The following is a 1,153,433-nucleotide window of genomic DNA, read 5'->3' on the forward strand; positions in this document are numbered from 1 at the left end:
AAAAATATCAAACCTTAAAAGCAAGAAAATGAAGAGTAAAACACACCATAAAATCTACAATGCTCCCATGATAAACAAAAATACATTCTCCTTGCCAAGTGCAATGGAATGAGATTTCACCACCACGTAACAGCGTGTGAAGTGCTGACTGCTTGTTGAAGTCAACGGTGCAATAAGAAAGAGACACTGCAGAGTTAGCAACACACTCAACTCTATTCACTGCCCTCAATTAGGTGTTGGAAGCGAACATGTCATAAATTAGCATCTGCGAGATCTGTCAGGGATTATTGTTCTGTGATTCCATGGCTGTCATCACAAATGGGAAAGAAGCCTGGTTATCCAAACCTCTCGCAATTGTTGCTGGAGAAAGATTGTCCCTTCTGAAGAGTATCTCAAACCAGCTGCTGTGTTGATTCATCCTTTGAAGGAGTTTCTAATTCTCTACTGACCAGCAAAAGGGGCTTACGGTACTCATCTCCGAACTCAAGCTCCAAAGATTGGTGTCTGAAGTTAGGTAGAAATACCACCACTCTTTAAAGTGCTTGCAAAAAGACAGGAGTTTTTAAGATTTTTCCTGTCCGTTTCTTCTTCTCTGTAATGGTGCATAAAGCAAAAACTCCTCATTTGTTTAATTTCTTCTTTGAACATTAGCATCACATATTCCCTTGCACGAGTCTGTGGAGCAGGTACATTAGTGGACAACAGTTCCCTTTGCCGGCTCTGCGAAAATGGAGCCCAAGCAATGCGGATCCACACTTCATGAAAGGTGACGTCTCATACGAATCACTGAAGCTCAGGCTGTATTGGTTGCAGTTCTGATGAAAGAACTAAGTATTGGGCAACTAAGAGCCCAGGCTAGAGCAATTAATTTTAACTGATTATTTCTAGGTCCTTCTGTGAAAGCACTAGTTTAAATAAAATATTTAGACCCAGAAGAATGCACCTTACCAGTTGGAAGGCACAGTAATTTAAACACATTTTGAGTCTGAACTAGCAGACTGTATTAAGGAAAGGGGCAAGAACAAGAAGACTAATCTGTTGCGGCCTGTCTTCTAGGGTGATTATTGGTGTATATGGAGGGGGGTGTGCTAGCCGGGCTTCTAGGTGCCATACAATTTCAGTTCCCTCAACAAAGTCTAGACACTGTCCAATACCAAATGTGTACATACTTTCATAATGATATCACGCACATGCCAAAAACCTGGACAACGATTTACTGACTTTCAGGCAAGCTATCCTGACCAACAAGAGTTCAACAAAGTGGGTAATTCTATTCATAGACTCACAAAGAGCTAAACTGTGGCTTTGCCAGGAGCTCAGAGGAGGAGACAGCAGGATGATTCACTGCCCAGGAGGAGAATGAGAAACGGACTGCATTTCAGAAGACACAATGTTTTCCCCATTTCCCTCCAGCACAACCATATCAGCTCCATTATTTTGAACAGTTTGCTTCCCTTGAGGCACTTGCGTGGCCCAAGCCTGCTGGAGGTGCGGAACCATGACCTAATCCATCATCTCCACACGTCCACAGGGGCGTCGCTCCTCCAATGAAGCTGCTCTCTGCAATGCATGGGTCACCCCACACCAGAAAACGGGAGGAACGCTGCACATGCTGCAGCAGATCCCATGAATCAATGTGCTTTAGAACAGTGGAAATAAAGACAAATGCCCCCCTTTTTGCCTCCATACTGTTAAAGAGTTTAGTTTAGGACAAACAAGACTGATAGCCATCGTTGAGGAAAATCCACAGCCATGCCCATGCCTTTAGACCAGAAACATTCTTAAAAGCCATGCATTCAGATCTAATCAAAGCTTTTCAAAAGCTCAGTAGGTACCACCAGGATGCAAGCAAATTTTGGAATTTCCACCTCACATTAAATTCCTCACTTGGAAATGGAAAACAAGTGAGATTCCCATTTATAGAAAGGGCCCTTTACATTGCAAAGTGGTATGAATAGGAATCAAATATATTGTGTTGCATATATATAGCTAATATGTCTTTGCATGTGTGCAGAGTATCTCGTGTGAAAGGAAGCGCTTCAATATTTGCTCAGTATTTCATCTCCCAATATAATTTCAATATGTAAAACAAATGTTACTTATACAGCACACTCTTGTAAGTCATACAGATGTAGTTTGTTCCACCAGCCAGGATTTATTAGTCACAAATCCTAGCCATCTCCTTTCTTTTTCTTGTATGTTGTAGTGTTCATAAGACAATTGAGTCTGGGGACTGGAAACCATCCTCATACGCAAATCTGCATATAAAGCATACCTTTTAATTTATTGTTTGGATATTAGGTACTGTGACAAGATAAGTCATATGATGTGTAATTGGCCTGGTGAGGATTTATTGGTGTGTATAATGTATACACTTTTATTAAAGTACAAGAAGAAAATTACTTTGTCAATCATTTCTAAGAGAAAAAGAGCCTGGAGAAAGCATTAATTCTTCTGCTGTCACTTTTGGCACTGTAGTCCTTTCTATGCACAACTACACTTTTAAAAATATTGCTACCGTACTTTAAGCATAAATAAGACAGAAGTTTTCTGATTTCTGATTTGATGGAAAAGATGGTCAGATGAGTTCACACATGCATGTGCATGCGCACACACATCAAGCAGCCAATATCTGAGTTAATCTTTTATAATTAAAATCCAAATAGACAAAACAACAGACAGGCGTGACATTGTTGTCCCTGTTTTGTCAGAGGAGAGGTAAACCCCATCGGCAGGTATAATCAATCCAAGGCAATGCTAGGACTTCCAGCACACGTGTATTATCAATACGCAAACCGTTCTGTATCTATGTTGATGTTCTTCCACTTTGTTGGAAATAAGAAAACCTATATAATCATCATAGGAAATAAAGTATTTCCTATGCTATTCTTATATTTTGGTCTTCTCCACAAACAAGTTAGCTTGGTCACAAACACCTAAGAAAAGCATAGGAAAGGTAAGGTTTTTCAACTTAGAGTGTAGACCTGCTGTCCGAACCCTTTCAGTTCCACGCATCACTACAAGCAACAAGGTAGACTCTCTGCTCCTGCCTCCTTGTTTCATCGCCTGTGTCAGTTTTCATTTGATTGTGCACTGTTCTTGGGGACCACAACAAATTTTGTCAAAAGATCTGCAAGCAAGACAGACCTACACAGCAAGGTGAAAAAGGCTCTGTCTTTGGGCATACAAGGAACAGATTAGCCTACGACTTGACTGGAATACCTGCTTGGATTTTGGTAAAGGAAAAAACAACTAGCTTGTCCTTAAGCAAAGCTAAAGTCCATCTCTGGGTTCACAAGCTTCTATGAGAAAACACCTAATAGTTAAAAACATTTACAAAGTACTGATTCACACCACCCCATCCATCCTGGGCCACCACCTCTTTGGCACTCAAAGCTAGTTTTCGTTCTCCTTAAACTAGATGAACATCCATTTGGACTACTCAGAGAATTTAAAATATACCATCTCTCCTCAGAGTCGGCATTTCAATACTATAATGAGCCAAGAGGCTCCTAGGGTAGCAACTCTTTGGGTGACTTCCCAACCTTGTTATTTACATGTACGTACAGGGGAAAGGTTCTGCAGAAAATGCCAAGCCTGGTTACTTGCAGTAACCAAGTACAAACCCACACTCTTATTTATTGGCCACCCATTTTGTAGGCCATTCACTCAGAGCCTGGACTAAGCCCTGCCAGGAGGTTGTGAGCCCACGCCAGCAATCCCAACAAAAAGCCTGCAGCCTGAGGGGCCCAGGTCTGCGCTTGGAGAGAAGAGCCAGTGGACAACATTGCCTAATGGGATGTATCCTGAGGTCTGAAGCTTGCAAAAACGCAAGTGTTGGCCTAACTCTGCTCTCCTAAGGCAGCTCTGACTTCACTGGGGAGGGAAGGGAGTCAGAGCCATGCTAAACAGTCTGCATGGCACAGCCTCTTCCATCCTCTCATGTCACATCACCTCCCTTTTGCAGCCAAATATTCTTTTGCTGTGGGGTTTTTTTTTCATATGTAACTTACGAAGGATTTATGAACTTGAGTCTTTAATAGAACTGTAAAATAACATAGCATCACATTCCCTCCTGTCCAATCTCCCAGCCTGACAGAACCTCTAGACCTGCTCTACAGAGCCTGCCAGCAGAGGTAAGAGAGTAGCTGACAGTGGGCGCTGTTTCTCAGCCTCTGGGTGCAGAGGGAGGGAATAAATGAGTATTTTTCCAATGTGATTTGCAAGTAAAGCCAGATGGAATGGGGTGGTTCATTTCAAAACAGCTAGCCTTCCCCATCACCCCAAAACAGGGAGTATACACCTAAACCGCCCCTTGCAAATAGTCCCTGACACATGTTAATGCCAGGGCCATGCCTGAGCATCTTCTGGGAGTGTGATGATTTACGCAGGTCAAAACTGTAATGACAAATATATATAATAAATATTAAAAAAATTAACTACAGTACTCCAGTGCTGGGACATGTGCCCTGACACTGATTTACTCATAGAGGTGTAGCTACAGTCTGTCCTTGTACAAAAGCAGGTTGAGGGAGGTGATTCTGCCCCTGTACTCCACTCTCGTGAAAACTCACCTGGAGTACTGCACCCAGCTCTGGGGCCCCCAGCACAAGAAGGACATGGACCTGTTGGAGCGGGTACAGAGGAGGCCACGAAGATGATCAAAGGGCTGGAGCAGCCCTCCTACGAAGACAGGTTGAGAGAGTTGGGGTTGTTCAGCCTGGAGAAGAGAAGGCTCCGGGGAGACCTATAGCAGAGATGGGGAGGGACTCTTTATGACGGAGTGTAGAGATAGGATGAAGGGTAACGGTTTTAAACTAAAAGAGGGGAGGTTTAGATTAGGTATTAGGAAGGAATTCTTTACTGTGGGGGTGGTGAGGCGCTGGAACAGGTTGCCCAGGGAAGCTGTGGATGCCCCGTCCCTGGAGGTGTTCAAGGCCAGGCTGGATGAGGCTTTGAGCAGCCTGGTCTAGTGGGAGGTGTCCCTGCCTGTGGCAGAGGGGCTGGAACTAGATGATCTTTAAGGTCCCTTCCAACCCAAACCATTCTGTGATTCTATGAAACATCAGTCCCAGGGCTCCTCTACTGATTCCAGGTACTGTTCACACACCTTCCCCTCAGTTTTTCAATAGGATTTGTCCACTTCTCTCCTCCACCTCCAAACCAAAGACGCACCTTCGAGCGCCTGATCCCAACAACTGCCACATCCATTTTCCTCCTCCTGCTGTGCTTCACGTCCCAGCCATTTGCACCGCAGCAGTCCCCAACTTGCCCCACCTTCTCAGGGTGCTCACTGGATTTGAAACCTTTAGGACCTAGAATAACCCCCCAAGTGACAAAAATGCATACAAAGATGTTACAGAGACTAACAGTTTGGCTAAATGGAGGCAGCTGTGTGCAAGGACAGCACTTCCCTGACACATAGACAATCTACCTGCCAAATTTCAAGTCCTTGCCTGAAAAAACAGTTAAGAGCAGAACAGGCAAAAACTTGTTAATAAAACAACTGTAAGATTTTTGTTTTAATACTGGCAAAAAAACATATTTTCCCTGACCCAGTTTTGAAAAGTGCTGATTTATTTTTCTTGAAAGCTTCCTAAAATATTCAGCTAAACACAGACGCTTTTCACGTTTTGGGAAAGTTTTAATCCAAATTATTACAGTCTGGCAAAGTTATAAACCGCTGAAAACAGAATTCAACAACGATAAGGGCTGAGGAACATTCATCACAGGCTTTGCTACTGTAGTTAATCCCCAGAGGGGGTTATTACACCAATAATAATTTTAAAAGATTATGGAATTACTTAATTTTTGATTTCTTGACTTGGAGAGATTTCTGGTCTAAACATTTTTTGATGTCTAATTATGATAGAGGAATACAGCACTCGTAAAAGTTATTGCAGCACACACATCACTCAGACTGCTAGATTTTTCTAAGAAAAAAGGTTTCTCGCTAGGGGGGATAGTGGAAGAGTTGTGGAGACCTTACAATTGTTCCTAAGCTTGGATTTCCTCCCACAGAATTACAGAGTCACTAGTAGGCTGGTAGCAAACCCACATTTCTGTACGGGAATACATTATTTCTTTTTCTCTAGACAAGAGAGGGAAAAATCAGGAAAAAATATACGTGCATTAATTTTATTGCTTTTTAAGTGCCATAATGCTGTGAACATCATCCCTTAACCGGTAGAAAGATGGGCCTCCCTGCACCATTTCAAAAGAACACACATTTCAGACTAGAAAGCAAAAAAAGTGATAAATCTCCTTTCTGAACATCAGCCACCATTTTTAGCTTCATTGTATCAAGCAGATGCATTCTGGGTTTTAAAGCTTCAAATTAGGAACAAGGAATAGTTGCTTTTAACTTTGGTTAAAAGCTGCCCAATGTTATATTTGCTTATTTAAGCTTCATTAAATTCAGGTTCCCAACTGCCTCTTTTTCATACCATCCCCAAATCCTAAATAAAAGCATTAGTCCTCTCTGCTAGTTATAACAAACCATTCTTGTCAGTTATTGCTCTCTTGACAACAAAAAAAACCAATGCACCCTTAAAAACGTAGCTGATAGTTCAATATAAAAAGTAAAAACGCTACCAAAAAAAACCAAAAAAAGCCCCCCAAAATCCCGAACTCCTGGACTTTCCAAACAGGCCGATATATTTGTAACAACCTCTTTACCGACTTCATGTATCTTCTTTATTGCTCTTCATAAACAGGCTATTGGATCCTTCGGATTTCCAACGTGAAAAATGAAAGAATTTCCTCCCATTCTTGCCTCTCTTATCTCATAATTGTTTTGTTCAGAGCAGTAGGAGAGACCAATATAAATGTCTCTGCTGTTTTATTTGCCCTTTTCAAGCTCATTCATACGTTTCTCGAGGGCATTTTTTTCTCCTTTTCCTTTTGAATTTGTATCTATTTACTGCTCTGTACACACAAGCAAGCTAAATTGTTTGAGATTTTATTCCAGAGCCTTATGTAATGCAGATAACAGACCAAAATATTTAATGGTGAGATTTCACAGTGTCTTGTAACGATGGCACAAGGTGAAAAATTTAGGGATATGTTCAGCCCCAAGGAATTCCTGTACAATGGAACTTGCATTCCCAAACGTGTTAATCTTCTGAGGTGCAACATCAGCCATCCTTTCTTCCAGTCATCTTGAGCTACATTGCTACAGCCCTTGTTCTGAGCTTGTAAGGAAAAGGTTGCAGGAGACGGCTGGACATCAACAGCTGAAAGCTCCGTCCTGCATGGCAGGGTTCACAGCTGCGTGTTCTGAAGTACGGCAAGTGCAACCAGAGAAAGCAAAGAGCTGGTTTCAGGAAAGACGTTATTTCTTGTGACTTTAGGAATATAAATTGTGGTGTGGAACTTTACAGGAATCCCAGGAACACTGGTAAAGATCCATTTCTTGCAGCTGAGCCTTCTTGCCATATAACTCTGCTAACCAAAGTACGTACACAGAGAAGGGCCACGAGGATGATCAAAGGGCTGGAGCACCTCTCCTATGAGGACAGACTGAGAGAGTTGGGGTTGTTCAGTCTGGACAAAAGAAGGCTCTGAGGAGACCTTATAGTGGCCTACCAGCATCATAAGGGGGCCTACAAGAAAGCTGCTGAGGGACTTTATAGAATGTCGGGTAATGGTAGGACTAGAGGGAATGGATTAAAACTAGAGATGGGACGATTCAGACTGGACGTTAGGAAGAAGTTCTTCACCATGAGGGTGGTGAGACGCTGGCACAGGTTGCCCAGAGAGGTGGCGGAAGCCCCTTCCCTGGAAGTTTTTAAGGCCAGGCTGGACGGGGCTCTGAGCACCCTGATCTAGTGGGAGGTGTCCCTGCCCATGGCGGGGGGGGTGGAACTAGATGATCTTTAAGGTCCCTTCCAACTCTAACAATTCTATGATTCTATGATTCTATGATTCCTGCCTTCCTCCACCTTCCTACCTGCACTTTGGGTGTCTCTAGCAGGCAAAAGTTATAGAGGCCTGTGAGTCTGCTTAACCTATGCCTATAAATACATATATATATATATATATATAGGCTAATAATCTGAAATTAAAATTCTGTAACCGACTCTGTTATAACATTCTCCCGTAACCTTTTGCTAGCTGAAATCTGGCACAGCACAAAATCTACGCTTGTGTTTTCAGATGACAGCCTGTAAGGCGTAAGACTGGTATGGGAATAAAGGTGATACGCTATTAATTATACAACAGAACTTGCATTGAGAATCTAGAGAAGGAAGTATGGAAACGATCTCTTCAGGGAAATTGTCACTTGGTGGTTTTTTTCTATCCCCTTCTTTCCTCTGTAGGTTCTTACACCACGCTCACATCTGTAGCATCCAGTGGAGCATTAAGCAATGTGAATAACATCTGTCAAACGCGTGGTGTCTGCGTATGTGAATGCCGACTTGGAGTGCTCCCGAGGCTTGGCAGCTGGTTATCTTTTGTGATCTGGAAATCAATCAAGGGGGACTTCTGCCAAATCAGAGATTTCTCCACTCTTCTCCTTACTAATCGCAGCAGACATTTTCTTGCTGAGGTAAAAGACAGTAAGTTCTAGGACTGACAAACAGAAGTACCTGGAGACACACATTGCCCAGGATGGTTGGGCAAGGAAAGTCTCCCAGGGACTGGGGAAAGCAGCACCCTGTGCTGCCTCATCACGTGGAGTGAAACCTCAATTTCATTTTTAATTGGCCACGTTGTGAGGGTCTAGGGACATTTTACCCAGAAACAGGGGAAGATTGCCCAAACTCTTTCATTCCAGAAGTCATCCCAAACTGACAACCCTGCCAGTGCACAATGTGGGTGAAAGTTGCTGGGTAGGGCAGATTGATAACTGTTTCAATAAGACAGAATAAGAAGAGAAATACAGACAGCAAGTAAACCTTATGTCCCTTCAGACAGTGGCACCCCATGTTCATGCAGCTTCGCACAGACCCCAGGTGGATTTCCCCACAGCACACTGCACAGATCCTCTCCATGGAGAGAAATATCTCCTTTTTGGTCATTCGGGCTAATATATCATTTTCTTACAAGAAAACAACTCTATTCACAAAGGACGTTTGCATGACAACTTCTTGCTGCTCGTTTAGATAAATGCAAAGCCACGCAGACAGCGTCATCGCTGGTCCCAAGTAGGGGCTGCCTGCAGGACCCTCTCACACAGTGACCTGGCTGAGGTTGTCCTGCAGCCAGGGGGCTTGTGCAGCACATCACAGCCTGAAGGCCACCTTGGATGTGCAGCACAGCACAGATTAACTGCTATGTGGGTCACCAACTCCTCAACGTGCAATGGTCTCCTGGTCAAGATCAATACATTCTACCCCTTGATCCACACAGAGCTTTCCTTTCCCAAAAATGTTATGACTTACAGATTATATTAATAACATATGGGCATCTCAAGCCCTAAATACAATGGCCAATAGAGCAGACAAGGCCTGTTGAAGATCACGAACTCCTCAAACACAACATCTTCTGCACAGCTCCCAGTACAGGCAGTTAGGGAAGTGGTTTGGGGAGGTTCTGGCAGGGTTCCCCAAGGAAGCAGGAGAATTGGGTCTTTGTGTATAGCTGCTGCCCCAAGACATAGTACTGCCTCGTCTGGGTCCTTTCCTCCTTCTTGATCTCCATTTTGGGCTCATCATGAGTCACCGAACAGCTCCTGTTGACCCAGACATGCCTCTTACCATTGACAGCATCAAGATACATAACTCTGTTTGAGTCACTGAATGGCCCTGCCCTCTGGCGAAAAGGTATGAGCAGCCTTTTTATGGCAACACAACCTTGGTCACCATTGCAGGGATGAGGATTTAGCCAACCCAGATCCCAGACTGAGAGACACCTAAATCCTATCAGCTCGTATACGGAATAAGACTGCAGAGAGAGGGGAGTCTGTGTGGGATCATATCAGCGAGAGGTCTCCTGACAGCAGCGCTGTTTCCTATCACTGCCGGCTGCAACTATGCCTCAAAGCAGGTCTCACGCCACTTAAGCTCATTACCCTGGGGCTCACAGCCTCCCCGAGACAAGCAAATGTAGCTTGTGGCCAACAATGTCAAACATGACAGAGGGATCCACAAGTATGACAATGGAGGTTTGTCTTCTGTGATGCCCGAGACGTTTATTTCAAAAACACAACTAAACATGATATCAGATAAACTTTGTTCTATCATCTATAAAACACTTGAAATACGGTTACTGAATTACACTTATTTAATACAATACTGAAATAAAATACCTAATAAAAAATTAGCTCAATTAGCTGAAACATTTTTCTTTCTACCACTAACCTAAGACATATGTAAAATTTTATTATGTTTAATCGCTGTCTGGGCTCCTGCTGTAATGACTTCAAGCAGTTTACCGAGCTATGATGTTTTTACCATGTGAAGTTTAAATGGAGGGCAAGACATTCAGGGGGAAATTTCAGAGAGACACACGACAAGCTGCCGGACTTAACAGAGGCGGGGAGGTCAGGAGAGAACGGGTAGATTTGTAAGTCACTGATGCAAAGCAGATAGCTGAAGCCATGTGAGGCAGCGAGCTCGCTGAAAGGAAGGCTTTAAATGAGAAAAGTGAGCCAAGGACAGTATCAATAATCTGCAAGTAATTGCCTGGTGTTACACGTGATGTCAGAGGCGCCGTAGGTAGTGCCTCCTGGGATTCACCTTAAATACTGTAGAGGAACCGAGTGTGGAAGGAGACAGAGGGTGTGCCTACAGCAGTGCTTTAGCTCCGGTCAGGACCGTGCGCTAGAAACAAGTCTCCTGATCATCAGCTGTCGGCTCATACCACGAGTGGTCTCAGAGTAGGCAAACTGGACTCTTTTGGGGGACAAATTAAACCAAAGGATGTGTTCCAGGTGCCCCCCAGGTGCACTCCAGCTGCCAACAGTTCATTTCCCTGGATGAGAGTAGATCCAGTCTGAAGTACAGGCTCCAAAGCAAATTTAGTGTGGATGTCAGGTCTTCAGCACCATTCCTCTCAGTGTTACAGCCCCTCTTCTACTTGCAGCCGTGGTGGCATTTTTTCCAGCTTTGTTGCAGACTTCCTATATGGATTCACATAAATCACTTCACTTTTCTGTGTCCTTCATATATGAAATACTCTTAACGCCACATCCTGCGCTCGCTGGGACATGGAAAGGGTAAAATTGTCAACATACATCAGGAACTCAGACACCATGGTCCCTTCTACAAGGCAGAAAAAACATTCTGTTCAAAACAAGATTCAACTAGTGTTCAGCAAATGAGACGGGGACCTTACCCTGAGCACTGAGGGTAAACATATGGATCAGACTCCTTGATTCAGCACCCTGTGCCCTTTCTCGCACACTCCGAAAAGTGGGTCCTGCTGAAAGAGACCATGACATAACGAAAGATAAACAGTTGAAGGAAAAGTGCTGCCAGTTCTGAGTGGTGCGTACTTCACCTTGCTGTCCCCACATTCTTTTGAGATACCTTAGGATGTTCCTCCACTATGAACCCGCATACTGTTCTGTATTGTTTCATTCAGACGGTAACAAAAACCAATTCACCGTACAATAGCAGAGGAAGGCTCTCTCCGCATCTATCAAGTGTCTCCCAGCTGATCTCTTTGTTTGAAAGTCGGTCATCATTTTTTTGTGATGTTCTTGAGGTTGATTCATTCCTACATTTAACCCAGCTGCATTCTGCTGTAGAATACATTAAATCCAAACCCGAAACACTGGCCTGATACCTCATAACCTTGAAAGGTTTTGCTAATTAATTCTACACTCAGCATAACCGCTACATCTATGTTCTGTGGCAATCGTCAACGCAACGGTTACTGGCTTAAATGTAAATCAGCCTTTTCACAAAAGGAGTGCTATTCCCTCTTACTTCAACAGCAGTTCTTCCTCAAAACACCCAATTGTACAGACCCTCCAACAGCATCTGTTCCTCTTGCTGTGAATAACGTCCTCAAGGCTGCAAATGCTCGCAAAGCATCAGGTAGAAAACTGCTCAAGCCCTGTATTAAGAGGCCATGTCCTACCTATGGAGCTTTCTATTTAAATCAGTGAAATTCCTGAATTAACTCTGTAAAGACAGTAAGATTTTTGGAGCATTCGCTTTGACACGTTTTACTAGCTTTTCTGGGAAAACAGTCACAGTCCTCCAAAGATTTTCTCAGCTATTGAATTTATGTTTGTTTGTTCATTTCTGCTATTTGCACACAAATCTCTTTCCACAACACTTGAATCACTGAAAAGGGAAGATCCACACTCCCAACACCAGGCTGTAATAGCATAAAACATTTTTCTGCTTTGCTGGCCCATCACATTATGGAGGCTGTCCGTAATCTTAGTAGAACAGACAATGTAAAAAGCCTTCCTGCTTATATCAGACCTTGTTATTAAATTTATATCCATTTCTCATAATAACCTACATTTCCCTTTATCGGAACTCTGAAAAATAACTCCTCGTGCAGGACTTGAGCGTGGCATTTGATACAGTCGTCGGAGGAATTCTGATGCCCCGTCTCAGAGACATGGCAGGGGATTAGTGGGATTGTGAGTAGATGGCTTCAATCATCCCTCACAGACAATACTCAGTGAGTCATGAAGACCTTCTACTTCCAGGGCTATCACCCATGAAGTTTTGAAAGAGTCCACCTAATTCAGTGTTTAGAAAAGGGCTCTTAGCGTGAAATAGTTCAGACTAAAACACACAATACATGGTAGGCACCCAGCACTAGCTGGAACTGCACCCGCACCTCTGCTATCCGAGGCCCCAGCTGGCTGAAGAGCCGATGGCCAAGGCGGGCCAGGCTGCCAGCAAGGACCACTGGTGAAGTCGCTGCAGCCGCACTGAGCTGGGACAGACAGCCTTTCCACTGACCCAAGGGTCCTGACGCTTATTATAAAACCGCAGTTTTGAATGGCAAATGAGAAGAACCAGTCTCAAGTTAAAACAAGAGGTGACGTGACCCGGAGCAGCCTCTCTCTGCTACCAAATCCGACACCTCGCTCCTGAGATACAACTACAGCCATTGAAGCCAAGCGCTCCGTCACCACTCCACTGCTCAGGGGCCTGGACCACTTCTTCCAGTCCAAGGAAACCCTCGGATCAGATACCTTTCCCTCCTCTGTGTGAGTCTGGGCATGTTTATGCAGAATGCTTTATTCATATCTTCATCCAGGGGGTTTGCAGAAAACCCTCTGCTTCATGTCTACGGAACTTCAAAAGTGCAATTAATTTTAAACTATGTAATTGAAACAAAGACTCAGACGCATCTGTAGCAGAGAGAAAAGAAGAAAAGAAATTTCACTGCATGTGTGCAGGGAAAGGCAGCCGGACTATCCATGTTCTGTGAGAGCGACCCCTTTGCATCCAGTTGTCCAGTTCCCTGGCAAATTAAAACTGGGATGTCATTTCTCTTGTGATGCAGCTCCAAGATAAATATTTTGAAATACTACTTCTTTGCCTAGACCTAATTATTCATCCCTCTCACCTTTTTATGTAGCATAGCTATTTTAGAAACTCTTACCAGAAGTGTCATATATAATGTTATACCTACCAACACGAGGAAAAAAGAAATATTTTCTTCTTTGGAATACTTTGCATCAGGGATAATATATTTGTGGTTTTTACAGGGATCGCACGGATGTATTCATCTTCTTTGTTTTGGAGACCTGGTCAGCACAGTCTGGAGGCAAAGAGACACAAAGCGCTTATTACTTTAACATTACTTTAACAAAAGCAAATAAAAACATGTTTTTTTTAAAATGTTCCAAGAAATAATATACTCAACTAGCCCATCCCATCAGCTTTTAGAGTACATTCTTTCTGGAGCTCTCTGGTGGCAGAAAAATTATTTTTACCAGAGATCTGCTGAGGAGGAAAAAGAAGAAAAGGCCTCCAGCATTCAGCTTGGATTTCTGCAATATTTTTAGCCGTTCTGCATGGCAAAGGGAGTTCACATGCTTTCCAGTTTATTCCATGGGCCTAAAATTTGCACCCTGAGCTGCTGGCTCATATTCTGCCTACGTTTTATTTTTTCAGAGCTCAGCATAAGCAAGCCCTCCGGAATCTGGACGGACTATATTCCTGATGTTTCATATCAATCCTGCCCAGCAGCTCCAAGATAGGATAACGGGTTGTGACCCTGTAACAGAACCCTGTCACAAAAGGGACTGAGAAAAAGCTTATTTCGCTACCTATCTTCCCATTCACATCTACTAAAGCTTTCATTAATCTCCTGATTTTCAATTTCAAGATGAATTGGAGGAATTGAGACACCCCTTCTCCACTTTGCTTAAGGTTTTAAAGTGGGAATCTACCCTTTAACATCAGGATACCAAGCCAGCTGTCCACTTGATGGAAAATGATGACAGGAGCATTTGCAAGCAGAAGATCTGGCTTCCCAGTCTGCGTGGAGCTTCAGTAAGCCTAAAAGAGCCATTTTCTTTACTACCCTAGTTAACACCTTGGTAAATTTAAAGATACCAGAATAAAATATCCCCCAAGACTCCGTAATAAAACTGCAGTCCGTTGACTATGAATGTTTGTACAGCTAAAGTCAGAAAAAGTAGCTAATTTGCAATGACATCTCCATCCCCTTTTTTGACTGTCCACTGAAAACACCTAAACAACTCAAGAAAAATAGTTGTCTCATCCTTAAAGTGTTCGTGGTTGACATGGTTATTCAAGGAAACACGAGCCCCAGTTAGGACCAGCTGCTTATTACAGCCGCGCTCCATGCAAAGAGGTAGTCGAGGGCAGTCTCTGGTCTCTGAAGTTACAATCTAAAAGTAAACCAGCTGAGAAAGGAAAGTATAACCCTCCACTGAGGGTAAACTGAGTCATGGTTAGATAAAGTGAGAGCCGGGAATTTAACTGAGATCTTTTAAAGGTGCAGCTCAGCACCTTAATTACTGGATCACCTATCTTCTCTTCTCCTTAGGAGCAAAGGTTTTCCCATATGATAAAATTCTTCCTACAGGTCTGAAAGGTTAAGCTACTTAAGAAATGCGACTTCTTAAACCCGGCAAGATTTGTCCAAATAAAGGAAAAAAAATAAAATAACAGTAATAAAACATAAGTAGTTTTTACATCTCCAAAGCAAAGCAGAAAATATTAGCTAATTCAACCTTACAAAACCCCTATGAGTTAAGTACAGGCTACACTTCTCGAATATGCCTTTTATCCCTCCCTCTCTCTTTCTCTAAGCATGCAACCAAAATTACAAACAAGGTGCATAGTGCTTCTGTGTGGTAACCATGGTAATCAGCTGTATCAACTACTGTAAATGGCAATATAGCCAACAAGTCCCCTAAAAGCAAACCTGCTCCACTCTCACACGATGCTTCCTACACCCAGCCACGGCTGAGTATTTTTGCTGAGCAACCTACTCCAGGCAATATTCAGGAACTGCCTTCTGTAAACCTGTTTTAGAGGTGGGAAAGTGATCGCTGGTTGCTTTGGAAAATCCCAGCCCAATGCTTATCCACGCATCAGTCACTCTGTGGCCAAGACAGCCCCGGTCTTTATTCTTACAGATCCTCTACCCTGAGTTGCCGTTTTCCACAACAACTCTTTCTATTCATCTGAAATTCGTATCTGGACTGTTAATAAAGATTATGACTCAGGGAGGAGGTAACATTTAAATGCATGGGGCCAGAAACACAATGTTTTGGGGTTTTCTTCACACAGCATTTTCATTCCCCCAAATAATATTGCTCCCTTCGCTGCTTTAAGCAAACACGGTTTCACAAGAAGTTATCGGGCAGCACCTTGAGAATACAAGTATGTTTCTGGCTCTGGGGAGACCGTACAGCAACCTTCCAGCACCTAAAGGGGGCCTACAGGAGAGATGGAGAAGGACTCTTCATGACGGGGTGAAACGCTAGGATGAGGCATAATGGTTTTAAACTGAAAGAGGGGAGATTTAGATTAGAGATTAGGATGAAATTCTTTACTGTGAGGATGGTGAGGCACTGGAACAGGTTGCCCAGAGAAGTTGTGGCTGCCCCATCCCTGGAAGTGTTCAAGGCCAGGCTGGACGGGGCTTTGAGCAGCCTGGTCTAGGGGGAGGTGTCCCTGCCCAGGGCAGGGGGGTTGGAACTGGGTGATCTTTAAGGTCCCTTCCAACCCCAACCATCCTATGGTTCTGTGATTCTACGACTCCCAGCCTACTGAAGTTAGACTGTATTGGTACAAGAGTGACTGATGCTCTGCTTTTTGGATGACTTCAGCTGAAGAACCATGAAGAACAGTCCTTTCCTCTGAGTGCACTCGTACAAGATTACAGGCACCTCTAATTAGTATAACCTGTACCTTTTGTGTGCCCTGCCTCAAACATTTCTTTTATTAACCTTATTTTGTTTCAAAACTAAATTCCTCCAGGTGCTTTGTTGCCACACAATGACTAACGCTGCTTACTTTAATAATGTCAAACACTTTTTATGTCCTTTCCACCCGATGAGGCAAAGGCTCCTCTTACCTGGAGCCGTAGGTTTTCATGTCCTAGAGCAGGCAGCTAAAACGGGGGCTCCAGCAAGTTGAGGAGGGACTTGAGCACACTAAAAGGAAATCATTTAAATCCAAGAAATCATTTAAATCCACGACTTTGCAACAGACAGAAGAGAGTTCAGCTGCCTGTGTGCTGACAATTTGGTATGCCAAAATTCACCTTTTGGTCTCCAAAAGCTTATATAAATAAATGCAGCGTACCTGTCCGATTCTGCAAACCGTTCTGTTATTTAGACAAGCGTTACAGCTGATCTCGGGGAGAGCTCAGTCTGAATCTACAACACGTAGGTCTGTGCTCTGTTTCTAGCAACAATTTGCATAACGGTATTCATTTCCAAAACGCTTCACAGGCTTTATACCCACAAGACCATCTCTGGATGGAGAAGACAGAAAAAAAACAGAAAACAGAGTGTTGGCCACCTGCAGAAAGAAAGGAAGATTCGGACAATATTGACATTTGGGACTGAAAACCTGTTTTTATAACACAAAGATCCTTGGCAAAGAGCTGCACGGTGACATCCGTAAGGGCTGCGTAACCCTGGATGTCCAACTGCAATGGGGCAGGTGCAGGACTGGGGCCTTGCTGTACAGAAGTGGCGAAACCTCAGCATTCGGCTTTAATTCCGAAGAGAAATGCATAGTACCTTATTGACTGCCCCACGAATTCTGGAAGATTCAAAGACTGAATTAAAGCTATTAAATGTGTACCTGCAGTTCTAGAGGTTCTTTGCAACTGGATTCTTAAAAGACTCCCCAGCCTTCCCCAGCAGCTCCCCTGTTGCCCTAAACACGGGGAAATGTGCACATTTTCATTCTGTTCTAGTCAAGGTAGTTTTTTAGTGCACCTTGTTCACCAACAGCACTATCAGTGACGTGATAAATACTTCTCAGGGATCATTCATCTTCTCCTTCTTGTTATTAAGGTGAACTGTGTGTGCAGCATAACGTTTTGTTTTAAAAGGACTTGGGATTTTCAGGGGAGAAAGGAGGAGATTAATATAATTGTCCATTCTTATTCTGGAGCAGGCAGGTGAAAGAGGCAGGCGCCCAGGAAAGCAGGAGGTGATAAGGTTTGTAAAGGTCCTCAGTCCCTGAGCTTCTTTATTTAGTATGAGGAAAATATACAGTCAACTCATTAACGCCTGATGAATAGCAGGGTAAAGAGGAAAGAGGCTCCGGGTTGTTCGGTGTCTTTCTCACTGCGATGATTTGAGGAATTACATCAGATCTCTAACGCTGAACCTGGAAAGGGACAAATTGAAATCAGCGTCTCATCAGCTTTGCAGGCAGCGGTGCAGGCAGTGGTGCAGCAGCGGGCAGGCAGGCAGCAGGCAAGCAGTGGGCAGGCAGCGGGCAGGCAGCGGGCAGCGGGAAGGCAGCAGGCAGGCAAACACTGGGCAGGCATAGGGCAGGCAGCAGAAAAGCAGGCAGGCAGGCAGACGGCAGGCAGGCAGACAGTTGGCAGGCAGGCAGCGAGCAGGCAGTGGGCAGGAAGGCAGCAGGCAGGCAGAAGGCAGCGGGCAGCATGCAGGCAGGCAGCAGGCATGCAAGCAGTGGGAAGACAGAGGGTAGGCAGTGGGCAGGCAGCAGGCAGTGGGCATGCAGGCAGGCAGCAGGCAGGAAGACAGCAGGCAGGCAGCGAGCAGGCAGTGGGCAGGCAGCGGGCAGGAAGGCAGCAGGCAGACAGGCAGCAGGCAGCAGGCAGGCAGACAGTGGGCAGGAAGGCAGTGGGCAGGCAGGCAGCAGGCAGTGGGCAGGCAGGCAGCGGGCAGGAAGGCAGTGGGCGGGCAGGCAGCAGGCAGGCAGGCAGCGGGCAGGAAGGCAGCAGGCAGCAGGCAGCGGGCAGGCAGGCAGTGGGTAGGAAGGCAGTGGGCAGGAAGGCAGCAGGCAGCGGGCGGGCAGGCAGGCAGCAGGCAGGCAGGCAGTGGGCAGGAAGGCAGTGGGCAGGAAGGCAGCAGGCAGCGGGCAGGCAGGCAGGCAGCAGGCAGGCAGGCAGTGGGCAGGAAGGCAGTGGGCAGGCAGGCAGCAGGCAGGCAGGCAGCGGGCAGGCAGGCAGACAGGCAGCAGGCAGGCAGGCAGCAGGCGGGCAGGCAGTGGGCAGGAAGGCAGCGGGCAGGAAGGCAGTGGGCAGGAAGGCAGCAGGCAGGCAGGCAGCAGGCGGGCAGGCAGGCAGCAGGCAGACAGGCAGAAGGCAGGCAGGCAGCAGGCGGGCAGCGAGCAGGCAGCGGGCAGGCAGGCAGCAGGCAGACAGGCAGCAGGCAGGCAGGCAGGCAGCAGGCAGCAGGCAGGCGGCAAGCAGGCAGGCAGCAGGCGGGCAGCGAGCAGGCAGCGGGCAGGCAGGCAGCGGGCAGGCAGGCAGGCAGTGGGCAGGAAGGCAGTGGGCAGGAAGGCAGCAGGCAGCAGGCAGGCAGGCAGCAGGCAGACAGGCAGCAGGCAGGCAGCAGGCGGCAGGCAGCGAGCAGGCAGCGGGCAGGCAGGCAGCGGGCAGGCAGGCAGGCAGTGGGCAGGAAGGCAGTGGGCAGGAAGGCAGCAGGCGGGCAGGCAGGCAGACAGGCAGACAGGCAGCAGGCAGGCAGGCAGGCGGCAGGCAGCGAGCAGGCAGCGGGCAGGCAGGATCACGGCGCATCCCCCTCTGGCGGCCGCAGCCCCGAAGTGACGGGCGGCAGCGCGGAGCTCCCGACCCGCCGGTACCGGCGAATTCACGCAGGCGACGGGGAAGGACTGATGGATGTCACTGGGGGCTATTTGACCCTTTTTTACTTAAAATATCAGCTTTGCGCACACCCCAAAATCGTATTAAAAACCGCAAAAAAGACTAATAATTAAATACTCGTATTTCCGTGGGACTGCAATACTTTACTGATGCAGTTAAATTAAGGCAAACAACGTTCCTTTTGGTTACTTAATGTTTATGCTTTTGAAAGTGAAGTCTTTGACTGAATTGGGTTTTATAAAAAAGACCTGATAGTATATTACGTTCTTTAAATATCACTGAATGTAGCAGAGGCTAAGCAAGCAGAGCTAAGAGACAGGCAGTGGTGACTGTGGCGCAAACCAAGGAAAATAAAAAGAAAAGGGAAGTAATAAACACTGTATTCAGCACAGGCAAGCAGTAAAAAAAGAGGATCTAAAGAGGAGAGTTCGGTTTGTCTGACTGTTTAATCCAAAATGCAAATACGTTTAATTGTTCATAAAAGGGAACTGATAGCGCTTCTGCCTGCGAAGGGAAATTTTCGGAACCTGAAGATCGTGTTTATGAAACAGAAAAGTGAATGTAAAATCTTCGCTAAAATCAGGAACACTGTTTCGTAAAGAAGTCTCTCATTCAAAGAGAGCCAGTGCTACATCTGCCATAAAACAATGAGTATTTACAAGGCAAGAATGTTGACTGCGCTAGGATATTTTGCATTGCTTCCTATAATTCAAATCAGAAGTATTTCAAAATACTTCTTAAGGTCTGTCATGGTTTTCTGAACATCAAGCCCAATTTTGTGCTACCCCTCAGAAGACCTCTATAGGATGTGAAGAGATCAAGAAATCAAAAAAAACCAAGAAAAGCAGAGTCCCTTCACTTAACTTCACCTGGATCCTGATTCTACATATGGATACGTACACAGGAGAAGAATTTCACTTCAGAGCTCTAAATATTCATGTGTGTCTCCTGCAGCAAGTGCACCTCAGAAGCAAAGTTCTTCAAAATTGAACGGCGCATTAAAAAACAAGGCTAACCATTTCATCGCTATTGTACATAGGCAGTAAGGTTACATGTTAATGCGCAGTTGAGGATCTCTTCTAGCGGAAGCAGCTCTCCTGCTCAGAACTCCTTCGTACGGAAATGCAGGATATCTCCGGTAGAAACAGTGGATTCTCTTAAATAGAATCATTCCCCTTTTCACTTGCTCCATCCTCCCCCCTTTCAAGTGATGGCATCCGGCGTTAGACCGCAATCACTGTCCCGCAAAGAAATAATACCAGTATTGACATTTACAACTCCACATAAATATCCCCTAATAAAGGCGTATGGGAAAGTGTGGCAGGTAAATAAAGGTGACAACATAACAGCGCACACAGTATTTAAAGCAAGAAGGGAGCAAAAAAGCCACACAAACCGGCTCTTGATAAGATTAAACATCCTCCTCTTAAGGAAGGAAGTGAACCAGAACTGATCGGAGCTGGAGTCAGCGGAGTTTTGGAGCGCTGCGTGTCTGCCAGGAGGGTCATTCCAGTTCTTTTGGAAATCGATTACATTCCCCAGCTACCTACTGTTATATTGCACCAGGATATTATTGTACAGTCTTGCTACACAGCCCTCCATTATAGAGCAGCTCTATTGGCATTTCAATGTTCAATGAAGGCTAGAATTGCCACAGAGGTTTCAATTAAAGAAAATTCAAAACGAAAATGGAGAAAGAAAAAAAAAAAAAGAAAAGGTTGAGTTGAAAGTTTCCAGCAAAGGTCTTTATGGCTGTCTGTCACCCTCTCTTTTTTCTTCCTCTCTCCCGAAGAGTACTCTAAAGAGTCCATTTAAACAGACATGTGTTTTGCGGAGTTGTTGGAAGGAACGCAAACGGCATCATTCCAGTGGTGTAGTAACAAATAAGAAATAGATATCCTTACCCATTCGGTATAAACTCAATATTGCCCAAGTTAGAAGGGGGTAAACTACATTTACCTGTATTCACCCTCAGCTGCATCACCACAGGATGCTACTAGGACATATCAAAAGTTGTTATTCAGCCCGTAGCAGGCTGTAATCACTATTTTTTCCTAACTTCTAGTCTGGTTACAACACACTGTGGTACCTACCACAGCCATGTTGGACTCCACACATCCTTATCTAAGCGGAACGGCCCAGCAGAACGGGTTTTTACCAATTACTTTATGCACATCCACATACAAAACCAGAGCACTCCGCGGGTTAGCAGGGAACACAACTGCTTGCAAAATGTGGCTTACGTTTGCCTCTACTAAGGTTTGATTTTTTAATGTTTTATCTTTTGTATTAATGGTCTGAACAAATTGGGTTAATGGTTTTGTTGCCTGTAACAGACCCTATATTTGAGTTCAAGATTAGCGTCTCAGCCAGTTTCCAAGGTGATGGCCATTTAATTATCATTTATGTAGAAGTGATTAACTAAATGCCAAAAAATCCTGGTTAAAACTTGAAAACAAGGAGGGTCTGTAAAAAGCTAAACAAAAACCTAAAGAATTCAGTCCAGCATGTGAGATGCTGCCTATAAGGGGGGTTAATTCCCTTAAACAATTTTATGTTGAGAATATGCTGATTACAATGAGTTTACAAATTTTTAATTGCACTTTCACCGTTCCGTTACATTCTTTAAAACTTTGCACAAGACACGGCTGGAAGGAGAGGCTATCGTGGAGGGCAACAGCCACGTTCGAGAGGGGTTTTTTTTCATGCGCAGGTCTCTCTCTAATCCTTATTTTTACATCTTGATTGCATTTCACAATAGCAAGCAGGCACTCCAGGCAGTGTTTTTAGGGCAATTACTACAATTCTCGGGTGGTCACTCTGCATTAGATTTCATGCCTTATAAAACAACATGAGGTGTGCTATAATCACTCAGAAATATACAGCCTTTCATGTCCTATTGCTTAATTAAGGAGGGTGTTTTGCAGTACAGATATTATTGCTAGTCTGTGGTTTTTAATTTTACTATACAGTAAAAGCACCCTAATTCATACCAGTAACGGGCAAACCTGCAAATTAGTGCATTTTCTGAATTAGAAAATAAGTGAATAAACTGCAGAAGGAAAATCTAAATGTGAACACTGCAATATTAAAGCAAATGTGCTCATTTATCCTGGGAAATATAGCCGAGGCTCATTCTGGTGATATTTGATAGCGTAACACCTTGGATTTTTTTTTAGGTATAATGGGGCTTCAGACCCCAGCCCTACAATGAGCTCCCTGTGTGAGGACTCCTGCGCAAACATGGATTTCAGCAAGGCCCCCCCAGGAGAGTTATCTGAGCATCAGTACTGAGAACGGGGAAACCAGATACTGGAAGCACTTGTTGAGGCGGCAGGGTTTTGTGGCGATTATCATTTCTATGAGGTGGTGAAATAAAAGCCAGTGATCTCCCAGTGACTTGTACATTAGCGTAAATACTGTAACTTATAAAGCTATGCTTGATTTTTTGAGAGACACCGATAAGTAGATAAGTCGCCAAATTTGACCTACTTGAATAAAATATCTATAATCTGACCAAGTGTGCTGTAATCTCCATTTCTCTCTCTCTTTCATCAACCCACTGGCCTTTTTGCTGGGATATGTTAGATGGCCAACTACACAGGTAACGAGTCACACAGTAAGTGCACTCATTCTGCCCGTCTCCCTTTCTCCCTGTACCAGAAGTTAACAAAACTGTTGCCGGCGAATTATTTTGACACCAGCAGGTGTCCACCTGTAGGCAATGAGAAGCGCAATTTCTAACAAATCCCAGCCACACCAAGGCTCCAAGTTCAAAGCCTGGCGTTCGAAGGCCATGAGGCTGCACGTCATGAGTACAGGGATTTCTATAGGATTCTCCAACATGATACAAATGTCCTCTTTTACAGCACGATGGTCCCTGCTGAAGGAGCTGTTATCTCCAGTTTGCTCCATCAGCCTTGTCTGGGCACCTCATGTGAACATGCCCTAACCCACAGCACTTTGCATGAGCCGGAGGAGATGAGCAATGACCGCCTATTTAAGCTGTTTAAACCAACCTTTGGTGAAGCTGGCCAAACTGGCCAAAAGAGATTATTGGCCAAATTGGCCAAAAGAGATTATTGGCCAGATTGACCAAATGAGATTATTGGCCAAGCTGGCCAACACGCCTTTCCACCAAGGTCCTGCACAGCTCTTGCTGACTCACTCCAGCAGCATACTCCGAGAGCTCAGCCAGGACTGTAGTTTTTGTCCTGCCTTCGGAGAGTTTCAGCCTGCCAAACTCCCGTCTGCACCTGGCTAGCAATCATTAATGCCTAATAATTATCGTCCCTAGTCTGGTGGAAGTATGTTTAGTCAGCAAATAGCTAATTGCCTTGTCTACTGGAGAAGTTCATGGGGTCGTCTTTACAGCTTCAGACAGAAAATCTAAATCATCCATAGACAGATTGCCCAAGTCATCACAACAGCGCTTCAACCACTGCCTGGTTTATGGTGTTTTGCTGCTTCTTTCCAAGCAAATCGTGCTAGTCCTATGCAACTGGCAACTTCTGGGCAGGAAACTGTTATCCCATGGAGAGGAAAGGAATTTGCGACCTGTCTGGGAGCCAAGTTTCATCCTCGGTTCATGAAGAAAAGTGTGTGATGTCCCTCCTGTACTTCTGCCGCAGGAATTATTCAGTGCTCCTCTGTCTGAGAGCTGACTGTTTGTGACCACGAGCCCCCAAATTACTGAATACTTCTGAAAACTACTTTGGGTCTATGACCCACAGCAGCCGTGATCTTAACAGCCTGTCTACAGCGCAGTGTGAGGAAATATTTCCTTCTATTAACTTAAAATTTATACGCAACCTACTTCAATGAAGCACACTTATTTTTCTCTTCCCCTTGGGAAAACAGAGGGGGGAAAAAAAAAAAAGAAATGGCTGCTCCAGTTTTATTTATGTTCTCTGTAATCATAAATATCTGCATTCGGTCTCCCCCTTACAAGCAAAACAATCCAACACTGCAATCACCGATGCCAGGCTCGCTTCTGCACTCATTGTAGTCAGTGGCCAAAATTCATACGGATTTCACTGGGAACAAGAGTAGGCTCTATATATAAGCTCTCCTTATACATCCCGCCATCTGTGCTGAAGTAAACAAAAAAAGCCACATTAAAATCAAGCTCAGCTGGAAACAGAAGGAGAGAAGGAAATACCAGCAATTGCTAAATATAAAGCAATAAACAGTTTTAAAAGGTGTTACAAATAACGGATGGCTTTTTAAAAGAAGTTGCAGCTGTGCTATATATGACTTTCTTAAACAGGCCCAGGTTGAGGCTGTTTATTTAGTGAGCAGTGTGTTTATTAATATAATGTATAAAATAATCTATAATATTTATTAACAGTATAGGCAGTAATATAAAGTATTTTAAATCATTGATAATTTTTCACTCCTGCAAGGAGAAAGCTTTCTTCATTACAGCCCCAGCCCTGGTATGGGCTGTGTGCACGCTCAAATTTGCGGTTTCATTTAACAGGGAACCACCAGAGCCCTGGGATTTATCCCCAAAGATTTTGCTCGGGAGCGGCAGGGTGAGGCTCTCACTCTACAAAATACGACGGCGTGGCACAGGCTTCAAATCAGTAAAGTACCCCTGTTTAGGAAAATATACCTAAGACAAGAAGCCTTAGGCATGTGCTTGTGTGCTTCCTTGAATCAGCCTGATTGCTGTAAGTATTTTCCCTGAGGCAGAGATAAGGTTTACAGACACAGGTCCCAAATTTGGACCAGCCCAAAGATAATTTAAATGCGTCTCTTTCCTCTCCCTGTTTTCACTACTGAAAGAGCACACCTTATTCCTATCTGCCTTTATTAGGCTTTTTATAAATGTGCAAGAAAAAAAAAATAAAATAAAATTCAGCATCCCAGACATCTTCTTGGGTTTAAGATCTTAACAAATGAGGACACAGCTGGGCTACTTGGTCTGTGGATTTGCTAGCTGCAGGATTAAGTCCAGCTGAGCTGAAGTTTATAAACCAAGTTATTGACTTTAAAAATTCTCATACCGCTTATCAAAACACAGCACATTGAAAGAACACCCTTCCCAGAATCAAATGTGGCAAAGCTTTCTCAATTATAGGCAGCCTCTCCCCATACAGCCGCCCTCACCGTAACCCTACTCGTCTCCCGCATCTACTTTATTTCGCCACTCGCTCTCAAGTCGCTCTGAAAAATAGCCTTTTCTATCTTCTATCCCAAATAAGCAGGGTCTAGGCAGCAAAAGGGTGGTTACGTATAGCCCAGCACCAAAACGGGAAACGAATAGTGCCGCACCAGGCATCATCCTCCCGCAGCAAAGCCCGGGCTGCCATTAGGTGCTACTCGCCTAAAAGGATTTGTTTCTAGTCTGAAGTTAGCACGGCGCCTTTGTACAGTGCTTTCCACTAAAGGTCTGATCCAGCTGCCATTAAAATCAATGAAAAGGCTCCCATTGACTTCAAAGGAATCGAGATATCCCATATATTGCAGTAGACGAGAAATACCAAAGGAAAAGAAAACCTCTGTCTTTTAGTATATACTTTCGATTTTTATATAGTCTTCATCATAACCGTCTTCTAAAGGAAAGGGACTGGAAAATTTTCCAAGTCAGTCAATGCCAAAAAAAACCCAAAAAAGGTTTTTGATAAAAGCAGACACTTTCCCATTTATTTCAAAAAGTACTTTTTCTGTCAAAAATTGTTTTGCATAACAAATATGTGACCAGTTGAAACGCTAAACTACCAATACAGCCAGGAAAGTATTTTAAAATATAGAGTCTTTGGAGGCATACACATTCTTTCTGCCCACTTACTCCTCAGGCACCAGACCTCCAGCTCCACATTTCTGGGACTTTGTAGCCTAAAAAAAATAAAGCCACCAAAAAAAGACTGGATATTAGTGCTTTTATTGCCTGTGTCTATAGGGAGGATCCCAGCGTCTGCCTCTCAGCCCAGTGCTCTGTGACAGACATAAGATGGGATAACACATATAAGAAAGAGAAGGATTTATTAGAGTACAGAAGAAGGCTGGGCTAGAAATCCAGCTATGAAGCTTTATAGATGCGTATATTTAAAACACCTTTCAGCAGCTTTATATACCATTACAGTTATTGGATTTTTCCTCTTTGACTTAGATATGAATTATTTAATTAGAAACTTCAATACTTGCATAACTTTGAAACCCTTCCGCTATTATTCTTACTCAAAAAAAAATATTTGCACCTAAGAGAATTTCCCAGCAGTCAAAACTTTTATTGAAAGCAGCGGTACCACTGAGGTAGGCCAGGTTAGTCAGGTAATTTGGATCAGGCCACTCTTCGGTTCGAATTGCATCTGGCTTTCCTTGAATGTAGTGACCCAACATTTAGTTATCGTTTAGTGAATATGATTTTCTACCAAATTATTCCCTCTGGACTCTTGGGAATCCAACAGAAAAAGCTTGAAAGCATCCAGACACCTCTAATTTTTCCAAACGCTCATTTTAATTAATTCTCTGGTTTTAAAATATTTTCTAATTCAGTATCTCCAGCAGGTCTTTCTTTTTTTTTTCCCCCAGTAGACTACTTTGAAGGAATCACAAGCTGCTGAAACTACGCAGGGCATTTGTCTGTTATGGAAAGGAGATCACAAAAGCATTTCACGTCCTGCTGTTCAGACTAAGAGCAAGTCTTACTTGGTAGGGTCGTGTGCGTGGTGGGTTCAAAGGAGAATGGTGGGGAAAATACTCTATATATCAGATGCAATCGTACAATACGTATAACTGACTGCAAACATGTCATTTACCTAAGGGACCCCTGCTGACCTGCTCACCGAGTGGCTCCACGAGAGGAATTCCCATCCTCCGCAGGGTTCTGCAGATGAAGGATGTGGGTGACACGCCGGGTCTGTCCCTGGGAAGCACAGGCGGGACAGCATCCTTCCAGGGCACCCCGACACGGGCGCTGCGGGCTTCTGCTAAAAATCCTGACATGTCGTTAGCAGAAGTGCCTCCTTCCTTAAAAATAAAGGTCATTCATATCGGTAAAAGACAAAGCAGGACGCGTCTCTAAGCAATTCACGTGCATTGCATTAGAATGCCAGGCAGATGTTTTGCCATCCTACAACTGCACCACCCCGGTGTTCTAGGGGCACGGAGACTGGTCATGAAGAGCAGCGATCGATCTAGTTACTGAAGAGTAATTAGAGTATTACAGGGGTGGACAGGCTGGTTCATAAAGCTGCTCTAAGGGGAGATACGTCTTTTTTATTCCGTACAAGCAGAGAACTCGCAGGCTCCTGCTGCCGCCCCCTCCCTCACAGACAGCCCCGGTGCGTGGGATGCTGCCGGGACCGCGGGGGCTGCGTGGAGACACTCACGCACCCAGGACACACATGAAGTTGCTCCTGTGCAACCACCGTCCCACCGCCCGGCCTCAGAAGTCCCTTAGGGCTCAGGGACCCTGTACAGGTCTGCGGCATTGGCTGTCTGCACTCGAATCAATCACACATTTCAGAGCCGACCTTCTCACTGTCCTCTCGTGTGGGCACGGGTGGCGCCAAGTCACCATCGGAATACTCTGCACTGAAAGGCACTGGTTTGAAAAACATTTTTCTCGGTGTCTATCAAAATATCACCGCAAGCTGGCAGAAAGCACACTGGGCATTTAGGATTTGGCATCATTTAATGTAGGATTTTTTTTTTTCTTTTTTTCCTAGAGGGGAACACCCCCATTGTATGGAAATGTATCCAGCTTGACACCAGCCGGAAAAAAATCCCAAAGGTTTGGGTGAACAACTGTGCTGCAGCTCAAGCAGTTGGCAGGACAGCAGCCCCTGACACCAGCCAGGGAGGGAAGGGCTGTGATAAAAGGAAAACCAATGATGAGCCTGTCTGATTTGAAGCCGTGATAAATAATGAATGTGAATCACAAGGACAAGATAACACAGTAGTTTTCACTGACCCTAATGTCAAAATGTTTCTTCTTCCCTCTCCTTCATGTCCAAGAGAGCATCACCGTTACCACCTTGCCTTTATCAGCGCTGCTACCCTGAGAAACGCAGAGGCTGGAAGCGATTAATTTTGGGACTCCAGCCCTGGATGCACTAACCCGTGAGCCTAAACTTCACAAGAGAGGCTGAAGACCAAGGGATTACTCCTGGAAGTCAAGTGAAGCACGTGCGTGTTTCTGGCTGAGGGTTTCTGACACGACGGAGCCACAGCTCCCCAGGATGCAAGGATTAGTTTTTATCCCTAGTGCCTAACAAGATATTACTCTTTAGAACAGTCGTTGGTGCACAGGAATAGGAAATATAAATGCCATTTGCAAGAAAGAGTCGAAAAACGTTTTCAGCGTAGTAACAAGTATCCCGAAACAGTCTGCACTGGTGAGTGAACGGAGGATTACATTTAAATTCAAAATTCTTAATGTACATTGCTAATCTTAAATTTCTAAAAAGACTAGCCATTTACAAGCTGAATAACACCTTCTGCACTCATTCCAGCTACTATAAAGATCATAAAGGTTAGCAAACTCTGTGGATCGGAATATAAACTAATCGGCATCTGGGATTAGGAAGAAATCTCCTCCAATTCATTGGTAAAGGCTTCCTCAAATACTAACGGGAGCCCATTATTCTGTTTGGCTGTTAATAACTCAGGTGACATTTGCCATGTGCCATCAAAGAGCCTCGGGTCAATACGAATTTTATCTCTGTTAAGGCCTGCAGATTCGGCCTCAAATTGTGAGTCCACAATTCAATAGCGAGTTGAGGATTCCAGTTTTTAAACAGTTTTTGAAAGTGCTGGGGATTATTTGGGAATCGCGTGGTGCAAAGGTGCAAGGGAAGAAGCCTTGGAGGAGCCAAAAAGAATGGAAATAAAATTTTGACACAGAACAAATATAAAAGTAGGTGATTTTCTTTTTTTCTTTGCCAAGTGTGCTAAAGTTGTCTTTTTAAGCTGGAATCGCTGTGTATCTCCAATCAAATCACATTCAAAGCAGTTATTCTAGTATGTCCCTAGCTGCATTTCCACCGTAATTTAGGCACGTTATTCATATGCTGAGTTTCCTACAGGAAGGGAAATACACTGGAGGAATTTTTTCTCCATAGTTAAAACAAAGTACAGTGAAGGTTTGACCTTAAAGTAAGGCTAAGACTCAACAATTTTCCCATTGGTTTTTCTGGAATAAGGTTTGACAATCTTTTATAGACGGAATTAAGCCTCAGTTTCTCATGCTTCAAAATCTCTAGAAAAGTCACAGCTTGTGCAAGAGGGGATCTAGAAGACCCTCTTTCTGGAGGGGCCACGTCTCCTGCCAAGAGTTAATGAGACGTGTTTCGGGGTAGTGGTAGTCTTTGCCGAGAAAAACAAGTCTCCATGGAACTGCTTTTTGTAGAGCTGCCAAGCATTCCAGCTAGGAATAGCCCTCACTCCCCAGCGTCTCTTGCTGCAGTGTCTGCATCCCACCTGCCTGCAGTGCAGACCTGCTGTCTCGCCTGCACCTCTGGACCACCTGCAATGTCCTTGCGGGGTGCTGGCGGAAAGGTTATAGAATCGCAGAATGGTTTGGGTTGGACAGGACCTTAAAGATCATCCAGTTCCAACCCCCCTGCCCTGGGCAGGGACACCTCCCACTAGACCAGGCTGCTCAAAGCCCCATCCAGCCTGGCCTTGAACCCTTCCAGGGATGAGGCATCCACAAGTTGGTTGGAGAGCTGCATTTTCCCCCAGAAGAATCTAACCACCGAAAGCTTTTCCCAGGTCTATGATTACCATCTAAGACCAGAAGTCCATCTGTACTCTACCCGGCAGGAGCTAAGGGAGGATATCTAGGGAAGAACATAAAACAGAGAGGTTACGTGGTGATACCTCGCTAGCACACATTCCCCCACTCCACCTAATTACAGCAAAGGGATTTCTTAAGCCGGCACCAGTGCCTCTGTGTTTAGCAGCTCTCCGTAGATGTTTTTCCTTCGGGAATTCATCCAAGCCCTTTCTGAACCTACATAACCTGTTGGCATTCAGAGCGCTCAGTTTTGTGAATGTCCTGTATGGAGAAGTTTTCCAGCACAAATGGTGAGCAGAACAACTGCCTGGGGCTGTTTTGAAGCCCGCGCCTGCTATTTGCCTGTGCTGGCCCCAAGTCCAGAGGTGATGCTGTCACACGCCTGGAAACCCTGCCAATCATGATGTCTGACAGAGCAGCCAAACACGCTCCGTTTCCAGGAATATGAGAGGTTATTATGGTTATTTCTTAACGCTGAGTGAGGGTCTGCAAGCCTCCAAACACAGTATTACATGAAATAAAGGGTTCCCAGAGGTCCCTCTCTGGGCTCCAGCCAGCAAACACCTGCTCACATACAAAAGTCTCCATTCAAGCCAAAGGGACGACACCTGTGAGCAGAGTCACCCCCACAATGATACCTGTCTGGTTTCCCAACTGGCAGAAAACATGTTCCAGGCTGCACCAAGTGACTGATGTGCTCCATGCTAATATTTGTTTCACAACTCATAAATCTGCTTCGCTCACGTGGTTCTGGGGTAACCATAAAACAACCGCTGAAGGTGGAAACTGCAAGAATTTCAGCCACCGCCAACGAGTGATAGCTCACTGTAGTTTGAATATTTTATGCGTTTTACTAAATGAAAACGTAAATTAAAGGCAACTTTTAAAAGACACTAATAAGATTTCCGAGCCTCTGAATACCTTCCAGATCTGTCCTTTGAGCACTGAAATTTTTTAGCTATATTATATACAAGCCTGATGCTGCAAAATACTAAAAGCCCTGAACTGTGGTTACCAATTGATGAGGAGGGTTTTCTGCCTGGGCTTTACATCTGCATGCACGCATTGCCAGAAACTAAGGTGGGTGTTCACAAAAATCATGAAGACGACTCCTGAAAATCATTAAGATAAGTAACATAAAAGGCAAAGTCCTTGTAGAATATCACATATTAAAAGAGAAGTAAAAAGACAGTTCTATATTAAACACTGTGGCTAAAACAGTGAGACTAGTAACAAACGAGCTTTTTGAGACAGAAGGAAACTTAACGTCTCCCAAAATACCCAGGCATAGCAAGATATACAAAGAAATACACTTTGCAGAAATATTACTGCCTCCTCTTTGAGGAGTGTGATGGAGAAGTCTCAGATACAGCAATTCTGTCCAGCCACGATCCACAGGGAACGGAACGGAAAACACAACAGATAAGACAAGTTTTTGGGAACACTTAACTTATTTGTGTGCGATCTCCTGGAATACATCTATTTCCCCAATATTCAAATATAAAGGGTTTTCAGATGAAGAAAGCTTGCATCCAAGTGATGGAAGGAGAGTATTCTCCTCTTCCTCTCTGAAAAGGCTACGGGATTTATTGCATCGGTATTGTGCCATTTCAAAACGGTTGTAAAAGTCTGTCCCTAGGCATAAAATCTGCTCACTTACTTTGTAGCAGCGCATCAGCTAATGAGCTCTTATTTGCCTTTCCAAATTAAATTACTCGTTACAGGTAGGAGGAATTTTGCAGTGGTGGGTTAAAAGTAATAGAATTAAAAAAAAAAAAAAAAAAAAGCACATTAGGCAACTTTTCTAGTCTGTTCTAATTCAAAGGTACTTTACTGTTCTTCTAACACTGAAGTACTAAACTCACACGTCAAGTAAAAGTTGCCGGCAAACTGGGAGGCAAGGTGCCCTTTTCTTTCAGCGTCAGGCAGCGGCGATGCTGCCGTTTTCCTCCGCCTCCAGTGGTTATGTCATCTCTGAGGTCAGTTTTCTGCTTCTTGAACATGACTTGGCTGTTTATGAAACGTGAAATCAACATCAACAACCGGTAGCAACTTCAAGAAAGAAGCCTTGAGCTAACAAATAAGGAAAAAACACCCTCATTTTTGCCCACAATGAGAAAAATCTACAGCGCCGCCACCTAAGGGCTTTCACTGCCTTCGGCACAGAAGGAATCCACATTTAGAGAGTGCAGCCTCAACATTTTCACTCACTGAGCTCATCATTTATTTTGGTGGCAGACATCCCTATGTGAGAACAACCTCGCCAGTCACCAATCCCTCTTTAGATTAAACATGAAAGGGGGTCCATCCTCCCATTAGCACAGGGAAGATGTACCAATACCACCCAAATTAATGTCCTAATCATTCCTCGACAGAATAAAATTTAAAATATCCCACCTCTGTTACTCCAAAATCATACAGTCTGTGTCTGATCGTTTGAAAATTGGTGTTGGTCATCAGGGATCTCAGATTTCAGCTGAATTATTCAGAGTATCGGGTACCACCACACAAATAAAGCTGGGGCAGAGAGGAAGGGGAACGAAACGGGGAAATCAGGGAACCTCGGTGAAAATCTAAACACAAGGCAGTTCAGTCAAACCCCGACTTCTTCCCAGTTATTTAGTTACAGAACAGCTTTTACCTTCAAGAGAGCGCTTGCAGAAAACACCATCTTTGCGCACGCTTGCTTGAATACACACTTGTATGGGTTTTCGTTCTTAGTGTTTACTGGGGCCCTGGTTACATTCTCCAGCCAATTTACTCATATAATGTGTTTTTTTCTGCCTCTGGCTACTGTGAAACAAAGCTTCAAAAGGGATGGGCAGGGAAAAAAAATAAAAATATGTTTTTCTCTCCTAAATACTGAGGAATTCTACTTCCCCGGCACCATTCTCACTATTTACATGCGTGTAGCTGTGTACATACCGCAGCTTACTAACCCGTGCTCTGCACAAGGGCTATAACTGAATACAGTTATTCATAACCAAACCCTCACGCAGCTCGGCCAGTGCCGGGATTTTAGTCTCTGCTCACGGGGCTGTGATTAGACCTAGAGAACATTATGAAAATCAACCTGGCTAATTATTACTTCAAATAACTGAGAAAGGAATGCAATACGTTCTCCAGGAAATGCTATAAGAGAAGCAAGATTTGGGTGTTTGCATGTGTTTGTTTGTAAATGTTCTCATTAGCCCATCCGTAAGATTTACGCTCCACGCAAGAATTACCAGGGGAAATTCTATAGACTGTTCAATGAAAGAAAGCAGATAGATCACCGCATCCCTCCTTTTGGAGACAAAAGCCTCTGAATTTCCAAAAGCCAAAATTTTGTGCAGAATATTCATCACGATATTGTTAATCATATCCTTATTGACTATAGAAACCATTTATAGAAAGTTTCACAGAATTTAAAAACAGAGCTGAGAGCCTGATCTCCTATATATCTCAAAGCAATATGTTTTATCCCTATTTTAAACCCCAAAATTAAATCACAGCAGTTCAGTCCTTGGGAGAGTAGATTTATGTATAAAAGGAAAAGAACCTGTCGCTAACGCCCAAGATCTCTGCAAAAGAACAAATGGACTAAATGAGAACCATCTAGACGATCCCAGTGTGCACATTGTGCCTGATGTACCGGAGAAGCTGGGTAACCTTCGAGATCTCTGTCAATCTGACATGAGGCAAAAATCCTAATCAATTTAACCGTGGGAACTAGTGTGACCATAAATATGAAAGGAAAATACATCACCCAGGCTCCTACGACCGGGGAAGGGTGAGTTTGCACCAGTGCAGAACGCTGGCAAAAAGCCATCCAGGGCCTCACCTCCAGCCACCCGTTCGTCTCCGATGCTCCAGGGGAAGGCAGAAAAATGAAACAACTCCCAAATAACCAAGATATATGTGGCCAATTTCATCCAAGAGAAAAAATAAATCCCTCCTGACAGTCCGCGAGACCTCACCGAAGCCAGGAAACAAGAGAATGATTATTTGATAATAATTATTCCCTTTCCAAACTGCAAGTGTTACGAGGATGTTGAGGGCAACGCCGGCAGTGCCGGTCCTCGGAGCCTCCATGAGGGACTGAATAACAGGAGGAATAACAGGTTCTCAGACTGCGAGACAAGGAACTGCCACCAATCTCCTGACAAAGCTCCCACTCACACATGCACAGAAAGATGTACAGATTTTTCCACAAGGCGGATGAAAGCATGTATTTAAAAATACATATTTATCGTCCTCTTAAACATCCCTACCTGTGACAGCTTTTACAGGACAAACAGTTTTATTATTTAGGGCCCTGTAGGGTAGGAAACTGTGTCTTCTTTTAAGGGTGGATTTGTCTAAGTTAAGCTTGCAACCGCTGGGTCCCGTAATGCCTTTGTCAGGTAGATAAAGTGGCTACTCGCCCTTGGATATCTTTTCCGTGGGTCAGTACCTACCTGCGGTGACCAAGTCACTTCTCAGCTTCTTCCCTGATGAGCTAAATAAGCTGAGCTGCTTATGCCTCGTGTTGTCACGCTTGTTTTCTGAATCCTTTTTCATACCTTTCCTTTGAACTTGCCTTAGTATTTCCACATTGCTTTTGAACTGTGAGCACCAAAACTGGACGCAGCTCCTAACAGTCGCCTTACCACCGTTGCGCGCGCGGGCAACATCAAATCCTCTTATCTGCTTGATATTACTCTTTTTTACATTTCAGGATTGCATTGGCCTTTTAGCCACAGAGTTACAGTGAGATTTCATTTTGAGGTGCTTATCCAAAAAGAATCCTAAATCTTTTTCAAAGTCCTTGCTTTCTAAAAGAGAGCCTCCTGCCCTGTGTAGCCTCTTGTCTTCATTCTTTATTACATTGCCCTGCACCTAGCTAATATTCAAACTTTTTTATTTTGACCTCGTCATTAAGCACTCCAGGTCACTCAGCAACAATAATTTGCCCCTTTATCACTTATTCTTCCATTTGCTCACTGTTAACCTGTGCCATGTGTAAACCTGATTCTGTATCATTTCTTTGATCAGTGGTAAAAACATTTGGCCTTTAGTCAAAACTTGATTCCTAAAGGAATCCATTAAAAAAGAGTTTTTTTATAACAGTCAGCCTGTGCAAAGCATTAAAACCAAATCAAAACTGGGAGCATCACCATCGTTTTCAGCCTGACTTTTACTTTAATTGTAAAGAAGGCTCTGGGGAGACCTTATAGCAGCCTTCCAGTACCTAAAGGGGGCCTACAGGAAGGATGGGGCGTGTAATGATAGGATGAGGGGTAATGGTTTCAAATGGAAAGAGGGGAGAATTAGTTTAGATATTAGGAAGAACTTCTTTTCTGTGAGGGTGGTGAGACACCGGCACAGGTTGCCCAGGGAAGTTGTGGATGCCCCATCCCTGGAGGTGTTCAAGGCCAGGCTGGATGGGGCCTTGAGCAGCCTGGTCTACTTGACTGAGTTTCCTCTCTGTGAACCTAATTCTGGCTCCCTCCACAGTCTGGCTTATGAGGTACTTAACATTTACAGGAAAATTCAGTGTTTAATTAAGCTGAATTACATCCCAGCATTGTGCTGAGATTGTTTTGGAGGCCACCTAAATATACAGAAAAAATGATGTGTAGCTGTTCAACCAAAATATTATAGCATAAATTTGGGTCCCTCTATGAAATGACAGAATGGCAGCATCTCCTCTCCATGCTCAGGGTGTCACAACACTGTTTCACTCAGAGCTGAAATGAATTATTTGACAAGAATGGGGGGCATGACGTGTCTCCTAAAGGAAATGTGACTGAGTCATTTATATTTTTTGTTCTCATTCTCTGTTCTAGTTATGCCACAGATGGCAGAAAATAGGAGTCAAACCAATTTAATACAGACATTTCAGTTCAAAATGGCATGTATTTTAGTCTTCCCTGTATAATTATGAGGAATAGGTGGAAACATATTGTTATTATTTTAGACAAACAAATCAAACCATGCAACTCCCTTCAAAATCACCCTGAAAGTCCAATTCCTCCTACACCCCCCTGATAAACCAGTGTAGTGGAGTTACTTTGACAAAACTCAGGCAACTGATGCAATGACCTCCATGGCAATGAAAATGCCTCTCCGTGTGATTGAGTGGGACGAGAGGTGACTTGGAAATGAACTTGTTAAACAAAATCTTTGTAAACTTCCAAAAAGTCCCCAAAACGCCTGATTTTTCTGCTCTCCCCCAACCATTAGAGATTTTCACATAATTCAAGACGGAGCTCTAGACTCCGCCAACATAGTGAAATGGATCTTACTTTTATTACTGCCCATCAGAAATCAAAATCCTGACTCCAGCAGAACCCACTTCTGTCTTCTGGGGGAAGTTTCAGCAAATGGTTCTGTCATGGCTAAGAGAAATCAACTCAATATACTGCTCTTCTCATTCCCTCAACAAGTCAAGGGACAAGCGAGTTTCGGCTCACACACCTGAAATCACACAAATCTTTATTTTGCCAGTTCCAAGCAAACGACTTCATAACCTTTGCCATGCATGTACCTGCAAACAGTCTGTGGTCAGAGTAAAAAGCTAAATGCCCGAGAAACTCCAGGATATGTAAAGTCTGGGAGTTAGAATATAATCCTCTCGCAAAAAAAATATGTGAAGAATGGTCCGATATTCACGAGATTAATATCTTCTTCATCTCTTGGCAAAATAACTTTACTCCCTCTATAGGTTATCAACCAAACAGTGACCACCCGACACTCCTCTTCGTGTCTGATGATGGATTCATTTCACAAGGGCAGCTGCCTGCCTTGATCACTACCCTGCAAACGACGTGGAGATGTGCGTGGTTTGGGATGCACGAAGTAGAAGATCCCTTTCCATCCATCTCCCAGTGACAGGACCTTGTACCTGCCAGCTCTTGCCTTCCCAGATTTGGTCACCCAGCAGAAGAAGCAGAAGGTTTGCTTAGGGAAGGAAGAGTTTCATTAAACATGTGTCCACAAAAGTCAATGACGTTTTTCACTAGATTCCACAGGTTTGCAGTTTTAAATTTATATTTTGGCAATTAACTCAAGATGCACACTTAAAAATTGCTTTACATGTCACCTCCTGCTTCATTTGGGGATTAACTTTCTGCTAAATGCTAAGGGTAATTGTAACAGATATGTACAGATGAATGCTAAAGTAGCAGGGAACAGTCTTTATACCTCAAATAAACAAAAATACACGATTGAAAAAAACCCTGAGATATCTTCCTGATCTCCACTGACTTTTTCAGAACCCTTAAACCCTGGAAATCTACTAAATATCTATTACCGGATTTTCTAGATATTCTACCACATCTATTACCATTTTCAGGCAGCAGAAAATGAAACCCTTGACAGTGGTACCCAAGTTGCAAAGACGTAATCAAGGAGATCTTCACTAGCTGAAAGCGGGAGTCCCACCTCGCAGTTAAAGTCTGGGTAACAGACATTCCTCTTTGACTCTGGCTTGGAAAAATCTCATACAATTTTGGAAATGAAATTTCATTACCTTCGACACGGCTCAACCTGCATCAAAAAGTAACATTTTTTCTATAATCATCCAAAGAGTTATATTTTAAAACCTTTCAAATAAAAAAGAATTTAACTCCCTGAAGCACGTCCAAACTTAGGAGATAAGGTTTACCACAAAGTGAGTGGGAAATATTTATGGCAACCCCCTTTGCAAATTCCTGGTACCAAATTACTGCGTTGGTCCCTGCAAACTGCCCACAGCTAATCCGACGGCATTGCCGTCAAATATTTTGCAGACTAAAATGAAATCTCCAATAAGATGAATAGATCTGTGTGTCTTCTAATATTTTATCAGAAGATGGACTTGATGCTCTGACAATTCAAGATGCCATTAGTTTTGATACGATCAGCAAAGACAGGGGAAGTTGTATTATTCTCATTCTAATACACGCCTTGTAACATAATGATCTATTGCTAAAAGAGGAAATCTCTCCTTTCAGTGGAGCAAGCTTTACCAGCCACCAAAGTCACGCAGGCTATCGGCTGCCTAATCCAAAATCGGGATTCTCACAAACAATCCTCAGCCTGTCAAGTACAACCTTGGGAGAGATTCTATTAAACAAGTCGCTCACCCCTCCAAATAAAACCCTCACCACAGAATATTTGTTTTTCTGTAAATAGATCTTTTGTTCCATTAGCATTTTAAGGATCTTTATTTTCAGTGGGCATAAGTTTGCCTCCCCTAAAACAGGCGCTCATCGAGAGGGCAGGATTTCCCGAACGCTGAGAAAGGATGCGAGCGGCAGTGCGTCGTTCCCAGAGCCAGGAGTAGCGTGCCAAGCACAGAGGAATTTCTCCAGACGCAGGTATTATCCTTAATTTTTAAACAACTTCTTGCCCACTGTCACTCCGCTGAACCATGAGCAGGATGCTCCCTAAATTATTTTTCAGCCACCTGCCCCCGTCTACAAAGCTCACCTGCAGATGCCTTGCCCTCAGACACAGAACGTAAACGAAAACTAATAAAATTAAGCACTTCCTTCTTAAATTAGTGAAGTTACTAAAATGAGAAAATCAAAGCAATAAAATTAATGTAGAATATTGTATTTAATGTAATCATATGCTTATTCTTCATGAAAATTGTGGCTCATATTCTCAGTTAAACTGATTTATATCTAGAGTCAAGTCACTGAGGATCAAGAAATTCTTTGAAATTCATCCTGTAAGTGAAATCAGAATCTGACCCTATGTCAGCATTTGTAAATCAGGTGTTTAACAAAGTTTGAAGGGAAAACTAAGGTCAAGATTTGAACTCTATCTTCCTGAAGTGAAAGGGTATGAAACTACTTTCCTTAAAATGAAAAAAGCCGAAAATGGCCAGTATAATAGACCTATAGAGCCTCATAGCTTAAAAGTGCTGTCCAAATATTAGCTAAATCCTTACTATAAACCTGTGAGGCAGATAAGATGGAAGCACTTATGCTAAAAATAAATAAAACCTAGAACTGTCTCATATAACTGTAAGATTTTATTAAAAATAAACAGGGCTGGTTGGTATCCTTAACCTCAAGGTCACAAAACAAAGTACTAGGCACTAGAGGATAGCGGCAGAAACCAGTACTCCAAAATCACTGTGTCTAATTAAGGATTCCAAAGAATCTCGGCTTTATGCTCTCTCCTGTCTCGAAGCATTTGCTGCGAGAACATTCAAATGCCATCGGGAGACTGACATGCTACTTGTTAGGTCAACAGTCCCATTGAGACTTCTTCTCATCGGCTTTGTCGGATTCTGGGTCAACTATATATGCTGGGCAAATAACACCGCACCAGGGCAAATAACACCGAACGGGGCTCTCGCGTTTAAAGGGGAGAAAACTAAGGGCGGGGGGGGGGGAAGGAAAAAAAAAAGCTGCGTGGAAATTGGAAGAGTGTGTCATGTGTGCACTTGCTAAATAATTCAGATTTAAACTGTTCTGAACTTATGACCCTCACACTCCACTGCGATGTACAGGGCTGGAGGTTTCAATGTTAATCCAACGTTGTATTACGACAAAAATGTATGGAGCCTTCCTGTTTCTGAGTGAGGCCATATTCTGCTAAAAGCATTCTAATATTAATGACGACGGCCGGTTTTAGGAACGTTTTAGTCCACTGCAATAATGTGTTTTCATCTGTTTGTGAGGTTGGGAAGAGAGAAAAATGAAATTGCCCTTTTTTGGAGGCTGCACCCTGCTTCCTCCCAGGCACCGGGCAGCGTGTGGCCCTTTTTCAATAAAACTGTGCATTTGCCTATTTCTGGGGGTTGTGTGATTCCCTGCCTTCCCCTGCCTTTGCTCGGCTGTCGTTTGGCACAACCGCCTCACTTTTCAATGCGTTAGAGCATCTATTTCCCCACGACGCATTTTTAACCAGCAAAGTAAGGAGAAAAGAATTTGATTGAGCTTATTTTTATGCTTACAGGAAATATAAAAGACAAAGTGTTCTATGTTTAAAACTACAGCACACGCAGCTTGTGGTGCACATCAGAAAGAGCTCTACAAAGCAGCGCGCACAGATTATACAGAGGAGAGAGAGACAGATGCAGATTTCCACGCGTAAAATCCGTGGCGACTCCAAGCACGATGGATATTAAAAAAAAAAAAAAGAAGAAAAAAAAAAAATAATAAAAAAAAAAGAAGAGCAGTGTCAGGGAGAGAACCGTACCAACCTATTCAAAGACTCCCGTGGACTTCAAGAGGCTTTGGATCACGCCCCCGGAGAGCGATGATTTAATAAAGCGGGGTAATATTTCTTTTCAACTACACGCTACTTTTCGAAGACAGCTGGGAGACCGATGACCTTTTCGCCAACACGCCCCCCCCCCTCCCCGTACCCCACCGCCCCTCCTTCCACCTCCCCGCCGCCGACCGAGGGGGAGCGCTCGGCTCACGCCCGCGGGCTCCGGGGAGACACCGGGCAGGCACCGGGCAGGCACCGGGGCGGAGGCTCCGCACCCGCGGAGGAACGGGGCGGGGGGGGCAGGGAGCTCCGCGGGGGCCCGGGCGGCGGCGGGGCCGGGGCAGCCTCCCGCGGGGGCGGCGGCGGCGGCGGCGGGGCGGAGCGGGGCGGGCCGGGCCGGGCTCCTCCGCCTCCCGCCGCCGCGGCGATTGGCCCGTCCCGCCCCTCGCCCCGGCGCCCAGGCCGCCTCCCTCCCCGGCTAAAGCGGGCAGTAGGTGAGGGGAAGGCGGCCAGACGGGAGCATGGTCGCGGCTCCGCAGCAGCTTCCTCCGCCGCCGCGCCGCCAAACGCTGCCCGGCCTCCAGCGCGGCTCCCGCAGCGGGGCTCTGCGTTAGCGGCGGGGGCTGCGATGCACAAGCCGCCGCCGCCGCCTCCTCTTCCTCCTCCAGCCGCCGCCGCCGCGCATCCTCCCGCCGCCTGAGGACGCGGCCGCGCACCCGCGCTGCCGGCCCAGGGCCGCCTGCGCCCCCGCGGAGGGAGGTAAGCGGGCGCGGTGGCTGCGCGCCCCGCGGAGCTTCCCCCCCGCCGCCAGCCGTGCCGGGCATCGCCGGGCGGGCGGCTGCCCTGCGCCTGCGCTCGCTGCCCGCATTAAAAACTTCCTGCGTGCCTCCTGCCGCCTTGGGGGGTGCTGTGCGGGGAGCCGGCGGGGCATCGTCATGTTATCGTGATGATGATTTCCTTTCTTATTCACCCCCCCTACCCCCCCATGATTTTTTTTAAAAATGTTGGCGTGGGGGGGGGGTCCCCACCCCCCGCCGCGCACCCACAACTTCAGGCGCCCGCCCGCGCCGCGGAGCGGGGTCGGCCGCGTAAATCCACCCTACCCCCCCATCACCCCCGGCAGGCGGCTGCGTCCCCCTGGACCCCCACCCCTCCCGGGGGCGGCTGTCCTGGTGGATTCCCCCCCTCCTTTCCCACCCCCGAAACTGCCGGGGAAGGGCTCGGCGCGCACCCCGGCAGCCTCCCTCCTTCCTTCCCTCCCTTCCCAAATGCCTCCGCCAGCCCCGTCGTCTCCCTGTGCCTGGAATACATTCCCATTCCCCCCCTTTTTTTTCTTGCCCCCTCCCCAGGCGTGATGTGTACGAGGAACTTGTCGGCACAATATCGCTTAAATGTGTACATATATATGTTTAAAATAAAGCCGCTCCGTACGCGTTTCCCACGCCGTGCTTCGCCACGCCGGGTGACATTCCTCGCCGGTGTGAGGTTCCGTTTGGCTGCTGCGGGGGTTTTCTATTGATGCTTTTTTTTTTTTTGTGGGGGGGGGTGGGGGTGGGGAGGGGGCGGTTTGTTTTCTTTTTAACTTATCTCCGAGCCGAAGTGCTGTCTGGCGCCGTTCGGAGCACAGAGGCGCATCCCCTGGGTACCTGTTTTCAGAAGGTCTTGCTTAGGATGGGAGGGAAAAGCTACTTTTTTGTTGTTGTTGTTGTGACATTGAGTGGATGTGACTAGCTGTCCTTGTCGTGCGAGGATGCAGGTCTGTGGTCCCCGGAATTTTTGGGTACAGGTTCCTTTGCCTCCCCGGAGGGTGGAGAAAGGTCTGAAGGGAGGGAGTTGTGGGGATGGATGGTGGTGTTTTTCAGACACTTCATAAATAGTGTGTGCTCATAGTCTCCGAGATTCTTTTTTTTTTTTTTTTCCTTCTTCTCCGCCTTTGGCTTCATTTATTAAACTGAAAATATTCCTAGATTGCTGGAGAAGGGTTATCTCCCCACCACCACCAAAAATTATGGAGCCCTGGTCATGTAGTTGGCTGCTTATCTTTTGTTTATTGTATATGAAAAATGTTTAGGAAAAAAATGCAGCGTTGCGGTAGCTAAATTAAGGGGGATTTAATCACTTTTCCATCAGTGGAGGAAAAAGACAAGCTTGTTTGCTGCAGGCTTATTATTTGTTTTAATGGAAGATTATATAGAGGTTATATCTCGTAAATGAAGAAACTTTCTTTTTCCTGATATTCTTTAAAACAACCGAGCGAGTGTGTGTGTGTATACACACGTAGGCACGTGTGAGTCTCTTCCACCGATTTAAACCCATTTGCCAGGCTGTTCTTCTGAGGTCTCTTTGGAGGTACTTAAAAACCAAACTACTGTAGCTTTAAGGTGACTGCAGATAACAGTATTGCTGTCTCTTATAATTAGCAATCTGCTGAAACTTTAAATCCGCCGTGATGGATATGATGATCTGCGTGAGAGAAGGAATAGTGTTCCAGCAAGCTTTATTCTTTTTATTTATTTATTTATTTAGCCTCCAAAACAAAGCAACAGTGTGCCTTTCTTGTATTATTGTTGTATTCTGGTTTAAACTGCTAATGGCTTTATTTTCTTTTTTTTCCCCATGTGGAGAAAAATAAAGTACAGCCATATTTTACACTGACATTTATCTGCGTCAAACTTTAGTTATGCTCAAGAGGTTGTTTAATCTTCTCTGAATAAAGTACAGGGTTTTTTGTTCTTATAAGCTGTCCTCATTGTGTGTATTTATGGAAGTTGTCTTCAATTTAAGATGAAATATGGGAGCTATGCAAATAATTTAGTGACCCATCCAGAATAAGACTTAGCCAGCATATGCAAACTATGTCTTTCATTGCCTCGTTTCATCTAAATATCTTTTCTCATAACATCTATTTTGATATTTCCTAATAGAAGCCAAATAATGCCTATGGTATTTTAATTGAAAATTAAAGTTTGGGGTTTGAGTTACTACCTCTTCTAAAATACGAGAGTATCATTGCCATTTATATAAAAGTCAAAAAACATCCAGTCATTCCAAGTAGTTGTCTTGCAAGTAATGACCAGTGACATTTAATTTGGATGAATTTTTTGCTCATGTTCATTTAGCTTCCTGTAGAGGGTCTTAAATGAACTATGAAATACAGAGTGGGTTCTCGGTCTCGAAAACTGCCCGACTTTCCTGTATTTGTCGTTGCCGGTAGCTCATGAAATGCGTGCACAGTGTGTCAACCTTTCCCTTAACAACAAAACCTATGAGCAAATGTTCGGTGTGAATTATATTACTGAAATAAAATATTCTATAGTTGTCATGGTTACAAATAGAGGCAGGGTTACTGGTTTTCATCTGCATGCTGGGGAGGGGGAATCTAGTTTTGTCACTTTTTAATTACATTTCTAATGAGTGATGGTCATACTTCAAGTACCCAATATATTAGATACACGGCGTAGTGAATTAGATTTTTGTCAAAGTCTTGCTGAAACGAAACAAAAAGTGGTGGTGTGCTGGAGCAAACCCTTTCTTGTTCGTCTGTTCCTTTTTTTTTTCTCCGAAGCAGAAATCTTGAGGGAAGAAAGTAACCACCTCTGTTTGTCTCCCCTAGATTAGTGTGCTGCCAGGGTTGCTGCTCTTCTTCAAACAATAATAAAAAAAGTATATAGTGTGTATGTTGTCTGGAAATCCTCTCAATGGAGGGTGAGGAAAACACGGATCTAGAAATTAGATATGATTTTTGGGTTTACTGTGCACTGTATCTGGTGCTATCACTTTTAGTGCCTGTTTGCCAGGAGAATCCGTGATCCCCAGGCTTGCTGGGCTCGTCTCACCAGCGATGTTGCTTTGCTCCTGTGTGTCCTCCTTCTCCCAGGTTGCGATCCCTTGTTTCCATTGGAGTCGCTCCAGTCCCACACGTGCTAACGGCCACCAGAATCGGGGCCTTAACTATTTCCAGTCATTGGCGCTTGTCCCAGTACTGTTTCTCTGCTTCTCCGTACTCATCTGCAATTCAGTCTTGTCCATGCCTACTTGTTTTCTTGACCTTTTAATTTAGTTCCGAAAACCTATGGACCTGATTTTCTGATATTTTTTTTTTTCTGCACTGATAAGGGGGAGAGGAAGAATTTTAATTTTTTTTTTCCCCCCCATCTTCTGCGTGTAGAGCCTCTGTGTGCTGTAGAGCCTCACACACAGCTTTAAGGGGAGGAAAAGTACCCCTAGATTCCTAAATGGAGAGAGAAACTGCAGTCTGTCCTGTCTCAACCCCTGTCCCTTCCATTACATCCCTGTTGTGCGCTTTTTTTTTATTTTAATCTTAAAACTGATCTGGAAGGGGTTTTGCTGCACTTCTAAGTTTTTTGGGTCTCATTAATATTTTTGTCTTTTTTTTTTTTTTTTAGCATCCTTTCTTTAACTTTAGGCTGAGCATAGTATCACAAGGGCTCTTGCAGTGATTTGTCCGCCAGCTACTTGGATCCACTTGGATTTGCTGCCGTGGGCTCTGGCCCCAGGGAGCCCTCACACCCGAGGGCCCGATCCTGGAGCTGCTGTTTGCAGAGCATCAACTTCATAGAGCGCCACAGAGGGCTACAGCGTTTTCAGATCATTAATTCTTTGCGCCATAATTGAGGCTTTTAGCTAGCTAAAATCTCAGCATGTGTTAGTGACTTACTTGGTCCTTCAGCTTTTTCTTTTTTTCTCCCTCCAGATCTGCCATTTGGCAATATTTGGCCTTGCAGCGTGCTGATTCAATAACCTTAAATATGACACAGTATCGGTAGATTATGTGATTTATTTGAGTATCTAACCACTTTCTTAATGCACTCATCTCTCCACAGAAGAAATACTGTATAAATAGCTATATCCTAAAGCCCAGAAACATACAAAGTAGATAACGTTGCCTGGAATATAATTGTGGTTACCTGAAACTATTGTATTAATTGTATTTATTGTATTGTCACATTTCTTAAAAAAAATTTCCTTTCCGGTTTTGTGTTGGCTTACTCTGTGCGGGGAAGGGTTTTAGCATCCCCGTGTGCAGTTAACTCCTTTTTGAAGTTACTCGTAGGAAGATGGAGCTGCCTCGCGCAGGCTGAAGACTGTCTTCTCAAGAAGTAACCTGCCAACAGCAACTCCGAGCGCGAGGCTGTACGAGACGTAAACAGCTTTGACATGCTGCTGTCACTTCTACGCTCCCTTTGTTACCAGAAGTACAAAGAACTCTTCCTCAGCTATAAAGAAAGAGATTAAAAGGAAATAGATTAGAAATCTCTTATGGGAACGCCTTACTGTCAGCTTTTTAAAAGTCAGCGCGCTTCACAGGGTGTGAGTATTAGCTGGTTACCTGTTACGGTTAAAACCGAGCTGAGCAGAGGTGGTCCAGGAGATGCCCCGAGAAGCCTTCCTGGGGCTCTTGTCATGCAGCCCCTCACCTCTGGGCTGTCCTGCCCACCTGATAAATGACAGCAACTGAATTCCTAGTCACGCTCTTCCATAAATAATTTTATGTTGTGGATTAGAATATCTGGAACATGGGACCACTTTCCTTAATTTTTATGTGCTGCCTTTTTTTTTTTTTTCCCCATTGGTGATGCTTAGGTCTAGGTTTTCAAATATCATCAGTTTGGGTGTTTTGCTGTAATTGGCACTAACATCAGGAAAACACATAGATTTTTTTTTTTGGTAGCCTTAAACTCCAGGTAACTTATAGTGCTGGCTTGCAATAGCAGTACTGATGCACTGAAGCAGTCTGCTCGAACTACAGACAAACCCAGACTTTTAAAATTAATTCAACATTCCTTTTGCAGTGTTTTGTGGTTTTTCTTTTTTAATTCCCCGCCATCCGTTCCAATATACCGTGTGACACGTGATATTAAATGACTTCTGTTCATGTTTGGTTTGGCTTACTGGAAGACACGAATGTACAGTCCTTGGATTTGTCTTCAGTTGTAGGACTAAACTCTACATAAATACGGGTAAAACATAATTTGATTGAGAAAACCAGATTATTTCTAAGGACATGTTCCGGAACTCATTCAGTGCAGCAGTTCGTAAGAAAAATCCGCCACTGGTAAAATTCTTCTGCAACGTTGCTCTTAACTAAAAGCTGTTAGGCCTGCACGTGGTAGGAGTGTTTTGGACTTTAAACATAGTTGAGAGATACTGTGAATAACCTCTCAAGCTCATATAAAGGTATCAGAGGCAATAAAGGTGTCCTGCAGCAGGTCTCAAGATGCGCCTAATCTGTTAAGCTGGCCTTTATTCATACAACTCTGATATTTTTTTTTTTTCAACCTTGATAGAGATTCATTGTCAGTTTTCACTGTTTTTCGTTTGAAAAACAACAACAAAAAAACCTCACCAAACCCCCCACCCCATAACCATGATCCGCGTAACAATGCGGACAGTAGAAATCCTGGATTTAAAGTGCGATTTAAGAGCTTTTGCTTCAGACACTTTTTAAAGTCCATGCTGATGAGTAATTAATATTTAAATCAGATAATTCTGCTCTGAGATATGCTTTGTCAGACCTTGTTGTAGGATTTTGGGTGGTTTTTTTTTTTTTTTTGGTCTGCAAATGCGGTGCTGGTGGATTTGCAGAGCGCAGCATGCTGTAGCTACTCAAAGAAAAGTTTCTCTTCTCGGTCTGAGGCTTAGGCATGCTGTTTCCCTTAATTAGAGGCAAAAGAATTTAAATGCCGTTAGTTTTTCCAGCCACAGGTAAACCCCAGATCAAAAGAAGAGAGGCAAAAGAGTTCAGGAAGTTCATCATCATAATCTCGCGACATGGAGTAACTTTAAAGTGGATGCAGCTGTGTTTACCTGTGCTTTGAAATATATATGTATTGCAAATTTTGGTTGACTTGTAGCTTGTTGAACACCTGAATTCATTAAATGATTCCTAACATATTGTATACTTCAAAAAACCTTAACTTTTAACTTTCTCTTGATTTTTATTGTCTCTTGCTTGCCAAGAGTGGAAAAACGCCAAATTGGAACACTTCATATTACAAAATGTTGTCAGGTATATAAATGTCTGGAAAATGCTTTTGAAACTATATGAAATTCTACAGGATAACTAAACGTATGCGATACCTTTTTTGAGCTTACTCCTTACCCCTTCGTAAAGTTTGGCAGGCGGGTGTGGGGGAGAAGTTGCTAATTCTGGATGAAGTTTCTTATGTTTTTGGAATGAGGGGCAGAGCATAAAAATACATATGTATGTAAAATGTATGAACTGATTCAACTGCATCAACCTATATGCTATGGAACAGCTCATTGACGGTACCAATATTCTTAGTTATATCCTAAATATATATATTGGTAGTGGGATGGGTCAGAGCTGTTGAGCATGATGCTGTAGCTGCTTGGAGTGTCAAGGCCAGGAACTCTAATGGCAAGGGAAGTTGGTTCTTCTGGTTTGGGTTTTTTCTTTTTTCCCTTCTGCCCTTTTTTTGAGTGGCTCGTTTTAGTACTATGTGTTGGAGGCTATAAGGGATATCTCAGGAGGACTGTGAATGACAGAAGGAAAAGGATAGAAGAAGCTCTTCTCTCTAAAATTGTCCAGGTGGTAGCAGTCCTTGGAATAGGAAGAGATTTCTGGAAGGTAGGAATAGGTGGCTTCTTGATTATATGACATTGGTTTATATTTCATGGGTTCTGTTTAAGAAATGGGAGACTCAAAACATCATAACTGTTTCAAAGATGCAGCTCTTTTTTTTTTTTTTTTTTTTTTTTTTTTTTTTTTTCCCCTCATCCTCCCTTTTCACATGGGGATAGGAGTAGATGCCACAAAGCTTATTCAGATGTTCTCCATCATGACTGGACAGCTCTGCTTCCTCCCGAACACTGGTTTGCTCCCCATTCATCCTGCCCAATTCACAAGATCACATCTGAAAAGCCTAGATACTGTTACGGACACTCTGTAGCCTGTCCTATTTGGAGCAGAGAAATACCAGATACAGTAAGGAAGGATATTGTGTCGTGAGAGGTTATGAAAAATGCTGTACTTCGCTTATTTAGGAGAAGGGGGGAAAAAATTGCGTGGTTAACACTTCGAGGTCATCTCTGACAGATTTGCTAATACAATGCAAGGCAAAATGTTAGCTATACTGCCCTCTTTATTATGCTATTTTTGGCTGATCATATGAGGAAAGTATGTATTATTTAAACAAAATTCACTGTTCTGAGTGTGTCATCCCTTCCTTCTCTCTCCCCCATTATTTCACGTTTCTAAACATTGAGCATACCAATCAATATTCCATTAAGAGGAGAATTAACTTGGGAGAAGCTTGCATGTATTTGCATGTAATAGCTTATTTCTTGGTCTGTGGCTTTGTGTTGCTTTTCCCCCATGTCATCTTTTTTTTTTTTTTTCCAAAAGAACACTCCAAATATTTGTACAATTACTTCTAATAGTGAGATTTGCCGTACCCCATCTTACTTCTGTCAGTATGAATTGCTGGTACAGCCTTCGGCAATGCCCTGTTTGCAGGCAACATCAGTCAAATGTTTGTAGCTACTTTTTTGCTTCTGTTTTACAATAGCTGGACATCAAGGTACTAGGCTTCAGATCAAATGTTGCTCTTGGTTACACACATGTAGTTAACAGAAATCAATGTTGCATAGACATAAATGAAAGTTGGATTTGATCTTTTGTGAGCGAACTCTTATCTCATTTGCCCTGATGCTAGTCTGGATTTTCTGCCGGCTGGATTGAATGCCCCATCTCAAATTCAGAAGTCGTGAGACTTTTGCTGTCTTTTGCCAACACTCTATTAAGCTCTCTGTACAAGTCTGAAAGGGAAAATCACCTTTTTGCTTTCTGAAGTCTGAGCCTCGAGATTGCAAACACATACAATGAGATTTGATTAAGAGCTGCCTGCAGCACCTAAGAGTGTGGGATGTGTGTCTGTGGGACCTTCTGGGGAACCTCTCGGTTGATCCTGATGTGTGAATTGTCACAAGAGCTGCTGAACTGTGGGCCAAATCCTGATCCAGTTAACACCTGTGGAGCTGACATGTTCCAATATGTGTCTGATGTTGCGCAGTGTTTTTGTACTCCGAGGAACAAATCACTTGTGAAATTCAACTGTGAAGGTCTGAAGGTCAAAGAAAGAGTCTGCAAATCTGAGTGGATGACAGCAGCCGCAGAAGAGGGGGGTGGCCAGTTGAAGAGTAGGCATAGTCTCTGGTCCCTGGGTTTTGTGGTCCCGGTGCTTCAATACCTTTTTTTCATCTTTTCCCCTCACAGTTCTGTATTATATAAAATGGGCCAAATTTGTCCTTGGCCCAAATTTGTGGACTTAAATGAAGTTACATTTGGTACCCTGAAAATCTTAGATAAATGTTCTGCCTGTTCTCGAAGATTATCAAATCCCCAAAGTAAAGCCTATTTTCTAGTACATTTTTCTTTTTGGAAGAGAAGTGTGTAATTTTATGATTAAACTTCTGGGCAGTTCTAGTTCTGCAACATCACAACCTTATCTCTCTGGGAACTAAATGGCAATGGGAAGTTGTGGCTGATATTTGAGTTGTTATTTATAGGAGGAAAAAATAGAGCCTAGAAATGGTATAGGAGGTAAGAAAACAAAAAGGCTTGCCTGAAGTACATAAAATACACTTTAGAAGTGGTACTTGGATACAGAAATGCAGCCAAAGAGGAGAATTGCAGTTCACTTGCTACCATAATACTCTTTATTTTGGTTTGTTTGTTTTTCCTCTGTCTCAGATCGGAATTTTGAAAGCCTATTTTTGTGCGTGTGGAGGGGATGCTCTAGCTAAAAGAGAAATTGCAGCAAGTTTTCCTTAAATTCACTGTTTCAATATCACACTTGAACAGTTCACAGCGGCATCCTTCAAGCCTTCTAAAAACTGTTCTTAGACAAATCTTGCGGTTGCAACAGCTAAGTTACTGAAGTATTGTATTTCAAGAATAATACAACTAAACCAAAAAAACCCCCCAAACCCCTGTGTTATGCTGGCTTCTTTATTCGAAGAAGTTCATGCAGCTGTAGTGCTCTGGCAGAGTTAAGGTGGCCTGGGCTGGAGATCAAGAATGATGCCCAGTTGGGTCAGGTGGAGAAGCTTAAACTCTAACTTCTGATGGAAATGTGGGTGTAGCTTGAGCCCAGGCATTAACTGCTTGAGGTGATGGCTGATCAGGGCATTAGGTACCTCTCCACTCTTCATCTGGAGAAGCCAGTGCACTGGTTAGGCTTTTGCTGTGTGTAATCTGAGTGAAAGTCCTGGTTAACCATTTCCTTCCTCCTGTTTTGAGGCTACACTGTCTATCGTGCAGTTATTCACCTTCAGCAAAACACAAACAGGCTCAGATTCCATTGAGATACTAAAGTGACATCGCATAGGACAGCAGATTATAAGCCTTCCCCTGTCTAAATATTACCTTGTAAAATTAGAACATACCAGTTCTTAGAGTAGACCTGTAACCTCTTGAATTTTACTACAGACATGTCTAAGTTTGCGTAAGAGGATGGTTTTACCCTAAAAAAAAAAAAAATATACAAAAACTTATTTTTATATGTAAAGATTGCTGTTAAATTCACAATCATAACTGTATGGCTTTAGGCCATCTTCTTGATTTTAAAAAAAAAAAAAGAAAGATACAAAAAAAAAAAACCCAAGAAAAGTGTTTTCTCCTCTGTACTTGTCAGGCATGTGTTTTATATATTATAAATATTTTATATATTTGTTTTGCAGGGGGGAGGGCAAATAGTGTAACCTTCACCTGTTAATTGCTCCTCCAACAACAAAGCTGCTTTTGAGAAAAGACTAAACATCAGGGTAGGATCCAAGAAATGTCAGTATGTATTTTACCTAGGTATTATGTTACTTTTAATTTCAGGCAAAAATCTAGGAACATGAGCATTGTGTGTATAACTTACATGCACAAATACACCACTTAATCTTGGCTTGCTGCATCTAATAAGAGAAATATGCTTCACTGTAGCTGCAATCAACATTATATTTGGAGATGCTTGCAAGAGCGATGATCGTGAAGTGGTGATAAGAGTTTACACGGTCCAACACCAAGTGACAGCATCGCTCTGTGCAATCCTTAGCCTCTGTATTCAGAGAAAATTGTGAATATAGCTATGAATCTCTGGTAGGGCTGTTGGCAAAGAGGAATAAATGGGGGGGTCTTTGAATCTTAAACTAAAAGTTTCTGATCTTTGAGCTAAAAACTGTCTGTTAGCCAAGCCCGGAGCAGACTTACCAATTGGTATGTGACCTGGCTGCCACTAGAGAGGGACGGAGCTCTGTACAGAGCAGGGGCGCATTATTTAAATAAAGCGCAGATTTCAAATAAAGGAGGGATTTCTTTGGACAGTTTTGTTTTTCTTTCTGAGGGTAGAAAAGGAGAGACTGAATGTTTAATCATACCATTGTTTATAACCAATAATAACTTCACAAGCAAAGTTTTGTTTACCAGAAACATCTTTAAAAAGACAGAAATGCTTCTCATTCTGTGTATAGATCAAACTCGTGAATATTCTTAGCATAAAGCAACAATTAATTGCAACTTGTATTGTGGAAGCTGGGAACACATTTCCAACCACTCGGGTGAACAGAGAAAGTGCCATATCCCATATGAAATGGAAGCACAAAGGCTTCCCAAGGAACTCTGGAAAGCAGTGGAGTTCTTCCACTTTCCTTCATGTGATGCGAGTGTTTTATTCTGTTTATCCTTATTTAGCTGCGACTCTGAAGCTCTTCTGTTGAAAGGGGGTGGGGGGGAAAATCCCTAGGAACTCTGTGGGGTCAACTTCAATTCTGTGTGTAAGTGCAGCTTCTCTTGGCCATGTTAGGTCAGGCTTGTGTAGTGCCATCTGCCCGGTGGCTCTCCTTTTCCAGTCTGTGTTTTAAAGCAGTCTATTTTTCATATATATATATATATATTTTTTTTTTTCTCTGAAAGTAGCTGCACATGCATTCTGCTCCCAAGTTGCTGAATTTCCTCTTCGGTCACTGCATCTTAAGCCTTCAGTTCTCTTGTTTAGATTTATCTCCTTTCAGATTAACGAAAGCACCACCCACAATTATTGAGTGTTTTAAGGGTGAAACGCATCCTGTTAAACTTCGGTTTATTTTTGAGGGTTTTTTCCATCCTTGCCTTTTCTGTTCAGGCAGTAAGTTCTTCTGGGACAAGGGCTGTTATTTTTTTGTCTGTACAATTAGGGCTTCCTTCTCAGCTGTGCCTTGCACTCTAACAGGACAAAAATGATTCATAAGCTCTGAAAATGGTGTTCTTCTCCCCCCCTTCTTTCTCCATTTTAGTCTACAAAGATTCTGTTATGCTGAGGCAAAGCAGAATTTAGTGCCACTTTCCTTTTCTGTTTCTCTTAATTACTTATTTTTAAGGAGGAGAAAGTATCCTAAAAAGGTAAAATGAACATTAAAATAATTTTAAGAATCATGGAATGCTTCCATAGGATTTTTTTTTTAAACTTTTAGTTCATATTCTAAACCAGGGATACTGAGCAGTAGAACTTGGGCTTGCTGGTCAGGATTGTATCTGTTTCTTCTGGAAAGCAAGTATGTGCTTTGTCTCGCTCCATTAAAAATAGTAATCCCAAGAATATGTTGAAGGCTCTGAAGTATTTAGGAGGTGGTTATTGCTGTAGAGGTCCACAGTCACGCCCACCAGAGGGCATTTTATCACCAATTTCTTGGGGAGAAAGTTTGTTTTTTTTTTTTTCCTTAAGTCACGAATAAAGTAGTAAATATTGGATGGAAAAGCAGTGTATGAAACATTGTACAGATAGCTTTTTTGTTTATACATAAATACATATGCTTATTTCCTGGCTGTATTTATATGTAAATAAGTAATGATGTCAGCTTGGATGGTTGGGTTTCCCCTCTGCTTCCTAAATACTTTCTAATTTTACTTAAGGATAATCTGGAGAAAAAGGAATTCTTTAAAACTCTCCCACAGCTGGTATAGCCATCGGTTACCAGGAAACTGGCCTCCCTACTGAACAGGCGCAGCAGATACTCGGGATGATTGCAGTGTCCCCCTACTCCCCCCGTTTCCAGGGCGCTCGGCAGCAGAGGCTGCTGTTCAGGAGCCCTACTCATTTAGGAGGCTGGAATTTGCAAATATACTTAATAGCAAAGCCCCTGGATTTTAAGGAAACACTTGGCAGCCGGAGAAGCATACATCTGCCAGATGGACCTGATGTCTTGCGCTTGGCAGCAGTTAATGCTAAGGCATGATATGCAAAATCCAAGAATGACAGCTAGGAAATGAGTTTTTATTTTAAAACTGCATTTTGGTTTTGTTTTGTTTTTTCTTTTCTCTCATCTGTCTTCCATTATGAAATAAAGCCTCTGCAGGACGGAGGAAAAAAAAAAATCCACTTCTGAAAATACCTCTTCTTGCCCCTTTTCAGGGTGCTTCCTTGTAAAGTTGACATCTGTGCTGAAGGTTGGGCTGTCCCAGTTCAGATGCGTGACCTTCGTCAGCCTGGTGCAGCACACATAGTGTGATTAATTCCCTTCGGTTCCCTGTGGACAAATATATTCACTCCACCAGAGCCCCCATGACTAGTTTGCAGCCTCAGCAGAGGCCTGGGGTCATCTGAGACCAAACTGCAAACCTGGGCAGGGATCAGAACAGCCTGTGCTGTGACATGTAGGCAGAGCAGTGGTAAAAGCCTTCCTCCCTCTGCAGGACCCTCTCTGCATGTGTGTGGGATGCGCTGTGAGTGATTTGAGTAGACATTTGGATACCCATCGTAAGTGCAGCTCTGGGACCTGTGGTTGGGTCCCCATGTTGTGTTTGTGGCCATCTGGATGAAGATGGGAATTACTCAGAGCATGTCTGTTGCTTGCTAAAAGTAGCTGATGTCGTGAGGGGATGGGTAACGAGGAAACGTAGAAAACTTTCTTGTTCTCCAAACTGTTCAGGTCAAAAGGCTGCACCTTGCTAGGGTGAAGCAAGCACAGACCTGCAGATTCCCCACCACTCCACCTCGAATGAAGTGCACGTAGAGGCTTTGTGATTTCTTTGGGAATCTGACCCAAATCCACAGAGGTTAGGGTGATCTTGTTTGGGATGAAGGGAAGCAAAGGTATAAGCCAGCAGCATAGTTCTCTGGAGCACAGTGTCTGGGGAGATACTTGCAGTGAGGATGGATGGGTGGATGCACCGTCTTTACTGTGTGGCGTTAGTGGGGAGGCAGAAGATGCTGTGGCCTCCCCTCATTCCTGGTGACTCATGGGAAGACAGGAGTGGGAGCAGCACTGGGGTCTGAACATCTCTTCCTTCTACCTGAAATAGGGTTAAGACCTTCAACAAATGGTGCTTGGGGAATTGTGTGGAAACAATTGCTCAGACCTTAAAAAAAAATAAAATTAAAGCAAATAAATGCTTACAATGAAAATGTGAGGTGGAGATTTAATCAAGACAAGCTCCTGCCTGATCAGCAGCAGGCAGTCTCCTAGTAAAATGCCTGAATGTTTTTTTTTTTTTTTAGCCTCCTTATTCAGATGATAGATCCTTTAGCCAAGAATTTTTTTTTTCCAGGAGTGTTAGTGTCTGTGCAAGTAAATGACTTATAAAAGAATTTTATTAATCCTCTAGGACTGAAACTTCAAATAACATTTTTAGCTAGCTAGATTTGCTTTCCAGAACTGTCCTGATGATTTGAGAAGACCTATGTCTTTGCCACCTTGTCATCTGAGTTTGCTAGCTTAATACCTGCAAGGCTTGTAAAAGATATCTTGTGGTTAAGAGTTGAGGGAGTTGTTGTGTTTTTGCTTTTCTTTATTAATATTTGTGGGCGCAAGTGCAATTGAGCATTAAAAGGACTTTGGATCTGATCCTGTATTTTGTTTCCTTTGCTTTTTATTTTGCCTGTGGCGGTGAGCTGGGCTAAGTATAAAAGGGAGGACCCAACTGTAAAGGCTCAAGTCATCCAGTGTTGTTGTAGTGGGTGAGTTAGTCCGCTAAGAACTTTGTTAGGATGGAAAAAAAAAAAAACCCCGAACCCTGTTAGGATAAAAAAAGTAGATGGCAGCACTAAGCTGTTCTGAGGGAGAGAGGATCTGAAGGTGAGAAGGATGAAAAAGCCTGTTAAATCTGCAATTATTGCAACAGTGCAAAGCTCCCGCAACACTATAGTAACTCATATTAGCAGAAGAACCTTGCAATCTGGTTTCCCTGCTGTTACACTGGGAATAGATACTATTGCTTCCTCTCATTTCATTAGCAAGGACCATATGAGGTCTTAGTGTAATTCTGAGCTAAAACAAGCTCATATCTAGGTTTCCAACAGAGTGACTTAAGGATTTGACCTGGCTGCTGTTTGTATCTTTGTGCTAACTTATTAGCACTGTTGCTATTGTATCAGAAACAATTCCTTGGCTTCTGAAGTATATGTAAAACCATACTTAATTTCAATATATTTTCCTTTTAATGTATAGGTCTGTGTCAAAGTTCTGGGAGTTATTTGCTTGGTTAGGAGGACCAAGTAGCCAACAGCAATTTTTGACGGAAGTAGCCTGCACCAGACTGAAATCTTATAAACATGCTCATTATCCAGTATTTGAATTAGTATTTTGACATGCTTCAGCAAAAGCTTTTCATATTGAAAACAACTACTTGTCACCTTTTGCTAACTTTGCTGCTTCACTCAGTCTGGTGTCAAACATTGATTTAAAGCACCACTGGAGTGGCGGGGGAAGAAATGGTTGCGTTGGAGCCAGGTGACCTCCTTGCTTGAAAAATATTTTTTGAGCAGAGAAAGAATGTCGTTCCATTTTGTGAACACCAAAATAAATAAAAAAAAGTTCACTCTTTTGTTGTTAAATCTTGCGCTTCAAGGCAGCCTGCCCACCAATATTCAGAGTTGGCAGCATGTGCCTGGGGGAGGGGAAGATACTTGGATACCTTCGGGACATCCAGCTTTGAACAGAATGGAGGAAAAAAACCCACATGGCTTAATTTTGACATAAGCACAAAACCAGCTGTTTCCAACTCTTATCTGACCAGTGGTCTCCTTAGAGAGGAGGAGAGCCTGCTGATAGTGCAGGAGGTGAGCAGAGATGGGGACTCTGTAGGTGATGCAAACCAGCATGGAGCAGAAAGGAAGTAACGGATGTCACCTGCTGGGGATGAAGGTCGAGCTGTAGGATTTAAGTGCTTTATAGAAACAAAGGCTTGCAGAGCCTAACTGCATGAGCTGGGACCAGAGCTGCAGTGCCTCCTCCACAGATAATGGCTCCCCCCACCACACTTGTGGGCTTTAAGTCTCCTGTTGGAAGGTGGTGGGTGTTTTATAGTTCTGAAGGGTGTAATGTGGAGGATCATAGAATAACTCAAGTTGGAAGGGACCCGTAAGCATCATCAAGTCCAACTCCCGGCTCCTCGCTAGAGTACCCGAAACGAAACCATATGACTAAAAGCATTGTCCGGATGCCTCTTGAACTGACAGGCCTGGTGCTGTGACCACTTCCCTGGGGACCCTGTTCCAGTGACTGACCGCCCTCACAGTGAAGAACCTTTTCCTCATGTCCACTCTGAACTTCCCCTGGCACAGCTTTATTCCATTTCCTTCTGTCCTGTCGCTGGTCACCAGAGAGAGATCAGCACCTTCCCCTCTGCTGCCCACCCTTGAGGGAGGTGTGGACTGCCATGATCACCCCTCAGCCTCTCTTCTCTGAGCTGAACGAGCCAAGTGACCTCAGCTGCCCCCTAAGACCTGTCACCATCCTCTGGACACGCTCTAATAGTTTGATGTCCCTCTCGTAATGAGGCGCCCAAAACTGCACAGAGTGCTTGAGGTGGGGCTGCACCAGCCCAGTGTGGAGCGGGACAGCCACCTCCCTTGAGCAGCTAGCCATGCTGTGCAGGATGCACCCCAGGGCGGAGTTGGCCATTTGGGCTGCCTGACTCATATTCAACTTGCCATCAACCCAAAACCCAAATGAGGAGGATCCTCACTTACCCTGAGTGGCTGATCCAAAAAGCCCATGGCCTAGCCGGGGCCTCACCCAGTGGGAGGACAGGCCCCAGGGCCTGTATTTGGGCTGGGCTGGCTGGCATTTTGATTCTTTTGAATATTGATGACTGAAAATAAGTGGTGGAGTTAGTGGCCCTCTGTGCCTGACTGAAAAAACCCCTGTCCTGCCCTAAAGGAGGCAGCGTGGGTCGCTGGGGAAGTGCCAGGGCTCAGCTTGGCGGCATGATGTCTCCTCAGAGCTCTTGCTCGGCTGCTGGTTTTACCCAGTCAGGAGTTTAGGAAATGGCCAGGTTGTTTCTGAATCTGTCCTTAGTATTTTTAAAAAACAATGTCTCAGGAGGAATTGTTACTTCAGTGTGTCTGTTCTGCAGCTCCCCCAAGGCTTACTGCTGATGGGGCTTCTGCTAGTAGGTAGGTTCAGTGATTATCAGTGTATTTGATCAACTGCGAATAGAAAATCTATTGTGTGGTTGGATATTTGGTGTGTTAAACCAAGCAGCTAATAAGAAACCCCCAAAACTAAAAAACAAAACAAAACCCCCGAGAATTTTTTATGTCTGTTGGTTTGTAGCTTCTCCTGTGCCGAAAGTAACTAACTTTATATGGTGTCGATGGCACATACTGTTTGTTACTATAAATACTGTAGGAATTTGGTGGGGCATAAGACTGCTAAAATAAAATATGATTTTAGGAAACAGCAACTAAATTCTCCTTCTGGAGTACTGGATGTGTTTTGAGGCCATAGTTTTTAATTTTACAATTTTTTGTGCCCTCCTGAGCAGCTGAGGCAGTTAACTGCTATGCGTTAAATGAAGGAGGAGCTTGTTCATCTTCTGGATCTTACAGTTCTATTGTGCCCTCAGAAAGAAGATGGGAAACATGATAATGTGTTCTTTTTTGTCTGAACTTAAGTTCATGTGATAATCCTTTTTTTTTTTTAAATGTTCATTTAACTTAGTGAATATTTTTTCTGAAAAACAACATTTTTCAAGGGCTAAATGTGTTGCAGCCAAATGAATCTTTAAAACTGTTGGAGTTTTAAACTGTCCAAGAGCTCCAGCTGTTGGAGCTGTTGGACTTTTGGCCCATCTAATCGGGTACCTACTTCAAGCAGTCCCCGTGGTCAGCCATTTATAAAAGGAGACATGATGCGTTGATTTGGGTAGTTGTAATTATCTTTGTCTCTCACTACCTTTCAGGGATTATTCTAGAAGTTAAATACCTTGTACCGAAAGTTTTTATTGAGGACTCTTAAATCTCTTGATGTTCTTAACTATATAAATGTGTCTGCTTTGGGGGACATTCTTGCTTTTTTGGCCTTGACAGCCTCTGGCTTCAAGCTCTGCAGTCTGGTTAGATATTTTGAGACTATCTTATTTTTATCTGTTCTATAACTTGTAGCTTTTATTGAATTCCCCTTTGTTATGAGACCAAGAGGAGAGAAACTGAAGTTATGACTTCTTTCTGCTAGTCACGACTTTACATTTTTATTTCGTCTCTAAAGTCTGCTATTCGGTCTTCAGTCTGCCTTCAAATAAGTGTCTCCACATCCAAAATATTGTTGTTATGGTCCTCTGAGCCCTCTCTGAGTCTGCAGTATTTCCCTTGGATTTGGGTGTCTGGCACAGGCAGCAAGGAAGCAATACTGTTGATTTGATAGTGGCACTTCAAAACTGCATTATTGCTCAAGCTAACACACCGAAGGCTTTTGGTATTGTTTTCCCTGTCTCATTGAGCAGTTGTTCCAGGTTTTTCCATGACCTCTCCAGAATGGCGCCCATATGAATTTTGCTGAAATACTTAAAAGGAGTCTAGCTTGTTCCCCCTGAGACGAAAATATTCTACTTACTTCTATGCAGGTTATTGTTGGGTGTTTTTAAAGGATGGGAGTTTCCCTTCTGCTTAGATCAATAGCTCCTCTGAGCTGTCCTGCAGATTAAGGCATTTTTGAGAATCTGAATTGGATCTTGTTCTATCTTTGGAGCTAGGCTAATGTCAAGAAATCTGTGGGTGGATGCTCATTTCTTATGTGTTTATCAAGGATGTGTATTCCGTCAAGGGTCCTGCAGTTATATGGGTTTCCTTTCTTTACCAAGCCTTACATTAGGAGGAGACAGTGATTTGCTAAAGTTTAGCTGTTCCTTACTCTTCTCAGTATGAGGCACTAACTTTTGTCTCTTCCTTATTTTTATTCTCATGAATAGAACATGAAGAGGAGGGGAAGAATGAGCAGTACGACTTAGTGTACTTCGTTCCCCTTCCGTTTGACAAGGTGTACAGCCCCTGAGGTATCCCTTGGCTCAAGCTGGAGCAGTAGCATCTTCAGTGCTGACAGTCTTGTGTTTGAATCCTCCAGGTCTACGCTGCAGCACACTGGTGTGTGGTGGATTTCCCCCAACTGAGCAATGCCCTTCTCTTGCTTGTGTGTCTCATCCCCATCCCACCCATTCTCCCATGCTGTCTTTATAACGAGTCAAGTTGAATTTCTTTCAAAAACTTGATCAAAAAAAACCCCTCAAACCCAACCTTCCTCCCCCCAACAAATGTGGCTTTGGCTGTCATTTCTCAGGTGTCTGAAGAGTTGCCACAAGGCTTCTGCTTCACTGTTCATTTGTGCTGATTTAAGCTGAACGTGGCTGATTTATGAAATAAATCCTAAACAAAGTTGGCTAACTAGCAAGGTTTCTTTTTTTCACTTAAAGTGGAACTTAATTATCGGGGGGTAGGAAGGATTTTGGGTGGCTGGTATTTTTCTGTTTTTATTCAGTTTTCATGAAAATTAGATCCAAACATAAGTACCGTGAATTTCCTTCATGCTGCAAATTCTAAGAAAATATCACTTATAAACACTGAAACAAACAAATAAAAACGTATCCTTGCTTGTTTGCTTTGAAGTAATACTTGTATATAATCAAATGACTCCAGAAGCTGGCAGACTGCTTTAAGAACAACATCAAATGTGATTAAAGAAAATACTCAGTTGGCAACAGTTGGACCTTTATCACAGTTAAGGCTTCTTGGTGCTCCTGAAACTATGTGAGAATGAATAAATAACCATCTTCGGCAAATCTGAGGCGACTGTGTCTCTTTGGCCCCCGTCTTGCCATTCTGCTCAGTGATTTTCTGCATTTCTGCGGTGCCTTTCACTCGTGTATGTCAGACTTTGCAAAGCTGTACGGATGGGGAAGCTGAGATGCAGAGAGGAGAAGGGATTTGCCTGAGGCTCTCAGATCAAATGTATTCCCAGTTCTGGTGGCAAAAATTGCAAATAGCACATTTCACTAGGCTCGAGTAATCTGTTGTCCTGTAGGCCAGCACTATTTATTTGTGCCTGGGTAGTCTCGAAGGTGATCTGCCCTCAGGGGTGGGTTGGTGGCTCACGGCTGTAGTGGGCAGGTGAAGCTTTGCCTGTGCTTCGGGCAGGCTGTAGTGGTGATAATAAAACCACGTCTGCCGAACTGCTAAGACCTCAGTCTTACAAAGGCAAAATTTACTTCTAGCGTGGCTGTCCATCCTAGTCCCCGTAGAATAGATGGGGATAAGACAGTGATGTTTTATAATTTTTTTTACCCTCCAAAGGCAAAGCAGCCCTTCACCTCAGAAAAGATTGAGAAATCTTCTTTGTCATGTGCTGCCACAGCAGTGCCTGTGGCTTTCAGCACTTGAATTTTGCTACTTTTATTTTGAGGAATATCTGTTCTTCATTTCAGATGTACACTAGGCCATGGAACATGGTAGGCTCCTCGGCAAGACCCTCAGTCTGCTGCGGTGTGCCTCTGTGATGGCTGACAGCCCCAGAGGCCTTGCCAGGGAGCTGGTGAACATGGCAGGCAGAGAAGTAGCAAAAAAGAATGGACCAGAGCTCTAGCAGACTAAGGCAAGGTTTTCTGAGCCTGGCGAAGGAGGCTGTGATGGGGATTGCCTCAGAGATGCCTGGGAATTGACACAGTAGAGTTCATGTGAGCAAACCTGGGACAAAACCACCAAAATTGACTGTGCCTTGCAACAGCCTCCTTGGAGGCTGGAGGTTGAGGTTCTGTAGATGCCATGAGTGGCTTAGGCAAGAACGAAGAGCCATCGTTCTGAGTGAAATGCTGTGTCCAGTTTTGGGACCCCTCACTACAAAAAAAGACATTGAGGTGCTGGAGCGTGTCCAGAGAAGGGCAACGGAGCTGGTGAGGGGTCTGGAGCACAAGTCTTGTGAGGAGCGGCTGAGGGAGCTGGGGGTGTTCAGCCTGGAGAAGAGGAGGCTGAGGGGAAACCTTCTCGCTCTCTACAACTGCCTGAAAGGAGGGTGTAGAGAGGTGGGGGTCGGTCTCTTCTCCCAAGGAACAAGTGATAGGACAAGAGGAAATGGTCTCAAGTAGTGCCAGGGGAAATTTGAATATTAGGAAAATTTTCTTCACCGAAAGGGTTATCAAGCGTTGGAACAGGCTGCTCAGGGAAGTGGTGGAGTCACTATCCTGGAGGTATTTAGAAGATGTTTAGGTGTGGTGCCGAGGGACTTGGTTTAGTGGTAGACTTGGCAGTGCTAGTTTAATGGTTGGACTTGATTATCTTAAAGGTCTTTTACCACCTAAAGGATTCTATTCTATGAAATGCATGTGTCTTTGGTTTGGTCATTATGGGCTGCTAGCACAGATTAGAGCTGCAGGGTCCTAAACGGTTGGGTTAGCTGTGCTGATTTTTGCTGAGTGTGAGTAGTTGAACTGGGGCAGCTACTCCTAACTGCTGGCTTCCTTCCTCTCCCAAGGTTGGGTAGCAGGAGGCAGCAACGTTCTGGCTACCTGGAAGAATGTGGGTAACTGATTTGCAGTATAGTGCAAAGTGATACCTCCGGCACCGGTGCTGTGCAGTGAGCATTGCATTGTGTCACTGCATTGGCGCAGTGACAAATGGAGCTGATAGACTTGTGTGTAGGGCCGTGGTCTGTCAGAAGGCTATCTAGATGGATAGTCCTCATACTACTGCTGAATGCTGTGGGGATTACTCTATATTGCTTGCAGGTGGGTTTTTTGCTTGTAAAAAAAACAAAACAAAAAAAAAGCAACCCCCCCCAAAAACAAACAAACAAAAAAACAACAACAACAAAAAACAAAACAGTGAATCATGAGGTAGGAAGAGCCTTTTATGTCATTCTGGGCATCTGATGCCCTGAGAGCGACAGTAGCTGTCGAATATGTCTTTCTCAGTAGCCCAGGAAAAGCTAGGGCTGTGGGGTGGGACCAAAACTCTTCAGCAGGAAGATATCCGCAGAGCATAGAGCCAGGCCAGGATCAGAGCAGCAGTGGATAATGCTGCTGCAGACATGAGTGGTATAAGCAGCAGGTATCAGAGCAAGTAGAGTGTTGGAAATCTGAAGCACTGTCCAGAAGGGAAACATCTAGAAGGGAAGGAAAGCAGGATGTGCAGGCAGGAGATGATAGAGCTTTTCTTGTTTGAGCTTAAAGGAGAATTAAAAGGATAATCTGCTGTGACAGCTGCTAGGTAGCTACTGTACTGCTGTGTTAGCGGTGCACCAGTCCTTTCCTAGCACCCACGGCTGCCAGCTGCTGATAGGGGGACGCAGCCGTGGATGGGTGAAGTGGAGATATTCCCTCCATGCGGAAGAAGGAAGAACTTGGCTTATGGGGAAAAGGAGAGAGCAATTACAGAGAGCAAAATACTTCCTTTTTGCTTGGAATAAGTGAATAGCAGTTAAAGATAGGCTGCGGTGTTGCTTATGCAATCCTTTAAACCTTCAAGAAAGCCAGAAGTAGTGACTCAAGAAGTTCTTTGTACTAATCTCATTGCTGAGAGCTGTTAGGTGCTTGAGCCCTTGAGTTATTCAAATTGTTCCAGTATGTTATTTCCATATTTGAAAACCATCTGAGAAGGAAATTACTGTCCCGACTGTCTTCCAGTTGTGTTCTCATAGAGGTTGACCGTGCTTCCAGCCTGAGAATGCGTTGCCAGTTAACCTCCCTCTTTTTAGTTATTAACCACTTTATTTGCCTTATCTCTTAGTTCTTGTCTTGATGGGATTTCTCTGTATCGGTCATGAGCATACTTATGCAGGTGGTAGGACAAGTCTTTAAGCTTTGAATGGTGGTTGTGGTAGAAAACAGTTAACATGTTCCCCCAAAGGGTTGAATACTTCTACTTCCTAACAAACTGGATGGGTCTGGATGGGTCACCTCCCTTTTTTTTTTTTTTTTTTTTTTTTTTTTCCTCTGGCGGGATGTGCTCTGACCTGAGGATCGAGAGGTCATGAGTTCCCACTTCCCTTTTTGGCTCATAGTAGCCGTTGCTTTAGGAAAGAGGAGTCTCTGCTGGCTTTGGTATTTGTCACTTGAGAACTAGACTGAGAGGCTGTCCCAGGGCAACTTTTCTTGAAGTTCTACTTCTTTCATCTGGCACTGACATCTCAACCAACCTGCAAATCTGCGTGTGCCAAATCATGTGCTTGTTTGGTAGCTCCAGAGTCCAGACTACAATCTTTTCGTAGCATAGGAACCAAACCCAGGAGCTGAGGGGGGTTCCCCTGTAGTTACCTGCTGCCTGGCAAATAATCCTGGCAAAGTGCACACAACATCTATCATTAATAATTGGTCTATGCAAGCTTTCACCTACCTCTCACCTAAGAGGCAAAGGTTTGTGCTTTGAGCATCGGAAGGGTCAGGGTTTACTCTGTCAGCTGTTTGCTTTTAGAAAAAAACAACAAAACAAATCAGTAGTTCAGCACCATAAGAAAGCATCCTTTAAAAACATGTTTGACAGTCAAAAAAAGTCTGTTAACACACTTACAAAAGAAAGTGCTGGGTGTGTTCACAAATTGCCATGTGTGTTCCTGGCTTATGCCACTTCTGGCAAATTCAGCAGTTAAGCGATATTCTAAACAGTGGTGGAGTCCGGAGCAGTAACAGGGAAACTCACACTGATGGAGAGCTTGCTTAAACTATTTAAAGACTTAAAACTGGTCAAAGCCCTAACTTAAGTCAGAGAAAAATGTTGAAATGCGTTAGTTTACAGATGTGGTGTATAAAGGGATATCCTTTTGAATCCAGCAGACATCTTTAGCTTGAAAGGAAAATCAGCCACATGGGTAGATACAAAATCTGTTCTGCAAGGAGCTGTTAGTCCCACTGGAACGGGAATGACTTCTCCAGCGCCATGAAGTACTGCTGCTGGATCCTTCCCCACAAGGAGGTTCAAGAGCAGGAAACATGGATCATCCATGAAGGACTTTTCTTGAGGGCTTTTACTACTTTTTTTCATCATTTCTAGTGACAGAGGGTGGACAAGGTTTGCTTTTAACAGTTGGTTTGGGGTATTTTTTTTTTTGGCGGGGGGGGAATAATAGCATTGGAGAAAAACATAGTAGCATGAGGAAGAGTTCAGTACTTCTGCAAAATAGACAGGCAAAGTAGTCTGCTAGGAAGTGTCATAATTAAAAGCAAACTACAGTTGTCAAAATAAATGAACAAAACACAGTTTATGCTACATTAACTTGTTTGCTTTTTTGTACATAACCAAATTCTTTTGGACTAGCAATTGGTCTCCCACTCATTAGTGAGCATTAATTAGATTCTATTGTGATACTTATTGGCAAATTGGAGAATAGGGAAAGAAAAGGACACAAGAATTGTTGGGACTGGGACCAATACACTGTTAAGCACTCATTGACTTGATCTGAATTTAAAGGTGTAATTTAGGCTTTCCTTCATGACAGGGGAGAACCAGCTGCCTACAACCCGCCAGGACGGCAGCAAACCTGCTGTTGTGTTGTCAGTCACAGGGCAGTTGCTCTGTGATTCAGGTTAGATTGTTTTGGATTTTTTTGGGGAAAACGTCAGAGGTATTGCAGACCCTCTTGTGCTGCCAAACCCAGGCCACCGTCTGCCCTTCGCCTCCCTGTCGTGCTGGGAGGGGAGCGGTGCAACTCAGCCGTTCTCGTGTTCCACCCCTTGGAGCTGCAGCTGCCTACGCTGTTACTCATAGCTCTCCCAGAAGATACGGAATGAAACTGGGGTGAGTCTTGCCAGCTCCTTCACTGTCTCTGAGGCTGTGTATAGCGTTAGTGAAAACTGACTGTAGAAGAAATTCTCATGTTGCTGTTGGGAGAGCTAATGGCTGGGTCTGAAGCATTTCGATGCTACTGATATCGGGAACGAAGCTCTGGTTTGTGTCAGTCGCATGCAGAATCCCTGCAGTAGAGGAGGCTTCAGTGTGTGTGTGAAGGTGGCAAAGGAAATGTTTTAGCAAACGCATTAATTGTTTGTGTGGGGTGGGGTTGTTCTCCCTGTGTATCAAGGAGCTTTCTCTCTTGTCTGGTGAATTTTATACGAGTAAGAGGTACAGGAAAGAAACTGCGTAATTCGTTGAACTGTGTTTTAATCAGATGTTAGCACTTTGCAGTTCCACATCTGTGTCTTCCTAGCTCTCTCAGCAAGTTCTTTTGGATAACAGTAAAACACGAATCATGACACTCTTATCTTTTCTTGCTTCACCAAGCAGGACTCAAACAAGAAGGTCAGTTACAGTGATACCGAGCCAAAGAGCCTCAGAGCTTTTTAGCTGAGAAAAGACCATGTTGGGAGAGAAGCCCTGGTGATGTGATGGAGCAGAAGCTCCTTAGTGTTTCTAGCACCCAGGATGCCAAGGAAGAAGCCATTTTTTCTTGTACCTGAATGTTATTCCTTCATCCTAGGTAGCAGGTAAAGAGCTTGTTCTTCTCTTTGTGAAGCACCTGGTAATCGGTGTCTCCTGTGCTTGGCATAGATGCTTGCAAAGTTTGTGGTCAGAGTTCTGTTCCTTTATATTGGCCTGGTAAGCTTGATACAGAGTTGGTTCTTTCCTGCATACTTTAATTTAATCTAGTCTGAAATGTGCTTCTGATAAATTTCTTCTAAATCTCGTCCCCAAACTCTTTTACTTCTGTTGGAAATATGACTGGCGTATTCACTTAGTGATATCTTTGCTTTGTTTTTTTTTTTTTTTTTTAAAGAAGTTTATCCAGAGTAATATGATAAGCAGAATCAGATTGAAGGAGCTGGTTATGCTTGGTCTCCGGTGCTCCATTAACTGTGTACTGCTGGCAAGTTTGGAGGGTTACGAATAGCTATCTTTCATGCTGAACTCCTTATTTTCAGGGTATTACAACCTCACTCTAAAATGCTGAAGTACTTCCAGTGGTTTTAGAAGAGACACAAGTTAATTTTAGAACTTGTGGTAAAGCAGATTGTTTAGTAACTTGGGGGAGCTAGAGCATGAAGAGCAATGGGGTGTCATAACTCTCTGGAATAGTCATCTGTGTCTAACGGAGCTCGAGATGATGTCATATCTCAAGCCACTCTGTGATCACTGAAGGCTACGGGGATAGATTTTTTTCCTTTGTCCCGGGGAATCATCTTAGTAAACTCCAGACCGGAACTTGCTTGGCCCTTTTGTCTCTGGCTGAGAATTTCTGCAGACGTGCTTAAAATATGGTTCATTTAGCAAGGCTTATCAGCAAAGCCAAGTGCTGTGTTAAGGTTAATATTCCTGCATAAGAGAAGGTTTCTTGCATTATTTCCATGTGAGTATTTTTATTTTGCTGTGATTGATGGTCAGCACTTAACTGTGTGTCTAATTGCCAGGTCGGCTAAGCTAGGCTTGTGAAGCATCTTTCGGTTACGCAATGCTGAATGTTTGAACGCTGAGCTGTCAGGTGCACTGCCAGCTGTTAAAATACTAAGATTCAAATTATAGAATCATGGAATGGTTTGGGTTGGAAGGGACCTTAAAGATCATCTAGTTCCAACCCCCCTGCCCTGGGCAGGGACACCTCCCACTAGACCAGGCTGCACAAAGCCCCATCCAGCCTGGCCTTGGACACCTCCAGGGATGGGGCATGAGTTATACACCTTTGTACTGAATACAGTTCATAAGGGTCCCCGAGCTTCACTCCTTGAGATAAATTGGACAGAGGAACAGTTAAATATGAAGTTCTCGCATTGTGCTATGAAAACACTGAAGCTACCTGTCTTGGTCCAGTCAATAAGTGAAAAGGTAGCGGTGAGACTCTTCTAGGGTACACAATGTAGCATCAGCCTTTGGGCAACATTTGGACTCAGCTGGGCTTTTATTTCTGTGTCTCTCACTGAAAATGTAAATATAAACTTATATATAAATTTAAATCGACATAATTGCAAGAATATTATATTGGGATTATTCTAATAAATGCCACTGGAGTTCAGATTCCTAAACCCCATTCACTAGGGGCACATCAGTTCTTATCTTGATCTGGTCTCTGGGATTTTTTTTAAGCTGACTTTATTCTTTGTAAATAAAAAAACAAAACTGAGACCAAACTGATTTTGAAGAAACTATTGGATGCTGTAGAATTGAGCAGGGTGCTGCTGGCCTTCTAAAATTATACTGTCAGTCTCTGTATCAGGAATATCAAGTTGGGACTTTTCCACAACCATTTAAATCTTGCTGTGTGCTTTGAGTTTATCTGCAGGAGCACGTGGCTTGTTCTTCCCTTTTTACCCTCTACCCCCTCCCATAACTTTTTATTTCTACATGATTGTGCCCTATTGGATATAAAATAAACATACTTGCTCCAGAAGACTCTGCAATGCAAAGAAGAATAGAGATCTAACCTTCCCACGGTGACAGAATGCCTAAATAAATAGTTGCCAGTGTGAGCAAAGAAGCTGGAGTAATGGCACTTTAACTACTATGAAATATATTCAAAGAGCCGTTGGCGCGAGAAGAAAATCAGCTAAAAATAAGTCTGCCCCTTCCTCACGTTGCATGGTGGGTAGAAAGGAAATATGTATCAATTTCCCACTTTATTTTTCCCCCATTATTTGATTTTTAAAATTCTTATTGAATGGCTTTGTCATCAACTATGTATGCAATAAAAGTATTTTTTCCACCCAGGAAAACCACTTTTGTAATTGTCTGTCCCATCACTTTCTAGTACTGAAAATAGCTTTTTTTTTTTTTTTTCCTGCAGAAGGATGAGGAGTGCTGCAATATGAGATCTGGCTCGCAGAAAAATGTGTGCCTTTGTTTTAATGACAGCAGTAAAAGGATTTGTTTTGGGTGCTAAATATGTCAGCATTGTAAAGAGCCAGCAACCCACTTTGTTTTTTAAATGTTTAAATAATTGTTTGTATGCTATGCTTTCTTGAATTATGATGAATCATACAAGTCACAACTTGGTAAGAACCAACCCATGAATGAAATATTATATTCAGGGGGTTGTTTTTCTGCCTTTTTTTTTAATTTGGGAGTTGTTTTTTATTTTTTTTAAAAAAAGGCTGGCTAAGAGAGGCCAGCTGGCATTATTACAGAGTAATATGGGAGTGCTGTGAGCATCGAAGAGGCACAGCGTGACGGAAGGCAGCCAGAAGGATTAAGGTATCTTAGAACTTCTTTGCCTCAGGCTTAGTCTGGTGGCAGAGGAAAAGCGTAATTCCTGCTTTACTTATTTTATTTGTGGCGTAAGCAAGGGAAGGGGTCGGACTCTTGCCGCTGCTGTTTGCAGGATGGGGGCAGTGGAGCTGGTGCTGGGCCATCATGCAGGTGGAAGAAATGGGAGGGATGTTTTAGGTCACCTTTTCCCTAAAGCTGCCCTCCTGTGGGTCTCTTGGCGTAAAAAGGATAGTGAATGGGGCTGTTCAAATGACAAAGGTCTCAAGGGAGCATTTTGAGTATTAAAAGCGCACACAGCTCTCGCACACCACTTCGGTGTCAATGCTGGGCTGGCAGAACTCTGCAAATATCTTAAAGTATTTTCACTGGATATTCAGCGACTACTGTTGCCTCCTATGTTAGACAAATGTCCCACTTAACCTGTAAGAGGATAGGCTACTTCTTATTTATGCCCAGTTTTTTTTATAAGCAACAAAAATAAAGCAGTGGGAATTGATATTCTTGATATCTATTTTTGCGGAAATTCAGGAGAGAGACTTACTTGTTTGGATTGCTGGGGTTTGAGTCTCAATGCCAGTCTGCTTCAGGACTTGGGTTTATATTGCAGGCATCATCGATACCAACTTGCATGTGTGTCTGTACACATACATACGTATTTACCTGCTTAGATATACACATACGTGTATTTATGGATGCATATGGGTGTATATATATTTACTGAAGGCCCACAAAATTAATACTAAAAAAAGACCCAAACTCGAATTCAGAGTTTTTCAGATTTATTCTAAGAAGCTAGGTGTGAAGTTGATGGTATCACTTTAATACTTGCACTGACAGTATCTCCTAAATACTTACCGTATTCAGTTTTAAAACATAAGTACTTGTGCCTCTTATCTTCTGCGGCCACTGTTCTAGGAAAGAAAATCAGCATTCTTTGTAGCTATTTTACTTTCAAGGTGTTGAGCCCTTGTGCCCTAATCTCTCTCGGAAGGGATTGTAGGAAGTGAAGTGCTGACTTGCTGCCTGTATTTAAATCCTCTTTGAGAACTTTTAATCTTTTTTATTTAATATTTTTATGTCGGTTTGCAGCACAACGCTACTCACAACTGCAGAGAGATTTGCGTTTCAGGAGGGTGACCACAACCTGTTTCATGACGATTGAGATCTGGGTGCTGGCATATTTAGTAAACCCTCGGGACAGAGGTTGGCTGGACCTTAAGAACGACCCTTAAATACACATGCATTCACCTTGTATGAAGCTGCTCATACTTCTGGAAATACCTCGTTCACAGCGGGTATGCCAAAAGGCTTAATGCTGGCATTACACACTATTGGGTTGACTAACATTATTGCCTTAGCTGGTCTGAAGTGGACTAAGCTAAATGCCACCCAGCCCTTCCGGCACTATTTACATAAGTAATTTGAGAAAACTTGGAGACCTGACAGGCGGTGGGCACGTCCCGAAGTGGTGGCAGACGAGCGCGGTTGCAGAGGGACACTGTGATTCTTCACACTTCTGACTTTGGAAATCCTTGCTTTTTGCCTTACGATCATCAAACTTTTTGGAAGGAGATCTTTCACTTCTCCCATGTTCCTGGGATATTCCCGAATCGGAGCTTTGAGTGTTTTATTAAACATGTTTGCTTAATTCCTAGGCCTGGTTGAGGTATTTGATTTGTGGGTTACTGTTAAGGTGCTTTAATTCATGCCTGTCACGTGGCAAAAAATGTTTTTTGTTTGTGGCATATGTGTACTTAATAGCTTCTTAGTATTGTTTAAGCATCCTTTAGTGCAACTTGACTGGCCAAAAACAAAACAAACAGCAAAGGCTTTTATTAATAACTTTTTACTTCTCTTCATCAAATTGCCATAATTAGTGCACAATGAGGCTACACCTTAGCAAGAAGGAAGAAAATTGCAGCTGGCAAGATTAAAGCCTAGTCTGAAGTGAGTTTTGATAAGATAGATTTGAAGAAGGAGGCCGTGTTTATCACTGTGGCACTGTTAAATCTGTCTCCCAAAACAATTGCATGTAAAGCTCCACCTATGTGGCTAATAATGTTTGCATTGTTAAACATTTCCATAGCACAGCAGTGCTGTGGTGCGGCTTTAGATTAGATTAGCTGCATACTGTGTTGAACAGATAGCATTTTGAGTACCAACGTGTCAAATCATACAGTCAGTAGAAAGTGGCTGAAGCAGCATCTTCCACTCTGTTCCCTCTGCCTTACCCAAACCTGCAGGCCTGTCTCCAGGCGGCTATTTACACTCATTAGAGTCAACAGCTTAGTAGGGCTGACCAGAAAAGGTGATCTGAATTTCTTTTTTTGTTTGTCGGTTGGAGAGGGAGACTGTTTTACATATAGAGTAATAGTTATTTTAAAAAGCAGCGGTACCCAAAATTCACTTTGTTTCTTACAAAGGGAGCGTGTCGCTGTTTTTCTGTTGCACGGCGGTCTTGTGATCAAGCCCGGGATGTACAGTCCTGCATAGACTAAAACCTGGAAGTAGGTTATTAAAGAAGAAAAAAAAAAAGGTTTTTTTTTTGTATTGATGCTTAATTAGAGATTTATTTATTTCTTTTTTTAAATCTAGACAGCGAGGGAGGTGGTGCAGTATGAGAGAGGTGCACTTCATGCAGCAGTAGTGCATGTTCCTGGGGACCTTTCTCAGATGGCTGATGGGGGGTGTCCCTGTGGTTGCACACCTGTCTTCAGAGCACGTCTGGTATCTCGGCAGATTGTGGATGCCTGTTGTATGGAGGCAAAAATAAATATATGTTGTGGCAGCGTGCTTTGCTGGACAAGGTGAGTTTGTTTTCAAAGCACAAGCCTTTCTATGCTGCTTATTTTGGGGGGGGGGGGGGGAAACTTATTAAAACTACTTTTGAGAAATAGATGCCTTTTAGACCACTTTAATAGCTCTACTGACTGCTGCTCGGATGGACAACTGCCACTGGTTTTCTTCTTACTGTGTTCACAGTGTCATGACTCAGGCAAGCAGATACTCAATTATTAATGACTTATCTACAAAGAAAAATAATTAAAAACAAACCCAAAGCAATAGAGCACTTAATTAAGAGTTAGTGGTGGAGTTTCCGCTGTCTCTTAATGGAAGGCTTCCAAGAACAATTTTACCTTCCAGAAAGAGTACCTGCTTCAGCCTGCCTGATTAAAAATGCTTCCTGCGTAAACCAGAAGTTGGATCATACTTTTAAGCAGGCAAACAAACTTATTGATTAGACACTAATTGGAGTTCTGTAAAGTGGAAAGGAGCCTGTATATATTTCAGAGACTTCACGCAGAAACCTGCGTTAGTGTTTTATTGTAGATGATCCCAAGAGCAGCTTACAGAAGGCATAAGGAAGCTTTGTCCCAGAATGTGTTAAGACATTTTGCTTCTCTTGTCTCTTATGGCATCTCCTGGTATCCTGTTGATTTATGAGCTCCCTCAGGCATTTCAGCAATGTCACTGTTACTGTCCTTGCTGTAGTACCACAGATGTCTGTCCTCTTTCCATGTCTTCAAAAACAATCTACAGGAAATTTCCTCCCAAATGGAAGGAAAAGCCGAATGACTTAAGTAGAACTGAGGTTTTCTGAAAACGCAAGTTAACAGTACGTACTTGTAAGGTGTATATCCCTTGTTGGAAGAGCTGTGTATGCGCTGCGCACGATGAGGTCTGTTTGTCTCTCCAAGAGGCCACATCCAGGCTGGCTCCTGCCTCCTGCCCTGCTTCCCTGGCATCTCCTCCCCCAGCAGGTCTCTGAAGCTCCTCCGGTTTGGAGAACACAGCCCTACCAAAGTCTTAGCAATAAGACTTGCATGGATGAAAAGCTGTCTGGGTCTCAGGATTTAAATGGTCTCTGTTCATGGGGCCAGAGACCATGATCAGCTGTTTAATATCATCTCATTGCAGCTGATTTGAATTTTCAGAGGTGTTCATTTCCTCACATCTCTCTTGCTGCCTGGTTTTGTGTGGCGTTGTATGCTTGCTTCTTTCCTTCAGCGTCTTCCTCCCTACCCTGCGTTTCTGTAGGTTGTTTTTCTTTCCATGGCGTAGGCTGCCCTCACTTTTTGCAGTCCTGTTGTCCTGTTCACCTTCCATCTGTGAATATGTGTCTGTAGTTACTGAGGATGCATAAACAGCAAGCCTGTTAAGTAAGTCTCTAAATGTAATTTCGTAGTTTGCAACAAGGAGCAAAAGCAGCCAAATGTGACCAGTAACTGCTTTGCAAACCAAATGGGTGAGTGTTGTGTTAAAAGAAGTCACAATCCTTTCTCTTTTTTTTTTTTTTGTGTTGTCTTAAAAGAGTTGGCAGCGTCAGTACTATAGGGTTTTATTTTCCCCGTAGTCTTCTGTATGCTGTGTTAGCTGACAGTAACTAGCTGATCAGGTAAATGATCTCAAGTCCTGTCCTCATGTCATTACTGTCTGTGGTGTTTTTGTTTCGCTTTTTTTCCCCTCAAGACATCATACACCAGAGGAGCGCTTTAATTTAATTACTTGGAAAGAAGAGTCGGTGAGTGGTCACTCAAGATCTTGCAGAGGGTTTTAACCTACAACTCGTTAGTGTGGCTCGAGATGGAGTGATCAGTGAAAACCGAGCAGGCAGCCTTTTACAATCAGTGCAATCATCTGCTTTAATTATGTTACTTTATGTTCCCTGTACAGAAGTAAGTAGCCAAAATTAAATTTTATAAGGAAGCTGTTAATGAATCTTAAGTCACTCAATTTCTGCCTTTTCAGTTAAATTAGAGATAATAAATAGCCGAAACCTTGGCAGTGTCTGTTCTAAAACTTGTCTCTGGCTGAACTGTGCTTCCTCAGAGAATTAATGAGCAGAAAAATTATTTAAGCTGCACATTTCCTGTCCTTCCTGCTTGAGTTGTGTGGGTGTCAAAGGCTGGATGGTGGCATGATGTCCTTTAGATCGATGAGTAGAGCAGAACAGCGTTTCTGAGCCGTTGGGCACCTTCTGGTTTGCGTCAGTGATGGGCCCAAAATCGGCAGCAGAGAGAACTGCAAAAGGGGGAAAGGTTCTGCCTTAAGCGTCATCCCTCCCTGCAAGGTGATTTTGGCAGCAGTGATATCATGGTATTCATATCTATGTAGCCTTTCCAATTCCTTGTTCGGTGTGTTTAGTAAACGAAGTTTTGTTTTCTCTGAAGGATCAGTCTTACCCCAGTCTTTTGGCACATGCAGGCAATTGGTTCCCACAGGTAGCAAAGCAAGCATCTTCTGAGCGACTTTGTCAGAGGACGCCCTGCATTGGCTTCCCACAAGCAAGGATATCTTGATTTTTATTTATTTTTTTTTTCCTCTTTTTTACTCTAGCTATTCTTTCAGACTTAGGTATTGATCTATCAAAAGCTGTATGCTCTGAGTTTCTGTAAGCCACCTTTGGGAAAGCTGAGCAGGGCTGCTCCTGCTGGTATATGCATCTCGTCGACTAAAATGTGTCCCTCTGTTCAGAACAGCAAAGACTAGCATGTTCTCCCTCCCCCGAGGCAAATAAATACCTTTTGACAGTTAACTTGCTAACTGTGTATTTGTGCATTGTGTTAAGCATGATTCCTGACGTACCTAATTACTTTGAAATAGCAGATAAACAGCTCTTTATACCAGTTTGACCAAAAATATATTTGTTGCAACTTTGGTTTGTAAGAATGTGGCATTTTTTGAGGTGTTTTTAAGCAAACATATTCTGTAAGTGCAGCTGTATTGTTTGTAATACAGTTTTGAAAGGGAATTGTTGATTATTATACCTTTAAAACTACAAGAAATTTTGGTCCATTTAAGAAATTCATGTGCCTGATAGAAAGCAGACCAGCTGAAAGCATGTGCTGTGCCTCCTTCTTTTTGTATGCAGGGTGTTTAGCTGTGTGCTGGGGGGTTGTTTGGGCATTTTTTTGGTCTCTGTTTGACTTTAGGAAGCTTAAAGAAAATACCATCTGCATCTTTAACTTGCTGAACAGCCAGCCTGCTCTGAAGCTCCTGATTAGTGCAGAATTTGGTCAGAAAGTGTGATTGAGAGTAGAAGCTTGTCACTGTGCGTGATTAATGACAGCTCCACCTGCCATGGAGCTTCCTAAGTGGTAACAGCAATCCAAACTGGAGTGTCCTCTTCACTGAGTCGCAATTTAGGTTGCAGATTTATTCCCTCATCTTCCATCTTGGTTGTGGGTAAATAGAATATATAAATACAAGTGTGCCGTGCGGCTCCCAAAATGGGTACTGCTAACGCAAGATGCTATGCAGAACCAGTTCAGGTGCACTCTCCAGGCAGTCCCACCAGCTATCCAGGCTGCTCTGACTAGATCTTAGCCATTTTTCAGGCTAGTTCTATACTAATTCTCAATGAGAACTCTTAGCGCTTTCTGATTTTTGTTTGGGTTTTTTTTTTTTTGCCTTTATTTCTCAATACTTAAGTCAAAATTTAACACCTGCTCCCCAGCATCTCTCCCTTCTAAGCTCCTGTTTGGCTTACACTCTCTGATGAAAAACCACACGGAAGTAGGAGCAAGCCCGTACGTCATGTGGCTTTTGAAAGCAAACCAACCTGGTACTATACCTGGATAAATAAAGGTACCTGGAATATATTCCTCAGGAGCTGATGATTTCTGCATGAATGAAGTTTTGCAGATACACTTAGTCATCCTGACTGATCTCACTAATATTATTCTGGAGCAGGGTCTTTTACATTGCTAGGTGTGCAAACTACGGCTCAGATCATAGGCACCTGCCCGGGGAAAGCATGTATCTCTCAGTAATTGGCAAAGAAAGTAAACCTCTACTAGAAATGAAACTGGGAAAGTATTGCTAGTGGTAAGTAATGTCCTTAAAAACGGTGGTGCTCCTGCTCCCTTGTTTTGATGCCTCCAGTAGACACTATACACAAACGATGCTTACACTTTTGTAGCTGACAGATCTCAAATAAAAATACTTTTGAAAATAATAAAAAGGCAAACAGATTTCTTTTTTGTTGTTGTTGTTTTTTCCCCTCTGGCATTCAGCACCAGCTGCAGGTGGTTTATCCTGGTAAAGCAGGCAATGGTCACAGCGATGCACAGGATAGTAATAATGTCTCCCGGTAGGAAGCACAGGCAGGCTGGGGGAGGTCCGTAACAACGCTGGAGGTCTGGAAGAGAAGAATTTGAGAAGTGGCCATGGCGCATGGCGAGGGTGACTCAAGCACATTCTAGCATTGATCGACTTTCTTAAAATAAAAGCTGCTTGCATTCATGACAGTGAGGGTGGGATTCGTCTCCCCTTACTTCAGACATCTAAGTTTAAGCTCCTTGTCCCAGGCTGCCTGCACAGTCGGGCGAAAGAAATAGATTGCCCTCTGAATGCGTCTGTTTTGAATATTGTAGGCACTAAGCTTGGACTGGGGTTCGCTTCTCTCTTGGCTGGTTTGTGTTTATGACTTGTTCCCTTACTGTTAACCTCATGAAGTTCAACAAGGCCCAGTGCAACATTCTGCACCTGGGTCGGGGCAGTCACCACTGTCGGTACAGCCTGGGTGCTGGACTTGGGGATGCTGGTAGGTGAGAAATAGGGTGTCAGTCAGCAATGTGCGCTTGCAGCCCAGAAAGTCAACTGTATCCTGAGCCTCATCAAAAGAAGCATGGCCAGCAGGTCAAGGGAGGTGATTCTCCCCTTCTGCTGTCGTGAGACCCCCACCTGAAATACTGCATCCAGCTCTGGGGTCTCCAGTACACAAAAGACATGGACCTGTTAGAGTGGGTCCAGAGGAGGGCTATGAAAATGGTCAGAGGGCTGGAGCCCCTCCTCTGTGGGGACAGGCTGGGAGAGTTGGGGTTCTTCAGCCTGCAGAAGTCTACAGGGCGACCTTACGGTGTGGCATTTCAATGCCTAAAGGATACTTAGAAGAAAGATGGAGAGAGACTTTTTACCAAGGCCTGTAGTGATAGGATGAGTGGTAACAGTGGTAAACTGAGAGTAGATTTAGATTGGATATGAGGAAAAAATTTTTTTTACAATGAGGGTAGTGAGGCACTGGAACTGGGCGACCAGAGAAGTTGTGGATGCCCCATCAGTGGAAGTGTTCAAGGTAAGGTTTGAGCAACGCGATCTAGTTGAAGATGTCCCTGCCCGTGGCAGAGAGGTTGGACTAGATGGTCTTCAAAGGTTCCTTGCAACCAAAACCATTCTAGGATTCCTTGACAACAAATATGGGTGAGACAGCTCCCACCCTCTGTGCCAAGACTGAGGGTCCATCTGTCAGATGGCTTGTGGTAGGGCTTCTTTGCCAGTCGCAGTCTGCATGTACATGCTTAGATGGGTTCAGAGAAAACCACGTTGGTGTCGGTTTGTGGTTGCGCAGGATGTAGGGCGGCTGCTGCATTCATTGCAAACTCAGCCTGAAACGTTCAGCTCTGGCTGCCTGTGTGCTGCTGCTCGCTTCCAGGGAGCCTCCTTGGTGCGCTCGGCTGGGTGAAAACTTGAGGCTTCATTTTAAACAGAAATGTCAGCTTCCAGTGCTTCTGTTTTGATTGCAAAAGGAGAGAGGGCGTGTGTAAATACTTTCTCTGGCTTGTGCCTCTGTCTGCAGTGTGAATTAACATCAGTGTTTTGTCTCAAAAAAAAAAAAGTTACCACATTATGTTGTTACATGCCAGGATGACAGCCTAATAGGACCACTGCATCCAACTTTTCCCCTCTCTCTCCACTTATTGCGGGAAATGCTATCAATTTAACTAATGAGGAAGCCAAATACAGTAACTTGCAAGCATTCATATTTTGGCAGGCTGGTGTCTCTACAATATAAGGGCCTGTCTCTCCTAATTCTTTGGTTTCAGGAGATGATACGCTAGTTATTTCCATTTCCTATCCTTACCACACAGTCTAAAGAGCAACATTTCTTAAAATGCAAGCATAGACCGTAATGTCTGGAGAAACATTTGATCTGATTTGTCTTAAAAACGTGCATTTTTGGGGAAGGAAATGCTAGAAGATGTTTGGATGATAGGAACTTTTATGGTGCTTTCATTTATAGGTCGGCATCACTAAGTATATGAGCACATCAGCTCATATAATTTGATTTGAGGTGTTAAGGAAGTATTTCTGGCTCTAATTGAATTTGGGGCCTGCAGGGAGGTGGTGGCTTGGCCCAGAATCCCACCGACCTTGGTAAAAGAGGTAGTGACAGCCCAGTCTTACTGAATCTGAGTCCTGTTCCCTACAAAGCTGTTTGGAAACAGGACGCAGAAATTCTTGAGTGTGCAGAGGAGCATGGCTTTGAGACACCATGGGCGTCTGTTGGTCCTGACAAAGTCCGAGTGATCTTGGCTGTTACTAAGGTCAAGTAACAGCATCATCTGGCCTGTGGCAGTTCACTAGGCAAGGCGCTTGCAGCGTGTTCAAGGGAATTATGCTTGGAAGAAAGCAGTTAAACACCTTATTCCCTACAAGCGAAGAGGATACAGCTGGGTGCTCTGCCTTGCTGACACATGGTGACTTGTTATGGTGCAGTGACTTCATCAAGAATCTGAGCGATCAGAGAAATTAAGTCACGTATACTGCAAGGCTAATAATATTTTTATAAGTGGTGTGAAAGTGGTGGGGGTTGTGGGTCTTTATTCTGTTCTGGGCATTTCAGTTTGAGCAGTTCTGCGAAATGAAAGGTATTTATTTAGTTGATACCAAAATATATTCTTGGTCTGTAATTTTGATAAATCTTTTTCCTGATACATAATTCAGTTACTGCCTTGAAGGCAGAAAGAGCTTTAAGCGTACTGCTGTTTACTTCTGTGAAAGCAGAATTTTACCTGCTGACCTATGAAGGACTGTTAAGATAAAGTTAGTTTTGCTGTACATGAAATGCTGTTAAACTTAGATAAATCTAAACAGAATGAATTTGTATGTTGTGAAGCCCAAGTGATGTGTGGAAAATGTAGCATAAGCGTATGTTTTAAGTTGCAAAATAAAAATTAAAAGCCCTTGGTAAAATTGCTTAGCCTATAACTCAGAAACCAGTTGCTTAAGTTGTTTAGAAGCAAAAAAAAAAAAAAAAAAAATTGGCTTTAGTTTCTAGAAAGTAGAAAACTAGTATTACCCTAACTCCACTGTCAGAAAAGTGACTGTATAAAGGTGATGTCTTGCTCAGCAGGTCTGTTTCTAGCCTGTATTTCAGGGCCTGTTTTCCTTATTTTCTTTTCTTCCTCCCTCCTGATGAACGCTTTTGCTCTCGTTGGTTTTGCAGAGCCAGCACAGTGCTGATGGAGGGGGGCTGGCAGACGCAGCAAACAGAATTATCAACTGCTTTACCAAATTCTGCATTGCTGACAGCTGTGCGAGCCCATTGGGGACAGTGGGAATGCGCAGGTGTCCCCGCGCATGGGCTTGGCCCGCGGTCCCAGTATTACTGGTGGTGATGGGTGGTGATAAAAGAGTCCAGGATGACTCAGGAGCGTATTGCGGGGTTGTAGGCGGGAATGTTGAGAGAACATCTTTTATTTGTAAACTGAGACTTGAGATAGAAGCACGGAAGTGCAGTTAGTCTGGAATATCACAGGGCCTCTTAGTCTCTTTTTTTACCTCCTCTTCCACTTCCCCTCCATATCCACTCAAAGAAAATTTCGGTTTCAGTCCACTTAGAAAAGAGCTGCTTCATTGGAGTAGGGGAAAGAAAAAAAGAAAGAAAGAAAAAAAAAAAAAAGAAGCTAAAACTCTGCTTTTTTCCATCTGGAATATTCTATTTTGTCAAAATTACCTTAAACCGATAAGGCTGCGGAACAAGTTGTCTGTGAATTCAGGTCATTTTGTGCCTTAAAGGCTTTTCCCTCAAGAAGTGAAGAAAATAATAATAAAAATAAATCTAGCCGTCCAATTAAACATTGGAATTTTGAAAACTTAAGCGTAGCAATTAAACAGAGCCCCTTCCTCCCTTTATTTTTTCCGCCTGTTCTAAACAAGCCCAAAGCACTTTGCAAGCTACAAACGGAGGTCATACAACACAGCCCAATCCCTGTGGTCATTAGCCAGAAAACTGAAATACAGATGTCTCTGGGGCAAAACAAAGTAGTTTTTAAGTAGGACACAACTTAGGACGAGGAAAGGATGTCATCGAGCTGAGCTGAGATTTTCAAGGTAAGTAAAGAAGTTGAGCCCTTAGGTTGTAATTTTAAGGGTCTGCAGACAGCTGGCAAAGGGATTACAGCTTTAAATGTGTATTTATTGTTGCATTTACCTCTCTTCTCAATGCCCCTTTCTCACCTCAGCTCCTCCTTGGTACATGTGGTTTAGTTTGTAGCATCCCATTTTGAAGTTGTGACTTAGAAATTCTGTTGTTCTTCCATTAAAACGTCATGGGAAGGTTGAAGCACTTTCTCTTCAGCCAAAGCATAGGAATTTATTTTTTTTTTAACTTAGAAAAATTTCACTGCTGTGGTAGCTGGGGAAATAAAATAATCCTGCAGAACATGTCAAAATGGAAGCATAAACAGAGGCTTTGAAAGCCCACATTTCAACTGGAAAAGAAAGCACCTTCTCAGGCTGTGATGGTTAATATGTCTTTACAGTATTTTGGCAATGAATGCTCTAAATTGTATAAAAAAAAATCAAGGAAACTTTTTTTAATGATTAGTATTTTTTAAAGACGCTGTTTTGCTAGATTACATCATCTTGCTTAAATACAGTTCCATGAAATTACCAATATTCAGTTGTAGCAATTATGATGTTTTATTTTTTTAACTTTAGCCTACACTAATGGTGTCCTGCAGGTTGCGGAAGAGCACATGAAGTTGTGGCAGGGAATATTTTTAATCAAAGCTTCAGGCAGGGAAGGTGACTCTTGTTTGAGGCCTGCACAACTTCTAAAACTTAACTGTGTCGCTGTGAACATGGGATTTGTAACTGTCTTCCCGTTCTGTTAAAGGATTTTTAAAAACTGTTGATTATGCCACCATCTGGGCACTTGCAATAATTTTCAAAAGTGTGAGAAGCGGTCTTTATAGTCATTCTGCGTAGAAAAACGCTGTTGGAGATGTGGTGAGGCTCGTGTGTGCAGCTGCCGCAGGGTTGTGGTATGATTGACATGTATTTAATGGGACTCTTTGGCAAAAGTCTTTGCAAAACCGTGTGCGCGAGACCCACTTACAAAATGATGGTTTTGCCTGTTGGGAAGCATATGGAGGAGATGGTGTCTGTCTCCAAAGTGAATGATCAGGCAGGGTTCTTCATGACTTGCGTGACGTGCTGCCTTCTTGTATTCCTACCTTAGGACATCAGTTTATCAATCAGGCAACCAAACCTCACTTCTGGGGATGGGCGGTGGGACGTGAAGCTGGAGTCTTAGTAACGAGTGGAGTGATACTCAACTCTTCTTACAGAAAGGGCAGTATCTGTTACTTCAGTTCTATAGACTTAGGAGGTTATTTCAGCAAATGGAAACACCAAGCGTGATGTCTTCTGGGGGGGAATAATGAAATTATATGGGAATAAGCATGTGGGGCTTGCTCCATAATCCACCTCCAGTGATGCTGACCATAAACGTCTGGCTGAGGCTGGTTTTAATATTAAACAGGACTCTGCATTTTCATGGAATGAGTGCACGGCTGAGACATTAGCTCATGAGTCTTAATCCACTGTTGCCTCCGATAATTCACTTAGTTTTTCAGTCTGTCTGTCTGCCTTTGAAGCTGTGAAATGGGTAAGTTTGTAATCCCTTCCTGAGGAAACTGTGGAAAGGGTTGCGTGGCATTAAACCCTGCCCTAGGAAGGTCCCAGGGGAAGCACTTGTTGCAAGGATGCTGCAGTGATGTCCTTTTTTTTTTTTTTTTTCTTTTTTTCCCCAAAGCATGTGCCAGTACTATGGCTTAAAAAAGCAGAAGAGAACCAAGAACTACATGAGGCTGACTGTCCACTAGAAAAGTGTGTAGGCTATGGATAGAGAAATATCCTGGGGGTGGGCTGTCCCAGCAAGGGCTGACGGAGCAGATGGACGCAGAGGATGCTGCTCTGGAGTCCTTTCCTGTAGTCTTCTCCTCACACAATGTCCTTTGTTGGCTCTTATTTCTTACAATGGGTTTCGGTCCTTCCCTCATCCCTCCTGCTGTGTCATTTCCCCCCCCCCTTTTTTCTTTGCCTCAGAAACAGCAAGAGAAAATTAAAGGGGAATTAAGAAATGATGTTACCATGTAACGCTTGTTGCCACTTCTTTTTGTGGGGCCTGCCTCTTTTTCTCCACCTGATTCCACCTCTGCTATTTTGACTGGCTTTTTAGAGCAGGCAGTGCCAGTTGCATGCTGTGGGTAGGGCTATGGCAGTGGTTGGTCCCAAAGGATTTTGACATGAGAATAATAAGTGTAGAGTGCTAACTGAAATGTGAATACCCATATAAGAACAGGAGGCTGTTCCTCTTGGGTGGTGGTTGCCACTTCTCGTCTCCTACTCATCTGCAAGGCCATCAGGGAGGTCTTGCAAATCCTGGCTTTAATTTGATAATTTACCTTTGTCCAGATGTTCACGTGTTAGGTTTCTTGTTGTGGCGGCTGAGTGATCCTGCTGGGTCTGTGGACACCACATCTGTCTGACACGGAGTCTGAGCGGACACGTAGGTAGGAAATGTACAGTGAGCCTGGTTGGTTGCTGTGTGTGGTTTTTACTCTAGGATTGGTTTTTATGCATAAGTATATTGCAGCAAAATCACTAGATCTCTTATGGTCTATCGTTCTTTGGCAATATTTTAGAAAAACATTATTTTAGGGCTAGTCACCCTCTCCTGATCTATTTCTGTTTCACGTAATACCAATTGAAAATATGTTTGTATTTGTGTCGATATATATGATGGGGAGAGAGCAACTTCTCACCAGAAGCGCAAGTTGAAATGAATGCAGTACACTGAAGAGAATCACGGGTTAATCTTTTTAAAAGAGATTTTGAGGTAACTCTTCCAAAGACACACTCTTCGTAATTTAATGTCTGGACTTTTTTTCCTTTTTGGAAATGGGGAAACTGTTATTTCCTCCAGCTATTTTCAGTGAGCCAGTTCCTAGAATTTTATAGAGAAAGGATAATATTTAGGTCATATGAAGTAGGCTGTTGGAGGCTTACTTCAAATACACAATAAATATCATAGCAACAGTTATGAAAGAAGGAAAATAGTCACCTCTCACAATATTAAACATCAAGTAGCTTAGCTAAGCTATTAATTAAAACTATATGAAATGCAGTGCAGTGCTACATTAGGCTGTGTGAATGAACCAGTGAGACTTTCTATCAAAGAGGAGAAGGAACTATCCAAGAAAAGTAAATGTGGGATGATTAAAGCTGGAATGTTTTTGTTTTAAATGGAACAAACTCGAGAGGAAAGGTAATAGTTCTGTTTTCCATCGGAAGAGGCTCTAGCTTTTCAGTGGACAACCAAAATCTTTGGAACTCAGAAGCTGGGGAGTGCTGCGTGTGCCCTTCCACGCGTACCCACGTCGTAATGCTGAGAGACGTGCAAGGATAAATAAAAATTCAAGACCTGTGGACATTAAAACCTTTCTGAATGTAATATTTTTTTCCTATATCTGAAAAAAGTTTTTTGAAAGCCTGGTAATGGCTTGACAGAAATTAGCAAAAATTAATAAGAGTTTTTTTGTTCGTTTACACTAAAGTCATGCAGTATTAAAACAGAACGTTTAAAAACTGGCCTAGATGAGGGTTTGGTTGAGTACAGAGAGTCCCACAGTGGCACTTTGTCAAATTGAGTTAATCTCTTCTCTATCACAAACTATCAGACGTTACACTTTGGCTCCTGGGTAAGTGCTCATTAGCCACCGGGAGCTGCTAGTATCACTTTTCAAGGGCCTGGAGAGACCTTCTCTGAGGTGGTGTGACTATGCCAGTTCAGGGAAGGTTAAGTCGGGCCAGAAGAGGCACTTGCATGACTGTGTTGCCCCATCATACCCGGACAAGGGCGGCTCCTGGACATCTCTGAGGCCACCGGTGTGCAGGTGACCTGGGCAGCATGCTGCAGCCTTGCAGCTGGCTGGGCAGAGAAGGTAATGTCGGCGCCCCTGAAAAGACGGGTGCACAAGAAGCCGTCCTTGAGCAGTTTTGCCCAAATCCAGCCCTAAGTGTCGTCCTGAGGAAAAGTGGACAGTTGGAGGGAATTTGTGGCTGGTGACTGTTTGGAGAAATGTAATGTGTGATGCGAGAGGTGAGAAGCAGAGGGGTTTTCCTCCCCTTTCTTTTCACATTATCATCATTTCACACTAGTGTTGTTACAGAAGGGTCCTTGAGACAGTTTGAAGTCTGCACTCCCACTGCTCTTGCCTTCTGAGGGGTACAAGGAAACAAGGTTTGGTACCTGTGGCTTGTCTTCATCTTGCCTGTCTTTAGGCATCTGTGGTTCCGCATGGAGGTCCCTGGACAACCTCTGTATTTGGGAGATGGATTGGGTACACGGAGTAGATGAAGCAGACTTGGAAGTCCTTTGAATTAGCCTGTCACTTGCTATTCATATGTGTCCAAGTGGTATGTTGATGGGTTGATTTTTGGACTGAAGTGCTGCTTTGTAGGAGAAGATGCTGAGCTGTGGGGTTTGGTGGGGATTTTTTTTTTTTTTGGTACCTGCCAAGAGTGCTATAAAGAAAGAGCTGATGGGACTGAAAAATGAATGGGTTGAAGCATACCCTCAGAAAAGCAGATGGGTGGGGAACTCTGAAATAAAGTCCTTCCTGCCCCCCAAAATGATCTAATTGGGAAAAGAATGCAGGACAAACAAGGTTGTGTGAAAGTTGAGCTCAGGTGTCACAGGGTAAGTACCCAGTTGTGGCTTTACCTTTCTGTTGTGGCACTGCAAATGCTGATGGTAAGATGTAAGAAGAGATGGTAAGATGGTAAGAAGAAAGAAGATGTAAATGCTTCTCTGTTAAATGTATGCAAACCAGATTGTGCAAAGCAATGATTTAAAACAACAACAGTCTTTCATCTTTGGTGAAGCCAACAAATATTATAAAATCTAAATTGTCTGGAAGAAGCAGTTTATCTTCGAATCCTGACAGCATTCAGCGGCTGAAATATATAAATGCACTCAATTCTACCTTTTGAGCCTAGATTTAATGAGATGCTCAGAGGGAAATCTTTGGATGGGCTTATATAAATTGTAGAAGTGGGCCACTCTGTTGTCGCAGATGACTAGTTTTTTCAACTTTTGATCCATTTTTGTAAGTAATAGTTTTACCAGACAACCCTTGGGTCTGCTCTTTACCTGTCCTTTTTGAAAAATAATTTTCAACAGTAACAAATAAACATAGGCTGGAAATGGAGTCCTGTCACTGATGCTACTGTATAGCAACAGATGAACGTCGAGCGGTGGGTGAGCTGCTGGGCTCTGCGCGGGCGCAGGATGCACCTACCTGCGGTTCGGCCCCAACCTTCCAGTTCATAACTACGGCACAGGAAGAATGGAGGGGGAAAAAAAAAAAAGGAGAATGGTGTGGTGTGGGTTAAAAAAGAAAAGGAAGTGTTTTGCTGTTGGTCTCTTATCCTAAAAAAAAGTGTAACTGATATCTGAAAGGTATGAGAGCTCGCACTTCCTTACAACTGACTTTCTCCTACCATAACATAACAGTCTGTAATTTCACTGAGCGATCTGCCCTTCTCATTCACCACTTGGTATAGCTCAGTGATGAGAGATTTTATCTGATCTCAGTATCTTGCATTTAGTTGGGAAATGACCCGGGATGATTTTAAGAAGAAAGACATTCTTACATTAATATGAAAACAAAATTATGTTTTGGCAAAGAAGTCACAGTAAGAAACAGAACCAGCCTTGGAAACACCAAGGGTTGCATCAAACCTCAGAAGAAAGTGTTAAATTTGATCTCGTATCTACTCGTATCTATGAACTGAAGTTTCTGGAAGCAAAGGAATGCTCTTAATGTTTTCCGTGTTGTTGACAGCTTAGAATAAGTTAATCTAAAAAGTATATCCTCTTAGTTTCTCCTCCAGTATGAACATGAGCTATAGATACTGGAGTCTACTGCTTTTCTTTTTTGCAAAGGTCTACTGTTTTGATGTATATCAGAAAAGCAATTAGGAACCGCAACCAACACTGTGAGTTCAGCTGTCCTAGACACGGCTCAAGCTCCTGAAAGCAGTCCTTCCCATAAACGAGCAAATTAAATGCATGGAGAATGGAACAGAGACTTACCACATCCCTGAAGCTCCAGATATATCTTTCTGATCTGGACCTAAAGCCATACCTTCTGGGTTATCTAATCCTGCTTCTCTCCTATGCCATCAGGGCCAGTAGTATTGGATGTGACCTAGTCTCACTTATTTGCCAAATAACGGTCACTTCTCAAGTATCACGGGATTATTTTTTTTTTCAGGCTTTTCTGCATTTTTTTCCAGTGACTTAACTACCCACGTAGATGATGACGTTGGCAGATGTTTTGGCCTCATCAATATGACAGACTTGAGATATTTTCATCTTTTCCTGGTAAACCTCAGTTTTGACTCTTGTTTATTCAGTGGCTTCACTTATTTTAATACTTGGTCTTTCCCAGATGATTTGTTTTGAAGTATTCAAATACCCAGCTGCAGTTTCAGATTTTTTCATTGCCAGACAGTAAGCTGGAAATAATTTTAAAGTCATCTCCCTTCCCTCCTCCTCCTGTGACCAGATCATGCCAGCATGTGTCCTGTCCGTGCTCCAAGGGCTTGTTTCTTCTTGACGAGCTGGGTGAATTGTTTATGTCTGTGTATTCGTAGAATCATAGAATGGTTTAGTTTGCAAGGGACCTTAAAGATCATCCAGTTCCAACCCCCTGCCCTGGGCAGGGACACCTCCCACTAGACCAGGCTGCTCCAAGCCCCATCCAGCCTGGCCTTGAACCCTTCCAGGGATGGGGCATCCACAACTTCCCTGGGCAGCCTGTTCCAGTGTCTCACCACCCTCACAGTAAAGAATTTATTCCTAATGTCTAATCTAAATCTCCCCTCTTTCAGTTTAAAACCATTACCCCTTGTACTGTCTCTACACTCCCTGATAAAGAGTCCCTCTCCATCTTTCCTGTAGGCCCCCTTTTGGTACTGGAAGGCCACTATAAGGTCTCCCCGGAGCCTCCTCTTCTCCAGGCTGAACAACCCCAACTCTCTCAGCCTGTCTTTATAGGAGAGGTGCTCCAGCCCTCTGATCATCTTTGTGGCCTCCTCTGGACCAGTTGGTACTGTTGAGCATTGGGTTTTACAGCCAGTTAATGCTAAAAAGTATTCCAAATCCAAATTGAAAATTTTTTTTTCAAGTTAATGCTGGATGGGATCCCTTCCCCTGCACACTTCAATCTTTATTTATACATTGGCTTCTTGGAGAAGAGATTTATCATCAAACCACATTCATCTAATCAGAATTACGGAATGGTCAAAGTTGGAAGGGACCTTCAAAGATCACCTAGTCCAACCTGCCTGGTGTGGGCAGGGACATCTTCCATTGGATGAGGTTGCTCAAAGCCCCATCCAGCCTGGCCTTGAACACTTTCAGGGATGGGGCATCCACAACTTCTCTGGGCAGCCTGTGCCAGTGTCTCACTCCACGTGTTACTGAGTGCAGTAGTGGGTAGTTCCTCGTGCATTTTGGAGTGAGGTCTGTGGTAATAGTGCCTTTCTGGTGGGAGAAGGTGTTTTGGGGTTTGTCGTGTGTTGGTTTTTTGTCTGTCGTTTTGGGTTTTGTTCCAGCACTGGTAACTTTTTTTAAGATCATTTGTTCAAATTTGAGTTTAGTTCAACTGTGCAGGATACACGCAGACGGTGATGTTTTAGTTCTGTTCCATGTTACAACACTTAAGAAGATTTCTGTGAGGGCATCGTGGGGGGCGTTTTTCTTCCTCCTGTGGTTAAGAAAAAGAGACTGGGAGAGCATTTTCCATTTGATACACTATTGTTAGACTTTGAGCTGGAAGACCGTGGGTTAACTATTGGTTTGCTGCTGCCTTTTTCCATAGTAAAGAGGATGCTGGAGGAAACTTTTTTGTTTACTGTTGGAAGGAGCAAAATGTCTCTCTTCTTAAAGTCATCTTTATCTGATATTTTAAGTATAACTTAATTTTCCTGTTTTTCCTTTCTGTGTACTTTTCCAGGTCTGGAAGAATTTGGAGAATTTTTTTTTTATCAGTCATCTATTTATCCCAGAGTTTCAACATTTTCTCTAAGTTAGTTTTCACTGGCAGCTTTCCCCTAAGCTGCTGTTATTGTATCTTTCATGCCATTGTCTGGTGTGAAATGTTAAGCAGCTTAGCCATGACTTTAATTTCTCTGTTAAAGCTGATATTTTTTAAATAGAGTTGGCCTGCTTAGCACCTCTCCAAAGTTTGTGGATATCCTCCCGTTACACTCTTTTAGTGCAGGTTTTTACTTTGTCTGTAGGTGATAGCAGCTTTCTGGGTCAGGCCCCTGAACTTAGAAGGTATTTTATTTTGGCTTCTTTCAAAAGCTACCTGTTTAATATTGTTAACTGCGTAATTCTTATTTTCAGACTGTTTTTTCCTTTTCATTTTATTCCTAGTGTCAGCTGCTTGTTTCGCTGAAGCGGTACGTGAGAAGTTAAATGCGTTGTATCATCTTTCCTACGGAGAATATCCCCTGCCCTCTGATTTCTGCATCTTCAAAATTACCCTCCATTGTGGGAAGTGCTTGCTGTGTGTAGCCTGTAACATGTCAATTTTGAATTGTGTTGGATATGCATCTTACGGTCCATAAAATCTTTTATTGATATTGATCTGAAATTGCCACTGTAATCGTGTTTAGTCCTCCAAGGTGGATTTTTCTCAGTACTTCTTGTTTTGCCTTTTTAAAGTTTGTTTTTTGTTCTTGCATTGCATGAAAAGTGATCAGATCAGATGTCAGCTGCACTACACTCTTTAATATCCTGGATAAGTTGAGCTACCTTTTCATTCTGGTAGACAGGTTTTTAATCTGATCTGTGGGTAGATATCTTACTAGGGGAATGAATATTCCACCAACAAGAAACCCCAGAGCGATTTTGTCAGTCTTTTTTGCCATCCTGACTCTTTTTATTATTATTTTTATATAATAATTTATTTCCAAGCACGCTTACCAATTCCATTCTTCTCTCTGGTTGCTGTCGGGACTCTCCAGTGTAAGCAGATGTCATGGCTGAGGACACTGTCACAGCTTGTAGCAAGCTGCGAGTTCAGCAGCGCAGTTGTCTGTTGGTGTGCAGGATCCTATAATTGTCACTTTCCTATATCACATTTGAAATGCAGCTTGCAGAAATTGGCTGTTAATTGGCTCCCAGTCCTTCAGCAGTTTTTCAGCATTAGAAATCCTAACTTAGATGTTGCTCTTTCTGCAGGGAGGGAGAACCATTTTCCTGTCTTGGTTCATCATGTCTATGATGAATTCTTATATTTAGTTATATCTTTTAACCCGCTCCTCAACATCTACATAAGCTGTAGATTTTTGAGAACACGCTCATCTGTTTTCTCTGTTACTTGTATAGCTTTTGACCTTGCTGATTTCTAGCATCCCAGAGAGCTATAATTGTAGCCGGTAGAGAAGCATTCATTTTAGAAATTACTGTTGCGCTTGGAATATGTTACTGCCACTCTTCCATGCCTTCCCCAGCTGCCTGGTGCTTTGCTGCTGTAAAAGGGGAGATGGGAGCACTCCAGTATCCAGTTTTGTCAGTCAGCCCAGCTTGAGAAATCACGGAAGAGGATTTGACTAATGCAGGCAAGGAGAGGCTCACGAAGTGCAGGAGACATGAAACCGTTACTTCACAGGTAACGATTACGAGCCGCAGAGTGTAGTCACCATCTTCAGCTGCTCCTCGAAGTCCATGGGCAGAGCTGGCTTGTCAGGGCCTCACTATCCAGATAATTTCTCTAAAGGCTCAATTTTTGAGACCTTCTTTTAGTGTACAGTTTGTTGTAGTGGTAACCTTGGTTGGTTTATTGACTTAACCGCCCTACTTGGGTACCTCCGCTTGTCCAGTCTGCGGTTTGCTGCTGAGGGTGACTGGGAAGCCAGTGGGTCTGTAACACAGACTTGCTTTTCGTGTGACCCTTACTTTTCTTGACCTGTCTCTCTCGGCTTAGCCTACGCTGGAGAAAGCTGCAACTCATGGTGTAGCTTGCAAGGCTCCCATGATGTTCTCAGGTCACTTCTGTCCACATGCAGATGCGAAGGAAGGTACCACTGGCCCAGATGATGTTAAATTTTAAATGATATCTTTCTCTACTTAGAGGCGGATGCTTTCACGTTCCTAATTGCGCTCAGTCCTTTAACACAAAAAGTATGTACTTTTGAGAGTTACAATGGTTATAAAATTCTTCTACTTAACTTTTATTTTTTTTAGATGCAGCTTTGTGTGCATGCCAGGGAAGTACCCCTTCTCCTTTCCAGTTGTGAAATTTGCCTGTAGAGGAAGTCCAAAATGATACCTGACTTGCTGTCGTGCAGTACGGCATGCTGATCTGTAATCTGCAGTCCATTACCACGTGTAGGTTTCTCTGCTTTCCTCCTATGTCTGTAACTATATATTAGGCTATGTATGCGTAATATATATAGGTATATTAAAAATTAAGAATGTCTTTTCAATGGAACATGAATGTTATCTGTATGTCTTTTTCATTTATGTGACATGGAATTACAGTGGAAACAAAAAAGTGCAGGCATGCATCTCCAGCTTTCCTTGGGAACTTGGATGTTACGTATTTTACTGGTAACGCATGTAATCACAGGTGGAGACTGTGCTGCCAGGGATAATCTCTTGTTGTTTGTTACACTGACTGCTTTTTCTTTTCTTCTCCTGTTTTTTAATGAGTCCCTTTCTGAAGTAGGCTAAGCCTAGTTGTCCTTTTATCAAATCCCAGCTGATGATCGCTATTAGCAACAAGATAACACGTTTTCACAAGCTTGCACCTGTGGTTTTTTTTTTTAAAAAAAAAAAAAGAAAAAGCATATGCTGCCTTGCACATAAGCTTTGTCTCTTAGGTTACAAGGGTTCGATTTGAATAGCTGATTCATGTTCCGTACTTAAATACCTGGTACTTCGGCTCTGGAGAAGCTGTAATGTATTTTGTTGGGCTTGCATTTCACTAAATTAAGTAACCTGGAGAAGTTTTAAATGCAGAGATTTTCACCTCTGTTAGACAGTAGTGATTTACAGTTGTAACAAATGGAAGGCAGAAACTGAATTGCCATTGTAGGTATGAGGATTTTTTGTAAGAAAAAAATCTTTCTTGATAGAGAGGGTCTTTTGTAGCCTTAATCAGTTAATTGCTTGATTAGAACTTCAGTTATTAAATCAACTGTGTGAATATCCATGAAGTGGTTACTGAGGTCCTTCCCTTCTGCAGACAAAAAAAGGACTGTTTAAGCTGAATCCAACATTCCTTACAATCAGTGAAAAGGGTGTTTTGTTTGTGAACTTTGGATCAGGTCCTATGGCACTAAAAGGAATGAGGTGATTTAACAACTCAGCATGTGTTCTGCTTGTTCCCTACCACCTACCCCACCACTTGGTTTGGACTATCTTAATTTTACTAATAGAAACCATATTGACTTTATTTGAGATTCTTGTCTGTGGTAGTATCTCCATGAGCTTCTAAGATGCCAGCAAGGCAGAGTTTGAGAGGACTCTAATATTACAAACTGATGGAGGGAGGAAAAAAAAAAAAGGGGGAGGAATGGTTTTCTGGCATGTGACCCCTGAAATTTCAACATGTCATCTGCAGAAAACTTAGATCTCCAGTGTTTAGGTATCTGACTCTGTCAATGGGACGACTAAGCACAATAAGTAGCATCTCCATGTTCCAGCACTGTTCTGAGTAAATGTGTGTTTAGGAAGCAGAGTGTATCTGCCCTGCCTGAATATGCCAGAGAAGTTGTACTATGTCACTTGTTCAGGTTAAGTTGTCCTTAACTATATCTTGGGGGGGGGGGGGGGAACACAACAAAATAAAACAGATGGAGGACGTTGTTTCTTCTTATCTTTCTGTGATAGGCAACACACATCCTTCTAACAGAATTACCTGTGTTTAATTATGGATGAGCTATATAGCAAAACTAACACAAACTTCAGTATTTTCCAGCCATATCCCCCCATGTGTGTCCCAAGTAGCGTTCTTCCATAGATACCCCTGTAATTTCGTTGTGGGACAAGCAAAACTGTACCCCCATGTAGCACAACCCTTGATGCTGGGATTTCAGTGAGTGGGGGCGAGGAACTCTCGATCCGTTTTCATTGCAGCCCTTGGGCGGATATTGCAAGGGGCTTCCTAGCACCTGCTAAACTTCCGGGGGGGGGGGGGGGGGAGGAAAAAAAAGCTTTTTTGGTGAATTAATTTGCGTGTTCGTTTCACGTGGAGGTTGGCCAGGAGTCCTGTCTGGGCATAAGAGGCTGTCACTCCGGGAGGTTGGGAGTGCGGTTCCTGGGCAGGGGTGCTGGGGACATACTACGTAAGCTCCCTCGAGGCAACCAGAGCCCTGGCCCAGCTGTTTGGAGATACCAAGGAAGAAAACAAGATCGGTGCTAACTAGTTCCCGAGGGAGCTTTTGCTCAGCCCTCGGTGTCAGGAAGCTGGTGGTTGTAAAACAATCTCCTGGGTGAGCAGCAGCTCATGTTCACATCCCAAACTGTCTTGATAGCCTGGTGGCTATAGCTGCCTCCTGGGGGGCTGAAGGTGGGATTTCAGATCTCAGCAGAGGGGACTGAGCCACACGTGTCTGTCTGTATTTAAGGCAAGTGCTTCAGCCTCTGAGCCACTGAAGGGAAGGGGACCGATGCTTTTGAACTGTTTAAAGGGAAGAGGTAAAAAAAGCTCCCCCTTCTTGTTATTCTTGGCAGAGGGGAAGGGAGATGAAGCAAAGAGCAGACTCTGGTGGGGGGAGCATGCCTGGGAAGCTGAAGCGAGGGTTTTACCTCCCTGCAGAGAGCCAGATTTTTAAGACTGGTTCCTCTCGTCAGCATTTCCCAGGCTTACACCAGACTCCTGCCCACTTGGGATCCCATCTTCAGCGAGTCTGGCTCCTGGCGTGCCTTGCAGTGCCGTGTGCCTGGCGCGTAGTGGGGACACCCTGCTGCCACATGGCACATTCCTCAGTGGTTCCCATCTTCTGCAAATGCCGAATTGTCTTTCATGATCTAATCTGTGCTTAGTAACTGAGAGCATTAAAACTCATTCGCCTAGCCTTTTAAAGGTGGTGTGTAACTACAAGTCCACGTGATTTTTATTTTTTTTAACATACTTCTTCTGATGTTAATGTTAATTCCTCCTTAATGCACTTGAGATCCAGTCTGAACTGATTCTGTTACTTGGTCAGGACTGAGTCAGGGGCTTTGGAGGTGCTTTTATGATATACTAGTGGGTTTTTGCCCCCTTTTTGGTACTGTATTAATCTCTGATGCTTACAGTTCCATGAAATACAGCCTTGAATTGATGAAATTAAGTTTTCTTGATCCAAGAGATTAAATGTGGCTGTAAATTTTTAAGCAGAACCAGTTGCTGCAATTCCCCATCAAAGAAAATCTTGTGGACTTGAACGGGTAAGACTTAGGGAGAGCGTTCTCCTGGGGAAGCTGATTAGTTAATACTTAAGTAATATCTTTTTCTTTCCTCTCCCTCTGCATCTCCAGACCTGAAACAACACAAACGATTCCTAGATCAAAAGAACGCTCGAGTCCCTTTTATCGGACAAATATCACAAACAGTAGGCTCTTACTTTTCACTTGAGTAACGGCCCAGGCTTTCGCGATTCCTTTAATAAACTCAAAGTAGGTCATAATACCCACCACTGCATCCTTAAACTGGTATAAATCTTGGTTTCCAGAGTTTTAATTACAGTGGCTGCTCCCATTAGGTGGTCTTGTTTCATGGCAGGAAGCTAGACAGCTCTCTTGCTCTAAGTCATTTATGTGGACTGCGGGTATGTCTGTCAAACCATAATGAGCAATGAAAGAATGAAGAATGTTAATTTAACTGATGCTGCTTTTGCTGTTAACGTAAGTACCACCAGCTGCACCTCGTAAACATTGCTGTTTGCTTGCCTGCACGTCGCCATTCAGCAAGACCTAGCGTGATTGATAGAGGTGGAATTAGACTGATGGCTCGCGTGCCGCAACTTTTCTCCGGCGCTACTTCTCTGAATGCTTTTTTGTTGCAAGAGACAGCTCCTAAACTTTAATTGCTTTTCAAACTAGCAAGTGCTGCTCGTGTCAAATGCTGATAATTGGTTTATGACATAGAGGTATTATAAATTAAGGAGAGGTCAGCGTAGATAATGTGTGTATTACCTGCTGGAGAAACGGTGGTTGGGTAGAAGTGACACTCAGGAGATGCTCGCTTTGGCATGCGGGGGTTCTCGGGGCTCACACACAGCTTCTTAAACAATGGGCTCTAATAGGAAGGGACTGTCTGCAACAATAGCTGTGCTCGAAGTCACTTTATAATTAGAGAAATTACTGAATAATGCAAAACTCCACGAATGGTTTTTTTTCCGGCCCATTAAGCGTTCATGTAAACCTTCAAAATAAAGCTGCATACCTCCTTTCACCTGTCAGTTGTGGTGTGCGCTGAGCAAAAGCACGTTTTGTTCCTCTTGGGCGGGTTGTTAGGATGGTGATTAACCCCAAGAATTTGACACAGGCCACTTGCGCTCCAGTGCCAGCTCATCCAGAAGCATCTCACCCTCCCACCCGTGCTCCACTGATTAAGGTGCTCCTGTACCTCTTCGCATGAAGCTGCTTCCCATTGATATCCTGTCCAACATCTTCTTCTTTGCCTTGATGGTTTCTTGAAGTGTTTCTCGTCTCTAGCACAGCTCCATTCTCACTCTGTCCTGATATACTCGGTTATTTTAGAGGTGGTTTACTACATGTTTCCATTTTTACTCCAAGTGTATGTCAGGGTGAAATGTTCTAAACCTAAATGACTGCTGTTTTTAGGATTTAAATTATTTAGGGTTTAAAACAAGGAATACTCATCTAAGTAATTGATTTATTTTTGTTCTGTATTGTATATAACTTATTTCCATAATATTCTTCAGTTAGTAATAACTGAAATGTTATGACTTGCAACCAAATACCTTAAATTTACACCACTCCTTGCTAGTCATAGTAATTTACCTATGCACACTATTAGGTTTTGAGGCTTTATGTTCTTTGTTAAGTAATAAATATTGTAGCTTTATTAAATTTGTAGCAGATTAATTAGTTCATGGCAAGCCATACTTTGGATGTTTTTCTGAGGACGTATGATCAGGGAAGCTCCTTGTTTTGCGTGGAAATGGGAGAGACGCAGAAGGAGGCAGAACTGGTGGTTGGGACTCCCAGGACCTGATGGTGATGGCACCAGACAGCAGGCCACGGTCTGGTCCCTGCACCTGGGAGGGACAGGAACTCTAGTGCTCTGTGTCCTACCTATAGGCAGTATCTTCCACTGCCTCTTTCTATGAGGATGATGTTTTATGTGGAGCAAAGTAAGGTGGATCCTTAGCAGCATTCGGGTGCTGCTGCATTTAGTTTCTAGGTTGCAGAGGCAGATTGCAACCTCGCTACTCCGACTAGCACAGTTCTGGTATGTATGAAAACACAACAGTCTTGAAAGCTTTCAGGCCAAGTAGAGAACAACCCACACAGAAGTGGCCTTTAAGTCATTAATACCGTGGATGTGAGCTCACAAAGCTTGCCAAAAACGTGTGTTGGATACTAACGTCCTCCTTTGGTCACAACCTACCTCATAACCTGGGTGTATCTAGGCTTTAGGGTTTTTCAGTTTTATTGATTTCAAAGAGAATTACATATATGCAGACTTATGGTGTCTGTGCACTTCGGTGCTGTAATGAGATTTTCTGAAAACACTTGCCTGTACTTCTAGGGACCTAAACTGGTTATTGTACGGCCCCATGCCTATAAGGCCATAATATTAGGCTATGATATCTTTCTCTCCCACTTGGTTTCCCTTTTTCCAGCCTGTGACTGAGAAATTATCTTTTCTTGGTCTTACTTTCAGTGAATTGATCCCAGTAAAGAAAATACTTTCTGAATAACTGCTGACTATGTTGAAACAAAGAAAAAATGTAATTCTGGACAGCCAAGGCTGAAAAATCTGGCTTCTTGGGAAAGGTTACAGAACGAAAAGTAAGACTTAATCAGTTACAAAAGTAATAATATAGGTATATACTTGAGCCTTACAGTGCTTAAATACGCAAGCATGCTTGAATTGACCTCGTATGGCAAGGAGATCTTTCATGGATTTTTTTTGTGTAATTTTAAGGTGTTATCCTTTTACTCATATCTTGAAGAGAATTCATTGATACTATTTAATATTTTCGTAAAACTTAGTTTGTTTAAGCCCTTATATTAAACCTAAGTTGTAATACTCCCCCACAGCATTCTCCTGGAGAAGCTGGCGAATCATGGCATAGACAAGTGTACTCTTCGCTGGGTTAAAAACTGGCTGGGTGGCCGTGCCCAGAGAGTTGTGATTAATGGGGTGAAATCCTCATGGCGGCCAGTCACCAGTGGTGTCCCTCAGGGCTCAGTTTTGGGGCCGGTTTTGTTTAATATCTTTATCGATGATCTGGATGAGGGGATTGAGTGCACCCTCAGTACGTTTGCAGATGACACCAAACTAGGTGGGAGAGTTGATCTGCTGGAGGGTAGGAAGGCTCTACAGAGGGACCTGGACAGGCTGGATCCATGGGCCAAGGCCAACTGTATGAGGTTTAACAAGGCCAAGTGCCGGGTCCTTCATTTTGGTCACAACAACCCCAAGCAGCGCTACAGGCTTGGGGAAGAGTGGCTGGAAAGCTGCCCGGCAGAAAAGGACCTGGGGGTGCTGGTGGATGGCCAGCTTAACATGAGCCAGCAGTGTGCCCAGGTGGCCAAGAAGGCCAACAGCATTCTGGCTTGTATCAGGAATAGTGTGGCCAGCAGGAGCAGGGAAGTGATGGTGCCTCTGTACTCGGCACTGGTGAGGCCTCACCTCGAGTGCTGTGTTCAGTTCTGGGCCCCTCTGTACAAGAGGGACATTGAAGTGCTGGAGCGTGTCCAGAGGAGAGCTACCAGGCTGGTGAGGGGTCTGGAGACCAGGGCATATGAGGAGAGGCTGAGGGAGCTGGGCGTGTTTAGCTTGGAGAAGAGGAGGCTGAGGGGAGACCTCATTGCCCTCTACAACTCCCTGAAAGGAGGTTGGAGAGAGGTGGGTGTTGGCCTCTTCTCCCAGGTGAATAATGACAGGACCAGAGGAAATGGTCTGAAGTTGTGGCAGGGGAGGTTTAGGTTAGATATTAGGAAGAATTCCTTTACTGAAAGAGTGGTCAGGCACTGGAACAGCCTGCCCAGGGAGGTGGTTGAGTCACCATCCCTAGAGGTGTTTAAGAAACGTCTAGATGTGGTACTTCAGTGGCAGAGATTGTAGGTTGTTTGTTTGGACTCGATGATCTCAAAGGTCCTTTCCAACCATGAAGATTCTGTGATTCTGTTTTTTAAACTGAATTTGAAATTATTACATTTTAATTCCATATAACTGAGAAATATTTATTTCAATACAACTTAGTATGAATTTTATTATGTTTTCTTGAGGGGGGGAAAATATTTTTCTCTCTTATAGGAGTACGTCCATTTAGTGGACATCTAAAAGTATTTCATTTGTAGCCACTAAAAATGAAAGTTATTTCTTACAAAAATCAAAGGGTCATTTTAATGGGCCTGACAAACAAAATTCCATTAAAGTTTCTTATCTTCAAAGTACGATGTTTCCACTTGCTGTGTAGTTCTTTTTGATTACTTCCCCCGCCTCCCACTCTTGAATATGCTGTTAGCAAACCAAAGAATAGACCGTGTGGTTGTATTCAGGTATTGTTTCCACTGTCATGATGTGTAGCTTCGACAGAAGACCTGTCCTCCCCCTCAGTGTGGATTTCTCATCCTCTTTCCTTTGACCAACACAAGCTTTGGTGGATCTGATGACAGATCTGAAGCAAACCTCAGTCCGTGTTGGCACACAGCAGCTTTTCCAGTGCTTCTTTCAGCAGTGGCACTGGAGGCACCTACTGCTGAAGCCTTGTGCTGTGGTGTCAAACCTGGCTTGGCAAGAAGTGGCAGTGGTTAAGAATGTGTCCTCTTGCCACAGGAGTGATCTGAAACTCACACCCGAATACAGTTTGGGGAAGTGAAGAAGAGATAAGAGACCAAGTGAGTTACGGAGAGGTGACGTCCTTACCACCAGGAATTTCTTTCATCTAGTTTCAGAAGAGGCTGCTGCTATATTGAACACTGTCATGGTCCTTAGTCTGGTTGTGTTGCTAAACCCCAGATATACACACAAATACATGCTGATTTATTTTTTTTTTTTCTCTGAGAAGGAAAAGCTTTAGAAGGTAGGAAAACTTGGGGCAGAAAGTCTAACTGGGTTTTGTTCACCTTGGTTTATAGGATGGAGATAAGAAAACAAACAAGGAGATATGTCAGCTTTCCATCTCTTCCTGTAACCTGTGGGGTATCTGGATAAAGGGTAGCATACCTGTCTGCATGGAAGCCATAGTCAGGATCCAATAAAACTCCCAGCTTTGGTGCCTCTCCCATGCGTTGGGAACAGCATTTCCTCTTCGTTCTGTCTGGCACTGGTGTAAGTTTTGCTGTAAATGGATCTACTGAAACAGGAGTGCTTCAGTGGATTAAATATTCCATGTTTATAATCGAATGTGTGGAGAAAATTAACTTTTTTTGAACAAAAAAACCCCCAAAACTTCTGATCTCCTATTAAGTCGAGGCAGGCTACATTAAGCAATCAACAAGTAACAATTTTGTTTTCAACGACTCCATTTCCCTCGTGTTAATTTTCATCAGGATTCTGGATAATGTACTACTAACCATTATTTTCTCACCTAGTTTGCTCAGTACTGACAGATAATAGATGATCCTATTACAAATAAATTTGACACTGCATCCATGAAAATGTGAAAATTGGAGTCTCTCATCATTATTTAAAATGTGTGCTCACTCACTCAAATGAGGTATAAGAGTCTCCTTTGGAGATAAAGTAGGCCAGATCGCTGGAAAGGCTGCTTCAGTGTCACACAGGTTAATGTAGATGTATTATGTATTTATATAGCCTATAGGAGGATAACTTTTTAGCAAATGATTTGGACTGAACGTGCACTTGATCAGGACCCTCATTAATAACCCCTGGCCACGCTGTTCTCATAGTGAGAAGTTACCCTTGCAATCGCAAAGATTAATTCCGGGGCTGTCTATTGTAGTTTGGGAGGAAGAGTCAGGTGAACACACAGGTGAATTGTGTGTTAAGTGCTGAACGGGGATCCATATAGACTGAGCTATAGACTGAGATTCTCCACCGGCCATGATGCCTTGGTGAAAATGGCCATTTTTTTCAGCCACAGATCTAGAAATTGGAACAAGACTGCTTTTCTCTGAAGGTGAGGGGTTGCTCACGCTACCTGTACCTCACTGAGGGCCTAATGCCAGCCTGTAACCTCCATACGTGAGAATACAAAGATGGATTGACTCCTTCCCACTGGGTGTTAGGTCGTGCCCGTGTTTCCATGTGAATTGCAGTAATGCAGTCAAAATTTAGTAACTAATGTGATGGCACCCAGTGGGATTTGATGCCAAGGAGGGAAGAACTGGTTAAGCATGTGACAACAAGCATTTTGTTTATGCTGGTAACTTGCTTTCCCAATTTGATGGATCATGAGAGACCATCATATTTGAAATTCTTTGGAGCATGGACATCTTCAGTTGATTTGTCCTGGGCTGTTAAAAAAAAAAAACAAACCACTTTATTTAGCGTGGGCCGTGCACATCTCTGAGTCGTTGCAGAAGCCACGCAGCACGGCAAAGCGGCTTTGATAGACCTTCTCCTCAATAGTGACAAATGAGGATCGTAAGAGAGGACACTGAGTGAGGAGAATTGTAATGGAGGTGTTAGAAGAGATGGAGAGCTTGTGCCTGGGAAGTACATCATCAGAGAGCTGGAGCTGTGGAGAAGGGTTTTGTACTAATCCTGACATCGCTGTTAGGCCATGAGGAGAAAACTGTGGAAGTAAACAGCAGCATCCCTGGTGCTGCGCTGGAGCATGATCATCATACATACTCTCTGTCATCAGCATATTCTCTCTGTCAAAAATGGGTGTGTGATAGTCTTGTTCAAAGCCTTTGATGACAGGCTGCAGGACACTGCCTGGGGCTGTAAGACAAATAACAGTAGTCTTCTCCACGGGTGCTATCTGACTTTTAAAAGATGAATGCCTTCCTGACTGCGCCGGTGGTGGTTTGTAAGACAAAGCAAGCTCTCTGTTACCTGTGTAGATGCTGAACTTGCACGTGTTTTAGTCGGAGCTGTGAACAAGTGTGTCAAGGGAAGCTCTGCAGTTCTTCACCTGGAGCATTCATGTCTCTCCAGATGTGATCAAAGCATCGCAAAGATGGTAGGAACTTAATGATGCAAAATGACTTGCTGTAAATGCCTCATTCGGAGTAGTTGTGTGGAGACTGTCCACCAAGCTTATTGGGAAAGCTTGCTGGTTGGGAGGAGCTGGAGGTAGCACTGATGTGCCACCCACCAAGCACGCAACTGAAAATACGTGACCGCCAGGAAAATATGAGTCCTTTAGGAAAATGCTTTCCCTCCACTTATCTCTTATGTAGGCATCTGGATGATTGCAGGCAATGCTGACACTTCTTGGGGAAGGTTAGCTCTCAAGCTACCCACTGACCAAAGTTTCTCAGCGCCATATGTGAAGAGCCTAAACCCTATGTTTTTATGTAACCTAATTCTTAAATTAAATCTAGCAGCTCAATTTTAACAGCATGATCTCCTCATGCAATCGAATGAATTCTGTGGTGGTCATATGTGCTAAAATCAACAATTTACATCAGGAGAACAAATTCTTGCTGTGAAGGAATTGCTTCTTTCTCTAATTATTCTCATGGAATCAAAAGTTTGATTGACTGTAACCTGCTCACCTCCCACACTTCCTCTTCTGTCTTCGTTTTGCTTTCTTCTCTTTCTTCTAAAGGGAGTCTTTTGTAACTGATCTGTTTTTTCTGCTGTTTCTTTGGGGATGACAAATTAAACTACAGATCTTTTTTTTTAGTGTTGTAACTGGGAGGTGGAGAGAGGAGATCAAGAGCTCTGTCATGCCAGTGGCATTCAGCTTTGGAAATTTGGTTCATTGCTTTGGAAAAGTGGCCAAGATCTGTGCCTTGAAGGTGTGAGGCTTTGAGTCTTGGGGTATAATAAATGGGACAGCTGATAAAGGATTGAGTAGGAGAAATATAATTAATGCCAATCAGCATGAGTTTATAGAAAATAGATCCTGTCAAGCTAACCTGATATCTATTAAGTGTTTTTAATGTGATTGCAAGTTTGATATTTATGGCTTCTACAAGGCATTTGACTTGGTGACACCATTTTGATTAAGAAACTAGAACAAAATAATTTGATTTGGCGTGTGTGAGGGATGGGAATTGAGCTTGCCCAACTTCAGCCATTTACAGCTTGGTGTCCTACTCTAAACTAGTTGGTTTAGCTCCCTCTGAACTCAGTGGAGAGGAGGAGGGAGGACTATTGCGCCATCCCTGAGCTGACACCAGGCAAATGTGAGCTTGTCCGACAAAGCTGTTGTAGACTGTGTCGGCAATCTTTGTGGGCATCCGTAGGAGAACTTCAGGGAGGTTGTGCTAAATCTGGATCTGACCCTACTAGAATGTTGTGTTCAGGTCTGTCTGCACGTCATGGAGGTTGAGGAGGTGGGGAGAGATGGTAGAAGAGTGGTGATGGTGGCTAAGGGGTGGAAAGCCATGCCTTTAAGCCACTGGGATTTCTTGCAATCATTCATTGACGTAATCCAAGAGAAGTGAAGAATTGATTAGGTTTTCTATGGGGGAAATTTTAAGAGAGGGAGAGTCTTCAGTCTGTTGGACAAAAATATAGCAAGATTTGTTGTCTAGAAATGAAAGCCAAGAAAATTCATAATAGAAAAGAACAAATAGATTTTGACAGCAGGAATAATTAATCGCTAAAACCTTTCACCAGCACCTCCAAGGCATCGCTAGAAATTCGGTAATAATGACAGGATTTTTATTTTTTTCTTCCTGAACAAGGCAAGAAATTGAGTCCTTATAATATTGAAGAGAATTGGACTAAGGTCAAGAAGGGATGACTAGGATTATCAAGTCAGTAAATAGTGTCTTGGTCTCTGTGAAGACAATAGGGTTTCTCCTGCCGTGGTCAACGTGTCAGAGCAGAATGAGTGAGTGCAAATGGAGACTGTATTTGGGGAATCGGAGGTGACTTCTGTCAGTCCCTCTAAACCCAAAGGGTAACTCCTCTAGGTAGACACTCGTAGCTTTGAAAATCTTTTTTTTTGGATGCAGTATGTTGCTGGCCATACCACACCGTAGCATCACCTTGGCTGTATTTTTACCACTCAGACTACTTTGTACCTAAATATTGCATAAGGATATTTCCTTCTCTGGGGGTGTGGTGGTGTTAGTTCAGATCAAAAGAGAAACGGTCGCTTTAGCCCTTTTGAGCACAGGCTGTTCTTTCTGAGCTAATGATAACAGTGCTCTCCCTTCCCATTTTGCAGCATCAGAGCCAAGAGAATGAGTTTTTTGGTTTTTTTCCCTTCATCCCTGCTGTTCCTGGTACATTGTGAAAACCAAGGGCAGTTCCTGATCTCCACTCTGTCTTTTTGTTTTGCCAGCTTCGCGTAAGACAAGGAGGGGCACGGAAAACTCTAAAAGCCAGGTACTTTGCTGCTGCCCTGGCTCTTCTGCAGCAGCCTGTTCCTATCCTGCTGCTCTCCAGCTGCCTGATAGCATTCCTCCCATGCTACCAAAGGCACGATGTGGCTGTCTTCACATCATCTGCACTTGCTTATGTTACCTGACTCCCTGATAGTCCCTGAGAGTCTTACTAGAAGAGTAGGACTTTCTATTAAAAACCATCTGTAAATGTCAAACCAACAGGTTTGTTCTGTTCCTGATTTTTCTATTGACTTTTTTGACAAAAATCTGGAAAAGACCTTAAACCGCAGAAAGATGGTTCATGATGTCAAAGTAGTTGAGGTCTTTTGAGCCTCAAATGCTTCAGTGCTTTGAACGCTTCGTCTCTCCAGCTGCTTTGGTGAAGCAATGGAGTTGGGAAGGTAGGTTAGTCAAGCTGTCCTAAAACTTTTCAGCCTTTTAATCCCAATGCCTTCAGACCATTGCAGCAGAAGGTATCTTTGCTAGTCTTTTGCTTCAATAAAGAAATAAAAGACCTTTCAAACACATGTACTTGCCTATAACCTTCACTGAATCTCCAGCAAAGCCAGTGGACTTCAGTGAATTGTGAAGAAGCTGACTCCGCTTTAAGGAAATCTCCCCCTTTTACTAGATTGTATATATTTGCTTGCAAAGAAACCTTACTATTGGGGTGAACAATTTTGAACTGAATGTCAAGATCCATTAGAACTCTGCATTCGTTTGAGTAAGCAGTCTTTTCAGCGGTCTCTTTTTGCATGTGAATATTTTGCCTATCTCCTTTGAACTCTGCACATCTCAGTAGCTTTCCTTGAGCTTTTCCTGGAAAATAAAAATTAAGTAAACTTAGAATGAGTAAGAAATTCCCACTTGCATCATCACAGTCATCTGACTTTTGAGTCTCGCTACAGAATACCACAGAAATTAATGTTGTCTGGGTAATGCAATTCTATGTTTAGCATGGTTTAGGGGAAGGATAGTGAAATATGTTCTTCGAGGATGGGCTCCTAAAGTGTCTCTCTGTATTTTTTTTCTGGAGTTTTGTTCAATTGTGCAGGTATGTATGCTTTAACTTCATTTAGAGCACCAACTAAAGGCCATTTGAAGAAAAAGATGACACTTGATAGACTATTAGTGCTGGATGTCTGATCTTCAAGGTCTATTCATTACTAACCTGTGATCTCTGTACCTCTTGCGGTGTTTTAAAAGTATTTTTGGAAAAAAAGTGTGTCTGTAAATTATCTTGGCAAACTTTGTCATAATTGCTCATTGCATTCGAGTTTGCAAAAATAACTTTATGATCTGATATTTTTAATGGCATATTTCCCTGTTTCCATTTAAACTTCAAACTGACATCTTTGTTTTTTCCCTTTTAAAGAGTAGCATAATCCAGATGCCTGTCAAAAGACTTGTTGATGTAGCATTTTATGAGTAATCCTTCTGTTGGAGTATTTTGTTTTGTCAGAAATGTTTGCCAAGCTCTTATAAAGCTCCCCATGAATATTATTGATGTATACTTCCTTTTAAAGAAGTGATTATCCATGCAGGAATACAAACTGAACAGTCAGTTCTAAACCACAAATGTTTTCTTAAAAGCTAACGTAATGTCATAGGAGGAGTTAATTTGTTGATGTAATGGAACGGAGGGGTACCGAGCTACAATTATTTTCCTCTTCTCTTTTTCCAGCTTAACTCTTTGGAGCACGGGGCAGCATTTGAGTTTGGGGGACTTCTTCAAACACATTACACAGAATAACCTCAGGGTTACTGTCAGTCTGTCTAAATCTTTGATGAAGAGATGTTAATAGTTCCCAGCCTGCTTTCAGAGAGATGAGTGTGATTGCGAGAAACATTATGAGTAAAACATACCAAGTAGTCTTAGGAATCCAGCAATTATCATTTCAAACCCGGAGCTGTTAGACAGTACATCCAGTGATGCTCTCGTTTGTTGCTGTTAAAATCTTTATATAAATAACCGGCACTCCAGGCATGTGCAGACATCCTCCTCTCTGGTCTTCTTTCTTGGGTGATTCCTTATTCCAGAGCAAATGCTCTGGGGTCTGCAGACCTTGCAGTGTTTTAGCCTGCAAATTAGTGCTTGGCTGGTTGTCACTTGGTGAAAAGAGAGATCTGTAAATTCTGTAATAAATAATAGATTAGGGTCAACATACACAATAGTGTTCTCCAGGCATCACCGTGCAAGAGAGTCGCTCCTTCCCATAAAGTCAAGTGGGGCTATGAACACGGATGCATCCTTCAGTTCCAGCTCTCTTTTTATTTTTTTTTCTATCCCAGCTGGCAACGCTTGGCTGTGGCTATGCCCAACTTCAGAGCCTGCCTAGGTTCTTGCGGCATCCATACTTGCTCCCTTCTCAGACCACTCGCTCGTTTACAGGCATTGGGACAACAGGTCACACCAGGCATTACGGAGGTTTTCCTTGTAGAGCTGGGATAGCCCCAATCTAAATACACTAAAGGTACTGGGAGGGCACAGCAGTAGTCCCTAACCTGCGCGGCACTGAGAGCTTTGAGTATGTCAATCTGTTCTTAACTCCCATGTCCGTGTGGCTTCCCGGTTGGCTTCCCGGTTGTGCGAAGCTCGGCTTTTTGCAGGGTGACTGATTTTGATTTGCCACATATGTCGCCTACAAGCACCCTTCTGCTTATGAAACATCTACTTAGCCTGCCTAATAAGTGTTTATGCCTTATATTGGAGTCTTTTTTTTTTTTTTTTCCTTCTGATTTGCTTTCTTTTACCTTGTTTATTTGCAAAGAGAGCGTGCTCCAACTGAGCCCCTGAGTGCTTCTTCCCCGTTCTTTCCCCCCTGCCCCAAGCTGCAGTCTGCGATGTGGGGGAGGTTGTTTGCAGTGCGGAGCAGCTTGTAAAGGGCATTTTTAAAGTGCTTTCTGCTTCATAGTTGATTTATAGCTTGTTTACACAGGCAGACTTTCATAGAATACTTTGCATTAAACTCTTTCTGATTAACTAACCTACAATAACTGTCTCCATGTCCTTGGCTTCCTTTCCCATATGTTTTTTTTCAATCGAGCGAGATGCTGTGGGCAGGCGCTGCGTGGTGCATTGCGTCCTCCATGCTGAGGTCCACGTTGTGCAGCTCTGCGGCAGGCTGTTGGGTGAACTCTGCTTCAGGGGAGCTCTGGAACAGTCCCCAAAGGACTCCTGGGCTGCTCCCTGCTTTTCAGGAGTTTGCACAACACAGAAGAACAAGCGTAAGTCATTCCTTACCCAGGGATGGGTATGACAGCTCTAGTCTATTTGCTTTACTCTTTTTTTTTTTTTTTTTTCTCTTCCCAAAGAAGCACCGTTGCTTCTACAAGGAGAATATTATTCTTGATCCCTTAATTTCACCAGTCATTGCTCAAAGCCTTGGCTTTGTTCTGGAGATACTGCTTTCTACTCTGCTTTTCCCTGCACTTTGGAAGCTGTTCAGCTTGTTCCTGGCAGGTGCGGTTGTACAGCAGTAGATGAGTCGGCTGGTAATCCTGTCCTGCTTTCCTTCTGGTTCTCCTACTTCTGCAAATGCTGCACAAAGTAAGGCAGATGTCCTGGTGGTGGATCCAGCTTGACCCAGGGAAGTGCTGGTTTTCCAGGCTTCTTCTCACTGCAGTGCTGAATTGCTGGATGTTGCTGCCTGCTCCTCACCTTGCCTTAGGTCAGGAGGATGCTGTTTAAATCTGTATACACTTCTCACACCCTGTGCAGCTCTTGGTGGATGAGCTGATCTGCTGTATTGCTGGATACTTCATCTGTAGCAGAGAAGCTCTGAAACAGTGTCTTGCTGCATGTGTTTTTGATTTGACATCGTATGAAATCATTCCTCCCCCCTATCCTTCCTAGTCTTCTTGGAAACCTCTTTTCTAATTTATTACCTCAAGCTGAAGCACGGTGAGCTTGTGCTGTCACCGGATCTCATTGTTTGCTGGTCCAGGGTCGCTCTACTTTGTCCAACCCAGAACTGCTGAAGTTCGGGGAAATCCAACTGATATAGCTGCTGTCCCCAAAAGATCTAGACCTGCTTCTCACTGACCAGGTCTTTTGAGCCAAAGGCAACTCTGATTATTCCATCCCTTCAGGAAGATGCCCATGTTGATGAAGTAGGTGAGCTGACACCAACTTCTTACACCATGTTTTGTGTGGCCACCTGCTGGTTTTACCCTGAAGCTGAACTGCCTACTTCATGAAGCTCGCTACTACAATGATGCAGTATCTAAAGCAGATGCTTGGTTTCCATCAGGTTGCTTCAAGTCATTTGATTTAGAAGCTTAGGTACAATATAGGATATATAACCTGTCCATACTGAGGTTGTTTGGCTCCCAAAGGAGACATGGGGCTGCTGCTGTAGGTACCTTCAGCTTCATACGTATTGATACAGGGAATTGAGGCTTTATCTTCACACTACAATGAGAGATGGCAACTCTTGCTTTTTGGTGTTTAAAACTCCGTGCTGTGCTTCTGCCTCTCCCAGTTTCAATACTTTATTCTAGTGGTTCAGAAATGCCTGGCAGGCGTTACTCTCCTTGCGTCCCCTCAATGGCAACTGCAGTTAAGTTTTGGTAAGATTAAAATCCTGTCCTATAAACAGCCAAGACTTTCTAAAGTGGGGGAAGAAAAACCCACCCAAGCGCTAGTAAATGATGTAAATTGCAGTACGTTAAAGACCGTTAATCCTGTCTTTGTGTTGCCCCAAGTAATAATTTTGACTCTTCTTTGGGACTGCGTGTCTAGGAGCAAGCAGACGGATTTTGAACTTAAGTCCGTCTTTGTGTACCATTTTCATGGTGACGGATTATTGCTTTTCTTGCTTCTTTTTTCCTTCTGATCCTTCTTTCTTCAGATGTCCCATATCCAGCTGTGAGGCCTGTTTTTCCTTTCCCTATGGCACTGCTGTCTAGAGGCTACAATACACTCTGTAAATATTCTTCATGGCTTTCATTATTGAGGCAGGAAAGAAAAAGGTTTCCTTCATGTAAAACTGTCATTGGCCTCTCATGGTTCTTCTCTATCAGAAACCCATTTTATTTTTTATTATGATTGAAGGCCCTTCTTTTGTTCTGCAAAGTCCTGGAACAAGAGTCCTGAGATGGCTTTGGAAGAGGGTGTTTCCCTAAGGAGATATTCCAGAGCAGCTCTGGCCTAGTGTTTCCCTTGGAGATGGTGGGGTAACTATGATATGATGAGTCACTCTGCAAAGGAGAAATAACTCCCTTGAGTTTTTGCTTTCCTTTCCATAAACAGCTTCATGAAAACAGTGCTCTTTCTGACAAACAAAAAGCAAAACAACAAAAAAAAAGATTCTGGCTTTGTTTGAGCTTTTTCAGGCAGTCCATGCGAAATTCTTTTGTCATGTCGTGAAAGTCAGAAATGCTCGGTTGAAATGTCTCAACAGCATGTTCAAGAAGTATTGAACAGATAAATAAGCAGACCAGATATTTAAAAAGCCTTCCCTCCAAAATGAGTCTAACCCTGTAAACAAAGCAAGCTAGGGAGGAGGATGGGGCTGGGTATGAGAGAGGACAGGAATGATGGGGATAACGTGGATGAGATGTTCACATACCTGCGCCTTCCCCAGGCCTTTCGTGTCCTCCTTCCTTGTATTATCTTGCTTTATGTCTTCAAGACGCAGACCTGCAGCTGGCTAGTGGTTAGGCAGGGCTCTGTTTTTTCTATGAGAAGTAAGGACTAAAAATTGTACATGTTTTAGGAGATTAATTTTGGGATGTCAGCTGGCCCTAATCCCATCCCTTTAAACTTTTCTTATAGTAGTCTGATCTTTTTTTTTTTTTTCCCTTCCTCTGTGTGATGGTAGATCTTGCCTCGCAGCCAGCTCTCGTTACAGATCATTCATTGAATCAGCATGAGCCGTTTCATCAGCTAGTCAAGCCAAAGCTGCTATATACTTCATTTGCAGATATATAGTAAGAATTCGTTAGTTTTATTAAACTCTCTTAGAGGAATAGAGCATGGCCCAATGGAGTTTATTGCTTGACTGATCCATCAAGTGACCTTGGATAAGTCCTTTAGTTTTTCCATGTGCTTCCGTTCCCCGTTCCTTTACCATCCTTGCCTTCACCAGACCTCTTCGGACTGTAAACTCTTCAGCGCTGAGCCAGTTGTAGACTTTCACAAGGGAAATTATTTGGTCAGGTTATTTAAACACAGCAAGAGTCATACAAATACTCTGTAATAACACGCTAGCAGGACAGGGAGATGTTTTGTGTAGTAAACTTCCTACAGGTTGCAGGTAGGATTCGTGAAGTGTTACTCTGCCACTTTGAAATTATGATAATTACACAGAACGTAAAGTTTGTGTAGAAAGAAAAAAGCTTAAGCTGAGGTAACGGGAGGGAAGCTCTGGTTGCATTGTTCGAGGGAAGTGCGCTGTAAGCTTCAAATGAGCGCGTATCAACTCAATTACTTGTATGCAGCGCTCTTGTCACTTCACGAATCTTCTCGGCAGAAACCGAAACTCCAGTGCTAAAAATGTGAAATCAATAGGTACTGTTATATCCACTTAAAAAAAAAATTGTATTGATTTGCAGATAATGACAGCAGTTCATTCTTGCAGGATTACATGCCACTTCCTGTCATAAAGATTACTTTCGTATATATTACGTCTGAGATGGAGAACATAGGTATAAAACTGCTTTGCTTTAATGAATAGTCGTTTTGCTCTGGGCATTAAAATGAGATATATTTCTTTAAATTTATCTCTAGGGATTATTTTTATTTCATGGGCAAACCCTGTGTTACCAAAGAATCCAGAATGCTATTAAACTTTTAAATAATCTTGGATTGCCTTGTTTTGCAAGTGCTTGAACTAGTCCTCTCTTTGATAGCAACTAATTAAGCAAAATATCGTGCTCTTTCTGGTCTCCCCTGTATCCTTGATTAGAGGGTTAACACCATGTTATCCTTGGGTATTAGCTGCTCTTTGCTAAACCCTAAGTATCTACCAGCATCTAACTCTCTGTGCTTCCTAACAAATTTCTGTCACCTTCAGGGGATTAAATTCTCCGTGCCGATCATGGTGGCATGTAACGTCTCCCATTGTGCAGCTATTTTTTTTTTTTTCCTTGTGCTGTGGCTCATTTGAAGCCTATGCTTATTAAGCATAGGTGACTTCATGTATTAAAATAACTCTTTTCAACTCTTTCTAGGTAATCTGGCTAATTCCCAGAAACCTCCTGCTAAATGCAAGGGATTGCTGTCCTGTTTACTGACTTTTACACCTGAGGCTGATTTTTATACAGATTCTGGATATCGCAGGGTAAGTGTGCAGATATCTGTTCTTTTTGTGGTTTGTTTTTCTTTTGTGGTCTCTTATTTGCTTACACAAAGGCAATTTGGGCTGTGCTTTCCCTTTCAGTGACTGCAGCAAGTCCCTATCGGAGCATGTGCAGCTGAGCATCTGTGTCACAATAGAAAAATAATACAGTAAGGTGAATGCTAATGCTGTAAGCTTGATCAAGAGTGTTTGAATTTTGCAGTATAGCTCCAAGAGGGAGCAAAATTCGTGTGTCTCCAGACTGATAGGCCTCTATCTTATAAAATTGTAAAAAGCTGTAAGGCGCTGACTGGGGCGTAGTGAACATTTTGAGTTTTAATCTGCGTGCGCGTATTTTTGTGTGAGAAATGAAACATTCTTCATAACGTACATAGTTATAAACGTCTGTGACGTTTGGAAGATCAAGTTTAAATATTTGGAAAAGGGATATTAAAGGTTACTTGGTTTCTTGGGGGCATGGGGAGGGGAAAGAAAAAAACTGATTCCCTCTTTTATCCTATTCTACTACTCGCATCAGAGTAGAAACTTATAATATTTGACTTCATCGCTCAATGATTCTTGTCAGCTTTTTCACCTCCCAGCTGCTGCAGGAAAGTGTAATTTAGTGGACACAGATTGATTTTTCTTTTTTTGCCTCTTCCTCAGTCTTGATCCTCTGCTTCCACCTTCTCTTTCAACCTGCTATTTTTCTTGCCTCACCACTTTCCTAGCTGCTTTTTTGCAGTCCTCTCTGTGTTTTTTTTTTCCTCCATGGAGCTAATCCTGGCCCTTGGTGCTGTTAGTTACCTTTCTTGTCCTCTTGGCCTCCTTTAACCAGCTTTCTGCCTTCTCCCAACCAGATATGTAGAGTCATGGGATAATTAGGCTGGAAGGCACATGTGGAGATCATCTAGACCAACATCCTGCTCAGAGCAAGGTCACCTAGACCAGGTTGCACAGGGCCACCTCCAGTTGGGTTTTGAATATCTCCAAGGATGCAGACTCCGCAACTTTATTTGGGCCCCTGTCACCATGTTTCGCCACGTCATGAAGGATATTTTCCTCATCTATAATCTGAATTTCCACTGATGCAGCTTCTTTCTTCTTGTCCTATGTCTGCGCCTTTCCAAGAACAGGCTCATTCTGTCTTCTCTGTGCCTTCCCTTTGGGGAACTGGAAAACATCGTGAGGTTGTAGGAGCTCAGCCTGTGTTCCAGCCACCAGTAATCCTCCACTGGACATGCTCCAGTATGTCAAAGCCTTCTTGTTCTGTGGGGCTCACAAGCCCCGCATGAAAGGGAAGGATCGTTTCTCTGGACCCTGCTGGCTGTGCTGTTGCTAATGCAGCTCGGCCTTTGTTGCGAGGTCATGTTGCTGGCTCAAGTTCTCCTTGCTGTCTGCCAAGACCACCAAGTCCTCTCTTTTTTTTTTTTTTTTCCTCTCCTATTTTTAATCTGTTTAATCTTTCTCATGCACTGTTGTGCCGTCCTTACCTCCAGTGCTTGCTGTTCCTTCACAGAATTCCTTATTGAACAGTATCAATATCCTCAGTATCCCCGATGCATCTTGATCGTAATGTCCCTGGCAGCCTTTTCCCATAAATGAGTTTGAACTGCACTTTGGAAATGGTGGAAAGCCCATTTCCAACTCTTGGAAACGGGTGTATTTCCCTGAGCAACTGGTTTAAAGCTTTCAATGTAGCTTTGATAATTTAAAAATCTTTTTCAATTCCTATCATTAGTACGTTCATGGTAAAATAGGAAATTGTGTGTATGCCTGGATGTGTACAAGTGTGTGTATAGAAGAGTGTATTTAATCCTTTTTTTCTGTGCTGCCAGTACGTAGTCATAAATAGTGTATATAATAATATATATATGAAACTGTTGCTGGAAATTGAGTCTGAATTATGAATAAGGCTTTTATTTTATATTCCTTCTTTATGTTTTCCCTGCATGTGTGTGTAATGCTGCAAATTGCAGATAGCAACAACTGTAATTGTAGTTAAATCACACGTTCTCCAAATTTTATTTTTTTTTTAGTAGCCCTGACGATGAATAATGTATCTGCTTTTCCTGCGTTTTAAGAGTGCGTATGTTGGGAGATATGCCAGAGAACGGATGTTCGGGAACGCGGTCTCAGCCTTGGTTTGACACGCTGATCAGATGGTCCTTGGGGGAGGGAGACACGCTCCTGTGCTCCTCCAAGCTTTGCTGCCTGGTTCACTTGTAAGCGGTCGAGGGGAAGGACCGAGAGGGCATCAGTAGTTCGGTGTTCAGATCATAATCCATAGTCTGGCCAGGGTGGCCGGAGCTCACGTGCAAGTTTCTTGGTTTATATCTACCAAGGAAAAGAAAGCATTGAGCTGGCAAGTGGAGCAGAGAGGGTTAAACGTACTGAGTCAGGGGGAAAAAACAGTTGAGCAGAAAACAGGTAAGAGAAGTAGAAAGGAAAAGAAAATGTACAGAAACCAGGATGAAGACTTGAACTTGCAACATGGTGTTTTGTTTTTAATTCAGAGGAGCGTTGTCCAACTCATGAAGAAGTAGTTATACCAGAGCCACTCATACAGTGATGAGTGACAGTTTAATTCACTTCTGTGGTGGGGAATGTCTAGCAGATCTGGCTTGTGATAAGTTGCGCCATCGCCTAGTTCACATCAACATGAAATGCTGAGGATAGTCTTAGGCTGAATATCAAATTATTGCAAAGTTGTTGTGTTAGGTTATGGTGTGCCTGCGGCTGTTTCTGCCACCATGGCTGTGATCGAGTTGCAACAAAAGAAAAAAAAAAAAAAAAAAGGGGAAAAAAAAAAAAAAAGATTTGGAAATGAGAAGCCGGTTGTCTCCAGGCTTCCTCCTGAAGGCTTCTGTTACTCGTGAGAAGTTGTTTGAAAGGGGCTTGAATTCCAGGATGGACTTTGACTCTGCTTGGGAACGGGCTGCACGTAGGAGTTGCACCCTTGTCTGTCTTAACCCATTTTTGGATATTCCTAGCTGTTCCCCTTAAAAGACCTTTTAACTCACTTCATTTTTCTGGAGGATATAAAAAGTATTTATGCGTGTTGACTGTAGCCCCGTATATCTCAACAATCACGTGCGATTGCAATATTTTTATCTTCTAACTGGGAAGTACTTAACCCCAGTTTTTTCTGGTTCAAACTGAATTAGTTTTCACCATATGCAGCACCTCTTATGAACGTGCGGGTGGGGAGGAGGAATTTGAAATGAAGAAGTCGAGCTGTTTCTGTGATACAGTTATTTTAATAACCATGGCGCTCTCAGCACAGCAGACTGATTGCTTTTCAGAGTATTTCTAAGGAGGAGAGAGGGTCAGGAAGGTACGTAAACTCAAAGCGAGACCTCAGATGACCACGTGCGTTTAGGTGCTTGAACAGAATGATTGCATTTTGCTTTTCATTTTTGTAGTTTTTCGGTGGGTGAAAGCAAAGATTTGGGTTTATTCCGTTTCATCCTTTTCGGGAGAAGGAGCGAGCCCCACGAAGTAGAAAAAGTTAGTCACAGAAGTTCGAGGTCACGCTTTTGGTTTGAATTTGGGATAAGCTTTGGGATGCAGCAGGGAAACCAAGGAATAACCTCACTTGTCTTTGGAACGGTATTCATAGAATAATTCAGTTTGAGAAAGACCTCAGGAGGTCATCTCATCCAACCTCTTGCTCAGAGCAGGCCAACTGTGGAGGCAGAGCAGGTTTTTTAGGGCCGTGTCCGTGTCCAGGCACGTCCTTTAATACCCCTGGGGACGGGGGCTCTGCAGCCTCCCTGGGCAGCCCTTCTGCTGGTTAAGCACCTGCTCTGAATTCTCTTTCCTTATATCTTACCAGATTTTCCCTTGGCGCAGCTTGTGCCAGTTGCTGCTTCCGCTTTTACAGCGTGCCCCGGGAAGAGTCTGGCTCTCCGCGTGCTCCAGACCTTTAACCACCTACTAAATCATGACAAACTGGAGATCTGTGTTTGTAAAGAGCTCGGATCAATGTTTGTCAAGCACCTATGCATCAGGCAGTATTTTTTGTGTGTTTGAGTCCATTTAACAGCATCAGGCAGTATTTTTTTGTGTGTGGTTGAGCCCGTTTAACAGCAACTGCGTTGGGTTGGTTTTTTTACCAGGGCTCTGATGTTGCTGTGCTGTTACGTCAGGGAGCAGGGACAGGGTGAGGAACAGGCAACACTCGCACTAACGTCTCTGTAGGTGCCAACACAAAAATACCTACGTTCCTTTCTGCCTGTAGACAATTTCTGTTCTTCACAGAAGGAGTGGTCAGACACTGGAATAGGCTGCCCAGGGAGGTGGTGGAGTCACCATCCCTGAATGTGTTTAAGACTCGTTTAGATGTGGTGTTAAGGGATATGGTGTAAGGGAGAACTTTGTAGAGTGGGGTTGATGGTTGGACTCGATGATCCCAAGGGTCTTTTCCAACCTAAATGATTCTATGGATGCATGTCAGGTAGGCCTGGATTTACTCACAGAGCTCGGAGCTGGATGTGGTTCCTGTTCCTATCTCTGCCACAGCCGCCTTTGTGGCAGAGATAGTTGTGCCTCAGCTTTCACTCCGTTAAAACGGAGATTATATACCCGTATTCACGAGAGTGCTGCCAGCCCTACGGTAACTGTTAAATGCTTTTAGTTCCTTGAGAGAGGCCAAAAAATATGTGTGTTTATGGTAGAAACTACATGCTTGTAGTTATACAGGGTTATGTGAACTCCAGTATTCTTGGTAGGTTGCTTTTAAAGCCAAGTAGTACGCTGTTGTAATGCGTTGTGTTAACCACACAAATTAGATGCTTTTATCCAGATTACTTATTGGAAATTGAAGGAGACATACACAAGGGTTGCTAGGACGGCCTCATTTTTCACATTCAAGATTTGGAAGTAGAAACAAAGCTTAGAAACTTGGTGTTCTTTTAAAAATTAAGTCCTTTCATAGAAGCAGTTAAGTATTTTTTTTTTTTTTGTCAGCTTTAATAATAATGAGATTTTGGTGCTGGGATGAGCGATAATTGCAAATGGCAAAAAGTCATCAGAACGTTGTTACTCAGATTGCAGATTTTATTAATCGTAAAAGAAATTATTCACCTAGAAAGGATGTTTTATAAGTGCTCATTTACATGAAGAAAGACTTGCTGCCTAATTTATTGTTTCTTTTTTTTGAAAAAAAGGCAACATGAAAAAAAAACCCACAAACTTTGTCCTGTCCTTCAAAACCTTGATTATTTTGTCCTTCACATCCAGTTTGCTTGTGTCCTCTGTGCTCTCGCTTAGCAGTGGGACTGATCTTATTTTTGCCCCTTCTCTCTCTCAAATGTATCTGCTGCTGCTTGGATTGATTCCATCAGCTGAGTACTGTGCATCTCCCCTGCATGCATTTCCTCCACAATTAAAAAGGGTATTTATCTTTTATGAATGACTTCTTAGATGAGTTGTTTGGCCCTTTACATGTTTCTGATCTCATGAGGTGTTCAGGTTTGCAGACGTAAATTAAATTTTCATCCGTTTTCTCCCACTTCTTTTATGTTGTTTTCAACACGATTCTTGATTAAGTAAAGAAATGGGGCACATCCTTCGCTGTAGGAATACAATTAGTCAATGAGCCTGCCCTCTGAGCTTAAAACATGGTACGTACTGCAGTACCTCTTTAATTGGGGTGTTGGATGGTAGACTCTTCAGGCTATGGGTACAGCCTTTACATGTTCCTGCTAGAGAATTCATACAGAGAGCACTGCCGCAGCATGAATATTCAACAACTGCCTGCCCCTTATTCCTTATGCTGAAATATTAATACAGCAGTGATTCTGCACCTCAGCTTGCCGAGATCGGGGGGGGGGTGTGTGTAATCCTGCTGACAATGTCCTGCATGCACCCAAGCCTCTTTGCAGGGTCATGCCTTTCTGGACCACGCCGAACACCAATTAGTCTCAGTAATGCCGCAGGATCCGCTGCTGCTGAAATGGTGACGGGCTTTCATGTGAAAGGTGAGGAGCATGGGCTCACGTGCCACCAGGGCACCGTTTCAGCCTGCAGAAGGACGTCAGCTCCAAGGGGGGAATAAAGCTACTACTCATGGTAGCAAAAGTAATTTCAGACACATGGCTAGAGAAGTACTTTACTGTAATGCCCATTTTGACAAAGCTTTCTTTGAACTTTGCCGGTACCACACTGAGATCCTTCAGCGGGCACTTCCACCACTTGGGCCTCTCCGGGATCGGATTGCAGGTGACTCGGTGGCAAAACGGCTTCAGAAGCGCAGGATTCCCGCTCTCTGCCGTGCTCTGGGCTGGGACTTGAAAACAGGATTTCACAATTCACATTGCAGACTTTGGAGTCTATTTTCTAAACTAATGTTTAAAGTATGCCCCACCAATTCTGGTCTCAAAGTTGGTTGTTGAAACTATAATGTATTTCAACACAAAATTATGCAGGCTAAAGTGAAGATTGGTATGGTAGTGGAGCAGATTCTTCTGTTTCATGTATATTTGAAAGCTGAGAAAGCTTCTGCTGAAGTCAGACGACACAGGCTTGTCAAATTGTTCACAAACGAAAAGATTGCTCTTGGATGGAATTAATTTGCAGTATCTCATTTACCATCTTGAGTTTTGTCATGAATTTCCCCTACTCGGCAGCCTGAAATGCCAAGTGAAAAAGTGTTTCAGTGAGAGATAATATAATATATTAAGAAAATGTTATTGATCACAGTATGCTTTTACTGGAAGATGACTTTTTCTGACCGGAACACAAGGGACTTTGCCTCGTTACAGTAGGAAAATGTATTGTAATATGCAAACAGGATTATTTTTAAGGTCACAGCAACTTTGTTTTTACATTCCACTTCCTCTGGATGCGAGCTTCTCCACAAGCAATGCTGTCAGCTGGGCTAGAGTAAGAACAATTTCAGTTTTAAATGTTAAAAAAAAGAAAAAAGGTTACAGCAAGCTTTTGTTTTATGAAGGAAGGAAACGAATGCTGTTTTCCACACCACCAAAGGTCAGAACTTGTAATTTGATAGGCATTACTGTAAGCGTTTTGTTGTGATGGTGGACTGTGTTGTGGTGGTTCTTTGTCAAAATCAATTAACCCGCATTTTCTCATCATATATCTATTTATAGGCATATGCTATAGGCAGAAAACGCTGCGTGCGTTGTGTTAGAGTGGCTTCCACATGCGAGGACTATGAGGCACTTAATTTTCCCACTTAATGTGGGAAGATTAGCCAAGTGGAAGAGCCTGTGTTGCTCACAGCCAGCTTATGTGGGTGTATGAACATCGTTACTCTGCAAAGCATGAGGACGTAAGTTTGTGATGGGGCGCCCAGTGCAGGCAACTTCGAACAAGGACGCTTTTAAATGTGTTTGATTTAAGGAGGGCTCCCACTGCACAAGCGGTGGCTCTAAGCCACTGAGGTCCTGCTTGCAGTGAGGTCGATTTCTTCCAAAGGGCCCCAAATTGACCCTCGAGAGTAAGCACATCATGAAGGTGATACTTCTTTAAAAGTGTTTCGAGCTATTTCTAGTGAAACTCATCCAAAACACATTCTGCAAACCTTAACTGTTTGTCAAATCTTTTCAGTGTGACTTAGGTTATAATATTACGAGCCATGTTAACTTAGACTGGAAACACAAAGCCATTTGGAATAAGTCAGTGAGGATTGCACTGAAGATCTAAGAATATTGTATTTCCTGCATTTGTTTTCCTTTTGTCCTGCTCCACTTCCAGCACATCCCTCCAGTGTTTTTTTTTCTCTGGTTTTGTTGCAATAAATCCCCACTTCAGTGAATTTGAAGATATAAACCTGACTGCAAAGATCCATCTCTGGTGTGGTAGCAGGTTACTAACCCACTTGAGGTTTCCACGTGGCAACGCGATTTCACTTCAACCAGCCATTTCCTACCCAGGCAATGCAGTGTTGCTAAAATTGTTGGCAATTGTTGTTATATCCTGAAATTTAATTGTATTTCTTTGCTGCTTTTTCTATGTCACTTTGGACAGCGAGTAGTTGCTGATGCAAATCAGAGGAACAGATCTTCGTTGTGTGAAAGACCTATTTCCCTGGTCCATTTTTGCAGGCTCTTCTAGCACGTCGATAGCCACGTGCAGCAGAGAAACCGCTTGTGTGATTAAAGCAAACAGTTACTACTTAGAACTGAAACATTTAGATTCTGGCTTTTTAGACAGTAAAAAAAAAACAAAACAAAGCTCAGGTCCCTCATTTAATTATTTTTCCTCTTTAGCTGTAAGAATTATGTATGGTTTATTTAGCACAATAAACATGACTTGAAGTGTGAGCGTAGTAAAGGTTACAGAGGACTGCTGTTAGACTTCTTGCAAGAGTAAATCCATTGTTTGTACTTCTTTGGATGTTTAAAAATATACAAAAACCCCTCTCTATTTTCCTCAGTTGCTTAAAGAGGATGAGAGTTACTACCATCGCTTCACTTGCCAGTCCCCGTGGGACCTGCGTTTAAGGCAGCTTGGCTCGTAGGATCAACGCAGCCAGTGTGGATGGCCTGCCCTGTGGGACTTGAGCTCCTAAAGATGCTTTACGTTGCTGCATGTTTGCCTACCACTTGGCAGGAAAACGATGCTCAGCTTTTGTAATTCCCTTTGTCTTCCCGGGATCTGCCGGAGCTCGTCCCGCTCACAAAGCATCTCTTGGGTGGGCGTGAGTCTCCAAAACGCAGTGGCAGTTCGGGATGGCTGGTAACGTCTCCCCGTCAGCTGTCTTGGGTAAGAACAGGTAGATTTTCCAACCCATGTGGTTTCAAAACAACTCCATCAACACAGCTGTTCAGCATTTCCTCGCAACCTTTTGTGACTAGCTCTCTTGAACGCTGTTTAAAATACCACTGGAATCAGCTAAATCTGACCAGCCCTGTAAATGAACTTTAGTACTTGGTTTGATGTGCCTGAAAAGCTGAATTATTTAAACATAAATCCATTTAGTTTTCATGTTCCCTATCCTCATGAACAGAAAGATGAGGGGAGAGGGAAAAAACAAAAAAACAAAAACAAAAAAAAAAAACCTGTGGGAGAACAGTTTGTGCTGCTTAAATTACAGCTAAGTTTTATTTGGTTTTGAAATGGTTCTTGGTGGGCACTGTAAACACAGGGAAGGTATCTCTTACTGCATTTTGCGCTGAGCGTGAAAATTCAGTGGTAGGCAGAAAAGATGACAATCTCTCAAATCCCTTTGTACATTTGTAGAAGAGTTTCATGTAATGACACAAGGTTTCTCTTAATCTATGCGTCTAATTGTAATGCAGTAAAGAACAGTGTCTCTGCTTACGCGTATGTGAGCGAATATGTTTACACTGAATGTTTATGGGGACGCAGAGGCAGTTCTTGAAGAGCACAAAAGGCTTTCTAATTTTTTTTCCTGCTTATTTTATTTAAAAAGCCTTTTGCACAGATGAGAGAAATTGAAAGGGGCAGAACATCACATCTCCGACGGGGCTGGGGTTGTAGTGGGAAGATCATGGCCAGATTTGGGTCTTCCTGTGCTCAGCCGTAAGCCTGCTCGTGGGACGCTGTATGTCCCTCTGAAAGGCAGATCTGCACAGCCTGGATTTGAATAATAGAGTTGCCATTAACGTCCAACATAAAAAAAAAAAATGATGGGTTGCATGCTTGATTTATGGTAAGCCAGAAGTGGTGAAGTATATGGTACACGAGGGGATATTTATGCCGCTAATGCTTAAAACACAGCCGAATGTTCTGTGGGCTGTGGATGCTTTCAAATGGCAAAAACAAAGGTGTGTATAGCAGTAAATCCAGTTATTCTGATAGTTGAATGGCCTTAGATCAGGATCTGACTGTGCAGTCTCTTCAACATGCAGAGCAAGTCTGGTAAAACCCTGTTTAGTTACTGCCTGTTACAGGATTATCAGCTTTGAATCAAAGAAAATAATTTCAAATACGTTTGGATTTAGGGTATATTGTTTCATCTTCATCAGTTTCTAATGCAAGAATTGTTTTTTTCCAATTTATGTGCAAATAGGCTTCCAAAATCTGTTGCTGTGAACTGAGATTTTGTCAGATTTTTTTTTCTTCATCAAATTACTCCTGTTCTGCTAATAACTGTCAAATTGCACCTCAACTCAGCATTTTCTTGATTTATCTTGCCTGCAGTAGTTAACAGTAGCTCTCTGAGGTTTATCAGTTGGCTGCTTTGCAAACAGGGTGCTCTTAAGATACTCAGCTGTGCATTTAGACTTTTTGTGAAATGTTACAGCAATTATATTTGATTTTTAGGAGAAGAATTCATTGTTGAGCTAAAGTGGATGAATCTTTCACAAACGTAGAGGGCTTTTTATCATGTTCGTAAGCTGAGCAGACATACTGCATTCATCATTTGGCGATGTCTAAAACAGATAGTAGCTCGGGTGTTTTTTTTTTTTGTCTCTCTTTTTTCAAACAAAAAAAAATATTAGTTCATTTCAAGCAAAATGTTAGTCTGCTCTTTCTGCTAAATAACTTCTTCTGCTCCATTTGCACAAATCTGCCCCTTCCACCGTTTCTCCAGCAAAATACTTTACAGGGAGGAGGGTGCTGGAGAGCCCTTGGTTTGGGGCTGGTTAGTGGCTCCCATCGTCTAATGGTGTTAGTGGTGGTTTCTGCTGGCCGCTTCCCTCCTGAGGCGGAAAGGTGTTAATTAAAGAGCATTTGCTGAGCTTGAGATGAATTTTTTCTGATACAGAAAGTTTACCTGTATTCCCTAAAATACTATTTCTAAACCATTTTCTGCATCTGGAGCAACTTATTTCTCCCAACCCACTCTTGGGGGAAAACTACAGGAACAAACCCCCTCGTTGGCTACAAAACCTCTCCAAGCAAAGCGTATACTAGCTCATCTCAACTCGCTAAAGAACTTAAAATTTTGAAAGAAGGTGTTTAGTATTAAGAAAACGTAGATTAATACCTGTCTCGGTGTGCTGTGTAGACTTGAACCAACAAGATCGATGCATCCAAATTATAGCAGCTTTATCTGGTGTGAATGAGATGCTACTTACGTTTTCAGGTAAGAGAAATCAACAACTATTAATTTGGCAGAATTATTTATTTCTTACTGATGATATTTTCAGTGTATCTAATCAGAGCACTCATGAATAGAAATGAAACAATTTAAATAGAGGCAGTGTACATTGTATGATCTTGTTTTCTCAAACTGTTCCATAATGCAGTGAATAAATTTATCTGTTCTACTGAAAAGACTTCTGCAGAAATCATACACAGTGCTTTCACCTCTATTATTTAATACGACTGTTTTGTAACTCTTGGAAGATGGTTATTTCTGCTTCTGCTACAGGCATCTGGAAAAAACGTTCATTTTGGGGGAACAGAAGGGAAAAGTAGTAGTCTTGCAGAGTCTGAAAGTCCAGACAGATGCACCAGGAGTACTTGACTGAAAGGCGTGCTAGAAAATGGTGAAATGGTCTCACTGCACAGCACTCCCCGACTCCTGGAATAGCAAGGTCCGGGTTCACAGAAGGTAAATTAGTGAGTGACAAGAGGCTGGTCCGAATCAACATTCAAGCTCGTTGGAGACCCGGTAGGAAATGCAGCTGAGCAGAGCAAACGCTCGTGAAATGAGGTGGTGACACTTGGATTTTACTCTGAATCACTGGATAAATTTGGGACGCTGCAGGAGAGGATTTTAGGTGGCCTCACCGCTAAACAGCTTTGACTGTCCATCAGGCCTGTGGGAGAACCGATGGGCTTTGCAGGTGTCTTGCGTTCTCCTTGAGATGTTGCACTATGGATTCTGTGGAGGGTGGTGGCCAAGGGCGAGCTCCCGACCGTGCAGTTTGGGATGGTGGTGGCCAAGGGTGACAGCGATGACCTTTGCAGCCATTGCTGATGGAGGGCTCTCTGTCATAAGCGAGCCAGGCAACCTGACCATGTAATGCTGCGGTCTGCGCTGGTTAAAATGCCTTTCTATTAAAAATTTCCATCTAAATTTCCATCAAAAGTCAAATTTGGGTTATAAAAGATAGTATTTATTGTGAGGCTTTGGGAAGCTGTAATTTTTTCTAACTTTGTCTGGGGAGGGGGGGGTTCTTTCACACGCTCCAGATTGATTATTTTATGTGGGAAGCTTAACTTGTCCTTGATAACTAATAACATAAATAGATCACCTAGGTGACTCTAACCCAGCTGTAAATGAGGAAATTAAGGTTTTGTCTTATTCTTCCCACTGAAAGGAGGCAGATACTAGGTGCCATCATCACGTCTGTCACAGTCTTTCAAAAGCTGTGCCTCCACCGTGCTCAGGCAGGTTTTTGGTAGGCAAAATCTCTTAACGCAAAACCGCTGTTCTAATAGGTTTTAGATTACGGTAGTTAATTCTTAGGTACCAGAATACAAATGCTTGCTTCTCCTCACTAAAGCCCTCCTAGGACCCTTCAGTGTAAGGCATACATTTCACTTTTTCACTCTTTTAAACTCTCCTAATCCTTGGGAATGGGCTGTGGACAGTGCAAGTGAAACTGGCTGCTGTGTTAGTGATCTATCCTTCTTTTTTTTTTTTTTTTTTTCTTGACTTGAGGAATTTTAATCCCAAAATGAATTCCAGCACTTACATGCTCTTAAAAACCTTACTGGCAACCATCACCTCTTAATCTTTTTACATTTCTTGCGATTAGCGGCGCTTTCTAATCCTAACACCAGACCCAACACCAACTGTTAACGGCACTTCTTGCTTTACAGCTAAATCTAATCCTTCTCGCAGGCTGAGGCCAGCATTATATTTACCATTCTGAAATTACCAACTGCAAGATGTCGTGGCAGTTCTTAAGTTGTGGTCTTGGGTTTGTTTTTTTTTTTTACTCTCTCTTTGTTATGGATTGATAAATGCAGCAATTAGTATACGGTTATTTTTTTACGTATGATGATTTCCAGAAAAAGATGAAAATATGTGCTTTCCCCCCCCCGCCTCTTTCAGTCTGTTTTTTTTTCTCTCTTTTTTTTTTTTCCTTCTCCTGGTCCGGGAGAAGCAATTTGCTTTCTACCTGAGTTTGTGATTAGTAGCGAGATGTGTAGGTGGAATATGTTTTAGTGGCTTTTTTTCCCCTCTTCTTTTCCCTCCCCCCACACCTATTAATATATCTGTTAGTAAGCTAATGCTATTAGGTTATGGAGGCTGTTCAGTGTACAAGGAAAGATAAGACAGCCGTGAAATCCTCGCAGTGCCCCAAAACATCTTTCCGTTCTGCTGAAGGCTCTGTGTGTGTTTGTCCACGAGGCAGCAGCAGATTTTATATCCAGTCACTTCGCAAAGAAAGAGTAAAGGAATTGCTGTTATATGTTTACTGGTGTGGTGCTGTTTTTTCCCCACCTGGAAGGTTGTGTGGGTGTTTACAGTCTCCACAGGAACTGCTCTGAATTTGCATTAGGAAAGGGGGAAAGGGAACGCTGAAGAACTGCAAACTTACTTCTCTGCTCCTTGGTTTCTATTTTTTGATATTCCCCCCCCCGCCCCCCGCAAGGTAGGGGCAGAGAAGACTTTAGCCAGGAGCATACAATCCTCCAAAATGACCCTATTTGCTTAAGTCCTAAAATCATTTTTAAGGTGGATAAAAAGAATGGCAAAGGGAAGCCAGGTGCAGAATAAGAAATAGCACTTTTCCGTAATCACGGTAGGTAATAGCTAACTGTGTCTTCTGCTGCTGGGGTCTTTCCGCGGTCTGTTTTTCTCTGCTGTGATTTTCTTTCCCCAACCAAAGAAAAGACGAACGGTATTTGTTACTGGCAGTGCAAGCTTGAGAAAGTCTTTCAGATTTTAAAGCAAGGTAGGAAGTTTTTATATATGTGTGTATACGTGCGTGTATATTTATGTGTTTGTGTATTCAAAGGGCAATGTTTTTTGCTTTGTGAAGATCTCAAGTCTGAAGATTTTGCTGTCTGAAAGCTCATCGGTTTTCTCTGTCGATGCACTAATAAAAGATGGTCCTTCTCCCTGGGCTCTTTGCCTTGCTTATCCCCTTAGACCAGGTCAGCTTTGGCAAAAAATGCTACTTTTGTATTTAAAACAGGAACAAAAATGCAAAGCTATATGTAGTTCAAAACCATCGAAATCTAACTGTGTCCTTGCCCTTCTGACCTTATTAAATGCATATAGTTCCTTAAACCACTTTAGTCCATTACTAGCAAGATTGTCTGGTGGTTGGAAGAGGAAACTGGGCTTTCACCTCTGCTCAGACAGAGCTGCTCCGTCTTTCTGCTCAGGGGAGAACACGCTGATGCCCGGGCGGTTGGGCTGTCTTCATTTTATGTTGAACAGCCAGGAAATTTCAGGGAGCTGCATCCTCCCCACGCACACTCCTGCGCCCCCACACTGCCCCTGCCTGCTCTGCCCAGTTCTGGTTGGCCAAGGTGGTTTTGGGGCTCCTTGTGTCTCTTCTCATAGTTCCCTCTCCCTTTGCTGCTTCCTCTGTTTTTGTGTTGGTTTTCGGGTTTGTGGTGGTTTTTTTTTCCCCTCACATGCCAGAGTTCAGCCAAAATCCCTGTGGAGTTTTGTACAAGCTTGTGAAAGTTTTAGCTGTGATAATTTCATTCTTGACTTTCCAAAGGGATAAGGGGCCACAATATAGGATGAAACGGGGCTGCCACCCTTTCAAATTATTTCTCTGCTTCACACCTTTGAGGTCCTTCTTCCTGATAACTTTAAAACTTTGAGGGGTGGGGCAAAAATCGCATAAAGTGCGTGAGTCCAAATTAGGCTTTGTAGTCAAATGCCTGCGGGGCCGGGGGGGGGGAAGCTGGGACGCTGGCTGGGCTCTCCCTGGCAGGAGGCACCGATCCCCGCTGTTCTCCTGCAGGCGCTCGTGGCTGTGGCAGGAGGGGACGAAGTGAGAGCTGATCTGGGAGCTGGCAGTGTTCATCCTGGATAAAGTTACATCTCGGGATGCCTCGCTGCAAGCTCCTGGTGCAGAAGGGAGAGGCTGGGGAAGGGGGGAGCCCTAAATTTTAGGGTCGTAATGCCTTTACCGCCATCTTCAGTGAGAAACGGGCTTAATGAGGATATATTGCGAATTAGGAAACTGACGATTAAAAATCGGGGTGAGCAACGCAAGAGAAGCACGGCGTAAATGCACAGTGTGTGTGTGGGGGGGAAATAAGTTGGTACCTTGCATCAAACATAAAGAAGTCTGGGGTGACACTTTCAGACTCGCTGCAGTGCTGCTGACGGCCTTGGAGACTTCAAGCTTGAATGCTGCAATTGTTTTACACCGTTTACCTCCTTTTCTCTGGCTGAATTTCTTGAAGGGAGAGGTTTCCTGAGCCCTGCCTCTGTAACTGTTCCCTCTCCATTCAATGCTGCTGTTTCCTGCACAGCATCATACCTACATACCATATAGAAAAATCACTACAGATAGTAAAGATAAAAAGGAAAACATATTTATGGGGCATTTCTGTGTTTCAGCAGAGAGAATATCTGTTCCTTTGAAGTTTCCTGACTGAAAACCGTGCCAACGGTTGATTAATGTAAGAAGTTGGATCTTCCACCATCTCTTGTTTTTAGTTCCAGTTTTGAGCTCCAGCTACAGAACCCAGATGGTGGGTGGCAGATGATCCCATTACCCTGCTCCTCCTTCAGTATAGCTGGCGAAAACTTTTCTTTTTCCCCCCAGTGTGTATTGTAAAAATCAATATCCCAGTTGATGGGAAGGAAGGAGCGGTATGCAGTTTGATACCTAGGGATCTGCAGGCTGTTAGGTGTGAGATTGCTTTCTCTCTGCAATGGTTACAATCTTGGGACTTACATACTGCCTACAAATTTTGGGTTTATATACATAAGACATGATGCGCTTTTACATTTTATGGTAAGTTTCGAAGGGACAGAACTGATCAAGGCTGCTATCATGAATAGTGGATGTTCACTTCCATAAAAATTGCTTGTATAAGTAAATAGTGTTCCAGAAAGTGGCAGTCCTAATCCCTTACATCAAATTTTATTCATTCTTTTACCTCTGTAAATGTAATTTCTCCAGTAGTTTTTGAAACTCGGAAACTGATAACCTTCAGGCTACTCTGTACCTTAGAAACCTCTTCACCTCCCTCAAAATAGCATAAGCAGTGACCAGTGAAGCTGAAAGGGAAGAAGATGGTGATTAAAAACTTAATACAAATGTGTGGAAAATGGGAGAAGAATCTCAAGTTCAGAAGACACTGAAGTATAAGAAATTTTAACGCTGATATGGCCCTGAATCCCAGCAAGGCAGCAATAATTATAACAATATTTATCTGAAAAAAACCCTCTTTCCTTACCAGTCCCACTCGTTGGTGCCAGCTCAGGTGCTTGACTTCAGGTCCGAGGTGGCTCTGACCGTCGGCGCCGCGGGTCCGGCGAGTGGGACGGGGAATCGACATGCAAAGCACGTTTTTAACTGCTTGAAACCCAGGAACGTGCTGTACCTGACCACAGCCTATTTCAAGGTCTGTCAACTTTGAGGATTCAGTGAGCTGGCAGTGTCTCTTTTTGAACATACCCATGAAAATAATTGTGAATGATTAATTTTAATTACTTCTGGCTGAGGGCAGATCCTTGGCTGTGTGGATGGGTTTTTATTACGCCGCGTCGAAGAGTTGTCTGAGCTGGGGAACTCTCAAACTTCTTGCGATATGAAAGCTGTGCTGGGGAAAGGGCTCGTCTGCGGGAGGCTCTTCTCCCGTCGCCCGTAATCACTTAATGGTGGTGTAGCGGCTACAGAGCTGCCCGCGCCGAGCGTCAGTGCGGAAAGCACTTCAGACTGGGTGGGGGGAATAGCTGGAGGTGAAGAACACCAATGGCTACTTCTGGTGCTTTATGGTCTCTCTTATACTTGTTGTCTTCTTCTGAACTGGAAATGAGCAGAGAGGATGAGTACGCCAACCTGAAAGGACCGTATTTCTACTTCAGCTTTAAAACGCATTCCTTCTGTCTTGTTTGGCCACAGTCGTGCAGCAGTATTTTATTCTCTGTCAGCATCCAGAGTGGTTGTCCTCCAAAACAATCATGTTAGACTTGCTCGATGTACCTCCTGTAAAACTGAATCCAGGGATAGTGGACTATTATCTCTGCTTTAGACAAAGACTGATCACAGGCTGCATTACTGAAATCTGTTTGGCTACCTAGCACTTCGTGACGTGTGGTGTCGCAAAGGCTGTTCGGAAAGTAATAGGTTTGAGCCTCATCTCACCTATAACAGCTGGTTTCCTGGTCACTGGGACATCTTTCCTCTCAGACATTAAACTAAAGTGCCTCCATTCCAGTTGAGGAAGATTGACTTACTTTTAAGGTTTGAGGTAGGCATTTAGATACATAGATCTCCTCCTCTTGTCTCTTGGGTATCTATCAGATAAGCCATTGGCCTCAAACTCTGAAACCCATAGGTGAAATCACATGCTTTGACTTTATTCCTAGCTTTTCCACTGGCTTGCTTTTTGACCTTGGTCAAATCATTTGACCTTTTTTGCTTACGTTTCTGCATTTCTATTAAAAACATTCATCTGCCGGGCAGAGATTGGATTTGTTTGTTTATTCCTTTTCTTTTTATATTCTTGCACAATACTAACAGAAAAATTTTCAGTTGGGAGTGTGTAGATCAGAATTGAAATTGCATGCAAAAATATCTTCCAGTCAATGAAAAAAACAAAAGTGTCCCTAATTTAGAAATGTTTGCTCATGGAAATATTTATTCTCAGCGAATGAACTTCGGTTGAGTATTACTAGACTTCGAACTATAAGAGTGTGCACATCAGCAGCACTGATTTATGTCCCTACAGAGTTTTATAGAATCCAAGAGTGGTTTTCAGAAAGGTTTCCGTTGGAAGACTTGCTGCTCTGGATTTAGGTGAAGCTCTGTAGACAGATGGACTTCAAGCCCTGAGCTGTTCGTATGTTCCTTAAAATTGTATCATTTTATTCTACTTAGATATTTACACAATCCTTATCAACTTGATATGACCTCGGCCTTATAGATGGAGGCAAACGCTACATTTCCCTAGGAAATCGTATGATGGAGTTGGGAGTGGAGCCCAGACCACCTGAGCCTCAGACCGGTGTTTCACCGTAAATAACACCACCTTCGCTGCCGAAGGTTGACTAAGTTGTCCTTGTAGCGTACTGCGATGGTAGATTTTCCTGCTTAAACCGATCATGGTCGTGTTCACGGCACCCGATTGATTGCTGCAAGTCTCAAAGCAGCCTGTGGAAATGGTTGGGAGATGTCAACTGTTCTGATGGTTAGCAAAGTGGGCTTGGTTTATCCTCTTTTTAGCTGTGTTTTCAGTTAAGAGGCAAGATACAATGATCATGGCAATCTGCCATTATGCTGTCTATACAGTTTCCTTTTGCCAGGATAATAATCGTCTGGACCCTCTTAATTAAATTAGTGCAAACAATGAACCGTACGAAAACTGCGCTGGGGCTTTAATGTAACGGATGCGCTCTTTCGGGTAGACTCGGGCGGTATCATGCTTGGTTTGGAGAGGAATTGTCAGGCTTGCAGAGGGGGAAGGCATTTTTTTTTATACTTCAGGTTTTTTGGACCCAAGTCTTTAAATTGGCAATTTGAACAGGAGTAGGCTTTTTAATAGGCTACTCTATTTTGACTGTTTCTCAGAGGAAATAGAACTTGAAAAAAAAAATCGGAAGGTTTTCCCTGTATGTCTCTGGGGATTTTTTAATCTTCTTTTTTTCCCTGTATATATACAACGAATAAATAAAGTTGGTTGTTACTACCATAATTGCTTAGGTCAGAACTGATCAATGGGAAATCTGCTGTTAATTACTGACTTCATTTTGGTCATCTTTAATTTTTCTTAGCCCATCTATGTTCTTTTTTCATAGATCAGTACAATTTTCATCTCTTCCCTCCACTGGTAACTACCTATCTATCCTCGCCGTTAGTACAGCACCCTTTACTTATTTCATGCTTTTTTTCCCTCCCTTCCTTTTCCCTTTCTGTACAGTTGGAACTAAGTTCAAAATACATACTTACAGAATACGAGATAAAAAAGGGAATAAATTGCAGAAGAGGGAAAAATCGTGTACTATCAAAGTACGTAATTCCTTTTTGCCTTTCTTCAGACGTTCCTGGTGTAATGTGACTTGTTTTCAATGACCTGTAGTTATGCAAAATCTTTATATTTTTTCCTAGCCTTCTGTGTGGACTGTAAGTTAAGTAAATGGTCTTTTCTAAAACATACATGGAAAAGGTATATTGTGATGTTCTCAGCCGCGCTTGTACCAGGGGAGTATTTGCTCCTGCGTGGTTTGCAGCATGGCAGGTACCGAGACCCCCTTCTGAGTCAGCAAGAAACGTGCAGGCAAAATTTTCCAGTAATCTGCCTGCCTGTTTGTCAGGGGATGATGGAGAAGATGTGGAAGGCTCTTCCCTCATGAGTGGACTACGCTGAAGCCCCGGCTGCTGATTTATTTTGGTCCATGTGCATTTTGTTATGTAAAACGTAGACCATAGAGGCAATATGATTTATCCTAGCTGAAGGCTTTTGCAAAAGAGCAGATTCTGTTTTCTCTATAGCTCTAAGTTGATAACGACATCAGTTACTCACGCTTCAGCCAGATATCAAAAAGCAGCAATGTAATTTCAGCGCAAAAACCGGCACAAGTCAGAGGATGACTCTTAATCATCCTTGCACGTCCCAAGCAAGGATAGAAGTGTTTTAAAGAAAAATGTCAGCAAAGTATGGTGGTTTCTATCCAAAAATACCTCTGTACGTACCTCCCAGGTGACAACTTGTTCCCTGTCATCAAGACAGCACATCTTGAAGCTACCGAATGTCTCCTGGAGGGCATTTATGGAAAGGAGAAGGTACAAGGGAGCTAGGGGATCCAGCTATAGGGGGATCCAGCTTAGCTGGAAACAACACACCTTGGTTTTAGTGCTACTGCATGGCAGCACCAGGGCTGTGCACTGGGGACGATGTTGAATGACTGTATAGAGGACAGCTTGAGTCTAAAATATAACATGTAGGGGTCGTGGCGAAGACTTTTCCAGGCTGTCGTGGTATTGCTTTCCTCCCAAGCGAATTTGGGGAGTATGGGGGTGTGCGTGTGTGTGTGTTTCATATCCATTGTGTGTGGGGGTCACTCGCACAATGGGTGCTCAGTGCTGAATGGCAAGAAGGGCAGCATCACCATGCTGCCATCATGCTGGGCTTCGACCACACGAGTCGGCCAGCTGGTCCTTCCCAGATCTGCCAACCACTCCCTCGGTCTTCCTGAACTGACTCCAAAGTGGCACTTGGATTAGCAAATAGTCATGTGTTTCTTGCAGGAAACCTTGAGTGACCCTCAGAAGATGATTACAAATTTTTTTTGCCATTTTTTTTTTTTTTTTTAGGAGGTTATTTTGATTAAACGGCCTGCCTTGCCGCACACAACGGCGATGTGGTTGCTTTTGTTAGCAAAATAATCGCTGGGAATTTGTGTCTGCGTGTGCACGCGACAGTGTCTTCTGCTGCTTTCCATAATGACAACACTTACTGTAGTGGGAGGAAGCTAGAAAAAAACCCCACCAACAAACCCCTGAAGCTCACAAAAGAAATAGAGACTCTATATTAGACTTTTAACAAGTCTCATGATTATTTTTTTAAGGGACTGATTTCTGATTGTTTTTGTTGTTTTTCACCACTTTGAATTACTCATCACTTTCCTGTTACAGGAGGATTTTGCAAACTGCTAGGTTTGTCTTAACGTGCTAGGAAAATTATGCAGGTTTGGTACTGTTCCCTTCCATCTCTTTCTTCTGTTGTTTTCTTTTAATTAATCTGCAGCAGAGTCTACCTACAACAGATAATTCGCTGCTTGTCGGGTCAGGTGAAGGTAGTCCGGTGCAAAAGGCACTTAAACAACATGTGGAAAAGCTTCTTTGCTAATTGGATTGCAGTACATGTGTTACTGCCCACTTTAACTCAACAGAATCATTTCAATCTGATTCCCTCACTGTTATTTTACACTTAGAATTTGTGACATTCAACCTTTTTTTGCGAGACATAAATATTATTTAATTGTCACGGACTCACAGCACCGCTGAGGGTTGGAAGGCACCTCGTCCAGTCCGACCTGAGGCTGCCCTCACGGCCTCATGCTTGGAAATCCAGAATTCGGTGATCTTAACGGGAGGGTACTACTCAAGGTGAAAAAAACCAACACACCTTATTAATTTAGTACGTCTAAATTCTAGTTTACACACATGCATCCTCCTGCTGAGCTTAACGGAAATGTGTATGTAACTCCTCTGACCTATGATGCCGTTTAGTCGCTGTCTCTGTACGCCTGTAAGTGTAGAGTATCTTGATTTTAATAAATTATTTACTTTGCCTTCCCCCCCCAGCCTTTCCCATTGCTGATTCCTTTTTCTACCCTGAAGAGAATTACATTTCCTACCTGGGAGCTCTGCTGCTGCAGCAAGCTGGAAGACAGGATGCTAAAGGCGTTTTTTGGTACTTACCGAGTATGTCTATGTTGCAGTCACAGAAGTAATTGCAGTGGCACGCGAATATACCCAGTCTAGCTTGGTATATACAAATACACCAAACCAGGTTGTTCGCAAGCTGATAATACTCCAGCCACAGTCAGATGGGGTTCATAACGAGCTAATGTACCCTGCTGCTGCTGCTTGAGCTAATTTATGGTGCTTATATACACCTTGCAAGCATATGACTCTCCTTTACTCCTGCATGGTATGCTTGTAGGTGGGTTGTTTCATTTGTTCCTTTTCCTAGGAAAAAAGCCCTTCTTTCTTAATATTTTGCGCTTCAGAAGCTCTTCCCTCTGCAGAACTTAGTCTTTGGTCACGTAAGAGTAAGGTTAATTGGCGACCTGGTTCACGGGGGAGCGCAGCCGCTTCTGGCGTGGATCTCATCACCTCCCTGCTGCCAGGGTCCGCACGCAGAAAATGTCTGTCTGTCAAGAGAGCACCGTCCTGTATTTTCACTTCTCGCTTAACTTACGCATATGGGGGAAGTTGGGGAACGGATCGCCAGTTGTTTTGAATCATAACCACGGTAGTGTGGTATTGTCATGCGAAGGAAATGAGAAAAATAAATAATTAGCTTGGAATTATCCAGGAATTTAACTCCACAGGGATGCTGACTTACATGGTAGGTGGTATTTGGTTTTCTGCTTTCAGTGCAAGAACGTGCTTTTAGCAGCCCAAAAACCCTGTGCTCAGAAAACAGTTTCTGTATTGTCTCATTAAGGAAACGGCAATGCAAAATGCCATGAGAACCAGCTTTTGTCGCCGGTAAGCAGTTAATGTTTCTTAAAAACTGCTTAGTGTGCAGGATTTGACAGCCTTGCAAACGTGGCAGCATCGGGGCAACCTGGGATCTCTTTGTGCAACGCGATCCGCTCTTGGCGCGCCAGGCTGTAAGGACTCGTAGCCATTGTTCTAATTAACGTTACTCTTGTACGCAAATGTACAGTGCAAATTCTCTGTCTTCTGCAAAAATCCCAGCCCGTGTGTGGTGAATTGTTTTGACAGTTGGCTTTCCATTAGCAGTGGGGAGAATAGCGAAGAGCTACCGTCTAGACCTGCTTGCAGAACTATTATGGCGAAAAGAATAATCTTACAGGAGAAGTTCCTATTTCCAGGACCTATTTGTACATTCTGACTCCTCTCCGTATAATAGGATTACACATTTCTTATCGCAACCGCAAACTGGATGTGTGCCAGCCATAAACTGTGCACAGTGTAACAATATGATTGCAGGCAATTTTTTTTTTTTTTTTTCCTTCTCTCCTTTTTTTTTTTTTCTCCATTCCTTCTTATTCTAGGTTAAGGGGGGGAATCATATTAGACAGTGTAGGATGAATCTCAGAGCATCACTTAAAACATTGCTATAGCCTGGTATATAGAAGCAAAACCACTTGACCAATGGAAACTAATTACAGACAAGAAGCGTGCCTTAGGAGAAAAAGATACTGGTGTTTGAAGTGTTTCCTTAATGCATACATTTGAATCTGGGGGGAGAATTAAGGTTCTGTCGCTCTGAGGGAATCTTCATCTATTCATATGGTAAACGTGGGAGTGACACCTATAGCTGAATGATTGTGGACAGGCACTTATTGCATTGCATTACTGTTTTACTTAACACGTGGGTTTGATTTACATAGTACTCTGGCAGTAATTCAGTCCGCTCTGCAGCGTAACAGACTGTAATATATTGAACAGATAAAATAATTCTGGCCTGAGGTAGCTTAAAGCTGAGTAAATGCTGGAGGGGGAAATCTAAGCATGTGGGGGAGTACCTTTAAATAGGCTACAAAAAAGAAAGGGGGAGGGGGGAAGCCCACCCTAATTTTAAATAAATAAATAAATAAATCATAACATCCGTAGTCAGGAGTGGAAGTCTTTCGTGGTTCCTAGTGTTAAATGTTGCTCTAGCCATCCGCAGAGAAACGCGCATGCCTGGAGTTGGGCCAGGCTTCAGCATAGTTTTGTGAGGAGAAGACGACCCAGATTGCCCTTCCTCCGCGGCCGTACCCAGCACGCTCGCTATAGCTATTTTGGGCTTTTTAAACTTTGGTCTGGGAAAGCGCAGCCCGTCTGCTGGGATGAGCTGCAGCAGCCCTTTCGAAGGTTCAGCCTCTGCTGAAGATGGGCTGAACTGTGAACGAATGTGGCACCGTCAAATGGGGATTGGGATCCGCTCTGCATCTCGAGGCTGCAAAAATAAAAATGCCCGTCATTTGCTAGCCTCCATTTCTGAAATGCATTCTTTCAAGAGGTGAGATGGTCGTCTGTCCCTTGCTGTTTGGACGAGCTTGCAAATTTTGGGCAGAAGAATAGTTTGGAATAGTTTTGTTCCTCACTCTCAGTTTTGGAAGGACAAAGCTTTGAAGATGATTGTTGGGTTACGTCAGCTGTGAGGTTTTGTGTTTGTCCTGGAACCCTCTTTCAATGCATCTTTCTCCCCCTGAAACAAATGTAAACTGAAGAAATATGAAGAATCCCATACCCTGGAGGCAAGGGGGAAGGTCTGGAGAGAGGAAGATTTTCCCTCAGTTGAGGAGGACCGGGTCAGAGACCACTTGGCCAATCTGGACATTCATAACTCCATGGGCCCTGATGGGATGCACCCGTGAGTGCTGAGAGAGCTGGCAGATGTTATTGCTAGACCACTCTCCATCATCTTTGAAAGGTCATGGGGAACAGGAGAGGTGCCTGAGGACTGGAGGAAGGCTGACATCACTCCAATCTTCAAAAAAGGCAAGAAGGAGGACCCAGGGAACTACAGGCCGGTTAGTCTCACCTCTGTCCCTGGGAAGGTAATGGAGCGACTCATTCTGGATGTTATCTCCAAACACGTTGAGGAAGAGGAAGTCATTGGAAGTGGTCAACATGGATTTACCAAGGGTAAATCATGCTTGACCAATCTGATGGCTTTCTATGATGTTATAACTGGTTGGCTGGATGAGGGGAGAGCCGTAGATGTCATCTACCTTGACTTTAGCAAGGCTTTTGACACTGTCTCCCATAACATCCTCATTAGGAAGCTGAGGAAGTAGGGGCTAGATGAGGTGACGGTGAGGTGGATCGAGAGCTGGCTGTGTGACAGAGCTCAGAGGGTTGTGATCAGCGGCACAGAGTCTAGTTGGAGGCCTGTAACCAGTGGTGTCCCCCAGGGGTCAATACTTGGTCCAGTTTTGTTCAGTATATTCATTAATGACCTGGATGATGGGACAGAGTGTATCCTCAGCAAGTTCGCTGATGATACCAATCTGGGAGGGGTGGCTGACACTCCAGAGGGCTGCGCTGACATCCAGTGTGACCTGGACAGGCTGGAGAGCTGGGCAGAGAAGAACCTAATGAGGTTCAACAAAAGCAAGTGCAAGGTTCTTCGCCTGGGGAGGAAGAATGCTAAGCACCAGTATAGGTTAGGGGTGGACCTGCTGGGAAGTAGTTCTGAGGAGAAGGATCTGGGGGTCCTGGTAGACAGTAAATTATCCATGAGCCAACAATGTGCCCTTGTTGCCAAAAACGCCGATGGAATCCTGGGCTGCATAGGGAAGAGTGTGGCCAGTAGGTCGAAGGAGGTCATTCTCCCCCTCTACTCTGCACTGGTGAGGCCACAACTGGAGTACTGTGTCCAGTTTTGGGCTCCCCAGTTCAAGAGGGACAGGGAACTACTGGAGCGGGTCCAGCGTAGGGCAACTAAGATGATTATGGGACTGGAGCATCTCCCTTATGAGGAAAGGCTGAAAGAGCTGGGACTCTTTAGCCTGGAGAAGAGAAGGCTGAGGGGAGACCTTATTATGGCATAGAAGTATCTAAAGGGTGGGTTGAAGGAGGATGGTGCCAGACTCTTTTCATTGGTTCCCAGTGACAGGACGAGGGGTGATGGGCACAAGTTGGAACATAGGAAGTTCCGTTCAAATACATGGAAAAACTTCTTTACGGTGAGGGTGACAGAGCACTGGAACAGGCTGCCCAGGGAGGTGGTGGAGTCCCCTTCTCTGGAGGCTTTCAAGACTCGCCTGGTTGCAGTCCTGAGTAACGTGCTTTGGGCAATCCTGCTTTAGCAGGGGAGTTGGACTAGATGATCTCTAGAGCTCCCTTCCAACTCTGAAGATTCTGTGATTCCGTGTGTGTAGGACTGCGCTGATGGGGTGCTAACACAAGGGCAGCCTCGGCCGGGGGAGCCACGGTGCTTTCCCTCCCCTTGCTCGTGCAAGTCAGAGTGGAAAAGGTTTGAGCTGAATAAGTGCGTTTGATTTCTTGCCGAAGAAAGACTGCATACCGAGTTGGTTAAAAAAAAAAAAAAAAAAAAAAAAAAGAGTATTTTGAACTGAATTTTTCCTGGCCATTTGCAAGAAGGAGGGTCAAGAAGTTTTAATCGGGGTAGAATTTCCTTGCTACGTGCATCATACAGAAAGGAGCTGTGTTCGAGTCGGATAGGAAAAACTCCTGTCAAAGCTGTGGCCACTAAAGGCACCAAGCGCTGCCCAGGCAGGCGTAGGTGGCATCTTGGCTGGGGACGGCTGCTGCGGTGTTCTTGGCCCACAGACTTTTATTAACCCAGTTACAGAAAAAAGCCTGTCGAACGGAATTGTGTTAGTCATGGTTTTGAGGAGGGGTTTTTGGAAGGGTGGGGAGGAAGGCTAACACAACATAAACCAACTCCCTCTGGGAGGAGTTTTTAAAACTTCCAAGTCCCCTTTTCTCATCTAAACCTTAAGTATATGACTGTGCCTTTTTGAGTTGTTTGAAGTAATGCTGTAGGTCGTTGAAATTCTAGTCACACGTACATAAGGTTTCTCTAAACTTTTAATGTGAGAGGCTCCAATTACAAGTGCTGTTGGATTCTGCACACTAAATATGGTTATTTCAGTAATTGATTCTAAAGGTATAGGTGTGTGGTAGATTGATATATTTAGTCTGTAAATTGTATGTAGAAATTGCCAAAAGTCATCTGCATTTATTTCAGTATTCAAACACTGTTTCGTTCGTTTATTTTTAAAGCATGGGAAATGAGTGTTTAAAAAACGCCACCACCAACAGAAGAGAGTTAGCGTGAAACTATATTGGGAATTTAATGTACAAGTTAGGAAATTAAAAGTTCTTGCAATAAATGCGACTCTGTCGTATTACAGGTATGCTGCAACATAAATTTCCCAGCCTCTACAACAGCATTGAATTCTGAATATGTGCAAGATGGTTGACGTAGAGTGGCTATGAGAATTACGGCCTTCTTTTTCCTAACTAGTTCATTTAAATTCTCAACCGTAATGTTCTGTTAACCTTCCATTTTCTTCCTAATCTGCTTTTGGAAAATAAACAAAGTACGAGCCTTAAGTATCTCACAACTCCAAGTGATGTATACCTGGAAGGAGAGAGATAAGGTTTGATTGCAGTAATTTTTTGTGGCTTCATCAGTGTTGAATTCTTGGCCGCTGATGTTAATGTTAAAACATTCCTTGTCTTCACGGAAACTGCCAACGGATCTGTTGGATCTGGTCTCCCCGAGACTGGGAAAACAGAAAGCAGTTACTCAGTTGGAGAGTCTGTAAAGCATTTTTGTGTGTCCCACCTGGGTGAGCTCAGCCTTTGGGGATGCCAGGAGCGAGGAGAGGGGTAGGAGAACCAGCTGCGTGGAGCAAGGTGGAACCATTGCATTTCTCAAGGGGGAGGATCCTTGCAGGGGAGTACCCTGTCCCACCCAGCCTTTAAGGTTCTTTCGAAGTCTGCATCCCTCTCTTCTTGCAGATACATCCCCCTCTCATCCCACCACTCAAACAGTGGTGTCATGTGGCATTTTCATGGTGTGGTATTCACTCAAAGCAGGACTTTAAGACTTCTGAGGGCTCCTTCCCTGCTTTCCAGAGCTACAATAAATTGCAACCTTCTGAATACTGTTGCAGGAAATTTAGCCCATCTTTTCTGGGCTCGTATCTGCCATTAACATTTACTTCAGCGCATTGTACAATTTCCCACTTGTATAAGAAACGGGCACACGGAACTGATGAGGTCTGGAGTCACTTCTGAACGTGGGTCACCTTTTGTGTGGCATCAATCTGTGTGTGGTGCTAGGAGAGCTGAGAGCCAAGAAGAAGAAAGTTTCAGAAGTAGCCTCTACAAACTAGTAGAGGCCACCGGGAGATGGAAAACTGATTTTGCAAAATAAATCTCTGTTATATTTCATATACAATGCAATACTGGTCCCTTTTCGAAATCTCTTGTGGTTAAACACTTCTATCATGTCTTCACCACCTGCTGGCAATCCAACACGAAAACAAGAATAACCAAATCTTAAGTTGTAGCAGCTGAACCTGTTTCAAATAAATCACAAAAGCTATTGTTTACGATAAGTGTTATCTGATTGCTGGCAGAACCTGTGTTTATTGCTTTTGTGTATTACAGTCTCTTGTAATTTGGACCACTAAAAATTGTATTCCTTTTTCCATTGTAAAGAGAGATTTGTAAGTAGACAGACGTCTATAATTATACTTAGTGGGACTGGAGAGCATATAAAGCATAAAATGAAATTGCTTGGTTTTAATGTGAAGTAGCATCACATCAAATTTTCCACTTTTTTACATATCTTGGAACAAATATTTTTCTCATTGCTTGAATAACTTTGAAGGACATTTAGGAACTATCATGAAGATACTCTTTACAGACTGTTTTCAAAAATGTTTTTGAAACGTTTGCAGTGGAAGTCAAACACTGGGTACTTATTGTACGGGTGGTCATGAAGGAAAGTTATAGAGTGCAGTCTGACAAGTGTCAGTGACTATCTGGAGTGAATCTTTCATTTCAGCACAGTAACTGGGTCTCTTTCCCCCTCTGATTAAAAAAAACAACAAACAACAAGCCAAGTGCAAATGGATCTCACAGTTCATTTTTTTTCCATGTTTTGTCAGTCCTCTTTAGAGCTCATTCCTTTTTTTTTTTTTTTTTGTCTTTCCACATGAGGAATTAAGAACAGAAAACCCCAAATTATGTATAAAATCCCAAGTTGCAGCTGTAAAGTCACAGCTCAGATATATTTCTCTGTATATTTTGGGTGTTTTTTATTATTTATTTGCAGTTTATAATATGCTAACTCTTTCTCTGGGGATAGAAGAATATGCATATATTATTTACACCTTTTGATTTTGTCAAATAATGTCACACTTCATGCTTTCAGAGGGCTCGACAACCTAATCCTCCTGGTAATGCCAGGAGTCGAGAACAGGCAAGTGTGATCCGCCAACGCGCAGGCTTTGATTTGATGTTAAGTGAGCCTCACTGGTGCCCCTTCGGATTTGGTGTACTGGTGGTGCTGGCCCAGGTTGGGTGGCCGTGACATTTCTGCTGGCTGCCTCAGTTGTCCGTGTTCATACTGCCCGGACTCAATGAAGTGAAACCATGAGAATTTGAGATGTTGACTCAACGAGAGCTGCCTGCTGTGGGCCTGGAGAAATGGTTGTAGTTATCGGTAATGCCTGCGCGTTGCAATGCCTGTAATACAAGGAACGAAGTTACTCCCCAAAAGAGGGATTTGATCTGTGGTTTTCGTCTGTTAAAGCTGTGTCTGTACTGGGGAGGTCAGGACACGTGTGTTTGACGAGGTAGGAGCTAACCTTGGCGTGGGTGCAGCTGGGCAGTCGTGAGGGCAACACCTTTACCCTCTGCAAAAGCAGGGGAGGGAAGGGGAGGATCGGTTTTGAAAAGGCCATTTTGGGAACACACCAAAAGCACTTCTCTGCTTTTGAATCAAAAGCAGTGGAGAGTAGACCCTGTGAAAGAAAATTCTCCTTTTCATAGTTTCATGACACAAATTCCTTTCAACCCAGAATACTTCATCATGCACCAAGCTTTGGACCGTTGTGATTGCTTGTCTTAAAAAGAGATCTTTTTGTGAAACTTAATCTCAACGTTCACTGTCTTATAAAATGTGTATGTGGGTGCATATTTGAATGCCAGATCTGTGAAATCTGTTTTTCCAGTATTCGTTTCTCAGACCCACACAAGCCTTGTGGTAACACAAATTACATTGAATAAATAGAATTACAATCCTGGGTCAAAAAAACATGTACTGGGCAGTTCAAGACCAATAGGAGCAGGTTGATTGGGACTCTTACCAAGGATGGCTAGCCTACTTATGTCTTTTGAAATTGCAGCTCCTCTTCTTCTAGCTAAAACTAATGGTCCAGGAGGGTCGCACGGCACAATGATGATATCTGCTCAACTGGGGGCAATTCACAGATGCTTATGCATCTTGTCATGCCATAAAAATGAAATGGTACTTAGTGGATAGGATTTAAAAAATGACAGACTTCTCAGGTACAGGACAGGTATGCCAAGAAATGTAAAATCATAAGGCGCTGTGTAGATTCAATTCTCTGCAAGGGCAGGCAGCAGCTGTCTTACAGATGTGGTCCAGAGATGCCCAGAAATGTCCACTCTGTGTCCCTCGCTCTGTATCAGGGGCTACTAAATGTATCTCAATACTCTGGAAGAACACGAAGCCTGAAAGCCAAAGTACGGCATGCCCCTGGGAAAGAGGAGGAACCACCACGGGCATTGCCAGGCCTTGAGGCTCCTGTAACAGCCGGGGGCTGACCAGAGGTCCCAAGGCAGACCTGGGCCTGGACCTGCTGTACGCTGCTTTATTACTTGTCCCCTAGAGAACTGAAGAGCAGGCTGCTCCCTCAGCTCTTCGCCTTTATTTTCAGTGTTAAGGACAGCCTTTTCCTTCCTTCCCTTTTCAGTTTAAATTCTTGCATGATTTTGGTCCTCTTGCTTTGAAGGGCTAGCTTAGAAAAGTAATTTAAAAATTTCTGTGTCACGTTGGCTAAAAAAATCTCTTCCACTGTTCGCTTGCTCCGGGTCTTTTGCATCTGTGTTTCTGCCTCTGGTGCGTGTACCTGATCTGCCAGGGTGGAATTTGGATGTAGTTTTGTGTGTCTCACCGTGCCAGCCTGGTCACCACTGACGGCTCTCTGTGTCAACCCGTAGCAGCAGTCTCTCATGCTGTAGATGTGGAATAAAAGTGAATACAGTTGTAAAGCCCACTGAAAGAGACATTAATTTCCTCTTTCTGAAAATGCTTTATCATTCCCATTTCAAAGATAAGGGAATGTGTCCATAGAAAACAAAACCGTCTATTTAATTGTGTTTCTGTCAGGAGCGTTGTTTGGAAATGTTGGCCATTTGCGACATATTTTGGAGACCGAAGGACTTTTTATAGAAGCTATTGTCAGAAACTGCAGGAAGCTTTTCTGTGTTGCACAATCCAGTTGGCTCAGACTGGGTGACATCCCTCCACCGAGACGGCTGGCAAGCCGGTGGGGTGATGTGCCGGTGGCACTTGCGGGCTGGTCAGCAGTCACTGGAGGCCATTAATTCAGTATCCAGACACCAGTAAAAATGTATAGAAACGGTCCTGGAATCCTAGACGGCTTGTTTGACTACACCTTGAATAAGACTATTCTTTCAAAGTATTTCTATGACATCTATATCTTACAGCCGCAATGACTATCTTGAAGATAGCCACAAAAAAGGGTTCACCAGATGTGTGACTGCTGTATGTTTACTGTTCTAAAAAAAATCCATTATCCTTTCACCGCTGGGACAGGTGAAGTTTAGAAAAGGTGGACGTGTAGAAGTTACTGCTAAATAGGCCTGGTTTATGTGGTTTACGTGACGTGCCTGGACTCTCCTTGCCCAACACATTGGAGAGATTTAGGCTTCTTGGAATGAGATGCAAGCATCCGGCATACACAGTATGCAGCTGCCTTCTGCTGGTTGATAGAAAATTATAGCATTAAATACAGCATTAAATCCACTTTTCTGAGTGTCACAAAGCTTCAGGGATTCACATCTATCTACTCCTAACCCTTATTTTAGGACTTTCTCCCAAAGGCAGGTTCTCTGCTCCTCTGACAAAAAAAATCTGAACTGGTACACGATGTTCTTTTTTCTTATGGTTAAAAACCAGCGCCAACAGCTGAAGCGCGGAACTGACAGATAGTGTGATGGGTGAGAGCAGTCAGTTCGTGGGCATAGAGGTTCAGAGGTAACACTTGAAGACAGGTTTGAAGTTTGTGAGTTCAGAAAAGTGTAGTTAAGTGGCACCTGTCTGGGTTGTATTAGTACTGCAGCTGTACGCGTGAGAGGTTCCTTCCTTACCGTTTGAGACACTGAAGAAGCACAGGCAGGTCAAGGAGAGCTCCGGGAAAAGGAGGGATGACTTAGGTGCCCGTGCTGATGTCCCAAAGCACGTGGAGAGAAGCTCTGCACGTGGCAGAGCTCCCCGGGGTTCAGGCAAGGCCAGGAGGTCCCCCGAGCCTCGGCAGCACTCCTGGCTACATCCTGCGCTGCGCTCCCGGGGTGCTGGAGCAGCCCTTTGGATGTTTTTCATGATCTGTAGCGATGTTTTCCCTAGGCCCATATGTTTTCCCTTTTGTATAGGACTCGGCTTCCTTGCCTGAGGAACAGTTGCAGGCATCTATTTCCCTCATCCTTTCTGAGCCCTTTTCTAAGCTTCCTTCCCTTTGCAAGTCTTTGATATATTCCCTTCCCTTCCTGATCTGAAGACTGGTAAGCACAGCAGGTGAGGAGTGTTAGTGCTGCATCTGCTGCTAATTGGGCTCACAGGCTCATTCAGATAGCGCTGGCAAGTGATCTACTGAGTTAATCAGGAGCTGGGGTTTGTAGGAGAATGTTCGTATTATGTAGGGTAAGCAGAGATTTGCATGTCAGCTTTCAGAATTGGAGCTTACCAAAATGTGACTGGCTGCTGCTTTCTCTTGTCGCTCTTCTCCCCGTGGTCCCCATTTACCTGGGGGGGTCTCAACACCTTGACTTTATTTATCCTTGCAGCGGCCTGGGAGCATGACTGGTGCTGCCGTCCCCAGCTGGGAGATAACACCTGGGAGCCCAGGATTTAGGGAGGAGGTTACCCAGCGCAGTGCATGTGGTGGTGGTGGCAGCTTAGGCAAAGTCCCCGCTGTTTCTCCCTCCAAAGAGCAGCAGGTGAGTGAAGCACTGACGTGTTTCCTTCTGCCACCCCTGCTCGGAGGGCAGCCATCCCAGCAGCTGAGCAGCGGGAGCCACATCCATCTCAAACAGCAGCAACTAACACGGGCCGAGCTCATCTGGCACCACCAAGGAGGTTCTTCCACCTGGCCAAGCACATCTGGCACCACCGAGGGTGTCCTTCTACCTGGCTGAGTGCATCTGGCACCACCGAGGAGGTTCTTCCACCTGGCCAAGCACATTTGGCACCACCGAGGGTGTCCTTCTACCTGGCTGAGTGCATCTGGCACCACCGAGGAGGTTCTTCCACCTCTCTTGGACAGCAAGTTGTCTTTGCAGCCTTCCTCCTGGTTGTTTATTCCAGCCCCTGTGCCACCACGGGCTTCCCCGGCCCCGCTTCTTCCCCTGCAGCTTTGCTGCTGGAGCTGATTGATCTTTTAAGCAGTCCAGTGCAAAATTACCTTCCTCCCTCCAAAACACAACAAAAAACTTGCTTTTAACATCTTTCTGTTCAGTAATTTGGTTTACAGGGTAGTGCCTGTGGGCTCCCAGGGCAGCGCAAGTGTGGAGGCAGCAAATGGCAGGCAGGGGGAAGGCAAGAACTTCTTAGGCTGGCTTTGCTTTTGAAGCCAAGGTATCCGCTAACTACAGCTTCAGTGTTTTTGCCTAAGGTCATGCGAGAACGCTTGGCAGAGCAAAGAACTGAAGCGGGTCTCCCCAGATCCAGGTTACCACTCTAACCCCAGGACTGTTTTTCTTCCAGCACTTGAAAATGGTCTGAACCTCCCATGAGGTACTTTGTGAGAGCTTTTTAGGCAAAGATTTTGCTCTAAAAAAGCGCGACTGTTTGCTTTGTAAGGGGAAGCTCTTGTTCCTGTTTCCTTTCTGATGTATCCCTTCTGTTCTTGGCTTGCTAACTTGATGATATCACTCCCCATGCATTGGGCAAAAGCTGTTTTCCCTCTATTCAAAGAGCCAGGAGGAGCAGCTGCTGCGCTGACTCGAGTCTCCAGTTCTGCCCGCACTCCTGCGGCATGCCAATGGGAGCTAGCACGTGGAGAACGCAGACGAAAGACCGAATTTGCTGTGTCATCCTTGAGTCCCATAAGCCAAGAAGTGGTTCTCTGGTGTTTGTTCAGGAAGGATCCAGAGTTTGTGCAGCGTGTCCGGGGAATTGCTGATAACTGGATATGAAGCACTCCCAGGCTTTTTGTCAAAACCGCCTGCGTCAGAGAAGGTGGAAGTCCTCCCCACCTGCTGACTTTCCTGTGACACGCCATGAGAAGTGGGTTCTTGGTACGTTCTGCCTTTGCCACGTTGAGATGCCCATATCATAGGTATGGATATGACAGCATTTTTTTGGTTTCCTGCATGTGGAGGAAAAACTGTATGAGCAATTCGTTTCCCTTCCTCGCCTTCCTTACAGGCAGCTTCCTTCAGCCAGGGACTCTGACCCCCCCCTTCTTCCAGAGAACCATCGTCCGTTTGGGTCTTTAGTGCTTAACTCCACTGAATTTATGTGTATGGAAACACTTAAACTTGCTCCTCTTTTTTCTCTCCTTTCCGACGATGATATCTCATTCTTTTTAAAATAGAGTAATTGCTTCAGCACTATCCGCAGCTCAGTCGTGCAGGTGCCTGGGTAAATTATCCCATGAATGCATCTAGTATTCACTCCGGCAGCCTTCCATAATTGACAATTAATTTGTGAATCTTTTTCCATGCTGTTCTTTCACCTTGAGTGCTGGGCGTACTGGATCTCTGCCACCTCATATTTCTTGGATAAAGTCACTGTGGCTTCTTGTCTTACAATGTCTGACTCCGAGCCAGTGCAACTTGTTGAAAAAAAAAAAACAACCCTGCAAAACACAGTGTGCGTTGGAAGATTCCTTTAAAAAGGCGGAATAGTTGCTGGAGAACAGTCTCTTTAAAACAAAGAGAAAGTCAAAAATCTTGATCTCTCCGGAGACATTTCAAGGAAGGTATTTACCAAATAATGCAATTAGTCAATGCCTTTGTCACAACCGTTGCATTCTTCATTCTTTCGTTATGTGAAGAGGAGATGATATAAATCATTTTCTGGGATGCCTTATGTCCATCCCATTCAAATGTATGAAATTCCACTGCGGTGGTGCTTTGATTTCTAACCTTTAAAAGTTATGAGCTGTGACAGAGAAAATTATAAGCTCCCATTTGTTTTGTGTGCTTGTGTGGGGAAATTCTGTCTCAGTCCAAGCACCATGAAAACTACAGTGCCTTAAACTGATTTATGAAGCCTTTTCCTTGATTTGCTTGCAGCTGGTATGTGTAAGTCCAAATTCAGTTACCGCACCTGCAGTAAATCAGCAATATATAAATGTTTCCTAACTTGGGAGAAAATCCATTAGTGGCTGAATTAAACCTTTAAAAGACTCTTATTTCCTGAGCGTTAGGCTACTATAACTTTTATGTGTGATTTTAACACGTTCTGAAGTGTTAGGCAAACTACAAAGAGCCACTGAGTATGTAGGTGACGGTTCTTAATGTATTTTAAGAATGGTTTGCTTCTAGTAAAAAGGGCTCTGTCATGTAAATGTTGATGTATCAGCTCTAATGAGAGGGTTATAAAGCAGTAAGAAGTTGGTGACTGGGTATGTTTTGTTGGTTTCTTAACCTAAGGGACCATCGCTGCCGTTGTCATTGAGCCATTTAGCTTTGCCATTTAGCTTTCATTAGGGACAAGGAAAACGCTTTAAAGAATGGCAGGATAAATGAGCCAGTATTTGCTAATAAACGTTCCCCTCCTCCCATCTTCTCCATCGCCGCCTTCCCTTTGCAGTCAGGGTGATCCGAGCGGGAAGTGGAGGGTGACCCGATGACTCCCTCCGTTTCCCCAGCTGCGAAGGGCGAGGACGCCCGTGGGGTGGCCACGCCATGAATGGCCCAACTGCCTGAGCGCATCCCATCTCAGCAGAAGGAGTTAGGGCCCCGGCGGTGGAGTGGGCTGCTGGCTTTTTGTGGTGGTATATTGGGCCAGACACCCGCTGTCCCATTAGATCTGCCATCGAAGCTGCTCATTTGAGCATTGTCACTGCGTTAAAACGAGCCAGAGCTTAAATGGTTCAAGCACAGCAAGTCTTGGGTAACCCGTGCGGTTTTGCTGATGCGCTGTTTGCCGTATGGATGCCGCTTGCACGAACCACTGGGCAGTGGCAAAATTTGGAGGCCCGTCTTACAATTTCATCTTCTTTCTACTCCTGTAATTCCCTCTCTCTTCCCTTCCCTCTCGCACCTCCCAAAACACATTCCATCCAACGGACGTGAGCGGGTACGGAGAAGTAAACAAGTTGCATCACTGCACTAAATTGCTTTCTCTCCCCTTTCCTCCTCAAAAGCACAGAAGGGAATAGAAAAGGAAGATTAGTTGTGTCGGAGCTCCATCCTGGTGCCGTTCCCGTGCCATGGATTGCTCAGAGCTGAGCATGTACTCTTTGTCCGGGATAAATAACAGTGAAACTCTGTCTCAATTTTCTCTGCACTTTCTCCCACTTGCATTCATTTTAAAATTTCATTCCTCGCTCTCATTATTGCGAGGCCTGCTGTTCTGTGCCCAGGGGAGTTAGGTAAAACATTTTTATTTGCTTTTGGTTTGGTTTGGTTCCCCTTTTACCTTCTTCTCTTCTTCGAATTTTTTTTGTGTTTTGCTGTCCAGTGACTTTGGGAGGAAGGCCGGGGGGGAGGACGGGCACAAGGAAGGCGTGACATTTATAACACGTGTGCGACGCCTTTAAAAGTAAATCCATCTCCTTCAATGTTAGGCTGCTGGCTAATTCTTTCCCTGTAACGTCATCTCGGTTTATGCTTACTGTCTCCACCACTGGTTGTAGTCTTCGCCTCAAAAACATCTATACGGAAGAGCACCAGGAGTTGAGGAAATTCTGGAATTCTTGATTGGATTGTTTAGATTGTTATTGGATAATGGTTTGTTTGGCAATTTAGGGGTACCAGTCAAGCTACGATTCTGCAGTCCAAAAGCCTCAGCAGCAGCAGTGGTTTAAAGACTTCACCTCTTTGCTCTGTATTCGTTCTCCCAGCAGCCTTTTCAGGCTACCAGTTCAGTTGTGCTGGTGCTGTAGTTTGAGGGACATGCCATGAACCAGACGATCGACTGGGCTAAAAATGATCCTTCAGTATAGGGAGGAGAGGAGGAGTGGTGGACTTTTTTCTGCTTGCCTCGGTTCACCGCTTTGCAGGATGACCCCAGAGATGGTTGCAAGAGCTCAAACCGAGGGACAACATGGGGGCGTGCAAGGATGGGAACAAGACACTAGAGGTTGGGGAATGGTAGGAACTCCATAAACCAACTTTCCCCCAGAAATTTTGGCTTCCCACCTGGCAGCTGGGTTTTGATGGCACCTTGCTGCAAAGGTTTTCAGATGCCTTCACCGTGCATCTCTATGATAATTTCTGCTCTTGCAGCAGCTACCACATTGGTATCTCGGTGCCGATGCTCTGTAGTCGATACATTAATGCAAGCCCACCTTTGCTAGCAGTGGCTGCGGTTGCTGAGGCAGAGACACACGTCCCGTTTGGCCGCTGTTGATCTGAGAACAGTTACCTTTGCAGAAGGCCAGAGCAAAAATGCATTAAACCACAGCCACTAAATCTGCAAGAGCACATCTGTCAACACACCCAAATACAAAAGGCAATGTAAGCGTCCCCTGCTGCAGCGTTACTCAAAAGGGACATCGACTGAGGCAGAATTTACACGGCGGCATCCAGGTCAGTGACTAAATGGCTTCTGGGGTGAGGATGATGAGCATTTCCCTACCTGCGTGACAGATAAGTGAGGATGAGGAGGAGTTTGCAGAAGAGGCTCAGGAGACCGAGATGCTCTCTGCCCGTTTGCAGTCAAGAGCCATGGGCAAACCCCTGTGGGTTAACGGACCACTGGGCGGTCTGAACGCTCCTAAGGGGAAAAGTTCAATCAGCTTTCACTCCAAAGAGCATTATCAGTGTATAACACTAATCCTGTGTAACGGTACTCTAGCCTGACACAGGTACCGTGAAGTAGATTTTGGTGACGTAAATTGCCCTCGCTGGTTTAGCAAAGTTGACAGGCCAAAAATACTTTCTTAAATTATACTGTTCCTTCTGGTTGATGGCAAGGAGTCTTTGTCCTGGGTGGTTATCAATAGTTAACGTGCCATGAGCTCTGTAATATTAAGTGCCCAGTTATTTTTGATCTCCTTGACTTTTTTATTGTTTGGTTGTGGCATTTGTTTTATTTTTTTGAGGGGTGGTTTTTGTTGGTTTTTTTTTCCAGCTGTGACCATTGTGCCTTGAACTTGGAAGCGCTCTGCTTGATCAGTCGAGTGCTCGTGTCCCCGCGTGTGCCGTGCCAGACTGGGTCTAGGGGACAGCGTAGCCTGCGCTCAGATAGTACTGGGTCAGATTTCAGCTCTTCCAGCCTCTGCAGTATCATCTTGGTTTTAATTTTAAAGCACGTGGCAGAGGCAGGAGGGAAATCATCTGAAAATATTCACAGATCCTCAGATGCACAGGAGGGCTGTAGCGGAGATTTCCTAATCTTTCCCTTTTCAAGGAAAGAAATAGAAAAAAATTCTGCAGGCCACTCAAATCCTCGCTCAGAAAACGGCGGATTTATTGTGGCTGGAGACATCCTGCTGTTAAGGTTGCTGGGAAGGAGAGGGCCCAAGGTTCCTATTCATGCGCGTTAGTCCTATTTTTCCCCATTTCTTTCTTTTATTCTTGCCTCCCCTTTAAATTGCATTACCACGCTCTTGCCCCCCACCCCTCCCCGGCCGTGTGTGCCTCTCCATCTCTGCGCATTGTGTTGCTTTTCCCCTGCTGCGCCGCTCCCTTGTGTGCAACGGCAGCCGCAAAGTAAAATCGACTGAAACGCTGATCTCCGAAGCACTGGCACGCGGTGCTTTAGAGATTAGGATTTTAGTGCGTTCTACTCAGCTGCCGGCAGAGCAGAGCGGTGTGACAAGGGAAAGCGATGCCGGAGCCAGGGGTTCTGACTCGGAGCTGTAGCCCCGCTCGCTCCGGGTAAAGCCCTTCGCGCTTCTCCTCCTGCAAAACATTTTGCTGAGCGTATGCATGGTCGGGCTTGAGTTTACTCCCTAGACAGAGGGATATCCAGGGGCAAGTTGAGAGCCTTTTCATCTAAATCACATTTATTATTAGGAAAAAAAAAATTAAATCTTACTAACAAAACAAAACGACGAAAAGTTTTTACGGCAAGATTTTTCTGACCTGTTCTTCTCCCTGCGTCCTCATTCTTTCTTTTCCTTTGCTGTGTTTAGCGTTTTTATTTTCCCAGAAGCTAAGGAAGGTAGATATTTTTCCTCTTGTTCCCATAGACTCGCCAGCTTGTTGTAGCGACTTGCTCTAGATCCTGGTCTCTTCTTGGAGGGTAGAGGCGTTTTGGGAAGTGCGGTCTAGTACAAGAACTAAAAGTAGCCTTCTCCAGTTTCCAGCGAGCCTGGCTGGGTTTTGCTGGGCACTTGCCAGTTGCCGCCGGAGCTACTGCCTGTGTGCAGGTTCGTCTGTGAGCACCCACGGCCAACTCTGGAAGGTGGACCACGGGATTTTTTTTTTATATACTTCAAAGAAGGCCGTGCTAATTAATGCCCTCAGCTAGTGTCTACTCTTCATTGGTTTTGAAAGGATCATTACTTAACGACATAAAATCATTTTAAAAACTTGGTAAGCTCTAATATCTTTATCAAATATCAGATAATCACACATTTTTCGGTGTATAGCTTTTCCATTGGCTTAAGGCCACTTAGTTATATAAATATTAACACTTTCTACTGCAAGGTTTAAATCCTATTTAAAAGTGCTTCTATTCTGTATTCAGAAGGGAAGGAAATAATATCAGGTACCAGAAGAAATTCTCTGCTCTGGAACAATGAAGTGTTTCCCTGGCAGAGGTTTGTGCTGCGTGCAGGTGTCGGTGAGCATCTGTCTCTCTCTAGATCTTGCTCTGTTCAGAAGCTCGTACCACTGCTTGCGTCCGGCATCCCATTTCTCCTCCTCCTCAGCGCCACGCTTGATTCCTCTTCCCTCTCATTTTCTTGCAACTTTGTCCGTGGACGCCGCTTTACCTCCTGGCTTTCTGCTGATTTTCGCTATGTTATTTCTCCCATGTTGTCTTGTGGTTTTACTCTTTGGCCTTGGCCTGACCCTCAAACCTGAATGAGTTTTCTCGTGTTTGAAAATGGCCACTTCTTGGGCCTGGGTGTTTCAGCGCTCCCTCTTTTCTCATCTCCTTCTCTGATCAGTGTTTTATTCCATGCTGTAGGTTTCTTTCCTACATATTCTGTGACTTAAGTATCCCAGTCTGTTTTTCTCCTTTTTACTTGACGTAACTTGCCCTTCACAGTCACCCTTAACGGGGATTTTCCCCTTTTTCCTCCCCTACCACCCTGTTGCTGTGGAGCCGCCGGGCACAAAGATTCAGAGTATTTTGCCTGGCTGTACTTCATGCTCTGCTCTCTACCACCTTCTCCCAGCTTTTATTTTTTTTCCTTTTCTTTCCCCGCTCCTGAATTTCCTACCTTCCACTTACCATCCTCTTTCGACCTGTCTTGTTTTCTGTATTTTTCGTATAAAAACAGAATCTGGTAAGTTTGAAGCATCCCACAAGTGTCCGTTTGTAGTTCTGTTGTCTCTTTTCCCTTGTAAACATGAGGAGTTGGCCCTCGCCTTGCTGAGGTTAGGTGCAGTGAGAAATAAGAAATGAGAGTCCTTGAGCTCAAGTCCTCCTTAGCGTGAGTTGAAGCGCACACCTGGCTGCTGTGCACGTGAACCAGGAGTTGCATATGCCTGAGCCGTCCCGTACCCGGTCTGTGTGGCTGCGGACATCCCCTCTCTCATCGTTTGGGAGCACTGAGCCCACGCTGGAGCCGCGGCGGCTGCCCGTGACCTGCTCTTGGTCCCCTCTCGTTTCCCTGGATTCTGGCTCTGAAGAGCCTCCCCTGCTCATCTCCTCTCTTTGAGAAGATGCTGAAAAAGCAGCCCTAGGAGGGGAGGCAAGACAAGGGAGAGGAAAATATCAGAGGCAGGGAAGTAGGTCAGAAAGGTCAAGGGAAGTAGGGATGATTTACAGCCTTTCAGCTGCGGCCGGGAAAACCGCAGCAGAGACTGTGATGGGTGATTCTCCAGGGGGAGGACGCAGGCCAGAGAACTTTCAGCACATGCTATACCTTGTAAATAAATAAACAAATAAATAAGTAATGTGCATATGGCAGAATTGCGAATATAATAGAATTGCAAAATGGAAAATACCTGATTTTTTCGACAAATGGGAGCGCTGTACACGGTGAAATCCAATTACAAACCCCTGCTTTTCAGCGGAAGCGTCTTCTTCCAGGTGAATGGTACCACTGTCAAGGTTGGTCCCCTGAGTGACAGTCCCCAGTCTGCTGCCAACACACACGTGGCTTAGACGGGTGGTGAGCTTTCCTGGACGCTATCTATTTTGTAGGATTTAGTAGCATTTCCCAGCTCTCACATACAGGACCTGTCCTGGAAGTGGCTTGGCACTGTGTTCACCATCCCTCGTGTGCCATGTTTTCTGCGCAAAGGAACAGGGACCCTGATGGTGGATGTCCGTTGGGGACCCGTGGTGGCATGGTGCGCTCTCCCGCAGTCCAGAGGCGGCTGTAGCACATGATGCAACCGATGACGCGTTTCAAAAGCGCGAAAATGAAGAATTGCATTGGAACTTTGCTTCTCTAGGTAAAAGATAGGAAGAGTCTTGCAACTGAAAAATTTTTACACTTGATTAACCTCCAGAGATAACCTTGTTTGTACGTGTTATCCCATCTAATATGCATGCTGACCTATAAAGCTGCGTCAGACCCAGTGCAGGACCATTGCTGCGAGGAGAGTGTGCAAGGCCAGGTTGGATTGGGGCACTGAGCATCCTGATCTGGTGGGAGGTGTCCCTGCCCATGGCAGGGGGGTTGGACTGGGTGATCTTCGAAGACCCCTTCCAACCCAACCCATTCTATGATTCTATGAAAACCATCATGCCAAGTCAGCTATACGTTCATAACATGAAACATGCTAATGTTTTTTTCTTGCATCACAGGGAGAGAATATATAAAACAGGTCCCAGGTTCTCTCTCTTGTACCTCCATCAAGCTATTGAGGTAAAATAATGGAGTCAAGTTCAACACCCCTTGGGGGCAGGAAAAGCAGCAAACCCCCAATACATGCACTAAAATCTCCTAAAGTGTATTTGAGTCACTGTGCAGCAAATCTGTGTCTTCAGCATGTCTATGTGATCAAAAAATGGCACATTCTTTTAAAAATGTGTCTGTGCCACGTTTTCTGTGAGCAGCCTTAATGCCCTGCATACAGAGCTTCTGTGTAGACAACGCTGGTCCCTGACCTGGGGCTTCTTTTCAGGGGAGAGGGCGAAAGGAAGAAATGAGAATCCTGTTAATTTATTTATTTTATGTGAATGCTTTCAAAAAACAGCTGGCACAACGTTTGGGCCAGGTAATGATTGTTCAGTGCTGGCCCTGTTTCGGTACTCACTGCTGGCTACCCTAGAGTGGTTTTTTGGGTTCTGCCCTTAGTCTTTTAATTTAGATGATGCTGTGAGAAGACGCTATACTGGGTATTAGCAGTGCAGAGCTGGTGCTTGCTCCGTACTGGTTGCTGCCTGCTGCTGGGACAGCTGAGAAGCTGATGCACCCTCTGACCTCGGGCCAGCTCAGGAGGAGCTTAGTAATAGCAGACACAGCATGGTCTAGTGGCCTAAAACCCTGCAAGCCAGGGAATAATCTGCGGCGTGACGCTGATTCTCTCTGCGCCCGTCGGCTCCTGCTGCCTGTTCTGCGGTGGGGATCGGTCGCCATATGGCTGTAGCGCAGCTGCGCAGCCTTTAGGCTCATGGCTGTTTGCTTGTGCCCAGGACCTGATTTTACAGGGCTCTTGCTGTGTGGGAATGAAGGGAAGGCCCAGGGCTGGCTAGGCGCAAACCAGACCGGTTCTCGCTCTCCGCAGAGAGGGCGGTGTTGATGCTGTGGGCTTACGGCTGCGAAGTTGGCGTAGGTGCTTGTGGGGCACCTGGTGGCTATACGGGATGGAGTGTCCCATCGCTGTTCCCACTGTCATTTCATAGAGTCATAGAATGGTTTGGGTTGGAAGGGACCTTGAAGATCATCCGGTTCCAACCCCCCTGCCATGGGCAGGGACACCTCCCACTAGATCAGGTTGCTCAAAGCCCCATCCAGCCTGGTCTTGATCACCTGGCCTTTCCCTGATGGCACGGGGAGGATGGCTGTGCCGCAGCCATGGCAGTGCCGTCGTCATTCCCTGCCTGCTCTCGCTTTGCCAGATTTACACAAGAAAAAGGGTAGAGCGATGGCCTGAATTGTGCAGAGACAAGAGGTCTGCACCCCCCCGGCTGTGCGCGTGTGAACCCGGTATATTTGTGCTTACTCGCTTGGGCAGAGCGCAGTGTGAGTGTGTGGGCCAGACCTTGAGTTTGTATCTCTGAGTATAAACTCTGGGAAGGGCAGGATAAAAACAAAGCAAGAAAAAAAAAAAAAAATCCACACCCAAAAACTGGCTTGCGTGAGGGGATGGGAAAACGATGCCAGACTTCTCCAGAAGCTGATGCCTATAAAAGCAAAAGCCAGGGCACCCGTTGCTCCTCGCACCGCTGGGGAGCAAAGCAGAGAGGTCAGAGCTGTCAGGGCGCACGTGGCACCGTGCTGTCGAGCCGCTTTGTCACAAGGTTTTCCAGGTGCCAAGCTTTCCGGCAGCGCCCGGCCTCCTGCCAGACCGCCTGTGTGGCAGCCGCAAACTACTGGGATGGGACGGGCACGGGATGGGTTGGTCTGGGCATCCCGGGAAACCTTTTCAGTGCTCTGCGAGACTTCACAGCTTGAAGACTGCAAACCCTATCTGTAGTCTTTATTCACATACTGTTTACTCACAGACACAGAAGCATCATTTTCTTTTTCCTGCGAAAGAAAAGTATCCATTTGCTCAGCTTCTTACAGATAGATGCTGTCCTGCCACGAAGCGCTGTGATGTGATGCAGGGAAGCTGCTTCCAGAGGAAAACCTCCTGTGATGGGCTCAGGCGAAGCCAAATTGCTGGATTGGATTTCCCTGAGCTGAGGGAGGATCTAAGCGGTGGTCAGACTCACACCGCTGCTTCTCACGGAGGTGGTGATACAGCTACACAAAGGAGGTTTCTGCTTTTTAATAACCGATTCAAGGGGTATAAATAACTATTTATGTTTTTTAGTTTCACTTGTGTCGTATACACACACATTCGTATAAAAAAAACCCCAGCTCTACCAAGAAAATTACATTGGAGAGGGGCTCTCCAATGGTTATTTTTCTCCTGCATCCGAGAACAAGTGCTTTAAGCTGCAGGTCGTTTTTAGAAAACCCCATGAGCATCCATGTCAGAGTAAGGTATCCCGTATTTATTAGGCATAAGGTATCCCGTATTTATTAAGCGTAAGGTATCCCGTATTTATTAAGCCAGTGCCTTCCCGTGCTTTAGCTATGTGCACGGCAGTGATGGCAGCCACCGGTCTCGCTACGTGTTTACTCACACGTTTGTTTCAGACGTACGTTACAGGGTGGTTTTTTCACTGGTGAGAGGCTGGGTGCTTCCAGAAGGGACCGCATCACTGCTCTTGGGGCATTACTGCAGGTGGCTGTAGCGGATGATGAACACAAACCTATTAAATACTGAAACGTGAGATTCCCTATCAGTTAACGTTGTGCTGCTAATTCGGGTGTGAGGGAGACGATGAGATCCTGAGCGCTTGTTATAAGGAGATAGCAGTGAGTAAGCAGGGAGGGGAACGGTCAGCAGCGTTGGTGGTTTAATTCTTGTACGAAATATACAGGCAGAAACATATTTTTGTGACTACTTTAAACAAACAAAACAACTGCAAGGCAGAAAACTGGCTGCCAGAAAGCCTTTAGATACAGAGGCCGTTAAGTCCAGGTGACATGGATGGGGTCAGATCTGCTCTTAAAGGCATTTTCCCTTTGTGATTCCTGAGAGTTGAGGTTTTTTAACTGTTTTGTTTTGTTGTTGTTGTTTTTTATGTTTCTGTGCAGACACTATATTACATTGGCATTGATTCACTGAGTTTATTTGTCAGCAGTAAAATGAATGAAATTCTAGAGGTACAATTTCAACCAGCTGCTGTTGTTTACTAGTGAGACTACCAGTGACCCTTAGCATCTATAAATACTTTACTGTGAATTAAAAGCAGTGAACTATCCAGTAGTTTTTCTCTTTACTCATGTTTCCCAGATTATTTTTTTGCGCTGCCTTTCTTTTTTTTATTATTGTTATTTTCAGTCTCGCCTCTACTGCTTCAAGAAAAGCCAAACATTAAGAGGAAGATTTAATTTCTAGCGAACAGCAGACTTGGTCGTTCGTTAAAAGACTCATCAAGTTGTTAGACCGTGTGAAGATTTTTCTCTGGTCTATGCGGTGCTGACTTCAGTAATGGCCTTTTAAAGTGAAAATTCAGATTTAAAATATCTGGGCATTATTTTTAGCTCTCTCGAGCTCATCTTTCTTATTAAGGAGAAAGTTGTTTGCAGTCATTGATTAGTTACAATTGTAACTTCCAAATAGCTTTAGGCAATATTGCGGGACTGCCGTCTCTAATCCCCTATTTCAGAGTGGCTATTTTTTTTTCCTTTTCACTAATTTTGGAGGTTTGACATGGACCACTAGCTCTTTTATTTTATCACAAGACATGAAAGCAAACACTGTTGTTGCTCAAGCCTAGCTCCGCGTTACAAGCCGCTATGAAAGCATTCGCTCCTCGGCAGCCCGACCTCTCGCCAAGTAAAATCCTCCCGGTCCCTCCGTGACGCTGAGCATCTCGGTCTACAAGACTATTACTTTCCCTTAGATAAAACCATGGACCACATCAGAGTTTCTCCAGGCCTGATTAGCTTTTGTGAGAGATTTTGGGTTGGCTGGATGTTCAGCTTTTCCACCTGCTGTGAGGGTGTTCTGAGCTCGCATCTCTGTGCTCTCGCTGCAAGGAGGGAGGTTACAAATTTGACTTTCATGCTGCGGAGCAAGCCGGTGCCTCCTTGCCTGGCCTCGTGCCTCTGGAAATTGATGTGGATACGGTCAACACTACTGGGTTGCGCAAAATCTCTGACAAAAAGGCAATTTCGGTGCCATTCATAAAAAAAAAAAAACACAAACCAAAAAATGCCAGCCAGGCGGAGGTGGTTGCGCCGTGTGGGTCTGTGATGGGATGTGAAGGGAGATTTCACGCCTCTCGGCAGAGCACTGCGAGCACCAGACAGCCTCTGTCAATCTCTGCCAGTAAAGCTGTTCCACTTTCCATAAGGTGTTTCTGCATTCATAGGGTCAGAGCGAATGAGAGACTTCACTGCCCCGAGATCAGGGCCGTCGCTGGTGCCGCTGGCTGTTTCTCCCTGCTCTATGCGGAGCAGAGACACATCCAAAAGAGAAAACTGGGAAGGACCCACCCAGGAAAGGGTGGGAGTTATCCAGGAGCATCTCTGGTTTTACTAAAACAGAGCCCAAACCAAACATTTTGTTATAAAAAACATTTTTTTTTGCTTTAAATTTATTTTTTATTTTGGTCAGCCACCAATTTTGTTTCTAAGCGCAATTATTCGTACAGCCCCAACTGCTCCAGGAGACACTCGAGAGGACGGGCCGTGCAAAATTTGTACCAGATCGAAATGACGTGCAGCAACACACTGGGAATATGTAAATCAAAGAAGCAGCTAGGTTTGGGGTTCAGCTGTTTTTTGATCCCAGGCAATGGAGATTTTTCTTTACCAAAATACATTTCTTATTTTCCAGTCAACTGTTGTTACAGTCTTTTCTTTGAACCTTCCTACAGGGAAATTTTTTTCCAGCTTCAGCTTTTCTTTCACTGGCGAGAGCATCTTTTGCTGTCTAGAAATAATGGTTTTTTACGACGGGGTAGCTGAAGTCATTTGAGGACTTACTCTTGCAGCCTGCTCTCGTGAGCAACCACACAACTTGATGAAATGGCTGAATTTGGAGGTACGATTTACGACTGTCCTCCCTAATTTCCTACATTAAAAGGTACAAAAAATGCTTCCAAACTTTTCGTGATGAGAAATTCTCCTTAATTTACCACTTGTGTCCTAAGTACAACGTGAAGCATTTTTTTTTTCTCTGATGATCTTTGCGGTATGGGAGCAAGGACAAAGAGGTGTTAGTCTCCAGAAACTTTTGCAGAGAAGCTTATTGCTGTTTGCTCGCGTTTTCAAATAGGAAATTAATTCCAAGCTATTTTTCCTAAATGGCTGAGCATTGTCTTTTTACCTGCAATTAAAAAAAGTCAACATTTGTTGAAGGGAAAGAAGATAATTATATAGTAAAATTGTTGCTAGTTTCTTCTTTTAAAGACAAAGAAAAATCCAGCAGAACAGATGTGAATCTGCAGACCTGTAGTATTTAAGAGTAATTGCTGTACCCAATATGAGCTAGTATTTTTTTCCTTTGTAATTTCAGCATAGTTTTTCTTGTGCATTTCCAGGATGGCAGTGCTTTTTCATAGGCTAGTCCATGTTTCCTGAGCTCGATTAATCCTTTTTTTTGGAAGTGGCGTGCTTTTATTCCCCGCGTTGTTATCGCAGCAGGAGGAAGGGGAAACGTGTGATGGTGGAAGAATTTTAACGTTTATGTATGCCACACATGAAGTTAGGGATCCCATGGGATTTGTTTGTGTTCTTGTATATGTGTGGATGAACATCTGTGGAATGACAGCCTAACAACTTCCTTCTGACATTATAAAGGGGCCATAATGGTACTATATATTTTTTTTTTAGTTGGCTTTTTTTGGTGTTAACTCTTTCATTTCCCTGCTGATTTCAAGCCTTCTTCACTCCATGAATCAACAGAAAGCTGCATCACCTGGGAGTCAATTAGACACAGAATCACAGAATGGTTTAGGTTGGAAGGGACCTTAAAGATCATCCAGTTCCAACCCCCCTGCCATGGGCAGGGACACCTCCCACTAGACCAGGCTGCTCAAAGTCCCATCCAACCTGGCCTTGAGCACTTCCAGGGATGGGGCATCCACAGGTTCTCTGGGCAACCTGTTCCAGTGTCTCACCACCCTCACAGTAAAGAATTTCTTCCTGAATTTGAAATGAATAATGTCAGAATGCTAAACCTGAATGTTCAGGTAGCAAGGGGCTAAATTTGGGCTCCTTCCCTATTATTTCCTCTACTAACTTGCTTGCTTGAGACGCGATCTTTTTCCTTCCCCTTCTAATCTCCTCTGCCATGGTCTGAGTGCCGTTCTGCAGGTAGTCTAATTGTCAATTATGCCTCAACAACCTGGAGATGCAGAGGTGAATACGCCTCGCTGCTTTGTGTCTAATAGAGGAGACAGGAATTTAAGAGAGCGGAGAGATGTTGAAATTCTCCATGAAGTTTTCAGGCTGTAATGCCTGGAAAAGCCGGGCTGGCGAGGGCTCTCGGGTTGCTATGTCTGGTCACTGCTGCTGGATCTCCATCCCTCAATAAACCATTCAAATTCCAGCTTCTTGTAACCTGGCTTGCTTTGTCTCTTTATCTCAGCTAGTTTTGCACAGTATGAGTTAGGTTTGCGTTAGCGGTGCGCAAATGAGTATAAATGTGTCGTGAGTAAAGTTCAGACTAGAAACGGGAAACAGGATTTGAAAGCAGCATTTTAACAAGTTCCTGCGTTAACTTCCCAATAGGAATAATAAAGACCAAAAAGAAAAAACAGCCCCAAAACCCCAATAACAACAAAATGCCTCACAATCTATTTTTGAGGGCCCGATCCAAATCCCAAAGCACAAACCTAATCAACTTCGTAATAATTAGAAAGTCTAATGTACTTCCCTGGTAATCTCTGCCTCAAACCCTTAATTTCTGTCTGAGCTATAGCAGATCTTTTAGGACATTAACTGGTCTGGTTTACAAATTCAGAGCGATCAAAAATCCACACCATCCTTCTGTTTTTTTCCCAGTGATTAATTACCACATGAAACCAAGCGGTGTTTAATGTGTATTAACCGTTTCTGTCTTGATTTTAATTTTAGTTTTGTCTTCCCGTTGAATTTTCCGATAAATTAAAGACCTGTCTTTAGAGGGGGCGATCAACTCCCCTGTTAACCTTCCTCTGGATAAGATAGATTGTGTTTCTTAAGCCTATCATTTATAAGGCAAGTTTTCTGTGCATGTGCATTTTGTTTAGTGAATACTTTTTGATCTCATTTCTCTGTTTTAAAACAGAGACACTAGTACTGGCTTTACTAATTCTTTATGCTTTTCCTATATAGAATCATAGAATTGTTAGGGTTGGAAGGGACCTTAAAGATCATCTAGTTCCAACCCCCCTGCCATGGGCAGGGACACCTCCCACTAGACCAGGTTGCTCAGAGCCCCATCCAGCCTGGCCTTGAACACCTCCAGGGATGGGGCTTCCACCACCTCTCTGGGCAACCTGTTCCAGTGTCTCACCACCCTCATGGTGAAGAACTTCTTCCTGATGTCCAGTCTGAATCGTCCCATCTCTAGTTTTAATCCATTCCCTCTAGTCCTACCATTACCCGACATCCTAAAAAGTCCCTCACCAGCTTTCTTGTAGGCCCCCTTAAGACACTGCTAGGCCGCTATAAGGTACATACTGAAGGATTTTATTCGACCTCATAACTGCGACATCACATAGAAATCTAATGCTCAGTCGGTAATTTATGATAACCCCTTCTTAGCGGTGTATTGATTTCCCTAGCCTCTTCTAAGGCAAAACAGGGTGGCTTGAATATTAGAATTCTCCTACGACGATAGCTCTGTTTAATATTGATTATCATACCTATATAAGCTCTTGAGATCTATTTGATAGAAAGTTGCTAGAAACTTTGAAAAACACATGATAGCTTCCAAGTAAATAGTAGAATACCCCGAACTGATACTTTTTAGATTAGGCAATTCCGCTCCTGCATGTGAGGAATACGTGTTTATGCTAAAAACCCTGCCATAATTTTCTGCTTGGGGAATTGAGACTTGCTAACAAAGTTTAATATGCAAAGCTGAAAATCTACATTTAAAACCCCTTTTTATGCAAAGACACAAAAAAATTAGCAACTTCTAATAAGCGAATGTATGAGTTTAAGAAAAATTTGCACAAACTGTTAAGTTGTATAGGTGGCAACCAAGTGGCTCAGCAGCACACGCGGGAGAGACGGAGCTCCCATCGAGGAGCGGGGTGGCAGTCCCTGGAGCAGCACCCAGCCGCCCCGCGCCGCTCCGTGGAGAAACACCACCTCTAATTGAAACTCCGTGGGGATCAAAGGTGGGCAGAAGGTTATCATCCGAAGTGAAATTTGGCCAGGAGAGCTGGGGTTAGCGCTGCTGCTCCCGGGATAATTGCCACCAGCAAAACCGTAGCGTTCAGGATCTCTGCTCGACAGCTCGTCTGAAAAAGAGTCATAAAAACCCATTCAGCTGTAAGCACGCAGCGGCAGCCACCTGAGATAAATAACTTCACTTTAATGGCGTCTATTTTTCTTTGTAAATGGCTTTAATGTCTGCTGTGCTATATAAAGGCTTTCTGATGTTCATTATTAAAGTTGTGTGGAATGTATTTTAACCAAATCTAATATGAGAGGTGAAATGCATGGGAACGTGCAACCCAAGGAGAGCTCCTAAGTCTCCGAGTCCCAGCTAAGAGATATGGCCATGTCATAAGCTTACTGTGCTCCCTCGTGAAACCCTTGAGTTTAAAACTGCTGTTGGAATGCTGTTCCCCTCTTCTCCTTTCTTGTGGTTAGAAGTAATTTTCTGATTTCTAACCCAGTTCTATTCAGAGGAGCTTTATACCATTATTTGTCAAAGTTATTTTTCAGTATCTCTTGTAGACTACTGTTGGGTACCTCAATTCGGGTTTATTTTCATCAGCCATGAAAGAAAATATTGGTTGATGTCTGATAATCCTTACCACGTTTACGCCTGCAGTGTATGTTTAAAATAAAGGCTGGAACACCATGTACTCAGTTGGTAATGAAAAACTTTGTTTTTTGTTGGAGTAGAAGCTACTAAAATTTCCAGTAATGGTTTTGCTATGCTAGCGTGCTTGTTCTGACTCCTCGCGTCTCTGAAGAGCAGCACTCAGAAGCCATGTGTAATTTTGCTTTTTAAGCCTGAGTGTCTCCTTGCAGGAGTTTTTCGATGTGACTTTGTTACTCTAACGATGGGATTTGGCCCTGAGCTTTATCATAAGGCTTTCGCCAAACATTTTATTCAAAGGCAAAGCCCGTTTTTAATATGAGAAGTTTTCTTTGCTGGTCTATGACTAAAAGGTGCTTCAGCCAATCTTGCCATGCTGCACAGCCCAGTTTGCAGCCCCGCTGTATATAGTACCTGAAATTCGCAGAGCTGAGCCATAACACGCGTTAATTTGACCTTACAACTCCATTAAAATAAACCATCCGTTCAGATTTTAATCCTGAAAATATGTGCATCGGAGTATCAAGAATATGGAATCAATAGTAATCTTTTCCATACTCAACACGAATGTTAACATCCCGCGTTCAAGGTTGGATTCAGCCTTGAAATTTGGGGATAGGTGAAGTTTTACTTTTTCCCCCGTGGAATTTTAGATTTGTTTTCTGCAGAAGTTTTAGTATGCAGTTGCGCTTGCAGGTTATTTAAGAATACTCCTGGTTTCAGCTGATTTCCTTAGCAAATAATTTTCTGTGCTTCGCTTTGCTCTAGCAATTTCCATAGCCTCTCCGATAAAATACTAAAAAGGATCACATAAGCTTTACCCCTCCCCGTAACATTTAGCCTGTCTATTTCATTATAGCAAAATATTGCATTTTACATGCCAAGCCTTAAAACCTTCTTTCTAAAAATGGTAACTGTATTTAATAACTAATTACTCTAATGATCCTACAGAAGTGCTCGAGACCTGTTTTAGTAGTGGTGTCAATTACAACCATCTGCACGATGAATAAAGGAACCGTGGCCCAGCTGTAGAGTTGAAACATGTTGGCATTTTCCTACGGGCGGCCATATGGTACTTAACGAAAGCGAATTGTTCACACTGCAAACAGCTCTGCTCCTGATGAATGATAACGTTTTGTTCTGGAAAATGGTTCCACAAACACGGGGAGTATTTTTAAATGCTGGAAGTGTGTCTGTAAGTGACAGGCTATAAATGGGAAGGTCTTTGGAAGGAGGAGAGGCGGATGAGAAAGGAATTGTTTTGTTTGCCTAGGGGTGTTCTAGCACAGCCTTCCTGTCTCTTAATAGCAGTATCTTTTTTGCGCATGCATAGCCCTGAATCTGTAAATTTTATTTATTTTGGTAAGGAAGAAGATAATTAGAAATGTAACTCTCATTTGCCATCAGCATGCCCAAGCTTGAAGCTGGTGCGAGCTTTAAAATAGTGAAGCTGAAGCTGTGAAGAATTAATAACACTTTGCCTCACATATGTGCAGACGCTTTCTTACACTGGGAAAAGGAGCGTCAGAGTTGTAACCGCAGTAAGTGTGTGAGCACACGGGTGAGAAACAGGTCCTGGCTCCCTGGCACTTGGCGTTAGTCAGGGCAAAAAGGGCAGATAACAAATCACCTGTGGAAAACGTCCTCCATTTTTTGTTAGAAACAGAAGTAGGTTTTGTTTTTTCCCCATACGCGTGACTGTCAGAGAGGGGCTCAATGAACTCATCGTGAGATTGATAACTCTTCACCTCCAAATCATTAGCCCCAGATCTGAACTGAATCAACAATAGGCTGGTGCCATTTCATGGTTGATAGGCAACCATTTGGGTAATGAGTTTGGTCTCAGTTCAGTTCCTAGTATCTGTCTTAAAGAAGTCAAGACTGCTGCTAATGACCCGAATTGATCATTTTATTAATCTCGGAAATTGATTTTTTCCGTGTGGCTTATTGCTTCTGTACATGAGATGTAATCACAAATTTGCATCATCTGAAGTCCTGTTTGGTTGATTAATAAATACCTGATTGGGGGATTTTTGCTTTGTCCTGCATGCTCTGCGTAGATGGAGTTCGAGGATTGTTTCTAAGGTTTTGTGCACAGATCTCACCGAGGTGGTGCCACATTCCTCATGGTGGGGTCCTTTCTGCCTTTTGCCAAGAGAGGACTGGTTTGACGTGCCAGTGCTCCTGTATGTTTGCAGGCACCGGAGCTGCTTCAAACCTCTTGATAGATCTTGCAGTAGCTTTGCAGAAACAACGTAGTAAAAAATCTCGCCAACCTGTGCCATCTGAGTTCTCATTACCTGTGTGCAGAGCTATTTGCAAATTCACAGCAGCAGTAGGGCTACAACTCTAAAGCCCCATTGCTTTTGGACTGGGAACATCTGTCGCTTGGGCTCAAAGCAAATCTTCGTTAGCTCTCAGCAGCACAGGGTGGAAAACGCTGCTGAGAAACCCCAGGTAATGAAACCACGGGCCCCACGGCTAGTGCCTTCTAACTCAAAGTGTAAGAGTTAACACGAGGACAAAAAAAGAGCTCCGGAATCAGCTGGGTTACATTTTCTTGCAGCCTCCTTGCCAGACTGTGGTTTTATCTGACTCCTCTTCAAAATTCATGATCTCATGTTACAGGTATAGCCGAAATGCAGGCCGGCAACCGAATCAGGCTGGGGTGCAAAACCCACGACGCCTCTTAAACGTGTAGGGCTGTGATCTAAGAGCATTAAGCAGCAGCTAATTGCAGCACATTGTGCTCCGTATCCTTCTTGCTATTTGATCTGTTACAGCAGTGCTGTCTGATGCAATAAATCTTCCTCATTTTTAATTAATAGTTGTTCATCTGTACTGCAATAATTTCAAGTAATGTTTACATTAAAAAGAAAGCACGAGGGGAGGGAAAAATATCTCCAGGCAGGAGCGTAGTAAAAAAAAAAAAAAAAAAAAAAAGATCTTTTCATCCAACTGAGAAGCAAATACTGTAATTTGGGAGCGACGCATTTAGTGTGTGTTTTACAGAGGAAGGCACAGCCCTTGCATAAGAAGCCTGCGTTCTAAATGAAACTGAGATAAGATATGTCTCTAACTAAGCCCTACAGAATTATTTGAGGTATAATTCTGCATTGTGTTTTCTCTAGGGCAGTGCCAGTTTCAGGGGTTCCTGCAACTCTGGTCTTGCAGTTTACAGCCTGCCCTCCCTCCTCCTCTGCCCTCTCACCTCTCCCGGGCACCTTCTCCATTTTCACACAACCATGTTATCCATTGGATCAGAGAAATTGTTTTGACTTAAAAATACGAAAAGAAAGGCAGACCCATGGTTTCTGAATGTAGAGATGTGTATTACCTTGAAGGTAAGGTCGTGAGTCTTATAAATATTACTTAGCCGGCGCGTAGCGCACTAATCATGTTACAGGTTTTCATGATGTTTGCTCCTGAAGGGAATGAGTGAAAAAATCGCAAGTCACAGATCCACACAGTATGGGCTGCTGGGCCTGCTGGTAGCCCGCGGTGCTTGCTCGAAAGGCAACCTGCAGAAAGCTGATTAAAGGGAAATACAGCGGTGATAAACTTTAGTCAGCGTGTTTAAGCAGAGTGTGTTGGAGGACCCGGCTCAGGATGGTTAACTGAGTCTCAGTATTTGGTGTGTTTGTTGTTGCCATTGTTCACTCTTCTGGATTCCTGTGACTTGGTGCTAAAAACGGATTGATGGGAGCTGGGATTGTTGGTTTGTAGCCGTGTCGTCATGGAGTAGAACCTGAAAATGTCACCCAGTACATATTTTAAGCATAAGAGCATTTGAAATAAATAAATTAATAAAGTTCCTGAATCTGAATGCTTGGGTCTCGATTCAGTTGGCTCAACATAGGCATCCAGTGCCATTCAAGATGCCTCAGGGTCTCCCGTCGTTCCTCCAGCTTGCCACGCCAGATGGGGATGGGTTTCCTGGCGGTCTGTTGTCATATTTGCCTTGCTGACTCTGTGAAGATGTCTCGTATACCCTGGGGCGTCTCGAATGGTGCTAAATGCCTGTGTTTAGGCAATTCAATCAGTCCTTCATGTTGGAGAGCCGTGCAGCCAATCTCAGTTGTTCGTGTATGCTCAACATCAAGGACACTTTCTAATTTCAGGTCCCCGTTACTGGCAGCTTGCTTTTGGCCAGTGAAATGTTAATTTTGGATGATTTCTGCTGGGAGGTACAGCAGAGTCACGTCTGCCCATCAGGGGCTAGATCTGTAGGGTAAACCGAACAACTCCAGGACCCAGACTTTAGCACTGTCCTACCACTGTCCATGTGTTGTTATGGTTCTGGGCATGGTTTTGGCATCCTCAGAAGGCAGGCTGATGAAGTACGGGCTAGATAAATGGAAAGTGAGGTGGACCGAAAACCAGTGGTGTGCCCCAGGGAGAGAAATAACCCCCATTACCCATACAGGCTGGGGCCAACCATCTGGAAAGAAGCTCTGCAGAGAATGGCCAGGGGATCCTGGTGGACAACAAGCTGACGATGTGCCAGCAGCGTGTCTTTGTGGCAAAGGTGACCAGCAGCCCCCCGGGCTGCGTTGGGAAGAGTATTGCTGGCATGTCAAGGGACCATCTCTGGTATGAGGGGAGTCTGAAGAGAGCTGGGACTGATCAGCCTGGAGAAGACTCAGGAGGGATCTTAGCAAGGTGGGTAAATATCTGAGGGGAGCAGTATGGAGGACAGAGTCCAGCTTCTCTCTGTGATGCTCAGTGACGGGATAAGAGGCAATGGGCACTAAGTGAAATGTAAGAAATTCCATTTAAACAGAAAAGAAAACTTTTTTACTATGAGGAGGGTCAAATGCTGGATGGAACAGGTTACATAGAGCAGTTGTGGAGTCTCCATCCTTGGAGATACTCAAAACCTGACTGGACGTGGCCCCGGGCAACCTGCTGTAGGTGACTTGGCTCAGAGCAGCAGGGTCGGACTAAACTATCTCCGGAGGTGCCTTCCAGCCTCAGCAGTTCTGTGTTGTGTGTAATTTTGTGACTCTTAAGGCTTAATCAAATAAAGGATTTGGAGTTTAACCACTACTGCCATGTGTCAAGGGTCGTTCCAGCGACGTGGCAGCAATTCAAGCTTTTCTACATCCAGACATACGGAGTTCAGTTCCTGCAAAAGGTGCTGTGATCTTTGCTTTTAATTCCCTCCCGGCGTCTGCGGAATGCATCAGGAATTGCAGTGATCCTCCCCTTCTTCACAAACCGTGTAAGCTGTGATTGGAGAAACTCCCCTTTTTCTCACTCCGTAGCGTGTAATCCAGCAGAGGCTTCATTCCTTCAGCGGGGGAGGCAAACAAAGGTCTACGCTGGAGTATTGAAACAGCATCGTTTAGTATTTTGGCCTCCAAATTTAGGTTTAATCACTGAAAGTTCCTCTTCCCACTCATGCTTTAAAAATAAATTTTTTAGCAAAATGGAAAAATTGACCCAATGGAAGATATTTTGTTTGTACTTGAACAGTTTTTCCACACACTGAAGAAAGGCCTTCTCTGACTGAGGGAGAGCTCGCCTCCAGTTTCCTTTAGCAAAATATTTACAATTGTTGTTTCAGTTTGGAAACCTCTTCCATATTATGGCACTTCAGCTACATTAAATATTTAAAAAATTAATGACTGTAGAGCCGTGCCATTGCATAAAAGACAGAAACTGAAACCACTGATGAATTGGATTGGAACAGACTAGTTTACTTTCCGAGCAGAGTGAAATGCAGAAATAAAAGAGCTAATCAGTAGTTATCCTAGAATCATGCTTGCTTTTAATAATATGTGTGTACACATCTCAGTATTTTAAAGAGAACTTAATATTATATGTATTGAGTATATTTTGGATGCCACAGTATAGTACTAAGACAGACAATCTTCCCTTCGCTTCCTGTGAGTTTCTGCTCCACGTTTTTTAAATTTTGGGCTTCATTTCGAAGACAGGAACTATACCATCTTGGTTTAGACAAGAAGCATACAGTACTTCGATACTTTCAGCACTTAACAGTGCAATAAGTTGTTTCTGCTCTGCAATTATTCACCTTGAAGCAGGACAGCAAATAAGCCGCGGGAAGCCTCAGAAGTGATGGGAGTTTGGTTCTGCTTTGGAGCGTGTTGCTGAGGGGTTGTTTTTGTACAAGAGAAAACCAAATGTGACAGAACTGAATTTAACACATGGCAGATAGTCATTGTGCTTTGGAATGTTTTATAGGTTTAATCTTTACTTTCCTTTGCTTTAGCCTGGTGTGCTGAAAGTATGGTGTTGCTGGCCTAGTGGCTGCTCTGTGCTGTGGTATAGAATCATAGAATCTTCATGGTTGGAAAGGACCTTTGAGATCATCGAGTCCAACCATACACACACCAAAAAAAAACACCACCACAAACCACCACAACCAACCAACCTACAATCTCTGCTAGTAGAGCGTGCCCTGAAGTGCCACATCTAGACATTTCTTAAGTACCTCTAGGGATGGCGACTCAACCATCTCCCTGGGCAGGCTGTGCCAGTGCCTGACCACTCTTTCAGTAAAGGAATTCTTCCTCATATCTAATCTAAACCTCCCCTGATGCAGCTTCAGACCATTTCCTCTGGTCCTGTCATTATTCACCTGGGAGAAGAGGCCAACACCCACCTCTCTCCAACCTCCTTTCAGGGAGTTGTAGAGGGCAATGAGGTCTCCCCTCAGCCTCCTCTTCTCCAAGCTAAACATGCCCAGCTCCCTCAGCCTCTCCTCAGGTGACCTGGTCTCCAGACCCCTCACCAGCCTGGTAGCTCTCCTCTGGACACGCTCCAGCACTTCAATGTCCCTCTTGTCCAGAGGGGCCCAGAACTGAACACAGCACTCGAGGTGAGGCCTCACCAGTGCCGAGTACAGAGGCACCATCACTTCCCTGCTCCTGCTGGTCATGCTATTCCTGATACAAGCCAGAATGCTGTTGGCCTTCTTGGCCACCTGGGCACACTGCTGGCTCATGTGAAGCTGGCCGTCCACTAGCACCCCCAGGTCCTTTTCTGCTGGGCAGCTTTCCAGCCACTCTTCCCCAAGCCTGTAGCGCTGCTTGGGGTTGTTGTGACCGAAATGCAGGACCTGGCACTTGGCCTTGTTAAACCTCATACAGTTGGCCTTGGCCCATGGATCCAGCCTGTCCAGGTCCCTCTGTAGAGCTTGGCTTGCAGGTGTTCTTCCTTACGAGGGGCTTGTGTAACCATCAAAAGTCAAGCTCTCAATGTTGTTTGAATAAAAGCGCGGTGTAGGTGAATTTTGCTGCTGTAGGTGAATTTGCTGCCACAGGTTGGCAGAATAGAGATGAATACACATATATGCTTTTACGATGGGATAAAAGTCACCTTTTGTTGAAGAAACCAGCAGTTGTAGTAATCTTTGAGTTTTAGTTCTGGTAAGAGCTACTGGCACTGGGGTTGACTTCTTACATAGCCAAACATAGTATCACGCCAACTCTTCATCTTACCCAAAGCGCAGCTTCCCCCTCTGAGGACCATATTGTCACATCCCAAACGTGTCACCTTCCCCTGTAACGCCAAGGAAAGCTGCGGTGGGAGGCACCAGCTCCTGAGCTCTCCGGCTCCTCTTTGTTTTCTTTTTTTGGGGGAGATCCTGGCATATTTTGGAAACTCTGTAGATGAGTGTCTCCATCCTCACCAGACACACAGGGACTCCTGAGGTAGAATAAGACAGCTGTTTAATGCCGTGGAACAGCACAAAGTTAAATTTAGGTGAGCAGCAGAGAGCAGTGTATTGAATCTGATGGAACTGGAGTAGCCAAAACTCCGACTGCCAGAATGGATGCTGAGTCCGGAGAAAAACGTAACAATGTTGTGCGAAAGGGTCAGAGAAAGGTGTCACCTGCTCTTGTCTAATATTTTTTTATTAGTAGTAAATGATTGACTAATTTCCTATATTTTTTCTTTACTTAATCCTACAGCAAATCCCCCAAGCCAGGGTCATGGACTAAGATCTTCTAACGTTGGGTGGTGTGTGCACACAGAGTAAAACCAGCATTCGGACTCATTCCAAGTATCCTGGGTGCAAAGTGTAATGCAGGAAAGATGGGCTGGACGGTGGCAAAGGGTGGCGTGCGAGATGAAACGCAGCAAAGCAATTATTCAGAGGGATAAGCAGGAGTCGGAGCGCACCCTGTCAAATGGCTGCGTCTTCTGTGAGTGGCACCAAACGTTTTGAAAGGAGGGAGAGGTTTGCTTTGTTCTCCCCTCTTACAAGCTGTTCTGCGGATATTTACTGGGAATGTTGGCTACAGATGAGTGGCATTGGAGCATTGCGCTGAGATGGTGAGGGCTGACATTGCTGATGAAAGGTGGGAGTCGGCGTGCCAGGAGCGCACAAGGGATGACAGTCCGAAAGGGCACGGAGGGCAAAGACGCACACACTGATGCAATGGAGAAGGGAGAGGGCACACAGGTGAGGAAAATAATCCCTGTAGCAGCCTTTTGAGGAGGTCACCAAGCTCCCTCCTTGCAGCGCTTGACCTTGATAAGGTTTGAGATTTCCAGGGAGACAGCCCAGGTGACACAGCTGTGTCTGCGATGGGGAAGGAGAATTTGTGGGCTGTTGTGACTTTCCTAAATGAGCCAAGCTGCATGTGTTTTCATCTCAGGGAACATAAAAAAGCTATTTAAAAATTGATGTGCGTACATTAGACCTGTTCCCCAGCCTTTCTCTCCTACCCTGGGTTTCACAAGTACTAACTGAGAAATCAGTATAAAATTACTTTGAAGAGAAGAAACTAAAAAATGCTTCCAGCAGATCAGAAATAGCAGTATCACTTTTACAGCATTCGGACAAAATATATGTAATTGACACAGCTCAGTGGTAGCATGAGGACTCATTTTTAATGCGCTTAGGGAAGGAACTGTGAGATACATCGGTATGGTACAGAGAGAGAAGCAGACTTCTTGTAGCCAAGGCTCCATCCAAGTTCCACAGACCAAATCTAACCCTCTTCTTCCACAACCTCCTACAGCTTTTACTAGGAAGGAAAATTATTATTGTGAAAACTGCCAGGCTCACTTTGAAAAAATTACTAGAATTTGTCTTCAGATTTCAAAGAAAATTAATCAAATTGGGTTTTATACTCTAGTTGTCTGGTGAAAACTGCAAGGAGGATGAAGCGGGATATACGTTGTATTTTTGCTTCTTCATTTGCTTTATTGTTTAGCTTTCAGTCTCATATAAGTGTCAGCCAGAGTGGCCATCCAAAGCTCTGCGTGCCCCTGATGTATGTTGTAATATATGGGAATGTCAGAGATACAGAGTAAAACTGGATAATTTAATGATCCTGTGGAAAGGCATGTAAGAATGGTTTGAGGGATGGTTGTATTTTTGTTTAAAGCAGATATTTTTAGTGTCTTTCCGTGGCAGAAGCGGATAGCTAAGCCATAGTAGAAACGCTAACTGGATACCTGTTGTAAGTGCAATTTACTTTAAGGAAGGAGCTTTTTCAAACGGAAATTTTTCATTTTTAATTAGTTCTAAAGCTAAAAGCTGATATGCAAGTATTGTCACCGAAGTAATTAAACTGGACTTCAAAAAAATTAGTTTAATTGTTGTTGTGCAAGTTTGTGTACAGATGGCCTTAATTTCAGAGTAAATGCAGTCTATAGTGAAGTAGCAAAAATCCACTTTCCAAATAAAGAAAATTGTGACCAATTTGGTTTTGAAATCCGAACATCCAAATAAGTTTGTACTGCAGTAATAAAGGTGGGAGGTTGTTTATTTTCGAGGCATTTTTTTCTATGCTAGTCCTAATGTATTAACTGAAAAACCCGTCTCCAAACATTTGCGGTTTTACTCCCTCAGGTGAATTGTCAGAAGCGCATAGGAACACTCTTGGACCTCCTTGTCACGTTTCTCAGATTGTCACAAGAAAAAAAGGAAAAGCAAAGGCCAGAAGTTATTGAAAATAAAATTAAAAAATTACTTGGATTTATTGCGTATCTTGTTTTGGTGACATGCCAAACGCTTGCTTAGTGAAATTAAAGTGGGCAGTGTAAAATGTGTGCTTACTCTGCGCTTGTGCCGGTCTTCTTTTTTTCCAGACCCCACAGCCTGTGGTTTGGGAAGGTTTCTGCCTGTGGGTGATAACGTCAAGGAGAACTTCATAACACGCCAACGCAGTTGGTTCGATTTTTTTTTTCTCCCCAGAGGTCTCGAGCAGCCTCTGCTCACCAGGAACCTCCTGAAATCTCTGAAAATGAAGTTCCTTGTTTTGACTGGCTGCGTCCTAGTTTATGGCAGTATTTACCCATAGCCATCCCAACAGGCCTCTGAAAAAGTGACCAGGCTACTCAAGTTAAAATTCTGGTTTAAAACATGTCACTTGCTTTAGCCACCTCTGGTTTGGGTTTGGAGGTTTTGTTTGGTTGGTTTTGTTCTTAGAAATATCTTAAAAAGCCGTTAGCTGCTCGGGACAGCCGAGGGGGGAGGATGGTTCATCCGGGAAAGTCTTCAACAAGTGTTTTGGAAAGTTCCTTTTTTTGGTACCTCAGAAATCTCTGAACGGAGACGTAGTTCTCCTGCACAGCAGGAATTAAAACAAGGAGCTCTTGATCTTCTCTGTGAAATCTCTCTTGTGTTGCGAGACTTTAACATATAAATATTGACCACCTCAGACGGCAGGTAAGGTGGTGTAAAAGTAAAAACAATTCCTCAGATGGTGACGTGACACACGGTGTGAAGTCCAAAGAATATAGAGAATAGCTGAATTATTTGTATGAAAAGGGAAATTTCTATTTCACCTGCAGGTAGCTGTCGCCCTTGCTGCTGCCGGGACATAGAGGGAGAAGCGATCGTAGTTCCACGTAGTCCGTAACACTGGCCCTCGCCAAACCATTTCATTAAATCAACCTCTGATAGTAGATGGGCAACAAAGAGGAGTGTTAGCTTTATAGCCTGTGTAAGAAAGCCGGGAAAGAGAATTGAAGACCCTGGCTTTCAATGTGTCTTTTTAATTCTTGTTGTCCAGCTGGAGGACTCAAACGGGGGTTTCTGCAGAAGTCCAGGGTCACTGAAGCCCTTGTTGAAACAGCCAAGGTCTGCAAGTTTTAAATACGTCTTCAAGCCTGGCCCAGCAGTGCAACTCCTGCCTTCTGTGTTTCTCATGGAGAAAAAAAAAACCAACCCACGTATATTTATAAATCCTTCAGTGCTATTTTAACATTTTTATTCTCAGTACTTTAGTATATGCTGCTTAAAATGGACATGTGTGCAGCGGCATTATCCGCTGCCTGAATGACAAATGGTTTATCAAGCGCTGACAGAGCACCCGGCTTCATGCTGAACGGAGGAAGGCAGCGGCAAGGACTCTGGCTTCAGAGAGATTAACTTCCAGATAGGCAAATAATAATAAACAACAGCCCGTAAGCAAAGGACCAGAAAAGAGGAATCGAGACCATAAAACGGAATCGCAATGATCCAAATGGACAAAGGGAGGCGGATTTGTATATCGGAGCTGGAAATATGATAAATGAGTGGCAGATTAACGTTGCTAGGCTCCATGATCGCAGCGAGATTTGAAAGAGGGAAACGTGGAGAAGGGCAGTGCAGGAGAGCAGCGAAGACGACGGCAGCAGGCGAGAAGGGAAAGAAGTGGAGACTTAGGCGGGGGCGAAGGGTGCGGGTCCCCGAAGGTGAGACTGGGGAGCTACAACCCCACGGAGGGTTCTGCAGGAGAGGGTGGCAGGGTCCGAGCTGTGAGATGTACGGCAGTGTATGTCAGTGGGGGTTTTAAGGCTGGAAAAAAGGCGGTATGAACGTATAGCTTAATCATTTAGGCACTATAGTTCGTAGTGCCCAAGCTATTAAACCCCAGGATTTTCAGAAGGTGCACTTAGAAGATATCCAGGAGTTGATGCTTTCAGACTCAGGTATTTGCATTCACGCTGCTATCAATATGCCTTGATCCGGTTTTTCTCCCTGATGGTGGTAAATGCTTTTGAATCATTTGAAATAAGTCTTATGATATGCGGTACTGTGTGATTTACGCCTGAGCGATACTGGATTTCTCTGTTAGATGGGAAAGTTAGATACACGATGGAAAGTTACAGCCCACCTGCTTACTCCAGAGAATTGCTCCCAGGCTGCTCCCTGGTGTTTTGCTGCTTTTGGTGGTCGGGGTGACCTGTAGTTAGGGTGTAGCAGGAGCTGAGCAGCCGTGGCAGTTCCCAAGGGCATGGGTGGGTGTCGTGTCTGATCTCCACTCTGTAATCTCAGCGAGTATCTCCATGTGTGGCACAGGAGAAAGTCAGTTCACAGAGAACCATCAAAATACTGAAAGTTTTGATAATAATGTCACATATCGCCTCTTAACCTGCGTATACAGTGTCACCCCATTACAGATAAGAACTTGATGTTAGTCTGTTGTGCTCATGGGTTAATTAGAAGTAGTTAATGGAAATAAAGCCGGTACCATCTTAAGAGTCGGAGAAGCAGTGTGGCCCGATGGCTGGAGCACAGACCTGCATCAGCATCTCAGACCTTTCCTCTGGCTTTGTCCATGACGTTTTGTGACTTTGGGTAGGTCACTCCCTGCCTCAATTTCTCCATCTGGCCAAGATGATAATTTACTCTATTTTTTTGTCATATTCCATGCTCTAGAGCTGAAAGTTTTGTGTCCTTACTATATTTGGAAGAAGAATGAAATGCTGGTGGAGTGACTGTATTTTTTTTCAAGGGATTTGGTAAAGAACTACAATTTAGATGCTTTGGAGTGAAAGTGCCCTGGTTTTTGCACCTCTTCTGTGAGATGGCATTGCTCTTGCAGAAATGTTTATGTAATAAAATACTGTGAAATGACACTATTGCCAAATGAGATTGTGATGAATAGAGCATTTGTAGTATTAAATCCATGGGCACTTTATATTGTTATGACAATAATAGTTTGCATTGTTATAATAAGTTATACTTCTTCTCCTTTTAAAAAATAAATTTAGTTAGACCTTAATGCATCTTGGAAAACGTACCCTCCGCTGAAATCAGATGTGCGTCTCTTGGAATAAAATTGCTTTAAACATACATAGAGGTACATTGTATGGCATATCACAGGCAAGCGTGAAATAAATGATGTTTATCAGCGTGCCTTACGTAAAAAGATTGCAAATACATGGACCTTTTTGTAGTTCAGGTTTGGCATAATCATTGCCATAACTCTTCTGCTGTTAATAAACAAAATTACATTGCAGCTGACACTTGAAACTCTTTTATTAGAAACACCCAGGGACAAAGCCCTGCAGTGAGGGGCTGGGGGGTTAAACATAGCATTTTAGAGATTTTGTTCCCTTTTCCATAATTATAGATAAGGGGTGCCATGCCTACAGCTCAGCTTCAGAGACCCTTGAAGGATTTTATGATCCTGCAGCTGCCAGTGCAGGTTGTTGAAAACCTTCCATTTTCATAACAGGAATGAGACTATATTCCTAAACCGGCAGGAAAAAAGTGCTGTGACTTAACAGGTGCCATCCATGTTAAAAGGATGATTTTGAAGATTATTAGCTGGTATGACTAAGATTTATGATGCAATCTGCTTTTTTTCTCTTCTTTAGTACAGATAAGGGGGGTTATTATTGTTAGTAGAAATACCTATTAAAATAAACCCCATGAAGCAGTTTCAAGGATTTGATAAAAATGAATATAAAGTTGAAGCTCCCAGCTTATCTTTAACTCGAGTGATTTTCATGGGGTTATAACTCTTCTGGCATGGGATAAGGGAGCAGGAGTGTGATTTTTATCCTCACTCTACAATAGAAGGGAAAACCACATTTTGTATTCCATTCATTAGCGCATTACCGCTCAGGTTGGCATCTGCATAGGAGAGTTAGCAAAGATTGCGTGTAGGTGGCAGCGAGTGGGGAATTTGCATGGATGGCTCGTTTTCAGGTTGCAGTCAGTGGTGGTTAAATACCGGGCTCTGCAAGTAGTTTTAGGGAGAGTCTTTCCTACCAAAGATGTGCTCAGAAGAGCTGGAGAAGCCTCAGGGTGGGGAAGCTTCCAAGAGCTCCCCCAAGGATGCTTTTTGCTGTCAAACGTCTGGGTCTCGAGCTTCCAGTCCCGCCTCCTGAGTCACCTTCTCCCTCTCTCCTACTTTTTGCTCTCTTCTTACATCTTAAGACTGCCATGACTTGATCTGTTGATCAAGAAGTCATTGGCAGCATCAGCTGGAAATCTTGACAATACAGCGTGGTTTTACGTCTGTCTTGTGGAGTGCCCATGTGTCCATCCCAGGCAGGATGGAAGTGAACGATGCTGAATTGGCACAAGAACAGTAAGACACCGTATTGATTTTTTCTTGATTTCCTTGGTTTGATATTACGGGGGATTTCTTACTATAAGTTTCAAAGCCAAACAAGTCACTTTTCATGTTTGGCTTTTTTTGCACTAGTTTTTGGGGGTGTTGATTTTGCTGTTGCTGCATTATTTTCACTCACAACCTTGTGTTCTGAAATGATTTTCAATACAGCACCTAGCGTGACCAGATTATGAGTTAGGTGTAACTAAAAGCTAAAAATTTTAGGTTTCCTTTTTTTGATTAAAGAAAAGGTACCGGTGAATCAGAAAATGTTTTTTAAAAGCATCACTGCCAAATATTAAAGGAATAGTTAATAATTTATAAGTTTAAGATTTTTTTCCTTCGGTTAATACATAAATTTATTTTTTAATTAAATCTTTTAAATTTGTGGGTCTTCCTGGGGATTTGGGGGATATTTGTGGAGTGTTGGGGTTTTATATATATATATATATATATATATATACCAGTTGCACGATCCAGATGCTATTGACTTGGACAATAAAATTAGTTCAGTAGCTTCACTCCTCTGCTGAGTAAGATGTGTTTGCAGGTTGTACAGCTGAGCGTGATCTTATGTCCCAACAATGCCAGGGAATGCTGCATTCGCAAAAATATTATTTTGACTTTTGACTTGTTACAGTGTGAAAACTTAATCTGGAATCTAGTGACATTGGTTTGACCGATATTGTTTTTTCTTATCATAGAAACATAGAATCATAGAATGGTTTGGGTTGGAAGGGACCTTAAAGATCATCTAGTTCTAACCCCCCTGCCCTGGGCAGGGACACCTCCCACCAGACCAGGCTGCTGAAAGCCCCATCCAGCCTGGCCTTGAACACTTCCAGGGATGGGGCAGCCACAACCTCCCTGGGCAACCTGTTCCAGTGAGTGTTCCACGCTCACAGTAAAGAATTTCTTCCCAATATCCAATCTAAACCTACCCTCCTTCAGTTTGAGGCCATTACCCCGTGTCCTATGATTACACTCCTGGATAGAGAGTCCCTCCCCAGCTTTCCTGTAAGTCCCCTTTAAGTGCTGGAAGGCTGCTATAATGTGTCCGTTATTGGCAATGTATTTTTTATTTAGTAGGGGATTTTGTCTTGGTATCTGAGCATTCAACATGGTGCGGTTTTTAGGTTTGTGGAAAGCAAACGAGCTGTTGTGTTCCCAAGGAACAAAAAGGTTTGGATTGGTAGAAACACGTGGGCTTCATTCCTCAGCATTCAGACTGGATGAGAAAGAAGGGATTGTTACTAAAACAGGCTTTGAGTTTTCCATCAGTCTCATGGTTGGGCGCTCTGGTCCCTCCACAAGCAGGTTATCGGATGCAGGCATTCCCGTCTTGGAGCTCTGGCATCTTGTTAAAAGCGAAGCATTGGGACCTGTCTCTGCCTGCTTTTTCAAAAGCCTTTTTGCATCTTAGTCAGGTGACGGGATGTCTTGGATTAAACTTCCAGTTGTGTAGTTGAAAGCTTAAAAGCCGGGCATCGTCCAGTGGTTTCCTGGAAGCTGCGTGCCGTTCTGCATTCTCCCCGGAGTTTGTGCGGGGCGGTGTAGGTGACATCCCTCAAGCAGCCCACTTTTAAGTGTCTGAACGCTGAGACTTTCATTCTCACTTCCTTCATGTTTATTAAAAATGACTAGAAAGAAGTTCAGAACTTTTGTATCTGATATGTGTTATATCTATTATGGTGTCAGACAACTAAGAAAAAAGTCACTGGCTAATGAGTCTTAATTGTAACAAAACATCAAATCATTGTCACTTCTGCTGCAGTAAATGGCATTCATTAAATTAATCCACTCCATTACAGAAGTATTTTGCAGAGGATACCATGACCCTACTGCTTCTGTAACAGTAATAAGCTGAACATATCACTGTGGCACTGTTAGGTATATTAGAAAGCAGTTTGAAGCATGGCTGCATGACCTGAAGCAACATCAGCAGGTCTCAGGTAGCATGTTTGAAAAAATAAACTGCCTTAATTAGAGACGGGACTAAAGCAGACCCTAGACGTGAACATTCCAGTAGCTTAGCACTGCAGGAGATAAAAAGCTGGATCAAGAACCCTCTTTGGCTCCATTTGTAGAGCAGCACAAGCCAAACCAAAACTTAGACCTTGAACTGGGAACGGGGGATTTTGAAATCTGGATATCGCTCCTTTTTCTTCACTCTTACGACCCCCTCTTAACTTCAGAGCTAAACCCACCGTGCTGTCTCTCCCCTTTCCATCCAGTATCGGAAAACAGAGAACTGCATCGTGCCCCCATGCTTTTTTTTTAACAACGCCGCCATCAAAAATTTCTGGCAGGAGTTGCTTTGACTTTTAACAGCGTTCTATTTCATACCATATGTGTACATACAGCAAACGATGATATACCGTGTTTGTAACTAGGGAATGGCCTGCTTTATTAAACATCCCCCTTGCCAACAGTAAAAATGAACAGCCACAGTAAACACAGACGCGGGGAGGGAAGAATAGTCCGAGCTGTGTCGCAGCGCATTGTACCTAAGGAAGAAAACGTCAACCTCTAATTGGCGCTGAATGCAGCCCACCTACTTAGCAAAATAGGCTGCCAAAAGCAAATTGCCCCGGTGCTCCGTGCGCCGCGCTGCCTTCCCATTGAATTCACTCAAATGGGAGGCTTTTGCCTTCATTTTCCAAGCTCGCCATGAGTTGGCAAAAAGCTGTCTCGGGGAGAGCCTCTCTGTCTAGAATAAAAACCTCCTGAGGATGCGTCCCTCCTTCGCCTCCTCCGAGGGTGGTGCCGCTCCAATTCTTCTCGAAATTTGAAAACGACTGCGGGGGGGGGAAGGGTATGTATTTGTTTTGGGAGGAGGGGATTTATTTCTGGGTTTTTTTGGGAAAACACATTTTGGTCCAGGAAGAACGAGCAAAATGACAGTCTGTCTTGAAGCTCTTAGGCTACTAAGCACAACGTTCAGTGCTTATATGTTGTCACATTGCCAGCAGCGGGTATGCAGAGACAATGCAGAAAAGAAGAAATTAATGTATGGCATCCTTAAAATGATTCTATTGAGAGCCAATACTTTGGTTTTACTTACAAAATCGTAATCATCAGTCTTGGCCCATCCCAGGCACTGGGATGTGGCAGGGATGCTCCTGGAACAGACTGCCCTGTGGGATTTAACTCCATGAATTCCATCGCAAATAGAAGTGGTTGGTCCATTGGCAGGTTTCCCCACTGGCCACTGAAATTTTCCCTTCTAAGCTAATAAAATTAATTGTCCAAAACTAAAGTCTCCTGCGAGGGGTTAGCAGTAGATAGCTGAGTTGGGAGAGAAAGGGGTAGTTGGTTCTCTTAAAGGTTTCTGCTAAATACCTTATTTAGGAGGGAGCTTTTTTTCCCCCTGGTTTTTGGATGAAACTGTGCTTAGAAGCTTAATAAATTATAACTTTGTCACTTCCATTTCATCACTACTAAATTCCCACCTGCTTCTTCACCTCTGTTTTGTCCTCCCTACAACTGAGAACAGGATACGAGTCCTTTGTTTCTTTTTAATGGTGTCAGCTTGCCAAACTATTGGTACATCAGGTCACTCCTGTGCACTAAATTATTTCATTTAGGTATTTTAAGATGGAAAAAGAAGGGTCAAAAGCCCAAGCAATGCTACAGGCTTGGGGGACAGTGGCTGGAAAGCTGCCCGGCAGAAAAGGACCTGGGGGTGCTGGTGGACGGCCAGCTTCACATGAGCCAGCAGTGTGCCCAGGTGGCCAAGAAGGCCAACAGCATTCTGGCTTGTATCAGGAATAGCGTGGCCAGCAGGAGCAGGGAAGTGATGGTGCCTCTGTACTCGGCACTGGTGAGGCCTCACCTCGAGTGCTGTGTTCAGGTCTGGGCCCCTCTGTACAAGAGGGACATTGAAGTGCTGGAGCGTGTCCAGAGGAGAGCTACCAGGCTGGTGAGGGGTCTGGAGACCAGGGCATATGAGGAGAGGCTGAGGGAGCTGGGCATGTTTAGCTTGGAGAAGAGGAGGCTGAGGGGAGACCTCATTGCCCTCTACAACTCCCTGAAAGGAGGGTGGAGAGAGGTGGGTGTTGGCCTCTTCTCCCAGGGGAATAATGACAGGACCAGAGGAAATGGTCTGAAGCTGCATCAGGGGAGGTTTAGGTTAGATATTAGGAAGAATTCCTTTACTGCAAGAGTGGTCAGGCACTGAACAGCCTGCCCAGGGAGGTGGTTGAGTCACCATCCCTAGAGGTGTTTAAGAAACGTCTAGATGTGGCACTTCAGGGCATGGTCTAGTGGCAGAGATTGTAGGTTGTTTGGTTGGACTCGATGATCTCAAAGGTCCTTTGCAACCATGAAGATTCTAAAAGGATAAGAGGAGTAAAGTAAAGAAAACAAAGTTTTGCAAACGTCCTGTTTGGGTCAGTCTTGTTTGGGGGCAGGGGAAGGTCTTGGATGAATTTTTACTTCGACATGAAGCAAAGAGGGAAGGGAACCTGGACAGGGGCACGAGGTGGAAAGGGGAGGTGGTAACTAGAAATATGAGACAAAATGGAGCTGTGGTAAGGATGGAGGAAAAAAGTTGGTTGAAACAATGATCAACTGTGAGGGAGAAAACTGGGAAAGGCTGCAAGGGGGCTTCCTCCACATGCAGAGTCCCAGCTTCAAGCTGCATCTGAAGGCGGTCTGTTGTTGCCCCTTCTCCCTCTCCATCCTTCTCCAACCTAATTCGGGTTCACTGAGCTTCCTTTAAGCCTTTCCCGTCACCCCGAGACCCTGCAGCTGCCAGGGTAAGGAGCCCTGAGCTGCCCTGAGCCATGGTGTTAGCCAGGCGGAGGGATGAGCACGCTACCTTTTAAATGGCTTGTATGGCAAGTGAATAAGTTAGTCAAGTTTTCTTGGCTGCTTCAGAAAGCCAGTGGTTCAAGATTAAAAAATCAGACATTAACAGCAAGCTGTGTTTTGTAGATTCCTGGAAAGGGCTTTAATTCAGTGTTACTTGATATTTACATAGTTGTGACAACTGCATAGTTGTATTTCTCATTTAAAAAAAAACGCCGTGACTTCATCAGTAGGGTTTGGCTCCCCCTCCCCAAGGAATTTAATCTTGGCCATTTTGCTAAGTGTATTAAAATCTGTGGGGAAGTTGTTGTTTCTTTTTCCTTCCATGTGCATATTACTGACACAACGTGACTTGTGTAGACTTTACTGTAACCTGTACTTTAGCTGGTCAATGTAATTTATAACAGAAAAGCCTACATATTATAATGACATAGCTTTCATAATATGTGTGTGTTGCCTCCACTCTGCTGGTTTATGGCAGTGCTATAAAATATTTTACCAGCGTCTGTGTAAATCCCATAATCTTAAAAATGAAATGGCAAAAAAAAACCAAAAACAAAAACAAACCCAAACCCAAGAAAGTCTCTATCTGACCAGGAAGGCATAAGCACGTACTTGGTGTGGTAGCCGAGCGTGTGAGTGCCTGAGGAAGATAATGGCACGCTTGCTAAGTTGCAGTGGCTTCAGTCCCAAAAAGTGGTGGCAGCAGAAACACCAGCATCCTCCCTCATGGCCTTTGGCTGAGATGTGGGGTTTGGCTCAGTCGCCCCCAAAGCTCTGTTAGCAGAGTGGTGGGGGCATGGTGCTAATTTGGCGCCTCCTTGGTTGTTTTTGTTATCTCTCTCCAGTGAGCTCCAGCTCTCTGTTGTGCTGAGCCTAGTGTCACACAGGACATCTCAAGAGAGCAGAGGATTATACCCAGTTCTTGCCCTCAGTCTAAAGCTGGAGTTAAAAAACAGACAGTACCGCCTAAAAGAGAGCTCTAGCCCCAGTGCTTTGCTGAACGTAGCCATGCCGGGCACATCGGCATCCAGCTACTGGCATGGAAACTTCTGAGCCCAGCAGATTTTTTAATGCCCCATGCTTGAATTCTGTAGGGAGCCGCAGCTGGAAACCGGATCCCTTGGCAGGATGAGTGACACTGTATCACGTCCCTTTGGTGCTCAGCTCAGAGCATCCCTGTGTTTTGGAGGGGCTCATGACATGACACCATGGGTTTTGGGCAGTGGTTGCCTCGTTTGGGAATTTCCAGTGTTCCTGCAGTGATAAATGCTCGAATGATGTTCCCTTTGGCTTATACAACAGCAGGACGTCGGGCACCTAAATAGCTTTATTAGCAAAAACGTGGTTTCCCGCAGACTCTGAGGTACATAAGCCTTGAGGGGTTTTGTACGTGTATAAATTGGATATAGTGTCTGAGCTCTCCTCTCCCTACCCAAGGGCTTCTTCCAGCTTTGGTCTGTAGTCTCTTCATCCTGAATTCATCAGCTGGAGAGGAGGGATAACAACAGTTCTTGACCTCAGAAGATTTTGTCACAGTTAAAAGGGTATCAAGGGTGTTTGGATGTGGTGGCAGTGGAGCAATGTAAGCAGTAAGAGAATGCAATGGCACAGTGGAGGAAATTGTGCGATATGCAGGCGTATTTTTTGTTTATCTTTGGCACCTACCCATCCCGTGCTTCTCTTAAAGTCTGTGGTTTCGTACCGTTGGTCTTGCATGTGTGCGTGCATTTCCCACAAGAGAAATCTTGAACAGACCCTGGAGTGTAAGGCCAGGAGCGCGTCTGTCCTGTGAGCGGTTCTGCAGGCTGCCGTGCCTCTTCCCACGTGTCGTAGCAAGGGACGGATGCTCTGGTGGTGACTGTCAGTGGACACGGCACTCACTGTCACGGTGTCTAGGGCTGGCCTTGGCTTTCCATTCAGCCAACGGATGACGTTTCCAAAAAGAAACTTCTACAGAACAAGGAGTCTCTGGGAGATAATTAGGTGGTTGTATAAATAATGAGCGAGGGCCAGATATTATCTGCTAGCTCTATAGTCACATCCATGGAGAGAAGAGATGAGCTTTCTTCGGGGGCAGGAGAGTTCTCTCAGCTCAATTAAATGGACGTATAGTACCAGCCTGACACTGAGCGTTTGTTCCCATAGAAGCCTGTTAAAGGGAAATACAGTTAATGTTGCATACAGCCTGTGTTTAGACCTCCCGCTTGGATTATGAAAAATGTTAAAGCTAAAAAAAACCCCACTCATTATTTGAGTTTCGGAACCTGACTGGCTCCTGAACGCTGTCTGCAGCAGGGCGCACCTTTTCCAGTGGCCGATTAGCTTCTTGTTATCTTGTTGCAAACGCCTGGCTTCACTATTCCTGTACTTTATTTTAAAAGGCTTTTGCTGTGTGCAGTTGAATATACTGTAATCTTCTTATCAAATACTAAAGCTCTTTAGTGATGCCATTTTGAAACAAACTACAGTTTTTAAATTGCAAATTCTTCTCTGGCTGGAAGGTCTCTGTTCTCGGTTTAGGTAGTGGTCGAGAATATATATATGTGCACGTGTGTGGCTGTATATAAATGCTTGAAAACGTACTGTCCCCTTTTCTAATAACGTACGATTGTGGATTTCCCTCTAGGGCACTGGAAAGGGAGGATATGGATTACAAGGCTGGTGGCTGCCCTCCTGGGTCATTTTGGGGTGCTTTTCCTGTGGTTTTTTGGGTTGCATTTGGAACCTCCAAAGAGACAGAAAAATTCTCCCTGAACAAGAGCAAGGTTTTTCATTATTATTTGTATTATTTAAGTGAAAGAACAAGGCTGGTCTAGTCTTGAGCATGGAACTGAAAATCTGAGCTGATATATTCCGGTCTCACATCTATCAGTAACTTGTGATGTGACTTGAAACAAAAACACTTAACCTGTGTGTCTGTTTCCCTACCTGTAAAATGGGGTTGAGAGTAAGAGGGATGCCATGAGCATTAAATATTTAATGTTTGTAAAGTGCTTTGAAGACAAGGAGTGCCACATACATGCTTATCACTGCCTTAAAATATGAGGAACTGGATAACCTTGCGTAGGAAAATTTTCATAGAAACTGTAACTTTGGAATGAAGACCAAAGCGGGAGAAGAAAGGGCATCTTGCAAAATTGTGTATTGAGAATTTTGAATGAAATGCACTGGAGAGTCTGTCTCTAAAGAATTAGCAGAGGACGTCTTTGGGACCATTGAAAATAACCTTCGGAAAATCATAGGATTCAGTAAATAGGCAAAGTTGGATTTTTCTCCTAATAAAGAAAATAGGAAAGGAAACTTTGAAACAAATTACTCTGTTTAGCCTGGCCACAGTAATCAAGCATGTAATGGGGCCATTATGTGAATGCTGGGAAATAAGACATCTAGTTATAGAGAGGCATTATTTCAAAGTGTGTGTCTAATCCATCCTCGGTGGATGTTATTACTTACCTAGAAGATCAAGGAAATACAATGGATATGTACTTTATTCAGGAAAGCAATTGGTAGAGCACTCCGTCTGTGAAGATCATTCCAAGTTGCTCATACACTTACGTCAGCTTAGACATTATTTACAAGAGGATAGGCAGAAATATAGTGATACAATGCATGGAGCAAAATTTTGTAAGAAACTGGGAATAAAGCACATGTCTTCAAAGCAAGTAATAAAGCAAAAACCCAGCCTTCATAATAATGTAGGAGGTCTTCCCCATGGTGTCTTTCAGATATTGCAGATACAGAAATATTCAGTCCTTTCTGTCCCTCCTCCCTACTACTACCCAGAGAATGAGTGTGTGAAATGCCTCGGGAGATTCTGGAAGAAAAAAAAAAAAATTAGTTCTTTTTTGCTACAGGACTTTGCTGACTGTGGTGGGTTGGCCGTGGCCGGCGTCCAGATTCCCCCCAGCCACTCTCTCCATCCCCCTCCTCAACAGGACGGGGAGAGAAAATAAGACGAAAAACCTCATGGGTCAAGACAAGGACAGGGAGATCTCCTACCAAGTACCGTCATGGGCAAAACACACTCGACTTGGGGAAAATTAGTTTTTTGCCAATTAAAATAGAGTTGGATGGTGAGAAACAAAGCGAAAAGTCAAAACAACTTGCCCCACACCTCCCCCCCCTCTTCCCAGGCTCAACTTCACTCCTTCATTCCCAACTCTTCCACTTCCCCAACCCCAGTGGGTGGATGGGGAATGGGGGTTGCGGTCAGTCCATAACAGCTCCTCTCTGCTGCTCCTTCCTCATGCTTCTTCCCTGCTCCAGCATGGGTCCATCCCATAGGATACAGTCCTTCAGGAACTGCTCCACTGGGTGCAGTCCCTCAGGATGAGCCTCTTCCAGTGTGGGTCCTCCACGGGTCCTGCTGCCTGGGGCCTGCTCCAGCATGGGCTCCTCTCCACGAGGAGAGGACCGTGAGGTCCTCCGTGGGCTGCAACGTGGATACCTGCTTCCACTGTGCTCCTCTCCACAGGCCGCAGGGGGATCCCTGCTCCGGCACCCGGAGCTCCTTCTCCCCCTTCTCCCTCTCTGACCTCAGTGTTGGCAGGGTTGTTTTTCCACACTTTTTCCCTCATTCCTCACTGCCCATGCAGTGGTTTTGCCCTTTCTTTGAGGTGTTTCACAGAGATGCCACCATCGTGGCTGCGGAGCTCGGCTGTGCCCTGCGGCGGGGCCATCATGGAACCGGCCGTGAGGGGACAGGGCGGCCCCAGCCTCCTCCCCACACACCACCCCCGCGGCCTGCCCCGTTCCGATCAACTACTGGGGAAAACCGGCGTTGATGAGAAAGGTATGTTAGTTCATTGCAATAATCAATGGTTTTATTTTTTTTTTTTTATTTTGGAGAGGGAGCTGTTCAGATGTTTAAGGTAAGTTTAGACATACATGATAATTTTATGTGTGACTGACCTGGCCTCTGTGTCTGTCAGACAGGCGGGTTGCGGGATGAGGCGGGGAGGGCTGTGCCGTTCACAGAGCCAGAGTGGCGCGATCGTAACAGCCTCCTGTGCTTTTTGGCCTTAAAAAAAAAATCTATAAATTCATAAGACTTAACAGGAATGGTGCAGTGACTCATCCACATGGCAATCAAGGTGTCACAGCAAATCAAAAGTTTCCACTGCTTCTTTGAGATGGGAATTCAGAGAAAATGTTGGCGGTAATTAAAAGAATTGCTCATAGAAGGCTGCGAGACTCCGGTGTGCCTCATCAGATATGCGTCTTATCTCCAAACTATTTATGGCTCCGTCTTGGGTGGTACGTGCCCGCATCCCGAGCGGTGGAGCAGGACGTGGCTTCCCCCACGGGGCGTGCTGCCGGCTCCTTGCCTCCCATGGGGCTGGATTTTCAGTGCCATTCCCTGGCATTGAGATCTGTGGCTTTATTCTCCCACATGCCATCATCTGTTCGGATTATTTACTGGGAGTGCGGTGCCTTTGCCTGATCTTCCCGTGCCCGCTTCTGTTGATGCTTAAGAATTGCTTAAATGATGGTAACTCACAGTCTCGGCTTTTGACCACTGTTTTTGCTTTCTCAAAGAGCCTGAATTTCTGGCCACACTGATTAGATAAGCTGCAACTACATCGTTGCTGTTAGGTAAGACGTATGCTTCTCTTAAGAGCAGTAAGGTTTGCACGTGAGGAGTAACTGCTCAAAGTGATGTCTTTGTAATACATTCATTTATGTCTCCTTGCCATGTGAAAACAAACTCCTTAGTAAGTTTTGTAGCAGTAATAAAATAATTTGCTTCAATGTCTCGCTATAAGATGTCACAACATACTTCTGGTTTTCCTCCTCATGTTTATGGGGAAACAGCAATGTGGGGAAAGAGTCATCAATCAGGAAAATGATCTGATCTTTCCCTTCTCTTTTCATCTATCCAAAAAAACCCTGATGGGCTGTGATGCAAAGTGTCTCTAAGCAATGCATATAATGTATGCGATTACTGCATGCTCAGCAGCCAAATGCAAACATTGCAGAGTAGAAACACAAGGTTTATCTAAAAATAAACAAAAAGGAAACAGAAATCTGTACTTCAGATTCTACACACAAGCTGTTCAAACAGTCAGATCCTTAATAGTAGATTTAAAAGTGTCAACAGCAGTGGCCTTGTTTTTTTGCATGGTTAAAACTTGTCAGCAAATTCAGTCTTTTGAGTGATAATAACACTAAAAGGCTTACAACAGACTGTCCTTGGTGTATTACAAAAAAGAAAAAAAAACCTTACAGGAACAACAAGTATCTGTTGACCCGGGGTCGGCGTGGGAATCTCAGGTCACTGCTGTAGGCTGAGAAGCTTCTTGAAGAAAGAGCAAAATCCATGAAATCATTGCATTGCTTACCCATGCAGCGAAAGGTCAGAAGGGAACAGACCTCTTTGGATTATACTTAGTAACTATGAAGATCTGGCTTCTAGTAGTCGCTTTGCACCGCATAGTGTTTTGCCCGCCCTCCTCCCTGCTCCTGCTCTGAAACATTTGTTCTGACCTAATCTGAAAGTAGTGCTCATGAGCAATTTTTCCATTTTCCAGCAAACCAGACAAAATTATTCTAAAAGCAAAAAAATAAATTCTTTTGCTCCACGTATGTTTATTGATAGGTGGGACAGGTACGATCCATACTGGAAGACGCAGGGTTGGGACGGTAGAGAACGAGCACGCGGTGCTTCCAAATACTAAACTATCCGCTGATGCACTCGTGTAAATTGAAGTGACTACTGTTGCTGTTAAGGTTGGCTTTACACATATTTTTTGCTGGTGTTGACATCTACTGGATAAATTTGCTACTGGCAGGAGGAATACACTCCATTTCAAAGAACAGGAGAGTGCTATTCCCTCCTCTCGGGAAGCTCGCGCTGCACAGAGTGTCTTGCAGAGTCACATACCCTCGCTGCTTCCTTTTTTCCTGTTTTCTTTTTGTTGTGTTCTGTTTCCAAAATTGTCCTGTGAACAAAAATTGAATTTAAAGATAGTAAATCGCAAGCGCGTTTGGGCAACAGACTGTTGCAACAGCTGCAGTCTTTCTTTCATAGACTTGAATTTTTCTATTTCGCCCAAGGCAGTAAAGGGAAATCAGTTTATTAGTTTTACTTTGGTCACTAGTGAATATCATCCCCCCTCACAAAAATAACACTTTAATTCCGCTTGATTTGAAATAATTGACCGATCAGGAATGAGGCATGTGAAGGGAGCTACCAAGAGTGAATTACACCGTCGGCCTGGAAGATCAATTGTTTGGGAGGAGAGCTGAGACACCGCAGCCTTATATTACACCTGCCTGTTTATTACACTTGGCCTGAGGGGAAGGCAATGCACCATTCTGATCTGTTGCCTCGGAGAAGTACGGGTGTAAAATGAATGCAAAATAAGGGAGCAGCGAGTTATTTTTTTTTATGTTAATACATTTTATATTGATATTGAGGACATTTGAGTAAACTGAGCTCCTAGTTTATAGAAGAGCATATGTGTTTTTCCTTCTTTCTGTGCCAATATTCTTCGCTAAATGCATTTTGTTTTATTTTTTTTAGCTTCTCAATAATACTTGTAGTGATTGACTGGTAGCAGTAGCACAAATACTTAGTAAAATTAGTCCCACTGGAAGATTACTCAGATGCTACAGCTCCTCTTCTTACTCCTCCTTCCTCTGCTCTTTCTGCCTGTTTTAATGATTTCATGTTAAGAAAAACGACCTGAGGCACAGCAGAGAGGAAAAAAAAAAAGTCATAAGAAAAAAACAACTGATGGACTTAATGCTTTGGCAGATCCACGGAACAGAAGTGAGGCCAGATGTTTGCTATAGAGGCATTTGGCATGTATATAAGAATCTCGCTACAAGACTGCATATAGAGTTTTTGACAGCTTTGGTTGAACGAAATGAATGATTGCTATTCAGGATAAAATGCAAACGTTTTGGCCAGTGCTTGCAAATTTAGGAGTTTTAAAGTCATATTCTTAACTAGATTCTTGGTGTTCTTAAATCCGTGTTTAAGTAGGTGCCCACCAAACATGATTTGATTTATCTCTTTTTAATTTTTAAAGGTTCTACATATCTTGAGAGGCACATGGTGAGTGGTTCATGCTTTTGAGAAATGAGCTGATTCTTATTTGATGATGTTATTTCTAAAGCAGCTAATTAAAATCTTCAGACCTCTGGCCTAGAAAAGGTAGGTTGCTGATGTACTGCGTTCAGCAAACAGTCTTCATCCAGCAGTTGAAAAGATAAAACATGAGTCGCTGTTGGCAATTTTAAGTGAGAAGCAAGAAAGGGTGGTGGAAGAACTGATAACAGGAAAAGCTTTTCAGAGGCAGAGGAGCAGGCTGAGAAGCAGTTAACGTTGGTACTGGGTGTGGTATCAATTCATTGGCATGGTGGCACTGTCCCTCTAATTCTTGAAGCATCGCCTTTCAAAACAAAACAAAAATAGCAAGTGGATGTAAGCGATACTTTGTCTATTGAACCAACTGAAAATAAAATCAATCCATTTTATGTAACATGGTTAGGCCATGAGAGGTGATGAGCTGTGACTGCAGATGGACAGATAACGTGGGCTCCGGCCAACTTCAGCTGACAGGCACCAGGAAGGGAACATTTAGGTTCGAAAGGCCTAAGTGTCTGTCGGGTGAGTTGGACGTCCAGTATTTCCAGCCAGGAAAAGGGGCACCTGGTACTAACGTGCTGGTACTAATCTTGCCGGTACCATGAAGCAAACAAATGTCTTGCAGAAATATGCAGAGAAAGTCCAGGCCCTTCACGACCTCCGAAAGTGCGACAAAAATGTATGTGGCTCCTTAAATGAAAAGCAAGGTAGCTTCTGAGGATATGTGAGTGGAGGTTAGTGACAGTCCCACATTTAGGGCACTGGAAATTGGAAAAACTGTAGTTATTCCCCTCTGCATAGGGATCTTGCGTAGTCTCTGGAAATTCATTTCTTATTGCAGGATTGAGATAACCGCACTTTCCTACCTTAGTGTGAAGCGAATCGTGTTAAAACCTCGAAGGTTCTTGGATGCATGTTGATATGGACTGTGCTAGTGTAATGTTCCATTTAATGTTTCTTGTTTTTAACTGAGGCATTTTGCATCTAATAAGTTCTTTTTATATATCAGGTGCTTAGTGACTGTTTCACGCTGTAAGTGTATATGGGGTCTTGATTTGGGGGAGTGATATATGTCTCCTTTTAACAAAATGTGTGTGAGAAAACTCGTTGTGGTCAGAGGGCATCAGTCCTGGAAGAGAAAATTTACTACCTCTCTTCATGCTATCTGAAGCTTTTTAAATGTGAACAATAACAGGGGCGGGATGACCCAAAAACATCCTTGAAGAGGGAAGTTCAAAGTAGTTTGTATATTATACAGTTTTGCAGCAGTACAGGTGATCCAGAGAGCTTGTGCTGTAAAATATGCTGCATTTAACCCTTTCCTTGGCAGAGAGCTTTCTCCTCTAATAGTTCTGACTGATTGATCGGTCTTCCCCAAGGGCTGGAAAATTGGGAGTGGCAGTAAATCAAAGGAAATTTCTCCTGTCTTGTCCAAATGTATTTGAAGACCTAGTCGTCTCCTCCTTCCCCCCACAAGAAACCAGCCCCAAAAGAACCAAGATCCTGTTAATTAAATTTTGTGAGATTTAATTTGTGACATTTGGCAACACTGACAGTAGCTTATTCTACCTTTCTGCTTTATTAACTATGAAGTCTTAGGTGAGATCAGGTATGTCAGGTGCTGGCAACCACTTAATGCGTTTTGAGAAGATGGCCCATTTCCCCAGAAGAAATCTAGTCATGTCTCTGTCTTCCCTCTACCTCCGTTCTACCTTCCACCTCTCCCCAGCAGGCACCTTTGGACCCTGGCCACCAGTTAACATTCAGCCAGCCCCTGTGCTGGGAGTCGGGGTGCTGGCCACCGGCTCTGCCATGTGAGTCTGCGCAAACCCTCCACGAACTGGCCTTTAACATAGCAGCTTTGGGCATGTGGTTTTCTTTTGTTTGCTTTTCATGCTAATGAGATAATTTAATTAGGGAAGTCAATGTTTTGGGCAGTGTTTTGCAAGCAGGAGTGTTACAGAGGAACATGATGTGTTTCTCTCTCCCCAGTCAGCGCTGGCTACCCCGGACCTTGTAGAGACATCTGAGAAAGTTATTATGCCTTTGTGTAAAGTTCTGTTGGATTTTCATTTAGAAAACTGCTCTGCAAAATTCCAGTCGTGTTATGGCAGAAGGACCTTGGAAAACTCAAGAATCAGCAACAAATGGCAGCTAGAACTGATTTTTGGGAATGGAGGGTGGTGAGGGTTGAGTTCTGCTCTGAGCTTTTGGGAGGGTGTTTGCAACAAGCCAAGGGGGAGAACCAGGTCTAGTGGGAGATCATTGCAGCAAAAGCCTGAAGAGAGAGGAATGGAGTTAGGAGTTTTCTCCAGATACATATCCCAAACCAGTATATTACAGGGGGAACTAGATGACCTTTAAAGGTCCCTTCCAACCCAAACTATTTTACGATTCTATGATTCTATGATGACATATTTGCTATCAATTTATAATTGATATTAAGTGCGCCTGAGGACGTGGATCAAGGCCTTTCAAAATTGTCCAAGACACTTGGGTGGTGGGGTCTTCCCCAGAAGGAAACCCCTGCACCTGATGTAAACCCCTGTAACTTTGCATGTGTCCAAATCTGGCATGCAGCAGGGTTCAGGGTGGGACTGGTCTTCATCTCCTGTTCCAGCAGTGTGAGCAGCAGGACCACAGACGCCTCTGGGCCTCTGAATTTTTCTCACCCTACCAGTGCTCAGTGCATTGCAGGATGTGTTATCTGCTCCACTCAGCTTGTAAAGGAATTCGCATTTGAAAGCAAATGACGAAATATAAGAAATGATCACACTGTAGATAAATTTCCAAGAAGCTTAGTAGTTAACCATACACATAGAGGTATTTTAGTAACCCCTTATTTAGGAAGATCATATTCTCCCAGCTTGGAGAGAAAGAAACCAGATTGGTAAGGTAGGGCTTCACTCTCATTGTGCCTGTGTTTGGTTTTTTTTTCTGTTGGGTAGTCTGGTCTATCTTTTTACTTATCTAAAGAGATGACTACCATATCCATCATAAGTAGTCAGAAATAATAAGTGTACACCCTTTTCTACAATATTTCGAGACATAGAAGCAAGAGTCTCATTTGTGCTTCTTGCATAGTGAACTCTATCCTGAGAAGAAACTGTTGTGCTGCTGCTCTGATTTTTTTTTTTTTTTATGTCCCAAAGCATTGCCTCCTCCAGCATATATTTGGAAAATTAAATCCTATATAATCTCTTGAATCTACTGCTCCTTTATCACTTACAGGGTTAGGATTTGGGCTTCTTTTTCTTCTTTTTTTTTGAAGATCTGATTGTAGCAAAGCAGCTCAAGTCTCTCTGCCTTGTCTTGGATTTTACAAGAGCTTTACAACTGTTTACAAGACTAAATCAGGGGTTTACAAAAGTAGACCTTGCTTGATAATAAAGTTGTTTCCTTGCCCCTCAAATATTTCTGGGTCTTATCTTTCTACACAGCTGCTTGTAGTTCAGCTTTACAGAATCTCTTGATTGGATTCCTACTGCCTTCGTCTAACAAAGAAGGCTTTCAATGAAGTCACCCAAATGGAAAAAAAGAAGTTAAGTAAAAATTGTGAAAATGGATTAGTCAGATCCATGTAGGCTTATAACAGTGATTCCATATGTGTCTAAGAAAGTCTTTGTAGGTTATAAATAATGTTGAGCTCGAATAAAACCTTTTGTTTGTGACACTTCTGAAGTGGAGAGTAACTCCTGAAGCTGCCAGGTCTACTGGCATCCTATTTTATTTGTAAGGTTTTCTTAAAGACGTGTTTACACGTGTGTAATATGTGTGCCTGTATGACTATTGAGTTACATCCAGAATTTGTGGTAACACTGATATATTTGAGTGTGATTTTGCTGCCGTATGCATAAATTATGTCTTCAGCCCCGTGCCTCAGGAAGAGGTTGTTGTGTCGGTGTGCTCTGATAAAACTGCCTCCAGTAGCATTTTCCCTGCAGTGTGTATGTGAAGTCGTTCAAGCTTAGGTACTTAGGCCGCCTTCTTTATCAGTTACGCTTCTTCATGCTAGATCTGATTACAGCAAATCTCTCTCGTCTTCCTCATCTTCTTTTTTTGTGTGGATCTCATAAAATACTTAGACTTTACATGCACTTAACTGCTTTTGAAGCTCTCTAATAGGCTATTTTATCGATGCTTCCGTTCATCCAGTCTGAAAACACATAAGGCTTATTTAGCTGCTTATTTTAATGCTTCAGACTCTTTCTTTCTTCTTTTCTTCCATTTCCCTAACGACCATATATCTACTTCCGTTGCTCTGTCTCCCAACCTCTTGCCTATCATATTTCTCTAATGTTATTATTTAAAAGGTAAATTTAGAAACAAATGCTTACCCAGGAACAATTTAAATTAAAAGGTTGACCTTTATTTTTGAAGTCACTTAATGAAGTTGACTAATAGTCTAAGAAATCTGATTCTCTAGCTTCAGACTGGCTGAAAGCCTGTTTTTCCTTATATTTATATCTGTGAGGACAGGCGTTTTAAGGAGACCGTGACTAGATAAGCGTGGAGCACAGGGAAAAAGCTGCTCTAAGGCTCGAGCCGGACTGTCATTTAGAGGAACATGAATAGGAAACATTTTTTCTGCAGAACAGTGAGTGTTTTGGGCTTGGGGGAAGAAGGGCTGTGTTGGAATGTATCGAGCATAAAATGAAATGTTAATCACTTAAGTTTAATAAATCTGCAGCAATGATCTGTTTGAACCTGGTAAGAGGCCTGTAGTTAGCACGCTGCTATCTCAAATGCCTCTGGTCTTTTTCTTGCCTCTGTGTATGTGTGTGGAAGCTGTGGAAACAAGGCACAAACGTAAGAGAAAAATGAGAAAAATGGCAAAAAATCAGTACGAGGAGGAAGGTTGTTTTAAACTATGAAGGTAGGAGGATTTCCAAATGGCCACAGTGGTTTGGGTAAATTTGGAGACTGGATGTCGTCATCTGTGTAGGCGCCCCACATTGTAGTTCCGGAGATGCTCACGTTTTGCAGAAAAACTTTCTCAAATTTTATTGTTGAGCAAGCTGTTTGTATGAGACATTTCTAAAACTCCTCGTCATAGAAAAAGTTATTTTCTCTAGCAGGGCTACTCTCACATTTTACTTTCCCTCAGGAGCGATAGATTTAAAGTCATTTCTTTTTATGGTCTTTCTCACCTGCTGCATTGCATATTTTGGCCTTGGAGGGCTAGGCGAGATGCCTGTCACATCCCTCAGAAGGGCATTCGGTATTGTTTCATTACTCTCTTAGTCTTCCCTGTTCTACCCTCCCGAGCCTGTCTTGCTGGGAAAGTAAATTCGGAGGAAAGGGTCGGGTGAGTGTGCAATCCTGATGCCTGGCTCCGGAGGACCTTGCATAACCCATCTCTGAAACCGAGAGGTTTGGCTATGTTTTGGCATGATTTTTGCGCCGCGTGCGCAGCGATGCAGTCTTTGGGGACTGAGATAGGCGTTTTGCCTGCTTCGCCGTATCACTAAATCTCGTTTTCAGATTTGTCACGGGATGTTTATTTTCCTCTGGTTGCTCGATCTCTCTTCCTTAGCTTATAGCCTTTTCCACAGCTTTCCCTTAACACCAATGTGATCTCCTTTTTGCTTTGAATTTATCAGTTCATCCAGTAACAGCTCTGGGTTTTTCTCTCTTCTCTCTCTTTAGTAGGGTGGGGTTTTTTCCCCTCTAAGAGAGTTTTTGTTCCTTTTGACTGCACAACAAAATCCTTTGATTCTATGTGACAAACAGGAACACACGTTTCCTTTCTAGTCAAGATTAAAGACACCCGGCTACTCCAGTGATTACGTCTTGAGTAGAGAGCGGGAGAAGGCCTGTCTCATTGACTTTACCACCTTCACAAGATAGTATGTCTGCTGAATTAGCTGTACGGAGTGATTTTCAGCAGTAACAGCATGCTGTATGCCTCCTCATGGACTTCTATTCTGAGATACACAAATCATTCTTTCTGTTGCCAGCTATGTCTACACTGCGGTTTTATGGATCTGATGTAGGGTAGACATATCTGAGATAGCTTGAAGCTTATCTGCTCAAGAACTGACTCCGAGATGTTACAGCGGGGAGCTTTGTGCTAGCTGAAAAATCGGCCCCAAAACTGAGGTGGATAGATCTATAATTAGCCAAGGCTCAGCTGGGGCAGTGACTCCAGTGCGGACAGCACTGGGAGTTCCCCAAGTCTGAAAAACAAGGTAAAAAACCTTCTTTCTCTTCCGTAGTGCTGTTTAGAGGGACATAAAGCTATTTAAGAGAAAAATGCATGCATAGGAACGTTGAGGAAAACTTTAAACTTAAACTTCCCTTAAAAAGGGAAAACATACGAATTAATTGTAGCTATTGATATTAGTATTTGTAAGTTTTAGGTATTGATCTTTCTCTCTCTCTTCTCCCCATCTCCCTAACAGAAATGTTTTTGGTTTGGGTTTTTTTTTTTTTTGTTTATTCTTAATAAAAAAAATCCAGAAGAATCCATGCCTGGAAAATTTTAGCATAGAATTGGGTATTTTGGAACTGGTAACGACTGGATTAGGATGAAAATGCTTGTGCATCTTAGATTTCGATGACTGCTGCCCTCCTTGCTGTTCGTGTGTGGTTTCCACTGGCCTCCGTCACTGCCGTTTCTCAAGATGGTTTAGGCTGCCCTGTGTCAAGTTCTGTGCAGAGGAATGTGATGATTATACTTGGCTCGGGACACACTTTGTTGGAGAAGTTTTTCTTATGAGTGCAAAATACGTTTAAAGCATTATTATTGTGATTATCATCCTTGACAAAAATAGCCCAGACAAAGCATAAACTCTGGATCCAAAAATCTATTTAAAAATTAGCTAGCCTGTTCGCAAACCATGTCTTACCTCACCCCGCAGCTATTTATGAGAACATTTTATATTGTTTCTAATTTTAAACAATTAATAGGGAGCACTAGCAGTTGAATACTCATTTATTAGATAGTTATCCCCTCTGGTTTTTCTGCACATCTTGTTGCTGTCAAATATCTTTGTACCCAGCCAAAAATGACATGTTGAAACAAGCAGTGTGTATTTAATACAATGCATAGAAAAACCGTGACGTTCATCCCTGGCCTTTATTTTTTACTGGAAATACCATGAAATACAGTAGCTGGACAAAGTGAATTTGCTCGTGAAGAGGGTGGGGGGTTTTAAGTAAAATTCTTAATGCGTGGCTTAGTCGCGGGCTTTTTTCTTGCTTGTTATTGACGTAATTGCCTGTCAGTCTCATCTGATAGCAGAATTGCTGGGGGCACGGTGTCTTGGATCGTGTGGCAAAAACTGCTAGCTATTGACTTATGTGCATGTGTGCCTCTGCTCTCCGCTGAATTAAATGTCAGATATACTCAAGTGTGTGGGTGGGTGGGGGATATGTGATTTGGTTCTCTCTGGTTGCCTTGTCAAGAAGTACACTAATACAGCTAATGGAGATCCTCGAGCTCGGAAGGAGAAGGGCATTCACTTGACAGCCACCATCCAAACAGTCACAAAAGATAGCTTCATACAGTGGTGGAGGCCGTGCGGATTTAAAAAAGAAACTTTTCCAAAGGCAAGGAATAATAAAGGATATTTTGAAATTGTAGCTTGCAGTTTACAGTCTCCCTTTTTTGCCTGGCATTGCAGAAGGTTCATAAAAGCAAAAGGAAGGGGGTTTATACCTGTGGAATTTCTAACCTTTAAGGACGATATCTTTAGGTACTGATTTTATTCTGAATGGTTGCCGCTGGAGGAAAAACTTGCTTTCTTCACCTCTACTGAAACAAAAGTTTCTGTTTTCAGTATGCCATCTTTCACAGGTCTTGTGTCTCTGGTTTTTGCCACGTTCGGTGTATAACTGTCATTTCCACATGGTCCTCTGGAACATATGAAATGAGCTTTCTGAATTAAAGTGTCTAATGGACACAAAAGAAGATTCTAAGTAAATGTCAACGAATCCTCAACCCTCAAATCATCAAGTCAAATCTTGTATCACATTGTACTGGAGAAAATATAGCTGACTCTGTTGGATTAAGGGGAATGTTAATTTTGTGGTCAGCATCTACAACACTGCTGTGTGGTCTCCTGTATATGCTCTCACTGGAGGTGCTCACTCCTACAGAGGGGCAACCGCATCACAAATGCAGCTTCTTGGGAGACTTGGTTCAGCCTTTTGTTGAAGGTGATGATGGTGGAGGGATTTGGGGGGTTTTTAATACACTTTTATATTACGGAATTCTTAACCGAGAGAAGAGTTTTCTTCATCTCAAGGTAGTAGCTCTCTGGTGAACCAGGTGAACCTTTTAATTATTTAGTCATAATAGTAGTTTTTCGTTTTTCATTTTCTTTTTAATTTCTACCAGGTGAATAACTACAAGCGTTGTTGATGGACACGCTGGTTTTTGCTACTTCTAAGTAATATCTCTCTGAAGTAGTTTCTTACCTTTAAGTTTCTTGGTGAGTTTAGTTCCAGCTCCCTCCTCAGCCAAGCAGATATTTTTATTGTCCATTTTTGTGCCTAAGAATTTGCGCAGCAAAATTGCTTCAACTGACCTGATGTTATTATTACAAAGAACTTATTGGATCGTCTGATGCAAATAAAATAAATCAGATGCTGCAGTGACCTAGATACACGTTATTTATTTATGGGAATAAATATATTTAGCATTTATTTACACTGTTCTTCAATTTCAGTTGCTGTAAACTTTCACTTACTCTGAACTGTGCTAGGAAAATAGCATTATTGCCACCATTCTGGAGGTTAGGAGACCTTGACAGGAAGACTTAAGTAACTGCTCTAGGCTACGTAACATATATAATTATCAGAAGTAGGATTAGATATTGGGAGTCTCAACTCCCAGTGTTGTGTGCAGATGTCTTGCTCCTGGCAGATAAAATCTACGGATAACAAAGACTGAGGAGGTAAGTAATGATAAGGACGGGATGATCACAAAAAGCGATTTGGTCATTTGATCATTTAGGGTATATTAAGTGTTTTAAGTCTAGCCAGAAGCACAGGAGGAGACAGGACATGTTGGTCTGCCCTGGAGAGCAGCCACGCTGCGGGGAGCACAGGCGTCACAGGGTGAACTATTCCTGTAGGAGCTTCCAATGAGGAGGTCTAACAAAAAGAAGAAGAGGGGGCTGCATAAAGCAATATTCAACTTTAAAACCAGAGAAGTAGTGGATAGCTTTTGCAGGTAGATTTTTCTCCCCCTGATCTTCAGGGTTCATATTTGGTCACACATCAGGTGTAGAAGAGAGCCACAGAAATGATCTGCAGGCTACTGACAAAACTGCAAGATGGAGTTTTTGGAAACATTTTCCTGCTAGCAGAAGATTTGAATGATGATTTTCTTCTTACGTGGCATTTTGTAATTTGTGCGTTGTTGCTGGAGAGTTTGGGCAGATGGTGTTTCCTTGGGTCTGAGGGATTGGTCTCTCCACCACCTGCTTGTAGTTGTCCAAACTCTCTCATTTTTGTTCTAGATTAACGTTCACTACAACACCCCTCTCTTCCTCCTGAGATTTAGCTGAGAAGAGGGGAGAAACAGTGCTCTCCTAAAGCAGAGGAGGCATAGCAGGAGCTTGCCCTGGTGGTTATAGAGTACAATCACTGTGCTGGGACCTTGTTGCTAACACTTCTTTGGTTTTCATCTTTCAGGCAAGCTCTCACGTTCCCTTTGAGAAGAAGCTGCCCTCCACCGAGATGTCACGGCACCACAGCCGGTTTGAAAGAGATTATCGGGCCGGGTGGGATCGCCGGGACTGGAGCTCCAACGGCAATCATGTCAGCAGCACCAACTGCAGCAGCGCCGCGAGCACCAACAGCAACAACCGCCCCGGGCTGCTGCCCCTGCCCATCGTCCCCTCCCGGCTCCCCACCCCAGCCACCGCCACTTGCACCACCGTCAACAGCGATGTGATCACGAGCCTGGTGGCCAACTCGTCTCCAGCTTCAACTACCAAAGTAAGAATTTAGCCTTTTTTTTTTTCTGGGGTCGATGTCTTGAAGGGATGTTAGAGGTGGAGCTTCATCTGTTCCTTTGCAAAATCTTTCTTCATGGTATAGCCAAGAGGAGGAAGAACAAAATTTCTAAGGGAAGTCTAGTTTTTCTTTATCCTTTTGTGTGTTGTGCATACACTAGAGTAGGTCATTCTTGCTCCAAGTCTGAGGGTTCCCATTACTCCTGAGAGGCCCAAGCAGAGCAAATGCTTCTTTCCTTTCAGCACTGCCTACATTTGGGCATTCTGTTGCTTTCCCTGGAACGGGTGGTTCCCACTTTTGCTTTTGGGAATGCTCTTGTCTGTTGACCGAGGCAGAGCTGTGGTTGACAACAAGTGGATGTGGTTTTCATCCAGAGGGAGTGCAAAATGACCAAAGGGCATAATTTTGGCTGAATGGTGTTTTTTCTTCTCTTTAGTTGGTACTTCCCTGTAAGGTTTTCAAAACCTCGTTCTTAGTGCAAATTGGAGTCCAACAGTGGGACTGCTATAACCAGGCTCTCTCATTTGTGCAAAAATGCACACGAAGGAGTAGGAAAATGTTAAGCAGCAAAGAATTGAAATCACTAGTAAACCATTGGGCTTTTTTGTTCTAATATATAACTGGAGGGAAGAGAAATTGTTTTTTTAAACACTAAGCTCTTTTAAATCTGCAAAGTACAAGTTGTTATTCCAGTAGAAAGTTGGGGTTTCTTTCTGCATGCAAATTCAGGTAGAACAGCTGGGGAATAGAAAACCCTGGCAAATTGTAAAGGTGACCATGGCATTAGCAAAGTGAGCCAAAAGCACTCCTGGTTTTCTTTTTATGATATTTAACATTTTCTTTCAACTTGGTTTCCTTTTAATAACTGCAAGTGCCAAATGCAGCAGACGCAGACAGGGGGAAAAGAGACAATAAAGTTATTTAAAGTAAGCTAAGAGCAAGCTTAAATTTTACTGCAGTACCATTATTATATTGATTTTTTTTCACACTGTAGAAAAACAAGGTCAGTGCTGCAGAAGGAAACATTAGGCTGAAGTTTACAGTGGGATTGGTTTTAAAAATTTTCCATGGCATCTTCAAATTATTTTCATTTGAAAGAAGCGAATCGGATTCTGATCAAAACATATTTAGAGTTCTTCCAGATGCTATCCATAGATAGATGCGTTTCAATCATGCTTTGTCTGGAGAAGATTGAGGCAATTTTGGAGCCAAAGCAGTCATTTCATTTATCATGACCTTTGTTCCTGGGTCTGCTTAGAGTCCAATGACTGTCTGGGGCTGATCAGCCCTTCTCCCAGATGTTCCAAACCATTTTGAAGCATAGCAGTGCCAGTAAACCATGTGTTTATTGGGGGAGAGGAGGCAGGAACAGCAAGTTAAATGCCTTTTGATCATATGTTCAATGTGAACTGTCTTTTAAATTGCCTTATTAGACAATTTTCTGATGACTTTCATTAGTAAGAGTGTTTTGGCATGAATAGATCAAAAGCAATAAATAGACAAGAATGGACGTGACATGGGACACTTTTTAGTCTGAGAACTGTTAATCAGCTGCGTAATCTCCCATAAAATAAATGTGTAAAAATGCACACAGTCTTTGCCCCAGCCCTTCTTCTGAGAATCAGCTGAACAGCTCTAAAAATTCAAAATTGCACGTACTAAAGAGGAAAAAACTTTGAAAGAGAAGTGAGGTAGGTAGAATGAACAGAGATGTAAGGGTATGGTGCCTAGCAAGCTTCCAACTAATGATGTGGAACGATGTCAGAAAAAAACATCAGGTGCTCATACATACTCATGTTCACCCTGCCTGACTCCATCTCTCTCCTTCACCCGCAGCAGAAATACGCTTGTGGTTAGCAATGTAACCAGCCAGTGCTTCTCCCTTGCAGAAACCAGCTAATGGTTAGGCATAAAAAATTAAATCCGTATAATGAGGAAATCACAAGTTAGAAGAATAGCGCGGTTGCTTGGTGTGTTTTAAAAAACAGGAATGTGCTGAGTTGCCTTGAGCTGTGGAGAGTTCACAGTCTGTCCTCCGCAGCCTTTTTGTGAGCACGTTTATGGGGTACCGGCTCATGGGGGGCAGGTGTCATCTTAAGCTGAATTTCTTAGTTCTGTTCTGTGGTTGGGAGAGGGATATTTGATTGCTTAGCTGCTCTTCTGCAGTCTGAACCTTCCCCAACATTGTGGCAGATGTCATTAAACTCAGTGGTAAGAGAGTGCCCCACACAAGAGGTGACATTGTGAATAAAGAAAGTAATCATGGGTTATGGAGCGAGAAGATTGAGAACCTGGTTCTCCTTGTGTGATGCTTCAAGGATGTGGGTACAGCCAGCAATGTTCTTCCAGGCTGAGGACAGAGAGGACTCTCTGTGTCATCCGGTTACCAGTTTTGACTTTAGCACATCTTCCTGAGCTGGTATGAAGATCTCAAAGCGTAGAGGCCAACCTTCCACCTCCCTTTGTTTGTGTTCCTACTAATTAATTATCTTCCCAGGTAAAAGTTTGTTTCATGTTTTTTGGTAAACCATTTAGTCTGTCTTCAGACGTTTGGTCCTTGGTTCCTCTAGTTTCCTGCGCTTCACCAGTTTTAGTAGCCTCCAGATAACTGTGTGTCTTTTGCGTCCCCTCCATTTTTCATTTGCCTTTGAAAATATAGGTACCAAAACCATACGCATCCTTCCAGCATCAGACTTGCCAGTCGCTTGCATGGCAATAAAACTGCTCCCTTCCTCTTTTCTCATACCTGCACAGCTAATAATTGCTCCAGGCGTTTTAGCCAAAGTGCTAAGTCAATAGTTATTAAAAATACATATACATGCCATCATCCTCCATTACATGTTATCAGAGTCATAATCTTGTCAAAGACTGAAATGAAGTCCGTTTGACAAGATCTGTCTTCTGGATACCTGTATTGGTCATATTCCTGTCTTTCATCTCCCAATTAACAGAATCCTAAAGTGACAAATTCAAAATGGAGGAAAAAACTTCTTTTCCCTCTGCCATGTAACTGGACCGTGAAACTTGCTGTGTTGGTGATGGAATCGGTCATGGAATTTGCAGATGAATGGTTTTAAGGACCAGTAGACTATCTAATCTGGGTGAACCATTTGGTCTTTAGATTATTATGTAAATGTATGCAAGATTAAAGACTTCATCCTGAGTTATGTAATATGAACGGAAAAAGCATTGGAAGGGAGAGAAAAAATTGATCAAATTAACTGTTGGAGAGAGGTGAAACCATCTTCAGAGGGAAGCTTAAGAAATATAACACCAACTATGAGGGGGCTGGGTTTGCTCTGTGTTTTTATGCTTCTGGAAGAGCTTTTTACATCTTTCTGTGGAGGGCTTTTGAAGGATTTTATTGCTAATTATTAATGTGTAGGAGAACTTTAGAACTAATTATACTTTGCAGACCTTTGAAATTTATTCTCAAAGCATACCTGTAACCTTCTTACCACAGATGCTTTGGTACAAATCACACTTAGTGGATCTGCCACATTTAAGTGGTTATGGATGTTTGGTCTGAGTTATTTAAACAAAAAAAGCTGTATTTTCCTTAGCTTTATTTTTTGCTGAACAAATGACGACGATACTTTGTACTGTTGTAACCCATTTAATCGGAGGCTGCCAGAAGACATCAGAAAAGTGATTTAAACTTCAACAACCCATAAGAAATAGTTTAATGTTGCACTCCAGTATACCGACAGGGAAGCTGAGGCACTCGGAGGTAGTGGTTATTGTTTTTTCTGCTCATTCTGTGCCACTGTGAGCAAAGTTCCATCTCTTTTACTCAATTTGGCTTTTCTTCCATGGTGCTGTAACCAAAGCGTTGGGCCACAGACCAGCACCCCGAGTCAGTGCCGTTCGAAGGGATGAGTCCTTTGCCAGAGATACCTCGTCAACCCCTTGAATGCCTGAAGTAGTTGATAGGAAACTGCAATTCCTGCCATTAAACTGCGGCGTTCGGATCAATTTGTCATACTTTGAGCCCAGTCATGTATGATGATTGAGCTCAGGTTTGGGTTTGTCTGTGAGGTGGAGTTTGGGAGTTTTTTTCCTGCAGTGAGGTTATTTGTTGGTAGAAGGAAGCTATCAAAGAAATCCATATAAGACTGCAGCACTGCTTAAGATATTGGCAACAAAACAGTCTAAAATTCATTTAAGGATGCTGCACACCATTCCAGCTATGTTTTCTGTTCATCTCAGCAGCACCTTCATTCTTTGTTGCTTTTCCGAATTACTTTGCGAGTTACTTGTACAATTTTCTCCATCAAAGCTCCTGTATCACAGCTTCAATTTAGAAGTGTTGTCATGGGCTGTAATTTGAAATTTTATTACCAAGAGATTTTTTGGTTATAGAACATTTACTTTTATCATCTCTGTATTATTTTTAAATGCCTGAAAAGATTGATACATCAACAGAATCTGTGCAACGCCAGGCGAGATCTGATGGTTTTTTTCAACCTTAATTTTAAAAACCCTTTGCTTGGAACATAAATTGATTCTTAAGCCTCCACACACTTAATGATTTGTTATTCTCAAGGTTAAACCTATGACAAATTTTATAAAAATGCCAGTCTTGAGTTTCGATAAGATTTTCTCTAGTTGAGCTCAGGGATAACTATATAGTCTTAAGTCTTTAAATAGCATAACTGAGACGTGATCCTGGCCTCCTGTACTTACAGTACTCCCGCGGCATTTAAGACTTGTGTGTTGTTGCTACTGTAGTTTTGATCCCACTGTGGTTGGCCACAGTTATGATGTGGGAGAGAAGACGGAGATGGTAAAGCGTTTGTTAACCTCTCTGGGAAGTCAGGCAAGGATTGCAGGGGAAAAAAATCGTCCCCAGTGTCTTTGTTTCCATGCATCACTGCAACTAAATGGCGTTAAAAAATGTGTGGGGAGGGAAGAAAATTCTTATGTTAAAGGAAAAACAAGTCGATGTGGCTGAGGAATCATCCTTTAAGGTCCAAAAAAATTTAGTTCCCTCAACAGCAGTCTGTCATATGCAGATGATTTGCTGTACGTTGCGGAATTTGTGTTGTCTGTTCTCTTTCTCTCACTTCTGGGGTGATGATTTGCTAAGCTGGTGTATGGCTTCCACAAATATTTAAAATATTGATTAAGGAGAGCAAAAATAAACATGAATTGTTTTTCAAGTTACGCCTTATGTTGTACATGACTAATTACATACAACAATTTGCTCTCCAACGGTAACTGAAATTTATGTACTCTTTTTATTATAAAACATAAGAGGCTTGCATAAAGAGAGAGATTATAAATATTGGAATACAGCAGTCGCTAGAAAACAGTCAAAACATGCAGTGAAGAGGCATATAGGATTTGTTCTTCCAGCTTCGCTGTGCGAAGCTACTCTTCCACTCCCCTGAGGGTTTGTATTGATAGTTGGCATATTTTGGTCACCATTTCAGATAGTAGCCTGTCAGTTCTTTGACCTGGACACGATGTAGCAGTCCAGCCCGAGTGCAATAATGGCAAAAGCTGTGTTAAAGATCCTCCTGATTCTTTTGGCAAATTACTGTGATGATAAGTGAAGCTTCAGTTGCTGGATGTCAAATAGTGCAACTGACTTTTTTCCAAGAGCGGATTTTTACCTATGGATAAATTTTAAAACAGAGTAATGTTCAGTTTAATTGGTAAATGGGTCATGGGGTCATAGAATCATCTAGGTTGGAAAAGAGCTTTAAGTCCAACCATCAACCTGACACTGACAAAACCACCACTAAACCATGTCCCTCAGCACCATGTCTACGTGTCTTTTAAATACCTCCAGGGTTGGTGATTCTACCACTTCCCTGGGCCGCCTGTTCCAATGTTTGATAACCCTTTTGGTGAAGTATTTTTTCCTAATATCCAGTCTAAACCTCCCCTGGTGCAACTTGAGGCCGTTTCCTCTTGTCCTGTCACCTGTTAGTTGGGAGAAGAGACCGACCCCCACCTCTCTATCCCCTCCTTTCAGGCAGTTGTAGAGAGCGAGAAGGTCTCCCCTCAGCCTCCTTTTCTCCAGGCTGAACACCCCCAGCTCCCTCAGCCGCTCCTCACAAGACTTGTGCTCCAGACCCCTCACCAGCTCCGTTGCCCTTCTCTGGACACGCTCCAGAAGATGCAAGCCTGTTCCCACCTATGCAGAGACTTCTGGTGTATATGAATCTCTATTTATGGCAGGATATTACATGCATGTATAGGAATTCAGAGCAATGCCCAGAGTATGTAACACTCAATGGTTTGTAACAGAAGACAAGGACAAGTTTTCCCTGGCGCCCAAATCACATTCTCCTCGTTCTCTAGGTTTGAAAGTTCAGTTAGTTTTGCACAATTTACCTTTGGGGGTGACACACCATTTAACTGGAGTGCAGCTTCCAGACTCTGCCTTCGGTGAGGAGTCTGCAAGGAAGGAAAGACAGCCAAAGTGTGTGACGTTGGTGATGACGTGCCATGGCACCAGCCCAGCTTGGGTGAAACCAGCACAGTTCACCACAAAAAAATATCATTATAATATCCTCCTGGTATTCCCAAATAATTTTGAGAGTTGCTTTTGAGGAATGGACAGAGCTTGTACTAGGAATGAGAGGAGGTCTGATTGTTGACTGGGAGACTTTCTTTTTACTTACTACAAATTGACCAAAAATCTCTGTAAATTGAACTCGGCAATGATTTCTGCTGAAGTAATCATATTAAGCTACTGTGAAAACATCATGACTACTAGGGGGTAGTTGTGCCACCAAGGGACAAGAGCGCAAAGTGAGATCAGTGGTGGGTTCCAAAACTGATGTGTTGAAGGCCTTGAAGTAGAGGAACCAGTTCTTCCCTTTGAACAAACTAGAGAGATGCTTTGGGCAGTTTTCAGGCTTCTCTGTAGAAGGCTATTCTTAATGATCTGTGGCCCTAGAGAGGGCTTAATTTCTGCTGATGATCTGTCATTTCCTCTTACCATCTAATTTTAGTGTTTTTTCTCAGATGTGTTTTTACATATTTTTCATAGTGTAGAAATTGGAACATACAAAATGTGGTTTTAGTTTGTCAACTTTTGTGGATACTTTATTAGACTGAAATTGGTCTGAAATCCCTGGCATGCTAATTAATCTGTAAAGTCATAAAAAGCTCCTTGGATTTTTTGACTTGCAATGTGTTTATCATCTGTTGAAAGAGCTAAGAGGTCTGGCCAGTTTCTAGGCCCAGTTCCATTTGAAGATGAAAGGCAGCATTTTTGAAGCACTAATTGACATAGCCAAGTACTTACAAGGTCACAAACATGACAGCTTTGGATAAAGAAAAAGGAGTATTTCTAGGCTTTGGCACTTTGATCAAAAAGTATCTTGACTTCCAAAAAGGATAAATATCAGTAGCAACAGTAACCTAAACAAAGTGTGCATTGGCCAGGATTTAAGTGCTTGTTTCTTTGAAATGATTTAGAGTTCTTTTTATTTTCTTATTTCTTTCTTGTCATTACTTCATTTTCACGTGTATTAGTTGCAGATTATCCATTGAAAATGCAGCAGAATATATCCCTCTGCCATTCAGGAAGCGCGGGTGCTTCATTATAAATTTGGCCCAGCCTCCTGTCTGGCTAAAAAAGCCTCCCTGAGAGCTTTCTTGCCTATGATTTGCTGTTGATTTCTAGAGGTTTTATTTTCAAGAAGCGATACTTCTCAAGGAGGGCAGGTTATCCCTGTTGTGGATGCATAACATCCTAAGGTCGGTTGCTGTCATTAGGAACATATTGCTATTGTCATCATCAAACGTAGCTACAAAAAGAATTTTACAAGGAATCAGTTTGTGGCTTCCTTTTTTTTTTTTTTTTGCTGTCAATGCCTAACTTTGCCAGGTAGGCCCTGGAAATTATTTTCAAGAAAGCTGATCCTTTCTCAGCTAGGCAATTTCTGATTTTGGCTTTGCATGAAGTGGTTAATGTCAGAGAAGTCATTGAGAGAGGGGATAAGTGGATTAAGGTATGTGTTGGGTACAGAGTGGCCCGATGCAAACAGTTTGTAGAAGGTTGGGTAGAATGTCTCCATACCATTTTCGTTATAAGTAACAGGAAAACAGTGGTCATTTTTAAAAACACAATTTAAATGCTTATCAGAAGGAAAATAAGTTGTTTGCCAAATGGATAATATTTTCTTGACGGCATTGGTTTCCTCAAATTGCTGATTGCAGTTTTCAATTTACAAGTTGCTTGCAAAACAAATGAACCAAATGAATAAAAAGAAAGAAATAGAAGTGAGCCAAGCTTCACCTCTCCCTATGATTTCTATGAGCCCTGAGTTCCTGCTCGATACAACAGTTGTCTATGTGATAGACATAAAAATAAATTTGGCCCTGGGAGTGATAAACAGTACATTAAACTCTGCTCTCTGGCTCCTTGTACTGCTGAACGTTGCACCTGCAAATGCTGGACACAGGCTGATGCGCTCTGGGCATACTGGGAAGCTCTGATCAGCCAGAGCTGACGCTCCAAACTGACATTAAAGCAGCACCACCACCCTGTCTACAATCCTGAAAATCCTCTTGAAAAAGTGCCCAGACCTTTAAGAGGAGCACAAGGATCTTGTGACTTGATGGCACGAAAGGTAGGCGGCCTGTGCTGTTTCGACGGAGGATCGCTCTGTCAGTGCCGCAGAAGTAATGCCAGGAGTCACGTTACACCAGCGATGCTGAACTCCGCTCCATCCCATCTGAACAATGCAGACAAGATGCAGATATCTTCTGCATAAATGGAAATACGGTGACTCACCATCCTGTGAGCGGGCAAAACACAGGCTTACCGTTAGTGCCTGCAAGAGTACTGCAGGGGAGACCGCGAAAGGAATTCCTCACCCTTTTCCCCAGCTCCAGTTTCACTCTCTTGAAGCAGCTCTGACAGAGATTTATAATCGACCATTACTTTTCAAGGTAGGATGTAGAAGAAGGATAAACGTGCAGCTACCCAAGTTATTTTGTTGGGTTTTCTCTTGGAATTTAAAGCATTACTAAGTAAGTGTCCAAGTGTTGGTTAACTGCTCTAGCACTCTGTTTGTGGATGAAATGGGCACTTTTCAGCAAACAAAATGCAAATTTTACTTTGGTTTGGAGGAATTCTATACTGAACTCTCCCAGAAATCACTCTGCCTCTTCTGTTTTCGGTTGTTCTCTGCTCCTGTCAAGCTGAAATATATGTGGTTGTTACCCACTACAATTTAGCGTCACCAAACTGGTTCAATTTGGAAAACAAAGCTTGTAGAAGTTCTGCAGAGAAATATATGCTGTCTGTAAAGTGGTGTTTGTGTGTAAAGCGATATGCACCCACTGTATAAATAATGAATAATAACTAGTAATAAATTCTTCATATCATAGCGTTATTTCTTACTGTTTATGATCCCAGTTCTTTTATGGTAATCCTGAAACAAAGCACTGAGAAGTATGTGAATAATATTTACTATTGCTAAGTTGTTGCACAAACATGTCAAGAAAGGCTGTGTAATTTGAATGTTTAAAATTATATACTGTTTACATGATAATATTATATATAATTAAAGTTATCCTTTTATCCCAAAGAAACTCAAAGTGTTATGCAAAGTCCATGCGTTCAAAACACTGAAGTAATGCATCAAGGTACATTTCTCAGCCAGCAAGTGGAACACTCCCAAAGAGCAATGCTGAGCATAATTTGACCACGTGTTCCCTCGCAAATCCAGATTCTTTTTCAGAACTGCCAGTCCTTGTAAGAGGAGCTGTGTTGTACAAGACCCTGCAGTGTCCCCAGAAGGATCCAGTTGTTCATCAGTGACAACCTCCTGTTGGCGCAGGAATTGCTCAACCAGCGTATGAGAGCCAAGCAGGCATGGTTGAGGTTGGAAGGGACCTCTGGAGGTCATCTGGTTGGCAATGGACATGAAGAGCTCTAAGAAGCGTGCTTATGAATATACTGGCAAGAAAAATGCGGGCTTGGTGCTCCGTGGGTTAAGCGACATAGTCCCAAATGGACGTAGGAGAAGCAGACGTACTGATGCCTCCTTTGCCTTGGTCATTACTGCTCTCAGATTCTCTCAGGTCCCTCAGCCTAGCAGTAGTCTGAGGGACTGAAGTACGGCCTATGGTAGAGGACAGGCATGAGGACAGGGACAGAGGACGAGGAATGGACTTACAGACCATTTAAATTAATTGAGCATACACAAGTCCACGGGGCCAGACAGGATACATCAAGGGATATTGAGTGAGACACGTGAGCTGATGCCATTTAGAAGCCACTTGCTATCATCCTTGAAAGGCCATGGTGATCAAGGAATGTTCCTGATGTCGAGAAGACAATGGTCATGGTCATCTTCAAAGAGGGCAAGAGGGATCCAGGGAACTATGAGCTGGTCAGCCCAGCCTGAACGTCTAGAATGATTGTATAGCAAATCTTGCTTGACGTTATTTCCAGGTACACAGAGGACCTGAAGGTCACTGAAGCAGCCAAGGGCAAATCATACCTGACCAACCTGATGGCCTGCCACGATGAGATACCAACCACAAGCATTCTGTGATACGATCCTGACAACATCCTAGAATTGAATCACCATTTAAATATGCTTCACAAGGCAGAGGTGCTGTCAGTTTGCTTTAAAACAATACCCAGAATCCTCATCAGACAATAAATACGAGAACTTTGGATTTATTTTAGGTCTTCTGAGCCTAACTCCTATCTTGGCATAGTCATCATGGTTTTGTTTTTGAACAGCTTGTTTCCTTTAGAATTTCTGCCTCATGCTGGGATGGAGTAAGACTGAATAATTTATCTTCCTTTTCCTCAAAAGCTGAGCAGTAGTTATACCCCACATGGATTTGAGACATTATTCTCTTTCTAAGCTTCCATTAATTATCTTTATCATCCCTGCTTTTAAAGGTCTAGCATTTATCTTTGCAAGGTTCTTCAAGCTGGATTATAGAGGAAAATTTGAGTGTATTAATTCCATTCTTGCTCATGAGGTTTTAAACTCCATTTCATAAACATTTTTTCCACTGCTCTCAATAATTCTTCTGGTAGTTTTCCTGTGACCAAAGTGTCTGATGTGTAGAATTGATGGGTTTTAAGGTCATCATACACATGTATAATTATCTCAGTTGTGCTGCTTTAAGACGTACACATGTATACAGTTTTTGAAGATACGGATCACAGATACTTTGCCACATACACAGCTGCCATTCACCTTGTTTTCTCAGCCTACTTAGAAATACAAACTACTTTACAATAAAGTTTAGCTCTGGAGCGGTGCAGGATAATGCTATTTCAGGTTTTTTTAGATGTCATCTAATCTATGGATTATACGGCTGTTTCAAGTTTTCAATACATTCATCTTCATTTCCATCTTCACGTTATGTAGGTAATTCCTGAGTTTTTCTGTAAGTTGCCATTGTTCCCATCACCGATTGCTTTGTAAAGAGTCAGGGTAGCAAAAGCTCGGTGCCAGTCCTTCTCCTCCATTTTCCATCAGGCACTTGATTTGAAACTCTTCTGACACTTCCCACAGCGTATCTGGCTGTACTGGAAGCGCCGTAGCTTGCTGGCAACTACCATTGAATCATGGGTACGAAATGAAAAGCACACCATGTTTACCACAACTGTTTTGACCTTCTGTTGTTTTGGCACCTCTGTGGAAAAAGGGTTGTCTGGAAAATAAAACTTGAGAAAAAAACCCCAGAAGAATAAGGAAGGGAATCGTGAAAATGCAGAGAAATTTTAAATCTGGTCAGATACTCTTACTTCTTTTTTTGTGTCTGTTTTCCAGCCAGCTCTTCTCACAATACAATTGCGTTTGGCTAGGTCTACACTAGTAGATTAAGCGGTGCCAGGGCACGGGCCCAAGAGCTGGAACTTGACCATCTATACCATTAAATTGTTAGCACAGGCTTTGCCTTGCGTTCGGCCTCGGCCAGCTAGTGCTGTCATAAACAATTCCCAGGCATGGCTTGGGGATTAGCAAGGGCCAGCAGCCGTTCCCAGTCGGCAGTTTGGATATAGCCACCTTGTTCTGGAGGGTAAAAGTATATAATCCTGTGAACGTGGCCAGGCCATGTCTTTTGGCCTCAGAGCTGTATAACGGGTCCTGGCCCTGTTTAGTTTTCTAGTTACTATGATGGCTTTGTGTTTGAGGCAAGTGTAATTGGTTTTACTTGACTCTACAGTTTCATACTTGACCGAGTTGTATCTGAACAATAAGGAGCGTGAGCACATCTCCACTTTGTTCTTTCAGCCGACGTACCTGTGCACTAGGATGCTGTGGTCTGTCCCTATTGTAAATTGTCACAGAAATAGAATGGTTGGTGAATCCACTTTCCCATTATGAACAGAAATATATGGTCTAAGAGAGTCTAGTGTATCTTCTAGGGAGTTGTTTCCGCTGTTTTTCAGAAATCTTTGTCACGGTTTTGTACATGGGCAACCAATTGCTGGCAAATTCGGTTCCTGTATCAGAATGAAGAATATGTTCTGCAGATGTTGCTGGTACCAGGGAATGATTTTTATCCTTTCTGTTGGATCTGGAGATAAGAGAATGTGTTAGATATTGGATGGATGTTGGCATACAGCTAGTATGAAAGATCACGTTAACCATTAAGTGTTAAAGTAGAAACACCTCTCGCTACCTGCACAATTGATTTTTCGCTTAGTAGACTGTCTGTTCTCTTCCTTTCTCACCACAGCATTGAATAGAAAATAATACTGCTTTCTGCCATTGAAGGCCCAATAAACCTGTGATAGTTGCCAGGACTGGGGAAATTCCAATAGTATGGTTATATCCTTGTGTCCTGCCCTGTTTTCATCTGGACGCTTCCATTTCCATCTGCCTGAAATACGATTATGTACGCATCTTGATTTTTTGGAGATAAATTACGAATGCCTTTCATTAACAGAAGTTGCCCGATTCCGTGAGTCGAGAGCTTCAAACTGCCTTGTTGGTGTGTCCTTCTGGCGCTGCAAGAAGAGAGACCTGAGGTTTTGCTTCCCCTTCAGCATTCAGAACGTATCCAGAGAAGGGCCATGAGGATGATCAGAGAGCTGGAGCACCTCTCCTATGAGGACAGACTGCGAGAGTTGGGGTTGTTCAGTCTGGACAAAAGAAGGCTCTGAGGAGGCCTTATAGTGGCCTACCAGTATCTTAAGGGGGCCTACAAGAAAGCTGGTGAGGGACTCTTTAGGATGTCGGGTAATGGTAGGACTAGAGGGAATGGATTAAAACTAGAGATGGGACGATTCAGACTGGACGTTAGGAAGAAGTTCTTCACCATGAGGGTGGTGAGACACTGGAACGGGTTGCCCAGAGAGGTGGTGGATGCCCCATCCCTGGAAGTTTTTAAGGCGAGGCTGGATGGGGCTCTGAGCAACCTGATCTAGTGGGAGGTGTCCCTGCCCATGGCAGGGGGGTTGGAACTAGATGATCTTTAAGGTCCCTTCCAACCCTAACAATTCTATGATTCTATGATTTTTGTCATCATATGATGTCAATTCAGTGTTCCCACAAGTGCCTCTCACAGACTGTGCACACCCTCTTGTGCCTGCCACAGCCTGTGCAAGCAAAATTAAAATAGCATCGTTAATGTGTGTGTCTCCATGTGTAGTGGATTTGGCCTTGATTTTTAGTCAGTGATGACAAATTTGGAGACTTTTCAGTGCCGGATATTTTACCTGAAGTATTTATTGCAGGTTATGTCCATTGGTCCATTTATGATGGCACCTGGACAGAAATCCATGAGCATGTGTTATATTTGGGAGACTCCCCCTCAGAAGAGACTACAGAAACAAAGCTTGATGCATCTCACCTGTGATGTTATTTCTTGAAGAGCTCTGGTGACTCACTTTCCTCATCCCATCAACCATAAAATCTGCCAAATTTACCATGCTTTTGTAGAGGAGCGGTTTACGAGTCTGTTTGATGAACAGCTTAGGGGTTAATAGCGGGGTGTTTTGCCAGTCAGGTTCAGTCAAATGTAACGCTGTTAGAACCGGGTAGTTGTTCAGTGCTGTTGGAAATTAGCTTCTGTTTCTCAGCTCTTTTCCCTTTGTGTTTCTGCTTCATTGTGTTTAGTGCCCTGGCTGTTCGCTTCTCCTTTGGAGGCGAGTGTTCCTGGACAGAATCAAAGTACGTAGATGGAGCAATGTGCAAATGTGCGTACCACTGCTGAGGGCCTTTTAAAGAGCTAGACTGCTTGGAGAAAGGAAGAAAAAAAGGAAGAAATGCAGTTGCAGGAAGCGAATCTAAATAAGCTCCCACTCCACCTTTTTCAATTTACTGGAGGAAATATCTTTCTTCATATCATTTGACTTTTTGATTGTTAGATCAAATTGAGCCAGTTGGAATGAGCCTCCGTCATCAGAACAGAAGTCCTGAAAACCTCTGTTTAGCTGCTCTCTGGTCTCTGTGCAATTGGTTTGCTTAAATTTTCTGTAATAACCTTTTAAGAGTCGTGTACCCATTCTTCACTGAGGACCCTGCTGTGCATTGTGATTATGTTATCTGTTGCCTCCCTGAATGTTTAACGTGATCAAAGTGTTGTGTTGTGGGGCTTGGTTTCGGGGGGAGATTTGTCTGGGTCTGTTACTCTCCCCGCCTTCCACCAGCTTTTACTTTCAAAATAGAAGCTTACATTGCTTGTTACCTATTACTCTCTGTGTGTCAGTCCTCCTTTTCTTCTTTTTTCGCCCCCCTTTCCCCTTTTAAAGTGTCTGCTTAGTAAAGTATTGGACGAGCATGCTGAGTCGCGCTGATAATTAGGTAATTTGAATTCGGCGATGGATGTTAGATGTTAAGTCGTGGGATGGAGGCTGGTTGTGTTGGAAGGCAATGTATTCTGTCGCTGGGTGGGAGAGAGTTGAGATGCCCTTTATATCAGCGCCGCTCGCCAGCAAGCCAAGGGTACAGTGTTGAACAGGAATGCGATTGCGTGGCCTTGTTCGCCCTCTTTCTCGGGGAAAGCAGCAGATGTTGACAGTGAATATAGTGAAGTGCAAACGGGTAAAATAATGAACTGAAGTGGTAGCTTAATGGAATTATTAATGGGATTTGTGTTCAAATAGCGAACAAGGATTGATTTTTATTAACATAGGTTTTACACATGTAAACTTATGCAAAAGATTATACTTTTCCTTCTCCGGCGGAGTATTTATAGACTGTGCTGTATGCGCAGGATTCTCCAAACTTCTTTAAATATTGCCCTTTCTCCCACTTACCTCACGGTGCTTCTCAGTGTGTAGCACTTCATATAAATCTGTATAATACACCCAGAGGTTTAACTGAACAGCGAGGAAACCTTGAAATTAAAACTGAAGTAGTAGGTGTTCAGTGGGAGTTTGGTGTTTGCTTGTTCATTCTCACCAGAATAAAAGGTGGGAACATGACGGATAGCTCAAAATGCTAAAGTGCAGCCTTCTGCGAGCTGCGAGGCCTCTGCTGGAAGTGGCTATATACCTCCAAGGTGGTGGTGGAGATGTCATAATTATGAGCTGACATTTAAAGAAATGTCAGAAGCATTCAAACAAACCCCTGCTCGGCTTCCACCCATGTATCTTTTTGTGTCCCCAACCCTGCCATCTGTTATCCCAAGGACTCCGGTTTGGATTACCTTTTTGTTTGCTTATCTGATAAATGTTTTGTTTATCCTCTATGCCTGGCCTGCGCTTCCAGAGATTGTTTGCAAGCCCCTTGCCCTCTTTGTCGTGGATTCCTCCTAAAGAACTATTTACCACCCTGATGCTGGCAAAAACTAATCCTCTGATTATGGCTGGGTTGGGAGTATTTCTGAATGCATCTGTATTTAGAAGCAGACTTGCCAAATACCTGTTTGGCGTGTGTGTACAGAAACATGTATGGTATTACTCAGCGTCGTTACCTGTCATCTACTTACTTGCTTCTTGTGTTTCTTTCTTCACACGTCATTTTCTTGTCATTTTTGGATGTGAGCTCCTCAGAGCAGGGACCATGCCATTTCTGGCATTTGGGAAGTCCTTTGTTCCATTTAATAGGTTTTTATTTGTACGTGTCTTTTGAAAATCAAAGAGAAACGCTATATTGGCTTTCTGCCCTGGTGGAGCAAGGTCTGCGCAAAGTTCATTGGCAGCCATTAACAAAGACTTCTTCCAAAGCAGCTGCCATACTTTACTGGTATTAGTGATAATGTTAAAGTGTGTTTTATGCTGCTAATCCTGGCTCAGCCCATAAAAGATAAGAGCAGTCATAGTAGGTGAGACTCTGCATTCATACAGCTCGATATTCTGCCTCCAGTGGGAGATTTACATTGCAGGTATGCTGTATGTGTGCTTCCCGGGTATGCACTTCCCACACCACGCAGCTCGGGGATTTCTTTAACCACACGTATCTTTGTCTGTCACACATCCAGTAAAACATGAAGTATATGCTTGCCTTCAAGCATGCGAGTAGCCCCGTTGACCTCCGGATGGCTATTTTCATTCTTACTCTTCAGTAATTTTTAATCATTTAGCTGGATTGAGACTTTCCTATGGAGAGATATCCGTGGCAGGTAGCTGCTGGTGAGCGAACCAAAAGGAGCTGAAGTGTCCTTGAGTCTGCCTGGTCCTTAAGAGCTGTTTTTGTTAGCGAAATGAGTTCTTCAGACGCACATCAGTATCTGGAGGCATGCACAAGAGGGACAGGACTCAGCTCACGTCCATTCATCTTGCATTACCTGGCCCAAAAGACCAAGTAATTTCCAGCTGGGCAGAAGAGGGAAAGCCCACCGAGCAAGCCTTGACTTGCTGCTTGGAAGCCCTAGTTAGACACTTACCTAAATACTGGCATTTTAACAACCATAAATGTGCATGCAGATTATGGCTGGTGATTCTGTAGAGTCAGATGGATGCAAGGTCAAGGTTGGATGTGTAGTGTTGTAGCAAGACTAACCTCTGATGGCTGTTAGTGCTTTCTGTTTCCGAAAAAATTGCTGACCATGTGATTTTTTATTGTAAAATCACGTTAGTCCTGGGGTGGAAAATAGTGGGTAAAATATATTGTACCATAATTCATATTAATGGAAATTCAATAATGGCAACCTGTCATCCGCAGAGATTAGAAATGAGTCCGAACGTTGTGCTATAAAAACATTAAAAAGGCATTATGAATTAGAATCCATTGCACCATGTTTTGCTCCTTATAAATAATGGAGGGAAAAACTAGTCCTTGGAAGTTTTTGGATTGTCCATTTTGAGAGAAGCCAGCAATTACTTTCTAGAGCTGACTGTGCACCATTGATCTGACTTATGGATTTCATAAATGCAGTGGTCTGCTAATTTAATAAACTTGCTCAATCTGTTTTTAAACAGAGTACAGAACTTTGAAAAATGATTTCCTTTCAAACTAAAATTAACTCTTATGGCTTTTAAACATTAGATTGTGATATTTGCTTCCAGTTTTTCATTAAAATACCTTCTGGTTTCACATTTTTCCTGGGATGAGCTAGACGCTTGCAGCTCATGTTTTATTATATTAAATACTCATATTTCACTTATGCTAATTTGGCATCGAGCTATGAATTGGAGTTCTTAGGGAAACCTTTATTTGGTTCTACATTGTCAATAAAGTTTACAGCTGCTTACAAAGTTTACCACTGCCAAAAGCTCAGATATAATTGTTTGGTAAACTAGGACTTGTCGTATACTGGACAGAATATTGATGATGCTAGATGTGATATCTTGTCTAAATAGCTTGTATGTGATGCTGCAAATTTTTGGGAAAAAACTCGCAATGTTTTTAATAAATTTGCAGCAAGCTGAGTAAAGGGAGAATTTCTTCTGAAATTAATGTTCATTCTCAAGCATGAGGTATGATTATTTCCTAGTCTCTAGTCTGTTTTATCTGTTGTAACCACCGTAAGTCATAAAACAGTTCAAGCTGCTCTTGAAATCTGGCTGCTTTTGCAAATCTAAAACCTACCTGTTAGACTTGAAGTGTAAAGAGGTCAAATGGCGTGATGGCAAATTCTATCAGCTGAGTTTCTGGATTTGGTGATATCACATCCATTAACGTCCAGGGAAACTTGTACTCTGACTTTTTTCCCCTCCCTCTGGAAACATACCTACTCTGTTGCAGCATACAGTGTAACTAGGGACCAAATTCTTCCATGTTAAACAAATTCTGAACTTTATACAGTATAGATCCATCCTTCCTTCCCTACACCAGTCTATGCAAAATGTATTGTATCATGAATTAGCATTGACAGGGTAACTGAAGGATCTTTGGTCAGATGCCAGCTTTAATTCATTTGTCACCAAGACCAAGAAACAAATGTGACAGTGACAGTAATAATTATCTTCTTCTGTAAAGAAATGCAATACAGGCTTACACATTTTGGTTAAAGGGGAGATAAGGAAGAATAAGGCAATTATACCTATCATGCACTTTTGACCTGTGTTTTTATCGGTCTTGACAAGCTTAGAAAGTGTGATGGTACATCCTGGCCAAGGAACACCTAAATTCAAATAAAACAACTTTCAGCTGCTACCATATTTGTACTGCAGACTGATAAATTGCTTTTTCAGAAATCAGCTCTGTTGCATTTTTTAATAAAGTTAATGGGCTGGGACAGACAATAGTGGGTTGCTGTCTCCTTCGTGTATTCTGGATACAAAATGAAATTCCCTCAATCTTACTTAATGTTACAGGTTTGGGTTTTCAGAGGAATAAAAGAAAAATCAATGTCATTTGCAACACAACACAATATCGGAGCATCAGGATTCAGAGAAACTAGCTAGTGACTGACCTTGAGGACTCTTGGACTACTCTTAGCTTCAGGACTCCCACTTTTTTCCTGTCCACCTCCTACAGATACAGGACTAATACTATTTACTTTTCTTTATTCTGGCTCCATTGGATTCCTTGAACAGCTCTTATGAACTGGTTGAACATGGATAACACTGAAACTCCTGCCTAGGCAGAGGTCCGGTTCTTGATGATATTCAGACCATCTCGGAAGGTCTTTTGAAAGAGCCTGAGGAGTGAGTTGGCTGGCACAAGCACGAATTTTTAAAAAAATTGACTTGAGGAAGAAGCAAGCTTCAGCTTGATGTAGGGTCAGGACCATGGTCACATAATTTTGGGTGTTAGTCTATCTGAATATTTAGGTACAGTTATAGACTTCGGAGCCTAGCTTTGGAAAAGGCTTGTCTAAAACTAAATGGGGATGCTTTAAGAGAAGTGTCTGTAGAAGTGCAAGTTCGCAGCAAGTCTTTGATTGGGGAAATATAATGATGTCAGGCCCATGGCAAAGAGGCAGTGCTCCATGCTGTTCGCTGCTACCGAAGTTGAGCTTGTCAGTCCTTGACCAAACTGAGAAGCTGACAGTGTCATCAAGACCAAGCCCTGAAGGGCTGGCTGAGAGGCTACGTCAGTCGTCTGAACGACGGAGCTCATGGACTGTGTCTCGCAGTAGGAGTGAAAGAACAGACTTGGCAATATTTCCATTAAAGAGTGATCTTCCTGAAGACAGCAATCTTTCTGCTGCTCATGGGGCCATTCTGCACATTTGCGTCCTCTCTCCTGATCCTGACAAAACGTTCCTTCTGTCTGCCAGGTTTTCTCCTGACTCATCAACTCTTTCAACTGTATTTGCGCTCTTCCTAATGAAAAAAAAGAAAACAGAAAAAGCTGTTTCTTTTTAATGAAATTTCTTGTATGAAAACAGAAAATCTCAAATTGTCTCATTGATCTTTTTTGTTTTGTTTTATTACTTAAGCACTAAAAATGAAATAGATGAGACATAAATGAACTGGCTCATCTTTTGTTTCTTTCTTGCTCTTGGAAGGCTTTATTTTTTGTGCTTACGATACAGATTTGTCATATATAATGCACTTTTTTTTGCCTTCTCATCCATTTTCATGCCTTTCCATTTATTTTTACCTCCAACAGGGCTGGGTACCTGGAAGCTCTCTGTTGCACTCCTGGGAACAGGCTAAGTCTAGAAGATAAGGCACAAGGAAAAGTTTAGGGAAACCTGAAGCCTGATACTATTCCACTTGACAGCTTCTGATGAATCATTGAAGCTTTGATTCACCTTGTATATCTTTATCCATCCAAATGTTAGGCATCTATTTAAAGCTAGCTTGTAGCCTCCCTTTTCGTTCAACAGAGAGGAACAGCACTCTCCGAAAGGTGATTTTTCTCATCCTAAAATAAGTAGGTTGAAGCTCTCCTTCGGTGTGCTTTTCTGTTCCCATTGGCTACAGAGGGACCCTGTAGATCGCTTTTGGGTATCCGATATTGAAACAAAGCCCGTCCTCACATTCTGTATCATTTTATCCATCTGTGTCAGCAAAAGCTATATAAGTACTTAAAGATCTAAATGTGGAAAAAATACATGTTCTGCAAATGGTTATTGATATTGTAAGTGTTATTATTATTATTATCCACCTGCTGAGGGAAAAAAGTCACATCTTGCTTATACTGAATCGTTAGAGTGGCAGAAACTTTGCACAATGTTTCACTGCATACATTTATTTCCCCTTTTTATTTTGCTTTTCCTTTTGCTGTTCTTCATTAATGCAAATTTTTTCTCATTTGTGACACTAGTAGGAAGCGCTTGGCCCATTACACATGGCTTAGTCATAAACAAGGTATTTGCTCTTTCTCATGAACAGAAGAGCGTCAGAAAATTTCATTCTGGATTGTCGGTGACATTATCACACTGGAGTTCGCTGTTACTGAAAATTATTTTCTCTGCAGAGGCACCACTCAACCTCAAGATTTTGAGGTAAATCCACACAAATACATCTCTGATCAAATTGCTCATTTTCAGTTATGTGGGAAGACTATAAAGGAATATGATGGAGTATTTGTAGAGGCCGTGGGGAGCTGGAAAATGAATGCAAAGAACAATGAAGTTTTGAGGCTATCGAGGAGATGGGGTGCAGTTTTCAAACAGAGAAAAGGACAAAAATAAGCGAGACCCTTGGGTTGGCTTTGAAGCACTAAGAGGAGGAAGTCAGCCGCAACAAGCCACAGCTTGTGCTTCTTTCTGGAGTGTCTGTACTCCGATGGCCCACCATGCTGAATAACGCTTGCAGGAGGTGCTGTCCTTATTGTAGATGTCTGATCTCTATGATTATGAAGGCAGGTAAACATTTTCCATCTCTGTTACCTGATAGTGGAGGACCCTGAATGGTGCGGTAGTGGAGTGGTGAGGGAACTAGTGGGAGATCTGAGGGGTTCGGGTTAAGCTCTTGACTGTGTTCTTCACACAGGTCTTGGTCTTGGGCAAATCATCCAAGTGTTTGAATACCTGTTGCCTCATGATTTAAATGGCATTTAGGTGTGGACAGTTGTGGATTTGGACTTCAGTGTTTTGTTTCAGTAACTGTAAAAGAAGGGAGAGCACCCACATTGAGGAGACATTTTTGAGGATAAACACATTAAAGATTATGAGGTGCTCCAAGGCTACATCCATGCTTGTACCCTGAACTGCCAGGGCACGGGCCCAATGTGTACAGCCGTGCAAGAGCAAATTGTACTAAGCAGCATGAAAGTAAATTGATTTAAATTCTACCAAATCTTATCAAATGATAGTATTTCACCGTTTCTAGAAAAAATTACAGCTGACTGAAGGGAGTTGGGGAAAATAAAGACAGATGATCTGGAATATTCCATAGTCCAGGAAACACAAAACAAGACAGCAAGAAAGTAAGACACTGTGACATGCCTATAGGATGACTCTGTTTGCAAAAGCATGATTCTAGGCTTTAGAGAATTTGGGAAGAGTTTCTAAAAGCAAACTCTGGAAGACACAATGGCACCGTTTTTAAACATGACTGCCTCAGCCCTCTAACCCTTTGCCACAGATTTATTTCTAGCAAGCACTGCAGGATAAGGATATGTAACTGCAGCTTGGGTAACCATGCTGTTGGTTTGGTTTATGAATAGAAACCCATCTTTCATCCTAAAGCTGATCTGCTCAACTGCTGCAGTTGAAGCTTGGATGCACCTTCTGTTCTGCTGTCCCATGCGATGGACTTCTGGAGCCAGCAATGTCTTAGGCCTCACAGCTTAAACCACCAGGACTTACGTCTTAAAGCCCTCGGGAAGGGGCATCAGAGTTTCCTAGATAAGCACCTCAAAATTAGTTGTCAGTGTAATAGTGTAATTAGGAGAGCCAGCAGAGACCTTGGCTGCCTAAAAGGAGAAATATCAAGCAAAAGTAGAGCAAGTATTTTCATTAAAGTCTGTCCTATTAGTAAGACTGATGCTTAAATACTCTACCCAGCTCTAATGTCCAGAATTGAAGAAGATGGAAAAGATCTAATGCAAGCCTTAAGAAGGACCATAAAAATTATCCAGGCCTAGAGAAGAAGCCATCAAATGTGCTTCAGTCTATTCAGTTTGCTGAAGGAAGGTTGGAAGATGCTTGCTTAGGTGCTGACACATGGAAAAAGAGCTGAAGTGGAGAACATGTAGATTTTGCAAACAATACTGAGTGACTGGAAGGAGCAGTTAGATGATAGAAGGAAATCAAGTCATCCCAAATGATCCCATGAGTTCTTCCAGCCTTAGGTGGTGAAGCTAAAAGAACTAGAACACTAGCAAAAAACTGCACTTCTGAATGTCGAAAGGACCACAATCTTCCACTTACGTCCTGTGGTGTCTTCTGTTATTCTCTTGCAAGGTTTTGACTTCAGTAGGTCTTCACACCAAAGGTTGATTTTGCAATTACCATAAACATTTAGCTGATTCATTTGGAGTACATTCTCTTAGTTGCAGAAATTGGGGAAAAACAACTGAAAGGTTTTTTTCTTCATGGGGGCTCTTGATTTTAAACCTCTTACTATTACTTGTAGAGATTTCAGTACCTGCGCTAGAGCAGAATTCTTCTAATGCAAAATTATTGGATGATGTGACATCAAAGTCTTTGTAGGGAAAATGACTGAAAATGAAACTCCTGTAGCTGCAGCGCTGTTTGGGATCTAAAACTACGGTTAGAAAAAGATGCGTGCTGTGTTAATCCTACTTATGACTTTACCACCCTTTTTATCAGGTCTACTGCAAATGTCAGGTCCTCAGCTGGATTGTGTTGCTGAACGTCCACATTTGTTTTCTTTCTTTTGTTTCACCATTTTTATTTTTATAATGCTGCTTTCTGCACAGGTTTTCTCCTGCCTTTGCAGCTCTTAAATATTTCCTTTAATCATATCGCTCATTTTATCTAAATAGCAATGACATGGTAACTAGGATTACACTCAGTTGTTAACATAATGTAACAGTTAATCAGGTTGCACTGAGTATGTCAGGATCGTTCAACAGCGGGGCACCAGGGAGACCATTCCTTCTGGCTAGCAATGCGTAAACCCATGTAGGTCTCTCTGTAAGACTCGGGCACAGAAGGAGAGGGATGTGAAAACAAACGGCATGACAGATGTTAGTCACTGTCACATCACCGAAGGCTGCGGTGCAGGGCACTCAGTGATGTTGCTGAGCCGCTGGTGGACGGGGTGCCCTGTAGGAGGCCATACAGGTTAGTGTAGTTTGGAGCTCACAATGCTTCACTCAGCCTTTGGGTTTTGCCTCGTTACCTCTCGATATTTGATCTTACATTTCTCAGGCAAACTTCTGAGAGCCTTCTAGGTAGGTGTATCGTGGCAGTCTTGGAAATACAGACTTTAAGGTCATGACAAATCTCAGTCTCATAACAATGAAATGTTTATATAGTTATAAACCACTCGAGCATCTGCCCAGTCATGGTGCACGTTGCTTATCTATTTTATCACATTTTTTATCCTGCTAGTATTAGTGACTTCTAGTGTTGCCAACTCCAGATGTTCCGATGTCATGACGCAGTCCCCCAAATCGTAAGATTTTTACAAGATAATAAACTTGGGGTTGCTTTAGTTTCCTTTATGACTTCTGAGGTTTTGGAGTATGGTCGGGTAGCATTTCACATTATTCCCCATAACAATCAGGGTTAGAAAATGTTTATCTTTTTTAAATTAAAGCAAAGCTGACCTCCATGAGTCATTTGGAGCCACGTCACTTCGAGTCAGCCGTAAAACAGGCTGCTCCCAAGAGGGGAGAGAGGGAAGCAAAATTCAAACACCAAAATGCGGAGTTGTAAACCTCAGAATCCTTGCTGCCTAACCCTGGGGGTACCTGCAGGCTCCACAGGTGCCTTACTTTTGACAGTTCAGAATACCCCTGGCATCTCCAGCTGTGTATCTGTGCGTGCCAGAACTATCCCTGGCTTACAGCTAAACCTGTCTGGGACTTGGAAACCAAGTATTCCTGCACCAAAATCCACCGAGCGGCATTTCTCAGAGTATGCCTTACAAAAAAAGAGGATTTAAGGAAATCTGAATGCAAGACATAAGGTCAGCAACAACTTTCTTTTTTAAAAAAAACAGTGTAGCACCGGGAGATCTTAAAACTGTCAAAAACTGTGGGGAACGAGGATTTTTGGATAGAGCATTCCAAGTGGCAGGTTCATCATCTCTGCTCTGGGGTCAGGTGTGCGCTCTCTGGAGAAGCTCTTTCCTTCAAGACCTGGCAGTGGATGCTCTGCTCATACTTAAGAGGGAAAGGAAAAAGCTGAGGTCAGAAGAAGAACGAAGGGATATGCCCTGTATTTGACAAAAGGAATGCAAGCCCAGCAGGTGCGATCCTGCTGTTTAAAAGAACAAACAACAAAAAAAAGGGAAAAATTATTTTTCATTAAAACACGAGAAGGAAAAAAGTAGTCTCCAAACACAGTCCTGAGGTAAGGTTTCAGAGCTGCAGAGCAATTTTGGGGTTCAGAAACTATGGACAGTGAAACGAAGGTAAAAAGTATTGGAGACAGAGTTTTTTCTCAGTCACTCAAACTGATAAAACACATCATTTCATAATGTTATGGTTAAGAAAGGATCTTGCTGCAATTAAATGTTTACTTTTAGTGAGTTAGGGTGTGTTTTTTCTTCACATGATTCTGACTTTGCAAATAATAGAATAACTCTCTTGGTTTTGCAAGAATATCCTTGTGATGCTTTCACTCTCAAGTCAGTCTGTTATTAAAAGTCAGTCTGTCTGAAGCTTGCAAATCCAGGATGCATGTGTCCTTTGGAGGTGAAAAATCCAATTACAGCGGCATGCGTCGGGGAACCTTCAAGCCTGGGAGGTGGGTTTATCTCCATCTGAATAATGAGGGGTTTGTAAGAGAGCTGGCATCACAAGTTGCTGGGCTCTGGAGAAAAGCATTTGCCTGTAGATATAAGTCAGGCTGCTCTTGTAAGAGGCAGAAAAGTTCTCGGTGCCCCAGTCAAGCCCCAGATTGTCACGTCTGAAGCAATACGAAGAAATCCTTTAATTTTAGAAAATGACCTCAGTATCAGACCACTAGCCTATAAAATAGAAGACCTACTTCAGTTGCCTCCTCAGTTTGAGGAGATTCGGACTTACATTTCCTAAGTTTCCAGGACTATTTTATAACACACTAGCATTTCTGAATAATATTCAGTACTCTAAGAGCAGGGATATGAACCTGCCTCTTACCTCCCCATCGCACCGTGGGGCTGCAGAGCCAGACAGCCCTGAGTGAAGTGAGACTCACTCCTTCCCCCAGCTTCCCTGTTGGGTTGCAGGTACTTAATGAGGTTCTAGCCTTTGGGGAGTTTCCTGCTGAATTTGCTGGCTTTTGTGAAATGTGAGGTACGTATAGTACATGGTACATCAAGTCCAAATACCTGACACAAGAGTTCTGGGTTCTTCTTGGACCGGGAAAGCATGAGGAGAGCAAAAATGGTCCAAAAATCCTGTCCCCCTCATAGAAGATGAAGCCACAGAAATAGTCTTCTCCACTTCCCAGTCCTGCACATATTCAGCAGTGAAATTTTAAAGCTCTGGTTTCAAGTGTCAAAGTCTGCAGCAGTATCAATAGTGCCTAAAGGGGACTGGAAGCAAACAGCAGAATATTTTTTAAGGGAGGTCTGCGGTTCCCAACACAACCCTGCCCGTGGGTGCGGGGTCGTGGGGCCGGGGCAGGCGAGCGTGGGGCTGCTGGGGATCGGATGCAGAAGGGGAGAATGGACAAGGGTTAATGGTGCTGCTGCTGCGAAGCCACAAGTTAAGAATATTTTTGGCTTTTAATCTCCGCTTGTTTGGGCTGGAAAGCTGCGAGCTTTGACTTTTTGACCCATTTTTTACATTGTTTCCGTTTGGATCTGTCTTGGATTTATTTGGACCTAGAGGGGTTTTTTGAGGATATTTTTAATTGGATGTTAAGTTAAGAAGATCTATTTCTTGGTCCATATTTCCGGGCACAGGAAATAACTCTTTAAGTCTTTTATAAAAGCCCTACGATGTGGTGTTTTAAAAGTTATCCTAAAAATCCAGCTGAATTATCCAACCCTTTATCCTTCCGCTGTCACTGCTTCCACAATATGAATTGATTTATCAGTATCAGTCATTTGCTTTTTGATTGCAAGAAATTAACTGGGCTGTAATTTCTCATTGGCTTTCTATTTGCATTTTAAAGAATAGCGTAAAAGTGGAGGCTTGACTGTTGGGTTTTTTTTACTGTGTCCTTACAATTCTTAATAATTCTGTCTCTTATCAACGGAGGCAACTGGCAGTCCTGTTGTAGAAGGAGATGAACATGCAGATTGGCAAAGCAACACCTATACAGCAAACTGTCGGGTCATAAAATTCTGGTGCAGTAGGAAAAAAACAAAGTTGTAACAGACTCACTTAATACACACGTGTTGGTGTTCCTGTCTGGAGCACATATGGCAGCAAAATGGTTTAGGGACATGACAATATTTCGTAAATGGAAAATTCTCCAAGCAAGTGGTTATACCTGTGGCTCACCAAAAGGTTTTTCCTACAGCTGAAAGTAATTGAAGTAAATAAACTGCAGAGACGGGGGTTGGGAAGCTGAAAGGAAGCCCAGCGTGACTTGCTGAGGTGCAGAGAAATCTATGCAGTGTAGAAATCTACAGTTTGTTACATCCCACTCTAAATGCCTTTTATGTTGTGAGACTGAGAGGCTGAGGAGGCTATTTATTTAGGTACCTAAATCTGGCTTTCAGTTATTCTGGATCCAGGCCTTAGTATCTAACCTCCAGAACCTCCCATCTAAATGCAACGTTAAATGAAAACACTTGGCAGTTTGTACATCAGCCCGGTAATACTATCCCGTGCAATTTCCTATGATTTCTCATACTGAAAAGATGAGGGACTGCACAAGGTTTGGTGCAGGACTGGGGTGGACAAAGCAGTTAGGAAAGTCAACTGGCATCTTTCTGCACTATTTGTGCAGAAGGCAGTAACATACTTTCCCAGGCAGCGGGACTGACACAGTATTTAGAGTGGTGACGCTAAAGAGCTGGTAACACAAAATGGAAATGTGCGTGGACAGGTCAGAAAGTGCATTGCAACACAGGTACCTTTGGATAAGTGTGAACAGAGAAATAACCCCATGAATCATTTGAAAGGCTGCAGTGTACAAATGTGATGAGTATCCAGCCTGTAAATGCAGCTCATCTCAGTTGTGGGCTGTATGATCATATACCTCAGCGAAGGTCTGTGTTAGTATAGCGTGTATTCAACAGATAGTCTGTTGAGTTTTCCACTGCAAATTAACATTTGGGCCTCAGATAGAAAGGATGAGGCTCAGTTTCCTTAAAAAAGGAAAAAAAAAGACATGGGAGTCCTGGTGGACAACAGAATGACCATGAGCCAGCAATGTGCCCTTGTGGCCAAGAAGGCCAATGGCATCCTGGGGTGCATCAAGAAGAGTGTGGCCAGCAGGTCGAGGGAGGTCATCCTCCCCCTCTACTCTGCCTTGGTGAGGCCTCACCTGGAGTACTGTGTCCAGTTCTGGGCTCCCCGGTTCAAGAGGGACGGGGAACTGCTGGAGAGGGTGCAGCAAAGGGCTACCGAGATGATTACGGGAATAGGACATCTCTCTTACGAAGAAAGGCTGAGGGATTTGGGTCTCTTCAGTCTGGAAAAAAGACAACTGAGGGGGGACCTTATCAACACTTATAAATACTTAAAGGGTGGGTGTCAGGAGGATGGGGCCAGGCTCTTTTCAGTGGTGCCTGGTGACAGGACAAGAGGTAATGGGCACAAACTTGAGCATAGGGAGTTCCAGCTAACCATGAGGAGGAACTTCTTTCCTTTGAGGGTGGCAGAGCCCTGGCACAGGCTGCCCAGAGAGGTGGTGGAGTCTCCATCTCTGGAGACATTCCAGACCCGCCTGGACGCGTTCCTGTGCAGCCTGCTCTGGGTGACCCTGCTCTGGCAGGGGGTTGGACTAGATGATCTCCAGAGGTCCCTTCCCCCTATCATTCTGTGATTCTGTGAAAAATAAGTTACTATAGATATTACAGCTGCAATGGGGTACGCCACCAGGTCGTCAGCTTCATGAGGTTGTAGATCTCCTGTAGGCTGGATTGCTATACTCATCCAGACTGGTGCAGATGTCTGAGTTACCTCAGGCATTTAAATCAGCACTAGACACTAAAGTGTAGGCAGCTGAACCTCTACCGCTGTTAATTTATTGTGTACTAAATGGTGAAGCATTTTGCAGAGGCAGCAGGAACGCAGCGAGTCAGCAGGTTGTGGGGATTAGTGAGTCATGCAGCAGTGAGGTACCCGTCTGTCCTGTCCTCCAGCCGTCCACCATGGGCATCGCTGTGCTTCACGGAGGGGCGGCGGAGATTCCCCCCAGTGGGTGACGGGTTTTTGGGGACTTAAAAGTTAAACAAAAATCGAAAAGAGGACAGCTTCAGACTAAGCCAGGGGAACAGCTGCTGATAGTGAGCTTTACAGTATTGCTAAGTGATGTGGAGGAAGCCCTATTACTCTTGACTGCCTAATTGGATGGGATATCGCTGCAGAAACCATATTAGGGGACAATCCTGCACTATCAGCATGAACTGGGTGAGCTAATGGCTGTTTTTCCTATGCAGTGCCCGTGATCAAATCAGAATGGCAATCTAGCTGGAATGAGCAAAAAAGAAATTACATACTGGATTTCATGGAAAATTAAGGCTTCGGGTTGCTGTACATATCAGCAGTCTTGAGTAAATCTAAACCTGTGTGTATTTTCTGCCATTTTTTACTTTTCTCTTTCTAAATCTTCAGCCTGACGTAGTTCCTTCAGTGATTAGATACAGTTTTTTATTTCATTTTTATTGTACAGTTGAGGCAGATATTTAAGGAGAAGAAGTGGGGGGTTGGGAGAGGACCAAAAGTTAATGTTATAGCTTTTTAATTAGAAGTCTTTTAAATTACAGCAATTTTATACTGTAGTAAGTTTTCAGGGCCATTTAGATTCTAAAATACCTGCCAACTGGGAAAGCCAGCAGTTCAGTTGTTTTATTTTTCCTCCGTTACATCTGCAGCAGAACGTGGCTTTTATAGACGTTAGCTTTTCCCCCAACGTTTCCTGCTGATGTGTCTGTTTGTGCCGCTGCAGTCTTCAAAACGCTGGTGCCCTGTCGTCGTCATTGTGTGTTTATCACCTCTAATCGTCTTTGTTGGTGTTTAGGTAGGGAATTCTTGTGGGTAATGCCGTTTAAGGTGATCGGGTCGGTGTGTACCAGGAGGAGGAGGTATCCATTAAATATTCTTGCCCATCCGCCTTCAGTCTGCTCCACACGGTGGGTTTCTTGCCTTCTCCCCTTGTTTGCCGGTGCCTGGAAGAGTCGTCTGGAACCAGTGACGTTGCCATTGGTACAGCCCGATGGAGTGCTAAATGAGAGGCAAGTCATGTTAACAGTCTCGCACAACCCTACGTCTCATGAATATTTTAGTTTACTGGCAGAGCTCCTGTTGTGCTCGTACGGTCCGTACTGTGTAGAGCAGCAGTGCTCTGGAATATAATTGGTGAACAGGGAATAAAATGGTGTTTCGTATTTGGAAACGTTCCGTTGTTCGTAGAAATAAGCTTCGTAAATTAACGTAATGTTAACAGGAAAATCCAGGGGAATTGGTTTCAGTCAGGTCAGAGTCACAGGGCATCAAGTAGGGTTTGATATGAGATTAGGCTACCTCTACATTGAACTATCAAATACACATCTAAAATAAATCAAAGAGTCGGAAATATTAAAAATCAGACACAGTTATTATCACCCTGCCTTTTGATGAAGAAAAGACTGCTCAAAAACACACGGGCAGAAGCACCCTCAACAATTTGCTATGGGAGCTTTCTATTTTTTAAGCTTAACAATGACGCAAGAATTTGTTTTCCGGAGGGTGCAGGGCTGTTTGTTCGGTTTTATTCCTTAATCTTCAGAAAGTGTAGATGAGACAACGTGAAGTAATAATCAGAGCGCAGAACCCTGATCTAAGTAGATCAGACGCTCCAAAGAGCCTCTCATTGCATTCGGCAAATGCCTACAGTATCTGTCAGTACCGTTTTGTATTAAACCGCTGGCTGACGTGGCTGGGACGGGACGTCAGAGAAGGTTACAGGACGCTGGATGATATGCACGAGGCCACCTGTTGTATATGGACAAGATAAGATCTGGCGTGTAAGACAGCTAGAGATATTCAGTTGTTTCCCTGGATTTTATTCTCCTCTTTTTTTTTTTTTTTTTAATACAGTTATATTCTCATAGAGAAACATTTATATTCTGGTTTTGTCTTAGTTTGTCTTTCCCAAGTGGCTTGTGCATACGTATGTGTCAGAGGAAGCCTATGGTCTTCACTTCTTTTATTTATAGCTTGCTGGGTTAATGTTGTTGCTGTTGATTATTCATAAAGAGTTATTTTATCAAACTGTTTTCATGACAGCTAGGTAAAATTGGGAGAGGGAAAAACCTATATTTAATTATTAATGTGGCCAGTGTGATTTGTAGTGGATGTTGTGGATGTGTTTTCCAGTACATGCAAAAAAACCCCATTTGAGCACTTTTTACTCAGTTTGTGAGCTGCTTTTTCAAAATAGGTCCCTTTTGTGAGTCTCTTACTTCTGGGCTACGTGTGTGAACCCTGGCTGAAGGCTGGCTGCAGAGATGGGCTGCCTAAACAGGATTGAAAATGTCCCCGTTCAGTAAAACACGACCCTTTGAAGAGGCCCCAGCTGCTGCCCGCGCCGTCCGTCACCAGCGTTTGGGTGCAGGTGGTGAGCTCAGGGAGGGCCTTCCTCCAGGAACACAGTCCGCGCTCTCCCTTCCCTTTGCACGCCGTGACCTGATTTTCCGTGATTTCAAGTTTTCCCGCGTAGTAACACTTGGAGAAAAAGAAAAAATAAATAAAGGTTATGCTGTGTATATCCCTCAGACTCCTAACCCAGAGGTAAGGGTCTCTCCTGGCTGACTGATGTCCCTTCAGCCAGGGAAGAATTTTAAAGGGTCTGTGTGGCTCAGATACATCTCCGGCTGACAGCTCTGTTGCAGAGGGTTGTTTTAAATGCGAGTTAACTGTCAACACTGAAGCACACGGCATGAGGAGAAAACTTAAGTAGTACGCTTAAAAGTTTGGCCACGGCGTGCTTTGAAGCCTTCGTCTCGCGCGCTCTGGGCCGCGCCGGAGCAGGAGCCAGCCAGCCATGGCCGGGCGAAGCGAACGCCAACGGAGAGGGGAATCTGAAAAGAGGTGCTCCCCTCCTCCCGCTTCTTTCTCTGCTGGGGCATTTGGCGCACGTGGCTTGAAATGAATGAAAAAATTTGGCAACTTGATTGGCAGGTCACCTTTGAGAGGCAGCCAAGTCCTGCAGTGGTTATCGGGCAGATCCTCGCTGGGAAGGCATGCCATCGCCCGCGGCCGCACAATAAACACAGATGCGGCAAAGACAAATAGCGGGCAGAAAGGAGAATTTGAATGGGAAGCAAAAGCAGCTTTTGCATGGACGCGTGACTGGAAAATTTAGTAAACCAAGCAAATTGCTTACCAGAAGCTTAAATAGGATTCCTCTGCTATCCAGCCGGATTCACGACGAGTGAGCGATTTATAAACCAGCACATCCACAAAGAGCAATAGCTTCGCTGAAACCAGCCAGCCAGCGCCTTAGTAATGCACTGAAATCACATCAATAAATAACTTTTTTTTTTTAAATAATACTTTAACGTTCCGGGTTGTTAGCAGCATATTTCTGCGGCCTTGAACGTTGCAAGTGTGTTTTAAAGCAAAATAGTTAAACGGCATTTTCTACATTTGTAAAGTACTGACTTGAAAGTTGTGTCAGGTCTTGTGCAGGGGTTGATGAACCTCCGATGCCCGAGGCTGCGCGGAGAATCCAGGTTGGGCTTTGTTTTCAGGTGTTAGTGATTCATTGGTAGTTTCTGGAGAAATAAGGAAACTTGAATTGTGCTCGGGGCGGGTAACAAAGCCTTCCGGTTCACCTTTTAATCCTGGAAAATAAAATAGATTTTCAACTAAGAAAAAAAAAAAAAACCAGCAAAAAAGTATTGCGTAAAAGTAATAGAGGGAGGATTACTCTGAACTGGGCAGAGGAGAGCAGTTATCACTCGAAGATAAGCTCTGGGTAAAGGCAGACTTAATTTTAAGGCTTTTTAGGGCAATGGACAAAAGAGTTATTTGGCGTAGATCAAAGGTCTCTTCTCCACTTTAGCTTGTTAATTGTTGTGCTGGATGTTGCTATTTAGGTACCAATTTGGTAACTATTAAGAATTTTTCCAAGGATAATGAAAATGCCCCCATTGAGCCTTGCTGGCCCAATTCCACTCGGTATTGCTGTATTCATGCGTATGGAGATCTCCATGGTGAGGAGAGTCGGGTCTTGCATCCCGTGACCGAAGGACTTCTGAAGGTCTTCTGTAGCTGGAGTAGAAAGTTAGAAGGCACCAAGATCAGGGAGGGAGGTTTCCCCTCTGCTTATGGGTACGTCTGTACCGTAACCCCTGACAACTTCTTGAGCATTTGCCACCTTCTCAGGTGGGTTGTGCAGCCGCCCTGTGTGAGCTGGGCTATGGAAAGCCTGCGGGGTTAGTCCTGTTTGCTGTGCGGTGCTCTGAGGCCGCAGAGGGCACCGCATCCGCATTTGGTCTGAGAGAACTGATCCCTTCCTCCCTTCTCCATCAGCCTGATTTGTAACGGCCAGGCTGCCACCAGAACCGAGTTAGCTGATTTAAAGGCACTAGAACTGCGGTGGAACCATGTCTTCGGTTTGATGAAGCAAATCATTTGACATTAAATATCGGGGAGGCAATTGGTAGCACCAGCTCTGACTGAAGCGTGGGAATGAGTCAGCTGTTTGGCACGTATTCATTTTTAATCGTTGCTGACATTGTTTCTGGAAAGAAGATGCCTTTTTCTGCCTGCCTTGTTTATTATAAACAATGCACGTGTTACCCTTGTGAAACAAAAGTAATACGTCTGCCAAACAAAGTGTTGAGAAACTGAAGCTTGACAAATGCAGATAAATTCAGAAATTAAGCCTTGATTTTCAACAGTGAGGGCAATTGACCAAGAGGTCAATATACCAAGAGATTTTTGCACTAAATCTCCATCACTGTTGATTTTTATATGAAGATTAGATGTTTCTTTACAAGTTACACTATAGATCAAACAATAATCAATTCAGGGAAGTTCTGTGGCTTCTATTATGCAAGAGGTCAGGTTGGATAATTTCGAAAGGTCCCTTCTGGCCTAAGAAAGAAAGGCCATTAAAAAAATCACGGTGTATATAAAATACAGTTCTCCTCTTGCCTGATGCTAAATAAATTGCAAAAGCATGTTTGAAGAAGTCTGGCAGATTGTTCAGACACGATTAAGGAATCGCAGCTACGCTGGAGACCGGGATACTCCGTATTTTGAGGTTAAGCAAATTAGGTTTGTTTCTGGTACAATAAATACATACTCATAACCCACATGGTTATAATTTATCTCCCTATCTAAGTCTTCGAGAACATAGTTTTAGAAGAGAGATGCAAAGCCCTGCGTCACTTCCCCATGTGTGAATTGCTCTTTTCTCTCCTGTACAGCTGACACTGCAGTGTCTGCTGTAGATCAGTGCGTTGGGAAGCATATACAGTGCAGTTCTGTGGGGTTTCTTTGTTTACTTCTGCTTGGTTTACTCTGGTGTCATCTTTGTTGGTAAAAACAAGGTCAAAGAAATTTGGCCTCCACGTGGAACGTGCTGTGGGGTGGGTCGCGATGCTTTTTACTGCCCTGGAGTGGGGCAGGATTCCCCTCCGCAGCTTCCTGGCCATGGCAGGTTGCCTTCACCCAAAGAGCTGAGCTACTGACTGCCATCTTCATTGAACACCGTTGTGCAATCTGTCAAATATTCAGGACCAAAGCTTTGAAACAGCTTAGACAAAGGCCAGGACCTTGCATTAAAAGTCCAATTTGCCAGGAAAGTAAAAGAGGAGACGCAGAGACGATATGTCGGACCATCCTTGTGATGGCTGGTTGGTGTTGCTGGGGGTATGCACAACAACTTGAGTAGTAGCTCGCTGTAGCCACGACTTCTGTACCACGTCCCAAGAGCGTTGAGCCTGCTGGTCTCCAGCAGGCGATGTTTTGTGGCGCTGCAGATTGCTCAAAGTGTGCAGAGACTGCGAAGGTGCCTGCTCTGGCCCTTGCTGCCCTATGGCATGGAGGCCCTGAAGGTGAGCAGTGGGGTGGAGGACAGCAGTGCTGGCAGAAATCCCTGTGATTTTGGTGTCACTCTATGCTGGAAAGCAATGGCAGCTCCAGCAAAGTACTGCACAGAACAGAACAGGATACAGCCCCAGCACCTCTTAATTATTTTTTTAATATGTGTTCCAGAGTTTAGGCTGCTGATGCACTAGTCTTCTTTTTCACTCTTCCCCCTGTATAACCATGTAGTCACCTATTAGGTTAGGCAATGCAGCGTTCATTTTGTTTTCATTCCGGTTGTCCTTTTGTGCTTGTGCTCCCTCAAGCAAATATTTTCCAGAGGCAATTTTGTGATGCTTAAGAAAATGCAGAAACACCACCTCGAATCTGAGAGTAATGTAGGCTAAGGCTCATGATATGAGTCATATTTGTTCGAGACAAAAGACCTAACACTGGCGTAGTAACAGGCATATGGAATATTAAGGACTGTTATCACCATTAAAGTTAAGACGTCGTGATTATTCCTGCTCGAGCATGAGTCCAGACTGATAATACCAAGCCTGTTATGTTGATTTTGCAGGATTTACTGCTATAGAACAGCCAAGCTGAGTTTCTTTCTCTCTAGTCCTTCAAAAAAAAAAAAAAATTATTTTTATTTCCGATGTCGATGGTTCATCGTGCAGGGCATATGCGATGGGATGGGGTCCAGGCAGCTCTTATCTATGTATCACATTAGCCAAGCCACAGCACCTCTTTGCATCTCTTTCTCTGCCATCCTCTTCTGGAATTTTTTTGAGCTAGAGACTCTCTCCTGAGGCAGGTGCTCTTTCTTATGTATTCCTGGCATGTCTAGCCCCAGCTGGGATTGTAAGATGCCACTGTAATACAAACAAACAAATAATAATAACTAGAGATAAGAAGAAAAAAGTATCCAGCTTGAAATATGGATCCCAAGGTGCCTGACAGAGAGAAAGCTAAGCAAGTCTTACGCAGAGGTCACTGAAGGAAAATAAATAAGGATGCTCAGCTGTCAGATTTACAGGCTCCGGAGAAAGCTGCAATTAATAACATCTATTAATTAAGAAGTGTGAAGAAAATCTTAAAGCTTAATGCATGGAAAATATATGTATATATCCCAAGAATAAACATTACATTGAGAAAAGGCGATGTTTATATATGCATAGCATAGGCAAGCTCAGAATGACTGGTGTAGCTGAGGAAAGATTTATGACGCTCTGACATGAGGCACTGAACACATTATCGGTGTGTAATACATTAGTCCTTACGCGGTACTTCCAGTGTTTCTAATGGAGTCACAAACTTAAAACGTTTCAGTGGCTCAATATGGGGTGGCTGCATGTGATTTTTTTATCAATGCAACTAAAAAGCCCTGAAGGTAGCTGTGGTGGATCTTGAAGCTGTGACTGTTATTTCCAGCACGGACGTTTCGCTTTTTCAGAACCTCCTGATAGCTGTGGGGTTTTTTTCTTTTCCATCAAACACAGATTTCTTGCTACAGGTAAACATTGAAATTGGAACTTTCCCTACATTTCTTATGGGAAGAGGGAAGAGGGGTTTGGTATGACCTAACCTTTGCATTTTTCTTTCAATCAGTCACAATTCCTTTACTTTGCCATCACTGAAAAAGATATTTTATGCAGATCACAGTTCTGTTTATCATCAGGTTGATTGATCCTTATATATTCCTTATATATTATCTGCCAGTGCCTTCCAGTGGTTGGGGATTGGGACTGAAGACCTTTTTAATTAAGTAGATTTGGGGTTTTTTTTCATTTATTTCCTCAGCTACATGAATTAAGCTTCTTGGAGTGATTTTCATAGATTCTCTTCTTTAATCCTGAAAGCAGCTTTGTTCTCTCTCGTACCTTAACTTCAGTTAACATATTTGTCGGGAGGAGAAAGAGGAAAATTTCAGACTGAAAACAAGGCTAGGACTCAGCAGACTGAGGAAAGGGTGATGTTTGATCGGTAGGTCTTGTCTTGATATTGTAGCATTCTATGATACAGCTGCTCTCATTAAAGGAAAAGGAGATAGAGAGGTCATACAGATAACGTGTCCATCAGTGTTACCACCACGCAACACGCTTCATTAGGGTGCATTTCTTACCACTTTCTGTCCCAAAATTACTAGGTTGAAAAATGTGAATTCCAGCTGATTTGCGAGCAAGGGTATCAGCCTTAACTCTGGATTTCTTCTTGCATTTTAAAGGCAGCCTGTAACATTACTCTGAGTGTGCTTTTTTTGTGATGGACTAGTTTTTTGGCTTCTGCTTTGTGTCTGACATTGGTGCCTAAGCCCTCTGCCTCCCAGTCACTCTGCTGTTTGACTCTTCCCTAACATTGCCGTGGTGTTTTCAAGAGTGAATTCTGCTATTACTCCAGGGCGTTTTCAAAGTCCTTCTTGTGGTCAAGTTCAATTCCATTTATTTTTGACATGTGTTTCCTACTTCAGAGAGCACAGTGCTTTGCTTTACATTTCTGTCAAACTTTGTTTCACAAAAACTTTATGAATCTTCTTCGTTGTCCCTCTTTCTGCTGCCAAGCACTACAGTCCTTAATTCTTTTTCTGTATACGGCATCACTCCCAGAGTAGGGTGGAGGGTCAGGATGAAACACCTGTACCCCATTGGTATCATGGTGGTGAATAATTGCTTCTGGTTTATTTGTTATGCTAGTTACCAGGTCCCATGGCAGGTGATGAGCGAAGGAAGAGAGCAAGGAAGCCAGCAGAAGAAAAGGAAGTCAGTAGATTTCTGGAAATGGCTTATTTTGCAAGAAAAAGAAAAAAAAAAAAATGGGAATATTATTTAGTATACCGTCTTTCTTCCAAGTGATCTGATTCAGAAGTAAAAGTTGCTAAGGTGGAAATAGTGCCAGGAGAAGTGAGATACGATAATAGTTATGAAAAAGGAGGAACTGAAGGACTGTCATTGAATGCGCAGATAGGCAATGACACCTGGGTATAGTAACCTAATGGCTAGGGCCTGGACTGAGAAAATGGGAGTTCTTTTCCTCAAAGCAGCTCTGTGACCTTGAAAAATTTGCTTGACTTCTGGCATTGACACCTCCTCCTGGGAATCATCCGTCTCACCCATTTAGGACATAAGGTCACTGGAGTCGAGCGACCTCCTATAGCACTGGGCCGGTGCCCAGCACAGCTGGACTCCCATTTGGACCCCTAGCCATATTAAAAGCAATAATACTTTAATACTCTGCCAGCCCGGGCAGGAGGATATAGGGAACCGCTGTGTGAAAACTCTGAGCAAAATAACTGCCTTTCTCCCAGCAAACCACCTGGGAGATTTGTTTTGTTTTGCTTTGATAGCTTCTGACACTGTGTCTTATATTGCGACTTGTCAAATTATGTCAAAATTGTGATATGCTGCCGTGTTACAAACCGTATTTATTGCTAATTTCACACTAAAATGTTATTTCATATCGCTTCGTAATCTGGTGCCATATTTACTGATTTCTGTATTCCATCTGGAACTTATCAGCCTTTCCATGATGTCTGCCAGTAGCCCGAAAGTTTCTTTCTTGATCTTCTCTAATACCCAGGGATAACTTCCATCTGGTCCTAGAGATTTGTTGCTTTTAAGTTCCTCTAGATTATTTTCTCTCTGTCTCGCCAGTGCTGAAATCAGCTCGGATTGTGGTTGTGACATGGGCATTTTTCCTCTTTTTCAGAAGGCGTTTAGAATATACTAATTTATTTTTAGCTTTCTGGGGATCCTGCAGTTTTCTTCAATTTTCTCTCCCGTTCCTTCCCATGATTCCAATTCATGTGATTGAAATTCTTTTGTAATTCTCCATTAGGAATTAGTAAAACAGCAAAAGCAAGAAATTAATGTCCCTAGCCCATGGGGCTTTTCACAAAGTTAGATGAAATTAAAGCAAAATAATGAGTAGAGAGACAACTGAGTTTTTTATATTCTTTGATTTTCCTTTCATAATTTATGTAGTAAATATTTTCTTCTTTCTTTTTCCTTTTTTCTTTTCTTTTCTTTTTGAGATATGTGACTTGTTATTTGAGTGAATTTACATACCGAATGGATTTTAATGTTGTTTTGCTGCTTAGGGTCATGACATGTATTTATTATTTTTGAAACACAAGTAGTTTTAATTATTTTGGTGCTACTCGTGTAATTCTGGATAGCTGCTAGCAACTGAACTTTTACATTTTTGTTCATGTTATTAATAAAGTATTGTTTTTAATTTTATGAAGGTTTACTGCTGCTCTTCCATGTAAATTGAAACAATAATTTACAGCAGAAATGAAGGTTTTGTACTCCAGGAGAGTCCGATTCACATTTATTCCAGGTGATATGCTTGTTCTCCACTTTAATCACCCACTTCTACCAGATCAAAGTTCCCCGTGTAGGTATGTCAGGAGGTTGAATTAGAAAAATGTTTCCATTGCCTAAACATTAATAGTGGTGATAGCATCCACTTTTCTTTTAATTCAGGTTGCCAGAAGAATCTACATCCCTTAACATAAACATTGCTGCCTTTTGATCTAATATTCAGTCCTTTAGTGTCTCCACAACCCCAAGAGATAACATGGTGCCCTGCATCTTCAAAAATACACATTTTAGCACGATGTATCAACTCCATCGCTTGCACCAAGGGGTAGCCCTTGCAGCTAGAGACACCTTCAATCAGTGGAATTAATCGCTCTGGAAATCAGCAGGAGTGCTTGGGGTGGCGAGTTACTCCTCATGAGTGAATGTAGAACTGACATGTCAACTGAATTTTCTCTTGGAAAATGTATTTTCACTATCGATCTGAGACTCCAGCCAACGTCCCCTCTGCAAGGAAGGTGGTGTGAGACCTCAGGAGCTTCTCTGTTGTTGAGTGCCCCATAGTTGTGCCCCTCACATTACTGCTCTGTACATTTGTGGTCTAGAGGCAGGAGACGTGGTCAGCTAAATGTCAATAATTATCTGTACTAGTAATAATTAGAAGTTGTGATTAATGCTATTTGTCACTCACATTTCTGTTTGTCCTTCTGGGGACTCACTGGATGAAGGACGGCAAATTGATCACAGGTTGAACTGTGGCTTTTCATTATTAAAAAAGGGAGGAAAAGGAATTTAAAGTGGAAGATCAGAAGGTTAGATTACGATAGAACAGACTATTTCAGTTGGAAGGGACCTACGATCATCTCGCCCAACTGCCTGACCACTTCAGGGCTGACCAAAAGTTCAAGCATGTTGTTAAGGGCATTGTCCCAGTGCCCCTCAAACACTGACAGGGTTGGGGCATCGACCACCTCTCCAGGAAGCCTGTTCCAGCGCTTGACCACCCTCTCGATAAAGAAATGCTTCCTGATGTGCAGTCTGAACCTCCCCTGATGCAGCTTTGAACCATTCCCACGTGTCCTGTCACTGGATCCCAGGGAGAAGAGCTCAGTACCTCCCTCTCCACGTCCCCTCCTCAGGAAGCTGGAGAGAGCCATGAGGTCACCCCTCAGACTCCTTTTCTCCAAACTAGACAAACCCAGAGTCCTCAGCTGCTCCGCAGAGGACGTGCCTTCCAGCCCTGTCACCAGCTTTGGTACCCTCTGGACTCATTTAAGGACCTTCACATCCTTCCTAAATTGTGGGGCCCAGAACTGCACGCAGCATTCGAGGGTGTTGCATTGCTGTTTCTTCGCTGTGGACGGTTTATGTCTCTTTAGTAAAAATTATCCAATACAGTTTATACCTTAAGCAGAGTCTAAATTAACTTATATTGGCTCAAAGTATCTTATTTCCAAAATCAGTGGTTAATGCCATGTCAGAATATTCACCGTTATTAATTTCGTCTTAAGAATGACGGTGGGATTTCACTTTGTTTTTTCCTTTGGGTCAATATTTTCTAAATCAACTTTGTTTTTATCCAGATTAAATTTCAATGGAGATTATTTATTTTTTTAAACCAGGTTATAAACATGTAAAGATAAGCTACCTTAAGGAAACTGATGAAAGTTTTTCAAGGGAAGCACTGAAAGAAGTCTTTGAGATAGTCAATACACTAATAATCTTATTTTTTCAATAGGTCTTGCTCTTTCTCTCTTTCAGAGAAATAATAGTCTATGCAACCTGGGATTTGACAGAGAATAACAGACGCTGTTACTCTGTTAAATTGCAAAGATATTTCAGTATTCCATTATAAAGCATCAAAAAAGAAATGAAAAAAGTAGATGGTTTATTGGAGCTTATGAAGCTGTAAAAAAGGGGGGGAAAAAAGAGGAAGGAAAGAAAAGCCAAACTAAGCAGAAGTACTTTGGCAATCGCCTCCTCACCAGTGGTGCTGAAGCCTAAATGTTGTTACGGAGTTGCAGAAGTGCTGGAATTGCTGTTTCTTGGTAGCGCCGTCGGGTCTTTTGTTCCTAAAGATTTGTTGCTGCAGAAGATTTGCTTGAAGCGAGCCGAGCTGCGGAAGCTTTGATGAGACGGCTGCTGTTCACTGCCCCGCTTCAGAGAGAGCTTCTGCTGGGAAATCAGCTCTCCGGGTGGTGGCTGAATTCGGACACCAGCCAGGGGTACTCCGTACCTCTCCGGTTTGGTTTCGTTAGCGTCTTCCGCTCATGAATATAAATTTGGAGGGTGGGTCAGCAGCAGGGTTGGGATTGCTTTTGGTGCTACAGTGGAAAACTTTAAATCTTTTCTTTGATTGGGTCGTTTTCAGACCCGTCCTTTTAGTTCTGCCAGGGCTAACTGCAATCAGAAGGCGCTCTTACTCCCTAAAATTAAAGCACTCATCTCTGAAAATAAGATTTCTAAATTTTCCAAATTTCAACCCAAGTATTGACTCAACAAATTAATAACATTTTTCCTTATTGATCCTGGTAGAACTAACTCCCATCTTAGTTTCCCAGTTAACAGAGCCTTTTATGCTCGGATGGTGCCTCGTATTAGAAATTGGTTACCGCATCAAATAGAAACGCGCATAAAACATTTTAGCATTTGTGTAAATGTAATCAAGCAGTTATAACATGGAAAGTCTGTGTTCAAATGAAAATATTTGCAAATATGCATCTGAGGAAGAACTTGTATAATCCTAAGCACCGTAAACACTGTAGAAGTAGTTGGTATCCACTAAGAACAGTTTTACATCTATAAATGTTTTTCCTAATATTTGTAGGAACACAAAATGCTTTAGTCTTTAGGATATTTTCGTCTTTTTTGGTGGAGGTTTAAAGTAGAGCTTTTTTTTTTTTTTCCTTGCTGAAAGAAAAGAGGCAAAAAGACCAGGTAGTGTTAATTCTAGTAGTATATCGAGTGCGTTACCCCGCCTTGTAATACTCTGAGTATAAAGACAGTAAAATTCTCTCTCACCACCAGGCACTTTCCAAAGGTACAGCCCTCGTACAAAGTACATTTCCTTATGGTAATCTCCACCACACTAGTATCTTGTATGTGAGGGCTCCGTGGGTGGGTTGTTTTTTTTCTGCTAAGACGCCCTTGTAGGCTTATTTCCTTATTGGCAACATGATTTATGGAGTCCCAACCTGCTACATAGTATGACTTGTAATTAAGGATGCCTCGTGTGAAGTCATCTGCATAAAGCACCATGGTAACCGAAAGACATGTAAGTATTTTAAGGTCAGTGTAAAAAGATACAAACTATTAACTGGTAATTCCAAACTTGCATTTGGCATCCTCTGTAATCTCATGCTGTAGTGAGAAATCTGGCTTTATGGCCAAGGAGATGCTATCGTCTTTGACTCTTAGGGTCTGTCTCAATTTGGTGGAAGGAGATCCTCATAGCTTAAACATATCATACAGCTGAACAAAGCCAATCTGCATGAGCCCAGCAATGCATGAGAAAGTGCTATCGCAGTGTTAATTTCCTGCTATTACAGGAATTTCCAGTGTTAAATTCCTATATTAAGAATAATTAAAAATAATCATGTTAACAAATGCATCTGCTTGTACACCACACATTTCCACCAGCTCCAGGATGAAGGAGTCTAATGCAAGTTCACTCCGGATTATTTCTTTTCCCTGTGAATATGTAGGTTTTTGGTCGCAGAAGGAGCAGCACTTAAACAAACACCTTTCTGCCCTTACACCCTCTACAGCGTTTTATTTCGCAAAAATGCAGTGTGCCCGTAAATGTTAGAAACAAAAATGCCCCTCAAGCTTTAGGTTTCTGCCGGAATCTCAGTGATTAGCATGGCTCCGCTGGAATTTGCCTGGCCTTTTTGCAAAAGCGCTTGCATAGGTAAGATAGCATCTAGTGAACCTCTGGGAAGGGTATACGCTTGTTTGGCTTCATCTTATATAATGCAAAACAAACAAGAAGATAAAGAAGGTATCCTGTGTTTGCGAGAGCAGTATTGGGCAGACGGTGTTTACTGCAAATGCACAGAGAACTTTTGCCTTGCATATTTATTTAGCAATAATACGCCTTCACTTCAGCGCTGCTGAAAAGTTAAAGGTCACCCTGCGTGGATTTAGTGCTGCGGGAGTGAGATTTGAATACGCATTTGTAGTCCTCATCCGTTTGGGAGTCTTCTCAGAACCTCGAGACCTCCTTATATGCGTGGAGTTAAAAGTTTGAGGTAGCCCTGGGGGATATTTCTACTAATTCATCAGTAAGGTTCGATTTGCTGGCAATAGCTGGAAGGTGATGCCTCCCCAGCAATGGACGTCAGGTGATCCTCACCGTCCTCCTAGCACTGCAAGGTGCATTTCTTGTGCATTTTCTAGCGTAAACAGATAGCAACAAATACTATCACAAGAAATCCAAGTGCAAGGAGAGAAAAAAAAAAAAAAGGAGCAAACCAAATAAACTCCCCAAACCATCTCCCGCTCTCCCAGTGAAAGAAGATGTACTGGTGTGCACACATCTTTGCTTGAGGTGTACAACCCGCCTGTACCAAACGTGAGTCACTGCTTAATGCTCTGCTGGGAGCTGCTCCGATAGGTACAGGATATCAGCCTGGTTAGTCAATATTTGGGATGGGTGAGGGTGGGTTGAAAACTCTTCAGGCTTTCTATCTATGTTGTTATTTTCATTGTGTTCTGTTCAGACTAAGATCAAAAAAACCCTCTAGCTGTAGGAATACAATCCCAGCCCAGCTGAAGTGACTTGGCAGAAGTCAGAATTTCATCCCACGTCTTTGGGTAAGATCGGAGACCCCTGAAAGTGGGAGTTACTGCAGCGGGGTAACGCCTCAGCTTCTCGGCTATATAAAATACATCTGTTCATCGTCTTATTAGAGGTACACTTATGAAAAAGTTATGTGACTTTAAAAGGGTTCCTGAAGAGCACTTTTTACAGTAACAACACTATCATCCACTGTAGTGAATGAAAACTGAGATTATGTTGGGCAAAAACCAGTAATTCAGCAAATCACTTAATTCTTTGAATGGGAACATTTTTCTTCCAACTTTAGGCTACAAAGAATTCTTTTACATGAATTCTGTAAGCTGCAGCAAAATGACTTCAAACAATGGGAGAAATGTTCGTCTTTATACCATCAGCTTTGGATGATTCACTTTTCAGGGAATGTGAAAAGTAGTGAGTCGGCTGCCATTGTCTGCTTCACCTGTCTTATTTTCTTTCTTGTTTGTTATTGTTCTCACCCAGATAATCCTACTGCTTGATCGATGTCCTCATACACGCTTTGTTTTTTTGCACCTACTTAGAATACTTAAAAGTCGCGGTGGCACATGGAGAATAAAACCGGAGTTAATTTGATTACAGTGTTTTTAAGATGTAGCAATTAAATGCAATCATTTTTAAATAATATCATTTGATAAACATTGTGCAAACATAATGTAAGCTGCAGATAACTACTGCAAATTTATAGTAAACAACTTCATTGTATATTTTGACAAACTTTCTGGAAGCTTGAAATATTAATTTAGATTTTTAGAGAATTCGTTGCTCATAGCAAGAAGAAAAGAGAACCTTATGTATATTTAAAGAGTGCACATTTAGGACTATAGATTGAGTGTTTTCAGAAATTTTTAGAGTAACTGCTTTAGGTTTCTTAAGCAGGGCATAAAATTCCGGTTTTGGGATGGCCTTAGTCTGCTTACCATTTTGAAATGTCTTCAGTGTACCTTGCCTGGAAAAGAAATGGGATATTGTTCATTGCCAGCCATAAACAGCCATCTCAATGAGAGACATGTAAACTTAAATGTGCTCTCCGAAGCTGTTAAGGCATCTTTGTTACCCTTGTTGAAATTCAGTAGTGAGGTCTGGCCCCCGAGTAGATGGAGAAAGTCACAAGAACCGTGTGGAGCTGGGAGAACTTGAGCAAAATGAGGAAGTAGCTTCTGAATTAAGGAAGGCATATTTTAATTATCTGGCTTATTTGTTTTGGTTACTTCGGACTGATTTTTGCTAACCATCATTCTCCAAAGGGAAAGACAATAATCCGTTCCCTTCAGCGACAAGATGATCCTTTGTTAGCGATGCTCTTCTTCACAATTTTTCAAGCCGTGTGTGCGTGTATAAATAAAAAATTAAGAGCCCTGTAAGATAACGAGCTTGCAAATATAGAGACTGCAGGTAAGCGAACTTTTTTAAATGAAGGATTTTTTAAATGAATTATTTAGGCGACACCGGAGCCTCCTAATTGAGTGTTCCACTGGCTTTCTCTTGAGGCTGGTTTAGTTCCCTTGGGAATTTCAAGCCGCTTTGGGTCTGAGCAGTGCTGTGCCCCCCTGATCACAGTGGGCAGCACCACCGTGATGCGGTGAGGTGTTTTTTGTCAGCTCAGCTACAGTAACGGCCTGTGTGCCGCCTTATAACCTGCCTCACTTCTAAAGAAAAACACGTTAACTTAAGTCTCAAATGTACACATGTGGCTTAAGCTCATTTTGCTTCTCCAGAGGGGCACACTAAGAGAAAACACATGATATGTTACTCCAGCTTGGTTATTACTTGTTATTTTACAGTAACTCAATTGCTTGTGGTCATCTGTGTATAACCTTAGTCCCGTGTAGAAGAATTCAATGTAATTTCAAAAAACTCCATTAAATTCTCATTTCAGTTTGGCCTTTGTAGAGCTGGTTATGGTTCTGGTTTGCTTCTATTTTGTGTCAGCCCAAAGGTCTTCCCCTTTCAGTTTTACTGTATGCCTGTGCTGTCAGTTGGGTAAGAAACCAGAGGATTGATGCGGAAAAATTAAACTGGAATGACAAGTACTGGTTAATGTATACCAAGCATAACTCAAGTTGTTATATATGTAAAAAAATCCTTGCTGATGGAAGTTGAGCGCCATAAAATCCACATTACATGGAATGTAAGATATGTTAACCAAAATCTTAATGCACAATCTAAAAAAAAAAAAATTACGACAGCCTACAGCTATCAAAGAGAAGTATGCTTACATTTCATGTCACTGGCTCTTTAATGCCTCTTCAGCTTAACCCACGTCCTATCCTTGCTCATCCTCAAGCAGGGAAGTAAACAGATGTCCCCCTGCATGATGGGCAGTAGTAGAAGTCTCCTAGCAAGGGACTGTTTTTACTTGACATGCTTTTTTGGGGGGTGAGTTTACAGTGATAGATGCGGAATTTAGAGAATATGAAACCTGTGCTGAATAACAGGTAAAATGGAGTAATAATAATAGATGTTTGTATCACCTTTATGTTAGAGGGCGTTTGAAGGCAGCATCTCTGTATTTTGGTTGCTTTATTTTCCCCTCAGATCCACAGTGGCTTTGTCCTGTTGGTGCCTTGGCTGCAAACATAGTCTGTAAAGGCAAAAGCCAGAAGGGATCTTGGGGTTCGGTTTGTTTTCCATCATATACAACAAGTCTAAATTCTGACTTGGGTAGATCACTTCCGCAGTATAAGTGAAAAATCAGATTTCTCTTCCCCTTGTTGTTTCTCTGGTTTTCTTGCAATGGGTCATTGAAAAAAAGCCTGAAGGGAGATTCTGGAAAGCATTTTTCTTCCTCCTGTCTTATTTTGTACTTTTGAACTACTTCAGCGATTTCTCTCTTTTTGCTGGACAACTCCTTGGAGAAATTAAAGAATTATTTATTTATGATTATTAGTTTCCTTTCAGCATTTTAAAAAATGTCTTCAATGTTTGAAGCACCCCAGCAGGCATCACAAGCAAAATCTGTAGCAAAGAAAACAACAATAAAGCAAAAACAATGACAAATTCCATCCAAACAGGAGAAGGGAGGAGAGTTCTTCAGCAGCAGTGATTAACCAAGCTTCAACATGCTTGAGGTGCCTGTGGAAACTACCTGACAAATTGATGGGGTTTATGGTATGCCCTGAAGATGAATAGCTCTGAGCTCTTTGAGTTGCGACTGAGGAGGAGACTGGTTAGCTCGCAAGCCTATGCGAAAGACATTTCTTTTCATAACCTCCTCCTAGTAATAACAAAAATTAGCGTTAATCATGTTTATTACACCTTTCTGCTGGAAAGTTTCTTGTGAAAGGGGAAGACGGAAGGGCGCTCCTCTGAAAATGCAGGATATGCTCCCATTTCAGGCAAGTTTCTACTGGGCAGCTTGTCCTCTTGGAAACCAGTTGGAGAAATCTTGTCCCATCCTGCAAGTTCATCCGTTCTGGGCTGCTGGGGTATTTATAGGAAAATATCCGCTCCTCCAACTCAGCCTTCCTGCCGCAGGTAGTCTGTGGAGACACATCACAGGGAATAGTCTCTTCGAACTACATGAAACGTGACGCTAGCTGTTGCCAGCCTCCTGAATTCACTCCATTCCTGTCTCCTAATTAAATCTCGTAGCATTTTCCCTTGCGTGTGAATGAAGTGGGGTTATGCCTAACCATGAGAGACTTTCAAGCAGAAGGTTTGCCTTCTGGGCGCTCACTGCAGTTAGCGCTTCATGATCTGTTTGGCTGGTGGCACTTGATTTTAGCTGCCTGATTGCAATGGGGATTGTAATGGGTTGCATGGAATGAAGTTGAAACTCAGGGCAACAAAGGACAGCCTATTCCACAGGCTTAGCCAAAAGACAAGGTTAGATTTTGGTCATCAGAGCAGAGGCTGAACTGCAGCTTCCTAGAGACCTTGGGCTCACTAAAGACTAGAGGTGTTAACAGAGCCTACTGGCAGAGGACCCTGGACTTCTGCACCCTTCAGTAGCCACTGAAGACAGGATACAAGGGATAAAAAATCTGTAATTAGTACTCTCTCAAAACATCCAGAACCTGATGTGTGGCCATCACATATCAAGAAAGCAGTGCTCCTCTAAATCCTCGCCTTCATTTCATCAGTTTTTTCTCCTTCCAAGATCCAGCATCCCCAAGAGGACTGCAGCTCCGCTTGGCAGTTGTGGAGGACACATAGAGGAGCCACTCAATCTAGTGCCAAAGGCAAGCATCCATTTCATAACAGACCTTTAATTTTCTACGGACCGTCTGAACTGTCAGAGGAGCGGGATTCTCTCTTCGTAGCAAAAGAAGCTCCCACTTCAGCTCCTGTCCTTCAGGGGTCATCCCAGAAATCCTCACTGTTTCTGATCTTCCCATCTTTAAAGCAAAAGAAAATAATTTTTCAAATCTTTCTGTTCTATTTCCTTTGAATATCCCCTTCAGATATTGCAGAATAATCGTATATTTTTGGAGATAAGGTTGCTCCATTGAGAAGGCTGTGAGTGATGGCTTCCTCATGCTTCTTTAAGGTCTTGATCTTGGGTTTTTGAAGTTAAATTGCCAGAAAGGACCTTCCCTCGAGAGCACAAGTAACTCCTCTGCTGGATTTTTTTCCCTTCTGCATCTAAAAAGGTCTGCATATTCTTTAGAAACCTGTGGGTTTTGTGGTCACAGAACATCAGTTACCCTAATTAAAAGAAGATTTCTGTAATGTCTTTTTATTTTAAACTATGCAAAAAATCTGCGGTGAGATGACCTAGCAGGAAAAGCCCTGAGGAATAATCCTAAATATGCCTGTTGTGCCAGCCTGTAGCCATGTCACATCCAAGCTGAGGTTCCTGCGGCATTTAAGAGTATTAAACCATCTAAAGAGATTTGCTTTCTTGGTCATGGACCTGCATTTATTTATACACAAACGGATCTAAAAGTGTTCTAAAGGACAAGATTTTTTTCCCCCCATAAGATGTACAACTAGAAAGGTTCTTTCTGCTCTTTGAATCTAAACTCTTGAAATTGCATGGAATCACGCCATTTGAAGTAGATTCATGAACGTATGAAGCACTACCGAAAGACCAGGCGGAGTTTTGATCCCCGTCGCTGTTTTAAGGAAGGCCTTTCAGAATTTCGTTTTTCTGCCGGTGTGTTCACTGACAGGTCACGGCCATTTGTTACTGAGCAAACCTCGTATTGTGTTTACCCCCTATATTAACAGAGAGCAATTATACATCTCTCCTATCGGCTTCCTGGCCGTGTGCTCCATACAAGATCCACCTTCCGTGGTGCCACATTGAACCATGAACTTATCTCTGATGGAGAACACAGTTTGCAGCTTTTAAATCGAGATTATACCTGTTACAAAACACTGTTATTTCAGACCTGGTGAGCTCACCAGGAGGATATTAAATAGATGATCTAATCTGTTTGTTTCTCTTCCTCCTGTCGGCATCCTCTCAGTTTTGTTGTTAATCTGAGTTATGAAAATTGGACCTGAAAGGAGACCACAGCATGCAAGCTACAGCATGTCAAGAAGAAGGTAAGAAAAATGCTCAGAATATCCTGGCTAGAGATTTCTCTGGATGAAGACAGAAGGAGAAAAATAGGCTTGCGCCACTTCGAGGATGCTCTTCTTTGGATTACTACATGGCTAAAAGGTGAAGAAACGACTGTGACTGAGAGCAATTCGGTCCCAAACCCAAAAACGGGGAGGATGCACTTTTGAAATCACTGAGATATTTTTCCTTCCCTATTCCTGTTCCTTTCAGTGCAAAAACCAAGCAGACCCATGGCATGGCCAGTGCCAAGATCTAGAGTAGAGAGGGGGAGTCTGCCCAGCGGGGGAACTGTCTCAAGGCCAAAAGAGGGGGGTGAGCACAGTGCTGGTACCGTGCATGACTACAAACACAGTCCCACCTGGTTTTTCGGTAGCTGAATCAGTCCTTGAAATGACTACTCTAGGTTTATTATTTAAAGTGGATCCAAAAATACGGCAATTAAGCCCAAGTCAGCACAAGGTGAAAGGCCTTTGAACGCATAGCCAATACCATGGCAAGCACGAGAGCCTGATATCGCTGATACGTAGATTTAAGGCATATCTGTTCCCATTTCTGATAAAATGGGACCCTGCAGTGTTGGTCCAGACTAGTTTAGTTTAATAAGATATGAGCCACTGGGCTTTGGCATTTTCCTTGCAGGTTCTTCCACCGTTTTATAACAGTCGGTCGAGAGAATTTGATTAAACAGCCCTCCTCTTCCCTTTCAGTTAAGATGCAGGGACACAAGGCCACCCTGCTGCTGTTCATCTCTAGGACTTCACAAGGTACATCCTTGATCCACAGCTCAGAGGCTGATAGGTGCTACAAGAAGAAAATGCGATACGATACATAGGGAGGGTGTCTGTGTCTATATTCAGAAAGATAGTCTTATGAACATAAGACCTGACAGCCATTGCTTTTATTCCATCTGTTTCAGTTCCCCACCCAAACACGCGTACTTCTACCAAAGAGATAAAATCTTAAATTACTCGTACGGTCTGCAGTCGAGCTACCAACAGAACATACAGATAGATATTTCGCCTGAGCCAAGGCCTACTGTTCCTACCCAGCTCAGTTTCTCTCCATCGTTTCAATTAGACAGATGAGTAAGAATTGTGAGTTTTGGCCCGAGACTGCTTCAGCAGTTACGTGTCTCGCTTTATTTTACTGCACAGCAGTTTGCCAGATATACCATATTGGAGACGCGTTGATCTTTGTCGCTTCCAAAACTGACACTTCCTTTTCCAGTCCTGCCTTTTAAACTATTTCAGTTGGACAACACCGAGCTTTCGAAAAATGCTGGTATTTCTCCCCCCACTTTTGAAATTATTTTAATTCAAGGGCTTAGTCAACACTTAAATCTTACTGATCCAACCACTCCAGTTCAGGTTGTGATTTTTATTTTATTAGAAAACATAGTGATGCTGGTATGAATCCATATTACGAACGCAGATACACCCTTGGCTAATTTTGTGATACAATGGCATGCCAAAACCTCTTTTTCTACCCATCATCTATATTTTTAAGCTGTTTCTAATTTGTTTGTTAACGTTCTGGCTTTCTCTTAGTTGCAGAATTAGTACTGGTCATATTGGTACGGCTTATGCCAGTACAACCCTCTAGTATAGGCAGGGCCATAATCTGTTGTAAAGCCATTATGAAAGGTCAGGAAAAGGTGGTCTGAAGGACTTTATTACAGAGTTGTAGGACTAAGTAGCATGTGCTGTTCACGGGAATTTTAGGCAATAAGGCACTCCGTCTCCTTCCCAAGTTGGCCAGAACTGAGGATGCTTTGACTCCTTGCCACGGTGGATTTTTAATTTCCTTTTACAGTTCAGGTGGGTCTGGCAGAGGGTGGGATGCGAGGAGGAGAGCGTGTGAGCGTGTCTTTCTGTAAATCGTGGCTTGAGAGTAATAAAGCAGCTGCTGTTGGTCTTTTGCCTTGTTACCTCTGTGCACGGTTGTATTTATCTCTGCTTTGGAACATGGGGAATTTGCATGTGTATGTGCCTTTTTCTTGTAAAAACAAAATAAGGACAGCTTAATTTCATTTTTTTTCATTGAGAAGAATTCCCTTTTTATAGCCATTCTTTCTTTCTAATGTAGGCCATTGCGTTTATTTATGGTTGTTTTATTTGGGGGTGGGTGGAATCAATAAATGCCATCGGTTTGTGCATCCACTGGGATGTGCACGTGAAGCTGTGTCTCCTTCTGTGTAGCTCTTGTTAAAATACAAAACCGTATTTATTTTCAGTATGAGCAGAGCCAGAGAGAGAAGTTTATCCCAGTGCATTATCTTGAACGCTGCATTACCTAAAGGCTGATGATATAGAAATAATTGAAAGTAAGTACTGCAAAATTGTTGAGATAAATTTTGACATAAAAATGTAGGTTGGTTCATAAAAAGTTGCAGTGACAATAGGTTATAGTGACAGCTTTTCAACAACTGTATAAGCCTCCAGATGGAAGGGAATTTGGCTTAATGAATTATAGGCAGTCAGTGTAACACAAGCTCCTTTTATAGGAGCAGATCAGAAAAAAGAATAAACTTATTCATACTGGCATGTGTTAAATAACATCATTGTTAAAAACATGGAGTTGAAAAGAGACTGAGAAATGTGGGGCTTAAAAAAAATAATCCGCTGTTAGTATCTCAGGACCTTTGGTCTCCCAAGCAGGGCACTGGGCTGCTGTTGTTTCGGCATTATCTGATAACGAACATTGTCATCAGCCAACTGTGGAGGCTCACAGCCTTCTGGTGATGAGGTGACCCTGCTGCAGGACCTTCTTCTTTGTGTCTTTGCTCTAAACTCATCAGGGATGGGACAAAAACCTCATGTTCTGGTTTTAATTTGCTGCCTGTCCTGGTGCAGTCTGCTAAGGACGTTGGTTGCGATGCCTGTTCATGCCTTCACGGTCTCTCCCTGCGCCTTTGCCCTGGATGTGGAGCAGCCTTTGCTGGTGAAGGTTGGTACTTACACCTAAGGACAGATAGTCAGGGCTCCTGGGAGCGGTTTTTTTCCGAGCTGTGCCACAGACAGGCTGCATGACCTTGGCAAATTACTTGATATCTGCTTTCCCATCCAGAAAATGATGATGATACTTACCTGCCTCCCAGGAGAAGCATTTGGACTTCATTAAGGATTAGGACATGCTTTTAGTTTAGTTAGTTGTGTTGAAATGTGCTTGGTAAGCAAAAGTTATTGTTAAATAATGAATGAGGAGAAATGCTGTCAAAGTAATCTAAAGGACTGAGCCAGTGCTAAGAGCAGTAACGAAATGAAAATCGCACGCGCCGTGATGTCAGAGCCAGGGAGTACGACTGAAAACTAAGAATAAGCAGCAGATGTCAGTGACTCATTAAAATAACAAACTTGTATTTCTAATTTTGTCAACGTACTGTCGCACTTTTGATAGGGTGGATTAACCGCTGATGAGCTTGTGGCTGTGAGTTAAGGACATAGTTATAGCCTTCAGCCTGCGTTACTGAATCTGTAGCTGGTTTACGAGGCAGTATTAAAGTCCGCACATTTAAGATTTAGAAATGTAGGAAATTTCTGTGAAACTACTCATCGTGGATGTGTAAAATAGTAAGTTATCTGGGTAGGCAGTGATGGGTAGGGAATATTTTTCTAGCAGGTCTGTGACTTTAGACGTTTGCAGGTGGCCTGTTTTGCATCTCCCAACTCAAGTGAGCAGCGGTGTAATAGATGTGTGCATTCGCTGGGGATGTGGTACCGACACTGAATATTAGGTATTTTCTTACAGCAATAACCAGAAAGATGCGCAGCCAAGCACTTATTTATCCCAGTCCCTATTTCATGAGCGCAGGCATCTTAATTGTACTGGCAAAGCAGATGTGTGTGTTTTGTCAGCGCAACTGTGTGTTTTTGATAAGCCATCTCCTCAAACTCTGCGAGGGCTCGTTTTTCTCAGCATATTTTATACTTAGCAGCACCTGGATCATTACCCGTGCACCTCGTGAAACCTTTTTTCTTATTCATTTTCCTAATTAACAGCCTGTGCCTGCCACGTGTGGATAATAACACTGGCATCCTCACGCAGGTAGGAGTCTCTCAATTTTCCCTTTGCATCTCTAAAACGACCTAACAGATTTTTTTTCGTTGAGACGTTTTTTCGTACGGAGCCCTGACCTCTGCCGACACACGCTGCAGGGAGCTGGGGGTCCTGGCGAACACTGGCGCTGAGCCGCCGCCGCTGCTGCCGGCTTCTGCCCACCGCCCCCGGCACGTCAGGGAGAAAGCAGAGAGAGCAAGAGCCGAGCGGCTCCGCGGCGTCGCCGTCAGCCTTCGCCTCGCCCCGGGCATCGCGTCTCTGCCGGAGCACAACGGCGCATTGTACGACGCTGAATGACAAGCGGTTCTATATTAAGAAAAACATGAAAACGCAGCTTATTAGAAGCCACGGGGTGGATTGAAAGCGTAATAAATGGCAGCCTACCAACAAAGATTGTTGCTCTGGGTAGATAATCTGATTAGTAAATATTTATTTCATTACAAAGTCTCTTTTATGGTTTGATCCGGGTTCAGTCAACAATTCTAAGTGACCTCTTCAGCATTTTAAATTGGATCTGGAGGTTCTGCCATTTGAACCAGGGATACCATAAACAAATAAAGAGGTTCAGTGCGATGGGAGGTAGTGGTATGAAATGCAGGAGTATTTATTTAGAGAATCCTCGCAGGGCGTCTGCTGTTTGATTAGGGAGTTTGTTTGCTTTGAACTCCTAACTTGTTTAGTCTTAAACTTTGAGAAGATACAGCAATATTGCACTCATCCAGTGACAACTAAAAAACATTAACTCTTCAATTGCTGCTGCGCGGGCGCCCATTTCACCGGTGCAGCTTGCTGCCATATCTCATAACCTCATGGCCAGCAAATTCTACTGTACCTGGATTCTTCAAGCAGTGTAGCAAACGGTTTTTGCCCAGGCGTGCCTGGTATAATCGGCTATCAAGAAGAAAGGGAAAACATACAATTCTTATCAGCTTTGCTGGTGCATTATATGTAGTGAAGCAAACAAATCAGAAAATCTTAATAGTTGCATTATAAATACATACTGCACAGTCATTGTTCTCAGCCTCCGTGAACTCTTCAATATAATGTTCAAGGTCTGCAGGAATAATAAAAGCATTTTTACTTTGTCCAGTGGCAGTGTATCCGATTAATGAATGCAGATTTAAAGAAGAAGAGTGCAGCACTTTCTCCCACTGGAGATTGTGGTTTTAGCTTTAAATTCAGAAAATGCTTAAGAGAACCTTATGAAATGTAATAAAGTTCTTCTTCCCTGAGCTCACACTCTCAATCTGAAATTGTATTGAGGGAATTTGAGTTTCAATAGTGTCCTTACAGAGCAGCTATGCTTATTACTTAGATATTAGAGGTGCCCTGTTGATGTACAAGCATTTGAATTCCGAAGGGAAATAAAGTCTGTATTTTCTGCTTATTATTGTACAATATCGTAGGCACTCTGCAGTAAGTGTCTGAAAAAAATCGTTCTTTTTCCCTTCTAACTTTCACCACCTAACGTGTTGTCTTGGCTTCCTACCTCTGCTGCAAAAGAAGACATCAGCTTAAATTTCCAATTCCCTTGTAAGAGGTTACGTACATTATAACGCTATTACAGCTAATGTTGTTTATGTACTTAATTCTTTGTGCTAACAGTGGTGGCCACAGTTTGAAGTCGTCGTGCCACCTAGGTGCTCAAGGAAAGTACTAAAATTACCCAAGAGCAGGCTGAGAAACAGGCAGCGTGTCCTCTCCTGTTTTGTCTCTTCCAACGCTGACTTTTACCGTCCTGCGAAGTTTGCCTTGTAAATACAGGCGCACGGCAGCTAGCGTAGCGGTAGGACGGCTCGCTCAAAGAAGCAGAAGCAAAACCATGCAGCAGGCACGTGGATGTACTCGGAAGGAGCTGCTCTGGGTAAAAATGCCTTGTCACATCCCTCACCATCTCATTTTCACTTGCATATGCTCCTGCGGCGCTGCGGGAATACGCTTGCTCACGGCCTGGCTCGCGAACCCGAATCCCAGTCGTCCTCCTTCCCACCCCGCGCGCTAGAAATGAAAAAAAGGGAAGGGCGAACCTGAGCGAAAGCTCTCGGCTCTCTGTACTCTCCGTGTGAAATGGAGCGTGGAGGAGAGCGCTCCAGGCAAGCAGCAGCTCCGAGTTAACCGCCAGGTCAACGTGGAAGGCCAGGAGCTGGTCAGTGTGCTCCCAGCGTGTAACCGAGGCGATGCTCGCCGCCTTTTGCAATGGATAGGATTATTTATAAATGATGCATGAAGGGATTTTGAGGTCTGCGGAGGCAGTGCCGTGGCAGGATCAGAAAGCGCTTGAAGGTGTTCGTTCAGCCAAGCTCCTTGGCCATGTTTTCCACAGCCCAAAATAAGCCCCAAAATGAGAGGGAATGGAAGATTTTTGCTGGGCCTCAAAAGAACTTTCTTCGCTTCCAGTTGCACAGCCGTAAAATGAGGAATGAGCCGTGCTGTGCATATATTAGGAGAGCTCCTCGTCTCTATTTCATTTCTTTCTGTGCCCAGCAAGTACAGAAATCTTGCTGCTTAAATAAAAACTGAGGGCAGGATTCGCTCGTCTGAAATCAGGGAGCTTTGGCATTGGCTTCAGTCGGGGTGGTGAGAGCTGAGCGCACACGTGGGTTTTGGTTCATGCTTCCTATGGGCAACTTTGGTGTTTTCACATAGAACTAGCCTGCTTTGCATTTCATTATGTCTATTTAAGCTACTTATTAACTCTAGATTTGGGGGGGCTTAGCCCCTGAGGTCATATAAGAGTGTCTGACAAAAGGCGCTTTATTTTAAACTAATTCTCTAAAGCGATAGCCTTGCCCCAGCTACACGAGTTGTGACCAACCTTAAAATTGCCATTTTCCCTCAATATTACAAATAGTCAACTAAAGCAAAAGATCTGTCTTAGAGGGAAAGATGTTATAGAACTCGTTAAAACTATATGCATTTAATGTAGGATCCATACATTAATTCTAAGCACAAATGAGCAAACATTGCTTTCCATGGATACCCTGGTGCAGTTGCTGAAACTGGGAGCCCTTCTTCTGCCAGAGTAGGTCTGCTAAATTTTAGATTGTTAAAAATGATGAAAAAATCCTTTTGACACACACAGAGGATTAAAAACAAAGATACTGTTTGTTGTGCTACTACAAAGGCACCCCAAAACTAAAGCTCAGGTGTTTATCTTCTGGGGTTTGAGCCTTTCCGTTACTGACTTCTTCCCAACCAAAGCACTAATGAGTCATATTCTTTGTTATTCATAGAGAATCACAGAATCACAGAATGGTTCGGGTTGGAAGGGACCTTAAAGATCATCCAGTTCCAACCCCCCTGCCATGGGCAGGGACACCTCCCACTAGACCAGGCTGCTCAAAGCCCCATCCAGCCTGGCCTCGAACACCTCCAGGGATGGGGCATCCACAGCTTCTTTGGGCAACCTGTTCCAGTGTCTCACCACCCTTACCATAAAGAATTTCTTCCTAATGTCCAATCTAAATCTACCCTCCTTCAGTTTGAGGCCATTACCCCATGTCCTATCTTTACACTCCCTGATAAAGAGTCCCCCCATCCTTCCTGGAGCCCCCTTTAGGTACTGGAAGGCTGCTATAAGGCCTCCTCGGAGCCTTCTCTTCTCCAGGCTGAACAACCCCAACTCTCTCAGCCTGTCCTCATAGCAGAGGTACTCCAGCCCTTTGATCATCTTCGCGGCCCTCCTCTCGATCCGTTCCAACAGGTCCATGTCCTTCCTGTGCTGAGGGCTCCAGAGCTGGACGCAGTACTCCGGGTGGGGTCTCAGGAGAGCAGAGTAGAGGGGCAGAATCACCTCCCTTGCCCTGTAGTCATCATACACCAAGATCTAGAGCTCAACAGAAAACACAAACTACCGCTAGACTGGAGATATATCTGTGTCCTGGTTTGACACGACAATCTGGGATTATTACAGCTGGCAGTATGGCAATGATTTCAATTTTTTGGACCATATCTTTTGAGAGTCTGAAAAAGTGCTGTATTAAAAACTAAACATTCTTGGGCAAACATGAAGCTGGCAGTGCAGGAGAAGTTCCAATTTTATCACTGCCATACTGGCTGTGCCAGTCTTCATATTCAGTGATTGTATTTTGATTAAGGAGAGAGGTGGGTTCTCGTTGCAGGAGTCCATCCATGCTGTGGGTCCCCCCACCTTGCACTACGACCCGACTTCCCCACAACGTCTCGGTCCTTTATGTAATTTAATGTATTCCAGGAAGAGGGAAGCATGTGTCTGATTATTGATCAAATCCTTTTGTGAAATCAAAAATGCAAGTGACTTTTGCATGACCTTAAGATGTCTTGCCTGAGCCTTTCTCGTGTTAGCACATGTGCCTGCTTTAGGGTCCATGCTTTTGATGTTTCTGGCTCATAGAAAGCCCCGTTCCTGTCAAATGCCCTGTTCCCGTTGGATGTATTGAATGATATGGTTGGATCTGCTTGTCAGATGAAGTATAAAATCCTTCTCGTATCCATTTGTCTTCTGTATACCTTTTCTGTTCCCTTCCGCCCCCCACCCCCCAGCATGGATATTTTTAGTCCAAGAGCTCTGATCTGTACAACTCATTACCCTTCTTTTCCCTTTTTTTTTTGCTTTACTTTACTCTCATGCAGTTCTGGTCACAAACTCTGCATAAGGACGACGCGTTCAGCCTAGTTGCTGTCTTCTGCTGCCTTACACAGCAGTGATGCCCAGGTTGTTCTCACCCTCTGAAGAGTAAAAAACTCTCCTTTCCCTGCCTCTTGGTGACCCAGAAGCCTTCCTCCCATCTTCTCCCTCCGCCACACATCCTGTCCTGCCTGTACCAGGAGGAGGAGGAAGGTCACTCTTGGGTTGTAATGCATTTTAGGTCTTCCTGATGTAGCAGGAAGATACAAGACCCGTAACAATTTCTCTCCCTATTAAATATTGACATATTCTTTTCCATGACACCTTTATTCAAAGCTTCATGCCATCAGGTTTGCGTCGTCACTGTGTGTGTGCACATGTTCGCGCGCCAATATTCATTAATATTGAATACAATTCCCTGTATTGACACTGAAGTGGACTGTGCATTTGAAAGAACGTATTGACATTTAGGAATTGCCGGTATCAATCAAAGTTTTTTCTCCCAAAGGAAGGAAGAGCCCAGCCAAATAAACAAAAGGTCCCTCTGTGATGTGCAGCCTTTGCTGATGAAATATAGACAGGAAAGAACATGGCCTTTGTTTTACCCTAAAGAACAGTTCCCTGCAAAGCCTGTAGTACACAACTCACTGAGATGGGCTGATGGCCGGAGGTCGGTTTGTGAGATTTTCCACCCTTTGTTTCATGGGTTGCTTAAAAGTAGGAAGGAAGCAGCTCTTCAGGTTGAAGCCCCATACTCGTGGCAGCAGCCTTAGAGTCCTGGAGATGATGAGGTAAGCCGGGGGAGCCTGAGTGCACCGCGCAGCCAGAGCTGAATCGCTAATTGAGGGAACTTAATGGTATAGCCCATTCCACTGCAGCCTGATGAGCTAATTGTTTGTGCTGCATTTCTCCAGCAAAATGCATTTGTATGCATTATGGCTAATAAACGCATCGGCCAAATTCAGATGGGAGCTAAGACTACGTGCATTTCCAAGGGAGTTCACTGCTGAGAGAAGAATTTCCCATCCTCTTTTCCTGTGCTTTAGTTTCAGAGTGATGGGGTTAAAGAGGTGAGGTTGTTGGTAGTGCATCCTGTAAACAGTGAGTCCTCCGTGGATGGTGGTGGCTGGCAGGGGGATGCCCCCACTTTTCCACACGTTGGCACCACGTCAGGGCCTGTCAAATCCAACTATTTCAGGGCATTACTTTTCAGAGGGTTGGCAAGGAGAAGTGGGTGGTCTGACTTGGAGGCCAGGAGTTGGCATGTAATTTCTGGCCCTTGCTAGCTCGTCGCACTGCTGGCCTCTGCGACCTTGGGCAAAACAGCTTAACCTCACACAGCGTTTCCCTTTGACGCAAGTACCCTGTACTTCCAAAGTGGAAAGGGTTTTGCTCTCTCCATAAACAAACCCGATCCTGGCATGGACATCAGGAATCATGTCTCCACCTCCCTGTAACGTTGTTGGGTCAGGGCTGATGATCATGCTGGCCATACTGTTGTGGCAGTCCCCTGTGGGCAGTTGGAGGGAATCCGTGACTCAGCGGTGTTGGGCTGAGGCTCCTCACTTTTGGAGGTTACTGTTTGGGGAGAAGGTGTTTTGCAGCAGTTGGGGTCTGGCCAGGGCGATGTGTATCCTTGCACACTCATTTTGAAGGGTACTGAGATGAGGTTATCCCACAAACTTCTCCTTTTGCGCTGGCAGAGCTCCAGGAAGCTGCACACTGTCCTTTTGTCTGTCTCACATGGGTGATATTAACCCATCAGCAGTGCACCGTCACTCATAATTCGGTTCTCTGTTCCTGCTTGTGCAGGTGGTACTTGCTATTCCACCCAACTCACCACTCCAGGTTTTGCTAAGGTGCACTGTGGGGCACCAGATAGCACTAATTCTGCTCAACAGGGCTGTGGAGACCACCCACAAACTGATGTTTGGCCTCTTGCACCTTGTTTCCTCTGAGGAAAGGATGAGCTTAGATAGCTTCCCTGGAGTCCTTGTCGTTGGGGTTTCTTTGCCCACAGTTCACCAAAGGTCTGGGCATGGAGACAAGCTCAGGCTGGTGGGACTGCATTAATTCCAGGAGATGGGGTGACCAGCGCTTGGCACAGAGCTCTTTTGTGTAGACAGGCATCAAGGCCCAGAGTAGAGGCGTGGATGCTTTTGCCATCACCATCCTCACCTGATGTTTGAAGAAGCCAAATGTGGGCTCAAGAGCGTACTTGCTGCACTGTAGAGTTTTGCAACCCCTGACACCTCCTGGTCACTGGCTAACTGCTTCAAGATGGGCAGATCCACTGTGGGCCAAGTGGTGATGGAGGGCTCTCAGGCCACCCTCCCCCTACTCTTCATTTAAATATAGGGGATGCCGATGAAATCCTGGTCTCCAGGGGGGTTCTAAACTGTACTGGGCCTCTTGATGGGATCCATGTTCCCATGTGGTACCCTGTCCATGGCTGTTACAGCTTCATGAATAGCTAAGACTACCAGCCTGTTGTCATGGAGGTGTTGTGGTGGTGTTCACCCATCACACACTTGGTTTGTGGGTGACAGCACATCTGAATTGAGCTCTGAGATCAGCATCAGCCACCACTTTGGTTTTGTCGTACTAACTTCTCCAGTCTCTCCTTCAGTTCTGCTCTCTGTTTATAGTTCCTTAAGTTTCTTTCCTGACTTCCCTCTGTTAATAACTTCATACTCATATTTTACATTTTTCCCAAATCTGTCTTCTGCCCACCCATTTTGTGTCCCGGTTACTGTTGAAACTCCTTTGTGTTATGTATTCAGTAAGAAATGCCTCTCTCAATGAAACACCTTCTGCCTGCCAACACCCCATTTCCCTGAAGACTTCTAGCAATGATCTCTGAAAATATCCACACCACTTCACGGAGAGCTTGTCTCTGGTGTATTCAGATGTCAAACTGTTTGTGTCTCGGCTTGGAGCAGACACTGTCTCATTTGTGTGCAAAGCCCTGCCGTGCACATGGGACATTTCTCAATAAATAATAGCCCTGGATTCGTCTGCTGCATCCTATAGTAAAATTGGAAAATGAACCCAAAGTTTCCACAGCTAAGGACTGTCTCTCCTCGCTCTCTTTCCTGCGTTTTAAATTATTTTTTTTTGCTGTGCTTCCATTAAGCTTTTGTGATTGCGTCCTCTGGTGTGAGAGAGCTCCCCCTTGCACAAAATTGGGCTGAAAATCAGCTACAGATTTCCTATGGGGAACCTTCCTGGGAAGGGGGGAAATTCTTCTGACGGAGATGTCATTATGGTCTCTAATGACACTTTCTTCTTCTAAGCCTGAAGGCTGGGTGAGGTGGAGGGTGAGGTGAGGAGCAGAAGCCTGAGGCACCTTATATGAGCTGAACCCACCAGAGAGATCTTACACCATCCCCATGAGGAAGGGAAGGACCTGTAGACATATGGAAGGACCCCGCTGACATAGAGCGGGGCCGAGCAGAGCTAAACTAAGCGAGCAGCACGTGGGTTTTGTGCAGTGGTCAAACATGGGTTTGACCGGTGTTTGCAGTGGTGAGACACGGAGCAACGCGGCGGCACATCGGCCACGCACTGTTTGCTTCCTCCTCCCCTCCCGCCTGGCTCACTGCTGTCTCCCTTTTCCACTGGTTGAGTTGCCTGGGGCATCCTGGGGGTTTTTTTGCCTAATGGAAGTAAAAGAAAGCAAAATGGGGTAGCTGTTGCAATGAGTTGGGGGGTATTGTGGAAACCAGCAAAGCAACCCCACAGCGGTATCAGAAGAGCGTAAGCCACAGTGGAACCAGAAAGCCTTCTGGTCCATCTCTCCATGCATCTGCTGATTTTAATAGAAAAGTGTGTGGTTTTGCAGGGGAGGTGTGTGTGGAAGCAAGAAGGGCTCCGAGGGGAATTGAAAGGAGGGATGTCATAAACCTGTGGTACCGACGCCGTGTTGCTAGAGATGCCCACGTGCCTGTTTCACCGTCCCGTTTTTCTGCCTGTTGTCCCTGCTCTTCCTTCTTTGAACAAGCAGGATATTCCAAGACACGAAAAATTCCTCTCTCCGAGGGGCGTTGCATACTTAAAACAGCACCTAATCTGCGAGGTGACCAACCAACACCAATACACCAGGGCTCCGGGTTTGTTTGTGCTCACGAGCGTGTCTGCACAACGCACCCCCTTCCCGGCTCAACAGCCACCGGAGTATTGTAATATAGAGGAATTCTGCTCTTGCCCAGACGCTGATTGCAAAACAAACCCGTGCTGTCCTGACCTGCGGTTTGTACAGTGGGTGGCTTTAAAGTTAGGGCTTAGCAAATAATTGATCCGTCTGTTAGACTGCCAGATTGGGAAAAAATCATCACCGATGTCATTTTAAATGCTCATAGATGACTAAACAGCACTGGGTTTGTGTCTTCCCATCGACGTGGCAGCAGCAAAATGGAGAGGAAAGAGGAAGTACAGGGAGAATGAGGTTTTAGTGTCGAATAAAGGAGTCTGATGCAGTCAAAATGAAGCGTTAGTCGTGGAATGCATACATGCCGCTGTACAGCAGTAAGTAGAAATGAGTACAAGTCTCTTCATGTAGCAGATGTTCTTGCAACTCCCCAGAACAGAGCAGTGGGACATTAATGAAGAAAGAAAATTAAAATAGGCAGGAATGGCCCACCTGGCTTGATCTTATGCTGAATTTTTGGAGAAGAAAGCAGCGAGAAGCTGGGAAGCGTGGTCAGGGACAGGGCTCTGCCGTCGGAGTCCTTGGAGGGAGAAGACCCGACCTCAATCAGAATAAAACTGGGGGGCCTCCAAGGATGGGCGACCCAGAGCCTTGGCAGTGCGTAACATGAGAGATGACCAGCAAGGTACCTTGGGCATAAATTGTAGTTGGCACTTTAATAATCTTGCAGCCCTTGCTTTGGCAGACTGATAGATTTTTTCAGAATCAGGAGGACATTTGAAAAATGTATTTTCTGGACTAGATTTTAATTTGGGGGCCTGTCAACCTTGGCACTGTCCTTTCTCTTAATGTAAGGTCACCGTGATGTCCTTAGCCTGTGGAATACAGGCCTCTCCCAGGGATTTAAATCTCTGAGACATAATGTAATTCCTAGTGTTGTAAATATTTTCAGGTTTGCCAATTCTTGTGATTTGATTGTAAGTTTTGCAGTACTGTCTGATTTGGAAAGGGAAAGAGAGAATGACGGTTGTTGTTGTTGTTGTGGCTTTTTTTCATCTGGCTTGCAAACCTCAGCTGCGAAATTGTGAAGTTATGGGGGAATGTTTGGGTTTTTTCTTGGCTAATACCGAAGATCTATTAAAAGTATCCTGAATGTATTCTTTTTTTGGAATACTTAGGAGAAGCAGTTGCATATGCTGAGAAATGCATTTCCATGGCTCAGGATTGGTACCAGCGGGCCCATCACCTCTTGGGTGTCACAGGGTCTGAAGCCAAATCCTCCCAGACGAGTTGTGCTCTTCGGATTTGAGGACGGGAACACATTTAATTGCACAGATGAATCCAGACTGGTGCTTCCTATCTTCTGACTGCATTTCAGCGCTGTCATTCATCTTTCTCATATAACTTGCGTTTCAGCTCTGTGTCTCAACGAGAGCAGCCGGGTTAGCCGCGTCTTCTGCGGGATGTGGGCTATTTTCCTTCAATCTTTTTTTCCCAGGATTCGTGGCAGAGTCTCCTGCTGCTCCGCACGAAGCTCCCTATGCTCAGGTGTTTGATTTATCCCGGTCCTTCAGCATTACTAATTTCCTTTGCCTCTCACTCAGCATCGCCGGCAAAATTAGAACTCTTCACGCAAATAAAGACTGTTTATATTAATGATAAAAATAGCAGCAAAGTAAATCTTGTTGCCTTCTCTGATCTGCAACAGCTTTTTCTAGCTGGAGAGGTATCCACTTGAGACTGCCCTTTGTCTTTTACCTTTAGGCTTTTATAGAAGTATGGCAATTTTCTTCCTCTCCTAGACATTAACCTTTAGCGAGAAACAAGGTCGGGGGGTTTAGAAATCCAGATAGCTAATCTTTGCTGTTCTTTCCTTGTCAAACACGGCTCTAATATCCTCACAGAGATCCAGTGAGCAAGTGAAGCATGGTCTCCCCTGTGCTTGGTCTCCTCGGTCTCTTTTTCTCCCTGCCTGAAATGAAATTAAGAAGCAAATTGATAAATAATCTTTCTTTGCTGCCTGCATATAGTATTGTTCGATTTCATGATGTCATAATTTCTTTCTTCGCATCCCCTCATCTGCTCTTTGGTCTTTTACGCGGGAAGATTGTCACCGTCGTGAGACAGCCATCGTCCTACAAAGCCATGTTAAAACACTTTTTTTTTTACTGACTCCTGCGAGCAGAACAAGAGGTTAATGCTGATAACTTCTCCTTTATCTCAGATTTTATGTATAGATCGCGGTGGACATTTTACTTAAGCATTTCAGCAAAATCAAATAATTTGCTATTCAAGGTGCATATAGGTTTTTTAAAGGCATGTGAAAGCTGTAGCGCTCTGAAAAGTGTAGTGAGCTCTAACAGGCACGTAACAGAAAAATGGGCAGTTTTATTTCTGGCAGGTTTAGAATGTGTCCAGTTTAAAAACTTGAAATACTATAAATATTTGCAGGCTTTTTTCAAGTAACATAAGATCTAATAGATGCTATTTAAAGTTGATAAACATTAGGCGTTGTGTTACTCAACTGATCTTCTGAAAAATACGTTCTTCTTTTCTTGTAATTAATCTCATTAAAAAGTCTTTAGCTGGTATGGAGAAATAATGGATCTTTAATGTTTTGTTTGATATTGAAAGCAAGTTCTATAGCGAGACATTAAAAAGTAGTTTTAATGTGCCGCTCAGCATGCGTGGGTACTCACAATCGGTGGTGCCTAATGGAAATGTGATCAAAACTGCCGCTTAGGCCAAAAAACTGCATGAGGAATGTGCTGGGGGAGGAGGGGATGGGTAACTCGGCACCTGGGGACCAGCATCCTCCTGCTCTGCATAGAACAGCCCCAGGGGAAGCAGCTTAATATCAGTAGCTGGCTGTTCAAGAGGTCACATATCCCATGCTATCAATGTGTGATCCTATTTTATGAAGAAATATATATATAAAAACATATAAATATATTTCTTTTCTTTTTTTTCCCCAGCATTTTTCCCAATTCAGCAAAATTCTAAAAATCTGTGATCCGAAATCTTCCTGGTTAAAAAGTAGATCTTGAAGTTTAGCCGAAGCCAAGTAAAATTGGCCGCTAAATGTCTCTGAAATATCTTGTAATCACTTGAAACGGCTGGAGCTTCTTCAAACAGGTGGATCGTACTCTTCTGCAGATCTTGTTCAAACAGTTTCCCTGACTGTTTTGGAAACGGGAACCACCTATGACAAGGATCCAGAGACCTACAGGATCCTGTTAGAAGAAGGCTGTGAGCCAGCCAGATCCCTAAAGAGGTGGTGTCAGCAAATCATTAGCTTTCAGGCTAGCAAATAAAGTTGGAAAAAAAGCAAGTATTTGGTGTGATAAGACACCTTTCACTGAAAGCAATTTAAAGTTAACTTTATTGTCAAAGTAAAAGACCGATTTATTTTGCTTGCATGTAGCAGGGTGTCAGAAACCATCTGACAGGTGAAGGTGATGTGTTGGGAATTGAATAAGGTTTTTGATATGGTCACATGTAAATTTTTCTTAAGCAAACCAGGGAAGTGTGGTCGAGCTGAGGGGGCAGCCCAAGAGAAGGCTTTGGATGGGCTGGCCTGTGCCCGGGCTGTCCCCGTTGCCTTCCCAGCACGCACGGTGCCGGTGCGTGTGGATGGCGATGCGCAGGGAGGAGGTGAAGGGGTTGGAGAAAACCAACGCTCCTTTCAGTTTATCAGCGTAATACAATTCTGTAAATAGAAGTGGAAGTAGGAAGGAAAAAGACAGCCAAATGCACAAATATAAAAGGGGAGCCCGCTGGCTGGAAAGCGATACTGAAACAGGAGCTTTAAGTCAGCTGGTGGGAAAAACTTTCTGGTGACAGATACAGTTAAGCACTGGATTGGGCTCCTTGGCAGGGTTTTGAATCCTCGTCTTAGGAGACCTTTAAAAACTAATGAAACGTGTACACCAAGGGCAGGCTGCGTTTGTGGGTACCACCTCTGAGGTGGCTGGTAGAGCTCCTTCCAGCTTTCTACTTACTCCGTTTTGGGATAATACTTTGCGGGCTGGGCTCATACCTTACCGAATGAATATCCTCTGACGGAGGAGCGTTGGCGTTGTGCGAGCTCAGCCCTCCACCTCCTTTCTGCTGAATACTCCTTCCCGTAATTCGTAACGTATTTCTCGACAAATACCATCTGAACTCAGAATAAAGGAATACACCTGACAGTTATGGTGGTGGGATTTTTATGCTTGTAGAACTGCTCTGACAACATCTGCTTTTGCTAACGTTTAAATTTCCTCAAAAAAAGCATTATGGGCTTTCATTTTCTTCTTAAGTAGCTGGGCGTTCAGGTAGAAGAGCTCTTGTCTCATCCCAACATGGGGAAGTTGGCGAGACAAAAACACGCTTAATGTGAAGAAATGGGACTGAAAGTGCAAATTTTCTTAGCTGCGTTACATACTGTTTCGGGGTCACGTAACTAACTCTCTTCTTCACTTTCCTTAGCCACTGTGACGCTCAGTGTGGTCTGTTCTGTGAAGTTTTGGAGAAACATAGAGAGAAAGAACTATATGAGAGCTAAATATTTTTGTTACAAACATTTATTCTGTGAACAGTTTTTATTAAAGTCCTAACATTTTCCTGTCTTCTTTAAGAGGATTTCAAGGGGATTTTCTTGCCCTTTTCCCTTCAGTTCGCAGAAGTCTGCGTAACTAGTTTATTGGTACAAACTGGAACTTCACAGATTTCCCATTGCTACTAAATAAATTGCTACATTCCATTGTTGACATGTTTGTAAAGAACTTGCATGTATAAAAACTGCAGCTGAAATGCGTGGGGCCAAGAAGATGCCCTGGTCTTTGTGGTGATACTGAATATTGTGGTCCAAGAAATAGTAAGTCGCTGCGACGTTGCTGAACACAAAAGGATAACTTCCTCTTTTTTGTGGCAGAAAATCAATGTATAGCGTCAAGACTGTATATTGACAGCTTGATTATAAAGGACACTGAATATGCTTGACCCTGGAATAGCACCAGAATGGAACAGAACAAGACATTTATACAGCACCAACAAGGCTAGCATGCATTAAATCCTGCTTGCTCTTCTCAGTTACATCTGATATTTTTATATCGTGTTACCATTGCTGTTTCTTTTTCAGATCTCTTTGCTTTCTATTTGCTTTTCTTAGCAACGTGGCATTGGTACTTCCCAGCGCGTGCGTAGCTGGGGGTTCGTTTCTGTACCGAAGCTTTGTCACAGCACATCACTCCTGACTCTTCAGAAACGTCTTGCACAGGTTATGGGGGGAAAGTATGAGCTTACGGTTGAAGCCGAATTTTATGTGGGTTTTTTCCTTTTAATTTCCTGTAGCAGGCATAAGGTTGATGTCGCACGGGGTGGTCGCCAGCGTCCACGTTGAGACCTGAGCCTGGCAGGGGCCGGGCTGGCAGAGCTGCTGGGTCTGCCTTGCTCTGCTGAGCAGCGATTTGTTCCTCTGAGCAAAACAGCAAAGGAGCAATCCCCGTGGCACATCTTCCTGACTACCTACCTATGTTTTCCAGCTCGTTTCGGGTGTTATGTACTCCCTTAACACCAACTGTGAGGTAACTGGGCACAGTGCTGGTTATCCCACCCGCCTACAGCTGGAGTAGAAGACAGAGGACTAAAATGAAAGACCGTGGTAAACCATATGATTAATTTCATCCAAAAGGGACAGAATACTAAAAACAGTAGCGAGAAAAATCTCTTGCCTTCTTTATTTTACTATTTTAACTCAGGGATAGCTGCAATTACTAAAAGCATATCAGGCAGTTGCAAATGAGGGAGAAATAAGCCACAATTGTAGGGTAATTGCTAAAAACATTTTTGACACTGTGAAATTCCTGAGAAGTTCCAGTTTTCATGGGAGGGTGTAACCTCCTGCTTATGAGTCACTTGTGTGGCTCTGCCGCCTACCTCATTACTGCCTGACCCCGAGCATTGCAAAACTTAATCTCTCCTTTGCCGCAGCGTAAACCGCGGTGACATCATATGCCATCTCCATCTCTCCTTGACGTACTCTGCTTCCCGTTACTGTTTTCTCTGACATTTCATTGCTGGCATAGTTCTCATAACACTGTTATCTCTGTTTCATAGTAGTTTCCTTATTTTCTTTTGGCAGTCAGCACAAATTCCAGAAGTTTCAAAAAACTGGGAGCTACCTCAGCTGTTTCGCCAAGCAGAGCAGTCACACCAGCCTGGGTATCCGATACAGTCGTCCCGAATGGGATTTCATTCTCCCTTCTCTGCACATCGCTTTCTTGTTACCATCTTCAGTTCAGAAATGACTTACTGATGTGAGAAGCTCTCCCAAAGCCGAGGAGGCACGAGCAGCTAAATTTTACTTTACTTTTTTTTCAGCTTCTGCTTTCCTGTTGGTGGTGGCTAGATAATAACATTCCTTTTTTCTTAAAGAAAAAAAAGGCTAACATTTACAGATACATCATTCATGTTTCTCCAGTCAATAAGGAAAGGTCAGTTTATGCTGCAAACAGAGCTGCGGCCGTGGTACAAGTCAGGACACCGTCCTCGCTGCAGTCACAGTAACACCAGCAGAGGAGGCGCAGCAGGATAAGTGCGGTCTGTGGCTCACCATGTAGGTGAGCATCCAGGCTCCGCGCTGGTACCCGAGGCAGCTAGATTAACATCGTCTCGAGTACTGCTGGAGGTGCTACATTTGTAATTGCTTACCCATTCCGGCTCCAAAATCTCTTTTCTTTTTTTTTTTTTTTTTTTTTTTTGGTCTCTTTGCAACAGGGCAGGAATAGGACTATTTGAACCTGGGAGGTGGGTATTCATAATTGCCCTCCCAGTCTCGAGCTTTCCGGCAGGCACACGTCGAGCAAGGAGAAGTTGCCTTCCATGATCTCCGTGATTCTAGACTAAGCTAAACAGGAAATTAGAGAGGGTTTTTTTACATTCTTGCAGAGCTGCTAAAGCACCGTGTGGATAAAGTTGAGTGCACATTCATCAGGAGAGGAAACATTGTCCTTTTTTTTTTCTTATTTAGAGAATACTGGTGCATACAGATGAGCTTGGCTCTGGTAAGTCACTTAGGGAGAAGAAACCTCAAAGCTTAGGAATCCACTTGCCATGCTATCCTCCCTCTCAGGGCAGCTTTCAGTCCTAGGGTCTTTGTAGGAAGAAGTTAGATAAATTAGGGAACTGAAATGTGTTGTGTTTCTGTAGTATCCATCACAAAATGCAGCTGTCTCAGCGAGAGATTTTGCAGGGCTTAAAAAGCGCACCATGTTACAAACCAGCTGACGGCACGCGGGGAAGAGAACCTTGTCCAATTAGAAGTACAATTTGCTACAGAGAATAAACATGGCAAACTCATCCCTGACAAGTTGTTTGTTTAGCTCAGTTGCATTAACAAAGGAAAGCCCAAAGCGCCCAAAGCGCTTTTGTGCTGGATGCTTCAACATACATAGATAAGAGATAGCCCCTAAAATAAGTATTTTATGAGGTTATGATAGAAGGCAAGAGGTGGATAAAGCAAACAGAGGGAGCACAAGTGAGACATTTAATGTTATAAGCTGTGGTCACACCATCAGCTTAACTGTTCTGGAGTGTTTCATAGTCAAAATCTCACCTAAAACACCCTGATTCTTGGGAATATTGGCATAAAATCTTTGCTGACCGAAGGGATTGAGGATTTTCACTTAAATTGTATGTCTAGAATAATTAGGAAACTGCACTTTTGAATATTTTATCCATAGCTTTGGTCTAGAAGCAATCCAGCAAATGGTGACGGGATGCAAACCGTTATTAGAGCGTATTTTTGTGCTCTTGTTTGTTGTTGTAATTTGTGGAGAAAGGCCATAAGTTAAATCTCTAATTCACAACAAGTTTTAATGTAAATCATCTCCCATTACAGTACATCATAGTGATATAATACAATATGTTAGTTTGCCCTAAGTGGATGTATTTGTCTCTATTTTCTGGCTCAGATAATAGTTACCATCTGGGTGTGTGTTTATTTTTTGTTGTTGTCGTTTCTTTTAATCATTTGTGGCGCTGCGTGTTTTAAAGCCGAAAATGAGTAAAATTTGAAGCTGATTTAGGAAATTGCCTGGAGAATATCAAAGGGAACATCAGACACTTTAAATGCTTCACATTTTTAACCTATTACTGAGAACACTTCGGTAGCCTTGAGGCATGTTCCTCCCTTCCTACTCCAGTATCTGGGTTGGGATATCTTAAAAAATCAGCGGCACTGGAGCTAAGCATGAGAGAGCGGGGCAGAGTCCCCAGCTTCAAACCCTTCTCTTTTATCCGCACTTAGCAAACATCAGATAGCGTTGTGAAGGGCTTCGGTGTCACCCATCCCCGTGTGCAGGGTGGAGGGGGATATGTCCAGCCTGACACCAAATCGGAGCATTCATATTTCTGGCTGCTGTGAGCATTTGCGCTGCACTCAGCTCTGTCTTAGGTGTCTGCGTATGTAGCTGTAGCATTCGTTATCTGTGTATTTTTATATACCTGTATTTTGTATATCCTTCAGGCTGTTTTATTCAGTCCCTTGCAAGTCTCTTTATTCCAAGCCAGGCACCAGTGCATCGTATGTAGGAATGTAGGTGCCTAATTTGCACCTAAATTTTAGGTAGCTGGTGAAGATGCCCCCATAAAATAAATGCATAAATTCCTTATAAAGTCACTGGGGAGAAACAGTCGCTTTGAAGACTCCCAAAGAGAGATCTTTCCTACCTGACTTTCGCACTTAAGTTGCTCTCAGTAGTGCTGTGATCGTTTTCTTTCTGACGAAATCTCAGGGATTTGAGGTATGATACACTTTTTCTTGTTCTGCTCCGGTGCAAGACGACTGTGGTGTTCAAAGATCATAAAGAACACACTGAATTGAATTTGGCCTCTGTCAGTGAACAAAGGAGATATATTCAGGGTTCTGTTTTGGGGCACCTATAACAATATTCTAGATGTGGATTTGCAGAATGTAAATGTAGGTTCCCAACTTGCCTGCATTTAGATAAGGAATAGATGCTTCACGACCGTACATCTGCCTTCTGGCCGGTTCCTTACACACAGGCAGGCATTTGACTGTAAAAAGCTCAGGTCTCAAATCATATAACTTTGACCCTGGGAACTGAGCAAACCTGGCCCTGTTTATTCCAGTGCACCGCTGTCCGTAGAGAATGCCATCACCCCTGGCGATACACAACCCTGTGTGTGCTGTTTAAACCAGTAGCACTCGCTTAGCTCTCTACCGTTGAGTCTTGCAGCACCCATGGAAGCCAAAATGAATCCTTGTTCTTCCCAAAATGCCTGTGTCTCTGGGTAGTCTTCACAGCATTAGCTGGGTGGGTACCGTACCTAACATGGCTTGTCCCTTGTAGACCTCAGACGGGTAGCACGTGAAGAGTTGGTGGCCATTTGCAGGTACTTCCTGCAGTTCTTGCTGGGCATACAGCAGCGATGGCAGATGCACCTCTCAGCACATCTAGTGGGGACCCTCTTTTGGTTTGTCTTCTGCCATATCCTGGAAGCTTCCATTCTCTTGCCCCATGCACTAGTTTGGATGCAGCTTTCTAGACTGCTTTTGAGCCCTTTACCCAATTGAATTTTCATCGTCTCATGCAGAGAAAGACAGAATTTATCCCAGCATCTTTTCTAGACATAAAATACTTGGATCATATTTTCTAATTATTTCTATTCAGACATGGAAATCCAAATCACACAGTTCCTAATGATGTTACACGCAATGAAAGGAAGGGCCTTTTCCCAAATACTTGCCTTTATTGTGTCATGATTAGAGGCAACAAATAAATGAGAGAAAACAAGGTTTTGGTTAAATAGAAAAGTCATGGCTATTTTCTCTATTCAAACTCTTTTGATATGATAAACTGCGGAAAAAGAAATTACACATGAGAAAACACTTGAAATTACTATTGGCATTGTCAAACAGTACCATTTGCTTGAAAAATATCTAACACTCAGACAAGAGTATTGTTCAGAAGCAGTGTTGAGATCAAATCCTCTGGGGTTGACTTGGGATGAGTTTGAGAAGCATTTTTCTTTGCTATGTAATTCTGTTACTGCTAATTGTGCCCCGATGAAGGTTTCCAGGTCTAGCAAGATTTATCTAGCCCAAATATGTGGCCATATGATAGATATATGTTCCTCACCGCCAACACAGGTAAGGATCCAAACTGGGCAAAAGTAAAATAAAATTAAAATTAAAATACTTGATTTTCTGTAGACACGTACCCACCACTCTTTTGTTTGTTGTACGTACTAGAGTTAAGCATGACTTTGCCCATGCTTTAGACTCCATCATCTCTTTTGAATTTGTCTGTATAAAATATATCAGATCGATTAGTCTTGTTTATTTGGAGATTCAAAGGTGGGGCACAGAAGCTTCATGTATCTGCATAACAAAACTTTATTAAGTGGAACCAGCTATACTCCAACAGAAAAATGGCCAACAGCCTTAAAGGAAATTAAAATGAGCCGTAAGAATTGGAATTCACACAAGAGCATAAAGGACCTTTCTAAGATAAATAATACATGCATTAAAAAGCGTTGAACAGGAAAGAATGTGATAATGGAGATTATGTCTCAAAAGCGAAAACAAAATCAGAAAATAAAAATAAGACCTTTTGAGTGAAGAACCAAACTCCCTGACACCATGCCTACGAGGGCTTCGCGGGGAGGGCATGCCTGTAGCCTGGATCTCCTGCCTCCTTCTTTCTCCAGAGGCTGAGCTGAGAATCAAGCTCTAAAACTCTTGCAAGGGAGAGGTAACTTCGATAGTCAATCAGGCGAAGATTTCTTAGATACCGGGGGGTGAAATTTGAATCTGCACTGGATTTGTATGGAAATTAAATACACTGCTTCCATAGTGGACATCGTTATTTTGGGGAAAGTTTCTGAAGAATTGTGGCAGATTTCTATTCACGGCATCTTAGAGATCAAAAATAGAAAGGAGTAGGAAGACTTGCCATTGAAAAGGATGCTGTTACTCAAACACTTTAGGAAAGACCTTTTAACTCTGTAATGCAGGAGATCAGAGCAGATAATACAGTGATGTCATGGCCTTATAGTATCAATACAATAGTATAAATGCCCACATAACTTGAAGAAGGCCACGTCTGGAATTCATGGCATTGCAGATTGAAAATCGGTCTCAAAAAGAGTCTGGTTTAGAGATTAGAAAGCAAAGGGATGGAAGAAAAGGATAGAAAGGGAGTGACAGGGATGGCTCGGGTGGCACCTGTGGTGTTCTCTTGTTCTATGGCTCGTCTTCTACACTCCTGCCCTTCTTTCGCCTCTCCATGTAGTTTCCAGCAACTTAGATGTGCTCCAGCATCTTTACATCAGTCTTAACTGTCAGAGAGCAGCAGCAGCAGCCTCTTGGCAAGTGAGGGAGAGCCAGGAGCCAAGGTAAGGGCGGGCAGGCAGGGCAGGGGCACAGTCCCACGGGACCTCGTAGCATTTTGGTTGCTTGCCCCTAAAATGGACTGGGTTTGAAACCTGTTACAGGCTGAGCTGGCTCAGGTTTGAATGCAACAAAAAGAAATGTTCTGATGCAACTGTGAAAGTTAGTGGCTTGGGGTGTAGAATTCCTTTTTTTAAAAATACAGAAGACACATAAGACTAGAGAGAATCAACAGAATAGCCCAGTCCTTCTGTGCACTGGCAATGAAGCCGTAGGCAGCATGTCCATGTTCACTCCATAGGCACTATCCATAGGTTGTAAGAAATACCGAGCGCTCTAGACAGATTAAGGCCTTTCTGAAATGGAACAAAAGCCATAAACTGTGTTATAACACAGAAGCACATCATCAGTGTCCTAGATTGTTGAAGCAGCAAGAAGTTCGGTCTGTGAGTATGTGCTCGTCTTCCTGCAAAAGGCTTTGCACCGTGACAGAGAGTACAAGAAAAACAGCCCCTGTCTGACCACAGAAAGTATCTTCTCTGATGGATCACAACCAATACACAGAGCTAAGATCTGCTTTTGAAATTGCCCTCCACCACCCCCCTGGAAGATTATCCAAGTGATGTTGGAAAAGCTCTAACTCATTAGTGCTAAAATCTTTGTGGGCTTATCCCAAGTTCATTTGAAGCCAAAGGGCATGTTTATATTGACTTGATGAGTTTTGGATCAGACACCGTGGCTCTTCACACATGTGACACCTAGCTCCCTAGTTGTGTGCACATAAAAAGAGAGAACATAAAAGCTGTCGAGTTTTTGTGCCCTGTGATTGTCCTGAGTGGTGCTTGGTACTCTTTTCCAGAAGGCTCCTGCTACCTTCTCAGGCTGTTTTGATGACTTAATAAGGAAAAGCTCTTGTCATCAAACAAAGCTCATCCAAATACACATCTTCCTTTGATGCATCCCAGGTCTTGGACTGAATTTCTTCAAAAGCAATAAACAGAAAAAAAAAAGAGAAAACAATTATCAACTTTGTGTGTAGACATCTAAGCTTCTAAAACAAAGCTTTCTTTCATGTCTTCCAAGTGTTCAAGGCTAGAAGTAGGCTTTTGACCCAATTCTCTAGAGAAATTCCTTTAGAAAATAACTTCTGCTTTGATTGCTTGTCAGGGTTTTATTTCATGCCAGTCTTACTAGACTAACAGTATAAAAAGGACAATTTCAGGAAATAGCCTTGGAGCCATAGAGAGGATGCTAATAGCTGCAGAAATAAGGAAGCTGCAGGTCAACTGGAGAACACAGAATTAGCTGAAAAAATCAGCATCAGCAGCCATGCTGGCTACGTGTCGTGAAGACACATAGGTGCTTCACGCTGGTGGATGTGATAGGCCTTTTCGTTCGCATTACCTGTTAGAGTGGCTATCAGATTTATCCCCACCAAGGACAACAAAAGCTTACGTGCTCATGGATGGGAGTAAATATTTTACAGCAATCATTGGCTCATGTTGTCGTATTATTTTATTTTACTTCTGGAAATGACATTTTTCATCCAGCAGATTCCCAAGCTGTAAGGCGCAATGGAAATATTTCATGACTGCAAATATTTCGTCCTGCTTCCTGTATTTTAGTTTTGAATTTCCTGTAGAAGTGGCTCAATTCTGAAGAGTGATAAGCACATTAGTACTCTCACATTGAAAACCTAGACTGCATGTAGGTTTACAGAATTTTTTTCATTGTTATCTTTAATGCTGTCTATTGTTTACTTATATGAAAGTATTTGTAGATGGCTGACATAAAATCTACAGCCATAGGACCTAGCTGTACTTCTCAAACCACTTGAGTTCTTCAACCATGTATGAAAGGGCTGGACCTTTCAGACAGGTTCTGGGAAGTTCGCATGTAATTAGCATTCTATTTCACAAGCAGACAATGAAAACAAAATCATCTGCTATCTTCAAAATAATAATCTGTATTTCATATAGTTGTTGAAATTGCTAAACATTATTTGGGGGTGAAAGGAAAAGGTCCCGTTTCCACAGCAGAAGTTCATCCCTCCGTATTCCATTGCTAAAATACAGCTCTCCAGGCTTTTTACTCCTCAGACCTCTCACAACTTTCCACTGTGCTTTATTAACCCGAAGCCAAACTTGCCCATTTTTTCCAATTAAAAGCACTTGAAGATGAACCCTCTTCAAGCTGGTCAATGCTGTTTATTAGTAGTGTAGTGCTTTCTTTTTACCATTTAATATCTCTGTAGCCTTTCTTTTTTATGTGACACATTTTATTTCTTCGTAACCACTTCCCCCCATATATTTGTAGATTTTAAGGCTGCAGATGATGCCTCTGATTACCTTCTGAAAGGCCGTAGAGTTTCACCCGGTGATCCTGGCTCAGACCCCATACTTTATGATGGAGCAAGAACATGCCTTGAAAATCCCCTTCATCCTTAGTTTGATCCATGATGGTCAATCCTCCTTGTTCCTTGACAGTATGTTCCAGTGGTTAACTAATGTTAAAACCTTCACCTTATTTCCCATCTGAATGTACCTTTCTTCAGCTCCCACCAACTGGATCCCTTTAGTCTTTGTCCATTACGTTAAAGAATGAGAAGTTTTTTCCCATTGTAGGGTAGCACCAAGCTTTGATGAAGTCTCCTCTTATCCTTTTTATTGTTGGTAGATGTGAAGGAGAAGATATTTGAGAGTCAGCAACCAAACAATGTAGCCTTTCAGGAAGCCTCTGAGGAGACCATGAGCTGAATTACCTGTAATTGTTTATGAGATGCAATTTCAGGGATGTGACGGTCCTATTAGTGTCATACTGTAAAGGTTCTTACCATGCCCTGGAGGAAAACCTGACAAAAGTGAGCAAACAAAGGAAATGGAAGTTATTAATCACAAATCTGTTTCTTTCTTTCTTCACATGAAAAAAATGATGTCAAAAATAAGCAATAAAACTCCACATTAGTTCCTTATTCCCCAGGGAAGATGCAAACCGCATCATCCATGCAAATCGTAGCTGCTTTTATTATGGAGGCAAGCAGCATTAAATCCTAAAATGCAGCACAGATAATTATCATAGATAATCCAGCTAGTCCTAATGACAAGTCTATTTAGAAAAGTGAGTCTTTTTTCTGACCTAGCAAAACTAAAAATTTTTTGTGAGAAAAGTAAATCCCAGGAAGCTTTATAACTGGAGGAAGCTTTAATTCAATTACTTGATGAAGCAGCTCTGAAAATATTCACTTAAAATCTCAATGTCATTTAACCTCCAGTTTGTTTAAAGAATAATTTGAGACAGAAAGTTTAATGAAAATTAAGCATCTTAAATTCAAGTTAAAACCTTCACAGACTCTGTCTTACCTTAGTCGGCTTACGTTATCTAGCTGTTTGGGGTTTAATGGAATGAGCTTTTAATGAAACTCAAGTTACAACGACATTTCCATATTCAAATAAAAGCAACATCAATAATGAGTAAACCTCTGCAAGTGCCGTTGGTGTAAATTCTCTCATCCCTTAATGTTTGAGTCTGGGTGCCTGCTTGTTTCCAAAATGCTGTTGGATTCTTGCCTCTTTGGGGATCCTCCTTTTGCTTTGTCTCTCTTATATATATGTGTATATATATCATAGAATCATAGGGCTGGAAGGGACCTCTGGAGATCATCTAGTCCAACCCCCTGCCAAAGCAGGGTCACCCAGAGCAGGTGGCACAGGAACGCGTCCAGGCGGGTTTGGAATGTCTCCAGAGACGGAGACTCCACCACCTCTCTGGGCAGCCTGTGCCAGGGCTCTGCCACCCTCACAGGAAAGAAGTTCCTCCTCGTGTTTAGGTGGAACTCCCTATGCTCAAGTTTGTGCCCGTTACCTCTTGTCCTGTTGCTGGGCACCACTGGAAAGATCCTGGCCCCATCCTCCTGACACCCACCCTTGAAGTATTGATAAGTGTTGATAAGGTCCCCCCTCAGCCGTCTTTTTTCCAGACTGAAGAGACCCAAATCCCTCAGCCTTTCTTCATAAGTGAGGTATTCCATATATATATATATATATATATATATATGTGTGTGTGTGTTTAAGTGTATATACATACATATATATATAAAAAAAAGAATGGTCAGTGGTGAGTTTCTCTGCTTGCAGTGATGTTTTTGACTTGGGCAGTACGTTCCATTCTTAATGCATCGGGTTCCGTAATGCCTTTGAAATTTTATTTTGAAAACCTGTATTCTTCGCAATATCATTGCAGTCCCATAAATTCTTAAGCCTGACATTCTGAAGAGTGCTTGAAGGTTCTTTCACTTGCATTAAAAATATAGATTGTATATATCAAAGTCTCCTGGCTTTATAGATAAAGTACTTTACTTTGAAAGTTTATAGTATTAATATGGCACGCTTGCTTGAAGTACTAAAATAGTCTCTTCAAGTGTAGCTTCTTTTAAATACTTCTGTAGGCTTCTTGTAACTTAAAATTTTAATTAGTGTGTTTCATAGGCCTGCCAAATAATTAACTACTCGGTTATATACTAAAGCAATTTCTTAGTTATTAAACAAACAAAATATTGATTACTTGTTACAGAATCTTCCTCCTGTCATAAAGGCAGGTACACGTCATCATCCAGTTCAAAATAGCATGAGGAACAAACACAAGCAAGGTTTAAAGCTGGATAAATTATTTTCTATTATAGCAATTTATTTTTTTTACAATGTCTAACGACAGAAAAAGTTTAACAGTGTCTGAACACAGATAAACAAGCGGGTTGTCACCTCTAAAACCAATAATGAAATGACAGTAATCCAAAAAACTTTTCCTGAAGTTTCTCGAACGTAACGCTCTTTTGACACATCAAAGTCTTCCTTTTCACTCTTGGTGTGTTTGCAAAAGATACCAGTGTTTAATACGATCATTTGTAATAAGACATGTCTCCGGAGGAAGAACTCTGCGGTTTAAAATGACATTATTGTGCGGGAATGAGGTGGGCTATTTTTATGGACAAGCTTATGCCCTGAAATAACTGAGATTGCTGCATACTCGGTGTACTCAATTAGAGTTAATTTGTTAGGATCTTCTAGCATAATCTTATTTTGAAGAGGAGAGGCAAAATTATCTTCAGAAGAGTCACTCTGATTACAGACATCTCTAAGGAAAGATTTTTGCTTGTCTGGCTTGGGAGAGAGTTTCAACTTCTTTCCTTATTAAACTTAAGTTTATAGTTAGAAGTCTCACGGCGAATATTTTACATGCGACAGGAAAATCCTTACTCTGTTTAGAGTGCTGGGGAGTTTCGGGGCATGGCTGTGGCAGAACAGAGAGTAGTAACCAGGTTTCGTGAACTTTTACTGTCCTTTCTTGTGTTTTACTGCTTACTCCTCTTTCACTTTATTCACTGGAGGTTCTAATTCTCCCCAAATTGCTGTATTGGAATCTAATTCCCTCATATTGCTGTGCTTTGAGAGTCTTTATGTTGATGAACAAAATTAGTCTTTTTAGCAAGTAATTACTTAAATTACCTTAATTATATAATAATGTAAGGTCAGCAACAAAATTATATATGCTCTAGCTGAATCATTATAATGCTGATGACGTTAAGTGCCAAGCACTAACTTCCATCCCGTCTCTCCCAAAGCCAAGGTTTTGTACAATCCCACTGCAGTTTACTCAGTATAATTTAGTTTGAGGTGTTTATCATGGTGGAGATGGCCAAAAAGGTATTTGAGATAATTAGTTAAGTGATTTTGTAATTGCTAAAACATCTGTCGGAATTAATTCTGGCAAGGTAGCCATTTTATCGAAATAAAAATATTCTCATAATACTTTTGGCAAAATAGCTCCCTTGAAGTCATTGAAATGGCTACGGGGAAGAATTTGGGGCATTGAATTAGTCGTTAGTTGCACACTGCATAAACTGTCTGCCCTTCTGTCGTTTCAGCTTAGGAAGACATTGTCAAGCTCAGTGCAATAAGTCTTTAGCTGCTTATAATAAAACTCTTTGAGCTTCTTCAGCACCGTGGTTGTTCTGGAGAGGCTGAACGGCCCTTGTGCTCACAGGGTATCTCCATTGTGATTCCCCCGACCTCAGATCGGCCGGCGCTACGGCCTTTTCCCTTGTTAGGGCTCTAATGAGAATCCACAGATGTGTTTGTTTCGAAATGTTATTTTTTGTCACTTCAGACAGCTGTAGGTGTACACATTGTCTTTTCAGAGCCCATAAATGAAGCCGAACTTCTACAAATACAGATAATATTTAGAGCATTTTTAGAATTTAGCAGCAGCTAACGTTCCGAGAGCTAGCATTTTGGAAAATGCCAGTGATGCTGCAATTGAGTGTGGTAAAAAAACAAGTCTTCGGTTAAAAACGGCGTATAGAGACAAAAGGTGCCCCGTTGCAATGGTGCTCCCTTAGCAAGCGCAGGCTGCGCGTATACCATCCGGTGTCAGTGAACTGGCACAGTCGCGGTCCCTGGCACCCAGAAACGCTCAGTTGCGTAAATGGTTCTTGCTACAATTTTGTCTTGACCCAACTGACAAGTCTCACAAAGGGTTCCCAGTTGCATCGTAAAAGTTGGCACTGCTTGGTTCACTGTTCCGCATACAGCCTTAATTTCCATGGAGTCCAAAGGAAATGCAGTTTGACAGTGGTCATCCAGGTGAGGTCCACCATGCGTAAATTGTGCTTGGCTCCGTGTGCGTACAGGAGTAGTAACGGCCATCCAAGACATGTTTGGTATAGATGAACTGTGCTGCTGATCTTAATCTTGTATTGCATCCTACTAATGCAGAGCACGATGACATGGAGTCCCCAAATGATGCCATGAAGCTGAAAATTGAGCTCAGTGCTGTTGTGGTACAGAGAAGTCTGCACTGCAAGTGTTGAGCCTGATTTATACACAGAGTTGTAACTGATGTGTGTGAGGGGCAAAGCAAAAGTGGATGAGTGCAGGGAAAGTACTCAAGTGTCAAAAAAATAGATTTTCATATATTCTTCCAAAATTTTCCCTAAATATATTGACAAGATGGGAAATCATTGGAGACTGATATTAAAGACATGGAAGAAACAGAGCTCAGGAGATGTGTACCAAGTTAAGGGGAGCATCCAGATAGACAAAAGTTGTGATGGAGAGGAGGACAGGGTGATAAAAGGAGAAAGTGGATCAGAAGGTAGTTCGTATTTACGGTCATTAAGATCAAAAGCAATTCACGTACCTCAGTAGTTCAGAGCTGGCGTTAGCTTTCTCTGTGATCGCCTTTTAGACCAAACATGTATAATAAGGGCTGGTTGCGTCAAAGGTGGCTTAACGTTCTTTATGAACTTTTGCTGTATCTGACGTTTTTTCACCTCCGTGAAAAAAAAAAAAAGAGAAGTAGTAGCTCCGGGTCATTTTCTGGTATAGTTCCCAGTCAGGTTGGCTGAGCACGGAAGGATGATGAGCTCCAGGAAGGCTCGGCATCTCCAAACAGACCACAGTGAAGCACCTCGAGTACCACGTCACCGCTGGCTCCCTGCTCTGAGCCTGAGCTTCCCCCCATACCCAGGTGCTGGATGGAAGTCCATGTCCCCAGGGGCAGCCTCAATTCGGCACTGAGGGAGGGCTCCCAAAATGGTTTAATCAGAGAGTATGACTCTTGGCGCCTTTTTCAAACAGATTAGAAGAGCGAACCAACACCCTCACACACATCCCAGTCTCCCCGCTCTCATTTTCACAGCCGGTTACACAAGTGGGATGGAAAGAGCAAAGGGATGTCAGGGCAACTGGATGGTTGCGGGCAAGGAGCCAGACCTACGATATGGCAACTTAACGGCTTCCAACAGCGAGGGGGGGAAATGTATTTGATTGAAGTAGCGCGAAAGGCATTCAAAGGGTATTTCTGCTTAAGTGCTGGATGTTTTCTCTCTCTTCCTGTATCACCAGCACCGCTGATGAGCAAGACACTTCTGTTCCTCGACGGCTTTCTTCAGAGGGGGTAAAAAAAAGATAATACGCAAAAAGATGTTGGAAATAAGGACTTTTGTTTCCTCTTTCAAAGAACGTTAAGATTTTATTTTTTTTATATGTGTGGCTGATCTTATTTCAAAGTCGCTTTGAAATTTTTGGGAATACGTGATGGCTGAAAAGTTCCTTGAGAATGAAAAGCAGTTTTAAGTTTTTAAAAAATCGAAAGAAAGGTTGAATCACATTGCAACCACCAGTTTGTTTCTCAGCATTTTCACTCCTATTATTTTTATGATAGAGAAGCTTTTGTAGTGGGAAATTCTGTAGTTTATAAGAGAACTAAAACCATTTAGGAGTTTATACATCTGTGACTAAACTTTCATCTGTAGCAATGTGTGTCAAAACAAAAACATTGATATCTGAAAGGCTGAAGCTTGTGAAAAATCTCAGCATTTTGCTGGAGGTAGAGCATGAAGTTAAACCTGTTGCATGAGAGCGTACAGCAGGCAGTCAGCATCCCCTCCCTGGCTGTACGAAGTCACTTACTTGTCAGTGTTAAATAAAAAAAAAGACAAATAAGAAAATATTAGGTACAGTAGCATTTTTCCACAGGTGACTGTTTTTGCCTTCTCCTCTGTTTCTTTACATTTTCAAAGAAGACGTGGCAGTCGGCAAATGCAATACAGGCAGCACCACCATTGTGTTAAATGGTGAGAAACTGGTCAGAAATGGATGCATTGGTAGCTGCAAGTTTGTCATTGATAAAGGAGGAATATGTGCTGTAGAGAAGCGTAGTTTTATCAAGGTTCGTTTGCGTGCATGAATACAGGTGTGTGTGCATGAGTACACAAACAGCACAGAGAACTGACCTGGGTCTCCTCTTGCGAGGAGCGGGGGAGCCTTCAGTGAAATTGTGAAACATCTGAAACTCGTGAAATGTCAGACACATTCACCTAAAATGCAACTCATCTGTGAATTTTACGGCCATAAATTACCTCAGTTTTAAGAGCCCGTTCTGCCTTTTTTCCTGCTCAGATTTCCCCCACCGCATCCACTTTGTCCTGAGCCCGCTTTCCCCGAGTGTCCCATAGGGGACGGACCTTACTGTTGTCAAAGGAACGGCACAGTATTGATGAAAAGTGTATGGGATCTTTATGCCTCAGGGCCCACATTGCCCATGGCTTAGACATCACCGAGTGACAAGGAGCTTTCACTAATTTACCTTATCCTCAAGTGATTGGCTGAAAGAATTTAGTTCCCGTGTGTTCCGCAGTACTGTTTCCCTTCAGCAGGCAGCAGATGGTAGTGCCCTTCTTTAGATACAGACACCAATATTTTTTCATCTCTACAGACAGGTGTTATGTTCTTAGAAATCAGGAAGCTCGTCAGGCCCAACCCGATCTTAAATTTTCCCCAAGAGACTCTCACACAAGGACGTGCTCTTGGAGCACGGGTAGCAGAGCAGCTACTGTCATCATCCCAGAATGGTCTGCTCTCAGGTCTCTCTGGCTTCCTTCCTAGTGGCAGAGTTTGGAAGACTAACGTACTACCCATAGTAGAAGAAGATTGGCCTAGGGGCCAATTAGTCACCTGGACATATACAAGTCCGTGGAACCAGACAAGGAGAGAGCAGTGGAAGTCATTCACTTTGACTTAAGCAAGGCTTTGAGAGTCTCCCATAGTACCCTTGTATGCAAATTGGAGCTGTATTTCCAAATTGGAGATATATTTTGGATAGATATACTGTAAGGTGGGTGGAAAATTGACTACACTACCAGTCTTGAAGGGTTGTGATCTTGACATGAAGCTGGTGACTGGTTCCTGGGAGTTCCTCAAGGATCAGCTCCGCAGAAAAGGACCTGAGGACAAATTGAATATCACATACTCCTCTGGAAATGGAAGCGAAGTGCATACTGGCTGTATTCATTAGTGGGAGTGTAGCCAGCAGGTCCCGCGAAGTGATGCTTCCTCTCTGTTCAGTACTTGTGTCTAGTTTTGGATAGTCCAGTACAAGAAACATATGGACATACCAGAGTGAGTCCAATGAAAGGCCACTAAATTGGTTAGGGAGGTAGAGCACGTGGCATAGGAGGAAACTGAGATGGGTTTTGTTCAGCTTTAATAAGAGGAAGCTGTTCTTGCTGTGTAGAGCTACCTATGGGAGGGTAAAGAGCAGGCAGAGCCAGACTCTCCTCAGAGGAGCACAGCAGAAAGAGAAGAGGCAACAGACATAAGTTATGGGAAGGGCAATTCCAGTTGGATATTAAGAACAAAATGAGGTGGTCAGACATTGGATCAGGTTGCCTAGAGAAGGTGTAGCATCTCCATCCTTGGAGATATTCCAGACTCCACTGGGCAAAGCCCCAAGCAACCTGATCCGTCTTTGAAGTTGGCCCTTCTTTGACCAGGGGGTTGGACCAGATGGCCTCTAGGTGCCCCTTCCTACTTAAATTATGCTGTGATTTTATAAACCACCGGACAGAAATGATTTAAAAACAGTTCCAGTAGTCCAGCTCATCATTTCAGTGTCACACTCTTAACACTGACTTTCTGACAATGCAGGTGCTGGTTTAAAGTCCCTTCTGTGCTCCTTTTGTGTCTAGGGACGCAGTGTCTGCAGATGCCTTCTTGCAGTAAACTGTGCTGCCTTAATGGGGTTTCCAGCAGCGCAGGGGATGGGTGTTGGACCACGGACAGATGGAGCAAACAGTGTTCCAGGGCAGGTTGTTAAATACCGTGTCCATAAGGCAAACTGAGTGGTTAGCACCTTCCGCTCACAAATGAGGTCTGAGATCTTTGTTTGGTTAAACAAGGTAGGCTGAGCATGATGACATCCAGCCCACAGAAGGTCAGTAGGAGATACTGACGGGCAAGGTATCTTTCCTGCTTTCCCTTGGATATATAAAGTTAACATTTAATTGTTGCGACTGCTTTTGCTGCAGGTCCTGATGTCGGACAATTAACTTATCAATTTCTAACCTTGTGCCTGAACTCTGAGGAGCGGATCTATACTTGATAGAGCTGCTGCGTTTCACTGAGCTTCTGCTAGGGATCGGTTTGACCTGAGCTGTGCTCTGCTCTTGTCTAGTAGCAAAGCTTGAGATCTCTCAAATTGCTCAGCAGTATAACTGCTGCAAGAAGAATCACGGTGGTTTCAGTGTATCCTGATTTGCTGAAGGCCACATCTAACCAGGCTAGGCAATAGTTTAATCGCAAAGCCAATTTTAAATGCTTTTTATTATGAGTGCCTGAATTCACCCTGACCAGCTTCCATTGTCTTTCAAGTCGTGACTTTGTATTTGCCCCAGAAGCCTGTTGGAGAGTGGAAAGATGTGGCAAAGATTTTAAGGGACTGTCAGGGAGCCCCTGGAGACAGAGACTGAGAAGTGCTCTCGTAATTATTCCATGGACGAGATTGCGTGACATCGGTATGATTCATGCAAGGTCATTGCAATTCATCTTTGTATCTGAGTAGAAAGTGGGAACAGGATACCGAGGGGCGAAGAAACTTGCTGTATGTCCGATTTCGGTATAAAGCGCAGAGTCATAAATAAATGGTCAGGTGCCACCTTGAGGAGTTGGGGTGAAATAAGGTGGAAGGGACATTTAGAAAAAAACCCACACTTGTAGGACATTCTCGTGTCGTTTGATACAGATTATAGGTAAAGCTACAACGTGGTGATAACCAGCAGAGTGGCAAACCCACGTAATAAATAATAAGCAAAATATGTAATGCTTGGTGCAGTTGAAATATGCAAACATTTATGGCCTAAAATTTTGTTAATGCCCCCGCCTTTTCTAAGGGAAGTAGTGAGGATTGACACCTATTTCTAAATGCAGATATTTTGCAGACTGATTTCTTTTTGCCTGCTCCCCCTCAACACTTCTCATGCCGTCTCTTACTCCTCTTGAATTACTTTATTGCTTTTTGTACAATAAATGGCATTTGAGTGTATATTTGAAATGACCAGGATTGGTATTAGAAATTAAATAAAATATTACCTTTTTTTTTTTTCCTTTTTGTAAATTGCTCCAATAGTAGCAAATTAACAGTAAATTGATAGAGAAAGGTAAGCACAGATCCTTTAAATCATAGTGAAGTTTTTGGCATTCAAGCTAGAAGTGTCTCAATTTAACACATCATTGGTTTGTATTATTAGAAATTTCATTGGTTTGTGGAGCGTATGATGGTTATGCTCTAAAATTGAAAGTACATAGACTCAGGACTTCTACAGCAGGCTGAGCTCTTACGCGGTTACTGCTCAGTGTGCAGCAACTGCCATGGCTTGTTAATAAGCACCGGCAAACCACCATTAAAACCCTACTTGCCACTCTATAGAAAGATTTTTAACAGTACTTATTTTCTTGTTTATAGTTCTATATCAATCATGAAATGGGAACTGAGAGACCAGTAAATGTCATTTGCCACTTTTCGAGTGGCATGAATTTATCATCTGCGTTGCATTTCATCACATTCATCTGTTTCCTTCCAAACGGGAGTAGGGGATTAGAGTGGAAATGTGTCTTGAATCGTTAAAAAGAAACACTGCTTAAAATAGTAACGTAGATTAAACTAGCAAAACACTTTCAGTTAATACTTCGTCAGTGTCGTCCAAACTCTTCTTTTACTGTTTTGAGCTTTATTGCCTGAAAATTATCCTAGAACCCCCTCAAAATAGGGGAGACATTTTTGGTTAAATAGTAAAATATTTTTGAAAGCTTACTAAACTTTAAGAGGATCTTTATTTGCCAACCATTATGGCTGCCTTCTCCACGGTATATTTGACGGGAACTTAGCAAGGGTTTATTATGTCTATAAAGCCCTAGCATGATATTTATTCTTTGTCATGTGCAGGCTGTGTTAAATGTGCCTTCCGCCACGATCACGAAGCTGGTTTTATTCCGCTGGTGGTTTTCCCGTCTGTGGGGAGGGCGACGGGGTGAGCTGTATGACGCCGTCTGATAACGAGCATTTCTCCACTCTTGTGCGCCGCTAGGAAGTCATTACTTGGTACTTAAGATATGGTCTTTGCCTTTTCCCTCGATGGATTGGACTCGTCCGTTGTCAGCCTTTTGCTCTTAAAGCCTAATGTTCTTCATTGTTCCTTGCTAAATAAGAAGCATTAAAATGTTTGTGCTAATGTAGCATAAGAAGCTGATGTGTCTGAAGCACAGGTGGTTTCACTGGCTGGTCCCAGTGGTGTCCCGTTCACAGGGCAAAGCGGAGCAGCCTCTGCTGGGGGCATGTCTGATGGCACGACAGCTTGTTTAAGTAATGCTTCTAACGTTCCTCATGGTCCTGCAACATGGTGGGACATAGGCATGGTGTGTCACCAGGCTGGCTAAGGAAACGGTTGTACCTTTATCAGGGAATGACGGGTGTTAGTCACAGGATGGAAGAGGGTTTGCAAAACACTTGGGAGACCAAGTAGCAAAGAAGACGCCAGATTCTTTCTCATATCTGGAAGTTCCCAGGTAAGAGTGGTGTTGGAGCAGTTAGCGAGTTGGATCCACCCTGCAGGTTACAAATTAGATATACTCATTAAATCTATTCCATGTGCTAAAATACCTCCACGGTTGAGGATGCTCCAATCCAGCCCCAGTACAGACAGGCAATTCATTAAGAGGTGCAAATCCTACCGCAGTCACGCAGATGTATTTCGTCAAGGACACTGATGCAGGGTGTAGCTCCTTTAGCGTGAAGAATATCTGAAGCATCTGCACTTGCATTGAGACGTTCCCCTGCAAAGTGTTTTCTTAATGGAGCCAAAACTGGGATCTGAATGAGTTGTACTTGAAAGCAATTGCTTCTCTTCTTTTAATTAGTACTGGTTGAATACTATTAGTTGAATAATGTATTTGATGAGTAATGCTGTTGCCCATCAAATAAATTATTCAATTAATCTTTTTTTGCATTACCTAAATGCTTCTATAGAATGTTGCAAATATCCATTGAATAATCTATTAGAATGACGCATTGCTTTTCGAATATACTGTACAACAAATAATTTTATCTACTATTCAGCCAAGTTTTCCCCTAATTAAAATTTGCATGTATATAACAACTGTGCCTGAAGAATCACAAACAATTCAGGTAGTAGCAGACACAAGGTGGAGAGAAGTGTTTCTGTTATTATGGATGATTTATGTTTTGTAACTCCTGTGGTATTGTGTTTTAAGAGTATGTCAGGGATGCCAAGAGCTTTGAAGAATCTTTTTTTTTTTTTTCATTTTTTTTTTTTAAATAGAGTTACTTTCAGAGTGATCTCCAAATAAATAATACACATTTCACCAGTGACGTGCGGCCACCCTTTAAAGAGGAGGGGTTTGCAGTCAGTTCATTGCACAAGGGCGGAGAACGAAGAAACAGAAGCTGAGGAAAAGAGCCAATTCCCTGGCAGACAGATTCACGCGGCAGGCAGCATCTTCTCATCTGCGCTCGCATGCAGAGAGCTCTCACTCCCCGCAAACAGCTCAAAGAGCCCATCTCAGAAGGGCTGACTGCTCCTATCAGGGTCCAAAATAGTGGGTGGCAGGGGACCCAGCTTCCAGGTTTAATATTTACGCCAGTAATCTGCACAGGCAGTTCAAATGTCTGGGAAAAATAAAATAAATCAAAAAGTTGTTTGCAGGAAGCGGTCGGACAAGTAGCAGTGAGTACAGGGTCATGGCTCACCGTTGCCTCCTTCAGATGTCACCACCAAAACGCGTGTGCATACAGATACGTTGGGGCTGGGAGGCGAAAGGGAACGTGCCCAAAACCCGCTCTGACCATAATGGCACATGACTAGGTCTGCCTTTCCTCTTCAACTCTTTGCTAAGAAACTCTCACCTTTCAAAAGAGAGTCTGTTGCACATCAAAACAGGACCTGTGTGACAAAAGAAGGAGCTTTTTGTTCCTTACACAAATGGGCAGGGTCCCTTTCCCTCACTCATGAGCCTTGCGCCTTCCTCAGCCATTTCAGCTGGCGCTGTTGTGTTTGGAAGAGTTTGTTTTCATTTCAAATGGGATGGACTGGTCCGAGTCTGGCCCTGCTGCTACTGCCGCGTGGGCCGGTACTGTGCGTAGCATCTCTGCAGGGTGGGTAATGCCTGTGGGCTGGGACTCCGAGCCCCGCATCAGGGACGTTGGGTGTCCAGCCCGGATCCCCTGCCTCATTTCTGCCGACACTCTCCAGTGCAGACAGCAGCTCTGTCCCCTCTGCCTCAGCACTTTTGGAAATCCCTTTGGTGCCTACCTGTGTTAGTAAGACACCTGAATACCCTTGAAAATGTGGCCCTAGGAGGCATTGCCAGCTGTGGTGTTCACCATGGATGGACCCTCCTGTGAGGTGCTCCGGAGGTGAACAACCTGGGGAGGACACGAGTGACAGGAGGCTTTAGCTGTGGAGGAGCAGAACTGCGGTGCACAGGGGGTTTTCACTGCAATTCACTTAAATAAAGAATGAAAAGCCAGTCTTGTTTTGATTTAGGAGGGGAAGCAAGTCCTTTACTCTTGGAATTACATTTCTCTTTAGCTGCCAGTTAGTAGAATTAAAGAATAATTTAGAGGTTCAGAGGATCTCCATGAAGTATGAAATAACCCAGTCAGCGCTGCGTTGGGGGACCTCAAAGACAGTCAAGGAACTTGGATTGAGGCCATACAGGTCATCTGGTTTTGTCTCACCAAAATCAGGTGGGTTTTGATGTCTAGTTACTTTGTCAAGAACGCTTTTAAAAGGGAAGAAGAAAAAAAGCCATTTATTCAGGAATTTAAGTCCTGGGTTTTATTGCTGACCCTTGGGAATGGTTTTACAAGAGCTCACCATCTCTCCTGTTTGGAGTGTCTGTCTCAAAATGATGCAGGCTCTTGATCTAGCCGACTTGACTGTATCTTTTTATTAAAGTTGCGCTTCCTATGATGGTGGATTTAATTTAATGCAAACGAAATTGTGTCTAGGTGACATGATCTGACTGTGTTATGCAAACTCCTACATTATGACATTCCTCTCACACTAACTAAAAGCTTTGTTGCAACATATTAATATAGGAAGGGTTATTTGTTTTGCTAGTAATAAAGGCTGTATATTTGCTGTTTAGAACTAGTAATAAGGTTGACTTTTACACAACCTTGGGGAGAAAGTTCCGTTATTTATTTATTTTTGAGGAGTTAAAAATTAAGAATGCATCTTGTGTATGTTCAGATGAGACGAGAGCGAAGGAGAGTACATACAAATTCCATCAAACACAATTAGCATAATCAGAGGCTGGATGAGAGCCACAAATGATTGCACGAGGGAAAAAAAAAGTAGTTCCTGGGATCTTGGTACATCGCCTGAAGCTGAGCGGGACACAAAGCAGTAGGAACTATTTTTACCCAAGGGCAATTTTTACTGATGCTGCCCTTGCGAGCAGCTCTTATTTTATTACTTTTATGGATTTTTTTTTTCTGCCCTAAATTTGTATACTGAATTATCCATGAGCATAAATGTCAGAGCGGATTAAGATTAAATTAGGAACCAGATACTCCAAAACAAAAAGTCTCTCTCCTTCCTGCACACTCCCTTTTCTTTAGTTTGGTTTAGGTTTTTGGGAGCAGTTTTTTGGCTTTTTTCCCTTTAGATGCGCCAGGCTGCAGCTATATAGACTGTATTTTCTTTTGAATCTTTTTACATTAAATTTTCTGCACAGATAATTTAACTTCCACTATCCCATCTTCTTTGGTTTAGGTCATCATTCTTTTCATAGAGTTCCTGAATTTCTTTCTTCTGCTTGTAATACAGCTGGATGATGTTCTTTGTCATTTTTTTTTTTATTTTTTTTTTTCCTTTTTCACTCTGGTTCTGCTGCAGTGCACACGGGGGCAGAGTCAGAGAGTTTACAATGGCTCCTACCTTCCAGAGAGTGATGAGTAATTTAGACCGCTTGTTATCCAGGGCTGCCAGACTCCGGCTTCTCGCAGAGCCGATGGAGAGAACTAGGCATGACACCTAAATTAGGTACCTGTATTACATCGTTTAACTGCTGCCCCTAGATCTTACCAAGTTAGTTATAATAACCCTATTGATGTTAGTAGGTAAAAGCTCAGTGTTTAAAAATTCCCCTCATGTTGTACACAGAGTCTTCGCTTATCTGTACGACAGTCTTTTCCCTGCCCGCTTCTTTCTTCCCGAACTGGTGCTTTTTTTCTGTCACATCGTGTCTCATCTCGCATTTTCTCATCTTCCGCTCACCTCCGTTCCACTCCCTCTGACACATGCAAATGCTCCAGAATACATTCATCCGCTCATACTTTATTACTTATATGCATACTTTTCTGGTTCTTTTTTTTTTTTTCTTCTGGGCTTGTTTTGTTTGGCATTCTTTTTACATTTTAAAACAAAACATGCTTAAGGGTGTCTATTGCAGTTGTGTAAACACTCCAAATGGTCCCTTTGGGAAGCGGGAGGAGTGCAGGGAACGCGGAGGAAGGCGGCTGACGATGACTTGGGTTTAGCACATCTTCCTTTGCCCACAAAACCATATTTGCAGGATTGGTTTGACCAGTTTCTGGCTCAGAGCAGCTTCCAACAGCTGCTTAGTCTTGAAAACTAAAATAATAATAATTAAAAAAAGAAATTAAAAACCAGTGTTTTATACCACTTTTTGCCTTCAGAGATCTCTCCCAAAATAATGCGAGCCAGGATTTGCAACAGGCAGGAGGGGGTCAGTTGAGCGCTACCGAGAAGTTTCTGAGAAGCAAGAGTGCAAGCACATACAGTTGGAAATAGGAGTTCCTTCCCATCGGGGAAGCTTCTGTTTTCTGAATATAGGAAAGATTTTGGGAGGCTTTTTAAGTGTTTTAGTTGCACCGTTCTTTCCCTCCAGTACTCTTATAGTTGGCTAATGCTACTAATGCCCCTGGGCTTACAGCTCGAGGTAAGATGCTACGCTGGGCGTGTGACAGCTTTTCCAGACATGGAAATGTCACAAGTTTAAAACCTCCCATTTTATGCCCTATGCAGCTGTAAACAGGAGTTTTATTCCACTGAGAAAGGCAGGTTCTTAGTTTGCCGGTGGAGTTACCTCTCCCAGCTAGATCTGAAAGGGCTTGAACTCCCTGGAGCTGGGTGTTGAAAAGCTGTAGACACTCACATTTTATAGATATTTTACTTTTATTAGTGAAATTAAAAAAATACAAACTGAGACCTACCTAGCTCAACCTTTGGTAAATAATTTAAATGTAGAAATTTACTCATGAAAGAGAAGGAAATTAAAAGATGTCTCAAGATGACTAGTTCCAGAGGCAGATAAATAATTTTTAAATAACAGCAACAACAATTTCATACACTTTTCACCTCTTTAAGAACCACAAAGCTGTGTACAATATATACGGGCAAAGCTGTTTCCACGGCTAAAGTGTGTCCGGTTTGGTGCAGAATGTGGCCGTGATGCCATGAAGCAACGTGGGACGGGACGAGAGGGCTCCCGCGTCTCCTCGAAGCGGCAGGGGAATATTGGGCAGGCAGAAATGTAATTACTGGAGTTGAAATTGAGCCAAGACAATGGGACCGACAATACATTCTTGGAAAATGCGCTCTTTGATCGTAAATATCCATGAAGCAAGCTTGCCAGCGGCATCGATTTTGGCAGTGGATTATCACTGACAGCCAGGATCTGCTGCCCTCCCGCTTTAAGCGGTGCCCTAATAGGTTTTTAGACAAACAAGCAGGGTAGTACGTAGAGAACAACTCTCCAGGATATGTTCATCACATCACAGGTTCCCTGAACGTGTTGGATTGACCACATGAGAAATATTGTACAGGCGTTTAGTGCCGGGGCAGCGAATCCTGCGTGTTTGGGACGTGCTGGACCTACACAGAGCAGTTGCAGGTGCCCTGTGTGGTGTCCAACCTGCCGGCGTCGGCACCTTGGTGCCGGTTCCCATCCACACGCTGAGGCTGGTCTTGCTCAGCCCCACTTCCATCATGAGCTTAGACCGAAATGAAGCTCGAGCAAAGTCTGACCTTCATGATAGCTTTTTCCTTTAAAACCTGCACCTGGGAGACAGGTGCTGGCTTTAGCAAATGTGAGACCTGGGTTTCAATAGCAGATGCGTTAGGTAATGATGCTTACAAGCTGATGGTACTTTTATTCTTAAATGAAGTCGAGTATACCTATGAGGAGGGTGTTGGTTAAAATAACGAGGTAAAATTAGAAGAAGTGCAAAATAATACCTGCACGTCATCCAAACGATCTTTCTCTTTGTGTGCGAAATGCTCTGAGATTGTGCCCTGATGCTCAGCTGACAATTCCAAGTCCTACTGTAATACAAATAATAACCAGATATTTAGGAGAGATTAGAATTTACTTTTGGATCCATTAGCATTTCTGTTAAATCTGACAAACGATTTAGAAAATCTATATGAATACAAAGTGCCTGCTCATCATATTTTGTGACAGCTGGGTGAATACTTGACATCTTTGTGCTCTTAAAAGAACATATGCAAAGACTCAATTTAATTTGTAGGGTTGAGGGAATTTATTTGCCTAATTTTGAGCCCACTAGCACATGATGGATTTGAAAGTTCAGTTCTAACAGGAGTATAATTGGGTTCTCATTTCACTTAGGAGAGAGCGTGATAGAAAGGGTGAGGAGAGAGACAGAGACATGGGGAAAATAAAGTAAGAAAATGAAACTGAGAATACTCATGAAAAAAATTGCAATGAGACTGAAAAAGAATGTAGCAAGGCAGAGCGTGAGAAAAAGCCTGCACATACAAATAAGATACCCTTTAAGGGGACAGAAGAGCAAAAATAATGCATTCTTAATCGTAATGCCAAATGTCTTTTGAGTGGAAAGAGCTGGGGCTTTAGAATATGCTCACCATGGTAGCTGAAAACAAAGATAAAATATTGTGTCTTTAAGTTGTGGGAAGGGAGAGAGGAGTGTTTCTCTAAAGACTTTCTCAAGCTCAGTAAGTAAAGCAGCTCATCACACGTTCAGTCCCACCAGGATAGTCCTTCCCTATCAATATCTGTGGTGCAGTGGGCTGCAAGGACAGGACACATGGCCATGGCCATACAAACCAGATCCCGTGGGTGAACCTCGAGCTCGCTGACCATCAGAAGTTAGTCTGATGTCTCCAGAGGTCCCATCTGGGACAAAGACCAACCCACGCTCCATATGTCAGCTATCGATTGCCAAAAGAGAATCATAGAAGCATGGAATTGCCTAGGTTGGAAGGGACCTTTCGGATCGTCTAGTCCAACCATAAATACTTAGCTTGGTCTGTTCCCTGCATGCATGAAAAGTCCTAGGGTGATTGCAGGTGACTCAGTCCAGCCAGGTGACAGATGCCCATTCGCAGGATGGACATGAAGTCTGCGTAGTTGCTGGGCAATGTGTTCCTAGAAACTAAAGCGGTACTCTCCCAAGGGATAGGGAAGGAGTCTTCCCATATGACCCCTGAATGCTTCTGTAAGAGACACAAGATGGGTGGAAGAGTTGGTTCGGATCTGACCTGTTCGCCCATGCTTTGGCCTTTGTTCAGATTACGGGCAAACTCTTTCTTTTTTCTTTTTTTTTTTCTCTTTTTTTTTTTTGCTGGGAAAACTCCTCTGCTTTAGCCCCTAATGCGCACAGTGTGGTTGGTGGCTGTGTAGCTTTCCTCTGTCTTGTGTTACTGAGGACCACTGCCATGCGAGTGGCACATCCACCAGCCCGGTGTAGCACGTGGGACCAGGATTCGCAAGCAGGACTGCCTGCCAGCATCCTAAAGCTGTGTTATTAAAAGTCCTTAGGGAATACTTATCCACATCCCTCAAGTTTATCTTTTAAATTATTCTCTTAGTGTGAAAAAACGGGCAGGAACTGAGTTTGGTTTCACTCACTAACTCTCAGCATTTATGTTTTCCTGTTTACTTCCAAATGAGCTGGCCTCTGACGTCCCCAGCCTTTCCTTTTGGACACAAAGTCCCTTTGCAGCTGGTTACTAATGGGTCCAGCTGAACCAGGGTGAGCTCAAGGCATTTGAAGGCACATCTCTGCTCAGTGCTGTAGGACCTTGTTGGCTGCTCAAGGTTTAGGTCAGTACACAGCAAATGGAAGCACTTTTCCTGTGATACTTGTATTTACTTTGATTTTTAGGTAAGAACTACATTTCCAGCTGTATCGCTGGCAACTTTTCATTAACGCTCCTTGTTGAACAGTAGCTTTTTCATCTTTGTGCTTTGCTAACATTGTAGAATTAAATGGGTTTTTCTGACTTTTCGATTGTATCCTGATATTCTGTCACCTTTTGATCTCTGTGTCGTGCACATAGACTGTAAACTCCTTCAGGTACAGACTGGGGGGGGGGGGTGTATGGGGGTGTATTTTTTTCTTTAGGAAGTGCCCACTACAGCAGAGCCCCAGATACTGTGGGACTGTGAAACAATAGTACAAGTAGTAAGCATAAGATTAAGAATAGCAATAAGAAAATAATCATTTCCACGTTACCCTTATGATACCTAGGAAAAACAATTTTGTTTAAAGTTTCTTGAGAGCTCAAGGAAGAGCTGGAAATGGCAACCTACAGACACAGTAAATGGCCTGAAGTACTGATACATTTCTGACTTTATACAGCAACTTCTGCTTAATCCAATCACTGGTTAATTTAATCCTGTTTCATTTGATTGGATCCCCTGGAACCAAATCATTTGTATTGTGTTTTAGTCTGGTATTTCTGATCATTGTCTTTGTTAATTTGATCAGGATTGATTGAACCAGTCATTGAAAATAAATCACATAATTAATCAAATGCAGCATTAGAAAAGCAGATCCTCAGCTAGTCTGTTAGCTTTAACCTCTTGTTTTTCTTCCGCAGTACGTGGAGTTTGGACTTCCTTTAGAAAGAAGCAGAGGTGAACATTTTAATGGCATCACCATTTCAGTAGTACAAGGGGAGAGATGGATATATATGTGTATGTGTGTATATATATGCTTATTTAATTGTTTATTTAGAATAGAACAGAACAGAGTAGAATAGAGTAGGAATAGTTCAGCTGGAAGGCACCTACAACCATCATCTAGTCCAACTTTATCTCCTCTCAAAGCATCTTGATGTCACAAACTCAGTGACCCTTTCTGAGGCAGGGGTGTTGGTTGGAGGATCTTGCTTAGTAACTCAGCTTTCTTAATTACGCAATGATTTTAAGAGAATCAGCGTGGGATCTGTGTTTGGCCCGGAATCATCAATAAATGTAAAAAACATGACAAGGCTCTGTGCTTTGTTCTAAGAAGGTCTGGGTACTCTGGCGTACAGTCAGTGCTTGTCTGAAGCTAACGGTAACTCCAAAAACTGTGCTATGGGTGGGAAAGGAGATTTTGGATTTGCATAAAGATTATTTTGATCTCTACCTGTTGTGTGGAAAGTGTCCTATTTTTCATTTTTTTTTAAAATAGGTGTTTGACCCTGTTTCGCCTCTTCTCTCACTCTGATTGATACTTGTGACCAAAGTTGGCCATTTTGATCTCCGCTGTTAGATAATTATAGATTTGTGTTCTAATTGGAGCCTTATTACGGCAAACCAAGGCTCTGTTTGTCTTCTGGAGGCGGTGACGGCACAAAGAACAGCTAAAACTCCCTTTGCCTCTCCTGAAAGCCCCAGCGAGTTGAGCAGGGATCACGCTGCCTCTTGAGGCAGTTCATCCTGGGGGTTACGAGGGCACTGTCTGCCCCACACCCATCCCGGCAGAAATAGTACCTTCTGATGGCCCATGACCCGCAACAGCGGAGGAGGAGAATTAGGAAGATCAGATCACAGCTTGCTGTTGTAGGTGAGGTGTCCCTACCAAAGGTCGTTTAATTTTAGCTTGCCTTTCCCTACGTGGCTTGCAGAACCAACCTGCGCTATTTAGGGCTCACAATAACCCCTCTCTCTCTTTCCCTGTCACCCTGAAGTTTCTTGAGTGGGAGATTATTTTTAAAGGTGGTTTACTTTGTGTTAATTTCCCGGGAGCAAAGAGAGTAGGAGGTTTTAAGTTTTCAGTAGCATAAATTTTCTTTAAAAGATATGGAACAGAGGATTTTCAAAAGCACAAAGTCTCTCGCCAAACTCCCCACCCTTGCTGGGTTTCCTCTTCTTAATAAGTCCAATGGCCCAAACTGGACACCTAGAAGAACTTAATCTTTAAGGAATAAAAAGTAAAGGAACATATAGCAATTTGTTGTTAAAGGAAGTGTTAAGTAGGGCTTAATCTTAACGGTACCCATTTATCCTTGGGCAACAAAGGACTATGTAGCATCGCAAGTTGCCACGAATAGAGTAATACTGAGGGATCAGTATTACACCTGATTCACGCCCCAAAAATGAGAGTGAGGAGCCTGGAAAAAATGGGTGGCAAAGTAGACAATTTTGGCAGGCCTACCAGTAACGCTAGCCACAGCTATACCATTATCTGTTTTACTTTAAATTGTGTGGCTGTGGACAGCAAAGTATGTCTAATAGCCATTTGCTAGATTTATAGCTTGGTATGCGATGTGTTTGCCATAAATCTTTTAGAAGGATGATGGTGGAGGCAGCTGAAGCGTTCATGCTAGTCCACGAATCAGTTCTGGCGAAGGGAAACAGAACTGGGCAGCTTCCTACCGGCAGCATGGAGATACGGAAACAAAATGAGCAGGAATGCTTTGATGTAAAACCTACGGAGCGGAAAAATTGGAGAAAACGGAGACTGTGTTTCCAGAAAAACCATGTCTTAGGACTTTGTTGTAAATCAAATTAAATGACTGCCCAACTGCCTGATCCTGCGCTGAACTTCTTGTGTTATTAAAGCCATGAATCTGAGTGGAAGCAGGGTTGCATCTTGAGACCCCGTTCCCAAAAAGGATCTGCCAGTCACGTCTCGTCGGAACAGCTTGGTGAATGTTTAGCTTCTTTTAAGAACCAACTGGGAGATTGATGGGTTCGAGCTGTTTTTGCACAGACTTGTTTGAGTCTTAAAACACGTTTTCATCTGTCTGCACAGAAAAAAAAAAAAAAGATTTTAATAAGAACCATTGAGATAGTGTGATTTTGGATTAAAAGGGAATGCAATATATGATTTTAGTATTTTTTTACTGTGGAATACATTCGCGTTTCTCCTGCACAACCCAAATTTTTAACAGGACAGGAGCGATTATAGGAATAGCCAGATTTTAGATGTTATCTTGTGTGTAGGAAAAGGGATGGATTATTAAAGTGTATAGGCTTTTTGAGAGATGCAGCGCTCTAATCCTGTTTTTCACATCTTAATTTTAGTGACTGCATAACTTACCTTCATAAGATGCTCTTAATTGAATATTTCAATAGAATTTGAATAAAGTCTAATATATCTGGGATTCCTCCTCCACTCCTTTAAAATACGATGTGAAATTTATTAGTCTTAATGTACATATCCCAGAGCTAATTGTTTTATCTTGTAAATCAGTTTCTCCTCATCTTTTATACGGCTTTTACTTTCAGATTTAAAGAATAAATAAATTCTAGATTGAAAAGACTTTGTTGTTTTGCAGTAGAAAAAGGGGGGCAGCTTTATAAATGTAAAAGGATTTTTAGTTCTTTTTTAATTATTTACAAACACTGAATTAAAGGACAGTGGGGTTTAAATTATGCATTAAATTAGCATCTTACTGATGGAAGACTCTCAAAGAAAGTTGAAATTTTTAAATTGCTGTGAGCCAAATTCGGCCACAGTTTAATGGCTCAATTGATGTTGATGAACTTATAAGGCAGCGATAAATCTGGACCTACAGGCTTATTTTTTCTTTTTGCTGTGAAAGGTAAGCATGCTGTTTCTACAGTACTGACTGTTCTTTTGTTTGAGGGTTGACCGAGTATACTTTGATCCTTTTTTTAGAAAAAGAATTCTCTGTTCTCCCTTAAAGAAAGCTTCCTGAGACCTGGATCAGATTATGGAAACTAAAGTGAGCACACAAAAGTGCTTGTTAGAAAGTGAAATTTATGTGCAAACTAAATGTGCCCTTGATGATAGCCTTATTGATCAAGCCAAGTTAATAAATCAGTAATATCATGCAGCACTGTTCAACACTCACAGGCTTATCTTGGTTTTCTTTTTTTCTTTTTTTTCTCTTTTTTTTTTTTTTTTTTTTAAATGTGCCTGCTGTGTAGGCAGAGAACATGCACTTTCCTGCCACGGGGTGTGTACTGCAATTGAAACACCGAATTCAGAGGGCTTGAATGTAAAATGTCGGCATCCAATACGACAAAAGCAAACTTTTCTAGAAGTAACTTATTACTGGGATTGGAGCCTAAAGTGAAATATCTTTTACTTTATAAGTATTCCTCTCTTTAATGCTTTAGGCCCTGATCCAGGATGAAAATCATGGTCCTGTTTGGATAATTAAAAGAAATCCATGGGAAATTTGGGACAAAAATGCCATTTGGAGCAACTTATGAACCTATTAATGGCAAGCATTTGCATTCAAGATAAATGTTTAGTTTTCAAGCAGTCTGCCGCTAGGTCATTCTTGAGTAGCTTTGCCAGTACACAAGGGTTACATCCTTTGTACGCCCTTGGGATTCTGGTCTGACAAGCACTTATTCCATTATTATTCATATTTCCTTCTGCCCTCTGACAAAAAGCACTTATGATGAACTGGATTTATCTGCCTCTACCATGGGATGCCTGCAGGATCTCTGAGAGCCCCCTTGCGTTGCATAGTGCATGTTCTCTGTGGTACGTGCTGCCGCGTTGTTCCTGATGTTGCGCGTTTTCCTTTGTTGTGAGATGGTTTTGCATTCGTAGCTTTGCTCTGATTTGGGGTTGATCTGCATGCCGACCGTGTTAGGGGGGGAGGTTCTGCTCAGGCTAAAGTGGGGCTTCTGTGCTCGAACCCAGTGTCGTGCGCTGATGTCCCTGGTGTCCTGGAGCAGCAAGTGTCGCAGCCGGGACCTCGGTTCGATACCTCAGCTCCGTTCCCTGATGTTCTCGCTGAGAAACGAAGGCAGCTGGGTGAGTACCTGAGCCTCTGCTGGTGAAATTTGCCAAGACAGAATACAAAAGTGCCATTTATAAAGCACTGTTATCATTCCATGTTCCCACATTCATTCCCACCTAATGCTGAGCACCTAACTGGACCCCTGGTGTGAGAGTGGTGGTTGTCCTGGGCAGTGCAGCCACCAGAAAGGAATAGATATCACCTATAGTCAATTCACAACCTTCTTCTGTGCCATCTTTCTCTCCCCCTTTTCCATAACCTCATCCCTCCTCTTACCTCCCCAGACCTGCAGCCAGTGTGGGTAGGGAGCCTTAGATGAGCCTGTTAATGAGACAGTAGCAGTTGACCCATTCCCAGTATGGAGTTTTCTTCCATTGCATCGTCAGAGCATGGGAATTTGGCTGACTGTATTTGGGAGGGTAACCGAGGCACAGATGTGGATGAGATGGCAAAGAGGCTCTCTTCAGGAAAGATGGGGTTGATGCTGGTGGGGGGAAGAAGCTGGACATGTTTATACATCTGCCTTCTTAGCAGCTCACAGACTGGGTGGCAAGAAGCTCCACTGTGCACGGCGCCGGGAGCAGGGCTGGGTAACGGCCGTGGGGCTGTGCCTGTCTGGGACGTGGGCCCCCCTGCACTCATGGATTTCTCCAAGCCTGCGACATTAATCTCAAGGTGGGGGGGCGTCTTTAAATCCTCTGAAAAACGTGAATGGATGCAGACTGTACCCCGCTGCTAAGCCATATGTCTCACCCGGAGGCTATACCTCAGTGCTCCGGAGCTCAAACTGGCTGGTGGCTCGTCGGTGGATGGTGTTTAAGATGCCAGTATTGAATTATTCTCTCCACACAAGAAGGAACTGACTTCTTTTGTCTTTTATGCAGAGTAGCAACATTTTTCCTGTGAGTTAACTGTATTATTCTCTTTCTCGCTGCTCCCACGTTAGCTTTGGAAAGAGAAAAACAACGCTGTGTCATCGCAGAATTGCCTGGTGATGGGAACTGTAAGGTAGATGAGTTCTTCTCTCCACCCATGAGCAAGTTCTTGAATGAGGTTTTACTGCAGGACAGCTCGTTCTGTTCCTCTTGCATGCTGGCCTGTCCGTATCTCTTAGGTTTTTCATACATTACAGTACAGCCCTCTCTTAAAACAACGGTTTCATTTCTCTAGCCCAGCCCAACAGCTGGTGCTAAGGAAATATTGCTGTCGTCATTGCATCTTTAAAAGCTCTGCACACATCCTTAAGAGCTTCTTTGGCCACGGGACTAGACTCGGAAATATGCTTGGGATCCTGTCCAACACGGTGTAGGAATTTACCCCAGCTGAAGATCTGTCCCTGTATGGTTCAGATTTTGCACACATGCTTCATGCACACAAATAATAATACCTGTTTCATGCAATATTTACCAGCGTGAACTACAAATTAGACCCCAAACTCTTTGGTGCAGAGACCACTGAGCTTTTTAGAGCACCAGACACGTTCAGGCTTAAAACCCAACCAGGGCCACCAGTCATTACTTGTTAGAGCGAGGCATAGCTAACAGCTTTAAAAGGAATTCCCTCATTAAATTGAAGTTGCTTTTACCCATGACAGGCCATAAAACCTGAATCCGTGGGAGGGAATGTTTGCTTCTATGCATGTGTGTGTCTTAGCCTTTTTATTTTCAATGGGGAGAGAAAACAGAGTGGGTTGCATATTGGATACATTATCTTAGTATTAAGCTGCCATTCCCAATCTCTTTTGGATAATTGGAACAGAGAATCGCTACTTCTCATCCATCACTTTAAATGAAGGCCGTAGTAAAATAATTTTGGTCGCTGGGAACCGCAAATAGGATCCCTCTATCCAGATTAGCTCTTTCTTGCTCATGAAACTGTTTGAATAGGTCTTAGCACTCTGAGCCGTAGCAGGATGTATGTCGGCCGTTTTACAAGCCTTTGGGGAAATTGCTCAAATGTGTTTATAGGGACCTCCCAGGAAGCGTTTGGTGGTGGTGAGCCCGGGGAAAATCGTATTGGAATTTTTGTTGTTGGATTTTTGTTGTTGTTGGGTTGGGTTTTTTTTAGTTCTGCTAACATACTCTGTAATGCTGGTAGTCGTGCAATGTTTCCATTGATGTAGAAAGGTCTTGCTAAAAGGTTACGTCTTATTTCATCAAAGATTTGTAAAACTTTGGACTCAAAGTCAGACTTAGTTGTAGCTGTGACTCCTGAACACCAAATAGTTACCATGTAAACTCATGCAGTGTAGACCAAATCACTAATTCCCAATCTTTAACACCAGCTGATTGCTGTGAACTCGCGAACTTTCTTGTGGATATTCTGAAAAGCCCCATGAATCTGAAGGTTTTTAATGTTTTAATTTAATAAGGTTCAGTGGACCAGCTGTACACCAATTACTGTTGCCTATGGGCCATGGTTTATGACTATTTGAGCTACAAAAAATCGACAACCTGGCAACTTGTCTGTGTTAGTCTCGTGTAATTCTGAAATTGTTCCATCTTGCTCCATTCTGCCTGTACATCTGTATTGCCGTTAATTTCCTTAAAGCTGGGAGATTGCTCACTGCTGGAGTTCAAAGTGGCAGGCGTGAGGTGAAATGCAGCTTCAGCTGAAAATTTTATTTGTTCTTAATGGTTTTTTCAAACAAAAGAGGAAAAAAAACATTTGGATTTGGGGTACTCTATCCATGACAAAGAGCACAGATTGAACATTTTAGGGGTGCTACAAAGGTGCTGATGATTGCTTCAATAATCTTTTTAGTCTGCCATGAAATTCAGGCAATTAAATGGCCAGTGCTGCTGTTAACTAGCCAGGCTTCAACAGACCTTTTAGAAACCTTCTTGTCTTTTCATGTAAATAGACATTTGGCAGTATTTTAAAACGTATACCCAGTAGATTTTGTAATGCATTTCCTTTTTTCATGTGTTTCGTGTTTAATTCAAACAAGCATCTGACATGAAAGCTAAAGATAAAAGTCTAACATAGTACAATTAGTTTCTGTGAAGTCTGTGGATCACTAATGGAACACATCTCTTCCCCCTGCACAAGTAGCATAATACAGGCCATTTTTTGGTCATTTGTGTTGTACATTAAAAGCATCAAATAGAGTGCTGTCATGTGCCTGAGCGCATGGATGGAAAGTTCCTTTGTTTGATAATGTTGGAATTAATTTTGCTTTCCAGATACGCAAATCGGTAATTGCTGCAATTGGATCAGAGACATGTAACACTTGTAATGTAAGCCTTCATGTATTAAAAAAAATAATTCAGAAATTAGATCAGAGACCAGAAGCGTATATATATAAAAAAAAAGAAGTTTAGTAAGCTGTTGTTCTGTTTCCACCGCCATTATTGTCTAAACGGTGTTCCATGAACGTGTGCAGGGATTTCGTACCAACTAATCCCCCAATCAAACAAATACAAGCTCAGGATACATTTGAAAGAATGTGCTGGACTTGTGCATTTAAATCCACTGAGCATCTAAGAAGAGGGATTTGTGAGCATATCTAGTGGGAAAAAATTCGGAAAAAAATAGCATTTTGTGGAAGCAGAGAAGTGTTTATTGACAGCAAACCTGCGAACCTCCTTCCTCTTTATTAATGCTCAAAGTACGGAATTTAGATCTAGATTTGGTTGTTCCCTCCACCAGTTTCAAATGTGTCTGATCTGGTGCTCTAGTTTTTTTTTGGAAAGCAGGCTTTCCGTTGCAAAATAGGCAACGGGATTTTTGTAGGGCTTAGGAGAGCTGTGTCACATATTCCCTTTCTTACCCATTCCGTACAGAGCATATGGGTTCTTTGAAAATTATAGCATGCTTGTGGTTCTGTATTATTTAAGGTACAGGAATATTTTTTTCTTATTTTAGATAGACACTGTTTTAAAGCAGCTTGGGGATGTAACAAAGTTACACAAGACGCTGCACATCTCGACAGTGCCACAGAATAATGAGAAGTATGTATTTCAAACCCACTTATAAGACTCAGTACACACAACAAAGAAATGCAACACGCAGATGCCACACGCAGAACGTGCGGGGCATGATTTGAGTTGTGAATCCTCCTGTCTGTCTTCGATGATTCATAAAAATGCCCGGTTCTCTACATTGCAATTAGTGTTTCTTGAAGCTTTGCTTTGGAATAAGTGGTAGTGTTTCTGGGGGAAGTATCTTAGCTGATTTATAGGCAGAGAATGCTGGTGGTGCTTTTTTTTTCTTCTTTCTTCTTCTACTGCAGAGTGCTTTGGCCACTGTTAAACAGTTTAGCTAAAGCCAAAGGGATACTGCTAACATGAACTGGTAAACCACCAACAGCGTTATATCCTCCTGTGTCAATGACCTTGTACGATGTAAAAGCTAAAGGTATTCACATTAAGCCTTTCTCAGGACAATTTATAAATAGAAGGCATTTCAAAACTGAGATTTATTTCTTCCCCTCCTGCCCTTTTTTTTTGCCATGAATACAACAGAATGAATCTTACGGCTCTTGCTTGTCTGCATGATGTCCTCTCTTTTTGCCTTTCCTGAAGCTCATTTTTATTTCAATTGCAGAAGTTGTAGGAGTAGCTGAAATGGTGGGGGCAGAAGGAAATGTGAATCTAAAACCTGGATATTGTTGTCCTTGGTGCCAGCAGAATAGAAAAAAATCTGGAGAAGTTAAATTACGAAAAAAAACAAAAAACAAACAAACAAAACCAAACACCACCAAAAAAAACACCACAAAAAACCACCAAACCAAACAAAACCAAACTCCGTGGAAAATAATAAATTGATGCTTTTGAAAAAAGATAATAATTTGGACACAAGCTGAAAATTCTGACTTCAAGATTCCATAGAAAAAAAGACATTAAGAATCACATTTCCCTGTGAACACCTGCATTTAATGAAGTATAGCGATTTCTAGGGGGGGGAAATATTCCCATTGTGGCTTCTGGGAGCAAAGAGAGCAGCGCAGCAAAACCTCTGTCCTCCATCAAAGTCTGCACTCAGGACTCCTGAAATCCAGAGCCCAAGGAGGATAAAGCTCAGATGGAAAAGGGAGTAGGTGATAGGAGATGTCCGAGGCACTTGGATGAAGTGCGGGGGGGGTGTTGAAGCAGGGCAGAAAGCTAGCAGGGATGCTGGGGGGGAGAAGGGAGGGCAGGAGGAAGCAGGCACCGCCAGTGGATTTAAATACACGAGGGACGACTGACGGGCTTGGGAAAGGTGTGCATGTATTTGCAGAGGGAATAAATGGGTCTGCTAATGATTTCTTTTCATGGCTTGACTGAGGTACTGGTGATGGGGAAAAAAGCTGCTGGTGTTGACAGAGATTTCGTTGGTACTACGTGACCCAGGGCGTTTATGGAGCCGCTGTACCCCCATCTCAGAGCTAAATTACTTCCCAGATGTAAGGCAAACAAGCGATCGCTCAGACTGGTCTCCTGTTCTTTATGGCTTCCGTCCTCAGTACTCATTCAGCAACAGGCAGCTGGTTCCATTTTCTTGGTTTAGAGGTTCTGACACCAGTAAAAACAAAACAAAAAAACTTTTAATCTTCCAGCAATGAAATACACTGCAGAGTTAAATAAATGAGACCTGTTGGAGCACCCTTCTTTTCTACAGGCCTTTTCTCAGCAAAGGCATGGTTGTTTGGGAAGATCCCCATAAAATGCAGGGGGGTGCTGGCTTAGCATTTAAATCCATGTGATAGTTTCTTTATCAAGAAATCTCTTTCAGATCATATCCCCTTTGATGATTATTCAGCCCCGATCCTTCCCCTACTTTACAGTTATTTTAACATCTCTGAAGAACTGCCAACATACCCACTTCAGCAACCAATGACTTTAATGCTGCTTTTTTTTGTTGGCATTAAATTTTAAGGCTTGACAGACAGTAAATACTAAGACTTCGCTTTACTGTTCTACAGTAATTTGTCCTGCGGTTGTAAATAAGTCTCTCTTGTTTTTCCTTCTGCTAAACAAAACTCACTATTTTTGGAAGAGTTCGAGCAAACAGAAGATTGTCCCATTTTACGTAAGCTGTGACTGAATGGATATTACCATATCTGGTTTGGTTTTATTTTATTTTCAAGATAAAAGAAGCAACTTATTTCTCAAAATGCTAGTTTGTTGTGGATTTTTTTATTAAAGGCGGATCTGTTAAATTTCCACAAGTTTGGTTTTTTTTTTTCAAATCTGTTGTATTTTCTATACAGACATGTCGTGCAAGCCTGGAGGAGAATGATACTTAAAGATTTTAGGATCCTCTTGGACTGTAACAAAGAAACAAGCAAGCTACTAGCTATGAGGAACAATAATCATTCCCAATAGTCTAAACATTTTTATTCTGTATTTTTCTCTCTCTCTGGTAGACACCTTGCATTTCCAAGACTGAAAATCAGCCTCAAGGACTTGCAACGAGCGTCAGGTGGGGACAGACACCCATCAATCAGTCCACGCCCTGGGACACTGATGAGCCTCCATCTAAACAGATGAGGGAGAATGAAAACCCAGGTATGTTTCTGATCTTATTTGTAATTCTACAAGGGAAAGTCGTTCAAAGCAAATTCGATGCACTATCTCCATTTACCTCCGTAAATTAGACTTCATTGTGAGCCCTTTCTTTATTCTTTAGCAGGGTTTTTCTCTCATTGTAAAGACCCCTTCAGTTTCTTCTGTGCTGGGGCTAATATAAATGTATTAAGATGCCTGCAAGTTCATTAGAGTGGGTTGGTTTTTTTCTCCTTCTCTGCCTTCACTAGAGGAAAAGGCACTCTGTAATACTTTAAGACCTCTTTTATGTCCAGAACTACCTGAAATGATTTCCAGCTTCCAGACACATATCATACATTGTGCTACTATGCCAGACGCCTAATTACAATCTCTTTGTAGTGGCTGGAGCACCATTATTATACACACAGAGTATTTGTCAGGAAGCCATGAAAGCACGGTGGGGAAAGAGGTTAATTTTCTTGGAAGCGTGCGCTTAAGCTGCATAAAGCGCAAAATACATAAAACCGCAAACATGCTGCATGTCACCTGATGAGTATTTTAACAATTGCACTCACATCGCTGTTGCAATTTTATGCACTTACTCGTTGGGAACGGTTCCAGACCCTGAACTGCTTTAGATAGCGTGAGGGAGAAGGGCTCGTCGGCGCGATTCGGCAGCGGCCGCGGGCGCAGGAGGGGGAAGGCCGGGGGTGTTCGGTTTTGCTCTGGTCTCCCCCATGGCGAGCCCACCGCCATTGCTGGCCTTCCTTCGTGCCGCAGGTGCAGCGCCCTGGGTCACCACGGTGGCGGCCGGCAGCCAGCCCGCCCTGATCACGCACTCCTACGGGATGACGCAGCCGCCCACCTTCAGCCCGGCCGCCAACGTCCAGGCCCCCGTCATCGGCGTCACGCCTTCCCTCCCTCCGCACGTCACCCCCCAGCTCCCGCTGATGCCGGCCCACTACCAGCTCCAGCCGCAGCCCTCCCAGCCCCTCAGCAACATGGTGGTCAACCTCCAGAGCCAGCCCCTGTACACCAACAGTCAACCCCTCAGCATGTCCTCCATGAGCGGCGTGGGCCCAGTGGCCCACCCAGGCCCCGGGCCGGTGGGCAACGGCCACCTGGCCTGCCCCATGCTGCCGCCGCCGCCGCCGGCCCTGCCCTCGGCCGCCCTGCCCAGCAGCGCGCCTGCCACCAACGGGCAGGCGGCCGCCCCGCTGCCCCCCAACGCAGCGGGGGGCCCGGACAACACCAACGGGGTGCAGATGCTGCGGACCATCGGCGTGGGGAAGTACGAGTTCACCGACCCCTGGCACCCCAAAGGTAAGGCGGGACGGGACGGCCCCGCGGGGCGCGCGGGCGGGCGGCGGGGCCGAGGAGGGCGGCGGGACCCCGGCGCCTCCCCACCGCTCTCTTCGGGCCCACCGGCCCAGCTCCGGTGTCTGTCTCCGCGCTTTCCTTTAATGCATAGCTTTTATGAGTGAATGACAACAAAAAGCAGGGCGTTAGAAAGAGGGAGGATGAGCTGTGGGCGTATTTTGTAGTGAAAAATGGCTTTCGGGCCTGTGAGATAAGCCAGTGCTCCCGATGGTAAAGCAGCCATCATTCCGTGCCTCTCCCTTTGAAACACACACCCATGTTTCCATCCGACCCCTTTCCTTCTGGCTTCGGTTGTGCCTTAGTCACAACATGACCCGTCTTCCTCAACCATTGTCTTCTCCCCCCTCTCAGTAGGAGCCCGAGCCAAATGCAAGGAACGCTGCTGACTGAGGCTGAACAGCCCACAACGTTCAGCGTTAAGGGGAAAACTCTTCATTACCGGCTTCATTGGGCTCAAATGCTGCAAAACACCCAGAATAGTCGTGAGCGTTCCTGAGAGGCTGACCTTTTCTGATCAGTAGCTTGTAAATGAGCCACACCGTTGGGTCACGTTGGAGTGTTATCTCCGAGGGTCTTACCCTAGACGCTTCAAAAATACCTACGCTCTGTGTACGTAGTTTCTAATTTCATTTGCAGAGTTTTCCCTGCCTCCCTTAAGAATCATGACTGTGACACATGCCCAGGTAAAGCGAAATGTAGCTTACAAAAAATATAAATGCGGACCTATCAGCAAAATCAATTAAATTGATTTTAAAAAAAAAAAACACCCCAAAGGCTTCATTAAGTCTGTGATATTTTATGTATACATTTGTATTCAGGCACAACCCATGTGGTAAATTATTTACTTGCCACAAGCTATTAAGTTCTATTGTGTAGCTCTGTATTAAAGGCAAGGAGTCTCTATTAAAAATGATTAGCCCAATAACTCTTCCTGCTCATTACGTAAATTGTACTTTGGTATGTGCAAATCCTTACCAAACGTCTCTTGAAAAGGAGTTCAGACACAAGCTCAGCAGTACTTTTCAAAAGCTAAATATTTGGACTGCTTCTAAATTTTCAACTCCCAGCCCCAAATACGACGAGAACACTTGCTGGATGGTGAGCTTCTGAATTTTTCTTTGAGTTATAAATGGGCTTTAAGTGAGACCAGACTAGTCAGCTAGCCAAAAATTGACCAACAATTGCTTTATGAGAGTTTTGGTAATTTCTTCCCTTTAAAAAAAAATAATCAAAATCCACAAAAGCAATTTGTCAGGTCAGGTTTATAAGTTACAAACCCTTGATTTTGTAGAAGGAGAAAGGGGAGAGATTTATACTCTAATCCTGGTAGACTGAGCTGTAGTGGTTCTGCTGGATGTCTCTCTTCTCCATGGAAGCTATTTGTCTTCTAGAAGGCATCATCTCCACTTTTCATAGCCACCTATCCCAATTTACTGCGCTGGATACTCGGATACATGATCAAATTAACACAATTTAAAGGATTACTTGGTGTCATTGGAGACATGTGCAAATATACAATACAAGGAAAAACACATAAGCTTAAACCACTTTCGCAGCGGTAATTTGATCAGATATCTGAGCCCCGGTGACACTAACCTGGTGAGACAAATGAGCACGTCAGTGACTGCACACTTGAGGTTAGGAATACTCTTAAATGCCTTGCATACTTGGGGCCAGCAGCATCAGCTGTTATTTACTCTTCCTCCATCAATTAACCTTCAGCATATCTCTGGCTAGCAGATGAAGTAAACTTCAAATCAGAGCCTAAGTAAAAAGGTCGTAAAATATTTAATCGGTCTTTTAATATTTGATTTGCAGAGTCTTAGTCAGCATTCTTGCTTAAACTGCTGTAAACCCTAGTCTAGTCTAATTGTCCGAGCGCCGCTGAGCGCAGTCAGCCGAGGAGGCGTTCATTAAGGGGAGGAGGAGAGTTCCTCACTAGAGTATGCCAGGCATGCCAGAGGTAGCTCAGGTCTGGTATTTGGAAACGTTTGCAGCTAGGAGAGGCTCGTAAGGAGAATATTAAAACAAGCAGTATTTCTAATCCATGACAACTGCTGACACATTAGCCATACTTATAAACTGCAGGCTAGGCAACTGTTTTCCCAGGGATTAGCCAGCTTCTCTGTGACCATCAGCTATTGAGTTATTCCTGTTCCTGTGTGGTTGCAATCAAACAAACATAAGATAATGAAGCATGCATATACAAATGTCTCATAAGCAGGACCTATTCTATAAAGTCATCTCTTCCTCCATTTCCAGTCTTAAAAGCCCTTATGTCTAAAGCTAAAATTCTTCTTGTCGAACCTTAAGTCAGAGCAGATGTATGTTGCGTTTGGTTGTCTAGAATGAGAGAGAAGGAGTCAGGAAAGAGAAGACAACTAGGTTTCTAACCAGACCTTAAAACCTTGCCAGGAGAAGGTTCTTGATATAAAACGTATGGATTTCAATGATGTGGCTCGATTTTAAAATTGGTTTTTGTTTTAATTTCTGCCCTTGGGGATTTCAGTCTCTAAAGCCTGACTGGTTTCAGAGTCTTACAGGATGAGCACCTTTCTCTCTGAGAAAGAATGGAAACTATGAGACAGTTCTGAGCTTTTCAAATATACAAGTTTGAGCTAGTTCTCTACAAACTTCATTTAAATACTCTCTCTCTTTCTTGGGGAACCTTGGCCAGTATTATAATAAGAGTCGCTGCTAATGGCCTTAAGATCTATCTCATTATCCTGAGAGACTCTGTATTATTATTTCACTTGACAATCCAGTCTTGTACGGGTTTGAATAATTACTCAACTATCCCTTAAGTGAAAGAGCAGTTCTTGCTGGTTAATATGATAGGTTTTCTTATATTTTTAGATTTTATTAGGGAGCTGATTTGAAACGTCATGTTTTATTTCCCATAATTATCTTCCATTTAGCTGTGTACGTGTTGGGGCCACGTTACACTGTATTCATGCAGAACTAGGTTTCTTACATAGCTGTTTCTAAACAAAAGTAAGCAAATAAGTTGCCAAAAGTTAAAGGCACTGCTAGTATGCCATCTCATTTGCAATAGGTCAAGAGATCTCACTCAGATGACTGAAAGAGTCGAGTCATTTCTATGGCTCTGCAAAAAATAAATTTTGATAACAAGAATCACGATATAAAACAGATACGTCATTCTCTTTGCAGTGTCACAGCTAATTCCCACCTAATTCCATTGAAACTACTTGTAAGAAAATAATTTTTGCATGGCCTAGAGAATCTTCTTGGTCTGGGTGGGTTATATTCTGTGAAGGGATTTTTTAGTGCTTTTGTAATATGTTAAATAGGAATGTTAAGTTCAGCTACATGATCCATTTACTCAGTGAATTTATAAAGCAGTTACATTATGAGAGACATAAATAATGTTTCAAAGTAATTATTGCTTTTAGCAATGTGTGAAGAACGGTAGAGCTGCCTTATGAAATGCATGGGATCTTTCACCATACACGATCAACATCAGTTGTAAGAGGTGTCTGGTTTGGCCTGTAATTGCCCTGTGGATACGATTTATGCCAAATACTCCTAGCTGACTTCAAAAGCCATGTCACCTTAACACAGACATGTAACCTGATATTTTAGAACAGAACCAGCCCTTGTTTTCTATCCATGTCCTAAGTCTTGCTCTGTATTCTAAAGATTGAGTGCCAGGGGAATTAATAAAGCAGAATATTCAGAATCATGAAGACGTTCATTGTGAACGTATTCAGTGAAGGTCCACTGAAGCTTGCACAGCCACGTTCTTATGTGGCTTCTGCAAAAAATGCAGAGTTGCAAGTAATATTCAAACATAATTTCGGTATATTCAGGCTACATGATGTGCCAGCACAAGTTGTCGCTTGCACAACATGCCTGCCGAGAAGAGAGAGGGGTAGGAAATCATCCCTTCAGTTTCTGACACAAGGTGCCGGTATCCCATGCCATGGCACCGTGTCAGAGACCAATGTCTGTGTGCCTGCCAATCCAGTTGAGCCCAAACGGAGAGAAATTAATCAGTCTGATGAGTGGCTGGAAGAGATTGGTTTCCTCGCAGAAATAACTGAGTAACTGAGATTTAGTCCTTGACTTTTTTGCAGGGCAGTATGATTCTTTATATCCAAGACTTGTAGTAAATCCAAAATTGAACCTTTGGTGGATAGCCTTGCCATATGTAGGACATAAACGTTCCAGCTTGGACTCTGAGATGTGTTATATATGTGAAAAGACACTTTCTTCACAAACTTGATACACTTTGAAGCATAGTCGCTAACACAAAAAATGAGGAAAATACAGTTCTTCATTGCAGTACTTTCTCATGCAGTGTAAAATTAGCCGTGGACATCATGGCTTTTACTTTGTGGATTTTCATGGATAACACTGATGTTTGTTTCCATAGTATTTTTGTTCTTTAATTCCTTGGTTTGCAGTCCTTAACTAGTGGGAAAAGAAATCAGATGCTAATTAGTGTTCAGAATGTAATGACTGTAGAAACATAACAATATCAGAAATAAAATCTGAATGTTAATCCTTGTAACACTAATTTCTTAACACTTCATTTTCAAGCATCACCAAATAACATGAACTAAACAATAACAAAACTACAAACGAATACTGTTGCATCATCACTTATTGATTGCACCTTTCACACTTGACTTTATTGCATTGGAATTCTCATTAGACCTCAGACAATATTTACTTTCCTTAATCATGAATAGTAACAAGGCAGACCACAACATTTTGTCAATAACCATCAACTTTTTCTTCACAAAAGGTTGAATTTTCAAAGGGATTTCAGCTTGTCCTGCAATTCTGTGAGTGTACCGAGTTCTAGACGTGAATGCTGGGGGGCTGGGAGGTGTTTAAATTCAAAGTGCAAACCAGCATTTGGAATTCTAATAACATTACTTAAAGGATATTGTGTGATGAAGGCTCTAGAAAGCCTGGTTTTAGTTCTCTGCCTTGCACCAGAATACATGGCCTATGTCACTTTAGGAAAATCTCCCTTATTTTTATTTCCATACATATAGGTAGGTAGATAGATTATACGAAATCACAGATATAAAAGAATACATAAAATTTTAGTATGTGTGTATACACGTATACACATATATATATGAATATGTATGCATATAGTTGTGGGGAAGGAAGTCTACAATAGAAAAATTATGCGTTCCATCTCCTGTTTCTTGTAGGAGAGTTAGGTTAGCATTTTACACGCTCCTTACTGTGTTTTCCTTAAGGTAGTCTTGATTTTCTGGGGTGCCCTATATGGTACCAAGATACAGATGACTAGTGGTCGTTTGTAAGCTCAACTTGGTAATGATACATAAGACTTCACAGAGTCAGAGAATGGTGGAGGTTGGGACCTCTGGAGGTTGACTGGTCCTGCCCCCCTGCTCAAGCAGGGCCACCTGGAGCTTTTTGTCCAGGCCTGTGTCCAGGTGACTTCTGAATATCTCCAAGGATAGAGACTCCACAAGCTCCCTGGGCAAGTTACCCTCCCTCAGAGTAAGAAAGTGTTTTCTGATGTTCAGAGGGAACCTCCTGTGTTTCAGTTTGTGCCCATTGCCTCCCATCCTGTCGCTGGGCACCACTGAAAAGAGCCTGACTCTGTGCTCTTTGAACCCTCCCTTCAAGTATTTATATACATTGGTGAGATCGCTCTGGGCCTTCTCTTCTCCAAGCTGAAGAGTCCCAGCTCTATCAGCTTTTCCTCATAGGATGGATGCTCCAGTCCCATCATCATCTTCGTGGTCCTTTGCTGGACTCTCCAGTGTGCCCATGTCTCACTTGTACTGAGGAGCTCAGAACTGGACACAGCACTCCATGTGGGGCCTCACCAGCGCTGAGTAGAGGAGAAAGATCACCTCCCTGGACCTGCTGGCAATACTTTGGCTAATACAGCCGAGGATACCATTAGCCTTCATCAGCAAGGGCACACTGCTGGCTCATGTTTTAGCACATACGTGCACAGTAATGAACTTGAAGCAAACTGCTTGAACAGGTCCTCTAAAATCAAATCTTTTCCAAGATTAATTGCAGTCTTCTGACATTAGAATAATCTTAATGGAATTGCAAAGTTGATGAGGGTATCTAAGCCAGCACTTGAGCGAGACTGAAATACGTTTCACCTTTTTGTGTTGCAGGTGGAGTATTTTCAGTAATTCCTGCCCTGTCTTTTAATGCCACTATTGGTCAGGTCATGACAGACAGTGATTTAGTGCACTGGGTCGTCGAAGAGGACTTGTAATAGTCCTGGAACATTGCCTTGCTAAACGTACAGCATAAAGAAGGTCATCGAATTCTCTTTTGATTGACAGCTCCCAGTATGTGAGTGACTTGAGATTTCCAAGTTTCAGCTGGAGCAGGAGCCTCTCACCAATACCAATATTTTATGAGGGTTATTGTAAAAAAAAAGTGTGGGGTTGCTAAGGTGTGTTAAAACTCCCTGAAACTGCTCTTAAAAGTCGCCTACTCCATGCAGCATTTTTAAATACCTGTGCTTTTTTTTTTAAATAAGCAGCAGATTTGCAACTGTCGTTCATCTGTTCTTGAAAGTACAGAGCTGAAGAACTTTGATTTTACTCTGTTATGTGATATTATGTCATCGCTTGCAGATACACTTAGGTAATTAGACAGTGATACACTTGAAGACGTCTTGAGTTTCTTGCCACCTGGAAGTCTAAGAACACGGTTTGCTTAGAAGCTGTTTTCTTAACAAGTACGGTTTTGTCCATGACAGTGGCCACTAAATACATTCAAAATAAGTCTGAGAGGCAGCAGAGTTCTGTTGAATTACTATTTTCTCTCCTGTTGACACAACACTGTACTCACAGAGTACAAAATTTCTCAGGAGCTGGATGATAACCACAGTCTAGGCTCCCTTTTTGGCACAGAACGCATAAATGGCAACTCTTTATAAAAACAGCCCGAATTTCCAGGCAGGCAGCCTATCCATCCATCCAAATGCTGTCCAAAAAATCCCTTGCAGAGAGCTGGAAATGCATTTGGATGTTCTGAAAGTTATTGATTGTCCAAGACACTTGCATTCTCTGTTCTCCTTTCAAAACTCGTTATGTTTAATTTCTGATTTCTCTGACCTTGTCTTCCTTTGGTCCTCTGTATCGTTCAACTCCTGACACATATTTGGATGCAACCCTTGTCTGTATCCAACCCTTTGGATGCAACGGGAAACATACCTGTTCCCTCATATGCCTGGGGCCGCCTTAGAGCGATCTCTTGTGAACGTTCAATTCCCTCCACAAGTTTGGCCTTTCCTTGAATTTCCAACTAAGATTTCTTCCTCCTCACAGCAGGATAATTCCACTTCTTTTGCTGTCATGACTTAAAAAATGGGCAGTCAAGTTATAACTACTACAGAGAGAAGGCAGAGAATGGGGACTTCACGCTCAGTCCAAACTGAACAGGCTGGGTCCATCAGGAGTCAGACTGCGCACTGGTGTGTGCACTTAAACGTTCTCAAGATGGGCTATTCTGTGATCTCTGGAGATTTCTTGATAAAGAAACTATCACATGGATTTAAATGCTAAGCCAGCCCCCCCCTGCATTTTATAGGGATCTTCCCAAACAACCATGCTTTTGCTGAGAAAAGGCCTGTAGAAAAGAAGGGTGCTCCAACAGGTCTCATTTATTTAACTCTGCAGCGTATTTCATTGCTGGAAGATTAAAAGTTTTTTTGTTTTGTTTTTACTGGTGTCAGAACCTCTAAACCAAGAAAATGGAACCAGCTGCCTGTTGGTGAATGAGTACTGAGGACGGAAGCCATAAAGAACAGGAGACCAGTCTGAGCGATCGCTTGTTTGCCTTACATCTGGGAAGTAATTTAGCTCTGAGATGGGGGTACAGCGGCTCCATAAATGTGCTGATAACATGGGATTACATAACACCTTCCATCTTCAAAGTGCTTTTACGGATATAAATTTTTTTAAAAATTAACTGTCTTTAAATAACTGATGTGAATACTTTGTAAGACTAAAGATACAAGAACTTTGGCTGAAGGACAAGCAAGAATAACCATCAGGAAACTAGGTTTTTTGTAACATCCCTCAGATCTGCTTGTTTCAGTTGTCTTCTGTGTTCACAGAATGCATACTATGAGGAGAGGAATGATTTGCGTTTTGTGAGTTCACGAGAATTTGTAGTAATGCTTTCTTTTCTTTAGCTTTTCTTTCATTGTTCAAGTAGGAGATAATTTGGGCACCAATTTGAATGGTGCATGCAAGAAAATTCTTCCCAGCCATGGACATACGTGTTTCTGTATGTTGCGTTCCTGTACACTGTCACAAAGATACGCTACTAAGTTCTGTCCACACAGTAGGATGGTTGAGCTTCTTGCATTCAGTCTGTTTTTGTGTTATGCATATATTCACGTTTCTAGGTGTACCAAGAGAGGGTAGCAAGGTATTTGTATACAGTTACATCTCAATATTTACAAATCACTGCATTAGATTCCCAGACTTGATATTCTGGAAAGTATCATAAGGTGATGAAATCGAAATCATCACTTGGAAGGAGGTACATAAGCTTGCAGGAATGATTACTCGTAGACAAAACTTCCACCATCATGATGTGCAAGTAAAAGCGGCATGAAGTTTTTTTCATATTAAATTCAGAAAATGACAGCATGTAGTGTTGTACATGCTTACTACTGTATTGGAGGAATCCTTGGGCTGCTGATGAAATTAGGAGGTTCAAGGTAAGTATTTGACCTGGAGCAGAGACAGTAATATATACCTACACCTACGTGTACCAACAGTTAAGTCGGAAGCATTTGACTAGACAAGGTGCCAAGATGCTTAGTCAAGTTTGCACAGTATGACTGTGTAATACTTTCCAAGGAGCTAAAACAGCTTGGAAGGTTTGCCTAAAGACTTCACACGTTACATTTTGCACAATGCTCATTGGCATTGAAACGTCAAAAAAAACCCCAAGAATGTAGGATTAAAGAGAACATTGTGTTTTTATTCATGATTCCTCTGATGTTTCAGAGGAAGGCAAAATGCTTTTTGCCCATCACTCTGCACACTGAAGTATCTGGGTGAGCATGAGGAAGACGGGATGCAAAAGACAAAATTGGCTAAAATGGAAGAGTTCTTAAGAGAAATGTGGGCTGATGCTCCTGTTCAGTCTGACTGATTTATAGAGGATCCAACTCCAACAACAAGCCCACCTCATCTGTGTGACCTTTTCCTTGTGAATGAAGAGGGAAATGTTCCTTGCATTCCCAAGCTGTGGATGTTCTTTAAAACAAGGATCATTTTGCACAAAACACTACCATCCTGTGGAAAACAGATGGAGGAGCAGTGCTAGTAGATTCCTATTGCCAGTAACCTAGGAAATAGGAGATTCTGCTCTTTGCCTTTTCCTGAGTGCTGTGCAGACTTTGTTACAGGTGTGATTTTTCTAGATGGTTGCATTTGCTGGGGTTTACGTGGTTTGTCTGTTAGATACACTCTTGTCATGGCCAAACTGTCCTGTTTTATGAACAGTGCATATCTTCAGGGGGGTTTTTTGTACTTCTGTGGGATGGTTAGAGCCCTGATTTGGAAGCCATATTGAGCATCTAAATAGAAAGCACTTTCAGGAGCATTTCAGAGGCACTTTTGCTAGATGGGTAGCAGGTACCTCCAGCAGGAATCAGTCAAGTGATTTCAAGTTTAGACAGATGCAGATATTTAACCATCAGTATGTAGAGAATACTTGCACTCTGAAGAAATACAGGAATCTCTCATTTGTATAAACGCAGCAAGAACAGGGGCTCGTGTTCCTTCAGCTCGCAAATAACACGGTTCTTCATGTATTTTACTTGCTGGAATGGTAAAAGCAAATTTGACATCCTGTGCAAGGATCAGCTATTCAAGGACAGTCAAATCTGCTTGTGAGTTGAAGCTGAGTACGCTGCAAGAGCAGTCAGTCTGTTAAAGTCCCACACCAACAAGATTTTCTTCTGTGAGAACTTTAATGAGTTGCACAGCCCTTCCCTGGAAGTGCCCCTTATGCCTTTGGATAAGCCATCATTACTTTCCTTTTTTTTTTTTTTCTTTCTCTCAAAACTGCCATATAGGCAAACCATGTGCAGTGAATCTAGGTGTTATCAGTCAGGGAAGCTTTAATTCACTTTCATAGAGATAAAGTGGTGCTGAGAACACCTCTTGGCTTTAAGGATAAACTCAATCAAGAATTTTACTAAAGCCAAGAAATTCTTTTAGTATTCCAAATTCTTGGATGTTGGAGTGCTAGATTCAGTGTTTCAGTAAGATTTGGTATTTCCCGAGGCTGAGTCTTCTTCTTGTGTTTTAAAGAAAGTAGAGAAGGGCTATTTTTATACTGGAAATAATGCATTAACACATTTAGAAGACGAATTCTAAATATCAAAATATGTTTTAGTAGACAGCTGAGAGAAGGAGCCTATTTCAAAACTACAAAGTCCTTTTGCATTTATCGAGTTAGTAACGTTGGCTGGTTCCTACCCCTTTGAACTCACTAAGAGCAACGTTGGGTTTTTAAGATAGCTTCCCACTGCAGCGGGGGGTAGCCCACCCTGGGGTAGAGTGGGACCACACTGTGTTTGCGACAGAAAATGGGGTAGCCATATTGCATCCAAATGAAATACGAGAGGTGGCTTTAAGGATGTAATTTAGAATTACTCGGTCTGGATCTATATTATAATTACATAGTCTGGAACTATGCCAAGACACTGAAATTAATATTTCGAGTTTGGAGGGAAGAAAAATTAGATGGTGTTTGGCTGGGCTGGTAGTTGTCTGTCAGCCGTGAACTCAGAACCAAGAGACTTCGAGTAACCTACCTTGAACCTTGAACCTACCTCCCAAAAACAGATGAAGAGACTTTTACTTAAAATCTTAAATGCACAACAGAATATGTAAAAAAAGACATCGTAATAAGGAAAAGGCATGATGACATCTTTGACTGTTACTATGTGGTTAGTAAATGAGAAAGATGAATCATTTATATTGAAAACTGAAGACTTATTTTAAAGAACCCTAACAAGCAGTCAAGCCTGTTAAGTAAGATTTCTTCCCTGACTTAGATGAATTTTGAAAGTAAGCACGTCACTCAGTCATTTAAACATGGGCAGCTAAGGCCACGTTTATCCTAGGGCCGTAGTACATCTTAGGTGGTCTCTTGGTACTGGTAGGGCACAGCTCTTCCATAGGTGCTGGCTATTTGTAGGGGTCTTGGCTATCCCAAAACGTGTTAAAGGGCATCAGGGACCAGGGTGTCAGCGACTGCACCAGGCTCCTGTGAGCCTATGAGAATACGACGATTCTACGATTCTGTTCTACGGTTCTATGTAAGCGAGGTAAGTGAACACATCTTCTCCCTGTTTGTGATCAAGCTGGCTTTCCTCAGCTGCCCATGGAAAGCTACTTCCAATGTTTTACCAGGCATCATTTTCATTAGCATAACTAAAGCTAATTTGGGCATAGATTGTCAACAGTTTTGATTCATGGTTTGTTAAACTGCTACTTATGCTGTTATCTCACATAATCTCCAACGCTGTCTTACACTGTTTAATATATTAAGGCCTAGTAAGAGGGTTAAGGTTAAGGGAGAGGCTGATACACCTCATTCAGGAGACATGACTTGCAGTAGCGCGGTGTCCTGCAGGGTACTCGAGCTTTTTGGTTCTGCGGTGACTCAGAAAAAGAGAGTGCCGTGTACGCTGTTTCCACCAGCGCTTGGTCTTTTCTCAAAGGTTTCCTCACTAATTCCCAGCTCATCACGGTCCTCATCAGCCTGTGTAATGTGCTCATCACACGCTCATTTTCAGCTTTTGATTTGGCCAGGCTGTCTGCTGGGGAAGGTTTCCTCTGGTAGAAGTCTCCAGGTACATGAACAAGTGAGCTCTAAGTGTTACTAATAAAAAATCCTTTAATCCACTTTAACAATGGTAAATTGAAACTGAGAACTCCTCCTTACTTTACAGATACATTCAATTCAGACTTTCACTTAAGTCAGGAAATCATTTTACAGACAAGAGAAGAGTCCTGAACTCTTCCGATGTGGACGATGGGAATTAAAGGCCAAATGCTGAATTGCTCTTCCTGGGTACCTGAAGCACCTACTGATGACTGAAGCTTCCACTGACATGGCTAATTCATAGCAAATTCACAAATCTTTGCTGTTATTTTTATTCTTAATTCACCCTGGAATTTCCCTTTTAGTTTTTCTCACATTGTATTTGGTGCATGATGAAAGGAAGCAACTGATCTGGGCAGAAGATTCAGATTGAGCAAAGATCTGGCTAAAATGTACTTTTCTGGATTTAGATGGATTTGCTACATTGTCTTGGTAGTAAGAACATCAGACCTAAAATCTGTACTGTTATCCACCTGCCATCCTACATTTTATTTCTGCTTCTACGTTAAGGAACATAGCACGATCAGATCACAGAATCACAGAATCTGTGAGCACAGAATCACAGGTACGATGAAAAATTAAGTCTCATTATTCTTCTTTGCCAGAAGCATGGGAGTTTGGGCTGAGGGCTCGTCCACAATGGTGTGTGCTTTTTGTGATCCCTACGGATCTCGCTTCCCTACACATCTCTCTTTCAATAGTGGCACTTGAATGTTTCCCACAACACAGCTCTTTGCAGCGTTATACCAGGCATGAAGTGATGTCCGGGCAGAAGGAGGGCCCTCGGAGGGGTCTTTACCCAACCTGGCCTTTCACGCATCGGCCCCGCTGCTGGGTTCCTTGTTGGAACCTCCTACGTGTCATCATCTTGTGTGACCTGGTCAGGCTTTAGGAGGCAACACATGTTCCAGCACCTGGTTTCCAAGCATCTATCCGTTATTTGCAAGCAAATGTAGGCTCATTGTTTCATGTCGAATTTTGAAAATCTGGCCCCCGCGGCCATTTTTTTGTGCATCAGTGTACTAACATCTGGCTTTTACTGGCTTGGCAGACAGTCTGTATCATTAAGTAGAACCAAACTATGCATTGATATGGACGGAGATGATCCTGCACCAATTTCCAAAAGGACGGTAGGGCTATTGGCAAATTGGATAGTTGGAGAAATTCTCCATCTCTCTTCCTTTTCGTGATGTATCAGGGAATAAAATTGAGGGGAAAGCAGAAAACAAACTAATGTGAATGTAATTCCCAAATTTCAATCTTCTGTATATTATGGGTCATTACCCGTTAATTTGCTAAATGGCAGTTCTCTATGAAAGAAAAGTTTTGTTTAGCTGTATAATGATGACAGATGATGTAATTAGTATCATCCCCGCATTGAAAGTGATAAAAGCATTTCTTTTGTGTGTCACTGCTCTTAGACAGTATAATATCAAAAATGATAACAGTATGAAAATTGCACCGGCCGCTTTCATATTGTGCATGTAGAATATCTCGGTGATATGATACAAGTAATGACAGGTACTTTGCCATGTATTCATTTTCTCCACTCTCTAGCCTTTATATTACAGCGAAATTAAAGCACAGCACTAAGCAAACGAGACGTGCCTGAATGCAGACCCATCTTATGAGACTGTAAACGGCTGGAGTCCCTTTACTATTGCCGGTTATGATAATTAAGCGATTATAAACAGGGTTTTTGAGGGAGAACATTGAATCATTTTTTCCGTTAAAGAAGTTGGGGGGGTATTTTAATTTCAGGCCACATTTGTTGCTTGAATTAGTTTTAATTATATTCTGTATAAGTACTTGCCCCATATCCTGCTCTTGATAGTGGTAGATATTCTCATTTAAATATAAATAAATGCCAAACTTATTTAACATGGAAAAGTGACTGCTGTGACTGTGTAGTAACAATTTTCTCTTTGTTGCCATGGTTTGGATTTTTATATAAGCTTTGCAAATATAATAAAGCTAATGGAGCTCTTCATCCAAGGAAATGGGTATATTCAAGAAAATAAATTACATTTTGCAAGCTAATGAGCTCTACTAATTGTGTTTATCCTTGTGAATTAATACAATTTAAGCAAATCTATCCCCCAAAATCAAGCATTTGATTGCATTTTAGCTGCGTGGAAATCAGAACATCCGGATCAAATCTGAGTTTACTGGATATCCAAGGGGTAGGGGGGAAGGTTAATTTTCATTGACTTGGACAGCTGGTGCTTGCTTCTAGTAAAGCCGGAAAAGTTAGACTTTGAAAGTTGTGACTTTCATCTTCTTCTTTTATTTTTTTTTAATTTAGCTGCTTCCCACACAGGCAGAATTCTCAACAAAGAGTGTGTGTAATAAATCCTGTGTAATACCATGGCAGGCATGTACGAGTCATGCTAATTAGCCCACATGCCCACAGGACAGGATAAAGGAAGGAAGGAAGGAAGGAATAGGGAATAACAGTCGTACTTTTTAAGAGACAACTTGTCTTCACCACCTCCCTCTCTCCCTCCCTTTTCTCACACTTTCCTTTGCCAACATTTGGATTTCTTTTTTTTTTTTTCTTTTTTTCTTTCTTCTTATAAACAGGTTTTCATTTCAATGAGGCATTTTGGGAGATGTAGGACAGATTAGAAAACTCTGTGTATATTCTGGCAGATTTTAGGTTATTCTCCAGTTTGGGTTTTTGGAAGAATGACAGAGAGTAGAGAAGATGGTCGGTTTGCCACTTGAAAAGCTGCAAATACCCCCCAAAAACTCACAAGGAGGATGACGGCAGTTGTCGGCAATGGGTCCTTACTGAGACAGTTTAGCTCTCCACGCATTGCCATTTTTAACACCGTGAGAGAACGCACGCCTGAGATGAAGTCTGAGCCTAACTGACTCTACTTCCTTGGTCCTCACTGCGCCGCAGCCCGGCTTTTTTATCCTGCCAGATCGTTTTCAGCGCCGACGCAGGAGGCCCAGCAGTTAACAGCCGTCGCAGATTCCTCAGATGGAACAGGCTTGAGATCAGAGCTCTCCTGTTTCTCGGCAGCGGGCCCCTCTTCATTTTAAACCAGGATCGGGAAGCAGAGCCAGGAAGCCTTTCTCAGCTCCTGAAAAAATAGCATCTTAAAGATGGATAGCAGACACAAAAAAGGGCTCAGAAGTTAAATTGTTTGTTTGCTTGTTTACTGCAGCTCAGGTAAGAGCTTGGATGATCTATCCCAGCCTGTGCACTGTAAGAAATACCCTCCTTCATCCCTGGCGTTCAAGTGCTTAGAAGGGCTGTTAGGACTTGTCTTCTAGAAGTTTTGGATTAATTATATTTGTGTAGTGAGAAGAGCACAGCTCCTCAGTGTAGATGCAATTGCACTGTTATAAGGATGCTTAGGATCACTTATTCTGGGAGGAGTAAAGAGGAAAAATTAAGAGTGATAGTATGATCACACCTGTAAGCTGGTATAATTGCATCGAGACGAGGGACTGTACTGGAGTAATAACTTTGGGGAAAAAAATATCAGTCAGTCTCATAAGTGAAATATTCATATAAGGAAAGATCTGGATGCACAGAGCCGTTCTGGATTCCACAGATTCCCGTCTCCCCAAGCAGGCATTGACACAACAGACCGTAGCAACTCCAGAGAGGCCATGCCACAGACACGTAAGTGTAGGGTCCCAAAGCACACATTAATGAACCAATTATCTTCTCAATGATGCGGGGTGTAGAGCTATCTTCAGCAGAGGTTACTGTAATTTTTCATGAAAGAACAGGGAATTTAGTGAAATTTTTATTAACATCACGTCACCTTTAAAAAATAAAAAGAGGAAGCCGAAGGAAGATTAAAGTACAAAAAGCTTTACATGAAAAATATTGTTCACCTCTGATGGAAACTGTAGGCAGCTGGGAGAAGAGGATCTGGAGTTTGTTCAGTTCTTGGCATTGAAAGATTTTGATAGTAGCAGTTTAAAAGTTCTATTTTGCAGGAAAACTGGATCTCAGAAATGAGTATAGCCATGATGATATGATAGTTTTGGGCCGCTGACTTACTGCACAGACCCGCGTGTATCTGCGAGAGATAAAATCAAAGTAGAACCTCAGTTTTGAACTTCTTTTTTCTGCAGCGTTTGAGTCAGATCTTCAGTGTTTCATGTCTCGCCGCGTGGGGTTGTAGGGGTCGCTTCTTGGGCCCCGTTGACCCCATGCAGATTTATTGTAGAATTGTTGCAGTGAAAACAGAGCTTTGATACGTCATGCAGGTTGCCTAGTGACTCCTGCAAAGTGCTGACCACCCCAAGTCTGAGAGAAGAGATACCTGCGCGGAGCCGAGCTCTATTATGGGCTATAAAGCTGGGACAGGTTTGAATGATAGGAAGAGTTCTGGCAGGCTGTTAGCTCTCATCAGCTGGGAAAATGGAGATGTTTATTAATAAGAACCTTTGACATGAAATGCATGATATGTGCCCCCTGCGCTAGGCCTGTGATTAATAACATTAATTATGGGGAGTTCATTATAGTCTCATGGGGATGTGAAACGTAATTCAGCCAGCATTTCATTGTAAATTAGCATTAATGTCCACTTTAAGTACAGTAGCTATCTATAGCAGTGCAGAAGGAGCTTCAGTCAGTATGTACAATAACATCGCCTCCTTATTAAATGACGGTAGACTTTTACCTCAAAGAATTATAGACCTATTAGCATTTCTCCTATGTTAAGTCTTTGCTGTGGTTGGCAGTGTAATATCTGCTGCAACTAACCTACCGGTGCTATAAAAACTTTCCTCAGTGGTGTTAGAAGAGAGTCTAGCTCCTTGCCGATTTTATAAAGGAACCACATAATTTTAAAATCTGCTTGGAAGTAGTCTTGATTGCGGTTTCATTAGCAATTAAAAGAGCATGTAACCTAATGTTTTTTTCACCCCGGTCCAGAGAAATTATGCACAGTGGGCAGCTCTTCAGTTGGTGTAAACCATCAGCGATGTACTGAAAGCAATGAACCTTCACTGATTTGCACTGAGAATCTTGCCTGCTCCAAATTGTTCAAACATCCGCCTTCCTAAGGCTATGCTTTATTGCTAACTTGTTTAATAATGAAAAAATATTTCATCCTACTTGAAATTCCTTTTCCCTAGCTTGACTTCCAGGAATCTCTTGTGAAACTGCCTCTGTCTGGGCTCAGTTTCTTCTGAACCACACATGCTGATTCACTTACCTTCATACAAATGACCCTTGTATACAAACATGGTTTCTTTTCATCCTTATGTCGCATCTCAGAAACCAACAGATACTCGGAGCCACTGCCTTCCTGTGGTGGATCTTGGAAATGGCCCGGAGGACCGTAGCCGTGGTGGCCCCAAATATTTATGCTTTTAAGCAGCTGGGGAAGCAGCTGGTGGCACCCTGGGAAACATCACGCAGATGCCAGAAACCAGCTGAAGGACAGAAGTCTTCATTAAAAGAGTGTTTGTATATTAAAATGCATAAGTGTATAAATAGGAATCCAGTCAAAATGGAAAGAATAGCAGAGGGTGGGTACAAGAACCAGATTTTTGTTTTCTTTTGGCGGAAGCAGCAGGATTGCTGAGTTATTATTTATTCTTTTGGATTGCAGCAAGTTTTAGAAATGCAAAGCTAGAAGGGGCCTCCTGGGTCATTGGGTCCAATCTTCTGCAGTCACAGGTAACTGTGCAAAACATCTAGTTTAGGAGAGTGCAAGGATCACTTGCCTTTTGTGCCAATACATACCAGAATCCTTCCTCTCTGAAATTTATGACCAGTAGTGAACGACAGAAAGTCATAGCTGTACTGTGCCAAAGGAAGACAGGAAGAAGCATCAAGAGCATCACCAGCAGCTTGGGTCCTCAGAGTTTTCTGTTTCTACCTGGGAATTTGTTCAGTTTTGTTGAGTTGCTTACCTAAACCGAAGCCAGCTCAAGAGAATCGTAAATCAAAGTAGCTCTGCAAGCGTCTGTACTAGAGAGCCAGGTAGCAGCCTGCAGCCATTTGGCACCGAGGGATGCAAGTCGGCGAGATCCAGCACCTGTTGGGCTCTAAACACTTTTCTTAGAATTCGCGCAGCTGACCGGCTCCTGGGGGAAAGGCAGCAGCTGCCAGGCAGCAGTGGTTAAATATAGGAAATGGAGAATGCCACATCCAACTGGAAAAGGAAAGAGGGAGACAGGAATCTAGCCGCAATGAAAATGCTTTTTGGTGCAAAGGGCCCTGGGGTGATCAGAAATCAGAGGCTTTTACACCTTCTGTTTTCTCTCTTGTCCGTGACTGCACCTACAGTTGCACACCACATCAGCCCTGGATAATGCCGGACACTTGGTTGGCATTGACTGTATTAATGAGTGTCACTTCTGGAATGTTTCGGAATAGCATGCAAGGGCCCTGTCTCTCGCTGCGAGTCATGTATAGTTGCTGAGATGTGTTGTCCTTAATTTGACTTGATTCTTTGTAGCACTTTTAATAGCAAAAATGCTGTGAAAAGCTTAAATATGAAGCAATACAGCTTTAGCACAGATGGAGTTTGAAAAGGATATTCAACCTTCTCTAATCTACTGAGATCAGTAAGTAAAGCAAAAGGAAGGACAACCTGAAAGATAATAATTTTCATTCTGATAATCTGCAGTACTTTAATTTCACCCAGGCATTTACATGGCCTCTTTTTTGAAGAGTCTGAGTGTTTCTTTTGCTTTAGCTGGAAGACTGTTCAAAAGGAACAGAAAAGCAAAACCCTTTGCTTAACCACCTTTCAGGTGGTGCTAGACATCCTCGCAGAGAAAGAGAACAATGTGAAGTTGAGGAGGCTCAGCTACAGATTGGAAGATTATTCCTATTCTTCAGACAAACACAACAAAAGAAGGCAAGAGGAATGAACAGGGAGGAAGAGAGAAACTCCTGTTCTGCTTCATTCACGTGCTGCACACATCTGCAGAAGAGAGGCTCGCGGCACACAGGTATGCCACAGCCTCTGGCCCTGGCTTACCTCTCCGTTCTGGGAGGACATCTGGCCAGCACGCTCTCCCCTCCTCCCAGCCCTTCTCCTTCACACTGGGCTGCGGCAGCTCAAGCTGGCTGAGCCTGTCGTCGTGGTGATATCATGCAGTTAAATTAATTCCAGAGCTGGTCAAGCTTGGAATCAATTAGACAGGAGACAAAAAAAGGAAGCTGGGACAGAGAGAAAAACAGACCAGGTGTGAAACAGCATGCAAGGAGAGGGAATAGCGGGCATGGTCCTAAAGGTGGCTTAGGGTCCAGTTTAACACAGAGGATCTGCCGGTGACAGGAGCATCACAACACCACGCAGATCCCTTCTGTCTCCAACTATCCGTACAGGGTTTCACTAGGCGCCTCATGGCCGTACAACCAAGACTGCATCCAGTGCTCAAGAGCAGGGTGTTCCTTTCCATTTCAAGGACAAGGCTTTGATGGAAATAAAGGTTCCTTGGCTTAATATACAGCAACCATCTCACTTTACCTTCGCCTCATTCCCTATGTCTTGACCTTGCTGTTGAGCGTAACCCAGGCCCAGGAACGGGCAGTGCTGAGCAGGCATCGCGCTCTCCGTTCACAACCTCAGCATCTGCTGCAAGTTTGGGCCAATAAATCACAAATGTTGTGAGGAAGGGATCACCTTCCTACTGCGTGTCCTGACAGCCATCCCCACAGTGGGCATCTGATCCTTGACTGAACCTTGAGGCACTGCCATATGCAAATAGTAGTAATCTCTGGTTTGTTGTTCCTCCAAAGTCGGATGCGTCTGCATGTGTCGGTCTGCTTGGAAGCTTAAATAAACCCAGTTGAGGTTTGTTTGCTTTTGCAAGCTTGATTCATCAGCTTCGTTTCCAGAATGTGTAGAGTACTTCCCAGTTGGTCAGAATGGCTTTTTGCTGTCTTCCTCCCAAGTTTGCCTCAGGCAAGACTTTTTAAAAATACAGAGTTTCTAATCTTTTGATATCTTGGATGCTGGCCTGCGTAACGTAAAACAGGTGGCTTTCTAACTGATATTTGTAACATTTTCCATTTTCTCCAGCGTAATCATCGCAGAGACCCCATGAACAAAATCAGAAAGAGTTAAATTGCAGCACTATATATCGAACCAGGTACAAGGACTTCAGTAAACCAGAGTATTTTAGGAGCTTCTTTGTGAAGCCAGTCAGGCAAATTTCAATGTAATAATCCCTAGCAGGGCCATCAGAATTGCAGCCTCTAACAACTTTTACACCTTGCTGGCATGTTACCTTGGTTTATTTTGTACAGCTGCTCAATTTTACTGTTGTTACATTATTTTTATTTACATACAAGTACTTTACAGATAACATTTAGAACAAGAAAAGAAAAAGGAAAAGGTGACTGCACCAAGCGGTCTGTGATTTATGAGGGCCTCCCTGGTCTTGCAGTCAGGAAAAATGTTTTTCACTAACATCAGTGGGACCACATCCTTCCTAGAGTGCATTTGCAGAGCCAGGCCCCATACTGTTACAGGAGACTTCCACTGCTTCAGCTACAGCAGGGAAAATTACGATTAAGTTCTTGAATCCGTTTCTAAGTGCTGGTCCTAGCTTTTCCACGTATACTGTTAGCCCTTGAATAGCTCACCAGCCAGTCTTCATCTGCCGACAGTGGGGAAAGAGGCATTTCGAGAGGGATGGCCGTCTTTTCTGTTGATTGTAGAGCAAACCTTAGCAACTGGCTTGGGATAGGGGTGTGATGTTTGGATGCTGAGTTATTAGCCTGCTACTTCTTGCAGAGTGCCTTGAAGGTCTCCGTTTCCTCATTCGTCTTACTAATAGTTAAGGGGAAAAGGTGGCTTATGGTTATTTCAGATTTCAAGTTCTTCTTCCAAAATGTGAGGCTTGGGCTTCTGTATTTCTTTCAGAAGTTATTTGAACAGTTCAGAGGTCTCTTCCAACCTAAATTATTCTGTGGTTCTAGGAGTCTAAATTTTTGAACAGTTCCTTAAAATGAAAATTAGGTGGGGAAAAGCATAACTTTCAACTAGTCACAGAGCTACTTTAAATCTCTTCTTTGAAAGTTTCCCTTTGGCTGCTGTCTGAATTGTGCACAGTTTGCCCTCTAGGACCCATTTGCTCTCTCTTGGCAAATCAGGTTGTTAGAAAGATGAAACACAATGCTGGGAATATTTTTTTCTTGCATCTCCTGTCCAGAATACAAATCTAATAGACACCCTCTTCTGGTGCGCGTGCAAGCCCATTAGACATCCTGTTCTCATATGAGAAGCTGGTATGTTTGATGCTGAAGTCTTTACTATCTGGATATGTTGGGTGAATTAAGCCCCTCAGACCACGTCTACACTAATAAACTGAGTACATATGAGGCGAGTCCTTGGTACAGAGATCCAGCTGGCACAGGACAGCCAGCATCCTTCTTGTTAAACTCACGTACTCATCAAAAGAGGGTGCCTGCCTGCAAATAGATCGTTGGGAATGGGCCCTGTCCTGTTGGGAGAATGTTATTTGGCCCAGACCAAAACCACATGAGTGGCAGAGACAAGTGAGTTCTAGCGCAGAAGCGTATTCCTTGGCAATATTGAATTTACTGTTCATGAGTTCCAAGTAAATGCACAGTCTTCCTTCCTCTGAGTGAATGCTTTTGTGGGTTATTTCATTGGGTTTGGGTTTTTTTGCTTTTCTCCCATACTCACTCTTAAGATGGTTTAATTTTTGTTCTATTGCAAATTATGCTTATTACCCCTTACTTCATCAGGTCTCTACGATGCTTTCCATCAGATCTTCCTGATTCATTAGGACTCGGAACGACATGCTGTTCCTTCAGCCCACATATGGACAATGTCAGATGGACAACGTCCTCTGTAGTGTCATCTGCCAGTAAAGAAGCTGAACCTTTAACTTCAAATCCTGGCTCTTTGCCCAAAGTAAATAAATGAGTGTAGACTGACCGCCATCGTTTCTGGGAATTAACCACTAGAGGGAGGCACGGCAGACAACGCTTGGTTTATTTTTACAGACTTTGTACTGTACTCAGTTTTATATACTTTACACATCCAATTTTTCTAGTCCTTCTCTTTTCCGTAAACTAAAGCCAGTTTTTTTATACAACCCTCACTTGTTGCATCCTTTTCGGGGTATTGGTTATGGGCTGTTCATCACCGATGCTGTCTCATGGCTTTGTTTTTATGAGGCATCTAGCAAACTGTCACTGTGCTTGCAAAATATATCGCATTTTCACGTAGTATGAAATAGTGGATTTTGTAGTTCATTTTAGTAGCCAGAATTCTCCAAACATTCCTCCTCGGTAGTTTTAAGTGCAACAGAAGCAGGCAGTCAAACATTGCAATGGCATGTTATTTCATGTAAGGATTTTTTTTTTTCTGCTTTCAAAACTAAAAAACCACTGCCAGCAGTGGGAATTGATCAAACCGTAACATTTGTGTGTGACGCCGTAATAGAGTCTATAATGCCGTTAGCTTGGCTTACAACATGGTAGCTAGACAGGCATATTAGCCGCATCCTTTTACATGCAGACCTTGCTGTTAAATCGTGTTTGGCTAATCTTCCCTTAGGGGAAATTGGATTTCGGCCCCTCTCCCACCTCGAAAACCACTGTAAGAGATAAAATTGGTTTTTAGAAGTCTCTTTTTCTCTAAGGCACTTTAATTGGCATAAGGTAGTTGCTCCTATAGAGAGACTATTGATTAGCATTTTTATTTTGCTATACTTTAAAGTACACCACTTTCAAAAGCATTTCATGAAATACTAAGGCAATAAACTTAGCAATAAAAGGCCAGAATGGGGACTGACTTGGCTTGCTTACCCCCGCCCGTCTCATGTGGGGGGGTTTTGTTGTTTGTTTTCTCATTTGGTTCTTCCAGCATACTTCATTAGACATTTTTAAAAGTCTTTGAAGTGTTATTTTATCTTTGAAAAGATGTTAAAATGCCTCTTTTATTCCACAACACCTATTTTCAGCATGACTACGTTGGTGACCATTCTCAGGGCTTTGTTCCTTCAGGCTTTCTTTGTTCCCAGAAATTAAATAAGTTACAATTTTAAATGTGACAGTCCCTGAAGTTAAGTCTATCTCATGTCCGTGTCAGACTCAGTTTTCTCTTAGTTAATGGGTTACTGACAGCCTGAAGTCAGGAAGTTGTATGCGTTCTAGCTACAGAGCGTCTCCTGAATGCCACGTTTCTTCAATTTATCTTTTATCTTCTACAGCCGATCCTATCCTAAAAGCGTAAATAACCCTTGGTCTCTTTCTGTTTGCCACCACCAGTGAAAATAAAATTTAAGTATGTAGATGGCAACGCTATGTGTTTGGAAACTTGTGTATTCAATAAAGTAAATACTCAAGTTGCCAGGGCTTTGTGGCAGTAGAGTACGTGAGTACTCAAGAGCAAAAACCTTAAGTGAAAACAACTCGATGATCCCAGTCCAATCTTGCTACATTACTTATCATCAAAATCCAGGGCTTGGAGGCAGAATAATTTTGACCTAAGGCAAAGCATTCGTGTATTTACTCTGTGCTTTCTTTTATAGAAACCATTATGGGGGTACATTGCTTTGCCTGGATCTTGTGTTTAATGGTACTTTGCATCCATCTATGCCACTGAGACAGATTTAATTTTAGAATGTTTCAGAAGCGCCTTTTCACCAATCAGACATTAGCTGTACGAAATCACCATGAACTGCTTTGCTTTCTCAGCATGGCTCAGCTTTATCCTCAGTCAATAGACATCTTATCAATCCTTGTTCAAAGACATTCTCTTGCTTCCCCTGGGCTAGTGCTGGTGATAGATAAAAAGTCTGCAAGCTTGGGTTGTGATTTGTTAGTCCCAAGTTATTTGAGGCAAATGGATAATAAACAAATTTTGAAAGTCCACCCAGTTCATTAAAACTTGAAGCAGTCATTTGAAAGTGTGGTGCGGCTCTCAGGGCTCTCAGATTCACAGCATGGCCCATGATGATGCATGTACAAACCAAAATGTAATATAAAGAACATTTCTTTCATCTTCACAAAGAGGTTTTATCATACAGCCTTAAAGACCTTTAGATCTTTCTACATCTGAAAGGAGGATCCGGCATCTCTTGGAATTTCTCAGTATAGATTCAGAACCCCTTTAGTGACTATTCCTTTGAATCTCTGGGTTAACTCGCATTTTTGTTTTGTATAAAGTTTCTTTTTTTATTACCTTTATACTTACAAGGGTCATTAGAGGATTATCCCTAAACTTCAGATTATTAGCAGTTTCTGACAGCTCCTGCTATTTCCCTTCCTATGGTTAACTTGACTTTTCACTTGAATCAAAAAGTAATTCTTACCATTGCTTTATCTTAATTCTAAAAATTTCCCTGAAGAACATCTTCAGTTTTCTTTAGTGTCAGTGTACTAGTCTTCCACCTCGTATCAGACAAATGAAAGGTTTCATAAGAACAATTTTTCCTTGTTAATATTAAGAACATTCTGCAGCTAAGGGTCAAGACTACTCTTTCAGAAGCAAATTCATTGGTACATGAGGACAAACTTTTTTGCGGGGCCTGTTGCGATAGGACAAGGGGTAATGGCTTTAAACTAAAAGAGGGAAGATTTAAATTAGATATAAGGAAGAAATTTTTTACAATGAGAGTGGTGAAACACTGGCCCAGGTTGCCCAGAGAGGTGGTAGATGCTCCATCCCTGGAAACATTCAAGGTCAGGTCGGACGGGGCTCTGAGCAACCTGATCTAGTTGAAGGTGTCCCTGCTCATTGCAGGGGGGTTGGACTAGATGACCTTTAAAGGTCCTTTCCAACCCAAACTATTCTATGATTCTATTCTATGATTCTATTCTGTGATTCTACTTCTGTAGCAATTACCTATTATTAGAAAATAACTTTTTTTTTTTTAAAATGGATTTGTCTATGGGTACACGGCAAAAACATAAGCAAAGCTTCTTTAATGAACGTAAAGGATAAAATGTTCTGCAATCAAAATATACGCTGTGAATAACTAATTGTAATCTGCGCGTATGCCCAGACAGCTTTCTTTCCCCACCCACTAAGCTTTCAGGACAGCCATTAGTCTAAAATAAACAGCCATTTCCAACTGGGAAAATTGCAAGGAACTTTTGAGAAGGCTGGGCCATCTGAGGATGCTCCGGTACGAGAAGGCAAACCTAAAAGCACTTAAAACACAGAGAGGTTTACTCTAATGGGCCAACATGCTGAGGACTTAAGAGAAAATGAATGTGTATCAGCGGTGCTATTAGCATTTATTAAAGTAAGGCAATGACTGGAAAAGTATGGGTAAATGGTGAAATGTGATACATCGGCCATCCCTTTTAGCCCATCAGATTCTTAGAAATCCAAATATACTATCATGGAAAGACTGTGCTGCTGCTGTGGTAGTTCGCCTCATTACCATGCATGAAAAGCTTCTGTGGGCAGATTTCTCAAACATTACCGGTCCTGGGTATCTGTTGTAGGGCCTGGGATAAGAAAATTTCCCCAACCTGATGAAGGTTCCTGAAGCACAGTAGCAGAGGGAGTGCCAGTGAATTAATTTGGAGGGTTCCGACAGTGGATTCCTTCGCCTTCTTCCCTGCCGCCTCCTCCTCCCCCTTCCATACCATCATTGTTACTTCAGTAGAACCCATCATGCCGCCTCCCATAAAGAGCTTTGGAAGAAAAAGCTCTCAGATTACAGTTTCCATGTCATTCTTCATCAGAGGTTGCAATAAAAGTCACCAGAAATAGAATAATGGGGACAGGTTTCTGGAGGTCCCCAGTCTGTCGGGATACCAGAGGCTCAGGAATGCCAGTGGGATATAAGCAGATCACAAAGAAGCGACAGGAACTCATCATATGACACTGGGCATTCAGCTGAGTGAATAAATATACTGTCTCTCTGTCAAATTATTTATGGTTATTGAACGAAAGGATGTGTTTTAATGGATAAATTTATGTTATAAGACTTAGAACGATTAAAGTCCTACCTAATTGTGCAGATGATGTCATTTACAACTATGAGAGGTGGAGACAAAAACGACAAACACAAAAGTTTTATTTTTGTTTAGCTGAAGGAAGGCAGGCGTATACAGGTATGAGTCTCAGAAACAGATGTGCAGAAAAATGCATGCATGATTTAGAGCAATTATGTATGTAAACTTGATAGTAAAGCATGTGACAGATGACTAAAGACCTTAGGGGTCGCTTGCATATGCAAAATTATCCACTGATTTCCTTGGACCCAGGTTTCACACTATGATGTGACCGGATTAACTCCCACCCCTGTGGAACTGAGATCCGTAGAGGATACTGTAGGGTTTTTCTTTCATCTCGTTAAACAAACATTCTTTTTCATCAACCTGTGTTACACATAAAAATGTAAAGGGGAGTAAAAATAGCTAAATTGAAAGCGTGCTCTGAGTTGCCTGCCTTGCCGTGGTTTCTTGTACGGTAGTTGGGTCTGATTTTTAGAAAGAAGTGGAAGAAATTCTGCGGGAGGCACATGTAGGACTTCTCCTAAGCTTATATAGCTCATTGTTTTCATTCAAAATCTCCTTCTATTAATATTTCATAATTTCAAAGTAGAAAGAAATCCATATGGCAGAAGGATGAGAATAACAGGATTTTCTCTTTGTTTACCTCTTAGGCAAGGTAGCTGGAAAGGTAAATAGGGTTTCTCTGGGAGAAGGGAGGATTTGGTTGATTTTTTTACAAAGGTTTTCTATGTTATTGTCACTTCAGCATGTTCATGTTCATCCAAAATCAGTTCAGCTTGTATTGAGAATTAAAAGAGATTTCCCACACTTCTGTAGGGGTCTGAAGCTTATATGGTCACAGCAGTTTGGTATCAGTGGGTCTCTCCATTGTTCCACTATTTTTTAATTTGACTAGCCCATATAAACCAAATTTTGCAAAGGGTTCCTGTTCTCAAAGACTGTAATTTTTTTCCCAGTTTCATTAAATACCTAATGAGTAGAGAAGAGAGGCTTCTACATTGCCTCTACTGGCAAAATGTGGAACATGTCAGGAACATTAGGAAGGCCTCAATTCTATCAGAGCTCAGTCTTCCCGAAAACGAGAAAATGCAACCATGAGTCTCCCTCCCAAGGAAGGCATCCTTGCATGCTCACAGGCTTACTTGTGTTTCTTGGATGAATGTCCAGTGGCCACACGTTGCCTCCCCCTGCATTATGCTGATATAACTGAGTGAGTGAGGCGTTTGGCTTCTTGACTAATAAGCACAAAATACAGTTAATTGCAAGGGTTCAGAGAAGTCTCAGCTGAGGAAGCTGCTTACAGCAATGCAGCTACTTAAAGGTGAGTATCTACAGAGGAAATATCTTACCGTTGTATGGGCCGTCAGATTCTTAGGTGGCGAGCGGTTTGACAGGGCTGACACTTGCATGGCCCCAACACGCTTGCTGGCTGGAACAGGTCCCTTCCCACGCATTCCCCCACCCTTTAGACAAGGAGGCCAAGACACAAAGTTGCGGTGACTTGCCAAGGTTCACAGAGCATATCTGTCACACGGCTTTGAATCACAGCATTTGGTCTCGGCAATCTGCTCCTCTCTTCTGATATGAGACTAACACATGCTAACACACATACTCATTTAGCTCTTAGTCCCTAATGTTGGTTTATCAATGGGGTTTCAACCAGGGTTTCAACAACGGGGAGCGCGTTCAACTTGACATGTGGGAGTTCTGCAAGGGATGTATGTTTATGGAGGATTAGGAACTTGAAGTAGGTGGCACTTCATGATTTCACTGACCGAATGATTCAAGCTGCCTTTGTAAATTACCCATCAGGATCACACTGCATTTTTTCTAGAGGTTGTATTAGTTTGAGTGGTCTTGAATGTGGAATGAGTTCTTGTTATCCTCACTCCGAAATTGTTTTCTCTGGGATTCGATACCACAGGAGGTGCTAGCCTGTGATGCTGGTGTATTATGTTGTTATCACGTGCTTCTATTCCTATCCTAAAAGCACAATAAATACAATATTTTCAGTGTAGAGATTGAGGAGCAGTCAGGCAAGCCCGCCTGCTAAATTCCTTTCCATTCCTGTGGTGGTTTCTCTGTGATTGGATTAAAAGAGGTTGTCAGTGTACGCTCATCCTGTAACTCCCTACCCTGTCCCCTGGCTAGGCAAAGCCCTAAAGGCTTTGCAGGTTCTAGTACAGCATCTTGTTTAACCTCTACAAGTACCAATATTTACTCAGAAATGTAAAACTATGCATTCAGCCTTCTCTTACTGGAGGGCAACAGGAGTACAAAGTGACCAGTGGTGTCCGTGGCATGTCTGCTCTCCCCTTGGGGTTTCGCTTGCGTTATCTCTCAGCTGTCTCCTTTTGTTTAACGTAAGAACTGAATTATGAACTGCTCAGGAATTCCAGACCCATTACCGCAGTCTGCTCTGCGGAGAGCTCTCTGTTAGGTATTCAGTGATCGCCTTTCTCTCACCCCCCGGAATGGAGCTAGAAATGAGACATTTGCTGTTCTGTGTTTTCCATCAGCAGTTGAGTATCGTGATAGTCAGACTCCGAAATCTACAGACTCGTTCACGCGTTCATTATGCAAACCCTTTTCTCTGGTACCTCTAACTTTTGCTGGTGCTGTTGTTGAGAGTGCAATGGGTTTAATCGTGTGTATGGGGAAAACAGCGTCGAAGAAAAAGCTTGGAAATTCTGCATATTAAAAACAAAATTCACTTACTAAATTTAAAATAATAACAGTATTGCACTGTATTTCTCCCACCTTTTCTCATTACAGAAAAGGGATTAAAATCCTTATAAGGGCATATGAATGGGGTTATTTTCTAAAAAGTGCATTTTTACTGAAAGAAAACACAAATCTTCACGTCTGAAACAGTCGTTATCAGGCAGCCTGGAATGAAAATACTCAACTTGAGAAAGCCACTGAGTGTACAGCAGGCAAAAAGAGCGTACAGTACTTCTGCATGGTCGAGATATTGAAGCAGACCCCTCTGCCCATTCCTTTGTTCCCTGAATCCCTGGAGCCTTCCCCCTTCTTTCACCATGACACTTCTGCAATCTCTTTGAGCTGCTACGGCTTCCTACCAGCCTCAGTCAGTCTCATTGCTGCCCTCCAGCCCTGGCACTGCAATCCACTCTGCTTGCTTTTATTTTCTTTTACCCTGACCATTGTCTGTCCCCCTGTCCCCAGAGGGGCTTAGGTGTTAGCACACCAATACACCCCAGTCAGGCTCTGGGCTGGAGTTAGCAGTTCCGAGCTGGACTTGAAGACCAGAGATCGCAAGGGGCAGCTGGCTCCATGGGGCATCACACATAAGACAGGTAATAGGAAAGAACAGAAAAGTTGGTACATCTAAAATCCCACCTCTCTTGAAGACCTGAGTTCCTTTTAGAAGTTTGGATTCATACCCTCAAACTCCATTATTTAGACCTTTAATTCATGTATGACGAAGTAGAGGGGGAATGGCAAGGAAGAACAGCCTGTTGGGTGGAGATCTTGCCTGACAAAGAGGAAACCCAGACTCAGTTCCCTCCTCTATGTTAGGACTCAAACTCATGTCTCCACCTCTCAGGGGAGCAGACAGCCTCAGTAGCCTTGGTGTGGACACTATCTGTTGAAGTTAGCCTGTTCGGCATGGCAGTCGTGGAGCTAGAGCAGGCAAGAAGGTCCATTGTGGCCCACTAAATCATCTGTGAGGGTGGGAGAGGGCCTAAATTTGGATGCCCTCTTTGGGGCTGTTGGACAGTAAATACCTGTTTTGTAGAAAACAGATAAAGAAGCTGTAGCCCGGGACACCCCTCACGGGGGAAGCGAATGGGAAAGTTGTACAGCTGACAAGGAGAAAAGCACAGGGCTTGGTTTAACCGCAGATCCCAAGAGGTCTTCTGGAGCAGTGAGACAAGAAGGCGGGAAATTCAGAGGTGTGGGACAGTATACGGTTGTGGGGAAGCAGCGGCCATTCCAGCCAATGGGCCTTTCCACTGGCCATCCAGGGACCTAACAGTGCTTAGGAGTACATCTAGCATCCTAATTGTGCTGGTTACCATTAACGGTTGTGACTGTGGCGCCATTTCACTTTTTAACCTCACTAATGATCCGCCCCCCTGGTGCATGCTATGCTGTGTGCTGGTTGTGCATCTAGTTAAGTCCCCGTATCATAAAACAGGCTGGCAGGACGGGGCTGCGAGGGGTCTGGAAATCACTCTTCTGCTCTTTCATCTGAACTTCTTGGAGATATTCTCAGTAGGTGTTCAAGAAAGATTTGATGGAAAGGCTAAGGCTATCGTTCCTTGAAGATGAAACGGGCTCCTAGGTGACTGGCTGCGATCCTGTAGGACTGACAAATTTGAGGCTGCCAAGATTTACTTTAATTATATATATTGTATAATTAATGTAACGTGAGATATGTGCATATAATTAATAATGTTAGGGTGTCTGGAGGCTTGTGTAAGTTAATAAATAACCCGAATTAATAAATAAAACAAACACATGGGGCTACTCATAAAGAGAACTGCAAAGCAACACGAGGAGGGGGCTGCAGCTCTGTGCACATGCACTTGGAAGAATCGGATTTTATGAGTTCCCTGAAAAAATGCCCTGGCTTTCCGCTTGGTTGTAGGGGTGAGTTAAGACATTCATAGGGATCTGTGGTACTCTACGTGATTTGCGTTTTGCAGGTCTGAAGGAGACCTTTCTTTTATGTGTGGGCATAACAGCTGAAATTAGGGGAAACATTTCTGGTGAAGATTTCCGAGGTAGAAAACTGGCACACTGGAGGTTGCCTCAACCGTTGCCTTCTGGAATATATCAGCTGGAAATGAGATCAAAATGTCACGTCTCTTTGTGATGGGGTTGTGCTTGGGCTGATTTCAGGTCCTAGCTGTTAAAATGGGTCTGGTACAAAGCTTGTTGAACAATTGCATGGCAATCAGAGAACAACTGTAAATCATTTTGTGAAATACAGCCTGATCTGCATACTTTCTGCTAACTAGTCTCTTATAGTTTAAACTTCTGGAAAACCTAGATATATAAATGAGGAAATCCGCAATATCATTGCCTGTATTCCACAGAGTATCTGCCATGCCCTGGCTACTTTCAAGCTCTGTTGCTAAATCAAATGCACGAAATATCCGTCCAGTTTTCTTGCTGGAAAACATTAACTTGGGGTTTTATTGTTGCTACTCAAGAACTGCTCAGACTGTCAAAGCAAAGCGGAAGAAAGTTTTGCAGATGCTGCTAGTCCCTTATGAATGTCTGTGTGTGCTCCCACATTACGGCTGGATTAGGTGAGAATCAAAGGGAATTTTCAGTGTCATTAATAGCTGGTCATAGGCAGCTGTGCAAAATTAAGATTCGGAAAGGATGGCTACTTCACAGCAGTGAGCAGAGGTCCTCCAGCTAGGCCTTCTTGCTTAAAGAAAAGAGAAAATTCACCTTCAGTACCCCTAAACCAAAAAGATGACAGGAGCAAGTAAGCAAAAATATATTTAAAACCAAGGGGAGAGATTTACATGGGAGGTGGGGTGTGGAAGGAGACGACAAGGTTGCAGAAGACCTTTGCTAAGGGGCGCAAGAGGAGAAACAAACATATATATTCCCTTAAATCTGCAGTGAGTTACTACAGGTCATGTTTTATGGGAGTTTTATTGCATGTTTCTTGTGTACCTTGGAGAATAAAACCATATGCATCTGATTAGATTACTTAGTACTGGGAGTGTAAGGTAAGAGCATAAATTGAATGCAATTATTTTTGAAGGAAATTATATTCCTGCTGCTTTCTGTCTGTCTGCTGTCCTCTATCTTTTTCGTTTTATTGTCTCTTTTATCTTGGTTCTAAGATGGCTTTCACACCGTATCTACCTTGCAATCCCCCTGTTCGTAGGAAGGCAATTCACAGCTCAGTGCATTGCCTGTCTTCTCTGATTGTTTACAACTGGTTTATTAACCAGGCTTTGTCTTGGACTATCTTTGCTTCATCAGGAGGGAGGGGGAGAGCACAGTTGTTCATTTTGCATTAAGCATGTGTGCTGATGTGGAAATACCCAACCATACCCCTCAGCGGAGATATCTGTGTTAAAATGAAACCAACTTTTATAGGAAAAAAAATTAATTTATTACCAATGCAAGGTTATTACTTGGACCATATAATCCAGTGTAAGTATGTGATATTGCCTCCACCTAAGAGTCCTGTATTCCTGATTAAAAAGTGCCAGAGGGGAGTATATGCCTTGCAACCACTTATCTGCCCCGTTTTCAATTTCGCCTGCTACAATATTCCATTTGAACTCTTTCTTAGAATTTTCCAGCTGAAGTGAAATATTTGACTTTCGCATTGGGCTGCAATTTTGGGGTGAGAGGGCAGGAGCTTGAGAAATTTCTTCCTTTTCCCCGCTGCCTTCCTGTTCCTTCCCCTGGAAATATGTTGCCGTAAGTGCCTTTGGCAAAATAGTGATTAGCTATAATGAAGATCTGTCTGAGAGAGATTACTGCCTTTATGAGGTGGCATTTTTCAATGTGACTGTGCCTGTACCCTCCAGGCAGTTTGCTTTCTCTGTCCACAATTATATTTATTTATTTTGTTCTATAGTTTTAAATATCTAGGCAAGGCCAGGCTGATTTATTCATATTGTTTAAGTAGACACAACGTGTAATGTATCGAACCACACGTTCTAACATTATATATTCTCATCTTTTCCCTCTAGAATAATGAACCCGTGTATAACTATCCACTTGCTCCCCAGATTCCCAAGAAGAGAGTTACGCTTTGCAGGAAGATTGAAAAACTATGTTGAGAGACGTATCTAGTCTAATAATGATTTTCGGATCTCCCCTGGGCTCCAGACCTGTTTCCTGGGGTAAGATTCATCTCACCTTACTTCAGGCAATCTATAGGGTAGATGTTGACATTTGAGGTAGTTGTCAAGGGCTCTTTTTCCAGTCAGTGAAGATCTAGACAAGAGCATTAAGGGAGTCTGGGGCAATTAGTCTGATCTTCAAAATGTGAATTGTGCATGTGACTCCATTGGCTCTGTTGCCTACGTCTCCACTGTCTGTTGAGAGACCCATGAACAACTGGCCCAGCTAGAGACATTTACACCAAATCGGATGGATCCCAGCCCTTATGTCCTACTAAAATCTTAGCCTGTAACTCAGCGAATGTCTTACCACTGGTTCAAGATCCTCTTACTCAAAACCAATGATATACTACCTCCTTTACTCAGTTGCTGTGAGCAACAAGATCATCTCACCAGCCCTGTCCAGGTGTAATGTTCAACATATATGTCTCCTCCCTCACAGCCAAGGTGAATGCACAAGTCTTGCAGTTTTTTCTGCCTTTCCACGGTACAGGCTTTCCAGGTCATTCTCATAGCCTAAGCTCTTTTCCTATCTTTTTTCGTCTCATATCTCAGCCACTGCAGCTTCATTTACTTTGGCTTTGACATGACCAGGCCTGTTCCTTTCAGAGCTTTCAAGGAAGCTACTGGTGAGACACTGACACAGGTTGCCCAGGGAACTGTTGATGCCCCATCCCTGGAAGTATTCAAGGCCAGGCTGGATGGGGCTTTGAGCAGCCTGGTCTGGTGGAAGGTGTCCCTGCCCATGGCAGGGGGGTTGGAACTGGATGATCTTTAAGGTCCCTTCCAACTCTAACCGTTCTGTGATTCTATGAAAGGATGTAGACTATCTTCAGGTTGACCAACTTTATGAATCTCTCTATTGCCCTCATTTATTCTGATTCATCAGGTATGTTACCTATGTATGTGGATAGGACTTTGAGCAACCTGACCTAGTGGGAGGTGTCCCTGCCCACGTCAGGGGGATTGGAACTAGATCATCTTTAAGGTCCCTTCCAACCCAAACCATTCTATGATTTGGGTGATTCTATATTCACATTGTTAAAAGTCTATGCCTTTCCTGTCTACCAATTTTTAGTCACTACTGTTAACTACTGAAGAAGCTGCTGTGCTCAGACATCACACCTGAGGCATCATATCTGCTTAGGAGACCATCTCTTTCCTTTTCAGCCCAGGACTTTCTTTTCCCATGCTGCTCCTTACACTGGGAAGTAAGCCTCTCAGCATACCTAAGAGCACCGCCTGTCTATCTGGAAAACTCTCCTCCATGTTTAGCAGGGGTTCACAGGTAGCTCCAGGAGATCTGTTGGGACACCTCCACGTCCATGGCTAATGCACACATTGGTACCTTTGAGCTGCCTGTCCCCTTGGAAGAGTAACGTCATCATGATATCTCTCCTTGAGCTAGGCAGCATTTTGGCCATATGCAGCGGTCCTCATCTACGCTTCCATTCTGCCTGAGGCCCCGTAGGAACCTATTACAAGTTTGGTGTTCACGTTTGCTGTTGCTTGAACAAACTTTATTTTGACTTGCATTGCCTTTCCCCTTCCCAGGGCTCACCCATTCATTTTCTGAAGCTGCGCTTCTCCCTCCCACCACACACTCACACCTACACAGGCTGCAAAAATGAGAAATCATTTACTTTTTCTTTTAAAACATGGGTACACTCAGGATTGACCACTTCTTCACCTTTTGAGAGTATCGCTTTGTTAACATCATTTTCAATAGAAGTCTTTATCTGTGCTTTTACAGGTCCAGCCTTTTTAACCTTCTGCAGTATGTTCTTGGACTTTATGATTTTAACCAGATCCATTATTATCTAAATACTGGGGAAGCAGGCAGGGGAGGGAAGAGAGAATGACAAGTGACTCCTTAAAGTGCTGTTCTCAGTAGCTCTTTACAATATACATTAGGAACAGCAGGGAGAACAGCTTTCATGGTAGATCTGAGCCTGTTAAAAAAGAAGTTATGGTGCATAGTCTCAAAAAGAAAAGGGGCTGGTTCGTATCTGTCACCATCGGTCTTGGCATTTTGTGTTTGCATACGGCGATCCTGTTGTGCATAGTCTAGACAGAGCGGTGTCAGGTTTGCCCCCGCTGCTTTACAGTCACGCTGGCTATAGTTTGCTCATGAACAAAATCTCTTTAGGTGTTTTGGGACGCACAAGGCTTAAGATCTTAAAATTCCGCTCTCTAGAGTGTATGTTCCTATTAATGGGCTCATAAAGATCCCCTTATTTATTATTGTTTAATTATATGCAACCTGTTGCTGCAAAATAGCTGTGCATAATTGCTATTTATTTCTGTGCTGGCTTGCGTGTACGTGTATTTAAAAGATACATTTTGGGTTTAGTGAATACTGAGTGTTCAAAGTGACTTTATTTTCCGTTGTCTTTTCTCTAAATGTTCTTTTGATATTTAGAGCGTTAGTGATGATATTATTACATTGCTGTTAGCTATTGAATGAATGATTGCTGTTGTATTCTGAATGTGCTGATGCTGAAAATCTGCGATATAAATAAACTTCCTCTGGTAACATCATTATAATAGCACAAGCAGCAGAAATTTATGGAAAGAACAGATTAAATGCTTAGACTAAAATTCTTCAGTGTGCAACTCTGCTTAAACTGCTGTGTCTGAATTTCGGGTTGCTGAATCAGGTGGAAAAAAATCAAACTGACACATCGCTTGTCTGTGCATTTTTACTGTGATATATTATGTTACTAAAAGAAAAAGCTCAAAAGCTACCATTGATAATCCTGGCTAAAACTTGTAACATAAATTATTAAGATCTGTAGTTTCTTTTCAAAGTGGCCTGGGACTTAATGCATATATCACAGCAAGGAAATGTAACATCAATATGTGCTTATGCATTATAACATGAGACATTTTTATGTATGTAATAAAGCATTCACTATGTAACTGTTTATCTAAGCAACAGATAGGAAGGTTGAGAAATTCACACAGTTAATCATATTTATTTAGCTAATTAACAACTAATAGCGTTAATCATAAAATGCATGAACATTTGAAAAGTAATTTATATCGATGATGAAAACTATTCTCAAACTTGTTTTCCAAAGTACGTTTTGTTTATCTATATTAATAAAGTCTCCCAAGATACCCAGTCTCAGTAGTTCACGTACTCATCCCATAAATTGAAAATGCAGGGTACAAAGTGCCATATCAAGAATTTGCCGGAGATACATACACCTCCACTAACCATCTCCAATTATCCTGTGTAATCGCTTCTGGGCTAGGGAAATGAGACTCCCAAAGTCGGTGTTGCTTATCTCCGGGTTGCTGTAGTCACCTACACTTTGTGCGGAGCTTCAGGATTTCCCAGAAATGGGTTGAAAGGTAATATTATAATTATGCAATAAGATTAGCGCACTGGTCCCCAACCTTTGCTGCCCGTTGGCAGCAATACTGAGCAAGTGATGTTGTACAGTGGGATCATAATTTGTTCTCCCTGTCAGCCTTAAGTATTAACTCCTTAATTCCCTGTAGCTGGGAGCAATCCTGTCCATTAACAACCTGTTGGGAATTAGTGAAAAAGCCAAAGACATCGCCAACGTCTGGGTTTTTAATTCAGTAGGTTTGTTCTCTTCCTTTCGATAACTTTTTTATTACAAGTTTAATAGTGCCCAGTGAGACTCACTAATAAATGAATGAGTGTTCATTTCCTGCACAGGTTTTGTCAAATTTGCCCTATTATCTCCCAGGTTGAGACTAAGAGTAATAGAGTGACAAGGCTCGTCTTTGAAAATTGAGGAGAGGGAGATGTGCCTCTCTGGGGGAAGAGCGAGAAGACGTGAATAAAGGCAAACTTAAAGCCCAAAATTGAAAAATAAAATAAAATCACGTTTTACCTGTATTTTTCAAATGTTTATTTGGAACTACGTTTAAATTAATGGAAGTAAATGACTGAGCTTAGCAGGTATGCGAAAGCTGAAATATCTAATCGCTCACAGAAAGCGCTACAGCAAGACGTTAGCAGTGCTGTGGAGATGCCTGGGTGGGAGCCATTTTCATACCAAATCCTTTTTTTTTTTTAGTTATTTATAATTGTTTAAGGAAAAAAATACATCCCTTCAGGGCTTTGGACTGGAAGAGCGGGTGCTTGCTTTCTTTACGGTGGTGCATTTTAAAATTGGCAGTGTTCTCTGTGGCCATTTTAGCGTTATCATACTGCGGTATAACTGGTTTACACCAGCTGAATTTTTTTCCAAATGTGGTTTGTCTGGTTTGGGGTTCATTTTCGATGAGCTGAGCGTTAGTTTACTGCAGAAAGGAAAGCTTCCAGTCGGTAACTCCAAACTGACTTGGACCTTAATCCTGCAGTGATTTATGCACATATTTAATGTGTCCTGAAGAGCAGCCAATGGGCCTGGAGTCTGTGCTCTGTGGTACTGCCTTCCTTTGGAAATGGGGGAGAGAGCTGCTGATGGGAAGCTTTAGCAAAGAGTAGCCACAATTACCGATAACTTTAAATGTTCACTTCAAGTGGGCTGCAAAGCACACAATTAAACACATGTTTGAGTCTCATCAGAGTGGGAGACTGTTTCCAAATAGTCAGAAATTACCTGCGTTTAAACCTCATAGAGATGCTGTTAGAGCTGAAGTAATTCAACGTGAAAATAATGAAGCTGTATATTGGTATGCGTGTGTACGATTTGGTATTGGATCATTTCAACATGGCACTCAAATTCTGAACATAAGTTACATTTCCCTTTTACACAGAGTGAACGAAACTGCAGTTCAGCCATATTATGATCTAAGCATATACTGGTACATTGCAATCTCGGACCCAAAATGGTCATCTTAGCTTGCAAGTATTTGTGCGCTTAGAATTATGCATAAAATCGTATAGATCAGGCCTATCAAGTTATAAATTATTGTAGTCCGATGGGATTATAAGAATTATGAGATTATTTTAAAAGTATATATGCTTTTGTAAACTATCTGGATACCTAATTTAATAGATAATAACATCCTTTTCTGGATTTTTGTGGTGAGGGAGTGGGAGGAGGAAGGGGGAAGATTTTTATCCCTCCTATAGAATACTGTAAAGAGATTTTAAAGGTGGAATTTTGAATTATATAGAAAGGTTATAATTTTCTCTGAAGTCATACGGAACTCAGCACGAAGTGCTGATGACTTATTTTCATGTAAATTCTTCATCTTGATGTAATTCATATGGCATCAGCACTGATAAGTAATCAGACCTTTCTGATAAAATCTAAGGCACAGAAGAATAAATGAATGCCATGCAGTTAACTCTTAACTGTAAAGCCATAACATAGCATTGGTTTCAACTGTGTAATCCATAAAATATACAACAAGCCATGTAAACCGGAGCGACCGCAGTAAATGTGAGCCTGACGGTAGCTCATGGGACGGTACGAGACAGTTTCGCACTGTGCGGGTTGCGGTGGGACACAGCCCACTGTCACCGTCGGAGGCTGGCTTTCAGCTCGCTGAGCTGCTGCATGGCACACTGACCTCGGTCGTGGGGCAGCGGTGTATTTTAATATCTAATTAAAGTTATGCGTAGAAGTAGGCTTACGGACATCCTCCTCACTCAGAGTTGAGGATTCTTCCTCAGATCCCAAATGAATTTTGTTTGTGTGTGTATCAGTGTTTTCTGCTAGCCGGGGACAAAGACATATTAATACTTATTCAGTCTTTTGTAATATCCTTTGCAATCTTCAAATTAAGGTGCCATGTAAGTATATTGTAGTGTTGTCGGTTGTTCTTGTTATTAATCCTGAAATAATAAAATGTGTATTAGATAGAATCAGGGCAGCTCAACGGTATATTGCAGGCTATAAGCTTTCATTAACAGCTACAAGGAATTTTTTTGTTAACTCAGTGTGTGTAAAGGCACGGAGGGAGAGGAGCTGGGGGGATTGTGATTTGGGCTTGATAAAGAGAGGATAAAGCAGGGGTAGGATTTGGATTCTGGTCAGATCTGGCTGCTCTTCAGCTTTGTCCATCAGTTGTCTTCTGGCAATACATTGCGCTGCATGCTCAAACATAATAGCGGTCCTTTATAATGGTCTTTTAAACATGTTTTTCCTGGGCCAAGTAGGTTAATGTGCAATAGCTTTTTTTTTTTACTATTTTTTTTTTTTTTTGCATTGCTCTCAGCAAAAAGGTGAATGCAGAGTGCTACAGAATGCAGCAGCTTTGGTGATTTTTTCCACTATGATTAAGGAATAGTTCATCTATAACCGGAGCGGATCTCAGTCACCAGGAGGCTGCGGTGACAAAAGGGGGTATTTAATCATCTGGCTAGGATAGGATCAGGAAAGAAAGCCCATTGTTATTGCTGCAATCTCACTGCTGAGGAGAAGCAGCCAGGAGTGAACTACCAGCTCCTACTTCCATCCATCTGCTCCCTCCTTTCTCCATTTTTCTAAATATTTTTTTGTGCCATTTTAATTATGATCAGCAGAGGCACTTGACAGAAGCTCTTTGTTGTGACAAGCGTGGTGGGCCCAGCGATGTCGGCGCTTCTCTGGCTGTGAATGGCGGAGGAGCACTACAGAAACGAGAGCGAGATGATAATCTCAGGAGGTCCTTTCCCCTCACGTAGGTGTCACGCACACTTGGAAGGACAGGCGTGTGGTTTTCTCCCAAATGCATTCAGCCGGAGTGGCACGTGAAAACCCATTTCACGTGTCGGTATGCAGTGCCTGGCGCTTTCATGTTCCTCAAAGGCAGCTGATGCTGCTGAAGCATCATGACAACTTGGCTGTCTTCGGGATCAGAAGGTTCGGCATCTCTTGGGCCTGCTGCATCTGCTGGTTCATTTGGCAAGAGAAGCAGTGGCTCATAGTAATGCCTTCCACCTCCCAAGCTAAGCAGAAGAATATATTAATTGTAGTTATGTGTTGTCATCTGTACACTTGGGAAACAATTAGGGAAAACCTTCCTAATTTTCTGTGCAAGCTGAGCCTCGGGTGTTCTGTAATAAACTAGCAAACTGTGACTTTGGCGTTTGGATGCATTTGAACCTTGCGTGACCGTTGAGCTAAAAATGAAGCAATTCTTTCTCTCGTTCCTTAATCTTGATCTTAACGCTTGCACAGTTTTCTGAATTTCAGGTTTCTGAAGTTTCCTAAAGTAGCATTGTTATGTGGCTTTATGGAGTCTTTTGTGGGGGATTATATAGGTCTGAGAAAAGGAATCAGCTGATTCTCCTACATGAATAGTGCTGCATTTCTTTAGCAACATTTCTCCTTGATCTACACATCTCTTTTTTTCTCACCAGATTACAAAGACAAATTGAGTCAAAAAAGACCTGGCCAGTGCTAAAGAAGGAAACAGTGTGTTGTTAGAGGTGGAAAGTGGAAGCTCTGTATCTTCTGCTTGGGCCAGTTCCCTTTGCTTTGGATCAAGGAGGCTGGAGGGGCCGTGCCGGCCCCCGGCGCGGTGCAGAGCAGCACAGGGATGCCCTAGAGTCTGCAGTTAAGATGAGTTGAGCTCTGCCAGTTTAAGCAATCAATCAAACCAGTCTGCCTTCCTCATCAGTTAATTCAATGAATAAGAGTCATAATGTACCATGAAATGAGAAGCTTTTCTGTGGAGGTTTAAAAACCGAAATGTGACTGCTTAGATAAACGCTGTACGATTGCCTTCAGTTCCAAATCATATGCTATCAACTTCAATTAAGTTGAAAACTATCATCAGATTTGACTTTTGCATCTGGGCAGTGTCTTAAATGGGGGTGTTGGTTAGAGGTAAATACAGTCCGACCACCAAAAACATGTGGAAGAAACAGTAGGAGACTACACCAAGACGTTGCGGCTAATGGCAACTCTCAGAGCTGCGAGGCTGATTTACCTGTAAATCAACTTCTCTAACGTGTTTTAGGCATTAGAAATTCTGTTACCGCGCCGCTGTCGTTAAAAATCACGTTGCGCGTGGCAGTGGCATGCTGTAGGATTCCTCAAATGCCTTATCGGTGGCGCTGATGTTTCTTTAGTGCTAATGGTAATATAACTTGGTCAGTATTAATTGTAATTGTCCTTCCGACAGATGCAGTGCCTTATCTAAGCCTATCGTTACAGTAGCCGTATGCTTACTGGGAAAGTGCAGTATCTTATTTCCCGGAAAGTTAAAGAATTATTGACAGTTTAAGTGACAGCAGGGTATACAGGGAGATGCCATAATGAAAAAGTTATCTGATACCTTAAATTTATTTTTTCCTGTTGAGTTTAAATCATCAACACTCCTTGTAATAATAAAACTCTCTTCGTGGAGAGGACTATAATTTAATTTACTACTGTGAATATTGATTCCTGGATAGTACACTCTTTATCCTGCAGATGACCTAGATCCTTAGTCCCTGAGGGTTTTGAATAATAACAGCAGCAAAAGGGTCTGGATTACATAAGAGACTTGATGGAGATTAGTTACTTTCTCTGCTGACATTTTAATTTTATTCATTTAATTTATTCCTCAGATTCCTCGTCTTGCTTTGTAAGCTGGAAACCGTTGTCAGTTGGATTGCTGTTGATGAGCACTGAGTGTTTTAAACATCGTTGTTCTTGATCGTACCCAGCCTTGTGTTCAAAATAAACCAGAAAAGACCATGTTCGCTTAGAGAAGTGATTTCATTTCCCATGAATTGAAGTAATCCTCAAAAAATGAGTTAGTCCAAGTCTCTGTGTTAGGAGACTTGGGTCCTGACAGAATCTCCTCGCAGCAGTCATCATGGTGTTGGGTTGCAGCTTCTTTAGAACCGACGGGGAGTATTCCCACAATGCAGGGAAACCTGACGGGGATCCCCCTGGGAATCCACAAAATCCGACACTGCCAGCTCCAGTCATTGAAAGAAAGGACAAGACCTCCAAAAGCGATATGGGATTCTTGAAAAAATAGGAAAAGGCAGACAAAGAAGTAAAGAAGGTCAGTGGAGGGAGGGAGAGAAGGAGGGGCTGGGGCGGTAGGAGGGAAGGGTGTATCATCTACTTTCCGAATCCCCGGTAGTGAGGGTGCACATGGACCAAATATTCGGGGTTTTGAAGGCGCTGTGGCCATAGGGACCAGTGATCAGTCAGGGTATTGGGAGCCTAAGAGAATTATCAGGTATCTTGAAATTATCTATCTGTCTGCCCACGGGAATGTGGCAGAATTGCACCTGGAAAACCCAGAACAGAATGTGATAAAACAGCATAATTTCAGCGTAAAACAGGGGTTACTTCAGCAATTTTTTTAGCAGTATTGCCTTTGCCCAGTTATTTTGAGCCACTCTAAGGCGATTAGAGCGGCTCATTACTGATACTCAGGAGCTGAGAAGGCGAGTTGTGTTCCCTTTTGAGAAAACTGTCACTATCTCTGCGTGAGCTCAGATGGAATTGAATAAAAGTCTGTTTTGTGCTCAGAGTACCGAGCGAGCCCTCTTTTTGCTTTCAGTGACTGTGGGTTAATACAGGCAGCTGGGGGATCTGAAGCCTCTTTCCTCCGTCTTGCAGCCGTCTGCTCCATGAGCTCACTTGCAACAGAAGATATTGCACATGTACATTAAAGACCTATTTTCCATGTCTCCTAAGCATTTCTGTGCTGCCCACCAAAGAAACCTTTAGCTAATTTAGTGACTGTTTTCTCCCTCGGACACTTTCCAGTCGAGGACCTAAGCGACTAATACTTTAAGGCTTACGGAAATCTTTCACCATCCAAATTATAAAGAGGGAGAAAAGATGTAATTGCCCGGCTAGGGTTTGTAGTGGGCACGTTTATTAGCATAAACAATTTCCTAACTATAATGGATACATTAAACTGCTTTTATGTAAAAAGAGAATTCTCAAAATAGCGTTAAGTCCCTGAAAGTTATGTTTTAATTTTGTCTAAGATGAGACAACGGATCTGACAGTGCAGCTCTGTATCTGTCATGGACATACAGGGAGAAAATTATTGTATGTGGGAAGTGATAAGCCCTCTAAACCCATCTCTGTCTGGCACCAGGACTGAAATACGAGAAAGATATTCTTTGAATAATTGGAAGATATTTTTGTTGAAAAGAAAAGTTTTAAAGTTTTAATAGTAGACTTTTGGGTCAGAAGGTTATGTGGTTAGATAGCTTGTTTGTGTACCAGGAAAACCAGTATACTTGACCACAGGTTCAGTTTCCAAGCAGATAATGACCCCAAACATTCTTAGAAACAGTGTAAGCATTTAAAAAATGCTATAATGAAATCTGTAAAGAAAATCGGGATCGAGCAGCCTGGTTTTTAGTTGTAACCTTAGCCACTTGGAGCAAATGCAGATTTTATTTCATTCACCACAGTCGCTGCTGTTCCTTACGTATCCCCCACACTTCGTGTTGCACAGTACGTTCACACAGCACAGTCTTCAGGCACAGAGAGAAAACCGAACAGTTTTTATTACCTGCAGTTTTTAGATAGGTGTGGTTTCTTAATTAAGTGTTGCATTTCGAATCATCAAATATATTTAAATTTTAGCCTCGGCAGTACTCAATGTTATTATTGGACTCAAAATCTAGGTCAGCCTCTTAAAAGATTGTGGGATAGGGAGCGTGTCAGCACTGGGCAAAAGCATTATCCATTCAGGCTGCATGTGAATATGCAGAGCTTCATATGAATTGTTATTGCATTAAAGAAAAGGGTTAAGGAAAAAGCCAGAAGGGTTTGGCGGAGAAAAAAAAAATCTGCATTTGTAAGTAACAGGATTTTGTAATTTAGCCCATATGTTAATGGCAAAATGAGCCCTTAAAAGTCTTCTCTTCTACAATACTTCATTAATGGCTACTGGTTAATAAGGCTACTCTAATTTCAGTAGTTGCCTTAATTTAAAATGCTACCTTGATTTTCACAGGAATGGCTCTTACTCCATGAATAAATTATTACTTTGTCACTGTTTTTGTCAGCACTATTAACTATGGAATATATTCTTGCTGGTCATTTTAAGTGTCTTCCTTATCAGTATTGTGCCTGGTATTCATTATCCTCTTATCTCTCTGCCATTTCTCTCAGTAGAGAGGTAATGGATTGATTACTTTCACTGCTATATTGGTCAGGATGTACAACAAATTCTCTTTGGCTCTACAGCTCATTCATCATGGATATCCTTTAATCCCCCATCTCTGAGTTTAAACGTTTCGTTCTCTTTATGTATATTGGAAATTATTAGCAAAGACAAGAATCCAAGCAGTGCATCTTTTATCACTCATTTACGATAAAACATAGTCACTGAAAATCTGGGGGGGGGGGGGCGTTTCTCTCGGTTATGCTGCTCAGGGGGGTTTAAGTGCCCTGGAACCACTAATTCAGCAGCATTTGCATTTTCTGAAATACTGACTTCTTTGTTGCAACAGGAGAATTACTGAAAAGAAGATCCAGAAAAAAAAAAGAAAGTTCTTTGTGATATGCTGCTCCCCAATGTGCTGCACATCTGTATGGGTAGTAACACAGTCGCTCCTATATGGGTGCGTATTTTTAACTCATAGATGGCATTTGAAAATAAAGGCAGTTTTCTGATTAAAAATAAATGTGTGCTGTACATAGTACATGCATAATGTATGGAAAACTCTGTTAGGGCAAGTTGAATGGGAATCATGGGGTTTCCTCATCTGGCAGACCTTCTGGCGATTGGAGAACAGAGAGTAGGAATGCTTTCCTTGGCTTTTTGAAGAAACTTGTTCTTCCTGGCAAAACTATCATTGCACAAGAGTCCAGCAGGCATCAACGTTTTGTCTGGAAGGACCCTGGTGAAAGACCAAAACTGTAGAAACTCTCTAGGACACACTGAAACTGAAATTATACAGAAAGACCCTTTCAGAGACAGGGAAAGAAGAGAGAGTTCCTGTCTCAGGTACGCGAAGGGCACACAAAGGCTCTGTAGTGCAAGGGACGTTCCCCTAAATACAGCCGTGTAGAAGATGTAGCTCTCTATCACTAAGTGCTCATCCTCCAGAAGGTATATTTGCTTCCCTTGTCGTTGGCGCTGTTTCTGATACTGATGCTTATCGGTCTAATCTGCCCACAGACGCTGATGCCAGGTTATACTAGCAGCGCTTTGCGCAAAAAGTGCTTAACCTGGGCTTTTTGAAGGCATCAGTTTCATCCTGGGAACAGACAAACCTGACTCCAGTGCAAATGAAGGAAAGAAATATTCAAAATCTTCCAAACAAGTATTAGTCAAATACGCAGAAAGGCACCGTCATTACAAAGTCTTTAACTCCGAGGAGCAAAACCAGAAATGGCTGATAGTCCCATGACTCAGTCTCTGTTACAGTCAAGCCCTTCCCGACTCTCTAGCTGCCAAGGGCTTCTTGCAGTGAGGTTCACAAAAGGCCTGTCTCACGCTTTGCCTTCGTGTCCGTGCCCTGATCTTACTCTCCTCGTCAGTAATGATCAGGATCTTTTCAAAATTACCCCAGACTTGTCAAGACTGATAGAGAGCGGGGGAGAAATTAAAAAACAGGTGGCTATACAGTGACCTGAAGAGCAGCAAGCCCACTCGAACAGGGTTGTGGTACTCATGCATTTGTTTTTAAATAGAAGAGACACGCTATCGATCAATTAGAATGATGAGTCATCTAAAATGCTGTCAATATTCTACTGACAACAGCCATGATGCCTCTGAATAGGAAAGAAGAACAAAAGAAGGAAATCTTTAAGGCTATTAGAGAATGACCCATATTTGAGCGTGTATCGTACAATGCTACAATAGACTGCAGAGAACAGACCGAGCACGAGTGACCCATTGTTCGAAGATGTAAAGGGATAGATATTTATCTTTTTTATTTAAAGCATAGATAGTAAAGAATCAAAACATTTCCACTAGTGTATCTGCCCACTGCGAACCACAGAACTGCTGCGCGTTTTCCCTCAAGAAAAGGGAGAGAGTGCTTGCTTCTGGTGGCAACACGCTTCTCAAAAGGAGGTTTTGCAACATAAATAAATTGCATATCAAGATCCTTTAAGACTGTCTTACCTTCGCAATTTAAAAATAAATAAAAAAAAAACAAAAACAAAAACAAAGAAATCCCATATCATTGTACCTGTATCCAGTGTCTGGGGAGACAGTCCAGAAGGAAGATTGTATCACTTCAGCCGGTAGTGAAATCTCTGCAAGCAGCCCCTTGCCTCTTTGACACCTTCTCTTAGATGTCTTGTCAGAGTCTCTGCCTCTGACATCTCTTTTAGGTGTCTTTTGTAGTTGCTTTAAATGGAACATGGCCAAAAATTAAGTTCTCATCCTTCCCTGTGTCCCTTTTATTGTTATCAACAGTGCTATTATCATCCCCGTCTCTCAGCAGTCGGCACGCTCATAGTTACAGTTCTGAATGTTTTACTTGCCAGAATTTGTCTGGTCGGATCAACAAGGTTTTTGTCACTGCTCTAGAAGTAATTAGGAAGGACAGATTTCCCAGCGAGAGAGAAGCACGCAAACAAATCTAGACCCGTGTTAGGATCCATGAAGGTTACTGCTTAAAGAGAGAAGATTTTTAGTAGGGCAGTAGAGCCCAACAGAGGAAAAAAAAGGGGAATATTTCTCTGTGCTGTTTTAATTTGTACTGAAACTATTAATAGCCCAAGCTTTTCTAATTTCCTGTATTTTTCACGGTGTGTTGTCCCTTTCTGCTTTTGCTTCCACCAGACTGAAATAAAGAGTTATTTGTTGTCTTTAGAAATGTCATTTGTCCTGTATCACAGTATTTGATTTCCTGGCACCTTTTACTCGGCTTCGTGGTTCACAGTGTGGATAATGTTGTGTCTCAGCGACCCCGTCGTATTGTAGTGTGACACCGAAATTCTTTTAGGTACGCATGAGAGGGAGAACTGCTAAAAGAGTTCTGTGTTGCATTCTCCCACAAAGAGCACTCTGTATTTCAGCCGATCATTTCTTTAACATTTGTCAGCTTCCAAAAGGAAGGGAGGGTTATCCGTACACATAAATGCATTCTGGAAGGAAGAGAGTCAGCCTTTATTACAGTCAGGCACTCTACCTGTCCACCTCATTTGGCTGATTTCTGCTAGTATTTAAACAATTTCAAAAACCACCCATAGAGAAGTCCTACTTTCAGTCTGCCGTACCTTTGAATGTAGCTTTCAGGCTCCAGCATTCAGCCAGAAGTCAATTATTCGCTGTCTTTAGAGAAGGTATCCCCCCAGACTTTGCTCCTCTGGACCCGGGACAGGGTTGATGCCACACTGTGGACCACAGTGGGGTTTGGTGTGACCTGGCACTTGGGACTGAAGGCTGGAGGGTTGGTGTCCAGGGAGCTGCAGCCTCTCAAGAGAGGTGCCCAGGGAGTTTTTGGGTGCTCCACAGTCAGGCAGTGCTGATGCACACGCTTTCTAGGTTACCCTAAAGCTTGTGTCCACCCAAGTCCTCCGGCAACTTGAATCTTGTCCTTAGCGATCACCTTTCTGCTTGTACTTTCGGCTGACCTCAAGTATCCTATTTCTGTTGTCCACACCAAGATCGCTTAAAGCTCCGCTGTCTTCCTCCGATGTAATATCTGGAGAAGCACCCACCAGTGTGGTATTTCCAGTTGACTAGTGCAAAAAAAAATGTTATTTTCTGCTTTTTGAGAGCAAGGAGCTTCTAAATTAGCAGCTCTTTAAATTTCTGCCTCTGCTGTGAATTACCTCTGTGACCTTACTTTATCTTAATAATTTTGTCAAAAATATATTCAAATGGATGTGTCAAGTTTGCCATCAGGAGCCCTTAATACTATTGTTAATATACTATAGGTCATCAACGTCATTATTGAGAGCCTAAAAATTAGCTTGCTGTATTTTTATTCCATATAAATCCTGTGCACTGATTTGACAATGTTGCGTGTTTCTGCTTTTGAGTATCTTGTGAGTAATGTGAAATTAAATACCAAAACCAAGTATTAATTTAGAAAAATTTAAAATGTTGAATAGCTGAAGAAATAGCAGCCAAATTTCATTGAAGACACACTGTTTTCAAGAAAGTAGCTTAAAATATGCAAGATTTCCTTATGAAAATTTATAGTAAATTTTGGTACTTAATTTCTGATTGTTTTGATTTCTATTAGAAATGCTAATTCAAATAAATTCAAGCTGAGAAAACATTTTTGAAGAATTACAGTTGAAAAGAGATCTGCAGCCACCACTGAACAGGATACGGAAGAATTAATGAGGTCCTTAAAGCATGTTGAAAATGAAAAGCTGAATATAGCGCTGCCAAGTATTAGCACTATTCGTTAAAAGCATGCAGTGCAATATTCACTAAGTTTTGATCAAATGTTTTACAAATGGGGGTATTCTCATCTTTTTTATAAACTGATTTTATTACAGGGGCATTTTACTATTAGGTGATTCGTCTTGCTAGGAAAATGCTCTCCTTTTTTCATCTTCACGTTAGACTGAGAGCTAGTTTAGATTAACTTCCAAATTTTAGGGTTTTGGTTTCCTAGAGCTATCTGGGACAACTCTTCTCCCGGTTTCACAAGAACAGATGCCACATTGAGTATTTGCGATGTGAAGTTTGAGAAGGCTATTATCAAACTCTGAAAAAAAAATCTGAACTTCTCCTTTGTAACAACTTTTTAATACAGTATCAGAAAGATGCAAAAGATCTGCCTGGAGACTGGCATTTAGCTATTGTGCTCTTTTAAATCAAATGACAGCTCGTACAGGCGTTCCAGGGCTAGGTGTAGAATCCTGTTATTTAAACATTGTCAACGCTTGGGTTTAATTAACTCTAATTCAGTGTAGTTTCCCCATCCTCGCATACTCTCTCTGTCTTTCTTTCACTCCCTCTCTGTCTTTTCTTTCTGCTGGCCTTGAAAGGCTTCGGAGCGCCTGTCAGGGTTACAGTGTGATTTCAAATGCCTTCGTGCCTGTTGCTGGCTGGAAAGAAAATGACGTCCTGGCAGAGCAGCAGCGAGGCATTTCATTGTCAGCCGGGAGATTCGGGTTGCAGGGTAAAGCTGGAGTGCAAAGTCCCAGCCTGGCTGCGGCTTTTGATGTTTCAAATGATGTACATTTGGTTTCTAAGGAGAACGGAGCCGCGCTGCTTCTCTGATCAAAATCGCGGAGGGCGCGTTTAGATTTCCAGAGCCAGGCTGAACACGCCGTTGGTCAACTTCACCATCAAACGAGGCGGTGGAGGTGGCCCCGTGCCTGTCCTCGAAGGGCTGTTGTGCCAGCAGGGTCGGGGGCTCTGGGATAGCAGCACGTTGAGCATCACAGCCCGACCGCGGTGGAGAATGCGACAGGGGATGAGTAGCAGCTCCAAAAAAAATCAGCCAGCAGCGTGTGGCAGGGTTGGTGAAGCCATCGAGCAGTGGGGTGGCATATAGGCATAAAGCAATCAAAGTCTTAAGTTGCCCTTCGTTCAGTGCTCATTCAAATTCTTGATTTTGGCAGAAGTAGTTCAGATTAAAGACAACCTTTTGCCTGAATGCTTTTAAATAAATAAATTGCCTCCTATGCATATCTAGCTCTCTTTCTCCTCTCTTTGATATGCTGCTGTGGTTCCTCAGTCTCTATGGATATACGAATTATTACTCTATTTCTTCAACGTGATTTTGGATGGCAAATATTCCTAGGCTCTGAATGGCAATTTTGCACTAGAACTAGGAACAAAACCATAGCAATTAAGGTTTGCTTTTATGTAGCTACTATTCAAAAGCAGTCATCCGGCCTTTGGGATGTAGCCGCCTCAGTTTGTTTTCCACCTCAGTTGTGCCCAGACCAACAGCTTGGTTGTCAAAAGTAAACCCTGAACTTCCTTCTCTTTCTATTTGAATTCCCCTTTCCCTCTTTGCATTCAGTTCACATGCTTTTTCTTTCAGAGCTTTCAGAGCTTTTATGGCTTCAGATGCCTCTTCAATTCCTCCCGGTGACTTCCCAAATAGTAAAAAAAGTCATGTGCTGATTTTCCCCAGACCAGGAGACCTCTTTTTGTCCTAATCAGCTGCCAGCATACGCATGGTGTCCTTCATGGCAGTGGCTCCTGTCCCGGGCGCTCCCTGTCTGCTGGGAGCGATGCGGGCAGCCCTCGGCAGTCTCTGCCTTTCAGTGGGTGAGAGTCAACCCAACCGGATCAAAGGAGTTGAAAACTGCAGACAGCTAATCAGAGCTAATCAGCTAGCCTTCCTTTGTACTTAATAGAGAGAGATGGACAATCCTGGGGGAAATCCAACCGTGCTGAAACAGATGTCCAAGGAAGCGAGAAGACCCTCCCTCTGGAGGTGCCTGTCTCCATCTGCAGAAGGAGCCTGGATAACGAAGTTAAGGCTAAATGCCATTTACACAGCTAAATGTAGATTTGATTAATTTTAGCCCAAAATATGTATCCTGTGTAAAAGTATGCAAGGGCGTTTATCACAATTCATATTTAATAAGCGGTGTTTTGAGGAGTGTTTTCCTGTCCTCTACCTGAGGGACCTGTGAGCACAAGGAAAACAATCGCATCCTCAGCCGTCTGCTGCAATGCTAACAGAGGTGGACTGAAACAACTGTCAAAGCTGACACATCAAAGATCTTTCTAGCATTTCCCGGGCTTGAGAAAAAGCAACCCGCTCAGATGTTTTCCTTAAATATTCTGTAGATTTTCCAAGAATGCCCCACTCCTCATTTTAAACAGAAGGAATAAAGATTTTAATAAAGATAGCTCAGTTATTTTTCTGTCACTCAAGGAGAGCCGTGATTCTTCTTATTAAAAACATTGATCCACGTGTGATACCATTAATACTGGGTAATAAGACTGAGTTAACAATATGTATTACCAGTGCATGTATATCATCATATTGGTGAAGTTATAAACTTAAAAATGGGTGTACAAGACAAATACTTGGAAGTTGATAAAAGGGCAAGAGTTGTGTTGCTTTCCAGTCTAGTAGAAATGAATAGGCACGTAGAGTACATTGTTCTCCTTTGCTGGTTTTTAAGACATGAAAAGCAATTTAAAGTGTAGTCTTGCCTTAATGCCATTTAGATTCCTCCCACAGTAATGTCAGCGCCTTTCGTGTGCGTGTGAGTGTCTACATAACGTGTTTCTAAAAAGGAAACTTAGTTCAGTTCTGGTTTTCAAAGTTTTCTTGTGTTACCCCTATTCACACAAACCCTAAATTTTCTATAGCTCCATGAAAAAGGTGTATTAAAGGTTTATTCCTGAAGTTTCCACCAACCCGTCGTGGCCAGTGGTTCGGGACATGCGTGTTGCTTTGCTTTAGGTGCCAGAAGAGGTGATTTAGAGCAGTTTGGTTTAATGGAGGCTTAAGCTGGTGGGGCAAACTGTGCTGTACTGTGCCAGGAGGACTTTGTTGTCACAGGTCCAAGTGCAGGCTAGTTACACGTGTGAGCCGTTGGGACAGCTGGAAGTCTCTCCTAGAGGGATGAGCTATACGTTTAGGCACAGCACCATCAGAGCAGCCTGCGTTTGGTCCTGAGCTAGCGATTCCCACACATCACCGCGCTGTGTTGTGCCGTTTTTCTGAAATGCCCTGGGTCCTTTCGAAACCCAGCGCTGCTGCCCTGCGCTCCCTTTTGTGGTCCTGGAGGTACCTGGTGAGACGGTGCAGGCGTGAGCTTTGGGGCTGAATACATCAGGAGCGTCACATCACTCGGAATAGGATCCGCATCCAGCTAGGAAGAGGTGAGGGGGCATTTTGCTTCGTGAACTCGGTACTTTGATTAATCTATTCAAATATTAACACGCCTGATGAGGTAGACCAAAATATCCTCTGGATATATAAATATTCATATACTAACATCTGCCACAGCTGCATAGTTGTAATTCTGTTTTCATGGGAGGAAAAAAGTCTCTTTGAGGAAGGTCCAATGTAGCAGAGGGTTTCTCTCTTCATACCTGTCACTTAGAAAGTTGTGTAACTTTTAAAAACCTTTTATGCTTCCATTATTTTAGTGTTAGCTTGGTCTACGAGGATTTAACTCCAGCATAACACAGCTATTAATGTTTGTGGATCACTTAGTATCTGCATGTGAGGTAATATGTGTTTTTCATTATATAAAACAACTTCTTTGATCATTTGCAGGCTCTTTTCTGCCACTGGCGCAGTCCTGAAACAACCCTGCTTTGCACAGTTAATAGTATCAGATGTTCATTATGGTCTTGACCTCTGCCTTTGGCACGTAAGAACATGCCTTTCATTTTCTATGACTTGACACAGTCCCTTGAAACTCCAGGTCCTTCCTTTTTTTTTTTTTTTTTATTTTCTTCCTTTGCAATCTTACTTAGTTATGGTTATCCTCCTCCAAGATGTCTTTTCACTAGGTTTACTCCTAGCTTCACTCCTCTGAACTTTGCCTATAAGTCTACTTGGCCCTCTTCTTCCACGAAAAAAAAGAAAATAACCCAAAAATATAATCAGCAGACTTGTTTGTCAGTAGATTCCATACAAATTTATGGCAGCTGCCTTGTTACATGTTATTAAAAAAAAAATTACTTTTTTTTTTTTAATTTCAACATACAGGAAATCTTTGTGGCTTTCTAATTTTTGGCACAGGGAAGACATTGTTGCAGTGTACCGCCCAGTGCGTGGGAGTACAGCAGCCGTATTCTCTTTTTGCTTTCAAAAAGGGCTTGAAAAGGTTTGTTCTTCAAGTAGAGTCAGGGTTGTTTATTGAATGTCATTTTCCCTTCTAGAAGCTCTATGCAATACTCCACAGCTGTTCTATATTAATTTTTCTCGTTTAGAGATTGAATTCTAAAGACCATGAAAGAACTGGTTTGGGCAGCTTTTTGGGTCCATCAACTACAGAGGAAAAACCCATAAGAACAGCTAGAGTTCGCACTTCCAGTCCTGAACTCTGACTTCTTTTACTTAAGCCAGTATTAAAGATTGGTGTTAAAACGATGTGAAATTTGTGTGATTAAGACAAAAATTGTAGATAGTCCCCTACAAAAGGAGATGTCTTATTTCTCTGTGAAGTTGTCATTGCAGCATGTTCCCTGAGGAACAAGCAGAGATTTAAAGCTCCAATGAATGGCTGTTTTACGGAGCAGGTACTTTCCTTCCAGCTTTATCTTTTTAACCTTTGACATGACTTAGATTACTCAAAAGCAGTTTGACCCTATTATTTCGGGAGAAACGGGTGTTTTTCTTTATGACAGATTATAGATAGGTTAATTTTTCAAGAGCTGTTAAGTGCCAGGCTCAAAAGTTACTTGGGCATTTTGCAAAATTCAATCTCAATCTTCTGGTCTTTTTTCCTTTCTTGGAGTTCTTGCAGATAAGGACCCCAGAGCTGATGGTTCATCTTCAGCGTTATTTCGCACTTAAAGCATTATGTATTTAAAAAAAAAAAAAATTGCAGCCTACCCGAATTACACTTCAGTCTAGCAATTTAATGTCCTTAGGAACGCACCGAATTATCTTAATCACATTCTTCAATGATATATTGCTACCTTTAAAAAATCCTGCTGGGAGAACATCTCAAGTGTACAAGAGGGACTTGTGGAATAAAGATGTAACAGTTAACAGGAAACACGGAAAACTAAACAAAACCCAAGATGTAAGTTAAGCCGACTAGAAAATTAACATTAAGAAGTGTCAGGAAAACAAGAAAGAGCGCTCCTTTGGAAGCGGGTGTCTGTATAACTGCATTTATTTTACAGTACAGGAGTGGGAACCAAATTCTGTTCTCAGTTAAACTGACGCGTTGGTTAGAAATGGTAGATATTTACTGTCACCTAAACGGGCTTTGCGTCAGTTTAACTGTACTAGTCGCTGCACAGCCGTAATCGAGTTAAAGCAAGCGCTGATTATAGATAAATAGCTACTGCCTGATGTAGTATTGGCAGTGTCTTCACTGAAATAAATCGTCCTTGAAACTATTTTTTGCTGTAAGACACCATTTCAATCAGAGTTTTTTCCAAATCATGCTAATTAGAAAAGTCATTTAACCATCATTAACAAGGTGCATATATCCAGAATTTGTTGGTTCGAAACGTATTTTATATTTGTTATCCAGCTTAATACAATTTAAATAGCAAGTAGATATGGTAGTTCATTAAGATACAAAACGGTCAAATGCTCTATTTTCATTTTACAATGTCGTGCTTTTAATTACGTAGTTGCTATTTAGTAACAGAGAAACATCTTATTTTCTAGGTCGATGTTTCACATTTGTGTTATGATTAAAACAGTTTGACATTTTGAATAAAAATATACTAATTCGTTGTATTAATTAAAAATAATAACCTAGAAAAATGCTTCCAAACTAACCTAAAGACGTCAGCATAGTGAGACATGACAGTTGTGCCATATTGTCACCATTAATGACATTTTATTAAGCAATGGAAAAATGTACATGCAAATGAAAAAATAAAATTAAGAACAATTTTCATTTTTAAAACACTGTATATGAAATGTTCAGTCTGCAGAAAGGGTCACACATACTTGGGAAGCCAAAAGCAACTTCTGAAATATTGACATTTCCTGTGAAATGTAAAGGGCAGCTTTTGCCCAGGTAGATATTTGTTCTTTTTAAATACATGTTGGCCTTCTGCTGCCGGAGTGGGGAGGGGGCAAGTACGCGAGAGGTGAAATCCCGAAGCCTTTGAAGTTTAGCCATAGATTTTTAATGAGTTTGTTCCCAGGGTTGTTCATTTGTACATGTAAACTGCTAATACCATATAGTTAATTAAAAGTACTGCAATTTTCATAAATATGTATATGATATATGAAAATTAATGGTCTAGAGAAATGCGAAATAATAAATGGAATTATAATAATTATCTCTCCTGAAACCAGTTCAGACACACAGCTCACACTAGTTAGAGACACCAGGTTCTACTCTGTGTCATAGGGCAAAATGTCACCGAAGACAAAGTAAATAATCACCAACTGTTTTGTTCCTCAAGAATGCAAAATAAAAATTAAAAAGACCACAAACAATAAGTGGTAGTTATTTCGTTTCCAGTTCTGTGCATCCCTTTTTGGAGCTCTCATCACTGAATTTAAGGCTGCAAGAAAGCATCTGCCCTTCGAGAGGACCTCAAAGGCAGCCCTCCTCTCCAAATTAGTAGTAAGCGCTGTTTTAGTGTCTCACAGATCAGTAAAATACCTTATGGACGGACATTATTTCCATGTTAAATTGGGCACCCCAGTTTATATTCTAGTTTAAGCCCAAGAAATGAATCCATGGGAATACTAATGTGACTTTCACGAAGTCCAGGCTACCAAAGAAAAGTTTCTACATCATCTACATACGCACATTTCTGATTTTCATTGTGAGACAGACAAATCAATTCCCATCAAGAATCTTCTGTCTAAATTAGATCCCATTATTTTCCGTTTACCTAAACCCGTAGCTTGTCTCGTCTCCAAATCCGCACGGTTTCAACAGCGTCTTTCAAAGATACCTGGCAGCCCTTGATGTTTCTTACTTTTCACTGTCTTTAGCGTTCACATTCAAAACTGGAAACAGTTAATGTTTTTCTCTGTATACGGCTTTTCAGAACACGGCAAGAGGCTTTATGGACCCCTGTCATCCTGCAAACTACCGTTGGGGAGCTATTGGTCCAGATATTTCGGTCATTAGCAAGAGAAGCTGCTAGTATCTTAAATTAAAATAGATCTTTGATTTCCCGCTAAGACCTCTAGAAAAGAAATTTACTTCAATTCTTTGGTAAAACTTTACAACTTTGTCTTGCCGGTGCAAGCTGGAGCCCTGGTGAGGCTGTCATTTGAACTGAAGCTGTATCGCAGCCTCTTTTGTTCTCTCCTCGCCTCAGATGCCTGCTGGCTTGCAGGAGCGAGCGGGATGACTTGTGGTGACAGCTGTAAAGTTGCGGATGGGAGCAGAGAGAGGAAAAAAGCCCTTGTTCCGTTAGGAGGGGGTTTATATCCCTCTGTTTCCATAACTACACAGAAGGAGAAAAACATGCTTCTTTCATGCTTGTCTAGATTCAAAATTGCCTGTTGTCATCCTTTCATAGGTTCAGCACCTTTGCGGGTTGGTCTTAGTGGCATTTTCGGATTATGAAATGATTGTGAAATTTGTATATTGCCTTCACGGTTGAAATTTTGACTTAATCACCGTGTTTTCTGAGGTCTCCCTTTGTTTTCGTTTGTATTTGAAATGTTTTAGCCAGGTCTTATCAACCATCTTCGTTATGTGAAAGCCATTCGGCTCTCAAAATAGCCTTTATAAGCTTGCTTAATTCTTAGAGACCCCATAAATTTTAGTGCTCATTAAATAAATCTTTGTCCTTTAATCAACAGACTTTTCAAAAGTGTCTTTTTGGTTTTGATTTTATTCTGAGTTTGGTAAGGCACCTACTTAAACACATCCTGATAACTTATTCCTATATGAATGTAAACAATGTTTGCAGTTAAGTGGTTCCTTGCCTTATCGGCCAGTCACAGTCACAGCTCGTATTCTCTTGCCATACTGTACAAACTCACTGTTCATCCAGCATGGGTACTGGGAAGTGGCTTTGCTAGGATTTATACAAAAATACTTAATATTAACAACAATACCTTCCAGAAAGTCTATTTAAAAATCAAGATTTCAAAAATCAAGGTTTACTTTATTAAGGGGAAACATGAGCCAGGCAGAAGCGAGGAGGACATTTTACAAAATGATTTCCTAAACAGCTACAATGCTGTTAAACTATCAAAACTTCACCATGCTTATAAAAGAAGGAAAAAAATTCAATTATAAAATCTTTCACGTCTTTATGACAGGTATAATCTAGAGATTTGAAAATGTTGTAAGTAGGGAGGTGTTCAAAGACAATCTGACACAAATTAGGGCTTTTTAAACATATGATACTGTGTTCCTAAAGCTAAAAACCCCACGGAAGTCAGAGGGCTGTTTCTCTGAGGCCGAGCTGCCCCCCCAGCCCCTCATCCCTGCCCCTCCACCTGCTTTCCCCTGCTACCACTGCCAGCTTTCTGCCTTCAGGTGTCTCTGCAATCACGGCCCGGCTCATAGGGCACCAAAAAGAGCTTATTTATCAGTTTTTCCAAACCTGTTGTCATTTCTGTTTGTGAGGGAAGTTAGCAGCCTTGTATTTATTACTGTTGTTTCTTCTGGAACCGCGAGTGGAGATGAGTGCAGCCACCGACACGTGCTGAAGCTGTAGAGCAGGGAACCAGCTGCTGAAGAAGAGTTGTTGGGCTGCAGAATAACCCGGGGGAGGTCCTGGAGTTGGCTGGCAGGGTTTCCTGTCTTTTACTTTACAGTATTTGCTTACACTTGTCTCTTCCGCTACTGTGATGAATCACTAGGTCTCATTGTGGAGACACAGTCTGGACCAAAAGAAGTTCTCTATCATGTGAGACGTCCGCTGGACCAAGAGATGCTGTCCGCGTGCATTTAGCCCACAGCGTAACTAAGCCATCCACGGAGCGTACAGGCCTAAATACTTCGATTTAGTACCCTATTGTTTTTAGAGGATGTATAATACCTTCTGAAGGGGTGAGATTTCAATGCCAAAGATGTCGGTTGCTTTTATTTGCTTTCAGTTAGGCATCATATACTGCAGTGTATGAATGTTAGAAAAGAGGTGCGTTACCACCGGTCAGTAAAGATGGATTTATTTCAAAGCATCGTGTTGATTACACTTATGTACATTTTAAGAAAAAATTAAGTCTTGCCCCTGTTGAAACTGGGCAGCACTGCCTTTGTTTTAAATGGGCAGAGGAACCCCCCCACTCCTTGCTAATTAATGTACGTTAAGTGCTTTGAAGTGTTTGATTGTCAGGTGTTGCACCTTCCAGTTGTATTTATTTTTGTTTTATTGTAATACGTGCGATTTGTCCTGGGTGCACCACTGATTTATTTTCAGAAACCTGTCTTTTTTTATTATTATTTTATTTTCTGATTTTGGAAAGCAAGCGTTTTGTTTGCCGGCGGTACGTCTTGCACACGCCTGGGACTGATTGCTGTTAATACACAATTCGCAGCTTTTGTTCTTACACCACCAAAACTGGTCAGCGTTTGACTATTGCTGACATGTCAGGGAGCCTGTTGATTACACTATTGGTTTCACAGATGGGTGCTTCTTGTTCAAAGCCTTCAAAACTAGGAAACGTTTAGCTAATGCCTTGCACTACATGAAGAGATCAAAAAGGTCTAAAAGCTATCTGCTAGTCTTCTGCTACAAGCAATTAGGGTAATACTGAATCCATCCCAGATCACGTAGTAATAAATATTTTAGGCTTCCCTTAAGTGTGTATTGATATTCAGGGCTGCCTGCTGGTAAATAAAACAATCAGAACTAAATTTCTCTTTGAATCTGGGCTATTCTGCGTTTCCAGCGCTCACAGATTATTATTTTTTTCCCTTCTCTTTCTGCCTGTCTCTCTCTCTCTCTCTCTCATTTTGTCTCCAGAGAAAATTATTGTCTGCCTGGAAATCAAGTTACAGTGCTAACTGAAATAGTGGCATGTTATATATGGAACAGGGGGCCAGACTACCAATTTGCTGGGATCCCCTGGGGTTTCTTTGCCTTGGCCAATACAGAATGGGCTGCAGCCGACTTTGTATTTAATCAGGGGTGAATCCTGGGGAAAAAAAAAACCACAACACCAAAAAAAGCCAACCAACAGATCCTGATATAGGAAACTGCATCTTTATCTCAACATCTCAGTGGGCATTTTTATGCTGGATACTTTGGTCTTTGCTGCTTGTCTTTGCGTGGGTCACAGCCTGTGTTGGAAAACTAAAGAGATCAAATTGTGTCCATCATTTTTCTTATTCTTTTTGTGCATCCATATATGTAATGTAAATGCAGTTCGTTTTCAAAGCCAGTCACATACACTCACTGTGCGTTTGTACCCCTGTATGATTATAAATTAGCAGGCATGGATACCATAGAAGATGTTACCTTATAAATCAAAGGAACAAAGGCATTTCCCCTTTTTATTGTTTTTATGCATAACTGATACCAGAACCTCTCCAAAATTGTGTTTAAAGTAGAGTTTCTAGAAATTAGGGTGTAATTCATCTCTGAATATACACAGAAAATATGTTGAAATAGCTCTACAGCCTAAAATAGGGAAATACCAACTCTGACATACGTGAAGGCATCCTTGAGGTACCTCTTAATGTCAATTCTAGTGATGATAATAGCCTGAAAATTGGCTTCAAAACATGATAGAGTGACTTCCCTGAGTTTTTAATATATTTAGAAAGGCTCCTTTTATACAAAGAGTTGCAGTTGTCTTCTTCAAGTGAGTAATCACCACAGCTGACTTTGTTGACCCTTTCCCATCATTATAAGGTGAGAGGAATTTGTCTATGTGAGCGATGAAAAATTATTTAGCACAATGGGGCATCTCACTGCCAGCAGTCCTTTGAGCAGAGTTAGCGTATACAGCCACATATGTGTTGTTCAGTAGGGGATTTAAAAATATTTTCCCACTCTCCAGCATCTGTTACTGTTTTCTTTAGCAGCACAGGTGTATAACGGTGTCAACAAGTCTAAGATCTAGACAGGTTGGTCTGCACTACAAAGTCCTACTGCCGTAGCTGTATCAGCTCAGAGTATGACAACTTCACACCTTGCAGTTCACATTGCTGTGCTGACAAAACCCAGCAGAAGACGACTCTCGTTGCCTTTTGTTCAGAGGCTGGTGGAGCTGTGTCAGCAGAGGTACCTCTCCATCAGCGTATTCTCCATCTTCACTTGGGAGCGGAGCCGGGTGGCAGAGGCGCAGCAGGACATGGCCTCGCTGAGCCTGCGCTTTGCGGCTGTAGCGCTCCTGTATCAAGCTTTTCTCAGATCATTTTATCTGGCTTAAGGTTTTGTGAAAGCAAAACATTCAGGAGATGGCCACAAGCCATTTTCAGGTGCCTTTGGAGCAGTCTGGAGTCCTGTGGAAACTCCATAATCAATTGAGACTGGGAGAGGAGGGCTGGACGCACCGGTATCATACAGCAGTATTTTGCACCTCCATCCCAAGCCATTAGCAGCCTTTGGCACTTCACAGGGCAGAGCGAGAGGGTTTCGCCATTTGTCTGCCTCCCCCGTCTCCCCAAGAAAGGATCCCCTGAGTCCCAGCTTTGTTACACACCTACTTCTCCTGCTCTTGATGAAGTTGAACTGGAATTGAGATCCAAAGGGACAAAAATGAAAGTATTTATCTGCAAGAGATTAATTCTCACCTTCTGTGCAAAAAATAAAAGAGCCTCTGGTCTCAACTAATTATCTAATCTCCCCTGGTAGTCCCTGGGGAGGGACTCCCGTGGTAGTGCATCCTGCCTCCCTGAGCACGCGGAAGGGGCTGGGTTGTGCGTGGGACATATTTCTGTCTCTATTTGACTGCAGACACCGTCCAGACAACTGGACATATAATTTTTAGGGTCCAGGAAGGAAACTGAAGACCACAGGATCTGAGACATGCTCATGCGTTAATGATTCCCCCAAGGCTTCGCTCATTCCCCCTTTTCTCTGCTACTATTTCCTTTCAGGCCAAAAGAGAATAAGGGACCTATTTCTTGTCCTCAGTCCCAAGGAGGAAGCTGTTCTCCAGAGGTTTTACTTGTCTTCACGCCATGTGGAAGCTGCCGTAGCTGATGGTGTATTTGTCAACTGGGAAATAAGTAACCCCCTGCCCGATAATGATGGGAGACCCTGAGGGATGATGTTCAGTGGTAGCTGGTCTGCAGGGTCGAGATGCCCCAGGGGAGTGGAGAACAGCCTCAGCCACTGCAAAGGCCAGCGTGTCTCCATAGCTTTTTCAGACTGGCCTAACGAGGCAACCGGGCATTTAGTTGTTAGCTCTTTATGCAGCTGCTTCAAGCTACATAGCAACAGCGCGAGAGCAGATGGAGCAGTTTAGCGCGGCACTCTCCAGGCTTTGGAGTTCTCTGTGTCTGCGGGTGTTGTGGTGAGGAGAAAGAGAGAGTAGTCAAAATTGGTGGAAAATCATGAGTTCTTGTGTGGTTCCGTAGGACAGGTTCACCGTGGTACACGCTTTTCCGTCACTTGTAACTCCTATTTGACTGCTAGGTCTTTTGCTTCATAATTTAATCTCTTGTAGCTGCACACACTCTACCGTTGTCTGTCAAAATGAGCAAGTGTGGGCAGTGCTGGCACTTAATGGTTAAAATGTTTGTTTTACATAACCACAGCATAACCTTGGGAATTAATCTCCGTAGTCATTAAGGCAAGAAAGTAATTGGATTTTCCTTCTGGTAACTTTTTTTGGCTTTCCCACATTTTCTGTCCCAATCATGAAAGCATGAGGGTGTCTGGGCAAGCACTGGCCTCTTGCATGTTCTTCACAAGAATAATTAGTGATGTTTCATCAATTACCCTTTGCAGTTTTATAATAGATTAATTTTTCCAAGGAAATTTCTAAAAACGCTGTTTGTGAAAACTGTTCTTCCATATTTCACAGCTCATTATATTTTAGCTCTTGCTGACCCCTTTTAAAGCCTTATCTACTAGAATTTAAGTACAGAGTTCTTCATTAAAAGTGGAAAGAAACCTGAGAGCTTCCATTGTGCCACAGGAATGTGCATTAGCGAGGATCTTTGGCTGGGTGTGCAGTCTCCGCTCTGCTTGAAATACAGAATAAATAAACTTGGGGAATAAGTTCCTTGTTCATTTTTATTTCTGATCATAAGTAATTTAAAAAAAAGATTGACTATATAATTTCTGTTCCATTTACCTGATCTGCGCTATTACACAGTTGTTCTTGGTCCTACATTTGATCCAAGGCTTATGGGCTCTTCAGTTTAATTTGTAATTTGTCCATTAATTAAGAGGGAGAAAATGTAGTGTGATGGGTGGAGCTGGGGACCAGGAATCAAAGCTTCTGAGTTCTTCCTGGCACTGTTCCTGACCTGAGGAAAGTCACTTACACCTTCTGGCCCATATTGTCTCTGGGACTCTCAATATAATTATGTTTAAATGCCCCCAGGCAATGATCTGAAGGCTGATAATGGCAAGATAGAAGGCGCTTCCTTTCGCAAGCTCCGTAGAGATGTTCGGTTGCAGGTTTCAGGTCAAGTCCCCTTTAGGTTCAACCGCTACATGGCTCATGTAATTATGGAAGAACGTGGGGGTGTCTATTGTGTGCTTCTCTATGAAGAAAACATTCAACCAGTCTTTGACTGAGAATGAATTTAGCATCAGTAACGACGGAGAAAACAGAAAGGACTGGCTTGGTTTCTGCAATCCCAACACGTGTGTGCACCCGGGGCAGGAAGGAAAATCCCTTGCACGATGGATGCAAGAGAATTTGCTGCGATTCACTGAGGAGAGGGAACATCAGTGCCCACCCTGCTGAAACCTTGCACCTTAACTGTCCTTGCACTTCATTTTTACCTGGATCTCTTTAAAAAAAAAAAAAATCAAATGAGCAAAAAAGCAAACAAAGAAAAAACCCGCTGTAAGACCAAAGAAACCAGAGGAATAATAACCACTAGGAAATTCCCAGCACATCCCTTTCTGAAGGTTTCAGGAAATTCCACTTGTTAGAGGAAACACTAAAAATGAGGAGGAGCCCAGAAGAGGGACTAGCAGGAGACAGCTGAGATCATTTTTCACTGCCAGGACTGCACTGTGTTGTCTCTCCTTTTACAACTCATCGGCAGGCGTTATTACCTAGTGAAAAAATTTGTTTTGCAACTCATCCTGAGTCCTCATAAATCATTAATGCCTGGCTAAGCACAGCGTGTGCATTACAAATACTCGGAGAATGAGGGCCCGTTCTGGTATAACCTTGTGTCCAATACTAATGCCTGCTAGTTATTTAGTAATACAAAGGGGCCTCAGCGAGGAAGATCGATGAATCAATGCAGTCTCCTGACTTCCTTCTCTCCACCTGCCTCTTCTCTTTCTAGTTCAGAAACTGAGCTGCGAAAAGTACAGGACTGTTCATAGTTGGCTCTCTCTGGAGGGCACTGCAGCAAGTGTGGGGGATCAGGAGGGGATTATGGCCTCTGAATGGCCGCAGGAAAACGAGGAGCTTCAGTTTCTGATTAAGGCTTGTTCTGATTTCTGCTTTTTTATGAGCCAAATGGCACCACTGCTCCAGACCTGTGTTTTCTGGTTTGCATCCCTTAATGAATGCATGCAGTATAAAGCACAATGAAGTGTGTAAAGAGCATAGATAGAAACTGTGCCCAGGAACTGCAGGACTGGATGTAATTAAGGGGTGCTCAGTAAAGTCCAACTAATCAGCCCATTACCTGTGGGAGCCATTGGGGGACTTTTAGCTTCTCGAATCAGCCCTTACAATACTGGCGAATAGCGCAGAGACCATCACTGCAGTGGCTGAACTTTGTGTCTTGTTATTTGGCAATCTTGGCCATAATCATGAGTTCACGGACGGTCTCTACTATCCTGCTTATCCTCAGCCCACCTCCCAAAACCCCCAGCCCATGCAGAGTGCAACTGACCTTTAAAGGTCCCTTCCAACCCAAACCGTTCTCTGATTCTATCATCCATCTATGCAGTTGCTATTCATACAGCTGTGCTCTTTGAAGACTAAGAATAATTGATCGTGAGCTTTAAAAGGAGGAAATGGAATGAGGTGAGATGGAGATTGACCCCTTGTGTAAGTGTAATCTTAAATTTGTACGACTTAGTTTTGGTTGGAGCCCTTGTCTTGAAAGCCTTCTGCAAGGAAGATTGCAAAGGGCTGCCACGGATGCTGGAGAAAAGGATCTTGAATAGGAACGTAGGAAAACTGCAGATGGGGCTGGAGGACAGTAGCTGGGCAAATTTGTAAAGGGGAATGACAGAAAACAAAAGTGAAAATAAGTAGGGGATAAGAGAATAGCAGAAAGTTTAGAGGGAAAAGTAACTCAAAGGCGTGAAATGATAGAGAATTGGTCAGGAGGAAGATGTAGTTGCTGAAAGTGAAAGTGGGAAAATGGACCAAGATAGCAAAAAAAAGTTGTTCATATGTGAAAGGGGACAGAGGAATAGTTCCTTCACAATCGCCTCCAAAAATATGTCAACTATGGCATACTTTTGCCAAGAGCACCTGGTGCTGTTGCTGTGAAACCAGAGACCTTAGTCACTTTGACCCGAAATCAAGTAGAACACCCCTTGTGTCCAAAGCATCCTTGGTCTTTAACGAAGGCCTGAAGTGTTCGTGGTCAGACCTTAGGCACCACCAGCAAAAGCCTGAAACTTCCCTGTGGAAGAGCGAACAGTCGGATTCCATTTTAAGTTTTGCTCAAAATGTATCATTGTACTTCAGCTCAGACGAATTCGTTAAAAATAGTCCCTGCTATAGCACCCACAGGACAGAGTGGTTTATTTTCCCCTATTATAGATCTGACACAAGCCTGCTGTTATTTCTGTGCCCTCTCTAATGATCTGCTTGCTCTCTGGAGAGCACTGACCCATTTCAGCACAGCATAATTAGCCTTTCAGACACTACTGTGTTTCCGTTAAATAGACATAAATGTGCAAGGTGACATTTATTTACTTAGGCTTGAAAAATGCGCACCGCAGATGTTGGGGCTCGGGAGAACTTCCATTTCTTTTCATGCAACAGTTGCATCTTTGCATGCTTTCATGTTGTTTGACCGCTAGTGCTTCACTGAAACGATTCCTGAGGAGTTTCGTTGGGGAAGCGGGAGAACACAAAGATTGTTTGGGTCTTCATGTCACCGTAAGGCCCTTTGGTGGTGCTTTGGCAGCCCAGCGGCCGAGCTCAGCAGTGGCATTAAACGCAGTTCTAGTTACACGCTCGTCAGGTCCCTTTTACTCCGTGTAAGGAGGGACTCCATGTAAAGCACTGTTGTTGATTTACAGATCTGTCTGAAGAGGAATGTGTTCAGGGTGTTACGCTGAGAAAATGAGAACCTTGACCTATTGCAAACATAAAATAAACCCAAAATCCTTTAGTATTTAAAATCAGCTCTTTTATCATCTTGATCACTGGCTTCTGAACCGCCAGACTATTGCCCAGGTGAAAAGTATATTATTCGTCTTGATAGCCACTTTGGTCGGCAAAGTTGGAGGGAAGCCTTACCCTTAAAAGTCTAGCCAGCATGTCAAACATGTAGGTTGCTTAGTAGTTCGCATCCACACATGAAGACGTGGCACGCTATTATTTCATTCTGTTAGTACCAATAGGCTTTATAAGAGGAGGCATCACGCAAGGTAGGTGCTTTATTGCAGGATGGAAACACTTTCATAGGTTATTTTAATCATTACGATTCTTTCATGATGTGTGAAAGTTGATTGTTGCTGTAAATGAAGCCATTGAAGGCTAAAAAATAAAAATGCTGTGATGGTAAAAATCTTTGGAGTGCAAAAAATGGGAATTGCTATAAAAGGCAGTAATTTATTCTCTGCGTGAGATTATTTTTTATCATAAGGATGCTTTTAAGCTAATTCTGAAACATATACAATTGTAGTCTGTATAGCCGAGGTGTACTGCAAGATGCATTGATAATTTGGCTAAATCTTTATGCACTCTAATTTCTATATTATTTAGAAGTACTATTTTATTCTGTTAACTGAGAGGCTTAACACATTTTTACTATGTTAAGGAGAAGTTATTTTTGCAGGTTTTGTGGTTTTATTATTTTGACCCATATCCAGTTCATATTGCATCATAATACCATATTTTTACTGATATTATTCTAGTACGTTCAAAACTTATTTGCATTTGGATAGAAATTCATTAGCTCTTGATTTTTATTATAACAGATTATTTTAACTTTTCTGTGATAATGCATTCTCTGTGTTTCTGATTTGCTAATGCTGAAATATTTTGTTTTCGTTTTTAACCCTTCCAAATTTAGGATCGTTTTTGCTTTTTTTCTGTATATATATATATTTTTCAGTTGTTTAGACCTACTGGTTCCTGCTTTTTCTTTTTTTTAATATGTTTTGTTCGTAACTTCTGACTGTCTGTGTTGAGCCAATCTTACCGACAAAAATATCAGTTGTTTCCTGTTTCTCTACTTCTTTACAAAAAAAAAAAAATGAAAAGTAAAAAGTAAAAATAAAAAACTCTTAATGGGAACCCTGGCACTGTCTGTCTTCTCTGTTCTGCAGAAATGTTGAAGGAGTTGAACCAGCAACGCAGAGCGAAAGAGTTTACAGACCTGAAAATTATTGTTGAAGGCAAAGAGTTTGAAGTCCACCAAAATGTTCTAGCTTCCTGCAGCTTGTATTTCAAGGACCTGATTAAAAGGTTTGCCTTCCTTCCAGCTGTGATCTGCTCTGTTCTTTTGTAGGGCGCATTTGTGTCGCTTTTTTTTCCTCCCCTCTCTTGCAGGTTTATGAAGATTGAATCTCCTGTCACAGAGCCAGTAGCCATTCTTTCCACCTCCTCTGAATGTATTTCCAAACTGAGACTCAGACCCATTTGTTACACATCTGACTCGTACAGTGTAATTATTTCTGATCGGTAGAGGCCGGTTTTGGCCGAAGAAAGTGTTTCACCACTGAGAGATCTAAGATTTAAACTCAACCGCTAATGGTGATTCAGACCACAACTGAAAACTGTTGCTGTCGGTGTTTTCAAGGGACTCTGTCACATACGACAAAAGTCTGTCCTTCGGGCTGCAATAAGCCATCAGCGTTCTGGTGAACGATGCTCAGGCGTCATGCTAATAAAGCATTTTGAGTATCGTAGTCCCTTCACCCTGAAATCTTTGTTACATGCTTTTGTGTGGCTTTTATGGGCAAAGGGATTGATACTTTTATTGTTTGGGGACTTTTAAAAGAAGAAAAGACAACTGATGAATTTCTCCAGAAAAGATTGGAAATAAGACGATTTTCTGGTCAAAATATAGCTCAGTCTGCATGTTAGACTAGGGTAGTTTTTTCCTACAAACACTCTAGCTCAGGGTAGGTACAGTATGCACATTTTCTAAACATCATGTCTCCGCCTTAGCATTTTCCCCCCTCTGTTTCTAGCTGATTGATTCTAAACAGTGCATGATAATCTTTTTTTTCCATTACATTGATTTTTCAATTTGTATGCTTCATATACTCGCATAGGCATAAATTGGTACTCTCGTATTATTAGTAAGTTAGAGTAGCAAGTAGGGAGAAAAAAAACCGTGAGGATAACTTTCATTTTTCTCTCAATCATCAGCAAATTAATGCAGCTGCTGATTTTGCCTTGCAGTATTTTCCTGAGCAGACTGAGCCTGGACTGTGCTAAAAAATGGGATTAAAGAACATTTTGCTTGCTTCAAATCCTGTATTTAAATTTTGCCAACTAACACAATAGTGACTGTATTTTATTTCAGGATGGCATATTGGCTGGTATCTCCTTTCAGTGTATTATGTCCTTTTGCACAAAGCTGGTTTTATAATTATGGATATATATTACATTTCTATGATATAACTGTGCTGACTGCCTTATCAATTATTCATAAAAAATATGTTGGCCTAGGAAGCATGTCTTTTCCCCTCTGTAAATCTAATGATTGCTAGCTGTAGCTATGCCAGATCTCTCCTGTCCTTTCTCTTCTGTCTGCTCATTATCATTTAATTGTTAAGGCTACAGAATATGCTTTTTACAGTGATAAGGAGTAGAGTCTATAGGGAAAGAAAATCTTAGAATCAATTTACAGAAATCCAATAACTGACTGGCCAGAGACTGTCATTTGGATTTTGCTGTGAAGACATCTGTTTGTGTGCAGAAGTCACCAGGCAGCATCTATTTCTAGAAGCACACTGAGGAATGTTGCTGCTTTATTATTTAGTATATCAAATGGAGATCTACTTTAGATTGAACACTGCTCTGATGTGAACTCATTTAAAACAAACACAAAAAAACCCAACCTTTTTAAATGCGCCGAGAAGAGACTGGGAAAGCAAAACCCCAGATTTATTGTCTTTCAGCTGCTCACATAAGGCTCACATGTGTTACAAGAAAAAAATAGTGAAAGGTTTAGCCCGTTGGCCAGCCTCGCCACTTTTTGCCTGCTTTCACATCATCAGCAGCAATAAATATTCCAGAGGTCAATTTGTGTCCGGAGTCGGGTCTCTCCATCCCAGTTGTCTTCCATACATAACCTCCCTTGCACACGTGTAACCTTGATGAAGGCTAATGGAGTTGCACAGGTGTATCCAAGGCAAAAATACCTTTATTGCTGCTCATGATGCTTGAATAAGGAAAAATCCAGCTTGATGTCGAGTTGAGTTTGCAAAACTGTCAGGTGAGAAAAATAAATATTCACCTGTAAACTGAGCAAACGTGTCTTTGCGAGACAATAAAATCAGGGCTACGGGGTGGAATTTCTAAAGACTTGCTTTTTAGAGGATACTTGCCGTGGAAAGCCTGGTCCTTTTAGAAGTCAGTGAAAGTCAAGGACTCGGGTTACGAGGGACTCAATATTTTGTAGGATCATGCCCTTAATAATGCAAAGTCATTATAGTTCACAAAATCAGTATGTTTATTAATACATGTCTAGAATCCTCTCCTCTTAGCATCTCCTTTGAGATGCTCCTTTAAGCTTTATGTGGTATTTATGTTTGTATTATTATAGAAATCAAAACGAGAAACGGCAGTTTTTCTTGAAGAATAAAGGAGATCTCTTTATGTTAAGTATAATATAAAGGCCATTTCAGTCAGTGCATGCTAGGGTTAAACTCTAAGCCCATTCCAGCCGAAGGCACTGCTGGGTCACCAGAAACGTCAATGAGAAGGTGATCTGTTCGTGAAGGTGCTATGCGCATCCATATAAACATGCGGAAAAAGAATATCTTTCAGAGTATTTGCTTTGGCTGTTCTTTGCCACAGGCTAGTTATCGTTAACCTCATGTTCTGCCGTTGATTCCACTGCGCATTGGAGTTGGTATCTGATGGTAGAATAGCAAGTAGTGTCTCGAAAGAATACAAGTGAAAAGTTCAAAAACAAATAAGATCAATTATCCCCGCTTCAAAAAAAAACCCAAAGTATAGACACAAAGCATAACAGAACTAGAGTTATTGCCTATTTTGAGGAAGGCTATTTCGTGAGAATTAGTCACAGCAGAGAAAAAAATATCTTGTTCTTATTGCACTGTAGTGAAAAGATGATAACCAAGTTTGTGTGACCAAGACAATTCTGAAGTTATTTATTATTTATGAAATAAATATGGTAACGAGAGCACACTTTGAGACACCCTTCTCGGAAAATGGTTAATCCTGCAATGTGCTGAGTATTCTAGTCCTTGTCCAGAAAAGTTCTTGTTCCATGCGATTTATCTTCTAAATCTATAGGCATAGACTTTTTGAGGTTGGGTTAGTCCAGTCTGAGCCTAAACTCAGCACTGTACCAAGCACTGAGCTGTTAGAAACGGGTTAACCAGTCCCCGTCAGGAGCTGCGCAGCGCTCCAGCCCGAGCCAGGACTTCACCTTCATCTCTCTCATAAAAACTGCTCTTAGTCCTTTTCAGTGAAAAGGACCGAAATCCTGAGATCTGAAAAGGATTAGGTGCGTTAGGAACAGCAGGTGTGAAATGGTTCCTGACGTCTGTTCCTCTTCATTGTGCCCACGAAGGGAGGAAAGTGAGGTGCAGGGGGCAGGACGGGGATGTGTGAAGATGGGTGCATGCCCAGGGGTGGTCCCGCAGTAGGACATATTGCAGTAACCTCAGGGGCTGTGGGGCTATCGCTAACAACCTCAGGAACAATTTTATACAATATTAAATATACCTGGGGAGCGCTAGCTTTCCTTCAGTTCTCTTCATAAAATCCTCTTTAAAGTGTATTCTTTTTCGGGTGAATATTTGAGCCTACTTTATGACAGGTCGGGGTACTCGGGCATTGAGTACTTGGCCTTACTGCTTGCTCCTTTGGGTGTAGAGCGTATAGAGGAGTTGCTATACTGTATTTGCAGTTAAGGAACTCACGTGGTTTGTCAGCTTCTTCAAACTGTGACCCATACAAGGTTACTGCAGGATGGGACTTCAGGAAAAAGTGGATGATAAATAGCAGCTGGAATAGGGATCTGTCCCCTAAATACCATCTCGTGTATTCTGAGTGTACCACCAGCCACAGCTGCTTCCAGTCTGCCTCTGACTTTGGCCTCTAATTCTCACCTATGTTTTATGTACTTAAGAAATCAGCCTTCCCAAAGCAAGGGCCTAATTTGTGGCACAGGCAGTGAAGAGAAGAATCTTGAAGGTTTTTAGAAGGAGCCTCTGTGCAAGGAGGTAGGAGATCCCTCTGGAGCAATGAGAGGTGCTTGTCTCTTGCTGTCAGTCAGTCAACATTTGGGTCCAAGGTTGATATCTAAGGCAGGTTTAGCCTAACCTCGCCTTTTACACTACTGCTCTAGTCTGCAGCGAGGGAGACAGACCTGTTGAGGAGGCAAGTCCTCTCACCATAAAATAGGTGTCCAAGATGAGAGATGAAGGAGGAGGCCATCCCTCTTTACTATTAATAAAGAAAAAGCTGAGGTGATTTGCTTAGACTATGAAGTTATGAAGGATGTTACAGGGCTTCCTTCAGGGGTCCAGCCTAAGCTGGTTATCTAGGCTTCCTCTGCTGTCATGAGGGAAGACAGGAATATCCGTAGGGCGATTCATCCCACCTTATGATAAATAGCATGAATTGCCTTCTGGAAGTGCTCATTTTTCATTGCCCACGGAGAAAGGCCCGTCACCCAGCTCTGATTAGACACCTGAATCGTAGTTCGCTAAAAGTACACGAATGATTCCTTCCTGAAACTACTGTTTGACTGAATGTCACACACACACACGTATATATGTACACAGAAAGAAAGAAGTAGATCAGGATTCATCAAAACCCCCGTATCTAAAATGCCCCTCTCCCAGAGCACAGATTTTGGTATTTAAACCGAACTCGTAGCTACAGCGCCTTGGTTTGGGGAAGGAGGAAAATGAGCTCTGTGTCTGTTGGAAATGGTGGAAGATGTGTGTGTTCTGGAAGGAAGGGACGGAAAATCCCATGAAAAGGCATCATTTTTTTTTCCAGCTGCGTTTGGGATAGACAAATACAGCTGCTGGATAAATGGAATGTCTGATATTTCCGTAACCAAGAAAGTTTCACCGGAACATTTTAATTTGCTGCTTTCATCTTCTTAATCTAACCCAAAGTGCTGGAATCTCTACCAAATATGACATTAATAATAGGAAGCACTTGACATCGGTCTCATCTTGGCTGAAGTGCTGGCTTTTATAAGCAGACTTTAGCTTTCTTTCTCTGTGGGCAGTTACTAAAGATAGACAGATCCTGTCCTACAAGCTTTATCTTTTCAAGATTTTATTTTAACGGTGCTTCCTAATCTTGAAGTCATCCTGGCTGCCTGATTCCACGAGCACAGAGCAGTAAGTCACATACAGAAAGAGATTCGGTCACAAGAAGTGAACGGTTTTGATGCAGTGTAGTCTGGCAACGCTATGTTCATCCTTCTTTTCCTAAGGAGCAGAGCCAGCGAGTTCATGGCCAAATTGCTTTTCCACGATACCTTGCCTCTTTTGGCAAGTGTTCACATTTCTTTTTTTTTTTTTATTTGTTTTCAAATCCAAGGTTGTATATAGTCTCTTAGGGCTTGAAGGCAGGGCAGGGAGAAGTAAAGCGTTTAGGGTGAGAGGACCAAACTCCTTTTGCTTTGCACCTACGCTGAAGACAGAGATGTCACTCTGCTTTTTACACCATTGTGTGGAAAGGCGGCATTTGGATGCAAGACAGAGAAACCTGCCGCTATCCATCTGAAACAGTCTGACAAAACTGCAGAAGCATTTAGGTGTCTGGAAAACAGACTGTCTGGTTTGTGTTTACGTTGTAAAAAGCCCAAAATGAGAAATAGCAGATGAAAGAAAAATCTACTCTTAGTGACCCCTTCGTCTTTTCCTGCTTATTAAGAACCTTGCTTTTAACTCCGGGAGAGGAGCAGGCTGCATTTCTACATCTGCATGCTTCAGCTCCATTGTAGAACAGAATGAATGTGGAAACAAATTATAACGTTTCTTTGAAAACAGAGAAATGGGGAGTTAAAAATACGATGTTTGTTTCGGGTGCCAGGAGAGCTATATTGTGCCTAGACAGAGAGCGCCAGTGGTTTCTGTGAAACCGTTTAAAGGAGTCTGTGAGAATGGGAGCTTGCATGGGAGTGTAAAATACTCTTCACCCTTTACTGCCAGGGTGCAGGTGCAAATTATGTTATGGGCGACATTTTTCTCTTAAACGAGGGACTGGTGACTGCTGTGTGTTGGGCGCAAAATCCTGGCATGGGATTCTGCTTTGGGTGTCCCCTTTCCCGGAGCTCTGCCTGGCCGAGCCCCGCGTTCCCGCCCGCCTGTCGGAGCCGCCTGCTGGGCTTCAAATTCTGCAGCTGCCAGGCCTTGGAAAACATGTTTTCATCAAGCAAAAATGTATGGTCTTCTACATAAATGAACTGCAGCTTACAAATATTCAGTGGGGATGCCGGGCTGCCAGGCTAAAGAACTGCCCCAAAACCCGTAGCAGGCGTCGCAGCCCGGCGATTTCCAGCCTGGCGAGCGTGGCCGTGGATTAGGAGGGTGAGTGGCTGGGGCTGGATGCTGGCTCTGAAACAAGGGACAGATCGATGTGCCCTGCTCTGAGGAGAAACAGTGGCGAGGAGGAGAGAGGGGCTCCTTGTCAAGCCTGGAGGTGCGGCGCAGAATTAAGCTTCTGTCTCGTAACGGCTGCGGCTCGCAGAGGCACCGAGCAGAATCACTTAACCTCTCGCTCCTCTCCCTCATTGACAGCATCTCTATTTACTGTAGTTTTGCCTTCTCGCTCACATAATTTCTAGACACAACTACAAATCCTGCGAATCTTATCCAGGGAATGACAGACTAATCACCTCTCTTGCTCTGGCCAGACCTATCTGCGAGCCCTGCAGCTGTCATACAACCAGTCATAAGATGCCGGTGCCGATGACCTCCCTATACGGACTTACATCTCACAGCCCTCTCTAGGCTTGACTGGGTTGAAATTTAGGGGTGAAAGGGAACAGTTATCTAACAAGGTGCAGTTCAAGCTAAATGGATCAAAGACAAGGAAAAAAACTTCCACAGCATAGAAACGGGAGCCGTGTTCTTGAAAGCCGTCATTTTTGGGCCGCTTCCAAAAGCCAGTCTTGCCCTAAAACGAGGGTATTAAAATCTCCGACTCCAGCGTGCTTCCAGGTAGCTCCAGGGATCAGCAGTTCACTTCCTTTCATTTAAATCATCAAGGATTAGCCACTTCTGGGTTGGGATAATGAATTTGAATTAATGTGACGAGGTTATGATCATATCAGGTAACGACCCCCCCCTTTTTCCCCCCTGCGTAGCGCTAAGCTTCGGCGACTGGAATACTCCAAGCAGGTCGGCGGGGTGGTGCAGGCAGGGGTTGATGGGGTGAGAAGAGCTACCTGCCCTTTCCCGCACAGACTGCGGCCAGAGGAGATGCGCCGTGTTACCGTTCATCGACGGCCAAAGCGCAGGCTGGCTCCACGCGTGCTGTAGGGAAGCGCGAGCAACGCCCTGTAGCTGGGTGAGAAAGAACCAGTGCCTGACAGAATTAATTCTAATTACTGAAATGCTGATTGGGATCTTTGGGCACTACCATAATCATAGTAGTAGTAATAAATAATGATTGTGGTTATCATTATTTTATTATTGTTTTCCCTGTAGTCATTGCAATGATGAGAAAGCCGTGGATAGACTTACTTAGATAATTACTTGTATAAATTTCACCACATTCCTAAGAAACAGATTTATTAGCTGCATAATGCCAGCTCTCTGCTAAGCTGGTTTTTGATGGTGTAATAAATATCATTAAAACAAATCAGATAGGAGTTGGTTAAGGGGGTGAGCTTTAAGTTTGATGAGAATAATTTTCTTATTGTGTCATTTCATTTTTAATCTTCCTTCCCATATAATCCACCAAAACCTGCTTGCATCTTTTATTTACCTTTAACAAATAGTAGCTCTCACCCCGGGCTATTTTGACACATATTTGCTGAATTAGGCTGCCAGAAATACTTGCAAGCAAGTTAGATCCCGCGATGTTAATAAATTGGCCCAAATTGTTGGGTTTTTTTCGCTTCTCCACCTTGTGAGATTCAGTTTATCCTCTAGGTCGTGAAATGCTGTTCTTCCAAGGGCACTCGCTATTCGCTTCTCCATTCACTTGCTGGTCGTTTAAGCCAGCATCTTCAAACTCCTCGTCTTCTTTCTTAAATCTCAGCGGGGAGGCAGATTTGTGCCTCCGACTGTGATCTCCGACACTATAGCGTTACAGGCTGCCTCTGGTCCCGCGCCTTTAGAAACGGTCTTGACCGAGCAGTTCGGTTGTGTTCTGTCGGTGAATAGCATTAAGGGTATATAGGAGACGTGGCTCTTTTGTTTGTTTTATTCTGGCCGTGTTCTCCGTGAACAAAAGCATTTGCTGTTAATCCCGTTGCCCGCCTTGGTTTGTAATGATCATTTCTGTGATGGTGAATTAGCAGGAGCTGCTAGTGCATGCCTGAGCTCACAGCCATTAATTTTCCTGATTTTCTTCGGATAGAGCAGGTGCAAACTGGCAGCGTTTGACCCTAATAAGTTACACTAGTCTTGCCAAATTTTGTTTGCCTGGAACAAGGAACATTATTTGTATCGACAACCTGGTAAAAAGTGAGCAAATGGATTTGTTGGTCAGGTAAATTTTCATGACAAATTTGCAAGCCTGTGTTTAAACAATGTAATTTATTTAATCTTGTGATTTTACTAGTTCTTTATCGTAATCATACAATAGCAGCATTACGGTATATGTTTTCTTCTCTCACAAGACAGATGGATAGTGGCTGAGGCTCAAAGATAATATTTATCTACAAGATAGTATAACGAAGGCAGAGATTTGCAAGTTAATACATTTTGAGCTGATAAAATAATTCCAAAGGAGAAGCAATGCTAGGGTGTAATTTATTTTTTAAAAAATCCTATTTAATAGAACATTCAGTGCCTTATGACATACATATTGCAATGATGTTGCTCTATAAATGTCCCTTCCTGTCATCATTTACATGATTGATTACCTTGCAGCTGCATAAACTTGAATAACTCAGTAAATAACCTGTTACCACAGTGCGCACATGCATCTTGCCGCGTGTGTCGTGGAAATGTATGTTGGTATGTTTGGGCATCTACGCTTTTATATCTCATGAGCGTGTAATTATGATAAATCAAGCTCTTTGGTATGAAATACGACTTTCCATGTAAAGTGCCGTGACTGTTCTGTTCGTAGCTGAAGGTTGGCCATAATATAACAAAGTTTGTTGCTTCTCCCAAGATAAATAGACGTGTGGGTTTTGAACCATTAATAACTTTGAAGATGATGAAAAGTCGAATAGTGGACAGTTAAGATGCAGCAACGTTGTACTCTCTTCTTTGCCTGGAGTTTCAATGCTTTAAGGATTATGTTCCGCAGTAAACAAGATGTTCAGTCTAACTTGTGTAGACTTGAGCAGGAGTTTTTAATGAGCACATAGCTAACAGACTCTTAAGACTCATGAGACACTGCCTATCCCTGTCTGCGGCCCTTTCTTCGGTAATCAAAATAATTTGACAGAGACAGGAAAAAGTAGCTTCCCTTCATTTAAGTGCTTCATCTTACATAAAACCCGTGGATTTCCTGTTTTCTGGAGACCAAAACACAGTCCAGAAAACAAAGCAATTTAATTTGATTTTTTTTTTTTGCCCTATCTCGGTAGCAAATATTTTCCTCTAGTGGAATGGGAACACAATTAATGTAGGGTAAACATTTATGTTCCTAATCGTGAAAGCAAGGCAGCAAGATCAGCTTTTCGAGCTGTTGGGGCAGATGCCGGGAAGGCGCGGGGTGAAGAGGCCAGCAGGCAGCTGGCCGGTGGGACAGGCCGTTGCTTTGGTCTGTGCGGGGAGGGACCAGCCCCAAAATCTGGGTTTCAGATGCCTCAGTCCGGGGTGGAGCTGGAGCTCCTGCCTGCGTGCCGGCAGTCCCGTAGCTTCCCATCAGCTCAAATATGTGCTTTTAGTGGAGGATATTCCCATTCCTAAGCAATAGATAGTCAAAGATACCAAATATTTTTTTATTACACTACCAGAATCAGTCTGTTTCCTATTTCCTGAAAATAAATTCTGAGTGTAATACGAACAACGCCGAGGCTATGTTATGGAGGTAGCTCTTTGCCACTGCCTTCTGTTGGGAGAAGCAGGTTCACAAGCAGAAGTGACGGACCTCGGAGAGGCAGAAAGAAAAAGACACACACCGAGTCCCACGTGCACGGGGAAAGCACAGAAGTGAGAATTCTGAACGTGTCTTTGTTTTAAAAGTTCATCATTTATTTCAGTGCCCCTTTTGGAGCGCAAAGCTTAAATATACGTCATACCTTTGAGTCTACGGCAGTGAGTCATATGGCTTTGAATGTAAATAGGTGTGACAAACTCTGTCAGTCCTCCTGTTCCCAACCAGGCAGCCTGGGAGGAAGCCGAACCAACTGTTCCTCGGCAGTAATGTACATTTACATAAAATGTTTCACATTTTTCATGTTTATTCCATGCAGATGGCTCCATTTTGAACATTCAGAATTTGTTTTGACTTTCTGACTATAGCTTGTAAACAGAGAGTTGGCTGGCATCTGTACCCGGTATAGGTAGCTTATCATATTTGATGTAAAATTGAGCGAGCCTGTAGCCAAACCCATTAGTCAGTCAAAATAATGCTGCAAGTCGGTTAAAGGCAGCGTATCCAAACCATGAGGGAAGCCTGAATGGGAGGCGGTAGCGTTGTCCGTAAATTGACAAATTGATGTGCTCGCAGTGTTTCACTTCTACAGCTACTTTAGCCAGGCTCTAAATGCGGCTTTGCGAATCAAGGCATCTCACTATTAAATGTTTTGAACTGATCACACAGAAGGTCTGCGACGTGAACGTGTTGATACGAATAATGCAGGGAAAATGCATAGATATACATATATTTATAACTCAAGATGCAGAAAACTCAGTTGCATCGCTATTAAGCATGAAAACACTAGCGCTGATTCTTGTCTGTGTGTATTACACATATGGAAATTATTTTCAAGGACAAATGAATACTAAAAATGTAACATTCTCTACTTTTTCTTTTGTCAGATCCACTCCTAATCTTGCAAATGAGGTTTTAGGCTTGTTTTTCCTGCTAGCAGTATTTAAATGCTTTGGTTCTTTTCTATACATTACTTAACAGAAAGGGACACCAATTTTGATTTCTTATTTGAGAGTGTAGTCGAGCCGTCTTTTGCTTTAGAAGATTCCCCGTGCCTTTGTCTTCTCTAGTTTAAGTAATTAAGTTGAAGGATAAGTAGCCAGAATATGTTCAAAGGCCTTGGCTTTATTTTGTTAGACCTAATTATTCCAGAAAACACAAAATATTTTTCAGTAGCTCCCCCTTACCCATTCAGAGTGTACCTGTGCTTGCTGCTTATCTGCAGGTTCAGTTCTGCTCGCGCGTTGCTCAGGTCTGTCACCTTCCAGGAGAAATACAGGATTTGTAAATCTGAAAGAATTCCCCAGCAGCTACCGTAAAATTAAGCTGTTAAAGAGCTCTTGGAGCTTGTTTAAATGTAGACCTAAACAAACCTCTTTGCTGTTTAGCTCAAGATAAATCTTTTAAAAGTCCTATTCTAAATCACTTCCTAATTTTAATGAGTTTATATATCAGCCTTTGCCAGATTTTTACTGCAGCTATTCTCCAAGATTACAGCCATGATAGAGTAAGGACTAAAATTGTTTATTATATATTATTCTTCAGAAGCAAAACTTTTTTCCCCCAGAGGCTGTTGGGAGAGCTATTGATTTCCTGCCACAATGTGAAATGTGTGACCTTTATAATATGAGCAATGATTACAGGGCCAATAAAATGACATCATTCTGTTTAAACTTCAGAGTTCGCAGGGCAAATAGCAGAATGTGCCACCTGTAATGATGGCCGCGGACGATAGGCGTACATCGCCTGGCTTCAAGTGAGACTGAAACACGAAGCGGGCAGGCTCTTCATCCCCAAAACATGCCCCGTGTCTGTGCCGGGCGTCGGGGAACAGGAGGGAATATACCGGGTAGAGCCGCGTCTTTTCACAGCTCAGACAGCAAGAAGTCAGTGCTTTTCTGAGAGCAGACTTTATAAATGTTTGCATCTACCAATGCCACTGACAAAACTCCCCCTGATGTGATACAGGATGAGCTATTTGGGGCACAGCTGTTTACATTCCTACAGATTTTCCCCAGTCCACTGCGTATGCATTTAAGGACTAAATTCTAGTCTTGTAATACAGCTTTAGCCACTTCATTGCAGTTGCTCTCGAGTAGCTGAGAGAAGGCTCCGTCCCAAATATATGAAGCATAACCACACGGAGCATACTGATACTCTAATACACGTGAAAACAAGGAATGCAGAAAGCTTTAGTCAGGTTTGGAGGGGGATGCCACAACCTGATTCACTGAAATAATTCTGGAGAAGAAATGTATGGAATCCCTGCCTTTCTTTCTTCAGTCACATCCCTCTGTTTCCCTACGGTTTTCTTCCAGTCCTTCAAAGGCTCATTTTTGACCCATTAAGACCCACTTCAACCAATTCCCCATCCATTTTCCAGCCCTTAGCAAGCGGGATCCCCAGCGTGGAAATCAGGGTAGCCGTGATGTCCCTTTCCAGGCTGAACCAAGCCTGCGCTCGGTATTTAGTCCAGCTAAACGTGGAGCTGAAGTGCTCCCTGCGTAGAAAGCTCAAGCAAAGCAGCACAACACATTCAAGGCATCACAGAGGAAGGAACAGGGATGATTTTCTTTCCCATTTCTGGCTCATTGTGTAATATCAATAATCTCTGTAGCTTTGTATTATATTTGCCGTAAGCGGCTCTGGTGATTGATCAAACACCTTAGCTTTTCTTTGGCGTTTAATCAATTGCAGCAGCAGTTTATTGCTTGGTGTATTACAAAGTAAAAGAGATTATTACTTAATTATTCTGAAAAATAGCAGCTTGCAGTTGTTGCTAACATGGGTATGTGTCTATGCTGACATTGGTGTCACATCATCCTTTCCTTTGTGCCTCCTGGTCTCTGCACTGCGATTCCCGATGGGTGACACGCAGTCATTCCCGCAGCCGTCGCCAGCACAGTGCAATTAGTGCCATTAAATAAATAATTGCTTACGGCGAGGCTTCCCACAGTGCAAAGAGCCTGATTCTGTGGCTTGCTGGGTACCTCCAAATCTCACTTAAATTTTAGACAATGTCGTTATTAAGCAGCCCACGTGGATGTGAACTCGCTGTCAGGTACAAGCCGCTTCTGGAAACAATTTAGACAGAATTACATCAGTAACAGGAGGCATTTTGATAGCCCAGGGTGCAGCACCGGATGTGTGCACCACCGGAGATAAATCAGATGTGGGGAACGTTATTGGTATGTGAGTGTGAGAAGGAAAAAAGAATTACATTTTGCGACATCCTCTAGAAGACCTAGAAAGTGGCAACTCCTCTGTTTCGACACCTGAGGTTTTCTGCCCTGAGCGCAAAATTGAATCCGTGTGCAAGAGTTCAGAAAGGATATTGCGGAGTGATAAAGCATAAGGATTCGGGGTAGCGTACACATTTGTGCATGTAGGGGTACCCCAGGTATCGTCATCAATATGTATTCTAAACCTTCTGCTTGTGGAAGAGGATCTAACCCACCTGTGTTCCCATGCAAAGGGCTAGTCCGACATTTAGAACCAAAAAACGGGGTTTAGTTCCTTTGCTTTGCCCCTGACTTTCTCTGTGATTGTAGACAAGGGTATTTGTATCCTTGTGCCTTCCTTTTGTGAATGGCTCACTACCTTAGAGAAGCATATGAAATTAAGGGCTGCTAGCTGCTCCTCCGTCGTGGTAATGGACACCATCGAAATGCTTCTAGTCGAAAAATGAAACCCCTTTAAAGCTTTGATACTGCAAAGGTTCGCGTAAATTAAAGCTGCGCCCTTGACTTAAACAGGGCTAGTCAATGGAAGACCAGTGACAAAGCATCCACTGCAAATTTTAAGCATTTTCCCAAATGACTTTAGGGGTTACGGGGGTGGGTGAGGTGGGGTGTCATGAGGGAAGAAAGCTGAACGTCGTATGTTGTTTACTTTTCCTCCGTTATGGCAGTAGAGGTCCGACCACCACCTTTCTAGGCAGCTTTGTGAATCCAAGAGGTTGGTAGTGCTCTTGCTCATGCTTAAAGCTGCCATTGCCTGTGACTAGTGATGCTTTGGCCAGTCCGTATAAGTCACGCAGCATCGTGTGCCGGTTTTGTGTCAATCGTGCAATGGCTTTTGCAAGTACTCCAGCAGAATTGGAGCAAGCAGACGTTGACTGTCCAGTGACTAGAAGTTCATGTTTCTTTGAGAAGGTGCTGGATGGTCCTAACCATTGAAAGAGTTTATTTTCTTACTCCAACAGATTTCCCCTCCCCTCCTTGATGTTACCAAATTTATCATCACTTTTGTCTTTCAGGTGTAACCTGTCTTTAGTGTTGCAGACACATCAGCCAACCATGCATTAAGAACTGGGCCCTTACTTTGATTCAGTATAATTTTCTTTTTGTCCAATAATTTCACGAGCACTAATCCACACTTCAAATGCAGGAGATATTTTGATCCCCAAATTGTTCAGCACTTCATGCAGGAAAAACCATAGGCCACAGTCATGAAACTCCTAGAGGATGGCTGCTGGCTTCCTGTGGCAGAGCTGGTTGTTGTTTTCCCCCCTCTCCCTTCTTTGCTCTAACCATTTTGTCTGTCTATCTTGTCTTGTATTCAGTTTTCAAAGCAATTGCCATGAAGGGCTTCCTTTTTTTAGTGCCTAAAAGGGAACAATAGATTTTTAGAATAAGCACATATATATTTTTTTGGTATGACCGTCTCTATATGCATATCATATCTATCATATCTATACTTTAATATAACATACTGAGAAGTTCAAACGAAACAGAAATTAATAATTATTATTGTTATTTTTTATGAAAAGGTCTTTAAATATATCCTTAAATGCACATGACATTTAAAATTATTCCAGTGCTGTATTCCTGAAAAAGCAGATGACCTTTTCTCTTGAAATTGGAGAGTGTTTTTTCCTTAACAGTTACATTATGCACAGAAGATGAGATGTTAACCAAGATGTTAAAATGTATTGTTTCCCTTTCAAAGCTAATCCTGTTCCTCATTTTCATTAATGTTGGCTCATTCATTTTTCTTTCTTTCCTTTCCTTTCCTTTTCTTTTGCAACTGTTTTTGCATGAAAATGCAGAGTAGCAATAAACAGATGTTTTGTAAGACGTGCTTTAAGACTCTTCTCTTTCAGATCCAGTTAAAGTTTTTAAGTTCAGTTATTTTAAAATTCATATTCTTCAGTTCCGTAAACAAAAATAATGGAGAAATATAATGAGGTGCAAAGCGATTTTCTAGCCCTCACTAATCAATAAATGCCAACAAAATGGGGATGGTGTAATGTCCGTAATTTAATTGTCTGCTGTTACCAGGTCACCACGAGACAGTAGCAGAAGCGGGGAGAAGCTGGAATTGGCCATGTCCAACCTCACTGCGGATGTCCTGGAATTACTCCTGGAGTTTGTTTATACAGGTTCTTTGATCATAGATTCAGCCAATGCAAAAACCCTACTGGAAGCTGCCAGCAAGTTCCAGTTTCATACTTTCTGTAAAGTCTGCGTTTCGTTTCTAGGTAAGAACCACTCCATCTAGTGATGTTTTAAGATCTCGTTTTAAGGTTTGTAAGCTTTCCTTCTAATAACTCTTAAAAGATAATTATGAAACCCAAGATTAAATGTAATGAAATGAAAAAATGATACTTAGTTGGGTTGTGATTTGAATTTAAAATGCTGGCATGGTAGCCAGGGGAAAACGTTCTAGAGACACGTAGCCTGTTGTTTGAGTGGAAACTGTGTTCACATCTTGGATAGACTTTTTTCCTAAATCTTGGTTCATACGTGGTATCGTGATGACATTTTGTTTCCCAGAGGTTGATCACTGCACAGCTACCAGGCTGTAACGCAGAGATTGCTTATAACTGTGACAGCAGATGTTGGGTGCTACATCAGGGCAGCTTGGTCAAGCACTGAAAGAGTTGGAGGTGGACTCTCACAGAGGAGTGAGGATCCGCAATTTTCTTGCATCCGTGAGAAAATCTTTCACGTGTCCAGTGTTCTTGTAAACAAGATCTGGTTGAACTACTCCAAGATGAATGTTCACGGTGTTTGTTCTTTCATACGGAGTTATGGCCTGATGGATATGTGTCATCACAAATGGTGGATGGGAATGAAAGGTTGCTGGGCCCTCCCTTGGTAACTGGTGTGCCCTGCATGCACGGGGAGTGTTTGCCCCAGCAAGAGTGTTCAGATCAACATCATCACCGGTGCCTCAGTCCATCCTCTCATGGCCATGAATAAGAAGAAGCCCATTCTTCTTGTCCAGAGCACCATGTCAGCCTGCTCCTTGCATTTTCTATATATTTTCCAATATAGACTATTTCAAAACAGTCCAAGGTGACCAGCTCAGTTAACTAAGCTTTACTGGTCTGAACTGGAACCATTCAGTCCCATTTCTGTCATGGCAGAAGAAGAGCCAGAACTGGAGCTCAAATGAAATACATGTTGGTTCAAATTCCTGTCTCTATCACATGCCACTCCTTCACTAACATGGCTATAGTATCACTTAATGAGACAGTAATAATTTACAAATTACTAACACAAACTTATTAATACAAAAAGTGTGAGCTTGATCTTACATGATTTACTTCCCATGTCCAAGTTCCAAATGTCTTTTTTGGACATCTGATTTGTGTTCAGGCTCCCTCAGCTTGGTATGGAAGATGTCGTTCTCTCTGGACATTTGGGGTCTCTCTAGACCCCAAATATATCTTCAACCCCAGTGAATTATAGGTTCTTCTTGTGCAGTTCTCATTTAAAATTGAGCCCTAGAATTGCAGAGTGTGGAAGATGAGAGTTTAGAAAATGTTGCACTCATTAAAAAAAAAAAAAACAACCAAACTCAGGCGAGTCCAGTTTACTGCTGTGTTAATTTTCGCTGCTAAGCTGACCTGCTGGCAAGGTGAGTGGTGTGACTAGGCTGGTACAATAAAGGCATCAGTAAAGAATCTGTGCTATTTTATTCTTCTCTTCTCTCCAGCTTTTTGTACGTCCCTTGTTTAAAAGTCTGTTCTCAAGTAAGTGGGTAATGGGGAAAGGAAATCTCTGCTTTGCAATCCCACCGTGTTGGCTGTGCAACTTGAGTGAGGGCTCTGGCTCTGGCATTGCTTTCCCCCAGCTTCCCTTCATCCCCTTTTAAAATTATTAGATCTTACGGCCTTTCCAGGAACAGATATGTTTAAGTTGCGCTATCTCCGAAGATTCAGCCACAAAACCAAAATATATTTATTTCACTAAATCAATGTGAGATTTCTCATTCCCGATAGTTAATATTTGAATTCAGTGAACCGTGTTATGGTATGAAATAGTAGGGTTGGTTATAAGTTCAGTGATATATGGGGAGTCACTGGAATTTTGTATTCTCATTTGGAGAATTCATGGAGTGTAATTGCTTATTTTTATTTATAGCTGCGACTGGGTTGCTCTACAGAGATAGTAGAGCATTTGCCATCTAAAAAGTTTAGAGAAAGGCATTTTTTCTTCTCTGTGGCTGTGTTTTTTCTTTTCATCCCAGCCACCTCTGCTCCCCACAAAGCAAAAGTATGTTAAAAATCAGGGGTTTTTCCGGGTTTCTGGAGGATTCACCAGTATGAGCAGTGATTCTTTCCCATCAGTGGCCACATCTAAATAGTGAGAAAAGGGAAGGGAAGTCCAAAGAGGTCCAAAGTAAGAGGTCTGTTCAGCATAGCGCAGCCATCTCAGAGGAAACTCATGGCTTTTTCAGCCGTGAAGCTCCAGCAGGGTTCTAACTGGTGGATGTCCAGGCAGCTCTTGTGTCTCTGTCCTGGGCCTCTCAGCAGCATTGGCCAAAGGCACCCCAAATCTACTTGCACTTTCTGGTGCAAGCGTGCTGCAAACCAGTCAGGAAAATGGTTTCATTTCAACGGGAGTTTTCTCACCCAGCTTCACCAGGCTAATTATAGCCACGTTCTCCCTCCCCCGCATGCTGTCTCCTCTGCTTTTGTCTAGACCATGAGAAATGACAACAGTTTTGTGCCGACTGATGCAACGATGCTGACAAGTTCGTGCAGGCACCATATGATAACTGGGCAAATGTTTGCAAACCAGTCAGGACATCACAGGTATTTCCTCCATCCCTATGGCTGAAGACTTGAGGTTTTTTTTCTTTTTTTTCATATTTGTTTTATGCTATCATCACACTCATGGCTCAAATTGGATTTCGCGAGATTCGTCAGTATCACGGTTTGGGGCCGTGACGCAGGGACCCCCATCACAGGAGTGAACAAATTCTGAGCTTGTACTTCAGGCCGCTGCTGAAAAAATAAAAGTATTCTTCCTTAACTCTAAAGAAGTTGGTGGAACCTGTTAGATCCGTGGAGCCAAATAGGAAAGAGCAGGAGCTCTGAATTTTCTTACTGGAGCTCTGAATTTTCTTAGTCTCCTGGGCAAAAGGCACAAAGACAAAGTTTGCAAAGAGGATGAGGGGGGCGCTAAGAGAAAAACTGAGCAATGGACCAGTGGTGAGCCCTGCGTGAACAGGCGTAGGCACCTGTGGGAGGAAGCCCTTATGGCCCTTAGGAATTCGAGAGAAAGTACTATGGTTAATTTTGTGTTCATCGAGAGAATATCGAGCCAGCTGGAGAACCACGCTGCCCAGCACTGGGGAAACTGCAGCATCAACCGTATCTGGAGATGGGAGAAATGGGCACACTCGCAGGGAAAATGAAACCTTTTGGACAATTAATGCCTCTGGAAGTCTTCTACCTATCGCTTACCTTCACAGAATTTTCACACTAGTAGGAATACCTGAGGAATAAGATCCCCATCAGAATGTACACAGAATATGATGAGGAAATGCACGTTTTACGCTAATTTTAGTGATAACCAAGTCATCATCTGGAAAGCATCCCTAAGTGAAAATACTGTACTTAATGCACACAGAGGGGGCTTGTGTCAACCACTGAGCTTCCATCATGCTGTTACCACAATCTCACTGCGTAATTCTTCTTACATACCACCTATCTCTGACTTTATCTCAAGTCGTCCCACTCCCAGAAGCGCAGTCTGCCTGGCCTGATTATCTCATGGTGACTCTGCACAGGATCCCACTCCAAAATCACGCCTAGCGCAAGTGGAGAATACTGGCTGCTGATCCGCAATATTATGACATACATAGGAAGAAATTTGCTAGCCAGCACTGTCTCAAATTAGTGAGAACCCGCTCAGTTACATCTGATATCCTTGAAGTCCACTCGTGAGTCTGTTATGAACGGTCCTTGAGCGTTGGGAATACTTAGTGGTCAGCAGTCATGTTCTGAATGGACTCAAGGTGAAACTGCATAAAAATACGTTGTTACACATTTGTGTAACAATTTGTGTTTCAGTGTTGTAAACATGTCACTATTGTGTGTGTCACTGTTGTAAACATGTCAGCATCCAAAGGAAAATGACTCAGGAGCAGGTGGAGCAGAACTGGTCCTTAGCGGTCTCTGTCGTGTCGGCATCCAGAAGGGCTCCTGGACTGCAGTCACTTGGGATGCGCTATTTTATATAGCAGAAGTCTGTGTCTAAGTAGTCGCATGGGCTACCTTTATAGTCAGTGAAGAGTAACAGGCACGGGTCTGCTCATCCTGCCAAAACATTACCAGATTAGCCCAGTATATTACCAGATTGCTTCTTGGAATTGCTCGTTTATGAGCGTACAGGGATACTAATATGATTGCACGGTTGCACCGTAGACAGCTGGAGTCAAGAGAGATCAATATTGCCCCCAAACTTTCAGTTGGAGGTGAAAAATTAAGTGTTTTTTCTGTTCACCGGGTAGAGATTTTCCGTACCTCTTACAGCTGTTGCCCCAGCCTCTGTCTTGCTCACCTGCAGTGAATCCCTCTAGTTCACATCCCGGCCTTCATCTTCAAAAGACGTCACTGTGCCCACCTTGCTGTGGTGCTCATCACAGCAAAAGTGACAAAGTTGCAAAAAAGCGTGTCACCGGCCTCCTGAACATACCCGAATCTGCATCTCCTCGGGACCCCTATAAACGGCTTCGCGATACTTGCCGAGTCAGACGGGGATAACGACGTTTGGGTCTGCCAGCGAGCAGTTTCTGGGAAGAGGAAGGAGTGAAGCTCAGAGGGACAAGGTGGAACTGCTTGGACACCAGTGTGGCAGGCTGCCTCAGTCGCCCAGCATTGTTAGAGGCTGAAAAACCTGTCCAGATCAGAAGAAACCAGTCGTGACCAGTGCTTTTTCTGCCCCACACCACAGGCTCAGCTGGGGCTGGTGTGGGAATCTCTGCTGATAGAGCCAGGCTGAGTCCCTGGAACATGAAGACATTCTTGCAAGGCTTTTCATCATGTGCTCGTAAACAGCTGCTTAATGAGTCAAACTTGATTGTTACCTTTATTATAAACCCTGTGAGGATAAGGTGGGGCAGTGTCCAATTTGTCTTGGACTTGAGAGTTTGCCAAGCCATGGTGAGAGTCTGGGGCTCTGGTAGATGATTATTTTACCCCCAGCCGTCTGCATACATGAAACTGTGTCAACAGCCAGAACCGAGAAGAGCATTTCGGTTCTTTTCTTTTTGGAAAAGAAGAAATTTTGGGAGCATTGTGCTTCACAGCTATCGCTTTGCAGCCTGTCTCTGGGCAGTCTTTGAGTGACAAAATCTACTGACAGCAAACAGTGCCGCTGCTCCAGTCTGCTTGAGGAAATGAGCTCCTTGGAGTCAGTACAATCAACTGATGCAAAATGAGATAACCTAGTTTTAAGATTGCCGGATCTGTAAAAGTAAATAAAAAGAGTTAAGGGGACAAAAAAAAAGAAGAAAAAAAAAAAAAAACACAAGACACAAACCTCCTAATCTCATGCCAGGTTTAAAAAAAAAAAAAAAAGTAGGTCATAATCTCATTTTAGTAAAAGCCATGTATAGATAGCATGCAGGTTTCAAATCTGATGAAGGCAGGACCTGGGTGTAGGGAAAAATCCCCGAGCATTTCCAGCCGAAGCAGTCTGATGGGAGTTCTGTTGGAAGAGATGTGGGGCTGTCGCACGTTCCTCTCCAGCGCCCTGAAATAGTGCACTAGGATACGACACTGCCCGAAGGTGATGCACTTCTTCCCTGGCAGCACAGAAGCCTGCCACTGGTACCGGTGCTTTTGTGATCTATTGCGGTCTGTCTCTCTCTTATTTATTTTTTTTTTCTTGGTCCTGTATCTTCAAAGAATATATTCTGCCTATTAGTAGTGGCTTGGTTAACAAAAGCTGAGAAGAATCTGAGAGTTCCTCTTATAAATGTCTGAAATTGGTGGGTTTTTCTTCAGAATAGCTGAAAAGGGAAAAAGTACAGTCAAGCGCATGGTGTAGCACACTTTTAACGCAGAGCTACACACTGTGCCGTTACTTCTGTTAGCCGGCTAGGAGATAATGCTGTCTCCTCTGTGCATGATTTTCTTTGAAACCCACTACACAACATTTAACAGAAGGCGTTAGTATAATCTGTGTTTTGCATAAGGGATGTCATCACATTCAGCAGCAACAAAGTTCCTTTGAAAAAAAAAAAAAAAAAGAGGGAGGAGGATTTTTTCTTTTCTTTATTTTTTTTTTTATTATTTGAAGTAGCTTAGTAGCTGAACAGGGCAAAAATTATCATAAAGCGGCTGCAGCATCCTCAGAAATGTCCTTAGTGCTGTTTGCATTCATTCTTAAGTGTCTGCACTGGTGTTTACATCTTTGCTGTTTCTTAAAGCAACGTTGGAGGCGGTAGAAATAGCAGCAGTCTCTTGGCTGGGTTCCCGTCCCTCGGGAAGCCCCAGATACTGCTGTGTCAGGAGGTTTCCCCGGTGCCTTGCGAAGGCTTACACGAAAAGCCAACTCAGAAAGTGCATTTCTCTCCCTGTCCCCAGCTCAGTTGTTAGACGGACTATGATTTTGTAGTTCAAGCCCCAATCCTAAAGTAACCCAGGGTGCTGCTCCTAATTAAGCCCCTGGAATTAATTGGGCTTTGTCCATGGCGCTTACTTTTTTCATGATCTCGGTAAAAATGGGAATCTTGCTTTTAATAATTCTCACGTCCTTTTTTTTTTTTTTTTTTTTTTTTGGCTCCTTTTAGAAAAACAGCTGACTGCTAGCAACTGCTTAGGAATATTAGCCATGGCTGAAGCCATGCAGTGCACTGAACTATACAACATGGCCAAAGCGTATGCCTTGCAGATTTTCCCAGAGGTGGCAAACCAAGAAGAGATCCTTAATATCTCAAAAGACGACTTCATTTCCTACATGTCCAACGACAGCCTGAACACCAAAGCGGAGGAGCTGGTGTATGAAACAGTGATAAAGTGGATTAAGAAGGACGCTGCGATCAGAGCTCAGGTAAAAATAATCTCAGCAGCCTCACTCTGCTCCCTTCCCATGAATGCCTCTTTTAAAATAGAAACCATCCCCGTGCAATTTTAAACATGAGGGTGCGTAGGAGATGGGATGGGCAGTTCCGATAAAAAAAGAGAAAGGGAGTGCACGCTATGCACAAAACGTGTGTAATTTCAAAATCTGAGCCCCATATCTGATCATTTAGAATCAAAATCTCGTTTGGCACAAAGCTTGGGCCTGGAGTTGTTGGCTGTGGGCTCGGTCAGAGATAAATCAGGCAGGATTAGATTTGTGTGAGATGCTGCTTTCAGAAGGCGATGCGTTTTAGTAACAGTGGGAAGTAAACATCTGTCAGAAAATCTGTATTTCTTTTGATGCCACATACTGAATGAGCATAACTTCAGTACATTAAAAAAAAAGATTCTGTATCTTTATTGGCTGCTTAGATAACCCCCTGGGTATTTTATATTTATTAGAGTTAGCCTTTCCTCAACCATCTGAGCTACGCAGTCTGCTCTTGACTTAAAAACCCGAGTGTATTACTTTGCCCAGCACTGTCTCCAGATAAAAGCTAGAAGCAACGACTGCTTGGAGGCTGATGGTTGTCCTTGGGGCCAGAAGACTTCCCTGGTGGTTTTTAAAAACCTGCCACTTGCCTTCAGTGCAGCTCTTGCAAGTCAGCTTTTGTGGCTAGTGAATTGTGGTGGTCGGAACCCCGAATCTCTCCATCTGGAAGCCAGTTCTCCCCGCAGCCCCCAAAAGGGGAAGGTTGTTTTCACCCTCTCCCTTCCTTTGGAGGCTGAAGTTTCTGGCCTGCCCTGGCCAGGCCAATTTCTTTTGATCCCCTGTCACAGTTATGGAGCAGACTGGGACTCAGGGAAACACTTTGCCACACATTTTTGTGTCCCAAATAACGAAATCACACCAGGGTCAACCCGCCACAGTCGCTCAGGAGGGGGATGCTGTGCCGGGGACCTACCGCTCTCTCTGACCACCTCCTGCACGTGCCGAGGATGCCTAATATTATTATTGCCTAAAACATTTACGCAATATCATTCATTTATTGAAACGGGCCCCTTTTTGGCTCTCACTGGCCTTGAAAAATGCTGTTTTACAGAGTATTTCACACCTTGCCTGAAGTTTGACGACAGCAGTCAGCTCTGTGCAGCTCTGAGCTCTGAACCTAATGCAACCTCGGGGATTGTTCCCGGGGCGCGGAGTGTGGGAGCCCCGCGGCAGGAGCCCCTTTGCCTGGTGCAAACAGAAGGTGTCGCTCACCAGCCGGTCCGGGTTACATTTTCAAACTTGCTGGTTTAAATATTTCCTTCTGTGCCCTACTGTGGCGAAGTTATGAACTTATTATGTTTAAGTGGTGGTTTTTCTTGCCCCCCCCCTCTCGCTGCCGCCACCACCACCACCACCTCCTCTTTCTTCCTCTCCTCTTGCGGCTGGTTTGGTTTTCTGGTTTGGTTTTTTTTTTTATTCCAAGTTGCCTTCCCCTCTGCCCTGCTTCTGCAGCGCCTTTGTAGTTTACGATGGCAGTTTTATTTGCTTCTCCAAATTTCTCTGCGGTGCTTTGGTTTCAGGCATTACTTTACATGGGATTTTAATTTTTAATTCGTATTTATCCAGAGATGAGGGTCTTGAATAAATTAATATGAAAGATACCGAGCAAATAACTATTTTCATGCCCAATCCTACCACTAAACTGGTGTCTTTGGATTGTAGCTCTCACTTTTTTGTACTCTGTGCACTGCTTGATCTATTATAAAGCTCTTAGTTAAATAGGTACTTATTTTCTAAAAGTAGGAACTCATACTTACCATGAAAAGTACTGTCTTTACAATAATGACTTCTGCATTTTCAGAGCCCACGGAGCAAATAGCTCTGGTGGTAGATTGAAAAGAAGATAGACCTAAATCATCTTATTTCTGATAAAGATGATGGGTGAAAATTTGTGCTTGGTGTATGGCAAGGCCCACCGTGCTGGGAAGTGCCCGGGCTCCCATGAGATGCACAGGCTGCTCAGAGCTTTGCGGGACTGGGCGACCACGGCAATGCCAAATGTGGGATGGACCTTCTTGCAGGAGCTGTGCATGGGTATTTGGATGGTTTGGTGAGGTGGCATCACTCAGTTCTCTTTAGACTCTTTGGGGTGGGGAACCAGCGTGTGGGGGACATCAGTGCAGGAACAGGATCGTCTCTTCTGCACCCAGCTGGTGGGATCTGTTGGGAGAGGTTTTAGCCATGAATTGGAACAGCCCCAAGACATCACTCCTGCTCTGCTGCACTTCTCAGGTGATCAGTCTGGTTTTATTTCTCTTTCCCAAAGGCGTTCCTGGCAGTTAAATCTTTGGGGTCCAGGGTTTCCAGGGCCTGCACTTTCTTCGTACCTCCCCCCTCCCCATCTTCCTTTGCATGACACGGCAGGCTCTATCATCACATTTTTATTTTCAATAGCTCCAACAGCACGTGATTAAAATGCCTCTTTGGCAGCTTCTTTCAAGCACTGATTCTCCCAAATTGGTGATCCTCCCAGAGGTGGATGTCTGGCACAAACAGGGAAAGGTCTGTGCTCTTCGTCTCACCTGCGTGTCCATCTTCCCTGGGCAAGCCTGGCAGGGGCTCGCTCACCAGAGACGTCCCCACAGAGGAGCTGGGAGAAGGAGCCTTCTCTCTAAATCAGCACCCCCTGCCCCCAGGGCGACTACAGCCCTCCAAAACTCCTTGTGCTTTAATTGCTTCGTGTCACTCTGGAGTGCAAGCTTACACCTGGGGACAGTAAATCTCACCGCTTGTGTTCCCCACGCCGCAGCTCCTTGCACCGCACTCTTACGGCAACTTATCCGTCGCTGCCTCCCCTCCTCTCTGGACCCCTTTCTGAGAGCCTCTGGGAAGGAGATTTTCAGCTGAGCCTCCTGTTCTCCTGCAAGGGCGTTAAATTTGCTATCTTCCTGCTCTTCTCTGCCTTTCTGAAAGCTCTTCTTCGGGTATCTAATTGTTTCTGCTCATGCTAATTCTTTCGCCACCATGCTGGAGGGCAGTGGCAGGGAAGGAACCAGGATTTACTTGTAAGGCAAGTTGAAAAGCTGTGCTCTGTCTGACTTTCCAAATTGTGCTCATACAAAGTCTTACAGCGCTTATAAAAGTGCTCTGGGGCATTACAAAAAACAGCATCCAAGCCTTGTTGCAAAGAGGGAGTAACAGTGCTTTAAAGTTTACTGATCCATCTACGTAAGACAGAAAGGCAGTTCAGATAATGACATGTGTGTTGAGCTAGGATTTGGTAAATAACTGTATCCAGTGCATTGGAGCAGCGCGCCGGCTCATATGGTGATGTTTATGGAGCTATTTTAGTGCTGCTGGTAGCGCAGTCGCGTAAAATCGGTCTCACCAAAAGAAGCAACCTGTGACGTGAAGTCTGGACTCGGTAGGTAATTTCCTGTACCAGCGGATGCAGAGCGCTCGTTGTGGGAGCTCTCTTGATTGCTTGTCACCGAGTGGAAAGCCTGCAGCCGACTGACACATCTGGAAAAGCTGAATTCACTGTTTTTTCTATTTATTTCTCTTCCTGACTGAGGGACAAGACTGTAGGGTTTATCCTAATGGTTATCCCGTTGATAAGCTTATTACAACTCCGGCAAACTCATGCAAAAAATATATTGCATGATGGAGGCTTTACTGTCTGGAAACCAGGATGGTCTGGTTTCCATCCCAACAAGCAAAGATTTCTGCCGGGCCCTAAGCAGCCTTCACCTGAGCTCATCCCCCAGCTCTCTGCGTGGCCTTGAGCAGGTGGTTACACCTTTCTGTGCCCATTTCATAGAATCATAGAATCATAGGGTTGGAAGGGACCTCTGGAGACCATCTAGTCCAACCCCCTGCCAGAGCAGGGTCACCCAGAGCAGGTGGCACAGGAACGCGTCCAGGCGGGTTTGGAATGACTCCAGAGACAGAGACTCCACCACCTCTCTGGGCAGCCTGTGCCAGGGCTCTGCCACCCTCAGAGTAAAGAAGTTCCTCCTCATGTTTAGGTGGAACCTCCTATGCTCAAGTTTGTGCCCATTACCTCTTGTCCTGTCCCTGGGCACCACTGAAAAGAGCCTGGCCCCATCCTCCTGACACCCACCCTTTAAGTATTGATAAGTGTTGATAAGGTCCCCCCTCAGTTGTCTTTTTTCCAGACTGAAGAGACCCAAATCCCGCAGTCTTTCTTCATAAGAGAGGTGTTCCAGTCCCCTCATCATCTCGGTAGCCCTTTGCTGCACCCTCTCCAGCAGTTCCCTGTCCCTCTTGAACCGGGGAGCCCAGAACAGGACACAGCACTCCAGGTGCAGCCTCACCAAGGCAGAGTAGAGGGGGAGGATGACCTCCCTCGACCTGCTGGCCACACTCTTCTTGATGCACCCCAGGATGCCATTGGCCTCTTGGCCGCAAGGGCACATTGCTGGCTCATGGTCATCCTGTTGTCCCCCAGGACTCCCAGGTCTCTTTCAGCTGAGCTGCTCTCCAGCAGGTCAGCCCCCAACCTGTACTGGTGCATGGGGTTGTTCCTCCCCAGGTGCAGCACGGTATTTCTTATGCTATTAGCTGGAGGGAAGTGATGCCTCCCACGTGGGCTGTTGGGAGGATCTGGTGGATAACGAGCCACGTTTTCCGCTGGTACTAACGACTGCTGGAGCTGCACAGAGCTGCCGTCATGCCCAGCGTCAGTGCAGAATGGGGAAGGTGGGAAGTTGCCGGATGTGCAGCAATTTGCTGCCTGCCCAGAGCATGGACATTCCAAAGCTCATTGGAAACTTTCCCACTTTCTGCGCCAAGTCCAAAGTTGTATCTGTTTTCGCTGACATAAAAAAACATAGCAACATGTTTATTAATAACAGAAAGCCTGGGAAAGCAAGACGTCCAGTTGCATGAAGCTTCCCTCTCGCCATGAGGAGGGACAAGAAGTGAGGAGAGGACAAACATTCCAACAAGTTGCCCGGAGTAGTGGTGGAAGAGAGGCAGGTACTGCAACGATGAGGGACAGGCGAGAAGCTCGGCTGAACGGCGGTCACCTTTTGTTGCACTCTGCAAGGATATAATCGTGTGCCCTTTTTTTAAACCCCGTTTAAAATCACAGTGTCCAGCAGCAAAATGGAATGTCTCCACCATAAAAGCCTTCTATTAACAAGCCTTCTATGAGATTGTGTCCTCAGAGGCAGATTTGTCTAAACAGCATCTTCATGGTGCCTGAGAACCAGAGATGCGTAGACAAATTGGAGGTAATTTAGAGAAGAGCAACACAAATGATTAAAAGACTGAAGGAACTGATGTGAGAAAAAAAAAAGATTAAAAGATATGAATATGCATGACTTGGCCTAATGACAGCTAAAGAGGGATAAACGTCTGCAAGTGTTTGAAGCCCTAAGGAGAGGAGTTGCCTGGAAGAATGCAAGGGGTGTAACAACAGTAAGGACCACTGGGATTATTTGAGACTTGGCAAATTAGTCTAAGCAAACACAAAGCCCACCTGAAAGCCCTGTGTCTGTCAGTCAGGGTAAGGAAAGGTGATGGAGAGAAGGAGAGAGTATTTATGTAAAAAGTGCTACAAATGCCCATGAGTTATATTTTGGCAGTGACAGAGAATGGCAGTTGGGCGGCAAGAGCCTACACAGGAGAAGGGGTTGGTAACCATGAGAAAGCAGATGGAAGATCCCTGGTCTGTGGTTAGGCTGTTGACACGGTAGCGTAATTTCTCAGGTACATTTTAAAGAGTCTCCAGAGTTACGCGGAAGAGCGGCTTGCTCCGAGAATATGACAGGGAACAAGCACAATTCCAACGCTGCTCTGTGGTGACAAGGGAGGTAATGATGCATTCAGAGGCTGATACCCAATACCAGCATGTACAAATTACTGAAGTTCATCATAATAGGGAATTAATTGATCCATCAATGTACTTAAGGGCATCAAGCTTCAGGAAAGGAGTGCTGGGATAAGTATGAAAACGATGCTTCCAAGGGAGCCTAAGTGAATTAGGCACTAACACTCTGTTATGGTTCAATTAGGCTTCTCTGAAAAGCCCGGACAACCCTGATGCTTTGAGATCCGTTTGTGGGAAGAGCAGGCAAAGTCAAAAAGAGGCCATAATGAAAGTGCAAGAAGCTCCAATTTCTCGGGAAGTGAAAAACGCACGGGATGAGCAGTAACCCCTGTGACTTCCCAGGGACGGGCTGCTCGGAGAGCCCAGATTTAAATGAGGCTTTTGCAGACACGCTCAGAGCCTGTACAGGCTTAGAGAGGGAGAGGAAAAGGCAGCAGCAGGAACAGAATCAGCGCAGCAACATGCCCTTAGCTGTGTATTGGAGAAAGAAACTGCATTAAATAAAAAAAAAAAAAAAAAGAGGATGCAGGTGACATTAGCAGTTCCTTAAATTCCCCCTGTACTAAACTTCTAAGTTTTTTTAAAGGGATGCCCTTGACTGAAAATCCGCTGAATTGTTTCTCAGAAGTTTAAATTGGTTTGCGGAGCTCCCTTGTCTCCCAGTCCTCTCAGTCTCTTAATTTGAGGCTTTTCCAATATATTTCCTATTTTTTGCAAAGTATTTCTCTGCTGTGGCTGAAGCAGTGGCCTTACACAGACACGCGTCCACAAGCAGCTCCTCACGTGTGCTGACTTGCATCACCTTGTGCTGCACGTGGCCCCGGCCCTCAGGATGGATCTCCAGGAAAAAAAAAAAAAAAATGGTTTTACACTGTAGGCAAGAAGCGTTTTGGAGAATTACGACGCATGGATTCATGCCTCAGTGTGTCGTAGGGATGGATGGATCAGGAGTTTACTTGGTTTTGCGAAGCAACTTATAAGCTTCAGCCGTTTTGTTGTTGGCAGCGTGCTTTTGTGGTACATCTGTGTGCACACGGGTGGTTGAATAGGTGACTGCCCATAAACAAAAGAAACGCCACTCACCTCTGTAGTAATCTTTGGGGGAATTCAGGGGCTTTATTTGATAGAGTTTAATCAGCAAGATAGCGATTGTGCAGTAAGAGCAGAGTTTTTGTAAGCTTCAGTATCAGGTAGACTCCAGGTATGATGGAGCAATGATTTATCTTCCTGCATATTTAAAAAACTCTCATCGTATTACTGCTAGAAATACCTGCCCGTGTGCTGCTTTGCAAACAGTTCAGGGAAAAGGACAGCAGTTCGCTTTATGCGGCGCTGATGACATTACGCTGTTTAGTCAGCTGTGCTGCCATAAAGATGTCACGTTGAAACCTTATTTCAGGAAGACAGAGGGGCTGCTCCTTCCTTCTTGCTAGGCGTGAGATTTATGCACGTGGCATCTCGCCACCAAAGCACGGGCTGAACCCAGCGCCTGTGAGCCAGATTTTCTGCCACGTGTTTATCTCATGATATTATGAGGCTGTCGGCTGACATGCTACCCAGCCTTTCGGTTCAATCTGAAGGGACCAGTTGAATGCCAACAAGACAATACGCGTGGTTAATAAATACCGAGCACACCAGAGACCTTAGGTTGGGCTTGGATGCAACCTTGGGTGTAGGAATGTGCAGGGGGTTACTGGAAACACAGCATGTCTTTGTAATAACCTAGAGTTAGATGTATCAAAGCAAGTACCCTCATTACCAGGCGCAGGGCCGCGCCGTGAAAATCCGGATGGAAAAAGCATATTTCTGAGAATGACAAAGCAGTGCACCAACAGCTTTGGCTTCCCCAAAGCAGCCAGTTCCCTGCTGGGCTTGCACTCAGAAACTTGGAGCTGGCAATATTTTGACTATCAGGTTGGATAACCTGCTGGGGAAGCCCGGGCTGGGCTGGAGATGGTTGTGGGGAGGGACCGCGCACGTCACCGCTCCAGTACACCTTCTTGCTTGGCCACCACGCTGCATCTCCAGCCGTCATTGTCGGCTCGCTACCTGTCCGCAGGGTAGGCATCAACGGCTAGCATCTGCTTGTTTGGGGGTTTGGGGTGGCCTTTTTTAATTAGAGTGCCCTCTTCTCATTTGAAGGATTTTTATGCAGTGGGGAATTGATTCTGCTTCAGATCTGTCCCCGATGGCTTCCTCCATCTGAGGTCGTCCTTGCGGCAGCTCTCAGATTGAACCGGTGCAAGATGTGTGGCCAGTCTGAACCCAGGGTTTGCGTGAGATGACAGCTCTCTTCTCAGATGAATGAAATATGTTCCTACTTCATAATGTTTTTAAAAAGTCTCTTGGAGTTGCGCATAAAGAGCTGAAACAGCAGTTTGTTGTTGGAGCAAAACCCTGTCGTAATGTGGGTAATCTAACTTCTCCGTATTTCTAGCTGAAGCCCGTTTCTTTCGGCAGATAGCACAAAGGATCCTTTGTGGGAAGAACAGTAAACTAGAGAGACACATGAGTTATAAGGCATAAGGGAAACATTATTTTAACCTCTCTGGGCATTACTTCAAAAATGTTAAAAATCTTGAGAGCTTTCCAGTGTAGCATTTAAGGAGCAGGAAATTTGACTCTGTAGCGGTGAACGTATTTCCTTGTAAAAGTAACTTTGTACTGTTGTAGCCCACGTGTATGCAGGAGCACATTGAGAGTCCTTTTGGAGAATACCTGTGAGGATTTCACTGGATTAGAGATTTGAGAATAAAAAGATTATCATTATGTGATACTGAAGAGGATTGTGTAACGGAGACTTAGAAGATACCAGAACAGAGCCCACTTGCAAGCAAGTACTCATAATACTGATATAATTGGTAGGAGATGAAGTGTCACAAAAACTTTAGCAAAGCAAATATCCTCACTCAAACCGCCAGCCAGGAACAAAAAAACCCACATTCAACTGTTTTGTAATCTACTTTGCTCAAGCTCTGGCCTGCCTACAGAGATGAGAGTAACTTATGTGAGAACCGATTATTGGGGAAAGGCTTGGAAGGGTTGACTTCAAGGTGTAGCGTATCGTGTTGATCGTGTATTCCTCTGAGTCAACGCTATCACAATGATAACGTTTAGGCTTCCTGATAGTGTGATTGCGACCTTCCGAGAACAGCAGCCAGGGCAAATGGACATGAAAATTCCCACCAGAGGGGAGAATTAATCACCGTCCAATGTGGGTTGATGTCTGGTTGTAGACATCTCGGTGTGGCGTGGTCTGAGGAACACACACCGTTTCCCGGGAGCTGATGGCTCACTGTTTTAGGACAGAGGGGACATAGATATTCTCTGCCTCCTCTGGTGCTTGATGCATCCTCTCAGCTCAGATTGCTCTGGGGACTGCGTTAAGCGCGTTGACTAAATCTCTATTAATTATAACATGAGTTTACACATGTCTAGCTGACAAGTAAATACTTGCTTGTATGTACCTATTTAGGTGTCTGAATCTAGAGCTGAATCTCTCCCCCCAAAATGGTTAGGTAATAAAGGAAAGATAAGATCTCTTAAGATTTTTCTTTCCCTGTTTTTTATGAAACACGCTGGTGATTGCAAGCTGGTTGAAGAGCCTGCTTTCAGTTCAGCTGCTGACATTGGTATCGGTGGAATAGGTGCCTTGAAGCAGGCCAGATAACATCTCTCACAAGGCACTACTCTGCTGTGTCCCCAGTAGACTGTCCAGAAAGCGTTTGCTCAGGTGGTAGCGGTGCCCTGGCTCCTGCAGAATCACCCCGGCCGTGCACGGCATCACGGGGGTATCTGGCAGCGTCACCGCTCAGCAAGGAGTTTATGGACTAGATCCTCTGCTGGTGCAAAACCCGAGCAGCTCCCTTCATCCAGCAGGAGCTATGCGGAGCTGCACGTCACCTGCCAAACCAGTCCTGACAGTGTTCAAAAACTTCCCTAGCATTTTAAGCGATAAATTCGTTAGATTTTTGCATAGTGGTGTCCATTTTCAAGGAGCTGAGGCATGGTCTCCCATGTCTATGAGTTGATAACTCCCAATTTTAGGCCAGAAGAGGCGTTAATATTCTCTGCTTCACCCTGGTGTGTGATGCAGGTTGTAGAGTAGTCGTGATTCCCAGCAAAGACCCGAGAAATATTTCTATTTGTCCAGCCAGTGCCTGTGCAGCCAAGTAGCAAGACGAAAATGCCCTCGGAGATACAGGTGTAAACCACAACTCCAGGGACCAGAGGTTGTTTGTCTGATGAATTTGGCAACATGCTCTGCGCAGGTATTATGCTGTTTTAATAAAAACCGGTAACATCAGTAGGTGCCGTAGATATTTCATAGCTGTAGAAGGAACAATGGAAAGGCAAGAGAGAATGGAGAGCAAATAAGAAACGGTAAGGAGGTTGAAATCCTTTATGGTGCTTATTCCAGTCTTAAATGAAAAGGATAACAGTAACAGGATATTTAGTACAATCATAGCTAACGGAGCTAGGAAGCTTTCATAAGGGAGAATCCAAAAGAAAAAGGCTGCTGATTGCCTAAATCACTTGAATATTCTTAAATCAGTGAGGCTAAATGAAATTCACCCTTGACTATAGTGCTTAAAAGAGCTGATGCAAAAAGCCATTGGTTTATAAAAGCCTCTCCTGTCTTCTAGAGACACTGCGATGGTACGTACTCTTCAAATCCCTTGGTGAAAAACACGGCGATTATATGTGCCCCTAATGCCATCAGCAATGAGCCCGAGTCGCGACTGCGTGTGGTCGTGGGTGCGCACACACACGCAGAGCCGGCTTTTTCCAGCTCTTTGAGCAAAAGGAGGAATAAGAGTGAAAAGTGACATCAGTTTTGATATGTGACATTAATTTTCAAGCTGATGAAAGGGAGCAACATGTTCTAATTATTATTCCCCTTCAAAATAAGCCACGAGCTCAGACAAAAGAGGAGAGAAAGGGGGGAAGAATCCTGGAGAGAAACAGAATCACATTTTCTCACTTATCTAATTAAAGCAAGGTGGGCGAGCGAGAGGGAGAGCTCGCCGTGCTCAGGCAGCGGTGCTGCCTCGTTCGTGCTGGGAAAGGTGGGAGATGGAGGTAGTTGCTCCCCCGGGCCCATGGGAATTCTCTGTCCCTGCCGGAGGGGAGCTCTCTTCCTGCTCGACTTCAGGACTGATGCTGCTCAAACCCCGTGTCCTAATTTAGTGGCACGACTGTTTATGCGTGTGTTTTGCCTTGGTTCATGGTATGGATGTTTCCAGCGCAGACCTGCCCCGGGAGCATCAGGGGCAGCACTGGCGTGTCCCACCGCACCGAGGGAAGGTGCTGGCTCCGCTATAGACTCCGTATATTTTACAACTGTATTTAAACTGCTCTTTAGCGCCTCATTCTGCTCCCTGAGCAGCCTGTAGTGGGGATTAACCTGCCCCGGCGGGTTGTCTGGCTCGTCCCTCGTATACATACTATCGGCATTATTCCCATGTCCCGATGCCACGTTCCGTCTTGGCTCTTGTGTAAGGTTAAACGCCTCCAACCTTCTTAAAAAAAGCACTTCCTGAAATCAGAGCTTTGCCACCCACTGCCATATGTCCACTGCTCCCTCTCCTACAAGGTACCGTTTAATGACATTAAGCTATCTGCAGCCAAGTGCCTGACATTTGTGACTCTGGGGAGAGGAAGCAGCCGTTTTACCTTCTAGAAAGCGCCTTGGAAATGGATTTCAGCAAAGGAAGAGAGAGGAGTGTCTTCTTTTCTGGTTTGGAGGCTGATGAAGTGATCTCAAGCCTTACTCGGCCCCATGCCGCGCCAGAGGTAATAGCGCGGAGCCACGGACTCGCTGCTCCCGTGGGTGGGTGGGGTTTTTTTCAGAAGAGGAGCGCCGTCATTTTTCCATCCCTTTTGCATCACCCAAACAACTTTTTTATCCCCAAACAACTGCAGGGTGGTCAGGCCTCAACTTGTCGGGCTGTACCTATAATTGCCAGCCCTGGTGTCACGGGGCTGAGACCCTGGTCGTCTCCCTGCTGCACGTGTGGGGTTCAGCTCCCCTCAGGCCGTCACATCCTCGCTTTGACTGAGCTTGCGCCAGGCCGATGTGGCTCTCCGGCAGGAAAACGGTGTGAATTCCTATTTTCCTCGCAAATAAAGCCTGCGTCTTCAGTTTGGGTGAGGAAAGGGGAAGCCCTGGAAGCAGTCCCAGGTGTCGCCGCATCCTCACCTGCCTGCCCAGCCCATCAGCCAGCCAAGGTCACATCCCTGCCCTCCCATCTCACTGTCTCCCTGACCCATTCCTGTCCCTGCTCCTGCTGTGACTTGGCTCTCCTGCGCTGCAGGGACAGGCACACGGCTGAAAGCGAGAGCCAAGTAGCTTCTGGAAGACCAGAGGCATCTGCAGGCCAGCAGATGCTGCTGGCACCCAGCGTTTCTCAGGACCGGTCGCGCGGACCTCAGGAATATTTATTTGCATCCTGGCCTCAATCCCAGTTGGGATCTTTGGACGCTGCTGCTATATGAATATTTATTACAACAGATGATTATCTTTTCTTGCTGCGCACCCTTAGTTTGCATCCTCTGTGTGTGTGCGTTTCTTCTCGAGAACCACTTTTCATTGTACTCTTTCGCTGTGTTATGATATAAGCAATTATATATAAAAAGAATAATCTGGGGATGGACTCTCGGTTTTTCGATTGCAGTTTTCTCTCTTGGGGTTTTGTTCTCCTTTAAGCCGTGTTCAGTGACAGACAGCTTCATTTGCTCAGGTGTCCTTTGCCCTCTGAGGTTTAATGTATTTATTTAGAAGATGAAACTTACTGTCAGTATTTGTATAGCACCCTCTGGAGTCTGACTTCCCCAAAATCTAGAACTACATGATTTGTTTCACCAACAAATAAACCCTATATATTAAAAGATTTTTAGCAAATTGGCTGGTATTGTTCAGTTCCTGCCATAGCGGTTATGAAATCCATCCTATTTACTGGGTTTTGTTTCACGTTTAGAGTGCCAGAAAAAACTAGTTTAGGGGTTTTTTTACAGTGCAACAACCACACTTACATTTCAAGGTTAATTCAGAAAACTCAAAAGCTTACACCATGGCTCCAGTGCACCAGGTGTTACATTCAGCCAGAGTTCAGGATGAGCTTTTGTTTCAAAAATCCCCCCATACAGTGGTACATAACAAGGGTCGCCACCTTTTGAGGACTATTTCTGATCCGTCTGGGACCAAAACCAGCCTGGGTCGGGGAGCACCGAGGGCCGCGTTGTCTCTGTCCCACCCGATTGCTAGGCCGGGCTTGTACGCGGCATCCATGACGAGTGTCTTTCCAGGTGGGGTGACAGGGGACAGCGTGCAGGGAAGGAGGCGGAGATGCCGAGTGGCACAAAGGCTGCAGTATGTTATTATTGTTGTCCCCCCCGCAGTATGCCGCGGAGCTGCTGGCAGTGGTGCGCCTCCCCTTCATCCATCCCAGCTATCTGCTGAACGTTGTTGACAACGAGGAGTTGATAAAGTCTTCAGAGGCTTGCCGGGACCTAGTGAACGAAGCCAAACGTTATCACATGCTGCCACATGCCCGACAAGAGATGCAGACGCCGAGGACCCGGCCCAGGCTCTCTGCAGGTAAAGCAAAACTTCCTTCGGTGATACCAGCTCGCCGCTCCGGCAGCTCTCGGGCATGGCCAGGACATGCCCTGGGATGGGGCACAGACCTCAGCTCCTTCCTTCGGCTCCTTCTTGGAGCCTGATGATACTTCAAATTCAGTTTTACATTTCTGTTTTGCTCAAGCATTTAAGAACCTCTCCCGATGGTCAGACGAGTGTTTTTAGATGGACGCTCCTGAAATGATTTTTAAATGTAGCCTGATTTTGAGGAATTACTAGCTTTGGCAAAAACCATAATGTTCCCCCGTTGTCCTGAAAGTGAACCCTCCATGCCTCAGTTTCTCTAGCTGCAAAAATATGTGATATTTGCTTCTTTGCCACTCAGACTCTTGCAGGGGGTAGCTGATTAATATTCATAAAACAGCTTCACCTTCACAGAGCTATGCAAACACATTATTTTCATACAGTGAGTCTTACACTACCAGTCCAGGTTGTTTGCTGCCTCCCAAACAAGTGGATCATACACAATATATTCCCTTTTAAAAACCCAGCAGCTGTCAAGAACTGTGCTGCTTCAAGAAGTTTCTCGCCTGAGGAAAGCGCGCATTTTCCTTTTTGGAAAAATACATGAGAAAAACCCAAGTGCCCGACTCGCCAGCAGAGCCCGTATCACGGCAGTGTGAGAAATATCCTAAATATTTGTTGAACAGAGAGTGGTACAAATACCATGTAGGAAAACCGTATCCCAGAAGTAGTCGGATGAAACAGGTGTATTGTTTTAACGTGCTGCCTGTACTTCTGCCTCCCGTCAGTACAATCGCAAAGCCAGGCAAAACTTTCCGGCGCTGCCACTAATGCTAATGTGGCGTGGAGACGGCATATCAAACCACGGCATTTGCAGCTTCTGGAGCCTGCCTCATCAAGGCACCTTTCAGGAGGATGAAGTGTAGAGGACTTTCAATAACAATCTACCCTAAAAAGTCTTTCATTGAAGACAACTAATGGTGTGATGTTTGAAGGGATTTTTGAAAAGTGCTTATTTTATGTATATAAAATTGTAGGTGTAATGTGAACCATTTCCAGAAGCTTGTTGATGAGGGAAAAGTGATTCTCTCGGGGTAAGAGAGGGTGATTGTAGTTTTTTAGGTCAGAGTCTAATTATATAGAATCATGTTATTTTGCATATCAGCGGCATTCACGTAGGCACAAAGGATCTCTAAACACCCTTTGTGGACTCTCTGCAGCATGTCACATGCCCTCTCGAGGTCATTGATTATAATCAAGTTATGTCTTGCACAGGTGATTAGATTTTCTGGTATGGCACAAAAATAATGATCTCTTGTTACTGAGAAATATTTATTTAAAACTGTACAGCACTTTAACTTAATAACTTTTTAGAGAGTAACCTTGCTTGAATGACACAAATATATTTTTTGAAAAAGCTAATGAAGAATGGCAATAATCCATTACTCTGAAGACGCGTTTCTCTCCGCCGCGGCTCCTAATCTCTCTTGCTGGCAATCTCACTTCTGCGCTTCTGACCCCCCCCCCTCCCGGCCTGTGCACACTTGTCTCTGGGCTGGGCACCGTAACACATCACAGCAATGAGTCTGGCCGCGAGCACAGCTCATGAAATGGTGATTCCTTCCGACTCGTGGCCTCGTGGTCCTACTTCTGAGCCCACCTCTCCTGGCAACAAGTTGCACTGGGGCTTACAATTGCTGCAGAAAGATTTTTAACACTTCTGCTAAACGCTAAATCCAAACCATCCCCAGCACTTGACTCTCAGGGTTGGAGCCAGAAAACGTCACAGAGTTAAACTGCGATCCATCACTGTGGAGATGAGTCTGGAGTAACGCTTGGATCGGATTTGACTCAGCTCTGGCTGTAAAGTGGGAATAAATTGCACTATATTATATATATATATATAACTATATTAGGGCAGGGGCTGTCTCCGTTGCATTTCCTAGCACCTAAATGCTGATCCATAGCTTGAGTACATGTTATCCACACCTGGAAAACCTTCATTCTCTGGAAGAAGCACAAACAAACCCACCAGAAAATGATCTGTTCATAGAGTATATGGAGAGGGAAGATCGGGACAAAGAACCATAACCATAGCCTAAGTCTCCTCCAGACGTTAGCTTTTAGTGTGAGAATGCCTTCTTCAGGTTGAAGTCCAAACATATTTTCCCTGGATAATGGCCAAGATCCAAAGCTATCACAATCCCTGACAAAATTCCCATTTTCTTCAGTGGAACAGGAATTTGCTACGTGCAGGTCTCACTCGAAGACTGTTGAAGTCAACAGACATCTTTACATGGAAAGGCCTTTTTTTCTTTCCCCTTCAAGTTTTGCCCAGATGGCATGCTCCCTCCCAAGTTCTCCCAAGGGTGTTCATAGTGTCATTCCTCACCCACTGCTCTCCCACACATGCACACTCCCTTTTTTCTCACCCTTCCTGGTTTCATTGCACAGTCTAAAACAGATTTTTATGTGATGCATTAAAATTACCCCGACTGCCGAGTATTTTTTGATAGGCCTCTGCCTGGTTGAGAGTTGTAACTTTTTATAATATTATTTTTCTTACTTGAATCCTAGGCGTGGCCGAGGTAATAGTCTTAGTTGGGGGGCGTCAGATGATCGGCATGAATCAACGTGCTTTAACAGCGGTCACTTGCTTAAATCCACAAAACAACAAGTGGTACCCGTTGGCCAGCCTGCCCTTCTATGATCGAGAGTTTTTCAGCGTGGTCAGTGCTGGGGACAACATCTATCTCTCAGGTAAGCATCAGATTTCATAGAAACGTAGAATCACAGAATAGTTTGGGTTGAAGGGACTTTTAAAGATCATCTAGTTCCTACCCTCCTGCTATGGACAGGGACATCTTCCACTAGATCAGGTTGCTCAAAGGCCCATCCAACCTCACCTTGAACGTTTCCAGGGATGGGGCGTCCTCAGCTTCCCTGGGAAACCTGTTCCAGTGTCTCACCAACCTCATCATAAAAAATCATGTACAATCTAAATCTGCCCTCTTTCAGTTTAAAAGTGTTGGCCCTTGGCCTGTCACTACAGGCCCTGGTAAAAAGTCTCTCTCCGTCTTTCTTATAAGCCCCCTTTATATATTGAAAGGCCTCAATAAGGTCTCCCCAGAGCCTTCTCTTCTCCAGGCTGAATAACCCCAGCTCTCTCAGCCCGTCCTCACAACAGAGGTGCTCCAGCCCTTCGATCAGCTTCATGGCCTGCTCTGGACCCATTCCAACAGGTCCATATCTTTCCTGTGCTGAGGGCTCCAGAGCTGGATGCAGGACTCCAGGTGGGGTCTCACCAGAGTGGAACAGAGGGGTAGAATCCCCTCCCTCGACCTGCTGGCCACGGTTGTTTGGATGCAGCCCAGGATGTGGTTGGCTTCCTGGGCTGCAGGCTCACATTGCCAGGTCATGTCCAGTTTTTCATCCACCATTATCCCCCAGTCCATCTCCACAGGGCTGCTCTCCATCCCTTCATCCCCCAGATTTACTGGGCTGGCAGAAAAGTTTCCTCCTTACAACGCAGGACATGCAGGAGTTGTACCTAGCTGCTCCCGGGGTGGCGGGGGTGGGGAAAGACAAGCGTGAGGGAGGTTGGGAGAGAGGGATTTCCCTGCTTTTATCATTCTCCATTTCTCTGCAGCGTTAACGTTCTCTCAAAGCAGTCAACAGCAATATTCTGCGGTTGCAACGTGAAGAAAATAGGTCTGACAACCATCAAGCATGCAAAGAGGTTTCACTGCCATAGAAACACAATTTAAAATACTGGCTGTAGTTTAGTCTAAATGGTGGGTTATGGAATTTGAGACAGACAGGCTGAACTGCTGAATATGTGACCTACACTTACAGTATTTGCTTACAGCAGCATTCACGTTTTGTACTTGTTGCTGAAACCTCTCTTTTGACAGTAGTCACTAGCCCTGTAATCTTCTTAGTTTCGATGAAACTGAGACCACGCTCCTTAAAAGGCTTTAACTCCCAAAGTAGCTGTTGGTGCTGCGCCCGTAGCATCACGGTGTCTGGTTTTTTGTAGTCTGGTGGTACCTCTGCTTGGCTGGAGGGGGAAAAGTAATTCCCAGCAGGCGATGCAAGGACGCTCTGATGGCAGCTGAGTGGAGGTTTGATGATAAAAAGAGGAGCCTGGGCAGGGAGATGTGGATGTGTGCGATCCGAGGGTGTAGTTGGGAGCATGGATGCACCAGACAGTACCAGTAAGGGGTTACAGCTGTTGCCTTTCCCTTGCCGAGTTCCCTCACTGCATTTTCCACAGTAAATTGCTGCCTGGGGTGTTAAATTCCATTAATACTGCATAGAGGCCCTAAGGATTGATTGGAAATTGTTTCTTGGTGGTTTTTTGCCCATGCTCGTTTTGCCACTGGAACAAAAGCCTTCTATGGAGGCTTTTGTGAGATGTTGACTTTCAGTTATTCTTAGCTGAGGTACTTTCCAATATGTAGAGCCATTTTCGGCTGTGCCATACCTGCTAATAACAGCTGTTGAATCCTAAATTCAAAGCTCATTTCAGCTCTTTTCCCTTGAATCTGGATGAGCGGTGGTGGCTACAACAGGAGAGCTGAAAATCCCGCATGGCTGGAGACCGAGCTGAGTGTTGGTTGATATTTTGCTTTGCTCAAACTTACAAGACGCAGGAAAAAGGGAAGGGGAACAAAGAGAAGTGGGAATGAACTCCTGCAAGCTCCAAGTACCGGACCCCACACCACATAGCATAAGTTTGGAGAGCAAAATACCAAGGAGGAAGCCTGGTTTTCTCATTAAACCACAGAACTGAGTCTAGTTTCTTTTCCTGGCTCGGCCACTGACTCCTAGTGTGGTCCCAAATAGATCATTTCACCTCTTTGTGCTTCAAAATGGGGATAGTAAGACACCCACTAAGTGGCTACCTTGGAAGCTTCAGTCAGAAGTTACAAAAATGACCGATATAAACGTCTCACTGGAGCATCTCGAACTGTTTTACAGGAGTGGTACAGCTCGTTCTTTCCTTTATCAGCAAATGAAAATAAATCAGAAATTTGTCCCTAAAAATGAGGCATTAAGCCTACAGTGCAATCACTGACTTTATTCTGCCCATGTATGTGCTGCTTCAATCCGTCACTGCATTAAGCCTTTTAGATTTCAGACTGGCCTGTGTCTCGCAAGCCAAGATAGGCTCTGCCTCCTGACACCTTCTTGCAAGTGTTGCAGTAATTTAATAGAGTGGAAGTTATTTATGAACACTGAAAAGGGTCTATCCCCTTATGTACGTGTCCCTCATAGTCTGACATCTTGATTTCTTCTTGTCATCTTATTAAAAAAAAAAACCCCAGCCTTTGGGGCGCATGAATAAATGACACAGATATGCATCATCGGAACAGATGCTCAGTATTGAGGGTGATTTATTTTAATTAGTCAAATGTCATTTGAAGAGTTTTTACTTTGTAGCTGGCTTTGATTGCTGTGTGCAAAGCTGCTGCCGTTCCAGGATCTCACGTAATTCTCCCCTTTTCTTTCCCTCACCCGCACGTCGGTGCCAGGCGGCATGGAGTCGGGTGTCACGCTCGCTGATGTCTGGTGTTACATGTCCTTGCTCGATAACTGGAACCTCGTGTCCCGCATGACAGTCCCAAGGTGTCGACATAACAGTCTGGTGTACGATGGGAAAATTTATACCATTGGAGGGGTCGGTGTGGCAGGCAACGTCGACCATGTGGAAAGGTAAAAAAAAAAAAACCCAAACCATGCTGTTTGCTGGAGCTTTTTTCTTCATGCTGTGCTAAAAGTCCATTTCCCTTTTAAAGGACACATCAAATGGGCTGCATGTGTTAAAATAAGCTTTTATAACAGCTAAGAAAGGAGGAAACTATGCAGGATTAGATTTGTTTTTTAAAGCTTCATTGGAAAGCATTGTTTCAAAACCAAAGACGAAAGCTGCCAGTTTGTTTGTCGGTTTGCTCGCGGGAGGGAAGAGAGGAATTAAGCCTCTTTGGACACTTTACACAGATTATACAATGAACTAATAAACTTCCTTTGAATTTAGTACGGATGAAAGTCTTTACAGATCACAATAATCCTTTTCCTTTTTTTTTTGTTTTGGGTTTTTTTTGTTTTGTCTTGTTTTTTAAACCCCAAAAAAGCAAGAGCAAAGTAAGTTTCTCGCATGCGCTCTCCTGGTAAAGCACCTCAGCCTTGACCTGGCTGGAAGGAAAATCCTCCCTTTGTGCTCTTGGCCTGGGGCTGGGACCTGCCAAGCTCCGAGTAAAACAGTCGATAAGTGGAAACAGTTTGGAATTCCTGGCCTAGAGGGGCTGAAAAGAGGTGGGAGAGAATGGAAATTTCTCTTTTCAAGAAGACTCCTTTTCTCACACGGAACTTAAAAAATACAGGAAGGAACAAAAGCACAAAAGAAACATTTCACAAAGTAGAATTCCAAAACTAACTAATTTCATGTCAACCATAACGTTCAATAAACCCATAAATTTTATATGAATATTAACATTTTCATCAAAAAATAGAAACCGCTTTGAAATGCAGTACAAGAATATTCCATTCCAAAAAGATGAACACAGCCCTAGCCTTACCCAACCACTTAAAAATACATTGTGACAATAGAGTAATGATACGGTTTTTTTGTGAAATATTTTTCCTTAGTGAATCTGGCAACCAAAAATACGAGTGTGGTGGGGTTTTTTTCAGTTTTAAGTGCTGAATTTGAATATTTCTTCGGCAACATTTTGAAGCAAGCAGTTCCTAGTAAAAGTTGCTTTAACAGGCAATCCAGAATAGGGATAGGTCACTAAGAAAGATTTGCTTTCAATCTGTTATTTCTGGATTTTGGTGTTGCAACGTTTATGCTGCGTTTATGCAGGGGGTGTTTATTTTTTCATTTAGGTAGATACTGTAAATACTGAATGCCAAAACCTGCATTAAAAGTTTATTAATGTTTCAAACGCTTGGGAAATTAGGAAATGCCAAAAAATCAAGTTTCCTTCTGCAGATCCGCTTTTTGATACAATCTTTAATCATGCGATGACTTCTTATTTCCCGAAGGATTTCTGCCTAGTTCAGCGCATGGGGCAGAGCAGCTTGGGGCACGTGCGCCCGGCCAGGGAGATCCTGGCTGGTGCTGAGTGATCACCGCTCACGTGTAGTTCTGTGTTCCTCTGTGTGCACAAATTTGGCACTAGGAGACAAGGATGCGGGAAAAGGAAAGGAGGTGTGCTGTGGGACAAGGTCTGCGGGTAGCCTTCCCTCCCAGCCCGGGCATGGGCTGAAGAACTGAGGTTGGTGCTGGTGCTCTCGGCAAGTCAGGGAAGGCTGGATGATAAATCATAGCCGTGAGGGCAACACCTGAGCGTTGCTTCCCTCCTTACTCTGAGCTTAAGGTGGGCGCTGCCCTTGGGACTGGCTTTGAAGAAAATCTCACCATCCTATGCAGATTTATTTTTGATTTCTGAAGGTATTCGTACTGTCGTTTGAGTCAGCACATTTTTAACTAGCAGGAATGTTTTTGTGAACGTGGGAAGGAGAGAGCCCAGGAAAGAGATGCAGTCTTTCATTCCATCTCTTGATAAAGAGGAACATCGAAATAACGCTATCGCGGCTAGGTGTCTTGATAGACGTCGTTGGTTGAATGATCTCGTTTTATTTTTCCCAGAGTCTCATTTCTTTCTCTGCGCTGATTCTTGCAGTCTCTCTTTAACAAAGCACCCAAAACATCGGTCAGTTGAACGAACCCCAAATCAAGCGAAGTCTCCTCCTCTCCTTCCTTCTCATCTCAGTCACCCAGGCCCTTGCCACGAATGACATTGCAGCTGCAAAGTCGCGCTCAGCCCCCCGCCGTACCCTGCACGGCTCAGGGAGAGTGGCCGCGCTGGTTTTCAGTAGTAACAAGCCCACCAAGAGACTTTTATGTGGGAAAGGAGCTGATTTCCTCCCTATCATTTCAGCGCACACTGTCCCGACCACAATAAGGATGTCTTGTCATGGGGATTTGCTAAACCCATGGTTATAATTAATCTGCTATTGTCTATAAAGTGACTTGTGAGACGCAGCTATGGAAAAAGTGCTACATGGACTCTTTTGGGTTATGCCAAGAAATGAGGGAGGTTTGGGGATGTTTCCTTTTTTATTCTTTGTATTAAAATGACAGCGGGGGATGACAGAAGCAAAGTATGTCATGGCTGAAACTGTCTGTTTCGGAAAGGATGATCCAGGGGTCGGCAGTTAGAAATGCAGGTGGGAAAAAGCCGACCCCGGTAGCTATACTGAGCAAAGTCGTGCCTTTTCAGGCAAAAGCGTTTCCCATTTGGACCAGGCAGCTAATTTGTGCAAGGGTTCAGGAATTCAAATCACTGTCCCCACTTTTGCAAGCAATGAGGCTTTCTGAATTTGCATTGCAACTTTAAAAAACCTGCATTAAAATACAAAGTAAAGCCACTTTAATTGCTCAGTTGTCTGAGGTCATCAGCGCAGTTAATCCTCACTTCGTGACTTTGCCCTCTCTTTCTTTCAACCCCCCAAGAGCTCCAAGCAACTGGCCCTCTCCCACCGTACTTCCGTGCGGGCTGCACGTTCCTCTTCAAATATTTTGTTGCTTTGGATGGGACACTGAGATACGATCTCTCAGGAGGGTGGAAACCTCTCTGTCATTCCGGCAGGTCTTGCAAAAGGACTATATTAAAAAAATAAGGAGACGTGATCATATGCTCCAAGTCAGGTGATGCCAAAAATGACATTTACCTCTGAGGTTAACATTGTTCCCCTCGGTGTTGAATTTCAGGGTCACGCACTCTTGCGTTTTGGTTAGTTTTTCACCCCAAAGGAGACATCTGAGGTTATAGCCCTGTTACCCACCCGGATGGAGGCCCGATGCACCGTGCGGTCCTGGGCTGTGCCACCAGCGTGAGGGACAACGCACTGGAAACCCTCCCCCTCTGGGTCATCTACCCCATCCCCTCGCCCACATGCAGCTTATCTTTCCCAATTCCAATCCCACATTCTGCTTGCTCAGTTACCTCAAGCATGACTGTGCCCAGCTTTCGGCAGGTTTCGATGCGTTTTGCTGGCGGGATAGAGGGCACATCTCCGGTCCAAAGTGACCTACCCTCACCTCAACAGTTAGCAGCCCCAGAACATGGAGACTGCATGGTGTCACATAGAAGATGGAGAAAATAACATTTTTCTCCCAATTTGCTTCTTGTTCTCCACCTGTTTTTCCTGGAATTCTTGGAATATTTCATCCTAAATGGTTAAAAACTTACAAAGATGTTTTTATTGCATTCCGTTTATTAAAAACAGATGTCAGGCCATCTTAGCTGTACATGCTACCACCTGACTGCACCTAATTCATCTGCTGCACCGTTAAAAAGCATTAAAGCAAGTCGGGACCACCGGACTCGTGGTGATTTCTGGCATCAGCTCCTGTGCTCCTCTCCCCGTGCTTTCGGTTGTGCCATTGATGCTGAAGGGTGCAGCCTCAATCAGAAATTCTGGTGCCACTTAAATCAGTGGGTGTTTTCCCATCAACTTCAACAGGGCTGAGATTTTTTACCCTTTATCTGCCATTTGTCTGCAAAGAGGCAGTAAAAATTCCGACTCGGTGGAGAATATTACAGGACTATCACAAACAGACGGGTAGGAGTCCTTCGTTACTCATCTTAAAACAATATGCATGTGCCAGAGGGTCTGAGTTATAAGTCCATTTTTGTGGCTGTACACGGGTATATGTTCAGGGAGAGTTATGTTTTTGGAATGAGTGTTTAGGGAAATAACGGTGCGACTGCAGTTCTCCATCAAGCCCTTCTGGCAAGTTCCTGTGTGACAGGGAGTGAGTCATTAGGTGTTAGGCGAGAGGGTATTACGCTTTCTGTCTTCTTCTGAGAGATGAGTTGAGTTGGGAGGCGGCGAAATGAAATGGATCCACGAACTAGGTTCTTAGATAATGGATGGGCCCTGTAATATATGCAGTTTGAGAGCCGAGAAGACTGCGTATGCTGACAAGACAATGTATGCGACTAAAAGTGTGGAAATGTGGGTGCTTTGTGGTTATTATCTGTTTGAAGGACAGAAGAAGATGAATCCCCTTGACCTGACAGCACTTTTACAATAGGGTTGTCTAAAATTGGGAGATTACTTCGGCTGGCACTGTGTACTTGGAAGGCAGTCTAAAAAATTCAATGTAAAATATAAGCTTTATAAGCTTTAGAAACCGCTTCAGAACCTACTGTTTTATTGACATCTTAAGAAAATTAAATATATAGCCTTGTCCAAGGATACTTTCTTAAGCCCCTCAGAACAGTCAGAAGAAAATAAAAAAGGCAAAAAATAGTAATCCATTAATGTGATTTTAAACAACATGTGAATCATCTGAAGAGCAGATCAATATGACACCATACGGCTTTATTTTAAATAGCAGCTTTCCTGCAAACAGAATGAAATAATGTATGAGAAACTGGAGGGTGCATGTCTGTAAGCGACTGACCGTGATGTAAGGGGGCGCTGAACAAAATGAGCAAAGCAAGAGGAGGATCAGCCCCACGGATGGGATCCTCAGAGTGGAGAGTTGTGAAAACCAGCAAGGTCGTTTCTGCCTCTGCTCGTTCAGGCCTGGGCTGTATTTTCTGCTGGGTTCAGGTTTTTTTCAGTTCAGGTCATTTGCCATATCATGGGTATATAAATAATACAGAAAGCAGAGGGTAGCGACCGCGCAAGGGTCAGGTGAGACGACAGTGCTCGGTGCACGTGAAGAGACAGGCGGGGACAGACACGTCCTGCGCGCGTGGAAAGCCCGATGCCCGGAGCACGGCAGGGCCGTGGACCACGGGGTTGCAGGGACCGCTCTGGGGGCAGAGGAAGGCCTGCAAGGGCATCCGTGTAAAACCGCACGTGAGTCCATGGCATGCAAAGACTGCAAAAACAGATACCAGTCATGTGAAAGGAGATGTCCTTGAAGTTCCAAGTTCATCAAATTGGATGGGCTTGGCAGGCCCATAGCCAAGGACAGGGATGGACACACCAGAACTGGAGAGAGCAGTGCAGGAGAGGGAAGAAAAATCGTTGCCTGGCTCGAAGCCAGCTCCCATTAAGTCTCCATCTACGGCTTCAAACAGGGGAATCAAGTGCAAAGCTTGACTAATGGAAAGAGATCAAAGTGATTATTCTTTAAATCAGTTCCCTCCCTGCTGGCCCTTGAGCAGAGCCGGTGTTAAAGGCCGCTAAGGAGCCCCACTAGCACTAGTGGTGGTGGAGCAATGGCAACGCCGGAGATGCCGCCACAGATGGAAAGGCCCTAGGGCAGAGAGGTAAAGCAGGTGTCATTATTTCCTGTCCTGGAAGGTTACAAAGATTCAACTTTATTAATTTTTAAACCAATTCAGTTAATCTGGTGCAAATCCTTGTGTGAACACATTAGGAGCTGACTTGAGATAGACCAAAATGATGGAAACCTGCCTTGCAGTGGGAGGCTTAAGGAGCTTAGACTACTTAGTTTATTCCATAGAAGGTGAAGAGGTGACTTTATTATTTTCTGCAAGTCCACACATGAAAGAGAGAGATTTGATAGCAGACAGCTTTATAATCCAACAGGAAAAATAAAAAAATAAAAAACACCTTGCAAAACAGAGACTAGAAATCAGGTCTGCAGTTTTGTAAGGAGGGATTGAGCCAGAGGAATAAATTCCCAAGGGATGGTGGGGCTTGCTGGACAGACGTCAGGAGGACTTGAAGGCACCAACTTCTATTCTTCAGCTCCAGGGGTAAGTTAGGAACTTACTTAAGAGGTTTGCTTCACTGAGCAGCCCATGCAAAACCCATGTTAGATGCCTGTGTTGACTGGTTTTTAAACCAAATGACCCTCAAGACAAGAGTGTTTTTTAAGCTGCCCCACTTGCACCTGCATCCAGTAGATTTGCAGCCTGTGGCTTTCATCATTTGGTCATTTTTGGTTTCCTGGTGGCAGATAAAGGAGGGTAGAAAACACAAAGATCAGTTCTGTTGCTGTAGAGCATAAAGAGAGAGCAGTGAAAAATGGGGTCTAGGGGACCTGAGGTCCCAATAGTGAAATTCATCTAGAAAAGGGACTGTTGTCTTTGTAATTTGAACCTTTCTCCAGTATTCCTATAGACGCAGTCCTCAACCATAGCCAACCCACAGCAAATGTGAAGGGTATAACCCCTCCTTCCCAAAAATGTATTAGAAGGATCAGCTGATGGCAGGAACGCATCTGTCTTGGCAGCTGTGGTCTGCCAGGTACTTGTGCCAGCGCTGGGAAAGGCAGCGCGGCTGCTCACCGTCCCATCTCAGGCCACTTCGACTGGCCACAGATGTTCCTGGTGCCGAGTCAGAGTGGATGGTGTGAGACAATACGTGTCAGGTGACACAAATAATTTATATCTTGGAAGCCAAGGAACTGGACAGGCACATGGGGTCAGTTTTTCTCAGCTCCAGTTTCTGTGCCCAGTTTGAACCAATTCTAACCGATTTCTTAACCAGCTTTTATTATACAGTAAGACATCAACGATTAAATTACCAAGCCTCAGTTTACTACAGCAAGCAAAGCGTAACCCAAAAGCCGTGTATGAAACTTGTTATATTCTGCGAGATTTTTGGACATCTGCTAGGGTGGACACGAGTGCTGCCCCGAGCGCTGTGGGCAGACGCAGGAGCTGCAGCACGTGGTGCCGTACCTGGAGGAGCTGCTTGTGCAGTCAGACATCCATCTGCAGGCTCCAGTTCGGTACCAAATGTTGAGAATCAGCCCAATATAGGTGTGTCGCCTTGAATGCTCCCAGCACCGTGTTGTTTAATCTCGTTATATTTTTCCTCTTTGATAACTTCTTTGTAGAGGAATTTAATTTCTCAGTAGCTAATTTACAGCATTGTAAATGGCGGTTCTCCATGCTCATTATAAGGGGCTTTCCATATATTTTTTTTAGTTAAAGTTTGCCTCCCTCTTGCTCTTGCTTCATTTTTATGGGTGTGTTAATTACTTTCAGTTATATTACTTGGAAACTCATTAATGCGTTTTCATTAAGCACATTATTTTGTGCTGTTTCCGCCGCTTATATCTTTTGTCCCTTTTATTTTCCCCAAGTTTGTGCAGTGAGAATTTGAGGAACGTGTTGCAAAGGAGAATTCCCCTGTCACTAAGTCTTTCTTTACAGATGGATTGATGGCCCGGGATTCATTTCATGTTTGCGTATTGCATATCACTAATACTAAGAGCAAAAGCCCTGAATGGGTGATGAGGCTTCTGTTCTTGCAGTCAACAATTTTGAATAATCACTACGTAGGAAACTCCTGTTTGACTGATTATGCCATTACATGGAAATACAGAAGCCTAAAAATCGCATTATTTTCCACTGTCTCCAAGACTCATTTTAGAGCAGCTATTTGGATCCCTGCCACATTATCTTTAAAAAAAAAAATTGACGTCTGTACTTGTGACATTGTCTAAAATGAATCTTCATCCATGGATTATTAACTGCACATCCCTTATGGTCAACGGCTTAATTAAATCAGATACTGATGACCTTAAAACTAATTTAGCACTTTCATGCATACTCTTTTCTGTTTGCTTCATGTCAAATATGGATGCGATGGTGAAATCTTATTCCAGCATTAACGTTTGCAGCATCCTGCAAAATGAAGCGCGTAGTTTGGTTTGCACAATGAAAATTAAATGGAAGCAACTTACTCTGGTGCATAATGTGCGTCGCTGGTCAGTTAACTAGAGTAAGACGACCTACCGTGTTGCATTACGCTGTAGGTGAGGTGTGTTCCACAAGCCGAAGCACTGAAGTATATTATCAGTTCCCTGCCTCCGGTTACTATTGGATATCACTGCGCTGATTTGCAAGAATAATCTCATTGTATACTCATTAATAGAAATTAATTAGTGGAAGACATCTCAACAAAGGTGTCCTCAAGTTTCTTTAGCTTGGACTATAATGAGATTTGAGAGGCATATACAGAAAGTAGAACCAGCTTTCCCTGGGCTTTCCTTAATGTTTTAAAAGCTTAGAAAAAGCATTAATTACACTGTTCACCAAGTGGCTGAATTTGTAGGATGTTAAAAAAACATGTTTCCACCTCTGCTTTTCTTCTGCTTGTCAGCCTGCCTTTCTGCTCTATCCCAGCCCGCTTTCTCTGCCTGTCTGTCCTGCCCAGCGTTGCGTTGCGTTAGCTCGGCTCACTCCGGTTGCTGTCGCCCTAGGTACGATACGATAACCAACCAGTGGGAGACCATCGCTCCTCTGCCAAAGGCTGTCCATTCGGCCGCTGCGACCGTTTGCGGTGGGAAGATCTACGTCTTCGGTGGGGTGAACGAAGCCGGCCGAGCTGCGGGGGTCTTGCAGTCCTACATCCCTCAGACTAATTCATGGAGTTTTATAGAGTCTCCAATGATCGGTAAGAGATGCGTGGTGGCAGAGTAAACCCGTATTACGACAGAAATCTCTGTGCTACAGGTATTTTAATACCTTTGCAGAAAGCAAATGAGTTGGGGGGGTGAGGGGAGATATGTTTACAACAGATTGGCAGGAATGCTTGGTACATTATACCAGAGGCAATTATCTGGATCTTTACTGAAGGCAATTGTCACTCATTAATACAGCTAGTTATCAGCTAGAAGTGATGAGTTCAAAGTAGAGGAGAAAGGAAAGCGGTTATTAGATATGGACAAGTGGTAATTTTAGATCCAAAAAATCGCAAAGTGCAGTGAAACTTAATCCTGGCATCATGCGTTGCTCCACGCGGTTCTGCAGCGCTGCTCAGTTAATGGATTATTACTCATGGGTCTGCTAGGATGTCGTCTGTCCTGTGGGAAGCGGCGGTCATTCTTAACTGGGGTTTTTCAGTGGTGTCCAAAGGCATATGTGCTTCAGAGGCTGAAATCTCCAAAACGTGTAGAGTATGAAAACTGTGTTTATTAGTTTATGATGCCCTTGAGGTCACCGAACATTTTATAGAATAAAGAGCAAGATGAGAGGCCAAACGTGCCACTCGACCAGCAAACATCAGAGGTGCAGACTTCCTTCCAAAATTAGGATAGTGCTCAGACATTTGCAACTTACTTGCTTTCTGCGGCAATTTGCACCCTGAGTGCTTAGGCTGCTTTTGGAAGTGAGGTTTAGCATTCAGCTTCATGAGGGTGCTTCACGTTACTGCAGGGTGACAGCCGACCTGGGCCACCTGCTCTGTGCTGGGTGGCCGTGGGCACCCATCGGTCTGGTTGTACTCAGGTGGCCAAAGAAACAGCACTCACGCAATCATTGCAGAGAAGCTGCTTTGGAGCGGCTTGCTTTTCCATCCTAGAATCGTAGAATGATTTGGGACCTTTAAAGGACTTCTATTCCAACCCCTGTGCCATGAGCAGGGACAGCTTCGACTAGATCAGGTTGCTCGGAGCTCTGTCCAACCAGACCTCGAATGTTTCCAGGGATGGGGCATCTACCACCTCTCTGGGCAACCTGTTCCACTATTTCGCCATCCTAAACCTCTTAGTCACGTTGAAGCTGTGACATAAGGTGCTTCATTTTAGAAAAAAAATCATGGTCTCGTCATTGAGCCTGGTGGAGCAATAGGAGTAGCAAGTAATACATTATAGAAGCACAGTTACAAGGTGCTCAGGTAAGGCCTAGGCATATTCAGAAAGCTAAAATAAGCTGCTCTTTATTGTGTTGTAGCTTGTTACAGTTATTATGACTCTCTTCTTGGGGTTCCCTAGTAGATCGGGTCATGAGGAGTTGGTACAGCCACGGCTTTAGCCTCCGCTGTGCAGCCAGCGCTGCTGCTTTCCGACTCCCTTGCTGCTGTTTGTGTCCAGCCTAACATAACATGACACGCATATGATGCAGCATGAAGCGCCCCGCGGGAGGGCGTTAACCGGCAAAAGTCATGTTTATGTAATACAGCGGCGCAAACAACCCTATTGCCTGGCGTTTTCCATCACGTGGCTACAGCTGCCGCTGTTCATTTAATCCACTGACTGACAGTCTGAGATTTTCCTGTACTCGGAGCGTGTTGCAAAAATGAATGCATTATGCAAAGAGGTATTCTTTTCCCTTACCAAAATAGTACAAGTGCCACAGGAACTAAGAAATTGTTCCCTGGGCTCGTTATACTGTCTAGCAGGCATCAACACCATGCGTGCTTGGAAAAAATCATCCAAACCATCCAGAGTTGGGTTCGTCATCCATTGTGCTAATGGACGTGTACTATTATTTCCTAACAAAAATACATGAAAGACACTGGTGGAGTTAAAAGATGGTATTTATGTTTGCTTGCTGTAAGCAAAGTTAATTAGTTAAACTGAAGGCATAAAATATACAATGAAATGCAGAGTTGCTGTGTGTCTTTGTTGGGAAATGTATAACGTCAATTTATTTGCAAATAAAGTAAAATAACACAGAACCTGAAAAATTGCACCCCGGTGGAGAACGTCTGGGAAACTGAGCTGAAGCGATGCCTGATCTTCACAAAAAGACTGTGGGAATATTGGAAATATACTTTAATTTCTCCAGCTCTACAAGATCCATAGTATCACCTGTATTTGTGAAGTGTCCCCCAGGAACTGGCTGCTCTGCCAAGTGCAGTATAGGCAACATTTATCTAAACCAGAGAGGGAGTAGAAGGAGTCTTGGGGTGCTTTTTACAAAATCGAGCTGAAATGAACCCCGTTGTGGTCACTGCTGTGGTCACTGTCTTTGACAGCCTCAGGGCCTTGTGTTGATCTATGAATTCTTAGGTGCCCCTCTGTGCTAAGTCAACTGAGATATCTGGTGGAGAGTTGTGGTGTTTAAAGTCACCCCAGAGATCAGTAAAAACTGTTTGACCTCAAATAGGACAACGAATTATTTAAAAACATCCCGAGCATGCTCAGATATGCAACAGCAGATGCAGGTATTGAAAGCAGCCAGGGCCTCTGGAGACTTTTCGACTAGTAGTACCTGTCCCAAGTGACTGTGGTATTTTACGATAGTGAGTTGAATGCAGCGTGGCACGCATCTGAACCCAACAGGTCCATCTCTTCCAAAGCGTCATGCACCAACCTAACCCAAGGCAACACTGGCATCAGCCATGGCAAGGGGGAAGGTCATTTTTTGGCTAATCTGAAGGGAGGTGAAGCAGGCTGCATACTGACACCCTACCTGTGCAGAGGAGATGAGGAATGGGGACCGATAGCAAGTCCACACAGCTCAACCCCTGCTCTCTTCTGCCTGGGTTTCTTCTAGGCGTAAGCAGTGAATTCACTCCCAGTTTCCATTTGTTCCTTAGCCTTCACCTGCCAGGAGGTGTTGGGACGTGGATGCCTGTGTGCAGTAGGCATGACACTGGGCTCACCAACACGTTGCACATGGATGCTGTGGTAGCCTTCGGGCAGGTGTTGATTACACACGTCCATGTTTGGAGATTCCATTCCAACATTCCAAGATGTTCCCTATCCTTTGCCCTGCTTCAGTCTTCCCCGCCTTTGGAGCCGGCGGATGTTCCTGCAGGATGTTCCTGCCAGGATGTTCCTGCAGCAGCACAGCCCACAGCTTGTTACTGGAGTAATGGAGCTTCCTGGGGCTTTCACACCGCATGTTTTTGATAAAGCACTTTGCACTTCCCCTTCCAGTGTTTTGAGCTGCAAGAAGTCTGCTACTGTCGAGCCAAAGTCCTACAACAGTAAATGAACCCAGGCTACGTACTTGCAGCACCCGCCTTTCCATTTCTTGCCAGGCTGTCCTACATAGCTCTGCTAAAAATGTATTTCATGCCCAGCGTCCTGAAGTTTGTCTTATTTAACAAGATGACCATAGACATGCTGAAGTCAATGATTGTAAGTAAGCCTAATTATCTTGTCAGTGCCTTTTAGTTCACTTTGTGCCTTCATGCCAGGGCACTAAAATACACCTTTTTTGATACCCTGAACAGTCAGTGCCTGTAGTGGTGGAATTACAAGTTTTTATTAATGTTTCTGGACTGTAAGAAAACCAGTGTTTAATCATCACCGCTATTAAATTTTAAAATCTGGTGAGAACTCCAGGAACACAGAGGTCAAAGGTCTGTGTGCGTTTCTGGCATCTAGTCCGAGTATCTAGTTCCTCACCATACCGTTTACTCCCGCAGTGATATGTCTGACCAAAGTGGGACAATCACAGAACTAAGAATGCAAGAAGTATCTGGAAAACAACATTAGCAGCATCTGTGCATTTTACTGCACTGGCCCATAGCTTATTTTGGTTAAAATGCATAATGATTCCCATGAATTGATTTTTAGACTTTACAAGAAAAACCAGATTCATGTCTTGGCCTGTGTCTCTGCCCAAGGCCAATAGTTCAATAGCCGTGTGTGGGTTTGGCCAGCTCTCACCTAGAAGTCTCAAAGCAATGAGTGTTAATTCTCATCCTTCAATGTATTTTTCTTAGTGTTTTTCCCACTAGTGAGCTAGAATTTCTCTTTCCTTTGTCTCACCCACTTCTCCTCCATATTTGCCATATCCTCTATTCAGAATGGTTTTTTCCACTCCTTGATGTGTTCCCCTCGCCCATACTTACTCCGCCCTCTCCCCAACACAGTCAGTATTTTTGTGTTTGCCCTTTAGCAGATGTCCTCCCTTTCACTTCCTACCTTTGCTTCATCTGCGGGGCCATGCTTTGTCCAACTCCCTCCAGTTCATCAACAACATTTTGCCTGTAAACTTGATGCTGAAATTGCCCCACGACGGCAGGTGGAGCCTTCCGCCTTGGCATGGGTCATCCCCCGCCATGCTGACGCAAAATGCAGCGTTTGCGAGTGAGGATGCTCAGCTTTGGGGTCTCTGAGGACGATTTGCTCAAGGGTCATTGGGGCGACCGTAGAGCCCTGCGGCGGGTTGTGTAGTTATGAGAACTCAGCTAACAGGAGAGCACCGTGCCAGAAGGGCTGACATCCGAGAGCCTGCTGTTAATTGCAATATCTGCACTTCGGCCTCACAAGCTATGTTAAGGATCAGACCGCAGTCTTCTGGCGGCCGAGGGGCGTTATCTTATCCATTACTATGCCATTCTTGAGCTTGTCTGCATAGTATTCGGGGGGGGAAGAGGCACTTACTATTAAAATAGATTTAGTTTCTATTAACTAGTCTCCTTTCTCCAATCTGCTTCATCACGTGCATCAGCCACCCCCCCTCCCGCCGGCCACCCGTGCCTGCAGGGAGACCTTTCGGTTGGCTTTATATCTGGACTGGTGGCGTGCCCACATTTCTTCCATCTGACAAAAATGCTTGACTAGCTTGGTTTTAATAACCTTTTTCCATATGAAGTGCTGCTGCCATTCATTGTAATGCCACTTCAGTCTCTGACCGAGTGCTTTACTGGAAGGCAACATAAGATCTTTAAGCAATCATGAAAGGGAAAGCAGAACGGTGCTACTTGACCATATTATGTACCGAGAGATAGGAGAGCCATGAAACACATCACAGACAGCACGCTGTCATTGTTCAGCGAGGAGAACGCCAGTAGGTTAAATTAGCAACTCCATGTGAAGTACACCTTGGCTCAAGGATTGTCGTTGAGTGCATACCCCTTCCCGCAATGACCTGTCACTAGGATAGAAATACTTGCATATTTTCCTATGGCAACAGCAAAGGAGAATGATGTTATGATGTTATCCATTTGGAGAGAAGAGTACCTTTTATCTATTCTTTCCTTTACATTTATTCTGCCTTTTAATCTCAAGTGTGCTCGCTGTCCTGGACTTACCCCATTTAAGATTTTCCAGCCTGAAATGGATGACTATATCCAACAGCCCCAACACTTGAATTTTGGAGGGGAAAGGAGGCTGTTTCTCTGTTTCCGTGCTTCCTCTCCCCTCTCTTCCTTCACTCCGGCAGACTTTTGAAATAACCAGTGTCCCCGCCGTATCCCACAGCAAGCCTCTGACCCATAGGAGCTCATGTTCACGCCCAGTAGCGTTGACCAAAAAGCCCAACCAGAACACGCTTTTGCAGCATTGGGCTCCCCAGCCACCCGCCTGGCACTATGAGCATGTTAAGGACTTAAAGCAGTGACAGAAGTTGGAGTCTCCTGCGTGTTTGCATGAGATTACCAAGCCCTGGAAAGGACAACAACAGGGGAAGAGTGTGGATAGCACCGGAGATGAAGTAAGGGGAAAGACCGAAGGTGGTCATCCACACCTAGGCAGTAGGAACGATGGCTTGAGTATTCCAAGCTCCCTGTATCCACGAACAACTTCTACCTCCATGGTAACAAAACAAAAATAAAACACACTGTTTTCTCGCTACCTGTCTCTGGAGGGGTGTTCCTCGTGCCTTTCTGCCATATCTTCATCAAGATCGGGATACCGTTCACTGTGAACTTCTCCCTTCCTGAAAGAAACAGCAGTGATTTCTCTGTTTCTCTATCTCAGGCTTACTTTCTACCAATTTATTAAATTGTAGCTAAAACCAAAAGCAGTAGAAAGACAACAGAAAGGTGATGTATTGAAAAATTGATGAGAATCAAACACAATTGCCTCTTAAAAAAAGAAACAGAGTATCAGACTGTCTGCCTGTTTGAAAGAAAGGAAAAAAATATCACTATAAAAATAACCAAGGGGTTTCCCTCTCTTTCTTTAACAAAGAGGAACGTGAAGTCAGTGATTCAGTCTCCTGAAAAGTCACTGTTTCTGCCTTGAGGGAGCCCCATATAATTTCCCTGTGAGATTTGGGAGCGGAGTTCTTTTTTTATGCGCGAGTTCCATTCTCCTGCAAAACAGTGCTAGTCAAAGAAAGAAAAAAAAAAAAACAGGAAGATGTGATAATTAAATATGGAAAATTTCTGATGAGTGTCTTAACTGGAAAAAATGTCACATATGCAAGTCTGATTTGGAAAGGGATGCGAGACGGGTTGTTAGGACAGATAAGTCTTTCTGATGAATTATAGTGGCTTAGTGGCACCGAGAAGAAACTGAATACTCCTTGTTCTATTTTCTGGATGAATTAGTTTCTTCCCATCTGTTCCCAAGGATCAGTGACATTTTCCTAATACATCGGTGGTTTTTTGACATAAGCCTGTAGATACTCAGCGTAATAGGAGCCTGACTTTAACCCCTAACGTGTTTTGTCTGTTTTCATGCTGGGTGCTGCACCCCTGTCCATCCCCCTGGGCGCCCACCGACCTGGGCTGAGATGGCCTGTGCCAGACCACCCCACGGGGTGAGATGACCTGTGCCAGACCACCCCACGGCCATGCTGGAGCAGAAGCAGACACCACAAAACCGTTATTTTCCTTCCAACTTAACCAGTTCAAACCCCAGTTAGGGAGGTGATCTCTCTTCTGGAGAAATTCATCAGCTGTTGCTTAACTCATGTCAAATTACATCTCTTGTTAAATATGTAATGGAATAAGGTGGTTTTACAAGAATGTCAGGGTTACAAACGCCAGCTGCGCGAGAGGTAAGCAAATGCCAAAAGTAAAGCTGCGGGGGCTGGGTTAAGCCCATCTCTTTCTGTGTTCCTAAAAGGACACAGTCAGAGGGTTATGGATCTGGGAGGAACAGGCAGAGCCCTTCAACGTTATGTAGAGGCCGTTACCAGAGGTGTAAGAGCGTAATAAAGATGATATCGAGCCTCCTCGCCAGCGCGCTGCCCTGACTCCCCGCGCTCAGGAGGAGCATTGCAGGGGCTGACGCCGGCAGGGCTCGCACTGGAGGTGCAAGAGAATCACCCTTTCCTGAGCGTATAAAACCGCAGATTTTGGAGAGGCTTTAACATACAGCTACATATGGATGATTTTTATAGAAGTGTCCCCTGACACCAGAGTAACCCACCCAGGCCACGTCTGCTTCACGCCCCAAAGGGCCCGGGCTTCTTAGAGAACTGGTTGTGAGGCTTATTTTAACTCAAGTCAAGCAATGTATTTTCCCGTCTTTTGTTCCCAGACACTTCTGATTGGTTTCGCTGAAATGTTGATTAAAAAAACCTGTATTAGCATCAAGACAGACACCATCATGAGAAATTTCAGCCCAACTGGCTCATATTTAATAATGTGCATATGGCGTGCTAGTAGCATAAGGGACAAGTCAGCTAATTAAATTAGAGTTATTTTAGTTGATAATTTATGGTTAGTTTTACCAGTATTTCTAATAATGCCGCAGCTAACACACGAACTTTAAAGCATCCTTGGAAACTCTGATTGGACTTGACTTAGGATAAGGGACTTGTGTAATTTCAAACCCCAACCTCACACGGTTCGTTGCTAAAATGCAGGACTGCTTGGAGGTGCGCACGCGTCTGAAAATAAAAATGCGGGTGAATTTACAAGACAGATGAAGGGGAAAAAAAACCTGGGTCTCAGAAAATCTTCTGGATTATGTGGGTGACCTTCCCACAAGCAAAAGCAGAATACGAAAGAGAATCAACTATTGGATGTTATTAAGGGTGTCTCTGCGCTGTGGGTTTCTCCCGTACTTAGCTGCTGCACAGGCATGGGAAGCATCTGAGTTAAAATTTGAAGCAATTCAAAATTCTGAAACAACTTGACATCTTAATTTCATATGTAAGAGTGGAGCTTTCACGGTGACTCCATTAGGCTTTGGGAGAGGATAATTGTACTTTACCAGTTTAGAGGGAGGTGCGTACTGGGGCGTGAAGGACTGATGAACTTTAAAAGTGCCTTTGAGAACTTGGGAGAGAGAAGAACAAAACCAGGAAAGGCTTCCTCATTTTTCTTTCCCTAGCCTTGGAGGTTTAGAGAAACGTGACTTATCTATAAATAAGGGGAATGTATAAATAAAAAAAAAACAGTCTCCAAACCTGAGCCTAAAACTGATCTCAGTGTTGCTTTCCATTGACAGATAACAAATACGCTCCTGCAGTCACTCTCAATGGGTTCATCTTTATTCTTGGAGGAGCTTATGCACGAGCAACCACCATCTATGACCCAGAAAAAGGCAATATTAAAGCAGGTCCCAACATGAACCACTCCAGGCAGTTCTGCAGGTGAGAAAAACCATTAAAACTGAATTACCGGTGCTTTAACATTTTCTGGTGATAAATAAGCAAACACTACCTAACAGTGAAGGGGAGAGGGGAAGGGAGGTGTGTGCCATCTGGGGGTTTGCCTCATCTCTTTTTTTATACGCGTTCAGGGACGCAGCACCTCCCAAAGTGCACATTTAGGACCCTACTATGGTTCTCTTCACATTCAGGCGCAACGGATCGTGGGGAGGGATGTGTGTTGGGCTCCCCCAGCAGACTGCAGGAACGCTGTTTTCCTCAGTTTGCCACGTGTAACCGGAGGATGATAAATACCTGCTGTAGGAGAGGCCACCGTAATGTGGAACGTGATGTTGCTAACTAGCTAAAAGATCCCTGGAAGAAAAAAAATACTGAGTAAGCACCACACACTGATATTAATTATTATTTATTACGTGCTTTTGATTGCTTTTTGGGCTCGCTTCCCCGATCCTGATCACAGGTTTTAACAAACTTCCCAAATTGGCTGACAAAAATAAAACTTGGCACCCATGGCAGGTACTGGCAGCACTTAAAGGCCTTTTAAAAAGTATTACATGGCTGTTACAGAAAGACGGGCTTGTTTCAGGCTTTGTACAGCGCCAGCCCCTCGCAGAGCGGGTCCCTGTGCTGGAGACTGGCCGAGCTGTTGGTTTCATGGGGAAAAGCCATCGCTGGTCCACGCGCGGCACGACGGGCCCTGGGTGAGGGTTTGTTATCAGTGCCCAGTGCAGCAGCGTCTTCAGGCACTGCGCAAAACCGGGACAGAGGGGTTGTGCTGGGCAAGTGCCGGCGCAAAACACTGGCCGGGGTGGGAGGAATAGCAGCCACAGAGCAGCAGATGGGGCCACAACAGACCCGCATCTCCAAAACGTTCAGCCAGCAGCTCTGCTCCTTGCCCCAGGGGCATCCCTGCTCCCCATCCTGCGGTTGAAAAACACCTCCGTGTTTTAAGTTGTTGCATTTAACCTTTGGCTTTGGCGGAAAAAATTCCTTCTTGAGAAAGCATGTTCGGTTTCTCTCTTTTTTGCTGCTTTTTTCTGGTTTTCTCCTTTTTTTCCCTTTCTTTTATTAATTTAAGGAGCGCCCTCTCTTGGCTGCTGAAGCATATTTTGTTGTAAGTAAAGGACGGGGAGCAGCCGGCTCCATCCCGGGCGGCCGTGTGCGTCCTGCGCTAAGGTCCAGTCGTCCTTGGCCCTCTGCTCTAGCGGGAGGCAAAGCAGGATGAGGAGCCTGCAGCGCTCAGGCAGCTGCTGAGGCTGGTTTTCTCCTGCAAACCACAAATAAAGGGGCCAACGCAGCTCAGGATTAGAGCCCTAACCAGTAAAACGGAACACGAGGGACTTGTGCATTTGATACGTTCCCGTATGGTCCCATAGAGAGAGATGAACCGCCCTTCGAACATCTCTCTTTTACAAACCATAATGAAAATCTGTTAATGGTGCATCTGCAATACGCTACAAGGGAAATTGCACAGTCGTGGGCGATTTCAACCCGGGGCCGTTGGCTGAGCATCTCACCCGAAAAATTCCCAAGGTTTTTAGTGTGAAGGGATGCTTTGTGCTGCACCCCGCAGAAGGGAATCCAGTGGGAGACCTTGTGGTGGACCAAGGAGAGTAAACTGGTGACTTAAATATTAGCTGCTGCTTAGGCACTGTAATAAACTGGCTTTGCTGAAGTAGAATATGACATCCATCAGTAAGCAGTAACGTCAAACTTTTAAATTTATTTTTTTTTTCCCAAAGCCTAAAGCAACAGTGGTCTGGAAACCTACATTTATAGTGGGATAGTCACCAAAAAAAGGAATAGTTCAGTACCTCCCAATTGGATGCCAAAAAAGGCACACTTTCAAAAATTCTTAAATGTGCTGGGGAAAATATTTCAGCCAAAAGGAAATGTAAAACCTAGACAAAAACTAAATAAAGCAGTATGTATGGAAATAGGGAAGACGGGAGGTTAGCAGTAACAAATAGATGAAAAACTGGCTGCTGCTACAGGAGGCCGAGGGAACGGGGAAGTCCTAATGGCTAAGAATGGCATTTTAAACCATCTGGGATGAAATCTGTAATTTTAATCGGTTATCAAACCATTGCTGATGAGGCTGATGAGGTAGCAAAGTGTAGCACAAACCGATCGGATGGGTATTTCTCATCTGTATTCGGAAGGGCGCAAGAAGGTTTGGTCCCACGTTCTGCTGCGAGGGGACCAGAAGCGGTCACCGTTGGCAGCAAGGAAAAATGGGAACGGAAAAGGTCAGAAATTAAGTTCTCAAATCAGGCAACCCGGCCGTCTTGGATGCAGGCGTCTTTAGAGACTTCGCTGAGAAGCTGTTTGAACCACTAATGTTGATTTTTAATAACTCTTACAGTTCAGGATGGTTCAGGGCACTGCCAAAGTGTTTCCGTATTTTGAAAAGGTGAGAGGGAGAATTTTAGTGCAGCAATTAATTTTGCAAAGTACCAACATCAGGCTAAGTGGTCTCACTTAGCCTGATGTTGGTCCTCTGCAAAATACCAGAGTGGTTAATTTGGGATTTCATCAACAAATAACTAGATACTAATAATATAATGAAGAGCAATTAATGCACTTTCCTGGAAAATGGGTCTGGTTAAACCAACCTGTTGTCTTTTGCTTTTTTTTTGGGGGGGGGTGGGATTTGGCTCTTTGTTTTGGTTTTTAATAAAACACACCTGACTGCTAAAGACAACTGTGATGCTATAATATACTGCGATTTCTCCAAGGTATTTGGCTGGTATTATATGGAATTAACAAGGCACACGTTAGAGAGATTAAATCTGCTTCACTGACAGATCTCAAAATGTAGCTGTTAATGAGAAGATATCATTGAGCAAGGCCACCGGTAGCAAGCACTGATTCTTCTTCAATGCTATTTAATACATCTACCAACAATCCAAGTAATAGAAAATCTCCCCTGGTAAAGGTTGCAGGTGGTGTAACACTTGGCGGGTAAAAAATACTGCAGAAGGAGCTATTCCAGCCAGTTACCTGCATGTCTCGGTTAGACGGTCTCAAGGTAGCAGCCGTCTTTTAAGTGCAAAGTAATAGATGGAGGAAGCACAATCACGAGCTGGACCTGCATAGCAGCCCTGCTCCCCTCAGAAAGCCAGGGACTCAGAGGAGGACGTAAAGGCGGCCACTCAGAGCTACACAACGTGAGCTCTCATCGCAGTGCGGCGGATAAAAGGTCAGTGCAATGGTGGATATATAATATGAGCCCTAACACGGGAACGCAAACAAGTTGAAGCTGGGAAGAGAGAGTGCTGCTGCGAGAGGAGTGCAGGTCTCGGGTCCACGCGTCGACGTGTGGAAACATCAGCAGAAGTTCAAAGGGAAGCTGCAAAAATGACCCCGGGTTGCAAATCAGATCTTGGACGTGAAATTTCAGGAGTTTATCAAAGAAAAGCTGAGAGGTGACTCGATCACTGGGAGCAAGTGGAAAAGCTTTCAGTCTGGCAGACAGAGGCGTAGCGGGTTACAAGGGCTTAGAACGTCAAGTTACGCATCTCAGCCTTGGAGCGAGGCGCTTTCCCAACAGCAAGGATAATTAAACAGTGAAGCAGCAAGGGAGGGGGCGAACTCACCAACACTGGGTGTTTGTAAGAGGCGATTAGATACGTTTCCAAGAGAGATACTGCCTGGGGAGAAGTGCATGGCCTCCGTATACACAAGCTCAGATTAACTAAGCACAGAGATCCCTTCTGACCTTAGTCTGTGAATCTATAAATTCCTCATTCCACTCATTAGCATGGATCACAAAAAACATGGTTTAAAAGCAGCAACATAAACAACTTAAAAATTAACCGCATGCTATTGATCTCCTCTCACCAGGAAGCACTCGATACCAAATTTGCTGGGAAAAATCTTGCCCGCATCACTTCTATTTTTATCTGCACTGTTTCTACGTCGTCGTGAGTAGGGAGCGTGATGGCTTCGAGCACGGGGAAAAGAAATGTGTGTGACGTTCCCATGTGTGAAAAATTCAAGGTCCATTCAAATGGTTTAAAGATCAAGTTGAACTACTCTTAATGAAAAACGAAAAAGAAACAGTTCGGGTCTCCAGCTCACAATCAAGGGAAGAGCAAACTGAGCATCATTTTCAGATTAAGCCTGGCCTGAGGGAAGTCAATAAGAAATTTGTGTTGACCTAGAATTAACCCTTTGAGGGATGGTACCGAATGGGCGAAGAGCTATAATGGGCCTGAGGTGTTTTAAAATTCACTGAGAGTGCACGTGCAGATCTTGAGCATCTTCCACGTGACACGTGAGGGAAATATTTGGCATTTCCCAAACATGAGGCAAGTGTGTCCTGTTTGCCACGTGGACCCCTCAGTTTGGCAGCCCCTGTCCATTTGCGGTACCTTGGAGGGTGGTGGCGGCAGCAGACAGCAGCCGGCAGGGATGAAGAGCCGGGACGGTCACACCTTGCTCCGCCGGACACCTACCTCCAGAAGGACTTGCAAAGACATCCCTCCCCTCCAGCGCTGGAGAGTCCTCCCTTTGCGGGCGGGCGCTCTCCCTTCCCGCCGTGCCCTTCAAGAGTCTATTTTTCCACGAGCAAAAAGAATACTGAATGCGTTTCTGTGCATGATTAAAAATTCCATATTCTGCTCGTTTAGGATGCAGGCGGCGTGCAAACAGGCGTGTGCTACAGAGAGCCTCCACGGGGCAACCGCGGCAGCGTGATGGTGCCAGCAATAATTCCAGAGCAGCTAATTTAGTACCAGCAATTCCCAACAGACACCAGAAAAGCATTTTCTTCCTCCTCCTCTGACTGTTAACCAGTAAGATTTATTAGATGGTTCTGCCGAATGGAAATCTTTAATAAAACTTCGACTCGGGCTGAACAGCACAAAACCAGGGTCGGTTTGTGGATTTTTTTTCTTTTTTCTTTTTTTTTCCCCTCTTCTTTTTAAATAAGCCCTTGTTCTTGAACAGTGAAGCATGGTGACTCCTGTGCTTAACTACCAGGCATTGCTAATGCACGGCACCAGCCGCAGACTCCCCCAGCTGATTCCTTTCCTCGTTGCAAAGTTCGCGGTAACTCCAGGCACTGGAAGGGGTTGGAGCACGGCTTGTTTGGACGGATATTCCCAGGTGAAGCTATTACAGAGCGCGGTTCCTTAATGGCCGCGCGCTTCTCGAGCCCGCAGACGTAAAGGCCTGTCTGTTCAGCAGGCAGCATTTGCAGCTGGAAGTGTTTGCGGTCCAGAAGGGAAAACCAAAATCTTCCAGCATATCTGGAAGGAGCCGTGTGGCCGGGACTATGCTCCACGGCCAGCGGATGAGAACTGCCGCACCAGACTAATAGCAATAATTTCTGTAGCGGTTTATGACATGAAGGATTTTGCTGTGCATTAAAGCGTAACTGATACAGAGCACTTGGGCCGTTACTGATGTGCGACGGACTTTGGAATAAAACATTGCTGGTTTTCAGCAATAAGTAACAATGCCACATGATGGTTGTGGATCATTAGCAAGGGAAAGTGCTCGCGGAGTATGGGAGAATACAACTGGAGCTTGGCCAAAACACCCACACTAATAATCCCGCTCCAAGAAGTGGCATGATAGCCTCCTAATTGACCATGACTAATCTGGACCCTCATTTATCCATCTCATTGTAAAGATGACACCTCTGGCAGCACAGCACGGCCACCCGAGCTCCAGCCCTCTCGAACAGAACAACCTGGCTGCCACCCCGGCCGCAAAACAGCCAGGCACCCCTGGCACCCCTCCCAAACTCGGGACGACGCTTTGGCACCCTGAGCACCACCACCCATGGAGTTAGCAGCCGTGCCTTTCCCTTCGGCGCTGCAAACCACCCTGCAGCTTTCCTTAAAAAGTCCCCAGTTTAAGCAAAAGCTTCTGGGGCGCGTGGCAGCTCTGCCCGGCACCGCACGGAGCCGCTTCCCACCGTACCTGGCACCCTGAGGCTTCTCTTGTCCTAGTGCTCACCCCACCCAGGTGACGAGCATCATTCAGTTCCACCTCCAGGAAAACCCTCCTGAAATCTTAGGGCAGGAAGGAAATTCATCCACTTCTAAACGCAGGGAATTTTTTTTTTCCTCTTCTAAGCAGAGTCTGTGTCTATCTAACTGATCATATTTAATAACCTTTATGGAACTGCTCCAAATAAATTGGTGGGCACGTGTGCCTGCATGGGCAGGAGTGAGGGGGGAGAGGAGCTTTGTTTGTGGACTCAGAAGATATTAAGTTTCAGGGAATCAAAACAACATGCCAATTCAGCTGTTTCAAATCTCTTCTGCAACCCTAGGCATTACAATATAGGAATTTATTTTTTTCTTTTATAACGTTCCCTGATAAGGCTGACGTGATCTTTAGGACTAAGCAGGAAATTTTTAAATAATAATAATCAAAATTAACGAATGTTGCTGGTAGGGCCACTGCTTGGCGCTATGTCTGGCCATCACGACTGGGAGAGAGAAGGGCTGGAGCAGGAGCTGCGAGGCACTGGGCTCTCAAACACTACAGAAAAGAGGCGCTGACATCCTCTGCTTTGGGTTGCGTCCAGCCTACTGCCCATCAGGAGATGTAAGATGCTTCTGAACAAAAAGTGGAGGGTCAATAACAGTCTTGGTGGGAAGGTGGCCACCAAAGCAACGGCAGCTGAGCTGCCTGAGCAGGGCCCCAGCTGAAAGCACCCCCAGCTGGTGTGTGCTGAGCCCTGGTGCCCCACACCTGAGCTGGAGCATGACTAGGTTTGCTCACATGTGCTTAAAAGTTGATTAAAAAGCAGTGCAACGTCAAATGCGGCAACAAAGGCAAATCAGGTCCTGAGCTGCATCTGTGGGGGTGTTACTAGCAGAGGTGGAGATGTGATCATCCCAGTTGGCGCTTGTCAGCCCGCACCTGGAGTACTGTGTCCAGTTTTGGTCCCCACAATTCAAAAAAGATGTGGACAAACTGGAAAAGGTCCAAAGAAGGGCCACGAAGATGATCAAAGGGCTGGAGAACCTGCCCTATGAGGAAAGATTCTCTTCTCCCTGGAGAAGAGAAGGTTCAGGGGGCACCTCATCACAGTGTGCAAGTCCTTAAAAGGTGGCTACAAGGAGGAAGGAGGCTCTCTCTTCACAAGAAGCCACGTGGAGGAGACAAGGGGTAACAGGTACAAGTTACACAAGGAGAAGTTTCATCTCAATATAAGGAAGACATTTTTTACAACGCGAACAGTCAGTCACTGTGACAACCTCCCCAGGGACATGGTGGAGTCCCCATTGCTGGAGGTTTTCAAGATGGGACTGGACAGAGTGCTAGACAATCTCATCAAGGCTCCCTTTCCTACGAGAGGATGGACCAGATGCTCTTTTGAGGTCCCTTCCAGCCTGGGCTGTTCTATGAGTCTATGATTCAGTGTTTGGCTTTGTCCATCAAGTCACTTAATGGCCAGCTGTCAGAGAGGGATCTTCTCTGCCAACTGTTAGCTCAAGCTGGGGAAGAACTGCAAGGTGGATAGGCAGAGAGGAGATTTAGAGGGTATTCAGGTTACACAAGCACTCCAGCTGTGGGCAACCAGGTCCCCACCAGCCCTGGTGCGCCTCAGCCTCGTTGGGATTTTCTTAGGACCATGATTCATAGCTCTGTGGAGGTCAGCAGATGGACCGGACTCGTGGTGGCAGTGCTGGGGGACACGGTGTGATCCTCTGAGACCACTCATGGTTTGGGCAGTGAAGGATGCCCTGGCACCTCGGGTGTCTCAGCTGCAGGGCTGTAGGTGAGGCCTCTCAGAAATGGCGGTAGTTACCCGGGGAGTGGCAAGCAGGGCCGTTAGCCTGCCGGCTAATAATTTTCAAAATACTGAAACGTATTTTCCTGGAAAGAGTGGATGAAGTGACCTCCGTTTCAATGCCGATCACCTTCCCCCCCGGCGTGCTGCCGGAGAGGCGGGGGTCCCGCTGCCCCCGGAGCTGGGGAGGGTTGGCGTCCCGGCAGCCAGGCTCTGCATCGCGGAGCTTCCTTCATTCCCAGGCTCTGACAGCCTGTAATCATTTTATCTCTCAGGATTAATGGCACCGAGCAATAAACTCGCATCCTAATTATTGTAATTATTCCTTTCTTTGTACATCAGCCTTGGTAACGATGTTTTTACAGCTGATGGGATGGAAGGGAGGGGAGAAAAGAAATATTGTCACAGTAATGAAGAGAGAGCAATGAGCACCCTCCTTTCCACTCACTTTCCTCAAGGTTTGAGAGACCACTTGAGTTTCCTATTCCCTGAGGTCCCAGAAATTAGCAGTGATTGTCCAGGACTAAACTCCTAATTGATCTTAAGTAGCTACCTACCACTTTAGCCCCGGAGATGCCAGAATGTCTCCAAAGTCCCCTGCACACGTAAGTACCCGCTGCGGGCTTAGAGCTGCCTGTTTCTTCATAGCAGGAGCAGCTCGCTGTTTTTCATAACCTCAGGCATGACTCAGGAGCTAAGCGTTATGCCGGTCTTATCTACGGGAATTGCATACGGAGGGGGCAGAAGCTAATCTAATTACCATTTAAAATTCATACAGTCTTCCAGATTCTTCCCCGGCGCATCGGCATCACGGTGGGAGGTTACAGTACTGAGCTGCTTGTCTCAGCCGCTGGCCATGAATTTCTCTCAGTGCCGTAGCCCAGGTGCCGGAGAACAAGAGCAGCGTTTGCCCACCCGCTGCAACCCCTGATCCAGAGCATGGGCTGGGGAGGAACCCGGAGCCGTTCGGGAACGTGCGCTTGGCTATTCAGCTGCTGTAGTGGCAGCAGCTGCGGCTTAGAGTAGCTGCTACCAGACATGCCACAGAGGAGACTTAACTAGAAGAAATGTGGGCAGCTAAGATACTAAGGAGGAATTTGTGAAGCACCCACGTCCCCTTTTAGAGACCTAACACTACACGCCTAAGGGATACCAGGCACTTAAGGCCAGACTTCAGCCACGCAGCGCACAGCCAGCTGGGAAGGGCAGGAGGTCGCTTGGCTGCTGTTCCCAGGGTCACCTACAGCACAGATGGAAAGGTCTTTGCACAGGGTCCTCCCTCTGTCCATCCCCTTCTTCCCATCCAGAGCAATCGCTCCATGCAGAGCGGTCTCCTCGGGTAACGAGCAGTATTAGACAGACCCCGTATTTACATGGTAACAGACATGAAGGTCCTCTCCTGTGCTGGTGAGAGGTACTCTCGTCCACACCAAAAAATTAAAACTTACCTGAGGCCATTCATGGGCAGTGGGCCTCGATCATCAACACTGATGGAACCAGCCCCAGGCTCCACGCTCCACACCAGTATTTCATATAATTGCCTGTTATCGATAGTTTTGCAGCCAGATCTTTCTTGGGGAAATCTTTTCTTCGTTTGGCAGTTTGTTTGGGTTTTCCCACTTCACCCCCAAAAATTTGCTGAATTAATCCATTTGCCTTATTTTTTGGGTCACTTTTTGAGTAGGGGTGCTTTTCTAATGACCAAGCAGCATTTCGTTAGAGGACCGAGGCAGCAAAGCTACCACACTCCATCTCTGACACTGGACCCTCTTCTGCCCGACGCATCCCGAACCATATCCCAATTCGAATAAGCTTCTGTCTGCTTCAGCTTCACCATTAATAAAAAGTGAAACACGAACAGCAACCACTACCCCGTGGCCTCATTTCTCAACTCTCACCCTGCTGGTTCCAGCAGCCCCTCCACCACGTCGGGACTGTCTCAGCATGGGGTGGGACCATCCTCCCCCCCATCCCCATGCTGTATTTTGCAAACTCTAAGTCCCGGCCTGGTTTGCTTTTAAATAGTTACTCGCTCCAATACAGAGATGGGGTTTCCACCCCCCAACAAATACCTTAAGCCCTAAACTGTGGTTTAATTTACACGTTTGTCCCATTTACTGGGGCGGCTGGTCCTGCCATCTCTGCTCCCTCCTGGCAGGAGTCCCTGCCGGGCAGCGCCTCTCCGCCTCCAGCTCCGGCCCCTTTGGAGGTGGGCCCGTTCTCTTTCAGAGCCGTCTTTCAGGATGACACTTGCTTTACTCAAGTCCTCGTTCTTCCCCATTTCTCCCTGACGTTTCAAAAATAATTACCAGTGGTTCAGTAAGTTCATTAGCAAACTCCCTCAGGACCCTGGGCTATGTATCATCCAGCCCTGCTGATTTGTGGATAGGCTCTAATCAAGTGTTTCAAGTCTCTCTCTCCTTCCTCCTCCTTTCAGATTAACAGTTATTTTGACAAGATTCTCATTATTTCCTATTTCCTGGCGGTACCCAGGGACTAGGCTTATTTGAGTCCTCACTGTTGTCATTGTGGGTTTATTTTTAACCTCAGGCTCTGCTTCTCCACAAGGACATCAGAGTTTTGTGGTCTTCAGAAACATGTTACTTTGTCGGTGCCGTTTTAGTCTCGGTTAATCCTGGGTCTTCCAGCGCTCTCTGTCTTTTGCCTTTATCACTTCTTGTTATTCTTTTTCCCGCTACTCCAAAATTAGCTAAAGAAATGACTTTGCTTTTACCAAGCCTACAGGGTTGCTACCCTTCTCCAGCTTCTTAGATCTAGGCCACCTTCTTGGCTGCAATTAATTTCCTTCCCCTCCTTCTTTTTGTCCCTGCTGTCCTCTGGCACACACTCTCCAAGTCCCTCTTCCTTCCGACACGGCCGTCCCCCAGCTGCTCTTAGAAGGGACCCAACCACCAGAAGACCTCTTGGAAGGGACCCCAACCACCAGTAAAACCACTGCCAGCCCCGTTCATCTTAGCAACATCTTTAAATGTTGGGGGACAAACTCGGGCAGAAAAGCAGAGGGAAGGCAGCATGGAGAACGCGGCAGCCCTGCAGAGGCTTTTCCCACCCAGCTGCCTCCGTTGTCCGTCTGCCCTTCCCAAATACACACCCCGGAGCCCAGTCCCTCGTTGTCCGTCTTCACTAGCCCAAAGCGAGCGACAGCATTATCGGAGAGGCCGAGGGATTAAGTGGAAGGAGGGAGGAGGAAGAGACGAGGCTGAAGGGCAATTTTTCTTTCAAGTACCTTTCACACCTGTGCACCTTCCCTCCTGTCGAGAGCCTACGGACCATGAGATTAGCCCAGCCTCGTTATCCTTGATTTGCAAGAGGCGTCCAAAGTTGAACACTTCCCTTTTTAAAAAGCAGTAAGGTTTTGTTGTCTTCTTCAGCGGCCACCATACCGCGCCCGTGCAAACCCTCAGCTGCACATCCCCAGCCACCAGATCCTGCGCCACGGGTGGGCTTCTCGCACCAGCCCTCCTGGTGGCAAGGAGGACAGGTCAGCAGGACCCCTGGGCGCTGCCACCACGGAGGGGGCTGAAGCAACAGAGCATTTTTGGGAAGGGTTTTTATTCCCCCCTTCGTTGATAATTAGAGGAGTGACTTGAAGCAAGGGTTTATTCCGGCTGAGGTGGTGGGGACCCCAAATTGCTTGGATTGCTTCTGCGTGTGCGTGGTGTTGCAGGGACACGTCGTCCTGCTACGTTTGCTGCAGATCCCGTACGTGGGCTGGAGAAACACCTCACTTGGACTAATTTCTGTTGCTTAAATTAGAGACAACATTTACCTACCTGGCAGGAACACAAAAAGGATTAATTTGGGGGAAGAGAAAGGGAGGGGGAAGAGAAAGGGAGAGGGAAGAGAAATGCCCACACACCTTTATATAGGTAATAATAAAGGGTATATTCATTGTTTACCCCTTGTTACGGAAGACTGGGTTTGTTTTCAGCCGAAAAAGAAAATTGTTGGGTGAGAAGACTAACTAAAACTTTCTTTTTTTGAAAAAATACAGCGCTGTGGTTCTGGATGGGAAAATTTACGCCACCGGTGGGATCGTTAGCAGCGAAGGACCTGCCCTGGGAAACATGGAAGCCTACGATCCTAAGACGAATACGTGGACACTTCTACCAAATATGCCCTGCCCTGTTTTCCGACACGGCTGCGTAGTAATCAAGAAGTACATTCAGAGCGGCTGATGTTACCCGGGAGTTGGATGGAGAACTCTTTGTACCTGTTGAAAGCGGGCAAGAAGATTACTACGACTTACGAAACAAAAGCAGCAAAGCCAGCCAGTGAACATATTGCTCTAAAGTCTTGAATAGTGTCTACATTGAATGTAGAAAAATCATCCTCACCTTTTGGTGAACAAGGAGCAGAGAGCTCCGTGCTATGTAAGATATTGTAACTTAATAATACGAGGGTGTCACTAGATGTTATAGTGGCACTTGTTCTGGACGTCGGCTTTTGGTCAGCCCAGGTGCAATAGAATTTCACATATTTTTTAAGCTGGGGAAGAGAGGAAAAAAAAAAAAAAAATCTGCATTTTACTTCTAGAGCTCAAGCTTGATTCTTAAAATAACCGTGCAGATTAGTTTTACTATTACACTTTAGGCGTCAATCTATTTGAAAGGTCAAAGTGTCCTTACCACTTTGATTCCGACATTTGTTTTTAACAAATACATGCTTTTCAATACCAATGCCTGAGAGAAATCTTGTGTGACAGATGGCTTACGTTGGTGTCAGTCTTCCATCAGATCAAAGGAATCTTTCAGTTCTCGAGAGCAGAGCCCAGAAGGGGGGGTGAGGTGGGGACTGGGGGGAAGAAGAGTAGCCATTGGTAATAAATTCCGTGTAAAATGATGAAAGAGAAAAAAAAAAAAAAAAAAGGTCTGTTGGGCTGGATGAGTTTCTGCTCCCGGTGACACTTGTGTGGGCACGTGTGGCCATGCCCACAGGTCGGGGGGGGGGCTCCTCACCTCTTCCTCCCGGTTTCCGCTGGTGAGCGAACTTGGCAGTGCTCGATTCCCGTAACGCAAAATGAAAATGGTTTCGATTCCAGAGGTGTTCTCCTGACAAAACTGCTCTTCACTTCTTCTGATTGGGATCACGTTAAAACACACGGCGCGGTGTGGGATTTCCACGTTTTCAACAACCGGAGAAGACGCCTCCTGCTGTGGGTACGCACTCGGTTTTGGCTCTCAACCAAAATCCCTTACCTCGGGATTTACGCCACTATCTTTTATGTAAAGTCTGAGAAGGTTTTTTTTTATTATTTTATTTTTCAAGTTTCCCCATAGGCGTGGAAGCCTTATACTTCTCTTATTTACAGATTTTAAACACACGAGTTTAAATCCCATGGTAGAAAAATGCATAGACTTAAGCCCAGTATAAGAGACTTAAAGTGATTACTACGTAGAGTTGTAAGTATATGCACAGCACAGGGGTTATATTTTTATATATATTAAAATATTGTCTATCCAGAGAGCGTTGTGATGTGGAAATTCTTTATAAATTTATACAGAAAAGGATCAAATGGGAGATGGACCGGGTAACGTAGAGGGGGCAGGGGAAAGAATCTTAAAATTCACAAGGAGGAAGTAACCCCAAGCTAAGGATTGCCCGATTTCTTTCCAAGTAGAGGGAAAAAAGTTGCCATACTTGCCTTTGCAGACTCAAGTCCCAGATGCCACGCCGGTAATTCAAGAAGGAGGGTCCTATACAGGGCGAGGGCGAGATCTTGCCGTCAATATCTGGTTGAATTTCATACCAAATACGCTAGCCTTTTTATACGGAGGGAGGTCTGCCTACAGCTTCGGGGAAATCAATGCAGGTGGTTAGCTGATCATCTTATTTTATTAATAATCGTTTATAAAATAAAAAAAAATGAAATTTGTATCTTGCAGTATTTAAAGAAAAAGCGCTCACGTCAGCTGAGTCAAGCTCTAGGGTGACTCAAGTCTCTCATTTTGACAGTGAGGATCCAGCCTTTGTTATGCAGTTGTTTTATTTATTCTTTAAAGGAAAAAAAAAATAAATAAATAAGCACAACGAAATTATATACTAGTATGTCATTTAAAGTATTTATGTCAAACAGGGTGCAAGTGTGAACCTACAGATTGGAGCACAAGTTTCTAACTGCCTGGGGCAGGACTAATTTTAGTGTTGGTGTGTGTCTGCCTCCAAAGGAGGTGCTACCTGTCAACAAGGCCGAAACACAGTCAACATTTCCAATTTAGCTTACTTCCTCATTTCTCACACTGGAACAAAACTGGCTATTTCTGTGAATAATATAAAAACAGGGTTCTCTGTAATGGTATTGTATATAGTTTATGTTTACTGTTAAGTTCTTGTTATATTATAATAAATATATTTATAGATCTAGATTCAGCATCCAGATTGGATTAATTGTGTCACGACTGACCAAGAAACAACGCGGCACCACCAGTCGCCCCAGGGCTCGGCCCAGCCGGGGATGAAAGTGTGCGCGTTCCCTCCAGCGTGCTTCTCTCGCAACGCCACAACATTTACTGCTAATACTGAAGCGCTCAGTAGCTTCCAAAGCGCTTCCATTCTCGTTTCGGAAAAATTTCTCGGAAGTGATTTTTGGGTTTTATTCAGCCAGGCTGTTTCTTCTTCATCTTTTTCCCCAGACGTAAATTAAGTAAAGAACAAGAGGGCTCACGATAGTTGGGGAAACTGTATTAAAAAAAAAGCACTGATAAACAGCTTTTTCCTTTTTTTTTTTTTTCTTCTTTTTTTGGTGTTTTGTTTTGAATGGAAGTTAGGATGTGTGCTACAATGCTGCTGCCGTGTCTAAAAGATGAAGGTCGCTTTTGCCCTGTGGTCAAAATTCCTTCGTATCCAGAGCGGGAGCTCTGCGCCTCACCGGCCACATCTTTCAGAGAGCACTTAAGTGCAACCGTTCCTGGTTTCTTTGATGTTTCATTAGGGCATCATCTGGTAGTTGTAAAACTGGATATGGAACAAAGATGAGCCAAATATAACTAGTCTCAAATACCACCGCAGTGGAACGTTGCAGCTGGATCTGAGGAGGCAGTATCTGTTCTACACATTAACGGGAAGAATGGAACATACATTGAAATCATCTCCGGTTCTTACAGAGTGCGTCTATGTGAGTAGTTACGAGCATGAGCGGCAGCTTTTAACCATTTTAGTTTAGGCTTAGTGGCTGAGGTTGAACAGCCTGTGAAGATTACTCAAAGCCTGGCAATTCCATATGCGGCAGGAATCCAGACCAAGCGGAATGAGTTGCCAACCTTTTCATCAAGGCTCTGCAGAGATCTCTTACTCAGCGCTAGTCAATAATACTTGGTAGGATGAACAAGACACAGGTATTTGCTTTACTTGTGTGTGGAAATTATTTTAGTTCCCCTCCGGGAAGTTGGCTGAGCGCATTTGCCAAATGAATCATGCGCCACATACCTGCTCGGAGATTTTTCTTCTAAAAAGCTTTAAGAAATTGAGGGGACGCGCTGGCTCAGCAGCCCGAGAACGATAAAAACGCTTTTGTTGCCTGGTTTGACTCTCCCCGGGCTCACCTGGGAAGGCGAGAGATCTCCAAATGGGGCTGTTCACCGCGTTCAGGTGATCACCCGCCCCTGCCAATTTACACAACTCATCCACCCTCCTCCCGCCGTTTCATCTAGCGGCAAACACACTGTACTAATAAAACCTCAGCAACCCTGTCTTTTAATTAACCGTGGCTAGGTGTTAAGGCTGAGCTTAGCACAGTGCAAGCGGAGCAAGCTAATTAGAGCATTCGTTACACTTCAGCTCGCCCTCGGTGGAGTCCCGGCAATCCGAGCGCCGGCAGGAGCCCCGGCTTTGCGCGGCTGCGGGGAGGAGCCGGGAGAGGAGCCGCAGCCCGACGTGACGAGTGACGCCCTGTTTCATCGGCAAAGGCACCGACGGCTTCGAGTCCTTGCCCACCCGCCCGGCTGCTCGCGAAGGATGTCTCTGAACGTTGGAACCGATCCCAAAGCTTTTTTCCGCTGTCTCAAACGCGAGGGCGAGGTCTCGGGACCATTCTGCCTCCCCATCACCCACTGAAAAAGGTGACAATATCGGAGCAGGGGACAAACCCACAACCAGCGCACGCAGTCGGGTGCTGGCAGGCTGCGCCCTGCGCCAGGTCCATGGGAAGACGCTGACTCTGTAGCCACTTTGACATTTTTACAACTTTTCACGCTAATAGAAGCTTTTCAAATTGGAGGAGACCCTTAAGCTCAGCCCTTAATGCCTTCCCTCCTATTTCCAGTCGGCTCCAAACCAGGAGCTGAAGCAGGCTTTCGGCTGAAGCAGAGATGCCAGGATAGGCAGCAGTAAGTTCCCATCGTCGGCAAGTGTTTTGGGATGACAACTTAAGGCTGCAGGAAAAGCCGGGAAGAAAATGGTCGGGATGGGAGCAGATGGACGTGTCTCAGGCAGGGCGATTCCATCACTCATCACATTAAGCTGGACAGTGACACCAGAACAGAAACAGCCGTTTTTCCTCCAAAAAGCCAATCTGTTCGAGGCGTGATTAGACACTGGCTGAGGTTAGAATTCATGGAAGCAAGAGCTGCCGTCGCGGGCTCCTTTGCTGAGCTGCGCAAGCACGACAACAGCCCAGCGCCGTCCGCAGCTGCTGGAGACTGGAAACAAGAAGAAAGTGGCAGAGAACCTTGAGAAACCACTCTCCCTTTGCTAGTCCCCAGCGTTTTTTCTTTTGATAACACACTCTTAGTAATTCCTGTTTAGCTAGCGGATTTCTTAAAGAGTAAAAAATTGCCGTTTTCTTTATCTAAACAAATTCTACTTCAATCCGTAACAGCTTTACGCACAGAATTAAACGTTTTGGCTCAGTTACTACCTGGGACAAGGAAGCTCCAGCGCTGTCGTCGAGCCAAAACTGCCTCTGAATTTTTCATGAGCGGTGGTCTATACAATGAAGGTTTGAAAGGCCGCCTGCTGGTTTTAATTTCGTCATCTGTAATTTTGGATCGGCATTCTCTTCTGCCTTTGGAGTTCGTATCCCAGATCTTACACGGCAAGATTCATACCGGCAACGGTACGAAACGCCTTCGCGACGTGCCCAGAGAACAGCGCTGGTATCCCAGGGGTTCCAATAGCGCGACAGGCAACTTCAGCACGTAGCTTGCAAGCAAATTGATACAGAACTAGGAATTGTGATGACAACTGGGAGGAAGCTGAAGATTGCTTAAAGTCATGCCTCGCACCACAAGCAATACGCACACGGTCTCCATCGTCCAGCATTGTGACCTTTTTCCACGTTTTTGTGGCTAAAGAGCAGCCAACCTAACTGAGGTTAGCATCCTGGCCTGTACCAGGAATAGCGTGGCCAGCAGGAGCAGGGAAGTGATGGTGCCTCTGTACTCGGCACTGGTGAGGCCTCACCTCGAGTGCTGTGTTCAGATCTGGGCCCCTCTGGACAAGAGGGACATTGAAGTGCTGGAGTGTGTCCAGAGGAGAGCTACCAGGCTGGTGAGGGGTCTGGAGACCAGGGCATATGAGGAGAGGCTGAGGGAGCTGGGCATGTTTAGCTTGGAGAAGAGGAGGCTGAGGGGAGACCTCATTGCCCTCTACAACTCCCTGAAAGGAGGTTGGAGAGAGGTGGGTGTTGGCCTCTTCTCCCAGGTGAATAATGACAGGACCAGAGGAAATGGTCTGAAGCTGCGGCAGGGGAGGTTTAGGTTAGATATTGGGAAGAATTCCTTTACTGAAAGAGTGGTCAGGCACTGGCACAGCCTGCCCAGGGAGGGGGTTGAGTCACCATCCCTAGAGGTGTTTAAGAAACGTCTAGATGTGGCACTTCAGGGCATGCTCTAGTGGCAGAGACTGTATGTTTTTTGTTTTGGTTTGGTTTGGTTTTTTGGTGTGCGTATGGCTGGACTCGATGATCTCAAAGGTCCCTTCCAACCATGAAGATTCTATGAGGTCACCAGTGACACTCCTACATAAGCTCCCGCTTCCTGTCTCATTAAAAAAAATACACATTTTACAGGTAGAAAGGAACCAATTCCTCTCCACGTCTTGGGAACTCAAATCAGTCCCTAATTTGTAGCACGATGTCCTTGTGTTGGCGGGCAGCGTCAGAGGAGGGATCGCTGAACTGAATAGCGAAGGTATCACACCAATGCTTCCAACCTTAAGCGTACACAGAGCATTATGCTCTACCAGAAAAGCTGTCCCTCCACCCAAGTAAAAAAAATCATAGAATCATACAATGGTTTGGGTTGGAAGGGACCTCTAAAGGCCATCTCGTCCAACCCCCCTGCCCTGGGCAGGGACACCTCCCACTAGATCAGGTTGCTCAGAGCCCCATCCAGCCTGGCCTTAAAAACTTCCAGGGATGGGGCTTCCACCACCTCTCTGGGCAACCTGTGCCAGTGGCAACCCAAATCAGCTCTCACAAAGCAAGCCTAAAATTTCCGAGCCCACTGGAATTTCTGCAGCCACGCCGTTTCCATTAAAAGAGATTTTCTTTCAATAAGTTATTTACTTTCATGCCTGGCCAACACAGCACTCTGTTACTTCTTGTCACCGAGTTCAATTTTACCTGCTTCAATTTGCGGGCAGCTTTTCTGCAGGCTGCCCATTTACGTATCGAAACATATAAATGGCAACAGGGCATTTCGCAGGGCCTTCGCAGGGAAAATGAAGAGTGGAAATGCGGCAGGGAGTGCGTGGCAATGGCTCACGGTTCCGTTTCCTATTTGGCAAGAGATATCCCATGGGAACGAAGACGTCCAAACCGCATACTGCCTGCAGAGGATATTAGACTTTCCCTCGTGGGTAGGGGTTTCATAATTCAGGAGGTAACTGAACACTCTGCCCTGCTGATACTCATTTTTACTAACACGTGGGTATTTCAGAAAGAGTGCTGATAATGTGACAGTTATCAAAAGGGCAAGTGAAATGAGTGGGTAATTATAGGGCATTCGCCTGACATCAATCCCAAGTAAAAATGGGAAGATGATATCTAACTAAACTGATCATGAATCAAAGAGATAAGAATAAATACGACGATTTTCTAGAAAATCAGCTGTATCACACAAACCTGATCTCATTCTCCAACAGGATTACACATTTGATTGATAAGGGAATAGATTTTCAACAGCATGTGACAAAATACTTCAACTTCCTGACTGCACAGTACTCAGCAAATATTAAACAGGCCAAAAATTGGCAGATTAATTGAGGAATATCTAATCTGTTTGAGCAATTCTCATTTTGGTATTATTAGGGTATTTCTAATGGAGGATCCTCCTCTTCCACGGCTCTTGAAGGAAAATGTTGACATAATTCACTAGTCACAGCCCTGCAGAAACAGATTAGCAGAGCAGAAGGTAACGAGGGCTGAACAAGTGGCACGTACTGGGCTGGCTCCTCTGGCCGCCTGGGACCACCAGCACAAAACTTTTAATGAAGGTAAGCGGGACCTCAGAGAGGCGGGAATGAGGAAGGGGCTGACATTCAGGATGGAGAACAGCATCATGAAATGCTGCAAGTCTGAGAAGAGTCAAGCAACGAGAGCTCCCAGCCCAATTTCGTGGCATAAAAGGACTAAATTGATCTTCGGACGTGCAAAAAGGGGAAGAGTGAGTAGGAATCAGCGATTTTTAGCTCTATATATGGCACTGGTGGGACCAACGCTGGAATATCACATCAATTTCCTCTGTGAACAAATGTTTCAGAAGATGTTGAAAAATCGACCTACTGCAGAAAAGAGCTGCAAAATTGACTTAAAGGCTGGAGAAAATGCAGTGAAAGCCGTAAAGAGCTCGTTCCGCTCAGCAAAAAGACGACTGAGAGGCTACTTGATCACAGTGCATTAGTATCTTTGGGGGGGAGAAAAAAAAATATCTACGTATGAAGAGTCTAGAACATAAAGAGAAGGCAAGAAGCGGTGCCTGGAAGTAGAAGCCAGACCGAAACAAATGAGGAATAAGGCACGTCTCTCTCCCCATGTGTTTAAACCCAAGTTTAACCACTGGATGAAAAGCTCAAAGACCTGGCAGACGCCCGAACCCCGCAGCTCGAGACCCCATACCTTTCTTGAAGAGACACTCCAGCCACACCGAAGTCAGCAGACCCCGCGCATGCGGGAGATTAGATCACACGCGCCACGGCATCAGGCTCAGCACTGCTTTCTGCTGACTTTATTCTCCGTGAATAAACCCGAATTTTTGTGACCAATTGCTAAACGTTTAAATCATCGTTAGGTGTCAGCTCACTGCCATTTCCAAAATTTATTCTGATGTATTGAAAGGATTAACGCTGTAAGATTTATGCTCAGTTCGTACTTTTGTGGCTGTCCTCTGATTTTTGTGAAAAGGAAGCTTTTAATTTAAAATAATAAAAAAAAAAAAGCTTTCTGCCTTCAGAACATGCTTTAAACTTTAGAGCAAGACTCTGGAGCACTTTAACCCCAATATAAAGGGTAGGCATTAATTTTAAACCCGTTACATCTCCAGTGCTTCGTGAAAATGTAGTCTGACACGCTTCCATTTCCGACACTTAAAATGTCTACACAAAACAAAATTTATTACTAAACTGATGTTAATGGTCACATACAACATGCGACTATTCACATTTTATTTCCTTTCTCTCACGAAACCTTTTGTAATGTCACAGACAGATAACGCAGCAGGCACCACTTCAGAACTCATTTCAGAATTATATTCATTAGAAACCTGGAAGCGATTGGCAGTTTGTCCTTCCCCATCACCAAAACCAGGTATGGGTGCTCTGCCAGGGAGCCTCCACGCACAGGAGGGATTCTACAAGGTGTAACAACGTCGGGAAGAGAACGCAAGGCCTTCATGACAGAACTAGAGCTGGGGTTTTGGAGATGAGAAATAGCTCCTTAACTAAAACAGCAGAAAGACTCAATTTCTTAGCAAATTAATTTAGTCCAAATGTAACACATTCTCTAGGATGAATATCGTGGTCTCTGCTCTACTTCCTTTGCTGAAGAAATATTTCAAAGGGAGCCCTTTTGAAATTTCCCCAAGTCTCTCCTTCCTCCCAATCCACAGTCCCACAGCTGACAGGTCACCTTTACAGGCTCCTCCTTCCACACAGACACAGTCGAACACCTCTGGGTTCAATTCAAAATTCAAATTTTACATTGACGCAAAGGGGCTTTCATCACGACATAATTCACCTCCACAAAACACCAGGATGACAAATGGCGCGAGCGTTCCCAGCAGCCACCCAGGCTCGGGGACCTGCATGTTTCTCACGCATACTCTGCCAAATTCCCGATTGCCCAGAGACAGAAATAAACAAAACAAAACACAACACGGAGAGGAGTCCACGGCCGCAGAACCGACTCAGCTTGTGCAGTATCAGTGTTAGGTCGATGGCTGGACTCTATGATCTGAAAGGTGCCTTCCAACCCCGGCAATCCTCTGACCCTATGAACACACCTACGTGCCGCAGCAGCGATGCCCCAAACGCGGAGCCCAAACCACCTCCTCCTCCTCCTCTGCTCCCAACCTGCCCCGCTCTTGTAATTGAGCGTGAGGAGGCTTCTGACACAGCTTAACTCGAAAATACCTTTCGCACCTGCAACTTGAAAGCACCTTTATTCCAAACCAGCATCCACGTATCAGCAAGCTTTACTGCGGAGGGCCAGGTTTACACTAACACTCCACTAAAATTGGTGAATCCATTCTAAATCATAGAATAGAATCATATGGGTTGGAAGGGACCTCTAAAGGTCATCTCGTCCAACCCCCCTGCAGTCAGCAGGGACATCTTCAACTAGATCAGGTTGCTCAGAGCCTCATCCAGCCTGGCCTTGAATGTCTCCAGGGATGGGGCCTCCACCACCTCTCTGGGCAACCTGGGCCAGTGTCTCACCACCCTCAGTGTAAAGAACTTCTTCCTAATGTCTAATCTAACCCTGCCCTGCTCTAGTTTAAAACCATTGCCCCTCGTCCTATCGCTACATGCCCTTGCAAACAGCCCCTCCCCAGCTTTCCTGTAGGCCCCAATTTTAGGAGCTTATATTTTTAAAGGAAAAGGATTTTCCCTACTATTTAAAGAAAGGCTCAATATAGCACAACTCAAATGCATCCCTAAAGTAAATGGCATTTAGTAGTAGTCACAGCCATTTACTGGCAGCGGGTTCAACTGAAATATACTCCCTACGCAAATGATCCCACTGTGAAAAAATCCCTCACCTACAAATGCAATGAGGCTGAATTAATTAGTGTTAAAGTTTATAATCCCTCATTTTTACATAATAGTTACATGACCACAAGTGATGCATAAAAGGAGGAGGAAAAAAAAAAAAATAAAAAATGAAGTGTTTGGCTTCATTAATCAGTTTACTGATTTAGCTTGCAGAATTTATTCACATGCGGTGTTAGCTTAAAACCCCCTATATTACAGGTCCAAATCCAAATCCTGCCCGAGGTACAGAACAAAAGGATCTCATTTTTAATTTATTTGAATACATTAGCTGAGGGGCTTAAAGGAAGAAACAGAGAATGTGCAACACCGCAAATTTAAGGAAATATGGGAAATTTCAGAAGAACATTCAAGGCAGTAACGAAGAGCAGAAGGCGGCAGCGTTAAGCAGTGAACGCCTGACAAGTGAGCATTGCCCAAGCTTTCACTAAGGCTTTATTAACACCACGCGACGCAATCCAAGTATTCCTCACTAATTCACGCTGCTGATGTACTACTCAAAGTTCACCAGGTATTTTTACACGGATCCTTTTGTCCACGCCCAAGCAAAGCCGAGTTTTGTCCCTTTTGACTGATCGTTTTCACAGACACTACCAGAAATCAGGCCTGAAACTATTCTCTGCGTTAACACGGCTATCACCACGCCTGAAAGACAGAAACGGACAGGCAACACCTCGTCCCCTGCATTCTTTATTCACGGACCGCAAACCCCCGGGACGGTGTTAATGGTGATGCTGGGGTGGGCAAAGCCGTTCACATCGAAACGACACATCTGACCATCCCGATACAAAATGAGCCTCGCCTCTCCCTGACCAACCTCTACATTATTTACATATTTTCTATATTATTTATATATCATATATTAATGTATTATATTTATGTATTTTATAATATTTTCTGTATTATTTATATTATACTTACTTTATTTAATATCTAATTGTGCTTTCAAAGCTGCGTATAAAAGCACAATTGGAGTAAAACGTGAGACAAGTTACTACTTACGCTCTTCCTCAACTAAGTCTTTTGCCCAGGAGCCCTATAGCTTTAGGTACCCAGAAAGGAAAAGAGGAAAACGAGCAGGTGTATTCTATGTCCTACACCTCAAGAGAGGCCGTAACAGATCTATAGAACCGTTTCTCATCCTCTGTTCCACGTTACACGCGTCACACGCAGTTTGTTAGCTCTGGATAAACTGCCAGGGAGTAAGATGTGGGTTGATTCTTCATTTGCACAACCTCTAGCAGCTCGTTCCCCTGTGCGTGAATTCTCCGGGGTGGGAGGGAACTAAAGGAATTCCTAGATATAGTAGAAGTTTAACTTTAAAAAACAAACAAAAACACCCTACAAAAAGTAAGAACAACTTCGATAAAAAGGGAAGAGAGAGAGTGTTTCTTTACAAAAAAAAAAAAAAAAAAAAAAAAAAAAAACATCTAATGAGAAATTCCGGTATCACTTGGATGCTGATGTACTATACACAGTGCTGGGTGGTACCCTGCAACCGAACATAAAATATTTCCTAAGCACCGAGCATAACTTCATAACAATTACGTTACTCACTCACCACTGGGCGATGCTAATTTCACTTCTTCTGTCAAAATTAATACTAGAAGGTTTTTTTTTTTCTTTAATGGAAAAACACTGAAAGCAAAAGTGAAACTGCTCAAAATAGCTAAACAGCAGGATCCCAGAGTAAAACATCTGAACTGTGAAATCAAGGAGGTGTGGTAAGAAAAAGACCAAAATCAGTTAGGAGGCAGCATTTCTTTTACATACATTTTTGAAGGAGCTAACACTGTGTTTTCTTGTCATCTTTATTCAAGTATTTCACAGCAGTTATATTACAAATTACAGTAAAATGTTCAAAATTTCCGGAAGTTCAAAAAAATTAAATAACTTACTTCAAACTAACGTAAAATGAAGTCAAAATGCAAAACATCAATTTAAACACAGTTCTGAATAAAACTATAGAATCCAAAATATACCATAGTTGATGAAGGAAGTCTACTTAATCCACAAAGTAGACACACGTTAATGAAACCAAACAGGACTCCCCGATGTCTAAATAACCCAATGTACAAGATACAAAAGATGCAAGTACAAGCCCAAATTCAAGCTTATGTTGTGATTACAAAATAAAATAAAAACAAAATAAATGACTATCAGCTGCAGGACCTGCCATTCAGGAGACTGAAGGTAAAACCAGAGCTGACCCACCAACTTAAAAAAAAAAAAAAAAGGGAAGACAAGATATTACAAAAAACATTAATCCTATAAATACATTGGCATATGAGGAAATCAAGTAACAATACAGAGGACACAAAACAAAACGAAAAAATTTAATCACAGGTGAGATTCAAGCTTGCAAATACAATTAACTCCATAGCCATCAACTTCACCCAAGAGCAACTCTAATATCTCCACGACAGCCCCCACCAGCCCCAGAGAGAAACCTCCTTCCTTCTGGCCGGCCACATCTCATGGGCCCCAGCACGAGGACTCATCACGCAGGAGTTTATTTGCAATTTTCACAACAAGAAACAAGGAAGAGAGGTCAATTTGTACAAACTCTTGCCAATGCTATGTGGCAAAAAATAAAATAAAATTAAAAAAAAATTAAAAACGTACAAAGAGTAAACAAGTTTAGACCACATGGATAGATTAACAGCTGTTTTAACTCTATAACCACCAGACATCTGTAAAGGAAAACAAAAACTGAAGTGTGGTTATTTGGGCTAGGAAGGCGAGTATATCGTTTTCGGTAAGCTGTCCGCTAGAACATCTGATATCAGCTACTTTTCTCTACGACAACATGGCAGCTCCTCAACTCGTAAAGTTGCCTCTTACGATTTTTCCCAATCAACAACTGACAGTAAAAATTTTCCTTTAGAAACCTGACCTTTTAGAACCATTTTTAATGCTAGGCATTAGCTTAAACTTGCTTTTCACACTCACTGGTGACTAAAATTCTCAACTCTTTTAATTTATATAAATTTATTATCTTCTTAAAAACGTATGCAGTTTTATCTTCCACAAGTGCTGCTGTTACTTGAACAAAAACTTCTTTGAGTAAGTGAAACTGGAATAAATATTTTTAAAAAATTCTGCAGCAAGAACCTGAGACTTGCAAAAAACCCTTTTATCAGAAACTTGCTACAAAAAATCTGCTACATTTTATTTAATCAAATCTTAAAGTTTGTAACAATTTCCATCAAAATACAAAATGCTGTTAATGTACCAGACACAAAAATATCTCAAACAGGTATGATGCTAATAAATACTAAATGAACCATGGAAAAAAATCCCATAACCAAATCTGAGATCAAAGAATCTCATTTAAAGTGTGTTTTCTGCTTGTTTTTGTTGTTTTTAATCGCACTTTCCCACCTAAAAAATACAGTGTTTCTGCATGGGTTGCATTTAGAAGGTGTAACTAGATGTACGCGAACGCTTAAAACCTTTTGCTGCCATTAGCTATAAAGGAAAACAGTGGCGTTCGGGGGAGAAAAAGACCTAAGACAGAATTATGTTGAACCATAATATACAAAGCACTTTGGATTACTGCAGTAGCCCAGGGCCCACGCTGGGTTTCTCTGCGGCGCTGTACTACTCTTAGCCGTGGAGGTGGAGACAAGTACCTTAGCTTCAGCTTGTAAATGGGAGCAGAGTGATTTCAGTCCTCCATAAACACTGTTGGTAACTAAAATACAAAAAGCTGAGGTAGCTCGGTATCTCTGCAGTAGTCCAAGACTGTTTGCTCTAATTAAAAACTAAGCACACTGTATTGCATATTTCCGGAAAGACACTTCCGCCGCTACGCAGGGACAGTCACAATGAATGGTTAACGATGGTAACACGAACCAACTTCTCTAAAAAGACTTTCCACGTAGGTTTGAAATCAATCAGCCCAGGTCACGTTTTAATACTGAGCTTGTGACAAAACATGTTTTTTCTCGAAACTGCCTAGACTGGTCTCTCCAGGTGCCAGAAAGGAAAGGTTTTGAACTACGCAATTCAGACCCAGAGAACTTTGGTCCGAACAGATGGATTGGAAAGGCTGTCCCTCCAGTCCCCCCACGTTAACAATGCTTTGCATGGACCGAGTTGCGAAGCCTAGTTTAAGTTTTATTTTCAAGTGAGCTTGGGCTTCAGGACTTTGACCGACTATAGTGTCTTCTTACCTGCACTGCACGGTCCAAGCTATGTTACAAACACGGAACTTCGGAAAGAAACCTGCCAGTATTACACTTGGTTTTCTTAAAGAACCCCAAATGGAAAACAAGGACATGGTGGGAAAATGCTTCACTTTTAGCAACACAGAAGAGTTTCACTGTGTAACTTGTTTCTAAAACAAATAAATACCAATGAAAAAGTAATTTCACCATTTTGGTAAAGTATGTGGCTTTTTCAGTGTGTCTTAGTTCTGTAGAGTAAGACAGGCATTATAGAACCATAATACTAGTTGCCATCCAATGAAGAGAATACAAATCATCCTTTTGGAGATCTTCATTCTGAAGACAGCTTTCTAACATTGCCATTTGCTAGAATCCAAACCAAATGATTAGCCTTATCTTTCTCAATTGACTAAAAGGCACATTAAAGGCAGTTCTAGAGAGCCTCATCTTCTAATTACTGTACATCCAGTTACTCAAGATTCCTACCACAATGCATCATTGCCTTCTTTAGAACAGGTTGTGTTTTTTTTTTTGTCCGTTACCCCAGAGAAGAGAAAAATTGGAAAAAAAAATTAAAAAAAGTTTGCCTGTTTAAAAATATTCAACTCAGATCTGCTCTTTCCAGTTCTCTTGTATGTGTTGGTCTCCACTTTGCCTGAAGTTTCCCCAAAGATAATGCATGTAGAGTGAACAAGAGCAGAAACCAGAACAGTTTCTGTAGCACCAAAAATCTCCAAGCTGTGGCATTGTATTCTTTATTTATATCAGATACAACTATATGAAGTTCCGTTTGGTTCTTGTAGGCTGGTTGGTTTCAGGTACCTGAGACGATAGCACCAAATTCAACAGAACAAAAAAGAGAGAGCACTTAAGACCAAGGCTCTGCACATACTTGGTGCAAATGGAAACTGAATGGCTCAGAGGACTGCTCTCCCATGAGCAGTTTGAGAGGATAAACCCACCCATCTTGACGAGTTCACAGGAATGTTTCAAACACATGAACTGTTCTTTCCATCTCCTGCAAGAGACATCAATTATACATAAACACACAGAGACAAAAAATAAAGTTACAATACATAATCGTATTTACTGGCCTATTTTTTTTTTTAAATCTGAACAAATAAATAATAGGAAAGTAAAAATGTCTGTTTATTAGCTGCTATCTCCTAGCAAAATATGGTAAAAGAGGAAACTAATTAACCAAGTATTAATGCAGAAAAGAGCTCCACTCTGACGGTCTACGGGAAAATCCAAGTGTAGTAGGGTCACATATAATTAACGTACTCCATATGTATTAAGAAAGCATCGCAATGGCACATGGCACGAATTCAAGTCTTACTGCACACTTATGCTATTGGTGACCCAGCTGCAAAACATATCTGCACAGTTTGGAAAATCAAAGTAAAGATCAGTTTCTACATACTCCTGCTGGATAAATGTCTTTTTAATCTACCTAACATTTGGCACAGACTTTCAACATATTTTTAAGTGAAGATGGCAGAGGAATAGCGTGGAAATGGTTTCAAAAGCATTTCGCAAGAACTCTACGATATCTCCTGTTAAGTCTTTTCCAGGTTTTGTTGTAAAACATTAATGGAGAAAAACATTTAGTGTTCAGTTATCCAACTGGAAACTAGCAATTGTCCTTTTTTCAGCAGTGTTGGTTATCAGCTGAATAAGCAAGTTGATCCAAAGCCCTCTACGGCTACAGCAACGATGCTGGAGGGAATGAGTGTCAAATCAGCTTACACCAATGGTGAAATGACCAACTTATTGTGTTTGCAGACAGAAGGCCTTTGACAGCAAACTCTTTCAGAGGCAAAGGATGGCAGCAAAGCAGACAACTGGCTTGCATCTTGCTGGATTGGACTTTCCCAAGGGTATACCTACCCATCTAGAGAAAGTTTGCAAACTCTTAAGGTCTTCTATGAAAGCCACAATCAGCAAACTGCATGGAGCAGAAACACGTAAATGTTTTTGGCCTAGTTACACAAATGCAAGCAGGGGCAACCGCAGCCAAGCTGTCTCAGTCTGCCCATGAAGTAGCCACTATGTCCACTGTTATTCACGCCACAAATGTGGAAACTGCTTCTACTCCATTTTTAATCTGCTAGCGTGTGCTTCTGCATCTGCTGTATCCTCTCCTCTTCTTCCTCCATTCTTTTAGGTTAAATTCTTAATCCTTTTCCGAGGAAAGTATTATTAGAAAGAACCTCTGTTTTTTAAGTCATTAACACACTAAACTTTTTTCTGCTTATAGACACCTTCCTCCAGGTCTATTCAAAGCTTTTACCACCTAGTACAACAATAAACTGATAGATTAACTTAGTTCTTGAAGAAAGAGTCTCACAAAATTCAGATAAAGAATAAAAGGAACTGTAACATCACCTCTATAAGTTGTGATTTGTCATAGTCTCTACGATGTCTGTAGATGCACTGACTGAGGAGTGAATACAATCTCTCAAGTTGGTCAACAGTCAGGTTGTCACTTTTCTTAACCACCAAATCAAGCAGTTTCTGTTGGAACAACGAAAGGTAAAAGTTTAGAGGCTTTTTATAATCACTCTTTTCGATTTTTTTTGAAGGAGAAATCAGAAACACAATCTCCTTCTGAAGCCCTATTTTGGAGAGACACATACAAATAAAATGGACCATCCCTGGCTATCAGTAAGGCCCCTGCTTCCATATAGATCCAAAAGGACCCAATGTCTAAATTCCCACACTTTTATCCTCTGATCTTAGATCTTATACTCAGCGTAGCTACGGCAGCGTTTGTTCTGTTTGAATGATACTTCATCCTGTTTCACCTTAGTCAATAATCGTGACAAAGCATACCACAAAAACTGCCTAAATAGCTAAAGCAGACATTTTGAAAAACTTGCATTGGCATGAAATTTTAAGTACCAAATGGAAACACATTTGGAATTCCACAAATCTTGGAAAACTGTACTATAAAATAGGGGGGGGGGGGGGGGGGCAACACATGTAAAACATTCTCTTCATAAAGAAAAGGTGAAAGTGTGTATTTTCTGTAGCAGCAGATACTAAATTTTAAGATTTTTTTTCCTCTCATAACACTTCTATTGTTTCCAAAGAGATTATCATCTGTACTACACAGCAAGTGGGATCTAAATTTCATAGTAGGTCAAGCTAGTTTTTCTACAACACAAGACAGCAAATTTTGTTGTAACTTTGCTTTAAAAGAGACAAAACTGAAAGAAAATTAACTAGCAGGGGTTCAGACAATGACGCCGAAACATCAACACAAATTCCAATTTGTTTGCCAATCCGCTAACAGTTCTTTCCACCAAGTATATGTACACGGGAAGGGAAAAGACGATGTTAACTCCTAATTACTAGGCACCCAGCAGTTCCTCAGTAACCAGCATGTCCAATTAACACATAAGAGTACCTGCAAAAACTGCAATTAAAATAGTGGACTGCTGTGCCATTACTGGATTTCTGAAGTTAGTAATGGTGGGACAGTAAGGATTCAGTAGTTTTATTATTAACTTTTCATCCAAAACCCACTGATCGACAAATCATCTTCAAAAGTTACTGCTGCCATAATATTGGTTTGCAGTCAGAAATAAAGGAAATGTTACTTCATAACAGGAAGGAAGCATTTTTCATGGACAGTTTCATTAATAGATCAACTTGTTTTTCAGTTCCATTACCTTTAGTCTGTCATGGTCAACGACTACAGAAGGTAAGGGGTCCAATGGTTCCTCTGGGACCTGCTCCAAACTTGTGGGCTTTGACTGCTCCGTAGCAACTTTTCGAGTTTTCTTGCTTTTGAATATACCTGTAATTTGAAAAACAATTATCAGCACCATCAGTCTCTCAAAATGAACAGCTTGTTTCTTTCACTTCGGTTTGATTTTGCGTGGTTGGTTTGTTGGGTTTTTTTGAACCAAACAAGCAGGACTGTAGCAGCGCGCGTTATTCACCACCTTTGGGAAATTCTGAATGTTTACAGCTGCACAAAACCACAGTTCAGAAAACACACATGAAACTGGTCATCTTGAAAACTGAAGTGCAAAGTCCCAACAGAAAACTGAATGTCACTGAAAGAGTTCTTCCATTGTATCATTTCTACTTAGCAACGTCAAATTATACAGCTTCTAAGTGAAGTTCAGATATTAAGTTAATGCTCAAAATCTTTCTGCCTAAGTGAATCAAATCCTCATTTTTCTCTCCAAAGCATCTCATGTCTTCATCACCACGGTGACTCTTAACATCTGCTCTGCTCCTAAAACTTCATGCTTTTGTGACACATTTCTGTTTTCTTCCACCTCTGTATTAAAGCTGCTGTCCAATCCTCTTCTCTCCCTACACTCATTCCCTGTTTTTCTCCTCCTCAACTATTTAAAATGTTGGGTTTTTTTTCTGAGGACCCCTTGTTATTACAACCGTCCCCAATGTACACAAAATTCAACTACGAAATTTAGAAATGTGGAGACTCTTAACACAGACCATACTCTTCTTTTGATATTCTTAGGACCTTTCTTCTACTATTCTCCTTACACTTAGAGAAAATACGTTTGCACAAACACAGCCAACATGTACATAGTGATATTCTCGTAATCCAGATATCTCATTAAAGCTCATTTACTTTGTAAATCTCAGCACTAACTTCTGAAGTAAAGATTTCATTCTTGTAGCTAATTTTGAAACACTAATTAAAAAGGCAATCATGCATGAGGCTTTTATTTCTCTTCCCTGAGGAAACTATGTCTCTTGTCTTCAAAGGACATGGCCCCTTCTTTTATGCACCACCAGGATTTCCCTTCTCCTTGTCTTATCTTTTTGGGGCACTGTTGCTGTGTTGACTGTAACTCCAAAGCCAGATACCTTCTCCATTAGACAAACAACAGTTTATCTGGCTTTTGCTCGGAGTTAAACTGCTTTAACTTTTGCTATGAGCAAATGTTTTTAAAGGAATACATTCTGGATTTCTAGGGTCTTTCATCCAATGACAATGATATTTTATCACAAATCTCTAACAAAATAAGACAATAAGATAGATAGATCAAAATACAGAGCAGATAGAACATACAGACCAAAACATATAAATTTATCTGCATTGATAGTATTTTTTAAATCTTTAATTATTGTTTAAATGTTATCTCAGTATTTACAATATTTCCAATACAGCCTACAAAAGTAAACAGAATATTTTAAGTATGGAGATACACTTACTTGCCTAAGATAACATTACAGCAAGTCACAGATGGACTTCTAATTTATCTATGTGGAATTAAATGTTGTAGGCATACTAAAAGTTTCAAATAAATATACAGCAGTTCATAAGATACTATTATATAATAATAATTGCAACATAAGATATGACAATTAAAAATAGACACATATTAACTTGGACACGAAGAAAAGGACAGAAACACTGAAATCAAGGTATACCTACCTTCTTTATCTGCTTCAGCATCTTTAGTTTCAATGTCTGTGCTCTGTAGTGTTTTTTCATTATTGCTGCAATGTGGTAACTCAGCTTTCACTAGATCAGCTCCTTGACTTTCACTGGAAGCTTCTGTTTTCTCTTTTGGCTGATCTTCAGATGAAGATTTTTGCTTGTTACTAGACCCATCCCTGTTGTCACAGGGTGAAACAGCATCAACGGATTCCATTTTACCATTATGACATGCTGGAACAGGTATACCCTCTGAGCTGTGTACAGATGTCTCTCCATTCACACACTCCCCTTTTGATGTAGAGTCCTTCCTTAATTCCTTTTCAGCACTCAGGGTAACGCTGTCGGCGATTAACAGAGATTCATTTGAGCTCTCTTCTTCGGTGGATGCAAAATTGTTTTCCTTTCCTGATGTCCCATTGTTAAGCCTCTGCTCTGCATCTATATCCATAATATCGCAAGAGGATTCATCATTTGTCATAGAGAGATCTCCTGTTTCCTCTCCATTCTCCTCAATGCAGTCAGCGCTGATCTCTAGCTCTCCATTTTCCAGCAATTTACTGTCCTCTCCATGATTTTCATCATCAGCAAACTTGGCATCATCTTCATCTTTCTTTAAATTATTGACTTTTCTCTTCTTAATAATGCCTTTGCCCCATTGCGAGCGCCGTCTTGATTTTCTCCTTATTCGAACTGAATCGTAATAAAAAAAAAAAAAAAAAGGAAACTTTTAGATGCACGGGTAGCCCTCAGTAAACAGACTAGGAGATAAGAATATGCTGGAGTGTGTGAGGCAATCAAACGTGTTCACATTTCAAGGAAAAATGCAAGCTGTCTGTTGATTTCAATGTGAGCAAATTACAGACACAAAGGACTTTTAGAAGTATAGGGAGTGAACACTCAGTCGCGTACACAATTCCTTCTCTAAACTATGAAAACAAAAAAGACTTGCTAGCCTCTCCTACTTACTGTATTTTTATATATACCTGTTTGTAGGTAAAACACTAAAAGAAAACAGCTGGGCAATGATGTAGAACTCAGACAGTCATTCTCACTTGGGTAATGCAGACTCTGAAGACAGTTATTCTCATTTTCCCTTTTTAGAGCCTCAGCAATTTGACATTGCCATACAACGAAGCAAATGGAAGTACAATCCATAGATTCATAGAATAATTATAGAATAATTATAGAATAATTCAGGTTGGAAGGGGCATTAAGGAAGTCTCTAGTCCAACCTACCACTCAAAACAGCGTCAGCTATGAGGGCAGACCAGGTTGTTCAGGGATTTATCCAGCCATGGATTGAAAACCTCCATAGATGTGGACTATATGACCTTCATGGGCATCCCATACCAATGCATAATGGTCGTAACAATGAAAAGGCTTTTTGCCCTATATCCAGACAGCACCTCTCATTTAAATTTACGTCCATTGTCAATTCAAATACATCTGCACTGTTTTCAATCAGCTAAAGCTCCTCAGTTTTCCATTAATTCCCACCTCTGTACTGAAGTTCACTGCATTGACAACATGTGGTTTTAAAAAAATCAGAATCTTTTATTTTAGATCCGGACCATTTTAGCAACCCTGGCTACAGCAAGACCTCACAAACATCGGCATTCGTGCGATGAGCCTGTAACCAGAAAGGGAATCATAGCTCCTCAGACTGGCCTCATCACCAATACCTTCCCCTCATATTACGCAACTCAACTCGAAGCAACACGGGCATGGGATCCTTTTTTCCTTACTATACATACATTTGCAATATGATCAAGCAAATACATAAGGAAGACCATTCAAACCTAATAATGTTGTCAACATCGTTTTCAAGAGCACTAATATGACACAGCTCAGAAGACTAAGGAAAGATTAGGAAAAATGGAAACTCCTACATTCGAATTCAAGTAATAATGCAGACTGCTCACTTTTTTGCAAAATTGCTGAAGTTGTAGCCAAGTGCTAATAATTGAAAATCACAGCCAACAGAAATTAACAAATTTTCCTCCATTTTGAAATGAACTCCTGTGTTGAGCACCTCCATAATGTTCTTGGTATTTCTAGGCCGCTTTGATTTATGGGATATTAAGTTCCAGATCTGTCTCTGCCAACTCACCCTGAGTGACAAAGATCGCTGTTTATTAAGTTGCTTTGAAGATACAGGCACTATGCAGGTACAAGTGTTGAGAATTAAATCAAAGAAGCTCAGAGAAGCACAATTGTACTTCAGAATTTCCTCCCCATGAGTGGCGTATGTAAGCAGGTAGTTTAACCACAACGTTACGAATAAATCATAACCTTTTAGTTTTCAAACCTATCTAAAGATACAGTCACATTGGAATAAAAATACAGTCTCACCTGGAGTATGTATTCATTGTTACAAATAATCCTTACTGAGAACTGTGAGATTTGAGGGGAAAATCCCCTTTCTCCAGCTATTTTGTAGATTTGACAGCAGTTTCCACAGTTTCACTGTTTTCTTGATGGCAAACTACAACCTGCCCAGATAATTTTTCAAGAGCTCATGTAATCTTTCCCTTGTGCAAGAGATTTTCATTAACAACAGAAGCAGCAAATCTGAAGCTAAACAGGGAAATATAAACTTACAAACAAAAAATTGCCCTATTAGCCAATGGGTTTAGCCTCAGGTCAACTCCAAAGGTGGGTAAGTCAAAGACAGGAGGGGAGTAGAACTCTTTTAAAGGAAATTTAATATGTCCTAAACTGTATAAATTAACGAGAAAGTTGAAAATTTTAACGATACATTGATTCTGGCTTTTCAGGTTGACTTTGCTCTAGGAGTCAGATACAATATCAAATATATTTGACATTTATTGTATCAATGAATTATACTTTCCATATGCCCATTTTACTAGTGCATCCATTTTGACCACCCTGCAAAACCCTACCTGGGATGAGAACCCATTATTTGCCTAAACACACAGGTACATTCCTAAAATCCCTAATTGTGGGAGAAATTGCGTTAAAGTAAAATGAAATTAATCCTACATTACACATCTAGTTACATTTCAAGCCTTCCCAAATGCCGGTCAGGGAGTCCAGCTAAACTCTCACTCTCATGCAGTAGTATTCGAACATAAGTTGTGCAGGTTGGGTTTTACTGCTGTTTAATTAGGACAAAGGAACCACAAAAGTGCTACAGATGTCCTCCCAGGAATTCTGAGGTTTACACTGCATCAAAACCAGTAAATGCAGGAAATTTTTCAGCCAGCTCAAAGTATGCAAACAAAGCAGAGCTTTGGCTGAAACACTGCTATTGTTATAAAACTGATGTTATGTCACGATATTATAAAAAACCGATACCTCCAACCAACCCCTGAGACTTAGGAATGAAGAACAGCATTTCATCACCAGATACTGCAGAATATGCTCTCCTAGTATTTTACAGGATTTGTGCTGACAAAAGCAATAACCTAGCTACTTTTGGTTTTCACCCACATTTAGTCAATAGAATTCAGTCAATGCTAAAGTTTTCCCATGCCAGACTCTCACTTCTTGCTTTAAGGCAGTACCATCATCACATAAGCCACCCAGACCTGTAAACAACAAGTGATCAACGCTTCAAAAATCCTGATTCTTTTTGTCCATATACTTCTAAGAATCAACTTTTTTCTCCTGTCATTCAGATAAAAGCCTTCCTGCTTTCACCCCCTTCCAGCCCAGCCACTGAAGCTTTGCCTCCTCAGATTTTCATAAACCCAACTAAATCTCTTGTTAGAATTTATTTAACACAAAACTGCCCGCCACACTTTCATTACCTCAGTGAGTTTCTTAGTCCCCTACCCAATACATCTTTATTCACCTGTTTTCACCTTCTTGATCACATAGAAAGTTGACTTCTAGTCCTCACATTTGAACTGCCCCTTCAAAACACCACCTTTTTGTTCTCAACCAGGCTGCACTGCCCCGTGCAAAGCAATGTCTTTTGGGACAGGAGAACAACATTTTTGTTCCAGATCCTTAGCATCCATAATACCGTTACACAGATTTTTCTTTTATACAGACAGCCAAGCCTCTAGGAAGAGCGAAAAGCTGAACAAGGAAGACAACATTTAAAAACAAAAACCGCCACCAGTCTGTCTTTCTGTCCTGCCCACTTCCCCCAGTAAAGCTACGGGAGTGGTACAAGCAGGAGTATTTAATGGGGCAAGGAACCATGCGACCAAATGTAGAAGTCCACACCAGATTTCATCATCTAGATCGATTCTCTTTGTATTTACTGGAAAGAAAAAGGCGCAGTAACACAGACCTAAGAAGCTGTCGTATGAGGCAGGAAAAAGTAAAATTTATCTTTGAATCCTGCAAGACAGTTGAATATGATTCAAAGTAAGAAGGAGCTACCACAAGGTAAAAATGATGCAAAACTAAAGGGCTAATGGGCAGGAACTAATGGGTTAATGGATTGCCGCTAAAAAATAAATTTAACCTGGAGTCCGCTCTCCTCTACCTTAATGTTGATATTTTATAAGACTGGAAACTAGTGAGAGTAGAATCCCACGCTTTCTTTTATAGTCAGTATGATTCGTGACGCATTGAAGTTTTCAGTAACAGAACGGGATAGCTATTTACAGAAGAAAAACTTCTGAGTTAACTTTGTAAAAAAAGAAAAAAAACAATACCCCAAAACCCAGAGTATATACAATTGCAAGTTAATGCATTAACACCTTTTCAATTATTCCTTTTAAAACTACTCATCTGAAATCTACCCATTGATACCCAGACTTTTGGCAGTATTTGTGCCAGAGGCAGTAGAAATACTATTGTCAGAGGAACCCTCCTCTATAGAACTGAGTTTCTATAACTCAAACTATTATAATACCAATTATTCACACATGAATACATTCACTTGCCTTCTGAATTGCTGAACTCTTCTCTCTATAATCTTCACATAACCTCTACAGATTCGCCAAGGGGATCCTCACTTCAGTTCTAGCTTCTTTCTGGTTTGCTTTTTTTTGTAAATCGTTATTCAGAATTTGTAATGACTATAAATACCTGTTTGACCATGAGTCCCACAAAACTTTTCACTTAAGTTCATATGAAGTTGGTATCAAAAACAACCATTCCCCACTCTTTTTTTCCCCCTAAGCACCACAGTATATGCAGACAGCATTTTTAAAAAGTGCAGTGTAATACAATGTAATTACTCACTCAATAAAAATTTACCCTACATTTCGTCACGCAGTAAGTGGGGTTTCTCAATTTTGATATTCCTATGTTGAGACACTTTAAGAGTCTGCTGAAAGATCCCTGAACTTAAGGCAGACAGCATTTCTCGCAGAGGTGGCCTCCCATGATTAAAAAAGAAACTCTGTACTTACTTTGGAAGGACTCATCCTCTAGGCGAAAGGTCAGTAAAATGAAACCTGTAGTGGACTTTCGGAAATTCTCACCCACTGGCAGGTTCTGCCTTAAGATTCTCAAGTCAGATACCCCAAGTAACGACAACATCTTCTGGTGGAATAAACACCCTTATCTAGCGGTGCACACCAACCCTGTCCAGAGCAGGGTGCAGTTCTTGGATATTAAAGAACAGTGACGGTCAAAAACCCCAAAACAATACAAACAAAAAAAAAAATCTAAATCCTTCCCACATTGCTGAAGTATTCATCTGAGATCTAGAGGTAACTGTCACCCTTCTCTTTAGTATGGTCTCAGGAAAACAGATCTAAAAAAACCCAAAAAGGTACGGAAGCATCAAAGCTGAGGTATACACTGCTGCCGTCCCCCAAATCCAGTAGTACAGTGACAGAACTGCAGACTATATAGAAATAAAGTTAACCGTTGGAAAAGGAAGCAGATATAATTAGAAGATTCAAAGATTGTCAGTCATTAACAAGCAAGTCTGCTTGCCTTAACGTGGAGGAATTCTAATGAGAAGATGCCGCAGTCAAAGCAGGCATGTTTCTCTTGGAATTCCTGTAGTTTGACTACTACAGAACACTGAGCGCAGCACAGTGCCAGTGGAGGCTAACAAGTTCACTTTATGCTGCAGAAAAGTCCATCAGAGAACGTGAATCCTCTTGTCATTAAACGATAAAACTCACATCCATCAAACAGTAGATTCTCTGTTGTTACCTTTATTTCATGAAGAATTCCCAGGGATTAAAATCCACTGGAGATTCTCATGGCAAGCAAGATCACCATGGATCTCGATTTTGTGTCTGCAGTATCATCAAGAACCACTTGAAGCAATGCACGTGTTTCAAGTTTTTCTTCCATGATCAAAACCCTAAACTTCTTTCTGATGTCTTGTGCATAAAGTAACTCAAAGCCTTGAGAAAGCACTTATTACCAGCAATTTACACCTTCTTATGCAGCATCCAGGATATCTATCTATCTGTCACAGTAATTTAGCTGCTTCCAGTAGCTCCACGTTCCTTACCAAGGGGCACTGAATAGTCCACTTGAAAGTCTCTGGGGTTTTTAGTCACAAAGTCCCAAACTGCAGTCAGAGATAAGCAGCAAGAAAGAACAGAGCGCAGTTCCACAATGGCTTAAAAAGCAAAATGAGGTGCCAGCTTCCACTCACAGACAAAGCCATTTCTCGCTCCAAAGCCAGCTATAGCATTTCCACTACCTCATTTGTGCCGGCACTACTGTTCCTGCAGTAAAACAGATAAGGGAACTAAATCCATCTGAAACATTTTTTTTTCCTGGGTTAGTTTTCAACATCTTCAGTTCCCCAACTGAGCTTTCCAACTCATGAATGATGGTGCTGGCCCAGGGGAGATGGGGGAAATATGCAGCCAGTGAAAAGGCAAGACAGCACCTTTAGTTGTAACCTGCAGTTTGACCAGCTTCAAGTGAACTAACCCCTAAGAGACATGTCATTTTCTTCACCTAGACGGAAGGTTTACCTAGATGGGAGGCACTCACGGTACAGACCTGACAAATACATTTTAAAAATTGTATGCAACACGCTAACATATTTATGACCATCAGCAGCATATATAACAGTTTATGTTATGTCAGCAAATACTTGATGAACCTCACTTCTACTCAACAAGGAGTCGTCAAGTTCCGTAAGAGGAAATGAAACATGCTTCCAAAAAAAAAATAAAAATCTTGGCTGCAGTATCACAGAATCATAGAATGGTGGGGTTGGAAGGGACCTCTGGAGACCATCTAGTCCAACCCCCTGCCAGAGCAGGGTCACCCAGAGCAGGTGGCACAGGAACGTGTCCAGGCGGGTTTGGAATGTCTCCAGAGACGAAGACTCCACCACCTCTCTGGGCAGCCTGTGCCAGGGCTCTGCCACCCCCAAAGGAAAGAGTTCCTCCTCATGTTGAGATGGAATTTCCTGTGTTTCAGTTTGTATCCCAGTTTTCTGACCCTTGTCAACCGCTTTCCCCTGACAACTCAAGCTTTTCCCAGTGTTTCTCACAAAACACTTTCTGCTGCTGGAGAGGGTGCAGCAGAGAGCTACCAAGATGATGAGGGGACTGGAACACCTCTCTTATGAAGAAAGACTGCGGGATTTGGGTCTCTTCAGTCTGGAAAAAAGACAACTGAGGGGGGACCTTATCAACACTTATCAATACTTCAAGGGTGGGTGTCAGGAGGATGGGGCCAGGCTCTTCGCAGTGGTGCCCGGGGACAGGACAAGAGGTAATGGGCACAAACTTGAGCATAGGAAGTTCCACCTCAACATGAGGAGGAACTTCTTTCCTTTGAGGGTGGCAGAGCCCTGGAACAGGCTGCCCAGAGAGGTGGTGGAGTCTCCGTCTCTGGAGACATTCCAACCCCGCCTGGACACGTTCCTGTGCCACCTGCTCTGGGTGACCCTGCTCTGGCAGGGGGTTGGACGAGATGATCTCCAGAGGTGCCTTCCAACCCTATGATTCTATGAAAACTCTCCCAGTAGCTTCTGTTCCTCCCCACCCCTGCTGAACAGGACACAAGATACCCAACATCTGAGGGGTGCACGCCATGCCTGGCCAGTACAATGTTTTAAACTATCAGCTAACAAGGCCAAGCAGAAAAGATAACTACCATTTTCAATCTATACCCTTTTCCTTCAGTAGATGTGTTGATTTATGATTTATCCAGGTACCAATTTTCACAAAACCTGCAGGAATCTAATCTTCCAGCCCTCAACTCCTGTCAAATCTGTCTGAACCTGGCTAAATGATTCAGAAGTCATTAGGGGAGCAGAGATGGACAGAGAGCACAGGTATTATTTTCTTGGGAAACTAAGCTAAAAATATAATTTACATGAAACCAGAGTAATTATGTTAGTGAAGTACATGACAAGACAGTTGTATAAGAAAATTAAAGAGAAAAATGAAGTCAAAAGGGAAGAGACAATCAGATTAATATCACCCGTGGAGATCAGTTTTAGGCTTTCCATCTCTATAGATCTGCTCATTTTCCCTCTGCTGAGTAGCTTTAGACAATAGCAACTGTTACAGCTATTTACATTTTTGGTATGTTCAACTGGCTCTGAAGGCCTCCTGAATGACACCTTCCCTGATGCAAGAAAGCCATGAACAAAACGCAAGGTTCTCCTGCAGCTTCACCAGCAGAGAAGAGGCTCCTACTCTAATTAAAATTATATTCAACAGAGTTTACAGCATTCATTTCTATCACATATCTGAAAGGCCCGTGGCTGCTGGTTGGCTTCTGTGCCAAGGAGGCAAAATTAAAAAAACAACAAAGAAAACCAAAGTTAAGAAACCAGTAATAATCACAAGAAGATCAACAGATGTTTGTGGACAGAAACTTTACACCAAGTCTTTAAACAATTTAAAGCAAACATTGTCACAGTTTTCAAAAGGGAGGAAGGAGTAAGTAAGATATATCTAAAAGGTCTGAAAATTGTTTTTTGTTACACCACTTGTGCGTACCACTTTAAGGGGAAAAAAAATTATTTTAGAAGAAATCATTAAAAAACTTTTTAGAAAAAGTCTCTCTTTTTACCATGTTTATAAGAAAGGTGGCAATAATGCTTTCAGGAAAAGCTCCTCCTTAAGAGAGGCTGAACAATCTTGCATTACTGAGTTAGAAAGGAGATGAATAACAAGAGAATACAAAAAAGTCACTGATATGGTGAATTGTAGGGCTCTCTTTGCCCTCTGTCAGAGAAAAAAAGACATTCAATTAATTCAAGAGGCAGATATTTAATAGTGATGAAAGAAAATTTCTTTACCACTAGATACCAGAGTCCAAAAGTCTGATGGGATCTCAAAAAAGAAGAGGCAGTCGGGATGTATTAGAACACCCACAAATTCACTAAATGGCTTTTTAAATTAGAAAAATTACAAAGCCTGTGAGTTTTGAAAGAACTGTTAACCAACTCAGAATCAGCTAAGATGGTATTTCCTTCAAAATCAGGCACAAAAAAAAAAATTTTTACTTCTCAAATGTTTGCAACTTCCTTTTAAAGCATCCACTTGAAGCCAGCATCAGATACAAGAGATCAAAATACCCTCATCCAGAATGCTAATTCCTACACTGTCCGGAACAAAACAGTAAAGAAATAAAAAGAGACAGTTGTCTCGGCTCTGATGTCCTCAAATGCCAACGGTGTCTCAAATTCCAGAAAATCATTTTTAATGGTGTTTGTCAAGTTACAGTACTGGCCTCTATCTCAAGCAAGAATTAATCTAAGTCAAATCCCTTTTCTAGAGAGCAGGAGGAGAAAAGAAAACGGTGGCAAGTGTAGGATTTGTGACAAAACATCAGCAGCTACTGGGATTTTAATGTTAGCATCTAGATGACTGTTAATATGCCGGTACCCAAATACTGAATCCCAATTCAGAACTAGTCCAAAAGGCAGAAAGTCGTTAAAATAACAAAAGCCACACGGCATCTGGTCTGCTGTGTCCTTTGATAAGGCATTACTGCAGTCACACAAATGCCTGAAGTACATCCATCACGGACACCCCTGTAGCAGAGAGGTCAAAGAAAAGAGACTAAACAGATGAAAATCAGACAAAGACTCTGAATAAAACGGTTTCTGAGAAAGATTATAAACAAAAGACCTCTTCTTTCTAAAAATCTTTTTTTAGAACGAATCCTGCCAAAACAAAACCTCCTTTGCATTGTAAAGCAGAAACACACAGCTTCATATAGATAGCAAAGATCGCCATTTAGCAAAAAAAAAAAAATTATCCAAAAACCAAAACTCCACAAAAAGACGCCCAAAATATTATTTATCTTAGAACTAGATTTTCTGCATCAGTTTTTTATATCCTTGCTTGATCTCCTTACAGTTCTTTCTACAGAGACCATTAATCACTTCAATTATAGAGAAAAGTTAGCAGTGTGTTTACTTCATATTTCATAAAATGACTTTTATATAAAACTTGTATTTTTAATACTTCACATAACCCAACATATTTTAATTTTGTTATTTGCTCCAAATGCCATTTTCACAGCTATCGTATTTATCACACGGTACAAAAGACGCCTTCTCTATGAAAACATAAAATCTGCATTGTGTCTCTACAATATATTATTGTTAAATACTGAAAAAAAAAAAAGGTAAGAATGTAAAACCAAGTCTTCCCCATACAGTTTATTTATATGTAACACTAAAGGAAGCAACTGCTAGACAGTAAAATAACATGCAACATACTCCATCTACTGGCAAAACAGAGCAGTAGGACAAAGTTTTACTGTACAGCATCCCAGTAATTAAAAGAGACGCTAATGTTTAATGCGCTAACGTGTACCTAAACCACTTAGCAATGATTTGTCAGACACACCAAACTGCGTGTTGCTGGCAGCTTCCTCTTCCACACACATACATACGAAGGCGAAACAAGTCCCTTCTCATCAGTGCCCAGTGACAAGGGGTAATGGGCACAGACTGAAATACAAGACATTGAATTCAAAAGGAAGAAAAATAAATTATCGTGAGAGCGGCCAAGCACCAGAAGAGGTTTCCCAGATCTTCCGGAGCCTTCATTTTTGGAGATACTCAAAACACAAATGGACACAGTGTTGAGCAACCAGCTCTGAGCAGGGGAGTTAGATTAGATGATCTCCAGAAGCTCCTTCCACTCACAGCAATCTTGTGATTCTATGATCATATAACTACTTGTATCAGGCTTTTGACCTGTGTCCCGTTCTAAGTTCCCACCAGAACACTTGCACTTTTCTCAAAATACACAGTCATTATGGAAATATGTTTAAATTATCCGTGGCACAACTCTCCTAAATGGATTTTCAGCAACTTCTAGCAATGCAATACTTTTAAAACTCAGGTATACTGTGATACACCATCCACCACAGGTGTACCTGCAACAAGGGAAATGGAAGTTGCAGATTAAATCAAACTCCAGAACGCATAGCACCATGCCTTCAAATAGAACAAATGTTTTGTGCCACATTTCTGATAGCCCATCTGGTCTAATCAAACTAAAAAAAAAAGTCTAAAATACATTGTAAATATTAAACAAATCACAAATAGGTAATTAAAAAACTAAGTAAAGTTTCAAACGAAATACGTAACCCTCAGAAAACAAACCAATACATGATAAACTAACTCTCAGTAGCCCTGAACAGTAAACAGGGCTCTAAACTGGGGCAGGCTGCTGCTCTGTTTGTAGTCCACTCTGTTTTTAGAGAAGATGATGACAATTTCCTTTAGGGTTCGCAAGTGTTTCATCTGAATTGACCTTTTACAGTATTTTAGGAAACAGCTGCAAAACAAAGCTCCTAAAAAATTAATGTAATCAGGAAAAAAAATGTTATGATTGATGATTTTTTCCTTGGACTTATCTAAGGAAAAAAATTAATTCACATTCAAATAGTAGAAAAAATGGAAGACTTTCAGAATTATTAATTGGAAGGCACAGTTTTTAGCCTGTGTAATTAAAATATGTGAATCATTGTCCTTGTTACTCTGCTTGTGCAATGCTTTTTAGTCTTAAGAAAAATAAATCTTAGTTCTTGACCATAAAAACGTTTCCACTCTACCTCTAAAATCATCTCTGTTCAGAAATCCCTTCTCTAAAACTTGCTTCTTCCATTTATATAATCACAATCCACCATATAATTTACTGCTACATGAGCTCCCTACAATCTGCTCCGTTCTGCTCTCATTTTACCACAGCTCCTTCCTCCCAACACCCTTCTAAGACTGTATCTCTTCCTAGTTCCTAGTCTCCACTGAACTTACCACATCAATCTTCAAGTGTGCCCCTGTACTACTTGAATCCCCTCGGCAGATTTCTGATTGCTCATCAGTTCCTGGTTCTCTCTCTTGATTACTAGAGGCATCACCTGGACCTTTCCCAGACTCAGCCTTAAAAGGCAGATTTTTCATTTGATTACAGTCCCAAACACCACTAAGCCGCAAATTTTCACCAAAATACTAGCAGGAATGGAGCCTTAACACCAGCTCCTTTTTAGTTTACGCAGAGGAACACTGGCAATTTCCTTCAGTCGATGGCTCTAGTCTTCAGACAGCCGCCACTGCATCCACAGCACTAGGTGGAGAAGAGAGCAGAGGTACCAGAGCTTCTCTTTATACGAGTCACTAGTAATGGCTCGCTGCCTTCCCAAAAGATGTCCGGCTTGGATGCCTATAAACCCTACCGTTTGCTGCAGAGCACGCAGAGCCAGGAAAGCGCTCTGTAGATCAGCCAGAGCAAGAATCTCCATCTTGGATTTCACAGGAAACTAAAATAAACTGAGAATCCCTTCCCTTCTCTCTCTGTTTTTGCACAAGCTGCCAAATGAATAAAGAACAGCTTGGATCCGCATCATCAATTTATTAGATAACAATTTACTCAAGCCATAACTCTGTTCAATTGACTTTAATTCCTTTAACGGAAGAAATTACAGCTTCAGGAAATAAAACCATACACCTCTAATTAATTAAACTATTTGACATCAACACTATCACTCATATAAACAACGTTCATCTCTGGGCAGTTATCACCTTGCCTAGAAAACTATTTCTCATCAAGGAAAAGTACCATGAAGGAGAACACAAAGACCAATGAAAATTTGTCAGCTCCAATTTATCAGTTTGCCTATTAAGCAATAATTGATAACGCTACTAATAATGTATTAATAATGGATTCCACATCCTCAGCCGGAAAGCCACGCACAACTATCAGTATATCCCTCATACTTACTTTCTCTTATAGTATTTATGTTGTTTATAGCCAAAATATCGGTCGTGCATTTACCTTTTCTAATCAACTTACCTCTTGAAAATAATTAGCAGTGCCTCTGACTACCTACACCACAGTTGAAGAGTCACTCCTCACATTTCTAGAAATTTCTATCAATTAATTGGACTAATCCAGTAGGCTGCAGCAAGAGTATCTCAACATCCCCCACTAATGGGTACTGACTATTGAAAACCAGGTGTCATAAAGGAAAATACAGTTAAATTTGCAATCTCTTTTCTAACTTTTAGCATGATCCTCTACAGACTGAAGACAGGAAGAGAGTAACTACACAGTGCATGTGAGAGAGTGTGAAGCGGCGTGTAAGTATGGACCTGTGAATACACACAGAGTAAACAAATCTTAATGCTCATCAAATAGATAAGAGTCATTTTCTTATTGGATCAGAGTTGTCTTACACTGAGAATAGTCTTTTACAAATAAAATATAATATGCATATTATATTAGAAAACCAGTTATTCTTTATCACAGAAAAAACAGAAATCCTGCTTCTTTACAATTTCTTGGGCAGAGATTTCATGTAAGCAGAAAAAGAGCATTTCCTAAAGTCCCACATTTCATGTCTAAAATTACTTCTGGAAATAATCAGTAAACAGTAATAGAGACACATTTGAAATGTTTGCCGTTGAAAGTACCTCTAGTTTTACACCGTTATCACCCAAGGTACTCACATGCACATTTATTCGCAGAGTTGGGCCACACCGCCATTGTGGGTTTTTGCTTGTTCCGAAATGCCTCTTCAACTCTAGCTTCTGTTTTCCGTACAGTGGAACCATGAGGATTCATTTGTTCTGCTGTTACTGATAAGCCTGCATACAGAAGATAACCATACCTATTTAAATAAACCAGGCTGCATAAAACTACTGAATTTAAAAAGCAACTTGGAATACCATGCTGCAATAAGAACGTATCAATTAATATTTAGCTGGACATTCAAAACAAAGATTAGAATCAAGAATACTTGTCTTCTACTGACAAAATGGCTTAGTGGTTGCATGGTCTTAAAACTGTCAGCTCTGATGGCTTAGAAAAATAAGACTGTCTCTCACACTGGGGTCCCCAAAGATTGCACTCTTCCATCCATATTTCCTCTATAAAGCAAATTCTTATTGACAGTTTCAATTTTTCCTAATTTTAAACAGATGATTTAAAATAAATGGCAATTCATAGTGACATAGTATGCCATATCAAAAAGAGTATCTAAATAAAAACCTTGTATTGTCACCGTGATCTATGTTACGTAAAATGAATCCATTTCAGAGTCAATACGAGCTCTTAGATTAAGAAAATGCGATTCTGCTTTTAACAAAAAGTCTGTTTGCTTCCTGTAATGTAAGTTCATCTCATAGCTTCTACTATTTCATAGGGGTTTTTTAATTAAATCCTAAAAATGCAAACTTTCGTATTGGTTATGCACATTTTAAAGACATAAATGAATCTCTGAAGTTTCATATTTGTGAAGTAGAATTTCCTATCCATTCACCAAAACAGTCTTCAAAACGTCATACCATGCCTCCAATAGTAACCAGAGCCAAGTGATCGAGAGAAGACAAGAAGCTCTAAAACTGACGGAAGCAGAAATTAAAAGATGCACAAAGGAACTCTCACCTAACAGTTAACAGTTACAGCGTGAGTTTCTAGGTACCACTACAAATATTTTAAACTGCGTATCAAGCGCATTTCATTACTCAAAACATCTATCGCTTCTACCTTGTTATCTGCTGGTTTCAATGAGAAGCTGCAAATTCCAATGATCTAGTTTTTTGGTTATTTTTTTTGAATTTACCAACTTAAGATTTGTTATCCTTAGATTTACAGTCTTGCGAGAACAGCACTTCATTTCAGTAATACAAGAACAAGAAATTCTAGTTTAAATTCTAGACACTGATTTTATTATACAGTTTATTACACTGTTACACTGCAGTACTTCTTTTAAGATTGGTCACCGGTCTCAGAACTAAATAAACATGGCAGATCTGCCAAAACAAAAAAAAAAAACAGAAAAAATGGGGAAAAAGAAAGTGATGTAGAAACTACCTTCCATTTTAAAACTATGTAAAATTGCTAAATAACTTGCCAAGAGAAGTTTGAAGAAAATGGATATAGAGCTTTTTAGCCTTAACCCTCATCTTTGGTATCCTGGAAATAAATTAAGAGCTAATACATGGCACAATTCAGAAAATCAATGGCTTTTCAACTGAGTAAAGATTAAAAAGCCTACAGTACGTGTCATTTGCCTTCTCTGTGATTCCAGACAGAAACACTTGATCGTATTTCCAGAGAGTCTATTAGAAGACTCTTGCAGACCAGCTTGTTCGATTCTATCTGAATTTCATGTTGAATGTTGAAGTCTTTCCAAACGTAGCCAAGAAATTGTTGGCCAAGATCTAACCGAGTGAGGGGCATGTTCTTTTTGTCAGAAGACAAATTTCCTTTCTGATAGCCACAGCCACCCACTCTGACTCAACCTGTGACTGCAACATTACCTTGACCTCTCCTGAGAAGGTATTAATACAAGTTTTATAGTCAGTCCAAGAACTGCTAGTAGATTCATATGATAAACCTGGACTTTTTTTCCTATAGTTCACTGTTTGCATTATTACCCTTCTTTCAAGAGAGTCCTGTTGGCAAGCTAAGAATTTTAACTCTGGTAAGGCTTGAAGGTAAGATCCTGTATCAAGCTGAGTCCAGACATATACACAGAGAAATGTGGACACCAAGTGGGTTTTTTTCCCCACCAGACTTTGCATATGCTACTCCAGCACTTTTAAAGGACAATGAAAAGAGAAGCTTAGAGTACTTTAAGCTGAACAAAAGCCTGTTGTGCATCAAACGATGAAGCACACTCATTGTGACTTCAGTCTCAACATTCATTTAAGGCCTTTCTTGGACATCTCTTGTTGATATTAAAAAGAAGTACACTTAAGGGTTCCATTCCCCACCACTTCGTCTCATACACTGGTCAAGCAACAAGGCTGGCTGCCCAATTCAGCATGATTTCATCGTGTAGCTCCACTCAGTCAACAGCCTGGTATAGGCAACCACTCTTGCATTCAGGTGACCAGTTGCACAAAGCTTCTGGACAGCAAAAGGCATAGTTTACAGTGCTTACACAGTTTTCCTCAAGAATTTCCTCGTTGAAACATTCCATTATTTCAATATATACTCCTATTATAAAGCAGAGGGGAAGAAGGAGGATATGTGAATCACTTCTATACCTGACCATCTGGTAATCAATCCAAAGAAGAAACCAGAAATCCCTTAAATAACCTCGTGGACATCCGATCAAAAGAAGAAAATGCAAGTATGTGCCTTTGTCCTCCCTAGTCCAAAATGTTCCAAAACAGGGTACATGTCAAAGTCTGGGCCAGCAGATGCACCATGATTTTGCTGATCTGCTGAGCATATTCTCTGGGGCAAAATGACAGTAATGGCAAGGCTGATCAGCATTCACATCCCTTCCATCCACTACAATGACCAGTGCCAAGACTACATGCCTGAAGTGCCATCTTCTTGATGTTCTACATCACAATCTTGACACAACTTTGATTCAGGGATAGGACAGTCTCTTGTGCTTGCCTGACAGCATGAGCTTTCCTCAGACTTCAAGAGCCTGATACATTTTTCTTCATTTGTAATCAGTTAATCTAATACAGCTTCTTCCACGCATTCCAAATCTTCTGTCCTTGCTAATACAGTAAGTGATCTTAGCCTTCCACACTCTGCAGCTGGACCAACTGCAGAGCTCATTTGTTCGTGAAACCACCACAATGTGGTCCAAAAGCATGAGCATCTTTGAAACATGGTCCCTGACACTGTAACGATTGCCATGCCAATGCACAGAATGCATGAAAACCTGTCCGTTGTTGCACGTGAGCTGTTGTCGCTCAAAGAACTGGTACTGCTAGTTACCTACCTATATCTGAAGGTCCACTAACTAGCATCTGACACTAATAGTATCTCAACTTCTGATATAACAAGTTCGTCGCATGACACCATCAGCCTTAATTATGACTTCTGAAGACCCTCCTCTTTCAAGAGGGTCTTCAGGTTTTGCCCCCAGAAATATATATTACTTGGTCACTGCCACAAAGAGAAGGGCAGCATTCCAGTTAGCTCTTGCAAGACTTGCAAGGAGGGACTTAGAAGCCGTATAGTCACTCTCTGTAACAAAAAACTCTTACAAACAGTTACTTTAACCTCGGAAGCAATAACCTTTAACAATCATGGGGGACTCATAAAGGATAATTAACTGAGCATAGCTCTCAGCGTGACACTAACGCCAGAATTGTGAATATTCTCATACTTCTAATAGAAAAATACAGAGGAGAAATGAAGGCATTATATTAGTTCTATTTTACAACCACGGTGAATTACAATTGGTTCTCTTATCCACAATTCAAGACACACACTGGAAGCTTGTACAGAATTAGACAAAAAATGCATGACAGAATGGGAAAATAAAAGGAACTGTATCCGTTTAAACCTGAAGAAGAGAAAGCCTACAGATACTTGCATAGTTCAAAGAAATTTATTAATAAAGGGTCTTCAATCTACTGATAGAAGTATTTCAAGAACCAGCAGCTATAAGTTAAGACCAGACAAATTCAACCTAGAAATCAAATAATGCATTTTTTTAACAAAGCAAGAGTCAAAGCAGGAAACAACTTGCCAAGGCAGAGCTAGAATTATTGAACTCAGTAATCCCTAAATCAGCATGAAATTTTCTAATGTTATAGTCCAGTGATTTTCAACCTTTTTCAATTTTCAGAACTTGAAATATTTTCCATGGAGGTACAGAATTTTTCATGTAAACAGGGACCAAGTGGGAATATGTTTGGGCTTTTGATTACCTTTTGTGGTCACTTCAGAAGCTTCCCACAGACTTGGAAGTCTATGGACTACAAGTTGGAAACAACTGCACTAATTTAAACAAAAACTAAGTCAGTGATGTCCTCCAGTGGAGCAGGCTACATTTCCTGATTCTGGCCCATTAGACTGTCAATCCTCCCCTCAATGTGGGTGGCAACAGTTGTTTCTTAATCCAAAAAATCAAGTGATTATCACCAAAAGTACACTTGTGCACATGCCAGGGTGAACTGAAAATCCAGTTCTGAATGCCACACTTCCTAACCGTAAGTGTTATTACACTGCATTACACGCCATTTTTAGAATACAGCTCTGGTTTCACCACGTCTTCAGTTATTATAGAAATCCCAGCATTCATCCTTTCAACATGTTCTACAAGCCTTTTTGTACCAATAGGCAATGCAACCTTCTTTTGTAAAGAAGGATGGTGCCTTATCAGACCAGCTCACATAGTTGGAAAAAGTAGACAAGTTTCAAGATCAGTCACCCTTTAGAATGCACTGCCTTAGCATTCCATATTTCATCTTAAATTTAAATTTTATATGGACATTTGTAAATTCTGCTTTCTATCCCATATGTGTTGTGTTACGATAAATGAAATTAAATATACCTCTTTTTCTTCTCGCTTCCTTGATTTCTTCACACATCTTATTAAATTCTGGATCCAGTTCAGCAGCGATGATAGCATGAGCAGTGTCCTTCAAAGTACAAGCTCTATGTCTAATTATTTTATCTAGAAAACAGGACAGCACACTTGTTAACTTCATCACAATTATGTAAATTCTTTACCATGTCTATGTTGTTCTGTATTGTATATTACAACACTGATATAGACAGAAGTAAGTGTGAAATACTATAAGTGTTTGAAAACTTAGATGGATCAACTTCACAGCATGCTCCAAAATCACAACCCAGCTATTTAAGAGACATAGAAGTTTTCAGAAGTACAAATCATTACTTTAATCAATCGTGACATTTATATAGAAATGCAAACAATAAATGATGAACACAACTAAAACAAGTTGCAATCCTTAGAAACTTGCAAGAACCAGCAGGTATACCAGTTTCTACAGTATAACACACTACAGTGCAGAGACTCCCAAAAGTAACAAGAGACTTGTCCAGGAATTAATTTACCCCCTGGGGTCTAGGAACATTCATACAGTTAGATTGCCTGCAAAATCATACTGGACATCTCCTGAATCCGTAAGGCAGACCTGGCTTGCTTATACTCTTCCTCCTTAAATCGCTGCTTAATTTTCATTTAACAACTGCTAGAAAATTCAAAATTGTGCTAAAACAGATTACTTTATTGCTTATATTGAACAGCTACTTCTCATTTTAATCCATTCAGAAAAACTGGCACGAAACAAGCCTCAAGTTTGCTACGTTTTCATCTCTATTTGGGGAACAGGGCAAAAAAAATATTGCCCACACTGGAAGCCTAAATGCGACTCATGAAAATACATTTTTTCACAGAAAACCGGTTCCCATACCTTTGAAACACACAAAAGAAATTATTCCCACACTGTTGAAATTTGAAAAGTAATTGTAACTTACTAAGTAAACCTATATGTGGAGAAAATTGCCATCTAGAATGTTGCTTTTCAATCAAACCTACAACACTCATTGTTTGCTTTTAGTAGAAACATATTTAATTTGTCAATTCATCCATACTGAATTACTTTTTCCAGTTGATGGAGGTACTTCAACAGGAAACATCAACATTAATGTCTACAACATATTATACAATTAGCAGATTTAATCTGTTTTAATAATCACTAAAGACAACAATTAAGAGTATCAGCAAACATTTATTAAACAAGGTTTATAATTCTAGACACAGCAAATTTTACAGCTGGAAAAACTGCTGAGTGAAAAAGAATATCCAGTATCCAGCTCAAATGAGCCCTACATATGTTTTCTGGGGAAATATACCACCACTTAAATCAACTGGAAACTACAAGTTTTTATCCACATATATTCGTGAAGCATTACGGTTTACGATCACAAAAAACACACTGCATTCTTTGCAGGTGCAATTTTACAATATTAGACTTTTAAAAGTTGGTCAGATAATAAAGTTTAGGATGCCCTCACAAAAGAAAGAAAAAGGGGAGAAAAAAAAAGAAGAAAAGAAAAATCAAATCAAGAATATTTGATTGAACTACTACTTTCCTCATATCCTGAGATGGGCAAGACTTTCCCCACAGACAGTGCTTCAAAGAGGCAAATACTATTATGTCTAACACACAATGGTTATGTTGCCTTTAAAGAACATTTCCTGGTCAAACAATGGAGGGAAAGTCAAAAAAAAAAAAAAACCCACCTCACACTATTTTACTATATAACCTATCTGAATTTTTATATCAAAGTACAAGGGAAAAAAATACCCAAAAAGCGAAGAAGCCAGTTTTGAATATCTGTACTGCATATGAAGCCAGCTAGTCTGGTGCTCCAATTCCTTTTACAACTGAACAACAGGACAGAAGCAGGTATAGTATGATTCCTCTGCAAATTCAAGCACAAAGCAGAGGCAAGCATATATGCCCAGCTTTTAAGAATGTGAACATTTATAGGTTAATATTCAGTTAACGCATCTGAACGCATGTAATGCTTACTCAGAATAGACATGATGTGCTGTTTCAGCAGTGTATTTATACAACAGCTCAAGAAATTTTTCATGCCAGAAGAGCAATATATCACCAATTGTTGACAACGCAGAGGACAGAAGTATCTTTCATTACCTACTTGGTGATGAGAAACTCCAATCCAAAACTTAACCTAGAAATAGTCAGATCCATTTCTCCCAGCTCAGTCCTGATGGCAAGGAAAACCACAATAACCCTATTACGGTTCCCTAAATGTATTTCTTAAGACTCTTTCTCTTTGGACAATCTCAGTGAAAGCTTCTGCCACTAAACGTTCTCCAAACTGTGTTTCTGACACACTGAACCTGCGACCTGTGTTGTTTCTGATCCAGAGCAGATCTGACCTTACAAGCCTGTAGTCGCGTAACACCTGCAATAAAACTTAAAAAAAACCCTCTTCAGACTACATTTCCTAGAATTAAAGAGGCAAGCACACAGATCTTCAGGGCCTAAAAATGGGAACAAAGGGTGTATATTAATACCAATTTTTCCCAAAGCCCATCACCAAGTCACAAATATACACCAGTCGCATGCAGGAGGTATGTCTCGTAGTCCACATCTTCTCAACAGGTGCTCTTATAGAATCATAGAATTGTCTGGGTTGGAAGGGACCTTTCAGATCATCGAGTCTGACCATCAACCTAACACTGACAAAACCACCACTAAACCATTTCTCCCAGCACCACATCTACTCTTCTTTTAAATACCTCCAGGGATGGTGACTCCACCATTTCCCTGGGCAGCCTCTTCCAACGCTTGACAACCTTTTCGGCGAAGAAAATTTTCCTATTATTCAAATCTCCCCTGGTGCAACTTGAGGCCATTTCCTCCTGTCCTATCACCCGTTCATTACTTGGGAGAAGAGACTGACCCCCACCTCTCTACCCCCTCCTTTCAGGCAGTTGCAGAGAGAGAGAAGGTCTCCCCTCAGCCTCCTTTTCTCCAGGCTGAACACCCCCAGCTCCCTCAGCCGCTCCTCACAAGACTTGTGCTCCAGACCCCTCACCAGCTCCGTTGCCCTTCTCTGGACACGCTCCAGCACCTCAGTGTCTTTCTTGTGGTGAGGGGCCCAAAACCGGACACAGCACTTGAGGTGGGGCCTCACCTGTGCCAAGTCCAGGGGGATGATCACTGCCCTAGTCCCGCTGGCCACTGTTCCTGATACAGGCCAGGATGCTGTTGGCCGCCTTGGCCACCTGGGTACTCTGCTCTTCAGAGACACTCAGAATCTCAAGTGCCCATCCAGGCTTTGACTAGTTCACATCAATTACACATTAGAAGTCCTCAAAAGCAGCCTTCCAGTACCTAAAGGGGGCCTACAGGAAGGATGGGGGGGGACTTTATCAGGGAGTGTTATGGTAGGACACGGGGTAACGGCCTCAAACTGAAAGAGGGGAGATTTAGATTGGATATTAGGAAGAAATTCTTTACTGTGAGGGTGGTGAGACACTGGAACAGGTTGCCCAGGGAGGTTGTGTATGCCCCATCCCTGGAAGTGTTCAAGGCCAGGCTGGATGGGGCTTTGAGCAGCCTGGTCTAGTGGGAGGTGTCCCTGCCCAGGGCAGGGGGGTTAGAACTGGATGATCTTTAAGGTCCCTTCCAACCCGAACCATCCCGTGATTCTGTGAAAGCGTGTTATCAAGAACACAGAAAACCTTTTGCTGTATATTACCAATGTTGCTGTCTTTTTTTTTTTTTGAGTTTAAAACAAAATGCATCATAAATTGAAGAAATAAAGTTTATCTTCTACAGATATGAACCAGCACTGTGTTCAAAAGGCAATTTGAAACAAGTATGACTTTGACCAGACTATACTGTATCTAGTCCACACATCAGACCTTTGCAAAAGCCTCACAAAAACAAAAATTTGAGAAGTAAGAAAAATGTAGAAAAATCAGGCTTTAACCTGGTAAAATGATTTCACAAGATCTAATAAAAAACTTTTTAACGCATAGGACTACACTTGCAGACAGACCCAGATTTCCAAGTATCACTTATATGAAATACAACTACATTAAAAGGGTGCTTTGTTGTTGTTTTATTGATGAAGCTGCCAATGGAAAGGCTTGCTTTTGGCAATGTACACTGTAAGGCAGCCCCACCGAAGAGCACACAAGATGTTCTTTCCTGAGTTTGCAGCGTGAACAGCTTTTACATGCATTTCAATCTACAAATTCCATTTTAATTGAAAGCATCCCATCACACTTTGTCAAGACAATACCTTCTAATCTTCCCTAATCAGCTGCAACTGACTTCCTTGCCTGGTGATTTATCCTGTTCCATTTCTATCCACAAACGCATAGTTCTTAATTTCTGTGGATGAATTTCATGTTCTAAGCTAATGTGGAAATAAAGCAGGCCACTGCCAGATTGTGTACAGGATTCTCTACGGAGCTCTCCAAATTACGTTGGGGTTTTGTTGCGTACACAAAGTCTATTCACTGAAAAGGAGCTATCGAATTCGAAAAGGAACTACAAAACCTGATTTATTAGAAAACAACTCTGAATGCTGTAGTTCTCCCACTCTCGCAATATCCCCCAGTGCACCACATGCCTCAGAATACTGAAAGCACAGACCCTTAGGACTTGCTTATCCTAATTATCACAGAGCATGCAGTTTATTTAAATGCCTGAAGAGTAACCAAATACGTGATTAAATACCAGGCTTTCGGCTTTACGTAGGCCAAAGCGAAGCAGGTCCTTACCTCCAGGATCTTTGTCTGGATTGTACTCCAATGCATTGCTGCAGATCAGGTCAATATCTGTTAGGAAGTCCTTGGCTGTTAAGTAGTTGTGTTTATCAATTTTGGTTATTACTGTTGACAGGTCCATTGGCTCTTTGATAACTTCAAGGTAATCTGAAACCTATAAACAGAAAGCATACAGAAATGACACGGGACCATATGCATTCCATTTGAACATTGACAATTGCACATCGTGATAGTCTTACTTATTCCACATGCTTAACTCCAATACCTTAACTAACAAATTTATGTTGAAAACAGAAGTTTTATCTGACTAAATAAAACCATAGTACTTCCAAAGCTACTTTTCCTTCAGTAGCTTGCCAATTTATCTTTCAAAATTAATGTAATGGTATTTTTGAGGCAAAATGTTTTAACATAAATGTATATTTTATTTTATCTAGACAGATTTAATTTTTTTGGTATAGCGTTATAGCACTGTCTTGTGTTAGAAAAGCAAAAACAACCAGCCTAATTCAAAACCCCAGGAAAAACTAGGGAAGCTATATTTTGTTCACCTTGCAGGTAAAATTCTCATTAAATTCAACGGTCAAATTATCAGCTTTTAAATATCTTCTATTGAATAGTTCTTTCAATCACTTGTTCAACAAAAAAAAATTCAGGTTTTATTGACTGAAGACATTAGAGTGACTGTACGGAAGGACAGGCTAAAGAGAAAGCCCTGTGTCAGAGTTCACTATGAGCCTGGCTTGTAACTGGAGATTTAGCATCCACTAGGGTACACTAAAAGTATTTAATGTAATTAATGGTACCATAAGGGGCTCAAGCTTAATAGTCAAATGCATCAGCACAGCTGCTGTAACAAAGTTCAGCAAAAAAATCTATTAATTTTTTATTTACTTCAAGGCAAAAAACCCTATACTTGAATGTTTCAATGTGATTAAGATTACGATCAATTAAAAATACTGGCAGCCTCAGAAACAGTATTGTGTTTTTTCTTTTGATATTGCCCACATACGACAGTGGCTGCCAAAATACTAAAGAGTTAAATACATATTCAGATCAAGCCATAACGGCTCTGCAAGAATTTTTTTTTTTTTTATAAAGCATCTGCAGACATTCATACAAAAATATATTACAACATAAACTAACATTAATGCATTACTTCAGTGGACAGCAATCTGTCACCTAATTCCTTAAATATACACATTGAAATTTATGACGAAAAAGGAAAATAGCAGAAAGTCTCTTTTTGTCTCCCTTTATGGAAACATGATGATATGTTCAGTGATCAGAAAGCCAAGCCACGGGCTTCCTTTTCATTGCTGCTGAATTAGTCAGGAAAATCGTTGACTTATCGCATAGCAGCATCCTCTGCAACACAAGTAGGAGTGGAACAAACGTAACACATTATCTAATAAAGTCAAGCAGACAGGCTCTCGTAGAAAAGGATAGTCCTGGGCTCAAATGCACCAGGTGGAACGAAAGGGATTACATTTAATTTCTAGTGATGTGATATATTCGCAGGGGTTTTGGCAAGTCTTTAAATAACAAATTCACATTTCGATTCTCTCCATCTACAAAACAAGGACAGCAATTTGTTCTTACTTTACGTGTCCTTTAGACCGCAAGTTCTTTGGGGAAAGAAACTGCCTTTACTATGAGTATGAAGAGTTTCCTACAATAATGGACATCCCAAGCAGCTTCATAATAAAAAAATCAAAGTTAGTGCTCAGACCACGGTCACACGGTGAGCTGCCACATTAAAGAGCTCTCGTCAGTCTTTCAGAAACAGACAGCTACAGACCACTATGGCAAGGTCAAATTAAGAGGATTGCATGGGCCCGCAAAAGACGCCTGTTCGATCCTGTATGGAATCTACACCACAAGTCTGCTTTTTTCAATGCTGTACTTTTAACGTCCCATATTCATCTCTTAGTCATTCATTTTCTTCTCTTCAGAAGCAATTAAGTTTTTTTTTAAATTAGCAAGCTTGCAAAGCTTGCAATGGGCCAGCATCTGATCTCAAAGTCAGATCGAACACAATCCTTTTCATATAGTGGCACCCAAAAATAGATTTGCAGATCGAACTGTCTCATCAGTTCGGTGTGCACACTCCATAATCGACCAGTTAATGCCTTATAATGTGCTACCATCTGTGATTAATGGCATCCACAAGCATTACTGCTGAAATTATTCAACAATACTATTAATGCTGAATACATTACAGAACACAGATCACTTTCCCAATATTATCATGTCTATGATTACTATGTTGTAAAAGCTTTTATTAAAGAATTATATTTATGGTTTGAAATATTTCAAGAGCACTGGTAGGGATAGGAGTGATGGTATTTTTAAATGCTGGTTTCGGTTATAAAATTGACAGGAATGCACAAGGTTTTTCAACAGGTCACCGGTACAGCCAAAGAACCAACAACCAAAGTGCTCCAACTCCTTGCATCACAGATCACGAGGCTGCGATTATCACACCAGCTAAACGTCAGCATTTTAGATTGGAAAAATCATGGAAAACACATCTGTTTTTCTGATTAACATATCCATTTCCTTTTTAAAATTTATATTCTTTTTCTTATAGTTTCAACTTCATTGTTTGCACATTACTGAAACAAGACCTCTTCAATATCCACCGGTTTGCTGAAGATGTTAAAGCGTTTGTCTGTGGCCAGCCTCTTGGTAACATCCCTGAGAAACAACCGCAGCTCTCTCAATGTGTTCTCTTCCTGGTCCTCCATTCGCTGTTTTTCTGCTTCTGACAGCTCACGGGCTGGACATGGCAGTGCAAGAGGAAGAACTTCCAGAGCACGAAGAGCTAGGGAAAAAAACAAGAAGTCAGACAATGGAAATATTAACAACTCAGCAGCTCTTGGGATTAGGCCACTCCAAATTTCATTATATATTTAATCTGCCTCATCGATCTACCCATCGCTGCATCCTTAACCCCCCAGCTCTCCAATTTCCAAAACTGCTAACTGTAATGCACAAAATTTATTCTGGGCATTGATTAACACTGTCAAACGTTAATTACACTAACTGTCATTTACCCACACCTTTTGAAAAAGGAAAGTATCACAAAAGAAAACATTCAGATCACATTATTATTGGTTTTACTGTAACTTAGTTTACCAGCCTGTTTCCTTCTTGGTGGGGGCATTGCTGCCTCATCAAGAATTAAACCTTTGAAAAATCGCAATCTGTCTTCTTCACTTGGTCTTTGAATATAAAAAACCTCTTCATACTGGATTCTGAAAATACATTTCACCTAAACAGAAAAAAAAGGCAGCCATAAGAAAATTGAGCACTCACTCAAATATACATGATTAATGACCATATTAAAACACTAGTCACAAACTTTTCAAAATTAGCCACAGGAGGGAAGACCGTAAACTTTACCCGAAGCTGTGTACGCAGCCTAGGGAAAACAAATACTTCTAATTCTCACTGAATTTTCTGTAGTAACTAAACTTGCAGTATCCCATGACCCTAACAGTGGCCACCTCTGCAGTGAAAAGAAGAGAAAGGCCATGATTTAAAAAAAAATAAAATAATAAAAAGTCAAAGAAAATGTTGAGGAAAAAAAATAGGAACTCCCTCCGCCCATCCTGAACCTCAGAGGATGTAAAGCTAAAGGTTAAGCCTTTAGACTAAATCTGCATTAAATTACACTGGAGTAATTTGTCAAAATGAACAACTGACAAAATGAACAATTCTGTCTTCTCAGCAAAGCAGCGTGGAGATTATGAAAATCGGTAACATGGACGTACATCCCTCGTTAAAGAAAATTACTATCATTTAATTACTATTACATTTTCAGTGTGACATATTTTAAATTAAGTTAAAAAACCAGTGCAAACCAGAATGTTTTTACGCAATTCAAAACATTCCGAAGAGCACACAGCTCCCTAACAACGCCTCCTTCCGCAATGAGCTCACCTCTTCAGGCAATTCGCTATACATGGACTCAGAGGTAGACAGTAGAAATATAGGGGAGAAAGATGGTATATCTTGCAGCAAGGTTAGAAAAGTAGCTCTCACAGTTTCACTGACAGCTTCCCACCAATCACCAATATGAGGCATGTAAACAATACTTGGTACTGTTCTTCGAGCTTCGCGAAAGATCTAATTAAAAGAAACAGTGGTATTTAAACTAAGAACCTAATTATTATCACTTGTGAGCAATAAAGTTCTTGCAGAACAGGAAATGACTCAAGTTAGTGGTATTTTATATACAAATGTTCCAGTAAAACAAAATTATCTAATGATAAAGGCTTTCTAAACAACTGCTTGTGACTGTTATCTGCAATTCAATTATTTTATGTCTATGTGCCAGGGAGACTACAAAACAACTACTTGTCATCTGTGTTTTAAAAACTCACTAAGACTGAACAATCAAGATGAAAATTAAACTAGTCTGCAATCCATGCAAAATCCACCACAAACTGTTTTGAAACCCAGAACATTTGAAACTGAGTAATTGAACCCAGAACCACAGCACACCAATTCATACACAAGCTAATAAAATGAAAAGCAGGAACCAGACTAATCTCTTACTTGACATTAGGTATGTGACTGAGGGGGCAAGTTAAAAATGTAATTACTCTCACTAGTCAGCAGAGAGATCTCAATCACACTCTAGAGACTCCGTTCTTTTAAAACACGAAAACAGACGGAGCCTATGAAAACCTGGCTTTTAAAGTTACATTCCAGTTAGCTGCCTTTATACTGATGCAACTCATCTGTTCCAGAATAACATCATTTACTCATTACAAGAGAATCTGAAATGTCACCTGTGCACACGACTCTTCAGGCGTTTTGGCACTGACTGAATAAAGTGCTGGCAAATCTAGCCTGTGTACGGAGAATTTTTCGAGAGTGTGCAATAGTGCTGGAGCAAGGTGCGAAGTCTGACCCGAACCTCTCTCTCCAGATAGCAGTAATCTTGGTCTGTAAGAGGTTGGCTGGTGATAAGCTGACCTGCAGCAAAACAGTTACAAAACACAATTAACATGCTCATGTTGTCAATGGATGGATATATATACAAAATTTTTTTTAGAATCCAAAAGGCCTTCAGTAATGGGTAAGAGTTTCCTACAACAGCCTTAAAAGATTCAACTCTAGTATACTTCAACACTAACGCCAAGTCTCAAGAACTCGAACTTTGTCTGTTCTTTGATGTCAAAACAAGTTAATTCAAACCCATCTGTGCAAAGCTATACACATATTAAATTCATGAAAACTTTGATTATAACCAGTTTATTTAAAACCAATTCCTTGCTCATATAAAAAGACTTACTGGACTTCCAGTGAATATATCTATTTAATCCTGTCTAATTCAGTCCTAACTACCAAAACATCTCTTCAGTAGCTTCAGGAATCCCAGGTCAATCCATTCATCCCTTAAAGTGTTACCCAAGATTTCCAAGAACCACCTAACATTTCAATGCTTTGTTTGTTCAAGAAATAGGATCTGAAGTAGGATTGAATAAAATCACTATTCATCTTCTAGTCTAGCATATTCATACACTTCTATTCGGTAGATTTCCAGACAGAATACATGTTTTAAAGGAAGAACTGCAAAGGTAAACCTATTTTTTGTTTTTGTTGTTGAGAAGAAATCCTAAGGAGTTCATATAAGGATTTCGGGGGTTTTGTATTAGTTTGTTTTGGGAGATTTTGCCCTGTTTTGGGGACAAGTGAGACGTGAAGAGAGAAACATTAGGTCTTTCCAATAAAGATCTTTTCCATTTATAGAAAAATTTATTATGAAACAAGAAATTTTTTTAATTAATCTACATTTTCTCTCATTAAGGCATTTTTATCTGCACATCAATCAGCTCAGGCAGTGAAACAAGACTGGCTGGTTTTATTTCAGGTTAAATATTTGTAACAGCTATGAACATTGCTGACCTTTGGCTTTTCAGTTCTGGTGGTGGAGGTTACACACACAGACAGCAACCAAAAACGCTCAGCAAGATAGATTCAGCGAGGCTTACATAATTTACAAAAATAAACATGCTCTTCGAGATTTTTTTATATAGACACACATCCACACAAATAATATATTGTCATTTTGGTTTTGGGTTCCCCCGCCTGTCCTCACAACAACAGCTGAAATTTGACATTAAAATACTTGACTATGTACCTCAAAATATTTGAACTTAAATCCTTATTTTTAAGCTTAGATTTCTGTAAATGCTGCTCTAGCATCACTTTTTAGCACAAAAATTTTAGCAGTTTTCCACAAGATGGCTCTACTCCTGAACAGTTTTCCTAATTTCATTTTCTTTATTTAGCAAATTCCCTGCAGAACCCATCACATAAAGTAGTCTGAAACAAAGAGTTACGAATTGTTAATACAAAACAAAGAAATGTTAGCTTATTGTTGTTAATTACTGTAGCCAGTTCAATTAATACAGGAAAGACTCATCCAAATGTCACACACACTTTCTAAATGCCCACTTCCCAAAACTTTCTATAAGAAACAATGAAAAAAAGATGTTAGAAATGCTGAATGCATTCATGATATGGTGCATCCAAACAGCTGCATACGCTGAAGCTCAACAATACTTTAGAACAAGAAAAAGCAAACAATCTTTCCAAAATACTCCTACATACCTCTCTTCCCAGCTCTTAATCTTTCAAATCAAAATGCCTCGTTACAATTACAAATTGCTGTTAACATCCTTACTTCTAAGCTACACTTGTCTGTTGCAAAATATTCCCGATTACTGTGTCGAGGATGCGGCCTCTCCTAAGACCATTCACATACCTAAAACTCTTCTCCATGCACTTACGTGTTTCTATTACAGAACACCATTCCCATCGCAAAGCAAAAGATCACCTTTATTACCTCTCCTGATGTAAGAATTTCATTGATTTCTTTATCTGGTTGTATGCATTTAGATAAACACTCACATTGTAAAATGAAGGTAGGGTTTATGTATAGCAGCTGATGACTGTTTCTTTGGTGATCCTGAGTGACAGCTTGTCTCAAAAATTGATGAAGCATTCTCATCTTCGCTATCATCTAATATTAGACTTGGTACATCTGTTCCAAGAAATATATTAATTAGAATCTTACCACTTCTAAGTACACGCACAACAAACAAGACATTGCAATTTTCTTCATGTAAATAACACATTTTTCAAATGTAGAAGAAATGACTTAAAAATGTCTAAATATCAGAACACAGAATAATAAGTACTCATTGCTTCAAAAACCAAAACAAATTAAATATTGTAGAAGCCTAATCATAATTCAAACTTATTTTTTTAAACCATCAAGCAGAACAAGTTCACAAATACGACAAATGTTTAACTTGTTATGAAATGCTTCCTTTGGTTTTATTTCACAGCTAAAGGTTTTTCAAGGATAAAGTTATAAAATCTGTAATTCCTCAGACTATACAGAATTTTTTATTTATTTGTTCGAAGTGCCCAAATTTTTTACGGCTACACTTCTTTCCACATTATTCTCAGCATGACTACCTAGACCTATGTTTATGAAAAATTGTTTTCCACCCTCTGATAACCTGCCAGAGAATATAAAATCTTTTTATCAAAATCAGTTCAATTTATTCTATGTTCATGTACTATACCTTAATCTATTTTAATTCCTTTGCTAATACAGTAGCATAATGAACTGAAGTACTTTCTGTATAAACTTTCAGAAACAAAGAGCTAAAAGACTGATTGCGTTGAAAAGACAGACTGCAGGGACAAACAATTGCAACAAATATAAATATGGCATTAAACCAAAACAGCCAGTTGACAGGTGAAAATCAGGTACAGCTAAATTAGCTACCGGAGCTGCAACGGGATTGAGAGTAGACTGCTGCGATTTGATAATGGGAAATAAACTGCTACAAGATCTTTATTTGCCCCAGGAAAAGAGTATAGTTGATGTTACCCTACGCAAGCCACTCATTCCCATTCCCAAAGAGAAATCCCTCTGCAACAATGGGATGGAAATGGTCACAGCCACTCAGCTAGACAGAAGCCAGGTCTCCTGAGGAACAAAATGGGCATGGATGGGCAGCATTTCCGAGAGCAGCCCAGAGTCACTGCAGCACACTGCTGCAGAGGGTAACCACCGGGCATCCTAACAGTACAGAATCATAGAATCACCTGGGTTGGAAGGGACCTTTCAGATCATCTCGTCCAACCATCAACCTAACTCTGACAAAAACTCTACAACTACCTGAAAGGACATTGTAGAGAGGTTGGTGCTGGTCTCTTCTCACAGGTAATTAGCAATAGAACAAGAGGGAATGGGTTCAAGCTGCAGCAAGGGTAGGTTTAGGCTGGACATTAGGAAAAAATTCTTCCCAGAAAGAGTGGTCAGACACTGGAATAGGCTGCCCAGGGAGGTGGTGGAGTCACCATCCCTGGATGTGTTTAAGACTCGTTTAGATGTAGTGTTAAGGGATATGGTATAAGGGAGAACTTTGTAGAGTGGAGATGATGGTTGGACTCGATGATCCCAAGGGTCTTTTCCAACCTAAATGATTCTATAATTCTATGAAAAACCATCACTAAACCATATCTCTAAGCATTATGTCTACCCGTCTTTTAAATACCTCTAGGGATGGTGCCTCAACCACTTCCCTGGGCAGCCTGTTCCAATGCTTGTTAACCCTTTCAGTGTAAAAATCTGGCCACAGCCCCTTAGAAAAATGGACTGCTGTGAAATAAAAGTGTGAAATACAGAGATATCTAAGGGTTACTTCTCAAATAAATGACCCACTGCAGGATTTGCCTGATTTACATGAAGCCATGGCACAGGTCCTCCTACACTGATCAAACCACCACCATGGGACAAAGGAATCAACTTCAAGGCAACATTAAGTGTTGGACGGAGATGCCATTTAAGGGCCATGCATCTAGACATATGTGCCCAGGAAAAATTGTGAAGAGACAACAAAGGTTCCCTTCATTAGTTGGCTGTGTGATGTAAGAAACTGGATTCAGACTAGGCTGGGCAGGAATAATATTTTGCTGGTATGGGATGAGAACATGTCACATCCCTTGGCAAGGCATGATGCAGTCACACATCTGACAATCATTCCTCAGGGGACAAAGATGAAAAAGGCTTGCAGACCCCAATCGGTGGCCAAAAGCTAGTCCACAGACAGAAAAAGCAGGACAGAAGCTGCCCGACATTTAGCTCTGGGCAAGGATAGAGGCCTTCAAATCAACTGGACACAGACAGGCCTCCTAACTCCTGGCTCACTGCAGTCCCGACACAGGCAGAATTTCCGTTATACCAAATGTAGACCATGGGGTAAAGTCCAATGTCCACGCACTGGACACAGCTTTTGCTTCCTAAAATATATAATGGCTTCAAATTGGAAGAGGACAGATTTAGATTAGGTATCAGGAAGAAATTTTTCGCTATGAGGGTGGCAAGACACTGGCACAGGTTGCCCAGAGAAGCTGTGGATGCCCCATCCCTGGAGGTGGTTCAAGGCCAGGCTGGATGGGGCTTTGAGCAGCCTGGTCTAGTGGGAGGTGTCCCTGCCCCCAGCAGGGGGGTTGGAGTTAGATGATCTTTAAGGTCCCTTCCAACTTAAACCATTCTATGATTCTACAATTATTAAATGAGGCAGTCCATCTTTTAATCTCAAGCATCAAGCCTCTGTGACATTCTTTGCTTGAATATCTGATTCATGGAATTACAAGAAACAGAAATCATTACTGAACTGCACAGACAGGTAGAAAACTAGATTTGCAGATTGTAGTTACACCAGTAAGCATCTGGCTCTGAATTCAAGAAACACTGAAGCATGTAATCTACATTTACACTCAAAATCACTCTACGTGAAAGTGGATTTTGCTGTTTTCAAGACAGATTAAGTTTATTATTCGATATTTTCTTAGGTTTAAGGAGGTAAGAAGAAAAACTCAGGTACAGAGGAAACTTCAAAAGAAATCTTAGTTCTTACATCTTCAAAATCGATTACCTACAAACATTTTAAAGTAGCCAGAGCAGCAGAATTATCTAGTAAAACTACTACTTAATTCAATGGATGCTTACAAACTCACTTCGTTAGCAATAATGAGCGGTAATAAACAGGAATGTAAAGAATGTTACCACAGAAAATATTCTGAACTAGAACTTTACAACAAAGACAGAGAAGATACCTAATTCAATTCTTCAACAATAATGACAATCTCCAAATTGGGATTACCAACAGGTTAACAGTATACAGAGAGACTTAAGCATCTTAAACAACTTTGGTTACGAGAACCTAATACGATCGAGGGAGCTGAATATGATCTAACTGCAGCTGCAAGCCAGCCCACTCCCTCTACCCACCACCACATGCTCCCAGGCCCCATCTCGTGCCAATTCCAACACTTGTTAAAACCTCCAGCTATCCCACAGTCAGCAGAAAACTAACCTGACAAAAATACATCATTTTTGGATGAGTTTTCTGGCTAAAATGTTTTAACAAAGGGCCTGACGTCCTAAAGTAAGTCTAAGGGATGGAGCAAAAATGCACAGCTGGGCTGGGGGAACTGCAGGAGCCAGCACAAGGATCGGCTTAAGCTGCCTGGGCTGCAGTCTGAAAGCATGCTCTGGAAGAGGAATGAAAAGAAAGTCATGGCTGTCACAGATTTGCTTTATGACTGAGTTATTTTCAAGTTAAACACACACAACCACAAGTACAGTTTACACGGGCCAGGGGGGCAGCCCAGATAAGAACAGTAGAAAGCAGTATGCCAGAATAAGTAGGTATCAAAATCAAGATATCTTGTTCAATATTTAACTTCCATGAAATAGCTATTAAAGTATGTCTCAGAGAACAGCTGGGTAAAAAAAAAAAACCAGAACCTACTGACTCACTGCCAGACAAAACAGTCGCATTCCTTCTTATTCCCCGCTTCCTCAATGCACTCCCCTTGCTCCCATTGCAGCAGGGTTCTGGTGTTCATCTGACCCCTTAGTGAGTTGGTTTTACTCACTACTTTGGCAAAAAGCTAACTTGACAAATCAGCAAATAGTTCGCCACTTGCTAAGCCAGCAGAATCAACTCGGAGGACCAGATGCATGTCAGGCCAGTTCAAGGGGAGAGAAGCCACAGGACTTTCTTGGTAACCAGTAGAGACCATTACACAGGCTCAGGTATCTTGGGTAACCAGTCTCACCGGCTGAGCTGCAAGCTCCCCTTAGCACCCCTTCGCTGGCTGCTTCTGCACCATCAACAAGCAAAGGACTGGGGACAGGTAAATGACACTCAGGACAGGAGCACCCATTTCAGGCCCTAACATGCTGAGCAACAGCTTTCACTCTTTTCTTTTGTTCCACTGTATGATTATGCCCCATTATTTCTTGTATTTGAAATGTAAATTACTTGGGGGTCTTTTTTTTCTGATGGCACTCACACCTACGGGATCTTGGTCTACATAGGTCAGTTTATTAAACTCCACAGCAACTTGCAATCAGCAAAAATAGTTAAGCAACATCCAAGGAAACTGCATTTACGTTCTAACGTAACACTGAACCAAACACACATCAGGTTTAAGGCCAGCAGTTGAAATACTTCCAAACTGAAACAGCATTTGCAAAAAAATCCAAACCTTCAACCCACATACCTTCACTTTTGTCACCCTGGCTAAATTCAGCGTGAGGAAACACTTTGTGTAAAACCTCAAGAAGGTTAGTGAAGGTACGTTCCAACAGTGGTCTGATCACAGGAGATAACGCATGTCCTGAAGATGTCACAGCACGTTGGGAAGCAGGCACAATATTCTGCATTGCATGGTAAAAATCCTGTGCACTGAGAACTACCGAAGAAACGTCAAGCTGTAGTTTCTGACTGCTCACATAGATCTGGGGATAGCGTCGTCTCAGGGCAATCAAGGCAGCCTCAGTGCAAAGTGCTTTTATGTCAGCTCCACAGTACCCTAGTGCACACAAAAACAAAAAGATCTTCCATGAAATAGCATTGCTGTGCTACATGTATTTCAAACATGCCTAAAACAATTAGTAATACGTAATTGTCAAAGTCCAGAAAGAATCTACCGAAAGGTACCAGGTCATAATCCAGTGACAGTGCTGTGTACCGAGAACTTATGTACAGGTATATTGAAATATAGTAAGAAATGGATTCCACATTGAGGTTAAAGCAACCTACATTTCACTATACAGTGTGATATATAGTGTATTTTCAGCCCAGGGTTATAGGTCTGTCATCGCTCTTTCTTTTTCCTTAATATTGTCTGAAGCACGTGTGCAATTCTAACGGGATAGCCCCCCTCCTCCTTTTTTACTTCAATATCTCTACACAAATGTATTTTTTAACAGCAAAGCGGTTTGTTATACTGCATGAACATCAATGACTTTAAACTTTTACAGACTGAGAAAATGAGTAGTATAAACAAAAATGTTTCAAGAGTAGAATATGCAAGAGATGAAATCTCTTGTTAAAAGAAGCATACTGTGGACTCTTGGAAAAACATGAACTTTTACTATCAAGAAAAATGATTCAGACTTTTTAGAGTTTCACAGTTTTACTAATATAATCGAAAGAGTAGAACAACTATTAAAAAGCATTAGAATTTTAATTCACATCAGCTTTTAAATATCTACAGGTGGCTACCTAAAATTGCTTAATCATCATTACTGAAAAATACAGATCTGATAATTATGAAATACTGAGAGACTTAATACCTCTGTGTCTTTTGCAGTACTAACGGTTTGGGAGCCTTCCCCAGGGCTAGAAATTAGATTTCAAATTTTTCCATATCTCTCAGCAAGAGACATTAATATGCCACTGGATTTTGCAGCACCATAGCTTCATCTTTCAAAAAACGTAAAACATTATTCCAGCAGGAAAACGCTTTCAGAGAATTATAGCCACTATAGGAAAATGGGTTGCACTGAGGTATCGCCACATAAAAGTTCATGGTCTTGCAACAAAGTGTTTATAGAAGCTAATTAATCAATTCTTTAGTAAATTATTCTCAATCAATCTTTTTTTTTTTTAACTAGACTTCCTCCTCCCTGCCAGGTCTTACACCTTTTTGCACTTTTTCTATGCTATTTTTGTATTGGTCTTTCGGCAGCACCACGTCCCAAAACTGAAGCCCGCCTCGTTTCTCTCTTTATCCCCTGCTGTTCTTTCAGTGCTGCTGCCACGTACATTTTTACAAGATCCATACAGCAACAAGCAACAAAGCTGATTCCATCAACAATGTTGAAAATTAAAAAAAGGAAACAATTAATACAGAAGATTTCATTTCCATCCCCATCTTTCAGAGATATAAATCTGGTGGACAATAATAAGAGATACAAACTTTTCAGCTATAAAGATGACTTAAATTGACTGAGACTTCAAATTCCACCGAAGTTTCTCCTATCTACTTGAAAATAATTTTTAAAAAGCAAAACAAAACCCAGATGGAAGATCACCATAAATATCAGACTCCTTCTGAAACTTTTAAACTGAGCTTTCCATTTTTATAAAAAGGTTAGTACAATCATAGTGTAAGCTCGACAAGCACACGCTGTGACTGTTACCTAAAAAGTATGTAGCAATTCACATTCGCAAGTTACCTTGAAATAAATACACGTGACATTTGAAATATGTTCAAATACATCCACTATATTAGTCAGTAGGCAATTAAGCATTTTCAGCACTAAGGTTATTTTTTTTTTTAACTAACCCCCCTCATGAAATCGAACCCACGCAGGCACACTCCACCACCCATGTGAACCCTTTAGACAGTAGCTAGAGGTGCATCAGAGAAATCAAAGTCAAGGTTTTTCCTCTAAATTCTGCTTTGTTCTTTCAATATCAGGTATCACATTCCCATTTAAATTGGTCCACTCACCTAACAAGCATACTGGATTAAACAAAAAATTGGGGGGGGGGGGGGGGGGGGGCGGCACTAAACCGAAGCTTAAATGAAAAGATGTGCTAGAGATATATAGCAACCTGAATGCCTATCACCTTAAAACTAGTTTAGCGTCTTCGTGACAAAAGATTCAGAAGCTCAGGAGCTATATCCTTTCCAATTTTTCTATTAATAAATGCTGTAATATCACTTTCTAACAGTCATTTTAATCACCGCTTGTACATCTCCAAAGAATTGCAAAATTAGGAAATAATAGCCTGTAGCCTATTTTTAAAATTATATTCTCAGGTGATGAGATACACAATTAGTCTCCATTTCTACTTTTCATTTCTCAGGAGCAATTACATTTGAAGAGTAGTAATTGGTGTCTCTTTTCGAGAGACTCTCTTGTGCATATTGTACATCCATTTCAGTGACAGGAAAACTGCAAAAATCCTGTATCTTGTGGAACATTAAAGAGCTTTTTATTTACTAAGAAGTAAATGCACACTGATTAAGAGGAAGAAGAACAAGAGTAAAGTACTGTCAAAGCAAAATAAAATGTATCATACCAACAGTAAAAAACCTGAATTTATTTTTGCCCAAATTGACACTATAACATAGAACCAAGGTTCAGTGCATTTGCTTCCATTTTCGAAGCATCTCACAAAGGATGTTCAACTTGGCAGGCAAAATGTGCCGGAACACCTTAACTTAGCGCCGAACAGGTATTCTTGTCAAGTAGCCCATTTTGTTCTGCCCATCACGACTGCGCTCTGCTAAACATTTGCGAAGGACAACTTTTAAAGAGCAGGACCGCAAACAAGCAGGTTCCCACATAGGTTTTTGAAGAACACATTTTGATCACTGAAATTTTAAAGTCATAGTCTTCCACTTCTACTGTGCAGCAATTATGTCCTCTCTAAAATTCCTTCTGCGTCATATTCCCCAAAAATCTACAACAAACAGCTACTGAGCTAGGTCAAACATTCAGGTGAACAATCTTCACCACTTTTTATGATTTACATCACATAACTCCCTACAATTCCTAAAATGGACTGCAGGGAAAGCAAGTTAGCAAACAACTCAGCACGATGACAGAAGTGAAAAATAAGTATTATGGTTGGGTTTTTTTTAAATTGTGACAAACACGAACACTAACGCCAAAACTTCCCCCTCCATCATTACATTATGATGGGAGAGAAAAAGAAAAATCTAACAAGATATCCTTTTGTCACAAAATGCTCCTGCAACAATAAGCACAGAATATTTTTAACAAACATCTTGAGAATGATGGTTTGCTTCTCTTATAATTCTATTTAACATTACTTCAATAACCCTTATTACATTGTAAAGAGCCAACTGCAAGATGACAGATGGAGGAATTCACACTTTTTCAGTTGCTAATATGTTTTGTTTCCTACAAGACTTTGAGTTAAAAGGCAACAGTCTCTCTACCTACAGAAAGGTATCATTCAGAACAATGAAGTAAGCACAAGAGGTAAGAAAAGACGTATAAAATTCAGGATAGCTAGGGCCCATCTCCAGTACACACTTCTATGGAGGAAAAAACATAATAATTACTTGAGTTTATTGAAGGTACTAATGAGACACCAATGTTTGGTCCTCTGAGCAGCTTCATGCTCTCCCCAAGCTGCTTCCCTTTGTCTCACACACATTGCAGTTGTGCGGCCACATTCAGTGAAGTGGGTTCTTTTAATTCTCACATACATAGAAATCTAAAAGGTATGTAAATCCCTAACACCTGGGACAAAAATCGACCCTCAGGAAATAACCTATTTTTTGCAAGTCCTGGGGCTTTTTCCTTCTAATTTCTTTATAATCACACCCCTGGATCTTAAAAAAAAAAATAACTCTGAGTCGCGTGTACACCTGCTTCCCTAAAGTCATTTACTTTGGTAGTATTTCAGCAGTTTTCTTCATGAGGATCCAGGCGCTTGTGGTTAAGTGTTGCCAAGTTTGCTGAACTGGAGAGAGGTATAAACCATGCTGTGCAAAAAGCCTGTTGAGTCCAGGCAGTTCTGCTTGGGGAACAGAAGCTGTTGGTTTTTTGGGGGGTTTGTTTGTTTTTAAAGAAACAAGAGGAAACGCAGAGCAGTATATGCAGTATCAATGTGACAAGTGCACCAATGAGTCAGATTTGCAGTGGTCATAAAGAATCTGGAAAGGCTGTTTAAATAATTAGTTGCCGCAGATTTCACTTAGAGAAATGATGAGGCAATCTCGAGACGAAGAAGATAAACACGTCTTACTTCAGCTGTTTTAAAAAGTCCTTGTAATACAAAAGGTTTTAATCTTGGATGAATGGAAACATTTAAATTCCAAGATACAGAATGGAGACAATCAAGTGCACAGTACTTGGACAGTAGGAAAGCCACAGAAAATAAAAAAGGGTGTTTCTTTTTGTTAGCTGACTTTTCCACAGAACCAACAGGCTTTACTGGGCACAAAGAACATCTTCCAATCAAACCTACAAACGGCTTTCCCTATGGCTTTGAAATTTTAAAACACGTAATTGTGTTCTCAACACAAAAACATGGTGAATTTTCAAACGACTGGGTTTTATCCCATCTATTCCCCTCTCTCCCACTAAGCAGCACCAACGTCTTTGCACAACTCAAGCAGAATTTACATGAAATGGGTTTGGCACATGCTGTCTTATACCCGGCAAAGCTTAAACTGGAGTTTGCTGGATAGTTATGTTTTCTCCTCACCAGAAGATGTTGAGGTCTTTGTGCATCAAAAGCGGAGGGATGCTGCTTCGATGATAGATGTCCCTGTGGATGAAGAGGATAATTCGGATGTACTGTAGCTGACTGAATGGACTGATGTTCAATTTAAAGTTCTTATTTCTCTGATGATGGATTCCAATGCACAGATATTTGAGACTGTCCTTTTTCTGAGAACTTCAGTGCTTGTCCAACCAGATGACTGACACAGAGGATGCATCTTTGCATGACAAATTGTTGAGAAGAGATTGTGGTGTGTGTTTTAGGGTCATTTCCTCTGTTAAATTCACTATAAAACATTTGAATTTATTTCTGATTAGCTTTTAAGCAGCAGGTTTATCTTGAACAACCATCCTCCATTCAGTACAGCAGGTCTTTGGGTGCTCCAAAGGTATATTTAATGTACTCATGGTGTGGTGCTTTTTTTTTGTCGCCTGCCTGTATCTACACTTTGGGGTTGTTCTGTGCTGACAATCTCAGAAAAAATTCATCTTTAGAAAGGCTGGTTAGTTTGTTGGAGTTCTGCCAGAGGAGAGCATGCCAGTCAGTAAAAATGAAAAAGAAAAAAAAACAAAAACCAAAAAAAACACCCCAAACCAAGTACTGATCTTTTCTTCCCTCCACAAGTAGACAGAGAAAAACCCCAAGCCTTCCTACCTCTTCTGTAATAAACTAATTTAATGCGAAGTCTACCTAAAGATTCCAATTCCCACTTCATTTTGCTTCTCTTTGAGGGTACGCATCCTATATAGGGGCAGCGATGTTACAGAAAGGAAACAGGATAATTTTATTTTCAAATGACTACTAGCTACTCATGTCATGTTTTAGTAAGACAGAAGCATATTTTGTTATTACAAAAAAAAAAAAAAAGAATTTTGTTGAAAGTACAGAAGTTTAGAAAGGTAAAAGTAATAAAATATCCTGATACATTTAACATACTTTCAGAGTTTTACACAGAAGAGAAAGCATCTATAGCGAAAGTACTAACATCAGAACACTCACCAACACATTTTTCAGCTAGCTCTCCTAAGAAAGGATCTGACAATTTGGGGTTCCAATCCCTGGTATGAATTTGTAAAATGTGCTTTCGTGCCTGATTTAAAAGAAGGAAAAAAAAAAAAAAAAGGTCAAAATTAGCAAGCCAAAGCCATGTCATAATATTTTGGACAAAAATGTTATTTATTCATGTGAGTATGAAGTTATTCTACCTGTTTTTGACATGTCACTGAGACGCATTAAAGGAGAACATACTACTCAAAAGTCTCTCAAGAGCAAAGATTTTCCATTCTTTTTTAATTTCCTATATAAGCAGTAATTTTTTCAGTATAGCAGTTACACATTTTAATTGCGGTTTAATCAACAACATTATTATACATGAACTGATCAAAACTAATTTTCTAGTAGGAATTATCGTAATTTTATAATTTAATTTTTAATTGCTGCATCTATGATTAACGGCTTCTACTGTCAAACGCCTCACCAAATAATTTATTGCTGAGTATATACACATGAATTCCCAAACTATTTTATTTTAAAATTCCATAGAATCCAAATAAATCTATCAATATGCAAAGTAAATTTAATTTTAAGTATAAATTCATGAAATATTATGGCTGAGTTTACAGAAGTCTAGACCAAGGAACTGAAGTGTTCCTGTTGCCATTGTAATAATGTCCGGCTTTGCATGGACAATTTTTAGCTGTCCACATGATAATAAAGCTGTTTCTCTACCACAACTTCCGAAACCCCAATAGTTACGGCTCATTATACAAATCTATACAAAACCAGAGTTTTCAGATAAGCAATTCAGTTTAACGCTAACAATCTACCTCTCCATTTATAGTCTGAAGATTTGACATTCAATACAACTTTATATATACCATCGATTTGTTTTTACTAAAAATGTCTTCCTAAAATTAAAACACCCTTACAGGTAAGAATGCATGTTGTTATTTCATAAGCTTGGTTGGCAGGCATTCAAATGTTTAATATACCAGAAACCTTTATTAATAAATCTCCTTTGTAAGTTTTACCTTTTGATCAGGCAAGTTGAAAAGAAATTCCCTGTCAAAGCGACCAGGTCTCCTGAGTGCAGGATCTATAGAATCCAGTCTGTTTGTAGCACCAATGACAACTATTTCACCTCTATTATCCAGTCCATCCATGAGGGCAAGAAGAGTAGACACTATAGAGCTAAAAGAGAGTTTTCAAAAAAAGAATGTATAGAGAACACTGCATGAATTTTTACTTTTGCAACGGCAACATTCATCATTTCAAAGAAAAAAATCTAATTTAAAAAACCCATGGCATAACTGTTTCAAGTCTCAAAGCAAAAAGGACCCTTTTGATACAATCTCTACTATACTTAATATTATGACCCCAGTAAGGATTACATCAAATTCAGACTTCCTCCTTTAAGAGTTTTGGAGAATGTGAGCTCAGGAAGCCATTTATTGCAGCTCTGAAAAGTTCTCTTCCGTTACCAGCGTGTGCATCATCCTGTTTAGAGCAACTGTAGCACCAGGCAGAAGGTGCATCAAGACAAAGCCACATATTCCCATAACCTCCTAGTCTGCTGGCCCTAAAGTTTCCCTCCAGCCCCCCCCAGTTGAGTGGAGGGAGAGATACACACAAATGCCATCACCTATTAAACAGAAGTGCATTGCCACAAAAAGTGCAGCAAAACTGAGATTGAAGGCAGCCAGGAAACATTTCAGCCAGCAGTAAACTGTTGTAAAAACGTGTTTTAAAAAAAATGACACAACAGCAACTCAGAGAAGTTTGCACATCACTCCATCCAGAATTAAAAGGATAGGGGTGTCCAGTTCATTCAGAGAACATTACAATCATTTTAGAATAATTTTTTTTCCAACTTATTCTATTGGGCTGGTATCAGACCATCTGTTTACAGTACGAAACCAGCAACCAAAAGAAAGGCTGTGGAAATCTTGAAGCTAATAATGTGGCTGAAGAGTGATCTCCACTACAATTCGATTCCCAGCAAATTGCAGTCTGTCTGAAGAACTGAAAAGATGACTTTCAACACCAAAAAATCTCAACGATCTCTCCTTTCTAGTGTAAATGGGCTTAAAGCAAAAGTAAAAACCTTTCTTGGGAACTGAGTAAAACTGCACTTAAGAGTTTACCTAGATAATGTAGAATGTACCAAGATAATGGTAGCATATGAGAAACATTACCTGTGAATCTGATCTTGCCTACTAGAACGAACTGGAGCCAAGCCATCTATTTCATCAAAAAAGATTATAGAGGGTCTCATCAAGTATGCCTGGTATGCAAAACAAAAAATGGAATTCACTGTTAATTCATAATTTCTCCGTCAACATTGAAAACAGTTGGTTTTTATTACAAAGCGTTAACGTGCAAACCTAGCACATATATTGAGACACCTTAACAAAGCGTACAGTCTGAAAACAAAACTGCATTTTCAACTACCGTTACTGTTTCAGATAAAGCAAAAAAGCCTGCATTCTCCTTTGAATAAGCAAGATGGCACCAGCGTATCAGTTTTACCGTGTGTTGGAGAGATTAAAGACAAACTGAGACCCTTTATACTCAGTTACAGAAAACAGTATCTTATCTACTGATAACCTGTTTGTTTAGACATGTGTCTGAAAACAGCTTTTGTGTAACTGCATTTCGCTGCTTTATGTGACTCTCTCTCCTGTCCATCATCTTCCAAGCCAAATAAGGACACTAAAATATACACACAGCTGATGCAATCCTGCATCCTCCTCTATTTAGCATTTATCTTGAACGTGCCAGTCAGACTCTAAGTCACTGATTTATATTTTTTTTCCAATTTTCATCCAAACTACTTTGTCTGCCTCGTTAACAGACAAGTCAAGTGACTTCTTCCTCTCAGTTTTAAGAGCCAGAAAAAACTGTTGACAGCATTACGCTTTTTCTTCATCTAAATATATAACGTTGACAAATCCTGCCCAATCTATGAAAATTTACAGTTATTTAGTTTCAATTGCAAATAACGTTGGCTGCCTAAAACACAAAAAAACAACATATAGATAAAAGTATAAGAAAAATATATATTTTCTTCTAACCTGATCAAAAAGGAGTCGAAGCTGACGTTCAGATTCACCAACCCACTTACTGAGACAGTCTGCTCCTTTCCTCATAAAGAAAGCCACCTTTTTGTCTCCTTGACTGCATTCGTTAGCTAGAGCTCTAGCTACCAAGGTTTTACCTGTTCCAGGAGGACCATAGAATAAACAGCCCCTGAAGATAAATGGATCAACACAGTCACAAACTTATTTTATGTCTCCTGAAAAACTCCAAGTCAAATTTTATAACGAAGACAGGGAGCCTGGAGAAGAAAGACTTAAGTTCGAGTATTATTATGTAGTGTATTCAACATGACGTCATAAAAGCTAAGTTTGTTTTATGCTTTCAAATATATAAATTGTTGCTTTGTAGAGAACATTAATCAAAGGCATATTAAGCTTCTAAAGGATTGTTTTACACTAGTTAAATACCCCCTCAAATATTAAATCTTAGGTAATACTTGAATCAGTGTTTGCTACTTCTTTGAAGAGATGTACTTCCTTTAAATGACAAAATATCCCCAAATTTTCGATTTACTTAGATTATGTGTACCCATTTAAATCACGCACCAAAATGCCTGATTAATAAATATTAAAAACATAATATAACACTAGTGAGATTACTTCTATAAAACAAACATCAGCATTTAGCCTGATTTACTAAAGTACTTGAGAACATAATGGGAAAAAAGGCAAGGTACTACTAAATAAAACACTTGAGAATTCTTTCTTTAACCAAATTTTTTACTTTCCTACCATAAGAAAAATAAACTAGATTTTTGTAACTCTTTATCCCACTTATTACATTCTAATAGACAAGTGGGGTAGCATACATGTAAGTCTATTTGAACTGTAAACACTTCAGGGAAAGAATGAATCTCCTATGTGTTTTCAAGTGAAGCATTCTTCAGAGATTAATAAAATAAAATAGAATAATAAGAGTAAATACACCTACCTTGGTGGCTGAATTTTGAATTTTTCAAATATTTCTGGATAGAGAAGAGGAAACACTACCATTTCCTTAAGCGCAAGGATGTGATGGCTCAATCCCCCTATACTATCAAAACGCACCTTAGAAAAAAAGAAAACCGAAGCATATATTGTAACAGCTTTCCACAACAGTACCTTTGCTTATTTTGTAACATATTCGAAAACAAATTACAAACAACGCTGCATTTATCAACATGAGTTTCCTGAATTTTGAAAGTGTAGAAAAAGTTGAGAAAGTCAACTCTTGGTTGCCCACATGAGGTTTACCTGGTTCGCAAGATAACTCTGACAGGGACGCCTGGACATCTACAGAGATCCAGCCTGAGAGCATTTTTAAGCTCAGGTACAGCATAACATGACTATAGTCAATGTATTTCTAGACAATGGTTCAGCTCTAATAAGAATTCAGCAGCTTCTGCACAACACACAACCATAAGCTACTGTGCATGGTAGCCATCGTGCATAAGCACATGGCTAGCACTGAGTTAACCAACCCAGGTGGTCAATACTCGTGTTTTCTGCGCTGCTCAGTTTATCCCAGTTTCTACTACTACAAGTAATCGCCAACTGACTATGAACAAAGAAATACAGTTGAGCAATTGATATGCTGGTCTGCTACGGCATGTATGCAGCCTGTTGATTACCTACAGGCTAAAAGGAAGTGCTTTGTAGCCCAAAGGAATAAACAGACAACAGCTTTGAAAAAAAAAAAAAATCAAAAAAGATCAGTGAGCTTATTATGAATTTACTTCAACTCTAAATGAGAGGCTGTGGTGAATTCTGGTTATGCAACATTGGAGGAAGGAGAATAAAACGTTTTAACAAAACCTACCGATTTATCAACAATCATAGGGTCAACATCAGCCAAACTTGCCCCAACTTTCACACGTTCTCGCAGGATTCCACTAGCTAAGTCTTCTGCTCTAAAGTTTAAAGGCAGGCACCTGTTCAACAACAAAAAAAACCCACCAAATAAATATTGCTCTGTTTTGATCATTCTGCTGGAATGGGAAGAACCAAGAGATTAAAAGCCTTCTAATGTCTAAAGAGACAACCTTCCTGGATTGATACGGTAATCAAAACAAACCTTTTTATTGGGGGAACTGTTCTTGTATATCCGGAAGTTCCTTAAATGTAAAGATAATTTTATGCTTCCATACAGATATTCCAATCCGGAGAACTAGGCTGGACTGACTATTTTGATTAAACACAGAAGAAACAACATTGACCAAAATAAAAGGACACTCTCCACTGGCAGCGATGATCTGCATACCTTCAGTATGGTAAGAACAGGATTAACAGTACAAGGAAAACAATTTTAAAAAAAAAATAGCTCATTAGAGTCCAAAGAAAGGAAATAAAAATATTTCTTGCAGATCAGCCATAACTCACATCCACTTGTTCCAGCTTCTTAATGTCTACAAAGAAGCTTTAAGCCCCTACACAGATATTATGTCAGGTCAAATACACAGTTAAAAGGAGGAAGAAAGGTACCAGTGAGATACAGGTTACACTTGGAACTACACTTTTGGTAGTTGTACAACTTTGGAATTCACCAGTTTGGGAAAAGGAATGGTGTGGCAGACAGGAAGAGACGGAAGAAGAAAGAGGAGGAAACACTTTTTTTTCTGTTCCGTTTTCCAAACAATGTTTCTGTGGCAGAAAGTAAATTTACTGATACACCTTCTAGATCTTCCACTTTCAGGTAACTGGTGAATAAATGTAAGGTCAAAAAAGTATGTGCTGGGTGTGCAGAATGCACGTATTATTGCACAACAGGAAGAGAGAAGACTAAGAGCTAGTATTAGGAGTACAACTGAACTAACTGGGACCAAGTAACACCAAGAATAAAATTCCATTTTGACAGGAGTTGTTTGTTTTATAATCCAACGGAATCAGATATTCTTATCTTTACATCCTTTTACCACTATTGTTAATTATCTACTCATAAGACTTCAAAATCCATGTTAATATACAACCAGCAATCTTCTTACACTGTGTCTGCAGGCAATCACAGATGGAATCAAAAAGGTCTGCAGAACTGACAGAACATTATAGAATAGTTCTGCTTGTTTTCTCCTGAATAATAAAAATCAAACCTTCCCAAAGACCAAGGATCTTTTCATACCTATTTCTTGCTCTGGCCATGCTTTTAGATTTTCTTCTTTCAAAACGTTCTTCATCTGAAGAGGTTGTATCACTGCTGTGAATGGCATGCTTCTTTCTCCTATTGAAGTGGTAAAATAAACATAAAACTCAGTCCTTTTCGTAGTAGAACAGCATGTTTTGATTCTTTTATAAAAATAAAATCGAGACAGCAAATACAGTACTGTTCAGGCCTAAGATGCATGCGAATTCTGGTTTTATTAAGTATCAAAATAATCTGGGAGGGGAACATCTTTTACTGTCACAGGGGTATCCGATTTCAACATGAACATTAGTAAAACAGTAGATGCCCATAAGATATGTCGTCCTGTCCACGTTACCTCAGCAAGTATGACTGAGTAGTCAATCAATAAGCTGCTGAAGTCCATCAGACAGCTCAGGAAAGCTTCCAACCACTTCAGCCACCTCCAACACAACAGAATAATCATGATCTCCTTCCTCAAATTCATGCTTCCCTTTAAATATTCTTTGAAAAAATTCCCTACTTCCTAAAGCATATAGTCTCTTTTTATGAGGACATTAATTCTGAACAGCAAAATAGCTTTACAAAATATCTGTACAGTATTTTAAAATCTGATCTGAATCTAAGTACTACTCAAAGCCTGCACGACTTAGCATGACTTATTTTAGTATGACAGTATTTCAGAAAACTGAGTATTCCAGAAATAGAGAAAAGTACATTACATCTTCTGTAAAAAAAAGGTGTTTAGTTTGGTATAAGTTTAAAAAAAGTCGGCCCTTTTTTGCACGAAAAAGTTGGCTTCTAGTAAGAATTCATGTATTTTTAGCGAATATAGTGAGCTGCATCTTTTGTATGAACATGATAATCCACTGGCTGGCCGTTTTTTGCCAAAGGATAACATAGTCAATCAGTTTTACTGTTTGATGACCAAAAATTAGATACATTTAAAACCATATCAAAGAGAATATCATGCCATTAGGAAAAAATATTATGACAGTGTCCTGTCAAGAAAGGAAAAAAAGAGAGTGGAGCAACGAGCATGCTAGGACTGAGGGGATGCTTTCACACTCTTTACATCTTACTAGCAAGTACAAGTCCTGAGATTACCCAACAAAATGTCTTACGCACTTTAAAACCAGCTCTCCAAAATTAAATGTTTTTATTTATATTACAAAGAAACTTGTGGAATTGTAAGATTCTGCTATTATTTTAATTACTTTTCATATTTTCCCTATGCCATTAAATTGAGCAATAAGACAAGAGTTTCAGCTAAGACTAGCATTCATTTACTGGGATTCTGTTCATGGACAGGTTCATCTTTTTGAAGTTTTGAGTAAGTTTATTTTTTAAAAAATGTATTAAGCTCTGATCTCATCTATTTTGTTAAATAAAGCCTATTGACAGTTTCCAAGACAACTTGGTGTATTCCAGACTTTTTTGACACAAAAGAGTCAAAAATGCTGCTTGGTAAATATTTTATTAAATTGTTAATATTACTTGATGAAATTTGAACTGGAAGAAAACAAAAAACATTACCCTGATGTGTTTATTTTTGTAGACTAGAAAGGGGATATTTTGTTAAACTGCTGCTTTGGATTTAAACACTAAATATACGCCGTTACAGAAAAAGCTATGGCGTGCAACGTGCAATTCTCTTTCCGGTCTGTTTATCACAAAGCTTCTTCTGGTATTATGAGGAGCTATGAAAGTCATCTTTGTATGCTGATCAGGATCTGAACTTAAGATACAATTCAAGACTGTCACATACGTGTGAATGAACTGTACAACTCACTAAAGAATGTTTTGCAAATTAAAAGCTAACAGAAACGTACTGAGGGAAAGCAAACAACTGCGTACCAAAAGACTGACATTTACCTGATATGGCTTCTTCTTGCAGGAGATCTGTGAATATCAAACAGTGTGTTTTCCCTCTTTTTTTGATGAGCTGGCACTGAGTAAGAGAAGGTACAGGTTTGTAACATCAATTACAAAAGAATAATAAACTAATTTAAATGCAGCACAAAGATGCTAGATTACTGCCTTACCAATAATGTTATCACTAGTTTCTCTGAAAGCTCAAATTAAGAAAAGAACTGGGGGGGCGGAGGAAAGTCAAACCCTTTATGCTTTATTTCACTATCACCATACTTGGCTTGATACAGTCATGGGAATTCACAATTCCATCCTCAGCCTCCTCAAATTACACAGCTATGGCTATCACGGCACAGAATGTAATTCATCCAGGGCACTAGCATTTTTAGTTTATTTGCAGGACATGAACCTCCCTACAGAAACCTCTTCAGAGCTGCTAACGTGGGATGTCTTGAAATTTCTCTTAACAAATAAATCACAGCATTTCTCTATCACGGTCTTAATTTCCAAGCTGCCTTAAGATGCAACACACTGCATGCACTGCTGTAACCTAAACCAAATGCGCACAGAATACATTACTTTAAACAGAAGGATTAAAAGGTTCAAAGTTAAGAGACACTACGCTGAATCCTGTATGGATCCCTGACGGCATGTTCTGTGAGGAGCAGCTGAGGACTCTGGGTTTGTCTAGTTTGGAGAAAAGGAGTCTGAGGGGTGACCTCATGGCTCTCTCCAGCTTCCTGAGGAGGAGACGTGGAGAGGGAGGTGCTGAGCTCTTCGCCCTGGGATCCAGTGACAGGACACAAGGGGATGGTTCAAAGCTGCATCAGGGGAGGTTCAGACTGGACATCTGGAAGCATTTCTTTACCAAGCGGGTGGTGAAACACTGAACAGGCTTCCTGGAGAGGTGGTCGATGCCTCAAGCCTGTCAGTGTTTAAGAGGCATTTGGGCAACACCCTTAACAACATGCTTTAACTTTTGGTCAGCCCTGAGGTGGTCAGGCAGATGGGTGAGATGAGCACTGTAGGTCCCTTTCAACTGAAATAGTCTACATTTCTCACTCTACAGTCTACATTTCTCATCTAGGCAAAATGTGGTAACAGCTGCTACGCAATTTATGAATTACAGTTATGAATTAGGCTTACCACTCAAGAAGAGAAGCGGTACCTATTTTTTATATGGAACTACCTAATTTATTAGATTGCTTTCTGAATTCAGCTTCTGTTAACTATTTCTTGACCTAAACCCCGTCCACCTGCAACCCTGAGCCCAACACATGGCAGTACTTGCAAAGCTCAATGAGGCAGCACGCACTAGCAACACCACTACCACTGACAAATTGATAGATTGTGTCTCAACAGCCCTATTCACATGGTGAACAGAAGCAGAAGCAAGATGGAAGTCACCGAGTGCTGCCTGGGAACTCTGACAGGGATGAGGAGTAGTCAACCAACTTTTCCCTTCCCACACCCATGGTATTCTTGCAGGTCAGTAGAGCAGAACTGCATGGGCACTGCCTAGTTCCTCACCTATTGGAGGGGCCTGGTATCTTTCAACAGTTTTTCTCTGTCTGAGATTATACGGCCGATCATTTTCTTCTCCCTCGGCTTCTTCTACTTCTATATCTCCATCTTCTTCCTGAGACTCTGTCGGGGGAAAAAAATATTTTCAGAACATTTATACTTGATGCCAGAGCTATCTTCATCCTAAAAATTAACATTTGAACAGACATTGAGAATTATTCCCTTCTTATTAATTTACACTAATTGGCAAATCACTAGAAATTTGAAGACCAAGATAGATCTACAGCATATTGTTAAACTTCCTTCTAGTTTCCCACTAGAAGTGGTTCTGGAAAAGGTGTTTCTGGAAAAGCAACAGAAAGAAAAATAAATGCAGTCAAATTTAGTTGTAAAGTACTTCAAATACCACTTTTAAAGTATCTTTTTCCTTCAATAATTATCCTTCAAATTAAGAATAATGCCTTTCTTCTCTTTTCCCATAGAAGCCTCAGAAAATCAAATACTTGACAAAGTATGACAATAAATACAACTTTACAATTCACAATATCATTTTTGCACAAAGCAAATGAACACTCTGTATAAAGGTACCACCTAGGTCCATCTATTAAAAGGATCAGAATTTCCATCCATGGATCTCAGAATTAAGCCTGCATTCTTATGAACTGGGACAGACCATACCTCTTACAGCAGTTTCAGTTCAAAATCAAGACACACTACACTGAACCCTGGATGGATCCCTGAAGTTTGAGTCTGATTTCTCAAGGAAGCCAAGCATGCTGTCGATCATGCCATCAAAGTTAGCCATAACCCCTTCTTTCTCAATAATTTTTGAACCCACTGGACAGTTTCATCCAAATTTTGAAAAGAAGGTAGAATTTCAAATACAGGTATAAGCCTTCTAAAATTCAGTGGATGGATAAGACACAGAGACTTTAATTAGTACCTTCCCCAGAGGAAGGATGCACAACTGACTATCACACATTCCTTCTGGTAACTGCCACCTAGCATATGAGAAATAGCGACTCAGTTACAACATGCATCTAACATGCATCCCATCCTGGCTTCCACCAAAGGATTGTTACAGAGAATATAAGGAAAGCTCCAATTACTTAGTGTTATGGAAAACAGGAGCAAGGGAACATAGTATACAAACATTTAGAAACCAGGCTTTGGTCTGCTAGTTTCAGATAAACTTGCTTTCACTTAAAGAAAACAAGAGATCCCTAAAACTTCTCCTCCTTCTGAAGAGAAGGCATCCTTCAATGTGTACTTATTTGCAATAGTCTTGTTAATTGGTCTATTTAATCCAAAATCAAATCCAAAACCAAACTACTTTCTGTAGTGCAATATAGTGCTATCTTATGTTGGTAAGAGCTTTGTTTTATAAGTATTTCAGACAAACCCTTACAATTCTTTACAACCCATACCTTCTTCTTCCCCTTCTGTGGACACTTCATGATGGTTCTGAATCCCATAGCTATTTCTCCTCAGTGATTTCCTTCTTCTTTTCACTCGAGAATACATATCCATGTTTTCCTGGAATAAAATTCACACACACTCCCATCAGTACTGTCAGCCCATGTCACTCACAGTGTTAGCCCACAGTTCAGTAATACCCCACTTCAGCCCCCACGTCGTTCTCCAACAGGTAGACTACAAGCCTTCCAACGAGTTTTTTTCCATCCGCAGGTAGACTACAAAGGCAGTCTCATTTAATATGTGGTAAAGTAAGTCTCTGACAGTACCTAGTCCATCTAATACATAGTTAACATCAGTATCAAGCTATTTTAGGGAACAAAGCAGGTAACAGTCCCTGGTCCTGTTTTCAGACTACCAGAGTGTGCTTCAAACCGAAGGAGAACCACCGCAGCATGTCATGAGAGTACGGCAGCCAATTCATCAATAAAGAAAACATGATTTAGTACAAATCCGTGAATTTTGTTCTGAGTTTGAATTTACCACATTTCTTAATGTTACCCACTGGACAGGATCTGAAGCCTTTTGACACAGCTACAGACAAATGTATGGAGATTGCAAAAACAAACATGTTCCCCCTTGATATTACTTTTATCCAAGACCTGAGACACTCTGCACTTACAAATTCTGTATCTGTCCACATCCGTAGCCGTTCTACTTCCCCAGACCGTCTGTTTCTCCTGATGTTAATATTATCCATTTCCTGTAGGACAGCTTCAGCAGTACTAAAATACATGTGACATTTAACACAAAAAAAAAAAAAATCAGTATTGAAAGAGTAGACATGCAGAACTTTTTACATAGCATCCAACAACTTAACATATCTAATTCTATGGTCTGTTATGGCTATTCCAGAGTCTACAAGTCAACTGCATATACAAATGAATTAAAATCTGAACATTTTAGGATGGCTACTTGAATCTATCAATTAACTACAGAACCAACCACAATAAAGGAAACTGAAAGATGAACCTACGGAATATGAACTAAGGAGCATGCAAAAGAAGAAATACTGATGCTATTGAAATTTGGGGTTCAAATTAGGCTGCAGCATTTTAAAAAAAATTTTAAAAAAACCTTTTTTGCTCAGTGTAAATAGTAGCTAATAAAGTTGTAATTGCTTAGATGTTAGATTAGGTGTCAGATAAGATTACGTTTGCAGAATAAGAAAGCAAACCTTTGAACCTACATAACTATAATATTGGGAAAGCAATTAATGCCTCCACCCCATAAGCTTTACAGCTTCTGACCCTGGCCTCAGAAAGACGGTAATACACAAAGGATTATTTTTTTTTCAAATGTTAAATCTGTAACACCTACAATTTCACCATCCATTATTTGACCTCACTACTCTACCATTTCTCATCTACTATTTAATTAGTCTATGTTTTCGTTATCTAAAGTATTTGTAAACAGCTGTCAATACAATGGTGGTATATCAATAACAATCTTGGCCAAGATGCTTCACTGCTAAGGCAGAAAACAACAGAGTATTAGCCAGGCCAAGTCAATTATTTGGCCACCTGTCCTGAACACCAAGTTACTGCTCTCCATTGCGATTATGGTAGATTCCAACTGGAATCCTACTATAATTGTATAATAATTGTAAGAAGGCAGAAACTTTCACTTTCTTTCTTTCAAGCTGTTTAAAAGTAAATCTAAAGGGTGAAATCCTGCCTGGAAAGAAGTCAGTGGAAGTTCTGGTGACAGAAGTCAATAAAGTCAAGATTTCATTACGAGCGCCCCTCTCAATTTTAATCAATTTTTATAAAATATCTGTGATGTGTGATATAACCACTCCAAGTAAAATCATGCTATATTTTGCTATCAAAGAAAATAGGGTTGGAGGGGACCTGCAAAAGTCCACCTACTCTGCCAGGCAAGAACAAACTACACAACAGCTAAAATCATTCCTGACAGACATTTGTCTAACCTGCTCTTAAAAAACTTCCAATGATTATGGGACACACTGTTATCAGTATAAGTTCATATATAGACTTCAGTACCATGATCTTATCAAATTACAATCTTCATGGTAGACTTTTTCCTATTGTTGATGAGGAGAGGGAGATTCAACTGCAACTAGAAAAATAAATGTAACTCAATATAATTATTTGTAAACTGATACCAAGTAGTTACTGAGTAAATTGAAAATTAAATTAATAAACGATTCAATAGAATACATTTAACAATAAATATCAGACTTGGCAATTAAATGCTTATGTTTAAATAATTTTCCAAGCACTAGAGCAAGCAGTCTCTCACAGATGTAACTATTAAAACCCATTTTACAGGTGGGAAAAGTGAGACATATTAAGTGACCTGCCCAGGGCCACGCAGAAATAGTATTTCAAGAAAAGCATTTCTGGCTCCCATTCCTGTGCTCAGACCAGACCGTGCCTCTCTCTCTGACCTACTTTGTCTGCACAGTAAATGCAAAAAAGTGACACCCACCCTACGTGAATTACTAACAAATGGTTAAAAAGAAAAAAAAAAAAAAAAAAGAAAAGCAAGCTACAAACTTTTGATATTTTATGATCAAAATCATACAAGCAAAATCTAGAAAGCTTCCAAGTCACTAATCACCAATCTGCATCACGTTTAGGGTATCACTACGTAAACGGGTTACTAAGAAACAAACTAGAGTGTGGATTTACAGCATGTCAGCCACTCTGCAATAACCACCAACATACACAGGTTTATCCAGGTGTAAACACGGAGGAGCTTACTCCACGTTGGAAGTCTGTTAGGTTGCTTTGCGTTTACAGCATGGATAACAGGCGGTTACAGCACAGGACCCAGCCTGTAACTCACACCACAGTCTAGCTTGCTTCAACGCTAATACATTCCCACAGTAAAACACACAGATGGCACTGGAAAACAGGGTTTTCTAAGCTTTTTAAAAAAATCATTAAGATGCTTTGTGAATTCGACTGAAGTACCCCCACATACCTGTTTACTAGCTGATCAAACAATAAACTCTGATTCAAAGTCTCAAATCTGTTTTTCCTGGACCGACAACTTTTTCTGACTTCTATATCTCCGTTTATGCAAGCATGGTCCCCATCTCCCTTTTTTTCCCCTCGAAGGGGATGGCTTTTGAGAGCTAAGAGAAATTTGTATTACTACTTCAAAATGCAGGAAACAACATTTTCACAAACAAGAATTAGTAAGAGAATACTTAGCAAGGACAATAAACCAAAAGTTATGGAGCACACGATGAACACCCTTACATTCACTAAAGAAATATATGTTTTAAATTCTTATCAAAGTTGTTTTACAAGCTATTTCTTCAGACTCGAGCTTGTTTCATTATATAATCTTATTTTATGATGAAAATTTGGCATTCAAATATCCAATATTTTTTAAGTTAACACCAATACTAAAATGCACGCTTGTCCCACAGTTTCAATTCTTAGTCTTTCAAATACAGTATCGAAAGGTCAGATGTAACATATTGATTTTACAAGCAAATTTATATCAGCTACTCTGTACAGTACCAAACAAGAAGAGATTCCCACTGCTGATTGTTCCTTAGGCACCACAATAAATACTAAAAACACCAAATATGCTTAATGGATTAACACTTACAGAGAGTCAACATAGAACTAAATGAGACAGAACTGACGAAAAAGGGATACGAAAGACAAAGTGGTTTTAGCTGAAATATGCGATGAGATGGCAAGTATGTAAGGTCCAAGAATATAGGAAAATTGTTCAAAATAGCAGGAGCTGCAGACAAGGCAGGTCTCTCTAAAGCAACAGTAGAGTTAAGTAATGTTAAGAACCATAGAAGGCCAAATTTTAGATGAGCAAAGAGTAAGTAAATTAAAGAGACCAGCTGGGAGAGGAAGGCTATAATTAGTTCGTAACAGTAAATTTAGGAATTAAGGAAAATATCAAGATCATGGCCAAGAGGTCTGAATTGAGAAGAGAAATGGACTTTCATCTAAGAATGTTCCCCACGTGCACAGAGAGCATCCAAGATGTTGATAGAAGAAAACTGAGCCAAAACAGTAATTTTTCTGTTCAAAATGGTCAGAGTAATCAGTAAAATTATTAAAAATATATGCAACCGAAAATCACTGACATAAAATTGTTAAGTGTAAAAGTAGATACAAAAGAGCCGCTGTAATACACTTACATAAGCTACGTCCATTTGGTAGTGTAGCACCAGGCTGAGAAGTTAACCTAGGAAACAATGATATTAGACACACAAATAATCTTAACGCTCCCTAGCCAAGCAAAAGTTACACAGTGAAAATAGAACTTTAAACATAGAACGTTACATGGTACACTCTGACTTCAAAACCTTTGTGACACGTCACCTCCGAAGGGTCTGCTTCATGCCCAACATTGGAACGAGGACAAAAGTGCCAAATACCAATTACAAGAATCCCCCCAATTATCTAAACATCTCTTATTGATCCCTCCAACGCTCCCTCATGCCGTCTCCTACTAGTAACTCTCCCCTTAAGTTTCAGAACAGGATCTTGATCCAGCTCTTCAAAGGCAATTATTCAAACGCTTTGGATAAAAAAGTAGAAGGATAAAAAGCTGTTTTGTACTCATAGGAAAAGAATTTAACAAAATTACCAACTCAAGTGAATGGGATTAATTTATGCTGCGTGTACTTAACATCAGTAAAAAATATTTTCATTTTCTCTATCAATACGATATTTTTAATTTCTTTTTAGATTAACTTTGAGGAAAATTAACTCCTACTACTTCACAGTCTAAGACAAAAACATATCTTTGCAGTTTTCTGCAATTTTATTGCGTAAGCAATTGTTCCTTAATACCTTTAAGAAACTGAAAATATTCTTATTTATTAGACATGATTTTACTAAAGGATAATTCAGAGTAGAGTACAAATGAATGAAAACTCTACAACCACTGGCAGACTGTTAGAAGTAATTTGTTAACATTGCTATGCAAAAAAGTGAAATAAATCAGGCAAAAGGAAAAAAAAATATTTTTTTTATCTCTCTTCCACCCTCAGAAACACCAAGTACTTTACAGACAAGTGAAGTGTGTATTCTGCACACCAGTACTGGATAGGAAGAAACTCCTTGTTCTCAAACTAGATAACTAAAACGTATTTGATGAGAAAGAGAAAAAGGAGGGGAAATCTTAACAATACCAAATGCAATCTCGGCTTGGACGCGGCCGAAAGTTCAACACAGAGTTCAATTCAGAGCCACAGAAGATGTGGGCTTTGCTCTAATTTTCCTAACAAACGTATAACGAATCCTTACAAAACAAAGATAACCAAAGGATTTTTGCAAGGATTGGATAGCATCATAGAAAACCACATTTACAAAAATCATGTCCACATCCAACTTTCCAATAACATTTTTCTGGTCAGATATTCTAAGTATTTTAGAAACTACAACTGAAGAAGCGAAATTCGATTATAATAATGGTTAAGCAAGAAAACTTTTGGGAAAACTCTTAACAACTCAAGATCACTATTAGGCCCAGCAATGTGGATTTTGGCAGAAAACAGCAAAAAAACCTCAAGATGCAAAGACATGTCACAGTGGGTTCTACATGAGTAACAACATGAGTTTCAGTATCCTGGCCAAATTTCATTTGACACAGTGATCTAAATTCTCCCAGCCATATTAAATATTTTTTTTACCTCTTAGCATTTCTAATAGGTACAGTACAAGGCTACACTTGTAAACAAAAGAAACAGAAGGTGCATGAGTTTCAATACATTCCCGGATGGCTATGGTGCTTAATGTGCTATAGTTTATTCATTCTGTTTTAAAAGAGAAAACCAAACAAAAGAGAGATCTATTTTAAGATTTACATACTTTTTAAATACACTTCATCCTAGCGGACGACAGTCCAGTCATGAATTACAGTCATTCTTACATACAAAGCGTTGCAAGAATGATTTTGATTTGTACATAAATATGAAATAAGTATCTACAAAAGAATCAGTACTAACTGAAAGTTCATGTCCCTGGAACATACTGTCTACAATGTCTCATAATTACTGGTAACCATGCGAAGAACCTTTTGAACACAAGAACACTGTGTAAAATATTATTCATCAGAGTTATAAAATAAAACAAATTACTTCTCTTTCGAGTTATAAAAAAGTGGTAGGATTGAGGCTATATTTAATAAGACAGTAATTTACTTGAGTCCTTATAACCAATCAGGGAAGAGAGGCTGAAAACAACAATGGGAAGAAACTCGACCGTTATCCATTCCTTCAAGATGATAATGCTGATTTCCTAATTAAAATGTCACGTCTCCTTATAGCTTGAGTACCTAAAAATACCAATTAAGTCACTAAATTTGGATGTATCAAGAATCTAGAATTCAGATTGCATCTCGAATAAAATTACTTTCCAGTTTTGCACAAATTTGCATAGAAAGGAAACACAGAGATGAGAGGACTGATGTAACCCACGTTCCTGGAGTCTTAAACTAAAAGAAAATTGTATGAAAATAACACACTTCAAAAATACACTCTTAAGCATGAGCTGCAGCTCACTGCAGAAATAGCGTAAGCGAGTTAACAACACAGGAAAAACTGGTAAGACTTGATCTTTCTCTTGGCACCAAGTTACCTGGACTGTCCAGCTGAGATGCTCCATTCCTCTCGCTGCCCAGTACTGCGTGATTTTGATTTGTCTTTGCACACAGGATCAGCATGTTTTGAGGTACGTTTGGCGGGAGGAGATATGTGGCTATCACTCAAACTAGCATCACTACCTTCATCTTTCTGAAAAGAAAAAAAGCAGCAGACCATACTTAATTGGCTCATTTGTATATATCCTTACTGAAAAAGAGGAAACTTAGCAAAAGGGAAGTCTCTACCAAACTCGCCGTAAACCGCTTGTACAAAATATTAGAAATTATTATTCTGAAAACACTACTGGAAACTATGAAAATATTTAATTTTAAATGTTGAACTTTTGTATAATATTTTACATTTATTTCTGAACAAGCATTCTAGTTCTCTAACCCACTGTATTTTGTATATCACACGTGATACTGCTACTCTCACCTATCTGCAAAAGAACTAACAGTGCAAATAAAGAGAGGAAAAAGGACCGAGGAAAACAAGGATGCTTGGAAACACAGCATGAATTTATTCTACTGACGTTATCTTTGTCTTTAAAATGCTTAAACAGCCACGTTATGCTCTTCCCTCTTGTAAGAGTTTTGCAATACCTTGTTCTCCTCTTTAGACTGCCAAACACACAGCTAGGAGTAACTGACTTCATACTTTTACAGCACTTTTTGTCTAATGTGTTCATTAACAGCATTACACACACCAACAACATTAATCTTAACACCTTTACGAAGCACCTAACACTACCGGAGGGAATTTTTCTGCTGCACTTATCAGAGGTAACATAGATAGGAACTCAAATATAGCAGCAAGGGATTACTTCAGAGCTGTACGTAAGACGTGGACAGACAACAGACTTTGGAGGATCTGCTGCTGTTAAGGTGAACTCCAAAAACAATTTAAAAAAATCAAGATTCTAGAAACCACAAATTTTAGCTCATGGAAACAGTCTTGATTATAAATAACCTCCCTTGCAACAACAGAGTAGCCAATTTAGAAATATTAAGGTCCAGAAATCATCAGTAAGAACTTAGACTAAGAACAAAAGATGATTTGACTTATATGCAAGAAGATGATCACGGAAGCCCCATTTGTTCATCAAGCTTATTAACAACAACAATCTGATTTGTAGGCCAGATAATTCAACATCATGATGTCTCATGTACTAAATAGAATTTAAAAAGTCTTTTTTTCTTAAGAGAGACAGACTATCCCAGCACAGTATTTAGAAAGTGGCAAAGCCTAAAGAAATCCAAATATACAGGTGCAGTTCAACAGCACAGCACAGCCCAGCACCACTGAACGGGGGACTGGTCCATGCACTCCCTTGCCTGGCCACCCAGCACCACTCCAACCTCCTTTGATCTTCTTCTGATGTTTCTCTGACCCACCCCTAAACCAAATCAGCTCGCTAAAGCTTCAAAAGTTCACTTTCCATCTGTTAGACTAGGTTCCTACCTGGTTAGTGAGCTGAATCATTTCACTGAGGGTTCAGCCAAGTACAAAAGAAAATGCAAGAAAAAAAAAACATGACGTGAAGACGGAACCACTGTCTGCAGGAACAGAAAGCTGTGAGTAAAACAGGCTGGCCCACGATATATATCTTTAACAAATATTAACTAATATTAAATACTTATAATACTACTAATAAAATAATAAATACATTATTCCCTATGATATAGTATTTATTGACTGAATACCACAGAATCGTTTAGGTTGGAAAAGACCTTTAAGATCATCAAGTCCAACCATAAACCCAACACTGCCAAGTCCACCACTAGACCATGTCCCTCAGCACCACGTCTACCCGTCTTTTAAATACCTCCAGGGATGGTGACTCAACCACTTCCCTGGGTAAGCATACAGTATATTGCAGGTAAAGACAAGAATCTCACAAAAACATCTCCCTGCTCCACGAAATCAGTGTGTCACTAGAACTAAGAAGGACGAGAAAAGAAAAGGGAAAAAAAAAAAAACCCCAAACATGTAGAAGTATGTGGGAACTCTCAAATCCCACAGGTACGTCAGGCATGATTCTCTAAGATGCCAAGTACTTGGCAAAGACACGATTTTTATTTATGCTATAAATACTTGCAAATATTTTTGATAATACTAAAAAATACTAAAAAAGACTAAAAAACTAGTATTAAATGCTATCCAGCCATGTTCACATCTCATTTTTAGCCTGTCACAGTAACTCCAGGGAAAGAAGCTGGTCTATATTAAGATTCAATCTTAGGACTTACTTAACCCCAGTATAAAATAAAAAACAAACAAACAAAAAAACCAACAAAAAAAGCCCAAACTTCTTTCTTCCTTGTTATTTCACTTTTCCAGGAAGTACATCAAAGTAACTCAAAATAATACCTACACCAGAAAATCATAATTAAAACTTTAAATCAGATGAAGAAGAATTGGGATCTAAAACTAGGACTTAGTGAAAGTGGTAGCAGAGGTAACTGCCACCGTTCCTAAATACAAACCACCTGCACCTTGCATTGCACTGTAAAATACATGTGCAGCCACCCAGCTGTTTTCCGTAACGCTCTTCAACTACAAAATACCAACTTTTCACAAAATTGTAATAGTGTACATATTCACTTGTGAATACTGTAAGCATCTGTGTATGTACTTTTTGCTTTAATAAGCCACAAGTTTATTTGTGGACTTCGAGAAAGACATCATTGCTAAGTCAATTTTAGGAACTAGTTACTGAAACTACAAGAGCTGCTCTGTGCAGGATAGAAGCAGAGTTTCAAGGTAAGCCACAGAACCAGTTTTAAACCGGCTAGGCGAGACAGAGAAAATGAGGCTAAGAAAGAGAAACAAACATGTAACCAAGCTTTATGAGGGCTAACATTAAAGGTATTTTGCGAGCAGTGAAATTAGTAATGCACAGGTTCCCATATTCCATCTCTTACCCCTTCTCATGCAAAAATCGTAACTCTTCCCATGTCGTACATGACCGCTTTTCTCTGCATTTCCTCCAGTTCCCTGCCTCTGGTTCCCAGTCTCAAAATTCACTACTATTCCTCATTTATCCTGTCTATTTATTGGCCAAAAGCAATACAGCAATGTAGTTACTTCTGAGCTATGTGCATGCCAAGTGGTCAGCTGGCAGGTAAAACGAAATATCAGCAATTAACCTGGAGACAAAATCTGCTACTTCAAGTGTCCCTCTGCTACTGAGTTACCAATATTCACAAAATTTATAAAAGCTGGGTGTCTTTGAGATCTCTAATACTATCAAACGAACAGAGCCTGGCCAATAGCTCCAAAAACTAGAAGGGCAGGCTAGCCGTCAATGGGATCACATCAGTGCCGTTGCCTAAGGAACTAGACTAGCAATGAAGGGGTTTACTTCTCAGAGGCAATGAATTTTGGTTATTCTTTAAGATATTATTTTCAGTTAAGCCTCATTTGTCTACACATTAACTTAGCAAGTACACAGCAAGTCTAAATTTTAAGACAGTCGAGTCCAAACACTAACTTAAGTTAGGACACCTGCTGTAGAAGATGCATTAACATTCAAAATGTTTTACCATGAAGTAGTGATAAAGCTACCCCAGTGAGAAATCACTGGCATTTTAAATACACTAATAAGAACCCAAGCTCCATTTTCCAGTTAACAGACAATCTTAAAAATTCCAGCTCTAAGGAATCCAGTCACACCTAGACTGCCATCCAGAACTTTCACCTACCTACAGTGAAATATGGAGATGGAGCTTTCATTACACTCAAGAGATTAGCCAAACTGGGATATGCTAGAACAAGAAAAGAAATTAATTTGAATTTGAGAAGCCTTTACAGAGAGCAGTCTATCCACTGCTTCCTCCCATTTACAGCAAGAGGTCTAATAATTCCACTGCACTCAACTTGCTCCCTCAAGTAACTGGGTCTCAAAGCATTCATACCTTTAATGATTAAAAATAGGACCTCAGTTTCACCCCAGAAACTTATTACTTAACAGTACACATAATGAAAATGTTCTGGGACTAGAAAGAGAAATGTATGATACAAGCACCAAACTTAAAAATTAAGAAATTAATAATGCAATTGCAGAAGTAGGAACCATTCACTGAACTCAAAGCTTCTAATGGAACACTGGCACTGAAGCAAACACACTCACATGCTGAGAGAACGCAGAGAATACGAGTTAATAAAATCTAAATCATGTCAGAAGCTGCCTGAAAGCATACCAAAGCCACAAAGAAAAAGCAAGCACAGAAGAATCAAAATACGAGTTTACGTACTGTCAGGAAGTACAAAGTAAACAAAATTTAGCACAACTGCTTTGATCTAACAGAAATGAGAGACCCACCAAAGTCCAGCTGTGATCCAGAACAACCAGAACCCAGCACAGCTTCTCATGGAAAGCACTCTCATGAATAACGAGTAAGGAAATAACTGGAGTTAACAGGATACCATCCTGGCAAAACATAAGTCTTCATTATCTTTGAATTCAAGAGTAAAATGGAATGTGACAGCGGAATGAATACTGCAAATTAGCTGGTGAGCTAAGAGTCAACAGCAAGAGTCTTGCAGAGGTAGTGAGGCAAACTCTAGTAACACACCTTCACTGAAAGCAGTTGAATGATGGTGGCAATAAATTTAAAAACAAAGTCCAAAATTAATAAGTAAATAAAGGCATAAAACAAATATAGCTGCAAAGGAGAAAGATGGAAAAAATGTTTATTATAATACATACGTTCATGAAAAATCTACAAAAACACTGACATACAATATTACCTGTAGTCTCTTCCATATCCATCCCTAAATTTCAAACCAGTAATTTGATACGAACAGAGCTTTATTTATAACATTTAGAGACAAGTCCTTAAGTTTTGAAAGAACACAAACTAGAAGAAATCAATGAATAAAATTTACTTTTTCCTTCTCAATCGACCCTCTTCGAAAAAAAAGTGACTACACCAATACAGTCTTTCAGCATGACCGAAGGACACGCGTACCAAGGGAGACCTCACCAACAAGGGCTTGCCTTCATGTATATCACAGCGACCAGCTAGCTAAAGCATGATAGCTGGTTCATTTTCAAGTTGAAATACGAAGACTACTTCTAGCATATTGAAGTGGAGAGGTAGGGGGTTGTTTTTTCTGTTTTCTTAAGTAAGTTGAATCTCCTGGCCAAGAAAATACCCAGAGAACTCCTCACTACACTGCTGGTCTGAACAGCCCAAGATAATGAACTGCCTTGGTAATGCAGGACGAGTACAAACCATGTCTATCACTGTCATCTCCAAGTATGTGAACGCAAGTTCATTGAGTTTTTGAGTACGGGATGCAATAACATCCAAACCACACACAACCACACCTTGCAATTTTCTGAAAAAGACTCCGTCTGGTTTGCCACAGGTTCAGCTGTATTAAAGCACAGGTATGCAGACGTGAACATCGGAGTTTTCCACCGTGGTCAAACTTGCTCTCCTTGCCATACATCTTGTGGGTCACACCCTTCTTCTGACTAACCCTCTGCCCCACCCAGAAAGTCAGCATTGCTCATACAACTCCTCAAGTCAGACGTGAGACTTTTCAACCTAGTGTTTTCAGCCCCTCAGCATCTATGTTTTTCTCTTTCCTATGACCTCCTCCCATGACTAAGACACAACAACGTTCAATCTTCAACTGCTCAATCTTATTCCTCCGCATTTTGTTAAAGGTACAAACTATTTTAATTTGGGGTTTTTTTGCCCCACTAAACAAGCATGAAACACACTGGAATTTACTTTTGTCTTAATGATAAAATAAACATTTTCGAGAAGTCTGTTTCAGCTACAGGTTTTCAAAAACCCCTACTTCTTACTTCAGCTAATTCTTAGCTTCTGATATTTAAAAATAACTTTTTCTCTCCATTTGACTCTGAAAAGACAACAATGACTTCAGACATCTCTCTTATTTTTACCATCTTTGGAGAAACTGGATCCGGGTCCTCCAGTTATTTCTAACATAATTTAAAATGTATCTTGTTGTGTAAAAACACATCTTCTCAGATGTCCCAGAATATTAATAATCTGGATTAATATTTTTAAAGTAGGTATGAAAAAAATCTGATCTACCTCTTCCTCTACCAGTTCATGAAAAGTTCTTGTGGAAATGGGCTGTCCATTAAAAGAAATAAAATACATACTTGGAGATATTTAATGCACTTAATAAACATTTTTATCCCAATGGTATACAAAGATAAAAGCTGTCTTTCCAAAATAAAACTTGTATCCATGAAAAAAATGTGATTGTGTCCCCAGTGTACCAATTACTCAAGCTGATCACTCTTTTTTGCCCTCAGATTCAATTAATAAATAACTTGCTTTTTCTGCATTTAAACTATAACGTCATTTCAAACATACCAATAAATTACACCAAAACCACTATCTGTCTGTTCAGTGATTCTGGATAAGCCACTTGCTCCCCTGTGTATCAGTTTCTGCAAAAGTAAAAAATACAGATTAAAACATTAACTTCTACACATTTATCGCATTAAAGATCCATTTTAAGATCTATTGATGAAAGTTAGGCAAGAGCTACGTATCCTTCCTAATGCATTTTTGAGCTAGGCATACTAAGCAATTAAAAAAAAATCAAAAGGCTTCACAACCTCTTTGAGATATTTTTAGCTTTGCTCCTATTTGGTTCCAAGTCCTAGTAACTAGATCAAACAAATTTTCTACCACGACTGCGATAATGTCATCTGACCAGAATCTAGTAAATCCCTTCAAATCCTATTTCAATTTTTTTTTCAGTTCACCACTTTGCTTTATAGCATCTTCACCAAAAAAAAAAAAAAGAAAGAAAAAAAAGGACTACAGCTGTCCCTATGCTCAGTACAAATTTTCAGTAGCTGCAACACTCTCATCAGTGTGCTCAAAGTAGGGACCACACCTTATGCATCTGCGCTATGTCTTAATTTCAGGGTGACACATTGCAATACCCCACTCTCTCCCACACCACCACATCCTCACAAGCTCCTCTCCCCTCCCCAACCCACATTTTCCTGGCAAATGCCCTTAAGCCCCTCTTCTATGGGAGGGCTGACTACCTGCTTGGTGGGAAGAGGTAAGACCTGATACACTCGTCTGAAGGAAGAAGGCAACATGACTCAACTCCAGGTCACAGCAGACTCTATTCATGTTGGTACACCACATACTGCTGTATGCTAAACGTCTACTTTTGTGTCCTAAAAATCCAGGGTAAGTATACTGCCTGTGCCTTCAAATGACAAAAAGATGGGAAAAAAATGTATTTGGATTAAAGCACATTAACTATCTTAACTAAGAACTTCAAGTTTTGTAAAGGACCTCATGTGTCAACCTTACTGATACCTTGAAAAGAGACAAAGTTGGCTTAAAAGAGCCCAGCTTCTGGTCGCAGTTCTCTAATTTCCACTTGTTTGCACATAGTCATTTATCAGACATTGGCTCTCCATGGGTGTTAAGGAAAAACAACAAGATTCATGCTTAAGTGCTTGATGATCTTGGAATAAACAACTATTAATGCCATACTTTATTGGTGATAATGATAGTAAAGAATGCCTCAACTGCAGGATGATTTAAATTCTTTTAACATTCAGCTTCTGTATTTTTGTTTTCAGTAAACAATACTTACATCAATAATAGCCATTAAGAATACAAAGAATACCATCATCTAGACTTTTTCAGAGAACAAATTATTCCCAACTCATTCATGTTAAAAAACATATTTTTTGCATGAGAAGATCTGCTTCATTTTTTCAATAGATTTCCATTTCATTTCCCGGAACTCTTCAATCCTAGAATTCAGGTTATTTAATAACTGTGAAATTTTTGTGAAATTTCTCTGTGTGAAATTTATTCACAAAAATATTTGTGAAATAACTCTGAAACTTTTCAGAAAAGTAAAAAGTTTACAAGTTAAAAATAGAAACCGCTTACTACAACACTGTTTATGGTGTATTTTCACACTTGTAACCGTTCCCCCTGTCTGTAAAAAAAACACCTGTTCGTATCCAGGTTGAGTGCCTTCCAACGGCTGTTGATCTGACGTCCAAAACAACTCTTCCAATCTACGGGCTTCTTGTAGGTTCATGGAAGAAAGGGCGAGCGAGCTACACAGCAGCCTCTGCCAAACCATGAGAGCGCCCAGAAACAGCGACCTGAGGTCTGTCCTCCACCCATCATCACTGCCCCACTCCAAGCATTTCCACCATCAGGGTTCCTCTCCCCTCCTTTGTGCCTTCACTAAAATTAGGGTGACACTGTGAATGTTCAGCCGATAATCAAATCAGAGGGATGAAGGGAAAGCAAGGGGAAGCAGGAGGGTGTGCGGAAGAGGGTTAGTTTCAGCTGGACCAGTAACCTGATCCTGATCCAGCTGATCAAATGGCCCGGCAAGCATGAATATTGGCAAGTCTATTCATTTTCACAACAGTAAACACCTTGCAGCACGTGTGAAATCACACACCTTCAGAAGAGCGAGTCTACTGAGAAGAGGTCTCTATCTGCTGTATGGGGGTCCACACCTCACTCAGAAGTTTTTCTAAAAGATCCACATATCGGAGGTTTTTAAAACCACTGATCTTCCTAATTTAACACTGAAGGAATACTAAAAGCAAGACATGTTTAGTCAGAACCGCATTAACCATTTCCATGAGTTTCTATATTCTATTAACGAAGATTTTTGAAGCAAAAACTATATTTCTGTAAACATTTGAGAATTATTACAATTCAGAAGTGGAAAAAATTAAAACATTCAAACAACAACCTTTTTTCCTACCCTTAGTCCTCAAAAATCCATCTTGTTTCTGCTGAACAACCCCATCCCAAAGAAAGCCTGGAGGCCACAGCCTCCTTGTAATACTACTATAAATCTAAATAAAGAAGCAGAATGATCTGAATGAGGACGAAAAGTAGGAGAACAGAGAGACCCTTGGATCAGAGGGTTCCCCAAGATTTAGACACGACCAGATACTTGACTGAGTAAACTAAGCGAGAAAGTGTCCGTAGCAAGCGAAGCTACAGGCAGGTGGCCTTCTGTGTGGAAAAAAACCCTGGGATTAAAAACTCTTCTGTATCTCTAGCTACAATGCACTTGAAGACAGTATTTCAAAAAGAAAAAAACAAATAAAAACTGTATAAAGTTGTAATATGAAATCTTAAGATTAATGTATTGAAATTTAAATCATAATAAAAACAACATTCAAGGTCTGAAAGATAAATCAGAGAAATAATAGAAGGTCGTTATTAAGTATTTGGAATGAGGGATTGCTGAAGCATGGCAACAAATTTCAATGCAAGTAATCTCTTCCACGTGTACAGAAAGAACAGCTTCTTCATTTCGGGGTATTTAAATAACTCGGCTCAACTACTTATCCATTAAAAAATGAAGCATCTGACTGGAGGAAAAGCAAAAAGCCCATTTCCCAAAACGCCCAAATGGAAGCATCTGCCCCTAGTGCAACTGGACACAAGCTTTCCACCAAAGCTTTACATTAGTTAGATCATTAACATGCACTACTAGAAGCATAAAGATAAAATCACAAAATTCAGAACAGGCTACAAAAACTGCGAAACCTGGACAAGCTCATAAATTCTGTATTTCTGGTAGGAGTACTAAAGTTACCTCCTTTATACCTAGTTCAACTGGAGTTGAAGCTATTATAGCAAACATATACTCAGCAGTGCAAAATGAAAAAGCTTACAGAAGGTAAGATATTAATCTTACAACTGGTTGAAAAGTGGCCCATTTTAATACTACCCAAGCAAGAAGAAATTAAATTTATTCAGGAAAAGAGTCCAAGCAGGTATAAATGCAAAACAACATTTGAACCATTTAAAGCAAAATTAATGGTTAAAATAAATCATGGAAATACCATCAAAGGTAATAAAGACAATATTTCAAGAGTAAACTCAGAGACGGAAAACCTGTTTAGAAAAAGCAGCAAAGCATTAAGAGTACCAAAAAAAAAAAAGAAAATGATAGGATGAAAAAGGCTGAAAAAATATTGTCAGCTCCCTTTGGAATAAGTGAGTTCATGAGTGATATTACCCACACACAAAGACATTAGAGCCAGAACATCTAATAAACGACCAACATCCTTTAAAATGGCCACGGCTACAAAATAATAGCACTGAAAGCTTCAGCTCACTGATGCCTACTTGCTGGATGCTTTGGTTTGAGAAGGGTTTTATAAAGTTGTGCATAGAAATCGCTTAAAGCATCGTTAGATTGGAATGAAAACTTTTCCACAGTACAGCAAATACTCGACAATTTAGGGCAGGATGAGCAAAACTACACCACATCCAATTGCAACTGCAGGGGGATGGAGGTGATCAGAATGTAATTACCTGCACTAATTATCTTGCATAACCCCAAGCTGTATGCCACTCTTGCAAAATTGTCATGGGATCTCTCACGGCAATGGGTTAAGCCTCCTGCTTAAAGTTTTAACTGGGAGACAGTAGTTGGAGAAGCAGCTTTTAGTAATATTACTTTGGGACAAGCCCAACATTCAGAGGAAGCAATGCAGCACACCAACCATCAACACCATTTCCTGAGTATTCTTTGGAGGTCTTATTCACTCACTGGATCAGTCCTTAAATTGCTTCCTTTCAAGGCCCTGTGACAGTGTGACAGCACAGACAGCTGCCAACACGACTGCCTCCCAAAAAACACCACGTACGCTTTGGGGGTGTCCTGACTTCTGAGAGTGGCCCAGAGTGATTTGGGCAGATACACAGAACTCAAACTCTGGACACCCCTTGGAAACATGGAAGGATTACAAATGCTGACTGTATGGTATTTTGACACAAACTTGGACTTAGATTGCGTCCAACAATTGCTCAATTTCCCACTGTTCACAGATGTATTAATACCATGCTACCAAGGAACAGACTGCTCGATTCGTTTTAGATCACCGATTTTCTCCTGCTAAGTCCCAAAAGAGGAGCAGACCACTAAACCAGAAAGAACGCGACATTTTATTACGCACTGAAAAGATGAGCTATCTTGGGAATCTTCCTTTAAATGAAATTGTTTGGAATAACTTCACATGGTTCTGTATTTCAGGATGTATTTCAAAGAACTGTAAAAAGCGTTAGCCTCAGCACCTCTATTGATGTTACTGTAAACTCACACAGTAAGACAATGCAGTTCTGTAAAAACACAGATATTTGACAGGAGCTTTTTTTCCCCTGAAGAGCTTTACATGCGGGTGGCCAGTAAGTGTAATTTTTCCAGCATAAGGAGGAAATTCTAACTTTTTTCTATAGTTTTATTCCAAACCGCAGAACATCCAGAACACTGTTAAGACACTTTGCAAAGAAGACAAAGAAAATATGCTAACCTGAATCAGGCTCTTTCGTAAAGGAAAATTTAATTTTTAGAAAGCTCTAAGGGGTATGGTTAAAGCTAGTATTATAAGAGAAATAATAATAATTTTTTTTAAAGTTCGTTTTCTGTGTTTTCAATAGCTGACCGTTAAAGAGTTGTTAAGGAGTACGCCGCAGCAACGAGCTTACGCTACAAAAGCCGCATTATCACCCAGAAACAAAAATATTTATTGTTCCAGACTGAGAAATTACAGCAAGAGACGCTGAAATATATTGGTGTTACAGAGCACAAAAACGCTGCTCAGCTTTAAACCTTCCCCACGCTACAGCAATTCTCGTCAACCCTCCAGTCCGCGTCCGCTCCCATTAGCAATTAAGCACAATGGAGAGCTCTAGGTTGCCACCGAGGCAGCCGAACGACGTTGGCAGCACTACTTTTAGCTGGGATCGCGCGTTACAATTATCGCAGTGCTCTCAAGTAGCTCTTAAGGCACTGCTAATGCTTTCCGGGCTAATTAAATTAAGCTAATCTTGTATACATTTCTAAAATGTCGAACGAATACGCTGACATGATTCAAGAGTGTTTATTTCACAATAAATTCATCGCTTTCCTGGATCAACATTTTTGATTTGTGCTTTGAGTGAGAAAAATCATTTCAATTGCCAAATAAGTGTTACCAACAATCCCAACTCAGTATCTGAAAACGTCAGACATTAGTAAATCTAGAACACAGATTTAACCAGTTACGGTCACAGTATTCTCAATTCTTTCACAGTGTGGATGAAGTCCACTGGATTTATGAGCCTTGTGTTACAATTCTATGTTTCTGAAAACTTTGGAAAATTTTTACTTTTCTTGTCAGAATGCTTTAATATAAACATTAACACTTCCCAAGTTTTAAGAAAGAAAAAATGTATATAGTTTATATAAAGATAGAATATAAGTTTATGTAAGGATAGCTTCAATTTCTATTAAATAGTGTGTAAATCTATCACATCGCCCAGTCTTCCTCTCCGTACCCTCTCTATGCACTCTGCTATGACATCATTTCAGAGAATAAACTTCTTGGCTCCTTGATCCATTTAGTGAGGGATTTTGTTCATTTTAATCTGGCTTCTGGTGAGTGGACACACATGTATTCACCTCAATTGCTGAATGCGTGGTCGCCAGTCAATAATTCAAAACAGTTCACTTTTCAAAGACTGAGGTCACTGCTTTCTCTAAGATGAGCAAGTGCTACAGAGGGAATACAGAAAATAGGATAAAGGCATTTAGACTATTATGGCCCATTTCCACAGAATGTGTGTTGCTTCCAGATTCAGATCAAACAGAAGTGGACACTATTAATATGTAACTCAACATAATATTGAACTGGAAGTCCGGAAACTTAACCCAAGCTCTTGGGAGAGGAGGGAGTCAAACCTACCCATGTAACGTATGGGGGAAAAAAAAAAAAAAAAAAAAAAACACAAAAAAAAACCAAAACCCAACCTATGTTTACCAGAAAAAGACAAGGGGAAAAAAAGGAGAAGGAAAAAGGAAATAGATATAAAAGAGCTGGAAGGCAACTCCTAACCCCTTATCTAGTCTAATCAGCATCTTGCAGGATGCCATTAGATTGCTAACTCAGTTTTTGTTGCTAATAAGGAACAAATAGATGATCTTTTAAAATACATTCTGAAAGGTAATTACAAGCCTTGCCACTGAAGAGCATTTCTCTGGGAGTCCAAGTCAGAACCTCCACAGAAGAAAACTAAGTCACACAGTGCAAATAAGAAGCGTACCATCTCTGCCAGAGCTCCAAACTCTAGCTGCCCATTAACCCGATTAACTGCTGGTAGTAAGGCCAGTTTCCTGACGTGACACACAGAAGATTTCAAAAGGACACACTGTTCCAGTCAACTTTGAAAAAAATACGTACAACTGCACAAAAATGATCCCGGTATGCTTTCTGCACAAAACACAGCCTCGCTATCTGTCTGCCGACAACCACTTCCAAAAGCAAAGGCTTTGTCTTCCGATTGTTAATACTTATTCATGTTCTAATCACCGAAATCCGTCTCTGGCACTACTTCAAGACGACTCAGGAGCTCAGAAAGACGCTGTATCACTGACAAATACTTACATCTGAAGAATAACAACAGTTGTACAAAGACAACTTTAAAACATGGTAGGATAGCTATATATTACAATATTCACTGACGAAGGAAAAATCCAAAGCAACCTTCCTGGATAACTTCTGCTCATCTTTGGCAATCACATCTTTAAAAAACAAAAAAAAAAAAAAAAACCAAAACAAAACCAACACCCTACCTTTAACGCATGAGATTTGTTCTGAAGTGAAACAAGTCTATTCCCACACACCAAAACAGACACTTAACTTCAGAAGAAATGCTTTTTTAGAAGTGTGGGCAATATCCTGGGATGTATCTACAGATTTTTATGACAATATTTTGCATAATCTCCTTTCCTTACACCATGACAATAACAAAATTTAAGCATTTTAATAATTTGTAATATAAAAATACTATTCATAGACGAAAACCATTTGGAAATATATTTTTTTAGCAGCAGTACACTCCCTGCAAAGTAAGCCAGTAAGGGTTACACCAAACTTCGCTTCACAAACCACAAGACCCACGATATGAATAAATAGAAACTGCATACGAAAACAAGCAGAACGGCTTTTTACAGCTATGGTGCTGTGTTCCCATGAGTCTAATGAAATTAAACAAGGAAGAAACAGGGGACTAGGAAGAAAAGTAAGATGGGGGGAAGGGAAGAACAGTGAAGCATGAAAGAACTGAAAGAGAAGCACGGAAGATACAGAATATTTTGTCAGTGATTTTATATTATTTTTTTTTAGTATTTTAAAATTAAAAGGATGGGGCAAAAGGTTTTATGACAATTCCAGGTGTCATCCTTCTGACCTGCCTCTGGTTCCTATCGCTGGTTTTGTACTTGTCTGATGAACTTTCTCCTTAGCAGAGGCTGGGACATGGTCGGTGCGTGACTGTCAAATGCTCTGACCCTCAATTTTCACTTCCATATTTACGTGCTTTTAAAATATGTATGCAGATCAGGCAACTGTAACCACTAGTTTAAATCCTCAAAGCAAGACGTGAAGTTTTATCAAGAAAAAAAAGCCCTGCCTACAACTAAAAAAAAAATAAAATGTAGTTGTTGACAACAAATCTATTTAGAGGCAACAAGGGAAAAAAGAGGCTCCTGAATTCTTCCTTCCGATTAGAATTTACCAAACGTTAGTTTTCCAGATGGGGCTGTAGAATTCACTTGCCGTGAGACTGTACTACCATTATAATAAGTTACAGTGGGAAAACATTCAGCTAAAACCTGACGGCCAAATTACATCCTTCCCCGCTTGGGGACGGGGAAGGTGTCAGAAAAACGGGAGACCTTCCCCAAACACCAGCTTTCTGCCGTCGGAGCTGCCGCGAAGGCCCGGCTTGAGCAGAATTGAGGTCATTTAGGGAAAAGGGGGGGGAAAAAAAAAAAAAGAAAAGGAGGGAGGGAGGACTGGAAGTTGCTGCAGGCGCAGCTCCCAACTTTTGTCTGGCAGCCGGCGCAGTGCCGGGCGCGGCCGCCGGGGGAGCCCCGGGCCGCCGCCGGACCCCGCCGCGCCGGCCCTGCCCGCCCCGGCCCGCCGCCGGCACCGGCGGCAGCGGGGCACCAACTTCGCCTCCCGTCTCCCCCCGCCTCCCCCCCGCCACCCCCAGCCCCGCCGCCCCCGGTCAGCGGCCTGAGCCTCTGGCCGCCCCGGCAGAGCCCGGCCCTCTCCGCGCCGCGCTGGGGGAAGCCGGTTGGGACGCGGCGGGCGGCTCTCCCCAAACAAACCCCCCGCGTCCCCCGGCTCCCCGCCGGCTCCGCGGTCTCCCCTCACCCCCGGCTCCCCGCCGGCTCCGCCGTCCCTCCTCCCTCCCTCAGGCCGACAGCCGTCTCGGCAATGTCCGTCCCCCCCCTCGCTCCCGTACCCGCGGCCCCCCCGGCAGCAGCGGCGCTGTCCCCAGCGACTCCCCGGCCGAGGCCCTCGCCGCCGCTGGCCCCCCCGCCTGTGTCCCTCCCTCCCCGTCCACCGTCAACCCCCCCCCACCCCGGTCCTTACCCGCGCTGCCGCCGTCTCTTCCAGCCCGGCCGCATCTGCCTTGGTGCCCCTTTTGGAAGAGCGGGTCCGGGACGAGATGAAATGGCTGCCGGCTCCGGCCGCAGCGGCCGACGCTTTGCCCAGGGGGCGCAAGGAGCTCTTCCTGGTGTTCACCATGGCCCCAGGGAGGGGGGACACGGGGGGCTGCCGCCGCCGCCGCCGCTGCTGCCGCCGCCGCTGCCGCCGCCGGCGCGGAGGGAGGAGGGAGGGCGGACAGGCGGGGGCTCGGGTAGGGAGGGGAAGGGGAGGGAGAGGGGGAAGGGGGGAGGGGGAGGAAGGCAAAAAAGTCCTCTGGGGAAGCCGGTCCGCCGGGGCAGAGCCACAGACGGAGCCGCGCCGGCTCCTCCCGTCGCTGCCGCCGCCTCCTCGGCTCAGTCTGGCACTAACTGGCCGCCATTACTGTCCCTTCTCCCTTTCTCTCCTCGGTCCGCGCCGAGGCCGTCGGTTGCCGCCAGGGGGCGCTGCGCCGCCGCCGCCGCCGCGCGCAGGCCGAGGCGGGCCCCCGCTGCGTACGTTCTAGCCCGGCGCCGGCGCGCTCGGTGGGCCTGGCGCTGGCGGCCGCGGGGGAGGCGACGGCCGGCGGCGTCCCCCGGGAGCTGGGCGGCGGTGGCGGGGGACGCCCGGGGAGGGGACGGCACGGCCCGCGCAACCGGAGGGACGGGGACTGCCGGCGCTTCGCAGCAGGCGGGGCGGTCTCTAGGGGAGCCGGGGCGGGGTGTGCGCTGTCCTGTCAGGCTGAGGGGACCGGTGGAGCCACCGGCACCGCGGCGGGGCCCGAGGGACCACCGAGGCCCAGGGCCGGGGCCGTCACCGGTCCGACGCCTGTCAGGAGGTGTCGAGCCGCCGGACAGACCCAGCCCGGCGGTGGAGCCGCCGCCGCCGCCGCCTCCTGAAGGCGAGGAGGGACGAGGGTGCGCGTCGGTGAGGAGGGCCAGGGAAGGGAAGAAGCCGGTGCCCCGCGGGGCGAAGGGTCGCACCGTTCACAGCTCAGAAAGGTGCTCTGCCCCGGGACCCGGGGGACCAGAGCCCCCCGGCTCTGCTACCCCGGCTATGCTCTTTCCAGGCACTGACATGACAGCCTAGGCGAACAGAGCCTCCGAGGATAGGATCCCCACCATTTTCCGTGGAAAACTGTTTCACAGCCCGGTGAGTCGCACTGTCAAGGAATCCTCTTGATAGCCAGGCTATCAGGGATGTGCCCCTGCTTCGCCTGCTGTACAGGTCACCCATAGCATCTTCTGTATTTTGCCCAGTAGCCTCAATTTGACTTTGATGTTCATTGCTCAGTCATTGGAAAGCTTTTTTTTCTCCGACAGATCCGATAACCACATTTTAGAGGGAAGAAAAATAGTATGTATTACAGTACATTGTATACCTAAATGCTCTTTAGGCTATTCACGAACTATATATAATACAGTCCCTTCTTGCTGATGTGCTGTAAGAATCGCTCCTCTCTCACCACAACTTCTTGCCTTTTATTGAATCTACCACAGTGCCTGCACGTAAGCCCCAAAAACTAAAGCTTTGTAAAAGAAATGTAGCTGAGTAATACAAGCATAGAGCTGTAGGTGACAAAGTCTCAACCTTTTAATTTTCACACTGATTTGTTTGGCACTGCTGGGCAAGTTATTTCAGTGCATTCTGCTTCTTTAACAAAAAAAAAATTGTATAATAAAAGTACTGATCACATGGCTTAGGCTGTTAGGCTCAAGCAAGCTTTATCAAAGTATTTTTATTGTTTAAAGATGGAAAGTGCAATAACGTTTTAATAAAGAATAATAAATGTAAAAACTATTATTCTGCTTTACCTGCGTACTCCCACATCTTTCTTTTTAACACTAAAGTCTGAAAAACTATGGTAGCGCATGTACTTAAAAATGTAAAAAATGCAACAATGACATTGGGATATAAAATAAGAAAATAGGCTATTTAGTTTTCGAAGCAAAACTTTTCTTACTGTGAACAGCGACAAATTTTAATTATGTGATACTGCAAAATACAGTGTGTTTTGGAGTAGGATCTATGGTCTTTTTCTCTCTGACATTCTGTATTTAGAGCTTTTAATCTGCATTAGCAACAGTACTTCATCTCCTATTCAGGAATCTGCAGGGTCCTTCAAAAGTACAGTTGTTGTGCTCCACGAGATCAGGTTTGTTATGTTTCACATCCTTTGTTTCTTCATTTATTTGTTTAATGGTTATGAAAGGATGTGTCTATTTCATACACTTGTAGGCTAAAGGAGTATTTTCATTAAAAACCTATGATGGTTTTTGAAAATGGTATTTGGAAATCACTTCCTTTTATACTTCAAAAGTAGGAATAGAAGGAAACTGCAAAAGACTGTCCCTTACGTTGTGGGAATGAACCAGGAAATGTGTTTGCTAAGAGTTAGCATCACAATCACATACTGTACAAATAATGTACTTTGCCATTTCTGTCCTATACTGCTGATAGGCCGTGTAACTCAGAGATGGTGTCCAAATTCTGTTGGTCTGAAATGAAAAATAATACGTTGATCTTCTTCAAGTTTTTGTATGCATCACAAAAATATCATCCCCATTTTGGGAAAACCAACAGATCGATCTGTGGCCCAAAAAAGGGCCCAGACTGCAGCAGTTACAGTGAATGTCATAACTCAGGATTGCAATGCATTGGCAGGGCTGTTTGGGGAAGCTTGCATAACATCTGTTTGCAACATGCCTGATTCAAACCAGCACTCCTCCTTTCATGAACGCTGATGACTTTTAAAAAGTAAAATAAACTTGGTCATTATGCAAGCAAATTGATTTTCCTGGGTGCCTATCCAGATCTGCTTGAAGCAACAGAAAACCCACAACTTAAAAGCTATTTATTTTATATTTGCTAAATATTTTTACCATAGTTGTGTCCTTTTTTCTTCTACTTTTTTTTTTTTTAGTGTTCTGATCTCATTCCTGTGAGCCATACTCCAGTGAGTACTCTTTATGACGCCAGAGGGACTACTCTGTAGAGGGATTGATGTAGTTAAAAATCCCTGCTCACTGCTTTGAACATTTTTAGTGCTGTATTCTCATTATGTTAGCATAGTAGGGAACATGTGAAGACATGCTTCATTTTGGATGTTTACTCCCTAGATTGTTTTTCACAGATGGTTTTATTTTCAGGTTTCTTAGTTGTCTTGTTCCTCTTACAAGGTGTGGCTAGTTATTTTGACTCAAACAGCTTACAGTTTTATAGCTTCTACGTGAGCACCATCGCCATTTTTAGTACTGACAATATAAATAAATAAATCAAAAATTACAAGGTTTGCTTGTTAGTTTTGTTTGGAATTTTTCCTTGTAATACCAAGAACATGTTAACATAGGATTAATATTTTATATCACACATACTTAGAAATCGAAATGTGGTTGAAGAATGAAAGATGAATTACTGTGGAAATGGATTTAGAGTAATTTCACTAATCCAAGAATTTACTTCTTTCCATTTTTTATATCTGTTGTTTGTTTCAAGTGTCATATGAAGACACAACAGAATTAGAAACCTATTTTGACCCTCTTCAGCACTCTACACACAGGAAAAGCTTTGTGAAAAATATAACAATTCTGAGTAGCAAAGGACAAAAGACAATGAAGAAAGGAAGGGGAGAATGACTGGAGCCACACTCTGCTAAGCGTTACGTAAAAAATTTGTAGAGCTTATTCCCAGTAGATTCAATTTCAAGATTTGTAGTTTGGTCTTACAGACAGATGTCTAAATACTTCTGAAAATAAAAGCCATTGGGAAGGACTATGCTTCAAATGGAACCGATTTATAATGAATGCCAAAGCTTACAGCAGTGTTTGACGCTCTTTTTATCTCCAGTAGTTCAGAAAAGAAGATGAAGGTATCTGAAACATATATTAAGAAGGCAGCACAACATCTGCTGTGGCAGGTACACCAACGGGAAATTGGAAAAACATGAAAAAGTACTTGAGCAAAAGAATCCCTTTCCATTAAACAAGACTTGGGGAATGAAATTCTTATTGTGACTTAGCAACATAGAAGGACATTAAAAAATGCCAAAGGATGGAGAGCCCTGTTTGTTCCAGGAGTAGTATTTAATGGCACAAGAAATATTTGGAGATGGAAGATTTTGTTGCTACCCATCCCTATTTTACAAGGAAATTAGGAACGCGTTACAACAAAAGAAAAAGTCCTTCATCCCTTATTCAGAACTTTTGTGGAGAGTTTCAGCCTAGTAAGGACCAGGGGGCTCTATTCAGCAAGTTACCATTTGCTTCAATCATGGACAATTTACCAGAGATTACTTTGCAGTATCTCTGAATAGCTATAATAGTCCAAAGAATGGAAATCAAATCATCTTTTCAGGACTCTATTTATAAGCTCTTGTGTGCTCCTCTCAGTCATGCTGTCAGCTCCTCCTGGTTTCAGTTGAATCTCGAAATATAAAAGATTCACAAGAGATCTTGCTTATGGCACCTGCCCTAAGGCCTTTCCCGAGGGATTCTTAGGAAATTAGGACTGTGTGGGTTCTCCTTTGAGAATTGTCCATTACAGAGATATGCCCATGGTATACAAGTTTGGGAACATCAAACACGCAGTGTCCAGTACTCAGGACTGGTACTACCTTGAACTTGAACGCATAAGGTGACACAGTCATTCCACACTGCAAGCATTTTGCAGTGTTATTAAAAATGGACTGTTACTTGAAGACTACCATTATCATTTTAAAATGTATAATGTTTTAGAATTAAATAGTTAATGTTCAGTCATGTTATCAGCACTGCTATCTGAAGATTGTTTTCCACACTACACTAGATAACATCACTGCAACCTGAGGCAGGATCAGAGAGTAGATTTCTTAGATGACATGAAATGGGAGTGGTAAGACTTACCTCCTAATACTTCAAAATTATCTTCCCATCACATCTAGGCATTAGCTTCCATAACACTTTTCCCATTGAGCTAAGGTTACAGGAGATAGTTTTTCTAATACTAATAATTGTGTGAAACTCACAGGCTGATGATATTGTAAGCCAGGAATCCACAGGGTCTGTTTTTCACTATTATACAGGCTGTAAATTGCTTCCATCTTGGACAAAAGTGGCAAATCATCTCACTTTGGTGTTTATGATCATTAATCATATGAAAGTAGTACCGCCAGCCTGTTACTATGCTGGGTGATGTATAGCTTTGTAGTAAAAAACAGACTCTGTCCTAAAATACTTACAATAAAAACAGGCATTTATTAACACATTTGTAGATAAGCTTTAGGAGCATACGAATGCATAATGGCTTGACTAAGGTCACATGGGAAGTCCAGCAGAAACATTATTTGCTCATAAATCTCCCTAGTCCTCACACACAATCTCAGCTTTAGAATTATGTTTTCTTGTTACACATCCAAGAACGATTCTCATAAGCTACACTACCGTATCATCATTCTAATTTCACTTAAAAGTGTCTTTGTTTTGAGAATTCACATTATATGTTATTTCCAAATGCGTGTTATCTGGTACAAACACTTGCTCAGGCTGTCTTGAATTTTTCATGCTTTCATGCAGTCCACGCTACTTTTAAAATAGAAGCTATAGTCGCTTTTCTTTTGGATTTACAGTCCAAGAGTCCAGCAGCATGTATAGACGCTCCTTTCATTGCATGGGGGTAACACCCTCTTCATGAATGCTGATTCACCCAATGTCTCCCATAAAACAATGGCTCTCTTTTCCATTGCACAGCTGACTTTCCAGAAACATCGGTCCCTTAAGCTATTTCTCCCTGTGTGGCAGCCTACAAGGTTTAACATTCCTGCAAGGAGCGTGTGGGGAAAGGACACTGTGCAGAGGAACGTGCTGTCTTTGTCAATGGAATTGCCAACTACAGAATAGCCAGATTCTGTTCTCCTGTTTATTTTACAGTCCCGCTTCCCTCCCATTCTGTCCCAGCTCTGTATGCATACACTTACAAAAGGCTTCAGGCAACAACTGCTATCTCAAGTCAAGGTCAATCAATATAGCCGATGTGCTGATGTTTAATTATAGGTAGCTGATGGCTTCTTCTGGCACAGGTTAACCTTGTTAAATACATGGTTTTAAAATATCCCTTAAAAATTAATGTTCTGCTTGGTTTTAGATATATTATGTACACTGGTTCTTCTGTGACCTTCACAGGATGGGTGGTGACAGCTAAAACACTGCTTTACTTTGTCAACAGTGAGATCCACTCCTACATTATAAAACACGTTCAGGGGTTGTTACTGTCTTCCACACCAGTGCATCTGATCTCTCCCAACAAAGGGGGCATGAGATGGTTGTATTCATCTCATGAATACCCTGTTAGAGTTTTTTCAGAGAACTCCGTCTGGGCTGTTTGCTTCTATTCACCACACAGTAAGAAAAGGACCATTTGCTTCTCTTCATCTCGTGTACTATTTCTTGCCAGAGAATAAGCCGTATGAAATGCACAGAGTCTAAAAGGATTTTAGTGACGTCTCGATTCTAACAACACTCTAACTTGAAAATTTCCAGCTTTTAAGTAAAACTGATTTTTTTATGCTACACTGGAGTTGAAGACAGAGTAATATCTTCCTTAAGATTTTTCTTACTCCTATGCTTTGTCAATAGTTTCAGTCCTGAGGGAGAACAGCTGTACTTAGAAGAGCTTTTAAGAAACCACTAAATTCACTAAGACACCGACTCCTATTGTAGTAGGTCAGCATGTCTCCAGCTGTACTCTGATTTCCAGTAATAGACCTAATCTTCTAAATCAATACATGATTGCCGTTGGGGAGCCTGCATCATTACACCAGGTAAGTCCAATCTTGCCTCCTTCTACACTTACCTTTGGGTCTGTAAAATTTTTGCAGAAAGGGCCCCCAAGCAAGGGTTAAGTATATTGCTGAACTTCTCTGTTTAATGAAATGGAGCCAAAGTACTTAAAATATTGAAAGAAAATATAAAACAGTCCAGTGCTGCAGAACAACCTTCTGAAGTTTTACCTAGAGCTTTGTAAATTCCTTGAACTTTTCAAAAGTGGTATATTCTTGTTTTAAGTTGTAAATATATAAAACCTCATTTAATAGAGTCAGTAAGTAACACTTTTAACAAGTGCCTTTTATCCAAAAATTTCAAAGTAATTTAAAACATTAAACAAAACCAGGGAGAAGAGAATCTCAGAAATCCATATTTTGGAAGATAAGGCTCCATGTATTTTACACCAAAACAAAAGGCAACTTTCTTACCATCTTCCCTGAAGATTCATAGGCAGGAGCCGTAATTAGATCTCATCCAGTTAAAACTTAACAATTAGTCCAAATTGCCTTCAAAAGGTTTAGCGCATTGTGATGTACATTACAAAAGCGAAGAAATTATAACTGTCAAGGGTCAGATTTTACTTCTTTTACTCACCTTCGCTGAACTCTGAGACTAAGCATCTTATTTCAATGTTTTTGAAGAATGTGACTTTTATCGTTACAATTAAGGGATTGCAGAAACAGGTCCCACATGAAGGTGACATTCGAAGTAGTATTAGCTTTGCTTTTAGAACGATCTTTGATTGCACTCGTAAACTTGCAGCGGATTTCCCGTTAATTAATGTGAACTAGCTAGCTGTGGCGCTTCAGTTTAGGTTAATTTTAAATGTTTTACAGTGCACCACTAATGATTGAAAAGAAAAAACACCCGTTATTAAAAAGCACGCAGGTGCACGCAGCGAATCTCGGGGAATGACTGCCGTCGCCCCTGCCCAGGGGCCGGCTGTTTGCTTTGGAGAGCTCCTGCGGCGCCGTGCCGCCCAGCCCTTCCGCACGGGCCCGGCGCAGGGGCCGTCACCGCTCGGCACAGGGCTGGGACACGCCGCTAAACATTCCTCGCCTCCTCCAGGATACCCTTTTCTCCTTCCTAAGGTACCCTCGGGAATTCGGGGGCTCTGCTTTCCAACCAGCGCGCCGCTCTTTTGTCCTCGGTGCGAGGCCTCGGCAGAGCTCCTTTTCACATGTATCAACACTTGCCCTTAATTAGTCCTTCCCCGCATAATGAGGCATTCCTCATCTCCAAAGGGTTCAGTGTGCGTCTGTTCCTGCCGTCTGCGCGGGGCTGGACAGACAAAGAGCCGGGGGCAGCTCCGCGCCCGTGCTCCCCGAGCGGAGGCGCGGGCACAGCCAAGACACTGGGCCCATTCTCCGCCATTGTGGACGCCAGCTGAATGCCGCTTTTTGTCCCTCGCCCGTGCGTGTACAGACATTTAAACCGTATCTTTTGTTCTTCAGTCAGAAGGAGAAATCTGCTTTTGCAGTAAAACGCGTTGGCCTAGCAGACAGAGGTTTACGAGCCCCTTGAGCGGGTGACACGACCCGCGGCTGCCGTGCTGCGCCAGGCCCCTGCCCGGACATTTTGCCCCCTACCCTCAGAGGAGGAGCCGCAGTTCTGCGAGGAGGCCCCGGCCCGTTCGGACGGGAAGCACCGGGCCGTGAGCCCTGCCACCCCCGGCAGGGCAGGGCAGGGCAGCCCCCAGGGAAGCTGCGTGTCCTCTCACAGAGCCGAGTGCGGCTTCCCACGGAGCCCCACTCGCGTCGCGGCGCTGCTGCTGCCCGCACTACCCCCCCGCCCCTGGGGCGGGCGGGGGCGGAGCTCTGCCCCCGCCCCGCCTCACCCGGGCCGGGCGGGGGCAGTGGCTGCCCCGGCCGTTGGCGGTCGCGCCTGCGCGGTGGGGCGCGGGACAGCCGGGAGTTGGCGCGGCGGGGAGGCCGGCGCTGGGCGGGTGAGTGAGTTCCTGTGGGAAGAGGCTGGGCCGGGCCAGCGCGTTCCGCCGCAACCGGCGCTCCCTCAGCACCGACCGGACTTGAACTTGGCGTCGCTGGGGCCGTCTTGAGGCGGGAGGGTGGGCCGAGCCTCCCCGCTGCCTCCGCCCGGCGGCCCCCGGTGCCGTCCCGCCTGGAGCTGGGCGTCCCTCAGGGCAGGGGGGTCGTTACCCGGCCCGGCCCCTTCCTTGGGCGCCCTGAGGCGTTACTCCGCCGTGCTGCTACCGTGGTGTAGTCTCATCGTCACTTCAGAATACCTCACCGCCGCCGCGGGGGGCTGGCGGGGGCTGCTGCGCAGGGCGGGGGCTGGGCGGGCAGGGCCCAGGCCGTGTGGGGGAGCGCGGGTCGGCCCAGGTGCGGTCAGCCCAGGAGGGGGGGTTGGGGTTCTCTCCAAAATGCTCAGCCCTTCTGGGCAGCTGGAGAGGAAACGCCTGTGCTGGGGTCTTCCCCTGAGCATACCGGTCGCGTTGAGGCCGTTAGGTCTGGTGCTTGTCTTGCTTTTAATTCGCGCTCGCCGTTTCTCTGGAGCTGCTTGTGTTTTTGTCAGACGGTACGGTTCGGTTTTCAGTCATAATTTCCGTGTGGCGTAGCGATAGTCTGCGCTCTGCTGTAAACCGTTTTCAACTGGAGAAGTTTACTTTCTGCCAAAGTTAGCAAGGCGGGCTCTCGCGGGGGAGGGGGCTGCCTGCGCTGGCTCGAGTATTTCTGCCTGTCAGAGCCGGGAAAGCATCAAAAGGTACTTTCTGTTTTGTTTTCCTTGCGTTAAAATAACTGGATGCGTGGGCTCAACAATACTGAGCACAAACATATCTGCTGAAACTAATATGCGTGTAACTGTGTAGGTGAAAGCTGCCTGTTTCAAAGACCTGGCGGTGAAGGGCCGCGGCTGGGACAGTGGCCGGTCCCCCGTGGTCGCGGGGATGGAGAGAGGCGGCGGACGCCGCTCCGTGCCAGGAAAGAGCAGGGGTGTCCCGCCACAGCTACCAGATGCAGTAGTGGTGGGCTGCTGGCAGCTTCAGCTTCTTCCTGTGTTTCACATTTAATTTCCGGAGGTGGAAGTTCAGTTCTGTGATACCTTTTATCACAGGCGCAAAAACAAATAAATAAATAAATAGGTACCAACACTCGTTTTTAAGTGACATCTAGGGATGTGTGTCAGAAGTTGGCGGGAGAGGCTGTTGGGGCTAGTTGGGTTGGCTTGCTGAGCTAAAGTGCTTGCCGTGCAGTCTCATTGCTATCTCCTAATGGCTTTTTGGTCAAAATAAACACCAATATGCTGTATAAGCTTATTTCTTTACCTTGATACATCAACACAAACATTTCTTCTAAGTGTAATTGCTGTTGTTCTTTAAAAGGAACAGCAAAGTTCACAGCTGACCAGTTTTGAATGCTGTTCATGCACATTTGAGGCCAGCCTAATGTAGCAAAAGAATTAATTTGAAGAGCTGCTTCATTGTGTCTGTCTCTTTTTAACAGCTCTGATGACAAGTCACAGAATCAACAAAAGCAGATGGCTGGAGGTGGCTTTTGTTGCTTTGGGAGTAGTCTATTGAATAGTGAGAGATTAGAAGATAAGCACATTAACACAAAGCACGAAAAATTACTTTGTACTGAAGTGTGTTAAAACTTAATTTGGGAAAGTTTGAAAAATTGGTATTTTTTAAGCACTCCTAATTTCACTATACTTAGTCGATACTGAAAGTTCATTTTTTCCAAGTGTAGGTACAAAGTTCCAAGTACAGCAATCAGATATGCTTATAAGGTCATACTGTACCAGCACAGGCTTGCCTGATATGTGTAATGGTCTGGCAGAAGATTAGTGGGGAAAAAAAAGACTATACTGCATCTGATGTGACATGTCAAAGGTATGCTAAGTATACTGTTGTGACCTAATGCATAACAGCATTGGTTAGACTGAAGGCTGCCTAAACTTTAAAACCTGTTACAGACGTATTAACTGAATCTTTTCACTTGTTTTCTGAAGGCTTATGTACATTTCTACAGACGTGTCTCACAAGGATTTAACTTTCAGGATGGAAGAATACCAGTATCAGCCTCCTGAGGAACATGAATTAGTACTGAATAACTGAATGAGGGGTTTTTTGTTAGTCTGCAGTGAATGTTGTTTCCCCTTATCCTCTCCATCTTGTTAAACTGGATGTCAAAACCACTTAAAATTTATTTTAGTCTTGCTGTGCATGCTACTTACATACTACTAGAAGTATGATGGCTGTCACTGCTTGAACTGATGTTATTTAAAAGCCATGCACAATATCGTGACTTAGTCCCGAACCTCCCATCATCTGTGTAACCTGTACCCAGCAGTCTTCAGGAATCACTCTTTAAACATAGTTGCAACTTAAAATTTCTGTTCTCCAGGGGGCTTGTCTAATTTTAGAGTGATTTTTATTATTTTTTAAGGGTGTTTTGGTTAGTCTCTGGCTTTTTTTTCGCTTTCTGTAACTTTTTTTCAGAGACCTCAGAAGTGAGTGTAATGAGATCAGTATGGCATTCTTCATTTCTCTTGGCTCGGCAGACTAATCCTGTAGTATGTTAGTACTTGCAAATGCAGGATTTTCTTTCCAGCTAAGGGGTAGACCAGAAATGAAAATTCACAGTTTCTGGGATGCTGCACCAATATGTTGTGGTATGGTAGGAAGGGGAACCTGGCACATCTTGCACCTTCCAGCAATGCAGACTGTTAAGGTGAAGGTCATTAGAATGCCTGCAGTGCCAGTGCAGTTTTTCTGCAGCTGTCTCAGTGTTGTGAAAAATCAGGGGAGTTTAAATCATGCTGCTCAGAAAAGGAATGTGGTATTTTTTCCCTGCTTACTGTAGGTATGGACATGTATTTTCAATTCAGATGATTACTGTGGAATTTATTTTGTACAGTTATGAAAAAGCGATCTTCCTTTTGAACGTCTGAAACCGATGCACGGTTCATGTGTCATTAAATTAGAAACTGCAGGAAAACAAAGAACCATCTGGAGACTTGGTGGGGGGGAGGTTGATGTTTCTGGTTAAATGTACTATCAACACAGGAAAAAACTATAAAGAGTGTTTCAGACACAAAAGGAGGCAAGTGTGCTGGGTGTTTTGTCTGATGGAGTTTTTTGGGTTTTTTTTTGTTTTGTGTTGGGTTTTTTTTTAACCATCTTCTTTTCATAATTAGGTGAAACACCAGAATGAGAGACATGGACAATATCAAAACTGTAAAGAAAGAATGGTAGGTGCCAGTTCCCTCCTCCCCCTTTTTCCTCTTCCTTTCCTATTGCTTTTTGTGTGTTTTGTCGTGACTTTTCAAACTTTATGTTAAATTTTAAAATTTTAAACTCTTCTTCAGTATCCAGCTGTTCCACATGTACTGAAGTTTAAAAAACATATATGTATAGTTTTGGTAAAAGATTTTTCACATACCTGGAATGTTTCCTAGGTGCAAGAAGCCGCATAAATATTTTTATTTAAAATAGAAAGGCAGCTTTACAAATTGCTAACTCACTGTTCACCTCCACATTTGATATGGATGTGTTTGGTTTTCCAGTTATATTTCCGAGGTAAAGCATAGTGAATACCTAAATTAACACTTCAAGTTTCTTTAGTTCCATTAGAAAACTGAAATGGGAACAGCACACTTTTGAAATTTCTTCTTTAATGTTGAGTTCTTCTTTTGTTTAAAGATGTTAATCTGTAGGGGCTCTTAGTGTTGCATAGATGCACTGCAAACAATTCTTTTTTATGCAAATGTATGTAATTACCATTCACGTAAGCGCTCCCGCTCTTGAATTCAATGCAGAGTTTTATGTAAAACTGAATATTTTTCAAGAGCTGGGATTTTTTTTTTCTGAATTGCTTAAAATAGACTTTTCTGAATCTCCAATAGGAATAACTCCTGCAGTGTTTACCAAAAGCTGCATAATCCTCTTACTATGCAAAGGACCTAAACTGAAAGATAATCATTCATTCAAGTTGCATATTTCTGCATTTTGATTGATGAAAATCTAACAGAAACAGCTGTCACATATACAACGTTCTATAAAAAGATGTGGTTGATGCATCTTTTTTTATGCTCTGGCAGTCTCCACAGCGTTGGAGTATTCTATTGTATTTCTTCAGTGTGCTCAAGTGGTGTTGAGTCACTTGTTCTTGAGTTTCTCTAATGAACTTTCAAAGACAGTAATGGTGGTTCGGTGATGGTGGTGGGAATGGGGAGGTTCAAGTGTGGGTGTGGGAATAATTCCTAGGGCAATTTTCTTGTATGTGTTTTTTAAAACTTATGGCAAAGGAAGTCACCCAAGCCTGCATCATGGAAATGCTTTAAGGAAGGCCTTTCATTGGTATGCAGTTAAACTTTTGATGGTCTGAATTAGAAGCGTGAATCATCTAACTTGCATTCCTTGCTCTGATACCAAGTTTAGAAGCTTCTATATAGATTAATTCACCTTTTCTATTGTCATTCTTTAACTTGTGCTTCTGAATAGGAGCAGTTAGAGATTCGTAAGAAGTTTCTAGAAAAGGCACAACGCAAAGTTGACCTGATGTTTTGTAACACCCAAGTAAGCTGGGAGTAGGGAAGCATGTCTTTTATGCCTCTTGGTACTGAACTTCTAGGGTAAGTGCTTGCCTTCTAATGTGTTCTCTGAGGCATCATTTTTACTTATGTCTTTGTTCTGCAGGATGTGTAGATCGGGAACCAACGATCGCATTTTGAATGGTACGGAACAAAACTGTGACTACTTGGTAGATAACCTTTTTGAAGAAGCACAGAAGGTTGGTGCTATATGTATGCCCCCAACTACGGTCAAGAATCAGGTAGGCAGTGAAGAAAAAATACTCATGTTTAACATAATGTCACTCCAGGACTACTCTGGAAAACAAATGTAAGAAGTCCAGCAGTTTTATCCAGTACCTCTGTAAATAAATGCACACAGAATTCGGACAACAGTAGGAACGTCTCCCATCTCTTAGTCAACCAGGCCTATGCTTCTGTCTCTTTCTATTTTATAGTGGGTTTAATGTTGTTCTAGGACTTACGCTGGCATTGGCTAATGCACTTCTGCTTTATGAGCAAGGAGAGTGAGCTGGTCGTGAGGTGCAGGGAATGATGACTACTATTGCATAAGAAGTTGTTTAAAAGAGTTGCAGCCTTTTTACGCAGAGGCACAGCCCAAAACTTTTTCATTTGCTCTCATTTGTATAGCTGTGGGATGTTTAGTATGGGTTTGTACCTCAGTGATTCTGTCCTTTTTGTATTTTTCTGTTACTCCCCAAAGACTGGTAAGGGGCTGAAGGAAAGGCCATGTAGAACAAAGATGTCAAGGAGAAATTTGGAGTGGGCATTGCTGGAAATTACTTTAATGGATTCCTGACTGAGCCTGGGCGAAACAGGGTGTCAGGAGCAATACCTTAAATTGCAGTTCTGAAATAATGTTCCATGGCAGTACGTGTGTCAATGTCGAAATGGGACGTTGGTGTGGAATAATTACTCCATGTTAAACTTGCATACCAGTTCACTGTAGAGCCACCTTCCCATGCTGAGAACTCCTTCCATATGCATTGGTGCCATGAGACACAGGACTTTTTTTAAAGGAATCTAATCTTTGAGTGCTATGTACCTTTTTGACTGATTACCTAACCAGAAGAGAAGGAATGTTTTTCAGCAGTTTGTGTGTGCTTTGTGTTTATGTAGCAATCATCATCATCTAACAAGTTGAACTGTGCAAAAAAAAAAAAGAAAAAAAAAAGAGAAAATTGTCAACTGCTACCAAGCATAGTTCAAACTAATATCCAGCTGAGATGAATTCTGCATTTTTCTGTGCTTCATAAACCTCACACGTGGTCAAGTATCTCTCAAGACAACATTATTGTCAAATGCTTGCTTAAATGGCATGATGCATATGAATGGCATAAATATGAAAGTGCAGTCCCAAACGTACCCATGTTGAAGAGATTCAGTGAGCAATGTGAAGGCTACAAGTTGAAGTATTAGATGTTTTCTGGCAAAGTTCATGAATTACTGAGAATTTATTTTTTCACTCCCGTAAGGCCAAACTTTTGAATATACCCAGGAATTCCAGGGTAACGTAAATGTATGACTATCTGAAAGTAAATTTTCTGATACTTGCTGCATTTCCTGAGTGAAAGGCTTCTGTATGCATTGTCTCAATGCCTCACTTTCAGGAAATCCTCCAGAATGATCAGAACAAGGGTTTACCCTAATAAATTCCCAGCTGGACTATTCTGGTAGCTGGTGTTCCAACACCAGGCATGTGGGCTCTCAAATTAGCTCTTGAAGAGTTGCAGCTGGCTGGGATCTTCCAGCTCTTCTGGTTGTTGTTTTTCCTCCTGCTGAAATGAAGGAGTGTTCTTGATCTAGGAAAACAAAATGATTGGGCGAAGGTTTATTTCTAGCCCTGATTGACACAAGATACTTAAAAATGTCACTTACCCCTTCCAGTTGCTCTGCCTGTTGGCACAGGGCCGAAACAGATTATAGTGAGCCAGTATTTTTAGTTCATCCAGTGGATGATTTATAATCATGGGGTACTGCGGGTATACCAAGCTGGTTTTATGTCAGTGTTATTATGAGAATTGTTCTTACTTTATAGGTTGATGTAATCATTAAACTTTGGAAAAATGGGTTTACAGTAAATGACGGTGAGCTTAGGAGCTACACTGATGTTGCAAACCAGCAGTTCTTGGACTCCATTAAAAAAGGGTGAGTTTTGTGTTCTTAATCAGCCTGAGTTAACGTGCTCTGGATAGCGCTTATTTTATGCTCTAAATTTTTTACATAGCTGTTTGGCTTTGCTGCACTGCAGTATCCCTCTAGGAGCGTAGGCCACTGCCTGCCTCAGTTCCTGCAGTGCTAATGGCTGTTTTAACATCAGCAGGTTTAATGTAGCTTTCAGTTGCAGTCGTCATACAGTTGCTGATGAAATAGATAAAAGCAAGTGTTGGTAGGGGGCACAGCAAGTGCAGAATGAAATAAAGAATAAATCAGAGTGCCCAGTAAGAGCTACGGATAAATGGTGCTTTGACTAACGAACTCAGTGCACAAGTGGTTGAGAATTTCTGTTTTTATGGTCTTTGTTTTCTTTTTGTTGATGAAAAGCCTTAAATGGGCACAGTTGCTCTATTTAACATCAAGAAACTTTGTTCCGTCTTAAATTTCAGACATTTTTCCTAGTACAAACTTGCTATTTCAGTCATTTGTGTGCATATAGCAATCTTACTTTCATCCCTCTCTTAAAAATTAGCATGTTATCCTGATTTCTGCTAGTGTTTGCAGTGTTGCTTTAAAAAAGCAGGTTAACCATACAAACCAATGTAATTTTTAGCCTTTAATTTGCGGTCTGTTTCCTCCCCCTATACAAATGGAGAGGAGAATATAACTCCATAACTCCTTTTCAAGTATGTGAAATTACTGAACCATTGTATATTTTGTCTTTTCCATACTTTGCTAGCCCATCAAAAATAACTAATTTTACACTATATTTCTCCTCTATGCTTGTCACCTGTGTTAGGTGTAATAAGAATTAACTGCACTGTTTAAAGCCCTTTGCGTTTTTTGTGTGCATACATCAAAAGTTTGCTGCCTTTCTTCCACTGTTTGCTTGTGAAGACGCTAATTACAAGATGGTTCCTGCATAATCATTGATGGTACAGAAGCACTTAGTACAGCCCCTGTGCCAGCTGAGTCCCACCGCCCGAAAATGTAGTATCTGCATCAGAGCTCATAGACAAAGGCATTGTTGTGTTCTGCTTAAAGCAAATAAAGCATTACCGAGGTGATGTTACTGCACTGAAGAGTGTAGCTATTAGTGACGATCTAATTTTTAAAAGCTGAGATTCGTGTTTATTTGCAATTAAGCACATTGTGTCTAGACTCAGTTCTTTCTCTTCAAAAGACAATTGTCTTTTTTTTTTTTTTTCTTCTTGTTTTACTATGGAGATAAAATAATTGAACTTTTGGAGCAATGTATGGCAATACTGAACTTCCTACACGTCATGTGCTTTGGAGTGGTAACTGCTGAGTAAATTTGAACATCATTCAACAACTTGCATAATTATATCTTTTGGGATTTTATTGTTCACTTTCTAGTTAATTTGCAGTTCAGGAACTTGAAGTTTTTTGTATGCCATGCACTTGACATGACTCTTAGTAAATACTTGTGAAGTTTTTTTTTTTTTAAAGCATCATTCTTAAAAGGATAAACATAGAACAGGTACTAATCTATTTTGTACACTGAAAACAGTATAGTAGTTCTTTTTCTGACATGTATTTTTTTTTTCTTAAGGGAACTGCCTTTTGAGCTACGCAAAGTTTTCGATAAGGAGGAGGTAGATGTGAAAGTGGAAGATAAAAAAGATAAGGTGTATTTGTCATCGAAAAAGCCAATGTTTCATCCCTTTTCTGGACACGGTTACAGATTAGGAAGGTGAGTAGTCTGACGTGATCTGTAATTGAGTAGCTGAAGGGAGCTATACCTATGGTAAAGGATCTCGTAGTTCAGGTTGGAAGTGACCTCTAATCAGTCTAATCCTCTAAAGAGTTCTCTAATCCAAGCTTCTGCTCAAAGCAGGGTCAGCTGTGGGGACAGCTGAGGTTGCTCAGGCTTCTGTCCAGTTGGGCCTTGAAATCCTGCAGGAGTGGAAGCTGTGCAGCCAGCTTTGGTCTGGCTGTCCTCGTGGGAAATAAATTTTTCCTTATATCCAGTCTGTTATTTTTTGTCCCCCGTGAAGAGCCTGGTTCCCTCCTCCTATGACCTCTTGTAGACCCTATGTTGCAGATGAAAATACTTGACACGGTTATGATTTAGCATCTATTCAAAATTTATTAATGATGTACGGTAGATTAAGAGGTTGAATTTTAGCAGCACTTAATCATTAACCGGTTTAGGGGTTTGCAAAGGGAGTAGTCAAAATAATTGAACAGCGACTTAGTTACAAATTTGAAGACGCACACTAACTTCCTAGAAGGTATCCCAGATTAATACATATACATATGAGTAAAGGTACAAATCACAGATTAATACATATATGTATATATATCTAAACAGAGCATATAAGTGCACACACACACATACAGGTCTCCGATCAGGAGTGTCTTAATAGCGGGCGATGCTAGTGAGCCAAATGGTGCTGCTTTTAGGTCCTACACATGCACAGATGGGCAGAACAACATCCACGTACATAAAGCTAATGTGTATCTCGCAACATACAGGTGAGAGATTGATGAGAGAGGCTAGCCTATAGCTAAAATTTCCCTTTCTCAGATTTAGGGTAGATACTCACGATATGTTGGCATTCTTCAACAGGCGGTTCTTGAGGCTTGAGAAGGGTCCCGCCCTGACCTCGAGGTGTCAGCCTGAGAGGTGTCTCAGCTCAGGGGAGTTACTGGCCACAGCTTGCTGTGATCCAGAAGAGCTCAAAAGGTCTTTATTAGAATCACTACGTATAGGATCCAAGACAATTGACTTTTGTCAGGTACTTTTCCAGTCTGCCCCGACTTGCATGATGGTTACGCAACTCGAGAGCTTGTTAGGTCTTGGAGTTCTGGTATTCCCCCTGCTGTGGCCATGATCCATATGGTGTCAGGAGTGATCGATTGTAGTTATTATCTTCAAATGGTAGGAGCCATAGGGACCAGGCACACTATTGTGTTCTTCATCTGTTGCTCTCTACCTTTTCTTTCTTTCATGTTAGACCATTATGTTATGTTCTGTGGCCCAGGTTGGGAGGGAGATCACGCCAAGTACCGAGTGGCCTGAAGCAGGAGGGGGGGTTGCACCACCACCTCCTGGCAGGCTGCTGTTATGTGTTTCCCCCCCACCCCGCCCCCTGTAACACCATCTCTTCCACAGGCTGAACAAGCCCCTCCAGCCTCTGGGCGAATAGGGCCAGAGGGCGAATGCTCCAGCCTGTGGCCATCTTGGTGGCGCTCCATGGAACTTGCTTCAGTTTGTCGACATCTTTTTTTTATTTTGGGTGCCAAAACTGAATGCAGTATTTAGGTGCGTCTAATGAGTGCTGTCTGGGGGATAATTGTCTCCCACAATCTCCTGGCTGTGTTGCTGTTGATACAGCCAGGATACTGTTGGCTTTCTTTGTTCAAGGTTTCAATATTAGCAGAACTGTTTCCACCTGAAAGGCTGTCATTCTTCTATTCTGTGATTTAAGAGAAAAGAATCTCTTTTAAAGCTGTATGTGCAATACTTTGTGTAAGAAGATGGGAGTATGACAATGCCATAAAGGGAACTGGAGAAGTAAGAGGTTATTTTGCATTCTCTTAAAATTCTTAAGTATTTAACTGTACATTTATTGCAGTAAGACATTTACTGCATTACAGTGATCATTTTTCCTTTACTCCGTGACACTCTTGTGGTTGGGGAGGGTCAGCCACAAATGCCAATGCTAAAACTGGATTTATAACTGAACAGTACTGTATTTTGGAAAGCTGTTGCTAGAGGGGCAGGCCAGGAATTCATGTATTTGATCCCTGTGACTTTTGTTTACTCCAGCCCAATTATCTGCTTCACATATCCCTGTCATTTAAGAGCAGACTTCAGCCTAGGGAACAAAACATATTCAGTGACCAGGAGCCCACAGGAAGGTGGGGCTGCTTAGTGACCTGCTGACTGGGGATAGTAGACTGGTGAAACTGTAGGTGAACAGCTTGTTTTGATTAAATGGAAAGGGCTTGCTGCTAAGGCCCAGTGCTTGCGCTGAGGGAAAGAGTGACCTGGGTAGGAACAGATGAGGCAGGGGAAGAAGATAATGCGCAGAGTAAGAGGCTGATAATTGTAAAGGATGAGTGGTTCCAGGCTGCCCCAGAGAAGCAAGTATCTGTTTTATCAGTTTCATCTGTTCCTGTAGCACAGTCCGTTCAGTTGCTACATGCTTGAGTAGATACAGTCAATAGGGAAAATCGTCCCTTGAGAGATAGATGAGGTGCTGCAAGACTTGCTTCTGGTGGCACTGAAATCCTGAGCAAACGAGGGTAAAGAACTTAACCTTATTTTATCTGCAAGTAGATCTGTATATAGCAAAAGCAAAAAGATCTCCAGTGTGCTGGGTTTCTGCTGCTAACCAGTGCTAAATGGTAGGTTGTTCAGTTGCTTGTCACGTTCTGTCATGCCTAGAGCAAGTAATGATCTTGCTTCCCAATAGGAGAGTTAGGTTCTGGAAACACGCTATTCTGTGAATTTTGGTTGACTGGTGTTGTACGCTTGACACATCCTACAACTTGCTCGGCATTTTTTTTCTTTTAAGGACTGGAAAAAAATGCTTATTTTTTTTCTACTCTTGCTAGTACTGTGCTATCAGAGCCCTTTCTTTAAAGACAAGTACATATTTTTGCTGATGTTGGAAACAAGCCGTAAGTGCTCTTACTTCACAAACTAGTGCTCGCTTCCTGATGTTATAAGTGTGCATTGCATGCATATGCTACTCTTTCATCAGAAAAGCTTTGTGGGGAAATAGTGCTGTCTGAGACCTCTATGTTTTAAACTCTAGAACTCCCTTTCCACAGTTGCGTTTGTGTGCTTAATCAGAAATGAGAGGCAAATGACTGAACAGTTTACTCCAGCTTATGACCTAGCTAAACTTCTTATCAAATAAACATTTTTTTAATAGCCCATAGATTTTCTGCCAGTGTTCCCAGATGGATGGACTGTGTGGTGGATGAGCCATTATGAATCGTTCTGTTGACTGTCTCAATAAAACTTCTGTTGGGGGAAAAATGGAGGAACTAGAAATTATATGTTTGTTGCTATAACTCAGATGAGCTTGATCCTCTCCCTTTTGTTGTACAGGAGAAACAAATGAGGCTTATCAGACTTTTCCAATATACCTTACGAACCTATATAACTAATGGGTATATTCTGTTTTATCTACCACTGTTCAGCTGCGTTTAATAGTTTGGGACTATAACAAGATTTGCAACCGCACTTTTCTATTGAGCTTATCAATGCATTTTCAAGACTGCCTCAGAAGCATGTTAATTAAACTATTGACTGAAATCCCTTGTAGCAAAGTGGGCTTGCTCTGTAACCTCATTAGGGTAAAACATTGTGTGTCAAGCTTCTTAACCTTTAGTCAGAGTAAGGCATGATACCTAACTCTTGGGCTTTTTCTTTTCAGAAAATTAACAGGAGGCTCTTAGGTCTCTTCGATCTTCAGTTTACATCTTCTTTTGATAATCTTATAAAAGGAATAAGCCTTTAAAAGGGGTGAGAATGCTTTGATCTCAGGCTAATAAGAGACTTAGATTCCTGGTTTGTGGCTTTAGTCAAAGCTCCCACCACTAGATGGCTTTATCTCTCAGTTCTGCAAGAGCAAAGTTATGAAGTATAGAAATTGTTTAAACCTTGGTCAATATAAATCTTCTACCTTTCTCTTGCAGCTTAGCTTACCATGTTGGCTTCAGTTTCACACATACTTGCTATTGAAAGAATCAGCTGCAGTGCCTACCAGAAATTCTGAGGTGTGACTGTGAGGGAAGTTGGTTTGAGAATGACACCAAAATCTGTATCCATTTGAGACAGTTGTCTGAACTACAACTGTGACTGATGGGCTAAAAGGTAGTTCAGCCCAGGCTGAACCAGGCGCCTGACACCTGCATGGTTGACTACCTCTCCAGCCTCCGCTGTACTGGAGACAGCTAGCTCACACATGAGTGCTTGTGCTTCAGTATCTGATCCTGGAACTGAACAGCACTGATCAAGTAGACAGTGAAAGCTGATCATTGCTGGACTGAAGTATGACTTGAACTTTTTTTTTTAGCTCTGCTCCCGAGACTGTTTAACACTATCTTGCTGGTGCTCAAGCTTTTTTTGCAGATCTAGGGGGCAGTTAGGGTTTATTTTGTATTGAGATCAAGTGTGAACGGAAGCTGGGTGTGAGAAGTAAATCAATAGAGGCAGGTGGGGGACAGTAAGTCATCTGTACTTGGAGTACCAGAGTATTTCACACATGTGCCTCTTGGAATCTGTTGATGCCAAGTTCTTGTGCCCCAGCTGATGTCTATGTAATGCGATTCTGTGCCTCTCATCTGCCTCCAGCTGCAGTGAACATCTCTTATCACTCACTTGGGTATGAGATTCCTTGATTCTCATTCTTTTTGCAGAGTTTCAATGGAAGAAATAAAAAAGTGCCTCTACTGGCTGATAACAGTTAGGGCACTTAACTAGGCAGTGGGTGATAAGAGTTTTTGAAATACCTCAGACTGAGAAGGACTTGAGCCCAAGACTCTAACTTTATTAGCCTAAATATATTAAGTCAGAAGCCACCTTTGTTTTAGTAATAAATTGGCTGTGACTTTTCTGCTTTATCATTAAACTAGGACAGGTACAAGAACATAAGAATGCAAGGATGGGATTTGTCCCTGAAGCAGGTGTAGTATTGTTAAGACTGTTAATTCTATGGCCACTTTTCTCTCAAGAAACAGTAACTCAACAATTTTCTGTGCAAAGAGAAAGCTTTTCCACAAGTCACTGTGAAGTGTTCATGTAGTCAGTGACCACGGCTGAGCTCAGAGAAGAAGTGGTAACTCCTTAAATCACTGGTATTGTTTTGCAAGCAAACGTCTGGTTCTACTCACATGAGCTGAGGATGTGCCCATTGGATCAGGCCTTATGGTGACTTAAACAGTACATGCTGAACAAGCTTAGCCCTGAAAGAAGCACTAAGCTCTAGATGTTTCTTCAGAATAAAAATTTTTGCCAGTAATTTTTTTTTTTTTAAGACTACGCACTTGGACTGAGATCCCTGTATTCTGTCAAGTCATTCTATGGGTCTTTGCCCTTATGGTAGGGTCAGCTGTCAAAAGTGCCTTAGGAAAAAAAAACTAAAATCCAAGTGCTGTATGCATCAGCCTGGATTTTCACATTAAGTCAATTTCTCTGATAGATGAGTAACGCTTCTAAGCTGAAATAGGTGACGCTGGGGTCTAAATCAAGGCTAACAACATTCAGTTAAATTGAATTACTGTAATCACATTATGGTGAAAATTAACATTGAGTATGCAAATTCAATACTCAAACCCCTTAAAGTTTCACCTGTGTGATTAGTACAAAAAAATGCACAAAGGATCTTCAGACTGTTTCATCGCTCGTATATTCATATTTAACCCTTTGATATTAAGTTCCTTTCTGTCTTGTAAAAATGTTTAACGTGAGTAAACTGAAATTCTTGAGCATGTTGAAGTCTTCAAGAGAAAGTATTGGCATACAGTTAAAAAAAAAAAAAAGCTGATGGTTATGTCAGCATTCCTATATTTGTTGAAAAAAGAAGTCATCATTGTACCCTGATAACAGGGCAGAGAGCTCCAGAAGCAGAGGTCTGGTGGGGGAGGTTCAAGCTTACATCTGTACACAGAAGGCGTAACCTCGTATGGCTTTTCTTTTCAGCGCTACTCCAAGGATAATCTCTAAAGTAAGAGATGATCATCAAAGACCTGACAACAAGAGACGCCTGCCTTTAGTACCCTTAAATGAGTTGGAGCCTATCACTAACATCCAGATCTGGTTAGCTGATGGGGAAAGGATAATTCAGAAGTTCAATGTTTCTCACAGGTAAGATTTATTTTAGCACTGTCATGTATTTGCATCTGAACTATTTGTATGATGCCTGTATGCATGATAAGTCTTTTAATTTCTGTGACTAATCTGCCCCCTCAGTTCACTTACATTGGCTGTTCAGCTGTGTCTGGAAAACCTCCTTTCAAATTTTGAGAAATGCTTTAGCTTATAAGAGAGGACCTTAAGAGGAATGTGAACTGATGTTAATAGTCAGCACATAACTGAGCATAAATGGAAATCTGAGGAAACTGTAGGAGTTCTTTGTAGGTTAGTGGAAGTTAAGGTGTATGTATTGCTCATTACTAGAGGACACAGCTTTTAAGATGACAGATCTCTCACAAAATCACTGCATCTGGAGAAAATTGCTTGGTAAAAAGCCTGCTAGTCATTGGGCATAGACAGCACCCCAGCTGGGAGCTGGAGGATGTGGCTTAGAGTTGAGCCAGAGAAACCTCTAGGGAGGGCCAGAGTCAATGCACCAGGCAGGGGAGGCTCATCACCTGCATGTCAACATGGACAGAATAGAATGCACTCAATGTCTTTAATTCTTAATTAGTAACATTTATGGCTCTCAAAGAGGCTTATAAATGGGGATAACGTCAGAAGGTGTCAGCACAACATATGTATGCAGGAGCTTTGAGAAAGTAGGATTAACTGTGTAACATTAAATTGTAGAACTACTGTCTTTCAAGGCCTTTCTCAAATTTGTAATTTGAGAAATTACTCCAGTACTATACAGTCACATCATATGGAAAGGGGTATGTTGCCTGTGCTTCTCTGAAGCAATTTGAAGTGATCATAGATTTAATGCAACCCAGGCTGCAGTCAAAATAAACAGTGTATGTTTTTGTGGCTGGTCAGAAGAAAAGCTCAGCAATTGAAGGTTGATGATTGTAACTTTTTCTTTAACTTGTACTGATTTATTACTGTTAGTGGCCTGAGGTATGAGCTGAAACACTGTTGCGAAGTCCTGCAGAAGGGTCAATTGCTATTTTAATTATAAATACTTCATTGGAGGACTTAATATCTAAATTATTCCAGGTTTCACACATTTAAGTGTATTGAGAAGCTTTTTGCCATCATGGTAAATAGCAGTTTGAACAGCTGTTAAGTGCTTTTGGAGGGGAAAAAAAAAAAGGTGAGATAAGCGGAACAGCAGCATCACTGATGTGATGCTCTTTTTGAAGTAGTTTGCAACAAACTACTCATCATAACATATCTTCTTGCCACAAGACCAGCATGTTTGTGCTGTATGCAGTATTTGTGTATGACCTAATAAGAAATAGGGGGAAATCCTTTTAGAATACTTGATTGCATGGATAGCACTCCTTTCAGTGGAGAAGCAGAAAACAGTCAACTACGTGTTAATTAAACTATAGCTAAATAACCTGTAGCATATATATTGCAGTGCCTGGGTAAATTGATTACCCTTTTGCAGCCAGAACATGTATGTGCCACTGTAACTACTACTTTAGATATGACTTGATCAGTGATGCAAGATCGAAGTTACAGCATGGGCGCAGAAGTGGAGGTAACATGGTAATACTGCAGTGTGGGGAATGGAGGAGATATGAGTGAAGCGACTAGCAGAGCAGTGCTGTAGGAAAATAGCACACGCAGCTATGTCTTGAATTGTGTCCCTTCTTGAGCAGTTGCTAAGTTGGTGTGACCCTGGAGCCTTGGGTATGGAGCCTTGAAAGGGACCTGCTACATCCTAAAGCAGATAGCTGGTGGCTAATTACCTGAGTTGCTCTTGGAACCCAATGAACTCTGATATAATGCATGTAGACACTTATAAATGTCCAACCAAAAATTTTAGGCTTGTAAGACCAAGTGCTGTCTCTTAATTGAGGCCTGCATGCACAGGAATTAGAGGCTGGCTATATCTGACCTAGTAAGTATGGCCAAGGCATGAAAACTTGGTCATCTATGCTGCTAAACTGTTAGGATGGCTTTCCCCCAAGCCAACCAGCACTTTCTCAAACAGTATCTAGGTTCAGTTCAGATGTTAGCTCAGGTCATGGACCATTCCCAGGAGACAGTAAACCCCATGGGCTACCCTGTGCATGGGGGAGAGGAAAGATGAGTTTAATAATTTGCCAGTAGCCAGACTCTACCAGTTGGTCTCAGCATCAGAGAATGGGCATTGTCACTGTGTTTATTTTACTGGTATAGACGTATCCTGTCATCTTCATTTTCTAATGAAATTGGTCAATCCATATTCTTCCACAACAAAACCTCTGTCTTGCTCACTTGTTGCAAGGTTCTTCACGCCTTAACAGGCAGCTTGAATCTGTAATGAATTCACTGCTGCACCTGCTTTGGCAGAAGGAGACTATATTTAGGCCTAGTTAACTCATAAGCTATCCAGACAACTTCTGCAAACTCTTTTTCTTTACTATTATTATGGTTCTGCTACATGTACCACACACCGGAGGCATCTTTATACTAGCTCTTGGCTACAGAAACCTCAGGTAAGAGCTCCACCAGCTGGTTAAGAAATGGTGTGCTTGTATAACTACCATCTGAGCCATAGCAAAGCATTCGAGTGCTCAGAGTTAAGATGCTCATAGTTTTTTCTGTTGGGACTGCCCTCAGAGCATGCAAACCTTGGTCCTTGCCTCCCCAGTGGATCAGGCACTTCAGGATACCACCCCATCATATTCCTCCATTTCTATGCCATCAGCTATTATGTGAAGTCAGTCAGGAGCTCATTCTCCTCTTGTGGTGCCTATGTGTGTTGTGCATATGGTCTGTGTCGGGATTGGAGTGCTCTAACGCTGAGTTTTCTTTTTTCCTCTCAGAATAAGCCATGTCAGAGACTTCATAACAAAATATCAAGGATCAGAGGGAAGTGTTCCCTTCACACTGACTACTTCGTTGCCGTTTCGAGAGCTGCGAGATGAGACACTCACGCTAGAGGAAGCCAAGTTGCAAAATGCTGTTGTTGTTCAAAGACTTCGGAAAACAACTGAGCCTTTCAGACTCTTAGTGATAAAAGCACCTGACAGTGACTATAAAACTGCTACTACACCTAATGGACAGCTCAAGAATGAGCAAAAAAATGCTATCAAAAGTACAAGATCAAATTAACTTTTAACTGGCCAAAAACTACATACAGGTGGAACTAGACAAAACCAAAAATGTAACCAGCGATATCTGGATGCACTCTCATCCTCACGTACTGTGCTCTTAGAGAGCAAAATGTGTGCTGTGCTATCATCTGCTGTAACAGAAGTATTTTCCACTAAATTGGGTGGCCAGAGCCTGGCTATACAATGTAGCAGAGGTAACTGTACTACAGGTCATCCTTAGAATTTCCTTAGGTAGAAAGCTTCTTAGTTCTTTAATGAGTGTATTTAGGCAGAACAGTTCTCTGAGACTTAATTACTACTGATAGCACCTTTTAAGGAACAATAGTATTTATTTTTGCACTTTGGACTAAAGTGAAACTGAACTGGTTGGTTTCACTTACATTTCGGTGTAAGCTGCTGCAGTTTGCATTCTTCTCACAGTTACTTTTAGGCAACAGGTGCTGCAGGGAAGTTCACATTTGAACTCTTAACTAACTTGAAAATCTTCAGTATCAGTATCTTCAGGATTTAACTTTTATCATAAGATCTGCAGTATAATGTTCTATCAAGCCTTCACATGGTGGTAGGTGCATGTGTGAGAAGACAGAAATGAGGTAGTCTGGTGCATACTGCATACGAAGTGCCTCAAAATAAGCTCTGAAGGAATTGCTGTTACCAATGGTTGAAGCGTTTTCTGCCTCTCTTGTGCTGCTACGGGTGTCTTGCAGATAGGGTGATGTTCAACTACCTAGCTTATTAGGATAAAAATCCACTTTTAGCCTTGTCACACAAAAACTTCAGCTTTTCTGGAGATTACCATACAGGAATAGTGGCTTAGAGGGACACAGTTGTTTTTGTACTATGTATCTGCCTCTGTCCTGAACTGGCCAGCTGATTGAGATGCTAATTGCATGTGGCCAAGTTTCAAAGATGCTGAAAATCATTATTTGAAAACTGAGGTTTCTTCCTCCTCTGTGCCTCATTTCCGTCTGAATCTTTTATTTTACTGTTCATGTACTTGAGACTTAAAATGTGTAGCCAACTATTCCATGTTTTGCTAAATGAGAAATCAACATAAAGACTAAATATTTTGTACTATGTTTGCTGAGCAGCATGTGGGTTTGTGAATGGAACTAGAGTCTCTAGGTAAGACTTATCCGGGGGCCTTCAAGAGTGCTGACTAGTTTGTGCTACTTGCACAAATGGAGGATTTTGGGGGTTGTAGTTCTTTTGTGTGGATAAATCAAAGATGGGTTTGGGATTTCCTGTTTTTTTTCTGAACAGAAAATGACATAATTGGAGTGATTTGAATTCTATCTAAAAGTCACGTTACTTCAAACTAGGGATGCGCTTTCTTCATTCCCAGGGATGAAAAAGTCTTTTGCTTCAGCATCTCTCCTGGTATGTTTGAGGGCAGTGAAATGAAAGTCAAGTGCACAAATATCTATTCAGTGCATTCAGAAAGCAAATCTGAAAACTATGCAGTTAACTGTTCTCAGTGCTATAAACTTGATGTGCTACTGTGTTATTCAGGTTTATGTTGCAAATAATGCAATTAAATTCTGTTTGCTCTTGCGCTGACTCCTGTACTATATGAAAAGCCTACCAGATCTCTAGTAGTAGGAAGAAATGTGCAGTCAAATCCATTAGTAAAATTGAAGAGAGAAGTCCCCTACAGACACAGATCCAGCCTCAGTTTGCAGAGCTTCCTGATCAATGAATTTTGTTAATCAGTGCTTTTGAATTTGTCTTGATGTAAAACTAAACATTGGAAAACTACACGTGCTTGATTGTAAGCTCAATTGCTTTATCTAAAAGGTGCATGAAATGTCAAAGTAGCGGTATACTATGCCTGCTTTTGCAACATAGAAACTCAAATAATTAGTGTAAGATTGAAATTGAAGGGGGGGGATATCAAATTTTAAGGTAAGTAAATCCATTTTGCTAGTTAGCAAAATATGTTTTTTGGAAAAGAGCAGTAAGTATTTAGTGTTTCAACATTGATTCACGTCTGCTATCAGTATTTTAAGAGACTGGATAGCTTGATTCTGTCCGGCTATATATTGTGCTTTACTGAAATCAACTGTTTCTGGTTGCAGCTTTGGTGTGCTTGAGTGTGTATTTGCAGTTTGGAAGTGTCATGATCCTCATTACAAAATGACAGCAAATCTTTAAAAAGTCAAGAGTGATGCTGACTACGCTAATCCCATGTTAGACTAGAAGGTGGCTTTAAAAAAAGGCAACAAAACTGACTGGATAACTTATTTCCTGATTTGGAGAACATCTTTAGAATGAATACAGGGCTTTTCTAAATCTAATTGGTTTCGGTCAATTTGTAAAGACTGATTAGCTACCTGTAGTGTCTGGACAGCCTAATCTCTTACTCAGCTATTGGGCGTTGGTCAAACAACAGTAAAACTTGCTTGATCAATGCTTGAGTTTGTGAAACACACAAATACTATCAGTTATTCATTGTTTCCTCACAAGCCTTTAATGTTTTGAGTAAAGCCTGTGCATTAACATAATTTACAGCAAAATGGAAATAGCCTAAAAAAGAACAAAGGAAGGAAGTATTTTCTGCTTTTTTTTTTCCCTTCGTGAAGAAACATGCAAATGCAGGTAACAAAGATTTAACTTGTTACGAGGATGTTGTGTGAAGAGAAAATGAAGAACCTAAATAATGAATTTAAGTGTTACATGCCTACCTTGTATCTAGCTCGATATTTTAGAACAAATGACATATTGGGGCTAAGGGACTAAGCAGTCCACCTCTATTTTGAAGCCAGTCTGGCCTCAGCCTTTAAGAGACCCCTTGGAGCCTAAACCTTCAGAGAGTTTTCAACAAGGCCTGTTAAGTCCACAATTTCAGTTTGGCGTTGAAGGTCCGTTTTTAAGAAAAAATTTTAATGCCTTGTTCTTTCAGGATTTTGCAGATTTGCTGTTATTATTCTTGTCAGATGATGTTGCGCAGGATTTGCATATTAGTACTTGATGGGGTAGTTTGCAGTGGCTGTCCAGTACCCGCCAAGTCACCCTGTCAATAGCAGAGCTCTTAGAATCAGTCAGTTCAAACTGATCATTTGAATTGTGCATATAATAGATTAGTCATTGTCTTCCCAAGAGGAGCACATCACCACTGAGTGCTCCTGTGCTTGTTGGTTTGTTTAAACCCCCTGCTCTCAGCCTTTCTCACTGTTGAAAGAACTCATACTTCAAAATTTAATTATTTTTTTTTTTTTCTGGTGCGGAGCATGTTTGCAAGACTATTTTCCTGGTGGGCAGAGTGGTGGTGGTGGTGAACTTGTACTGCCCAGGTAATGGTGTTGCCTCCAGGGCCTTTGAGGGTGACAGCAGCTCTTTCCACAGTGTGCTTACTGGGTCAGGCATGGGTTTTGTGTCATCTCACGTCAAGGTGACTGGTGTGGTTATAAATTCATATAAACAGTTGAGACAACGGTGCATCTCTGCAAAAGGATAGAGCTGGTATTTTTAGACCTTGGGTGAAAACAGCCCCAGAAACCTTCACCTGATGGAGCACTTCACTGTGGGGTGAGGCGGGCCCCTGTGAGGGGACGGGCAGGGCAGGCGCTATGGCAGCCGTTCCCTGGACGCTCAGGCTGGATATTAGCAGGCTTCCAGTGCAATAAAACCGAGGTTTTTACCTCACGGACGGCTCCCGCGGCAGCCCTCACAGGAAAGAGCGGCGTCGCGGCTGTCGCCGCCGGGAGCTGCCCCGCACCTCTCCACAGTGGAAGCGGCATGGAGGGACGGAGGGTGAAGGGGTGTTCCCGCCGCCCACGGGGGACTCGGTTCCCCGGGGCGGGGAGAGGGCTCCTCTGGCGGGGAATACCCTCTCCCGAGCCTGGAGGGCAGCGATAGCGCCTCTGCCCCTCCAGGGTGGTGGTGTTGGGGGAGGAGGTCGGCACCCGCTCTCCCTCTCCGTCCCTCCGCCGCCCCGCCCCGGGCTCGCAGGTGTTGGACGGGGGTGGGCTGTCCGCTCTGCCATGGCGGGGGCTGCCGAGGACATCCCGCAGCGCCCGGAGGAGGAGGTAAGGGGCTGGGGAGGGGGAAAGGCGGCTTGAGGAGCCCCTCGGCCGCAGTCCCGTGCTGAGAGCGGGGCTGAGGTCCCGCTCCGGCGCGCTGGGTTTTTTCTTATTCAATTTCCATTGCCGGTAGGTTACGGGGAAGGGGGCTGAGCGCCCTCGGGGGTTTGGGGCAGCCTGAAGTTGTTGCTGCCGTGTCTTCTGTGGCGCCTCTTGCGCGGTCACGTACCTGAAATAGCTCTTAAATCTTTACCGCCACCCCCCTTCTCTCCCACCAAGAAACTCCCTGTAACTCTGATATTCTCCCTCGAGTGCACTGTATGGTGTTTAATCTCCGCTTTGGTGGCAGGAGAAAGCTCTTTCTTTGGGCTGTCTCCGACCAAGGCAGACGGGGTATCGGCGGCAGGAGAGGGCAGGGCGGGAGGGTGGCTCTCCTCAGGAAGCCTCATCGACTCCTCGCTGCCAGGTGGAGTTGCCAGTGAGAGAGTATCTAAACGAGATATAGACCTCTATAGACTCGGCCCTTGCCGATACAGGAGTGGGGAGGCGGGTGAGTGAGGACCCCCCTCACCTCCTTTTGAGGGGGGTGTCTGGAAATTCCCCCCGTTGAGGGGACATTGGTAAAACTGGGAAGGGGCAGCTTCAAAACGGCGGGGCCGAGGTTGCCTTTCATGATGTGGTGGAGGGCGTTCAAGCCAGGGAGCTCATCGGACGTTGTGGGCACGTGCTGTTCTGGCTTGAATGTTTGTGTTCAGAAAGCCTCTGGGTGAATTCACATGAGAAATCTGAAGGTTTTAAGCAGAGATACGCCATCTTGGGCCAACAGGGCCCCTTGGCTCTACGTTGCCGGCAGCTGGAAGAATATCCTGGGAAAGCACTGCTGTATCCTGCCTTTTTTGTGTGCCCTTTCTAGGTGTCTGCAGCCAAGCCCTGCTCCTGTTATTTCTGCCACTCAGGGGTGGGCTGATGTCGCTAAGAAAATTGAAAACAGTCCTCAAGATACTTGGTGTGAGGGACTTGGGATCCCACCTGTGACTGTCACACTCATGCTTTTAAGAGGCAGTTGTATGGTCACTCACAGAACAGAAACATTACCCCTATTAATTCTACATTGAGAGAAAAGCTGACTCAAAAGCTGCTCCTCGTTAGCGACATTTTCATTGTTTCTCAGATAAACCTAGGCTAGCGTTTATCTTTGAGTCACAGGTTTTGCTCTCTCTTCTTACTGCTTTTAAATTACTTGTTGGTTCAGTTCTGGACCCGACTGATAAAGAATAGCTTAGGACAAAATGCCTGTAGTGTTCATGCAATATCTTTACACAGTTGCAAAGAGTTGTTTTCAATGTGCGTAAATACTTTATTTAGAAATAAGATGATCTGGTACAAACGCTGTATTCAATTTCTGTTCTGTTGGGGAATGGAAAACTTACAAGCAATGAAAAGTATGGTTTCAACTTAAAAGAGAATTAAAAATAATGGAACTACAGCGTATGAGATGCATTAATTTTCTGTAACAATGTTTAAACTTACTCTTCATTTTAAGGAGAAAAATAAAATCTTTCCGCTATTATGCTTTCTTAGTTTACCTTGAAACACAATTAACTTTGATATGACAGGGACATATATAAGTAAAAAATTGTCAATCTGAGAACCAAAAAAAATAAATTAGAACTTCGTTTGACCTTCCTTTCTCTTACCTCCCACCCCATCCTCTCAGCTTTCTTCTAAAACTTGTAGAACCAATTTTGATGTTGACATTCAACTACACCACAGGGGTCTCTAAACAAAATTTTCATTGTAAATACTTTGTATTTTATTCATTATTTGACCGCTGCCTGCACATTGAGATCTCTAGTGATTTTTTGGAGTACCTTAAACTCACTGACAAACAAATGCAAGTGAAAAAACTGTCACTGGTTTTCGCAGAAATGAAGCAATTTCTGTTGCTTGAGGAAGCAATGCAGCAGGGAAATTCAGCCTTAAGAGAAAAAGCTTGTTAGTTGCCCACAGCCAATGCACTGCCATTGGGCCCACTGCTCTGCACAAGCGCGATGTTATTCTTTTCAAGGCAGCTTATGGTGTCATTTATTAGCACCATCATGTAAACCCAACCAAGGCTGGGGGACTTACTGCTCTAGATCCTTCAACGGGCAGCTGCCACATCCATCTTTTCTACTCTCAACTGTAAGCCCAGGAAGTTAGAAAGAAAGAAATGTTTCAGCTTTACTGGTGCAGAGACCTAACTTCATTTTTACTGCTGTCTCAGAGGATACTGAGGTAGAAAATGTAGGGATTAACATATAACTTCAATATGGAGAGTCAAAATAGATTATGGGCTGTTTCTTTTGGAAATAGACACCACAGTGTAGAGTCTGAATGATTATTTCTCAGCAGGCAGAAACTCAGGGGCACTGGGTGAAATTACCAGGCAGCAGATCTACAATTAACACAGTGACATTTCCTTTCATGGTACGTGTCATTCACATGTAGAGCTGCTGTGGCATATTATGGCTTAATGTATGAATGAGTTACGAAAGTAATTAGGCAAAATAAAAGGAAAACAGGTATTGAACAGTAATGTCCATTCCGGGAAGTTCATGAACTGCTGATTCCCTGCATTTCTGTGACTGACTGTGCAGGATGCCTCTGTCTGTTATGTCTATCTGACAGCTTGTAATATTCTGAAAATAACACTCATAAACAAAATTTAGTGAAAACTTAACTACTGCTATGGCCCAAGTATTTATTTTGCTTCAAGGTGATCTGGAAGTGTGGTTCAGAAAATAGTTGAGCATCATCCTGGGAGTGTGTGGAATCACAGTGAGACTTTTAAAAAACCACATATTAAGATTGTAAATTTTCAAAGCATGAAACTGATGTAAAGACAGGAGTACTGTCTACAGTCTGTAAGTTTAGGTCTTGGTTGACTGTTTCCCATACCACAGCTTTAATTAGATTAATTATTAAGAACTTAACATCCTTTGTGTTATAAAAATATTTTGGAATAATGTGTATTATATAGAGGCATTCACTTTTTCTGTGTTGTTATGGCCTTAGCTATTGAAAGGACAAGGGGCAATGTTCTTAAATTGAAAGAAGGACATCATAAAGAAGAAATTTTTATGATGAGGGTGGTGAGGCACTGCAACAGGTTGCCCAGAGAAGCTGTGGATGCCCCGTCCCTGGAGGTGTTCAAGGCCAACTTGGATGGAGCTTTGAGCAACCTGGTCTAGTGGGAAGTGTTCCTGCCCGTGGCAGGGGGTTGGACTAAATGGTCTTTAAGGTCCCTTCCAACCCAAACCATTCTGTGATTCTATGGCAGCTACTAGGGAAAATAAGTGGGAAAGGTGGGAAAGCAGCCTTATGGATCTAAAAGGTTTTTCTCAGCTTATTTTAGGGGTGGAATGGGATACAGGATTTACGTAGCAGTGGTTTATGTCTCTTGATTTCAGCTGGAAGTCATCTTGCCAATGCTTGGAGATCAGAAGGGAAGTTACCAAAGGAAAATAAACTTTTAAATTAATTTATTTTCTGGGAGGATGGAGATGAGGCTACGAGAAGGGACTGATTACAAAATAAAACAGCGTGGTAAGGTTTAAAAGCACACAGCTCCTGGAGCAAAGCTCAGGAGGTTTGTGTTGTGAGTCAAGCAAACAAGATTCTATAGACCCCATGAGTCTAGTAAAGCTCACATTTAATAGGACTTATGTATGAAAAATGGAGAGTTACATTGTACAGCAGATATGTACATAGTCTGTTTGTTTCGTTTAAAATCTGTTATAAAATTAAACAGCATACTGTCCTGATGAAGTCTGTAATTTTTTTTTCCTGGAAAGAAGAAAATTGCCAATGTGGAGTACACTTGAGGCCTGCTGTAACAATACCATTTTGCAGCTCGTGCCCTGACACTGTCCGCTTTACTCAGGGGTAGCAACAGGATGCCACTCCATCTTTCTCTGTGGAAACAAAAAGGAAAGAGTCCCAATACTCGTGCTTGCTTGTTCACACCCACTCAGATAAAACAGTTCAAAAGAAAATGATTCGATGATGAAAGGCTCTGTCTAGAAGTCTAAAATATATCAAAACTCTGTTAGGTAGTAAAGATGCTGGTTCTTAGTAAATTTAAAAATATTCGGAAATTAGGTAACGTATCAGAATGTTATTGTTGTGGTGGATCTCGTTACCATATCCCTATTTTTATCCTGATCTAATGTAAGAATTAAGGGCTTGTGTAGTCAGTTCATAGAGAGGGCAGACCCAGGATTAATATTGTTGCTCCTGTTCATGTTTCCTGGTTCCTGCTGACAGCAATCTTTAAAGAGGGATTGCAAGCTTAAAAGTCTAAAGTTGGGTTGGATGTGTTGACCCTTTGAAAGGAATGCAAGATTAATGAAGAGTCATTTTCTTCCTGTATTTTTAATTTTATGGCATGAAATTAAGTCTGGAGATTTTTTAAGGCTTTTTTAAAGTTCTCCATTAGAATTTCTATTAGACTTGGTACATTTTTTTGTCTTTTAATTACTGTTATGAAACCTTATTTTCAGCCTTTATCTTACTCTTATTTGGCAATTCTATTAGAGAATATTCTTGGATGCTTACTGTACTTTTCAAACATCAAAAGGCAAATGAGAGAGCACAGTTTTGCAACATTTTTTAAACACGCCTAGGGTGGCTTAAGAGTCCTTCCTAAAGAGGACTCGGGCCCCAAAATCACTTTCCCTATTTTACCAACTTTCACAAAAGATACACAGAAGTCAGGTCAAAAGGAAGATATACAAAGTCAAGTGACTTTGCCAGGGTCACACGAGCATTTTGTGACAAAGTAAGGAGGGAACGAATCACAAATGTTTGGGACTCCAGAACTTTCCTTGTATGAATGTTGTCTAATTACTATGGTATGATAATATGTATCAATTACTGTGGTCTGAAAGATTAATATAAGAAATTATTTTTAAAGGTAAATAGTGTTCAACCTTAAAAAAAAACCCCTGAGTTAAACATTTATAGACAAAACTAAGCTCAGAAAATAGTGTAAAGACATTTGCACTTCTTTGCTGCTTCTTGCTTGTTTGTAGACTTGTTCTTTTTTAATAGCCTGTGAGAAGCAAGTAGGTAAGCCTAGATTCCCTTGTAGGAACACTGTAATCTGTTTTTAGGGGCTGAATTAAGGAACAAAACCATTAAAAATCAAAGCAATGAGCATCCAAATGCCTGTTGATGATAGGCGTTGAGGGCATATGGATTTATTAGTGGAATACCTGTGAAGCAAATGCCCAAATTTGGTGTTAACCTTAGACTTTAACCTTATGAATTCTGTAGCTTTTAACTTGTGTATCTTGATTTCTTTCATCATTTGTTCTGCTTCATGTTGAACAGGAACACAGGCTCTCGATTTGCGGCAAATTATGCTATGCAATAGGAGGTGCCCCAAATCAAGTGGCAGGAAGTGCCGCTGCTTTCTTCCTACAGATCTACCTGCTGGATATAGCCCATGTAAGTAGCACAAGAAACCTTTACAGATTGCAGTTTTACCTCAACGCTGATGTTGTCAACAATGTCCCTGGAATGATAAAAGGTGAATTAGCTAACAAAGCTTTTAAATTGTCTTGTTATCATTTCCTCTAGCTGTTCAGCATTCTGGAAACTGCATAAGCTTGTTCAGAAATAGTTGGGGCTTTTTTCTTTTTTCACTAATTTCCTTTCTGTCTTGAAGTGGCCATTGCTTGCTTTTAGTTTGCAATCATTAGAAGAGCTTTAGGCACTGTAAAGCTCACACACTTGCAGACACAAGAAAAAGGAGTGTCAAGAGTCAGAGAGTGTAAGATATGAGGCATCTGAAACATTAATAGCACCATGTTGAGGTTGTGAAGTTTTGTTCATTTGGTTTAGTTAAAAATCATTGCAGTTGCATCCAGTAGTCAACATAATTTCACATAAATTTGATTTGGTTTGTCTAGGATAATTTCGTTGCAAAGAAACCTGAATGATCCTTCCTGAAGGTTCTTTGCTTCCAGTCTGTGGCTTTCTGGTGCAGAAACTGACCTGGTAAAACAAAGCAGTAAGAGTCATCCCATTCATCTGACTTTCAGCTGCTCCGGCTAGATTTCAGGACAGCAGAGAAACAAAGAAAATCAATTCACAAGCATTTTTTACTGTTTTGGCTTGTCTTGTATGTCTGCATGGTAACTAGGTGGGACAAATAAAGGATAGAAAAAAGGATTTTAGGGAGATGAGGCCAAATTGCATTGACTGTGAGAACAGCTGTAGCTGAAACTATGTGAGTGGCTTTCAGCACTGATGACTGTTTTTATTTTCTGTAAAGAACAGGAGGTTCTGGATCAGATATCATTATCCACTTGATGTTTAAGATGTAGAAAGACGGAATATCATGACTTGGGGAATGGAGGTGGGCAAAAGATTGGGTTTATGGTTTTCCTATAGAAGTCTGATATCAGAAGCTGAGGTGTGACTTACTTGATAAAATTGACAACACAGTAAGACTGGCATGTAAAACTGAAATCCTGAGTGTCTTGTTGAGACCAAAGTCACAAGATCTAGAAGAGGGGCCAGTGCTGGACAGCAGTGTCAAAGATGTCAAGTGATGGTGTGGAGTCTGAGGAGTTGGAGGTGGAACAGGTGGCTTGGAGATGCGGCAGGGAGGGGGATGCAGCCCTGACTACAGCCATTTCACACTTACATCAAGGACGGCAATAGAAGCCATTGGAGATGATGAAGCATGAACTGAATGAGAAAGATGCTAATACAATTTTCCCAGGGTGCTTATAAATATGGCAGTTTTCCTACTTTCTGCTTATCACAGAATTTGAAAATTCTTGAAGCTAGGGATTGTTTATTCTTTATGCATTTGTGTAGAGGGTCCAGAAAGCTGGGATACCATACTTGCATCTTTGGGCACTACCTAAATAAATGACATAGTAATTATTATTTTGTTAACAAGGTCCTACTGAAACCCAGTAATTTTGCTAAATATTTGTAATGATACACTTAGTACTTCATTAAGGGGCTTAATTATTTGTTCCTTGATGGTTTAGTTTGTTCTCTGAAGTAATCCTGCAGGGACAGGACTTATTTCAAGGCCTGATAAACAGCTCTGAAAACCTGTGGGGTTTTGCACAATTTTCAGGGGAGAGCATGTAATTTTACAGTCACTACCTGGATTTAATTCTTGCCCACTTAGAGGGAAGAACTGTTTTAGTTCTTTGAGGGATTGTGAAACTTGCTAGATGTGATCTTTCATCCATAATCCAGAGCCTTTCTAAGAAAATTACTTTTGTATTCACTTTCTGTAGCTTACAGTTTTTCCATTTGAATTCCATGTTCCACCTAAATTACCTGTATAAACTACAGACATATACATGTAACTCCAAACCACACAGGATCCTTCAGTCAAATTACTACAAAACACAAAACCCTCTGATAATAGGATCCTCATCTTTATTCCTTTTGAGATGGGTGAATTTAGCATATTTTATCTTGTATTTTATTAATACTGAGAAGTTTCTGGCATTGGTGCTGACAGACACTAAATTTAGGTGGCTAAGAAAATGCAGCCAAGGGATGTATAAGCCTATACCAATAATGAAGACAGTGTGACTACATAGACTCCATTCCTAACATGAGAGAGGTTTAATTTTCCTTAAGGCTTTCTTCCACCTCTGTTTATCTAATATCCACTTTCTTTCAGTCTATTCAAGTTACCTGAACAAAATACTAATGCGGAACCTACCTAATTTGAAGTTTTCTGTCCCTTTGTCCCTCATAACTGCAGTATTTCCACCCCTGTATCATTCTGACTGCTATTTTGTTCCTGTTTTGGCTGACTTGTCTCTTGAGAAGCAGTAATGACTTCTGAGCAGTTACAGTGCAGCCCCCACAGCAAGCCTGCCTCAGGGTTGGTGGACTCCTTGCCATCCTGGCTGTGGGAGGGCACAAGTCGGCAAAGGTGGATGAGGTGAACATCAGCAAACTGCTGTGGGACACGGCCCAGTGCTCATCCCAGCCTTGTCCAACAGTGCAGCGATGGGATGCTTGGAGAGCCACTGTCATTTCCTGCTGGAGACTGCCATTCCAAATCCTTCCCCCTTCATAAGCTTTCTAGGGTGGAGTATGCGTCTCAGAGCTGGTGGTGTCAGGAAGATTGGCTGCCCCGGCAATTTCACCTAATTTGGGCTAAAGTTTAACAGGTGTGATTACAAAAGTGCATAGCATCTGCCTTTTACAAAGGTCATCCAGGACATTCAGAGATTATTGCTTCCTTCTTTCACTCTGAGGGCATACCTACCACAAATTTTGCAGGCAGGGGACCTGCACCAGCTGAAAGCCATGTGATGCCGCCTCCTAAGGCCATAAGCTCTGCAGGAAAGCAGGGGATACTAGCTGAAGCTTGGTGTTATATCAGCTGCATTTGCCAGGCTTCCCGCTGCATTGGAGCACTGATAGCACAAAGAAGCATATAGATGAAGGGGTTTTGTCTGCTGTCGCTGTTTAAGCCACATAGGCTGTTTCAACAGTCTCTCTCTCTCTTTGATAATTGATTTGAGGGACATTCACGTTTATATAGATCTCAATGACTTTTTTAGGCCTATAGTTTCAGTGGCATGAACTGAGCACTTGGAAAAGAACCCACTTTTTTTAACCATTGCGTGATATGATTTCCCAGTCTCTCTACAGATATATGTGAAAAATAACTACATTGCCTGGGATAAACTGTTTTTCAGTATGGACACTTAAGTATGGTCCTCCTGGGTTAACTTCAAAGGCTATTTCTACTTGGCCATTTTATTCTTATGTAATCTGTAGGCATTTTTCAAGTGAGATTTGTTGGACATGTGCTGGCAACTTCGATTTGAACAGATGTGCCTTATGCAGTTCACTTGTCACAGTTCAGTTTTGAGTGGATAACATCTGCTGTGCTTACAACGTCTTCCTCAGACACATGCCACCAGTTGGCAGCCTTGTTGGTAATCTCAGGAGATGACAAAACACGGCTGCATGTAAACAGCTCCCTCTACTTTTTCCTAGATCAGGTCAAGATAAAAATGTAGGGAAATGGGGCTGTGTGGGGAACAAAGTGAGAGAATAATTAGAAGGACTCTTCAGGTTTTATGACTAAAACAAGGACTTTAGTCTACTATTTGACTATCTGAGTCCTGTTCCTAGTCCTGAACACATTCGTAATCTCTCCTTCCTTGCACTTTTCCCCTCTAATCCCTTCTTGCATAGTGCCTGTTCCAATGTCTCATTTATTTGCTACGGGTAACCAAGAGTAATTTCTATGACAGCAGCAGACATGTTTTGTAAATGAACTATCATTATTCTTTAAAACAGTGAGGGTTTTTTTCTGGAAAGTTGCTTTATGCTGTTTCATTGTATTGTGAAACAATGGCTCTTGTTTACAGTATTCTGTCTGTACTTTCAGATTACTCCGTTTCATGCCTCTTTGGTGCTGTTCATTGGCAAAGCCTCAGGTGCAGTTACTGATCCCGTTGCTGGCTTTTTTATTAGCAAAAGTAGATGGACAAAAATTGGGCGGCTCATGCCTTGGTAAGCATAGATGTGTACATATATTTACAGATATATATATGTATATATATGAATATTGTGTGTATGTGTGTGTTGTGATCATACCTCAGTGAATTAGACTCATTTTTCTTTGCCTGTTTCCCAGACAACAGTGATATTGTATTCATTTTACATATATAAAATAAAAAAGAAAAAAAATGCCTGTCACGTATTTCCCTTTACATTGTTCACCCGTGAAAACATAGAAGAGATTTTCTGCCACTGGAGACACAAATAAAGCCAAGACACTGCGTTGTTAACAAAGCCAGAAGCTCAGATCTGAAACCTTCTTGAATTTGTGGCTGAATTTGCAACTTTGTCTAGATTCCATTAGTTTGGCTTCACTCCTCCACAAAGTTGGAAGTTGTTTCTACTTGTGTCCTAGTATGCCTTCACTTCTCACATCAGCCTTCCAGGAGCTCCGTCAATGATAATTCTCTAGGCCTTTCAATTCAGTAAAGGATGTGTGCATACATGTGGAACAGATGTGACACCATGGCATTGACAGGCTCAACAACCAGCACTGTCCTGACACTCTGTTACATTCTTCCTAGCAGCAGTCATCGTGCTTCCCTTACTTCCCCATAATCAAAATACTTATAGAATTTTCGTGGTTGGAAGGGACCTTTGAGATCATCGAGTCCAACCATACACATACAAAAAAACCCCTTACAATCTCTGTCACTAGAGCATGCCCTGAAGTGCCAAATCTATACATTTCTTAAATACCTCTAGAGATGGTGACTCAACCCCCTCCCTGGGCAGGCTGTGCCAGTGCCTGACCACTCTTTCAGTAAAGTAGTTCTTCCTAATATCTAATCTAAACCACCCCTGCCGCAACTTCAGACCATTTCCTCTGGTCCTGTCATTATTCACTTAATTAAAAAATCACCATGACTTTTATAACAAATAAGATACTGTAAGATTTTGATCAGCATTTTTAAAGGGACAGTGTGATGCCTCGCTTTGACATACTTAGCCCTTGTATGCACTCTAGCTAGTACACTCATACATGTGCTGTCCATGTGCTATAAGGAGAAGGTAGAAGAATTAACGTTACTCGTATAGGAAGGAGATTGACAGGTGTGAAGCAAGAAATTGAAAAGGATTGGTCTGTATTAGAGCAACCCAAGCTTATCTATGCCATAGAGCATTTATTTGTTGGGGTTTTTATATTTTGGAAGTCAAGGGAAGACCGAGTAGTTTGTGAAATAGAGCAGTGATGAAAGACTGCCTATCTCATGCATTATAAAGATGTAATGTAAACTATTTTGTATTATTAATTTTGAATTCATGTAACCCCCCAACTTGATTCATAACAAAAATCTAAGAGTAAACGTGGTATCCTGAGCAAAGAAGTTGAATTTTCATGGAAAATAAGACCATTTTTTTAGCTCTTGCGGTCACGTGGTTTTAGGGCTACAGAAACTTGTCTGTGGGCAGCTTATATCGACAAAGAATAGAAGGCAAGTACATGTTGGAAGAAGGCTGAGATCAGCTGCTCTTGGCCCCAGCAAGAACAAGGCCTTTAGGTCAAAGTTAAGCTTTTTGTCAAGAGCCCTATGCGAAGAGAGAAGCTTGCTGTGGTTTCTCTTTCCAGGGTTTGATTTGTGGCCAGGTAAATGGAGTGCTTTTTAATGAGCACTGAATTAACGGAGTGACGGAGTTATTAAAAGAAAAAATCTACATTTTTATACATATGCTGTTAGATGTAGTCTGATGTCTTGTTTTTCAGTTCTCTGAAAATACTGCAAATACATGTGGTTAGTGTTAAATCAATGTTAGAGTAATTCCCATCCTAGCACAAGCATTAACTTATCAACCCCTTGCACTGTAAACCAACTTCTGTACAACGCAAGTTGCACAGGAAAAGTGCTTATCTAACCCTTTAATATGCGTTCATCAAACAACTGCTTTGTTTCCAGAAGAATTTTGTCTGGGTTTTTTTTTGTAATGGTAGTTTTTTTCAAGGGAGTTTTGTTCCTGCACTGTGGAGGTCAGACTGTATTTACACAAAGCAAAAAAAATGGGTCTTCCATTAGCAAAAAATAAGTATTTTGATACTATTCTGACTTCTTAAGTAACTAGAGTGAAGCAATGGAATTGGCTCAGTCAGAAAAGCTTGCCAGCAAAGCAAGAGCATTAGTAAAGAAGGTGAATGTTTAACTATAGCTTAACACCATACTCAGTATAATAAGAAGTCACCCATCACTATTGATCTCTTTTATGCAATGTGTTTAAAAGGCATAAGCGGACATTGACTTGATGAAATACACAAACCTGGTCAAATATTCTGTCAAAGCAGATAACAGTAGACAATGAGATATTCAGCGACTTCAGCAAGGCTCTGAAAACTCACTGACAATAACAAGGAAAGGAAAATATAGAAAGAGGATGGAAGGAGGGAAGAATTCTAAGAGGGTTATTGCTGAAAAGTTGCATGAAAAACTGGCTGTGAAAATATTTTACTGTGGTGACTCTATCTGGCCAGCAGTCTGGAAGATCTCGCTCTTTTGGAGAGGAAAGCAGATTCGCTGAGATGTGTCAGGATTTTGCCCTTATTTGTGTTTTCCGTTGCTGACCAGCTGCGGGTGGCCTGGGGACTGGAGGACAGAGAATACCAGAATCTGGCACTTTCCTTGTAAATGCTCAGCTCCCAGTGATGCTGTCCATCCCAAAGAGCAGTGTGGGAAAGCCATTGTTTCACTAAACTATTTACCCACATTACTCTTTTGTATTCAAGGTTTTCAGTTCATGATTGCAAAATAATCAGCTGACCCCCAATGTCAGTAGTGCTGTTGTGAAGGGATTAATCTGTTTTCTGTTTTACATGTTTGGATATTTTTTGTTGTGTTCTTGGACATTTAATTACATTGTTTAATGTCCTATTTACAAGAATACGGGAGAGCCCCAATGGTGCTGCACTCAGACTTTTAGGAAATAGTAGCATCTGACCAATTCTTCCATATCATGGAGTTTGACAAGTGTTGTTTGCCTGAAATAGTTTTTAGACTAATGTAATTAATTGCTGTGTAGCGGCAATGTCTGGAATTTCAGTTTCTGTCGTCGTTTTTTTCAAGCCACCTTCCTCACCACAAGATGATCCTTTTGTGTTTGAAGTGATTAGGAGTTTTGCTGTTGAGTCAAATGAAGCAAATTATCATATACCCAAGTAGATGCAGACTGTAGGAACTTTTGCAGTGGGCTGTCCATTAACTTTTATGCTGTTTTCAGCTTTTTTAAGTGTATCAACATATTTGCACTTGCTTGAAGTAGCAATGAAGAGGCTAAGTTGAGAGGAAAACTGAAGGCATTAAAATTGGAAGAGGGAATCCTTGGCAATAAGCAGGCTCATGTAAAAATTGCTGAAGTATGTGAAGACATGTGACAATAGAACTTAGTTTTCAGTGGTTCTTTCTAATAAGTGTGTAGTCTGAGACATGTACTAAGGAATGGCAGTGTAGGTATGCTATTACAGTGCATGTGCAATGAAATTGTGTCTGTTATGAGTGGGACGTGAACTTAAGTATAGCACTTTTCCTTCAGGTTTGCTGGGCTTTTTCCATTTTATGGAAGTACTTGTATATATTTTATATTAATCTGTGTATTTAATGCATGCTAACGTTTAATACTTAAAAACGTGGCATTATTGTAGTTAGAAAAATTGCACATAAAATAAATCACATTATATTGATTATTAGCAGGAAAAATCCATGTGCTTTTTGTTGAGATTGTTGACACATGTTAATCTTCTTTTCAGGATGCTGGCATGTACACCCTTCACAGTAGTGTCCTATTTTTTTATGTGGTACCTGCCTCCTTTTGTATCAGGAAGAGTTGCGTGGTACCTGACTTTCTACTGCCTTTTCCAAGCACTGACCACAGTAAGTAGATTATAGGTTGTGATGTTCTCAGCAGTAACTTGCTTGTTTTCTGTCTATATTAATGCATTCAGATTTAGTAAACTGAGATTTACCAAAACTTTGCATTTGATTTCAACTTCCAGTGAATTGAAGGGATAGGAAGATGTCCTTTTTATCAACCTCTCTGCTGGTTGATGGTTTCTGCCAATGCTTTCTCTGGCAAATGACCTGCTAATTCAGACATATTACCTCCAGTCCCTTTCATTGGCAGTGCCTTAGATACTCAACTCATTCTTGTACAGATCCACAGAGACATTTGGATTCCTAATTCCAGTTAGACATCTAACTTCTCATAACTTCTATGTTCAGGAGCAGATTAGGAGACCAAGTAGGTTTGTGGCTCTGGTTCTGGGTGTTTTGACTCAAGCTAGAAGGCAATGGAAAGTCAGGGTACCAGAGCTGAAATAGTACTGACAGTAGTCATCATGATATTTATGCCTGGATAGAAGAGTTTGAGCATGTGATTTTTTTTTTTAATACAGCCCAGAACTTGCAGTATTTATACAGAAGCCATCATTTCAGTGGATCCCAAAGAACTTCTCTGACACATTCCATGCTGTACACGTAGGGGTTGCATCACCCTGTTTTGCCTTGTAGCCAATATCAAGGTGAAACAAGGTATCTTCCATGCAAAGCAGTATCAGGCAGCAGATTAGGACTGGAAGTGAGACATCTGCGTTGCAATTTGGCAGGGCGTATCCCATCTGATTGAATATCACTGGATCATGTTTTGAAGAAGTGTTTCCCAGACATTTAAAATGTTTGTATTTCTTGTTTGACTTTGGCTTTTCTCCTGTTTACAGATCTGTTGGACCTGGGAATTCTGTATTCCAGTGTTAAGGTGGAATATTTTCTTAGGCCCTTTGTTTCCTCTGTAGAAAGATGGTCCAGGAGACATTCATAATGGCTTAAAATAATTTTTTTCCCTCTCTCTTTTGAAGGAAAAACACAGGTTTTTCATGACGGAGCTTTGAAAATGTATACACTTGCCGTGTTTGATGGAGGTGAACAGAAATGCATTCTGCACAAACAGAGTAGGATGCAGATTGTGAGACTCGGTTTGCTTGGCTACAGATCTCTGCGGTGGTGGAAACACCACAGAGAACTTGATTGTTCAAGCAGGTTCATGTCCCACTTAAACGTCACAACAGTCTGAGAGTTTGGCTTGTATGCTGTTCATAGATTTTTGAAGTTATTTTTATTTTAGTTCAACACTATGACCACAGGGTCCCACTTACATCATGACCATCCAAAAGCTGAAGCCTTTAATGTTTAATATTTTCAGTGAAGTACTACTGGAGATAAGATCTCTCCTGCCGTAAAAGTGGGGCTTATTTACCCAACATCGCAATAAATATTGCCAGTGCATTGTTTCCACCAAGATTTTACAGCAAGGTATCAATTGCATGCTAGATATAGTGCTGTAAAAACAAACAAGCAACGCTCCTAATCTTGTCAGTGCACGGATATAGCAAATGGGTGTTTATATCTATTCTTAACTCAAATTAAGGAGTGTGTGGCAAAATGGTGCTGAAGACAAAGTAGTTTTCACAATTATCTCCTGGAATTACATAGTGAGACAGGTATTTGAACTACTTTAGGGATTTATACAGTCTTCTGGCTTGAATAAAGTGGAAAATTGTATTGTCTTCATTATGGCTTTGCTTCCTGTTAGTTAGCTCAAGCTAGGAACATGATAGTCTCCTAGTGCAAAGAAAACTAGATGCTTTATAGCCTAGCTATGAGGGACATTTTCCCAAGGAAGCTGAAGGAGCACAGCATTAAGGTAAAGTCCCTTGGGTAATTTATTATTTATTATTTGTATTATGAAAGATACTTTTTCCCTTTAATGCGCTTTACAAATCAAACAGAAAAGACAGGTCTACATGCTAAAAAATACAATGTGCTAAATAAGTGAATTCCAAGGTCACGTTGAAACATTTTCCCGGATATCGGAAGAATACAGCATTTACCCTGACATTTCCTAAGTGATGTTCTTTCTTTGCATAGTTATTCCAAGTACCATATTCTGCCCTCACCATGTTTCTCAGCACAGACCAGAAGGAGAGAGATTCTGCAACAGCATACCGTGAGTGTGATCTGGGCTTTCTCATGTGGATTAGAGCTGAGTTTTATTTAAAATCATTCTTTATCTATAGGAAGTTCCTAATGGTTTGTGTTCCTAAACTGGACTTTTATATGAGATTTTTAATATCTGATGAAAAATATTTTGCCTTGTAAATGCTTCAATTTTTCTAGCTAAATAGGAGACATTAATGTTTTATTGTCTCAAATTGTCTCATTAGCTCTAAACTGTTTTTGGTTTATTGCTAGCCAGACGAGACAATAAAAATCACTCTTACCCAAGCCAGGGTAGGGAATAATGATTTCATTTAAAGGTGATTTGTAGGGGAAAAAACAAAGTGCTGACTTTCTTTAACATTCAGTTAAAGAAAGTCTGAAGTAATTTTGAGTATTTTCTTTCTTCCTTTTTTTTGTTTTGTTTTGATTTCCTTAGGTTTATGTGTTTCATGTAATAAATTCAAATCCTGAACTTGTTTTCTCTGAAAAAATTTCTAGAACTCATAGAACCAAGACAGTTAGCCTCTCCAAAAAAGGAGAGTAATTGTGTGTGCATGGTCACACCAACTGAAGTCTCTCTTTTTATTTCATCTGTGTTTATTTAATTCTAATATATACTAGGTAGTTTAAAACAGATCTTGCTTTAATATAACTAGCACTCTGACTGTATTAGTTAAAAGAATGTGGGCTTCCAGACCATATCTCTGGCTCTTCAACAATCAAAACCAGGCAAAGTTTTTGCTTTGAAGCAAATCGATCAGACAGAAAAAGTGCAATCAAAGTATTTTCAAGATTTCCTGTGTAGATCATAAATGTAAGAACAGCTTCTTCCCTTCCTACTCTCTTCACCTCTGTTCTCACACCTTCTTTACTGTGTAACTGCTGTGTCTCCACCAGCATTAAGAAAGGTAAAGAGAAGAGAGTCAAATATCACATGAAAGACTTTTCTATTGTCTTTCAGTGTTGCTTTAGAATGACTTGTAATTTTTTTGTTGCATCTGTTTTCTCTTCCTGGCAAGAGCCGCTTTCTCCTCTGTTAGGCTGTCTAACCCTCACCATACTTGCTTGAGTATGTTGAAAACTAGACCATAGAGGCACAATGAATTGGCCAGAAATACTAAAAAAAAAAGTCAGAAATTCTAGATACAATATTCCCTGAGCAACCCAATCCCTTTCCAGCACATGGAACAGTTGTAATTTGCATTATCACCAATTATCTCAGGAGAAAGTCTGGACTAACAGTCATAGGACAGGACTAAACAGCGGGAGATTCCAGTTGTGTTATATTCTTTGGCACTGACTGTATTCTGAGTCATCTGGCCTAAATTCTAACTAAATCCATGTACCTAGTTTTTTCTGTTGTCTGGTTTTATGTCTTCAGAGGCTGTGATCCAAATAAATGTGCTTTCCTATCTGCTAGTCCCATGCAAGGCTTCACAGGCGTGTGAAATTTATGCTCATAAAAGCTGTTGAACTCCATGGCTGAGAGGTGTTATACATTTATAGTGTCATTTTATTGTTCAGAAAGGGTTTAACTTTTGAGTGTACAGCTGTTCTCCTAAGCCAAGTTAGGGTGGTGGAATGAACCATAATTTTAGCTTTTCAGATGTTGATATTTTTGTATATTTTGAAATTATATTTGTTTGGAGCCAAGTTTTCTTGTAATGGTTATGATTATGTGAGAATTTTTTCTTCTTTTTTTTTTCCTTCTTTTTTTCAACAAGTGCTTTACTTAAACACTTTTGGTTTCATAGAGAATTCTTTTTGATAGACTTTCTTGGATGCAGTCAGTTGTTGAGGCATTTCTTCAACTGTTTAAAGAAAACCAGCTGTGTAGTACAAAGTGTGCTTTTAAAAAAAGTTTGGGATCAGAGGATCCATTACCCTCTACTGGAGACAGGGGGAACTACTTACTATAAATTTTGTCCTGCTCCTTATGAATGCAAGGTAGAAATACTGAATTCCAAAGTTGCTTTAACATAAATCCTACTTACATTCTGGGCAAAATATAACTTACTTCAAGTTACGATCTGCTTTCTGAAAGATCAGTTTTCTTGGCTAAGGTGGAAAGTACTACATTGTAAATTCTGAGCACACAAGAACTTTGAAATATGCCTGTTGCTCAGCTCTTTCTACTTCTTAGAAAATTAGGGTTTATAATGGTTGTATTTCTGTTGCCTCTAATGATGCTTCTGAGTTTTATTCTACGCAAGTGCTTGTTAAAATGCAGATGCAGAGCCCTGAATAAAGGTTATAAATGTGTAGGTGGTGTTTTGAATGAAATGTGTGACTCACGTGCATTGCCTTTGCACTGAGTAGTCAACAGTTTGGAAGCTCTGCAAGGCCCAACTGAGACTAGTTTGTGTCCAAACTCTTCGGATTAGGTTGCGGTTAGGATTCCCACCATCTGCCAGCATTTTTGTGTGTATGGACTGAACTGTAACTTTGCTAATAAGACTGGATGTGAAGTTTGGGCAAGAAGCTTTGTTCTTTTTTAACTTCCCATTGGTTTAAATTAATGTTACACAAAGACTCAAATTTTCCATTCAGAAGCATTTTCTGCTTGGGAACATACAAGCAATGGTTTAAATGATCCAAGACTCCTAGGGAGCCTCTCTTGCCTTTTCCTTACTTGGTCTTCCATAGCTACGTACAGCCCTCGTTACTGCACTGTCTGAACACCTCACAGTCTGTGTGCATTGCCCTCCCGTTAGGTGAAGAAGTACTTTTATTCCTTTACACAGATACACAAGAAGGCATGTGTCCAAGGTCACTTAGGAAGGCTGTTATAGAGCAGGGAACTTGAATAAACCAGAACCTAGGAGCTTTTGAAATGCCTGTCACTTCCCAGGGAGAGTATGATAACCACCAGGACACAACACGCTCTGGAAGTGGCCCTTCAAAATCCCCCATGGTGCTTCTGAGAAAGGAACATGGGACCCCTGGAACTACTGAGAGAGAATAAGTAGAAAAAAAGCCTGATATTTAGGGCAATGAGAAGAACATTCCCTCATAAACAGGGAGTCTTGGTCCCTGTTCCTAACCTGTTCGTGTATTCAATGCTATGTATCTTTACACAAAACACATGAATGGTGTCTGGAGCTAGGACAGAGATTCAGTTTATCTCCCTGCCATGGGGATGCTGGGTATGGCCATATTGCATGAAAAAAGGAGTTGCAGGCTTCAGATCCCTCAGGGTGAGAAGGGTCTAGAACCAAGATTACTCACCACTCGCCTACGACGGACTGTAACAACCAGACGCCTTCTTGACTGATTTTGAGTATATGAAGCATGAGCTGGGTACCCATGGTTAGATCTTTGCTTTCCCAAATGGAGACTTTAGTTGTTTTTTCAGATGGTCCCTTGTTCTGATGGTACTTGGAGTGTTAGTGATCTGAATCATTCTCTGAGGCTGAGGTAGCTAATTCTGCCTTACTGTGGCCTTAGGCAGTTAACAACAGCTACTGCTGTTTCCAAGAGCTTTGCAGCTCTATTATTTCGACCATAAGCCTGTGGTAAGTATCATTTTATTTTACAGTTGGAGAACCTAGAGGTCTGATCATATAGGTGGCTTGAAAAATGTTTCACAAGTTACTGTCAAGCTTGAGACGAAAAGTCTGATGTTATGCCTCCTAGTCCTGCTTTGGGAAAATGGCATTCAAAATTTAAACTGTGGTTCTGCTCTGGTCCTCAAGATGAAAGGTTTCTGTGTTATCCTCTTGTGTCTCTTAATCTCAGCAATATGCATCGTGCAGCCTGTATAAAAGAGGCTCTTCCATGAAGGCTTCTAAAAGCTGATCAGAAAATAGATGACAAAACTCTCCTTGAAACTGTTCTATTACTGACCTTCTAGTTCTGCTGTTCTTGGTGTTCCTTTTTCTGCTTGTTCCCTGTACCAGAAAATGGTTTGATGAGGTTTCTCCTCATTGAGACAAATGAGCAAGCTTGCAGACAGTGGAGGAATTGAGTTCTCATCCTCAGTGCACATTTGTGCTTTCTTCTTTAGGAATGACCATGGAAGTGCTTGGGACCTTGATTGGAGCTGCACTTCAGGGGCAGATTGTGGCCAGTGCTCATGTTTCTCATCACTGCGCTGTGACTCCCCCAGTAAACACAACCGACTCCTGGCATGACACTCCCAGCTTTCCAGACCCCTCAGATCCCTTGTCTCATCAAGTAAGTGTCTATAGGAGCACACTAAAACCTCTTAGGGAGAGGGGTGGGGCTGTTTCTATAATATCATATCACATCATCCAGCCAGATGAGCAGGAACGTGACTTCCTTGAAATCAGTAATGCTGGAGTTGAGACAACAACCTTGTTGCAAACAAGGCATCCTGTCTGTGTCTTTGCAACCACTTCTCAGCACGGCAGCAGAGTTACACTGAGGAGCTTTGCTGAAGATGCCAAACTGTAAAATAACTAGAAGGTATATGGCCGTCCTTTGTTTTCGCTAGGGGCTGCTTTACAGTTTAAAATACAAGCTTAGTAAGAAAAGCTTACTTTACCCTGCCAGGAACACTGTATCCACTTCTGGGTTCCCCAGCACATAGACCTGTTAGAGTGGATCCAGAGGAGGGCTGCAAAAATCATCAGAGAGTTGGAACACCTTTCCTATGAAGAATGATGGAGAAAGTTGGATTTGTTCAGCCTGGAGAAGAGAAGGCTTCAGGGAGATGTTATTGTTGCCTTTCAATATATAAAGGGGACTTATAAGAAAGATGGAAAAAGAATTTTTGTTTTTAAACTGAAAGACAGTAGATTTAGATTGGATATTAGGAAGAAATTTTTTACGATGAGGGTGGTGAGACACTGGAACAGATTGCCCAGAGATGTGGTAGATGCCCTATCCCTGGGTAGTGTCCAAGGCCAGGCTGAATGGGGCTCTGAGCAACCTGATCTAGTGAAGGATGTCCCTGCCCAGGGCAGGGGGGTTGGAACTAGATGATCTTTGAAGGTCCTTTCCAACACAAACAATTCTATGATTCTATGAAAAATGGTGGCTATAGCAGGATCTTTCAGTTCAGCAACACTGCTTTTCAAGTAGTTATCACTGGGGTCCTCCTGTAAAGATTAATGGCTGTTATGTGAGTGAAACTGTAAATCCTACTTGGAATCTGTATTCTTGTGAAGGTACAAAGCACCATTGAAAGTAAATGGTTGGTAACAGGCAATCAGTGGGAGCAGGGCTCAGTGGGTAAGATGTGGAATGAACTTAGAGATCCATGCTTGTTTATTTCATTTTCCACAGCAGATTTTCCCTGTAATCCTGCAGAAGTAATTGAATCTCTTCATGCTTCAGTTTGCTATTTTTTGATTTATATCTGGGAGGAAATCTTAAAACCTGATCCAAATCTCAGTGAACACAATTTGATAGTCTTCCATTGTTTCCAGTGGTCTTGAAACAGACCCTGATTCAAACAATTACCTTGTCTAGTTTTTTTCTATGTCACTTGTGAAATCAGCAGTTTGTTGGTTACATTTTACCAGTTGCTAGATTCAGTCTTTCTTTTTATATTTTCATGTATTTCCCTGTCAGTGCACATACTAACTGATATATAACATTCCCAATGAAGAAGATTCCTTGACCTGAGTCTGGTCTCAGGTGCTTGGTGCAAATCAGGATGTATGTATTCGTGCTCTGCTTATTGTAGTTGAGTAGCTCCTATTACCACTCTTCAGCATCAGTAAAATCACAAGCACACTTGGAATTTGCATACCTTGGCACCAGCAGTGGTAGCCCAGGAAAGGGACCAAGCCTTGTCTCCCCCTCCTCCCAGACACTATTCCCTGCCTCCGTGCTGCCTGATCCTTTTTTTTTTTTTTTTTGGCACAGGCCATTGTAAGGCTTCTCAGAGAGCTGATCTGGGAAACTGCCTGGGAAGAGCCAGGCTGCTTCTGTAAGTGGCCGTGATATTTTATAGCCCATTGAAGCATTTTTGAAGCTGCTTGTTAGGTAACTTCTAGTGTATATTTTAACAAGACACAGAACAACATCCTGTCTTCCCTTTTTAGCTTCTAGGACAACGGCTTGATGTAGAAAACTACTGTGCTATTACAGCTCTATGAGGAGCAGCTTGAAAAGTTGTGAAGCAAGCCGAATGTCATGGCACATCAAATTCCTTGTCTGAATCTGCTTTATGCCACAATCACCAACTTCCACTTTCAAATCTCTTAAATGGCTTCCAAGGAAAAAAAATACATTTCCTTTCCATCTAACCTTATGTGCTTTTCTGTCCTTTTTGAGGTAGGAGGGAGATGGATAAAGAAGCTTCAGAATGAGTTGAATGTCAAGTAGGTTTTTATTTTGAAAAAATCACAAAGATATACAGCCTAAAGTAGCCTGCGTTTGTAGGTAGAAATAATATTTTTCATTAAACTAGCTACTAACACGGGGATACTGTGGAAAAGCTTTTAGACACACAAACATCTTTCAGATCTGAAGAAGTTGCCGTGTGACTGGAAACTTGTCTTCTTTTTTTCCAACTATATGGGTTGATTCAATTAGGGATGTCAGTTTTCTCATTTCGCTTTCTTATTTACAAGCAGCCACGTGTTCTTTTTTTGTGAGGATTTGCTTTTTATTTGTTTTGGTCTTTGGTTTTTTCCTCTTCCACTGTTTTGTGTGTCACCTTCTCAGGTTTTGTAGATGAGTAGTATCACATGGTTGATAACAGTCTGGATTGTGGTGTCCAGATTTTTTCCCTGGGTAAGGTTCTGTTCTCTCCTTGTTCTTTCCTGCTCTTTTTTCCAAAGTCTGAATGTCAGTCCATAGTCAGCCCATAGTCTGAGTGAACTGCTCTGGCAACCCACCTCACTCCCTGCTACCCTGTTTTGAGAGGACCAAATTTTTTTGCCATTCACAAAACCTGGCATCCATTTGGTTGCATTATGGGAGCATGCATGGCCACCAAGCCACGTGGGGGAGCTGCTTGCATCGCATGACAGGGCACTTGCCGTGTGTTTACAACACGCGCAAAAGAATATGCAACTAACTGCATGATCATCAGGAGATGTTGGATCTTGAATTTTGGTTGTATGACTGATGGACATTGAGTTATAAGCTGAAGCAGAATTAGGGTCTATGAACCTGAAGTACCTCCGTCAGTCTAAAAAAAAATTTAGAAGAGGCTGAATCTTGACTGTTTCTCTTAGTGCCGTTCTAGAAGGCCCTGACCCATTTTGTCACGAGGACTAATTCTTGGCTGCTCAAGAGCATACCTATTTTAAAAGAAGACCTAGTGAATGACTGATACTATTTTGCTCATTATTAAAGAAAGGAAGTGGAAAAAAATAGTGCTTTCTAAGCTCTCCTGAAGCTGTTACAGTAAGCTTAGGAGTGGATCTTTCCTACTGGAAACCAACTATGGATATTGACATGGTTTGTAGATGGGTTAACAAGTTTTGTTTAGGGTCAGAGAATCCTATTTGGCCTACCATGAATATCTTTGATAGTTTAAGCTCAAATTACACTTATGTTTGACCTGTGAAGAAAAGCATTTAATTCAATTACTTCAAGCAAATTACCAAATAATAGACACGAAATGTAAAATCCATGTAAAAGTCCTGATACTGTCTTTTTTTTTTTCATCCTCTTCTGTCCTGGCTAGGCTGCTTTTGAGGCTGAAATTACCTTGTTTAAGTGAATTCAAGTATCTACAATACTGCAGTCTGCAAGCCATAACCAATAGTATAAAAGTACCCTGTGACTTAATTTATAGCTCTGATATAAAAACCCCAAACCTTTACCACAAATAAAGAATAGTCCTGCATTCCTTTGTTTCATCATCTCCCCTTCCGAAATGTAAATAACGTAATAAAAGCTGTTGTCTTGAAGACATGTCTATACTTACATGGTTATCTGACTACCTCTGCATTTATACTAAGTGACTTTATGTTTGGAAGTACATTCTTGTAATTGCATGTCTATTTACCAACTGCTTCCTCGATGTATAATAATTCCATCTGCGCATATTACTGATAATTTGGAATTCAATTTTCCTATCAAATAATCATTGTGTCATAAAGCTCTATAACCAGTACTTATTTTATATTTGATAACACAGTATAAAATAAATTATTACAGAATACTGAAAAAAAAATTTTTTTAAAGCTTTATTCAAGAGTCAGTGTAATTAGAGTTAGGAACACTAAATGTAACCTAATGGTGTGTGCAGTATCCTTGGAGGCTTTTTCCCCTGGCTAATAAGAAGCAAAGATTTCTGAATTTGCTGAGTATTTCTCTAAGTAACTGGGAAAACAAGCATGAAAGCTACCATCTTCTCAAAACATTGACGTGAAAGTGTGATTTCTAAAATTTATTACAACCTAAAGGAAGTTTTTATTATCATTATGTATAAATGCAGTAACTGTAGTAATTATGTTTACGTCAATACTGAGGCCTTTCCTACCCTGCATGAAGATACAGATTTCAGTCTGTGTTACTAGATCAACTGGATTTACTAAAAATTAGAATCCCTCTAGGGATGCTGCATGTTTTTGACAGATGACTGTGTATGTCTGTAGCTAGTCTCAACATAAGCAAATTTTTAAAACATTCAGGTTGCCAACACAGTAGCCCTTTTGTTCACGTCTCCTTTTTTTGTAAGAAATATATACTTATGTGCCCTGGATTTATCCTAAAGTAGGTGTTGTTTATAAATGAACTGCAGGAGTGAACATTTTTCAGAGAGGTAAAAGACAGACAGTTGGCTGTATGTAGACGGGCATTTCTTCATTTGCAGATGACTCACCAGAAAGAGACTGAAATTTTCATAATGACTTGTCATTCTCCTGTCACAATTTCGAATGTCTTTTTTCTTTCCAAAGGCAAAGGTTTACATGGTTGCAGCTGGGGTCATAGGAGGTGTGTATCTTCTTGGAATTGTCATTCTTTTTCTTGGAGTAAAGGAAAAAGATGGTAAGATATATTTAAGTATGCCTAGATTTAATAATAATAATAACTTCACATTCATCTCTGGAAAAGATTGTTATTTTATGTATTCTGCTCCTCTTAGATCCTTATGCCTTAAATTCAGACAGAGCAATTCCTTTTTGTAAGGGGCTTGGACTCACCATGAAGCATGGTCCATATGTGAAGCTTACAGCTTCATTTCTTCTCATCTCGACGGCAGTTCAGGTAACTTCGGACTCTCTAAGTCTGTGCGTTGGCCTCATTCCAGTCCCAGCATGGGAGAGTCTGCGGCAGCTAAAATGCAAATAACCTTTGGCTGGTGACTGGAGGTGGTGATCTAGGGGGTGGTGCCTTCCCCTACAAATCAGTAGGGAACCAAACCCCTTTTTTGGTGCCTGGGGTCTTGTGTGGCTGGAGATGGTTATTTCAAATGAGAAGCAAAACCAAAGTCCTGACCATTTAAAGATGGCTTCTTTTTTTTCTTTTTTCTTTTTTTTTTTTTTTCATCAGAGGTGAGGAACTAGTCCTAGTGACCCAGATTAGGTCATTATATGTTATCCATCTATAGTCTCCTGTGGTTTCAGTTGCTTAGAGAATGTTTTTTCTCTTCTCTCTGTTCTCTATAGTGTGTGCCACTTCAAACCATTGCCCCTTTCCTTTGCATAGGTGGCTATTCTCAGATAGTGGCTGAACTGGTTCTTATGGAGTCTTTTGTGATGGAAGGCATTAGGTCAGAGTAAGATGATATTCAGAGGCAGGAGGTCTTACCTGTCTCAGAGCTAGATAGAGCTAATTTTCAAATGAGGACCTGCAGTTTAATGTGGCTCTCGCAAAAAGATGCAATACATCCTCCCATAGAGAGGAACTGTAGAAAAACTCAAAGCCACTCAGTTAGAAACACCTACTTCCCATAGTCCAGCAGTCTTTTTAAAGCTTCATTTTTCAGCTATGTTCAAGTCAGTGAATATGTTATTTTAATGTCAACCTGTACGTATCAGTTGAAGTTGGCTTTATTTTGAAAAGCAAATAATATTCACATTTTTGTCAACAGATTCTTAGTCACATGAGCCATTGATCAAGTGAATATCAAGACAGAGGGCAAGAACAGGGCATGTAAGAGGGCAGCACTGTGCTCACCAGCAGTCCTTGTGAATTAGTGAGTTCCTTGGAAGGGCTACTTAAAAGCCTGTTTGCCAAAGAAGCACCGAAGTTTCCTGTTGACCTGGATTTGGGCACAGTTAGTAGGCTGTCCTTTGCAGCATCTGTCAGTCATTACTGGAAGGCCCAAGGGTGAGAAACAGTAGCAGAAGGATTTCTGCTTACATCTGAGAGCTGCAGGCACCGAGAGCTACAGCAAAGACAGGGAGAAGATGAAAGATGAAAGGTCCCTTATGGTCCAGATCCTTTCAGCTTCCATTCAGTCAGTAAGGATACAGCGCACACCTAGTTGCTGGCAGCCAACTACTTTCTGGCAACATGCAGAGAGGAAAAGATCTTCTGTCAGTCCATATCTCTTTATTTTTCTATTTGTACAGACTGAAGTAGAGGTGTGATGGGAGGCAGAAGCTGGAAGCTGTCTTGCTTCAGTTCAGCCAGCTTGGGCAACCCTTGCTATTGTTATTCAAGGGAGGGACACTGACTTCATGGAATTTAGTGAGTGGATTGCTGATAAGCGAAGGAATAGGCAGGTAAAGATGCATTAGTCACAATCCCAGAGCGTGATATTCTACATCTAAAATGAAGGCAGCGTAAACTGGGACACAAGCTAGGGAAGGCTTTGGTGGCAATGGAGAAGAGATATAACTTTTATCCTAATTTGTATACAGATGATTGGCCGCTTATAGTCTACAAGTGCACAAAGGAGCAAGAGTTGATCATACTGCTGTGGCATGAGTATTAAATTCTCCTCTGTCATCCCACTGCTGCAGAACTGCTGGAAATGGGCCCGAACCATATTCTGGTGTTTAGAACCCCCCGAGTTCTGCAAAAGCATGGTGGCAGTGGCTTCATCTGTCATTATAACACAGTGCAGCTACATCCTCCCGTCCAATGAGTACTCACACTTAACGGAGATATCTGACCCAAGGCTACACTCCATAGCCGAGGTTGTATACAAAAGCAGCAGTTAGCTGCTTCACTACAGGAAGTTGCCATGAGTGTAATTCCAGCCGAAGAGTAACTTATTTTGGAGTCAGAGCTTCTGATTAAAGATTTATGGCATTGCTATGGAAAAGGAAGGGCAATTTCTTGCAGTAATCTGCAGCTGTGGCTGTGACAACACCACAAGGCAATTGCAACATAGAGAATAAAGCTTTGAGACAGAATCCTCTTGTAAGGCAGTTCCCATTTTGGTCATTTTTGTGCTGTATTAGGTGCACGGTTTACCTCTTGCTTGCCCGAATATTATTGACATAGCAATAGGGACAGCAGGAGAGTTACCGCTTCTTTAAATTTTTGCAAATGAGGAAAGAATGAGACTCCCAAATCCTACACTTAACAAATCAGTCACCAGCTATGTTTGGCTAGTATGGAGTGTGATGTCATTTTTGTCTTTTTTATTTTTCGTTTCTTTTTTTGTGGTCACCATATATCTTCAATTCAACAGCTGGAGCAGAGCAACTTTGTCCTGTTCTGCACTCATGCTGCTGGTCTTCGCAATCACTTCCAGTATTTGGTGGTGACCATCTTGGTGAGTTGCACTTCTCTCCCGTCTTTTTATTTGATAGCTAGTTCTGACTGGTTTTTGGCACAAAACAGCAGAAGACAAGAACAGTTTTTTGTCTAGACAGAGCTGTTAAGAAGCTACACTATCTTTTGCATTGTCTGTTTGAAATAAAGCTGATGTTCCCTACTGTACTAAAAAATTAATGCTTTGGAGCTTTTAATTCATTCCTTGTTGCTTTTACCTGTAAGGCACTTCCTGCTCCTATAAACGACAAAAGCTGCTGCCAGAAAGGAGGTCTGGAATTTTAGCTTCCTTTTCCCTTTCCCCAGTCTAATATACTGAAAACTAAACAACTTTAATTGCAGTATTCATATGCGTGAGCCTTCTGCGCTAGGCAGCTTGCAAGGATAAATATTTAAAATATCCAGAGATGTCAAGATTCCTCTGTAGAGCAATTGGCAGTGTGATAAAAAGATCCTTTTACAGAACCTTTTTTCTTGACATGCAGAGGTAGAATTCTGCTTGCTTAGGTGATACTTATAACTGAGGTTACACACTGTTCCTATATTGCATTATTTACTTTATAATTACAAGTAGTATTAGTTGAAAACTGCCATTTTCATCCCTCTGACCACAGTCCTTTAAACACAAGTAGAACAATAAATGATGCATAATTACTGGGATGTGCATGTACTGTAGTTTTGAAATATTTTGTAAAGAGTTTGTCTACCATACAGAATACTGCAGCAGTCATTTTCAGGGAAGCTGTTGCATGACTTCTGACCCATTCGATACAGAGACTTTGTGGAACCATCTTAGGGGAACGTCATTTCCACTACTTGGTTGCAGCCTCCCACCCTTTCTACCCCTTTTTGATTCTTCCTTTCCCACATTATAAGAAAGAGGTTTTCCAGTGATTAAAACCAAAATGTTGGAGAGCAAGGGATGACTGTTGGGTATCTTAAGCCTCTGCAAGTAATGGATGCCAAGAAGAGAGACAAGAGATGGTAGAGTTAAAGTTAGCAAAGAGTGGAATATAACTGTAACCATGAGATAACAATTGAATTTAGGTCAATTGTAAGACTGTCAATAGTAGCAGTACTTCGGTGTATTGGTACTATGTTGCCTGTGCTTATTGCTGCTACCAAGTGAGTATTACAGTATGTGACAGGGTAATGTTGACTGTAGGTGATTGAACAACTCTTACAGGTTGTTCCTAAGAATAAACCTGTAGTATGGGATATGTACTCTAAGTATGTCTTAAGATAAGTATAGCTTGTGCTTCAGCTTTTCTCCTGTACAGTGAAGCAGAGCTTAATTCACTTGTCATTTGTCAGGTCTGGATCATGAGGCAAAAGGCATTAGCACTATGACTATTTGCAATATGTTTGAACTTTAATGACTGTGTCATGTATAGCTTTAACTGCTGTGGCTTACACTAGGAAAAGGAAATGTTAAGATACTGCCTTCTGTGGAAAACCCTCTCATGGATAGCTTTAGTTTGTAATATATAATAGGGAATCAAAACCAAAAAAATCACTCAAAGGATGAGGAGAAACAGGAATCTGCAAGTTCATCTTCCTTTCAGACCTCAATGCATTAGACAAAAAGATGTATGTGAGCTCTACAGCTGCAGAAGACAGTGGCAGTAAGCACGGTACAGATATGGTTTTTTGTCAATTTTAGGTATCAGCAGCTGTGAGCATTCCTTTCTGGCAGAAGTTTCTGCAGCGATTTGGCAAGAAGTGTGCAGCATGTGGGATTTCGGTAAGCAAATCCTTTGAGAAAAAAATCTGCTTGTGCTTACTTCATTTGACAACTGGAGCGACTTCAAGAGCTTATAACCTCAAGCTACCTGAAACTTGCTCAGTTTCAGAGTTCGTTTTAAATCATTATACCAAAGTTCAGACAGATTCCAAGTTTCCAAGAGAAACTTTTGAGAAATGGATTGATGCTGAAAGGAGGTCCCAGCTTCTTTAAGAATCTGCACAACATCTGCATTTCACTGGTCTCAGAACTGAACCCCAATGAGGTTTTATAAATTCAGATTTGTGTTGCCTCGAGTTGACAAGTTATCTGTTGTACAAGGCTTGTTTTGTCTTTGTATATGGTGCTGTGTTGACCACATCTGTAATTCAGTCACAGAGGAGGAAACAGAAGTCTGTTACACATCCTTCTTTAGAAATGTAAGTAGGCAGCGGTGCCCACATCCCTCTGAACAGAGATGGACAGTTATTAGCAAAGTAAAGAAATAGGTGACCTACCTGAGAAAAGAAGCCTAGTTTAACTTTGACACAGCTCTGCAAAGCCAGCTCAGTGAGCCTGCCCTCGTCTCTGATGGATTATTTTAAGTCCTTCACTTAGTGCAGACAGCAGCAATTTTCTGTCATCATCCTCAGTGAGTCATTGTATAGGCCTGTTCCTCCCCATTTTTCCCCTGTTTACCTTCAATTACTTATGAAAGAGGAAAGAAAAATTGTCTGCCTTGTGCACAGCAAAGCATGAGGACTTGGAAAATCCAGCCTGAAACTATATGTCAAAGTCTGAACAAAGCTGAAATGTTTAGGTCTGGTGACAATTGTTGAATATAATTAAACAGTTATGATTTTTGGAATTAAAATCTCTGTTTTGGAATGACTTCCAAAGAATCAGAAGTAACTTTAAAACCCAAGTTCCAAATCTGCTGAATCGTTATCCGTTTTGAGGTAAGCGTCTGGAATTCAAGTCCCATCCTCATTTCTTTTTACCACTTGAACAAAGAGAATTGCCAAAAGCAGTATTGGACCATTGACTGGACCAGGGAATGCAGATTTCCTCCTTAGGAAATCTCCTCCTCTGTCTACTTGGCTACGAAAAATGCTTTCTTCAACCAACTTGGCTCTATAAATTTAGTTTAACATGACTGGAAAGCCTGTCAGCACCTCTGTAAACATGGTTTAACTTAATTTTACAGTTGAGTTGCTTGACTGTATTATGGTCTAAGTGGGGGCTGAATTGAAAAAAAGCCACCTCTCTATTTCACCTTGTAGACATTACTCAAGGGACTCAGTGTGTGCTCAGTGATGGATTTTGCCTGGCAACGCGTCACAAGGGCTTCCTATCCTACCACCTTGTGGGATCTGTACAACTAATCTGTTCTCTCTCGATGTGAAATAAAATCACGTCATTTAAGGCTCCTATGTTTGTTACTGGGGAATGTTCTTCTGGAAGGGAAGGAGACGGGAGAAAACATGATTTTTCTCCAAAACCTTACTCATCTTTCAGGATGAAGATGTAATTTCTAATTCAGTTTCCTGAAAAAAAAAAAATCCACACTGCTCCAGAATAATTTTTCCTGTTAAAGTGGTTCTATGTTGAAGAGACCTCTGAAAGAGCATACGAGACAGGGTAGGTAGATAAGCAATAAGAATCTTGGCTTCCTTCCACTGATATTGCTCCCTTTTTACTCATTCCTCCACAAGAGATGACCAACAGTCTAAGTACTGACTAAGTATCTAGACTTGCTAGAAGTCTAAAACCTAGACTTTCTGGAAGTACAGTGTCACACCCAAGCAGGATCCTTGATAGCATTCTTCCCATGATCAGGTTGGTGCACAGGCTAGAAATTATTCTCTTCTGTTTATTTGCTTCTGCTTCTACGTGCTACGTTCATTTAGATTGTCTGCTCTGCCCTCATGGGGCAAACGTTGAACTTACACTCAACAAGTCTTCCAGCTGGTGACTGGAGGTGAAGTTGCCATGAGAAATTTTAAGTGTGGCAGCTTGTTGGTTCCTGGTTTTGGCAAGATGTCTAAAAGTGGAAGATCTCTCTCTCACACAACTCTAGCTTCCATCCTAGCCAATAATAGCTTTTGGTTGTTGGTTTTGGAGGATTTAGTAAAAAATAAAAACAAATCAAAAAATCCCCCCCAGTCTTTTCACCTTCCCACACATACGCAATTGTTTATTTGCCATCTATCAGCACCGTGCAGCATGGAGGCACGCCCTTGGATCAGTCCTGGCTGTGCAGCCCCTCTTCTACTCTCCCATCCCTATTTCCACTCACATCCTAGCTCAGCCTTTTCCTGATTTGCCCTTCATAATGTGCTGCTGCACAGGCCAGTACCACCTTTAGCATCCCAGTAGGGTCACCTTCCATAGTCCCATCAGGGAACGGATGGAAGACACATGATAACTGTAGGATATTGTTTATGACTCGGAGGGCAGCAGCCCCGTGACCAGGGAGCAGGGTGCCAATAATGGAGTATTTGCTTTACAAGTAGGAAAGGAGATGCATTAGCTGTTTATTGCAGCAGGAACACTGCCCCCATGATTGCACTACCATCGCATGAGTGAGACTTTAGGGCATTGTAGCTTCAGTCCTGCGGGCCGTGCTTCTCTTTCAGTAGAAAATTACAGTTACAATGATTATTATTATCGATCTAGATTTTTGTTTAAGTGCTTTGGTTTCTGAGTGGGTGCCCCATGTGGAGCATAAGGCAGTCATAAAATTGCTTATAGGGAACATAAAATCTTGTATTGCTGGAGTGCTCTCTTGTGGTGAAATAACGATTTTGCCACAACATTGGGCTAATGCAAGGATTATCTGTCCGTGCTGGGAACTTGCAGTCAGGAAAGGTTATTTTCTGCCTCCTTGGGTTAGGAGCGAATGCTTTAGATGGGAAATGCATTTAAAACATAAACATAATGGATTAGACTCCAGGACTCCCAGAATCACTTATCATACAGAACTGTAAATAGCAGTGCTTAGGGGAATCACTCTCTGTGAAAGCTCTTCTCATACTCTCAGCTCCCAAGCTACAAGTATAGAGGATTGAAACACTTAATGTTAAACTAATCCCCCATCATTAAAAAGCCCTGTAGATAAGCCTCTGGTTCTGGATTCTACATGTGCTGTGCCCATGGTTCATAGGCGTGGGAGGTGGAGCATGTGATGGGTATGGGACAGCTGGGCTGTATGCATTCAGTCAGCATTTAAAATAGTGGATTTTGAATCCTGTAAGCCCATTGCCTTAAGTTGAAGTTGAGGAAATCTGGCGGTTTTAAGTACTGCCAGTACTTAAAATTTTGAGCATCCCAAATTAGTTTGGTTTTGAGGGTAGCCTTAGCGACAATGTCATGAGCTTATCTGTCTGTGCGGAGTGGGGGTAAACCACACTGCCTTCTTGGTTTTAGTTATTGTGAAGTACCTAGACTGCTTTAAAGTGGTCATTGGAAATGAAGGTGTAAGCAAACTTTTCTTCATTCAAGACTCAAGGTGATCCCTGAAACTGGATTTTTAAAGTTTTAAACGACCATTGAACCCCTACCCCTCCCTTTGAAATGCAGTGTGATGATGGTTTTGTGTCCAATAGTAGATTAAATGGTTCCACTGGCATAGAATAGAAACTGGTCATCTCTATTACTAAATTGGTAGAAAAATCTTAGCACAAGCTGATTAGCAATCTCAAAACAAGTATCAGGGTACAGTTTGGGAACCGGCCCACTTAAGGGCTCTTCACAAAAAGTATTTTTATATCGCCACACTTCTTCTGGGGACTGTGAATGTTCAGGAGCGTGAATGTGGCCAGAATGTGCTGTTGGGACTGTTTAATTACTAGTGCAGTTATAGCCCTAATAATGCTAACAGAGAAGGCACGTCCTATTTTTCTCCGATTCTTCTGGATAGGTAAATACAGATTGGCTCAGGGCTCTTTGTAAGTAATGTTTCACCAAAATAATGAGGTGTTGCTGTGCGTGAACTGTTTCATAATATAATGTTACATTTTGAAGGGAACGATCTATATACCATTGAGCAGTGGATACTGTAAGTTAGATGTATTGTTTTTCTTCTTCCTCAGTGGATGATTCCTTTTGCAGTCATGCTAGTGACCATTCCAAACCTGATCCTGGCTTACTTCGTGGCCTTCGTCTCTGGTCTGAGCATTGCAGCATCTCTTCTGTTGCCATGGTAGGAGAATTTTACATTTGAGGTAGGGAAACGGGTATACGTCTACATTACATGCATGTACTACGGCATGGAATTTGCCTCTGAAAGAGACAGTATTTGTCAAGAGTCACTTCTTCCAATAATCTTTTTCTGCTTTTATAATGAGGGCTATTTGCAATGATGTGACTTTGTTTGCCCTGTTGTTAACAACTTATGTCTACTGTAGGTGTAGCGGTTCTTCATACATAAGAGTATGTAGATGAATCAATAATCTAAGTAGCTATAGAACTTCTGATAACATTAAATCAATGGCTTAGGTTTGGTTTCTAACAGAACTACAGGAATGTTGAAGTTAAATAAATCAATTAATGCAGAGCAATTAAGAACATACCAGACGAAGCATAAACCAAGCTATGTGTATCCCTGCTTGAGCAGTCCTCTCTTATAGATCAAATAACACAAGGATTTGATTAAAAGAAACTGAGAATTCAAGGTCCTTTGTGGGGAAAAAGCTACTCAAGGATGAGCAGGATGGGATGGTTTGTCTCCAGAGAGAATAATTATTGTTCAGGTCAAATTGACCAGAAAGCAAGACTGTTGCTGAGAGCTGTTTTGTGTTACTCATTTGTACAATGCCCTGAAAACTCCAAGACGTCATGGAAAAATGGGTTGAAATAAGCTGTCAGATGACAAGCTTTTCTGCACAGAGGGTGAGAAGCCCTTTTTCCAACAGTAAATTATGACATGTATTGGAAATAAAATGTCAATTCACAATTGACATTTGAGCAGCTTCCATTCTGATTCCCCATTACCAAATTCAGTCTCTTTCAAGTAGAGAGAAAATAGGCCTCATTGGTTTCTGAAAATTTTGTTAGCTTGTCAAAAGGTTATTTCAGAGTGAAACTATTCAGAGATTCAGAGTCCCTCAAGATCTTAAGAAATGTGGGTTTTGTTGTTCTTTTTTTTAATATCACAACTTCTGATCGGAATGACAGTCAGTCTAAAGAATCCTGTCACTTCCCAGCAAGTGTTTGATAGTTTTTCAGTGGTTTTCTACTTTGTAATATGTGGCCATGTATTTCTTACACGGATTTTTGCCCTCCTGTCCAGCAGCAGGACTTTTTGAATTGGAGTCTTTCATGTGTATGACTACATTAAAAAAAAAGAAGGAGGGCTGTACTCCTTTGGTAAGTTTGGAATTTGAGAAGAGATTTTGGCTTGAGTTTTGCTTTTATCTCTAGGTCAATGCTGCCTGATGTTGTTGATAACTTCCGCCTGCAGAATCCTCATGGAAAAGGACATGAAACTATTTTCTATTCTTCCTATGTTTTCTTTACCAAGATGTCAGCAGGAATTGGCTTAGGAATTTCAGCAGCAGGACTGGAGTAAGTAATGCTGTTTGCACTTAGTGGATCTACTTTGAAAGCATTCTGAGGTTTCTCCACCTTTACCCTGTAGAGTTAATTGCCTTGTTGCCCTAAGCCTGAAAGTGCCAGCAGCTCCAGATGTCTGACCACTAAAGACGGGATTGTTATCATCTAAGCCAGACTACAGAGCATTAAGTCGCCTGCCCTAACATGTTTCAGTTCAGAACGACCTGACTTCCCTTTAGGTTTTCCTCTTTCCAAATTACTTATGTAAATTTTAGTGGTTTATATGAATAAAGAACTAAACATGAAAGCTCAGCAGATGAAGGTCCCCCACATTGTGCATTCCCTGTTGCATCTGGGTTGGACTACGTATACGAGCTTGTAAGTCTTTACATGAATTGGAGTGCTTTCAGGGGTGCCTAGTGGCCTGTTCATCATAAAAGGATCAACAATTCCTGCCTGGTTTTAGGCAACTGGACACTCTTCAGAGTCAGGAACAGAGTCTTTCTTGCAGCTCTGCCCATCACCTAGACCGTGTCAGTTTGGAAGATATTTTGTGTCCTCCTTCCACTTTTGCCTTGCCTTGCTTTTGTGCATGACCTGGCAGGAAGAGCCTGTAGCTGCTACAGCACACACGTACACAATAAACTCTTAGAAGGGAACTTGTCTGAAGTACTCTAGCCCTTGGATCCAAGTTAGGTTTTGGTAACCAGAATGTTTTGCTTCAGGGCCTTCAGCTGAAACTGTTGAGTAACGGGCAGTGCTTGGCTGAACATTTGGGGCTTAGGAATTTTAGATGCTTACTGCTAACACCCTCAAACAAATCACTGCTCACCAATTAGCCCCTTTTCAATTGCATTCCAGTTAGCTCCCAGCAATTTGCCAAGGCAGATGTTTATGGGAGAACACCGAGTGATGCTAAATGAGCTATAGCTTTCATAGGTGCGTATTCAGAGGAAAATAAACTCATTCCACAAGTTGGAAATGTGAATGTGAGTATATCAACAGTTGTTGCACTGCATGGAAGCCCTGAATCAATGAACTCTAAGTGTGTGCCTAACTCTAAGCACTTGAGCAAATTTTTCTATCTTGAGAAGAGTGCTTAAGTGTGTGTTTAAATTAAAGTTAATTATTGCTGTTGAAATTGGTCAGATTACTTGCATACTTTTAAAGCATAATACTTTGCTGAATATGAATAGGAAACACATAACAGATCAATTTCCTTACATGGGATTCCGTGCTCCTCTTAGTAGTTAAATGTTATATCATAATAATGAGAAAATACTGAGGTAATGCAGTTATCTGAAATCGAGCACAAAAATGACATTCGAAAAACAAGACTTGAAACATGTAGTGAGGGAGAGGAAAAAAGAGAGGTGTAGAAAAAAATGGGAGCAAAGTTTTGAAGAGTGCTGGGGGAAAGAAGGGAGCCTTCTGAAGAATAAATGCCTTTTAGCTTTGGACGTGCACACACCACTCTCATTTGCATTTGTTTAGGTTTACTGGATACAAGCCAGGGATATGCAGACAGTCTGACGATGTGATCCTCACACTGAAAATCCTCATTGGAGCGGTCCCTGCTATCCTCATCCTTGTAGGTCTATTTATACTTCTTTTCTACCCAATCACTGAAGAAAGTCGGAAAGAAACAAAGCTTGCGCTTGAAGTGTTAAGGTAGGTTTGAACTGGCAGCAAACAGCAGTAACGGGACGACAGGAGCTCTTAGTCGTACTGGGCAAAAAATTATTAGGTCCCAATATAAACCTCTATAGTCCTTACAACAAAACAAAACAACACTCGATTAGTTGAATTATTAACTGAATGGTACCATTCCATGCTTCGGCATCTTATTTTTGTAGTGTAGTACTACCTGCGTAGAGGACCATTTATCAGATATATCAGCTGCTGTGTTTTGCTTTCTCTCTGGGGTGGCACACAAAGCACTATTGTGGTACAGCGTTTCAAGCCAGAAATGAAGAATATTCCACATAGATTAAATTCCTGGCGAAAATGTGAATAGTTACAATTTCCTTGTTTACAGAAGAAAATGGGGTTCTTGACTGCATTCTTGGTGTTTATGGCATATAAGAAACATCCAAACCATTTAGAGGCGTAGGCAGGAAAGATCATGGGAGAAAAAGAAAGGACAGCTTTGAGCTGTTCTTTCCCCTTTTACCCTATCGCTCTCTTCCTCCCCTTTCCTCCCGCTCCAAAGAAAATCTTGCCTAGCTCAAAATCATCCATTCTGTCGAGTGAAGCCTTGGTATGCTGAGGACATACATAAGAACAGTCTATCCTAGCAGATTGGTGGATTAAATATCAAAATATGTTGTTACTCTGTCTTGTTTTTATTATCCCAAGTTACTGGAACTGGAAACTGATTTCCACGCTAAGGGATCAATTCCAAGGTCTCAGCATGGGTATCTGGAACCAATTAATTTCCCTAAAGTATCTAAGATGCCTGTGTGGGGTTGGCAGATATGCTACAGGCCTCTCGGGCACCAGCTGCTTTCTCGAGTGGCTGCTGCAGACCGGAGGGGACAGGCTAAACAATCTAAAATGGGACTGGTCCCTCTGTTTAGGTACTTTAGTTACTGTCCATAACGACCACACCTTAATGGTGGTTTTCAGCTTTTTGAGATTGCCAAACTAGCTTGATTAGTTAGTAATAAAAGCCAGAAGTCTCTTCACCTGTTCACTAAAAGCAGTCTGTTCTGCTTTTAACAGAAGGAGCCATCAAAGCACAGAGAACCTGGATGACCGCAAAGAGGACACCTCGGTCTGAAAGCTCTGAATTTGATGACTTTCCAAATACAGTCTCACATCCCATGCACAAACTCCGTGAGAGTCTTCCAGGTCATTTCTCTGCTCGCATTTTATCAAAAAGGATAAAGCATGATTCTGACAGTCAGGAATGAAATCAAGAGAGGACACCGCCGTGCAAAATATACATCTGACTCCGTGCGCTGTGCTAAAAGAGACATTACAAATGTTCGGGAATGTAAGCTATTGAAGGGTTGGGGTTTTTTTGTTTGTTTTCAAATGACCAATGTAAAGCTCTGATCTCATTGCAATAGGAGATTCTATGGACTTGTAGCTCAAGGGGAAAAAGTGTAAATGGGATGCACCACCCAAATTTTAACTCATGTGATGTATTTCACCCTTAAAGGCTGGGGTGGATTTTGAACATAATCTCTGCCTCTCAGTTGCACACTAGTGTGTTTGGAAAGCACTTGGGAATCCTGAAGTATCCTATATAAAGTTAGGATTTACTTTGTTTTGAAATGAAGCAAATCACTGATGCAGACATGTTTTGAGGATTTGCTCACAAAGAGTTTTTCTGAAAGAGATTTTGGTGTAATTTAACTTTATAGATTTTATATGAAACAGAACCTTCCATTTCCCATTACTGGAGTTCCTTGCTTCTGAAACCTGTAAACTGATCTTTGTCCGAGAATGAGGACTTACCAATTTTCAAAATCAACATTTCCATTCAGGATACCCAAAAGCAATAGTCCCTTCCAAAAATTAGACTATGCCATTCAAATTTCTGTAAATTTTGGCCTTTAAGCAATCATCACACTCACCCATTTCTCGTGTGGTGTAGGCTCTCTGCCTCACAAAACACCATGGCATGGCTGTTGATCTCAGCTTGCACACGGTGTTTTATAATCAGGAGACTACACCTGACTTTTACACGGTGATTTATTCAGTCAGGGATGTCACCATGCTTTAGATACATTAACTGAACCCTCATTCCAGTTCACACTGCTGAACACATTGGGTAGATGAAAGACACAGCTGACCTCGGGCACTTTCTGGAGCACTTAAGTTCAGACCGGGTCATTCTGGGCTTCTGTAGTCAGTGGAGATACAGAGCCCTCCAGAGGCTGGCTCCAAGCTTAAGCTAAAATGGCTGGACTCTGAAGACACATCTAAAGCTGGAGGGGGGAGTGACGAATCCAAGCACTGAAGGCTTCTTCGCCTTGAAGAAATCAGCACAGTGCAAGAAAAGACGTGAATTTCCAGCCCACTGGCTTCGCTGTATGACTGCGTGGGAGGGTTTATTTTGTACTTTATTTTGTACTAGAAGTGCCTTTGGAGGACTGGCTTGGGGCGGCGTGGGAGCACTTGCAGTGGGTGACGCTGGAGGCAGTGACCACAACTAATTTGCTCAGGGCCATCTGAAGTGACAGCGCTGGGACTGGAAACTGGAAACCTTTACTGAAAGGCACTGTGAAGTAAAAGCAGTGCATCCACCGAGTGCCTCATTAAGTTTCATACTGAAACCTTTCCAGGCAAGTTTGAAGTCTAAGGCCTAACGAACTGTCCTAATTCAGCAAAACACTTAATCATGAGTGAGCTTTTAAGGATATATTTTGAGTGTGCCTGGGTAAGAGTTAACTCTGTTTAAGACTTCTGTTGAATTGACCTCTAAGGCCGGATTGTTTGGGGTTTTTTTGTTTGTTTCGGTTCTTGGACAAATCAAGATGTGTATGCCTGGAGCATATGTGTTTACAGCAATAAAAACCATAAGCCTGTTTACAGTTTTGAGTCTGACGGAAGTTGAAATAGCAGATTTGCTACACTTTGAAGTAGGTAAGTTACGTAGTAATATCACATAGTTCCAAAACATCATAGAAAACATTTTTGGGCGTTTGATTTATTCTGTAATGTTTGTGTATTTCTGAATAGTCACCTTTAAAAACAGCCAGAAGTCCCGGTAAAGGCTGTTAATGTTTTTTAATGGGTTATGTTTTCAGCTGCTAGAAATCTGTAGCTACAAGGCAGTGGATCCGTGTCAGTTTACATAAGCCGAATGCTCAGCCCAGCGATAAGAGAGTTGCAGAAACTGCTGGCTGTGGTTGGTTGGGGTAATTTGAACGTGGCTTAAGATATTATTTCTAGATCACTTGTACAGTTGCCTCTAAATTGCACAACACATGATCTGAATTCAGTCTCTCGCAAGGTAAACTTAGTTGATTGTGAACTGTTTTCCTCTTCTCCAGAGAGACAATGTGATACTCGTCTAACAGAGATACACTCAGTCCTCGCATTGCGTATGGTATCAATAACGGGAACTACCAAAATAAAATCAAAAGCTTCCGTAGATAAAATGTTGCGGAGTATTTTTATGTTTTGAAAATCTTACTATTTTATTTGATTATCAGAGTTGTACTTTTGTTAAGAAAACGACTGTATTTTTGTAAATAAAAAGAATGGAAAAGGAAGTGCAGGGCAAAATTTTTTGCGTCATTTTCTTTTTTGGGGGGGCTCAGCGTTGGTGCTGTAAAATGAATGAACTCTGTATGTCTCCCTGTCAGTTTTGAATTATATGTATGTCTTCTGTATGTTCAGAACATGTGACTGAAAGAAGCAGATTCTTGTATCGACAGCCATTCAGATTAAACGCTAATCTAATGTAAACCTCCTGCCCTGCACTGATTGGCACTAACGAGGGCCAGGTTCAATCCCCGGGGGCTCTTAGTCAAGTAATACCAAACGCAGTGGTAAGAATATGGGAGACGGGATTAAACCCGCCGGGTGCCGGCCGGACAGCACTTCCCCACCTGGATGCCGGCAGTTCCAACAAACGGAGGAAGGAAAGAAAAGGACAGCGGAGTTACCTGTCACCGGGTAGTCCCCCGTAAGGCAAACCATGCCCGTTCCTTGCCCTTGCCGAAGTGCAGTGATGGCAGCCCAAATCTCCTGTACGGGGCTGACTGCTGGGGTAGCCAGCAGCGGAGCTCCTCGCTGGTCTGCTCTTCCAGGTCCACCCCCTCGTCATTTCTGCCTAAAAATTATGTTGAAACCTCCCAAGGTTCTACCGCCTTCCTGAGTGTTCCTGCCGGGGGTCAGCCCTGCCGCAGGTCACCGCTAGCCACGTAGGCCAGCTGCCCTTCCCCACAGGCACTGGTAGGGGGGGTTGCTGTTAGCCACCGCCACCAGCCGTGGCCCCTCCTAACCGTGTTCTCCGCACCCTCTCTGCCCCCGAGCCTGCTGAGCCGCCATGGCTTAGGTGGATTAGATCTCTTGTGCTGAGTCCCCCACTTTAAGAGGTGAATCCCACCTCGGACATCTGTCCCTGGGGAGTCCCTGAAGGCTGGGACCTTCCGTGTCAGGTCACTGGGTTTTCAGGAAGGGCTCTCTAGATTTGAGTACTAATTCCTTAAGACACTCCTGCACCTTATAAGAATGGCTGCCGAGTTCAGTCCCTGCTGCATCCTCACGTCTCTATTCACCTTCTGCATTCCAAGTAAAATAGTTGAAGTGGACAATGGTTTAAATCCAAAGCCTGCTTTTTTGGGTCCATAGTTTGTTTCCAAATATCACTTGTTCCTCTTCTTTTCTGCTTGCCTTTCTGGGCTGCAGATAGAAAATGCAAAATTACATCAATTGTCTTGAAAGGAGGAGTTTCCATAAGGGAAACTCAGGTCCTTTAAGACCTGGTATTTGTTGTCCAGGTCTTTGAAGATGAGGAAGAGAAGACAAGTTAGCTCAAAGTCTCCTGCAGTCGGGTACAGCCAGTAGCAGCCTAGCGTGCAGTGGTCAATCACACACCTCGTATGAATTTCATGTCAGAGTTTGGTGTAAAAAACAGTCTCATAGCGTTTCGATAGAGTCTTTCCCTTCAGAAAACTTCTAGAGTGATCGATGGAAAGGTCAGTTGGAGTCGTACAACTGGCAGCCGGGGGAGGGAGTTTAGTTTTCCTGCCATTTTTGAGACCACAGGTTCCCCGTGCTGCACTGAATGTCTTTTGTTTAACCTTAACTCTCTGCAAGACCACGGTTCAGACACCTAGCAAGAGTTCTGAGTATTACGATTACGGAGATGTGTATACGCTATAGGCACAAAGTATGAAATCAGATAGCTTTCACATCATTAAGCACCAAATCTGCTGCACAAACCAGATGGGAACTCACTGGGAAGCTTCATTCGCAAGACAAAGCAGAGCACGTGCCTCCCCCTCCGGCAGAGGAGGAGCCGTTTGCTGTGTTGCACCTGAGAATTCACAGTCTCTGAAGACACAAACTGGCACGACACGGAGCTGAACAAACAGCGGAGGGAGAACGGTCCTAGAGCCGTGGCACTCTGCGGGAGAGTTGGGTCCTCGGTATCATTTCGGAGATGTTTACAGAGCAGCAGCCTCCAACCCTCACTGGAGAGCAGCAGTGCCGTTGGGTGGCAGGGAAACACCAACGTTGGCTCGGCAAGCGTGGAAGCAGGAATAAATCTTATTTCCTGATCTATTTCTTGTCCTGGATGTTAGACAAGACTATGAATTTCAGCTATGCCCTTCAGCTTTCTGTCCTCCCTTTTGCTGCACTCCGCTGTAGATGGCGAGGAAGGATTGATTGCTCAGGCCCCAGAGAAATGACGGTGACTTGCTCAGCGTCAGGGATGGAGGTACACTTTGGAGCCCCACCACCCACCCCCTGCCAGCTCGTCTCTGCTGATGTATGTAAATAATCTGCAGTCAACAAAGGATCAAAAGGATTTCCTTCGCACACGAGTATTCTTCATCATGGACTTTCATCTTTGTTTTCACCTGCCTAAGGCCAACTTGGGTCACCAGCTTGTCATCATGGTGATGGAACCAGGTTTACACTGGCTGAGAAGTTTCTGTCCAAATCAGCTGCAGTCCAGGAGGAAGCATTTCCCCTGTGTTTCCAAAACAAACTCACCTTTTGGCCATCTTCAAAATCATCAAGAACAGTCTGCGCATTTGCCATGGGGCTCTGAGCGACCTGATCTAGTTGAAGATGCCCCTGCTCATTGCAGGGTGGTTGGACTAGATGACCTTCAAAGGTCCCTTCCAACCCAAACTGTTCTATGGTTCTATGATTCTATAAACTCTATGATAAATCCAGGACTGAGACATATTGCAGGGCAGGCTGAGTTCATCCAGAAATTAATTGAAACTGGACGTAGTTTTGGAGTAGTCCGTGGTGGCACTTGGTAAACCCTGGTGTGCCTGTGGCCCCCGCTCGGGTGGTTGCTCAGGGTCCCCAGAGAGCCAGATGTCCCTGGAGAAGTAATAAAGACTAATAGGAAAGAGGGACTTGGATCTCATAGTACAAACTGTGGATAATAGGCAACAGGTTTAATCCATGAAACCCATTTTGTGTTGGGCATCAACCGCTGCTGGACGATGATTCCTCCCACCACCAGCTGGGGTTGGAATCCCACTATGCAAGGGGAAAAAAAAAAAAAAAAGGAGCTGCCAAGGAGTAAAGGAAGAACAGCACCGGTCTTCCTTTAGAAGAACGGTTAGAAGAAAGAGGGTGGAGCAAAAATCCAAATCCATCTCACTTTCCAACTTGCTCCTGTACCTCTCCGCTTTTCCTCTCCACTTGTTTCATTTGGAAAACTCACAGCTGGTAGCTGAGCATGAATGGTTTGATTTGCTCCTGGAGCATAACACTCCCACTGGGGATAAAGGAATGGAACATGGTGGGACTTTGGCAGCAGCAGCTGTACTTGATTTTTAAGGTTTCTGGCTTCGAGAAGCTTTGAATTTTTTTGGTCTTTGATGCCTGGTGGTGAGAAGCCACGTACTTGGTGGCACGTTCTTGCATTCTGCAGAATTGAAGAGCCAAGGATCTTTGGATGAGATGATTTGTCATAGAATCACAGAATCACAGAATGGTTCAGGTTGGAAGGGACCTTAGAGATCATCCAGTTCCAACCCCCCTGCCATGGGCAGGGACACCTCCCACCAGACCAGGCTGCTCAAAGCCCCATCCAGCCTGGCCTTGAACACCTCCAGGGATGGGGCAAAAATCATCTACTGGTCTAGGTGGTGGTTGCCACTGGGCTTTGTGGCTTTGGCTTTCTTCCCTTTCCTTCCCCCTTGCTAACAAGAGAGCAATAAAAAATAAGAAAAGAAAAAAAAGAAAAATAAGAGGTCTTGACAGTAAATAAATAAAACCATCCAAGATGAGTTTCAGAACACCTGAGTAAAGGTTTTTTTACCTGAAAACAACAAAAGTGATTTTTAAAACTGAACGAAAACCTCCGCGCAGCTCAGTCCATTTTAACTGCAGCTGCTCTGTGCTGCTCAGTGGCCCTGGGAGTGGTAGGACTGGATTCTCATGCTACTGGGAGAAACCTCTAATAGAGATTGACAGCGGAGCCACCAACAAAGCTGTCCCAAGGACAGCTGTCCAACCTAAAGAAGCCATCATCCCTCGAGGCTTCAAATTATTGCTTAAAAACTCCCACAGCAGCTTTTCGGTGCCATTAATTTAGTCTCCAACTTAATGCTCACCGGTGGCCAGAGGACTATCATGAGCACAGACCTCAAGTAGAGGTGTTGGAGCTCTGAGGGAAGATGGGGATCGGCTCCTTAACTTCACCCATGCATCTGGCTGACCTCATGGGAGACCCCGGCTCCGAGATTCCTGCTGAGCTGCGGACCTTCATCGGGAACCTGCTTTGAAAGGGGACGATCCTTCGTTGTCCAGTCGGCATCGGTGCTCAGTGCTCCTGCTGGATGTTTATGGACGCTACACATAGGAAGAACATGATAATGCTGAAGGAAATTCCAGAGACATTGCACGGAGCATATGGATAATACCTGTAATTAGAAGCTATATTAGAAGTAATAAGCTATTAACTACACATGGCAATTAGGTAGATAATGCCCCTCTTAGTGTACAGCCAGCACAGCAACGTGTGCCTCTGAAAACGTGCTTAGGAGGAAATTCACAGTATCCCAGGCTAATTCGTTTTTGTGACACTGAAATGGTAGTTTTATCGCACCTTTTAATTTTAATAAGGCTTAATTGATAGAATCACGTTGCAAGTTCTTTCAGTGGTTGCTTTTAGACCTAAAGGATGCAATGGATAAAAGGACGTTCGCATTATTACCTGCTTTATGAATGCAAATTCATTTTTCTAAGTTTGGGGACATTGTAAACAGAATAGAAGTTTCTGATTTGAGGTGAAAAAAAAATTCATTTAAGGTTTTATTTTGTTCAAGGGCACTGAGAGCACAGGCTTTCTTTGTGCGGATTTGAACAAAATCCACGTTCAATCAAGAACCATCAGAAGTTTCCGTACAAGAAACTGAAATGAAAAAGTCAATACATGAAAATAAGATATGTAATAACATTTCATCAAAGAGATTCTGAAAACCATTAGCTGTGAGTTTCTGGACATAAACCTGAGGGTAACAATATCTTGCTCTTCAACATCAAGGGAAATTCCATCAAGTGCTTTTTATCTCCCATTGTATACGTGCCCCCATTCCCAAACTTACGTACATCAGACACAGCGTTCCTCATCATCGCGGTATCAACGTGATCATCTACAACTGTGGACACCGGGAAATCAGCCACAACGAAAACCAAGCTCAGAAAAAGACCAAAACCCAGGTAAATTAGGAACTCTGCTTCAAATGCAAGTGCCAGGACTCGTGCTTTCCCCCAGCAGTGGTGAGCCTGAAGTTGTCCTGACAGCAAATAACAACGCACACAAGTAAGATATTGGCTCTGATGGGTTTTGCACTAGTTTCTTCCCTCTTTTTTTCAGATGAGAGACACTAATTAAAACAAAGTTTAAAATCATAGAATCATAGAATGGTTTAGATCAGGAGGGACCTTAAAGATCATCTGGTTCCAACCCCCCTGCCATGGGCAGGGACACCTCCCACTAGACCAGGCTGCTCAGAGCCCCATCCAGCCTGGCCTTGGACACTTCCACACATACACAAAATGTAAGATTTGGTGGGAGTGTGGTGGGTTTTTTTAGTGCAATCTTTTCTGACCGTTTTGATGACCTCTCTGGAAGCAGTAAGCTGGTTATCCCACTGAGTTTATTCATAAATAATACTTAGAATCACAGAATCATAGGGTTGGAAGGGACCTCTGGAGATCATCTAGTCCAACCCCCTGCCAGAGCAGGGTCACCCAGAGCAGGTGGCACAGGAACGCGTCCAGGTGGGTTTGGAATGTCTCCAGAGACGGAGACTCCACCACCTCTCTGGGCAGCCTGTGCCAGGGCTCTGCCACCCTCACAGGAAAGAAGTTCCTCCTCATGTTTAGGTGGAACTCCCTATGCTCAAGTTTGTGCCCATTATCTCTTGTCCTGCCCCTGGGCACCACTGAAAAGAGCCTGGCCCCATCCTCCTGACACCCACCCTTGAAGTATTGATAAGTGTTGATAAGGTCCCCCCTCAGTTGTCTTTTTTCCAGACTGAAGAGACCCAAATCCCTCAGCCTTTCTTCATAAGAGAGGTGTTCCAGTCCCCTCATCATCTTGGTGGCCCTTTGCTGCATCCTCTCCAGCAGTTCCCCATCCCTCTTGAACCGGGGAGCCCAGAACTGGACACAGTACTCCAGGTGCGGCCTCACCAAGGCAGAGTAGAGGGGGAGGATGACCTCCCTCGACCTGCTGGCCACACTCTTCTTGATGCACCCCAGGATGCCATTGGCCTTCTTGGCCACAAGGGCACATTGCTGGCTCATGGTCATCCTGTTGTCCCCCAGGACTCCCAGGTCTCTTTCAGCTGAGCTGCTCTCCAGCAGGTCAGCCCCCAACCTGTCCTCCTGCAGGGGGTTATTCCTCCCCAGGTGCAGCACCCTACAATTGCCCTTGTTGAATTTCATAAGGTCCTCTCTGCCCAGCTCTCCAGCCTGCCCAGGTCCCTCTGTATGGTGGCACAGCCTTCTGGTGTGGCAGCCACCCCCTGCCAAGGTACCAAGTACAAGTGTGGTTGGTACACTTGTAGCGTTACGCCTCACCCAACCTATACAAAAGGTTGTTATTAATCCATATTAGGGTTCAGCTGAAATAGAAAAAGTACTTAATTTACCAACCGTGTCTTCGTAAGAGAGCAACAGCCGTCATTGCAGACTCTGCTGTTCCTGCCCCCAGCCCCTGCCTTAGACCATGGTGACTCCCAAACGCTTCACATCCCTCTCTGAAGTTTTCCGCCTTGAAAAGTAAAGTCTCATTACCGTTAGTATTATGCTTGATACATCCTCAGCGTTTTGGGCCTTTGTTTAATGTTCAGCCCGTAGACTCAGAAATGATCTCGTGATTAGAAATAGGCAATTCTCTTAAGGCAAGGAGTTGATTCTCCTGAGATTCCTGGGGTTGTATTTCTAACGCAACATTTGTCCACGTGCACACACCGCCCCATGGAGAACCAGTGCAATCCCTTGACCAAACTGTGAACAGCTTTTAGTGGCTGTTTTGCACTTGCTGCGTCTGCTCTGGCCGCCCGACGCGGCGCTGCACCGCGTGCCCTTAGTTCTCGGTGCTCACCCGGGGAGCTGGGGGAGTCCCACGGATCCGGCTGGTGCAACCTGAGACTGGGCACGCTGCTGGTGGGAGACACTGTCTCCCGTCAATCTAGAAGTAATACAAAGAGATAATAATTCCAAAAGAAGAAATAATTTTTATATACTGTTTGGCTCGAGCAACTCAAGGGCGAGCGGGGCGATGCGGGTGGCGGGGGTTTCCCACAGAGCCAAGAGCGCTCAGCCCTCACCCTTCCATGGGTTCAGGGGATGTTGGCACCAGGAACTGGCGTGGAAAAGGACCATCAGGCAACTGGGAAGAAACACGGACCATCCCCAGCATCCAGCTGGCTTTGAGCACACCCCCAGCGCTGAGGCTCTGCCTTCAGCTCATTTCTGGTAAGAGCTACGGTGACCGCAGACGACCTCCTGATGAAACAGTGACAATTACTGAGACCAGCTGCTTGTTAAGGACAGGATGAAGCCCACAGTCACCAGATCATTTTACTGGTCTTCAGCCTCCCCTGTTCATCAAAAGCTGTTAAATTCTAGTTGCACCACACAACACCGAGTGCTCTTTGCAGCTTTCGCTAATGTATCTTTAATATCGTATTTTGTGGGCAGATGATTCTTTGACAGAGGCTACATTTCCAAATGGGCAATAAAAAAAGAGATTATATTAGTCCTGAGACAGCAGCTCCAATTCTATAATCTCGTCTCTTGATTCCTTCTCATGCAGTAAGTGCCACAGTGAAAGCCTGATAAACTGCTTAATGTTATCACGCCTTAATTTTATGGGTAGAAATCCTGGATTTCTCTCTTTTCTTCAGTGCTGCAATCCATGCCACAGGAACTTGTGCTGGTTTCTAAATTTCACCTTCGCATTTTCTCTCTCTCACTACAGACACCCCTAGAACACGTTCTTCCGTCAGCCTTTAAATTGGATGCTCTCAGGGTGATGGATTATTGAACATCCCGGCTGCCCGTTCGGCACGTATTAGCTATGGAAATTAAAACAGACGCATTGAAGGCAATGCTGTTAATGTTAGCACTATTGTTCCAAAGGGAAGAATTCCAATACGAAGACAAGAGATGCTTAGAAATATTAACTAGCAAATGTTTAGTTATTCAAAGTCATTTAACGCCTATAACGATGTACTGGGTCTGGCTGGGATGGAGTTAGTCTCCTTCACAGGGGTCTGTGTGGTGCTTTGGAGCTGTGACCAAAGCAGCGTTGGTCACGCGCCGATGTTTCGGCTGTGGCTGGGAGGTGCTTGCACAGCAGCAAGGCTTCCTCCTTTTCCTGCTCTGTCCCACAAGAAGCTGGGAGGGGACACAGCTGACCCCGCCATTTATTGCTCAGTGATGAAAACTGGGGGAAAGGAGGAGAAAGGGGAGGATGTTCAGAGTTACGGCATTGATTTTCCACAGTTCCCGTTACACACGATGAAGCCTTGCTTTCCCAGAAGCTGCTGAACACCTGCCTGCTGCTGCAAAGTCCTGAATGAACTCCCCATTTTGCTAACGCGGCTTTTCTTTTATGTATTAAACTGTCTTCATCTCAACCCAGGGGTCGTGCTCTTCATCTCAACCCAGGGGTCATTCTTGCTTTTGCCCTTCCCGTTCTCCCCCCTGTCCTGCACAGGGGAGCGAGCGAGCGGCTGGGTGGGGGCTCAGCTGCCAGCTGGGCTCAACCCACCACAAACGATGACACCCATGACCGCCACTGTCCCAAATCCCCACAGAGAAGCAAGCAGAGAGGCCTTATTGGAGGGAAATGCAGCATTACTGGGCGACAGTGCAGCATTTTCAAGGATTTCTTTATTACGCAAGTTTACTAGCATCTAAAACCACCAACGTATTAAAGACCAAGACGGAAGCTTTAGCTCGGAAGCTGGTAAGAACGTGCCTTTTCACCCACAGATACAAAGACTTGGTCTATGCTGCAAGAGGCATATTTAAAAAACACTGCTTAGTATAAAAAAAAAAAGTTAATGTTTCCAAGGACCAAATAAATAATTTACAGTGATATGCAACCAAAAAAATTATGGAAATCCAACAGGGGTTTGAGACAGCCTGTTGTTTAGAATTTGCAGTCCTACACAGTAAGTTTAAAGGTCTCCCGTCCTAAGACGGGCATTACGAAATCACTGCCAAAAATCACATTTTACTGCTGGGCTGTTCTGGCGGACTGCTGCTGCCTAAAGTCTTGGAGGAGCAGTCTCTGAGGACTTCCAGAGAACTCGTGATATCCAGACTTTCAGAAGAAGCGGGTCTACACCCTTCCGTCGAACTGATGATGTCCAAAGTTTTGGAAGATCGGGCACTGTAGCCTTTCGCGCTGGCGTCTCTTACGACGACCTCCTGCGCGGATGTAAACGTTAACGGAACAAAGCCCTCGCTGTCCGCTGTGAGAACAATCCAAGACGAACCTGTGAAGACACGTAAATATCTGTAATTAGGTATGTTTAAGATATGAACCATATTTCTTCTAAAAGTAGTTAAACGCTTCTGTATTTTCACAGCCTTTCTAGCAAAGAAGAAAAAGCATGGGGAGGTACAGGTGGTATAATCTCAAAGATAAAGGACAGTTAGCTACGCGAAAGAGCTTTCTGACCGATTTTGCCACTAGGAGATGAAAGTATAATAAATGCACGCTTTAAATAAGGAGGACGGAAATTCTGAATAGAATTCACAAGCATCCCGACTTCCTTTTACTTAGGTATTCATAAGCTACTTCCCAGTGCTTAAGCTGTGCAGATACTGTAAAAAAGCAGAAATTTACTAAACGACAAATTAATATCATAAAAGCAATTTAGAAACTGCCTCTATTACGTAATTTCAATACAATTAATTCCAATAAATACACGGAAGAAATACTGTATTATGCTGTACAAACTCCATGTCTCTGGTCCATTTGCTATTCATGTCATCATTAGCATTATTTTAACCATTTGAAATCATTTACTGAATCCGAAACGCTGACTTCTACCAATTCGTAGAAACCAGAAATTTTTTTATACTTATATCTGTGAAGTTGATGAAGAAATAACACCGAGCTCATGGGGGCTGAGGGAATTCAGAGAAACGTTCCCAGCTGTTCGTGAATTCACATTATGTAACTCCATGTCGCAAGTAAGGTCACGAGAAGATTGTAGCTTAAAAGCACGCAGGCCTTTAATCTTTTGGCTTAATATCTCATTTGGACCAAACGTTAAAATCAATACAATTCAGGAATTTGAAAATACCATTCCTACTTCGCCCATTTATCTAGTAGTATTTGCAAAATTAATATGAAACCTACTGTAACACTATTTGCTTTTAAAATTTACCCAGTAAATCCATGATGATTACACATTCCTGGGCAACCAATTCTGTTAAGTTTAAGTTTTTAAGCTAAAAATGGGAAGTCGAAACTAACGTAGGTCATGGGGACATTTTTCTTGTCCGAAAGAGAAGTTGTTCAAATCTTCTTGCTCAAAATAAAATGCCAGGCTGAAGAATTAAGAGACGAGTATCTACAAAACTGCCTACTATTATCACTGTGCGTATCGCGTGTTTCTGGGTTGTGCCACAAAATTATTGAAATAGTCAGCGTGTGCCAATGCAGGTAACTGATCCTGCAATGGGACAACTCCTGAACTAACGTCAGAGAGCGGTAAGAACCTCTTCAAGGTTCAACTGCTAGTGAAATATCCCACTACGGTTTTATCTTGGTGTTGGAATACTAAACCTATTCCAACAACTACTTAAAGAAAAAAAAAAAGCTTGCACAATGGTAAGAGCAGCAGCCTTAGGGCTTTGGGATTGCTGCTCAGTAACCTGCAGGCAGGAGGTAAGCAGCTGGAACACAGGACAGAGAACGTCTGCAGCGGTGAGAGATCGTACCCCAAAAGTATCTTTTCTGCCTTTGCCAAAAGCAAGACACTTCGAACTGACACACACAGACACACAGGACGCGCACGGGATGAACGGGTAACGGCAGAGAAGACCACAGCAATAAGAAAGGTAGTTTTCTCCACAGCAAAAACCGGAGTGAAATGCACTGCTAAAATTTATAGAGATACTTCTGTGTTTATAGAAAACTACAGGATTTCTTAAAGGAGACCAGATGCTGGAACTACAGATTAAAAAATAGAAAACTGTATTCCAAAAGCACCAGTCAACTCTAGAGTCAACTCTCAAGTTAGAGTCCACTCTAACCTCCTCATTACTCTGACTTCTCTGTTTAGAATAGCTGAAAACATAAATAAAATACTGGGTGACGGTAATTTTCCTGTATAACTAGCTACTTGCTAAGGGGGTATCAATACGTAAGTTTGCTCATTTTTTTTAATAATGCAAAGATTCAGTGAAAGCCCAGACAAGAATCTTTATGTTATAAAACAGATGAGCAAACTTTTGTTAATAATCTTTCTTTTTTTTTTTCTTCTTCAGATGGGGTTATGCATATTGCTACTGCTCCCTGAGAATGTCGCGTGTGTTTGAAGTGTTTGCGTTATTGGATAATTAGAACATACCATGTTGCATTTCTACAAGAGAGAGATTGAATATCTGCTGGACTATATTTAGACGGAGTTTACCACCACAAAGAGTAACAGCTCGTCTTTCATCTGAATCACTTCTGGAAAGCTGCTTCTGTAAATTCAAGAGAGAATCATTAGATACCATGATGTATATTTAAGCAGAGATGTCGAAATGGCGTTAATCAAAAGACGATCACGGACATGCCTTCAATGACAGCATTTAAAGAAAGTCAAATGCTACGTTCATTCAGACCCATTTGGAAGATTTATACTTTAAAGCCTCAGCTCTCCAAGAGATGATCTGTGAGTGATAGCAGCGAGTAACTGTGATAATTCAGCCTGTGTCAGAGCAGCAGGAGAGGAAATCGCACACTGCTGCTGAAGCAACCATGAGCTTCACCCACAGCGCAATCCTGGCTCCCACCCTCCCACCTGCGAGGGACATTGGCCTGGGAGGTCTGTAAAGCTGCAGGTTTTCCATCCTCCCCCCTCCCTGATCCACAGCCGAAGAAGAGGTGAGAACTCCTGTCCATGAACTTCGGGACAAGGAATGGACTAACAAATCAGAAGGGCTTGTTTGTCTCACCTCTGCCCATCTCTGCCCCAAACCTTAAAATCCAAAAAGCGTCTTCAAAGAACATCCGCCACGGGGCAGAGCAAAGCATTTTTAAAATCTGCAAAAGAACAGTTGTTACCAAAACTACAAACTTGGTCTTTGAGTAGGATAAAATTCACATAACCACGTCACTTCCCAGGGAAGCCTTGATAACATCTCTGGGTCACAACAAAAAACCCAATAAAGTAAATTCTGACTCCTTTTCCGTGCTGCGGACAGGCCCATCCATCCACAAGGAGGGTGTGTGGTAGGGGGGAGGCTGGAGATGCAGACGTGCATCTGCTGCACTGATAAACTCTGTCCTCTCAAAGACACTGCTTATTTGGGACATTTTGAGGTTCCTCAGCATTTTGTAAAATACAGCAAATAACTTGGGCAGTAGAGAAATGATCAGCACATGAGGTGAAGACCCTTCTTCTGAACCAAATACACTCCGACTAATGTTAAAACACAGCGTTTCCTGCCAGACTTTCCAGTGTCATTTCTAATTCAAATGTTTTTCTTGCCACAAATCATCAGTGATCAAAATAGGTAGGTAAAATTGTAGCATTATTTTAATTTGCGAAGCCCCCCCATGCAAAGCACAGCTAACCCAGCTCTTGGAAGACCAAGACAAGCCGATGCGTGACTCCGTTTCGAACTTTACGTAAAAAGAGAGCCGAATATAAAAACATAACACAAATTTCCACTACCTCAAATTAAAGTACACTTCTAAACAAACACCTCAGATAAATGAGACACCAGAGTTGCTGAGGGAAACTTTCATTTTTCAGACTAATGCCCCATATATAATTAAGACTTACGAGAGCTAAAAGAATAAGAGTTATTACAAATTTTAAATGTTTACAATGGAAAACAGTGAAGAGAGTGAAGGAATATGATCTAGGAGCTAAGAGTTCAATGCTACAAAAGTTAATAATACTTTTTTTGCAATAATAAAGCAGAAAAATAAGAGCTTATTGAAAGGAAAACAGCAGTTCACACGACTCTGAATACTGACTAAGGTTTATTAATCTGAATTCTAAGAGAGGCCGAGTAGATTTGTGCCATGTGTTGATAATCTGGTAATTTACACTTTCTAGCATGAGATTCGGAAGTGCCTTCTTTCAGCCAAGAAAGTGTCTTTCACATGAAATTTGATTTTAAATCCATTTGTAACCTAATATTAATGGAATTATCTACTGTGTCCCCAAGGGTCTCTTTCCTTCTCAGATAGTGCTTTCAATACTAATTAGCAACATTTCAGCTTCAGAGCCAAAGCATTTATTGTTCTTTTTGTTTCAGTTTCCGTTATTTCAGTTGTCCTCGCAGGAGGATGAGAGATTGATACCAATTCCCATACACGGAAACTTGCCTCAATTTCTATAAACAGAAAGCTTCCGAAGTTGCCTAGGAAAAACATTACCTTCCTAGAACTTCAGTTGCAGAATTAAAGACCTGTATGAACCGTGACACGCGGGTTCTCTGGAGTCCCACCAGGGACTGTGCAGAAGGAGAAGGTTCTCCTGCCTGGGTCAGACGAGCTCAGCCCAGCGCGAGGTGGGGACGGGGAGCTGCACGTTCCCAAATATGACATTGCTTTAAAAACACTGAAAGCCTGTAGACGAATGGGACTTGTAACATTAGTCCCAGCTACAGGAACAAGATGGAAATATAATCCTATTGACCATTACGTGATAATGGTCTTTTTTTTTTTCCCCCCCAGAAACTGTTTTTACCACTGGTATAGATATTTGTGCAAGAATGAAAGCACTATTACAGCATCCGTCTCAAATGGCAATAATTTTAGATACATTAGTTCAAGTTTAGTTAAAAAAAAATAATTATCTGAAGTATTTCCCTCATCCTATCATCCATCAGAGAAAAATACAAATATGTAGTATTAAAAGAACTGTAAATAGGGACCGACATGCAATTACAAGAAGAGTAAGAAAAAGGACAACAAAAACAAGCCAGGCTTACGTAAAGCCTAAGTAAATCTAAATTAGACTCCTATCAGATTCACCTGCATGCAGCAAGATCATTCATATGTATTGAATTCGCACGTACTAAACATTCATAGGATGTCATCCTTCCTGCGCATTATCTGACAGAAGTTCTAAATCCATACAAAGAACATACATCCATGAAGAGATTTTAGCAAGGCTTCCAATATTAAAATTACCTGGCAGGTGATGTAAATAAAAGCAGGTTCCTGAGAAGACGGGTACACTGGGAGATTTCTCTTCCCGGATTTTAGCAGCTCGGTTAATTCACAGAGATGATGCTGTAACTCTGTGAAGTTACCAGATAGTTTTTCTACATTTTTTGAAAAGTAACTTGCCTCCTTTTCACTTAATAGGTTATTCTTGTAAGAATTTGGTATTTTGAAAGCTGCGTCTGCCTGCCTTTTTGGAGACGTTGGCTTGTTAGAAAACGCCAGCGATGTGGCAGACAGAGTCACAGTCCGATTAACTGGTTCGGCATCGAGAGACTCAACAGCTGGAGGAAAATTCATGGAAATCTTTTTATCTTTGAGGTCACTCATGTTCAACAAGCAGCTCTGTTCATAAACAGGACTCTTAATTTCTTCAATGAGTTTCCTTCTGCTGGTGGGGGACTGAATGGCAGCACGATCCGGTATCAGGAGTCCACGGCTGAGAGGGTGAATGTCTGTAGAGAGATCATGAGGTATGTTTGAAAGGTTCAAACTGGAGCTCCCATTAACTGATGCAGACGTTGAAGGACCCATATCAAACATTAGTTCCTTAATCATCAATCGAATCAAATATTTGTCTGATCTTGAAGAGGGAAGAAACGCAGGGTCAGTGAATTTTTGTCTTCCAACGAGTATCAGTAATAATTTATTGGTCAAGAAGCACAAACCCTTTGGTTTCTCATTTTTCTCTAGCTGAATTTGTTGAATATTGGGTAAATTGGATGAAGTCAGTGAATAGACTAAAATAACATTACAAGTGTTGGAGGCAACCGATACAGTTTGAGTTTTGGGGTCAAAAGCCATTATATCAGGAACCAGAATGCCTGGGATGCTAACTTTTTTGGTAGAGGTAACCTTTCTTTCAAAAGTCACCAAGATGAGATGTGAAGAATCCTGGCCACTTCCCGTTAGGTAGTCCTTGGGCCTCAGATGAAGAAGTGGACTGGAATCAGCACCCTGCTTGCTAGAAAGTATGTGAGTTAGATCCACAGGAGACGTAACAACAGACAAAGGCTTCTCAGAGTCCAGTGACTTTCTCCCCCCATCCATGGAATACTCTTCCTCACCACACAAGCTGGACTGTGAGGGGAAGGACTCTGTTTCAATGCTCGCTGGAACTTCAAATGCAACACCAGCATTTAATCCACAGATCTTGTCTAGAGGAAGCTCAGTGGCAACAGCAACTTGGAAATTCAGAGTCGCTTCCACTGCACAGATGTAGCCCCCCACATCAAAGATTGGGCAAAAGGAGCAAGCGTTCAGTGTTTTCTGAGCATCGTCCCAAATATAAGAATGAAGGGCACTGCCGACCCCCACTACTAAGCGATTGCCTTCCTTTGTCCAACAAGCGCAGTGGATGAGACCGCTGCCTTTAATATCTGCTTTAATTCTGGAGTTGTTGAGATGAACAGAGTGTAAGACGGAGGCATCCCGTGTGGTTAGCACAGCCAAGATCTCCTTCTTTGGATGCCACACGCAGCCTTGGGGGAGCACTGGAAAGGGCTCGCTGACGTCACATATCTGAGAAACTAAGAGCTTATTTCTTTCTGTAGCATTAAAGCAGAGCTGCCAAACGGTGATATGCTTTTTATGTTGAACCGCAAGCAGAGCTGGGGCATCGGGGGGACACGGACCCCAGTACAGTCCATGGACATGTTCAAACTGACCGACAACACTCGAGTCACCAAATTTTGGTTCTCCATTATGAAGGTGTAAAGAAGTTAGTATCACCTGTTTCCCGTCTGTCCAGGCAATACCATACACAGGGTGAATTGCTTGGTATAAAGCATTAAGGCCAGTTCTCAGAAGCTTCGCCTTTCCTAACTCCATGATTTTTAGTGTGAGACATCTAAACAAACGAGAAAAAAAAAGAAAAAAAATTATTGTAGAAGACAGAGGACGATACCTGTACGATTATTTAGCTGATGACCCTGCCAATGCTGGACTCTTCCTTCCAATGAAGTCAGTGTACACATAATGTTCATGTACGCTAATCCCCAACCACAGAGTTTTTTGTTTATGATGTTTCCACAGTGAAATGCAATTTTAAGAGAAAGAAACTTTGCTGTTTACATAGGCTTAGTCATAGAATCATAGAATTGCCTAGGTTGGAAGGGACCTTTCAGATCATCTAGTCCAACCATCAACCTAACTCTGACAAAAACCATCACTAAACCATATCTCTGAGCACTATGTCTGCCCATCTTTTAAACACCTCCAGGGATGGTGCCTCAAGCACTTCCCTGGGCAGCCTGTTCCAATGTTTAATAACCCTTTCAGTGTAAAAAGTTTTCGTAATATCCAGTCTAAACCTCCCCTGGTGCAACTTGAGGCTGTTTCCTCTTGTCGTCTTCTCTGGTCCGCTGCGTTCTCATCACAAGACCAGCTCTTTCATTCTAATTGACAAGTTGCTGGTTCTCAGAATATTTTCGAATTACTTTAGTACTAAAAATTTTCAAAACATCATCTCTCGCTCTCAGCTTCATGGACCATTTGTGACCAGATAAAGTAATCCCTTACAAGTACAGCCAAGTATTAATGCATTATCTATAAATCTGATCCTGTATTAAGTGGGTGAGAACGAGGCATTTGTATGGTTATTCCAGAAAGCTCTCCAAAATAGCAAATGCAATTTTGAAGAAAGTTAGGATCAAAGCAGATTTTTCTGAGGAAATGCATGAGAAAGGAATTTAAAAGAACTTCGAACACATGAGAGGGACAGATCCATCTACCTAAGACACAAGTCGTACAACAATTGCATACAAATGACTCACAATCTTCAACGTCCTCTAAAGCAGTGATTTTTTTTTTTTCTTTCCTAAATGATTCAGCACCTTTTTGTCAAGAGTTCACAAACCATCTTTCAGGTCACTACTGTTTGTGGGTAGAAGGGATGAAAGTAGTAGGCAGCTGCCTGTGCCCATAGACTGGTATTTACGCATACCTGAATATCCACTCAAAAATATACATGCATTTTTAAATGCTTTTTAAGAAATATTTGCAGTAATTCTGGGGACATTTTTATTCTTTGGATATTGCTTTAGGAGTATTTGTTTTCATAGTGTCCTGCAAAGTAGAAATTACTGGTTTGTAGGTAGAAAATAAAACCACTGAAAACCTTCATTCCAGAATTTTTGAAAAAATGGGTTCCGTGATTTGCCTGGTGTCTCATGAGAAGCCTTTTCAGTTCTCTCTACACAGCATAACAGCTTCAAGAGGGACAATGGGAAATTGCCAGCAATCATTATTCTCTGTAATCAGTAAACAAGTGTCTGGGATGTCCAGAAGCCATATGCAAGCCACCAAAACCTCAGAAGGGTTCAGGATTTTACACATATTTCTAGTTTTTTGAGCTGTGAGCAATCCCTACTCTGTGCACAGAAGCCAATTCAAAGGAATTGATAGTTTATGCACTTAAGATTCTCCATAGGATTTGGCTCAGTTGCAAAGCCATGGAACAGAATGAGCTGCAGCTTTAGTAGGAAACATAAAAAACAAGAAGTGTTTGAGAAAGTCAAATTGTCAAACTGGAAGGGTTTATCACAATGTGCAGGGCCTGGCACTACTCGTTTTTTTAATTAACTACTTGTGGATGACCCCAGATTTGGAGGAAGGGGATGGGAAGAATGGATTTCAGTGACTAAAATTAGATAGAAAAAGGTATGTTATGATGATCAAATAACTGCTTCTCAAACTATATAACAAGTGCAAAGTAATATATTTAGTAAAGAAAAAACAACAAACACTGATACCTCTTCAGGAATAATTCCCTGGGTAGTAGTATAGCAAAAACTAATCTGGCTTCCAGCAGATCACAAACTGAATATTTCAGTAGTGTGAGAATGTTGCCAAACAAGACCACAGAATGCTTTTAAGAGGGATGCCATACACAAGGGAGATAATTACGTCCCTTCCCCAGAGCTAACAATATCTCCACTGGAGTACTGCGCCTAGTCTTGAGTTTAACAGTCCAAGGATGATGGAAATGCCTAATAGTGCACGGGGACCACAGAAACACGAGAAGCAGGTTCACTCAGTCTGAAGAAGGTTGTGAGTGGAAACTTGCAAACACCCACCAGGCTGCTGACAAGAAAACACTGATCCATTGTTCTCCAGGTCTACTCTGGAGAGCACAAGATAATAATCAGCTTAGTTTCAACAAAGGAGATTTAGGTCAGCTATTAAGGAAAAATTCTACCTATAAATGATGGCTAAGCAGGTTACCTTGGACAGGGAGAAGGCACACCATGAATTTCATAACCTGTAAGAGCCAATTAAGTAAACGTCTGTCAGGGATAAGTTTAAGTACACTGGATCCTGCCTCATGGCGAGAGAGCACTTGATACTTCCCAATCAACTTCTCCACCATCTACCTGGCTCTCCTCTAAACTCCGCTATAACCGAGTTCAATCTCCTTAAGCAACCACCACTCGCAGGAAAATCAAAGCCGTTGTTTGTTCTTTGGTATTCTGAATCACACGTGCATTGCTGGGCAATACTTACCAACGGAAGGGAGATGATAATGTGCCTCACAAGATATGCTAAGATACTAAGCCCCCTGGGCCATCTGGATAGTTTCCTGGGATGCAAGAGATGTTTCACGCTATCCCAAGCAGACCTGGCAAAGCAAAAGCAGCAGGACACCCATGGATATTGTACTCCAGCCGCCTGGTGCCCAAATTCCCCTCCCTCGGCCCACCACCATTTCAGCCCCACAGGCCACAGATATTCCCTACTTCCAGATGCACAGGCCATGGATATTCCCTGCTTCCAGACGCAGAGGCCATGGCACTCGAGGTGTCAAGGCATGCCACCGCTGGCGAGGCTCCCGCTGACCACCTCCATACCGGTGGGCAGCTGCCTCCACAGCCGCCCCGGGCCTCGCCTCACGCCCTCACACCCTCCCCGGCCCGCCGGAGACCGAGCTCTCCTGGGGCGGGTGTCACCATGCTGCCACGGCCCTGCGGGACGCTCGGTGGAACACGGTGCCTGTGCCCAGACCCTCTGGGCAGCCGGCGGGGCAGCGAGGGGACGCCGCAGGGGACACCCCGGCGGGGCAGCGGGCGGCCATGGCAGGGGACAACAGAGAACGCCCAAACCCGCCCGCCCGCGCCGCTTCCCTCGCATCGTCACCCGCCCGCAACAGCGAGACGCCGCTCCCCGCGCGGGCCCGCCCGCGCCAGTATTCCCCACCTCCCTCCCCGCCACGGCCGGCAGCCTCACCCGCCCGGCGGCTCAACCCAGCTCCGGTCCCCGCGGCCGTGCAGCCCAGCGCGGCGATGGGCTGCAGCGGGCACCTCCAGCCCACGGCCCGGTCCCGCCTCCCCGGTGCCCAGCCCATCACGGCCGGGGCGGAGCGGGCAGCGGCGTTCTAGCCGGGTTCGCCTGAGCTCTATGATCCCGCGGGCGGTGCCTGTACGGGACGGGCGGCAGAACTACAGCTCCCATGAGGCGACGGGGCGGCGCGTGCCGCCGCCTCAGGGCTCCCCAGGGGCAGCCGCCGCTGAGGTGACGGCGGCTTGGTCCCTCCGTCACTCCCGGTGGGGCGCGTACCGTGTGACATGTCCGACCCCTGGCTCTCAGTGAGGCCTGAGAAAGGACCAGAGGAGGGAGGAGGCGCCTGAGGCAGGCGGAGGTGCCTGAGGCAGGCGGAGGTTGAGTCCCCAGTGTGGGGCTGGGTACCCACATGGACGGATATCCCATCCTGAGAGGGTGCCTGGTGTCTCAGGCGTCAGCCCTGTGGCTGGCCTGGCCTTGCTGCCAGGGCCGGTTCACACTCCCCCCGGGCCTCAGGGTGGTAAGTTATATAGATCCTACGACCCGGCAGATAGGACACTGGTCTGAACGTGAAGCCTGCAAGTTTCGAGTTATTTGGATGCTTCTGCACAAGATAAAGATGCAAAATGAGATACCACAGAATCACAGAATCGTAGGATTGGAAGGGACCTCTGGAGATCATTTAGTCCAACCCTCAATATGTGCCTGTTTTGGTTTGGTTTTGCTTGTTTTTTTTTCCTTGGGAGGTCACAGGTGAAAGCATATACATGTGATATAGAACTACTCCAATGCAGCTTCTTTGGTCCTAATTTATTGCATTGGGCATAACTTCTATGTCTCTGAGGTGTTGTTAAAGTTAATTATATTGCAAGACTGTGCCACTTTGTCACTACTTAGTACTGCAGAACAGTCTGATCATTGTACAGTTTTTGAAACTCATACTTTTTATAGCATGTTGAAACACTGGAAAAGGTGCCTTAAAGAGCTGCCAAAGGTGTGTAAAAAAATACTTGAAATGGTTGCAAGGTCAAATATATAAGTTGCTCAAACTTGCTGAAAGAAGAACACTAGATGGTGACTTGGCTATATTGCATGAGTGCCTTTACGGAGAAAAAAAAATCAGAACTAAAGAGTTCTTTAAGTTAGTGAAGGCAGGTTTAACAAGATGCATGGATGAATTCAAATAATTCAGTCCCAGCTGTGTATTTGATTGACCACTAGAACAAACTACCAACCGAGCATGCACCTTCAAGTTAAAACTTGGTGTCTTTCAGGGACATATTATTTAAATGCAGATTTTGCTGCAGTCACGGACAAATTTCTGAGCTCAATGTATGGATTTTAGGTAAAATCCAATGACCTGTGCTTCAGGTGAGGATATCTGTGCATCTGTGGGTTACAAGGTAAAATTCCATGTACTGTCTGTATGCAAAAAAGCTCAACATAATTTGGCTGTTTTACACCTGGCGGCACCTGCAAGATGCTGAAAGATAGGTTACTGTGTTTTAAAGACTGCAAGGAGTAATTCTTCTTTTACATGATTGTACCGGAAAAGGTTTGCGGAAGAGAAATTCCTGCCATTCAAACTGAAAGTAGTTAGTTTCCAGCTTTCTTTGGAAGCTTGTGCAGCAAAGGAGAAGTGGCCATGGAATAAAGACAGGGATGTCTGGAGGTGGAGAATAGGATTTGTTTGAACTATTGTATTTTTTAAATGAAAGAGTCTTTCTGCCAGCTTCAGGCACTTGATGCTGTGAGTTACAGTAAATAATAATAAAAAAACCCCAGGTTTTGAGATAATAATAGGTTTCCAAGGTTACATTTTTAGTTTAGAAAGATAAGCAGTGGACCCAAATATCAGCTTTTCTGTGTTACTCCACAGATACGCACTCTCAGGTGTATGAGAATTTACCAGAAAATAAACAAACACAGTTTTGGTCTCTCCTCTCTGTTTTCCTTTTTCTCTGTCATTAACAACAGACAGGGTGCAACTGTAGAGAGAACAATCCAAAACTGTCCCAGAATTGAAAAGGAAGTCTGAAAAATTTCCTGTAGAAATCTACTCTTATGTTCACGATATATGTTAATATACTCTCAGGGCTAGGGCCTTAGTATGTTATGTGTCTCAGAGAGGTAAGCAGAGATGAGCCCTCCTTGAAAGACGGCAATGACAATCATTTTATTTGCTTTTGTTCTTTTAGCTCTGGGATGTACACCCTTAGCACAGTCTCTTTTGCCTGCCCCTCTGTCGCACCTGGTGGGTTGGTAAGGGTTGTTTTCTAGTTCAGCTCCCTTCTCTTTACAGGACTGCATATGCTTGAACACTCAACGCTGTATTACAGCAGTTACTGGCATAGAAGGTGCCTGGGGTGCTTGGTCCTGTGCATCGCAGAGGGTAAGATGGAGCCTATGCTTTCAATCTCATTCTCCTTATGGATAAGAAATAAGAGTGACTGAATAATACACCTCCTAAGGCATTAATGTTATGCCCTGTGATTTTTTTCGATTGGTGGTGATGCAGCCATCTATAAATAAGAAAACTTTTAGGGTGGCGTTTCATCAGTGAGGCTGGCCGTGTAGCGTTTTACTCGGTACCTGGCACCAGAGAGCCGGCTCTTGAGCTCTTCCCCTTGTGTTTAAGGCTGAGTTAGCCACCAGAGGGCTTTACTAGAGAGTAGCAGTTTGCTGAGTGTAATTATATTCCTGTAATCTCACAAAGAGTCTTGTTTAACAGTAATGATTTCACATCTTGCTCTTTTCATATAAACTTAAATTGGCCATCCATATTAATATACAGAAATGAACATTTAAAAATTGTTTTATCGGGTGGAGAAACAACAATTTAAGAATGCCTCAGAAGATATTTGCACATTAAATGTTTATTTTTGTTTCCTATGCCTATATTCATACAAGTGAACGTTTTTAAAGACTTTTATTTTCATGATGTAAATTCTCTTATATGTATAAAGGCTAATTGAGTTCTACAAATGAACCAAAAATGTCAGCAGAACTTGTAGTTATTTGCAAATCTGTAAAATATGGTCAGTTGTGTAATATTTTGATTGACATGGAATTGTCTCAGCCTACCAGAGTGCCAGGATGGTGTGTGGGTAGTTATCATTGCACCTAGGTGTTTATTTCCACATCCAACAATTTGTTATCTTATTTGCAAAACCACAGGATGGTTATTTTGTGATGTAGAACAGCATGAACATTGCTGTAGGCTACTTGGCCAGCAGCCACTAGCCATGGCTAGTCACACAGCCATGATGTGCATGGCCACAGTGGTTATTTCTCAGTAGCTGTAATGCTAATAAACATCTCTTGTTTTCTTTCTTTTTTCCCCCAGACTTTTCAAGCTGTTTACGGCTGATACATATGATGCATCTGTTACTGCAGGGATTTAAATGATGCAGAACCCCTTAGGAGATGTGTATAAGGTAGAAAGTGGGGCAATGTAATTATGCAAGGAAAAGTGCTTAAAAAGCTGAAATTATAGAAATCGTTTCCCATGGTCATGCTCATTTAAAGCACACGTTTTGTCTTTTAAAAATATATGCTTACACTGAGTTAGGCACTCACAGCCTCACAAATCTGTTCTCAGTCCCTGCACTGCGAACAGATTTGCGTTCTCATAACTTAATTTGTTGCATCATTTGGGCGTCTGCTTTTCAAATTAGTTTCAAACACAACATTAATAAGAATATAGGAGAGTCTGAGGAAGAAGAGTTATGAATACCTGTTAGAGGGAAAGAATGGCAGGGAAAGAAGGTGAAATGGATGTGATGGGGAGACATGCTGTAGTTATTATTTATGCACTCTGTAGATTTTTTTCTTTGCTCTTACTGAATATGTACACATTCAAAGAACATAATGTTATAAGGGAAAAGAATAATTTGAAGATACTTCCTGTTAATTTCGTAAGCATCATTTTAAAAAATACATATTTAATCCAGGTTATGGACACTGCTGAATGAGCAAGTTGATCTCATCATCATATTTCTTAATGGGAAAACCTAATGAGGCACTGTCATGTAATTTAGACCCCTAAAACATGATGTGGTAAAGCCTAAGATCAGTAGCTAAAAGGTACAGATGTTTTATGTGCTTTTTGTTATTAGATGAAAAATGTTTCTTCTTAATTTTGGGAGGTGATTAGTAATAAAGATAATATAAGATGAGCAATTTTGCAGAAAATTACCTTGACCCAAGTCAGTATTATGCTGTTATAAGAAGACAGACATCGTCGTGGGATGTGTGGACAGGATCATTGTGTGTGAGACACACAAGTATCTTGTCTGTTCTGCTTGGCTGGGTAAAGCCAGAAGGGGTCACAGTATTTCCATAGAGTAGGCAAAACTGAATTTTATGCTTTCCAGGGCAAGGTCTTGCAGGGGGTTCCTTGTGGCTTCAGACTTTGAGGAATGGAGAGGATCAGTGAAAATTTTGGGGATTAGGACACTCACAAAGTGGGTGGGAATTACTGCTTTTCTCTGCAGCAGTAGCTACCATACCTCATCTCCTAAAGCAGCTTCCACTCCATGTCTCCTGAAGCCTGCCTTAGCAGGTTGGACTTCAGCAGGTCCAACATGTTGCTGGTTGTAGAGACAAAGGAGACATAGGCTGTTGTCCAAATTAGTTTTCAAACAGTTGATTGTTATCTACACTGTGAAGAAGGCGTGGGCAATGTAAAAAACTCCTACAGGGATGTTTTGTCACCCTCTGCAGTTGTTCACACTGTGACAACCTACACCAATGCTTTTTATATGTCTGAATCAGGCCTTCAACTAAATTGCACTAACTGCTGCAGTTTAGGGGAGATACCGAACATTAGCATAGGGCAGAGTAACAAGAGGTCCAGGGTGGATGTCTGTGAGAGAAACTGGAGTGGTATTGCTTGGAGAAAAGAAGACTAAAGGGAGATGTAGGGGACATAACAGTTTTCAAGTATTTAACAGACAGCTGCAAAGGACAAAGGACATAAAACATGAATAGTCAAAATCTCTGCCTTGGGGCAGGAAAAGGGACCTTGCAGTCCACTAACATAAAGCTCTATGTCGATCTAGTGTACTACCCGCACTGCTGTGAAAGTGCTAGGAGGTAAAAATTAGTCTCCTGACTAGTCACGCAATTTGTTGTGTACCATAAATAACGTGCAAAAAAACCAAAATCACATCATGTATATTAAAAATGAGATAGCCTTTTGAGAGTCTTTCTGTTTTAAAATTGATTTGGGTAAAAGAATTATGTTGTAAATAGTGATTTTTTATATGGCAGTGTTCCTTTGGAATAATCTTTCCAAGGACATTTTCAAGCATACCTCTTCAGAATAAATTATATCTTCTTTTAAATTACACATCCTTGCAACTGTGACTAGTCTAGAACCAAGTTAATATACAAATCGCATCCTTACAGGTATTTAATAATATCATGTGAGAGAGATTGTTCAAATCTTACTCTTTCTAGTAGGCACCTGGAGTTCCCTTTTACTTGTGCCACCATATATAAACACCATTTCTCCTTCTTCTTGATATATCTTGCTGTGAGAACCCTTTCTTGTGGCAGTAGCCGGTTCAATCCTAGATAATTCTATGTCCTACTGTCGCATTTTCTGTTTTCCTTTTATGTAACTAATGTGCAAAAGCACTACTTTCATCTTTGCAACTTCTTAGGTTAATCCTGCTTTTCAGGCACCCTGTTAACAGGCATGGTTTTCTTTTATGCTATTAACAGGTACAAGTGTTTTGAGATAACAATGTATCAATGTAGATCAGTGTGGCTACATTTTGTGTTGATAACAATATCATTGATATCTAAATAAAATGTTAATAAGGAAAGGTAGACATGGAAACGGAGATGACAACTGTATACAATTTACATGAGCATAAGAATATTTACAAACTGAGTGTGAAATTGTGACTTGTTTGAAGTTCAAGGGAAATTTTGACAGAAATGTGCAGTGGAGCCAGTATTTTCACTTCTACTTTTTTTGACTTATTTGACTTATTTTTGGGTGAACTAAGGTTCTGAGGGAAGGATAACAAGAGAAACAATTAGCATCATACTTACAAATCAAATTGTGACTAGTTTGTTAGTTGTTAGTTATGCCATCTATGGTAGGTAAAATGTAAAGAAATGCAATTAGCGTTATTGTAAAATGCACTGAAGTATTAAACTTAAAAAGAAATTTGTTGATAATTACAGAGACACAGAATTCACTGATAGATAAAAGGTATGAGATGACAGCAATGGGCATGTTAGTAATTCATTGGTGTGAGTTAAGAATCATGATGCCTTCACTATGCTGGCACAACTGTGCAGCTGAGCTGTAGGTTGAACTGAGAAACTGAGCCACTTTAAATGTGTTTTGGTAGGTTTTTTAGCCATATAAATTTTTGGGTCTGTGCATTCCATCCAGGAACTGCAGGATGAATGAACACGGGTCAGAGGAGAATAAAAAGGCCTTTCACCAGTATCACTTTGGAAAACTTCACCTCAACATGCCACAGTTAAATTTCAATTAGGACACTAGAGCTTTTCTTACATGGCAGAAGTTTATTTTTTAATTGCTGAAATTAGTACATTATTGTGAATTTTGTACTAATTTTTTAAATAATGTTTGTGGACTCTGTCTTTCTGTACTGCCTTTTCTATTTTTGAAATGCATTAAGTATGTTTGATTTGAAGGAAGTGACTGTTGTTGCCTCTAAAGTGAACTAATGGTTTGCATTTGTCTGGAGTTTTGGTTCATGTTTGTCTGTAGTATTACACTGTGGTGTTTAGATGTGCTGCTCTCCTGGCTGCATACTCCCTTGTCTGTTAAGATATCGTGGTGCCTGCTGACAAGTGGGATGGATCCTTGCCAAAGGACAGAGGTTGTGGAGTACTAATGGTTTTAACTGGCAAGTCTGTATAACAGTGCAAATGTCACCTCCTGTGCAGGAAATCTCTGTGTGCCAGTATTGAATTTTGGCACGACATGCCTCCAAACATTTGATCACACCTGGCTGTTCACACGTATGTGTCAAATAATAGTGGAGGAAAGGGAAGCATAAAGTTCAAGGACAATACTGGCTCACTGCAAGCAGAGGCTGAATTGCACTGAGCACTTTGGAAACTCATATGAGAGGTACCCAAATGTCGTTAGCTGGGAGATAATGGCAGTCCTCTACTTGTCCATTAGATAATAGCACCAGCAGGGAAACACTGAATTTCAGCAGAGTGAGTTTGCATTTAACATAAAGATTGTGCAATTGCCTCAGTCTGTTAGAAAAATGAAGCCATAATATTGTCTGATTAACATGTATATAAACATATAAAATGCCTATTAATATAGAAAATACTAATACATTAGTTAATTTCTGTTGTGTGGGACAATGGAAAATAAATTCATACTTCCAGGTGTGAAATTGCATAACCCCTGGGATTTAGCTCGCCTCACTTCACATGCTTAAAAATCAGGTCAGATGAGTCGAAATCTAAAGGACTGAACTGTTTTATAATTGCAATCTGGTACTATATGTTGGTTTTTAAGAACAAGTTAGAAAACATCTGTGAGGAGTTACTTGAGAATAATTGGCACTGTCTCGGGTTACAGAAAAGGACTCTTCAGCTACATATTGGGTGGGGAAAATGGTCCGATGTTTGTGGTTTTCTGTTAAGATAGGAAAACATGAAAGTAAAAATGACTAAAAATAATTTCATTGTCCAAGCTGAGAAAACATAGTTAAAAATGAGAATCGGGAGAAAGGAAGTTAGACTTGATGATACTATTCATCCTATTTCAGTGGTTGAAAATATATTAAAGGAATTGATGCTTAAGATTTTTCGCATGAGTATAGATAATAATATTATGGAGTAATGGAGGAAAAAAGGGAAGATCTAGTTGAGGGTCATGCAGGACCTACTTCATACACTTCTTACTCTAAGATCACACTAAGTGATCTCTTACTTTTTAGCTATTATGAAGAATATCAAAGTAATATTTCATTGTGTAAAGTCAGCATCATAGATTGGCCAGTAGAATTTCAGCTGACTGATTTTTTTTGCATTTAATTTTTCTATTGTTTTATTATTGTTCTTACAAAATTGTTTTCAAAATCAAAAAAGGAAAAGCCTATCTGGAATACAGAACTTCTGTTGTTAGCATTTTCCCAAGGAGTGGGTCAATACAAGAAACCGTGAAGAGTAAGGCAGATTGCTGCATGCTTAGCAGCTGAGTTATGGAAAATGTAAGGTAAGTTTTAACTTTACTTTGAAGCAGATTGTACTTTTAAGTAAAGACATACCAACTCCTAAAAGTATGCTAGGATGCATATAAATGTGCTGGATAAAGATACAGAGTAATTAAAATGGAAATTTAGACTTTCTGGTATGTTGTTTATTCCCCACAGGGGAAATGTTTTGGAGGAGCTGGTACACCATTTAGTCTTTTGAGTACCACTGGTGTGGCATACTGAGTGTAGTCATTCTGCTTTGACTTCTAATTTAAGCTCCTAGTCTTCCTAGCTTTCCTCTGTTTTAATTACAGAAGATGGACTCCCCTACAGGGTGACTCTGGACAGGAACCTAGCACCAGTAGTCTTGTTATTCTTCCAGAGGAGCCTGTGCTTTCTGCTGGTGAAGTAAGGAGCCTAAATAGAGGGCGTTAGTGCCTTCATGAAATTTAGGTGATCTGAACAACTCACTTTTTTCTAAACTGATCAATTTTGGCCCTATAAAAATAGCACTTCCGGAGGACAGTGAATGCTTCTCAGTCTATGCTTTTCTCCTTTTCACAGCCTACTGTCTGCTCAACTCATTTAGTACAAACTCTTTCTATCTTTCCACATGACTTTGTCACTGTTTGTGCAAAAATCTTCTGTACAGCTTGTGCTTAATAGAACAGTCGTCTTATATCTCTCTACTTCACAGATTCTCCATCTGTTCTCCATCCAAACCAAAGCTGAAAATTTATCCTCTGCTTTGCATAAATCTCTTCAGCACTTCTTCCAGTGCTTTTATTACTTTTAATTTTAACTTTGCAGCCGTGTGATAGACACTATGTAAGACAGTTCTGCAGTGCACTGCACTCCTGAATCATTACCTGAAACCAAATATTTATTCATTCGTTTTCCATTTTCAAGTGCATGTATGGGATTTAAACACTTATTTTCAAATATATTTTCAAATATATGTACATATTAGTGTGTTTATAAATGCTATTTTTGCTATAAATGCTATGTTTATACTGCTATGCTGTAACATAATTAAATTTTGATTGATATATTGTATATTTTTCCTAAGTCTTCCTATAAAATTGTAAGTGTCCAACAAGATGAACTGGGGTCCTCATTTGTTACCAGACTAATTGTGCTGGGTGATGATAGCACCGTTAGGCAGATTAGTTCCTACTTAGATTCAATAACCCTGGAATCATACAGCAGGGGAAAACAATGTCACCAAAGTATACCAAATTCAAAAGTTCATTAAGCATTACAGAACTAAGTTTTTGACTTTTACAGCCAGTTATACCCCGAAACTAATTGTTTTGTCATCTAAAAGTTTATTTGCCTCTTTTTATCTCCACCAAACCAAACTTGGATAGCTGTTCAAAGAGGCTCCTTTCACTCCTCATCTTCTCAACATTCCGATTGTTTTATAGAAAAGTGATGCATAAAAAATTTAAATGGTAGTTTGACAGACTGACAACGAAATGTCTAGCAATAATTATAAGTTCTGAGGCATCTTTGATGCCTAGATACTCGCTGATCTCTGCTAGTTAAGATTTTCACCTTCTCAGAATCCCCCTTTTGGCTGTTGCAACAGTCCTAAGGCATGAAGATGACAAAAGGTGGAACGTGGGTATTTCTCTAGCAACAAGGAAGTCCGTGGGAATAATGTATGTAATGAACTCAAAGAAAATATATGGTACAAAAAAAAGTGTCTTGGTGTGTTATCAACCTGATAGGCTCAATCCCATCTTGCCTCAAGTTCCGAAGTTTAAAAAGCAGGACTGTTCCATGGAACATATTTTTTATGTTTCATTAGCCTCATTTCAAGTGGACCAAACTATGGGACTACCAATTGTGGAAGATAATATTTGGGAGAAAAATTTTCTTTTATTCCTTCCTTTAGTTGAGCCTAAGTAGTCCTCTAAAATATACCCACCCATAATTCTAGTTAGATATAAGTAAGTTTTATTTTACTTGGCCATAGCATAAGTATTGTAAATACCAGATACTGGTTGTGAGACACAAGGATGTTGTTCAAGTATATTTGCAGGATTAGAAACATCTGCTGCTTCAAAATGTGCTATGATATTTAGAAACCTGATAATGTCTTCCCTCACCATAATAAGTCTGTGAACCTTTTTGTTACTTATTTGATTTTAGTTATTTGGACTGATTTCAGTGAAGGAAAGCACAAATTAACCGAGATTTTTAAAGGAGTAATAGTACAAATACCTTTTTGAACACAATTTTAATGCAAAGTAGCAGGTAATCCAATTAACTAAGTAACTGTAAAGTAATAGTTTAAAATGTCAGATTTATTATATTTTGTTTACTATGTTGTTTTTTTTACAAACTGGAATGCTCCCTGAGACTGCTTAAAAAGATCTTTGTGAACAAGGTAGTACAAATATACCCAGCTAGATTGCATACCTGTGGTTGTAGGCAATTTAGAATGACGATTCCTTTGTCTCTGGGAAGATACTTGCATGAGAAGGACATTATTTAATTCAATGAATTGAAACTGTTTCCTTATTTCAGGAATTGAAACCGTTCCTCATGAGATTTCTGGTGGCACTGCTGGAATGATACTAATGCCAGACCTCCAAACCCATAAAATGCCTCCAGACCATAGATCTTCCTTCTTGATCCAGCCTTGATATGGGGTGAAGTATTGCAACTGGATTTTAGCATATCTGTGCCCTATAAACAGGTTTGCTGTGGTTCCCAGGCAGGGAAAAAAGACTCTCCAGGAGTATTAACAAGACCCAAAATGCAGAGTGTGAAAAATAAGTCTTAATAGTATCTTATAGAAGTCTCATTCTTTTTCAGTTTCACTGAACGTACAGGTTGAAGCAGGCTTGCCTTTCCGTGGTTTCTGCTGGGGCCTGTCCAGCAGTACAGAACGCTAGGCCTCACATACGTGGCTACTCATTACACTTTACCCATCTCTTTGCATTTAGAGAAAGAAAAGTTAGGGAGTTCATTCAGTTCTTCCATTTTTCCTGTGTCTGTCACCATAATCATGACAGTTTAACTTCCATGAATCTGTCTGCCTGCTTCTCAGATGTATCTGTAATGCCTCTTGTCTCTGATGGGGTTCATCTGACTAAATGTAAGTGTTTGTATTTAAAGTCACCCTCACTTGCTTTTGCAGCCAGTGGAAAGGAATAGGCACTTATTTACTCCATAGGGATGGTTCACCACAATCAGTTCTAGAAATCTATGCTAGGGCATGAATAATCTGCTGTAGAAGTGCTTTTCTTTTTTTGGTTGATCATACAGGAGTCTAGATGATAAGTGCAGTGTAGACACCTGCATTTAACCAAATGAAGTTTATGTTCAATGTCTTTGATCCTTACTTTACCTTGCAAGGTTTTTCCTTTCTCTTCTGTGTGCATGTATAAATCTACGTGTTGTGTAAGACACTGACAGGAGACAGTGATGCAGCCTTTTTAGTAATTGAACATTCTCATATAAAAATTAAGCATTTCTGAAAACGTTGCATGTTTCCATGGGATCCAACTGGAACAGCAAAGAGAGCCTGGAGCAGTTTTCCTTTTTTTCTTAGAATCATAGAATGGTTTGGGTTGGAAGGAACCTTAAAAGACCATCTTGTTCCAACCCCCCTGCCATGGGCAGGGACACCTCCCACTAGACCAGGTTGGTCAAAGCCCCATCCAGCCTGGCCTTGAACACCTCCAGGGATGGGGCATCCACAGGTTCTCTGGGCAACCTGTTCCAGTGTCTCACCACCCTCACAGTAAAGAATTTCTTCTTGGTATCTAATCTAAATTTCCCCCCTTTCAATTTAAAACCGTTAACGCCTCGTCCTATCGCTACGCTCCCTCATAAAGATTCCCTCCCCATCTCTCCTTTAGGCCCCCTTTAAGTACTGGAAGGCTGCTATAAGGTCTCCCCCGAGCCTTCTCTTTTCCAGGCTGAACAACCGCAACTCTCTCATCCTGTCCTCATAGGAGAGGTGCTCCAGCCCTCTGATCGCTTTTGTGGCCCTCCTCTGGACCCGTTCCAACAGGTCCATGTCCTTCTTGTGCTGAGGACCCCAAAACTGGATGCAGTACTCCAGATAGGGTCTCACAAGAGTGGAGCAGAGGGGTAGAATCACCCCCCTTGACCTGCTGGCCACGCTTCTTTGGATACAGCCTAGGATGCAGTTGGCTTTCTGGGCTGCGAGCGCACATTGCCAGCTTATGTTGAGCTTCTCAGTTTTCCCATTCCCAGTTTTTGTTAATGAATATAAATCCTCTTTAGTTGTATTTTCTTCAGCTTTTTGTGTGGACTGTACACCTGCGTTAGCTAGATTTATTGTTACTGCATGATTTTTAGCATAATATAGTTTCTCCAAGAACATCCTGACCAAAATTGAAGTAGAGGCTAGTCTCTCTGCTCCGGTCCACTGGCAGCCATTAATAACAACAGCTGTGGTAAACTTCACTTTAGGTCTGATCCCTCAGAAGAAATCATGGGGTCCAGCCAACCCTAGGATTTAACTATAGTGTAACCATGCCACAGATTTTACAGTTAAAATACAGTGAAAGTAATGAAGACAGTTTTCTAGTCACTCGGTTTCTGACACTGCAGAATGTCTCTGTATTGTATTAGAAAAGAAGGTCATTAGTGTCCTTTGTTCAGGAATTATGTCACTCTGCTTGGTGGTCTCATTGAAACGCTTTTTTTGTAGGAGTGACCTCCACAGACTTCTGAACTGTCAGTTCCGTCCCTTATGATTATCTCCTGTGTTGCTTTGAATATTAATGGAACAAAGCCGTCCTTGTCTGCAGTGAGCACAATCCAAGAAGAGCCTACAAAAATTAAGCAAAAAAAAGAAGATGAGTATACTGCTCTGGTTATGTAAAATGTACAAGCCCATTTTAAAAAGTCAGCCAGCACGCAAGCAGAGCAGGCTTTCTTTTCTTGCACTAAAGCCTTATTACGCTAATGACATTAAGGTCTGACAATCCATGTTAAACACACCTTTGTTTAAATGTGGAGGGGGGGGCTAAATGAAAGGTCTTGAAACGTTTGATGCATTTTGTCCCTTATTTAAGTTGAAAAACAAGGTGCCTCTTTGCTAGTTCTGCTAAACTGTAAGTATCTCCATTTTCTGAAAACTCAGCCGGCATTTCCATGCTGACTTTTGTTCTAGTGCCATCTACTTCTGCTTATCCTTTTTGCTTTTCTGCTCTACCCAAATGATGAGAAGATCATAAAACCTGAAAAAGTTGTCAAAGAAAATGACTGTCTTCTATTTGTTCTAGAAGGAAGTGGGTGTTTCCCTCTCCTTCACTGTCAAGCCAAGATGTTTTCAAAGTCATATAGGAAATGGAAGGAAGTTACACCTTGAAGAAGATGTACAAAAAGATACCATGATTTATAAAAGATGATTTACAAAAGCTGATATAATAAAATTACTTGTCCTTTAATTATTTATCAAATCTTCTCATACAGAAGAGAATGAACAAAATCTGAATGACATTTTTAATACTTTTTTTTTTTTTGAAAAAAATAAAAGAGTCAAGATTAAAAAAGAAAGACATCAAAATCATTCAGGTTCACTTTCTGTATTGCATAGAAGCAGAAAATAAAGCTACCCCCCCCATTGTTTTTTACTTTCCTTTGCAAACCAGCTTGACAATGAAGCTGTGTGTACCATATATATTTTTTTCTAGTGATTAATCTGTTTCCTTTTGGACTGGATATTGCAGTTCTTATAGAAAATAGTGAATTCCTTATTTGTCTTTTTTTCAGTTTGACATTTTATGAAAAAGAAAAAAATCTGTGGCAACTGAAAAGCATTGTAGGAGCCCTTGTATCACATGTTTTCCTTAGAGCATGTGATCCTGTCATTTCTGAGCAGGGGCATTAGCTGGGATCTGAGGTAAAGAAAGCCATGTTATGTTCTGTTGTTGAAATTTTTCATTTTGGGAGATAAAGCTGTATTTTGAAAAGGTATGTGAAAAAAGGAAGTGTAGAAAATCCAGAAGAACCATCCTTAATTTTTGTCAGTTGTAATGAAGCATGTTCCTGGACAAGGCAAATCTCCCCTCCTTATACTATTAACAAAGCACTTTTCCAGGCTGCTACACTATTGCATGTTGTCATGTCACCTGTTACATCATAAGAAGATTGTCATTCCAAACCATGAATCTTTAATCTTCTACTCTTAATACTTTCTTTCTAATTCTGGACAGACTTCGGATTCCATAAGCAATGGGCCTGAAAGTGGAAATTCTGCTGTCCAAATTGATAGTTAGCTTGTTGGTTAAATGGATAAAGCATACTCTCATGTTCAACTCTTGGGACTTTTTATTTTCATCCATGTTTGAAATTCTCTGTGTCATTGATAACACTTGGCTTTAAAGCATATCCCACAAAGTATTTCAATGTTGGAAAAACCTTGTGCAGGATGTAGTACCCTTTTGCTCTGCACAATTATTACAACGACAACTTGCTGAAAAGAGAGACTTCTGTGTGCTAATACCAGGGCACTACATGACAGTCTATATTTAGTACAGGTAATGGTATTACAGCCCTGGGCTTAAAGTGCACATGATGAGGCCAAGTTCATTGCTCGTATAACTCTGATGATCTTAATGGCCTTGCTGTGTGTGGGTACGAATTTGGCTTACAGTTGTGAACTTCTTTTTCCCAGTATATTCCAGTTTAAGTGTTTATTCATAGTAAAAAATGCCAGGCTGTCGTTGCAATACAAGCACGCTCTTCATTACGTCCCCTTTAATTATACAGTATTAAAGGATGGGAGTGATATTTTTATACATCACATTTAATATTCATGCCTTGTGGCAAAGGAAGGATTTAGGAGTATAAACCTGTACTGGTCAGAACTGAATAAAGAGCTACATAACTGCTTCTGCCCCAGACTTAATAATTTTGCAAGATTTTGGTGAGTTTAGAAAGATTTTTGTTTCAGTTGTTCTTTTTGCTGTCAACAAGCAAACTCAATTTCAGAAAAGACAAGCACCACATTGAACACAAAGAGGGACATGTTAGGATGATTCTGAGACATTGTCTTTTTGATATCTCTGAAGTCTAATGCATGAAATTGAGGAGTGGTGTTCTTCTAATTAAATGTTAAATATTAATTGTTATTTGAATGTCATGTCATGTCATTCAAATGTTAAATGTTCTATAGAGCTAAAAATAGGTTTTCTCACAGGCCCATTATTTATTATTTTCCTGCTGAACTCTAAACTGCTTTTTTCATTATGGGCATTTGTTTCCAAAATCAAGAATTGCAAGCTCAGGTTAAAAATGACATTCTCCATGCCATGCAAGGGCAAAAGCCTGCTGGGAAATAGCTTGGACCTCTACAGGAAGTGGAATTTTTTTTTCATATATGACTCCGCTGCACTGTACAGTCAATAGAGAGTGTTGATGAAAATATGAAACCTGCATACCCTTTTTTTCTGGAACAACTCAGAAACTGCTGTAAGCCAGGGGAAAAGTGAAATGGCTCAATGTGTCTTCCATAAAGGCAGCTCCGCTGATCTGTGGTGTATTTGTAGCCCCCTTTCTTCATTTTTGCGGTCGACAACAAGGAGATAAGCAGAATATGAATGGCAGAATGGTGCATATTTTACATCTCTCTTTCCCACTGTCCTTGATGCCAGCACCAGTAACGTCACAGGCCTGGTTTCTTTTTCATCAATAAGCCTATTATATAACAGTCTGGTGTATAACTATCATTATTTAGAAAACTATAGCTTATATTATTACTTTTCTTTTTGATTTCCCCAACAGTTGAATTCATTTCTCAGACGACGGAGTATACCGATTAAGCCAATATGTCTCAGTCTGTCAGGGGTTAAGACAAGGGGTAAGACAGAGAGTAATTTATGGATCTCTCAGTGTGGAAATTGTGCAAGATCATAATTATAGCCAACTGCTGTGTACTGTAAGATTATAATATACTTAGCCTGTGATGAGAAAAGCCATCAGAAGCATTATAGAGAAACAGCTAAAAAATAACAGTATATATGTCGCTGAGAAGGTAGCATACATGAACAGGCAGGGACAAGGTGATTCAGAGACCAGTCTGGGGCTGGGATTTCCCTAGCTGCTCCTGTCCTTACAAGTTTAGTGGTGGGTGGTAGAAATGTGAGATAGATTGGCAAATTAGAACATTGAGCTTCGTTGTTTATCTTACATTAAAATAATCCCAAATGCTACATGATACATACATACATACATAAAATATTCTGAGAATGAATTTTTCTCCAGCCTACTCTCTATTGTCAGATCTCGGATTTGCTTGTAAAGATGGGCAAAGCAAAATGCCAAAAGGTCTCAAGGAAGCATTTCTATTTGCAGGTAGTACAGCGTACTGATTATTTTCTCAGCCTTCCTCTGTAGAGGCATCTGACATATTACTCTGGTAATAGGTAGTTCTGGAGTTACTTAGCATTTAAGTGATTTCAAGAGACACTCTGATGTATTTCAGACAAAGGAAAACACATATTTATAAAAAAAAGTTATCTATCTCAGTTTATTACAGTATGAGGTAATTATTCTACCACAAATGCCTCTTTTATGCTAAAAATCTCAGGTGAAACCAGATACCAGAAATAAAAAGAACATACCGTGTTTCATTTCGATAACAGGCAGATCAAACAGCTGCTGGACCAAATTCAAATGGATTTTGCCATCACAGAGGAGAACATCTTTTGTTTCTTCAGTAACTGCTCCATTTGAAAAACTTTTCTTCAAATGCATATATGTAAAAGAAAAGATCTTGTTAAAAGCCTAGATATTGTGCCTGAATTCTTTTAACCATTCCTCTGCTCTTACTCCTTTCAGTTCTGTAGTCCTTTTGCTTTTTCTTTGTCTATCTTTGCTACAATTTATAGATGACACCATCATGCAGTGCAATCCTAGGCGCAGTCTCATAGTCCCATGTGAAGAGCAATATGCCTCTTCGCTTTGCTTTGTGTATTTACACAGCTCAAAACTGCATCAACGCTGTATATATAATGTATTAGGTCATGCATATATGTGTCCATTGGGCCTTTCTGCCTGAAGAGTCAATTCAGTGGAAGGGAATATATCATGTCTGGAATAAAGTTGTCCAAGATGCTACCAGACCAAATGAGTCCTCTGCTCACTTTTGATTGTATGTGTGGGTAGTTTTGATAGTCATTGGTCACCTGTTCCACCCCAGTAAAATAACCTCAGCTCTGGCATAGAAAGAGTTGCAGAGAGACTGGACATAGCAATGGTCTCTCTGAAAAGCTGTCATAACAAGGTAGGTTGGGAATCCTGTGACTTCTTTGAGAGAGAGGGAATGTATGGTTTTACAGCCCTGGAATTTGCAGTGACATTCACTAAAAGAACAGGCTTGAATATAAAGGTGGCGTATTCATGCTTCATGAAGTTTATCTGGCCTTGCGAATCAACACCTTTGTGTTCTGTCATTCTGATTACTACAAAGTGCAAGGACTACAAAATAGTTGAGCTAATATAGTTATGGAGTGGGTATATAATTTACATTTACGTTTTCCTATCTGCTATCATTTGAAAGTCATTTTAGCATGAAGAGTTTTCCAGTGACTCAATACCATTATAAAATATATGTGAATTGGACATTTTCGTCTAAATATACTTTGCTAAATATACTTGCAATACTTTGTCCCATAAATTTAATTTTGTTTTTTCCTCTCCATACTTTCCACCTGGGTAGTTCCCATGTGTTGTGGTGTGTTTTTCCTTTGGCATCCCTTATGTTTGCAATCCCCCCGGATTTAATGTATTTGTTATTTGAATGAACAGTCTATGTATGCCATTTCCTAGACCTTTCTGGTTTGTACATTCAGAAGGGATCCAGGTTAACATTTTAGAAGGAGTTGAAAAGATGTCATCTATCCTAACTCCTGTTCTAGTCTTACCCTGTCCGTGTCTACTTCATATCCTTGAATCTTTCTTGCTAATATGAAAATTACAGTTGAATGAATTCACAACTGCATCTCCTGTTTCAGTACATAGTAACCTAACCTTTGACTAAATATATGTCTTTTTTAATGCTTGTCTTCATTTCTAATTGCACTGCCTTTTGACTCAGATGCTTTCTCAGTGAACACGTGCTTTTTTTGCTGTGTAACAACCTTTCTAAATCAATCACTTTCATTTTTCTGTACATAGTATGTACGCTGTCATGCAACCACATTGGATTCTGTAGATCAGAATGTCTACCAACTGTTGCAAAAGTATTTTTTCCTCACTCTATCATAAATTGGCCATGCAGATAGTTTATGGTTGATTGTTACTTATTTATGGATTATGACTAATTTTATGGTAAGGACCATAAAAATATCTTTCCGTTAAAAACGTAAACTTTCGGACTTTCAGAGGGCTTCTCATCTCATCTGGGTAACTGTTAGTACTCCCTTTTTATAGATGATCAAATTCTTACACAGGTAGATTAGGAGATTCATTCAACGTCATGCAAGTAATTTATGACAGAGTTAGAAGTACAAGTAAAATCTCACCTCAGTACTTCCCATTTTCATGCCTTAACCCAAAGACCATTTCTAGTCAAATCTAAATTTAATCCACCTCTTCCTAAAATGTGTATCTCTGGTTTTGCTGTGTTGCTATTTATCTCCAGTAGAAGCCAGAGGACTTGCCATTGTCAGATTAAAAGCCCTTAATATTAGTTGTTTTATCCTAAACCAAAGTTTAGCGGTAGACTAAGAACATATTAATTACAGAAGAAACAAATACATTTCCACATACAGGAGTGGATATTTTCAGATTAAGTTTCTTTAGCCAATTTCCTGTAGTCTGTCAGGTCCAACTCTCCCTCAACAAAAATCCAACAGAAAGAAACGATCAATTCCAGAATCGTTTTCCTTCATGCGTGCCAGCCTGCCCCTCGATCAGATTTTATAACCTGTAAAGGGTCTTCTGGGCTGCAGCCAGCCCATCACAGCGTTGCCAAACTGTCTTTCAAAACTCGTGGTTTGGAATGCAAATATATATGGGAAGAAAATAATTTACTAAGGTAAAAAGGGTTCCTGGATTAGATGTTATACTCCATATATCTGCATGATAAATAAACATCTCTTTTATTACTTTTTTGAACCCCACTGAGCAGTCAGCCAGTTCTGCCTCTTGACCTTTTTCAGTATTTATCTTGTATTCCCTAATGCACTGCCTACAGTTGCCTGGATGCTAAGATCATCTTCATGAACTTAAATTCAACGACTGATGAAACAGTGAGGTAAATAAGGATATGCTAGCAATCAGAATTGTTTTTACTAACACTGGGTTAGTGATTGATTGCAGTTTGAATGTGTCTTTCTTGCCCATAAATGTCTATAAATGTTAAGTGTTTTCCAGATGAGGCCTCATGGCTGTGTTGCCCAGTGGTGCATTACTTACTTACTGGATGTACCTGACTGATGTACCCACAGATTGCCTTTGTTCTTTTCATAAACGTATCACATTTTTGACTAATAATCCTCTTGTAGTTACTTAACACATGCAAGCTTTTTCATCCTTGGTTGTTTCCAGCTAATGAATATCCAGTTTATAGCAGAAATTCCTTCTGTTAATCCCGGAATATATCACTATGCACTTGAAATTAGTTAATTTCAATCAATTTTTTTTTATTCTAGGTGCTAAGGTCATCAAATTACAGGTGCGGTATCCTGATCCTCTATTGACTACTTCCTATCCCACTACTGACTTGATGCTATACGCAGATTATATTAGCATATCTCAACAGATCATTAATGAAACTTTAATATTAGCCTGAAAATCAATCACGAGAAAATCCTCTAGTAAATGTCTTCCATTTTCTTTTATATTACTATAACCGTTTACTGTCTTCCTTCTGGCTAATTCCTTAACCATCTTATATTTCTTCTATTAATCCCTATTCTCTGCTGTTGAACAAATAATTTCCCCTGTGGCAGGATTTCAAGTACTGTACTGAACTGCAGGTATTTTAAATATTCTTCATATCCTTTGTGTTAATAATCTGTTCTTATATAAATGAAAGGTATCAGGTTGGCCAGTCACATATATGCATTCTAAGATGAGGAGCGCTGTAGTTGCATAGAACTCTGTTTCCATTTTCTTAAACCCTTGATTTCAGCTCTTTGTGTTGTGCTTCAGTGGTAATTTCAGTTTTGATACCTTAGTACCCATTAGTCAGCTTGCTTTTGCCTTTCCCCCACATTCATTGCATGGGATGAGAAAAAAACTGGTAAATTAAATAGACGTGGGGGATCTGGACAAGAAGACAATGAAAAGAGAGTTAGATGGCTAAGGAAGAGCCCTGGAGAGAAATGAGAAATGTGATTTTTGGTATTTAAAGTGCTGTGTGGCGTTAACTCTTGTGCAGCATTGCCACTAGTAGTATTAAGTAGGTTTGACAGCCTGCACTGCCCTTTCCTGTCATGATTTCTGCTGTTGCTGTGACTCCTTTTTGATTTTTTGTGGATCCTGAATTTTTATTTTTTTTATTATTATTTTGTTGGGTTTTTATTTTTGGTGGAGATCTTAATATCTTTGCTTGCCCGTATGTGGGACATTCCAATTGCCACCCTAATTAACCTGTTAGAGGAGCATAAGCCTGTAAAATGTTTATGTTGGAAGACATCTGAGGTGCTCAGGGGTGCTTAAATCCCAGTGCAGTTTGCATTTATAGTGCACATCAGCATTTCAGATGATATGATGCTAGGATTTCTCTACTCTCGGCTCCTTATTAATAGTTCTGCAACTATTGTTTCAAGTATATTGTCATCTAAGATATACCCTTTGTCCTCATACTTGTGCTTCCGTGATCTTTATGTTTTGAGTGTGGGGTGTTTTTTTTTAACTCAGATCTTTGCTTTCTTTGCACAGCACAAAAAGTGGGATTCATTTTTGAGATTACATATTTCTTTTCCTTTGCGTCTATGTATCCAACAAACAAATCATCTGGTCTAATAAAAGGTATTGTGTCTCCTCTACAAACCCTGCTTGTCTGCTATTGATCAGTTTCAGAACATTGTTGTCAGAATTTGTTCTTAACAAATTCCTCAACCTTTGCTCAAAATGTTATCCATGCATTAATCACACCTTGTCTTGACTACTGCAGGTCTTTATTTTACGGTCATCCTAAATCTCTTCCTTCTAAACTTCAGGATGGCTGACTAGTTTCTTACTCCAGGGAGCAGCCACGTCACCTTCCTCTTCCATCATTTTCATGACTTTCTCTCTATTGCTCAGCCCGAGTCAAAATTGCCCTTTGGATTTCAGAAGGGTTCATGGTCTTATTACAGCTGATCATTGCAGCCTGGTCTTTGCTCATTTTACTGTGCCACCCTTATACCCCCCTTCTGTATTTCTAGTTCATGTAATTCTATCAGAAAAACTTTATTGCCATATGTTTTTGGACCCTTTCTATTCATCTCCTAGCTCTGTGTAAAAAATTGTTTATTTTATAGCTGACCTTGGCAATAAAGTTTCCCACGGTGAATTGTATGAAGATGCTATAAAAGTACAAATTGACTTGTATACAATTATTGGTGAGTGCTAAGAAAAGGAAATCACGGTGACTAATTACTGAAAAGATATTTATTTCCTGTTTAATTATGCAGTCTATGCTCTCAGTGATATACACTTTTGACATAATACTGCTTGTGAGCAAAATGTAGGAGTTTTAAGATATTCTTCAGATTAAGATGAATCTTATTCCTCCTGGAGAGGTTTGCCTAAATGCCATTAATTTCAAATCCAGATTGGCTTTATTTCTACTGTAATTAGCTTTTGAATGAGGCTATTTTAAATATTCTGCAGCTGTTCCTTTTCTTGGGGAATAGGATGAAAAAAGTATCTTTTTGCAAAATGAAACAGAAACAAATCTGTGACAGATCCTCGTCTCTTCTTTTTTTTTTTTCTTTTTAAATAATATCCTCTTATTGCGTCTGTCTGTCTGCCCTCCCACGCTATCCTGAATCACAAGTCTGTATGTGATGAAAGAGCAATAATATTTGCTTTTCAGGGTTGAATGATCAAGTCACCTCTGGTGGCTGAATGCTATTACACAAGTGATAGTGCAGTGACATTTCCAAAGTGTGAGTGATCATGTTTTTCTTTTATGGCTATGGGCTACAAAGAATATAAATTCTGGTAGTACTGCATGGACGTGACTTCAGAGGAGTTATAGGTATGCTAGCACTACCAGAATAAACAAAGATTTTGAAGACTATTTAGTGGGCAGTCATTATGAATTATTAAGTAATACGCATTCTGTTTTATATTATGGTTTTCTAAGCAGAACTGGAAACATACATAAATGTCAATAATGCTGCTGCACAACAGCGTTCATAATTGCCCGTTAATTATTGCTACATTTTTATCTATTATGTTTTAAACTTTCCTTTTATGTTTTTAATGCATAAATATGGTTATGCAGTACTAATCGTTATCTTTCATAGTACAATAGATTTCTCAATCAAGATTGAGCCTCTGCCGTGCTGGGGATTATACAAACACTTAAGAAGACAGGCACTTGGCACAAAAAGCTGAAAGATAATGGCCATATTATTGACTGGACTGCAGTGTTCCTAAAGCTTAGAATGTTTTCCACAGGCTGATATTTATATCATAAAGCAATAAAGCTATTTCCTGACTTTTTGCACTGTGAACACAGAGCCTGGCTGGAACCCACAGCCCAGCTGGTCTCTGAGCTCACAGAGCGCTAATCAACTCCTGAAGGAGGAACAAGGTTCAGATGTCTGAATCCAAACTAATCAAAACAACTATTTTCTGAGAAAATTATTAGCTGCCTATGAAGCAAATATTTCCCTGTCTGTCTGGAGACCTTTTTGCCATCAGTCTATTTTTCATTATTTTTTGGCATCATGCTGTGATCCTGTTAGATTTCAGAAAGGGGCTGAACTATGCAAGGCATTAGCTGCGAGACTTACACAGAAAAACTGTGTTTGTCGGAAAGACATTAAGTGGCACTTTTTCTGAGTCATTATAATGCAGTACTAGCTATGCTTTCTGCTGGCTCAATGTGAAACTAACCTGTTCAGGTGAATAAGAGTCTTACTTTCTAAATGTAGTTAGTCTAGCAGTATTTTAGAAGCACTAATATTTTTTTCTTTGCTTACGAAGAAAAAAAGAGGTTCATTAATTCCTATTGCTTGTGCAAGCAAACGTGCACAGTGACTTCAGATCTTAGATTAATGCTACGTGTCACAAACAAAACTTCTCTTTGGAAAGGTTAATCCAATTGAATCCAAGAGATAGGGCTGCTTGCTAAATAAATAAGTTGATTTATGCTAAGAAATCAGAATTAATTTGAACATGCTGGGGTAACAGAAGGGCTTCCTTCTTGGCAAATAAAATCCTAAATTATTTAAATAGACATGTTGCTTTTTTCACCAGAATTTGTAAAATGTATTCAAGTTAAATTATTGACTACTTCAGATCAAGAGCTTTGCTTTTATCCAGAGTACCTAACATACTAGAATCTGCCTAAATGCCAAGTAAACAATTGCTATACGTAATGAATATGATTGAATTCAGTCACCATTCTTTTAATGAATTTTTAAGGAGGGGTACATAGATGCCTGCATGGATTCCTTTAACGTAAAATGAAGTCAAATTTGTTTGACAAGTACATACTTCAGCATCATCACAATGCAATGTATTACTTTGACATAATGCTGCTTATGTTGCAGTAGAAAAGAATGCATTTATAATTGTCATCTACATCCTGAACGGGACCCCAGTTTTAGCAGCAATACCACTAGCATCAGCATGACCAAAAATATTATCAGTTTTATGTTAGTATTACTGCAAATAATACTAAGAATAATACCCAGAAATAATTACCTAATTTACATTCCTTAGTTGAAATTCTTATTGAAGCCAGTAGGAATTTTGCCAAAACAAGGGTGGGATAGGAACGTGATGATTTGACATTCATCTATTTAGTGAAATGATAATTACATATTGACAGACTTTTTTTTCCAGAAAATTTGAAGGGGTAACATTTTTTACAAATTAGCTATGCCCAGCTCTGTGAAGATTAGTGGTGAGAAATTAAATTAGAATTAAGCCAACTTCATGTCATGCCCATCTGAATTTTCCATAAATTTAGATTCAATACTTTGTATCAGCCTTCATGAATGTCTAGCTATCTTAAAACTTTGGATTTGAGCTCGGGTTTGAATTTATTATCATAGAATTATAGAATGGTTTGGGTTGGAAGGGACCTTGAAGATCATCTAGTTCCAACCCCCCTGCCCTGGGCAGGGACACCTCCCACTAGACCAGGCTGCTCAAAGCCCCATCCAGCCTGGCCTTGAACACCTCCAGGGATGGGGCATACACAGCTTCTCTGGGCAACCTGTGCCAGTTTCTGGTGGGCTACTATGCCACCCTACTTACAGGCTCATCTCTGCACTAAACTAACATATAAACCTTTTCTACATTAGCAACTGTTTGGCTCCGTTCTCTCTCTTTGATAGATGCACAAAAAATCAGCTAATATCTAAGACAATTGTGCTTAATCAAAGAAGAGCAAACAGACACAAATCTCCCATGTGAAGTGTCCTCTAAGTTACATCATCCTGAGTTATTGTTTCAACATCAAATTATAAAATCATTTTAAGTTAAACTTGATGCCAAACTCAAGTTACATTTCTCATGGGTTGATAAGAATTAACTGCATCCTCTTGATTTAAAGGTAAATACAGGATTGTTTAAAAGTCACAATATTTTTAAGCTGACAAAAAAGTTACCTGGTAAGTGATATGAACAACGGGTGGTTCCTGCGAACATGGATAGGCTAAAGATATCCTCCTCCCATTTTTAGCAAAGTCCGTTATTTCAGAAAGACTCAGTTGTAACTCATTGAAGCTGCCACAAAGTCTCTCTAAATTTCTAGATATGTGACTTATTCCTCTTTCACTTGGCAAATTGTTGTTTCTAGGAGAACTTGATGTTTCTTGGATCACATTGAACTGCACTTTAGGGGAAGCTGGTCTGCTGGAAAGCCTGGTAGATGTTCCAAAACCAAGAAGAGACACTGAACGATTGGTAGGTTCAGCATCCAGTGTTTCCAAGGCCACCAAGGGGTCACCTGGGAGCCTTTTTTCATCCAGGTCACTCACACTTGATGAAGAGCTCTGCTCATAACTAGGGCTCTTTACTTCTTCGATGAGTCTTCTCCTGCCACTAGGAGATTGAATTACTGTGCTTCTTGGTATTAACAGCTCCCTGCTTTGAGGTTGGTCTTCTGTGGCAAGATTTTCAAAGAACTTTCTTTTCCCAGGAATATTCACAGAGGATTCGAAGTTATAAAAGATATTCTGCTTAGTCTCAGGCAATGCTGAAGAATCTTCTTCCAGCATCAGTTCTTTGATCATCAGACGCATTACATACCTGTCTGAGCTCGAAGATGGAATGAGACTAGGCTCAGGGAACTTTTGCTTCCCAATCAGAATCAATAGGAGTTTATCTGTCAAAAAGCATAGGCCCTTTGGTCTTTCGTATTTTTCCAGCTGGATTTGTTGAATATGAGGCATGCAAGAAGAGGTTACTGAATACACCAAAACAATGTTAGAAGTATTAGAAGCTACTGCCACAATCTGAGCTCTAAGGTCAAAAGCCATTATATCAGGAACCAGAATACCTGGGATGGTGACTTTCCTGGTGGTGGTTACCTTCCTCTCAAAAGTCACCAAGATCAAGTGAGAAGAATCTTGACCATTTGATGCTGCAGAGTCTTTGCGTTTCAGAGTAATAAGAGGACTGGGATCAGACCGACGGTGGTTTGTAAGAATATGGGTTAAATCCACAGGACCTGACGAAGAAGAAGCAACTGAATCAGCACCTGATCTGTCTGAATCTATGGACTTTCTTCGCAGGTCCATGGAGTATTCCTCATCACCAAGCACCAGGGCAGACTGTGAGATTAAAGAACCAGTTTCTGTACCAGATGGCATATCAAATGCAATGCCCGCATTCAAACCACAGATATTATCTAAAGGAAGCTCAGTAGCTACAGCAATTTGGAAATCCAGCGTGGCTTCTATAGCACAGATATAACCTCCCACATCAAAGACTGGGCAAAAGGAGCAGGTATTTAGAGTTTTCTGAGCATCATCCCATATGTAGGAATGCAGGGCACTGCCTATAGCAACTACTAAACGATTACCATCCTTAGTCCAGCAAGCACAGTGGATAAGCCCGCTGCTTTTGATATCTGCCTTAACTCTGGTATTGTCAGTACGAACAGCATGCAAGACTGAAGCATCTCTTTTTGTAAGCACAGCCAAGACCTCCTTCTTTGGATGCCAGACACAGCCCTGAGAAAGCAGCGGAAACGGCTCACCAACTTCACAAGTCTGAGAAATCAAGGGTTTGTTCTTCTCTGCAGTGCTGTAGCCCAGCTGCCAAACGCTAACATGCTTTTTATGCTGAACAGCGAGCAAAGCTGGGGTGTCTGTAGAGCAACACGGGCCCCAGTAAAGCCCATGAACATGTTCAAATTGACCAACAACACTTGAGTCTCCAAACTTTAGTTCTCCGTTATGATAGTGTAAAGCAGTCAGTATCACTTGCTTCCCATCTGTCCAGGCAATTCCATGCACGGGGTGGATGGCCTGATATAAAGCATTGAGGCCAGTTCTCAGCAGCTTTGCCTTTCCCAGCTCCATCTTTTTAAGCTTTCTGGCTACTGGTGGTTGTTCCAAAGTAGGGAATCCATGGAATTCACTTGCAGATCATGAGGAAAATTTTATCTTGTATCTCCTTTCCAGAATCAAGCTGTTTTTTCTGCTAATAATCCAAGAGCCTATATCGTGAACTCCTTCCCAGTAAACCTGCAGCTGCTCTTCTAAGTATAAATCCATGTCAAAGCTGCTTTTGCTATGTCTTTTCCTGGGAGGAGTTATCATCTTCATGTGATGGCTAACAAGGTTTAACCAATTACTGTTCGTTTTCGTAGAAGTCTATTTTTAACTCTTCACTGCTGGGTGTATATTTAAAAATAACACGCTAATACCTTGACCTTCAGTGAATGAAGGTCTTTAATGAAGGCTGGAGAGAGATCATACACTGTTAAGCCTAAGTATTAAGCTACAGCCTGGAATAATGACCTGACACTTCTTTCAGCCAGCCTTTGAAGGATAAAAGAAGATTTAAACATACCTGAGAACTGTACGGGGCAGATTGCAATCTCTGATGGACAGCATCTTTCAAAGATGCAAGATCCTAAGTGGCTATGAAAGGGAAGTAGAAAAGGGAAATCATGTTCTGTTCTGTTAGTGGTTACAAGAGAATGCAGGAAGGGGAGATTTTTGAAAAAAGCAAAATAGCGTAAATGCAAAGAGAGCTGATTAGCGTTCATTTTACTGGGACAGATTTCCTAGCTACAAATACATATTGATTTCTTTCTTGGTCTTCCTCGGAAGGCTTGTATCTGAGGACCATTCCCTCATGATATAGCCAAAATGCAAAGAGGAAGCCAAAATTGTCACGTTTCCCTAAACTGCAGTTTCTACAGTATGTAACATAATATCATGCAAAGATCCTTGAATTGGCAAAGACCCAACCAACAAACTCATGTAACACAGTGGGGCCATGTGAGGATACACCAGTTTGTTTTGTCTGCATTGTTTCAGGACCAGAGCTGGTTCGGATGGACTACCTTGGGCGTCTCCGTTCTTCCCTCCTTGGTACATCCTTTTCTGGGATTAGCTTGGACAGAGCATGCATATCGCTGAACATAAATTGTCAGTGTGGGATTCATTACTTAAATATAACTAACCATTACTATTTTCAGTGGCCTGGGATATCTGAAACAGCCACACTGGGCTGGCAGATATGGCATAGGACTTGGAGAAGAGTAGTACCATTCTGGAGTGGCAGCTGGCAACAAAGAGATGATCCCTAGATAGTCCCTAGACTGTCTAAGATGGCATTAGAAGCTTATATACAGGTAACTGAATCCCATCCTCAGCATCTTCTTGTAGCTCTTGTTCTGCCAGCATCTCCTTTCTGCTTTGATGTAACTTGCGTCTCTTGCTGTTTACATGAAAAAAAATAAATCTGCATAAATTAGACCTGGACAGAGGTTTGCAAATTATCAGTATAATCACTATGGTTAAAGATGTAAGACTTAACTATACACATTCTGCATCTTTGGCTGATTTATATTTTATATATTGTTATAGTACTTACCTGCAAAAAACCAGACCTCTTGTTGAAGGCAGCTGGACCTGTGTTTTAAGAATTTTTTCAGTAGCCTTTTTCCAGGTGTATTTACTGAGGATGGCGAGTACCAATAAAGAATTCCAAATTTCTGTAGTCATATCATATTCTTATGCACAGCTACTTGGTTTTTGTAGATTATTTCATGAAGATTACATTCCAAATTAAAACTTCTTTTATATTCACCAGGGACAAGCCAGCAGTGATGACTGGAAGAGGTAAAAGTTAAAACGTTAAATAAGCAGGTTAGAAGATCCCTTTTTATGCAATACTCTTAAATTTTTGGTCCCTGTCTGTGCTTGCAGCGAAGCCATGTTTTTTAGTGATTTTACCTTACCCATTGCTGACACAGATGCCCAGGCCACACTTAAGATGCCACACTGCCATACCTGTTTCACTAGGAACTCTGTTCTGCACTTCCTCAAAGTGGTAGCAGGATTACAGTCATATATTAGTGGTAGCTTTTTACCCGGAGTAGTTATAATGAATAGATTACATTAAAATACAGTCCCAGCAGCCCCACAAATTTGCAGAGTCTGTGTAAGGCATTTTTGTTTTGCTTTAAAATAATGCTGCTTTGCTGTCTTCTGAATGTGTTTTACTGAAACTGATAAAGCTATTCTTTAGCAGAGCCATCTCATCTACATTCTGAATGGTGCTTTAAATACTGTAACAAAACTATGTTGCAGCTGGATTCTAGCAACCTAAAATGTGTCTTGGATGCAGAAACTTCTGCCTCGATATGACTGAAATGCTCAGATGTTCCACTGAGGATGCTGTGTGTTCTGCCAGCTATGCAGACATCTCGCGATCATGGACTACTCATGTGGAAGATTGGACTTTCTTTGCTTTTTTTTACATTTCATCATCTCTCATAGCATGCATCTGCTCTTCGGCAGTGTCTGTGACGTTATCAGAGGGTGATACAAGACTGCACGTATGAGATTTACCAGTAACAGAATCATCCTCAAGTTTGAAATTGAGGATATCCCACAAACACTAAAGTCTTGAAAAATATTTGTGGCAGAGCCACAGTGAGGTTTTCATCTAGCTCTGAAAGCGTTAGGAACTAGGACTTCATCTGATATACTCATGTTTATTACTTGTTAATTCTCCGAGATACTCAGATATAAAAATGACAACATCCACAAAGTTTCAGTGGCGTGGTAGTGAGGTGATGAGGTAGTGAGGCATGATATATTCATAGCTGATTTCTGCTTTGTCCAGTGTTAAGACCTTTTTCCCCCAAACCCGAGCACCTTCAGTTCACCAAGTTTATTCACCTCCTGTATCCTGTCACATAACATCTTTATGGTAGAATTTTCCTAGAAAGTCTGGAAGCAAATCAATAAAGGTGCTTAGTGGATAAGGAGTTACACGCTTCATTTAAAGCACAGGAGGTTCAGAGATCTCTGACTGCAAGGAATGTTTGTAATACAACTTCAGTGAATATGAGGTGAGGCCCACTAGAAACCAGACTCATGGAGAGACGCAAAACCTTTGATGAGTTTGCTGTGGCCTTTTTTTTAATTCCCTAAGGCACCGAGTTCCTTGAAATCTGCAGGGTTTGACACACCACAAGGCTTATTCAAATTTGAACCTCAGGCTCCATTAGGACAACACTTGAGGATCTCAAGGAAAATTTCCACCTGTGGTTCATTCTGTGTTTTTTCAGTGGGAGAGGATAACGTGGGCAAGAGACTTCTGTGTGAACAGAATTATCTAGTACCACCATAAACACCATACATGAGGAAACTAATTTGAGATAAATTACCTTTCAGAGTGTATCTTTAAAAAACTATGTAAATAACGGAAGACTTGTAAGATAATACAAAAGGAAAAAAAAACATAAATTATGCCATGATTACGGAATTTAAACAAGTTATACTTGGGATCAAAGCAAATTCCAGATGCAGGCACAAAGTGAATGAAAGAGACAAGGAACTTTTGTTTGGCACAGCCTCGTTTTTGAAAGCAGGATAAAAATAGAGAGGGGGAAAAACAAGTTCCCCTCATTCAGCCAGCGTATTTTTTCCAGAAACTGGTAAAAGATTTAAATAGTATTTCTGTGTCACCTTGGCATGCACAGATCTATATGGCACACACTCAAAATAAAGGCCAGTAACTGAAAACTGTCCTGGCAATACTGCAGTTTTCCTTTGAGACCCAGGAAAGCAATGCGAAGAGTAATCTGTGAGTAATCTGAGACACTCCAGTGACCAACCACAGTCTTTACACTGATACTGAGCTAGATTCTGATCCTATTAACATCACTGTGCCTCTGATTAACTTTGGTATAACTCAGATCAGAATGTCACCCGTCGTTTAAACAAGGTGTTTCAGCTGGTGGCATCGGGCTCTGTCCTGCAGAGTGATTCCAGCCAGCCAGACTCTGTTGCTTTGGAGGAGGTGGTTAGAAGTGGCGTACAGAGCCCCAAACTGACCACCACCCACCGAGCTGCACATAGCTGTTAGTTAGTAGCTACGAGTTCCCATGGTTCCCAATGAACATTGGAAAATTAATCCAGCCCTCATTGTTGCAGAGGTTGAGCTATCCTTTTTTATAATACTGATTTTATATCACTGTTTTCTCACATCACTATATGTACTATTCACCTGTCTTGGGAGATGGTGAATACATTTTGAGTTCAATATAGATCAGAGCTAATGAGTTCCAGGCTCTTTAAATATATTTACCTGGCTATTTCTTGTCCAATGGGAGATCAGTATCTAAGTATCTCTGTGGATCTGAGTTCAGTGCCTTGCTGGAAAAGCTGAGATTCAGACTTCATTTTCTCTTTTATTCATGGTAAAATAACTCTTTCCAGACTAAATATTGCTCAAGTTAATTAATTTGATGTTAATATTCCTGGTGACTTCAGAGGAAGACAGATCTGGCTCAATATGTAATAAAAACATAAAAGTAGTAATTTTTCTAATACTAATTCATCTCAGCTTTATAAAACGTCTAATGCTTTGTGGTATTTTTACTTCAAAAATATTTCTATTTAAAGCTACTCACCATGATTTCACCAACTTAAGTCGATGTGTCATTTAGTTCAACACTTTCAAGAAGCTTGAGCTATGTATTTATTTTTCCACACTGACATTTCTTCGCCTTGAGATCTGATTTAAAAAAATAGTTATCTGTCACTAGCTAACTGGAACAGAATGTAAAAATGATGCACAGTTAATGAAGATACAAAATATGTAATCTGTCAGAGCAGATCTACTGATCACACTATGTAAATCAGCATTTTTTTGACAGTGATATGTCTGTGTGCTGTTACTGCTCTCAGAATGGGGTTTAACCCAGTAGCTAGCGTGGTTTTGTGTGCGTGTCACATAAAGTGGGAAAGATCTAACGGAAAATTGTAATTTTTACACAAATATATTTAAGAAAACTGTTAAAAAGTTTGATTATTAAAAACCACTTATGCAAATTATTATGTAAAGGTAAAAGGCCCTGACCTTTTCTGTGCAGGCTAGATTCAAATAAGGAGACATCAGGCAGGGAAGTCACAGCTTCTTTCTAAGACTATTTTTTTTATACTTGCAGTGCCATAGTCTTACCCTCCTGGAGTGACTGCCTGGGCCAAATGGAAGAGGCTAGCTTGATCTGTCATCTGCTAAATAAAGGCATCTAGGATGGAGACACGTATGATGGAGGAGGCACTGCTAGAGTACAGACAAAAGTTTTGCAGCTTCTTGTAGAAGTTCACAAATTCTGTAAACTCACTTCCACACTCAGTGATATGCTGCTAGATGTCAGCTTTCCAAATGTAGTAACTGTATGACTGACTGCAGCCAGTCCTCCGACGTGTGACCTCCAATTCTCTGAAATCCCCCTGGATCTCAGGGAAGCCACCAGAGATGCTCCATCATATTGTTCCAACCCGAGCTATCCATCAGTCTTGCAAGAGCATTGTCAACAGTCCTCTTGATGGAACTTTTGTGGTTCTTGGAACTCCTTCTCTTCCGTAATAGAAAGGCAAATATCATGCAATTCTAACATAGTGAGTGTGGGGGAGTAGAGTTGGCGGAGCATTTGTTAATCTCCCAAGCCTTCCCTTTTGTGGTTTAGAGTGAGACTCTTGCGGTTCATTGGGGTGGGGAGAAGAGAATCAAACCTTTTCAGAAGGCCACTTCATTCTTGCTCCCAGCAAGACTGTTGGGCTCAATATTTTTCTGGCTTTCACAATGCTAAAGCAAAATAGGTGAGGAATTAGGAAGGAAAGAACATAAAGGGTGGTAAGGCAAACACGGTCACAGAGAATGAGACTCGTTTCATGTTTAATTGTAGGAGTGGGATTCATCTCACAGATGCACATTTCTATGTTGAGGTATATACATATGGCTGCCTATGTGAAAGTAATACCCAAGCTCCCACTGGGCATCTGAGTTGAGCCTTGCCTCACTAACATATCTGTAGACGTACACACTATAGTTGTCTAAGTCTGACCCTGCTTAAAAGTCAGTGGTGAGAAGCAGACACTTTTAGGGCATGATTCCTTCCATCCTAAAGCACCTAAAATAGACGAATGAATCTTGCTTTCTGAGCATAGCTGAAGTACTCAGATGGGACATGGTTACGGACAGATGAATGCCAAGGAATGGCTGTGCAGTCATCTCATGTATGTCTGTTACAACTAGCATATCACAGAATCACAGAATGGTTCGGGTTGAAAGGGACCTTAAAGATCATCTAATTCCAACCCCCCTGCCCTGGGTATCGATATGTATATGCGTATGCATATGTATATGTATATGTACCAATGATCAACGCCCTGACAGCCCTTTCTAGAGTACATGATTCCTACACCCCACATCCCTCCCACCGCTAAATGCCCTCTCTGTCTCAGACCACTATTTTATGACTTAATGCTCCCATCTGTATATGCCAGCCTCTTGTGCTCACTTTATAAAGCAAACAAGTTTTTGATGGTGTTCTTAAAAAGGAACATTTCCTGAGCTTGAGCTGTGTTTGTGTGGAATAGAATCTTAAGGAAAGTGATAGAAACTCCAGTACTTACGTTATTAAAATTAGACTAGGCAGAAGAGCATGAAATGTTCTCGAGGAAACATTCCTGTCTTGGCAAAGACAGGGAATGAATGATCTAATAGGTCTTTCCATCTGTAAGTCAACGTTCAGCTTCCAAATTATGCCAGTCTTTTTCTTTCATAAGCATTAAATGTATTTGTTTTTGAAGATGTCTCTTATTAGTAAATTCTTTTTTACATGATGAGGTAATTTTATATTTCTGAAGTGATATTTTTATCATTTGCACCAAACACATCAGATAACAGGAACTTCTTGCATGGCTAAATGATAAATAGGTCACTCTCATTTGAAAATGAGTTGAAGAAGAACAAAGGATAGTAATATTTTTAGCAGATACATATTTATCCCAGCCTGATAATTTGTAAGGGTCACTTAAACTCTGTCTACACTCAGAAAATAATTTATTATTGTAATGTAAGTCAAGACCGTATGAGCCTGACATAACCCTGTATTGAAACTGGTTGTCTGACAGTGTAGACAGAGTCAAACTCTTAGCAACATCTATTTTGGAATGTGCACTAGAAGGAAAATTTCATAAAGTGTGTCAAAATCAGTTGCTCCTGGATCATGTGGATTCCAGTACCTATTCAAGCATTTAAACCATAGTTGAGCACACTGAAGGATCGTGGGGTCTCTCTCTGAATCTAATTTTGCTTGATGTATGGGGTGTGTATGATGAAAACACTCCTGATGGCCAGGTTACATGCATAGTTTTGCTGTTGCGGTCACTGGTAGAGCTGTTCTACTTCAGGGATGATTATGGGGCAGTTTCAGAAATACCTGAAGCCTCCCAGCTGTATTTGGAAACCGTTGTAACAAACCACCTGTGACTTGGTCTTCCCTAGAAATGTTCTTGCTAGTTAGACCCAGCAGACTCTCCCTGCCCCTCTCCCCACAACATACACAAATATATTGGTGAATGTGTTCTAACGCAAACCTGGTAATTAAAATAAAACAGGGGTAACACTGTGCTGGTATCCAACTGCTTTTTTTAAATAGTTCACCTATAACTTTCTGTGTAGGCTGAAACAGAGCTATAGTGGATGATGGTTTTAATCCATAACCCTTAGGCTAGTTTAAGTGTTAGGTAGAATTGTACTGAAGGTCCTGTCATATCTGAATTTTTACTGAAAGGCTGCAATGGTTCTATTTTCGCCTTCTATTTTGTCTCAGATAAGGCCTTTAAATTAAGGAAAAAAGGAAGGAAAAAAATAAAAACACTGTCCTACTTCACTAGTAGGAAGGATTAGAATTTTTTTCTGCTTGAGGGTCAGTTTAAACCTAAATACCTGTTCTCCAGGATTCAGCCACCCTAACTACAAAGTTACAAAACCCAGAAGGGCTGACTCAGCCTTGCCTTTCCGTAGGAGAGCTAAAGGCCAAATGCTGGGTCAGCCGTGATGAGGAGCTGAAAGACTAGTGTTTGTGTTTGTCCTAGAGATGAATATAAAAAGCCTGAGATTTTTAGTGCTTGTTGTTGATTTGCTGACACTTACCTAGAGTTAAAGCTGTCCCTGGAGTATCATGCAAAAAACACCCAACTTTAAGCAATCTTTCTGTGCTGTCCTGCTGGTAGCTCTCCTGGTATGTGGACAGTCTGCCTCTCTGCTTCCTCATCTTTTAGTTATAACTTCAGCTCATTTTGATTGGGAGGTTCTAGAAACTCATTAGTGTTAGAATTGCGCACGCAGAATGAAGGAAAACAAATACAGCCTTAATTTTCTGAATCCATTACCCAGCTCCCTTGATTCATTTATCTGGTGGATTGAGAATGCCAGTTAATTTCTTTTCCACAGTTACATTTTCCAAAATCATCGAAAGACTAATCAGAAGCTTGTAGCTAATATTTGCGGTTTGTTTGGTTTTCTCCTGTTGTTTGAACTGCTTCCAATACGTCTTGCCAGTGACATTTCTTCAACAAGCAGAATAAATACCAAAACTATAGAGAAAAGAGTTTTACTGGAGAACGCAGCAAATATGTTGCACTGTAAATACAAAGTTTCTCAAAGTCACTGACTTTCTTCTGTAACTTCCATGGCAAGGAAATGACAGAGCTGGAAAAATTAGTTTACTGTTTACAGATGTGATTCCAGTTTTGTTTTGTTCAGTTTGAAAGATTGACTTACTTAAATTTTTTAATCCATTTTTGCTATGAAAGATTGGATGGAAGAGAAAATTTAATCCTCCTGGGCTGTCTGCTTATGATCTTGTTATTATTGGAAATTTTATTTGTGAGAGCACACTGCATGACCCTGAGTTTAGGCTCTGGGCCCCAAGGTGTTACATTTATTTATAATAAAAGAGGACCTCTGCTCCTGAATTGTTTGCAATCTAAATAGACAAGGCAGAATGATCTTTCTCGTTATATAAGTGAAATACTGAGGCACAGAGCAATTCAGAGTTGAAGCAAGCTGCCTTCAAAATGGTAGGCAGTGCAGGAATATCAGTGCAGCAATCTGCATGCATGCTAATTAGCCTGGCTGGATGCTGCAATTGCATATTTATATGGCATCTAGCTACTTTTTACACATACCGTTGTGCAGTGCCCAGTAGATGGATTAGCCACTTTGGAGCATCATGCGTTGCAAACAGAACCAAAGTGATTTAGGGTCCTGCAGTCAATTTCAGAAGTGTGGTTAACCTCACTACCACTTCTTTATTTCCTTCTCTTCTTCATTCTGCAGGAAAAAATATTACAGATTCATAAAGCAATTTAGGGGAAGGCATCTTTAGAGGCCATATTGTCCAGCTGCTTGCTTGAAACAGTGCTGATTTCAAAGTTCAATCAGGTTCCTCAAGGCTGTGTTTGATAATTTATCTTGTGAAGACTTTTCAACTATATTTAGTCAGAATTTCCCTTGCTGTGACTCGTGTCCTTTGCTTCTTGTCCTTTTGTTGAGCATCTCTGAGGAGTGTGTGGCGCCATCCTCTCCACCACCCATTAGATACTTGTAGACAGGAACTGAGATCCTTCCTTAGCTTTGTCTTCTGCAGACTGAACTAACCCAGGCCTCTTGCCCTCCCCACGTTCTCCAGCCACTAACCACATTGGACTGGTTGGACTTGCTCCAGTATGATAGTGTCTTTTCTTGTACTGGGAACACAGAAGTTTGTGAGAGTGTAAGTCCATCTGAAGACATTAATTTAAACACACTTTTTTTTGTAAGTGGTAAACTGCGTGAATCTCTTCTGGAAGCAAGCTCTGTTAATTAGGTCCTGGTCTTGTGGAATTTTTTGCCTCCATTCCTGAGTGTAAGCTACCAATATCATTGTCTTGCAGCTGGTGGTGTATATCCTGATGAGCTGGAGCTCTTCCCCGTGCATACCTGAGGTGACCTGACCTAGTCCTGTAAAAGGGTTTGAAGATCAGGACAAAGACCTTCATAATGATTCACATTTATGTGCTGTGATGGAGAATAAGTGAATATCGGAGTTGGGAAGAGCCCGGTGAGGCAGGAGAGAATGCCCGAGAGAGGTGGCAGCTTTTTAGTGCTACTGAAAAATTCCAGCTGCAGTTTTGCACTCGTAACTACAGCTGCAAAAGGAAACTATGGATAAAGATGTGGATGAGTTCCAAGAGGAAGATGAGGATTCAGAATAATTGCTTCAGGAGGAAGCTTTATTCTGTTTGGGGGCATTTGGAACAAGTATCATCTGGGAGGAGGTGACTGTGGTGCAGATCTGTGGTGACCGGCAATGGTGAGAAGAGAGACGGCCTTCCTGTGACAGGCACATTGAGATTTTTGGTATGTTTTGATCTGTTCATCAAATGGCCGTCACTCCAGGTACACTATCAGAATTGCCCTGGGGACCTGCTTTGAGGGAAATCACTTAGTCTGGCCTGACTCTCTGTTTCTTTTTTTTATCAAGACTACTGATGCACAGGAACATTCGCAGTGACATGACCTGCTGAGCTGGGCAGGCTGGTGTTTATTTTGGTTGGGTTTTTTTCCGGTGGGATGCTGGTTTTGCATGTCCTGTACACTTTTGGATTAAAATTACTTGGTGGTGCATGTTAGTTCAGTGAGGGCAAAGGTCAGTATTGGTAAAATATTTTTTAGATTGCTTTCACTATTAGAACAGTGGTTGGATTTCAAAGTAACGCTGAGTCCTTCTCCATGGATGCTGCTGAGGGAAATGTGTATCGTCTGGGGTTTTTTGTGACCTCCATGAATTTATACGTTTGCAGAATTTGTGCTTTCCGCTTATGGGCAATTTAGTGCTTTGGCCTTCCAGGGGCGTTCTTCATGTGCATATGGAATCTATTACACATGATTTGTAGATTCTTTGTAGATTTAAAAAACAGTGAAGAATGGGATTTCACAACATGGGAACTATGAATTAAACTATGAACTAAACTAAACCACCCTAAACATTTGAAAACTGTTTGTCTTCCTAAAAAAGGAAATACATAAATAGTTTGTAAACAGTGCAGGCTGTGGGGGTTTTAACTAAAGAAAATGAGATATTCAGCTGCTAAACTTTGAGGTTTGGGACTTCTGCAAAACCTCATAATGACTGTGATCAGCTTGTCCTGTTTGTGACCACTGAGGAATCTTAGACATTGGAGTCATGTGGTTCCATCATAACATTCAGGAAGGAGGGTTCAGAGAACACCCCCGCTTTTCCAGGCTGCTGTTTTAGTTGCCAGGACAGAAAGACGTGCTGTTGGAAGGTCTTGTGGTAAACCGCTGGTCAGGAAGGTGAGCTCTACAGAGCCTTGAAAGCTGAGACTAATGGACTTTCTCCTTGATACAGATACGAGGGATCTCAAAGGGGGAGGATGTGGATGTCATGCAATAGCTTTCAAAGAGCATTCTTTAAAACACTAATCTCCTGGTCTGCTTTGGTAATTTGGTTTTAGCAGTTTCCTTCGTCATGGACTTTCCTCTTAGCCCCTTTGTCCTCTTTGTTTCTCCTCCAATTCTCTGCCAATCCTAAACTACTTTCCTTTGTATTTCAGAGGCTTTCCTGAAGATATGGGACATTCCTTGTTTCAGTCTTCTCTTCCGAGATCTTCATATGCTGTGTAGTTGTTAACAACAGTGTCCTCCTCAAAGGACCTCGATGCCTCAGGTGAATACAGTAAGGTGAAAAATAACATTCTTTCTTGTTCAATATCTGCGGTGACAAAGATTTTAAAAAATATTTGTCCAACAATTTTGAGATGCCCTCCACAGATCCTTTTTCTGTCTTGGAATTTGGTCTCACCATGTGCTTGGGAATAGGAGTGTAGGGGATCTAATTAGCTGATGCCCAAAAGAAGCTATATGTCTGTGTTTAGGGACCCAGCACAGGGTAAGAGGCCATGGGATAGGACGCTTATAAATGCTGTAGATTTAGACCTGGATCATTGCTTGGTCCCTTCTAACCCCTTCTTGTGGCTTATGCATTTTGCTGCTGGTGGGTTTTGCTTTTTTGTTACGGTTGTAAGTCTACTTGAGGATGCTGGGATCTGTGTTTAAGGCCTGTTATTTGTGATGCTGCTTGGCGTAGATATTCTGTGGTCCCTTCTGATTTATATCTATTATGTGATTGAGTCCAATCTCCTCCTGTCAGAAGTTGTGACTTGGGAAGAGCTATTCTTCCATCATCGTGGAGAGATGTGCAGCCCTGACCAAACGAAGCATGTACTTATAAAGGCTACAGGGAACCCAGCAAAGTAAAAATTGCTTGTATTCATCAGAGTTATGCCTTCTGATGTTCTGATTGTCTAGGAGGACGTAGACCTGGAGCCTGGATAAAAGCAGCCCTTTCTTGTAAAGTCAAGGGCCCTACTTGGACACCGGGTACCCAGAATTTCCCTTTGTAAGTCCCCTTGCACGCTCAGTATTTGCTGTGCTGTCCTTGTTGCTCTGTAATGACTCTGAGGCACATCTGGAATTAGCAATGTTCATGTCTTCTTAATATTTCTGTGCCACTTATCTCCTGCTTGGCATTTTCCTATTTCTCAAATGCATTTTTAGTATCTTTCTACTGATCAGAAATCAAATTACTTTCTGAGATTTGCACTGAAAAAAAACCTTTTCTGAATTTGCACTGTTACAGACCTGTTCTGATGAACTAGGTGCCTGCTTATTCTATATATGCTACGCACAGGTGCAGAATTAACTGGGATGGGAGCCAGGCTAAAGTAATCCCTGTCCAGTCCTCATGTGACTTCATGCTTTTTCCTCACTCGCCCCCTTTTTGGGGAGCTTCATCCAGCCAGCCCCAGTAATTTTGGAGTGTCTGACTCACAATAAAACATACATACAATAAAGCATGGGGGTGAACAGACAGTCTGATCAGAATAGCGTGAAAAGCAGCGTGGAGATGGTCGGTACAGTTCAAAGTGTAGATGCAAGGGCCACATTATTACAGCTACAAAAAAACACAGTAATTCCCCAGTTTGATCATCCTGACAACTGCCCCGTGTAGATAAAGATCTTTACTCCTGAATGGAATCCAGTTTGTAACAGATAAAAATCCTGAAAAGCCATGTCAGAGAAACACAGGTTGGAATTAGATGGCTCTTTCAGTTGGAAAACTGATGATGTTGAAGTTCCATTTTCATTTTTTAACCCAGAACACACAGAACTGTAACCAGAATTATTCCTTTAGAGTCAGTGGAAACTGTGAGATTCTATATATCGGCCTTCCAGTATCTGAAGGGGGCCTACAAGAAAGCTGGAGAGGCACATTTTACAAGGGCATGTAGTGATTGGACGAGGGGTAACAGGTTCAAACTGAAGGAGGGTAGATTTAGATTGGATATTAGGAAGAAATTCTTTACTGTGAGGGTGGTGAGACACTGGAACAGGTTACCCAGCGAAGCTGTGGATGCCCCATCCGCGGAGGTGTCCAAGGCCAGGCTGGATGGGGCTTGGAGCAGCCTGGTCTAGGGGGAGGTGTCCCTGCCCATGGCAGGGGGGTTGGAACTGGGTGATCTTTAAGGTCCCTTCCAACCCGAACCATTCTATGATTCCATGATTTATATACACAGTAGTTTATGAGGAAACAGTATTTTTCACCTATTTTAGGTACGCTTGTCAGAAGTAGTTGTAGCTCTTGCTTTTGATTTGTCAGAAGTAGTTGTAGCTCTTGCTTTTGAATTTGTCATCTCACATCATGGAGGCACAGAGCAATACATAGATAGATTTTCTTACTGAAAACACGGATTAGGACAGCAGATTATACATTGTGTTGCGCAGTGAAACTCGAGGTACCTGTCGGTGGCCCGCTGGAGACCTGCCGCTGCTGCCGGTGCCTGGGGGCACCACCGGCGGGTCCCGCTGCCCGGTTCCGCCGCCTGCCCCGCGCCCGGGACCGCCCCAGCGCGCTTGCACAACACCCCGGCCCGCCCCCGCCCCAGCTCAGCGGGAACAGTCGGACGGGGATGGGGGGGAACCGGTGGCAAGACCCCCGGGGAAGTGCTCCGCCGGGCACCACCGGGCGGGGACCCCGCTAGGGCGAACCCTGCCCGGGGGAGGGCAGCAGCCCCTCCGCACGGCAGGGAGCGGGATGCGGACGGGCGGCCCCGGTCGCCCCTCAGCCGCCGCGGGCTCCGGGCGGGCGGCCCCTCCCCGGCCTCCCCGCCCCTGCCCCGCATTGGCTGCGGGCGGCTGACGGGCAGCGGGGGCGGCCCCTGCCAGCCGGCGGCGGAGGGGAATGCCCGCACTGGGGGTCCGGCCGCGCCGAGCCCAGCCGCGCCGAGGGGTGCCGAGCCCAGCCGCGCCGCGCCAGTGCCGCCATGGGGGTGGAGATCGAGACCATCTCTCCGGGAGACGGTACGGCACCGTGGGAGGAGCAGCCCTGCGGTACCGGGGGGCGGGGGTGCCCGGGTCCCACCGGCGACCCGAGCCGGCGGGTGTCGCACGGAGCTCCGAGGCTGGGGGGAGCCGCCGTCCCCGCCACCGAGCAGAGGAGGGAGCGCGGGGTCCCGCTGCGGGGAGGCGGCGGGGGGCGGGAGGGAAGGCGCCGCCGCCCCCGCACCCCCAGCCCTGGTGCGGGAGAGGGGGAGCGGGGCGAGGCGGTCGCCCGGCGTCCCGGCGGCGGCGGGGGAAGCCGGCGGCTCCCCGGGCGGCAGCGCCGCGGCTGCCGGCGGAGGCAGGGGCGGCCAGGGGGGGCTAGGGGTTTTTCTCTGGCATCCGCTGACAGCTGCACAAACCGGCCGGGCGGTCGGCGGGGAGAGCGCCCTGCCGAAAACTTTCCCCGGTTCCTCGCCGGGGGCCACCGGACATTTGTGTCAGCATCCCTGCCGGCGGCCCGCCTGCATCCTCCCGGTTAAACCTGTGATGCTGGCGAGGGCTGAGGTGCAGCCCGGGTGGCGATAACCTCTGCCTGGCGCAGGTTCTCCTTTCCAGAGCCAATTCGTGGCGTTCTGCTCTTCTGTGGCGTTGTAATATCATTTCATAAGATTTTTGGGGTTTGGGTTTTTTTGTTTTTTTTTAAAAGGACGTCATTTTTAACATACAGCCATGCGTATGTATATAATAGGCCAGATTCATCCTTGGCTGATACACAACCATAAAGCATTTGTTTGAGTCGATCTCAGCTTAACTTTCTTGGCCCAGTATCTTTTCTTTCTTTGTGTATGCTTTTAAATTGGCTTTTCCCTCTGTGCTGTTTAGCTCTGGGGATCAAATTCTTCTCTTGGTTGCACAGATGTAAAAGCAGAATACTTATGTAGGTATAAGTAATGTTGCTGGGTTGAGAGTGGAAAGAAGGGTGGAACTCAACCTCATAATAGTACTTTCTAGCTATTGAATATATCAAGGCTGTCTTTGTAAGCAATATGCTATTCCAAATAAGGTTATATGGATTAGTTCTTTTGGTTGCAAGTCTTAATCAAAATCAGCTGACTTTAAACACTGTCTTAAAACCACAGCTAGTCAGTGGTCTTGAGAATCTCTGCTTTTAATTCAGCTTTGATGTGGATTTATGTAGCTTCATTGACTTTGCTGGTGTTATACTCACACAGCAGAATATGTGTTAGAAAGGTCTGATACTCCTTTTCTCAGATCTCTGTGTCATAGTGCATCATTTGAATAATACCTATTTTACCAAGGGTAGGATTCATATTGCATAACTTTTCTCAGGTTAGGTGGCTAGTCTAAAGCAGTCTTCTAGGTTTTTTTCTGTAGTCATCTCCAGAGAATAATTCATCTCTCCTCTCTCTGGATAGGCTGGGTTTCTCTCAAAGCACTGCTAATTCTCTACTGTCAATAGGGGAAGCCCAGGAGACTGCATATGACAGTTGTCCATGGTTTAGATGGCTAAAGTTAAACGAGATGAAACTCACTTTGGGGTTACAGTTGTGCCCTGACTGCATACCTATTGTACTGCGCTCTGTGCAACCCACAGCTAGAGATATTGCAGCCAAATACAAGCTGATGAACAAGGCTGTTCAGATGATGCATGGAAGCACCATCTTCTTGATTTCATGTTACAAATCTTGCTTCATCATATTAGCCTGTCCTCTTGCCATTTACTACTCGTGGTGGTTTTGGCATCTAAGTACATAGCTTATGTGTCACTTGATGTTTTATACCCGGCGATGCACCCTGTAATGCATAAATTATCATGTTAATTCAGACTAAAGAGGCCAGAAAGCCAACTAAGATATGAGCCTCAGTTTCTATCTGAATCCTCGGTTTCTAGCTTTCTGACAAGGATGTTCCTTAATAATTGGTCTCATTCATATTTTTAAGTTCTTCTGAGCCTGGGCCCTCCTTGGCCAACCTTACTTGAGAAATCAAGGTTAGCTGTTTTAATACGCCGTTGGCATCTAATTGAACCTGGAAAATCTTTCCCTAGCTTTTAGTGCCTTTGGCAGTACCTAGAACAGGTAAAATGGAAATGGTAATTTTGTTTTTCTGTGGCAAGAAAACAACTCAAGCTTTCCTTTCAGAATGAAAATTTTTAGGAGGCTCTTATGAGAACTCAGTGTATTGCTGCTTTACTGTTGCCCAATGCTACAAAATTAAACTGCCTTTGTGTGTGAAAATTTGTTTTTCAAACCCTCCCCAGCTCATTAGAGCTGTCTTGAGTGAAAGGCATTAGAAATGTGAATACAAATGGAATTTTTTCACAATGTCAAACTAAGACTTTATTTGAAAAATTACAACAAAAGCATTCTGGGAATTTTAAGGTTATAATCCATGTAGTTTTGACAGTCCTTTTGCATTTACAGAATGTAAATCCATATACAATGCCCACATATATAGGGAAAATTACATAAGGAAAATATTATCTGGTCTAAAAACTAAATAGGAGCTGAGGTGGGACCTTCTACCCTAAACCACACTCATTGCTGCCTTGCATATTAGTGATTTTATAAAGCATAGTCAATACAAATCTCAATCTGGCATTTTCCTCTTAAAGGATAAACCTGCCTAGCCACACAGATTAATCAGAGAAAATAAAAGAATAACCTTTTATAATTTTAACAGGACGGACATTTCCAAAGAAGGGTCAGACGTGTGTGGTGCACTACACAGGTAAGGCATGTTCTGAGTATTCTCTTGATACCAACTGCCTTGTGTTCAAGAGTGATTTGCCATTTCAAATAAGTTTGTTGTATTTTTTGCTTTGTTCTGTCACTCGTAATCCATTTTGTTATATTGTAATCCCAAATATTTTACTTTGAGCTAGCAGTTCTAGCTACAGTATCTAGATGTGCAGGCTAGTAGATGCCAAGTGTAGCATTCAATGGTGAGAGGTTAACAGATGAAGCTGTGACCTGATTCTTTAAGCCATTATCCTAGCCAGTGAAATCAACCATGAAACAGTGAAAATGCTGGGTTCATATTTTTCCAGACTCTGATCTTGATACAGATAATTAATGATTGTATATATCTTAAAAGCATGTGTCTATGTACTGGCAGTAAAATTCATTCCAGATTGAAGAGATCAATACAAGGTCTATTTAACACCTGCTTTATGGACTCGTGTGAATCTTAACTGGTGAGTTACTTAATGGAGCTGTTTATGCTGCACCTTTGCACAGAGGGAAAATGTCCTTTAAATCAGTTTGTAACATTATGTTTTGTATACAGTTATGTAAATTGTCAAAAGCATGCAAAAACCTCTGCAGTCCGAGTCCCCAGCTGGGAAGTTCACATCCAGAGCTAGCATTTTATGTGTCTTTTCCTTAAGAAGGCAAAACGTAGGTGATGTGGGGATTGACAGCTACTGATCTGGGCCTAGACCTGTGAGGTAATGTTTTCCTCTGGCGTTCAGTATTACAGGAAATTTCTCACTGGTAACTGTTGCTTTTTTTCAGTTTTGTACTCGCTTCTGTAGTTTACAGCTGGAGCAAGGTGGGAACATTTTCCAGTAAATATAACTAATGAAGTAAACCTATTTCTGTTTTCAAGAAGCTTTTTGATAGAGTTTAAATAATACCAATATTCGGAAGGTTATACAGGAGTTAGAGCACTGGCTTGGGATATAGGATGTCTGGGTTTAACCTCCTATACATTTGTACGTTCAGAGGATTTTGATCGGATGAGGATTTCTAGTTTGAATTAAAAGTTAAACACATGGGTCTCCCATGCCAGTCTCAGCTCTTACAGACGCTCCTCTGTAACTTAGATCTGAAAATAGATGTTTTCAAACTATTTTTGTGAAGATGCTGAAAGATATGTTTCTGTTCCGGTACAAACTTCAAAAGTTTTTATGAAATAAGATTGTCACCTCCCACCCCCGGTTAGTTTGAGATAAATTTAAATGTCAGAACTGAAATAGGCAGAAAAATTTGAGGCTGGTGGCTCCCACAAAGCACAATTTTGCTGGATAATTTCAGAGAGAGTGTGAATGGTAAATGTGGGAAGATAACAAGATGCTGCATACTCTTACTGATATTAGATACCATCTTAGATGAGGCTATCATAAGCTGGCTTTGACATAGAAGACTTTATGAAAACTCATTAAATCAATCATCTCCAGCGTAAACTGTGCTTCCTCCATATATCTCGCCATTGGTGCTATGCAGCCTCTCTAACTTCCAGATTAGAACAGGTCTCAGAAAAAAGCCCATCGTCTCATTTCCAGTGCTGTTGCAATGTTGCAGCAGTCTTTGGTGGTAATATTTTTAAAGGAAGCCCATGGTTAGGGGATAAAGTGTTTTGTTCGAGTGGTCTGTAAAGCATGTGGGGAAGATAACATATGAATGTCAAGTTTTAATTTAAAACTGTTTTATCTGAATACAATATAACTCCTTTGTATACTGATGCAATTCCGGATATGCCTGGGATTCATCTTGAAATGGTCTCTGTCTTATTTACATGATCTCATTAGACCTTGCCGTACTCAATGCTACGAGTCCTGCTTTAGGAAGCGGGTAACTAAGTTACAGAGATGTCCACAGAGATAACCAGAACGTCTGCCTTGTAATCTAAAATGAGAGTTAGGAAAAATTAAGACGCCTAGGTGCAAGGAAATGATCCAGAAATCCTGCTTTCTAGAGCTGCTTAACATCGGGACCATGTAAAGCTCACAAGTTGTCTCCATGTTCAGCCTATGTGTCACTCTGGAGCTAGGCACAGATACCTGTAGGGAGGCATTGTGGTCTGGGAAGTGAGGCAACCATGCACTGACTGGACCCCACCGAGATCTAGAGATCGTTTGGATCCCAAGAGGAACCTGACCTCACTGGAGTCCTCTGAGCACAGCTTTGAATCCAGTGTCAAGCGTAGCAGAGATGGCCGCGTTCAGTCAAAAACACGGCCTGTGGGAGCCGACTTTATGTATAATGACTGAACAGTTGTTTTGGACATGGCAAACCTACGCTCCATTGCCTTTTACAACAGAAGAGGGTTGTAGCTCTGTTTGCCACATCCTTAACTGCAACCATTACATTCTTGGGGTGGAAGAAGCTGAAATTTCCTGCTCCCTCCAGTTTAGCTTGGGACATTCAGCAGTGAAGAATGCAAGAGCCATGGGCAAGAGAAGGAGCAGGCAAGAGGGTGAGTACTTAGTTCAGGCACTCATGCAGGAGTATTGATGGAGTTGTATTCCAGTCCCTGTCTTCAGGGATTAATTTTATACTTTTTTTTTTTCTTTAATCCAGTGGTTTTCCCATATGGTGGTGCGTAGTCTTGACAGCTTGGTAGGCCATGGAACTTCTTGCAGTGGCCCTTCTGCTCTCATGCCAATGCACACACTGTGTGGCGATAACAGCTCCTTGGCACAAACATGGTTGGTTCCGTGATTTCCTGAAGAGCTAGGGGTTTTGTGCATGCATAGAAAAATCATTGCCTGTCCACTAATTATTCATGTCTCAAGAGTTTTCAGCAAGGAGGAGGAGGAGACTAGAAGGGGCTGCCAGAGGAAGTTAGGAATTTTTAAGGAGACTCAAACGAGGAGTTGGCTGCAGGCTCTGTTTTGTCTTACTTCTTCATCTTGCCCTCTCTCTCCACGAGTCTCACAGATGTGCATTTACAATGTGATGGGGAGTGATGGCAGAGAGCGTGGACAGGAGGGGACTGCTGGGACTACAGGAGTAAGAGGCCTGTAGCTTGCTTTAAAGCATCTTTGGGAAAAAGGTTTTTAGGAGCAAGCTGTTTGCATGAGTTATCCTGGCAGTCCATGCAGAAGAAGTACAGAGAGGACCAAGGGCTGGTACCCTAGATATTTGTCAGAACTTTATAGAGTCCTTTCCGCTCATCCTCCAGAATCTTATGATTCATGCATCACCAAGGTAGGGATTTGGCAGGGTAGTTTTCTAGTCTGACGACCCTACGTGTTCCAGAGAAGTGGGAGGTGAGAACTGGAATCTCCTCAAGATGAAGGAGAGCTGTGATTGAGTTTTACACTTCTGCTGTCAGAGCTCCAGCTATTAGGCTGTTACAAGTGGCAGTTTTGCCTCTTTCTCTCCTTGTTCGACTAAATGCATAATCTCAGGAGCAGACTTTGTGGTCTGATCCTCAAATGTGTTGTGATGCTTTAATGGCCAGACCTAAGTTCCAGTGGCAGCAGGAGTTAAGGTGCAAGCTCACTAGGGAACGGCTTAGAACGTTCTCGTGGTTTAAGCAAATAATTTTTTTTTTTTTTCTCCTAAGGAGTAGTTCTTGGCTGCTTTACGATTAGAGCAGGATTTTTGGATTACCCTTCAGAAGTACCTAATTGCCCTTTCTGACTACATAAGATGCCTTAGTGCCTAACTTTGGTACTGTAAATAACCTGCTAATTTTTCAGCTTTGCACAGCCTGAGTTAAGTACACAAACAGATGTTCAAGATCATTGCAGAAGATTAGATAGGAGGACTGTGATAGAACATGAAACCAAATCCCAATCTTAGTATATCATGGAAGAATGTGGTCAGATTCCCGTATGTTTTATCTTTGTTAAGAAATATAACAAATATAGTAATTTCTTCTTCTCGTCCAGCTTCTATGTTGTGTCTCAGAAGTTAACTGACTCAATAATAAAGTAATGGGACAAATAGATAAGGTAGTGCATTGGCACCAAAATGCATTTCCAGCAGCAATGGTTTATGTCATGTTTTTGTCAGAGATTTCATTGAGCAAGCTTCTGAAAGCCTTTGGCAATCTGCTTACTCCGTCTGTTTTCCATCTGCAAAATGATAGTTGTAGTTTGTCTGCCTCGTGTAGATAGATTGCAGGCAGTCGGGGATATGAACTGCCTCCGTCTTCGTGCCTAACGTAATGGCGTCCTAATCTTGATTGGGTCTTCAGGTTACGTTGTAATACTGACAGTAATACAAGTAAACAAATTACAGTGTCATTAGTCCTGGAGTGTATCAAGAGAATTGAGGCATTTTCTGCAGTTTTGTTTCCTGCGATTTAAATTTGTTGACTCTGGGAATTAGCAGTGCAGGATTTTCAAAGATCTATGAAAGTGATACAGAGCGTGACTTTCAGTTAAAATGCCCCTAAACAAATCCTTTGCTGAGGTTGTGAATGCTCTGTCTAGAGAGTGTGGGTTAAAACCTGCACTCTGGGAAGCTGAGTCCCATTCCTGGCCCTCCTGCTGGATGATGGTGTGCCCTCAAACAAATTTTGTGTACGCTGGTCCCAAATCTGCTCTTAATGAGAAGGCAGCTTTTTTTCCAAGTTATTTGCAGCTGAAATTCTCTTGTGTTGTACCATGTAGCTTGTCGCGGAGCTGGATTCTTGACTTCTTCATCCTGTAAATCTGTGATAATAATACAATTACCTTTTTTAAGGAACTGATGATGTTCAGTATTTGTAGTGTGCTGGGACAGACTTGTTTGAGTGAGACTATGAAGGCACATTAAATCATTAATTACTTATTAAACTGGACTTCTATAGGAGAAGATTTTCCATAGACTTTTTAGGCAAGGGTAATGCCCACAAAATTGCACCAAATATGGATAGGATAGGATAGGATAGGATAATTTCACTTGTAAGGGACCTACAGTGGTCATCTCACCCATCTGCCTGACCACCTCAGGGCTGACCGAAAGTTAAAGCATGTTGTTAAGGGTGTTGCCCAAATGCCTCTTAAACGCTGACAGGCTTGAGGCATCGACCACCTCTCCAGGAAGCCTGTTCAGTGTTTCACCACCCGCTTGGTAAAGAAATGTTTCCTGATGTCAAGTCTTGAACCTCCCCTGATGCAGCTTTGAACCTGTCACTGGATCCCAGGGAGAAGAGCTCAGCACCTCCCTCTCCACTTCAGTATTTCAATACTAAGAAGTTGATTTTTAATTTATTTTTTTTAAAATGCTTTAAGTGAAATTCCCTATTGAAATAAATGAATACTGCTCCATTTATTTCAGCTGAGCTGTACAAATTCATTCCGTTTTAGGAAGCAGGCCTTTATTTAAAGCAGAACAAATGATTAATCTGAGGACAAACTTGTATCATCTTCTTTTCCTGTATATTACCAAAATTACTTTATATTATTTCTTTAGCTTTGGCAGCAGTGTAATGGTGAGAGTTATGGTGGTGTCTGTGAAGTTGAAAGCTTTTTTTTTTTTTTACATTTTTTTATAACAAAAGCATACTGCATAGATGCAGATTAACAGCAATTTATAGAATATGCTTGATTTATCATTATTTAAAAAAGGCATTTTCCATTTAACACAATGCAAATATAATGCAATTCCCTTGAAATAACTCTTGCCAAAAAGAGAACAGATCTGCCTATTTTTCTTGGATCAAAATCAACTGAGTCTTAAGCGTATGCAGTAATAGCCAGAGGTTTGTCTATACTGACATACTCCCCAAAAGACTAATGTAAATTCAGAATAATTTTGCAGATTGTCATATATTTATCTATGAGCCTCAGTATCTGCACGACTGGATGTGCGTTAGCTTTGTGTGAAAGCAGTTTGTGCCAGGTGAGTACAGGAATACGGTATTTCTCTGGTCCCGCTTTCAGAAACATCTATACCATTTCAGTGGGAGCTGGGCATGTGTGTCTGAGAGGAAAATTGAACTAACTAAGGAATTTAATCAAAATTCTTTGTCTCCAGGAAACTGTCTAGCTGAGTTTGGAAGAGGATAGTGAACACTGCAATTAGAATTATCATTAATAAGAATTTTATTGTAACAGACATTATAATTGAGTCTTGAATCATAGCCAGCTAAATCTTGCTTACCTAGAAAGAACTTAATTGTTTTATGGAGCATGTTCCCAAGATACGTTATACCAGGAGAGTGTGATGTCTGTCCATCTTTTGGGGCCTGACAATTTTCTGTATTATTTTACTTAAAGTAATCGCTTCAAATTGCCCTGGTTTGAAAGGATGAAAGCCTTTTACTTCTCCAGAGGTCTTGGTGGCAGCTAAGCACTGACAAGCATCCTTTTTCTTTGGTGAATCATAACTGCAAAAAGTAGTTTTAATTCTCAGTGAATAACGTTGTATTTTGTTGCCCCTCAGAAACGATTTGCAAGTCTTAAAATTCTCACAATAAATAAGCAAACATGAGATTTTTACTCCTTTTAATGTAGATTGGTTACCTCTGGAAACATTTTAGCGACTTCAGCCTGATGGCGATCACAGTCCAGAAGCCAAAAAGATTTCTCCTATGCGTTTTGCTGCCAGCTTAGTGTCGGATTTCAGGTATATCACTTGCTCTTTCATTTTTTGAATTTGACAGGAAAGGGGGCTGTGCCTCTCAAAATTATCATGAAATTAATGTTTGTGAGGACCGTGAGACTCGCTGTAAGAAGAGGTTACTGACGTGAAAAAATAATTTGATGAATAAAAAAGGTTCAGAGATTTGTAAGAAAAAACGTAGCAGCTTCAGCGGCTGAATTAGTGAGTCTAAATTGAAAATACCAGATTGTTGCCTGATGGAAAAGGATCAGCGTAATAAACTGTAGCCTCAAGTTTCCCAGTTGCTCCTCCTTTGCACTGAAAGCTGCGTTGCTGTGTACTGTGCCCATCGGTTTTACTGAAATTACCTGTGGTATTAGATGCTATTTAATGTGGGTAAGTGAAACAGAAAGGAGTTTGAATTATCCAACAGCGTTCTTATTGGCAATCTCAGCTGAGAAGTGATGGTTTGACAAAGAATTGGAAGTCTCTCCCCTTAAAAGTGGTCCCTGTGGCATTGAGGTGTTATTTGGACAGCTAATATGCTTTGTGCAAAGAAAGGGAAGACTTCAGGGTTGCCTGTCTTATATTCATTTAGGAAAAAGACAGGATGAGGTTTTTTTCTTGCAGAGTAAAGAAGATTATAAAGAGATTTCTTCAGGATAACGTACACGGCCACTTTCTTCTTTGACAGAGACTTCTCTGTCAGCATGAAACATGCTGAATGATTTGGTGACTGCTAGCTTCGATTTTGGAGCACCTGCTAACCTCTACAGGATTTCCTTTCATGGAGGGATTGTAGCATCATGCTCCCTTCCTATTGTGCATAGAAATGAAACTGCTAGCAAATAATTAAACCACCTACTCCTACCTCACAAAAACCTTGAAGAAGTGGATTTCAAGATATTAAAAAAAAAAAAAAAAAGTTCACAAAGCAGATTATCTAAAGACCCAGAGAACTAATAGCCTCCGTTCATCAAGTTTTTAAAAGCTCAGAACTGGTCCAAAATACTGCCATCTTTTAATAAATTAGATTCTCATTTTCAAACAAAATATTTTTGCTGGGTTCTCTTTGCACTTATTTCCAATTATCCCAGTGTGCCACTCTGCCTACTTACAGCTCATACATATAGTTAACGACTATGACCCAAAAGGTTTACATCAATTCTTGATCATTAGAATTCCAGGTCCTCACAAGAATTACATTATTTTCTAATAATTTATGCCCCAAGAAATCAAAGAATTGCTGAAACAACTGTTGGAACTGGGGCTGACTTGTGCAGTGAATAGTATTTGTTAGTGTAAAATGTACAAATAATTACTACATCAGCTAAATGAGAAACTCTATCAGCTGGCACCAGTTATAAGCTTGTCTCCCTTTATTGGCAAAATAGAACTGACATCACTATATTTACCTAATTAAGAAGTCTAAATTGAGAGCTTAGTTACCTCAGGCTACCTAAATAGTTAGCCTTTGGATGCACCTCTTTCTCCATTGATTAGATAAAGAGCTTAATTATGGTTCCTAAGCCAGGCAACTTAGCCAGGCAGGGTTTGCGGAAGGGGTAATATTTTCTTACTTAGACAACATGTGGTGTCATCTCTCTGCAGCGGGTACATGGCAGCCACAGTTCAGGTGTGTGGCATAAGCCATTGCTGTGTGGCCAGAGATCTCCGCAGGCTTGTGATCCTCAGAGCTCAGTGGGTTGGTCCTAGTGCTGCAGTGATGTGCGTGGGATATCCTGGGGGGACCATTGCCAAGGAGCTCATGCGGTGCCCGTCTTTTGGCGCTGGTAAGCGATTGAACGGGCGGCCTCGGAGGAAACATACTGCTGCGGGAAGCAGCGATTCGGCGCTGGCATGAGTTCTGCTGAGTCTTGCTGAACCAGCGCCAGGGGGCTGCTCGGGGGCTTTATATTGAAAGCGACATCTCTCAGTTGAGATATATTATTTAGCATTAGTTACTCAAGGGCATTGTAAATCTTAATTTTATTTTTTTTTCTCCCAAGACTGTTGGCTGCAGAAGTCCGTACTCCCTTGTACAGCATTTGGTGCGAGGGATCTTAAATGTAACCATGGTGTCATCAGACAGAGCCAGTGGATCTTTGTAGGTGGGACAGCAGCAGATCCATGCAATCAGGCAGTGTGGGTCTTTATGTCCCATCCAACATCCTGCATCTTCTAAAAGTCTGTTAACACAGTGGTTGTGAGGCACATTTGATTTCTATCTCTCCCTGTCTCTGCTTACGGTATCCCAAGTCTGATTTCCACTTCCAGATCTTTTGCATTTAATCCTGCATGGTTAGTGGTTCTTAGTTGTCTCTTGCTGCTCTAAATCACTCCCCTTTGCACATTTAATGATGCGACTACCTTGATTTAGCAAGATTGTCTTCTTTTATTCTGTTCTCAGTGACAAATTGAAGACTTTTGGTTCGGTAAGGGTGTTTTCCTCCTGGGCAGAGGAAAAGACCTAACACTTAAGTAGTTCATTCTCCAATCTATGATTGCTACAAACAGTGCACTCCCTGATGCATTGATTCTGTCTAGTTTTAAATGACCAAAGTGATAATGCTATTTTGCTACTTCCAAACCCATTGAAGTTGCTGCTGTTGCAACTTTAAAAGTAGCAGCTTTCTGTTAAAATTCTTTACCCTGTGTTAGGAAAAAAACCCAACACCACAACAAGAACAAACTACAAAAAAACCCAAGTGGTTGTTTGGAAATTACACTATAATGCGATATAGGTACTGTAGTTATGGGAACTTACATTTTCATTCTCCTCTGTGGATAAATTTCTGTTTATGCTATAAGCAGGAGTTTCCAGGAAGAGAGGAGGGCCTTGTACTTTTGGAGGTGAAATCTAGCCATATCTAGAGCACATAAAATAAAATAGAAGATGAGTCACACAGCAGACAAGTTCCTGAGGCATCGCCATGAAGTGTTGCCATTTCCAGACTGGAATGTACAATTTTCAGCCTGAAGAACTGAAGTAAATTTTGTTATTGTGAAAGCTGTAATTTTGGTGGAAAAGCGTTTCCCACAAATTTTATTTTGAAGGTTGAGGATCTGAGGCTGAAATTCACAGGCTAGCTGCCAGCACTTATATCACAGAATCACAGAATGGTTTGGGTTGGAAAGTACCTTTAAAGATCATCTAGTTCCGCTCCCCTGCCACGGACAGGAATACTTTCCACTAGATCAGGTTGCTCAAAGGCCCGTCCAACCTGACCTTGAACACTTCCAACGATGGGGCATCCACAACTTCTCTGGGCAGCCTGTTCCAATGTCTCACAACCCTCATCATAAAGAGTTTCTCCTCATATGCAATCTAAACTTACCATCTTCCAGCTTAAAACCGTTTCCCCTTGTCCTGTCACTACAGCCCTTGGGAAGAGGTTTCTCTCCATCTTTCTTATAAGCCCCCTTTATATATTGAAAGGCTGCAATAAGGTCTTCCCAGAGCCTTCTCTTCTCCAGGCTGAACAACCCCAACTCTCTCAGCCTTTCTTCAAAGGAGAGGTGTTCCATCCCTCTGATCATTTTTGTGGCTCTCCTCTGGACCCGCTCTGACAGGTCTATGTCTGTCTTGTACTGGGGACCCCAGAGCTGGATGCAGTACTCCATCCAGGTGGGAGTCTCATGAGAGCAGAGTAGAGAGGGAGAATCACCTCCCTCAACCTGCTGGCCACACTTCTTTTTATGTAGCCCAGAGTACCATTGGCTTTTGGGGCTGCAAGCACATGTTGTCAGCTCATGTTTAATTTTTCATCCACCAGTATCTTCAAGTCCTCTGCAGGGCTGCTCTCATTCCATTCATTCCCCAGTCTGTTGATATGGGGGATTGCCCTGACCCAGGTGCAGGACCTCACACTTGGCCTTGTTGAACTTCTTGGGGTTCACGTGGGCCTCGACCCTGTCAAGGTCCCTCCAGCTGGCATCCCTTCCCTCACGTGAATCAACTGCATCACTCAGCTTGGTATCATCTGCAAACTTGTTGAGGATGCGGTCAATCCCACTGTCTATGTCAGTAAAGATAGTGAACAGTACCGATCCCAATATGGACCCTTGAGGGACACCGCTTGTTATTGCTCTCCATTTGGACATTGAGCCATTGACTGCAACTCTTTGGATATGGCCATCTGGATTCAGCCAATTCCTTATCTATCAAATAATCCATCCATCAAATCCATACCGCTCCAATTTAGCGACAAGGATGTTGCATGGGACCGTGTCAAAGGCCTTACAGAAGTCAAGATATATGATATCAGTTGCTCTCCCCTTATCCATCATAGAAGGCCATCAGGTTAGTCTGAGCTGAAGTATTGTATATTAACCACAGTTTGTGGCAGTGCTTAAAGTTGTGATTCTGAATTTTACAGCTCAGCCTTATGTTCAGTTGTGATCTGAATTAGTCTCACAGGGTTTCTGCCCATTTTTGTTGTAAGGCAAATTTATTTTTTCTTATTAGGAAGTTATTCTGTCTGACCCTGCTGTAACCCTTTCTTGTCTTTCTTGCTTGGAAGTTATACTACATGATGGTCACCCTACTGCACACGTGCAGCCACATTAGGAGCATCCAGCCATAGTTTGCAGTACCTCTGTACCTGACCACTAGCCAAGCACACTTAAATTACAGAGTAAAAGCAGAATTAGGCGTAATTTTCTCTCATTCTGAAACTGTTGTGCTTTTTTCTGGAGGAAGTTGGAATGTTAATCATAAAGACTGACAATGGGGGAGAAGTCTTCTTCAATGACATCTGTCATTCATGGAGAGGAACAATCTTTTCTGCAGTGTCATGCTGAACCACGTGACCTTGGCTTGGGCTTTAGATGGCTCTCTGGAAGCGTCTCTCTCCACTGACGAGAGCAGGAGATGCTCTTCTGTCACACTGCCTGTGTGACTATCTCCCCACACCCTCCGTGTCCCACAGTGGCCAGCTGGCAACAACTCTGGAAAAGCTACAACTGCGTCTGTCCCACCCTGCCAGGGGAGTTTCTGGAGCGCACAGACAGCTCCATCAATAGCTTTCGTTTTATGATCTGCTCTGAACTTTGTTCTGCTGTCATTTGCACCTTGTCTTCAGCTGAAGAAATAGCAGGGACAGGTTCACAGCTCTTAGGTCAGTCAGCAGTGGTTCTGCAGAGCACAGCTGAGGGCTATCATCTGTCGTGGGTTGAGCCCGTTTTGTCATGTCCTACCTTTTCCAGGCTGGAACTCAAAAGTCATGACCTTTGATATCTGAACAGTGGGGGCTTCCAGAGCCTGTAACTATAAGAAGAGGTGTTGAAAGCACATTGGATCAAGATGGAAATGCCTCATTAAAAAATGGTTCTTACCTGTGCCATTAAGACTTGTTCTATGCGAAACCCATTTATATAGCTCATCTCCTTTACAACATTTATTCAGATTCCTGGCTGGGAGTGTAGGAGTTTTAAACGCTTATGAGTCAAATGCAAATTCAGGGTTGATACAATCACGAAGAACTGCCATCATTAATCTCCTGTGGACAACTTAAGAAGTTGAATCTGATCAAAGCGCTACATCCTTCATTCATAAATCTCTTTGGAGAGGGAAGAGCATTGTTTACTCCCCTTTAAAAGGCAGGGAAATTCAGAAGGGAAATGATTTGTCCAGGGAACACAGCAAGCCTCTGAGAAAGCTGGGGGTAGAAATTTATGTGCTTTTAAAGTCCTTATCTATTATATTTACCACTAGGCTGTATCAACTCCATGGAAGAGCCATTCCTGTTTTTCCAGACCTCAGAAGTGTTTAACTTTTGAGAACAAACTATTTAAATTAAGATGAATGGTGGAAAATCACATAGTACTTTAGCTTTTATTAGGTTTTCTGTCTTTCTCTAACCAATCCTGATTTGATTGGTTATATAAGCATTGTAAACAGATTAAGGGCTCAATCCTTCCCTGCTGTAAAGAATAATAGGGGATTTGATTGTAACGATTCACTTTATTTCAATAAAGTAACTAAAGCTTGCAATACATTGATTCACTAAAAGTGCAGAGCCATTTCTCAAGTGCTTTCCTAAGACTTGCTATCATAGCACATTCAAGGCTCCTCTTCAGATGCAAAAGTTTCTAAAGCCTTTGGGAAAATGATATCAAACAAAGTAGTCTGGACCTGAGAGAGCTTGCAGCTATAAACACAGGCGCCCGAGGTGATGGGGAGCTAAGAAATGGTTTGCCTTGCAGAAAAAGAGCAATGAAATCTTGGGCTGGTATTTTTTCCTGCACAAGCGTGGGAAGAAACGTTGACTGACTGCAAAATTCCTCCATACTGTAGTGGAGTTATACAACCTGTAATCTTCCTATTATTCAGCCTGTCACCGTAGACTGGCCCATTTGTAGACTACAAAGCATTTAAATGATGACAGCTGTATTAGGCAGTAAGGGATATGGTTAGCCATTGTGTTTATAGAGGGCAGCGAGATAAGAATAGTTCCCAGTCGTCATTGCTTGCCACATTTACTTTAGACTTCAGACACCTCTGTACGTTTTGTGGACAAGTAGCTGTGTTGAAAAAGTGGGGGGTACTAGGGCAATAGTTATCTTAGCTCTTCTTTTTCCCTTGAGAAACTGATGTAGCCAAGAGGGTGTCAGCTGATAAAAGCCAGGGAAATGTGAAGTGGTCTCTGAATTTGATGTCAAGAAGCCTGCCATCTGAGAGAAAACCGGACATTGTCCGGCAGCACCATGAATGAACGAATGAATGAATATCCCCAAGGTGCTCTTCCACTGCACCCTCCTGTTACTCTCCAGAGTTGAGCTGTGGTGTGGGAAACAAGGGTGCTAAGATGGTTGTAGAGAAGAGAGAAGACTTGCCTGTGGGAACGAGGGGGAATATTTATTTCTGTTTCCTTCTCGCATTTCTGACCTGTCAAAGTTGCAAATAGTGTACAGTTTGGGGACCCTCCCATAGCACACTCTCAGTCTCTCTGACGCAATAATTTACTGGGACAAATTTCTCTTTTTAGCATGCTTTGTATATTTAGTGCTGCTGTGGTGGTGACTATCTAGTCGTGACATTGTTTATATAAGTGACCTTGGAATAAATTCATCTGACTTTTTTTTCCCCCAAAAAAAGAAGACAAAAATTTCCTACTCGAATCTCTGGACCAAAGCACATTTTTGGTGCACGGTTGTTTAGTGGGTGGGTGGACAATAATTTCTGGGCTGAGATTATGGTTCACAACGAGAGAATTTTACCTTGAGTAGGCAGACAAGGTGTCTATACATGCCAAAAGAATTATTATTATTAATATGTTTATTAATGCAGTGTACATGACTTTGTTTAAAGGAAGTGTTGTTGCCCTTCTTCTGAGCGATTGCAGATTTCAAGCCTTTATAATTAGCTTCTTATCAGAAAATAAATCAATGTCACTAGCCAAGGTAACTTCTGAACATGACTTGCATAAACCTGTCACTGGGCAGGATTCATTGGAACTGCATTTGTTCCTGATCAAGGAACGGTAACAACTTGGATGTGACAAGCCCTATCAGTGTGAAGTATTTAAAGACACCAACTTTACCCTGAAACAGTGGCAATGCTGCACAAGGTGATCCTCCCAGCTCTCCTCCCCCCTACAAAAGATTCATCACTCTTGGATTTAGAAGTCAAGAAATTATTTTGCTGAACAATTTCTGCTTTTACTGCTTCTTGTGAAGCAGTGTTTGCTAATTTAGAAATGTTTCTTTTTGCTGAGCCAAGTGAGGACAGACTGGAGGACTGCCCCTGGATGTGAGGAAGATACTTGGGACCTTTTTATAGTGAGAAGCCACAACTCATACATGGTCTTCTACCAGCTGTTTGCCAAAGAGCTGGGGAGACAACTTACTTAGAAAAAAATGAAATCAGCATACCAAATATTTTTAAAAACTGTGCTGTGTATTCTATACAACAGATTATTGTATTAGCTTAAATATGGGATCAGCATTCGTATATTTAAGGTGGATTACTGTGGATTTTTACAATTTGTTTTCCTGCTCTTGAATTTACTTGAGTAAGACATCGCTAATACAGGTGTATGTGTGTGCCTGTACTCTTGAAGTACAAAGATCTTGGATCATAATATTAAAAACTTCAGGTCAAAGTGGTTGTGTTTTTCTTAGTATTCAGAACATTTTAAAATTAATTCTGATTCCTTGTTTTTACTCGGTATTGGAGTTCTGAATTTATTATGTTATATCATACCTTGTTCAGCCGGTCTCTCACGTCTGTGTTTTTTGTCAGTAATATAGTGGCAAAATTCCGATTTAGGAGAGGAGAGAAATAGAATAGACTATTTCAGTTGGAAGGGACTTACAACAATCATCTAGTCCACCTGCCTGACCACGTCAGGGCTGACCAAAAGTTAATTGCGTTGTCCAAATGCCTCTTAAACACTGACAAGCAATTTTGGGGTTTATGGATAACAAATGTTGTCAAGCCGGCTCTTCAGGAGTAGGTATGCAGATGACTGTCCAATGTTTACAGGGGATCATAAGGTTTTCCATTATGATCTGTGAGGAATTCATGATACTTTGCATGAGAAACTAAAAAAGGTACCAAATAAACATGCCAGTGGATATAGATTGTCTTTCTGAGTAGAGGGCTTTCCAGTGAGCCTTAAAATGAACTGGTGTTAGCCCCAATGTAAGTGATATTTTTATCAGCGGAGAAAAAAATCAAGGTGATAAAAATTAGCAAAGAAATCCTATATAAAGGGTCTCACCCTGTTGATACAGAGTAATAGGGATCACTATGTAAAACGGCCACAAGTCAATAATACATTTCAGTTTTTATAAAACCTTTTACAAAGTGCTAGGTGAAAGAAGAAAGAATGAGGCCTGTGCTTACAGATAAGAGGACTTTGTCATGCGAAGCAGTGACTCTGAAAAAGATGTGGGGAGTGGTGGTTGGTTATCAAACGAACACGAGTTCTGGAGCTGTTCTTTTGCCAAAAAGCTGCCTGTAATCCCTGAATATATAAACAGGAGCACGGATGGAAAGGGAGGACGTCCGGAGGCTTCACACTATTATGGCTGTTTCAAAAATAGCGTGCTCAGTTTTGTAGTCTACAGTGCAGGAAAGAGACATGAGGGTGGTAGAAGTGCTGGGAAACCTTCCTGAACATAAAATCCTTAATTTATTCAGCAGAGGTTAAGGGACGGTTTGGTACTTATAAGGGGAACAAAAAATTGTTAGGACATCTGAATTGTTCTATTAGTTCACCAAGATATATTAAGATATCATAGCTGGAAAGGGAAATTTTGCAAGTTCACCTTAAAATAAGGAATACATTTGAACTGGAAATACTGATTTATAAGTGAACACCAATCAATAGTTCCAGTCAGTTCATCGCCCTGAGAAATCTTTAAATCAGCTCTAATTCAAACGGGAATTATTTAGTGAAAATCCTACAGCCTGCATTAAAGTAGGAAGTCAGATGAAGAGATTGCAAGGACCACTTCTGGCATGTAAGTGCATTAATTAATAGTTTTGTCATGTATTTTGGAAGCTTTGGTTGCATTCTCATTCTGTGGCTTTTCCCTCATGTAGATTAGTCCTTGAGGCTTCAGATCTTTCCTAGATTCATAGCTTATAGGGCTGGGCTTGCAATTAGTCTGACTCCCCAAATAGCAATGTTTGAACTTGAACTTCCCTAGGTTTAATCATGTCAATTATTTTTCTTCTTCTGCATTCCATTTTTTTGTGTGCCCATATCTTTGATGTGTTTTCCTGTATAGATATGGATGAAAACTGCAAAATGTTGTCTGCTTTTTCAACTTTTTGATTTTATGTTGGTCACGTAAATGCTCTGCCATGGGTGGAATTTACTGACATCAGAGGACAAGTCAGCATTTTGTAAGAGATGCTCCATTATCACAAAAATGAGCTGATAAAGAGTTCTGGAACCATTTATATCCACTTGCATTCTGATTACCAGCCTGCATTGGGCATCCTTAGAATCGGTCACTTCTCTAAAAAGTAACTGGAGCATATTAAAAGGTGATTAACAAAATGACTAATCAATTATGGAATGTAATATCACATTTCACTCAAAGTCATTTTCCATACTTAGCCAGAGGCCTTAATTATGTTTTTACACTGCTATGGATGATATGATTTTTATTAGATAGTGCTTATTGTATGAGATAAACAAAATAGTTGCATTAAAACAGATAGGTATTTGACTTCAAGATACGTCGTTGATGTGGGGATTACTGGGCAGAAATCTTTGATCGGTGCTGTGAATCTGGCTGTAATGGCTCGTTCTATAAAAATAGCTGAGTATTAGAAATCCCTAGCAGAAGACAGCAGTATCTACAAGAAGGGAGGCTTTCCATCGTGATCTGCAATGCACAGGAGTATTTGCAGTTCAGAAAGACTGACAAGCCAGCGTGCTGTTCAGGGTAACAAAAGCTGTTTGCGTAAGTCCCCTTGCAGTCATCACGTCTCATTTAATTGACATCCCCTAGTTTGCTTTTCTCTTAAAAACTTCATTTGTCTGAGTATTCTGGAAAACCCTGCATTATCAATTTAGTATGGGCAAAGCAACTTTCTGCAGCAGCTATTTTCAGGAGCTAATGTTGGCCATTTGAAGCCCTGTCCCACCTCCAGCTCTGCCCTGTTTCGCAGCAGCACTGCTTGACTCCTGTTCTGCCTGCTCCCACTCACGGGGCCGCGGTTGTGGGGTTCTGCATGTTGCATGCACATCAGAGCTGTATCGTGTTACAGGAAAACCCTACGCTGGCAAACAGCGTTCACAGTTTGTGCTTTAAGCATACCTCAAGGACATCTGCGTATGGTAAAAATAAAAATAGCCACACTGGAAAGAACATGGAAAAATTCTCTAGAGAGTGACTGTAAAATAAAATGATCCCATCTAAAAATACGGTGCGTACCTAGCACAAAAGTTCACCTTGATTTTAAAAGTCTTGAGAACACTGGAGGTGGTCTGGGGACAAATCCTAGGGCCACCAGAGGACCTGTGGTATGGCTACACTGAAAGGTGCAGGCAGAGGTAAATGGAGCCACAACGTGGCTGGGGGCTGTGCGGACACACCGGGAGCCTGGGATTGCCTGCATGTCCTTGGGCAGCGCAAGTGGCCAGTGATGCCATCTATGTGTGACGATACTGAGCACCTTGATGTCTTTCCCAATGTAGGCCTCCTTCATAGACACTGCAAGAAATAATAGAGGCATGGAGAGCCTCGCAGCCTGTATTTTGGTAAAATACAGCCTCGTCCCATAGACGGTTTGGGTGTAAGACTTTTCACTTGATTTTGTAATAGTTTTATTCTGTTTAAGTAGAAAATGATCCTTACTTTCTGTATTTTCTAGACTACATACACAACAAAACCTTTGTGAAAGACATTAAAATCCTCTTCTCTATTGATGTCACACAGATATAACTCTCAAATGCAAATCCACCTGTAGTCCTGATTTTTCTGTGCACTAGTCATGATATGAATTTTATTCTTGAAGTATATATTCATCATTATTTTCAATACAACACAACTGTTCTTCACTTGTGTTGCAGTAACCCCTAGAGGTCCCACCGGAGGGTTTCATCATGCTATGCACAACTGACATAATGAGGTTAATTTTATTGAGTGTATTTGGTTCCCTGTACCCCAATGTTCATGATTCATCATTTCTTTTGTCAGTGAATAGTGAGATAATGAGAAAGCAGGTTGACAAGGGCAGAAATAAATTTAGGTTTAAAACGACAGATGTGCCTTGTGAGCAAGTTCAGCCAAGTAGGACCTCAGTCTGTTCCATGGGAATTGCCAGGTCAAAGCTGACTCAGAATTAGTATTTATGAATACTCCATCAAAATGTAAGCATGAATAATGATAAATGTCTTATTAATACACCTATTAACCAATATTTTCCACTACCCAGTATCTTTTAAAATATCTATGCACCAAAGTTGGGAAGAACAATACTTTAAATATCATCAGGTCAGAATTATGGCTGCCTGCTGAGATGCAGTGTGTGTCCTTCATACCAGGTAATAAAAATACATGTTTTCTACTATGTGGACATAAAATTTGCAATGTTGTTGCCTGTCCATTTCCTCACTTTTAGGAGTTGGGGTTTTTTAAGTGATAAATGTCATGCATGTTTTCACACAGCATTGCAGCATAGGAAGTTGAACTTTTTAAATGGGCTTTGAAGTGATGGTAATTACTGTAACTTTGTGATAGTTACACTTTATATCTGGGGAAAACGTAAAAATATTTAGAGTTGAAAAGGTTTTAAAATAATTTAGTTGAAATCAAAGGAGCTAGATGCCCAGATGCATTTGAAATCCTCACAGTATGACTACTGCATCTTTAGACACCTAATTGTCTTTAAATACCTGCCCTTTATGTTGCATTTAAACGCAAAACCGGTGCCATTTGTAGCTAGTGGTGTGTTTTCTGGCATGGATGTGTTGATGTATAGGTGAGCATTGCAGAGGTGTTGAGAGAAACTTGTATCTTCAACCAGCATTTTTATACAATAGAAAGTGTTCGTGAGACCAAGTATTATTACATTCTTCTATCCTTGTAGGTGTGATATTTCTAATCCAGTTAATACATAGTGCATTTTGTATACGCTTGCAGTTAAAAGGAGATTGCGTGTGCTGCTCTGTAGCAGGCACTGCGTGTTTCTTGGCTTTTACTGGGCTTTCGATGCTATGAGTCATGGAGACAGGGGAGTGCTAAACATTTCTGGCCACATTAAAGGAAGATTGGTCCCATTTGGCTTGCAATTTTAAGTACTTATTAGTTTATTTAATAAAGATTTTGACTGCCTTTTATTATGTATATGTGTGTGAATCACAGGCGTAGGAGACATGGCACGTTCAGCCTCTAGCTCCAGAGGATCTGCTGTCTTGGAGACAAGCACGTTCTCGTTCTTCAACACCACCCCAGGCCGTGTCTACATTACAGCTGACGAGGGCTGGGAGCGGGACGGTTGTGTGAGCCACCGCTTCTGATCACAGGCTTGCCCTGCAGGCACTGCGGGCTGCCCGTTCGGGTGCGCGAAGGTGCCTGGCGGAATATTAAACTGCCAGACAGGCTTAGACATAGAGTCCCTTGGGCTGCGCCTGGGGTTGCACTTGTAGTTTCGCTGTCTGAATATAGAGTAAGTCTGATCCAGAGGGCAGCCTTTGGCTGACCCCAGCATGCGATGTGGAAATACCCATCGTCTCAGAGCATAGCCAGCTCTCTAAGCTGGAAAGTTAAGTCGAAGATACACGGCTACGAAAGGAGGGGGGAGAGAGAGAGCGCGAGCAATTTCAGCTGAGGAAACATCCATGACCTCGACATGCCCCAGCCATGATTTTGTAGCTCTCCACTGGTGATAATCCATGTTGGCTCAGACCCCAGCTGGGATCAGACAGGTCAGCTCCTGCCTAGAGATTTCTGACTGGGGAACAGAAACGCTGCTCCAAACAGAAGGAATAGAATGAAAAATTTTAGGATTAGACTGAGAAGACTTATGTTTGGCTTGGCAGTAGCAATGCCACACAGGCATGCAGCGTTTGGGAGCTGCTTCCTGATGGCACCACATAAAACGTTCATGGAGCAGCATCCAGGCTGCGTATCAGAGTATTCGCTCGACTTGCGAATCTAAGTGTGGCTCCGGAGCCAACCACAGAGCTTGCTACTGGCCTCACTGGGCAGATTATCGCTTCTTTTATTTACTCTTACATTGGGCAGACCGAGAGCCTGATGACAAGTATGTCCAATGCATGATTTAGCTTCTGCAGATGGTCAGGACATGCCCATCTAATTTCTTGCATGTAGGGGCCGGAGAGAGAGAAAGCAAGGAATTTAATGGGCACTGGAGCAGTCGCAAGGATCACCCTCCTGGTACTCTGCAATGTAATGGGAGAGTCACACACGGTAAACAGTGTTTTATCGGTGAGGACACTGGGTTGTGTTTGCTGTATGGGTCTCCTTAGGGCTACGTAGGAAGAATGTTTCTCTACCTCTTGGAGGCCGCCGTTTGCGAGGTTTGTGGGGTTACGTTATTGATTGTATTTTCTTGGGAGAAAAGGTAAATAGAAAATCATTCAGTTGCACACCCTGGCATGAGTTAGACCTCAGGTCTCCTGTATTAAAGCTCAAGGTGACTGAGAAACAGAAGATACTTCAGTATTTAACCTCCCCGTGAAGAGACGTGTTTAATTCTTTACTATGTAACCGAGAATTTCTGTATTTTTCCGTGCATTTCTGACTCTGTTTCCAGCCATTCTAGTAAACATGGGTGTGTAGGAAGAAGGGCAATAATTGCTTTTTGAATGGTTGAAAATAATGCAATTAAACCCCTATAATCAGGATGTGGCTATTCATTTCAAGGTCCTTTTTGCTAAAGATCTATCCTGTGGTATCAGCCAGTGGCAGGTCTTGGGCTTCAGACATAAATATCCAGGAAGGCAAAGCTGGGCAGATCTTCAGATCGAATTTATCCATGGCAATTTTAAGGGTGGAGTGACAAGATCAGCTCTAGAAAAATAAGGAATGAGCTAGCTAGTTATCCAACCAACCATTTTAACGATCCTTTGGTTGCTTTCAGTGCAGGTGCTTCTGGACAAAGTTCTGCTCTCAAACACTCCCCCTCACTATAGATATTCCCACCGTTATTTTTTTATAGCATTGTCATTGTTTCCGGGAACAGAGAAAAGAGAATTTGATTATGTTTGTATCATAGCATCATTCAAGAGCTCCATTGTGCTTAACTGTGCAAAAAAACAGATTAAGAGAAGCTCTCATTCCCAGACAGCCAAGGAAGGTAAACAACAAAGAGCAGAGGAGGAAGGTACACAGTTAGGTACACACATATATATTACTATTAGATTTACTTTCTGCTTTCAAAGGTAAATAAAGAGACATCTCTCAGCCAAATCATCCATTTAATAACTCATTTTTCTGTAATGTTTGGATGTTAAGGAGAGATGCTTATAGAGGGAGGTGGCCTCGGAGAGATGCTCAGAAAGAAAGAGAGCATTCAGGGCATCGAGCGCAAGAGTCAACACCTCCCCCAGGTCTCCAAGATCATTTTGTTTGTTTTGAACGTGTTTTAGCCCACTGGCAGCTTTGCCTGTGCTCACTTCAGAGAGAGGTGGGTATGCTGTAGTATGTACAGTATGACTACATGGCTATTAATACACCCCCAGGGAAAGGGAGGATGGCAGAGTACAGTACATGTGAAAAGACATCTTGTTCTGGCGGCATCGTCGTTGAGTCATTCCATCCTGTCTGCGGCTGTGGGGAGCAGCCACTTCAGGGCCGTAAAGCTGACACGGGCTAATGGTTATAATAACCACTTCAGGCAGAGTCTGGCTCCCCCCTCATTTAGTCTCCCTTCACTTTGGGTCTGTAAATATTTGTCCTGTCCACGTCTATTGTTGGCACAGAGGCATCAGAAGAAAGTTCTCTTAAGCCTTTGCTTGCATATTTGGCTTTGGGCCAGCGAAAGCTAAACCCGATCATCTTAGCCTCTTACTGCCCCTGCTAATTCTTTTTTTTTTTTTTTCCCAGTAGTAAAAGATGACTCTCTTCAAGGTGGGCCGTAATTTCCCGGGGTAGGTTGGCACTCCCCCAAGGCATACGCATTTAATAGCATGTGCCGGTGCAAGTAAACAGCAGGATAGAGTGTTTTTTCTTCCTTTTGTACACACTATCCAATTTGTTCCTTGGCACTTTCCCCACTCATAGGGAAGGATGGCTGTCTCTGTATACAAGCCAGACTCTGATTTATTTATTTTTCGCCTTCCTTGCTGTAGCTGTCTGTAGCAGGCACACCGAATTTCCAAAAATGAAGGTGTTAATACAAGTATCGCTTACTGCCCCTCCTGCGACATCCATGCCACTGTTATTTCCAAGTTACCCAAAATGAGAAAAGCAATTTGGATGAGTCAGGGAGTCTGCCCTGACTCAGACTGTTTAATGTAGGAGTGTCTCAGGGTCATGCATATTTCTATTAATATAGGGTCAAATTTGAGTAGGGAGCTCTGGTTTGATTTGCCTATTTTTAGCAAAGTCACACCAATGCAGCAAAACCAGCCAAACTAAACCTGGCTCGGTTTGCTTTGAATTTGTGTGAACAAAAAAAAATAATAAAATACAATCATTACCTTAAGGTGATGAAACGTATTCATTTTATTCTGTGCTCAGCCAGCACACTAGTTTTTTTGTCTGTGGTGGGGGGTTTTGTACAAAATCCTCGTTTATTCTTGCAGTCCCCAATTGATACAACCAGCTAGCATCAGATGTTCTGATTTTGCAGTAAAAAGTGTTGAAACCTAACTATTTTTGTGTCTCATACACAGGTGGGGTTTTTTGTTGTTTTTTTTTTCCTTCACACAAATTAAACCACGAAGACCTGTCTTGAATTCTGGTCCTGTCAAAGTCTATATGCAAGGACACTGAGAGAGGCTATATCATTTCTCCTTCCTGCCCTCTCAGAAGGCTCCTGATGCAAAGACAAATGAAGGAAGGGTTTGGATCCAGATGTGCTGTTTGTTACTGTTAAGGATAAGAAGCTGTGGGTAAATATTCACTGTATCTTTTGTGATCCCACCAAGGTTTATTAGTCTTGAGTCCAGCAAGAGTAATTTCATGTTAGAAAATCTTTGTGGTCCAAGGATTAGAACGTGTTAATTTTCTGGCTTCCAGGAAGGCAAATTGTCTTTAAATACAGCGAATAAGGGGGGAAAAAATAGCAAGAAATCAAACAGAGTATCTAGGGAGTGAGGGAAACTGCAGGAGAGTAGAAAATGGGTGTAGGAGTGTGTGGTGGGAAAAACCCTGTAACCCAAATCTCATATCTCTGGAACGGCTCAGTGAGAATTTCTCCTTGGCTGGGACAAGCTAGCATTGCTCTATTGACCTTTTTGAGGTTCAACAGATTTACCCCAGCTTAAAATCTGACCTTTTGTGTCCAGATAGCAAGGCGGCATAGAACTTGTGTGTCCAGATAGCAAGGTGGGAGAGATCAGAACAACACTTCCTAATCTCCATGAAGGCTTCTGAAGCAGATAAAAAGGCAGTGCTCCTGCTTTGCATTCTTGAACACTTCAGGAGACCAAGCAGGATGTTGAAGTTGCTCTGAATGAGATCGGAACGAGGGTTAGATGTTCTTGTAACCTTAAAAATGCAAGTAACGCTGATTTGTGTTCTCTTCTGAGAGCTTAAATGATTGAGATGTAAGCAGCCAAACTGAGACATGGCCCACTGCACTTAGTCTGGTAGCACTGTCACCACAAAGACAGAAAGAAAGATCATATCTGGGCACCAGCCTAAAAAAGGTTCTGTGGGCTGTTAAACAAATTAGGGATCAGATAACATGTCCTCCCGGTCACTGGGACAGTCTGTCTGCCTTAGAGTAAAACCACACATTGTGCCATAGCTAGAAATGCTCACTCTCGACTTCTTGTCATGTGTGAAAACCCGTATCGTTTTTATGGCTGTGCAAAGCATTAGATCATCTGAAAAAAATGACAAAAATCTGTAGTTTAAATTGGCCTTCCCTCTTTATTAAGCAATACCAAGAGTCAACACAGGTCTTGGAGCTCACCCAGAGGAAGTTTGGTATTCGATTTGAACATGCATAGTGCACCTCTAAAATTCAAACTTGACGTGGAGGCCAAGACAAATATATTCAGACATGCAGCCTGGACCGGCAGTCCGTGTTACATGACAGCCCGATGTCATGCTCCCAGCCTGTGAAGCATTTGTAGCCAAAATCTTCCTTGCAGCATGGCAAATAAAGCCTTTCTGTTGTTTTTCTTTTTTTTTTTCTTTTTTTTCACTGCTAGACCTTCATCTCTATCCATTATAAGATTACCAGACAGAGAACCTGCCACAGAGCTCAAGCTAATGTGAGAAAATAGAATTCTATGTATCCATGCATGCACCAGTTCTGAAGAACTGATATTGCTTATGTGTTTATTGGCTGTAGATATGATCCACCTTTAGGCAGTACTACAACAGGATCTGCATCACTGCCTTTCCCAGGGCCATCTGTGATGTTCCTTGCTGATATGATTTTATAATTTCCTCTTCCTTCCCATCCTTCCAGTCTTACTTGCAGCAGGAAGACTAAAAAAAAAAAAAATAATAAGGAAAATATGGTATTGTTGGATTTATAGTCAACAGTATCCTGGGAGAGGCATCTTTGGCTGCTCCACTGAAAAAGTTGCTACAAGATGATGTCATCTGGCAGTAGGCACAAAACAAGACGGGGTATTGCAGCAGCTAAAAATGACAATCTGCAATGCACCAATATTTAGGTTCCAGGGTCCTATAAAGCAGTTCCATTCAAAGAGATGCAAGTAAACACCGTCTGAGTTCTGGCTCCTTGCAAGATGCACTGTGCCTGGATTATGCACATAATTTGGTGTAACCGAAGTAGAAGAAATTACTACACCTCAACAGAAGCAGGCTGTTATGTTTGCTCCAAAAATGACTTCTCCGCTTAATGCAATGTTGCAATCCAAATGCACCTGGTTTATAAATCACTTTTTTTTTTTTTTTTTTTAAAATCACACTACTTTCTTCTAAACCCTTGGGAAGCGCTGATGAAAGACATATTTCTGAAACTGTTTAGCAAAATGTGAATTTGAGATTTGCTGTCTAGGAGTCTGGTGTCATAATCTCCAGAGTCAGATGTTCAGATCTTTGCAGAAAAGGCTGTTTGCATTATGGAAGCCACCTTAGTACTCGGGGCAGATCACAGAAGGCCCTTGCTGGTTCACTCACAAGCTGTGCAATATTTTTTTTTTTTTTTTGCCTGGAGAATTGGCTCCTAAACAGCAACCATATTGGGCTTTGAAACATGCGACTGCCTCTCTAAGGCGGCCGTGAACAGCAAGTAAAAAAGTGAAGTTCCATAAGGACAGAAGGCAGTAGATAATCCTCTTGCGAGAAGGTAAACGCTAGGGCACACAGTGCACAAGCAAGGCAGATGATGTTTTGACTTAAAAAGGCAAAGCACCCAAAAATTACAGAAATATGCATAGATCAAGAATTCAGCTACCAGAATTGTTATGGCTGCCTTGGGCTTTTGATCCAGCAAATGGTACAGTAGCTTTAGATATCTCTCCTTCACCAAGTTCTCAGGCTGACATTCAGGATGTGGTCCAAGCAGCAGTGCCCTATGTATAAGCTCAGATGTCCGTTCATTAGTGACTTACCACACTTCTCTGAAGGCAGAGAAGAGGCTAATAGTGCAGGCCTGCAGAGAATATCGGTCTTGCTGTTGTGAAACCTGTATGGTAGGGCAGAAGGAGCTCAGAAACAGAAGTCATGATTACATGCCACGACCTGCTTGACATGACGTTCTCCACTGAACGTTTTCAGAATTGAAAAACTCGCTCGTAGCAGAAGCGGAGCTTTCCCCGATGTACAGGGTGCGACGGAAGAATGAAGTAGCTGCGCGAGGCAGCAGAGGCATAGCTTGTGTGGTATCGCTGCAAAGCCGGCGGTCAGCAAAAGCCACAGATGAGGGTGGTGCCTGAAGACCTTCATCATGCCATGATGTGTACGAGGGAGAGGAATCACTGATGTGAAACAAGTCAAAACCAAAAGCCTCGTTTAAGCCTTCCAGCTTATCAACAAGAAAGAATATAGAGCCGATGGATGATCTCAGCAGAGACGCCGGTATCAAAGAAAGACTCAAAAACTTTGAAAGCCATCATTTGGGAGCACATCATAAGCTATAAAGCACAGGTTTATTTGGAGCATTAGCCAAGGTTGTGGACGTAAAGGAGAAGTCTTTATCCGAATTATGTGCAGGTAAAGGCCGAGTACTGACGACAAGGGGGTTCTCATGAATCAAAGTGTCCCGTCTTTCGGGCAGATCATTAAGTTGAAAGCAATAAAATGATGCCCAAAATGTGAAGTGGATTTGGTGAAAATGGTGGGTTTACTACGCAGTGATATTTACTGTGCTAGGTGGATGCTTGTAATAAGCAAAACGGGAATGCAGTATATGGTGCTCTGTGTCTCTAGGATACTGCCTGAGCCCACAGACCGTGCAGAACACGTGAGATGTAGAAATGAGATGCAGAACATCCTTTCATGTGGCTTTTTCCTGTTAAAACAGAGTTATGGCTTAAGCGTGCCTGGCTGTGTCCTTAGCGATCTTTGATCATGTGAGCAGGCAGAAGCTCGTAGATATTCAGTTATGTTAGAGAACACAGATTAGATATACCAAGAAAATTAAATTCTCTGCATCCTTTTTCTTGAAAAAGCCACAAATAAGCTTGTTTTCTCAGGAGAGAGGTTTGTACCCATGTCAGTTTTGAGTCAAATCAGCAGGGGTTTTTTAATTATTTGAAACTTAGATTACTTAAGTTCATTGGTTTTATGTAATTTTCCATTTTATTTCCTTTTTTTTTTCCCTGGCAACTGTTTGATAACAGGAACAGCCAGAATACTTAACAGTTCTGATGAATGACTTCCCAAGACTCAGTAGCCTGGGTGATTGCTGCCCTTGTGAGCAGGATCACTGGAACTCCCTGTGCAGGCAGCCAGTAAATCTGCAGATACGTGTTTAAGCATTAAAATGGTACACAAAACTGAGATAAATTAACTCCCACAGACCTTTTTCTTTGCTGTGCAAAATGGGAAAATGAAAGCAGCAGCCCAAATGAATGGAGCTTTTACATGTTGCGTAGCATTACTTATTATGGATTACAGAGTGAGCCCTGTTACCTGGTCAGGGAAGGTCTGTTCAATTATTTTTAAAAGTGATGTAGAATACCTCTGAGTGTCTGGGTGAATGATTATTTTAGACCAGATAACTGAATCCCTTTCGCATAAATCACAGCTTCTTTCTTCTTTGATCCAAATTTTAGGTCACTTCTTCCTTTCTTTTGTCTGGTTTGGCTGTCTGGATACTTGAATTTTATCTGATATGCTTCCCCTTCAGCATGCTCCTTATGAATTTTAACTTTTTTCTTTTCCTTTTATGTTTTATGCTTAATAGCTCCGGTATCTTTTAGCTTGGATGTAGCTAAACAATACTTGGTGTTAAATAATTGGAAAGGTGGTGGTGTTCAAGAACTCCCTGGACCTCACCGACGCGGAATTTAAATAGTTCATATTAATATCTGAGAAGAAAGCAATGTATTCTCAGTAGAATGAAACATTTCAGATGGACTTAAAGCAATTTTTTTTTTTTATTTTCTAAAGCAAAGCTTACTGCATATAGTAATTTACTCATATAGGACGCTACTTTTCAGTTACACTTACTTGGATGATAAAAAAAATCATACAACCTGCGATAGAGAGCTCTCTGGTCTACAGCAATTCCTGTGAGTTATGCATTGTATTCACCATCTCTGTCTTTGCTTTTACAGATGATAATATTATATATTTTGCAGTCGACTCTCAAATTTTCCAGCTTTTCATTGCTGATGTAATACTACATTTGTTTATGTAATGCTTCACTGTTTGGTCCACTCAGCTTGTGTTGTTTTCCTCTCTGTTGTGCTATTGAGGTATTTTTGGCAATGTTTGTCTTTGACTATTATTTCTGTTTGTAGTACCTAAACCGGCTTAATTTACAGTGTCTTTTGTTTGCAGCAGTCCTGAGTGTGAAAATACTTTTGCTTTTGGAAAAACGCGATGGTTTGTGCAATCCGTTCTCAGACTCCTGATGAAGTAAATGAGAACTTTTGTCTAAATAATGCAGGGACAAACCCTACCCCACACCAGGCACAGCTGATCCAACAAGTCCTGGGAGCAAGGATTGGGATCCAGGTCTCTGTCCATCCCACTGACCTCCCTAATTACTACTTGCTTAGTTTTCTCTTAACTTCATCATTCTTCATTTCCAGCTACCATTCAGATTCAAGTGGGAGAACAGAGGGCTACGCCATTGAGTGTTTGGTTGTCCAATGATGAGAAACACCATCAGAGAAGGTGAAGGACATGGTTTAAATTCAGGCTTGAGGTGGAGTTGAACTCGTGGTACTTTTGGCACGTGTTACTGATAGAAAAGGTGGGCAGTAGCAGCCTCTCTACCAAGCACCCTTTAAAAAGGATGAACCTTTTTCAGACTTGTGTCTGTCCTTAAAATTGGATTCAAAGCTCTGCATCCAAAATGGGTGATGATGCTAAATTCTAGGAAGAGATGAAAATAGAGGTGCATCCTTGGACTTATTGTGTCTTGCCAGCTGACTATAGGCTGCACCTCGCTCGGTGCACAGGCTTTCTGTATCTCACCTTCTGGAAGTGCCTCTTTGTCTCCATTGCCTCTACAAGAAACTTCTGGTTCTTATTGTGCCTGTCACTTCGGTAAAACTCAAGGGGAAGTCACTACTAGGTGATCGTCATCTGATTCTCACCCCTTTCTCTGATATGTTTCCCCTAAAACATTATTTTGCATTCTCCTTGCTTCTTCCCTTCACTAGTCCAAGACATGAGTGGCTTGTTAAGTAGATGAAAATAGATACAGGCACTTGGAAATTCCTATTGTTCTCCAGAGAGACGACTGTCTAATGTCCAGCAGAGCAATGCCTGAGACCCATCTGTCAAGATAACAGCTGCCACTTTTTCCATAGTTCGTTTATAAGATCACTGAGATCAAAATTTAGAGATGGAAAAGACCTATTTATAATAACAAACTGCGCTGTTAATAGCTCCTTTCCACTGTGGCTCTGAAGATACTTTAAAGGCATACTGAATGAAGCCTTTCAAGATACCTAAGGCAAAGTATATTAATGAATAATATTATTGCTGGGTATGCTAGAGACTCTCTTTCTGACCTTGGTGAAACTCCAGTCATTGTTTCACAGGGAATAAAATGAAGGTGAGTTATACTTACACAGCTGTCTGGTGACAGAACCTATTCTTTTTGACATCCAGCTTTTTGCTCTGATCACAAATCTGCGCTATTCCGTATTCTTGCAGGAGTCTGCTCTGGAGAATAGTCCCAAGTGCATCATTTAACTTAGTTTTAAATTACCGTGATCTAGGTCTTAAACTGCTACATATATTTTCGTATTTCATTAATATCAGGGGAACTGTGCCAGTTTACACCAATAAGAACCTGCAACACCAGGAACAATGAACAAAAATAGGAAACAAATGTGGCAAAAGAAGAATTTCGTAGCTACTATTATTTCAGAACGTACTCTCAGAGTTTAGAGGCAGCGTGATACTTGTGACACTGCTAGGGTCTGCCTTGGAGGATGTAAAACACTTTTTACATTGAAAACAATACTGCAAAAATACTCTTTTTTGTGAAAGCAGGTGCATCCTCGTAGGTGGGAAGAACAAATATACATCTATAGAAAGATTTGTTCCTTTGATGAGTGTATCTATCTCATCTGTCTTTTTAAAGGACAGCCTAGAAAAATAATGGTATCCAAATAAGACATTCTTCCACCGAAGCGTTGCAGCAAATGATAAAGGCTGCTTAGCAGAATGCTGATTTTATCTGATCTTAATGGTAGGCTGAACTTCTGACAACATAATGAGGGTTACCCAATAGATAACTTGTTAATAAACCCTTCTCAGACTTCATTCAAAGACTAGAAGTGGCTTTTATTTTCTGTTATTTCTACAGCATGTTTACTGTATGTCTTACAGTAAGTGACTAGGTAGATCTGCAGTCACAGTGTCTAACAGACCTTAGGCAACATAATCCACAGGAAAGTGTTTGGTATGCAAATCAAAACCAACTTGGTTTTAAACTGCATTTTTTTCAACAATCTTGCCTGTGATCAAGTAATTTTGGGTGGGATTAATCTCAAGTCTCTCTAGCTACCTAGAAGTCTTTGGTCTGTCCATGTCAATAGAGAGGGCGGCATCTAGATACCTGTCCTTCTCTGCTCTTGAGCAAGAGATTCATTCCTTGAGTGAAACAGCAGTGTGTTTTACCAGATTACCCTGGAAACTGTGCGTGTTAGGCTGAAGTGAGGCCCCATGGTGGCCCCAAATTGGTGCCAGTGAAGTCATGTCTCATTTTCCCACGTGGAATTGCAGGCGAGAGGAGACGATTCCCCAGGAATTCTCCGAACGCTTGTGAATGGAGGGGATATTGCATAATGCCAGCCAGGAAGGTTATACCACATCTCTAAAATAAGACACATTACAGGAATGTCTGACCAGTCTGGATCGAAAAGTTGGATACCCCGGATAAAAAATGTTTGACTTCTCCATTATGTATGTTTTATGTACATATGAGATCATGGCGGTGTCTGCTTCTGACTTATTTAGAGTATATGTAATGTTGGCACATTGACTGTGCCTTCTTACATGGCTCAGCCAACACCCATTTTTATAAACCATGTTTTCTTCTCTGGTTGCATCTTGTGCGTCTCTCTCTCTTTTTCCAAGAATGTTTTTCTTTTTCTCCTTCTTATTTAAGAACAGAGTAGCTGCTAAGTCCTTTGCGTGGTGTTAGACGATTGCTGTGTTTGTCAAGACGAGTTTCAGTAAAACGCTACTCTGTGAAGGAGGTATAGCCATGCTATGTGTTAAGAAAGTTGGATGTGATAAAGAATGCGGTAAACAGGGGCCTGCGGGAGCGAAAGAGCATTCATTCACTAGGGATGTAGGGGGAAATATTATTTTTCAGTTCCAAATGCCCCAAAGGCCAACATACCATTTTAACGTCTTGGTGTTAAGTGGTAACATATTAAGAATATACTTTTTCATGCTCAAATTTATTGTCTGGGTACGCATAGCCTCTTAATCCAATGCCCTACTAGACATGCGTAGATTTGTCACTAGTTTAAGTGCTAGCTTAAGCCAAGGGAATCAGAAGTGTTGCACTGGTAAACTAAGATTTCGAGACAGATTTTATTCAGAAGGAAATGGAGGCACATCCTGGAAGTCTAAGCAGTTGAAAATCAAAGGCTGCCCAATCTGGGAACAGCTCGTCATTAAAGCACACCTAACTGCTGATGCAGTATTGTTATATTGGGTCAGGAAGGTCTTGCTTCTGCCAGATCATTCAACATTCCCCTTTCCTGAGCAGAGGAGGAATTAACTGGTAGGGAAGCTGGTTCTTTTCTCCCCAAACCCCCGTCTTGTGATCTCGGAGCCATGCTCAGAGCTTTCCCAAGTAATGTCTGAAGATCCTTTTCTGCTTCCTGTGGTGTTTTTCCATGCTCCCTGCACCCAGATCTGTATTCAGAAGCTTTGGTGACCTAACTTGGGCCCTGCTTGTGCCATAGACTCAAAACCAGCTGGTTTTCATGTTCACCTATTTCAGTGAGGTTTAGCCCCCCACTGAAGTGTGTAACTTCCCAGTGGAAGGTCATCTGCACATTCATACATATCCTACAGACTAAAATATCAAATCCACATGACCATTGCACAGGCAATCATGAAATAAAAATGGGGAGGAAAGAAATACATGTGTGCGTTGTGATATAGGATGAGACTGAGAATGAAACCAAGAAGAAAAAAAAGAGCTTAGTTATACTGTCCTGTTATCTTGGTGCATTAGATGGCCAGAATTCCTTGGCCAAGCTCTGCTGCATGTGTTCAGGTGGGAAATCTTGCAAAATGTCTTTGTTGTATTACAGCCATGCTCTTGAACTGCTCTTTGTGCTTCCTGGCTGGTGCCAGAGGGCAGGGACAGAAAGACCTATCCCTGTCAGGGCCATTCCCTCTCCCTCCAGAACCTCTGTTACAGGACATGGTATTTCGGGGTAGAAACGCAAGTGATGCAAAGTATTTCTGTAGTAATATATTCTCTCTAAAATGTTGCTTTAGACATCTATTGTCCTACTCATTAGCATGCCCAGATTGACCTGATTCTGCCATGCTTATTCGAATGAAATTTGCCTTATGCTGCAGAGCATGTATATTTTACAGCTGAATTTTGTAATAGTAACAGAATCAAACCTTAAAATAAAATGACTGGTTTAAGGCAACAGGATACCAGAGGAATTGTTTTGGTCTCCTTACAGTTCATGTAGAATATGCTTATTGAGCCTCGTATCTGCCTTGAAGGTAAATCTACTTTTTTTGTCTCTTTTAAAAATATGCAAATCTATAAACCCGTTAGGACAGAATAATGCCTCTCAGTAGAGTGAACCAGACAATTGCATGTAATTTGCTTGGCTGTGAAGTCACGCTAAGTGCAAGGCTCTTTCATATTGTCTTGTAGTTGTACGCAACACTGACATATAGTGCATTGTAATGCATTATTGAATAGTTGTCTGTTGTGTCTTCATTGCACGCTGTCAGCTGCATAATAAATAATTGATTGTGTTGCTCTTACTCCACATTAAAGATATATGAGTATATAATACATGAAGAAAATGAAGCAGCAAGGCTGCCTGTGTTGAAAAGATCAACCGTTGCTGAAGTGCGCTGCGGTAGCAGGAACTAAGAGGTGACCACCACCACTATCCATTTCCCATTTCTATACTTTCAGTCAGTGATTGTTTGTCATGGCAACAAATGGCACATTCAAATCATTGCTGTTGCCTTTTTAAACAACAACAAAAAAATTGTGGTAAAGAGCTGATATGCTGCAGAGATGCAATGCCCAGTCTCTTCAACTATTACCCCTCTAGACTGAAAATTCCCTTAAAAAGATTAATCCTTTTTTTCTTAAGTGGCTGTAAACTCTCAGAAAAATACAGTCTAAGCCAGCAAATCCTTTTTTCCTCGTAAGGCTTTGTTTGTATTAAGCAGAGGAAACATTAGCAGGGAAAAACTGAGTTTGTGTTTACAGTGGTACTAAACCTCTGTTGTTGAACCTTTCCCTTGAAGAGCCATCCTTCCTTTCCCACTTCAGTTGCCAAGGTCCCTGTCCGGGGCACGGTAAGATGGCCCACTGTTCAAACATGGCGTAGGAAATGAAAGCATCCCTCAGCTCACGTTGAACACGCTTTCTTTATTTCCATTACAACAATCATCATTTCTGATTAAAACAATTTTCATCAGTAAAATTGACGGGATGACAAATTTGTCTGGAAAAGAGTATGCTTTGGAAGTCAAATCAAGGAAATCAGAGGTATACACAACTTACAGCATGTGTTTTTGGAAGGAAGCTCATGGCCAGGTATAACTACAGATTACTGGGAGCTATTGTTACAATGAAAAAGTGAAAACAGTGAACTGTGTTTTGAGGTAATAATGAAATGGCAAATGAAGATGTAAGAGGTGTGAGCTATCCGGCTTATGCAGATCTGGATTCTGATGAAATGATCTGGAGAGCTGAGGCATGTTAGGTCCTCTAGGCATTTCCCTGGGAAGCAGAAACACAAGGCACCAACTGTATTTGCTGAGAAAAGTGTTGCCTAGATCTCTCCATGTAACACTAAGACGTACGGGAACTGTTCTTGTTCCTGATGGGAAACCACAAGTTTTTCAGGTGTGGTAGGCGGGAGAGTCAGCCACGAGCTATGAGGGAATGCCATGGAATGTAGAGGAGTTGTCCTGCTTTACCGCAGTGTGTCAGAACTGAGTCCTGAAGTGAACTGATCTATTTTAATGTAAAGTGTGAATAACACCACTGAAATCAGTAGAGTTCTACTGGTGTAAACCAGCCTGGGATGTGATTTGTGACTTCAGGGATGTGTTTCTCCCACCACTCCTATGCGATGCTGTTGAACTCCTCTGCTTTGCTGTATCCTCCTCTATACACTGTGAAGGTGGCAATGTTGACACAAAGCCTTTTGTACTGTTTCTAGAAACTTCCCAATAATACATTTTTCAGACTAAAAGTGTTTATTAGTAATAGTTACAGGTTACAAAATGGGGGGAAAAATCAGAATTTCCAGCCTGTGTGAAAGTCTCCCAACAAAACTATTGACATATTTTGACATTAGAAACAGTATATTTCAAGGAAAAAAAGAAACAGTTGAGATCAAAAACTCTTAACCCACAGCAACACTAACTGCAGTAAATGCTGCCTCTGAGAGTCCTAGGAACCAAACCGAATGACAAGTTTATAACAGCACAGATTTATTACAAGGCATAATTGGAAAGGTGATTGCATTAAAGGGCATCAAAATATAGTCCCTGTCCTGAGGAACCTCTGGTCTACATAACATGAAACGGGATAGTGTCCTGGAAACACCTTCTGAATATCTGCCCCTCTTTCTGTTGCCAACGTAAGTTCAGAAAGTAGCTATCTCCAAGTGTATCTATTGCCTTTATGTTCTGTAGGTAACTACAAATTGAAAAATAAGGTAATGGAATACTTTGCAGGTGAATGTTGCTGTTTTTTTGAAAGTCACCTATTCAATTTATCCCCTTAATACTTGAGAGGTAAGTGAATCCCATTGTACAGGACAAAAGGAGAGCAACTAGTGAAATCAAGGGATTTGTCCTGGATTAGGGTCTTTGTCTTCTGATTCCCAGAATGTGTCAACACTGCAAAGACAAGTAATTCAGTAAACACTGGAGCCAGTGAAGCCTGGGATGCAGTTTGGTCTACTTCATTTAGGTATGGATGGATGAGTTAACACCTCCTCACTAGGGCCCTACAGAAAGCTGGTGGTCTAGCATTTAAAATTAATGTTGTTAACTTTTTAACTTCTGTAAGTTAGTTGTTGACTGAGAATGGTAAACAATTCCAGTAGGCAATTGCAATCCTAACAACTAAATCTAGGTGGGATGAATCATTCTTGGAGATACCTCTTGTTCTCCCTTAACTGTAGAAGAGGCCTAGATGACAGGTTGAGACGCAGTTTCTACTTTTGAGATGGCTACCATTAGCAGTGGCAATTTACACATAAATTTTCTAGTTTCAGGCATGTAAACTTGACAGCTATCTATGGAGGGCCTTCGGTGTTCTCTCTCTTCATCCATCTTTTGTGTAGATAATGGTTTGGGTGTGGCTTGGGGCATGGGTTTGTTGGGACCATAGTTGTAAATTAGGTGTCCGAAAAGCTGGGCTGGCTCTGTGGATTTGTGTTACGTGGTTGGTTGAATTCCCAGCTGAATCATTCTCAGATGAAGGAATCCTCTGGTAAAAAGGCAATTAGGCTGTGTTCCAGCTGCAGCATTCGTGTCTTTCCCTTCCTGACCTCTCCTCAGTAATACAGCTTCTCTGATAGCAAAGAAAGATTGGGCCTTTCTCTTGGTAGAAGCACTTACAGGATCCTCCTCCTGCGCAGATTTCATTACGTGCATAGCACCTTGAGGTCAGTATGAACCCTACTCCTCTGTCAAACTTGGTTGAAATTGGCTAAAAGATTCGAAAGTTGTTAGGCAAGTACAGAGAGTGTTGTTAGCCCTCTCCCCTTAGGAAACAGACTTAAATGACTTGATCTTAGCTGAGCCTGACTGACCTCGGTTACTTAATTCATGTTAAAAGAGTAGTGCAGACACACCTATGTTTTAATGAGAAACAGTAGCTTGGCTTAAACATAGACTGAAGGTTTGATTTCGCTGCTGGTTTAGCCCAAATGATGTTGTATTTTTAGCAGTTTAGATGGGTCCCTAGTCATGGGTGTTAACAAAATGACTTGTCTGCTCTTTGATCTTCAGCTTCAATGATTCAGCAGGACCCATGGTCTGAAACTTCTCCTTTTCTACAGCCACCTAACCTTGAAAACTTAGTTATTAATTAGGACGCCTTGTAGATCAGAATGTTTTAAAATCCGCACAGTATTCTGATAACTGAGTTTGTACAATTAATTATTTTAATACAACGATTGTTACCTTTTAGACTCAAGTGTAAGGTTATTATAACAAGTAAGCGTATAGGCATCTACATGTCAAAACTCTTACTGATTGTTCTGACTTTGCAAAACAATGTCGTCGTTCCGTTCCAGATTGTGGGGTCTTTGCTCCTTGTTGCTAGCTAGATAAATAAAGGTGCTAGCAGGCCGAAGATGGGCATCCGTCCTCGTTGAAGAATATTCACCACATCAATTTTTTCACAAAAAGAAAATCAATTGATGCATTAGCAAGAGAGAAAATAAAACATTATGCTGGTTTAGCTCCCAGGAGCCTGAATAGTCAACTCTAACTTTCAGAAATAGAGATAAAAAAGATCTAAAGTTCAGATCTAAATCCGGATCGGAACTTCTCCAGGGCACATGGGGACTCTGACTCATTTCTAAACTGGATGTGCGTTTAAAGGGCAGTCATATAAAAATGGACCCTCCTGCCAGAGCTTCGGCGAATATGGACACATCCGACTCTTTGAACCCCAGTTTGTCCTCCAAAAGCAGTCGGGGGGGGTGATGACAGAGGAGGTTACATTTTGGAATTCATCACCTGATGAATTTTCAGCCGTTGCTGAAAATCGGGTATTGCTGTAAACATAGGAGGAACAGCCTGGTTTCTTCTACAAGGATTTTTCCCTATAGGCTTTCGATGGTGAAACGAGAGTCAGTTTTTATATGATATATATATATATATTAGACTAGCAAGCTCACGGGCACATAGAAACATGATTTTTAAGTGGGAAACATTGTCCAGTAGCTGTTGTCAGGATCTCTGAAGAGTTAATTCTGGTTCTGCCGCCAGTTTGATGTGTGGCATTTAGTGTACCATCAGACATTTAAGATAAGTATTTTAATAGGATTTAGTTACAAAATGAAGTAAAAACGTATGGAAGTGTTGTGGAACTTTGCATCTCAATCTGAACTTCCAGACTGAGGCTATTTTACAATAAATATCTTCTACTACCTCCTTGGGCTGCTATGAAGAATAATTAATGTTTGCATACTGCTTTGAACATGCAAAATGTAATGACAGTACTAAGTTTTAATATTAAACCTATTAAATATTGGGATTCTGTACTAGTCTCCTTCCATTTCATAGAATCGTAAGGTTTTATGATGTGTTTAAAAATAAAATTGCTGTGAGGAAAGACTGCCATTTAAATTTAAGATCAAATACTTCAAAAAAAGGATTATATGATATGCCTGAGAGTTCCCCCTGAGCTGCTTCTCCCCGCCTGCCCTCCTCCACACGCGGGCTGGTTTTCCACTTTACAAGCGAACCCGTGTTTGTCTGTAACTAGAAAGCCTTGTGCAGGCGGCTGGTGCGACTTCCCAGCCTGCGAGGAGCGGGTCTGGGGATTTCACTGAGCCGATATATTCCATAATGCGTGTATATACTTGCATCAGAGCATACATGAAATACTTCACTATTACACTGTGAAAAACTTGAGGAATATTGCAAGCGCTAATGGTGAAGGTTATGAAACATACCTTGTGGGTAGGTTATTCCATAATTTTCCTCCTAAGTCCTTATACACACACACACAAGCGTCGCTGAAGTACCGACTTGGACAAATGTTGGACTTGGTCAACAGCTAATTTGCCGTAATACAGCATTTGGTTTTAATATTGATGTAAAATATCTAGGCACGGAACCCCACTGGACCAATCAAATACTGAGTACTCGCTACTGCAAGTCCCGAATGCCATCACCGCCGATTTAGCTACTAAGGAATTTGGAGACATCTATGTCTGAGCTAGTTGTCTGGACTTCCCCTATATTCATTGCAAAGAAATAGGCGCTGCTAGGACGCAATTCATTATGTCCCCATGTAGATCCCTAGATTTGGTTAGATAAATTGCCCCCTGAAAGTGCATTTTTTCTCTGACTTGATTATAGAGGGAAGCAGAGTAATTAGCTCAAAAGTAGCTGGCTACATCTTAGAAACATAAAGGCTTAGAAACAAACCTTTTAGACCCTTTTAGTCTTTGTTTTTCATTCTGGCACATCTCTTGATATTTACCTTTGTTTCATAACACAGACTTTTTAAGCAAGCAAAATATGCATTTTTTTTGTTGTTGTTTGGACAATAACTGGTGGTTTTCACTGAAAAATAAAACTTGTGCATCAAGCTGGTCTATTAATATAACTGTTTTAATGAAAAGAAACTAGTAAGGCTGTATTTTTCATATTGGATCATAAAGGCAGTATTTTCTGAGAGCGCTGCGCTTGATAATGTTCTTCTCAACCAGAAGCTTTCTCAGATATTTGCTTATTAATTAACTTTTCTTGGTACAGCATCTTGCACAGGAGAGTCATAATATATGCCCAGAGCACTGGCATTACAGCATTAAAAAGAAAGGATTTATTCTAATATATAAATATCAGCCCAACCTTGCAATATCCAGAGTACAGCATTTTGAAAGAGCAATTACCAGGTACTTTTAAGTTGAAAGCTACATAATTATCCCCCGTTTGAAAAAAGAATGCGAATACTTAATCGGGCAGCGCCCCGGGAAGGTTTAGCCATTTGCTGTAGAATCTGAGCTTGTGTTCGTAATATATGGCTTGAAACAGCGTTGTGCCCATCAAAAGGAATGAGTGAGGTGTTCTGGGACTGTCTCTTGTGGCTGAATGAAAATATAAAGAACGAGGGTAGTAGAGTATTCATATAAATGTCCTCGCTATTTTCATATTTTTGAATGCAGAGTCTTTTCTGTTCTTTCCGTACGAGGAGGAGACACACGCAGGTGTAACGTTGTGTAGAAGTTGCCCGTGCGTGCTGCGGAATGGCCACATTCATGTAGCGCACGTTACTCTAGTACTCCGGAGTAAATCAAGGAGGGAAAGTAAACAGTCCAAGGTACAAATATTCCTTCTAGGTATTCTGGTGTAAATTTGCGGGAACAAGTCAGAGGAACTGCTCTGTACTTGCAGGCATTAAACTGGCAGCAAATGTGGCTCAAGAGTTCCCAAACCTGAATCTACATCCCCACCTGGAAAGCTGCTGTTGCCTGAGCTTTGGGCCACACATAGGAACAACCCCCTGTTTACCCAACACGTGCTCCGCAAGGGCTATTCCCTTTACTTAGTTACGCTGTTAAAAAAATACCTTAAAATAAATGGTAGGTATTTAACGAGAAGTAAACCCAGACAAATTTATGATAAATTTGGTTTCTTGGCCTGTAGGCTTGTTTTAGGGAGCTTTTTTGTGTTTAGGAGCAGGCCTGGATCAGGCACCTGCGTTGGGATTCTCTCTTCTGCTGCTTCCCGCTCGTTCCTTGCCTTGGAGCTGGGAAGCGCCACTGCGCGAGCAACAGCTCTTCTGTATGTCTGTGCAACGTTTGGTACGGTATGAGTTATAACCTATTGCATTAAGAATAATAAGATAAATAGATTTCCGTTTTCGAGCCTAAATTACTAGAAGGCAAAAGTAACAATAGGGTACCCCTGTGTTTGACTCTCCCGCCTTACCCGTTTTGGATGAGGCTTCAAAGTGAAAATGGAAATGAGCAGCTGATGTGACCAAGGCATTAATTTTTCACTCCTTCCCTCCCCTCCAGCACTTAAATTTAGACGTAGCTCAGATTGAAACTGTGTGTCTTGTTTTGGCAGGAATGTTACAGAACGGAAAGAAGTTTGATTCCTCCAGAGACAGAAACAAGCCTTTCAGGTTCAAGATTGGCAGGCAAGAAGTCATTAAAGGATTCGAAGAAGGTGTTACACAGGTAACAAGAAATGATTCTGGCGGAAGTTCAAGCCAGCTGAAGGGTGTGTGGGCACAGCAATGTCCGGTGCAATGGTGACAGGACCAAGTGGAAATCATAATGTAGGATATGGAGTGATTTTCTGAAGGCACAGTCCGTTCAAGCACAGCATTTGCTGTACCTCTCCTCCCTCCATCCAGGGACATCCCCTACCCATGAGGCTTTCCACGTGGTATGCATTTGGGAGGGGAGAGGTGAAGTCCCCTCCCCTGGTGCCAATGTGCCACGTAAGCCTGGTCCCTTTCCCACAGGCAGCTCCACGAATAGACAACAGTGGCCTCTCAAATGTTCCAGGTGGCAGCGTTTTGTGGAGCGGCCTCTGTTCAGCTACTCCATAAAAGCCCAAGCTGCCTCGTTTGATGACATCCATGACTGAGCTACAGGTTTTGACCCTTACTGAATAAGGTACCAAACTACGCTGTTAAATTTTTATGGCTTCAGGCTCCCAGCTACAAAACTTAACATTCACTGACCAACCCTATGCTGAGAAAAAGGAAACTGCCCTCCCATTAATTTAAGTGCCAACACAGTAAAAACCTAAAAGAGCCACGCGCTTCATTCAATTCATTGCCAACTCCTGCTTCTTGTCAAACTTTGCAGTGTTGTGAGGGCCCGCTACGTGAAGAGTGTGATCAGGCTGCTCGAGCGCAAGAATGAATGAGATCAGGGTGCAAAGTCCTTGTGACTCCCCGTTTCGGGGTCCTAGAGCTCAGTGCAGGAGAAAACTGCTCAAATATTATTACAGGAACAACTGTAATAGGAACAACTTCTGCTTAAATAGAGAGAAGGGAAGAACGCAAAATCATAGAATCATAGAATGGTTTGGGTTGGAAGGGACCTTAAAGATCATCCAGTTCCAACCCCCTGCCATGGGCAGGGACACCTCCCACTAGACCAGGCTGCTCCAAGCCCCATCCAGCCTGGCCTTGGACACCTCCAGGGATGGGGCAGCCACAGCTTCTCTGGGCAACCTGAGTGGATTGAGAAACAATCCACTGAGGAATGATGCAACCATGCTTTTCCAGAGAGGGATGAAAGAGAAAATGGTTTCCAGCCCCATGGAGAAAGCAATGCAAGCATTCCCTTCTCTCCAGCCAGAGAAGCAGCGCATTTGAGGAATCCTAGACTCTGAAAAATACCCATCTTCCTCTCAAGGATTTGAGTTGGACTCTGTATTATTTGCTTTGCAGTAAGGCTGAAGAGGAGCTCAGGGCCCCAATGTGCCGTAGAAACCAGAAGCCAGTGCAGATAAAGCAGTGGCAACAAGGGCTGGGTGAATCAGTTTGTCCCTCACTTGACTGCTCCCGCTCCCTGACTCCTGTCCCTTCATTAATAAGTGGCTGAAAGCTGTTGCAATAATCGGCGTGGCAACACGCTGCCCTCCTGCTCCTCCTAGTGGATCGCTGCCTGAAGTCCAGCTTGTGGCTGTCTCCTTCCACCCCAGGCTTTTGAGGGGGCTGGGGAGTGGGATTGACACAGAGCACTTGGGAAAAGCCGGTTCACTGTGTCTAGCATGCAGAGTTTTCAAACCCTGGTTTAATGACTGTCAGGTGTCAGCAGCGGCCGCATTTCTTTGCTCAGCTTCTCACAGTTCCAGGTTGGCCCATGCCTAAAAGCCGTGCGTGACGTACCAGCTCTCTGGCTTGCAGGGACCCGTCGGAGCAGGAGCCAGCCTGCCCCACGCAAACCCCTGCAGGGACCAGGGGACGTCATCTTCTCCTACACCCTTAGCCTCATGGTACAAACACTCCCAGAACGTAGGAAAGGTCATATTCACGTTTTTCTTCTACCTGAAGTGATCAAAGCTCTAGCTTTGGCATATTGGGACCTGAGAAAAATTCAACAGGAGATACTGCGTAATCGGTAGTCCCGTGATGTGTCTGATCTTGGGAGAGAGGTCTGAGTTAAAATCACTTCTTCAAATCAGGGGCTGTTTCTCGGCCAATGAATATTCAGCCACCAGCGTGTGGTGAAGAGCAGTTTGAGAGTGCTCCACCCCAAAAATACTCTGTTCGAAGAGCAGGGATTTGAATCTTGATACCCCAAAACTCAATGAGCGCTGTTACCTCCAGAGCTAGTCTGGAGTGAGAGAAATCAGCATTCTGGTCCACCCCAGAGGCAAGGGCTCTCTGCTGGAATAAGCAGCACCTGAGGTGAGACGTCTGCCCTCGGGCTTGGGCTGAGTTTAGGCAAATTAAGTACCTCTGTTTTTAGGTGGGATTGCATCAGTGTTTGCTTTGCACCTGCTCAACAGCAGAAAGTTGGGTGCCTACAGCATTAATGTTTGAGCAATGGTTTTGAAGTCGTCCCTGGTGCTGGCTGAAGAAGGGAGAATGTTGCTGAATGCTTTTCAGGAGCTGAGCCCCAGTGCCTTTCGGCACTGGTCTCTCACGAACACAAAACTCTGTCCCTATCTCTTACTGAGAGCCTTTTCCTAACTCCCGTTGATGGTGTTACAAGTACCCTGCGCTCCGCAGAAGGCACGCACACCTCCTACAGCTGGCTGCAGCGCAGGCAGGGTGGACCAGACAACGCGTTAAAAAGCCTTTGTGTGACTCCCAGACTGGCTCTGGCGACTTAAAGAACTGTGAGAAGCCAGAGGAGTCAGACCGACGCCTGAGCTCTTTGTGGCAGCTTCAGCTGTCTTCAAGAGCTGAAAGTTTACCCTAATAGTTCCAACTCTCCTTCTTTAAATCTGTCGCGTAGTGATTTGTTCTTTGTTTTCCTCCTACTACCATTTGTTTTTTTTGTCTTCCTTTTCCTTTCTCCAACATCCAAACCCCAGATGAGCTTAGGACAAAGAGCAAAGCTGACCTGCACACCTGAGATGGCCTATGGAGCCACAGGCCACCCTGGGGTCATCCCTCCCAACGCTACCCTCCTCTTCGACGTGGAGCTTCTCAGGTTAGAGTGAATCTTCTCCAGGAGACATCTGTTAATAACCATCCGTTCCTTCTCGCCTTGTCAGCAGCGGGAGAAATCTTCACTGGAATCCCAATCTTCCCTGCTCACGCTGTCCTGTCAATAGCGCCTGCCGTGCGGTTTCTTCCTTACGCCTTCCTTCTCTTTTTTAACTTCGTGGTGTCCGTATTTGCCTTTTATTAGAAGCTTTGCTTTGGCAAAAATATCTACCGTTGTAACATTTTCAAGTTGTACATTTTATTTAATTTGCATGTAAGAAGAATTCACAGTGACGATTGAAAATATATATAAATATAAATACATATATATATTCCTTATTGAAAAACCACTGCCTTACTGTACACTTAAACCAAGAAAAAAAAAAAAAACAAACACAAAAGGTGCTCAAAAAAAAATAAAAATCCAATGTACGCCTTGTACATGAACGGGCATTAGCCAACCAGAGTTACCTGCGCTGCCACTTTCCTCAACTTGTACGTTCTGCTTGCTGCTGTTTTAAAAAATACTGTCTCATTTACGAATTAAAAGTATATATATAAAACAATAAAATCTTGATACTTTACAGTTTCCGTTCCCTGTTTTTCTGCTTTCCTCTGGCCACTGGAATTCTCTTTGGTGCCCAAGAAGTTCTTCAAACAATCATCAACCCATTTTTTTGGTTAATTATTTGTCTTCTTATATGCAATACACATAATATATAATATGTGTAGCATCATAGGCTAAAGAAGAGCAGAATTTTGCGCATCCACCTGACAAAACAGTCTGGACTGTGGGATGATGTGGCCACGAACACACCGGGGTTTTTTTAGGCTGCGTTTCCTGACGCTGTTCACAAAGCCTGCAAACGTCCTTTGTGCACTGGGCTCCTGCCACTCCAGACCGAGCGATATTTATTTCATCTGATGGTTATAGGAATTCGCGAAATGCTGGTTCCTCCGCTGGAGACAGAGAGATGCGTAGACTGTCGTTTACCTAGTTTTAGCAGCAGGACCTGAGCAGCAAAGCCGCCTCTGTGCTGCTGTTTTCCTTTGCCTAAATTTGATTGCTCGGATTTTGGCTCGCTTTTGCCCTTTGCTGCAGAAAAAAAGAGCATCATTGGGTCACGATGGTATTTTTCTTTGACTATAAACTATTTGCATAGTTTTCAACTAATGAATTTTTTTTTGATGACAGTATTTCAAACAGTTGTTATTTTTTTGTGTGAGTAGGAGAGCACAGCCAGCAGGAGCAGACAGACCACAAAGCTGTGGAGGTGTCTCCAGGTGACACCTCCTGGAGAGGAGAGAGAAAAGGAGCCCAGACAAGCAAGACGGGCAATCTGGCCAGTGACTACAGCTCGCCCTCCTCTTTCTCTAGATGTTCATTTTACCCACAGAGCTGCATTTCAGGTTGTTAATTAATAAGCCCATAAACCCCATCTCTTACAGACTGTTACTCACCGAGGGCTGGGGGGAGTAAATGTTTTTCTTGTTCCCTTCTCCATAAAGAAACAAAAGGCCTTTCAGGACCATTTTTGGTGGAAATCTAGGCTCGCTGCAGCAGCTAGGTTACGCATCCACATTGCACTAATAGTTCTTTTATTTTGGACAGGCTAATTTCCTGATAACAAATGGGAAATTGGGCCTGCCAGGGCTTGATAACTCAAATTCTTTGTAAAGGTCTTGGTGTCCTCGGCCACTGCCCCGGCCCGTGTCACTGGGCTGGATCTGAGCACTGAGTCACTGATGGCAGGCCGCGTTGCAGCAGTTGCAGGTGTGAGCTGCTGTGGGTGCCTGGGTTAATGTCACATAGCCCTGTCCCACCCCTCACACACAGGTCGACTCAGCACACTGGTCTGAAGCTGCTCCCGCCCATGGCCCAGTTTAAGTTAGTTGCTCATTAAAAAAAAAAGAAAAGAAAGAAAACCATAAAATATTTGGTTTGGGACTTTTCCTGACTGCCAGGAAAGCGACCAGCGCTGTGGACTGACGCAGCGTAGCTGGAGCGGCCGCACATCCCCTCCATCATCTCTGGGCCCTGCTGTTGGCTGTTGCCATGCCCAGAGCAATAGGCAGGACATCGCTCTGCCCTTCCGCTGCTGCCGGTGTCTCCGCGGGGACAAACACCTTCCCACGGGGCTGCAAGAGCTGATCGTGCTCACTCTCGTCGCCTCTGTCTGCTCTGCACCTCCCTTTGCCCTCAGCAGCACCGCCCCGCCATCACCGAGTCTGTAAAATCCTTATTACAGCTGGTTGACGAAGCTCTCGCTCTCTCTCATCGCCCTTTCTCTGCAGAGACCTTTGTTGGAAGCAGCGGTTATTACATTTTTCATGCCAATTTCATTTGAGAAAAAAAAAAAAATCTGAAAGGAAAACTAATTGTGCTTTGTGATACTTAGGGAAATTAAGTCTTCAAGGAAATGCAATCTTCAGCTCTTTATTTGACTGCAAATGCGTTAATTTATTTAATTGTATCATCGATCAACACAGTACATATAATTATTACCACTATATAATGGATTGGAAAAAATTTACCATCATTGCCTGTGTAATCAGATATGCTCTTGTTACTAATTTCTAAGCAGCATCAATGGAAAAAAAAAAAAAATGACCTTCCAGGCTTAATTTCATGCCCTACTTCCTGAAAAATTAAATGGGAAGTGAGCACACACAAAAACCAGCACAGATGCAGAGTACGAGGCTGGTAACATCTGCCTTATTTGCTGCCCCCTCTGCCATTCATACACCCGAACTCATTTCCCTGTCCTTTGATATTACATTTCAAACAAAACCTTGAGCAGACCTCATCAAAACAATCCTCCGGGCATTCGATTTCCATTCCCTCTGTCGTGCAGGTACAAATTATTATTTCATTTTACATGTGCAGGGACATTGAAAGCCCTTAACAGGCACTAGAAGAAGTAGTATGAAATGGAATATTTAATGAAAGGCAGCAGCTGAGCTCTCAGAGAAATCAAAAGCTGCTGATCTTGAGGATTCAATGAAGGAATTTTTATTAATCTTATTACCCTAAAGAATTGCTTTTTATATGTGTTTTTCAAACAGCATCGAATCCTCATCAAAACAGACACTGCAGTGCAAGCACCGTGCTCTCCGCTGTTGACAGAAGCAATGCGATATTTGCATACGATTTTAAACAAGGCTGGCAGCACGCGGCACCGTTAGCAGTACCGTGGTAGTTTATTATCACTATTATTCTTTATTACAAGCATAAATCCAGGCCGGTAACAAGCACCTCCAGTTCCTGTTACAGGGAGGGGGCTTTTAAGCGCCCAGCAACTGCTCTAAGTGGCCGCAGTTATCCTTGTGTTCGGCACATGTATACATGGCATAAATATACAAGGAATATATATGGGAGGGGGGGAGTTTGTAACCTTTGAAAAGCTATGGATGCTCACAGAGAAGTAAGCCCTCCAGTAGGATTCCGTTAGTTTAAACATTTTTAAGGCAAGCTCATTTTTGCCTGAGGAACTTTGGTTTGTATTAATCTGATGGGCAAGACCTGAAGCCCAAGCCGGCCTCGGAGCAGTAACTGCTCACCAAGGAACGACGACAGCCCATCCCGGCCCCCCTGTATTTAATGTCTGTGCATCACAGCTGCATCCGACAGCTGGGCATGAGCACCCACGGCTGGGCACCCTTCCGCAGGGTGCTGAACCCCTCAACATTCCCACACACCCGGGGACGGACGCTCTACAGATTCTCACCTGCATCACAGACGTGCGGGTGACGAATGACTCCAGCAGAGTGTAAAGCCAGCCTTGAAGAAAAAAAAAAAAAAAAAAAGCAAAACTACGTAGACACACATTTATTTTTTTACTAAAAGGGCACAAGAACAGCATGTTTTTTTTAACTGACAGATTTCAACAAAAAAATTTAAGGATAAGAAAAACGGAAATGTTCCTTTATGACAGTATAACACACTGAAAAAAAAAGTTTAACTTAAATTACAAATCCTCGGGCCAACTATGTTTGCATCTGGCCACGTCCTGCACTGGCTGGAAGTTGTCTGGTCAGGGAGTTAAACAGAAATCCAAGCAAATAAATCCTCCCGAGAGGCAGGATACTGACAACGTTCACAGGACTTCCAGCTGGGTCAGAACATGGGTGGAGGTTATTCTTCTCCACTTCTAAAATATACTGGTTATGCACACTCTCTATCGCACTGATTTTTATTCACAGGACATGAGTGCTGAAAAAAAGAGCAAAAAAATTACAATGTTTTCCTTTTCCTCCGCTGGATTCTATAAAATTTATGTACATGAAATATACTACAGTCCAAACACACCAAGTAGGAAACAATCACACTACAGGTGTCTAAAATTCCCACCATCATCTACTCTCTCATTTTGGTCGGGTGTTCTCTACTTGAGAGGCGTGAAGCACATTCCTGTCACTCCTACTAACCTCAGTACGGACCTGGCACGCGGAATAAAGATCTCGTATACTGTTAAGTGAGCCCTGCAGCAACGCACTGTTACAGGAAGATTATTTCACAGCAGCTTATCGGCTTCATCTCCATCACCGCGAACAAGGTACTTTGAAGTCATCTAAAGAGTTGGATCATTAAAAGGCCATTCATTTTCCACAGTCTGTAAAAGAAACTTTGTTCCAAGCATGGATTTGGGCTTGCTTGCTTTCTAGTAAGAAGTAGCCGAACAATCACATAATGGAGTTTGGCTCCTTCAAACATTCCTAGAGGGAGAAAGGCGCAATAAACTGTGTACAATATATACAGGTGTGATGAACTATCAAACCATACTTTTTTTTAAAAAGCACAACAATCCCTGTGGCCGGGAGACTAGTTGCAATACTCCCTTTTCAGAAAGTTGCAAGTGAAATGTACCTCCACGCAAAGAGCCCCCTGAGCTCTTTGGAGGAACTGTCTGGATGCTGAAGATCCGCCCTGGAGACTGGGCAGAACTTCAGGAGGTGTAAAACACTTAACGGGCTCGGTCCCATCTTGAAAGGTCCTGGCAGAAAGGGGACTGTGGTTCTGCAGCATCTACCAGGCCACTCTTACAACACGGAGAAGTCACGTCCACTTAGGGGCATTTAATCTTGAAGCAGATCTTCCGATGTTTTACATTTTAATTCTAATGTGAAGATCTAAAGATTCAAATTACAGCTTATCAAATTTAAAAAAATAAAAAGTTATACTTCACTGAGGATTCCTATATTTAGATCAAGAACTCAATGGCAGGGCTTGGAAACAGTTTTCCAAAAACATCAGTTTATTTTGGTGGGTCTGTATTAATTCCATATTTTTCCTTGAGAAGCTTAAGCTGTTCCTCTTTCTTCTTTGTGTCCATTTTCTGGAATGCCTGTAATTAGGAAAATAAGATGAGATTTTTCTTTTGTTCTCACATCTTTTATGACATGTTATTTCCCAGTAACTGCAACCAACATCACTATGAGCTACACCAACATCGCCCACAAACAGCGTTGCTCAATTCTTGACCTCAGAGGATGCCACAGCACCCAGATACCGTCCGTAACAGGCAGAACATCAAGACTTAGAGACTCTTCACACCCTGTTACAGCTGTGCAGTTTAAAGGCCCCTGCTTCCTCTTCTGCAAACTACACTCACCAGAAACGTATTTTTCACACCCTCGGTCCAAAGGTACTTTTTTTGCACACAAATCACCAAGTCTAGATGAAATCCTGACAATTTATCCCACTCATTCCATCTGCCAGTTTGGCTTTATTTCTTAAAAACATCCAAGCAACTATCTTTTCAAATGTTTGGTTTTTTGGGTTTTTTTTTTTTTTGTGTGCTAGCTGTGTTCACAGGTAGCTTACAAAACCCCAAATGTACATACCCTGTTTGCATTGTAGTACAAAACGACGAGGTATCTGTTGCACACGTTGAATCCCGACAGGTGATCACAGGCGTTTTTGGCATCAAAGATGTCTTCATAGACCACGTAGGCTGTTCCTCTAGTTTCAGGAGTGTTTCCACTGCAGGCAACATCGATTTTAATGTTAAACAAAATATACAAGAAATAGTTCTATTAGTCTTCAGCAGTGACTGAGATTAGGTTAACTAAAGCAACTTCACCAAAAAACAACGTATTGTTATTTTTTTCCTAGATATTAAAACACATCCCTGCTTCCCCCACCTATCTCCACTTACAGTTCAGAGTCAGAGATGGCAGGAAAATGTGATAGAGGCACATGCTGCATTATGCCCCTTAAGGGAAGTTCACCTCTCCACAACAACTATCCAAAGCTGTTGCTGTCAGGGGTTGTCATATTTCTGGAAATCCTTTAAGTTTTTATTACAGCGATTATCTTGTTTAATTTAATATTACAAAGCCAGGCTGTCAGTTAATGGCTGTCTGGATCAGATGTCTCTCTGGGATGGAATACGGCTCTGGGCACATCACAAAGCCAATTTGAGAGAGTCAGAACAGCCCCACTGGTGCAAGACCACGTCAAATGCACGGCCATCGCCTGTCAAACCATCAATTCACCTTCCTTTGCCTGAGGGACAGGAGACTGTCTGGGCACATAACGCTAACGACCCCAGAGAGATTGCAGAGTGTACAAGTCCAAAAGATAGTTAACAGCGAACTTAATAATCAGAAGAACTGTCTCCAAGGCACTTGCATCTAAGAAGAGAACTCCCGAGGACAAATGGTATCACACACATCCACACCGCGATGCGTACAAAAATGAAGAGGAGAATACGATAAAAACTGCACAAAGCACAGAAGTCATTATAAAAGCAGTTCCATGTTATGCCTTGTCTCGCGACAAAGTTAGGATTTCTGAGGAAAACAACGCGTATCAGTAGTTCTGCACGATCAGTGGGAAGGCTGCCAGCAGCTCCCTGTTGGACACGTACGCCAGCGTGTCACTCTGATGGAAAGTTCCCCTGGTATGCCTTAATCCTTTATGTCCCACTGTCGCGCTGTTCCAACCTATCCATTTTCAGAAACCTTAAATATTAGTCCTCCTTTATGCTTATCAGTGAAGAATTTCACCTATTTAGCCAAGCAGTAAGTTTATGCTGTCCCTTGTTCCTTAACCACTTCTCTGGTCACTTCTGTTGCTCTTCCCTGTACAAGATGGATCTCACTGGCTCCATGTTCCAACGCAGCACCAGCAGTATGTACCCCCTGTCTTTGTTTAGTGAAGGCAATTATATATATAAGACTCCTTTATTCTACACACTGAACAATCATTTTTCATCACTACAGCTCTGGAATGAGCACTTCTATTAGGGGTAATAAAGTTCAGTCTCTTTAACTGTTTACATATTTACATCCTGCATAATTAAAACAATTAAACATGCTTCGTATTAACTACCCACCCCAGTCTCAGAGCACAGGGAGATGAAGGTTGATACAAACAACAAAAATACATTCTCCTCTAATCTGATCAGCAACCTAGTCGAGAACTCAGAGATACTGCAGGTTATTTTGCCAATGTCTGGGTAAAAGCGGTACAAAAAAACCCGTATCAAATATAAACTACATTTCCATCTGACTACATGTCCATCTGACACACAGGGAGCCGTTTCTGGTATTTGTTTCCGACAGGCCCAGCAGCAATAGTAACATCTCTATTTTCCCACTAATTAAGTATCTAATACTCATTAAACAGGAAAACTGTCTGTATTCAGCCTTTGCCTTCTTTACTTTTACCTTTAGTTAAGGCAAAAAGTTAGCTGTATTTAAGATTTACTTAAGATAGTAGGCCTCGTATTTTTACCAATTTACTTAAGTTCATATGAAATTGAAGCTTTTTCACCCTACCTACCAGCAATGCTATTTTCTAACAAATTCACACATAAGAGAAATATCATCACATCCATCTCTGGCACACAGGGATACTGCTAAAGTGCATTTAACTTTTTCAGCTGTGAAATCCAGTTGCTACCTACTGCAATAGGAATACTGAAACATAACACATATACTAAAGCACGTAAAATAATTAACTTTTCAAAGAAAGCTAAAGTACTTACACTCTGATTTGTCGAATAGGCCCGTATTTCCCAAAAATATCATACATTTCCTCCGCCGTGATTTTGTAGGGCAGGTTCCTAATATACAGGATCCTATTGACTTCTGGCGGCAGCCGAATCTGATGCAGAAACAACATACGATATGTTAGACCTAGAGCGTTCGCTTCAAACCTTAAAAGCGGCAACCTACGTGCTAATTCTCGGGGCTAACATCACTGAGAGAGTCCGCGTGGTTCGCTGGTCCTTTTTTAACCCTCCACAGCTACAAACGTGACGTGCTTTTGTCAACCAAGAGGCCTGCCTGGAGGGGGACGGGCTCCCTTGGCCGGGGACGCAGAAGGAGGCCAGGCCGGGCGGGAAGGCCTGCCCTCAGACCCGGGCCGGGGGACGGCCCCTCACCGCCCCAGAGGGCCGAGGCGGGCCGGGGAGGGGGCAGGGAAGCACACTCACATTGGCTCGCTTGGCCGCTTGCATCGCCATGGTGCCGGCCGGAGGAAGGGGGCTGCCGCCTGGGAGAGAAACACCAGCCGGGCCGAGGCCTACTTCGCCGCGCCGCTCGCCTCAGCGGGGGACCCGGATGTTGTCCCGACCTGCCCCGCGCCGGAAGCCGCCGCACGGCACGCGCTGCGCCCTGCGCGAGGGGGCGGGGTGGCACGTGACAGGCGGGATGACCCCGCCCATCGCCCCGCCCCGCCCCGCGCGGCCGCCTCAGCCCGCGGCGCCGGCGGGGCCACGGAGGCGGGGGGCGTCCGGGTCCGGCGGGAGCTTTGAAATCAGCGAGTCCAGCTTCAAACCAGCACGGCCACAGCCACCACCCAACCGCGTCCCGCAGCGCCACGTCTGCCCGCCTTTTAAATACCTCCAGGCATGGCGACTCAGCCACTGCCCTCGGCAGCCTGTTCCGATGCTTGACAACCCTTTCTGTGAAGAAATTTTTCCTAATATCCAATTTAAACCTCCCCTGGTGCAACTTGAGGCCGTTTCCTCTTGTCTATCGCCTCTTACTTGGGAGAAGCGACCGACCCCCACCTCTCTGCACCCTCCTTTCAGGCAGTTGTAGAGAGCGAGAAGGTCTCCCCTCAGCCTCCTTCTCTCCAGGCTGAACACCCCCAGCTCCCTCAGCCGCTCCTCACAAGACTTGTGCTCCAGACCCCTCACCAGCTCCGTTGCCCTCCTCTGGACACGCTCCAGCACCTCAATGTCTTTTTTGTGGTGAGGGGCCCAAAACTGGACGCAGCACTCGAGGTGGGGCCTCACCGGTGCCGAGTCCAGGGGGACGATCACTGCCCTAGTCCCACTGGCCACACTGTTCCTGATACAGGCCAGGGGGCTCTTGTCCTCCTTGGCCACCTGGGCACACTGCTGGCTTATGTTCAGCTGTCTGTTGACCAACACCCCCAGGTCCTTTACTGCCGGGCAGGTGTCCAGCCACTCTGCCCCAGGCTTGTAGTGCTGCACGGGGTTGTTTGTTGAACCTCATACCATTGGCCCATCGATCCAACCTGTCCAGATCCCTCTGCAGTCTTTTTTCCCTCAAGAAGATCAACACTCTCTCCCAACTTGGTGTCACCTGCAAACTTACTGAGTGTGCACTCGATCCCCTCATCCAGGTTGACAATAAAGATATTAAACAGAACTGGATACTGAGCTGTGGGTACCACCACTTGTGACTGGCCTCCAACTGGAGTTAACTCCATTCACCACCACTCCTTGGGACCGGCCATCCAGCCAGTTTTTTACCCAGTGAAGCCTATGCCCATCCAAGCCATGAGCAGCCAGTTTCTCCAGGTGTCCCTAGCCTTGGCTCGGTGGCTGTGTCCCTCCCGGCCCCAGGGCCGCCCCTCCCAGAGCACTCACCAACGTTCCGTTTGCATGTTCAAGACCCGATGCTAGAGCTGCAACGTGAACCTTTTTATTAAACACATCCTGTAAGGCTTCGCTTTACCCCTCCTTTTTGGCATCCTCCCACAATAAATCACTCCGGATTTGGATGCAGAAATGGCAGATTCTCTGCGTGTCAAACACCATAACGATTATGTCCCTGAAACAACTACAGCAGTAGGCCTTTCTTTAAGATGAAGCAGGCATTTCGATGACAATTTTGCCAATATTCTTGTTTTCTTCCATGAGCCTGTGTGCCTCTGCAATCTCGTGCAGAGGGTAAATGCTGTCAATAAGTGTTTCGAGGTGAGGGGAGGCTCCTCGAGAAAAGTACGGCAGCACATCTTCTGTGAAGGCTTTCACCAGCCGTTCCTTGTACTGAAGAAGAAAAAACGTTTTCAAGATTACTTCCAATCATGTCATTCACAGAGGTATCTTTAAGCACAGCGTACAAAATGTGCACAGTTCTCAGGGAGGCTCTTTCTGACATTCTCATAGTGAGACGGACATGTAAACATCTGATAGGTGTGAATTACAAACAAGAAAAAACTTAGATTTATTATATTTCAATTGAATTAAATTCTCCCAAACAAGTGGTATAAGCTCAGCGTATATAACTCAAACTGATAAAATTCTTGAGAATATTATGAATTAGACCATGGACAGAATCTATCCTAGGGCTCTGCACTGCTGTCTTTTACTGCAATATCTGAGAATTTTCCACATAAAGTGATTTTTCCTCAGTAATTTTTGAGCATCCAAATGGCCTTGGTCTCTACTTTGAAAAATGATCAAATAGAAGCTTTCCCCCTCCCCTGCCCTGACTTGATCAAGTTGCCTCATCACTTGAGTTTTATTTCTTCTTAGGCCAAATCTTTAGATTACGGTACTCGTGAAGTACGTTAAAAAGTCCTGGGCATCATTCCTCTGATTCAGTAGTTGTAAAAGGGGGGCATTTGCTAAAAATAGAAAAGGGAAATTATAACTTAATTTTGTGATGTTTTCCAAAGTCTGTAGTAACATTTCAAGGTGGTGCTTTTTTGGTAATAATGCGTTAGATTCTGTTTTAACACTGGTTTCAAAAGCAAGCTCTCAAAACTATCATCGATTTTAAGATCAAGCTGTATACACTGTTGATAGCCGTTACTTGCCTCCTTGTCTCGTGATCGTAATAGACTTGTATGGATGCTCCCTCTTTTGGAAAGCAGCCTTGCAAGCAAATCTCCGTGTACTTCACCTCCACCCAGCAGTCCATAAACAATCCACCGGCCATCAGTACTCAGACAGCTGAGATTCTTCTCCCAGTATGAGCCACCAACACAATCCAAAATAATATCTACTCCAGCACCTCAAGTAGAAACAGAAAAGATTTCAGGAATGTAGTCGAGCTGCATTAAAGGTAGGATAATTTCAGGCAAAACTAAACCCTTGCTCTTTATAGGTACAGAATCAATCCTGCAATTTTTATTTAAATCTTTCTATTGAAATTAGGAATTGGCACAATGATTTGTAAGGAATTCTAGAATCAGGCACAAAAAAAAAGAATCATTATAGATATCCAGATGTAGACTCTGTCATAAACCACCCCAGAAGCTTAGAAAAGCTAAATTTTTCTAACAGTAAGAGAATTTAGTTTTGTTCCCGTATTCAAACTCTTACAAAGACAAGTGGGAGGATTTGGTCCCACGGTTCCTTGTGGAGGCAACAATAACACAGGCACAACATTTACGCCCCCAATGAACACAAAGCCAAAGAGAGTCCATGCAGAAAACAGCACAATTAAACTAAGGAAAGAGAGATTCTTGGGCTGAGCAGGATGTTAGGTTGTGCTAACAGGGTCATTACTGTCTGCTCCTTCACCGACTAAGGTGACAGTTGAAATTGAGTGCAGGTGCACCTACGTTAGGAGGTACACTCTCAGCTCTAACAGTGTCTTTCACATAGAGGTTCTTACCTTGGGTGAACTCCAAGACCTTTTCACTAAAATCTTCACTCTTGTAGTTGAACCCTGCAGCTGCTCCGGCGTTTGCTGCTGCTTTCAGTTTCTCTTGAGTTCCCGCTGTCACGACGGGGACAGCTTTTGCCAGTCTCACCAGCTGAATGGCTGCCATGCCAACTCCGCTAGCGCCAGCGTGGATCAGCACTCTCTCGCCCTTCTGTATTTTACCTTGAGGAAGACGCAAGGGAAATTGTTACCCTTTTGGCATCACCTTTGGATTAAAACACGATCAGGGTGGAAAATACTGAAGAGGAAGCTGAAAGAGGTGCCCTTGAGTGGGCTTTGTTTGCATCTCCATACCTTTCATAAAATAAACAAATCCAAAACTAACACAGATCGTAGTGTACCGAGAGGACTCCATTTTACTGACTTCAGTGGAATGACTTTAGCTTGGGCCTGTCCAGTTCTGGGCATCTGTGACCAAGCTGCTTAGTGAGCGCAGTCAGCTGCCTTATGCCGGGACTGTCCACTGCCACCGACAGAAAGCATGCTCGGAGGATGTTAATAACGAGAAATCAGGTTCTCAACAATGGAGAAATACCAGAAACGTTGGGTAACATTAAGGACCAGTTCTGCCTTTCATTTTACCATCTACCAATTCACCTAATGCATTCGTTTGTGTTCCACTGATTCCTACGGGAAGTGAGGCACCGAGTAGTCCTGGAGACGTGGTCCTAATTGACCACAGACCCCCAGAACGCAACAGGGCTCGAAGCGAGTCTGTATTTTGGGTAGTGAGGAAAGCTACTTGTTTGTAACCCCAGTTCTTTAGTGGAGCTTTTAGATGCTACTGCTGACAAGGGAAGAAGAAGGTTATTTGTCAACTGAATAAAACCCTGGCAGATGCCATTGTTGGTGCCTCTGTAGCACATTTGCAAAATGAAGAGTGTGAGCTTATGTCTGGTTTAAATCAGCTTAGAGGAGATTTTACCAACAATCGATGACTGTGTGAAACAAGGTACAAGAAGATGTTGTCTACTGTGGATTCACAGACAATTAGTGAGAAAGATTGTGATATGGTCGTCCTTGCAGGGAAGTCAAATCTTTAGAAGTAGGATGGGGTTTCAGCTGTTTGGAGCACAAGTAAGTTATTTCAGGGTTTAGACTTAACAGAAATTGCCATTCAAGCTGAGAAATACAGATGAAAATTAAAACTGACCATCTTTCAACATCCTTCCTTGTAAATAGGACAACAGAGTAAGCTGTGACTGGGGAGATTTCAGGATTTGGGTCTGGCATAACGGATTCTGACCCATGGGAATGGAGCAACAGAGAAAAGGCTCTTCAAAGGCAAACAGCATTGAGACGGAGGCAACAAAGAGAGGATTTTGTATCAGAAAGGAAGACGAGCTGTTTTGGTGGGATAGATTTGCGAACACGCCTCTCACCTACAAAATGCAGCAGCTGAAAGGCTGTTAACCAGGCTTCGGGAATGGCTGCAGCCTGAATAAAAGTCATATCATTGGGAATTGGCATCAGGTAGCCTTCGGGTACTGTAACGTATTCTGCCTGGCCACCTCCGGAGAGCAGAGCCATCACTGCATCGCCAATCTTCCACCGGCCCTTGCAGCCAGGTCCGAACCCAGCCACGCTCCCAGCTGCTTCTAAGCCTAAAATATCACTTGCTCCTTTGGGGGGAGGGTACTTCCCTCTCCTCTAAAACAAAAGAAAAGAGAAGGTAGGGAAGGAAAAACTACACATCAAGGAGTGTAATGACCTGTGATATTTTGTTCACATGCTTCCAACCTAAATTCCCATTTATTTAACCCTGATTTTGCACTCTGCAAATGTTCCAGTAATTTGAGGATATTCTATCCTCTGGCAACACTTCTCATTTCCTAAGTACGTTTTATTCTTAAAAGTCTGTGTGCAAATTCAATTTGTTGCAAGCCCCCTTTGTCCAGGCCAGTCCATGCTGGGGAGGCATTATGGCCTTCAGTTGCAGAGCGTGGCTTTCAACTCAAATTAAAGCAGGTCAGACTTAACAAATTGAATGTGATTTTCCCCCTCTGGAACTGAGTCAGTGGAACATTTCATGTCCATCTCAAACACCCAGAGAACGGTCTAAACATCCAGAAAGACCGGAGCTTTGGGTTTACATCTCTTTTTGAAAGGCAGCTGCCTTTCCATGCCACTTCAGCATTGCAGTGACCCAGATAAAAACATTTATCTGCTGAATCAACAGACATCTCTTCTTTCAGCCCTTTGAACATTCCCTTTGAAGTCTCCCATCCAAATGCTCATCAGGCCAAATCTCTTTTAACTCTTCGGATTTGTCAAGACTTCAGATAGGGGCTTGAAAAATTGGTGTCATTTTCAGGTGCATTAATCTGCTTAACATAAGACATACCTGGACTATATCGGCTCTATTCAAAGCGCTGGCAGAGACCTTCACAAGAACTTCTCCTTCTCCTGGCTGTGGTTTCATCACTTCTTTCACATAGAGATTTTCCGGGCCTCCTGGGCAATCAAAATAGACTGCCAACATTTTCTCTGAAAAAAAAACCCAAAACCAAAACAAACCCAAAAAACCTGGCATGAATGCAGGCACATTTACATGCAGCTGGAAAATCTCAGTAATCAGTAACCACAGCTCCACAGACCCCGCTCTGCAGATGGACAGTGCAAACTGTGACACAGTTCGAAGGAAGAAGAGGGGAGGGCTGGCAGAGAAAGCTGAGAAGCCATAATGCAATCAAATACATCAACTGGGGGGCGCAACATATCATTGCAAAAGCCATTTGACAAACCACCAAGATCACCTCCCATCAAGTCAAAAGGCTTTAAGCCTGCACAGAGCTGTGTGTGAGTCCAGCAGCGCTGGCCACCCACCCACCTTAACTGTAAAATGTCACACGCAAATGAAAAGAACAGCCTTTGCTTTCCACTTCCTGCATGATTAGGGCCCCAGTGCTCAACTGAGTAAAGGACACAGGCCCTTAGAATAGTAGACACAAATGGGATTTTAAAACCCTCGGCAGAAAGAGCCTTTATTTGACACATCTAAAATAATGTAAGTGCCGCCTTACGATTAAATGGTTCAGCCCGGAGACAACAACTTGAAGATACACAACGGCACAATGGTGATGTAGCACAAATGAAACAAATGGTTTTAAAAATTCCGATTAATTTCCCTTGCCTCAGCAGGTGATTCCTGTGTGCCTGATGCGCTCTGGTAGAGCGTCCCACCGCTGCAGGAGAATTCCAGGGAACTCCTTGGTCACTGTTCCTGAGTTCCTTGCCTTTGGCAGCAGCGGCTGTTGAGCTGAGCTGGGCTGTCAAGCCTCCTCCCACCTGGCAAAATCCAATCCGGAGCAGTGTCCCCTCTGCCCCCTAAGTGCTGGGCAGAAGAGGAGAGAATCTCAACAGGGATGACTCTGTTATTTCCCGAGAGCTGGTGCTACACTCAATACAGTTTAGGGATGCCACCCAAAGACGTGCGCAGGGTGGGCTGCGAGGCAGAGCCTCTTCAAGTAAACACCGCTGCGTGACAGACCGCCATGCCCCCTGTGAAATCACTTCCATTAGGATATCTCTACAGGAAAAGCTAAGTGCGTACTTGATCATTTCTGTATTATTGTAAATACGGAATGATGAACACCTTCAAACCCCAGGGACATAAATCCCCACAGGGTGGTGCTCTGTGGCTATTTTGTGGTGAATAAACGCTTCCAATTATCTGTCTAAAATGTAACTTAAAGGCTTTTCTTTCTGAGGCTGGCTGTCTTATTTGTCGTTTTCAGCTGGATCATTTAATCTAGTCACACAAAATTTGTCTGTATTAATGGCAAACTCACCCTCTACCACCCCACAACAGATGCTTCTGTTCTCTTGTGTCCAAATTTAGTCAATTAAAAATAAGATGTGAAAGAAGCTTCTGTCCTTCTTCCAACACAGTCCACCAAACTGCATTTTTATAAATGTTTTTCTTCGTTGCTAGAAGCAGACCCACAAAAGTATATTTTTAAAAAAATACGCTGAGGATCCGAGTATCTGCATTGCTTTAAAATGCACAGAAAACCTCAGGAATTGAAAACCAAGTTTCCAACCAAATGCAAAAACTTCAAACCGTCAGATCTGCCAGTAGTGGCCCAAAACAACAATTTGAAGAATTTATGTGGTTCCTGAGCACAATCTGTGACTCACCTTTTTGCTGTAAAGGGGGGAGGCCGTTCTCTGCACCAGGAACGAACCCAGCCTGTCCTCGGGAACAGACTCTGATCCCGGTTCTTCCTCTCCCAGCTCTGCCCTCGCTATTGGCCATTCCCCAGCAAGGCAAGGGGTGGAACGGGACGAGGTTGTGTTTCACTTTGGAGAGAAAGACGCGAGCAGAGTCAGAAATATTACTACATCTCACCATTATTTCTACCCATGGTCCTGGTTTATTCCACGGATCGAGGCAGAAATCCACTTTCCCCTTCGGCGTTGAGGTAGAGATCCGCTGCTCCCCCCCCAGCACACAGGGAGGTTTGGTCTCATGCCTTCGCTGTCCCCATCCGCCGATGTGGGGGTACGTGTATGTTCTCGGGCAGAGCGCTGAACCCGTGCTTTGATTTCTGAACTCTGAGTCGTGCAGACAAGATTTACTGAAGTCGCATTAAGGGCACATGAGCTGTGACTGCCCTTACGCTGCACATCCACCTGAGGAGGCTTCATTGTGCTCTTGTTCCTGTAAGACATCAGTGTTCTAAGTTTACTGGTTCACATCCATCAGCTGAAGAGATCACACCTCTTCCTTCAGCTTTGCTGTTTCCCCCAGAGGGAGAAGGATCAGATCATGCCTTTCTCTGCGTCCTAGTCACCAGCTCTTCAGTTGTCAGGGAATAAAACTGACACTTCAGAGTATTTAAAAACGATAAATCATGTTTGTCCATGTGTGTGATTCCTCTGTGTTTGTTTTCTTTTCCTATGGATTTTGACATTTTTTAATTCAGGCTTTTAAACTCTTTTTGAAGCTAAATTAGTTTAGAATCAAATACATCTAGAAATTCTTTTGTTCTCGTGTGACTCGAAGAGCTAGTAATTTATTTATTCCTTCGGATGAAAAGATCATGGATCCTGGTCTTCTGGAGCCAGACTCTTCACCTGGTGATTAGGCAGAGCCTCGGCTGTCCCCTGTACAGTAATGGGGTGACTCAAATGTGGATTCTTTGATGTCTTATAGAATCATAGAATCATAGGAGCTTCATGGTTGGAAAGGACCTTTGAGATCATTGAGTCCAACCATACACACACCAAAAAAAAAAAAAAATCACAAACCACCACAAACAACCAACCTACAATCTCTGCCACTAGAGCATGCCCTGAAGTGCCACATCTAGACGTTTCTTAAACACGTCTAGGGATGGTGACTCAACCCCCTCCCTGGGCAGGCTGTTCCAGTGCCTGACCACTCTTTCAGTAAAGGAATTCTTCCTAATATCTAACCTAAACCTCCCCTGCCACAACTTCAGACCATTTCCTCTGGTCCTGTCATTATTCACCTGGGAGAAGAGGCCAACACCCACCTCTCTCCAACCTCCTTTCAGGGAGTTGTAGAGGGCAATGAGGTCTCCCCTCAGTCTCCTCTTCTCCAAGCTAAACATGCCCAGCTCCCTCAGCCTCTCCTCATATGCCCTGGTCTCCAGACCCCTCACCAGCCTGGTAGCTCTCCTCTGGACACGCTCCAGCACTTCAATGTCCCTCTTGTACAGAGGGGCCCAGAATTGAACACAGCACTCGAGGTGAGGCCTCACCAGTGCCGAGTACAGAGGCACCATCACTTCCCTGCTCCTGCTGGCCACACTATTCCTGATACAAGCCAGGATGCTGTTGGCCTTCTTGGCCACCTGGGCACACTGCTGGCTCATGTTAAGCTGGCCGTCCACCACCACCCCCAGGTCCTTTTCTGCCGGGCAGCTTTCCAGCCACTCTTCCCCAAGCCTGCAGCGCTGCTTGGGGTTGTTGTGACCGAAATGCAGGACCCGGCACTTGGCCTTATTAAACCTCATACAGTTGGCCTTGGCCCATGGATCCAGCCCATCCAAGTCCCTCTGTAGAGCCTTCCTACCCTCCAGCAGATCAACACTCCCACCTAGTTTGGTGTCATCTGCAAACTTACTGAGGGTGCACTCAATCCCCTCATCCAGATCATTGATAAAGATATTAAACAAAACCGGCCCCAAAACTGAGCCCTGAGGGACACCACTGGTGACCGGCGCCAAGAGGATTTCACCCCATTAATCACAACTCTCTGGGCACGGCCACCCAGCCAGTTTTTAACCCAGCGAAGAGTACACATGAATAGTCCATACAATCTGATTCAAGCCTAGTAGTGACATTGTCGCTCCTCCCAGAACTCTGCAACCCACTACAGTCTAAAATAACTTTCTATAGCAGTCAATGACAATGCAAATTGACATGTTAAAAATGTATTTTATTTGTAATATTCAAAGATGAACAGGACAACCTGAAAATCTGTTAATGTAACAATTTCCTTCGTCCCTTGGGTCTGTGATGCTACGTATAGCTGTAATGCTATTAGAGAACTTACTTTGCTTAGGGAGATTAATAATTTTCTTCTTTGGAAACAGGCTAAAAGACAACATTAGAAAGATTAAACCAAATCTTGAAGATACCACTTTCAATTCAGTTAAGAAACTTAGATGATAGACGCACAGGGTAGTCCTCTTGTGAGCAGCGAGCCCTCAAGTGTTCTTGAAAAAACAGAAGGAAACTCAGCAGTTAGAATGTTGTAAAGCAGCAGTTTCTTGCTTGAACTGGATAATGCTTCAAACTTCATTTCCTCGTGAGCAGTCCTTCTGAGATTGATGAAGTTCAAGTTTTCTGCTGATTCAGCTACCTTTCTCTCTAAAGTAGTCCGCTACAACAACACAGGAAATAAATAAAAAGGTAAATAAATCAACAATGATAAAAATCATATACAGAAGTGTTGTAGTGGAGATGCTTTTTTTTTCGGTTCAAATCCACCTCAGACTATAGTGTACTCAAAAGAAGACGGCTGTATTTCTACCTGAAAATTAAAAATGCTAATACCTATATTCATGATATATTATCTGTTTTAAAGAAAAAACACTAAGCACTTTAAGTCATTTTCAGAAATCTCTCCTAACATGCAAAGAAAAGCTACTTTGTTTTCTTTTCACGAAGAAATCATTCAGAACAGCAAGAATAAACGCCAGAAAATAGACATTGTCAAAACCGTGGCAAATCTGGCCGTGGAAACACTTACACCTCAGACTTCACCCAGGAACAGTGGCCAATTACACGCAATGTGACTATTTGCAAGACCAAATAACTTGTGTGCAAATTGTTACAGGATTTTGCAAGTGTTGGCGTTTTTTGCAGTCTCCCTGCTTTACAGTTCCTGCCTTCCTCCCACGGCAGCAAAGCAGCTGGCATCGACTGCGATATGGCTCCTGAATGTATTACTGAGCCAGCTGGACAGGCTTGGGCCTAAATAACACAGTGGCACCTTTTGGATCGGCTCGAGCTCTATTTGTAGGACTGCAGAAAATGACTGGGATAGAGGTAGTCTGAAGTTAGCTTAAAATATAAGGCCCAATTCTTAGATTTAGTAACTCTCATTAATGCTGCCCTAGATGGAGACAATCCCTTGGAAACACTCTGTCCCTGGAAGGGCCATTCTGGTTTGGGAGTATTTCATACCTGTTTTGACCCAGTGATTAAAAACTCCCATTGATGCTCTCTGGAGACTTAACCCAGTGGAAGTCCCTGAGGTTACTGCTGGGAGCTGTTTGTTCTAACCTACACCAAATTTTACCAGGATGGGAAATCTCTCTGTTCCTTAGTTCATAGCCCAGCACATAAATGCCCCCCGAAATTCGTATCATTTGAAGTTAATGTGCTGGCCATACATGTCAGTGACAAAGATCTGTAATACCTAATCCGTAATAATACCCGATCTCTAATGACAGCTGCTAAATATGACAGGCAGAATCATGCCTGGAGCACAAGAAAATCGAGGCTCTCTAGGCAGTGCAGTGCTGGTACAATGGTTTTGTGCTCAACCTGCTATGCGACACTGACAAAAACAACGGCTAGGAACAACAGAAAGTAGAACATAACATAAAGCAGCCTGAGGTCGCTCTGATAGTTGGAATGAACACGGGAAAGATCCAAAAAACACAGGCAATCCACTTCCCTCTTCTGGCCTGTCTGCACTCAGATGTGTTTTGCTTAAACGAAGTGCAGGGGCTGTGAAGTGTGAAGAAGTGGAGAGGCTGCAGTGGAGGCCAGTCTCTGCCAGCCTGGCACCATGCACAGACCCACCAGCCAAGAATGTGGCTTCTGAGGGTCCAGCAGGCGAGTTTGTTTTAAAACCTGCATTATAGCCTCTAAAATCCTGTTCTTGCTCGTAGCTTTTTGAATTGTAAAAGCCTTTTGAAAAAGGTCTGATGAAAAATTTGTTACCGAGAGTGTTATAGCTCATTCCAGACTAAACAGCATATGCCCCAAACTACAAATTAATTCCACTTACTCCTAAATGAGGAACAAAATCTAAGAGCACAGTGGGCCTACAATTTCATTCCTATTCAGTGAAAGGAGATGGGTATATCCGTGGGTTAAGTTGGATCTTATTGCTCTACACAATATTCTTTAGAACGACCCTTGAATTTCCTTAGAAATTCCTTAGAATTACCCCTACGGTGAAAATCAAGGCTATTCTGGGAATCTGCTCTTATGCATTTTTTCCATTTGGATGATGCAATAAAATGACTGTATCCTTGATACGGAGTCAGCTATATATCACAGCAATAAAATGCGTAATGGTTATTTATCTGCCAGCCCAAGGGCAATAAAGAGTTGTTAATCCTTGCCAGCACTTCACCCAAAGGGAAAGCTACATTTCAGGTGCAATCAGGATTCTGCAGCTGGTCTGCAAAGGGCTGGGTTTTGCAACATTCCCAAATGGGGAACAAAGAGTTAGATGTTAACAATAAGTCTTTAAAACACTGGGCCCAAGAGACAGGAACTTAAGAGGAGTCACACAAAGGAAACTTGGGCAGAAGCGGGAAGGAAAGGGGCACTTTTGTTAGAGAAGAGGTTCTTTGTTACCATGCGACAAGGAAACTAGCTTCATGATGTCTCAAGACTCACACATAGGAAAAGAGACTCCAGCTTTCTTCTAGAGACTAGAGAAAGTTTGAAACCCTTAGAGAGCTCGTGTGTCTTTGAAGAAGTGGACTGTGAGGCAGAGTATCAAAGCTGATGCTCTACAAAAGCATGCTTAAGACCTCAGCATTAGGCATATGAGGTCAAGAACATGCAAGTGCCAGGTTCCATTTTGTTGAAGGCAACTAACAGAAAACTTGTGCCAGAACGGACAAGGAGAGTTCAGCCAGCCGTTCATACCCATGGCGGCTTTGGAGCACAGTGGGATGTGATATCTGGAGAGGGTTTAGCTGTGGAGCCATAACCATATCTGTGTTCAGTTTCTCAGATTTTCAGGATTTGGTAGTTCATCAGATTGGTTTTTGAAGCTGTTTCCAAGGGTGGAGCTCAGCAACGAGACGCTGGCATGCAGGCACACGGATACGGGCATTTTTCTTACCTAGTTTCTCCACAGCTTCCACGCACACACTGGGATACATGCCCACTCTGTAAGTAGCAACCAGGATGAAAGCCTTTGTCTTCACAACTATCAGGCCTCCATCTGGCTAGAAAATATGGAAAATTGCTGTAAGGCTGCAAGGTTCTAAAAATATCCATATGTATACATGATGCCTTGCAACTTGGGCTAGTTACAGACATTTTCTTTGCCAATATACCCGTTTTTTTGGAAAAAAAGGCAAATACCGTCCTGATGCCTAAGCCAGGGCAGACAACCAGTGACAGCGCATGCTTTGAAGACTGCTGACTATTTAAGCAAGTCAGTCAACTGCTTTATTATATTGCCTAGTCTCACTTCCATTGATTAACACAGCTTTTTGAAGAAGTGCTATCCTAGTGCTCAGTCATGTCCAAAAGCATTGATAAATGCAAATAAAATAGTACTTACGTGAAAGCATGCCCAGTGTTTTATGAACCCTGACTCCCAAACACTGCCTCACTCATTTGTAATAAGGAATGGAAAAAGACATTGCAAAGTACTGCATTTTTCGGAAACAGGATCCAAGTTTAAGGGCTTCTCAGCCTCTTCTGCAAGTTTCTTAGCTCATCTCAGGATGGATTTACTGGGGAGGGGAAGAATTAAGAAGACCCCAGGAACAATCAGTTGGATGTATTTACTTCAGATTGTGTGACTCAGCAGTAGTAACAAAATTCTGCCATCCTGAGCGTGGCCGGATACAGCCATGTCCTCAGTTTCTGTACTTGACAGGTGAATTAGTGAGGCTGGAGTCCCACAAGGCGAGTAAGCTGTCAAACAAGGTCCTGCTCACCCGCGTATCTTCTTTCCCGCAGCCCAGTTACCTGCTCCCACTACCTTATTCTGGCCCTGAGCTTGCCAGGCCCTCCTATTACCCGATGAATTCATTAATGTGGCAAGAAACCAACCCAGCAAAAAAACCAAAGTGATCGTTTTTTGCCGCTTTAGGGAGATGAACTGATTCAAAGGAGAACGTGACAAGCACTGCAGCTAGTGTTAGGGAAATGAATGGTGTTACCCATTAAATTTGTGTTATACGGCTGACACTTTTTTGTACTCTACATGGATTTCATTCCACATCTGCTGGGAAGGTGTGCAGAGAAAAGAAAGAAAGAAATGGAGATAAAGAAAGAAAGAAAAGGGAAGGAAAGAAGGAAAGAGAGAAAGAGAGAATGAGAGAGAGAGAAGGAGGGAGGAGGGAAGGAGGGAAGGAGGGAGGGAAGGAGGGAAGGAAGGAAGGAAGCAAGCAAGCACGTGAAGACCTTCTACTTGTGTTACGGTATTCGTGTAACCACGCAGCAAGGGAGGGAAGTACAAAGTCTCCGCATTTTTCAGGATGGCCACGGCTCTTGTCAACGTACATTTTGAAGATAGATGGAATGCTCATCTGCGCGGACACATTTATAGTACTTCTCCTGGAAGCAGAGTCCTCCCCTTCTAACTTGCAGTAAGTTCTTGTAGAAAGTGGAGATAAGGTTTAAAGCGTTCTCTGGTGGCACCTGTGTTAGTACAACACAATGTTGTGGACCAAAAATGCAAGTCTTTGCTACGGTGAACTGCTTTCCACCCTCCTTGATAGTTCACTTAAAATTATGATGTAAAAAAAAAAAAAAGTTAAAAAAATCTGCCTGGCTTTGAAACTAGACTTAGTTTCTGTAGAGTTGACTATATTTTCAAAGTCTCATTTGAAACAGTCTGCTCAGTCTGTGATGACTATCTGTGTAGTCCCATTACTCAGTGACACTTCTCCAGGTAGGCAATGTGTCCCGTGGTGACCGGACCCTTCTGTTAAAGGCAATACAGGGTAGGACGCAGCCTTCCCTGGGCTCGCGCAGAGGTCACCCAAGGATGCCAATTTCAAATATTCTGAGTGTAACCTTTAGCAATTCCAGGAGACAAGACACCTCAATGGAGCAGTGTACACAAGTCACAAATCTATTCGTGTCAGTGAGCTCTTGGGCTTAGTGTATGTGTAAGCGGGTCACTGGTTTGGCAGATTTATATTCAGCTGGTTGGATGAGATGATCTAATGATCCCTTCTGGCCTGAAATTCTTTCAAGTCAGTGGAGATAGTGACAATTTACACTGGCTGAGGACTTTGCTCTGGACCTCAGAACGTAATCTGCCTTGCTGAAGAGACAGCACACTGGCATCTCTAAAAGCTGTGTTTTATATTAGAGATCATTTACATATTAAAGATGATGTCACTATTACCTTGGGGACTGATGACTCTCTCTGCTGAGAAATCTGCCCCCAGGGATGGGGTTATCTTAACAAGAGCTTCATCTTCTGAACACATTCTTCTGAGAATCCCAAGGGTGGCAATATCTACCCCTGGAAAAACTGCCTGGAAGTGTTTGAGTCCTGGTATCATGGGGATTAGGAGAGGAAATGGTACCTTCCAATGACATAAGGATGACACTGGTGTGGGGAGCATTTCTGAACTCCTAGAGAGTGTATGGACTGTGTCAGGGAGTGCACATTAGCTTTCCAATATAATATAATATGAACATAAGTGCCGCTGTTCTGCTGATTATCAACTGTTGGACAATGAAAACAGACAAGCTACATCTATATCAGGAAATGTACGGTGCCAGGGAGCAGTTCTGAGTACTGTCAGAACAGCCCAGGTACAGTTTTGTCCTGGGCCAGCAAGCACTTTCCCAAACAATTCCCAGGCACAGTTTGCAAAATCAGAAAGGCCCAGGATTGCTCCCCACAGGCAACCTGGTACAGCCACCCTGCTTGGGGTTATGGGGTGGACACGGGTCATTCCACACCAGCAGGTCTCGGTGCCAGGGAATGGACCTACATACATCCACTTTACTGGTGGAATCATAGAGTGCAAAGCAGTTAAAAAGGACTCCTTCAAATTGCCAGTTAGATGGCATCTTTCTTCCAAAACTCAAAGATGTGAAATTAGCAATCAGCTTTGCAAGTTAGCCTCTCAACACAGCAGCCCGGCTGTACCCGTGTAACTCGGGCTCTGAGGCTAAAAGAAGCAAGTGTATTTAGTAGAGCGCAGCACTCCCTGCCATTATTGCTACTCTGTGCTCCAGATTCCTGGGGTTTCTACCTCTGCTCTCACTTCCCAGGGCCCTCTTTGATCTCTTACATTAAAGCCAAAGGTTGATGCACAGACTTTTCTTTCCTTTATGTTGATGATAGCTGCGTTTTCCACATGCTTTGTTCTGATAAGACTGTCATTCAGCAACGCCTGCAGTTGGTTCATTTTCCTTCTGTTCTGTAAAAAGAAATAGATGTATAAATATTCATTCCCCTTCCCTTTTATACTGGAAACCAGATCTTCCTCCAAGCGGAACTGAGGAGGTTCAGCAGAAGTAACACTAGGCCTCAGATAAGCAAAATAACAAACTAGAAATCCTAAAAACAAAAGAGCAGCATAGACCAGCAGGAAACTGGTCACCTTTCTCAGAAAGGCCATAAAAATCCTGTTACATTTTTGTAGTGTAAGTATTTCTGGGTTCTTTTTTTCCTGGCATTTAATTTTCCTGTCACTGAGGAAACAGCCCACAGTGAAAACACTAAGAAACTTGATAAAACTTGCTACAAGTAGCAGAGCAGAGCAGAAATAGAGAGACAGGGGGTGATTTCTGGGCCAGGCTTGACCCAAACCAACAATTATTTTCTTTTTAAATGGTCAGCACTAACATGATTATTATTAGACCTCTGGGTCATTGTGACACTATGGGGGTGCTGCTTGGGCATGACCCTTACATTTCTCTCATGGGATGGTATCTCCGGTTGTCTACACGAGTAGCAACAAGAAAAGTGAGATGACGATTGAATCTTCAGAGAATTGCCCATGGTTATCTTGGTCACTTCAATCCTGGCCAGCTATGGGATGCTGGCAAAAACTGCCGGCCGACAGTTCTGTTCGTACCATTGTGCTCAAATCGTAATGAATGAGTAGGAAAGCAGTATTTTCTTATCACTAGGGTACAGCCATTGCATACATCAGATTCAAGTTCCAATTTTAGTTTCATGATAAGTATTACATGATAGTGTATTAAATCTTGCAACAAAATTTAGTAAACTAACTCTGGATAAACCTTGTGGCTTTATTGCAATGTACCCTAGAAGGGTTTGTTTTACATGAGGGTATTGGAAAGGACATCAATATTGCAATTAAAGGTATCGGGCTTAGCCGGCAGTGAACTGCCTGTCACAAAGACATCAGGCTGGAGCATTTATTATTAATTCCTGAGCAGGGAGGATGTATTTCATAGAATCGTAGAATTGCCTGGGTTGGAAGGGACCTTTCAGATCATCGAGTCCAACCATCAACTTAACTCTGACAAAAACCATCACTAAACTATAGCTCTAAGCACTATGTCTGCCCGTCTTTTAAACACCTCCAAGGATGGTGCCTCCACCACTTCCCTGGGCAGCCTGTTCCAATGCTTGATAACCCTTTCAGTGTAAAAAGTTTTCCCAATATCCAATCTAAACCTCCCCTGGCGCAACTTGAGGCCATTTCCTCTTGTCCTGTCACCTGTTAGTTGGGAGAAGAGACCAACCCCCACCTCTCTACCCCCTCCTTTCAGGCAGTTGTAGAGAGCGAGAAGGTCTCCCCTCAGCCTCCTTCTCTCCAGGCTGAACACCCCCAGCTCCCTCAGCCGCTCCTCACAAGACTTGTGCTCCAGACCCCTCACCAGCTCCGTTGCCCTCCTCTGGACACGCTGCAGCACCTCAATGTCTTTCTTGCACTATAAACCCCGAAGGAAGGAGAGGCGCCGCGGTCGGGGGTAGCGGCCAGGCACCAAACCAAGCCTGGCAGAGGCCGCAGGCCCCGGGGGGGGGGGGGGGGGGGGCGGGCCCCGCGGCCCTTGTCCACAGCCTCCCCCGGGCTGCCCTCCGCCTCCTGCCGCCGCTGGGCCCGTCCCGGATCGCGGCGGCCACCATGCGCCGAGGCAGCCCCGCCGCTCGGCCTTTAACTCACAGAGGGAGGCAGGCGGTCGGCTCGGCTCGGCTCGGCTCGGCCCGGCTGTGCTCGGGGGAGGGCTGTCAGGTTCGGGTTGCCATGGCAGCGAGGGACGCTGGGCTGCCGGGCGCGGAGGGAGCCGGCCGCCCCTCAGCGCCGCCTCGCCCCGCCGCTGCCCGGGGCGGCCGCCGGTGTGTGCTGGGCCTGCAGCCGGGGAGTCGGAGCTCCGGCCCCTCGGGCGGCCGCTTCTCTTCCCGAGAGGCCGGGGTTGGTGGGCGAGGGACTATTTTCTCCGGCTGAAGGACACGGAGGGGCGGCGTGAGCAGTGTGAGGTGCCCGAGGTGCCCAGGGAGGGGGGCGCCGCCATCTTGCCCGCCGCTGGGCTTTGCCGTGTGGTGGGGCGGTGGATTCCAGCGCAGCCGCTTCCCGCCTCCCCTGGGGCCTCCCGGAGCCTCGCCGGGACCGGTGAGGGGACCCCGGCACGGAGGTGTGTTGGCCCGGGGGGAGTGCGGGGCTCTCGCTTCCCCGCGGGCCTGTGGGACTGGCCTCAGGGCTGGGCCCCGGGTAGGCGTTGTGTAAGGATAGTTTTTGTCGCAGAAATGATCTGGCTTCTCAAAGTTGCTGTTAAGGCTCATGTCTGGGCAGAGGCTGTGAGTTTCAGCAGGTGTTTGGGGAAGAACGTCCTGCTTGACTGAACAGGACTCATGAAGCAAGAAAAAGCTGTCTTTAAAAAGATTACTGATACAAAGCTGCACTGCTGGCTGTAAAGAAAGCAGGTGTATCTTGCCAGAAACTTTAGGCAGGGTCATTCTCTGATTCTAATACTGAACAGCCAACCTGCTCACAGGGTTTAGCATTTGTGGACACAACTGTTAGATTAACTTCAAATCTTGTTTTATCTGTTCAGACTTTGGAAATCCGTTACTGTGTTTCTGTCACAACACAAGATTAAACTTGTTTTAAGACCTGCAAAACAGCTGATGTCTCAAGTGGGCTGTGCCCTTGCAGAGTTGGCATCTCATAGCAAGAGTCCAAACAAAATGGAAAAAGAAAGGATTAAGACTCAACGGCAGCTTTAGTTATTAAGATTGGGGGAAAAAAATCTGCAGCTGGAGATTTTACCACTTGTGGTTTCTTTAAGGCAGGTTGCTACAGCAGGCAGATTTTCTGTTTGCTCTGTTTTGTCTCTCCTGGGGTCCCAGTCCTCTGTGATAAGAGGAAACATCTCCTTTGCTTTGTGCTCATAGAAAGGCACAGTCTTTCTGTGTAACATAGATGAAGATGGAGTCTTAACACTAGTTACTGAAAACAGATGGAAAGGAGGCTATTGTGGGTTTTTTGGTTTGTTTGTTTTCTAAGTGTAGAAACTATTAAAATATGTGTTTTCTTCATCTTAAGCTTGTCCAGGGATTTACAGCCTCCTTATCTCAGAAGAACAAAACTACTTTGAGTGGAAGGAAATCTGCAAAATATGGCCTGAAGCAGGAGTCCGTGGCACCTTTGCAGGTAGGTAGGATATGTTGCTTATAGGAAGGTGTGTCGACGTGCTAATACCAAATTTGTCACACCTCAGGTATCCGGATGTTCTTCAGTCCTCACTGTTTGCCTGTTTATTTTATATCAAAACTTAGTTCAGTGCTAATCAGGGTACGCTTATTTATCCATATAGGTAATATAGTGCACAGCCTCCTTTAATTGGTCATTGCAGAATGAAGAATAAACTATGAGAATCCTTCCCCTGCTCCTCAGAGACCACAAGGTCAGATATGCTTTGCAGCATTCCCTGGAACTTAGTAGACTTGGGCTGTCTGGAAAAAGGGGAAATCATTTTCAGAGCAGGGGACTTCGCACAGGGAATACCAGCCTCCCTGGCAGGTGCAACACCGTGAAAGCAGCAGGGCATATGTAAACCAAAAAAATTCTGCATTTCCAGATGGAGAGAGGCAGGGTACCTGCTTTCCAGATCATGTAGTAGCGTCCTAATTGTAAGTCCCTATTTTATGTGTGCCTTTTGTCTCCTCTGTACAGAGAAGGCAGGAAATCATGTTAGAGGAAGTTCCTGCTATCCTGCCACAGTGCTAAGGCTAGTGTATATTTCTGGTTTTGGGAGCTGTCTTACAGGGGCTGAAAAAAATGCAGTAGAGGATTGGGATGTTGTGACCTATTCCACTGAGAGTCTTTTAGTTTTCCTTGTGTCTGATAGACACAAGGACATCTGATAGACACAAGGACATCTGATAGACAAGAATAGAAATCTTGCGAAGTTGTGCAGGAGGGAAGGAAAGTCCTTGATATCCTGTGCGTTATGTTGTCTTTTTTCCTTGCTTTGTACTGGATTATATGGCAGAAGTGAGGATTTTTCTTTTATAGAAGCAGGTGGAGTGAAGGACATGAGCTTGCAAATTTGAGGAAGTTTTCAAAACTTGACAGTGTGAGCCCCTGGGCAATCTTGTCTATGAGGTTAGTTGTTCTTCAAGCAGGCTGTGGGACCAGATGACCTCCAAATGTCCCTTCCAATTTACGCTTTCCTGTGGTTTCTGACTCTTTTAGTCAGAAAAGATGGGAAAGCATTTCCGTGAGGAGGCAGGAATACCCAGGCAGATGTGTCTATCAGTGGATAAGAGCAGGGAATATGAAATGAAACGAATAAAAATGTGGATTAAAGACTTCACCTTGAACCAATGATAAGAGATTTGAGTCTGCAGTCTAGAGAGGTCAGCTGGGAGTCAGATGGTATCACTGAAGTGCGGAGTTGGACAGAATAAACACTTAAAAGTTGTCTTGTACAAAAAAAAAAGTTGTCGTCTTGTACAGATACCTGGTTCAGAGAGTCTTTGTAGATTCTTTCAACTAGATGTTGCCAAAAATAATGGAAAAACAGATTTTTTTTTCATAGCTGAAAGATCTGGCTGAAGAATGGGGAGGTCAGTATCTCTGCAGAAGTAAGCTTTTCTTTTGGACCACTCTTTACCTAAGTAATTTTGTGACTTCATCATTTCCTGGAAGCAGTGTGTCTTCAGTGAATCTGAAATAAATAGAAGTTTAGATGGAAGTTCCTGTAAAGGGCATTCTGCCTCTGTGGTTCTGCTGTCTCTTTGTTATAAATCGATACAAATATACTAGTGCACGTACAATAGAGGAGATGGAATTTCCTGGCTGGTGCTCAGAGTTAGTGCTTCAACATAAGCTTCATCTGATAGAACTGACTTTAAAAACCACTAAAATGCAGCCATCCTTATGGTGGAATGTAGCGGTTATTTGAAAGTGACTTTTATGTAGTTGAAAAAAGGCAAAAAGGAAAGAAGTAAAAGTCAGGAGGTGGAATTTGATAACTCTGAAATGTTTTCAAAGCTGACAAGCATTCTGGAATAATTTGTGAATCACTTTATTCTTTGAAACAAAATGTATTATCCATTGCTCATGGAGATGAAGACAGACAGTTACTATCAGAGGGATTAACTTGATACTTCATCTCTCAGTTTAACTTACTGTGATATGAAAATGTTGCTGGCGTCAGCAGTTAGAATTCCTTTAGAGATTTATTTCATTTTTCGGTGGGAATTGTAAGAAAACTAGGTATTTGCTGTTTATACAATAGTTTTATATGGGTTTGATTTTGAATGTTTTAATGTTTCTCCCAGACTAGTCCAACGATGTGTACTGTGAATAGCTCAGATGCTACCTGGCTACTAAGACTTCCGAGACCTGTGAGAGAATGTGATTGGCAAAGGCCTTGGCAGGTGAGTGACTCTATACGTTCCTTTAGCTGTAGATAGTACTGTGAAGAACCAGTTCAGGACACATGAAATCAGTATCTGTAACTGGGATCACAGGATATTTGGGTGTAACTGAGCTTCTGTCTTGGCACTGGCCACCTAATACCCACTGAAGTTCTAGGGAGTGACCTGGTCGGTCTGTCTGCTCTCCCGGACTGCTGTCCCCAGCATGTGCCTGGGTTCGTTAGTGACTCCTACTTTGCAGGAACGTCTCTGTGCTTTTGTTCCTCCCTCCAAGGCACGCTCAGAAACGTGCATTACAGGAAGATGTGTGTGCACTGTCCTTCCTGTCAGCTTTATGTAGCTTGAGGCCGTCTAGCATCCAAGTACTGCATGAATCTTCCAGAGGAAGCCAAAAGTTAATGCTAGTCAGCAGCATTAGCGGTCAGGAATGATACCACAGCCTACCTCGTATGCATGAGTAGGCTGCTAACTCAGTAAGCAGTGGTCTGATATTACAAGAGGTGCTTAAACTGTGAGTGGGTAGAATTGGACATATTTTTTAATAGATATATATATATCTTCAAAGAAGCATGCCCAAACCATTAAACATACACATTATGTGTGTGTTGTGTAAGTGTAAAATCTTAGATATGTTTGTCATTGGGAAGGGGAATAAAGGACTCTGGAAATAGCAGTCCAATGGCTTTTACAGACCCCTTGCATCCTTTTGATGTAGTTTTATTGAGTTCCATCCAATTTGGTGTGTAGAAAGTTTCCCATAAAACAAGCTTGTAACTAATTAGGATCATAGACTCATAGAACAGCCCAGGCCAGAAGGGACATCTGGAGTGCTGCGTCCAGTTCTGGGCTCCCCGGTTCAAGAAGGACAGGGAACTGCTGGAGAGGATGCAGCAAAGGGCTACGAAGATGATGAGGGGACTGGAGTGCCTCTCTGATGAAGAAAGGCTGAGGGATTTGGGTCTCTTCAGTCTGGAAAAAAGAGGACTGAGGGGGGACCTTATCAACACTTATCAATACTTAAAGGGTGGGTGTCAGGAGGATGGGGCCAGGCTCTTTTCAGTGGTGCCCGGCAACAGGACAAGAGGTAACGGGCACAAACTTGAGCACAGGGAGTTCCACCTAAACATGAGGAGGAACTTCTTTCTTGTGAGGGTGGCAGAGCCCTGGCACAGGCTGCCCAGAGAGGTGGTGGAGTCTCCGTCTCTGGAGACATTCCAAACCCACCTGGACGCGTTCCTGTGCAACCTGCTTTGGGTGACCCTGCTCTGGCGGGGGATTGGATGAGATGATCTCCAGAGGTCCCTTCCAACCCTACGATTCTGTGATGCGGTGACCTTGAAAGGTCATCCGGTCCAACCTTTCATGGGAAAGGGATACTAGTTGAGATTATCTAGCACCCTGTCCAGTCGCATCTTGAAAACCTCTGGTGATGGGGGCTCTGACAAGTGCCCAGGGAGGTTGTTCCAGTGAATGATCGATTTCTGTAAAAAATTTCTTTCTTCTATTAAGATTAAACTTCTCCCAGTGCAACTTGTACCTGTTGCCTCTTGTCTGCTCCATGTGGCTTCTTGTGAAGAGAGAGCCTCTGTCCTCTTTGTAACCATCCTTTCAGTACTGGCATACTGTGATGAGGTTCACCCTGAGCCTTCTCTTCTCCAGGAACAAGAGACCTAACTCCTTTGGTTCTGTAAGGATTCTTCAGATGTGTATCATCCTGAAGGAAACCTTCTCACTTGTTGATCAATGTATATTCTGAGTATGTTCTCTTAGTGGTTCTTCTCAGCTGGAGAGATGGCCATGTCTTCCTGGTGCTGTTAAGGTATTAGTTTTAGAAGGTTTCTGTGATTATGTGAAGCGGATGTGGCAGGTGTAATGCAACATGCCAGTTGTTTCAAACAGTAGGATGAAAGGGTCTTAAAACATGCCAGAAAATTAGATTTCCCCTTTCTCATTTGTTTTTGGTGGTGTTTTTTTTTTTCTATGACTTGTTTCCTCCCTGCTTGCTTTGATGTATGATGTCCAGGAGAAGAAGCCTGTTGGAGTGTGGAGCTGGTAAATGGCGTCAAGGCAGATATGACTGGAAACTACACTGTTTATTGGAATTAAAAATTAATATTAAACACTGGGAGTAGCAGGCTAATTTTCCTTTCTGTGCAGTCTTGTGCTGCGCAGGCATGGTAGGCTTAGGCAAAAATGCGATGGCTGTAGCTTATTTTCTAAATGGCACAAGAAAGTTGCAGCAGGGATGACTCTGAATTAATTTATGGAAATCGTGGGAGGTAAGCAGCAGGTTAAAGAGATGAAATGTGAATGTTTCAGCCCTGTCTCTGTCTTAGGTCTAAGTAAAACCAAGTCACTTGAGGATTAACTTGTGTTGGTAGAAATATTTAATATGGATGTACTGAAACTCATTTAAACTTTCAGTGGGGTCAGGGCAATCCCAAGCACAAACACAGGCTGGGCAGAGAATGGACTGAGAGCAGCACTGAGGAAAAAGAGCTGGGGGTGTTGGTTGATGAGAAGCTCAACATGAGCCGGCTGTGCACTCGCAGCCCAGAAAGCCAACCACATCCTGGGCTGCATCAAAAGCAGCGTGGCCAGCAGGGCGAGGAAGGGGATTCTGCCCCTCTACTCTGCTCTGGTGAGACCCCACCTGCAGTCCTGTGTCCAGCTCTGGAGCCCTCAGCACAGGAAGGACATGGACCCGTTGGAGCGGGTGCAGAGGAGGGCCATAAAAATGATCAAAGCGTGGCTGTATCTGTATTGAAAATGAAGGTGCAGAGAGATGCCTCTTGCTGCCTTCATTGGCCACAAGTGAGCAACGGTGGCAAGGAGCAAGCGGTGGTGTGGTTGAGGTGAGGAGCGGCCAAGGAGGTGTATGGTCTGGTCCCACTGAATACATACATTCTAGTTCTTCCAGTACTCCTCTATTGCTACATTTAAGCTAATGATTCAGAGCAAGTCTTTCAAGGATTTGCCTCCCTGGGCTATTCTGCCACCTGGGTTATAGTGTAATGTGCCTTTAATCACAACACAAGTACTTATTTTGAATACAGAGGTAATTCTCACTCCTACTCTAGTCCTGCTTTTACTTCCTGTGTTTTTTGGTGTTTTGTTAGGCAGCGGATGATGAAAGCCGAGACATCATTGCTTCTGCTCAGTGCATCTTGGACAGAGAAAATTATTTTGTGAGGGTAAGAAGTGATAGCTCTTCTCCAACTTGCTGTATGCTTTCATGCGTGTCAATGTTTTTTCTCTCCATCAGTGATTCATGGTAACATGTCAATTGGTATTCTTGGAAAACTAAATTCTGGCCACCTCAGTCTCCTCGGGATATCCCCATGAGTGCATAGGGATAGCACAGAAGTGGTAACCCTAAATATGAGCTATTAGGAATCGTCTGTCTTTGGTGACTTACCTGCCTGTTTGCGTGTAACTTTTGTTCTGTGGGTGTGATTAGATGATGATGGTGGGCCTGTGAATAAAGGGGAGCGGGGGGGCGCTGATCTGATCTAGCAGAATGCCAGTGCTGCAGGGAGAATGTCCTTCTCCTGCTCCCTGTCTTGCATGGTCTGGTGTTTATCAGACCCCTGCTCTGATTGACTTCAGCTCACTAACCTGGTGGGAGAAAGTGAATGATTTTCTGCCTGTCTTGAACTACAGCTTAAAAATTAAGAGTCCGAATGACAGAGCTCGTTCAAGGGAGAGCTAGGAAACAAGTGGTGGGAAGAGGAGAGAGGGAGGAGCAGAAAGAGGGGCTGGAAAACAGGGCCCTTGCAGCAGTGGCCAGTCAGATCAGGTCAGCCAAGCTGCGTACCTTCACGCGTGGACTCTTTCATGTGGTTGGCCAATAGGTTGTATGGTTTTTATTTTCCATTTCTTACTTAGGAGGTGGACAGGTATTTGAGGCACAATGATTTCTTAAATCTGAGGAAGAAGGAGATCCTGTACAAGAAATGGCTTGAGGATGTTTCAGAGCCACTGCTACAGAAAATTCAGGACAAAATGGAAAGCCAGTCAAGCGAAGAAATACGGAAAAGGAAAGAACAACAACACTCTCTCTATTTAAACTACTGTAATAATAAGGTATCAACGAGAATTAAATTTCTGTCGTGGGGGTTGCATACAGAGGGGTGTGGACAAGATCAGGGTCTAGCTGTTATTTCCTGCTCCGTTGAGTAGCCTGGAGTTCAGATGTGCCTTACCTGTAACTTACTCTTCTTAAGGACTTCTGTAATGGTGACATACATCATTACAGCTGTTTGAGTTCAGATACAAACAATAGCATTGTTCGGTGCAGTGAGCACGTGCTGGGGTCTGAATATGGTGAAACACTGTGTTGTGGGGGGTTTCCCTCTGCAAGCCGGACCATTTAGAGGGAGAACCTTGAGCTCTGCCACCTGAAAGGAGTGGACCGCACTCTCATGCCTCAGGAGTTCAGCTAGAGCAGTACTGCAGTATGTTGGCAGAGCACGAGTGAAACAATTTCATGGCCTTGGATACTACTCATCAAGCTTTATAAAAGAAAAAAAAGTGGGAACAGGGAGACACTAACAATCTTCTTAAGTCTGCATGCAGGTGAACAGACCTAACTCCTGGATTCTGTACTTCCATGTGTTTCAGTACTCATAAAAATTGCAGTCACTGTAGGAAATACTTGCTGGTTTTCTTGATTTTTGCACTGAATTTCACACCACTGTTGAGTATCAGATTCTGTGACACAACTTTCTGCATCTCAGGGATGGATATGTAGAGCAATAAGAGCAGTTACATCATCTGCTACAAATAGAATAGTATTTTATCTAGCGCAGGCTTTTGTTGTCAGTGGAAACCACTGCACAGTGGAGTTAAGAAACTGTAAACAAGTTTCCCATCCAGAAATTAAAATGTCATGGGAGCTGTGGTGTTTTAATGAGGGCAAATGATCTCTTTTTCAAAGGTCTGATGTAAAAAATGCATGCATTTAAACTGCATGTAATGACAAAGAGCTGAAGTCCTGGGATTTAGGATACGTTGGGTGTACTGTACATATCTGGGTCTGCATCAGTCCATCTTGCAAGCTTCTGTGTCAGGTCGGGACATTGCTGGGTGTCCTCCAAGGCAATCACTGGTGTCCTGGGATGTGTCCTTCTCCCTGAGCAAGCACAGTAGCAGTGATCAGCCTCCATCTTTTCTCCTTGCTCTGTGATGTCAGCTCTACCATCAGCATGTCTGAAAAGCAGGCGGAAGCCCTTCAGAGTAACAGGACAATTAATTTGCATAAGTTTGCATTAATTGTGGCAGCAAATGATAAATTTTATAGAACTTGAGGCACTTCTGTGGAGTGGTTAATATACTGACTTCTAGCTGTGCATTCCCCCCCTTCTTTTCTGTGCATTTTCCCTTGCTCTCTTCCCTGCTATTAGGCTTCTGCTTGTCCTATTCCCCAGTTCTCCTCACTTTCTTGTGTCTCTGTTACCGGTCCATTCCCACTTTCCATATCTATTCTTCTTCCTCCAGTCTTTCCTCCCTCTTTCTCTCTCCAGTCAACACTTCATGCTCAAGTCTCCCACTGTTTTGCCCCTCTTTCTTCTGTCAGACTCCGCAGTGCTGTATCTCACCTTGTTGCTTCTGATGATTGCTCCAAGTTCTCCACTGTCCTTTGCTTTCCAAAGCTGCCTTCTCCCCCCTTTCCTCCATTCTCTCCCTCCCCTCTAACGCTCTCCTTACTGTCCTTCCAGGTTCCTCCATCTCCGTCTTTCTTTCAGCTCAATTTGCTGCCTTCTTTTTCGTGCCTCTCCATTGTTCCGGTCATCTGCTCATACGTGGTTTTTTTTGCCTTAAATCTTTCTCCTTTTCACACTCATTTTCACCTCCTCCTTACCCCTAGTCCCAGGGACACGGACTGCAGATGCATGATGAGATGGCTGATCATAGCATGAAGATGGCAGCAGCTCTGCTTTTCTTCTAGCGCCAGCAGAAGTGCCGTGCTGCAGCCTGCAAGGAGGGGGAAGTTTCCCCAGCCTGGATTACTGCTGTGTTAGCCACAATTCAGTTTCTAGTGGTCCAGGATATTGTAGGCATTGTGTGCTGAAACGCTGCAGACTAAGAGACCCTTCTGTCTCGTTTTTGAGAGCAGGTTGTTGCTCTACTTTCTGTCAAGGGGTGTGTGAGTACTAATACATGGACTACACGAAGGGATCAAACATGGGTGTGCTACACAGCACCTGCGCAATCAGCGGAGGTCTTGGCACATGTTGTAATGGGGTGATAAGTTATAATAAACCAAGGGGTGGCACTAAAACTTGGCAAATTGAGGTGTGTTAAGGTCTTAAAGCTTTCCAGAGAAAGAAACAGGAGGTAGTAAGCGCAGCTGCTGCTTGCTCTCTGGGGACCTGCCAGATCCTGGGGAACAGAGGCCCCTGCAGAGGCAGCTGTGGTCATGCTTAGCAGTAGCTTCAGCCCCGGAGCTGCCCAGGTGCCTGCTGAGTGTCTGGGAACAGCACAGGCCTTTGGGGCCTGGCTCACTCGCCCATGTCAGCACCTTCAACACAGTGACCTCTTAAACCTACTGCAGATCCTGCTTTTTTGGGTTTGGACCCGTCTTGCAGCGCTCCTGAACTGTTCATGTTAAAGTATGTTTTTTCCAACTCTCAACTCACTGAAATCGCACCCACAGATTGCCAAAAAGAACTGTGTAGGGCTGAGACCCAGAGGGCCAGGGGCTGAATGCTCCTTTTTCTTCCTGGGACCCCTGGAGAATTGTCTGCACAAGAAAGCCGAAAAACTTCATTTGCAAGTTTTTGGAAGAATGACTGAGAGTAGTAGGCAGAAGTATTTTATATGCTTGCCCTGTTCTTACTGTTCTTAGGGCATCGCTTGTGGCCTCTGTTCTCTGGGGTTTTTTGGGTTTTTTACTTACATGTTTTGTTTTGTCATCTGATGCAATTTAGGTATGTCCTGGCTTATTGGCTGTAAACAGTGCATTATAATTTGGAGAAAAAATGGTTGTAATTCACCTTCCTCAGGCTCAGAGTTGATCAGTGTGTCGACATCAGTAGCTGTTCAGCTCTTGAGAGCCTGTTCGATCTGGTGTTCTTTGGTCTTTGCATCAGTAGTAACACCAAGTGGTGGTACTTGCTGTTCCTCAGCTAACTCTGCTCATAGGGAACTTGAACTGCAGAATACGAAGTTTGTTGCAGGCAGAGTTCTTGATGAGATGGAGCTGTGGTCTGGACCATTAAGTACTTCTATATATCGATAGAAAAGCATGCTCATGACCTTGACTTGGAGCTCACATCTCGCAGACTAGTAACTTGCCTAGGGCTATGGATGGTGGGGGCTCAGTCACTTCTTTCATTTTTCTTTTCTTTTCTTTCTAATATCTGTTTCCTTCTCAGTCAAAACATTTTCCCTTGAATGACACTTCCATTTTCTTGACTGCCCTGGTTGTGATTAGCATTTTAGCCTGTAATTATTTCTGGATGCTTCATGAAATCATTTATTATGTATTTATGCCTATGATAAATTAAAATGGATGGAGGAATTTTCCAGTTACACTTCAGTCACCTTCCTTCTGAGGTGCAGCATGTGAAAATTTGGGAGTCCTTTTCTCCTCCACCTCTGGTGCTCTGCTTCTACCATGCCTGGCTGTGTAATACCTAGTCTGGCTGCTCTCTTACTGTTTTTTTTTTTTATATCAGAATAGCTTCCAAGACCTGACCCACTTACTTGCTTCTCCCACAGGGCTATGTGGCTTTGGAAGCTTATGACCCATCAGAGTACGACCCGTTCTTCCTGAAGACATGTACAGACTGCTGGAAGGTGTGATGGTTGTTTCTGTCGTGAGGTTTAGAGGCACCCTTTGACCAGCGGGAAGTTCCTGGTTAGAGAGGAGGCAGAGCGTGTTACCGATGTGCTGCTATGGGACTGGTGTAGAGCAACGCATTCTAGTTTTATGAACTGAACAAATAGGGGTCCCAGCTCCTGCTGGATTCAAGCCCAAGACTGAAAATGGTTTTCACCAGGAGCATGCTTTGGATCCATACTAAGCCCAGATTTGGAGGCAGAGTAGGCAATGGCAGGGGAGGGAGGTTCTTCTTCATTTCAAATTCATTGTGGCAGTGTGGGAAGTGTCCTGTCTAAAGAGGGTTGGTGAGTTCCCAGGCAAGTGGAGTGTGTGCTCTGTAGAAGGAAAAAATCTACAGCTCGGATCATCTTTACAGAAGCTCACTCAAATGCACCAAAGACTTGGCTACCTAATAGAAGAGTTGGGTAGGACTTGGACACAAATCCATGGAGTGCAATTCTCTAAATCCCTTCTGGATGCTTTGAGATTTGGGCAGCTGTGGGGACTGAGCTGATACTTCATTGCAATGTGCCACGCAGGGTTCATCAAGATCAGCTGTCTCCAGGAGATCAGATCTCATGCCCATGGTCTAACTTTGTGGTGGAGTTGTTGAATGTGTTATGGCCTGCCTTAGGAGCTGAGATACTCTGTTTTTCAGGCCACTCAGGTCTGCGCCTCTTGTTTTTATTAATAAAAAATGAGGTTGATGCTCTTTCCCTGCTAACCAACAGTACTTTGACAGTCACTCTGACTGTGGTCTTTGAGACTTTTTGACAAAGTGCCTATGTTGGTGCGTAAGCATGAAATAGCTGTCTCTGTCACAGGTTTCAATACCAACTTTACAGGATCCTCTGTTAGAAGACATTCAAAGAAAGTTTACTGAGACAGGCATTATCAAGCAGTGTGAGACAGGTATTTTAAACAATTGGTATCCCTTAGAAGTGTTTCATCAAGGGGGCCAGCCTTGCTTGTGACAGCAGATCCTCACACGAAACACTTTTTATACTTTCCTGCCAGGAAGACCGTACTCTTCCAAAGAGCTGACCGAACTCAGTAAAGCAGAACGGCCGCTGCTTCCTTTGAGCCGACAACGTATGGATGCAGTTGAGTGGCTGAAGGTACCACATGCCTACATTGCTAGTGAGGTCCACCAAATGAGGAGGTAAGAGCTAATGTGGCGTTCGTTGAGAGGCAGCACAACAGCTACAGTGGATGAGGCGGTTGTCCTGCTTTTTGCTAAAACTTAAATTTCATGGTGAATTCTGCTTTACTGTGTATTTCTCCTGAGAAAGGAGTGTTGGTGAAGGGAAAGCCTTCAGGTGTGCAGTGGACAGCAGGATGTACTGAAGTAGAGCGTTGCTGGTCAAGCTGAGCCTTGAAATAAAGTGGCTTTTGGTAGGGCGTTTTCTGCATGCAGCCAGTCCTACAGGTCAAGCCATGGAATATCTCCTGGGTGCTTTACTGGAAGATCTGAAAGGATTTCATGTTCATATTTGCTTTGGGTTTGGGTTTATTTTTTGCTATTAGTTTCTAGATTTTGGGAGCAGAGGGAGGTCATAATTGTGTCACAGACTGGCTGAGGTTGGAAGGGACCTCTCTCAGTCATCGTGTCCAACCTCCCCTGCCACTGCCCAGGACCAAGTCTCCAAGGATGGAGAATTCACAACTTCTCTAGGCAGCCTGTGCCAGTGGACTGTCACCTTCACAGTGGAACAGTGTTTCTTGATGGTCAGAGGGAACCTCCTGTGTTCCAGTTTGTCCCCATTGCCTCTCCTCCTGTCAACTGGGCACCACTGAAAAGTACCTGGCTCTGTTTTCTTTGTACTCTCCCTTCAGGTATTTGTAAAGGTATTGATGAGATCCCCCCAAGCCTTCTCTTCTCCATGCTAAACTGTCCCAGCTCTCTTGGCCAAGAGTGTCCCTTGAGGCTGGTCCTGTAAAGAAGCGCCTTGTGCTGAGGGAGCTACACCCCACTCCAGAAAGTTGTGTCCTATAGCTGAGCTTCATAACAGGGTTTTTTTGGTGTACAGGCTGATTGGGCTCGATATAGAGTCGAGCACTAATGGTGAACTGAACCGGCGCAGCGATGAGCTGCCTAAGCTGAGAAGAGCAGAGAGCCCCAGCTGGCCTGCCCTGATAGAGAAGCATTTGGGGATCAGCCAAGAGTGATTTTTACTTTTTTTTTTTTTTTTTTTTAAATTATGTTGTTGTTTTTTTGAAGTCCCAGTGCTCTTATTCACCCCTTTCGAAAGCTCTCTGGTTCCACCATTGCAGTATACAACATTTAAGAGAACTCCTGCTCCCCGGTGACAAGGATGTCAAAGCTGAACTGGGAGCCTGATGGCCTCCTGAACCGGGCCCACTCTCTCCCCTGCCAGCCCCTGCCCTTGAGTTTTATGCCTCTTACTGGCCCAGGGCTTTACTCCAGCATGTTTAGAGCAGTTACAGGATAATGGTGCCTTCTAGGAGGAAAAACTGGTCACAAAGACAAACATTTCCTGGAGTGACTCAGTGTGGGGAAGAGCTAGTGCAGGGAGCTCTGCTGCGCTACAGCGGCCTTCGTGTTGCATGACCTGGCAACAGTTTTCACTTCTGTTTAAAGGCGGAAAGTCATCAGCCACCACAAAGACAGTGAGAGCCAATGATGTCACCTGTCCTCTGGCTGACTGCAGCGGCAAGCACAGCCATCAGAAGGTACCATTTCCAAAATACACGACATCTTCTGCCAAAACAAGTGATTACAGACCAGGTCTTCTGGCAAACTGCAATAAATTCATTGTCCTAAACATGTGGTTCTGAAGTACTGTTGCCCAGCAACCAAAGAAACGTTTGAGATGCTGCTCCTGTTATTTCCAGCTCCAGCACTACAGGCCACAACCTGCTAGTTTAGGCGGTTTAACTTAGGCTCAGCTCTACAAAGACAGTGCTGATGTTCTCTGGTTTATAGGGTGACAGAGCCTTTGCGTTAAAGGAGATGAACTGGTGAGCGAAGTCAAAGACATCTGCTAGGCCCCTCTTCCGTGCAGTGCAGAATCTATGTGTTAAGCCCAGCTCTGGCAACGGCTACAGCCACGTCCGCTGTATTTCACGTTACAAGAAGCGTGAATGTTAGCAGCGGGCAGAGGGAAGGGCAAAGCTTGCAAAATCTGCTGTTGCAATTTTGCATGAAGCTGAAAGAGGTCACCTTAAGATTTAAGAACAAAGCATCTCTTTGAATGAGAAGGAGGAGAAGGTGCTGCTGGCTCTGCGCGGGGTTTAGCAGATGTGTACTTAGAAAGCACTAATAAGGAAATAATTACCTGGTTTTGTTTGTTCGGCTCCTTATCAGAACTCCCATAGCGAATATCTTGCAAAACATTATTAGGTTACTACCAAGGTTTCAAAGGACTTTCTCCTGGAGGCAGTGTACAAGCGGTAAACCAAACTTTAACATCTATATTGTGTGTTTGGAGAAGGCAGGAGGGGGAGATGGAAAGTGTTCTTGTACAAGATGTCTAGCACTTTTCAGAGAGTCGGTGCTGAGCGACAAATGCGGTCGGTGCCCTGCAAATCGGTTTCCCTCTTGTTCCAGTGTGGTCCCTGCCTCCCCGCTGGTGGCACTGCACAGCAGCTCTGGCGTCCAAGCCTGAAAACAGAATTTTCTCTGTGCTTGTTCAAGAAGCTCCAAACTCCCACTGTACAGACACGAGCTCTCAAGAGTTGCCAAGATTTACTTTTATTTAGGATTAGAAATAACTGAACCACAGAAAAGTGTTAAAAGTAACAGAGGTTGCCTCAGCCCTGTAACAGGAGGGTGCACAGATGGCCAGCGGGTGTGACGCTGTCAGACATCAGGAGGTATCGCGGCGCCCGCGGAAAACAAGGGCACGCGCCGCTCAGAATTGCCTGCTGGGCTTTTTTAACAAAGCAGTTGAAGCAGGCAGTAAAACGGTTACAATGTATCCAATCCTTTATAAACAAACCCTTTTGCTGTTTTTTTTTTTTTTAACCATCCCTGATTCTGTTACCAAGAGAAAGTTTTTGCTTTCAACCAGTCTCATTTTACATATTCGTGTTGGGGCGACAGTTCCCCCAATCAAACCTTTTAAACTCGTAATAAACTTTTCTTGAATTTAATCCTTTAAGTTTTTCTCGTTATTTCACATTCCCCTGTACAATAAAATATACTTCTTAAAAATCACTATGCATCAATAAACATCTGTAGACAAATTACATTAATAAACTTATATTTTACTCTCTATATACATGTTGGCAATGTCAAAGCTTCAAGATTCACATGGAGGTCTGCAAGACCAAGGAAATGTACACAAATAACTTACATTTAGGAAAAAAAACCAAACCAAAAGACAAAGAGTATTTTTCCACATTACTGTGGGTCACAGTATTTAAAATATTTTTTTTCTAGTTATTCTTCACAACCCCATTGTCGCAGCAAAGAACGATGAATCAAACTGAATCAGAAACAAAAAAATCAAGTAGCAGTTACTGATTTCAGTGCGGAACTAAGTCAAGTAAAGAACTACACTTGATTCTTGAAGAATATACAATACAGCGGAGGCTTCTCCAGTGCTAAGGCTTCTTCAGCATTTAATCCTTAAAACTATCATCCTGAGACGAGAAGATTCCAGTGGATATCACTTTTCAGATTTCAAATGGAATGATTCCAGTGCTGAGCTAAACCATTCCTCAGTCTATGTGAGACCAAGTGGTAAAATATACATACATCTTGATGCCACATTTCTACCTAATACTTTTTATGGCCCTGAAAATGGAAACATTGGCATCCAAACCCAAGATATTCCAACATAATAAAAAGGCACTGAGCTATAGTACTGCATGTACAGTAACATTTGTGTTTGCATAGATCAACAACAACTTCGAACGCTGCGAGGAACTAAGCGCAACCCGATAACTAAAAGGAAACATGGAAGCAGCAGGAATTCTTGCTTAATAAGCAGCGTGGGGCAAGGAATCTTTTACAGAAAACGTTCAGGCTGTCAGCGTCAGTTGTCCTTCATAAATTAAAAAAAAAAGTGTTCTTAGAGGAGTGTTTTCTGGTCAAAGAGCTGCAGGTCAAAACGCACCCAGACTTCTCCCGTTGGAACTTCATGCAGCAGTAAGTGTTTAGTCATGGGGCCTTTGCTTTCTTGTTCTGTTCTGATTTTTGCTACTGGAACTTCAGTGCGACCCAAAAAATCTGTTGGGCAAATGAATCAGAAATCTCATTAAGCAAAGACTTAAGCTTAGAAGATGTGAAAGTGTCAGGTTAAGCAGCGACGCTACATAGTGTGTCTTCAGTTCCAGAGCACTGCTCCCAAGCTTTCTGTTGACTAGCCCTCAGCCCAGTGTAAATCAGCCAGCAGTGACAAAAAGTAGTATTTTTAGAAAAAATAGAAAAAATGCTACGGAATTAGGGTGGAAAACATGCCTCTGTTTGATCTAAGGGCTTTAAAAATACAGCTCCCTTTCAGAAACGCAATTTCAAATGTTAACTCTTAGAGCTGGAGGGTCAGAGTTAAGCGATGGAACCTCTTTACAAGTCAGCTGCGGTGCTACGAAGACAATAAAAAACCAAACCCAACTATTTTGGTTCAGCCAACTTTTAACTAGGCGTATATATCATTCTTTTCACAAGAACGACGACGTTGAACCTCTACTGCCTCGAGTAGGTTTACAGTCCTGTTCAGAAACAAGACACCCTCTTTCTGGACGTTTCATATATAATTATCTTTGTGTGTTCATGTGCATTAAAAAGTTTACCATGAACTGCAAAACCAGCAGCCTCGGCTGTCCAACGGGGAGAAGCGGCCTCGCCAAGTCCCGTTACCTGACAGGAGAAAAGCCTGAGCTACAGTTACACACAGGGCAACTCGGGTCAAGGCAGCACCTTGCAAATCTGAAGTAATCCACTGTGTGTCAGAGCCCTGAAAAAGCACTTAACCTTTGAAAAAGTATTGGAAGCTACCGGCTGCCAAAAATGTGTTCCGTTTCCAAGCAAAAAAAGAAAGCTTATCAAACTGTTGCTGTGCAACAGCTTGATAATAACCTAGCACCTTATTTTCAGGCACCTGAAAAACTTCTGCTTTCGACTTCTCTGTCTCCCCAGCTTGACAAAATAATCCTTCTGTGTCTGATACAAAAGCCAGAGTGGGATGAAACCTGACTGCCCAGAGCTGCTGGTTCTGGAGGACTTCTGAACCTCTTGAGCAAGGAGACATTTTTATACATTTCTCAGGAAGGAATCATACCTACAGGCTCTCGGAACCGAGGAACGGTGTACCCCAAGTCACCAAAAAGCCTTCTTTTCCTAAAACCAATGTTCACACTTACCATCGGGTGAGAACTGATCTCTGTCAAACATGGTGATGCACAGGACATCCTGATACAGATCCTTAATGAAGAACTGGCAGTTGAAGTTCCACTTGGGATTCAAGGTGTCCTGCAGGGTCCTCGTAGTGTAGCTCTGGGAGCCCATGCTGATTTCACAATACGGGTTGCTCTTCCCTAAACACAGAACGAGCAGTGAAACACCTCTGCAGCGCAGAAACCTCCCTCCCCATCTGGAGGCGGCCTGGACACCCGTGGATGCTGCTATCCAGAAGGTGTGGGTCAGGCAATCCCTACGTGCCAGAGCAGCACAGAGTTGGTTCTTCACTCTGGCATCCACAGCTGAATCCACAATGTTTCTCCAATCGCCAGACTCCTCTCAGCAAGCCTTGCCAAACGTCGCAGGAATAAAAGTGATCTGGCACTATTTCCTTTACTTACCATTGGGCTTACAGGCCTTCAGCTCTGTTGCTTCAATCACGTGCACCATCAAGCGTCCTATTCCAGAGGTCTTCTGTGAGCGCGCTGGGAACAAAGAAGCCAGAAATCATAGAATGTGTTGGGTTGGAAGGCACCTTTAAAGGCCATCTAGTCCAACCCCCCTGCAGTGAGCAGGGACATCTTCAACTAGATCAGGTTGCTCAGAGCTTCATCAAGCCTGGCCTTGAATGTCTCCAGGGATGGGGCCTCCACCACCTCTCTGGGCAACCTGGGCCAGTGTCTCACCAAATAAACAGATTGGTTCAACTGTAAAAACTGGCAATAGATCTGAAGAGGGAGATCCTACAGGGAGACTGTGGCACCCTCCGGAAAAGGCCCTGCCCACGAGTCCGGGTGGATGAGAGGGAAATACAGAACTCGGTAGGTACCTTGATAAGCCTTTTCACGTTTCTTCTTCTCGGTTTCGATGTACTGCTCTGACGCTGCTTTGATTTTCTGGACCCAGGCAGTGCTGCAAAGAGCAATCCCTACGGTCAGGGTTGTACCAGAGGCAGGAAATTCCTCAGTATCAGCGACTCCGCCCCAATCGCTTTTGCCATTTTTTTTACCCCCACTGGGTTTCAGAGGCATCACGAATCAAGTTAGTTCAAGGACTAAAGTGATAGAGTTTTCAGATTTCATCTCATGCCACACTTCCACATCAGCCTAAATAAATGGAAGTGGAGCCGGTCTTTTATTAAAGGCTGCTGGGTCACATTAAAGACTGACCAGGACTGGGGAAAAATCTATGGGATGCAGGACTTTGCAGCCCTGGACTATTCTTCTATACAACTGTAACATCCAGGAGCAGCAGATGTGACTTGATTCCACTGCAGCAGCTTCCGCGCAAGCAGAACAAAATCAGAGAAAACTTGGAATTCAAATGAGAGTCAAACTAATGGATTTCCTGACCGAGAGACCAAACCCTGTTCCTGAACTGAGAGACCCCCATGTCTGCTCCCTGGCAACAGCCTGCAGCCATCAGCAACAAGTTTAAGCTCAGATCTGCATTTTGAGTACTCACCGCTCGTTAATGTTGTCAGTTTTAAGCGTGTAAACTCTGTCAATGTGTGATATGTGGAAAACCGGCTCATCACTTGAAGGGTCTGTGGGCATTTTCACTAGGACTTCATTAAGGAAAACAGGCTGAAAGAAAAGCAAACATCGCTGCGGCAGCGTCACCCTGACAATAAGCGGAAACTCTACAAGGATGTTTCAATACATTGTTTTGCTGTAGGGAAAATGAACGTCGAAGGACACGGGACGAACAATCAGATCACCATATAAAGGATGTGAGAAAGGACTGAGAGAAAAAACTACCCTGGCGATACACTCCATTCTGTTTCACTCGAGGAGGAACTTTGGGAAAGGGGCAGGACCGCGTAAGCAGAGCTGCAGCGTGGAGCCTGGAAATCCCGGAGATCCCACAGCTTCCCTGGCGGAAAGCAGCCCCAATACTCAAACTTATCCCCCCAGCTGCAAAACCTTGAGAACACGCACCGTGTGGACACAGGGACTGAAGTTTTGCACCTTTCACTGTTTTCTAAGAAGGACAGGTATGTTCTTGAGGATGCAGGAACTTGTGCACTCAAGTCAAGGCTCCAGCTTTTGATGTTCAAAAGCTGCTCAGGCACAATGCAGTTTCTGCCCTTTCACCCCAAAGTGGAAACGAGTGTTTATAAAACCAAGAGACAAAAGCCTGTCCTTTTCCAGGGGCTGAGCCAAACGGCATAGTGCCCGTCTGACAGCAAACGATCAGCCAGGCCCAGGCAGCTCGTCCCGGCGGGGAGAACAGCGTTCCTCATGAGAAGCCAGGTCCCACTGTACCAACGCGCCCGCGGGGCACCCTGCTTCACTCACCATTTTGTACATTTTGAACTGGGAGTTGCATTTGGGGCTGAAGAGTTTATCGGAGCCGGAAGAGACAAACTGTTTAACCATGTAGGTGAGCAGGAGGAAGTCATTGAAGAGGAAGCCGTACAGCTCCTTACTGCTCTTGGCCTTGTACAGCTTGCCACTGTGCAGGAGCTTCCGTGGTCCCAAGCAGTTTGTGAGGGAGTTGAACACCGGTTGCTAGGAGAGACAAAACCCGTCAGTAGCAGCAAGTTAATGCAGACAGACATCAGTTCCTGCTCCGGTCCACAGCGGAGGCTGCTCAAGCTGGCATCCTCTTCTGTTTTGTTTAACGAATTTAGTTACAAACGGAAAGAAGGGAAACTGTTTTATGATCTGCCATGGTATCAGCGCTGCTCCCAACTTCAAGTAGATTTAACCCTTACCAACAACACACACCCGGGTCTGACTGGATGAAGGCATTTATCTCATGGCCACTTTTCTGTTGCCCAGAAGCCGTGTTTAAGAAGAGCCCGCAGAGTCTGCCGTCAGGTCACCTCTCCCGGGTGCACAATTAGGTGATGGAACCAGGACAGACCTTCTGGGCCTGTCGAGCCCCGATTCCTTAAGCAGCCAGCGGAGAACTGTCACAACACCTCATTTTGAAGGCTGTCCTCAAAGGTGCAGGAGCCTGAACCCTCCCCTGCCTTTGAGGATCTGGCAGTGCGGGCTTCCGTGCCCCTTCTGCCTGAAGGAAAACCCTTGGAAACACACACTAAGTGAAATTCCACATAGCACCACCTGACTTAGGGCAGCAGCAGCATGGGTAGAACTTCAGAGATAAGAGTTATTATTTCTGTTCGTTTAACGGTTTAAATGGTATCAGGTTTAAGCTGATAAATCAAGATTTCCCCACTGACAAAATCATGCAAAAGTGAGGGCTCACCACATTATGGCTGTGAGCAGAAGATAATAAAAGCTTCTCTGCCGAGAGCTCAGCAGAGAATCGTGTTGCAATAACGAATGTGAGCAAGGACCCCCATTCCCCACCCCGGCCTTTCTAAAATGGCTCAGAAAAGCCGCCGCCGTGCAGCGTATCAACGCGGCTACCTCAGCAAGACCTTCGCACTGCACGTGGGACTGTATCCATTCCAGCCTGTCCGAGTTCTCTTTCTCACGCACGCCTTCGTTAACTTGAGAGCACAGCTCCTCCGCACGCTCCAAGGCAAGCTTGAGGTTACTGTGATCGGGGTGATTTTCTGGAGTGTTCTCTAGAATCTGGTATGGACCAAAAGGGGAGAAATCCAGACAAGACCAGAGGTAAGCACAGGTACTTCTCCGCACTCTCAGAGAAGTCCCCATAAAGGGACAAGGCTTTTTTTTTTTTGGCTTTTGCTATCGAGATCAAACTCCAAAGCGTTCGCTTACGAAGCCTGGCTGAGGGTACTCACACTCTTTATGAGCAGAGGGTAGCGGGTGATTCTCTGCATAGGTTTCAGGAGGAAACTGGAGAGGGGCATTCCTTTGCAGCGAGGGTCCAAGGCAAGTTTCTATGGGGCAACCCAGAGATTAAACACAGACACCACATTACTCATCAAGAAACAGCTGCCTCACTGCGCTGAAAACTGAAAATTGTCTGATCAGATTCATTTTTCCAGGCGTTCCAAGAAATCTTAGATTTTATGGTAAGCAAACAATACTTGTATCTAGAACAAACAGGAGAGCCGCCGCTGTCACTGTACGCGGATGCCACTGTACGCGGACGCTTTGCCAGCGTAAGCCGCCAGATCATTGTTCATGCGGAATCCTTAGATTCAAAACCGTTCCAGCTTTTATTTTCACATTACAGGCTCTGTGCACGTTTTAAAAAACACAAAGCAATAAAAGAAACAAACGCCTGATGTCGACAGTTCCGGCATTTCTCTTTTCACGGCCTCCAAGCCCCCGCATCAGCTGCAGTATGGCAGCAATTCCTGCTTTATTTCTGCAGCGTGCCTGGCTGTGACGCTCGCGGCGCACCTCTGGCCCCGCTGCCACCCCACCGTTCCGACACGCTGCACCCCCGCTGAATTAGAAGCACGTTCAGGGCAACAGCTTCTTTTATTTCAGCTCCACAGACTCTTACCCCTTCGGACAGCATGAATTTTTTGGGAAGGTGCAGACGCTTTGCAGGGTTAGCGTTACACTGAAGCAACGAGCAATGGAATGGGAAGTGGAATAATAGATCAGCTAGAGAGAAAGACAGGTATATAAATAAAAAGCGCACACAGCGTTAACTATGGTCATCATATAAATACACCTTGGAAGGCTCTTAGCTACTTTTGCAAGATTTTACTCTTTTGGGTTATTTTGATCTGGTCGGTGCCGGTTAGACGGGCTCCTGTCATTGAGGAAAGGAGAAAGCACAAAAGCTACTGAATAAGATACCTTTAAGTAGTCTTTGAAATCAGCATCTTCATCGGTTTTCTGCTGCAGCAACGAAGCTCCGTTAAGCTGGCAGCTGCAGAACCGAATGTAGGCCTGCATGTGGGAGAGCTCTGCTGCCAAGATGTCCCCAATCATCTGCACTGGCATTTTTTCTCCTCCCGTTTTCTTACGCACTCGCAAGGCTCTGGAGAGGAAAGAAATCACCATCCAACTTGGCTGCCAAGTCTGCGAGGCCAAAGTCAAGAAGATCCCTACAACATCCATCTCTGAAAGGACGCAAGCCTGCGAGGTGAATTCCCTTACGCGGCACGGGCGCTTCCAGGTGGTGCAGCAGAAAAGGACCTGGGGGTGGTGGTGGACGGCCAGCTTAACATGAGCCAGCAGTGTGCCCAGGTGGCCAAGAAGGCCAACAGCATTCTGGCTTGTATCAGGAATAGCGTGGCCAGCAGGAGCAGGGAAGTGATGGTGCCTCTGTACTCGGCACTGGTGAGGCCTCACCTCGAGCACTGTGTTCAGTTCTGGGCCCCTCTGTACAAGAGGGACATTGAAGTGCTGGAGCGTGTCCAGAGGAGAGCTACCAGGCTGGTGAGGGGTCTGGAGACCAGGGCATATGAGGAGAGGCTGAGGGAGCTGGGCATGTTTAGCTTGGAGAAGAGGAGGCTGAGGGGAGACCTCATTGCCCTCTACAACTCCCTGAAAGGAGGGTGGAGAGAGGTGGGTGTTGGCCTCTTCTCCCAGGTGAATAATGACAGGACCAGAGGAAATGGTCTGAAGTTGCGGCAGGGGTGGTTTAGGTTAGATATTGGGAAGAATTCCTTTACTGAAAGAGTGGTCAGGCACTGGAACAGCCTGCCCAGGAAGGGGGTTGAGTCACCATCCCTAGAGGTGTTTAAGAAACGTCTAGATGTGGCACTTCAGGGCATGCCCTAGTGGCAGAGATTGTAGGTTGTTTGGTTGGACTCGATGATCTCAAAGGTCCTTTCCAGCCATGAAGATTCTGTGATTCTGAGCCCCAAGCACCACACGCTGAGCCGAACCATCTGCCTGATGGGTCTGCGGGACTGAGACTCTCCTCAGAGGCTTCTGGGACAATCGGCATCAATCTCTACATTCAACCAGCATCCCGTTTCAATGAATTATTAGCCACTTTGTCTCTCCAAAGTTTATTTTTAGAGAACAGAAGGTTGCTTTGCAGAAAACTGGGAAGAACGCCTCCCATGCGGATGCTTTTGTGTAGGCTCTGTTTCTAAGGTATTACAGCAAATGTGCGTCTGTTCTTGCTGTTTATTCCCCTCTCTCTCATAAAACTTCTTTGTGAGGTGGTCTGAACGCATTTAGCTGTTCCGAATGCACGTGTGCACAGGAAATAATCAGCAAGGACAGAAACATTTACAGGAAAACCAGAAAACTTCCTGGGGAAAGGAACAAGAGAATAAAGATGAGGAGAAAAACATCAGAATGTGGGTAAGTACTCACTTCAGTAGCTTTGTATTTGACATGATGAGTTCCTTCCAGTTAACAAAGATCAGCCCCATTTCTCCTTCTGTGAGACAGCCCGAATCAGCCATCGGTTTCTGAAAAACCTGCGGTCAAAAAATTTGAAAGGTGAGAGATTCTTCAGAGAGAAAAGCAGCTCAGCCTCTTGGTTAGCCTAGCGGTGATTCTGCTTTTTTTGAACGCTCAGTGTCCAGCTTCCCAGGAGAAGTTAAAAGCAATTCCTTACTAGCGCTTGTGACAGCTGTCGCTATTTTTCCTGAGCGCGTGACCTCATTCTGACACCGCCGTCACCATTTGTGACGCAGGGACAAGCACTGGGACCCGCAGGCTGAGCGTTCAGCAGAGCATTCCCATCATTTCGGAGTCAACTGCTCCACAAACTGCACTGACGCATCACACCCGTCCCCATCCCCAGAGCGCTCACAGTCAACCTGCGTCCAGAGCTACAGCTTCTTGCGGGGACCCTCGGCACAAGACCTCTGGCCAGCAGAGAACCCGTGTACCTCAGGCTGTTTAACATCTTGAACACTTCACCACAGAGCTGTTTTACAGAGAGAGGTCCCAGACCTCCTAATGCCGGCCAGTTCCTGCCCTGCCCACTGAGGTGGTCTGGCCTCCAGAAATAAAATCGGAGACGAAGGCAGATGATAAACTTTTATGGTGCTTATACAGCTTCTGTCATGAGCCTGGGCAGCTTTGGCAGACATCCCGGCCTGGCCCAGCATCTTTACACTGAGCCCGAACACCTGAGAGCAGGATCATAGAATCATAGGGTTGGAAGGGACCTCTGGAGATCATCTAGTCCAACCCCCTGCCAGAGCAGGGTCACCCAAAGCAGGTGGCACAGGAATGCGTCCAGGCAGGTTTGGAATGTCTCCAGAGACGGAGACTCCACCACCTCTCTGGGGAGCCTGTGCCAGGGCTCTGCCACCCTCAAAGGAAAGAAGTTCCTCCTCATGTTTAGGTGGAACTCCCTGTGCTCAAGTTTGTGCCCGTTACCTCTTGTCCTGTCACTGGGCACCACTGAGAAGAGCCTGGCCCCATCCTCCTGACACCCACCCTTTAAGTATTGATAAGTGTTGATAAGGTCCCCCCTCAGTTGTCTTTTTTCCAGACTGAAGAGACCCAAATCCCGCAGTCTTTCTTCATAAGAGAGGTGTTCCAGTCCCCTCATCATCTTGGTGGCTCTTTGCTGCACCCTCTCCAGCAGTTCCCTGTCCCTCTTGAACTGGGGAGCCCAGATGTGGAACGCAGGAAGGTCCTTGTAAGACGATGGCTTTCACAACGTGAGGTTTTTGCCTGGTGAACAACCACATAACGCTCGCTAGAAAGGGAAGCACTCACACTTTCTTCCTCTCACTTTTCACAATTTGTAACGATCCCTTTATCGCTATTATTCAGTAGGACAGAGGTGTTCTTTTCCCAAATGCATCTTCACATCTGAGACATCTCACCTCTAAGACAAGCTGAAGATCGTCCATATACCTTTCTTCCGTCTGAATGAGTTCGTGAATGTAGCCCTGCCTCTTCCTTTCCATTGGTTGCATAGTGTCAAGGCTTTGGAGATCAGCACACCCTACAAGAAGTAAGCCAGTAGTTTAGATCCCGCTCAGGCCATCAGATCTGAGGAATTAACAAAATTGCATCAACACACACCCGCCGACGGTTCAGCCTATATACACACACGGTGGTTCTCTTTAGAAACCCTGTCCACAGCAGCAGCGGGTTTCAAAATCGAGTGATGCACTCATCAACCCCCTCCCCGCTTTCTGTCATTTTTTAGTCTGTCACCTTTTATTTCTTCTAACATCCCTTGTTTTTGTAATGTGATGCCAAAAAAGAATTCCTGACTTCCTGCCGCTCCATTTGTCTGATGATTTCTCTCATCTCCTCCCCTTTTCTGCCACACCGTTGTCAAGACTCTGGTTTTCTCTTACCTTACACAATGTCCTTCGTGAGATGAAGTCATCTAGAACGTGTCTGGGTCTGACTTAGGACATTGCACCTTTAATCTCTACCCCATTTCTAAAGCACCCTGCCTCCGCGATTAATTTATGATACGAACCACCAGAACAGATTTGTAAAGTTATAACGCATAGTGTTACAGTTGCGTAACTTCACAGTTGCACAACTGTTTTTCTCGTTTAGAAACAGAATGAGCCTGAAATACGTTGAATTGTGTTTATGCATCAAGTCTGAATAATCACAGTCATGCACGGGAACACACAGCCATTCAGTGACACAAATCGCAATTTTCGGTAATAACATGCAGACCCTGCAGCTTCCCGCGGCGTTTTCTCTGCTGACACACGTTAGTAAGCACGACAACGATGTCTGAAATTTAGTAACCAAATCGAAAACTGGTAAAAAGGAAGCGGTGAATATGTTTAGATGGGTAAAGGGGAGCACAGAAAGCCGAACCCCGACGCCGCTGTTAGCCCGCGCGTGCCAGCAGAGCACTGCAGCGTAGCGGGGCGGGGGAAAAGAAAATAAACAATCGCGGAGCGTTTGAGAACATACATCTACTGTTTGATGTGACGGCATCAGGTTTTAATACAGCGTGACCTGTGGATTTTGCAGGAGAGCAGAAAGGACGTCGCAGGGACTCATTTAGATCCGGCATTTCTAGAGGAACGAGGCTTTTTGAAAGTTTACAGGTGTCGGGAGAGGCAGCGTGACCTACAGCACGGAGGTACTGTGCTAACAGATGGAGCACCCGAACACACGTAGGACACTACACCACCACTTTATTCATGTCACTAGAACACACCCCATCCCTGGAGGTGTCCAAGGCCAGGCTGGATGGGGCTTGGAGCAGCCTGGTCTAGTGGGAGGTGTCCCTGCCCAGGGCAGGGGGGTTGGAACTGGATGATCTTCAAGGTCCCTTCCAACCCAAACTATTCTGTGATTCTATTCATCGCCAACGTATAGATCTGCTCATGGGAAGGCTGCTCTAAATAACGAAATGAAAATGAGTCGGTAATAAATCTGGGGGAGGGGAAGACCCAAGAAACACAAAACATTTGGCTAAACTTGATGTGACAATGGCTTAGTGGGCACCTCATAGGCTTGCGCGCTTCCCGCTGGCCAGGCATCGAGCTGCTTCGAGGGAGCAGCATCCTTCAGCGACAGAGAAACGCTTGTCAAATGGAGTTTTATGACACCGAAGTATTTTAACGGGGAAACCCTTGGAACAACACAAAGAAGTAAAGCAATAAAGGCAACAGCTAGATTTAAAATCAGGACTTTTCAGTTCTGTTCTGTACCCTTAAGGAGGATCACAGATCTTAAGCTTTCTGACAAGATTTCAAAAAAAATGCCACTTTTTATGAATAGATCCGGGATTGCAGCTCTTTTGATCGTGCAGAATGCTGCTTCTGGCATTAGATGTTCCCAAAGTTACACTCAGGCCAAAATTAGATGAGAAAAAGGAGTAAAGTTACAGATCAAAGCGATTCCTATCACGTTTGGTATCTCAGTCCATCAGGATGGACCGCGTGTGCTACTTCTGGATTCCGGCGTCATTCTTCAGTCCGTACAGGACTGAGTTTCAGCCCACCCGGTTCCTACGACACGAAATTTCAGGATACTCAAGGGCTTCCACAGTAACCGGACTTGATTTGTCCAGACTTTGAAATCTCAGCTTTGACCACGTGGTTTTCTCTTCTAGTGGAAGGTACGGCCCTGCAACAACAAACGCAGGGAGGGACCCACGCTCCCGTTGCTGGTTGCTTCTGTCACAGCTGTTAGAACAAAACAACCCACGCGCTGGGATCTGCGGCTGCCTCATGCTGTCTACCTAAAGTTGAAGCACACACTGGAAGGAAAACAGGTCTTTTTTTATACACCTAAAATAGACCTCGTTTATAAGCTCATTATCAGACACAAAACCGCCGTTAAATTAACTGGCTCCTGCACTAACCTTGTGTTTGGACTTTGGGATGAATGGATGAGTGCTATTTTATATTTAAATACGCACTAGTGTAAACACCCCAAATTTTGATGGGTCTGATGATACTGGTATAAAACCATAGTACGCAATCCACACATCTGATTTTAGAGGGCGAATTCAGGCATTTGGATCTGAAGGGAAGAAAGGCGAACAAGATGGAGAATAAAACAACCCACCTACTGCATTTGCCAACGTTTTTTTTCCAAAGTGGCCACAGCAACCCACGGGCTCACTGGTACGGAAAGGGTGGACCCACATCTCTACCCATTCTCCTCCCACATTCCTGTTCCCTCCTTTCCTTGCATCAGTTCTGGCACTTATCTGACTCCCAGCTCACACCCTGGCAGCAAACGGATCCCGAGGGGGGAAAACAAAGCAGTAGTTTTCTGCTAGTTTAGCCGCCGGGAATGCGCGTGGAAGCAGTAAAACTGCCTTTTTTTGCCAGCAGACAGCTGTTGGTTTGGCTTCTGCCTTGTGAAGCTTCATCCCAAGCTTCCCACACAGCTAAGGAAAAGCAACGAGGTTTTGGGAGCGCCTGCAGAGGGGAATCGCAGCTGCTCACCTCCCGCTGTTGCCTGGGTAAGGGGTTTTCATTCCCTTGGGAGGGCAGGCCAGCCTGCCGCTTCCGCCGCGGCTGCTCACACAACCTGGGGCACCACCTCCCAGCTCCCTCCCGAGAACAGCATGGGACGGGGCGAGCAGTGGGTGCCTGGTACCTTTGAAACTTCGGGCATCACAAGAGAGCGATGCCTGCTCCAACCGCGGTACCTTTCCGCGATACATCCCGCTCTCCCAGACGAGGAAGCGGCCGTCTCACAGGGGCAGGGAAAAACAAGCCGGAGAGTTTATAAACAGGAAATCCCAGTCTCTAAAGTTACAGTTAAAATTATACCTCCCTCTCCAACTATAGCCGAACAAGAAACACTTTCTTCCTACTAACATAACCTTGCAGGAAAAACTACTGAGGTTCACAGTTAAAAGATGTTCTACTCTGCAGGAGATTCAAACACCTGAAAAACACGGGGGCGAAACCCCTTCCAACTACTGCCAGAGTTTGGGTTTGTGTATGTTCAAGGGGAAGAATGACACTTCCTGAAGAAACCTTCCAACGGAAGAAAGATGAACGAGATCTATCACCATTTCAAAAAACTTCAATTTTTTTCTTTGTTAAAAAAAGGGGTAGCGAATTAAAAAGTCCTTCACTTAAAAGTCAATTCCAGAGAACTGAGGTAAAAAACAGATGGATAAAAGCCTTTGCAAGATGCCCAGATCTGCTCGGGCACCAAGCGCTTTGTCCCCTTCCCCAGTGAACTTTCCCACTCAACAAACAATGAAAAAACACATTAAAAATGACAACTCTGGAAAGACATCTTAAGCCTCAAACGTGAGCTGGAGCACTTGCCCTGAAGGATCCATCTCTACCAGGGGCAACACTGCTCACCAGTGACGCGGTGATCACCAGTGAAGGCTATTCAGGGGTAAGAAGTGGCCTCCATAAACTGCACTTGTAAAGAACTAGCGGGGCTTGTTTAGGGTTGGGGGTTGGTGTTTTCTTCTTTGGTGTTTGTTTTTTTTTAAATTATTATTTTTGTTTGGTGGTTTTTTTGTTTTTTGTTTTTTTTTTTTTTTTTTTTTTAGCTCCAGGCAGTTGATATGGCTGGAAAAAGCAGCTAAGGTGGGTTTTTTTGCCTGTCTTAGCCTGCCTCTGTTTTCCCAGGCTACCATAGAAAGACTACATCTCACCTGGGGTACCACAGGCTGGCAAGAAAATAGTCCCTTTAGCACAGCCGGAGAACAGAGCGACGGTAACAGGGGACATCACCCCCAGCCATTTACAGTCTCTGCAGGGCACACAATGGCTAATCCACTTGCAACCTGCTCCTGGCACTGCCCGTGGCTGCCAGTAGCCTCTCTGCCTACTGAAACCACTGAGAGGAATTAATCCAAGAAATCTGCCACCGCGGAAAGGCCGGTTTCCATCAGGCCCTGGGAAACATAATAAAAACCTTTATCCAGTCTCCCCTGATGAGTCAATGCAGCATTCTCTCTGTGCTACAACGGAAGAAATTTTATGATTCCATTTTCAAGAGGTAAAAACTTAAGTCGCCCCGTCGCAGAGCCAGGTAACATAACGCTCGTACCAAGCTATTCCGATGGGAAAAAAATCCTCCCCGGATGGACAAAGAAACCACAACAGACAAACTAGAGCCTTTTACGTGTCCCTTTAATAAAATACATTTGCATAGTTATCTTACAACTTTGTTTAAAACCAAAGGTGAACAATTGCCCCATGCTAAGCATAGCCTGCATTTGCATGTCGTAACAATCATCCCCCGACATTAATACTCTAGCTTGAAAAGAACAACAGAAGAGATTTTTAAGGCAGCACACACCGTTACGTAGCAGTTTTATTAGTTCATTACATTAAAGTAGCACGACCCTGTAGCAGCTCCCAACACAACTGCAGGCCAAGGGTTGTCGGCATTCCTACGAGCAGACTTATTTACAGGTGTTTTCAACCCGACCCAAGAAAATCACCCAGGGATACGATCTGGCCAAGCATCGAGATGGCATAAATATTCAACGACTGGTAGGAGATGCTTCCATTATTAGCACGTAAGGTTTTTAATCAAGCTTTATGCCTTCTGCACTCCTACCTGTAACATTATTAACATTGACACTGCGATAGCGCTTTGGATGCTCTCTCAGCCCTCCGCCATCAGCGACCCCTCGCACACCCCAGCCCTGCAACCGGGGCTCGGTGGTGGCACCGCTTTCTCGCGTGGGTCCTACTGCTGGGTCAGGAGCTCAGCTCTGCCAACTACGCTTGTGTAAAACCACACTTTTGGAGTTGGTTAGTCCATCAGGCAAAGCAGACAGTGGCAAAATTAGGAATCGTTTCAGTACCTGTTCTTATGCATTTACAGCATTGATACTGTTCTTCTCCCCAGCTACCCCATGGCTATTCTCTGCTGGCCCACGGGAAACAACATGAAGCCAGTATTCTGCGGCAGACAACAGCAGATTTTGGCTTTCCTGTCTGGCTTCAGCTTTAACTGTTCACCTTGTGTGGCTCTGAGCAACGCTTAGCCTCTCAGCTCTTCACTGGGGACCATCAGTTCAACAGATAACTCTATTTTCCACTTGTCCTTAGTTCCAAAGCCAACCGTTTTCACCCAACTAAGGGATGAACGCTTTAACGCTCGTTTTGCTCGGCTGGCTGGGACAAGAGCTGAACGCAACTCCACGAACTTCTATCAACCAGGGAGTGGATTGCACACAGCCAGAGAAAAAGTAACATTTTTGAAAGAAAAAGTCTGATTTAAGCCCAGCTTCTAGTAGCTACACCTCTTGAGTGATACAGAACAGTATTTTAAAATAATCTTGTCTTTCCTATCGCTGATCTGATGTACACATAGTGTTCCCTCCCCACCAGTGTGCGGAGGAGAGCAGAGCTCTCGGGTGATCGTGCTTGAGCTGTGTGAGGCAGACTTCTGCAGTAGAGATAAATACTGAAGGCAGGGACTACGTCTCTTTCAATCACCGTGATTAAGGTGTATTATTATTATTATTATTGTTACTACAATTCGAGAATTTAGAGTGTAGTCGGGTAATACTGGAAGATGAAGAGGGAACCGTGAAGGCTCCAAACGCTTCATTTCAATACTCATCAGTTCCAACGGAGGGGCGGCTCTTTCAATAATTATCAATGCTCACATCTACCTTCCCAACCGTCTTTCACACTCCTTGTGTGAAACCTTACCTAATACTACCCTCAGCTCCAATTGCATCAGTTAAAAAATGGGTAGAATGCCAGTTGTTTTTGGAAACTGCCGTGTAACTATTCCCTAGAACATCCCAGATAGGATGTGAAGTTGGTTTTGATTTTTAAAAAGACAATTAGTAGCAATTAGGCATTCAAGGAAAACCGTCGCTGAACATTGGGAAGTCGGTTTGGCTCAAATCCCACAGGTTAACGGTGCCTTTTAGAAATGGGGTAATTTCTAAGATCACCTAATTATTAGGCTACAGTGAGTGACTTTGATGCCACTGGTGTAGCACAACACGCTTCAGGCTGTATTAAACACGCTTTCAAGGTCAGAGATTCAGAGAAGGCAATTCAGAGTTATTCGCATATTTTAGTAGAAAGACTTAAAATGTAGTTTCATAAGGAAATGAAGTCAGCTAGAATATTTGAGGAATTATCTAGCACATTATTTGCCTACAATAACATGATTTCATTCTATAACAAAATACTGGTTTAGACAAAATACATCCAGAATAAAAATCCATTTGTAGTATTACGTAGGCACACTGCTGTAGTCCGTATTGCACAAAAGATATCTCTCTGAACTAAAGGGCACATATACATTATTTGATCAAGTATATTAAATACTTAACATCTCACTCTCTCTATAGAATTTCTGGAGAAAGGCTTTTAAATCTCTGCCACTGGACTAACCTTGTCCTGATAGTACCTTCACAACATTCATATATATAGGTATGTAGTAAACAGTGTTTTGTAAACATTGCTGATTGCATAAGTGACCTTTGCTGTTTCGTAACCAAGTTCAGGAAAATAACTAAATTAAATACCATGTCTACCAGGTCTCTCCTGCTGTGAAAGGAGCACGGAACTATTCAATCAGGCAAGGAGTCTGCTATTAAGTCGATCCTTTTATTTACAGGGGTATCGGGGTTATAGCCCTGGTCCCTCCCTCTCCCCAGACTAATAAACCCTGGGCGCCGTTACTGCGCCATACCCCTGACGTGCCATAACCGTACCTTTAAGGACCACTTTTGAGCTGAGGAGCGTAGTTCCATTTTTAAGCCCAAATGCTCTGCCTTCAGCTCCAGGTGTCTGTTAGTGTTTCTTTTCTGGCAACATTTCTTTATCGAGGTTACCTATGTATTCGCCTGCTAATTTATTTAACAGAAAGAAGAGCGGCAGCTTTCAGATAGAATTTACGTTAAGTCACCGCAGACCGTAGCCAGATAAAAACACTGTTCAGTACCGTTAACTATTTAATGAAGAAAAGGGGCAGGGGAAGGGCTGAGTAGCACAGAGACTGTGTAAGTACTTACTGCAGTAACGAGTACGTGTTTGCTGTTTGCCAGAACTGAAAGCAAATACGAATGATCGGAACCAGGTATTTAACAGAAGGAGGTCATTTAGGGATAGGACATATTGAGCCAAAACAACCTGAATTCCTGCTATAGTATTACTGCGAAGGAAGAAAAAAATTAAAATATCCTCCACCCTATGCTTAATAGTTCTTTCCCCAGTTAAAAAGGGTATTTAAAAGGCTGGATGGACCACACCAGATCTAAATCTTAGATCTCGTAGCATGTTTGTAATCACAGTGACTATCAGCAGCAGAGACAGGTAGGGTTTGTTTTCTGCTTGAGCCTTGTAGGCTGCCAAATTTTCAAAGCTCAATATGTACGAGATTCAATCAAGTCCATTAGAACAGTAATCAGCAAACATTTTAATTCTGCAAAGTACGTACATTACAACATTAAAAGAACACAACTGCCCGTTCAAAACAGCTCAGATAAACTGTGCAAATAGTGGGTCTTTGTGTGTCTGCAATCCCACCATGCAAACGATAACTTGATATGCATGCTAATGATCTGCCATTACCAATGCCAAACAAAAATGCTAAAGGAAACAAGAATGAACAGCAGTGAAAGCCACACAAAGACCCACTATCCTTTCTGCTGTTACAAGTCCACTGTAACGGTAGATTATAAGAAAACCCACAAAACTCTAATTTCTTGACTGGATCTAACGTTCAAACGAAGCAAAAGGATTGTGTCAGAGATACGTGAGCAGGGCTGGCCACCCTGCCTCCACGCTACAGTCAAACTCGGATAGTGGGTCTCTGAGGTGCTTTCACACTGGAAGACAACATTGGGTCCTAAAAAAAACAAAAAAAAACAAAAAATGAAGGATAAAATGAACATAAATTTGAAGAGTGAAACATATGAGTTCTATGGACAAAGACAGAACAACACCAAAAAGGTCAGAAAGGAATGACTAACATTCAACTTTCTGAAAACAGACATCACGAGCTTCTGCTCCGGCAATTTCATATTTATAAACACACACAGTTTTAAGTACTTGCGACCAGCCACCACCGACTCTGAAAAACATCTGCAGCTGATTCACCTGAAGAAAGTTTCTTCCCATGGAAGACTTTTGTTATGTAGAACTCAACAACGCAAGGTCAAGCCTTAAAGGTTTTTTGGGTTTTTTTTTTGTTTGGTTTTTTTTTTTTTTTAAAGGCAATGGCAAAATTCCCTGAGATTTCAACAAAGCCAGGATTTCTCCTGAGAAACTTGTAATGGGACATGAGAAAATCAGATACTTGTACAGAAAAGCCTCACTGGAATTTATTTATATTGGCACAAAAAAAAATTAACCTGTCCAAAGCCTGAAAAGAAATGACACCTTGTCTCCAGTAACATGTGTCCGTGAAGTAGGACGTACCACATCACTCGACACACCCGTCAGAAACCAAGGTCTCAGGGCCGAGAAGAGGTGCTGCAAAGTCACCTTAAAGGCAGAGGTATGAGGTGGGCTGCAGCTGCACGCACCCTGCGGGCGACCCAGCGACTATTCCACACCCCAGGGCTTCAACCTGGAAGCTTTACCACACCTCACTGACAACGATCAAACAGGTTTCGAATTACAAAATGACTACGTCACTGTGAACTAAGGGACTGACTTTGTGTTCGATCCTTGCTAAAAGGGGGAAAATTCTGGAGCTGTTGAGTCAAATCTTAGAACAAATTATTCATCTTCATGTGTTAAAAAAATGAACGTGGACCTGCAACATGCAACACCTCAAAGCCACTGATACCACAAACTCATAAAGAGAAGGTACTTGGCAGTAACTAGAGAACTCCAATAACTGTTTTCCATATGGAGACACAGAAATGCACCTGCCACGAGCATGTTCGGAAGCTGTTTTTTCACTACGAACACCCCTGAAAAATCAGTCAGCTTCATTCATTAGATAGCGGTGGACAGGAATTACTAATGATCTTTTGTGCATGGAGATAAACTTCTGGAAATACAGATCCTTGTTGATGAAAGGGCAGGACTTGCCTCATGTCTCTAACGTGTCCCATCTGTAAGTAAGGTCTGAGGAGGAAAAAATTAGGCAAATCTAGTGGTATTACTACAAACACCAGGAAATTCACACTGTCAACATACGCGTGTCAAGAACAGTCTGCAGAGAGAGGATCTGTTCCCAGTCTAACCAACTTTTGCCATTGCGCTGTCAGAAGGCAGAGCGGGCAGGTTTAAATGGGAGGTGGAGGTGCTTACGGGGACTACTTGGAGCTCAAGTCTAAGCGCCTGAAGGAGTAACTTAGGTGCCTGAGGAACTGCAGCAACGCTGGGCTACGAAAATTAAAAAGAGCGAAGAGAAACAATAATTATACATACATTAGAGTAGAAAGAACTGGTAGAAGATTCAGCTCTGTGAAAGACCAACGTAACCAAGGGAGAGGAGACCTCTCAGATCAGATGAGCTAGGAGGCTCTGCACACTGAGCACAGGTACATCCACGCGGCTGAGTCATCCAGCTCTCGGCAAGAACGCCTCTGAGAGATGAACAGAGCTCTAACACTAAGAGACAGCCAGCAACCGAGTATGCAGATGTAGCTGGAGCATCTGTCTTGCCTCCATCGGAGGGACGTGTGGGGAGAAAACTTCAACTACAGAAAATACAGGGACAAGGCTCAGACCGGTCCTATGGGTAAGAAGAAAAACTGAAAAAAAAAAAAACATCTCGCTGAAAAAAAACAACAGATAAGGAGAGAACAAGTTTCTAAGTGAAACTGTTTAAGGCTGAACTGGCTGAAATGACAAAATTATCTCCAGGCGATCAGGAAGAAGCGTAAAGGGGTAAGTGCACCATGTCTACCTGGCCTTACACAGCCCTTGGGAAGAACAGGGAGAAAACCTGGTAGACACGTCTTAGACAGGTACTGGCAATACACAAAAGATCTGACCCTGAGTGGTTGAGCAAGCACTCAACAAAGAACAGAAGATTATGCATGTTCCTTTACTTTAAATCTATAGCTATTTATATTTTGAAACCTCCTGCATATCTTATTTATTCTTTATGAGGAGTCCTATTGCTGTAAGGACTGCTATTAAAATGTCATTAAATCATGAATAACTCCAATCATCACCAAGGTCACTGAGAGCACGACTCTCAAGTATTTTGTGTTCTGCAATCACCAGAACTCGGCTGTATTTGAGAGACCTGCTGACAGACCTAGGACACCCTTCCTTGAGTTTTTTCCTTGCAGAGACCCTGTGGCAGGATGCGCAGCTACACCGACAGGAAAAGTTGTCTTGTCAGCACAGCTTATTCTCTTCAGAGAGCTAGTTCAGCAACCTAAGAGAAGAAACATCTCGCTGACCTAAGTTTATGGTTTAGTGGTGGACTTGGCAGTGCTAGGTTAATGGTTGGACTCAGTGATCTCAAAGGTCTTTTCCAACCTAAAGGATTCTACGATTCTAATTTCCTTCTTTGCTAGGGAAGTTTGCCATTACAGCTATAACTAGTAAGTCCCAGGAAAGACTCTGGGTACAAAGGTGGTCCATATAACAGAGTTTAATTTAAGGGAAAAGCAGAATTTTCCAAAGCTGCAAACCTATTTGAGTAAACCCAATCTGTCTGCTCCCTTTCAAATACCATTACGTTTGACCGTCTAGAAGAGGCAGGGGGAGAAACTGCTACTCTTCAACAGAAACATTACAATACTCAGATTAACAATTCTTTTAAAATATAACACTGCATTTTTAAAATTATATTCTGTCATATCTCCAAGCTGGTCCCTAGAGGGCCACATCAACATTTCTGTGGGACGATTCCTTAGAGATTTCTCAAGAATACTAGTGAGAGTTTCTGCACTATATTTAAATAAGAGCAAAAATTATTTTAAAGGGAATCCAAGCAAGTTGGAAAGTTCAATCGTTACATCATTAAATATTTCTCTGGTTACAGAAGAATGGTACAGCACTAGCTTACTGCTAACTCAACTTACCAGCTCCGACCTCACGCCAATGGAAAGCAGCCCAGCCGAAATCTGTGTAACAGCATTTGCACAGGGCTGAGCTTGAGCTAACGAGCCATGTTGATTTTGAGCAGGCTCTGGACTTTAAGCAGGGTTTTCCCCTGCAGTTTCCAAATGCCTATGTTTTAATATCATTAAAAAAAAAAGTGGCAAATCCCAGCACAAAACTGATATATAAACTAGCTTATTTGAAATACTCAGAGAATTTAAAAAAAAAATAAAAATTCAACACATTCTTCATTCACCAATAGGTGGATTTTGTTAGTTAAGCACCAGTAGATCTGCTTCACACCAAACACATTATTTCTTCGACAAAAATTTCACAATGATGTACAGATGACCTGCTGCACATCTGCTCATCTGCCTGCCACCGGCTGACCTTTATCAATGTACTTTCAAAGGAAAATTCTGTGCCAAAATCTGATGTGGATGGAAATATTTTTACTTCACGACATTGAAATCTGAGAAAAAGACAGGCGGATGACATATCAGCAACCAGTGAGAAAAACTGAGTCATCACATCAAATGCTTCCAATTACAGCGTGATCTCAGCACTGCTTTTGTTGAAAATTAGTGGTATGTGTAATCATCTTGCACTTACCACACTCAGCTCCATAAGTCTAAATGCAAACACACCTGGTGTGATAAGCTAATCTCTCTATCATTTTTGAAAATGCAGAAAGTTTTAACATGCAGCCAGAATCTTAGTTTTATAGCCCATCTGGATTTAGCCAATGCTACTTCTTCAAAATTGAGATTTTTGTCTCTATTCAAATAACGAAACAAACACAAACTTTAAAAGGATCATTTCAACGATTTAGATACGCCTAACGGAAAGAATGTTAAGGTAAATCTAAGTGCAGAAGTTTTTGACACCACAGCCACACCAGCATTAAAAGAAAAAAAAAAAATCATCAACGTGTTACTAAAAATGTAAGCACAGATGTAATTTAGCTAAAAAGAAAACCTCGAAAATGGTGCATACTGTATTTTGCCCAGGTACCACAACAAGCTACCCAGGGAAAATATTTTAACTTTCCAATCCAAGCTGTACTTTCATTACCAAGTTCGTGAATCCTTCTGTAAGAACACAACTCTGTTGATCAAATCTTAAGCGCAAACTGGTCTTTACACAGTAGCTAGAGAGTATTAAGAGTCTACCTCAACCAGCCCGCTGGCTGCATGTTTTTATCCTGAGAAAACGACAAATGATGTCTAGGGAAAAAATAGTCAGTGAAGGGACAAGGCTTGTTTTGTCAAAAGAGCAACTTTTACAGTAAGATATCTTCCCAAACCCACTGATGCCATGGGTTGATACAAAAGTTGGTTTAATCACAGTGCCCCAGGATGAAAAGCTGAGGGAGTGAAAGTGGTGGTAATTTTCTCTGGGGAGAGGGGCCAAAAAACGGTGGGTGTGTGTGGGAGGCACCAGAAACCTTATAGTGTTTTCTACACGTGAAAAAGATCGAGAAAATTTTCAGTGTCAGATAGGTGTATATTCTAGCATTCAGTTCTCAACCTGCTGATGATAATTTTCAGCTTAACGTGTGTTTTGATACAGATCTGCTTTCTCAGAACTGGATGAGAGCTGGATCGCTGGGAGCCGAGACACGTGTATACCATAGGGACAGATCACTTGCCAATGCTAGAATCTTTTCCCTATCCTTTCTGTGGTTATCTTTACTTAAGTTTAAATAAAGTTAAAGACGACTATAGCAGAGACTTTCATATTTTATAAAACTTGAGCAAGTTCTGTAATTGAGCATGGTATGCCTGCACTGACTCCCAGTCATCAAACGTCAGCGCCTTTAGTGGAAGAGGAACACCTACCAAATCTAGTCTCTTAGCTCATTCTCCACTCTTGCAGTTACACGCTGGCTGGTTGGTAACGTGCTGGTTGTTTGTAGGTTCAATAGAAAAGCGTTTAAAGTACTTATTACTATAGTAAAGTATTTAAAGGAAAGGTATTTAAAGTACCAATAAATTCAGCTGATGCCCGGAACTCTGAATTCTAAACACAAAGCAGAAGAATAGCGATGCACCTTTGAAATAAAGTAATGAAATGAATAAAAAAATAAAAGCTGCTTACACTGCTGACTTGGATCAGAATCTGTGGTCATCTTCACATAGTTTGAGGGGAAGAGACCTGTCACACCACTGATTTCTCCTTGCCACCAGTCGGCGTCATCTTTGCTCAATACATTAATAAGCTGCCCTTTGGAGAAACTGAGCTCATCTTCATTGTTTGCCATGTAATCATACATCGCTATCACTTGACACACTAGGAAGAAAAAACAGAAATAGCAGAACACTGTTACACAAGTATCAAGACTTTTTGAGCGTTTTATGTAACCACAGGAAAGAAACAACAATTTCACATACGCTGTTACATAAGAAAAACGCCACATGATCTTATCTTGACCTGGAACCGTCCTCCCTTTCCTTTTACTCTTTTCTAATTATGCCAGGCAGCAATCTTTATTTCCACTTTACATATCTATGCATTTATACAGCAAATTGATTCTATTAGTACAGCACCTATTGACCTTCTAAACATTTTAAAATATAATCAAGTATGCTTCTATCTCTTTTACTGGCTCCAAAAAGCAAGTGAGTCTGATTATCTCATAGCTGATACTTGTGAGAAGAACATGGCAACGGCAGAGGAAACATGCATTAGCTAATTGTGAGCTGCTCGTTTAGTCAACGGGAAGTCCTGTCCAGCAACACCCAGGAAGCTGCTGTAGAGGCAAATCATAGCTGTGGAGAACAGCACGCTTTAAGCATGCAGAACCAAAAAAATGTCATTTTCTGTGAAATAATCTCATTTGTACCTGGCCACTCAAATGGAAAAATTTAGTGGAAACTTCCTGCTTAGTCTCCCTCATTACAAGGAGCAGTGCATGTAATTCCAAGGTGTTTGCCCATGACTGTTAGTTTTCTGTAAGATTTCTGCTAGCATTTGGAAACATGGGGTTTTCAAATGAGAAGAGTGTGGCTCTTCGGTGGACTCAGCAAAATTAAAAAGCTCTTGCCATAGAAGATGGACTGCTGATCCTCACAGATTCTGGATATAAACATCTTTGTATGACTGAGACATTCTCTTGTAAGGTACGTAGAGGACAGTATATGCTAAGGAGGGACCCTATGAAGAACTGGTTTGATTAAGAAGTTGGGAGATTTTACCTTTCTTGGACAGAGATAAGAGCTGAACACAAACTCTGACTAGGACACTACCTTCCACAGTGACACAGGATGAGGGCAGTGATCATCCCCCTCGACTCAGCACCGGTGAGGCCCCACCTTGAGTGCTGTGTCCAGTTTTGGGCCCCTCACCACAAAAAAGATGTTGAGGTGCTGGAGTGGGTCCAGAGAAGGACAACGGAGCTGGTGAGGGGTCTGGAGCACAAGTCTTGTGAGGAGCGGCTGAGGGAGCTGGGGGTGTTCAGCCTGGAGAGAAGGAGGCTGAGGGGAGACCTTCTCGCTCTCTACAACTGCCTGAAAGGAGGGGGTAGCCGGGGGGGGGGGGGGGGGGGGGGGCAGTCTCTTCTCCCAACTAACAGGTGACAGGACAACAGGAAATGGCCTCAAGTTGTGCCAGGGGAGGTTTAGGATGGATATTGGGAAAGCTTTTTACACTGAAAGGGTTGTCAAGCATTGGAACAGGCTGCCCAGGGAAGTGGTGGAGTCACCATCCCTGGAGGTGTTTAAAAGACGGGCAGACATAGTGCTTAGATATGGTTTAGTGATGGTTTTTGTCAGAGTTAAGTTGATGGTTAGACTAGATGATCTGAAAGGTCCCTTCCAACCCAGGCGATTCTGTGATTCTATGACACCGCTATCAGATACGGCCATTAACAGTATTACGCTAGTTATGTAATTCACATTAGTATCTGAACAATTGAAGCAGTTACATAAAATACTCTAAATGAAATACAAAGTCCTTTCCCCCCCCGCCCCCCCCCCTCACCTGAGGGAGCAGCAGATGTGGTTCTTTCACTACTCGGACCCAGTAATTTCACATGGCTGGCAGGGAACCATCCTTTCTGTCTCTTTTTCCCTCTTGCCTGTAAATGTTTAAAATGGTTATTACATAATTAAGAAACCAAATAGTGTACAGACTGTAAAAAAGGCAACAAATACGTTACACGGTTTTGCCAACAAAAGACAAAAAGTCAGGCTTCCAAACACCCACTAAGTAGTAAATAGATCTCAAAAGGAAAAAAAATCTGGCTAAAGGATAAAACAACCCAGTTCAAATAAAGCTGCACTTTAATATGTTTTGGTAAATGTATTAATCCAAAATTTTCAAGTGCAGCTAATTATTTCAGTGCACTATTTAATTATAGGGCTGAAAATCTGCTCTATGAACATTCCACTTATGCATCATATAAGGAGTCTCTAATGAGATACCCAGAACGGAGGTAACAATTACCATAAGCTGCTTTGAAAATCCTGACCTAAGCATTTGGTATCACTTCCTACCTAGTCCAGCAGCGAGACTTCGAAAAGAATTTCCTTAGTTTTTAGTCTTTGTGTTTTTGAGTCCCACAAGTAAAGACGGTCTCCGCACACACTGAAGAAACAAATATACTTCAGAGTGCACAAAAAAAGTCAGGATGTAAAAGTGAGCATAGATTTTAGAAAGCAGCAGCTGCGGAGTGAGCTGTATTACAACAAAAAACAAAATCAAACTAGCAAGAATTGACAATTACGTATCTTAATTTCCCTCCCCTCCTCTTTTTTCTTTTTTTTTTTTTTTGGATTCTTTGAGGCTTCTTCTTGAACCAGCACCAAACCTACTTTTCTTAAAATACAAACTATTCTATTCATTGTTTTCTGAGTTTATTTTTTTTGCACATACTATGAATAAATTTTCCACTGCTGTTAATTCACAGAAACTCAGGGCAGCGATTTCTCAGCTTGCTCACTGTGCTCTCTCCTCCTGTATCTGTAAAGCAGGCTGGTTTTAAAAACAGATGCTGAATAGTTAGATCAGCCCTGCTCTAGCTGTTGGAGAAGGAAGATAGGTTTTAACAAGTGTTCACTCAAAACGGAGCGTGTGAGGCTGTAGAATACCTTGGTAAAGGCCAGTTAAGTGATATCAAGGGGACAGAACTTTGTATTGTGCTGTTCAATCCCAATATTGGAAATAGCATTCAGTATTGGAAGTAACGTGTTTAAATTCAGGCTAACGCTGCAGATTCAGCTAAAATTCAGCTAAAGAAAAGGGTAACAGAGACATTACAAGATTGTGACTTAATTTTTTGCATTGGTTGCAAAGATGAAGGCTGTTATGGACAAGATCCACAGGGCTCCAAAAGTCAAAATATCAATTATGATTTAAGAAGAACGTCATGTAACTGCACCCTCAACCCTTGTGACTAGAAATTCATCACTAGGTGAGAAAAGGAGAAAAGTGGGAACAGCAACCTTCATAATAAACTAGCTTCCAACTCCAACTTCCAAGAATTCCTGTTCTTTCTTTAGAATAATTTTACAGTTTAGTGTTTTACCAATTAAAATTGTAACCGATTTATTAACTGTCAACATCCCTCTTCCCCCTCCCATGCATATGTTCACTGACAGTTTTACTATTTTCTATGACCAAAAAAACCCCAAAACCAAAAAAAAAACCACCAAACAAAAATCCCCAACAACTCAAGATTTAATAAAAAACTTGGTTTTCCCCAAATATGGTTTACACAAGATAAAAATAACTTTCTGGCCAGCTTTTAGAATGCTATACTTAGTTGTTTTCTCAGTTAAACCCAAGATCACCTCCTTGCCTTTCATGAAGTCCCAATTATTTCTCCTTCAGTAATTACCTGCAACTCTCCTTGCCACCATCCACTAGCATTTTTCTTCAGAATAAGTATTAGCTGTCCTGGAGCAAGACTAAGCTGTTCAGATCCTGATGCAGCATAGGCTGTAGTAACCTGAGCAATTTCTGAAAAGATAATATATTCATAGTATTTGTTATTTTTTTCATTACATTTGTTATTTTTTCATTACAGTAAGAGCTAGATCCACAGAAATATCCTGGTACATATCTTGCAGCTAAGCACATTAGCCCACCATTACAACACTGCTATGAACCTAAATGCTCATAGTTACTTAAGAAACCGTCCTAAATGATAAAAAGTTATCACACACTCACCAGGTTTCTTATTTATTGTTCCAGTTTTGCCAGCATTACTAGAAGCCTACAAAGACACAACAATCGTCTTTTAATGTACAATAAAAACAGTAGAGTTTACACCAACTTTAAGGATGTGGGCAGAAAAGCACACCGAGATTTTAATTTTGAGCCCATATTTAAAAATCCTGTATGGAGAGAGACAGCATGACGCTGTGGCTAGAGCACTGATTTAGCACTCAAGCTACCTAAGCTTTTCTTTTCTGTCAAGCACATTAATCTCTGCCTAAGATCACTATCTAAGAGCTAAATATCAATACCAGTACCAATAAAATTGAGAGAAAGCATCACGCGTTAGTTGTCAGAATACGAACTCACGTCTTGATCCTTTGGTCTGACATAATTGGAGGGGAAGATTCCAGTTCTGCCATCAATGCTCCCGGTCCACCATTCCCCTTCCTTCTGGGTCACTAGGATTTCCTCACCTTCCGTGAAAGTCAAGTCACCAGGCTCAGAGCTTGAGTATGAATAGAGCGCAACATACTCTGTGCAAACAGCACATACAAAGAAGGAGACAATAGTTTCAGATTGGAGGATAAAAGTACGTCAGATGCAAGTAAAGGTATCTTTGATATCAGCTTTCATCAGTGTGTTCATATCGTGGATCATGTCTTCACAAGTTTGTCAACCAACCTACCTACTTGCGTGATTGTAATCACATCTCGCCTCACGCTTACAACTCTGAATTACAGCTACACAACTTTGTACGGACAGATGAATTTGGCACGGTGAGAGTTACTACCCTGTGGTCATCCTGCAGACCAGCAGAGGCCGGCAGACCGCAGCTCGAACACTCATCCCTTGCATTAAGTATTCCACCCTGTGTTTCACAGCAAGCGTGTATATTCCACACCTAAACCTGATTACAACCATTCTTAGCTGACTAACGCAGCAAAAATGAAAAACACAAGTGGAATTAAAATATCGCTGGGGAAACATGGAGATACACTAGATTAAAAGGCTTAGAAAGTGCTTCCCACAAATTTTTCTCCAGTAATATTTGTTTTCTCTACACCCTGCTGATTAAAAGAGAATGATTTACACTCAGGAGACTAAAAGTCCCTTCTTACGTCTCTACAATTCAGTGTAATACAGTAGAGAACAGCAGGAAGAGAACTCGGCTTATGGGTATGAGACATATTTAAGTTTTCAGAAATAAATTAATGCCTGAGCAAAAGTCTTAAAAACAAAACCAAAACCCAGGCCTATGCTCAACCTGAATCAGTTACAAGCTTTACTTAAGCTCCTGTGTTAGAGTTCTCATATCGGTAGCTCAACATTGGCACTGGGTCTTTTGGACAAGCATTAAAAGGCTGGCTCAGAAACTCTTGACATATTTAAGCTTATTCACATGCTATTAAGCAGAAACAGACTGTATCATTAAGTAGCACATTTCACGCTGTCTTACCCTCTCCTGCTGCGTAAGACTGTGTGTTAGGCTTTTTGTTTACAGCTGCGTAAATAGCTTCTGGTCTGCAGAAAGAAAAAAAGGTCTGGGTAACTGAAAGGCTGATCAAGAACAAATCTCTTTATCAGGGTGAGACTAAGCTGACTTTGGTTATCTCAAAGTTGGTATTGCCTCTGAAGTAATTGCAAGGACTTCCCTGACTGTCAAACAGTGACAGGTATTACCGATATTTAAGATATGAACGGCATCCACGAGCACACTGCTTCAAAAAATGTAAAGTGATGAAAGATGAGAATATATATATACACATCTCTCTCCAAAAGAAGTACAAATTAAAGATTTTATCTAAACTCTCTCATTCTAGAGAATTTCTACGAACTTTTATTGTAACACATGAAAAGAACAATTCACATACAACGGTGCAGCCATCCCAGCAGTAACCAGACTTTGAATTATTACCTGAACAGTTACCTTGCAGCATTAGAATGGACATAATGATCTAGTCAAGTAAAGAAAAATACACTATTTCTGCAAGATGTGCCTCACGAGCTTACAATTATTTGTAGGTCACTCAGAAATCGGCACCTTCAGAGGCAGAACGCAACTACACTGCAAGAGAGCTGACTCCGTAATGAACCAAAACAAAGCCTGGCACTTGATGAATAATCAAACACCCCTGAATTTTCACAGCACTCAGCCTTGGAAGACTGTCTATTTACACAGCAGTGAGCCTAACATTACTTGGCTTGCCAGAACAAAATAATAAAAGCCTAAAACGGCATGGTGTCAATTATAAATGGTATTTATATTCTGCACTTTACAGCATTGCAAGAATTTTGCACTCTAAACCACCTATTTTTCAAACCGTTGAGTAAAAGAAAAAGTCGCACTTACTCCTCTTTCTTGATTTCACTCCCAGGCAAGAGCTTGACATATGATTTTGGAAACCAACCCCTTCCTCCGTGTACCTCTCCAAACCACCAGTTTTCCTGCTGCTCCAGGACAGTAATGATATCATTTTTTGAAAAATTCAAGTGGTTATCTTTTTTTGCAGTCCAAGAGCAAAGTGCTTGTGCTTTTAAGTTCTCGACAGGCTGCCCCTGTTAAGACAGAAGTGGAGATGTTGGTCAACCACACTACCCCAAAATGGTGCAAGTGTTAAACACAAACAAAGAAACTGATATATCTTTGACTGAAGTTTAAGCAACTTCATCCCTAAATGATGGCTGAATAATTTGTTGTATGGTCAACAACGTTTTACGTTGATGTATACAAGCTGCTGATTGAGGAACAATCTCTCAACTCTGTTTCTCATTTGTTAACAACATCTCGTGTGTTTAATTACAGGTGAAAATGATTTTAGAGTTATCAAACATACATGAGTCTTCTTGCTCCCTGGAAACACATGGTGTTACGTCAATGCACACCAGTGGAGCATTCAGAATAGCTTCTTTAACCTCTAGCATGTTCAGCGAGGCCAGTATTAGAAAAGGCATATTTTGTTTTGGTTTTTCTTTAAATCTCTTTTATTAACATGAATCTAAACTACAGAAGGTTCTCCACTCTCACACAATATACCTGGCCGTGAACGGGCGAAACGGATCCCGGGGACACAGTGCGAGTAAAAGCTGATTTCTGTTGCCATGCTGTATTAACATTCAGGTTAGAAAAAGGTATGTTTTGGTAATCAGATTCTTCTGCAGGTTTGCTTGGTGAAAGTGGTCTGCGAATTGAATACACGCATATTTAATACATTACTATTTTTATTTAAAAAGTACCTCAAGCACAGTAACATTTTTTTTTTAAACATATATGCTATACAACGTGAAGCAGACTATCAAAATTTCCAAGCTAAGACTTTCAGGCAGGTTCTTCACTAAGTTTTCTGCATTTATATTTTTAAAACAAACACCAAGTGAAACTACACAGCACATTATGTGTCAGCTAAATTTAGAAAAAGCAATTTTAACACAAACAGAACAAAAACTCACTCTGAAGCAGCTGAGGTAGTAGATAAAGATACTGTAGGAGGAAGTAAGGCCTTCTTAGGAGACAAAGATTTTTCTCCTTCTGGTATTTTTTCTACATAATTGCATGGAAACCAACCAAAATGTCCTTGAAAACTCCCATAAAGCCAACCAGGCTCCCCTACAGTTTTTTCATCAACCTATGGACAGGGGAATAAATACAAAGAAAACACAATTAGCGATGTAAAACAAACAGGGCACCCCGTGCGGCAGCACCTGCTGGCACCCTGAGCGTGAGCAGCACTCACACAAAGATCAGCATTTTCATTCTCTTCCCTTTCAGAATTGAGCTGATTTTGCTCTGTTCAAGAGACAGGGTGATGAGGCAACTGCACTGGGCTTAGACACAGGCAGAGACAGGCCTCAAAGACATTATGTTCCTTCAAATGAGCCCCAAACATGCACCTTGGGGACCATCTACTATACCTGGAGCCACTCTGGCTTGCCAAAAATTACAGTGCATTGCGTTGTATTTTGCCAAATGCGCAGCCGAGAGGCAGTGGCTGCCAGCGCACAAAAACAACTGCTGCAGTTCTGCTTACAGATATAATTAACCGTGTCATCTGACTCCATCCAAAACACGTCCAAAAATTCTGTTATTTACTATGCGATGAAGTATCGAACACCCTTAAACATTCATAGCAATATTGAAGCCTCCATTATGCTGCAAATTAGTCAAAATTAGCTAAAAATTAGCAGCTCATCAAATATTATCAGCTAGTTAGCTTGGCTGAGGTTTGGGCTATAAGAGGAGGAGGAGGCGGCAGCAGCTGTTAGCCTATTTCTAAAATAAATTATCAGTAGTTAAATGACACAGTTAATTATATCCGAGAAGGAAGCCAAAACAAAACCTACTTCTCTTGTTCCCTCTTCCATGCTTCATTGGTATGAAAATGCAAATAAGTGATTTAACGCTGTCAAACTGAAAGCTAATACTGAAGTGTTTTAATAGTTTGTACCACATTGCTTTGTAAATTCTCCCTTATCCCCTACCTACATCACTTGTAGTCTGATTGAGGAGGAACCATATGTACTTATATATTAGATATACATATTAATTATGTATCTATCTCAATTGTATTACCATAGCTGTAAATCAGTTTTCACAGTCCACCTGAATGCATGCACACCCTTCCAAAAACACGTATGCTGACAAGTGACATAAATTACTGAGATGTCAGAAGACATTCCCAATCTTACAGTGCTGCTGTAATATTACAGACAGCATATTCAGCTGAATCCAGAAAAGTGCAACAAAGAATGGGCGCAGAATAAACTACTATGGATATCTGCCTCAGGGAACAGTCATAAAGGACCAGCCAACAAGAGGTAGAAGTCTATGTTAAAAATACATTAGAAAATGGTATTAAGATTCAGAAGAACCTTTCACATCTACTTGTTAAATAACTAGTTTTATTTTAATTCAAATACCATTAATTAATAATTAATGCCTCTATTTACTATGCTCATATTTCAAGCAGATACTCAGAGGCCAACCTGTATACGTACAACGAACTGCAACAATGATATCGTTCCTGATCTACTAATTTTAGAAAGTTTACGTTTAGCAGTCACTATTGTTATTTTACACAGATTCTCAACACCTCTAGGAAGTATAAGCTCCATTGAAAGATTTTAGCTGAACTAATCCTAATTTCACCTGTAAAAAAAAAAGGAAAAAGAAGAAAAAAAAAAAGGCAAACCAATTTAAAGTTAAATTTTGAGTAAGCCTTAAAATACGTCAACATAATGCTTTTGATGCTTAAGACCTTGTGTATCTCAAAGCCAGGGAAGGGGGGATGATTTTTGCAAGTTAAATGTGAATGGCAAATCTTACCTGAATTATATCTCCAGTATTAAAGCTCATTTCATCGTGATTCCTTGCTTCAAATGGATATAAAGCTCTGTAATTTACCAAGGCAACCGAATTCCTAGACTCCGAGACACCAACTGCATTGCCTAAAAGGATAACAAAACTAGTCACCATTTTGATGCAGCTGAAAGGCACGTGCTTAGCTGGAACCCCGTTATTCTAAGCAACAGGTATGAACGTAAGAAGAGAACAGTTTGTGCCCCAAAGACACTATGCAAGTATCAAAGGAGATCACTAGCTACAACAGGCTGATGGGACGCAGACAACGCAAGAGTTTAAACGCGCTAATCATAGTAAACATAACACAGGCAATAAAATGCACTGTCTTCTGAAGCCAAAAAAATGACATCTTTATCTCCTTATCTTTCCTCGTCAAACTGCTCTGGCTAGGCCAGTGCTTTAATATAGTCTGGTTTAACACAATTATAGTTTTCCAAGTTGAAAAGACACCACTGTTGCTACAGTAAGTGTTCAGCAGCACGTGTGAAGATTTTACTTTGAAACCTAAAATAGCAAAGTATCATGCTTTCTGTTTTCTTTGCATCTCTGTTCTCCAAGTCCGTGACTGATGCTGCTGACAGTGAATGTTTTACAAAGTATAGCTGAGGTGTGCAAATACCCTTCAGCACTGTTCTAATTTGGTTCTTGCTGAACTCAGTGGTGAAAGCGGCTAATAAAAACTGACAAGAACTAATGAAGGATGGAACTAATCAAAACTGCCTTCAGCAAAAGCATTCTTAAACCAGTATTTTTCAAAACCCTACAACTAGAGTTAGGTCTAGTCATTCAGATCTTTGCTTTTTAATAAGAGGCATTGAGTAATACAGAAATAAACTAGATTTCAATGATAATAAATCACTTTGATGAGTGTTACCTGCCCATCCACTCATCACTGAGCAAAACTCCACATTAGCGCTCTGCTTTAATGATAGAATGGGCAGGCCTCAGGGAAAAGCTAAATTATTACTCTTTCCAGCATCTGTGATCTGTTGACTGTGATCACTGGAAGATTTGTCATCAGTCATAGGTGCTGAAAACTGATAGAAGTAACCTAGGTTAACAGGATGATTTATAACTTAGTAAAGACATGAAACACTGCTCCTCTTTTTTTTTTTTTTTTTATTTTAAATAATATTTTAGACAATAAGCCTGCCCATCATGTCACATTATCATAGAATGGCTTGGGTTGGAAGGGACCTAAAAGATCATCTTGTTCCAACCCTCTTGCAACAGGCAGGGACACCTTCCACTAGACCAGGTTTCCTTGGTTAACAACAATATATTTAAAGAATGAAATAACGCTCAGGAAAATAAGAACCATTAAAGCAAAAAAATCTAACAGACTACGATTACCTTCATTTTTCCAGGGTGGCTTAAGACTTTTACCCTCTGTTGGTTTCAACAGATCTGCAAACTTCTCATTTACGTTTAATTTAGAAGTGCGTTTCTCCACCTCTTGAGAGCTGGTCACTTTTATCTTCTTTATTTCTTCGTTCTGCTTACGCCTCTCCTCGGCTTCTTTTGCAATTTGTTCTTGCTTTCTTTTATCTTCTTCCAGTTGCCTCTGCCTTTGTTGTTCTGTCTCTCTCAGGATGGTGGCTTGCCTATTTTTTTCCTCCTCTGCATGAAGCTGTTGTTTATTTTCCCTTTCTCTCATCAGAGCAGCTGCTTCTTCAGCTTTGAGCTTTTCTTGAACTTTTTCCTGCATTCGTTCTTCCTCCAATCGCTTCTTTTTCTCTTCTTCTTCCCTTCGGATATTTTCCTGCCATCGGTTCTCCTTCTCACGTTTTGCTTTCCTGAAAGAATAAGAGAGAGGTTGGAGAACGTTCATATGAAAATGAATGAGACGGTGTTTATAGAGTAATTGTCTGCACTTGTCAGTAAAACTGAGTCTATGATATTGATCACTCCCCTCTCCGGGCAATAAGTTCTTCCACAGGAGACCATGCTTTGTCTTAACAAAAGCACCAGTATATTTCACATATAAATAACAAATGGATTAAAATTCTTGGTATACAAACACTGCCACTGCAGTGCCTCCACGGGCACTTCCGCTCACCTACAGCCTGATGAGCAAGAAGTGATCTGTTAATTGAACAAAGGTGGGTTTAGGCTGTCCACCAAGGGAGCATCCAAATCTCACAACTGGAAACTAAGATTTCCAAACAGATTAATAACAACATTTCACTCTGGTACATACATAAAAATAGCATTTGCATAATGACGTTTGTTGCTTTAATTTTTTGCTTTCAGCAGTTGTAAGCTATTCAATATGCTTATCCCCGCCATGGCCACACTCTTCATCAGACAGAATTCTGGAAATCTGACTATTCTCCAAAATTATTCAGATTGTATTCTGTGCCTTATCTCTCCAAAGAAGTTATTATCCAATTCAACGCCCTTAAAAATCTTTGTATTTTAGCTGTCAAGACCTTTTTTCTGAAAAGAGTGGACCAAACCCTTGGGCCACCTTCTGAAGAGGTTGCTGAGAAGGGATCACGCCTAGAGCAGACTGCTTCATCAAATCACTGTGAGAGGTCTACTCAGCTGATGGTCATTTTATTGTGTTTTAAGCACATGATAGGATCCAGTAGGAACTGGTTTTCCTCTAGTAGGAAGAAAAACAGAGTGGCATCTTAAGATAGCCAGAATCAAACCCTGTAATCTATGTTTTGTTGATCAGTGAAACAAAAGAAAACAGGGTTGTGATTAATGGAGCAGGGTCAAGTTGGAGGCCTGTAACCACCGGTGTCCCCCAGGGGCCAATACTTGGACCAGTATTGTTTAATGTATTCATCAACGACCTGGACGAGGGGACAGAGTGTATCCTCAGCAAGTTCACTGATGATACCAAACTGGGAGGGGTGGCTGACACCCCAGAGGGCCATGCTGCCATCCATCGTTACCTAGACAGGCTGGAGAGCTGGGCAGAGAAGAACCTAATGAGGTGCAACAAGGACAAATGTAGGATCCTGCACCTGGGGAGGAAGAATGTCAGGCACCAGTATAGGTTAGGGGTGGACCTGCTGGAAAGCAGCTCTGAAGAAAAGGATCTGGGGGTCTTGGTGAACAGTAAATTATCCATGAGCAAGCAATGTGCCCTTGTCGCCAAGGTGGCCAATGGAATTCTGGGCTGCATAGGGAAGAGTGTGGCCAGCAGGTCAAGGGAGGTCATCCTCCCCCTCTACTCTGCACTGGTGAGGCCACAACTGGAATACTGTGTCCAGTTTTGGGCTCCCAAGTTCAAGAGAGACAGGGAACTACTGGAGAGAGTCCAGCGTAGGGCAACTAAGACGATTGAGGGACTGGAGCATCTCCCTTATGAGGAAAGGCTGAGAGAGCTGGGACTCTTTAGCCTGGAGAAGAGAAGGCTGAGGAGAGATCTTATTAATGTTTACAAGTATCTAAAAGCGGGGTTTAAGGAGGATGGAGCCAGACTCTTTTCAGTGGTTCCCAGTAACTGGACAAGGGGTAACGGGCACAAGTTGGAACATAGGAAGTTCCGATCAAATATGAGAAAAAACTTCTTTACGGTGAGGGTGACAGAGCCCTGGACCAGGCTGCCCAGGGAGGTTGTGGAGTCCACTTCTCTGGAGATTTTCATGACCCGCCTGGATGCAGTCCTGAGTAATGTGCTCTGGGCAATCCCAGGGGAGTTAGACTAGATGATCTCTAGAGCTCCCTTCCAACTCTGAAAAAAAATTCCGTGAAAACTAGTTGGGAACAAGACAACGAGAAACCAAGAGTTGAGAACAGTAAAAGTCTGAGCGCTTGATACAAGGCTGGGCTGAGCAAAACTAGGATCATACAGGATACATGACGGGATATATACATATACATATCCATGAAGGGACCATCCTCTCAGACATATATTTGAATTTTCTCATTGTCCTCCTAAAAAAGGAACCAAATTTAAACCTCAAAGCTTGCTCACTCACCCACCTTTGAAGATAACATAGGAATTTAGCAGTCGATGCCCCTCCTATTGTCTTAAGTATCAATTCCACAACTGTCTGGATATACATGACAAAAAACCAGTGCCTACTCACTCAGAAGTGCTTTTAAGGCAATAGGTCAGATCTTTTGAAGGCCAGCAAAACAAGGCAGAAAAATATAAGGAATTTCAACTGTGTGAGGATTATCTATTAACGAGCTAAAAATCTTAGTAGCAGAAGTGACTATGTGGTTTATCTGAATTATAAGGTGGTTTGTTTGTTTGTTTTTTAAAGAAGATGAAAACAGATTGGAAAGAGGAAATTCAAACCATCTTGTATCAGTGGTACTCCATACAAAACATTTTCTCTAAGGCAACTCACTAGGATATATTTTTACCGATAGTCCTGCTTATTACAATCAATGTCTTAAAGTCACCAAAGCATTCTTTTGCTTTAAAAAACTGCAACACTGATACATTCAGACATGGTACCTTGCAGCCTCATCTTCCAGTCGCTTTTTCTGTGCGAATTCAGCTCTTCTTTTTTCTACCTCTCGTATTTTGTCCTGTTTGATCCTGTGGAGCTGCTCCAAGGCTAATTGCTGTGTGCTGTAACTTTCTCTCAGGTCCTAACGAAGAAACACAACGAAGTACATCAAAGAGAATAAAGCCAATCTTTTGAGAAAAGCATCCAGGCATTTTAATACTTTGTGAACCAAGTTTTAATACAAATGGACAAAGTAATATTAAGTTATTAATAGTCCTTGGAGGTCACTGTAAAGAAAAGTCAAATAAACAGCCGTATAAAAGTAGCTGGCAGGTTTGCAAAGCCTTTGACGTAACTTAGGCTTTCAAAGAGCCCTTCCAGTCATACACCTGCTGGAAATGGCAAATACAACAGAGGAGAAGGGAAGATATAAAACTGGGTGTTCAAACACTACGTTATCTAAGGATACAGAGGGCAATGAAGGGTACTTTAAATAACTACAAGATTTGACGAGGAGGCAGACTTCAACTGAAAGCCAACACAACCCCATAAACCTGAGAATGCACCTCCTCAGTAGGGTGTTCACCTTCGCAATGCTGTCTGAATGATCAATCCCATATTTAAATCTGCAAAACTTTATAAAATATCCAGAAAGCTTAACGCTGTGGGAAGCCATGGCCTAAAGACACTAACTCAGACTGGAGTTTTCTTATATTTGTAAACGTCACAATTTTACTCTTTTTCTTTTGAACACATCCTTCAATTCCTATTCCATCTTCCTCTGATAATAAAGCTTTTCAAAGCAGAAAATCAGCATGAATCTTTGGGATAATTAAATTTACAGAAGGAAAAAAAAAAAATCAACGACAGAATTACTTTAGACTGTACTTCACCATGTTACAACACACCTGTAAGATACTACATTATCTTTTCCCAGGAAACCTATTGATACAGACTGAGCAATGCAACAGGTGTACCCCGACTTCTCACATCTGATCTCATAAATGCAAGCAAAGCAATTAAGAATGATCTATTCCCACTACAATACGCACCTCTACCAATAATCACGCTGCCTAAGAGATACTGTGCAATTTACATGAAAAGGGCAAGATAACAGTATTTCTGTGTCAGTGAACGTCTCTCTGTAGCAACAAACTAAACCAAACCATTGACAACTATTTTCCCCCAAACATATTCAGCTAAGAATGGTTTTTCTTCTCACTTTGCACAGAAATTGAGGATCACTATGGAAACAAAATTGCATTAGAAAAACTCTTGTATCCTTGATTTAAGGACCGAATAACGCTTATGCCAAATGGAAAGGTCAGTTTGGTAATTCTGAGAATAATTAATGGCGGGGGGAATAAATCAAAGTCAGATTTTTGAGCCCAGCAGACAAAAGCAGTGTTGAGGAAAAACAGCAAGTGGGTTTTAGTACTGGGTTAATCTGGAGGCTTAACAGCATTGCATTTGCCATGTCGTATGTCGTACTCTGGGCATTGATGGGACTTCTAGACTTTGAAACTTGAACGAGAATTCCTTAACCTGACCCACAGCTTAAGATGTTTGGCTACAGGCAGAGCGAGACAGGTAGAGAGCAAGAGGAGGAAAGGTGGGAGAAGACACTGTTTCCGACTAAGTATTTTTTTGGTTGATGTTACCATAACTAAAAATATCTGGGTAAAACAACTGAGTGAACGTAGTCTGGCAAGAAATAAAATGGCTATCGGTATTTTGCAGTTTGGCTTTCTAAGCAGGTAAGAAAATTTAAAGTCTTTAAAAGGATGTTAAAGCTAGCAGAAAGAAAAAGAGCCTATCGATTTTCTTTTAGGAAAATTTATTTAGTAGAGGTTGTACATCCAAACGGAAAGGGTAAGCAGAGAAAAATTGCAAAATAATTAAAAAACCAAAAGAGCCAAAGATTAGAAAATAACCTTAAGTAAGAGGAAGAGGTTGTTGAGACAGCTTAGCAGAGACAAAAGGCACTGAAGAACAGAATCATCCATATTCTCACACTGTAAGATAAGGCAGATAAAAAGCCAATTAATCTTTGCACTGTATTTTGGAAAACATATTTTAGGGAAGACTAAACGGTAGGTGCAGCCACTGAACACAGCAAGCCATGCAATAAACAAATAACTAAAAATGCACGGGTTTTGTAGCCATTTTTTAAAAAGGAAAGAAACTCCTTAAACGTTTACAAATTTTTCTTTGAGTTCTTTTTATTGGAGAGTGCAGAGGCCCTCATGCTGGCCCAGCATAAATCCGTTACTTAAGAATAAAAATAAAGTTCACATCAGTGCCCCTAGGAGTAAGCTGGTAAATGAAGTTAGGGGGATGCGCGCTACCCTGCCTGAGAGTTGCATGCATTTTTAGGCAAGTCAAGAGTTGCCTCTGAAGCAAAAACACCTTCAGGGCCAGCGGTCAATATTTCTTAACTTCTACACAAATAAGCGGCCTGTGCTTACTTTTAGGACAATATCCAAACCTGCTACCAGATCTTGTACAGTGTACTATGAAACTCTGTATTTCTTTTAATAAAAGTTAAATGTTCAGTCCACAATTCAAAAATTGTAGCCAATATAACTGCAGTACCATAAGAAGAGAATTTGTAAGGGCCTCAGAAACTTCAGTTCTAAATCAAAATGAATTCTAGAAGGCAAAAGTTGAGAGTGAGCGACAGTTGATTCATGCAAAGCAATGATTAGCAACAGATTCGTGTTTTAGTACATTAGCAATGGTTCTAAGTGCATTTTTATTACATTATTTACTCTTTTTGGTAATCCTTACTTGACAATGGAAGTTGGGGAAAGCTTTTTGGAAGCCTGGTGGAAGTGCCACCCATCTTTATGACCGGGTGGAGAAATAAAGATAGTGCTTACTGGTGTAAGACTGAGTATTTAGATAATGCACGTACCTTAAGCTGACTGTTAAATGCATCCATTTCAGCAAGTTTAGAAGCAGTTTCTTTCTCAAGGGCGTCGAGTTGTTCCTTAAGTCTTTGGCATAATTCTTCCTTTTCTAGGGATTTCTTTTGCACAGAACTGATTCCTGTACCTGCATAAGGGAAGACAAGCAATCTTATCAGGATTCCTGTTTTCACTAATTATTTCATTATTTTCCTAATATACACACATTCCCAACCTCTTTCTTTCGAAGAATCCCTTGATTTACCTTTCTATTTGTATACAGCACAAAGAATAAATGTCCCCAACACCTAACTGAGACATACAGGCATTACATGTAACATATACTGAATAATTTGCAATCTTTTTTTTTTTTTTAATATCAGACCAATTCATTGCAAGCTTCTCTAGACAGGGACTTCTAGTGTGATTTGATGTAAAAATCCGTGAAAATTTTACATAAATTAACTCCCTTGAGTTTACACTAACAAAAAACCACAAGATGTAACAGGATCTGTGGGCTGTATAGTCTGTGTAAATAAGGTTTCAAGGAAAATCTGTGCTTTTTTGCAAAAGTATGTTTGCTTGCCCCTTATTTAGAATGTGAAGGAAATAATGGAATGCAGATGCAACAATGCTAAGATGGCACTAACTCAAAATACACAAAAATGAAGCTGTGATTAACACCCCTCCACCCTTCAGCCTTCTTTTTTTACAAGTGATGAAAAACCAAAGAGAAATTCATTTGCAGGCACTTACTCTGAGTGTTTTCGAGTTGAGCGTTTTTAATTCTTTCACTTAACAATTGCTTTTCAGGAACTAAATAGATTAGTTTATTCTGATACTCCTGTAGATATTGAAGAAAACGTAACGATTTTTTAATATTGTTTACAAATGAGTAAGTAAAAATGGGTGAATTTTCAAACACAATTTCAACTCATGTTAAGGAAACACGGATGCAAGTTATCATTAGGAGGCAGTGGAAAAAATTACTTCTATACTCTTGATATGAATATTATTAGAATTAAATGTTTTTTGAGCCAAAACCATTAACACAGCTGGAAAAAAAATAACAGACATGCTAAAAGTGTAAATATTATCATGAGAACATTTAAGTTGACTGCCCCAAGCCTAACATATATATGTTGTGTGACATACAGGAACACGAAAAGAAGTTTCCTTGACATGCAGCAGAATTACATAAAAATATAGTAGAGGATGATTTATGGTAGTCAATTGATTTGAAATAATTCATGTCGTGCTATTCAAAGAGAGGAAAAAAGAAAAAAGAGCAGCAGGATAATTCAGTCCAAAGATCAACTTGCTGTGCACACAGAAAAAAACATTCCTTGTCAAAATTAAAGTCTGGAGCCATAAAAAAAATGCATAATTAAAAATAAGTCACTATTATCAGCTCACGTAAGAACAGCAGAAGTTTTGACTACTGTCCTCATTCAACTATCAGCTGCTTGTAGTACACGCAATCATTTCTTTAACACCACAAATAAAACTAAAAATCTATGCAGTGTTGATGGCCTTAACAATTTCCTCTCTCTGCTATCATCAAACCGATTCACTGTTCCTCCCCATGGGTATGAAATTATCAACGGCATTATGGAATAAGAAGGAAAACTACAAGCTAACAGAAAGTCACACACCTGGAGCTGTTGTTGTAGTTGCTTGACTTCCATAATTCCTTGGTCGTATTTCTTATCTAATGCCTCCAGCTCAGTTTTCCGCATTTGCTTTTTGCTTCGAATATCTTGCAATCTGCCTGAGATTTGCTGATGTTTGTCCGTCTAGAAGGAAAGCAAAGACAAATTATACACTTCTCCACTAAATCTGTAGGCATTTGTTCATGATCAGCTCTCTTAAACAACCCAAAATATCTGCTTTTCATTGCTCATGCAAAGCAGGGTGGAATTCCTGGTAGGCCGGTAAGGTAGATTCTAAGATTTGCATAATTTCAAATAATGTATTTCAAGACGTGTAGTGAAATTTCTGTCTTACCAGGGCTTCTAATTCAAGATTAAGGCTCTTCTTTTTAGAAGTCAACTTCACAATTTCTTCTTGTTCCCTGTTACGTTGATTAAGAAGTTCTTGGCGACGAATTCTCTCCCATTCCAATCGCCGCTGGCGCTCAAGTTCTTGCTTTGCTGCCTGCAGAAAAGTTACATTACCTTAAATTACAGGGGAGACGCAGAACTCAAGAGATCACAATTTAATATGATGTGCTCTATTTGTAAATAGCGTAACAGCAAGACGTCGTATTGTCTTTTGTAAAGTGCTCTTATATACCTCAGCATCAAAGAATGGAGGAAGCGATCCTCTAAGATTCTTCATGCCATGCTCCTAACTTTGGATGAAGAAAAGCTACATAATTCAGACCAAAAGTCTATTTAGCTTAGAATACTGCCCATAAATGAGCACATTGACAGATATTGCTCATAACTCCCTTTGAGTATTTCACAGAACTAGAAAAAATACTCAAGTCTTATGCATGCGCTGAGACAGTAAGTAGAAGCAAATTTGTTTCAAGTTCAACTGTCAAAATATTATCAGTTATGAATTCAGTACAACCTTGTTGGGTATACAGATTTTTGCATAAATCGAAGACATCTGTCCAAGAAAATCTCATCTGTCCTGTGAAGCATCTGAAAATCTCCAGCCTATACTTGATGCATTTGTAACAGACACAATGTTTTCAGACAGAAACGATGTTCTCTTTCCAAGACAACTTGACAATGGCCATGTGAGGAGACAGAACCAAAGGCAGCATCCAAATCCTGAATGCTCCGTCAAATGGACACTGTATATATTCCTTACAGAATTAAAAAATAATTTCAAGAAAACAACCTCCCGCCTTTCTATTTCTTTTCTCCTTTCTTCTTCCCTCTGTCTTTCCAACTCTCGTTGTCTCTCCAGCTGCCTTTCCATTTCGAGTTGTTTTTTCCGTTCCTGTTCCTGGCGTTCCCGCTCTCTTCGCTCTTGTTCTTCTCTTTCTTTCTGAGCCTTACGTTCAGCCTCTCTCTGCTGCTGTTCCAACAGGACCTGACGGCGTTTTTCCAGCTCCATATTTCCCCTCTCATAGTTGGCTTTCCTTTTGTCCTCAAACGTCACTAAAATAAGGAAAGGTAGTTATTTCTGTCCTGTGCAAAACACTGCTCTCAAACAAATACCTCGGTTATGTTTCTAAAGATAGTTACTTTCTTTTTGGCAAGCTCAGGTTGCTGGGTCACGGAAGATATAAGCATCTTGCATTTGTTAAAGTATTATTTTTCTTTTCAAAAATACCTTTAAATTTTCCAAAGTCTATTCCAATTGAAAAAAAAAAAAAAAAGTGTTGTAATTTAAAACTGACCACAAAAATTACTTGAATTTTAGAGGAAACACGAAAGAATAGCTTTTATAAGCTAGGAGAAGACTATCTTCGGTTAAAAAGGTTTTCCACTGTGCAAGAAACATTAACACACAAAGAGCTTAGTTTCTAAGGGTGTTCCCTGTAAGAGCTCCTGGAGGTAAAACCAGCAGAAAACAATATAGGATCAAGCTCAATTACTGCGGTACAGGATAAAAAGAGATACAAAGGAAGGGTTGAGGCTTCCAGCAACCACCCTTCTAAAAAGAGAGGCAAGTCGCGTCTCGCAGTGTGCATGTAAGAGACCTTTGCTGGTAGCATCAGGGAGTCAACAGCAGAATCTACGTTATGTGCAAATCGCATCTAGTTTTCAGAGAACTGAACTACCTTGTTTTCAAAGTGTCCAGAACAAAGTAATGCCAGAAATTTTCAACTGAAAAAAAATTTGCAGTAGCACAGCAGTATTTGGCCATGAAGGATTTCTTTTCCAAAATACATTATTCATCAGCACGCTTTTCCTTTCCTACAGGTAAAAATAGCCTTATTTCTGCCTTCTCAATTCTATTAGATGTAATAGGCTGACTACATCCACTTAACAACCTTGCCACCACCCAAGTTAAACAGGATCTAGCTCCTGAAATGAAGCTCCCTAGGGATCTGACTATGTCTTCCACTTTCTAAGGGTTTCAATGCCCTTAAAGGCAGTGCTACACATTAAGAATGTGAACCCTTATTTTACCTGGCTGTTTTTTCTGTGGCTCCTCCTCTTGCACAGGCTGGTAAGATGGCAGAGTTCCATTTATATTTTCAGAATATTTTCCGCTCCTGGAGGGGAAAAAAAAAAAACCAAACAAAAAAACCCCAAACACACCAACAATGTTAGAGAAATAACACGTTTATTTTCGTTGTACAAAACACTTCCATTGAAAACACATTGTGTTTCACTGCCCTCAGTGATATACCTGAAAGAAGGCGGTACTAGTTCCAGAGGGAGAGTTAGTGGCAGAGGTTGTCCGGCTTTGGCCATATCGGTTAGGTGCATGGCTAACACAAACTCATCAGCTTTCAGCTGTCCATCGCCATCAATATCAGCTAGTGACCTGCACAGTTTTAACAGCAATAATAATAATAATCATAATCACTCACAAACGATAGCTGAAATAATTTACTGTAAAAATAATTTCTTTAATAGAGAATTCATGTGAGATGTGCTGGTAAAAGTAATTACAATTGATAACATGAAAAAGTGATGAAAGGAGGGGTTTTTTTTTATCTATTCAGATGTCTTCATAAAATACAGCAAAAAGGATAGGAAAGGTTAAGGGACGTCTCTTGATTTATTGAATCAACAAGAAAAGAGGTGGGAAGAGAGTTCAGGACTGTTCTTAACCAGCTGAAAATGCTAGAAAACACTTTTTCAATATTTTTCTTAGAGTAAAAGAAAGCATTACATAAAGTCACATCAAATTCTACAACAGGAACCTTTGCATAGAATTCTTTTTTCCCCTTGTGTCTCCTCGACAGCACAGGGAAGAGGTGAGCTGCCCCAGGGTACCTTGCAATGGGTAGGACAAGGATCACCTACGCCCTCTAAGGAGAAGGCAAACCACGCAATCCTGTCCTTAGCCTACAAAATGCCTCCCACGCAACTGGGGAAGGGGGAGGGACACAGTGAAATGTTTCCAGAGATGCAGGCAAAAAAGGCAGGAACCTTTCTCCAAGAACTATCTATGCAGATAAAATTGCAGGAATGTGTCCTTAGACTGCACTTACGCTAAATGCTTAATAACTACTCCTTAAAAAAAAAAAATTAAGAAAAAAAAAAAGGTAGTTAAAAAGACCCACTAAAACCAAAAAGGAAACTACAAAACAAAACAAAAAAAATCACCACAGTGAAAAACAAAAGCAGGAGGTGATGAAATGAGATTCGCATTATGTTCACAGACCAGCACTGTTCATACGTAACAGTACCGTTACTGCAGTAATTGCCACGAATACAGTACCCCAGTAGAAAAACTGGTAATTCCTTACTTTGGGCAAAACTGAAACTTGGGCTGTTAATCCTCTACGCGGGTACACGGACCTCCTTGCACTGGCTACTGCTGCCTTCAGGCTGGGCACCCGGGAGGAAAATGGTCACTACATGCCTGCTTTATTTCCCCATATTCCAGAGTGAAGGAATACAACCTGACACTCCCTTTTTTACCTCCACAGCATGAGCCAAACAAGCTGAATGAATATGAGGAATATTTCAGCTCGCTGCTGCTAGAGACAAACAAATGACTGCCCTGCGATAAAGAGAAGAAGAAAGGGGACTCGGAAGGAGCTGTAAAGTACCAAGCTACTGTGAATTCTGCTGGGCCAGTAAATTTTATGTATAACATCCAAGTTATGTCTGAAGGCGTAATCCAAACTAACACATCTAGCAGGAAAGATTATTCAAGCCTTCAGACAGCTGTAACCACTTCCATCACCACAGGAAAGGCAAGTCTTAACAAATGCGTAATACGTAGATATCTTTATGGGAACCACAGTAAAATTCTGAAAAGCTGAAGGGTTACTTCATTTTTCATCTTTAATATTTTAAAACCAACACACTTGATTTCAGAATCCTACTTTTAAAATTGATAAACCCTCATCTCATCAGAAACTGCGATTAGCATCTGTACTATTACATGGAGTTTAACAAACACACACACAGAGTGAAAAAATTATATTACGTCAAGGTGTCTCTTGAAAACATACTCATGAACAAACCAGTTTGAGCAGCTTAGTTTCAGTTTATTATTTTAGAGCTACAGTGTCCCGTTATCATTTCTTATTAAATGAAGTACATTTCCCCTCTTAACACCGTGAATTCATAACCAGGAACTAAACTTACCAAATAGTAGCCAACTGAGTCTGTGAAAGGTTTGATTGCAGAAGGGCATTCCTTGCTTGAAATCCTTTGTGAAAAAGATTTTAATAAAAACAAATACTTTGAACAAAGATTCACATGTAGCAAAAAATGGGTCATGAACTGGGGCATGTTTATTTTTAATATTAATCAAATCCATTTTCATCAGCGGCTGACAGTTGGCTTTACTTCCAGGCTTAACAACAGGCATTACAACCTGAACACAATAAAGATGTAAGTATTCTTGTGTACTTTTTTTTCCACTCGGAGCACCTTAACAGAAAAGCTGACATGAAAAATGGATATTTATGGTAATCCCCAAAGCTGTTACAAAAGCACAGCTGACTGTCTACTGAAACCTTGAGCTAGCAGGCTGGAAAGCTGTCAGCTTTCCTTTGATAACAAAGAACCATATCCTTTCTAGGCAGGTCAATGAAACATTCAGCCCAAAATCAACTGAACAAGATAAAAAAGCATTGAGTCCCTTTCTTGAAAGACAGAATTGTCCTCCTTTTTTGTAGGCTAGGAAGCAGAGGAAGAGGCTTGGGAAGCGCGTATTAAAATGGGAAATCCAGACATATACATACATACATACTGTCTTTACATCTACGAACTGCCTGGCCAGCGTTCTATTTGCTGCGTTGCGGTGAGTAATCCAGTTTTATAAGAACTTTCATAAAACTCTATGCTCATATTAACTTTGTGTGGAGTTTTTGGAAACCACCATAATATCATGGCACAGCAGAAACGTCACTGAAAGTCAACAAGGAATGACTCCCTTAAATTACTTTTGAAAAATTCCAACCAATGGCTGCAGTACTGCAGTGTCTTTCCTGCAGTGTCTTTAAGAAGCTAAAGCCCAAATATCTAAGCAATTACTAATACATATACATAGGAGCATATGGCACAAAAATGACTGTGAGATGTCCCTCATTTTACAGAGAGAGAGTCTCAGTCCAAAGAGTGACACTTGAAAAATGACTGCTGAGTTTATGGAGCTAACTTCCCCAGCCTGATGGTTCTCAGGCTCTTACCACTGCCACTTCTTCTTCCCCTCGACTGCTGCTGTAGCTTCCCAAATCTGCCTGGGGACAATGCTGCCTTCCCAGGCCCCTCTGAGTCTAACACAGAGCCCAAGCCAATAAACTGACACCCATTTCCATTTCTTGGCTGACTGGAACCAATAGCCGAAAGACACGCTCTCCTGCATATCTGAACGTCAACAATTTCAGCTTTTATTTCACATGGAAGTCAAATCCCAAGCCAGGATTCCATCCCTCAGCCTGTGATGTCCCAGAAGGAGAAAACACTGCTGTTTTTCCCCCTCATTATCAAATGCCATACTCACCTGATAAATATCCACTCATACTTTTATCCAGACTGTTAAATTTCTGCCTGTATTTTAATCTGGAGGCCTGAGGAACCGCCCAGTCTGTGGATACAATCTTTGGTGAATTCCCAGCTAGTGAAGCACTAGAGGAAGAATTTGAACTGTAATAAAATTAAAGAAATTAAAAATAAAAAAAAAGAGCAAGAAAGAACTGTAAGTTACTTGGCTTAATAAACAGGCATTGAACAGAAGACATATAACATCTTCTGGTAACAGGAAACAACTTCCACAAAGTTTTACCTGTGCTAACTTGCTATAAATATTTTCATCACCAATATGGGATTTTAATGTGAAAGTAGGGACACATATCTAAAAGGAGACTCCTGAACCCAAGATCCTGCTCCCTTGGTATCACAGGCACTTATGCCATGTAATTCATTGTTCCAGCACTGCAAAATAATACTATGGGAAACCATAGGAAAACATCTTGACTTTCACAAGAGTGTTTAGAAGGGCTGTGAAGTATTGGGCAGCTGTCAAAGTCACTTTAAGAGGTATGCAAATGAATAACCAGGAGCACAAAAATTTATCTGATAAACTCACAACAAAAGCAGCTTCTAAAGCTGCTAAAGCCATTATATCCCACCACTACCTATTCTTTTTATTAGTGACAATGACAGGCTGAATGGAGATTTTCCAACTCATTCGGTTTCTGCAGAATAGCACTTGATGGAGTGTTTCGTTATACCTATAAAACTTCTACCTGCAACTCCCAGCATTTTCACTCTGTCCCATCTTTGAAGATCAGACAAAATCAGGTGCATCCAGCCTGCCTTGTTTAAGGTAATCCCCTACTCTGTCAAGTGAAAAAACTATTTGCAGTGTTATCCAAGGCAATAAAGAAAGAATGCTGATATAAACAAAGCCTGTCGGGCACGATGCTGGATAGACACCCTTTGCGTGGAATTAGATAACATGATGGTGAAAGTGCTGTCAATAGTAACACTGAAGATGAGTTACTTTGCAACACTACAACACCAGAAAAAAAAAAAAGCTTTCCAATAGAAAAAAAAAAAAAGAAAAAGAGAAAAGATTATTACAGGCACACATCATGCCTACAATCATCTTACTGAACATCTGCTAGCATCAGGTGTCTGCCTGTATGAGGAGCCCAAAGTTAGACGTATGTCCATCCCTGATGCCCTGTATCCGCAGCAAAGAGGCGCAAGCACTTCTGAGGCACCTTCTGGAAGTGAGCTGGGGCTGAGACAGCCTCTGGATTGTCTTTTGGGAGACTGTGCCCTGGGTGCCCAATGGGATAGATACGCCTAGTCCCTCCCTCTCTTTGTCTATGGCGAAGCTCTACAATCAGTGAAACAGAGCAGCTGATGGCAAAGACTCATCATCTTCTAATATTCATAAAACAAATGCACGCATAAATATTTATAACAAATATTATTCTTATATGCCTGCTAATTACGCAGTGCCCTCTATAATGAATGAGCACATCAATCCATAAACATTGCTTTTATAACCACTTGGTAAGTTTTACTTCCATTTACTAATGAGGTACATTCCTATCTTTTTGGCACCGCTTTCTCTCGTTTGAACTCCTCGCATACTTCAGATGGTATTTTCAGGAAGTCTGACAAAACTATTTATTGTGCACATCATTTCAGTCTTGGTCAGTCATATTAGGTACACTAATTTTTACTGAATATACTCTGAAAATAGAAATGCTCTGTAGGTTTTGGAAGACATACTACTCAAGTTAAAGACAGAACCAATTTAAACTTAACTTTCATACCTGCTGGATCCTAAATCGATTAGTGACTGTGCCTTCTGTATACTAGTACCACCAAACCCTCCTGCCATGGGACCTAAAGAACCAGTATGAGGCAGTGCTGAAACAAACAAACAAACCAAAAACCATAAAGCAACTGGGTATAAGGTAATGCTTTGTGATAAACGTTCAAGGCTTTGATAGAAGTAAGAAAAGCTAATCAGTGCTTTGCTGTTAAGATTAACTAGTTAGAAACGATTTGACAAATGTGGAAAAAATCCAATTTTTACATTTTTTTTTTTAACTCCCATGCAAGTATTAGCATTCCTGTCTGAAATTAGCCATAGAGAAAATAAGATTCACAATTCTAAAAGCAAGTATCGAACTGTACTATACTTACTTGAAGAGAAAGGTACAGACAAAGGCTGCAGAAGGCTGGATGTTCCATTTGGCAAGGAAGAGGTACTGACGGAAGGCACCAGGGGAGCGGAGATAACCAACGGAGGAATGGAAGTCATGGAGGTCAGAGACATGGGAGCTAATGGTGTGATCGTAGACATAGACGTTGGCATGGACAGATTTGGCATACTACCCATTCCTAGAGCAAAATGCAACAATTCTTGATTTAGTATTGCAGAGGCTCCAGCAAGAAATTGGCTCCATTATGCCAGGCAGAAACTACAGACAGCAACCTGCGTCTAGAGATACAATGAGTTAAAATAGATGCTCGTGTACAATATTTACTTTTTCTCTGAAGTTTAGACTAGACAGCTCACAGAGGAAAATATACTGAAAAACACCAACTTAAAAATAAATCCTTACAAACAATTCATTCTTAAGGTAGACTGAGATCTAGTATTTCACAAAAGAATAAGATCAAAATTTCTATAACTGCAGCTGTAACTTGTTCTTCAACAAGCCTCTCCACGTCTGGCCCCTGAGAGAGAACTCCAACACAACTCAAAAGTTGTGACAATCCTCCGTAGGGAAAAGATGATGCTGTTTCTGAACTAAGCCTCTTCCAAGCTTTGGCCCTGAAAGAATCCGTACGGGTGAAAAGTCCGTACCCGTGCCCAGCAAGTGGTTTATTTAAGACAGCGGCCTGAAGCGAATAAGGGCACTTAATTACTGGGTGAATCTTGTGAAAGACAACAGTATGCCGATGCTATGATGGAAGGTTAATCGGAAGCAATCGTACGCCAACCACAGCCATCTATAAATGCATGCACTTGTATGCAAACATGTAACATTTACTGATGGGAAGACTATTAAAATCATGTATGTAATTAATATATGCATACACTTAATTTCAGCACAGAAGTATGCGCTAATTTTGTAATCCAGCTAAAGTCATTGCATATATTTTGTTCTAAAAAACCGACAACATAACAACAGGCGTGCACTGAGTCCCAAAACACTGTCAGAAAAGGAAAAAAAAAAGTTAAAGTAATTATAGTCAATTGCTCATATAACCAAAACAGACAATCTGATTGATTTTGAAAAAAGTTTAAAATAAGCGTTCTACCAAAATTTTGCCCTTTACTAAGTTTAACTTTAAAAACCCCCGAGTATAAATAGGTGAACGAGTAGGAGGGAGACAAAAAAAGACATTCAGTACAAGATGACGGCCTGCAAATCAGATGGCAAATGTGAATGGTCTTCTTGCATCTCATGTCAAAACTCAATAGAAGGTTTTTCTTTATTATTAAATGTCTTCAAAGCATGAAATTATCAAAAATGTCAAGAAAGTGACTTTGTGAATTTCCTAAATCCAAATATCCTTGGGGGTTTTTTTTACCGATTCACTCCATTGTAATGGTCAGATTAATCTTGTACTTGGCTGCAACTAACTGTGTTTTTTTACCTCTGAACACTAAGTAATTATATATTCATAAGTACCAAAGCGAGCTGACATTAGCGGCGAAAATACTGGAGTTTGTTTCATGACAGGAGGGAGAACCGCAGGCAAGTGCTGTCCTTGCAACTTCAGCTTGATGAGCTTCATGGCTATAGAGAACTCCTGTTGATCCATTTTTCCATCCTTGTTCAGGTCTGATAGTGTCCTTAAAAATAAAATAAAATAAAATTTAAAAAGCCCACAAGGAAGAAACGTAAAGTTAATTTTCTCACTTAATGAGAATCTTTTCTATCGAATTTATTTACTGCTTTTGTACAAGAAAAGAACAAACTTACTGCAACCATTTGTAGATTTTCTACTTTTGACAACATTCAAACCCTCAGAATTTTGCAGACCGTAATTTTTCTAGTTTGCCAACCTACAGCTATTGAAGGTCAACCTGGACTTCCAAACATAATGCCGATCTAGCTGCAGTTAAGTATAATTCACTTGGTAGTCTTCTGCAGAGTTCAGTTTTAAAGTTGCTGTATATTTAACACCTGAGAAAGCAGGAAGACACTTAGAAAAGCAGTTGTCCCCTGCTCAGTAGATACACTTGTTGCTACAGATATGCCTCTGCTATGCTTCTTTCTATGCTACCAGCCAGATGAATTATTTTAAAGTAATGTCTGGCGGTGTAAGGAATTAATGCAAGAATCTGAAACAGGAGGATGCAGAAACCTGCTCAAGGCACTATATACCACTATGAAAACTGCATTAATTCACAAACAGCATGTGGTGTTTTTTGGGTTTTTTTAAAGACTGATACATACACTGTCTTCCTTTGACAATTCTCCAGATAAACTTAAATACAACAGGATATATATGCATATACATAAACAGCCAAAATTTCTGGTGAGACAGAAAAATCTAAAAAATTATTAATACGTAAACATGCAAGGACCAGGCACAGGAATGTACATAAATTAGGAGGGGAAAAAAAAAAAAAAAAAGACTTAATATTAAACTACATTTTTCCCTTTCATAGCTTCATTCTGTTACTATTCAATATAAAGACTCAACGCCCCGTGCAAGTTTCCTTACCACTCTTCCCTAAGCACTTTGTCTGAAGAAGAAACTAACTTTGCATTCAGTTAGTTTCTTTAATATTCTTTCGCAAGTGAATTGTTCTTAATTATTATGAGCGTATGCTCCGTGTCCTTTAGCATGTGTACATCTTGATAACAACCAAGCACCCCAAAACAAACACAATATTGTGGTGAAGACTGGAGTTACAAAGAAGAAAAGTGTTTCAAGTGTTGCAACCACCACACATACGCTGCAAAGAACGGCACTTTTTGCAGTTCCTGGTTGCTCTCTCAGAGTGGATTGTAACTGACCTTCTACTAACGTTTTCTGTGGCTTTAGATTTTCTCCCTGTTTTCTACTTTCAGTATATTTTCCACTCCCGATTTAGTAGCACATAATTTTTCCCACGCTTAATCTCATTGACATTTTTAGCGGTTACTAGTATTTGAAATACCATTCAATTTGGTATCTCCAGAAATTCATTAACCCATTATTTACCCCTTTTTCCGTATTATTATTAAAAATATTAAGACAAGGCTTAACAATGATTTTTGTGGCAGTCCAACAGACACTTCCCTCTATGAAAGCCTTGCAATTTATCATAATTTTCAAGCACTTACTATAGTTTAGAAAGGCTGTGTTCAGTATGATCCAATTTGAATTAACACCATAAGAAAGATTTAGAAACATACTGCTTTTTAATTAAGTGTTGGTACACATATAGGCTCAATCCTTCCTGTAAGTTTAATAAAATTAAAACAATGATTCAGACAACACTCCTACTTTGACTGCTGAAAGCCTCTGACACAATGCAACATACCAAAGACAGTATTTGACTGCTACGCATCTCCTATCTTAAAAAAAATATAAAAATAGTAAAGAATACCTTACCATATTTCAGCAAGGACTGAAGCTGGTAGACCTGATTGCAAAAAAAAGGTACGTGCTTGATCACCTGTGATAAACAAGAACAACAGACAGGCTTTTACACTACAGACATAGATTTTCCAAAGACCTCAGCACTCTGTTGTGGGACAGATTTTCAAAAGGAACCAGCATGCTGGATGCCAAACTTTCCAGTTTCATACCACCTAACTCCTTCCCCGGTGACAGCAACTGTCAGATACCCACGTATTCTGTAATCCTGAATCTGTGCTCTGAGAAGCGATTTCAAGTAGCTAGAAAAAGCTTTAACAGGTCACAAATCAACAGCTGCCAACAGTTTAAAGATGCAAGATTTAAAGAAGTAAAAATGACTGAAAATTCAGTTCTGACCCAATTACTTTTACAGGAAAGTAAAAGTAATGTGCCTCCTATTTCTTTCCTTCTCTTTCATCCAATCTAACTGTAGCCACTATTGCCTCTCTAGAAAAACTGGAAAAATACTGTGTTCTAAATAATATTCTGTTCTATTGTGTTCTAAATAATATTACACTATTTCAGGAAGGGAACGGGAACTGTTGTGCAATTCCATACCAAGTTCCACATTGGTATTGATCATGCTGCTAAACTCGTAATAATACACGGATAGTGATTTATGCTCACCTAGAAAGATGTTTAAAGCTAAGACTTCAGGTTATTCTTTCAGCTCTTTCTTCCCTTATATTCGTACGCAGCCTTTCATTTCAAGCACTTGCCAAATAAATAACGAAGCCTCCAGACATATGTGTAGGTAAGAGCCCAGATATGGCCTAAAGGTAGGCCTTGGGACCGCACACTTTTCAGCTGGTGGTAAACACCAACCTCCCAGAGCTGTGTGGTCAAAGCAGGAGTTACATACCACTTTGCCAGAAGATGTGTGTGTTCCAAATTGATAACTTCCCGCTCCTTCCTCAGTCTTTTTTGGACCAAAATGAGGAAAAGCAGGGGCAGTGGAGTCACCAGCTAGGGCATTAGTAGATAGCTGGGCAGGCAGGGCTCATCTTTAATGCCCACGCACACACAAAGAATGGGGCATTCTTAAATTAAGTCATCTCTGCCAGTGAAATCGAGCCTTTTCTTCATGTCACAAGCAAATTCTTAAATCTTCAACCTGCAAATTCTGAGGTGTGCAGCAACATGACCCAATTGTTTCAGAGGAGAAGCAGCTGAGTGCAACTAGAACTGACAGCAGGCCATTGCAAAACACCATTAGCCTACCCAGAATTCGCCAAGGGTTAATGAATTGCAAGCAGTCATCAACAAGGACAAGCTGCCAGCATCTCTCTCCCTGCCTCCTCCCCCAAAACAAAGATATCTAACAGCACAGTATTCTCTAACACTGCTCAGACAGAGGAGAGCCACTTCTGGTGTCTCTGGTGTCACTTGCCACAATAGCTACTGTAAGTGCTCCTTGGCAGCCTCCCATCTGGCCTGATTCTCCTCGGTTTTCGAAACTAGACAGAATGACAGCAAAGAACTGCTGGCTGCAGAAGCGATGGGGTTAACAGAAGAGTGTTCATGTGCCAGACTTTAGCCCAAAGCTTGTAAAAGTTTAGTAATAACCGGTGGCTGCTTGCCCAAAGAATATGGTTATTAGTCACACAAGAAAGGGCTAGAAATAGGATGTAGTTTTCAAACTGTTTTACAAAGATAGTTATGTGTACACAGAAGTTAATGTGTAATGCGGAACCTAAGACCAACCTGTAATGTAGCCTCCTGTGGGTTTAAGGCTATCGAACTGCTTGTCATGCTTGGCCCGCTCTTCTGAGGTGATGGCCCATATGTTTGGGCCTCCTAAAACAAAACAAAACAAAACAGGTTGAAGACTTTTAAAAATAAAGCACGTCACTTAACAACATAAAAGCTCGGCTTCTGGAGAGACAAAGTTAGACCCAGACACACCCAGCTCCTACCAGTTTGGCAAGGACGTTCCGAAAGGCAAACCTGCTTCCCAGATGTGCAAGCGCTGGCTGAGACAATTCCTCAGCTAGATTGCATTACATTCGGCTTTCAAACAAGCTCTGTCGTCCTTCAGAGCTGGGGCAAAGCAGTTTCCTGCCGATTGTTTGCGGCCGGGGCAGGATATGCACGTTGCTCACCGTACCCTGTGTGAACCAAATACTCCTCTAGTTCACCGGGAAATACAGGGGATCCAATGTCACTCAGGGGTTCTCATACAGAGGACTAACACTCTACAGATGCCCAAAAGACTCACGCTTCGTCTTGCCAATACTCTAAAATCAAAATTGGGATTGCTAACAAAAATACGTTGGCTTTGTCTGACAAAGGAGTAACATTCTGTGTTGTTTTATTTATTGAATTTTTTTTTAACAGCGTACAATTTCGACTTACCATTTTTCAATATTTAAAAAAAAAAAAACCAAACACAAAAACACCCCAACAAACAAAAAACAAGCATAAAATATCACAGCCTCAAAGTAACAAAGAGAAATTGCAGGGAATAATCCTGTCTACAGCGCTGTGCTGATACAGCGGGCGGAACCAGAGGGCCTTTCAGAAACGCTCCGACCTGCCGTATAAAGGTCAGGGTGCGTGCCCTTTGCAGGAAAAGCACTTTGCCAGAAATAATTGGATTTGGTTTTTAAGTAGGAGGAAGTTATAGTTGGGAAGCTCTTCACAGATACCTAATTTTTCAAATCAATGAATGCAAGAATTAGCCAAAATTCTGAACGGAAACCCCCAGAACAGCATTAAAGGTTATTTCTTAAAAAAAACCCCACCTTTAAAAAGACATTTTTTGGAGAATTACCTCTTCCAAAGAGCTGTTACTCTCTTCATCAAGTATTTGTATTGCTCACTAAAAGACAGCCAAAGGACTAAATAATTCTTCTAATAAGATATTAACAAGTTGCTTTAAAAACCACCGCACTTTGTAAAACGCTTCCTCTTTCCCTACATAAACCTACTTTCAAAGCTTTGAACCTACAGAATTTCAACAGCTCTTTTCACCGTTTTCCAGAGAGTAGGAACAAAGGGACAGAGGGCAAGCTGGCACACATGCCAATACACGCAAATTAATGACGTTAATCACCTCTCGACCGTGTTTATCCATATATGCAAACACATTTTCCAAAAAGGCCTACTGTCTCCTCTTAAGAAGGTCCTTTTAAGACCATCATTTCTCCTCCCATATGAACAAACCGAACAAACGAACTCTCCAGAACGAACTGAACCTCTGCTGCTTAAAACGGAAATAAAAATAGTTAAAAAACCAAACCAAAGCGAAACAGAAACTCGGTGGGGATATGAATGAGAATAAAAGGTGGGAGGGCATAAAGATACAACTTTTAAGCACCTGAATTTGGACTTTTGCCTCCCTTTCTTGAGGATCCACTGATTTTTTTTTTTTAGTGTGGCCTCAATGAAAGGAGCTGCTTGCAGGTTGCATGCAAAACTGCGCTTCAAGAACCCGCCTTATTCCTTTCTTCAAATTAAAGGTGTCTAAATAAATCTAGGTTAGATACTGATAATAAATGTAAATAAGTGTAAATCAGATGCCTGGAAGTTGACAGACAGTACAAGTATTGCCATAATACACAACTTGGCCCAACAGCAAAAATTAGAGCAGCACTTAAATATTTTTAAAATGTTAGTTTTAAGATATAAGCAGAAAGCCACAAATGTGGTTAATGCTTATAGAAATTATCTTGACGAGATGAAGAATTGCGCCTAAAGCTGTCAACAGCAACTTTAGAAAACCTGACCAGTTTTTTTCATTTACAGAAAATAAAATATTAGCAACACCACACTCTCCTCATATGAAACACTGTGTTTTGATCACCTTTTGAAGCACTCCTCAGCTTTTTATAATCAATGACAGAAGGATTAAGACCACCACAATATATTCACGTGGTCAGTGGCTGCAAAGTGCTAAAAATACAGTAAAAAATTCCTTGTCTGGAGCTACTAGCACCACAGTACCTTTTCTAAAGAATCCCATTTACATTATGAGGGAACTTCTGTTTAAACATGTAATGAAATGCACAATTTCCTATTTATATGTCCCAAAGTAAGGAAGAAGATGGCAATCAATCTTGAATCTTTTCTAAAATATTTCAGCAAGTCATCTCTTTGAATACAAACTGCTAAGTTATGTTTCCTCTCCAGCTATGAAATCTGAAGTTCTACATGGCATTGTATCAAACACGTTAAAATTTTGCCGCTCAGCAAATCACTAGATTTGCCCCTGTAGCTGTACGACAACTAACATCTCATTCCAGAAGTGTTTCAATATCAGCATTCATCTTTCATTCACACTCCCCGAGAATCTATGTTTTGCACACTAAAGATTTCGCGGAATTTTGCTCAGAGGACTGCGATGGCTTTTCTCTGACAGGTTTGCCCCAACAACTTTGAGATCATCGCAGAGCCCTCTAGAAGGCAGACATGTGGGGTGCACGTCTGCTTATTGCCCCCGGCTCCAGCTTCCCTGACTCTCACCACCACGGACTTCACACTGCTGACCCCAGCCTTGGCAAAAAAAAAAAAAAAGAAAAAAAAAATATCAGTACAGCCATAACAAAAGGCCTTCGGCTGCACACTATGAAAAAATTATGCTGTTAGCATAGTTTATTCGTTCCCAAATTAAACATGCAAAAGCATTTCTCCAGCGACCATCTCCAGGATACGTTTCCTGCAAGTATAAATTTAATTTTAAAACAATATTTTTTGACTACAACCCAAATTTTTATAGCAAGAAGTGCTTCCAGCATAGTCCTACCTAGTCAGTGCAAGCAGCTACTGTCACAGCACACTGACAACTACAAACACACGTTATCAAATGTACATCAAGTGAATGTTTCAGGAGACTGAATATATACTCTGAAAAGGCCAACCTGCTAATAATTTCTTTTCAAAGGTAAGAAGAATTTCAGATTCTCCTTATCCTGAGGGCAGAGACTGAAAAACCTTTTTTTCTGGTGCCTAGTTCCATAAAGACACGCTCTCCACTGACGTTTTTTTATAAGCATGGAAGAAAGTAATGTAGTAAGTCTTAAAATCCAAAGCAGACCTCCTCCCACATAATTTGACTGTTTTACTTCAAGATAAATATATAAAAATATACATAATTTGTACATATGAATTTAAAGAAAACATATTCAGTTCAGACAATTTTAGCCACATGGCTCTTAACACCCATCAACATTCAAAAATACCTTGAAATTTAAGACATTTATATACTAAATTCCAATCAGAAATGAGTTAAGCAGGGGGACACAAGGCAGTATTCCCACAAAGTCCTTCCAAAGCTGTGATTCCTTACAAGCTAAGCCTGGAAAGTAAGTGAGAGCGTCTGCTGTTTTCAGGCAGGTCATTGTTTTATGCACACAGGTTAATAATCATTGGGCAATTAAAACATTTGTTTAAAAAAATAAAATTAAAAACCACGCAACACTTATGGTAGGGATCCGCAGTGTGGGCATCCAACACTTCTTATTTAAAGGATGCACTGTTTTTCCCAACTCCTTACCCAATATGCAACAGAAACAAAATCAAGAGCACGGCACAAGAGGGAAGGTGAAAGTGTCGCGGCCGCTTATTTTTAGCTTAACCAGGTGCTCATGACTCTGTTGATATTACCATTTGGCGATACAAACAAGAAAAGAAAAATCTGTGTAAAGAAAGTGTCATTTAAGTTAAGATTCCTCAAAATACCAAGCAAAAATACCACATCGGTCTATCTGAAATTAACACTTTGAACGACGGGGATCACAATGTCTAGACAATTCCACAACGCACGTCACGAAACTATTCCTCAAAGTAATTGTCATGTTTGTTTATAGCACAACCAAAACCATCACAATAAAGACTTACCACAGACAAAATTAGTTTGAAACTCAGTTCTCCTGTGGAATCATCATCAAAACATGCTACAATCCTCATGAATACTGTAGTTGTTTCCCAAAGCTACCACAGCGGTAAAACTGGCCACTCAGCATCACTGCTGAGAAAAAACTACACTGCCTGGTTTACAGACAACCAAGTTTTGGGCACATCGAACTGTGACAAAGGCAAGACTACTCTTTTTCTTGGAAGGACAAAGCTGCAGGAAGAGTCAAACAGAAACATCTTCCATCCAAGATGTATCACAGAATCATAGAATTGTTAGGGTTGGAAGGGACCTCGAAGATCATCTAGTTCCAGCCCCCCTGCCATGGGCAGGGACACCTCCCACTAGATCAGGTTGCTCAGAGCCCCATCCAGCCTCGCCTTAAAAAATTCCAGGGATGGGGCTTCCACCACCTCTCTGGGCAACCTGTTCCAGTGTCTCCCCACCCTCATGGTGAAAAACTTTCTTCCTGACGTCCAGTCTGAATCGTCCCATCTCTAGTTTTAATCCATTCCCTCCAGTCCTACCATTACCCGACATCCTAAAGAGTCCCTCACCAGCTTTCTTGCAGGTCCCCTTAAGATACTGGTAGGCCACTAGAAGGTCTCCTCAGAGCCTTCTTTTCTCCAGACTGAACAACCCCAACTCTCTCAGTCTGTCCTCATAGGAGAGGTGCTCCAGCCCTCGGATCATCCTCGTGGCCCTTCTCTGGACACGCTCCAGCACGTCCATATCTCTCTTGTAGTAGGGGCTCCAGAATTGGACGCAGTACTCCAGGTGGGGTCTCACGAGAGTGGAGTAGAGGGGCAGAATCACCTCCCTCGACCTGCTGGCCATGCTTCTCCTGATGCAGCCCAGGATACGATTGGCTTTCTGGGCTGCTAGTGCACATAGACAGCTCACGTTGAGCCTCTCGTCCACCAGGACCCCCAAGTCCTTTTCTTCAGGGCTGCTCTCAAGCCAGTCGCTGCCCAGCCTATATCAGTGCTTGGGAGTGCCCCGACCCCGATGGAGGACCTTGCACTTGGTCTTGTTGAACTTCATGAGGTTGGCATGGGCCCACCTCTCCAGCCTGTCAAGGTCCCTCTGGATGGCATCCCTTCCCTCCAGCGTGTCAGCCGCCCCACACAGCTCGGTGTCATCGGCAAGCTTGCTGAGGCTGCACTCGATGCCACTGTCCATGTCGCTGACGAAGATGTTAAACAAGGCTGGGTCCCAGTACTGATCCTTGAGGGACTCCACTTGTCACTGGCCTCCACTTGGACATGGACCCATTGACAGCCACTCTTTGGGTGCGGACGTCAAGCCAGTTCTTTATCTACTGAATTGTCCATCCACCAAAGCCATATTTTATCAGGTTGGAGACCAGGATGTCATGCAGGACAGCTGCAAAGGCTTTGTTCAGGTCTGGGTAAGTGACATCAGTTGCTTTCCCCTTGTCTATTGATGTTGTGACCTTCTCATAGAAGGCCACCAGGTTTGTCAGGCATGATTTGCCCTTGGTGAAGCCGTGTTGATTGTACCCAATCACCTCTTCGTTATTCTTCTGCCTCAGCAGTGCCTCCAGGAGGATCTGCTCCATAATCTTACCAGGCACGAAGGTGAGACTGACTGGCCTATAATTCCCTGGTTCCTCCTTCCTTTTTGAAAACAGGGATTATGTTTCCCCTTTTCCAGTCAGTGGGGACTTCACCAGACTGCCATGACTTTTGGAATATTATAGAAAGCGGTTTAGCAACCTCATCCGCCAGTTCCTTCAGTACCCGTGGGTGTATCCCATCGGGTCCCATGGACTTGTTCACTTTCAGGTTCAACAGATGGTCACAAACCTGACCTTCACTTATGATGGGCAGTTCCGTCCAACACCTGCCATTGTCTTCTGTGACTCCGGGAGTGTAGCTGGAGCCCTTGACAGTGAAGACTGAGGAAAAGAAGTTGTTGAGAATCTCGGCCTTCTCCATACCACTTGTCACCAGCTCCCCTGTTTCCTTTCTGAGGGGGCCCACACCTTCCCTAGTCGTCTTCTTACCATTAATGTACCTACAGAAATTTTTGCTGTTTCCCTTGATCTCCTTGGCTAGATTTAATTCTGAGTTTTAGCTTTTCTAACCAGGTCTCTTGCTGTTCGGACAGCTTCCTTGTATGCCCCCCATTCTAGCTGTCCTTTCTTCCACTCCGTATAAAGTTTCATTTTGTGTGACGGTGTGTCCAGGAGCTCCCTGTTCATCCAGGCAGGTCCCCTAGCATTCTTTCCTGCCTTCCTCTTTGTCAGTATAGTTTGCTCCTGGACACGGAGAAGGTGATTCTTGAATACTGACCAGCTGTCATCTAAACTTATCTGGCTTAGCTCAACGCTTTCTGCACTAACACGCCTTCAGTCCCAGGGCTGAGAAATGTCTTGCCCATAAGCCAGATCCAACCAAAGAGAACAATTAATTTTGTACAGAGACATTGCTGTTGTTCTTCCTTCCTCACAGCCTGAGTCCTCATGGCAAGTCATACACGAATCACAAAACCTCTTCGCAGACACCTCTCCGATCACAGGATGGAGCAAGGGGCTCGCATCTCCTTCATGGAGCAGTGGCGAACCTTTGGTTCTCCAGAGATTCTGAGCTGGCACTCGTTCTGAGCAGTGAACTACAATACTTTTAAATATCAGTTTAGCATCAGAAATCAAAATGCAGTTGCCACTACATGCTCCCATGACAGGCTTTGCTGCAGCCAATGAACAGAATGTTACTAATTTTCTGACTTAGCTTAAGTGTCCTGGAAATTTTTATGAGACAAATAACTTTTTTCCTCAACCATAGATGGCATAATTTTGGAGGGGAAAAAAAATACAATCTCCCTGACAATATGATATCTCAATAAATCATTACGCTTCCAAAGAGGTTACTTTGCAATCTCATAACTTCACACATGAAGCAAGACTCACCTAGATGAAGCTAATACTATATTTGACTAAGCTGTGTTTTTAGGAATCAAAACTCAAGAAATCCTGAACTTGGAGATTTTCACCACAAAGACTCTCCCTAGCATAAAGTTAACTATTGGCTTCACTTGCTTTTCTTGTTTATGAAAACACATATTTCTATATTTATGTTCACATTTGGAATACAGACGTCAAACTACCTTTCTTTTCTAGAGAAGGCTGGTACTTTCAGAGAAGACTGGGGAAAAATATCAGGACTGGGAAGTGTTCTCCAGATCCAAAATGAGAAATCTGGACTCAAGGTCCAAAAATGTCTCAGTGGATTCCTTATACCAGATCAGAAAACTAACAGAGAAAGCTCCTCTACTTGCCCACACCGTAGCTCTACAACACGAACACGTTCAAGATTTCAAAGTCAAATGTGGATTCTACCCACGTAGAAAGTCTGCAAGGAATGACAAAGACCCACAGAAACAACCCAGTGCTACACATTCTTAATTTAATATACATTCAAGACTTCTCTAAAGATAACAAAACACATACTGACTGCACCTTCGCATAATGAGTATTAATATGTAATTCAATGTGGTAGCACTCACAATTTTATAGTGTTGGAAACAAGCGACTACGCTGGGGATTAAACAACGTTTTCTGTTCCTTTAAGCTCATTTTATATAAAATACACCTTTCTACAACCGAGCATGAGAGCCTGTTTACGGCAGGATCACAGCATTTAGTAGGACAGCTCCAGAAATGCCTTTACAACACTGCATCAGACAGATAATCTTCTGAAGAAAATAAAGGACTTGCTTTGATGGGCTGCCAACACCAGAAACAAACACGGTTCTTTCCTTAACGTGGTAAGCTGCAATTGAAAAAATGGGGAGAAAAAAAAAAGTGCAATCCTAGAAAAAAAATTAAACAGACCTGAAAATGCTCTGTAAGACTCTACCGCTGGTTAGTACCACCTGTAGGCAAAGGTATCGAGAGCGGTGCTATTAGTGAAAAGGATAAAGGTAACGTTTCACTTGCGGAAAATCGTAAGACATTTTTCACATTCTCCAAAGAGCTGTGTTTGTTTTTCACTGATAGGCGTTGCTTGTTTTTCTCCAATAAAAACTATGCTCCTACGACCTACAAAGTTAATTAACTCAACAGAGATAATAAACCTAAATTGAAAGAGCATTCTTTGTACACATAAGTCACGAGGATGAGTGATTATACCACCACCTTTTTAACCATCCAAAAAACTGGAATTAAGCTTCATAATGACACAAAACAAATATTTATCCCCGTGTTTAAAGACGGTGAAATTTCAACACAGACATGCAGCAGCGTGCCTCAAGTGGCACAAGAAGGGGTTTTCCGTAATGCAACCCACAATTGCATTACTGTATCCCATCAGGAGACTCGAGAGAGTTGTCTGGTGTAAGACATATTGGGATAAATCTAATAATTCCAATCTTCTTCTGTCTGCGTTTGTAGATAAGTTTACCACAGAAGTATTTATTACAGACCAGATTCAATGCTCCCAACTGAGATGTTGAATCATACTTCTAATTTTTCCTCAGTGGTGAGTAAACACTCCAGGAGTCCAAAAATATCCAGAACATTTTACCATTAGTCTGAATTTCCAAATTCCTTATCAGTGTTATTGCTATTTTCAATATTCGCTTCCCTCCTTTGTTGTTGATTCTTTACATCAAGCACAGGAGAAAACGCTCACTGATAATAAGCACTGATTCTTATTTAGGTGTGTAAATATGTTATGAACTACTAGTTGGTCCATCCCAAAGCACCACCTGCCCTTCCTCGAGGAATGCATCTCCTATTCCCAGCTCCCATGTTCTCAGGTCACGGTAGGAGCCACGTGCAACCTCCTTTCACAATGCACACGTTAGTCCCACGACTACTTGTCCTACCAGAAATGCATCTCGGAGGCTCTCGGCATATTAAGCAACACTGCGGGAACTACCAGAGGCAAAGGGTATGTCCATGCTTAACAACAGCTTCAGCAGCTTCTTTAATGTATACACAGTTAAAAGGAAACACCTGTAACTAAAGCACGTTAAACAAGAGGAAAACACGTTTCTCCTGCAATTTTGTATTTTCCCTAAAATTACGAGGAATGTGCCCATTGAAGCCAAGAGAATTTTCTAAGATTTTCAAGCGTCTCTGATGTGCTACCCAAAAATAACTCTTACCTGCAGACAGGCTGTTAAATAGCATGAGGCAAATGCAGGGCAACATAGATTTGGCTGAGAAATGCTTGCTTAATTGAAGAGCATCCTTACAGAAATGTGGACACAGTAGCAGCAGACACATTGTATTTTAGGGTATAGTTCATATTCTCTACGTTATGGACAGGATTTCTAGATATTTTGGTGTATTTGGGAATCCTTAGGTTCAGCAGTTCACTAAAACCAAACACTGGGCTTGTTTAAACCAACCACGTGCCCTATGAATCAGGAGCAGAACTCCATATGATGCAGTATTTTGTCTGATGAAACGGTTGTCGGTGTCCCCCCACTTCAATACACAAAATCCCTCTGTAAAGGAAGAAGGTCAAGATTTCTGTGCCACGCAATGATCTCAATGTAGAAACATAATCCCTGCTTTTGGAATGAGTATAATCCCTAAAACAATTTAGAGATACATAATAGTCTAGGCCATGCTAACAGCAAAGATCGACTTCTTTTCTGAATTTTACAGCACAATCTAATGATTCCGAAGCACTTAAACTATCAGTTTATAGTAACAGGATAGTATTTCCATACTTTATAAAAATCACAGAATCATTTAGCTCATTATGGCTATCCATTTTCAGAAGCTCATTTTTAATTAAATTATCGCAAAGCTGCAACTGAAACATAAAGCTACACACCAAGCAAGCAAAATATTAAAAAGCACAACAGAGACATAGCAAATTACAGCAATTTTACTTGAAGATGTATAAACAAAAAAAAATATCTTTTTTTAAAAGATCTGTTAGAGCTCCACTAATGTAAAAAAATACATTAGGAAATGTGTATAAACGTGACAGTACTCTCAATTGCACTTTAGCATGCTACCTTTTACACTAGTTTTCCGTAGAATTTGTGACAACTCATTCAACAGTGTTTTCTGAAGTTTTAAGGAAACAAACAAGATTTCTATTTCTCATCAAAAAGTGTAATTACTGTAACCTATAATATTGGTAAACTCATACTTTATTCTTGAAAGTTCATTTAACTTTTCCTTTTCTTACAGGAAAAAGCTGGCACACAGAGTTGGCCTAACCTAAGCCTTCCCCATACCTAGATTCAATGTGAGCAATAAATATAGAAGTATTTTGTGCCCAATTCTGGGAAAATAATGCCACTGAAATTACTGCAGTTGCCGAGTTACAACACTGATGCAGCACAGGAAACAAGCCCATTCTTTTACCAATGACATAGCCATGCCTTTGCCCAGAATCACAGAAACATTTCGGTTGGAAAAGACCTTTAAGATCATCGAGTCCAACTGTTAACCCAGCACTGCCAAGTCCACCACTAAACCACGTCCCGCAGCACCACGCCTAAACATCTTTTAAATACTTCCAGGGATGACGACTCAACCATTTCCCTGGGCAGCCTGTTCCAATGCTTGATAACCGTTTCAATGGAGAAGTTTTTCCTAATATCCATCCTAAACCTCTCCCGGTACGACTTGAGACCATTTGCTCTTGTCCTCTCACTGGGAGAAGAGACCGACCCCCACGTCTCCACCCCCTCCTTTCAGGCAGTTGTAGAGAGCGAGAAGGTCTCCCCTCAGCCTCCTTCTCTCCAGGCTGAACACCCCCAGCTCCCTCAGCCGCTCCTCACAAGACTTGTGCTCCAGACCCCTCACCAGCTCCGTTGCCCTTCTCTGGACACGCTCCAGCACCTCGAGGTCTTTCTTGAGGTGAGGGACCCAAACGCTAGACACAGCCCTCAAGGTGGGGCCTCACCAGTGCAGAGGACAGGGGGACGATCACTGCCCTAGTTCTACAGTTAATACTTTCAGATGGATTTTAGAGGTGGAAAAAGAGAGAGAAGAAAAAAGTCACATCAACAAGAACCTTTCCAATGGAAGGTACAAAAAGTTCAAATTAAGCAACATTATCAGGGCATAAAATAGTCATACTTTGCCGAACTCTCCCCTACCGGCTGCAAGAACTGCCTCCATTTGTTGTTAAGGTAATCATACCTCTAGCTGAAGGACTCCATAGCCTTCCTTCCCAGCATGACACAGAAGATGCAAGATATGCTTACCCTTCAGTTTAGGACAAGTCAGAAGCTTTTTTGAGTAAACGCCTGTCAACCTGCATAGCATCAAAGTCTTCAATACGGAAATAAACAGGTTTTAGTTATGAAGTTTGTGGAAAAAGCCCACTAGAGCTTAGACTAACCTTTTCTAATTCTGAAAAAGGATTTTTTATGATGCTGCTGCTGCTCACGAGCATTCACAAAAAAGAACCCCTGCAACTTAATTAAAAATTTACAAAAGGACAATTTGTTTAATTATTGTCTAGCAAATCTCTGTGGAATGCAGCAAAACTAATAAGATTCAGGTGAGTTGCCATCTGCAGCAGCTAGTAAATCTTTCTGCACCGGGAGAAATGCAGGCAGTAAAAACAGAAGGCAAGAGGATGCAGAACGAACCTTGAAATTAGGTGGGGTAAAGGAAATTATTCTCCTACAAAAACATACGCTGACATAAAACCAGAGCAGAACTCTGTTTAAGGAATATTAGATCCTTTATAGCAATTTGTGTAGTTCTCATCATTATCAGGCCATTAGAGTAAAAATGACATTTCCAGGTTCTCAGCCTTGAGGAGGAAGTCTGGGACCAGGAGGAAGGCTGATGGGCTATATTTACAACAGAAAATTTGGATACAGACTTGAAAGGAAGAAAAGAGAAGAACCACCAAATTTAAAAAAAAAAAAAAAAAGAAAGAAAAAAAAAGAAAAAATTACTCAGGAAGGGTGGGAGAGAAGGAAAATGCAGAGGCATTTCCTGACTGATCTGTGGAATAAAATTAAATTAGAAGATAATTTAGGTAACAAAACACAGTAACAACCATGCCAGCTCAGACCGAATTTCCCTAGCGAAGCTCCCAGCACACAGTCACAGGCTGAGGCAAGCACGTGGTGGTACTTGCCCAGGATGTCTTCTCAGCCCCCACTGCAGCTCCTGAACCAGAGGTGGTACCTCGTTAACGGATGGAAAATTCACCTATCTACAGTCGCTTAAGGAATCCAAGTAACCTTTTGGCATCCACAGCTTTCTACAGCTTTTACTGTTTGACAACGTGCAAAGTGCTCTGTTTGTTTGATATCTGACAATGGGATTTTTATTCGATGCTAGTTATTTCTTATGTTATCGGAGATCAATTATCATTCCCCTGCCTACAAAATGACGAATGACCTTGAGAAGGTGACATCTACTGTATCCACCATCCCCACCGTTTCTTTTCTAAGCTGAAACGTCCTAGTCAATGCAATTATTCCTCATATGGAAGCTGTTCTGCATCCTTGATCACTCTTGCTACCCTCCTCTCTGTAATTTCTAGTCCTGACAGAAAGAAAACATGTAGGAAAAGCTGGAAGAAAACACAAAGGTAACTAAAGCAAGAATAAGAAAGTTTGCTTAAACAGGACTCCTTATAATGTTAAATTACTAATTAGCAGAACATGCCAACTATATCCAGTACATATACAATACTACTTTCCCAGCACACTAGGGAGTTTGATTTTAAATATAAAAAAAATTGAAAATGGTCTAATTTATGAACGTAAGGCCTTTGGTATTACCTTATACTGCAGTCCCTAATCGTGCCTCCACCGTGGCTCATAGGGCCACTTCGGGAATTAGGAACGGTTCTTCCCTGGGCATTACAGTTTCTCAACTGTCAGAAATCAGCAATTTGACAGACTTCTTGAGTCAAAAAGACACCAAAAAAAAAAAAAAAAAAAAAAAGCATCTAATAGCCATGGCATAGACCTTTCCTCCCCAAGTTTTGACTCCATGTACTTGGAACTGATCAACACACACCGTAACAAGTGCAGAGTTCTTTGGTAACAGTGAAACCATGAGTTTCAGGAAATACACATTTCCTAAAGAAACAAAAACTGTACCGCAGAGATCACAGTTAAACACAAAATTATGCTCATGAGAAGAAATGCAAGAGAAAATGGTGGTACATGCTTTAAAATATACCAAGTATTATTAAAAATAAATATAACTTTTAAACAAATTACTTCAATAAACAGCACTAAGAATTCAGCTTCAAGAAACTGCACTTCAAATTCAGTTAATCTTACCTGTCCTGGAGACTCGCACGCAAAGAACTTCACATCCAACAAAACCCCAAATGTTTTTAAGTTATTAAAATGTCTTCTCTGAAGGTTCTTCGTAAGAACGCTAGTCCCATGAATACTGATATTTCTTTTAGCACCCCTCCTAGCTATCTTATTGATGATTTAAGGTTACTGTTCCATTGTAAGAAAAACAACAGATGCCCTAAGGAACCGAGGCAGTATATTGAAAAGCCTGAACATACACAAGATTCCTTATTAAAGTAACACAGCGTTATATAAATACATTTGACAGACCACAATGTCTAAAAATGTGTTTATTCTTGTCATTATAATTAGTGGGCTGAACCTGAACTCATTCTGCCAATACCAATTAATATCATCTATGGCCAGTTCAAAGTGGCCACGACGATCACAGACGACATGGAATTTAGTAGACGTTAAGATGGTACCACTTCACACAATGCTCATCAACCCTAAATTGCAACAACCAGATGAAGTGGTTTATCAGAGTAGCACATTTCCAAGCTTTTGCAGCTAACCCTTCAAGGAAATGAAAATTCTAACCACCGAAGCCCTTTGAAGCTCAACCATGTGATAGATACATGTTTCTGCATCCCTTCATAAGCCTTCAGGCTCTGCCTCCATTTTGGAGAAGCATTTGTAGATCTCACTTTGGTTTTTTTATGTGTTTTTATGTGCCTTGAAGAAAAACCATGAGGAAGTCTCACTGACATCCAAAATGAATAAAGCAGCTCTTTCATTACAGTAGTAGTATTCCACATAAAAACCGTCCTGGGTTCCCCACTCAGTGTAATCTTACCTTGTAAAAGCTAACACACGATACTAACAAAGTAAAATCTTAGCAAGACAAAGCAGCTATAGGCTTGAAGTAAATTAATGGCTGAAGATCTAACACTAATCTTCACTAGGTTATTATCTAATTTTTTTTCCACTTTATTATTTTTTTTTTAAACATCTTAGGAGCACAGGATTGGAAGCCACCACCAAGGTCACCATGCCCAGACTGCTGCTACTCCAAGAAACTCTAATACATTAATTCTTTCCTGAAATACGAGCTCTGCCTTGAGGCCATCAGACTTTTTTCTTGACCATGGTCCAGAACGTCACTGCTGACAGAACCATTCCCATTTCCAGACCAACAGCACCAACAGCTGATTCATCTCAATTTAACCTTGTGCTAACATTGTACTTATTTTCCCTACTTAATGTTTATCTTCCTAACAAGAAAAAATAAAGAGCAAATTTATTTACTATAAAGTAAATACAATGAAATAAAAAAAAAAAACCCAGTATGCTTTTATTTTGGTAGGTTAACAAAGCCAATCTCTTTAGTCTTTCTCAACACAGAATTCATTTCTCCTGGATAACACTGAAGCCTAACTGCATCTTTGCAGGGTTTTTTTTTCCCCCTCCTAAGCAGGTAACCCAAATTCTACCCTATATCCCACAAGATGTCTCAGCAGTGCCTTACGCAATAGCACACAGTACTCCTTATTTCACCCATCATAGTCCAGGATGCATTTCCTTTCCCTCAAATCACGTAATTATTACGTGATCATCTAATGCATCCGGTTGTCTTCCTCTTTAGTCACAGCCAACTGCTGAGTTCCCAGCACACACCAAAAATTCTTCTAGCCCATAATGGTATGACTAAAAGCTATCTGAAGACAGCACGACGGGAATGTGATGAAATTTAACCGATGATATGCATGCACACTGTATAATTCTGGCTGGAAAATGACTCCTAAGCTTGTGTCATCAACCAATTTAACCAGCATACGTTTTGCTTTATACTGATGATGTTACCATAAATACTAGTCTCGAGATAAAAATCCATGCAGAGTATCACTACTACAACATCCCAGCCTAATATTTGCGTTTTCTCTCCCTTTTAGCCAGTTACTCCTTTAATAAAGTCCAAACGCACAATCTGTTATGCTTTGTCTACAAAATTCAGTTACTGAAGAAAGCATAAGATGCGACATTCCTTTTTTAAAACCTATTCAATTTATTCCATTTAAGATTTACCTCCATGTCTAATTATTTCTTCCTTCCAAGATTTTCCTCTTACGTCTTCCATGTGAATCATATTGTCCTCATAATTAAATATGAATAAACCACTTTGTATTCCGCAATCCTGTAGCACTATTTCTGACTTGTTAGGATTAAAGAAAACAGATAATATGGCACACACAATTGGAAATCTTTTTTTTTTCAGGGTGTGATGGTGGAAGGTATATGCCCCTCTGACTTGAGCATATGAATTTTGCTCCATATCACACCACTGTCCTCACTGAAAAGTGATAGGAAGGATTAATTTATAAGTAAGGACACACACAGAAAATATTTGTCCTTGTCTTATAATTTCTTGGCTTTTCCTTCTTTTAGATAGGAGAACAAGTGCTGGTATTTTCTTTGCAAGGTCTAATTCAGCTTAGTATCTCGGTTATCTACACTTGCTGATATCCAAGTCTACAGTTTCGCTATCTACAGTGCGCACAAAGCTACGAGTCAGGTTGCATTCAAATAGTTTTAAATTGAACCGTGATGACCAGGGTTCTTCCTCAATCAAAACAATTCAGACCATGGATCTTGAGACAGATCTTTTCTTAGAATCATAGAACGGTTTGGGTTAGAAAGGACCTTAAAGATCACCTAGTTGCAACCCCTCTGCCATGGGCAGGGACACCTCCCACTAGACAGAAGATGCAGCAGAACTGAGCATCAGTGGCATCACTGGAAGCAGGACCCCACTCAACCCATTCACACCTACCCTCATCTCCAACACACCTAAGCGTGGGGACACAAAACTCAGTTCTATTCACAGGAGCATAAAATCCATTTTGACTTATGAAGGTCAAGAAGCGTATGTAATGAGTTACAATTATTACTTTTTGCACGTCAGTTTATCAAAAATATTTTCCTGCTGGACCACTAAAAAATTATATCAAAAGGAAACAGGTGGTATGAGGGAAGAGGAAGGACAAATAAAAACATAAACAAAAAAAATAAAGCAAAGTCCAAAAATTCCAATGGTACTTAAGGAAACAATGTGAAAGATACTGATCGGCAAATACTGCTTTCCTCGTTCCGGCTGGACCGTCGAGATTAAATCTCCCCAAACCAAGATCCAGCATCAGTGTGGACATTAAACCCTGAAAAAAATCTAGCCTAGAGAAGATGAGGCATTAGGAGAACAGCAACATCTTGCAACTGCTCTCCGGCTGTAAAGAAGGCATCCCGCAGTGAAGGTGACTTCGTCCTGCTCTGTGATGAAGACAGCAATCACAGAGATGAATTAAGTGGAAGTGCATTTTAACCTAATAAAGCCTTTATCATTTTAACTGTTGTTTGTGCTTAGTATATTAACTCCTTCTTTAGAAATAGAATTGTTGAAGGTATTTGTTATTTAGTATAACTAAATGCTATTTCCAAAAGCATTTGCAAGACGTGGGATGAATTCCTAAGAAAGCTTTCTCCGGATAGAGAGCTGTATGTAAGGAAAATAAACTACCAGAAACTGGGTTTGTTTTATCATTTTCACAGAGATAATGATCAATATTCAGACAGTTACAGGATAAAATGAAATTCTCAGTAGGCAATCCTTGATCTTGTTTGTAGAGTGGGAAGATGGATACGCCTGGAGTGGCTCTTTGATAGAGCTGGACTCCACAGAGGTAAATGTCTGTTATCCATCTGGTGCTGTTATTTATGTTTTGTAATTGGCAGCCTTTCTACATAAGAAGAAACAGGTTACTCAGCCTTGTCTGTTCATGTAAAATGTCATTATAACCTTTACATTTTGCACGGGAGATAAATTTGTAAAAACTAGCAGGTCTGCCCCGAGTTCCAGACAAATCAACGTGCTCTCTTTCAGTCCTACTTTTCCTCTTTGAATTTCCAGCCTGTTAGTAAGGCATCCACAAAGGTCACCTTGGACAGAAATGAAGGGTCAAAGGGAACTCCTTTCTTTTCACTGTGTCCTTTTATGACTTTAGAGAAGAAAGGTAAGCGGTCTAGCAAAAGCACGTGCCCCTAGAGCACACAATACCTCAACAAGTTCTAGTTTACATATGGCCACGTAACTAAAAAAGAGTATGCCAGTTCTCAGTATAACACGCAGTTTGGCCACCAGCTTCATGCTGAGGCTGGACAGCCTCGGAAGCCTGCTCTGGTGGAGGTATATTCTGAGTAACAGCTCAAGGTGTCCCCAATGAAGTCGAGTCTCCCAACTGGAACTCAAGCACACGACTTGTTCACCCTTCCTTCTTGAAGTCCTGCGCAGACATCCCTTTCTCTGCTTAGGTTGGTAAATAAAGTGTTGTAGCATCTTCTACTTGTATTTGTTTGAGACTGAGTATCATGCTTTGTCATTTGAACCCTGGAGTTCTCAAACTCACCCTGGGAGCGTGTCGCCCTGTATCGCGTAATCACTCACTTGTACGCACACCCATTCCATGCTCTCCCCTCACTTTTCTGAATGCCAAAAATAATCCTGAAGCAGAAACTATTTCATGCCTTACATTACGAAGGAACTAAAAGCTAAGGATATTGTACCTTGATAAGATTACAAGTGGTTCCCCCCCTCTCCTCCCAAAGAAGAAAACCACCATTTTCCCCCCCAGTAGGACACAAACAGAAAGGGGCAAGGCTCTGCTCATACTGGGAGGTGGCAGGCAGCCAGCGCTCTCAGGCTGCAGCAATGTCTAATGGTTCAGCTGCCTCATGCATAACCTCATTCCTCATCTCCTGGTTGAAGTCACCACCAAGGTCTAACAACATCATTAGAGGTTTCCACTGAGCAATGAGTGGTAAATGCAGGTGATCTACTTTGAATGCAAACAGCAGTAAGTAGCAGGGAAGAGGAACACAGACTAGAGAAGAACAATTTGAACAGCAAAGGTCGCTCAGTATTTCCCCACATTCAAACTATTTTTTCTCCCATCTGACTTATCTGAGATTTAATCAATTCTGGTAAGAAATATGGCTGCAAAACTATACACATTCAAATATTCTGTGAGGAGCAATAATGGCCCGGTACCTCTCTTACTCGCGTTCTCTTACTATGTTTTTCAACACAGTAAAACTGCGAGGGGAAAAGCTGCAGCTTGTGGCACCATTCCTCTTGGGAGCAATGGGAGTACTGCCCAAGGGATTTCAGAGCAAGGAAAGAGCACTGCTCTCCCAAACTAACAGACTTCTGAGATCAAGTCATGGATGTGCTCAGTGCTGTCAACACGCTTGCAATGCTCCACCAGAACCAAGGAGTAAAAAGCCAAACTAAAAAGACTAAACCAAAACCTAAAATAGTTTATGCATAAATCAACCCTGGAGACAGCCAAGAACACAGATTTGTATCCTCCATAAAGAGAGTTTTTATTTGTTTGTTTTAAATTAAGGAGCAAAAAGCATGTGGTAATTTTAAAAAAGAAAAAAAAAAAAAAAAAAAAAGCTTTTTCATTATGTCCAAGGAAGTGGGAAAAAACCCCCGGTTTTTAGATTTTCCCCTATTTATATACAATATATTGACTCCTTTTACTTCTCTTTTATTGTTAACTCTGTGAATGTCTCCTTTTACTTCTCTTATTGTTAAGTCTGGGAAACAAAGTCTGGAACAAACTGCAGCTGACTGTATAAAGAAAGGTGTTGATCACACCAATTACTTTTGCACAAAATGTTTTATGCGCACATGACATAGACGTGTAGAACAGAGGTTTAATTTGAAATCTGAACATTCTCCTGCAAAAAACCACTTCCCCTTACTCAGCAGTGATGATTTCCTAAATTAGTTAAGTAAGACCTCTTAGTCCTGCAGTAACCTTCACAGATAAATGAGATAAATACTTTTTCTTATATCTATTTCCCTGTTTTTATCAAGAGAAATATTCTCTGTCTGGAATATCTGAAGTGCAAGACATTGTTCCTATACTTGCCTTTTCATTTTGGCCAGCTCTGTAAACAACAACATGTAAGCATCAAATTTCTCAGCAGATATTTGCAAATTGTGTCTTCACAAATAAGCTTGCTCTAGAAATAAAGAGCTCCACCACACACATACAAGCACAAGCAATTTTAAAGTTTTAACTCTCATATGTCTTTGAAAGGAATTCACCAAGAAACAAATCCAAAAGTTTCTATAGTAGATAGGGCACAGAATCAAGAGGAAAATTATTAACTTTTTTTTTTCCTTGAGAAAGACTGATTATTTTTGTCAATGCAGCAAATTGCTTAACACGTTCAAACGTTTTGCTTTAAAATAAATAGCACAATACATCATAGTGAAACACACTTTGTGCTGAATTATGTAACAGAAGAGGTATGCAAGTTTAATCAACTATTACTTAGCACATTCCCCACTTGAAGTCAGACAGTATTCACACTACAAGTCACACATTCCTCAACCCTTTAAATGATCTGAGATTACTAGATGCTCCAGGCGTATCTGTACACCAAATTACACTGCAGTAATGCTTCTACTGAATTTCCCCCAGTCTTACAGTACAAGTTAGGCTACAGGAGGCAATCTGCAGCAAACTGACCATAATGCTGCTGCAGGTACTAAAATCAGCATATTATAAAAAAAAAATAGTAATAAAATAAAGACAAATGCTCCCAACCCCTACCTAAACAAACCGACCCGAGGTACTCACCATTCATGGCTGTGGGAAACTGAGCCATCATGGTCCTGAATATGCCTTGCTAGCTCTTAGCCATCTGCAACATAAAAACATCGTGCCATTAATAATGCAACAAGGGCAAAACGTAGCCGCGCGCTCCCGCTGAGCAGGGGGAATGCCTGTCCCCTTCAGCTCACACTTCCGATAGCAAACAATGCCCGGCTTCAGGCTGCTGCTGAACAAGCTGAATTTACATTTGCGAGGGGGTGGGGGAATTTTTTTTTTTAATTTTTTTTTCTATTTTTTTTTTCTATTTTTTTTTTAATAGGGTATGCAGTGCGGTCCTGAATCTAGTGGCACATTCTTAAAGGAAAACAGTACCAACTGTTTAGCAACTGCTGCATAATGTACACGAACAGTTGACAACATGTCAGAACATATGGTCTGGAGAACAGCCCTCTCCTGGCAGGGGGACAGACCCGGGGTCCTCACGGATCTTTTCCAGCTCTCTCTGGTAAATATTTATGCATATCATAAAAAAAAAAAAAAAAAAAGTTCAATGCACAGCTCCATAACTGAACGCCTCCGCTGAGAAAAGTGGAAGAATAGCCGTTATTCAAATTCATCCCTTCCACTACTCCACAAACAATTTACAAAGAAAACACTCTTACATGATGTATTCTGAAAAAAATGATTTGTACTAATAAAAATCTGCAGTCAGCCAGTTTTCCATAACCAACACGGTGAAGTTAGTCCTTTTCTGGAGCTATTGCATAAAAGCTCAAAGGCAGCATTTAAAGGGATCTCAATACAATTTACTTTCATAATAAAAAAATAAAGAGCACTAAGACTTATTTTGTTTTTCTAATAGGTATCCTTTCAAAAATACCTGTATTAATGTTATCAAATCTTTAGAATTGCAAAATATTCACTAATACTTATCTGAGGGATAAGCAAAAGCACCGCTTTACAAATGCGGAACTAAGGCAATGAAATGAGCTTTTGCTTTAGATGACATAATTTTAGTGATGTATTTAAATTTATACATAATTATCCTCCACTCTACATGGAGAAACTACTGTTCAGGATGCAACCACAAAAGTTAGATTTTTATTTTAATAAAAGAAAATAAAAAAGTAATCATACCTCAGATGCCTCTGTCACTCCCTCTTCAGATACCAAACCTTCTCTCCCCACTAAAAAACCCCTTCACCTCCCAATACAACCACAGATTTTAATACTAAGCACAGAAGTATCACATCCCCTACACTCACTCCCCCCGCAAGGAAACTCCTGCCCAGCTCATCACAAAAATCACACAACTGGCAAGCACTCAAGTTTTACGTGTGGAGAGCACTTTTTGTAGTTATTTGTACTTATTTCTGCACATTTCTGCAATAGCAATAAAAATGTCTGCGATCAGTTGTCAACCATCCTCCCTATATTTTACATTATTATAACATATAAATTCATGCTACCGTAATAGGCCACAAGTCATTCATTCTCACTGGGCCGTTTGTAAACCTCATAGCCATATGCGCACCCAGCCCCCAAAACGAATGAAAACCAGTATTTAATCTGAAGTTATCTTGCCTTGTGTTGCTTACATATCTGCCCAGTGAGGAATGAACAATTATTTCTTTCATTACTCTTTTAAAAAAACCTGTCACATTACAGACCAGTGTTACTAATACACTTGACATTCTAGGGGGTTTTATATATATATACAGATACATTATACATACACTTGTGTATATATATATGCACACATATATACACACATAAATAGACACATACATACATAAATATGTATTTTTATGTACTACTTTTTTTAAAAAATAGAACGATTGGCGAGTCCAAACGACCTCTCAGGGTGTCACTAGGTATCAGCTGCAGAAAGATGAAAAAAGGAAGCATGGGTCTATTCCAAGGCAGGAATTATCAAATAAATTGGGGAATATTTAGGTTGCTTCCAGCATCCCTTCCTAGACCTTACCAGCAATATACCAAGGGACACTTGAAACCTATAACAGCTTTCCCAACAAATGCTTCCAGTGGTGTTAAACATTTCTAGAACACATTTCTCTGCAGAAGCTGTTCTGTCAAGGAGGGCTAAAAGAGAAGCTGAAACCACGACATGGAAGCAGGATGCTGGAGAACATCCCCAGAATCAACAGGGCAAAGCTCAGCAGAGCTCTGCGTTGACACAAACTTCCACCTGCTCATGACTTGTTGCAGAATCACAGCATTACTGGCCAAAGGCCACGTTTGATCTTTCCTCCAACGTATTTTATTCTCTTATTTTCAGATTGCTTTCAGCATTTTTTAAATTACTAATTACAATAGAATCACACAACTGTAGACTATCCCGAGTTGGAGGGTACCCACAAAGATCATCAGGTCCAACTTCTGACTCCACACAGAGCAATCTAAAAGTTAAACCATGTATCACGTATGGTAAACCATACTGTGTTGTCCAAACACTTCTAGAACACTCAGCAGCTTGGGGCCATGACCACTTCCCCACTGAGATTGTTCCAGTGCTTGACCACCCTCTCAGTGAAGAACTTTTTCCTAATATCTCATCTGAACTTCTCCTGACACAGCTTTAAGCCATTCCCTCATGTCCTACCACCGGACACCAGACAGAAGTGATCAGCACCTCCCTCCCCGCTCCCCATCATGAGGGAGCTGTAGGCATCAGTGAGGTCACCCTTTGGTCTCTTCTTCTCTAAGCTGAACAAACCTAGAACCACTCCTTGAACCACTCCTTGTAAGTCGTGCCCTCTAGTCTTTTCACCATCTTCGTTGCCCTCCTTCAGACACATTCTAGTATTTTTATATCTTTCTTACATTGTGGAACCCAAAACGGCACACAGTACAGGCCTGGGCTGACCCAGCCTGACAGGTCCCCACTGGGCATTGCCATGTAGATGCACCAACCTTAGGTCCAAACACAAGAGGGAACTGCCCAACAGATGTATATTAAGAGTACATTACACTAATGTGATGAGATTAAATCACGATTTAGCTCCGTCATCTCACTACTATGTCTATAGGCAGATCTTGTCGTATTTTAAAACACTAGACTGGAAGGGCAACAAAAACCTCATGCGTTAATGCTCACAAATAACACTAAAAATTAAGAACTTACAGGAGCAACCAGGAATCATAAACAGGATTTTTGCAGGATTTCAGATCAAATCAGCACTGAGACCCCATTCTACCCCTTTGCACAGCTCCGTTTCACTCAGACACCAACGTTCTCTGGTGACAGATTATGAAATTGTACCAAGAGGTACAAAAAGGAAAAATAAAAGTATCGCTGCAACATAATTTCCCCTCATTCAATTTTTTAGGGAAGGAGGAAACAGCCCAGTAAACTTGAAGTTTACACACATTTTTCAAAGGTCTGTGGAAACAATCCTTCCCAAAGAATGCAACTTGCTCTCAGCACTCCTCAAAGGCTTGGATATTACGCATATATTGAAGCTAAAACCAGTTTATTTTCACAAATTCCAGATGAAGTGTCTCTAGTTGCCATCTGTAAAAGCACCTTGCATCTTTAGGACACAGGTGTGCACCATTTATTTACCAGGGGAAATCTCGGCAAAATATTCTCTCTTTAGGCCAAACTTACTTTTTTTGGAACAACTCTGGTAACTTTTAATCATTAATTGCAGTGAAAGCTGTAAATTTCCAAAGAACCTTATTACACACTTACCGCAGAGAAACCCAATGCCATATAAAAATGCTTGCTGAAGAAAAAAAATCTCAAGAAAATATTATAATCAGTATCCCAAATGGATGATACAGATGAAATGGCCATCACAACCAGAATATCTCACAGAAAATTATTTGTTTCTGCAAAATGTTCTAGAAGACATGCTTGGTGAACTCAGACACCAGTCCAGAGAAGCAGTGGCAGTCACAGCAGAAAAATCCGCGTTGTAACAAAAATGGATCAAACGTCCCTCTGAACACTGTAGATGACATTAAGCCTGCTGCCATTTAGGGTGAAAACAGGAAAACTTGGATGTTACATTTAAACAGCAGAACAGCAAGTTCTTGTAAACAAACCATCTGACTAGTCCCTATGTTTAAAGCACTAATTGTTTTCACAAACTGACCCGCCAAATTGCAACTTCTGCTGCCTTTCTCAGTGTCCATTATAGTTGATACGAGCTGAGGAAAGAAATGAGGAGGCTGCAAGGAGGGAGGACCTTACAACCATGCTGAAAGCATTAGAGCTGGACAGGCTGCAGAAGAAAAGGAAAAGAAAAAGCTTCTTTCACATAGGCACACTGCCATTTTATGAAGAACAGTCTTACCACAATCTTTGTTAATATTTATACTTTTCCCCCAAGCATTTCTCAGAAAAAACACAGCCACATAGTTTTAGTAGGAACGAAGGTCTGGTGCACCAGGCTCTGTCCCACCAGGTTTAACTGGAAGACAGCAATTACCACAGAAGCAGTTTGTGTGGGCACACTAGTACTCTTTTGCCTTTCTCAAGGACAGAAAAAAAGATATATTGCAGATTTTTGCTGTAAAAAACAATTAGCAAAGACAGAGGTTGTGGTACTAGTTGACCAATTTACTCTTTGCAACAGATGTAGCAGTGGACCACACAAAGACTACTCATTAGTATTTGCAAAGCAAACTGTGACAGTATAATAGCCCATGTAGTTGTTATGTGCTTTTTTAGGATTATCCTCTTGAAAAATCAGAGACTAATAAGCATTAGTAAGGCATTACAAACCAGCAGAGTCTAGAATTTCTCTTTGTTCAAGACATATAAGTAGAAAAGTCTACCAATTAAAAAAAAAAAAAAAAAAAGGAAAAGAAAACCAACACAACATCTTGGCAGGCCAAGAATTTATCTCCTTTATACAGCGGAGTTATACACAGTGACACGGCCTTTTCAAAATGTACCGTGGCCAGCTTCACAAAGTCCACCCACTCTGATAACAAACCAATGACATCAGTAACAAAACCAAGAAGTCGACGCCGGGTAGCTAGCAAAGCGCTAGCTCTTCCTGCTCCCCTCTGTGACTGCGGATAAGAGTACTGCAAGCCTTAGTTAATATTTTGACATTTCGAGAAAGAAAAAAGAAAAAAAAAGCGTTAAATATTTTACTTCTTAACCCTACGGTACAAAGTCTCTTCCTTGCTCACTGTTATAGAGCAACTTCCTTCCAAACAGTGATTACGACAGAACACACACAAAAAAAGTTCTGACAAATATCCTTCTGCCCACCTTGCCCAACTAACAGATTTGGTGAATATACTCACCACGCAAAATACATGCCATGCAAAATACAAGAACTTCCATTTCCATTTAAAAGACATAGTTGTATGGTCAGTATTGGTGGGTTTATTCCCCTTCTTACACAGCTGCTCAGCGGTGGCAGCACCCATCCAAACTATCAAGACCCAGTTGAACTCCCTCCTCTGTCTCTGGAGATTTAAAGCCATCTTTCCTTCCTCCCAGGAGGCTTTCCCGCATTTTATTACATGGTTGTTTAAGGAAACCCAAGCACAGTGTCTGGAATAGTAACGTCAACTCAGGACTTCAACATCCTACACAAAATTCTCTACTATTAAGCCAGAACGTCACAGGTCCCTTTGCAAAGAAGAAGAAATTTTGAAGGAAGGACTGGGAATGCCACTTCAGGAAGCTCACTATTTAAATCCCTGGCCCTTCTCCCAGCAGACACATACACGAACTTCCTCAGGAAAAGATGGGAACTGAACCCAGCTCTGCCACACCCTGGAAGAATACGTTCACTAACCTGATCCCAGATAGAGAGAGACATCACCACCTCTGCCTGCTTTGCTTAAAAAGAAAAAAGCAGAAGGTAAATTATTTATGAGGTTTTTTTTTGTTAAAGGCTCTGAGCTTTTACTTTTGACAAGGAACTCCAGGCTGCATATCATAACCTTTCCAGAAAGCTGAGTGAGATACACTTGCTCCTGAACGGGTGGTAACTTAAAATATACTCTTGTCTTTTTTGCTTCCTACTTTCTAATTTACATGACTCTGCACTCCATATGCTGTTTTTCCACGATCCTGTTTTGAGACACACAATTCTCACATCTAATTATTTGCAAGCATCGTACAAAAGCCCTAAGATTCTATTCTGCGAGGTTCACGCACCTTGAAACCTGCAGCTCTCAACTTCCACACTGCAACCCTTAACATATGTCATTGTGGGCTTAGGCAAAACATAACAAACAGAAATCTCATACATGATTTATTTTCTTACTTCAACCATGACTGGAACATTCAGGATATGTTACTTATGAACTTACCCATTTGAAATCTTGCCATCTTAGAGGAAATTATGAGCCCCGTCGCGTCCTTACGTCAGGAGCACAAGCAAAATCTGCCTCCTAACAGAGCAAAAAACTAACAGCAGAATTCTTATGTCATCTTCTCCTTATGATGCAAGAGCTGCTACTTAACTTGTTCCTTGGCTTTCAGTCCTAGATAACAGTGCAAAATATACAGAACATCTAATGGACTGATATAGCTAAGCATAAACCAAAAGATACAGAATTCTTCTAGGCTCAGCAGAGAAGAATCTTTCGCTATTTGTGAAAGCTGGGCAGGTGCACAAAACCTGTCCAGCTTAACTTCCCAAAACTGAATGAGATGACAAGCAGAGAGGAGCCAGGCCACAAGTGGCCTGTAAAGCAAAGAAATGTAGTTTATCTTAGATAAAACAAAAACCAGGGAAGCCCCGTGGGAGAGAAAAGAAAGATCAGCACAAGGCAGTCGAGCTGAAATTTGGTCTCTTAACCTTCAACACTGAGCTCTGCAGCATACAGGAATAATGTTTTGACCATTACAAATTAATTTCATGAACTTAAGGAATCAATTACCACCTGGTTTAGACACAGATCTCAATGCTATGTGTAAAGTCCCTATGAGCAAAAGTATATCTCAGTTAGAAAGACACTTGTCCTACCTTAAGAAACTCCTAATATTAAGACTACGCTACGTGCAATGGAAAAAGCAAGAGAGTTTTGGATTTTGACTAGTAAAATTCTTGACCTTTGAAAGTTAAGACTAAAAGTATTCTTTAAAGCAGCTCTGAGTTTTGATACATTTATTATCTTAGCCATAATAGGTCATTTTTTTTTGCATTCCAATTGTAATATTTTTAGAAACAAAGAAGAGTGACTCCCATTTCCCGTTCTTCCCTTACTTCATGTGTATGCTGCTGAATCACTAACTGCAGATATCACTCATACTGATGCCACAGCATTTCACAAGCTCCACTTGCATCAGCCTTGAAAATTTTCACTAGAAGAGCCAGCTCAGAATTATCATCTGTTACTCCTGAAGCTGAAGCAGCAACCTCCCATATCACAAATGTCTCGAGTCAAACTGGCTGCTCTCGGAATCGCTGTTCCAAAGAAGCTGTGACTTATCTGGATCACCCATGTTTTTTCAACTGCCTGTAACCGCAAAAATGTTTAAAAATAGTTCTCAGGTAATTGTCCTCTATTAGGTAATTCCAATGCTTTGTGCTGCTACTGTCATCGTGTTACATCATTTGAATTTCATGCAGTGTTCTGAAAATGAGAGTTACACAACACTGTGCTCATCTATATCCTGATGTTCAATCCATTACTTTAAATCCAGGATCCAAGTAACCAACCTGGCCAGGCTGCGTTCCTATCCTGACAAAGTCTTAAACATTCTGAATTTGAAGAAAAATGAAATTTCATCAGCTCCACTTTTACTTTGTGATTTTTATGTGACCTGATCCTAACTTTTTGAACAGCTGATGCTAGTGGCACAACAGTACCAGAAAAACAAGTTACTACAGTCTCTGTATAATCTTGCAATAGGCCATAAAACCAAGTATGCGTGGATGTAAGAAGAATCAAAGACGCTTCATGAAATAAAATCACCTGCCTTTTTTTCTAGAGAAAGACTTACCCTTAAATAAATCTGAGAACAAAAAAGGAATAAAATAAATCCTCATGGACAATCAATGAAAGGAGTTATGTGCTAGTAACCAGCATGCTTAAATTCCTAGCTTGGCTTCCTGAGGGCATGAGACATAAGTAGTTGATATGTACTTTGATGAATCCCATCACCCAGCATGAAACCAAACTCAACAGAAGGGTGAACACTGCAAAGATCTTAACTGCCTACAAGATTCAGGAAAACAGGCAACCAGACAGAAAAGACACTATCAAATTTAGTGCCCCACCACCAATGAGAAATACTGCTGTATGTCTGAGTACCAATGTTAGACACCAGAGAACCCACATGGCTAAAAGCAGCTCTAAGTATACTAACCATGAGAAAAACTTCAACACAAGCTTATATCTGATCAGAGTCAGAAGGCCAACACTGCAGAAAACAACGCTTCACTAGTGGCACCGCTCACAGCTGGCTTAAAATATCAGTTTACACCTGTCCATCACTGGAAGGAACTTGAACTTACATGTAGAGATAAGCCTCCCAGTTCTACACTGATCAGGATTCCAAAACAGATTTCCAGAGGTAATTCAGGCATCTGCAGTATTTGCAACAAAGCACCTGAAAATTTCGGGATCACTTAAAACAGCTGCTTAGCACTTCCAAAAATCTGACCAGGCACTCTAACAGGAGCGCTTCCCCTCCAAATAATCATTGCATCATCTATCACCAAGCAGGGTACACAAGGAAAATGCAGTTTTTAAAGGTGAGGTTAAAGGGTGATAATGTGTTTTTAAAGCTAAGAAGAATATAGTAACTATCCTGTTTCACCCCATACCTAGAGTCAACCTCTGAACTTCAAAGTACGCTTTGTGTTAAGTGTTTTACTGACAAGTGACAGTGCTTGAAATAGATCAGTTAGTCATAAAAAGAGAATTCTCTAATTAGCTCTACATTATCTTTCTTATCTTTATAATCACCAATCATCGCCTAAGACCAAAAAGGTAAAGAAAGGTCACTGACTTTCCCACATCATTCAGCCACATGAAATGAGCCCTCCAATCTAAAAGGAACACCACAAATTCACAAAGTCAACAACCTCCTGCTCTCACAATTTTCACAAAGGGACTATGTTTATGTCAAGCTTCCCCCCAAAACTTAAAAACATAGCAGGATCCATCATTGAATACCTTCCCAAGAGACACAGCATTCCACTGAACTCAAAGTAGCTTTCAGAAGTCAAAACTGGAAAAAAGCAAATATCACACCGATCTTCCGGAAAGGCAAAAGGGACAGTTCAACAATACGAAAGGCTGCTAAGTGTGACTTCAGTCCCTGGAAAGGTTATGGAGCAAATCCTCCTGGGAGCCATTTACAGATGCTTGAAGAACAAGAAGGTGATCGGAAACTGCCAACATGCACCTTTCCAGGATGAACCATGCCTGACACATCTTACAGCTTTCTGTGTTGAGATGAGCAGCTCTGTGGATAAGGGCAGAGCAGCTTGTTTTGACTTTACAAGGGTTTTCAACAAGGTCTCCCACAGTATCCTTAGAGCCAAACTGGTGAAATACAGTTTGAATAGGCTAAGTGTAAACTGGATGGAAAACCAGCTTGACCGCTACCATGATTAGTAGCCCAAAATCCAACTGGTTGGAACTAATGACGTTCCCCAGGGGTTGATACCATGGCCAGTACAGTTTAATGTCTCCACTGACAATCTGGGCAATGCGATGGGATGCATTCTGAGCAAGTTTGGATACCAAACTGGAGAGGGCTGCTCCACGAGGTTGTGGGATCTCTACCCTTGGTGGTAGTCCAAACACAACCAGACATGGCTTTGAGCAACCTGATTTAAGTTGGCCGTGCTTTTAGTGAGGGTTGGACCAGACGATCTCCTGAAGTTCCTTCAAAATTAAATTATTCCATGATAACATTTTAGGTAAGTAAAAGCAAATGGAAGCAGTTAAAAGCTATTTTAAAAACCGAGATATTGGAGATCTTTACTTTTAATGTTCATTTCTGGCCTGTTTTCACTTGAAAGGAAACACGTCCAACTTTTGAACCAGTTTTAAAAAGGCAAAGAGAACAAATCCAGACTTTAAAAGAAAATCCCATGAAGTCCTGTTTGCACAAATTTTACATGCTGATCAAGCTAAATCGTTTGAGCTAAGAGCAGACACCTTACTTGTAAACTGTTAATTAACGGGTTATCTCTCACACCAGACACCTCTGGCTCAATTTGCAACAGGAACCAGTGGCCTGAACTACACTGCTCTTCAGGAACTAATCACAAGGTCTTTTCCTGACAGACACCTGTTCTCAAGGGCTGCAAAGCTTTTCGATGATGTCCCAATTGGAGCACGTACATCACCTTTCACTTTTCAACCGCTGTCCCACCAGCTCCAGATGAGAAGATCAATGAAGAATTACTATCACCTACAGAACTTAGTTTCATTTTTCATAGCGGCCACTTTGCTGTGGCATGAAATTAATTCACTTCTCAATATTAAAGACTACCACAGAAATATTTGTAAAAAAAAACAACAAACAACTGTAAGAACCGCCATGGTCCCAATCACTGTAATACCTGAATCTCAATAAATAAAGCCTCCTCAACAACACAGTTCAAAATCATCCACAGATCACTTCTGCCTTGACCTATCTCACTCTGTCCAAAAGAAGAATGGTGAAAAAAAATAAGCAGGCATAAAGCTCTGATAGCAGAACATCACCTGTGGTATATAACCCCATATGGTGATTAACACAAACAAGCCATAGGTACCGCATTCTTGTTATTGTTAGTGCCACAGGGACATACTTTTGTTTATATTACAGTGGCAGCTAACAACTCAGTCAGGGACACATCCCATACCCTAGATCCTGTACAGATGGAGGAGAAAAAAAAAATAAATGCAATTCCATCAGGATAGTAATTAAAAGGAGAAGCATATTCACTTGATCTAATTTAGGCATCTGAGTTAGGAGGCCAATCTGACCAAAATTTCTGTGTAACAGAGAGTGTGGAGCAGCTTAAATCCATGTTTGCAGGGATGCTTGCAATTCTCTTAACATCATACAGAGCCCAGAGTCTGAACTAAGGTTTCTCTAAATATCCAGACGCAGGGTGGTGTGAATGGCCCTCCTATCTTAGTCAGAATTAAAAAAAATACAGACAAACCAAACAGGGCAGGTAGAGTGAAAACAAGGAAACAGCAAAGTTTAGTAGAAGAATGAAGCTATTTATCCAATTAGTTCCTAATGCTCATTACTTCATAGAATCATAGAATCTTTATGGTTGGAAAGGACCTTTGAGATCATGGAGTCCAACCATACACACACAAAAAAAACCCTACAATCTCTGTCACTAGAGCATGCATGATTCAAAACATCACTGTCGCGTCAGTGGATACAGATGTTTGTTACAGCTACAGCCTTCTAATTTCAACGAAATTTCAGGTGAACAATTTAAAATTGTTGAAAGCAAGCTGTGTTTCATGTACCCGTGATGTTTGTTACCCACCCCGTGGCACAGCCGTACTGCTTCACTTGCTTTGTACGTTTTCCTGTGTACACACAAGTGTGGGAGCTGCTGCCACCACAGGCAAGCATGAACAAAAACAAGTTTAAAAAACATCACGTTCCCAACGGAGAGATGCATACAATAGGGCAGCCTGAACGCAAGGGCAAGCAGCTCGTAACTTCTCATTCCAGCGTTTTAGACGGGGAATTTCCAAGTGATGTTTTAAGAGAACTGCTATGAGCCTAAGTTAAAGATCACAGGTACTATCTAAAGCACAGCCTACTTTCAAGTTCTGCTATGTGACAGATGTCAGTGTCAACCGCTATGAAAATCACTTTAGCATATTCAGAATAGTATCTGAATGTTTACGGAACCGAACCAAGGTATCTCAGCCTCATTTTATTTTCTGAATGACTTCACGCTGCGGCGCGAAGTCGGGACCAAGGAAAGGCAGCCTATTTACAGCCAAAACAGCTTACAAACTTTAACTGCAGACACCAGTTCAACTCCAAACTCCAGGCTTTCACAGTAACTAAAAGAAAATTAAAAAAAATCGCTATCATGATAGTAACCCGGGGTCTCTGAACACGTCCGAGTCACCTCACCTCGCCTGGACGCTGCCTGGGCAGACAGTGGCCTGTCTGGGCACCGACGCCGGTATTCCTTCCCCTCGCAGAGCGGTAATAAAGCAAAGGCGAGCAGCAGCAGCAGCGCTAGCGGCAGGAGCTACCGTGGCTACCGGCAGCCCTGCCCGGATCGCCGCCCTCCCCCGCCCCGCAGCGGAGCTCAGCGGCCAAACTTCGGGGCCCGGCGACGGAACCGGCTGCGGGGAAGAGCAGCTGCCACAGGAACGCCGGAGCGGCTCCCGAGAGGGACGGGACGGCGGCGGGGGAACCGCTGCCCAGCCCGGCTCCCTGACAGCGCCCGGCCCCGCCACCCCCGGGGGACTCTCGGCCTCTCCGGCAGGGCGACACGTACGCAAAACGCTATTTTTAAGAGAAAAAAACCCAAACAACCAAACAAACCCCCACCACCCTCAAATAGGGGGGAAAATATAAATAAAACCGCTTGGCGTAATAGAAACTCCGACTGTTCCTCCCCACGCCCGCCCCTTCGCCTCACAGGACGGCAGGGACGGGCGCTCCCCGGCACGGCAGCGCCGACGCCAGCCGTAACCCGCCGCCACGGGCCCGCGGCGAGGGCCCGCGGGGCGGCCGGGCTGACAGCTCGGCGCCGCCGGAGCTCGCCCCCCGCCTCCCTTCCCCCGGGGACGAGGCCGGTCGGGGCGCGAAGGAGCCGCAGGCCGCCCCGCCGCCGGTACCTGTTGCGCCTCCCGTGAGCGCCTGCTCCGCAGGGGCTGCCGCCTCCTCCTCCGCCTCCCGCGGCGGCGTCAGCCCCACAACATGGCGGCGGAGGCGGGGGCCGCCCGGGAAGGAAGAGGGGGAGGGAGCCGGCGGGCACGGGAGGGCGGCGGTGGTGGGTTGGCGGCGTTCCCTCGGCCGCATCCCGAGAGGCGGGCGGGCAGCCCCGGGCGAGGGGGGCATCGGTACTGGGGAGACGACATGGAGGGTGGCCTCGCCCCCGGTTGCTGGGTTTCGGATCTGGCCCAAACGGCCCCGGTAGCGCTGCGGGGTCCGCGGGAGGGAAGGGCAGCCCCGTGGCCATCGGCCGGGCTGGCCTTGGCGGCGGGGACGCGGGGACCCCAGGCGGCGAGCCCTGCTGCCAGCGCGGCCGGCGGCCTCCGCGCTGCGGGGTGGCCGATGCGAAATGATGAGCTACCAGTTAAAGACCTTAACTGACAGAAAATCTCCCACATCCTTACCGAAATTTTTCTCGCTGTTGATTCCGACCATTGCCTTCCCCATCTGCCCCATAAATTATTTTTTTTTTTTAGTGTTCTAGCTGTATATATTTATTATATTTTGGGGGGATGAAGGGATTGAGAGCAACCCTGCTGAGAAGGACTTGGATGCGCTCGCAGCCCAGAAAGCCAACCGCGTCCTGGGCTGCATCAAAAGCAGCATGGCCAGCAGGGCGAGGGAGGGGATTCTGCCCCTCTGCTCCGCTCTGGTGAGACCCCACCTGGGGTCCTGTGTCCAGCTCTGGGACCCCCAAGATAAGAAGGAAATGGACCTGTTGGAGTGGGTCCAGAAGAGGGCCATGAAGATGATCAGAGGGCTGGAGCACCTCTGCTGTGAGGACAGGCTCAGAGAGCTGGGGTTGTTCAGCCTGGAGAAGACTCTGGGGAGACCTTATAGCAGCCTTCCAGTACCTAAAGGGGGCCTACAGGAAAGATGGGGAGGGACTCTTTATCAGGAGGTCTAGCAATAGGATGAGAGGTAACAGTTTTAAACCGAAAGGGGGGAGATTTAGATTAGATATTAGGAAGAAATTCTTTACTGTGAGGGTGGTGAGGGGCTGGAACAGGTTGCCCAAAGAAGCTGTGGATGCCCCATCCCTGGAGGCGTTAAAGGACAGGTTGGATGAGGCTTTGAGCAGCCTGGTCTAGTGGGAGGTGTACCTGCCCATGACAGGGGGTTGGAACTAGATGGTCTTTAAGGTCCCTTCTAACCTGAACCATTCTGTGATTCTATGATTTTACCAGGGCTTGTCTCAATATGACAAGGGGTAATGGCTTTAAACTAAAAGAGGGAAGATTTAGAGTAGATATAAGGAAGAAATTTTTTATATTGATGGTGGTGAGACCCTGGCCCAGGTTGCCCAGAGAGGTGGTAGATGCCCCGTCCCTGGAAACATTCAAGGTCAGGTCGGACGGGGCTGTGAGCGACCTGATCTAGTTGAAGGTGTCCCTGCTCATTGCAGGGGGGTTGGACTAGATGACCTTTAAAGGTCCCTTCCAACCCAAACCATTCTATGATTCTCTGATTTAGCAAAAAAGGGTAATAAACTCTAAAATAATTTCAGTCCTACCTCAAGTGTTAGTTTCTTGTGGAAGCTGAAAAGCTTCCTCTGGTTTGGTTGGTCTGCCTGAGAAAGACTGGCAGGTTAAGCTAATTTTTCCAGACTGTGAGGCCATCTCCCTCCTGGGAGAGTGATGACAGGGCCCTTGGGAGTGCTGGTGGTGCTCCTCCATGGGAAGTGTGTCCTGCTGGGTACGAGGAACTAAATTCAGCTGGTGCCAGGCATTGCTCAGCATACTGAAATATGTAGGGTTTCAGGGATTTATCTTTTAAAAAATTAAAGAATCCTGTAGAAAGGAAACACATGAAAAATGCCATCAGTTTTAAACATTACATCTCTTCCTTCTTCAGCAAATAGATCTTGCTACATATGGAAGATTACAGCGCCTTTCTGCTATGTTTTTGCTGTGTAGATAATTACATATCACCTTCGTACAGAGCAGATTCTTCCAGTGACTCATTCTTCTGGGTTCTTAATGAGCCTTTCCAGTTTGTTACACCTTTTATCATTCATCGTGATTCCAGAACAGTCATGTTATTGTGTCATGTAATGGTCATAGCCACATACTAGCACATACAACTCTGCAGTATTTTTGCTTAAACAGCTAAGGTTTGCATTTGCTGTCACAGCTGCCACATTGCTTTGGCAGTTTGCATTCATGTATTTATCCTTCATGATCTCCTCAGCCCTCATCTGATTTACTGCCTTTGAAGATACAGTGTTCTCCTTCCTCACTCCCAGCCCCAAAGCAGGCTTTGTATTTTTGTTCCCATGCACGGCCAGCAACCTCGTCTTTGATGCATAGATATTTGCCATGTAGGTGGATTAAAACACATGTTGTTCACTGTGCACTTGCTGACTTTGTGATTTAAATGACTCAGTGGCCACTGGACCAGATGGCCTTCAGTCTTTGACTGTTTTGAAGTGACCTGCATGAGCAGTGCTTCATTTCATTCCAAATAATTGAGCTAATAGAGCAGCCCTAGGTCAAGAACAGGCTCCTCTGAAGCCCAGTTAAAAAGTCTCTCATCTGGCATTTCTCAATTGAGTTACTTCATAATGTCTCTTAAAACGCAGCCTTTAATCCGTTTAGTACACATTATAGTGACATAGCATAGTTCTAAACGTGACTTTGTTGTGCAGGCAACACCTACATGCTGCTTTGGATTGAAGGTACGTGCTAGCATGGCACATAACTGTTTACAGGTTCATAAAGGCTATTGTAGAGAGGATTAAGATAACAATAAACCAGATAAACATGTTTCTTCTCATAGGAGACAAAGATCAGGTTACTGATTGCAGTAGTTCAGTATTGGGATGGGCAGCGGAAGAAAGTCTCTTAAGAACAGGTTAGACAGATATCTGAGGAGTTAGGTAAATGCAGCTGATCCTGCCTTGAACATTGAACTAGGTGTCTTCTCAAGGAACCCCACAGCTCTTTTCTTCTATAATTAATGTTACCACCAGGTCCCGTCAAGCGAATGGACTTGGGCCACGTACCGGGTGATATTTGTCCCCGCGGACAAAAGGCCATGCAAAATAACTGTGGGGGAGAGTTGGGAAGCTGCGCCGGGGGCTGGGTGTGTGGTAGGGCATGCGTTCTGTGCACATGATCAAAGGGAAGATGAATCATACAGGGGGTGAGTTTTAATGTATATTCAGTTCATTTTATTTTATTTGCAGTTCTGCAACTACTTAAGCCTATGGCTAAGCTAGAACATGACCTTTAGTGACTCTCATTACCTGCTTTGCTGCCTCCATTGCCTCTGCTGCAAACTCCAGCACAAACAAGGGAGAACAGCTTAGCTTTCAATACACCTTAGAACACTATGTGCAATTTTGTGCCCTAACAATGTTTACAACTAGTTACAACTATTAATTACATATTTTGATATTTTGCATTCTTGCTGTTGAACATTCCTCTCTCACCACACTAGATAATTCATATGCTAAACAAAGGCAATAGTATGTTTGGCTTTTTTTTAAATATGCAGATTTGCTAATCTGGGCATATGAACAAAGATATATATGTGCCTACTTCACTACTGGGGATGAGACTCCTTATATGATACTGAAAAAAATCCCAAATTGCTTCTCTACGCCTGTCTGAAAACATCCTACCATCTGAAGATAAGTTATTAAACTTAGTTTAGAAAAATGACAACCAAACACAGTGTTCAACCATTGCCTTTGAGGTGACAAAGTGCACAAAGCAGGAAGTGTATAAAGGACATCGGGATGCTCGATTCTATAAATATGACAGATGGAGAAGGACCCGTCTGTGTTATTAATATTATGTGAGATCCTTGAAGAAAAGCAGCATTTTGAGATAACTACAGATGTTGCCTAATACCTCCTCTGATACAGAACTGAAGCCAGGAAAACCTGCAAGACTGTGAGCTTTGTTGCCTGGGAAGGGAGAAGTCAGAGAGAATGCAAAATTCAGCTGACTCCCTAGAGAGAAAACCTTGTATGAAAAATCAGCATATCGAAGCTTTATGCGTTCTTATTCTAGAGGAGCTGAATACTGTTTCATCTGCATTACCACAAGCAACCAGGGCTAATCAGAGGTATTAGAACAACAAATATCTGTAAGCTTAATTAATTAGCAGGAAGAGGAGCAGGACTCACATGCCGCTGTGAAGACACATTTGAATGAAGCAGCTCCACAGTCACTCTTCCTTGGAACTGGAGGATGCAGACACCCAAAATTTAGTGTAAGCTATAAGAAGTGCATTCTTCAAGTGAAGTTGAACTAACTCTTACTCAACCTGAGAAGACCCTTACAGAGATGTTTTTTTAGTGATGTCTAAGACACAAACTAGTATTACATCTACTTTGTCTGAATTTTTTGTTTTGTTTTAATTAGTAACTGCATTACCATGTCTTTAAAATGAAGAATTTTGACCTCTGGCTTGCTAGAATGAAATTTGTTTCCATTCAGATTTTGATTACTGCTTAAATATGTTCAAAGGAAAACCACTCTGCTTTTATGAAGGTGAAATTTCTAATGGAACTGTTACAGATGCTGCCTTTGGGCATCTCAGGGTTTGGGGAGAATACTTTTTGCAAGCTTCAACGTGCAGTTTTGGGGGCTGATGTCAAGTACTAGGTGAAATAAAAGTCCCTTCTGGTAGTAGTTAGTACCCTTCTAGCAAGGAGTAGACAGTGGCAAAGCAACTTAAAACTGCAGGAATGAATTTGTTTGTCTCAGAACGCCATTAAGGTGAGGGAAATTACTTAATAATAATGGATGAGTAATAGAAAAGACAGCTGAAAGGAAAAGAAACTGGTGGTATGATAGCATAGAGACTTGCTCCAGACGTAGGGGCAGGGTTGCAGCAGAGCAGCTACCCAGGAGATACCAATTAAGATTAAATGTGTGGGAGAAGTAGGATTTACTATAAGCAATGTCTCATCCTCTAGTATTACTACATTATCATTTACTATCCTGCATGTCCTTGTCATATGTGAGCCAAAACCAACATACACGGCAGAAGCTAACAAGATATAACAAAGATGGAGAAACTAGAAATATTAAAAGCAACTCAATTTCACATTAAGGCTTTACTTTTTAATCGTTATCTGTACTCTGTCCTCAATTTCCTGTTACAGGCAATTTTGCTATCTTTAGAGTAATAAGGGAAGATCTCTGCTGATAGCAAAAGAGGTCATGAATAAAGTTTCTTAGCCTGAACTGAGCGGCAGTAGGTAAAATGACTTCTTCCCTGCTCTCAGTTTACTCCGTAATATTGCTTATTTTCTGTGCTCTGCTGCAGGAAAACACACCAGAAGTGAATGCTTTATTCTCCCCATCCAAGCCCTTTGACCAGGCAGTGTCTAAGCTTGTTGGCAGACGTGTTTCTGCAAGTGTATGTTTAAAACATATAAAGTTAAGCCAGAACACAAATGAACACCAGAAAGCAGTTACTGCAAGAATAAGCCACGTTTTGTGAACAGTTACGGATCAGGGATCAAGGAATGTAAGATAAAGCAACAACTATTTCTGAATGGTCAAAAAGCAGTAATTGCAGCATAGTGATCTGCATGGGTTCCTCGTGTGGTGTTCGGTTTAATTCTGCTTGCTAATGAGAGGCATTTCCTCATCTGGAGAGTCCAGCTTGTTGTCCCAGCTATAAAAAACTACTTAGAAACAGCCACACCTACTCGATGAGTGGCAGCTCTGACCCCTTTATTAGTTTCAACTCTATTATTCATATTAAATTTCCTTTTGCTCCTCCTCTTTTCCACCTCAGCTAATAAAGAAGCAATAAACCCTCACTTAATGCTGCTGACAGGTTTCATTTTTACATCAGTATTCAAGTGTTTTCTTCCTTTTGAGGAAATCCTAGATACTCTCTTTAGCCTAGGTCTTTATTTAATAAACTTAGAGGCACAAAACACAATGGGATAAACAAAAGGACAGGTTAATACTTACTTTCCATACCTAACACAACAGGAGTGGTGCATTTCTGATGTTGATTCTGAGTGATAATTTGTCAAAAAAGGTATAGAAGGCACAAAGCATACACTGCGTCAAAAATAGTACTTCTAGAGATGCCGGTTTGGATTCTGAACCAGAAACCCACACAGTTTTTAAAACAACAAAGGGTACATGCTACTGTATTAATTTGCAGGATTTTTGGCTACTTAATAGCTCTAGAAAATAAAATATTCACGTCCCAACTTTGTTCCCTGCCAAGCACGGGTATTATTTTGTAGAGGATAGAGAGCTGGACTGTATTTGTTCAGAGTGACAAAGGCTCCTTTGGCCAACCACACTGAAATTATTCTGAGATTTATAGAACATCTATGTAACCATAGAGAAAGTAGATTTCCAGACAGGGCAGAATGTGTTGTGAAGGAAGGCAGTGCTGACTCACGCAGACTGAGTTATGGCAAATAAAAGTTTTGCCAACTGCTGAGCAGACACAGAGTTTTAATTGCAAAACCTAGCTGCAGCGCAGGCATTCAGAAACACTCAAGTACACGTGAATTTCACAAGTTTCAAGGGCGGGCGTTAAGCAAGGCTATTTGTTGCAATTTGCAATCCTTATGCTGTAATTAGTAAATAATACCTTGGTAAGCCAGGGCTGCAAGTTCATTTCGGATGCATTTATTTCTCCACACTCATGTTTTACTACCAGACAAGAAGCCAGTCTAATCCCAATAGGCTGGTATCCCTGCTGCATTTCCTATTAATGCATTTTTCCCAAAGTTTTCAGTTTTAGGAGCTAGAAACCTGTCATTGGGTACATATTGTTGGATTATGTGATAAAGGCTTGTGTGCATGCCCATGGGGTGACAATGGTGGGGAAGACCAAATAATAGCCAGCCCAGCTACTCATCACAGGGGCCATCAGCCCATCAAAGACCCATCTCAAGCCCACAAGCCCAGAGGAGTGCATGGGCACGATGGCAGGTGACAACCCAAGTTACAGACTCCCGAAGAGTCCTTGTCCAGGCCTTTCCCAGGGCTGTCCCAGCACAATCACCAGCCCCAGGGTCCAGGCGTGAAACTCATCACCTTGATGAGTCCTGGGAGCAGCTCTCCAGGGGTTACTGCCTCGGGAGTGTGCTGCACACTGTGGGATGCAGGGGAACAGCATTTTAGGATTGCACAGGATTTACTATGGCACATCTAGGGGAGGAACCAAAGGTGGGGAAAGGGAGGGATTTGGATGATTTGGGGAGGAGCAAGTGTGGGAAATAGAGAGGCCTTGGGGGATTGTATACTCATGTGCCAGCAACTGGGGAGACTAGAATCCAGGGACCAGTACTACTCTTAAGTAGCGTGTGTACCTCGTGGTGTACCTCTTACGCAAATTTTCTGCGGTTCTCTGGAATTATATGTTGCTTTTAAAGGTTGTATGATATAAGAATAAACTTTGAAATAAATCTTTTCAGATCTTTCTTTCAGAACGTTTGCTATGAAAAGGAAATTTTTCCAGATTCAGAGATTTCTGGAAAGATGCAGGCATTCTGTAGAGGAAATAAGGACTATGATAAAGACAGGCAGAACAGTGTAAGAGAGTAAAGTAAATCTATGATTAACAACATGATTAATAGAATCAGGGATTCATTGACAGGGCAAACAGATGACTCTGGTTTTAAGCCGGTTTATGGAAGGCTACACAAAAGCTCTGTGTTGATGAAACACAGAAGTTTCCCCTGACTGTGACTCTCGCTTGCCAGCTGTAACGCTGACAGTTTGAGGCGCTACTGCCCCCCTCTGCCTGACATTCTGCTGGACTTTTCCATGACAGAAAAACAACAGGAGCAAAGACAAACTCTTTCCCCAGCTGCTGCCAGTAACGTTGTGCTGTACTTCCAATCAATGGCTTAAAGTTGTTGCATTCAGAAGATTGGATCTAGTTTTGCTGTCTTGTGCCAAAACTGACCTGACTTTTTAGATTTAGGGTTTTTCTGCACTTGAAAGTTGTTTTTTGAAGAGTGATAAGTCTTTCAGAGCAAGTCACTTTGTAACTTACATTGACCTTAAAGTTTAACAGAGTTTAAGCCAGAGCTGAAGTCAATGGAGTGTGAAAAGAGGCCATACTATCAGCCACTAATGCTTCCCTTGGATTTTCATGCAAGGTTTGTCTTGCTTTCATGCCACTTCTTGCTTTGGTAAGGGAAATCTATAACAATTTGCTGATCTACTTCACTGCTCTCCTCAAAGCCTTTCTTAAAATTCATTTGCCTGAAGAATGTTATAATGGTTAGACTGCAGTCACTAAAACAGCATCAGTTGTATAATGAGTAATGATTCTAATATTTCTACCCAATAATTCTCACCTGTCCGTTACCTTTAACCTTCAACTCTAAGTAGTTTAAGGCAAAATTATCTTTTTGTCCTATGTCAGCAGTGTCAGGAAAAGGGCTTTTACTGCCTAATAAAATAAATTCATTGGCACTTGAACTGGCAGTCCTTCCAAAGAGATAATATACTGCATTGCTGCAGTTTAATTTGCTTTTCCTCTTCTGTGCTGGGATCATCTTACTTTGGATGCCACTGCCTGGATTCCTATCTTGGTACTTAGTGAGCATATTAACTGGAGTGACAACTGCAAACATGGCAGTTTCAACCTGCTAGAAATACCAAGAGTACAATAATTGTGTCCCATCTTTCTGCCACGCTGAAGTCCTGGACCATTTTGCCTTATAAGGAGGCAGCTCAGTCCTGTCTAAGTCGCACTCACTAGACTGAGAGGATTTAAAATCAGATGAAAGAGAAGAAACTCTTTAATACAGAGTCATAGTAAAGGAAAGGAGCTTTGTCAGTGTTATAAGGACATCAGAATAACAACAGGTCCCTGGGAAAAAAAAAAAACAAGATCTCTGTTTAGCATCATGAAGTCTTCATCAGTCCTGGAGTGGTAAATAAGAACCAAGTATCTTCATTGGCATTATTCCAGGTCAATCTACGTCAGCAAACTCTGCGTTGTCCAGGTTACAATGCAGAAACAATATACCCGTGCATCCCCAGACTATCCTTGACTTCATCCTTCAGTCATAGAAAGCACACAGCGAAAGCACATACCAATTCCACAGCTTTGAATCAGAGCTCACAATAAGTCAACTTTAAGCACAAATCCATGGAAGAGTTTAGTTCCAGCACTTGTGGAACTACTTTATTTTTTCACAAGACTCCTAACCTTTTTCAGTGCGGAAGATGAATGATGCTTGCAAGACAAATGGTGCTTATTGAATTGTTAAAGTTTTTATAATACTCATTATTCATTGTATAGCCTTGGGCTTTATTTAGTATATACCATTAAGAACCAGCACTGAGTAGAAATGTATTTTAGTTATTTTTCTCTTGGGTTTTTATGTTGTTCTTACTGTAATGGGTGCTTCACAAATGCATCTTTTTCTTCACAAAATTCCTGAGGCAAGTTAATATTAGTATCTTCATCTTATAGATGAAGGACAGAAAGGTGGAGCAATTTAAGCATGAACATTTCAAACATCTGCTATTTTTGGATGTTTGTCTTGAGACACAAAGGCCTTACTTCAAGGACTTGCTCTTCATGGTTTCATTTGAAGCTGGATGTGCTTTCTTTCTACATAGCCCATCAGACATAGATCAAGTCGGCACGGCAGAACTGAAAGACTGATGCAAGCTATAGCACAATGCTTCACCGCAAACCAATTTAAGTCATCGCTTGCCACAATCCCACCTTCCTTCTGTTCCCAGCCATATGTTCCCCTCCCCTTGCGCCAGTGCTGGCACCTGCCTGATTTCTTCGGTGAGATAAACCTAGAGAAAGGAATAAAAACGTGCCATTAGCTTTTGACAAGTTACGGAATAAGCCTCATATTTACAATAAGGCATTATTATAAAGTGTATTTACGTATTATTAGTTTATATTATAAATAATTCTGAAATAGCTATTTTATTTATGAATTATTATGCATTAGTAATTATGTCCATATATTACTTTACATAATGTGTAATAATTACAAACATTATGTTCCCTTCCCCTCGTGCCAGTGGTGGCACCTGCCTGACTCCTTCGGTGAGCTAAACCTAGAGAAAGGAATAAAAATGTGCCACTAGTTTTTGACAAGTTACGGAACAAGCTTTGTATTATAATAAGGTATTATTATAACATGTATTTATTTATTATTAGTTTATATGATTAATATTTCTGAAATAGCTATTTTATAATGGTGTAGTGGTCTATAATGGTTTAGTGGGAGGTGTCCCTGCCCATGGCAGGGGGGCTTGGAACAAGATGATCTTTAAAGTCCCTTCCAACCCAAACCATTCTGTGATTCTATGATTCATGAATAATTAGGCATTATTAATTATGTCCTTATATTAATTTACATAATTCCTAATTATAAACATTATTTATGTAGTAATTATTAAGTATACAGTTATTATTAATTGACATCATTTAGCATTTAAATTATTTATAAATCCTGATAAATTACAGGTATAATAACAAAACGGGGTACGTTTTTGATGACCTCGCAACAAGCGGGGGGAAGCACCCACCATGGCATGAACGCGGCCCTTCAAACAAATTTCATTTTTACACATCAACGATCAATTAATTGGCAGCGAAACACCTCCCACTCTCTCCCCAGCGGACCCCGTCCCCGCTCCCCCCAGCCCCACCACAGGCCGCCACCGCCCCCGCTCCCCCCAGCCCCACCACAGGCCGCCGCCGCCGCCCCCGCTTCCCCCAGCCCCACCACAGGCCGCCGCCCCTCACAGCACCCGCCTCCGCAACGGTCACTGACGGACACGCCCCCTCGTCCTCATTGGACAGCTGGCCCTATGTCCCGCCCACCTCCCGGCGGGACGAGGCCGGGGGTGGTGTGTGCGCGCCGCGGGGCGGGGTTTGCGCGGGGTGGAGGCAGCGCGTGGGGTGCGCTCGCGCATGCGCGCCGGAGACGAGGCGTGCGCGGGGGGCTTCGCGGCCGTTCCGCCATGTTCCGGCGGCCCCCGCGTAACTTCCGCAGCCGGCGGCGGGCGGCCTCCAGCGGCAGCAGCGACGAGGAGCCGCAGTCGGTCGCCGCCGCCGCCCCGTCGCCAGCCCCCGAGCGGGAAGCGGAGCCTGAGGATGGTGAGGGGGACCCTGGCAGCGCCGCCGCCGCCTCCCCCGAGAGGGACAGGGCCGCGGCGGAGGGGCCGTTGTCCCCGGAGGAGCCGGCGGGTAGCCCCGGGGGCCGGGAGCAGAGTGGAAGGGCGGCTGCGGGCCGAGGGCCGCGTCGAGCCGGAGCCGGGCTGGCGCCGGGGGGAAAGGCCCTGCTGAGCTTCGGCGGTGAGGAGGAGCGGGAAGGTAAGGGTTCGCGGCGGCACCCCCTGGTGAGGGCCGGCGGAGCCCTCACAGCCTATCGGCCTGGAGAGCGGGCTCGAGAGGCTGGGGGGGAGCATCCGGGCCAGATGGATGAAGAGGCAGGAGGGAAGAGAAGCCGTCCAGATGGATCTTGACAGGCTTGAGAGGTTGGCCCTCATAAACTTCAACAAGGCCAAGTGTAGGGTCCTGTACCTGAGTCTCGGTAATCCCAAACACAGGCTGGGCAGAGAACGGATTGAGAGCAGCCGTGAGGAGAGGGACTGGGGAGTGTTGGTTGATGAGAAGCTCAACGTGAGCCTGCAATGTACACTCGCAGCCCAGAAAGCCAACCACATTCTGGGCCGCATCAAGAGCGGCGTGGCCAGCAGGGCGAGGAAGGGGATTCTGCCCCTCTGCTCTGCTCTGGTGAGACCCCACCTGGAGTCCTGTGTCCAGCTCTGGAGCCCTCAGCACAGGAAGGACATGGACCTGTTGGAGCAGGTCCAGAGGAGGGCTGCAAAGATGATCAGAGGGCTGGAACACATGAGGGGCTATGAGGACAGGCTGAAAGAGTTGGGGTTGTTGAGCCCCGGATAAGCTCCGGGGAGACCTTATAGCGTCCTTCCAGTACCTAAATGGGGCCCACAGGAAAGACGGGGAGGGACTCTTTTGTCTGGGAGCAGAGCAATAGGACGAGGGGTAACAGTTTTAAACCGAAAGAGGGTAGATTTAGATTAGATATTAGGAAGAAATCCTTTACTGTAAGGGTGGTAAGATACTGGAACAGGTTGCCCAGAGAAGTTGTGGCTACCCCATCCCTGGAAGTGTTCGAGACCAGGTTGGATGAGGCCTTGAGCAGCCTGGTCTAGTGGGAGGTGTCCCTGCCCGTGGCAGGGCGTTGGAACTAGATGATCTTTAAGGTCCCTTCCAACTCTAACCATTCTATGGTTCTGCGCCTCTGCATCCTGCAAAAGGGCAGGGGGCTGTGTGTCCCTGCAGCCTGAGCCCCAGACCAGTGTGCTGGGGCACAGCAGGTCAACTTTATGCCTTTTTATGTCCAAAAATAGGACTACTGATTATGCATTGGGCTGCTCTGAGGGTTTATAGGAGAAATGCATATAAAAGCACTTTGAAGATGACACATGTCCATGTGCTTTTGGGTGGGAAGTGTTTAAAAGCTTCGTAGAGCTGGGGAAAGCTAGGGAAAATGAGACCAGCATAGTTAATGATGCACTAGCTTAAATAACTGAAACTTAAATGTTTAATTGACTCTTCTGTTTCTTTTGTGGGTGAAGACACAGAGCAGGTCAGGGCAGTTTACAGGACTCGCTGTGATGTGACAGACTGCAAAAAAACAGTACATTTCAACAGTACAGTGTTGCTGTATTGAGGAGGCTGAGCTGCACCATTTTAAATTAAGAGGTGGTGGATTTTGAGTGTTAAAGCCATAGAAGTAGTTAGACTTAATGCAGCCTGAACTTTAAGAAATATGCTGTGCGCACGTAGAGATTACATGCACTTTATATGTAATACATGTGTACATATACTGCTGTCTTTGTTATATACTGCTCTCTTTGTTATGTTACTTAAAATCATTTTGTTGTATCTGGATAGGTGAAGAATTTTTTAAAATTAAGAAGCCATCCTTCAATGAAGTAACCTTTAGAATTCAAAAGAAGGAACGCCTACTGCCTGCACAGACAGAAATTGAAGAAAGCAAAAGTAAGTACTTTTTTCAGTTAAATATTTTATGGAATACTTATATGAAAATATATTACAAAATTGGTTTGTGAAGAGTGACGTACAAATACTGCTGTTAGATGTCTTTTACTTGTTAATTGAACCCGCAATTATAATGTTACTTTACAGGTTTATAACTTCAGTCTATTTGTGCTGAAATTATTTTCTATATGACCTTAGTAAAACAGTTTCAGAACTTGGAGGCTCTTCTTAAGAAGACCTGCATATGCAGAACCCCAATAGTACATCAGAGCGAATAAACTTCTGATAAATTTATACCTCAGCATCACACTTTTCAAAGTGTGGGGCAACTGTCCAGTGCTTATTGCTATCAAATTGCAGTTTGAGTATTTGCATTGAGAGAAAATGTGAACTTATAGTCTTTTGTAAACTTTAAACTTTGTGTTATTAAACAGTTAGCTGTTACAGCATTTGAATATTTTAATTGAATGCAGTCAATAGCCTTGATTGTTCTGGTAGTATTCCTGGTCTCATTGAACTGTAGTAAGTTTCCTATTTGGATATTTGGGTTTTGTGTGTTTTGCTTCCCCACTATTCTCTTTTTGACACCTCTGTCAATTCATAGATATACCCTAATTGCTACTGTTAAATAAAAATAATTTAGATTGAGAAATAATTTCCTTTGAGATTGTAATTCAAATGAGATGGTATAAATTTTCGTAGTAACTTCTTATAAAAGTGTGCCTCATACTCTTATAACAGGTGGCACATTCTGTTGTTCAGTAATCCGATAACTTACTAAAGATGTAGTGGCAGATGAAGAGAAATCAATGTTTTTAAATAATTCAAAGGTAACTGGAGACAAGACGGACAGACAGAAACCTTTATAGCTTCGACAAGGACTCCGTCGTTGTTAATACTAATAAAAATAACTTTCTAAATACAGTTTGTAAAGTCAAGGGAGATTAATCCAAACAAGCTGTGAGCCATCAGGATATTAATCAGTTGTTATCCGGGAGCTGATATCGTTGCTTTTCTGTATGGAAATGTGCTCTGTGTCTCCGAAGGGCATATTAGTTTAGGATTATGACAGATGCATTGATTTGAGACCAGATCTGGCTTGTAAATGGTTATCTTCGAATGTCAGAAAACTTGATGTGTTTTGATGAGGACAGGTACAGATAGGTAAGTGACCAGTGTTTGCTGCAGCAAGGCGTAAATAGTTACTGGTAACCAGTTATGGCACATCAGATTTCAGCAGGTGAAACTGAAGTCATGATTCTTACTTTTTTTTTCCCTAATACAGAAATCTGTCAGTTGGAGCCTAGAACTGACAACACCAAGGCCACTTGTGAGGAAGAAGAGGAGGAGGAGGATGCAAGTTATTCCTCACTAAGTGAGGACTATAACAGCTCAGACTCTGAAAATGAATCCAGCTCTCCACAGAGGAGGAAGGATTTATCACCAGGTTAGTTTCCTGGATTTTTTTTTTTTAAAACAAAGTTATTTTACAACATTTTTTGTTTGAAGTATGTGACAAGATAGGTGAGATGAATCGCACTCAACTTAAATCACGTAAGGTGTAGGCATCTTGTTTGTGTTGAGTCAGGGCTACCCTCCTTCTGAAAGAATAGTGATGATTCCCAGATATTTTTGGTTGCAGATGTTTGTTGTGTTTCTGTGTTGATTTTGGAAATGGATCAGAAATTATGACCATTGGTTTCAGAAGAAAGGCAGGAAAAAATTCCTGTTTAATGGTACACGATTCCCCTCATGAGATTAAAATATAACCTCCCTTGTGCTGATCTGTAGACTTTGGATTCCCTTGTGAACTCACTAAATTTAGTAACCTTGATTTATTTAGGAGATGGAAAAAAGGAGGACAGGCTAACAGGGATTCATTTAAAAGAAAAAAGTCAGAGTTTTGATTTTTGTACTGAGAGCCACTTTTTAAAGATGCTTTTCCATCTCCGTACATTCAACATGGTAAGCGTAGTAGAAAATCAGCTTGTGTCCTATATTCACAGTGTTACAGTGATCCTGAACGGTGGTGATTATTAGCGTTAGGGGCAATAAAGAATGTTGCTTTTATGTCTTTTACTTAGATTTTCTTTCTCTTCAATACAGGTGGTATCCCCAGTGCAGCTTGTATTGATGCTGCTCGGAGGAAACGTCATGTAGCCAGGACACAGGCAGATTATCTGCCACTGGATGTTTCGAACAGTCGTCAGGTCTCTCGGAGAAGAGAAAGCAGTGATTTAGAGAGTGAAGATGAGTCTGATATGAGGAGTCTCAATTTTGCTCCTAAAATGAGAACTCTTAGGCAGAGGATGACTGAACACATGGGTGAGTTTGTGCCATTTCTGCCAGTGGTTGTGTCTTTGTTTTACTCATGTCTGGAAGAATGTGGGACTTGCCCAGTAAAGAGCAAGTGCAGCACAACACTTTGCTCCTCAGGGGTCTTGGCAAAAGGCTGTACAGCTGGTGCTTGATGTTTGTGTGGGACACTAATCTGGTTTAGGTCTCACGAATGTGGTGGTGCAGGATGCTTTGAGAAACATTTACAAAATGATTTTTGGCCTTGTTGTCTGGAAAAAAAAAAATGCCTAGTAGGAGGCACAGCATTTAATGTGAATAAAGCTGCTGTGGTGTAAGACAAACTGTCCCACTGAAGTTTTCTAAATCCTGTCTGCTGCTTTTGGTCTGTTGTTCCCAGTGCTCTCCCTGCATTGATGTTATGGCTGTTCTTGAAAAGGGGTGGGGAAGACCCAACAACCCAGCCTTTCAGAAATAAATAAACCTATTGCATGCAAAGCACGTGTGGCTTTTCCATTGCTTTTTGTCCCCTTATAGCTGCTTATAGTTGTGTTTATGAAGCTGTGGTCTACCAGAGGTGTAGACTGGATTTCTTGATTATTTGAATAAGAGTTATAAGGAATGTGTAACTATGAGCTGATTCTACTATTCTAATTAATGCCAAAGAGATATTTTTGTATCTAGTAGAGCATACATTTTAGAGCACTCAAGGATTTGCTGTGTATAATGTCACTGTGTTATAGTCTAATTGTACTTTTATTTATGTGCATTATACACAGCTTTGCTTTGAGACATAAAAATGAGATGATTGTGCTTCTTGTACTGCAGCAGTGGGTGTCGGAGAAACAGTATGTTGGGGAAATTAATATTAGTGTGAATTCTACAAATCCCACTAGCCATTTCCAAGCCTTCCTTGCCTTTTTGGGAGTCCTCCATCTACAGTTTTTTAATTGGCTGTTTTCTGTGTGTATCACTTACCAGTAATGGTTGGGAGAACCACTTTTGCTTTAGAAGGAGGAGAACACAGGAGGGGAAAAATAGATAAAGGGTGTAATTACATCTAATAATGATTGTTTTCACTCTTAGTGTCTGTGAGCGGTGAATCAAGTGAAGATGAAGCACAAATAAAGTGGGAAGAACAGCAAATAAAGAAAGCCATTAAACTCTCTCAGGTGACACATGCTTTCCTAACCACTGAAAATTTATTTTCGTGCATTGTCAAGAGAGCTTGTTCTGGAGTACTGTCGTATCTCCTATCTGCCCTTGTGTTAGGGAGGCTTTTAGGAAGTAACGCCCTCATTCTCCACAGAAAAGGCAATTAGAAATAGGGGAAGATGATAATGAAAATCTGTAATCTGTCTAGCTGTTCAGAAGCAGGGTATTGTCTACCTGTGTGTGATGGAAGACTGTTAAAAGCAGAGAATAAAATTCTGAACCCTGGTTTTTTTTTTTTTTTTGCTGCCGTACAAGGGATCTTGAAGGCAAGAGTGTGCAAATACTACAAATATCAGAGTCGCAAAGCAAAAACTATTTTATTGTGCTAAATTTCTGTTGGGTGGCAATCAGAGCTCTTTTCACAGTTCAACTGAATTCTGTCTGTTTTTTTTCTAGTAAATTGGCAAAAATAAACTGTGTATCTTCTGATAAGCTGGAAGTTCTTGTTTCTGGCTTGAATCACCTACTCTGGATCAGACTTGGAAAATCTGAATGACCGGTTATTTATTTCAGCATAGGCAATTGTAGGAATTTCTGCCTGTTAAAGGGGAGCAGTTACAGGACTGGGAGAAAGTTACATTTTTCTGCTGCCGAATTTCAAATCCAGTATGATTGGTGTTCTTCGGTCCTCATATTTGTTTCTGGAAAAATGTTAATTTCTGCTGTTCAGGAAACTGCAGCAATTTTTAGTAGCAGACCCTGTTAATCATGGACTTGATTGCTTCAGCTGATTGTGTTTTGGCTAGACTTTTCTATAAAAACTACTGTTTTAGAATGTAAAGTGTCTTTTAATTTATAAGCTAAAATTCAATGGAATCCTTTTTTCGTTATAATTACAGTTAAGCTGAGTTGTCAGAATCGACAGTCTTTTGGCCCCTGGCTTTGTCAGAAGATACCACTCATATTTATTGGGGGGAGGAAAACAGAAAGTTTACCATCAGAATACAGAATATTAAATCATCAATGGATGGCAAATAATTTAACATAAATATATTAAAATAGTTTTAAAAAAGCAAGATATGAGTAAAATCGGATATTATCATCACTGCTTGGCTGTGGTTTCTTTCTACATTTTATATTTAGAATCTTAATACTAGTGAAGTCTCAGCTGTCAGTATAGAAGCATTATTGAAAACTTAATGTTTTCAGGCCAAGACAGCGACTTAAGTGTACCCTAAGTTATGGATCACCTTGCTCTTTGTATGCTTATGCGCTATATGTTTTTATACAACATATAGATGCAGTGTTTCGCACTTTGTTTCCCTTGCTTTTGTTGTACTTTTCTGTACAACCTTTCTGTAGTAAAATTGATGCTTGAAATGTGTATCTTTATATCATGTCTCGTGTGTATTCAAATGATAGATCTTGTTGGTCTATAGAGCTGCGGGGGGAAAAGTCACGTAAATGGTGTATTAAAAATTAACAGTTAAAATTTTTGTAGGAAACTTATGATGATGCTTCCCTGCGTAAATCTCCAGTAGCTAAACCAAAGTTTGATCCCTCTGTTTCTCTACCACCTGTGAACTTGGAAATTGTGAAGAAGCGACTGTCTGAAAGGTAAATCCTGCTTTTCTGAACTTAACTTTTGAGTTGTCTGAGCTTTTGTCACAATGAGAGATGACAGCTTTGAAGTCTTATTCTTTTTCCAGAGTATTGGAGGTTTTCTTTATTTCATGTTTAATACACCTGTTATGATGTCCAGTAGAGTACTACAAATTTTTAACTTTACCTGGGAATGCTTTGTGTTAGGGGAGCATTTGGACGTTTCAAGAGTGTTTAGTCGACTATAATTTAGAATTCATTTAAACAGCAGCAGCTCTTTATGTGTGCTAATAGCTTTTTGACAGGAACGTTGGTTCAATGTAATGTTTGCCAAGCAAGCAAAACTTCAACCAGGGCAGATGGAGCTGGCAATCCTAGCCCTCTTCTGGTGGTTCTTACACCAGCTGCAAAAATAGCTCAGTATTTCCAAAAGCAGCAGTAAATTCTCTGCAGACTGTTTAGGCAAACTTGAACCTGCCTTGATTTTTTTTTTCTTTAATCCTGTGCCAGGCTGTGACTTTTTCTTTAGTAGTTCAGCTGCTGTACGGGCAGCTGAAGTGTCCTGGGATGGAGGTGGGAACCTCCAAGAGGGTGTGTGAGAAGGACAGCTGGGGTCAGGCATCCTAAGGTAAGCCATCCCCTGTCATCTCTCAGAGCACCAGGAAGCAGCTGTTCAGATAAGTTTAGACAAGTAACTTTATACATCTGAAACATAAATATGTGCTATGGACTTGCCCTGAGTTCTCCCTGTATATGCTTTGCTTTGTACAGACCATCATTCACATGCTTGTTTAAAGAATTGCAACTAAATTGGACTAAATATTTTTGTGGAATTGTATACTTTCTTTGCTGTAATCACCTGAGCGGAATGAGTTAACTGAAGTGGGGAATTTATGTACAGAATCGGATACAGAATAAGGCTATCAAGACTGGGAAAACCTAAAAATAGCAAGAAGAGGAGGGGGAACCTGTTTGATGTAAACTTGATAGATGTGTTTAACATGATAAATGCTAAAATGGCTTTTTTTTTTTAACTTGTAGTGTGGTAGAGAACAATGGCTGAGTTCAATTATTTTAATTGCAAAGTATTCCCTGCTTCAGGGAAATGAAATAAGTTGTCTGTTTCTTGATTCTGCTTGCTCAAGCTGAGCAATCACTTAGGCTATGTAAGGTGGGGGGGAGAAGAAGAGTAAGCAGAGTTGTAATACATGTGAATGTTCCTGTGTTACCTCTTTATTAATTAGTGACAGCTGTAGACACAGGTTTGTGGGTTTTATCACCTAGTAGGAGCAAGAGTCCTCAGTTGGTTTGTATTTAGTAGTGAGGACATGGTGAATGCTTATAGGTACTGCTATCCACGCATCTTATATTAAACTAGTATCCATGTGCTGACATGAGCTGTAGTTTTCCCCAGATTACGTTGCCTAGAATCTATTTAATGTGATAACACAAAATTTGGCTTTTTATGTTTTTTGGGAAGTGTGGTGTATTGAGGGATTCAGGTAAAATGTCAGTGGTATTTTCAAAACTGGCACCACATAAGTGACATTTGAGTCTCCAAAGCATGATGCTTGTCCACACCCCATACTTCTGCAAATGTTGGCATGGGTAAATCTTCCAATGCTGCTTAGGTCAAATGCAAGTACTATTATTAGTACAGGCAAAGATTTTGTATGTGATTATAATGGGAAAAATGTTTTGGAGTTCATCAGCTGTTAACTTGGCAATGGTTTTAGTTGTCTGGGTTTCTCTTTTCCAGGATAACATCATTGCAGGATGTGCACTGTGCCCACCAGAGGGAGTATGAAAAATACATGAAGGACATTGAAAGTTCAAAGATGGCTGTCCAGGAGTTAGAGAAGTCTTCGGATGCAGCTCAGAATTACAAATTCTACAGGGCCATGAAGACATATGTAGAAAACTTGATCAACTGTTTGAATGAAAAAGTATGTATATTTTCCTCTTCTTTTTTTTTTTTTAGATGGTAAAGGTGCACCCTGTCAAGGAAAGATGAGGGGTTTATGTTTGGAAATGATGGGGGGCAGCACTCGGTTAAAAAATCGGTTCTATCAGAAATTTGAATGTAACAGGAAACAAAATATAGGGAAAACAAAGCAATCTTCACCTGGAATGATGATCAAGCTAGTATAGGTATACTGACATGAGCTATGATCTTGTCTACGTTCTGTTGGATGAAAACAGGATGTTATTGGAGGGAGTTTTCTGCAGGTCTAGTGCACTGAAGTTGAATGAGGGGCGACGCTTCAATTCACTTTTGGGATCTCTTGAGATGTCTTTATTCAGGGTTTCGTAACCTCGTGTTAGGTTTGGGTTGGGCTTGAGTTAACAGAGGTCTGTGAGGATTTGTGTGTGTTATCAGCTGCATCTGTTTCCTGAACTGTAGACCTTCTGTATTTAAAAAGATGAAGACTGGGAGAAGGGGAGGAGCAGCCTAAAGTTTGGCCTCAGTGAAAGTGAACTTCTTTTATCCTCTATAGATAGTGCTATTAAATCTAACTTATGTCACTAATTGCATTGCAATTGTGAATTTCTTTATGTAACTGTTCAAAGAGAACAAATGTTACTTAATGAATGCATTTTCTTTAATGGCTAATGTCTCAAAAGCAAACTAAGTGGTGTGATATTGAACCTTTTGTATGAAGTCTTAGATAGTCCTGTGATGAGCCGCTGGCATTTAGTTTGTGTTTTTCAGTCTACAAAAAAGCCTGAAAAACTCCAGTCACCAGGAATATACTTTTCAGTCTGTAATACTTTGGTTCTAATTTCAGGGCTATACTGAAAACCCATGGAAACTGTTTTTTGTTCATTCTTTTTTTATTTTAATGAATTGAAAACCTGTTTGCTACATTTCAGCTGAAGTACATTAATGATCTAGAACTGGCTGTACACGTACTTCTTCAGCAACGAGCCACGAGAGCATTGAAACGAAGGCAAGATGAGCTTAAAAATGAATCTGCTTATATTCAGCATCTGACAAGTTAGTATGGAGTTAGAAGTTATTTTCCTGTTGAAACATTCACTCTTTGGGCAGAAATACACAGTTACTTTTTGGATGAAGTTTTTAATTTTCACCTTTGATCTCCTTTCCCCTTCTCATTGTCAGTAGGTGTGTTCTACTATACCTCTGGTTGCACAGTGAACATAACACGAACAAGTACTCTGTCAATTTTTAGTTCTTTACTTTTTTTTTTTATAAATATTGGTGGGAAATTGCTGAGTTGGAGTCAGTTTTCCAGTAGGTCTTAAGTTGCAGAAAGCTTGCCAATGGAGGATTCCGTGAATATATGAAAAAGCAGTGTGTTTACTTGGCAGCATCACTTCTATGTGAGTGTCTTTACGGCTGTGTGTGCTCAGAATGGGGATTTCAAACTAGGAGGTGACACTTCTGTGAAGGGAAGGACATGAAAGAAGCCTCTTTGTGTAAGGGTTTTATCAAACACAAAATCATGTTTTGATTATTTTTCTTTTGTCACTGTAGGAAAAAGTATTGCAATTTTCTTATGTTGTATTTTCTTTGCGCCCCAATGTATTATTTGTATGCCATGTGAGTCTTTAGCTGCTGCTGTTTCAAAAAACCCCAAACCCAGCCTCCAAAACCAAACCCTTTAAAACTGTTCAGGCAAAGCTAAGAGCAATACGCTTGGAGCTGCTGGGAACAGACGGAGGCCAGATGCACCAGTTTGTGGTAACTACTAATCATATGGGTTCAGCCTTCTCACTGTACAGGATAAACTGCTGAGGAGAGAAAGCTTGCAGCCTGTACGATTTTGCAAAATGGTGTTGCACACTGACAGGAGGTGTTAAGAAGAAAAGGGTAATGCCATAATAATAGTTGCCATTAAAATGATTTTACTTCCAGCTCATTACAAATGAGACCGTGCTTGCATGTTTAACAGCACTTTTAATTGTTTTTTTAGGTTCCTAGTTGTATTTAATATAATGTAAAGGCTGTTTTTTTTCTTATATGATAATAGGTCAGTAGTAATACACTTTTTTGGTGTGTTGTGCACATATCAGCCAGCAAATAGTGCTACAAATGAGTGGCCCAACTAGAAAATGCTTTTACTGCTGTGTTTGGACTCGAGAATCAGAGCAGGGGTGATTGAGGTCACACAGTCAGTGACCACTCAGATAACAGGAGACAGCGGGGAGCTCACTGGTCTTGAAATCTAAGTGCAATGATTTTGAATAGTGTGAATCAGGGATTTAACTTCCATTACTGTGTTGGAAACAAACCTCGAAAGTCATTCTAATTTATGCCATGGTCTCACTTTTGACATACAAATGAAGGTAGATCCCTTGACTCGCCTTTCACGCTGCTAAGAACCTATTGTGGAAGGCACTAACTTCCTTTTCCAGGATTGGGAAGCGGTGAGTGTTGAGTGGAGTGTCATCAAACTCACCTCTTCATCTACTGCTACAAGGGAACAACCACATCTGACTATATGCAGTTAACAAGTAATAGTTACTGTGCATATTTTTGAGACTGTTAAGAGTTTTGATTGGGAGGCTTGATTTTTCTTTAACTGTGTTCCAAGTGAAGAACAACAGAAGGAGAGTTTGTGTTTTCCTATTGAGAAAATAGAAACTTAAAAATCATACCACTTTATTTTTGACTGATTCTGTCTTGTGATAGGTGGGAATGACAAACCAACTAATGGCGGTTTGGAAGGTGATGAGAAGACACAGCTTCTGGAAATGTGTGAACATCGAAGGTAGGTATTATGCGTACGTACACTTAACTCTAAGGCACTGTACGCTGGCTTTCTGTCATTTATGCAGTGACGAATGTAAACCTGTAGGATTACTAAATGAGGTTATACAAAATAAATAGATGTTTGCTTTCCAAAACTCAAAGCGCTTGGAAATCATCTATTTGTTAATGACATTCTCTTCATGTTGATTTGAATCTGATGCTAATAGATCCTGTTATTTTTAAATTAACAAGTCTTAAGTGAGGCTGTTTACAAAACTATATGACAGAAGCTTTTTCTGTCCTGTTGTAATAAATAAAATTATGAACTTATACAGAAATATATTTTGTATTATTGTATAGATAGCAAAAAAAAAAAAGTCAGGCAGAATTGTTGCTGCTGGGGGGGGAAGGTGGCAAGTGAAGCAAAGCAATATCTAGCCCCTCCCCTGCTATCAGTGTAGGCCAGATACTACATTTTGGATATTATAGTGTTCAGAGACTGCTACTGAATTTTTTTTTCTGAAGTTATTTGGAGCTTTGAAAGTTTGTCAGTTGCATTGGTGACTCAACTCATAACTGTACTTTGAAGTAGCAAGAACTTTGACATTTTAGTGGATGAAAAATGATATAATAAAAAAATCCACTTGAAGCATTTAACCTTTATGCTAGTTGATGTAAATAACCATGTGAAATTATTTATACATATAATTTTCCTACCATATATTATTTTCCTGTGGCAGAGATGCAAGCTATTGATCATGGCAGTATTTTTATTTTTTTTTTGAGCCCAGCTGGCACTTGGGTGCTATCACAATTTTTATGTGGGTTGCTGCACCAGTGATCCAGGACTGAGAGCTCAGGAGTTTCCTGTACGCTGCAACTGTCCGAGACAGTGTCCAGTACCATGCTAGATGTTTAGTGTTCCAGGTGGGGTGAGTTATTAGCTTCATTAGGGAATGAGGTGAAGTGAAGGTTATTACATGGCTCATAGGGGATATCAGAGGTATTTATGTTGGTTCCCAAAGACCCTCCTTCTTCCACAGTTTCTGTGTCCTTATGGTTATACAATTGCTATTGGTCCTTGATTGCATTTCCTTAGGCTGTTGCTCTCACAACTTGCATTTAGTAAATTTTTTGAAGTCTGATTATTTTTCATGAAGCTTCCTTCAGCATACAAGGGGAAGATAACTGATGTGAGTTCATTACAAAATACAGGTCTTGCAGACGGCAAGTGAGAGAGTGTTCAGGAGAAGCTGATCACCATGAAGGCTTGTCAAGTGATGACGAGCTGACTCCGACAGAGGTGGCTGAGTTCCAGAAGAGCAAAGGTTGGTGACAGTCTCACTGTGATGTCCTAGAACAAAATCTCTTTCTGATACTTTTTAATGATTTTTTTTGTAGGAAAGGTGAAGGGATACTTCATTTGAATTACATATTAAGTTACATGCTGTAGAAAAGAAATGCATTCAGACAGCTCTAATGAGTTGGGAGGAACAGGTGGATGGTTGTAGTTTTCTTTTAGTATGAGTTACGTTGTGATGGATTACACATGACTTTCAACTAGAAATAAGCTCTTTTACATCATGCCAAAGCTGATCTGGCAGTACTCAGTGCAGTGCTGCGATGTGTTTTGTATAATCAATTTGTTTTTTAAAGATAGAGTGAATGAAAGGGTGTTCATTGAATGAGCATGAACATGAATGAAAGAGGCTGGTGTTTAAATTATCTTGAATCAGTGGATAAGAGGAGCAGGGAAAGGCATAAAACCTTTTCTCCAAATAACAGCAGAAGGATTTTATGTCTGAAATTTTATCACTGTGGTAAAAAGTTTGAAACATAGTAGTTACATAAATCTGTGGAATAGATCATGAAGAAACTTGCCTTTTTTGGTCTTCTGACTGTATTTTGGGTTTTTTTTGAAACTGGGTTTCACAGGGAGATGGTTTCAAAACCTGTTTCACTGTCAGATGTGTCAAAGATAAATGACAAATGCAATTATCATACAGATACTTCTTATGTCCTGTAGATGCATAAACTCTTCAGCATATGCCTCAATAAGTTCTGTGATTGTTTTTTTTTATTCCCAATAAATATTATCTGTAGATAACGTTTTAGAGGATAGTAGGAAAATCTTTGAAGATGTTCATGCAGATTTTTGTGACATCAGAAAAATCCTGTTGAAATTCCAGGACTGGAAAGAGAAGTTTCCCGACTCTTACTGTGATGCTTATATCAGTTTCTGCCTGCCTAAGCTATTAAATCCATTGATCAGATTTCAGTTAATAAGCTGGAATCCTCTTGAGGTAGGTGCACCAGCTGATTTTGTTTTATTCAAAAGTTGTGTGTGTGTTTGTGTATTAATATACTGGTGACCCCTGTGCTTCTGGGTGTTGCACTGAAGCAGTTGGCTGTAGGCAGTAAAGCCTGTTCCGTTTCTGGAGTGTCTTTGTGAACACGCATTTTCTGCCTTATCTGTCTTTGGTGATACATGGGGGTATTTCTGGCAGCCCAAAATAGGTCTGAGCAGAGGCACACTGTTTTCAGGGCTGACTTCTGTGTTGGAACTTTAGTGTGGGTTGTAGGGGGCACTCCAGAACCTGGAATAAGTATGTTAACTAGAAGAAGGTCCATTTCTTCTTGTCAAGTCACTTTTTGTATATGAATCATTTTAACATGTATTAATATGAAAAATGAGAAGTTTTTTCTATACATAGCACAGTGCATTAGAAATTAATAGAAAGATTCTGTGTTGGTCTCAGAAACTGAAGCATGTGTTTGGAATCTTTACTTTCTCCTTTCCCTGTACCTCTAGCTCCTTTTCAGTACCCCCTGTAAAAAGAATTCTTCTCCTGAGTTCTTTGAAGGCACTTTAATAATTTCACCCTTTTAATTCTAGCTTTAAACTTCGTTTTTCTGATTTGCTGGTTTGGCCCACTCAGTGATGAGGGTGTATATGAAATTCAGTGGGAATCTGTGGTATCATTGGCTGGAGCTTTTCTTGATCCTGACCAGCTGAACAACTAACAGGAATGATCTTTCAGCAGAATTTTACAGAGATGGAAGAAATGCCCTGGTTCGGAGCTATAGAAGAATTCAGTGATGCCAAAAACATATCCAAAACAAAAAGGGATGATGATCCTGATCAAGAAGTTTTGCCTAGAGTGATTGAAAAAACTGTTCTTCCAAAAATTACAGGTATTCAATATTGTCTTGAAAATATTCACTGCAGCTAGGTAATCAAACCTTAAATAAGCGATGGCTGTCAAATAATTGTAGCTGTATAATGGTGCTCCAAGCTGTAGTGATTACCTAGTTCCACGGAGTAAGGCTCAGGTAGCCTCTTCTCTGAGTGAGAGGTTTTTATATGTTTAGTTTGGCTACATTGTAATGCCTTGAAACCAGAGTGGATAACCACTTGCGTATCATGAATAAAATAAATCCCCTCCCCCTTTTTTTTTTAATAGGGTTTGTAAAGAATGTGTGGGATCCTTTATCTACTTCACAGACAAAGAACCTTGTACAGCTTTGCAAAAACGTGTTGGAAAAACAAGTCCTTTCCAAAACTGAATGCAGTCGAGCAAAAGAGGTAAAAGCTCCTGTGGTACTGGGGAAGGGAGAACTTCATCCACTGTGTGTGCTTTCTGTGCGTGCGCCTGTGGGCACTTAGAACACTCCCCTGAAGTTGTTCGGTTCAGATTACTTGTGTGTTTTGTCACTTTATATTAAGAAAATTCAACAGTTAAACTTCCATCTCTCTGATGCTCTTGTCGCTGAAGATGATGGGAGATGGGACACTCTTGAGGCAGGAATTAGCTCCTGTTCCTAGAAGAATCCTACCCGTACTGAGCACGAATCTGATTGCAGATTTAATCTTGCTTCTCTGCAGTAACAATGGTTAGACTTTAGGTTTGCACTTGATTATCTTTCAAAATTTGAGCTTTAAATGCCAGTAATGCTTCAGTGGGCAGCTCTTTAAGCTTTTATCTATAAAGCAGGTTTGGAATTTTAAAATTTTAAAATCCCCAAAGGTTAATGGACTATGAGAAAGACTACTTTGTAATCTTAGCAATCTTTTAATAATTACTTTAACCTACATAGTCACTCTAGCAAACCCTTCTTCAGCCTGATTCTGGTTTTATTCTGATGTAAATCTGGAGGTTTATCTAGTATAGAACTGGTGAAATGTGTGAATGTTTAGACCCTGAGTATGAAAAGAAATACTTCTAAGAAAATGTTTATGGCTTCCAACTGAGCCTTCCAAATGTTGCTGATTTAAAACCATGATACTATTTGTACAGAAAGTAAAGTAATCCAGAATTTAAATAAATTAAAAAAAAAAAAGTGGCAAACTCTGGCACCTAAAAACCTGTTGCCTAAAACCACATACTGTCCTAGCTGTGATGATTTTTTTTCTTCTTTACATAGGTTCTCCATAAAAAGCTGTGAAATTCTGTGTTCATAACTTATTTTGTTGTTTATCTATACGGTTTTCCTGCTACCTGGCAAATTAACATGCCTAAAGAGTTCTCACTTAGCAAAATAACTCGATCTTAGAAAAAAATCCAAACCCGATAATTAGAGCTGTGATTTCTCTACTGTTTTTAATATATTCATGGTCTCAGTGTGTAATATATACAAGTGGTAACTGTACTTTGCTCTAATTAGCATATTGCACTTTGAGATGAACAAAATAACTGTTGAAGTTCTTACAAATTCTTGTGAGGACGCATTAATAATTCTTTTTTTAATAGGATTTGATGAACACAGTTGTCCTAAGAATGAAGAAGTCTGTAGAGGAAGATGTCTTTATTCCTCTGTATCCTAAAAGGTAGGCTGACACTAGGACTTATTTTTAAACTTTTTTTTATTCCTGCAGATGTAGATGAAATGTTGTATTAACAATTAATATTATTAATTGTATAGGAATCATTTTAATGATTACCATAATCATTAACAGGTAATGGAACAAACATGCCTTCTACTGTTTTATTATGGGAAAGGTTATGGAGCCTTGTTCCTGTTTATGAACTCTTTCTAATAAGAGTAACTCCACTGTCTTATGTGTTTTTGCTCCTGTAACCAAATGCTTTTCTGTATATGAAGTCCACAGTCTGATTTTTAGGATAGCAACTTAGATCTGAGCACCTGTGTTAGTTTAGGTGGTTGGGTGTCGTGTGCGTGTGTCCCCCAGTTCCTCCTGTCATTCCTAAAATAGGGTTTATATTGTTGATGCTTATGACTGGACACTATTTAAAAGATGGGAATGAGTAGGAATCTGGGAGATGTCGGGTTAAGATGCGCCTTGAAGAGAAGCTTTGCTAAAGCTGGTGTAGGATGTTTGGTTCTAAGCAATGATGTTTTGATCTGAATCCATGAAATGTAGATGCAGGTGTTTCCAATTGCTAATTTTATTGGAAATTATTTTGTAGTAGTTTTATTATAATGTGTTCAAATTGACAGCTGTTTCCCGTAGCCCTTATTCTGGTTGTGACTGTCACTGCTGAAAGAATGTGCCGGAATTAACATTCATCAGTATCTATAAGATCAATTGTCTGTTTATCGTCTTTTAAAGGCAAACAAAAAATAAAACCTTATTTTACCTTTTTTCTTCTTTCCATGTCTAGCATTGTGGAAGACAAATCATCGCTATGTTCAAAATTTCAGGAAAGACGATTTTGGTCAGCTGTTAAGGTAAATATACCCGTGTTTTGTTTTTTTTCTTTTTTTCTTTGAAATTAATTTTAGTGAAAAAATATTTTTGCAGTCATTCGGGAAATATATCTTCAGGCACTTCTGATTCCTGGGAGATTCATACATTTTTATTAGGGTGGATAACCATTCTTCTCAGTGATGGATATGTTCTCTGTGCAACGTCCATGTGATGATTTAAGAATGAACTATAAATGAACACCCTACTGGTACGTCCTCTGCAGGAGGCTTTGATCTGACCATCTGTTCCTGCTGGTTCATTTTTTCTTTCTTCGAGAGGGTCAGCCAGGCCTGTTGGCCTTACATCGTATTAGTTAGTCACTGTCACCCAACACTACGGGGACAGACAAGTTCTTGTGGGGATCCTGGGCAGGATGATGATGACAGTAAGCTGTAGGTGCAATTAAAGCTTTATTTTTTTAACAGAATTTTATGATCAGCCTAGCATAGCATTTTATGATCAGAGTAGCCCGGGATTTTTATAATCAGAATCAGTGCAGCACAATTTTATAGGTAGCATAGCCCAGAACTTACAGCACAGCTTAGGTTATGGTTCCTAATCACCTGGACCCTCTGCAGATCAGGCTTGCAGTATCATAATCTAGACTTGAAACATGGAATATGAGTCACTCAGTGCTCAGAAGCAGCAGAGGACAGTAGAGGTGTCCTTGGCCACTGGGGGGGTGGGGCTCATGGGTCTCACTGTCCATCAGCAGCTCTGGTGCAGGTTCCCTTTAGGACATGTAACTGTATGATTCTAGAGACAGTGCTCTGTGTGCTGTTACCTTCCCTGTTCTGTGACGGGGTCATCACCACCGCCTGCCTGGCTGGTGCCTGGGACCTTCAAGGCTGGTAAGGAGGGGAGTAGTTGGCCTGGCACCAGGAATTCTGAGGCTGACAGGGAGGGGAAGAAGAAATCTGTTTGGTTCGTCTGCTTGGTGCACAGGACCTTCATGGCCTGATTGCGAGGGGAAAGGGTGCTAATACGTGACCACCGTGGTCACAGAGAATGCCAATTTGCCTTATAAAATGGTATTGGTTAAGCTAACCATTTATTGTAGAATATAATCGCTGCGTATTCATATAAGCACATCCAGATAACTCTTACTTTTGGGGTGCTGAGTTGGGAATTTCTGAATGCCCGTGATTCAGTTCCTACCTAAGAGGTGTTTCCTCCAGGAGTAGATTTGGATTCTTACTGAAGGTGAGGTTTAAATGCATAAAAACCCATTAAAATCCCAGACAATGTTCCACTTCCCCTGCTATTCGTGATGCTTAGCCCTGCATAGGCTTCATCTTGTCATGATGCAGAGCTTCCTTTGTGTTGAAAAGCCTGGAAAGTTGGATGTGTTGAGGTCTGTTTGGCAAAAGGCTTGCCACCACTGCTCCTGAGGTGAGCTGCTGTGCAGGAATCTGTCATGGACAGATGAAGAGAAAGCAAGAGGAAGCTTAATACTCAGGGGTAAGGACACCTAGCAAAAAAACAAGGCAAACTTGGGATTCTGATTCCCACCTTCTAGGACTGTGTGTTTGTGTTTTCCTGGAAGTCAGACCTGGGTGCTGTTCGTTCGCTGCAGGTTGAAGTTCTCTCAGCTTTTGATTTCAGTCTTTGTTGTCACAGCGGTTGTTTTTGAAGGGGTGGTAGTGGAGAGTAGTTTAAGGTGTTCTTGCTCTGTATATCTGTTGAATAGTTGTCACATCGTTTTGTCTGGAGTGGAGGCGTGAATTCAGTCCCCCCAGGTAAATAGTACTGCAGCTCATCCGTGTTAAACTCTTGGGACCTACTTATACTTAGTGTAACTTGTCTGTGCTTGACACTGCTCTGGCCCTGAGACCCACTGCCACTGTGCGGCCCCCCATTCATGCTGTTAAACTCTGTCTTTCAATACTGGTTGCCATCTTCACAATGATTAGGAATGGCCTCTAAACAAACTATGCCTAGAAATTGTATGGAAGGCTGCTAATTGGCTTGGGTGAGAAGTGAGCCAGGAACTCTTCTAATGCAAAAGTACGGGTGCCGGAAGCCCAGTGTTCGTACCCTGGCATCGCCGAACTTGCCTACTGTAGATACAGCACGTAGCTCAAGACGTGCTGCTTGTTTACTGTGCTGTGTGCTTCCCCGATTGATGCTGGCCAGTGGAAGCACTTCTTTTTCTTTGATTTAAGTCATAGTTGCTCGCGCAGTTATATGGAAGTGTCCCATTGGATACTCCGGGGAAACGTGCAAAGCTTTGTGAGTGCTTTTTGACTGGTGACTGTAAAGATAACATGCTGTCTCTGAGGGTAAAATACCTTGAGGTTAATGGTTACCTTAAAACCAACCTGTTCTGAGCTAAGGGAAAAAATATTCTGTTCTTACATCAGATTCAGAAATGACAACAGTTATAAGGATTTATAGTGATAGGGGCAACAGGAGAAATCTCATCAACAGGAGAAACCTTGTGAAGAACGACTGAGGGAGCTGGGGTTGTTTAGCTTGGAGAAGAGGAGGCTGAGGGGAGACCTCATTGCCCTCTACAAATCCCTGAAAGGAGGTTGTAGAGAGGTGGGGGCTGACCTCTTCTCCCTGGTGACAAGTGATAGGACGAGGGGAAACGGGTTCAAGTTACGTCAGGGGAGGTTTAGATTGGATATTAGGAGACGTTTTTTCACTGAAAGGGTTATTAAGCATTGGAATAGGCTGCCCAGGGAGGTGGTGGATTCACCATCCCTGGAGGTGTTTAAAAAAAAAAAGGTAGATGGGGCACTTAGGGACATGGTTTAGAAGTGGCTCTTGTCAGGGTAGGCTAAAGGTTGGACTCGATGATCTTAAAGGTCCCTTCCAACCTCAACAATTCTATGATTCTATGATTCAAATCTCTCAGTACCTAATTATACTGAGGTCAAATAAAAAAAAAATATCTTTGTGTTGCAATGAACCGTGGCTGCCAACTTCCCTTGGGTTGTGTAGTCTTATCCTGAGCAGGTGGTGTAACTTTTTTTACTTCTGTCTTGGATTCTCTGAAGGTTCACTTCGAATTGGATGCCACTTGTTCTTTGTCTGTACTGCGTGTAGGGGGAATATCTTAAATATTCTTTCATGCTTTCAGATTTGGCTGCTAGCTCTACTGAGAAAAGAATAAAATGTAGTTGTCTTCTGTACTTGGGCCTGGGCAAATTGTTAATCTATTAGAAGGGTAAAATGCTCTTCCTACCCTTGGGAGGTCATATATACGCACGTTAGGGTACAGTCCATATACACATGTAAAATTAATTATCCTACGTGATAAGCGTATTTACTATATGCAGCTTATTAGTGCTTAACTGACAGTAAGTGTAGGAAGTGTGAATCCTGGGTGGTGAGTACTTAAATTGGATGGACGTAATATTATCTTTTTAGCTTTATCTTATATAAAACCCGTAATACTGTGTTTTAGCACACCTCCAGCCACCAGGTACACATACTCTCTGTTTCTTCATTCCTGCAGCTGCTCTCCAATGTCCTTCTTTGGGATGGGATTGTACAAGAAGATACAGTCCGTGATTTGGGACTGAGCAAACTGCTGAATCGTTACCTTCTTCTGAACCTCTTGAACACACCACCAGGGCCAGATAATATAGAAAAGTGTAATAAGGTAAAAGATAACATGTACATTGAAAGAGGGCGTAGTCTAAAAGCTATTTTTTTTTTATGAAGACGGGTTGAAACCAAAGATAGACTATTTTAAAAACTTAACATTTAAACAACACTTAAAACTTGGTTTTAATTTTTTTTTTTAATGACTTTGGTACATAAAAGCATTTTAAAGCATATATTTGTCCATAGGTTCTTAAGAAGAACTGCTTGTAGGGATAATCAATCTTGGTTTCAAAGAACAAACACACTACTAATAATGACTGAACCTGCCAAGAAGTCCCTGTCAGAAGTGATGTGACTTGGTTGTATAGAAAGACTTTTCTCTTTAAACTCTTCCAAATATTCTTTGTGTGAACAGGTGGTTGCGTGCCTCCCAGAAAGATGGTTCCAAAGTCTTAAAAGCGGATCAACTCTCCCCGAGTTACAGAACTTCTGCCAGCACTTGCTGCGATGTGCCCATACGCTACACAAGAACAACCACAGGTAGTAGATAAGGCTTTCCTTAGGATTCAAGCACTTCCTTGAATACTTTGTGCTAAATATTTCTTAAATTCCTCAAGTCTCATATGTTTGACACTTTCAAAGGTGTTCTCATTGCATATATACGTTAAAAAAAAGATGGAGTCCATAATGTAAAGGAGGCTTCTGCAGTTCTAGTGTGATATGGTAGTTTGAGGTGCTAGATGTTGGGTAGTTAGTGATCAGGGTAGCCATGGTCACCTGATGAAAAGTGGCTGAGGAGAGACACCTGGCTCTTCTTAAAATTAATAAAATGTACTTGTCAGGTACATAAATGTGTTGCTACATGAAAATTTTCTCTTTTTGTTTTCTTTTACAGTAATGAAACAAAAGAAGTTCTTCTCCTGCTGGTGAAAGTCAAAGCTCTGCACATTGTTGAAGACTTCATTGAAGAGCACAAACTTGAACACCTCAAATCGATGATTGGGAAATAGAAATTTTTGAAGCAACATTTTTATTACTGAAACAAACCTGATATTCACACTAAAACAGTTCTAATATGCGGTTTAATTAGTGGGTCGTGCCTACTCAAAGATGTAGTGGTAACCACTGTCTTATTGTTAAATGCTTGAGTTTTTGTGTGTGTGTGTATTTTTTGTTTTTTTTTTTTTTTTTTACCAAATGTCTTCTACTGCTGTCTACTCCTAGGTTAAGGAGTCATTTTAGATGCTGCAGTTGTCAAAGTAAAGCGATGGTTTGGGCATTCTAGAACATGTGACATTGCTTTATTGCTTTACCCTTTTTGGAAGGATTCCTAGCAAGATAGAAAATGCCTGTAAAGTTTATCACTGCTAGCTGGTAGACAGCTCTACAAGCCATTTTCAGTATTATGTTGCTAAATGTCACTCTGACTCAGCAGTCATTGAGCTCTTCTACCTTGTGGCCCGCAGTGGCTTTTGATAGGGCTATTGTTAAGTCATCCCTAGTGAAAAGGAATTGGTAACGTTGCAGGGTTTTGACCCTGATCCAGAAACACGGGGAGTCGGTGCGCAGGTGAGGAGTCTCATGAATGTTTATTGATGGTAAATGTGGGTTCGGCGAGGTAAGAAGTAGCAGAAGAGAATGTCTAGGGAAGAGCAAACGTAGTGAAGAGTGTCTGAGGGGCATAGTTTTGTACCCGAGTGACACAGACTGGAGTTGTCACACATCTCGCTCTATCAGACTTCCACTGACAGACATCTTGGTGACGAGCAGCACCAGAACAACTTCAGTTGCTTTCTAGTCACTGAAGTTCTAAGAGCGTCTTCCTTTGGCTTCCTTACTTCATCATACCCTTATTAGATTTCTTATATTTTTATAACTTTGTATATTTGCAATAAATAGTGTTACAGAGCAACGAGGATGCTTTATTGTAGAAACTGCAGTGTATCACAGACCCTGTATGTTTTACTTGTGACTGTATTTCTCCAGAATCTTCTGGGACTAGATTTTTAACTCTTTCTTGCAGACTTAATCCCTATGATTTCTTTTATATTTTTTAAGTTAAAAACTATATTTTTGTAAAATATTTTAATTGTAAATACTTTAATCAGTGTTACAGACGAGGACTTTTAAAATATTGTTTATTTTGAAAATAAAGTAAAAATATTTTGCTGTGTTAATGAGAATCCTACATGTCAATTCCTCAAGGGGGAAAGAACGGTATTAGAAGTATGAAAGAAGATTCAGACACCATTAGCCTTCATTCCCTTGAGGCCTTATGTTGCAAATCCTGCTTTCTAATAACTTCTGTTGCTTTTTGTCTCAGAATGCCACCAGTCTGAAGAGCATGATCTCATTGCTTTTCTCTTGTTCTCCTAAAGGTCTCCCTTGAAGCAACCAGCCTCGTGCTATTATAAAAATAGATTTTTCTATCACAACTTAGCTCTGTAGATGTGTCTTTTTGGAAGCAAGATTACTTGTAAGCATGGGAAAGCAGTTAGGGGGCCCTGAGCGCAGCTGTTGTGTGCTTCTACTATGGCAGTACTGTTTTATGAAACCAGCTGTCCCAGTATTGAGAACCTGCTCTGACACTTTGTGAGCATTTCATCGTGAACCTTACACTAATTCACGTGATTTGGCTTAAACTGCCTCAGTTCTTCAAAACTGATTTCAGAGCACTTGTATTTGCACTGTAGCAGTAGACTAGTATTACTGCTCTAACAGAAATGTGGTTTGTTGTTTGTTTGTTGTGTTTTTTTTTTTTAAGTGGGAAAACTAAACAGCCCTTACTCTGAGGGTGCACGGTTGGCTCAGCCATGGCCACTTCCCTGCTGTAGCCCACTCCTGAAGTCAACCAGTTCTACAGCTGGCCACTACCTACTCTGTAAGGACAGAAGGAACAGAAGTATTTGGAAACAACACCACAACTAACCTGAGTGAGGCAAACCCCTCTTGTTAACTGCAATTTAAAAAAAGGAGGCTTCTCACTTTGGGAAAAGGGGTGAACAGAGCCCACTTGCCTTTCAGGAACAGGAAGTTTGTACGCTTTGAATTTTCTGGAAAGGTTAACTTTATTGCGTATCTTGTCTATGTACATGCAAAACTTGACAACTGATAATCCATATGGTAAATTCAAAGTTAATATTATTTTCTCCATTCCTAGACTGCAAAAACCATTATTAATTTTTAAGCCCTTCACTCACTTCTTTCCAGATTTTATCCTCTATTTTTGAAGTATCATACTCTCGCAGCATATCAAACTCTAGCCACGGCTGGCTCCACTTCTGTGCTTCTTTCATTTTCTTTTCAGGCAGATCAAACTTTATTCCTTTTATATTGTATTTTGGCCTTTCCCACCGTTTTGACCAGGGTTTAGGTTTCATTCGTACCTGCAGCTGGGGTGAAAGATTAAAAAAAAAAATAAATTAAAAGGTATGAAGTAATCAGAAGTTTGATTGTGAGCTTAGCAAAAGGCGAGACAACTGCTGCTCTAGCAGCAGGAAAGTAAGAGAAAACAGATCAATTTGTCAGTATGTTAAGGAACTACTACTTACACTGTTAGGAGAAATGCAATTTTTTGTGTCCACGTGAATGTTGTCACAGTATCTTGTAAAACTTTTCAATTAACACTGTCTTGAATTATTACACAGTCCTTAAACTGACCTGTGAAGTGAACTTATCTCTTGTAGTTCTATTCCTTATTAAGGAAAAAGGAAAGGGAGGAATGATCGCTGTATTTTACTGAGCTACGAGACAACACTCTTTGACAAAGTCTGCTGGTTTCTGGATCTTCTCTGATGCGGATTTTAGCTGACTCTTCCAAATCCTACCTTCTTTCCTGGCACCCACCACTCCCAGCTCAGTAACAACAGTTCCATAAGAAAAGCTTTCCTCTCTGTGGAGTGTTACATAGATGCAAGCAAAGGCCACTATTCCTTGCATGTCTTCTAAATTAACTAAGGATGGTAGATACTTAAATTCTCAACATTCTTTCACTACAGGAATAGCATAAAGACTTGCCTTATTTTGTATACTTTTGTCACCCTGGTAACTAATGTAGCAAAGGCTTCCAGGATATCAGTCAGATATGAAAGTTACCCAAATGATCCTCTACTTTCCCTCCAAAACATGCAGCTCCTACCTTGTTTACAGGAACTTCTTCATGGTCTAAACGAGACATGGGTTTCATATTCACATCGAAAGTGCTATACTCAGGGAGGGCATCTCGCAGGTACATCAGGTTGTCATCCAGCCTCTTCTCCAGCTTCAGAACCTCGATCGCCTGGATTCGAGGATTGTAGAGTTCGTAGCACATTTCAACACCTTAGAGAAAGAAAGTCTGGTTTAATGAATCAAATTCATTAGAAACACTAACACCTAATTGGGATTACTTCAGTGTTATACGCTCCTGTATTATTCAAGAACTGCTTTTTACTTATACAGAGAACTACCCCATAGAGCGCTGCGTGCACGCGTGATTGCACTCGTGCGTTGTGTCTGCACAGGCAAATGCAGGTTTCTTTTTTGTAAGTCAAATCTTCGATAACAGAATGGCTTAAGAGACAGACATCAAATGGCTTCAATTTGAGGAACATGAGCTTGGGTTTTAAACTTTACTCCCTTTCGGTTACAATGGCTGTTGCTATCTATCTCACTGTATGTGTAGTGTATATAAAGACACCCACCCCTCTCCTATTTGCTCTCAGAACATCAGTATTTGCATCTCCCCCCATTTTGTCATAAAACAGAATATGAACCTATTATAAAATCTATTCTTTCTTAAATAGTTCACGTATATGTCCCCAGTTCATGCAAATACAGGGCTCAAACTGGGCTAATATTTACATTTTTACTGCCCAGGCTCAAATATAAGCACAACCATAGTAGATCTAAAAATCACTAAGTACATACACAAAAATTACTAAGCTGTTGCATGGCACACCAGCATCTCTGTGTATAGTTTTAAATTTGCAGTATCTCCTAGTGGGTAGACTCACGATTTCAGTTTAATCTATTGTCATCCTCTCCACAGACTAAATTTCTACACCAAACATCCCATCACGTAGGACGTCAACATCTTTTGCTTACCATTTCTATCTAGCATAATTACTGCAGTTAAAAACCCACCTTGGTCTTCTATAACATTCCGAAGGACAAAGGTAGCGCCAAGTCCTTTGCCTCCTCTTTGAATGCAGATGCCCACAAACCGGCTGGCTTTCTCGTTGGCGTACGGATCTGCAGTAGTAACGGCGAGTACACTGCCTGCCAAAAAAAAAAATCAATTAAAATAAATAGACTGTTCAAGTAAATACGTACCAAAATGCAGGAAGAGAGTCAGACAAAATTTTAGGTTAGTTTTGAAAAGGTTTTATTTTCCATGAAAACTGACAGAAACAGAACAAACTTCTAAGATGCCCTGAATTAATATATTAATTAAGTGATTCTGCAGGTTAACTACGAAGCTTCTTCACCTTTATCTTTTACTCTTCGTTATGCAAACTGAATACAAATAATCTAATGTATTTTCCTTCCTTGAGATTTACTGGTAAACCACATGCTACAGCGTCAGGATTTAAAAAACACACAAGAAACACATTACTATTATACTTTTAATGGAAACTGGATGTAAATACGAATTTAAAATACTAAGAAGTATGTACAGAAACACATACTAGTTGATCTAACACACCTGATACTGTGCTGTTCTGTGATATTCTCTACAACACGAAAACACACCTTTTATCACCTCACCCTACAAAAAATACTGATAAAATTAGGAAAGTTCTACTGCCGTTACTGACCAACATAGAACTCTGGGATGTTGAAGACTTTCCGCCTCTGTAACATATCCTTTCTTTCTATATAAAATTTAAGAGGATCTGTTCTCCCTCTGGGAGGTATAAATTCAGGGCTCAAGAACCTGTAAGAAAATACAAACTTTTGTAAGTGTAAAAGCAAAAGCATTTTGCAGCTCCATCTCACAAACAGTAATGTACGCACTTACAGTTGATCTCAAGGTCTAAGTCAAAGGCAGACACAGGACCCATGTCCCTGTCACCTTGTTGCATACTGAAGAGATGCATGACTTTAACAGATGAAAACCTCACACATCAACCCCAAATCTGCAAAAATCTTCACTGCTGTACATTTCTGTCCCTGTTCCACTGCTTTCAGGAACTCTAAAACACTGTTATTGTGCACTGTATCTAGAATACTGTTAGAACACAGTATTTTTAAGGGGTTTTTAAGCACATATCAACATAAATTACCTTAGGTAGAACTTGGCAAATACTTTTTGTGCAATAACGCCTTGGAGCTTTAAAGAGGCGCTCACGCAACTACCAGCCTGCCAGCAGACCTGACCACACTGCGACAAGCACCAGGACACCTCACCTCCTCTCCTCTCTCTGCTTCTGCTTGTCAATAATGACGGGCTTTGGAGGTGGCTGAAATTTTTCCGGCTTCCCATCGCTGCTAACTCGATAGCCCGAGGAAGAAAAGCACCCTGTAAAAATAAATTAATTTTAAACCCCCCTGTGCCTTCAAGCCGAACTGCCCCCGGCAGATCCCACCCCCGCAAAGCAGGCCCGGGGCCACCCCTCCGCCCCGCTCTCCGGACAAACAAGCCGGGGCGCGCTGAGGGATAGCGGGCAGGCGGAGGGCGCCGGGCTGAAGGGGGATAAGTGGGATGAGGGGCAAGGGCGGTCCTCACGGCCAGGCAGGGCGGCGAAGCCCACCGCCCCCGCGGCGGCACAGCGCGGCACCAGCCTCCCGCAGGCGGCTGCCATGGCGACTGCGGCCACTTCCGTCCCGCCGGCGCATGCGCGCAGCGCCGCTACGGCCAGCGCACAGGGACAAAGTAGCCCCAAGCGCGAAGCTATGGCTGGCGGTGCGGCCTTCCCGGCTCTGCAGGGCCCGCCTCGGCTCCTGGGGGGCTTCTCCATGCCAGAACCCGGCTGTGGGGCGGCCCGCTTCATACCTGAGGAAGGGGCCCTGGCCTGCCCTGCTGGAGGGTCCGTGGGGCTGTGGCTGGTCCCTGCCTCAGTGGTGGGCCCCTGCTCTGAGGGAGACCCCGAATGGCACCAGGCTGCTGTGTCTGCCCCCTCCCAGGGTGGGGGCGGCTGGCAGGGAGGGTGGTCGGTTGGTCCTGGAGCCAGGTGCCCCTTCAAGGGCGGGAGGAAACAAATGGCAGAATCACAGAATGGTTTGGGTCGGAAGGGACTTCTGGAGATCATCCGGTTCGACCTCCCTGCTGAAGCAGAGCGGGTTCAGATCGAACCTTGAGATCAAACAAAATGGCTCGTTTCAAGCCCATCCCTCAAAGAGATTTCGTGTGGGGGAGAAGCACCCAAAAGGAGGTCGAGAGAGCATGCCCAGCCCTAAGGCAGACGTGGAAGGGGGGAGTGACAGGCGCTGTGGCCTTGGGCTGCAAAGCTGGATCTTCCAGGGTGTTTCTGGGCTCATCAGGGGTGGGATTACAGTGCGGGCACGTTTGTAGGAGCTCCTTGGGACATCAGGGGGTTCCACAACAGTTTATCAACGCTGACTTTGCTGCACAAAAGTGGTTATGTGGTTTCCAGAAACACACTCGTGCATGTTTTCATGATAGAAGGCCTCAGCTAATAATTTTTATCTGGGCCGTTGTTAGCTCTATCCATAATTCAGATAACCTGCAGTCCTAGTGATTTCACCATGGTTGGTTCAGAAATTATATACATTGGTATTATTGAGCTACTTTTAATATGTTTGTTTCAGTCAAATTTCCTCAGGTGTCAGTAACAGTCTGGATTCAATTAAGCGGCTACGCAGGCAGGAGAGAGGCAAAGTTTAAATGCAGAGTGCAAAGCTATTAAATAACACCCCACTGTTCAAACTTTGCAGAGATTCACTTCAAAATATGCCTGACCTCATCAACTAATTAGATAAATCATGTTGTCTGTGATGTTCCCCCAGCCCCTTTTATTGGTGGCAGCTTTGTAGCCTGCCTGAGCCCTGCATTAATGAGAGTTATTTTATAATTTATGATCACCTGTGTGGTTTCTTAACTATGCTTTAGAAGATGATAGGGTGTGCAGAAGACAAGTCACGGTTTTTCTTGATAATCTGCCGATCTAACATAAAGTGAGTTAATAATCAGGACACAGATGGGACAGAAGAGGGCACTCTGACCCTTAAAATACAGAAAAATCGCCACCAACACTGAGCACACCACTTGAAGCAAGGATTCCTTCTCAAGTTTATTCGTTTTTTAAGCTTTTGTCGCTACCTCACACTATTAAAAAGGCAGAAGAATATATCTCAGGGGGGGTTAAGGAATAGAGGGGTAGTTCCAATAGTTTAATAGAGATCCCAAAACAGCTATAAGGGGGTGTGTGGGTTACAACTTGGAAAACTGCAGATTCCTGCCTCACAACTGTCTTTAAAGAGGAGAATTGGATGCTTCAGTGTAAGGGAGCCATTTCTAACTCCTTGGCTGACCGCTGTTGATTGCAGCCTAACAAGACCATGTCAACAGCCTGATACTGCATCAAGCACAGGGATTTCCAAAGTACTGTAAGTGAACTTCCCTTCACTTGAGGTTACCTGCAGGGCCCTGCACCCTGTGTCTGGTTCCAGTGTGGCCTGCTGAGACGCCCTGACATCAAGGCACCACTGATTTTTGTGGCTAAGCCATTCAGGTGTACCCCAGCTTTCCATTTCTAATGAGCACAAGTGCAGGTTATGAAGGTTGAATTGCAGACAGGTGTTTCCTTAGGTTCATCTGTTGTACTGTGTGACCTTCTTACTCGTGGTGGGCCTCCACTTCTTGGGTCTCTTTTTTCAGGGACAGCTTGAGTTCAAAATACAGGTTCAAGGGACTCAATTTGAATTTATTTGCTGAGCAGGTCAGACAGAGTAGAGGAAGGGCTGCCTTCCTAATTTTTTTGTTTATATAACACAATCTATGAAAATATGGATCACTTTACAATCGCAGGATTTAATAATTTCTGTAAAATGCTTCTAGGAGTAGGATGAAATTCATAAAGGCATCACTGTGCTCAGGTGATCTGGCAAAGATTAAACAGAGTTTGGGACTTCTCTGAATTAATTCTGTTTGAGTTGAGCGTATTTCTAGTTCCCCCTGTCAGGTCCTGGGGAAGCTCACCTGTGGTTCCTTACTGCTACTATAAAAAAATTATTTGTGGTTGCTTGCCCAGCTTGAATTACAGCCCCCTATTACTAAGTGTGTGTCTTCCTCTCAGGTAGTCATGGTCAACTCAGTCTTTAAGTTCTTTTTGATAAGAAGTTTTGGACAAATCTACCCTGGAGGAGCAGGGATGTCCCATGGAGCACACTGTAGGAGCGTTTCCACAATGCCTAGGCAGCTGTGACTCAATTTAGGGATGCTGTGCCCTCAAGTGTTTTTTTGTTCCTACCAAAATGCACTGTGATTCCCCATCTGGGTGTTCGAGTTTCCTTAGGAAGAAAATCCAGACAGGTAGAAAACAGTGCTTAGCTTGATCCCTTCTCGTCTATGGAAGTAGGATGGAGACAAGGTCTTCCATTAAACTTGTTACTGTCATGGAAGTCTCTTCCAGTTGTTCAATATCCTTCTGGAACTGTTTGTTTCAAAACTGAACATGACAGTTCAGGGGTGCTCACAGTCATCCTGAATCAGAGACAGGATAGCTCATAGTCATCAGCTGTGTTTATACCCAGTACTGAGGTAGGCCCTTTGGCCACAGCATGCATTGAGAGTTCGGGTTCACTCGATTATCCAGCTGGACATGCTTCCACCTCCAGCCTATTTCAAAATGAAATCTCTTTTGGCATGGATGTTTCAGTGACTTGTCTTATGTTTGTGTCCTTGCAGATGTATCAATAAAGACAACGTATTCTCTCTCAGGTCGCCTGTATAATGATCCCTCTTGGACCTATGTAGAAACACACTTCCTTGCCAAAGATTTCAATGAATGATGGTTCTGCTCATTAGAGGAAAAACCGCAGATATTTAGGGACTACCCTGGGATGAAGGACACCTGCCTTGTGTTTTGCTCCACCCTTTCTTTGTGACTCTGAGCCATTCATTTTTGTTTTATGTGCTGTAAGCAAAGCCTGAAGAACAGACCTTCTCAGATCATATGCTGCTTTTGGCTAGATAGGGAAGGGTTATGTATATGTTTCTGATGTAGAGGTGCCCAACAGACTGTACTGGTCTTGGCTCAGAACGAGTTCAGAGACAGTTATTTGAGGTCTAGGACACATCTGGGTTTGTATGATGCTGAATGTGAGTTAGGAAACCCCAAAACTTATTAGCAGCATTGGGTCAAGGCTCTTACTCTGAGTTGTGTGAACATCGGCAGGCTGCTTCCTGGCTCCAGCTGACCTGCCTACCTACATCTGACACGTGCTGTCTGGATTTAACCTGCTTCTGTCCCCACGAGGCCAGGGACACGGTGCTTCAGTCCCAGCACAGATACGATCATCAGTCTCTGCAGCACCAGGATGAAGGCTGTCAATAACACTGTCTGAAATAGTCTGTATTGCAGTCTGAAATCCCAGAGATTTCTTCTAAACACCTGAGGCCACATTGCAGCAGCCCCAACACAGCTGTCTGTGGAGTGTCAGAGGGTGTGAAGAAGGGAGGGAATTTTCATGTTGCCTGAGGGAATTTGCATGGTCTTTTTAGAGGAAACACAGTAAATGGTGGTAACACCTGCTGTTATTGTCTCTAAACAGAAAGAGCTGTCTACAAGGGGCTGAGCTGCTCTGGAGATGTCGTCTATTGTGCATTCAGGGTTGAGAAGAGGCAGCTGGTTGTCCCCAGATTCCAAAAGAAATGGGGCTGGCTCATGGAGGGTCTTCCCCACCTTTTCCTCTCTGCATGTGCAGAAAACACATATGGTCATCTCCTTCACGTGAGACGAAGTGAGTGAGCACTGTCTCAATACAGACTTCAAGGCTTGGCACAGTTTGGTGTCGGTTGGATTTGAAAATGGAAACATTGCTTTTGATAATTCATTTTTAAAACCTTACTTTGGCATTTTTTACCTCAGGAGTGAAGCTCCTTCCCCGCCATTTATGCAACAATGTGGCAGAAATGCATCTCTCGTCCTCCCATCTGTGTTTCGTTGGTTTCTACGGTTGAAAGACCAGGTGCAGAGCCTGGAAGTGATCCCTGCTCACAGAGGCATCACCCAAATGTCAGAGTGGGAGGAAGAAAGGTTAAAGGGTCAATCTCCTCAAATGTTCAATATGTCCTTATTGCTAGGAGATGCTGAGCTGTTATCTGGCACTTCTGAGGGTCTCCTGAGCTGCTTTTCCAGCAGAGAAATGGAGGCCGCAGGAAGCTAACTGGAAGGACACAGACAGACTCTGTGGTGTGGAGTAGTTCCACTGCTTCGTGGCTTCCATGGTGATGTCTTCCCAAGAGAAGCAGCCCAGAATCTGCTTTTTTCCTAGCTAAATTGCAGAGCAACTGTCAAGTCATTCATAGTTGCTGTAGCCTTACCAGTGTCTGGTGAAGCAGACATAGCTCCCTTCAGACTGAGGGGTCACGTATATCACATAGTCCAGGAATATCTGAGTCCTTCAGGCTCTCTTGCAAAACCATGTCAGCGTGGGCACAAGGTAGTGCCTGGATTCCTCTGTGTCCTGTTTATCCCAGGTACCAAAACAGCTCTATAAACTGCTCTAGAAAGGTTTGAGTATAGTGGATTTTATTAGAGTGTTTAAACAATCTGATGTCAGCTCTAGTCCTTCTGGAAATTTCCCTTTAATGAGACATGAGTTGTGGGTTAGCTTAAGGTGAGTTGACCCTGCTGAAACTTAACAATCAAAGATATCCCAAAATGTTGCTTAAAATAACCTAAGGTGTCAGACCCTTCTGGCTTGAACAGCTGTTCGTTAAGGTGGCCATCAGGCATCCTCAATTACATTTTTTACCTTACTGTAGAGCAAGCAAAGAGGAGAGGGAGAACTGTTCTTCAGACACAGCATCCTAGCACTGAGCTTGGAGAAGCGATGGACTGGAAAATCCTCAGCTCATTCTGTCAAAACACCCCCAGGCCTCGTTCATTTTGGAGCCACGCGTGGTTAACCCTGTGAGACCAACTGCATGTTCTCTCCTTTGCGTGCAGTTGCTGGAGAAGCGATCACATCTGCTCCCCTGAGCCTGAGGCTCCTGGAGGGCCTCTGGCAATGGGCAGGGCTTCCATGGCACATCACCAGCGTGTTCATGCACACCTATTTTCTTCCGTTTCCTTTCCCCTTTGTTGTGCTACAGCCCTGAAGGATAAATTGTTATTGTATAACCTTTATGGGAGAAGGAAAAAAAACAGGTGCCAATGATTTCTATCAGGGTGCAGGTCATTCATGAAATATGAACTGGTTTGTTGGCAGCTTTGCCAATGCCTCAGTAGATACTGGCCCTATTTTCAGAGTCAGAAGTATCTTTAAATTCCTCTTGGAATCTGTGTTGTCTTCAGATCACTGAGAATTTAAGATGCGACTGGCTTTGCAGTTCCTCTTGGGGTTTTGGCTCTTGTATGTGTCCCCACTCAATATAGAGTTCCCTGTGGGCTGCCTGGCACCCTTACAGGTTACAGAAGGGACAGCAACCCTGGCTTATCGCAGTATTCATGAAACACTCAATTCTCCTAATTTTCCAATTCAGAAAGACATTTTTAAGAGGAATTAAATCTAATGTGGAAGCCATTGTTGAAATGCATCTGAAGTAGACACCAACAGTCTGTGTAGAAGACAGGTATAGTGTTGCTTCAGAGTTAAATGCATGAGACGTTATCATCCCTGAAAGACAGGGACTGAAAGAGCAAAGAGACTCCCACTGTAAGAGAAGATCAGGTTTGGGACCATCTGAGGAACCTGAACATACCTCAGCCTATGGGACCTGATGAGATGCATCCCAGAGTCCTGAGGGAACTGGCTAACATAGTTGCCAAGCCACTCTCCGTGATATTTGGAACGTCATGGCAGTCAGGTGAAGTCCCTGGTGGCTGGAGAAAGGGAAACATTGCACCCATTTTAAAAAGGGGTAGAAAGGAGGACCCTGGGAACTACCGACCTGTCAACCTCACCTCTGTACCTGGGAAGATCATGGAACAGATCCTCCTAGAAGCTGTGCTAAGGCACATGGAGGACAGGGAGGTGATTTGAGACAGCCAGCATGGCTTCACCAAGGGCAAGTCCTGCCTGACCAACCCTGTGGCCTTCTATGGTGGAGTCACTACATCAGTGGACAAGGGCAAAGCTACGGATGTAATCTATCTGGACTTCTGTAAGGCCTTTGATATGGTCCCCCACAACGTCCTTCTCTCTAAATTGGAGAGATATGGATTTGATGGGTGGACTGTTTGGTGGATGAGGAATTAGTTGGATGGTCGTATCCAAATGGTGGTGGTCGATGGCTCAATGTCCAGATGGAGATTGGTGACAAGTGGTATCCATTAAAGGTCCGTATTGGGACCAGTACTGTTCTTCAATCAATCAATCTTCTGTCAAAACACGCCCCAATCATCTTCATCAATGACATAGACAGTGGGATCGAGTGCACCCTCAGCAAGTTTGTAAATGATGCCAAGCTGAGTGGTGCAGTTGACACACCTGAGGGATGGGATGCCATCCAGAGGGACCTGAACAAGCTTGAGAAGTGGGCTCATGTGAACTTCATGAGGTTCAACAAGGCCAAGTGCAGGGTCCTGCACCTGGGTTGCTCGTATCAATACAGGCTGGGGAACAAAGGGATTGAGAGCATCCCTACCAAGAAGGACTCCCAAGTACTCCCAAGGACTCTGGGCACTTGCAGCCCAGAAGGTCAGCTGTATCCTGGGCTGTATCAAAAGCAGCATGGCCAGCAGGTCAAGGGAGGTGATTCTGCCTCTGTGCTCTGCTCTGGTGAGACCCCACCTGGAGTCCTGTGTCCAGCTCTGGAGCCCTCAGCACAGGAAAGACATGGACCTGTTGGGGCAGCTCCAGAGAAGGGAAAGGGCCATGAAAATGATCAGAGGGCTGGAGCACCTCTGCTGTGAGGACAGGCTGAGAGAGTTGGGGTTATTCAGCCTGGAGAAGAGAAGGCTCCAGGGAGACCTTATTGCGGCCTTTCAGTACTTAAAGGGGGCCTACAGGAAAGACAGGGAGAAACTTTTTAGCAGTGCCTGCAATGAAAGGACAAGGGATAATGGCTTTAAACTAAAAGAGGGAAGATTTAGACTAGATATGAGGAAGAAATTTTTTACAATGAGGGTGGTGAAACTCTGGCCCAGGTTGCCCAGAGAGGTGGTAGATGCTCCATCCCTGGAAACGTTCAAGGTCAGGTCGGACGGGGCTTTGAGCAACCTGACCTAATTGAAGATGTCCCTGCTCATTGCAGGGGGATTGGACTAGATGACCTTTAAAGGTCCCTTCCAACCCAAACTATTCTATGACTATGAGTTTGGAGGGGGATGAAGAGTGTGTGACAAAGTAAGATTAAGTTTGGTAATTGGTGCCAGAGGCTTTTCCCTTAGGGAGTAAATTCTTGCATCCTCTCAAGTGCTGTATGGGTCCAGATGCCAAGGAGTGGCTGTGTCCCTGAGTTTCCATAGTGTCAGTGATGGAGGGTGAGTCTCTGCAGCCATCTTACAGAAAGTCATCAAACAAGTAACTCATTGACCAGTCCAGGCAGCTCCTTCAGTACTTACATCAAACTGAAAGACGACTCTTGGGCTGGGAGCATCTACCTCATTCCAGAAATCAGAGGTATTGTCCTTCAGAAACAGTCTGGAACATCTTGAAAGCCTAAAGAGAGCAGGGAGTTGCATGTCCCCATCCTGTTTCCTGAGATGCTTAAAAAAAAATAATCAAAATGGATTATGAAAGAAATCCCATTCATCTTGAAAGGCAAGTGTAATCTAAAGACTGATGGTTGAACTCCCAGGTACCTTTACATTTCATGGAGTCAATATTTGTTCTTTCTCCATTTATAACCCCATTACTCTCTCTAGGTGGGCAGGAGATTTGAAAGGGGGACCATTTGTTTTTCTTGATTAATGCATTAATACTAGTGGTTTGTCATAGTAAATTATACCCACTATCACAACCTGCTCATGCAGGAGAAAAAGCAGGACAAAAATTTATGATCAAATTGCTCAAAGTCACAGCTTCTCATTATTTTAAACAAAGCAAGCCAACTTCTGCTCTTCGTTACGGTGTGAGCAGTGACTAAACTGAGGAGAAAATGTGATCCAATATCCCTTGTTTTGCAAAAGCCTTTAGAAACCACAGAATTATTTTCCACTACATTGGTTCAACTGCGTGCAGTATTATTGCATGAAGACAGGTGGGAGAGAGAAACTGCTCTTTCCTTTTGTGTCTCACTTAGCTTCCCCTGGATTCACAGCCGGGCTTTCACCCCAGCACTGGGCTTTCACCCGAGAACTGGGCTTTACAAGCTTTGTGTCTCTGCCTCCTCCTCCATGGAAGCGACAACATCTATGGACACTGGCTTCCCGAACCAGTTGAAGAAGTCCTCAGCTCTCCTAGGTATTTGTAACACCATTTGCTGCAATCTTCTTTTGATGAAAACCAAACTGCCTGAAATCAGCACTTAGGACTGAGACTCCTTTTAATGAGCACAGCTGCTTTTCCTTTAATGTCCGAAGGTGCATTTTGCAGAGGAAGGGTTATGTGGAGGCTAGTTGGTGTGCTGTGTCGGGGTAGATTCCATGAGCTGAAAATAAATGATTTTCCCTGTCACTGCAGGAAGGGAGAAGGTGGTTTGGCTAGCTACGTATGTCCAAGATGGGGTTGGCAAGTAAAGCAAGAAATGATCAGCAGTGTAGTAATAAGTAGAAAAGATTCTCCATGGGGAACAGCCTCTCCGGTTGAGAACAGCTAGGGAAGGGCTGTGTGTGAAATAGCACCCGGGGGATAACTGCGGAACAGGGCAGAGAACAAGCACCAGAGTGGCGGGCAGGGGAGGGCTGGGAGGGTGATGCTGGCTTGTCAATCTACCGCAAAGGGCTGGTCCAGCAAAAATAGAAAAGGAGTGGGAAGCTGGGTGGGCTCTGGTCCCTTTTTACCTCAGCTGAGCTGTTTTGAACCAAGTTACTTGTGTATAGAAATGCCACCTTTTATACTAGTCTTACGCAGTTCCCTGTTGCTTGCATCCCCTAAGCTAATGGTTAGCATACGCACACAGCTCTGCGCGTTACACTGGGTCAGTCCAGCCAGCGCCTAGCCTGGTGAGCTCAGGCATTTGCAAATCTCTTGTAAGCCACTGTGTACTCTCCTTCCTTCCTCTGTGTTCTTTGTAGCTGGTCCAGTGTCGCGATGTGCTCTCCCCTTTTCCCCTTTTCCGCCCTGGGCTCCTGCTCAAGCCATGGCCATCAGCGGGAGTTGTTATGAGTTGCACTTGAACTGGGGGAGATGGCTGGCAACATAACCACAACACTGTCTGGGGTGGGAACCTGGGTACCCTGTTCCCATGCGAATATGACTATAGGTCAATTATCTTACTCCATAAATAGCGGACAGCCCAAGAGCCCTTTGAGCTCTCCTGCACGGCAGCGGGCTGCACGACAGGACCTCCCCTTGAGTGGGGACGCTCGCTTAAGGTTCTGCTCCTCGAGGTTGAGAGATTCCTTGCCACAACAGATTCTCGGTAAGTGACTAATAGCATGCTAAACTTTGAAATCTTAGCTAAGTGATATAAGGATTGATGGCGCATATATAATCCTTTAGACATAAACCGTTGACCAAGTCTGGGACTAGGATTGGATCCAGCCGCACCTAGACTCCTCTCTGAGGAGGAGTTCAGAAAGCAAGGGGGTCCTTGCCAAACCTCGTGACTCAATGGGAGGGTCTCCCTGACAGCTTGTCTGACCCTGGCCTCTATGCAGTAAATAATCAAGTGTAGCCTGGCATTGAATCTCATAAAACACTGTTGCATTCACTACTAACTTTGTTAAACCACTGTTTTGTGTTAATAAACATTTCACTACTTCTCTCTTACAAGTGACGTTAATCACTCCACCTGCGACATCCAGTAAGTAATGTTACTGCATTAGGCATCAGCCATGTGTCTTTCAGCCAGGTGCCCAGGGACAACAAACACAGTAAAATTTCAGTACGAGCTCTCTGCAGCGGGAAGTGTCACTTGCCTTAGGAGCAAGTTCATTGGAGTTCCCTAGTACCGGTGCTGTGGCTACGGAATGCAGAGATTTGAATGGCTTGAACTTCAACGCCATTGTAAGTTCCTTAGGCTGCTTTAGATGACATGGTCCAGCACTGTCTGCAACGCCCAGCACACCTGGACTTTGTCACCGGATAGTCTCTTGAGACCATTGTAAAATGAATAACTGATGATATTATTGTCCTGAGTACTTAAATGCATGTGGAAGCACACAGTTACTCTTGAAATGGTCCTTTCAAATAGAAAAGATTAAAAAAATGGAAAAGAAAATGTATTTTTATGCACATGTGAAAGGAGAATATAAACCTGTTCTTGCAAATGGCAGACCTAGTCCGTTGTTGAGTTTGCACTGATGCCAGTGAAATTACACTTGGGATGAATTTTATCCATTCAGCAGAAAGGCATTTCCTTTGGTTTCTTACCAGTTTGTGATCTGTGAGCCAGAGGTTTTTTTGTGTGATTTGCTGTCTGTACAAAACCAAGGGAAATACCCTGTGCCCCTAGGCAGTGATAAGCCTGAGGCGAAAGCTGATCTGTCCGAATTATGCTGGAGATTCGCTCACTACATGTTCCTCGCGCGTTCTTCAGCTCTGTCTTCCGCTAGACCTGTCCTTTAATAAAGAGAACACTAGAAAGTGTTGAGCTTCAGTGAAATTGCTTTCCTGCAATCTAGAATTGTTCAAATCCATCCATGATCAAAGATGTGAGGGACTTAGAGAGCTGTCTTGTTGGTTCACTCTCACAGGAGAAGACAGTCCTGAACCTGAACCAGGGAAGACAATAAGATTTTTTTCATTGGCTTCACCAGCTCAAACTTGAGTCTAGTCTCTGCTGAATGTCCCTGTAGGAATGGTCTATCCTGCTAAATGCTGGAAATAGGTGGGAGCACGGCAGGTAGCAGCCTGGGCAGTAGTTGTGCTGGCATCTGGAGGTGCGACTGCTTGTGGGCAGCTCTAATCAGGCCTGCCTAGGTAGCATGATGGAGAAGATGCTGAGACACTGGCAGATAGTACCGGTCTGCCCCAGGTCCAGGGATATTTTTTCAGTTCTTAGCCCATGCCGCTGTGTCTTCACCATGGCTATTAAGAACTTCTGAAACACTGGTGCGTCTTTTAGCACACATCCTCTGTCCGTGCTCATGCTATCAAACTCCGAAGATTCCTTCCTGCCTGTTGGGAATGGCCAAAGTCCCTGTAGACTCCGCAAAGCCATGCTCAAGAATTATCTGGATGCCAGGTGTCCTGGGTCAAAAGTGTGCCAAGGACTGGTGTAACAGGTAACTGTAACCAGAGGAGTTGCAGTGCCTGTGTCCAGACCCTTGCTTGGTTCAGCTTATTACTGTAGACGTGGATGTTATGCAAAGGCTTCATGGCTATGCTTGGAAACAATCAATTTTCTGGGAACGAAGGTCTCTGGCAATGGAAATGGCTTTCCCAATGGAAATGTCCAATGTAAGTTATAACAGCAGTTGCAATAAGGAGGAGGTGTGACTGTATCTTGAGGATGTGTGCCCATGAGGGACAGGAGGATCTAGGGGAGCGCTTGTCCTTCATGCTGCTGCGCTCGCATGCCCTCAAGGTGGAGTCCACAGTACTCATGAGGTTTGGGATAGGTGTCTGTGGTGTCATCTTACGTATCATTTTAGGGATGATTATTGAGATGATTCCCAGTTTGTATCAAATCGCACCATGGCATGTTTCTCCCTCAGCACAAGCAGAAAACTTCCAGACAAGTGAATCTGAGGAAGAATTTTACTTCCCGTGGAAATGAACGACAATGTAAGTTATCTGTGAGGGTTGGTAGTAAAACAGGAAACAAATGGGAAAAACATTGTGAGATCAGGATTAAAAGGGGTCTGTAACCTGAAGTAACTCACACCCATGTAGCAGCAGGGTAGAGACAATTCTCCCCTGGTTACCAGGGTGAGATATGAGAAAAAAACGTACTGCTGCTCACATTGAACCAGATGGGACATCTCTGCTCTTCAAAGCGAAGACCATCTAGGTCAGACATAGATATTCAGCCTCTTATCTAATAAGCACTCCCAGAAAGTTTGGGACAAGCTTTAGAATATACTAAGGGAAGGATAGCAGTGCCAAAAAAAAGCCGGTACATACCATCATCCAATCGATGCAGAAATCTTCCTGTTAGGAAGGGACTAGTGAGTCAAGTCAAGTGGGAGAAAAGTTTTACATTACAGATACAAGAAGACAGTGCGGGTCCTGAAGGTCTCAGTGAACTTCGGGGACTTAGCTGGGTGCTATATGCCCACATAGCAAAAATCTCAGGGAGCAACATCCAAACAGGCAGGACAGATGAAACACAGGGAAAAGGAAGGACCCGATTCACAGCTGAGGAACTCTGATCCTCGAAATCCTTGTCTCTTGAAATCCCTATGTGACTTGCAGTGGACTACGAAAATAAAGTGTGAAGACGACTCCAAATCCCTGTAGTTAACCCAAGAACATCCTGTACACAAGGCATCAACTAAACCCAATTGGATACGTTGCTCCCAGAGAAAGTACCAGACTGTACAGTATCCTCTAACATAGAACACGGCATCACTATACTAAGGAGGATCCCAGCTGAGAGAGGTTTCAACAGCAATTACTTGGTGCAGGCCTGAGGAGAAAGTTTTCAGCTTTCTTGTGGATCACTTTGTAGCCTCCAAATATTTTATTTTTGACATTTTTGCGCATTGGAGGATTTGGCATCACTCTGTACAACATTTCTCAGTGTTTTAAGGAGGTGAGTGCATCACGTGGGGCCTTTGCTCTACACAGAATTATGTCAAAGCAACACCCTCACTCCAGACCGTCCCACTATGTAGCAAAGTCCCCCAGGATTTATATTTGTTTTGTAAACTGGGGCGGTCTGGGGTGATTGGGTGACACAAAATGTGAAAACTTCAAAGGCTTATCAGCTTGAATATTCTGCACAGCTGTTGTTTAACATCCAATATGGAGACAGGAGAGGATTTTACTCGTGAGATACATGGTGTTGTATTGCAAAACTGCATTATGTGAAGTCCTGTGCCTTCAAACTGATGAAAGCAAACAGTGCTTAATTCCAAGAGTAACCCCATCTGTTTCCATAAGACACTCTTAGGGGAAAGATAAAAAAAAAAAAAAAAGAACAAAGGGCTGTACTATGCTGGGAAGCTGTGCTAGTTTATGTTTGAAGCTCTGTCCATCAGCGTAGATGTATTTCTATCGGTATAAATGCATATATACTTTGTCTTTAGTTTACTTTCATTTACAAGGAGGCAACGTGGCCACTTGAAAAGTGCTCTAACTGGACTTAAAGATTAAAAGTATTTAATCTTTTCTCATCTCTGACAGTTTTCCCTGGCTGACCTTGGAAAAGGAGTGACCTCAAACTGTGACTATGCTTCCTCCATGTGTGACATGGCAGAATGCAACGGTGGTCTTTTGGAGGGTGCTTTGAGACTTGATGGAAAACACAGTAAGAAGTAAGTAATGTTACTAGGGTTGAGAAAGCAAGACTACTCCTACCACATTTGTACACGTAAACATGCCTGTCACTGGGTAAACAAACATGGCTTCAACCCTATCTGTGGGTCCCTAGGTGAAAGCTAATCCTGGTCCGGCTCTTCTAGTGACCAGTCCTTCTTCAAGCTGTTGGTGGTTTAGTCAACGAAGTAGAGGTGACCAGTGGTGCAGGGTCAATGAAAAATAAGAAAGCATTACCAAAAATCAGCCCTAGAAGGCAGCAAGATCAGCACATACAGCATTAAACTGGGAATCACCCTAACTGAGTCCATTCCTGATTACCATTTATAAACTGGGTGATGTTGGCATGACAAAATTGGATGGCAAATTGCTTCCCTTCTCAGTGCCTCAGTTTCCACAGTTGCAGTTGTATTTAACTGCTTTTTAAGCACTTTGGGAATGTGCATGTGTGTTTCTGGTATTACAGTTTTATGTGTGGCAGGAGAAGGAGCGGATCTGCAAAAGAAAGGAGTATGGGAGGAGAAAGAGCAATGCAATTAAGCATCATGAGGACTGAGGTACAGTCGTTAAGCATTCCAGACTAAAGCCACTTTAGGATTCAGGTGACTAACTCCTGGATTAGCTCTGGCTGGAAGGAAGTACCCCATTCTCCTTGGAGCTGGGACTGGTTGGTGTGCCTGCTCCTCGGTGGTGAGTGGCCACACCACTGGTCACTGCAGGGGAAGCTAAGTAGTTTTGAACTCAGGCCCGGGCTCGGTGTATGTAACTAGGTGCTATGGATTTCTTTGCTTCTTAAGCTGGGCATATAGACCCCATGTGCTTTTTGCCATGATCAGGAAGGTATTAAAACCCAGCTCAGGCACAAGGCTCTGTGTCTTCTAGGGGTAGGAAGTGCGTTTCAGTATACCCAAATGTTGTATCTAAGAGTAGTCATTCTACATATTCCACTCTCCACTCTCTCTGTGAAGAGAAAGAACAATAATTTCTCCGAGCTTCTTATAATGCTGAACTGCATTAATACAGGCCTGTTAGTGCTTCTGGGTGGCTCTGGGGACAATGGATGCAAGAGATTGTGTATCATCATATACATCATTACCTGTTCCCAGGAGACATATTTAAAGGCATGGCTGGATTTCAAGGGCTGTTATTCCATTGGTGTCCTCTTGATTCATGTTTACCCCGTGAGACTGTCCATGACAGAGAGACCATCCTTTGTCTGTGCTGCAGTTGGGACAGGTGGCCTCTTTCCGTTTGAAACACACAGCTGATGTTCCCACATGCCCTGAGGAATAAGGACATTATGGAGATGGGCTTTAACTGAATTCTCTGGGATTTTTTTTAACAAGAGCTGCTTTCTGCTTCCCTTTTGGAAAGCGTCTTTACAAACTTGCTTAAAAACAAAGCCCTCACGTGACACTGATGTAAACTTCCTCCCCCCTAGTTTGACTTTATTTTGACTAACAACAACTGCTCAAGCACACTTCCCATGTTTAGCCGTAAACCCTTTGTCACCAGAATTTTTTTCTTCCCCATATACTGAGTCAGCCAAACCTAATTACTCTTTAATCTGTAAAATCAACACCTGCTAACAGGGTGGGCTCTTTTCAGCAAATAGTGCTTCCCTTTTCCAAAGCACTGATAAATTTCCAGGGGCCCTATTATTTCTCTGTCCTGCTGATAAGGAGATCTGACTGATCGTGGGTGTGGTTATCTCATGCCTATAAGGCAATAGTGGTGAATCTTCCCTTTGGCAAAGGTAGCAGAATTCAGACAAGAATTATACATAGATGCTAGGAGCCAAATGTCCTGATCTTTTTTTCTCTTTAAAACTTAGGTTGACCCTGGAAAGTATGGGTCAGAGAGGTCTGGTATGTGGGATTAAAGTCTCAGGTGAAACGAAGAGTAAAGCGGCCCACAGAAGTTCCTGATCTTTGATCTTGTGTGGGCAGCCCTCTGCAAAAAGGTAAAGCGGCAGGATTGTCTGCAGAGAGGAGGGACTGGAACTGGGTTGTACAGAGCCCGCTGGACCTCGGGGTATGTCTGTGCTGTCAGGTGAACCCAGAGCCACCGCTGTCCTTGAGAGGCAACTCAACTCCACCTTCTCTGTAGGTCCTCAGTGTGTGAAGAGCTGTTTGTGGGAAGGAGGGTTGCTTAGGTGCAATTCAGGCCAGACCAGCTTCTTGTTCACGTGGTCTGGGTGGATGGGTCATTGACAGGATTCAAGCTCAAACTCAAGATTTCCCACACTGCCCTCATCCTCGGTGTGGCTGGTTGGACCTTGAGCAAGTGGCAGTGTGGACAGAAAGCAAACGGGGCCGCAGACTTACAGCTCCCCTTGAGGTTTGCTTTTAGCACACAGATCATCCCAGGACAGATTTCTTATGGAAACAATGACTGCGGTTTTCATGGCAGCACTCTTGAAAATATCTTTCACATATAAACTGACAGCCAGTCTGATTTTCATCTGAGAACAGCTGAAACATTGTTAGAAATTTCATCATAAGAAACTCTTTATGAGCGCACTCAGCTCTGAAAAAACCCCAGAGCCCTTTGGGCTGAAGTCTCTTACGCTTGTTTTCAGGTCTAAGGTGAATGTTTTTGGAAAGTTTTGCTTAATTCCATGTGGATGAACAGGACAGAGGAGTAAAAACCCATTGTGGTTTTCTTTGGATGTTCCCATTCAGGTTATTTTTCCTGGATAGAAGCTGTGGCTTTGTTCAGCAGCTGTGTGTGTGCCTGTCTCCATCTCTGCTTCCCTGGCAGCCTCGCACAGTGCTGCTCCATAGGTTTGTGTGGGTGTAAACACAGGCTGCTAAATGGCTTTGCCTATGGAAACTGTCCCCCGCTCTCTGCACTGACACTCAGCCTTAGATATGTTGGTTATGTCTGTTATTTAAGTACAAAGCCTATGCCCAAGCTGCAGCTAACACTGATGACCAAAATCAAGGATCTCCTTCTTGTATCCAGGGAGAACGGGGTCCACCAGTCCAGTCCACCTCTGTGTCCCTGAAGCTCAGCTCTTCCAAGCTAGCATGGCTGGCTTGATGCTGCCAGGACGTGGATGAAGATCAGGTAGGACCAAGCACTGGATGTGCTTCCAGGTGAGCTGGAGCCTTCCTTTAACTCGGAAGGGTGAGAAGGACTCGAGTTAGCAGCTGAGTCCATGCTAGTTGGAGGGTAAAGCAGTTGCTGTGGAAGGAGACAGGTCTTCTGGGTCTGAACACCTCAGGTTATGATCTGCCTGAAAATCCTCTGTTGAGCTTAATGGAGGGGTCCAGTGGGATAGAGGGAGTCTGGCATGGCTGTCTGCTGTCAAAAGGAAGGAGGATGTTAGAATCAGAGAATGGTTTGGGTTGGAAGTGACCTTAGAGATCAACTTGTTCCAACCCCCCCTCCTGTGGGGATATGTGGGGATATTTGGATATGTTGGCTAACACCAGTCCCAGTCCCGCAATGAGATCCAGGAGGGTTTGATCCCTGGGCCTGTGCAAAGTCTCCTCCATTGTAGGATCACTCTCAACGGCGGACATAGCTGAAGAATTGTCCTGTCACCAGTCTGGCAGGACACCACTGCTCGCACCGATTTTGGCAGCAGCTACAAATACCTGTCACTCCCGAAAATCCTTGTGAATTCAGCCATTTGTTTTGGGCCCCCTCCTTTGAAAATACTGCCCGTCCTTCTCTATGTCTGCACCGGAGAGACAGAGAGCCCTGGGCATCTAAACCAACAGCAACCAGGCTTCTCCAAACCGGCCCCCCCCCGAGAGACAGAGAGCCCTGGGCATCTAAACCAACAGCAACCAGGCTTCTCCAAACCAGCCCCCCCGCAGGGCACCCTCCCTCCTTCCCCCCCGACCCCCGGCAGCTTGCAGTGCTGCTGCTGGACAGCTGCACAGCGACAGTCGGCAGCGATTTGGGGCGAAGCGATGGCTTTTAGGACCCTGGGACCTCCGCCAAGGCTCAGGTAGGTCTGTCTCATTCGCCAGCCCCGCTCAGCCGGGATCCATTCACTCCCCGGGATGTGTGAGTGTGTGAGTGTGTGAGTGTGTGAGTGTGTGTGTGTGAGTGTGTGTGTGTGTGAGTGTGTGTGCGCGCTTAGTGCTTTTCCTTCCCCCCTGCTCGCCCTGATCCTTCCCCGCGATGGGACTAACGCCGTTCCGCGGGCAATGAGGACTACTGGATCGGGACAGAAAGCTCTTTCCTTTTCTCTGCCAGAGAAGACGCCGTGAGGATATTTAAGGATGCGCTGCCCAGATGTGTCTCCCGCCTCCGCCTTCCTCATAGCACTCATGTGCTTGACAGCTTTCAGCAACTTTGCTCAGACTTCTGCAGACTTCTCAGGTAGGGGAGAAGCGGCGATCCGTTGGACGGCTGCCTGTCCCTGATTACAGCTCAGGGAAAGTGGATGGGAGCAGATCCGGGATGGTTATGTGGGGAGTAATTTTAATCTTTTTAAAATAAGCCGATGGAAAGCATCTTCCGTTAAGAGGATTCTGACTTTGTTAAAAGCCTCTTTCAACAGCCCTTAGCAAAACTGTTTCGGCAGAGTTAGTCTGAATAACTTTGGGAACAAGGAAAGGAAGAGTGTTAACTTGCGTGAGTTTGTGGCAGTTTTTGTGCTGTGTTTCTCCGAGGGCTGAAAAGAGCTGGGTCGGGAGACTGGGAAGGTCTAAGATATAAATTAAAGCTAACATAGCAAGACCCAATTACTTTTTAATGGGCCTGATTCCTCTCCTCTTAACATACAGCTCCTGATTGTTGCAGAAGTCCCCCGAGCTGAGATAAAGGAGGTGTTACATGCACAGAATTAATTATATTCAGAGCTTATGTTTATTTAAGCAGGAGAAGAAATGTCTCATTTGTAAATAATTTCTGACTTTAAAAGCAATTATAGCAACTTATTTTGAGGTGTGCACAGCAGGTAAATACACAGCACTTTGAAGGTATGGAGTCCCATGTAAGTTTTATAACTATGTACAGCTACATCAGTCACTTTAAAATTACCTTTCTGCTTCTGTTCTTGACGGATGTGCATGTGGATCAGAGAAAATATAACAGATCTCATTTTACAGTTGAGCAGGGTTGATTAGTTTGCTTTGGAATGCCTAGTGAGGGTCACTTTGCTTTTGGGATATTGGTTCTAATTTTGGGTCTTAGTGTGAAGAACTAGTCTGGCATATTCTTTAGGCGTGTGTTGCAAAACTCTTGTAGCGGATAAGAGCTGCCAATTATAGTTTGCCAATGAAAAAGTGTCATTTGCAAGAGATGAATCTCACCGGACTTGAGTTTCAACACGTCACGACGCTGCTGCTTGCTGCCTGGGAGTGCATGTGTCTGCGTGCTGTGAGAGATTTGTGTTAGAAAGGAGGAGCTTGTGGTGGAGGGGGGGCAGAATATATACAGTAGCTCAAAGTCTTAATGCGAATTGAAGGGGGCTGACTCGCTTGTGATTCAGTCTCCTTTGGAGGCAGGTCAGTGCTGGGGGCTGCCATTCAAGGCAGATCTGCCTCTGAATGGAAAGGACTGAGGCATTTCCCTGTTTCTAGTGAGTTTTTATCTCTTTCTTGCCATTGAGCTTCCTCTGTGCTCCTCCTTGCAAGCAAGTTGACGCAGAAGGGCTGCGTAGAGTGGGTACGACAGGAGCAAAAGCTGCAATGGGGAAAGTACTGGTCCTTCTAAAATATAGGTAAAGTTTGTCTCAGCCAGGCCAAATTGCTAAGCATTAAAATGTGCAAAAGTGTCACAGAGTACGTGTATTTCATACCGTGTGTGTGCAACATAGCCAGAGCAATGCAAGCAAATTCAGAAGGCTTTGGTGATGCTGGCAAGGGTGGGCAGAATCTATCCATTTAAAAAACTTGGATAAGAAGGTTGCTGATAACAAAATCATGGTTTCTGCGACATCCAGCTGTACTGTCACATTTTGGGAGGAGTGGCGTAAAACCCTGTGTATGTGTATGGCAGGGCTGTACTCTGAAGCAGGGTCTGTAATCCCAACAGCATAACCTCCTGTGTGTTTCCACAACTGTTGAAATCTTCCCCCAGATCCAAGCTATGTTTTGTCATAGCAAGCTTGGCAAATGTCCCCAGTCTTGTTGGACTGACTGTACCTTGCGGGACAGGAAACATGGTTTGCTGCAGGAAAGGGCTGTACCCAGTGTGTAGCAACTCGAATACAGTTTTGTAAGTTCAGGAGCTGGGTAGCCACGAGATGAAAGGGGTCAGGAACAAGTATAGCATTTCCCAAATCGCACCTTATGCTTCCCCAAAACATTTTGCAAGGACCCCATCTGTCTCCCTCCAACGCCTGGGGGCACACACCATGTGCCTCTGTGAAGGAGGAGTGGCCCAGATAACTCTTCCTACCTGATGGAGCTCCTTGTTTGTTACTCTTACCCCTATATATGAATTGTCAGCTGGCATGAGGAATGGAAAGGGAGATAGCCTTTTAACATAATTTGACTGTAATGGTTTCTGGCCAGTTACATACTTTTTCTGTACTTTGGGGTGTTCTGGGTTCTTCTCGGGCATGGCTGGAACTGAGCAGGTGAACATCTTTGGGGAGGCTTTATAACCTTATGTATGCCATCCCAGCTAGAGGTAGTGCATCCAAAACATGAATCGTCTGCATCCCAAGGAGTTGAATGGATTTGTATTGATTATTGGTGTTAAGGAATGCACGGCTTGCTGTGATCCCATGGGAGGTTTCTGCAACAGGTCGACTGCTGCCCACGTGCTGGAGGGAGACGACACGTCTCACTGGGATGGAAGGGCTTTTCCAGGTTGCAAACAGCAGTACTATCCAGACAGAGGAGCTGATGCTCTTTGAAGGAGAATGCTTTTTTTAAACTCAGTCCTGTAGACCTTGTTTAGCAACAAAGTTTCTCCGGCTTCTCAGCTTAGTCTGACTCAGCGCTGCCAGGGAGGTGCTGCTGTTAGTGGTGGGTCCTGGCCTTTTCGTGATGGGCCAGACCGAACGCATAGATCCAGCCCTGGAAAGAAACAGCTTAGGGCTGTCCAGTCTTGAGCTCTGAGCAGATGACAAGCAGCACTGACCCGACTCACCCACTGCAACTATGCGTCAGGACTGGAGGAAAGAATTACCAAGAACTGCACACCCACCCACGTCCCACTGCTCCCAGTACTCTCCCACTGGCTGGGTCTTCAAGGTGTGTGTCTCTTGGCTGCAGGAAGATTTCTTTTCTACGTGTGTCATGAGAAGGCACCCTGAGAGGGTAAGCAGAGGCATGGTGAATTGAGTCGCTCATGGAAAGCACAGGTAGAGCTGGTGGGGATCTCCATCGTCTCGGCTCCCAGGCCTCTGAGCACGTGGTCTCACGCTGCGGTTCCATCCCTCCTGTTTGAACAGCTCAAATGCCACAACGTGAACATGACAAGTGCGTGTCCTGCTGGGGACTGGTGCAATCTGAGATGTAAGAATTAAAATTCCTTTTAAGTGAAGTATTTGAACTATGTGAAGAGTTTTGAAGTTGTTTTCTTTAATAGTTCTTTAAACATTGGTGTTTGCAGGAGGGTGTGGGGGTAGGAAGCAGGTCCCTGGGGAGAGAGCGGAGTTATCAGGCACTTTGCAGCCACTTAAGAAGGCCTGGGCTTTTTCTCTGTGGCTGCTTGTAGTATGGGCTCTTGATCTAATCTCATTCTGTGATCGGTTCTTGTGCTCAGGACTGTTTGAAGGCTCTGCACCTAGTGTCATGATGTGTCACATAGCCCTTATGTTCAAGGTGACACTTGAAGACTGTGGTGAGGTGTGGGGTAAGAGGCTGGTCTTTTGAGTCTCTGTGCATTAACTATAAACCCTCAATCCTAATCTCAGTCCTGACAATGAACGCTCCGAAATCCCTTCTGGTTGATAAAACTCCACCTCCGTTTTAGCCCTTTTCTGTCTGTGGTGGGAGTCCAAGACAAAGCAATGGCTTGTGCTGCCAGAGGGAAGCTATGCCGTAGCTCCTCTGCATGGGCTCTGGGAGGCAGTGATTCTTGTGCAGCGCACAGAGCACGCTCCTTAGAGGGACTAGATTAGTGAAAATGGGGCCAACATCAGGCTTTGGTGCTAATTTAAAATGCGGACATTGAAAGCTTAGTGGAAAGCTTAGTCAACAACTATTGCTCGTATCCTGTGTGCTGTCTCGCTCCAGCCATGGGATTCCTGACTCTGCAGCCAGTTCATGCAAACACATGTTGAATTCTGCTCTACCCACTGCCAGCCAAGGTGACCATTTAATTTCCAGCTGCATACCTGCAGGCAATTAGGCTTATGTAATTATGATGCCGTGCTCCAATTCTCCTCGGTAACTTTCCCATTCATTAGCTAATTTCAGGCATGTTGGAGAGAAAGGTAGTGGCATCAAATCCACGCAACTGCTACAAGTTTCATGTTAGGGAGACAGATCTCTCCACTACTGCCACAGCGCAGGAAAGGCTGTGCTGTGTTTTCAAGCATTTGCAGACATCAGAGAATCCACTGCAGGGACCTAAGCCAAAAACTTAGGTTTCTAGGCATGGAAGCAGCTTTGATGGGAGCTCATGCCTTTTCTGACATAGGAGAACCCAGCTGCAGGACATAAAGCTGTAGGAATAACAGTCCCAGTAGTGCTACTCCCCCTGGGCCTGCTTTAATATTTATGTTCTTTGCATTATATTTGGCACAAGCTGGATGCGAGCAGCACGTTGCTTAAGGGAGCCGATCCGGCATCGAGCCAGATATATACTGATAACTCCCATCCACACCCTGCAGGTGAGCCCTGGGTAGCTTTCGGGACCTCTCCCTGGAGGCTATTCCTGGCTTTGAAAGCACAAAGATTTTTTTGTTGTTGTTGAGGTTGATTCCCCCCCCCCTCCTCCGAGAATGGCAGGTTTCAAGTGAAAGCTGCTTTTGCCACCTCCCTGCTAATTGGCTCAGTCTGTTTATTTGAGCTGATGAGGGCTGGAGTTGGGAGGGGAAAGGCACTTCTCCCTGATTGCATTTAATCAGTCCATAATAAAGGCAATTTGTTTGACAAGTCCATTCACCAAATTATCGCCAAATTATCACCAAAATCTACATGCTAACAGCTTCTCAATGGCTTTAGTCGGACTTTGATATTGGTTTTGGAGTCCTGAATGGGTCGGTGCCGTCAAGGGAGGTCCCGGATTTCCATGTGCTGAAAGGGGATTTTTAAGAGAAAGGCAAATACAATTTCTTTTCCAGTGAGGTTTGTGCTTTTGACCCCAGGCGCAAACAGACATGCTTTAGACTTCATTTAAAGATTTAGCCAAACCCAGACCAGCTCCATATCTTCTCTTGGTGAAGGGCTCTGGGTGGTGAGGTTGGATGGACCTCAGGCTGCTGCTTGAAGAGGTCCTTGCCCCAGGCAACGTTTTCCTCCTCAGCTGGAGGTCATGTGTGCCAACCCATCCATCACAGCTGTGTGGGCTGCAGTTTGGCTTACCGAGGGAGGTCGGTGCTGGGGTGGAGAAATTCTCTTTTGCAGAGGTGATAAAGTCCAAAACCTCATCAAAGACTAGCTTTGGCCTCTTCTGGTAATGTTCTGGAGATGTGGTTGCGTGGTGGGCTGCAGGGGATGGGTCTGGGGAGCTGAAGGAGATGGCTGGGTCTGTCAGCCATGGCTGAGCAGTTCTCACAAGGGGAAGCTGAATTTGGGTTTGTGTCACGTATGTCTGTCAGCGGGAAGCAGCTTAAAGACCTCAGAGAGCTGAGAGGTGTTGGAGGAAGAAATTACTGGGGGGTGTCACGTACCATTTCTGCTGCATTTGGGAGAGCAGGAGGAGAAGAAGTGCAGAAGCTGGAGCTATTTTGGTGCCTTAGAGAGTTGTTCTGGCTTGTCAGCAGGGATGCAGCTTTGTGGGCATCAATATACCACGTTAAGCAAAGGTGCAATATCTGTGGACTCCTGTCCTGAGGTTTGCTCCAGAAAACATGGTGGATTTCCCAACAGTTGTGATGATAATGCTTTGAGAGAGGACTCGGTGCTTGCTGACTCTTAAAATGTTCAGAGTTTACTTTTACTGACAGCAGAGGGGACCAAACTGAGCTTCAGGAAGAGAAACACGTGTTTCCAATTCCCTGTGTTTGTGGTCCTGGGCTGTGACCAGCGGCGCTGCCGTTACTGCTGTGAAAAACCAGCTGCAGGTCTGGATTTGCAGTACCAGGAAAGGAGGCACCATCGGGGAGGGAGGGAGGGATGGATGGAGGGATGGGGTTGCTGTGGGTGTCAGGATGCCTTGTGAAGGGTCTGTGTGAAACCTCATATCGGCAGTGCCTTCAAGCTCAAGAGCCACATGTATGCACGTGGCAATCCACTGTTTTAGCCATCAGAGCTGTCAGCAAGAGCCAAGAGACCCCAGGGATCCCGACGTCTGTGTGATGATTGGCAATGTTTATATAGTATCTACTAATTGCAGCAGCCCAGAAACTGATCCACCGATGCAAACTTTTGTCAGTACCAGGAACACTTTATTTAATTAGCGTTATTATCAAAACAAACAAACAAAACAAATCCACTGTGGTAATCACTTCAAGGTATCCCAGTTTATCAGTTCTCACTAGATGCACAGTCTATGTGAGGAAAATATCCTTGCAGCATTCTTCCTATGTCTGTGTGTTGTTAGGGATACAAATGCTGCGGAGTTAAAGAAAGCAACTGTTTATGTCCTCAGGTAAAACTTTTTTCCCCGGTTTAAGACTGTGAGAGCAGATTTTATATAACACAAACAGTTTGGTCAATTAAAAAAAAAAAAAAGTTGGAACTTTATCCTTTCTCAACCGAGAGAGTTAGAAGCTAAAATCGTAATTCAAGATGGGGTGGGGGGTGGGTGAGCAGCATAAGCTTAGTCTCCGCAGGGGGAGAAAAACTATGTATTTACACTTGGCACTTTTGTTGATCTCTTTGTTGATGCTAATTTAAACATGGCCCGATCTCCCCAAATGCTTGGTGTTCAGAACTGGTAATTGGGCTGTGCTGTGTTTAGGTGCGTGTGCAGTGATTTAGGCGGCCGACACCAGGACTGTTTACACGTCTTATTTGAGATTGGCTGCTTCTGCTTGGCACGTTTGTGCATGTGGGGATTGAACTTTCTGTTTTCTGTTCCAAGAGAGCAATCCCAGTCCCTGTGGGGGACCATTTGAAGCGACTACTCCTCTTTTTTTTTTTTTTTGTGTGTGCTCTTGTCATTCCTTTTTATCCAGATACCCAAGACCTTCAGAGATTCAGTCCGTTTCTGTCCCATGAAAGGTATGTGGCTGTCTGCGGGAACAGACCCAACGTGCTGCTCAAAGTAGTTTAGAGGATTTTTGGTCAGGTTGGTTTGGTGCAATACTACGAGGTTCCTTGTGTCCTTGCCGGTGCTGTGCCTCGCTGATCTGGTTACTGCTGTTGTCTGGGATTTTTGTGCTCCTTCCAAGAGACAGGCAAGGGCCAAATTCCGCTCAGCTGGGAGGCAGCTTTGCTGACTTGCCAACAGCTTTGCAGGATGCACAGAAGTTAATCCCAACTCATCTTCTTGCTGATTAAATCTGATATAGAAGTAATAATTGCGAACATGTTTAAGAGAATTGCTTGGGTTACCTATTATTATTGCTGTTGTTATTATTTTTATTTAGTTATTTACTTACTTACATAGCTGCAACTTTTGCCTGAGGAAAGACGGTGAGTTGTGTCTCTCAGTCTGGGTTTGGGCTGACCCAAGTATGCCTGGCTCAGCTCACTAACTGAGGATATGAGCTCATTCCTAGTAATTAAAGTATGTATGTCTGCTCTTTCGGGGATGCTTAATGCTTGGCTGCCTGGAACCTAGTGCGTGTCTTTTCATGTCAGAGAGACAACGACGGTTTGGCAGTTCTGAGTCGCACAGTAAAAAGAATCTTGGCTGAGTCTCTTCAAATATACCATGTGCTCTTGAACCATGTTGGTAGACGCTGTGGTATCAGTCTTGATGCGGCTCTTTTGGATGTTAAGGCTTGCTATACAACAACAACTCTTGGATCCATCTGGATCCTTGCATGAAAGATGGAGCGGTGTGTGCGGGACCTGCAGTTCGGGCAAAGTCTCCAAGTAGTCAGGTTTCCAAAGTGTGTTTGAATTAACAGATGGACACAGCATATTGCTAAAGAAATTGCAGTAGATGTTGTCCAAGCACTTTAGCTGTGGTAGGCAGGGGAGGTCACATCCACCTTAACAACAGAAGGAGAAAGATGAAAGAAAAAAAAAAAAAATTCCTTTTTTTAATGTTACATTAAGGGAAAAAGGCCTAGAGGTGTGCAGTAAGTTTTATCAGCCATCTACAATCAAAGAACTTCTATGTACTTTTTTGTGTCATCTCTTGACCTGCTATCAACACACTGGTTGCCAGCAGAGACACTTGCCACTCCTCCAGCAGCCCATAAAAGCGCCAGAATTCTCAGGGTGCGAGAGAGGGCTGTCTTCAGGTAAGTTATACTAAATCCTCGATAGACTGGCTACCTGCTGGTGCTGCTTGTCGAAAGGGGACCATTCAGACCACCTACTCTGAGACCCCCTATGTGACGGTGGTGTTTTATTTTCATCTGCTATCAGATGCCTGTGGTTTCGCTGCTACGATATTATCAACATGTGTTGTATTGGCCTCGAGGCTTTAAAATGGGCTGTTACTGCAACACGTAAATATAAAAACAAACACAGCAGCGGAGGGATTTTCTTCTGATTTCTTTCCCCTGTGGTTTTTGTACCACTCTGTGGGCCGAGGTGACCTGCATCCTGTGCCTAGGACCTGTGGGCTCAGCCATGATCCTTTCTTGCTTGCTCCTCTGCATTGATATTAAGGTTGCTCTATGGCAGGTGCTATTCCTGGCATTCATTTCCCATCTTTGCTGTATTTTGCAAAGGCTTTTGGCTCGCGCGTTTTCTTAAAGCTGTGTTGGGCCAAGAGTGCGGACACTTAGTGCAGTTAGACTGACAGGTGGTAACTTGAGCTGCCATAGCTGGATTATGTTCAGTTTGGGGCCTCAGTCTTTGGGAAATCTCTTGTCTCTGTGGTCTGGGTGGGGCCTGTCAGTGCAGTGCTGCCGTGGCCCTGGTGATGCCCATAAGATGCTATGGGACAAAATTCTGCCCTTTGGTTTTGAAAAAGTTTAGGTTTTGTGCAGAACGTTCAAAAAAACACCACTGAGATTGCAAATATTTGGAAGTTAAGAAATGTTAAAATTAAGGTAGTTTTAACTACTTGAATCCAGCCCTTTGTTTTTTTATGTTATGAATTGCTCTTTAATGAGAACATACGACTTTTTCTCCATCTCCTTGGGACTCCTGTATTGACCAGTGCACGGAACAGCTGCCTCACAATTGTTTTCTTTATCCTTCTGGTCCATTAGCATCCTAGGGCTTTATTTTCCATGTGTTATTTAAAGCCTATTCTGCTTGTTTTGAGTGTTCTACAAACAGGGATATACTTACCTTTCTGGAAGGAGAGTCTGGAGTGTTACCTGCATTGCACAGATGAGGATCCAGGGCAGAGAGATTAGCATCAGGGGCTCTAACTGCCCAATATTTCAGATATTTTCAGAGTGAGTATCTTTTTCTCCAGGAGCAGCCCCTTGCCCATCCTCTCACGTTGTGATAGACAGGAAGAAATATTTGGTACTTCAATACTGTAATGCATATATGCAAATGGGCTGCATGGGATAAAACGAGCATTACAGTTGCAAAAAGTCAAGTGCATGTAACGAAGTGTTGTGGGTTAACCCCTGGAGGCAGCTAAGCATCACACAGCCGCTTGCTCGCTTCCCCTTCCCGCCCCCAGTAGGACACGGGAAGAGGAAAGGAAGAGTAAAAGCAAGAAAACTCATGGGTCCAGGTAAAAATAGTTTCGTAAGTGAAGGAGAAGTGGAAGAAAAAAAGAAAGAAAACAAAGTAAGTGATGCAAAGGCAATCACTCACCACCTCCCGCAGGCAGAGCAATGCCCAGCCAGTTCCCAAGCAAAAGATGTCTGACTTGCCTAAATCCCACTCCACTCCTGAATGTGACGTGATATGGCAGGGAATATCTCTTTTGATAGTTGGGGTCATCTGCCTGGTTCGGTCCTTTCCCAACCTCTTGCGCACCCTTCAATCTATTCACTGGGGGGGCAGAGTGAGAAACAGAGAAAGTGTTGATGCCGTGCAAACACTGCTCAGCAATAGCTAAAACATTACTACGTTATCAGTACTGTTTTGGTCACAGATCCAAAGCACAGCACTGTACGAGCTGCTACGAAGAAAATCAACTCCAGTACGCTAAGGAAAGGGCAACATTACACCTGTATTTTATACGTAATATGAGCTAGAAGTGGACATGATAGCAAGCTTTCACTTGGCAGATATGATCTGAGTCCATAAAGTGCAGTTGTAAGAAGGATCTGGTTTTGCATAGTTTTTTTTTCTTAGAGCAGTCATGCTTTGAGGGTATACTTTATTTGGGTTGAGATAAGAGTGCTTAAAATTGGGTTACAAATTTGGGGTCAGTCCTTGGAATGTATTCCAAGAGATCTTGAAAAATGTGTTTTGAAGACATTGCCCCTCCAAATTTTTGTTTGTTTCAGCACCTTCATAGGAGGGGGGAAAAAAAAAAGTAAACGTGTCTATTCAAAGGCACAAATAGAGATCCGCTGGTGCAAGTGATATCGCTAAAAATAGAGCCCCTGGGATTTCTCCAGTTTAGTTTCTCTCTAGATTTTTATTGTGTGGGTAACCCCTTGGAAACGGAGGTTGTTGATCTGACTGTTTCCAAAGCACGTCCGTCTCTTCGTGTATCTTTTGTACAGGGGCTGCTTCTGTTGTGTTAACACTGTTTGCTTCCTGGTTTATGTGCTCAAGCTGAATTCCAGCTCAAAGAGGTTAAAGCTTTATAAAAGTGAGTTGAGCAGGGAAATGGCTCCACAGTTGATGATGAAGCGCACACATCTGTGACCCACGCTGTGCTCACATGTTAGTTTATTGTTAGCCTCACAATAAAGGATAGCACTGGTTTTTGTTCGGCTAAACAACTTTGATGGAATGAATTGTATAGAAAAAAGAATAGATGAAGACTGGCTGTTACTTGCCAAAATGTTCTTTGTTTTAGCTGCGTTGTGTGGGACGCAGAACTCCCAGAAGAGGATAGTCGCTCTTCTGTAGCAGCCAAGAGGAGCTGATGGATTGAATAGGCAGGCAGAGACGGGGGTTCAGCAAGGAGGGGTGAAAAAAATTTTCTGATTCTTCCTACCCTTTGGGTTTGCTTGTCTTTTGCTGACGGCCTCAGGCTTTCACTTCAGCTATACTGCAAGAGTAGAGGCTCTGCTGTACCAGTAAGGTGCACTGTAAATGCAGTTGGTGCCATTTGGCTTGGATTTGGTTCAGAGTTAGCGTGCCCAGGTAGTGGTTAGGACATTTTGGCAACGGTACAGCCAGTGGCTGGACTGTGAAGGTCTATCAGCAGCTGCAGGAAGCTGAATGCTTGATGTTAGGCAACCCATTTTTCTTGCTGGATAAATGAAGATCACTTTATCTCTCTTTTCTTGAACATTGTCCATATAATTGGAGGGCAGGGTTCAAGTTCAAACTGATAAGATTATCTTGCTGCCCTAAGCTGCATGACAATGGTCCCCTTCGCAAATTAAGCCATGGATGTCCTTTTGCTGTAATGGGAACCAATCTCATTAGAAGCAGAGCTGGATTAGCGAAGAGTCCAACCTACCGTACAGATGCACATTCTGACCCCAGCGGGCCTGAAGTGCCTTTCCTTCACTCCAGCCTCCTCTGTGTTTTCCCATCGCTTATACATCTGTGTGGTGGCGCTGGTGGTGATTGTTTCTGCTCAAGAAAAGCCTGCTGGGGGGTCAAAAGGAAGTCAATTGGCCCCTGTGATATCATAATATGAACGATAAAATGATTTTTAAATGTTTCCCTTGACCTAAATCATTGGAGTACAAGACTGATTAAGATGCCTGTTGCAGAGTTTTGGAGATTAGGGGCCACTCTTCACTGCTCCAACCAGTGAGACAGAAGACGATCCTCTCCTGCCTCTCAGCATTATTTTCCAGACTTATGTAAACCAACCTCTCCAATGTCTGGACACAGGGAGCTCCTTCTGAACGAAAAGAAAGACAAACCTTTTCCCTGTGCTGGTTCTGTCTGTCTGTCTTGGTGATGGTTGTCGGCTCTTGATGGGTTGCGCATGGGCTGTCCAAGCTGCTCTGCCAAGCGGTTGGGAGTGAGAGTCTTTAGCCATCTCTGTGCACACCGGTGCCAGCAAGGGAGCAGCATGACTGTGCCTCGGGAAATGTGGCTCAGGAGCAGTGCTGAGCCGGGGAGGTGCTGCTTCTGGAGACGCTCACGTGTGTGCCTATGTTGGCTCTAGCTCAGTGCCGGTGTTGTACGTGCTGCTGTTGTCTGTTGGTTGCTTTCTTCCCTTTGCATCCTCAGATTCAGCTTTTGGGGTCTGCCCTATCTACTTATTTGTATTATCTGCAGTTTTTCCTCTTTCTGAGGGCCGTCAGCTCTGGGAGATTACAGGTACAGCCCTGGCTAATTCCAGCTGCTGCCATGAGATGGAGTCACGCAAAGGATGCTAAGAGAGGTAAATCCCATCACTTCCTGGGTTAAAAGCCATTTTGTGATCCTTAAGGAAATCCTTGTGCCCTTGCACCTCTCCTGTGTCCTAAATCTGTGAGGGATCTTGGAAGTACTGTCTGGAGCTTGACTCCTGGCTGGAATTTCGTGCTTGAAGCAATCTGGCAGGGAGGGCAGACTGTGAGCAGTGTTTGAAAGTGGCGCTAATGAAAGAATGAGCCTAGCCAGTTGTTGCAGTAATTTGTTGCTATTGATTAGCCTGGAGGCTAATGCTTAAGTGGTGAGGAGCCCTGACTTGGTGAGTAATTCAATTTAAAGCACTGGGGCTATTCACATGAGGGAGAGTTGCCTTCCCTTTATGCCCACTCCCAATGGATATGAAGTGTTTTTTGTAAATAAAATGTAATTAGCAAGAATGAGGGCTAACCAGGGTAACTAACACTGCTAATCTACAGATTCTCTCCCACCAGCCAGGCTGCAGACAGGCAGCTGAAGAATCAGACCTGTTTTCTGCTCTGGTTACATTTCTAGATATTTTTTTAAGGTTTTTCAGAAAGATCAGAACAATGAAACACCCTTTGACAATGGCAAGCTCTTTTCTTCAGGGCGCAGCCTGAGCAAGCATTCAGACCCTTTCCTTCTGGGATTGCTCATTTCCTTTTTTCCCTCCTGAAATAAAAACAATAGTCCCCCAAAAGCACAACTTCTGCAGTGCTGAGGCAGAGCCAGCCTCTGTTGCTCTGTCAGGCAGGCATTGGATGGGACATTGTCTTCTGTTTCTCGAGGGAGGGGAAATAGAAAGCAACAAAGAAACCCTTTTCGTACGTTGTTTAAGCACTGTCAAAAATAATAACTAACTCTCCCCCTGAATTTCTCTCAGTGCCTTTTCAGAGGCTGCCATCCTTTATGCGCATGGGGGAGAATGAGGCACGTGGGAAGGAAATCACGTTGAGGGAAGTAAAATATCGTCAGGCCAATTGGAGGCACAACCCTTGGGTCACCCGAGGGCTGAGGCTGCTGCCCCAGGCCTGGCTCAAGCGTGGGGGGAGCCCGTGATTACAGAGACTGTCACAGACCTCCTGTGTGTCCCTGCCTAGGGAGCCCCAAAGCTCACTGCAAGAGCCTGGGGTCCGCGGGACTCAGCCCCTCTTTCCCTGCCTGTCCCTTTTGATTGCGTGTTTCCTGAGTGTCTCCGCGTGTCTTTTACTGTAGCTTGATTCCTTGCTGTGTTTTTTTTGGAGCCCAGATCCCACAGTTACCTGGATTGTGGTGACTTCTAAATAGCTTTGGGGCTGGGAAGTTGACGGGTAGGTGTACTGCCCCATTAATAGTGCTGCCTCTCTGAAGAATTTCTGATACTGAAAGGTCTCCTGAAGCAGGTAGATAACTCCAAGCGGATGGTTAGCAGATAGTCCTGTCTATCTGCTGCTTTCAAATGAGTGTTTTTACTTGATCCTGTCTGTGACTAGTTAGATGAACTAGTGGAAAGGATGCCTTTATGTGCACTTCAGCAGTCCAAAGCATCGGTGTAAGTTCAAAAGGGGCATACAGAGGGTTTACCTACATCTGCGAAGTTTGCCAGCAGATGCTTTTGGTGAGACGCTGCTTCGGCAAGTTGCTAGCAACCAAAATTTGCTTGGTCCAGACTTTACATGCTGTCTTATAAAGGGCCAAACCCACCTTCATCGTAAGAGATTTCAGAATTGTCTTTAAACTCAGACCTGTCCCTTTGTGCAAAAGTCTTCTGCTGGTTGAAAACTACTTTTCTGCTGTGGGGTTAGTGAGGGCTGCAGGATGCTGTTAGTACCCTGAGTGAGATATTACCCTAGTGTCTCTGCCTGTTTGATGCAGAATTGCCTTTTAAAGCCTCTCTCGGCCTTAGTGTTGGGGGATTAGTACAGAGCTGCATTTCTGTGTCTGCTGGACAAAGCAGCCCAAGCTACAAAGTGCTGGGTGGGGAGGGAGACTGGCTAGATGCTTGATCCCTTGTTTCAGGGCCTTTCTGGCCCATTTTCTAGAATAGTTTTCCGGAGGAAATTAGAGCTACCTCCATCCTGGCTGTATGTCCTTGGCTTAATGGCAGCATTGACGGATGTGGAGGGAGATCAGGCTATTCCCTGAACACTTGGCCTGGTGGTGTTGGGGCAAGAGTGACGTCAACACCCTTTTCTGCTCTGGAAGGAGAGGCTATCAAGGGGCAATAACTTTTCATTTAGAGCTTTTTCCGTTGGTGACAATGAACCTGATTTGGATTGCAGAGAAGCTGTCATGTAAAAGGTGCCTGGCTCATGTGATAAGAGAGCTCAGCTGTGCTCCAGCCCCTGCGGGATGTGCAGTGAGGGTAAGAAGTTTTCTTAGACATTAAGCATGTGGAAGGCACGCTTATCACAAAAATGTGGTGGAGAGAAGTAGGGAAATGTCTATCTGATGGTGTATGTAGACAGATATTGAGCATGCAGGAAATTGGTGGACAGAGGTGGAAATTTACTCTCCTAGGCTGTTCTCCATCTGAGTCTTGCCTGGCCATGTGAGGGGAGCATCCAGCCCTCCTGATGCCCAGGCACAAGCAGAGCTTGGTGTGTTTTGAGTGCTCTGGTGAAGGCTGTTTTTTTGCTTACTCTGATGGCTTGTTCATGCTAGTGCTTCAGTGATAAATCCTTATTGATGTTTCTAATGATGCTTTTGGGACTGCTCTGGGTAAAGCTACAGGTAAACACCTTCGAGGCTTGGTTTGCCTCCAAGGCAAGGCAGGCCAGGTGCTTTTTGTTTGTGACAGCTCTGAATTTTCTAGCGTTACTTGAAAGCCGTAATGTTTCCTCTCTCTAGTTCTGAATTTCCAGCAGGTCTCCAAGTAACATGTTCAAGCACACTCAATAAATCTATCAAGAGTAATTCACAGTTATATAGCATTGATTGTTCATGGCTGTACAGGCATTCACCATAGAGGATAAACACCAATAGCATTATTTTGCAGATGGAGAAACTGAGGCACAGATTGTGCTGTCAGCAATGGGATTCAGTTTCCTTAACTGTACCAAAGATACGTTCATCTCACCTAAGCTGTTCCTTTAGGTCCCTCATCTGACTTTCATTACATCTAGAGATCAGAGGCATCCCATGACTGGGATTGACTAGATGGATCCTGCTCAAAATCACAGAAGTGGAGAACAGTAAAGCTGACATCCTGACCATCTCCTATGCCTTCTTGAGTTCTTGGTGCTTTGCTGATACGAAATGGATATAAGGTGGTTCTGGAACTCGTTCCCTCTGTCTCTTTAAGGCATTTTTTTGCAGGAAATGTCCTATTAATTAGGGTGGTGAGGTATGGAACTGGAATAATATCCTCTCGTAGTGTCCTTACAAATGATGTCTGTGTAGTGGATTCCTAGCCTTGCAGTTGCTCCCTTACTATGGGGGGTGCTAGGTAATACTCCTTGCGCAGCTCTGATAGAGCTGAACAAGCCCAAGGGGCGAGGAGACTGGCCTCAGTAGTTTGACATTGGTGCATTTGTGTTTGTATTTTCTATTTTTCACTTTCCAGCCTAAGGGCACTCATTTGTTGTTTTGATGTATGTGCCATCTCCTGTTCTTATAAATGCTGTGCTTGTTCTAGGAGAAGAATGACATTCATTCACTCTGAAACAACCTGGGGATTTGTTTTCTTGGGCGTTGTAAAACAGACTAGGTATAAACGCTGCAATTAGGAGGTGATGGGCTAATCTCATTAGTCAATGGGAGGAAACACTGGGGTCAGTGGGTTGGATAATGAAATCTGAAGATAAATTTTGATGTGCCAGATGGCCTGGCATAGTGGATCCACTAAATTGGAAGGCAGGAGAGCCAATAGTAGCTTTGAAGAACAAAAGCTGTAGCAAGAGGCGGCACGTGATTTCTCAGAGCTAAAAACCTGTTTATGTGATGTCTCAGTTGAGTGCAGGCCTGTGGGATTCATCCAGGCCTGCTGTGTTTTTTTGGGGCTTTCTTGGACAGTTTTTGGCAGTAAGAGACAGGCCTCCAGCAAAAGGTAATGAGGCACTGGCAGTATATTGCTGTGCTTGTATGTGCAGTGGCTCAGCAAGAAGAAACAATCCTGACATCTCATTCTTTTGGAAGGGGCTGATAATTTAAATATCTTTGTTCTGTAGGGAAGGTTGTGTTTGTGGTGTCCGCTTATCCACAAATACATAAGACTTAGGATTCCGAAATCCCGATACTTGTTTTTTGGGATGAGATTGTAGGCTCTTTCAGCGTAACACTTTGTTTGGGCTCAGCTCCTCATTTTCTGGGATCAGTCCTTTCATCCCCACTGAAGTAGGCAAGAAATAGTGGTTTGGGAGCTAAAAAATAGAGAAAAAAATTAAATTGCAGCCTTCAAGAGTGACCTCTGAGATAGGAACACCTATATTTTGGCTTGGCCAAAATATTTTTTTGCTTTCACAGAGAAGACTCCGTCTCCTTTCATTTCCGTGCATCTTCAGCGCGCTCGGCACCAGCACGCACCGATGCATCAGCACACAGAGACACTTCCCATCCTGAGTCCCTCTGCAGGGTTGTGGCTCAAGAGGTACCCCAGAGGTAAGCGGGAAGAAGTTGGGTATAGTCCTCCTCCTTTCCGATTTGCTCCATGCTCAACAAAAACACTCATTCCTTACCTCTCTCACCTACCCACGCCAACATTTTTCCAGGAAACAATGAGCAGGGTTTGCCAAGCTTGGCTGTATTGCCTAAAACAAGAGTTGAGGAAATCCAGTTGCACACTCTGGCCACCTTACCTGGCAGCACCCTGGTGCTATTTTCTTTTAGTGAGCATCCAGTGCAGGCAAAGGCTTGTCCTGGGCTCTGGGCCATTGCGGCAGCTCTTCTGATGAGTGCCCAAGCTTGGAACAGTCTGATAAAAGCTCTTAGTCTTTAAAGCAGTGTCCAGAATAGTAGCCAGACTTCAGCTGGCCGTGAAATAATGAAAAGTGTATTTACAATAAGAAGCCTTATTGAAAAATGTGCTTGTAACTGGGACGGAGCCAGTCTGCACTCTGTATCTCCTGGCCGAAGGGAAAGGAGGAACTTTTTTGTAGTAGTTTAGTGTGTTTGGTGTTATGAAAGCTCGATGGGCTGCATCTTCAGCAAGTGTACAATGCTGCGGTGATAATAATCTGTATTCAACCTGAGAGTAGCTCCAGCTAAACATAGCTGGACCATTCTCCTTTACCACAGAGTAACAGGGGCTCTAGTTTCTCAGCCCCCATCTTGAGTCCTATTTACATTATTTGTTGGTCAAAACCAACACTATACGTACGACTCGGTTCCAAACTAATGTCTTCCTAAGAGCGCACCATGTGCTGGAAGTAGAATTTAGTGTGGAAAACGTTAATCTGGCAAAGTGTCCTCCTCCTCCTCCTCCTCCTGCAAAGGGTCTAGGTTCTGCTGCTGGAAGGGGACCCAGTGCCAGGCAGCCCAGCGAGGGGAGGCGCTTAGTAGTGGCAGGGAAAGTCCCAGAGGAGATGCAGCTGTGGGGGAGGCCATTATAAATCACCGTGGCCCCAGCTGTCAGGCAGGGCCGAGGGGAGATTGATGGGGTGGGTGGGAGAGCTGAGGCAAGGAGAGTTCAAGCATCACCCTGACCCGCAAGAGGGGAAAATAGCCCCAACCCTCAGCGATGTTTAATTGAAGCCTGCTGTTCCCCCGAAGGGGAAAGGTCAGGCTCCGCTTTGTCAGGCGCCCTCAAACAAAAAAACCTGTTTATACAGGACCCACCCCTGTACCTTGTGAGGTGGAGGGTAAATGGGCTTGGAGACATTCAGTGCTCCTCTCTCCGGTAACGTTTGTGTCAGTGAACAGTGGAAATTCAGACTGGGCTGGCAGTAAAAGCCTGAAAGCAAGTGGGCAGGTTAAAACCCCTCATAAACATTAACTGGAGTTAGCCTCCATAGGCGTTATACTGATGGTCTGGAGATGATGCTGTTCAGTGCCTTCGTTCCCCCGCAGAAGGGATGGGATGTGTTGGAGGGTTGTTTGTGTTGGATGTGTTGGTTGTTGCCAGGATGTGCTCGAATTTCTGCCCGAAGTGGTGCACTGCCGTACACATCCCTGCACCCTCGCAGCTTGAGCGTGGTGCAGGATGCTGCCGACTCCTGGGAAGAGGAGGGTTTCCACACTTCATTGCCAGCTCTGTGCCGCAGGTACCCCAATGACCCAGCATGAGGTTTTGCCAGCCCTGGTGGTTGAGCTGGAAGTGAGATGTAAATATACTGTGTGTCTGGGGACCTGCAGTCAGGAGGACGGTCATTTAGAGGTGTCTTGAATTCCCAGTGGTGGAGGACTCTGCGAGAAAAATTGACCTTTTTTGGCGTCCAATTCTGGAGCCCCTACTACAAGAAACATATGGACGTGCTGGAACGTGTCCAGAGAAGGGCCACGAGGATGATCCGAGGGCTGGAGCACCTCTCCTATGAGGACAGACTGAGAGATCTGGGGTTCAGTCTGGCCAAAAGAAGGCTCTGAGGAGACCTTATAGTGGCCTACCAGTATCTTAAGGGGGCCTACAAGAAAGCTGGTGAGGGACTTTTTAGGATGTCGGGTAATGGTAGGACTAGAGGGAATGGATTAAAACTAGAGATGGGACGATTCAGACTGGACGTCAGGAAGAAAGTTCTTCACCATGAGGGTGGTGAGACACTGGAACAGGTTGCCCAGAGAGGTGGTGGAGGCCCCATCCCTGGAAGTTTTTAAGGCGAGGCTGGATGGGGCTCTGAGCAACCTGATCTAGTGGGAGGTGTCCCTGCCCATGGCAGGGGGGTTGGAACTAGATGATCTTTAAGGTCCCTTCCAACCCTAACAATTCTATGATTCTATGACCTTCTCTGTTCCCAGGCATCCTCCTTCCTGAGTCCCCTCAACGTGTGGACAGGGAATAGCTTCTGGCCATCTGAACTGTTATGGTGACCTGCTCCCTGTCACAGTCTTTCAGAGGGACTCTGTGGGTCCCGTGTAAAGTGATGGGTACTTGTCCAAGCATCGTATGATACAAACACAGTTGCCTCTGTCACTTGTATATACGTGTCAGAAACATGGATATTGGGAATCAGATATGACTTCCATGTCCTGTCCTGCATCTGGTTTGTGCTCGTGTTGTAAATCAAGCTGTTTGAAACGAGGGGCCTCTGTGACTTGCCCTAGCCAAAGGTTGGGCACCTCTTCAACTAATTGAAGTAAGAACTGGCAGTTCAGGAGCCAATTTCTGTGTGAACTAGATGTTTCCATCAAAGGAGAGGAGGCATGAAAACAGCTTCAACCATCTGATTTTAATGTACCACCATACGTCTGCCGGAGCCCTCCCAGCTGCTTTCCAACCTCTCCCCTCCCTCTCTGCCCTTACGCAGAGGAGAAGCTGAACCAAGTACAGCTCAGCCAAGCACGGGCAATCTGGCATCTCTGCTCTGGTCCTGCATGGCTTTTATCTGTTTGAAAGCTACTATTAAAGAATACGTTGATTAATGGCCCGCTAAATTAATTGGCAGCCTCTGTAGGTTGTTTTGCAGCTGATGGCTGCAGAGAGCTGTTGGAGTGGAAAAGCACAACAAAGTGCCAACTTACTAGGCTGTGACAGTGCCCGCTGTACGGCAGGCCTTTTCCTAACAGGAAAGGGAACAAAGGCATTTCACTGAGGAATGTTGCAGGCAGAGACTGACTCACAAGCAGGGTGGGGGAAAGGGATTTTAGAAAGCCCAAACACGGGGCGGGGAGGGGGGGGACACCAAATTCGTGGTTCAAAGTTGACACTCCTCAGATAACGAGCCACGGGACTGTAGCTCACAACTGACTTTGTTTCGTGTGTTGAAGGGAAGATCAAATTCTGCCCAAATCTGATGCTGTGAAGGTCTCTCTCCTGCTCTTTCTTTCCAAGGCAGGACAGACTTTCCAAGGGAAGTACAGGCTGTATCTCTGCCAGCTGCTGCTGAGGCACCGGCTTTTTCCAGCTCTCCAGAGTCACTTTCTGACCAGTAAACAGAGCAAGCACTGGGAAATACGGCCTTAAAATACTCCCCGTGTGTGCCAAACAAATTGCTCATACTAAACACCAAAAGCAAAAAGTTTCTCTTGTCCTGTAACAAAGATTCGTGTCTGTGTGGGGAGAAAAAGGTGCCATCAAGAAAGAAAAAAAACAAATGAGCCTAGTTGATTATATATTAAATAAAAGTTATGACATCATTTTGAAATATCATGGAGAGCATCCCGTCATCTGCCTGATGCATTCATTCAGCTCTCTTGTGTGAGACCCATTATTTTGTTTCTCTGGTTTTGTAAAAGCCGCTATCAAGGCTCATTTGAGGTGTCTAGAAATAAAGGAACATGCCTTGTTCTGCCCTATTTCCTGCCTACAGGGAATAAAGCAAAATGCCTTGTTTTGCCCTGGTCAGAGGTGGTTGCTTGTGTGAAAAGCCTGCTTTGCAATGATCCTTCCTTACCTGGGGGACTGGAATTTGGCTCCTTCCATCTTCACTGTTGTTACAGTTCCCTTAACGGCAACAGGGAGGGAGACACGACTCCAGAAGTCAGTTCCTCCAAACAGTCTTTGAAACACCGTGACTTAAGTAGGATCTTAACTAAGTAGGACCTTAGCTCCTGCTCAGACTCCTGGCTTGGTTGATTTTTGGTGGGAAGCTAAATCTTGTATTGAATCTGGATCTGAGCCCATGTCACTTAAAGTCGTTGGATGGTTTTCATTTGGAGTAACTAATGGAACAAAACTTCGCTGTGGGAGTCTAATCTTACCAAAGAGGAAATCTGGCTTTAGGGCTTCTGCAATCAAAAATGCTGCAGCGTTGTAATGCAAGAACTTCCTCTGCTGGTTCAAAGTTGTTAAAACAGAGTTTGATGTGTTTATTTTATATTCATGCAGAAGTGTGGTCTTGCTCTGCAGTCAGGATGGGGGAAAACGCGAACAGGAGTTGTGGTGGGGGCTGTCGCAGAGAGCAGGTTTCCATGCCTGGCACCATGGCTTTTCGCCATCCCTTGCCTTGCTGTCACTCTGCCCGCCGTGTGACAAGGCCTCTGTACAGGGATGTAGGAATAGCCTGACCAAAATAAAATAGAGCAGATGGTTTGGAGGTGGGAGCTAGAGATAGCGGAGCAAGCTGTCGCTCTGAGTTTCTGCACAAGTCATATGTCCCAGGTGGTTGGTCAATAGGATGCGTTATAGGAAAATAACGTTAACTTTACTATTTTATTTGGTCTGATTAGTCTGAGGCCACCAACCCACTGCCAGACTATTCTCTTGGCTGTCTGACCCCCAGTGGCTTCGACTGGAAGAGTGGGAGTGTTTCTTCTCAGAGATGATGTGCGTTGGCAGTGCTGGTTGTGTGCTCGGTATTGGCAGGTCTGATAAAAGCTACCTGTTCTCCCTGTGGGGTAAGAGGAGAGCCCCTGAGTGCCAAACCCAGCAGGTCTTTACTTAGGCACAGTCGTGCCTCACACCAGTTTATGTGAAGACAGACTCGCAGCCCTCGTGTTTTGCCTTGTCTTTGCATAATGAGACACCAAAGTATTGCTTGTCTTGGCTAAACAACAGGAACTGGCTGTGATGAATTGCGTTTGTGCCTGTTTCTGATCGGTTTAAGGTGCCTATTTCAAGTGGCCGGGAAGAAAGATGAGTGTTTACATTTTCTTTAAATGGCTGGCGCAGGCTCTTTGCCCCTAAGTAGTCCAGATTAGCGCATAGCCAAGAGTTCTGGCGTAGGGCCACGAGAACAGATTATTCACTCTGCTTTGAAAGGGTGTTGGGTTTCTGAATCTGACCTTTTGGGTGGATAAATGGGAGGATTAGCTGCTAAGGAAGCAATTATCCACTCTCTATAATTAATATCTCCTCCTTATTCTCTGGTGTTACTTGACCTGGAACCAGAACTTGTTGGTGTTGCCAGTTTTGTGTAATTACCACCTTTAAAACAAGGGCTAGAGTCCCAGACCTTTCGAAGTCAGAGTGGTGGAAGTGGGGAGTAAGAACACAAGGGTGAAGTTATTGAATCAAGCTCCAGTGTCCAAAACAATGACGATCGGGATGATTAAAGACGGTAGTTTTGTCCCTGGGGTAACTCTCTACCCTTTAATGCCACTGTGTCTTTTGACATGAAGATTAAATATGCTTGCTATTCTTCTTAAACAAAGCCTGCCCTGTCAATAAAGCAAACAGGTGCCTAATGCTTCTGCACATGCCTTTTGAAAGGTTGCCGTTGCCATCAATTCTGCTGTGTTTTCAGCTGTCGCGGTTTAAAATGCTACCTTGATCAGGTGCGGCTAGAGATTGTCATTCTGCCCTGTCATTTCCCATTTACAAATCCGTGCAGATGTAGCCAGATGTTGATAGCATCTGACCGTTCTAGGAGGAGGATGTATTATTTTTACTCTACTTTTAAAAGCAATCCTGGACTCCTTATTTATCTGTCTATTTTGAGGTATTTATAGCGTCCATTGCTATTGCAAAGGAGACAGACTCAAAAAGTGTTTAATGATTCTTTGGAAATGTCCAATTTTTATGTCTCTCTGGATTTTTTTTAAAGGACTATAATTTTAAGAAAAACAGAGCTGTAGCTCAGCCAAATCAAATTGTATTCCCCTCTTTAAAAGCATTTCTTGTTAAACTTTCACACACAAAAATCACTTTTGGAACAAAAAGCCAGAGGAGAATAAACTTTTAAAACATGTAGATATAAAGTTAAATATTAACTTCTTTCTAAACTTCTAACAGGATTAAGTGGAGCTTTTAAAATGCACTTGTAAGTTAGAGATTTATTGCAGACTCTTATTTGATGCCATTGCTGAAGTAGCACCATAGGTGGGAGCTAGTTATTTTTCCCCTGCACTGTATTTTGAGAAAAAGGGAAATCAGAGTTAATAAATTAAGGACAAGTAAACCTTTTGTAGGTTACGTATTTTAGACTATGCTGTCTGAATGTCAAAGGTTATCAAGGGCATTGTCAGCTGAGTGAAGAGTCACTGGGGAAATGCTGCTGCGTTTCGGGGAAAGATGAGGTTTCGGCAGGCAAGGGGGGATTTTTTACAGCACGTGGGTAAATGGGGAAATCGCGTGAATCCATAGTGAGATTATGCACTGCAACCCAGCTGTGGGATTATCTTCCTGCCTACCGCACGCTGAAAGCATATACAAACAAAGAGCTTTAAGCATTTACAGTGCCGAAGAGCAGCGTTTTATTCAGAGGAGACCTCCTAAGTTGTCTCCTGGGGAAGACATCTGAGGAAGGGCTAATCTATCCGATGGTCTTCTGCAGAGCTCTAGCTCCAGTAAAACAGCTCTCAGTAATCTGTTTACTGGGCCTTGACTGAATAGAAATTTTTGTTGAATAGTCAAAAATAAAGCAGAAATTTGCTATTTGTGAACTAAGGTCTTTCTCCAGCTGAGCACGGGAGGCTGAATTCCTGGAGAAAATACCTTTCGTGTTTTCTGAAGATACTAGAAAATGTAATTTTCTTGATAGAATAGGGTCTCAACTTCTACTAATACTACGGAGTCATTCTCGGAGCAGTGGGTTCCCCCCTGGCTCAGGAGGGAGACGTGGGCTCGTTTGTGTGAGCTCAGTGGGAGACCGACTGAATTAGCCTGACTTAACCCCGTGCAGCGCGAGAACCCGGGGACTGTTATATTACCCTTAAGGCAAATTGAACTTGGAGACAAACATTGACAGTGCAGACTCAGAAGAAGAAAAAACATGTGGGGAATGTGAAAGCTGAGCATCCTGTATGCTCTTGCAGATTAGTGTGGTGCTGCCTTTTATTAAATCAAGGAGGTCACTCTGTGTTGTTGTAAAAGATGTTTGTCTTGGTTTGCAGAATACACAAGAACCAACCTGCAGGGAAGCTTCAGTTAGGTCTCTGTTGGCTTCAGTTAAGCTCACTAGTTCAATTCAAATAATAATTAAAGTAACGGAATAACACAAGTCATCTTGTGGATCATCACTAAATAGTAGTAGTAGTAGTGATAGTTTATAGCAGTCATCATTTCTCACTTGCTATGTAGGACTTACATGTCCTGGGCCAACACTTGATTTTATTTTTCTTATATCTGAACAAAAGCAGAGGGTGCATCTAGCTTGATGTGTTCAGGTCAGGAGCATGCTGATTTTTTCCGTGTCTGAGTTGCTATGTCATATAGGCATCTTTGTAGGTCTTCTTGGCCAGAGAAGATTCCATTGGCAGAGAAAACTTTGCACTTTTCCGGCGATGAGAGTTGATACTCGATCTCCCAAAGTTACCACCAAAGCTGACGTGAGCTCCCTTGGTCGTGTGCCATTTCTGCTGGTGGTGACTGCCCAAACCTCGGAACTTTTGTGGTCACCCGTTTTCCTCTTAGCACCAGGAGATGGACTTTTTGGTTTCTTTTGATATTCTCAGCCTTTATTTGTCTCAGAGATAACTCAGCAGTCTCTCTCCCGCCAAACATTCAACAGTTGCAAATCATGACATCTGCTATAACAATAATCGTTAGTTTTAATGAGAAATAAGTAAAGTTAGAGTTAATTCAATCTGTCTTTGGTTGTACCCATACATCTGTTAGGGGTAGTCGAGGTACTTCTAGATTTTTCCATAGCGTTTAAAATATAAAGTAAGTAAAGTAGGTATTGTCCCATAATCACCTGTCTCCAGGAGATGGAGCTCCAAGAAAAACACTAATTACTATTGGGTTTCTAATTTGAATTATGAAGGTTAGCAACACTAATTCTATGTCCCTGGCTGGGAAGACTTGTCAACAGCTCAATTACCATTAGTGAACCTCATTTTGTATTCCAGAAGTGTAGCGAAAGGAACTGAGAGGAGAAAAATACACTCATTTACCTCAGCTAGAGAGAGCCTGGGCCGGTATCCAGTTGTGAGTAATGCTTGCTGGAAACAAGACATGAGCATTTAACAAGGAGGGTAATTAACTATTATTGTAGCTTATGAAGATATGCCACAGATTTTTGCTTGCTTGGAGCTTTTAAATCCAAAATGCAGGGGTTTGCTCAGTGAATACTTCTTTTTGAAGTTATTGAGCTCTAGTGAAAGGTTTGTCGTGTGAACACCTAAGACCGATGTTATGGTGGAGGTCTGGCTAAACAGGCTTAATAGCGCTGCTTGGCTTTGAAATCTCAGTAATTGGGTTGCGCACAGGGATGGGAGGCTGGGATTTGGTATTTACTGATGAAGAAAATTTATACCATGAATAGACCTCTCTCTTTTGGCTCTGACAGCTTTCCAAAGAAAGTCCTGAAAGAGGTGAAAACCCCGACCCGTCAGCAGCAGAGCCCTTGCGCCCCGCTGTTCCCCCTGCCCGGGCTGCTTCTTTTCCCTCCCTGCTTGGGCTGGACGTGCTCTTTGGGAAAGCAGGGGTTTGCCTGGAAAATGCTTTCCATCCTAAGGGAGAGCTGGCCATGCACCTATGCAGCGTAGCAGATCCTGGGATGAGGTTTGAGGGGGAGAAATTCAGCCTATTCCGTTCTTTGCATTAATTAAATGCAAATGATTAATGAAAAATTTTGCCTCTTGAGAAGAGGGACCATGAGTTCATCTCAACCTTAACAAGCTACAGAGTAGTTCAAAGCTATTTAGCAAATGGCTGGTTGAAAGTATCAATTATTATTGTGGTGGAGCAAAACCACCTCACTTTTAAAACATAACACCAAATAACAGTTACAGTTTTTATTTTAAATAAAAATGAAAAGAGGTTCTACAAATTCTTTTTTTTTCTAGGAGATTTTTTATTTTTTCCCCTCTAGCTTTTGAACCTGAAAATTCCAAGTTAGATGAGAATTTTCAAAGAAAAAGCAATACAAAAAAATTTTCCTCAAAAAGCCATTTTTTAATTTGGGAGGAAAGATGATAAGAAGAGAAAAAATGATAGTGAGGTACACAGTTGCGTTTTTTCTTTTGTTTTTAATAATCTAAGACAGGTAGGGGCCTTTGATCACACAGAAATTTTTAAGTCTTTTTGGAGTTTTTTTTAACCAACACTAAAATCAGTACTGAAGGTTATAAAAGATGGCACTTCAGCCTGGAAAATCACTGGGCAGAAATGTTCGCACATACCCAGCTGGAGCCCTGAAAATCACTAGGCAGAAATGTTCGCACATACCCAGCTGGAGCCCTGAATTTGTTTTTATGAGTTTAGACCCAACATCTACCCCAATAAGAATCCATCCAGGGAACGAAATCGGATTATCACACAGCTTCATGCTGTTGGAAATGCTCAGAGCCCTTTTCCTGAAGATGGGTAATACAGAAATCAAGATGTGCCTTCAGACAAAGAAACAGACCTGCTTTTGTGAGTGCCAATATCACTGTTTTTTAATATTATTTTCTGACATGTGGGAATGCTTTCGTGTGCAGGTGATGCTTTGAAGTGCTGAGTTCTGTCTTTGTAAGCTGTAACTCTCCCTGGATTTTATTATTCACCATAGATTTTTGGGAATGATATGCTCCCATCACTTTTAGGCTCTGCATGAAGTACAGTAACGACTGAAGAGTGCACTGAGAGGTTTCTGCTGTGCTACAGTTTTTGGTATGGGCTGTATCCTCTTTCTGGCTTCTTTTTCCTTGTGATTTATAGAAGAAATCGTGGATTGTGACCACATTGCCAGGGTGTTTTGATAGTCATACTGTCAGACCAGTTCCCTGGCACTTTCCTAAACAGTTTGTGTGCAATTTCTGGAGTTGGGGATGGGCACTTGGGGTCCAGCGGTACCAGTTTGGAGGCTACGAGGAATTAACCTTATGGCGGAGGCCAGGCCGTGCCTGTTGTCTCAGGGCAAGAGAAGGGGACCTGCCACTAGTTATTATTTTTGAGGGTGTACAAGAAAAATGGGTGATCAGGGCATCCCTTCTTGTCATATGACAAGATGTGTGAACTTCAAAGAGGGTAGATCATCTGGGTCAGCTGAACACGATGGAGTCAGTGGTCTGGCCCATATATACCCAATTAGGATGACTGCATGGCGTGGCACCTGAAGTGTATGTTCCTGTGGTGGTTGTGCCGAAATCGTGGTGACTTCAGACCTCAGCAGCTCTTGCAGGAGGCAGTGATGGCTCCCTTTAAGGAAGGTCTCCAGGCAGTATCGGTCATCTCAGTCATTACAGCAGTGGCAAACAAGATGGGCACAAGTGGAAAAGTTATGAGATAAGCACGGTCTTGAGCATGATCTAAAACTTAGGATGTTCTCGGGGCTGCCATGAACAGCACCAGCTCCTCTGATACTGCCCTTGCAGAGGCTGAAGTTCTGTGGACAGCCTCAAAGTTGGCCTCAAGCACAGCACCAAGGCTTCCCTTGTGTAACAGTATGTACACAGAAATTAATATCATATTAATGACCACAAAAATGTTGTTCTCTTCAGGAGCGGAGGGCTTGGTTAGCTTTATGTAGCCATCAGCTCTGATGTGTGTGTCCTTTCTGGATGGAAGAGTGGTTCCTCTGGCCCTTCTTTCATAAACTGAGGGCAGCCTGGGCAGGAAACGTCCTCTGATTGTATCACTTAGTCACAGAGCCCAACTGCTTAGGAAATAACTTGGTGCCACACCTTGCCTTTCTCCCTGATTTCCCACGGTGAATTCTAGATGAGCGTGCAGGTCGCTCTCTGCTTGTCAATGTGGAGGGAAGAGCTGGGCTTTCTCTGCACCTAGTGTCTCTTGGCAGCCTCCTTACGTGGGCGGGCTATGCCTGCAGGAAATGGGAGATGTTTCTGCATGCAGATTTTCCGGGGATATTTCAGGGGTGATTCAATGAATTATGCGGGGGTTTCATTGTGCTCCCCACCGGACCCTCTCCCCTACTTCTCCCACCAAAGCAGCAGAGCTGCCACTAATTGGCCTGACAAGTGGAGCAGCTTCTTTCTGAGGGAACCCCGTACTCCGTTGCTGAGAGGAATTTCCTTTGAAGTTGTCTCCCTGCCCTGTATTGTCTACACACCTTGCTTTGCGTGAGCGTGATAAATGGAAATCAAACAGTCCCAGAGCAAGGAAACGACTGCTAAGTCCTGCCTGTCGTCCCAGAACATTTGCTGTGTTTATAATGAAGCTGTCAGGGTTGCGCTGAGCAGCCAAAATGCTGAGCAGCCAAGTGCTGCTCTCCTCCTCCCAATTCATTTTTTTGGGGGTAAGAGCACATCAAAGCTGTCGGAAGTGGGTTGGAGTGAGCTTGTTACTACTAACGTCCGTGTGTGACGCAGTGTCAGAAACACGGTGACCCAGCACAGCTACGCCGTTGCCGTAAGAAGCCCAAGAAAAAGTTTGTAATTAGGATACTCAAACAGATTATTTTCGCAGTGTTATTACTGCTTAGAGCCCTCAAACTTTTCGCAGCCATGTAAAAAGGATGATTTCATGACCTAATGGCTAGATGAGTAGGGCAGTATCAGGCGGGCACGGGGCTGGGCTTCCGGTGCTTTCACTGAATCGCAATGTGACTCGGTAAATGGTTTCATCTCTCTGTGTCTCTCCTCTTCCTCTCTTCCTTTGCCTCTATCATCTGCCCTGAGTCAGATGGTGGGACTGAATTAAACCCTGTACTTACAGGGGTAATAAATCCCTCAATTTTTTTTTTTTAATCGAATGCATCTGGATGGGGAAGAAGGAGGCCACTTTCCTTAAGAAGAAAAAAAAAAAAAGAGGGAGGGGCACATAAAAACCCCCCTGCGTGTTTTCATCTGCTACTCAAAACAGCTAAAGTGACTTTGTGGCTTGAGAGGGAACCCGGAACAGAAGGGAAAGACACCATTTTTCAAAGAAAAGGGCCTGCTCCAAGTTCCTCAGACTCTGGGGTTGAAGTGCCCATTGTGGGATCCAGGGAATGGGCAGTTGAGGGACCTTTGCTTCTTGGGTGTGCTCAGAGATACTAATTTATAGCCAAAGTGATTGGAGGGGACAGATCCAGATGGATTCAGCAGTGCCATGGTTTTCTAGCTTCATGTGAAAACTGCTTGCAAAGAAGGACTTGTGTCAGGATGATGTGCTTAGCAACTCAAAGATCTAGGAGGGACAGGGATTTTCCAGCCTTTTCAAAGCTGTTTAGAGCAGTCTGAGCCCCTCGTTGCTGCTGTTGATTAACTCGCACGAAGGCTGTGATTACCGTGTCACTTCCTAGGCAGCGTGGTGGTGTGCGGTGAGATGAAATTCCAGAATTACAGCGAAGTCCTCAGATGCGTGGTGTATCAGAGACCATGTATGCAGCAGACCCCTTTTCCCTGTGGAAGCACCCCAGGCCTGACTGCGGTACAAGGGGACTCCACACCTCCACAGGGTGGCCGGCAGCTGTGATAGTCAACGTGACAGCAGAGATGAGCCAACAGAGAAGGGTTATATTGGCTTGGCAGGGTATTAGCTCCTCACCTAAGGGATTTCTCTTTCCCACCGCAGACGTGAAAGATGTAAACTGGGCAGGGAGGGAAAGCACGTAGCTGTTCAGCCTGTCCCACCACTCTGGAAGCGGCGCTGGCTGGAAGATCTCTCCCTGCTGAAGAGCTGAGTGGGGAGGGGTGCAGTGGCTTTGAATGCCAGCAGGAATAGCTGTGTAATCCAAACTTTCTTGTTTTTTGAATAACCCAGCCTCTGAGCACAATTGGGCTTCAGTGATGTGGGGGGAATCTTATTAGGAGGCTGCAACAGGGAAAGAAGACTGGCTTTTGTAAGTAGTAAATGAAGTAATTATTAAAAAGGAAAGACAAAGCTACCAAAAGCCTCATTCATGTTACAGGTTTGGGCATGGGACAGAGGAGAAATCCACAAAAATCTGCCTTTCAGCTTTTTCTATTGCCTGTGTTTGAATGGGAAATTGGATATCCCCAGGATCCTGGGAGACAGCACACATGAAAACAGCACCAAATTCCTTCAGGGGTATGCAAGGAGGAAGTGACATCTGTTTTGCATCCAAACATTACTTGAAGTCTAGTTAAAACTGTTGTTGTGAAAGGGGGGTGAAAAAACACAGAGAAAATCCTCCTTCCCTTTCGGTTGGGAATCGGTAAAGCCAGGCGGGGGGAATACTGATGGAGGTCTCTGATCTTTCCTCTGCTTACAAATCAATGCCATCACCGGTTCGAACAAGCCACTTAGTCACCCTTGGTCGAGTCTTTGGTAAATGTGAAACAATGTGCTGGTGATAGACGGGGTCACATTGGGCTATCCTGGCCTCTGTGCATGAGGAAAAGAGCAGTATTAACCTAAGCAGGTATTTATTCATAGAATCATAGAATTGTTAGGGTTGGAAGGGACCTTAAAGATCATCTAGTTCCAACCCCCCTGCCATGGGCAGGGACACCTCCCACTAGATCAGGTTGCTCAGAGCCCCGTCCAGCCTTGCCTTAAAACTTCCAGGGACGGGGCTTCCACCACCTCTCTGGGCAACGTGCTCCAGCGTCTCCCCACCCTCATGGTGAAGAACTTCTTCCTAACGTCCAGTCTGAATCGTCCCATCTCTAGTTTTAATCCATTCCCTCTAGTCCTACCATTACCTGACATCCTAAAATGTCCCTCACCAGCTTTCTTGTAGGCCCCCTTAAGATACTGGTAGGCCACTATAAGGTCTCCTCAGAGCCTTCTTTTGGCCAGACTGAACCCCAGATCTCTCAGTCTGTCCTCATAGGAGAGGTGCTCCAGCCCTCTGATCATCCTCATGGCCCTTCTCTGGACACGCTCCAGCACGTCCATATCTCTCTTGTAGTAGGGGCTCCAGAATTGGACGCAGTACTGCAGGTGGGGTCTCACGAGAGTGGAGTAGAGGGGCAGAATCACCTCCCTCGACCTGCTGGCCATGCTTCTCCTGGTGCAGCCCAGGATACGATTGGCTTTCTGGGCTGCTAGTGCACATAGACGGCTCATGTTGACCCTCTCGTGCAGTCCTTTTCTTCAGGGCTGCTCTCAAGCCAGTCGCTGCCCAGCCTATATCAGTGCTTGGGAGTGCCCCGACCCAGATGGAGGACCTTGCACTTGGTCTTGTTGAACTTCATGAGGTTGGCATGGGCCCACCTCTCCAGCCTGTCAAGGTCCCTCTGGATGGCATCCCTTCCCTCCAGCGTGTCAGCCGCCCCACACAGCTCGGTGTCATCGGCAAGCTTGCTGAGGCTGCACTCGATGCCACTGTCCATGTCGCTGACGAAGATGTTAAACAAGACTGGGTCCCAGTACTGATCCTTGAGGGACTCCACTTGTCACTGGCCTCCACTTGGACATGGACCCATTGACAGCCACTCTTTGGGTGCGGCCGTCAAGCCAGTTCTTCATCCACTGAATTGTCCATCCATCAAAGCCATATTTTATCAGGTTGGAGACCAGGATGTCATGCAGGACAGTGTCAAAGGCTTTGTTCATGTCTGGGTAAATGACATCAGTTGCTCTCCCCTTGTCTATTGATGTTGTGACCTTCTCATAGAAGGCCACCAGGTTTGTCAGGCACGATTTGCCTTTGCCTGACAAAGCGTTCTTCAGTTAGTTAATTTGATGTATGGAAAACAATGGCTCATATGAGTTAAGGCTGGTATTTCAAAGGAAACATGGTGGATTTGGGGTATTTAATAGGGCTTGTAATGATAGAACAAGGACTACTGATTTTAAACTAAAAGAGAGTAGATTCAGACTAGATATAAGGAAGAAATTTTTTACAGTGAGGGTGGTGAAACACTGGCCAGGTTGCCTAGAGGGATGGTAGATGTGCCATCCCTCCCAAGGTGAGGTTGGACGGGGCTCTGAGTGACCTGATGTAGTTGAAGATGCCCCTGCTCATTGCAGGAGGGTTGGACTAGATGATCTTTAAGGGTCCTTTCCAACCCAAACCGTTCTATGATATTATTGAGACCTCTCGAATGGGGCTGGACAGAAAAAAATGTGGGAGCTAAAAGACGCACATTCAAGTGCCTGAAGGTCAAATCCATAGAGTCCATTTATCTTTGAATCCCCCCCCAGAAGAAGCTCTTCCGTCCTGTGGTATATTCCTTTGGTGAATGAGATGTTAGCTGATCTCCACCATAAGAGTGCGGTAATTATGGCAGCTGCCTGAGATAAGAAATTAATGGATAAGTACCTGTCTGACATAGGACAGCCCAGGAACTTCCATATCAGCTCATTTAGCTGTCATAAGGTTGTAGTTGATCTAGAGTCTTGCTTTGGGAATGAGGAAACATCCCCATCAAAACGAGCTCAGAATAAAAACAAGTTTAGAAATGTGGAAATATTGAATTTTTCTTTGGATCCTTATGTACAGAAATAGCTTTGTTCTTTTAAAATGTGTTCTAGGTCTTTCAGCCCATAGCCAGGCAGGTAGGCAGGCCTGCCATATTAAATAGTCCCACATTTTGCATGTAGCCTACACCGTCTTTCTACGTGACAGACGATGGCAAAGCAAGAGAACGGCTGAACTGCTGCATGGGAATGGCTGCCCAGTTAGATTGCGCCAGAGTCCAGGTTTTGTGGCAGGCAGGGCAGCACATCTCTCACCCGGCTTGCGAGGGGGACTTGAGCTGCTGCTCAAGCAGCTGAGATGCTTTTAAGCACCCATGTAAACAAGGCTGAAAGCCGAATTGTTTCTTTTTGTTAAGCAGAAGGATCAAGCAGGCAAGTTTGGGCTAAAGATTACTCTGCTTTATGAGACCACACAGCCAATCTCACCTGCTCTCTGCTAGACAAAACAGAGAGCCCGGAGGTGGGAATAAATGCTGGAGGAGGCCAGTATGGGGAGGGACTGCTGAGATTCAGTCAGGGAGATTTTACCCATGTGGTGTGATAAGCAAGACACCTGTGCTGGGTTTCCTCTTCTTCATACATGGAAATGAATAATCACCGTATTAGCTGTCTGGCATTTATCCTATTTCATACCCCAGTTTTGAAAACACTTCTAATTAGCACAAGACTGAAACAACCTCATGCTATAAGTCTAATCATGAGATGCACATTCCCTGTTAGTCTGTGCCTAGGGTGGTTTGTGGCTTTGTCTGATAAAATCCTGCTGTCTTTTTTTCCCTTTTTTCTCCTTGTTGCACCAGTTCCGCAGTCTCCCTGCATAGCCTTGAACCTCCTCACTGTGGAAGGCAGAGAGCAGCAGCAGATGGGACACCATAGGTATCCTGGCACGTGTGAGACTGTGAGTGCCATCAATCAGATGACGTTAGCATGAAAATTGCATGGAAGAAGATGCTGCAGTGCAGTTATATTTGGCTGTGGAAGACTTTGCCAATCTTGTAATAAGGGGCATTTTTTTGCCAAAGAGCAGGTTTTGGGGCTGAGCTCCTAAACTTTTTTGTTAGAAAATTGTGCGTAGAATTAGTACCGAGGAGGTTGTTAGGTTAGACCTTAGCATGGTGGTGGTGGTTAGTTTCACTCTCATGGAATTAAAATGCTGGTGTCATGCGTGGCCGTTCTTGCACTGACACAGGTGACAGATGACACCTGCACGGACCCCTCTTTGGGTAGCAGACGCAGCAGTGTTCACCCTGCTTACCATGGCAGCGGTGGGGATTTAATGCCGCAGACCACTGCAGGTCTGCACAGAGCAAGGCCCGGTCTGCTGAGGCACATGAATGAATACGTGCTTAGTTTTAAAAAGCAGGTTACTGTTTCCATTTATCTTGCCTGAGCTGAAGGTCAAATACATAAAATATTTGCCTGGATTGAGACCTAAGTGACCTAATAGCACTAGGTCCTGACGGAGATAGTGTCCAGTGTTGGGAATGACAGCAGGTCTTGAACTTAACACTTGATCGATCTGTGAATGTCCCTTTAGTCCAGCAATTAGTATTTATAAGGCTCTGGAAGTGAATAGCTCTGTTAATTTTTAGATCCTTGAACTGCTTTGCTGTGGTTTTGTTCTCCCAGGGTGACTCAGGGGGCCTGGTGTACTCCAGGGGCTCATGAAAGTCTCTTGATTCTTCCCTTGTTAGAGGGTTGTGGTTTATGAGGTTAGAAACCTTTCTGGGTTAAGCTTTCACTGAACAGATGATAAGCTGTTTTACAAGAGTGCAATGAATTTCTCTGAGGTTAATTTCAACCAAATAGGCCCTTTTCCCTGTACCTACAGCAGAAGAGACCGTCTTTGGGGTTTTGAAAGAAAGTCTTGCAAGTGAGCAAGTCAAGACAAACAGTGGGTAGCTGTACAGAAAAGCGGGGGAAGTTTATTGAAACCAGGAGAATTGTTTTCAATAGAACCAACTTGGGAGTTGAACTAGGAGTTTATTTTTTTCCCTGGCCATGAAGCCTTTGCTAAGAAGGCAATGCCTGGCACAGCCTTCCTGCAAAGGGTAGATGGATAGTGAGAGACTGGATTTCTCCGGGTGACTCCCTTAGCTCATGTATTCTCCAAAACCTGCCTAATAGTTTTCGGTATTTAAGGGTTGGTCTTCATTTAGTTGTGTTCTTTGTCTTATAAACCTTAAAAGCAACTGCAGGAGAGAGTGGATTAAAAAATTATTAGAGTTGGTGCTGAGGTATTGGTACTCCAATACTGGGGGCAAAATAGGGACTGTGGGAGCACCTGGTGACTGAGAGACACTCAGGGACAAAATCTGGGGCATAAAGGGAGAGGACAGAATGGGAAGTAACATATATGACACGTTGGAAATGAAGACGACTTCCAGGACACCACAAAGCCATTCAGTGACTTGGCTGGAGTCCCAGAAACCCAGTCTAGAGCTTTATCCATTAGACAGTGGGCCATTCTTGGCACCTTCATGTTTTTTTAAGGTTGCAGTCATCGCATTTCACTTAACATAAAAGCAATATGTGTGATATGGTGTGGAATGAGGTGTTTCCCAAACAAAACCGTGATGGTCTCTCTTGTGCTCCAGTGGTCTCTTTGATGACGATGTTCAAGGCACCCTATGCAGATCTTGACACACAAGTGTTGGGGGTCGATCTTTGTTTCTGTCTCAGCCTCCAAATGTTCTTGCCCTGGGAGTAACCCCGAACTATTCCCTGCCCCGTGGGTTCCTGTCCTGATGGCTGCATGGGGACATTCCCAGAGGGTTTTTGTTTCCCACCCATGTTATGCTTATTCAAGCAGTGTGCGTCCCTGTTGGCTGCAGAAGGTCTTGGCTTTTTACTTCTGTCTCTATAGCATGCTCTGAAGTTTCGTAGTGAAAGATACGAGCAAAAGAAAGCCAAATAATTAGCTATCCCAGCTCTAATTCCCTGGGCAGAAGTTCACTTTTCAGTAACTGAAACTGGCTTAATCGTAATCCCCTGCAAATCCCCCTTCCTAAGAGTCTTTGTGAGGCTCCCTTATTGGTGAGAGCTTCCAAAAAGACCAGTGCTGCTGTTAGGGTGAATTCTCCTAAAGCCTGTAAATGCTGTATCTGCGGTGGGATATAATACAAGGATAGTGAATCTCTGAAGCCGCAAACCCCTTAACATGTGCGGGGGTTATTAATGTGCAAAACAAACTGGAAGAACAAATCTAGGGTTGTAGGCACAAGTCTTCCCCCCTCTGTTATTAATATAATCCTCATTTCTTGCCTGTCATGCAAGCTGGCCATTTTCTGGGAGAAGCCTTTCTCTGAAACAGCTCCCACTGCCTTTTGTGTTTTGGTGACTGACACTGGTGGATGTGACTGGGTACACTGGGATCACTTGTCATTGCTGCCTCATTTAGCCAGTGGAGAGAAGTTGCCCCAACTGACATATTTGGCACTTGCTTCTGATGATCTGAGGGCTGGGCCCTACTTCTCTGTGTTGTCTGTGCTGGGGATCAGAGCCTGGCTGCCCAGATCGGCTCCTTGTGCTCTTGGCCGTAGATGACCCACAAATTATGGCACTGAGTTAGCCTGTCTGAATTGTAATTCATGGGCTGCATGTCTCAGGCATATATGGGAGTTAAAAAAGGTGGAAGTCTCAACCATGAATCCTCCTTCGTCTTCATGGGGAGGGGAAAGAGATATTAGGGAGAAAATTAGGTGTTCCTGTCCTTTGCCTACAGTGGATAGTCAGTCTGCTCATTGCCGATGAAACTTATGGCTTTTTTTTTTTTTTTCCAAGCAAATGGGTCTATTTCCCCTCTCTTCTCACATCCCTCCTTTAGCTCTTAGTTCTCATGTCTGTTTGCTCTTCCAGTTTTCATTCTGGGAAAGGTCTGGGTGAAAGACCCTGCCGTGAGTGGAACAGGTACTGCCCACTCTTCCTCTGCTGCCGCCTCCTCCTTTCTCTGCCGCGGGAATCAGGTGGAGCACACCTAGCCCATGGGACAATTACTTATCATGGCAACTTGGTAGGTGAGCATCTTTCTTTGAGTAGATGTGCTAATTAAAGGCAGTCCATGTGCTAATTACTTTGTTCCCGTTGTAATCAAGAACTCCAGGGAACTTGCTAGTCTGAGCAATAAAACTGAGAGGATGGTTTGGTAAAATTTATGGTCTAATGCTAAGGAAGCTTCCCTTGTTATCTCTATGGATTTAAGGAATAGTCTCTTCTGTCTCTTTTACTTGCTTCCTTCGTAAACCTTTGGACTAATTAGCTTGGATGACTTCTCTCTTCAAAAACGATTAAAGACAAAGAGGTAGGAGATAAGTGAACCTTCAATGTGTGTTTTGACAGTGTTACTGGCATTTTATTTTTTTTCTTTTTTAAAATCACAAACTGGATCGATCTCCTTTTCACTGTGTGCTTCTGCTGAAGTGTCCGAGGCTCAGATATCATTTTTCTGAGGCTTCATCCATGCTTTGGAATTCCCCATGCCTCGCGACAGAGTCGTTTGGTAATTGCTTCTCCTCCTCCATGAGCTACCCCTCGCCCCAGTTCCGCACATACAGCTCGGAGGAGCAGGGACATGGTGGCAGGTCCCTAGCTAGGTCCTAGATCAGTGGCAGCTGCTTAGGAATGCTTGGGTGGGATTTAAAACAGTCACAGCTCAGATCTGGAAAGCTGTTAGACACTGGAAAGTTGGAAAGACATAACAAGATGTTTCTTATCTTTAGAGGGGTTCACATCTGTCGAAGGTTCAAATAACCACTAAGGGAAGTAGCCTCTTGTACTTCTATATGTAAAAGCGGTGCCTGTGTTAGAAGTGTACGTGTCTGGGGCACACCCTGTGATCCGTGGAGAGACCCAGGCACCTCGATGCTGATTTGTATCCCAGGCTGGCTGAAATGCCCTTCTGAAGTGCCCCTTCATCTCCATGGGTGGCAGAGGGATCCTGGGGTGATAGTACTCCCACATAGCTCAGCAAATTGACTAAAATTAGGTGGGTGACCCTGATGAATGCATTTGCTGTAGCCTGATCAGGTCTGCAGTGCTGTTTTTAGAGATGCTATACAAATACCTAAAAAGTGCCTCTTCTTAACTGGAAGTGAGCATTAAATCCTAGATTGCAAACTGGCTGATGCTAGTGAGTCCTCTGGGCCATGGCTGAAGGACCCCTTCCCCCGACTTGCTCGCAGAGGAAAAGGCAGTAATTTCTAGGCTGAGATTGCCACTGCCGCCCCTTGTTGCCAAGCTGCCTCACGTGGGGGGGACCAAGTGTGGGCGTCAGGATATATCCAGAGCCCGAACTGCTTCAAATGGCTCAGCTGAGTGAAAAGAGAAAGACCCAAGTAACACTGGCTTTGGTATCCTTGAGGACTTTCTAGATTACGGGCTTTTGCTACGCTAAGCTAAATCTACCAGCCCTTGCTCATCTGCAACGTTGCATTGGTAGAGGTTGACTGCCCTAAAGTGAGGGAGTCCTGGCATTAGCTTTAATGAGGGAATTTACTTCAATGTGCATTGACAATGACGTGCAAACAAAGGCTTCTTGAGAGGACCCGTGTTTCTGAATATAATCCTCTGTGCTTCGCTGCTTCAGAGACCCGCTTGTCTCGGGGACTGGGAGAGCTGCATATTGTTATACTTAATTTTAGGAGCTGTGTAGGAAATGCCCTTCCCCAGCCTCCAGGCTGAATGGGACTTTTACACCAGTCTCTCCTTGTGTCCGTGGGTCATTTACATTTTATGGCTAAGGGACAGCAGAGCTCAGATGAAGGTGCTTTTCAGAGAAAGGTGATAGTTCCACTATCAGCTGAGATTTAATACTTCCACAGCAGGCAAAGCCTGTCATATCAATTTGTTGTTCTGGCCCATTCCCAGGCAACATGGCATTCCCCGGTACAAAAGCGCCTATTGTTGCCACTGAGCCGGCTCCAAGGTAGTATACTATATGCCTCCTTCCTCAAAGAAGTGCAAGGTGCAATATGAAATACAATTTTAAGGATAATAGATTAAAAGTAATTCTCAGCAGTTCAACAGAGCAGCCTATGATAATTATGAAAGTCTTATGAGCTGCCTGAAGATGAGCAGGAGATAGAATGTTACGTTGTGTGAGATGGAGAAATTAGTCTACTATTACAAGTTTTAATTCTCCAAATTATTCAAAACACATTTAATAAAACATTCCATCTTTTGGCAAGAGAAACTTTGATTGAAATTGGTTGGGGGAAGAGAAGGTAAAGGAACAGGTCCCTGACTACGAAATCATGCCTGCCCTGTGGATTGCAGCTGTACTATGTGGCTATGCCTGCGCTAGCTTTCAAGGGACATCAAGGGACTAAATCAGGGAGTCATAAATGGATTTAGGGTGGAAAGGACCGTTGGAGGTCTTCTAGTTAAAACCCTTGCTTAAAGCAAGGTGGACCTCAAAGTTCTGTTAAGGTGCTTGTGACCTTGCCCAATTGAGCCTAAAAATATCCTGAGGATGGAGCTTCAACGGGTTCTCTGGGCAACCTATTCCAGGACTTGAGCTCTGGTGGTGAAAAATTGTTTTGTTAAGTTTGGTTGGGTTTTCCCTTGTTGCAACTTGTGAGCTTTGCTTCTTGTCCTCTCCCTGTGCACTTCTGGGAAGGATCTAGCTTGCTTTTCAACAACCAACTCCATTAGGAAGCGTAAGTCTACAATTAGGACCTCCCCTTAATCTTTTCCAGGCTAAACAAACATAATTTCATTAGCCTTATATGTTATGTGCTCCAGCCCTCTAATCATCTTTTCCAGTGGAAAAAATCAATATTACTCTTTTCAGCGAATGACGAATTAGTTAAGCACTTTGAAAAGTTCCAGCTGGCACAAGCCTTCCTTCTACCTTTGGAAGGGTTGCTGTGGATCACCTACCTCCAGCACTCTTAGGGAAGTCTGTGCCCTTCAATCTTCCCTTGTGACTTTCATGGAGAACTAGGTGAGGGATTGGCATGACCATGAGAACCTGATGACAGCCGTGTGTCCTGTCTGCACGTGAGCTGTGCTGAGACTGCTGAGAGCTGCTCATTTGCAAATGTCAATGATCCTGTTCCCCTCTAACACATCTGAAAAAGGTCTTGATGCCCAGGCTGGGTCAAGCACGAATGAAGTGTAGTTCCATTGCACTGTTGCTAAGTCTATTGCCTTGACAGAAAGAAACAGATGTAAAAATTCTTCCAACCGGCCCTTCAGCCTGAGTTTGGACAGGTTGTCAAAAGTCTCTTCAAATTACTGTTGATTTTGGAAATCCCTGGATCAATAAGCTGTATATGAGGGTCTGAATAGCAGATCAGTCTCCTTTATCTGTTGGTCCCAGATGTATCTGCTGAGTTAACTATTGCAGGAGCCTCCCATTTTTGCCTTTTCCTATGGGGAACAAGAAGTGCTGGGAGGAATTATTTCAGTCTCTTGAGATCTTAGTCACTAAACTCTGAAAGCTGCTCTTTGGAATTGTTAGTTTATTTTTGACAATTATGCCTTGCTGTCCTACCCTTTCCAGTCCTGAGGAAGGTTTCCATCCCACCTAAATGCTCTGTTTTTCTTTGGAGGATAATTCTGCTTGACCCCTGTGCCTTTACAAACAATATGCAGGAGGGTTTTGGTGCTGTTTCCCACTGCTCAGCCAAGATACTACAACTCTGTTGTTTCTCAATGCAGGGAAAGTAATGTCTACACTGAAATTGTATCCAAGAAGTTTTTCTCCTTGGTAGGGTGCAGGTTGTGGAAACCCAAGCTTTGTGCCCTTGGTTTATCCTCTGGGAGGGACAGTTCTGCTCCGCAGAACCTGAGGCATTCTGCCAATTCCCCACTGTTTTTATCCCCTGACCTTTCTCCTGGCTTACCCCCCTCCCACCTTGAGGGTGAGAGACAGTGAAGGGAAGATGGAGTTACAGCTTCCTAGACATTTGGCTGCTTAGTCTTTTGTACACCACTTTGTGGCTGACAGGATTCAGGATTTTTTTTTCTTTTTATTTTTTTCAGAAAATACCTTGCATGCTAATCTCTGTGCATTAGCTGATCACAACATAAATGCTTGTCCGTTAATCCAATACCTTCCTGTGTGTCTTTCATCTCCGTGCTCTCTAGCGTTCTCCTGTTTCACTTTTCTCCCTCCTTTGTCTTTAACTCTGCTTTAAACAATCCACCTCAATACCACAGCTCCAGGCTATGGAAGCAGGGACGGATACTGTAAGCAGATTGATAGACTCCATTAATAAACACGCCCACCAATGCCGAAGGCTACGCTTTCTGCAAAGGCCAATCTTCACGTGACTTTGGTAGGCATGTTCCTTTCCACTGTTTCTTTATCTTCTGATGAGAGTAGCCTACTGACTTTTCTGCTGGACTAACACGTTGACTAAGACGCTACAGCTTATTTCCGGAGAATTCGAATAATGTTATTATTGGTGCTCTTTTATCTTCTAATAGATTGGGTGGCTTGAGAGCAAAACCCAATACAAAGTAAGGCTTATTACACTGTCCTAACTTCTCAGTCTACCATGCAGATTTCTGTATCCGAGGTACTCATTCTTGGATCCCTGTATAGGCACTGCAGAGATGTAGGCACTTTAAACATCACGGAAGAGCAGCTCTACGAGCTTGAACCAAAGGGCCACCTGTAACTGCTCTGAGCAACCTGTTCTAGTGTTTGATCACCCTCACAGCTCAAAGACTTCTTCAAGAGTTGTGTGTGATTTCACTGGTTCTGGATGGATTTTTCTTCCATTTATTGATGTCGTGGTGTTTTTACTCCACGTAAATGTTTGAGACCTGCGGAAGGGCAGTGGCAGCAAGTGCCTCAGCTCAGCTTCGCAGTAGGTAAGGAAATGCCTCCTTTTGGTTACCTCATTTGATGACCCTACACCAACTTTTTTTTTTTTTTATTGAAAGAAACAACACTTTCAGTCCCTTTACCTCCCTTCCAGTTTCTGTGTGGCCTCTTGCACCTCCCAGTTGTCTGTTTTGCAGGTAGAAAAGGGCTAGTTGCAACTTAACACCTTTCTCTTAATCATCTCTCCATGGTTTCTGAGTGGGGAGGGAGATGGGAGGAGGACCCAGGAATGCCGACAGTCTTCTGGATACGAGTCCTTGAATGGTGGTTTCTGGATTGCTTTCTGTTCCTTCCTAACAGTTCCTAATAGTTCTTCCCGCCCCCTCCCCCCCGCCCCCGGTTATTAGTGAATACTGATTTTTGTATTTTCACAGAACCGTTACTACTCCAAAACCTCTATCATGTGTTACTTTACATTCATTTACATTGACTTTTATCTGTGACGTATCACCAAACTTCTCAGTTTCGGGGGATCTTTCTGCTGTTCACCCTGCAGTACTTTCAGTGTGTGACACTTCAGACCTGGTTTGGATGCCTGCTTCAGTGTAAGACATTACAGGAATGCCTCCTTCTTTTCACTAGCTCTAAGGGGAGGATGAACATGTCACTCACCTATGGAGCCCTTTTGCCGGACAGTGTTTGAGGAAGGACCTCAAAGTGCTGAGCTTGCTGCCGGCAGAGCATGTGGTCATAAGTAGGTTGTCCTTCCTTTTGGCACCGTCTTGGATGAAAAAAAGATGTTGAGATGGCCTGCATCTGCCACTACATTTTCTGTAGCGTCTCTGGCGTGGCCTTTTCTCCTGGGCATGGAAAGCAGCTCGCTCTGTGGAGGGTGGTGTTTCTGGTGGGAGAGGCAGCTGGCTTCCAGAGACTGTGTCTCATCATCTCTTCACCTGCCAGGTGACTTTCTTCTCTTTGCTGAGAGATTGCTTGTGATGATCTGGGAAAGCATTTGTTGAGATTTGGAGAACAAACTTCAGAAGGAATAATCAAGCAGGCTACAAGGGAATGCTATTGGTTGTGTAAAACCTGGACACTAAGTCATTATGTAAAATTCATAAGTTTCTCAAATTTCATTATCTAAAACTGTGTTTCTGTAGCACTCTCTGTCTTTGCATCAGAGTAAATCTAATTAATAAACGTGGATATGAAGACTAAACAAATCCTGAAAGGTCTTGTTACAGCGCTTACTCAGCAGACACAGCATGACAAGTGCTGTCTGCATTGTCTGGAGCAGCAGTTTGCTTGAATGATGTTTTTATAAAGGTCAGTGATGCTGCTTGTCCATGAGATGTTCCTGGGAAAGCCATTTCTTACTTCCCTGAACTCTGTTGCAGGACAGTCCGAGCCCAACGAAAAGGCATCTCCATGTGAACAGAGCTGAGATGATGCTGAAATGCCACCCGAGATCATGACAAATGGAACTTCAAATTTGAATAAAGGTTTTTTGCAGGCTGCTTTAAAGGAAACTAAGTCTTGTCAATGCATCCTGAGAAATGATTTGGTATCGCAGAATGGCTGATGTTGGAAGAGACTAGCATAGCTAGCTGGTCGAGGGAGGTGACTGTCCCGCTCAACACTGCGCTGGTGTGGCCCCACCTTGAGCACTGTGTGCAGTTTTGGGTGCACACAAGGGCATCAGACCATTAGAGTGTGTCCAGAGGAGGGTGACCAAGATGATGAGAGGCCTCAAGGGCAAGACTTGTGAGGAGCAGCTGAGGTCATTTGGTTTGTTCAGCTTGGAGAAGAGAAGGCTGAGGGGTGATCATGGCAGTCCATGCCTCCCTCAAGGGTGGGCAGCAGAGGGGAAGGTGCTGATCTCCTCTCTCTGGTGACCAGCGACAGGACAGAAGGAAATGGAATGACGCTGTGTCAGGGGAAGTTCAGAGTGGACATGAGAAAAACGTTCTTCACTGTGAGGGCGGTTGGTCACTGGAACAGGCTCCCCAGGGAAGTGGTCACAGCACCAGGCCTGTCAGAGTTCAAGGAGCGTCTGGACGAGCTTAGTCATGATTTCAGTTTAGGTACTCCTGCGAGGAGCAGGGAGCTGGACTTGATGATGCTTACGGGTCCCTTCCAACTTGAGATATTCTATGATTCTATGACTCTTAAGATCATCTAGTCCAACCTATCTGCTTAGAGCAGGGTCACCCTACTTAGAGCAGGGCTGCTCACAGCTGTGTCTAGTTGGATTTTGAATATCTGCAAGGTTGGAGACTCCACAACCTCTCTGGGTAACCCATTCTAGCGTTTGACCACCCTCACAGTTATATGTTTAAGTGGAATTTCCTGTATTTCCGTTTGTGCCCTTTGCCTCTTGTCAGTTCATGGGATATCACTGAGAAGAGTCTGGCTTTGTCTTCTTTACTCCACCTCCATCAGTTATTTATACACATTGAAATGATGCCCCTGAACCTTCTCTTCTGCAGGCGAATCAGTCCCAGCTCTCTAGCCTCTCCTCATATCACAGATACTCCAGTCCCTTGATCTTTTTTGTGGCCCTTCACTGGATTTGCACCAGTGTGTCCATGTCTCTCTTCTACTGGGGAATCCAGAACTGGATGCAGCAGATGGATTTCACCAGCGCTGAGGGTTAGGCTTACCTCTCTTGACCTGCTGGTGATACTCCTACCAATAGCTGCTTTTGCTGTGAGGGCATATTACTGGCTCATGGGCAACTTGGTTTCCGCCAGGACCCCCTGGTCCTTTTCTGCAAAGCCGCTTTCCAGCCTGTTGGTCCCCAGCCTGTAACAATGCAGGGGGATGCTCTTCCCTATGAGCAGGACTTGGCATTTCCCTTTGGTTAAAATTAATGAGATTCCTATTTGCTCATTTCTCCAGGTTGTCGAGGTCCCTCTCAGTGATGGAACAACCATCTGGTCTATTAACTGCTCCTTCCAGTTCTGTATCATCTGCAAAATATGCAGATGACATACACAGGTTTAGAAGTGTTCTTTAGTGTAATAGAAGAGCATAACATTGGACTCAGCAGTAGAATAACTGAGTGCAGTTCCCTGTCCTGTCCCAAACCAGGGTAATGTAGAAGGGGAAATTCATCAATCTAAGCTGTCTGAAGATTTTAAAAAAAAAAAATAAAGAAAGAAACAAAATCACCTTTTCTGGGGAGGAATGGTGGGTCTGGTTCCAGTAGGGGGCTGGGATACAGCTGGGATACGCGCTCAGATCCAGGGGCTGGGAAATGCTCCCAGGTCTTGTCGTTTAATCACGGCCTCTAGCTGTAATGCTGCCCGTATATGAGCACAATTCTCACCGAGTTTAGCAGCAGCCAAGCCTGAAACTGTTTTGGCCTGCGATGTGTTTTGGTACGTGATACAATAGGTAGGAGGAAAACGTGTGCTGTGGACGTCGTTGCTGTTACAGCTGTGAGGCAGAGAGCCCTTCAAAGTGCTACTCTGCGAAAGAAATCCCCTTCTCTAGCCTATTAGTCAAAACAACTGCTCTGTGTCAAAGCAGCGCAAACAGCTTTTAGCCAAAAAGCTTTTCTAACTGCTGTTACGCTGGGGCCATTCTGCTCTGCCTGATGGCTGTCCCTATACAAGGGGTTAGTGTAGTATGTGGCTTAATAAATTCCACTGTCGGATTTCTATTGTCTCTTTGTTCCTTGTTGCCAAGGAAGCCAAATATTATTTCTGTCCTTGAAAGAAGCTGCAAGTATGGGGAATGGCCTCCGTGAGAGGTGGGGGAGAAAAGGAACCCTGTGGAAAAATACCTTTTGTGTTTTCGCTTATTGCCTTTATAGAGATGGTTGTGGTGATGTGGTGGAATGGGGCTGTTCTGTCTTTTCTCTGTTAGTCAGATGTCTTCATTATTATTATTAACTTATATGCCGGGCAAAGCAGTTCCCTCCCTTTGTGTATCCTTTCATCCCCTTTGTCACGTCCTGAAGTGCTACTGAGTGCTCCTGATTAAAAATCAGTATGCGTTTATATTTCTTTTTATCCCAGTCTTTCTGTGGCTCATGTTACTTCACATTCACAGGTCCTTATTTTTTCCTGGTCTGCCCATGGATATTAGAAATGGGACCATCTTCAGCTGATATTTGGGAAAGGGAGGTGCAAGGGTGATACCAGATGAAGTGTGCTGGGAACTCAGCTCTGGCCCTGCAGCTGGTGGCCAGAGCTGACCTTTCTTGATGGCACCAGGGAACAGGTAGAAGCTATCTGTGGATGGCCTTTTGGTCCCAAGAACTGAATCTAGTATGGTTAAACCTCTTTGCTAACTACATACGTGCAGTCTTTCTTTTGTTTTATGTAGGAATCACTTTAAGGCTAGATACTGAAGACAAAGTTTACGGTGGCAGCAAGACTTTCAGGTGTAGCAGAGGCTGAAGAACACCAGAGTCTCTCCAAAGACCATGTTCTAGCACTAGCAACCGCTGTAACATAATGTAAACCCTCATTCACCTGTGGGATCCCACAGGGATCAGGGCAATGAGGTGCCACTGTACTGACCTTCCTTACCCAAGGTGAGCTCCACCTTGGGAAACCTTTATCAGAAGATGGTCATGAGGCCGTTCCACAGTGCTGTGACACACGATGAGCAGTTTGTGTTTCTTTTGGTGCCTACAATGAAAATATGTTTGAGCTAGTTAGATGGGGCTCCCTTTACAGCCAGCAAAGAGGGGTGAACCAGCTTCAGACACGGGTTGCCTGACCTCTACTCCTGTTCCCAGTTAGACATCTACTTTAGAATAAAGTGTTTCACACCTGACAGTGCTTTCTTCTTTCTGATGACTGTAGGGAGAGAGCTCAAATGACAGCTAAACCCCATGGGTGATGAGGTCTAAGGGGCAATCTTCTCAGTCGAAGTTTTCCTCCACACTGTGGCTTTGCATATCTAGGAAACAAAGCTGCTTTCCCACCAATGCAAAAAAAAAAAATTAAAAAATTAAAATCTGAGGGCAGGGATCTAACAGGTCTTGATAATGAAGCCTAAATCAGGATAAACTAATTTAGCAATTAATTTTTAAAGTCATAACAGGAATACTACAAGTTCTGTGATCGAGTGACATGATTCTTTGGGAAAAATAAAACTACAGGTAAATTGGTGAAATATTTGGAGACAGAGAAGGTTTTTTTCACTTGAGCGCCAGGAAGGTATAGCTTGTTTAACAGGCAGGAACGAAGCTCCTGCATTAGTGGCTGATCCTCAGCCCAAGGTACAAAGACCATCCTGCCTTTACTCCCCAGTGCTAATTTCCTGTCCGTTCCTGCAATGCCTTTTCCAGGAGGAGCACGTGGGAAGTGGAGGTTAGTTAAGCTTCTAGCCGCTCGGGCAGCCCCACAGCTCAAACTGGTAATACTCAGGATGCCTGTCTCTTGTTAGCGTTCTTTACGTTAAACTAAAATAACCCCGACAATTCATCTGTGAAATCATCACTCCTGCTACCCTGACAACATTTATCGTCGCTTTAAGGTGTCCAGTTGCTGGTGAATAATAAATTCCTTCTTGGCTGAAGTCAATGGCTTAAACAGAAGATGGCTGATCCGGCAGTTTTGGCTGGTGGTTGGATACGCCACACACTGCACCTTCTGTTAAGGCAACATTTGAGGTTTGTAGCCACGTTGTCAGAGATAGAGCATATCCGAAATTAGGGGAGACTCATGCAAGCCTACTTTTTTATTTTCTCATGTTTTTCTCTTTTTACAGTCACTCTGAGCTCTTTTTCCTCCTGGCTATAATTTGTATCTCTGGGTAACACAGTCCTTTCTGCAACCAGGTATGATTTTGAGCTCAACCACGTGGGAACATGAAGAGAGATCACTTACAAATGGATATTCTTGCTCAAAACCTTTATCTTTTCTCCTTTTTAGTGTTTTAAGGATGCTCTCTGTTTCTTCAGTCTCCCTACCTTTGCCCAAGTGACCCAGCCACCACCATGCTTCCAGCTGATTCTTTCTGGCAGGATAAGCTCCTGGGGACCACGCTTCTAATTAACAAATGAGAGAGAGGATTTTTTTGATAAGCCTACTCTACCCCGTGTCTCCTTTTGTTTTCCCTTTTTAATTTCCTTCTTTTTCCCCCTACTCTGCTTCTCCCTTTCACTGTTTAGCCTTCTCTATCTTGTCTCAGTCTCTCCTCATTTCCTTTCCTCTCTTGGGGTTCATAAAGCTGCCAGGGCCTGGCCAAAGCAAAGAGAAATACGCATTTCACAGGCGAAGGTCATGCAGAGGGCAGCATCGTCGTTCTTATTGCAGCTCCTGGGGAAAAGGATGCAAGTTCATTCCAGAGCTGTTACTCCCATTAAATTTGTCAAATCTGCCCTGAATAGGAATAAATAAATAAAATCTGGAATTTAAAGCAGAAGGATATGGGAGATGTTAAAATCCCAGTGTTGGAAACAAGCTTTTGCCTAAATTGAGTTTTCCTGGGAGGTGAGTTGTGGGAGAATTAAGCACAAGGTCTCTAGTCTGGAGGGGAATCGCAAGTGTGGATTCTCTGCTGTGTCTCAGTAGAGCTCACGCCGTATGTCTGTGAGCAGTGGCTGCCCTTCCCACCACAGACAGCAATTTGTCATTGTCCCCCCAAAAATTCCTGCTTCTACAGTAGAAAAGTTGCCAGGTGGCAAAGCAATCCGGAATGATCTGACCTACTTGAGCATGGAAATTGCCTTATTACACAACATCAAATGAGGGAGGCCTTGAATAGCACAGTTTGCAATACAAAAACGTTTCTAATAAAAATGAGCATTGGAGCGTTGAAGTGGTTGCTAAAATCAGCGAGAGAGACTAAACCTGATTGGAAGTATTTTCCTGTAGGAGAACTCTTCACTACCAAGATGGTGTTTGCACATGTAAGTCATGCTGTATTATTTCATGCAAGGTAACAGGATTTCAGATTTGCTCCCTGGGATCACAGGAACTGTTCAGCATTTTGACCTGCCAGTTGAAATCTGCCTTTTTTCAGGGGTGTGTAGGTCTCTCTGAAGGTCCCAGAGCTGGCTTCTGGCGCTGTGTGCGAACCACTCGTGTCTGCTTGTGATGGCTTTAGCAGCAGCTCCCTTAGGGTTATGCACTTTGCCTTCCCTCCTGCCATTTGCCCTAGTCTAAACAAAGCTGCCATCTCTCTGTGCTCAGAGTCTTGTCACGGTAAGTTCTTCCGAATGGGCTGAAACCTGTTTATTTAGTGTTGGTGTTTCTTAGCCCTTGTCAGATTGTCGTGGCTTAGTTCTTGATTTGCTTAAAGAGTTGGTCAGTGCACATAAAGTCTTGTCTGTCGCTTGTGTGGTCAAATAACTGTTTTCATTGTCCCAGGGTGATATGCTCTGCAAAACCTTTTTTTAATTTGGGCGGTAACAGGGTACTTCCCTGTCACTCCCAGTAGAGCTGTGGGCAAAGGCCAGGCTGCTTTCAGGCCCTTCTGCTGCTGTAGCTCTGCAGAGGCGCGTGGTTATGGCAAGGCTGGTTTGTATTTCCCTTGCTGCATGTTCCTAATACAGGAACAAACCATTCCCCTTGTGTTTGCGATGGTGAAAATCTGTGTTTTGGTCAAATTGGACAGTCCCCAACCTTCCCGGGTTGGTGCTCTGTCTCTCACTGTCACGCTGCATGAGGACGTGAAGGAGCTGTCACAGACCCTACCAGAGACCTGATATACAGCAGCTGCTTTCATGACAGAAGCCAAATATTTCCTATTTCCAGAGAAGATCTGGGACTGAATTTTATTTGATAGGTAAATCCCGTGCTTTCAAAATACTAGAGGAAAAAACCAAAGGTGCATTCATTGGGCACGAGGGTGCACCAGAAGACTGCTGTCGGGCACTGTGCTCACCAGCATTGACTTCTCTGTGGGTGATATGGCTAAGGAGGGCCCAAGAAGGGATTTGATGGAGATAAAGAGGTGCCTTGCACAACCTTACATAGTTCTTCTCCCCTGGGAATGGAGAAAGTGTGACAGTGACTGCAGATTGACAGCACAAGCCATGGAAGGGCAAATGCTATTCTGCTCTGCTCTACCCTACCCTACCCTATCTTAAATCATGGGTTAGGTGGAGGTGGACTAAGATGTTGATCGCCGTCAAATGTTCACGACCTCTTGAATAAGTAGTGAGATGTTCAGTGAGCTCAGAGCACGTCCTGAGGGAGGTGTGTGAATCCTGCCTCCTTTCCCTGTTACATAAGAATATTGCGTCGGTTAATCGCTTTAGCAACACATGAATAAATTGGTCCCTGGCCCTTGAGAAATGGCGCAGATTTGATTTCAGCAATTTTAGTGACAAGGCCAGAAGGTGCAGAAGGGCTGTCAGTCTCTTGCCAGAAGACCCAGTGATGCTTGTAGGAAAGGCTGAGCATCAGCATGCCCTGGGCGCAGGCCGAGTGTGGGGACAGATCCTGTTTGAGCTCTTAAACTTCACTGCAGGCAGCGCTGCCTGCAGCGCCTGGGAGATGCCAAGCTTTGGGATTGTTTTTTCTTAGCTAGGGTCTTTCCACGTGCATGTTAGGTTTATAATGACGCTGATTTCCAAGCCCAAATTTGTTTTCCCTAAGAATTGTCATGGGAAGGGGTGGGATCAAAAGGATTTTATTGTGGAACTGGAAATCAAGAAGAACACCAGTGAAATTTGCCTAACATGAGGAAGTTTACCAGCAAAGGTGCATTGGCGGTTATGCAAGAAAATAACCACCACTACAGAAAATGATATAGGTATGATTGTGGCATCCTAATTATACCACTGCAGTTTTGCTGCTTAAAAACCCCTTGTATATAAACCACACACAGAAAACTGTCGTCCTGTCAGTAAAATAAACCTGTTATAACTTAATTTAGAAGAGCTACATGACCCCTGTGGTGTGAGCTCTTCATCACTACTTACAGTGCAATAGCAAGGCCACGGTGAGCAGCGCTGTGATTTATTTGTGTGATGGCTGTGTTTTGGAAAGGACTTGCTTGGGAGCCAAGGGGAAAGAGTGGATAGAAGCTGCTTAGGAAGTATCACCCATGTAGTTCCTTCAGCTGTAAAGCGGTGACCTTAACACTTAACTGCAGCTCTGTCTCTAGAATGAAATAGCGCCTAGTTTGTCTACGGTGCGCGGAAGTGACCTTTTTGGGCTGTAAGAAGTATACACTAAATATCTCTCAAAATTATAGCTCTCGTTCTCCGAGTACTGAACAAACCCCATAAGACTTCCCAAGGTGACCTGGTAATTATCTTTAGGTTATGCTGTAAGATATATTTTATAAATATGATTGTGCTCCGTACAAAATACTTTATGTAATTGACACATACATACTAATGCATGCTAAGTTGTACTTTTTACAATTAAAGACATTAATGTCTATTAATATTTATAATGCTGTAACACTAACATATTAATTATATATTGTATTAATATTTATAATGCTATAACACTATTTTAACTAAGTGTGCTAAGAAATTTAACGCTGCAAAAAATGAACTCCAGTGTTATAGTGAGGTTCAGGCTTCTCCTGCAACTTAATTAGGTAAAATATTCTGCAAAAAGTTGTTTGTTTTGTTTTGTTTTTTAACATATGTGTGTGTGGTGTATGTCTGCATGTAAATATATTTTATATATATACACACGTGTACACAGACACAGGGAATTTTCAGTGGGAAGTGTTAGGACTTGCCAAATCTGGTAGCCTGATAGAGGCAAGGCAGCGACAGCCCTGTGTGCCCGGGTCCAGGCAGGAGTGATGCTGAGCACCTGCTCCTGCTAGAGAGGTGCGCGTGTGTCTGGCCGTGCAGAAAAACACAGGCAGAAAGACTCAGCATTCATGCAAACACAAACAGCACCAGTGGCCTCATCCTGTTCGCCTCCGTGGTTGATCAGGATGAAAACGCGTTAGTAGAAAATATGCGTGCAGACATACAACGTGGATCCCCCGGTAACTGGCCTTAGGCATTCCATGCAATAGCTGGCTCGTGGGTCCTCTCATCTCCAATCACTTCCCATGCTTCCCATGCAGACGAGCCTCTCTGTTGGTTCCCTGACCCCCAGGCTTCTCACAGCTGGCCTGGACCTCCTGGTTTCTCCTGTAGCCAACACACAGACTGTCTGTCTGGTCGCTGCAGGACACACACGCGGACCCTCTGACCTGTGGCCTGACTCCGGGTGCTGGCACTGAGACCCCATACACGCATGTGCACACAGATCAATGGAAGGGGCTTTGATCTGGAATACTTGAGCAGGAGTAAACAGCTGGAGAGAGGGTTGCAAGCTGGTGAAGCCCTGGTGCAGTTCCTTCCAGCCAAATTCTCCGCACCATCAAATTGCCTTCAAAATCGTCGCTGCCTGCCTGCAACCATACAGCCAGCCAAATAAGAGTTTTTTAAAAATTCCTTAAATCTAGAGAAACTGGATGGTCAAACCCTTGAATGACAGGTCATGATACCGGTATGAGATAAGAGCAACACTGACAAGCTGGAGGGAGTCCAGTGGAGGGCCGGTAGGATGCTTTGGGGCTGGAGCACATGGCATAGGAGGGGAGGCTGGAGAAGAGAAGGCTGAGGGGGTATCCGGGTGTTTCCTTCTGCTTCCTAAAAATGGTTATGCTTAAACCAAAGCTAGGCTTCTCTCAGAGGCGCAGAATAAAAACACAAGAGACCTGAGTTGTGACGGGGGAAATTCTGACCACTTATTTGAACAAAAATTTTAATCAGAAGAGTGGTGAAGCACTGGCATGAGTGCTTCAGAGACTGGGGGAAAAAAAAAAGATCTCTATAGCCATAAGGGCTTTAAAAAGTTGTTTTAGAAACAAGTAAGTTTTCAAAAACCCATAGGCTTATGGGACATTAAAAGAAAATCATCTAAGATGATGGTCAAATAACAAACAAGATTATTATTTTTTTTTTTTAAATTGAATTTTTAGAGCAATTCTGTAAAGTTCTAGACCCAAAATATTTGCAGTTGGAGTTGCGTATTAAATTCACCAGAGTTATTCCAACAGTCTGTGGAGGAGCTGTCGCCTTTTATGAAATTCTATAGCAGTTTACAGTTAGGAAGTTTAAGGGAATAATTAGCAATAATCCTCACTAATATCTGAGTTAGAATCAAGCCTGCAGAGCTGGAAACTACCGTGTTTTTATTCCTGTCGCCCCTAGCCTTCACCAGTCTAGTTTCCACTACCTTCTCATCCTTACGCAAACCCAGGGAGACCTATGAAATGCTATTCAGCATTTACGCTATGAAATACTCTTCAGCATTTACAAAACCTTACCTTGTTTAGCCTTGAAATGCTGGCACTCAGCTGCGGTTCTACATTCACTCTCATTTCAAAGCCGTTTTTCTAAGTTAACACTGGATACTTGCTTGGAGCTGCAGCTGCCCCGCAGAAGATCAGATAGTGGGCAAAGAACTGTTGACTTAAAATAAAAATATTTTCCCAAGTATGCTTACAAGCTGTTCAAGTTTTGCCAGTGCTGTATGGTATCGGAAAGGTGAAAGGGTTGGGGAGCAGCCGAAGTGAAAGCAAATCTCTCTGTAGAAGGTTTGTAATAGCAAGTTTTAATCTCCAGTATTAGTAACAAAGCAAAACAAACCCTACTTGTCCGTACTAGGCTGCTCTGTGATTCGAGAGAGCTGCTTTTACTCCTGCAACCGCAGGATTATCAGTAATGCCTGGTATGAAATGCATTCATTGAGTTACTTGCTCTGGCTTCGAGCCTTGCCCGGGGTCGCGTTTCAGCCCTCTTTGCCTGTCCTCGCGGTGTGTCACTCTGTTCCACTGGTTTCGCGCCGTTTCTGTGAGATGTTATGAGTATCGGTCTTCTGCATACAGAGAACAAGCTGAAATTCTCTGGTCTACAGCCTGTCTGAAAACCAGTCTGGTTTAGGGGTAGTCTGAGCTCCAGAAAAATATCTGATTAAGGCCTCTCCTGGAAGAAATTCTGTTTCACGTTTACAGCCTCAAAAACATCTGCAAGGAAGCTGAGGAAACTAGAAAAAAATAACAGTAGATATTGAAAAAACAATGTAGATCTGGAAAACAAGAGGATTAAAAAATTAAAGAATCGGTGTCAATCAGGAGCAAGGCAATGTTTTATTCACTGACACAGTTAATTGCACTGACTTCGTGTGTTTCAGATAATGGGAAATTGCTTATTTCTGAGTATGATGTTCTTTTTTCGTTATGTTGATTTTTCTCAATTATATGTATGCACTTTCATATTTGTAACTACAAAAGCTCAAAATGGGATGTTTTAAGAAGACATTACTATAGCTATAGCTCAGTGCAGATATTAATGAAACTCTGGCTTGAATTCTGTGTAATAGTTCACGAACCATTAAAATCCTTTGAGTCTCCTTGTAATTTATTAGAAGTTTCGGATCATATCCAAACTGTACAACGAGTTAGTTTTGTTGTGGCTGTCTCTATTCCTCCGACACACACTCACAGAGACGTTTCCTGGTGAAAGTTGAAGTTTGTCTTCTGATGACTGGCGAGCTGGTGTGTTGCTCTGTGTCTTGTCAAGCAAAACTAGAACCGTACTTACTGGAAGCAGGAAAAGAGGGCTTAGCACTTCCAGACAACCATGGTTAAATAGGATCTATGGATGAGTGTTTGTATGATCTACTATTACCCTACATCTGGCTGGGAGGAAAGCTCTCGTATCAGCTCTGCTTTTGTGAACCACTCCATGAGTTGCAGGGGTTTCAAAAAGGCAAGGTTATAACTCTATAACAGTAAGTAAAAGATGATGTTTAGATTTACAGGACCTGTAAAATGATGATATTCTGTGTGAAACTGTTATTTTTTTCTAGTCTGCATATGTGTCAAGGGTTGGAATTGGCTGTTGGATGACGACTAAGCAACAATTCCCTGGAGGGGCGATGGTGAAAATGGTTCTTGGGAACTGACATAGCTGGGTGGGATAGAGTTACAGTCAGCATTACGGGTTGTATTTGGGAGTCTCAGAGAGTTATTGCTGATGACTGATAGGAGTCAAACTCTGGACTATGGAAAACTTAATTGCACATGGTGCTTGAAAGGAACATTTCCTTCTCATTAGAGGGGAAAAAAATGATCTGTCATTTTTGTGAGGCGCTTCTTTTGGTTGTCTATTTTGTCTTCAGAACGTAAATCACTGCTTTGGTAATGACATTGGTCTTTTGAACTGAGGAGTTGTTTAGCACTTGATTCCTATACATTGGTTTAATTTGGGAGTATGGATGTCCACCAGCAACGATTCTGTGTCCTTGACACAATCTTGAAAAAAGAGAATTGCTAAACCCAAAAGTTTAGAGGGTTTTTTTTTGTTATCCCAGATTTTAAAAAACGTTTGGTGGGCTTAATGCTTTAGATTTCTTTTATGCTTTTATCATGCTTTCAAGCAGAAATATGTGTTTTTAAAGAAAAGCTCAAATTACCACCTGCTTTAACAATGCATTCCCTAGACAGGCAAGTGAGTGAACCACCAAAAAAATTTCCTGATAAAATAATGAGAATTTATGTCACTTCCACTCCAAGATGAACCATGACAAAATAGAGTAGATCTGACTGTGGCAGTACAGCTGGGATGTTTTCCTCAAATAATTCCTTGCATTCAGTTCCTGGATTGACAATGGTGATTTCCCAGCCCAGAATTTGAAGATGAAGAAAGGAGTGCCAAATGTCTTTGGCCATCTTTAATAACAGCCTGCCTTATCTTTGTTTGGGGTGGCCACTTGTAAGGCTGTAGCTTATATTCCAGATAATAGTGCAGAGAAAGATACTCGATGAGGAGTAATAAAATCATTTGATAATACCTTTATCATCTCAGTTTCTTGACTGTCATATTCTGTGGTCTGTGAATAGCTGACTGGTGATCTGCTGCATCATTTTACTAAACTAAAATAGTTTCTTGCGAGCATCCAAAAGAGATTTTTTTTTCATGCTTGCCAGGAAAGAGTCAATGAGCTCTGTAAGCTATTCCTCATGTAATTATGAAGTGCTTCTTACCTTGGTACACAAGTGCCATTGAAGTCCTCAAATACTTGGCATTGGCTACATGTTTATGCATTTCATTCAGTAAAGAGCAGCCCAATAGTTCCCTCCCTAGTACCACATGTAGTGGTACAAAAGGTCACTGGAGACTTGTTAACAAAAATTCAGCAAGGATGCTGAAAACAATTCAGATTTTGGGTGTTACTGAACCATGAATCAATGGGTAAAGAAGTGCCAACACTTTCAGAAGAACTATCAATGAATGTAGTGCAAATCTGGCACGCTTAGAGAGGAAAATAAAGAGCATTAATTCTCTACAGCTACTTCGTTTTACTCTTTGAAGAGCATCGTGTCATCCCTGATCATGCCCATGCCCAATCCAGTATCTTCTCTCTGACAGCAGTCAGTGCCAGATGTTTCAGACATTGGGCTTTATTATTAGCCGCTCACCATCAAAGCATTCAATCCTTTCAATATCTTGAGCTTGAATGAACTCAAGTTATTTTGAGATTGCTGATGGAAGACGAGAAGAAGGAGTTGTTTGCACAAGTGATCTGCACTAATTGCAGGGGTTGAGACCTTCCCTGATCCTGAATTGGTAATGTAAAAGGCATGCTGTAGGATGGCTGTTCTGACAGGGGAGGAGCCAGTAGAGTCTTGACTACGCTTTGGTGGTATTTCTCAGGCTCCCTAATAGGTTAGCCTCAGGGCTAAGTCCTAACGCAAAGTCCTAACGTGCTGGAGTAACAGTGTGGAAGGTGGGGTTTAATGTTTTGTGTTATATTCTGGTTTTGTTTGTAGTTTGCTTTTCCTGATGCCCATCTTGTACGGTTGCCTTACTTTTGAGGGAGAAGAGCTGATCTGACTCCAGGAATTAGTGTACAGCATCACACGGAACACATATTCTACTGACTGGGAAAGGAACTGCACTCCAGTAGTTTATTTTCTCCCCAGAGCACTTCCTTGAGCAAGTGAGATAAAGGCACTAAATTAAACAGTGCTGTTCCCTGATCTGGTGCAGCCCTGTCACTTACTCTAATTATTGGGGCTGTGTCTCAGCCTTTTTCATAGAAGCAAATGCTGCCCTGGGGACTTGGAAATTAATATGTTGATTTCAGTAAATATCTATTTGGCGCACACCTTGAGGCACTGTAGCAGCAGAAATGCTAAATAAGAACTACAGACTAAAATTCAGAGAAATCAGAGAATCCAGCCCTCATAGCAGCAGCTTCAGAGCTGAAGCGAAATTACTGTGTGTTGGTTTTCTCTAAGAATAATAATTATAGCTGTTTTAGACACCTTGAAATTTCTTCGGACCAGTATTCTTTCACACAACTCCTGAGCTAGGCTTCAGTGTTGGTATGGAGGAAGAACTATTCCCAGTAAAAGCTCTGGATGAGGCCATACTATTTTGGAGAGTAAGAGGAAGTTGCTGGATATGACTTTAGGGACAGAGAAAAGGCCCTGGGAGCGTTTAACTTAGTGGAGTAAATATACCCTACAGATGTGCCTACAAGGATGGCTATAGTTGACATGGGAATGATTCTGGGCAAGCCATGTGAATTCTCTCCAACTGCATGAATTGTGTTTCCCTGTGTGCATTATCGTGACTTGGAAGACAGGACGATGAAGGTGAGGAAGCAGTGCACCCTGCAGCAATGAAGGGTAGCTGCATGCCAAGCTCAGTATAGCAAAGATGTTGAGAAGCTGGAGAGAGTCCCTTTGGCTGCCAAGAAGGCAAGGCTTGTGGAACATATGATGAATAATAAGAGGCTGAGGGAGCTGGTCTGTTAATCTAGAAGTAAAGAATAAGGAGAGTGGGATCTAATTACTGCCTTACTCTACCTAATGGTATAGAGAAAATGAAACCAGTCTTTTCTCTCAAATGCACAATGAAAGAACCAGAGGGAACAAACAAAAGTCATAGCATGGGAAATTCCGATTGCATGTAACGAAAAAATTTGTCACCGTGAAAGTTGTTAAGCGTTGGCACAGGTTGCCCAGAGAGGTTGTGGAGGCCCTATCCTTGGAAATATTTAGAACTGGGCAAGGCCCTGGGAAACCTGGTCTAAGCTGTCTCTTCTTTGAGCAGAAGGTTGGATTAGATGACTTCAAGAGGTACCAGCCTAAATTATTCTATGATTACGGACCACCAAGAGAATAGTCACATTTTAGCCGTTTTTAAAAAACAAGCCTAAGATATACACCAGGTTCCCTTTTAGGAATTTTTCCAGGGATTACTTGTTTCTCTTAATGGTTTTGTCTTTTCTCTCTACTCCACCTCTTAAGAAAAGTGTCTACCAGCAGCAATTCCACAGTGCCCTGTCCCTGTCTTCCTCTACCTTTTCTTAAGATGTAGAGGAAGACAGGGACAGGGCGTTGTGGGATTGCTGCTGGTAGACTTGTGTTGGTGGCCAGTAGAGGGAAGGGGACTTCCAAACTCATTACAGATAGAAAGTCTGTAGGGTTGAATGGGACTGTGGCTGACGCTGGCATGGGACATGCTATAGAGTTGCCTGCACAGATGTCTCTATATCAGCACCACAGTGGTTTCCCCTCATGCGCAAGCGTGGCGAAATCAGGATTTGTTTGGCAGTTGCCATGGTAACCTGACTGCAATCAACCCTTTTAACTCAGTGTAACTTTAACGAGGCTTTGTCCTCATGCTTTATTCTTGTTAATTACTTTATTATCGTGAATAATGTCATTCTCTAACAAACAAGGAGAGATTTGGTTCTGCATACTGTTTTCCTTCTAAAAAGATTGAAACTTTGCAGAACTGGAGAAAAAGCAAAGCTTTTGTGTTAAAGGCCTAGAACAGAAGGTGCAACCAGAAGAATTAAAATGGTGTATTGTGAAGGGAGAGAAAAATGTGACTGGTGTGCCATTATGCAATAGGACCTCACACAACCAGCTGTTACCCCAATTTTCCCCTTAGTGGCTCTGTGTCTGGGTCTTTCTTGCCTATGATCACAAGTTCACAGGAAAAGTGAGGTTGGAAGGGACTTCAGTCTATCCTCCTGCTGAAAACAGGGTCAACTAGAAGGTCAGACCAGGTTGCTCAGGTCTTTATCCAGTAAGGTCCTGAAAATGTCCAAGGATGTATACTGCACAACTTCTCTGGGCAACCTGCTCCACTGCTTGACTGCCCCTGCAGTAACTCCATATACTCGGTCTGAAACTCTCTTCTTTCATCTTGTGCCTGTTCTCTCTCATTCTCCCACCATGCACGACTGTGAAGAGCGTGGCTCCTTCTCCTTGATAACCTCCCTGTAGCTGTCTCTTCTCCAGGCTGAACAAGCCACTTCTTACAGGGCAAGTGCTCCAGCTCCCAACCATCTTGGTGGCCTTCTGTTGAACTCACTCCCGTTTGTTGAAGTCTGTCTTGTACTGGGGGGCCAAAAATTGCCTTCAGTATCTAGACGTGGTCTAAATGATGAGTCTGGCTTAGCTGCATTTCCTGTAAACTTGACAGATATGTCAATATAAATAAGTGGTATCATTGGGCTAAGAGCTTGGAGCGTCTGAATATGGCTTCCACTAAGGATATATAACATGGCTGAAGGCCAAATCCCCAAGCCTCCCCATCTGTCATGTCATTTTCTCTCTCCTTTGCACGTGTGTGAGATGAGTAATAAATCTGCATCCCTCATTGCTCATTATTGGTGTGTTTTTTAGACTACACTGTTGTTAAATCACCTAAATATTAACTGCCTTTCATTAATGATGATTTTTGTCATGGTTTTTGCAGGTTACATATCGCAAGTACTAAAGAATTACACTGACCATGCCTGCGATGGAGAATATGTCTCCCTGAGATGTCCTCACAGAACCACCATCAGCATCCAGTCTTCTTTTTATGGCCGTATTGTACCAAGTCATCAGATGTGTCCTTCTCGCTATCCCCACTCCTATGCAACTTTAGTTAAAGAAGATGTCGCCTGTTCAGTTGGCACTTCCCTTCAGGTATTCCATGTTAAACTGGATCTGTTCATTTTGGACTTCATCTTTCCTCGGCCTGGCAGCAGCTGTCTGTGATGGTGCTTCAGAGACCTGCATTAAACAGTGCTACCCAGCATGGGAGCACTGACATCTCACACAGCTTAGTGGAAAATTCATATTTGTAGTTTAGACATCCCCGAATTAGATTTTGCTGATAAATTCCTTAATTTTGCTGCAACGCTAGTCAGTAACAGTTAAGGAATGTGGTTGAAACAGAATTACACTGCAAGACCACATTATGTTTGATCGGGTTCAAAGATTATTTTTCTTTACAGTTTTCTTTCCCATTGGTTAGTTTTTTCAACAGATTCAGAGGTTGCTGTGGCATTCTTTTTACTTCAGAACTGATCCTGTTTCAGGAGAGAATCCTTGGCTTTACGTCTTCTAACTCATTTGGCTCTTAGGCCACTGTAAGTGATCACAGAATCATACAATAGTTGTGGTTGGAAGGAACCCTTAAAGGTCATCTAGTTCTACCCCCCTGCAATGAGCAGGGACATCTTCAACTAGACCAGATTGCTCAGAGCCCCGTCCAACCTCATCTTGAATGTTTCCAGGGATGGGGCATCTACCAACACGCATCACTTAAGCTTGTAATCTCCCAAGCATCAGTAGTGAATCAGCTCTGTCCATTTGTATAGGGAATGTTGACTATAGGTATCCTCCCAAGAGCACATGTGATGTCAGCAAATCAAAGGATTATTTGGAAAGTGCCAGTGTTACTCAACTGTCAGTAGGAACAACTAAAATTAGAATCATGAGTTGGCTGATGTTGTTGAGATGAGTGGAAGAGATGTTGAAGTAAGAACAAGTCTTTCCAAGTGCAGGATTTGGAACTGTGAAGACTTTTGGGCAAAGATCTCAAGTATCCAGTGTGTTTATGGCTATGAATCAATAATATCTCATAATAGAAATTTATAGCAGTACTAGGTTAATGAACCTACAGGGCTAGTGAATAATTTGGCTAAAGGCCAGAGTTTCCCACATCACTTCTCACTCTTGCATCCAGGGTTTTTTAAGAGGAATTTACAGCTTTTTTTTTTTTTTTTTTTTTTTACATCCATATGAGTGCTTTGGCTTCCAAATGTCAGTGGTAAATTCTCAAGAAATTGCACAGGGTTGGTGTTTGCTGGTGGTGTAACCCTTAAGCCAACAGATTTGCAGCTGCCCTCATAACACTTCCACTGCACAACAGATGATTGAATTGTAGTACGGGAGGACACGGTCCTTATCAGCGGAAGGTTTTCCCAGATGGGATAACGAAAGTTCATAATATGACAGACAAGGGGCAGTTGTGTTATTAGGGTGGGAGAACACGAACTGAAGGCTTTGGTGGAGGCTAGCCTACCCTTTCTTTCTTTTACTGATTTACTGCAAAATTTACTTGAAACCTTTCATTTACCAGTGTGATTGATATACGTGTGAGGCTATGTGCTTAGCCTCATCCTTTGCGGGTTAGTGGCCCACTTAAGGCATCTGGAAGAACCTGAGAACAGGGAAGGTGTAATCTTTGGCTTTCCATGTCATGGTTTTATGTGCAGAAGGGATTTAAAAGAAATCTTTACCTGCCTGGCTTAGCTCCTTACGTCCTCAGAGCTGTTACCCATTAGCTTTGCCTCCAACACTTACAGTGCTTGTAATTACAGCTTCCTTATTTATCAGACTGCGAACTGTGTTCCTTGTAGGCAGTCTTGCAGCACATCTCTTGTACAGTACGTTTGTTACATGACTGAGACCAGAACATTCCTGTTCACCCATTTAGGGGGATGCAGCTGTGCTAGGGAAGTAGCTGATGTTCTCCATTCTGCCACAAATTTCTTGAAGGACCGTGGGCAAGTTCCTGAGTCTCTTTCGAGAAGATTGATAGTGCCTCTTTGGTGCCCCCAAATCTGACTTTGATACCTCAGCGTGCTGTGCTTGGCCAGGGTAGGATGAGACTGAATGCCAGAGATGAATCTTGTCTTCTTTCTCAGTCCTGGAGGGGGTGAGGCCTCTCTGAAGGGTACGCCAGAAACTCCACAAGCTGAATGGCAAGCTGCCTGCAGCTCACTAGTAGGAAATGCGTGTACGTAGGAAAATTGGAAAGCTGTAGACAAGAAAATTGCGTGTATGTTTGTGGTTTTGAAACTCAACTATATGGCTGCTATAGGCAGGACCCATTGCATGTTTGTTCTGATTGTCATTAACTTAAAAAGTCAGCCAAACCAAACCCTTCAAAATTAAGTATATAAAATCACTGTGTCTAATCAAACCCATGACTGTATAAACTTCCTGCTTCTCTGGAGAGTGGCCTGGGGGGAGTGTAAGGGGCACTAATTAATACTATTCCCTGAAAACACTACCTGTGGGTAACAGTTAATTCCCATTTAGAAGCTCTCTCCCCTGTAAATGCCCAGTTCAGACATTGTTTCTATGTAAAAAGGGGAAAAGAAAGGGTTGATTACACTGAGACAACCACTACTAATCCAGCCTGATGTGGTTGGCTGCCAGGATCCCTTGCTTTAGTCACTTGTTTTTGTTTGAAATTAAATGCAGACCACTTGGGAGAGCGTGTCTGAGACATTAAGGCAGCGACCCCAAACTACACGTTTCTGTTATTCTGACACCATAATGTCAGATTCAGTGGGAGATTTCCAAATGCACAAAGAATTTGGACATTCAGACTGGGATTTCAGTTTTGATGTGGTTGGTCTCTTGTAACTTCTAGATCAAGCCACACGAATACAGAGAGATCAGAACAGCAAAATAAAGTTGTGTTGAAAGCCAGACATGATTTCCTTTTTAAACAGCTCCCTCCGCTCCCCACATTCCACTCAGTTTAACAGGGGAGCCCAGAATTAGCACAAGTCACGTGAGATATGTGGCAGGATGGAAAGAGAGATTTGTGCTGCATTCATGAAGCATCTTTGAGATATTTTGAAGATGGAAGTGTAGAAAATTCCCACTCATCCTTTAATAATAGAAGCTAATTTGGGGCACTAGCACTGTTAATTAACAGTCTGGTCTGGTATTGGCTCTTCTGTACTTTCCTTATGGAGTCCCGTAGAGGGTATTCCCGACTGCGAAGTAAGAGAGAGCAATGTCCTTGTCCCAGCCAGGTGGGATGGATGGGGGACAGAGAAGAGGAACATCTGGAGCCTCGGTGACTCTGGTAAAAGGCACCCATGCAGTGCAAACTGTCCTGCCTTCGTAGAGGACGTCTGTGAGGAGGAGCTTTGTGGTGGCTGAACCATCTCTTTTCTTGCTTGTAGGTCAGGAAGAGCAGCTGCCAGGACCAAAATCTTTCACCCAGAAGAGTAAATTATTGAGTATCAAGGGTCATTTAGGTATATTGAAAACGGTTGGCAGTAGGTAAGAAGGTGTTTATCCACACCGCATAATTTGTGCAGAGAGATGAGTTGTATGCTCACTAGAAAGTCTTTGTCATTAAAGGAGGATCATGCAAAGATGTTAATTTGGGTGCACAAGCTGCATTAGCATAGTCCTCTGTGTGTGTGCGTTTGTGATGATTTGTAACTCCCATGTACCTTTAAGGATAACAAAAAATGTTTCTATAAATTCATTAACAACAGAAGGAGGATGAGGGAAAATCTCCCATCCTTACTGGATGCAGAGGGAAACATAGTCACAAAGGATGAGGAAAAGGCTGAGGTGCTCAACGCCTACTTTGCCTCAGCCTTTAGCAGTGGAACTAGCTGTTCCCTGGGCACCCAGCCTCGTGAACTGGGGGACAGGGAGGGGAAGCTGAATGAGGTCATCACAATTACAGAGGAAGTGATCAGTGACCTGCTACACCGCTTGTATGTGCACAAGTCTGTGGGACCGGATGGGTTACATCCAAGAGTGCTGAAAGAGTTGGCAGACGTGCTCGCCAAGGCACTTTCCATTATCTACCTGAAGTCATGGCTAACTGGGGAGATCCCAATGGACTGGAGGGTAGCAAATGTAGTGCTCATCTACAAAAAAGGCAGAAAGGAGGATCCAGGAAACTATAGGCCTGTCAGTCTGACCTCGGTAGCAGGGAAGGTCATGGAGCAGATCATCTTGAGTGCCATTACAAGTCATATAATGGACAATCAGGGGATCAGGCCTAGTCAGCATGGGTTTAGGAAAGGCAGGTCCTGCCTGATGAACCTGATCTCCTTCTATGACAAGATGACCCGATTGTTGGATGAGGGAAAGGCTGTGGACATTGTCTACCTAGACTTTTGAAAAGCATTTGACACTGTCCCCAATAGAATTCTCATGGGAAAACTGGCGGCTCATGGCCTGGATGAGCATACGATCTGCTGGATCAAGAACTGGCTGGATGGGCGTTCCCAAAGAGTGGTGGTCAATGGAGTTAGATCCAGCTGGGGGCCGGTCACAAGTGGTGTCCCTCAGGGCTCAGTGTTGGGACCATTTCTGTTTAACATCTTTATTGATGACCTTGATAAGGACATAGACTGTATCATCAGCAAGTTTGCAGATGACACGAAGCTCAGCGGGAGTGTTGATCTGCATGAGGATAGGGAGGCTCTACAGAGAGACTTGGATAGATCGGACCGATGGGCCAATGCTAATGGAATGTGCTTCAACAAGGCCAAGTGCCGGGTCCTGCACTTGGGCCACAACAACCCCATGCATCGCTACAGGCTTGGGGCAGTGTGGCTGGAGAGCTGCCTGGCAGAAAAGGACCTGGGGGTTCTAATTGACAAGTGGCCAAGAGGTGGCCCAAGAGGGCCAATGGCATGCTGGCTTGTATTAGAAATAGTGTGACCAGCAGAAGGAGGGAGGTGATTGTCCCCCTGTACTCAGCACTGGTGAGGCCACACCTTCAGTATTGTGTCCAGTTCTGGGCACCTCAATACGAGAGAGATATTGAGGTGCTGGAGCGAGTGCAGAGGAGGGCAACAAAGCTGGTGAAGGGCCTGGAGAATAAATCTGATGAGGAGCGATTGAAGGAGCTGGGACTGTTTAGTTTGAGGAAGAGGAGGCTGAGGGGAGACCTCATCACTCTCTACAACTACTTGAAAGGACATTGTAGAGAGGTTGGTGCTGGTCTCTTCTCACAGGTAATTAGCGATAGAACAAGAGGGAATGGGTTCAAGCTGCAGCAGGGTAGGTTTAGGCTGGACATTAGGAAAAAAATCTTCACAGAAAGAGTGGTCAGACACTGGAATAGGCTGCCCAGGGAGGTGGTGGAGTCACCATCCCTGAATGTGTTTAAGAGTTGTTTAGATGTGGTGTTAGGGGATATGGTGTAAGGGAGAACTTTGTAGAGTGGGGTTGATGGTTGGACTCGATGATCTCAAGGGTCTTTTCCAACCTGAATGATTCTATGACCCTACCTTTACCCCTTTGGAGCAATTGTGCAGGTGCAGTTGGTCTGAGCATGCAACCCAACGATTCTGAGAGCTCGAAGGTTTTTGGTAAGTCCGTGCATTGTGCTTTCACAGTGGAGTTTTGCTCTGTCCCACATCAACCAGATAGGGTCTGTCAAGCCCATTTTTAATCCCCCTGATGTGTGATTTCTTTAGTGTGAGTATGGAGAAGAAGCTAAATTACGTTGCTGCACAGCAGGGGGTGACATGGGAACGTATGGAAACACCTTTTACTCCGAGGAGATCTGCTAGGGACCATCCTCATGTGCTTTAGTATCTCCCTTCTGCTGTGGTTGTCTCACTTCTCACGCTATTGCATACATTTGCATTTCCCTGCCATGGGGACATCTCATGAGATCTTGCCTCTGGAGAAATAAGGAAGGTGATAAACGGATACAGCACCAGTGTGTGCTTATTCATAGGAACACATAAATGTTGGCACAGAGGACAAAGGAGAAATAGGAGTGTTAAGTGTTCTGCACTGCCTAATGATAAGTGCCTGCTGATAAGTGAATCTGTTTAGTAAAAAAACTCATCGCTCCTCGCCAAGCTCACAATACCCAACTTGTGCCTGCAAAAATGCATGGAGGCACGTTTATATTTGAAGGAAGCTGCTCAGCTGGAGAGGTTTGGAGTAGCTTGCTTATAAAGCTTTCTGCAGCCGCTCCTTCCTGGATCAGCATTCCTGATGTCACTTGGTTTCAGAAATAAACTACTTAAGGTCTGTATGGAAGGATGTTTAATGGTTGGCCTAAAATTATGGCTTATTACCAGAAAACTAGATTACACTCTACAGCAGATTACCAGCAATTTTCGCAGAATGACAGAAAAGTAAACCCACAGTTTATTTAGAAGGGAAGCAGAAAGCCTGGAGCAAAGCTTATCTAGAAGACAAATAAAAAGCCCTGGAGAGGCACTTATCCATGGTGGTTTTGCTCCTGGATATTTATCAAAGACTAACTGTAGGCTAGCTTCTGTCTTTATATATGCACGTACTGAAACCAGCAGAAAACTGCACTCAGAGGGCAATATTTTACCGTGTGACTTGTTTTCCAGAGGGGAGCTGTGCTTAGAAGGTGCTCTGGAGCTGCCATGCCTCTCCTTGGAAAGATTAGCCACTCTGGGGAGGGAGCCTAGGCATGGCCTGTGGCCTGGGTCCCTTTCAACACTCTCCGGGACAACCAGTCCTTGGTGACAGGAATCACTAGTGCTGCTGATGTGGTATTTCCTTTTGTCCTTTAAGCGAGATACAGGACACCTTTGCTGTCACCGTCTCCCGCTGCCCCTCCAGCAGCGTGTGAGGCAGCGGTACAAAAGGGAGCGGATTCCTTGCATGCTAACCACGGGATTCCCCAAACCCTTCTTCCCCCCCTTCTTATTCGCACCTACCAGGAAGGTTTCTGTGATAGAAAGCAAAGGGGAGATGACCTCTTTGATGAAAGATGAGATAAACTTTCCAGTAGCTGCGCGATTTTCAAAGCGTGGGCCAGTTGTTGATCACAAAACGAGGGGGCTGGAAGGTGTGTGTGGGGGGGTGTGTGTGTGGGGGTGTGTGTGTGTGTTACAGTTTCTTTTATTTTCCCCAAGTGTTCTGGATCAACAGTGTGAAAGAGTAACATACAAAATAGAAGACAATGATCCAATTGCTCTGGTTTTCTTGGTAGGCCAAGGACAGTGGCTCCTGCCACGTCCAGTCACAGGATGTTGTACTGTCCCACTGGTGTAACAGCCCTACATGGCTTTAACAGGAGTGAGGGTCCTGCTGTATTGGCAATATATAAACTTATTAATAAATGGTCCTTTATCATGATTTTGAGTGTCTACAAGATGATGATGGTCAAGGGGAAGGAGGGAGGAAAATGACAAAAAGGAAGAATAATGGTCATCAGTACCACTGGGAAGAGAACCCGCCATTTGTCACATCGCGTATGAGATCTCCACAGCTTACAGGCAGTTTGAACGAGGGAAGTTTCAGTCACAGAAATGTCAGTGAATTAAAGAGCAGTTCGGGCAACTCTTTGTCAGACTATATTAATTACTTTGCAGAGGATGGTGAGCAGTGAGCTCAGGGTCCAGAAGAGGTTACTGAAGTCCTGAAGTTGCTCTTAAAAATCAGAGAACCAGTGCAGCTTCATTCATGAATCTTGCCCAGGCGGAAATATAACTCTCTGGCAAGCAGCTCCCCCAGCTAATTATCTGCAAGTGGAGGAACTGCTTGATGCAAAGGTCATAGATAATCTCTAAATTGTCGTATCTTTGAAATCTTTGGCTTGAATGAAGTAGCTCATCAGGGCAGTGTGTATGGACTGCAGAAGAAGAGACACAGGAGGCAGAGGTGGCCGGTGCAGCCTGTCTCCCTGATGAGGCAGGACGGCTCCCCGGGGTGTAAGCCTCCTAATGCCTTGTTTACTCTAAATTTAAACTTTCCAAGTCATGGGGCTTCCATCATTGCCACTAAGACCCTGCTTGACAGTGTAATGGTTTGCTCTCAATGATTTTTTTTCCACTTTGTGTTTTAAGCTTTCCCTTTCTTTAATCCCATGACTTTTGGTTATGCATCCTTTTGTATTTCTTGAGCTTAGACGCCCCCTCCCTTTGAAGTTGACCCCGCATACAGATTAAGTTTCCCACTGTTAGGAAATGTAGGTAATGGTTAATTAGGTGATATTTGTGATGCAGCTTTTATCGGGCCTTTCTATTTGCTGAGCATGTTCCTGCTCTTTGTGAATCGCTTTCTCTGGGCTCTTTTAAGGCTCTGCCAGAGGAGCTCTGGTGCATCTGGCCGTCGTGTTTTAACATCCCAGCCCTCTGCTGCCTGCCCTACTGTCCTGCTGGCCCTTACTCCTCCCATAGCAGAGCTGGTGAAAGGGAATGTGTGCCCAGTTTTCAGCTCTTTTTTTCACAGTCCGGCGTGTTAATGTGAGTCACCAAACATGTGGGCACAGTTCCCTCCTCCTGACTCTGCTGTGAATGTTGCAAGGTCCATGGAAGTGTGATAAGATATAGCTACTAGAGTACCAAAACCTGCCATAGATCAGCGGTCAGGATTCAGGGCCTTTGATCTCTTCTTCATGTATTGCACAGATTGAATGCGATAATTTGGGCAAAACTGAATTAGTTGCTAACGGAGCAGGCTGGGAAGGTTTTCTGATGAAGCCATAGGCAGGTAACCATCAATAAGGATTTCACTTCTTCGTGTAGTCTGTCCTTCCCTGCTGGTGGTCCTTGGAAAATCCTCTTGGTCCATGGACTTCTGTAAGTTGCATGAATGAATAGAGATGAATGTGCAGTCTTCAGATAATTGGAAAAAGGACCTGTAAGTTAGTTTGCAACTTAAAATTACTAAGTTTACAGTGTGTTTTAAAGTAATACCAACATTCATGTGTTTATAAAACAGCATCAAAATTCAAAAGAAATGTGACATGACACCGTCATGAATGCATTTCTTCACCGAAAGGGTTGTCAAGCATTGGAACAGGCTGCCCAGGGAAGTGGTGGAGTCCCCATCCCTGGAGGTATTTAAAAGATGTTACGTGGTGCTGAGGGACATGGTTTAGTCATGGACCTGGCAGTGTTGGGTTGATGGTTGGACTCAATGATCTTAAAGGTTCCTTCCAACCTAGATGATTCTATGATTGCACTGTATGGCTTTGTAGGGAGAATTCATGCTGCCTTTGTTTTATTTACTTCTCATTGCAAAACTCATGGAGGTGCACCAAATATGTTGATGTAAATTCATCATAATGGCTATATCTGTGCTGAATTTCACCTACAAATACTCAGTCATATTTTTTGAAATTACTGGTATCTTCTTGCATAAAATTCTTAGTACAAATCACATTTAACTGCACACAGCTCTGACCCATTCATGCAGTTTGCTCTCTGAGTTATTCTCAGCAACATGCAATTTGGGCAATTATTTAGTGGGGTTCTTCTGTGTAATTTCATGCCTGACTGACATGCCCTGCAGCCATCCTTATGTTCCTTTGATGATGGAGGCTGTACAGAGAGCAGCCCTGTGGCAAAATCCTAGTTCCCATTGAGTTTCACCATTAGCTTCTATGGGTCCGAAGTTTCACCTTCAGTGTGTTGACTCTATGAACTACTACAAGGGACTAAGAACTGAGATAAGTTTAATTGCCTTGGGTGTTAAACTCAGTTGCGGTTTATTTTAAGTGTGTGGGGAAGCGCTTCTTGAAGACTGATTTGAAGAGACAGAATAAAAATGAGCGCACTCTTGGGAATGGCGGAGGACAGCCTTCTTGCAGAGCTCGCATCCAGTCCCGGATTTAAAAGGCTGTTATCTAATGAGCACAAGCAATTACTTAGCTAATGAGCACAACAAAATGAGCACGAGAAATGTGTTTCATCTCCAATGCCCACTAGAAAGACATGGTTTTGAGCTTGAGGCTGCCCTTGCTTTAAGAGCTGGGTCACCGCAATGAGATTAATCCAGGGCATAAATCACAGGGGTTAGATTAGTGTTTGTTTTACTTGAATTCACATTTCTTGCTCTCTTATCTCCTCTAAATCTTGCAGCTTCTTAGCTCAGTCATGAACCAGAGAATGGAATGGGTTTAAACAGCCGCAACTTCCCTCCTGGGTGCTGGCTGTCAGCCCTCAGGCTTGATTTACCACTGGAACGCAATTATAAAATGGCACAATGCAATTAATGTGTCTTCCCTCCCCTTTCATACCAGACAGGAATTCCTCCTCCACCTTCTTCAGTTGGAGTGATTTTTATAATACAATCTAATCCAATGCGACTTTATTTGGCATTAGTCAGGGGTCTACCAGATGGCAGTGACATAAACAGCTGATTATATATCCCTGTTAGGGATGATTCTGCGTGTCTGCTGCGATTTCTGTGCAAGTTCAGGTTGTTTGTACGCCTCTTTTTGTTTGGTTTTGTGGTTGTGTTTTCCCACCTTCACAGCTGACAGTGACAGCCAGAAAAACAAGGCAAACGTAGAATGAATTGCCCACATTTTTCAAGCCATTAAGCAAAAGCCGTGTGAGCTCAGGACATTCCCTCACTACCAAGTAAACTCACAGCCTTCCTGGTGTCAATCTAATCTAGCTGATCATTTGCAAACATATTTCAGAAATGACGTCTGCCAGAGCTCTGATATTGCCTAGAAGTTTGATTTTTGAGACTGAGACCAGAAAACCAAGGTCTGGGTTTGTAAGGATGCCTGTAAACACCAGATGCACTGGACCTGCAGGGGAGGAGTACCTGTAGCAGATCATCTTGTCACGCATGTTCTGTAGAGTCACCGCGTTGCCCAATTTTTCAGAAGATGCTAGTGTATAGCATATACTGATGAAAACAGTGGGAAAGAAGATTTCTGTGTATGCAAGGATAGGTAAAAATTGTATGTACGAGTTTTTAAGTTAACGTTAGGGCTGGTGTAACTTCTTAGAGTTTTATTTTTAATCAAGAACATGGCACAGTCAACCACTGCTAATTTTATTTGCATTTTTCCTGATGTATTTCACTGAGCATTGAACATATTTTCTTATTTAACTCTTCATGGATACATTTCATTACACCTAAGACTCTACTCAAACAGTCTGCAGGAAATCAGAAATCTTAAATTTTTTTATATTTTCAGAAAAATTGTTGCCCTTCAGAGGGAGGCACATTAGAATTACGTGAATGAAAAGGAAATATTGATTTCTGTCCCCCCGTGAAATAACTTCTCAGAGTCATGGCTATTACCGAATTAAGTTGAAACTGTAGCTAAACGCTAAAAACAATTGGTAAAAGGCATATTCAGCCTCAAGAACACTTCCCATTTTCTATGGTCTCACAATGGCATAGATGACTTTTGCTCCTTAATTTAGTTACGGACTTCTCCCTAGGGCTCTGTGTTACTTTGCTTCCTGCAGGAAGTGAACTCAGGACATGGAATACACGGAGTAAGCAAGAGCTGCCAAAAGTTAGAGCAGAGCAAGACAAAGCGGCAATATGTGAAAGCTGCCCATGTTCATCGTTCTCTGAGGCTGGCAATTAATTGCCTTTGCTCCTGGTGCTGAGCATAAGGACAGAGTTTTTCAAAGAGGCTTCTTGATGGCCTTAGTCTGTGCGGAAACCCAAGGTGGTTTTCCCACTGGTTTTAGTAGCCCCTATTACGCAATGCTGAAGGCCTTTGAAAATCCCACCCATCTGCTATGAACAGGTTTGTTGACCAAAGAACCCGAGTCCACTGCCTTTGAGGGGAGAAAGCTTCCCTTGTGGGAAAGAAAACATTTGGGGTTCTGCCTCTTTCCCTTTGCTCCATATTCTTAGCACTGCTTGGGTATAAACACAGCCATGGCTGTCCAGTACCAGCAAATCCTTGCAGATCTGCGGTGATTTGGAGAGGATTTCTCTCTGTGTGTGAATCATTCATGTGTGGGTTAGATGAATGGACAGTAGGGTGGATAGAAAACTGGTTGAAAGACGGAGCTCAGAGGGTCGTGATTAGGGGCCCAGAGTCTAGTTGGAGGTCAGTGACAAGTGGTGTTCCCCAGGGGTCAGTACTGGGTCCAGTCCTCTTCAATATATTTATCAATGACGTGGATGAGGGGATAGAGTGCACCCTCAGCAAGTTTGCTGATGACACAAAGCTGAGGGGGCTGGCTGACACACCAGAAGACTGGACCTGGACAGGCTGGAGAGTTGGGCAGAGAGGAACATTATGAAATTCAACAAGGGCAAGTGTAGGGTGCTGCACCTGGGGAGGAATAACCCCATGCACCAGTACAGGTTGGGGAGAGCAGCTTGGTGGAAAGAGACCTGGGAGCCCTGGTGGATGACAGGATGACCATGAGCCAGCAATGTGCCCTTGTGGCCAAGAAGGCCAATGGCATCCTGGGGTGCATCAAGAAGAGTGTGGCCAGCAGGTTGAGGGAGGTCATCCTCCCCCTCTACTCTGCCTTGGTGAGGCCACACCTGGACTTCTGGGCTCCCCGGTTCAAGACGGACAGGGAACTGCTGGAGAGGGTGCAGCAGAAAGCTACCAAGATGATTAGGGGACTGGAACACCTCTCTTATGAAGAAAGGCTGAGGGATTTGGGTCTCTTCAGTCTGGAAAAAAGATGTCTGAGGGGGGACCTTATCAACGCTTATAAAGACTTAAAGGGTGGGTGTCAGGAGGATGGGGCCAGGCTCTTTTCAGTGGTGCCCAGGGACAGGACAAGAGGTAACGGGCACAAACTTGAGCATAGGGAGTTCCACCTAAACATGAGGAGGAACTTCTTGACTTTGAGGGTGGCAGAGCCCTGGCACAGGCTGCCCAGAGAGGTGGTGGAGTCTCCGTCTCTGGAGTCATTCCAAACCTGCCTGGACGCGTTCCTGTGCAACCTGCTCTGGGTGACCCTGCTCTGGCAGGGGGTTGGACTAGATGATCTCCAGAGGTCCCTTCCAACCCTATCATTCTGTGATTCTGTGATTCAAGGGTTGTTCCAGTTGTTCTCTGCCTTTTGAGATCAAATGAGGTATCTGCATAGAGGCCTTGCTTAAATTCCTTTGCAACTCATTGGATTTTGCATTGAATTAAATTTCACATGCTGAGTGAGCAGTCAACCCTTATGAGCCTAGAGGAAAGAATATGCTGTTTCTATGCATTTTAATGTGACGGTCAAGTTGGGGCTAACGCTCCCAGGCACCTTCTTCAGTGTTCACTTTTGAGCCTTTCCTTCTGTATTTGGAAACGAGATGCCTGCATTTTATTACCTTTGTAAGTAGAAAACAACAGCATATGTTCTCTGCTCCCTAGGAGAGGCCCGAATCGTCTCGGTTTGAACTTTAAAATAAAGGTCAGACTTGAGGCAGGCACGAATTCTTGCATGTGTTAGCCCAAAAGGTGAAAGCTTCAGGAAGTTATGAGCAACCGCAAATGAGGCAGTTTCGAATTGCACTTGAAACTGGAACAGCTGTTGTTCCTCTTGTTCAGAGGGTGATGTTCAGAGTTATGATGCTAAAGATTAGATATATTATGTTCAGGGAGAACTCAAAACCAGAGTAGTCACTGAGGCAGAGAGAAAATTGGTTTGGGTGGCGTGTGGTAGAGAAGGAACAGCCTTTATGTTAATGGCACAGGGATAAGATTGTGGGAAAGCCCAAATATCGAGGTGGGGGTAAGAAAAGGGAACAGGGAGAAGACAAAAGAGACCAGGGGAGTCTAAGGGGGAATTTCTGAGAAAGGATTTTCCAGTGCCTCCTTGCAGGTGAAAATTAATTGTTTTGGGACTGGAATTCACAGCTCTGTATCGCAGGGACTTAGTGAGGCCCGTGGATTACCTCGCTCTGCGGTCTCAAAATGCTCTGACAGGTTCATGTGTGTCAGGCAAACATTATGGTAATTTTAGCGCTTTAGGGGCTCTACAGCAGCACATAAATACCGCCTAAGCCATCCAGCTGAATTTAAAACTTAATTACTGCCCCACTTAATAATATTCTCTCCCCCCACTCCTGCTTTAGAGGACCATAGGGTTAAAAGAAATCATTAATCTTCCTTAATGAAGCTATTTTCTAGCAGGAGACAGAATGTCTTGCCCCTGTGGATTCCGACATGGAGTTTTTAAGAGTGTTATGAATGGGGAAGTGGGGAGCGAGCGTTACAGGAAAGGCAGTGCAGAAAAGGGGAGAGGACCCAAAATGCCGGCAGTGGGAGGACCCTCCGACTCGCAGGCCCTTGCTGAGCGTAGCTAAAAGGAACGCGATAGTCATGGGGGAAGAGGAGTGAGCCCTATTAAAAACTGACTAAGTTGGCTGTATAGCAGCGTTCTCACCACAACAATTATTGGAATACCAGCAATTGCCAAAGCTTTTATGTAAGCGAGGCAAGAGCTCTCTTGAAAGCTGCAGTTGAAATTGTGCATCTCCAGAGAAATCTAAAGCAGAATGGCGGTGGCAGGGTGTGAGTCTGTGCTTTTAACTGTCAAGGCTGATCCGTGTCCCCAGAGCTGCTTTTCCTGGGACAGTGGTGCCTTATACTACGGTTAAGCTGCATGAAAATACTTCAAAACAGTGCAAATCCCTCCTTTTGCATGCATGAAAGGGAAAGGCATCGCGCTCCTTAAAGCAGAGCAAGTTTTAGCCCTCTCCTAGCCCATGGCTCCTGCAGTACTCGTTGCATTAAGCACTGTTGCCTGCCTCCTGCCGGGGACGGATGCAGAAGTGAGGATGGCCTTGCCATTCTCCAGTTTGTCTCCGTTGGACGATCCCTTCGGTGGAGATACTGATGTGCTTTTGTTTCTCTGTTTCTCGTGTGTGTCTGTGTGCCTCCCTGGCTGCAGAAGATGCTGGACGAGTGCCAGGACAGACGGAGCTGCCAGTTTCTCGTCAATAGCCGGCTGTTCGGCGCGGATCCGTGCCCTGGAACCGGCAAATACCTCATCGTGTGGTACAAGTGCAGGCCAAGTAAGTATCTCGCTATTGAATCTCTGCTCTGGCGAGACCAAAGCGTTTTCATACTTAACACTCACCAGAGAGGCCTCCTAGGACTGTTTTTCCCCTCCACCTTTATTTTCGGTGTAATGTAACCCCCTGGGTGCGGAGCATTTCCCCTCTCCCCCTCGCTTGCTGCCTTGCTGGGATGCTTCTGCTCCGGCTCCTTCCTCCTCGCTGGCAGCCCCAGTTGCAGATTGTTTTTGCAGGTGCCAGTGAAAGCCTTTGCCAACGCTGAGCTCACGCTGTTGGCGGTGGGTGGGCTTCTCCCACTCCCATCTGTGGCCGCCTTCCTGTCCCAGTGGGCTACTGGGACTCGTCCCCTCTCCGCCTGCCCCTCCAGAGGGAGCAGGAGCTCTTTGTGTGGGCAAACACTTCAGGCCTGGGTGCCTAAGGCAGGCGCTGAAGATGGTGGTGCACCGGGAAACCCACCTGCCCACGCCGTGCCATAAACCAGCTCTTAATTGCTCCCAGATCAGGCTGGGAAATGTTAATCTATGTTTTGTGTGATCTCATTAGCTGCGTTTAAATTAAACGGGACCGGCGCCTGGATACTGGGAGTGCAATCATGCACGATGCGGAGGAGGGGGGCCTGGTGTGGCTTTGGCCCAGGACAACCAACACCCTCCTGGCCAAATCCTGGCCCCACCGGGGAAGTTAGCACAGCCTGGGCACTGTTTTCCGTCAGCACTTTGGAAGCAGACATGTTAGTTTGGAGACAGATAGGGTTTGATGGTGGCCAAACTGCGCCAACCGGTTCCAGCCAGAGAACAGGCCCTGACTCTATTTGAATTAATAGTCTGGACATGGCATTTCACACCAGCCTCATGCCAAGCTTTTTAGATGACGTAAATAATGTGGTTCCAGCATCACGGTCAACAAAATTTTTGAGGAAGAAATAAAAAAAAAAGTTCACACAGGGAAGAAAACCACACCTGATTTCAGAAAAGGTTGAAACAAAAGCAGAAACAGTCAGACTCTGTCAGCAGCAGAGAAATCCTTTTGCACGCAGAGACCTGTGCTAATGAACTGGAGGGATCTGGCAAGATCTGTGAGGAATTCAAATGAAAAGTAAGTAATGAAGCACCTGCATTTGTTGTGGGGTTTTCGTGAGTGATTGGAACATCCCTTCTTGGGTGAGAAATGCATCCCTGAGAGAGGGGTGATTAGCAGGGTGTTCTGACAAGTCCTCCTGAACCTGCAGGTTTTATATCAAAGCTTGCTTGAGAAATCTGACTATTGAGGCCTGTGCTGAACTTCTGAAGGTACTTCAGGATCCCATCTGTGCATAAATATTTATGGCTTGGCATTCTTTGCTAATTACAGATACGCTAGAAAAGGAGGACTTTGCCTGTGTGCTGGGTAAGTGATTTTCCTAAAAGAGAGCAGGGGAAGTTGCTTGAAAACATTTCCCCAAGACATTTTTCAGGCAGCTCCAATTTTGCAGGGTGAAACAGGGTAACCTGACACAAATTATTGTTTTTTAGTCACTTGGCAAGCTTTTAATCAGAACCCAATAGATTAATAAAAAGGCTTGAAATATGTGAGGATTAGCTTTGCACAGAGACACGGGGACACGGTCAACCTCTCCTTGATGATTCAAGACATCAGTTTCGAGTCTCACAAGCTGAATCTAGCGCTTTTGTGAGTTTGGTAACTATGGCTTTTCACCTTGGTGCAGGGAGAAAGTTAATGAGGGGACTGAAGAAATGGAGCCACAGAATGGAAAGTACAGGACCATGAAAAATTTTGGTGGGCTTTGGGGGTTATTGAGTATTTGGGTATTGTTTATCAGCTGTAAATGAATCTAGAGCAAGGCCTTCGTGTTTAAGAGTTGACCCCAAAAGCTGTGGTCCTGTGAAGTCTTGATCTGCTCCAGAAAGTCTGAGCACACGTAATTGTAACCAAAGAGCACCAGAGGGTCCTTGTCCTGGGCTCACTGCCTGGTGCCTGCTTCAATCCGTAACTTTATCAGAAGACAAATGCAATTTTCTGGGCTATGTTTCTGTTCCTGAATTTGTCCTTCTTTACAGTAGACACTAGAGAAGTACTTTAATAAGAAGCTATTTAAGGTCTGAATTGTCTTCTAGAGTCATCTGTTTCTTTCCTTTGCCTATTGAGGGAGCCTGATGTGACCATGCTGCTGAAGGAGGTGCCTTGGTTAAGTGCCTACCTGGGTAGAATGAATGTGGGTTTTCCTGTATACAGGTAGGAGAGGTGCTTTGGGAAGTGGCAGAGTTTGGACAGGACATCTGTAATATAAAATAAGGATGCCCAAGCCCTCCCACTCTGAGTCCTGCTGGAGCCTCAAAAGCCCCCTGAATAGAGGTAGTTATCTAAAAAGGAAGACTTCCTTGAAAGAAAGCAACACTGAAGTTAGTGGCATTTACTTGTACCTTTGCTGAAGAATAACTAGATGGTGCAGTCATCCCCTCCAGCCACTGTCACTGCAGTTATGCCTCTCTGACATTACGTTGTGTTTGAAATCTAGTGGTTTCGATGCTCACTGGCTGTATGGGGTTCACTCAAAAGGCAAGGTTCTATTTTGGATTCTCACAGGCAGAATTTCAATGAGATGGAGGACAGTAAATCATGAAGGCCCCACATTTTCTAAATGGTGGGGCTCCGGGGAGCAGGGCGATCGGGACAATCTCTGCTGTACTAACTGCTCTGAGATTGCTTTCGCTGGAAGCAGGGAAGCTCACGCAGAGGTTTGGTGCTGACACGTTATGGTTCACCTCCTAGAAATTCAAAGAAATATTTCAGAGAAGTCCTTGCTTAACTAGAAACAGTGAGAAATTCAATGGCTTGTGTGTTTTTTGGGAAGTCTTGTGCTAATCAGGGTTCCCTCTGATCCAATGACTGGATCCGGGGTCTAGTGAACACTCATCTGCATGTACAGGAGTCAGATACATGCATGGAACTGCTTTTAAATGTCAGGTGTTTGGCAGTGCTGTGTATTCTCTGTGCCTGTAAATAAATAAATACACTATGTATGTGTATACATACTATGTATATGTCCCATGCCAGTTGGCCTCAGCAACAGAGAACCGGCACATTTAATTTATCAGGGGAAACGTAGCCTGAGATCTACCTCCAAAGCACGCTCAAGCCTAGGATCAACACAGAGGACTTCAATCTCCAGGGTACCTTTCAAGATCATTAAAAAATTGCACACAAATCCAATTATTTCTCAGGTAACATGCTGATTTGATTTAGACCCATTAAGTGTAATTACCGGGTAGGCTGCAGGAACATATAATTAGAAGGAATTGACATACTATTTAATTGGTCTAACATGAATTCCCTCTAACTGAAATCTGGATTCACCAATATTATTCAAACAATTTGGTGTTTGTTTATCCCCCTCACTTCAGAGGGCAGAGAACTGTGTAAGATCATGTGTTATTGTAAGCTAGGAAATATTTGCTCTGTGTGCCAGACTTTCCGGAGGGGTTGCGTGGTCTAATCCCAGCCAGGAACAGGATCTCTGGGGTTGCCCAAGTTATGCTAAAGAAATAACTTCACCTCTTTGCACCCCAGCAGTACCATTGCAGATGATTTCACCGGGGTTGGTGGCTGCTCTGGGCTGTTGTACAAGCAGGGATCGATCTGCCCCTGAGCAGCATTTGTTTTCCCACGGTGGCTTTTTGGTTGTTTGGTTATTCTTTTGGCTTTGTTATTTCAAAAGTGCCGATGCCGCTGAACAAAATGGGGACGTAAATGTTTGCCTGTCTCTGCAAAGGGTTTACTTTAGGATGAGTTGTGTTGTCTGAGTGGCCATTCGCTGGCCGTGCTGTCGAGAAAGGAGAGGGCTCCTACCTTGCCTATGTGGCTTCCCCCATGAGTCCCCCACATAGTGCCTTTCTCTTGTCTCCTCCTCTGCCATTGCCACGCTGACCTGGCTGCACCATCCCCTTCTCAGCTCTGAATAGCCTGAGCAGCAGCCTCCTCTAAATGCTATAGTGATATTGTCCCTCTTTCCTATCGGGTAGTTGCTATTTTAGCTTATGACTTCAAGGACTCTGGGAGAGATAATCTCCATCCAGTGGGTTTTTTTTTTTTAATTATTATTTTTATTTCATTTTGAAATGCTCCGTGGAGCAGCTGGATGTGATAATGGGAGGCTGGCGGGTGTGAAGCCTCCCTGTATTAATCATCCCAGCGATGTAACAAAGTGTGAACCAAACTTTGCTTCTCTCCCTTCTATTCTCAAATGTAAGCCTAAAAGCTTTGAAGTTTCAGAAAGCCTGGATTGTGACCTGGGCTCCGATTGCAGCTCAAATCCCTCTGTAACAATACAAAAACATATTTGTGAAAGACATCAAGGCTCTGAGAAATGCATCTGGGAAGGAAACTGGTGTTTGTTGGCAAAGCGTGAAGTGCCGAAAGTGTGTGTGGGGGTAGGAGGAGGGAAGGGGGTGGGGGAGGTCACTTTGTTCTAGTTCAGAACCTGCAGCTTTGATTTATGGGAAAACTTTTGTGCTGGGAATTGACCTGGACACATGTTTTGAAGAGAGCAGGCAGTCATTCTCTCCACCATACATTTAATTATAATCCAAGAGGCCCAGTTAATTCTTGTGAAGTTACAATTACTTTTTTTCAAACGTGGGAATGCCCATCCTGATACCCTCGCCAAAATCTTAGTCAGATAATTTTATTTTTCTTAACATTGCCCTTGGCAATTTTAATTAGAAAGCAGCTGAATTTTAAGACCAGTTAGGGATTAATTCCAATTACATCATCTTCTGATATAAATGTCATCTTCAAGTTTGCACACTCTATCATATAATGATGGAGCTGCCATGCTGTGTCCCAGGAGTTGTCTGCTTTTGGTGAGGGTGTGTGATTTTTTTGGTCAGTGGTACTTCCAAACCTATCCAAACAGCAGAATACCATTACTGGTGGCAGAGCTTTTCCAGCAGTCAAGGAATTGCAAAGAGTTATTCTCTGTATTAGTGATTCCCAGTTGCAGTGAATGTGAAGCTGCCTCATGTTTCCTGGGGGATTGGTCAGGTCTGCTCATCAGATTTCGATCACATTAGCTGAAATATGTGGAAAGGACGTTTTGGAAGGACAGCCTAGGCTTGCAGTGCATGCATCTTGTTCGTCTTTTAATTTCCCTACAATCCATTCCTTCAATATTGAATCTAGTGTGAGCTTTGCCATTGACTTTGCTGGGCTGAGAATTACACCTTTGCTGTTAAACTCAGTGAACATGGCGTGAAAATCCTGTTCTCATCACACGTCCTCCAGGCTTTCACTCCCGAGGCAGAATTTGCAAAATGCCGTAAGCAAGAGCAGAGGTCTATGGAAAGAGCAGAGTTTTTATAGACATTTCAGACGAGAGCAAAGAGGGACCTAAATGTATTCCCAGTCCCTTTGACGCTGGTGATTGATTTTGGTGCTGGGATAGATTGGTAATTCAGTAGTTATCAACCCTTTCAGAAAAGCATTAATCTCCTTCGTAAGACAGGTTTATTGGTGGCAGGAGAAGTTCACTGTATTGTTCGCTACATTGCTTTTTGGTGGGCCAGGCTTCCCGAAGCAGCGCGGGCTGTTTAATGGGCATGTCTTCTGGCCCATCCACCGGGGCAGCAGAATAAGCCTTTTACCTCCTGCATTCATCAGCTTGCTCTTGCTTATCTGTATTATTTCAAAAACTGTTAAGGTGGTGCAGGGAGTGGAAATTTATAAGGGCAATAAAACCCCAGGCAGCAAACGCCGTGGCGATGAAAAGGTGTAAATAAAGGAACGCTATAAATAACGCGGGACAGATCCATCAGCCTGCGTTTGGGCTCAGAGAAATTTTAATGCCAACGATTAATATTGTTTTAAGCCGTTGATGCACGGAGATTTTTCAGGCGCTGTCAAATAGCCCTGTCTCTGTAGCACGCTAATCACTTGGCTGTCAGGGCCGGGATTAAGAGGAACGCGTGATTTCATTGTCAGCGAATGCAGAGATTATTGTCAGCCCCTGCCCCTGTGGAGAGGAAACGGCTGGTCACGCGAGAGCGTTAAAAAAAAAAAAAAGGAGGAAGAAAAAATATCCCAGTTTTCTTTCCAACCTTGTCATTCAGCCCTGATTGACATCAAAAGGAGAACTGGGAGCCAGTGAAGACCAAGGTGCTGCTTCCTACTGATGTGGGTGGAAAGATTCCCTTTGCCGCATCAGACGCGAGCCACTAAAAAAGCCAAATTCTCAAATCTGCCTGAATTGCATAAATCATAGAGCTGTGGCTTTTATCCATCCCTTTGTCCATTGGCATTTACATTTTCTGTGGGGTCCTGGGAAAAAAACAAGGGGGAAAAAACCCCTTTCAAGCCACAGATTTTTGATGGAGGACAAGAAAGGGATACACCGCAGCCTTTCTGTGCTGGGGGAGGCGAGTCCCTAGCGTTGCCAGAAGGAACTGTGAGCCTTTGCCCTCGGGTACAACAGGTTTCAGGAGATCCAGCCCATCCTGAGGCGCTGTGGGCACCTGTCACACCTTTCTGTGCTGATGAAGGAGGCTGCCTTGTGGATGGTGCTTCAGGTGTCATGAATGGCTTTGCTGCCAGAGACAAAGTGATCTGGGAGCCTTCTCCCCAGGAGAGCAAAGGGGTGTCCTTGGGACAATTAGCCAGAATAAACACAAAGAAACCAGTTTTCCCCAAACAAAACCCAGACATCCAAATCTCAAGACAGTCCAACTGTGATAGAGGTTTGCAAGCTCTGAACAATAGATTTTGAGATTTTCTGGCACACTGGTGAAGAACTGTGAGAAGAAAAGCGTGTCCCAGAAACAATATGCTTATAAACCAAATCGAGATGCTGCAAAGTTAGGGTTTTTTTTTTCTTTTTCTTTTTTTTTTTCCCTATTGTGAAAGTTTGTATCTGTTATATTGAATCCACAGTTTAAACCATGCGCGAAGGCCTCACAGAGCGGTAAGCAGAACAGAGAGGCAAATTTATACACTACTTCTGCAGGGCGTCCTGTACATGGACCTACCTATTCAAGACAAAATATAGATCAACCGCTCTCCTCAAATAAGCTCCTCTTGGAAGAAATGCAGAGAAGAGTAAATCTTCTCCAGGGTAGAGAACTCTTTCCAATACTGTGGACTTCTTCAACATTTTTTCAGTATCAGTCCTACATTTGGTTTTCAGATTAATTATGCATTTTTAAAACAGGTATCTTCTGATATTTTCAGCTTTCCATCATACTGGTGCTGCATCAAGCTCTTCTCGGTTACGCGCTTCTTTTTCCGACTACTTAAAAGGCACTGGAGGTTGTCACCTAATCATGTCTCTGCGAACTGGGACTTCTAAAGCATTCATGATGAATTTGGGAGATTTAGTAACTGTATTTCTCCCAGCTACATTTTTTTCTTCTCAGGCAAAGCCATTGAGGGAATGCTTTGTGTTTAATTATTTAGGACAGTAGTGAACTAGCTTTTAATCTAGTAGACCTGGTATTTCCATATTTTGTGCTCCAGGCGACCCCATGGTTTATATGTAAAAATATCAATCAGGTATCCTTTTAATGTTCCCGTGTCAGAATTATTATTGCCATTATTTTAACATTTGGAGAAAACCGTTTTAATGATATAAGACTAAATTCTCCCTTTCAGCTATTTTAATAATAACTTTAAGCAGCATTACTCCAGATTTACGCCACCACTGGAAGAGAAGAACAAAAAGTGCCATGAGCATTGGTACCAATGAAGTCTTTTTCCTTACAGATTCATGTAATTTTTTCCTTAGTGCATCCCTCACATCTATTCATTGCAGTAACAAAGTGTTTTACCATTGCCTCCTATCTCGTAGCTAGTCCAGGTTTATATCCATGCTAATCGGCTAGGTATTACATCCATGCTGGTTGGCTGGTGGGACAGTGCAACAATTAAAACCGGCTTTGGCACGGATGTGAGTCTCTTCTGTAATTGGCTACCAGGTCTTATAAAATGCATAGGGACTTAACTATATTTGTCATCTCAACGTTTCTGACAAATTTCACTGAAATTTAGCCAGCAGGTTCTCAGGTCCTTGGAAGGAGGACTAATAAAGGGTGAGGCAGAGGCTTAGGCAGCAGAACACCAGTAAGCGTTCAGAAAATCAGCCCAAATTCATTAATGGAAGAAGTGGGATGAGAACTAAATTTGTCCAGGGCTCCCAAGCGTTTTGTTTAACTCTCATCTCACAGTCTAGCACATATATTTTGATATCGTTCCCTTTTTCCTCCTTAGATAACCATATACCTCTGTTTGTCCAAAACCAAAGTACAACTAGATGCATCTGAACGCTACTTTGGAAATGAAATGTAGCAGTTAATTTGCAGCACTGCCAGCCTTTTCACAGCAGAATATAAAAAGACAACTGCTTCAGACTAATGAAAGTGACAGTGGGGAAAGGCGCCTTTTAAACATTGCAAATTGGATGGGTGCATCAGGAGCGTAATTTTAAAGGAATCTGACAAGGTCGTTTGCAAAGAACAATCTTCTTACTTGTCGGAATAGTTTCAGACCTCCAAAACTTGGCACTCTTGAGTTTTCAGGGTACTTCTGAAGTTGGGAAACTGCCCACTTGGTATAACTCTGGACTGTCATCCGAGCCGTGTCTTTCAGATTTTCAGATTAGCTTCTGCAGGAGTAAGTGGTGCACTCCATGCTATCGAGAGTAGCAAACTTTGATTTTTAAAAGCTGAATTACAGCATCTTCACAAAAAAATTTCTCAAGGGAAAACTGAACTGAAATAACATTAAAAGATATTTCTGTGCAAATGTATCGATTTGTGACTTTCTCACTTTTTTATGCTCCAAATTAAAGGGGACGATCCTTTTTAGATCCTGGCTGTTGAAATGAGGGAATGGCCAGGTACCCCACAGGTTAAGTGCTTGGGGGGAGTCAGAGGACAGGCTGTACCTGAGGACTCTGGAGACCTTTACTGTCCTGAAAAGGTTTCTTCCACCCGATCCTGCCTAAGGGAATGCTGACTTGATTAAAATGGATTTATTCAAATCTGGAGATGAACAGAAAGTTCTCATTAGTAGCACATTCATGCGGATGAGGAGGAAGCTCTGGAACTCAGGATATGAGGTGCATGTTGTAAGTGAAAGGAAACTGGAGGAAAACAAAAAGCAAGGAGCTGTAGCAATGTGCACTGCCCTAAAGAGAAAGCATTTGCCACAGTGAGGAGTTTCTGATCTATGATGTTCGCTTATTTGCATTCCGGGACTTGGAGGCCAGAATCTGCTTATATCTTCCAAAGTGTAAAAACTCAGCAAACTCAGATAACAAATGCTTGCTGGAAACGAAAAATAAGTAAATATAGGAACACAGGAATAGGAGTGTGGGGAAAAAAGGTTTGAAGGGGAGCACAGACTGGAAAACATCCTTTTAGTCCAATTACCTTCTTCACAGAAGAGTGTAGGAGTGTCCAAGGCACCTTTGAGATGTGCTTATCTGTTTTAATTTTGGGAGGATGGACTTCGTTCTACACGCACTCAAAAAAAAAAGTCTCTTTCTTACAGAAGGTCCTGTGAATTAGCTGATTTGGGGGGGGGGAAATAAAAATATATAAAAATGAGGGTCAAAGGTTACAAGGAAGGGTACTGGATGGGCATCTCCAAGCTGAGCTGTTCATGGCCAGTCCTGGTGCACAGGCACTCTTGTTCAAGGATGCTGCTTAGAGGTGTCTGTCCTAGTGTTTAAGGTGTTTCCTGTCGTGGAGACTCATCTTCCTAATTCCCTCAGAAGAGACATTAACAGGTACTCACTATATTAATCTCTCTCATGATTAACAGGATCATTGGAACAGATTGTCCAAGCACGTTGTAGAGTCTGAATCCTTGGATTTGAATGGACACAGCCCTGAGCAACGTGCTGCTCTACTTGACTTTGGTCAGGGCATGGGGATTGGCCTAGACGGTCTCCAGAGGTACCTTCTGTCCTCTGTGACTCTGTGAATTATGGTCTGGAGTGTCTACATCCATAGTAAAGAGTTCATATTCCCACGGTTAACCCTTGTTTTGGCTTTTCTCTTTAGACTGACACAAACAATTGCTGTGCGGTGACTTTTGCAATGTAAGTATTCTTCTGCCTAGGTATGGGCTGAAACCAGCAAAATGTCATCACGTGTGAGATCATCATCTTTATTATTTGGTGAGGAATTCCAGTCTCTATAAAAGTTTGCTGAGTTTTTTTTTGCATATTCCACTTGAACCACCTGGCCCACCGTGCATTTCAGCTGTTCAACATTGCAACCAACCAGTATCCGGTAGGTGCAGTAAGAGACATAGGTAGGAAGAAGAGTGGCACAGAGAACTGGAGATGTATCTGCCATTAACACAGTTCTTCTGGAGAGAGCGTCTGGGTGAGAAAGTGAACGGTCTCTATGCCCTTCTTTCACAGACCAGCACTAACCACCACACATTTATTTATCAGTTAAAGGAAGACAGGTGTTGGTGGAATGGCTTGATATAATGAAGAGTTATGAATTTCTAGGCAAGAAATGTTCGTTGTTTTGGGTGGTATGCAGTGAACAGCTAACAAAGCTGGGATGAAGACGAGCAAGGCAAAAATTGGGCTGAAGAGAAGGTATTGTCTAACCTGGAGTGGAGTTCGGTTCTGAAGTGGTATCTTGGGTGCAGGGACTTTAATTTAACAGTTATAAACTAGATAAAATAGTCTTCTAAGAGAAAGAACCCTGACCTGATTAGAAAGTGGGCAAGGCCATCTCTGTTTCCTACAAAATCTCTTTCTTTGCTCACATCCCTGATTTAAATCCTTTAGGATGTTGTGAGGAAGACAGATTTCTCTTTCTATGTATTTCCAGCTCTTTGATCTGGGAAATAGGGTCAGCTGTGCATTGATTATGTGAAGCATACATCTTTTAATTAGCAAAATTTAATAAATTTTTTTAACCAGTTCCGTTGAAAAATATAATTTTAGGCAAGGTAGACTTCTGGCATTAATACATTCCGTCACTTTGGTAGACACAAAATCTTTTTAGGAGCTTTTGTCTCTAAGGTCTTGCAGAGATTGGGACAATTGACATTTAGTTTTGAGATTCCTGGTGGTGATCATTCAGAAAATTAAGGACCATAGGTGAAAATGTCCTTAAGACACTGGGTAAATGTATTTTACTACAGGTCAATACTTTAGTATTCTTGTACACATCCTGCAATTACAAAGGGTCTTCTTGTTCTCTTTACTGTTTGAGAGAGCCAATTTTTCCATTAGCAACATTTATAATTGTTTTCCCTCAATTGTTCTAGCTATGTTATAATCATGTCATATAATGACCTTTAAAAATGTGTCTAGAAAAGCCTGCAGCTGTTCCCTCCTTGGTCTCTCTCTACTGAGTTATATTTAAGCCAGTGTCTCTGCAAACAGCCAATAATAAAAGGGATATTATCCTTAGCAAATATCTTAATCACGGTAAATCTCTGTTGCCCTACAAATGACTGCATGGGGGATTAGGGTTGAGTAAGCCATTTGCTGAATATCACTGCCACCTTTCCTAGGCCATTTAAGCATGTTTAATTTTTCAGGGTGAAACATGAAACCCACTAATACAAATGTTTGCATTTGGACTGAATTATATCCAGACTGTAACAGTTATAGCAGGCTTAGGACCAGATTGTGACTGATCTGTAGGAGGCCAGTTCTTCTTGGGAGAGTGAGAGAGAAAAATGGGTTGAAGTACCAGTAAATATATGGATGATGCTTAGCTCTGTATTTTCTTTGTATCAATCACAGCCCTTGCCATCATCCAATGCCTGGGAGCCATCAGTGCCTGGATGAAAGACAGCTGGCTTTGGTTCATCCTGGCTAAGATGGAGGTGGCAACGCTATGAAGCGAAAAAGACTTTCAGGAACTTGTGTCCTCTGTAACATCCCTTTCTATCCGTTTGTTTATCCAGATTTCTATCAGGTTGACCAGAAACACTGAGAGCATCTGTTCTCCAGGGACCAAGCTTAAGGGAACCTTTGGGGAGTCTGAAATACTACTGAGTACTTCATCCTTTATTTTTCTTCTTTCTTTCTTCCTCGTAAGAAAGCAATGTCTCCTATTTGTGGCAGCCCTAACCAATTTGGACTCAGACAGAGCCTTGGGAACTGGCAGCTCCCGTAGGTGTTTCCTAGGGTAGAATTTAGTGACTGTGAGGAGGTGGCATCTGTTTCAGGTGGCACAGCCCTCTTCCTCCACACCGCAGCGTGCCAGGAGCACATCACCTGTAAAGTGTGCTGGTTCCCAAGGAGTGTGCACTCAGATTCACCTCCCTGGTCAAATATCTCGAGCCATCCAACAGGCAGCTTCCCCCATAAGCCCAGAACATGACTTCCCAGAGCAGCTGCAAGGGTAAGAACTGCAAAGTTCTCTGTCTCTGGAGACATTCCAAACCCGCCCGGACACGTTTCTGTGCAACCTGCTCTAGGTGAACCTGCTTTGGCAGGGGGGTTGGACTAGATGATCTCCAGAGGTCCCTTCCAACCCCTACCATTCTGTGGTTCTGTGAATGCGAGAGGCAGAGTTTTGTTGTCGACTCTCTCGTGACTGCTGGGCTGACTTACAGCAGAGATGGGAATGCCTGTGCATCCCAGTGTCTTCTGGGCTAAATGTAGTACTCTCTGTGTTTAAATCCCAGTCAGATTTCCAAATGACAAGCTCTGACTTTGAATGGTCAACAGAATTTAATAATTATTCTAAGGACCTAAAAATGGGTCCACAGGACATGTGGCTAAGCAATCAGTTATACTTGTTAATTGGGAGATGTGGCTAATAATAACCAAATCAGAAGAGGAAATTGAGTTAGTGCCTCGTAAGAAATAAGACCTTCACAGAGGACCTTGGCACTTGCTCATTATAGACTTCAAAATTGATCTTTTTCTAAAGTTAATCAACTGTTTCATATTTCAACCACTTCAGCCAGTCAGAGGTATTCTCCCTTTCCAGGTATTCTTTTAGTAACTATGTATAGCTTGTACTATTGCAGACTTTTATGCCTATGTACTTTTAGCTTGAATCCATGTTTTTTCCCTAAGGAAAAAAAGTCTATTAAGTCTATAAAGTTCTATTATACTCTGCTAGGTTTTACACTGTATAGCTAGGCTAAAGCTTTGATCCCATTTCCCTCCCAGAAGAAACAAAAATCCTATGGGAGACCATTGTAGGTGAAGATAACAACCCTTAGTATGTTCAGTGTATTATTCAGATGCCCACGTGGTGATTGTGGATGAAATACCTACAAAGATAAAATAATGATTGATTCTTCACAGCTCTATGAGGTTCCTGCACACTCTGATGTTGAAAAGAGCTTCTGTTCCTGATTCCTGTCACTGTTTTACACGTTCAGCTGGTCCTGGGTTTATCCCTATAGGTATTGCTGAAGGATGTGCGTTCTTCAAACAGATTATTCTGTGAATGAATTCGATCTTAATTCTGTCTTCATCTACAGGGAGGGATGAGAAAGTGTTTTCCCGTTCAATAAATATTTTAAAGGTTTGAAAGTTTCCCTGCAGTGGGATAAAAACTAGGATGTTTCAGAGATTTTTGTAAAAGGTTGCAGAGAAGGAAGATTATGTAGTGGAATAGCATCTAGGGTTAAGATTCTCACCCAGACTGTGAGGGGTTGGACCAGGGTTTTCACACTCCAGGTGATGCTCTGATCACCAGGTAATAGACTATTTTGAGGGGGCTACTTTTTGACTTCCAGTAGGAATTTTCAAGTTGAGTATGAGGAGTCATTTGTTTTCAGACATTTCTTTTAAATCAGCATGTGCCTGTTTTGGTACACATTTTCTGTGTGCAGATTCTTCTGAAAAAAAAAAAAACAACCCAACCTTGATCTAATGTAGAAATTAGCCCTGGTGTGAGCAGAGATTAAACCAGATGACTCCTGAGGAGGATCCCAACCTAAATTCTATGATTTGACTTTGGTGGAAAATCCCTCTCCATCTCCAATCAGGCAAAATGATTCTTGAACCTATAGTTACAATAGAGCCAAAAATGTCACATTAAGTGCTGGCTGGCCGCCATGGTGTAAAGACTTAAGTATTGAACTACAAAGTAATTATTAGCTGGTGCTCTCAGTTACTGAGTAGTTTGATGTATATGGACTTTGCATAAGTTCTCCTGTGTATGTGTCTGTGTGTATGATATTAGACATAGAGAACCAGTGACAGAGAGAGATAAAAGTCATGTCTGTGCTAGTAAATGACACAAGGCCAGGGGCAGCCCCAGGCGCTGGCTGAGGGTTATCTACACTGTTTGGTTGTTAGTGTGCTCACAATTTTGACCTGGTACAACTAGGAGCATTTCAGATGAAATGACTGATCGCGCTTGGGAGGTTACCATGAGTCAGGGACCCCTCCCATTAAGCAATTTGGATGCTGTTGCGGCTACATTTCTAACTGTAAATAACATAATCAAGTGGAAGGTCACTCTACGGAGGCTGGGGATGTTGAGATTATATTCCTGGCTGTGTCCTGGGTTGGCTGGGGTGACCGTAGACATGTCGCTTCAGTTTTCTTAGTCTGTCTTTCACACTTGTAGATGGCTAGCTGTAAAGACTCAGCTTTTCAAAACAGTCTTCTGTGGTGTGTTGGCAGACATACATGGGGAGGGCCAGTTCTAGGTTGGGACCTCTAGGGGTTCCCATAATACAAATAATAATAGTAAAGAGAAGGGGATGACTTGTGATTTCTTACGAAATAATTGCCCAGTCTCCTTGACAGATGTAAACTGAGTGACTGTTCTGTGTGCACCAGCCTTACAAAAGCAAGAGTGTGTTTTGCATTCTTGGACTGACCATTTCAAGAAGGATTTGGGGAGCACCTTTGCATATCTGTATTTGCAACAGGCAAGAGCAGCTTCCATCGCTAACAAATTTAGTATAGCTCCTATTGAATCTACCAAGGGAGGGGTGCTGTGAAAAAAAGCTATTGAGCATAATTATGTTTGCATTTGAGCTGCTGTGATGTAGAATAAATGCTTGGCACATAAAGGGCTGATCTGCGCCTAAAGGTGGGCTTTCACCTTGCCCTGACACAGGCTTCTAATGTTACCATGTGGAAATCACTCAATTGCCATGCCTCACTTACTTGTCTGCAAAATGAAATTATTGGCTATTTACCGGAACTGACACATGCTAAGTTAAAATACGTTCAATAAATGTGCTGATAATGCCAGAGAGAGAATGCATAATGCAAATGATCTACTCTAGCAGATGCAGTTGTAAGGCTGGGATTGTGCTGGCAGCTGATGTGCACCTCTGGGCGTACGCCCAGAATCGCTGCTGCCTCTGACAAGCTCACACCATGGGGAGGTGAGAGGGCTCCCTTTGTGCTGAGTGCCCGCCTCTCGATCAGCTGAGTAATTAAGTGTTTGTTTCCTTCCAGATGAGTACAAGAGTAAAGTAGCCTGTGAAGATGACAAGCTGAGGCTAAGCTGTAAGAAGAGCATGGTGATAGCCATTTACTCTGCTATCTTTGGAAGGACACAAGGAGGCAGCCTGGAGTGCCCATACCAAACCCTAGGGATGCCCATGATTGGTAAGCAGGGGAACGGTTTACATCATCATGGTAGGGCTGGCACAGGTCCTGGTTAGGAAAAGCAGGACTGGCACATGCAACCTGCCATGGTGGCGCTCCTGATGTGTGGTACCTTGTTAACCAGCAGTGAGCTTCGTCACGGGCACCAACCTGAGGGTCAGCTAGGTGCCCTCGCCAAGTTACCAAGCAGCAGATGTTTAGCAGGTTCATCAGATGATAAGCTTGAGTTTCTTGTTCAACTTTCTGTCCTCCTGGTGGTTCATACGCTGAGCCTCTATCTATACTATGGAGGAGCATATTATTGGTGGGATATCATGGACCATCTGTGGCCAAGTCAAGCCTTGACGTTGCATTTAGACTTTTACTGAAGATAAAGCAAGGGGTGAAAATTCAAAAACCAAGTTGCTAAGTTGCATGATGTTATGGCTGATTTACAGTACCTTTAAGTAGCTTCTTTTCTCTCAGGCTATCATAGTCTCTTACATTCATGTGTTAAGATCAATAAATTTAAAAACATTCCCTAGAACTGTCTGTTCTTGAGCCAATGTGAAATGAGTTGGAGTATTTTAGGCTGTGGCGGAGACAGCATACGTCCACAGTGCAAAATCCTGTGGTCAGCATTCCTCATCATCCTTCTCTGCAGAGGTGAGTGGGAACTAACTGGTTTCCCAAAGGAATTGCCTCTAGAGGGGGGAAAGCTTCAGAGAGGGCTTTAAAGGGAAGCTTGAACTGCCGCTATTGCTTGTGCTCTATCTGTTCAGCTGGGCCTGGGGTTCTTTGGCTTCACAGCTGCTGATCCGGTGCCCTTAAGGAGTTAAATGCTATTCAAATTGAAGCATGTGAAGTGACTGCTTGGAAATATGATACGCAGGTGATGGGTGTCAGTAGGAAAACACAGGTGGAATCAGGCCAGTCAGGTTATTTCTGCAGCGTGGTGAGTGCCTTAGTTGTGTTGCTGTGAAAATCTGAGCACTTTCAGCACAGCTGAGTAGTTCAGGGTTTCCTACCCAGTCCTGTGGTTCAGAGGCATGGCAGGAGGAGTCATGGTCCTTTAGCAAGTTACCTCTTATCTCCTGAGGTGACCTATGTCCCTGGATGTGCTCCTGTTATCCCCCGGTTGCCAGGGAGCAGAAGCCGAAACAGATCTGTGTAACAGGTTAGCCTAGACCTCTTTCATGTGGTGTTTGGGATGGGCTAAGACTGCACGCGCTGGTGCTGCAGTGGTTCGGCCGGGTGATAACTTGCCGAGTCAGCGAAACTTGAGGGGTTTCTAATGTATACCTGAGAACCGCTCCTTTGTCCTTGCTGAGAGAGCAGAAACAGGCACGTACTGGTGACAAGGTGCTAGCGCTGGGACCTGCTCTGGAATGTAAGCGTGAAGCAAAACTCTACGCGAAGCCACAAAGGGGGAAGTTTTACTTTGCTGAGATACAAAGTCCTAAAACTTGTACTGGCTGAGAGCAGGGTACGTGGCACTAGCAAACAGGACGGGAGGCAGTGGCGCCCAGAGAGCAAAGCTGTAGCTAAGAGAATAAGCAGTGAGGTGTGACAGCACATGCCAGACCGTGCTTGGATGCCCCGTTGTTTTCAAACTGGCCTTCTGATCTCTACAAATTGGGTTGTTTGCCCAAGGAAATAAGGTATCGGATCCTAGAGAGCAGCACACAGTCTGCTGCTGGGACGAGGCAGGGCTTTCCTCCAGTGTCTTAAATGAAACTAGTTAGAAGAGCAGGCTCAGTACAAGACAACATAATGCCAAGCCAGTGATGGGAATACCAAGGTAGCTTTACACTGAAATCCAGAGCAAGGTTTTAGGCTGTTGACTGATGCTAAAAATGACTGAGTTGTTGGACAAGAGAAAATATCTGCACGTTTGGAGTTGCTGTGGTCTCAAGTATCTGTTAAGTCAGCCTGGTGCTGCTGGGATGCTGGGGGGACAGGGATGCCCTGCCTGCGTAACAGCAAAGGGAGGGTGGGAAGTGTCTCTGGGGCAGTGGCTGCATGACCTGCAGGGCTGGGGATGAGAGCCAAGGCACTCACCATGGAGCAAGGCCTTCCCCAGGCTCTCCCAGGCATTTGGGCACTGTGTGAGTAATATGAAAAACACACAGTATAGCTGTAGATGCTGGTGTTCCCCTGCATGCTGAAATCTTCAGAGTGGAGAGTGAGTGTGAGGGAGCTTAGATAAATCAATACAGGTGAGCAGGTGGTCTTGCAACTCACCACGCTCCATCCCTCAGATCCCAGCTATATTTGAGAGTATTTGTCCAGGTCTGACAAGTGTCTTCAGCAACAGCTCGCTGATCCCCCTTGGCACGATGCTGCCAATGCTACAGGCAGTCTCTGCTTATCGTGAGCTTGCCCTACCTTCCCTTCATCTCTTTTGTGCACCCTGACCCAAGGGGACAGAGCTCCGGTGATGCAGGCAAAGCGGAGGTGAGTTGTGGCTATGGTTATCACTCCTCTTTTGGCCCCACAGGAGAAACCAACGTAGGATCCATTTGCAATCCAAATCAGCAAAAAACACATTCGCACCATGCTTCCCTACGGCACGCTGCAAGACAATAATAGTCCTGCGTACATCTGCAGCACCGAAGTGAGCGGTTGTGCTCCCAGCTGCCACTAGCAATCGTGGGAGCAGCGCGCAGAGTCCCCCAGCCTGCTCCAGAAACCGTACTCCTGCCACGGGCCTGCCTAGCCCAGCAGGCATCTCCGTTCCTTCAGGAGCAGGTGAAAACATCACGGCTTATAAATCAAAGCTTTCTCTAGCTAGAGAACATTTCCCTGCACGTTTCCACAGCCCTGCGATACAGGGAGGGCTGCTCCCTGACAGCCTTTGATCCCAGACATTCGCAAGGAGCTGATCTTACAAATGTGACCGTATGACTCAGACTTCACGGCAGCATCCAGTTCCCGTAAGGCAGAACCCAGCTATGTTCTGCACATGGAAGATTTATTCTGTTTGAATTTCACGGGACTGATGATTTGCGTCAAGTCTGAGCCTTGGCAAAGGGCCTTTTCCTGGGAAGTAGGTCCTGGACAAGTTTGCAGTGATTATTTTTATCCAGGCAGCATGAGTTACTTGATGAGTGAACAACTCATACTTGCTCCAAAGGTGGGGAAGGGTATCTTTTCTTCCTCTCCTAATGAAAAACAGTTCAGAAAATTTTATTCCATTTTTTTTCTGTGAAAAAAAATCACAGTTGGGTTGAATTTAGAAATCTACAGCTTCTACAGATGAGGCTTTTAAAGAACTGAGGTCTAAGATGGGGAGCAGGGTGGCCTAATAGAGGTTATGTATGTATTTCTGACTGTGCCATAAGGTAAGGGAACAAATAATTGAATTTATGTTGTTTCTGCCTTGGAAAACAAGACCTTGTACTCCTGTAGGAGCATTGAGGAGATAAAGTCCACTAACGGTGAGTTTCTTGGACTCTGCAGGGACACAAGGTAAGTTAGGTGCTCAGGTGGAGGGAGCTGAGGTATCATGATGTTGCAGGCCTTTCACACCTGTGTAACCCAGCCAATGTTGTGCTGCTTTTGGGTGTTGTGAGATCCCCCACTCAGACTTCACACACCAGGCCAGACGCATGCTTTCTCTCTGTCTAACGTCTACATGAATGTGCTTAGCATCTGTGAAAGGAAAGTTATTGTGAAGAACTCCATCCTATCCCTGTCATGTTAAAGAGAAAATCTGCCAGGATCCTCTTTTAACTGGGAACATGCTGAAACTTGTCTCTCTGACCGTAATGGGAAACCCCTGCAAACAGCTGGACCCCTCCTTGAATGCCTTGGGAACTCTGAAAAGCTCCTAAAGGAATTTGACCTTATTTGTAACTCTCTTAATAAAGCCTCCACTTTGCTGCCAGCGTGTGCAGAGACAATACACAGCATAGGGAGGTCTCTGGGGAAAGGGTTATTCGCAAGCAGCAAACCATTAATATCGCTCAGCCCAGTGAGCCCTTTGCCCCTTAATCGTGCTGTTTACAGCTGCCTCTGCCGGCGTCTCTGAGCGACTTGTTTATAGCAGGAGAAGCCAATTTTAAAAAATGGCCTTTTCCTACTTGTATCTGAGTGCAAGGTAATGATCTAATTAGGAGACCGAGGAGGGAGAACTTGGATGTAAACCGATTACCCTTTTTATCATTTAGTAGAGTGATATTCTTGATCATATCTAGGGCACCTGACGTATTCACATACGTATTTTTATGGTAGCTACCCCTCTGAACCACAGAGAGTGAGGTGGACGTGTTCAGCTGACTTCTAACATCAGGATCCAGGTCTCCTTCTCAAGGACCCTGTCTCTCTCCATCACGTATACAAAGAGCCCACGGCAATTTAACTCCTCATCTGGGTAGAAGGAATCTGGGCTTGGTTTTGGAGTCTGTACAAGATCGTGGGAACTCTAGCTCCGAAGCCTAGCTTTGGGTCCTGGTGCCTGGGTTAAGCTGAGTAGTCTGCTGAGGAGTGAAATGTCCTTGTTGCTTAACATCCAAGTTCTCTCCGGTGCCTCTGTAAGGGGAAAACGGATGTGTTTACAAAGCCCTGAGGAAACTCAGATGGTCAGTGGCGCTAACTCACTGGATCTGATAATGAAAGAGTGGAGGAATGAGTTCAGCAAAGGAGCCTGTGCCTTAGGTGCTCATTCCCTGGCATTTTTCATTTTAACGCAGCGACAGAAGGTGATCCAACCCAGTTTGTTTTGATTTCCTCCTCTTAATGCAGATGTATATATGACTCGAACCAGAGCCTTCACAGGCCCTCATATAAATATTTATTACACCGTATAAATAATGGACCCTTCTAGTTTGTTTATCTGCGGTCGGATCTAGCATGTGAATAAGCATGAAATACATGCAGTAAAAAAATCCATTTTATTCCATGGTACATGTTTCTGTTCCTGCCAACACAAAAGCTGGTTTTAAGAAACCGCTGCCCCTCCAGCCATGCATTTCTGGCTCTCTTCCGCTTCACCATCCATGACCGTTTTCCATCTTGCGTTTCCATCAGTACAAGTTTGTGGCTGTGCTCTCATCTTGATCTTAAGGGAAATACTTAAAAGTAAAAGGCTTCCAAACTGTGGAGCTGGAGCGATGAGGGGTAGTAACCTCTGGCACTGATGGGGGAAGCGGTGGGGGACCAGGGCAGCAGGAGGACACGGGGTATCCGCTGAAATCTGTGCTGGTCAGATAACGCCATGTAGCACAGCTTGTCCTTCAGCAGATCCAGGTGCTTGTGGCTGAAGGGCTCTCGGTGCTACGTCCTGATTTCACCATGATGACGGCCTTTAAAAAGGCTGCGAGGCTGGGTTTGTGGGATGAGCAGCAGATGTGGGGGGGAGTCAGACCACGTCTTTCTTCTCTAACGCGCACGCCAGGCTTCCAGAGTGCCCCCACCTGTAGGTGTGACTCTGTGTGCATTTGATTTACATTCAGTGCAGAAACTACTTTATTATGTGTATAGCTGATGATTAAGAACATGTTTTTAGAGGCCAGTCTGTTTGTATGTAATAAAAGCCACAAGTGTCCAAGTTTGAAGGCTAAATAAATATCAGTTGCTGTTTAATTCACATATAATACCTTATTAAATTTAAATTGAAATGAAATTCCCATTTAGAATGCTCTTAAAGTGGGACAATGCCTGCTTTCAGAAAGTTGTTTTTCAATTTTAGATACTTTGCGTGTTTCACTTTTTGTCTCAAAACACCAGGAGGTAATTAAAATCACTTTACAGCTGTTTCTAGAAAACTCAAACTATTGTTGGACTCCATAGAGTCATAAAAAATGATTTATATGAAGTTGGGTTTATAGGCACACAATGGCTATTTTTTAGAAAAAATAAAAAAAAACCCCAAACCATTCAAATTTGCTTCTGGGCAAGATCTTTCTCAAGCCAAGGTTCAACTTGGTTTTAAAAAAGTTGTTTACTGGGGAGTATGACTCCATGCAGTGGTTGTAAATAAAAATTCTGAAAGTAGTAATTTAAATAGCACTGGCAGGCTCTGTGATGATATTGGTATGATATTTGGAGAAGTAAAGTGGGTATTTGTGTCAGTCGTATCAACTTCTTTAGTAACTGGTCTTATAAAAGATGCCTATTGCCCAACTATTAGTTAAAAGTAAATCCTGAATATAATCCTAATAATAAAAGGGCAGAATTTAAGAGATTTAAATCTATAGCATCTCAGCTTATTTCCATGGAGTTACGCTGAATGAAAACCAGTGTGACTTGTTCAGAACTGATCAAGTTCCTCTTAAAATAGTGCAGACGTCACTCAAGAATATTACAAAATTACAACGATGGTGAACGCTGAGCTTGAGAAACAAAGGTAATGTGAAACCTGTGAAGCTGCAGCCACACCGTGCTTTATTTTAGGAACCAAGGGCAAGAAGTGACTTGCAGAACGTGTGAGCTGGGTAGTCTCTTTAAAAAAGTGGGCCAGTCCTGCAGCTAGCAAAGTTCAGACCTTGCTTCAGCTGAGGGTAGGCACTTGTTGAGCTATACCAATGTTCAGGAAAACACTTTTGTTGGGCTGTAATGCACAGGAAGGACAGATGAGCTCAGGGACTTGACAGAGCAGTAGATGCATTGAATGCACCATCCCTGTCTTCTACTGAGTGAAGCAAAAGCTGTTAGCTTCTTCGTTTTTTATCTCGATTGCCTTATGGCCTACAATCAACTCTTTTCTGCTGCAAATTAAATAATAAAATTTTACTGTCATTGCCAGACCAAAGCTGCTTTGTTCTCTGAGACTTCTTGGAGCCAAGTTTGAAGCTGTCCTCAGATTCTCACTTTAGCCCCCCCACCTGCAAAATGTTATTAATTTGCTCAACTTTACACACCCTGAGCCAGTCTCTGCAAAACTGGAGCCTCGTGTGTTTCGTATGAGTGGTTCTGTTGCCAGATACAAAGGTGATAAGATGATTTGAGTTCACCCTAATAAACCAAGTGTTTCTAAATGTAACTATAGCATCCGTAATTAAACCTGCAATTGATCCTTCAGTTGCAGTCTCTAGATGCAATTAGGTTTTTTTAAGAATGTTTTCTCTTTTCTGGCCTACTTATAAGTTTCCAAAGTTTTATGAAGTGTGTGGTGAATAATTTTTCTCTCTCGTTCATTAAAACATACTTTTTGATGTAAAGCTGTCCTTCTCTGTACATCCTTCTAATGTTTGGTTGTAGATTTCTTTTTTAGCCGGCTGTTTTCAGTGACATCGTGCAAGACACAGACGCTGTATCCAGCTGCACCAACACCAAGTTCCCTGCTGCTATATGTTATAATGATGGCAATTTATATCATAAACCCAGCTCAATGTGATGCCAAAGTACCTGGCACTGCCAAAGCAAAAATCAAATAGAAAGTCCCTCAAACATTAAGGTTCACAGAAAAAGAAACAGCATGCTGGGACTGAAGCTGTTGTGGGTGTGGCAGACTCTTCACCCTCAAGGGAGGTGATTCTCCCCCTCTACTCCATTCTCGTGAGACCCCACCTGCAGTACTGCGTCCAATTCTGGAGCCCCTACTACAAGAGAGATATGGACGTGCTGGGACATATCCAGAGAAGGGCCACAAGGATGATCAGAGGGCTGGAGCACCTCTCCTATGAGGACAGACTGAGAGAGTTGGGGTTGCTCAGTCTGGAGAAAAGGAGGCTCCGAGGAGGCCTTATAGTGGCCTACCAGTATCTTAAGGGGGCCTACAAGAAAGCTGGTGAGGGACTTTTTAGAATGTCAGGTAATGGTAGGACTAGAGGGAATGGATTAAAACTAGAGATGGGACGATTCAGACTGGACGTTAAGAAGAAGTTCTTCACCATGAGGGTGGTGAGACACTGGAACAGGTTGCCCAGAGAGGTGGTGGAAGCCCCTTCCCTGGAAGTTTTTAAGGCCAGGCTGGACGGGGCTCTGAGCACCCTGATCTAGTGGGAGGTGTCCCTGCCCATGGCAGGGGGGTTGGAACTAGATGATCTTTAAGGTCCCTTCCAACCCTAACAATTCTATGATTCTATGATTCTTGGCCTCAAGGTTGACCGTGAAATGTTGGAACATCTTTCTGACTCTGTTCTGCACAGCATTAGGTAATACTTGTACCACAGCTCGTGAGCAGGGACCTGGGAAACCAGAGCTAATGGGGAAGCCAAAGCCCCAGTAATACTTTCCCACCAGTCCTGGCTGCAAATCCTTTCCCACAGCCCAGTGGCGTATCAAGCAAAAATTCTCCTGAGCCCGTGCTCACAGCTCAGAAGTGCTTTTAACAATCTCTTCTAACAAATTAATTTCTTTTATTTCCCTACTTGAGGAGGGTTTTCTTGTGCTTGGAACAGATTGATTGTGCAGTTTTCTGAAGCCCATTCTGTTCTGGCTTCCAAACCAGCAGCCTTTTAATTGTTTTGGGACTCTGGTCCTGAGCTTTCCCCTTTACACACCTGCTTCTGCATCTTTTCGTATTTAAGGGTTGTCTTTTGTTTTTATTCATTGGTCTTCACAGTGGTTGATCTATAGGGCTAAGTATCCGTAGTTTGGTTTTCTCCCTCTTGTCTTCCACCCTCCCTGGAAGTGGGAGGGTGGAAGTTTAGTGGTCCTAAACCCAACTCAATTCTTGTGTCCTCTATAGAGGCTTGTGTGCCATGGCAAGGAAGAGAAATCCAGCATATTTCTGTTGCCCCCATCTGAAATTGTGTGACAATGCTATACTGATTGATAAACAAATTACTGTCCCAGGCTGCTTAGAGCTGCTTAGAGCATGTGGACAAAGCCCATCTTTATCAACTCTCTTCTGCACTAGCTTTTAAAGAGAACATTAAACTTAATGGGCACAGACTAAGCTGCAAATGCCTGGGATTTGATATACTGCACATGGGGCAGACTGGCGCATCAATACTCTATGAAGACATCCTTCACAGCCTGCTAGGATGGCTAATTTTGGCTAATTTAGCAGCTGAAGCAGAGGCTCAGACACCTCCAGCGGCTGTCGCTTTATGAAGGAGCTGAACTTTGTGTCAACCACAGCTAACGGAGCATCTTTAAAATAAATGAGAAACTGTCCAAGAGCAGAAGGGGAACTTCCTTCCCCCCCGTTGATGATAGAGATTCTCTTGCAGAATGGGAAAGTTTTGAGTCACTCCTAGGTAAAACGTGAAGGAACGTGGGCAGCTGCCTCACCTGCAAGGTTGGAGTTACTTTCTTCCCGCTTATGTCCTTCTTGCCCTTCCATCAAAGTTTGCTTTCTCTTTTGGCAGACAAGCAGATAACCACAGCGCCAATTCAGATATCTGGCAGATTTCTTTGCAGGAACTAAATTTCTCTCCTCTTAGTTAATTGACTCCTGCATCTTCCATCTTTCATTCTGTCCTCCCTGCTTCACAGCTCTCAGCAAGTAACTTTTCCTGTTTTATTCTTTAGCAAGAAATCGTGCTGCATGTTTCAGAGAAAAATCCTGTCCTCTGCTTGGGAGGAATTTGCTCCTAGAGCTGTCACTTGTTTGTAAATGACTTGCCTCAAGGGAATATTTATCTTAGGTCGTTCCTTTCACCTGCTTCTCAAAAGATAGCATGGAAAGCTAGGGTTCTGCTGACCATTTTAGTTCGAGATTTAGGTCTGCCCCTGATGCCTTTACACTGAGCCAAAGAGTGCCACAGAATTCGTCTCTTGATCAGGTACCACCATTCCTCTTCCAGTTCCTAATCACTTACCTCACATGCACCGCTGGAAATAGCATTTTAGACAGTGATTATCTTTCTGAAGCCTTTAATTAGAGTCAATCTTTTGGTCCTTTTGACACTTCAAGGTCTTATACTTGGTTGAAAAAGTAGAATGAGTGCCATTTTGTGTGCTAAATTCATGGACTCGGAGCGAGTGCATCCTCTGGTAGGTGGGTGTAGTTTTCTTCTCAGGCTCTGTTTTTCTTTTTCCCAAGTGCACACATGTGATTCTTATGATGTGGAATAAGGGCATACCGGGCTAATATGCAAAGAGGCTATAGAGATTAGTGATGGAAAAGAGATCTGATGCTCAGATGCAACAGTAATTATTACAGTGCGCACTGGAGAGTGAAAATGTCCAGCTAGCCAACAGTCCTATGATCCTGAGGTCTATGAAGAAGAGGATGAATTGGCTTTCTCTCTAGTCTGACAGAATGGACAATACTGGGATGAGCTCCATGCCCTGCTGCCTTTCCAGTTCCACAGGCAGCCTCTGGAAAACCACTACCTGACAGCCTTACAGCACGCTAACATATTCACATGTGCAGGTGTACAGGGTCCTGCTTGCTCTGGACAGCTTGCCTCATCTGTGCAGGAACCTGCCTTTGCAGGCTCAACATGGATGTGGCAGGTGAGTCTGATCACAAGGCTGAGAGACGCACAGATGTTCTTGAGCATCTGGCATATGCCCAAGTTCACCGTGGGATTAGTCAGCCATCTCAAAACTAGGTGTCTGAATCTGTTTGTGGATCCATCTGTGATGACTGCTGCCTTGGAAGAGGCTCCGATCTCCTCCAGAGCATCTAAGAGTTACCGTAATGCAAAAGTTAAACTGTTCGGAAACATTCTTTCAAACCCGCATAGGTTTTGCAAGCAAGAGCAGCAACGTATGGCTTGGATTTCAGGTTTGGATGTGTCACCCTTATTGGAGAAAAACAAGTAACAGTGAGTAACCAAAGTAACGGATGTGATTAATAGGCTTTGGCTCCAATTTTTTTTTTTTCACCAGGAAGAGGTAATAAAGAAATAGTCATGCTGGGAAGCAGCCTTAAACTGACTGAAACCCATTCATTGTGGTGAGCTTGATGATACGGCCATTACATCACTGAGACCGATTCCAGTTTTAAAGCCAATTCTGTCTGCAAGCTGCAGCTGGTGAAATCCTCCAGTGTGGCTTTCTTGCCATCTGATTTGGGTTTTTACTCTGTCAGAGGTTGGGCTGATAAAGACAGTAGATCAGGGAGTATCATCGTACTAAATGCAGCTGGTAAGATGAATTACCTACTGAGGGCTTAGACTAAGAGTTGTGAAATGAAACTGGCCAGCAGTCTGCATTTGTGGAGTGATCCTGCGAAAGGGAATTCACCTTATAACGGGAGCAAGGCTGGAGGGACGTGGAACTTCTAGAAAGTGGGGCCGGGAGTAAAGAGGCTGAAGTAAGCTGATCCCACTCTCCTCCAAACCCAAGCTTTGGTTTAAAATACCCTATTCCAAAAGAACAGCTGATATCTTTAAACACTTTCACATGTGGAAGTTTCACCGTGGCCAGGATTCATATTTGCTCTTTGGCAGTGTACTGAAGCAATCCAAGACTAATGAAGGCTGAGGGTAACTCTGGCCCAAACTGTGTAAGTGGGCTCTCTATCGTCTGTGAGGTCTTAAAGTGGTTTTTATTGCTCTGCTGTGGGATTTGAGCTTTGTGGGCTTTAAAAGGTTCTTGGCAGGGGCCTGGCTCTGCTTAGCAGTACTTACCTCAGACTTAGGGATATGGTGTTGGCATCTCTGAGTGTCCTTCCCCATATCTCTGATACAATGGGGTCACTTGTTTGTCACTGATGTCAGGATGGTATTTCATGTAACATCTGCAGTCTGCATTTAGCAAGCAAACAAGCAGCAAAAGAAAAGGGATGTTGCCCTGAACGAGCGTGCTATCTGGTGCAACAAGAATGTCACGTCTTATCTTCTTTTTCTGAAGGCCTGGAAAATGTGAATTTGGCCAGCTGCAGGGAACCATAGCCCAACTCGGCTAGACCACATTGCTGGGCTTGGCTCCCCAGCATCTTTTTGAGAGGCTAACTAACTGTATGATTTATGGATAAGAGAGCCTCTGTTTTCTTGTCTCGACGAGCTCTGGGAATGGGCACCTGGAGGTGAAATCTTCTGACCTGGAATCACCTCCTGAAGAGATACCAATATACTTGGAGATTTCACTTCAACCCAGCTCCCTAAGGACTTGTTTACATCTGGAAATTAAATTATCTACATGCACTTGATAACAGCCAACAGGAGTGATGTTGAGTGTTTTTGTACTCCTGAGACATGGGGGTAAAAGAAAACACCATGTTGTCCGTTCTAGAGCTCTGAATGACATGGTGGTGACGGTGATTTATGAGGGTGCTGTAGCCTCATTTATCACTCAGCCATGTCTCAGATGTATTATCGGCATCTTCAGTGCTAGTTAGTGAGGGGATAAAGATGCTTGAATGTGACATTTTGGCATCTTGCTAAATGACCTCCTTATCAAAAATCCTTTGAAGTGGATAAAGGAGATGGTTCCATTTGGAGGCTTTGATTGCTGCTCCTACATATTTCAGTTCAGTGTGTTATGTGGAGGACGAACATGTTGACAGATCAAAAAAATCAAGAGAGGGGACCAAGCTAATTTCAGTATCAGTGTAGTCCTCCCACAAATTACTGCTGGCTGCTTGCCCCTGCATTTACGGGAATGCACAAGGCATTTGTGCTTAGAAGTTGTGTGGAGGAAAAACAGGGAAAATTCCCTGTTGCGGCGAAAAGGAAGTCTTTGAAGTGAATACTTTGTCAAATTTTGTCCATAAAGTCCATTTCTCTTTTTCAGGGCTGAAAGAATATGATTGATTTCAAGAGAATGGCTCAGGCCTTACCATGGGAAAATTAGAAGACTATTTGGATTTACCATATGGGAGCCTGGTGGTGTCAGTAGACTTTAGTTGGACCTTGTAACGTGGGTATCTTAGATGACTTTCTGTCACTCCTACATTCACGAGATTTTGGTGCTCATTAGTGTTTGGAGGTCAGTGGCAAGGGTAAAAGACTTGCCTAAATTGTGTCTGTTTGCTACAGACACAATTTAAGCAAGGAGATGGAGTACTACAGATGGAGACACAGAGCCAAGGAAATGGAGTACTACGAGAAACCTTCACAATGCTATGTTGAAGTCAAACTGGCAGCCACTTACAAGCAGAGATCAATATTCATTAACATTTTCAGTAATGACCTGGATAATGGGACAGAGTTTGTAGATGGTACAGGACAGTTGTTACAGCCGCGGGTAGGGACCTTGAGGAACTGCAGTGAGCTGGAAAAACCTTGTGAAGTTCAACAAAGGCAAGTGCAAAGTTCTGCAAGAGCACAGGCTAGGGACCAGCTGGCTAGAAAGTGGCTCTGAAGAAAAAGGACCAATGGGTCTTGGGGGACAAGAAGTTGAACATGAGTCAGCAGTGTGGTCTTGTGGCAATAGTGGCTAAGTGGATACTGGACTTTATTAGTAAGAACATTGTAAGCACAGCAAGGAGAGGGTTTATTCACTCTATTTGGCCTTCCAGTACTCAACTGGACCACTGGAATATCCAGTTTGGCGCTCCCCAGATCAAGTGATATGTTGGAAAATTGGAGCAAGTCCAATGAAGGACCACCAAGCTGGTTAGGGGGCTGGAGCACACAACATATGGGGAAATGCTGAGGAACCTGGCTTTGTTCAGTCTCAAGAAGAGAAAGCTCAGGGTGGGATCTTATTGCTGTTTTCTACTACCTAATAGATGGCTCTACAGAAGAATGTTCTTGGAAACGCACAGAAAAAAACCCAAACAAACACCCAAAGCAATGAACACAAGTTGCAGCAATGGAAATCTGATTAGATAGATACAAGGAAAAAATTCTTCACCTGGAGAGTGGTTTAGCCCTGGAACAGGTGCCCAAGGAGTTTGGGGAATATTTATCTGTGGAGATTTTCAGAACTTGCCTGGGCAAATTCCTGAGCAACCTGATGTAACATCAAAGCTGGCTGTGCTTTGAGCAGGAGGTTGGACTGGATAGGCTCCAGATATTGCCTCCAACTAAATTATTGTATGGTTTATGTGCTGCAGTCCCAACAGGTGACTTTTGTCCTGGATCTATTTTCAATGCTAAGGCTTGCAAAAAGTCCATGTAAAAGAGGCTTTAAAAAAGCCAGTGCCTTGCTTTCTGTGCTAGGGGATTTAATCCCCAACTGTAATTGAAGCATAGAGAGTCTCTTCTGCTTTTCTGCTCATTTTGGTTAGTGCAGCTTGAGCTGGAGCAGCCTGACAATTGGAGTGCTGAGTACTTCACTACTGATACTTGTGAATATGGAGGCCTTGTCTGTGCCCAGAGAAGCTGGGTATCTAGGGCTACATGTATACATGTTTGCATGGTGAACTATCAGTGCCAGGGCCTGGACACAGATACTGGGCATAAATCTCTACTGTTAAATTGTAGCATGGTCCGTGGCATGGTTAGTTGCCTTGGCTCAGCTAACACTCTCCTAGGCAGCCCAGAAGATGGTTTGAGGTTGGTTATAGGACAGGGACTGGGTATCACCACTCTGTTTTGGAGGGTAAAAGTGTTTAATAGCATGGATGTGGGTTCTTCCACCACAGTTGGCATCAAGGCCAAGGAATGGGCCAGGTTAAGTTTTCATTTACCAGTGAACAAGTAGCTGAACAGCATAGGCTGGACCTGGGCACTATTAAAATACAAGTAGGGTTTGCAGTGGTAGGACCTGCTCTGGCAGATGGATCTTCATGGAAGAGGCTCTCTGCTTGTATGTTGTAACTCAAATGACATCTGTATGGCATGTGCTCTAGACAATCCTGCTTTAGCAGGGGAGTTGGACTAGATGATCTCTAGAGGTCCCTTCCAACTCTGGAAAATTCCGTGATTCCATGGGAGTGAGGCTGGGGAAGGGGCTAGAGCAGGGTCCCGTAGTATGGCACGTTGTTTTCAATGGGTAGTATGGGCAAGACTGTCCTCTCCTGGGGAAAAAAAGATAGAGCTACTAGTTGATAGGTAGTAAGGTAGTATTAGGATTGTGCTCATCTATTGTCATCAGCTACTCTGGGCTGAATACAGTGAGAAGGAGCCTACTGCCCGTCCCTGGCCTGGCTGACCTCATGTCCATGCAGCAAAACCCTCTACCATGTACTCCTGCTCCTCTCCTTTCCATCCAAAATATCCAGGGAGGCCTTCTGCAAATTGAGGATTGGGACTAGCCCTGTTACGTCATAGAATCATAGAATGCGTTGGGTTGGAAGGGACCTCTAAAGGCCATCTAGTCCAACCCCCCTGCAGTCAGCAGGGACATCTTTAACTAGATCAGGTGGCTCAGAGCCTCATCAAGCCTGGCCTCGAATGTCTCCAGGGATGGGGCCTCCACCACCTCTCTGGGCAATATCTCAGACTATATTACCTTTTTGGCGTAATGCTAGCGGGCAAAATCATTCTAAGGAACAGAGTAGCACTTAAACAAGGGGGATAATGGTGTGTCCGGATTTGAACACCGTTTATTTTCCTAGTGCAGATGACACTGCTAAAGTCAGTATGGATGGAAAAACTGCACAGGAGGAAGGGGGTCATCGATACCAAGACAAGACTGGTGATGGCTAGAAAAGCTGGTGATGTTAGTGTGAGACTATATGACAGATAGAACTCCTATAAGCGTTTTTAATGTGCTGAATCCACAGATCTAGCACCTGAAGAGTCAGTCCAGTTTGTTAAGGTTGGGGGCAGAGTCTGTGGTTTGATACTGCTCGTTCCTCCATGAGGAGTGTCCCAAAGGCTGACCGTCTCTGGGGATGACATATGCAAAAGGCTTGTTGTGCCTCTCACAGGAACAGTAATGGGTAATTCCCCACCCTCCCGTGGAGGGCGAGGGCCCTGTGCAGACAGCCGTGGGATGCTGTCTGTTTTGCGTGAGAACAATAACCAAGAAAAAGAATAGGCACCCTCCATGAAATCCTGTGCAGTGCTTAGATTTGATGAGTTTCTCTAACTGGACATTTGACAAAAAAGCAATAAAGCAGGATTGCTGCATGCCAGATGTTTCCACTGGAACCTCTGGCACTCGTTGGATCAAAAATCCCCTAAGGAAGTTTGGGTGGTTCAGTATGAGAATGCTCACATGGGACCCTTTTCTTTTGTCATTTGCAGCGTGTGAAATAAAATGCTGCCTTTGGTTTGAGAAAAAAAGACATGTTGCCCTCTAGGCTTAGTTTTCTGTGGCTTTCCTGTGTCTCTCATGGCTTTTGTTGTTGTGCTGGTTCTGGCAATCAATACCTTTTGGGGCTCATTTTCCCTTTCTTTGCCTCCTGATTAGTGGCCAAAAGGGGTTTGTATTCCTTTCTCTGTAGCTTTCCTGTTGCTTTTAGCAACAGCTTAATGTTGAAGAAATGTCTTCGTGTCAGCTTCCCCTTGTGCTTGGCCCTGGCTGGACAGTGCAAGCAAATTTTCAGTCTAGGACCTAAAAGTTTGAGAGCTTGACTGTACAAATAATTTTCACGTTAGCTGAGAAAACAGGCACGAACCATTTGATAGAAAGCAATACTGGGGAAAATAGAATAGAATAGCATAGCATGGAATAGTATAGCGTAATTTCAGTTGGAAGGGACCTCCAGTTGGAGGCTGGAAGGTGGAAGATGGACATCTCGCCCAACTGCCTGACCACTTCAGGGCTGATGAAAATTTAAAGCATGTTATTAAGGGCATTGTACAAATGCCTCTTAAACACTGACAGGCTTGGGGCATCAACCACCTCTCTAGGAAGCCGGTTCCAGTGTTTGACCACCCTCTCGGTAAAGAAATGCTTCCTGATGTCCGGTCTGAACCTCCCCTGATGCAGCTTTGAACCATTCCCATGTCTCTTGTCACTGGATCCCAGGGCAAAGAGCTCAGCACCTCCCTTTCCACTTCCCCTCTTCAGGAAGCTGTAAATATTTACTCTTGGAGCTTTGCATATTTTAAAGTCCTGAGTATGACATTTCTACTTGCATGGAATAAACACCGTTAGCAGAATATTTCTACTTAGATGGAAAATGGTAACATAGTTATTTGACTTCAGAGTAACCTTCATTAGACCCAGAAAGACATCATCTTCTAAGAGCAGACAGGGACACTGATCACCCCTGTCTGCAGAAAGGGGCCAGAATTGGTGGCTTGAAACAACTCCCTTGGGCATAACAAAGGCTGAAAAAGCCTGCCCAAACTCTCCCTGTCTCTTCCCCTCAAAATGAAACAAGCAAAACCTGGAAAAAATCAACACACCCAAATCAAATCAGAGTTTTACCCTTCCCCAAACAAGATCACGATGTCCATCTCCCTTACGCCCATGAGGTGGGAATTTGCTAATAACAGCATCAGTTATTAGCAAATAATATTTTATTTGCTGTCATCAGTTGCATTATCAGACAGCTATGCAAATCTACAGGAATTTCATATGAATATTATAACTGTAGTATTAACGTATTTTATGTTCCTATGATAGTCTCTTAGTTTTTAGGGAAGCTTGTAGTGGTTCTGGGTAAATACACTGGAGTGAGACTCCTGAGTTCTGACTTTTTCCATGCTCTGCACTGATTTGCTGTTGTTAGCCTTTTTACTTTTCTATGATTCTCTTTACCCATTAAAGTGAAGATATTGATACCTGTCTTAGAGTCTTTTCAGACATTTCTAGAATAAGTGCCAGGTTGAGAAGCAATTATTTTTATTATGGAGAGCCTTTTCCCTTTGAAAATAAACCATCTTGCAGCCTTTTTCTATGGATGTATGAGGGTTTCTGATTCTTCGCTGTTTTTTTTTTTTTTTGTAATTTCCTTTCATCTATTTACAATTTATTAGAGGAGATCGAGAGCTAGAAACACCTTCCCATGTAAACACAAAGATTTTGAAATAGTCATTGAAAGCTCATATATGTATGTGCTCTCACAGTCTGCATCTGGTATTTTTTTTTTAGGCGATTTCTGGTGTGAATGGATAAATACTCACAAATAGGTTTCCTTTTTCCCTTTTAGAGTGTCAGTCGGCTACTGCTCTCCAGCTCATGATCAAGCGCTGTCACGGGAAAAGAAGTTGCAGCATATATGCCAGCACCTATGAATTTGGAGATCCTTGTTACCCAGGCATCCGAAAGCATCTTAATGTCATCTACACCTGTGGTGAGCCACAAAATTTTCTTAATTTAACTCTCGTTGGCGTATGTGTTTGATGAACAGTGGTGTGTAAGAACAAGACGTGTAATCGTACATAAAAAGTTGTTGAACTTGCAGTTGGCTCATGGTGATTCTTATTTGGTCAACAAGGGAAAGCTCTGTGGATCACCTGCATGGTTTAATTCTGTCTTTTTTTTTCTACTCATTGGCTTGATGGAAAAAGCAGAAAACATGGAAATGACATTTTGTGAGCTCATTCGACGCTGCCTCTGCAAGGCAGGAAAACCTGGTGGTGAAATCAATCCACTCAGTGGACACATCCTGAGTGTTAGCATCCTGCCGTCTCACTTGACTGCAGCAAAGTTGTGGTTATCAGTAGGATCCTCATGGCTTTGCTCTGTATTTCATTTTGTACAGTAGAATAAGACAATCACCAATCCATACCCATCTACGATGTTAATAGAAAATCACCCCCAAAATCTTCAGGTGAACATTGCAACATTTTCCTAACAAAATACTGTTATTTGAAAAAAAAAAAACCACAAACAGTGGGAGCTCTCAGTTCTCTCAGTTGGGAGCTTAAGTCACAGCGCTGAGCAGACACTGTGCTCCTCTCCTACTTGACTAGTCATCTTGTTTTGCAACAGAGAAAAGAATGTTCCTCTCTGAGCTCAGTGGTATGAAAACAACACGAGGTCTGTCTTCTTCCAGTGATGACATTTTGGTCATTTGTAGCTGATATATTTGGAAATATTTGCTTGAGGGTTTTGCTTATATAGTCGTTACTAGGAACAGCTCAGTCCCTCTCTGTTCCTCTCTACGTCCACCTGGAAGAGGAAATTCTGGTTCTGTTTTGAATCTGCTGAGTAGGTGGCTGAGCACGTAGTAGAGGAGGTGCTGGCGGTCTCCTCAAGCAACAACAGCTCCGTGGGTCAATCTCTGTGTGTGACTGCAGCACGCTGAATCCGATAGATGGTATTTGCGATGGAGTCGCTATGGTGTTTCGTGTAGTTGCTGTAGCATGGCGGATGGGCAGCACCTTGAAGAGCAGCGAGAGACATAAAGGAACATCAGGCTCTGAGCTCCTGCCTGGCTGTTGTTTCGTTTGGCAGGCATGTCAGGAAGGTTGAATTATTTTTTTTTTCTTGGTTTCTTTGTGTGTGTTTGAAATTATGTAGCAAGAAGTAGCAAGGCTATCCATGCGAAGCTTTGTGAATTTTCTAATGAGGAAGGTGATGTTGTTATATCATTTTTCTTGTAAAGAGACCGGAGAGAAGCTTATCCTCATGGGGATTTGATGGAAACCAAAGAAATATAGTGAAATAGGAGCTCTATAACTCAAAAATAACTCAACTCAAAAAACATAACTCAAAAACCACACAGAGCCCCATGATATATTTCCAAGAGGGTATCTCCTTCAAAGGCCGCTGCATCCTTATTCTGGCATTGTGGTCCTGGTCCCAAAGTCCACTACAAAAGACATTCATGGTCTCTTAATCCGACCTTAACTTTCCTAGTCATAGCCTAACTGCATCAGGAAATGAGTCACGCTTGAGAGCACAGAATGGCATGTTTTGCTTTTTAGTGGGTGAAATCTGCCCCATCCTTTGAAGGTGGCCATGGCTTCTTTTCAAAATCATGATCTCAGAGATGTCTCTGAGCTGGATTTTGTGTTCATCAGACACATATTTCTCCCCATCAAACAGCAAAATCCTTCAAAATGTGAAAACCAAATAAACAAGAAATCAAATTCCAGTCCCATGTGCTTGTGTCAGACAGAAGAAAATCCTGGCGTTCTTTTAAAAGAAATGATAAAACCAAACAATTTGATGTTCTTATGGTTTAGAGAACAACTGCAGTGTAGGAAACCTCCTCCTGTTGGGTGGAAACCTTTGTTTCAGATTTCCGTAAAGCTGCATGTGTTAGTGCTCCTGGTATGGCGTTCTCCTTTCACAAAACCTGTGGGATTGAAAGGGGGCAGGCTTTGACTGACAAAGGTGACTGTGCTTTCCTGTGACCTGTATCTAGACATGTATCCCTCTTCCCCGACTCTTGCAGTTGGAAACGCTCGATCCCTGGAGCGCAGCATGCGGCTTTGCTGCTATTCACTGGAGAGCAGTGGAAGAGGCAGGGTGACCCTGGCATAGCTTGGGAAACATGGTGGGTGCACAAAGCGGGTTTCTCTGAGCATCACTTCAGCCTTTCTTGTTGCTGCTTCAAATAGGTGACTTCATCCCTCTCTGAGATCAAGCACTGCAGTCAGCCTGCTCTTCCCTGTCACTCCCGGGCTGCCAGGCTGTGGCAGAAATGTCCTGCCGTGGTCAGCAGTTTGGACCGTGACAGTGGTCTCACCTGGAGAAAAAACTGTGATGGGTCCTCAGCCAGCGTTACCGACCCGCTGTGCTGCTTCAGAAGAGGTGGTGAGAGCAAGCATACTGGTGGACGTGGGTAGGAGGACCTTCACGCAGACATTTCCCATGTGAGAAACTTCAGTAACTATGGGGACAGGGCAGCTGAACTCTGCTCTTCGTGCTAAGGCATGGGGAGGGCTGGAAAGAGAAAACCACGTCTTCTACTGATAGCAATTCATGAAAAAAATAATCTGTTGAGGGAGTAATTTATGAGGTGACAAAAGGTAATATTAATTGAAAACTCAGGTGTTGTTAGCAGAAATCCCAGCCCTTTTGCTGAGGTGGACTTTGTGACAGGCATTAATGCTGCTGTTGTAGAGCACTGACTAGTGAGGAGCTAGTGAGGTGACTTATCTCCCACTCCTGGCAGGAGAACATCTGCAAGCATCTCTCAGGTCAGCACATACAGACTGTTCTTCTCTGGCTTGACAGCAGGAGCTAAGCCCTATCCTGGATCTCCGAGAGGTAAATGGATGAGGCAACAGCTTTAGTTTCTTTAAGCCATGTCCAAATTTCTCGGAGGTTCATCCCTCCAGCCTCCGTGTTTTATTGGACATGAGAATTCCTGCCAGACGTACACAATTCTGTTGATGAATCTGGTTTTAAGTAAAGGTGTCGTCTAACTTTTTGCTCAGCTATGGTTTTTTTGAATAATTTGTTGTAATTTCTCCAGCCAGTGGGAGTATCTCAAGTCAGCGGTTCTCCGTATCATATTATATCCTTTTGCATCTTGCGTTAAATGCCTGTTGGCATCACTTAGCTGAGAGGGAAATGCTACAAGTTAGCGTGTACGTACAAGATGATTCAAACAAGCAAGTAACCAGCAGCCCGGCACGATAGCGATCTCTCGTGTGCATTAGGGTCCCATTAACCCAGCCAAGGCAACAGATGAAAAACCTTCCAATGTAAAAACGTTCCAAACCTGAACCTTGGCAGGAGCCGAAATACTAAATTTTGGCCCAAAGCCAGGTTTGGGATGGTGTGGAAGGCGGGATTTTCCAGTATGCGGGTCCCATTACTGCGTTAATACATACATTAATGATTTATTTAAAAGGAAAAGGCAAGTTAATTCTGGGAAGGCACGTAACGCGTGGCGAGATTGCTTTCTGAGTGTGGCAGCTGTAACTAGAGGGAGATACAAAAATTTTAGCTCTGCCTTTTCTTTAAAATACCTTGAAACTCTTAGAGGGTAACAGCAAATAAAAGAATATTAAGGCAACTGAGAAAAATAGTGCAATAGAGACTTAATAGAAGTCTTTCTCTCTTTCTTTCTCTTCTTCCTGTCCCCCCGCCCCCAAACTCCTTGTCTCTCTCTTTCTTTGGTAAAAAGCATTGTATTTGTAATATCTGCAGGTAGTTTGCTGGTGGTTTTGTACTTGCTGATAAAAGTTACTGTGCTCCTGACCTTTTCCTTTTCTTAATTGCCCACTTATTACCTTCAAAGACTCTCTTTAATTCTCTAGATCTCTTTCTTCTCTAGTATACTAGACTTATTTTTTTGGCCCCTGTTGAAGTCCTAACTCAGCAATGTATTAAAACGTGGTGTTGATTTTTTTTCACGTGCGTAATGCCACTTGGGCTCAAGGAAGTGTTTAAGTGTGTCCTTTACTTTAAGACCCATGCATAAATACCATGAAAGTTAAATATTTTCTCAAATACTTCCTTGAGTGGGGATGAGGGGCTTCTCTGTGTGTAAAGAGAAACCTTATTCTTAGCCCTGAAAGTCGAGGGAGCAATCCAGAGTTCCTACTGTGCCGCCAGACGTGCTGCCCTGCGCAGGCAATGGAGGCTGTAAATGTAAAACCTCTGCTATTCTTTAAGTACAGGCGTCAGTCAGAAATGGCCTGATGAGGAAAAAAAAAAAAAAAAGAGAGAGAAAAAAGATGGGGATTGTGAATTTCTTTGTGTCTAGGGGTGTTTCAGCGGGTTGGCTGTCGGTCTGGATCACTGGTGACTTTTTAGTGCCTTTGTTGGACATTCATTGGAAAAAATGGAGGAAATGTGGTCTTGGATGTATTTTTGATGTGAATACTCACCGTGTGTTTGGATGTGTGCGTGCCTCCTGCTTGATTCATGCATGATGGAAGGGGGTCATTGGGCTGAGAGCTAATGAACTGCCATGGTAACTCATAAATTGCTTGGAAAATCCCGCAGTTCTGCCACATTAATAATCCTGCCATCCTGCTTTACGAGGCAGTAAGGTGAGCCCCAGAGGCCAGGCACTTCACATCCTGATGAGAGAACCGGGCAGGTAAAGGATAAAGCCTGAGCCCAGGGACAGCAGCTATTGTTTCATGGTGTCTGATGCTGCTGGGAGACCAAGAGGGGTCAAGGAGACGTGGAAGAGATGCTCTGGGGTGATGGGGGTGCGCTGACCTTTGCTTTCTCTGGGTGCTTGGGAAAACAGTCTGGTTTTCTCCAAAATCTTGTGTTTAAATAAATATTCTATCACGTTGGACTACAGGCAGGGTCTGTGTTAGACAAGAGAGCTCTGAGGTGGTTGCCTTCATGATGGTGATGAGGAGGGAGGCTGAGGAGCTGCACAAATTCTCTCCTGTCATCTCAACGGGACTGTGCTCTAGTCCATTAGCTCCTGCGCAGTAAATCTATCAAAGCCTCAGGCTGGGTGAATGCAGTGGTCCCTTGTGCTCTTAAAATTCATGAATTCATTAATGTAGAAAATGTATTTTTGTCACTGCAAAAAGGCTTTCTATAAAAAAACACAATTTCTATAAAAAGCAATATCTGAAATCTGCAAAAAATGGAAAAAGAACAATTCCAGACTTCCAAGAAAACACAAAAGCATTTTGACCCTTTTGAGACAGGACAATGCAGACAGGGTCTTGCTAGAGAAAGACAGGCACAGAATATATAGTGCAAACTTCCTTTCTTCAAAAGTTGAAATAAAATTGGTGTTTAAAAACCAGTAAACATTTTAGGCAACCTAGCTCTAGGGATATTAAACTGAATATATAACGTTTGATAATGTCTGTTTAACTGGGATGCTTGTGTGAAACTCTAAAGCAGAACTCACAGACATACCGATTTTAAATTCATGGGCCACATAGTCTGACTTCCCAAACACATAAAGAACAGAATAATGATACAATATAATTCCATTGTGTGGCTACTTTCAATGTTATGAATTTTGGTTCAGAGATGGTTTGCGACACCTGTTCAAATCCTATGTCTTATTTTCCTAAGAAAATAGAAATTATTCCAGTAATTGTTGTATCGAGCCTATGATTCTGTTCAAGCTATAATGTATTTTTTAAAAAAGTAATGAGCGCAAATAATGAAAAATTCATGAAGTGGGATTTATCTGACCAAGTGTAGACACATAAGCCATAGAGATTTATAGTGTAGACATTCCCATCTGAGAAAAATTCCATTTACAGGTAATGGAGAGGAACAGCTGCTTTTGAGGAACAAATCATCTCATCTGAAAGTAGGTGCCTGAAAGAGATGAGCTGCATATTTGAAGTGACGGATCTCCTGTACTGACTATAAAGGGAGCTTCTGGTGCTTAGTGGAGATACTGTTATCTACACGTAGGACCTCAACAACGCAGATATCTACATACGGTTACATGGCTTTCAACCACTGCGTTCTTACACAAATGCTCCTTTTGGTCAAAATTATCACTGCCACATAATGATAATGATAATACCAGTGTTTTCTCCTTACATTTATTGGTTTCCACTCCCACTGTTTGACTGGATCTCCAATTATCATAAGATTTATCCAGGTAAGAGATGAACGTGATACTTATTTAAATTCTTAAGGGGGATTTCTTCCTCTGAACCTTCAGAAATTATCTATAGCTGGACAGGAGTCTTAGTGCTGAAGAAGTTCTCAAATAACAGCTCGGTGTCTTGTGCCCCTGCTCAGGGTTTTATCAGACTCCAGACTTGGGTTTGGAGAAGAATTTCCCTGTTGGATTTGCATGGGATTGAGGTCCACTTTCCACGTTTCATCTTTCTAAATTCCCTTGATGTTTCTAGGAGCTAGGATGGGGTCGACAGCTTTGCTCTCTTCTTTGACTGGCTTTCAGGTTTCCAGTCTTTTGGTCTTTTGTTCTCAAGAGCAGATTTGTTGTAGATTATCAGGGACTGTGGCTGGTGGTATGGGAGAGCGGGCAAAGTAGATCTTCATTGGTGATGTAGCATCTGTTACCTGTTCCTGCAAGCGAATGGACTTGTTGAACCTCCTTCTAGCATTTTACATATATCCATCCAGGGGAAGGAAAAGCAAAGAGCTTGTTTGTCCTTTTGGAAAATTAGACCTCACTTCATAGAACCTGTTAAAAAAGCATCCGTCAGTGCAACTAAAGAGTGTGCCATGATGGGTAAGCACAAAATTTAAGGCTGATGTTTTCCAGCTTTTGAGACTGTGACTTTGTCATCTTTGGTGATGTTGTTTTCACAGATTTTGTGGATGCAGTTTCCTGGATCTTAGAGAGAAACAAAGAAGGAAAGCCCTCAGCCAGCAAGGCTCATATAGTTTGGATTCATGACTTAGATCTGTTGGAGATCATGGATTCCCTGGTGGCAAAGGCAAGATGCCACCTCTTTTGCTGACCAGTGCTAAAGTGAGCGGGGCACATACTTTATGAATGGTCTTGGAGGTACTTACTAATAAAAGAGACTATAGTTGGTAGTCCTGCTGTCCTACATCAAAGAGGAATATGCTCCAGAGGCAAAGAACAGTTTAGGTTTCATGTTAGTGACTGCACAAGAATGTGAAATGTGAGTGACATGGCACAAACAGCCTGATTAGTTTTAAGATGAAGCTTGGTAAATTAGGTAATCGGAGTCTGTCACTGTGCTGCTCCTGTTTGGTTTTGCTTATTGTACAACTCACTGCAGCTTGATCTGAATCACACATCCAGAAGAGTCCGAACACGTCTGGTCTGGCTGGCCCAGACACAGCAGCCCTTCATTACCAGGGCAGAACTAGCCTGTGTCTGACATAGATTAGGGTAAATAAATATTCTGAGGAAGAAGAGCTCCGCTTCTCAGGTGGAGGAGGAGCAGGTAATGCTGTCACCTCAAAGGAAAGGCTTGAAAGCCCTTTGATTCTTGCAGAGAAGAAATGGAGACCTGGAGATAAAAATCATTGCCTTGGGGATGGGGAGGAAGGAAGATGGGGCTGGAGGAAGCGGAGAGGGAGTTCAAAGGACAACTTTTACGATGATCCTAAGCAGAATGAGCTGCAAGACAAGTGCTGCCTTACAATTAGGCAAGCTTTGCAAGCCTGCTGCTGTGGTCCTCTATCTCTGCCGTTACCGGGAAATGTATAGAGCTTCTACTATGGAAAAGAAGACGAGTCCCATAAAGAGTTAGCTCTGCAACACCTGACCCCCACTGTTCACAGCGTCTGTGCACCTGAGGCCTTTGTTCCTTTCATCTCTGTTTTATTTTGGTTTTGTTTTAGTTGATAAGGACCATGGTCTAAAAGTCAGAGGGAAGCGCATCAGGGGCTTTCTGCGAGGTTCCCGTTGAGTGTAAGGGGCTGCTGCAGGTCATTTTGTGGTGTGTGATGCCCCTGGCTAGGGGCTGCTGGAGTTGCAGTCATGGCTGGATGCAGGGAAGGGTGGTCGGACAGTCGTGGTGGAGTTGGTGACGGGAAGGAGGCAGGTGGGTCTTTTTGTTCATTCTGGTATTATACATATATTTTAGAAATTTAGAAAGTTAAGAAATGTTTTAGAATGGACACAGAGTTTCTATTGTAATAACTGTAATGCTAAACTGTAACGTAACCAAGCTTTTTATGGTGGCTGACAAGCCTTTGAGGTTTCTAAACAAATTTGCCTGTTGGATGATTTCCTCTGGCATAAATATGCACATGGTCTGGGGGTTGAACAGCAATCTGCCAACTGGAGAACTGATTGCAGGTGGGGGGTAGGTGTGGGGGCCTGCCTGGCTGTCCCTGCTTGAATAGGGCGGGCACAGCCTTGAAAGTAGTTGTGATCCATCCGTGATTTCACCCCAGAAAAGCAGATCTACCCAAGAATGATTGTGCAAGATGATATCTGAATTTAATGTATCTAAAGGAAATCTTTCAGGAAGTCTGGAGAGAGACAGCTGGAGCAGAATTAAGGTTACATGGTTTATCTATATGGTGATTTTTTTTTTTCTGTAAGCATAACCCTGCTGTCCAGACTTTTTTTTTTTCCTTTGACATAGTGACTCCCTTAATGGTGTTCGTTTGAAAGTGCTGACCATGAATAAGTGGTCGATATTTACCATTCTATTGTCACAGGCTACTTTTTTTTTTTTTTTTCTTCTTTTTTTCCCTGGGAACCTCTTTGAATAGCCTCATTAAATAGGGTTACTGTTGATTCTCCATTCCTGTCAAGACCTGCACAGGTTTCAAATATAGTAATTAACAGTAATGTTGCCACGTATGAGCCTTCTTTATTGAGAAGGCGGTAGGCAGCCGGTCTGCCAGCCCCTTTCATGCAGGAGACTGCAGGCTATAGCCAGAGGAATGTCTCAGCAATGAATGGCTGACCCTTCATTCACTGATCACCCTAACTCCTCCTAATTGAGGTTAATGCCAAAAGCATTGACACCTTGATGCTAACTCATTAGTGCCTGGAGGCTACGGGAGATCGCTGACAGCTCAGTGAAACACTCATTAGATTAAATTTAAAGGGAGCGTTTGACACCATGACCAATTAAGATATATTTGCGTGGATCACATATATGTTTGCCTTTCTTTTATCAAAATGTATCAAGAAAATGCCATTCCCTTGCACCGTTTATAGAAGGACTCACAGCTGGTGTCTTTCTGCGAGCACGTGCACATTTCTCTGCTGGGCACGTACCGCTGCCCTGCTGTTTTCTAGCTGCCCTCTCTTCTCTTTCTCTACTTCAATGCGAAGCAAACAGGAAATTCTCTGGGATTTGGAAAATCCTCGTTCCCGACCATGAAAACTGAACTGGAAGAGTAGGAAATAAATAGCAATTTTGTGAAAGCCACCAAAGATGCAAATATATGCGACCTCTGTGGTGGGGTCCCTTGGTACAACTGGGGTTTGTGAGCTGCTGCTGAAATAGAATAAGAGTAACAGCCGCTCAGGGGTGTCTGTAGGATATTGATGAAAGGTACATGGGCATCAAATATGTATTTAATTGCTGGGAAGTGCACTAATGATTTACACAGTGTTGCTGTGTCTATAGGCCTCAGCAACGACTGTCCCGTTGTGCAATGTGCACGCTTATTAAGAAGCAGGCCCTGCTATGAGTAATTTAGTGGTTACATAGGCAGGGCCAGGCAGACTTCAGGAGAAAGTACTAGTCTCATTTTAGGTGTGGAGACAACATTTACACAAGGGTTTGCGTCATCGGAGCTGAACCGAAGATCTATCAACATAATGCCTTACCTGTGCATGTCTCCTGTGGTGACTTTGTTAGACAAATAGATCCATGCTTTGTTCTCCAGGTGGACTTTTCACCATGTGGTATTTCCAGCCCGATCCTTTCTCACATGGGATGAAAAGACAGCAGCAGGATGTGGCAAGATAATTTCTGTTTTTTTCCTGTTTTGACACTGAGCTGTGGCTCTCCATGGCCAAACCAACTAGGGAGGGTTCTCCGTAGTAGGCAGCCATTAATATCCCCTGCCCCGCATGGACTAGGCAGGGAGGAGGATGCTGTGCCTTATATGACTTATGTGGTTTATAACAGTTGAATGATGGCCAACCTGCGTCTCTTTAGCCATGTGTCACTAAAGACTATTTCTCTTGTTCGAATTCAAGTTCTCGGCCGGGAGAGGCAAAGCAGTGGTAGGGCGTAGAGGCTGACATTTCCGTGTCTTCCCACTACCCAGGCACATGCCCGGCCCCATTTCATCCTTCAGTGGTATAACACAAGTCCAGAGAACCACTCTTTTCCCCCACTTTGGACATTTTCTTGCATTCCTGCTTGATCTCTGAGGCCCAGGGCACGGATATTTTATCTTCTGACTGTATGGAGGTCTTGGAATGGACTTTTACAGTCTTAATGTCTGGTCATCCCTGCACTGGTGCTTAGAGATGGGGATGCCAGTGAGGCATTTAAGAGTAGAGGCCCCCAGAAAGTTCCTTAGGTAATGTCTGCTCAGCACAGTTGGCCTTTTGGGGGACACACCACCTTCAATTACAGTGGGGAGGAGACTGTTATTGGAGTTACACCCCAACGGTCTTGATCTGTGAGAGGCTTTCCTAAACATTCAGCTGGCATCTACTTTTCCTACCTCTGATCCATGACCTCCATTGATTAAAAGTGTACGCACCCAAACAGTTAATGCCCCTTCAGACAGACACTTCAAATACTGTTGACAGTGGCTACTTTTCGTGTCCTGTTTTAGTCATTGTTTAGCTAAGCCATTCATGTTCAGCTCCTTTAATCTTTCCTCATAAATCAACCTGTCCAGTCGCTCGGTTGTCTTTTTGTTGCTCTTTTCCACAATTACCTGTATCTTTTAACAAAAACTGAGCAGGCTTATGATTATTTTTCCCCTGAGGGCCAGAAGAGACTTACCATTTCTTTGCTGTATATTAGCAATGGCTGTTGTTTCGGCATCGTGCAGTACCAGCACCAGTGCTCCAGAAGAAAAGCTGACTCTCTCTCTGGAGTTTCAGTCCCAAGTATCCTGATGCTCAGTATTTCACTTATTTTCCCTCATTTAGGTGAGCCAAAGAAAGTAGGAATTTCTGAAATAGAGAAGCATTTCTGCATGGGGAATAACAGGATCGTGGGGGACAGTGTCAGCATCCCTTGCTGGCCACTTGTGTTCTCAGCCTTACTAATACAAAGGCCTGGGGCCTTAAGGATGACTGATACTGCATAATATAAACAATGAAGCAACTCCTACTAAATCCCTTTAGAAGCTATTTAACTAAATTCCTAACCCATGAGGCCACCCTGGGCTATCTCTTATCTTTAAAAGCCATCTCACAGCTGCCTGCAAAGACTCTGGAGGCTGGTTAATCCAAGCAGATGGACCCTTGGTGTCAGTGCCTTCGGGGGAAGGAGTGAAGGCAGAGACTTGGAGGTCTCTTTTCTGAATGGGTGTCAGTCGATTTCAGTCTAAGCCAAAGCCTCAGGGAGAGGAAGATACCAGGTATGCAGCTCCATCTGGAGTCCAACAGACCTGTTCCCTAGCTGGTCAAAAGTCGCCTCAGCCTGGATTCTTATAGCTTACGTGACCTGGGGGGTATGTGTCAAGGACCAGTTTGTAGATGGGACTTGCACTCTCTACTCCCTTGATCATATTTATTTGCTTCAAGCTTTGATGAAATTCTTGTAGTATTTCCTTTAGAAGAAAAAGACAGCTCTTGGAATAGACAGGAAATGCCTTTTTTACAGGGGCACATGAAAAATTGGAAAGAAAATGGATCAGCTCATAAAAGGGCAAAACCCCACCACATTTCTTCCCCTTCCTCCTTATCAGCAAGTGTTGCCTTTTTATTTTTGGACAGGTATGGTAGTTAGCATGCCGCAAGGGATGGAGGCTGGCCCAAGGCGAACAGGCTTTCTTCTTAGGCCTGATTTGTCACCAGCTCTTTGGTACTGGGCAGTCGCTTGGTGTCCTCCTGCCTCGTGTGGTCAGGCTGCAGGTCCTAGGGCTGATTGCTCAGCATCTGGCAAGAGAGAAGAGCAGCCTCACCACCTTCCTTGGCATTTCAGTGTATGCGTCTAGTGCAGGCATGGGCATACAGATGTGATGAGTCTCTGCTTTCAGTGCCTACAGTTGTTGCTGAACGTTATTGACATGAAGCTTTGGAAAGATCAGGTGTTAAGCTCGCGCCTGACATATCCATTGTTGTCACGATAATTCACTCAGTCATGAATTCAATGACTGCCTCACATTTCTCTTTCATTTTTTTGTTTCTTCTGAAGTATTGTTATAATTCTTACTATGAAAAATAACTGGTATTAAACTCTCTTCTCCCCTATGTTTTTTTCAGTGGAAAAACCAAACCATCCAGGATTTATCCCAGGATTACATACTAACACACATTTTTTAATGTGCTGTATATTGATCAAAGGGTCTGACTTCTGCTGTGTGAAAGCTGTACCTGGTTCCCACAAGTAAGAAAGGCGAATTTTCTCCTCTGTGCTATTAGAGATTATCAAAACCTTCTGCAGATGCCTTGGGTATCAGTGAAGAATGAAGTATAGGATGTCGGTGCTGTGTTGTGGCTCTTTTTTGAGTGGACTGAGCCACCTAGTAAATCGGAGTTGAAACATGTGTAATGTAAATTTTCTGTCAGATGTTTCTTAGCCTGTTACAGTATTAGCAAACAAATGGATTTTCTTTCCTTTCTCACCTCATCACTCTTTTCCCCCTAAGTTACGCGTAATTAAAAGTGAGGGTGGCTTTCACAGTAAAGAAAATGAAATGGGGAAGGCACAAATATTGGTTTGTATTTTTTGTTTTTCTTTCCTTCCTGTTCCCATTCAGCATTGTCAGGGTAGTGATTTTCTCTTAAGCAGCACTTAGGCATATGCATATGTTTGCATTTAATTTCCAGATGGGGAGGCAAGCTTCTAATAACAGTGCAAGTTGCTGCTTTATAGACCTGGATGACTGACTTACCTTCCTTTTGCAGCTGGCCAAGAAACTGCGCCCCATACCCTGGGATGCCGACACACTCATAGCTGAGCCAGGCTTTTTGACTTTCAAGCTAAACTGGTGCAAGAAATGATTTACCTGTCCCAGACTGCAAAAAGGTTCACCAGCTCTTTGCATATGCAAGGTTGGCTCGCTCTTGAATTCAGGATCATACGAACTGCTTTACTTTTTGGCATGATGGCTCTTTGCAAATGTGTTTCCTGAAGTCTTGAGCAGATAGGTTTTATTCAAGGAAATGTATATAATCATTAGCAGTGACATTTTGGTTAGGGCAAAAGTATTTTCCTGAGTGAGGGGACTTGTCATGATTCCTCTCTGTTTCTCTGTAAGCACTCCTCTGCAGACTTCTTGGAGGGAATGCCATGTCTCTTGCTGCTTCTTAGGTGTCTTGTCCTGGCTTGGTGAGTTGTGTTTTGCTGAGGGACCTTACCAAGTGAGTCGTAGATCTCAGTGTAGCCGGGTCCAGCCTTCAGATGCTTTTGAAGTTCGAGACTAAAGGTTTGGACTAGCAGTGGATGCAATCTTGAGTGTAAGTAGAGGGATGGAGTACTGAGTGCAGAGACATATTGATCTGGATAGGAATGCAGCTGCAAATAGGTATGTTATTAAACACGCTCTAATGCTGACCAGATGTAGCTGTCTACAGTATAATCAGCTACATATGGACTAGATATGCTGGCCTCCCTTTGTAGTCAGTATATGAAAAGAAATAGGCATTTCTAGGTTGCAGTACATCTCATTTTCAAGTCGATATCTCAGGTACCTTACAAGCGCTTATTTCTCTCTTTTGTTTTTAAAGGAGCCTATGGTGACTAGACCAAATGTGAATATCTGCATTGTCGACAACTAAACTTAGGTCAGATAATTCTTACCTTGAATGTGTTTTCTACAAAATTACATATTTTCAACAACTATTTGTCATTACTTTCCTGAGTCTTCAAACCTCGGGATGTTTAAATGAAGTTCTAGCACCCTGTTGATTATAAGTTTACTAAACTGCTTCAAATCTTTTTCTTTGTAAACTTACTAGTCTTTGACAGTTTCATATCTTAGTAATTACTAGAAAAGACAAAAATCCGGTATGTAGTTCAGTAATATCTGGTTTCGGGATATAATGTCTCTTCTGAAGGGTTCTTATTCTTCAATGGGTTTGTACCCAGTTTTGCAGGGTGGGATTCAGGTTTTGATTCTGATACTGAATGTAGCTATTAAAAAAGCGTGTATCAATGAGATATCAAAGCTCCTGCTGTAGCCAGTGAGCCAAGGAAACTTGGCTTTGTACTGACTAGATACCTAGAGCTGAGTTGCCCTTATAGATGCACATAATGATATTGGTTTATTTATAGGTCCTGCCTAACATTTGCACACCCTGTCTTTAACGTTTCGGCCGAGGGCCTTTCGAAAGCACTGGCCACTCATGTTTAACAGAATCATGGGTATTTGACCAGCTGAATTATTCTCAGACTGTAAAGACCAGATCAGTGCTGATAATAATGGAAACTCACACGCTTAATACCCATGTGGACATTTACATTGCAGACACTGAAATACGGGTGTCTGGATCCAATGCTGACTCCCCAACGCGTCACTGAGCAAGGATGAAACCCTGTGAAGGGTTTATCTTTTTCTAAGGGATGCAGCGGTCCTAATATAGTTTCATTGCTCTGGCAGCTGTCCCCGTGGAGGACAGTAAGAATGCAAGAGAGAGAAGGCTAGTGTTGCTATTTATTTCTTGGTTTTAGCCAACTTTGAAAACAACGAATCCCAAAAATGGACATGGCAGAGTTATCCTTCTTACGGCACAGAAGAGCAAAGAGCCTCTTCTCTATTTTGAGACATCAAAGGAATCCATGTCCTTCTGAAGGGCATTTCCTTTTCCCAGTTAGTGATAAAAGAAAAACTTTCCCATTCTTTTTATTTGAGTGGAAACTTACCCAGCTCAGAAGCAAAGGTTTAGGGTTAGGGCTAGAGTCTATAACATGGAAAATACGATAATTTGCAACCGGAAATGCTTTATACCAACTCAAGAATATCAACATTCCAGAGTCAAAGCCTCCTGGTAATATTTATGCACTGTAGTAATGCAGAGTGCTCTGGCAGGTCCATATTTTGCACACCAGCTCTGTGGGATATTTGTCCACATGACAGCAGCTGGGGTGACACCAGCAGAGCTGTGAGCACCTCCATAACCCTCCTGCCTTCTGACTGCCTGGCTGTCCTGGTGCACCCTGCGGTGCCGCGGTGCAGGTGACCATGGCATAGCTTCACGTGCCTGGAGGCGTTTTACCCCAACAGCCTAATTCAAGCGTGGGAGGTCCTGCCTGATTTGGAGGACGTGTTCTGGCTGGACAAGGAGCCACTTGCTTTGACAACCTGCGTTACCTGGAGAAAGGACCAGGGCCCCTCCGGTGGAGCGAACACCCCCAGTAACACAGGGAGACTCTGTTCTCTGCAGTGAAGGAGAGTGTTTAGCACATGCAGGTTCCAGTTAGAACCCGCAGCCTGGGAGGCTCTCCGGGGATTACCCAGCCCTGATCTTGGCAGAAGCCAGCACAGCCTAGTTAGAGCTCTTTCCAGCTGGCTCCGAGCCCGTCGGCACCATCTGCCAGTTGATGTGTTGCAGTGTGCCACAGCTTGGCCACTCCACTGTCCCTGCGCCATGGAGGTGTCCTGGGAGCTACTGGTGTTGACTTGGTGCCCACTTGTAGGAAATTCCTGTGATGGAGAAATCCCCCCGACTCGCAGCCCCCAGCATCTTCTGCTCCCTTTGTGTCTCCCAGGCAGCAGAGAGGGCAGGGGATGAGTTTGAATACATCGAGGAGGCAGCTACAACTCTCCAGGCATCCCCTATGCACCACAACAGACACTGCTCTGCGCCAGTTTGGACGTTTAACTGTGTTTAGGAGAGAGTCGCTGTGGGCTACACTTGTGCAGTAAAAACGTTCTCTGGCCCTAAGGGCAAGTGGCAAGACGTTTAAATAGAGAAACTCTCTATATCCAAGCTATCTGCAGTGAAAAGTCCCCTGGCTGTGCTGTCCCCTGGACCATGCCAGGGTGCTGTTTGGGTGGGCACAGGACAAAATATCTCTGGGAATTTTGTTAGTTACAACATTGTGTACAATTGCAAGCCAGTGCTTGAGCCCTTGAGTTTATTAATATAGATATGCCCTGGGTTTGACCTCCAGATCAAGGAAGTTTACTGATCGTTATTCTTCCAATCCCTCTTTGTTTATTCTTCAGTCTTTCTGGGATAACAGGCTACTGTATTCAGTGGCCTGGCGTACTTAGAAACATCCCTGCTCCAGATCAGGGCAGTTTTCCTGCCAGAAAGGGCAATGGGACTGCAGAATAATCTCTTACGGGGGAAGTGTTGAGACGATCTGGCCCTTGTGTGATGGAGAGTGAATCTTGCCGGGGAATGGCCAGCGAACCCTGAACTTGGGAGTGTTTTCTGCCTTGGCTCTGGTGATAGTGGGAGAGCAAGAGAGGGACAGAGGAGAGGGCTGTGCCCTGCTCCTGCAGGGGAAGCCACCCCATTTTTTTTTCTTAGGCTGTTCTCAAATATTTTTGTCCAGTTCTTTCTCTAGTTTTTGTTGCCATAAGGTCAGCAAAGCAAAGCCCGCTAAAGCCAGTTGTTCCCTCCACACATGGAACATGGCCACTCAGCTGCTCAGTAAGTCTCCTCTTCTCCTTTTCCTGGGCTCCCTTTCTCAGAGAGCAGGAGCTGCTCCGTGTACCCGGTACATTCAGGGCAGGAGGATGTCCCCTCTCTGATACTAATCATAGAATCGTAGAGTGGTTTGGGTTAGAAGGGACCTTAAAGATCATCTAGTTCTAACCCCCTGCCATGAGGCATCCACAACTTCCCCGGGAAACCTGTTCCAGTGTCTCATCACCCTTACAGTTAAGAATTTCTTCCTGATATCTAATCTAAATCTCCCTTCTTTCAGTTAAAACCGTTACCCCTTGTCCTATCATTACAGTCCCTGATAAAGAGTCCCCCTCCATCCTTCCTGTAGGCCCCCTTCAGGTACTGGAAGGGGCTATAAGGTCTCCCCGGAGCCTTCTCTTCTCCAGGCTGAACAACCCCTACTCTCTCAGGCTGTCCTCATAGCAGAGGTGCTCCAGCCCTCGGATCATCTTTGTGGCCCTCTGCTGGGCCCATTCCAACAGGTCTGTGTCCTTCTTGTGGTGAGGACTCCAGAGCTGCATGCAGTACTCCAAATGTACTCTAATGATGTTGCCTGTTTGGAAGGAAAAAGAATCATAGAATCATGGAATGATAGGGTTGGAAGGGACCTCTGGAGATCATCTCATCCAACCCCTGCCAGAGCAGGGTCACCCAGAGCAGGTGGCACAGGAACGCATCCAGGCGGGTTTGGAATGTCTCCAGAGACAGAGACTCCACCACCTCTCTGGGCAGCCTGTGCCAGGGCTCTGCCACCCTCAAAGGGAAGAATTTCCTCCTCATGTTTAGGTGGAACTCCCTATGCTCAAGTTTGTGCCTGTTACCTCTTGTCCTGTTGCCAGGCACCACTGAAAAGAGCCTGGCCCCATCCTCCTGACACCCACCCTTTAAGTATTGATAAGTGTTGATAAGGTCCCCCCTCAGCCGTCTTTTTTCCAGACTGAAGAGACCCAAATCCCTCAGCCTTTCTCCCGGTGGAAGCTGTTGGACAACATCCACCATTATTTAGATTGGTGGTAGAAACCAAGCTGGGCTAATTCGATAACTTTGAAAAATACAGGCTCCTCAGACCGGTGTTTCTTTTGGACATGTACATTCAAGTAGCATTTAATTTATTTCTTTAATAAAAAAACCCCCAAACCCTTATACTCTTTATTAAATGTTCCCACTTCAGTCTGTACTCTGATTTGCTTTGAAGGTGCTTGGGATCACATCCTGTAGCCAGCTTTTCTAGTCATCAGCCAGGAATGAGTCTGAAACGGGCTTTGGGGTTCAGAAGTAAGGAGGTGCTGGAGTAACCTTTCTAGTCAAGGTTTGAATTCCTTCTTAGCGGCTATTGCAGGGAGAAAGACCAAACTCCCCGAACACGCTGGGCAAAGCAGGTCAGTAAGGGATGATGTCTTGTCTGAGCGGGTCCTAGGGCCTGCAGCAAAGTCCTTCAGTGGAGTCAACAGGTTTTGAGTCAGGTCTCAGAGGATTCTGTTCTGCAATAAACACAGAGGAACAGCAGTAATTGTAGACCACGGTGTTCATTTTGCTCACTATGATGTTATTATAACTGATTCCCAGTCCACAAACACACCCTGTTTCCTTTGCTTGCCTAGCAGCTCTTAGGAACCAAACATGCTGTTGAAAGGGAGCTGCAGATAATGTGGTTTCCCTGAGCCTTTCAAACATGTTATAAAACCAGTGGAGCCAAAGTAATCATCATTATTAGTAAGCAGGCTTGGAGCCTGAGTCTGAATCCGCTGTGAGTATAAACAACCTGCGTTCGTGTGCATCCTCCCTGCCTTGGGTGACAAAGGTTCCACTGTGAGATTAGGGGTTGAAGGCTCTGAGATAGTAATTTCAGCTGTGTGCCTCTTAGCGCTATAAAGCCCATAGAATATTAGAAAATTTATTGCTCTGACTTAGTTCCAAACTCCCTGGAGTGGACGGGGGTTGCGGACCTCATGATAAATAGCACGTGCTAGTATTTAAGCAAATGATAATGGAGACCACAGAAGAGTATGGAGAGAGGAAAATATATTCCCAAGGGCTGATAACTAATGTAAAGAGCCAAGAAATAGTTCTGACTGGGAGGGAATTTCCCCAGCTGCCCTCCTCCATGGATAAGTCACTGCCTTACTGGTGCGCTGCACAGGGCCCAGCGTTCATCCCTCCAGCGCCGAAGTTACTCCTGGCATTAGTTCAGAATATACAAATTCGCAAAGCCCCGCAGGCAGAGCAGACCTGATGTTTTCCAGCCCCAGCTGGAAGGTGACAGAGCCTGTATTCGAAGCAGATGAAACGGCTTGGGGCTAAAGCGCAACTGGTTGTTTACAGGGTTTCTCCGATGCCTCTGTGCCATCTGCTCCATGCACAGGGCGGGTACTTTACAAGACCATTCCCCTGTCACCACTTCCCAGCTAGTCCCTTTCCAGAGAGCTAAAAAATCCTCTATCTTCTTGCATCGAGAGTTGGCATCTTGGGGTGAGACTCTTTTCAGTGCCCAGCGACGGGACAAGGGGCAACAAACACAAACTGGAACACAGGAAATTCCATCTCAACGATGAAAAACTTCTTTCCCTTGAGGGTGGCAGAGCACTGGAACAGGCTTCCCAGAGAGGCTGTGGATTCTCCCTCTTCAGAGACATTCCAAACCCGCCTGGACGCGTTCCTGTGCCACCTGCTCTGGGTGACCCTGCTCTGGCAGGGGGTTGGACTAGATGACCTCCAAAGGTCCTTCAAACCACTGTCATTCTGTGATTCTGTGTACCTGTGAATCTGTGATCCAACCAGGAGGGCATATCCCCACTGGAAAGCTCCCTGTGCCTGGGATGTGCCCTCCTGGAAGAGTCACATTGCCTCATTGTAAACAGAAACGTGCCATCGGAGGGGATGAGGCACGCGTAACGTGATGGTAGATGGCACTGGGTGAGCCCTGCTTGAATCGGGATCACTCGGCAAGGTGTTCAGCATGCGTGTGTACAGACAGCACCGTTCTGGTGAGCGCTGTGCCAAATTATGTCAGTCCCTGAGGCAGGAGGGTTTGTACAGCTGGTAGGTGGTTGCAATAAGCCAGGAGCTGGAGTGACCCACAGCCTCTTTTTCTTCTTGGGGCCTTATTCAGAGGCAGCTGGAAGGTGGATGATGCCGTCCAGCTGTGTCTGCTGCTTGCGGTCTGGGATGGGGAAGGGGCCAGGCATGGTGAATTCCTGGTGAATTGAGTAGAAGGGGATGAGAGGGAGGACTGAGAGGGGCAAGTCAGCCTTGAGACATGATGGGTCTGCAGTGGATGGGGCTGCTTCCCCTTGACACCTGCAGGAAATCTGTACCTACTTCATCACTGTATTCTGGCCTGCATTAGTGGTTGGTCCTTTAGCCTAAAATATTGTACGCAAAGAACCTGTTTGTCCATCCCCAACCCTGGCCCAGTGCAACACAAGCTCGCAGTGTGCTGTGGGTCATTACAGGGTGATACGCGCCTTTGCAGAGCTGTCTGAGCTACAGTGATGGACCTTGTGCACCACCACTGTGCTTAATCCACAGCTGAAATGAGCTGAAATCAGCTCAGAGGCAGAGGGCATCAATTGCCTAATGATTTAAGGTTTTACTTTGGGGTAGGATGTGGAAAAGGATGCAGGTAAACAGCTGGTCATGAAGGGTAAGGCTTTGCTTGCAATGGAATTTGATTCAGATATTTTTCTATCCGTTGTAAGAAATACGGCTTGTCGGTGATAGGAGATACAGCCTGAAAGACAAGGATTAGAACTGCAGCCCGTGTCCGATGCTACGTGTTTGTGCTTGGCCTCATAAGGTGAGAATTAAAGTTTCCTGTGTGATTATGTGGAAACTGCGGTAAAACATATATAAAACCAAATTGTGGGTCATGCATTTCAGATGCTGGAAAGGGAGAAATGATAGATAGCCTGTGGCAGAACCCCATGTATGTACGTGTGACTGGAAAAGATCAGAAGGCGGCATAAGTGTCTGATTTAGAATACTTGTACTGCAGAGGCAGATTCGTAGCATATGTTGAGAGCTTATACGGAACAGACCATGCAGTATGTGATACCACACGCAGAGAGAGCTAGCACACTGGAAACTTCATTCTCCTGGGAAAAAGATCACGGAGCAACATTTATTTTTAAGAGGCACCCTCATGTTTTATTTATGTGCGCTTTCTGTCATGACATTTGATAGCATTGCATTTCATCACTTGGAGACACACTGCTGGGGAAGGGGGGCTCGGAGAGTACCTGTGCTCTGCTCAAACCCATTTCTGTGTGGTTGCATACCATACTAGTCCCGTTATTTGACCATTGTGTGTCCTGAGAGCAAACTGTGTGCAGTTAGGTTTAGCTTATGAAGTTTATCCTGGGAGAGATGCAGGAGGAGGAGGATGTCATAGATTAATAGACCCAAGGAGCAGTGATACGCTCACAAGTGGTAAGTCCCACCCTTCCTCCTGAGTTTAAAAATAATTTAGCGTGAAAACTGTACACTTTCAAACCCCTGTGTGTCCAAATCAGAGCAGCAGCCCCATAAATAAACCTGCTCCTCATCCTTGTTCCTTCCACATAGCACAAGGGAGCTGCCTGTGCCCTCCCTCTGCTCTACCTGACGGCCCTTTTTATGAGCAGACTGAGATACTCTGCATTCAACTGCTGGCTATGGATCAGCAGGAGCCTCGGATATTTGTCTACCCTCTTGCTGGAGTGGAGGTGACTGGCGGAGGTGCATCCCTACTAGCCAAGAATCTCTCATCTGTGGTAACACACAGACCCTTCTGTCAACATCTCCTTCATGCCGGATGGAATATCATTTGGGTGAGGCCAGGGGGAGCAACCTTTTCTCCTTTAATTCCCTTTTCCAGTGACTAGGGGCTGCTTCCAGGGTATTGAACAGGCAGCCAAGGCCTCCCTCTGCTGCTCTCCCTGCTGACATCGTCACTCAGCATCCTCCTGCAGCATAGCTAGGGGGGACGGGGAGTCCGCTGGCTACTTTCCAGCCACCAACAGCTGCATGTTTTCCTCCTGAGAAGTAGCTCTGGTCCTAGGGAGATGGTCTGATGCAATGAAATTTAGGGAAAGACCTGAGGCAAAGCTGCAGAACTGGGAGGAAGGGATCATTGCTGGGAGAGAGACAGTGGGAAAGACTACAGGAAGGGAAATGACAACAGCAAAGAGAGAACTGATTGACAGTCGGAGGAAGATGGGGCTGACAGAGAGGGAATGGAAGAGAAAACTCTGAGAGGAGTGGTTCGATCACTTTGTAGATAATACAGGATACTTGAGCCAGGATTTACATTTTTTTTTTTTTTTAATTCCAGCTCTGATCTGTGAGTTACTGCAGAAGAATTGTTTTATTGTTGTGTGCCTGACTTTCCCCATTTATGAAACAGGGATAATGACCATTAGCAACCCTATAGCAGGTGAGGGCTTCTTAAGATTCTTGCCTGGAAGTGTTGACACTTGAACATTATTGATAGACATGTGGAGACAGGCTGTCTCTGTGAATACTTCTGCAAAAATCTTCTTGAGTGTCTTTAAATTTGTCAGCTCCTAGAGCACATACACCAAACCAGAAGCACCTTCACAAGGTCTGACGCTGGTGCTCATGCCCTTAACTGTATGATTCTGATGCCCTTAACTGTTCTGCCTCCTCGTGACAGGTTTTGCAATGTCTGGTGATGTAGAGGCTGTCATGAGGGGAGGCAGCAGCAGAGCGCTGAGCACATTCTTAAGGACCAACCAGCCATAAGATTTGTCTGCAGCTCCAAAAGCGCAAGTGATGGAGGTCTCTGCCTAGACCACTGCTGGACACCTGGGCTGACCTGGATGACATTAGACAAGCCATTTATTCCCTCTCTGCTTCAGCTCTGTATTTAAAAAACAAATATGAGGATGCTTCCTGGGAGAGTGATGAAGGTGGGTAAGGTAAAGAGCAGGACGTGATGAGGTGTATGGAGAGTTCATGGAAGTGCACAGATAGAAGTTCATCAGAAAGGTGGATGTTTGTCATCTGCCATTCATCATGCCATCCTCTTTGCTGCACTCCACCCTCAGTCGGTGATCATTAACATCACTCAGAGACTTGAAGTGATTTTAACAAATTGCCTGAGGTGTGCTGTTCCTCATTTCAATAGGTCTTAGTCAAGACAACAGAAGCAAATAATTCAGTGTCACAATGCTGATAGCAAAAGAGTCACAGATGCTGATATCAAGAGACTTATCTAGTCCATTCTGATCTTTTTTGTCTTGCTTTTCTCATGTCATCAAACAATCACTGCTGGACTCCACAATTGGGTCTCTTTGACATCCCCTCTTAGGATCCACAGCCCAAGCCTGAAGCTCCCAAAGGGACTGGTCATTTTGCAGATCTTCATGTGCTCAGTTGTCTTTTCAGAACCCAAGTGAGTGATGAAGTTTTCAGATATAAGTGTTACAGATACAGTTGTGACCACTAGGCTCCTGCTTGTCTACCGTCATCTCTGTCCTTGTGCTTCACTTGCATATGTGTACAGTAAACACGTTGACTGGTGGGATATAGTAGAGAACTAGAGATGTTCAGTAGCTTGGTGTTCGGTTACTTGAAAGTTTCATATCTTCTGAACCAAGGCAGTGTTTGGCCTTTCTTTTCTCCCCACTTCTGCTGTCCCAGAACTGCCCTGGCCAGTTATTACATTTATGCCAGTCTGAGTCACAGGGCAGCTGGAACAAGCTGTTCTCTTCAACACTCTTTGGAGAAGTCTGTCTGTTTAAAAGGGTAGGGCCCCTTGTAGAGGACACTTAATTTTCTTCAATTTATGTCATTTTCCTGCTCAGATGTTTGGCTTTTTTTGGGCGTGTGTGTGTGTGTCTCAACTTCTGGAACTCTGTTGAAAGAGCTATTTCATTTCTGCTGATGGAAATTCACATTCATATTTAGGGGAATGACACAAATAAATGAAGAGATCTTTCTTCAAGACCCTGATCCCCCCTTTTAATCACAAAAAGTTGATGACTCAGACATTAAACTGGTCCAGAATCCTGTTCTCATTACCAGGGTGACTCCCATTATATGTGGCGGAAAAAAAAGTTCTGATCTCTGCAAAGAGTGGCTCTAGGCACTAACTTTTTCACGTGCCGAGATACCTTACCGCTGTTCCTGTGGGTTAGCTGACTTTCACCAAGTTGGGAAGCATCCATAAGCAGAGCTGTGAGTAGAAGTGACATATTTACCTCGCCTTGTCTCCTTTCATCCCGTTTTAGACCTCGAACTGTCTAACAGCATTAGGAAGCCCCACAGAATGAGAACTTGAAGTCAGTACTGCTGGATTTACCGAATTTCTGTGCTATCTCCTGACACTAACGTTAACTGAATACCTCGTGAATGGGGCAGAGTACGACCTCTGTGAGACGAGTTTCAGGGATACGGGAAACAGGAAAATCTTAGAAATAAAACTTGGGAAACCAGATCTGCACGCTATGTTTTTGTTGCAATTAGTCAAGGTGTTGGCTCACGTACAGTTATCTCTGAAAAACAGAAGAATCAAACAAGAACCAGAGGACAGAGGAAAATATGTTGTATTGATCTTTACGAATAAACAGCAGTCATTAAAAGAGTGAGTAACTATCCAATAACTTTGGCTTCCATCTCTAGCAAAACAGTCTAAATAAGGAAAGAAGAAGAATTTGCTGTGCCAAGCATTCACATGGAGCCATGTATGTGTTAGCTCGCCCTCAAGATAGTTGCCAAACCAGAATGTAAATGACGGAGAAAAAAAGGGGTGAATTTTGTCATAACAGAATAATGGAGAAAATACTAAACAAAGTAAATCTGTAAGCAGTTAAAGCAAACCTCATCCCCAGTCAAGAAGAGTTTATTGAGTTTTCTGTGTGACTCAGAGCACACGTTAGTTATTAACTCAATTCCTTTAGTGGCATGTAGGAAGTATGCAGACCCTCTACATAAGTTAACTTTACCATTGAAAAGGAACATGAATGACACACGCATAGATTTTAAGAAGCAAATCCAGACGTAACTTAGTCACTTAGTTTGATACAACTGCAGACCAAGTAGATGAAAAGAATGTGGTCATTTAATCTGTGTAAATAAGATGTCTGTTCATGTACTGAGGCAATTATTGTATTGTTTCATGAAAACTGAGCTGAAAAATTAATTTAGATTGACTGGAGATGAAGATTATAAAACTGACTGAAAACAGGCTGGAGGGACCAGAAACACACAGTGATGAATAAATGCCAACACTTGGTGGGAGATACCTCAGGGGAGCAGTAGGGAACAATGTTAAACTGTTTTTGCTTAAGATCCTTATTAATGATTTGGAAGGAGGGCTGGCTGTGATGTAAACAGTGCTGGGATGGTGCTCATCTTGGGAGAGATCGTGCTTTCCAAAGCACTAATACTACTAACAAGTTTTGATCTGACAAATTTTGGATAAATGAGAATCACAGAAATTTGTGACAAAAAGTTCAGTCTGAGGGCCCTACCTAGAGCCCTAATGATTGCACCTGTCTGTAGATGCTTCACTTTGAAATCTGGATCCATGAGGTCCACCCTTTAGAAAAAAACCCCGTAAGTTCTATTAGTTTCCATTATGGTTCAGCCTCTCCCATTTATTTTTGTAATGTTTCTCCAACTTTGTCCACGCTGGAGTCTCCATACCTCCTGGCTGACCCATAAACACGCTGTTTCACTGCACTTGTAGTTGAACATGTATTGTGATTCTAGCGAATGTCTTGATACTATTAAACTTTTCAGACAGAGGGCTGGTGGAGCAATAAGGAATTGTAGGGTCTCTGTTTCTTTACTAAATTTAGTGTTTCTCGGCCTCTTTCCAGAGCCATGGGATTTACTCAGTGAAAGCTGAGTAAAAGGGGGCTTACAGGAAGGATGGGGGGGGACTCTTTATCAGGGAGTGGAACGATAGGACAAGGGGTAATGGTTTCAAACTGAAGGAGGGTAGATTTAGATTGGATATTAGGAAGAAATCCTTTACTGTGAGGGTGGTGAGGCACTGGAACAGGTTGCCCAGGGAAGTTGTGGCTGCCCTGTCCCTGGAGGTGTTCAAGGCCAGGCTGGATGGGGCTTTGAGCAGCCTGGTCTAGTGGGAGGTGTCCCTGCCCATGGCATGGGATTTGGAACTAGATGATCTTTAAGGTTCCTTCCAACCCTAACAATTGTATGATTCTATGAAAGCTGCACTTCAAGGCTGTCCTTTGGGGACTATCATCATTGCTGTGAGAATGGAGATTCAGTCCCCATGGTCATCTCTCGCCTCTCGACTTTGATCGTGGGTGTTCAGCAGCCCTGCTGAGGGGAGAAGGGCAATGGTGCTGGCTGGGAAAAGGGATGGGGCAATGTAGCTTGCTGTGCTGCACACATCTGGGCAAAGGAGCTGGACAGATAACCCCATCCCATACCTGGAAAAAGGGGCAAGGAGAGAGTTACAGTAAATGAAGAGAAATTCTACTATCGTTTCACGGTGTGTTTGCTGGCATTGCCCATCACTAGTTGTAAGGCCCAGCAGAAATGATTCATCCATTGCACTGGGCGCATCTCCTGCGAGGCTTGGGAAGAAATACGGTGGGATTGTCTGTGCTGGATTCAGTTTGCAGGCCACCAGTTCGACAAGGCTGGTTTCTATTCTGTGTTGTGAACTCCCTGGGGCAGGGAATGTCTTAATGGGTTTCACTTACACAATGGGGTTGCTTCTTTGTGGTCTTAAGGAAACATGCATAGTGTTTAGACACTGAATAGCAGGACTGAGATTAGGAGGCAAATTAAAGCATGAGTGACAAAAGGGACAAGCCACAGCCAAAAAACAGGTGAGGATGGAGAGAGAGAGAGTGTGTGTTAACCACTGGAGCACCTTTATTTCAGTCCTTGCAAGTTTCTCAGTTTTCTCAATGGAGTCTTCTGGTTGTGGTAGAGATACCATAAAATATGGCAGTCTGAGGGTCACAAATGCCAAATTTCCTTCTCCGGTGCTTGGCTGAAGGAAACATTCATCACATATTCCTGTGCTTAAATGAACATTGGTTTGGGACTTGAGTAGGAGGAATGACTAAGAACTAAGAATTAATTGCTTGATTCATTCTCTGATCATTCTTTACAAGTATTAGAAAAGGTGTTATTATCTATCACTGCTGAAAGATCGTTATTTTAATTGTCCTTTGATGGGAACAGAAAACGAGGGAATCAGTTACTCAGGGCGGTCCATTAGTAGTGTGTTAAAGAAAAAAGCAGAATCCCACAAAGTTTTTCCTAAAGATGACATTTATTAGCTTGTAAAATAGCGTCCCACAGAAGCATGTGAAGCCCTGTCACTTAATTGATAGGTTTCTGAGACCAAGAGGCCATAAGACCTCCCTCAATTCATTGCTGTTTGACCTGGAGTGAAACTTAGAAAAGGTTGATTTAAAGATTCCCAGTGACTGTAAGTATCCCGCAACCCTTGCAAAATTGCCAAAGAAACTGTATTTATTTCTGTTCTGAGTATCTAGATATAACTCCTAGCTATTGGCCATTGCTAGATCTTTTATTCTTAAGGCTGAAGAAACCTCATTAGCTAATTCTTATTCTCTCTTTATAAAATTATAATCTATGGTTAAGAAACCTGCTAGCCTTTTGTTTGTAAAATTAAAGAGTTAAATCGTCTCAGGTCTTTCTCCAGAATGAAGTTTCATAATTCCTCATTCATTCTTGTGGCTTTTCCCTGAATTCTTTCCCATTTCTTAATATCTGCAGCCTCTGAAATAGGCTCTGAATATCACCAGCAGTTGCACCAATACCAAGTTTATGTACTTTCTTTGCTTCTTCTAGTTGATATTACGTCTCTAGTACACGCATTACTCTGCTGAAGATATCAGACTGATAATCCACATTAAACCAATACGATTCTATCACTTGCTAGGCTTTTTCCAGTTTGATTCTGGCCTCCTTTCTCATGTCTGAGAAGCAAGATCTCCACTGTTTAATCTTACATTCAGGACTTTGCATATGTCTGTACTGAAATTCATACTGTTGGCTTGTGTGCGTTTTACTGTATTGCTCTCTGGATTGCTTTGCTTTATTGTCCTCTTTATTCCATACCACTTCCCAAAATTTCACAAACTTACTAAGCAATAATTTATTTTTTTTCTTCCGTGTCAGCAATAAAAATATTAAATAGCAACTAGTAAGCCAGGATCTATAGGGGACCAAAAGTTCACTTGCTTAGTGAACATTTGCCATGTACTATTTCATTTGGAAAGGTATCAGTTAGCTGGTCCCCAATTCACCTACACTGTACTATGTTGATTTTAAACCAGTGAAGTTTATTACTCAATAATTCAAGTCTGGTGCTTTTCAGAAGCCCATTACATCAACCCTATTACTTTTATTAACCTCATTTGTCGGCTCATCAAAATGTGAGACTGGATTAATTTCACAAGATTCCTTTTCCATTACACATTGTTGATGGACATTAATTATTTACTTGTTGAGTCCCATCACATCTGTTGTGTGTTTTTGCCTGGGATTGATGTGCAGCAGACAAGCCCATGGTGATAGGCCTATTTATCCCTTTTTACTGTATGTGTTGTATGGGGAGCATCAACTTACTTACCACCTTCTAAAGTCTTCCAGAAGTTACAGAAAAGCATTGTGTTGCAGTGAGCTGGGGGCAGACGTACAAGCAGCTCCTGGATTTCACTAAGGGCTTTTAATTTTTAATATGATTCTAAATGTGTCTGTTGGTTTTTATTGTTGTATCATACTCCCTTCTGAGTAGCAGTTTGCATACAGGATCTCTTGGGTACGTGCTTCTTCAGAAAATGGATAGGAGGAATCTTTGGGAACATCACCTGACCTGGCCTGAACGGAACTATTTTATTTTCTGTTCTACTCCTGCACCCATCAGACGAGCATTTGAACATCTTCCAGTAGTGCATTAAGCAAAATGATTATACATCTTTCAACTATTGTTTTCACAACCTCCCCTCTGGGGAGGAGTGTTTGAAGTGCAGAATATTATTTTGATAGGATTTTAAGGCAGTTTGATTTTTGTGAACTGTGTATCCTCTTATGTATTTTATTTCACATAGGAGATGCTGAAGAATTGTACTTTTAGTGAAAGAGGATGATATCTGAAGTAGTCTGCACTTCCTAAAGGAATTTATTCCACCATTTTGATGTGACCCTTTTTTTCTCTTTACTTCGAGCTAGAGGATCATAGTTGCTTACCATTGTTTTCTTCTGGACCTTTAGTAGGTCTTGGAGATGTCCTGGGTCCAGACAACAAAGATGAGGATCGTGGCACAGAAGTCATTTCAGAGCTCTTCAGGAAGCTGGACCAGATGGTGGAGGAGAGGTTTGATGTGCAGTGAAGTTCTCAGCTGGCTGAGTTTCTTGTATCACCATATCTCCATGATCATATCTGTCCCATAGTTATATTCATCTAGCCAGCCCAACCTGAAAGGCATTACTCAAGAACAGCAGTATATGGGAGTTTAGCATCGATGGTCATTGTCAGCTGTCCTACCATGTGTTGGAAAGAAAATTTCCTTCTCTGAGGCACTGGCGATTCTGGGTTGAAATGTTACCATGGCACAAGTCAGGAAAAAGGGATATTTGATTGAGGAATCGTAGCTCAGGGTCCAGAACATTTTGGCAAGACTGAGTTGTGGGTGTACAGATGGGCCAGTGGTTAATGGCTAAAAACCAGAGCAAGAGATACATGGTATTTCTCACAGAGCACGACCACGCTTCTTTGCAATGACCAGTTTTGATGTACGCTGTAGTTGGTGAGAAGCGTTTGCCATCTGATAAGTTGGGGCAGGGAGGTCAGACAGGTTTTATTTGTCCTGTTTTTTTCTGACAGCTTGCTTATATGGTAAGCCTCTTGCTCAAATTCATCACCTTCCTAAGGATAGAAATGCAACTCTGAGATATTGAATAGAATTAACCCTTGACAAGACGTGACTAGAAGCGTCTACAGAAGCATCTACTAGAAGCATCTACAGAAGCATCTACTAGAAGCATCTAACTACAACCCTTAAGAGCAGCAGTTCCCAGTTTCCTTTTTGTGAAGCCCTTTTTTGGTGCCATGGTACAGTTTTCCTGTGCACCTGCAGGACCATGAGCATTTCCAGTTCTGGGCTTGGGATGCAGCCCAGTTTGGGAACCCCTGCTCCTGCCCTGTGGGTTCCCAACAGAGCAAACGCTCTGCCTGCTGAGCCCCTTGACTCACAAAGTCTGCACTTTCATGGGCCTCTCTTTTTCTCTCTGCTCTGTAATCTCTGTTAGAAATGGGAAAGCATCCGCAGTGCTATGAAAGTGGGATGAAGGCTTTCATCGCTCCTCTGTGTATTATTACCTTCCTAATTTTTAAGAGCAGGATCTTTGATCTCACGTTTTCTCCCCTAGAGAATGGGACGTGCTCATGGATAAGTAGCTACTGAATGGATTTAGATTTGGGAACAGATCTTTGGCCTCAAGAACATGGAGGTTTCCACAGAAGGTCTCCCAGTGAGTTATGTGCCTTCATTTAAATTCATTGAAAATTTATGTCACTTTAACCAGCTTAGTGCAGCAAAGATGGGGTTGATGTCAGTGGGCCAAACTAGCTGCTATTAATAAATGGTGTCTGCAACCACCGTGGTGTTTTACTGTTTTTTAAAAAATGCCTGCTTTTGGCTGTGCTGTGGAAAAATAATGCCTACTGGAGTGTTTCTGCCTCTGACTATCTTCTGACTGTGACCTGACATGAACTCATTTATGTAATGCTTCCTAGCAGCAGTGCTGCTGCTGGAGACCTGGCTGTTCTTGTGACCAGAGGTAGCTCCACCTCCAATTTTAAAGGCCTTTCTAGCTATTCAGTTCAACAAATGCCATGCGAGGAAGGAGGGGATTTCTTCATCGTCGTCACAACACTGGCGCTGGAGGCCAGCAGTGTTTTATCCACGCCGATTCTAGCAGGTGAGCTTGCTGAGAAGGGCTGTGTCTGTTCGTCTCGTAGCGTGTTGCCAGACTCCTCCTTTTCTCGTGTTGCAATTCCTTCCCTCCCGCAGGTAAGGGATACCGGCTGAGTATTGCAGTGAGGTGACTCCCGGTTGATAAGCGTAATTTTTTGCTGTTGTGTCAAACGCAGAACAACCATGTGGTTTGGGAAGATTTCAATGTCTCAGCTCAGGGGTAGATTTTCAAACAGTTGACTTCACAGGAACATTGCTACGGCAGTGCGAGGCTCTGCAGCTGACACTTCATGGCTTTGCTATCAGCAACTTTTAAGGAGTCAGTCTCAATGTAACATAATAAACAATAATATTTAGTTTCAGGTCAGGAATTCTCTTCATCGTTTATGATATTTGTGGTGGTCATGATTTCTTTACTGTAGCCCAGATCTAATGTATGCAAGGGTAGACACTTCCAGATGTGCTTCCAAGCCTGAATCCAGAGCTAGAAATCTATACCATACTTCATTCAAGAGCAATGGAAAGCAGGCCTGGATACCCCTTTATTTCTTTGAGCTGCCTCCATATATCAAGAGCAGAGGCTTTGTAGCGTGAAGGTGTAATTTAAGATTATTCCTGTGCTGCTTCCTGTTTAAAATGCTGATTGCATTTTAAGAATTAAGTGCTCTCGAGGTGGAATTGGTGTGTCTCAGCTGAAGACTATCTTAAGATAGTCTGCTAGTGATCAGTTGTCTATAGCCAGACATCTGGCAAGAATCATATGGCAAGAATCAGACCTGTAAGTCTTACATATCCCTCCGAGCTGGGTTAGACTGGTCCACTGGAGTGTGTTCCTCGGACAGTAATTCTGACTCATTTCCATGCCACAGATTTGTCCATCCGTTCACAGCAGACCTCAGATTGCAACACTGGACACCAGGTATTCTGCTTTCTTTTTCTCAGACGCTAGAGCTTATTTATAGGCCTTTTTTTTTCTTCGTTTTCTCTTCCTTTCCCCTTGTCTTTTGTTCTTAATTTTCCCTCTTCTCCGCTCTTTTAGTTTCTATATAGGTAAAATTACACATCTCATCTTAAAATTTATGTTAACATGTATTTGTCTCCTGTTCTTGCTCATGATGGCTTAGAAAGCCTGGAGGAAGATTCTGTAATTTGATGTCCATTCATGTGTGTTTTCAGTACTTCCCTTTAAACAAACAGAAACTTTGGCAAGAACAGAAATAACAGAAATGCTGTCCCCACTATTCCATGGAGTACAAAGCAGTCATTACAGGGATAAATTGCCCTTATTTTCTATGGGAATATCTCATCACTTCAAAGGTTGTCCTTTTGCCTAGCTGATCTATCTCCCTGTTAGTCGCTGCAACCTCAGATTGGAAGTGTTTGGGTAGGTGGTGCCAGAGACACCTCAGCTGTAGCCTCAGCAAGGGAAGCTCTGAGGACTGCGGTGGAACTCAACTATAACCCCCAATTTATATTACTGCAGAATACAGTACGGTATCGGGGTGTTTGGGCTGGCTCCACACCGAGTAAGACAATACCCACAGTGCGTGCAAGCTGATGTGCTCTGTCGGCAGGGTTTATCAGTTCAAGAAGCCATGTCCCTTGCGTAGCTTCACTGCATCTGGACCAAGCCGATGCATTTGCCGACCAAGCGCTGCCCTGCAGCGTGAGGTAGCGTTGCCAGCTTGGTAGGGCATCAGCTGGGAGATCTCTCCGTGTTGTGGCAAAGCTGATTAAAACCTACATGGGAAGCACCCAGCTTTGTATTTCGGTTGAAAGCGTCCTCAAAGGCATCCAGTGCACTTCTGTCCTTTCTCTCCTAGGTGTCTGGTACGCCTCTGGCTTTCATTGCTGAAGGCAAATTTTGCCTTACTGGCAAGCTTCCTTGTTTTAATAATCTTCCGTTTTGAATAAGCGTGGCTTTGGTTTGCTTCAGATGACCAGGGCTGTTTTCTGCAGCATAAAAACCACTAGCAGAAGGCAGAGAATGGAACTGATTCGTCAGGGGTAGCATCTCAAATGCATTTATTTACTTCTGAAGTGCTCTGGGAAATGCTTTCCTTGAAAACCACCAACTGTGATACACGTAGATTGATAGCTGGGTGGTTTTGCTGAATATAGAAACCAACAGCTCAGAAACCAACCAACTGGAGGTTAGAGACGTTGCTGACACCTCTGTGGCATGGGGTCATTCACAGGATCATCTGACAAACCTTGGAAGGTCAAAATCATCAGTGTTTTGCCTGGATTCTCCTTTTCCGCTGCTGGAGCCTACTTCCTCCAAAAGAGGTTAAAAGAAGAAAGGTACTTTTAAGTTCCTCTTTGTAAGTGAAATCATAATTGATGGAAAAATAAAGCAATTGCTGTAATGTAAACCTCCTGGAGTAACTGGAGAAGGTGCTACGGAGGCTTCCCAGCAGTTATACATTGAGAAACATTCTTAATCTCCTAGATAATATAGAAAAGGAATGACATTTATTAGCTACAAGTCCTCACAAGCTGAGGATGCAGTTTATAAAACTGTATTTGGCTCCCCCTCCTTTCCCTCCTTTATTGTAATCCTTCACCGTGGATCATTTTACGTCTAAACTCACCTTCATCTGTTATCATACTTCAGTGATTTATCGACATCACAAACTTCTGATTAATAAGGCTAGAAGAACATCCATCAGAAGAACTGAGGATGTGTGATCATTTCCTCTCAGGCTGTCATTAGCTGTGGCTTTCCTTTTGGGAGTTTTATCTTTGTCTTTCTATTTCCAGACTAAAGCATATGGTGTTTAAAAATAATTTCCTACAATTAATCTTTTGTTTCTCTGGGCTTTTAAAAACTTTGGTCAAGATGGAATATGATCGCTACATTGTCAGCTGAAATAAGTAGAAAACAACCCAAACTGTCCATGCACACTCTTGATGAACGAGCAGACAAGTCAGAATTAATTGACGGCTTGATTCAGCTTCCCTCATTCAAGATGGAGAACACAAAGCTCTACGGACAATCCCACGATCATATAAAATGTTTGTGGGATAGGTGGGAATTACACTCATGGTGTCTTTTCTAAAAGATTTTCCTTTTTCTTTACGTTGCTTGGGTTTTAAATGACATGGGTTGTGGTGAAACGCACCTCTGGTATTTTCAGATTGCCATGCCAAGTAAAATGGGAAAGGTTTTGTTTTAGAGTTTCCATAGTGCGTTCTCCTTCTAATGAGACACTCCTAGGTTAAAAATACCTTTCAAAAGTGAATTCCCACGTCTTTTCTACATTAGCGACAGATTGGAGAAGAAAATGTGGAGTACGCCTGAAAGTGATAAGTTGAGGTTAGAGGTCTAGCCAAAGTCAAGTGCTGGGGAGTTTCAGCTGTAGAGAGCTGATGCTTTGAATTATAATCGAGTGATTAATGTTTCTAACATAAGTGGGTTTGGGAGTTACAAGGACTTGCAGCAACAGCTTGGGTAAGTATGGTGAAACTTGCATTTAGAGATATTTTATTTATAGCACATTCATTAGGTCGGACAGAATGGACAACATGTGCTTATGTGGTTAATGATAAATCCATCTGAGGACTAAACTAGTCTGCTGAGTTATGAGAAAGCCATTTGTAGGTCAGATTTTTCTGGAGAGGGATGGACTTGAGAGAAACAATTCTTATTTGTTTGTTTGGGGGGGGGTGGGGGGTGGGGAGCAGGGAGGAGGGAGAGGCTGAAACCGGCTTTTCTCCTGCTGTAAAATACGTAGGATGTAAATGTTACAGATCTTCATTCATTTTTAAAGGTCATTTGCCTGTGAAGTCTGTGTACCTGGCTTCGTCAATATCAAAAATAATATGGGAAGCAGCAGGCATGCCTGGAAAGGTATAGGAATATTTTTTATAAAATAGCAGGTAATCGAATATGAAAACTGCAGTGATCTCTATGAAACTGCAAAAGCCAGAAAAGGCTTCATCTCAGGGGCATTATAGTTTTGCTTGTGGGATTCAGACATTCTAGCATGAAATGAAAGGTATTAAACAAAAAAATTGTATGTAAGACTGTTCCTTCTGCTTGAAATCACCAGACCTTAATCCTCCTTCTGTAAGTGGTTTAATATAGCCTTTCAAATAGAAGTAGTTTCCCCTGAATGACAAAACAAGGTGAGAGTATAGCTATTAAAAACAATGTTTTGGCACATTGTTAGCGTTGTGGTTTTAGTTGTAGATCTACCAATAGGATAAAAAAAGATTGTTTCCCCTCTTCTAGCCCTATCCAGGGCAGTGTGGGTCATTCATCCACAGGTCCCACTGGTTTCCACCGTGGACTGTGATGCCACTGGAATTCTGAGCTCTGGAGAGGTCTCATTTTAAAAAAAAAAAGAAAAAAGAAAAAAAAGCAAGACAAACAAGTAAAACAAAGTCCTTATTCATTCCCTTTATAGAGCACCCAAACGCAAAAGTGTATTATTTCTCTCCAGAATCTCATGAGTTGCTTGTCTGGGTAGGACAGCTAAACCTAAACACCTCACAGGTGAATGACTATCAGAAAGGGATCGCATGTCGCGCATCCTCACAAATAAACAGGCAAAACCAGTCCTTTTGAGACACGCCTTTTCCCTACTGCTAGTCTTATTTTTAGGCAAACATGGAAATGCGATCATTGTCAAGCAAGCTAATTGCAAAGTGACTACTCTCAAATGTGTTGCCCATACCTTTTCCAGGTGTTGCTGCAGGTGTTATTTGTGAGTGGGCTTAGTTTAGCAGAACAAACTTTCAAAGAAGCTGAGTGATTATACTGAGTAGGTGTTTTTAGAGAGAGAAAATGGCACCTAGCAAAGAGATATTTAATTATATACATAAATGTACAATAAAACCAAGTGCAGGAAGCTACCTCAGATTAATTCATGTTGAAAACTCATTAATTACTCTCAGGTTAATGAAAGACACGCTGGCTTCTCCCCTCTCTTGACATCTCGTAATCCATAGTGGATGCCCTGCTGAGAAGATACACTTTAGTGCCACACAGTTTATCGGGCCCCTGCAGTAACTGTATGAAACATAATGGCCTAATCAGAGTCTGCCTCGTTCAGAGGCTACACGAGATTACTTGTTTCTGGCATCAAAAGTCATGATGACACTATTATCATGTTTATTTTAGAGATATGAAATAATCTGTGCTCTGTTATGCCAGGCAAACACATATCTTGCTTTTGGCATCCACGTTAGACACTGAAAAGTTAGGTGCTGAGATTGAAAGAACTAGCTAGGCTCCCTCCGTAATCCCTGGGGCAGGAGGGGCAGCTCCGGAGCTGATTCATGTCACCTGTCTTGAACTACGTTTGGATAAGACAAATTATCCGCTACAAATGCTAGTCTCTCTTTATCAACTACAGAGAGACAGCGCAGGTATTTAGTTCAGATCTACCTTTGCGATGGAGATGCGTCCTACCCCATGGGTTTAAGGAGCCGCGCTTGTGCTTTGAACTGCAAGGGCAAAGCTCTAGGGGTCGACGTGCTCCTTGCCTTGGGCAGCTTACGGACAAAAATCAGAGTATCTGAAGCGCAAGAAATAAGGATGTTAAAGCCGTGTTGAAAAATCCCAGACTCACAGGGGCAAGGCTGTATTTATCCAAGGCCTCAGGATGAAGGAAAAGTCTTGTGGGGCTAACTTGTCATTCTGAGACTAGCTATATTTTAGTTAATTGGTTAAGTTAATTAAATAGCGCCAGGGCGCTGCCAATGGGAAACTTTTATCCATGGTGTTAAATTTTGTTGTGGTCCCTGTTTGTCCCAGTCCAATGGCAGCTCTCTGGCATGGCTTGAACAGTAGCATTGGCCAGAGCTTGCTCCCAACAGGCGGTCTGGATAGGGACGTCCTCGTTTGGAGGTTAAGGGCGTTCAGCCTCCCACGTGTGTGTGGCCAGACTGTGCCAGCTGGTCCCAGGGCCAAAGACCAGCCGTGACCTTGTTTAGTTCATTACAAGGTGCACCAACAGTCTCTTGCAGTCTCTTCATCTTCTCTTTTTATTATTTTACCCTGTCAGGCTCAGAACTGTGGGGAAACAGGTACGGTACGCTGGGCTTGACACAGGGCTATCCTTACTTTGAAATAACGTGGTGCTATCTAACTCCCTTCCGCTGTTCTCTCTCATCTATAAAGACTTTGAAAATCTGATTTTGGCCTGGACACCCTTGTCTGCATCATGGGCCGCCCCCTTCACTGACTTCAATGGGCTGCGCTGCCGTACGTCAGGGTTTGGAGCCGATAGTCGTTTTTTGAGCTGGTTGAGCAAAGAGATCTGCAAGACCTCTTCTTGACAGTACACCAGCTCTGATCTGAAAGGAGACACAGCCTTAGACATCTGTTTTAAGGGCATAATTATTCTGAGCTTATTTGATCTCAATACGAGGCTCTGTTTATATTTCTTTGATTAACTGAAAATAACCTCTTGTTAAGCAAGTGACAACCAATACCTTAAGATTGTGCTCGAGTCATTCACAAGAGCGAAAAAAATACAGCAAAGGTTAGGCAGGTCAAAGCCATTGTTTGGATCATAGCATATGTTGAACGCTGTATAAATGCCAAATCTTAAAGTGTTTTGTATTTAGGGTTGAAGTTTGGAGTAAAATGATTCTATAACAATAAATCCCTAATTCAGCTTCTTAACGTGCTACCACTTTCACGAAGGCACAGGAAAGAGAGAGATGCTTCTGATGGAGCGACTGGATACCAGTCTAAGTGTCTTAAAAATTTACAGCACAGGTGAGATCGTTACTGTAATACCACATCCAGTTCTGGTAGGCACATTTCAAAAAGGACTTTAATGCATGGGAAATGGATCTTGAAGGAGTGACAGGCAGGATTTGTGGTCTGTCCGTAAAGTCTGCCTTACCGTGAGAGACTAAAAAAGCTCAGCTGATTTTATTTATTCAGGGCAAGGTTACGAGATAACTTGTCTGTGGTTCTGTAAGGTCGAGCCTACGTGGCAAGGGAACAGCAGGCTCCAGTTTCCGCTTGGAGCTGCATGGCCTGGGTGCTTTCAATGAAAATACTGGAGGAACCCTGGCTTGAAATATTTCGACCCCCTGGTCTTGAAATATTCCTGCTGTGCTGAGGGTAAACTGAGGTTGGGCTGTGCCCTGGTGGGCTTCAGCCCTTCCCTGTTCGTGCCTGATCCGTAGCTTCCTGGAGAGTGGATTGATGAATGATGGCCGGGATTGAGGGTGGAGAGTGAGGCCAGACAAATATGGATCGAAAAGGCAGCCTTTCTTCTTGAGAGGGTGATAGCCACTGAAATAACTTACCTGGGGTAGATTGTCCTTCACGGAGAGTCTCTGATTCAAGGTGGGAATCAGAGTTGACCCAGGGTGGGAATTCAAAAGCTGAATCTGAGCTTAAGGCTGGGTTCCAACCTCTAGCTTACCCTACCTGGTGGGACGTCTTTGAGCAGGTTGGGGGGTGATTCATCTATTTCCAAGCGGAAAGTTTCCATTTGACCTGCTCCTCAGTCTATTGTGACCTGTTGTATGGACGTGGTGGATGCCCATCTCATCCACCCTACAGCGGTGGTGTGGGTCCCAAATCGGGAAGACAAGAGGACTCCTTAGAAAGTCCCATGGGCTCCCATCAAAGGGTTTATGGCACTGCCTACTGCCAAAGGCAGGTGAGATTTGCAGAGAGCCTAAAGTCAAGCCAGCTCTGGGCTGCCTTCAAGGACACGTGCATACCAGGTTTTAGATCTAAAGGACGCTTTAAAAACTGCCACCCAGTTTGATAGCCATTGTCCCCTTGTACCCAGCGTGCAGGGAGGTGTTCAGAGGATTTTCCTTGCTGGGAGATATCCATCCAGCTTTGTTCAACTAAGGCATCCAGCAAGGCAAAGGTTTGACCACATGCCCAGTGTGATTTTCTACTTCTGTGGGTCACGCCACCGTCGAGGGTCACGCCACCCCGAGGGTCGCGGGCACTTGGGCTGGCGCCTGCCTTGTCCCCGAGGTGTGTGGAACCATGTGCTCCTCACCAGGCTGGGCACAGGACCCCAGCAGCCCTGGCCCATCTCCTCCGCCGTCCCTACGTGCCGGGACCCGTGGGCAGTGCCGCGTTTTGGAGCGACCGCCTGCAACCCCAGGCAGAATTAGCTGGGCTCTGGCGGGCAGCAGCTGACCCGGGGGGTGCAGAGGAGACATTGCTGCCCTCAGGCACGAGCTGGAGCATTCGAGGAGTTTAGAAAAGCCAGAAAGCTGCTGAAAACGGCATTTTTGCTCTCTGTGTCTAACATCATCACACCACTCCTGCTTAAATAAATAAACTCTGACGGGAATCCCCCCCCTTCACCCCTCCCATTCATTCCTCGCTTTAATAAAACTTGTCACAGTGCTGTATTTTTTTTTTTCCAGTCAGCAGATTTTTAGGCTGGTTAATGAGGGGGAAAAATTTCTCTTCTCTCCCCCCTCCACCCCCCCACCCCCCACTCCTGTCCCCCCCCAAATTGCCTCCCCCTTTCTTTCATGTCGGGGGCCAAGTTTGGATTGGAGCCTGGCGAAGTTTCTGTGTCATTTCCTGTTGCTGCCCTCCTCGACACTCGCTCCCGCGCTCCGCTCCGCGCTCCTCTCCTCCCGCAGACGCCTTTTGGGGAGGACGTGAGAGGGCAGGGACGCGCAGAGACTCACAGAACACCGCACGCTCCCCTCTGTCACGCCGCATTCCTGCTCTCGCCATCCCCACGGCCGGCAACGCCGAAGAACCCAGCGGTAAAAGAACTTTCTTCTCCCCCGAGCTGTACTTCCCAGGCTGCCGCGAACCAAAGGCGGGCAGAGCGAAAAGCGTCCTTCTCTCTCGCCAACTTGGCCGCCGGTGGTCCCGTCCACGCAGGTGGTGGGGATGCCGGCGGTGCCTGTTTGGGTGGCGGGTGGGCGAGGGGCTGCGGCGCGGTCCTGCGGTGTGCGGGAGGGATGGGGATGGGGAATGCCGGTCCTGCGGGTGCCCTGCCTGGCTCTCACTCCAGGGGAGAAGGTCGGCATCTGCCAGGGCTGGCACTGATGCTGTTTTGCAGACGCTGGTGGCTTGATAGGACTGACGGTGAAAAAGAGCTATTTAAGGGAGGGAAAAACCAGCGTGGGGCTGTACAGAAGCTGGGAAGGCAGTGAAGGGAGTGAGGGAAAGAGCAGGGGGTGCTCCGCGTATTTCACTTAGGTGTTTGTCTTTCAGCTTCAGTCTAGTTTTTACAGGTTTTTTTACTTGATTGCTGTAGCCTTTGCGGGGTTTGTGGGTGTGTACGGTCCCGGCTTTTCTGACCAGAAAGAACTGATAGTTGCGGGAATTTGTATTACACTCGCTCGGAGGAGCGGGCACAAATCAGCTGGCATCTGTAAAAACCTGCCTGTGGTGCCTTTCCTCTGCCATTTCCATATTTGCTCGCTAAACGCACATATATTTATTTATTTGGTAGGAAAATGACACAAATGCTTGTGCTTTAAAGTGGAGCGACTGTGACTTCATGTACTATTTCTGTCATTCCTGACTCGTTCGGTCTTGACTGTTTCTTGGACAAACAAGGCGTAGCAAACCGACGGATTAATCCTGAAGCGTGCGCTGGAGCCGGTTCCCGGGGCTTTCAGAGTTAAAAGGCTTCCTTGAACTCACTGACACAGGGCAGTAAATTTCAACGTGTCAGTAAGTGAGGGAAAAAAAGCGCTTGCAGAGCATTATACGCCGGCACATAGAGTCAGCACGGCACAACCCCGGGGTCTTCACAGGCAGGATGAGCTCCCAACACCTCCAGCTACTCAGCAGCGTTTAGAAAGGTCAATTATATGTACGGCTAATTATAGGCCGGGGGGGGTAAAAAGCCTTGGAGCTGGCCCTGGGGAAAATGATCCTAAGGCTTTGCGTACAGTGTGTTTACCTCCGAGTCGTTGCTCGATTCATGTTGCTCCCCCTTGTTTTATGTTAGTTTTGCAGTAGAGTCCTCCCTGCCCCCCCTTCCCATAGGGAATGTGCTGGAAGAAGGTACAAGATGGGAAAGGTAGGATGGGGGCTTTGGGCATGCCCCGAGCACATCAGTCTTTCACACCAGCCTCCAGCCGAGGCACATCACCTCCCATGGCCGGGGAAAGTTCAAGCTCCCTGCCCAGCCTTGGCATCCCTTGTCCTGCTGCCACAAGCAACGGGGGACCCAGGAGACGTCGCTGACAGCTTTGCCTGGAGTCGGTTTCTAGGTAAAAGCTCAAAGTTTGTTTCACAGTTCCTATATGAAAAGCCACTTTTTTTTTTTTTTACAAAAAAAAAATAATAAATCGAGTTGAGTAGGAAATACTTTTTTGGGTCTTCCCATCTCCCAGACTCTTCCTGAGTACTGTGCTACTCCTTACTGATTTTTCAAAAAATATTCTTCACTTTCAGTGCCCCTCACACCTGGCTTATACCTGTACTAGTGAGCTGGTCTTGATGGTCTGTGCTACCACACTAGGTTGGTCTGAGAGAACTTCTGGGTGTTGCTGGGAGTCAGGATGGGCCAGGACACTCCAGAAAGGCAGTTTGGATGCGGCCACCTTGTTTCGGAGTGTAAGGGAGTTTAATGATATGTCGGCGTCAGGCCGTGCCAGTTGGCTTCAGGGCTGAAGAATGGGCTCTGGCAGGGTTTAGTTTACTAGCAGAGACGTAGCCAAGAGGCTAATGAGCTCATGTAACAGAGGGAGGAGAGAAGCTGTAGCAGGAGTCACTCCCAGCACCTCTAAGGAGCTAAAGAAACAGTATTTACCTGGAACTGTGCTCTGCATTTCTTCATATGAAAGGAAATGGTGCGACAGACTGACATTTTTGTAGGGGTCCAACAAAATCATTGCTTGTGCAAGGTGACTTGGGGGGGTAACTGAGCTTCAGGTGTTGCTTTTGGGTGCTTGAAGGGTAGGTAGCACATAAAGTCCTTTAAAATCCATCCTTATATACAGGTGTTGTGAGATGAGTCTCTGTCTCAAATGCAGCCTGATTCTAAACTATCCTAAAACTTTACCAAGGGGTGCTGTAGTGGGAGATGAACGTAATTTCATCCTTAATTATTTCAGGTCTAAAAGTGAAGCCACTTCATTTTAAGCTGACATCACTCCACTGATTTCAGTGAAGTTCTTCCTGATTTACAGCAGTTGAGGGCAGAGAAGAATCAGTCCCTTCGTACCTGCTTTTTTTCTGTGGCTTGCAAAGGAGAAAGCAAGACAAGAGAAACCCACACAGGGTGAGATCATGATCAGAACTGAAGGGTCTCGAGTACCACCAAGACCTTTCTGCCTTTTTTGGCTTTCTTGCTTTCCCCAAATCTGAGCTTTTTGTTCTGTTAATGAAACCCTGTAACCCTACGTAACAGCAAATGCTGAAAACCAGGGTCCCTGCTCTGTTCCCGAACACACTCCTTGTGTGTATTCTCCACACCACACTTTCAGTGCTCATGTATTCTTCTTCACTTGACGGATGAGTCAAGGGATGGAGATTCCAGTTCTGCTGCTTACCTTGGGAAAGCGCTCTGGAGCCCAACAGACTTTACCGTCTGGAAATATTTCCTGTTGCACAACATAAATTGTCTGTTTCAGTTTAATCCTGTTGTCTTAAATTACCTCACCAAAGTACTACCTTGAGTAAAGCCTCTCTTTGCGGCCACTTCACTGCAGTGGGGGAACCAGTATTGTAAGAGGCCTCGGGTTGTGAGGGCTCTCTGCGAGAAGGTGGAGTGAGCACGTGCTTCCCTTCCCCCTTTCTCCGTCTTGCACAAGGGCAGGGCAAACAAGCCTTGCTTTGCAACAGCGGATCTGTGCTACTTCTAGTTCCTCAGCCAGAGTCTTTGCTGCTCTGCACGCCCATGGTGGCCACTGAGATCTCCAGGAGGGATCGCTCATCGCTGGTGGCTTCTGATGGCTCTGGTGGTCCCTTTCTCTGAGCTCCTTTTCCCTGCTGCAGTGTTTGAGCTTGGTGTGGTGCTCCCAGCCCTGCCTGAGGTTGCTCCAAGGATGCTCTGCCATCTGCTTCAGTTTCTGCCAGGGTTCACCCGAAGAACAGCAGCAGAATTTGGGGTAGCCTTGTCCCGCTAACGCTTGTGGGTGCTTCCCAGCTCGGTCCTGGCTGTCTCCCCAGGCTGAATCAGCCGCACCATGTTCATCCGCTTTGCTCTTGTGTAGCTCCAGTTCTTGTGGTATTTAAGTGCTGATGCACAAATTAAGGTAACATTTACATGCTCTAGTGAGTCTTCAGCTCGCCTGCACAAATCCGTTGTTTTCCTTCTTCTAATGCAGCGCCTCTACCTGAGGGCAGTCCTTGCCTCCCCGCTCCAGGGAGCTGTTGATCCCTGCTCTGTTGACAGGACATTGCCATAGCAATGAGGACGTGTAGCGGAGATGGTCAGGATCGACGTGACGATATCCCCGCTGCCGGCCAAACACAGCTGAAAAGGTGCATGCCTCCTTCCCTCTCCAAACAGTATCCTGTTTGCTTTGGCTATTTTTAAACGTATTTGCCTCTGGAGACTGAAGCTCGCTATCAGTCTGAGCCTCGCCACCATGCAACTCACAGCTCTTTAAATTAATTTTGATTAATTCTGAGGCGGGAAGGACAGTTTTTGCTCTTCTGTCCGCGTCTTGGGGCTGCCTGACATGGTGGTGGCTGTGGCAGAGTGGCTTGCTTCCCAGTAAATCAGCTAATGGCACCAAAGAGCTCGAAGCTGGAGGCTTTTCCTCCTTACTCCTGACTTCTTCTGGAGTTGAACTGGTGAGAAGGAGGTGAGAGGCCTCTGTATCCCATCAGTAATCCCCTCAGTCATCCTCTCCCTCCCTGGAAGTGTTATTTTTGGTTAATTCATACAAGTCTGGGCCTCCTTGGTCTATCCTGTGGGAGGAAGCTCGAGGCTGGAATTTTGTAATAAAAGCCAGATTTTTCTCTGGAGGCAGAGTGGAGGAGGCCACTCCTGTTGCTTCTCCAGTTCTTGTTAGTTCTTGATCAGCTTAATCTGGTAACTGTGAAAGGTTTTCTTTCCCCGCTGCGAATAATCTTGGCCTCTGAGGAAGGTGAACGTTGGGGTGTTCACCCTGAGATACCTTATTTCTGCAGAGCCACTGGTGGGAATCCTGGACCTCACCTTCCTGATGCAAATTCCCAGCAGTTTACTGGGGGGAAGTCTCTCTGAATGCACCCCAGGCCATTTGCAGCGTTGCAGAACTGCAGTGTTCCTTAAAAACAAGGAGTTGTCCTCCACTGTCCTTGGCCAGAGTTTGTTCTTACCCTGAGGAGCACAGAGCAGTCTGTCCCCTTCCACACCAGCAGCAGCTGGTTTTCACTGGAGCAAGCACATTTTTGTACCTGCAGTTTGGAGAATGTTCTGAGAGGCTTTCTATGGTTATGAAAAAAAAGGATCCATCCATCCGATTTCCCCTGTAACCACGATATTTCCGTGTTCTCCTCCTCCACTGACCATCAGCAATAGGAAGACCACCACTCCCTGCCCTCTCCTCTTTGACCGTCTTACTTCGAAGTGGGGGTTGTTTCTACAGGGGCTGGTGCAGTGGAAAGCTGAGAATTTAAATATGCAGGTGCTACCTTAACTTAAATATGCACTAATGAAATCTGAGTTTACTTCTTTGTCATCAGCCACTGTGCTAAGGACAGAGATAACAACAGGTGAAACCCATATTTCATCCTCAGTGGTACCTGACACACTACCTGTAAGATACTCTTCTGGAGACTCCCAGCTGGACTTAATTTCGCTAACTTAATAATATACATCTTATGCTCCTTTAATTTTACTAGTCACTCTGATTCCCCTCTGACATAGCCTAAAATTATGCAAATTGTGCTTGGATCCTTTTTCCCCCCTCCTTCTTTATTAATGCATGCATGGACTGTACAGTCTTCAGAGATTTATTTTTCTTTAATGGAATCAGCCTCCTTTTCCTGGCCAGTGTAGTGCACGAATGTCACATTTAAATATGTGCTTTCAAGTTCAGTCCTTTCCCTCAGACGTACTACTTTACACTACGTTTGGCTGTGTTAAACTGCAGCGCTGATTTACCACATCAGTGACCATGAAAGACTCAAATTCCTCTGACTCCTGTTTTGTTGCTTCTCTCTATTTACTCTCCACAACGCTCTGTTTTCTTGGAATAATTGGCAGATTGTAAACTTAGAATTCTTATTTCTTTTCCTCCACTTGATACAGTGGTTAGAAGCAGATTAATATATTTAGCAGATTTGGATCTGATGACAGAGCAAGTACAAAAAGCTCTCCTGAGCGCAATGATGCCACCCATGAATGTCCCAGCGGTGTGTGGTACCAGGTGCGCACAGGAAAGAAGAGGTAAAAATCTTCCCAAAGTGCAGGGAAGATCCCTTATCTCTCTTCCAGAAGCAGGAACTGGAAGCAGGGAGTGATCAGCTGCTGGCAGCAACCCTCCTTGCTTCCTTGTTTCTTTTCTTGAGGAAGGCCGTAAGTGTGGTCTGTCCTCTGCTGCCATTCAGAAGTGAGAAGGATGCTCTTCAGCCAGTCAAGGAGGCTTTGAACAGCACCGAGCGTGCAAGGAGGGTTCCTGTCTCTTCTTGAGTTTTCTGTCCCAAAGATTGTCACCTCTCTGTCCAAAACCTGCAACCGTTGTCCTGTGTGGAAGCTCTGGGTATGAAATTTGGTCAGCCAGAGTCTAAATAGCTTTCAGTATTGAGTCTTACTGTTTAAAAAGCAAACAAATGGAAAACTGGGAATTTCCTGCTTTTTGTCTGTGTACTCGAAGAAGCCATGGCTAGGCAAACCTGCCAGGCATGTTGATTCTTCCTGGCCAACTGCTTTAAAGCAGGGGTGGCACGTAGTGACAGCAACGGTGGCAGCAGAAACCCTCTCCAGAGAGGAAGGAGTACACCATGGGCACCATGACAGTAGCCAAGTCAACCTCCATCTTCTGCTTGTGTCTTCCTGTATGGGTCTGCGCCACCTCTCCTTCTAGTGGATGCGATGTCAGCTGGTGAAGATCTCGTGCACCTCTGGTGAGAACTTCCAGCTGATATTTAGGAAAGGCCTCTGCCATATCAGCCACTTTCTGGGAGGACCAAGCCAGGAGGTAGGTGTCTATTCAGTTATATCTCCGGGCTTGGTGTTTCCAGCTGTCTGGCTCTCAGCAGTTTCTCACTCAGCACACGGGAACACCTAATTGCCCCGCACAGACACTCTGTCTCCCTGGACATGTACATTTACAGGTTCTGAGTCACTCCTGAGAAATTCAGTGCTCTCCTCTTGACCATGTTGGATGCCTGAACACTTAAGATAGGCGCTCTGGGTCATGCTGCTGGCGGGGTGTCTACAGGTTCGTTATTGTGACACCAAGGTAAGGCTTTTATTAAATGTGGCCTGAAGTCAACTTTCCATAGCTCGGCTTTTGCAGGTGCAGAGGACAGGCTACCATCCGGAGAAGTACTATTGGCCTTAATCAGCATTTGCAAAAGCAGCGTGCAAGGCACTGCCTATTGTTGTTACTAAGAGAAATTATGCACATTAGGAAGGGGATCACATGGCTATCACGCCATGCAATCTGGCTTTGTTTTCCAGCAACGCTAGTTGCTGATTCTGTCCAGACCTTGCCTGTTCTGTAATTTTCTAGAGTTGCCTCTGTGAGGCAGGAGATTGCTTGCAAAAAACAAAAAAAGAGAAAAAAGAAAAAAGAAAAAAAAGTATCCATGCAGGGCCCTAGTTTGCTCTCTGCACAGCTTTAACTGTGCGGCTCGCTGCCAAGCATCACACAGCAGAGCAGAAAGCAAGGCAGAGAAGTGCTTGTGAATCACCATGGAACAACATCAGATGAGCCAAGCAGACACATGTGATTTTAGGCAGGGCTCAAGAATTTCATTCCTTTAGCTTCAACCCAGGGGGCAAATTTGTTCATTTCCCTGGCATTGCAATAACGTTAAAGACTCTGCACCCATTTGCCCTCAACTGGTAGGGTTTCTGCTCTGAAACACTTGTTCTTCCTATTGTGTGTGGTAATAGCAGTTGAAGGAAAGGTGGAGGTTCAGTGGGACCAGTTCTCACCTACACTAAGCTGCTTTTACCCCCTCCTGAGTATATAAAATATCCTTAAAACAAATATAAATGGTGTAGTCAAAGTAGTACAAGTGGATTCCAGAATCAAATAGGTTCCCTACTGTGAAATGAGAATGTTTTGCAAACATTTGTGGGGGGATGGATACCGAGCTGTGAGTTGTCCCCTATCCCCCTGACACAGATGCTGAGAACAAAGCGCTGATGTCTGATGGCCACGATGGATGACGGAGGGAAATTTTAGGAAGGATGAGGCACCTGTGTCTGCGGGCACCGAGTGCTGTGGCGGTTCATCTTTGCCATGCACTTGGTGCATGCTCCTTCCTGAACCCGGTCTGGGAATCATCTGGGAGGGTTCCAGTTGGCTTGGACTAAAAGCATGTGAGATAGCTGTGTAATAGCACAGACAGTCAAATTCTAGCACCCATGCTTGTGTCCTGAACAGTTTAATTCACTGCTACAGAAATAATGTAAGAGCTTTGTTGACCTTTGATTCTTTCCTCTCATGGTAGAGGCCACATAATTTGAACCAGCTCAGAGATGAAGCGGAGGTGTACGGAAAACGGCAAACGACAACCTGAACTGGGGAGGAAGGAATGAAGGTATTTTCTGGGAAATGCAAGAATGCAGGCAAAAATATGAAGAAAACCACCTGCTCGAGAGGAGCAACCTCGAGAGGTGGACATAGAACTTCCTAACTTGCTTTTCCATGTCTCCTGGACAGCCTAGATTTATTTGACAACAGCGCATTTTGAAGCAGGCACCCTAAATTATAGTCCTATTACAGTGGTTCTTTGGGGCCTAATGCGCCCCTGCAGCCCTCAGGACCACTGTGGACCCGAGGGGGAGAATAAGTGCAGCTGGAGGAGCTAAGTCGGTGTCCTCCACCAGTCCACCGTTCATGATGGTAGGAAGGTCATCTTATCCAATTGCAAAATGGGAGTGCTACCTCAAAGCCACCTGGCAGAGGTGGTACTCCTCCTTGCTTGCAATATGCCGGAAAAATGAAAAGCTTTAAGTGAATGCTGTGTATTATTAATGAGGGAAGGTTGGAAAAAATCCCCACGACTTTCTGTTGTACATGTTGCTTGAGAAAAGGCAGGCTATCTGTGGTGAGACCTCACAGCACGCAAATTCCCAAAGCATATATGCAAAGATTGAAACTGGAGGTTTTGTTGACCCTGGAAGAAAAAGCAGATTCCAAACTGGGGCTCAGAAAAAAATATCTCCCGTTTCATCAATATTTGCTCTTGCTTTATTGATGAATGGATGCAGCTCGCCTGTGTTGTGGTTTTTGTCCTGTTTATCTTCTGAATTTGCATACATTTTATTTCTGGGCAACTGTAGTTTCAAGAGCTGGCTGCAAGGTAGGCAGCTGAAGAGCCACATCATCTCTTCCATCCTCTCTTTCATTGAATTTCCGAGCTTGGGGTCTTGCTTTTGAGCAGAAATTTTCTGATGGGGACTGTAGGGACTAGATTACTACAGGGAAAATGTGAACGTCCATCAGGATTTGAACTTTGGTCTACAGAAAACGACCTGATATTTCAATCTGCCAAATCACTTTGGGCCATGAGGACCTACAGATTAAAAACTTGTAACGTGGGAGAACTTAACGTAAAATCTCTATGGCTTTTAAGCGAATTAGTTCTGCCTTGTTGTTTCCATTGAACCATGCGACTTAGAGAAGTATGAAGTAGACTTGCTCAGAACTCCTCAGAAGGAGAGATGGACTGCTTGAGGGTATCTGTGGCGTTGTTTCACCCTTGTCCATGGCTGGGTAGTTGATTCAGCTGTTGCACCGACGCGGTGCAAGATATATTGACAAGCCTTTCTTTTAAGGTTCAAGGGACAAACAGAGAGCTAAGGCAGGCTGCAGTTTTTGTGGGGGAACATCTGTAATCCCTCATTCCTTCTTCCAAGTATTTAATCTGTTATATCACTATGTAGAGTGAGGATGATACCAAATTGTTCCATTCGACTTCAGTTCAGCTTTTTTGGCCCTTTCAGGCTGAACGGAGGCTCATCACAGCTGCTGTTTACCAGGAGGCATTGTAGAAAAAGCCTAGCATGCATTTATTTAAATAACATGTGATATTTTCTGGAGGATAGCATGGAGTAGCTATAGTGCTGTTTCCAGAGAGTTTAAACGATGTCCTTGGCAAGAAAATAGAGAGGAAGGAAAGATCTGTTACATGTGCCTGTGTATTGCCCCTAGAATAGGATCAAAGTTACAAAAAGAAACTGTGGTTTTATTTCTCCACAGTTGTTAGAGTTCACAAACTTCCCAGGATCTACATTTCAAGGCTTTCGTCAACCAGATTTTGTACATTTACATTTGTTCAAAATAGTTTCCAGCCAGTGGGTGATTAGTGGTTAGAAATGGCTTGCAGTTTGGTGATAATTTGATTAAGAGAAATCCTTAGGAAAATGAGCATTCCAGATCTTTCATCTTTCCCTGCTTCACCTGTGGACCACGACTCCTTCCCCACCCAATCTCACAGGAGGCATCTCCTTTACCTCCTGCGTTTCAGAAAGGAACAGATGAATGCTAGTCAGGAAAGACAGGAGGATGCCTCCAGCCAGAATGAGCAGCAGGAAAAGACATTAACTCCAAAAAAAAAATAAAATCACTTTTACATTTTTCCAGGAGAACTTAAAATGCAGTAATTATATCCCTCTCCCCAAGAACTCTCTGTACTCTGGTCCTTTTGAATTAATTCAGCATTAAGGACTGTGCTGGGCTACTGGCAGGGGGCTGAGTAGGCGCACTGCGGAGTTATAGTCTCTCCAGAGGTGGAGGAAGCACAAGATTCATGGTATCTTGAGAAGACTTTCACCTCCTCCACATGCCAAGGAGGGCACCCCCCAGCAGCATCGTCTGGAGCAGCGCTCCTTCATCTCTAAGCCTGAGGCAGTCTGCAAACACATGAGGATGACCCACACCTGTACACTTCCGTGCTGGCCAGCGAGCCAGCAAAGAAAACGGGGGAAATAAAAGTAAGAGCTAAATATTCAAAGGTTAGCCAATTTTCAAATTATGTATAAATGAAAATAATTTTCTGATGTTGCGCTAGCTGGGCCATGGATTGTTTTTTCATAAGAAGGTGAAGTGGTAGGCGAAGTATTGCTTGACCTGTCAGTCCTTGCTAATAGAAGAACCATTTTGTGACCTACTCCTTCATTCGGAAGTGGGGAGAACGGAAGGGAGAGTTAAGTACTTCAGTAGGGACTTTTAAAAAAAATCTTTGCTTTACTGATTTGCTTCAGGAAATTTTGGTTAAAAATATTGATTTAAAAAAGGATGATGTCTTTCTGCCTTCCTGTAACAACTGTGGCTGTATGCCTGTCATAGTCACTGACTCGGGTATTCCCACTTGGTGGGAATGGATTCACAAATGTTTGGATTTACAAACACACATGGATTTACAAACAGTTGCTTGAAGTGGTTTTGCAGGTCTCCTTGTGATAATGACACGTTCGTGTCTCCAAGCCATAGGCTTAATACCAATGCAGCACTACCTGGACTGGCAGAGGGAGAGAAACAATCTCACCTTCCTTGCGTCCCGGAGACTTTTCCAGCCCTCGGCAAGCCAGCATGGTCCTGCGTGGAGCAGCTGTTTCTGGCCACCGTCTCACATCCTTCTGGCCATCCTACCATCTCACAAAGTAGGGCAACCCAGCAGAATTCATAGGTACCTAAATAAAAGGTGAAAAAGCTGGTGAGACCATTCGGTCCCTCTTCCTGGGCAACGGCAGCCACAGACTTTCCTTGAATCGACTCCCATGGCAATTACAGCCGATGTCCCCCTTTGTTTTTCAAGTGGTGCTATCCTTGGCAGTGGTAATTCCACCATTGCCAGCAGCTGACATGGGTACAGCTGTTACCATCTCCCTTCTTGGCCCTGTATCCCTTTGAAGCAGCGTGTGTGACGCTAGTGGTCCATGCATCCTTGTTTGGAGCACCGTGAGCTGTGATTCTCTCAGGGAGTGCATCCAACCTCATTTACAGGACCAGTGTATGAAGAACCTGTGAGATCCCTCAGGAAGATTTTTCAGTCTAAACCTATTTAAAACTTTACATGGAAAAGAAAGGTCTGGAAGTCCACGCTCAACAATATAGTATGCATGAGACTCAGTTAATTCACCTTGAAAGAGGCCTTTAAGAGAACTTGCAAGCTGCTTTAGGGCTCGGACATGGGTGAGCGCCCAAGAGCAGCACCAGATAAACAGAAAACATTGCTGCAACCGAGCGAGGAGGTCATGGGATCCACAGAGCTGGCAACGTTGCTTGAGCACGTCGGTTTGCGCTGTGGCCGTTTTTTTCTCACAGATGGGATAAAAATAAGATAGATTAAGTATATCCAAGAAAAAAAATAGTTTTGCAAAGGCTTGAGCGAGCTGCCAATGTCAGCAAAGGGAGCCAGTAATGTAAGCAAACTTCAGAGAAGGAAAGCTGCGGAGAGTCCTGCCGGAGAGAGCAAAGGGGACCGGCTCCGCACGCTGGCTGGGTGTGGGGTGAGGGGCTGGCCGGGCGATATGGTTGATTTCTGTCTTCTGTGACCCCGATGGAGAGGGAGGTTTTTCTTTTAGCTGATAAATATTCCTGCCTCTAATTTAAAATGTTTTTCCCCCCTTCTGTGGCCCTTTGAGTTAACCTCTGCCACGCCAAGTCAGTCAGGCTGATAGGTAGGTGCTGAGGTCCTGACAGAAATTTGGAGCTGCCTGTCACTGCTGTCAATGTCTGTTCTGCTTCACCAGGGTTAGATCTACATTCGGCTTTGATCTTGCACCCAGCTTTCCAGCAGATCATTAGGAATGGCCAATTTAGGCAAGGTGAGGAACTGCTCCCTTGAACTGGATCTTGTATCAACAGAGTGAGGAGCAGCACATTGGCCGTCTGCGCTGTAGGATGCTCCCTGGCGAGCGTGAAAATGGAGTTAGGATGTATGATGCAGCAAAAGCAGATGGTGTACCAGGGCTTTCGGGGCTCAGATGAGCAATAGTTACTGCTTCCTGGTGGCTCTGTAATAACTGACTGTGACCTTGGTCTCAGGCAGTGGCAGATCATCTGCCTTCATTTAGCTGGCTGTGAAAACTGACTGTTGATTCCTGCTCTTCCTTTCCTTTTTTTGGAGAGCCACTACATCTGGGTCAAGGCTAAAGGTGTGCTGGGGCTCCATACATTAAGTCTTCATGTGTGCTGATGCATAGAAAAACCCCTTACCCGGCAATAAGTGGGGGAGACCAAGTCTGAAACTGTGCTCCTCTGATTTGGCAGTACTTACTCTGCTTTGGGGAGGTGGAAATGGTGAGGGGCATGGCCAGAGGGAGCAAAGGCCAGAGGAAATCATTCTCCACTAAGTAACAGTTATTTGTTGGTCTCCGGAGTGGTTACTTCAGTCAGGTTTTTAAATGCACTTAATTCGGACAGAAGTAATCTCGGTGAAAGGGGCGTTGGGATCGTGTAGAGAACGGTCTTGGGATAAACATCTGCCTCTTTATGCTTAACAACCATATTTGTGACATTAAAACAAATACCACTATCTGACCCAGAGAGCTTGTGGAAAGGGGCCAGAAAACAAACTGTGTTGCTACTGATGAGATAATGGATCAGAAAAAAACAAGATTGCAGCACTAAAAAAAACCACCCTCAGTCAAAAAGCTGTTTCTCATTTCTTTTTACATGGCCCTGAAAATTAAGACAAGTGTAGTTTTTCAGCTCAGCCTCACTTTGTAGAGTTGGTGGGTTTTACACTTGGGGAAGGAGAATTACAACTTTCCTTTCCCACGTTGTTTGAGAACAACGTAAGAAACGTGTCTGAGTGGCAAAGTTCACTCCCCTCCGTGCGTTAGGGCCAGGGGTTTGATGCTCTTTATAAGAGAACCAGTAACCACATACAAAAATTGCGTCAAGACTCTCAGATGGCCAAGAGGGAGTTGGATCTAGCCATTCGCTTGGGCCCTCTTCTCTGTAGCTGGTGTCTGTCTGTCTGGATCTGTGGAAGTGATGCCATTAATGCCAGTGCACGATCCCTCTGTCTGTCTGGCCAGCCACATCGGTCTCCCATCTGCCTATGATGCAATTTCCTTTGCTTCTTTATTGGGAGATTAAAGGAGCTGCTTCTTCTCCCCTTTCCTTGTAGATAATTTATTGTTTCTGGATTTAATAACTTTTCGTATTTGAAGGTTTCCTGCAGATGGATCAGGAGCAAATACGAACATTTCAATGACAGCATTTTTAAGGCAAGTATCTACAGTATAAGCTACTTGTTTCCCGATCCCCCTACTGTATAAATCAAGATTCACATATATACCCTAGCTGTCACTTCAAAGGCAGCTTTGGCTAATAGGTGTTGTTTCTTATAGTAAATTTAAGAGCGAAAGCATCTTAAGTGTCTTCCTGGTAGCTGTTGGTAAATTCAATGGTGACATTAGGAACTGCTTAAAAAAGTTCACAGTTCTCCTCTTGTTAGTGTTTGGCCCATTGGGTAACGAATGTGCTCTTGAAACGGTGGGACATCGCTTCTTATCAGTGAGTTTTGCGTCTGGAGGTCCCTTCTACCCAGAAGCTTCCTTGGCTTCTCATCTAAGACGAGTCAGAAGCATTATGTAGGGAGAGAGAGATATCGAGGTGCTGAAGCGAGTGCAGAGGAGGGCAACGAAGCTGGTGAAGGGCCTGGAGAATAAATATGATGAGGAGCGATTGAAGGAGCTGGGACTGTTTAGTTGGGGGAAGAGGAGGCTGAGGGGAGACCTCATCACTCTCTACAACTACTTGAAAGGACATGGTAGAGAGGTTGGTGCTGGTCTCTTCTCACAGGTCATTAGCGATAGAACGAGAGGGAATGGCTTTAAGCTGCAGCAGGGTAGGTTTAGGCTGGGCATTAGGAAAAAATTCTTCCCAGAAAGAGTGGTCAGACACTGGAATAGGCTGCCCAGGGAGGTGGTGGAGTCACCATCCCTGAATGTGTTTAAGACTCATTTAGATGTGGTGTTAGGGGATATGGTGTAAGGGAGAACTTTGTAGAGTGGGGTTGATGGTTGGACTCGATGATCCCAAGGGTCTTTTCCAACCTAAATGATTCTATGATCCTCTGATTCTCTGATTTACTTTAATAAGACATTAAGCTGGAGATTTGGCTGGAGTCGGTAACTCCAGCCCACCTGCCATAGGGGCCAGATGTAATTCCATAAGGTCTCACAGGGCTGTACTATCTTAGCACACACCGTCCCGTCCCCTGGGAGTCGGCCCTGCGGTGAGAGTTTAGCCGTGCTGAGCTGACTGCACAGGTTGGCTCTGATGAAGCCCTTTTGTCACAGCAGCCCTGGGCCCCACAAATAAGCTCTGCTTGTGGGACTGAAAGAGACTTGTTGGCTTCTTCAGCCCAAATGGTGAAGTTGCCCCTTCGGGCTCTCTATGGCCCAGTTTCAGTCCTCACACCTTGGGGGACTTGCCACCTGATGTGGGTGTTCTTTCACGACACAGCTAACGAAAGCTATTAATTTATTTTTATTTTTAAGCACAAGAGTAGCATTGAGTAGATACAAATGTCTGTCAACTTTGCAGCAAGTTGAGGAGACCACTTTGTAGCACCTTTGGGTTGGTTCCATATTTCCAGTTGTCCCATTTTCTCAGATGTAGAAGACTCCCCCGAGTCTGAAACTTTGGCCTTAAGGTTTCCAAGGGCTGTTTCTTTCTGCAACAGTTCTGATGGCTTGTTTTGTTTTTCTAAGTAAAGCCTGCCTGGGACTGCTCTTTCCAGTTGTACCTCCTCAGTGGTGTCAGCCCTGTTGGTGATACACACCCAGGTCCCTGGGCTGCCATAGACTGGCAGCGTGGGTGAGCGTCTCAGGTGGGATTTTGTGAAATGAGACTCAGAGCAGCACCTTGCTTCACCACGAGGTTGTGAAGAGAAGCGTTTTGGAGACTGTGAGTTGTTTGGGCACTGCAGTAGGTGGCAGCTGCATGAAGTACATCCTCACACCGCGCATTAAATAGGGTCTCATGCTAGTTTCAGCAGAGGCTCCAAAGAGAAAATTCTTGCATGTCTGTGAGGAGTCTCTCTTGCCCGGAGCCAAGATACGGAGGAGACGCAGCTGACGCAGCCGCCGTTGCTCTGCTTATCTTGTGAGTTACTGTTGAGGGCTGAGCTTTGGCCAAGAGTGTCTTCTGTCTCCATGCAGACACTCTGCCATGACTCCGTCTAGGCATGCCCTCTGTCTAGGAGGAGGCAGGTAACAGCTCTGTGACGTGGCTGAGGCTGGCACCTGCCCGAGGAGGTCTTCTCCCGTATGATGCTGGGATTGGCTGAGCTGTGATGCTGGAGGAAGGGAGACTTTCTCCTCGGCCCCTGGGAAGAAGCATGCAGGTCTAGTCACGTTACAGGTGGCTTCAGACTGAGACTTGTCCTGACTGGCTCATTGCAGAAGATCTAGGAGGATGCTCCTGTCAGGGTTAGGTGGTTACCGACATGCATGGGCGGTGGATTCGGGCTTGAACCCATGCGTGTCCCCTCAGCCTGTTGTGCTGTGTAGTCTTGTGGCACTCCTGTTTTGCAGATGAACTGAAGATGATCAGTCAGAATATATGAGAGGCACGTTTGCAGATTTAAAGGTCTGTAAAGCAGTCTGGTAGCTTTGCTTAATTAAGGCAGTGTTGGAGAAGGATCTTGGCATCCAGGGTAGAGGGACAGTCTTTTTGCACCCATCTGTGGGTATTTCCAGTGCTCTATGGGTCAGTACATTCCCACTCCACGTTCTGTCTGCTGTAACTGAATCATTAGTAATTCTCCCCATGAGAAACCCCAAATGTGATTGTTTTACTGGCCAACTGATGAGCAGTAATAGCCAGTGAGCAATGAGCAGCTGCTAACGCTGCAGAAACAGCCCTTATCAGAGCCAGATCAGCGGCTGATAATGATCTCCTTGGGGAGAAGTTCCCACCTCACCGCATCCCTGCTTCACTCGAAATTAGTTTGGTTGTGTATCTTGGTTCAACATGCCTCCAGTCCTTTTAGTTGGAATGAAGATTCACAGCTGGAGTCTCCATGTATGGAGCCCCGTAAGGGCTCGCAAAGCTCTTTTCTCGGAACGTTTTGACGCTTCTCCCTGTGGCAGGGCAGTGGGTGGTACGCAGGGTTTAGCGCTCCTGATAAGCCCCCGGATGGGGTGGGAGGGCACTTGGATCACGTCACACAGAGGATTTTAGGGCTTCCCTCTGGTAGAAAGGTGGATCCATCTCTAGTGACTGTTCACAGCCCTGCAGTGAACACAATCTGTATCCTTTGTAATGACACCACCTTCCTCCTCAGATAAAGTGTTGCTTTGCTTGCCTGGATTTACAACTCCATCAACCAAACTCTATAAATAAATTGCCTAGTAAAGATGTAGCTAGCCTCTGCCAATTTTTTTTTTTTCTCCTGTAGTTTAAGTGTATTGCTTGGAAGGAGAAACTAAGCAGCAAATAGAGTTTCTGGCCTTGGCATGAGGTACTCTGTTTGCATAGCCGTGTCAGGTGTGTGATTTTTCACACGTCTCATTGACAAAGTGTTCCTGGCAAAATGTTTATGCGCAAAATGAGCCAATGTCACTTCCCTTCTCCATCCGCTGGCGAAGGTCCAGTCCCACTCACCCGCCTTTTACCAAAAGCTTAACGGAGAGAGCTGCCCAGCCGGTGGCACGGTGACAGACGCACTAGAGAACAGAAAGAGTTAAACGCCAAGTTTTGCGGCAGAGCTTTTCATTGTCACGACCCCTGTAAGTGGAAACAGAGGCTGAATAAATGGGTCTGATGATGCTGGACCCCCAATCTCCCCAGAACACCAGCACTTAGCCCTCCGTCTCCAGAGTTACACGACGTTACACAGCCCTCTTAAATGCGCCAATTATTGCTCTATGCAAGCTTTTCCTGTGTGTTGCCTCTGAAATATGTGTTTCATTTTCTTCAAGAAAGCCCATTTTTCTTTGCAATTCTGGTGAAATCAATATTCCAAAATGGCATTTCAATAAAATCAAGGTTGTAAAGTAAACGGGGTAATGAGAAGACAAGCCCTGTAAATAGATTTTCAAATGTCAGGCAGTTGACATATATTTTCAAATATACAACTTGATTCCACAGCGATGAATATGGGAGACTGACAGCAGACAAACAAGAACTGTGGGAGGAGAGGAACAATGTGAAAGTGCCTGTGTTTTTCTCCTTAGCTTGTGGCAACCTGCAGGCACGTATGGGACTCCCCGGGGCTGAGGAGGGAGAACAGGTATGGGTTTTTGTATGGTCCTGGCTGGAAAAAGGCAATTTTAAGCTATATTTAAAGCCTGTAGTGTTGCAGAAAGTCAGCTCCTGGATTTTTTGCCTCAACAGCGGGATGCCTAAGGGTTAAAGGAGGAAGAGGGCATTAGGGGGTGGTGGCATGAGTCAGTATTGCACTGATGCCCAAGTGCTGGAATCACCATCTCTCCTACGCCTGTGCAAATCCCCCAGCTTTACCTGACCTTTCACATGCTACACCAACGACTCCCTCTTGCTTTTCCCGGGAACGGGCGCCGTGTGTTCCTGCTCCGCTAAGCAGTGGCCACGTTCCAAGCAGCAGCAGCTGCGTTTTCATACTCTTGTATCGGAACAGGGCTCGCGTAGTCTGAGCCATCCCTCGCAGTCACCCGCAACAGGAACGCTTGTGATTAGAAACTTGTGGGGTCATCCCCGTAGCTTCCAAAAAAAAGTTTGTCATCTTTCTGAGAAGAGAAGCAACTGGAAAACCGAAGAAATTATACACCCTGAGCTGTGGAAGTTGACACAAAGGAGGCAAGTGTAGAAGTGCCACATTACCCCGAGATGGCTTTGAGGTGGTGGATGAATAGCAAACAATGCTATATATGTTTTGTATTTTCTAAATTGCTGTATCCTTCCCTAAAATACAGTCCTGATTTCCCAAGGGATTATATGAGTCAAGGCTGGTTGGTTTGCAGTCCAGTTAGAAGCGTAAATGGCCCTAACTCACCTACAAATCAAGCTTTCTAAATTAATTGCTATTATTTTGATGAGAAAGAAAGTTTGGGAACGCTTTAACATGAAATGAAAGAAGCTTACGAGAAAGTAATTGAAGTAATAACCTGAGGGGAGAACTAAGATATGATTTTATGTTTGAGGAGAGAATGAAGATATGACTTCAAATTGGTAAAAAAAGAAAGGGAAAAAGCATGAAGGCTGAGAAAGAATAGAACCAGCATCTCCTGTCTTTGCAGAGCTGGTGAGCAGGGACACGACATTTGGAGGATGCAGAGAGCGTTGCTTTGGGTCCAAAGGGGGAGTGTTGTATCTATCTGAAATATCTGGCTACTGATGAGCAAGAACCGCCTGGAGTTCTCCATCCTGATTCATTTTTCAGGCTTGTCACCACCTGCGCATGCATTTTTGACAGTGGGAATTTGCCCGTCAGTGAACGATTCGGGAGGTCGGTGCGTCTGTGCGACATCCGTGATGTCCAGCAACAGGCTGAGCTTTGCTGAGCTGCCGTTTGTCGTCCCACGGGTTTTAGCCGGGTGCTCTGGATTTCTGAACAATGGTGATTTTTTCTTTTAATTCGGGAAGCTGCTGTCGACATCACCCTAAAAGTGGGTTTGGGCATTTTCTTTGATGGGGAAAGCAGATGAGGTGCTGCCACACTTTGCTGCCAGGAGTCCAAGGTAAGACTCAGACCTCCCAAACTTTCCTGGTGTTTTGTCTTAATCCAGGAAATCAGTCTGGCATCTTGCATATTCCTGCTGGTTAGGGAGACTTGTAGCTTTCGTTAGATGCTGGATTTTCATCGTAGCTAATAAAAAGCAAAGAGAAATCACGCACGCAGTCTGGCAGGGGGATTGAGTGTTTGGGCAGTGTGAAAGGTCCTCTCAGGTGCGGCTCGTGCTGTATGGTTTGTGGAGCGTTCAACAGGGCCCTGCCAGTGCTGGGGTTTCCTGTTGCTCATAGCATTCCTTTACTATTACTTTTCTTTTTTTTTTTTTTTTTTTTTGGTCTTGCTTTGTAGAATTTGATCTCTGCTTTAAATTACGTCTCCGGTAACGTGTGTGCTCTGATTATTGCAACGTGCCTCGCTGAATGGGGATCATTCCCTTCCTCGGTCTCAATTCTCTTCACCTTGGCTTATAACTTTACTTTCTGGGGAAAGGAAAGGTTTATTTTCCTTTGGGATTGCCAGAGATGATGGTCTTTGATTTCTATGTCCGTGGCCTGAAATCATTCTCAAATCCAGCCTGTCATCTTGAAATGATTTACTTCTTTCATTGTTTGAATCTCCCCCTTATTTCTTGCCAATTCTCTGTGCGAGAACGTTGATTCCTGCATTTACCAGGGCTTGCTTTCGGCATCTGACTGAGCTGGCAGGTTCACATCTGTCTTTCATAAGGAGGATTTTGCAGACAAGAACTCCCTGGAAAGGGATTAAGCCTTTTTGTTGTTGTTGTCGTTGTTGTTGTTGGTCTGGAGTTTGTTGCTGCTGAGAGGATGATAAATGCTGCGCACGAGACACACCACGACGAATGCACGTCCCTTTGAGGGGATGGATGTAATTGTCTCTTTGCCCATCGTCACCTATATTATGATTTATATTAATGTAAAGCCAGCAAGCGCTCACAGCGCAACATCCCGCGCAGCGCAGAGCAGCTCTGGGGTTGTGGCAGGGGGTTGCTTGGTAATTCCGAGGAAGTGTCCCACATGGATAAAGCAGGACGTCAGGGGGCTGCATATCAGTATTTTCCCATCTTAAACCTGTTTGTATACTCATTCCCAATGGATCAGGCACCTCCGTTCAATATATATTTGCTAGTGGTGGATAACATGAGAAAAGTTCTGTCCGTGCACTGAAATAGCTTTTCTTGTGTTTCTGGGGGTCTCCTAATTTTTTTTTTTACATAGATAGATAGCTAGATAGATAAAGTTTTAGATAATAGAGGGTTTTTTTAGATAGTGTAGATATATTCAAGATCTGTGTTTCCCTCCCTGGCGCGGCTGGGGTGGCTAAGCCCAGACCTCCCAGCAGTTACAGTCAGTGATTATGTGATATCTGCAGGTAAAATTGTGTCTGAACACCTTGAACGGGTTTGTTGACAGTTCTATGAAACAGAGAGGCCCTGTTGCCCCAGGGTACAGGTCCTTTGGGTCTGGGATCCCAGAGGCAGTTGTGGGGCAGAGCTACGAAACATCTTTGCTGCCTTCCATTTCCTCTGACACTGATTTGCCTCGGTGGCCTTGGGCAAGTCAATTAACGTCCATGGACTTGCAAAAGGTAAATGCTACGCTGGTTTTACAACATAGATGGTGTTTTTGAGGGTTAATTAGTCGGTGTTTGAGGCACAATGCTTTTATATAGGGGTTATTCATCAAGTCCTTGTTCCCTTTGCTTGGGAGGGTGTTAATTGCTGCCTGCTTATGGGATGGCTCTGATGAGATGCGAGTTAAGGCAGGTGGAGGTGAGGATGTGATTAACAAAGTGAGCCTGGGGTAGAACAGATTTCCCCAGGCGAGAAAGTGTGTTTCTGTTGGCCACTGGCTTTCCTTTTGGCATGTGTTCCTGAAAAGGCCCCGGTTCGGGGAGCACCCTGTGATGACCCCACACTCATCCTGGGGCTTTTGGGGCTCCTCACTCACACACATTCAGAGGTGCTCAGCCACGTAAAAGCAGGAAGGATGTGAAATTCCCTCCCCCTCCTATCTGTGTGGCCAGGTGAGGAAGTCAGGAACGTAATTTCATGCACCATAAATACTCATAATTCCAGGTACTTACGATTCGAGCATGCACATTAATGTGGTGCGAGCTCTCTCCCCTGGCTGGAGTCGGTGTAATCACACTTAGGACCTGTTTGTCTTGGCGGAGCTGCCCTTATGAATGAGGTAACTTCAGAAAAGACATTCCTTCACTCATGGCAAACAGCTAAAAATATCTGAACTTCCATGGGCCTGGGGAGGAGAGCAGGAGCCGGGGTAAAGCTCAGAGCATGGACCTCCAGAGATGCACTTTTGAGCTCCTTTTTAGAGCTGAGCAGGGGCTGCACCACCTTTGTTGGACCAGGGTTTACCACGGAGCGTGTTTTGGGGCTGGAAATGCTTTGCTCACATTTAGCCACTCGGAGCATGCAAGTTGCAGCAAATGACCTCTGTTCTTTGCTGCAAAGCCTGTTTTGCTTCTCAGCGACTTACACGTTGAGTTTACGAGTGATGCAAGAGCCCTGGCTCTGCAAATCACTGTGAGAGCGTCTTGGACGATGACTGCTGCTGTGGGACAGAGTGCACAGCACTCTCGTTAACCAAAGATGAGTTGGAGATTAATATGCTTTCCTTCTGCCCTTTAAAATGAAAATTAAGCAGCCTTCCTCTTTGATGATGGGAAGAGATGCTTGTCAAGGCATAAGACTGGGGCTGTTGAACTATTTGGATGCGCAGGGATGGCCTAGTTTGAACTGACCAAGGGCTGAGAGTTGCCTTGTGTGTCTGTGTGTGTGTGTGTGTGTGTCTGTGTCTGTGTTAAAGCGAAGTTTTTTCAAAATGAGACCAAAAAAAAGCATCATTTCACAACCTGAAGAAAGCTAATGAAGCGATGCAGTTATACCTGCCCCTGCAGATCTGGCCCCAAGCCTTCGCAGACAAAGAAAAGGGTTTGCTCAGGTTGTGTTTATTATGCAGTGAGAGTTCCTGTTGCCGCTTTTCCCGTGCAGCTGGAACCACGGCCCTGTGTGTTTTTATGTGTGCGTGCATGCGCTTACTTAGAGGCACTTCATAAATCATGTTTGAAAAGTGCTCTTTTTTGGGGGGGGGGTGTTGGAATTTGGCAATAAACAAGTCAACTAACAGAAAACTCAAACCTGAGATTGGTTCAGGGGGTCCAGGGGGAAGGGGGCTGCTGAGATCAACATATTTATAAGTGTGCAGTAGCTGGAATGGGTGTATCGGCTACTTTTTTGGCAAGGCTGAAGTTGCTTCATTATTAAGAATGATTCCTTATTATTTATGTCACCCGTCTGACACTGCTGTATCTCCGCAGATGTGCCCTAAACCAGGGAAGCGAAGCCCAAGCAGCGCAGCCAGACTGCTTAAGTTTTATTGGAAAGCGCTGCTTTCGTTGTGAGAACAGCTTTTTTTACGGCCAGCCAGCTCCGTGTGTCCTTGTTTTGCTTCCAGGAACGCAAGGGGCTGGGGAGGATGAGAAGTGGGGAAATGCGACTTCGATTGAAACTCTGGGGGACCATGAAAGCAGAAAGGAAAGCAAGAAAACCATAAAAACACTGTAGTGGGGGGCCAGAGAAAGAATGGCGCAGCCCTGAGAGCGTGGCAGGGCGGTAGGAGGTGTAGCTCCTCTTTTCTCAGGATGCTTTTTGACTCTTCCTATAAAGACTCCTTCAGTTTGCAACCTTCACTGCAGAGGCTGGATCGAGGTTTGGTTCTGTTTGAAGTCCAGGGGGACGTGGATGGGTTTTTACTCATTTCCTCTTGCAGTGCCTGCAATGGAAAAGGCTGTACCTGTCTCTGAGAGCGACTTACGGGTCCCACTTGCTCTCACTCAAAAGCTTTGCATCAGCCTTTGGTACCCCACAGGGTGCTGAGAGATGTTATTATCCTGCTTGTATGGAGAACTGAGGCCGGGGGGATGTAAGGCATGATCCTCATGAGCACTTAGGTGCTTGTGTGCATCAGCCAGCAACCCGGGCCCGGCACCCAGCTCGAAGGCTACAGACAAACACTGTGCTGACAGAAATTCTTCTGCCTCCATGACCCGGGCCCACTTGAGGGACCCAGTAGGTGTTTGCTTTGTGTGGCCAATGACTGAATCCTAGAATCATAGAATCGCCTGGGTTGGAAGGGACCTTTCAGATCATCTAGTCCAACCATCAACCTAACTCTGACAAAAACCATCACTAAACCATATCTCTAAGCACTATGTCTGCCCATCTTTTAAACACCTCCGGGGATGGTGCCTCCACCACTTCCCTGGGCAGCCTATTCCAAAGCTTAATAACCCATTCGGTGAAAAAAGTTTTCCTAATATCCAATCTAAACCTCCCCTGGCACAACTTGAGGCCGTTTCCTCTTGTCCTATCGCCTGTTACTTGGGAGAAGAGACCAACCCCCACCTCTCTGCACCCTCCTTTCAGGTACTTGTAGAGAAGCAACGAAACGGTTGTCGGCTTCTTTCCCTGGACAGCTGGGCTGTTGCTGCTGTTGCTCCTGAGCGAAGAGCAGCAGTACAGACCATCAGGGCTGCTGTAAGGGGGACAGCCCTTCCTCACCTGGGTTGCAAAACTCAAATCCGCCCATGTGGTAGTGAAACTTCACAGCAGAAGGCTCTGCCCTGTGGCTTTTTGGGGTCAGGGCTGTGCAGCTGCTGAGCTTTCCCAGGAGGAGAAGGCAACTCCTTCAGTGGGGCTCTCTGGTCCCTTGAGGACATGGAAATTATTAAGCCCTCCTGGAAGTGCATCTCTTGTTTTCCTGATCTCCAGTGAGAAGGTTGCAGAAGGTGGCCGTTGTGTGCACTGTTTTGATGGAGAGTGGCTGTGACTGCTGGGCTTCGCGCCGAAGCCGGTGCTGTCAGTGCGGCAAGAGACCGCCGCAGGAGATGGGTCCTTCAGGGGTGTTCAGCCGAGCTGGTGGCGTTCCCGGGCACGCACAGTGGATGCCAACCTTAGATGTCAAAGTAAGTTTAGGTGTGAAGAAATTTAGTGAGGTGCCTGGGCAGGAAATCAGTATTTTTTTTTGTGTCTGTGACTCATTTTGTTAGTGTTAAGCACTTACCTTCTCCCTGAAGTGACACTCTTGTGCCTGATTGCTGTGTCATGAATCCTGCCTTAAGTGGTAGGCCCAGGGTGAGGAATAAAATGAGTGTAAAGAAAAAGCAGGCAGAGCCCAAGCTGCTGCTCCAAGGTTTTCCTTCTCCGGCACAGCTGGGACCAGCCTTATGGCTTTTTCTTTGCTATGGCTGATGTGGTAACACCAGCAAAATCCTTCATGCGAGTGGTCACAACTCCGGCGCTCTCCTCTATCTGTCGTAGTGACTGCAGGGAGAGTCTGCCTTGTCTCCATCTTTCTCTTTTTCTCTTTGTTTTGCCAGGATGATGCATGTATTTGGGTTAGGTGTCAAGCAACATCCACTGCTAGAACAACACTGCTGACTGCCAGAATCAGGTCACCGCTGGTCACTTGCTGAATGCTTGGTTATTTCGGGCTTTGGCACTCTGAAACATTTAGATGATGATTTAGAAACGTCGCACTGTGGAAGCGCCCATCCAAATCGCGCTCCACTTTATGAAACGCATTGGGCAGGGGTGAGACAAGGCAGCATACATCCCTCAGTAGACATGCAGATGTGCTTCTCTGAAACAAAAAGTAAGAAAAAAGGAAAGGAAATACAGGTTGAGCAGCTCCAAAGACACAGAGGGAGGATGCGGAGGTGGGTGGCGGGGTCATTTAATCCCGAAGAAACGACCGTTTGTTGTTCCAAGGCAGAAGTGCCAAAGGTAAATAGAAGTACCTTCTTCCTTCAAGGATGGAACCTGTCAGCCTGCTGACTGGTGGCTTTTATGCTGCTTGAAAATAGTAACCAAACACTTAACTGTCTCACAAGTAAGAGATGCTAATGAGAAGTTTTCTGTTTTGAATCACAGCCCTAGGTAATTTATGGAAGAGAGGGGATGGGACTAGTAATAACGCAGAGGTGACTCTCGGGTGCTTCGCCTTCCTCATGTTCAGGGTCTGGGAGGTCTGATCCTGCTGAGGTGTATTTTGGGGCATGGGAAGGCATTTCCTACAACCCTCTGCACATGCGCACCCCCAAAATCCCCAGTAATACTTGGGGAGTGCTTCCGGTCTTTCTTGCTCGTTTTCTGTCATGCTGTAGGTTTGAAACATCTTCTCTTTGCCAGTAATGGTTGGCTGCACGGGGGAGTGGAAATCCTTTTGGACTAAATTTCTAGTACACAGTTTGTCATGTCTGTAAGGACTTGAAAATCCAGATTGCTTCTTCCAGTCCTTTGGATCTTTGGCTTGTGTGGCTGATCTGCGTAGATAATCTAAAGATGCAACCTTCTATTTAGCTCCTGCTGGGCAGATTTGAGTTTTCTATCTGCTTCCCTAATTCATATGCTTTTCTGACATCCTTCTAAGGTTAAAAAGTGTTTTGGTAAGAGCTCCTGGTCAGCTGGCAACCTGATGCTCTGGTGAGTTAATATAGACCTCATCACTGTCACCTTGGAGAACAAGAGATGATCAAAGCTCAGTTGAGCTTTGGTAAGGGGATTTGATGGGTCTGAATTAGGCTGTATTAAGTCTGGAAGGCTCTGAAAATTTGGGGAAAGCAACTGGACAACCAAGAGTGATTTGTAATGGTACTGTGTCCATGGCTAGCAGGCAATTTAAAATCGCTAAAACAGGCTGACTTTGTCAGGATCTTCTTGCACACATGGAGAAGTAACTGCTTCACTCTCGAGTCATAGAACTGTAAGATCCTTGCAAGACCTTATTAGTCCATCCTCCTTTCACCAAGCATGATGGACACTGACCACTCCTGACGGGTATTTGGTCAGGGGAGACTCTTCTGGCAATGTAATTTCACTCTTTCCTTTCCATTAGAAATGTTTTGCTAGTGACTAAGCAAAACTTTCCTGTTGCCATTTCTCTTAGCCCATCACTTCTCATGTGTCCAAATAAGCGTAGAAAATGGAGCATTTCTTTCTGCTGTCTAGCAACCTTCATATTTTTAAAGCCTGTTTTCATGTCTCCCGTGTTCCTTCTCAGTCTTTTGCTCTTTGTGGTGACTATATCAATATTGATGAAGTTATTGTTCTTTTTCTTTCCTCTGGTTTATCTCCTGGAGGTCCATGTTTCACGTGCAACCAAGAGTCCCAGACCAGGCCCAGTGCTCTAGTGGAGACATTCCTACTCTTGAGCAAAAGGAGAGGCTTTAGATCTTCTGGTCTGAGGTCCATCAGCCACTTGACATCACTGGCTGATGTTCACCCTTGTGGTCTGCAGGACTGCTATGTGGGCAGCTGATTTTCATCCTGAATTTGCCTAGCAGATTGCTCTGGGCTGACTTTGGTATCTTGGACTTGTCTGTATCTCCAGCCTCTCAAGATCGTGTTGAGTTCTCTCGCTCTCCCTTTACTGCAGTGTTTCCTAGTTTGGTATCATCTGTAAATGTAATAAACATTATCTATACTCCATCATTCTGGTAATCATCCAGGTACTCTGTGTCCAGGAAAATTAAAATATTTTCATTAGAACCGGATCTAGGACTGACCTCTGCAAAACCCCACTTGATGTATCCTTTCACTGTGAAAAATGAATCATTGATAACTACACTCTAAACACTTTTCCAGCTACTTTAGTTCCTGCCCATGTTTCTGGAGTTTGATTATGGGAAGGTCCTGAGAGACGCTGTTCTTTCCAAGACACTGCTGATGTGGACTCTCTGAATAGGGAGGGTTCAGATTAACAGCAAATTAATCCTCTGGTGAAGGCAAAGCATACATGAAACGCTAGAACACACAGTGGCCACACCGAAGGCTACTGCTCATTTTTCTTTCCTCGTTTTCTGAGAAGCAGCTCAGCTCTGTTTCTCAAGACCACGCAGCATTTGACTCCAGTGCTGCAAGGCAAACAGTGCATCTTTCAGAATATTTCATTCTGACTTTTGTGCTAGAGGCACACGAAGTCTTCCTTCTCCGAAACACCTTTCCCAGGACAGGGGAATACTGTGTAGAATGAGTGTTGGTATTCCCACACCTTTCTGATAATAGCCGCACAGTAGGAAGCCAGCCTCGCCTGGAAAACAGATTTTATTTGTGGGATTGATAAATCCTGCTTTGTGATGATGTTTTTGTAGATTAAAACATAGGAGTCAGATTGCTTATCAACAATAAGTGAGATCCAGCCGGGAAGAATATATGATACTGCATATAAATAGGTGCTAAGTAGGAATATGCTGCTAGGATAGTTTTATAGAGCAACTGCATTAGCTGTGAGAAAGGCAAAAGTTAATTTTCTTTCTACGGTGTTTTGCATCACAGGCTCTGACTTTAGCTTGCCTCCGATCAAACTCTATTTATATTAAATATACAGACACAAGACTTTTTGTCTGCGTCTCCAACTGCTCTCGCTGGCTGCATCCATACCGTCAAACTGCACTGGTCCAAGGTGTGGGGTGGGATCAAGCACTGCCCTCCATCATCCAAACTGTTTAATTGGTCCTGTGCTTTTTGCCCTGGCTTTTGTCCCCTGCTAACTAGCCCCTGTCCAGGCATGGCCTGGGAGCTGGCGTGGGCCAGCGACTCTTCCCAGCAAGCAGGAGGAATGAAGCCACGCTGTGTGGGAGGGTGCGAGGGAGAAATTTTAGCCATATGGACACAAGCTGTGCGGTGCATATTGCCCTCAGGGTCAGAGAATGAGCCTTGACCTGTCTTATTATAGCAACTGCATAGCACCCTTACAACTGTAAGAAAAAGTAAAAAAAAACACCCTTAGATATACATTTTCAATTATTTTCAAAGGTCTCCTTCCCCTTATGCATCCACCAGGGTTGTTTTTAAGTCCAGATGTTAATACTTGCACATAGGTGACTTTTATTACTGTTCACGTGTGTCTGACTTTGTTTGGACAAAGGTTCTTTTGTGCTTGAGGCTTAGCGCTTCATGAGCCATGCGTTTGTCTTCAAAATAGTTTTTTTTTTTCATGAGTGTTATTAATACCTAATTTATGGTGTGGAGGAGGAGAAAGGAAAGTTTGTTGTTTAGACTTTTGACTCATTACCTCTGCTCTGTGAGCAGATGAGTAACTCTGTGTACAAGGATGCTTACCCATGTGGTTCGTGACATGACTTGAGCAGAATTATAAGCTCTTTACCACCAAAGCAGGGCAAACCTGGCTGCTTGTTCCTGCTGATGCCTTGATAAATCAGTCCATTCAATTCACTGAAATGGTAGACAACTAAAAAGGCAAAAACGTGACCGCTTGGATTTGTAAGTAAAATAATCTCACTTTTAAATGGGCAAGGGGGGAGAGATCTAGTTGAAGGGTGTGGATATAGGGATAGCTAACAGTAGGGAAAGAGGGGAATCAGGGTCCGAATGAGACAAAAGTAGGAAAGAAGGGAAAGAAGTTAAAGCCTCTCCTTCTTGGCAACAGTAGACTCTTAGTTTGACTTAGCTCTTTGGTGGAATTTTGCTTTTCCAGGCAATGGGGAGAGGTGGATGCCTTCAAAGAATAGGTCACGCCAAGAATCCATAACACCTATTGTAGGATGGACTGAATTGCCTTGGGAAGGTGATTGCCTCGGGAAGGTGATTGCCTCCACCTGTTAGTGATACAGGGAATTTCATCATGTAGTTTAAACTAATCTCTTAACTTTTAGGCTAGGCCTGATGTTAGGTGAAGCATGACGTTGCACCAGTACACATAAGATTATCAACATGTGAGTAGGACTGGAGCCTCAGCGTTTAAAAGTCAAGATAATGCTGAAGCGAGACATTCCTGTATGCTCAGTCTCAACCAAAGTTTCTCTTCCTTCTGTTATCCAACCTAATATTTGGTATCTTGAATGATATAAAAGCTGGTTAGCAGAAGCATTTCTTGATGATAAAATCAATTGGTCACCACATACTCCCACAACGTCAATGTTTGATGTTGTGCCTCGTTTGTGTCCACAAGTTTGCAGATGACACCAAGGTGAGTGGTGCAGTTGATTGATTGGCTTGAGGGAAGGGATTCCATCCAGAGGGACTTTGACAGCCTTGATGATCAGGCCCATGTGAATCTCATGAAGTTCAAGAAGGCCAAGTGCAAGGTTCTGCACCCGGGCAATCCTCAGTTTCAATACAGACTGGGGCATGAAGGGATTGAGAGTAGCCCTGTGGAGAAGGACTTGGGGATACTGGTAGATGAAAAATTGGACATGAGCTTGCAATCATAGAATCATAGAATGTGTTGGGTTGGAAGGGACCTTTAATGGTCAATATGTGCTTGCAGCCCAGAAAGCCAATGGTATCCTGGGCTGCATCAAAAGAATTGTGCCCAGAAGGTCAAGGGAGATTATTCTGCCCCTCTACTCTGCTCTGGTGAGACCCCACCTGGAGTACTGCATCCAGCTCTGGGGTCCCCAGCACAAGACAGACATGGACCTGTTGGAATGGGTGCAGAGGAGGACCATGAAAGTGGTCAGGGGGCTGGCACACCTCTCTGATGAAGAAAGGCCGAGAGAGTTTGGGTTGTTCAGCCTGGAGAATAAGAGGCTGTGGGGAGACCTTATTGTGACCTTTCAATACTTAAAGGGGTCTTCTAAGAAAGACAGAGAAGCTTTTTACCAGACCTCGTAGTGATACGATGAGGGGCACCAGTTTTAAATTGTAAGAGAGAAGATTTAGGTTAGATATTAGGAAGAAATTTTTCACTATGAGGGTGGTGAGACACTGGCATGGGTTGCCCAGAGAAACTGTGGATGCTCCCTCCCTGGAGGTGTTCAAGGCCAGGCTGGATGGGGCTTTGAGCAACCTGGTCTAGTGGGAGATGTCCCTGCCCATGGCAGGGGGGTTGGAATTGGTCTTTGAAGGTCCCTTCTAACCCAACCCATTCTATGATTTGGACTCCTGTTAACGTGTCTCAAGACTAGTTTTCAGTTTATATTATACCTCCCATCTCTTTGTAATTCTTTTTTGCAGATTTAGGGCTTGTTGTTCTTAAGTGTCTCTGTTGGGTCAGAAAGGCAGTCTGGGAAAGCATGCAAAACCAAAATGTGAAATGAAGAATATCCCACCCTGAGCTATAAAGGATTCCTCAGTGGGAAACATTTCATCAGAAGAGTGGTTTCTGTTTGGAGTTCAGGTGCATTAATGGTAACCTTAGCCACTGGCCTGCTGTTCCCAGGCTATCACGTGTTGTACGAGAGCGCTCAGCACTGTCTGTCCGTTCGTGCCTTGAGAGGCCATTTCAGGTCTTCAGACTAGTGGTGATATTGCTTTTCTTCTGACATTGTGTACATAATAGTCTTGAAACGTCCCTATGTTCCAGGACCCGCTATGTCACACCAGCACCTTTAATGAGGCATATAAACTCCCATGGTGATTGCATAATGGAACAGAGTAGAAGTGTACTGGGATATTTGCTTTTTGCACAGAATATTTCTAAAAGTTCACAGACAGGTCTCTCTTAAGTTCCCACTTGGATCATTGCCTATAGATAAACCTTCTGAAATGTCCTTAGTGGCTCCAACAGGAATTGGTGCACCCTCAAGATTTACCAGCTCCGTAATGTTTATTAAGGGTTGATTTTTTTCACTCTTCTGACTGACTGGCAAATATGGGGTCTATCTGTTACAGGTTTCCAGCATAGCACCAGTGATTATTTTGCTCCGGTGTTAGGAGCCAAGCTCTGAGCCTTTGGCAGTTCTCTGAATTGCTCATCGTCATCTTGAATTTAGATTTCATGGTAATTAAGATGCCTGAGTCAGACCGTGAGAGTGGGCAAGCTGATCTAACCCTCCATCACGTAAACTGCTATTTTTCAAGCGATTTGCATGCTGTGAAAGCAGACTGGGAAGCTCCTCAAATTGTTAAAGACGGAGGGAATAAAAATGAGTTTTCTTCAACAGGCCACTTGTGAGTGGTTTGCAGACCACATCTTGAGTGTCAGCAGGACATAGTGGGGCGTGTGGTCATGTAACAGTGTAAACAGGAATTAAACAGACAGCGTTTTGTAGATGCACGTTGCTGAAAGTTGCTCCCCGCTTGCTTTCATGGCAAGACTCAAGCCCTGCTCCAGCGCAGCACGGGCTGGTTTCCTCCCTGATAGCATTTTTGGTCCTCAGTGCTTTCAGAGGCGGTGGGAGAAATGGAACCGCGAACCAAAATGGGGCACTAGTCACAACCAGATGTTGGGCTGCCTCGTGTGCCAGGAAGTGGAAGGTGATAAATCACAGACAGGCATGTGCTGGGGTGCGACACCCCGTGCACATGTGATTGCCATTAACGATTCGCTTTGCAAGTGCAAGCAAGAGCAAAGGAAAATAACGAGGCAGTAAACAAAGAGGGGCTTGGCGTCTGCGGGGCTGCGTGCTGGTTTTCAAAGGCGGCGGGGTGAGACACACGAACGTACGTGTTGTCTCCATGGGACAAATGCAAGCGCAGAAAGGTTGCAACTAGGCTTCGGGAGTCAGGCACTAGGAGAAAAGAGCATCAGTGTGACATATACACATGTAAGATGGCTTTATTTAGGTTAAAAGGTCTTATTATTATGGACTAGATGATCTCCAGAGGTCCCTTCCAACCCTATGATTCTATGATTCTAATCAAAGAATCACAGAATGGCAGGGGTTGGAAAGGACCTCTGGAGATCATCTAGTCCAACCCCCCTGCCAGAGCAGGGTCACCTAGAGCAGACTTAGAGACTTAGCTAGACTTAGAGAGGATTTCATGTAGAAGATTCCATTGCCTGCTTATTATGCTATTTATGGTCAGGTGGACCTCCCTGCCTTTTTTCTCATTTACTTCCCCCCCCTGAAACGTGTGATCTACAGTGTTGAGAGCAGTAACATACCCAAAGCCAAACCAGGTAAAATAAACTGTGATTCTTGCAAAGGGCTCCAGGTAGAACTCCATCACAGATGGGCAATGAAACAGGATCGTAGGATGGTAGGACATAGAGTAATTCAGCCTGGGAGGGAGCTCCGGAGGGCTGCAGTCCTATCTCCTGCTCAAAGCTGGGTCAGCTATGAGGGCAGGTTGGGTTGCTTGGGGCTTTACAGCATAGAGGATGTTGGAAAACAGGACAAATGCTGAGATGGTGTATGTAGCTCTTGTGTCTCCGGCCACTTTCAAATTGTAAAGGAAAGGAAACGAACTTTTTACTCATTGAATTGTCCGTCGCATAGGGACAGTTTTGCCTCAGTCTTAAAGGGAATGCAGTGAAAATGTGCGTTAAGAGATGTCATCAAAGAGTCACTGAGAGCGAAGACAGGCCACGCTCGGGGGACATCTGTTTAATCTGTGTGTTGGTGAAAGACTGGTCTGCAATATACTTATGAGCATTTACAAGATGTCTGTAGGAGTTAGATGTGTGCCTTCCTTTCTGTGTGCACGCCGAAAATCTCAGCCTTTCGCTTTGACCCAATCTAGTTTTAAATTAGGCATTTCTGCCTGAACAACAATCAAAGAGTTTTGAGCTAAGTCATCCTCTGCTGATATCATACACATAGACATGGATACAGCACAACTGGTGCAAAGTGCCTTAAATTTTCCATGTTAATGCATCAAGGCAGCTTCTGGGATGGGAAGAGAGAGAGGATTAAAAACTAGGGAATAGGTATGTGCCTGTGCACGGGGAGAGAGCTGGCTCCTGTGGGACTGGCCAAAAGCAAGACAGAGAATTTAAGAAGTCTAATTTGGAGGGTTGCTTAGAGACAGCGGGGTGGGACAGCAAGAGGGACACCAGTTAGGGGAAACTGGAGAAGAAAGAGTGTTGGCTGCACGAGTACGTGAGGAAGACCTGGGAGAGGACTGGACAATTTTGGCAGAACAGAAAGGAATCTGGTGATGCTGAGATCACAGGACATACTACTTTAGTGTGCAAATAAATAGTAATAGTAACGCAGGAGCTGACAGTATAGGAGTATAGGCCATGTTTGGAAAAACATGAGGTTAAGTGTTCTTAGAAACAGAGTTGAAGATGCATTCTTTAGCATAATGGGAAACTCGTTACGCATACATTTAAATATCTTCTCCAGTGCAGCCAGTGTTTCATAAAGGTCATAGGTTCATTGTTAGAGTTTAAAAGCCAGGAGGGACCATGGGATCATCCAACATGATCTAGTATGTGTTATTATATCTTATCCAGTTGCTTTTATACTAAGCTCAGTACAATAAACACATCCCACCTGGGGGTTCGGGCTTGATTTGGAGAACCCATAATAAGGACAAGTCACTCGTGGCAGTGATAGTAAAGATTAGTGATCCTGACTCTTCAAGACTTGCACTGTGTCTCTCATCTGGGATGTGTCCAGCTAGTGGTTCTTGTTATGACTCCCTGTGCTAGGCTGAAGTGTTCACTGGAAGCTAGTGGTTTCTTTCTCTTAATACATCAAATCAAGTCGTCTTTCATAGGGTGATACACTAAACATCATGCTTTTTCCATTTTCCAGCGTAAAGCATTTTTTTCAGGTCTTAAATCACATCACTGCCTCATCTCTGCTGCCTCTTTCATCTTTTTTCAAGTTAAAATGAATGGACTGCCTGAATTAGACACGATGTTCCAGTTTCACTCTCACCCATGCCACATAGGAGAGGTAACGTGCCCAGTCCCAAAAATACTCCCCCTTTTTACGTCTTCCAGTAACGTGCCACGGTCAAAACATTGCACTGTGCATTCTTTATCCACTGTGAGCTCTGTGTGTTTTTCCAGTGCTGGTACTACAGCTCCTCCATCCTTTAGGTACAATTTGACTTGACTCCTGCCCTGCTGCTGTGCTGAGTGATGGTTTGCTGCCATACTTATGTGTGCACGAACAGACGGAGGTCATCAGCGCCAGCACGCTCTGTGGCTAACTGCCCCCAGACAGATTTTCCAGTTGGAGGATATGTTTTATATATGAACAAGTCAAGATTTATTGCTTCCCCTGAGGTTCTTTTAGGACCAGATTTTTTCATCAAATTGTTTGTCTGACTGCATCCCCACATGCAACTTCCTACCCTGACACAAAATCAAACAATGCAGTGTTTACACTAATTTAGAAGCGTTCTGTTCCCTTGTGGTTTTTTTTTTTTTCAGTTCATTATTGTTAACTTGGCATTTATTACAATATATTCAGAGCCCACTGATTTTCTGATATTGTAGTCTTCCAGACTGGCATAAGGTGTCTGATATTCTGTGGATATGCTGGCACTGTACTCACTTCTACCGTGCAAGTTATTTTAAATTTGAAACTATGGCAGTGCAGGGCATGCAAAATGTTGCTAAAGCATAAAATTGCAGCAAGCAGGGAATTTGTGTGTGTGCTAATGTGAAAAGGAATGAATTAAAATGGTGAGTGATTGCTCAGTGAAGCATATGGATGATAACGAATGCACATACAAACTCAGAAGGCATTTTTAGAAAATCCTAAATTTGACCATTCAGGCAATTAATAATGGTTCTGTCTGAAGCAAATTTGCATGTACAGCAAATTTGATGTGCAGAATCCTTTAAACTCATATTCATTGTTATGGTTTGCCCTGCAAGGGAAGGTGCATGTAAGCATTTTAAGCGAGTAATGATCATTTTGTCTCAAGCTCCTGTAGAAAAAATATGATCTTCGGAGAGCTTTGAAAAATATCATTAATCATCATTGCTTCCCCTACAAGGAAGAATGGTTTTGAGATTAGGGCTTTGGAGGGGGACTTCGAGGATCTGGTTTGTGTTTCCCAGCTCTGTCACAAACATTCATACATCTTCAGGTTGTATTTGAAAATAGTTTATCTAGCAGCTCCGTAAAAGCAGAAATAACCACATTTTCAAATGCAATAATTGTGTTACGTGCGAAGCCCTCTGTAAACTCCTTTGCAGCTATGGGAGTTCTTGAAAAGATTAAACACGAGTCTATCCGTACCAAGTTCCTACCTTTAAAACAGGAATAATCTCTTTGACCATTTTACTTTCATTTTCCCTTTCCTTTCTTTGTCGATTATAAGCATTTTGGAGCAGGGGCAGTCTTAAACTACTTTTGTGTGGTGCCAGGGAGGACCTGAGCCTTGTTTTGCCTTTGGGTACAATTGTAATCTGAATCCTAATTTGAAGTCATTTAGCCTAAAAAGTAAAGTCTGGGAAGAGAGTAGGTTAGTAGTGTTCAGATACATAAAAGGCTGTGGCAGCGATGGGGAGGACTGCCTATTCTCAACCACTTTGCTAGAGAGGATCAGAAAGTAAATTGTAGCAAAGGAGATTTGAGTTATATATTAAAAAAAATATTCCAGTGGTGAAAAGCGGAAAGTTCTGGAAGAGTCTGAATAGTAGTCGTGGTGTCTACATTATCAGGAGTCTTTAAAAGCAAGCTAGATTGGATCCTGCTATGGGACCAGAAGGGTAGACTAGGTGATCCTCCAAAGTCGTTTTCAGCCCTATTACTCTGTGACGCCTAACTTTATTTTGCAGTTGCCTCAAGTTGGTCTAGTGACTTGCCTAAAACCACGTAGTGTATTGTTCATAGGGCCAGGATTTGCTGTGCTTCTCCTGTGACTAAGTCAGTAGATCTCTCCTTGGGCTTCTCTTCAGCAGTGCCAGCAGCTAATGCTGCTCTTTCACTTTGGCATATTTTTTCCTGAAGCGCAAAACTCTACCTTGAAATATGAGTTTTCCAACTGTGAAGGCGGTCGTTTGTTTTCACACAGAACTTGAGGCAGGACAGGAGAAGGTGTTTGGCTTTTGGCGACGCTCCCCACATGTGATTTTTGGCTGTGTAGGCAGAGCGCGGAGCAGAAAGCCTTACTTTCCAGCTGGCTTCACTCTGCAGCGCAGGACTCCCAGCCAGATTTCTCAGGACGATTTAAATCAGCTCAGATTCTGGCTTGCTCTCTCTTGTGCGTATGGGAAGGTCTGACCACGTGCATTGGGGGTTTTAGTCCTTACCAAAACTTCTCGAGTTAGGTGTTAATGAAGGGTGATGAAAGGGCACTGGTCTGAGCAGAGAGGCTGCACCTGTGCTGGGAAGTAAAATGTGCCGAAGCCTCTCTGGTCTTGGGGGTGAGTGGCACAACAGCACTTGCATCTAGCCAGGTGTTTTTCCTTCAAAACAGGGCAGTCACGTGTATCCCAACTGCTCGAGGGCAATGATCCAGGCTGTGGCCAGCCATGACTGGGGAGAGCATTATTTGGCACTGGCCAAGTTTCTGTTGAGGACTATGTGAACGTTTAAAGAGTAAAAGCGATCATTTGCTAGTGCTTGGACCGATGCCCTGGGCTTCCTTAGTCTGCAAGGAGAAGTGTAGCTTGTGGACCTACAGCAGCAGTGCCAGCAGACCAGGGAGCTCAGCTCAGTGCTGGGAGGACCATGCAGCTCAGCTCTGTAGGATGCTCTGGAGTTCTGTCCTGGGGGGATGGCACATCACCCAGGCAAAGCCTGTACTGATGCAGCAACTAGTGACTCATACTAGAAATCTGGTGTTCCAACCTTCTTCTAAACTCATCAGAAAAGCTCCCTGCGGTGCTCCAAGGGCTTTGACCAGTTATCCAGCCACTCAGTTGGGAGCACCCAGACAGGTTGGGTGCCAGCTCTCAGCCCATCTCCCCTTGTGTTGTGTTCGCTGGCAGGGCTTGTGGTGGGAGCCCAGTGCACCTCTAAGGCCTGGTGGCTGGGCTGAACAGGCCCGTGTGCTGTACTGCTTGGGAAACATTTTGGTTGGGTTCATTTTTGAGGAGAAACAGATGGTAATTGTCAGCTGTGGACCAAGGCTGTTGGAAGACTTTTAAAGGAAGTGTTTTCTCCTTGACAAAAGATTGCTTTCATTCAGTCAGATTTGATGGTAATGCTTGTATGGCATGACAATATTTGAATCTAATGCGAAAATCAAATTTACTTTGTTTTTTATGGTCATGGCGTTATATCCTCTGCTACACTCTTCGGTTCCGTTGTAGACAGACATGCAGGGCCGGTCTCTAAACAGTTTATTGCCTTCAGTGTTTGGCTTACAAGTGGGGACTGATGAGGGTGGTGGAGCTGACAGCCCTATAGCCTGGGGTGGGTGTGCGCTGGTTATCTGCCAAAATTATGCAGGCTCAGCCATGTAAGCTTCCTGCACACATCACCTGTCTGTCATGAGCTTGTTTTGGAAGGACCAACTCTGGATATGAGAGCCATGCCATCCCAGGGTAGAGGTGTCATTCATTACGCCTTTGGCATGTAAACTGTGACAGCCAACAAGTCCTCCCACTGGCGTTGTTTGTAATTATGACTTTTCCTACTGATTACTGGAACAATGGTAACACATTCATTTCACATAATTCATTACTCAGACATCATCTTCTGCCTTTTCTATGTAATTTTTGACCGACATCTGTGCAGTGCTTGAGTCCCAATCTGGTGATGCCTGTTAAATGGCCAGCTGACTGGATGCGTCCACCCAGGGAAAACAGCAATTCCTGTGTCCAAACATTCCTCCCAAGAGGCCAGGACATGGTCTGGCTCACGCTGACCTGGCAGTCAGAAACCTCAGCTAACTGTTCAAATTCCACAGCGGTTACTTCCACACTATGAATGCAGAAGGGCACAACTGTTTTGCGTTTTTGCTGTATTGGTAAAAAGAAAATGATCCTTAATCAAATAATTATGAGTGCTTTGTTTGATTAAGCCCCACATTTATCGGCAGCATTTTGGCAGCTCTTTCCTGCAATTAGTGTTAAAGCTGGAGCACAGAACAAAGGAGACAGAAGAAGGCTTGGTTCAGAACGAGTTGCCCAGCCAGCTTTTAATCCCTCTCCTGACAGTCTGTCTTTCTTTGTGGCTTGTGTCCATCTGTGTGCCTGTGCCAGCACCAGCAGGAGCCAGCGTAAGACCTCTTGTTGAGTTCTATGTCAAGGTGTCTCAGGGCAAGACTTCCATTAATAATTATTTCTAGGAGGAGTTCGTGCTCTCCAGAGTTGGGAGCACAGCTGAGGTAAGCTTGTCATCCAGGGAAGGGAGATGCCTCTATGTAGGTTGGATGGAAGGTTTCTGTCTCAAGAGGGCTGGAGTGCTTGTAAATCTCTGGCTGTCGTGGAAGTGGGGAGATGCAGTTCGTCCCACCTGTGGGTGATCAGCTTGCCAGAGCTGTGTCTCTGGCTCCACATGCTCAACACTGTTGTGGACTTATTTCTCTAGGAGTATTTCTTCTGTTGGTTTTCCTGATAGTGCAGTCAGGTCTTCCTTGCTAGAAGAAAACTCATGAATACCTACAGAAGAACAAGAAAATAAAGAAATGCAAAACATGTCTGTAAGAGATACTTTTCTTCAAACAGCTGGAGGGAGCTCCACCAGAAACAGAACTTTTGGTTTCAGTCAATCAAATTGAGAGGGAAAAAGAGTTTTAATATCAAACTATACCATCACATTTTTGCAAAAGTGCAATCATATTTAATTATGTACAAGTTCGTCTCTAAAGCCTTGCCTGGGTGGGAATGGATGGGGGATGAGAGTTTCCACATAGGAAGTTATCTTTTATCTCTGCAGTTGGTCCTAGCACAGCCATGACTGGAGAAAAGCACCGATGGGAAACAGTCTTTGGATAGCTCATTAAATCAAATGATTGATACAAGCATGGCTTAACAATAAGTTCCACTGTAATTTCGCAGAGTGGCTGTAAAGGTATTTAGGAGACAAATCTTAGGAACCCAAGAACATGGGGGAGGTTTGCTGTGCATCAATCATCTATTTTAGCTCTCTGTCATTTGCATCATTTAATTGAAATATGGAAAGATTAAAAGTCAAAGACTTCCCTTTGACATAAAAAGGAGCAACGTTTATGGCTCGAATTTGGCCCAGGAGACTATTTTATCCCACCATCTCTCCCTTAAACCCTGCTGGTCTCTTTGATGGATGAGGTGCCCGGTATAATATCCTTTTACAGTCACATGAGCCTGCTGGACTCTCTAACACAACCTTTTTGTTCTTTGTGTTTAAAGGGAAAGGAGGAGCATTAGGGAGAGATATGGTAATATGTTTCCTTCCTGTTTCTGGGCAGTAGCAGCTCTCTGCTGTGCTAAAAACATAGTTTGATAAGAGTGTTCAGCTTGGGCTGGCTGAGTTCAGTCTCTTTTTGTTCTTGGTGGAGGCTGCGCGCTTCTCTCCGTGTAGCTCCGGCCAGTTGAGGGGGTTGATACTGCTCCACTAGGGCAGATGGTGCAGCACAGATGGTCCGTCGGGGGCAGGTACCTTTGTATAAATGAGGTTTTTTGTGTTACATGCATGGCTGGAACACGCGTGCAGGGACACTTCAGGGGAGGCCAGGGGAATTTTTCCAGTCGTCTTCTTTCCCCATGGAGCATTTCAGCCTTCAGTGTTTTTAAAGGGCTGTCCATTCCTATAACACATAGCTGATAACATCCCTGAGCTGAATATGTGTCACGGCCCTGTGTCTGGGTACCATCCCACAGGGCCATCCTAGCTTCCTCTGCTGCAGACAGGCAGTAGATCCAGCTCTTTTCTTGGCCTGACACATCTCCAGGTCATCGGGTCCCATGTCTGTCGTGCTGCTATGGACCTGTGATTTCATGTTCCAGATGCTTTGAAGTGCTGAGGGCAGTGCTGACCTCCCAAGCTAGGGCAGCTGCTTGGTGTTCTGTGTTTGACCTCTGGACTTAACCGAGTATGTCTGCACTGATGAACAAAATAGTGCCAAAGCCCATGAGTGCCTGACACTGGAACCTGATGGACCATCCTGTGCCCAGCTCTGTAGCCCTCAGCGCAAGAAGGACATGGACCTGTTGGAGCAGGTCCAGAGGAGGGCCACAAAGATGATCTGAGGGCTGGAGCACCTCTCCTATGAAGACAGGCTGAGAGAGCTGGGGTTGTGCAGCCTGGAGAAGAGAAGGCTCCAGGGAGGCCTTATAGCAGCCTTCCAGTACCTGAAGGGGGCCTACAGGAAAGCTGGGGAGGGGCTGTTTGCAAGGGCATGTAGTGATAGGATGAGGGACAATGGTGTTAAACTAGAGCAGGGTGGGTTTAGATTAGACATTAGGAAGATGTTCTTTACAACGAGGGTGGTGAGACACTGGCCCAGGTTGCCCAGAGAGGTGGTGGAGGCCCCATCCCTGGAGACATTCAAGGCCAGGCTTGATGAGGCTCTGAGCAACCTGATCTAGTTGAAGATGTCCCTGCTTACTGCAGGGGGGTTGGACTAGATGACCTTTAAAGGTCCCTTCCAACCCCACACATTCTATGATTCTATAATTCTATGATCCTGCTAAGTTGCAGAAACAATGTTTGGTGTTGCACGGTCCTGACATGTCCAGTTTTGGGCCCCTCACTACAAGAAAGACATTGAGATGCTGGAGCATATCCAGAGAAGGGCAACGGAGCTGGTGAGGGATCTGGAGCACAAGCCTTGTGAGAAGCAGCTGAGGGAATTGGGGTTGTTCAGCCTGGAGAAAAGGAGGCTGAGGGGAGACCTTCTCGCTCTCTACAACTGCCTGAAAGGAGGGTGTAGCGAGGTGGGGGTCGGTCTCTTCTCCCAAATAACAGGCGATAGGACACGAGGAAAGGGCCTCAAGTTGCTCCAGGATGAATATTAGGAAAACTTTTTACACTGAAAGGGTTATCAAGCATTGGAACAGTCTGCTCAGGGAAGTGGTTGAGGCACCATCCCTGGAGGTATTTAAAAGATGGGCAGACATAGTGCTTAGAGATATGGTTTAGTGATGTTTTTTGTCAGAGTTAGGTTGATGGTTGGACTAGATGATCTGAAAGGTCCCTTCCAACCCAGGCGATTCTATGATTCTATGAGCCACATGCTATTTCCCAGCACGCATTTGGGATGGAGCCACCCTGTTTTGAAAGCTAAGAGAGTTTAAAGGCACAAAGGTTGTCAGACTGTACCAGGTGAATGGTGTGTTTAATTTCCTTGCATCACAGCAACCACAGTTTACATCTTCCAGGACATGTAAGAGTGGAGGCTGGTGCTCCTTGTGTCTTTGTAATGGTTCCAAAGATCAGATGATCTTTATTTTATCTATCACAAAATCTTCACGGGTCTAAACAGAACACCAGAAGGACCACACACGCATGGGTTTCCTCAGCACTTCAGGCACCCTTTGCATGAACGTCAGGGTCTGCTAACGAGGCTAGGGTCATCCCTCCTACGCATGGGTTCCTTTCGAGATCACAGCCTCCCTCTTCCTCCTTGGTCAGGTGCTTATTGCCTGCAGATAGCTGTGGATATTGTATATTTAGTCTCTGACCTTTCAGAAGAAGGTAAACAGATGACATGAGGCCCTCAGTGAGAAAGAAAAGTCCTTTCTGCCTCTGAAGATGATCAACGGGAATACAAAAGCTGAGGGTAGACATTCTCTTTGTGCCGAGCAAGCAGCAGAGACCACTTCATGCCTGCTTGGCCACAGGGAAGCAGCCAGGCTGGGTCTCAGACTCGGAGGCCAGGAAGAGCTGGGCTGACCATTCGTCTCATCTCTGTCCTTTCAGTCTGTGGCAGTAGATTTACAGAGTGGTACAAGCCACGTGAGGACCGGTGCCAGAACCTGCTTTGCAAACTGCTGTGATTCTCCCCTTGGAAGAGGCTGGGAAACTGTTTACGGGTGATATTTCAGAGTTACAGCTCTTAGATTTCATTAACTGCCTGAGTTTGAATAATGTCGTAGCCATTTCACTCCTCTTATCAGCCAGCTGTACGGAGATTAGACTGCTGATAGGTTTTCATTTCCAGCTCTGTGCAACTTGGCTGCAAACCTGTACTTAGGTGCCTCCAAAGCTGGTATTGGTCTTGGGAAATTCAGCACGGAATTCTTTGCACCAACTGCTGTACAAGCACAAAGGTGACGTTTCTTCTCCATACTGCGTTCTTAATTAGAGTGTACCTCTTTCACAACGTGCCTTACTTTGAACTCTATTTGTCATAGACTTTCCATTACCTGGGACGTAATTGGAAGTGAATTATTTGCTCAAGAGCGGAGGAAATAGCTTTCATGCAAATACAGATTTTTCAGATAGGTTCTTTATTTCTCGCAGAGTAAAGTCTGAAGCAACTCAAGGATGGAAAGCTCTGACTAAGCAGAATAGTGGGGCAGTTCTCATCCTCCACCGTAACAATAATTTTAAGTGGATGGTAGAGGTGCAAACAAGGTGGCAATGCAACAGTTTTCTACATTGGACTTGCTGAAGTTCCTACTGTACTGGGAGAAAGTTAGGAAGGAGGTTTACCTGAGAGTAAATGAGAGATTAATCTCCTGACTTATTCCACTGTAACAGCTAATGCTTTAATCTTTATTCAGTTATTTGTTTGTACTCCCACTGTGCCTAGGAGTCATGGGCATGAATCACAGCCCTCTCCTGCCAGGCTGAGGTCAGTTTTAATACTTTAATATCTGATATATCTCCTATCAGCAGTCTGCATCTGGCAGTCAACACGTTAACAACTATTTTTCTCCTCTAACTGCTGTGGTCCTATGCAGTTATTAGAGTTAATTAAGGTGGATGACTTCAGATTTTAAGTAACGTGGGTGGTTATTTGAACTGCAAATAATAACATCTTGTCACTATAATCCAAGCAGGTTGTGAGGTAGATTTTATCCTGAGCAGTTGCATTGATAAGGATTAATTTTCCTGTGGAGGACCGGCCACTGTCATTTATGAGACAAGCAAATTCTGCAGCCTGTGTCTTTACAGAGGTGGGCAGTCTCCCTGGTGGTATGAAGAAGGGTCATCCCAACATGGGACAGAAATACTTTGAAGGACTGTATTTATGAGTTTCTTTGCTGTTTACAGGGTCTTGTAAACCATCCCTGTCTGTACCACCTCCGGGAAATTTGTTTGTTAAAGGTTTGCTCACTCAAAAGATGTTCACAGCCTCTTTGTGTTGGATTAATCCTTTCATCTGATGATAAGATATCAGGGTTGGTGGGCTCAAGATATTCAGTAGAGGGAACAAATACTGCGATACAGAGCATTATATTCCACTTGAAAGAAGTGGCAACTTAAGTTGAGTGCATGCCAGATAAAGGGTCTGCACTGGGTTCAGGTTACTAGCAGCAAAGGTATGTGTTAAAGTTTTAATCTTTTTTTTTAACAGTCCCAGAAAGGAAGCCTAAAAATAGAGGTGCTGCAGCATGAAGTGCGTTCCTTGGCTGTGAGTTAGCAATCTGCATTTCCTAGGGAATATGTAATATGAAAACACTTTTAAACACGTGGCAGATTATGTGTCTCCCTTTACACTTTTTGACTGATTGAGTTCAGTCATTTTGAAAAGTGAGGCAGGAGAGATGGCAGCCGACGGGCCTTGCTACCCAAACAGGCGGGAGCTGGCAAAGGCCACTAGAAAGGGAGCGTTGCTGACCTTCCCAGAATGACTGCCCTGGGGCTTGGCTGGGGTGGAAACGTGGTCAAGATTTTCCAGTGAATCAAGTATTACGAGTAGCTGGGATGTGTCAGAGACCTGCTCGTGTGTTAGAGAGGTCTCAGGAGAGTCCCCAGTAGTCCTGGAATCATTTCTGCACTAATTGGTGGGTAGGATTTGATTCAGGATGGTTTAGCCCTGTTAACATTGGAATGAATGAGATAAGCCTTTTGCCCAGCAATGTCCTACACCTATATCTGTATCTGTATCTGTATATCTCTCTCTCTACATATATATATATATATGTATATATAGATATAATTTGCATACTTGCAGCTCAGTTTTGCACAGCCGTACTTGCACTAATGCAGGTATTTAACTGAAGTGGTTAAACTGGGAGATTAGTCGGCCTATCAGTATATCGATGAAGGGATGAATTAGCCACCTCCCATCCCAGTAAAGTGCCTTCAATTAGGTGGTGTGAATCCATTTGAGATAGGGACATTCATGCAAATGGATCTTAATTACATGTGTGAGGGGTGGAAGAGAGCAGAGTAGCGTGCAGGAAATATCGTCCTTGCTGAACGTTTCATGAAGCCTTATAGAAACAAACATTTAGCTTTAAAAACCTTGTGTTCTCTTAAAAAAACCTTATCATTATTAATTGCTGGAAAGCTGCCACGAGCAGGCAGCACTGTGTATTCCCACAGTCTTTTCCAGCGCTCCCAGACTGCGCTGTGGAAGTAGCTGCAGGGCAAGTTGCTTAAGAGCGTGGGGTAGGTGCTCAGCAACATCCTCGCTGGGCTAGAACAAAACCCTGGCATTGTTTTCCACGGCGTGTATCTGCTTTTATGTGGCGTCAGGAAAGTGACTGTAATTTGCTGTTCCCCAAAACTGGCAGATACTCGCAGCAGCAATGGTAGTAACACTTGAGCTTGCAGCCTTTGCTGCCGCGGGATACGCATGGAAGCAAGATGATGCATGCTCTGTGTTTTCCTACCAGAAAAAAATAATAATACATAAACCATGCAAAGAACTTTTCATGGTCTACAAGCCAGATGATTTAAGGCTGATGCTGTGTATTAGAGAGGTCCTGCCAGTTAAATGTACTTCTTTAAAAAAAATCAGGGGAGGTTTAATACTCTCATAATTCAAGAGCATCTATAAGGTTTTTCCTCAAACTTTCCACTGTGCTCAGGAAGTCTCAGCCCCAAAGGAGGATGTCTCACAGGTTATGACCATGTGAATGGAAGGATTTATGTTGAAAACAGTTTTGCTACTTTGTTCATAGATCCTTGGATTTCAAGTTTGTTAGCGTAGCCTGCCTTCTTGTATAAGCCAGGTCCTGAACAACAGGTCCCAATGGTCCCTGCATCCATCACGTTCTGGATCTCGATCTAAGATGTATTTTGATCAGTAAATATTAATCTGCATTCATCTGTATATAACTGAGGGGCATTAAGCACTGTGGCTACCCTATATGGTTTTGTTCACTCCTAGATTTTATTCCAGTGCTATTGATAACCTTTCCTTGTGCAGGGTTTCCAGTTTGGGCATCTCATGGGATGCTGGGAATTGCCACACTAAGTCAACCGTGTGACCAGGCAAAGTCACTGCCTTTAATGGCGGAGGTCACCAGCTGCTTTCTGATGACATTCCTCAGCTCCTGTTATCAAGGCACCGCTATCTTTTGGGAAAAATTTTCTACCCCCTTTTATAGTTCTCTGCTGTTTGATTACAGAGAGGAAAAGCTGATGAACTGATAAAGAACTAGCATGCACTGTCAGATAAGTAGCACTTAGATAAAAAGAAAATATTTTTTTTTGAGAGCATAGTTTTACTGCTGTAATTACAAACATTTTTAATTAGACAAGGAGAGCAGATGGGAAGGATCTCCTGGCTGTGCCTGCCAGCAGACACTAAGACAAACCATGGGGGAACATCCAGTGATATGCTGGTTTTGAGTTTTCTTTCAATTAGCTTTTTTCTGGATCACTTTTCTGATGCCTTACAGGTCACCAGTGGTCTGTGGACTACAGGATGGGTGAGATGCGCTCAGGAAATCCCCTAAATGTCCGTTTTGGTCAGTAGTCTCAGAGGAGAAATTATATCTCTAACTCATGGAATACAATAGTTGGATTGTATTAGGCTAGTTGTTGGCTCAGATGCTGAGGCATGAGGCTTCTTACTCTTTATTCAAATATTGGGGCAGTGCAGTGTAGCTGTGGATGTTCTTACTTTCCCTGGTACCTTCCTTTCCTGCCTGGGCTCCTCCTTCCCTGCCATTCCTCTCCTGTCCCTGGTAGGGGTTGGCATGGCTTCTCATAGAATCATAGGATGGTTTGGGTTGGAAGGGACCTTGAAGATCACCTAGTCCAACCCCTCTGCCCTGGGCAGGGACACCTCCCACTAGACCAGGCTGCTTAAAGCCCCATCCAGCCTTGAAGACCTCCAGGGATGGGGCATCCACAGCTTCTCTGGGCAACCTGTTTCAGTGTCTCACCACCCTTAGAGTAAAAAATTCCTTCCTAATATCTAACCTAAATCTTCCCTCTTTCAGTTTAAAACCATTACCTCTTGTGTTTCAGGGACTCTGGCCCTTTACTCCACCTCTTTCTCCTTGCTCTATCTTGGATACCCTTTCCCTGGCTATCATTTAAGTGTCTCACAGTAGCAAAGACATCCAAGGGCCTCTTTCACTGGCATTGCTTGTATACCTTTCACTGATGTTTAAGGGAGTATCTTTTTCCCCAACTTTTGCAGAATCAGTTTCTGTGACTCAGCCGATTCCTGGTAACTTGCAGGGCTGCAACCGCTTGGGTATGTCTCGGCATCCGGAGCACGGAGACTCTCCTCCCTTGCTGGCGAGCAATTCTTCTCATGAGCAATGCCCTGGCTCCAGATCAGCCACACTTGAACACACAACGCTTACTGCTCTGTCAGCATCCTCCGGGGAGCCACGTCTTGTGTCACATATTTTCCTGAAAAATAGATAAGCTGCACAGAAGACTTTCTGCCAAGCTCTATAGCCTAAATAAGTCAAGGGCAACAGTTCCGTACTATAAAAGTAATTTAGAATGGTACAGTCTTGCAGTGTTAAATGTTTGATTAAAAAGACTGAACATGATGAGAAAAAATAGGAATTGTGTTAAAATATGAAATTTAGTGTCACTCCGCTTTGATCCAAAGTGAAGTGGATATGCTTAGACCACTGCATAAAATTACAGACTGTAATAAAAGTCTCCTCCGAAAAGACCAACAAACTCTTATTCTCTATAATGCCTAAGAAATCTGTACATGAGTGGGCTCATTTGCAAAGTACCGATGCAAGTATGTGATGCAGCCCAAACAGGGGGAACAGGGAAGATCAGAAGAACGAACCTGACTTCCTTATTAATCTTATTCTTTTTGTGCCGTCCTCTGTATTGTGTCTTCCTCTTCACTGATAAAGGGCCCAGGCCCCAGGTTCAGACATCCTTGTGTGCTGCAAAAATAAAGGAAATCCAAAAGACTCTCGGACTCTCCTACTGTAACCTTCCTAGTCTGGGAGACTGGCAGCTTCTCCCAGGTGCTGTCAATCCTTGCCTGGCACCCTGGTAGTTATTAAGGTTTTTTTTTCTCCCCTGCCTGCTGCCATTTCTGGAATTGAGGCTATGTGATGGAATGGTCAGATTCTGACCATGCTCAGCATGTAAATAAAGGGAAAGTTGCTTAATTCAGCAGGGTTGAACTCAACCCATACACGAGTGCCGAGTCAGATTTGTGTTCCTGCAGCGACCTTGCTGACAGTGGTTACCCATGCTTCTAGCAGTAGCACCTGGAGGTGACACGAATGGTTTGATCCAGACCCATCTCAGTTCCCTAAAATACACAACTGCTGCTCAGGTGTCACAGTCTCCGGGACTGGAGGAGATTAGGTGCAGCCAGAGAGGTCCTACAGCTCCGTCTGGCAGAAGGTCCCATGGGGGTGTAGCTGAGCATGCTGGAATTTGGACAAGCCTCGGCTCGAGTCTCATCCTCCTGAAGGTGCATTATCTCGTGAAAACGGAGAACTCGCCTGACTTTGGGAGCAGGCAGAAATCTAGCAGATGAAAGTAGCTCTTCGTATCTGCAGGTATCTCTTACAAGGCTTTTTTTCTTTTGATCCATTTTTCTTTCCAAATAGAACATGTAGGGAGCAGACTGGTGCATGTGATGCTTTCCACTGTGCCCTTTGGAGACCAAAAGCCACATCAAGCAGGAGATTTATGAGTTGCTGGCAATAGATGCTTCATATTCTGTTATTACATTTAAGATGATGAAAGAAGAACAACTGACTTTCATGGCAATGAAAGCAGGAGGAAAACTGCCTGTGGATAGATCAAGCACATGCATCATTGGATAGAAATTAAGGCGTTTGTAGCTTCAAATCCTGATTTGAAAAGTTCAAGATACAAGAAAAATATCTGAGTAAAAGATGTGAAGCAGTTCATAAGATTTTAACTCAGATACACTCAGGAGAATAAATCCAAAGGTAACATTATGATTCATTAACTATCCCTAATTAGGCTCCTAAATTTAAGTAGACAGAATCTCCCCTGGAGGCTTTCAAAGGCACCCACCTTTCGCTGTTGATGATACAGGGAGCTTAGGAACATAGCTTATTTAAGGAGGACTTCTTCATTAAGTACCTACAGGGCATGCAGGGGTTGAGTTCCCTGATGAGGTGAACTGGATCTTTTAATAAGATTATTGCATTTCTGGACAGGCAGAAATAGGAGGAATCAGGGAAAGGTGTTCTGCAGCCCTGTGCCAGGAGGGGAGAGGTTGGTAGGGAGCAGTGCTTGTGTCTGTCTCTGCCCCGTGGAGGCTCTCAGTTGGATGTGCACCATGGTACCTTCATCTCCTAAAGCCTCTGTCCTGGTCTGAGAACATCACAGAGCCATATACCTGCGAGAGATTGTATCTCACAACACAGAGACATACACCTGCGACAGATTTCACCGGGAGGAACGGTGAGGCTGAGCTAATTTGTGTTGCATGGGCTTTGTTTCTGGACTGGAGTTGCTTCCAGTTCTGAAGTCAGTTCTCTGATTGCAGCTGCATGAGAAAAGGATGAACATCTCCTTTTCCAAGGAGGGCAAACAAGAGAAAAGCTTGTCTGTGTTATATTTCTATCTTATTGCACAACCTTGCTGTAGTTAGCTGCTGTCAGAAGATGCAGTAAAAAGCAAAGCATCTGGGCTGCCTCAGAAGTAGTCTTGGCAGAATGCTCCGAAAATTTGTATGAGTTGTGTCAGGCATCCCAGCTTGTAGCACTTCCCACCAGCCCAAAAATCACCAGCAGAAGAGACAGATTTCTGCTTCGGGCAGAGGAGGAGGTCCCTGGCGTGGGGTGTGGGCTCAGAGAGGTGTAGGTGGCTTTGGTTATGACAGGAATATTTTCCCAGACAGTCTCACTTGATTTCCGCGTGGTGCTTGGAAGTGGACGTACTGTAATTGGCATGAGTCATTTCCTTGTTATCGGTGGTTTGGAACTACCGCACATGGAAAACACGCCTGCAGCGGGCTGAGGAACTCCCTCTTTCTCTTGGGTTTTGCATTCGGTGTCAGGATTGCCAACTATATCGATGCTGGGTGAAAAAATTCCCTTTTTAAAATAACTGAAGGAGATGGAAGGCTGAGGTCTTGACCACTTGTTCTTGTTAAACCTCTGCTCTGCTTTTTTTTTTTGGTAACAGTGAAGATTTTGCACGGCAGCCGGTTGATCAAATCTTCTGTTGTACAGAGTCCCTTCACATCTCTTGCTGTCTCCTGGGACAATTTACGCTTTCTGTGTAAACTGTACTATAATTTTACTCTAAATAGGATGCCCAGAGGTGCAATATTGCTTTGCAGCCAAAGCACGGAGTTGATGTCCAGGTGCACTCAGCCTTTTACATGGGGGTGCCCTGGCCATCTAGCTGCTCATGGAGACATTTGAGAGCTGTAGGATCTGATGGTGATTACACCTGTGTCTGACCAAAGAGCTCCGCTGTCAAATGAAGGGGAAATGCCTGGTGACAGGACAGAAATTGGTGGGCTTTGGCTTTGCAGGCCCCAGTGTAAGAAGAACATGGACCTGTTGGAGCAAGTCCAGAGGAGGGCCATGAAGATGATCAGAGGGCTGGAGCACCTCTGCTATGAGGACAGTCTGAGGGAGCTGAGGTTGTTCAGCCTGGAGAAGAGAAGGTGCCGGGGAGACCTTATAGTGGCCTACAGGAAAGGTGGGGAGGAGCTCTTTATCAGGGTGTATAGCAATAGGATGAGGGGTAATGGTTTTAAACTGAAAGAAGATAGATTTAGATTGAAGGAATTCTTTACTGTGAGGGTGGTGAGACACTGGCCCAGGTTGCCCAGAGAAGCTGTAGATGCCCCATCCCTGGAAGTGTTCAAGACCAGGCTGGATGGGGCTTTGAGCAGCCTGGTCTAGTGGGAGGTGTCCCTGCCCAGGGCAGGGGGGGTTGGAAAACTGGATGACCTTTAAAGGTCCCTTCCAACCCAAACCATTCTATGGTTCTATGATGTCTGACATGACACACGTGATCATGAGAAGAGGCATATGATGCAAATGGGGTTTTATTCACTTGAAAGGGGCTAGATGCAGCACAGGCAGCTCAAAAAGCTTTCAACTTACTCCTTGGCCATGTCTGAGACCCTTGGGAAAAAGCCAAGGGGGTAGGCTGTGCCTCAATTTACTTTTGTTAATCAAATTAGCATCTTCCACACCCACGTTTCCAGCTACACAGTGGTGTTACTGTTGTCCCCAGGTGCAGAGTCTTCTTAAGTATGGGATTTTTCCTCCTTGCTCTGTGATTATATTGTGATATTTTGTGGTCCGACACAGCCAGAATCCATTATTTTAATAGATGTTGTTGACTGACTGCTTGGTGAATTTAGGTTTTGCAGCACATAAACCACTTTTAATTCTGCAATCTGAGAGCGCCATATACCTTACATACGTGCGAAGGAATTGCTTTCTTGTAAGAGTTAAGAAACACGAATGATCCCATTTCTGGCTGGATACTGTGCATTTTCAAGTCTCAAACGAAAATCCTTCAGAGCTGCTACCTCTAAAAACTTGCAATAGTTTATATTGGGTGTTTACTCACAGTAGGATTTTTATTTTTTTTATTATTTTAAAAATATGTTGAGCATCAACAGTTCCTGGCCCCAACCTGCCCAGATAAAAGGCTTGGTTGTAATTTTCATTGGTGAGGGAGTCATGTTTTGTTCAAATTGTGCTCTGCTTCAGGCATTCACAGGAGGATTTGCTGAAGGTCCTGCAGATCTGCTTTGATCACACTGAGCTTTCAGAGTAGACCTTATGGGCTGGAAATGCACAAGCGAGTATGTAGCAGGGGGCTGGAGAATGACAAACCCCCTGTCTGTATGTTTTTAAGACTGAGCTCTCATTGATCTCAGTTGACTGATCTGTATATTCAGTGAAGATGGAGGTTGGGGGATAGTTGAGTCCTGGGAGTTTAAGCGTGTTTAGGACTGAGCAAGCATCGGGAAACACCGAATGATCAAACTAGCAAAGAGAGGGGATGGTTTGAGTGCAAGGCTGAAACGTAGGGAGCCGGAATTTGTTTCCTTTCTTTGGCACAGACTCCCTGTGTGAGATTGGCCAAATCATTTTGATATTTAAACACTTTCAAAACCTTGTGCCTGAGCCAATTCCCCATCTGTAAAATCTGAGGGCTATAGCAGTCAAATGTTTTGATTCGGGGAATAATATATGCGCCTAAATTGAAACACTCAGCAGCATATTGAAATAGAATTCCTCAGAAAGAGCAATATTCCTCCGCAAAATAATCTCTTGTGACAATTATCCAAGCCTCCAGAAATGGAGTGTTTAAAATTAAATAGATCAAAATAGTAGAAAACATGCAGCAAGCAATCTCGATGAACAAAGAGGCGAGGTATTGGCCGGCCTTTTCCATCTCTTAGCACCATAATTCAGAATTTTGCTGCTTGTAGGCACAGTAACTTTTTTATTTTCATCAGCCCTCAGTTTTGTGGCCACACAAGAGGCTGCTTGTATAAAAAGCCCAGCAGAAGGAGTCTCCACCAAGTACAAATAAGGACACTGTCAGCAGCACCAGCATGTGCCTTTTCACACTGTCCTGCTGGTTGCTTGTACCCAAATCTGATGGGTCTGCTCTGCCAGCGAGAGCACGCTCCAGCTTTGATTTTCCTTTGCTCCGTCCCTGCAGGGGGGAAGCTGCCAGGCAGTGACGGTGAGGTGTTGTTGTGGGATTGATACTGTTAACTCATTGCAAATGGGTAATGCAGGTCTTGGGTTGGGAACTGGTATAAATTATTGCTAGCATGGTGTTGATTCAGACAGATGAGTGGTGGGAGCTGGTAGCTGGGACACAGAGAGACTATATAAAGACTTGAAAGCCTGTAATGGCAGAGGAGTGAACATGCTGATCCAGGAGATCCCTTGTGGGTTTATAACCTAGAACCACCTTCTGCAGGTGCCTTCAGAGAGTGTCACAGCCATGGTGACACTTCGCTCTCCAGATCAAGTCCTGGCTCACACCGAGTCCATGCAGTGATGCCCGAGTTGGACCCTGGGGTGGGTGGCAGAACATGACTTGTCATCCAGAAAGTTGCACCTCTGTCTGCGCTGCTCAGCTGCCCAGCCCAAGTTAGGGGAGAATTTTATCATTTGGGTAAATGCCCACATCTCTGTGCTGACTGCTACCCCCCGAGGTCCCCAGAACAACTCGTCTCCTCTCTTCCAAACGATCCCAGCTTATTTCTCATGTGCCTTTTAAGGTGCACATGAGACTATCAGATGTGTTAACGCTTTGATTGAAGGCCTGTTTCTTCCCCTCTTGTCCACATATATCACTTGTTCTGCTGACTGAGTTGCTTTAACTTCTCCACTTGACTGAATGGAGCGGGCCAAGTGCCAGCCCTTCCCTGCCAGGATTTCTGTGCTTAATGCTGAGATAAGACTAAAATCCCAGGTACTTGTTTTTTTCTGGTGGTTTTGCTCATAAATAACTTTTCTTGACACCTCGCTTCAGTTCATGCCATGCTTTGTGTCAGATGCACTCCTCTCTGGAGAATTTAAGGAGGGTATTTCAAAGGAACCAGATGTTTAATCTTTGTTGTGGAGTTGGCTGCCACACAGAAGCTAACTGGAAATTGTGAGGTGTTTTGCACTTGAGAAAGCCTTACTGTCTTTCTAAATCGAGCTATCTAAGCTGTGTATTGCTTTAGCATCATATAAACCGGAAGAAGAACAGACTTGCTGCATGCCATCGCTCTATTTACTCTTTGCCAAGATAGGCCTTTCCTGGCAAAATGTCCTCAAGATGTTTATGATGTCCACAAAGAAAAATGGTCCCTTGAAATGGAAAAGTCCAAGGTTCATGTGCTGTAGACATCCTGTGTTGCCCTAAGTTTTTTCCAGAGTTTTAAAGAGGTTTAGTTGCTGAAGTGAAGACAAGCACCTCTTAGGATGGTGCACCAAAGTGCGTGCTAATGACAGATGTTAGATGTTAAGCACACGCCTGCTTTTGGGAACCTCTCTTCACCTGCCTTTTTAGGCACCTAATGCCTACTTGGTAGTCATCTTACTTCCTCAGCTATCCCAAAAGGATAACAGCAAATCTTACCCCATTAAGGTGCCGTGACATCAAATTGTGTGAATGCTTCCTTCTGAATACTTCATCTCTCCTTTTCCATGGGATGCTGCTGACAGTTGCCGGCTGTTTTAGTGGTGTTTTGCTTTACCCTGACTCCTTTCCTTGTCCCATAGGTAGCATTGGGAGCAGTGGTGGCACACATGCCAAGGTGGAAAAGCCATAGCTCAATTCCTTGTGTGCACTTAGGAAAAGATGGTGTTTCTTTCCCCTACTTGGCTCAAATGTTTATGTGTCTGGTGGTGTCACCTTCTTGAAGAAAGATGCAGGTCCACCCAGCCTGAGTAGTGCCCCAGAGACGGCCATGAATACTGGGAGGTGAAAGGAGATGATTATGAAGGGTCAATCTGAAACATGGAAGACTAGTCAAAATCTGCTAAAAAATTGTCTTTGTGTTCCTTTTGCTCCATTTTCTTCATTGGATGCATATCAACTGGGATGCAATTTGGACGAAAAGTCTGTAAGGGAAAACTGACGTGTCTTTAAAATGCCTTTCAGGTCCTCAGCCTGAGATACGACAAAAGGGGTCTTTATTTTTGGAGGGTGCCGAGCCCTGTGCCCTCTGAATATCTGCCTCAAATTAGGCACCCAGAATGGCAATTCTCCCTGACTGTGTGGTTTGCGGGATGATCTCTGTTCTACCCACCTCCTCCCCAGACTTTCTGATATTCCTCTGGCACAGGTATCCCCCGTGCTTCTGTCTGGTTCCTAACAGGGGATGTGTTTCTTTCGCCGTCTCCCCATCAGAGGACAGTTGCCAATTCAGGTTTCACTAGAAACTGCCGTGCCAGCTCTTTGATATTCAGAAGCTGCGAGGTTTTTATGTCTGTTTCCTGACCTAGCATGACTCTACTAATAATGGGAGAACTTCAGTGCTGAGAACTTGGCAGCCTAATACAGGAGGTCAGTCAGTAAATATAGTTACAGTTTTCTTTGCCTCGGCAAAGACAGCAAGTCGAACACGATGTAAACAAGGTGGTTGGATCACTTCCCCCCCCCCCTAATATCTGTAGTTATGCAGGCAAATTTGATGGGCGTGATTAAACTTCATGCTCCAGCTTGGCAGCTGATTAGCTGCAGGGGGCAGGCAGGAATTTCCTTTCTGTTCCAGGGTTGCACTCCTTCCAAGTCCTCCTTCATGCTTGTGCCAAGGATCTCAAAGTGCTTTGCATGTTTAATTGCGCTTCTTCACGCCCCTGCGAAGAGTGGAGATGACAGATAGCGCGGTCGGCAACGGAGCGGTGGGGAAACTGAGGCACTAGGAGGTGGCAGCCGGCTTGGGACCAGAGGGGCAGCTGCCGTTCGGCTTGGAGAAAGGAGAGCTGAGCATCCCAGAAATCTTCTCCTGGGCTTTCTGTGGGGCTAGTGAACTTGTGCCTAGTTCTCAGCGGTCTGTGTCTTTAAGGCACTAAAGTCTTGGTTGTCTGAAGGGTTAAAAATGGTGCTTTTATGTATATATCAGTATACAGTCACTGGCGGGGAAAATATATCTTTCTCTTCTGGAAATTTTGATCTCTTTATTTTTGTCTTTCATCACTCTATTCCTCTAATTTCTGAGCAGAGCGGCCTCTATACGTGTTTCTTCTCTTTGCATGGAAAAGCACTTTGCTCTGGAATAGCCTCAGGTGTTGGCCGTGGCTGAGGCAGGGAACAGGTTCAACTCCGTAAATGACATGCTGCTGTGTCCCCCCGGGCAAATTAGTGAATTTACTGTGTGGATTCCCCTTCAGTGGGTGTACGCTGAGGTAGCTGCACCGACTTTGATTTCTTTACCTGGTTGTTCAGCTGAAGAGCTGGCCTTGCAACGTCAAGGAGGAGAAAATACTCTTTGTACTAAGGCATGCTTTGGTCCAAAGAAGAGACCACAGATGTCCTGATGAAACTGTCACATATTAACCTACCTTGCCTGCGTATTGCTAACACCATGGCTGACGGAACATGGAGAACAGCAGGGATTAGCTGAGCCTTCACCCTCCTTCTCAGGGTGGTGGGAATGGAGAATGAGCCTTTCCCAGAGTAGTTACAGCCTAAAGCCCGATGGGGAACAGTGTATTTTAGATCTCAGTGGGTGGGGAGGGTTTCTGACAGGTGGGGTTTCTTACTTCTGTGGTGGATGATTTAAGGTTTTGTGGATCCAGAGGGGACAGAAATGTCTGATGCGCAGTCCTCGATGGCTGGAGAGAGGCAGGGGTTCAGGCATACCTGATATTCCCCGCTGATACGTGGCATCCTGCCCAGCCCGCTGTCATGGCGGGAGCAGGGGTGTCTAGCTGGAGTATGCTGGAGCGTGGGGCTGAGGCCAAAGCCTGGCTTACTAGGCATTTCAGTTTCTAAGATGGGTGTCTAAATAAGATGTCTGAATCTGATCCTTAGTCTAGTCTTGAAGCTTACTTGTAAATAAACAATATCTTAATCACTTTATAGTTTCCAGCGTTCTCTCATTGCATGTCTCTGCGCTGGTATTCGGAGAGCATTCATCATCGTGGTAAATGAGTGTCTGTTTGGTCTGCACATGGTATAATTAAGTACCAGCTGAGCCCATAGTATAATGTGATAATTCTCATTCTGACCAGCTGAAATAACTGACTCTTAACAACTGTGCTCTTCTTGCTCCTCTCCCTCAGTTCCCAAGAAGCTTCTGCATGAAACCCAGCCAAGACCAACCAATTACCAAGGATTTCAGAAGCCACATTTTCCACTGCAGCCAAGAGTGTTTGATCCCAATGTTATAGAGGACGGTGTGTTCCTTTCTGATGTCTCTCCTTCCAACATAGGACGTGCTCTGCCAGGTAGCTATGACTATTGCGATTTTGGCCCAAACCTAACTGTGTTGTGGTAACCGTTCCCTTCTGTCTTCCCTTATCTGGGTTTCTGTATTGTTCCCAAACCCCATCCATGTCACAGTCAGAACGAGAAGCTTCAAGGCATGACCAAAGACGGACCAAAGTGAACTATGAAACTCACACCAGGTTTCTTGAACTAGCAGTCACGGACACGTGTGTCAAAACTTATCCCAGAAATAATACTTTTTCTTAGTTTAGATGCAGACCCGTCTAATGCAGCGGCAAAGAAAAAACCAGGGCAGAGACAGTAGATCTGCCTCACAGGGGACAGAGAAGTTTTCAACCGAGCTTTGAAATATGATGCTATTTTTGTAAAATGCAAAGTCAAGAGAGAAGAATGAAGTCAAATCTTAGCTATCTATAGGGACAGGTGAGTAGGAGGAAAGGATGGTGCATGAATAAAGGAAAAGCGCAGGTGAGCACGTATTGGGTTAGTCGGTGGCCTCTGTGTTTCCCAACGTGCAGGAGACGGTGTATGACCTTACTCCTGAAATTCCCACCCTGCGCTCCAAGAGATTCAGCTCTAGGGTGGGTATGGGCATGGTGGGTGTTGTCTCTTTCTACACTCCTGGCAAAGTTAATCCACAGCCTGGGTAATCAATCCACAGGTAAGTAAGAGTCAGCAATAATGTATTTGTCAGTTTGGAGGCCTTGCTGAAAAACTGTGAAGGAAGATAATTTTGAGTCAGCCTGAAATAAATTTTGTGATCCTGGTGATTCTTTTAAGCAGGAAAAAAAATCCTGAACTCCATTCATCTAAACGTTTCACTTCTACAAATGGCACCTTTTGCTTAGTTTTCCTGTTGTTTATTCATTCATTTTTGAAATGCGCACCATTTTTCAAACACAGATGTCATTTTGAAATTAAGAGCTAAAAGAACATTTTGAAAATCGCAAAAGGAAATATTTCGACATTTCTGTAATCTCCTTTCCCATTTTATTTCTTTCATTGAAACTATTTGCTAAAGTCAGCCTGGTATCATGAATAACCTCTCCAATGCTTGAATTGTGCTGTTGGGTGAATTTACTGCTAGCTGAAATAATTTTCCTCAAGTTTGATATAAAGTCACAGGGAAACAACTCGAGTGACTGGGAACAGCTGAGAAAGGGTGGGGAAGAGAAAACAAGTAGTAGGTGAGCTGATTAGGCATAGACAAGGACTTCAAAGTTAGCAAGGAGGAAAGGGGATATCTTTTACTGTGATCCTGGAATGAATGGCAGCCCAGGGAACCGCGCGGCGTAGCAACACATGGCCCTTGTGAAATTGTGTTTGTTTGTTTTTTCCCTCCTGCATAACCCCAGTCATTTTCTGGGTTCCCTGCCTGTGCTTGTACAGTCCTGCTGATGACAAAACCAGTTCTGTGGTTTTGTGGGACTCTTTGCTGGAGTATAGCGTATGTAGATGAGCATTCATTTGAAAACTTGTTGGATTGCATCTGTTCTTTGGACAAATCAGATGTAAAAAAAAAATAAAAAATATTCTTCTTGCATCTCACATGAGAGGAGTTATGCCTTCCTCTGTCTCCTAAATACACCCTTATTGCACAGCGTGGTTTACAAGGGATGACGCATACCCAACAGAAGTGGTGTCCTTCTCAGCCTTTCCTGTCCGATCTGGCACATGCCCATGGAAGCCCCCACTGCAAGTATAATTTAAACCTCAGGCTTTATGAGATGGCATGAAAGTATCGACAGTGGGGGGCGGATGGTTTGTCACTAACCCGGAACGGGACACGTGAGAGAGCGTGGTGCAGAGGCCCCAGTTTCATATCCTGCCGGCTCGGAGCAGCTGCAATCCACCCTCATTGACTGGACTTTAATGGAGAGTCGTAGAAAGCTCTCAAAGACCTAGCAGGAAGCTGGAGCCGGCTAAACCAGCAGTCCTCTTTACGATGAGATATAAGGTTATGAAATATATATGAGATTACATCCTGGTGGTGCCCCTCCTTTTCATTGATTGTAAAGGGATTTCAAATTAACTAGTTCAGAGCCAGACTCAGCATGCAGACGTCTCAGGCAGGATTCCGTTACCCCCATATAAACGTGTCATTTGAGATGGCCTGGGATGTTCACCTGGCTTCTAGATGTTGCCCTAGAAGGGTAAGAGTTTCCCCTACATCCCTTCTCATACCTGCTATGTCTGTGTGGATGTCCTCCTGACCCTGGGGTGTCTTAGATGTCTGTGTATGAGTAAATACATCAAGTAAATACATCAAGTAAATACTCATACTGTGTATGAGTAAATACATCAAGCTTCAAGTGTCTGCCATGGGGAGAGCTGAATGACACTCTAGGATCTGGCAACTAATAGCAGGATTCAGTTGCCTCAGTTTAGACGCATAGTGCTACTTGAGATGCTCTGAAGTATCCAGGACATCTTCAGGAGAAATGAAAAATTTATCCTGATTCCATGGATTTCTTTGAAGGAACAGTGGTAGAGAAAAATCCAACCACTTGTACAGACATCAATTTACCGGACAGGGAGAAAAAAGGAAAGATTAGAGGGCACATTGGTGTTTCTGGTGCCTGGATTGGAATTGGAAGATTTTCCAAAGCTTTGCTTTTGATTTCCTGCTGAACGTGCCCTGGTCCCTCTGTGCCCCAGTGTCTCTGTACAACTGATCTTCAGTGATCTCCATTCTCCTAAAGCAAGATATTTTTCCCTTTTGGATCTGTCACTCAGGCAGCCGTGTTGTTTGAAACCTTTGCTTCAGGGCCAGTCATTAACACCTCGGTAGCTTGTAACCTGTGGTTTTCCCAAGGCCATGCAGCTATTCCGTGGCAGGGATACAACTGTGCCCGCGTTCCTTGGGGCTGATCCCTTACAGCGACGCCTGGACATCCATTCCTGCCGCTTCTGCTCCCAGGCAGATTAGGAGTTGGCATCACTGCACGCACGTTCATGCGCTCAGTCCCTCTCCATCCAGTATTACCGGTTCTTTTTGACACCCCTCAATTTCTGTTACCACTTCCTGGCACCGAATGTGCTTCATGCCGCTGGGTTTGCGGGGAAAGGAGACGGATCAGGCAGCCAGGGAACACGGACTGTCTCGTGTTGTGGCTGCTGTCAGAGTGCTTTTGCTTGCACGGCACTGATGGCATTATCGGATTTAATACCCGCAGATAAGCAGGAGCCAGGTGGAAGTCTGTGATTTTACGGTGCGCTGCGTGCTTTTGGACAGAACCAGGCACCCAGAGAAAGGGGCCTGAAAAACTCTAACGGCTACAGTTAAACCATCACACGGATGATGGAGCTGGATGCTGTGCACCGACTTTTTTGTGTGTTTAAAACACTTAGGGTTTTGTGACTAGTCTGCCTGCAGATCAAGGTGCAGGGGGCACTCAGCAGCCAGCTGATAAGGTCTGAAAGGGTCTCTTTGAGCCTCCTGGAATTAGCTGCCCCCTTAGCTCCAGTCTTCAACAAATAAAATCAAATCATTAACCCATGTTCACTCACCTCTCCAAAGGGGAAATGGTGTCTGGGTGAAACACAATACGAGCAGGCTTCTGAAGGAAGTCATAAACTCAGGTCCGCCCTTCCCCGAGAAGGCTGGAGAGAAAGCACGTCTGTTTGCCAGGTGTGAACGGATCGCTACAGCGAGACACCGGCAGAGGGTTGCCGCTCTGCCGGCTCTGCCTGTGTTTTCCAGTCCTTATTACAAGCTTAGCTGAACCTACTGTTGATAAAGGCTCCTTTGATTTACATAAGAGAAAAGAAACCTGATTATATATTTGCTGTAGCGTAGGTGGGTGTGTCTAAGTGGTGACATGAAAGGGCAGGAGACGGGGGAGAGAAGATGCTGCCTGGATGCAGACAGGGTATGTTCTCAGCTGAAGCTGTCTGAGAAGGTTTAGTTGCCCCCCGAAAAGGGGCAAATTTGTATTTCTATCTGTTGAACAGCTCCAGATTTCCGAACGCAGATGCTGAGCTGGTGGGGATAGGGCAGGGTAGGGCTGGGGCACGTGCCTCCTTCCTCATTCCCTTTCTGTTTCAAAGCAGAGAAGAAGAAAGGGAGATCGGCCACCTTCTACCCTCTAGACAACACCCCCTTCCTGCTTCCCGTGGATGAGACACAACCGCCGGCACCCAACAGCAGCATGGAGCCCGTGGGCGTTAGCACGGAGATGGCACTGCTCAGCAACATCCTAGCAGCGTATGCCTTTGTCACAGGTAGGTCTTACGGCTGCCATCCCTCTGGGCTCTCAAAAGCTCTTTGTAGACCCTCGAGAGAGCCTACATTTCACAGACACCTAGGGTTAAATCTGCCTCTTTGAACTGTTTGTATTTTTCATTCGTCTCTCAGCAAATTCTCCCTTGAAAGACCTGACCAGGGCAGCTCTAGCAGACAGTATATAACAGGGATTATTGTGCTCTGCTTTCCCCTGGATTTGCTCTCATCTGAAGTTAAATACAATGTAATCTTACATGTGGTATTATTCCTAATGCTCCGTTTTCCTGGAGATCAAAGCCTGGCTCATTAGGGAGGCAAGCTTGTTGTCCTGTAATTTGGAAAACAAGCAGCACTCAGATCATTACCCTGCTTAAGAGAATTTGGCTTATCTTCAGTAGAAGTGTGAAGATGAAGTAACTTGAGAGTCTGCTTAATTGTATATTTAAATCTAGTTTAGAGTAAGATTTCCTTGGATCACGGTTTATCTTTCACCCACGTGTATCTTTCAAGTACCAGGGGAGCAGTCTTCTAAGAAGATTCACTTTAAAAGTGGAAGTAAAGATTGTGTGCCCTACTGAGTGCTTGGGGTCAATACCATTGACAGCAAAAACTACGGTAGAGACAGGTGATATAGTGCAAATGTTTCCCATCCCAAAACTGCATGAGGTACCGTGTCAGCAGTAGGGGTTGCCTACAGAGTTGGAGGAACTAACCCCAAAATAAGGAGGAGCATTGGCTGAAGAGCATCAGATGCACTAATTCATCATATTTTAGGCCAATCCCTGCTGCTCTCCCCAGAAGGAGGGCCCCGATTTCAGTGTAACTAGCCTGCTGAGGCAGGACGTGCTCTTTGTGGCCACTTTTTCTTATGAGATTGCAGGGTGTTCTCCATTTGTTTAATGAAAAGTTTTTATGCTTACTACCTTGCAGTGCTTATTGCCAAGCAGTATTACCTTTCCAGTAATATTAATGCATTGCTCTTTTACTACATGCTGTTAATAATTCTGCATACTGCGGCCAGTCTGATAAAACCACTGTAGTGCAATTACACTATTCTGTAGCATTGAGGTCTCAATAACTAAAACACCAATATTTGTAAGCTAGATTTTCACGTCAGTGTGCCATTCAGTCTTGCTAATTCATTAAATACTAACGCGTTCTTGGTGCCATGCTCTTGCTCTTGCTGAGAGCCCACCATGCTTCTTCAAACAAGTATTTGGATTTGAAACAACTAGCATGGGCTTTGCATTGTGGAGCCACTGAGTAGATTACTGTTTCTGCATATTTAGTGGAGGGTCCTTCTAAAAGGACCATGAATGGTGACTCCAGAGTTCTGCCCTTCTAAATGTTCAATGGTGGCATCAGGATCAATCTTTTCAGGGCACCTTTAATAAGCAGGCATCTGAAGTGGGATTAGTAGTGTTCTTCACAGACGATAGCTGAGTAAGATATATTTTTTCTTGCGTGGACTTCTTTAAGGAAAGATTAGAAAAAGCAAACTTTAAAGGACTCTTCTGTCTATCACACATCCCACCCCTCTTACCTACAGCTGCCATTTTTTGACGTGAAAATGCCTGCATTCCTAACCTTACTTTAAAATAAAATACTGTTAATATTATTTTTCCCATCTGAACAGTAATGGGCAGCAGAAGGTTTTAGGATTTACGGTCAGGGACAGTTGGGGCTAGGACTTCGGGCTGCTGCTGATGCCCAGAGTCCCCATGGACTTTGCCTGCATTTACCACAGCAGAACTCTTTGACCCTGCATTCATTTCGTAGGGCACAAGGCCTTGATTCATCCCCTTCACAAGGTGTCAGTCTTGGCAGGAGCCTCTAGATTTTACTGTAGCACAAATAATAAATAAGGACGGTATTTTCTTGCCCTCTCATGTTGTGGTCTCCTTGTGATGTGTTCACCGTCCACTGGATGTCAAATAAGTAAAACTCAGACCTCACAACTTTGGTTTCCAGTGATCAGTTCCGGAGCTTGTTGCTCATGTTTTCCAGTGCACATAACCATGGCTGTTAGATGGGTTTTAGTCTCAATGATATATATGTTCAATTCATTATTTTTAAAAATAATTGATGGCTGTCCCATGGATTGAAATAGCAGATGCCCTAAACCATCTTTATCTGCTGCATGTAATTTATCCCTCTGCTTTTAGCGGAGAGGATGGATTTGGCATGATTTACTTCATTATACACGAATATGGAGAGGTTTTAGCTTATGAGTTCAAAGACAAGCTGTCTCACAGGGCACAAAAATCATCTGCACAAAACTAGAGCACTGCAAAGCCATCCCCCTTTATATTGCAGATTTTGAGCAGCAGAACAGTTGGAAATTTTTTGCGCTCGCCTGAGTTTGGGACCCTGAAGGCGGTTTAAGCCACAGCAGCTGTTGATGTCCATAGAAGAGCCATTATAGTGGCTCAGGAGAGGCAGGGTATGGGGCGGCCAGGGAGGGCTGGTTCTGGTTCACACATCTTCCCACCACTCCTGACCACAGCCTCGGTGCCAGAGGGAAACGTTAGCTGAAGAACTGCTCTGTTCCATAACACTAAAAACGTCCCTCGGGTAAACTCTGCAGACTGAAAGTGCTGTATTCAGGGCTTCCCTGTGCTGATGAGTTGGCTCAAAACAGAACTTTGCAAGAAAAAATTGTAAATCAGTGGGACCAACATATAGAGATGTTTTTTTCAGACCCACTACAGAAAAAAGAAGCTACGGGCACTTGGTATTTCATGGGTAAATTGTGGGCTTGAAAGGACGATCCACTCTACTATTCCCGCCTCCTGGCAATGGAATGTCTCTTAGTCTGGGGAGAGCATCCACAAATCACTGGTGTCCCCTCTGAGCTCAGTGGTGTTCACGTTTTCTGCACAAAATGGCAGGTTTTGGGGGTGCAGCTGCAAACGAAGAGACTGCCGGCTTGGTCACTCGCACTGTTGGCACATGCAGAGTCTTGCAGTGCGCAGAGGGGAGAAGTGCCGATATTAGCGAAAGCCTCTGCGCTCCATTCCACCATCTTTTTGACTGACGTTCCCATATAAAAGTTGGGAACGTTCCTATTGAGGAGTGAAAAATCACAGCACAGCAGGAAGCAAAGCCTCTTCGCAGGAGTGTTGGTTTTCACCATCAAATCTGTTTGCAGCTATTTCATGGTTAGGAGTATCAAAGCCAGAGAGGTGTTACTCTTATCCCAGGTTCCAGAACCTTGAAAATAACAATTCTTCAGAAATAGGGGGAGTGAACAATGTCAACGAGGAGTGAATTTTTCATCTGATCAAGCAAATAAACATTATTTAGGCTTCAGTCCTGCAGAAGGCTCAGGGATGCCCTTAATTTTAAAGCTGGTTTTCTTTATAGAATGAGGTTTTTAATTATATGCAATCTCTGCCTGAAAACCTCAGATCTGTCATTTGCCACGGACCAAAACCTGTCTGAGTGTTTGGAAAGACTTCACCAGTCTCAGTGAGAGCTGGAGCTGTCTTTGCAGTCACAGTCTACCAGCAAGACCAGAACCATCCCTCGTGGGTGGATAAATATTAAATGTTCAAATTGTATCAGAGCACTTCCAGTGCCTCCCTTTGGGCAGGGGGCTTATTCCAGTGTTGTCGTTGGATTCAGGCTGAAGTACTTGGAGGGAAACCTCCACAAATCCCTGTTTTATTCTTCTTCCACAAGCAAAGCTTTGCTGCCAAGTTATTAACAAGGGGCTTCCAAAAAACAACCCGGGGGAGATCATTCCAACTTTTAGAGTGCTTGGCCTGAGCCTTATTAATAAGGGGCTCCTGGAGAGCTTCCTCTGTTCTACCAGGGGATTTCGGCAGCCTGTGGGGCTAACTGTAAATTCCCTGGAAGATATTAGTCCTACTGTTTGTCTGGCCATGCTTAATGCTGAACCTTTTACTGGGGCCCGCTGAAATTTTCCTCCCCACTGGGGTTTCTGAATGCATGAAGCCATCACAGGAAGCCAGCAGCGTTAATGCCTAGATTGGTTTTTATTTATTGAAACAATTTATTATAATAGCAATAACAACCTTGGCCTGGGGCATTTCCTGGGGAATTAATGGCAGTCTGGGCTGATGCTCCCAGCAGATTGTTAGCCCTCAGGAAACAGGCTCCGTAATTGCTGCTGGTTTGGTTGGAAAAACAAAATAAAATGTGTTTCTAATTTTTGGCCAGTTTGAGTGCATAGAAAATGGTGGGTTTTGTATAGAGGGTTATAAAAAGCATATAGCTTTTGTCTGCATGGATTAAATTCAGGCTTGGATCAGTGACATTTTCATCAATGCTTTCAGTCCAGAAAGAGAAATACCAGGAAGGGGAAAGGTAACCCCAGCTAAAGAGACTGACAGCAACTGGATCCTGCTAGAAGGTTAGGAGAAAAACACATCTCTGAGCTGTCATCCACAGCAGTGGAAGAAAAAGCTACACTGGTCAAAATCCACGTGTTAAAAGGGCATAACAGAGTTCGCAGACACACACGAATGCATATCAAAATTATGTTAACTCCTCCTACTGATGTCCGTACACTTCTAAAGAGGTTTCTTTTTTTCCAATATAATGAGGGTTTTGAGGAGTTTCAGTGTTGGAATGATGAATCCGAGCCACCTTTGACTTTTTGGAAGATGCTGGGCATCCATTCGCTGGCGAGGATGCCCCTTTTTAGTCTTGCAAGTCCAACATGCAATGGGGGAAGGCTCTCAAAGTCACTAATCAACTGTCAAACCCTCAAATCTAGGCTATTGCTGACTTGGCTACTTCAACTGAGAAAAAGCAGAGTCCGTGGTTTTTAGCTCAAGTTGCTCTTTCTGCCGTGAAAAAAGAGAGATGTTGGTGTGCGAGTGGATTGTCCGTATGATAAATGCCAAGACTGCAGTTGAACGTAGGGTTACAGCTCAGTGAGGAAGTCCAGACAGTGTCTCCGATGTTGACAGAGTAGCTGTAGGAGCTCATAAATGCCACTGGAGCCCAAAGATTCAATTACAGCCATCGTACTGCATGAAGGGCTATACGTACAAGCACGAACAGGGGATGAAAAATCGTTGCTTAAGTAGTAATCGAGGCGCAGCTTGCTCATGGATACGGTAGCGTGGAAAAAGGAGCGCGGAGGAGAAAGGAAAAGCAGGACATGGACAAAAAAGGGGGAAGAGAAACTGCATGTATCTGCATCTCAGGCTCCAATCTAAGGGGTTTTTTTTTTGAGTTGCTTTAAAAGAGTGAGCAGTGGAACTAATGCAACCAAATCAAGCCCATGTGTGTGCAGGAACGCGGTGGTCGGGAAAGTGTGCCTGGCATCCTGTCAGCCAGGCAGAGCGGAGACAGGCTGGACCAAGCGTCTTCCAGGACAAACAGATCTGTCCCGCTCATTTGTTCCTCTCATGCTCCCACGCTCTGGGTGTCCTCCTTAGGACTACTTGCAAACAAAACTTTGCAATCACTGTCCTGACTAACACTGCACATGGAGGTAAAAGCACTATCAGGTTGTGACTCTACTTTTCCTGGGGTTTTCAAATCTCTGGAATTTGGGACACTTCTTTACTGTTCACACAGTACCAGGTGGGCAGCAGCTTTGCTACTGCAGAAGCAGGGATGCAGTTTTAATTCACGTTCTGCCCCTTGAGTTTAGAGTTGCCACTAACTTCATTGGAGCCAGGATTTCACTTGGCCATACTGCGCCAAGAGCCATTGGCACATCCTTCACGCCTGCTCTGGTATCTTCTTTTTTACCTTTGGATTTTTGCTGTCTCATTCTTGCCAAAATATCTTAGCTTAAAGCTTTGGTTTCACTACTACTGCTGCATTTCTCTCCTCTTTCTGTTTTTTGGACTTCTTGTATATATCTGGTGCAGTTTTCTCCTCTTTTTTTTTTTTTTGTAGTCTCTTTTCAGTCCATTTTTTGCCCATGCCATCCATACCAGCCAATAGCAACAGTCTCATGTTTCAGACTATCATGACATCTTCCTCCACCTTGGCTTGTCAGTCACCTGTGAGAGTAATTTGGTAGGAGAAAAGTGAAGAGCATAAAGGCATTTTGTCCCTGTAACTGTTCCATGAGCATCTCCAGACGTTGAACCACGGGTTGCCTTGACCCACGTATGAGTCAGAGGGCTCTAACCACAGAATCAGAGAATAATGCAGGCTGGAAGGGGCCTCCAGAGGTCACTTGGTCCAACCCCCTACCCAGGACATGGCTAACTTCAAATTTAGAACCAGCTTTGAAGTTAGAGCAGGGTCTTGTTGTGTTGAGTTTTGAATATCTCCGAATGGTTTCCAGTTCGTCTTCAGCAAAGTTTGCTTTGAGGAAATCAGCTGGAGAGGGCACTTTCTAAAAGCACAGCGTGGGGAAGTGAAGGTAGAGCGGAGCCTTTTAGTTACAGAGATCTTTTGGGGGTGAATGTCAGGCTCTCAGCTGGTGGGAACTGTTAGAGCTCAGTCACTGAGTTCAAGGGAATAAGACTCATCTGAGGAACTGACTCTGTCCTTGAACTCATGACTCCCAACAGACACAGCGGAGTAGAGCTGGCCTTGGCACTTCTCGGTTCACCTTCACCCATTCACCATACCTATAAACCGAAATGATTCAGCCCAGGGGAATTGCAGTAGTAAAGTTTATCATAATTATGCTTCTAAGTAGTCCCATGAATCAAAAAAAAAAAAAAAAAGTAGTAAATAAACAAGATGACCTAGTTTAAAAGGCATTGTGGATCCTTTGGAGCCTGGTTATATCACCTCTGAAATGTGGCTGTGCAGGATTCATCCTGTTAGTGCACTGACTCCAGCTACGCTTGTGTAGCGCAGGTATACATTTTGGTGGTCTGGGCGGAAAGCCAGCACACTTGCCTTAGATAAGTAAATGAAACCTATGAATAAATAATACGCATTTTTTCCATGCTGCAAGGCTTCCCATTTCAGCTGGGCCACAGCGCAGAGAGCATATACAACTTTGTAATCATCTTTACTCCTCGTATGATGGTAGTGGACGTGACAGAGAGAAGCACTCAGCTGCTGCTGGGTGTGCAGCACCCTGGTGTCAACCCCGCTCGCGCAGCCACTGGAATTAGCATTTAATTCTGCGGGCTGCTCCTTCCCCTTCCAGACAACTCCAAGACACGACTGCAGCAAGCCCACATTCTGCATGTGGGCAAATGCCTTGGCAGCAAATCTAAATTCCCCTTCCTGATTTCCCTGGGGGATGGAGGAGAAGGAGGGCATGGAAGCAAAGCAACCATTAGAAACTCTGTCCCTCCAGAGACTGTGCATGGAGGAACTGTGTGTGTTTTGTTCTTTTAAGGGTTGTTCTCGTCAGTCATTTCCTAGAATTACAGAATCGTAGGACAGTTTGGGTTGGAAGGGACCTTTAAAGGTCATCTAGTCCAATCCCCCTGCAATGAGCAGGGACAGCTTCAACTAGATCAGGTCACTCAGAGCCCTGTCCGACCTGACCTTGAATATTTCCAGGGATGGGGCATCTACCACCTCTCTGGGCAACTTGGGCCAGTGTCTCACCACCCTCATTGTAAAAAATTTCTTCCTTATATCTAGTCTGAATCTTCCTTCTTTTAGTTTAATGCCATTACCGCTTGTCCTATTGTAGAATCATAGAATTATAGAATGGTTCAGGTTGGAAGGGACCTTAAAGCTCATCCAGTTCCAACCCCCCTGCCATGGGCAGGGACACCTCCCACCAGACCAGGCTGCTCAAAGCCCCATCCAGCCTGGCCTTGAACACCTCCAGGGATGGGGCATCAGCAGCTTCCCTGGGCAACCTGTTCCAGTGTCTCACCACCCTCACAGTAAAGAATTTCTTCCTAATATCCAATCTAAATCTCCCCTCTTTCAGTTTGAAACTGTTACCCCTTGTCCTATCATTACTCTCCCTGATCAAGAGTCCCTGGAAGAGTACTGGAAGGCTACTTTAAGGTCTCCCTGGCGCCTTCTCTTCTCCAGGCTGAACAGCCCCAGCTCTCTCAGCCTGTCCTCAGCCTATTGCAACAGGCCCTGCTAAAAAGTTAATCTCCTTTCCCCTTTCAGAAAACCCCGAGCGGGCTGCTCTGTATTTTGTCTCCGGAGTGTGCATTGGACTCGTCCTGACCCTGCTGGCCCTGGTGCTACGGGTGTCCTGCCGAACTGACTGCAAACGCTCCTCCGCGAAAAAACCTCCTCGGGAGCGGGAGAGCGACAGCGACAGCAGCGACAGCGATGACGATTCGGACACCACTTCAGACCTCTCGGCCCGCAGGCACCGCAGGTTCGAGAGGACTTTGAACATGAACGTCTTCACTTCGGCGGAGGAGCTGGAGCGAGCTCAGCGGCTGGAGGAGCGGGAGCGCATCATCCGGGAGATCTGGATGAACGGCCAGCCGGACATCCCAGGGACCAGGAGCCTCAACCGTTACTACTAAGCGATGGGGAGTCCAGCCGTCCTGCCCTGACCCTGGGGCTCCTCCACACGTGATAGAGGAGAGGGAGGGAAGGAATATTACGCGGGTGTCTCCCCTTTTCCTTTCAGGCGTGGAGCAGAGTGGATGGACAGCAATAAAGCTTTCCCCGTCTCCTTCTCCCTGACATATTGCTATCACCCCTCTTCACGGACACTTTCTGCTTACAGCAGAGGTGGTTGCCAACTTCATTTCTTAGTAGCAGACAGGAAGATAACAATTCTCCCATGTGAGATGTGGAATTTGGCTCACTGTGGTACGAGTGCTCCTCTCTTGGCTGGGAGAGAAGTCATCCAGGTTTTGGTGTTCATTTAGGATTTTTTGGTTTCCCTTTCCTGAGGACTGTGGGAGAATTGTGAACAAACCAACAAATCTGGAAAGATGATTTGGGAAGGGAGGGGGAGGTGCATCCTGACTGATTGTCTTGTGACTTCAGAAGCCATGAGATTAACCTAATTAAAACCCCACGGCAAATATGACTTGTTAAGAACTGGGGGATGAGGGGGGGAGGGTGATTCTTCCATCGTGAAATCATCTCGGTGCTTGGATCTTTGCCATAGTGTATTCAGTTATTTATGGCTGTCTTGTCATCTTCCTTTTCAATGGGAACATTATTTTTTTTTTTTTTTTACTGACACCTCAGGGATAAAATCCTATTATTTTTTTGAGTCTGTTCTCCCTGCTGGCCCCTGTCAAACACAACCCAACCCACCTCCAACAGTGAAGTTATGGTAATATAAGAGATGTGTCAGTGACTGGTGAGAAGTTAACAACCTCAAAGAGGTTGAAAAGGGTTTTCTTTTTGTTTTGTTTTAAATATATATATATATATTTGAAGATGCTGCACAGAAATGTGCCTTATTCTTTTTTTGTTGTTAAACTACAGTTTTCCTATGGATAGCAATGCACAATGTTTTATATATTTTATTAAAAAAAATTAAAAAAAAATTAAAGGTCTATGTTTACCAGAGGAAAATGGAGACAGAAGAAGCCACATATGACAACAGAACGGGCAATAAATGCTAAATAAACTCTGGTTTGCTTCAATACATTTGAATTTGCATCCTCACTTTTGGCATAGGTGTTGCTCGAGGGAGATGCTTTGGAAGAGCAGCACACTTCTGCAGGCAATCAAAGCTGATATCTTCTGCATGCAGGAACCTGGAGGCACTTTTTCCTTTGGCTGCAGCCCATCAGTCTCCTTCTGTGGTGTACGTGGGCAGGAGCAGCTGAGCAATGTGTTGGTTCTCAAGTGGCCATCCCAGAGCCTATCTGCATCGAGGGAAAGGGTCCCAGTGATTTCATAATGCTTTGAGTCTGTCCCACAGACCCAAACCATACCTGGACCAGAAGCAAATGTTAAATGAACAAAAGAAAAAAAAAAACACATGGAAAAAGTGAAATATAATTTAGTGCACCTGCAGTTGTCCCATGGAGCATTCCATGGGATGTCGCCACTCTGCTCACTATCTATGTACTTGTTAGTCACTCCCAAGCACCAGTTCACATCACTCCAGTCAAAAAATGTGATGTTTTTCAAGTCTGCATGACACTGTTTTAGCCTGCATGGCTTTGGGATGTGCTCCTCTGTCACTTAGATATGCCTATGTCTTAAGAGTTCACAAAATGCCAGCAAAGCAAATAATGACCAAAAACTCTGAATGCCTGGAGCTTTCCCTGTAGCCTCAAGGACAGATGAAGATGGGCAGACCTGCCCATAAAATGACTGGGGACATTAGAGTGGGGCTGTGAGGGTCCATGTGCAGGGACAGCCCCCGACACCAAGGGCCGTCTTGGCACTCTTTGTGTCACTGTGGGAGTCCTTCTCTGGCTGAGGAAAGCTGCATTGGAAGTGCCAACAGGTGCTTCTCCTGGCTTTTGCAGGGTGAGAGCAAAGCTGAGTAACTGCAACTGGTGATGGTAGTAACATCAGAGATGAGGCCGGCCAGCGAGAGGTGGCTTCAAGTGGGAAGACTCAGCATTGATCTGGGATGTAATTTTGTAGCTGACATACAGAAATAAAGCAGGAGGCAGGTCTCAAACCCTGGATGCGTTGCCAGCTGGAATGTTGAATACGCTGTGCCGAGGGTGTCGAGGAGCAAAATGACAGGATGAGGTCAGTGGGGTCAGTTTTGTTGGCCGGGTGTTTTTCCCCGTAACAAGACGCAGTCCCTCAACCTTGGTGATTAAGGGACAGCAAATTTTCAGATTTAGATTCGTGTGTCCTGGGAGATAGATTGCAAAACTGATTATAAAAATGCTATAAATGTATTTACGTACATGATTTTCCCCAATGATTTTTTTTTTTTTTTGACCAGAGAAAAGAGCAAGCGCGGTAACTCTGAGTGTACTTCATATGCAACCAAGGGATTAAAATACCCGCTTCAAATGTAAATCACAACTGAACCCGAGTTAAAAATGGACAAACAATCCTCCCTTAGCGTTGCTAGCGCTGCTGTAAATCTTCCAGCCGAAGCCTGCAATAGAAAGTGGGTTGCGCACGTCGCTTTTCAGAGTTGAGCTGACAAGCCCAGCTCAGCCTTGCCCTAGGTAAGAAGGTGTAACAAAAGTAGACTCACCATCTTCACAGCACGTGCAATGCTTTTACGTACCTTCTGGCTCCTTTTGTCTCAGGGCCATGCATTTCTAAAAAGGCTTTGACTAAACAAAAACGGAAAATACAATCCTTTGAGCTACCGTAAGTAAAAGACTTTAAGTCATTCTGTAACTATTTCTGGATTTGTCCCAAAAGTGCTGAATAGTTTGTCTGGGGGAAAAAACACAGTCAAGATTTGTGGGGCAGGAGTTGGTGGTTTGCCTTTAGCTCTATAAACCAACAGGAGCCAAAACGCTCACCTGGAGCACAGAAGAGCCGGATTCACTGCAGGAGGGGGTCAAATCCATATTTCTCACTCCACAAAAGAGTATCTTAAGCACACAGAGCTTTGGACTTGTCTGGTTTCAATCTTTTGTGTTGTACTCACTGTGTCATATAAAATATTTAAGCACTTGTAGAGCCAGAGAGCAGAGAATACATACTTCTCTACCGGGCTAAAGTGAATCCCTCTTGTAGGAGGTTGCGCACATCTCTGCTCTCTTACTTCCATGCTTATGTAATTTTTTACATTAAAGTGAGATATTGTTTCCAGAATAAGACTGTCCAGATTCCCTGAGATGGATGAAGGAGTTAGAATCAACTTTTCCTGCTTCATGAATGAATTTCCTAATTGGTGACCTTTTGGATAAAAAGATTCTGAGGTCATTTTCCATGTGAATCTATTCTTTATGCCTCAGTTTGCCATTATAATTTTATATCAGAGGATAACATAAAAATCATTGACTCTGAGTTGCTTGGTGAGTTGGTAATAGGGGGAGCTGCATGTTATTATATTTAAAGGAGACAGCATTGCTCTTGTCATGTACTGCTGGGCTGCAAGCTCATGGCAGATGAGCCTTGGGAGGTGAAGTGCCTGTGCTACATACCTGGACACTTTCATGCTTCTACAAATTACAGGATACTTGGATTAGTAACTGCAGAGTCATTGAATTGCAGTTCAATAATTCGTACCATGTTAGCCTTGTAAATGGATGTGATGGGTTGGAAAACTAAGGGTCCTTCTCCTGGCAGAAGCTGAACACGTGGAAACGATGGGTCAGACTTTTGAAGACTCAACTGCACATTCTTTATCCTCTTGTCTGGTGGGAGAGGTGGGTCTGGTTACGGAAAAGTCACAGTTGTGTATGGAGAAACTGCAGAGAGGTAAGTTGTTCCAGATACCCGCTGTGGTCTCCGACTCACTCCCCATTGCCCTTGACTTCCCTGGGCCATTTCACTTCCCGCTATCATCCTGTCCATCAGCACTGACCTCTTTTGCGGACCTGTGTTCAATGTACCCTGAAAATCTTGGTAATATGGAGTTTGCTGCCTTTCCCATGTCCACCCTGGTGTTCATATCCTCGATGAATTCCAGCCGGTTAATGAAGCATGTCTTTCCCTTCCAGAAACCACAGTGCCACTACTTAACCCCTTGCCTGCCATCTTTCCCAGCACTCCAGGGGCTACACAAATAAAGCAAGCTCATTCGGCTGTTGTACTGCCAGGATGTAAAGCATATGCTCATGGTGCTGTGGGGAATCTGAATTTCTTCTTGTGCTGCATGGGATCTCTCGAGTTTCTGGAGGCATCACAAGCAATTAATCATCTTAGACTGGCCCAGAAATCCTTCTGCTCACAGTCATTACTGAAGTCTCCATCACAGCGAAGTTTTAATAATCCAACCTGAGTTTTTAGTGTCCTTAGATACCCAAAAAAACCCAAAACCTCAGTCTTGCTTGCGTTTCCTTGTCCACTCAGTAGCATTGGTGCGGCTTGCCCCTTCACATAATCTCCTCCCTTTTCTCTTTGTCTATTTGTCTATTTTTGTGGTTGTCTCAAGGACTGTCAGTTCAGCATAATTCAGCAAAAAGGCAGTAATAGTTTTGGTTCATTACACTGCTGCTCACCTTTCTGTTGCAGTAAGGGTGCATTTGCTGCTCCCTGGTCTGAAGGTGCTCACTTACTCTGAGTGGATGTGGTGGCTTAGTAGTGTTTAACCAAATCAGTTTCTTTGGGGATTTTCAATTACCCACCACTGAATGGACCTATTCCAGCAACAGTGGTGTAATGGTCACCATTTGGGCCGTTGCTCCATTTGGGAGTCCTGGGTCACTGGTGCAATGTGACTGGGAGTTACGTGTTGGCTGAACCATGACCACCTGGAAGGTGCTCAGAGATGTATGTGTGCTGGATGCTCTGGGAAGTACGTTCTGGTGGACACTTCCTCGTATCACGAAAGCCTACCATTTCCCATGTGGACCTCTCTAGAAGGATAGGTGGACTTAGCTTTGTTCTCTAGCTAGGAGAGTGCAACTGGCCCATGATTTCTCTTGGGAGGTGTTTGCTTGGTGAGGGGAGGTACAAGATATGTTCCTCAGTCAAATGCCTGGAAGTATGGCCAGCACTGCTCCAGAGGCACGTTTGATGGATGTCAACACAGATTCTCTTTTCCCTCTGTCTGCACACATGCGGGCAGCTCAGGAAGGTCCCCGGAAGTAGAGGAGGTGCTGGACCAACGTGCTCCACACTGAACCTCTGATCAGAGCACTTGGCAGGGTGGGGATGGGGGACAGGGGGCGCCCCCTGCCAGGCCTGTCTTCACCAAAAAGGTTCCCTCGTGCTGAAACTTCAAAAAGAACCAAGGGAATGGAGCCACCCTCTGCTGGCAAAAGGCTGTAGACGTAGTACTGCGACACTGTGGTCAAGACCATGAGCATGGCCAGGCATCTGTGATCTCCATCACTATTACTACAACCTGTCAAAAATTGCAAGATGTCCTGGCCTGCTCCTCTGGGACCAGTTTCCTGAGGGACCTGAGGGACAGTCAGGTTTTTCAGTGCCAGAAAAGTCACTGATTTGGGGTGTGGAAGTAGGCTGGTGGTAAGTTACCCATCTACACGCATGTGTCAGTGATGGCTTCACAGTGCACTTCTATGCTTGCAAACACATGGTTGCTCCCCAAACCACTCTGTACTGTCACAACCATCCAGAAAACATTTCAAAACTCGGGTGTATTTTTAATTGAACAAAAGCACCACCTGATGTTATGTTTTGTTTCACCTGCTTTCTCTTTTTCCCTTCCGTCTCAATAACAAAATGAATTGGTAAAACTAAAGCCTCAGCGTTGCCTCCCAAGACCTAAGCAAACCCAAGCATGTTTTGTTTTTTTTCATTCTACAATAAGAGAGTCTTAATAGAGTGCTTTGCAAAAATATTCAGTTTTTTTTTTTTTTAATTTAAAGAAATTAATTAAAAAGTTGAGTTCTCCAAAGAGTATGTCGTGTTTTCTTATCAGCTTTCCTTCTAGAGGAACTTCTAATGGATGGAGGGGCTATGACATTGTGCTAATGTCCAATCCATCATTCTTTGGAAGCATTTTTCTTTGAGATGTCCCAGTCCCTCCTATGTTACTCCTTTGCTGAGTAACCTCTTAGAGTCCTCCTCCCATTCCCCCCTAGATTGCCCTACTGTGGCTAGGACTGTTGATTGTGGCAGACCACATTCCCATGGCTGATGTTCCCCCCCTCTCTATTTCTCCTAGCTAGTTGGGGACCTGTGCTACCTGTTCTCCACTAAGTGCTGAGGGAACTGCACATTTTTCATGGCACTGGGATGGATCTTGGCTTCCATTAGTTCATCTACCATTTTTCTGTTGAACAGCATGGGTATTGGGGGCTGGAAGGAAAAAAGCAAAATCTGGTTTTGGATTTCTTTCCTCTTGCAGAACATTGTTCTGAGCAAAGCTGGGTGACTGCAGAGGAAAACAAATCCTCATGTTGAGGCTGATCTTGAACAGGGCGAATGCAGTGTTGAGGGGGGACCTGTTTCTGCCAAGGCTTTGTGTCCTTTGCCAAATGTGAACATTGCCGCTTTGGCAACTCCTGAGAACTTCAGTCATTTCTCCTGCTTGATAAGCTTATGTTTTCGGAGCAAACACTTTCTGAGGACAAACAGTGACAGCAGATGGGAACAAAGTCAAATTTCTTTTTGAGCTATGTGAAAACACCTTTCCCTTTCTGTTATGACTTCATGAAGAAATACAAGCTATGATGATGTGATGGAAAGTGGCATTAAAAACCCCTGAAATGGGACATTGAAGTGAAAAGTCATCTCTTTTTATAGTTTCTGGCAGGTCAGTGACTTGGCTTGTTTATTTTCTGGTTGTGTTTGGAGTCTGATGTTATTCTGTATTGTGAGTGAAACATAAGCTTCCCGCAGCACTTTTCTGGGGATGCGGTGCCATGCTGGAAAAACATCCTTCGGCTTTTAAAAAGGCAGTAATTTGTACATTGCATTTCTTGCAAAGGTCTTTAAAATCCCCTTTTATGTGGAACGGTTCTTGCCTCATTCTCAGTGTAAGGGGACTTTTGTTTAGATGAATGAATTGTTTAGAAGCGGTAGAAGTAGTTCTCCTTTCTCCAGCTCCTGTGTTTTTGGAGTGCACAGACCACCCAGGAACAGCAGAGCTCAGAGACATCTGATGCTTTTTCGGAACCATTCTTTGTATGAATTGCTGTCCTTTCTCGAAATAGCACTGCGCTGCTCCAAAGTAACAGACCCAGCAGTATCTGTGACACCCATAGCTGTCCTAGGTGTCCAAGTTCCCAATGTGATTACAGTACCAGTAAAGCATCTGTGTATTTCTGGCATCTTTTAAAAGGAAAATTTAAAAGAAAAAGTTCAAGAGGGCTCAAGCAAACCAATGTGAGTCAGAAATGGTGACTTTGCATCCAAAACCAATGCCGGATTTTTCTCCTGGAACTGGAAGTGATCTGGCAATGATAAGTTTGCTTCTGAGAACTGACTAAAAACCAAGAAAAAGTGATTGTTAATGATACAGCCTGATGACTATGTAGCTCACCCTACAGCACTTCCAGATGATGCTTTTCCTGGGAGGGAAGGTTGTATGCTGTCTGACAAGATCCTTAAAGGTGCCACTCACAACCTGGTGTACTTTTGAGACTCCCCTGGTGCTTCCTCTACTACAGCAGCATCTCAGCAGGCTTCCCTATCTGGATGTGTGTCAGGGCTCACAGTACCAGTGATGCTGGATCCTTTAGCAGGTTGCCTTGTGGACCAGGGGAAGACAAACACCACCAGCTCAAGAAGGGATGAGGCTGGTGAAGCTGACCATCTTTCCAGCCCACTTGCTGAGGGCTGGGGTCCACCACGGAATGGAGTACTGCTCCTTGGTGACTGCCTCCTGCCCCAAACACATCTGTCTACATATCTGATGTCCCTCCCTGCCCCACACATTGCGGGCAGCCAGGAGAGGAAACCCTCTGAGATTGTCTTCCCACCTTCAGCCCTGCCTCGTCCCTGGTGGCTGGATCATGACTTTCCCTACATGGGGGGTTGTGCAGGAGGAAAGGGCTGACTGCAGCGAGGAGACAGACAGCAGCATGGGAAGGCTGGATGGATATAGATGTGGCGGTCATTTGGGGTTCCCAATGGAGAGGAGAGGGGAAGGTGTCAGGAACAAGAGGTTTGGGAAACAGTCCCTTCACTCCAAGCACCCCACTCCCCAAGTCCCTGTCCCCAGCCTCAAGGCCTTCCAAAATCCCTCCCAAGCTGTAGCCCTTCTGGAGGGTGGTTTGCCTGCAGGACGTAGGTCATGGCACAGTCTTCAGTAGGCTACATGGTCCTTTTAGATGAAAGCCCAAGCCTTAAAAGTTCTATTTACAGAACATGAACCACTTTTTCGTCAGTGAAAACTTTTTCTGGTGCAGAATAAGTTCTGTCTTACACAAAAGAAATATCACATTTCTTCTTGTAAACAGCTTAGCGTGGCTGGTGCTGTATGGCCAATTCAGCTCACTGATGGGAAGTGATTTATCACAGGCATATTTATACACTGGCTATAAAATACAGTCAGTTTTCCAGGATGGAAAAGGGCCATCTGAATGTGAGCTAATTATATTTACTTCCTCATTGTAAATTGCAATTCAAAAGCAAAAGCAGCAGGGACAGCAGTCAGTGTTTATGTCTCAGACACCCACACAGACCTCTTCCAGTGAAAAGAGTAAATAATTTCTGAATGTGTCATTTTGATTTGGACCATTTCTAGTTTATATCAAGTTATTAAAGTGCCAGAAAAAACATAGTTTTTGACTGGTAATCTGGAATGTTTCAATTAAAAATTGCTTAACAGGGATGAGTTGAGAAACACCATCACAACTAACCCTTTTCCACAAATCTTCCTTTTTTTTTTTTTTTTTTTTAAACAAAGAAAGTGTTTACTTAAAACCTCTCGGCTAATTCTGCTAACGAAGAGCCAATGAAGCCGAAGCTAAAGTCAGGCTGTATATAAACCAGACTTTTTCAATAATAGCAATAATTTGGGATTGGAAGAAATTCACACGGGATGGTTTCTAAGTGACTGGGGAATTTTATAGTCAGAGTAGGGGGTTTCTGAAAGACACGTTTCATTCTGGATCGGATGGAAATTCAGAGAAGGCCTTGACGTGTGGCACAGAAGTGATATTAGATGGTCTGAACAGCTCTTGCCAGCCATATAATGTATGGCACTGAGACCCCCTCCCACAAGCAGTACACTGCCTTCATCGAAATGCAAGGGTGTGCTATGGCCCGCACACGGGTAGGAGAGCAAACCAGCAACAGCGTGGAATGATTCAACACCCTCTTCTACGCTGTGGTCCTCCCCATGGGGTGAGACTTTTGTCTCTGAGCAGTAGCCGGCCCAATTAAGGGAAACTGGCTTGTTATAGAAGTAGTCTCCGGAGATTTTCCTTTTACTTAAGTGTTTAAGGGGCTGAAAGTCTTCACTTTTTTGGCTTCACGCGGCTGTGCTCACTGGTTACCCCTGATGGGACCTGGGTCCCGTCAGTCTGGAGAGCACTTGCCAGGGTTTGCAGCCAGCATTCATGTAGCTCGGAGAGGAAAAACGACTGTTTGTATTCAAAGCACGTCTTGGGCCTGAGAGAGGCGGGAGAGAGGGGAAGGAGGGATGGGGAGAAGCTGATGTGTGTGTGACGCTTTCTCAGCCATTACCCAGAGGTCAAGGCCTCTCCAGCCATTCTTCTACTGTGAAGATTCATGGCATGGCAGAGGTAGATCGTTAGTGAAGATGCATCTCCTTTCCACCAACCTCTGCAAAAGCCCTCCAGGCTGTTGGGATCAGGCACTCAGAAACTAAGGAAAAGCCAGAATGAAGGGTGACAGCCACTTTCAATCCCTCAGTGAATGGTATTATCATTAATAGCATGGTTACATGCTCCGGTTTCATGGGTGCAATGGGTAATAGTGAGGTACTTATTTGCAGATATTGCTCCCTCAGGCTTCATTTCCTGGAGCCATGTGCCAACTGCCCGTAGAACTCTATCATGGCTTGCAAAGACTCCTCCTCCCTCTTTGCAGGGTCATGGGAGCGTTGGGGTGCTTTGCAAAGAGTACATTCACAACATGGCTGTGAGGACAAAAGCATATTGTTTTGATTAGCGTGCCCATCTCAGAAATGGGGATGAACAGCAAGGAAAAAGAAAGGTCAAAAATATCTCCCTACTTTAGTTAGGGCATGGCGCCATGCAATGGTATTGTGTCTAGCACTTGACCACCATCCAAAGAGGTGTGTATGGTATCACAATGCTCCTTTAGGTGTCCAGGGTACAAGAATGTCTAGATATAAGAGGCTAGCGAGCTACTTAGATTGAAGTCAGTGGGGTGGAGTAACCATGGGGCTTAAGATAGGTCCCTTTTGGGTCATCCAAATATGGCCTTTATATATTTCATCAAGGAGATATTTTTTCCAGTTTTCCTTATGTGGAAAACCGCTGTCTAGTGCTCAGATAGGAAGAAATCTGGAGACGTTTCAAGAAGTTTCTAACCAAATTCCCCTTGTGATACGTGTGAGCTATTTCCCGAATGTATTGATGGTGCGGAAGAACAACAATTTTGATTTCTATGCAAAGATCTGAATCTGTTGCTGACCCAGTGGGAAAAACAAGCACAGATGTACTCTTATATAAAATAAAAATACCAAGGGCAAAACAGTTTAAAAAGCTAGTAGAGCTTCCATTTCTGTGTATAAAATATTGATGAACTTAAGGCCTGGGGAAGAGACTTGCGTTGACTACCTCAATGCAGGGCACTAAATGTTGCTTTAGTCATTTGTCTCAGAATCAACTATTTCTTCTGAGAGAGAAACCTTTGCAATGTGATTTCTAATTGCAAGCTTCTGAAGGCAAGGTTGCCCTGCTTGTGAATTTTTTCATCTCTCAGCCTCAATTCTGTATGTCATGTGGTTCTAGCGTCATATTTTATCTTTGTTTTTATTCATAGGATGGCTGTAGCAATAAAAATAATTTCCTTGCTGACCTCCTATCAGTGTATTCATCCCGTTTCAAAGGGCACATTGTCCTTTGTTGCCTTATAACTGCAGAGGCAAAAGAACTTAATAGTGTTGTGTATTTTGGGCCATCAATAGGCCTGTGGCAAAGATGCTTTATAAACATGACACAGTGCACTGTGCAGCTACGCACTGTGCCTTGAAACTAATGAACGTCCATGATTTTGCAGCCTGCAAATTGTTTTGTGACTTATGTTAGACAGATCTCCCTGAGAATTAAGGAAGTTTTCGGTGCCTTTCATCTCCAAAGTCCTCACCGTGATCACCTCTACAGAAGTTACTCCTTCCGTCTTTTTATATATGAATCTTTCTAGCACCGAAGAGTTCAGCATCTCAAATGCAGTCCAGCTTTTGCTCATGCCCACAGCCTGCTGTTTGCCCTTCTTTTTCTCAGTGAGACCTGAGGTGATAAATCAGTATTGAAGTTGTAGGGGTCTGAAGAGCACAACCCAGCTACTGCTATGACTGCCTGAGCCTTTCATTCACAGAACTAAGAAACATTTTCAAGATCTTGGTTTCTGGCCTGGAGAGCATTTTGTTGTCCCCTGCAGAAAGGAAAACTTCAGCTGGAAAAGTGGAAGCACTTTAAGATTCATGTATATGTATGTACACACGGGTACACACAAGCACACAGAAATGAACACACTCAGACCTTTATCCTAACAATTAGGCATTCCTTTGGAACATTGTCACTGCGCATTCAACAACAATAATATATTAATTTTAGTTTATGGGGATCCACCTCCAAGAATCTTACAGAATTTTTTGTATTTTTATATGAACTGCACTTAAAGATTTTGTATTCAACACTGGAAAGCTGCAAAGTTTAGCAAGAAGGAGTTTAGCACCAAAATTCAAGAACAACAGTTATTTTGGGTAGGGCAGTTCTGATGGAGCAGGACTGCGTGCCTCAGCGTCCTTTGGGGCAGCATCGAACAACAACTCCCTTGTCACAAAGACTGTTGAGGTTTGTAAGGGGCAGTTTTTGGCCACATAAAGCTGCAGCTTTTGTGAATGTGACCCTGCATTTATGGAAAAAAAATAGTATATCTAAATCAGGACTTGACTGCTGGTCTAGCCATCTGCCCCCATGTTTAACGTTGCGGTCTTCCCAATGACTCTTTTGTCATTGTTTCCTCAATTGTCTTTGTCATTTGCTCATGAATTTCAGGCTTAACCCTCCCAACATATATGCTGATGTATGCAAACACTTCTTCATTCAGGTAAAGCAGATGCATTTGCAGTAGATATTTCCTTTGAATAAGGAACAACAGGAGAACAGGTGGCAAAGGGTCTCATTTTCGCTTCATCCTGCTTTTTTACATCACATTATTTTTAGTTGTTGATGTTTCACTTGTTTGGTGAATGTGTACATAAGAGGGCAAGAAGGTCCTTGCAATTGATTTGCTAATTAAAAACAAATGAACGACAGAGAAGCTTCTGCATTGGTCAGTTATGAGATGCAATAGCACTGGCTTCAGTAGAGTTATGCTGATTTAGGCTGTACAAGAGAGAAGGTAGAGATAAATGCATTAACAAAATTGCCAAAACTCCATTGCAGTCACTGAATCTGCAGGAGTGAAAAGTATAATGTTCTGGTTTTGTTAAAGAGAAACCCACCTCTGTGTCTGAAGCAGACCTATTTTCTCTCCACCTCATGTGCAGAATAACACTATGGGTCTGTTAGACTCACTTGTGGCTTTGCAAACGGGCGGCAGGAAGCAGGGACGTGACTAGAACCCCACCAGTGTGTACAAACTGGAGCACAGAGAGCGCTCTCTGACTATAACAAACTTTGGGTAGCTGGGGATAACAACCATTTATTTAGATACCTTTATCCTTCACTGTCTCAATGACGCAAAGTTTGGATTCAGACCAAGCTTCTCCCTGGTCGCCTGTAGTTCCTGGGACTTGATCCTGATCAGATCTTCTTACTGGTGTAAAGTGAGAGAGGCGGTGCTAAACAGGAGACTGTTTAGTGGAATATTTCAGGGTTGGTATCCAGTGCTTGAAATAACAGTTATGCTGTATATTCTCTTTCCTGGTGTCCCATTAGAGCTGCAAGGCAAGGACAGATATTATTCAAGACCCAGCACTTGTGATTCTGGGATTGATTCGTTCGGGAACTGATTGCTCGGCTGTGGAAGTAGATAGGCTCTGGCTGAAACATGTCCTCCAAATCTCACTCATAAACATCAAGCTGATCTCCAGATGTCATCAGTACGTTCCTGCAGCTCTGTACCACATCTGGGCTCTGTCTGCCCACGACTGCTGTCAGCTCAGTATCGCTGGCTTCTCACAATGAAGCTTGAAGCTGGGCAGGCTGCATTCCAGTAATGGGCTGCTGAAAAATTAATCCACTCTGACAAATTAACAAAAAGAAGCTTTGGATCCTTCCCAGATCTGCGCTGAAAACACCATTTGAGCTAAGCAATGTCAGCTCTCCGGTGTTGATCATAACCAGAAAAACATGGCATGGCCATCATTAAGTAGACTGGTTTCCTGAGAGTTTTCTCATCAACTGTGTTCCAGCTTTTCCGAAGGCAAAGCCATATACACAACTTAGCGCTCGTTTCCTTGTGTGCAGCAAGCTATTTATAATGCTCATCCTGAGCATCGGGGGGAAAAAAATCTTTTAAAGGCAGAAGTGTAAAAACAGAACTAAGGAATCATGGGCACTAGTAAAGAGATCCATGCTTTTGTTTAGACTGAAAGAAGTGAAGTGCTCTGAATAATAACCTTGAAATTGAGATGGTACAGGGAAAACAATTTACCACAGAGTTACTCCTACTCTATAACTATTCAGTCAGAGTGCATCAGGATTAAGCTTTGGCTTGGAGCAGAGTGCTGGAAAGTTTTCATTGTTTTTCCCACTCCACTCTTGCGAAGGGTATAGAAGATGTGTACTTTAGGCATTGCAATGACTAACTCTTAGCTAACTTAAATAACCTAGGTAAATTCATAGCCCCGAGTGGAAGTCCAGGTCTCTAATACAATAACCGCCTGCAGCATTGCCTCCTCATCTCCTACTTGCTCTAGGACTCAGTTTATATACTCTGAGGATTGGCCTGCCCCTGTGTGGTGTGGGGCCGACTGTGGCACCATCTAGCTAGGCCTCAGACTGAAAAGCAGCTAGTCATTGTGGTCCTTTCCCTGTTGCACCACGCTATGTGCATGTCTGTGCCAACCACAGAATCATAGAATCATTTCGGTTGGAAAAGACCTTTAAGATCCAACCGTTAACCGTCCAACCGTTAACCTAGCAATGCCAAGTCCACCACTAAACCATGTCCCTCAGCACCATGTCTACCTGTCTTTTAAATACCTCCAGGGATGGTGACTCCGCCACTTCCCTGGGCAGCCTGTTCCAATGCTTGATAACCGTTTTGGTGAAGAAATTTTTCCAAATATCCAATCGAAACCTCCCCTGGTGCAACTTGAGGCCATTTCTTCTTGTCCTATTACTGGTTACTTGGGAAAAGAGCCTGACGCCTATTTTGCTACAAACTCCTTTCACATAAGAACAAACACAGGGCACTACTAGACACAACTCATTGTCATGAGGCCACTGTATGAGGTGGCCTGATAGATGTGGACAGCTGGGATACCACTCCCAAGCAAGCAAAATGAAGCTTTGAAAACAAACCACCCATTTTGTTGATAGGCAAAATTAGCTAGTGCCTTGGGCTGGATTTTATGGAAGGCTCAGTGTGGTAGGTAAGCCAGAAAACACACTGACTCGGGTCCCACTGATAAGACGAGGAAATGCACGATTAAAGCTGTTTCTGGGTTTCAGGCAAGACCTGGGGCTCCGGGCATCTTGTAGGTGTCATGACAAAGGTGGTTGTATGTGCATATTTTGGGAGAACAATAGGCACAATGTGAGAACAATATGGTCTTTGCATATTTCATCCAAGTGTAACTGAAGCTCAGCAGAGTGTTGTGAAGGAAATGTCTACTTATTAGACAGGGCGCACCTAAGGGTGGGACCCATCTGCCCTAAGTTAGGCCAAGAATAAGACGTTTAAGTGTCAGTTAGTCTTTGGTGGCTAGTGGATAGTACCAGCTATCAGGGGAAATTCCTGCCTTTTCCCATCCTTGTAATCTGGCACATCGTCACCTCTGGCCTGTGTGGTCTGGAGCAACGTGTTTCCTATGTGCCAACAAAGAATAAGTAGGGGAATGTCTCTTTTGGACCTATGGGCTTCCGAGACTTCAAGGTTTGGTTTGCCCCCGACCCAAGTACTGGAACGCAACATAACGTCTCAGTGGTTTTGCTCAGGGCTAGTGGGGAAAATTTGAGGCTCTGGAGAACTTTGGATGGAGGTGGTTCAGGGACAGCCCTTGTGGATCCTGAGGACCGCAGCACAGTCAAATGTTCAGGGTAGGAACCTACTTGTCTCTGCAGCTCTAGAACTCCTTTACATCCCCTTTTGTAGCATGTTACCCCAGAGGACAGTGAATGCAACGCCTTTGACAAATGCTGCATTTACATTAATATTTTAGCACATAAAAGCTTCAGAGTTGTTGCACTGAATCACCAGGCTGGTGTAGCAACACGGAGTTTCTACGTAAGTGACATGATTTATTTTGAGTAAATGAAGCTACATTTCTGATTAGATTTGGTTTTCTCTGTAGCTCATCCAGCCAGGGCTTTTGGAGCAAGACTTCGCCATTTAGTGCTAAGAGCAGCTTAATCCTGCAGGAGAGACTCAGACTGTGGTCTCTTCACAAGACTGTTTTGGTTCATGTCTTATGCATTTGATTTTTTAAAATGATTATTATTTTTTTTACTTTAGAAAATGAATAAAAGCTGTAAAAAACCACAGTAAAGCCAGAAAAAAGAATTAAAGCACAAGTGTCTGGATGAGAAAGCACAGCTTGTGTGTCTGCGCTGAGAAGCGGTTTAAGGTTAGACATCTGCCTAGTAATAGGCTGCGTCTGGACAAAAAATGCCAGTTTTCACCAGTAAGCCTCAAGAAATGCAAAGAGCCAAAGTATAAATTTTTTAAGGTCTAGTATAAATCATGCGTTTTATTTCCAGGTGCTTTTAGTCCTGAAAAGAGATCTTCACCCTCCTTTGGGAAAGAAACAAAACAAGACAAAACAAAACCCCAGAACATTCCTGTGGAGATTAAAAAAATCATAGTATTTTATGAAAAAAAAAAAAAGTTGTGGGAAAAACTTACTACTTCTGATGAGCTCTGGCACTGCAAACTCATAGCTTATTTTGTCAAATGGACAGAAAATGTTTCACCTTTGGAGGACTTCTCAGCTCTCAGTGTTAGCCTCTTCTGAGTTACCCGTGGGCACATGGCCTGGTTCCTTATGCCAAAACAAGAGGCATGCACTGCAACCTATGGTCTAAAATTAGGGGTTTTTGCAGGCAGATCCTTTCTTTGTGGCAAACAGGGGAGTGAACCACCTTTTCCCAGCTTGCTAGCAGCGCTGTCTGCCCCTCACCAACACCACTGCCCCCTCCTCAGCATCTCTGTCACAACAAAGACCTTCTGAAGAGCGTTGTTGTATTCTTAGTTTGCCGTTACCATCCATCTACACTCACAAATAAAATGGTCGAGGAGCCGCCTTTGGCTCTGAGGCCAATTTGTGCAATTTATGCTTATACTAATCCGCCTAATCCCCAAACCAGGATGGCTGCATCCAAAATGCCTACTGGGCCCCGTGCTAACCTGTGAGTCCTGCCCGTGCACGGCAAGTTGGCCTAGGGCTGACCAGTGCCAAGGGGGATGTGAATAATCCAACTGCGTGGATGGCCGCGTGACATGTTTTGGGCACATGTCCTCATTTCATTTAGTTTACTAGTGTAGGCATAGACAATGAGTCCTGACAGGTCCAGAGGCAAGGACAAAGCAGCATAACTGCTCTGGGTGTTCATACATAATTCAAGGACTACTTGTTATTTACTGGGTAGTCTCTAAGTAGAAAGGTGGACCCAGGCTCTCCTTCCCCTTGAAGGACTTGCATGTCAGTCTAAGGCAGCAGCCGCATGGCTGACTCTCCATCGTTGGGCTTCTTCAGTGACCTGGCAAATCGAGTGTGACTCAGATCATCTTCTTTACCACCAGACAATGCGGGGAGGAAATCGCAACCAGATGGGAATGGATGGGGAGAAATTCCCACGTCTTGATTTCTCCAGCCACTTACAGTGGGAAGGGAAGGGAAGAGGTGGTATGATGAGGAGCCATCTGCAGATTCAGCAGATGTGGGTGAGAAGGGCAGGAGAACCCCCAAAGGAAGTTCAGCTTAATCCCCAGAGGGTAAAGCTCCTACAGTTTGGGGCATTGGGAATACATTTAGCTGTGAAAGTGTTTAAACGAGTTAATCGTGGCTAAGCTACTTGTTTAGGATTCCAAATCTTTTTGCTAAAAAGCAGATCAAGTTAATCCAAATCAATTTCTCAAATCCATTTTTATTCAGATTATCAAACTTTAGGGCACATTAACTGTTCTCTAGCACATATGTGCAGGCTACATGGCAGGTCTCCTCTTGTTAAATCTTTTAAGCATCTGGATTGAGGGATAAAGCAGTGTTTGGATTAACTGGACATTTATCTCTCTCTCCTTCCACGCTCACTCTTTTTCTGGGGTTGGTTTTGTACACGGTTATGAGGTAGGGCCTTGCACTGGAATTTTTGAAGATGTTTTTGGTAGAGGGGGGATGAATCACCTCCAATTAAAGGAGCTGTGAATCATATAAATCCATAACCTACTTCAGGTTTCATATTTACAACCAGAGAAATCCTGCAAGGCACGTAATCCTATTGAGCTGAGAACGGGCGCTCAAACACAGACTATTTTAGATCTGATTCTGGAAGACCATCTTCTGGAACAGACAAAATTTGCAAGAGCTTAATATCATAACAAATTCCTGGTGTAGTTGGAAGAGCTATTTGATTTAGTGTTTTTTTGAGGGGAATTTCATATTGAATTTCACATTGAGAGGTGGTCCTGTGCGAACCTCATGAAGTTCAACCAGGCCAAGTGCAAGGTCCTGCACCTGGGTCATGGCAATCCCAGGCACAAATACAGGTTGGGTGGAGAATGGCTTGAGAGCAGCCCTGAGAGGAAGGACTTGGTGGTGCTGGTGGACGAGAAGCTCAACATGAGCAGGCAATGCGCACTTGCAGCCCAGAAAGCCAACCACATCCTGGGCTGCATCAAAAGCAGCGTGGCCAGCAGGTCGAGGGAGGTGATTCTGCCCCTCTACTCTGCTCTGGTGAGACCCCACCTGGAGTACTGTGTCCAGCTCTGGAGTCCTCACCACAAGAAGAACATGGACCTGTTGGAGTGGGTCCAGAGGAGGGCCACAAAGATGATCAGAGGGCTGGAGCACCTCTACTGTGAGGACAGGCTGAGAGAGTTGGGGTTGTTCAGCCTGGAGAAGAGAAGGCTCCAGGGGGACCTTATAGCATCCTTCCAGTACCTGAAGGGGGCCTACAGGAAGGATGAGGAAGGACTCTTTATCAGGGAGTGTAACGATAGGACAAGGAATAATGGTTTCAAATTGAAAGAGGGGAGATTTAGATTGGATATTAGGAAGAAATTCTTTACTGTGAGGGTGGTGAGACACTGGAACAGGTTGCCCGGAGAAGCTGTCAATGCCCCATCCCTGGAAGTGTTCAAGGCCAGGCTGGATGGGGCTTTGAGCAGCCTGGTCTGGTGGGAGGTGTCCCTGCCCAGGGCAAGGGGGTTGGAACAAGATGGTCTTTTAAGGTCCCTTCCAACCTGAACCATTCCGTGATTCTGTGGTAAGAAATACTGGTTTGGCTTCTCTTGACGCTCAAGTCCTGTAGACAGGGTGGGCAGGATTAAAAATTTCCTCACTAGCTAATAGAAATTAACTAACTTATTTAAAAGATAATGTTCAGACATGCTAAGCAATGCAAAGCTCCTGTTTCTGGAGCCTTCATGAATAAGTAAAGTATATTAAAATACAATGGACAGGAATTTCTAAGTTTATTTGAAGCTGAGTTAAGTGACTGCCAATAAATTAATGAACGTGGTTGTCAGTGCTGGTTTGGGAATTGAGTTATTCCTAGACAGCAACCAAAGCGAATTGCAAACCTGCATGTCCCCAAATAAGCATCTGCAAAATGTCTACATTAGCATTACCGTTACGGATTTAACCTGAAGAGATTTTTCCAGCCAGAAGGGACCACTAGATCATTCACTCGACAATCTGCATAACCCAGAGTGCAGAATTATGCTGAATGATTCCTGTCTTGAGTCTACAGGCTCTGGCTGAGCCAAAGCAAGGAGAGGAGAAAAAGAAAAGAGGAATACTTACAATGGCTTGGATGAGACTAGAGAGAGGAAAACTTGAACAGTGGAGAGAGATGAAAGGCAAGACTCCAGATCAGCATCCAAAGGTCAGTCACCATATGTTTGTTTAAGGTCTAAGGTGCAGCAATTGACCTGCAAAACAGTGAGGAAAGTATTTCTGTCTGTGGCCATCAGTCACATTGCTCGGGCAACTGCCTTTTCCCATCTTTGACTTACTGCTATGGAGCCAATTCTTTTCCCATGAGCCATCAAATGGGAGCAGTAAATCTGAATTGCTTCTGGGACCAATTGACAACCATATGCCAGGAGAGGGAAATCCTCTTAATTTCCCTCCCACTAGAGTTGCATAGTGCAGATAACTAGAAGTTAAAATTAAGGATGGGACTACACCAGAGAGGCCAGACTAAGATCTGAGTTTCTCCAAAAAAATGGGAGTGTTTGGAGGCAGGCTGAGCCAGAGATGTTAGATGTGAACATATCAGGAAAAATATTCTGGACGCCTGCCTTGGAGAAATGTTCACTGGCACTGCAAATTGCCAGACTGGAAAAATCCTGCTGGTTTCCCAGGATGTCCCTGCAAACAAACCTCAGAAATGCCCCATCAACTTTTCCTTTTTCTTGGGAGTTCCCCTCCTGCTCTGTTCCTCCCTAGAGGTCTTCACAGACAGTGAAAAGGAACGGGAACTTTTTGTGTTGTAGGTACCAGTCTGAGACCCCAAGGTCAAACCATTAAACTAAATCATCAAGCAGAAGACCTCTCCTCTTCATCACTCATCTTACTTGATTATGCTTGATGTTTAGTTGAAAACCACAAATGAAAAATGGAGATTAAAAAAAAATGGAGGCAGAAAATAGACATTTTTGCAAAGGCATAAATTAGGGAGATCTGTTTCTTCTGACTGTTTTTTGGAAAATAATTAGAGACAGTTTTCTTATCCTCGCATTGTGTAGGTGGTCCAAATGAGATCCAGCTGCTATTGGTGCCAGAATGGTATCCCGGTTAGTTTAGTCCCTGCCTGGGCAAAGAAGGGGCCTGGGAGCTATGGGGGTGTCTGGAAAAATACTCCTGGGTCCTCTGTTTATCCTACTCCTGTGTGGTCTGAATAGGACCCTGTAGTGGGAGACAATCTCCACGCAGTGACACCAGCGTGACTAAATAGCCAAGGCAGGCAGGAGAACCGGGGGACTGCATTCCTGTCCTGTAGATAGGGAAGGGAGACCCACAAGATGAATATGAAGGATCCAAATGACTGGGAGGACTCAGAAAGCTGGAGACCCACACTCCCACGTGAAAACCAACACCTGATTCCCCACTGGCACCTGTGGAAATTCAATGCCTAGGTGTCATAGAAAATAATGTTCTGAAAGGCTGCCCAGGGAGGTGGTGGAGTCACCATCCCTGGATGTGTTTAAGACTCGTTTAGATGTGGTGTTAGGAGATATGGTGTAAGGGAGAACTTTGTAGAGTGGAGTTGATGGTTGGACTCGATGATCCCAAGGGTATTTTCCAACCTAAATGATTCTATGATTCTATGATTCTATGAAATACGTCCTGACTTGAGCTAGCCTACGGAGTCCTGGCCCAGTGCCCTCATTACAGGGTCACTGTCTGCCATTTGGTTAAAACCCACTTCTCTGTGTACACAGACTCTTTGCCACAGATGCTCAGGCACAGGCATGCCGATACACAGGTGCATATGAGCTTAAACCTTTCACCCCTACTTGGCTTCAGCCTCTTATGACACTAAACCTCCTAAAAGACCTTGCTTACAAGCAGGTCCTTTTTTTTCCCCTATGAGAAACTTCTGTTCAGTGTTTCGTCCTCTGGAGCTGCTGTCCTGCAGCACTGATTCTGTTTAATTTCAAAAGCCAGCTAAGAAATATCTCCCAGGTCTCCTGTTTATGCCTACGACAATTTATTAAGTTATGCTTCAAACATTTCATCTCACAGTTGGGCTACAAGGCATTACACAAAGTAGGAGCTTTTTGCTCGCTGAGTGCACAAGATGTTTCCGTGCTTTCAGGATCCTTTGTGATGTTTGGTGTGTCTCTCGTTTGGTTTATACCGATGGGCAAATATCCTGGTTCTTTTATTTTGATGTATATTGTTTCCTGGACCAACCCCATATTTTAACTCCATCACAGGAGAGTGGGTGTAAGCCGAGAAACTGATAAAATCTCCCTTTGCTGCTGTTGCATTTCTGAGATGTTTTCTTCAGCTTAAGACTGTTTTTTTGGTTTGGTTTTTTTTTTTATATTGTGGTTGGGAATCCGGGTTTAGTGCCACACCATCTGATATTGGAGAAGCCCTGGCTGGGGGCTGGTTTGCTTAGAGACAGGAGGATGCCTCAGTGAAGGTTTCACTGAAGTTCATGGCTATATCCAGTGTGCTGGGACTATTCGTTTATACGGACGCACTGGAATGGCAGGGTATGTGTAAAAATTATCTCTCTTCAGGTTTGTGTTGGGAATTGGAGAACCCTTCCCTGAGCGCTGGAGAGCTTGCACTGGGATGGATGCAGAGGATTTGTCCCTCCCTGTGTTGGACCCCCTTTGCACAGACATCTTGACCACCCATCCGGCAGTGCATGGAGATTCCCGGGTCACAAAACCCTGGCTTTCAGGGTAAACCAGCAGCAAATTCAGCTTGCTTTGAACACAAGGCTGTGACGGTACGGAGGCAGCTTGGCTGTGCAGGAGGACAAGGCAGACAGCATGGGGCGGCAGGCTTGTCAGCTGGCCTCGTCAGCTGGCCTCGGTCACACTGCTCTGGCATGGGTTGCTCCAAGCAAACTGTAGGGTGGAAGCCAAAATGCATACAGTTTCTTGAGGTTGCCCTCAAATGTAGATGCACCACATGATTGCAAACATCTGCCTTGGATGCAGGCAACGCGCATCCCCCAAATCTTATGTTGCCCACCCAAGCTCAAAGGGTCCTGTCCAAATGTCCATGCTGTGTGGGAGGAAGGACAGTGCATGTAAGCTGCCTCCAGACCTGTTGGCCTTTCCACAGGCTGCTTTTTCAGAGCTGGTGAGGTTCACAGAGCTCTTCTCAGGGGAAGGAGAAGGGAGTGGGAGGGAAGCAAGGCTGCCATATGGGGATGTGTAATCCTAAACATGTGCATCGATTCTCCTAGTTATTCACTGGAGAGCAGAAATGTCGTGCTCCTTGTGAGCTGGGGCAGGAGGGGCCCCACGTCTGAACTGGAAGCAGAGCCAGGGACCATAATGGAGTCCAGAAGACGAACTTCCGTGAATCAAAGGCACGCATGTTTATTTACAGTACAGTCAGCAGCGGGGAAGCCGCCCCAACAAGCTCATAAACATATTTACAGGGATTTCACAGCAAGGTTTGTAAGAAACAATAAAGCAATCACTCAGCACCTCCGCTTAGGAGCTCTTTATAGCATGGAGTCTTACCCAGAATCGCTAGACGCTGGCTGAGTCACTCTTTAAAAGGCCTCCGACTCAGCCTGCTTCATTGAGGTTTATTGCTTTTCTCTCCCAGAAGTTTTCCCAATTCCCTCTGCTCCTGTAAGGAGCTGATCCATTCTTTAACCCACCCGGGGCCAGGCTAACTCGGCTACCCTTTCTTCTCCAAGGGATGGACAAGGAGCCATCCCTCTACATGCACCATCTTTGATGTCCCACATTTTCGCAGATGTGTGGACACCACGTCCAGTCTGGGTGCCAGCGCTCCTGTAACCAGCTGCTTTCCAAACACCAGCACCCACTGAGGAAGCCTGAGCAAACCCCAGCTGTCCTCCCAAAGCCTATAAATTCCAGGTCCTTGGTGTTTGCATTGGGGCTTTACCAAGCACGTTATATCCACAGCATGTTACCCCCACCTCCATGCCCAACAAAGGAGCAAGCTTCGACTATTCTAGTTGGGTTTCCCAGTTCAGGGGATGCTTTTTCTCTCTATCATTAATTATTTTTGTGTCTCTGGGAAAAACTGTCAAGGGGGAGGTCATGCCAGATGCAGCAGCAGAGAAAGAGGCAAACAGCAGAGCTGCGTCTGCTGTGGTGGGAGGCCCTGATGAGAGGTTGGAGGGGGGATGACACTTACAGCCCCTCCAGCATGACCTTGAGTCTGTGTCTCAGCTACCCGCTCCTTCTTCCCACTAGCACAGGCTGGTCGTGAAGCACCCTCCAGAGAGGCTCAGTATTTCTTGTAAGTCATGCTGCTCCACCTCTAACTTGTAGACTCTTTGAAGCCCCTTTCAAAGCTCCCACCCTTCCCAGACCCAGTGCTGGAAACCTCATCATCTACACCAGGTCTTACAGAGCCTGAAGAGATCCCAGGCCTGAGGAGAAGAGTGGCCGACTGAAGAGAGAAGAGACGGCAACCCTGCCCCTTCGCAGCTGTAGGTCTGTTGGGAAGTTTTCAAGTAATCACAGGTTTGTAAATTTGCAAGGAAATCACAAAGCTGCCCCCATTGCAGATGCTGGGGTTGTCACCCCAGATCCTCCTGGTGCTCTTCAAAGAGGGAAACTGGCAATGTTCTTTGAAACACTGGAAAAAAAATACCCAGGACTTGGCATCATGGTTACAAATAGGGCCAGGAGGAGCTGATTAAAGCAATGCAGTAGCGTGAAGGAAGGGAAGAAGAAGAACCAAGGGGGAGAACTGCCTTTCTTCCTCATCCATCCCTGAGCTGCTGGCCATCAAAGCACATACTGTGCTGTTCTCTCAGCTTGGCCATCAACTTCTGCTACAGCATGGAGGCTGGTGCATGTTTCTCCTCCCTCCAGTAGGGCACGTGAGTTGAAAGGGACTGTGATATTTTTAGCAAAGAACACAAATGTATATGGGAAGGGTCATGACATGAGTTGGCCTGTGAAACAGCAGCTGCTTCTCAAGACGTCATGTAGGAGGGCTGGCGGTCCAGAGGAGGAACACTGCCAGGCTCTGGCGTGGATGAAACCCCTGGGGAAGGGCTGGTCTCACTGCTGTCTTTAAGGACAAGTGTTCAGGACAAAAACAAACTGAAGGGTTGAAGAGGTCCCAAGCAAAAGGAAAGCTGGAATCTCCTCCTTTATTGAAACAATTCAGTGCCCCATTTTATTTCATTTGCTTTCTCAAGTGTCCAGCTAGTAGCATTGTGTTCCTAGACCTTTAAAAAGTGTGTGAAGGGGAAGAAAGTATTTTGGCCAAACTTGTTATTCTGACTGCAAGTTCAGGAAGAAATGGGCGATTATTGTGTGAGTGCCTAGTTTCCCATGCTGGATGTTGCTGCTTTTCCCTTTTGGAGAAGAACATGGTGGTGGCAATGCTTGCATTTGAGTCAGGGAGCAGGGCAGAGAATCAGTGGTTAAGTGGCTCCAGGTGATCTCTCAGATGAGACCAGGGCTTGCTTTGTAAACCATTGCCCTGCTGAGGGTTTGGGTTCAAGCTCAGGGTAGTCTCCTTCAGCATCCTTGTTTCTCAGCAGAGTGAGCGTATGCTGTACTTAAGCCTGAACATGAGGCATCTCACAGGCAGCGAGGCCAATGGAGAAGCCAGGGACTGAAGGCAGGCTGGAGTCCTCCTTCATATAGAGACAACTCAACACGTTGGAGCCAATATCAGTGTAGCTGCTGTATTGTTAACCTTGGTGACAAGTTGCTTCCAGTCACCTTGAGGTCACTTTTAACCCTCAAACTTCTCATCCACAGCCTCTGCATTGTTAAAGCGACTTGGTAGCATGCTGTGGATGGGCAGGGTCTGGGGCCTCTGACTTGTTAGCTGTGCGACTGCAGATCTTCAGGGCTTTTAAGACTCATCTTATTGTAAGTTACTGACCACCTGTCTGGGATGGTCAGAGCAGCATCAATCTTTGGTTTCCAAACACAGCTTGTGTCCCTCGTGCTTTATGTGTTTTAGTGATGTGCGAAGTCCTTAAGGGTTTTTTCAATGCCATTGTTTTGTGGCTGTTATTCTAGTTTCTAGCTAACAGTTCTTAGATGACAATTAATTTGTGTGCAGCCACGTATGGAAAAGTTTGGGGCATGCAAAAGAATGCACTATGTAGAAGGTCCTTTTCTATCTTGGCCTCAGGGTTTGAGGACATCTGTGGAGGTGTGTGTCTTCGTGTATGAGGTTCCCAGTTTCTAAGTATCTAAGCAACCTGAGAAAACTCATATTAAATAATTAGTAAAATACTATTGGAACCACATCTTGTTCTCACAGTTGAATTCAGATGCCCTTAAATAAGGTAAATGTGCCAGGAATTCTAAGATGGATATTTATTACAAGCAACTGTCTTACATGTCATATGAATGCCTGCTCTTCAGGAAGTGATTTCCTATTAAATCCTCCTGAAGCTGTCTGAAGGATTACCAGTATTAAGAAACAGTACAATAATGTTTGAAGAATGTCCTGAAATCCAGTTAGTTTTTTTAAATGTTGCCTTTATTTTGAATTATTACTTATGCGTTTGATTTGGGGGTTGGTTTTGCTTCCTTTTTCCTGTTAGTGTTTCCCATGTTTTCCTGCATGATTTTTCATTGGTTGGGTGCCAGTGAAGTGAGGAGTAAAGAAAACAAAGCCCCACATGAAATGCTTCTGTGTTACCGATGTGAAGTGTATCAGGGAGTATTAGCTTCAAAGCTGTTCAAAAGGAAACAACTTGGGTAATTTCTATTCCATTATGAAATCTAGAACATTGTATTTTCAGCCCACAAGGGACTGAAAAAAAAAATAAAAGGAAATTGTGAGGGATTTTGCTAAAGAAGAATGTCTTGTCAGCTGCTCCACCTTCTCCTGAGGTTTCAGTTCAATTCTGAGAGAGGGATCATCTTCTATTGAACGTCTCCAGTCAAGGATTTCCTTGGAGGCTGCCCATGTCTCCTTTAGCATTTGAAAGCTGCTAAGGAGACAGGTCTGTACATACTGTTGAACCGGAGGTTCACATCTTGCAATAATTTTTTAAAAGTCCCTTTTTTCACTCTGAGATCTCGTGCAAATATTTTAGGAGCAAGAAGACTTTTGGCCAAGCAGCTGAAACCACATGGCTGCATGGAGGCTGTGACCCCTCAGGTAGCAGCTCATTCACTCCAGGGCTGTATGAACTGTGATTTAAATGAAAAAAATAACAACTTGCTTCCTGAGATCTGCTGAGGCACTGATACGTCCTCTCTCCTCCCTTGGAATGAGAGTGCAAGCCAGACAAAGGTAAGAAAATACGGTCCCTCCCCGTGTGGCTCTTCTGTAGAGGAAAAGAATAATTGTTGCCTAAATTCAGTTTAATCTGCGCTCTGTCCCCAGGTCCCAGGCTTTGTTCTGTCTCAGCCAACCGTAAAACCCGAAAGAGCAGGGGAATAAGTTATTTTTGGCTTTTGAATTGCATAATGTTTTAGGCGAGGTGTTTCGCAGATGATGGTGCAATAAGGGAGAGCGGTGGAGCTGGCTGTGTCTCATTGCGGCCGTGCAGCTGAAGGTGCTGAGGTCTGGGGAGGAGTGGTGTTAATGGGCTGTAGCACATAGGAAGTGAGCAGGGTGAGTGATAAGGTCTGGATCTGGGGTTTGGCAGTTCCCTCAGGTGCCTGAAACATCCAGTGTTTCTGCCTGAGCTGTTAAAGGGTCTACTGCAGAAGACAGACTGCACGATGAGTAAAACCATCTGGGTTTTTTTGCTCTTGCCACAGCAAATTCAATATTAAAGAGCCACAGGGATTCCAGTTGGGTTCAAACCACCCTATTTGCTAATGTATACCACATGCAGTAGCCATACCTAACCAGCCTCCTCTGGCAGCCTGTTGGTGGCTTTGGGGACATACCAGACAAGGAGGACTGTAATGTGCTTCACCAGCGTGTGACAGGCTACCAAATAGGACCAGTATGTTGTACAAGCCCTGGAGAAGTTATGGGTTGTGCGTCCCTGCCCAAATTCACTAAATTCTTTGGATAATGTAATTCGCGGCTGGAGCTCTTCCTGCCTATTTCCATCACAAGAGGGAGCCCATGGTATGTTTCTTGCTCTATGCCAAAGAAACAAGTTACCACCTGGGAAATCCATTTCCACATTTGACTATCAGGGCTAGAAAGATGGGAAAGGGAGAGCTATCTGTTTCCTGGTCTGCCATGTCAAGCTGATCACAAGTGACTGTGTTTTGCCTCCTTTATTTAAAAAAAATACATTAAAAGGAGGAAATTGGCCCAAGGTGTCTGACTTTTGGCCGCAGGGGGCAGCACATCTGTTAGAGCTGCTTTGACCCTGCACCAACGTGGTTCCTTCTACTCACTGCTGACCGTGGCTGGTCCCCACTGGTGGCACCGCTCGTGCCTGTGAAAACCCGAAGAGCTTTTCCACATTTTGTGTTCGCGTGCCTGCTGCAACAGCACTTTCTGCCTCTAACTTGTCGTCTCTCCATCCTTCTCCAGTGGTTCCCTGGCAGGCACATCCAAATAGAAAGTCCCCCTGTGCTGGTGTTCATGGAAAAGCGCTGTACCCCATGTAATAGATGGCTCCTGACCAGCTTGCAGAATAGCAGCCGCTCGAGAGAAAAGCCTGCTCTCAGAGGCATAAATGTGGATTATCCACAGTCCGGGGGGAATAAAAAGCTGTTGCTCTACACTGTGCGTCACGACAACACCCCCCCAGGTGCCATCCTGAACTCCCAGAGGTCCAAAGCATGGAAACCACCGCTGCAGTGAAATGATGCCAAGCAGATTAGAAAAATATTAGAAAATATCAAAATCCAGCGCTTAAAGGCAGGCACTGAGACCCATATGCTGGTGTCTAAATGAATGTGATTTGACGGTGAAAGTTATCGAGCATCCAAAGTGGCCATGAAAGATGAGGATATGATTCTGTGGTATAAAAATGGTGTGCGGATTCATACAGACCCATATACCTACTTGGTTGTGCTCTTATCTGCTAAAGCACAGCTATTACAAGAGAATTATTGTCCCTCTACTTAATGCATGTTAATCAACACAGCAAATTACTCAGTTCCCCCAGGTCTTATTAAGAGCTAACAGCAATTTTCAGCAAGTTACCAGATTGCGAAGGCTACAACTTCGACAGAATATGTGAGAAACAATTTCCTAGCTTATACAGAGTAACGTCTTATGATTTTAATTGTTAAATTATATCTACTGCATTAGCTTGTTTAGTCCAGTAGCATAACAACGAATAACTTCCCCTTTTTGGTGATCCAGGCTGGGCGCTGAGAAGTGGGTAAGATGAAAAATGTGTGAACTTCAGTTAAAAGTGAGCATCTTCCAGCCCATTCCTGGGTTTTTTACTAACTTACTGATTTAAGAAAATCATTCATTCATGGTGGTTTTTAGGTTCAGCAAGAATTACTAACTACACTTCTAAAGCAATGCATTAAAACAGATATCTTTAGGGACAGCTAATGGCTTTGTGAGCTCCCATTTTCCGGGAAAATAGGCTTTTCCCACTCCAGCTTTTTTTATGCCCAGCTGCTTTGAATTAAAGACAACTCTTCAAGGGTTCATTTTTCTCTCACTTGTACCAGCGTAAATCAAAAGCTAATGTCACTGGTGTAAAATTGGAGGAAATGAGAGAAGAATTAGCCTGGGTAAAATCTAATTTGCATTTTGCTCTGTATCTTTCCAAGTTGCAACCTAGATTAAAAATATTCCCCAACCTATACAAATGGGAAATCAACACAGCGCACCCTCTGCCCGGGAGAGGAAAATCCAGGATTTTTTTCGTGAACTTCCCGGTCTTGCTATAAAGCAAACAAAAATGGACAATTTTCACGCTGAGAAAACACAAGAAGAAAGCCTTGCAATACCTACTGGTTGCAATTCAAGGCATCTGGTATAAGACAGGCTTTGGAGTTCAACTGAAACCCTGGACACGCAGGTTAATGCGTATTTATACAAGCACCACAAGCTGTCATTTCAGTTCCCTTCCGTCCATATTTGCCATGGCCCACACATACAATAGAGCTCTTTTCAGAGGTGACATAATGTAGTGTTTTGCAAAAAAATGGGGTGAAAGTTTTCTTTTCATCCTGCCAATGGGAAATGTGTCTTATGTGCTTCAGCAAATTACTGCCTTGAGGCAGAAAAAGCTCTTTGTAATACTTTGGTGCTAAAACAGGTACCTAGTCATCTATCCAGCAGGGTCTAACATAGCTGTATCCTCCGGAGAGAGCTGGATGCCTTTGAACTTGCTTTCCCGGCAGTGCTGCTGCATCGAGGTATGCTTTCAGATGCCATTCGTCTCTAAGGAGGTCTGCTACAGCTGCAGTACACATTTTATGGGTTCTGCAGAAAGAAATGGTCCCTCAGAAAATACAGTAGCTACATTCAGGTGCGTATTTTGCTAGCCTGTCTATTCTTCTGACAACCATTGACAAATGTGAATGCTCTGGTTATAACATGGCACACTAGGTGCATCTTTCTCCTTATGAAAATGTGGGGGAACCTGGTTGTGATAAGTCACATTTTCAAATTGAGTTTTGGGCAAGCTGGAGAGGGGAGAAGGACAACCAGCATAAAGAGGCTAATGCCTTCTATGAGGTTAAATGCAGGGGATGCTCCAGGTTGGATAAGTGTGTCTAACACCACGTCTTTGCGGGACAAATCAGTGCACCTGAGCTAGTCATTTTCATGACTGAAAATGCACCGACAAAATCAAGGTTGAACCCAGGCACTTGCAGGCCCTGAATTACCCAAGCTGTTTAGGACCCCACCTGGAGTACTGTGTGCAGCTCTGGAGTCCTCACCACAAGAAGGACATGGACATGTTGGAGCAGGTCCAGAGGAGGGCCATGAAGATGATCCAAGGGCTGGAACACCTCTGCTGTGAGGACAGGCTGAGTGAGTTGGGGTTGTTCAGCCTGGAGAAGAGAAGGCTCCAGGGAGACCTTATAGCCCCTTCCAGTAGCCAAAAGGGGCCTATAGGAAAGATGGGGAGGGGCTCTTTATCAGGGAGAGTATGATAGGACAAGGGGTAACAGTTTCAAACTGAAAGAGGGGAGGTTTAGATGAGATATCAGGAAGAAATTCTTTACTGTGAGGGTGGTGAGACACTGGAACAGGTTGCCCAGAGAAGCTGTGGATGCCCCATCCCTGGAGGTGTTCAAGGCCAGGCTGGATGGGGCTTTGAGCAACCTGGTCTAGTGGGAGGTGTCCCTGCCCATGGCAGGGGGGTTGGAACTGGATGATCTTTAAGGTCCCTTCCAACCTGAACCATTCTATGATTCTGTAATTCTATGACATGCCTCCTTCACAGAAAGGTGAATTGCCTGCAAAGCAACTATTCAGGCATCTTCTTTGGGCATAGCGGCTGAGCTGCTCCCCAGCCAGCTCTGGGCTGCTCCTGCCTTCGCTCTCCAGCTTGATCTTGCACTGCATGTGGTGGATACAGCCAGAGGAAAAGGGATGGCATTTGCCAGAGCAAAGTTAAGCCACAAAAATATATTGAGGGGTTCATATCACAATGGAGAAAAAAAAAATTGTTATTTCTGAGGGATTTGTGGAAATAAATACCTAACATGGAAGAAAAAGATACTGAATGAAGTGAAAATGGCCTTTAAAGTCTCCAAGCTTAAATCTGTTTTAGCCATCATGATCTAAGGGTACAACTGGGACAGAGTTTGTGGACAGAGATAATATTTTTAAGCTGATCAGGTGCTACAGCTGGTAAAAAGAGACAAGCTCTGTGCTTAGCCTTGAAGCAGCGTCTTTTTGCCTCAACATCCAACTAATTTTTCCAGCCATACTTGTTGATCTAATAGAAGATCTTAACTCTCCCCACAAGCCTTGCCTCACTCAAAAATCACAGCACTTAATATTCCCGTCAGCAAACCAGCCCTGCTCTCTCATTACTGGGTCACAACGTGGGAAGGAAAATCCTTTCATCTTGCTATGGCTCAACTCGATTTTCCGAGCTTCCAGTGGATTACTGAAGCAACCGATTGTGCAGGTTTAATGATTTCCACCAGCCTTCCCTCTACGCAGTGCCAGTTAGATGAGAATTGATTTGCCATTGAGGATAGTTACTGGATAACTTGAGCTTCTCTTTGTCCCACTCTTTCCTACAGCAGAACGTATTTCTCAGGGATGGAGAACTGGGCGTCTGTTTGTTTCCTTTGAAACTGCGCTTTCTTAACCCAGCCTAGGTTCAGGAGTGCAGGTTGTTTAAGGCCAGGAACGATCTTGAACTCAGCTAATCTGATCTCTGCTATCCCCAGCCTTTACATTTCAGCCTGCGAGGCCGGCAGCGAGCCAGGAGCACGCCTGTGACTTGCGTTTGGCCGATGCATAAGACTCCCAGATGCTGCTCTGAAGAGCCGCTCTTGGACTCGATGAGCTTAAAGGTCTTTTCCAACCTAAATGATTCTATGCTTCTGTTAGCTTGTGCAGTGGTTAGGCATGTTGACTCTTAGCAGACATGCCAGCTTCTCATTTGTGATTCTTCAGCTTTAGTTTCCACATACTGGTCCTTATGATGACTGTCTTAAGGGCTCCAAAAGCCTCTCAGTGTTTTCTGCTATTTTGTCATAAACGTCTTTGTACTCTTGAACACTCTCCAACACTTTACACAGAACAAATTCTTAAAGGTCTCCCTGTGTACGGTGGTTTTTGCAGCCCTTGAATCTGTGGCTCTTTTCTGTGCTTACCGCCGTCGCTTTTCAACACAGTTTTAAAAACAAGCTGTGTCAGGACTGTACGCACAGCTCTATTAGCGGTCTCCGGATGTGTCTGCTTTAAAACTTGCCCATCAGATGAAGATACCTCCACTCTGCCATTCAGTGCTCGCTCTCTCGTTTTACGAGACCATCTAATTAAATATCACAAGACTTCTATGAAACCAATTCGTGTTAAGAGCTTTGTTTTCATGTGGGTAAAATAAAATATGGGTGAGTAAATGACCTGCCCAAGGCAGAGACCAGACCAGTGGCTAGCGGTCCCCGCCTGTACGGGTTAGAAAGCAGTGTTCCCCACATACCCTTTTGCTTTGAACGCCAGCCAAGTGACTTTTGTTCAGTTCAGAAACGATCAATTTTATTGCTTTCCCATGTAAATAAAAGCTGCGTATCGCCACTGGGTGACAAGCAATTTCCTCCCGCTCCCCCATAGAGGAGAAACATTACAGATGATACTGCTTCAGAGTGACACAGGGAACAGCCATCCATACATTTCCCAGGAAATAACAAGACCAGGGTAGACTGTGCCTCCCTGTTAAAACTGCAGCTGCAGGTTGCCAGCGCACTTACAAATCCTTTCTTGGAAAGGCGTATTTATCCTTATTGCCCCATGACACCTATAGAAGGATGGGAGAGGAAAAAATGTGGTGGCAAAGTGCACCCCTTAGTGGGACTTGCTGCAATCGCCGTCCCAGGCATGTCCCAGGGTCAGTTTTCTCATGCTCTCTGCCCACAGCTGTGCTCCCCCCTGCCCACTGTGACACCCAGGCCCAAAAAGCTACAAACCTCTGGCCTGATTCTTTATCGTCTTCTCCTCTGGGCATAACAACATGCCAAAGCAGAGCAAGTCTAGACAGGAATAAACGTGGGAATTCTGTGGGTCTCACTGGAGTTGCTCTTCAAGCCAACAACGAAAGACTGAGCCACTGAAACTGGACGCTGATCCACACCTGAAGCATCTCCAGGTCAGGATTAGTTTGGCTCAGAATTAATTTTCATTACTAAAATGAACCTACCACTCCTGTGGTCTGGGATTACAGTGTCCTTCAAGGTTTACCACAACAAAATGAGGCTATTAATTTCTGTCTGTGTTTTACCCATGTTGTGCCTAATACTTAGAACAAATATATGCCGTTGAGCTGCTTTGGAGCTTTTAAATGTTATTCATCTCACCTAAATTTAGGTGTCAACCATACTGACACACACCGGAACTACTTAACTGCAGCTTGCTTTCCAGTCCCTGGAGAGAAATAGGGCTTTCCGGTGGTGTCAGCACTGCTCTATTTCAGATGCCTACTTCAGGCCAGGAGGAACCACTCTAGTTCCATCCTTTGAGTATAAAAGTTTTCCGATTAGTTCAGATAGCATTCTCTATAGATAAGTCCTGCTCCCTGGGTCTCAAAGGTCAGTTTAATGCTCTCATATTATTTGCTTTATATTCCACAGAGAGGGGCCACTCTGGGCAATAAAGAAAGGATGGTGAGAAAGTGAAATCCAATCAAAATGGTAAAGAAGAGATCAAAGATGTTACAACAGCGAAGGGTATCCAGTGTTCCCAGACTACACTCACTTAAAAAAAAAGAAGAAAATAAGATGAAACTTTCTATTATGTTTCCATCCACATATCGTCCCATGACCATGAGGCAAAGCAGCCTCTGCCAAAGCAGCCACTGGGGTCTACCTGCAGTTGGGTGATTCCCACTCCACCAGAGCCTCGATTTTAGGAGGTGCTAATTAACCCAGGGAAAGCCCATGGCACCATCTAGAGGGAGGAAGAAAATACTGTATCTTCTGGGTTGTGTTTCCTCTCCTTCTGTGAGTACTGTCACCTAAAGGGTCAGGTGGACGTGGTGACAGGCTGGGGGGAAATCAGAGGAGAGGCTTTTTGAGGTGGAAGAGGAGGAGAGGAAATTGTGAGAGGAATAAGACATATCCAATTACTTTCTCTGTGGCTCCCTGCAATCAATAGTGCACTGGTTCAAGGATTAGATTTAAAACAATCTGTCTGGAGATGATGGAAATGTCTCAGGCAAAAAAAAGTATTCGTAAAAGTCACCCTCTAAAGATGTGTCAACTTCTTGCTAAGTCTAGAAAGTCTGTCTGTTTTTTCCAGCTCTTTCACCTTCAAAAACTTACTGAAAGACAAATTATTTTCTCCAGCAATCCTTCCCACCTCCCTGTTGGTGACACTCATGTCCTGTCGTGGCCCTTTCGCCACCATGTGTGCTTGCCAGGGTATTAAACACATTTTCACTTTTCTAAGAAGCTCTGCAGAAGTGTTATGATTGAATACCACAGACAAAAGACAAAATTAGATGTTAGGAATCCACGAAAGAAAGTATTCCAAAGTATGAAAGTCAGTAACATTATCAAGATCAGATGATATCTTGTGGTTATGTCTAGATTCCAAATGAATAATAGTCATCTGATCTTGGCTGCTTCTCAGAGTTTGTGCATCTCAGGATAAGGGTTGTTACGGAGTTATCCTTCTGATAATATGCTGTGACATTTGTCATCCTCATAGCCCTGCTTTGCTTGGCTATTGAACTTAAAATTGCTGTGGGGTGCTGTGCAGCCATGTGTAGATTCTGTCTGCAGCCCTTTCCCCATGGCGATGCCCCTGCTCTGCCGTGCACTTTCAGGAAGGACCCATCATGGGCACCAGTTAGCCAGGAAAAGCACAAATCAGGTAGGGTGGAGCCATGCATGGGTAACTTCTGGACACTTCAGCCCCCATCCACAGCCAAAGTGGACCTTCACCTGGCAAGGTTCACTTTGCCAAGAGCTTCTTAGCAGAACCATACTGGTGAAGCTGGCATCTCCCATCTCTGTGATGCCCAAGAGACATCATAATGGGCTGCTGGAAAGTGTAGAGAACTGTGCTCCTGCTCAGCTCCGGCTCCATGCACCAGCCTAGGTCCATGCAGGTGCAGTGGAGATGAGAAAGCCAACAGGCCCTGCCTGTGAATAGACCTGGGCTCCCTAATGCCAGCCAGGCTTGTGACATGGAGAAGCCACCGTCATCACAGGAGGGTGAGGAGGTTGGTAAAGCTCAGAGAGGTGTTAGCAGTTCCAGGGGTCTTCCCTACATCTCAGGGGAGCAAGTCACATCTTCACGGTGGCACCCCAGCTTTCAGCATTTTTTCATGCTTTTTGCTGGTGGTGGCCTCCAAAAGGTGTGGCCAAGTGGAGCAATACTACGGACACACAAAAAAGACTCGAGACATCTTCGAATGAATTAGACGGAGCAGGGAAATTGGTGGGATCTGGAGGATCCTTCCTCACCTTACATTTATCTTCTGTTACGTCTACGTGGTGGTGAAAAATTACACTGATGCGGTGAGGCTGTATCGCCACACGATGGCATGCTCTCTCTTCAGCAGATGGTGACTGTATGCTGCAGAACAGGCACTGGACATTTCCTCCCCCTGGTCCAGCAGCCCAGAGCATTTATTTGTCTCTTGAAAAGCAAGGATGAACTTGAGAAAGACATAGGGGGCTGCTATTCTGCAGCTCCAGTTGCACAGTACTTCAGAGGATGAGAGGGACTCCAGTTCTGGCTGGAAGAAAATACTGAAGACCAGAGAAATACTGCTGAGCTGACATGAAATGTTCTGGTGTATGAGTACAGTCAGATCTTTCTAGCACCTGCTAGTCAATGATATGTTAACCATTAGGAGGATTATGAATACACTCATTCCAACCCTACATTCATTTGTTTTGATTTCATTCTCCTACAGTCCTGCTGATGCAGGCAGAAGAACGTCTTTTGAATGCGTATTATATGGTGCTTCACACAAAGGATTTTTGGCTAGTTTCGTCCCGCTGCATTGTATGAGCTAAATGAAAAGACAGAGATGCTGAAGCACAAGCTGCGAAAGGGTGTTGTAAAAGTTTTAATTCTGGAAATACTGCTGATCTTTGACATCTGTCCACTGGGTGGGAAGGTGACTTAAAGATAATCATATCAATAATTTTCTTTTGCGATACCGCAAAAACTTAACTCCATGTGCTCAGGACTAGATGTGACTTTTTTTTTTTATTGTGAGAAAATGCAGTTTCATCAATATAAAAACTTTCCAAAGGAACATGTCAATTCAATTACATCATATTCAGAAAAAGCATACCAAAGCCAGTGTTCTCAATTCCAGCTATTATTGGCAATGTTCTTGGAACGGAACCCTGTGATTTTTTCTACTCCCAAATGGTTGGTTTCTAAATAGATTTCATTTAATGGTTAAGTGATAGATTTTAACAATAGCTCCTATTTGCCTTTCTTGGTAGGCTGGAATGAAAAAAATGTGATTTTTAAGGCTTTGATTCCCAAGTAAAAAGAAGGGGAATAGATTTTTTTCTTTTGTGGGACAGGAAAATCGGTGGTTTTGAAGGCAGTTTTCATCTGAATCTGAACTTGTAATGAAAAGTGTTTGGTGAAGATCAGGTGTGTATTACAGGGCCTGAGAGAGCAAATCGCTCTGCTATCCTGAACTCAACAGTAGCAGAATGAAAACACAGCAGGTTTCAAGACTGTGACCACTCACCGCTTCTTACTGCAAGCAAAGATCTGGAAAGTTGGAATGGGCTTGTTTTTCCAACTACGTAACCACAAGGGATGTTTAACCAGAGTTGTTCTTAGTTTTATTAGGAAGTATCTGATTCTTTTCTACTTTCACTTTGCATTAGCTGTGATCTTGAATCCAAGTCCAGCCAGCCATCATCACCTTCCTCCTTACACCCTTTCAAAGCTTCATCACGTGAAAAAAAATGTAAACATCCATGCGTTTGCTGACTCTCCAGAGAAGATGACTTGGAAGAAATGGCCTATAGGTGAATTCACTGAAAGAAGCAATTAAAAGGCAGTTCAGCACCACTGCAAAACTTCTTCCAAGTGTAATTCTTCCTGCATAAAAAGCCTATAATGAATGGATTACAGAAATGTCATATTATATGCTGTGTAATAATGACAGATTTGATAGTCATCTGTGGAGTGCTTTAGGTGACGCTGACCTTGCCTTGGTACAACTATAAAGTAGGTAACACGTAAGAGTCCATTTCGTCCCTATTTTTCATGATTCTATGGACTTGCCCAAGTTTAAAATATAAGAATAAACATTCTGAGCCAAGCCAAATACCTATAGGTAGTAAATTAACTGGGGACTGTTCCTCTGCACAAATATGGCTAATGTTTCCAGCTCCCTGCTTTCCAAAAGCAGTGGCCATGTCCAAAATTTGCAACATCAGGAATGGTCCTTGGTCTATGCTAATCCACACACCATACAAGCATATCTTGTCTCTAGTAGGGATAAGTACTAAATGAGTAGGAAGAGCAAGTAAAAAGAGGAAATACGGAAGATATTTCCCCTGGGGAACTCACCCAAGGTCTGGTAATCTGTGGTTTAGTGTTTTAAGGAACAAGATGCATGTTTCATCTGCTTCATGTTTATGCGTTCCAAACAGACCTGCAGCCACTGAAAATAGTAAAATTATATTACAAGTCTTTAACCACAAAATTTTTGTCAAGACTAAAAGATTGTTATTTTCCTGTTCACTGAGACCTATTGGCTGGGTGTTGCTTTTGCCACTCTTCCTTCTACAACCTCTGGCCCTATATGATCCAGATGTTTTCCTTGGCAGAACTGCTGCCCAGACTGTCATCATAGCTTGTCAAGATTACTGTGGCATGCTTGTTCAGGAAATCCTAATCCAACTGCACGATTCAGTTCTATTTAAGTTAGCTGCTGCAAGAACATTTTTTTCCCCAGACTATTGTTTCTGTTACAACACTTGATTTCTCTTTGAGTTCCTCTTCTAAGCCCAGGCCTTTCCTTCCCTGTAACGTAGTATACACATGGGACAGTTAAGGGAACAGGTGAGATCTGTTTGCAAACAGGTAAAAGCCAAATACAGAAAGGAGGATCATAGAATCATAGAATGTGTTGGGTTGGAAGGAACCTTTAAAGGTCATCTAGTCCTAGGGACAGAGTCAATGACTCTAGAAGTCTACTGATGCCTTATTTACATACCCCAGTTCCCAGTACAGCGGAAGGCAACGTACAGATGCTTCACACTAGTAAGTTGATATAAAAGATATTTAGCAAGAAATATTGATGAGAGTAGTGTTTTTAAAGTCCTCCTTGTCTCTTAGATGTAGGTACCCATACAAAAGTTAGATTCAGGCACCCGAATTCTGCTTTTGTATACAGACAGCTGGGTCATTTTCCATTTGAACAGAGAGGAGACAGGCAGGAGACTGACTTTTCTATAAGAACTGTGATAGTTATTGTTTTCAACAAGGATGGAGGACATCTGAGTTCCTCAGCCTGAAGTTCTTTGAACTCAGCAACTCCTTTTCCCATAGGAGTGTCCAAACTAGCTAGCTATTAACTAAATATGTATGCAGGACCCCTCTACTTCCTTCCAGTGGAGACTGTGAAGACAGCCCCCCAAATTTTGTGGGGACAGTGGGAGAAAAAGTGAGAAGAAATTTGATCCTTTAACCAAGTGATGAGGCATGATTGGGGAATTCCAGGTTCTGCTCTCTGCTGTTTTATTAGAGAGTCTTGAATAAAATGCGTGAACCTCCTTGAGGTTCATCAGCACAGCTAACCGAGGCAGCTGTCTCTAAGTTCTGCTTCGGGAGCTTCTGCATCTTGTGGGGACAATGGCCAGGATCATTGGGCAATGCGTGGGAGCCCTCTGAGAAACTTGAGCATTCCTGCTGCTGCTGCCAGGTAAAGACAAGGTATGGGGGAACCACAAGGGTATGGAACTGAGGAAGCTCTAGCAGCTTCTAACGAGTGTGGTCATCTGCCCCGTGGGCTTTGTTTCAGCTGCCCCTGAATAGGGAGGGTGAAGCAGCCTTTGAGCTGCCATCTTCTCTAGGATGTACAATATTACGTACATTCAGGTCTACATATAGAAACCTTCTTCCTTGCCATAGCAAGCACCTGTTCGGTAGCCAGAAATCATGGGCTGTGCAAGTCCTAATCATGCAGGAAGTCCTAATTGTCTCGTCCCTTCTTATAATCAGCTCCTGACTCTTACAGAACCATGAACACAGACAGTTAGACACGTACCTCTATCTGCACTGCAACTGTTTGAATTTTAACCTTTCTTTTAATATTTTCTTATAACACAAGTGCAGTTCTTGATTTGGCCTGTTTATTTCTAGCTGACCATCAAATGCTCAGATACCCTGCTCTTCAGTGAGAAGGAACATTATGAATGTCTATAAAATGACATTGTTGACTCTAGCAGATGTGCGTGTTTTGTAGTTGGTCCAGAGATGGCATCTCTCATATTCAGGAGAACTCAGTTCATATCATGAATTAGTGATGCTTTATATTTTACATAATTAAATGTGACGCTGCCATTTGATATGGACAATTAAGCTCATATTTGTGAGCAGAGTATAATTAACAGTATAGACACTGTGCCATTTTGGAATTTGCTTTCACTGAGTCTAATAACATCACATAGCTAAAATGCAATTGAAAGTTTATCTTTAATTTAGTTCTGTCCTTTGCAATTAAACTTTTTAAGACAGCCAGATTAGAAACAGGATGTTCAAACATGATAACGTCATAGCAGAGAACTCCCAGTTTTTAGGCTTTTTCAATAACATATAATTG

At 43.1% G+C, this 1,153,433-nt stretch overlaps 14 protein-coding genes and 1 long non-coding RNA gene across 45 annotated transcripts; 7 read left to right on the forward strand and 8 right to left on the reverse strand.

Annotated features, from left to right (window-relative positions):
* The first annotated feature begins 40,636 nt into the window (after positions 1 to 40,636).
* On the forward strand, positions 40,637 to 443,040 carry KLHL29 (kelch like family member 29). 3 transcript variants are annotated; one of them, XM_063330558.1, is made up of 15 exons: positions 40,767 to 40,906; positions 109,481 to 109,590; positions 196,956 to 197,261; positions 296,403 to 296,516; positions 302,852 to 302,993; positions 303,753 to 304,295; positions 370,023 to 370,161; positions 385,431 to 385,630; positions 392,185 to 392,444; positions 405,706 to 405,904; positions 408,488 to 408,670; positions 411,448 to 411,628; positions 420,126 to 420,319; positions 428,733 to 428,877; positions 440,670 to 443,040. In XM_063330558.1, exons 3-15 carry the CDS (start codon positions 197,001 to 197,003, stop codon positions 440,851 to 440,853), a joined length of 2,745 nt encoding a protein of 914 aa, XP_063186628.1. In that variant the 5' UTR covers positions 40,767 to 40,906; positions 109,481 to 109,590; positions 196,956 to 197,000; the 3' UTR covers positions 440,854 to 443,040. The 3 variants fall into 3 exon arrangements, with proteins under 3 accessions (XP_063186626.1, XP_063186627.1, XP_063186628.1); XM_063330556.1 differs by lacking the exon at positions 109,481 to 109,590 and having other exon boundaries at positions 40,637 to 40,906; XM_063330557.1 differs by lacking the exons at positions 109,481 to 109,590; positions 296,403 to 296,516 and having other exon boundaries at positions 40,637 to 40,906.
* Positions 443,041 to 452,649: 9,609 nt separating this feature from the next.
* On the reverse strand, positions 452,650 to 535,154 carry ATAD2B (ATPase family AAA domain containing 2B). Of its 2 annotated transcripts, none has more exons than XM_063330560.1 (28): positions 534,594 to 535,154; positions 519,144 to 519,298; positions 516,698 to 516,744; positions 515,506 to 515,659; positions 513,176 to 513,278; positions 512,505 to 512,613; positions 511,084 to 511,200; positions 509,557 to 509,632; positions 507,682 to 507,780; positions 506,386 to 506,497; positions 505,519 to 505,634; positions 504,564 to 504,738; positions 503,685 to 503,773; positions 502,521 to 502,680; positions 501,490 to 501,580; positions 495,494 to 495,805; positions 490,811 to 490,943; positions 488,683 to 488,869; positions 487,829 to 488,014; positions 487,022 to 487,157; positions 486,526 to 486,707; positions 483,875 to 484,034; positions 479,129 to 479,251; positions 474,321 to 474,458; positions 460,478 to 461,173; positions 458,730 to 458,857; positions 457,441 to 457,569; positions 452,650 to 456,070 (listed from the first exon to the last, which is right to left on the reverse strand). In XM_063330560.1, the coding sequence occupies exons 1-28, from the start codon at positions 534,747 to 534,749 to the stop codon at positions 456,029 to 456,031; spliced, it is 4,311 nt and encodes a 1,436-aa protein (XP_063186630.1). In that variant the 5' UTR covers positions 534,750 to 535,154; the 3' UTR covers positions 452,650 to 456,028. The 2 variants fall into 2 exon arrangements, with proteins under 2 accessions (XP_063186630.1, XP_063186629.1); XM_063330559.1 differs by having other exon boundaries at positions 486,511 to 486,707; positions 534,594 to 535,153.
* An 8,115-nt stretch (positions 535,155 to 543,269) lies between these two features.
* UBXN2A (UBX domain protein 2A) lies at positions 543,270 to 562,636 on the forward strand. 4 transcript variants are annotated; one of them, XM_063330564.1, is made up of 7 exons: positions 543,270 to 543,368; positions 546,581 to 546,634; positions 548,082 to 548,217; positions 550,014 to 550,123; positions 551,706 to 551,846; positions 557,817 to 557,981; positions 560,792 to 562,636. In XM_063330564.1, exons 2-7 carry the CDS (start codon positions 546,594 to 546,596, stop codon positions 561,078 to 561,080), a joined length of 882 nt encoding a protein of 293 aa, XP_063186634.1. In that variant the 5' UTR covers positions 543,270 to 543,368; positions 546,581 to 546,593; the 3' UTR covers positions 561,081 to 562,636. The 4 variants fall into 4 exon arrangements, with proteins under 4 accessions (XP_063186634.1, XP_063186635.1, XP_063186636.1 ...); XM_063330565.1 differs by lacking the exon at positions 543,270 to 543,368 and adding an exon at positions 543,377 to 545,273; XM_063330566.1 differs by lacking the exon at positions 543,270 to 543,368 and adding an exon at positions 543,377 to 544,144.
* A 1,675-nt stretch (positions 562,637 to 564,311) lies between these two features.
* On the forward strand, positions 564,312 to 604,783 carry MFSD2B (MFSD2 lysolipid transporter B, sphingolipid). 5 transcript variants are annotated; one of them, XM_063330567.1, is made up of 14 exons: positions 564,312 to 565,110; positions 570,481 to 570,597; positions 574,544 to 574,668; positions 578,447 to 578,570; positions 580,620 to 580,698; positions 584,698 to 584,867; positions 589,520 to 589,610; positions 589,708 to 589,829; positions 592,210 to 592,293; positions 593,956 to 594,036; positions 598,110 to 598,219; positions 599,440 to 599,583; positions 601,066 to 601,242; positions 602,296 to 604,782. In XM_063330567.1, the coding sequence occupies exons 1-14, from the start codon at positions 565,066 to 565,068 to the stop codon at positions 602,351 to 602,353; spliced, it is 1,527 nt and encodes a 508-aa protein (XP_063186637.1). In that variant the 5' UTR covers positions 564,312 to 565,065; the 3' UTR covers positions 602,354 to 604,782. The 5 variants fall into 5 exon arrangements, with proteins under 5 accessions (XP_063186637.1, XP_063186638.1, XP_063186639.1 ...); XM_063330568.1 differs by lacking the exon at positions 593,956 to 594,036; XM_063330569.1 differs by lacking the exons at positions 574,544 to 574,668; positions 580,620 to 580,698 and having other exon boundaries at positions 602,296 to 604,783.
* An 8,851-nt stretch (positions 604,784 to 613,634) lies between these two features.
* LOC134513604 (WD repeat and coiled-coil-containing protein) lies at positions 613,635 to 624,505 on the reverse strand. Of its 3 annotated transcripts, XR_010070471.1 has the most exons (6): positions 624,380 to 624,505; positions 623,660 to 623,774; positions 619,124 to 621,005; positions 616,930 to 617,017; positions 616,338 to 616,455; positions 614,111 to 614,249 (listed from the first exon to the last, which is right to left on the reverse strand). XR_010070471.1 is itself a non-coding variant. In XM_063330573.1 (5 exons), exons 3-5 carry the CDS (start codon positions 620,984 to 620,986, stop codon positions 613,978 to 613,980), a joined length of 2,253 nt encoding a protein of 750 aa, XP_063186643.1. In that variant the 5' UTR covers positions 620,987 to 621,005; positions 623,660 to 623,774; positions 624,380 to 624,505; the 3' UTR covers positions 613,635 to 613,977. The 3 variants fall into 3 exon arrangements, 2 of the variants coding, with proteins under 2 accessions (XP_063186643.1, XP_063186644.1); XM_063330573.1 differs by lacking the exon at positions 616,930 to 617,017 and having other exon boundaries at positions 613,635 to 614,249; XM_063330574.1 differs by lacking the exons at positions 614,111 to 614,249; positions 616,338 to 616,455 and having other exon boundaries at positions 616,497 to 617,017.
* Positions 624,506 to 637,296: 12,791 nt separating this feature from the next.
* On the reverse strand, positions 637,297 to 651,344 carry LOC134513997 (WD repeat and coiled-coil-containing protein-like). The gene is made up of 3 exons (XM_063331260.1): positions 649,425 to 651,344; positions 641,262 to 641,382; positions 637,297 to 637,463 (listed from the first exon to the last, which is right to left on the reverse strand). Exons 1-3 carry the CDS (start codon positions 651,342 to 651,344, stop codon positions 637,297 to 637,299), a joined length of 2,208 nt encoding a protein of 735 aa, XP_063187330.1.
* Positions 651,345 to 665,360: 14,016 nt separating this feature from the next.
* FKBP1B (FKBP prolyl isomerase 1B) lies at positions 665,361 to 711,881 on the forward strand. Its single transcript, XM_063330575.1, has 4 exons — positions 665,361 to 665,730; positions 668,395 to 668,442; positions 708,246 to 708,358; positions 711,183 to 711,881. Exons 1-4 carry the CDS (start codon positions 665,694 to 665,696, stop codon positions 711,309 to 711,311), a joined length of 327 nt encoding a protein of 108 aa, XP_063186645.1. The 5' UTR covers positions 665,361 to 665,693; the 3' UTR covers positions 711,312 to 711,881.
* A 3,230-nt stretch (positions 711,882 to 715,111) lies between these two features.
* SF3B6 (splicing factor 3b subunit 6) lies at positions 715,112 to 719,911 on the reverse strand. The gene is made up of 4 exons (XM_063330576.1): positions 719,742 to 719,911; positions 719,292 to 719,410; positions 717,142 to 717,280; positions 715,112 to 716,642 (listed from the first exon to the last, which is right to left on the reverse strand). The coding sequence occupies exons 1-4, from the start codon at positions 719,769 to 719,771 to the stop codon at positions 716,553 to 716,555; spliced, it is 378 nt and encodes a 125-aa protein (XP_063186646.1). The 5' UTR covers positions 719,772 to 719,911; the 3' UTR covers positions 715,112 to 716,552.
* A 1,270-nt stretch (positions 719,912 to 721,181) lies between these two features.
* On the reverse strand, positions 721,182 to 737,876 carry TP53I3 (tumor protein p53 inducible protein 3). Of its 6 annotated transcripts, XM_063330587.1 has the most exons (9): positions 737,745 to 737,876; positions 735,897 to 736,025; positions 734,143 to 734,280; positions 732,746 to 732,851; positions 725,522 to 725,664; positions 724,560 to 724,827; positions 723,127 to 723,339; positions 722,324 to 722,520; positions 721,182 to 721,550 (listed from the first exon to the last, which is right to left on the reverse strand). In XM_063330587.1, the coding sequence occupies exons 2-9, from the start codon at positions 736,011 to 736,013 to the stop codon at positions 721,362 to 721,364; spliced, it is 1,371 nt and encodes a 456-aa protein (XP_063186657.1). In that variant the 5' UTR covers positions 736,014 to 736,025; positions 737,745 to 737,876; the 3' UTR covers positions 721,182 to 721,361. The 6 variants fall into 6 exon arrangements, with proteins under 6 accessions (XP_063186657.1, XP_063186656.1, XP_063186655.1 ...); XM_063330586.1 differs by lacking the exons at positions 732,746 to 732,851; positions 734,143 to 734,280; positions 735,897 to 736,025; positions 737,745 to 737,876 and adding exons at positions 726,311 to 726,511; positions 727,318 to 727,425; XM_063330585.1 differs by lacking the exons at positions 732,746 to 732,851; positions 734,143 to 734,280; positions 735,897 to 736,025; positions 737,745 to 737,876 and adding an exon at positions 727,529 to 727,575.
* Positions 737,754 to 753,052, forward strand: FAM228B (family with sequence similarity 228 member B). 2 transcript variants are annotated; one of them, XM_063330589.1, is made up of 10 exons: positions 737,754 to 737,993; positions 739,125 to 739,232; positions 741,368 to 741,466; positions 744,586 to 744,660; positions 745,355 to 745,552; positions 749,192 to 749,269; positions 750,119 to 750,206; positions 750,312 to 750,456; positions 751,897 to 751,988; positions 752,866 to 753,052. In XM_063330589.1, the coding sequence occupies exons 1-9, from the start codon at positions 737,826 to 737,828 to the stop codon at positions 751,937 to 751,939; spliced, it is 1,002 nt and encodes a 333-aa protein (XP_063186659.1). In that variant the 5' UTR covers positions 737,754 to 737,825; the 3' UTR covers positions 751,940 to 751,988; positions 752,866 to 753,052. The 2 variants fall into 2 exon arrangements, with proteins under 2 accessions (XP_063186659.1, XP_063186658.1); XM_063330588.1 differs by having other exon boundaries at positions 751,897 to 753,052.
* Positions 753,053 to 753,062: 10 nt separating this feature from the next.
* ITSN2 (intersectin 2) lies at positions 753,063 to 841,584 on the reverse strand. Of its 4 annotated transcripts, none has more exons than XM_063330577.1 (40): positions 841,488 to 841,583; positions 828,735 to 828,798; positions 808,659 to 808,751; positions 806,928 to 806,991; positions 805,010 to 805,173; positions 803,511 to 803,708; positions 803,135 to 803,231; positions 801,346 to 801,488; positions 799,983 to 800,046; positions 798,064 to 798,201; positions 797,841 to 797,926; positions 796,600 to 796,862; positions 795,754 to 795,903; positions 795,402 to 795,542; positions 794,503 to 794,590; positions 793,755 to 793,894; positions 792,772 to 792,852; positions 790,843 to 790,979; positions 787,770 to 788,212; positions 786,381 to 786,502; positions 784,508 to 784,683; positions 784,095 to 784,239; positions 783,411 to 783,616; positions 782,517 to 782,581; positions 781,427 to 781,593; positions 781,070 to 781,115; positions 780,738 to 780,859; positions 778,880 to 778,976; positions 776,999 to 777,190; positions 763,313 to 763,434; positions 761,838 to 761,944; positions 760,362 to 760,545; positions 759,386 to 759,484; positions 759,045 to 759,212; positions 757,962 to 758,174; positions 757,126 to 757,247; positions 756,491 to 756,573; positions 756,063 to 756,146; positions 755,625 to 755,798; positions 753,063 to 754,491 (listed from the first exon to the last, which is right to left on the reverse strand). In XM_063330577.1, the coding sequence occupies exons 2-40, from the start codon at positions 828,763 to 828,765 to the stop codon at positions 754,334 to 754,336; spliced, it is 5,373 nt and encodes a 1,790-aa protein (XP_063186647.1). In that variant the 5' UTR covers positions 828,766 to 828,798; positions 841,488 to 841,583; the 3' UTR covers positions 753,063 to 754,333. The 4 variants fall into 4 exon arrangements, with proteins under 4 accessions (XP_063186647.1, XP_063186648.1, XP_063186649.1 ...); XM_063330578.1 differs by lacking the exon at positions 841,488 to 841,583 and adding an exon at positions 840,772 to 841,286; XM_063330579.1 differs by lacking the exon at positions 792,772 to 792,852 and having other exon boundaries at positions 841,488 to 841,582.
* An 8,726-nt stretch (positions 841,585 to 850,310) lies between these two features.
* On the reverse strand, positions 850,311 to 852,354 carry LOC134514000 (uncharacterized). Of its 3 annotated transcripts, XR_010070596.1 has the most exons (3): positions 852,296 to 852,330; positions 852,032 to 852,113; positions 850,311 to 851,351 (listed from the first exon to the last, which is right to left on the reverse strand). It is a non-coding gene; the product is annotated as an uncharacterized LOC134514000 (long non-coding RNA). The 3 variants fall into 3 exon arrangements; XR_010070597.1 differs by lacking the exon at positions 852,032 to 852,113 and having other exon boundaries at positions 852,296 to 852,354; XR_010070598.1 differs by lacking the exon at positions 852,032 to 852,113 and having other exon boundaries at positions 852,256 to 852,303.
* A 100-nt stretch (positions 852,355 to 852,454) lies between these two features.
* On the forward strand, positions 852,455 to 875,756 carry GCFC2 (GC-rich sequence DNA-binding factor 2). Of its 2 annotated transcripts, none has more exons than XM_063330591.1 (18): positions 852,455 to 852,885; positions 854,497 to 854,604; positions 855,890 to 856,051; positions 856,711 to 856,929; positions 857,986 to 858,071; positions 859,556 to 859,671; positions 861,416 to 861,602; positions 862,531 to 862,654; positions 864,314 to 864,392; positions 865,589 to 865,701; positions 866,477 to 866,676; positions 867,415 to 867,568; positions 867,838 to 867,959; positions 869,125 to 869,201; positions 869,998 to 870,064; positions 873,550 to 873,696; positions 874,057 to 874,181; positions 874,537 to 875,756. In XM_063330591.1, the coding sequence occupies exons 1-18, from the start codon at positions 852,534 to 852,536 to the stop codon at positions 874,649 to 874,651; spliced, it is 2,553 nt and encodes an 850-aa protein (XP_063186661.1). In that variant the 5' UTR covers positions 852,455 to 852,533; the 3' UTR covers positions 874,652 to 875,756. The 2 variants fall into 2 exon arrangements, with proteins under 2 accessions (XP_063186661.1, XP_063186662.1); XM_063330592.1 differs by having other exon boundaries at positions 867,418 to 867,568.
* Positions 875,757 to 876,663: 907 nt separating this feature from the next.
* MRPL19 (mitochondrial ribosomal protein L19) lies at positions 876,664 to 880,478 on the reverse strand. The gene is made up of 6 exons (XM_063331264.1): positions 880,351 to 880,478; positions 880,032 to 880,143; positions 879,440 to 879,558; positions 878,766 to 878,900; positions 877,780 to 877,961; positions 876,664 to 877,033 (listed from the first exon to the last, which is right to left on the reverse strand). The coding sequence occupies exons 1-6, from the start codon at positions 880,424 to 880,426 to the stop codon at positions 876,818 to 876,820; spliced, it is 840 nt and encodes a 279-aa protein (XP_063187334.1). The 5' UTR covers positions 880,427 to 880,478; the 3' UTR covers positions 876,664 to 876,817.
* An 18,036-nt stretch (positions 880,479 to 898,514) lies between these two features.
* Positions 898,515 to 1,114,850, forward strand: EVA1A (eva-1 homolog A, regulator of programmed cell death). 7 transcript variants are annotated; one of them, XM_063330593.1, is made up of 8 exons: positions 898,515 to 898,622; positions 957,563 to 957,777; positions 972,462 to 972,585; positions 987,998 to 988,150; positions 1,005,912 to 1,006,055; positions 1,101,089 to 1,101,253; positions 1,105,305 to 1,105,478; positions 1,113,517 to 1,114,850. In XM_063330593.1, exons 1-8 carry the CDS (start codon positions 898,523 to 898,525, stop codon positions 1,113,885 to 1,113,887), a joined length of 1,446 nt encoding a protein of 481 aa, XP_063186663.1. In that variant the 5' UTR covers positions 898,515 to 898,522; the 3' UTR covers positions 1,113,888 to 1,114,850. The 7 variants fall into 7 exon arrangements, with proteins under 7 accessions (XP_063186663.1, XP_063186664.1, XP_063186666.1 ...); XM_063330596.1 differs by lacking the exons at positions 898,515 to 898,622; positions 957,563 to 957,777; positions 972,462 to 972,585; positions 987,998 to 988,150; positions 1,005,912 to 1,006,055 and adding exons at positions 1,036,642 to 1,036,721; positions 1,037,587 to 1,037,636; positions 1,038,916 to 1,039,021 and having other exon boundaries at positions 1,113,517 to 1,114,844; XM_063330595.1 differs by lacking the exons at positions 898,515 to 898,622; positions 957,563 to 957,777; positions 972,462 to 972,585; positions 987,998 to 988,150; positions 1,005,912 to 1,006,055 and adding exons at positions 1,036,691 to 1,036,813; positions 1,037,587 to 1,037,636; positions 1,038,916 to 1,039,021 and having other exon boundaries at positions 1,113,517 to 1,114,844.
* Positions 1,114,851 to 1,153,433: the final 38,583 nt, after the last annotated feature.

Source organism: Chroicocephalus ridibundus, chromosome 3, assembly GCF_963924245.1.
Source record: "Chroicocephalus ridibundus chromosome 3, bChrRid1.1, whole genome shotgun sequence".
Lineage (NCBI taxonomy): Eukaryota > Metazoa > Chordata > Aves > Charadriiformes > Laridae > Chroicocephalus > Chroicocephalus ridibundus.

Coding starts and splice junctions, on each gene's coding strand:
- KLHL29 (XM_063330556.1), top strand. CDS start 197,001: ATGTCACGGCACCACAGCCGGTTTGAAAGAGATTATCGGGCCGGGTGG. Junction 370,162..385,430: donor TTCAAGGACCTGATTAAAAG/GTTTGCCTTCCT, acceptor TGCTGTTACCAG/GTCACCACGAGACAGTAGCA. Junction 385,631..392,184: donor AGTCTGCGTTTCGTTTCTAG/GTAAGAACCACT, acceptor GGCTCCTTTTAG/AAAAACAGCTGACTGCTAGC.
- GCFC2 (XM_063330591.1), top strand. CDS start 852,534: ATGTTCCGGCGGCCCCCGCGTAACTTCCGCAGCCGGCGGCGGGCGGCC. Junction 869,202..869,997: donor ATTCCTCTGTATCCTAAAAG/GTAGGCTGACAC, acceptor TTCCATGTCTAG/CATTGTGGAAGACAAATCAT. Junction 873,697..874,056: donor ATATAGAAAAGTGTAATAAG/GTAAAAGATAAC, acceptor TTGTGTGAACAG/GTGGTTGCGTGCCTCCCAGA.
- ATAD2B (XM_063330559.1), bottom strand. CDS start 534,749: ATGGTGAACACCAGGAAGAGCTCCTTGCGCCCCCTGGGCAAAGCGTCG. Junction 495,806..501,489: donor GCTAGCTGAAAAATGTGTTG/GTGAGTGTTCTG, acceptor TGTGTGCACTAG/GGTACTGTGGAGCTGACATA. Junction 474,459..479,128: donor GGAAGCGAGAAGAAAAAGAG/GTATATTTAATT, acceptor TTCTGTATGCAG/GCTTATCAGTAACAGCAGAA.
- EVA1A (XM_063330593.1), top strand. CDS start 898,523: ATGCGCTGCCCAGATGTGTCTCCCGCCTCCGCCTTCCTCATAGCACTC. Junction 972,586..987,997: donor GTGGTACAAGTGCAGGCCAA/GTAAGTATCTCG, acceptor GTTTCCTTCCAG/ATGAGTACAAGAGTAAAGTA. Junction 1,101,254..1,105,304: donor CATAGGACGTGCTCTGCCAG/GTAGCTATGACT, acceptor TCTGTTTCAAAG/CAGAGAAGAAGAAAGGGAGA.
- TP53I3 (XM_063330587.1), bottom strand. CDS start 736,013: ATGAACCAACTGCAGGCGTTGCTGAATGACAGTCTTATCAGAACAAAG. Junction 732,852..734,142: donor ATTCCATCTATCTTCAAAAT/GTACGTTGACAA, acceptor CATATTTTCTAG/CCAGATGGAGGCCTGATAGT. Junction 721,551..722,323: donor TACGATCACGAGACAAGGAG/GCAAGTAACGGC, acceptor TTTCTTCTTCAG/TACAAGGAACGGCTGGTGAA.
- FAM228B (XM_063330588.1), top strand. CDS start 737,826: ATGGCAGCGAGGGACGCTGGGCTGCCGGGCGCGGAGGGAGCCGGCCGC. Junction 739,233..741,367: donor AGTCCGTGGCACCTTTGCAG/GTAGGTAGGATA, acceptor TGTTTCTCCCAG/ACTAGTCCAACGATGTGTAC. Junction 749,270..750,118: donor CATGTACAGACTGCTGGAAG/GTGTGATGGTTG, acceptor TCTCTGTCACAG/GTTTCAATACCAACTTTACA.
- FKBP1B (XM_063330575.1), top strand. CDS start 665,694: ATGGGGGTGGAGATCGAGACCATCTCTCCGGGAGACG. Junction 665,731..668,394: donor GACCATCTCTCCGGGAGACG/GTACGGCACCGT, acceptor TAATTTTAACAG/GACGGACATTTCCAAAGAAG. Junction 708,359..711,182: donor TCGAAGAAGGTGTTACACAG/GTAACAAGAAAT, acceptor TCCAAACCCCAG/ATGAGCTTAGGACAAAGAGC.
- MFSD2B (XM_063330567.1), top strand. CDS start 565,066: ATGGCGGGGGCTGCCGAGGACATCCCGCAGCGCCCGGAGGAGGAG. Junction 578,571..580,619: donor TTTTCCAAGCACTGACCACA/GTAAGTAGATTA, acceptor TTCTTTGCATAG/TTATTCCAAGTACCATATTC. Junction 599,584..601,065: donor ATTTCAGCAGCAGGACTGGA/GTAAGTAATGCT, acceptor GCATTTGTTTAG/GTTTACTGGATACAAGCCAG.
- LOC134513604 (XM_063330573.1), bottom strand. CDS start 620,986: ATGGAGTTAGGAAAGGCGAAGCTTCTGAGAACTGGCCTTAATGCTTTA. Junction 616,456..619,123: donor TTATTTACATCACCTGCCAG/GTAATTTTAATA, acceptor TTGAATTTACAG/AAGCAGCTTTCCAGAAGTGA. Junction 614,250..616,337: donor TCTTGTAGAAATGCAACATG/GTATGTTCTAAT, acceptor GTGTCTTCACAG/GTTCGTCTTGGATTGTTCTC.
- MRPL19 (XM_063331264.1), bottom strand. CDS start 880,426: ATGGCAGCCGCCTGCGGGAGGCTGGTGCCGCGCTGTGCCGCCGCGGGG. Junction 878,901..879,439: donor CATCCCAGAGTTCTATGTTG/GTCAGTAACGGC, acceptor TTTTTTTGGCAG/GCAGTGTACTCGCCGTTACT. Junction 877,034..877,779: donor AAGAAGTTCCTGTAAACAAG/GTAGGAGCTGCA, acceptor CTTTCACCCCAG/CTGCAGGTACGAATGAAACC.
- UBXN2A (XM_063330564.1), top strand. CDS start 546,594: ATGAGAGACATGGACAATATCAAAACTGTAAAGAAAGAATG. Junction 546,635..548,081: donor AAAACTGTAAAGAAAGAATG/GTAGGTGCCAGT, acceptor TTTGTTCTGCAG/GATGTGTAGATCGGGAACCA. Junction 548,218..550,013: donor CAACTACGGTCAAGAATCAG/GTAGGCAGTGAA, acceptor CTTACTTTATAG/GTTGATGTAATCATTAAACT.
- SF3B6 (XM_063330576.1), bottom strand. CDS start 719,771: ATGGCGATGCAAGCGGCCAAGCGAGCCAAT. Junction 717,281..719,291: donor CCTATTCGACAAATCAGAGT/GTAAGTACTTTA, acceptor TGTTGCCTGCAG/TGGAAACACTCCTGAAACTA. Junction 716,643..717,141: donor TGTACTACAATGCAAACAGG/GTATGTACATTT, acceptor TCCTAATTACAG/GCATTCCAGAAAATGGACAC.
- LOC134513997 (XM_063331260.1), bottom strand. CDS start 651,344: ATGGAGCTGGGAAAGGCAAAGCTGCTGAGAACTGGCCTCAATGCTTTA. Junction 641,383..649,424: donor TTGTTCATATCACTTACCAG/GTAACTTTTTTG, acceptor ATGCATTTGAAG/AAAAGTTTTTCAAATGGAGC. Junction 637,464..641,261: donor TGTTATCGAAATGAAACACG/GTATGTTCTTTT, acceptor TAATTTTTGTAG/GCTCTTCTTGGATTGTGCTC.
- ITSN2 (XM_063330577.1), bottom strand. CDS start 828,765: ATGATGGCTCAGTTTCCCACAGCCATGAATG. Junction 795,543..795,753: donor ATCTTGAATTAGAAGCCCTG/GTAAGACAGAAA, acceptor CTTTCCTTCTAG/ACGGACAAACATCAGCAAAT. Junction 793,895..794,502: donor TCAACTCGAAAACACTCAGA/GTAAGTGCCTGC, acceptor TCCCTTATGCAG/GTACAGGAATCAGTTCTGTG.